This window comes from Ambystoma mexicanum, chromosome 4q (assembly GCF_040938575.1).
Source record: "Ambystoma mexicanum isolate Mex_15411 chromosome 4q, UKY_AmexF1_1, whole genome shotgun sequence".
NCBI lineage: Eukaryota > Metazoa > Chordata > Amphibia > Caudata > Ambystomatidae > Ambystoma > Ambystoma mexicanum.
In genome coordinates, this window is record NC_090928.1 from 313,424,709 (window position 1) to 314,415,271 (window position 990,563).

General features: G+C 44.7%; 2 protein-coding genes across 4 annotated transcripts; both read left to right on the top strand.

Moving 5' to 3' along the window:
• Nucleotides 1-102,063: 102,063 nt before the first annotated feature.
• Nucleotides 102,064-337,336, top strand: LOC138467243 (formin-2-like). The gene is made up of 5 exons (XM_069607270.1): nt 102,064-103,267; nt 154,163-154,332; nt 197,588-197,738; nt 336,705-336,766; nt 337,325-337,336. Exons 1-5 carry the CDS (start codon nt 102,064-102,066, stop codon nt 337,334-337,336), a joined length of 1,599 nt encoding a protein of 532 aa, XP_069463371.1.
• A 13,314-nt stretch (nt 337,337-350,650) lies between these two features.
• On the top strand, nt 350,651-959,798 carry LOC138468510 (formin-2-like). 3 transcript variants are annotated; one of them, XM_069609013.1, is made up of 14 exons: nt 350,660-351,236; nt 423,991-424,132; nt 430,877-430,964; nt 516,360-516,421; nt 617,883-617,974; nt 721,572-721,701; nt 776,778-776,924; nt 787,847-787,906; nt 799,798-799,945; nt 842,829-842,921; nt 857,726-857,777; nt 891,853-892,002; nt 933,612-933,687; nt 959,498-959,798. In XM_069609013.1, the coding sequence occupies exons 1-14, from the start codon at nt 351,019-351,021 to the stop codon at nt 959,534-959,536; spliced, it is 1,497 nt and encodes a 498-aa protein (XP_069465114.1). In that variant the 5' UTR covers nt 350,660-351,018; the 3' UTR covers nt 959,537-959,798. The 3 variants fall into 3 exon arrangements, with proteins under 3 accessions (XP_069465116.1, XP_069465114.1, XP_069465115.1); XM_069609014.1 differs by having other exon boundaries at nt 423,991-424,087; XM_069609015.1 differs by lacking the exon at nt 891,853-892,002 and having other exon boundaries at nt 350,651-351,236.
• Nucleotides 959,799-990,563: the final 30,765 nt, after the last annotated feature.

A 990,563-nucleotide genomic window follows, 5' to 3' on the forward strand; every position in this document is an offset into this window, starting at 1 on the left:
CGTGACCATATCGATCACTCAAAAGCATTGCAAAAATTCGAAACCATACGTTGAAAGGTAGGGCCATTGTATGGGACATTTGAAATGGTGATTGTATACTGTAAAATAATTTCCCATGTCTATAAGTTCTTTTGAAATGTTGCGTAAGCAGACAAACTGCAAATTAGGCCACACGCTCAGTGTGGGTGCGGTCACATGATGATGTTGTGAACACATCCGCGAAGGAAATGGGTGCCCACTGGACACCAAATGTAGAGTAACGGACGTGCGCATGCGCGCGGGTGTTCTACGGACAGTGTTCGGGTCCTGAAACTAATTAAAAGCGCGACACAAGTGAGACGGACAGGCGCGATGTTCGCAGTACTTATGGGTGTGGTGCGCATGTGCGTAGGTGTTCTGCTGACTGTACGGCCAGGTACAGTGTCCTTAGGACACCTCCATTTTGATTGACTACGGACATGGCAGCCACTGCGCCTGTTCTACGGATAGTTCCATCTTGGTTGCGAATGGTACGGGTAGGTGTAATTGCCCTTAGAACATCCATATTATATTGATATATTTTAACGCAGACATTTGAACTCTTCATAAAAAAATGTTTTTAACCAAACCATTCCACTACAACTAACAGAAAAAAAATGTAAGTCACACACATACATCAATCAAGAGAAATACAGGGGGATGCAGATACTGAAACGAATATAGGGGAATTAGGATTTAACACGGGCTGGTTGTGAGGGGATGAAGGGATGGATGTTTTGTCGAAACGTTTATGTTCTTCTTGAGGGTTTGGGGATGGTTCACTAGGAAATGGAGAAGGAGGACAGGTACAGGTTGGACAGTGATATCTTATTTTTCCTCTCACGTATTCCTCCACAAATTGCCTTAACCTGTTAAAATTCTCATTTAGTATGTCCATTTTCTCTTCTATCCATTTCAGGCTGTCTTGCCCTTTGGTGGACTTTCTTCTTTTTTTACCTGGTCTGTTAAAAATAATATATATGTTAAATGCCCATTAAATACTGACTATTCATTTGCTTATGCAGAGAAGTGTGTACCATTATTATCGCTATCTTCCGACATTTCCCGATGCGGAAAATTCTCCTCCAGCCACTCCAAAGTACTGCACATTTCTGTATCAAAACAACAGAAATACATTATTTCTTCTGCACCTCATAGAAAAAAGTACAAACCCATATAAGAAAAATAAAGTTCACTTACTTTTTTCTTGTAATTTGTCTTCGTTATGCTGTGTGCATCTACTGTCGCTCCTGGCTGCGCAGTTTCTGTGAGGTAATTACGGTGGAGGCATATATTTTTTTGTTATGGTATAATCCATTTCATTCTACATGGTAATTAAATGCATGGGTAATGTTTGAGACGTGTAGGTTCAATTGGTTACTTATTAGTACTTATAATGTGTTTGCGTTCTTTTTTAAACTTGTGCATTTTTCATATGGCACACTCGTACAATTTCAGATACCCCCTGACTGTTTGGGTACTGTTGATCTCGTCCGCGCCCGTCCGCAGGCAGGCGCTCCGTCCATGCCTTTCAAATATCATTAGCGAGGGGGTTCCGTATGTTCTATGGTACATGTATATAAAGTAAGGGAATTATAGTACATATCTCCCAAATTCACATGATGAAAGTGTATATTCAGTAAAAAAACTTCGTTAATGGGATGTTATGATTAAGTTGCCCTACTAAAAAACTATGAAATTCAGTATAAAAAACTTTGTTAAAGGGACATCATGGTTAAGTTGTCCTAGTAAAAAAACCCGTAAAATTCACAAAAAAAACTTTAAGGGGACGTTCTGGTTAAGTTGTGCTACTAAAAACCTGTCAAAATGACCCAAAAAAATGTATAAACGTGACATTATGGTTCGAAGTAAAACCGAAAAACACCTGAAATTTGCCAGTTATGGTAGGCTAAGCAACCATAACTGCCCGCACCACTGTGCACTGCTAACACTAACACCCAGGACATCAAAGATGACATCACACATTTTTTTTATTTTTTTTTGCACGCGCGGGAGTAGGGGAATAAATATCAACCAAGGTTGGGGATGTCGTAGGGGTGGCTTTTAAAAAAGCCTTTTTTTTCAAAACAACTTCCACAGTAACAACTCCTTTTTCGGGCTTTTATAATGGTTTTTATTTGTTGCTCTGTGCCTCACATTCTTACAATAGCGTCTTCACTGCAGCCTGTAGATTCGAAAACCAAATGTCATTGCCACTGTGCGACAATGAAATGCCATTTCCATTGAGAAGGTGCAGATATCGATGACCAATGTTCTTTCTTACAGGAATGCATCCCAGCAGCATGCAAAAAGTTGCACATACTTCTGTTGATAAGACGCCTTCCCACCTCTGGCTGCCGACAACATTCATTAGAATAGGTATATACTGGACTTAGTGGTATACATGAGAAAATCGCCTTCGCAGTGGCAAAAATGCGCCACACTTCTTTCATCATCTTTTTCAGTTGACGGTACACACTTGCACAAGCTATTGAACCCAAAAGCATGTACCTAAAGTGGCCACTCGTCGACGTTCTTCAACCAAATGGTGGAAACTACAGACAGGGACACCGCACCACAAAGTCTCCACTTCGTCCAAATTCAAATTGCTATTAACGCCCCTTTCAACGGCATACTGGAGCAGATCGAGCACAAATCGATCACCCACTATGAAAACTTTGCGTTTCGCAATCTATGCCCGCCTCAATACACACAGGAATTAAACAAAATATGTCCGCCTTCTCCTGTATCACAATCTAAGCACCTCATTGGACAATTTCAACAATCGCATTTCCATTGGCTAGCATGTTCAAAGGCACAGAATATAGCACGTGCTCCTTGTAAAGTACCATTAGAGCCGCACCCCAACAATTCATTAAAAGTCCTTCCCTTTCCACTATCCTCTTACCACCACGCCCTGATTAGGTATTTGTAAGTACTGACACAAACATCCACCAATGGCCTCCAAGACATCAGCATCCTACAATGTCACTTCTCCACAACAGTTCATATCTACCATTACATTAGGCTGCACGTGCGCCGTTATTGGGAAGCACTTCCAGTTAAAACTTCCGTGAAACATTGCAGTAATTATACATGCACATTCATGCACATACGCACCCATCACCACAAAAGAAACTGATGGACATTTTTTTAGCAGTGTGTGGACAACACTGTTAGAAGTACCTGTGTGCACGATATCTGCTTATAAGTGTCCACTACAACTTTAAAAAACATACTAATGTTCCTCCCATCTGCCACCATGAAGTGGCAATGTGTTGGTATATGCTTCCAATGTTTTTATTTACCCATATCATACACTATATTAGCTAATCAGTAACTCTGTTCTTGCCTTCCCACATTGATACCAAATGTGTTCCCCAGTAACCCACCTACTACATAACTCATAAAAATAAGGCACTAAATGCACCACTGAATGTATTTTAGCAACCTACAGGCACTTTCCAAAAGGTCAGTGTCTGCACAGGTGTGGTGCGTTGTACACTGCACTGTTGCCACAGGCTCTTTTTAAATTTGCCCACCTTCACTTTCTGTCCTCACCAACTCATGCATTAAAGACTGCGCAACTTGTCCTTCGCGTGCATGGCAGGTATCCTATCTCTGCTTTAGTCAAATGTGTGCACTACCTCCCACTAACTAAGAAAAATAAAATAAAAGCCCTGTGCATTATGCAGAATGACATCTGGTCCCTGGGACCTCAATACCTTCCACTCTCACTTCCTACATATGTGCCTGCTCCACCTTTCCCCCCCCATCAGCCTCCTACGCTGTCCGGGTCAGTTGCTTGTACACGCAATCAAATGATGATACGTGTCTTTCTTCTGCTGCAGCCTCCCTGTGCAACACGCTCTGTCTCCATGCTCCTTGAGGAGAATAATAGTAGGCTCTCAAAGCACCTGCCAACCTTTCCATGTACTTCTTCTTTTTCCCCCCTCCTGTCCCCTGATGACTTCCTGGCTAAAAAGTATTGTGCACTGGTTTCTTACCCATCCTATCAGTGTCCCATTCCACCTCCCTCCCTACACTTCCACCCCTGCACTATCTTTCAGCCAACCCCCGCACTTGCGGACTGCTTTCTATAACCCTAACAGTGGACACATGACTTTATGTCAACACTTATCCTTCCACTTGCCAGCACCGGCCGTTGCATGTATTTGTTTCTTGTTGTTCCCATATACTGCACTTTGCCCTCCCCCCTCCCATTCAATTCTGCACGGTCAATGTCAGCTGGCCTAGAGGAATCAATATCTCTGTATGGCCTCCGTCCTGCGTCTCTTTCCTCGGCGCTCCTTCACACACTTGTATGTATGCGCAATACAAACGGCAGAAAGTACCATAGCACATCATGATATAATGCACACACTGTATGCATAACAACATCATGGCTGATGCATACTTTATACACTTCACAATATGGTCTTCCATTGTAATTCATGTACTACAAATGTTGGAAAAGTGATCCCACAAAAGCTGCAGGGAAGGCATAGTAGCAACGTTATGCAAGTGCGTTCCGTCCATGCATACAAACATGATGCATGCCCCTTACCTTGCACACTTTCACCATAGCCTCCTACATTTATGTGTACAAACAAACCTTCTCTGTCTTTGTGTACACACCACAACCAGTAAGCAAATTGCCCAATTGCTTTGCCTCCTCAGTGGCAATGCTATAGCTGCCATCCTAAAAACAACCGCATGTGCCACGTGGAATCCTCACAGTACCGCGGATTCTGCGGCATTACTGTGCTATACACTAAAGGGTGGGGGGGGCTGAGAGGGTGTTAGGGATGGTGGGGTGGAGGGGAATGAAATAAAGGGGTGGGGATTGTGTCTTTAGGATGGTGTGTAAAACCACTGTGGTGGCCTAGAAGGATGACAGGACGCTGTATGGTTTCAGTGGGTGTTTATTTAGACATCAGCACAATAATAATGTGGGGCGTTGGGTATGGTCCAGAGCAGGGCTGGGGTCTGTACTCACTGTTGTGCTGTCTAATGATGCAGGTAACTTCACTGCATCCAAGGTGTCATGGAATGACACACTTAGCCCGCAAGAGGACGCAGGAAGCTGTCCTCAGTCTTGGTATTACGTTCTGCTGGCTGGACCTCTGTCAGGAGGAGGGTCCGGGGCTGACTGCCTTGGTCATCTTCCCGCCGAGCTCTGGTGCTCTGTTCTCTTCGCGCTCGTTAATTGTCACTAAATCACGCAAGAAGTCGTCCCCAAAACACTTTTTTTCATGTTTTTAATGTACACGTGCATTCATACATTTTTTTTCTTCTTCTGTTTTTTGCTCACTGTCTGTTTCCTTCTCCTCCTGAAATTTGTCTCCACCGAAGATTAACGGTTACCTTACATTTCTACAGGATTGTCTGCAAAGCTTTGTGCACAGTGGCAAACACAACAGCATTGCCAATGGAAAAAAAAGGCCATTTCCCTGGAATTACTGGAACTCTCGCTGGTTATTAATGCTGTCATAGTCCATGCACAACATCCCAACACTGGACGTAAAGTCGCACATGCTTCTGTTTATCCAACGTCTGTCAACCTCTAGCTGTAGACAACTAACACCGTAATGCGCCCATTTTCCTCTTGGTGTCATCGATGAGAAAATCACCTTTGCAGTAGGAAATATCTGCATCACAGCTCTCATCAACCTCTTTAAATAAACAAGCAAACTTAAACACAGACAACATGTGCCCAACATGCAGTTCTTCAAAATGCACAACCACCACATCCACAGTACCAGCAGAGGCCACAGGTTTGCAAAGGAGATCCATGTAGCCAAAACCCCACTCATAAACTGTGGCCCAAAAAGCCTGCACTCCTTCCAACTGAAAATCAGTATCGAAGCCTCTTTCCATGGCATACCTGTGCAGATTGTGCACAAAGGTATCACCGACTATAAGCACTCACCGTCTCTCGATGTCCGCCAACCTCAATACATCTACCTTTCGGTAAATATGTCACCACCCCTTCAGTTAAACCACACCCTCGCAGTAAACGCCAACAGTGCAAGCACTCCTCCGTCTTCTTCCACCTACACCCATTTCACATAACCCACTTTTCACTCACTCACCCACCTGTTCCTTGCAGTCCATTTTCCACACCCTTCCGCCGCCACACTGTCCTCCGACTTAACCATAACTACAGAGCTGCTACTGCGCGATTACATGACCTGCGGTAGCGGCCATGTAGTTATGGTTAAGTTGCTAAACCCATAGGAAGAGCACTTTTTGGGCTGCTTATAACTTCGCTCTCCCTGGATGAATCCTCACCAAACTTTGCAAAAGAAGTATATGGGCCACTCTGAATTTGTTTGCAAAGCTTGGCGAGGTTTGGTCCGGGGGTGGGGACAAAGTTATAGGGGGGTCCCACATTTTTTTTTCTTTCCCATAAATATAATGGATACAAATTTCCGGCACGCCTACAGCCCAAACCGCTGGACGGATTTTCACCAAATTTGCAGCAGGAGCGTCGGCTTGGTCCCGAAAGCGTGCTTTTTAAATTTGGTGTACATCTGTCTAGTAGGTTTTTTTTAAACGACCAAAAGGTAAGGCAAACAAATTAGTGATATCTATGTCCCCTCCGCGGACTCACTTCCCTGTTCGGTCCGCGGACTGGCCTCTGATTGGCCCATAAAATTAGCAGACTATTGCGTGGTCCGCGGACATCGGGACGCAGCCGCTGATTGGGTGGTGAGAAAACGTGAAATGTGTCGGTTTCAGCAAGACGCCCGCCATGTTGGATTCGCGAACAGTGTGGCAAAAAAAAAAAAAAAGCTACATTACACTTGTCAAACTCAACAAACGATCTCTAGAGAGGTGGTGGGGATGAGGATGGGATGGGATATGGCCATAACAGGCCAAAAAACGGGTTGTTTCACCCCCGACAGTTCACGAACACTTCAGATGTCCCTGGGCAGTCCTGTGATGTCCACAGACACTTCAGATGTCCTAGGACATCTTTACCTATTTCTGCATTACAGGGTTGGGGAAAGGTTTTTAGATGGCTAATAACTTTAGAGCCATTCAATGAAACTGCATGTAATTTTGCAATTTTATTCTAGACCAAATCCTGAATGGTTTTGCAAAGTTTTGTGGGATTCTGTCAAGAGGGGGAAAAATTAGAGGGGGGGTCCCCAAAATATTGTAAAGGCATATAAAATGTAGTGTCATTTGACGAATCTGAACAACATTTGGCAAAATGATTTTGGATCTAGATATAAATGGTTTTCTAAAGTTTGGTGGGATTTTCTCAAGAGGGGGCGAAATTAGAGGGGGGGTCTCAACATTTTTAGATAGCTTATAACTTTGTTGCTATTTGACGAATGTGGACAAAACGTTTGAGGAAGATTATAGACCCAACCTTCAATGTTTGTGTAAAGACTTGATGGATTTTGTCAAGTGGGGGCTAAGTTATATGACTATTGTATGTACATACATTATGACACTTGTCAAAAAATAAAACCCGGGCAAATTTGCAAAACCATGCTTTAATGTCCTTGCCAATGCTCCTCACGAGTTTGCTCGAAATCCACCCACGTTTTATTTTTTCAAAAGTGTCATAATATAGGTACATAAAATAGTCATATACTTGGTGACTGAGGTATAGCCTGTGGCCGTGGGCAGTAGCCAGATTGTCTGGGTCATGACATAAGGTCATGATGCAGACAATCTGGCTACTGGCCATGACCGCGAGGGACGTAAAATGGTGTTAAAGTGGCCATGTGTGGTAAAGTTATTCGAAAGTAGGATAGGTTTGAAAGGGGAAATAATGTGCTTGTGGTAATATGGTCATAGGGTTCTGCAGGCTGCCATAGAAAGGGAAGAGGGGCTCTGTACGGAGCCCCGCCTTCTCTTTTCATGGTGGCCATCTTGGAAAAGGATTGTCCTTCCTACTGTAGGAAGAGAAATCTATTTTTGCTAATGGCCTTTATCCTCCATTGCAGGGGCTGCAATGGAAGATAATAGTCCGGAGTCCTTGTTATTTATTTATTTATAACACGCTAAAGCCCGCAGACGACAGGGCGCGCGCACACACACACACACACACACACACACACACACACACACACACACACACACTTCGCTTGGGCTAATAACTTGGGCTGCTGGGCTTTTAACCCCCTTTGCGGACGAAAAATGGTGTTAAAGTGCCCATGTCCACCTGGGACCGGCTATGTGATAAAGTTTCTCGAAAGTAGGATAGGTTTGAAAGGGGGGAAAAAAATGTGCTCGTGGTAATATGGTCATAGGGTTCTGCAGGGTGCCATAGAAAGGGGAGAGGTGCTTTTTACGGAGCACCCCCTTCTCTTTCCATGGTGGCAATCTTGGAAAAGGATTCTTTCCTATAGCGGGATGCTGCAGGCGTCCCGCTGTAGGAAGTAATTTTTTAGCGCTCGAGTTCCCGCTTTGTGCATTTCACTTTGGTATCTTAAGCCTTTGGTACACTCCCAACAGTGGCAAAGAACTGCCACACCCATGATTGTCCCTGGGTGCTAGAGGTAGGCACGACCTCTCCCTCATCTTCTTGGTCCTTTTCATTGTCTTTGGAAGTACTGTGCTTTTTCTGTTGTGTAGGACCTCCAGCTGGTGCTTGGTGGCTCTTGGGGAGGAGGGAGGGCAATATCTGATGCCATTTTTAAGGGAAATGGCAGTTTTACTAATATTCTTCTAAGCATGTGCTAAGTGTAGGTGTAGGCGCTGTGCAAGGGTACATTTTGAGCTTAAATGTTCCTAGATCAGTCGAAAAATGCAGTTCCAAACCGTCTTCCAAGCATGGTCCCGATTCCAAAGTTCGGACGCCTTCGCAGACACGTCATCATGCTGCGTGCAAGCGTGTGGTCACGTGGCACTGTCTGGAAAGCCTGTGCAGCTGGAGAGGCAGGTGAGTGCGCCCCCACCCCCAGGATCCTCGTGGGCCCTGGTCCAGAGCATTTTTGTAAAATCTTGGGAGCCCCTGGCCCCGCTCGCAGCCCTCTCCCTCTCTGACCCTTCCATCTTCCTCATCCCACCTCCCTTCCCGCCCCCCTCCCCTGATTGGTTGGAGTTCCCTGTTGTGTGTGGCCTACGGGCCCGCTTCGCACCACGTGCTCCCAGTGCTGCTAGAGAGGCAGGTGAGTGCGCCCCCACCCCCAGGACCCTCGTGGGCCCTGATCCAGAGCCTTTTTGAAAAATCTTCTGAGCCCCTGACCCGCTCGCAGCCCTCTCCCTCCCTGACCCTTCCAGCTTCCTCCTCCTGCCTCCCTTTCTGCCCACCCCGGCCCTGATTGGTCCCTCATCGACTCTTAATTCGCCTTCCCAGGGCATCCCTCTGCCAGGCAGCCCTGTCGGCTAAGGGCCGAGGCAAAGGGCGGCTCCTACATTGGCGGCTCCAGAAAGTGTCTTCAGGGGAAGCCAATGAAGCCAGCAGCTAACACACCAACAAAAACTGTGTGTGGCATGGGTGGGGTGTAGAGCAATTACTCTACACCAGAAAGCCCTCGCCACCTTACCTTCCCATAACATAGACCTAGCCCACGCATACTTAGAAAGTTGTGTGACCACCAGCCGGATATCAACCATGACAGTGTTTGAAATGTTGCCTTGCACTGCATCCTAACATACTAGTCAATGTTAGCAAGTGTCACACCTGGAGGGAATTGTGGACGCTAGCCTGCGTCGCATCTAGATAGGTTTGTGAATGTCGGCATCTGCCTACTTGGATGGAATTAGGAAGGCTTAGCATACACCACACTTGATAGAACTCCAATTGAAATGTTAGAAATGTGAATGTTGGCATGCGCTGCACTTAGTTAAAATTCCTATCGCTGCCTCACATCTAGATGGGATTATGAGTATTAGCAAGCAGCATACTTAGATGAAAGTGTAAATGTTAGCATAAGCCACACCTAGATGGAACTTGAATGTTAGCATGTGCCACACTTGGAATTGAGAAACATCAGCCTGCACCGTATCTAGACAGGATTGTGAATGTTAGCATGTGCCACACTTAAACGTAATTCCTAACTTTGGCCTACGTCGCATCTAGACAGAATTGTGAATGTTAGCATATGCCACACCTAGATGGAACTTGAATGTTAGCTGTGCCACACTTAGACGGATTTCCTAACTTCGCCCTGCGTCGCATCTAGATCATATTGTGAAGGTTAGCGAGTGACACACCTAGACGGAATTATGAAGGTTACCAAGCACAACACTTAAAAGGAATTGAGAATGTTAGCATGTCCCAGACTTAGATAGAATTGTGAACACTAGCCTGTGCGGTATCTAGATAATACTGTGAAGATTAGTGTGTGCCACACTCAGACTGAATTATGTAGGTCAGCAAGTGCTACACTTAGACACAACTGTGAATGCTTGCATGTTAAATGTCACATAACCCATTAACCAATATAAACTCAAACACTCTGCATACTTAAACTCACACAACAATCTCTCGCACAAAAAGCTGCACGCACTTCACCACACTGCAACAACACATAAGCCGCACCAAGAGCACACGTGGACTGACACCGATCCAATACTCGCACCAAAGCTCAGCACCCGGTGTCTACCGAGTTGAAGCTTCCAACAGTACACCACTCCTCTCACTATCCTACGCCCTCTTCACCTTACTAACCCATCCCACCTTCTCATTTACAGATCCTCCAGAGCGCCTGGGGACCAATTCCATTGGTGATGGTGCGCTATTTAAGTACCGTTAACATAACATGATATCAGACGTTTGCATATGTCGACGGATGCAAAAACAGTGGAGAAAGTTGCAAAAAGTGTATAGAAGAGATACAAATGATGCTAGAAGGTGGGAAATGGCAGAGTTTTAAGGTGACCTGGTCTAGCAGTTCCGGGTGGGCTGCTACCATTGGTGGCAGTACCAGACTGATTTGCATATGGCTGGACCCCTTTTGCAATGGCGCAGACGGGCTAAAAAACGGTGGTGTGGAAGGTTGCCCAGAGCAATGCCAGTGGTACAGATTCATTCAAAACCTTCCACCCATCACTTTTGTGGTCACAGTTTCTCTCACTTTGTGAGAGAGGGTATACCCAGACGTGGGTCCCTTGCTCGCTGCGCCATAGGGAACCAAGCTGCACCTCACTGAGGAGGACCAACAATGCCGAAACATGTCTGGGGTTGCTTGTGTTTCCGTGCAGAGGGGACCTGGCCTAGCAGTTCGGGCTGGGCTGCTACCATTGGTGGCAGTACCAGACTGATTTGCATATGGGTTGACCCCTTTTGCAATGGCACAGATGGGCTAAAAAACGGTGGTGTGGAAGGTTTCCCAGAGCAATGCAGTGGTACAGATTCATTCAAAACCTTACACCTATCACTTTTGTGGTCACAGAGTTTTAAGGTGAAACATTGTAAATTGGACAGAAGTGTTGCTATATTGGGGTAAGTATGATATTAGTAAATTGTAGGAAAATAGCATGCACTGGTGAAAACCCATGAAATTTAGTGTAAAAACTTTGTTAAAGGAACGTTATGGTTAGGTTGCACTAATTAAAACCTATGAAATTCAATGAAAAAACTTTGTAAAGGGACGTTATGGTTAAGTTGTGCTACTAAAAACCTATGAAATTCAGTAAAAAAACGTTGTTAAAAGGACGTTCTGGTTACAAGTAAAATAAAAAAGAAACTGAAATTCGCCAGTTATTGTAAGCTAAGCAACCATAACTCGCGCCACAACCGTGCACTGCTAAGAATATCACCCAGGACATCAAAGATGACATCACAAATATCATTGACATCACATGTGCATTTACTTTTCATATAAGGGGTTGTGAATGTAATGTTGGCAATAAAGTATCAGGGATGATTGGGAGATGTGTAATAAACGACATACTTAATTACGCAATGTAGTGTTCTAAAGAAATTCCATTGCAGTGTTCTTTCTAGTACAGGAACCTACTCGTACGGAAATGTAGGTATTGGCTGCAGCATACACCATAGAGGTGCAATATTTGTAATTTTTCAAAGTTATATAATAAAACGGTGAATGCTTCTGTATCAGACTTTTCCGTACTGTGAAACATGTAATAAGTAGCTAATAATGCATCACTTGCTACATATTTCTACTAATCCACACAAAACATAAATAGATTACAATGCATACACATATGGGGTTTATATATGGAGAGTAAAGTAAGCAAACAAGAGGCAGTATCAATAGCAACTGTGTATAATCTTCATGATTGTATTCACGCACAAAAATGATTGCTCTGTTTCAGGCCTGCTTCTTCCCCTATATATGTACATCATAAGATGTGATTAATTCTAAGGAAAGTAGTGTAAGAACATGTGAGAATAGCAACATCTATAAATGTAATACCTTTTGAATGTTAAGTTTCTGAATGTCAGTATATAAACCCACCTGTCCTAGATATGGCAGTGAACAAAAAAGGAGCTAGACATGTGATGTCATCAGTGATGTCATCATTTATATTTGTGATGTCATCTTTGATGTCCTGGGTGTTAGTCTTAGCAGTGCACAGTGGTGGCGCGAGTTATGGTTGTTTAGCTTACCATAACTGGCGAATTTCAGGGTTTTTCCAATTTTACTTGTAACCATAATGTCCTTTTATATACCAAAACACAAAGCATCTCTTTGGGAAGCTGGGGAATGCAAAAGGAATGTAGAAAAAGGTAACAATTTAACCTGATTGCGTGCTTGTGTGCTTTCACGTCTCAAAATTAAGAGGAAAAATATGAAGAAAGATTAATTCTGGTGTTTTTTTATTTTATCCATTCTTTCATTCTCCACTTGGTGTTTGTGTATAAAGCTGAAGTCCAAGCAGTTTCATGCAGAACTTCCAGAAGAGGTCTGGGTTTCTTGCCAGCTTATGCAGGAGATTCAGTAACACCCAGGCCCTCTTACTTTGGTTAACCTGATGAACTTGCCTCTGGCAGAGATTGCATATTACTGTGGCTCCATGACAGTCAGACTCTGTGGCAAGCCAAATTATTCTCACACCCATGACCAGATGGGCAGTGATATCATGGGTGAAAATGGCTTCTGACTGGGTTTCACCGTTTATAGAAAAGTGCAGCTCTCCTTACCCCCCTCCTCGCAAGCAGGCAATGCTGCAGTGGCCCCAGTCTCCTCCATCAGAGTAATCCACTAAGCTACCATCTCTGGCTTCTCCCGCCTGTTGCTGTTCGGTCTCCTTTGTTACCACCATCTCGTCTCCCCTCTGCACCTTTGTGGCTCCCTCTCTTCTGCTCCTGGTGTACCTCTTCATCCCTGCTCAAAAGTCCAAATTTAAGGTTCTCGCACACCTGCTGCAGGTATTCTGAGTGTTGCTGCATCAACTTCTTCCCAGGCTGGTACCCACATTGTACTCCTTCTTGCTACATTTCCTCTCCTCATGCTCCTCAACACTAGTCTTCCCCCTGCTCAACCACCGCTGGCTAACTCTCTCAACCTCTGACCACGAGGAGTACAGCTTCTCATCTTACTCCCCTCACTCCCATGACATATTGCCAAAGGTCCCTATGCACAAATATGTTCATGTGCAAAACACAAAAAAAGTGACAAAGGCGAACAAAAGTATTCTCAAGACTCTCACAATGAGAACGGGTTTTCCGAACACATAAACAGTAGGGAAATGGACTGAGCATGGCAATGGCAAGACTTCTCGGGTTCACATACAAAGGTTTTGTTACAAACGCACGAAAGGAAGGAAGTCTGGAAACTTTCTTTTTAACGTTTTTTAAGTGGGGCAACGGGTACAAGGGAAGTTCTGGAGGGTTGTATTTGTTTGAAACATTTTAAAGGGTAAAAAGGGAGCATTGGAGAAGGCACTTAAAGAATATAGATAAACGGGGATACAATGGGGTTTCAAGAAACACCATGAATACCACATTCCTACAAATCACTCCTAAACTCAAGGGCATTTCAAATCTTCCTTTCAAAACCGCCAATGTGCGAGTCTGCCTGCAACTTGATAGCCAAACAAGGAAGCAGTGAGCGAACGGGTCTTTTTAAAGGACCAAAAACACAATTTAGAATGGCTCCGATGCTATGAATTGGCTAGTCAAACCTCTGTCTTGAGTCTCGGGCCTTGGAATTGGATGTGACCTCAAACCCGACTGTGAGACTCGTAGCAAAGTTCAACCTTTGTTAAATCCTCCGCAAGAATACCATGGGGCTGGTTGAACCACCCAACCCAGAATAGTTTTAGGAGGAGCAAATTAGTGTCTCCTCACTGCCATCAGGACACCACTGGGGTTTATTCATCAAATCATTGTTTTCTGGTATGTTAATCAGAGGAAATCAAAAAAGAGGGCCTCTTCCAGAAAGCATTGATATTCTAAATGAAAGCTTTGGCCTGGAAAACAGTCACCTGCCAAACCCTATGCTGTTTACTGGAAGTCTAGCAACAAAATATTTGAGTATATAGGGGAAAAAGGCATATAGTTACACGTTTGTTGCTGCTCTCTGCGTTTTCGGCAAAAGGCCAGGAGTTGGATAAATGGCAGGGTAATGGTTTAAATCAGAGGATGGTTTCGAGAAAAGAGGGGATTTCACGTAAGTGGATAATGCTGTTTGGATTTGTTTGTGTGTTTTGTATGTGTGTGTGCATTTTATCTTTAAAAACATGTATGTGAACAGTAGGAAAACAAACCTTGACAAAACCACCAGTTTTGCCTTGTGTATAGTGAAAATGCTTTCTTTCTAATGTTGCTATTGAAATTATGTGCCCATGTACACACACAATTAACCTAATGTTATAATCACGTTTCCAAGTTACCATCATTTGGCTTTGTAACTTTCTTGGGTGCAGTTAGTTCGACAAATCTTTGGCTACACAGCAGGTGAATACAGACAAGAAGAGCATACATGTCCCCAGTTAATACGAGGCTGTGTTTTCCCTCTGACCTAAAGCAACCCACCTTTATACACCTTTTCTTCAACTGGTCTTAATCTAGTAAACACAATAATACCATGATCTCATCATGGAGGGTTTTGGGCTTTCCCAATTAACCTAGTACTAGGCTCTGTGGAGCTGGGCCATTGCAGACATTCAAGGTCAACACAGAGCCTGCATGAGATCACTTTCACAGCTGCATGCAATGCACATAGTTCAGCATCAAGCTTCTCCTAATAGTAGCCCTCTAAACACAACAGTATCAGTGCACATTAGTATATTCTGTGCATTGAAAGCAAACGTGAGTAAAAATATTATGAATTTCAAAGTTGTTTGTTCAATTTCTTTATGCCTTTTTAACTGACACCAGATGCTGCCATGATATGTTCAGCTACATCCTATCACGGGTATTGCCATCAAATAGTAGTAATAGACGGGTACGCGCACACATTGCTATCCACAACAGCCACTCCCACTATCTAATAGGTATTTGAATAATTTGTCCCTATGGTTGCCTAATATAATAACAATTCTGTGATTAATAGATCGCTTCATGTACGCAGACTCCTTCTGTGCACTGTAATAATCGGTGTTATTACCCACTTTTGGTACTGAATACCTACTGCTTTTATGCACTTTCCTAAACAAGCACATGAGCTATCGACAGTTTGCCAGATGTTGGCATTATGTGTCTTAGTACTCCTGTCATGTTCTAGCTATTGGCATCCTACTCTAAATGTCCATTCACTCACACCATCTTACAGATATTATGTTAATTTACCTAAATACTTGCATTACATGGCAACATGTGGTCAGTGTCAGTATTACCGAGGTGAACAAGCCCCAGGAAGGGAGCACGTCTTTCCTCTTGAGTGCACAGCTGTGGGGAAATCTAAAGCTCGCAAGTGTCTGATCAGGTGAAAAGCCCGGGAGGAATCCCTGTGGACTCTCCTTGGCTGAAAGAAAATGTATTCGCAGGGTAGTTGTACAGGGTAAAAAAAAAGTCTGCAGTATCCCAGAGCACTTCCCACAATCCCTTGCCCCACAAAACGAATAGCAGGAGAGAATGCGATATCGCTGTGAACCTAGGCGCACATTTCTCATGCCAGAGTTAATAGACCAGGAATGCCCACCCAACGAGGTTGCCTGTGAATGAAGATGTCATGAAACAGCTTGATATGGGACTTAAACTGGGCAACACTTGGACAAAGAAACGATGCGTCATGTTGACGTTCTAGTTGCGGGAGCTTGGGAGGAGGGACGGGAAGTGACGCTGAGGAGGCGGGGCTAGTTAGTTCGAGATTTAAGAAATAAAAGAAGACATTGTTTGAAGCAGCTCCATCTCTGTGTCTATATACCGCGCAGCGAGGGAGCCAGGGCTCAACACTGGCGATGAGGATGGGATACAAGCAAAATATGGGTCTCCAGGGGCAGTGGCTTAAGGGCCAGGAGCTCCACTGGAGCAGCCCGTCCACTGGAGCAGCCCCAATACAGGCTCCCGGAGTCTTTGACAGCCCAAATGCCAAGTATGTAGCAGACACCAGTAACATGGGGCCAAGATGGTCACATTGGATGAGGGACTTTGAACTGTATGTGGGGGCCCATTGAGGAGAACCGACAGAGATGCCTGCTGAAATTGGCGGTTGGTCCGGCAACGCGCAACATCATTGATGAGATGCAGGCAAAATCTATAGGCTCCCTACAAGAACTAACGGATGCACTATCAGCATACTTTAACCCACACACCAACGTGGACTATGAGCGACACTGGTTTCAGAGCACCAAACAAGCCAAAGGTGAGACAATGGACGCTTATGTCATGAGATTCAGAATCAAAATGAAACCCTGCGACTTCACAAACTACTCTAACACCGAGGCCCTGCGATCACAAATCATCGCCGGTTGTGTATCCCAGACATTCCGAAGAAAATTATTGAAAAAACCCCACACTTTGGATGAGATTCTGATGCTGGCCTGGGCGGAAAGGGCGGTTGACTGGCAGGTGGAAAGCTTTAACACCCCAGCCAAGGTGACACAGTACATCGATTGCAACAGGAAAGGAGGCCGGATGAACCATACTGCTTCAAATGTGGGTTTGAGTATCCACACTAAGGGCCCTGCCCAGCAAGTGGACAGCGTTGTGCAACATGTGGCGAGGAAGGACACTTCAAAGCAGTCTGCCGCCTCAATAGAGGCAAAAGCAGGGAAAGACGGCGAGAGGCTCCTCCCAGATACAAGCCCAAACCCAGCCCACAACCCCCCAACCATTGGGCACGACTCGCGTACCAGCAAGATCGATAGACCGGGAATCCAAGGACTGAGAGTCTGGGGAAGAGAGCAACCAAAGAGAGAGAAGAGAAAGGAGAAGATATATGAACCGGATACATCCGGAGCGACGTTCACGTCGCCTCGTGCAATATGTAGTCGTGCAGTCCCCGTCGGAGACTGAAAGAAGCTCCTGAGGGAGTGAACACCGGAGGAAGGCATATGTGTATGTCCTAGGAAATGCTGTGGTCTCGGAGCACAGCCCCACCCTCATCCTAAAACTCCATGAAAAAGACACAGAATTTCTCATTGATACGAGGGCGACTGTAAACGTCAATAGTGAGGAAGTATTTCAGAAACTACCGTAATGCCCGAAGCTGAGCCCAGCCGCGGTACAATCTATGCATACAGAGCCACCACGCCCCTCAAATCCGTAGGCCAATTTGAAGGCTCATGTGGGTACAAGGGCCAAGGAAAAGTCCTAATCCACGTGCTAAAGGCTGGAAAAGAAAGCTGCTGCGCGTTAAGCTTCAAGACAGCCATTGAATTGGGTGTCATTCACGTGCTGTACAAGATCATGGTCCAGAAGTACATAGACCCGGTGCACATGATAAAGAATCTATATCCCAGGTTATTCAAAGGCATCGGAATACTCTAACGGATACATTAAGCTACATGTCGACGAATCAGTACACCCCATATCACAACACCCTAGGGGCATACCCGTGAACATCCAGAAAAAGGTCAAAGACGAACTGTATAAGCTCCTCCAGCAGTACATCATAGAGCCGGCAACAGGTCCCACCACGTGGGTCTCGCCCATTTTTCCAGTGCCAAAAAAAGTTCAGACGCGATAAGACTCTGCGTAGACATGAGGAGGCCAAACCAGGTGATTCAAAGAGAAAGACACATGGCTCCACGTATCACTGATATGATACATCTCCTCAAGGGAGCCCGGGTCTTCTCAAAGCTGGACCTGAAGAAAGGATACCACCAGTTGGTTCTTAGCCCCGAAGGTCAGAATATCGATACTTTCGTCACCCATCTAGGGCTATTCCCATACAAAAGATTGAGCTTCGGGGTCTCCTCAGCGGCTGAGATTTCAGGCAGAGGTCCACATCATAAAACACATACTGAACTATAGTGACGACATCCTAGTCTTCGGAACTGATGTGAGCAAGCACGATAAGACCCTGGCAAAGGTCTACATGGCCCTCGAGGCTGCCAATCTCACACTGAACCAAGAAAAGTGTGAGTTCCAAAAAAATACACTACGCTTCTTCGGACACTTGTTCTCCGAAAATGGCATGACACCCGATCCAGATAAAGTGGCCGCACTAAATGAGACTCCACCTCCGACCAACGTCTCAGAACTCTGGTCTTTTTAAAGCCTAGAGAGCTACTGCACGAGGTACATGAAAGACTTTGCCACGGTCAGTGAGCCCCTACCAGCATTGACGAAACAGAATGCAGTATTTGACTGGACATAAGGGTTCCAACAGGCCTTTAAAGTAATCCGAGAAAGGGTGGGCAAGGCGGAAAACATGCCGTACTATGACTCTGAGCGTAAGACCAAGCTCACCGTTGATGCAAGTCCTGTGGGACTAGGTGCCATCCTGGCCCAGGTTGATGAGAAAGACCCGACCCAGTCACACATAGTGGCGTACACCAGCAGAAGCCTCTCGGCCGCAGAGCAAGCCTACTCGCAGGCAGAGAAGGAAAGCCTTGCTGTGGTGTGGGTGTGTGAACATTTTCGCCTGTTCCTCTATGGCAAGCCATTCCGGGTGGTAATGGATCATCAAGCTCTCTTATTTCTGTATGGCAGCCCCCAAGCCAAGATGCCACCCTGCATTGCACGGTGGGGATTACGGCTGCAGTATTATGCATTTGAGATCCACAGGCCAGAGAAAGAGGAAAATCCGGCTGACTTCTATCCCGTCACCCCCGTGAGAAGTGCACATCAGAACCATCAGTGGCAGACCACTGCCTGCGATACCTAATACAACAAGCAGTGCCCGAAGGCATCAAAATCTCACATCTGGTGCAGGAAGTGGACGCAGATCAAGCATGTCAAATTGTATGTGAAGGACTCTGCTCCGGCCAATGGAGAAGGGCCAAGGAACGAGGCCGTCTCACCTCAGACCATGTACGCCAGAAAGTAGACTGCTTTCTGCAAGTGAAAGAGGAACTAGCGATTTCTGAGGGCAATCTCTTGCTCAAAGCCCACAAGGTGGTGATCTGGGGATCATTGAAGAGGAAGGTGATAGAGCTGGCTCACAAAGGACATAGGGTTGTGGTCTCCACAAAGCGGATGCTGCGCCAAGAGGTGTGGTTCCCATAGCTGGACTCCATGGTGGAGGAGCTCCTGAAGCAATGTCCCACTTGCTGTCTCCTGACTCCAAACAATCACCCAGAACCACCAAGGATGACTGAACTGCCCGGAGGGTTATGGGAAGCAGTGGCAGCAGACTTCTTTGGGCCTATTGAAGTGGGGGGGTATTTCCTGGTCATCATGGATGAGTACTCAAGGTATCCTGAAGTGGAAATTATATCTTCAACCGTTGGCCATCATGTGATACTAGTGCTAGACTGCATCTTCACGGTTTATAGCGTCCCGCACTAAGTAAAGATGGACAACGGACCTCCTGTCAATGGACATAATTTCAGCAACTTTCATCAGTACATGGGGTTCCACCACCACAAGGTCACTCCACTGTGGCCTCAGCCAATGGCTTAATTGAAAGCTTCATGGCCAATATGAAGAGGGCACTACAAGTGGCAAAGCTCACTGGACAACCCTTCGAACAAGTGCTACACCAGCTGTTGCAAGACTATCGCAGCACCCCTCACAGCACCACGGGGAAGACCCCAGCAGAGATCATGTTTGGAAGGGACATAAGGACTCGGTTGTCTCAGGCCTGCCAACCAGAGGACCGGCTGCCGGCGGACACTGGGGTGAGAGAAAGAGATCGGGCAGCCAAGGAGCACATGAAAGAATATAGAGACAATCGCCGGAAGGCTCGAGGCTCCCACCTGTCCGTTGGAGATGTGGTGGCTGTAAAACAACCTCAGACCCACAAACCCACTGCGTTATTCCAAGAGGAGCCCCTCATCACTGAGAAAAAGAGCTCCATGATCAATGCCCAAGGAGATGGGGGGCTCGACCACGTGCAACTCGTCACACTTCGAGAAGTTTCTGCTGGCAGGGTCACGGCGCTGCAGTGGCAGAGTGGAAATACCCCTTGACTATGAGTCCGATGATCCATATCAAGGAGATCATAAGGACCTAGAGGTGTCTGACCCGGAGAGCCTGTACCGAAGATCCGGACCAAGCTGACCTGTTGAACACTCTAGTTCTCTACCTCAGAGAGCCAGAAATAGGGCTCGCCGCCTCATAGAGGAAATGGCTTAAGGGACCATGTTCCTGTGCATTTGACTCATGTTGGATAACTGTTTAAATTGGGGGGGATGTCATGTTGAAGTTCTAGTTGCAGGAGCTTGGGAGGCGGGACGGGAAGTGACGCTGAGGAGGCGGGGTAGTTACTTCGAGAGGAGTTAAGAAATAAAAAAAGACGTTGTTTGACAGTCAAAGGTGAATGATCAGCAAAACAGTCCCAGTTTCACGAGACAATAAGTACTACACAGCAAAGGAATGTAGAGGAGAGCAGATAAAGGCAACAATCCATTAGGAGCATGGGGTGGTTACCCTCCCAGTGTTAAAAAGTTGCTTTATGAACAAGGCTCCAGCAGCCATGTAGATAAAACAAGAGCCAACCAGAAAACAATCCATGAAATGAGTCTGCGTTTGAGTACCTGATCAGAGCGCGTAGCCAAGTAGAAATCCAGAGTGAGGTGAAGACTGATAGCGAGGATCGAAAGCTTGCAAATTGCAATACAGATTACAGAAGCGAATAAAGCTCCACAACACGCAAGGAGAAGCCTACACGTAATGCTCCTGACTGTTTTTACTTCGTCTTTCGGGTGGATGTGCGTTTGGGGAGTGATTAGTGCAATGTGGTGACATCAAGGAGTGTTGGGAGATGTTGGGATTGGAGTTTATTTATTTTTATGTTTGCATTAATAGCAGCGCACCAAACCCTCGGGCATCGGGGCACTACTTAAAGTAAGTGTGAGGTGACAATCTTCAAAGTGTAAGGCCACGTCTATAGGTAACAATATTCAGGTGGTTCTTGAAAAGCATGATCTGTCAGAGCATGCCTCATGAGGCGGGGGCTAGTGCAGGTGCAAAGGTAGCCAAGAAGTACAGAGTTAGAGTAGGTGCACAGTCTGGTAAAGCAATGCCTCTTGGTACAGGGACCTACATCCGATATCCAGATACACAAAAGGCAGGTTAGCACTAGGCTAGGGTGCCGCCTCAGGTAGTTGCAGGCGAAATACATGTTAGCACTAGGCTAGAGATCACAATAGGTAGTTGCAAAGTACATAGTTGATACTGGGTTGAGAGGCAGCTCAGGTAGTTGCAAGAATGTGACGTTACTAGCGTAAACTGACCAATTGGATTACGTGGTAAGTGTTGTTAGTGTAGCGGGAAACCCGGCCAGTACAGTAATTTCCTTGTGTGCGGTGCACTTTTAAGCGCCACTCGACGAGGCACTTCGAAAATTCCAAGTAACATACAGCAAGAATGGTGCTTCATAGGCGAAATAGCATGGCACATGACTGCTTTGCTTCACACCCTAGCTACTTCTCCTGTCTTCCTCATGAGTGTTTTGAAGCAGTAGCTTCAGTGCATTCTTTGGAGCCAAACATGTAACATAATCTGACTCAAAATAGCTTGGAACTGCCCTCTTTATCCCCATTGCCTATTTCCTTGCGTTTCTTCATAATCCCTCTTTTATCCTTTCCTGAAGCATTTGGCACTGCTACTGAGCAATGGGGTCAGTGTCACTAACTGTTGTCTCGTGCAACACGTTCAATAAAAACGTATCGTGTATAGGTGCATTATAAATATCCAATCCATAAATAGAGCATAATTGTTGGAAAAATAAATTAATGCAGCAGCAATAGGTGCTTTTTGAAGCAGCAACATCTAAGTGATTGACAATTGCATAAATATGGGGTAACGAAAATGAATTCTTGATTGTGATCTACTTAGTACTCTTACGTGAAAGACATTGAAATGTTATAATAAATTGCACTGATTTAATAATGCTGTGTAGCGAGTGCTGTGTAGGGTTTGCAGTATGGGAGGCAGGTGGGGGAAGATTATTCCAGTGTTTGTCTGGGGTGTAATATTGTTTAGTAATTAACCCTGCCAGTTCTTCCCCAAAAACACTTGAGGTCCTGAAAACCACTCCTCTCCCCCACCTTGTGAACGCCCAGCAGACTTGACCTTGCAAGCCCCACTATGGACTTGCAAATACTGATATTCTGAAAACTCAAATTTGTTATGGCAGAACATTTAAATGAATCTCTTTATTAGTAATGATTAATTCGAGTAACCACTGTTTTATTAATATACCTTAATAATTGTTCATATTTTGATGCCAAATACTTAGTTTCTTGTGTGCTTTTTTGATGCCAAAATAAGTTTTACCCAATAATTTCATTTAATGGCCATTTCTTTTTTTGGCGCACACTGAATTGCCTTCTGGCATTTGTAGTCGTTAATTCAAGATGAGGAAAATAACAGTACAATCACACTATTTTTGCTTAACATATTTTTATAAGGATGTCCAAGTGCTTTATTATGATTTGTGCACTTTCTAGTCATCACTATAAAACACATTTTTTAGCTAAATGCTGGGAAGATGTATGATCAGCTGCCTAAATTGCATACAGGCTTCAAGCTCTGGTTTTAAATGCCCCAATATTAATATTGGGGCATTCATCGAGCGCAGACCTAGCTCCGCGAAGCTTTGGCGGACCTAGCTCCGGGAAGCTTTGGCGGACCTAGCTCCGGGAAGCTTTGGCGGACCTAGCTCCGGGAAGCTTTGGAGCGATTTACATTCATAGGGGGAAGCATAAGGTTATGGAGTGTTGGTGGGGGGGGTGGGAGGCGGAAGTCCTAGGCCCCCCACGTTTAGCGTTTTAGGACCAGGTGATTGTAGAATTAAATGTAGTGACTCATGGTATTAATATCACATGTGTAATGAGTCTCCATTTTAGAAGTTAGACACCATCTTGTGGCCTATTGCCATAGCTATGCCAGTAGCCCTAATCCCGTCCCGAGGGTTGGAAGGGTGTGTTTGCATCTTCTGCTCGCAGATCTGCAGAATGTTAATTCACTTAACCCAGAAGGAATGTGCCCTGCAAGGCCAAGAGAGGGCAGTAATTGATCTTTGGAGAGGTATCCCACGGGAAGGGAGGTGAGAGCTTTAGGCCTTTGCCGGTCCAGATCTTTAAGTTGTAGCCACCAGGGACCCCAGAGCCGAGGCCCTACGTATTTGAGTGCACTGACCAGCCCAAGACCCATGCCCATAAACCTGCAAATTGCCCAATCGATCAGGAAGATCAGAGAGCGGTGACGGGTTGCCCTCACCATTGGTTCATGTGATTTTGTGCTGCGCGGTACCAGGGGAGAAGGTAACACATTTAAGCTGCCGGTGGGAATGTTGTGGAGCCGCTGGCGTGTTTCTGGGATGGAGTGGGGGCTCACGTAGTTCTGAGAAGTTATCATGTCTTCCAAAGTGTCCGCCTCACTTATTTCCTTGGTACCAGGTGCGCCGTAGAGCTATGAAATAATAAACTGTGTGACTAAATTGCCAATTAGTTACCCAATGATGGAAGAAGATCCCCACGCGGAAGGAGATGGACAGAAAATGCTGGCACCAATAACCTGGCATCGCGTATGGAGCAAGCTGTATGTGTATAGGGTTGCACCAACCAGTTACACAGATGTGTGACCTATGTAATGTATGTCACTTGTGTGTGTTGTGTATCTTTAAAACCCATTGCTTATGTTTTTGTCCGAGAGCTCCGTGGGAGTAGAGTTCTTTGCTGGCATGTTTTGACAGAATTCCTGTGTGCTCTTTGGATGGTACATACCGTTAATGGGACCACGTGAGGGAGGAGATCGGGTGAACATGCAGATATAAGTACACCTCTTGTGGGTGAGAACAGGGAGGACGCTGAGAGGGAATTTGGGGGAATCTGCAAAAAAGGCATGTGCTAAACAGTAGTGGCTGAGAGTGCGTGGTGGAATGATGTTTGATTGAGTTGAGTATTGTGTAATAACCAAGTGGCAGTTATATATACATTTTTATTATTGGTATAGTAAGTGTATGAGAAGAGAAATGGAGAAGTGGGATCCTTTCCGAGGTAGGGAAGAAGATGGCGCCATATTTTCAAAAAAGATAAGAGAATAGAAGTAGGAGCTCCATATAATTAGAGGGCTGGAATTCCATTGCCCACTGTATTTTGGGTGGGGGAATAAGGTGAAATAGTGGTTGTTAAGTTAGTTGTTTTGTTTAGCTTGTTTTAGTGTTTTTAACTTGTATTGTGCAGTGGGAGGTTGACAAGGGAGGTCCTGTGGAAAAAGTGGTGTGGGTGTGTGGGCGTGGAGTGAACAAGAAAAATGGGGGTGTGCGTAGGGGGTGACTGGGAGAGAGAGCGCGCAAATGACTGGTAGCAACGCTTAAGACAATATATTTGGTATATGGTGTGACATTTTCGTATATAAGGTTTTTTAACATGGAGGTTGTTACGCTGTTAGAGTACATGTGTTGCACATTGACATTGTATACAGATAACATTGAGAAGTCTCTTAAGCAATCGGTGGCAGAGACACAAGGGGGGATGTTCCCGCCAATGGCCAGAGCAGGGTACGAACAAAAGAGGGATACTGGAACACATGTACACGTTTTTGGCCGCTAAACATAAAGGTAAAAAACTCCAAAGGAGGAAAAAGATTTTAGATCTATGGAAAATGTTTGAGGACAAGGATGAGTGTAAATCCCAGTGTGACAACAACCCAACCCCGAGTGTAGTTAAAGTAGCAATATCTGGGTGAAAAACAGTTTCCTCCGCCCCCCGTACCCTCCTCTAGGATGCTATCCAACCCTTCCTGCCACCGGATAAACCAATCAAGAGTATGTGCACACGTCGGCCACAGCGCCACCCCCCCATACCAAACGATACTAACACTGCTGCACCGTCAATTATCGAGAGAAAGACGGTTAGGAAACCACAGAAGGAGTTGGAAGAGGCATTAAAGGCAGCACATATGGAGTTAGCACAGTTGAGGACCCTCAGGGAGGTCTGAAGCAAATCGGGGTGTGGACTAGATGAATGGGGGCAGGTGACAATTTGTTTAGATTGGATAGCACCCCGATCGAGGATGCTCACATTGTGAAGGGGAGGTGTGATGAATGAGGGCGGGAAATGTAGATTACAGGACAGTGAGTTCAGATGGAGATAAAACTAGGGAGTTGTGGGAGGGAGAGCGGGACACGGTGGATGAATTGGAGGACAAAGAAGAGATGCCGGTAATCACCCCAAGGGTAGAGAGCTTGTGGAGTCTGCAGTTGAGGAACAGATTTGGGCGAGTTGCAGTGGCAAGGGAAAAGGCGAGTGACCGCAAGAAGGGGAGTGGGCGCAAAGTTGCCATTTTGCATAAAGGCCCTGTTAGGGTGCAGTATATACCTTGGGCTCAGTTAGGCAAAAATAACATGATAAAAGCGCTCCTGCCCCTTACTGTGGGGGCTTGGAAATGGATATATGCTTTTGAAAAACAAACGGCCGGTGTTCCTTTAGCAGTGGGAGACAAAGTTTGCTTGTAACAATTGTGGGGGGGGGGGTGTAAATCAGGCAGGGGATATTTGGGTTAAGAATGAATACCCAGAAGTAAAGATAGATGATGATGCACATGACGGGGAACACTTTAACAACATCGGAGCGCAGGTGTGGGTTGCTCTTCGGTGGGCATACCCAGATACACCAGATTTGCAGTATCTTACTTTAACAGTACAAATTGGGGGAAGACCCTGCTCAATATATATTGAAAGTACAGAAGATGTGGAGGGCAGAGATGGGGAAAAGTGGGACCGCTCAATTCTGCTTTTTTTACTTTGTTATTAAAAGGGGGTTGCCCAAGGAAGTATAGAGAGATTACTGTGAGATAGTGGGTATAGAGGCGAAAGGGTGGGCCCAAATGCAGACCATAATTATACATCACTGTAAGCGGATTGAAGAAAATGACACAGAGGAAGTGAAATTACTACAGAAGAAGGTAGCAAAAATGGCAGTTGAAGGGGTGGTTGTGGCAGTGACTAGAACGGACTCAGCAGAGCAGGGAGTGGTGCAAGTGGACGCAAGAACAGCAGCATTCTGGCCAGGCGGAGGGCAATGGAACAGTGGGTCTCAGTACCCTGAGTGATATCAAGAGGGTCAGCAGCGAAGAAGAGGAGGAGGAGCAGGTGGAGGAGAAGGAGAAGAAGAATGGGGGCCGAGAGGGGGAAGCAGGACCAATTCAATGTTGGGAATGCAGAAAGATTGGTCATTTTGTGAAGGAATGCAGGAGCCGGATAGGGCTGGGATACAATTTGTTCATTCCCACAGTCCCAACACCACAGCGCAACACTTCCCAGCGCCCTGATGCCTCATCATCTGAGATATAACAAGCATATACACAGTTGCTCCCATGAACCCGAGGCCCCGCCCGGCATCTCAACCCAAGCTGCGCCATCAGGCCAATCGTACAGTGCCCAAATGCCAGGTAGCAATGTTTTTTTTTTTTTATTTGCTTGTATAGCGCGCCAAACCCAGAGGCATCTGGCAGTTTACTTACATTACATAGTTACAAGTTTATATACAGTACAATACAAATACAAAATTGTATACAATATACTGGACAAAAATACAGTGAGTTATATTTTCTTTTAAAGTTATTTACATGTTCATGGAATATTATCATGAGGTACAGAAGGGCATGTTCAGGTTAGAGCTTAGGTAGGAGTATGCTAAGCTTTAAAGGACTGATAGTACGTCCCCCCGTAGCACTTGGCGGGTCAGGGAGTCACGAAAGAGCGAAAGGTGGTTATTTATTGGATTGCAAGAATAACCAGTCTTTTGTTTTGTTCCAAAATGAGAGGAATGCAGGGTCAGATCTTAAGGCCAGTGGTATCTTCCATGTCTTGGCTGCAAATACAGGGAAGCTAGAGCCTCCTGCTTTGTTTAATTTAAATATCGGAATATTGAGACAGTAGGCGTAGGTAGATCTAACAGGTCTCGAAGATTCTTTCCTAGAAAATGGGTTCGTCAAGTACTTGGGGGCAGAGTTGTAAAGGCACTTGTGTGTAATCATAAGTGTTCTGAATGTTATCTTGTCTTGGATCGGGAGCCAGTTGACGTTTTGTCTGATATGTGAGATGTGGTTAGGAGATGTTGAGGGCAACCCTGAGGGCATTATTTTGCAATACTTGTAGCTTGTGCAAGTTCCTTTGACTGGTGCCTGGGTATAGAGTATTACAAAAATCCAATTTGGACATTGAGTGCTCTGCCAAGGGTGAGACAACTGTTGGTGTTCAGGAATGGTCGACAGGCATTAATCAGTTTAGAGGTATATGCCGTTTAGGAGGCCATGGCGTTATTCTGTCATTGAAGGTTTATCTCGGAATCAAGGTAGAAACCTAAAGTTTTAGCTACCTTATCTACTTTGATGGTGTTGTCATCAATGTTGAATGATGAATAGTTCGGGCCTAGTTTGCTGAGTCTTAGCTTGGAGCCGATAAGGAGGATCTCGGTTTTATCGTCATTGAGACAAAGACCGTGGTTGGCTATCCATCCCTGTATTTTGCTGTAGATTTCATTGAGGAGTTTGGTGTCAGATTGGTAGTTCCCAAAAAGAGTGAGTATTTGCATATCAGCGTAGTTTGTGTATGATATGCCCAAGTCATCTAGATGGTCAAATAGAAGCTTGGTGTAAATATTGTAGAGGGTAGGTAATACGCAGGATCCTTGAGGGACTCTGCAAGTTATAGGTGATGGCAAGGCTGAGGCGATGGTGAGAAAACTCTTATAGGTCTGTCTGCCAGGAAGGAGTTGACCCAGGCAGCAGCTTCTAATGGCACATGGACACATTAATGGCACAGGGACGCATTACAGAGGAGCAAGCGTCATGGGAGGAAACACTTTCACATTCCCAGATACAAATACATATCCTGATTAGTACAGCCCACAAAAACCTCTTCCATGCCCAGTCCTGACCACCCAGATGAGGAACCCTTGGTGGGCGCTGAGATGGGGAATAAACAATTCATCTTTGTGGTTGACAAGGGTGCCACTAAATCCTTCATTAGTGAAGGAAACTTCCCATTATCATTTGAATATCTCAGTACGCACAAGGCTTCTCTAGGGCTTTGGCAGCGGTTCTTTTTACAGAAGAAGTACCCACCAAAATAGGATGCAAAGTGGTGCGTGCACCTTTATTATATATTCGGAAGCCACCCCAGTAAATTTGTTAGGGTGTGACATCTTGAGCAAACTTAATATGACCATCTCCTTTACAGATTGAGGAATAGTATGTGCTACCCCGGGAATTTGTGCTCTGAGAGCCATTATGTTAATACATGTCATAGGAGGAGAGATGTGGTTTGCAGCATTCCTGTTCACCCCAAAATATTTGTGTATGGGATTAGTCTCATTTAATGTAGTGCCACAGATCGTAAAAGTATTTTGGTGGATACCATCTGATTTTATTTTTAGACCCATTGTGTCCCCAGAGCTTGTGGCACGGACAGTCATTTTACTGGACTTGGAAGGATTGGTGGTGTCTGAGAAGAGGATTGTGGTAATTGGGACTGATTCAGACTGGTGAGTGGAGCACCATATTGTGGATTGAGCCAACCGTACACTTTAAAGAAGTAACTGATGCATAATTGTTTGCGGACAGAGTTGATGATGGAGAAATTGCGTTGTCTATTTGCGTACCATGTGAGATAATGGTGCAATTCCATAGTGTACTGTGATGGCCCTTGTAAAAAGCGCCCCCTTTCACTGAAAATGACCTAGCACAGGTTCCTGAGAGGTTATGGACAACCAGTGCTCATGATGTATGCCTTTTACAGGCAGTGGCACCCATTTTAATCACACTTTAACAAGGTGCAGTGTTGCCGTGGGTGAGACAATATCCCCTCTCCAAAGAAGCAGAAGCGGGCATAAGAGACCCCATTTCTGCACTCCAAAGTCAAGGGATTATTGTGCCCTCCAGTACTCCATTCGACACGTCTATATACCGATAAAAAAGGCAAAGGGCACAAGTTGGAGAATTATACAAGAATTCTGCCCCTTGAATGATATTGTACAGGCGTAATTTCCAGTAGTTCCTAACCCTGCGACCATTCTGTGCAGTATTCCAAAACAAGCAACACATTTCACTGTTGTAGATCTGAAGAATGCCTTCTTTTCCATACCCCTACACCCAGACTCTCAATATCTCATCACGTTTATCCAGGGGGTGGGGGGAAGCGGTACAATTACACAAGATTACTACAGGGGTATTGTGAATACCCTAGTATCTTTAACAGAATACTACATGCAGATTTGATTTGGGAAACATACAGGTACCCAGCACTATCATTCACTATGTGGATGAATTTTTAGTATGCAGCGATAATGAACAACAGTGCCGAAGGGACTCTGTCACGCTCTTACAGAGGTTAGCACATAAGGGGTACAACGTGGATAGGGCTAAATTACAGTACTGCCTCAAGGAGGTTCTTTACTTAGACCAATTGATATCCGTCCATGGGAAGAAAATAACACCAGAAAGTGCTGCATTAGTGTGCAATGCTCCCCAGCTAAAAACTGTCAAAGAAATGCAGATGTTCCTTGGGCTGTGTAATTGCTGCAGAGTGTGGATCTTAGATTACACTGCATATTTTGGGCCCTTGTTGCAAGATCTTAAAGAAGCACAAGAGACAGACAATTGGATAACATGGACAGAGGACATGCTCACAAGCTTTAACAAACGAAAGGAGGTTATTTCTACCCTCCCCATGTTGGCAACCCCTGACTAGGCTTGTTCGCCCATCCTGATGGTCAGATGATGACGGCAGTACTTACTCAAAAGAGCAACATGGCCACATGCCATTGGCCTATTACAACGGAGTGTTAGACTCACTAATGCCAGCACAGTTCCCTTGCAAGCAAGCGCTTGCCGCTGCTGCTGCATTCGCAAAAGAAAAAAAGCTCCACAATCAACCTGGGGTGTTCTGTAACATTGCATTTGCAGCATGCAGTAGTTTCCATATTATGATCTAAATCCACGTTTAGCACAAAGTGGGCATATCAGGCTATTTTATCCAGCCCAAATATCCACATAATGCGTTACAAGACAGTAAACCCTACCACTTTCCTGACAGAACTGTGTGCCAAGGAAGATAGCGCTAGGCATGACTAACAATTGAGGGGGAATTGGAGGAGGATCAAAAGCAAAAGATAGCCCCCTTGAAGGGGGGGTAATACTTTTTGTTGACGGTTCAACCATTGACCTGGGGACAGGCCTGAGACATACAGGATCAGCAGTTGTCCGCTTTGTGGATGGTGAGTACAAAGTACTGGTACAAAAAAGGCTGCCCATGCATTATTCTTCCCAGGCAGTGGAGCTCATAGCGCTTATTGAAACACTTTTAGCCTCCCACGGGGGCCGGGGTAACCATTTATTCAGATTTGGCCTACGTAAAGACAATGGTGCATTCTGGGCTTGCATGGTGGAAAGGTTAAGGGTTAAGGAAGGCCAACTGGTCCCCAGTTCAACATTTGAAGCACTTTCCCAGCCCTTCATGATGGCTGTGATTAAATGCACCACCCATACAAATGATACAGATGAGGTTTCACTCTGCAACACCGCAGCAGACACGGCGGCCAAACAGGCCTCTTATCTCCCAATGCCTAACATCTTTGAGGTTCCAGTTATAGCACCGGGGTGAAAGCAGTTGCCAGCACCATACACTTCACTTCCGATAGCACAAATTGAGTTACAAGGTCGTGCCCCACAGGAGGAGAAGGAGTTATGGCAGAAAAGAGGGTGTACACAATCCCCGACAGACTTATTATGGCGCCAAGGATGTACGGATAAAGTTGTCATGCTGCCCTAACTGTTGCTGGTTGCCTTCGACCAGTTGCATCATCCGTCTCATTTGTCAAAACAACATATTGCTGAGAACTGGTTTGTCCCCAATCTGCAGGAAGTTCTTACCAAAATGGTGATAAATTGCTTCACATGCCAGACCTAGAGTACTGACCGCGCCCCAAGAACCATACAAGGTGCATTACCTTACCCTACTGGGCCATTTTGGAAGCTCCTATGAGGCCCACTGTCTCTGTGGGGACTTTAGTGTTGTCATAATCACACACCATCTCTGTGGGGATCATATTTTGTATTTTGTTCGTATTTTGTTTAGATTTATATAGCGGCTAATGCCCAAGCGCTTAAAAGCATCATAATTGCACACTGTCTCTGTGCGGACTTGTGTATAGTCCTAATCATACACCAACTCTATGGGGACCTTATATTGTGATCACATACCAACTCGGTGGGGACCTCAACATGATTGCAAGGGACCATTTCATGATTATCGCATACGATCTCTGTGGAAAATGTAACTTTTCCATAATCAAACATGACCCCTATCGGAAAGTTAACTCCACTATTGGTATACACATTCCAAAACAAGAGAGCAACATAATTTCTGTTACACCATGACTTAGCAGCGAAGATGATGCCTGTGAAAGAATGAAATCTGAATTTTAGTTCTTTATTCCTTTTTGGAAACCGTGTGTCAGCCTGGGTCAATCAAGTAATCTCATGTTTCGCTATCTTTTCTTGAACATTTTGAGTGTTTATTATAATGTTTAATGCCAGAAACAAAGTGCCTTTTTAAGTTTCACATGCAAATTAAACATCTTGTGGGAAATGCCAAACCATCAAAATCCATCTGTTGTGACAGCTATAATGCAGGCAGGTACTCGCATGTAGAAATGCAATTGTATAATGTATATTGAGTACTATAAAGTGAGCATTTTTCCATTTGCTTATGGTGCAATTCATCCCAAATAAGAATAATAAAGTAAGTCCCCACAAGGATGGTAACATATGTTCAAGTCCCCAAAAAGATGGTACCGGACACACAAGTAAAAATGAGCATTTTTGCAAATATGGAGTTGGATCCTGTTATTTTTTTTTTTTTTAGCAAAGTTCTGCTATTTGCCCATTTCTAAAACATTGGGAGGGTTATTCCCCACAAGACAGGGCGGGTGTGTGTGTGTGTGTGTGTGTTTTCTTGCTGGACTGCTAAGGCTGTGCTCATTAGGTCATGTTGTGAAGTGGGTTTTATTTTATTTATTGTATTTTAAGTTTTGCTCAGGGTCTAGTTTCAAGAATCAACGGGGTTCCACAGAATAAAGGAAAATAGTTTTCTTTTACCCCTCCGATGGGTGTTTGGTCATAGAGGGGGCAGGCAGGACGAATTGTAGTTCGAATGGAGCACAGTGAAAAATTCTAGAATGCATCCCTTTCCGCAACTTCCTCAAACCATTGAAATATAAACAAAAGCTGGCCCTATTAACTAGTAACAAAAATACTAAGTAGACGACAATATTGCAAAACAATTTAAAAAAACTTTCATTCTCATGTATGTATGCATTTCCTAAATGTCACCTAGTCTTTGCTGACCCCAACAGTGTTTATTGATGCTGCATAATCCTATATTTTTTATAACTTTCAATTCAGAGCAGGGTTGATAAGAGCCAATTGTTAAGCCGATAAAGACTAATGGCCAACCCCCTCACTAGTGTGAGAGGGGGTTTATATTTGATTAAGAGACACAGAGGTATTATGCATTAAATCATCATCTTTCCTCAAAACTAGCAGAAAGATTAAAAACATTCAGAACAAAAACAAATAAGAGCACTCGAGGATGGCGACCAAGGGAGTAATCCATAGCCAATCTGCTTCTGTGCTATAGTATAAACTCCTCTCCAGCTAGTCCCTCATCTTCTGGAGCTGCGTGAAAATCTCAGAGATCCAAAACATGCTCCAGGCAAGCAATGCTATTTACACAGAAAGTAAACTCCAAGAAAAACCTTGACCCTTCTTTGTCAGGTCGAATGGGATCCACAGCTTCTTTTCCTCAGACGAAGACTGAAACTAAGAGAGAAAATAAATGAGGGAGGGAGGGAGGGAGGGAGGGCGGGAGGGCTAATACTCACCTCTGTGTCTCTTAATAGAATCTAAACTCCAACTCGGGCTAGTGAGAGGGGTTGGCCATTCTATGTCGCAACCAGAGGCGGCTTATTATGCAACTTTAAAGCTCTTGCAACTCTAGTGATCCTTCAGATGGCGTCACTTCTTCCATGGGGAGAACCCCTCTCCATGAGGCTAGGGAGTTTAGGCCGATAACCAATAGTCCCCATAGGGGTGGTAATATGCAGGGTCATCTCATGGAGAGCAACTTCTTTCCTGGGGATAAGGGCACATTCTGGAGGCACAGCCCTGTTAAACCTCAACCCGGTAGGCTGACGGTAGGACCTGAACCTTATGGGTTTAAACTCATGTCTAAAACCATGTGTTACTGTAAGACATCACAATACTCTGTTGGTTTAGGTACTGGGACAAAGAAGCTCAGGAGAAAAAGGGAGCGGGATAAACGCCAGAACAGCTGTAGTTAATGGAATGGACGGTACCTCAGGGCGGACCCCACTACATTGGGGCATCAGAAACAAAGTAAGACGGAAGGGTAGAGGGAAGGATACTGGAGAGAGTACTAGAGAGAGAACCAGAGAGAACAGTCGAGGTGGAGAGGGTAATCGAGAATCTGAGAGAAACTAATGCTGAGAGAACACAGCTTGAGCAAGAGGCGTGGAAGGTGTGGTGCAAGGTAACACTCAACAACATTTTGCGGGCCGACGGGGTGTTGGCCATGGGGAAAGCAGAAATGAAGAAGAAATAGGTATCCTGCATGGAGGCAGAACACAACGTGCTATACAACTTAAAGCTGGTGGCCGGCTGAAACCACTCACCGTATACGTTCGCACAACTACCTACACAAACCTGAATAGTATCCAGAGAGATGATGGCTGGATGTTTTCAACATGGAAGGACGGTTGAGACCCTGGCCCACTTCCTGACAGCCAGCTGTATGGGGCCCAAGAAGCAAACCCCAGACGAGAGTGGGAGAATGCAATTGACAGTAATCCCAAATCCTGCCGACCCAGTGAAGCATCCCGACCCCAATACAGGTAAAAGGAGTTAACGAATGTCCAGGAGGGAGTGAAGGAGCTGTTTAAGAAACTCTTTAGACATTCCATGAAACTTAAGGCAACAAGGGAGAACAGTGAATAGTGTGTGGTGAGAACACCTACCTCAGTAATTGAGAAGATAATTTGTCCGGGAACCCCAGATCCTAACTCCCTGAAACACTACAGAAGGGGATTATCTTATCGACCCTGGAAAGTACAACAGTGGGGCCTAAAAGGGTTGGTGGCCCAGGGATAATGTATGCTCTCCTTCTCTGTCCGAACATTGAATAGCTTGGGAAACCCCTGCCAAAGGAATAAAATCACTGTACACATCCCAGAATCATCTAGGGTGGTCCATCATGCTAAACCCCAATCCTCTTTTGTCAACACCACTGTTATCCACTGCTGAGTCGCCAACACCAGATCCTGCCAAAAGTTCTGTCTTTTCAACTCATGCCCTTAACCTTGCCTTCCTCAAAGATGAGAAGAAAACCGTTACAATTGTCATTTTCTTAGTGCTTACAAAGCTAGGAAAATACAAAACCCTTTGACTGTAAACTATAAAGAAACGTGGAAAACCGTGAAACAATTTGTGATACAGTTCTCAGTCTAGTTCTACAGGAGTGTGGTGCAGGAGAGTCGGGGAACCCCAGGGAACAGCTTCATCGTCCCCATGGAAACCAGAAGAAACGTGCACATTGAAGACCTCGGTATGCCCCACACGACTCAGCCCAGTGCATAGTACACATACCACCTTTAAAACCGACAAGTTTACTAGCCACACACCGCCTTTATTTTTGTCCTTGCCCATGTGACCAACCACTGCATATGCCTCAAATGCCTAACTTGGCTGGACTGCACAAACTCCTGGCAATCGTAGTCATGTGCATAACAGTGGTGGTAATCATTTATGCTGTAAACTATTGGTATCATAACTATTCCTCACAACTGCACCTTATGCCCTCCCACCCACCTCGACGGACAGCCTCCAAGCATGCAGCCTGCTACCCCACGAACTTGTGCCTTTGGAACTTTGCTTCTCCCACCAAGAATACCTGTTAGTCATGCCCTGAACATTGCTATGCCTTTTTACTAACTCGCACAGCTGTTGAACCAAGGTGTGCCTATGCCATTCTACCTTCCCATTCCTTACTTTATCTCTCACCTTAATGCATTTCTGTGCTTTTTTGGTAATTCAAATCCTGGTGTGTTTGTAATAACTCTGCACCCCATTTTGCATTGTATTGCTGTGCTTTTTTGGTAATTCGATTCCTGTTGTGTTAGTTACAACTCTGCACCCCCATTCTGGCCCTCATTTGTTACTATTGCATCTGTTCCCTTGCTTTCTTAGCTACTAGGCCGCATGGTGAGTTTGTGTTCGTGCTTTGCAGTCTATCATCTATCTTCCACCCTTATCTCTTTGCCACCACTATGGCACTCACCATCACCCCTATCTATTCTAACTGCTATACTATCACCTATCCTCCCTCTCTCGCAAACTCTGGAAGGAAAACATTTAAAAAAGGCATTCTGACAACTAACTGACCTTCCCACTGCAGACACCTATGTCAGCGCAACTTCCAGACACATTGTCACGGATATCCTCTTCTCTGTCCCCTCTCCAGATCTTTGGACTCCTCCTATTATCTCCACTCCACATTAATGGTGGTACTAGATGGGAAGTACTCTGGGCTGGCTTCTCATCATCCAAGTGTATCATTAATGTCTACCGCTATGGCACTATCCTGGTTCAGCTTTCCGTCCCTTAACTTCCTTCCCACACCTGCTACCCCTTCTTCCTCTCTTTCTGTCGCCCCTCCTCCGACTGGTAGACGACCACACCCCTGTACACCTCCCAAAAAAACTTCAACCGCAGTGACCTGTTGCACCTAGCCTCACTCAATGGTCACTCAGCCACTACTCTGCTGACCTCTTCCTCCTCCCTGAAGACATTGACCTTAATATTCTCACTCTTACCGAAACGTGGTTCAATGCCAGCTCAGTCAGTGCTTTTTATTCCCTTCTCTCCGATGGCTATAAGATCATCTTAAAGCCTCGCCCTAACCGTGCTGGTGGTGGGATTGCCCTGATCTTCCACAAGTGGGTCCTTTCTTCAGTCATAACCACCCACCCAGCCATATTCCTCCTTCGAGAGCCAGGTCTGCAAGCTGGTCATATCTCCCACTTCCTCCCTGACCATTGCCACAATCTACAGGCCACCTTGCTCCATCACCTTGTTCCTCTCTGAATGGGCAGATTCTGACTCCTCTCTCCTCTAAATCCTTCTCATGGGTGACTTCAACATCCACCTTAACTCCTCAATCACGCCATCTGCTTTTCTGTGACCTCTGCACCTCTCTCCCTCTCTATTCTACCCTCTTGTCCTACCCAGTCGGCTGGACACTCTTGATGCCTTGATCAACACTTATCTTCTGCTCTCCGCCCCACTCACCACCCCACTCTCCTCATCTGACCACACCCTCCTTGGTCCTCTCTGCCATCTGACCGCACCTCCCCCAGCTCTGCCAACTTCATTTATGGGCATCTGACCGATGAAATGAGCGTCGGCTGTGGTCTTTGCATCCACCTTCATCCCTCCCTCTCCCCCCACTGCAAACTCTGTCTGACTCTGTTCTCAGTAACCTCTATCTTGCCATCACTAACACTCTCAACATTCTTGCCCCAGTCATAAGGATCTGCCTAAAACATGCCTTCAAGCGTACTACTTGGTACGACTCTGAACTTGCAGCTCCCAGCCCTGTAAGATGAGTAGCAATACCCTGGGGATGAATGGGGATGCAGATTTTACTCCTACATCAATAATCGAGACAGCACAAATAGGTTTGACAAAAGATTGTCTGTTTTAATGCAAGTCTTTAAAACAGGGAGTACAACGAACATCAGCAATGCTCGATACTCGGACTCTAACTACTTCATAAAAAAGTTGGGTCCTTATACCCATAATTGGTCATAGCTGACGTGTTGAACTGCGTCATTACCAACGTCATCCTATGTGGCAAACTGCAGAAACTTATTGGGAAGCGGAATTGGTTCGAGGTGAATAACTAAGCATAGGTTCTATATCTGTATGGAGTAACGGAGAGAGGTAATCGGATAGTCAACATCGGGTGGGGCAACTAAGCCCTCCCTTTAAAATGGCCACTATGAACGTCACTAAATGTACGACGTCCCATTGGCTACACAAACTATAGGACCCTCAACTATGTGGTCCCATACGATTGGTTGGCCACTAACTCCCGTCAGTGATTTCCACCTATGTGAGCAGCACGCAGACTGAACAACCAGATGCGGGTGAGCTTGTCTTGATACCAGCTTTACACCAATTTAAAATGTGATCCATCATCACCTCGATAGTCCAGTGTCAATTAGTCCTTTGAAGTTGGCCTTGAGTCTGTATTGTTCTCTGATAATTTTTAAGGAGTACGGGTACTATCCGGCTTCCGTGCGTAGGTGTGATCTTCTCGTTTATCCAACATGTGACTGGACACCATGAATTGAGCCTTTTTGTGTATTTGATTTTATTCTGCATTAGTCCTCTGACGTCTTTTGTTTTTGCTTGACCTTCCTAAACAGGAGGTTCTGTTCTTTCATGTTAATTGTATCTAATGTCAACCAACTGGCCTTGGCTTTCTTGGCTCAGTGAACTCCTTAGCTGAAATTGATTCTGTTTAATTCAATTGCTTTTTGTAACTGCGACACTAAACTGAGGCCTTCTTGCATTGTTCAGTACTGCTTTATACGTAGTGGAAACATTCATTCTTCACTTAATCCATATGTATCTGAGGTATATAGGTATATGTTGGCGCTTCCCGCGCTCTAATCTATTTAAGCATGTGGCTAGCATCATGATTGCTTTGCTGCTTGTATTTCATTGCATCTCTACACGTTTAAACTAAATATCTTCATATTGATCCCAAGATGTCACTTATCACTTATCCTTGGTACTTCTTTGTTCTTTATAAATCGTCTGCCTCTCTAGTCAGGTTATCTTTCTATCTGGGTGTCGATTAAACTTTGTATGACGTCACCATTCATCCTGGTCATTCAGTTTCTTTTTTAAATCAGGAATCTCATTCAAACGGCCATCATATTGTCTTGGATGCAAGTATTGTTTCCTCAATGGGCACTTTACCTCCCATATTCTCTTAGGTATAGGTATTCTAATGTGTACTGCACAGAGCCCGCGCTCTTCTCTTTTCTGGTTTAACTGTTCAGTATACGTCACATACTTTGGTTCATGTGTTTCAGGTAATCTAGGTGGGGCAGTTGGAGTGGGGGTACTTGACCTCTCCTCTACACAAGTGCAGAGCTGCCAAATGGAGGTGGCAGACCTCGGGCTCACCCTCTGACAGACTGGCCTGTCGCCTTCTCCAAAGGCAACACTGACTCTCTATTCGCTCCAAGAAAAGGGCCCACATCCAGGCTTGTGTCTCTGGGGCATCCAACAACACGGCTGAACTCTTCATAATCTGTAAGGAAAAAGCCAAACCTTCCGCTATCTCCAACACACCTCTTCCCTCTCAGGCCCTCTGCAATGCATTGTCCACACACGTAACTGCACGAACTCAGGACATCCTGAGCACTCTCTCTTCACTTTCCCCCTCTCGTCCCCACATCCTCCCACCACCCATCCCCCCCCTGCCTTTCTCTCCACCTTCTCTCTTATTACATCCGATGAAGTCACTAGAGTTGTTCCCTGTATGAAGGTCTCCTACAAACCAGTCTCCCCCTGTTCCTCCAGAACCATTAAGGACAATATCGGCTCCCTTGCCCCTGCACTTGCCGATTTCTGCAATCACTCATTTGCTTCTAGGTCTTTGCCTTCTTCCCTCAAGCACTCTCATGAGTGCCCTCTCCTGAAAAAAAACCTCTGCTGACCCCACTTGTCCGGCTAATTACTGCCCTATCTCTATCACTCCCTTCCTTGGGAAACTCCTGGAGAAGCTGTTCTTCCCTCAAATGACCCAGCACACTGAGCTTGTCGGTTGCCTACACAACCATCAATCTGGATACTGAGCATCTAGAAGGATGGAAACTGCTCTCCTGAACACCCGTGAAGAACTGCTTGCATTTCTTGATTCTAACTCTCCAGCTGTTTATTTTCTACTTGATCTTGCCTCTGCATTTGATACGGTCAACCACTCCATCCTCCATAAAACAGCCCCACGATACCCTTGGTATCTCAGGTGGGCACTGGTCTGGTTGACCTCCTTCCTCAACGACCGTACCCCCAGGTTATTCTGGAATCTTTCTCCTCTCCTACCTCTATCGCCACCTCTGGCTTTCTCCAGGGCTCCATCATTTCTCCTTGGCTCTTTAACGTCTATCTTGCTACGCTTGCACATCTATTTTCCACTTTCTCCCCTCATTGCCAGTGTTATGCAGACGACAAGCAACTCTTCTTCAAACTGCCCTCTGAGCCTCTCCTTACTTCCTCCATCATTCCTGGCTGCCTATCTGCCATCCAGTCTTGGTGTGCCTCCAATGATCTCTGCCTCAACAGCAAGACAGAGATCCTACCCACTGGGACTACTGCTCCCTCTTACGTCCCCTCACTCTGGCCACCCTCTAGCCCCCCCCACCCGTTTCCTTCTTCTGATGCCAGAAACCTTGTAGTCATCTTCCACTCCTCACTTTCCTTCCTCCTTCACATCCAGGTCCTTGCCAAGAAAGCCCAGTTTCAACTCCACCTCCTAAAAGGAATCCTTCCTTTCCTCACTTTCCCCCAGAAGCTCAATGTCTCCAGAGCTCTGGTACTCTCCAGGCTGGACTACTGAAACAACCTCCTCAATCTTCCTGTTTGCGACCCCTTTGGCTTACCCATAATAGGGCTGCAAGATTTATCTGTGGCCTCAAGCCCAGCGACCGCATCTCTCCAGCCCTAAAATCTCTCCACTTGCTCCCGGTTGCTCCAAGGGTCAAATGTGATCCTTCTGCAACATCCACAAGGCTGTCTGGGGCCACGGACCAAGCTATTTACATCTGGCTCTAACCACATACTCAACCCTCTAGGTCTCTATGCTCCTCCGGCACCAACTCTCTGTGTGTCAAGTGCTTCTTTAAACAGCAAGCTGATGTCCAATCTCTTTCCTTAGCTGGCTCCCTCCTATGGAACAACCTCCCCCTTCCTCTCTGCCTTGAGCCAGATCTCCTCAAATTCCGGAAGCTCTTCAAGACTTCCCTTTTGATCTCCTCCTTGCCCCTCTCTCCTTCCTTTCTAACACCAAAGTCACTGATATTGGTGACCAGGCTCCTTATGTATCCTTCTGGGCCCTGGACTCTCCTTCCCACCACCCAATATCCTTCGGCTTAAGCCTACTCACAGCACTTGCTGTTGGGTCCCCACTGGCCTGTGCTATCTCACAGGTATACACTTATTGCTTTTGTCAGTTGACCACACTTACCAAGTGATCTCTGCCGGGCACTTAACAGTTGCTTACAAGGTATTCCCTAGCACTTCACTTTGTAGCACTCCTAAGCACTTAACCCCCTTCTCCCACCTCCCCTCTATCTCTCTCTGCACTTGCACGTTCTGAATGCTCACAAGGCCTAGTAGGACCGCCTCTTTCTTTCTTCATTGTTATCATAATTGCTTTTCATTCCCATGTTCCCTCCCCATTGCCCTGTGGGCGCTTTGAAACACAATTTATTTGATGTAAAAGCGCCTTAAAATTGCACAATGAATAAAAGAAATATCATAGAACATCATTAAGAGATGAACTTGGTGTATGTAGCAATAGGCTCTAACTGGTGTGTGTATATGTATATGTATATTCAGTAAAAAAAAGTTGTTAAATGGACGTTATGGTTCCAAGTAAAATCGAAAACCCCCTGAAATTCGCCAGTTATGGTAAGCTAAGCAACCATAACTCGCGCCACCACCGTGCATTGCTAAGACTAACACCCAGGACATCAAAGATGAGTGAGGATTCGTCCAGGGGGAGCGAAGTTATAAGCCGCCCAAAAAGTGCTCTTCCTGTGGAAACAGCAACTTAACCATAACTACATGGTCAATGAAAAAACTTTGTTTAAGGGACGTTATGGTTAAGTTGCGCTACTAAAAACCTATCAAATTCAGTGAAAAAACTTTGTTAAAGGGACGTTATGGTTACAAGTAAAACCCCCGAAAAATCGCCGGTTATGGTAAGGTAAGCAACCATAACTCGCGCCACCACGTGCACTGCCAAGAATAATACCCATGGCATCAAAGATGTAGGAAGGAAAATCCTTTTCCAAGATGGCCACCATGGAAAGGGAAGGCGGGGTTCCATACATGGCCCATCTTCGCTTTCCATGGCAGCCTGCAGAAGTCAAAAAGAGAACTCTATGACAATATTACCACAAGCACATTTTTCTTCCTTTTCAAATCTATCCCAATTTTGAATACCTTTACCACAAAGCCAGTCCCAGGTGGACATGGCCATTTTAACCCCAAGTTTTGTCCCTCGTGGTCATGGCCAGTAGCCAGATTGTCCAGTACATGACCTTATTCCATGGCCCGGACAATCTGGCCACTTCACATGGCCACAGGCTACACCTCAGTCACCAAAGGTATATCACTATTTTTTGTACCTACATTATTACACTTGTCATAAAATAAAACACGGGCACAGTTGCAAAACCATGCTTGCAGGTCCTTGCTAATGCTCCTTACACGAGTTTGCTTGAAATCCACCCATGTTTTATTTTTTCAAAAGTGTCCAATGATGCCCATACAATCGTCATATAACCTGGGCCCACTTGACAAAATCCATTCAGACTTTACAAAAACTTTTATATCTAGATCTATAATCTTTTATGTTGTGTTGATTTGTCAAATGGCACCACATTTATAAGCCTTTACAATATTTTTGGACACCCCCCCTCTAATTCTGCCCCCTCTTGACAAAATCCCACCAAACTATGCAAACTCATTCAGAATCAGGTCAGGAATATAACTAGTGTTTCTATGTCCTCGTATGATTTGAGAACTCTTTTTCTAGATTTAGTAGGACCAAGACTTAGCCATACTATATTTTCAGATTTTCCATGCAAAGCAGTACCGGTTAAACGGTCTGCAGTTTCATAGCAGCCACATTCCCTATGTGAGAGCATTTTTACTGCATTTTAACTGTGCTATATAGGCTACTTATACAGGATATTAATTACAATCAACGCTGTACTAACAACCCAAAACCAATATCATACTAAAGTAAAATAGCCAGAAGTGCATTGTTCATGTCCGCGGACAGCCACGGTGACTGCGGACATGACAAACACATCAAGGGGACCTGCTACCTAAACAAATACCGCATTTGACCCATCTCTCACTCCCTCACCCTCCCCAAGCGCTCTTGGACACCAACGCACTCCCCAAAGTGGTATTTTCCCCGTTCGTAGCCGCGCTGTCTGTGGATGTCCACGGATCCAAGATGGCGGACATATCAAAACAATTCGCACCTCATGCTTCAACCCAGCCAATCAGCAACACGTCATATGTCCACGGACATGACGCAAGGCGATTAGCCAATCAGTGTCCTGTCCGCGGAGCGAAAAGGGAAATGGACCTGCGGAGCAGACATAGATATCACACATTTTTTGAGACCTACTTTTTGGTAGTTTTAAAAAAAAGCCGTTGCTCCTGCCGCTAATTTAGTGCAAATCTGTCCAGCGGTTTCAGCTGCAGGCGTAAGCTAATTTTTTTCCCCATTCAATCTATGGGGAAAAAAAATCATTTTGGGACTACCCCTATAACTTTGCCCCCCCCCTGGTCCAAACCTCACCAAACTTTGGCCATATACTTTTTTTTACAAAGTTTGGTGAGGATTCGTCCAGGGGGAGCGAAGTTATAAGCCGCCCAAAAAGTCTTCTTCCTATGGGATTAGCAACTTAACCATAACTCGTGTAATATATATTACCACTAAATTTGCGGCAGGAGCGGCGGCATGGTCCCGAAAGCTTGCTTTTGTTAATTTGGTGTAAATCCGTCCAGTAGTTTTTTTTTTTTTTTAAGATGACCAAAACGTAAGGCAAAAGAATTAGTGATATCTATGTCCGCTCCGCTGACATTTCCCTGTTCGCTCCGCTGACGAGACACCGATTGGTTAATTGGCTTGCGTCATGTCCGCGGACGCGCAACCTGTTCGCTGATTGGATGGCGTGAAGCATGAGGTGCCTCAGTATTTTGGAAACGCCTGCCATCTTGGATTCACGGACATCAGCCGGTGTCCGCGGACATTGCGGTCAAAACATTAAAAAAACACAACATTGCACTTATCAAACTTATAAAATAACATCTGGGGAGGTGAGGGGTGATGAGGATGGGATGAAATATGGCTGCAAGAAGCAAAAAAAAAAAGGGTGTTTTTCCCCGTGAAAGTCCGCGAACAGTTTGGATATTCGCGAACAGTCCTGTGAAAGTTCGCGGACACCTCTGCATTACTGGTTTCGTGAAAAGCAGTCGTTGGATGGCTTATAACTTTGGCGCCACTTAATGGAACTGCATGTAATTTTGCAATTATATTCCTTTGCATTTTGTACAAGTTGCTGAAATGGAATGGATTCACAGTTAGGTACTGATACATACACAAAGTGTTCATTAGGGACTTCTTCCTGTGCCACATGGTTGCAGAGAGTGCATGTATGTACATTAGAAATTCTTGTGGATCTTCTTGTGAGTTTATAGTGAATTTTACCATTCCAGCACAGTAGTCCAATTCTTGTCTTATTCCATGAACACTGTAGGTGTTGTCAGGATTGTTGGTTGCATTTCTATGAAGGACTCACATTTGCAAACACAACTGGTCTGTATTGTGTAGGTAAATGTTAATAATTGGTGGCAATTGTAATAGAATATGTATTGCTACATTTGCGTAGCAATTTACATCAGTTATATTTGAAAATTTGAATGGACCTTATAGTTCTGTGTCCAAGTCATTTTTTCAGAGTGTGTGTTGCTTCTTTGAAGAAGTACTTGAGTTACTTTGAGCAGTAGATTCTTCTTTGGTTGTTGTAATTGATGAAGTATTAGTTCCTTTTACTTGCTTTGGAGGATTTGCTGTGAGATCCTGTTCTGTTTCTGTTTGAAGTAGTTTTCTTTTACCATGTTTTGCTTTTTGTGGAACAGGATAGGTTTTTAGATGGGGGGTGTACAGTGAACATAGTCTATTGTATTCTAGAATACAAGGTATATCAGCATTTACTTTACTTGCATCAAAGTTGATTAGAAATAGACTGTCAAGTGTACGTAAGCTTGATAGTGCTTCATAGCTCATGCCTTCTTTAAAGACTGTGTTCCCAGTATCTATCAATGCTTTACCTAGGGTAAGACCTTGTGATTTGTGAATGGTGACTGCGTATGCTAGAGAAAATTGTTCTCTGCGTACATACATGCCTTCGAACAGAGGGTTTTTGAGCGTCCTATCCTTAACTTTTGATAGTTTGTCAAAGAGAATATTGACAAACTGAATGTTGTTGTCACGTGGGTATGTTTGAAAGCCAACAACTGTACCAAGTGCTCCATTAACTAGTCCTTGCTCCACGTCAAGGTTACGTTTACGCATTACTCTACAGTTTGAAGATAATTTTAATATTTTTCCAAACCAGCTGTGTTGGAGATAGTTTTCTAAGGTAATTAGTGTTGTTTTGGCTTGTTGACACATGATTAGTGTCATACCATGTACGTCCAGTTTGTCTGTGGAGCAAATTTCAATTTTTGGTTGCATTTCTTTTTGCAACATTGTTTCATTGAATTTTGAACAGCTTGCAAGAGTTGGCATCAAGGACATACAATTGACATTTTTGTGTGCTAATTGTTTCATGACATCAGTAGCACATGAGTTATGGCCATAGAGTGCATGTATGTGCCAGGTTTTTAATATTGATTGTGCTTCTTGACATGGTACACCAACTCTAATAATTTCTAAAATGTTGGCATATGTGATGTCTGCAGACTGGCACATGTTTTCTGTTAATTCTCTGTATTGAAATGTTGCCAAAGGTTGTCATTTCCTATGCTGCCAACAGTTTTACGGCAGAGTTTGTGTCCTAAGGTTTTAAAAATAGGTTCACCTTTTCACTGGTGTCCATTGAAGATCTCCAAAGACCATAATGTGTTTTCCTTCAAAGAGGTCTTCTTAGTCTGTTTGAATATCTCTTGTAATCTGAGGTGAATCAAAGCCAACATTAGGTTGGAGACCATGCTCACTTCATCTATTAGTAGCATTTTCATTTGTTTCAAAACTCTGCATAATTCCATTGCAGTAATCGGTTTAAAGTGACACCACCTATGGACACCACCTATGTTGTAGGCAGCTAAACCTGTGGGGGCAGTTACAACAGCTGACAGTTTGTTGTTTGTCAATTGTTGAAGGAACTTGCTGATTTTGATTAAGAATGTTTTTCCTGAACCAGCTTGACCACTGACGTATAGCAGTATAGGTTTGTAGTTTTGGCAGGTACAGTTTTTATTTTCATGTTGTACACCATGTTCAATTTGTTTTGTTACTTCTTGGAAAATGCTACGCTGCTCATCGTTGAGTTTTGATTTCAGTACAGTAAAGTCTTCTGTATCTTCTTCATACTGACACATGGTGTTTTCTACTTCTGTCATAGCTAATTGTGCCTCATTTGCTATTAGTGGCTGTCCTAGTGGTCCTTGGCTTCCTGTTATAGAAGATTGACTACTTGGCGGGAGAGTCCTCATCTATTTGGGCCTGGAGTTCTTCTTCATGTTGCTGTTCATTGTGCAACATTGTTTTGTACTGTGTAAGGTTTACATCTGTTATAGTGCTTTCATTTGCTTTGAAAGTGTCTTCATAGGAGTCATAGATATCTAGTAACTCTTCTTCTTTTCTCCATGGTTTAAAAAGTTGTAGCAGAGACATGTAATATAGTTCTTTATGTTGAGGAGTTTTTCATGACAATTTGATATAATTAATTAAGCTTTGTTTAGTAAGTTTCACTAAGCTGCCTTCACAATTTGTTACTATGTATCTACCTTTGTTTTCATCTGGTTTTATATTATTTTTGTATGTGAAGGTTTGGGCTATGTAGTATAGACACATGGTTTCCAAAGTGGTATTCCTGTTTGGGTAGTATGTGTCTAGTAAATTGTTTTTCAAAATGTCTTGGCTGTTGGGATCATTTTTGGCTAGTGTTTCTATGTCCTCGTATGATTTGAGAACTCTTTTTCTAGATTTAGCAGGACCAAGACTTAGCCATACTATATTTTCAGATTTTCCATGCAAAGCAGTACCGGTTAAACGGTCTGCAGTTTCATAGCAGCCACATTCCCTATGTGAGAGCATTTTTATGCCTAAACTGTACAATTTCTGTGACTGTGTTTGTCAGATTATAGGTCATCCCAGAGGTCTTGGAGCTCTGTTTTTTCTGCTTTGGTTAAGTAGGCTGTAACATATCATACAACTGCAGTGGAATTGTCTGCAATGTACTGCACATCTATGTTTGCATTCCATAAGAGGACAACGATTGCATTGTAATCATTGATATATTTTGATTCTTCTGTTCTTATTATGTAATATAACATGTGTTCTTGGATCATTTACCTTTGACATTATGTCTGACTGAAGACATGAAGTTGTTTACTTGACCTGTTGCTGTAACTGGTCTAGGGAAACCAAAGCAGCATTTGTTGTAGCATTTCCCTTTGTTTTATATTTGCGATGACAATATTTCCCACATTTGTATCTTTGACATTGTAAAATTTGTGCATGAAGGTCACTATTGTTTGTGAAGGAATTTCACAAGTGACATATTTTTCGTTAAACTGTAAAACAATGGCATCACTGTCTTGACCAAATTTAGGAGCATCTTTAATCCATAAAAGCATGTGGATATGTGGTGCTCCTCTGGCTTGGTATTCTTTTCTCCAAAAGAAGTGTTGCACTTCTCCGAGGGGAGGAACAGTTTTATTACAAATAGTGCTGCATAGCAATGAAGCGATGATGGAAATATCTTGAAATATTAACCAGATCTAGAGAGCAGAGTTATCTAGGTGTTAGTATATCTATGCTTGTTTTGTTTTTGTTTGCTATGAGTACGAAATCATGTAAATCTTCCCATGCATATTCTGCACACCATTATGTAACAAACCAAGTGGGTGGGCCAAGGTTTCTTATCCTACAACGTACATCACTGTGATGTCGGAACCAGTATTCTTTTGTACCACGCATGTTTGCTAACAGATTTGTAATGCTTGATTGTAGAACCTCCTCTTTTTCTTGCACTTTTTGTAGTAATTGCGTAGCTGACCTGTTTTGAAAATCCGTACCTGATTTCAATGTGTGTGCAACTCCGTCGCATAGAGTTGCTAGTTCACTTTCAAAGAGTCGTTGGAATATCTATTCCCAAATGTGTATCTTCAGAATACATTTGTAAAGAGCAGTATTCTGATGCTGCTATCTGAGTGGGTCTATCATCGTACCTTCCTCCTTTCCCAGTAGGAAAGAGTAGAGGAAAGGCACGTACTTCTATGCTTTTTCCCCATATGCTGATTGGTGATCTTTTGGTTTGTCGCATTTGGTACGTTTCCAGTGCATCATCTATGGTGTCATTGGAGTGTAATGGATGAATTGTATAATGGTCTAAAATATTGGATACTGTAGCAGGATCTAGAAGTTGAAATTGACCAGTTTCTGGTGACTCTTGAATTATTTCAGTGGTTTCCCTCAGATTTTATTCAATATTAATTTCTTTGTAGTATTCATTGTCTTTCAGATATTGCAAGGCTTGTCTAACATTATGTAAATCCACGAGTTGTTGCCAAATTATTTTGTCTTTTGTAGGTACACTATTAACTAAGACAATTAAAGATTGATCTATTTGACATTGCACTCCCAGAGTGTGCACATTTTCTTTCAGATCTAATGGTAAATACACTACTTTGCCACAAATGCCTTTCAATAATTCAGAGGGAGGTAATTTTGCTGTTTTTGGCTGAAAGCGTATTATTGCTTGAAATTGGTGCACTGTATGAATTATCATGCTTACATATAAATTGAGTTGTTGTAGGGGTTTTGGTAGTGGGAATAATTCCAAGTTATTTGTGGTAGCACGTGAAGGAGTTTGGTTGTTGTGAAGTTTTGCAGTGCAGTAACTGCAAAGTATTAAGGGGTCAGTTATTTCGTATTTGTTTTCTGCTATAAGGTAGAGAGCTAATTCAAACCATTTGGAATCTTTATTGTCTTCTATTTTGTATGTTACATACAGTTTTTGTGTTACTTTTATAAAAGGTTCTGCCACAACACACACACACACATGGATGTACTTTTAAATTTTAGTATTTTTTTTTTGTATGTGTGTAGACGAAGGTTGCCATCTGTACAATTGTTGCTAGTCTGTTGTAAAGCTATTGCATTTTGGAAGTGGCTTTCACTTCCAAAATATTTTCCCTGGATATGCTCTATTTTGTTATTTAAATTGGCCAGTGCTAAAGCGGGACTTTTAGCATAGTACAGTTAATGGACTAGCTGTCTTAAAGTTGAATGATGTGTTGATATCCTTTTGATATGATGGAAGGTGCTTTTGCAAATAGGTCCTGAAACGCAGGCGAATGAATGTCCTTGTAGTACTGTGTATATTGCGCACTGGACAGGTATCCATATTTTCTAGTAGTTTCATTTCAATTTTGTCTTTGCCTTTCACATACTGATTGAGGAACTGGCGTAATAATTTGAAAGATTTTTTGGCAATGTTACACATTGACGTGCATGGCCATTTGTACACTGGACGTTCTGGTTCAGTCGAATGGAGAGGTGATACTGAGTTTTCTGGGGATATTTTTGTAAGCTGTATTTCTTGTTCCATTATGGTGGTATTAGGTTTTTCGTACCCTCGTCCACTGCTATGTATCGCTATTGTTTGGTTTTGTTTGTATGCTTCTTCATTAAAATATGGTTCTGTGCTCCTGGTGTGACTCCATTCACCTCCAGATATTTAAGAAGTTATTTTTGTTGAAATTCTGTTTATTTAGAAGTCTTTTTTTGTAGTTAGTTCTGTTAGTGGTTTCATTCTGTTTAACACTAAAATAAAGAACTTCCTTTTTAGAAGGATTGCACTGTCTGAGAGCTTCTAAGATTAATTTTCTTCGGTAGGTTTTAAGGGTTGTGCATGATTTCTCTCCAGTTTTTATAAGATTCTGAAGGACTCTGTGGCGGAATTTTTTTTGTAAAATACTTTTTTTGGTATGGTTACTTGCCGCTACATCAAGATTTATAGGAGCTGTGTTTGCAGTAGTGGTAGCTGAATTCTTGTTAATCTCTTTCTGTTTCGTTTTACATTTTGAAAGAGGAGGCAAAGTTTTTGTACTGGAAGCTTGTTTTGTTCCACTTAATGACTCTATTAGATCTTTTGTTTGCACTTTTTGTACAAATTCTGCTAGGGATGGATGCTTATTTTGGACAGTTTTATTTTGATTTGCTCTACTTCTGCCTTGCTTTCTACGGACTTGCTTTTTTTAGGCATTCTTTGGGGTCTGTTGGGAAAAAAAGAAGGTATGGGTTGGGCTGTTCTGCAATGTATGTGTGCTGTGTGCATGAGTGTCTGAGTATGATGGTAAGGATGCACGTGGAGGTGTGCGATTGTTTAATGGGCTACAACTAGTTGGGAAGGCTGTGTGTTACTATACTGGGGTTCAGATGACAATACAAAGTAAGCTAGTGGTGAGGAGAAGCACTAATACTAAATCTAATGGTATAGAATTAAAACAGTTCTTTGTTCTGCAGTACTAACATTCTAGGGGCTGATGCATGGAATTTGTGTGCCGGAAAAATGGGATTTGTGTGCCATTCTGCCTGCAAATCCCTGTTTAACAAATGGGGATTTGTGGGCAGAATGGTGCACAGATCCTCATTTTTCGGTGCACAAATTCCATGAATCAACCCCACAGTGTGTTTGAGTAACAGTTAGAACATTATGGTAGTATTGTACTTACTTTGTTAGTTTGGAATGAGCAGGTTTCTTCTGAGTTGTTTGTACTTCAGATGCTGCTGCTTTTCAGGAGAGTGGTCTTCACTGCAATGTGTTTATAGCTCTGTTGTTAAGTTAGACGTTGATTTTTATGTTTTTGTAGTAGTATTGTTTTTTGATAACTGAACATAGTGTGTGTATGCAGTTACCTTTGACTATGTGCCCCTTTATATTTTACTTACAATCTATTAGTTCAACATGCTTTGCAAATGAGTATAATACTAAGCGTATGAAACTCACTTGGTTTCTTAAGGCTGTGTTATTGGATATTAGGAGATAGAAGAAATAATCATACTTATTTTGCTATTATTATAGGGTAAGTGGCAGAAACTGTATAGAAAAGAATAGAATGTATGCATATGTGAAGGTGTGGGTAATAAAGCAGAAGGATGTGATTTAGAGGCAGTGGTGTTATTTCAGCTGGGAGCTTTTTAATGATCGTGTCTAGCTATGTGAGAGTACAACGATGCATGAACTTATCCTGGCTGTGTGTAATTTTATAATGCCCTACTAAGTGTTTTTCTACAATTATACTGTTATTTCCCCCATCTTTTAATATTAATTTACACTTTTTTAATGTAGATGGCAGAAAGGTTTGGAAGTGACAGTTGATTATAGCAGATGGGGGAAAAATTACAGTAAATTCATTTCATAGGTTATACAGATTAAGTGACAGTTACTCTGTTTATATGCATTTATATGAAATGTACATGTACTGTGCAGAAAATATGCATACCTGTAGTTTGTATTCATGCATGTGGATATGCATGCAGTTGCAAGTAGAAATCTTGCAGACTTGTACAGTAGTTCTTGTAGTAGGTGCTTTCCAATGATATGAGACTTGTACTCGGTGATCAACAGTACATTTGAAGTGCTGAACTATGATGATGGAGTTGGATGTAGAGGTCTTGGATGTGATTGGTGGATGGTAGTCTGAATGTATCCAATGAGGGAATGGCACAGGTAAAAAGGGTAGAAGGGCTGTCTAAGAGCTACGTGGACACCGCGGCTGTCCGCGTCGGGTTGTGCCACATCCAGGGTTTTCCAGCAAATCCAGCATGGAAATGGGACTGCAGGGATTAGCGAATCAGGTGATGATGTGGATTTGTGTTGAAAGAGGCTGTGTAGTGAAGATGGCAGAGGTGGAGAAAGTCAGCGTGTTGGTGGTTGGAGATATGTTGGTGCATGGTTTAGAGCAGTATGCTAAATGCAGGAATGTGGCAAACCATTCTGAGGTTAATGGAGTGGAGGTGGTGTAGAGCACTGTGCCTGATTGTGATGTACAGGGAATTGTACAAGTTTGTTAAGATATGGGTAGGATGAACAGTCCCCATGTGGTAGTTTTGCACTGTGGTGCTTTGCATTTGGGCTATGTCAGTGCCCCTACTTTGTTGGCAGATTTGGAACACTTGCTTCAAGAAGTAATGAGCGTCCTTCCAAATGCCAAAGTAATTTTTCCTGGTTTAGTACCTAGGGCAATATGGGACAATAGTTCTGTTTTCTTTGTCCTCCGCAAAACATTGCTAGGTGTGCAATCAACCGAGGCATGTTTGTTTTCATGCTTGGAGCTGGTATGTTCTTTTGTAATAATTAGAACATTGGTTCTAGAAATGCTGTTTATTTTAAAGAAGATGGCATTTCTATCTTTTATGGGAAATGCCATGCTGTTTTGGAACATAAGGGTTGCTTTGGAGAAGCTTATGTGAAAATTTTAGGAGTAAAGGAAGAAAACAAAAAAAAAATAACCAGTGTTTCTCAAGCATCTGCAAAAAAATAAATAAAATAAACAGCTCTTTTCAGAGCCAACTTCAAAGGGGATATGTGGTACATTATTTAAATTTAAATTCATCACGCTCAGATTTTCGATATGTCCGCGAACATGGCGTTTGTCTGCAGACACCGCATATTACATACAGGTATTTTGGGGTGGAGAGGCATGCAAATGAGAATGAGTAGAGCAAGGGATTGGTCAATAAAGTTTACTGGGTGTGTTGTGTAAGGAGAGAGTTTGTCAGAAAGTCTTTTTCCTGAGAGAAGAACAGATCGCTATGGCTATGTGTTTCAGAAAACAGATTATCTGGATTTTGGGAGACTCATGGATACATTGGTTGGAGGTGCATGCAGAATGCTGTGGAGTAGCTGCACATCTTGGATTCCCTCATGTGGAAGTGCACTGGCATGGAGTGCGTGGAATGAAGTGGCTGGACTTGGTACCTCTCTGTGCTAGTTTGGAGACACAGCATCATCCAGACATAATTATAATTCATTGTGGAGGGAACAGTTTAGGACATGTGTCTGGAATTTCTTTGCAATGAAAGAAGGCTTTAGGAAGGTCATGGACATGTTTCCAAATTCCCAAGTAATTTTTTCTCATATTGCGCAAAGAAAAATGTGGCTGCGTTCGTCTTCATTTGGTCCACAAATGGAGAAAGCGAGGCACAATGTCAATAAGGCTGTTTGTGCCTCTTTAAGAGATGTTGGTATGTCTTCTTTTCACAAGGAAAATATTATGTTTCGTAGCACATACATTTTTCGCAGAGATGGAGTCCATTTTACTTATGCTGGCAATCAGATTTTTCTGTGACATGTACAAAATGCATTGCAACCTTTTTTGTAGTTACATTAATACATTTTGCAGTCGATGCTAATCATTTGAAGTTTTTGAAACACAAAGAAAACCACCAAAAGGCTCTTTTCAGAGCCACCACTTCCTCCCAGAGAAAAGTGCAATGGATTTGATACGGCAGCACCCCAAAATTTGAATGTCCGCGAACTGTCCACGGACTTCTAAAAAATGTACAGGGCCCTGCTCCATTTATTTGCCATTTTTTAAACTGTGAAAGGCGGCTCTGAAAAGAGCCTTTTTTTTTGGTTTTTGTTTTATATTTTGTTTTTGTTTTTTAACACAACACACAAGGAAAGGAGGGGTAAGGAAGGGACACCAACCACGGGGATAAGAAAGGGCAGGTGGAGAGAGGAAGATGTAGGGTGGGGCCTTATTTAGGTAGGTAGCAGACCTTCTCATGCTCTGTGACTGCAGTCTCGAAAGCACTCCGAACATTCTCGCCCCTGCAGAGTACTGCGTCGCAGTACATACACAATATTGTGACCCTCGAAAGGTAAGGGTCAACAGCATCATGAATGGCCTGTGAGGCAGCTGGAGGGATGTGCTCTCCCACAGGAGTGTCTCTTGTGGTGACAGGAGCGGAAACAGAGGATGTTGTAGAGAAACTCAACCTACTACGTTTATCAACCTTGCGAATAGCCCCACCGTGGAACGACCTCGGGTGTCGCTTCATTGATGTCGTAACAAGGCTGTATGAACCAGGCCTTCCACGACTCAGCACAATGTGGCACTGATTGGCACTCCACAAAGAGTGGTAAACAACTGCCACACCGAAGAATCCCGTCGAGTGCCGGTAGTAGGGACACCACTACCTCATCCACTTATCCTCTTCATCTGTCTCTTCTGCATCCTCACGCTTGTTCTCCTCTGCAGGTGGTGGTGGTGGTGGACGGGGTGCTGATTCCGAGGCTGAAGCAATTTGAGATGCCATCAGGAACCAGGAAGCAAAAGTGGCAAAAACAGGTGAATCTGCCGGGTTAATCTGCTTTTCTGGAAAGGCAATGCTCTGTCTGGTAGCCAGAAGCACAATGAGGATCAGCTCTTGGATGTGGCCCTTTTATAGGGGTGCTAGTGTGCGCTTTGCGGACAGCCAGGATGTCCACGGACTCATCGAACACCAATAAAAGGCTCAAAAAGTTCCAAAAGGATGTAGATCTCCAGGGACATTGTCTGGGACATGCACAATGGTGAACCTTTACTGTAAAATACTTTGCATTGTCCAAAAAAGAACTTATAAAATGTTCGGGGACCCGGCCAGTGTCCGCAAATCAGGGCACAGGCTCAGCGTGGGTGCGGTCTCATGATGACGTTGCGGACACGTTCGCGAATGGGACGGCTGTCCGCAGGACACCCAATGTGTAGGGACGGTTGTGCGCATGTGCGCGGGTGTTCTATGGACAGTGTTCGGGTCTTCAAACTAATTAAAAGTGTGACACACGTGCGACGGACAGTTACGGACAGGCGCAATGTTCGTAGGACCTATGGGTGTGATGCGCATGTGCATAGATGTTCTACGGACAGTGCGGACACTCCCATTTGAAGTACGAACAGGTATTGTGTCCTATACGACACCCCCATTTTGGTTAATTGTGGACATTCAGGACACCGAGTGTGTTCTAAGAATAGTTCCCTCTTGATTGCGGACAGTACGGACAGGTATAGTATCCTTAGGACACCTCCATTTTGGTTAATTGCGGACATTCTGGATACCGAGTGTGTTCTAAGAACAGGTCTGTCTCGATTGCGGACAGTACGGACAGGTATAGTGTCCTTGGGACACCACCATTTTGATTAATTGCGGACATCCCGGACAGTCGCGCTGTCCGCGGACACCTTAACAGCCTTTTTAAAAAAAAAGAAAGACACAGAGGACTGAATTAAAGCACACATAATATTTTTTATATTATATACAATTTATGAATGAGAGGGGGAAGCGTAAACTGACACAAATACAGGGCAATTAGGGGTTTGGAGAGGCTGAATGGGAGGGGATGAAGGGATGGAAGTCTCATAACGTTTTTCTTGGTGGTGAGGGTTTGGGGATAGTTGATTGGGAAATGGAGAGGGGGAACAGGTACATGTGGGACAATATTTAATTTTTTAAAAATATTTTAAAAGATTGACATTTTTCATTAGCATATCCATTTTTGTTCCATGCGCTGCAGAGCGTTTTCTAATGTCTCTTTTGCTATATTATTTTCACTCTTTGTATGGTCTGTTAAAAACAAAAGTGTTAGTACACATAAAGTAATGATTATTAATTGGCTTATATAGAGAAGTGTCTACCAATAGTATCACTGTCTTCACTCATTTTATCACGTGGGAAATTTTCTTCAAGCCATTCCAAAATACTGGACACTTGTGTCTAAAAAGATTTTACTTTCAGTGTACCCAATACAGAAAGTTTGGAAATATATAAGAAAAATGAAGTTTACTTACTAGTTTCTAGTAAGTTTTGTTCTTACTGTTGTGTAGGTCTGCTGTTGCGTCTAGCTGTGCAGTTTCTGTGAGGGAATTCTGTTGGAGGCATATATTTTTTGTTTTGTACATATGCTATTTAAATGGATGGTTACATATATCGGTTCCACTTCTTATTTATTATTACATATAAACATGTGCTGCTTTTTGAACTTTTTCAGTGTTCATATGGCATGATAGAACAATTTAAGATACCCCCTAAGTTTTTAGGTAGTGTTGATATTGCCAGCGTCCGTCCACAGACATACGCACAGTCCGCGGACATCAAAATCACTAGCAGGGGGTTCAGCATATACTATGTTACATGTATATAAAGTAAGGCAATCCTCAAATTCAAAAAACTTTGATAAAGGGAGGTTATGGTTAAGTTGCGCTATTAAAAGCCTATGAAATTCAGTAAAAAAAAGGTTGTTAAAGGGACGTTATGACTCCAAGTAAAACTGAAAAATCTGTGAAATTCCCCAATTAATAGTAAGCTAAGCAACCATAACTCGTGCCACCACCGTGCATTGCTAAGACTAACACCCAAGACATCAAAGATGACATCACAAATGTCATTGATGGCATCACATGTGCATATACTTTTCATGAAATGTCTGTATAAGGGATTCTTATTATAATGTTGACAAAAAAGTGTCCAGGTTCATTGCAATAGATATCATGTGCTATGTAGTGAATTAGGCAATGCATTGATATAAATAGCATTCGATTATGAAGTACTTTACAGTATAGTAAGCTACTCCTGTATAAACATAAGCATTGTGTGCAGCATACATGATGGAGGTGCAATATTCATAATCTTCCCATGTTGAATAGTGAAATGATAAAGTAGCTAATAAAACCCACTCACTACATAATGTCATTATTACATAAAAGACACAACAACACATACAAATATGAGTATATATATATAGGGAAAGCGAAGTACGTAAAAAAGCAGCAGTAGAAGCAGAAAGTGTTCATAACCTAACTGATAATCTTTATGCACAGAAATGATTACTCTGCTTCAAACTTACTACTTCCCTATGTATAACTATCAGATGATGTGACTGCATCCTAAAGAAAGTAATGTGAATACAAATATGAGCACGTCCAGAGAAAGTACAGTAATGAAAAAAACGCAGAACAATAAGAAAATGTTGATAACCTTGCTGATTGTCTGAATACACTAAAGCATTGCTATTTTTAAGTGTGTATTTTCCCTATGCATATGTTTCATATGCTGTGAGTGGACCCTAAGTGAATTATTGTAAGAACATATTTGAAGTAGAAGTGTATAAATATAGTACTTTTAGATTTTTTTTGTTGCTAACTATTGCAGGCTAAGATATATCACTAAAGGGAAAAAAGAGCGCGTCAGACATGTGATGTCATCAATGACATTTGTGATGTCATCTTTGATGTCCTGGGTGTTAGTCTTAGCAATGCACGGTGGTGGCGCGAGGTATGGTTGCTTAGCTTACCATAACTGGCGAATTTCAGGGGTTTATCGGTTTTACTTGGAACCATAACGTCCCTTTAACAAAGTTGTTTTACTGATCTATTAATTTCAGCTAAAGCCACCTTAATTACGCACCCCTTGTTTCGCTGACTATGACCACAATGATGACCTCACATCATATCACTGATGACCTGTTGTATGGGAACACTGATGTCCTTACAAATCACTGGTGACACTACTAATTGCATTGTATATAACTGATTAAATCAATAATGGAATTAGACATAACTTCATTTAGAAGTTTGCTCATGGAAACATTGATTACCTTAATCACAATTTAGGCCGTGGACTTGGCCAGCACCAAAGGCCATAGTAGTAGGTTATTGTTCAAAAATACTAATTTGCATGGTTAAACGCCATGCCTAGTAGCCTGTCACTGTTTTAAAATATACTGTGGGCAACGTTGAAAGCTGTAGTCAGTGGACATGGCTAAAGGCTATAGCTAGTTGCCATTAATATGTCAGAATATACAGTCGGCTCAGCCAAAGGCCGTGGCTACTGGTTAGTATTGTGTTGAAGACCATGGCTAGTGGCTGGTTAGTGTTTGGTAGTACACAGTGGGCATGGCCAAAGGCCTTCGCTTATTGCCTTTTTATTATTTTAAAATGTACAGTGGACATGGCCAAAATATGTAGAAACTGATCAAGGTCAAAGGCCATGGCTAGTGGCCCATTTATATTTTTGAATATATAGTGCACACAGTATCGTTCAGTGTAATATTATACAGTGGACACTGTTGAAAGCTGGTAAAGGCCAAAATCTATGGTTAGTAGCTTGTTAGTGTTTTGAAATATTCAGTGCACATGGATGAAAGTTGTAACCACTGTCCATAACTGAAGGCCATGACTAGTACCCATTCATGTGTTAAAATATATTTGGCCATGCACACTGACCATGGCTGAAGGCCATGCTTAATGCTTCATGCCAGTTACTGTTGTAATGTAATTAGTGATGTTGTCAGTGATGTGATCTGTGATGCCATCATTGTGGTCATAGTCTGCGCAACAGGGGGCGCGAAGTTAAGGTGAGTTAGCTGAATTTCCAGGGTTTTGTTTCATTAAGTTCTCACCTTAATATCCCGGCAACTAAAGATTTTTTCTTGAATTTCAAGGGTTTTGTTATTCCATAGATTTTAGAATGTTTCCAGACCACCAGCATGGTCTTCGGCGATGGTCCATGGGCATGGCCTTTGGCCGTGCCCACTGTCCATTTTAAAACATTACCAGACCACTAGCCATGGCCTTCTGATTGCAGGCTTTTGGAACCCACAATGTGTTTAGGCAATGCGCAGTGAGATAACATTATTTGCCATGGAGCACACACTTTGGGTAAGCAGCGTTCTCAAATCGGTACACTCCTTTTCGGCACCATCATTTTGGCATGGGCGATTAGGCAAGCCCATTCCACTGTGAAAGCGATTCCTGTGCTGTTATTTTGGCACGAGGGATGGTTGGATGTGGCTGCCATTGCAACCACGTCTAAATTCCCTCATGCTAAATAAGATCACAGGACTGCTCTGCAACAAATCTTGCCAACTCCCACTTGTGTTGCTTTTCTTTTAATGAAAGTGAATAAATAAATAAATAAAAGAACATGCAGCCTTGAACCCTGGTCTGCCAGAGTTTGAGGCCCAGCATCTAATCACTGGGCCACAATGGCTTGGTGCTTCATGGGGCATACATTTCATAATCTACATAAATGTTATTTGTTTTTTGTCCGTCTTATAATGTTTTTCCAGAGACTGTACAGTCCTCTTTTTGAATATATGCGCATGTCATCTGGGAGGGTGTCCATGCAATGTGAGCGCGTGTGTGTGTGTGTGTGTGTGTGTGTGTGTGTGTGTGTGTGTGTGAAGATGTTTTTGAGGGATGGTTGCATGCAGTTTATAATGTTGCAGTAAATGTTTCAATTCTGCAATTTCGGTGTAATACATGTCCCATCCTGTTTTATAATGTTACAGTAAATGCACCTTTTTCACTTTTAATCCATCTTACGAAATGCAAAGTGCCTGCAGGTACATGCCAATTGCGTCCTCTCGCGTCAAAACATCCTTGTGCGGAGAAGTACAAAATGCAAAGTGCCTACAGGTTCATGCCGTGCCAATTGCAACCTCTCTCGCCAAAACATCCTTGTGTCGAGAGGTCCCTGCCCCAACTGGCTGTGTCTAACTGGGCGCACCCATACATAACCTGCGGCGAAAAGGTCACGCCATAACGGTGTGCACCTAACTGGCAATGCCGAAATGTCCTGTCCCGTGCTCCAAGGCCCTTTTTTTTGGCCAGTCTCTTGGCGTCTGTTGTGATACATCGCACAACCCCAACTAACCACATTTAAGCAGCACGGAAACAGGGAAAAAATGACCGGCTGCAAAAATGACCGGCTGCAAGAATAACATATGCCCAGGTACTTTCTGCACCCATAGCGAAAATCAAAAGCTGGCACCCATGAATATGCACACAGTACTGCTTAGCTTCAAAGTGAGGAAGGGGCCTGTCCCCTCAGGCCTTGTTGCACTAAGTGGTCTTTGCCTCATTTATTAGGCACCATGGCCTTAGGGGACTGGCCTTTTCCTCAGTTTGAAGCTAAGCAGGGTCAGTCCTGGTTACTGCATGGATGGCAGACCTGGGTCACCAATGATTTTTCACACTCGATGTCACTGCAGCTGTAGAAATATCTATTTCTTTTAATTATGTATAAAGCGTTGCACGCTTTGAGAACTCCCAATGTTTTTAGTTGATGCCATGTACAATAAACATTTTTTGCTGAGGATCACACACTTTGGTTAAGCAGCATGCTACAAGCCCCTTGTTTTATGGCCGGTCTCTTGGTGACTGTTGTGATGCATTGCATGACCCCAACTACCCGCATTTAAGCAGCACAGAAAAGGGTAAAATATGATCCGCTGCTAGAATAACGTATGCCCAGGTTCTTTTGCCCCCATAGCGAAAATCAAAAGCTGCCACCCATTAATATATGAGCAGTAAGTGGCCACATATTTTAAAGTGAAATATACAAATGTAGTTCAATTTACCTTCTCCTTAGAAGAAAGTGCACAAGACAAAATAGCATTGGACATTTAAAAAAAGTAATGAAGAACAGAAAAATAACCTGCGAGAGACAATCTTTCAATAAATATGCTGGCAAATTAATAAAAGGTGCTCACCTTTTAAACGCAACAATCTGTAGTGAAATATACCATGGAAAACAAAATGCCCATAATGAAACAAGTGCTTGTGGTTAAGTTTCTACACTGGGAACATGACAACCTGAGTAAAATCCTGGTACCCAAATACTTGAGCAAGCTTGCCAACCTAAAAAAATAACAAGGGGTTGCATCCGCCCTCTGAAAAAAAAAATTAACGCTGTCCACCCACATGTCCTTTACAGGTGCCTTGAAAAGCAACCAAAAACAGGGTAAAATGACTGCAGACAGTGCCCAGGATTGCAAACTCTCTTGCCACATCATGGGCAAATACTCATGATTTATTTGCCCTCTCATCATTTCACCTCCTCATCCCATGTCTGTGTTTCCTCAATACTCTGCTTTATAAAGCTAACTTCAAAAGTACACATACCATAGTGTCAATCAAATATATAAATTCTTATAGAACTATGTTAGGCAAAAGTGTACAATTGTCATTATTCCCCCATCTTGACTGAGACTACAAATACCAGAATTCAATTCAGCAAAAGGAAACAAAGAATTCTGAGGGCAAAACTTTCATGGACTGACAGTAGCATGGTTTTAAACAAATAATGCGGATGCAGGATGTTATGAGATATTTAAAACTTTGAGAACTCCTAATGCTTAAGGCAATGCAAAGTGAGATTACATTATTTGACATGGAGCACACACTTTGGTTAAGCATCATTCTCCAAGACATACACCCCTTTTCGGTGCACCCATTTGGCATGGGCCGATTTGGCACGTGCATTCAGCTGCATCGCCCAATTTGGCACACCCTTTGGCATGAAAGGGTAGGGATGTTTGGACGTGGCTGACATTGCAGGCTGCATCGCCCAAAGGCCCTCCTGCTAAATAAGATCACAGGACTGCACTGCAACAAACCTTGCCACCTCCCACTTGCGTTGCTTTTCTTTTAATTACATTAAATTGGTTTAATAAAAAAATAAAATAATAGACTTGAACCCTGACCTGCCAGAGCTCAAGTCCCAGCGTTTAACCACTAGGCCACAATGGCTTGCTGCTTTATGAGGCATACATTTCATACTTGGCCTATAACTTAATGTGTTCAATGATAAAGGCTAGGTGTGATACTTGTGAAAATCGTGTAAGTTTGGCTTGTTTATCAGGCAATATGGCCTCAGAAGGCTGGCCCCTTCCTTACTTTGAAGCTAAACAGAGTCTGTCCAGGTTACTGCATGAATTGGTGACCTGGATGGCAATTGAGTCACTAGCTATGGCATAGCCAATGATTTTTCACCCCAGATGTCACTATAGTTATAAAAATATCTTTCCAAAAAAATGTTTTAAAAAATGTAACTGCGGGTACCGAACTAGACATACCTGTGGTTATCTGTAGTCCTTTGTAACCTTGGATATAGCCGTGAATATCAGCATAAATGCTGAAATAAAATGCTTCCCTGACCCCCCCCAGGCCATCGGCAAGTGCCCCCCCCATCTGTGCCAGCTCCCCCTCACCCCCCAGATGGCTTCTTCACCTCCCCTGCCCTCTCCTTTTCACCCGAGAGCATATGCTGCTTCTGTGACAGTTTACTTTCAAATGTCGGCTATTCGCGAGTATAGCCTGGGCTACAGAAAGCTTTGTGTTGCAAACTCAGTCCCTGGATGTCCTCCAACTCCTACATTTCACTGAGTGCTTTCTAGCCAACCCCAGCATCGCATCTACCCTGATGGCATTAGTATCTTTTTGACCTGCAAATGGCTTTTTGTTGCATTTAATTTTCCCATAACCTCGGCTATAACCGTGAATATCTCACATCGAGAGATAAACAAGATGGCGGTCGTTTCATTTCTGAAAACCATAATCCTGCAATACACAATGGGAAATATAACTATAATTTATAGGGAAGGGGGCACCCCCTTCTCCATCAAACTTTAAAATAACTGTGGCATGGAATAACCCCAAACCATGCATGGGTAGTCAACGCTTCGTGGCCAAGCTTCGGACCTGGTCCAAAATTATCCATTGGTTTAGGCTGTGTGCTTTGGCAAAAATTGACTTTTTGTCGATGGGAAAATGAATGGGAAGTAGGCTGCAGTTTTGAAGAAAAAAAATGTTTGACGCTTAATAACTTTTTTATTTTTTAACGAATATTTACACAACATTGCAGTCTGGGGGGAAAGGAGGCAGCAGACTTTCAATCCCTTTTGGAATTTCGTCCAGATCCGTTACTCGAATTAACAGTTATTAACTATAGAACTTTGAGAGGTTCCTATGTGTCTCAGACTCAACTTAAATATATAATAAATGGCTCTGATGCACTTGCATTACCATAGCAATGTATGGTATAGCGACAGCACGCTGCCATGTTGACCAAAACAGTGATGTCAGAAGTTGCATGAAATGACATGACCAGGATTATATTTAATGATAATCATATCAAGATGGCACCTCTAGACCCCGAAAGGAGAAGAGCCACGCCGACCTAGACCAGGGAAGATGCCTGGTATGTACACATTTTCTTTAGAATGGACTTGATTTGAAGCTGAATCCTTTTTGTTTCTGTGGTAGAAGCAGCTGACATTGCTGGGAACAAAGTCCAGCAACTTGATGCATCATGTAGGCACTGAGATGAGACCTCAGCAACCCTTCCTCTTGAGCCAATAGGAGCATATCTTTCAAGTACACCTTTATCCAAACACTCCTGGCCCGGAGGAATGCCATTACTGGGCGCATACATTTTGTGAAACACCAGGTGGGACTGACAGGGTGAACAGAAGAGAGGCAAACTGCCAGTGGAGACCCTGCTACTGAAACTGAAGAAACACTTTGATGAGGGTGAGCAGGGACCACTAAGTGTGCATCTTTTAAGTCCATCTCGAACAACCAATCTTCTTGAGGAGTCACTTAACAAATGAATGCCTTTCATCTTGAAGTGGTGATAAACCACAAATGAATTGAGAGCCTTCGGGGTGATAATCTATCGAAACTCTGCATCCGGTTTTGACACCAGAAAAAAGGACCAGCCATGTGAGAGGGGCGGGGACCACCACCCCACCATTTGAATGAGGCCTTGCACCTCAGTGGCCACTAAATACTGTTTCTCCCGAGGTAGAATCACCTGACTAGGAGGACCATAAAACTACAGTTTGTGGAGCCCACACATCTGTAGACAGGTTTTGAACAAAACAAGCCAAACATCCCAACCCAGTTCTCACAGAGAAGAAAGATTTACCTGCACAATGCTCACCTGGTGTGAACCAAGAATGTCCTGCTCCTCTGCTGGAGGTACCTCTCCACTGAGTCCGCCGCTGTAGAAAGTATGTGTCTTGTGTCCCTCTGGAGTTAGCTCACCCTCTTCAAGCGCTGAAAAAAACGCTCTCGGGTCAACGCCTTCCTTATGTTTGTTGGGGCCTTATCCAGTGCCGTGAAGGTATGCACAAAGGAAGGACATTTCTTAACAAATCCATACCCAAACAAAAACCTTTGTGCCAGCTTCAGATGGAGCCATATCCACTAACTTGGGGTCTAAGTGCATTAACAATGCTTTCATCCTCTCTGTGGACAGGGTCATATTGGCATTGCCGAGCAGGCAGACCCCTTTTGGATCCAGCCTTGAAGGACCATGACCTCAAGGGGAGTGTCATAGACTACACTCTCCTCCAGCATTGAAACACCTGAGAGTGGGGCCCCAACACATCCAACAGTTTGGCCTGACAAGACTGCAAAGCCTGGTCTATCCCCTTCCTGGGATCTATACCCTTTTTGTAAGAATAACCACCATAGACTGGTCAATTTTGGGTGTTTGGGGAACTTTGTCCGCAAGATTAGGCCTTCACATTCTGACCATAGCTTATTACGGTCATCCTTTTCCATAGCTGTTTGACCCAGTGCTTCTTAAAGGAACCCATCTTCTCTGATTGGTGGCATTCTGGTGAGCGTGGATGCTGGATAGTGGTAGGATCAATGAAAGGTCTTTGCTTATCAGTAGACCCTTCCTTACTTTCCTACGCGTAGGCAGGGAATCCAAATCCTCAGACAAGGAAGAGGAGGACTCTGAGGGAGAATTATCCCGACCCTAGCTCCCTTTTGAGCATACGTTGCCTCAGATGTATACTAATTGACTGTTTCACAATTGGCCTCGGGAGAATTGACCTAATTTAAAAGGTCAATTAAGACATATATTCAGGGGGAAAACCCAGCGCAATCCCCCACCCAATCCAAAAACCCTTGCAACCCTCCACCCAATCCCCTTATATTTATAATCCAAAACCAACCCAATACATATATAAAATAACTAATATAAAGGTCAATTGTGCAGAAGGTCAATTAGGAACACTATAATTGGATCAATTGGGACAAAAGGTCAATTGTGAAAGGTCAATTTGGGAAATACCGTTACCTCTACTTCTCTTACAGGACTGGAGACTAGGAACCTTGTTGGGGAACCCTCTTTCCCCTGAATTTCCTCAGTATGTTTGGTCTTGGCGGCACAATTGCTATGGTTGGCTCCTTTTGGTACAGAAACCACCGCTGGTACCGCAGCACACCCCACCTGAAAATCGGAGATGCCCATTATAAGGCAAAGGCCAAAGTATTGTTAAGGCCCTTGAACCACCCTATTTGTTGCCCTAGGATTAACCTCTGTCCTGCTAACTGATGGGTTCTGTTAAACAGGCACACACCCTCCTCAGAGGAACTAGACCAGTGAAGAACAATTCCCCCTGACCCTCCCCCCGCCACCATCCTTACTTAAAGCTTTCTGCACACCACTTTCATGTCCCGTAGGGACTGACCTGACCCTCACCTTTGATTCAAAGCTACCTCAAATGGGAAAGACTAACAATTTCCAAATAAATTAAAAAAGGTGGGTGTGTCACGCCATGTGAGTCCAACTTGCCTTTAGCTGAGGCCTTCCCTCCACCAAAGCTAGCCACCGCTATGCTTTATGGGTGAGCGTAACAGGCAGAGCAGGCTGTGACTGGGAGAGAGAGGAGGTGCGTCCACATGCCCTGAAGCCGAGCAAGCCTTTTCGGGAGTCACACCGAACAACCTGTGCATCACAGGCACAATCACTGAGCCCGTTAAACTGAGAATGTAAGCGGGTACAGCTTGTGTCGCGCTCGATATAGTTTAACTGACAAAATGATGCTGAACGCTGAGGCGATTACTCTGGCGCAGGCCGCTCATGTTCATGAGTGCTTGCGCCGAATTCTGGCACCACCGCGGTACCCTGCTGACATGTGTGAACCAAGCTTCAGAAGTGAGAACAGGCAGCCCAGCTGCCAACACCTGCTCGGCAAAAAAAATAGTATGAGTGCAAACGCTCACAATAGCATGAAAACATCAGTCATTTGTTACTGTGCAATCACATAATGCACATATTTAAACAATGTATATAATAGCTCGACCTGGAGAAATATTACTTATCTGCTGTTCGTACAGCAAAGAGGATGTTGGATTAGCTTGAGAGGAGTTTATACTACGGCACGGAAGCTGATTCGCAAGGGGAGCCTCCTTTGGTCGCCATTTTAGATTGGGTGCTCTTGTTTATGCAGTCAAGAGTTTGTGCTGTTCTGAATATTAAAACATTTGTAATCTTTGCTGCTGTTTTTGAGTAAAGAAGATGTAATACATAATGGGAAACATCCAGTCTCAACATATAAACAACTTTATATTACTGATCAGCTACATCAGCAACTGGAACCAAGGCCATTACAGTGTTCAGCACATTTGTAAACGCATGTTTCTTTGTATGAAGGACTATGTTGCAATTGAAAAAGATATTTTACTATCCACATGCCCTATTTGTTTATGTACATTGTACACTATTGTCTGATTAATAATAAGGTGAGCAGAACTCTAATTTCCAAGGGTCATCCAGTATTATTTTTTTCACTTTGGTTTATGGGACTTGTAGCATTTTATTTTTCCCTGTTTGAAATTTAGTAAAGCTACAAGTTAGGAAATGAAAAACGGTACTGGATGGCCTTTTCGTGCATGGCCGTGGCAACCTTTATAGCTCTGAGTGATGCTTTTTTCATGATGTATATATTGTGAATAGACTTGCTTCTAAAGAGTGACGATTTTAGTAGACAAAAGCACAAGGAGTTTCATTGATATATTATTCACACCATATATGCTGCAATGCCCTATTACATTTGTAGATGCTAGTCCAGTTTCTAATGATTTTTCTTTGCGTTCTGGGATTCTTAATTCCAGGATTTTTAAATCCTGGAATTGAAGGAAAAAAATCAGAATTGGGAGTAAAAAGGGGCATGTAGGCACTTTGGCTAGTGGTGAATTGGGGGATTCGTGAGTGCCCAGTCTGCCATTTAGGCACTTGACCATATATTACCTAGCTCTAGTTGGTACACATGTTTGTTAATAAGACCATCCTCAACAATTCCTCCGGTTAGAAAGGAGTCTGCCAGCCATATGATCACGCATTTAGCATGTGAAAGTGCATTTCATGCATTCTAGTAACATGTTCAGCAAAAAAGAGCGTGACTGTAGCTTTATATTGCACAACCTGAATAAATGGAGCATGTATTAAAATACACACGTTACAAATGTCACTGCCACATTCCTTTTGTTGACCACTGCCAGGACCAGAGCCGGCCTTAGGGGAGGTGAGCCGGGCCACCGCCTAGGGTGCCATTAGCTGCTGCCACACAAGTTCGGGGGAGTCTTTCAAGGGCTCCCCCAAGCTGGCGTAGTGGGAGAAGGCGCGGCAGGCAGGCTTTTGCATTCAAATGCGCCTGCGACGACGGGCGCATCCAATAACAATTGGTGCTGTTGTCAGCACCCTATTGTTACCAAATGCGCCCCTCGTCGCGGGTGCTTACAATGGCAAAAGGTGCCATTAGCCCACCACCATGCCAGCTCAGGGGAGTCTTTCAAGGGCTCCCACAAGCTGGTGTAGTGGCAGAAGGCGTGGCAGGCGCCTCATTGTCATTAAATGCACCATCGGCGACACGCTCATTTAATGACAATAGGGTGCTAGCACGCCCCATTCGTATCATTACCTACTCGCCGGAGCGATGCGGTTAAAAAAAAAAAAGGCACATTCTGGTCTCGCCTCCCTCTACACCCCATCCCTTGTTGACCAGGGGCGGGAGGGGGGGGGGGTTGTGCCAATTCGCCCAGGGCGTTGCTGCCCCTAAGGCAGGCCAGGAGCAGGACCTTTTAATATGGCTGATTGGAATGCTGTAAACGTTTTTGTGTGCGTAGTTTGGACTGAAACTTGTAGATGCCAGCATTTATCTATGCCTTGATCATGAGTTTACAAACCCACTTTAAATATCCATTGAGGTGCCCCGACACCATTTTCATCAGGTTTCAGTCCAGTGTTTTGGGTGTAGTCTGGACCCCAAGAAAGACCCTAACTCCTAAAGAATTCTGCAACTGAATGTTTAGGATCATTGCCAGTGCTCCAGATAAGATTTGAAAGTAGCAGCATGTTACTCCCTCTTTTTTAATTTTGGGAGTAAAATGATTTTTTTAGGGAGTAAAGACGCAAGTCCAATTCCCAATTGGAGTTTTTTATAAGCGGGTAAAAATAGGTTTTAACTGAAAAAAAGAAATGTTTTTGTAATATGTATTTCTTTGCACCTAGTTATTCATGCACATTAAAAGAGAAGTTTACTACTTTCAATCAGGCAGCTAAAATAGTAGTGTCTTTCTGTGGTATTACATGCACTACTGGTCCAAACAGCCATGGAGCTGTGAGGGTGAAAGCAGGGGTGCAAGATTCTACATCTCTTGTTTGGGAGTAAAAGTGGCCGATACACAACTTATCTGTAGGGCCAATCAGAGCCTTGTATTCTACTTGGTGTCCTGGTGGTAATACCCTTACACACAGATCAGGCACAGCTCTCCTCTTGTCATCCCTTCCACCAAATCAACCAGAATAGGGGATCCTCCTTATCAGTCTAAGCACCCACAATATGGAACTCTAACCCTTTTTAGCATGCGCCGCACAGAGGATCACCACGCCTTCTGCAAGGCACTCGAGACCTGGTTCTTCCCATCTGCGTCTTGACTGTCCTAACCTGCCACTCGGATTAACTTTCACCCCCAGACAGGTAGACGGGGGCATCGATAAGTCACATGAGGAGACGCCCAGAAAGTACAGAGCACACACAGAAAGGATTCCCGTAGACCCGCATGACAGCACCTGCACTCTGTCATCGAAAGAAGTAACCAGCCATAATCGCGGGTCTGTATGGCGCTCTGTTCTCAAAGAAATATAGCCATATCCCTCCCAAGGCATAGCCGCCCACCCCCATACATCTGCAATCATCCACTACTTTAGTTCATCTTGCACATGGCACTAAAATGCAGCTAATTCCCCGATAAAAATTCGGTCTAGCTGGACACAGTCTCCTTGACTTGCATACTCTCCGGCCACAAGCCAGTTCTCCATTCGTTGCTAGCGGGGACTTGGCCACCTCTACCTAACTTCGCACTGGCTGAAAAGCAAAAGCGCATTCCAAAATCCTCTTACCAATCTCTCATACCCCCGACTTTGGTCATCCAAGGTCATTCACCAACCGGGCTTGGGGGCCATACCAATGGCAGTAGGCGCTATACAAATGACATTTAGCATTCCATTACATGTATCAACTCCACGCAGACCATGAATGCCCCCAAAAATTACTATGGGACCTTTGCCATTCTTAGAGATGCACTTCTCCCCAGAGATGAACTTGTACATGCTTTGGCTGTAGCTTAAGTCTGGTGCCTTCTCTTCTGAAACTATCCATTTGAACCTCTCAAGTCTTGTCCAAGAACAGCATGTCATTGAAGTGATCTCCTGTCTTGATCTGCTATTTTGCTTGCCATGCCAATTTCTTTTTAACGTCAAAGGATCATGGGTAACCTTGAACATAATAGAAATGCACCATTACTGAACCACACACACACAACACACATGTAAATACTTGTAAGGCTGTTTTTTTTTACAAATCCAGTACACTTAAATTAAATTCAGGATGTACTGACCCTTACCAACTCCTAGGTATAGCTTGCTGAGCATGTTGGCCTTAGTCTAATTTTGATCATGCTATGAGAGAACAGCAGACATTACCGCTGGGTCACGGTTCCCTTTATCCTTCCTCTGAGTGTCAATATTACATAGGCACTTAACTACAAGAACAAATTAATGTACACAAATATTGGTGTTGAAAATCGGGCATATGTTTTGCGATTTCGAGGAGGAAACTGGGAGAATCGAATGTGTCCATTAACAGTATTGGCGTAGGTGTCATATTCTTGAGGGAGCAAGCACAAATCGAGTGTCTACTCTCCTACTGTAAGCAGGAATGGTTGTCCTGTATGGGTACCCTCTGCTGCTATGGTATACAGGTCAACACCTAACTCAACCTGATGCTTAATTATCTTTTTCTGTGGGTATGCACACGGTTGATGGTAGACCGAGTGAGGGAAATCCAGAGAGGGATAAACTGTTGCTGGGTTTTGGTAATGGAATACCCTTTGTGCTTATTCCTGGGCCAATCATTTTTTGGGGGTTGCAGGTGCAGGACAGCAGGTGAAGTGCAGCAATCAAGGCTTGGAACATATGAGACCTAATTAACATTTTGCATCCAGTATACACAAAAATCAGCAATGTGATCATGTCCAAACACCTGCAAGAGACTATGGGGGACTCTGCAGATGGATAACCTCAACCTATCGGCAACAGCAATCCAACTAAAATGAAATATTTTTTATAAAACATATATGGATCAGAAAATGTATTTCTATGAAGACATATCAGAATATTCAGAAGTGGAATGTGCTAATTTCTTATCTTATAAAAGGGAACTGAACTGCACTCCAGTGGTGGGACAATTTGAATCTCTCCAGCATTGTTGTAAAAGTGGAAAGGCTAATTGCCTCTCCAAGAGTCAGCCCATGAGTGTCTATTTTTGTACAATGGTCTTGTAAGCAGGTAGACCAATGGCAATTCAAAGAGTAATGGGAGGAGGTTTGTTTCAAACCCGATCTCATGACTTCCATATTTGGATGGGAAGAGAATAAGCCTGTTAATTATCGGTTCACTACCAACACTGTATGCATGGAGCCCATAAAAGCATAGATAAGTGTCAACACAAGCTCAACTATCAACATGCGCTATGCTTGGACACAACCTTGTGTACAGGGAATTGTGGTTCCTGTCAAGTGTCACAGAATGTAGAGGGAAGAGAAGTGCAGTTTGTTTCTCCCGAACTTTCCAATATTGGGGCAGAGCGGGAAGGGAAAGAATCAACCAGGGGTCACTCGCTGAGTCAATGGCTGCCTTTTCTAGGTAAAGGGTGCATTGTGTGTTGGACAATGTTTCAAAAGTACTGGATGGCCCTTTTGGTTAAGGTTTTTTCCATCAGTGGTTTCCTGTCACGTGGTTACTCTGCCCACTCAAGATGGGGCTCCAATCTAACCAAAGATTCCATCTATTAAGTCATTGAGGGGCTACAGGAGGAACATCAAGACACTTCCTTTGTGGTACAAGCTCCAATATGTCCTGCACTCAAGTTGCACATGCAGTCCAACAACTAGAGATTTTTCTAGTCTTCATTCCTTTATTTGTAGAACAATCCACGTTTAATGAATGAAAACATTTTTTCTTTGTTGTCAATTTAAAAACCACATTGATGCACAAAGTTTTGAGCTTTAGACCTTCGTCAGTACTCGTCGAATGTAAACATAAAAAATATGTATTTTTTTAGATTTCAAGATATCTAGCTGAACACATTTTAACAATACCCATTAATTACCTCCTCCTTTGTTATTTAACAGATACTCTACTTGTTGTCCAGATGTCAGGATATGTCTGCAGTGCATCTTTTAGTTCCCCAGAGAAAAAGGTAGCCTTGGAAATGGGCAGTTCCTTGAAACTCATGGCAGGGATGTACGTGTCATAGCTCAGAAGAAAATACGGATACTTGGCCAATGCAATTAACTCGACTTCTAGTTGGCCATATTGAGTGCTGGGGTATGGGTTTTAGTCAAACTCGTTGCATATTCAGAGAATCTTCCAAACGTAAGGTGTGGATCATCATAAATGCTGCAGTGGAATACCGAGAGGACGAGGCGCTATTTGGCAAAAGCTTCGACCTGTATTTGAAAGTCTGAAACTTCAAAGTAAATCGCACTGGAGTCTGCTTCAACAGCCTGACTTGATGATAAAGGGCAATACATCCAGAGTCATGGGGTATCCCAGTCGAGTCCCTATTTGTGTTTGAAATGTGTAGATAAGGTATTATTTGAATCAGTTGGTGTTTGAGAGAGTACTTGAACAGCCTCCATATTTTGGCTGTCATCTTCAGTTTGATGGGCAACGATGATTACGTGTCACCAACTCTGTGTGGCTTGTTCCATTGCCCTGAAGGAAAGCCGTGTTTGGGGGAACTAAGGCATTAGGCTGACTGCTTTATTTGCCGCGGATATTGGTGAAATGAACAATAGTGTTTGTGTGTGTGTTCTCCTAAATTGGACAGATACCCTGTTGAGGAATAGTATAGCTAGTACACTCCTTCTTTATGACCTTTAATGATACGTCTTGCAAAGTTCCTCCAGAATGTCTACATCGCCAAGTGCCTAAAATCTAGATATTGGAGCAATGACTGCATGTAATTCCTGCATTGATTTGTGAGGCAGTAATAATCGGCCTTTGAAAGTTTAGGAAATGAGACAGTCTCTGTAAATGCCATTATTAAGTATGGTAGTCCCCACTATGTTGAGACTTGTAATTGTCTTTGCATTGCTCTTAGTTGAAGGTCTGTGACCTTGTTTCAAGATTTATTTTCAACCCTTTTCTCCTGGCTTCCATCACTCGTCCCCTGTGGCTTGAATACCCAACCTACCCCCCAACACACTCTCCTCCTAATCCACCCACCTGTAAATGGAGTGCTCTGGAAGCCAATCCTCTGGATTACACCAGCAAACACTGATGCTCTGGACACCATGAGGGTGAGGTGTGAATACTGTGAGGGATACCAGCTTCAGTAGAATAATTGGCATTTTGTAATCAAGACATTACCCCTACAGTTTGACACTCCCCACAGTCTTCACTTTTGTGGAATCACAAAAGCAAATGCGCAACAGACTTGCTGTGTAGTAATACATGCAATCCGAGATTGCACATCGTGTTTAATACAAAAGAGACCTGAACAGAAATGTGTTGATTAGCAGATGCTTCCAATATAGTGCACCCCACCAATGTACCCCTGTTCATTGATACCCCTGTCAAGTAAATGTTGAATGGGAAGTCCAAGTGGCTGCCTGACGGTTGTTTATTTTTGGCACCCCAAACCTCGACGCATGAAGTTCTTCTGAGCAATCTAGTTGATCTGGTTTTTAATTATATGGGGGAAGTGTAAGTGCCACCAAATCATAGCATTTCACGATCGCTAGTCTGAACGACTTACTTATGGTTACCCAAATGTGTCAAATAGGTTGTTGCATTTTCTAATTGCTCAAGTACTATCCAGGTAGGTCACACATGCTCATGTAACATCTAGAGATTTGATCACGTAAGTAGATCACCAGGTCCTCACTTCAGCGCCTGAAGAACCAAATAAAAGGACCAGCATGTTTTTGGGTGGAAACCTGAGCCTGTCTGGAGTACTACCACATATGGCAGAATTCAAATAGCTGACGCCCTATACATTAATGCCCCCAAATCTCTCAACCATCCGAGTGAAGTAATGACCATAAGTAGAACCCTTTGTGAGACACACAATATATGAATCATAGTAGTGTTTAAATGGTGGTCCAGGAAGGACCCTTTACACTACTGGAATGGCCCAGGGAAGCAGACAGGATTTCCTAAATCGAAACACCAGGGGCTCCATGCTAGACAGATTTTCCCATGGTTGCCTGAACTCCTGTCATCACTCATTGAGCTTTAATCATGGAAACCACCAGACCTTCCAAAGCCAAATGGAAGATCTTATTGAATAAGACACAGCCTGAATGGCCTTTCCCATACATCACATTTGGTAAAAGTACATCGATGTGCATATGATGACCATCTACTGTATTGGACTTCATCTGGTAACCTTCCCGGTAGACTCAATGAGGAGCGGTTTCTCTGCTCACTATCCAAATCATCAGTTACTCCCAGGTCGGCATTTCAGGAGATTGACACGCTGAGAGGTGACAGATCATTGGGAAGGATTATCCCCTCTTTTACCTATTTTCAATAATGGTAGGGAACAATGTGAGGCGTGGGGCTAAAATTGCTGACTTTGCCCATGTTGCTTTGATCGTCACCAGAAGGCTGATAATTCTAAGAAAAAAGTTTGTCACAGGCCCTCCAGACTGAAAGCTTTGGGAAGGATTCATTAAAAAAATGAAAACGTCATTAAGAAAGCAAAAAAACACTGTTTTCGGCCTACTCCCATCCACTTCCCTATAGAGAAAAGTCCAAATATCTACACAGCAAAAACCGCTGAACAGAATTGGACCAGGTACGAAACAACTTGGGCACGACGCGTTGACTCGATTTCTGGGAGGTGCCTCTGGTTATTCAGTTCAGTAGTTGGTGAAATATTTGATGGGGAATGGGCTGTAGCTAAATCACTCATGGTGCTTTGCAGCAGAGATTTTTCAGAAATGAAAAATCTGTCTTTTTATAAAAAAAATAAAAAATATTGCGTGACATAACTGGGGTTCTTTCTGAAGTAATTGGGGTTCGCTGAAAAAGAAAAGTGGCAAAAATTCCATTTGGAGAATTGAAAAGGATGAAATGGCATCAGGTTAGAGGTGGGCAGGGGGAAAGAGGACACTATGTGAAATTGGGTGGTTGGAGGGTGATAATAGAAAATGGGATCGGGAATGAAAGTGCATCACCTGAATAACCAGGGTTAGTGTATAAATATCAGGGTTTTTTAATGAATTACTGGGGTTATCTTTAGTACATTACTATTATCAGGGTTATACTAACGGTGATTATGGGGAAGGTTTTTTTTTTTTAAATTAAAAACCCTTGACGTGAGAACCTTAGTTAAGGTGCAGTTAAGTTGTGCATATTTAACACAAGAAAACCCTTGAAATTCAGCAGATGTGGGAAGTCATAACCAGCTTAACTCGTCACCTTCCTGTTGCAAAGCCCATGAGCACATACATATCATAAGAGAAGGGATTCACAGTGACCTATAAAATGGCATTATGGGGGACATCAATGGGTGCATGCCGAGTTAAGCTGGTCATAACTTCCAACATCCGCTGAATTGCAAGGGCTTTGTTGCATTAAATCTGCGACAAGGTAGCAAGTTTAAAAGGGGCTGAGACTGGAGGATGATGAGGGTGTTCATCTCCGTCCGACAGCATTGGTTGGCCATCAAAGGACTCAGAGGATTGCTGCAGCAAGCCAGGGATTGGTTAGCATTGTAAGATCTAGCTAATCACTGCTCAACATTGCAGCTCTTCGGGATATGCCCGCAGGTCACAGGAGGCCTACCTGTTTGTGTTCCTTCACACAGCACCTCCCAGAAGACGTCTAAGAAGACTGCGTTGAAAGCGTAGGGCAGCAATGTCACACCACTTGGCTGCAGGAAGCAGAACCGAGCCATAATCCCCCTGGGGCACATAATTGGAAAGCAGCCCCTGGTGACTCTGTCCCTGTCGGTGAGGCTTCCCATTCAGCATTGCGTCATGGTGGCATGAAGGAAATCCCAGCACACAGAACAGTGTACTTCAGTGATGGCATCTGCTTGACGGTTGGGGTGGCCGTTCACATTTTATTAATGGGAGCAGTGGTGATCAGGTGCTGCGGTTGGTAAGCTTTGCTTATGCCTAATGCTTTGGTTTTTGGGTGACCCTACCAATAAGACAGGGATTTGGCTGCAGATGGTGCTCCTAGCAATCACAGGCACTATGGAAAAACAAGCTCGGTGAGTGGCCAGTAGTGGACATCAAATCATGTTGAGCAGTTGGGGGTGTGGTGGGGAGAGGCAGAAGCACTGAGTGAAGTTCTAGAGAGGCTGGCAAAAAGCAAGTAGATTTGTGGGGCCCCCACTGGGATTAATGCCTAGGGAAGGCGTGCCAGGCATACAGGAAGCAGCAGCGAGATGGATTTGGAGCATCTGATCAGGATGGCCTGGGTAGCAGTGGTTAAGCATGACACTAACCAATACAAAAAATTAAATAAAAAAAAAAGTAGCCACTAAACCACGTAGGGAAGGCGCAGGCTTATCCCAGCAGCTGAATAACATGCCTCTACTGTGTCCTTCAACCATCAGAGGGCAATGGCTGGGCTAAATGTGCTTGGAGTATGGCACTCTGAAGAGCAAGCTCCCAAGAGGAAGAAGGCTGCTGCCTTAACCCAAGCAGAGGTGATGAAAGGAAGGGGCAACAAAGAAAGCAACAACCAATAATTTGAGTGATTCCCGTTCATGATGGCCACTCAGGGATTGGGATTCCAGATGATGTCATCAGACTGGGATAGTATCCCTGAGAGAACTCCAGCACTTGAAGCTACGATGGCACCTCTAGGGGGGGACAGACATTTGAGCGGTATCTTCATGAAGTGTTGCTAACCTTTTGAGGCCGTTTTCCTTGTGTTGTCAAGGGTGTCTGTTTCTGTGTTTGTTTCATTAAACTATTCAGCTCTTGAGATTTTAGTCTATTTCGCTATTTACCACTTAATACTGCAGTTGCATTTCTGTGCTTTTTGCTCTAATTTAGGGACTTCTCTTGTCTTCTAGTTGGGTCAATTAGTGCCCAGGGAGCTCACCCGTTCAGGAGCTTAGACTTCCCTTGTTTTTTATCTTCATGAAGTGTCTGCAGACATGGGGCGGTGGAGGCACTAAAGGGCAACAGTATTTGTGTGGTAATGTCAATGTATGTAATGGCCTTACTATGGATGGGTGATTTGTAATGTTGATGGGAGCTCCATGGCAGACCTATTCCTACGCCCCTCCGCAAATCCCATCACTCGCCTTCCTTCAACACCCCACCACCCCTCCTGGCACATCAGCCCCAGCGAGCCACCGAGAGTGTGGTTCAAAGTAAAGGCAATAATTTTTCATGTAATACATGTGGCAGGTCTGCATCTGACTTTACACCAATTCTGACTATGGTTACGGTGTTGTGGCATATTCTGCTGGACATAAAACCGTATTTGGAACCAAGGTTACCCACACTCCTAGAAGGGCCTTTCCTAGTACAGCTGTCTAACAAAAGAAGCGGCAAAGGGAGCTAAACATTTAGCAATAGGATGAACTTGCACAACTGGCTCTATATGTTGGCTTCCAATATTGTTTAAAGTATGTGGGTGATGCAGGGGCTGGCCGTGGATGCTAATGAGCAACACATCCATGATGGCTACCTCAGAAACCGAGGCCAAGCATAGTTGCAAAATGATGGCCATTCTCGCACTTTTAGCCTAAAGTCTAAGTTAATCATGGGATTTAATTTTTGCATTTTCATAAAATGGTTGCAGCTAAAGAACTGAGGCACAAATCTGTATCGGTTGGGCAGTCGCTTTGTCCCAGGGAGAAAAACATGGCAGTTTGATTGAGAAAGAGGTTAATTTACAGGCAACCCCATCTAGGGGATCTGTTTTTTAATACATCTCGGAGAGCACACATGCAATGTTGGAGATTCAAGCAGGGATCATGCCTTTTTGGGAAAAGTTGCAGAGACAAACATTCCTGCACAAAATCCAGAGGGTGTTGCTCACCAAGCAGCTCTGATACTAAAGGGGGTTGGGCAGTAAAATAGCAATGTGTTGCTAGCACATCAATGTTGCCACATGGTAGAGATCATTCTCTCTTCTTGATGCCTACCATAATGATAGCACCAACTGAAGAGTGATGGCAGGGTAGACAATATTAAGAATATGCTAGCATGATGCTGGCCAGAATAAACCAAAAGAACTGAAGCTAGGAAGGTAGCCGTCCTTTCAAAGAGCCTCCTTTCTCCCATTTAACCACCTCCCCTCTGGGAGTGGTACCCATGAAAGGCAATTCCAGCATTTGTCATTCCCTAAGGTTAATTCATTTAATGATTGGCTCATTGTGCTGTTTATTAATCATTATTCGAGGCAGCGGTGGATATGGTGAGATTTTCAGGCAAAGGGGTGATGATGGCTAAAGCGGACCAAGTCAACCTTTTAATTTGCTCATGGCTCAACCAGACCGCTTACATCTATGAGGTGTCACATTTCAAAGATATTGTTAGTATGACTAATGCTTTCCAATGGGCTGCACAATATCGTACGCCTATTTTCAGATGTATGGCAAGTTTGTTGACTGGCCTTTTGTAACGCAGTCCTGGGAGACGAGGCCATGTATTATTTGTAGGACTTATTTGTTTGGAGTGGGGGCACAGGCGAAGCCTCTGCAAGAATTTTGGTAGGTTTTAAAGAACCGTCAAGCAAGTTAGAGATCTCTCCAGCTGAGGAAAAACTGGTTGGACCCCAAATAGGTGCCGTTTTTGGGCTTAGAGCGTGACTCAGTGGCAGGAGTGACGAGGCTTCACACAATCAAAGTTGATGCCATGAGCCATTTTTGGAATGAAGAAAAGCCACTTTTGAGGAGCTGCAATCCTTGCTGGACACATTTAAACTTTGAGCAGACTTATTCCACCAGGTAAAGCATTTGCCAGTCACTTAGCATTGAAGACTCTGACACCAACACACAACTTCCAGCATATTTGGTTGGGAGCAGCGCTAAAGACAGATTTTGAAAATGGGGGGCCAATATGTGGGCATTTTTAGTGGGGTCCAGTTGCTGAATGAACTTTGAGTTAGCAGCATCAACCTTGAACTATTTAGCTACATCAGCAAGAGAAGACTTTGGTATTGTCCCAGTCAGCAAAGACCGTGCACTGCTTTGGCCAGAGTGGGGCTTAGAGGTGGTGCTCACAAAATAGCATAACCCTGCTGGAAATGTTCCCCAATACAGGAGCTAGAAAAAGAATGGAACCCAATGGTTAGATTACTTTGTGGCAATACAGGGAACTGACAGGTTTGGCAGTATGTCCCAAAGTACTTGCCTTCATTCAGCAATTGACAGCAACCCTTTAAGAATTAATAGATGTGTGAGCTAGGCATATACCAAAGGTTAGCATGTGCTGCTGATGCGTTCTTATTTTTGATGGGCAAGGTTTACAGACTGGTCCCTCAAGCCAAAAAGCAGTTGACACCATTTCTATACAGCTCTGGGGAAGGATTGGGAAAATCTGAGCGGACTCATTAGTGGCGCATTAGCACTTGAGGCTTGGAGAAATGTTACGTCCTGCTGGAATGCATTCAAGAAGGTTTCCCAGGAGTTGGCAGGCCAACAGACCATCCCTGAGCTGGTGAGAGCATTCGATTCCAACTTTGCCAATAAGAAAAAATTGACTCCTACACGTTTTATGACAACACATTTTGCAAGCTGGACTAGCAAAGAAGACCTCACCAAAGGCCACTACATAAGGCTGGCTATGAGAGAAAGAGCCAGACTGGGACCCCAAGGGAAGACTGTAGCATCTTGTTTGTGTGGGTTGTACTAAGTAAGGCGTAGAATGTGGAATGCAAAACGAGAAGGTAAACCGTATCAGAGATTTCTTATCAGTTGGAAGGAGGTTGATGGCAGGACCGGTGGGGTGACCTATCCAGAAGATTTACAATAAAGAACCTTTTACAACACATACCTGTGTGGAGGAATCTTTCAATGGTGATGAGGATCAATGAATACTAATGACACCACAGAAACCCCTCCGAGTAGCCGTGGTGCCAGAGCCCCAGGGCTCCGACATGGTTTAATAAGGCCATACATGAAGGAAGCAATACCACACAGCTTTAAGAGGGCTAGCGGACTCATCTGAATTTGGAAATACACTAAACGAAGGCTTAAGGGACCAATTCATTCTTGAATGCAGTAATGAACAAGTGAGAGAAGCCTTATGGGCTAAAAGTAATCCCACGATTGATGAAGTAATAAGAGTTGCAAAAGAAGTTGAACATGCACACAAGTGTGTTAAAGAATTGGAAAAAGACTGAACTAAATAAAAGGAAGATGGATGAAACGCCGATAATGGAAGTATCAGCGACACAAACAAAGAAATTTGAAAGGAAACAAAACTTCAAGAGGGACAGGCAAAAATAAATGTGTAAAGTACAAAGACAAAAAGGAGGAAAGCAAGGAAAAAAAAGATGCTTTTGCTGTGCTAGTTTCATACATTTTGCAAGCAGCGATAGATGCCCAGCTATCAAGGTATTATGCAATAGAAGGGGACATTTCACCTCATGTTGTAAGACAAAAATTGAAAACATTGCAGGTTTTGATGAACTATGTGAAGAACTGGAAGATTGCACATGTCCCATTGAGATCAATTCAGGTGACACTTTTGTTGTTCAAGATGAAGATGCAGATACAGAAAAACCAACATCTGTTATTGAAATTGAAGGGATAGAATTTGACATGGTCAAGATTCAGGAGCTAAGTATACTTTACTACCCAAACATATTTTTGAGAACAAAATGCAAAAGATTGTTGTTTTTCTTAATCCAGTTGACATAAGGCCCGTGGCATATGAGGGTAGGAAAATTGACATCAAAGGTTGGTTCTGGGCCAATCTGAAATGTAAAGATAGATTGCCTAAAGGGAAGGTCTATGTTTCAAAGAAGGGTAGTAATCCACAACCACAATACTTGCAAAGATAGTAGTAACGTCACACAGAACAATAATCCTAAATACTCCCATTTTAAGCCAAATGATCACTGCAGGCCCACGATCACTGGGGACAGTCGCTTTACCAACCTATCCAATGACATTACGTACTGCATACTTAATGCCCAGCTCCCTCTACCCACACAAAACATGACCCACATCAAGACTTACCTCTATCACAATCCAACACACACACCTATTCCCAGAAACGATTGTCTACTTACAGACATTCCTTTTTACAGATGCCAATTCTGGTACTAAAGAACTGTTTACCATCTTCGAGAATTAGAATCTCCTGTGCCATCACATGAATCCTGCACTAAAGACTCTACCTGGTGCACAAATATTCAAAAAGCCTTGTTGGACAAAATTCCACTTCTACAAAAGAAAATCGAAGCTAAAAAACTTAGCCTACCAATTGATACCCAATTCTTAGAGCCAATGGATCCTCCCAACTAAATCGTTCACTCCATTTGAATTTGCCCTGGTCTCAGTAACTGAAGAAAAGAAAATCATTTCTAGCCTCAAACCATCCAGATCTCAAGGCGACATCTGCCCAGCTATAGTCATCAAAGATGCAGTGCAGGAGCTAGCTCCATTCATCACTTCCATAATAAATGTCTCCTTCGAAACAAGTACTGTCCTGACCAACCTTAAGGATGCCTGGGTTCTCCCGATGCTCAAAAAACCTACCCTAGACCCCAACATTCCAACTAACTATCAGCCTATAACAACTGTACCTTTCCTGCTCAAAATTCTGGATAGGCTGCATACCTACAAATTTAAAACCACTTAGAATCCAATAATCTCCTGGGCCTTCCTCAATCAGGCTTTAGACCAGGTCACAGCACTGAATCAGCTCTTATAGACTTTAAATTCCAAATGGATGAACTAAAAGACAAAGGTAATCTGGCGCTCCTCCTCCAACTAGACCTATCAGTGGCCTTCGACTTGGTCAACCATAAAGTCCTCTGTAAACATCTGACCTCGGTGGCCCAATTCTCCACAAAAGCCTTGCTATGGATACAGTCCCTCCTCTCTGACTGAACAATGAGGGTATTTGCCCCGACAGCATCTGTGGAGCCTGCCCCGGTCTCTTGTGCAGTACCGCAGGGATCTTGTATTTCCCCTACATTGCATAACATTTTTACTAAGCCACTTTCTGGCCACTTGGATGAATTGGGTTTCACCTACACAAACTATGCAGATGACACCCAAATCCTCATTCCTATCACGGGCTCTTACGACACCGACTCCAAACTACTTAACGAAATATACCTAACCATACAGGCATGGATCACTACCCACAGCCTTTGTTTTAACGACGATAAAACATAGTTACTCCTTATTGAATCCCAGAACCGACTAAACAAACTATAGGATCATTTCAAAGCCTTTAATATTGACAGCATCACTATTAAAGTTTCCAAAGAAGTGAAAACCTTAGGCATACATTGACTCAGCCCTCACGCTAACAAGACAAGTTAATGCCTCAGCAGTGGCCTATACATCAAAACGTATTAATGCCTGTAGACCATTCCTGTCATTGGACTGCTGCATTACCTTGGCAAGAGCCCTCATATTCTCTGGACTGGACTATTGTAATGCCTTGTATGCAGGTACGAGGAGCCGTAATGTAAACAAACTACAAGTTTTAAAAAATAATGTGCTAAGAGCGGCACTCAATATCCCGAGAGCTAACCACATTACCCCAGCAAGACGAAATGTCCACTGGCTCCCAGTACAGGATAGAATTGCCTTTCAAACAATACCACTAGCACATACGTGACTTTCAAACCCAGCCCCAAAATATTTAGCGAACAAATTCTCAAGAAATCAATCTAATAGACCTACCCTGTCCACAAATGCACACTGTTTAAAGATTCTCATATTTGAACTACATAAAGCAGGGGGTAACAGCTTCCCAGTACTAGCCGCTAAACTCTGGAACTCCATGCCCCTAGATCTAAGAGCAGAACCGTCCTTCTGGACTTTTAGAAAAAAAATGAAAACTTGGCTCTTTGCACATGAGCAGTAAAATCGCTACTTATTCAGAATATCTGTACTGTCATGAAATTTCACGCTCCATCTGTACCATATGTATTGAAATGTCTTCCCTACTGTAATAATACTGTAATTTTCAAATAATGCGCCCAGATACCTTTGGGTTAGGTGCATGCTACAAATGAACAAATAAATAAATCCCCTTTTAAGTTGGTCATACCAGAAAGGGCTTCCGATACAACTTGATCCGAATTCTGAAGAGTGTCTATGCCATAGGAAACATCAATGATTAATGTATTTATTTTTTACATTTGTATAGCGCACAAACAGCCCTTGGGCATATGAGGCGCTGTTACTTGTGAGGAACTTAGTTACATGGGAAGAGTGCAGGTTATACATATACATTTAAACATTATACATTTATACAGTAAAAAAGACGGGGAATATAACTTCCCAGCATAGGTTACAGAGTTTCAAAGGAGGCGATTAGGTGAATGGAAGCGTTTTCACAACTTTGTGGAATGCCATGTGGTAATTTTCAGCTCGTACCTGTGGTTGCAAGGCATTCCATTGAAGGACTGCTAGGTAGGGGAAGCTGGCTCCTCCTGCTCTCACTCTCTTGATTTTGGGCACTGTGAGCATGTTTGTGTGGGGCGTTCTGGTCAGTCTTGTGGATGTAGAAAGGTGTATCCTTTGGGAGAGGTAAGATGGTGCAGTTTGGTGGATACATTTGTGGGTCAGTGCCAGGGCTTTAAAGAGTATTCGCTCTTTGATAGGGAGCCAGTGCGCCTGTTTTCTGGCGTCAGTGATGTGTTCCCTTTTGGGAATGCCCATAGCTGCACAGACATATTTTATTGTATATTTTAGCTCGTTTTTTTATTTTTTTTTGTGTGCACCGTATACGAACAGTAGAGGGAAGATTTTAAAACAGATATTGAGAGAGGCAGGTTTTGCCCGTTGTTGCGCACTAGTGGTGGACATATTATGAACAGATTCCCCTAAGATGGGCTGGTCCTTATCTGTAACGAGCTTTGTACAAAAGAAAACGACTATTGGCACTTTAGGGAAGTATCAATATTTGTGTTTTTTTAATTGTATTAATTGGAAGTGCTTTTAAAGTTTATCTTAATATTTATGCTGTTATACTGTATTTATGCTGTCTTGATAATTAAATTGTGTTGCAATGATGTTGTTTTTTTTGTTCTTAAACGAAGTGGAATTGTGTTGATTTTGCGATTATATGTTTGTGAAATATGTGAGTGAAGGACATTACAATTGTGACACTTGACTCCTATGATTAGTCTTTCTCCTTTATGTGTATGCTTGCATTTTTTGTAAACATGCATGTTGGCAGAAATGTGGAAATGATGATAAATGGGCGTATTGATGTGTTGTGAACCTGCACCCATAACATCATTCCCTCCCAGGGTAGAAGTAACATCTTGTAGTGAAATGTGATGCCGTATTTTTTGCATGAGGCAATTGAGTCTGCCATGACTAAATTAGGAAGTGGAAAATTCCTGGCTGGAGTGGTATCCATCTTGAGCTTTTAAAATGGGCTTCTTCCTGGTGGCGCCCCTTATACGCTATTTATCAGTTTCTTAGAAACCTGTTTTTTCCTTGATTCATGGCACACGAGTATTAATTTTTCCCTGTTTTAAAAAAAAGGCCCAACAATGTTATCTTATGCAGACCCACTGGTCTCATTCGTATTTATTGCTAAATGTACAGTCAACTGATACTGAAGGCCAATGATTGCCTGGAAGATCATCTAATTCTGCATCCAATTCAAGGAGGTTGTAGAGCTGGTTTGTCTACAGTCGGCCAGGTCTTTAATTTGCTTCATATTGTTCATACATTTTCCACCATGAAGAAAATGTCACTGTTTATGGAATTTTTAGATTTTTCTTCAGCTCTTTACCTGGGCACCCATGTCCGACTTTGGCCTAAGCTAGCCCAGATAGGTATGGAAGTACCATAGTTCAACTTTGCCACAGGCCTGTATGAAAACTGCTTATCAAAGGTTTGTTTTGGCTGCTCAGGGAAGGTCTCAAGGACTTTTAGAAGGCCCAGGAGAATCTCAGTGCTGTCTTCGAGGGGATTGGGTCCTCCGACGTATTCCATATCTATGACATGTAATCACCACAGCTGTGCTGCTTCGGAAACTTTTTTCTGCGTCCTGCGTCGATGAGGTCGATGTGCCATTGTCGAGGACCTCCTCTGACGTCATCCGATGTGATAAGTAGGACGCACGACGCCCGTAGCCTCAGTTCCGTTTTTTCCGCGAACGTGTTGCTTCATGTATCTCGGTTAACGCCTCGACTCTTTGGAGTTCTGTTCTTCTCGGTTCTTCGAACCTGTTAGTTTTGGTGAAATCTCCTTCGTGTGAAGATGTCTTCTACTTCGTCTTCGACCCCGGGTCCGGGCTTCAGGAAGTGCAGGGAGTGTGGGTCCAAGATGTCGGTGACGGACTCGTACGACGCCTGCCTCTGGTGCCTTAGGCAGGCCCACGACACGGATGACTGTATCGACTGCCAGTCGCTCATGTCCAAAGCCTTACGAGAACGTAGGAAGAAGTTGTCGGTAGGTCGGGTGTCCAAGCCCCGGAAGTCGAAGTCTGTGGGGCTTTCGACGGATAATTCGAGAGGAGACTATCCGCGTCATCGTCGGAAGTCTCATGGGTCTCCTTCCAGGAGTCAGTCTCGCCACTCCTCGGCCTCTTCGAGGCATTCTCGGAAGCGCCGACAGCGGTCGTCTTACAGGTCCTCTTCTGAGGACTCTGCCCGGCACGTCGCTTACTCCACCAGCCGTGCGACGCCGGAGGAATGGGCTTCCTTCGGGAAGAAAATGCTGGCGATTCTCGAGTCGCAGGGTACTAAGCGGTCCGCGCCCCCGAGTGGGGTCGGCCGTGAGAGGTCGAGAGAAACTGCTCGCAAGAGTGGTCAGCACGAGTCATGGGAGTGGTCCCGTTCGGACAAGGGGACTCGTTCTCGATGTACCCGTTCCAGGTCCCGGTCCTCGACGCGTTCAAGACCGTATGCACATGTGATGTCTTCGAGGAAGACATCGACGTCTGAGGCGTCAACAGGCTTTCTCGAGGCTCCGGCTCCGAGGAAGCCGTCGACGCTCAGGTCGTCTAAGGACACGCTCCGAGATCCGGCTTTGAGGACTGTGTCGACGCCGTCGATGCTGGCGGCGCTGAATCTGACGTCGACGCCGATTTACTCGATGTTGACGCCAATCCTCTCGGCGCCGATGCCTGTTCTCTCGACGCCGGCGCCGATTCACTCGACGCCTTTCGAGGCCGGGGTGTCGGAGGTACCCCGTGGCACGGGGAAACCCCCTAGGAAGGCTCTGGTTAAGAGCAAGCATTCTCGGGTGCCTTCTTTTCGCCACCTGGAATACATTTCAGGTTCCAGATGAAATTGTCTCGGCCCATAGTCAGTTTGACGATTTGAGGCAGTCACTGCATGATGCCAGTGGAGTGGACACCTCTCCGGAGGTGGAGTTTTGTAGGCCTGAGCCTGGCTCTCATGCCGATTCCTCGTACTGGTGCCTTATGGCTAGGATTTCCGAGTACTTGGGATGGTCTGCTCCCCCAGGGGAGTTTGTGCAGGATGATCTCACGGACATCCTTGATGTTGGTCCCCCAACTGACCCGGTACTGCCGTTTCATATGGCTCTACAGAGAAGGGTGGCGGCGGCTTGGACTGCTCCGGAGAGTCTCCCGGCGGTGGGCAGGTCCTTGTCGCGAAAATACCGTCCAGCCAGTAGTGACCCCTGCTACTTGACCAGGCACCCCACTCCGGAGAGTTTGGTGGTGCAGGTGGCCACGGCCCCGGCAAAGCAGGCGTCGTACCCTACCATCCCTCCTGATGGGGACGACAAAAGTTTTGATGGCTGGACGAAGAAAGTGTTTTCTTCTGGTGTTATGGCGCTTCAGGCGGCCAACTCCATTTGTGCCTTGTCTCGTTTCACACACACTCTGTGGAACTGTGTTGCGTTAGCGGCTGAACATATTCCCGAAGGGGACGAAAAGGATGGTTTCATTGCTATGGTCCAGGATGGTAAGGATGCCATGTGTGAGTCCGTTCAGTTGGGTTTGGACATGGCTGAATGTGTCAGCAAGTCCATGGTGGCGAGCACCGTGATACGCAGGTTTGCGTGGTTGCGTAAGTCGGGGTTTTCTCCTGCTGTGCAGTCCAGGCTCCTCAACATGCCCTTTGACGGTGAACACCTTTTTGGCAGCAAGGCTGACGAGAGCCTTGAGGTTGCAGACCTCCAAAGCTGCAGCAAAGTCGTTGGGCGCTGCAGTTCGCCAACCTCCGCCTTTTCGTCCTAGGGGACAGCAATGGAGGGGTGGTTCCTTTTCGCTATTACTCGTCCTTCAGTAAAGCGAGAGGAGCTGGCAGTCAAAGAGGCCAGTGCAGGGGTACCAGAGGTGGACGACGGGGTACCCGTGGTGCCAAGGCCGCTCGGGCAGTTGCCTCTTTGCCCTCAGGTAACGCCGCAGCCGCTACTACTCAGTCATGAGGCCATGTCCCTTGGTTCGCCGGTTGGGAGAAGGCTGGCGCCTCATCTTGTAGAGTAGCGTGCCATTACTTCAGATGTGTGGGTACTGGAGATCATAACCCACGGCTACTGTCTTCCCTTTCGGCAAAGGCCTCACAACAATCCACTGGGGAACGTCTTTGCAGAGTCCGGATCCGCTCCTTGCGCAGGAAATTCAAGCCCTGCTGGAGAAAGGTGCCATAGAACTGGTGCCTGTAGCGGAGAGGAACAAGGGATGGTATTCCCCTTATTTTTTGATTTCCAAGAAAGACGGGGGATTGAGACCCATCATGGACTTGCGCGGTTTGAACAAACTCCTCAGGAAGGACAAGTTCAAGATGGATACTCTCTCTCAAGTCCTCCAGGCCCTTCAGCTTCAGGACTGGTTGGTGTCTCTCGACCTCAAGGATGCTTACTTCCATGTGCCGATCCATCCCAAGCACAAGAAGTACCTGAGGTTCGCGGTTGGCGACTCGCACTTTCAGTTTCGGGTACTGCTGTTCGGGTTGACCTCCGCCCGAGGGTTTTCACCAAGCTCATGGTGGTGGTGGCAGCGCATCTCAGGCAAGGGGGGGATTCACGTCTACCCCTACCTGGACGATTGGTTAATCAGGGGGAGCTCTCCCGAGCAAGTCCTGGATCATCTGTCCGTCAACTGCCACTCCCTTCACAGGCTGGGCTTCTCCCTCAATTTAAAGAAGTCCCATTTGACGCCAACACAGCGGCTCCAGTACATCGGAGCAGTGCTCGACACTTCCCTGAGGGAGTGTTTTCCTCCCCAGGTGAGGGCTCTTCACATTCAGCAGATGGTGCACAAGTTTCAGCATGCTCAGACCCTCCCAGCGTTCGAGTTCTTGAGGTTGCTCGGCCTCATGGCATCCTGCATTCTTCTGGTGCCAGAGGCTCACCTGCGGATGAGATCTTTGCAGTGGGCACTCAAGATGCAATGGTCGCAGTCCTCTGGCAGGATGTCGGACCCGGTTCAGGTGCCGCCCTCGGTCGCCCGGGACCTTCTGTGGTGGGCCGTCGAAGGCAACTTGATGAAGGGGCTCCATTTTGGCTTCCCTGGCCGGAGGTGACGATCGTGACGGATGCATCCCTCACGGGATGGGGAGCTCATGCCAACGGGCTGACAGCCAGTGGTCGTTGGTCTCTGTCGGAGTCCAGACTCCATATCAATCTGTTGGAGCTGAGGGCCGTCAAGCTAGCCCTGAAGGCTTTTCTGCCGGCTGTGCGAGGAAAGAATGTCCTGATCCTGACAGACAACACAGTGGCCATGCACTACCTCAACAAAAGGGGGGGGGGGGTGGGGCAGGGTCACTTCCTCTGTGCAGGGAGGCGATGCAGCTCGAGTTCTGGGCCATCCAGCAGGAAGTTTCGATCTCGGCAGTTCATCTGGCCGGAGACGAAAACGTGACGGCGGACGCTCTGAGCAGGCAGAGCACGATCTCTCACGAGTGGGAGTTGGATCAGGAGATTCTCCTGGAGATCTTCTCCCTTTGGGGGACCCCTCAAGTGGATCTCTTCGCCTCCAGTGTCAACGGGAAGTGCTAGAGGTTCTGCTCGCGGGAATTTCCTCCAAAAGGAGCCTTAGGAGACGCGCTTGTGGTGGAGTGGTCATTCCCGCTGCTGTACGCGTTTCCTCCAGTCCCCGTCATCCCGCAAGTGCTGCGGAGGTTACGGAAGTTCGGTTCCCGGATGATCCTCATTGCTCCGGCGTGGGCTTGGAGGACGTGGTACCCGGACCTTCTCGACTTGTCCATCTGCCCTCCACGTCGTCTTCCCTACCGAGATGATCTGCTCTCATGGGAGGGGGGTCAGGGTCTCCATCCAGAGGTAAGATCCCTCAACCTTCAAGCTTGGCTTCTGAAAGGTTGAGGTATAAGGATTGGGACCTCCCTGAAGACGTGATGGAGGTGTTGCTCTCGGCCCGAAGGCCAGCAACAAAGTCTCTGTACCGTTGCCATTGGCGTAAGTTCTGCGACTGGTGCAGAGTTCAGAATGTGGATCCTTTTGCATGTGACATCCCCAAGGTTATGTCCATTTTATTTTCTTTGGCCCACCGGGGCTTGCAAGTGGGTACCATTAAAGGTTACCTGCTGCGCTGTCCATCTTTAAGCGCTCGTCTGAAGAGTGTTCCTACTTTAAAATCCCTTTAACTTCACAGTTTCTGAAAGGGCTCACTAATGTGTTCTCTCCGTCACCTTTCCTGGTGCCCGGTTGGGATTTAAACCTTGTTCTTAAGTTTATTATGGGTGCTCCATTTGAGCCTTTACATTCTTGCCCTTTGAGGCTGTTAACTCTGAAAACTGTGTTTTTGGTTGCGGTTACTTCCGCTCGCAGAGTGAGTGAGTTACAAGCACTTTCAGTTAAGCCACCCTTCACTGTATTTCACAAGGACAGGGTTGTCCTTAGAGTTAGTCCTTCTTTTCTTCCGAAGGTAGTGACGGAATTTGATTTGGCCCAGAAGGTTGTTCTTCCGGCATTCTATCCTCCTCCGCATCCTGGTAAGGAAGAGGAGAGCCTCCATAGGCTTGATCCTAGGAGAGCTTTAAGCTTTTATGTTTCACGCATGTCCCGGGTCAGAGTGGATGATCAACTCTTTATTGGTTACGCTGGAAAGCGTTTGGGACAAGCTGTGACGAAACAGTCTTTGTCTCGCTGGATTATTTTGGCCATCTCGGAGTGTTACCGCTTGGCGGGTAAGGACCCACCGGCTGGCTTGCGGGCCCATTCTACCAGGGGTATGGCTGCATCTACTGCCCTGCAGAGGGGTGTTTCTATTCGCAACATCTGTGATGCAGCCACCTGGGCTTCAGTACATACATTTGTACGTCACTATTCCCTCGATTCCATCCGAGGACAAGATCTGGCCTTTGGCAAGGCGGTCCTTTGCTCTGCTATTTGATTGGCAATTCTAAATTTTGATTCTAAATTCTTTCCCTCCTCCTTGCTCTGGTACTGCTTTGGGAGTCTGTCATAGATATGGAATACGTCGGAGGACCCAATCCCCTTGAAGAACAAGTTACTTTCTTACCTGGTAACGTTCTTTCAATGGGATGGTCCGACGACGTATTCCATATTGCTCCCTCCCTGCCTTTCCCGCTGCAGAATTTCTAATGCGATTGCAGCTTACGTTCCGCAAGGCTTTGTGTCTGACTGGCAGTTGACTAATGTCACACGTTCTGGGGGGAAAAAACTACAACTGAGGCTACTGGCGTCGTGCGTCCTACTTATCACATAGGATGACGTCGGAGGAGGTCCTCGACGACGGCGCATCGACGTCATCGACGCAGACGCCGAAAAAAGTTTCCGAAGCAGCACAGCTGTGGTGATTACATGTCATAGATATGGAATACGTCGTCGGACCATCCCATCGAAAGAACGTTACCAGGTAAGAAATTAACTTATTCTTCTCACACCTATCTTTTTCTTCCTTTAGTTGACGACTTGGCGGGTAGCATTTCGGTGGGCTTCCAAGGATGTGCCTGGAGGGAGAAAAGGTTCCGATACTGCGATATGCACATGGCTCGATTCTCCTAGATACAACCTTAGTTGCATTACATGCCCAAATGACAGCAGTCAGTAGGTACTGTTGCCAAAATAATCTTAAAATAAGCACAAGTAAATCCAAAATCATGATATTCGGAAAACATAGGCTAAACAAAACTATAAAGTCAGACTTTCTCGAAGAGGTCCCTTCTGATATGTTTATGATTACCCTAATACCACCACCTGGAAACCACCTAGAAACCACATGTAATGGGTGCATTTAATTAACTCTGAACCCTCTACAAGAGCCCTTACAAAAATCGTGAGGAGACAGGCCAATTTTATTTCCCCACAAGTGAACAGGATTGTCCAGACAAAATAGCGAGTCTTGTGATGTATACCGCAGAATTATGGGATTGGATAAGAATGCAAACATCATAGGAGCAAATGACAGATCCTTACCAAAGAGACTTTCACATATACTGAAGAGCTTTCCAAATGCAGCTCTAACGTGTGATTTAGCCTTTAACTGAATTTCAGCAAGACCCCAAAATTCTCTGTCTAGATATTGTGTGCTGAAAGTCTGTTTAGTTGACCTGGCTAGGAAAGAGCACCTGTCGCTCTCTGACACCTCATTCTTTAGAACACTACATTCTTTAGATTAATTGTACCTGCTAAGATCAGATGTTAACCACAACTGTTCCAAGTCTATTATTTTAGTGGTTTTAATAGAAAATAACTAGAATGAGTGAACTGCATGCCCGTGGATGCCTTCTGTAAACTGGAGATTCTTCCATGGGCAGACTTTTATTTCTGCTCTGATATGCAACCTTATATCCAGCCACTAAGCCAGGCCACAGGAGAGCTGTTTGTTTTCTCTGGACCGCTGCAGCAAGAACTCTGTCACATAGGAAAAGCCTGGAAGAGGAGTCCTACTAGCTATTGCAGATGCACATTGGGGATGATTGAGAACACACTGCACTTCGTAGTTATTTGCCCTTTGTACAAAAATGTGAAGTTCGAGAAGTTGTACCCTTTTCTTAGGGTCGATAGGGACTACCAGTGAGGCTTTGAGCTACCTTTTGGGTGAATGTGATTTCAAAGTAACCAGGAATGTGAGCTCTGCCGTAAGTCAGACCCGGGAGGCAGACAAGAGGTCATGGTTCTCCGGTTTGTTTATTACAAGAGAAAGAAAGGCCCATCTTTTCCCCTTTGTCTAAGGAGCTCCTTTCCCTATTCTACATAAGAAAATAACAGGAGCCGTTAGGATGTCTTGCAAATAAGTCGGTCCTCCATCATAAGTCTAGTCTAACTGAAGTCTGTCCCTACCACTAAAAGGAGTAAAATAAATTCTACCAGATCAAGTCCATGTAGAGATTTCTTCTCCTTTGTATAGAATCTTGGCTGGTTTCTGATCCCCACCCAATTTTCTCTTTAAAATGAAAATACCCCGGATAATTGGAGGGACTTTCCTCCTTTTGACTTTGCACCATTCATATTTTCCATCCAGGGTCATGCAACAAGAGGTTGCATCCATTATTATTTATCTTAAGCCCATGTCCTACAAAGAGGATTCTTGCCCAGCATCTATTGTAAAATAGTGTGCCTTTACTCTGGTTGCTGATATTACCAAGTTTATTAACATTTCCTTTAACTTGGCCATGATTACCTCATCTATCAAACAAGCTTGGATTACTCCATTATTGCAACGAAAATCCCTGGACGCCAATGTGGCTGCTAATTACAGGCCTGTGACTAATGTGCCTTTCCTGTTAAAGATCATGGATAGGCTTGCTTATTTACTGGTTCTGTTTTATCTTGAGGGGCACAGCTTACTTGGTTGTAGGCATTTTAATATTCAGGGCCGCACATGGCACGGAGACCGCTCAGTTGGACTTTAAGGCTAGCATGTTACAGATCCTGAACAAGCGTTGGTTGGCCTTGCTCATGCTTCTGGATCTTTCTCTGGCATTTGACCTGGTTGACTACAATATACTGATTTATCGGTTGTGTTCCTCAGCTAATTTTTCATCTGTAGCACAGGCTGGGTTAATTCCCTTCTGTCCGAACGCATGGCTAGTCTTTAGTGAATCCGCTGCAGCAGCTCCAGTAAATCTGTAATGCAGCATACCACAGGGTTCCTGTCTGTCTCCCACCCTTTACAACGCATTTACTAAACCCCTTTTTGACATCTTGGATGATCTCCGAGTTCTTAATATTACGCCAATGATGAATATTGCTTTAGCTTTCAGAGGAATACAAGCAGGATGCTGCAAATGTCAACAAGATTTATGACATCATCCAAAGTTGGATGACTTTTAATGCACTGGTGCTCAATAATGCGACAGCAGAGCTTCTTATTGCTGGCACACAATACAGATTAGGTAGGCTTCCCCCAGAATTCAATGAGTTTACCTTTGCCAAATGCGCCATGCCGGTGGCAGCTAAGGTCAAGATCCTAGGGGTCTACCTTGACGCTACCCTAAACATGAAAGTCCAAACCAACTACTTGTTTTCACAATGTTGTATTATCAGAAGCTGCTCTGCAGTATTCGCCCCTTCCCCTCTAAAGAGTACTGTGCCCCCTGAAGCGAGCCATTTTGGGGGGTTATAATTGGTTACTGTAGTAGCCTCCTACATGGCACCTCTCAGGGCAATTTATCTAAACTGCAGACCCTACAGAATAATGCGGTTCGGTTCATTAATCAACTCAAGCGTAGTGGCCATGTTAGTGAGGCTCAAGCGTAGTGGCCATGTTAGTGAGGCTCAAGCGTAGTGGCCATGTTAGTGAGGCTCAAGCGTAGTGGCCATGTTAGTGAGGCTCAAGCGTAGTGGCCATGTTAGTGAGGCTCGTCATACTCTTCGCTGGCTTCCAGCGAGGGAGTGGTTTGCTTTCCAGGTCACTGTTAATGCTCAGAAGTGTCTGTATGGAAGTGCCCCCTCTTATTTGAAAGCCAGACTGACCTTTAAATCTAGCCCTTTAAATCCTCAAATTGCTGTCTATTCCACATGTTAAACTTGACCGGGCTGGGAGATTGGCCTTCGACTTCACAGCTCCTTGTTTCTGGAATCTTCCACCAGATTTAAGAGATACTTTTTTACTTAATCTGCCTCCTGACTTGCTAGAAATGTTCATGTTACCTGAAAATGTTTACTTTTCTGAGCAGTATTTGAGGTATGTTCTTATTTTATTACTGACTTTCCTCACTTGTCCTATCTGCTGTTTCATCTTTGTCTCTTGTGGGCCTCTTTGCCGATGTGCCGTAGGACCGTTATAAATAATACATGAAATAACATTTAAATAAAATACACAGTTCAAAAGTTCCTTCCAAAAAAAGTATGTTTTACTCTTTGTTCCAAGCCACGTTTTTGGCTTTACAGTTTCAAGTTTCCGCTTTGTGCTTTTCTCCCCATCTAGGGCTTTGCTTTCTGTGCCCCACTATGGGCTGTTGTCATTCTCAGTCTCACATTCTCAGTCTCACATGGTGTATAGTATATCTTCTCCCTTCTTGGGATGTAGTATTTCTCAGCCCATTTGGGCTTCTACTACTTTTGGTCTCACCCCAGCTTGGACATTTTTCTCTCACCCTGACTTGGGGTACCTGCTCTCTTTCCCAACTTGGGGCTTGGCGAATCCTCTGCGCCCTCCGACGAGCTCCATCGAAGAATTGTTTACCTTGTTTGCTGTGGTGGTGTTCCTCTGGGGAGGCGGTCTCTTCGGGCACAGAACTGTGGCGATTCCTTCTGGGCCTTCTGAATCTCTTTGTTTGGTCGGCTCGCCCCATCGATGCTCGGCAGAATTCGGAGTCGTTGGTTGCATGTGCCATTTGACCAGCATGGTCTGTTCCCCCTCTTCAGCCGTGGTCGACTTCCCCTGACTAGGGGTTGTTTAGTGGAGAGTGTTACACGGGTCTCATAGCTTCTCAACTCTGCACGATATCTGCGTGCAGCGGTTTCTGCCACTCCACCCTCCAGTGAAATGTTTCCTCTTGCACACTCCACAGGGCTTCTTCTGCTCTCAGTTCCTCTCACCAGTCCTTGAAAATTCTCGCTGTAGTCAGATTAGACAACCTCCTGTTCCTGTGAGTCAGACATCGCCGTTCTCATAAAGGCGTCAGAAATTATAGTTGCTGTGTTTAAAAGAAATTGCATACCCTGTTCTCAGCCTTACAGATGAGTGTTGTATCGGCCACTTTTACTCCCTAAAATAGGCAAATAATACCAAAAAATGTACCTTGGGGATAAAAATACTCCCAACAAAAATGGGAAATTGACAAATCGAAGCATGTTCCTCTGCTTTCATTCACACAGCTACATGAATATGTTAAGACCAGTAGTAAACCCAGTTCCACACGAAGAAGCTCTACTATTATTACTACCTGATCTTAAGAGGTAAATGTGTACCCTTTTAAAGTGCATTAATAAATTGGTGGAAAGAAATATTTCTGTTTTACAGGTAAAACATATTTGCACTCGCCTATTATACTACCACTGCAAATGGGACTTACTTTTGTACTTCCTAAATAATCATTTGAGTACCAACTTTGAAAAATAAGGAGTAAAATACTCCCACTTCAAAATCTTATCTGGAGCACTGCCTGGTCTCTTAAATTCCCATATGAGCAACACATAAATGGGACCTTCCAGATAAGGCAGAATTAATAGAAACCCTATTGGGGAAGCCTGGTCTTCCAAGGTGAGAACTCCCAGTGAGATCTGTCTTGCTCTGTTCCCTAAGGGTTAAGCGTTGCAGGCTAACCTCCTCCTAGTTCCAAAGGAGGGAGCTCCTCGTTGGGGATAAGGGATACGTTCACGGGTTCACCACATCTCCTTTCTAGCGGCAGCCTGAAAAGTGAGAGAGCAATTGGGTCCTCCGGCCTCACCATAGTAAATGTGATCCGCCATCCCCATGACATCCACGAGAACAGAAGCACAAAGTATTGATATGATTTTAGTTTTTTCCATGGATCGGGTTATTTATTGTAGTTTAAAAATTGTATTTGATGTCTTTTGTGATTTGACTCTGTCAGGGCGGGGTGTTTTAACATTTATAGAATGGTTTTCTTTTTATTGAACGATTCGATGTGTCCTTTTAATGTTTATACATGCTTTTATGTCCTATTTTTACTTTTCCCTTCTGTTTGTTTTATGGCTTGCTTCATATGAAAGGCCATTGGGGCTAAAAGTATTAATATATGAATCGTGACATTGTACAGTGTTTAACGTCTCAACATTGCGTTTCTTGTAAACCTGCAGATGGTGTGTTAGCAGAAATGTGTAAGTGATGAACTGTATTAATGTTTTGTGAACTTGCACCCATGCATATTTTTTGCTTTTTCAGTTTGTCTAGTTTGTGTTTTATTCATTGTTGTCTACACAAAAATGCTCAATATGGCCACACACTTCAGAAGGCAGGGAAATATTCCGAAGTGTTAGTATTGAGATCTTGCGCACACATGGTTTGTTTTTTTACAAAATGTTGTACAAAGCAACACAAGCAGCGCAATGCATCACCTATCACCCTGTGTCCGAACAGAGCCTACTTTGTGGTGGGGGTCTTCCTCTAGGCGGTGCTGCCATGGTTCCCCTTCCATCTCTAGCAAATCACTGTGATTTTGGGCTGGGCTGCACCCCTTCATGAACACTGAACACTTATGGGCAATACCAAAAGCCCTCTATCATGCAGATGGTTTCCAACTCCGCCACTTCCTCCTGCGGCTAGTGCCCAACAGACTGACAACCCCTTTCATTCACGTGACTGATCCTAGCAAGGGAGCCTGGAACAATGGAGGGGGTTGTGTCTCGATATTAATGTAAAATGATGGGAAGCAATCCTACGCTTTATGGTACTTTTCCATTTTTCAATTTTTTTAAAAAAGCTTGTTAAGAAGCCACACAATTTACAATCTTTTTTGTGGAGTAAGGGGCGAGTTGGGTAACAAATTAAAAAAAAAAAAAATAGTCCAACATATGGATGCCAGGTCATCAACAACAACACAATTGTGGTGTTGTACAACATTTTCATGATTCAGGTGCCCAGAATATATGCCATGATGCCTCTGCCCACAGTATATACCAATATGGCTCTGCAGATACATGCCAGCATGGCACTAAAAATAATTCTTAATGCCGCCAGAGCTGGCCCGCTCCCCTCCCCAACTAACATGTATGCCTTGCACTATTGCATGGACACACACGTTCACTCACGTACATACATACACGTTCACTCACACACGTTCACTCACATACATACATACACGTACGTACGTTCACATACATACACACATTCACACTTTTATAAAGTTTACCTTAAATCCACAAATTATCTCTTGCTTTCTCTCCACGTTTGAGCAGCGGGTCCAGGTGAAATTTCAGTGTGTGCGCCTGATCCACCCTGAAGTCTAGGGATGCAGGGACAGTAGCCAAAAAAATATTATTCAGTTTCAAGTCCAGCAATTCCCTCTCGCCCTCCCTGCAACCCCCACACTGCCTCCTCCCTTCTAACCCAAACACCTTTTCTCCTTTCTCCAGGGCTCACTTCAATCGGAGGGGCCTTGTCAGAACATGTTAATCTCTGTTGCTTATCCCCTTAGCATCTAACCCTGGATTCGACCCAGCACTATTGGACACAGTAATGAGAGTAGTGTTCAATGTGATGGACTAACATCGGGTTACTGTGTCTAATAGTATTATTTATTTATTTTACAATTTGTTTATTGGCATTTATAGTTATGAACATTTTACAATATTACTGGTCAGGTACTTTACTTATAGTATCCGACAAATTTACTGCAATTATGCCTTGTTTTCAAAGTAAAATAACAACGTTCATGCAACAACTTAACTTAACAAATTAACATTAACTGTCTCCTTACAAGTGGCGGGTGATGGTTGACAGGTTTCCGGGGAGGGCGGGTGTTCTGTCTTCGGGGTAGTCGGAGGAATCGTTCCTGTTATAGTCCGGGGTTGTGGGAGTCTAGTATCGAGTGATCAGTTTGCTTATGTGGATCGAAAGGACAATCGGGTGTGTTGTTCAAGGGGGTTTATCATCAAAGGATCGGAATAGTTTAGCCATGGCGTCTTTCCATGCCTCTAGGGCCATGCTCGAGTCTTCAGTGGATCTAGTTACGCTGTCCTCCCAGGCTCTGGTTTCGGCGTTTGCCCATCTTTCCAGGTCCTAACGCCATACTTTATAATTATGCTATATTTGCAAACCATAGCTTGGGCGCCTTTTTTTTTTTTTATAACTTTCAAAGTAATTACCACGTATGTAGGATCAATTTTAAATAATTATGCCCACTTGACCATGTGTTTATGATGGTAATTTAACCATCTAAAAATATGCTATAAGTTATTGTAATTCCTTTTCTATACCCTATACACCTGGTATTTCATTCTAAAGTTAGGGTAATGAGTACAAGGTAGTGTTTGCAAACACTTCCACCCTTCATGGTGGATCCAATGGCAGTTTGTTTGAAATGTCTAAGTAGTGTGCTATGCATGCAAACACCAAATGGAGACTGCATTGAGGACCAGAAAGCAAAACCAGTGTTTTGAAGCACAATTACAAGGCATAAAATAAGCAGTGTTGCTTAGCAATTTGCTATGCGATTATGTAGGTTTGCTTATTAAATTGGTACTTTTTTTTTTTAGCAAAGCCAGCTATTTAATCTCACCCTGTTTTCCTCTCTTGCCTTCAGGGATCTCTCCACCCTGTTTTTTCTGTTCTCTGCAAGTTCAAAGCGATTGATGGAGAGGGAGTGTAGCAGTAATCCTTTCCTACTCTCATGTGCCAAAGGCCTGTGTGGGAGTGCTAGGCAAGAATTTTGTTTTCTTCTTTAAATGAGTGCAAACCAGAAGTAATCAGGCTAATACTTTTATTAAGCAAACTGTATACTGTCTGCCAAAGACCAGTTTGTGTTATTTTTTGTAATAGTCATTCAATTCAATTTCTAAATATGTAATTTGTTGCATAGTGCATAATTAATGTTGGTACTGTAAAACACTGCATTGACTCCATGATTTTACAGTTAAGTGTAGGTTAGAGTATCACAATCGCATAGTGTCACCTGTATTTCATTTTGTTGGGGAAGATGCATCATATGGACGAGTGGACATTTATTTGAAAATGTTCATAGCCACACAGCCTAATGCTTTTTATGGCACATTTAGTTCTGTAACCTGCAGGTTACATGTATCTTGCAACTGGTGCTCAACCCATGAGCTGATACCATACTCCTTGATGTTATATCTTATCACCATGTTGCTTTATACCAGCTACACTGAAAGTGATAGGGCCACAACCTACAATATTCCACCAAGTTTGCCCAGTTATCTGCCTGCTGTACCAACAATCTCTTGCTTTGTTTCCCCTTACATAATGAACAGACAAAGCATACTAGATGTTTACACAAAGTAGTGATCAATAGTTCCATCCAGTCTGCACATTGATGGATCTACTGCACTACCGTACACTGTAGTTAGCCTCCAGAGTTCGCTTTGCTCTTTGATTGTGATTGCATTATTGTGAGTCATATTATCCCAGGGATGAACAAACAGACTAAGGGGAATGCTGTCAGAAACGACGAACTGGTCGACGTAATGGGAGAGAGCAAGTGGTGGAGCTGCGGCGCTCCTGGAATAGAAAACCTGTCCTCGTTCCCAGAAAGGTTGTGTGTGGTGGAGGGTGAGAACCCTGGGCCCCTCGACACGTGTTGGAAAGACCAGTGTAGGACCTAAAACGCAAACCCCAGTGAATCATGGACCTCAAACGCTTCGGCAGACAGAGAGCAGCGCACAGTTCCTCATGGTTCCGCGAGGTGTCACTGCAGAAAGAAAGCGGCAACATCACTTTCAAAGGCCCCATGCTGTCACTAAAACACAAGGATGACCGCATCGCAGCAGCTAGGAGGGTTTTTTATGCAGGGGAGGAGGGTGCAGAATGCAGCACTGGTTCACGGAACCAAGTCCATATAAGAGATACAAACACTACAGTAGATTATAATACGGAAAACAGACTTATTACCAGACGTTTCCCCAAACTACAAGTCCGGGCGGCAGCATCTCCAAGAGGCATTATGGCTGTCTTCATGTTGGAAGGAAGGGTGCAGGTCTTATGAAGGCTTTCCAGTATACAGACTCCCGATTGGCCAGTGGCTCACCAGCCCCTATTTAAAGCAGCCAGGGACGAAGGACTGACAGAATTTTCTCTGTTCTATTTCAAAACCGACAGGAAGGCGAGGAGAGAGCTGCTGAGCACTGCTGGGCCTACACGGACTAGGTCCAGACTGCATCCTTACTCTTCGAAGGGCTGTAGAGCCAGACTGCCCTAGACTGCTGAAAAGTCTCTTTGGACACTTGAACAGGAAATCTTTCGTGATATCTGCTCATTATTTATTTATAATTAGTCAATAAAGACTATCTTTTGTTAACACAACCATCCCTCCAGCGTGTTCTTACAATTATATATTAGCACCTGTGTGAGAAAGATGGCCAAATTGTTTTCAGAGTCTTTTTATCATATCTATGTGTGTCCATTCATGCAGCTAACTTTACATTTTACAATCACTCATCCAGGGCTTGCAAAGTATTTTTGCCTACTTGCATAGTTGAAAAGATTTTAAGAATGGCCGGTACCATTTGTAGGATACGTTTGAAACTTTTATGTAACATTTACTATGTTTGCAGTTAATGTCAAATACAAGTGTTGCTGTGCATGGCTTGCCTCTGGGTGGTAGCAAACTAAAGTGTGTTTGTGGTGACATGCACCATTTTACAGAAAGTGCATTTAAATTTGCCGTTATCTGTTGCCATGGGTCTAGTGCATTTCTCTTGAGTCAAATGGGTAAAAAAAGTTACTCGACCAGGTCTAGTATTAGGCCCGACTCATCTCATTAATGTCTTACTTCAGTGGTACACAAAACGGCTGTATTGTTGCTAATTTTATATCTAGGGTACAAGTGACTTCTTGTGGCATTACGAAAATTAATGAAATGGGTTTGTTTGCTAGTCGAGAAGATTTTAATTAGCAAGCTCTGTTAATCAATTTTGGAAAACTAATGTATGACTTGCAGTCGGCAAGATATCTCTCCAAATTAAAAACCTGCCTCACCTGACAAAATGGTGACCACCTGCAACCATGTTTTCTCTAGGATATACTTGTTATACATGAGAGCAGCTTGTTAAACATGAGAGCAGCTGACTTGCACAAGGGCCAGGATTGTACTGGTCATAAGGGCAATGCCTGAAGTGCACACCCTACTTGATAGTTTGGTCCTGTTTTTTGGTCAAAGTGGGCCAGCTTGAGTTGGTTCGCTGAGCAGCTAGTATTTTGATAAATCTTACTGAACAAATGCTTTTTAAAATGCACAGTTTATTACACCTTTTTACCAAAATGTTCCCCCTTGGGTACTACTCACAAAAACATAAAACATAAATGCCATTTAGATCTGTGGGCCACATAGTCATTGGCCCCAGAGCCAATTCTATATACCAGTACGTCCCCCCCCAACCATCTGTCAAATATCTATCTTTCTGAGTTCTGTCAGGGAGCAAATCTTGCTCCATCCAGATCTACAAACAATGGCGTGGAGGGTTGTCCAGAGCAATGCCAGTACTTCTCTTTGAATCAAGACCTTTCATACGCCCATCTTTAGTTTTGTTTAATGCACACTTACTGAAGAACATTTATTTGTCAATATTTAATCCTGTAGCATAGCTTGGAAAGTGGCAAAAAGTATGTTGGAACAATTGAAGATTTTCTTTGGGGTGCGGTCATTTGTCTCTCAGGTAGAATACCCACCTAGCCTGTTTCTTGGGTGGCATGGGTGCAAGTCGGTATCTGGATAAGTGGCGTCGCGTGAACTGTTTCTCTGGGGTGGCCATCTCTATCGTCGTGGTTTCTGGGGCAAATGACCATTTGTTGTTTGGTATGTCTCTGTGAACGGTCAAGGGGGTGGGCATGCAAGGTTCTGGAGAGTTCTCTCTTTGGGTAAGAGGCAGACGCTTTAGTTTATCAGTGGAAAGTGGGTGGGCATGTGTCTCTGGGCTTTTTAGCTGGGAGACTCTGTGGGTAAACTGGGATAAGGGGACTCTGTGAATAAGTATACACCGTTCCATTTCTGGCAGGACTGGGTGTGCACCACTGTTTAGGAGTTGGAAGTGGTCGGCGGGTAGATGCCTGTCTCAGTGGGATTGGGGTTGCACAGCTGTCTCGGAGTACTGGAGGAAGGGTGAATGCCACTCTGTATTGAGTAGAGTTGGTATCTACATCTTTTTTGTTGTTGCTGGTGTTCTGTTAAAGGGTTTTAAGTTTGGGATCTGAACAATGCCTAGTCTGGTATAATGAACATAACTGATTGGATGTTACACTTAGACACCCAGAAAAGCTTGTATTAGTGGCACAATTTTCTGGTGCAGAGGGATCTTTGTGGTACCATTAGCACACCATCTGTGTCTGGGATGGAGAGAAAGCGGTGCATCTGGTTTGATGAGGGAAGCTCTTTCTAAGGGGCTATGTGTGCAGCTCTGTCTTTGGAGCAGTCTCTTTTCTGGATGAGGGGTTTGTGCAGATGCTTCTCAAGAGGCAGATAACCATGCTCGGTTTCAGGTGTAACAATCTCTCTTGGTCACAATGTTAGCTCAGTCTCTGTAAATCCTGGGAAGCCCTAGGGATTGACAGTCTACAAGCTTTCAGAGTGACCCTGGTACAGCCCTGGCGTCAGGGGTGTGGATGGGTTTGGAAAACCTTGCGGGCTATGCTAATGTCTGGACCTTTGTGCTAGCCTAGCTTTTGGTTGTAGACCCTGAGCTTCTATCTAGGGCTACAACCAGAAGACCTGGAGCTACAGCCCCCTCAGCCCTCTCCTAGCAATGCCTCTGCCTGGCGTGCATGGTTGGACTTCAATTTTAGGTGTGCTAGATCATTTGGGTGACCCTGGATGCTGCAGGTAGGTTGTTGAGGTCGGAGAGGGGGAGAGAGGCTGGTCTTCTGGGAAATAACTCCATTAGTGGTGAAATACTGCTCTGTAGGTTTAGCAGCCCTGATGGGAAAGTGTTGGGCTTGCATCCTGACACAACTAGCCCATTTTAACTTGTTTTTCGATTTTTGTTTTCTGCAAACGTACATGCAGCTGTTATTCTACTAATGCGTTACTGTTCTTGGATCTTTGCAGATTGAATTCTCCGGTCGCTGGATTGGCAGCCTTCGCTGAGATCAGCTAAGATTGAGGAAACTGAGCCATGCAGTCTGTGCAAAGTGTGGAAAAGCTGCACATTCACATCAAAATAGAAACATGTGCGGGCAACCCCTTCATGCAGCGCCTGCTTTTCCCACAGACTCCAATGAAGCAGCAACCAAATACAGGCAAGACCCCCCAGGGGAACCAACCTGTGAGCATTGTGAAATGCAACATTGAGCGTGTGCCTGGCCGTGCCACAGAGCAGGGCAATGTATCATTATATGCAGCATCAACCCCAGGAGATCATAAAGAAAGGGGAGCACAAGCATCTCTCCCTTTAATGGCACCATTGGATGTTCCAAATGATCTCGATGTTGCTGCCTCCACCCCGGGCAGTGCAAAGGCCGGGCACCGAAAGAGAGGCTGGATGAGCTTCAGTGATGAGGACAACAGCAGCCCTAGCACTGACTCTGAGGCTTGTGCCCAGGACCAAGGCAGAGCTGTTGAGGACTCCATGGAGAACCTGCCCCAGCAGCCTCCTGTTAACCGTCGGTCGACGTTCTCCATGTATAGACTGTCTGAGGACCCCCTAGAAGACAGCTATACATGTAAACAAAGCCAGTGTACCCAACCTGATGGTATGAACGACACCAATACAACCTCACTGCCGGGCTTCACAGGACAGGTGCAGTGCATAGGGTTTGATGGAGCCTCTACCCCTCCCCCTTCAATTGTCCCTCAAGGACATGATTCCCCTAATAGCCAAACGGAGGGCACGGCCCTGCTGGATGAGAGCAAGAGGCCTGCATCACTGACCCCCAGTAGGAATGAAGTACCTGCTACCTCCCAGGTCTTCAAGTACCCCTCTCCCAGCTCTGTGAAGCCGTACCCACCTATAAACCCTTGCTACATTAAGACCACCACCCGTCAGCTCAGCTCTCCCATCTTTTCACCTTGCTCCTCCCCTGTGCAGACCACGCCCTTCCAGCGTACACATCAAGAGGGGTCCAGTTTGTGGCAGGACTTGACCAAACTCGACAAGTGCAGAGCAGACAAGAGGAAGGGGGACAGCTCTGCTAGCAACCACACTACATTGCCTGTAAACTGTGCAGTGGACTTGACTGAGGCACTGACGGTGGGCCACAAGAGGCTAAAGGGAGTATCTGGGGGCCCTATTGAGTGCATTGGCATGGGGACAAAGAGCCTGACCCAGATGAGCAAGAAGCATGGGACACTGAACACGCTCTTTCCGAAAGTGTTCACCGGTGAGTGAGTTTAACACAGTCTTAACTCTGGTCATATATAATAATTTGATGGTGAGATATTATTATTTTTACTGTTATACTTGGTGGCCTGGAAGAGAAGATTGAGAAATGCACCCCCAAAAAGCTCTACCTCTGAGATGAACCACACCAAAAATATGTTTTTGTACACCAGGAAAATATGTAATTGTGGAGGTTTTTAATGATGGCTTAATTCTTCTTAATTGCCATGAATATTTTTGGCTATTTTATAGGCAGACCCCCTCCCCCAGTCTCCTAGTTCTTTTTAACATTTTAAGTTCATTTGTAGGATTTGTAGAAAATTAACCTGTTACTAGAAGCCTCTAGCTTTTCTTTACAGAACAAATGAAATCGCCTCTTACCATTTGCACCAGATAACCCAAAGGACAAAGACCTCTGCAGACTGCATGCATCCTTGTGCCTGCCTCACTCTTCCTCATCCCAGTATCCCAATACGTATCCACTGCATTACCGCCACCTCACTCTTCCTCACACCAGTACCCCATTACCCTGCCTCTCTTACTTGCCGCAGGATCCCATTACCCACATCACTCTTCCTCGTCCCAGTACTCCATTGCCACCACCTCCCTCTTCCTTGTCCCTGTACCCCATTACAGCTGCTGCCTTCTTCATTCCACTACCCAATTATCCAGCCTCGATCTTCCTTATTCCAGTACCCTATTAGTAATATTTTGCATTTCCGCAACCTTCCTTGTCCAGTAGCATTACCCAGCCTCACTTCCTTGTCCCAGTACTCCAGTCCCCCAACTACCTCTTCCCAGTAGCCCATTAGTAATCTGTTGCATTACCCCACCTCACTCTTGCTCGTCCCAGGACCCCAATAGCAATCTTGCATGGCCTCCACACTGTCTGTGTCCTCATCTGCGCGGTCCTTCATGCGTGCCCCCCTCGTATATATAGTCCCATCTCCTTTGCCACATCAGGTGGCAAAGAGGAGAATGGGGCATCGTCAAATGCTGTGCTCTGGGTAAAGAAGCTACCGGTCATAGCCATGGGACATATCCCATAGTGCATAGAACTCCCTATGGGGAAAACTCCCTAATGTTTAACACACTGAGGTTTGCTCATGACGTAAATTATGATAAAATACAACACTTTAGTATTGCAGATGGTGTGAAATATTGCATAATACATCCCTTGAAATTCCATTTTTTTTTGTAGTTGTAGTGACGACAAAGTACCAGTATAACTGAACAAAAACCCTGAACATCTTAACTTCGAGCCACTGCCCATTAGCACATTGATAACATCATTGAAAAGAAAATGTCAGTATGAAAAATGAATGTTCTTTATTTCAAGGCATTAGAGAAGATTTTTACAGTTGGACATGTAGTGTTTGGTACGAAAGAAAAAGTATGTCAAGCCTTTCAAAATGTCCAAGGTCTGGAAATGCTCCAGTTTCCTATACAAGTAGGAAACTTGCATGTTTTCAGACACAAATACATCATGTCCCTCTGTCCTAATTACTTATTGTACCCACAGACATGTACTTATAATTCTAATTCCTCAAAATGGAAATGTACCTGTTGTCTTACCGAAGCATTGCCATTTTACATGGTACATGGCTAGCTCCCCTTTTAAGTTACTACTTCTGTGTAATGCTGCAAAGTTATTGTTACTCTATGTACATCTTTTCATTTAATCACAAAGCTTTGCAAAAGAGTGTGGTGAACTTTTTAACATGTCACTGTTTCTATATAGACTACGTTTTAATATATTCCGAAGGCTAAAGTTTTCTTTTCTGCAAATTGTTTGAGCTTGCAACTTAGTAGACCTGGTTTCAGTAAAAATGTAGTTCTTTAATTACAGGGAGATTCAAATCAATAACTGCACTGGATTTGTCTTGATTAAGATATACTTATCTATTACTATCTGACTCGGGACTGCCCCCAATGGTTCTGACCCGTGACTGTTATACTGTGAAGGCCAAAACGATACTTTAATTTGAAGTATGACGAGGTAAATGTGAAATTAAGACAAAGCACACTTGCGTTACTTCACTTTGTTTGTAGAAGTATTTTCTTTATTCAAACATTGCATCTCTCACTTTTACTTGTAACTTGCGCAACTAATGATATCATCAATGATATCTAAAGTGATGACAGATGTCATCACTAAGCACTCCAACCTATCCACTATCCTAATTTTCCTTTACCTGTCTACTGCCTCAGACACTGGGTAATCACTGATCTCCATAATACGCTTTCTTCTTGGGATTTGCGATCAAGTCCTTGCCTGGATTGAATCCTACCTGGCACCTCGCCAATTCTCGGTCTTCTGGAGCAAGAACACCGCTCAACTGGCTCCTCCGACTGCTGGTGTTCCACAAGGCTTTCTCTTGGGTCTGCTCCTCTTTACACTCTACACCTTGGCTCTTGGGGCACTAATCTCCTTTGGGTTCTCATACCAGATTTTTGTGGATGACAACCAACTCATCTCCTGATCTCTCCACTCAATCAAAATTTACAACTGTCTTACTGACATTAAATATTGGATGGATTTGCACTCTCTGATAAGAGATGCGCTTCTTTCCTGCCAAATACTCTCTTGTCTCTTTGTCCAACAATCTCCTAGGGTAGCTAGAAACCTTAGCATCATCTATGATCCTTCTCACCCCTTCTCTACTTTAATCTCCAAAACTGGAACAGCAGTTCGCCTCAACCTCCTATATATTAAGAGAATCATATACCTCCCTTTCAGCCAAAGTATCTCTTAACCATCCTTGTTTTGTCTAAACTGGACCATTTTGTCAGCATCCTCTTTGGATTCTCCAACTATGCCTTTTGTCCTCTCGACAAGATTATTAACTTCGCTAATAGGACTCTTTGTACTCCCTCACTTCACATCTACTTGCTTGTGCCGTCAACAGGCTGCATGGCTGACCATGCATAGCAGGGCCAGATTTAAATGTCTTCTCCTGGTTCACAAATATATCTATGGTAAGATACCACTGTATCTGTTGTTAAAGGGGTAAAAATCCCAGGGTTAGTAGGAGGGACAGTCCAGGCAATCCCATGCCCAAAATACGGAAGAGTCCAAAGAATTTGACAAAAAACTGTTTTATTAACAACGCATAAAACCGGGACATCATCGAATATTAAGAAAATCTCGGAGGCTTTCTCTCATTCCAGGCTTGACAACAGGTTAAGAACAAAAAATAGGTCACAGCCGTGTGTCATCACAATCATGATTACAAAAACCTAAGCCTAAAATGTGGAGGGATTGGTTAGGGGAATCACCCAAGTATATTTTCCATAGGGGTTAGTATTTTCATTGGCTTCACTCCATCTGATGGCTCCGCCTGAGATCACCTACTAAATTGATACAGGTGAATACATGTCATCTCTACAATATTCTATTGGCCAATGCAACAGTTGTGGGGTAATGTGGATTGAAGATGGGGGATTGGTCAGTATTGGCCTTCTCAGCCTTGTCAATTTTGTAAAGTTATCAGCACATGAGCAACAATAGAGATTGTTGAGAACAGCACCAAGGTGCTACTTTTCCCATGTTGGATACCATAGGCCTCATTAGGACTCCGGCACTAAACCATGGTGCTATTAGCACCATGGTCCATGCCGGAGTCCGACATGGCGGAATGGGGAATTACCACCCCATTCCGAGGTTGGTGGGGCAGTAATTCCCCATGCCGCCATGGCCCTTCCCCATTCCCATTTTTGCCCCATATGGCTCAATGGGAATGGGAATGGGGAAGGCGCTACTTACGGTACCGCAAATTGTGGTACCGTAATTAGCACCAAGATCCCTTTGCGGGTCCCTACTTTAACGGCTGGTAAAACTAGCCGTTAAGTTCGGGTCCCGCAAAGGGACCTCGTAATTAGGCGCTAGGTGTTTAACGGCGCCGCAGCCTTTTACGGCGCCGTTAAACACTTAGCGCCTGGATCATAATGAGGCCCCATCTTTTGTCCTGAAACCTTGATGGGAATGAATGCCTTAGTCTGTCTGTCCCTGAAACTCGAAAATTAGGTGTTCAGTCATAATATCGAGAAAAAAAATGTCAAAAGACAATAATTTCGAAAAATTACTGTCTAAAAAAAAAAAAAGTAAAAAATCGAATTCTTTGTTTTTTTTTATTTATATATTTTTTTGGGGTTTTGTGCGTAAAAAAAAAAGGTACAAAAAAATAATAAAAAAGGGGGAAGAAATTCAATTTTTTTTCGACATAATTTTTTCAAAATTATGACTTTCGACATTTTTGTATTCGATATTATCACTATAAACCAGAAAACTAGCTATTCTTCACTTTCAGGTCAGGCGTGTGGCAACCACGTTTTGGATTATTTTGCTGAGCATTTGCTAGGATTTTAGCCCTTATTAATGCATGTGTCTTTACCCTTCCTGACCGCTACAGACTTCTTTGAGCTACTTTCCCCTCAATATTATGCTTTGGTTAATGAGAATCTGACCATCCAGTCTTATTTGTTCCTTTGCTTAATGTAAGAGAAATGTGTCTCACGTCTGGGTGCTGCTATTGTCTGTTCCCTTGGGTGCCGATCTGTACCTTCCTTGTCCATGGTAAACTTGGCAAATGCTCTGCGACTATTGTTTGGGCTGCTCAGGTGTGAATGTCCTAACTCAGCAAGCCTGGTTCACCAGCAGCTTTAATGTTCCTTGATGTCTCCCATTCACTCAAGCGTGGCTGCTCTATCCATCTTGTTTAAAATGGCCACTTATTCGTGTTGCGTTTCTGTGCTAAGCAAGCTTTGTGTGTTATTGTGCATCTTGTGTGTGTATATATATATATATATATATATATATATATATCATTTTCTAGCCTATTGGATGCAAGCCTATTCATGTCTAAGTGTAGTTTGACCTATTGTTCGTGTATCTTCATGGTGGATGTGTATTTGCTTTGTGTCAAATGCACCTACGTGTGTCAGTTTTCAGCAGTGATTTCATTTGCTTACATCATCTTGGTCACAGCATTTTCATATCATCCATAGCTTGCAGATTCAGCTCTTCTGCGATGCCTCCGGGGTAGGGTTGCATTAGTAACGTCTCTCGCATCTACGGTATGGTGGTGGGGAGAAGTTGGATGCCCTAAGCAATGCAAACCTTCCATTTCTGTAACATTGAGACATGGGAGGGGCGACGCAATGAATGAAACATTAATTTGCCTGTCACCATTCCCCCCCCCTCTGGCTGAGTCCTCCGCCACACTTCTCTGAGCACTCTCACTACTGTGGGGTACTTTGGGGATCCATATCTTCATCACCCCGCTGAGGTCAGCTGTGTTCTTTATATGTTTGTCCATGCTCAAGGTCATATAGCAGCACTCCCCGTCTGGTTTGCAGAACACCAGACATCCTGCGTGATTACGAGCGTCTCGGGGATAGAAGAATTCTGTACCTGGAGGAACAATAGGGCTTTGTTTCAGGTGTAACAGAAGTAGATTATACAGAAAAAGAAGGTCAGGCGCGCACTCTGGTTCCAAGTCATTTAATCCTGATGTAAGTAATAACAGGGTTGAATCCCAACACAGTTCAAAAAATAATAACAGGGCTGAATCCCAGATGCAAATAGTCCCAACAATGTTAAAAAATTACCAGGGTTAAATCCCAACTGCTACAGTTCCAAAGCACAATAGTTGGTTCTACTCCTCCAAGTACTTTCAAGTCTCAAACGCTCATCAGGGAGGCTGTGTTAGCTGTGTTCCTTTTCAGGTGTTGCTAATTACTTTTTTTCAATTTCAGTCTCAAAGGATTCTGGTTATTGTAGTGATGGCACAAGTGTTTCATTCAGGAGACCAGGAACCAACTCCCCTCCAAACACAAATCTTACCCACAATTGGGGGAAGTGGAAAACCATGAATATGGCTCTCCAAAGTGGGGGCATAATAGCCCCGGTGCTGCTGCCTCTGGAGCCCGGGTCTCCTGTAACATTAAGTAGAAAAAGGTCAGGCGCAAAGGTGCACGTTCATTGCATTGTCTGTGAGCCAAAAGCCTATACTTAGCAAAATTTAAAAAGAGTAATCACATTTTTTCGTGATACTTTCCCATCAATCCCCAAACACGGAATTCCAACAAGAAAAACTGTATTACTATTGCTAAAAAAATCCTCTAAAAAACAAATTGGTTTTCGGGTTTACTAATAAAGCAAAAATCGGTACTTTACTTTTCTTAAGCATACTGTAACTACAAAGAAGAGAATACCATAGATAAATATTGGAGAAGTAACATTTAGTAGTAATTTTTTTGTCAAAAGTGTGTTTACTTCTTATTCTGCAAGTAAAAGGTTCTTGGGGGTAAACGTTTGCATGTGCAGACCGTTTGCTTATGTAAAAAAGGGCAATGTGCATTTACTAATTCTCAGAGTTGCTGTCGGCTCCTTGGCCTAGATTGTCTGCACTCCTCTTTCTTCTTCAGCTGAAAATTCTGGGACATGGGGCTGGGGGGCTCTCGCCTTTGTAGGGTTTGACTTTGCCAATCTGAAGCCACATGTGTCTGCCTAATGACATCAGTTGGAGTAATGTCCTCAACGATGAAGGGGCCTTCAAACCTAGGCTTGTGCCAGGATCTAGTAAAGTTCCTCAAGAGGAACTTATCACCAGGGTATAAGGGAGAGGGTTTGAGAAGGTTCTGCAGAGTTACTTGAGCGTCGTCTTCATACTTCTTCCACCTCCCCTTCCATTCTCGAAACTGTTGGAATATAAAAGAAACAATAGCCATCATCGACGCCAGATACTCATTTCAGATCCCCCGGCACTATGGGCATCATTTAGCGCTCTAGTAGGAGGAGCAAGAGGTATACACATACAGCGTCCCATCACCAGCTCAGGAGGAGTCAGGTGATGGTTGAGCTGGGCTGGTTCCATAGTGCACAGACGGCTAAGGGTAGGCAGTAGAGCCACCCTTTTTTTTTTTTTTTTTTGGGTCGCCTTTAATTTGGCTATTCTCTCTTTGAGCAAGCCATTGAGGCACTCCCAAATCCCATTCACTAAGGAGTATTAAATGGAGGAAAACATATGCTTAATGCTCAGTAGGATTGCACTGTGCTCGTGAATTAATTGTTTAAAGTTTGGGCATATTGTCAGACCGAAGAACTTCGCACTCTTGCTATCGTGGGAATACCTCTCGTACGAGAAATCTTGTGGCACATGTTGAATCGGGGTGTGTACAAGGACCGGCTTTGAGCCACCGTGATATAGGGCAAACAACTACCAGCATATATCTGTAGGCTTTAGAATTTTAGATCATGTCTACATAATCAATGTGCAACTGCTGGAAGAGTCCGGTGGGGCGGGCTATTGCTCTCCTCACTACTTGCAGCATGTGCCCTGCCGTGTACTTCTGGAATACAACGCAATTCACAACAAATATTGGGGGTGAATCAATCTTCCGCTATCTGGGCTGCAATACTATCTTGTGTGGTGTGAGCAGGATAATGAAGCTGTTCTAATGCTATTTTGAGTAATGCAAGGGGCATTATGAGTTTACCAGTGCTGTCCTGTTGTCAAATTTGCATTGGTGGGGGATACGGAGTACCCCCTCCTTTTCCATAGCTTCTGGTGACGCGCGTCCCTGCAGTTCAATTCTCTGCGTGTGGGCAATTAATTGAAACCTTTCATTATATTCTGTGCTTGTGTGTACTTATTAGGTGGTGTGTCAAATTCAAATATTTCAGGGAAATATGTTGCTTTTTTGGCCCAAGTGTCGGCAGCGTCATTGCCACGGGAGATTACCTCCTATCCTCTAGTGTAGGCTGTGCACTTCACCACGGAAATGGCCGATGGGAGTTGTAGTGCATCTATGAGCCTGTCCAATTGGGGCACATGTTACACTGATGTGCGGTCAGCACGTAGGAAGCCCCACCTCTTCCAACCTAACAGTCCTGCGTGTACTGTTGACATAACATTGGTGGAGTCAGAATACACTGTGATTTGTTCATCCTTATGTGCTTCTACACCTACAATAAGCGCTACTAATTCTGCGGTCTGCTCTGAAAAATGTGAGTGCAATCTCCCACTTGACACTACTTCAAAGTTGCCATTCTGTTTCAGTTTTATTACTGCGACCCCAGTGTGCCTTTGCCCTGAAATCTGGTCAATTGATGAAGAACAGTCAATGAAGAACACTCCCCCCCCCCCCCCCTAGATCCTTCCTCTGAGAGCATTATCTCTGACATGAGGTATATAATCATAATGATCAGAGTATTTGGTGCAGTCATGCACTTCATCTCCTTCCTCGACTGGCTCTGCTATGTATGTTGCTGTGTTCACTATTCTGCATCTCACTATTTTAATTGCTGGATTCGAAATGATCACTTTGTGCCTGATGCTCTGTGTTGTCAGTGTGCTTTTGGGTTACTCAAGAATGGTGAACAGGGCATGCTCCACATAGTGTATCTGCTGACCATCATGATACGGTCTGACTTTTCAATTGCAAAGACTGCTGCAGCAAACAATTGTTTGCAGTGATAATGGCCTCTCATCAATGGATTTAAGAGCCCACTGTAATATGCTACTGATTTGTGCCCCAAGATTGTCTTCTGTGTAAGAATTGCTGCCATTACCACTCCATTTGAGTGTAAGAATAAATAGAATTCCTTGCTGTTGTCTGGAACACCTAAAACAGGTTCTGCGCAAATTGCTTTCTTCAAGTCATTGAATGCGTCTATCATTTTGCCTGTCCAGGCTATATTACAGTGCTCCCTCTGAGCCTCTTTAAGTCCCTTTTTTAAAAGGGGCCGGACATATGTGCTGTAATGAAAGACTGATGCCCTACAGTATTTGCAAAGACCCAAGAATTGTTGCATTTCTCTTACTGTCTTTGGCTAAGGGGTTTTCATGATCGCTTCTGCTCTTTCAGGGGTCACTTTCCTGCCCTCTGGGGATATCCACTGTCTATATAGATATAGGACCACCTCCTGACAATATTGTACTTTTGCCTCGTCTTCCTTGTATCCTTTGTCTGTCAGAAATGTCTTCAACTGTATTGATCTTTCCTGCACTGCTCTTCTGTCTCACTACAGACCATGAAGTCATCTGCATACTGAATTACCGTGCTTTCAAGGTGCACATTTCCTAAGTCCATCAGAAGGACCTTGTTGAATATTGAAGTGGACGCTCGGTACCCCTTAGGTAACCTTGTATATTTCTATATGAAAATGAGGTCAAATCTTGTGACTCTTCATGAAGAGGGATTTGAAAAGTATACATTCATTAAATCGATCACCGTGAAATGTTTAGCCTTGGGTGGGATGTTGCATAATATTGTGGCTGAGTTTGGAACAAATGGAAATTCTGCCTCCCCTATATTATTTAGGGGGCATAAATACTAACTAAATCTTCACAACCCCACCCAGTCACTTTTTTTCCCTGGGTGCACAACCGTGTTACACTGGGACTTTGTCCTCTGTTGTACTAATATGCAAATTTACACTGAAATCCCCTTGTCTGCTTCTTCAGAAATTAAATATTGCTTCACATTTGGCAAGATTGCGAATGGCTTCAGTTTGATCGCAACTGCTCCTACTCCCTTCAATAGGCCAATGTCCTAGAGACTGCTGGACCATAGTGCACTTGGCACCTGTGCGAATTATCTTGGAGAAATTATGTTTTTTTTTTATCAATGCCATTCTCTGTGGGGCTTCCCTATTCTCGATTTTCACCCAGTAGGTGATACTTATAGAAACACTACCTCATCATCTGATTCAACATCTCAAAAAAACTTTTCGCCTATCAAGTCTGTCAGTCTGTGTCCCTTGTCTAAGGCGATCACTGCCGAACATGCTTTCCCTTCGTCATCCGTCCCGTGAATAATCACTCGCTCTTCCCTCACAATAACTGTTTACAATGCTAGTGGGAACACATGTGCTTCCTCCTCATCTATGGGAACCGCTGGCCTAAGTAAGAAATCTGAGTGTAATCACAATATCTTGCCCTGTATTTTTTATATATATATATATCAAATATGGCTTCCTGTATCCCAGGAAGCCATGCTAGTAGCCGATTCGCCCCATATTGAAATACTTCAGGTTCCATGGGCACGCCCCTTTGTGCTGTCTGTCCGCAAAATGCCAATACGAACTCTCATGCATTCATGTAATGAATACCTAGAGTGGAGCACACTATCCCCTGGTCAGTAAATGAGATGGTTATGTTGAGTTTACTCTTGTCCCTTCCCATTATGTTAACTTGTATCTGGCGGGAATATAAGAGTGGCATGGTGAGGTCATGTTCTCTGATAGTAATGAGCAGATCATCGATAAATGGAACAAAGGTTGTAGCCCAGAAAAGCCTTGTGCGTTCATGGTAAGGCCCCCATCCATAGTGACATTGTATAGCATGCCACCACAACATGACACACAAACTGGATATATAAAAGCCCAGCTGTTGATATAGATATGGGAAATGGGGCTAGAGCATCCAGGTGGACCTCCTTGATAATGTATATCAGTCTGCATACACTTGTGTATGCAGTCTGTCTAAAGAGTGCACGTATGGGTGGGCAGTCCACCTCGGGGGTTTGGGTATGCACATCTGTTGCAGTATTCATTGACCGATTCTCCCCATGTGTGCCAATACCAAAAGTACAGTAGGCCATGTCTATACATCCCAGCTACCAGGTTGTCATGAATGCTGGATTGATAGCATGTTGAAATGTGCTTCATCTATCGGTGAACATTAATAGAATGCCACATATTTTGTTTTTCTGTTCCTATGCTCTGAACCTGCCCATGCCATGATTTATTGCATGAGATGGTCAATTACCTTGGCAATGGAAGGAGGGTGGCAGCAATGGTCAAAGGAGCAAAATGGTGTCATCACTTGTTTGTAACATTCAGATGAGTGCCACTTTTGTCCATGATGGTAGCTGCTTCCCTAGCGCACAGTAGCCCCATGTTCAAGGCACTCCTCTGCAGACACTTGTCACTGCTATAGGCCCATACTCCCCACTGATTAATTTGTACTGCCTTTATGCAACCTGTAAAATACCTTTTGAGCTTATGGCCCTTTGGAACGTGCATGTACAATGGATGGGATTACAACAGAATAATTCTGAGTCCAAATAACCGCACAAACTCAAGAAGATGGCAAGTTACTGTTTTATTAACTATCATCTAAAACAGGGAGGTTACAACGAAACATCAACGGACGCACGCTCAGTCTCTCCATGATCTCGACAAAAAGTAAAATTCTTATACTTAATATGCGTCAGAGTGTCATCATACTACAATAGTAAAAAACCTGGTTAAGGATTGGTTAAGGGAAACCTCTAGATATACACTTATATAGGAGCTAGGATTGTTATTGGCTGTCCTTTATCAGGCGGATAACGTATGCCTACCTCTTAAAACATGTCACTTTAGAATGATTAGGTACACAGTTTCTCATTGTTTTACAGGCTAGAAGGTCCTTAGTTATACGTACTAATACAATTGGTTGGCACGCTTGTGCCATGTCTGGAACATTCAGTTAATTTAGCAGCACGTAAGCCCAGACCCAGGTGCAGGGAGATGGGACATAACGGGTTACCTCACCACCGAATAAGCCCAGCATCTCATCACCCATGCCTTTCTGCCATCAAATTGTCTTTGTACTTGGCCTTGTAGAGTATTCTCATCTTTGAAAATGCTCAGGCGTGAGGGCACTTGCTATCATGTCTGGAACACCAAGTTCAAGCTCTATTTCCATCCTCGGCTCACATGACAGCAGACCACGATCTCGTCCGTTTTGCAGCTTTGAAATGCTTTAAATGAATTAAAACTTGGCATCCTTTGTGTTCTTTCTTGAATCTTAACATGAGAAGATTCATCCTCGCACACTCATTCTTCTTCAGAGTAAATATCTGACCTCGATTTCTACGATCTTGACTTCAGGCCAGGCAGCCTCGCCATGCAGCTCCTTGAGCCTGCTACTCAGCTGCGCCCCACTTTTTCCATTCCCCCTTCATGGTTTCTGGCTTATTTAATAAATGATACCAATTTCCAGTTTCTGTGCAATGGCAGCTTTGCCTGCGTTCTATTTACTACTCGTAGCTAGCATCTATGATGACTTGATCTACCTTGCGTTTCTGCGTCTATACATTTATTGACCTTTTTGTTTTCTTCAGCACTTTAATGTGTAATCTTTTTTTTTCTTTTCCACGTTGATTAGGTTACTCAATTCTTTACTTCATTTGTCTTCTAGGATCCATACATTGTTTAGCCAGTATCTCGTGAGATCGTGCACACTTTCTTATAACGTCACCAGTTAATTTGCTTAGTTCCTTCTCGTATGCCTTGAGGGAGTTCTTCCTGCAGGTTGTCGCCACTTCGGGGGTATATTCGATAGGGTGGTCTCAATGGGTATCTCCTTCCAAAGACACGCTGCGGTATTAGTACGATAGCTGCTTTCGGGCAAGGCACAGTCTCATGTCTCCAATACAGGGGAGGTAAGGGGGTGGGGAATCTCCTGCAGAGGTATACAGCTATTCCTCTGCATTCCCCCTCTGGTTGAGTCCTCCACCACCTCCTCAATTCTTTCTGCTTCCTTGCATCTTCTCTTGAAAAAGTGTTTCTTAGGCACCCATATCTCAGGGTGCCCGCTGTTTTAATGTGTTCATCCACACTCCAAGTCATGTAATTGCATGGTCCATTTGGGGTACAGTAGACCCAACGTCCGACAAAATTCTTATGATCCTTTAGATACCAGAATTTAGTTTGTTCAGGTGCCACAATACTAGCATTTATGTAGTCTCTGATGGCATCAGTCAGCAGCTTGTCTTCTGGTCCGTCTTTTGCATCTATCATGATCTTCATTCCCACTGCTTTCTTTGCCGTCTACGTACATTGTCCAATTATTATTCCGATCCTACAGAATCCAAATATGATTATCACCAATATTGCTCCAGGGAACTTAAATAGTTTGGCCATCCAATAAGGAATCCATAAGAACAGGAGTGCAAGCCAACTGTCATCTCCAATGGCCTCTGTCTCATCCACCATTTTTATGTGTGGATCTGCCAACATTGATATGGCCTCAGGCAAGGTCCCATTCTCGTCGTCATGAGATTGAGTGAATGTTCAACATGAAGGCCCGATCTTGGCGCAAACACCTCCTTCCCTTGCGGTAATCATGTTGAAGACATATCTATTCTGGAGGGTAATCAGTCTTATGGCCCTCAGCTCTTCTCTTATAACGTTCAATCCTTTTATAGTGGCATTGATTGTTTGCAGCAGCCCCCATTTGGTGATCTATAGCCATTTGGCATTCACTGCTGTTTGGATTCCAGGCATGAACATGGATGTAAACATCACTGCAGTTCTGCTGAACAGTTTGTGTTAGTCAGGAATGTCTTCATACGCCATTAGTGATTTTTGTGAGAAATAAATCGATCTCTTCATCCGCCGAAGTTCTACTGACCTTTTCTTTCTCAGGTGATTGAAGAATTTCCAAAAGGTGGACAATCTTCAGGTCACTCCATAGAATCGTCAATACTGGAACATGGATATATACCAAGTAGAACACTCCTCCCCAAGTCCTGGGTAGCTTCATATATGCTCTCGATCCGCAAGCCCAATATCGATCCATTAGGACAGACGCCCCTCTCCTCATTCCTGGAACATCAATGGTGTTTTTGCACTCCTTATGTCCAACATAATGTATTCCTTTGCTTTGAAAGCACATTGTCGCATTAACCAATGGGACTACAGACACCCCGGGCCTGCTTCATCTTCGACCCATGTCAGCAGTTTGGTGTACTTGGCCCAAGACTTCAGACACTCGTCATTTACTTTCTGTAGTCCTTACACTGCTTCCTTCCTCAGCGGTTGAGCTGCACAGGACATCATTCCATCTTCCCATCCTTTGTTGGTACTCACTCGTCCATAGATTAGATCAGTTGTGAATGTTCTCAGCATCCAGGCATTCCAGTCTTTTCTGTCATGTCAGAACAGTTCATTCTTTAATTTCTTCAACAATCACCTCGTCATGTCCTGCAGCAGGATACACGAGCATCCTGTCTGTCCATCCAGGCTCTTTCTCCATTTGTCTTGTCTTGATATAATAATCCTCGTACGGAAACTGTCTTGATCTCCATCGCAAGGTTTCCCAGCTCCCTTGAAACTGTCTTCTAGTTGTGCATGCTGCTAGATGACTGAGGCACTTTGCATCATGTGCTGACATTTCTTTTGAAATTAAGGTTTTTACTGTATTCATGGCATGGGGGATGAGAGAGCAGACATAGCAATTCTCATCAGATACTCTCTCGCACACTATTCATGTGCTCATACCACATATTATTCCCCAGGTGAACTGCATTATCAAGATAGGTATCTATACTCTGGTTATCTTCTTCTGCATCCCTCTTGTGACCTCGAAATGTAAGATACGGAAAGGTAAAGAGAATACACGTGTGTGCGTGTATATGTATATATATATATATATATATATATATATATATATATATATATATATATATAATTAGACCTAGAAGTCTGGAGAAACATTTGGTGTGATACCAGTACTTGTTGAACTTTCTATAATCACATTATCCTCTTCATGAATCATTTTTAATACAAGACTTCAATTTTGCATTCGTAGTTGCACAATCTGCTCAATAATCTCGATTGAGTCTTCGTATCACAGGACCATTTTTAGGGTCATGTAGAAAGGTGTTAATATTAACATCTCTTCTAACAAGAGAAGGGTAGGACTGAAGTACAAACACAAAAATAGCAACTACAAGCCAATGTGTGTCACTGTCAATGGGTATCCTATATTTATCATTGAAACAGATATTCTCCTAAAAATGAATCTGGGTATTCGTCTCTTTCATTTTCTAATCGGGAACTGATGTTTAGGCATAGTATTAATGCACTTTTTACTTCTTCAAATAATTTCTAAAAAGTATGTTTTCAACCTCTGGAGTTCTCTGCAAGGCTGTGTACTTCCTGCTACAAGTTTGAGTGTCCAATGAATTCCAGTCCAAAAGAAATGTGTGCTAACCACGCGCTATTTTATTGTCCTTCTTCTTGGTCATTGATTGAGTCTGCACATGTGGAAATTCTTCTTGTCTTGCTTCTTGGGCAATGGGCCCTGGAGGGAGGGACTTTCACATCTCCTAAATGCGACCAGGCTCTTCTTCCCGATAGCTTAACTGCAGAAGGGGAGACTTCCACAACACAAAAGGGAACATTAACCATTAATCACATTGCGCGTGTGTCCTAAAACCTTTTTTTAATGCAACTAAGCAAAATCAATTATTGCATCAGCCAACACGTTTTTCGAGCTCAGCTCTTCTTCTAGGGCTTGTGATCCCTTGTATACTGGATCCCCAGCTAAAATTCCAAATCTGGTGCATTCACCCATCACATATATATATCTCCTCACAATTGCAGCACAAAGAATCACTGAACAAAGCCTTTCGGCAACTGAATCTAAACATGTAAGTTCTTATCTGCTCCATGGATAACCCTACTAATCCAGGTAGCCATGTCAATAAAATGCTCACCCCATGATCTGCAAGGAGCGGACCAACCCTACTGCAGTCTTTACCGATCCTGTTGCCTCCCAGGCTCTTTGCAATGCACTTGCCTCTCACTTTATCTCAAAAACCCAGGACATCCTGTCCAGCCTCTCCACCCCCACCCCTCATCTCCCCTCTCCATCTGTGCTTGCCGACCCTCCTTTAGCCACCCCCCGCCATCCTTCTCGTCCTTTCCTCTTTTCTCCCCTGACGAGGTCGCTAGACAAGTCAGATCTATGAAAGCCTCGTCAAAACAGGTTCATCCCTGTTCCTCTAAAACTATCAAGGACCACATTGACGCCCTCGCTCCGGCGCTTGGTGATTTTTACAACCACTCCTTTGCCTCAGGGTCCTTCCCCCTCCACTCCCCTCTGAAGCACTCCCTTGTGCATACTCTTCTCAAGAAACTGAAGAGGGAAAATGGGACGATCCCTTTCCTTGATTCCCGTCCAGACCATGGCCAATGACGTCACGACCTAAGCACCCACCACGGGATGAGGTCGACCCTCTCACTGCTGCCCCGGACATCAAGATCCACGGTGGCCACGCCCAGCTCCCACACAAAGCACGTGGTGGGACATCAGGTGGAGCTGAGGCCGACCATATGGATCAACTCGACTAGACGTCACCAACCAATATCGCCATCGTTCGAAATGACATGACGATATAGCCACCACGGACAAGAACACACGTGCTGCCAAGTACCTGGATCAGACACACACCAACCCACACAGAGAACATACTCAGTGCTATGACATAGAGGACCGCACACACTCAGACATAAATCGTTGTTATTTTTCACATAGGCCAACTACCGCACCGCAGAAACGCAAAACGCCAGAAGAGCTTGTGTATATGCTTGCAGATGCTTCATGCTACTAAAACCCTGAAGATGACACTTTATAGATGGACTAATGTATAAGGACCCGAGTCGCACCTTGTGACCCTTGCGTTATGGACTGTATGCAGCTACCCATAGACTAGGCCAAGGTAGGCCACAAACCAGAGTCCCCAGGCCCGGAGCAGCTCAGACGGAGCTGCAAGGTGCTGATCATGCAGAACAACCCTGACGGGTGACCCACAAGCAAGGCCGCGAAGTTGCAATCTACACACGGTGCTCTCAGTGCCAAGGTTACACCTGCCACTGCTAAGCACTCTGCGGGGCAGAAATACAAATCAAATCCCTGTAATTCTGCCTCAGCCACAGTCTCTCCACATGACCAAGCCGACCTGATACGATGCCAAGCTCCAAGGACTAGAGAAGCACTGGGGTCTCACGTCCGAGACCCAGACTGCAACAATGACGTTACAAATTGTACACTGACCGCGATGGGAAAGAAGCACCCAACAGCCAGTAGTAAGACCAGTCCATTGTCCGCCACTGACACATAGTCACACATTGTTGCCAGCAGCAGGTACATTGCGAGCTGGGAACGACAATGATCCCAGGCTTGGGGGCTCGCAGATGAACCAATCACAACACAAGGAGCTAATCACTGATGACACCATAATTCAACCAATCACTAACTTTCTTCATGTAACACTTTTCATGTAACCATTCTTAGGGACAACCCAAGCGTACCACCTGACCTCTTCTCTACCACTAATATTTCCTTCTATACTGATCCATACTGACCCTACCACTCGGGGAGCCAAACCGGGGTAGCGTTCGGTTTGGGGGCAAGTTTTCCCAGGTGACGCACATCGTAGCGTCATCCTGTTAGAAAAAGGGCCTGCAAGCCCATCTCGACTGAGACGTTCCTTGGGTACCTACGCTCCGAGAACCTGTCCCTGTCTGTTTTTATGCAATAAACAGCAGTAACTCTTAGCTCTTGTGTGTGCCTCATACTCCTTTGGGACACGGGAGGAGTTGGGGCCTCCCCACCCCAGAGGTCCGCGGACGGCCCTGCCGACCCTCGGGAAGTTACCCCGACAAAACGTACAGCTGATCCTTCTTGTCCCGCTAACTATCGTCCAATTTCCATTACTCCCTTTCTGGGCAAACTCTTAGAAAATGTGGCTATCTCTCAGCTTAACCTTCATTCCAATTCTGGTGGCTGTTTCCATGACCACCAGCCTGGCTTCAGAGCTGCCAGAAGCACGGAAACTGCTCTCCTGAACATCCGTGAAGATCTACTCTCCAACCTGGACTCTAACATTCCCTCTGCCCTCATCCTCTTCGATCTGTCTTCTGCCTTCGACACGGTCAACCATCCTCCTCAACCGTCTCTGTGATAACCTGGTTATCACTGATCAGGCTCTGGCCTGGCTGACCTCTTTCCTATCTGATCAACCCTCCTAGGTCCAACTTGGGTCCTTCCTATCATCTATCTTCTCTACCTGTGGTGTTCCCCAGGGGTCTAACCTCTCGCCCTGGCTTTTCAACCAATACCTGGCAACTCACCCACTACATTGCCATTTTCTGCTCAAATTTCCAGTGCTACGATGACACTCGACTCATTTTCAGGCTGCCCTCGGCCACCTCCTCTCTCATCCCTGATTGCCTAACTGCCATTCAAGATTAGTGTGCCGCCAATGATCTTTGTCTGAATGCCAGCAAGACAGAGATCCTCCTCATCGGCACACCTTCACCATCCTTTCCCCGCACTCTCCGGCTGGCCTCCCTTGGCCCTCCTCCTACCACCCCCACCTGTGAGGCTAAGAACCTTGGGGTCATCTTTGACTCCACACTTTCCTTCTCCGCCCATATCTCTGATGTCTCTAAAAAAGTCAAACTTCCTACTGCACCTCCTCAGAGGTACTCTGCCTTTCCTCTCCTTCCTCCAGAAGCTCATGGTCTCCCAAGATCTGGTTCTCTCTAGGTTGGACTATTGTAACAGCCTCTTTCTAAATCTACCTGCCTCTACTCTCCGCCCTCTGCAACTAATCCAGAACAGGACTGCGAGACTTGTCCTTGGCCTCAAGCCCTGGGATCGTATCTCTCCAGCTCTGAAATCTCTCCATTGGTTCCCAGTAGATGCAAGGATTAAATTCAAAACCCTCTGCATTGCCCACAAGGCTTTCTGGGGCCTGCGTCCAAAATACCTTCAGCTATCCCTCCGCAAATACCTCCCCTCTCGAGCTCTTTGCTCCTCTACTTCCAACTCCCTCAGGGTCAGTCGTTTTTCAAAGAAACGAGCTAGGGGTAGATCTGTCTTCGGCTGGGGCCTCCCTCTAGAACAGCCTCCCTTCCCTGCCACTCTAAAACCTGAGGAGAACGATCTCCGGTTCCGGAAGCACCTCAAGACCTTCCTCTTTTCTTCTGCCTTTGCTCCCCCTCTCCCCTGCTGATCTGTGCTCTCTTGGCACCGTGCACCTGGCCACCCTCTGTCCTCCGGGCCCAGGTACCTGCTCACCCTGCCACCCTCCTGCACTGCCTTCGGGCCACCGCTTGTACTGGGGTCTGTATCTGTACCCATACAGCCCCCCTTTTTCTTCCTGCACTCATCAGACCTACCCTGTCTGCTGCCTTCAACCTAGAACTTGCCAATTGCTGGCTGCACTACCACTGTTTGTTGCCTTTATTATTTATGTATTTATTATCTGTTTATCCTTTGCTTCGCACTTTCCACTTCTCCCCCATTCCATGCACTTTTCCCCCTCCCCCTCTCCCATGCACTTGCACGTTCTCAATGTCACTGGGCCTAGTAAGATAATTGTTTTGTTCTCCCCTGTTCCCCTCCCTTGCCTTGTCGTGCTCCGAAAAACACTTGTGTACCAGCACAATAGAAATAAAATATCAATATCAATATACTTAGACTTCTGGATGTACCAGGAATCCTTGTAGATCCACTTGTCCTGTAAAAGCCAGTATAAACTCCCACATTTAAATACTGTACCCCTGGAGTGGAGCACACTATTCCTTGATCAGTGAATGATATTGTTGTGGTAAGTTTCATCATCAAATCTCTTCCCAGGATGTTAACTGGCATCTGTCGTTAATATAGCAAGGGGACAGACCTGTCATATTACCCTATAGAAACAGGTAATTTATCAGTAAAGGGAACTCAATTTGAGAATCCTTGAGCATTCATGGCAATACCTAACATCGGATACTTTCCCTCATATACAAGAGCGAGTCACCTCAGTGTCCACAAGAAAGGAAATGGATTTGCCTCCTATTGTCACATCGACCCTTGGTTCCTCTTGGGGGGGGGGGGGGTGGGGAGGGGTCTGGTGTCACGGATAGTACTGAACACATCAAGTCACCCTCTGAGCTGACCTATTGAGTGTATAAATTCATCCCTGTCCCCGTAAAAGGGTTACCTCCCACCACAGTGACACCCCCTATCCTAGGTGTCAGTATTTGCTCTGTGTTTACATTCTGTTGGGTTTGCACAGGTGCTTAAGACTGCCCTTGTGGTGGTGCATGTGCATTGGCCCCTGCTGTTGTGCCTGCTGTACTTGCAGTGCCTGTGCCTGATCGGATGTGTGATCCTGGGCAAAGCCCTCTTGTGTTTGTGTAGTATGGCGGCGGGTAAGCTTTCCCCCTCTTTAGAGGTGTCAGTTTTGTTGCGCATTCCATAGGTTCCTACATACGTGCACATGTCATGTCGTCCCACAATTCCAACATACTGGGGGTGGCCATCTGGTAAATCCTCCTTGAGTATTCTGACTTCCATTCTGAGCATTTTGAAATCCACCCTGGGTTTTCTGAAATCCACCTTGGGCATTATGAAATCCATCGCCTCTTCATCTGAAACCTACACCTCTACCTCGTGGCCAAAACTCATACACACTTTGATTCATTGGGTGTGCATTATTCACCTGTGACGTACCCATTATTTCTTGTGTTCCCACTCCTTCTATGCTTGTCAATACTGCTCCTTCCGTTGCAAACTTTGACAATTTCTTCTGAACTAACTTGGCTTCCTCAATCTTTCCGTTCTCCTCTTTCTTTGTGTTCTTCTCTCGCAATAACTGATAATGATGCACAATGGTTAACAATAGTTAACTGTATCTTCGCTTCCATTACTACTTGTTTTTTCATGTGTGTCTGTACCGGTTCTGGCAATCCCTGACATAGAATATGATAAAGTAGTGCCACAGTTATTTTCCCACGGTTCACATATTTCAAGCTGCCATTTATCCTGAATGTTAGCAATAGGGTCTTCATCTTCTTTCATTTTACGTGTCATAATTGCACCCATATCTGATGTATCAGGATACTGTACCGAGAGAGCCCTTTAAACATCTGCCCTGCAATCATTAAATGTCGCTCCATCATGCGCTGTTTTGTTCTGTCACACCTGCATATCCAACTCGCTTGCATATGTCAGCGCTCTCCCCAAGAATAGCTGCCAATAGACCTTTTATGTCTTCTAAGGCCAGCCTGTTTCCTCCTGCCATTTTTTCCAATTCATATATCCATTTCCCAGCCCCCCGAAGTCTAACTAGGGAGTTTGCATTTCAAGTTATCCTTATCCATCTGAGACCATGGAATATATTGCGGTCTTGCTCCCACTTCTCTAACAAGGGGAACTGCAAGAACCCTTTTCCATAATCAGATCCCACTATTTGTTTACCCAGTGCAGGGGTAATCGTCTCTATTCACCTTCGCTCTGGTAACATCTTCAGCCTGCTCACATAAGGTAGGGATTCTCCCCTCTCACTACATAATCTTCTTCGGGGAAGCCCAGGCTATGGTATAGGATCTGGTGTTCTTTCAAGATCTTAACTCTTTATCCATCTGTTAACTTCCCAGTGGGGCACATGCACCCTCTCCCTCTGTCTCACGACTGGACTCTTTCTTCGTCTGACATTGCTAGACCCCAACTAGTATGGCTATCAACTTCTTCTCTTTCTATATTTAGTCTGCTCTAAGACAGTGCTCAGCGTTCATCACTAAACATGTTCTCTTCCTCTTCCTGTGGTTGAAGTACCGGGGATTGGCTACCGCTACCTCAAGTGCAAAAACTCGCTGTCCTACCTTATTTGTTGATATATCTCATAAATCCTTTCTCCAATATTTTCTGCATCATATCTTTCCTCTTCTAGTGCTACTCTAGGTGTTTCTAGCTCTACTTCCTTTATCGGAAGAATCTCTTTTGTTCTCTCCTATCGTATTTCCTCACTCTGCCTCATTCGTTCTGTAAGAATGAGACTTGTATCAAGACCTTGCTGCCTTCTATTCTGTTTTATCTTTTCATCCACTTCTCTTTGCTTTCTTGCATCCCTTCTTGCTCTTTCTTCCTCTCGCCTTCATTCTTCCCTTCACACTTCCTGTCTTCATTCTTCTTCTCTCCTTCTCTGTAATGTTTTTCCCTTTACTTTTCATGCTTCTTCTTAATCTTTCTCTCCTATCTTTCTTCTATCTTTCTTTCGTGTCATACTTCCTTTGTGCCTCAGCCTGCTTTTCATCTTTCTCTTGTTCTTCTCTACATATCTGTTCCCTTTGATCCCTACTTTTTCTTCCTTGCTCATCCTCCCTCAATCTCTTTTTTCGTTCCCTGTCCTTCTTTTGTTGCTAGTCCTTGTCTTCTTTGCCTTACCTCCTCATTGCTTTTTCCATCTAAAACATGAGCAGTATCTTTCCTCCCATCCATTCGTTCTGTACAAGCGTAACCTCGTCAGCCCTATCCTTTTCTCGTTTCCATCTTTTAAAATTCTCTGCCTGTTTGTCGATTTATATTCAATCACTCGCCCTTTTCTTCCGGTTTATAGTCATTGCATCGAATTCAATAGCATTGAATGCCATACCAGAGGAAAAAAGCATCAAATGCATTTCTTTTTCATGTTTTTTTTAATGGGGTTGTCCCCCCCCCCCCTAAAACTCCCCTTTTTCAACCTTTAAAACAGATGTTAATGAAACTAAACCCTTTACCATATAAAAAAGATTTCAATGCTTTTTTTCCTGATGCTTTTTTTTCTCTGGTATGGCATTCAATGCTATTTTATTCGATGCAATGACCTTTCTTCCTTATCTCGTATGAATTTACAGGCATCTTTCTTCTTTTTGCTCTCTTCTGGGCCATCGTCACTACTGTACGTTGGGTTACTATAGCCCGCCGCTGCTTTTAATTCCTTTAAAGGATGAACTCCTCTCTTATCTGTATCCAGGCTCTTAATTTTGGGCAAAGTAAGAGGAGCTGAGGGCTCAATGCCTTCCCTTTATGCTGATTAAGCATCCAATCCTCTGGTGGCAGGTCTTCATTCTCCTCTTGGTACATTTTCCAAAGTTCTAAAACTGCTAGTCTTTTCTCTAATTTCTTCCCTGTGTATGCAGCGTTCACATATGTAGCCATGTGTTGTAATACTGATTTTGACAATGATCACCCTTGTGGCCATGGCTTGGACATATTATCAGCTGTATCCTTTACCCATTCTGCACTGTACTGTTTGAGCTTGGTAGTGTTTTGCAACGTTGCATGAGAGGTGTGTCCTCCATAATGACAAGTTGCAATTGACTGTTAATGCTTACCCAATCATTAATAAAAGGCACCACTTTTATTCTCAAAATATATATAAGCAAGTGCCAACAATCGCCACTCAATCCTCCTTCGTTTCAACAACCCATCTGTCTTTTAATTGGCGCTAATCGTTTGCTACACCTGAATTCAAAACTATGTCACTTCCACTCTTTACAGTTTCTTTCTTCTAAAAACTTCACGCAACAAATAATACTTCAAACAATAACCCTATACACATTAATACCCCATCTGATCACCTTCCCTTTTTCTATAGTAAGAGGTATATTTTCCCACCTCTAATTGTATTACGGTATACAGGGTTTAAGACATTGCCTTTCACAGTCCTGACTGTGTGTATTCTCTCTTAATTGGAGTTTAAAATGTCTTTTTCTACTTCCCTTGAAACAGGATTACTTGGGTGTTCTCTTACCTGCACAAATTTTACCGTTAATTAAAAACATCACCATCGCACCCCTTTTATATTGATCAACTCGAGGCATTCGGTATCAACTCCTCCTTCAATCCGACTACTTCGCCTTCCGTACGCAGAGCACCCATGGAAACCAAGCAGGTATTTCTTCAAAGAGGGACCTACCCACCATCTCGAATCTTCTTGCAAATCTATTTCTATTGGCCACTCTCCACAGGAATGTTCACGATCTTCCAGCTAATGGCGAAGGATGCCCAATTGTCCAAAACTCTGGATGGATCTGAAATCATTGGCACTACTACCACATGAGTTTATGGCCCTTTGGAGCATGCATATACAATGGATGGGATAATAAAGGAATAATTCTGAGTCCGAATAACTGGACAAACTCAAGAAGATGGCAACTTTCTGTTTTATTACTAATTATTTAAAACGGGGAGCTTACAATGAACCAACAGATGTGCACTCAGTCTCTCAATGATCGCCATAAAAAATAAAATGTGTATACTATGCGTCAGAGTGACGTCGTAATAAGTGGCAGTAGTGAAAAACCTATCAAGGGTCAGGATTGGTTAAGGGAAACATCTAGATATATACTTATATAGGAGCTAGGATTGTTATTGGCGGTCCTTTATCAGGTGGACAATTTATACCTCTTAAAACATGTCACTTTAGAAATATTCCGTACAGTTTCTCATTGGTCTTACAAGCTAGAAGGTCCTTCGTTATACAGACTAACACAATTGGTTGGCACTCTTGTGCCATGTCTGGAACATTCGGTTAATTTAGTAGCACGTAAGCACAGACCCAGGTGTAGGGACATGGGACATGAAGCTGCCTCACCACCCAATTAGCCCAGCATCTTTCATCGCCCATGCCTTTTGCCACAAAATTATATTTGTACTTGGCCTTGTAGAGTATGCTCGTCTTTGAGAATACATGGCAGTGAGGGCACTATATCGTGTCTGGAATGCCAAGTTCAAGCTCTATTTCCATCCTTGGCTCACATGACAGGGGACCATGATCTTTGCAGCTTTTAAATGATCTAAATGAATTCAAACTTGGCATCCTTTGTGTGGTTTCTCGCACCTTAACGTGAGAATATTCATCCTGTGCACACTCGTTCTTCAGAGTAGATGGCTGACCTCGATTTCTACGATTTTGACTTGAGGCTAGGCAGTCTTGTCACGCAGCTCCATGAGCCTGGGATTCTGCTGCGATACAGCTTTCCATTTTCCCCTCATGGTTTCTGGCTTAATTAATTCATGATACCAATGTCCACTTTCTGTACAATGGCGGCTTCACCTGCCTTCTATTTACTACTCCTAGCTAGCCTCTATGATGACTTGATGAACCTTGCTTATCACTGTCTGTACATTTATTGAACATTTGTTTTCTCCAGCACTTTAAAATGCAATCTTTTTCTTTTCCACGTTGATTAGGTTACTCAATACTTTACTTCATCATTCGTCCTCTAGGATCCATACGTTGGGCCTCATTACAGGTCGGGCGGTCGGGAATGAACAGTGGCAGTAAACCCGCCGCCACTGTTAATTCCGGACCGCCCGATCCCGAGTCCTGCAGGCGGGAGGTGACCTTCCCTCCAGGTCTGACCTTGCGGGTTGAACACCTCCCGCCTGCAGGCGGACGTGGAAACACCAGCACCATCACGAGATGGTGCCAGTGTTTCCACTTCCCCCATTCCCATTGAGTCCACCTCCGGAATTCCCAGGACACCAGGGTCGTAATGCCCTGGTATTTCCGGGAGTCACGGAGGCGGAATGGTAATACGTGTCCGGTGGTAACCAGGCAGTTTTACCGCCGCGGTCACCGCCGGACTCGTAATGAGGCCCATTGTCTTTAGTCAGTATCTCAGGACATCGTGCACACTTTCTTATGATGTCATCAGTTCATTTGCTTAGTTCCTTCTCGTATTCCTTCAGGGAGTTTTTACTGCAGGTTGTCATCACTTCCGGGGTACATTCGATAGAGTTGTCTCAATGAGTATCTCCTTCCAAAGACTCATTGCGGTATTGGTACGATATCTGCTGTCAGGCAAGGCACGGTCTCATGTATCCAATAAAGGGGAAGTGGAGGAGTGGGCGGGCATCTCATGCAGACTTATATAGCTGCTCCTCTACACTTTACATAAACACAAATTGATCAATGAGCAGATGTTTTATTTGAAATTTGTAAAAGAAATACACTGTAGTCTGTTTTCATTTCAAATAGCAGTGGCATGATTGGTTAAGACACTACTTTTTCACTGATAATGTGATGAGCAAAAATAAGCAATTGTTAAAGTGAGGCAATTTTAATTTAGAATCACAAATGCTGTACAAGCATCCTTGAAAATCTGGGACTTTTTTCCTGTAAGGGAACTAGACGCAATACTGCACATGTTTGAGTGCACCTTGAAAGTCTACCTTCTCTTTGTGGAGTTTTGACAATCTAACCACATCCTGCACAGTGGTGGACTTGCCATGTTGGCACAGGGATTTTGGTCTGGGCATGGCGACTGGATTGGGGTTCTCTGCAGTGCACAGGGCTAAGGAATGCTCACTCGCAAATAGAGCAAATTCTTCAAATTCGAGCATGATATTTATTATTACACTACAATACACAGTACTAAAGTGTCTATGGGGGCGGGCGGTGAGGACAATGAACTTCAAGAAGATAACACTTCTCCCTCAAATGGCTTGACCAAGTGTACTTGGATCTCCACATAATAAAGTACCTTTACAAAGTATTTTGACACCACCAAAATTACAAAAGTGCAGAAACTGTATTGCACTAGATAAATTTGTACAGACATTTGTCTCTCGTAGCACATTACCTGTGGTTTTAGGAAGATCTAGGTTATTTATAGAGACACACATGAGAGGAATGAGCAGAAGTTCCAGCTTGATTTACTTCACTATCTCAGAATTAGCTACTTTTTCAAACTTAGTGGATAAGCCAAGGATTGTTCAGACCCCTTTGGGAGATGCACGCAGATAATGCTACATGCAGGCTTAGCTGTATCTGGATCCCATTGAAGGATTTGTTTGTGCGGACAGGCCTTTATAGAAGGTGATGTGTTGGATATAGTTATTTTGCCAAAGCGCTTTACAGAAAAACTATCTTTACATACAATATCAAATTTTGATTTAGAATCCCATTATGTTGCGCTTTCACCCAACACTGTTGGACTGTTTTGTATTGAATTATGCAAAAAAAAGAGAGAGACAGTACGCTTGGTTTACTTCATTCCTCTGTATTTCATTGATATGATGATAGTTGGAATCACTTCATTAAGTTCATAAGATGTTCAATTAACAGTTGAATTTTCTTCATTCCATTGAAATGGTTTAGGTACTTGAACACCTGTCCTTCTGGTCTAGTTTCAAGAACACGAGCTGGTGTGCCTCCCTAACCAGCCTTGAGAATGGTATCCAGGTGTGTTAGGAGTTGATTGGTCCCACCAACTCAAAGGAAGAAGTCGTCCTGAAGGAGCTTCTCTGTCGAATGGAGTTTGGCAATTCGGACCTGCAGCAGGGCTTCACCGGGCAAACCAGCGGTCCAGGAGTTGAAGCAGCCGTCCTCTTCCAGCTAGTCTGTTTTTTTTCGTTTAAGTGGTTGACTCTGCTTTCCAGTCCTAGAGACTCACCTTTTATACAGTTTTCTCCCATTCATTCCAGCCTAGCTGCCACTCACCCAGCAGGGTGGCTCTCCTTGCTGGACAGTCAGACAGCCAATCACGCCAGAGTGCATTTGTTTCTCCCGCACAGGGAGTTTCGGGCACCTCCCTCACTTCCTGCCCACCCCAGACACTCAGACGCCAGAGGCGGTCTTGAGTCTTGAAGCCCGCCAAAGGCACACAAACAAAGGAACCAAACCTGGTTTGGCGCGCAGAGACAAACACAAGAAGGACCTTTCCAAAAAGAAACAGCAAAAAAAGAAACCGGGACCCGTTTAAACAAAGGGGCTTAAGGTGCCATCTTGGAAAACATGGCTCGTGTGATTTCTAGCTACCTGTGTTCGCTGTCGGGAAAAATCATGGTAGTTTGTTGTAAAACCACTGCCACCAGCCTTTTCAATAGGAAAGGGTAGCATTTGACTGCTACATGAGTATTTTAGACACAGGGGGATACTAGGTAATCCCTCCGGCACTCCATTGTAAGATGGTGTGTGCTGGGTCTGAGAATTTGTAGACTAGTAAAGTCAATTTCACTTTACATACTCTGGGAAACAGATGTTTATCCCAGAGAAGGTATTTAAACCTTTGGGAAGTCTTAAAAGACATCTCTGTCACTGCACTGAGGGTGCTGGGCAACAAACATGAAAAGATGCCTATGGAGTTATCTTAAAACTCCAAAGTCAAAGAACACAAATGTAAAACACATCAAAATACAAGAAAGATGGGGGAAAACAGGCTCACTCTTTCCAGGTAAAAAAATCAAGTCCTCAAAATCCAGCAAAGTTGCTGGGGTTCTCTAAGGTGAAGGAAATTAGCACATTTATGAGAATTCTCTCTAACATCCAGTGATAATAGAGAATACAATTACAGAGAATGCTATAACAGAGAAACCAAAACAGAGAAAAAAACCATCGAACATTTTTAAAAAAAAATCTGGGGGTGGGGTAAGGGGGTAAAATGGGTGGGAATGAGGGTTGGACTTGATTTAGGCACATGGAGAAACGGGGCGTTTGGGGGGAGAATTTCAATATTTTTTTCTGTTCTTTTCGCTGAAAAAGCATTCTCTTATGCATTCTCTCTAATCACATAGAACCATCATAAATACACACATAAATCAGAAAGCAATTAAACATATTGTGGTCTGATTTTAATGTGAACATCCATTCTAGAGGAACCAGAAACAGTCCATATTTTACGCCAATGGATTCCGGACATTATCGGTCATCTGGGCAAAACCATAGTAACCAACCAAAGTCACCAAAATGGCACAAAAAACAAACGGAGAAAGAGAAGAGTTAATACAACTCCAAAATGCACATATACTTTTTCTCGCCAACAACATACACATGCTCATCTTTCATTACCCGTGTTCCAATGTGGTATGAAGGTATCTACAAAGAAAGTCAGACAGATTTCTATGTGCACGTTTGATCATATACTAGGATAATACTAAAACCATTTGGAACAATGAGTGGCACAAAACCTTTTCTATTTACGATACCAATTCACTATTGTGAGTACCTAGCTGAACAATGAGGTAGTAGGATCAAGTGCCTGAAAGCAAAACATTTTATAAATAAAACTTGCATTCCCATTAATTCCGACAAATCTTCAATACATCACCAACATCTATAGCTTACCCTGTTGAACTGGGTGACATTGACGACGAATGAATAATAAGCGTTACCAAACCGCGTGTTTTGGCGCAATGACTTTACATGTGTAAAGATGTCACTTATCCATAAGTGTACCTTTTTGTTTAGAAACCTCTACAAGCTATAATGTACTGGCTGAGGGGCAATGGGAGGAAATCTTTTATTAGCAGTCTTATATCACGAAAACCCGGGTAATTGTGCTTTTAGCCTTTTCGTCAAATGGTAATTGCAATCTTGCATTACCCAAAACCAGATAAGTGTGCATGATTCAGTAACTCCATACAAATGCAAAGTCCAATAAAGGTAATGCATCCCACTCGATTATCTAGTCTGACCAGTTGATGCAATGGGGTCTAACACAAAATGTTGTTCTGAAAAACATTCAAAATCAAACCTGTGTGTGTTGATAGGGGGGTATAGTGTGTGTGTGTGTGTGTGTGTGTGTGTGTGTGTGAGACACCCTGATTCAAGAATTGTGAATAAAATGCACCATATGTAAATTCCATATTCCTATGCAATTCACATACAATTAATTAGCATATATTAAAATTTAATGTTGATTAATTAAAAAGTCCTCTTGGGACACATTCTTGGGATGACTCCATGCCCCTCAAAAATCCCAGGCAGTTAGTTTTAAATTCATGCCACCTGGGGCAACTGTATCCAGTTTGTCAATCCAAAATATGTCTGTCCACCTAGTTATCGTGTGGTCCATTTTTCATTACCACTTCCGAAACTGGAAAGCAAATGTGTTAAATGTTGTGCTTCTGTTCTATCCAATGTCTGGATACTGATGAGTTTGTCTTCCGTGTCCTTATGTTTGACCTGTGTCCGTTCTTCACAACTTACATGACTCAGTTGATATACCCATGCAATAAGTACCACGTGGACACCGAATTGCATAAATGACATTGTGTCACATATTGTATAGTTAAGTTAAAGTATTTCTCCCCAGATCTAGAATGGTGTACATTTCCCATAATAACAGCACTACAATACTTGCAGGGAAAGGTACCAGTCTTAATGTTAGGTTTGGTTATTGTCCTTGCAGTATCTGCATTAACCAAATGGTCTCAGAAATTGGAACTCTATGTGTAAGCAAAAACAGGCCCCTCCCGAAACAGTTACTCTACTCTGGAATCACAAGTTAAAATGTTCTATTGTTTGTGAATACAGGATTTAATTCATTTACTCTGAATTGAGTATTTAGATGTGTAAACTAAAGGTGGTTTTGTTTTTCCTTTAAGTGATTTCTATGATATATCGTCACGTTTCACAGTCTGTACTTTAACCCTGGATGCATTGACCTCTTCTGTAGAATACCCTTAGTCTGTACATTTGTTCACTGTTGGGTGCTTTCATCATTGTTACTTACTATTCTTTTTATTCTCAACTGTTAACTGGAAAGAAGGTTTGCAATTCACTTTCCACATAAGTTACCTTGCAACCCACAAGAGATTGCAATGTGTGACCTGCCATGGCAGTTGCAGATGACAGTATGCATTTTGTCTCTTGCAACCTACCACTTTGCATTTGTGAAGTCTGACACTTTCAGTAGCACTGGTTTTGTTATGCAACATCCTTCCACGCATATGGTCCCTGATTTTTTGTTAATCTTTATCTTCTGGCTTGTCTGCATTAAATAAGTATTTTATGTTGCTTAAAATAAACAATTAAATAAATCACAAGCACACATTTAAAATGGTGCTTTCATTTCTTTAATAAAGCGTTTTTCAAGTTTAGAACATGATTTAATAAAACGTACAACTAGTCATAATCAATTTCGTACGAATACTTGACAAACTATTTAGCTGAATAGTAAATATGCTATCCAGTACACTCCTCATGGGTAATTCTGGACACAAAAAGCAGTAGTTGAAAGGCCTGCAGTGTTGCTCTTTTGTACAGATTTTACTTAGCTGTTCAATATTCAAGGGATTTGGTTTGTCCAGTCAGATCGACGATTTGCTGTCGAAAAGAAAGACAGCAAATGTATACATTGAACAATTATTTTTTTAAAGTGGTCACCAGTGTCCTGTGTAACAGTCAAAGCACTTCATGCACATATCTATTATTGAAATATTGGTTCTCCTGCTTCGGGAATGTCTGAGGAAATGTACACATCTATTTATATTGAAACTATATTTTGACTATATGTAAAGGTTTTGTGCAGACCTATAACCGCCTTCAGGACATATCGCGCGGGAGGCGGGATGAGTTGCAACTTGATTTTATTTTTACAGTGGCAGTAACTGCCAGAAACCCCTCGACCCCCTCCCTAACCCCAACGTCACTTCCCTCCTCGGGAGAAGGACTGCAACGGTGGTCCACCCACATAACGATGTGGGCTGGTGATGCCAGTGCGGCAACAACCTGACATCTCCCCCTTTTTAAAGTACCAGGTCCTCCCATCTTCTCACTCCATCTCTTCGATAAGTCTGTGAGGTTTCATATGACTCCTCTGTGGTCGCCTTGAGCTACAAGGCATCACCCAGGTCTCGGGATGGTTCGCCTGACTGTCCTCACCCTCGGAGGCCTCGCTGTCCCCCAGATGGGGTTTGTCTTGTTGTCTTTCCTCAGCGCTACAAGTGTCTCTGTCCCAGGCGTCTTCAGGGTTGGTCGTCATGCGCTTTAAGTGTGAGACGTTGCAGGTTACCGAGGAGTGATCCTCTCTCTGTGCAGTTATCATTGTTCCTTTCTTTTGGGTCACTATCAACGTGGCATCCTCTTTTCGTTGTTTCGGTTAACGCATCCACACCTGGTCTCCTAGTTCCACGGTCGATTCCTGAGCTCGCCTCTTGTGATCTGCAGTGTCCTTCATCTTGGCCTTCGCTGCGTCGTCTCTTTCTTTGGCTTCCTGTTCTAGCAGTGTTGCGGCTACCGGGCTAGGGTCTTCTGGTAGCCGAGTTTTGACTGGTCTTCTAAACATCAGGTCAGCTGGGCATATCCCTGTCGTGCTGTGAGGGGTGTGCTTGTCCCTCAGAAATTCGTAGAGGGCCTGTTTGAACGGCTTGTTGAGAACTGTGGCTATTTGTAGTGTTCTTTTGATGTTGGCCATGAATCTCTCAACGATGCCATTTGCCTGCGGCCATCGGGGCGTTGTTTTCCTATGTTCAAACCCCATGTATTTGGAGAAGTCCTGACATATGAATGACGGCCAGTTGTCTGACTTTATCAGTCTTGGAATTCCATACTGGACAGCATACGATCCAGGGCAGGAATGACGCTTGAGGCGGCTGTGCTCTCCACAATTTGCGCTTCAGGGTATCGGGAGTGTTCATCTATTAACACTAGCACGTAGGTGCCGTCTCGCAGCGGTCCGAAGAAGTCCACAGCTAATTCCTCCCATACTTGTTCTGGTAGGGGTGACATCTGAAGCGGGTTCGGGTGTGGTGGTGGTGCTATTTGCTCACACGTCGGGCATTTCCCCACTATTTCTTCCACCATGGTGTCGAGCCTCGGGAACCACACTTTTTGTCTTAGTAGCCGCTTGGTGGCGACCACCCCTCTGTGGCTTTCATGCGCCATGTGTATTGTTTTTGCTCGCAAAGCCTCCGGGGTGAGTACCTTGCATCCTTTTAACACATGTTCATCCACTATGGAGAGTCCTCTCAGGCGTGGTCTATCCATTTGATGTCCTCTTGAACCACCTCCGGTTCCTTTTTTTTAGCCTGGTGTCTCATCTGCGCTCTCCTTTCCGCCTGTATGCAGTGTCGGACGATCCGGAGGGCCGGGTCTTGTTCCGATTGTGTGATGTCTGCCCACCCCACTGGTAGGGGCTGTAGGTGGTGTACTATGTAATTGATGTATGCATCCGCTATGGATGGTTGGGGGCTTGCCGGTCCTGTTGGGTGACGAGACAAGTAGTTTGCTGGGTTGTCCTCTTTTCCTGGGCGGTGTTTGACAAATTTGCAGGCGTAATCCCCACCTGGCTATCCGCGGGGGCATTCTCGCCTTAGGGTCTCCGTATATTGTGAGCAGGGCTTGATGGTCCGTCGCGATTGTGAACTCCTTCCCATACAGAAACAAATGAAAGTACTCACATGCCCATACCACTGCCAAGCTTTCCTTTTCTGCTTGAGAGTAGGCATGTTCTGTAGGGGTCAAGCTTCTACTGGCGTATGCCACTATATAGATCTTTGCAGGTGCCTCAGGGTTCCTTTGTGTGAGGATGGCTCCCAGCCTGACCGGGCTGGCGTTGACTATTACCCGTGTCCCTTTTTGCCTCAAAGTAGGCCATGTCTTCTGCTTTCGCGATGGCGTTGCGTATTGCTTAAAATGCTTTCTGGCAGTCTTCGGACCAGATGTACGGTTGATCTTTTCGCGTTAACAAGCGCAGTGGGTTGCTGACCATGGCATAATCCTTTAAATATCTCGAACAGTAGCTGGCTAAGCCAAGAAACGACCGCAGTTCTGTTGCAGTTTTGGGGGACGAAGCCGAATTGAGGGCGGCCACCTTGTCTGGGTCCGGCCACATGCCTTTGTTGGAAAAAAATGTGTCTGAAGAAACGTAGGGAGCCTTTGCCGAATTCACATATGGCTTTGTTGAGTGTAAGTCCTGCTGTTTCTAGAGCTGCACACACCCTGTGTAGTGCCGTGTCGTGTTCCTCCTTGGTTTTGCCAAAGACTAAGACGTCATCTGAGTAATTTAAGCACTTGGGTACGTGCCTGATGACTCGATGGATTTCTTCTTGGAAAATCTCAGCGGCGGATGAAATGCTGAAACTGAGAGGGTAATTCATAGAAATTCGCACAAAAATGGTGCACGCGGCTGGCGCACAGTGTCCCCGTGCGATACACTGCCCCAGCCGCGTGCGAAAAAATCCTTTTCATCGCACAGCGCATTCATGGATTTTAGCCTCCGAAACCAGCCGTGGCGCAGAGTGGCGCAGCGACCCTGCAGCAGCGCCAGTTACGCCCCCAAGAACGCCCTCGTGCAAGGAAAAGCCTTCAAAATACCCAAATCATCGCAAAGGGCTGCGCTAACCCTGAACCAGTTCACAGGGCTGGCAAACAGCAAACGCCAAGCGGGGAACGTGTATTTCAGTGGTTCGCGGGAAGACCCACACGCGATTGTCCTGGGTACGTGTACATCAGGGGAGCGTGGGAAGTAACGCACGCTATTCCATCAGGGCACGTGTATTCCAGGGATGCGCGGGAAGTATCACACGCAAAAGCAGCAGGGTACGTGTATTTCAGGGGGGCACGGGAAGTATCACACGCGATTCCATCAGGGTACGTGTATTCCAGGGGTGCACGGGGAGCACCACACGTGAATTGCACGTGTGGGTCCTCCCAGGTGTTCCCTCTACACCCTCCAAGGCCCATGCAGGTGGCCCACACCACAGGGGCCTACCCTGCACATGTCCCGCAGGCACCCCATCCACCATGGCCATGCCCCCCAGCCAACCCACATGTCACCTTGCACTACTGCCCACCAACGCATGTCCCCCTGCACCCCCAGCCACCAGGGGCAGCCTCCACCAGGCCTCCACTCATGTCTCCCTGCACCCCCACCCCCCAGCAGTGCAGGGGCAGCCTCCACCAGGCCCCCACTAAAGTCCCCTATCACCCCCACCCCCCAGCAGTGCAGGGGCAGCCGCCACCAGGCCTCCACTCATGTCTCCCACCACCCCCACCCCCCAGCCACCAGGGGCATCCTCCACCAGGCCCCCACTCATGTCCCCTATAACCCCCACCCCCCAGCAGTGCAGGGGCAGCCTCCACCAGGCCCCCACTCATGTCTCCCTGCACCCCCACCCCCCAGCAGTGCAGGGGCAGCCTCCACCAGGCCCCCACTCATGTCTCCCACCACCCCCACCCCCAGCAGTGGAGGGGCAGCCTCCACCAGGCCCACACTCATGTCTCCCTGCACCCCCAACCCCCAGCAGTGTAGGGGCAGCCTCCACCAGGCCCCCACTCATGTCTCCCACCACCCCCACCCCCAGCAGTGGAGGGGCAGCCTCCACCAGGCCCACACTCATGTCTCCCTGCACCCCCAACCCCCAGCAGTGTAGGGGCAGCCTCCACCAGGCACCACTCATGTCTCCCACCACCCCCACCCCCCAGCAGTGTAGGGGCAGCCTCCACCAGGCCCCCACTCATGTCTCCCTGCACCCCCACCCCCCAGCCACCAGGGGCAGCCTCCACCAGGCCCCTACTAATGTCTCCCACCACCCCCACCCCCCAGCAGTGTAGGGGCAGCCTCCACCAGGCCCCCACTCATGTCCCCTATCACCCCCACCCCCCAGCAGTGCAGGGGCAGCCTCCACCAGGCCCCCACTCATGTCTCCCACCACCCCCACCAGGGGCAGCCTCCACCAGGCCCCCCCACTCATGTCTCCCAGCACCCCCACCCCCCAGCAGTGTAGGGGCAGCCTCCACCAGGCCCCCACTCATGTCTCCCACCACCCCCACCCCCCAGCAGTGTAGGGGCAGCCTCCACCAGGCCCCCATTCATGTCTCCCACCACCCCCACCCCCCAGGGGCAGCCTCCACCAGGCCCCCACTCAAGTCCCCTATCACCCCCACCCCCCCAGCAGTGCAGGGGCAGCCTCCACCAGGCCCCCACTCATGTCTCCCTGCACCCCCACCCCCCAGCAGTGCAGGGGCAGCCTCCACCAGGCCCCCACTCATGTCCCCTATCACCCCCACCCCCCAGCAGTGTAGGGGCAGCCTCCACCAGGCCCCCACTCATGTCTCCCACCTCTCCCACCCCCCAGCAGTGTAGGGGCAGCCTCCACCAGGCCCCCACTCATGTCTCCCACCAGCCCCACACCCCAGCCACCATGGGCAGCCTCCACCAGGGCCCGACTCATGTCTCCCTGCACCCCCACCCCCAGCAGTGCAGGGGCAGCCTCCACCAGGCCCCCACTCATGTCCCCTATCACCCCCACCCCCCAGCAGTGTAGGGGCAGCCTCCACCAGGCCCCCACTCATGTCTCCCACCTCTCCCACCCCCCAGCAGTGTAGGGGCAGCCTCCACCAGGCCCCCACTCATGTGTCCCACCACCCCCAACCCCCAGCCACCAGGGGCATCCTCCACCAGGCCCCCACTCATGTGTCCCACCACCCCCAACCCCCAGCCACCAGGGGCATGCTCCACCAGGCCCACACTCATGTCTCACTGCACCCCCACCCCCCAGCAGTGTAGGGCAGCCTCCACCAGGCCCCCACTCATGTCTCCCACCACCCCCACCCCCCAGCGGTGCAGGGGCAGCCTCCACCAGGCCCCCACTCATGTCCCCTATCACCCCACCCCCCAGCAGTGCAGGGGCCCCTGCCAGCATTCCCCCAGTCATGTCCCCCAGCCAACATGTCATCACAATCTAGATCCCTGGCCCCTATGGTCAGCCTCCAAATGCCAAACACCCCCCCCGAGTATTGCATCCACCAACTTCGAAATGGCAATAACATGATAGAACCCCAATTGCCAGTTTGGAAATGAACACATGTCCCTCACATACACCCAATGGGTGTCAGTGAATATCAAAACCCATATCATGATATGCATGAAACCAATGATATGATACTACACATTGAAGTTTGAACCAAAAATATGTATTAAAAGAAACATAAATTGAATCAAAAATAAACAAACCGAAATGGGAATTAAAAAAAATAAAAAGCAGCATGTCCGTGAAATTATGCAAAAACACAAATCATAATCCAAAGGAAAGGTGTCCAAAATCACAGTCCACAAAAGTAAATCCAATGGAAAATCATAAATGAAAGCCATTGCTCCATGGGTAAATAGTAAAAAAAAATGAAAATCCAACAGTCAACTATATACAGATAAACAAGCCAGGGTCCATGATCCCAACAGAAGAAATAAAACCTATCTAATAACACTACCTAATAAAAAAAACTATATACAAAAATGTGGCCCATTGTCCAAAAGGTCCAAAAAAAAAAACAAAACCAAAGGAAACCTAACACTAACTACAGAACTATTTACAAGGGCAGCGGGCTAGTCCGACGGCTCACTTTTGGATGTCCCGGGCCAGGGCATCATCTAACTCCTGCTCAATGTCCCGGAGGCGGTCCTCCTCCATGGCCCTGAGGGTCCGCAGGGCCGTCGACGTGTCCACCTCCAACCCCCTGCGGATTGCCTCGACTCGAGGCACTCGGCCCGCCTCAGGGCCCTCCGCATGGAGTTATCCGCCCTGACCATCGTGAGCCGTGCCTCTTCCGCCTGCTGCCGCTCCGCTTCTATGGCATGGCCCAACCGCTGCCACACGGAAGACACTTCCCGTCCTGGGTCCTCCTGCCCTCCGGCCGATGCCTGCCCCTCCGATGTCGAAGGCCCCGAGCCATCATGGCTCCCACCACGTTGCTGCTGCTGCTGTGCCTCTGCCCATGCACTGCCTCCTGCTGCCTGCACGTCCTCCGCTGGCTGGGGTGCAGTTGTTGATGTGGCCACCCCTGCTGGACGTCCGACTCCCGACTGTGGCAGGGATGCCTCCTCCACCAGCCTGGCCGCACCGTCGGAGGCAGCTCCACAGGGCACCCAGGTGACTGATGGTGGGGAGATGGCACGGAGGACGACTGGCGCATAGGGGGTTCAGTTAAGGAGGGGGTCTGGGCAAGCCCCATCAAACGGAGGAATCCGGCCTGGGTGACCTGTCCCAGTAGGCCGACGCGGTCAACGAGCCATTCGAGATGACGTGCAATCTCCTCATGAAAAGACTGCAGGTCACCTCGCATCGCCCGTTGACGCAACGCCACACCAGTCAGGACAGGCTCAACCCGGATAGCCACGTCCGCAGGCAGAGGAAGGCCAGTTGTCGTGAGCTCTTCCCCTGCCTGAAAACGGGTCTGGACGTAGGCATCCCTGCTGGTGCAAGATGATGCAGGGACAGGATCAGGGACAGGATTGCACACAGGCACCTCCGCGGCGGCCTGTGCTGCCTCCTGTCCCTGGTCCTGCACTGCACCACTAGCACCAGTGGAATCCCCACCTCCAGACCCCGTCTCTGTTGCTTGCACGGCCTCCTCCTCCACCAAACCCCCCACCAACCTGGATGACTTCGTGCCATCTTACCCCGTTGGGCCCTGTGGGATCCCAGCTGCCCCTTCTGCTGCCGAGGAGTCCAACTCCGACCTCCGCCTCTTGGACCTCCCCCTGGCAGCTGCAGCCTGGGACGCGGCACCGGACTCCTCACACCCCGACGAGATGACAACCTGGGAGGGGAGCCGGGCCTTGCGTCTCCGGCTGGCGGTGGGATCCCCGCCGCTATGCTCCACAGCACCTTCTCCGCCCTCTTCATCAGTTGACGCTGCAGACAGGGAGAAATAAAAGACAGGCATCAGGGCACTGTACAATGGACACATACACACATGACAGTTGTACATGAGTGGCATTGGCAAACCTCAGACATGCCATCACAATCCCCAACACACATGTCATTTCAACTTGCACACATGAGCCATACCACAGCCACATCGCAACTGCCAGCACCATCCATACACATACAACAGCATGAGCAGGCAATGGTGAGCCAGACATCACATGCAACACAGGGAGTGCACTACACATGCACACACACCACCACACTTGCATGCATGTGTACACCTCTGCCAAGTGTCGCAGTGTTCAGATGGGCATCCATGTCACATCTGCCAATCAGGCTTCCACATCCCGCTGTCACATGCATCCATGTTGCATCACTGTTGCACCCTTGTCAAATACACACACATGCACATGTACACAGTGCTGATACATGCAGCTGAAAACAACATACATGCGTGACATCACGAACATGCCTACTTACATACACATTCATCCAAACATGTGTGCCCACACAACTGCATTTGGCATGCAAGCCTACACACACAAGCACCATCCATGTCTCACACATGACAGCCCTCACATGTGTTAGCCTCACGGCCCTGTACACCCCCACCCATACTCGACCCCATACAAACAGATGTGCAACCTGCACACTACTGAAACATCAGCACACGCACAGCTTACAATCAGGATGCATGTACACTTACTGCTCGACTCCAGACGGGTCTGCCTCTCAAGGACCTGGACGTGGAGCGCTGGGGATATGCATTCCAGGACCCTCATCTGATCTTCCGACAAGTGGCCCCGGCGCCCCTTAGCATCCGCTGCCTTCAAGAGGCGCTGGGCCTTGTTCAGGGTCCTGGACCTGAAGTCCTCCCAACGCTTCTTGACATGTTGGAAGTCGCGGACTGCCACCCCCTCCGCATTGATGGCAGTCACGATGTCCGTCCAGATCCGAGTCCGTCCTTCCTTGTCGGCGCGGGAACTTCCGAAGAGGGCATCATACTGCCCCAGGACTTGCTCCACCAGGACACCAACTTCCCTGGCACTGAAGCTGGTGCCCCTCTGGCTGGGGGTTGTCAGTGGTGCCAGATGTTGCAGTGCCCGACATGACAACACCAGAGGCAGGAGTGGGTGGGCAACTGGGTCCTGGGGCTGGGCTGTGGAGCGATGGAATCCCAGTCGGGAGTCTTTGGTTCCAGCAGGGGTGGCCACAGCAACAGCACCCCTGGCTGATGTGCAGGCAGCAAATGCCAGGAAACGTGGGCAGCAGGCAGTCCGGCAGCAGCAGATGGCAGGTGGGAGCGAGCTCGGGGCTCTGGGGGGCAGTAAATCGGCTTTCTGGGCAGGAGCGTGGTCTTCCGTGTGCTTACGCGTGGCCAGCTTGATACGGAGTGATTTGGCACGTGAAAATCCTGCACGTCTGCGTGTAATTCGAAGAAAGGCCCTTAGCGCGTAAGCGTGTCTGCACGCATACGCGATTTCATTGGCCCAAAGGGCCCCATGTGCACAGCTGTGACGTCAAGCGCATGGCCGTTGAGAAATGGCCTCAGCGCGTATGCGCGTCTGTGACGTGGGTATAAAAGGTACGTGTAGAACGCCATTTCCTTGTACGTGCTTTTCGTGGAGAGCGAGTGGGTGAAATCTGTACTTCTTGTCGGTTCATACACGATTTACTTCACGGCGTTTCCAGTTCGTACTCCCTGTTACCTCTGACAGCTTTTTCTCTTTTCCTCTTTTTCCTGGGCCTGTTTCCTGAAACAGCGTTCCCTTCTACTGTTGTCCTGTCTCCTCAGACAGCGTACAATTCTTCTTTTGGCGGGGGTGTTGCCAACGCGCACACGCGCATATTTTTCACGCTTTTGTTCCTGGCAGACGGTGAGTCGCGCACGTATTTAACATCTGTGCTTGCCCCGTGTGTCGTGTACCCCTTCAGAGGTCATTCTAGACTGCGTGTGACACGCATACGTTCATTCTTGTGTTTCTGGGTGCCACAGCGTAGTGCAGGTTTATTTTTCCACGCACGTGGTCTAGGAGGGGTTGCGTGCACCTTACTTCCCTTTTTTGGGGTGCCTGTGCGTTGCGTGACCCGTCATCTTTCCCCAGGGGTGACATACAGCCTTGCTAGAGCACTAGGGTACGATAACCATCTGGTACCCAACCCCTTTGACCCCCAATTGCCCAGGACAATAGTTCACATCGACTCCCATACGCACAATAACATCAGTGCCATGGCTGGGAGGCGAACAAGCCGTAAGGGTGGCAAAGGTGGCCTAGCCCCAAGTGGTGGCCGTGGTGGATCCGGTAGGGGACGTGGCCGTGACTTGCAGGGTGCCCCTAGCCCCCCATGTGTGAAGGAGCAGTCGGGGACACCCATGCCCCCGACCCACCTGGTTGAGGTTAACGTGGCTGACACCATCCATGCTCAGCCCTTGTTGGACCAGCCCACTGTGGAACCAGACCTGGCACAGGGTGACTCCATGGCTGACTTCCAGGTCAGCAGGTCTAGGCCATGTGCGCCGGTGAACGTTGGTGTCATCAGGCCACGTGGATCAGGGGCAGCTAGGTCATCTGGTGCCCCGCGTAGGCAGGCTGGGGAGGCTGCAGGGGCAGCTGCGGCTCCACCCACCCCACCTCTCACACACCCAGCCAGGACAGTGTCGGTCCAAGTCCATCATGCTGACATCCCCCCTGACACCATCACACTTGAGCTAATGCCTGCACCAACTCCCATGCTGAGTGTGCAATCCCACACTCCTAGTACAGAGTCCACCGGGGCTCCTGCCCCTAGTGTCCAGAGCGGCGTAGGACACTCGGGATCCCCACCACCTTCCAAGCGGAAGAGGAAGAGTGCTCGTCCAGTAGAGGCTGATGCCCCAGACACGGCTACACAGTCCGGCCCGTCAAGGAAGCCCAGCTTCAATGAGGCCAAACTGAATGCACTTGTAGAGTATGTGTCCGCACATGACCGCGAAATGGTGATTGTTGCAGGATCCAAGACCACACCTGCACAACGTCAGGCACACTGGCAGACCATTGCGGACATCATAAGTGCCCTTGGAATCGTGAGGCGCACAGCTACTGAATGCTACAAGCGTTGGAATGACCTGAAGCGCAGGGCAAAGAATAAGCTGGCCTCAAGTCATGCCACAACTCTAGTGACTGGAGGTGGGTCTGCAGCAGACGACATAGAACTCACTCCACATGAGCAGGTTGCTGGGACCTACGTCACGGAGGAACAGATCCAAGGCGTGGGAGAACTGGCAGATTACGAGGCATTGTCCGGTGAGTGCACATGCATGTGTGTCATCCATGTGCATGGTGTGTGTGGGAGGGCTTCTGTTTGGGTGCCAGGTGAGGGTGTGTGTGCCTGAGTGGTTTGGGTCACCCATGTGCCTCTTCCTATACATTCTGCGCACCAGCATTTGGGTATAGCAGCATCCCTTCTGCCAACATTAGACATCCAGCCCAACACCACGCCAGTTGCCCTTGGAGTGTCATCTTGCCACAACATTGTTGCTTATTTACCTCTGTTTATTCAGGCAGATTGTTTGCATACCACCACTTTTACTCGGGATTTCTCAGTCCTATTGTCACATGTCTGACATGGCTATGGTACAGTGGACATGATTTGTTTAGACATGTCCCTGTGCTATAGGACCATTTTGGACTGGCAGCTGCAGGTTAAACATTTGAACCATTTCAATGAAAAAATCAATTACATCAGCAAACTGGACTGAATGAACAATTGGTGACCTCCTCTCCCTCTTCACTTCATGGCTAGGGTACATGCCATCTGTGTGATGGCATGTGCATTTGACCTGCCAATCACTGGCCAATGTGTGATGCCACTGCTAGGCAGCATGCAGCAAATGTGTTCATCTTCCATCTTGGTGTCATCAGTGTGTGCCATCTGCCTACCCTTCACACGCAGTGACGGTGCATGCATGGGAGGGTTTTAGTCATGTGGGACATGTGTCAATCAAGTACTGTTTCTGTAGCCTCTCAGCCCTAATAGTGTGCCATAGTGCTAATGCCTGTTTCCATTTGTTTTCTTTTATGTCTTTGCAGGGGATGACGCACTTGATACTGCTGGGGTTGTGGACATGGTGCAGACCCAGGAGGGGTCTGAGGGCCGACCGACCACCAGTGAGGGACGTGGTGTGGTGGTGGGTGAGAACCCACAACTGCTGCAGGTCGTGCTCTCAAGTGGTGTCTCTGGCTGCACCTCCCCCGAGCTCTATTCAGGTGTCGATTCGGATGATGAGACCTATGTGCCGTCGCAGATGAGTGTTCCTGGGAGGGATTCTGTTCTGTCCGACCCACCTGCACCAGGGTTGGAACCCTCAATTGGGATGTCAGTGTTGGCAGGTACGCCTTTGGTGGTTACGGATGCAGGGTCACACTCTGTGACATCTGAGCCTGTTCCTGGGCCAGCAGATCAGAGGGGGAATGCAGTCCTGCATCCTCAGGCAGTGCCGGCACAACAAGGCGCAGTTCGCCTTGCCCCAGACAGGTGTGGTGCCCGCCGACGTGGTGGCAGTCAGCCACCTGGCAATACCGCATGGGAGCAATCCATATACGGTATGGCAACCCAACAGGCAGCATCATCAGAGATGATGGCTCAGGCCATGGATAGGGTGGCCACTTCCATTGTCCCCCCCGAAAGGCTGATGGAGCGACTACAGCAGGCAACCGACTCCATTTGCCAGTCACACAGGGAGGACATGTTGGCGTCCGACAGGGACAGGCGGGCGGCACTGGCAACTCTGCAGGAAGCCATTTCCATAGAGTCCCAGGCCCACAGGGAAGCCCTGAGGTTGGAACTCCTTCACCTCAGGACGACTCTTGTTGTGTGTTGTAGGTCCTGCATTACTGTGAGCATTTCATGTGTGGCCATGTTTCCATTAGGGACACTGTAGCTGGTGACACTTGGGGCATGTTGTGGGGATTAATTTGTTTCCTCTCACATTGCATGACATGCCATGGTGTGTTGTGTGGCCGTGCCGTGCCGGGGAGGGGTTGGGTGACATGGCACTGTTTTCATGTAGTATTTTGCGAGTGGGTATTAATTTCTGCAGCATGGAAGTGTGTCTTTTGATGACACTGCATTGATGGTGTTTGTGTAGGTAGGGATGCACACATTGTGACACTTCCACATGAACAATCTCAGGCTGCTATGGTTCTGACAGTTGACTGTCCCTTTGTTCGTCTTAATTGTCAGGTCGAGTCATCATTGCTTATCAGATGGTATGTGCCAGCGCTGTGTGCACTCCACTGGGGTGTGATTTCTATGTGAAGTAATTAGCCACCAGCTGCATACGGGCTGCCTCACCCCGTGCCCTCTCCCCTCCCATGCGCAGCGGGCGTGCATGTGGTTGGGGATGTGAGGGCACCACCATGTCCACAGCCAGGCCCCGGTGTGTTGCAACATTGTGCAGGACACATGCTGCCACTATGATCCTGCACACTACTGGGGGCGCCTATAACAGCTGCCCACCAGAACGGGAGCGAAAGCGTGACTTGAGCACTCCGAATGTGCACTCCACTATGCCCCGGGTTGCAATATGGGCTGTGTTGTATCTTACCTCTGGAGGCGTGATGGGGTTCCGAATTGGCGTCATCATGTGGGTGCTCAGAGGGTAGGCACTGTCCCCTGGTGAGGAGGTGATGGGTATCATTAGTGGGGTAGTGACATAACTCTGCATCTGACATGCATGCATGTGCAGTGGCATTCATACTCACCAAGCAGCCATGTATCGCCATGCCTCCCAGCTTCTAGGTCCCGGTTTAGGGTAGACATTCGGTAAATGAAGCTGTCGTGGGTGGACCCTGGATAGTTGGCATATACTGAGGTGATGATTCCCGTGGCATTACGTACTGCCTGCACGTTGATGCAATGCCAGTGCTTGCGGTTCCTATAGATGTGCTCAGATGCCCTGGGGGGACATAGTGCCACATGGGTGCAGTCAATGGCACCTTGCACTTTTGGGAATTGTGCCACACCGTAGAAATCGAGGGCGGCAGCCTGCCTTTCTGCAGGTGTCCTGGGCAGGTATATGTGCCTACGGACTGATGGGCGTGCAGTGATGATGTTCAAGACCTGGTGTAGGCAGCATGACTGCGTGGCCTGTGACACCCCACCCACTATGGCACTTGTCCGCTGAAATGATCCTGTGGCCAAGAAGTGCAGTACATTGAGGACCTTCTCCAGGGGGCTGAGTGCTTGGGAGCACAGGGTGGGTGATGTGAGGTCATCCTCCCACTCACTGACCAGGTCCAGTATTATGTGTGGTGGAAACCTGTACCTCCCATACACCTGGTCATCGGGCATCCCAAAAAGGCTGGTTCTGGGAGTGAAAATTCGGGCCCTCACTATCCACCTCCTCCTCCTTTGGTAATCCACAGCCACTGCTGCTAGGAACGGTATATTCATCCTGGCGTCTGAGCTTGTTTGTTGTTTGCGTGCACTTTTATGCTGCGCGGGTCGACGTACGCCTGCTTCATGCTGGCGTACGTGTTTCAGGATTGGACCATTTATTTTTCAGCGCGTAGTAGGCGAATGTGTGATTCTTCCCACCCACCCCTGGAATACACGTACCCCACTCTCACAGGCCCAGTCGCGTGTGTAAGTTCACGCGCACCCCGAAATACACGTACCCAGGCTAATCACGTGTGGAACTTCCCGCGCACCCCGTAGTACGCGTACCCAGGCTAATCGCGTGTGGAACTTCCCGCGCACCCCGTAGTAAACATACCCAGGCAAATCGCACGGCTGGGGGGTGGGGGTGCAGGGGGACATGTGTGGGGGCCTGGTGGAGGCTGCCCCTGGTGGCTGGGGGGGGTGGGGGTGCAGGGAGATATGAGTGGGGGCCTGGTGGAGGCTGCCCCTGCACTGCTGGGGGGTGGGGGTGCAGGGGGACATGAGTGGGGGCCTGGTGGAGGCTGCCCCTGGTGGCTGGGGGTGGTGGTGGACATGAGTGGGGGCCTGGTGGAGGGTGCCCCTGCACTGCTGGGGAGTGGGGGTGGTGGTAGACATGGGTGGGGGCCTGGTGGAGGGTGCCCCTGCACTGCTGGGGGGTGGGGGTGGTGGGAGACATGAATGGGGGCCTGATGGAGGCTGCCCCTGGTGGCTGGGGGGTGGGGTTGGTGGGAGACATGAGTGGGGGCCTGGTGGAGGCTGCCCCTGGTGGCTGGGGGGTGGGGGTGGTGGGAGACATGAGTGGGGGCCTGGTGGAGGGTGCCCCTGGTGCCTGGGGGGTGGGGGTGGTGGGAGACATGAGTGGGGGCCTGGTGGAGGCTGCCCCTGGTGGCTGGTGGCTGGGGGGTGGGGGTGGTAGGAGACATGAGTGGGGGCCTGGTGGAGGCTGCCCCTGGTGGCTGGGGCTGGGGGTGGGGGTGGTGGTGGACATGAGTGGGGGCCTGGTGGAGGGTGCCCCTGCACTGCTGGGGGGTGGGGGTGGTGGTAGATATGGGTGGGGGCCTGGTGGAGGCTGCCCCTGGTGGCTGGGGGGTGGGGCTGGTGGTTTACATGAGTGGGGGCTTGGTGGAGGCTGCCCCTGGTGGCTGGGGGTTGGGGGTGCAGGGAGACATGAGTGGGGGCCTGGTGGAGCCTGCCCCTACACTGCTGGGGGGTGGGGGTGCAGGGGGACATGTATGGGGGTCTGGTGGGGGCTGCCCCTGGTGGCTGTGGGCTGGGGTGGGGGTGGTGGTAGGCATGGGTGGGGGCCTGGTGGAGGCTGCCCCTGGTGGCTGGGGAGTGGGGGTGGTGGTAGACATGAGTGGGGGCCTGGTCGAGGGTGCCCCTGCACTGCTGGGGGGTGGGTTGCTGGGAGACATGTGTTGGTGATCAGTAGTGCAAGGTGACATGTGGGTTGGCTGGTGGCCATGGCCACGTTGGACGGGTTGCCTGTGGGACATGAGCAGGGGTGCAGGGTAGTCCCCTGTGGTGTGGGCTGCCTGCAGGGGCCGTGGAGGGTGTAGAGGGAACACCTGGAGGACCCACATGGCCAAATCACGTGTAGCATTCCCCGGCAACACCGAAATACACGTACCCTGCTTAAATCGCGTGTGATTTTTCCCGCGCACCTCGGAATACATGTACCCAGGACAATCGCGTGTGGAACTTCCCGCGCACCCCGGAGTACACGTACCCAGGCCAATCGCGTGTGGAACTTCCCGCGCATCCCGTAGTACACGTAGCCAGGTCAATCGCGTGTGGAACTTCCCGCGCACCCAGGAACACACGCTATTTTTCACACAGCGGGTGTCCGTGTTTGTCGGTACCCCTTTGCACCTCATTTGTCCTAGAGGGCCACTGTATGGCCCATTCATCATGGCTGTATATGGGTGCTTTTTGTTAGCGCACATTTTGGCGCTCATTTTTTTCAGTTGCAGGGGCGCTACCGCCTGCTTTCTTGTGGCGTACTTGTTTGGCCCTGTGCGCGTCTTTGACCGTGCATTGGTTTGCCCTATTCGATTCCATGAATACGGGTTGTAGGCGAGTGTGTGGGCGTTCCGCGCACTTGCCTCCTGTACTTCCCCCGTGACGCCCATATTTTCACGCGTTGTTCCCCATTCCGAGTGTTACGCCCCGTGTTCTGCCTACTTTTGTGATGTGCGCCACGCTATGTGCGATTTCGCAGTGGCCGTGGCGCACGCTGTTGGATGACCTGTGTGCCGGCGTGCGCGGCGCACATTTTTAGCGCACATCCAATGTTTTTCTCGCGCACAGACTCCCATGAATCGATTTGCGCTGTTTTGCCTGCGATTTTCGCACTTGCACTGCGATTTTTGCACTTTTACTGCGATTCGCACGTTTTGGCACCTCTGCGCGGGAATTTTCGGCGCACATTATTTCCATGAATCGACCCCTGAGTCTTGTATTAAAACAGCCCCAGGTGTGTCACGAAGGTTGTTATGTATCTTGCTTCAGGGTCTATCTCTATTAGATTGCACCCTTTTGTTAAGTCCAGCTTGGAGAAGACTTGTGCTCTGTGGAGAAGGTGGATCATGTCTGTGATCCTGGGTACTTGATGTCTCTCCCTCTCAATCGCTAAGTTTGCCCTTCTCATGTCTACGCACAGGCGTATTGATCCATCCGGGGATTTCTTGGGGACCGGGACTATGGGTGATACCCATGGCGTTGGTCCGGAGACGGGCTCAATGACATTGAGTTTTATGAGCTTGTCTAATGCTTATTCTACTTGTTGATGGATGTTCACGGGTATACCGCGATAGTGTTGGGCGACCAGCGGGACTTCTAGTTTGATGTGGAGCTGTACTTTCCTGTGTTTCAGCTTCCCTAGGCCTTTGGAGAGGTTTGGAAAAGCCTGTTCTACGGCATCAGGCCTGGCAAAGTATTTGTGGGCAATTAGTTGGTATAGTATGTGGACCAGGCCCATTTCTACCTCTGTTTTAAAGCTTAGTATACATCCACTATTGGCTTCTGTCTTCAATATGTGTAGGGGGATCTTCGCGGCGTGAGATTTGTGTACACACCATGCTGAGATTGTGCCTTTGCATGGTAGCGGGGTCGTCGCTCCGTATGGATAAATGTCTACGGTAGCCTTTCGGATTTTTGGTGGACTGGTGAGGGAGTTGTACGCTTGTTCACTCATGATGTTGACTGTCGACCCCGTGTCAATGAGGAATTCTAGGGGGGTATTGTTGACTTGACTTGTAGTGTGAGGGTGGGGCTGTGCTGGGTGGCCGTGGCGTTGAGAGCCCACACGTATCCTTTCTTCCTCTGGTCCTCTTCTGATGACTGGGTTTCGCTGCTGAATGGGGATCGCATCTCGATACATCTGACGAATCTCCTCCTCTGGGACCTTCTGGAGCCGTCTGATGGCCTCTTGTCTTCGCGTGCATATGAACTCCTTTGGGCTCTGTCCTCCCGTCTTGGTGCCACCTGTTCTCCTTATCCTCTGCTGGCCGTTGGGCTGAGGCATGAGATTCTTCGTCTCTCCTGATGCTTCTGTCTGCTGGGTGCAGGTCATGACACGTTCTTGCAGACCGCTCTATAGTGATCCATTCCGCCGCATGCACCGCATTGTTGTCCTACCGTGGGGCATTCTCCCATGTGTGGATAGTCGTATCCGCATCGATAGCAGGTGGCGTCCACGCGTTTTCCGCCTTGTGTGGGTGCGCTGTATAGCTTATTGATCATGTTCGTGTTTGATTTCGGCTGTTGACTTTTCCCAAACTGTCCAGTTGCGATTCTACTGCTGCCTCCATCCTGGCTCATGCAAGTACTTCCTCCAGCGACCTTTGCTTTTGAAGCAGTTGTTTTCTGAAAGGTTGTGATATGCAGCCAGCGATCACTTGGGACCTTAACGCCTCTTCATTTGAATATTTGTGGAATTCGCAATATTTTAGCTTCATGCGAAGGCTCATCACAAAGTTGTCCATCGATTCCCCTTTTTCTTGTCTCGTGGTGTGGAATACGTGATGCTCGTAGTCAATGTTTTGTGTGGGGGGCAAAGTATTCCGACAGTTTGCCATGAAGTTCCTCGTATGTCACCGTGTCCACGTTTAATAGTTCACCTGCGATGTCTCTGACAGCCGGGCCTATGGCCATGAACGGCGTGTTTTTAAGTCTTGCGTCGTCTGTGAGGCCTATTGCTCCTGCGTAAAATTTAAAGTCACATAGCCATATGACCCACCTGGGTCCTAGGTTGGAAGTGTCCCTAAGGTCAAAAGGGCATGGCATGGGCATGTTCTGCGATGAGTTTCCTGCCCCTTGAGCCTGTGGTGTGTCATCTGCCGCTGTTCCTGCACCGCCAGATGAGGACGCCGCAGGACTTGTTGGGTTGGACATGGTGCCGTGAGTGGGGGCCTGAGACTCGCGCCTCTGGTAATTGTGGTCTGGTCCTGCCTGCCTCTCGGGGCGTTGCTCCTGGGTCTAGTGTTTCCTCTGCCTTTCCTTGGAGCTTGTGTACCACTCTTTGGTTGTGTGTACCTCCTGGCTGCGGGGTGTCTCCTCCCTGTGTGCCAGCTGCACGTGTCCCCTCCCCCTGGGGTGTGCTACACTTGGCCCACGTGTGCAGTGCCGTGTTGCTTCTCTGGCCTTCCCTGCACATGGTGCGAGGGATGGTGGCAGCCTCTGCAGGCTTGCATGGTGCATGTGCACGAGCCGGTTCTCTTTAATGAAGCCTGGGGCCCGTTGCCTTACGGGCTGCTGCATGGATCAGGGCCACTCACTTGTCCCTGAACGCGCCTCCGTGCGAGCGCTCCGGGGCCTGGCTGCTGCCACTCGCCTTGTGTTCCTGTTGTCGAGGTGTGCCGACGCGCCAAGCCGCTGGACTGCGGTCCTCGCGACGGCACGAGCGGGTGTCGGACACCCCTGGTCGCCAATTGTAAAGGTTTCGCGCAGACCTATAACCGTCTTCAGGACATATCAAGCGGGAGCCGGGATGAGTTGCAACTTGATTTTATTTTTACAGTGGCAGTAACTGCCGGAAACTCCTCACCCCCCCTCCCCAACCCCAACGTCACTTCCCCCCTCGGGAGAAGGACCGCAAACGGCGGTCCACCCACATAACGAGGTGGGCTGGTGATGCCAGTGCCGGAACAACCTGACTCTGGAAAGTGTATGTTGATATACATTCCTGTAAAGCAGTACCCAAATTGGTTTTATATTGTGCGTCATGCTGGACTTCAGCCTGCAAGCATAGGATCGTATTGAACCTGTGTTGCTCAGTGTAGTCTTGTTTCTAAGACAAGCCCATTACCCCTGAACTATAATCCCAGCTATAAGATCTTTGATCCTTGATGCTTAAAGTATTTTGTTGATTCATGTTTAAATAGGTTTCCAAATCAGATCTGGGGCACAAGTGTTGATTTCAGGGTAGAGAAATTAAGATGCAGTGATTACTCTTGATTTAGTTATGCAGCTCCTAAATATATCACTGTACCTAATGTAAGCCTCCGTTTGCTAAAGGGGTTTTGAAAATACAATTACAATGTAACCCAAGTATTTTTTGTAAGTGTTATAGGGTAACTATACATATTTACTTCAGTTTATATTTCTGAAGAGTAACTTTGCAAAATAGTATTTTATGTTGCTCTGTGCATGTTGTATTTTGGCGATTTCGACTTGTTAGATCAGTTATGTATCCTGTAGGTTTGTCAGTCTGATGTTGAGGTAGGCAAAAATTAATTGCACTTTATTTGGTAATGGGTGGTGCTACTTGGTAAGCAATCTGTGGTGTCTACAAAGATGGAGTTTGTTGGGATACGCATGGGTGCAGAGGCACATCTGGCACGTTCCAATGGTCCCATTTGACAGCCCAAGGTTAGAATGGCTCCATGAGGCCGATTACCTTGTTGACGTGTAATTCGGGGGCAGGCCTTTGTCCAAAGTCTTGTCTGGGAACCAAAGGTGGTTTTCAACAGTTTCCCAAATGTTTGGTAAGTTAATTGTTCCATGGATGGTTGTTTGGAATTGTTCCACAGACGTGTGCCCTGGGCTTTTATAGTCCTTGCTACCTGTTTATTTGATTTGCTTTTTCTGTTAAGGCAGTTTGCCTTTATCTTGACCAAGGAGTGGTAGCATATCAGTAGCTAAAAGATCAAAGCACATATTTTGTCTTCCTTTAATTTCAAGAAGTTCTAGAACTAGAAATTGTAAAGCAGGATTAACTGTAATGTTTTGGTGACTTTTGAGTGTATGCTTATGCTGAGGAATGGGTTGTAATTTTTAACTATACTAATGGATCACCATCTTTCTTGAGTTGATTAGTTGAGATGCTTCCCCCAATCTGGGTATCAGTGACCTGAAGGATGTTATTCTAATAATGAGCTTATTAGTATGTTGGCCTTTTGAATTGTTTATTTTCGTCAATGTGTCGATGAATAAAGAAAGCTAGCATAAACTGCTTGCCATTTTGTTCATTTTACGGGCTTTGCTTTCCACAGGTGCTGCTTTGTTGGAGAAGCTGTCCACCCAAGAGACGTTTGCACATCCTGAGGAAGCTGAGATGTTTTGTTCTAAAATCCTTGCAGTGGACCTTTTGCTTCCTGTAGGCGACTGTTTTGTAGAACCAAGCAACTGCAACAAAACAAATGTTTCAACTACACTATTTTGTGTAAGTTGATCGTTATTTCCCACAACGAAGCAGTGCATGGCTGTTGATGTCTGATCCATACTGCTTTTTAATCTCCTGCTTTATGGTGTATGGAATATTGTAACCATGTTAACTCATTTGCATATTTTTTATTTATAGGCCACTTCTGATATCAGATGTAGACTGTAATTTCCACTTGTTATACCTTTTTACATTACGAGGCAAATGCCTAGCAGTAACACAAAGCAGACTTTCAGTATCCCTAGAATATTGCTGTATACTGTAACTGATATAAAAATTGTTCTACATTTTGAGCTTTCATGCAATCTCACCAATGTCTCGGTGTTACCCATCTGAAGCTTTGCCCTTATGTCAACCTCACATTGATAAAAAGCCAAATTGGCTGCATGCAGAGTCCCAAGCAAACCTAGCCACCCAAGATTTGCACATCTTACTGAATTAAGTAGCCCATCTACAGGGATCTTTCCTTCATCGTCTGTGTGCGCGTTCTCTTTTGTTTCCAGTACCTAATTTTGCCAAGATACATCAGCGCATAGCTGAGTTTAGCCTCCCAACAACAATATTTATTTTAAAAAAAAACAAAGGACTTGGACATCTACCAGATTATGTTTGCTAAATTGTCTTGGAAAGCCTCAGACCTTTTAAACAAATGTAAATGTCTAGTTAATTAAGCCTTAAAGATTCAGCATGAGGGTCCTGGTCTTGCAATGACCGGTTACTTTATTGGCTGAGTCAAAGCAGAGGACAATGACCTGTGGAACGGTCATTATCCAAAATCTTCAAAATCTCTCCTGAGGTCTTTAAGGTTATTAGAACAAGGGTGCAACTAAACAGGAAAGTGTGAGTTCAGACTTCTACTGCTTAACTCTGAATATGTGGAACGAGGTCCATACCAGCAATTCACTGCATTCTAATCGACTGAGATGATATCCATATTGGAATGAGATCCATATTGGAATCAATGAGCAAATCTAGATTGGTACAGGGATCTATTCAGTTTCACTAGTGGGTTCTCTTTTCTTTAGCAGACAAGGAAACTGTACCACTGGGATAGAATGTTCCCAAAATAATAGTCTGATTTAAAGCATAGACTCTCTAGCCACTGTCACCCATTGATTTGGAAAATCAATGCAGGAAAGGGCAATATAGAATTACCTTCCAGTTTATCTTTCAGAGTTCCTGCTTTGATAATGTAGTGGAATGTGAGGTTCGGATGGGGCTAGCACCAGCACATTTTAGTCTACAACTACCAGATAAAAATCTGACATCTTTGGTAATGTATATTAAGATTTGCATTAAGAATAACCATGTAAAGGAGGATTTATTGCCCATTCCATCAGGTTTAGATTAAGGAGAACATCTTTATCAATCTTGGTCCAGCACTTCTATGAAGTAAACAAATCTCTTCAGATGTTGCCCCAGCCCAATTGTTTGAAGTGGTGGTGTGCGATTGGGTTTGACTCTTTCACCAAGAAATGTACTAGCGCTGGATTCAGTGGGAAGAGGCCTATTGAAATGTTTGGATTGTGGTGTTGATCACTGCTTGAATTTTGTGTGCCGTGATAAATATTTGCAAGTTCACTTTCCTTACTTGGTAGGCTGTTATTTCTGTTTCAATTTATGGGCTTAAACAAGGTCAGGCAATTGGGAATACCTTGTTTCACAGGCAGCCCATTATTTATGAAAGAGAGTAACATGTGGAAGTCAGGGATGCAGGAGCAGAATAGAGGCAAGTTTATACTGCGCTGAGGGGCTGAAAGCCGAGACGCTAGGGCACCCGCTGAAGATCCCGGGAGTCCTGCCGAGCAGGACCGGGAACTCTTGTCGAGGAAGACGGAAAGCAGAAGCCGTTGAGTGGAGCTGGAGCCCAGCACTAAGGGTAGTGTACTTGGAAGGAGCAGGCAGAAAAGTTGGTGTTACTGGCAAGTTGCTTCTCCCATGTGGGGGAAAGCTGCCGAGTGGAGCAGCAGTAACCCGTTAAGGCTCTCAAAGGGACTGGGAACTCCAGGGCATTCCGAGGGGCTGCTGAGCCCATATAATTGAACCTTGCTTATATTGAATACATAACTTGATGAAAGGGGATGCTGGGCCCGCATAAGTAAATCATGAAAATATTAAATGCTGAACTTGATGAAAGGGGCTGTTGAGCCCGTGCGAGCAAAAGCAAGGCATAATGAATACCGAACTTGGTGACAGGTGCTACTGGGCACGTAAAAGTAAAACTTGCATACATTGAATACTGAACTGTTCGAAAGACATTATTTGAGGTCACACAAAGTAAAGCTATACCTCTTCAATAGTGAATACCAAGACAGCATGGTTTGAGTGAAACAAAGTGAGTGCTGCAGTGCTGGATATATTCAATGAGAAGTTGTTACTTGAACAGAACTACAAAGTGTTAACAACTATAAGAACAGTCTGGGGAAATCAAGTACCCCATGGGGTTAGAGAATAATTTGGAAGGCATGTCAAAATCCTGTAAGGAAATGAAGAAAGTATGGTCTTGTGAACTATTAAGCATCAGCTTTGGGAAACGTATGGTTGTGTGACCTGAGATAGGTGGATCGTGCGGTCTGACCACTGCGCCTAGACAAAGTTTCCTAGTACAAATATTTCCTACACCAAGACTCGAAGCACATGTGGTTGCTGGTTGCGTGACCTGTGATCTGTGGACCATGTGGTCCGACAACTGCGCCAAGATCACAACCCACAAAAGTTTGAAAAGCAGCAAAGAGGTAAACAAGTAAGCGGTTGAAAGTAAATGTTGGGGAAGGGTACGCTGAGAATAAAGCTTGTACAATATTCATCTTGGGGAAGGGACTACCAGGACTACCAAGTCCACAGTGTTGTGTGAACTCTGTTACCTTTGGAACTTGGGGGAGGTGGGGGGGGAAGAAACCAGAGACTGGCAAGTGATGTGAAATGTGACATTTGTGAATCTGCAGAAGGTAACCTCAGAATTTGATCATTCCTTATTGTCAGAAGGCTACATTGGAACTATATTGATTTTGAGACCGAGAACTTCAGAAGAACTTAAATGGTCAATTATTGACCATTTAATTTGGAACACTTTTATTTGGTTGAGCGCAATTCCCCACTAGTTTTGATGTAGTTGTATATAGAGTATAGAGTTTTGACACAGACTGGATTTTTGTTTTGACTTATTAACACACTTTCCTTAGAATTCTTTAGGCAGGGAAATCCCCCCATAGCATAGGGTAAGTTAGGTGTTACACCATCCTGATTATTAATAAAGCTTTTTTTAAATATATTGGTCTGCGTCATCGCCCTTGATACCATGCCTGTCTCACTCAACCGATACAAGTGAAATGGTAAGCAGTTCTTTTTTTTTTTAGCAATTTATCAGTAAGGGGTAGGCTCCAATATCCCAGGGAAGCTTTTCAACCAAAACAGTTGGTATAGAGGCTTGATTGGCTTTACTTGCCAAGGCACAAAGAGTTTTGACTAAATCTGTCAGGAAGTCTGTAACAAGAAGAATTTTCAAGATGTTAGTCCTAACCTGGGCTTGAATTTGATGACCCATTGGAAGTCATCACAACGAGAGGTGAGTTAGATTAAATGCATAGATTTCTTCATTTTCTTCATTGGGAAAGCAATACGGCTGGCCCTATTTTGAACCACTTGAAACTTGTTGAGATATTTCCTTGCTGCCACTTAAACAGGGCACCAATATTGAAACTTGGATATGGCCACTGCTTGTATTATCAATTTACTTGTATTTTCTTAGAGAAACACACTATAATTGCTATGTAAATTAGCAGGCAGACTTAACCACTGCATTGTCCGGCGTGGGAGAAAGGTAGACTGCTATGTAATCTTTCCTATATAATGATGAATAACCCCACAGGGGCAGGGCACTTACCTTTCTGTCAGATTCTTTGCTTTTTGTGACCTCAGCCTTTTATTGCACATTGTAAAACAGCTCCACCGTTTTCAGTTCAGTACTGACAAGCATATACATTATGACCTTCTCAGTGAAACTCGAAGAACAAAAAGTGCTATGTGTGCATGCATGCCAATTAATTGTAGCATACACATTTTCTTAAGTTCACTGTGTGACAAATCCTATTAGTTCAGTTTGTCCCTTCTCCGCAAGGGGAAGCCATCCTCTTTGGAACTAGGGAGGTAAGACGTCTACGTAAAAGACTCCCTACTTGACAAGGCAAACAGGATCACACTGGGGGTAACCCTTTACCACCTTGGGGGACAAGGATGTTCAGTTAACAATTTAACATCCGTCTAAACTAAGTCACAATTGTTTGAGATATATGGGGGGCTAAAATCACAATACAAATATACAGCACTCTTTAAATGTGCTTGGTTTTGTTGCTGACCCTTTCATCCTGACAGAAATGCAGAACCAGTAGTGTTGTTTCTTGTGGCAGGGAAGACGTGAAAGGTGTTGAGAGACAGATGAATATGTCATCAATAGCTTCCGCCCCTCCCCCAGCTCAATATTACACAGGTGGGAAACGCTTCTCACCAAGACAAAGGTACCACCCTTATCCCAGACAGGCACTGCAGGAGATGGACACAATCTAAGCTGAAGCTGGCAGGAGTAACTAAACTAACGTTCTGACAATACATGTGCATGCATTAGACACAAAGCAAATGTGCACTGAACATGAAGACACACACTAAGTAATATATGCATTTTAAACATGAAGAATATTAACATAGCATCCATAAGACATGAAGAATACTAACCTTAAAGCATTGTATAAGTTGAATACAACAGGAACGACACACGAATACACTTCACTAACATAGAAACGCAACAGTAATGGCCAGCCATCTTTGGAAGCCACAATATGCTTCTAATTAAATGAAAGGCCTCAAGGCTTTGAGAAAACGCAAAATGCTGAAACCAAAGAAATACAGATTTGTGCAGGGCTCAGGCAGCAGCTGGCAACAGCCAAGGTTACCGCAAATGAAGGGAGGGTTCGAACATTTCATTGAAAGTATGAGATAGGCATTGCCAGGACACAAAAGGATACTCCCAGATTAATAAAAGTTTTATAAGAGTACAATACAGCCTTTGTAAACCAGGTGCAGGACATCTACATACCAAAAAACTCCAGAGTGTCCCATGTGGCAAGAGAAAACCTAACACTCGCATCAATATTCGCTAAATTCCCAATAAATGAACAGTGAAATAATTCCAAACATGGTCCAATCACACGTGACCCGTAATTGAAGAAAACGATCTATTAGCAACAAACGTAGATAAGACACCTGCTTTACTCATTAAACATATCCCCAGACGCCACACAACGCCAAATACAAAGAGATCTTTCTGGGTCATGACCTAGAAATGAGCGATGGTATCTTCAATTGAAAGGAAAGCAGTCCGTGGACCTGTCTTCCCCCTACTCCTCTCCGGCTCATGTCTTGATGACCTGTCAGTTGTCCAAGGTTGGTCAGTAAGAAGCCAACCAATACAAATCCCCAATGTTACTGCGTCCATGAAGTTAGGACCCAGTCAATTGCATCTTGCCGAAATTATCACTTTAGAAGCGGCCGCAGTAGGGGCCATCAGACAAGTGTTACCAAATTAGAAACGTAACCCTTTATTTATAAAGCGCACATACAACCCTGAGGCATTGAGCCGCTGTTACAGACAAGTTACTGGCAAACAATCATAAGGGAGAAAGAACAGTCTAATACGGAATACATACTGATGAGCAGGCAGGCAGCATTTTAGGTAAACAACCATGTTTTAAGGGCTTTTCCGACTACCCAATATGAAGGTTTGGCTCTTTGCAGGAAGCAAGGAGTTCCACTGCTTGGCTGCAATATAGGGAGAACTAGAGCATCGGCTTTGCCTCGACTGACTTTAGGTTGGAGATGGCGATAAGCATACAGGGTTCTACTTGGCCTGGATGACTGTGCTCTGGAAATATTCTGGGAGAGGTGTGCGGGGGCAGAGTTATAGAGGCATTTGTGGGTAGTGTACATTGTTTTGAAAAGTGTAGTCATCACTATTAATCAATCCCCGTACTCCATAGGTTTTGGTGATTAAGATTACGGTGTGATGTCCGTTATTACAAATGTTGATTATATAACCCACTGTTTTTGATAAGCATGTCGATAGCGCCAAGAATTCTGAGCTTTTATGCTGTCCATATTTTATTTTGATGATGATAAAGCTGTGTTTTGCCTTGCGCTTTGTGTATTAACGTTATTGAGTCTGATTTTAACTGGCTCCCGAACCTCTGTATAATTTGGGACTCCCCAGGATGTTTTAACAAACTGATGTGACGCTTTCTTGAAGAGGAGGGCCGTCTGTGCAGCAAAACAGCTATAGCGCAGGAGCAAGAGCTACCCACAATGTGTCAGCGGAAGTCTGTTTTGCAGCGTGGATCCTGGACATCGTGGAGGCAAGGCCACGTCTCAGACGTAGTGGCCGATGAGCCTCAGAACCTGCCAAGCCAAGGAGGGCCGAGAGCCCAAGACAGAGGTCCCCAAAGCTGAGAGACCGAACCAACACTGATGTAACATACCAGCGTGACTGGACAACTGAGCAGAAAGAAGTAACCGACAACCCGAGAAGTGCGGTTCATATTCTAGAGAAGTAGACACTTCCCACCCCCCCCTCGCAGAAGAGCACCGCAGACACCCAGGTACGTGGGACACGCAGAGAAGAGGAGGGCGGCTGAGCTCTGAAATGCTCCAAACCGGAGTAAGAAAAACGAGAAAGTGGATAAAGTATCTGAGGGCCCTTATAGGGTGATGCAACACTGCATACTAAGAGAAACACTGCACGGGTAAACCGGAACCCAACAAGCCACAAGGGATTACTAGATGCCAGAGAGAGATATACCCTGAGGGGGTGAGTCCGAACCCAATAACCTACGGGGCGGGGGGAGGTTAGCCAATATCAGAGAACAAGAGAAACGCCCCAAGGATATGACCCTGAACACAACAACCCACAAGGGATTACCAGAGACCGGAATGCAAGAGAAACATCTATACGGGATGAACCTGAACCAAATAACCCGCTAGGGATTATCAGAAATCAGAAAGTAAGAGAGACACACCAAGGGGGTAAACCTGAACTGACTAACAAGCAAGAGGTTACCAGAGAGCAGAAAGCAGGAGAAACACCCAAAGGGGTGACCAGAAACCAATAACACAACAGGGGTTACCAGAGAGCGAGAGAAACACTCAGAAGAGGTGACCTCGGAAATAATAACCTGAAAAGGTTACCAGAATGTAAGCAAAAGCCCCAGAGAGGATGAAACTGAATTAAAGGATCTGGAGAGAAAAATTGGACACTTGAGGAACAAACCTTTTATGTTGAGCAAGGATTGCTGGGAGGGGGTTGGAGTCGCCTTCTTTTTTGTAGAAAATCAACAAACCTTATTTTGAACTGCACAACTAGGCCTGAAAAGAAGCCAAGAGATTGGATTTTTTTATTTGTAAACTTTATTAGCAGGCTAAGGCCTGAGAATCTAAGAGAATGGAATTCGAGAGACACGTTTAGAGAGGGGATCGCACACCAACCATCAAAGGCCAGGAAAAGGAGAGCAAGAACACTTCTCTAGGCAAACTAATATTGTTTCCATTTTTAGTGGTAGGTTTTCCTGTAGGGGAGGTTGATTAATGCAAAACGTCTATATCAGGCAGCCTCCTCTTTAGGAGGGCTAGGTGAGGCCTTTTTCTTGGCTTAAATAAAAGCAAGAGCTTTTGAAAAATGTCCAGTTGTCAAGTCTCCTGTGTGTACTCTACCACAATGGCTATTGTTGGAAATCCACCGCTTATATCAAATGAGAGCGAAGGGGTGCCTTATTCTTACCTACCTGGGCTTCAAAACCACCTCAGCAATCACTGTCTGTGCACAAATGAAATGTCCTTCAGGTAACTCTGGTTCTTCTGTTAATGTGGCAAGCCTAGGACACTCCCCAACCAAGGCACAACAAATGTTTCAAACCTAATAACCAATTCAAATTCAACTCTATCTCAACCACTGAGGCTGAAAAGCTCATTTCATCCCTCAAACCCTCCAAATGTCTAGGGGACACCTGCCCAGCACCCATTATTAAAGAAGCGGCAAAAAACCTTGCTCCTTTCATCTTCACATTCATCAACTCCTCCTTCAAATCATGTTCAGTACCCACCAACCTCAAAGATGCATGGGTACTTCGCCTACTCAAAAATCCTAACGTAGACCCCAACATTTCCACCAACTACAGGTCAATCACAAACGTACCTTTCCTTCTCAAAGTCCTTGATAAAGTTGCTTATCTTGAGATCAATAACCTCCTAGGCACTCTCCAATCAGGCTTCAGGCCCAGATATGGGACAGAGATGGCCCTCATTGACCTAAAGAAACAACGAGATGACCGGAAAGACAGAGGAGAAGCATCTATCCTTCTCCTGTTAGACTTATCCGCCGCGTTCGACCTGGTCGACCATAATGTCCTGTGCAATCACCTTAAAATGGCCGCCCACTTCTCCAAGGAAGCCACCACATTGATTAGATCCTTCCTGGACAACAGATCCATGAGTCTTCTTACCCTCTTCTGCAGCAGACCAAGGGCCCATCACATGCGGTGTGCCACAAAGCTCTTGTGTCTCCCCTTCCTTGTATAATAAAGCCCCTCTTCGACATACTTGACAATCTGGGTGTCTCATACACCAAATATGCTCACAACACCCAGATTCTCATCCCTATCCTGGGTGACTATGACAAAGACGTAACCATGATTAACAAAATCTATTTAATTATGCAAACATGGATGGCCACACATGGGCTATGCCTCAACGACGGGAAACGGAGCTCCTAATCGTGGGGTCCACCGACAGGCTGTCTAAACTCTCCACCCAATACAACTCTGTAGTCATGGATGGAAATAAGATGAAAGTTTCTAAGGAAGTTAAGACTCTAGGCTTCTTCGCTTAACCTAAATAAACAGATAAACACCACAGCATCTGTCACTAACTATACGTGCAAACTGATTTTTGCATGTAAACAATTTTTGTCCACAGAAAGCTGTATCGCAATTGCAAGGGCCTTAATCCTCTCCAAAGTGTCCCATTGCAATGCGCTATATCTAGGCACCAGCAAACGGAACACCAACAAGCTCCAGACAATCCAAAACCATGCCCTAAGAGCAGCTCTAGGCATCCCCAAAACACAGCATATATCTCACATGAGATGTGCCAACTGGCTCTCCATAAACAACAGAATCAAGTTCAAATCACTCAACCTCACTCACAACTGTCTATCCAACAAAGCCCCACTATACCTCATTAACGGATTCACCAAACATACCTGGGCACGACTTATCAGAAAAGCACAATCCAATAGCCTCAGAATACTCAACTTTAAACTAAAAAAACAGGAGGCGCTAGCTTTCCAGTTCTGGCGGCACAACTATGGAACTCTGTCCCTGATTCATTAAGAGCCATCTCTTCCTTTCACTGCTTTAAGACTAACGTCAAGAGGTGGCTGTACTCCTGTGATTTGTGACCTCTCACGCTTGTACCCTTGTACCTGTCCTGCAGACCACTCCTTTAGTAAGAATCTGTGACTAAAGAATTCTATCTAATTGTAAATATGTAAATTGATGCCACAGAATGTATATGTATAAACCTTCTCTGTTATTTTTTTTGTATGTCCATGCCATATGTAACCTTGTAACCTGCAATGCGCCCAGATGCCTACAGGCCCGGTACGCACTATAAATGAATAAACAATCCAAACAATACAATACAATGCATAAGTGCAATGTAAAACGGGGAAAAAAGTGAGGTCTAGAAGAAGGGTAATCTAGGAGGGAAACTGTATTAATGTCACCAAAGGGTGTGTGTAGGGTGTAATTTGAAGCCATATGTGATTTAAACAAATATATAATAAATGTATGAAGCAATTGCATTTACATTGATTTATTGGCTCTCTATTCGTCAATGAGAGAATGGGTAATGTTCAGTACAACTTCTTGGTGTCTGTGGATCTTTTCAGCAGGGCAATGAGAGGGTAGGTGCTTGTGACCTAATTATTGGAGCTCGGTTCACGGGCATGGTCAAAGACAGTATCTGAAATGGATTCCATGCTCTATCCAGTCAGCGGGTGAAGTTTGTAAACAAAGCTATAGTTTGCCAAAATGGTCCATGCCATAGTATATAAAACAAATGGCTGAAGTAGAAACCATGCCATCCTGGGAGATTTTGAAATTGAAGGCTGCCTGGAGAAAAGTTGTTGCTGTTGGTAGCAATTGCATTCAGTGTTCCATAACGTAAGTCCTATTGTAGACTACAAAATGGTGTTGTAAAGTGAAGTGAAATAAGAGTTGGAGCAGGATCAGTGCTCCATTTGTGCTGCTGTTTGCCTTTGGTCATGCTCGCGCCCGGGCGGCGGCTGCGCCTCGTTCTTGCCATTTTTATTTTTCTGGAGTAGGGATCCGACTGCTCCTAGTGTGCTCTGTTGAGGAGACAGTCAGAACATAATCATCATCTTCTTTAAAAAAAAAAAAATATATATATATATATATGTCAACCATGATGAGGCCTTGTGGCCACAACGCACACCAAGGCATCTACAGCAGCTGGTCTACTGTTAAGCAGTCCACACAGTGTTTAACAGCAGGCTAGCTGGTAGCTGTAGAGGCCTTGGTGTGTGGAGCACCGCCGGGCATGCCCCCTCATTGCTGGCATTTAAAAAAAAAAAAGAAATGTTGGAAGGACCTCACCAGTGGGCATCCTCACCCATAAGTGCTGCTGCGGTGCTGTGTACGGCACTGCGCGCACTGGCACGATGGGCCCGGTAGGCTAGCAAGGAAAGGCTCATTGCTGTCCGGCCGGGACCAGCAATATGCCAGCATAACCTTCCTGTGCCATTGGGGCCCCCAGGCCTATGGATTCTGCGGTGGGTCAGGACCTCCAGGCCAGTTGACTAACTTGTGATAAGTCACTCGATCTGTACTTTGTCATTCAAAGGTCTGGTCTATGTATTGCTTTGTATTGTATTGTAAGGATATTTATAGAGTGCAGCAAAGACCAAAAAAGGCATCAAGGTGCTAGGTTGGGTGACCGAGGGTGCCATCAAAAGCAAAGCTAGAACAAATACATTTTTAAAGCCTTTCGAAAGAGAAGATATTCAGAAATAGTACGAAGATCGGAAGGCAAAATGTTCCAGAGTGTGGGAGCCAGAACGGTAAAGGATCTTCCTCCTGCTATGGCACAACAGAACCTAGGAATGCACAGCAAAGATTCATTGGCTGATCAGAGAGGTCTGCTAGGAATGTAGGGCACAAGGTTGGATCGTAAAAATGTTGCCCCACCCTCATGAATGGCCCAATGAACAAGACAGGATTTTAAACTTGACCCGGCACCTGATGGGGAGCTAGTGAAGTTGACGAAGTAGGCCCCAAAAATGAGTTAGTCTGGGCCCTCTCAGAGCAAGGCGGCCACTACATTTTGGAGAGCTTGCAGGCATTTTAGTAGAGCCTCACGTTGACCGAAATAAATGCCATTGCAATAGTCCAGGGAACTCGTAATAGATGGAGTCACAATATTAGACCTATATTCAAGCAGTGGGAATGGTACTGTTAGTCCTAAAACAATTCCTACCATGGTCTAGCCCCCCTTGGGCAACCATGCACCGGTCTTAGACAATCTTAAACAATCTCCTAGGGGGGTGTGGATCACAATACTCCCCCCCGCTCTTATAGCGCAGGGCCTATGTGCACTGTGTTACTCCTAGATTACTTCTACCAACATACTCATATGGACACAATAACATAAGACACAAAAAAACACATGAATCGATTCAATTATAACAATAGAATACATTTATTTATGCACAGCAAAGCATGATGCAAACAATACTAAAACTATTGCAAATATCTAATTTGCACCTTTTATGCTTCTGGTGCAAATCTACCATGCAGTGGATTACTATAATCCTTACAGGCTTCTAATGCAAGCTATCAGTGTTTAATGCAATATACAAATGGCAAGTGTCACATCAGGATTCCTCTCCATTCCACACCATACGTCACACTCACTCTCTAAGACAATCCCTGTCTGATCTCCCCTTTCCTCAACCCAATACTCTTTGTGTGAATGTCTGTTCTAATCAATCAGTTTAGGCCATAAACCATACTTCCCATTTGCATGTGCATCTCTCCCCTCTCCAGCTCTCTTTGTCAAGTCTCTCCTCTATGCACAACTCTGCAACCAGCCAGTCAGTGTCTGCCTCTCAGATCTGGTCACTCAAACTGCCTCTGCCTCTGCCAAGCTCGTCGATCTCTCCCAAGCTGGTCTGCCAAGGCTGCATCACTGTCACACCAAAAACGCCTCTCTCTCTCATTGAACTCCATCATCCTCTCCAAACACCACCAACTAACACCAGCAACTCCCCTCTCCCCTGCTTTTACTATGTAATAACGTAGTCAAATCCCTATGGTTACTTTAAGCATTCCTTCGTTTCTCTGTGTCAGCATTCTATATTCAGCAGTGCCTCAACATCTGTGTAGCATGTACTTTCCCTTCGTGCTCTTGTCGTGTGTTGTGTCAATGTGACATTGGACATCATATCTCTGTCATGGCTTTCTATCTGCGGTGCCTGCAATGCAAAACACCATCTATTCCTCCATTCATACCCATTCACTCTACTGTTGGCATCACAAAATCCTCTTTCCTCCAGAGAACAGGCCATCTCTCCTCTCATGCAAAAGCACACTCTCCCATTCTCCATGTGGCGCTGCCTCCCACCTTTTCTGTCTCTGCGAACGCCAAGCCCAAGGCATGCTGATAAGCCAGGCCCTCTATCTACTAAGGCAACTGCGACCTCTTATCAACCAAACTGTTTACGAATTCCTTTCCTTCACACTAATTCATAACAACTTCGCAGTGCCGCGGCGCAAACAACTTCTGTGTGTCTCCATTCAGTGGAATGGCTTAGGATCCATAGGCCTCATGCTTTCAATAGTGCTTACTCTTCTCTCACAATGGCAAGCGCTATCTATATGCAGACTCATTCTAAGTGCACACTCAATGCATTGTGTCTCTACAATGCATAAATGATGCATAACAACATATCTCTAAATGTGTAACTACAAATATACTGTGTCTCTAAATGGCTCTACATGGCATTTCAAATATGACAGTGTCATTCTATAAGCATATTGCAAATGCATACAAAGTGGCAATCTAATAATGTAATGTGGATAGTATAATGATGCTATTTCTTCATGTACTAATCAGAATATATGATGGATAACTAAACCGGATGGAATGTTTCCATAGCAAAGAATAATGATTGGGTAAGGATAACAATCCAGGCCTCTCATTGTATCAGATTCTGCAGCACAACTTTTTTTCAATATTTTCAATTTGGCATAGCCTAATTGGAAAACTACAGAAATCTGGGCTTCTCTAAAGCCCATGGCCATTAGTTTGATCCCTATGCTCTTCACTATCGGAGTAGGTTCAGGACATGGGCCCAAGGAGGTTGGCCAGTAATCAAAGGTCTAGGGCTGTCCTGTGGTATTTAAGCCAACTAGGAGGACCTCTGTTCAGTTTGAGCCAATTATTGGCCATCCATTCTGCGACTGCAGACAGTCCTTCAATTTTTGAGGGGGGGTCAGATGATGGTACGTTAAGGTGAAAGAGCAACCATCACAGATTCCGTACTCATACCGGAACGAAAGCCTGGCTGGAAAGGATGAAGCAAGTGATTACATTCTAGGAAGGGGAAAACTGAGGGGTCACAATAGATGCCATCAATTTCATGAGGAGTGGAAGCAGTGAGATCGGCCAGTAGTTCTCCACTATTGCAGGATCACAATGTGCCTTTTTTTAGTAGAGGATGAGAAATCATAGCATGTTTGAGGGGCCCAGGAATCTGCCCTGTCGAGAGAGTATTGAAGTGCTGCAGTAAACACAGAGATAGACGTGCTACAAGCAGCTTGAAGAGTGTGAAGGGGAATTGGATCAGTAGGGGAGGCAGACCGCACTGCTGAAGCTTAGGAAGAGACCATACTCTCTGTCACTATACTGAACTGAAAGGCACTAGGTGATTTTTCTTCATTATTGAAAATTAAAGCAGGAGGGTCTGCATGAACTGGCCTTACTCCATGAGCGACAGACTGTTGACATCAGTTTGACTGAGAAGTTTGAACATGCAAGTCTCGACTGGGCACATTCATACAAAGCTTTATACAACAATATAGTTTGGAATTTTTGCCTATGCTTGTTTCAGCAATGATTTCAGGGCAAGGATTTTGTGGTCCCGGGCTGTCGTTTTGAACCAACCTAACAGAAGTATATATTTACGTTGCCCTTGGCCTAATTAATTTAAACGGCTGCTCCGCCCCGTAAGCAGTCATGCTCCAACCGGCTCACCAGCTTATTTACTTACTTATTTTTCCTTGCCACACGCTCAGGTCACCCGGTTTTGGAATGTGTGCTTGACTATCTGTGTGTGCCAGCTAGGCAGGGGTGCGCAGACTCAGTGAGTCTCAGACACACCCTGGCTGGTGGGCACGGGCAGGCAGTGGCACACAAGCAACGTGGACCTTTGTTTTTGGTCCTTCAAGCATTCGGGACAGGTATTGCTCCCCTCCCCTGTCCAGCTCCCACTCCCAGCACACTCTCCCAGCTCAAGAAGGTGAATAAATGTATCTGATCCAAGACAACTCGGACTTGTTAATTCTTAAAATTTTCGCTGGTTCAGCACATTGCATTTCCCGGGTGGGACAGAAATGGGTGACTACTCAAAATGTCTGGGTCCATCGCGGTCTTTAAATAATCTGCCCCAAATTCTGAAGTTGCATCTTAGAATATAGATAATACTTGCATGACCCGTTTTCAGTGTCAAGACTTTAAAATACTTTGAAATAAATATCATATGGTATGGCGCTTTGCGTTCAGCTAATGATCACTGGGGGAAAGCTTTTGTCTGCACTTTCCCAGCAAGCATTTGACACGCAGTATTGGACTCTGCCATTCAACATGGAGGCCCAAGTAGGCACTGGAATTCCCAGGCGACCTGTGACTTGACTATTTACTCCATGGACCGCTGCTGCAACGTGACCATTTCACAGCGCAGTGTGGGGAAAATATGCTGCGATAAACTGTATCAAACTTGTTTTTGAAAAACAAAAATCTGCTGTAAACTGGATGTGCTATTTTTTGTTTGGGTCTGTCTCTGTCCATGACCACCTTCATTTTGAAGGGACGGATTGCGCATTCTTTGTGGGAGGTTTTATCAAAACTGCTTGGCGTGATGGCTAGTTGCTTCTTTCTGATTTTCCACACTTAGAGAAGTAATGTTCATTTGGCACGAGTGCACAGCTACATATATATATATATATATATATATATATATATATATATATTTCTGAGGCTTGTGGAATCTGCTTAGATCACATGCTGTGCATAGGCCGACATCTAGTGGAAGCTGCGGAGTATTACAGTTTGTTTTTCGAAAGTCGAAAATGGGCGTCGACACAGGCGTGCCAGTAATACTATCCCTAGTGTGACGTCCACTGTACCCAAGATCCCTCACGCGTGTAGTATCCTCAGATTGTTTTTTTCCGCCATACTGGTCGGAAGCATCTTGCGGAGTTCCCTGGCCTTAGCCATACTTTTGCTGTTATTATATTATAATTCTTATTCATTCCCTTCCCCACCCCAACTTCGACCCTCAACCTCGACGACGGCTGGAGAAGTCATCAACCGTCGACTACTCGACGGATCTGGACCTCGGAAGGCCGCTGGCCTCGGCCCGGGCCTAGTAGGCCGCTGGCCTCGGCCCTTACAAGTAGGGAGAGTGGGGGGTGGTACATACTCTTCACGTTACATTTTATATATTCCTACACTTAGCAGCCCGCTGCCTTAAGGTGCGTATGGAGGGTACCCCTTTTCAATTCTGCCCCAAGTGCAATCGCAAATACCCTTGGGTCGACAGGCACGCCACGTGCAATCTCTGCTTGCCGAGGGATCACCCCGAAGCGAACTGCAGAGCGTGTAGTAGGTTTAAACCTAAGACACTTAAGGACCGTTCGACAAAGCGTTGGGCCCACCACGCCAGGCAGGCGGCCATGGCAGCGGAGGGCGCCTTCAGCGATGGCAGCGACGCCGTACTTTCGGACGGCGAGGGCATTATGGCGTCGAGAGACAGCCGGCGAGCGCAGGTCCCCGACCTCGGAAGGTCGTCCGGCAGGGCGGCTATGGGGAAGACCCCCGGCAACGCAAGCACTACACACCTAACACACACTAAACACACTAAGACCAACCGGACCTCGACGACGTCGACTTCCCGGAAAGAGGCACAAAAAGAACGGTCCGACTCGGTGTCCTCTGGGCGCTCTCGATCGAGATCACCTCACGACGCAAGGCAATCATCCACTCTTGCCAAGAGTGCCTCGCTACACACATTAACGGAAGTTCGATCGTCGGGAGACGAAGACGACTTCCACCCCCAGGCCGCGCTCCAAGATACCGAGACCGCGGTTAACACCAGTGAGGCCCCACGCCCGAAGCACACAGATACCTCTCCAGACCCTCGGCGCCCGGCGTCGAAAATCTCTGGGGCCTCCAAGGGACAGGGAAAACATTTTTCCACGCACGGGGAGGGGGGGAAACAGCGGAAAGCACAGCCTTCCACCCCTGTAAAGCCACCCTCTCACCCTAGGCAGACAAGTAAACACAAGTCTACCCTTGAAAAGTCCCATAAATCATCTCCTGCTAAAGTCATACTCTGTTCCAGGGAATGGTCCAGTGAAGACATAGACAGGGTTATGTCTAGAATGTCTTCCTTGGCTGATTTTTATGATAAGAACCCAGAACACTTTCTTTCATATAACCCTCAAGGGGCCACACCCTCAGGCTCCTCCGATCCTATCCTGCTAAGTAAAAAACCCCGGGTCGAAAGACCTGAACCCTTCGAGGTTCAGCCTTACTCCACTCCATATTCTACTCCACTCCCCAGTTACCAGGGACAAGTTTTCCCTGAAGAGGACCAGGAGTTTGAAATTATGGAAGAACAAACCGGGACAGATTACTATGCAGAGGATGAGGACCTGGAGGAGGGAGAAGATGAACAGGAAATTTACAGAGTAGATTCCCCAGTACAAAGCGAAGCCCCAGTTACTAACTCTCCAGTTGATAACCAGCCCCTCCTCAACGAGGTTCTCGCTCGAGCAGCGGAACACTTCCACATCGACACCCACGGTGTACAGGAGGAAAGGGACTTCGCGGAGGAGTTTGTAGGAGAGAGAAGACCGGTCGCTCAGACCATCCCTATCCTCAAATCCATCCAACGAAGAATAGATCCTTCCCTGGTGAATCCTAACCTCACCAGATCTGTCAACCCCAGAATTGAAAAGATTTTCCGGGCAGCCCAGTCTGACCCTCTGTATATAAGGGGACATCTTAAACCAGATTCCCTAGTGGTGACCAACACTAGAAAAAGGGCTGGCACGCCCTTATCTTCATCAGAAGCTCCTCCCGACAAGGAGAGCAAAAAACTTTACGGGTTTGGCAAAAAGGTAGCCTCAACGTCCGCCTACCAAGCAAGGATTGCGAATTCCACCACCCTGTTGGCTAGTTACAATTGCCATCAATGGGAAGAAGTCGCGGCGCTCATTGCCTCTGCTCCAGAACCGTTAAAGGGCCAGAAGGTACTGTTATCAAGAGACATGCGTGGTTACGGCAGTCGGGATTCAAGACAGAAACCCAGGCTTCTTTAATAGACAAGCCAGTGGAACCCGACCTATTGTTTGGGAAAGCGGTCGAAGACGCACTTAAAAATGCCAAAGATGAATATGAGACTCTCAAATCCCTTGGCCAGCTTACCAACAAACCCCCTAACCAGAGGGGGAACAATAATTTTCGTCGCCCACGCGGCCAAAATTCACAAAGAGGCAACTATGCCCAGGGACAAGGTACACAATGGAATAACAACCAGCAGTCTACCCAGAGTTACGGCAGGGGTAACAAGAGAGGTCGTGGAAGAGGCAGAGGCAGCCCCAACAAGGGAGGTGGCACGCCTCCACCAAAACAGTGACGCTCAGTTCAGGGTCCCTTGCCACGCAACCCCAGTAGGGGGACGCATTTCCACCTTCACCCAGGCTTGGGAAGGGATCACCTCAGACAGATGGGTGCTGTCAACAGTATCCGCAGGATATTGTATAGAACTACTGCAGCGTCCCCGGAATCATCCTCCACGACAAAGAGTGCACTCCCTAGAGCATCAAAGGATCCTTCTCGAGGAGATCGCCACTCTGCTAGAAAAGGACGCGATAGAACTCGTCCCAGGACACCAGGTAAACAAGGGTATCTATTCAACTTACTTCCTTGTGCCAAAGAAAGATTTGACAATGCGCCCAGTATTGGACTTACGGCCTGCCAACAAGTATGTCAAGCCCCAAAGGTTCCGTATGACCACGCTACAAGAGGTAATCCCCCTCCTAAAAAAGGGGGATTACATGGCAACCTTGGATATGAAAGATGCTTATTTTCATATTGCCATGCTCCCAGCGCACAGAAAGTACTTACGCTTCAAGGTGGACAGTCGCCACTACCAATTCAAGGTACTGCCCTTCGGGATAGCTTCAGCACCAAGGGTATTCACCAAGGTACTGGCGGTGGCGGCTGCACACCTACGCAGGGAAGCAATCCCGGTGTACCCTTATCTGGACGACTGGCTCATAACGGGGGAAACCCCAGGAATTTGCAGGTCAAACATTCAGAGGACTATCGACCTCCTCCACGAATTAGGCTTCTCCATCAACGAGAAAAAGTCAAGTCTGGTGCCAAGCACCTCAAAACAGTTTCTAGGAGCTATCCTAGATACTCAGAAAGGATTGACCTTCCCTTCGGAAGAGAGAATTCGGAATATACTTCTGCAAATTCCGCATTATCAGTCAGGTCAACAGATGACAGTACGCAAAGCTATGCGGTTACTGGGCATGATGGCGTCATGCATTTACCTGGTCCCCCACGCGCGTCTGCGCATGCGTCCCATGCAGGAATGGTTGGCGAAACAGTGGTCTCAGGCAAGTGGTCATTGGGACGATCTAGTGGTCGTTTCGCCAACACTCGTACAGAGCCTACACTGGTGGACAAGAGAGAATCTCGCAAAGGGGAAACCCTTTTACGATCCCGAAGTACAAGCAGTGGTGACTACAGATGCATGCCTGACTGGGTGGGGAGCTCACCTTCTCCACCACACAGCTCGGGGTCTCTGGTCTCACTCAGTAGCCAAGAACCACATCAATCTGCTAGAGCTTCTGGCAGTATTCCGAGCGCTAAGGGCGTTCGAGCCCCATCTACTGAACTTGTCGGTGCAGATCAGGACGGACAGCACGACAGCCATGTTCTATCTGAACAAGCAAGGGGGGACTCGTTCGCCAAATCTGTCCAAGCTTGCCCAGAAAATATGGATATGGGCACTCAGACGGAACATCTTCCTGTCATCGCAACATGTTCCAGGGGAGCTCAATTCCCTAGCGGATGCTCTAAGCAGAGACTCCCTCCCAGAAGAACACGAATGGGTCCTTCACAGAGACGTAGTAGAAGATCTCTTCTCTCAGTGGGGTTTCCCCACTATAGACCTATTCGCCACAAGCGAAAACAAACAATGCCCAGGATTTGCATCCAGGTTCCCCCAGCCGGACTCCCAAGGGAATGCCCTGTGGATGAACTGGTCAGGGATGTTTGCGTACGCTTTTCCACCAACTCCTCTCATCAGGAAGGTGGTGTACAAGATGAACAAGGAATCGATGACGCTCATCCTAGTTGCTCCCATGTGGGCGAGACAACCATGGTTTCCACACCTACGCAGGATGGCGGTGTGCGAACCCATCAGACTCCCAGCCTGGTACAACCTACTGTCCCAGCAACAGGGTCAAACAGTGCATCAGGAACCCAACTCTATAAACCTAGCAGCATGGCTCCTGAAATCATAGAGTTTGGACATCTCAAATTACCACAGAGGTGTATGGACATTCTAAAGGAGTCCAGGAAACCAAATACAAGGCACTGTTACTTTGATAAGTGGAAAAGATTCGTTATCTGGTGCCAGAATAAACAAATCAACCCGGTTGATTGCACTCCTTCCAACGTTGTGACATACATGCTCCACCTGCTGGATGCAGGGTTGGTTTTTAACTCGCTGAAAGTACACCTGGCAGCCCTCTCGGCTTACACCACATCCCATAACAAGGTCTCGTGGTGGAAAGTACCAGTGGTTAAAGCCTTCATGGAAGGAGTAAAGAGACTTCACCCTCCTATTTCGAACCCACCGCCAGGATGGGACCTCAACGTGGTGCTAGCTAAGCTCATGGGACCCCCATTCGAACCCATGCATAAAAGTAGTCTCAAACACCTGACTTATAAAACGGCCTTCTTAGTAGCCATTACCTCCATAAGAAGGGTCAGTGAAATTCAGGCTCTGTCAGTGCAGGATCCTTTCTTTACTATCCACAAGGACAAACTGGTTTTACGCACACACCCTAGGTTCTCACCTAAATTCATATCCAAGTTCCATGTAAACCAGTCCATCGAGCTTCCGGCTTTCTTCCAGAACCCGCAAAGCTCGGCTGAGGTGAAACTACACACCCTAGATGTGCGTAGGGCGGTCCTATACTATGTAAATAAAACCAGACCGCTAAGAAAAACAGATCAACTGTTTGTCTCCGTAGCTACAGGCAGAGAGGGGGATCGCGTCTCTAAGGGCGCTATCTCGAAGTGGATTATCAACTGTATACAGCTGTGTTACTCTCTTTCTGAAAAGACTCTGCCTTTTACGCCAAGGGCCCACTCTACTAGAGGCATTGGTGCCACTCTGGCTTTCATTGCAAATGTTCCCCTCGACACCATTTGCAAAGCGGCTACTTGGAGCTCTATTCACACTTTTACTCAGCATTACTGCATTGACACTCATTCCAAGTCAGATACACAAGTGGGACAAGCGGTTCTAAGACACCTGTTTGCTCATGACCCTTCTCACATCCCACCTCCTTCTTCTGGTACTGCTCGCTAATCTATGCACAGCATGTGATCTAAGCAGATTCCACAAGCCTCAGAAGGGATACATTACTCACCGTAATCGTATTTCTGATGCTTGTATCTGCTTAGATTCACATGCGACCCACCCTTCCTCCCCTCCGAGAGAAGGCGCATGATTGCTTGTAGTCTTACCTTTCTGTCTATCTGCTTGGATTATCTGTACTCACGCTACTCCTCATGCTTCCTCATGTCAGAAAAAATACAATCTGAGGATCCTACACGCGTGAGGGATCTTGGGTACAGTGGACGTCACACTAGGGATAGTATTACTGGCACGCCTGTGTCGACGCCCATTTTCGACTTTCGAAAAACAAACTGTAATACTCCGCAGCTTCCACTAGATGTCGGCCTATGCACAGCATGTGAATCTAAGCAGATACAAGCATCAGAAATACGATTACGGTGAGTAATGTATCCCATATAAAAGATGGAGGCGGACCTACTAGGCCTTGTGAGCATTCAAAATGTGCAAGTGCAGAGGGAGGGAGAGAGAGCGAGAGAAGGGATGAGGGGTTAGGGGATAAGTGCAAGGTGTACCAGAAGGAAAGTGCTAGGGAGTGAGCAGCTGTAAGTGCCTAGGTGAGATAAGTGCAAGCCTATGGTGGCATAGGCCAGTGGGCGTCAAGCTAAGTACTTGGAGTGGGCAGAGCCTGAAGGCGATTGGGTGTGGGAGGCCAGGGCCCAAGCGGACACAAGTGCCCTGGTCACCAATCTCAGCAACTGTGGGGCTTAGCAGAGGAGGGATGAAGGGAAAGAAGAGGTGAAAAGGAAAGTCTTGAGGAGCTTCTGGAATTTGAGATCTGGCTCAAGACAAAGAGAAAGGGGGAGGCTGTTCCACAAGGAGGGAGCCTGCCAAGGAAAGAGATCAGCCACCCGCTCACTGTTTAGCTAATCGCTTGACACACAGAGTTGGTGCCGGAGAGACTCAGATTTGGAGGGAGAGTATTTAGTGAGAGCAAGTTGTAAATAGTATGGTCCAGTCCCCAGACAGCCTTATGGATGATGCAGAGGGATTTGAATTTGATCCTTGGAGCAACCAGGAGCCAGTGGAGAGTTAGGACTGGAGAGATGCAGTCCCTGGGCTTGAGGCCAAGGATAAGTCTTGCTGCCCTATTCTGGATTAGCTGGAGGGGTCGCAGAGACGAAGTGAGTAGATCAACGAAAAGGCTGTTGCAGCAGTGAACCCTAGAGAGAACCAGAGCCGTAGAGACATTTTTCGTTTCAAGGGGAAAGTGAGGAAAGCAAGACTTGCCTTGAGGAGGAAGAATTGAAAGTGGGCCTTCTTGGCAAGGTCCAGAATGTGAGGGAGGAAGGAAGGAAAGAGAGAAGTCAAAGATGACTTCCAGGTTTCTGGCTCCAGAAGAAGGGGGGAGAGCCCATGGCAGATGGCCAGAGTGAGGGGAAGAAAGAGGGAGCAGGATTCCCAATAGGTAGGATCTCAGTCTTGCTGGTGTTGAGGCAGAGATCATTGGAAGTGCACCAGGACTGGATGGCAGATAGGCAGTCAGAAATGATGGAGGAAGTGAGGAAAGGGTCAGAGGGAAGTTTGAAAAAGAGTTGTGTGTCTGCGTAACACTGGAAGTTTAAGTTATTGCAATGGTAGCTGTGCTTGTTGTGAAAGACTTTCCCAGACAGATTGTCACATTCTTCATTGCTGAATGGATTCCTTGGAGATTAACACAACCCACCAATGCTCTTTTGGCCTTTTAGGCACTGGCCCTCCAGCAGCATGCCATTTTACACTTCCAAAGTCAGCAGAAATTGTTCAACTGTCCCTGGTTGCAGAACCCGAGACTGGTCAGTTCTGCTGTGGAGAGCGTCATCTAACAAGGACTCTGGAAAATATGCAGGCTGGCCAGAAGGTCTGGAGGCTCGCAGAGGATTGTTGCTATTGGTCTGCAACCTGGTTGTTATGATGTGGAATTCTTTGTTGTACATAGTTCCATTGTTGTCCCTAGTTTCACTTTCGTCTATGGTTCTGGAATCTCGATTCCAGAAACATACATGAAGATGTCTGTCTGTTGAAGGTTGTCCTCTTGGGGACTTCCTTCCAGTAAACTTACTAAGTTATATCTATATGCTGTAAATTACTACTTTACATTTGGCGACAAGGATTTATGCTGAAGGAAGTGGATTGTTCCAAGAAGTCAGTACTTTTAGAAGATGGCAAGAAGTGGTCTTGCAATGATATCATTTTTGCAAAGGAAGAAGAAATATGCAGGAATGAAACAAATTAGAGTCCAAACAGAGGGTTGTTTAAAGACAATTATACATCTTCAGGAGTTGCCAGAGGACACAATACACCTACAAGTAGTAGAGGTTCACCAGAGAAGAAGTCCAGAATTACCTGGAGAGATGTGTGGGGACTATATATCCTCAAGATCCAGGAAAAGTGTGCGGAACTACAAGCAAGACTATATATATTATTAAACATTAATACATAAGCATGGAATAAGTGTAAAACAGAAGTGATCCCATCAATTACTTTTCTAAAAGTGCAGAACAGCTGTTTGTATCCTTTCTCAAAGTTGGGTGACTAGAAGTCTATTAATGGTTGTGTTACAACCATATAATCTGTTGTCTTTTTAATGCATGGTGCAATTTCATAACAACTTCATACATGATTGCAGCTTTTAATTGTTGTTTAAATGAATATAGGGGAGGAGATGTTATGATGTGGAATTCTTTTTTTTATATAGTTCCATTGTTGTCCCTAGTTTCACTTTCGTGTATGGTTCCGGAATCTGGATTTCCCTAACCATACATGAAGATGTCTGTCTGTTGAAGGTTGGCCTCTTGGGGACTGCCTTCCAATGAACCTACTAAGTTATATATCTATATGCTGTAAGTTACTTCTTTACACTGGTCTTATTTGAGAAAATCTCTACTTGTAATTGGAGGCATTTCAACACTACAAGCACACCTAGAAAGGAGCCCTGAAAAAGTCACCCAGCCTCTTTAGTATTCTGCCACTTGATCCAAAATCTTAGTATGTTTGCTGTACTATAATCCATATTCTATGACAAGACTGGAGGCAAGCATTATGCTTCATCTTCATTTATTCTACTCTTCAGCAGTTCAACAAAACACATCTAAAACCATGAAAAGTGTTGTAACCAAAATGTTCTCTTTTCCAAAAACTACAACATCCATGAGTCTCTGTAGTCCATGCCCTTTCCACTAGTCACAACCCACTTCCTGTGCTTGGACTCCTTTCTTTTACTGCTCTTCAAGCAGATAAGTACAATTTCTTCCCTCTCTGTATGTCAGTGGCAAATGACTGAGTCGGAGTAGAAAGTTTTGTTATAAAGAGACTAATAATCCTTAAGAGGCACATAGGTGTGAATGTGAGCGAATCTGCTTAAGCATTTGTAGTTGTATGAATTAGTTATGGTTGCAGATGCGCGTTTGTGCACAGGATTAGGTGTTTTCGTCTTACCCCGCCGCGAGGGAGAGGAGCGTAATCCCTTAGAGAGTTTCCTTTTGGACAGAATCTCTGCCGTGAGGATGATGGCCCCGTGTCGTATAACCAGCACTCTAGGGGTTCCAGTCAGCCTCGCAGGCGATTCAGCAATGGTCGCGGCTGCACTCGCGAGGCCTGGCCCCCTCCTTTGGGAAGGAGGAGCCGGCGCCCGCGAGGTATGCAGCGCGCTGGCCTATCGGCGCACAGCTTGGGCCTGCAGCCCCCACCCGCGGGTGGGCGGAGCTAGCGCGAGTGAAGCGCGGAGCTCAACGCTCCAAGAACCTAGCCCCCACCCTCGGGCGGGAGGAGCTTAGGCACAAAGAGTCGCGCGACATACGACGTCAGAGTGCCAAGCAGTACATTCTCACAGCTACCGATCGCTCGTATGAGCATTTCATTAACAATACTTGGTAGAAGTGAACTTTTGAAAGGATTTAAGCGGTCGAATCAATCGCGCGCGCCGTGCTCAGTAAAAGCACACACATAAAGCTCAGCAGCCCTCGTGCTCAGGAGCTTGGGGGAGCAAGGGACTGTGGATCCCCTACACTGCGGAGGAGCAGTAGATTGGCGCAGTGAGAGCGAGGACGCTCGGAGCCAGAAGGCAGAATAAATACAAAGGTGCAGCCACTGAAAAAGACATAAAAATAAAAGAACAGTAGCATCGGAAGAGAGCAGTGGGCGTGCTAAAACACCTGATCCAGGTATTTTGGGCACACAGCAGAGCAGAAGATGTCAGAATTTGAGTGGAGCGAGGAGGAGCAGTGCCAGGACCTCGCTGCCAGCTTTAAGCAAGTGCTGGGCAGCTCTCTTATTGATGCAGTGGCAGAGGGGGTGAGACCCCTCCAGGAGAGGCTGGAAACATTGGAAGCTATGCTTTTGCAGCCGAATAATAGCACCAAAGACTGTAAGCGCACGCCATTGAAAGAGGGACATAAGGGGAGTAAACTAGCCCTCAGGAGGAAAGCCTCTGACGACCCCCAGGGCTCACTGGAAGAGGCAGTAGAAAAGGCCTCGGAGGTGCCTGACGCGTTTGCAAAGCTTATCTAAAAAAAGGCAGGCTGTGCCAAACCTCATGACCCCCACTCCAGGAGATGACAACATCGGAGAGGACCCAGGCTCGGAAGAGGAGCTGTTAGATGACCAGGCCTCGCAAGAGGAAGAGGAGGCAGAGGATGAGGACTGGGCGAGACCCAGTGGGGGTAAGAGAGCACGCAAGGAAAAGCACCTCCTGGAAGCGCAGGATGATATATTCGACCCGGACAGCATCCGCAATCCGAGATCCACCGAGAGGCAACCATCCCCCCCAGGTAGCACAGTATATGGCAGCAAGACTACGCAAACCTCTAGACAAAGAGGTGAGGCAGCGTCTACGGGCGGAATGCCCGCGACCAGACCTGGCAGGTAAAGTGGCGGAAGCCCCCGAGCTCGACCCAATAATTCTGACCTTCGTGTTTAAAATGAGTAAGGACCCCCGCAAGGGTATTGATAGATCCTGGAAAAGCAGCCAGGAAAAGGTATTAGATTTGGCAGGATCTCTCGCCAAGATTATGGACCTCGCAGAGAGAGCAAAGGACACAGGAGAAGAGGTTGACCCTGAAGCACTCGCAGGGTGGGCTCAGAGAGCTGTCTGTCTTCTCGGGAACGCGAATTGTGCCATCGCGTCAGAAAGAAGAAAGGGTCCATTACTCAAGATAGAGTCAAACCTTAGCGATTTGTCATCGTATGAAGCGGGAGAAGGAGCCCAAGGCCTCCTGTTCGGAGAGACCTTTGGGAAGGAGATGGGCCGGTTTGTCAGAACATACGCTTCACTAGAAAAGGCACAAGCATCAATCCGCAAAATATTCCCCAGTAGAGTTTTTGGAGGGACCGGCCGCTTCAGGGGTCGTGTGGCCGGTCGCATCCAAGGAGGCAGAAGACCCCAGAACCCCAGAGCGCAATACTGGGAGAACAAGTGAAGACACATTCTTCCCGTCCAGAGGGAGGTTCCCGAGGGGCTGTAGGTCCAGAGGATCAGGACGAGGTCAAGGATTTACACCAGGTGAGAGCGATTCAGTATCCTCCAGTAGGGGGGAGGATGCGCATATTTTTAGAGAATTGGTGCGAGCTTTCAAGCGATTCCTGGATATTGCAGACCGTCAGAGGTCTTCAGCTAGATTTCATTGAGGCCCCGATTCAGCGGTGCAGACCGCAGGGATAGAAATTAGCGGAACAAGCATGCTTAGACAGCGAGATAGCGCAGCTTGTCAGCAAGCAGGCGATAGAGAAATGCGAGACATCCCCGAAGTTTGTGAGCAATATGTTTCTGGTGCACAGTAAAGAGAAGGTACACCCGGTTATCAACCTCAAAGAGCTGAACAGCTGGATTATATATTGGCACTTCAAGATGGAGGGCTTCCATCAGCTCAGAGACTCCCTAAGAGAAGGAGATTGGCTGACGCGTCTAGATCTGAAAGACGCTTACCTTACATTACCTGTTCTCGAGGAGTACAGACCATTCCTAGCTTTTCGCTGGCAAAGTCAATTCTGGCAATTCAAGACAATGCCATTCAGACTTGCTTCTGCACCCTGGGCATTCACGAAGTTGATGAAGCCAGTAGCAGCAGCGATCAGGGAGAAGGGCGTTGGGCTGATCATTTACCTGGACGATCTCTTACTTCTGGCAGAAGACCGGGAGGTATTAGTGTACCAAACGAGATGGGTGCAGGACCTTCTGACCTCACTAGGATTCCTAGTGAACACAGAAAAGTCAGATACCACTCCAGCGCAAAGGTTAGACTTCCTAGGGTTTGTCCTAGACACCAGGAAAGCGACATTGGAACTTCCAGCTCGGAAGATGAGGCATCAAGAGAGAGATCAGAATATGTTTAGAAAAACAGCAAGTATCTCTCAGAACATTAGCGAGGATAGTTTGGCTACTAGCAGCTTGTATCCAGGCCATTTTTCCCCTGGCCCGCTGCACTACCGAGCGCTGCAGACATTGAAGATAAAGCATCTGCAGCAAGGACTGAAGTACCATCAACAAGTACCGCTAGATCAGGATTCCATTACAGAGCTAGAATGGTGGTTAAAGAATATGGAGGCTTGGAATGGGCAAGCCATATTCGGGGAAAAGCCAGATCTGATAATAGAATCAGACGCCAGCCGGAAAGGCTGGGGAGCCAGATGTGGGCCTCTACAGACCGGAGGCAAGTGGAGCGAAGGGGAGCTTCATCTGCACATAAACTGTCTGGAGCTTTTCGCAGGATCGTTCGCAGCAGTGCGATACATCAACCATTTAGGCGGTACGAGATCCAAGATGCTTGCAGAGCTAACGAAAGGCCTGTGGCAGATGATCAGGGACATCAGTGACAGCAGAGTACCTGCCGGGAACACTGAACGTAGTAGCGGATTGGAGCTCTCGTTACCTGACGGACTTGAGCGATTGGAGACTGGATCCAGCAGTGTTTCAGAGGCTGAACACGAGATGGGGACCATTGCAGATGGACCTCTACTACAGCTGGAGGCTGGATACGGGAGCGCAAGGAACCGGTGCTTTTCTACAAGAGTGGACAGGAGGTCCGCACTACGCTTTTCCCCCCTTCGTGATGCTGAGCAGAGTGCTAGCGAAATGTCGGAGGGAGAAAGCGGAGTTGATATTAGTAGCGCCGTTATGGAAGTCAAGTGTGATTTCCCACTTTAATGGAGCTGGTATCGGACATACCCAGAGTTCTCCCCAAAGGGGAGCGACTACTCGCGGACCCAGCTGGGTCATGTCATCCTCTGAGAGTGAGAGGGACACTCCCGCTAGTCGCATGCAGGATATCGGGAAACGCTGGGCGCTGCCAGGAATTTCGGCGCAGGCTGCACAGCTCCTCGCTGAATCCTGTGCTCCATCCACTGGGAGGAGCTATGATGTAGCTTGGGCAAAATGGACAAGCTGGTGTAAGAACAGAAGTGTTCATCCCTTTTCAGCACCTGTAGTGGAAATTCTGAACTTCCTAGCGAACCTATTGCAGAACAGGAGAGCTTTCCGTACGATAGGAGTGTACAGATCAGCAATTTCAGCTGGTCACATGTCAATAGAAGGCGTCCCAGCAGGAGAACATCCTGCAGTAGTGAGGCTCATCAGAGGGGCACGATTTAAGGTTCCCCCAGAGCCCAGGTGTAGACGTGGGACGTGGCTGCTGTACTGCACTTATTATCAAGTTGGCCGACGGATAAGTACCTTTTGCTTAAGCAATTATCAGGCAAGCTAGCCATGCTATTATGCTTGATCTCCTGCAAGAGGGTATCAGAAGTAGAGCGCTAGAGATTACCAGACGGTCCTTCGGACCGGAGGGAGTCACATTCTCCATAGTCAGAAGGACCAAGACAGGGACCTCTACGGTGCATTATCCGTATTTCCCGAACAATTCAAAATGGTGCGTTGCACGATGCATTAAAGAGTACGAGAATAGAACCGCTGAAAATAGAGCAGCAAATACTAAGTTATTAGTAGCGCGCAGAAAGCCCTATCACGCAGTGGCATCAGCTACCATCGCAAGATGGGTCAAAGAGGTCATGCACGCAGCAGGTGTGAGTGTGAACATTTATGGAGCCCATTCTGCGAGAGGGGCAATGGCCTTGTCAGCCGTGAGAGCGGGAGTGCCCTTGAGTGAAATAATGCTAGCGGCAGACTGGTCAAGCGATCAAACTTTTAAAAGAATTTTACTTTAAGCCAGCAAAGAGTTTGGCTAGTATGGTGTTGGGGAAGCTTTGAACAAGCATAATGCTCGCCTCCAGTCTTGTCATAGAATGAAGATTACCCCTGCTATCTGCGCAGGGAGTATTAATTCTATTAAAGACTAGGAGGCAAGCATTAAATTCCCACCCGAGTATTGTACTACGTACACACCACCCTAAAATCTCCTATTGTTGTTTCTCACAGGGGGAGATCAGAAGAATAGCTGAAGGCAGCACCGTAGCTGAGTGTGCCAGGAGACCGGGAGTGCACCGGCAGTTGAGTTTAAAGGACAGGAGAGCCTTCGCACCGTTGGCGAGGATCAGTTAAAGACCATGAGAGACTGTCGGAGCGAGTCCAAGCACAGGAAGTGGGTTGTGACTAGTGGAAAGGGCATGGACTACAGAGACTCATGGATGTTGTAGTTTTTAGAAAAGAGAAAAGTTTGGTTATACTTTTCATAGTTTTATATGTGTTTTGTTGAACTGCTGAAGAGTAGAATAAAAGAAGATGAAGCATAATGCTCGCCTCCTAGTCTTTAATAGAATTAATACTCCCTGCGCAGATAGCAGGGGTAATCTTCATTATAGATGCATTTTCATTTTAAAGAGGCAAATCTATGTGCCATGTATGTTTTTCTGCATCCAGTTGCTTTGTTTGCTGTTGCTGAACAGCAACTGTGGTCATCTCACAGCACATGTTCAGTCTTTATCTGAGAGAGCTTTGAGGTAGTGTACGGAAAATCTTACATGTTGAGGTCAACCAAATGTACCTACTCCTTTGATTTGATTGGACAAAAGTTACACTGCATGGGAATGACCCATTATTGCAGATGGGAAACGTCCAAGTAAAGAAAACCTAAAGCCTCTTAACTGGAATAACTGTTTTTAAAATGGTTACACTTTTAAAGTAATTTTTGATTTAGGGAGAGCAGATGTCATAATTGAAAGACTCTCTTAACAAAGTTTTACCTTCTACAAATGCTTTGCTAGTGCCACACGATCAAATGTGGGCAAGACTGGTGAGAGAAATGCAGTTTGAAATGCAGACAAATGTGTACCCTGTTTTCATGTGCTGGCTGCAACACATGCAATCCATTCCACTTTTATTTCTATGCCTTAACGTGCAAGACTTGCAATTATTTTTTCTCCAAATGCGTGATTTGGCCTTTTTTCGGCCGTTTGAAAATTCCAAATGGCCGAAAATTTCAACCAGATCCCACATTCAGCACTGGGGGCTGCAGCGGTGTCCCTTGCCTCATCCTTGCTCAATATATTGTGAGAGGGGGTGTCCCCTGCAGCCATTGCAAAAAAAAGGGCTGCAGGGGTGTCCCCCATGACCCATGCTCACTATACTGTGAGCGGGGTTGCGGGGGTGCCCCCCGCAGCTGTCCCGTAGTCCCCAAAATAAAAAAAATAAAAAAATAAGGCTGCATCCCCCGCAACGGCCCGCTCACTATACTACACTATACAGTGTAGTAGCGGGGTTTACGAGGGACACCCCCCCCGCAGCTGACCCAAAGAAAAAAAAAAAGTAAAGGACCATGCAGCGCCAGTTGCTGATCACGTAAGTGAAAGGGAACAGGCGTTTCAGAGACACGTTGAGACGGAATGCAAGGTAAGTAATGGAGTGAGGGGGAGGCTGGGGTGTGGATGGGAGTGTGGGTTGGGGTTTGGGCACATCGGGAATGTTCAGGGGAGAAAAGATTGAAGATTATTTCAAACAAATAATCTTCGGTCGTTTCTCCCTCGAACATTCCACCTCGGTAAAAGAACACCAAATCTTATTGTGTGTTTGTATTGCTCCTTATATACCATTGGTATGATCTCAAAACGCTGTGGGTTGAATACCATTGGGAACCATAGTCCAGTCCACTGGAGGGAGTTGGGTAGTATATAGTGCTTGGGTGCACTCCGTATGTGTGCAGCCAGTGCGGTTTGCGCAGTGACTAGCTGTATTCCAATGCTAGGCATGATGCAGTGGTTGTGAGAGATCAGTGGAGTGTACAGCAAGGTAGTTGGCCTCTGAGTGTGCATTCTGGCGGTGGTGGAGCCTGTGTATGAGATTGGGTGCAGCTAGGCCGATTTTGTTTTGTGGGGTATAACTGCATTCTAAAGACGGTTGAGGTGGTCATGGAGTAGTGTAGGTATGTGTGCAGCTAGGCCAAATTGACAGAGGGGTATAGCTGTGTTCTATTGTTTGTTGTTGTAAAGGAGAGAATGAGCATATTGGTATGAGTGAGTGTCTGTGCTTTATGGTGTGAGACCCCAAACCTGGTTACTTTCCAGAGCCTGCTGACCTGACCGTGTCTGTTCTGGGTAACGGATCTCCTACAGAAATTACCTGACTAGTGCAGAGTATGTTGTGATTACCTGGTGAGAGGGTCCTTGTTTCTGTAACTCAATTGTAAGTGCCAGAGGGCTCCTTTTTCGGGTCCCTGGTCATTGTTTATAGCGGGTGGATGGGTATTCCTGACAAGTTTATGGCTTAGTTTTGGAATTATATTGCATCAACATTTTCCCTTCTGAGAGCGTAATGTTTGAAACATAAGTGCTATTAGGCTCTGTGGTAGTGGCTCTGCATGTTAATTCGCAGATAGGCAAAGCTTGACACAGGTTAACAAGAACAGGCTCAATCGTATTTGACTGACAGAGGAGCTATTACGCTCTGGAATTGTAGTTATGCGCAGTAGTTCACGGATAAGTAGGCATGACAGCGGTTGGCATCTCCTGGAGTGATAGCGCTGTGCTTACTTAGGGGAAGATAATGTTTAAGCTCGAATGAGGCAGAGAATATAGGTGATGTTGGGCTCTAGTTTGGAGTCTGGGTATTTGTTTCCAGGGTGTTAGATACAGACAGACATCTCCTGATCTTGGAGCATGGTGCATGCCTGGTAAGTGGACAGTGAGCGGGCCTGGTCATAGCATAGGATTGTAGGATTAAGTCTCCGGAGTCATGGGCATTTAAGAATAGAGCGCAGGGGGTGCATGGATGGCTTGTTGGCACAAGGGGGGCTGCAGGGCCATTGTAGTTGAACCAGCAGCTACCTAGCCCAGAGCATACTGATCCCTTGAATCCGCTTCCGTGACCCGACTCTTCCTACATTTCCGAGATAATGCCTTTCTAGACAAATTCTGTCCATTGGTGGAGGGTTTAGCGGCGCTAGGCGGTCCCTTACAGGGTTAAGGAAAGAATCAGGTTTTCCATGTTTTATGGAAAGCCTTGTAGTCTTGGTTGTGTCAAATGTGGGGAGGCTGTGAGTTCCAGTGTTGGCGCCAAGGTTGAGTAGGCAGACCCTACAATCGTGGCTGAATTGGAGGCTGGAACCACTAGCAGGAGGGCCGTGCTTGACCTTGGGGTCCGTGCTGGGAGGTAAGGCATAATCTTTTTTTGTAGGTATATGCGGCCGGCCTTGTGCACTGCTCGGTGGGTAATGCTTAGGATTTTAAAAGTGGCCCTTCATCCAATTGGGAGCCAGTGAAGGGTGCGGAGAGCAGGTTAGTTGTGATCCCTTCGTCTCAGTGCAAGGAGGAGATGCGTTTTGGACTCCATGGCGTTGAAGTTGGTAGGCCGGTGCACCCAAGTAGATGGAGTTCGCATAGTCCAGTCTGGACATGACAATGTGCGTAATTACGGCCGGTCTGTTTGGGTAGGTGAGGTAAGGGAAGATGTGTCTCGGAAGCCTAAGGGGGGTAATGACAGGATTTGGATACATTATTGATCTAGTGCAACAGGGTTAGGCTGAGTCCATTGTGCAGCCAAGGTTTTGTACTGTGGTGGAGATAGGTGGGGGAGAATGCCGAGGGAGGGGGGACATGGGAATGGTTGTGGGAGTAGAGCTGTATTGCCGCATTGAGTAGGAAGTCCTTATTTGGTAATGTTCCAAGTTGTATTTGTGAATTGAGTCCCTATTTGATAATCCTCCAAAGTATTATTTTGAGAAGAAAAGTTATTCCTAATTTGAATTCCTCTGATTCAAATTCCTGTGAGTAAAGCATCTTTTACTGATACCTCGTGAACAAATTCCTCTACACGTGTTTCACCATGTAGTGCATGGCTCATCAGGAGGCATTACACATTTGTTTATAGATGAAGGTTTGCCTTGCTGAGTATAGCTTGCTGCATTTTATGTGATTAAAGTGGTGAAAATAGAAAATAATCTGTACATTTCTAAGTGTTTATTAACCTATAGTGTCTAATAACATTCTGAATATTATAAGTCAACTCACCCATTCAGGTTGTGTACCAAGTGTCTCTAGATATTTAATTATGAGGGTTCTCCTTGTCGGGCAGAAATCCCTATTAGATAAAGAGACAAAAAGTTGGTTGGGTAGTTGTTACTAAGTATCTTGTTTGAAGGCTAACTTGATTCTGTAGTGAACAATATACTAGTACATACACTATAAAGTAAAACACATATAATGCCCCTGCAGATAGGGATGGGAAAGAACATTCTTGCTCCACTCGCCTAAAACGAAGCTGGATTCTTGCTCTAGTGTCTAGTTTCATGAACGCCGGTCCTGTAGGATGCAGCGTTCCAAAATGGCCGCTGTTGTAGATGCTGGAGCGTGTGACGTCATTGCACATGCGTATCCTGCGTGATGACGTCAGCACAAACAATGCTAGTTTAGAGGAGTACCCACTTAATGGAAACTGAAAGTGGACGTTAAAGGCCTCGCGCTAGGGGTTAGTGGCGTAAATTGCCCATTCCTCAATAATTAATGAGAAAGTTTTGAAATAGGCGCATATCAATTAATATATCTTCTTAACTAGTAATATATTGTAATGTAAATATTAAATGGAACAAATGTGTATGCAGTAAATTTAAATGACTGATCTGTTATCTGTCCAACCAACTTAATCGAAGTGATATTGATTTCAAAGCTGAGTGTTAAAGTAACTTGTCGGGTAGTTAATAGGACATATTAAAAACTGGATACTGATGTTTTGGAAGCTGAATAAGCTAAAGAGTAGTGGTAATGTGGTCTATTTAAGATAGAATGTTTTACAGTTCATTGTCTTTATTGAGGCCAGAGAAGCAAGTGTCCATATTGCTGATCCATTTTGCCTCTCTTTGTCAGAGGAGTTGTTCCCTGTTGCCTCCTCTTGGGTGCTTGTCCACCTTCTCCAGACCAGTGCATTAGAGATCTGGCAAATTGCAATTTGAATGTTCTTCAATGAAGTGAGCTGCCAATGGGTATCTAATGTCTCTGACTCGAATGCCCCTTAGGTGTTCCATTATCCCGATCTTAAGTTTCCGGATAGTACTGCCTATATACAATTTTCCACATTGGATACCATTTATTACATATGTGGTATTGCAGTTGATGAATTCCTGAATTCTTTCTGTTTCCATTTGGTAATTTGATGGTAGTTCAACCATTCAGCATGCTGGGGCAAACCTTGCAATGCCCACACTTATGATTGCCTGTAATTGCTGGCAGGTTCTATGCTGATTCCGTCAGATGTTTTGTATGCAATGGCATGCAGCTGGAGCTGATTTGGTTTTTAATGGTTCTGGCCTTACGAAACGTTATGGATGGTCTTTTGTCTATATGGTTGCAAAGTTCACTATCCAATTGTATGTTCCAGTGTCTTTGCAATATTTTCTTAATGGTAATTACATTGGAGCTGTAATTCATGATGAATCTGGCCTTCCTCTTGGTTGTTATTGATTTGAGGGTCTTTACTCTTAAAGAGTGCTGTTCTTGGTTTTTAATGTGCTCTCATTTCTGCTTTGTTGAGAATCTTTTTTTGGTAACCTCTCTTTAAACAGTGCGATTTTGTTTTTATGTTTTTCAAATTCTACTTCTTCACTGCAGTTTCTCTTGATTCTGAGAATTTCACCATAGGGATATTACGTATAAATATGCTTTGGGTGGTTGCTCTGAGTATGCAGTGTGCTGTTCCTGGCTACAGGTTTTTGAAAAAAGGTTGTCTGTATGGTGGTGTTGTTAACATAGCTATCCAAGTCTAGGAAACAGATTCTCTGTTCTTTCTTGCATAGTTAGTGTGATGATATAGTCGTTTGTGTTTAGGTAGCTAATATATTGTTGGAGGGATTGTTCGTCTCCATCCCAGATAAGGAGGATATCCTCAGTGAAATGGCCCCAGAAGACAATGTTATTTGCATCAGTAAATAAATGCAGGGTGTATACAAGCATGCTCCAGTTCATAATGTCCTCAAAGAGGTTTTCATACGAGGGGGCATATTTGGTTGCCATTGCTGTGCCCTGAAGTTGTTGGTAGAGCTCTTTGAAGCAAAACCTGATGTTAGTGAGTGAAAATTCCAACATGGAGATAATCATTTGGTTTTGCTCATAACAGGAAATTGATCTTGATTTAAGAAAATGGTTGGCTGCTTTTATGATTTTCTGATGTTTGATGCTGGTATAAAGTGATATTACGCAGAGTTACTAGCCTATAGTCTATGGGCCTCATTACAAATATCCCGGTATGGAAACAACGGTGGTGCTAAACCCGCCGCCACCGTTGTTTCCATGCCAGGCGATCACAACTCCTGCAGGCGGGAGGTGATGTTCCCGCCAGGTCTGACCTGGTGTCATGATCTCTGCTTCCAAAAGATCAGGACTTGCCCGACTCCCTTGGAAGCAGACCCATAACCCCGGTTCCAAGTGCCAGCCAGTCCCAATTGGGACTTTTTGGACCCTGTCCTGGCGCCAGTGGCACCAGGCTCATAAAGATGCCCAGTCCCAGCGCTGGAAGCGCCGGGCTCATAATGCTTGGGTGGACTTACCTGCAGCAGACCATGCTGCTTACTTACCTGCCAGTTGAACCCCTGATCCTCTTCTGTTTGGGACTACTTTTCCTGTTGGGTGGGGCAGGAGCCACTCCCTAGGTTCAGAACACTGGAACTCTTCTGGAAAGCAGGAACTCTTTTCTTACCTAGGCGTGGCTGTGGAAGGAGACACCTAAGCACTACAGGAGGCTATTTAAACCACACCCGATGGATGAATCTTGCTTTGCGTTATTCTGCATTCTCTGCAGCAGAACGCTCATCGTGTCTTCTGCTTCTGATCCTGGGCCTAAGGGAACAAAGGCTTACCATCCTGGAATCCAGTCTTCAGCAGCACCTGTAAAGACAAAGAAAGAACAGGTTAGCACTACGGTCTTCAGTGGCAGCGCATCTCTTACCTGGTCCATCGGCTATCACCAACGCCTCGCGCTGCATTCCGGCATCTGAAAGACAAAGGCTTACCTACTCTTCGCATGCTCCGGAGGTCTTCGCACTGCATTCCGGCATCTGAAAGACAAAAGAAGGTGCGTTTAAAGACATTGGGCAACTTTATTACTCACGTGCCATTACTCCTTCCCACGCCGAATCCAGTGGGTATTCCAGCACCCTTCAGCTTCTCTAAAGCTCCGAACTTGTACCTGCAAGATAAAAGGGACAGTTAGTGCGCATCGTGAAGCAGGCTACAAGCGCTTACTTACGTGCTTCCAGGCGCTTCTATTCCTCACGCGGGTTCGATCCTCAACTCTCATCAGCCCGCCATCCGCCATCGCCGGAACCCTGCAAAACAAGAGATATCATTACAAAAGACTTTTAAGACATTTGAAGTGCCCAGAACTTACCGTTCGTGCAGTTAACGACGGACAGCAGTCCTCTGAGGTCAAGAGGCCTGCACCCTTATCCAGTGAAGAAACTGGTTACGGGACCCTGCCCCGAGGCAGATGGAGAGCTCGGCGTTCACTTACCTAAGGTGAGGGTGTTAACCTTTGGGGTTCTACAGGAGAAGAGAAAGGGAAGAGGAGAGAGGCACCCAATAACCCCAGTTCATTAATCCCATATTTTCTATCTGCAGACATCTTACTCTTCGAGTCATACATACAGTGCACAGAGGTCCAGCCCAAAGAGCCAACCGTGTGTTACACATCACCTTTGAAGATACGGCATTCACCCAGTCAAGACCGGCGCCTCTGCGGGAATCAGGTGAGCGTTACACCTGGCGGGTTTAACACCGCCCGCCTGCAGGCTGACGAGGAAACACCGGCAGCATTACAAGATGCTGCCGGTGTTTCCATGATCCCCATTCCCATCGAGTCCCATAGGCCTCAATGGGAATGGGGATTCCGCCTGCGTGATTCCCGGAAAACCGGGGTTGTAATGCCCCGGGAATCACGGAGGCGGAATGGTAATACGAGTCTGGTGGTAACCAGGCGGTTTTACCGCCGCGGTTACCGCCGGACTCGTAATGAGGCCCTATATGTTTTTGACCAGGTGATGGAATCTAGTTGTTGAATCACATGCATGTGTCTTTAATATATGAAGCCAGATTACCGGCAAATGGTTGTAAATGAACATCTATGTAAGCTGAAATCCTTTCTGTCAGGGATCCAATTCAACTGACAATTGGCCTACATGATGGCAATGTCTAGTAGGATTTGTGGATTTTGGGTATAAAGTAAATGTTTGCCAGACGTGAATGCTCATATGGCTAAATTCATCTTAATTTTGCAGGCCCTTGTCGCACCATTCTTTACTAGTGGATGTCCATTGTTGCTTGATGTGAGGAAGCAGGTTATTTTTGAGTTTTTTGTAACAATTTATATCGTTCAGTTGTGTTAAGGCTTCTTTAATGTAGTCCATTCTATAAATTATGACTATCTTGCCACCTTCATCTGCTGCTCTGACTATATAGTCTGAGTTTTTTGCTAGGTTTCTTAGTTCCATTTTTTCTCTGGTGGTAAGGTTGTGTTGAATTCTTGGTTTCTGGTTTGACAAATACATTTGACTGAGGTCCTCAGTAACTGCTTTGTTAAAAAGGTCTATTGCATTGTCTTTTGCTAGTATGGGTACAAAGTTGGAGCGTGATTTAAGTGAAGTCTCTTCTGAGAGATTCAAAGCTATGTTCTGTTCACTTGTGAAGGTTTGCAATGTGTATTCTTCTTCAGTACATTCTAGGTTGAATAAGTTGACCGTTTTGTTCGGAAATTTCCACTGTGAGTTCCGATAGAGGAAGAACACCAATCTTTCCCATCAGTCTTTTTGATGCCATCCCAAAGTATTTTTTAAGTTTCAATATTCTACAACATTTGTAGATGTACAAGGTAATTTGAAAATAGTCGTGCTTGTCACTAGGGCTAAAGGATAATACTTTATTTAGAGCTGATTCGAGGTCTACATTTAAAGTTAATTTGGACAGGTTAACTACTAAGTTTGCTGATTTTGTCCCCTGTTTTTCCGTTGAGATCTTGTTAGCATCCCTGCTATTCCTGTATTTAGATTTTGATTTCTTGATGCCTCCTCTCTTGTGGATCCTGTGTTGTTCTAAACATTTGGGTTTTTTAGTGATATTTCTTCCCCCATTGCGATTGTCTGTTTGTTGGTAATTGATTATGGTGCTCTTTTTGTATCTTCTGAGTTCCTTTAAAAAAGGACAGTACTTGGTTTGTTTTAAGAGTAATATCCTGGTCTGTGTCACTGCTGCTTGCTTAGTCTATCTCAGATGAGGAGGTGAGATGGTGTGGCGGCTGTTTTGATGGGCAGAGTTTTACCATATGTTTTAGGTCATGGTTTTTATGAAATGTATAGATCCTTTTTGTTTTTATAGTCCTTTTCATCTCTAATGAATTTGTTCTGGTTTTTGTATTTATTTGGCTAAATAGTCGTCCAGTATTTGATCATTTTTGAAGGTTAATTCTGGGAGGTTCATAATCTCGATCTGTTCTTTCAGTTTGGTGATTTCTTGCAATGTGCAGTCATGTAGTTTAATGGATTGGTCAATTACTCTGGTCATCATCTCTTTGGAAGTGTTGGTTCACATTAATTCCCAGTTATTTAATGCTGCTATGTCTTCCTCCTCAAATGTTGGAAATATGCAAATTCTAAAACCTCTGGGTATTCACCCTACTTCCAAATACATAAGTTTTGATGTGCCACCATTTGGCAAGTTCCTTTTTGGACATGGTTTCCAAGTTTTCGAGTTTTCTTAATGAGGTAGGGGAGTGGGTCAAAGATGGTGTTCTGGTATGAGTAGTGTTTCAAAAAAAGGTCCTCTGCTTCAGCATCTCTCAATGGGAAGCTGGTTGCCATATTTGCAGTACATTTTGGATTGCTGCAATTGATGGGGTTCTGTTGTTGCTGTAGGTGATTGGAGAGTAGTTCAGCCTTGGTCTCTGTGGCTAAGAAATGCGTATCGCAAGAGTTGCAGACATAAGTCAGACCTATGGTGATAAATCTCCTTAGTAAAAAGCTTTTAATGATCTGGCTGTCGCCAGGGTTTCCCTTTTTTTATAGTGAATGTACTAGTATATTGTTCACTACTGAATCGAGTTAGCCTTCAAACAAGATACATAGCAACAACTACCCACCAAGTAACAACTACCCACCCAAACTTTTTGTCACTTTATCTGACGGGGATTTCTATCCGACAAGGAGAATCATCGTAATTAAATATCGAGAGACATTTGGTACACAACCTGAATGGGTGAGTTGATTTTATAATTTTCAGAATTTTATTAGACACTGTAAGTTAATAAATACTTAGCAATTTACACGTTGTTTTCTATTTTCACCACTTTAATCACAGATAAAATGCAGCAAGCTATACTGAATCAGGGAAACCTTCATCTGCAACCAAATGTGTAAGCAGAGCAGGGGTTGCGGGGTGTCCCCCGCTCACCTTGGATGCAGTAACGGGAGTCGGGGGAGGGGGGGTTGTGTTAGTGTCCCATGCTTAAAACTGTGGTACTTGCAGGAATTTGAATCAGAGGAATTTGAATCGGGAATAACTTTTCTTCTCAAAATAATACTTTGGAGGATTATCAAATAAGGACTCGATTCACAATTGCAACTTGGAGCATTACCAAATAAGCACTTACTATTCAAGAATTTAAGTTGAACATGGGAGCACATTTATGAATTATTTTGAATCGCCAATAAATCTTTTGTAATTTTTATTAAGTGCACACAGGAGGCATTCAGCGTCCTTTCGCACATAACACACAATTATATAACTACAATTTACAAAAATACATGAGCAATTCTAAAACTGTATTGCTAAAAAAACAAATATATCATTTCACATGTATCTAAAAGGAAAAAAGCACCACTTCATTGATATCCATTGCAGCGAATTTGACAAGTGAATCACAGCATAAAATAGTCATTTAAAAAATGTATACATAGAATTTATCTTTAGCCAGACGTGAAAGACAGATGCCGTAATACCATGGGACTCTGTACAATATAGAGTGCTGCACAACTGGTCAGAGCCATGGCTGATGAATTTCACGCATCCTTTTTCATAAAGGGCACGAAGAGCCTCACAATTGGTCAGTACATGGCGGAATGTTTCAACTTGTGAAGCACATAGGCGACAGCTGCAATCCTCCCTGTTTATTCCACTCCGAGCTCCCGTATTTGCTAACAAGGGAAGCTAGTCACCCCGTAGGTACAAAGAAAGCGTATTAGGGCTGCTAGGCTATTTCCTCAGGGAGTCGCCGAATGAACTCTGAGGTGTATTTATAAATCTCTTATCACTATACCAGGCCATGGATAAAGGTATGTATTGTTTTATTGATGCTACTGGATGTATCTACAACTTTTGATCTAGTTGATCATACTATGCTGGTCGACAGATAGCCATACTGTGCTAATTTCTTACCCTGGGTGGCTATATGGGAAAAATATTTCCTGTCTGATCGATCGGCTAGAGTGTTTAGTAGGGCGGATGCCATCAACATGTCTTTTGGGGTGCCACACTGGTCGCGTTTATTACAACCCTCTACATCTTTGCCAAGCCACTGTTTGAATTATTGGATGCCAACCGTGTCCCCTATACTATGTGGATGACACTCGGAGCCTTATCCCCATTTCAGGGGATTATAAAAAGGACTCTGAAGTCATCCATGAGGTATACTCCTTATCCAAGCTGGATTGCTCTCAATGGGCTGACCTTAAATGACTCTAAGACTGAGTTAATGCTAGCTGCCATTGCCTTCAGACCCGGGGGAAATTAGGCTCCGAGTATAAACACTTCGACATTGCAGGTTGTACCATCGCCACCGCAGATGAATTAAAAACCATAGGTGTTTAGTTAGACTCAGAAATGTCTATGAAGGCTCACGTTGACAACATTGTTTCGACATCAGCATATCGTCATAAATTGCTGAGTCAAATCAGATCCTTTCTAGCTAAGGAAAACATTGCTATTATCGCAAGGGCAATCATGTGAGCTAAAACCGCTAACTGTGGTAGCCTATTTCATGGAATAAGCAAGAACAGTATTGCTAAACTACAAGTGATATAGAATAGTGCTGTGTGAGTGGTCGAAGGACCAGGAAGACAAGATTGCATCTCTCAGGCCAGGTAGGCACTTCGTTGTTTACTCGTGGAAGTTCGGATTACCTTCCAACTTCTCACCCTCACGCACTAATGCTTATTTGGTTATAGCCCTAGCTCCTTATCGGAAAGGATTTATTGGCTACTTACACAGGGAACATTAAGGTCCAACTTTACTAATCTACTGAGCATGCAGAGAAGAAATTTGGTTTCAGGTGGACAGTGTGCCTTTGACTATGCGACTCTTAAGTTCTGGAACGCCTTGCCACCTAAACTGCGGGGTTGCTGCTCTGTGGGACCTTTCAAGCGAGCTTTGAACACCTACCCTTTGACCTAACTGGCTACTCTGATCTAAATTAGATATGTACCTTGTCCCACTTGTATATATGTATTCATGTTTGTTAGGGCCCTGATGACTCCGGCTTATTTTGTGCAAAATAAATAAGTGCCCTGACTCGCTTCTCCTTTTGAGGAATCCTACAGATGCTACTTTTTACTAGTCTCCTGTGACAGTGTCCACATTGCTTGCCTTTTCTGGATTAAACTACTTTTTCAAGTTTCTCAATCATCAAATTTGTTGCACTTTTCATTCTAAATTGCTTCCTCTTTCCCACACTTCAAAATGTCTCTGCACATTCATTCTTATGCTGCTGAGCCGGAAACGTCTGAAAACAGAAACGTTGACCTTCTCTGCTGTTTGTTCCCACAGTGTTCATGGCAATAACTGAATTGTGAAACCGTTTTTAACACAAAGATTTAACATACCCGAACGACTAAGCTTAGAAAAACAGTTGCACTTTTTTCCATTTATTTTAAATTGAAAGGCTACGCCCTTTATCTCCAAGGGCAAGATGTCATTGGTCTATAAGAGTACCCCTGTGCCATGCCTTTGAACCAGTCTGGTGTGCTTTGTGTGCTTTTGAAATTCGCAACATGCCCTATTCCTTAGTTCCAGCATGCACGAGTTTTTCTCAGAAATGCATTCATTGCGTCACTTAGGTAATCCCAATCTTACTCTGCGCTTCAGTATTGTTTTTATCTGCCTCTTCCAATGAAGCACTGCTTCTTATCCTTATATTTTTCTTCTGCCTCTTCTAAAGTGCTCAGGGGGATTCTCAATGTGTGGATAAAAATTAGCAGTGCTCCTAAAACGATAGGTTTCCTTTACTGTACTAGCATGTTGGAGTCTCACCGGCTGTCTCTTGATTTTTCTCTCCTGTTTCTTTTGCTAATGCAAACGTCTGCCACATGTCCGAGAGATCCCCAACACTTCTTCACACCATCTGACTTCTTGATGTATTGCCAATTGATTGAAAATCAAAGAATGTGCGTGTGCTTTTTTCACTTCTGGAGAGATCTGCTTGCAACAGTGAGATGTAGCTTGCACGTTTTCAAAATGCATCCATGTGAAATTAAAACTTCAGACCAAAGAGGTCCGATAGGTGCCATTGGCAGTGACATGATTATACGGCACTTATGCCTACGCATGCTTTTGCATCATGTAAAGCCATATTGGTTGTCATCAAAGTCCTATCCTCTGAGGAAGACCATAGTAGCAGCAAATGAAGGTCCCCCTTTTTGAATTTGTAAGCCATTTGTCATCATTGCATGAGTAGCAGGGCAATGATACTGTGCCATACAGCTGCGTATCCTCAACTCTGCATTGGGGCAAATATTGTGCTTGAAGTAAAGCTGGTTCCACCATTACTTGTAAATCGGTCCTTGCTCTCTCTACCAACAGCATGAACAGCTGTACACATGGGCCTCTATTGGTCAACCTACAAACTCGATGGATTGTTTAGAGGGACGATTATCTGGAAGAAATCACACAGTATGGCCACCAGTGCACGCCACACAGCAAGAGCAACCGCGGCTGAAGTATACAGAAGCAGGTACGCATTAACGCTTTGCTGGGCGCTTGTGAAACGACTGTGTGGTCTCTTATGTGCAGTGCTTAATTTGTAAAGAAGTGCCAGGGCCCAACTATTTGCAAGGCTCTGCATTGCCACCCAATTTAGAGGCACAGCAAAATCAGCGTCATACTAACACTTGCACAAATGCTTGCATGTGCGTGCACGCCTGCCTGCTAAGATAGCGAGCTGCAACTTGTACCATGTCTGCTACCGCCCTACACACCCGAGCCATCCACCATGCTGCAGCTGTGCTGCCAGTGAGCTAGACTGTCTAGAGCAGTTTCCAGGTATGAACAGTTATTCATCAAACTGGTTATCTATCACATCAGCACTGGTATGGCTCACACAGTTGCTGCTTGATGCGTGACTAAAACTGACAGTTAAAAAATAAAGTAAAGTTGCCGAAACACAACATCATAGTTAAAATGGGTTTGAGACAATAAGTTCCGGTGCCCAGGAATACCTTTGCTCAGGCCTGGCAAACACCCTCACAAATTAAGCACTGCTCATGTGAGGAAAATATATTCCTATAGAAAATAATGGTACATACGATGGTCTAGTTTACTTGATGAACCAGAATGAAGACTTCAGCATTTTGGGATCTTGGTTAAAAACTGGCATGAGAAAGACATGGGGGCTAAGGAATATGTTCCATAAAGATACCACACTGCTATTTAGAAAATAAATGGGGTGTATAGTTTGATTTTGTAGAAATTCAAAAGGTTTCATACATTTGTGATTAGAAACGATGCCTACAACCATTCAACTTAACCATCATGTTCTTTGGAGAGGTGGGGGAGGTGATTCTAAATATTGAAAAGTAGTTCAACCCATTGGTCTCTAGGTTCTACATTGTCTGTCGCCAGGAATGTAATAATAAACTTTCTTGGCTTTTAGGCTCTCGTATTATGTATACATTTTGGGACATGTAGTTCTGAATGTTAATTTTACAGAGATGCAACATGGCATGTCCTAACGGTGTCTGGAGCTAAAGAACATGGGTTGAGAGCTCTGTTTCAGCATATTTTTTAGATAGAAAATGTTTTAATGAAGTAGATTTGTTAGAAAAATGGGCAGTGGTTTCTCTGCATAACAACTTTAGGTTGTTCACCGTACACAGGTAGATTGCATGCAAATTACTGTAGGGTATTGGATGAGAAAATATCAACTGGTGTGATGTTAATAGGAGTCTGTAGATGGGTACACTATAAAGCATAACTACATTACCGTTTATAATATCACGAACAGACTGCTGACTGTTATGGAGACCTGAGGGAAATTCTCTTTGACTCGAGCGTAATTAATGTTACTGCTTAGCAGCACCACGTCATTTACAGATAAATCCACATTTCATTCAAGCACACACTAGAGTTCCTTGGGGACCTTATACCCTGTTTACCTATGACGTAGGCACACCTCCACCTACGGCACACCATCTAGTCATAACGTTGTAGTTCCATAACTTAAACGAATTCAAATGGCACTTTAGTCTCCAGAACAAGTTACGGTTCAAATACCATTATGTGACGTTTTAACCCAACAGCGAGTTACTAATCATTACGTATCCTCGTTTAGACTCAGGCACCAGCGTGGCCACCTCATTGACCGACACACTTGGCATCTGCACGCTGGTTGTAGCACGCTACAAGTCGTACATAAGATGGCTCCAAATCCATCTTCACCCCTCTTGAGTCTCTAAACCAATGCGAGCACACGGGAATACTATACAACGGTTAAGTGACTCTGCTACTGCTCTAGTTTAATATATTTAACAGGTTTGTCCATTAGCGATCGAGATCGTAATGAGGAACTACCATCATATTTCCACAGATTAGTCGATTGCAATTCCTGTTCCGCGTATCTTACACACCAAACCCACTTCGTCTTATACTTCATAAGCATGCGCTGAGACTTCTTGACCACAACTGTTAGCAGCAGCTAGAATTAGATACAATTGTACCCTTGTTTATACTCTCCACAGTGATGGGACTGTCCATTTCACATTGGGAACCATCTACAGACATCAAAAACCTAATGAGACCTGACAATAGAGGTATGCCCTGAGGGCGCACTATGGAGTTGTCCCATTACGTAGATACCATCCCTTTTTTTTGTAGATAATCCATCATTACCATTCAACATTCGCCACAGAATTGAAGAACATGCACAGACCAATGTCTGCGTTTTCTGACAAAACACTTATGAATCAAACTGGGACGCTCTGAGGACCTTCCTATAATTCTTAACGAGGTGACATTTACTTATTTGTACATTATTAGTTACTGACGAGATTAATTAACTTTAGAATTTTCACATTTATGAGGTCCTTCTTTTCTGCTTTGCATACTTAATTTGAAGCTAGAAGATTGACATACTTCATGATTCTAATGAAAATGTCGCTCCTGATGAAGGAATTTTCTTCCCGAAACGCGTTAAGCTCTTTTTAATTTCCAATTGTTGAAATGTACTTATGTTATATGACATTCTCATTTGTAGAATGTTTATTAAAGAGTTTTAATAACTTGCACCAACTGTGACCACCAGTTTGGTACCGCTACACTACCTTGACTTAACTAATTGTAATCAATCCCATTAAGATTTGACAAACGATTGTGTCAGTAACTGTGATGTGCAGAAGACGCGAGTGTCCATTAGTTTCAGACACCTTCTCTTCTGTATATAATGGTGACTTTTTGTGCCAGAGTTGCATTTTTCTCGCCTACACCTGTGAAGCTCCTCAGAATGTGGAATACCCAGAACTAATTGGATTGACTATAAGACATGTGCGTTCCTTTTATTTGCTTAAGCCTCCAGATTGGCCAGCGATGCCTGCTGACTGGACGATGAGCAACTCTGAGATCCTGAGTGTTCTTCTGCTAACGTGAAAACTGGATGCATGTAGCGCCTGCTTTGAGTGTCCCTGCCAGGAAAGCGACACCAGAGACCACTGCTGCAGAAGCAAGCCAATAAGATTGTGGAGGGGCATTGGGAGACGTGCAAGTCTCACCGGAGTTTGTTTGTGCAGGTAGCTGCCAGTAACAACTTTTGGTTGACCCGGAAATACTTTCCAGGAGCTGAGCCCACACTGGGTAGTGGAGGAGAGTTCAAGTCTCCTGTGTCTTCAGGTGAAAACACAACAAGAGTTCAACATCATGTCTTTGTCGGGTTCTCAGAGTCACCTGAGAGGTGTGGGGACACACCTTGCTCACCGGGTGGCGAGGGGAAGATGAACATTTAAGCTTTATTCTGTTTCAATCAGGGACGTGGCTAATCAGTGATACACAAAATCAAGCATAACTTGCAAACATGTCCCGGGGGCGTCCCAGCCCTACCTGCAATACTCGCCAGTCACATCTTGTATCTCTGTTTTGTGGTATTTGCACTTTAGAACAGGTGAAAAGCCGCCCTAGCCGGCAGACTCGCTTGCTGAGAAAAGGGGAGCGGCCCAGCAAGGTAAAAAGTGCCCTAAACCAACAGAAATGCCTGCTTACCATTTCTCAAGAAGGTTGAATGTTTAAATGACAGTTCCCAAGCAGGAAGAAGTCACTTCTAAAAGCAGTTAATTTAGTCTGGAAGCATTGATTTTTACCATTGAAACACAATTTATCAAATTGGGCCCATAATGTTTACTAACCGAAAGCATTGCCACACAATTTTGTTTTTGTGTGTCTTTCACTTGACTGAAAAGCTGCATAACTCATAGAAGATTTGTTTAGACTGACCTTTTGCATGCATATACTTGTATTCTTCCATTCCAAATAGGGAAAACAAAGTTACTGTCCTACTATTTTTGGTTCACATACGTATTTGTATGTCATTTCAGTTTACAATGTGATTTGTGTACAAACTCCTGTGAACATACAGCAGTCAGTGCTCAAAATCTGTGTTTGTTCGTGGGCTTTGCTTGCACTTCAGATTTCTAGTTCCCCGCTGCGGTTATGCTGCATGTTGCAGGCAACGGGAAGCTACAAATCTCAGATTGAGCAAAATCCTGTGAACACATAGAGGACATGGCTGACATCAGAGAGGACATGGCTGACATCAGAGAGGATCTCTGGGATAAAAGACCCAGAGATCCTTTCTGACATGAGCACTATGGGGTTATTTGTTTTACTGCAAGTTTCTTATTTGAACACTTTACAATTGGTTTAAAAGTGGCAGGGAAGGAAAACAACGGAAAGGGAATGCATCAAAGGACAAAAAAGAGGTGTGGTGAGCCAGACAATTTATGTGTGAAGCTAAGCACAACCAGTCAGATTGCGGGTCATCTGCGTGACCCTTCTCAGCTAACGGAGGCATTCATTGAGTCAGTAAGGGTTCGAGCACTACATGACATGTATCACAACATTGCTGACTTTGATAAATATTAAAACTGATTTAAAAAGAATGAGCAATAGCCCTGGCTATACTGAAATGTATCATTTTATTGGAAGATGCATTGTATCCTTCCCATTCAAAGATGGCTGCTAGGTTTGGCTTGTTTCCAGAGAGCTTTCTTAGAGACAGTTGTCCTCTAAGCCCTTGCAGGACAAGACCACGGTGTTGAGCGACGCAGGTGAGCAGGAGACTCTGCCTGACGACACGTAGCATGTTTGCTACATCCACGCTTCCGAGCCTATAAAATCTGAGGTTCGGACCATCCGCTGCAAAGCACTCACAGGACAAGGGCGCGTTGTTGAGCGACACGGGTGTTTGGCGGCGATGGGGTAGCGGGATGGACGGCGAGTGCAGATGACCTCATCCCCTGCCTACCACTGTCAGGTAAGTTGCAAGGAGAACTAGCTTGCTTACACTACACATAGCCCTCTGACCTGGTGCCCCCTTTCCCGTCTGACCTGCTTTCCACCCCCTCCTCCTGGTCCCTCTGCCCTCGCCCCCTGCTCACTCAAGCTTCTGCTCAGCCTTGGCAGTGTGCATTCCTGCGCTCACTTGCCTCCTAAGCCGCATGCTTTCCCTGGCATCCTTCGATTGCGCGGTTCCCGCCTTATCCTTGAATTTGCATGGCTCACTTGCCCCCCCAGGTTGCATTCCCACCCGCTCATTCCTTGATCACGTGGCTCCCTCGCTTCCCTGATCGCATGCGCCTCCTCCCTCCCTAGGCTGCGTGTGCTCTTGCACATCCCTCGATCACGCGGTTCCCTCGCTTTCCTTGATCGCGTGCGTTCACTATCCTCCTTGGCTGCGTGCCTCCTGCACACCTTGTGATCATGCGGTTCCTTTGTTTTCCTTGAATTTGCTTGGTTCGCTTGCCCCTGGGTTGCATGCACGCCCACGCATTCCTTGATCACATGGCTGCCTCGTTCTCCTTGATCACGTGCACTCGCTCGCCACCTAGGCTGTGTGCACTCCTGCGCATCATGGATCACGTGGTTCTCTCGCTTCCTTGATTGTGTGCGCTCACTCGCCCCGAAGGCTGCGTGCTTTCCAGCACATCACTTGATTGTGTGCGCTCCCTTGAAATACTAGACCATACCCACGTACTTGCTCCGCTGTGTGCCCTCGACGCTGCCCTTTTTCCCTCTTCCCAGCCCCTTCCCTGTCCTTCTTGTGTATTGCTCTGTGTTCTGCTGTGCTCTTCCTTCTTCTAGGTCTCTTTGTCGACTGCTCTGTTTATGATGCCCTCTTATCTTGATTTATTTACACATCGTATTGCCTGCATTCCTGCAGTTTTCACACTTTTCTTCTAGGTTCCCTCGTTTGGTTGCTCTGAACTTGGAGGTCTACTTCATGGTTGTCTCCTCACAATGTACTGCCTGCATCCCTGTTGCGCACTTCTTTCTTCTAGGTTCCTAGGTCGTCTGCTCTGTTAATTTGGTTTTGTTATTTATTGGCCATCTGCTGTGTCCACTCCTCCATTTAGGTCCCACGTGAACTTGTGCATTATTTCTTCTTAGGTGTCATTGTCTGTCCACTTGCTCCCCTCTGCTTGCTTCCCGCCCCTAGTGCCCTCCACACTCTCCACACCACCTTTCCCCCGCCCTTGCTCTTGCATCCTTTATGGTGCTCTCTGTCTCGCCTATCGTCTGAAACTGCTTTTAAATTGACTATCCTGTCCTTCTCACTAAGTCTGGGAGAAATATGTTCAAAAGGGATGTCTGTGAGGACAGACCCTCACTGACATCCTATTTGTCATTCCCTCTCCAGGCCTATAGACACTCCATATGGTCTCTGTGATCTCTCCTTTTCCCTCTTCACCCATTAATGGTGACACCTGGTGGGAGGCCCTCCTGGCCTCCTTCCACTCCTCCAAGACCATCATTAATGTTTATCCAAATGCCACTATCTTGGTCCAGGGCCCTCAGGCCAACCTCCTCCTTTTTGATAGATGCTTCTCGTGCCTAATCAACTTCCTTTCTTCTTCTGCTGTCCCTTCTTTCCCTTCTCTGGCTCCTCTGCCTCCTCCATCTGCTGCCACCTCTTCGGCACCGTCTACTGCTTCTCTGGATGCCCTGTTTCTTCACTCTTCCACCACCTCTCTGGCATCCTCCTCCTCCTTGACTACCTTGCTCTCTCCTCCTTCCTCCTCTGCCCATCCTCAGGCTCTTTCTACACTTCCTCAGGGCATACCTCAGACCTGTACCCCCCCACGGAAGACTACTTTGAAAGATGGCAACCTGCTCCACATTGCGCAGCTGTCAAACACTCCTCTGACATCTGCAGTCTCAGTGAAGATCTTGACCTGGATGTTCTAGGTCTGATCAAAAAGTGGTTCACAGGCAGATCTGTCACGAGTTTTGACACTCTCCTCCCTGATGGCTACAAGATCCTCTCTGCACCCAGAACCAACCTTCCTGGTGGGATGTAAACTTGATCTTCCCGAGTGGATCCCTGCCTCTATCATTCCTATGCAGGACTACTCCTCCTTTGAATGCCTGGTCTGCAGGCTCTCTCTCTCCTGGCCTCTTTGTGGCCACTTTCTACTGGCCGCTTGGCCAGGTAACCTCCTTCCTCTGAGTGTGTGGACCTCATCTCCTCCCTCCTTGACTCTACCTTTCAACTTCTCCTCCTCGGAGACCTCAACATCCACCTAGATGCTTCTTGTCCTTCTTCTGGACTCTTTTACAACCTCTGCGATTCTCTCCCTCTCTATATTCACCCCTCTGGCCCGACTCACGCAGGGCACATTTTGGATGTTCTGATCTCCTCAGACCTCCCCCTCTCTAACCCTCTCACCACTCCTCTCTTCTGGAGTGATCACTTTCTACTTTCCTCTCATCTCTCTCTACCCCTCAGGCCAAGCCAATTCCAGCTTTGCCACCCACCTTTTCGGTCATCCGACCAATGAAGCGTGTCAGTTGCGGCTTTCCGCACCACTTTCTCTCCTCGTTCTGTCTACGATTTCAAAAGGACCCCGCCACCTAGGAAGAAATTTGCGCTGTTTGGCCTGGTTCCTGTTGGAAATTGTACAAGTAGACCCGGTCTCCTACTTGGTATTCTTTTCTAGTAGTCTTAAGGTCATAGTGGGTTTTCATACTGTCTGCAGATCTTTCTCGATTCCGTTGAGCATAGGCAAAAGCATGTTGAAGGTGTTTTCTCAGATTCTCAACATACTCATGAGTTGTGGAGGCATTTATCAATGTCTGCTCTTGGGTTCGGTAGAGCAGATGCTGGGGAAGCACCATCCTTCATCCAGTCATCAGCTCAAACTGTGACATTTTTGTTGCAGAAGGGGTAGATCTGATGGCCATCAGGACAAGAGGTAGTCGAATGTCCCAACTTGGCCCAGAATCTGCTTACCTGCTCCGGAGGAACCTCTGTTCTTTCTCCACGCCCCAGCAATCTCCAGTCAAGAGGGGACTTCTACACCGGCACCTGTAAGAAGAAAGAAGAACTGGGTTAACACGCGCATATCAGGAACGCTGCGCATACTCTCGTCCCGTGACGCTGGAATCCAGGTCAGTTGTACGAGCACACAAACCCCTGCAAAAGAAAGAAAGCAAGGACATTATTCATTGCGCTCGCCCCAATAACGTGGACACTTATTTCGCTGCTCTCTCAACACGGTGCATGCTTACCAAAGCCTCCGTGCATACTTACCAAACCACCAAGTCTCCAGTAGCGCTGAATCCGGACTCAAGGCGCTACTACCTCATAATTTGTCCTGCAAGGGAAAGGGAGAGACATAACCAGGCGCACTCGAATTGACGGTGCTGCGCATACCTACCAGCAGCTGGCTTCTAAATGCAGCGCTACTCACCCACAAAAACACCGGCAAACAAAGACATTACGGACAATTTTGGACACTCAACATTCTCCGCGCAACGTTCACTTGTGGGAAAGACTTTCTGGCCAGTGAAAAAACTGGTGCCTTGAACACTCGGCCTTGCTGTGAAGGCATAAAACAGCGTGTGGCATCTGAACTCAGCCTACAGACATTGGCATCAATGACATGAGTGACTCGCGCCCCTGCGAATGCAGGATGGAGTGCACACCCTACTAAAGATCGAGGTAAACCCTTAGGGGACATCACAGTTAAGGGAAGGGCCCAGGGGAATCAGGTGAATTCAGGTCTAAGTGTACACCTTGTATTTAACAGGTATCCCTCCGGGTGAAACAGGGGAAGTGCGAACTCTGGGTCAAGGGAGGCTCATCCATCGCTCCTGCAGAGAGACAGGTGAGTGTGACAGCAGTGTCATCCGTCTCTTTTGGAGGGGAGCACGGTGTGTGTGTGTGTGTGTGTGTGTGTGTGTGTGTGTGTGTGTGATGTTGACTGAAATTGTGCACACACAAGACACCCCTTCAAGTATTGGTCGAGGTCCTGCCCCATGTGTGGCCAGTTTTCGACCTCTCAACATTTCTAGTGTCGTATGAAACCCCCAATGACCAGCTGTGGTCGCATCATGGGCGTGACTTAGCATCAGTCTTCGGAATGAGGTAGGGACCACCCACTGGTCATGGCCAGCTAGGGATCGCCTCACCAACAAACCGTCTTGGATTCGGAACATTTCTGGACATTTCATCAACACTACGAGGTCCTCTTTCCCTATGTAATCGGTATCCATCAGGGGAAAGTTCTCAGGGTCCTCAATTAGTTGATAAAATGTAAGAATTATTGGATCCCCTTTTTGAGCCGTAATCAAATCGGCATCTGGTGTCTCCTTACTCCATTGTGCAGTTGAGAGTTCATTGTGAGCCTTTGTCTGGGACCTAGTGATAGCAGTGACCTGGATTTCCCCCAACAGGGGCTCCATCTAAAGTAGATCCCCCTTGGATGGCTCCGGTTTTGGCCAGTTGATCAGCTAGGTCATTTCCAGTTTTGTCTGGTCCCTCTACTTTAGAATGACCCTTGATCTTTTTCCAGTAGATGGTCATCCCGATCGAGGTGAACAGATCATCAATATTTTGGATTTATTTTCCATGTTTCAATGGTTTGTTATTAGCACATAACATGCCTCTGGTTTTCCAGTTAACCAGGTGCTCCACGAACCCGTTCCGTACATAATCCAAATCTGTGATCATGACCAGTTTGTGGAGTGGATGTTGGACAGCAGTGAGGATGGCTTGATGCACAGCCATCAACTTTGCCACTTGACTACTTCAGGGACCGATTTTGTACCCTGCAGAGGGTTCTGGAGCATCATTCACCCATGCATTCCCTACGCCGGCCACAAGTTCTTTTTCCCCCTTGTTGTCAACATGGTAGGAGCATCCATCCACATGGCCAATGGGCATTCCCTCACACTTGTCGTCTTCAAAGACTTTGTGTGGGGCATTAAGGTATGCCTCCATGTTGTCCTTGATTTTAAGACTTTCGTCCTCGAGACAGTTTTCTCTGGCACAATCATGCAAGTCAGCCAGACCTTGCGCGAGGGGACTCTTCTTGTTTTGGCCATATCTGACCTCCACAGGAAAGCCTTGCATTGACAGAATCCAGGAAGTAATTCGAGAATTACTCGCATTTCCGGGCCAGATTCTGTCACTTTGGAGATATTGCAGAGGCTGGTGTGGAGTCTCCACTATAATGTGTTCCCCCTGGATAAACGGGTGGTAATTCTTCAATGCCCACACCGTTGCCAGGAGTGCCTTCTCACAATCGTTGAATTTTTCCTCCACAGAGGATAAAGTTTTACTCGCGTAGGAGATTACTTTATTGACCTTGTCATGATTTTGATATAATACTGCTGTCAAGTGTGTATTTGAGAACCCTGTCTCCAAAAAGAACTCCTTGTTTTTGACAGGGTAAGCTAGGCAAGGCGCTTGTGAGAGGCTTCTTTTGAGTTGTCTTACTGCCTCGGCTTGTTCTGGACCCCACTCCCACTTGACCCCCCCTCTTCAAAAGATGGATCAGGGGTCTTGTGATCTCTGCGTATTCCTCAATGAACTTTCTACTGTAATTAGTTAGTCCAAGGAGAGGCTCCTTAGTTCCCGCAGAGTTGTGGGATCCTTTAATTTTTGGAGTGCTTCCACTTTCTTTTCCTTGGTCACAGAGACCCTGAGGAGTAATCTCATGCCCCAAGAAATTGACACGGGTTCTGTACCACTGTGCCTTTTGAAAGGAGAGATTTGCTCCGGCAGCCCTCAACTGTGTCAGGAAATAACGGATCTCCGCTATGTGTTCCTCCATAGTTGAACGTTTGACTAGAACATCATCTACATAGGCCAGGTTACCCCTTTCACCCAGGTCGGGCATGGCCTTGTGTAGAAAAATGTTAAATTCATTGCTGGAGTTGATGTATCCGAAGGGAGTCCGGGTCCAAGTGTACTGCTGCCCCCTGAAGGTGAAAGACAGCTTGTATTGGTCCTCCTTACTGACAGGTACAGTCCAATATCCATTGGTCAGGTCTATTGCAGTGAATACCTGTGACCCCTGGATCTGGGCCTGCTTTTGGTCAATGTAGGGAAGAGGCCATTGGGAAGTATGCACCTGTTTGTTGGACTCCCTAAGGTCAGCACAGTCTCTCCACTGGCCGTTTGGTTTCAAAATCCCCAGCACCGGATTATTGAAGGTGCTGTGGGCTGGATGAATTATCCCACTGGACTCAAGATTCTGAATTATTTCAGTAAGGGACTCCATTGATGCGAGAGGCAAGCGATATTCCTTCACAAACACTGGAGTAATGCCAGGGTCTGTGGGAATTGTTGTTGTATAGATGTTGGTGCAACCAGTGTTATGTGTCCACCGCATAGAGATCTTGAAAATCTAAGAAAACTTGTTTCAATTTTTGCTTGCATCGGCTAAATTGACTCTCTCTTCAACCATCTGCCTGAAGCCTGGAAAGACTTTTGCTATCTCAACGGCCTCCTCCAGCTGGGTGGAGAAGTCCCTGGTCAAAGTGCTGATTTAGACTGGTGGGTTCACGTGGGGAAGGCAGTCCTCGTGGACTTGGAATATCACCTCATCCCTCCTGAAGTCCCAAGTCATATCTTCCTTACCATAAGGGGAGGAAGAGTACACTAGGAAATTCCCCCCATGCCGGGTGAAGATGCTTTCTGGTGTTGCATCATCATCGCTATCACTTTCAAAACAGTCCTTGGGATTGGTCCTAACAGTTCATTACCAAATCTATGGAAAAATGTTGGTCATCAACCGCCATTCCGATAATGGTGCCTGCGGCCAGAATGATACTCTTTAGGTTGCTGTTATCCACCTCTATTGGAATAGTGTTATGTTCTATGTTGACTAATGGTGTTGGGTTTACCCCCAACCCTTGCTGTTGGAAGTGAGCATTAAGATGAATATAGGCAACAGGGTTTTCAGTTTCTTTCCTCTTTTAATTTTTACTTCCAGTGAGAATTGTTGGGTCCATTCTGGGATGGTGACTTCCTCTCCAATCTGAATTTCAACTGCATAAGGCAGCAGTTGAGCTGACCTAAATGCTTTCTCTGGGTCATCAAAGTCCATTGGATTACCTGCTAATCGGGACCAGGCTTTGAAGTTTATTAGGTCCAAACTAATGGCAAAGTGATTGAGAATGTCACTGCCTAAATAAAATGCAGCAGGGACATCTCGCACGACCCAACAATTATGGACTATGCTCTTGTTGCCTATGGAAATTTTGAGCATACACCTGCTAGACAGGAGATGTTTGGAATTGGGTGTTTCCAGGTCCATTTCCCATTTGTCTATCAGTTTAAATGTGGGAATGGCTGATTCTTTTGGGAGTTTGCGGAACATGGCTTCGCTGATGAAGCTCTTACCGTTGTTCACACACACTCGGGCGAGAACAGAGTCCTTCCCTTCATTTAACTGAATAGGGATGAACAACTGCTCTCCAATTTTCTGAATATCAGCTAAGCTTTGAGCTGATTTCTCATCTTTCTGGACTATAGGAGTGGGATTTTCTAATTGTGAATTTGTAAAGAATTTCAGAGTGTTTTCAGAAATAGAGAGGACTCCCCATCACCAGTTTGTTGTCCTACTGCAATACGTCTGGGATTTGATTATTCTGGAAGTGAAATTCTATTTGGTCAGGTTTTTGTTCATTCACTTTTGATTTGCGTTTCTTGGGTTGGACAACTGGTTAAAAGGTCTGTTTCTTTCGTGTATGAACTCCGTTCGTCAGTAGGTTTTTTTTTTTTGGAGAAAGAGAAAGAAAAAGGTGATCCCTTCTTAATGTTGGGATCTACAAGCACTCTGATGTAGGGATCTTATCTGATCCAAATGCATCTACTCAGGTCGCAAAAGGAGCCGACCGATTTCAGTGGTATAAGAACAGATGTCACCACTTTCTTCAGGGCTATGGACACGCACTGGTTAGTATTGTGCGGTCTGATCAATTCTTGCTGGGAGAACTGAGTCTCTAAAATCCAGGAGATGAAGGTCCCCCCTATAGAGTCATAGAAAAACTCCCATCTATCAGGTCCTGAATTCGGATAACATGCGTTTTGGATAACTGGCTATGGAGAACGCCGTAGTCGTGCCGTAGCTCGTTAATGAACAACGACTACGGCGTTCTCCATAGCCAGTGGAAGGTGGGCAAGTGAACCCTTTGGATTTGAGAAACAGAAAACACATGTTATCCAAATTCAGGACCTGATAGATGGGAGTTTTTCTATAACTCGTTAGGGGGGACCTTCCACTCCTGGATTTTAGAGACGGAGTTCTCCCAGCAAGAATTGAGTAGATGCATTTGGATCAGATAAGATCCCTACATCAGATTGCTTGTAGATCCCAACATTAAGAAGGGATCACCTTTTTCTTTCTCTTTCTCTAAAAAAAACCTACTGACGAACGGAGTTCATACACGAAAGAAACAGACCTCCGAATCCATCCAATAACAGGAGTCAGTATTAATGACCACCATCTTTTTGGTTTAGGTCCGACATTTTAGTCTCTTCTTCTTTTTAATTCTTCTTTTTCTTTTTAAGACAATATTTTTTAACCAGTTGTCAAACCCAAGAAACGCAAATAAAAAGTGAATGTTTATTTGGAAAAGAACAGAGTAAATAACATTAAAAAAAATAAAAAATGTGTGGAACCTTGAAGGCACAACTCAAAAAATCGACTACCTTGGATTAATTCTAAGAATAAAGTAATAATTGAATAAATATGACTCGGATTTAAGTGTGATACAATATTAGGGAAGATTCGGTGGTCCCGACTCCCAACCTGGGTTCTAGTTATGTGGATACCAGGTTTTTGTTCAACCATGCGGCATGTGCCGTTTAAACTAACATGGTTGACACTCTGTTTCAATTTTATTGGTTGGTTAGTCTGGGTCCAGAGGACCTTGTTTACACAATCCTTGAGGGGTGACAATCTATGCAGGATGTCATTCCCTAGTAAACAAGGTATGCCCTCTGGAGTCACAACTATGACCGGGTGCTTCACCTTGTGTCACCCAATTTTAATGTCCAAATCCACAGTCCCCTCGAAGGGAATTTCCTTCCCGTCGAAGTTCTGAAGTTGTCCAGGAAGAGGTGTGAGAGGAATTCGGGATTTCGCCCCCCTTCCCGTATTCAGTTGATCAAAGGCCCTTTTTGACAGAAGGCTAGCTTGGGATCCAGTGTCCACCAATGCCCAAATTGTACACTGCCCCTGTATTTGGACCGGGGCATAGAATCGTCCCTCCTTTTCCTCAAGTGGGCAAAGATAATGTAAATTTTTGGACAACTGGTGGGTTAGTTTCTTGGTTTTGGATACTGACAGAAAGGTGATTTGGGCAGGATTCTGTTTGGGGTCTTGGGAATCTGGAATAAAAAGGTGTTGGCTAGATATGGGGGAAGTTTTGGGTTCCCCTGGTTCTGATTCTTGGCCGCTCCACCCCCCCCCTTTTTGGAGGCAGTGACCAGGATGGGTTTGAACCAGGGGATTTTCGTGCTGGTATTCTGGGGTTTGATGATGGGCGGTGCTAACTCGGTCCCCACATCTACCCAGTCTGGATGATTGCGATCCTTTGGGACCTATTTTTCTTTGGGAGGAGTTCCCCCCCGTCCCTGAAGGATAAGATTCTTTTCCCAGGATCCTCTTAGGATCCCTCTCCTTCAAACTGGAAGATTTGTACCTCCTCCTCAAAATGGGTCTTTTAGGGCTCTTTATTTCTCCTATCCCCCGTCCCCCTCTCTGTTCCTTGGCTTGCAGATTGTCGGGGGCAGGAGATTTTGGTTCCAGTACCTGGGTTTCCAGGGGCTTTTTACAAGTGGGAAAGGAAGCTTCCTCCAAGGCTTTACACCCCCCTTCTCCTTGTGCCTCCTCTCTGGGAACCGGTGAGTTGTCGGGGTTCTTCCCCATCATTGCTCTGGAGCACCAGATCGTGGATTTGAGGCATTCTGAGCCGCCATGCTCATCTGAGGGTTCTGTTGAGCCCTCAGCATGTGACCCAGATCCTATGCCATGTTCTGGACCTGGCGCTCTAGTTGGGACACCCGCTCGGGCTGGTACGGGGTCCTCATGTCTCCCCTGGGTTGATCCTGGGAAGGGTAGCTATCCCTTCTCCCAAAATACCCCTGGTTAGGAAAGTTTGGGTACCCCTCCACCCTTGGCCTCCCCTCTCCCGGATTGGGATGTCTGGGCTCAGGAAAGTGGGGAAAGAAGGATGGATTGTTTTGATGGGTTGAAATTTGGCGGGTACCTAGGAAAGAAATTTGGTCCGGTATTTGGATAATTACTGCCCTCCTAGGGAAAGTGAGGGAAGTTCCCTAGGTTTCCTGCTGTTTGGTTGGGCCCCCCCCCCCTGGGCTGGAGGAGTCCACACATAACCCAGCATGGGTCTATTCCCCTTGTAGCGTGGGCTGATGTAGTCTGGGGAGTTAGGGGTCCCATTGGTGGGGTTGCCTCCCTGGCTCCTGGTTTGTGATTGGCCCGAGGGACTTCTGGGTTTGGGGTTGTTTGGAGTCTGTGTGGGAAGGATTTTAGTCCCCCCATCTCCAGATCTAAAATGGGGGCAACCCTCACCTCCGCCACTTCAGCAGGGCTGTTGGTTGATTTAGGGTTTTTGGGACTATTTTTGTTTTCCAACAGCTTCTGCTCCTCAGATGCACGTTGCTTGTTCGATGACCCAGTCTAGTGATCTTTTCTCGTGAAAGTCACTCACTAGCTGGGTCATAATATACTTAGGGAGAGCATGAAAGAAAGTGTTTACACATTTTTTGCTGTGAGTGAGCACCCTTCTAGTGGTCTGCGCAAAGGCGCGTTTCAACTCCTGAACGAATTCTTGTGGAGCCTGGTCTTCCCTACATTGTAATTTACAGGCTGCCTTGCGAGCCTCTTGAGGATTCCTGTGAACTGAAAAATGTTTCAGGATGGCCGCCCTATAGGTGGACCATCTGGAATGATTCTGATCCTCCAGCCACGCAAAGAAGCTGGAGTACTCGGGAGAAAATGTCCACTTCACATACTGAATAAAGCTTGGGGTCCTTCAGATGGAAAGTGTCCATCATCTGTTCAAATAGCTGAAGGTGCTCCCAAACCGAATATTTTACATTCTTGTGATAGGGCGTGATGACGCTCCTAATGGCTTTTACTTGTTTTAGGGGATCCTTGAGCAAGGCCCTTTTGACTTTATTGGCTTTCTTAATTCGGGTCACCCTGGTCCACACATCCTCTGACTCAGAGGCACTGCTACCAGAGGTGCCTGTCTGGTCTTCTAGGCTCTCCTGGATTCTGCGAGCTTGGGAATGGCTGGCAGAATGTGGGGGCCTAGTTCTTGGGTCCTGTGGCACTCGGAAGAGTCTTCTGACTCTTCCTTGCTCCCAGGATTGGCCGAGTACCTCCCCCCCACTGTCCTAGCTGGGAAGAGGTTTTTAATATACTCTTAGTGGGCCTACCCTCATGGAATTCCCCACTAAATGTTACCATCTGATCTATGGACAAGTGGTATTTCTGAGAATCCATTTCTCTGATTCGCCTCTCATTAGAGTCTCCCTGATCAGAGAATATGTCCCTAGCACTTGGGAACCCATAAACAGATGCCCGTCCATCCATTTTTTGGAGGCGCTGACCTATTGGTCCCAGTTTCCTCATTGGTTTGAAGTCTGCCATCCCTGTGGCCCTGGGCTCATGTGTGCCAGTGGACACGGGGAAGGCAGAGTCCATGGAGTTGAAGGGATGAAAGTATCTGGTGCCAGGGTTCCTGAGGTTATGCTCAGGTGTTTCCCTCTCCCAGCGGACCTCCTCTCTCTCAGCCCCTACTCCTTGTTGCCATGCAAGAACCTGACCCTTTTGTTCTTCTATCAAGGCCTTACTAGTCTCTATTAGTTGTTCCTGCATAGCTACCTGTCTTTGGAGCCTGTCATTTTTCTCACAGAGAGCCTCATTGTCTCTCTGTACTTCCTGTGTAATTTTGCAGTATTGGGCCAATTTTTGCTGCAAGAGGGTCACCTCCTGAATCCTGTCCTTACTGGCCTGGTCATTCTTTGCTAGAGCATCTTCCACCCTCCTGATGTGCTCTAACAGTTTTTCGTAGTCTTTTTGGAGCTCACCCAGTCCCTGAAGGGCCAGGTGATTTTCTTCCATCTTGGTTTTTAAATAACTGACCTCCTGGCCTAAGGTGTCCCTTTCCTGAATTAGAGTACCCCTCTGGGCAGCCAGGTCGTCCCTTTTGTTTTTTGAGTGCACCATCTTTCTGGCGCTGTTAATCAAATTCTGTCTGGGAGTCAAGGTCTTTGATAATTAATTTATTTTCCTCTTTTATCCCATCAATCTGATTTTCCAGGGCGATTATCTGCCCTGCTCAGGCTCTATTATAGTTAAATTGCTGTTCCAGCTTTTGTTGGCTCCGTAGTAGAGTCCAAACTTTCTTGGCACTCTTTTTGCAGCGCCAGTACTTTGGTATCTTGCTCTACCTTCTCTTGCTGCAGGATATCCAGATCTCCTTTTACTTTTATCAGGTACTGTCTCATTCTCTGATTCTTGGCTTTTTTGTAGCCTTTGCTCTGCACAGTCCAAATCAGTCTGGGTTTTTTCTAATGATTGTACTGTTTGCCAGATCTACGTTTTTTCGGCATATTTTTCCTGTATTGCTCCAATGTGGAGGTACAGATATGCCGCTATTTTGGCAATTGTACTTTGCTCTTCTTTTACCTTAGGGGCCATGTACTATTCACTAAGTGCCATGTGTAATGGACACTGATCCTGCCATATATCTAACCCTGTGGCAGTGGCTTGTTCTTTGATTTCCTGCAACCAAACATTCTGATCCTGCTCTGTCCATTCACCCCTGAGAAATAATTTGTGCAGTAGGTGTTCTTTTGCCATATTAATTTCTACTGGGTTCGCCATTCAGGAAATATTAATTTCCTTTCTGATTTACAGGAGTTATTTTATTTTTGCAAAACAGGCCAACTCCTTGGAGTGTTTCTATTGAAGGGTGTTTTTACAGTGTAACACAGTGTGGTAGTCCAACAGGGTTTATGTACCCCGCCAGTTAGCACGCTGTATTAGACTGTCACAAGTGGTATGTCTAAGTCAGAAATCTCGTGACGAGCTCCAAATCTGTAAGTGATTTCAATCCGGCACTTCACCTAAGTCAATGCCTAGCGTGTAATGCGCAACTGAAATCCTTATTTGTGTCTAAGTTATTTTATTCTGAACGATGTACCACTTATATCACGCCCCTCTCTTGGAACCCCCCCCCCCCGGTCACACTGAACCAGGAATCAGGCTGGTTTGCAAAGTTAAAATATTTATTTATGTATTCACAATATAATCACACTATGTTTAATGGGTATACAGTAATCACCAATGGGGTGATGTCACACTAAGCAATCTCTTTAATCACAAGGAGTAATGAGCAGAAACAATGCAGCACAGAAATAATACTTTTGCGAGTGTGTTCAAATCAAATAGCAATGTGTTTACTATTTCCCCCTGCACACCCCTCAACCCCCCAAGATGCAATATAAAGAGCTAGGAGAGAGAGCAGGTATTCAGGAATGCAGAATTCAAACAAAATGTCAATCCCAAGTTCCCCCCAGCAACACAAGAGAGAAACGGAATTGATTGGCAAACTGTCAAAAATGGTTTCTAATGGGAGCCACTTTAGATGGTTGCAGACAAACACTAGCAATGATTTGACACTAATAAGCAATGTGAAAACTTAAAACTGAGTTTGGGTGCAATTGAAAGCTGTTTTACACGTGACAGAATTTCACCTAAAACAAATTTGCGGAAAACTTTTCCGTGCGCGGTAATCGCAATTGCGAGAAAACTATATGGATTTGGAATGTGGTTCTATGGAAAGCTGTGGATATTAGCAGAAGTTGACATTTTGTTTCAAGCATAAAAATTGAGAAAGTTATGGATGTTTTAGTGGAGGTCATTTTTCTGAGACACAAGAATGGGAAAACGGGTATGCGCTTTCAAAAGACAAGCAGGATTTCTTTACACTAGGGGATGACTATGAAGAAGCAAATACCACACTGGACCAGGGCGCCACTGGATCAGGGAGACTGCCTGCCAAGGTGCTTGCCTTCTTCAGATGAAATATGAGTGCAAAGATATTTAACAATGCTAGTACCAAAGAAGATAGTAGGGATAATATAGAGAGTTCAGGCAATTCAAAAATATTTCTAACAATGCAGTTCTGAATATAAGAGAGGATGGGTTTAAAACAGGGATTACTATGGACAGTACCTATGCTGGTGACACAGTTCTATGTATGGATACTCACTCAAATAAAATCTAGGGGAACCCCCACTGTTGAAGCTAGCTACCTGCACACGGTATCTCTAGCCCACCATGAGTAAAAACATAAATACCCAGACCCTACTATTTACGATTGGTCTCCTCAAAAGCATGGCCTCTGCTACCTCTAGCACAAACCCACCCACACACAGAAACATGAGTCTTAGGGCAAGACTACCCTGCATTTACGAACCCAAAGGAAATAGCACAAACAACACTACTGGACTCCTCTCCACCCATGTCTACCCGGCTAAGCAAACGCAGGCAACTATAACAGAAACCCTAAACTATGTGCCTGCCCACTCTAGCAAAAAGAAGTCCCCGAGCCAAATAGACACACAATTAAAATACCACTTAATCCTAATCTGAAATGTACCATGACGCTAACTGGGTCACTTATCAACGCCAAATCCATGGTAGCCCATGCCACCGAAATTACAGACATTTTAAGTAACGGTAGTCTGGACCTACTTGCCATAACAGAGACCTGGCTTCACGAGGCAGCAGGACCAACCTTGATGTTAGCTGTACCTGACAGCCACCAGATCCTCAGAGTAGATAGACCCAATGCCAAAGGCGGCGGCCTAGCCATCATCTCCAAAACTACCCTGCACATTAGGCTTGCCACCTCACCTCCCTGTGCATCCTGTGAAATACTCACAGCTAAATTACTGTTATCTAACAACCGCACACTGACCATCCACTTGATTTATCGGCCCCCAGGACCATTAGGAACCTTCGAAGATGACTTTACTAGTCTCATAGCGAGTAATACTCAAAGCCACTCCCAAACTTTGCTAATGGGTGATTTCAACATCTGCCTTAATGACCCAGACAACAAACATGCCCACTCAATAACAGCCCTACTTAACGACCAAGGGCTCACCCAAAAAGTCTTCTCCCCAACCCACATTAAAGGCAGAACCCTCAACTGGGTAGCCGATCTTAACTGCAACATTGCCATCACCGACATCATCCCACAACCTTGGACAGACCACTATTGAATAAACTTCACCACCACACTTGATCTCCTCAGCCCTCAATCCATCAGTACGATACCCCCCTCCCTACTAGAAGCAAAAAATATATCCCTGCCGAAAAACTCATCCCTCTCCTCCTCCCCGCCATCAATGGCTTGGAGAATAACACCAACCCAGACACTCTAGTGGACACCAGCTATGACCACTGCATTAGATACTATTGCACCAACCAAACTGCGCAAAGGTAAGCAGGAAGTACACTTGAATGCCTTGTTTACACCCCAATTTAAGGACCTAAGAAAACAGAAAAGAAAGCTTCAAGCTGTGGCGCAACTTGCCTACTGACAACAATAAATCTAAGCTAGCGCAACTATCCAAACTAAATTATCAACACAAAAAAAAATCTATTTGATGACTGAATCACAAAAGCCGAATCAAACACTAAGGAACTCTTTTCCATCCTCTGGGAATTGGAATCCCCCTTACAACCTGTAGACACCATCCCCAAGGAAAAGATATGGTGTACTAACATACAAAATGCCCTATCAAATAAAATCTCTACCCTCCAACTTAAAATAACCAAAAAAAAGAACTTTGCCCCTCTCTGATCAACAAACACTATTGCCCACCGAACCTAATACCATTCCACCCTTCAGCTTCAAAACTATCTCAATCATAGATACAGAAAAGGTCGTTTTCTCTCCCTGAAACCGTCCAATTGCAAGGGCGACAGTTGCCCTGCGCAAATAATAAAAGATGCAGCTAGGGATTTAGCCCCTTTTATCTCGAAGCTCATAAACTCCTCCTTCAAATCTAACACAGTACCTATTAATATGAAAGAATCCTGGGTCCTCCCCTTATTCAAAAAACAAACCCTTGATCCATCCATCCCAACTAACTGCAGAGCCATCACCACTGTGCCTTTCCTACTCAAAATTATTGACAGAGTAGCCTACTTACAAATTCAAGACTACCTAGAAGCCAAGCATCTTCTAGGCTCTCGGCAATTGGGCCTCCGCCCTCTCCATGGCACCGAAACAGCCTTGCTAGACCTCAAGACCAAAATCGAGGAGCCAAAGGATAGTGGGAAAACAGCTTTGCTACTTCTTCTGGACTTGTCGGCAGCCTTTGACTTGGTAGATCATGCAGTCTTATGCAGCAACCTTAGGCTTGCTGCCAACTTCACAGGGGAAGCCATAGCCTGGGTCCAATCCTTTCTAGCCAACCGGACTATGAGAGTTTTCTCTACCTCCACCTGCGCTGACCCTATCCAAATAACATGCAGAGTCCCACAGGGATCCTGCGTCTCACCCACCATGTATAACATCTACACCAAGCCACTGTTTGACAAGTTGGACCGACTGGGCGTCCCCTACACTAACTATGCAGATGACACCCAAATCCTCATACCCGTATCGGGCAATTATGAAGTAGACCTGGCCTGGGTGAATAAGATATACATCCTCCTTCAGGCATGGATGGAGACCCATGGCCTCTGCCTCAATGACGATAAAACTGAGATCCTGCTCCTCGGATCTGACTCTAACCTAAAAAAACGAACCCCAAATTACGCATCCTTTAACATTGACAACAATATGATTAAGGTTATGCCTGAGGTAAAAACCTTAGGATTCTACTTGGACTCTTCTCTCACCCTGAAGAAGCAAGTCAACTCGCTCTCCTCCACAACAGCCTACACTTTCAAATTTATCCGAGCCGCCAGACCATTCCTTTCCAGTGCCAGCTGTGTCACCCTGGCTAATGCTCTCATCATGTCTAGCCTAGACTATTGCAACGCCCTATACTCTGGAGCCAACAAGTATGTCACTGATTAACTTCAAAGATTGCAAAATAACGCCTTAAGAGCAGCACTGAATATCCCATATAGAGAGCATATCTCTAAATTCTGCAAAGAGGCCCACTGGCTAATAATAAAGGGTGGAATCCTCCTCAAAACCATCTCTATCACCTCTAAATGCCTAAACAACCTAGCACCTCCTTACCTATCGGATAAAATCTCCAGAAGATCACCTACCCGACCCATGAGATCTGCTAATACGTTTATGCTTGAAATCCCTAAATTTAAACTGACCACGGCTGGAGATACTAGCTTCCCAGTCAAAGCTGCTCAATCATGGAACACTCTCCCAATTGACCTCAGACACCCCCTACAATATGCCAGATTTAGAAGCAATTCTCTCAAATGGCTTCGCACTAATGACTTATAACCACCTCTCCCCTTACTGACACACTACCCTTTGACACTATCCCGACAATCACTGCACTTAACATCACTATTGCAACTTACACACCGGACCTGTTTGTGCATAGCTGTAGGCGTTCGTTATTTGTTTGCGTTCACTAAATATACGCAATGTTCAGCCCTACCCTTGTCATGTATCAGACCAGTTATGCCCTCCATGTGCCCCGACTGGCAATGTCTGTACTGTATCCTACACTGTATTGTATCTGGTATTCACATGTATGTACTGGCCTGTGACGGGTACTGTAACTAAGCTTCGAAACATCTTGTACTGCTGCTCCCAGCTGCCCAAGGGCTTGGTGCGCATTATCAAATTAATAAACAAACTATCTGGGTTTCACACGGAAAGTCAGGGATTCTGGTCAGGGATAGACTGCTGGGCACACCGGACTGGACTGGGTCTGCAATCAGCAAGGCGCTCTGGTCACCGCACAACAGGACTGGACTGGATTAGCACAGGACGGCACAGAATTGGGTTTAATCTGCCCTTCTTGGTTCTGGAGATATTTATTTAGCATGCAAGCAGTTACAGCACAGCCCGGCTGTTTCTTTTGTTTCCCCTTTAAGTTTTTTGGGATTCTTTCTGGAAAATCATGGCCTAGTTGAAAATGGTTCCACTAATAGAGTGGGCCTTTCTGCTTGCCAAGTTTCTGGAGTCTGGAGCAAGGAAGATGGAGGTCCTCTTTCAGGGTGCTTCGCCAGGATCAGGATAATGGGTGAATCTGTGTGTCCTTCTAAGTCCTCAGCTTTCTCTATTTCTGCATGTGATAAAGGGGTGTGTGTGTTGAATTATCCTAAGTGCGCCCCCTAGGCAGGCTATAGGTTAGAATCTCTTCTCCCCCTTGATTGGAGAAGAAACCAGGGTGTCACCATGATGGTGTGGGTTTATGAGTCAGAGAATCCTCCCCTTGTCCCTTTGAACATAAAATCTACTTTTGGTACAATACATATTTACATGTGTACAATCCTTATAACAATCATATATACAGTTTGCATATTTTGTGGACAAATACTCTTCCAAGCCCCGTCGCTGTAGGATTTGGGTCCAGATTTGACAGAAATCCACACTTTTTGCCTGGAACACATGGTCCAATTTCGGAGCAAATTTCCACAAATGTGCGCGTTGTATAGGGGCATATGCGAGTGAAGTTTCATGCTTTTGACATAAATACATTTGCTGCAAAATCAGAATTTACCATGTTACTTCCCAGAACATTGCACAGAGTTCTGGCATCTCTTAAACCTTGCATCCAGAAATCACATTATCAAAGCTGTTATTTCTATAATTTTTACAATTTTACACAGTCATTTATCAGTCTTTTAAAAGATGTTCTTTTTGTCCTTGTGAATCCACAAATGGTTGTCTGTCCCCACCTCCTCTTGTCTGTTTGCAGTCCAGAAGCAGCCTTCTACCATTTCCTCCTGGCAGAGGACATTTACGATCCTTCCTAATTAGCATCTCCTTGAGTTGGAGGAGGTCTATTGTCCTCTTCCCACAGCAGCCCAAGTTCTCCTCCCCTGATCTAATCCTCACAGAAGTATGATTTCCTGGCCTTGTTGGGGGGAAGCTGTGGAACTGGTTTGGATTGTTTTTAGGCAGGCTCAATTTAAATGTCATTCTGTTAGATTTTTTTCTTTGTTTAAAATAAACTTGCAATTTTCAAACAAGCAGCTAGAACACTGATTCCAGTTTCTAAACAATGGGATTTAAATAGTTACAACCTAGGTTACTCTTAATAACATGTCACTTAGTTTTAAGACATTTGATTTCAGTTGCACAAGTTTAAATTCTTATGATGCAAGCTAATGACGGCTGTTATACAGGTGGCCGCTGGTACAGCGCCCAGATTTGGACAGATTTCACAGGCAGGCACATTTATGCTGTGAATATTTTGATGACAGATTCCGCTTTTCATGACATTGTATGTTCATAATGATTTCTTGAATGAAGTGACTAGTACCACCGAGCAAGAATATTGGATGTTTTATAGTGTTTTGGACCGGCATTCTGCAGTTTCAGCAACCAAGAAAAAGATTTGAAAACAAGATTCTGGATTCCTTTCAGCAAAACACTGCTTTTCATGCAGTCTCCATTTTTACTGGTTGTGAAGCTCAGTGACATGTTTCAGGAGTGAGGTCTCCATTCCACCACTGACAACATGCATGTTAGATTTGTCAGCCATTTTTTTGTGTTGCAAAGCCCGATTTCCATAGGTTTTGGCACGCCCAGGGGTTTTGCGGCCATTTTGATAATGCTGGCCCCATCAGCACACAGGGATGCTGCAGGGCAGAGCATAAGTGGGTTAATACATCCCACAGGGCCATGTGGCACCGTACCACTCTGCATCTGGTCCTTCATGGGGTTTTACAAGTTCAATCACACACAAGTTCTTTGTTCATATAATGTTGCCGTTGGCAAACTTGGGCTCTACACAGTCCGGTTTACTATCAGCTCTCTCCGACTCACCAGCTGTGCTGAACTTGTTGGCGTTTCTTGCCTCTGGAATCAATGACTGTACCACGGCGGCAATCGGTTCTCCCTGGCTTGGCTATCAGTGCGGAAGGGCCCCGTCTACTGTTAACATCTGTCACACTATAAACCAGCTGTATCTCCCGTTCTACAATTCCCTTTTCAGTGTCTTCGTGGGTCTGAGTTGATTTGGGGCAATGACAATTCCCTCCTTGTTGTCATTTCAGGTCGCGCTGCCTTACTCCTCCTTTTGAACTGCTGTCTTGGAGTAGCTGCTTCCTTGTACGTTTGGCCTTGCTCTAAGTGCTCTCGTGCTCCACCTTTTATCCCTGTGGGGAAGGGAAAGGACAGTCAGGTGTGTAGTTCTCGTCAATTGACTGACTTTGCCTGTCCCATGTGTTGGGACAAGTCAGGTAAACGGCTCTGGTGTTAGCCTGTTGTCTATCATGGTGTGAGAAAGTGTTTGTGTCAGAAAAGGGTGGGTGGGGGTTTATAGTTTCTTTCTAAGTATCCTACTGGGTAATATGGGGAAAAGGTGTCATCAGGAATGATATTCTTTGTCTTGGTGGCATGGGGGCGGGGGTTGGTGAACTCGGAAAGGTGAGATTTGTAAGGTTTGTGAAATGAATAGGTGGGATGGTGTTTGGTTAAAGAAGACTGGGAATTTGGGGGGAAATAATCAGATGGACGGGGAGAATGATGATTGGGAAAGCTCTAGCAAGGGAGTTTGTGTTCCTAATGGGTTAACCATAGGCGGAGGGGTGGTTGGATTCTGTTAAGGGAGATTCATCGGTTGGAAGGGAGGTTGATCTGAAACACCCTACAAAAGCCTCTAGGTCTTCTTTGTCCTCTCCTTCTTCCCCGGTATAATACTGCGTCTCACCTGGGGAATTCCCCCGAGCATAACCCTGGGCTCTCCAACCCAGGTGATCCTCCCTCGCTCGTCCACCCCCCAGGGTTGGGATCTGAGAGCGCCAGCCCTTTCTTGGACACCTGAATGAGGGATTCTCAGGATCTACTTCAGAGAATACCCTCTGGTTTCTCACACTGGCTGGACTCTTACTTTTTCAGAGATAAAAGTTATAGCCTTTTGGAACTGCCCCTGTCCTTATGAACATTAAAACTGATTCTGTTCTATTCATGTTTGCAGCAAATGAACCCAGTTGGAACTAAAAGCAATCTTTTCAGCCCTTAAAGTGTTTCTCCTACCTTGAAATAATGATTAGCATTGCAAAATTAGGAAGCAACCGAGACCTGCACCAAAGGCACTTCATTGTGGGCTGTTAAATTCCACCACCCATTTGGTATTCAGAACATACTGTCTGGCAGGAACATCTGGTTAATCTCTACTTCTCTCATTTGGATGCTACATTGGATGCAAGTTTAGCTTCTGTTTCTATGTTTGGGGTAGCACAAACTCCTGTCAGAGGACTCTTCAGAACAACCAATGAGAAATACAATCCATCCACATTGTTGATGTAGCAGTATCCTAAATTCCTAAGAGGATGTGTTCATATTGAGACATTTCTATTAGTCTTGTTCTTCACCCCATCAAAATCTTATGCATCGACTACTTTGGATTATCTCTTGAAAATGTATTCATGGAACAGTCGGGCAATATGCTACAAACGGAGCTGCTCTGAAAAAGCTGGAAGGAAACAACAATTCAATGTCCTCCGGAGGGAATTCATACATTGTGGGAACAACCACAAGGTTGTGCGTGACCAGATCAATAGAGCAGCAGTAATAACACATAATGAACTGCTGGAATGCACATTTTTGTAAGAAAGGATTATCAAAAGCAGACTAGCAAACCAATTGGCACAGATGACCCCTTTGCCAAAAAAGTGAAAAACCTGTGCGCACATTTTCCGCTATGTGTGCCAGCAGCTTTAAACCAGTAAGATCACAATATGCATTAGTTGTCTGGGAATTTCTGCTCAGATAAGTGAATTCCATCAATTTCTTAATGAGCCTTGCACTGTAACAGGGTAGTCGGGTGGTAGGCACACAGAGGCAGACACAAGGGTAGGTTTCAGGAACGGTAGGAAGTGTTTACGTTGATCACCGCAACACCAAAAGAACAGTGCCACCTCTTGCAGCAGTACAACAAAGGGGTCTGTACACACCAGATTGAGGTTGTTTGATAATCCTAGTCTTTGTTGGGCTCCCAACCCCTTGTCTATGTAATCTAGGCCTTCTATGACCAGTCTGCTCTAGGCTTCACTATTTTGGCAGGTCTCATTCAGGAGGGCAGGACCCTGGGTGAGTCTTTCTGGGCTGTTACTCTTGGAGTGGGGACTGAAGCATTCTTAGTCAGTTGACTTCTTCCCTGCTGGAGGTTCCAGGACCTGAGACGCATCTTTACTGACTTCACCCCATACTAGTGTAAGCCACTTTGCCCCCCCGTGAGATTGTGCCTTCTACTACGTGCTCCAGATTCCTCTACTTTCTGCCATCGGCCGACCTGGTCTTCTGGAACGTCCCTGCTCTCTAGAAGTGGTACCTTTCCTCCTACATCACCTGCAGTGTAGTAGTGGTATCTCTGCTGCTTTATTGGTAGGGGTAGTGATAGGTGAGCCTTCCTGTGACTGACCCCTGCCTTGGGGATGGACAACCAGTGAAGGTTTGCTGGGGAACTCACCTATACCTCCTCTGGGCCAAGTATCCAGTAGCGCTGGTTGGCACTTGGCCCCATTGATCACCACACGGTGGGTTCCCAAGGTCAGACAGGCGACTGTGTGAGAAACCTTATTCTACACAAACACTGGGCCGCGGAAGAGGGCGACTGAGGGTAGAAAGGCTAACACTTAGATATCTTATTGGACATGTCCTGCTACTCAGGTCAGGGAAAGTCGGCACTTGACTTTAATCACATACATCTGATTCCCATTAGCTCTCACCACAGGGATAAAAGGTTGAACATAGAGATGCACTCTGAGTAAGGTGGATCACGAGAAGGAGCAGATCTTCCGGGGCAAAGGTGAACACACAGGAGCAGGATGACCGATCAAGGGACTACAGCAAAGGGTAAAGAAACCCTGAAGTTCCCTGCCAGAGGTTGTTGCCTTTGGGAAGCCATGAAGGAGACGCAGAGATAGCCAAATCTCAGACAAGAAGAAACCTGCATTGTGTTTCAGGACACCCTCACGGGTGAATGACAGAGTTGGGGAGGCAAGGCCAAGCCTGTGGTATCAACCTAGACTTGTGGATCAAAGCCGCAGACACAAGAAAGGGACTTGGACAACCGGTGAGTTAGTGAAAGACATGAAAGGCCTGTTTGTGTCAAGGAAAGATTGAAGCTGCATAGGTGTATCTCACAATTGAAGGTTGCGCACATGCTGATGAGACATGAAAGAAAGCTAACCAGTTATTAACTTTTAAGTTGCAGATAACTGTGAAGCCCATGATAGAGTAGCGGAGTGATCCGGCGACAGGAAGTAGCCCACTCGAAAGTCTCCGTGAAATCTTTGATGTCTTGTTATAAAGTGGCAAAGTGAACGAACTCTGAAATAGACGAAAGGGAAAGTGAAAAGGGAACTGCTTTAAGAGAAAAAGACTTCTTTGAGTTTTTGTGCTTGTGGTATGGAGCTGCCAAGAGACAATGGGGCAAATAACATAAAGGGAGAGCTGGAGTAAAAGTTAAAGTGGCCCTGCGGAGGTATATAGTAAAAGTATCCCACAATCGAAAGTCTTGATCAGTGAAAGGTCTGAGCCCGACTGAGCGGAGACATGGAATATGAAATAAGTTAGGGGAATGGACCCCTAACAAATGTGAATAAAGCTTGAAGAAGGGAACCCCTGCAAGTATTTTGATTGCGAGGTCCGAGCCCGACTGAGGGAGACCTACGTGAACTTCTGTTGAACTGTGGAATAAGTGACGTTAACGCGGAAGCCTAAGCAGGCCTTGACGCACATTTTGAACAGCCTTTTTTGATTCCTGAGCCTGTCTGTCATTCTGTTTACAGAGAGTCGCCTTACTCCGTGCTGTCCAACGTGGGGAGGAGAGCTTGATCCTTTATGTTGGAACACTGACTTTCCTTTGCATACACATTCCCCTATTCATACTTTTTGTATGAGATAGGGCAGGCATTAGGTTTTGTTAGTATAGGCCATTTTGATTTGACAAAGACTGACTGTGCTTTCTTTATTATTTGATGTTCGAGACTACTCCCATCATAGCTCTAGGGTAGAGTAGAGGTTTTTCCAAACCCCAAGAATTTAATAAAGGTTTTGAAACTTGTAACCCATGTGTCAGTGTCATACTTGTGATACCATGATATCCTTACAACTGTCACAGCTATTATGCAGTAACCAAGTTGCAATTACAGCAGATGTACTGTCACTTGCAATAAATAGTACAGTCAACATAGGTTGAATATGGCGTCAGTGTTACTATACACACACTGTAAAATTATAAATACGTGGAAATAGTCTTGCACACTGCAAATGCAACTTTAACTGCCTTTACACAACTACTTCTAAACCCTTTAAACATGGTACAGTCATTCTGGTAACCCACCTTATATTTAAAGCAAGGGTTGTGAAATGGCGATGCAGTACGAGATTCATTTTAAGTTTGATGCAAGACCCTGCTGCAGGAGGGAGCTGGGGGGTCAGTTTCTGAAACCCTCTTGTGCCAGACTGGTTATTTATTGTGCCACCCTCTGTCGCAAAATATCTCTCAGCACTTTTTCTGGCCAGTTTATTATTTTTTTTCCCATTCCTAAAGCGGGATTTGCCCGCTTGGCTGGCGCTTGTGTTTGGAGAAACTTGGTCAGCCGTGTGATGAAGCCGCACTGTCTTCTAAGTAGTCAGACAGGTGACCGCCAAAGGCAGGGACCAGTAAAAGGGGACAACCCCTGAAAGTGAAAACGACATCAGCAAAGTGGATCTGGAGTACAAGGTGAAGCATGACGTCCAGAATCTAACAAAAGGGAAAACTAGAAGGAGAATGCACAAATCCAAGGATCAGGAAAGAAATAACCAGGAGGCACAATGAGAAAGTAGGGGCCAAGGAAGGGGTCGGTGGGGGGCTCAGGCAGCAAACATAAACCAGGACAAGGCCACTAAGAAAGGGAAAAGAGAATATAGGACATGTACAACAAAGTATGAGGCTTGTGTATGCGGGGCAGTGCTGTCATCGCCAGACACTGGTTTGTAGCAGTTAGCTGGTGCGAAAACGGAAGTCTGCAGTTGGAAACACTGTTCCGATAGCCCGGGTCCCATTTTGGAAGGGGATCCAGCTTCTGTGATGAATGTAGCGATGTTGTCACTCCCTCTCTGGAAAGACTCTTCCCATATGGCCCAGGAAACACAGCTGCTACCTGATCCTGACCCTGGGAGTGGCTGACTGAGGGAGGACCATATGGGGGGTGGGAGGGAGACAACCCTCATAGGAGGGAGCTAGACTCACTGACCGGAACAGTGTATCCCCCTTTCCACTCAGGGTATGTCCTCCCAATTTAGAAAATGATAATACCAATCTATTACCTTCCCATCTCTGTATGGCGTACTGTGATGTAGAACTACCCATTGAAAGTTATAGACCCACATACACATATTCACATAGGCATACTGGGACAAGGAAGAGGGCTCGAGCAATGAAGATTACATTCACAGAGAAGCTCACCATGTGTTCTAATAATTGGGAACATGTGAACAATGCTGGGATATTCCAAAGGCCTGACAGACAGGAAAGAGAGGGATACATCACTCCCAAAGCCGGTCGTGACACAGAGAAGAAGCAGTTTGAGAGCGGAGCGGGAGATCTGTTGGCAGCGCCAGACAGGCTCTGAGAGGGAAGGCCCACTGCACAGATGCCGTAGGCAGAGGAAGCTGCCAAGGAACGTGGAAGGCACAGTGGGGACAGAAGAGCAAAGAGAATGTCTTCTAGGGCAGAACGTTGACAGCCTGGAGAACTGCGGGCTGCGAGGGACGCTGGAGCGGTCGACGAAGACCAGTGAGCCCAATAGGGGCATTTGGGATGCTGGGAGCTCCAAAGCATTTGCTACACACTATTAATAAGCTGAGCGAATGTCAGCAAGGGAGCTGAACCACCAGAGCAGCTAAAAGGAATAACACATATGAATGAGAGCAGGTCGTGGAACGAACAGATAAATAAGGAGAAGAGAAAGGTTGTGAAATGTTTGAGATTAAAGGAAACCGTACACTTGAATGTTGATGAAAACGCAGTGAGTCTGGAACTAAGTATAAAAAAACAAGTATGAGAAATTAGAAAAGAAGGGAACACCCATACCCCTTGAAAGTGGAAACTGTTAGAAGTGTAATTCAGGGGAAGGGAAGCCCCCTGAAGTTGGTGAAACCTTTAAGTTGAAATGTTAAAAAGTCCTGGCCGGATAGTATAACAGACAATGTGATAGCAAGTCTGGGATTCACACCCAATTCCAAATAAACTGTAAAGAGTCAAGAAGAGGAATGATAACCTCTTGCGTGTGTGAAATACAGGTGAAGGGAACCACACCCCCTGGATTGGAAAGTTGCATATTGTGGAAAAGCAGAGTGAAGAAAGTAAGAAAGTCAGGCAAGGGAGTACACCAGTAGAATTGATTGTGTGTTCTGGGACCCGCACCCTAATATATAAAATACTGTGAAAGTAAATAACTTTGAATGTAGGAAATCCAGGGGAAAAGGGAATCATACCCACTGGGCCGGGAAATGGGAAACTGTGGAAAAGAAGCCAATGGAGGAACCATGTCCCTTGAACTATTTTGTTTGAAAACTATAAAGTGTCAGAAGAACTCGGTGGAAGAGAAACACCCTGTGAGAACTGTAAGTACGAACTGAAAAATATATGAGAAACTTAGGGGAAGGGGACTTCCTCCTGAGGATTCTGAAACTTTGATTATTTGTTCATTTTTGCACCTTTCGGAACATGCTTTGGAACTTTAGAAAAAGCTTCAAATGGCCAGTTGAAAGACTGTATCCCTTTGCACTTTATTTTGAGTTTAGGAAGTAAAGGTCAGGTTAGGATTTTGGACACAGGACACTTTACCTTTGCACATTCTGACACCGACACCGACACTGACACCGACATCCTTTAGTTTCGTAGAGGCAGGGAAATCCCTTGTGGTGTTAGGGCAAGATAGGTCTTTCTCCAACCCTCTTTTTTTCTTTAATAAAAGTCTATAGCAACCATCACAATGCTCCTGTGACCGAGTCCTATTCCTGATCCCTTGCACTTCCCAACATCTGCGCCATCTTGGTGGTTACTGTGGTTCCGTAAGAAGGCACTATAGGCATGGTAAGAGCCACAATGCCAGCAGCCATACATGCTGTGGCGATTCAGAACTGTTTTCCCCTCTTCCTCCCAGGCCTACGAGCACCAGGCTTGCAAAGTTTGCAAAGGAAGAATCTTTTCACAAGAAGAGATGCAAAGACATGAAAAGCATGGTCCCAATTCCTGTCACATGGCCCGTATACTTCCCAGTTTACCAGAAATTGCAATCACCCTCTCCGATAACGAGTGTCGCAAATGTTCCAGACTTGGAATTCCAGATGTCATTCTAGCAAGGAAGGAGATGGACAACCGGATCCATAGCACCTTATCTATGAATGTAGGGTTTCGGCAGTGAGGCATAAAAAATTGATTAACCCATCTACTGACCGGAGGCACACTAAGGCAGAAGGTGACTGCATTGAGAACCTTCCCATCAACAAAGGGACCAAAATATTTAGAAGTCCATTTAGAATCTACCAAATGTTGCAGTAAACATTTGGCGGCTTACCAGACCTCGTCTCCTAGGTTGAACACTGGTGCCTCTGATTGTTTCCTGTCAGCCACAGTCTTGGGCTTGCAAAAGGTTCTGGGTGGCCATTGGCTGGGTTCTTCAAAGGAGCCGAAGGGATTAATCGAGTGCTGGCACAGGAAGATTAGATGGCATTGTTTGTGGGAAGGCCTTTGGGTTTCGCCCAAAGGTACAAACAAAAGGACTCCTAGCAATACTGGAATGAAGACTGTTTTAGCAGAATTCTTATATGGGTAACATCTTGTTACAATTATCATGTGCTGCAAAGGCAAAACACCCAAGATATTGTTCCAAACTTCCGTTAAGTCGCTCCAGTTGCCCGCTCGTATGGGGGTGGTAGCATGTTCAATCTGTAAGATTCCACAATATATCATGGAGATGTTTTTTATCCTACATAGGGCAGTTTAGGGAGAGTGGCAAAATGAGCCATCTTGGAGAAATAGTCAACGTTCACCATAATGATGGTGTGTCCCTTGGATGGAGTCAGGTCTACAATTAAATTTGAGGAGATGATTTCCCAAGATGTTTGTGGTAAGGTCATGAGTTCAATTTTTTCATAGGGACCATGGCGAGGGACTTTGGCTCTGGTGCATACTGCTCTAGAAGAGACATATTCCTTATCAAAGGTCAAGGTGAGCCACCAAAAGTGTTGCATCAGTGCCTTGGTCGTAGAGATCCCTCTGTGACCAGCAATTGGATAATCGTGGCACAATTTAATGACAACTAGCTGAAGGTCTGTGTTTGGTAGAAAGAAGATCTTATACTGTACAGAGATTATACTTCTTCAGATCTTGGTTGTATGGAGACATTTCCATACTCAGTCGTACCTTGTCTGCAAATGAAGAAACGTGGGCTATAGTGCGAGAAGGGGGTATTGCATATTCTGGGTTTTCTACGGGTTTGGGCTCAGAATATCGACGACATAGGCCACTACCTTACTAGTTCCTGGAATATAGGTGATCCGAAAATACTATTGGGTGAAGAAATATGTCAAACTGGCAGGCCCACTCTTGCGGCATTCAATGTTCTGAAACACCTTAAGGTTGTGATGGTCAGTTCACACTTCCACTTCAAACAGTGTTCCCTGCAACTGGTATATTCATTCCAGAAATGTCTGCTTCAAAGCTAAGAGTTCCTACTCCAGAAATGAGTAATTAATTCGTACGAGGTTAATTGGTGGGATAGGTAAGCCACTGGATGTTCATCTTTTTCAGTTTGCTGAAGGAGGACTGCCCCTTCTGCGACATCAGAACCATTAGTCTCAACAATAAAGGGTCAGGAGGTGTTAGTATGCCAAAGAATGGGGGCAGAAACAAAACTTTGCTTCAAGGTGTTGAAAGCCATTTCTATTTGTATTTGTATTTGTATTTATTTTTGCTTATATAGCACTTTACCCCAAAGCGCTGCACATTTTAACAGGATACATATGACAATATCTTTATAACAGTAACGATAGAAGCAATTTACAATAGAGTATCAGATCAACAAAACAATAAGTAGAGCAATTAACTGGATAGGAGAAGAAGAGTAGTGTAGTAGAAGGGAGAGGGGGGAGGGGAAAAGGTAGAGGGGTGAGAGGGAGATGATAAAGGAGATAAGGCAAGGTGGGAGGGGAGCAGGAAGGGGGAAGGGAATTCATGGTGGGGAATGTAGAAGGAGAGATTTGAGGGAAGTTCAGAATGTGGAAAAGGTAGATATAGAGCAGAGTGAGAGAGGTAAGGAGTTCCAGTGTAGAGGGGCTAGGAGATGGAAGGAGCGGAAATGGGATGTGGCACAAGGGGAAGGAGGAACAGTGAGAAGGAAGTGGTCAGCAGAGCAAAGGGGGCGGGAGGGAGTTTAGAACGAGAGGAGGGAGGAGAGATCGCTAAGACTAGGCAGAGAAATTGAAATTTAAGTTGGGAGTGAAAGGGAAGCCAGCCAAGGGAGGAAAGGGAAGCAGAGATGGAGTCACGGGGGAGACAGAGGGTGCGGACGGCAGAGTGGTAGGTAGATTTAAGGGGGGCGAGATGTGAAGTAGGTAGTCCAAAGAGTAAGGAGGAGCAGTAGAAGAGGCGAGAGAAGATAAGGGAGGAGATTAAGAGTTTGGTAGCATGGAAAGTGAGGGAGGGGCAGACTTTGCGAATATTAAAGAGCTGGAAGCGACAGACACGAGATGTGGGAGAGATGTGATGGGATAAGGTGAGAGAGGAGTCAGTGAAAACCAAGATTGTGAGCGTGGTCAGAGATGGGGAGATTAGAAGGGGGAAAATGAATGAAAGGAGGAGGAGAGGGAGGGGGAAGAGAGTTGGAGGGGAAGAAAACTACTTCAGTTTTATCAGTGTTAAGGGAAAGGAAGCGAGAAGACATCCAATTTTTTATTGCAGTATGGCAGGAGGAGAGTTTAAGGTGGAGGTCAGTAGAGAAGGAGAGGAAAAGTTGAGTATCATTGGCATAGAAATGATGAGAAATGCCAAATGAGGATATAACTGGGGCAAGGAGGGAGGTATAGAGTAAGAAAAGGGAGAGGGCCAAGTACTGAACTTTGGGGTACTCCGTATTCCAGAGGTTGGGTAGGAGAGGAGCGGCCTCCCCAGGAAACAGTAAAAGAGTGGGAGGAGAGGTAAGAGGAAAGCCAGCTAAGAACAGAGCCTTTGAATCCAAAGGAAGAAAGAGTGTTGAGAAGGGGGTGATCAACAGTGTTGAATGCAGCAGAGAGGTCTAGAAGAATAAGGACAGAGGATTGCTTCGAGTGTTGTGCTGAGAGGAGGGAGTAAAGGATGTAAGTGAGGACAGTTTCAGGAGAGTGTTTAGGACGGAAGCCGGATTGAGAGGGAGGAAGGAGAGCGAGAGAGATTAGTGACAAAGGTTGAGAGTTGCGAGTAGGCCAGGCACTCAAGTAGTTTAGAGAGGAATGGGAGAAGTGAGATGGGACGGAAGTCGGAGATGAGCAGGGGTCAGCAGAAGATTTCTTCAGAATAGAAATGATAGTGGCATGTTTGAAAGCCGAGGGGACGATAGCAGAGGAAAGGCAGGTGTTGAAGAAAGAAGTTAAGTAAGGAATAAGAAGAGGGTAGGTCTTGGGTATAAGGAGGGAAGGGAAAGGGTCGGTAGGAGCGGACGAGGGGTGGGCTTTGGAGAGGAGGATGGAAATGTCAGAAGGGGAGACAGGGGAGTAGTCAGTCATGCAGGTAGAGGGGGAGAAGGGAGAAGTGGGAGGGGGAAATAAGAGGAGGAATAGATTTTTTTTGCCAAAGGGCAAGGATCTTGGAAGAGCAGAAGTTTGCAAAGTCAGAGGGAGAAAGGGTGGAATAGGTTGAGGGATCAGGGGTGGGAGGAAAGAGAAGACGAGAGAGAGTTTGGAAGATTCGGCGAGGGTGGGAGGCTTGGGATCGGAGAAGGTTGGAGTAGTAGGAGCATTTAGCTGAGGAGAGGCAAGAGTCATAAAGAGAGTGGTAAGAGAAATATGAGATTTGGTTGGAAAGCGAAGGAGATTTGAGCCAGAGTCTCAAGACGTCGGAGACGCCGCATGGAGAGAAGTTGAGGAGACAGCCAAAGTTGAGAGGGTTTTCGGGTTGGACGGAAGAAGGAAAGGGGGTGAAGTAGAACAAGAGAGGAGGAGATAGAGGAGGAGAGAGTAGAAAGGGCTTCGTTGGCCGATAATGAAGAGAAATTTTGGAGAGAGGAAGAGCAAGTGTCGAGAAAAAGGGAGGGATCGAAATTACGATGGTCGCATTGTGAAAAGATGGAGGAGGAAGGCTTAGGAGAAGAAGGGTTGGGGAGGGGAGTAAATGAGAAGGAAAGTAAAGCATGATTGGAGAGATAGATTGGAAGTGTGGAGAGGGGTAGGAAGAGTTGAAGATAAGGTTGAAGATAAGGTCAAGAGTAGAGCCAGAGGATTGAGTGGGAGAGGAAGGAAGAGGGGAAAGGCGGTAGGAGTCAAGGATGGATGAAAGGGGAGAGGATTGAGGGGGAGAACGGAGGTGAAGATTAAAGTTGCCAAGTACAGTAAGAGGAGAGGAAGAGGGAGAGGGAGAGGGAGAGATGAGAGAAAGGCGATGATCGAGGTCATCATAGAAGGAAGAAAGAGGGCCAGGGGGATGGTAAATGATTAGAAAGGAGATGGGGTGAGGAGAGGAAAAGGATTTGTAAAGGAATTCAAAGGAAGGGAAAGACGGAAGAGATGGGGGGGAGGAAGAGGGAAGGTATTTAGGATGAAGAGGAGGCCTATACCTCAGCCATGGCCAGAAGGGTGCGAGATATGAGAAGAGGAGGAGGAAGTGGTGGAGAGGGAAGCAGGGACAGTGGTGTTGTGAGGAGGGATCCAGTTTTCAGTTAGACATAGGAAATGAAGGTTGAGATGAAAGAACATGTCTGACTGCTGCGGTTTTATTGCAGAGGGATCTGGCGTTCCAGAGAGCAATGTTCATGAGGCTGGAGGGTTGAACAGAGGGGGGGGGGGTATAGAAGATTAGGGCGGAGAGAGGGGGTATGTGGAGAATGGGTAGGGTGGAGGCCGGGATTAGGGAAGGGAATGGACATGAGGAGGAAGGAGAAGGTGAGTAGGAGAGGCAGGGAAGGCGGGTGAGGGAAGGTGGTGAGGGAAGGGTATATGGCAGGGTGCATTACAGAGGGAAAAAAGAGAGGAGAGGTGATGGGGCAAGGAGGTAGGGGAGGCTGAGCACGTGACCTGTAAGGAGGAACTGGTCGATGGTCTCTGGCCTGCGGGGGGGGGGGGAGTGTAGAAGACCGGTGGGCCAGTAGAGGAGGCCTGGTAGTAACGGGGATCAGGGATCCGGAAGGGGACAGGTCAATGGAGGTCCCGGCCTAAGGAGAAGGGGGGAGGGCAGAGACGCAGCGGACCAGAGATCCTGAAGATGAGGAGGACTGGAGGAACAGAAGATCAGTGGAGGAGGGGGGGACAGTGATATTGTGGGCAGATGGAGGGCAGTGGAGAAGACCTGGAGGTTGCAGGGACCAGGGAGCCTGGAGGCGGGTTTGCCGATGGATGCCCTCGACTGAGGAGTGCAAGTGGACACTGAGGAACAGAGAGCAGAAGCAGCTCAGGGGGCAGGGCTGGGTAAAGTCTACGGGGGACCAGAGATCCTGATGTTGAGGGGGACAGGAGGAACAGAGGGGAATAGAGGATCAGTGGAGGAGGTGGGGGGACAGTGAACTTGTGGACTATAGGCAGGTTGTAGAGGAGGCCTGAAGGTATCAGGGACATGGGATTCTGGAGACAGAAATGCTGATAGATGCCCCCGTGTGAGGAGTGTTAGTGGGCACAGGATAGTAGAGTGCAGTGGCAGCTCAGGGGGCAGGGGTGGGTACAACCAACAGGGGCCCAAATGGTAAAGGTGTTCTGACAGGTGGACACAGAAGGCCAGAGTGCTGAGGCAGCACAGGAGGGCAGGACTGGGTACGGCAGACAGGGGGCCCAAAGTGGAATGGGTGACCTGGCCTGTGAAGTTAAGGAGGGCAGGTGAAGTGCAGGAGGGACTGGTGAAGGAGTCTGGGGGGGGGGTCTTGCTGGGCTCAGATGAAGTGGAGCCCTTCAGGGCTACAGGTTGTCGGCGGAGCAGCTGCAAAGGCCGGGCAGGATGAGGGAGGAAGAGGTGATCACCCCCACTGCAAAAAGTCAGTCTTGGTCCGTGGTGGTGCAGTAAGTACAAGGGCCTTGAGTAGGTGGCAGCTCAGCTGCGGGGACCCGAACAGGAAGGAAGGAGGAAGCGACCCTTCTCAACACAGAGTGCCTGCACACTAAATCTGCAGCGGAGGGCAGGCAGAACCCCAGGTTGACACAGGGGACTGGGATCAACGCTGTGGCAGGCAAAGAGACCAGTCGGGTCAGGGAGCAAGATGGAATTGCACCCTCCGTCACTCACAGGCAGCCCCGGCCGAGGAGAAGGGGGCTGAGGAACAGTGGGCACCCACCTTAGAACTCTGGAAGCCTGGGCCAGATGAAGAGGGCAGGCTGGCTGGTACAGTCGATCTGAGTCCAATAACACAGCGGAGCGGGAAGACTCCACGAGCGGAGACCACTCTCACAGTAGGACGCAGGGTGCCCAGGCCCGATGAAGAGAGCGGGCTGGTGGCGTGGATGAACGGGGTCTACACGTACGGCACAGCAGGAGGATACTGCAGGCAGAGACACACATGCCTGCTCAGGAGGGCCGATCGGAGCCGCAGAGGTGGGGCCCAAAGGATGCAGGAAGCCGGGGTACAATGAGGAGAGGGTGCTGGCAGAAAGACCGAAGGCTCCGCAGGCAGCAGAGCGGTATTACACCCACCTCAGAACTCTGGAAGCCTGGGCCAGATGAAGAAGGCAGGCTGGCTGGCAGTCGATCGGAGTCCAAATACACAGCGGAGCCGGAAGACACACCGAACGGAGACCACTCCCTCAGTAGAATGCTGGGTGCCCAGGCCCGACGAAAAGGGCAGGCAGGTTGGCAGGCTGGCCGGCGCAGAGGTGGGGCCCAGAGGATACAGGAACCACAGGCACAACGAGGAGGGCGGGCTGGCAGAAAGACCGAAGGCCCCGCAGGCAGCAGAGCTTGAAGACACCGGAGAGAGAAAGCAACAACATTTGCGTCTGCTTAGTCCAAACAAAGGATTCTTACCCTGCAGGGTATCTGTAATCAGTCCCGCAATGGATGAAAACTGTGGAATGAATTTGTGATGATAGTTACAGTCACAAAAAGCTCTCTGCTTCCTTTTAAGCATCGAGGTGTGGGCCATATAGAAATCGGATATCCTCCTTGGGTCCATCGAAACTCCTTCCTGGGATAGGACATATACTAGGTAGGAGATATAATCCTGGTCAAAGAGACATTTCTCTGGTTTGGCTAGCAGTTGTTCTCACAGCCTGCAAAGGACATCTTGTACATGTTCATTATGTTCTGTTAAGTTGAACAAATACACCAATATGTCATCAACATAGACATAATGGTAAAGTGGTGACCAAAAACGTGGTACGTGTATCTCTTGAATACAGTTGGGGCGTTAGTCAGGCCAAAGGACATTGCCTGGTACTCAAAATGACCATAAGTAGTGCAAAAAGTGGTCTTCCGTTCGTCCCTGTTGCGTATGTACATTAAGTGATGGGCTCCCCTCAAGTCCAGTTTGGTAAAGACTTTGGCTCCCCGCAAGGCCTCCAAGATGTCAGGTATAAGAGGACAGGGGTACTTTGCCTTGATGTTTAGGCCTCTGTAGTCTAGGCAGGGACAGAGCTCAATGGTATCCTTGTTGGGGACAAAAAAAGATGCACCCGTAATGGACTTCGACTCCGTGATGAGCCCATTGTTTATTTTTTTTGCTCAGGTATTCCTTTAGTGCCTTCTTTTCTGTCTCTGAAAGGAGAAACGGTGCCTGAAGGGGATTATAGCTTGAGGTTGTAGCTAGATAGCACAGTTGTATGGACGGTGAGGAGGGAGACCCTTCTCCATTTAATTGCTAAACACATAAGTCTTGATACTTCTCAGGTATGTACTTCAACTGCGAGTCCAGAGCTACAGTCCAGGATTCTTGAGGCAGGTTCCAGAAATTAAGAGCTGGTCTCACTCCTGATAGTCGGTGACCCAATACTCTGATCCCAGGAATAATGTTTTGGCTGCCCAGTTGAGATAGGGGTTATGAGTTCATGAAATGCGTAGGTCGAAAAAATGACTGGGAAATGAGCTGTACGGATAAGATCAAAGGTAATGATTTTGATGTTTTTAGCAATCCTCTGCTGCAATAGGCAAGTAGTCTGTGAATGGTCCAGAAAGTAAGGGGATACCATCCAGGCCTTCTGTCAGTAGTTGATCTGCCTTATGTGTCCTAGGAATTGCATGCATTTGGGCACAGGTGTCTCTTGAAATTCCTAGCTGCTCCAAATTCAATTAAGGCAGGAACTAAAGCAATTTCTGTAGAAGCGCACTAGAGGGTGATGTGAATGATCGCTAATGTACACTGGAAAGAGGCTTCACTTTGAAAGCTTCTGGGATCATGAAGTATTTGGGAATGGTCTTGAAACTCCACAGGCGTAGTTCACGAGGTGGCATTTCCTGATCTTCTTTTAGGTACTAGAGAGCATTTATTTATTATATCCGATGGCTTCACAGTACACACAGACCTAATGATCGGTGCTGTGTCCTCTCTTCTACTGATAAGGTACCTCTAGCGGTTCCCAGTTGCATTGGTTCTGGGGAGTCCTCTTTGCTGCTGGTCGATGTTTGGCATAAGATGAAAACGGAGGATGTTAGTTTAGAATGCCTTTTTTCCGCTTGTCGTTCAGAAAGGAGATAATCTAGTTGCATAACCATATTTAGTAGGCTTTGGAGGGAAGCTGGGTGTGGGAGTCTCGCCAAGTTGAGTTCCTCTCTCTTTCCGATGGAAAAGCGTGAATTGGGCCTCTTCTGGCCAATTCGTTTCCTCGGCTAGTTGCTGGCAGCAGAGGGTGATGAATTCTAAGAGGGATGAAGTACCTTGTTGACAATCGAGACATCGTTCCTGGGCAGAGTGTCATTTCAGGTCTTCCAAACTTTCCCTTCATAGCAGTTAAAATGGTATTGTATTGGTCTAGCAGACACTAGAGGTTGATGCCCAAGTCAAGGTGCTTCCGGATAGGTGGCTAATCAGAAAGTCCACTTTAGAACTATCTGTGGTGAATCACAAGGGTTTAAATGTGAACTGTCAAAAAGGCATTATCTTTTAATTTTATTTTTGCATTTGGTTAAGCACAATAAGCCCAAGGTTCTCCAGGTGCAGGTTACATACAAGACAAAACAGAAGTGCAAGAGTCACTATCTTGTGTGGAGCAAAGAAAAGTAGTCTTGAGTTGTCTTTGGAAGACGCAGTAGGAGGGTTCCAATCTCAGTGAGAGCAGTAAGTCATTCCAGATTTTTGCCACAACAACCAGGAAGCTAGACACCTGATCTTTTGCCTGAAGCATGGTATAGTGAGTAGATGGATCCAGGAGGCCCAGGTGGGTGTTGACATTTGAGTTTGGGTGAATTTACGCGATGAGTATTTCAGAGCAGAGAGGCACTTTTACACAATAGCTAAGGCTCTGATGGGTAGTGTAAGGAACTCATGGTGGCAACAGTAAAGACAGACACAAGTGATCACAGTTCAAGGGTTTTTATTGAACTTTATAATGGGCGGCAGAAACACCTCATCTAAACCAAAATCTAAGATGGGATCAAGCTACGACCATCAAATAATAATAAGGCAGTCCTTGTGGCGTCTTGTCAAATGAAAAGGCCTATAATAAAAAACCTATTGCCAATCCTTACTACTAAATTACAAAGAGTGTGGGATAATGTTCACCAGAAAATAAAGTGTTCACAAAATGATAAATCGGGATGGTATGGCTGGGTCTCCCTTGCCCATGTTTGAAGCACGAGACAAGACGGGACTCTCAGGCGCAGCACACTCCTTGGCCTCGTCAGCATGAGAATTACAGTTCCAGTTCAACGATATCAAAACCTTCAGAGGCTAATTCTCTTGCCTTAGAAGATTTGCTTGTTCAAAGTAACAATGACAAACAAAAGTTCTCTTGGGGATCTTGCACCTTGGCCGATTGCTCTTTGCCCCTAGGATCTCCCTCTGTCAGGCTCTGATCCTCCTTGCAAAAATGGGCATCCCTCTGTCGGGTTCACTATGACTTTCCTCAACACAGTTCATGTATTCCTTACACAGTTCACATATTGCTAATTTTCATTAGAAAGCAGGGGTTTCCTTCTCCTAGCTTTCTTGCAGCATCCCTCTGTCGGATTCACACTTGCCGTATTTCACAATCTTATTGGAAAGTGGGGTTCCCCATCCCCTAGATTTCCCACTGACAAAGGGTCAGAGATTTTCGATTGTACAAATAATTTGATGTAACCCTTATAGGAACACTGACGCCTCACGTCACCCTTTCCTAGGGCCTTCGGTTCTTGTAGTTTCAAAACGGGTCCCGGTCAGTCTTTTGAATGAGCACCCATGTGGTGCGGACCCCTCTGCACCTGGACCTCAATTGGGCTTTCTTTAAAGTTCAAACATAAACACGTTCTGTCTCTTGCAAATTCCTTGCGTTCAAAATGTCGCCACTCGCAACCTTGGGCTCAACACCGCTTGGTTTGCTATCAGGTTCCTCCGACTCACCGGCTGTGCTGAACCTGTTGGCTTCTCTGATCTCTGGAGTCAAGGATGGTACCACGGTAGCCAGCTTGCCTCGCCGTCTGTGTTATCACTGTGGGAGGCCCCCATATACCATTGAAGTCTGCTGCTTCGCACGCCAGCTGTAACTCTGGGTTTTATGATTTCCCTTTCGGAGGCTTTACGGATCTGAGTTGAAAAGGGCAAGGGCATCTACCGCCTTTCTTCTGAGTTTGAACTGCCGGTTTAGTGTTGCTGTCTCCTCGTTCATTTGACCTTGTTCGAAGTGTGCTTTTGTATTTCGCCTTTTATCCCTGTGGGGCTGTCAGGTGTGCGTTGTTGTCATTTACCCGACTGCCTGACCCGTGTGTTGGGACATGTCAATTAAATGCTCTTGTGTTAGTCCATTGTCTGTTACAGTGTAAGAAAGTGTTTGTGTGGGAAAAGGGTGGGGGGGGGTAGAGCTTCTAAATATCCTACAGGGTTGTATGGGTAAAAGGTGTTACAGGGAAGGGGATACCGCATCTCAACCCTTGGTGTCCCACTTCCACTCCTCCAAGACCCCTTGCCCAGGTGATTTCCCCCCCCACTGGTCCACCCCCCAGGAACTGGATCCAATATCGATGGCCGTGTCCTGGCCACCTGGTCTGGCCTCACTATCGGGTGAGACACCTAAAGGTTTCTCACAGTAGCCAGTGTGCTCTTTTCCTTGCTTCTGAGATATGATCACGTTTCGGGATGTTGAGGGCCACCCTGAGGACATTGTTTTGGATAATTTGCATTTTCTTGATGTAATGTGAAGAGGTACCAGCAATGAGGGCATTTCAATAGTCCAACCTTGTGCCAATCAATGCTCTGGTGATGGAGATTCATCTGTAAGTGGTTAGGAAGGGTTGGCAGGCCTTAATGAGTTTAGATGTATGAGCAGCTGATGGGGCAATCGCATTAACCTGTCTCAAGAGCAATAGGCTGGAGTCAAGGTAAACCCCCAGAGTTCTGCTGTCATTTGAGGCCATGATAATGTTGCCCTCGATATTGAAAAATGCGTAGGATGGGTCCAACTTGCTGAGTGCTGTTTGGGAACCCACCATAAGAATCTCAGTCTTCTCATCATTGAGGCAGAGGAGGTGCGAGGCCATCCAAGCCTGGATGGTTTGGTAGACTGAATGCAGGTTCTTGGTATCAGTTCCGTAGTGTCCGGTAAGTTGGAGAAGAATCTGCGTGCCGTCGGCATAGTTGTGCAAGGTATTCCTTTGTCATTGAGCAGGACAAAATTGTGTCTTGTAAAGATATTATAGAGGGTTTGGATGCACAAGAGCCTTGAGAGACTCCACAAGAGATTGGTGCAGGATGGGCAGCAGCAGTTGGTGAGATGTCTCTCATAGATCTCTCAAAAAGGAAGGAGGAAATCCATAAAATAGCATCTGACGCCGTCAGGCTTTAGTTTGCACTTTACACATTTTATAATAATAATAATAATAATAATGCTGAGAAATGTGCTGCGGACTCAAGGTGACAGCAGAGGACTTTGTGGTCCCCCAAGTGAAAAGCCGCTGATGGAGCCAGCAAGAGGAGCAAGGCTAAATTGACTGCGTCTATAATCTCATCCAATTGGTTCGTAAAATCTAGGAGAGCAGACTCGGTGCCATGGCCAGAGCGAAACCCAGATTGCCCCATGCTTTGTAGATTGGACTCAAGATTTTGAGAAGGAAGGGGACTGTGGTGATGGGGCAGTAGTTGGTAAGGATGGCGGGGTTGAGGGAAGGTTTCTTGAGGAGAACCCAGGCGTCCTTGAGGCTGTCGGGTACTGAACAAGAGGAGAAGGAGGCACTGATAAGGGTGGCAATGAAAGGTGCCAATGAGGCAGCACAGTCCTTCATAACTGCCGCTGGGCAGATGTCCCTTTGGCAGCAGAAAGGTGTAACACCTTTGATTAAGAGGACTTCATTTACAGAGACCGGTCTGAACTCCTAGAGTAGAAGATTTTGTCGGCTGGAAGAGGGGGCCAGTGATTGTGTGGTAGCTGCAACAATGCTCAAGAAGTCTCTTTTCATGATATTTTTTTAGAGTGTTTCAATCTTGCGTAAAAGGGCATTTTGCATAGACCAACACCATGCGCTGTCCCGAATGCAATTTGTAGGTGGGGGCGATGGTGGTTAAAGCTCACGCAGTATAGTGAAAAGCGCTGGAGTTTGCCTTTGTAATTCTTGAGTTCTATGTGGTGCATTTTGGGAGGGTAATAGCCTTCTTAAATTTATTAGCAGCTAGTGTAAAGCAGATTTTCTTTGATTCCGTTGGGTTATGTGGAGTTCCATTTTGGAACGCGTTCAATTTCTTTGGTTATCCACTGAGAGCTCCCGCAGAGGGATCTCCAGAGCAAGGGTCTGAGCAAGGGTCTCTCGTGTGGTAATCATTTGCTACAGTATTATGTTTTCCCATCTAAGCACTTGAACCTCCGCTGTGAGGTTCTGAACGGTGCCCATGAGCTAGTCCTGATCAATACTCATGGCGTGGACCAGAAGTTGATTACGTTGGTGCTTTATTCTGTCAATAGCAGGACTTGGCTGGTGATTGATTCTGAAGAAACTTGGTTGGTCGTCTGAGGAAGCCACGCTGTCTTCTAAGTAGTCAGACAGGTGTCCCTCAAAAACAGAAGAGTAAAGGGGAAACACCCCCTAAAGGTGAAGCACGATGTCCAGCAGACCTTCAGGAAATTAAGGAGAATCCAACAAAACAGAAAAGGAGAATGCATAAATCCAAGGATTAGGAAAGAAATAACCACAAGCCACTATGTGAAAGGAGGGTCTGAGGGTGGAGGCAGGGGGATAAGGAGGCAAGCAGTAACCAGGACAAGGAAGCTAAGACATGCCAGAACAAGGGAAAAGGGAATCCATGAATAAAGCAAAACTGCAACGAAATACACGGCTTACGCAATAAGGCACAGTGCTGTCCTCTCCAGAAGCTGTTTTGCAGCTGTTGGCTGGTGCGGACATGGAAGGCCGGAACCGGAAACACTGTTCCGATAGCCCAGGAGCTATCTTGGAAGGGGCGCCACTTTCCCAACATCTAAACCATCTTGGTGCTTCTCGCAGCTTTGTAACAAATTGGAATATGCACAGTAAGGGCCACAATGCCAGAGGCCTTGCACTTCGCAGCGATTTATAATTCCAGAACCGCATCTCCCACAATGCACCTGGGAGCAGCCACAAAAACCCAGACTGGAACCAAAAAAAGCCAAATGCAGCACTAAATATGGATTGTAAATTGGCAGCACAACTCAAGTTTCCAGAACCTCATAAAAGTGAAGAACGTTCAACAATAACAGAAAAACATATCTCCAGACCCACAGCTTGCAAAGGAAACAGGGAAAACAGCAGATAATGTTTCCAAAACGGTATGGAAAAAGGAGAGGGGATTAGAGTTGTTTTTATTTTTTTTAAGCCTCTAACCAGTGTTATCAGATCCATGGAAATGAAAAGCACCAATTGGTGCACAGTTGGTTGACCGCTGTAGCCAACGTAAGGGGAAGGAGACCGAACCAGCATTAACGCAGTATGAAGGAGACCAATACAAAGGAATAGTGTTATACAGGTGAGGTTCAGAGGAGGCAAAGGAAGACCGAGTCCAGGTTTGGGAAGGACAGTGCAGAGGGGCATGGAGACAGATTACTCATCCATTGTGCAAGGTGAGGTATTTGTGAGGGAGAGTGGTATGAGTTTGAGAGTGAACCAGTCAATGAGAGTGTGAGGGTAGTAGTGCGGGAAGAGTGAGCGATAGTAGTGAGCAATAGTCGTGGAGTGTGTGTAGTAGGTAGAGGTCGGAGAGTGAGGATCGTGGCTTCTGAGAAGGGTACAGGAAATGTATGGGGTGTGAGAAGAGTGAGTGCATTGGGAGAGTGAGTAGAACACTTTATCCCTGGAAGTGTGAACATGGCACCATATCCCTGAGTAGCAGATGACGGGAAGGTAGAAATGGGTGAGGAGAGCAGTAGTAGTGCAGAGAGGGGAGGTTTAGTACTGGGGAGAGCAGTAGTAGTGCAGAGAGGGGAGGTTTAGTACTGGGGAGAGGAGTAGTAGTGCAGAGTGGGTAGATTAGTAGTAGTGTGAAGTGGGGAGAGAAGTAGTGTAGAGAGGAGGAGGAGTAGAGCAGAAAGAGTAGTAGGGAGATGGCAGGAGTAGTTGGGCAGAGAGTGTAGAGTAGTAGAAGTGCAGATGTTAATAGTGTGGAGAGTAGTAGTAGTAGTGGTGGTGCAAGTGGGAGAGTGCTATTGCTGTGGAGAGAGCAGGGTAGTAGGGTGTGTGGAGTGGTGAGAGTAGTGGGAGTAAGATTGAAAGGTGGAGGTAAGTAGTAAGTTAGGGGGGTAACATCTGAGGAATAGAAAAGGAAGGGTCATGGAGTGTGAGGAGATATGTTGGGTGGAGTAGGAGGGAGAAGAGTAGGAGGAGATAGACACAGGAAGAGGAACATCTGGGCATGGAAGGAAGACCGAGTGGGGCTTTAGAGTTGTTTTTAAGCACAAAGCTATATCCATTTAGAATGAACATCATTGATGGTGTACGGCTGGATTAGGGAGTCCCTGAGGGCGCTTGGGCAGATAAGGCATTTGCCTTTAGGCCTTCATCATAGTTAGCAACCCAAGGAAGAAACAATCTGTATCTGCTAAGCTTGGGATAGGGATGCCTTGGCTAGGAAGGAGGTGCTTTCTAGACAAGAGCGAAGCATCCGGACCTTGGTGAGCTCCCTCGAACACCCCTTTTTCAGCCAATGCATTCTATTGAGCCATCTGCCTGTCTTTATACTGTATAATCTACCCACTAAAAAGAAAATTGTGAACTTTATCTTTTGCAGCATTTTTTTATAAAACCCTTGAAACCTCCGGGAGCCCCAGGAGTTAAGGCCACTTACACTCCTAAGGAGATGATTTCAAATTGGAAAAAGAACATAAAGATGTAGGAATATATTATCTGTGATGGAAATGTGAAACGAATAATGTTACGCTAATTCATATGTGAATTTAAACCTTTTAAGTATTTCACACAAAAAATGCTTTGAGATTTTATATAGAAAGACTTCACCATTTAAATATCTCTATCCTTTCTCTATCCTACTTGAAAGTAACCAATCATCCTATTTCTGTAGAAGTCAATTCCTGCTGCATTGGTACAAAATAATGCTAGTGCTCCCAAAGTACAAACCATCTACCCACTTCCAAACAGAACAGCCTTGGCATAAAATAACAAGTGCTTCATGACTTAAAATGGCAAGCAATGCTAGCTCTATACATACATTAACACAATGTCCAACCTTTTCCACGTGGTATCGTATAAAGAGCATATCCATGGATCATTACAAAAGTACTCCACACATGGCAACAATAAAATATATGTGGAAATTGTATACTTGGATCTTCAAACAAATGAGAAAATGAGCATATACGTAATCAAAACGTTGGTAATCCAAGCAAATGTCACCTTAATCTACACCCAATATATACAACACTCTTAAGTCGTATATAACTAAAATGGGAAACACCGAATATCTTTAGTGGCCACAACATTAACCAATACTATATCAATAAATTACCAAAAGATCAATCCCTTTTATAGTATTTTTCTTAATACTCCGCGAATAAGCTGGTCATTTTCACAATATTGCACGTGCACCCACACAAATTGAAAAGAAAATGCTGAAAGTTGACACTCTGATCGTCTAACAAAACACACACATCAAAACAAATTGAAAATTGAGGGAAATGATATACCCAATATTCTAAGATTCAGACATCAATCAAATGTACCCATCTGATGTGCCCCGAATTTATTAAAGACTACGTTAAACAATAAATTCAGTGGGCGAAAACAAGACATTTAAAAAGTCTTGTATTACTAGCCATAAAAAAGTTTGTCAATGTTGGCAATGGCAGTATTCGAGTTTATATGTATGGTTTAAAATAAATGAACACCCTCAATAATAACAAATCTCAGAGGTATACCTTCATAACACACATATAGGCCCTCATTACGGGTCCAGCTGTAACTGTGCCGGTAAAACCGGCAGGTAGCCGCCATACCCGTAATGATTTACCACCGCCTGACTTGTTGGAAACACTGGGGCATTACAGCCCGGCGTTCTGGTAAATCAGGCGACGGTCATAGTTAATCCCCTTTCCCATTTGAGTCGCATAGGACTCAATGGGAATGGCGATCACAGAAGCACCGGCACCGTTATTAACGGTGCCGGTGCTTCTGTGAAAGTCTGCAGCCGGGTGCCGTGTTGCCTGCCAGGGCAGACCTGGGGGTGGAACGGCACCAGGCCGCAGACTTGTACTCTGCTGGTCCGGAAACAACGGTGTCGGTAAGCTTACCGCCACCATTGTTTCCGGACCAGCAAAGTTGTAATGAGGGCCATAGTCTTACTTTACATAAATCTACAAGAACACCGTACATTAAATGACCTCAAAATACAATTTTAAGAAAATCACCAGCTCACAACATATACTTTTACCACACTTCACACCAAACGACCACAAACAAACGTGCCAAGTACAAACAAATGCACATTGTTGTGAACCAGAAGGAGTCAGACTAAAATGTGACGTGTTCAAGGATGTTTATTTAAATAATATGAAAAACGCCTATCTAGCTCTACCGCTATAGGGGAACTTCCCTACCGAACAAACTAAAACGAATGGTGCTTGTCAAATGTACAAAAGAAATGGTGCTTAGTCCACACCCTATGTACTATCTGACCCTGCCACTGAGAAAAACAAAACAAAAATATGGACTGGAGCCGTAGCCGTTATCCTTGGGTTTTTCTCGGTCCAACTACTGGAATCTCTTTCCAAGAGATGGTTTTAAAAAAGTTCTTCAATTTCGCACAATGCAGTCTTCCAGCCTCTCTGCAGGCTTCGAATGGCCAGTCTTAAATATTTATATATTTCCGCCACATTTATTTCTTCATTTATTTATATCATTTTTTAAACACCCAGACCCAGAGGTATCACAGCATTTGTACAGAGTAAGTGGACACAGGTACATTTAATACATTTAGCAAACATGGGTAAGAGTCTGAAATTGCGCGCTGACGAGGTGTCTTGATGCTTAAACTTAGTCATATTTGTCGAAAAGCCACGTTTTTCTGTAGTCTCTTGAATGTGGTATGGCTTAGTTCATTCATTATAGCTGGTGGCATGGTATTTCAAAGGGCGGGTGCAGTGACCCTAAACCTCATGCTGCCCACTTTGAAATGTGCTTCTTTATGTGGAAAATGGGTCTCTTGAACGTGTTCTTTTCTTTCATTTGAGCATGTGAACCCTCTTGGTCCTCTCTGTTCCCAGTCTTGTTTTATAAGCTTTATATTTCAAGGGCTCCCCCAAAGCCTTTTGGTCCTCAAATAGGCCTGCTTTAGTGGGGCCTCTGGTGGGCGTCTACCCATTTGGGTTTTCCTGGTTCTCGTATCCTGTTTGGCTGTTCACTGATCTTAGTGGTGTTACCTCTTCGGGAGTGTTTGCTTCCCTTGTTCTGCTTTTGCTTTGCAGCTGATGCACTTCTCAAGTGGAGATCAGGGATCCGATCTCTCCGCTGCAGTCTGGTCTCAGCATCTAACGGGCCCCAGGCCCACCACGGCTTCTGTTTGTTCGCACCACCAGGCGAGACGGTTGCTTTCCCGTCTCCGTCTCTCTCTCTCGACTTTGGCTTTGTTGCCATCCATGACCCCATCCTGCTGGCATTTTGTTAGAGGTCAATTTACTTCACACACTTCAGCCACCTCTGCGGTCTGGCCTGGCTATGCCTCTAAAGGACGTCCTCCTGTCAGAGGCTCGCCTCTGTGTAGGATTCTCTCTTCCATTCCCAGTTCCTCATTGGTTTATGTACATCATCACAAATAAGCGATGTGTTGCTCCTCTTTAACTGGAGTTCAGGTGAGATCCAGAATTACCGGAAGCCAAAGAGATTGAAGAAATGTCACTATTTGGTGAGTCCAAAACAGAAGTATGTTTTCTGATTCCCATGTAGGCAGAAAATGTTTTCTGGACAGGGATTTCCTAACCTGAATGGGAGGACCTTTCCGCAAGAGGGCAGTCCCTCACAGTGAGGACCCACTTTCCCAGAGCCCTGATGTTCCTGTATGAAGGAATAGTCCATATTCGTTACATACTCTTTGTCCCGGGAGGATAGCTCAGCGGCAATGTGCTTGCCTTGGAAGCAAGATGGCACAGAGCAACACTGGTTCGATCCCCGGGGTCGCGCTTGGCAACCTCTGGGTATTAAGCATGTCATAAAAAACCTATCATATCATACCCCTCCAGTTAATCGAGTAGCTCCTCCTTGTTTGGGAATCAGGAAACAGATCAAAAAGTCCACATTGCCTTGTTCTTTCCTTTTATTTGATGTTCCACCAAGAAACAAGGTTGAAGATCTAAAAACCATCTCATACCTCAGGCTTTGGAATCTTTCCTTAGACTCATCCAGGTCAGAGGTGAGTGGTCTGTCGTGACTTGTAATCTTCTTCCTGTTACATAGTATCACAGGTTTGAGATTGCCGTTGGATGGCCAGGACTTTCCACCTCAACGGTTGCAAATGATTGCTCTTTAGGGAACAACTTCCGACTCTAATACAAGACTGGGTGTTCCATGCTGTCATGCCCTTGTGATGATACAGCTCCCAACCCGACTTTGGAGGCATCAGTCTGAAGGATACATTCACGATTGAAGTCAGGCATTTTCAAGAGGGGTTCAAATTTCTGTTGATATTCTTTTCCCCAGACAAGCTTTTGTGGGTAAGCGTTCTTTAACTTGTCTGTAAGATTTGCAGAAAATGTGGAATAATTAGGTATACAATGTCAGTAATAGCCTGTCAATCCTAGAAAAGCTTGAAGGTCTTGCTTGGTTTTAGGTACAGGTGTTTGTTGTACTGCTTTGACTTTTTCAGCCTGAGGTTTAATTGGTCCATTTCCCACGAAGTGGCCATATACATTACAGCTGCCTAGGCCAGATCACATTTTTTCATAGTTGCCATGAAAACCAGCTCTACTGAGGGCTTGCGTGATCACAGAGAGGTGTGTGTGTGTGCGTGTGTTTGTTTGTTCGTTCAGGCCAGGTCTTATTGTGCATGACAATGTCATCCAGTTAAGCACCAGAAAAGCTAGAGTTTGGTCTTAAAATCTTATCCATTAACCTATGCCATGTAGCAGGAGCACAGTGCATACCAAAGGGGAGTTCTTTTAAATTGAAAACGCCAGTGCAATGTGGACAAGATGAACTATTCCCTATCGGTGGGGTTCAGGGATGCCTGTCAGTATCTGTTGTTTAAATCAAGAGTTGATATGTATATATATATATATATATATATATAGATGCCCCCTAACTTCTCAAGGAGCTCATCAATTTGTGGCATGGGGTAATTAGCAAACGTAGAAATAGAGTTCAGTTTCATGAAATCTATACAGAACCTCCATGTCTTGTCAGTTTTGGCCACTAAAATGATGGAGGAAGTCCTAGGGCTCTCTGAGGGTTCAATGATGTTGGCCATGACCATTTTGTGGAGCTCAGTTTCGATAATTTACCTCCTTGCCTTGGGATCCGGTAAGGTTTTAAATGTACTGTTTGCCCGGCTGGTGTACGCATATAACGAAAATAATTCAGCACTCTTCCTGCTTGTTCAGAGAAGACCTTTGGAAACTGGTTTAATAAATCATTAAGCTCTTTTTATTGGGATAGCGGTAGATGGTTAGGGACGAACTGGTGTTCTTTGTACATTTTAAAGGAGTCATTGTGTATGTAAGGACAAAGTGGAGGACTATTTACTAAACATTAAAATGTTTAAGAGAAAACAGATACTTATTATTGGAACATTTCTAAAAGGGTGGTTATGTGCTAAATGACAAAGGTGGTTACTGGGTTTCACTAGAGAATTGACAAAAACAAAGGATTTCTCTGGCAGACATTTTTCAGGAAGGTCATAGATGTCAGAAAATGGTTTGCGTTGCTTAATAATTTTTTATATTGGCATGTTTATACTTTTATGTCAGACCTGCAGAGAAGCAACACGTGGGGAGACGTGCAGAGGACGAAAAAATGTGTATTGGCCCATTAGCAGCAAGAAAACAAAGATATTACTGGATCTGGCAGTAAACCATTTTTACATTTCCAAGGGTACAATGGCTGAAGACTAGAGATATGGTGTCATACCACCATTGACATTGATTGAAAACACTTTAGTTGAAGTGGTGTTAAGATGCTAGTTTAAAACCTGCAACTCTCTTGAAAAGCTGCAGATGTTAAAGCTACAAGAGGTTAACTCTCAGCCCCCTCTTGCACAAACCAAAGCACAATCACAGATTACTTTTATTGCATCACGTATGGCATCAATGGAAACTAGTGGACTGGCTAGAAACATCTAAGTTGGGAAATAATTCCTACTCATGATTGTTGACTGTGCTACTCTGTATCCTGAGGCATTTCCCCTCAGGAATAATACAAGTCAACAAATCCTGAAACATCTACTTCCTTTCCTTTCACGAGTCGGATTACCAATGGAAATTCTCATGGATCAAGGTACCCCTTTAATCTCTAAATTATGCAGGATGTAAAATAAATATTCCACAATCAAACCCTACATACCACCATGTATCAACCACAGACAGATGGCCTTTTGGAAGGAATATACTGGTGAGGGTTCCATGTCATTTCATCGCAGGCTATTTTACTGCAGATTTTTTTTACGAAAAAACTCATTGATGTACTGGATATGCTAAGTGAGACTTGTGAAGAGAAGGAAGAGGCCATCCTAACCCTTTCCCAGACAGCTTAGAAGCTAAAATCTCATGGCTGCTCTTAGAGAAATTGTAAAGCATCAGTTAGGTAGAGCCCAAGCACCACAACAGGCCCTATATGATTAATAAGCTGTAGCCTGCTCTTTCTCTGTTGGGTAATCTGTCTTAGTTCTCCTTACCCCTGAGAGAATACAATGATATCTAAATGGTATGGTCCCTATGACAATTTTATAGAAAAAAAAATGCCCCTTGAATTATGTCATGGCCCAACCAGATAGATGTCAGAAGACCCAAATATATCATTTAAACTTGTTAAATGAGTGGAAAGTCGACCCAGCAGAGGAAACTACTCTGACCATGGCCACTCTTACTAACCAATTCCTGGAACTCTCAAATGCAGGTTGCCAGAGTGGCCAGATACATTTTCCAGATAGCTGGATCCAAAACAGCCCATACAGACATGAGCTTGTGGTGGGCAGCTGGTATATATTTGGTGAGCACTGACAAGGTGCAAAGTGATTACTTGTAGCCACAATAAGTCATTCCAAAGATGCCCTTTCAAAAGCACACACTTTGTGCACATTTGGACAAAATCAATCAATTTACACTTCATGCACAACCGCTGGTTCCTGCCATATCCTAACACATTTCATCCCTCAGGCAGCTCGAAATGAAACTGGCCAAGCAGCCATACCATAGGGGGGAGAGGAGAGAGTGAGAGAGAGTGAGAGAGAGAGTGTGAGAGAGAGTGAGAGAGAGTGAGAAAAAAAAACCTTGAATAGAAGGACATTATGGTTAAATTGCCCTAATGACAAACTAAAATATAGTGAAAAAGTATTCTTAAAGGGACGATCTAGTTGCAGTGCAAGGAAACCATGTGATCAATCAGACTCGAGAGGCGGACAAGAGGTCAAGTCAACACTTGTGTTTTATTAATACAAAGATAAAGAAGGTGCATTCTTTCCCCATGTCAGATGTTGATCTTGGTCCTGTCTGAAAGAAAAATATTAGGTGCTGCACGTCCACAAGTCTTACAAACCTAACAGTCCTCTGTCCCAAAAGCTTAATCTAACCTAAGTGCGGACCCTCCCACTACTAAAAAGGATAAACCTATAAATGACCAGAGCAGGTCTCAACAAGGATTCCCTCCTTAATGTCTACAATGGAGGCTGATTTCTACCCCTCCCACTCCAAATATCTCTTTGGATGATTCCAGGCCTTGCACCTGGCTGCAGAGTTAAACATTCCACTAATGAAATTCCATGTAGTGTATCTAATGGGTCAATGTATTTTAGCCATGGAATCTTCGAAAATCCAACACACTATTATTTTTAAGTACATGTATCTAAAGTTCAGTTGTACCATGCCGTACAAAACCTTTTTTCCTAATGATTTTTTTAAAACCATCTTGTAGCCCTAGGCTAGCAGGCATCCCAATTCTAACTTAGATGCTCAGCTTTATTTTCTGTATCCACCAGTTCCATATGATATATCATTTATGACGCGCCTGTACACAAGTGTTTATAAGCGCGACAAGACAAGGAGGGGGAAACAAAGGGAGGACAAAATAACGATCTTGCTAGGACTTGTCTTTCAAATCGCATAAGTGCTGTAAAGTGGGAAGGGGAGAAGTGCCAGGGAAGAGAGCAAGGTGGAAGTGCTATTAACTCATAAGTGCAGCCAACGAGTGGTTCATAACTGTAGAGAGAAGGGTTGCAAGTACAAACTCTTAAGTGCTGGGGAGCCCGGAGACAGTGCGAGGGCAACTGTACATGCAGGAGCCTGGCCCTGAGTTTAGAAGGTGACCACGTGACCAGTGTGGATAAGCTCCTTCCTCCTCGTTTTAATGCTCCTGCTGTGTGGGCAAATGTAGTTTGATGGCTTTCAGGGCCATGGATGAGTAACACACCCGCATGATCACCACTGCATGCATTCTGTACAATTACAATGCGAGTAGTGGCTCCTGATCAGAATTTCAATTTGGCTGAGCATTTCGATAGAGCATTGTTCAATCTGAATGCATTGTCTTAGCAGTGCACGGTGGTGGCGCGAGTTATGGTTGCTTAGCTTACCATAACTGGTGAATTTCAAGGGTTTTTTGATTTTACTTGGAACCATAACGTCCCTTTAACAAAGTTTTTTTCACTGAATTTCATAGGTTTTTAGTAGCGCAACTTGACAATAAAACTTTGACTTTATGTACATGTAATATGGAACATACTGAACCTCTTCTACTGAACTTGATGTCCGCGAACTCTTTTAATGTCCACGGACATGTTCGGAGAACAGTACCACTACCTAAAAACTCTGGGGGGGGGTATGTTTGATTGTTATATCATAACATAGGAACATTTAACAAATTAAAAAAGCAACACACATGCACATTATATGTAGTAATATATAAGAAATGTAACCCATATATGTAACACACTAACCATTAATTTAAATACAATATGTTCTAAAATGGAATATACCAGAAGAAGATAAATTGTCTTCCAACAAAATTACCTCACAGACACTACAGAACTAAGAACACCACCAGACCTACACAGTACTTTGAACATATTTTACCTGAAATAGTAAGTGTACTTCATTTTACTCATATATTTATAAACTTTCTGTATTAGATAAAAAAAAATATAATATCTTTATTTTTCTCACAGAAATGTCTAGTACTCTGGAATGGCTAGAGGAGCATTACCCACATGAGGGTATGTCACAAGATAGTGAAACTAATGGTAAACACTTTACAATATAAACCATTTAATTATTATTATTTTATATACATTTAACATATATATTTTTTTTGTACAGAGTATACCAAAATAGAAAATACCTCTGAAGAAGCTGTTATGGAAAACACGCTTGACAGCATAAAAGAAAAAATGGATTTATTGTTGAACAATTTTAATAATTTTAAAACTTTTGTTGATCATTTTAAAACAAAAAAATCATACCATTGCCCCACATGTACTTGTCCTCCCTCACCATATTCCAGTCAATTATCCCCAAACCCCCTCCATAACCCAAAACGTTTTGATGAGACTTCATCCCTTCTTCACCTGATACCAATCACGTTGAAACCCCTAATTCTCCTGTTTTTGTTTCCGTTTCTGCCTCACCTTCTCTGTCATAAATTATTAATATATGTTAAAGAAAGTTACATTTTTATATTGAGTTGTAATTAGTTTCTGTTTTTTTAAAAAAACAATGTAGGTGTCCGCAAATGGCGCAGGTTTTCTGAAATGTTCGTAAATAAATGAAAATGGAGCTGCCCTGAAGAACACTATACCTGTCCGTACTGTTCGCTAGCAAGTTGAAACTGTTCTGAGAACACACGTGGTGTCCTGAAATGTTCGTAAACAAAAATGGAGGTGTCCTAAAGAACACTATACCTGTCCATACTGTTCGTTAGCAAGTTGAAACTGTTCTAAGAACACAATTGGTGTTCTGAAATGTTTGTAAATAAACGAAAATGGAGGTGTTCTGAGGACGCATTTCTGTCCGTATTGTTCGCAAGCAAGTTGACACTGTTCTAAGAACAAACGCCTGTCCGTAACTGTTAGTTTGACATCTGACGCACTTTTAATTACTTCAGGACCTGAACAGTGTCCGTAGAACATCAACGTGCATGCGCAAACCAATGCCCGTGCATTTGGTGTCCTGTGGACAGCTGCTTCCTTCGCGAACATGTTCACGAAGCGACCATGTGACCGCGCCCACGCTGATCGTGTGTTCTGAATGCGGACACTGTTCGTGTCCCTGAACAATTTAAAAGTACATTTTCAAGTAATCCACAATATTTTCCAATAGAAACTCACCATAGCACAAGTCCCACATACTAATTATAAGTTTATACATACTTTTTGAAACCTTTTGAAACTTTTTTTGTGTTCGATCTGTCCGCGGACAGCGCGCATGTCCATGGACCATGCACAAGCACCCCCATAAAAGAACACGCCCTAGAGCTTACTCTCATTGTGTTTCTGGCTATTCTACAGAGCACAGAGATTTTTGCTGCAACCTGCAGATTTCCATCTTCAACCTGATGGCTTCTGTGGCTCCACTGCTGCCACCTGGTGCTGTGTCTGCCTCAGCACCACCCCCACCCCCTCCACCACCACCACCATCTCCCCAAGGGCCTGAAGAGGACAACAGGAGTGAGGATGCAGAGGAGGAAGAAGAGGATGAGGAGACTGAAGTAGAGGAAATCCCTACTACCCGCATTAGGCGTGAGTCTTGGGTGTGGCGGTTGTTTACCATTCATGGGAATGGTCCTAAGGCTCGTGCGAACCGTGTCACCTGCAATGAGTCCAAAATGATACTCAGTCGTGGGAGGCATGGTTCGTACAGCTTTGGGACCACTACCATGAAGCGACACCTGAGGTCATTTCACTCTGGGGCTATTCGCAAGGTTGTACCTTGCGAAGAACGTAGTAGGTTGATTTTCCCTACTTCATCCTCTGTTTCTGATCTTGTCATCACAAGGACCACCTCTGTGGGACAGCGTCTTCCTAAAGCTGCCTCACAGGCCATACAGAATTCTGATTACCCTTACCTTTCGAGGGTCACAGTTGTATGTATGTACTGTGACACAATACTCTGGAGGGGGGAGCGACTTTGCACTGCTTTTGAGACTATCGTCTCAGAGCATGAGAAGACCTGCTCACTACCCAAATAAAACCCACTCTACATCTTCCTCTCTCAGCTCGCACTTTCTTATCCCTGTGGTTGGTGTCCCCCCCTTTACCCTCCTTTCCCCTCCTCTCCTAGTGTGTTCTGTATAAAAAACCAAAAAAATACAAAATTACAAAAATAAAAAAAAATAAGGCTCTTTTCAGAGCCGCCTTTCACAGTTTCAATAGAAGTGAAAATAAATGAAGCAGGGCCCTTTGTATTTTTTAGAAGTCCACGGACATCTAAAAAATTGGGTTGCTACCCTATCATAACCCTTGCAATTTTCTCTGGTAGGAAGTGGTGGCTCTGAAAAGAGCCTTTGGGAGGTGTTTGTATGTCAACAATTATAAATACTTAACACCTACTTCAAAATGGATGCTGTAATTCTAAAAAAGGTTGTAATGCATTTTGTATATTTCTCAAAAAAATCTCATTGCCAGCATAAGTAAGAAAAATGTATGTACCACGAAACATAATATTTTCATTGTGAAAAGAGGACATGCCAAAATCTTTTAGAAAGGCACAAACAGCCTTATTAACATTGCGCCTTGCTTTTTCCATTTATGGACCAAATGAAGAAGAACAAAGCCATATTTGTCTCTGTGCAATCCGTGAAAATATTACTTGAAAATTAGGAAACATGTCCATGACCTTCCCAAGTCCTTCTTTCATTGAAAATTGCAAAGAAATTCCAGACACATGTCCTAAACTGTTCCCTCCACAATGAATTACAATTATGTCTGGATGTTGCTCTGTATCCAAACTAGCACAAAGAGGTAGCAAGTCCAACCGCTTCATTCCACATACTCCATGCCAGTGTACTTCCACATGTGGAAATCCAAGATCTACAACTACTCCACAGCTTTCTGCATGCACCTTCAACCAATGTATCCATGAATCTCCCAAAATCCAAACAATCTGTTTTCTGAAACACACAGCCATAGCTATCTGTTGTTCTCTCAGCAAAAAGAGTATCTGAGAAACTCTCTCCTGGCACAACACACCCACGAATCTTTCCTGACCAATCCCTTTCAGTGCTCATTCTCATGTGCATGACTTCTGAACCCAAAAATCCCCGGATGTAACACCCGATGTCCGCGAACTACCGCCATGTCCGCGGACATATCGTAACATGAACAGCCCTTCTACCATTTCCACTTCACTTTCTGTGCCATTCTCTCATTGGATGTAGCTAAGAAGTCACATGACCATCCACCAATCACATTCAAGACCTCTACATCTAACTGCATCATCATAGATCAGCACTGCAAATGTACTGTGAATCTCTCTGAGTACAAGTGTCATATCATTGGCAAGCACCATCTACAAGAAATACCGCACAAGTCTCCCAAGATTTCTACTTGCAGCTCCATGCATATCCAAATGCATAAACACAAATTACAGGTATGCATATTTTCTGTACAATACATGAACACATTTTCAAACTGACTAAATATTTTTGTTTTATTTCTTTATTTATTCAATTACTTTAATTTAAGCATGACATTGAGACACTATTACCTGGAAGAGCTTAGTTACAGAAATAGTGGTATTCAGTGGTACATAATGAATTTTACAAACATAGTAAAGATATTTTGTTTGCTAAAGTTAGTCATTACAATACAATTTGTTCATTAAGAACATATCGTGTATTGAACTTGTGCGATGTATCTTATGTAAATAAGATAGTTTTAATGGTTTTGAGGAAGGCGCTGAGGATTTCAATTAATAAAATCAATATCTAAATTAAAAACAGTGCTATATACAAACAAAATTACTAATTTGTTTCTTTTACAATTGCAGTGAAGACCATTCTCCTGAAAAGAAGCAACCAAATTTGAAGAACAAAGAAGAACTAAGAATTAACCTGTTAATTTAAAAAAAAAGTAGAATATCACAATAATATTTGTATTATTACTGAAACACACTGTAAAGTTAATTCATGCTATTTCTGTGCCTAAAAATAGAGATTGTGCACCATTCTGTCCAAAAATCCCCATGTCTTAAACAGCGATTTACAGACAGAATGGCCCACAAATTCCTATTTTTGTACACACAAATTATCCAACTCAACCGCTACAATTTGGATATTATAGAACAAACAACTGTTTTAATTGTATACATTAGATTTACTATTTGTACTTCTCCACACCACTAGCTTACTTTTTTCTGTCATCTGAACCCCAGTTTAGTAGCATATAAATTCAAGAATACCCATCCCTACTAGTTGTAGTTCCCAATGCACAATCACACACCATTACATACATCTTTATCCTCTTACTCAAACACTCATGCACAAAGTACACATACATTGCAGAACACCCCAACCCATACCTTCTTTATTTTTTTCAAAAGACCCTAAAGAATGCCTACCAAAAGTCAAGTCTGTAGAAAGCAACGCAGAAGTAGAGCAAATGAAAATAAGTGTCCAACATAAGCATCCATATCTAGCGGAATTTGTAAATGAAGTTGAAACAAAACTGCTAATACAGTCATTTAGTGAAACAAAAGTTTCAAGTGGAAAAACTTTGCCTCCTCTATCAAAATGTAAAACAAACCAGAAAACAATCAACAAAAAAATCAGCTATCACTACAGATAAAACTGCTTCTATAAATCTTGATAAAGTTCAAAGTAAGCATACCAAGAAAAGTATTCCATCACAGAGTCCTTCAAAATCTTATAAAAACAGGAGAGAAACCAGGTTCAACCCTTAAAACCTATCGTAGGAAATTAATCTTAGAAGCGTTGATACAGTGCAATTCTTCTCAAAAGAAAGTTATTTATTTTAGTGTTAAACAAAATGAAACCACTAACAAAACTAATAACTAAATTACAAAAAAGACTTCTCAATAAACGAAAAGTCAACAGAAAGAACTTCTTAAGTATATGCGGAGGTGAATGGAATCACACTGCGAGCACAGAATCATACTTTAATGAAGAAGCGTACAAACAAAAGCAAACAAATACAATTGCCATACATAGCAGTGGTCGAGGATATGAAAAAGTGAATAATACCATAATGGAACAAGAAGTACTCCTTACAAAAATATGCCCTGAAAACTTAGAATTACCCATCCATTCAACTGAATCAGAACATCTAGTGTACAAATGGCCATGCACATCAATGTGTAACATTCCCAAACAATTTTTCAAGTCTTTACGCCAATTCCTCAATCAATATGTAAAAAGCAAAGACAAAATCAAAATTAAAATTAAACTACTGCAAAATATGGATACCTGTCCAGTGCACAAGTACACAGGACTACAAGGAAATTCATTGGCCTGCATTACAGGACCTACTTGTAAAACCACCTTCCATGATATCAAAAGGATATCAACACATCATTCAACTATAAGAAATCTAGTCTATAAACTGTACTATGCTAAAAGTCCTGCTTTAGCACTAGCACATTTAAATAACATTCTTCTACATGGTACAGCAAAAGACCTACTTGAAGAAATTGACTATATCCAGAAAAAATATTTTGGAAGTGAAAGCCACTTACAGAATGAAATAGCTTTAAACCAAATTAGCAACAATTCTACACATGGCAACCTTTTACTAAACACATACAAAAAAGAAATAATAACATTTAAAAGTACATCAGCTGAAGTACCAAACCATGTGTGTGTATGTTGCCGCAGAACTTTTTATACAAGTAACACAAAAACTGTAGACCTATCATACAAAATAGAAGACAATGAAGATTTTAAATGGTTTGAATTAGCTCTCTACCTTGTTGCAGAAAAGAAATACAAAATAACTGACCCCTTAATACTTTGCAGTTACTGCACTATAAAACTTGACAGCAACCAAACTCCTTCACGTGCTATCACAAATAATTTGGAATTATACCCACTACCAAAACCCCTACAACAACTTAATTTATATGAGAGCATCATAATTCAAACAGTGCACCCATTTCAAGCAATAATACGCCTTCAACCAAAAACAGCAAATTTACCTCCCTCTGAATTGGTAAAAGGCATTCGTGGAAAAGTAGTTTACCATTAGATCTAAAAGAAAATGTGCATACTCTGGGAGTGCAATGTCCAATGCAGCAATCTTTAATTATCTTAGTAAATGGAGTACCTACAAAAGACAAAAAAATATGGCAACAGCTGGTAGATTTACATAAAGTTAGACAAGCCTTGCAATATCTTAAAGAGAATAATGAATATTACAAAGAAATTAATATTGAAGAAAACTTGAAGGATACAACTGAAATAATTTAAGAAACACAGGAAACTGGTCAATTTGAGCTCCTAGATCCTGCTACAATATCAAATACTTTAGACCATTATACAAGTCATCCTTTGCACTCTAATGACACCATAGACGATGCACTGGAAACGTACCAAATGTGTCAAACAAAAGGATCACCAATCAGCATATGGGAAAAAAGTATAGAAGCACATGCTTTTCCTCTACTCTTTCCTACTTGCAAAGGAGGAAGGTTTGATGATAGACCTATTCAAATATCAGCATCAGAATACCGCTCTTTACGGATGTATTCTGAAGATCCCAGATTTAGACAAAATGTGGAATACATATTTCACCTACTCTTTGAAAGTGAACTAGCAACTTTGTTACAGAGTTGCACACATATTAAAATCAGGGTCACACTTTCAAAATATGACAGCTAAGCAATTATTATAAAAAGTGCAACAAAAGGATGAGGTTTTACAATCAAATATTACAAATCTATTAGCAAATGTGTGTGGTACTAAAGAGTACTGGTTTGGACGTCATGGAGATGTACGTTGTATGATCAGAAACCTTGGCCCACCCACTTGGTTTGTTACATTAAGTTCTGCAGAATATGCATGGGAAGATTTACATGATTTCCTACGCATATCAAACAAAAACAAAACAAACATAGATATACTAACACCTGAAGAACTTTGTTCTCTGGATCCTGTTAATGTTTCAAGATATTTTCACCATCGCTTCATTGCTATGCTACATTTTATTTTTAATAAAACTGTTCCTCCCCTTGGAGAAGTGCAACACTTCTTTTGGAGAAAAGAATACCAAGCCAGAGGAGCACCACATATCCACATGCTTTTATGGATTAAAGATGCTCCTAAATTTGGTCAAGACAGTGATGCCACTGTTTTACAGTTTATTGAAAAATATGTCACTTGTGAAATTCCATCAGAAGCCACAAATAGTGATTTTCATGCACAAATTTTACAATTTCAAAGACACAAATGTGGAAAACATTGTCGCGCAAATACAAAAATGAAGGGAAATACTACACCAAATACCGATTTGGTCTCCCTAGACCAGTTACAAATACAGATCAAGTGAACAACCTCATGTCTTCAGTTAGACATAGTGTTAAAGGTAAGTCACCTAAAAATACATATTACATAAAAAGAAAAGAAGAAGAAGAAAAATATATCAATGATTATAATGCAATCATTGCCCACTTATGGAATGCAAACATAGATGTGCAGTACATTGCAGACAATTCTACTGCAGTTGCACGATATGTCACAGCATACTTAACCAAAGCAGAAAAGACAGAGCTCCAAACCTCTGGAATGACCTGTCATCAGATAAAACAGTGTCTCAGAAATTATACAGCTTGGGCATAAAAATGCTCTCCCATAGAGAATGTGGATCATATGAAGCAGCTGATCGTTTAACTGGTACTGCATTGTATGGTAAATCTGAAAATATAGTATGGCTAAGTCTTGGTCCAGCTAAATCTAGAAAAAGAGTTCAAAAATCATACGGAGATATAGAAACAATAGCCAAACGTGATCCCAACAGCCAAGACATTTCAAAAAAAATTTATTGGACACATACTACCCAAACAGAAGTAATACTTTGGAAACCATGTGTCTATACCACATAGCCCAAAACTGCACATAAAAAAATAATATAAAACCTGATGAAAAAAAGGTAAATACAGAGTGACAAACTGTGAAGGCAGCTTAGTTAAACTCACTAAACCAAATTTAATTAATCATATCAAATTGTCATTAAAGACTCCTCAACATATTGAAGTATATTACATGTCCCTGCTACAACTCTTTAAACCATGGAGAAAAGAAGAAGAAATACTAGATAACTATGAATCAAATGAAGATGCAAAGCAAATGAAAGCACTATAACTGATGTAAACTTTACACAGTACAAAACAATGTTGCACAATGAACAGCAATACGAAGAAGAACTCCAAGCCCAACTAGATAAAGAAACTCCTGACAGTAGTCAACCTTCTGTAACAGGAAGCCAAGAACCACTGGGAGAACCACTAATAATAAATGAGGCAGAATTAGCTATGATAGAAGTAGAAAACACCATGTGTCAGTATGAAGATAAAGAAGACTTAACTATACTACAATCAAAACTAAAAAATGAGCAAAGTAGCATCTTTCAAGAAGTAACAAAACAAATTGCACATGGTGTACAACATGAAAATGAAGAATGTTCCTGCCATAATTATAAACCTATACTACTGTACGTCAGTGGTGAAGCTGGTTCTGGCAAAACATTCCTAATCAAAATCATCAGTAAGTTCCTTCAACAATTGACAAATAACAAACTGTCAGCTGTTGTCACTGCCCCCACAGGTTTAGCTGCCTACAACATAGGTGGTGTCACGTTACACCGATTACTACTATTGCCAGTCGAACACCAGATCAAATTTGACTATTACAAACTTTCTGCTGAAGCTGCAATTGAACTACGCAGAGTATTGAAACAAATGAAAATGCTACTAATAGATGAAGTGAGCATGGTCTCAAACCTAATGTTGGCTTTGATTCACCTCAGATTACAAGAAGTACTCAAAACAAACTATGAAGAGCTCTTTGCAGGAAAACACATTGTTTTTCGGAGATCTTATTCAATTGAGACCAGCAAAAGGTGAGCCTATTTTTAAAACATTAGGACACAAACTCTGCCGTAAAACTGTTGGCAGCATTGGAAATGTCAACCTTTGGCAACATTTCCAATACAGAGAATTAACAGAAAACATACAGCATTCTGCAGATCTCACTTATGCCAACATCTTAAAAAGTATCAGAGTTGGTATACTTTCTAAAGAAGCAGAAACAATATTGAAAACCCGGCACATTAATGCACTTTATGGCGATAATGCATGTGCTACAGATGTTATGGAACAATTAGCCCACAAAAATGTCAATTGTATGGCCTTAATGCCAACTCTTGCAAGCTGTTTCAAATTCAATGAAATAATGTTAAGTGAAGAAATGCAACCAATAATGGAAATTAGCGCCACAGATGTACATGGTATGACACTACCTATGTGTGACCAAGCCACAACAAGACTAAATAGTTTAGAAAAATCAATCTCAAACACAGCAGGCTTAGAAAAGATATTAAAATTATCCGTAAATTGCAGAGTAATGCTTAAATGTAACCTTGACGTGGACCAAGGACTAGTTAATGGAGCACTGGGTACAGTTGTTGGCTTTCAAACATACCCACGTGACAACAAAATTCAGTTTGTCAATATACTCTTTGACATACTTTCAGAAGTAAAAGGGTAGGACGCTCAACAGCTCGATTCCTTCTCTTCCTGAATGTACGCAGAGAACAATTTTCTCTAACTCTTGCATACACAGTCACAATTTATAAATCCCAAGGTCTTACCCTAGACAACGCAATGATAGATATTGGTAACATTCTTTAAAGAAGGCATGAGCTACGTAGCACTATCACGCTTACGTATCCTTGACGGTCCTTTTCTAATCAACTTTGATGCAAGTAAAGTAAACGCTGATATTCCTTGCATTTTAGAATACAATAGACTTCGCTCACTATACACCCCCCATCTAAACACATATTCTGTTCCACAAAAAGTAAAACGTTATAAAAGAAAAATAAATCAAACAGAAATGCAACCGGATGTCACTGCAAATCCTCCAAAGAGTAAAAGAAAGGAATACTTCATCAAGTACCACAAGCAAAAAAAATCAATTAGGGAAAGTAAATCGGGTACTTCTTCAAAGAAGGAAGACAAACTCCAAAAAAGCAGTCAGATACAGAACTACCTGGACCATTTAAACTCTCAAATATAGTTGGTGTAAGTTGCTACGCAAATGTAGCAAGGAATATTCTATTTCAATTACCACCAATTGTTGACAACATTTACTTACACAGTACAGACCCATTGTGTATGCAAATGTTAGTACTTCACAGAAATGCAGCAAACAATCCTGACAACACGTATAGTGTTTATGGAATAAGTCAACAATTGGACTACTGTGCTGGAATGGTGAAATTCACTATAAACTCACAGGAAGATCCACAAGAATTTCTAATGTACTTACTACAAGTACTGTGAAACAAAAACATACCTATAAATGAAATCTTCCAGATTTCATACATGTGGAAACATACATGCACTCTCTGCACCAATGTGACGGAAGAACAAATCCCCAATGAACGCTTCGTATATATATCAATACCTAATTGTGAATCCATTCCATTTCAGCAACTTGTACAAAATGCAAACCATGGTAGATTATGTACTACCTGCAATTCAGATAATCGCTCCATGTTAGTAATACAAACACGTAGTAAACACATAATACTAATGCTTCTACGTTACAAAGCAGATGGTACCAAAAACTACAAGCTGACTGGATTCACACATGGTCAAATATCATTTGGTAAGAAAACCTTCACAACAATAGGTATGATCTACCACGCAGGAGCCACAACCATTTCAGGGAACTACACTGCATACATAAAAAAGAAATGTGGATGGTTTCAATGTAATGATAGTACTATTACTCTAAAGCAGATATTACCAGCAAATCTTACAAACGCTTATTTAATGTTCTTAAAACCAAAATTTGATAACTAAACTGTACTTAAACCCCAAGTAAACTTGTAGTAAAAAAATATAAACTGTTAGAATATTCCAAAAGCTATCTAACTGCCCAAAGATTCTACAACAACTAATCAAAAAATAGCCAGTTAGAATCCACCTACTGGTATCTAACTGCTCCAAAATGTTATAATATCAAAACAAATAATATGTTACTGCTCCCTCGCAGCATATCACACCCATAATGTCTTGTAACTTTGTTCCTTATAAATTTGTTTTTGATACAAAGTTATAAGCAACTATAAGTGTGATATGCTGCGGTTGTTGTGGCCAGGGCATAGAGTGTTGGGTGTGTGACCAATGACCCAACACTCTATGCCCTGGCCACAACCACCGCAGCATATCACACCCATAGAGTCAAACATTTCAACTATAGCCTATGGAAACTTTTAATGTCCGCGGACATTACCAGTGTTAGAACACTTTCAACTTGCCAGCGAACAATACGGACAGCATCCTCAGAACACCCCCATTTGGTTTATTTGCGAACATTTCAGGACACCACGTGTGTTCTTAGAACACATTCAGCTTGTCACAGAACAGTAGGGACAGCGTCCCCAGAACACCCCCATTTTGTTTGTTTGCGAACATTTCAGGACACTGCAAGTGTTCTTAGAACAGTTTCAGCTTGCATGCAAACAAAACGGACACATATTGAGTCCTCAGAACACACCCATTCAGTTTATTTAGAACTTTTCAGAACACCCGTGATGTCCGCAGACAAATCGAACACAAAAAGAACGTCTACCACATAAAAAAGCACAACATTTAACCTATCTCATACCCGCCCATCCTCCCCAAACACTCCTACACATCAACACACTACTAAATACACATTTTGAACAAACTTTCACCGCGCTGTCCGCGGACGTCCACAAATCCAAGATGGCGGGCGCTACCGAAAATCTGACGCGCTTCACTTCACACCGTCCAATCAGCGAACACGCCGCATGTCCGCGGACATGACATAATCCGCCCGGCTTATCAGGACACTGTCCGTGGAGCGAACAGGGAAGTGTGTCCACGGACCGAACACGGATATCACTAATTTTTTTTTATCTACTTTTTGGTCATTTTAAAAAAAACTACTGGATGGATTTTCACCAAATTTACAAAAGCACGCTTTTGGGACCAAGCAACTGCTCCTGGTCCAAATTTGGTGAAAATCTGTTCAGCGGTTTGGGCTGTAGGCGCGAGCACAGATTTGTTCCCATTCAGTCTATGGGGAAAAAAAAAGTTTAGGGACCCCTTCTATAACTTTGCCCCCCCCCCCCCGGACGAATCCTCACCAAACATTGCAAAAGAATTCAGAGTGGGCCATATACTTTTTTTGCAAAGTTTGGTGAGGATTCGTCCAGGGGGAGTGAAGTTATAAGACGCCCAAAAAATGCTCTTCCTACGGAAACTGCAACTTAACCATAACTACATGGCCACTAACGTGGCCATGTAATATATCTATCTCCGGCCCGCGGTAGCGGCCGTGCAGTTATGGTTAAGTTTCTAAACCCATACGAAGACCACCTTTTGGACGGCTTATAACTTTGCTCTCCATGTACGAATTTGGCTAAAACTTTGCCAAAAAAGTATATTGGTCCCGCTGAATTAGGTTGGAAAGTTAGGTGAGGTTTCGTGGAGGGGGGCAAAGTTATACGGGGTCCCAAATTATTATATATTTTTTTTCCATAGACTGGCCAAAAACTGGATGGATTTTATCCAAATTTGCAGCAGGAGCAGGGTCTTAGTTTCAAAAACATGCTTTTGTGTGTTTGGTGGAAATCCGAAGAGTACTTTTGTTGCAAAGAACTGAAATGTACGTCTACAAAAAATGAGTGATATCTGGCTCCGCTCCTCAGACCCATTTCCCTTTACGCTCCGCGGTCAAAAGTCTCATTGGCTTGCATTATGCCGCGATGTCGGCAAACATTGGACGCGGCCGGTGGTCGGCTGGAGGGAAGCGCGCTGTGCGTCAAAATGTTTGAGAAACACCGCCGTGGGGCATCGGTGGACAGTGCTGTGCCGAAAGGACCTGTCAAACATACTTTACGCCATGTGGTGGTGGGAAGAAGGGATGGAAAGGGTGGGGGAGTGAGAAATAGTACATCAGAGATATGTTATTAGGTGGAAGAAGACATTGGTGTGCCTGCAGTATCCGTGCATACTACTGCAATTTGCGGGTCCCTCCACAGGCGACTACCATGTGTGGATAATGCATGCAGCCTTTGTTGCGGCATAGTAGCTCGTGCCGTGACCTCTTACCGTGGTGACTGGTGACAGCTCAATTGCAGAAGTGGAGTGCATTTCACATGTCTTCGCAACTAGATATTTTAAAACATCCGCCGGCGGCCAGCTACCAAGGCCATACAAAGGCCCTGTTAGCGCCTGTTGGCGCATGGAAGACGCGGCGTGGCCCAGTCCCTTGGTCATGCTTTCTAAAGGTATGACCTTGCCGTATCCTAATCAGCTAATTGCTAGTATTGACCATTGTTCCAAGTAGTGACTATTATATTGATTTTATCAGTTGTGATACTCTGCTGATCTCTTCGCACATCCGGCATCTTTGGGACACTAACGTATACACAAATTCAATACATTGCTACCATAACTGCATAAACCAGAGCTAAGACTCGTGAGCCACGGACTTTCTCGGATCCTGAATACACTGAACATTATTCTTGTAACTGCTAGTCTATAACCTTGCACAGGTATGTTTGTCTACTTGTTGTTTACTATGTGGGAGTATAATTGCCACTTTCTATCCATACTATGGTGCCTATACGCCTCAGCCATGTTTATGATTATAACCTTTTCATATGCCAGTATCACACATTGTACTGACTAACCTGTATGCTCCTTAGACTCCCCTAGTCTTGCTTAGCTATGTTTACTACGTATTGGTCGACATTATCTATCATATGCTGATACCCTAGGCTCAACATTATATTGAACGAATATTGTTTGATTGCCTACTTTAAACATTGCTTGGTCGTGGTGTTAGACTACCTACATAGACAGCTGCCTATAATTGTATGTCTAGCCTGCACGGCTCCTCCTCTGGTAGCCAATTCCTTTATCAGAGTACGGCGCACTAGCCCATCCATTAGTGTCCGGCCCTTACCACTAACTACTCTATACTGGGTTTCTGACATGAACTGTGAGTAAATGTAATCTCAGTGACTCCTTGCGCATGGTCTGATCACCACAAAATCATATTCTCCATTAACTCGAGCCCATCTACTGACAAACCTAATTTGGCCATGCCAACCTACACACGAAGCAAGAAGGATATTACGACTGAGAAACAACTACCCCTCATCCTCCCACTACTGAACTCAGCCTCCTCCAACTGCTCAGAACTTCTGGTTCACATCCCAACTACGTGATCTCCGTTTAGCAAAAAGAAAAGCTGAGTCACTTTGGAAAAGCTCACCTACTAGAAATAACCTTACAAATGCCTCACTCACCTATAAAGATGCGATCCTAGCGCCAAAAAAGACGTATACAACATTAGGATCACCCAAGCTCAATCCAACACCAGGGAACTTTTCAAGATCCTAAGGAACTAAAGTCCCCTGTCGCTCCTTTGGATGCTTGTACCCCAGACGCTGATTGGTGCTCCAACATTCAAAAAGCATTACTAAACAAAATTGCCTTGCTCCAGTCTAAAATCAATAGCAAAAAAAACCTCCTCCTAGATCCTTCAACCAACTACCAATTCTACAATATACACGCACCAAAGCATTTATTCAAACCGTTCAGCTTCGCACCCCTCACCATCAAGGAAGTTGAAAACATAATCACTAAGCTTAAGCCCTCTAACTGCCAAGGTGACGCCTGCCCTGCGCCGATTGTAAAGGAGGCAGCCTACAACCTAGCACCATTCATTACCTCTTTTATCAATGCATCATTCAAATCCAGCACAGTACCCGACAATCTTAAGGATGCCTGGGTCATCCCCCTAATCAAAAAACCCAATCTTGACCCCAGCAACCCCACCAACTACAGGCCCATCACCACGGTGCCCTATCTACTCAAAATCCTGGACCGTGCAGCCTATCTCCAAATCCAGAACTTCCTGGATTCCAACAACCTACTAGGGCTTAGACAATCTGGCTTCCGCCCAAGACACGGTATGGAGACAGCCTTGATTGACTTGAAAAACCAAATAGAGGACTTGAAAGACAAAGGTAAATGAGCGCTCCTGCTCCTCCTAGACCTATCTGCGGCATTCGATTTGGTTGACCGCCAAATCCTCTGCCGACACCAAGTTAGCCGCACACTTTTCTGACGCAGCCACTTCGTGGATTAGCTCCTTCCTCGCAAATAGATCCATGAGTTTTCTCCCCTTTAGCCGCGGCTGACCCAGCACATATCCCTTATGGAGTCCCACAAGGCTCTTGTGTTTTGCCCACGTTATATAACGTGTTTACTAAACCACTCTTTGATATTCTTGATCATCTGGGTGTCTCATACACAAATTATGCGGACGACACCCAGATACTCATCCCTATCAATGGTGATTATGTAACCAATGTCAACGCACTCAACTCAGTCTACTCTGTCATCCAGGCCTGGATGGCACACCACGGGCTCTGCCTTAACGATGAAAAAACGGAGTTACTCATCCTAGGATCTCCATCTAAACTTATGAAACTTGATCCCAAATACACCTCTTTCGTTATCGATGAAAATGTTATTCAAGTTTCTAACGTCACGAAAACGCTAGGAATCTACCTTGACTCCACCCTCTCTCTCAATAGACAAACTAACTCAGTAGTCTCAGCATCATTATACACCTGTAAACTTATTACAGCTTGTCGCCCATTCCTGACAACGGATAACTGTCTGATATTAGCCAGAACCCTTATCATGTCCAAACTCGATTATTGTAACGCCCTGTACCTAGGGACTAGTCAAAGAAACCTCGACAAACTTCAGGTCTGCCAAAATAATGCCATCAGGGCCGCTCTGAACATTCCTAGGCGCACCCACATCTCTTCTACTAGGCGCAATATACACTGGCTACCCATTACACTGCGCATCTCTCTCAAAACTCTTGCTCTTACCTACAAGGCACAGAACAATGCTGCACCTCCTTACTTATCCACACGCTTCACTCAACACACAGCGTCTAGACCTCTGAGATCGGCACAGGCACACACACTGATAATCCCTTGTTTGTTTCAAGCTTCAGACAGCCGGGGGCTCTAGCTTCCCAGTCCTGGCCGCCAAGCTGTGGAACTCCCTACCTAACGATCTCAGGGACATGCCTGACTTCCAATCGTTCAAGAATAAAACCAAACGATGGCTTCACGAACAGGATGCCCCCACCTTGTAAATACTGTCACGGTCACCGCTACGGACCTGGCACTGTATATACTGTATATTTGACTGCTACCAGCCTAATCTATGTTCTCTTTCAATGTAAATATGTCTTCAATGTGTAACATGTAACTATCTTTGCAATGCGTTTCTGTAACCACCTTTCCAAACATGCGCCCTGATGCCCTTGGGCAGGGTGCGCAATACAAATAATAAAAATACAAATACAAATATACTGTGATTGTGCACCAACTTTTACTATGCCAAACTATGCATGTATACAAAAATGTAACTAGCTGCCACTTGACTGGACTATTAACCCATCCTATCATACAACTGCAATTGAATCATTTGTAACTGTTATTTAGCTGTACTTGCCTACCCTGAAATTGCTGACTGAATCATATGCAGCAGTTATTCTGTTGAAACCACTTATTCCTCAATGGTGACCAATTTGAATGTAGCTCATCATTAGATGATAGCAATCTTGTAATAGCAATTAATCCTAAGGCAGCCAACCTTATTCACATTATGCAGGTATTGCTAAATATAATTATGTTCCCTTTCTGCAGAATACCCCATGACACCCCATGCACAAAAGGACACTTCATCAAGATTGATGAAGGATTAGGCAGATTGTAATGTCAGCGCCACTATCCTATCCCCTGCCCTACCCCATTCCTCCCCTCACTACCCCCATTCCCCGTACAAATTGCACCCACATTATATCCAGTCTCCACATTTAGCACTAAACAGGATACACCTACATTGGATGGCACATCCTTATCTCCCACGGCCATCAAAACAACCCCCCTGCCATCATCTACACCCACCACCTTCTCTGACATAACCAAGCGTAATGATAGACTAGATAGCAGACTACCATCCATCAGTCACTGACTAGCTAAATACAGCCAGACCACATGCACAGCCTGCACTGAATTCTCTAATAAACCCAGGCGGGAAAAACAAAACTCACACCATCATAACTCAAAATCCAGTTGATACTAGCCTTAGCCCATCCCTGAAGGGTACAGAGACGCAGCCCACTAAAGGAGCATTATTGAATGTCAGGTCCCTTGTTGCTCACCAGCAGAGATTGCAGACATCATTTTGAATAACAACCTCGATTTCCTTGCGGTGACAGAAACCTGGCTGCACAACGCAGCAGGCCCTTCTATTGCCTTAGCTGTCCCTGGCAACTACTCCATCTTCAGAGCGGACAGGCCCAATGCTCGCGGAGGAGGAATAGCCATCATATTCAATTCTACCCTCAATATAAGACTAGACACCCCCTCCTCACTGGCATCGTGTGAATTTCTCTCAATACTATCTCAATCCACATTATCTATAGGCCTCCAGGACCTTCTGGGTCATTAGAAGAAGACATTACATCCCTTGCAGCTAACACTACTAAACCGTTGGCGCAAAACATAATTCTAGGTGATTTCAACCTTGGTTACAATGACACCAGCGACCTACACGACATCTCTCTAGCTACCGCATTAAGAGAACAAGGCTATACCCAAATTAGCCCCGAACCCACCCATGAAAAATACAGGATACTTGATTGGGTAGCGGATCTCAATTGCAACATCGCTCTAATAGACTGTACATCACTAGTGTGGTCATACCACAACCTCATCGCTCTAGAAATGAACGTTAATAACTTGGAAAAGAAAAAGCCTACTATTGCACCTCCTTGTCTCACGAGGAACAAACAAAATATCACAGCGGAGACCCTAGTACCTTTGCTACTCCCTATACTCAATGCCCTACCGGATACCAATGATCCTAACTCGCTGATCGCCATTTACGAGACCATGACCAAAGCCATCAACGCTATTGCCTCATTAAAACTGCACAAAAGCAAACCTAAAGCCCATCTGAACTCGTGGTTTACTGCAGAACTAAAAATATTCCGTACAGAAAAGAGAAAATTGGAAACACTCTGGAAATCTACCCCCACCCCCGGAAATAAAACTAACCTTGCCACTATCACTGCCACCTACAAAAATAAAATAATCCATATTAAAAGAGAAACCTCCAATGACCGAATAAGCCAAGCAGGCTCCAGTACTAAAGAATTATTTAACATCCTAAGAGAACTAGAGAACCCCAACTGCCTGGCAGTTACGTGCACTAAGGATAAACCCTGGTGCGCCACCATACAAAACGCCCTATCCAACAAAATTAATGGGATCCAGACCAAAATAGCTGACAAAAGGATACAACTTACAACTAATATTCCAACACTACCTTCTACCTTACACATCAACTCAGGTTTCAAATTTAATAAGGTCTCCATAATTGTAAAGGTGACAGCTGCCCAGCTCAGATTATAAAAGACGCAGCTAGAGATCTAGCCCCATTCATCACAAAACTCATAAACTCTTCCTTCTCCAGTAATTCCGTCCCAAGTAATCTGAAACAGTCGTGGGTTCTCCCACTACTGAAGCAACAGACTTTAGACCCGCCTATATCCACCAATTATAGACCTACCACGACAGTCCCCTTCTTATTGAAAATCTTGTATAGAATTGCTTACCTGCAAATTCAAGACCATCTAGACTCCAACAAAGTACTCAGAAACCGCCAATCTGGCTTCAGCCATCAGCACGGTACAGAAACTTCCCTTGTTGATCTCAAAATCCAGATCGACGAATTGAAAGACAAAGGCAAAGTGGCCATCTTACTCCTCCTGGACCTCCCAGCTGCTTTTGATCTGGTAGACCATGAAATACTTTGATCACCTATCATCAGCAGCTAATTTCTCCCGCTCTGCAGTCACTTGGATCCAATTTTTCCTTGCGAGTAGAACCATGCGCGTGTTCTCACCCTCTGTGGCTGCTGATCCTACCCCCTTCACCTGCGGAGTCCCACAACGATCCTGCGTTTCGCCCACTTTGTACAATATTTTTACAAAGCCACTTTTCGACAAATTGGATCGTCTGGGTGTCACCTACACTAATTATGCAGATAACACTCAAATACTCCTACCCCTATCAGGAACCTACGATACAGACGTCACTCGGATTAATGAAGCATACACCATCATTCAGGGATGGATGGCCAAAAATGGTCTATGCCTGAATGATGATAAAACTGAGTTACTTCTAGTCGGTTCACCTAACAACCTTCTTAAACTGAGTCCTAAATACACAAGTATCCTCATTGATGGGAATAATATACCCGTAGCCAAAAATGTAAAAACATTAGGTTTTTACCTTGATGCCCAGTCTAATGTAATGACAGGTAAACATGACCTCCTCTTCCACTGCCTATACCGCCAGGTTGATCAGGGCCTGTAGACCCTTATCTCCCACCAGCTGCCTCACACTGGCTTGAGCGCTCATACAATCCAAATTGGATTATTGCAACAGCCTTTACTTAGGTGCCGATAAATCCATTACAAATAAAATTGCAGATTATGCAAAATAAGGCGCTTAGAGCGGCATTAAACATCTCCAGAAGAGAGCACATATCAGTAACTAGAAAGCAACACAATTGGCTCTCTATACAAGAAAAAACTGACCTAAAAACTATCTGCCTCACTCAGAATGCACTCAACCGTCCCGCCCCTCCTTATCTCACAGACAAATTCACTTGGAAAGTGCCCAATAGAATCACTAGATCTTCCAACACACCATGTCTGGTGGTGCCGAGATATAATTTAGGAAGAGCTGGCGGTGCCAGCTTCCCGGTATTAGCCGCTCAGCTATGGAACACTCTCCCACAGAACATTCAAATTCTTCCAGCACTTGACAAATTCAGAAACCACGTTATCAAGTGGATACTCAACAAAACTTAAATGTTACAGTCCACTGTTACTACTGTTATGATCTAATGCTATGACATATCTTCCATGTATACTGACCAATCTAAATACTCATACATGTAATTGTATCCAGACCATATAAAATGCATCTCTCCAGTATAAAATGTATATACCGTGCCTTGTAATTATATACTGACTGTATAAATCGCATCTCTCGTATAAAAATGTATATACTGAGCCATGTAACCATTGCCTTTCACACAAGCGCCCAGTTACCCTTCGGCATTATAGATAAAACAAACAAACATTGTAACGGTGCGTGCTATGCTATGCTGTGTTGCGTGTGGTAAGCCCGTAGCCCCTTCAATGCATGGCTGGAGGCCTTGCACCAACCACTATGGGCCCTGGGTGCAAGTAGGTTTGCCATTGTTGCCTTGTGTGTGGGGTTTGTCAGCATTGCATACATTGTTGGTTCGATGGGAGCACCAGAAGTGAGCTGACATGTGTATATTGTCGGTTCCATGGGTGTGGTCATTGTTAGAACATCCTACAGTTTTCGGTGTATGGCAATGGTTACATGGTGCAGTGCCAAGTCCTGTAGTGTGCACACTGGGTGCTGTGTTGAAATACTGTCAGGACAGAAGAGGGTAGGGTTCAAGTGCGTCTTCTATGTGCTTGGAAACTGCAGTGTGCCAACTGGGTGCAATGTTCTAATAGTGTGTGCATAGAAGTGGATAGGGTTGAACTGCATATTTTATGGGCTTGGGTAGTGTCCAATGCATGGAATGCTGACTACTGCACTGTGAATTATTGGTTTTGTGGACTGAATAGACTGTTGGGAGCAGGGCCACTGTCGTGAACAATGTTTTGGGTCGGTTGTCAGTAATAACATAGTATGTGAATAAACGTGGGTAGGGGTGCCGTAGGCTGTGTTCTGTTTGTAGATTCTGCCAACTGTTGCATGTTTCCATGTATAGCTGTATCACTGTGCAGAGATTGGGTAGGAGTGCCGGTGGCTGTGGTACATTTGTGGATTCTGGTACTTGGTCACATGTTGGCATGCATGGTTGTATTACACTGCTGTGGGTGTGTCCGAGGCCTAGTCTCTAGGGTGCATTCACCAAAGAGCCAAGGCCTTGACCACACCCATCACAGAAATGTCGTTTGTACTCTGCATCAGTCAGAGGGTGGTGACCTGTAAAGAATGGTTGTGGAGCACATTTTAGTCTTGATAGAGCACCAGATGTGAGCTGACCTGCGTACATTGTTGGTTCCATGGGTGTGGTCATTGTTGGAACATCCTACCATTTTCAGTGTATGGCTGGATATGGTGCAGTGACAAGTCCTACAGTGTGGCCACCGGGTACAATGTTGGAAAACTGTCAGTGTAGGTGAGGGTAGGGTTGAAGTGAATCTTCTCTGTGCTTGGATTCTCTGCTTTGTGCAGATTGGTGGGAGTAGGGCCAATGTTGTGAAGATTTTGTGGTTTGATTGACAGTGACACTGTCATGAGCACTGCTCCCGAGAAGCCAAGTCAAGCCCAGCATCCCCGGAAGCAGGCTCACGACCCTCGTCCCCGGCTCCAGGAAACCCCTATTGGGGCCCTTTGGACCATGTCCTGGCGCCTCTGGCGCCAGGCTCATAAGGAACCTCAGTCCCGGCGCCAGGGGCGCCGGGCTCATAATTCTTGCAAAGGTGCTTGGGTGGACCTACCTGTAGCAGACCATGCTGCATACTCACCTTTGCAAATGCTGGCAGGATAAAGTCCCCAGCCTTCTGCTGGGAGGAACTATTCCCTGAACTGGGACTACTTTCTTACCTGGGTGGGGCTGGTGCCACTCCTTAGCTCTGGAACACAGGAACTCTTTTACCTGGGCGAGGCTGAGGAAGAAGACACCCAATCACTCCAACACTATTTAAACCACACCGGATTGGGAAAACGTGCTTCGCGTTATTCTGCATCTGCAGCAGGACGCTCACCGAGTCAGCTCCAGCATTCCAGTGACATCTCCAGCTTCAGCTCAGCAATCTGTGGAAGAAAGACACGAGAACTATACTTACCATCCAGGAATTCAGACACCGGCAGAACCTGCAAGCAAAAGAAACATAAGGTTAGCAAGTTGCAACACGTTCGCAGCCGCGCTCGCTCACCTGATCCATCTGTGCTTTCACGGATTCTTCGCGGCCTTCTCTTCAGCAGCCTAACGGCACCTGTAAAGACAAAGAACATTAAGTGGGAATCGGGTGAAGGCGGCCGCATTTACTTTTCTTACCTGCTTTTGTGCGCGTATTACGATCTCTTCAACCGCAGCAGCCCGGCACCTGAAAACAAGAAAAGACATTATTTAAGTGCCATTAAAGACTACAAGAAAGCCTAACACTTACGTGTTTCCCCACGTGCATCCGCGACTGGGAAAACGCCCGCAAGGTCCCAACACCGGCAAATAAGAAAAGAACATTGTTAGAGGTGCTATAATAAGGTCACAAATCATTATACTCACGTACTTCGCACGTGCTACGGCAACGGACGAACAACGCCCGCAACATCTCAAGACCTGAAAACAGAAAACAAGGGACATTATTGAGGTGTCATTGAAATTCCCATACCTACGTACAACCGCATGTGTCGCGCTCTCAGTGACCATGCCCTCAGCATCCAGGCACCTGAAAAAGACAATGTAAAGACTTCATTAAAGGTACCCATCTCTTCAAGACTATAAACTCTTTATACCTACTGGCATCCGCCCGTGCAGTAACGGCGGCATCACCTTTTGGCATCTCAGCACCTGTGCCACTTCTAAGGCCACAAAAGACTTTGAGGACCTCCAGTGACGTAACTGGAACCCACGCACCCCTGCATAGTCGCAGGATGGAGAGCCCAGCATTTATACGCCTAAGGTGAGAGCTCACCAGGACATTGGACTTTCGGAGAGTTGGCGATTAGTGAGGAGGAAGTCCAGCCAAACGGTCATTAACCTTTTTTTCTTCCGCCTGCAGAAACCTTACCCTGCAAGCCAGACGGTCAATAAGAGGAAGCCCAGTCCAGAGAGTCATCCGAGCTCTACGCTTCTCAATTGAAGAGACTATAACAGTTCAGCCAGGACCAGCGCCTCCGTGGGAATCAGGTGAGCGTTACAGACACAATACCTAGTGAATGGAAGTGGGTGGGGTGCTAGAGGCTGTGGTATGTTTGTGGGTTCTGCTAACTGTTAAATGTTTCTATGCATTGCTGTTATGGTGCGGTTATGGATAGAAGTGCTGCTGGCTATGTTACGTGTGTGGATTGTGGTATCTGGCCACATGTTCGCATGCATGACTCCATTATGTTGTGCTGGGTGTGGGCAAGGCCTAGACTATTGTGTGCATGCCCAAAGTCGTAATGGGTGCCGCTCTGGATGATTTTGGATGCTGAAATTTTGGATTCTTTTGCAGAACTTTCTTCTGGAGGTGCTTTGGAAGCACACGCGACGGGGGCACTCGAAGTGTGTAAGGGTAAATATGGAGTGCTGGACAGAAATGATAGTGTTGGGTGCAGAGGTCTTGGCTGTCATTGGTGTGTGCGTGTGTGAATATTTCACAGTACCCAATGAGGGAGTGCTGGAAAAATAAGCGTGGAAAGGGAAGAAGTACTGTCCCTGCTTTACTGGGGCACGGCCCTCGCTGTAGCTGGGAAAGCGCATGCGCCACATTCTGCCATTTTGAGCATGATCGGCATGGAAATGGAACTGTGGGGATTATCCAATAAGGTGTTCAGGGTGTGGTTGACAGGAAGGGGTGGTTCTATTTTTTCCCAATACTCTGTGTAGTGAGGTTGGTAGAGATGGAGAGATTCACAATGCTGATCATGGGTGATACCTTTGTGCAACATCTGTACAGGTGTGCCGTGCAAAGAGGCGTTGCTGCTAATTTCGGGTTGGAAGCAGTGGACGCTTTGTGGGGCAGTCTCTTAGTAAAGTTTCCGTGGGATGGTTTGCCTTTGCAGATATGTGGCCTCTGTGGCTACCGTTAATGTTGTTGTGGTGCATTATGGAAGTCTATATTTGGGTTACATGCCATGTGGACATTTGATCCGTCACCTGAAGAAGTTGCTGAATGCAGTGATTTGGATTTTTCCCACTGCCAAGGTCGTTTTCTCATGCATAACACCAAGAGGAGTATGGGACCATGCTGTGTAATTTGTCCCCAGCCAGAGCTCAGAAAGGTGTCTTACAAACAGAAGCATTTGTGAATTTATGCACACTGCTAGGATCTTCTCCACCCATGAGGTCACAAAATATGCAGTGGTTCCATAGAAATGGCATTTGACTGCCATTGGCAATGCCATTTTCGTGTACATTGTGCAAGAAGCGTTGATCAGAATTCCATAAGAATGTAAGGAGGAGCAGCATTCAGAAACCTATGTAAAGAGAAAAAAAATGGTATGCAAGCACATAAAAAACCACGAAACAAAAAAAAAAACATCCTGATTGTATGCATGAACTGTATGTACTTGTATGTTGCTAAGAAACATTGAATGCTGCTTTTGTGCAATATTTTTATACATTTTGTAGGAGATGGGTAAGTGCGGAACACAATTTGTAGCATTGTCGGAAGGAAAGAACACAGTAACTGTATGGATATTTGAATGGCTAATATGGGTAAATGAAAACATTAAGAGCATATTCCATTGCATTGGCACTAGATGGTAGGTGATTGAAGAAAGAACAGTACGTCTTGTAAGAACATTGTGGACATTCATTGACCGCGTGTTCAGAGGCACTTCTAACAGAGTTGTGAAAATAGTATAGAGAAAATATTTCTACCTGTACTGTACGGTGATGGGTGGCCATGTGGATGAATGTGGATGCAGAAATCTCGGATAGTTTTACAGAACTTTCTACTGGAGGTGCTTTCGAATCACACAGCACTTGCACGCTGAATGTGTATTGGTACATATGAAGTGTTGTACAGAACTGACAGTATTACATGCTGATGTCTATGATGTGATTGGTGGATGCATGTGTGACTAATTAACAGTACCCATGAGGTAGTGCTGGACAATGAATAGTGGAAAGGGAAGGACTGGTCCTGCTTTACTGGGGTGCGACCCTCTCGGTACTTGGGGAAGCGCACGCGCCACAGTCTGCACTTCTCACCATGCGGGCCAATGGAAATGGGACTGTGGGGATTATCCAATCAGGTACTGAGGGTGTGGTTCACAGGAAGGGGCATTAATACTATTTTTCATTACTCTGCGTAGTGAGGAGGGCTGACCTGGAGAAACGCATTGTATTGATTTTGGGTGATGCCTTTGTGGTAGATCTGCACAAGTATGCCCAGGAAAGACACATTGATGGCAATTTTGGTTTTGGAAGGAACGAATGCATTGGGATGCGCCGTCCATGTCCGCAGTTTCGGTGTTATGCTTGACCTTTGCAGACAAATGGGCAGTTTTGCTACAGCACACGTTGTCGTCATGCATTATGGCGGCATGCATTTGGGTTACATGACTTGTTCACGTGTATTCGATCAACTGAAGAGGTTGTTGAAGGCAGTGAAGAGGTTTTTTTCCCACTCCCCAGGTAGTTTTCTCTGACATTGCACCACGAAGAGTATGGGAAGGGGTCTCATCAATAGAAGCATGTGTGATATATATTTATTTATTATTTTTTTTGTCCGCTCGTGGGATGTTCGGCTGCAGCCATGATGGCATTCATTCTCAAAATGCAGTGTTTCCATGTAAATGGCATTTCTTTGTCCAACATTGGTGATGCTCTTTTATTTGCCCATATACAGGAGGCATTGAAAAGTTTATTGTAAGAATGTGAGAAGAAACGGGAAACCCTATAAAAACCACAAATAAAGGTGTTTCTCTAGAAGCATCTAAAAAAAAAAAAGCTCTCTTCAGAGCCACCACTGAAGACGAAATCCCCTACTCTGGTTGCAATTTATTCCCCCACGCTCGCACACAGCATGAAAGCCACATACGGGGCTATTGAGTATGGCAGGCATGGAAATTAAACTGTGCAGGCTCAGGGATTGTGCAATAACATTTCTGGGGGTGGTGTCTACGCAGAGGAATGTTGTTCAGAACTGATTGTGTTACATGGAGCGCTCTTTACGGTGGTTGTGTGTGTGTGACTATCAGTACCGAATGAGGGGGTGCTAGAAACGGAAGAAGGGCTGTTACTGCTTTACTAAGGCGCGGTACTTCGGTAAGCGCGCGTGCCATATACTTCTGTTGTGAGCATGCTGCCCATGGGAATGTGATAGTAGGGATTATTAGCGGTACTGGTGGTGTGCTTCACATGAAGGGACGTTAATACTGCTCTCCATTACTGTGCATAGTGAGCCAGGCTGACATGGTTGCCATTACTTGCAAAGGTAATGTAACATAGCAGAAATTGTTCCAAATTCAGTTACAGCTCACAGCTATGTAGGCTGCTACTCTGTTCTGAAAAAGCTACAAACAGAATGCAGAGCAGGTCTGAAGTGTGACCTTTTTTTGGACTGCTGCAGAGATCTTGCAAAAGGCAAGGAGGCCTACATTGTTGAACCAAATACATACATGTGCAATGGCACATTGTGGGGAGTTTGTAAGCGTGTCATTTCCCAATAACACTTCGTAGATCAGAGGACATTGCACTTTTCCACTGTTTGAGGGTCCGGATCGTGTCTGCACCATAAGGGCCCATGCTTAGCATGGGTGAGGTCCCGTGGTGAGGTTGTGAATGTTTTCCATTGGGACGTCTGTTGGCAGGACGCGTTGTGGGCAGAATGTTTTGTGCGCATTTGCATAGGTGTCCTATGCACACCATTGGGATCTCTGCCCTAATTAAGAGTGCGACACATTTTGGGACCATTTTGGGACACGTTGGGTGTTTGTAGGGTATAATAGGTGGGATGTTTGTGTACAGCTACCTGTTGGACGTGGGTGGGCGACTCAAACTACTTAGTTTGTCACAAGTTTCTTCGCATATGCTGGACAGGGGCCGTGTTACCAGGAGATGGAGGAAGAGATGCGCATGCTTGTGCAACGCGCAAACGTCCACTCCCACAACTAGTTATGTGGTTCACAAGGTGCGGACATGCAATCTCATTTCGAGCAAGTCCACTGTAATTATGCACCCCCTGTTGTGCAGCATATGACCACAATGCTGACATCACTGAGGACTTCACTAATTACATCATACATGACATAAATCTATAAATATATGGGGGATTATGGCTGTTTATAGGTTCTTACAGGTACCATGCGCAGGACTCTGCATGTATCTGAGGGGACCATTGATGTATTTTAGGGGACCATTAATATACCTATTTAACATAAGGGGGATTATAGGTGTTTAAAGGCCTCTCACATATACCTGGCCCAGTACTTTGCATGTATCTCGTGAGAACATTGATGTACCTCTTTAATTTAAGTGGGATTGTGGGTGTTTATACATTCTTACAGGTACCTGGCACCAAATCCTGCATGTATCTGGTGGGGACATAGATATTTCTATTTTATCTATGGGGGAGTATGGAATCACCCGGTTGCAATAAGGATATAGTGAGTCTATAACCATAGCGTGTCTGATGTTGAAGTAGAAGAATGGAAGGTTATATTTTCTGGAAGGTGGTATTCCGCACTGATGCAGACAAGGCTTTATGCTATCCAACTAATTTACTAAATTGAAGACCTTTGAGTTATAGTTGATAGTGTGATCTTAAAGGATTCTGCTCTCCTTTTATCTATGCGATAAAATATAGATCTACAGGTGGAGTGGGTGTTAAGCATGAACCGTACAGCTCCCAAAGGACTGTTGTCCACTCTAAGGGTGTCATTAGTAACATCTGCATCACATATTCAGGGACATTGCCTTGATGTCCTCCTGGCCAGAGGAAATAGAATTGTTACGAGGGATACACTACCAATCTCATGGACGGATCATTTTTAAGGCTGTTTTTAGTGTCAAATGATTAGTCCAGAGAACAGTTACTTAGCTCCAAGTTACTGCTACCTAGCCGTAAGCCAAAAAACTGGAGAAAATCCCTGGCACCGAATTACAGAAAGGCCTAGACTCAATTGATTCATCACTTAACTGTGATGCTCTTTTTAAACCGGGAACTGTAACCATGAACAATAGCTGTTCTAGTTATGCTCCTGTATCAGGGGTCCTCCAAAAGCTTGGAATAAATAGTCCAAAAGGAGCACACACCGGGCAATAAGTAACGCTGTTTATTACAGCTGGGCGAGCACAAATCAAACAGAACAGTGGAACGGAACTGGCAAACAGTTGCGCTTCAAACAACATGTCTTCACAGTTCCCAAGTAGCTCATCTACTCCCCATGTGGCAGTTATTTTGAACATAGCTGCTACTCATTTTGGCACCCAAGCAAATAACAAATCAAGCTAATTGTCCGGTTTGGTGTCATGTGTGACAATTTTTTCATGTAAGGTACATATCTCCTGAACTGTTTCTGTAAGTGTTCCATTGAAAGCATTGTTGGCGGGTATTGCGGTGCAACAGCTGCTTCCTTTCTTGTGGCAAATGACACCCTCCATCACAGTCATTAGGTAGACTAAGAATCTGTTCTGCAGGGCCATCAGGTTCAGGGCACAGAGTTCTTCTTGCACCCAATTCAGCTCTTTTTCTGCTGCATTTGCCAACTGAAGCACCTCGTACCGGGTTATCGCAGCCATTTAGCTTTGGCGGCTGCCTGTACCCCAGGAAGCAGGAGAGATTTAATAACACAGATGCTTTACTGAAAAGTTTTACATGCTGCTGGATTGAGTGCAAGCTGTGTGCATTTTCAGCAGATATGTAGTTACTGTTTCTTTTCTTCCCTGTTATTCATTTTGGCTTGTCTCTCACCTCCTCCAGCTCCTTTTCTTTACTATTCTCTCTTAGGGTAGACATTCATTGAATGGTAACCTATCCAGCTGGGGCATGACCAATGCAGGGCTATGGAAGGTCACAAGTGCACATATCCCTCCCCAGTCTGGAGGGAGCTGGCCATAAGCTCTGCACCCGCAGGCCCACAAAAAACCCAATGAGTGCGGCTGTCCCTTTCTGCAATGCCGGGATGCTCATCGTCTTCTTGCAGCCAGTGTTCACGCCTAGCACGATCATTCAATTTTCTCTGGAACACAAAGAATGCTGTGGTTTTATGTATACTGGGCAGTGTTTTTCATTGATCCATGTCAAAGCATGTACCATGACATTCCATATTCCTTTGCATTCACTATTTACTTTCTTCACTACATTTTCTTCATAGCCCACCAGCCCTTCTGCACAGCACGGCACCATCCCCCTTTCCCATTTCCCATTGTGAAAGACTGGACCCCTATATGCATCAGGGGCCTGGTGTGGCATCACAGTATATTATGTTCTGTCAAGTTCTTGCAATATATACTCCTGTGGGTAGTAGCCTGCTGTTTCCGCCATTGTTCTCCCTCGATGTTATATTCTAGTATGATATGCTTTGTAGCTTCCCCCCCGGCCATGCTTTTGAGCTGGACATATTTATCTGCATACACCTCCTCCCCTTCATCTATCCATTGCACTTCTACCGTGTGCCCTGGAACAGCCCCATGGTTCTACAGAGATAAATGCATCTAGCATTTCGCCCCCCCCATCTCAGCTGCGCTTTCTTGTGGCATGCATTGTTTTGGTGTCCCTGTGATGTATGGGATTAGTGAGAACACATAGCAAGTGCTGTTGGTGCTCCATCACCCCTCCTTCATCTCATTGTACCACATGTTCACAGATACCTTGTCTCCCCCTGCCCAATGGAATCATAGAACGTTTCAACATTAGATCTACTTCTTTTGGTGCTCGTCTCCCTTGCACTATCAGCTGGTGTTCCTTCATTACCTTTATGCAGAAGAAACCAGAAAAAAGAGAGACGACCGAAGACACAAACAAAATAATCCTATCGCTATTATTTTCGTATCAACCTTATTCTTCTTCCCATTCACCCATGTGTTGCTTGCCCATTATCATCTTCATTTGCAGGCTTTCTATACAATTTTATAGCTTAAAAAGAAAGTCAATGATAACTTCATTGTATTGCACATCAAGTAGCTTTTCTTACTCCTCTTTCTGCTGTTGACCTTGCAGACATCGGTTGAACTGGTCCATACCCTTCTTTTTCATTTTCACTGCTGTGGGTGTTCCGTAGACGACCTCGAAGGGAACAATAAACCAGGGATCCCGCCACTTCTGTATGATGTTGCACATGAGTATTATATCCCCTGGATAGAGGAGCTGTGCTTGTGGAAAATATTCCCCACCTGAGGGCACTTGTCTGTTCTCCGACATGTTGAATGCTGGACCTGGTGGGAAAGGTATTTGCACACATTGGACATTTAAGTCCAGTTCTTTTTCAGTTCTTCTCCTCGGATCTCTGCTTTAGTGTTAGCATCTGAAATTGAACGGGCAGGTGGGACAGGTGCATGCATCCTGCTACCAGTTACAATTTTGTGCGGCGTCAAGTGCTGATCCGCACTGAGTGAGTGTCTAAGAGCAAAAAGCGCCAATGGGAGGCAATGAAGCCAATTGTGGCACAATGAAGATGTTCGCTTTGCCAAGTATTCTTTAAGCAGACTCCCAACAATCCTGTTCACTTGTGGCCGGTACACTGTATACAGCTTGCTCTTTCTTCCCATGAGGCGTGTTGCTTCCTTAAAATGGTAGTTAGCAAAGTATTGGCCATTATCTGACTAACGCTCACCTGACTCCCACGGAGGCGCTGGCCTGGTTCGCGCTGCTGTGACCTCTAAGGTGATGCCCAGGGTTCGGAAGACGGACTGGACCGGGCCCCCAAATCTGGCTTGTCTGGCTCGCAGAAGTATCCTTCTGTAGGCGAAAATAGGGGATTAACTGTCTGCGGGGTAATGCAATCAGCCTCCCACTTTCCCCTCTCACCCTCCTCGAAACCCTTCTGTGATTCCTCGTAGCATCTCACCTTAGGGTATGGAAGGACGAGCTCTCCATCCTGCTTCTGATGCAGGGGCGCGTTGGTATCCAGTTACTTCACTGGATTTTCGGATTTGTGAGAACCAAACTTGCTTGGCTTCCAGGTAAGTTTTTTGATAAGAGGTTCCCCTTGTGTCCATGCATTGTACTAATGCTAGTGTCTTTTTCCCCATAGGGGCCGGGGTACGGAATGCCGGGGAACAGGCACCGACCCGAGATGAGAGGTGAAATCCTCGTAGAAATCAGGTAATTCTTTAATGAGCGTTTTTTGGTAATGTCTTTTCATTCGCTCATGAACGCTGATGTCTCTTTTTCCCCTTAGGGGCCGGGGTCCGGAAATGCCAGGATGCGGCGCGGACCCGAAATGAAGAGGGAATGAATCAACAGGTAAGTCTTAACATGGAGATTTAGCTTTCCTTATTCCCTTCTCTCTCTCACCTTTTGTTCTGGTCTTTTTCTCCCTAGGCGCTGGGGTGTGACTGCGAATCCAGATGATCGCTGCTGAACATGGAGGTGCCCTGTAAAGGTGAGTGGAATGCGGCGCTGCAGCGATCGACGCGATGAGCTTTTAAATAAGTCTTCCTTTTCAGGATTGTCGGCGAGATGTCTCCGGGATGCGGATTTAGCAGATAAGGACTTTTCCTTCTTCTGTTCTCTTCTTCTCTTCCTTTGCAGGTGATCCAGGATGCTGGCAGGCGTGGCAGAAGTCAGGATGCAGGAGCAGACACGGTGAGCGACCAGCTGCTAGATGCAGAACAACGCGAAGCACGTGTGGCTGTTCGGGTGGGGTTTAAATAGCCTTGGAAGAAGTTCCAGGTATGTATCCTTCACCGACCACGCCCAGATGGTAAATTTGTCCCACAGGTAAAGTAGTTCCTTTCAGGCCTCAAGGAGGCCGGGATCCTGCAGCATGGTCTGCATCAGGTAAGTGCACCCAAGCACTTCCATAATAAGCCTGGCGCCATAGGCGCCAGGACACTTTCCAAAGGGCCCCTATATGGGGTTGCTGGGTCCTTCCTTGGGGACTGGATGTCCGCTTTCGGGGACGCAGGGCTTGAACCGGCTCCCCGGGAGCGGGCATCATGACACTGACCTCATCTCATCACAAATCCCCCATCTTGGGAACACCTCCCTTACTAGGAACCTTGCAGCTGATTTTGCATCATATTTAGCACAGGGCCTCACCTCAAGGCAACGTGAAAACGGACAGACAACCACAAGCATGTACCTGTAAAACGCACATCTATCTTGCATATCAACATAGTCCATATCCAAGTGCCGGTAGGGCCCTTCCGGTCGCAGTAATGTTCCCTTCACCATTATCAAATTATTACCAGAAAAAAACACATTGACAAATCGCACCGTTTGCACACAAATTCTGCCACACGCTCATGTAAATTTGGTATATACCACCCTTCATTTACTTCTGCCGCTATATTCTCTTTGGATACTTGGGCAGGAAAATGTAGCTGTTCTAATGCCACACCTAGCAATTATACGGGCATCACAGGCTTCCCCGTGCTATTCTGCCTCAAGATCTAAACAGTTGGTGAGAGGGAACTATAGAGTATACTTTCAGACACAGTTTGGCATCACGCTATGAGCATGTGGAGATGGTGAAGGAAATGTTGCAAGCTATATTGCACCACTACAAATGTATCGGGTAATATCCCCACCAATAATATCACCATATATGTGGTCATGGGGTAAGGTCATAGGCAATATTAGTGGGGATAATTTATGGGGTTATTGGGACCAGCGGTTGCAGGGATACTCCCCGCAGGTTCCATAGCCTAATATCGGCACCAAAATATGGGGATATTTTTGTATGGCGATATTCTTGCAGGGATATTAACACATGGAACCATTTATCTTTAATTAAACGTATCAGCAGACTAAAGGTGTCACAAGAGGTGTGTGTGCACCAGCGCTGGCCAATCAATTAATGTGTTTGTTCCAGCATACCCATGTGTTTACAGATCAAGTTTTTTCTGAACATGTACTTTTATGGCCTAGGTGTATAGATGACATTTTCCTAATATGGAAAGGTAACCTTCATTGTTTGGAGGCATTTGTAGAAAGATAAAATCTTAACGACTTTGGAGTCACATTTGCAATAGCAATCGTAATTAAATCAACTTTTTGGATCCGACAATCTATGTATCAGGTGCAAATCTTTTAACACGTACATACAGAAAGGCAAGAGAAGCCAATTTGACTCTATGCCATGAGCTGCCACCACCAGACGGTAATCAATAAAATACCAATTGTAGAATTTATAAGAGCTCTATGCAACTGTGAAGACTCATCAGTCTTTGAAAAGGAATGTGATCTATTAACCAACAAGTTCCAGGAAAGAGGATATCCGCTACAATACATAAATACATCCCAGATGAAGGTACAGAGTATGCAAAGGAGTAGTACACTGTCGCATAAGACCAGGGACGATACCACAGAATCACACAAAACCAAATTGGTCATGAAATACTGCAAGGACAATCATATGATCACCAACATTTAAAAAAAGCATGGGTATCTTTTGCATCTGGACAAAGACCTCACAAGACAGTTGGATGCTACACCAAAGATAATTTACACAAGGGCATCGATGCTTAACGGCAAATTGAATTCTTATTTCTTACCAAGCACCAACATGGGTCCAGGGTTCACTTGGCTGCAATCTGCAAGAAAGGGTGTCTTCAAGTATGGTACATGCACGATGTGCAAGTATGCACATACCAATACACAGGAATTTACTGACTCTAGATGAATTAAAGTGAGGATCAATGAAAGTATTAACTGCAGATTTGTCTAAATTTGTCATATATGCGATTCTATGTGTTTGGCATAAAATATATATCAGTAGTACAATACGGGAATTGAGATTTGGTAGTCGCGAGCATATTGCAACTATTGGCAGTCAGGATCCCATATTCCCTTTGGCCTTACATTGGCAGGTGACACATCAATTGGAAAACAAAAAAGACTTGCAGTTTATTGGCCTGAAAAAATCTCTCTGGGGGGAAAAAAAGGGGGTGATAAAGAACTGAAACAATGGAATCCAGGATAATGGGTAAAATGCGAACAGAGCATGGATTGAACACTGACCAGGAAATGGTGTATTTCCTATGAGAACCAACAGGCATTGTTGTAATTGTATAGTGTAAGTTTGTCAATATAATCCCACCCACAACTTACAATGAAAAGAATGCATTATTTATGCCCCTGTTGTCATGAGCACCAGGCATATAGTCAGGGCAAGCTGGGTGGAGGCTTGGCAGGCCTGGCATAGACACACAAATACCCATAGCTGATAGCTTCCCCTAATTAGCTTGGTATGGTCCCTTCCTGGTATTTTGAGTTACTTCCTGTTCCTTGTTACCACTTCCTGTTGCCAAACAGGAAGTGTATGGAAATTCATGTGCTCTCTAGTGTTTGGGCGTGGCTGGCTATATAAGCCTCGCCCCGGATTCCTACAGTGCTTCGTGTTGCTTTCTGTAAACTGCATCAGCAACACACTCACCGTGCTCCTGCGTCTGCTTACCTGCTCCGGATCTTTCTCTGTGCTTCCTCCAAGCAGCAATCTTCGTCCGGACACGAGATTACACCTGCATCGACATTTGCAAAAGAAAGAAGAACATTACTCGATGTGCTTGAGCCAGTAATGCTGCGCATACTCACCAGACCTGCAAATCAGTAACGCTGCGCATACTCACCGAACCTGCAAATCAGCAATGCTGCGCATACTCACCGGACCTCCGAGATTCTTCCCACTGCGCTGAATCCAGGTTCGTAGCTCGAGCACTCCTCAATCCACTCCTGCAAAAGAAAGGAGAGATATTACTTAGTGTGCTCGAGCCAGTAACGCGACGCATACTCACTGAACCTGCAAATTAGCAATGCTGCGCATACTTACCGACCCTTCTGAGTTCAACACACTGCGCATACTTACCCAAGGTACCTTTGTTATCAGAAACACAATCCGAACAGTACCAAAACCTGAATTTTCTGAAATCCCAGCGCAACATTCACTGTGTGGAAAAGCTCCTTGCTAGTGAAGTAACTAGCACATGGAACACTACTGCACTTGCAGTGAACTCTGAACAGTGTGTGGCATCAGAACTTGGCAAACAGACATTGGCCATCATACCTACGTGTGTAGGGCTACGTATCCTCCCAATAGGATCGGGCCCCTGCGAAGACAGGATGGAGTGCGCACCCCACTAAAAACCAAGTGGGGAACATCACAGCACATTTCTAGGGAGTAGGGAGGGAGCTCCAGGGAATCAGGTTAACCCAGTTCTTGGTGTGGATCTTTTATTTGACAGGTATTCCTCTGGGTTGGAACAAGGGAAGTGTGTACTCGGGGTCAAAGGAGGTGGTCCATCACTCCTGCAGAGACACAGGTGAGTGTAACACCTGTATCTAATTCAAAATGGGATTTTGTTTTGTATACAACATTTTCATCTGGACTAGCTGTATTCTATCAGTGAAATGTAACCATTTGGATTATAGAGGATCACCATGGGAATAGATTTTACTAAAACATAGCCTAAGAAGGTCATTACAGCATTAGGCTGGGTACCATAGAGATACTTATACATAAGGACTCTGAGACGCATGATTGGAAACTTGTTGCTGGAAAACTGGCCTGCTCTTTGCTTATTGCCAAACTTAATGTAGCGACAAAGGCGATTTGAGACAAATTGTTAGGCTATTCCGCACATGACTGCAGTATAACCTCCACGTTTTGAGGAGTTTTAAAGTCTGACATGCTTATTAAGAAAATATGGGTAAACTGTTGTCATTTAGGAGAATGTGAAACTATTCACCATTAGATGATAAATATATAAACGGCAAGTCATTCAAGGATGCGAGTATGTACATTCTTACACATGGGCGCCTGACAGCCTCCAAAATGGCAGCAAGAAAGTCTGACGTCACGCGTATAACGTGACGAGTCACTTTATGTTTACATAATAAATACATACTCTATGATGCCGCCCGCAGGTAACAATTGCATGCAGAGCACCAAAGAAAACACGATCCTTCGATACAAAGAAGATAAGTCCGGGTTGATTACCATTGATTCCAAAACTTGAAGAGTGTTGAGAGACGTTTGTTGTAATTATGTGGTGGTGGACTTGTACAGTAGAACAAGTTGAACTTGAGGAGTGGTTCTTACAATGCTTAGAATGCACAGTTGTACATAGTTATATAAATGGAAATGGGATACATGGATTTTAGAGTATTAAGACATTCTAATATGCTAATTGAGATGCAGACTGATCATAGTAGCCTCTGTATGTATATATATATATAGATATATATATATATATCTATATATATATATATATTTACAGGACCATGGGAACATTCTGACTTATTGCCATTTTCACCTCTGATTGATCTATGAACTAATAGGATGTATAAGGTGAGTATGCATGGGATACTACACGGCAATCGTAGCAATTATTGATAAGGATAGTTGAAGCAAGGTCCAAACTAGCCCTAATGGGGGCTGTGGGCACAACTAAGCACATTGACCGGCACTAATTATCACCAGTAGATAACTATGGAAGGTAAACAATGATTAACCCATCACACTGTATGGCTCCGATTTGAATACCTAAGCGGTTTAGAGCATGTAATAGGTTTACAAGGGATATTGCACCAATACAGATTGACACCAGAGGCAATGCCAAATTCGTAAATGATAACTAATTGTGTGTAACAACTCTTAGTGACTATGCTCTGCTATTATCTCTCTCTCCCTACCAATCGTCCCTTTTGCCAACCCAATAATATGTCTGTTTTCATTTGTATTTATGTTATATATGGGATTGTGAACAAATGTATATTTTTTTTAATCTCTCTTGGTTGATATCCTTCATCCTGTATATTGCCATTAGTGATTGCCAGGTTGATGTGGTAATTTAAACTTCAGCAGATTTTGTTGTTGACTATAGCCCAGTTTTGAAAAAGGCCTTCGTGCGGACGAAACACGTGTCAACCTATATGGGCATTTCGGATAAAATACGAATGTCCATCTGAATCTTAAATCTTATTGACTATCACATTTGTTGGAGTATCTAGCGTACCATTGGGGTACATCAAAACAATTTACATTATTTTTAAGGGTTGGGCATACCTTAAGATACTCAGGAGTGACGGACAACTTGAGACAATTAAGAAATTTGTGGCGCAGAGAGACAGGAGATAACCAGGTTTTTTTCTGAAAATTGCTTTTTTTATGGTCCAGCAAAAAAGAGCACGAATGGAAGGAACAGCTGGGTTTTAGCAATGTATATAACTGGGAGGGTGTCTTGCAGGGGAACACTTGCGTCCTTCTCAAACAATCTTTACTGTGTCCATTAATACAGCCCAAAACTGTAGTATATTTTCATTTTTATAACAAGCCTATAATATTGATAATTCTGCGCGGCAGGATTGATGTATGAGTAAATCTGGCAAATTATGATGGTATATTTTGTGCTTATGCACCGTCAATGGGAGGTTTCACGCCAAAATCCCAAGGCTGTTCTCCTGGACTAGCTTCCTCCTTGATTCATCTGCAAAAAGGTATGCCAGATGTATTTACATGTGAGTGCTGGATTGGGTCAAAACAGTCCTCTTAAACCAACAATTCAGATTCTGGGTGTGAGTGGGCCCCTTTAGGCAAATATTAACCCTCTGCCATGGATTTACTCTTAGACATAGTGCATCTATTTTGGGTTCATTGACCTGAACTCGGCATTTGATTGCGTTACCCGCCGCAAGTTATGGGAGATAGTACATGCTATGAGGATGCCTAGAGCTCTCCTTGCTATCAACATGAGAGCAGGGAGTGAATGCGAAGGTGACTGGGGGACTGTGGTTGGAGGGGGGAGAGTAGCAGTGGTGTTGAGAGGGCAGGGTATCTATGCCATGGAGATGGAAGAGAGTGGTAGGGTGTAGGTTAGGAGGTCAAAACGCCAATGGTCTTCAAAAGTTTGCGTTCTTGAGGCCATCTGTGGCATTAATGAATGCGTTGTTCCAGCCTAATCGAGGTACCCAAGGTCAAATACATCATTCGTGGGTAGTGTGACAAATCTGAACACTTCGTCCCTTTGTCCCTCCTTCCCTGGGGTGAGCCACCAACTTTGAGGCTTAGGGAGGTGAGCTCGCTAAGCAAGACACTCTCCAGGGGTCTGGGAAAGTGTAACCTAACTGGGAGTGACTCCCCTCTAGAGGGCAAGGACTCCCATTCCTATAAGGTACTCGCTAGAGTACTGTATTTGCTGGCATGGGAATGGAAGCTACTGATATTGTTGCTGTGGCTTGATCTACCTGGTACACTAACCTACACCCATATTGTTGGCTGCAGGCAATGCTGGGATACCCAGGAAGCCAATAGCTGATGGAGATTACCACACATCATGGAACTACAGCGGTGAGAAAAAGGACGAGGAGCTTGGAATTGGAGGAGTAGGAATAAAAAAGGAAATAGGTGACCCTCTCATGTTCGAATGTCCTGGAGATACAGAACCATGCTGAGCCATTCAGCCAGCGGTAGAGTGGAGCAAGAAGCAAAGGAGAGAGACGCCGACGGACCAACTTTTTGATGCCAAACATGCCAAACAGGAGAGAGGAGTGGGGGTAGTAGCGAGACAGTCTTGCTTGGTGGCATGACCACACAGCAACCGTGGTAGGTTCAGTACCGACGCCAGACCACGACAGGGACGTTAAGTACCAAATTCCCAGACAGCATCTGCCGAGCGGGGTGGAAACGAGAGTAAGTGCTCTTGAAGGTAACTCCACAGAGAGGGACAGATGCATACATCCCGATATTAAGCAGAAAGGAAAGGGGCTTAAGGAACAGAAGTGAGCTAAGATGCTGGAGAAAAGAAAAGGGTTACGGGAGCCCGAGATGCCCATTTGATGGACATGGGCAGACAAAAGAGAGAACCTGCTGAGTTGAGTGAATCAAAGTGCCAGAAGGCCTTTGAGAGCGCTAGAAAAATAAGTCCTGTTTTTCAAACCATGGAAAACAGGGAACCATTTAAGTTGGAGAAGCCAAAAGGGTTAAAGGAGCCTGAGATATCTGATTGATGGACACAGGCATACACCCAAGATGAGAGCATGATGAGTTGAGTGAATCGGAGTGCCAGAAAACTTGGGAGAGCCAGAGAAAATTAAGTAAACTTTGCAACCCAAGGAAAATTGGGAACTTGGGGGGTTCAACTTAGCTATATCCAAAGAAAATTAAAGGACTCAAACAAAGTTGGTAGATGCACACTAAGAGGATAATTTCTCCCTTTACAAACTGGAAACTTCGGTTTGGTACAAAGATTTAAAACCTATTATGAGAGATATGAAGAGAGGACTGAACTTCATGGTGATCAAATATTTAAATCCACATTAGACAGTTGCACACTGTTTAGGAATTAACCCTAGTCTTTCTGGCCAGAAGAAGCCTGAGGGGAGAGGCTACAATCCTGGCCTACGTTTAAGTTGCTTTTTCTAAAAGTGGTAGGGCCAGATGGTGATTAGGTTTTGGACTAAAGACTATTTTTGAATTTTGACAACTGATGAGCACCCTTAGTTTAGTTTATTAGGTAGGGAAAACCCCTCATTGAAATAAGGATAGGTATGAATTTCTTTTAGTTCAATGAACACCCGTGAAAATATTAAACCATAGCCTGACTCCTTCTGGCCCGCCGCAGTAGACGCAACTTGAAATTGGGTAAGGGTGTTGGAAACCTGAAGGTGCTCTCAGATCTACTTCCAGGGATCTTCTTTTCAGGTGACAAGGGAAAGGCCATCACTTTTGGATCCTGACCCTGGGGATACGCAAGCATGCAAAGGATCACTTGAGTGGAGGGTCCTTGGAAATTGGAGAGAGGGTACCTAAATGCGAGACACGGTATCCCCCTTTTCTAATACTGACCTACCCTTATCTCCTTTAGCCTTTATGAGCTATTGTTGTATCATCCCCACTAGTTTTCCTTTATGTACTCCTAAGAAGAGGCAACAAGGAGCAGTGCAGATTTCCTATTGCCCACACCACTCTGTTCTGTGACGAAGAAGAAGTTGGGCATGTCACATTAATGGGCTTAAACAAGGTCAGGCATTCACCTGCAACCCATTATTAATGAAAGATAGTATAAAATGTGGAAGACAGGGATGCATAAAGAGAGGTGTAAGAAGCATGAGAGATGCAGGTGGTGCAGAAGCAGAAAAGCCGAGACGCTAATGTGTCCGCTGAAGATCCCGGGAGTCCTCCCGAGCAGACCCAAGAACTCTTTTGGTGGAGGGCAGAGAGCAGAAGCCATTAAGGAGCAAAGGCAGAGACCAGCACGAAGGCCAGCGTATTTGGAAGGATTCATCCAGCGAGGTCGCTGTTATCGGCGGTCGCTGCTTCTGTGTAGGGGGGGGAGCTGCCGAGAAGAGCAGCAGTAACCCAGTAACACTCCCAAAGAGACTGGGAATTCCAGGGTGCTGCTAGGGGCTGTTAAAACCATATAATGGAACCTTGCTAATATTGAAAACTGAACTTGATGAGAGGGGCTGCTGTGCCCGCATAAGTAAATCATGTGAATATTCAATGCCACACCTGATGAGTTTGTTGAGCTTGTGCGAGCAAAAACAACACCTAATCAATGCTGAACTTGATCAAAGGGGCTGTTGAGCCTACAAAACTAAACCTAGGAACTTTGAGGCCGAAATTGATGAAAGGAACTGCTGAGCACATGCAAGTCAAACTTGTATCCTTTGAATACTGAATTGTTTGAAAGGCATCATTCAAGGTCACACACGGTAAAGCTATACCTCTTAAATGGTGAATACCAACAAAGCATTGTTAGAGTGAAACCAAGTGAATGTTGCAATGCTGGATATACTACGTGACCAGAAAGTTGCTACTTGAACAGAACTACAAAGTCTTAACAACGATACAAACAGTCTGAGGAAATCTAGTGTCCTATGGTCGGAGAACACGTTGGAAGGCATGTGAAAATCTTGCAAGGAAAGGAGTGTGTCTTGTGAACTAATAAGCATCAGCTTTAGAAAACGTATGGTTGCGTGATATGTGATGGGTGGACCGCGTGGTCTGACAACTGCGCCTAGACCACAAATATTTCCGACAACAAGGCTCAAAGCAAATGTGGATGCTTGTTGTGTGACCTGTTCTGAGTGGATCATTTGGTATGACAACTGTGCCTAGACCAAAAATCACAAACTGTTAAAAAGCAGCAAAGAGATGAATCATTGGTGAAGTTAACCAAAGAAAGGGTCAAGTAGGCCCCGTGATCTTTTGTGAACTGGTAAGCTGAAGACATTAGTAAACTGTTGAAAGTTAACTTGGGGAAAGGAATCACACAACCACAGTGTTGTGTAAACTTGGGGGAAGAGAAACCCGAGACCAGCAAGTGATGTGAACTGTGAAATTTATGAATCTGCAGAAGGTAAACTCAGATATTGATCAGTCCTTATTGCCACAAGACTACATTGGAAGTATATTGATTTCGTGAAAGAGAGCTTTAGAAGAAATTAAAATTGCCAATGATTGAATATTTACTTTGAAACACTGATATTTGGTTGAGAGCAATTTCCCAACTAGTTTTGTTGTAGTTGTGAGAACAAGCATAGGTTTTTGACAGACTTGTGGTTTTTGACTTAGACGCACACTTTCCTTAGATTTCTTTAGGCCGGGAAATCCCACCATAGCATAGGGTTAGTTGGGCATTACACCATTCTGATAAAAATAAAAGGTTTGTTTGAATATATTTCCGCTGTCTGTTTCTCTCTTGATAAGTCCTGTCTCACAAGGGCGATAACATAGTTTGTTTTGAAGCTTCTCCTTGCAAACTGACAGATGTATATTCTCAAAGGTCATGGAATGGAAGCATTCAAGTTTTATATTTTGCCACTTTCATAATTATAGTTGGTTATTCATAACCTTCTTAATACCCACAGGTTTCTAAGCGCAGACCCGGTGATCGACCCTGTGTTGCTTTGCTCCTCGTCGCCTTGCTTGCAAGGCGAGCGCATTGCCCTTGAGCTATCCTCCCGAGATATTAGACGCAATTAGAAAATATTCAGCAAATGTTTTTGTCACTTTAACATTGGGCAGTTCAAAAATGGTTTTGACTCAATCCAGTTTTACACTTTACGACAAGCCCCCATGTGTCACTTTGCATTATTCGTAATGTTCTGTTTTTACCTCTCAGTATAGATAGGTCGTGGGGAGTGCCCATCACTGTCACACATTCATAAAGTCTGGGGTGAACATCAAGATATCCATTATCTGAATGAATGATTTGGCTGAATTTTTTATCTGAGCAGTGAAGACAGAAGTTGTGAACATCCATAAGAAGGATACTATGACCCCGATTCATGGAATAAAATTGTGCGGAAAAACAGGCACTTCTGTGCAAAACGGACGCAAGCGCCGTTTGCCGATTCATGGAACACATTGCGCGTGGCTTACCCGAGAAATGCTCTAAATCCGCGCGGGACAAGCACATCACAGCGATAGCTCGAACGCCTTGCACGAGACACCCAGCAAAGGCGCATACCGTCTTGCGCAGTCACCCAAAAAGGGGGCGGAACATGTGGAATGGGGAACAAAAAGCAAAAATCTGGGCATTAGGTGGGAAGTACCGCAGTAAAGTGCTCGCAATGCCCACATGCCCGCTAACACGTATTCATGGAATCTAACAGGGCTCACCGGCGTGTGGAAACACGTCTTCCATGCGAAGGCAGGCGTAAGCGTCACTGCGCACCAAAAACAATGCATAAAAAGACAGCGCGAAAACAAACGCGTGTATACATCTACGATGAATGTGCCATTTTTCGCAGCAGTGATTGTGGGACACCGCAGGAGGAGGAGGAGGATAGCCAGGGCATACATTTTTTTTTTTTTACCCAGGACCAGCCTTTTTGGGATGCCTGATGACCAGGTCTATGTTTCCACCTCATATCATATTAGACCTGGTCACCCACCCTGTGCTCCCAAGCATTGAGCCCCTTGGAAAAGGTGCTCAATGTCCTGCATTTTCTGGCCACTGGGTAATTTCAATGGACAACTGCCATTGTCGCGGGCATCTCACATGCCACACAGGCCACACAGTCACGCTGCCTACACCAGGTGTTGGCAATCATGACTGCTCGCCCCTCAGTCCGCAGGCACATATACATGCCCAGACCACTTGCAGAAAGGCACGCCATGGTTCAGGATTTTGATGGGGTGATGCAATTCCCAAAGTGCTTGGTGCCATCGATTGCACACGTGACCCTAGGTTCACTTGGGGCCACAGAGCACATCTATCGCAATCGCAAGCACTGACATTCAATCAACGTGCAGGTCATTTGTGATGCCAAGGGAATCATAACCTCTGTGTATGCCAACTATCTCGGGTCCACCCATGATAGTTTCATATTCAGAATGTCGCCCCTACACCGGGCCCTGGAAGCTGGGAGGCATGGCAACACATGGCTCATTGGTGAGTACAAATGGCCCTGCAAATGCATGCATGTCTCGCACAGACCGAAACACACCACTGACAAACCTTGTCACCTCCACAGGGGACAGTGCCTACCCTCTGAGCACCTAAATGATTCCAATACGGAACCCCACCACACCACCCCAGGTAAGATATAACGCAGCCCACATTGCAACTCGGGCCATAGTGGAGTGCTCAAGTCACGCTTCCGCTCCCTCGAACACTCTGGTGGCGAGCTACTATTTGCACCACCAGTAGTGTGCAGGATCATTGTGGCAGCATGTGTCCTGCACAGCGTTGCAACACAGTGTGGCATACCGGTGAACATGGTGGTGGCCTCCGCTTTTGGCACAATTTGTCATCTGAAATCCAACCCCTGCAGAGTGCACACAGGCCTGGCACATTCCAGGCCACAATCGATGATGCCAAACCTTAACACCCTGAGAATGTGTCTTTGGAAGTGCTACATTGTGTACATCCCTACAACTCAAACCTACCCAAACTGGCATGCACAAAAGGCACACACTGAAGTTGCTGTATGCCACTAACCCTATGCAAAAGTACACATCCATATGGTGGTATGTCACATAAACCCTCAAAATTGACATGTCACCTACTTGCCTGCACCATGCCATGCAATGTGAAAGTGGAAAAAATAAATGACCACCACATAACACTACTGTCTCAAAGTGGAGAACGACAAACAAATCTACTCCTGAAACAACTCCCTCTCACAAATCAAAAGAACAATGTACTCTGGAACATCAATTGCCCCGTAGAAACACAAACACAGGAGCGAACAGTGATATCCTGTCTGATAGCGAGCAATCAGAATACGACAGTTGCCTCAACATGTCCCATGGTACACTGCTATTGTCAGTGTGGCTCTGCCAACTAAAGTGGTCATGGAAGTGCAAATAGCATGAAGGCCACCAACAATAGAGACAGGCAAGCAAATTACTGAGGAATCACAATAAAAACATAATGGTCCACAATGTTAAAAAAGGGATGTCAACGATGCACTGGCCATACAATCATGAATGTACACACAGCTTGGACTTCAGACTGTCCACACATATCATGGAAGCCCATTGCCCCTGTGCAAGTTCATTTTACATGCTGCACTCCTTACAAGCCCATGGGAAGGGGAAACGGGAGTCTCATAGGTGTCCGGACCCCAAGCCACAAACCCGAGACAAGCCTGTATGGGCCCAGCTGGAACCTACAGTGGATGCCCTCAGATGCCACACATAGCAACACATTGCTACATAAATACACAATAGACAAAAAATAATACAAAATTCAAAGATGCCCATGGTGGGCCAGGGGTGGGGTGTGATGCCACCCAGGAGGGTGGATGGGCAAGGTGCACCTCAGCTGCCGCATGTGTGGATGTTGAGAAGGAAAATAAAAAAACCTTCCATGGGCTCATGGTCCGCGCGGCTTGCATGGATGGGGAGAGCCATTGCTGCTGTCACCACCCTGTGGTGTAGCATTTCAAGGTGCAAGTAGTAAGGGAGGTTCACCACACAAGGCCCTGGCCTGGTCCTCCATGGCAGCAGCCATGCGGGACTGAGATGTTCGCATCACCAACATGATGGCTCTGAGGTCTGCATGCAACACCTCACAGGATGCACGCAGTTCTGCTTGCAACACTGCATGGCTTGCACGCAGTTCCTCTGAAATGGTGTGTCAACTGTTGCATGTGCTGTTCTGACAGTCTACTGTGGGCTTCCTCGAGTGCAGCCAGTGTAGTTCGGGTGGGACCTATTCTCCTCCCTCAGGACAGCTCTGTGGGCCCGACCTGCAGCCATGGATGCATGCAGAGCACTCAGTTTTTCCAGTCGGCACCTGTTGCTGCCCACCATGTGGAGTCTCTGTGAGCGGCATTTGGACCACAATGCCTGCTGCTGGAGCTCCACCTGTCTGTCTGAGGGGATAATGGAATTGGCCACCCTTTCCATGCCCTGAGCGAACACCTCATAGGAAGCCCCCTGTTGTTGTGCAACAGAATACATGGCCTGCTCCCATAAAGAATTGCATGCTGCCTCATGGCCACTGTGTTGTCGGACCCCACATCTTCTTGGATCAATGAAACGTGGCCCTTGATGTGCTGCCACTGTCTGTGGCTGCAGGACTGCATCCCTCCCTTGACCACCTGCCCCAGGACCAGGAGTCAATGTAGTGGAGTGTGACCCTGCACCCGTAACCACTACAGTCGAACGTTGCAACACCGACTGGCCCTGTGGGGGGTCTCCCCCCCCCTACAGAAGTTTGGGAATGAACAGAACCCACAGTTTATTCACTCACCTGTGACAGCAATGTAGAATCCACGTCCATTTCACCACCCGAACCAAAGGCTTCCTCAGAGTCAGACTGACTCATGGACAGGATGGCCTGTAGCACCACAGGATTGTCGTGGACTACCACCCCACGTCCTCCACTGGTGTCAGATTGTGTTTCAGTCTCCTGTACCTCCTCTACATCGAGTGCCTCATCACCTGCACATGGACAGAAAAATACATGAAGACGCCTGTAAATACCATAGGCCACGCACATAGGCATCAAAATGTTATCACACAGCACATCAACCTACACACAGTCAATGCACATGCTCACGCACGTACACAGTCTCAATGGAAGGGGATTGTATCATGAAAGCAGCCACGGAAGTGTTAAAGGCCACGCAAACACATGTACTGCATGGTGCCTAGCACCTGCATCATACCCAATCACCTGACCTCTACAATAGTCATCTACATCCCCCATGCAAATACACAGATGCCACGTAGCACGGCCATGCCTGAAACGACAAACACCACGAGATGCAACTTGATGAGTACTGTCCAAGACCCATGTCTAAAGGCTGTGACCTGACAGGACATGGAAATCATTAGTCAGAAACACAAATGTGTCACAATGAGCTATGGTGGCTGAATAGAGTGAAGCCAGGCACACTGATACCATGATTCCAGGTCACATTGACAGCACGCAAGTGAAGTGCCATGTACAAGTGACATTTTGGGTTGGATTTGGGAGGGGACAGTGCATCAAGTGTGGACATGTGAAAATAAGGACATAACCACGTAATCTGGACTGTAATTTTTGCGGGATGATGCCAGTGGAAGGGTATGTGCACACATACGGTGTCAAGTTTTTTTCGAGTGGGTCAGAGGTATACAGGAAAGACCCTCAAGTGCGGGAGATGTCCAGGAGGCACTGCATGTGTACAAATATTTGCTCAGAGGACAGTGTTGCAGATCAGAGTGTTGGCAGGTGACACGTTAATCCCCGCCGTCATCCCAGACCCCAGCAAGGGAGACGAGGAGAGAAAGCACAAAACATGAGGAAGCAACAGAAGTGCCTACAGCCCCAGAGAAGGCACACCACTAGTTCCATCGAGGTTGGGAGGCTGTACCAGGGGGAGGAACCCGATAAAGATAGGCATGAACCACAAAACAATTGCCAATGAGTAGGTACTGAGGCAGAGGGAGTAGGAAAGGGGTGATTAAATAACATGAGAAGAATCAAACGTCAATGATGGAGATCAATGAACAGCGCCACCAGGAACAATATGGCCACGTGGACAAAGCACATGGATTTGAAATCCACCTACGTAGGCACAGTAATGCAGTGACAACACATTCCTAGTGAGATACCTGGCCCCAGGAGAACAGGACTACCCCCACAGTTCAGTTGGAGGTGACTTGCAGAGGGAAGAGAGTTGAAAAACATAAACCTGCTAGAAGACTTTGTAGTAGTCCACCATAGGAATTTACTGCACTCTGCAGACAGTGATCTACAGGTTGAAGGAGAGGAAAGAAAGTGAACCTCGGAGGAAGTGCAGCCGGCAGCGTGACCTCCCTGAGACGTCACAGTAGTAATGAGAGAAGGCAATTGTGGAGTGCACGCTCATCACAGGCCATCTGCCATCACAGGTTGGAGCAGGAAGAGGCCCAAGAGAGGCTTGACAGGGAGTGACATGGAATCAGTGACCCGGTGTGGTGATGAGGATTGTCACGTTGTGCAGCACAGCGTTCGTATGCAGTCAGCACAACAAGAAGCACAGATCACTCCACATTCACATGGCTCACCCCTGCCACTCATGTACATATAGGCACATCTGGCAGACAATCACACTACATCCAAGCTACATGCACATGTCCCTGACGCACATGTATAAACACTCACCGGACATGTCCTCATAATGTCGCAGGTCTCCCACGCCTTGGACCTGCTCCACATCGATCATATCACTGACGATCACTTCATGTGGAGTGAGTTGATCATCCTCTTGCGCTGGCCCACCTCCATTCGCCAGAATATTGGCATAGGCGGAACCCAGCTTGTCTTTGGCTCTGTGTCAGAGGTTGTTCCAATGTTTCATCACCTCAGGCGGTGGGCACCTCCCATAGCCCAAGGCGTTTATACGATCCGTGACACGCTGCCAGTGGGCCATATGCTGAGCAGGCATATGTGTGCTCCCTGCCTGAACAAGCATGTCATGTTTGTTTCCCAACATGTACTCTGAGGATGTCCAGTTCCTCCTCACAGAAGCTCCTCTTCCTCGGCGTGTTGGTCTGCTGTGCCATGCTTGGGGTTTGAGCCCTGTCTCTCCTGCATGCTTTTGCTTCTTCCAAGGTTGTGCAGACCCTGAGTGACTGGGGCTACTTGGGTCAGTAGGGGCTGGAGTACTGGTGGACTGTGCCATGGCATCAGCCACTGATGGCATGACAGTAGCTGCCCTGGCAAGTATCTGTACCTCGGTGCTGGTGCCAGTAATCTGACGAGGACATTTGCGTATGGGTCTCTGTGGACCTGTGCCTGGACCACCACTGTCCTGGCTGGCTGACCCTGAGCCTGGGTGATGGTAGCTGCAGCTGCCACCGCACTCTCATGGCCGTGGCTGGTCTGGACAGCAGGTGATGATGCTACACTGTGACCCCTGGTGCTGGTGTTGGCAACTTTCACAACATGTCCCTCCCCCTTGGAGATGAGGACGACAGCACCTTGGTCTCTGTGGACCTGTGCTAGGACCTCTATAGGCCTGGCAGTTGGCCCCAAGCCTGGGTGCAGGGTACTGCAGCTGCCCCTGCAGCTCCCTCACCGTGGCTGGTGGGTACAGCAGATGACAATGCTGCCCTGGGATCCTGAGTGCTGGGGCATCAGCTCCATGTCCCTGACCCTTTTGGGGGGCGAAGGTGGGGGTACAACTCTCCCTGCATAGCCCTGGCCACCTCGGTTAACTCTGCTCCCCTTTCCACTTCTGAGTCTCCCACTCATGGCACTGATGAAATAAAGCAATGGGTGGCACAAATACGAATCGTAATTGTCCTGGGCAATTTAAGTGAGTGGGGCAGTGTACTTGATGAAATACGTACTACTGTGCTCCAGCTAGGCTCAATGTAACCCCTGGGGTTAAAAATAATGGGTTGCGTAAAGCACAGGCACCCCAAAAGCAAAAAAGAAACTGGTATGCAACCCCTCGGTAGCTCAAGTGTAAAGTTAAAGCATTACGCAGTATGCTGTGGCACCCATCAACACAAAAAATGCATACGCTAGGTATACGTAGGGTACTATGACCTCAAAAATGGGGGTACACGCGACACACAGGGGCAAGCACAGTATGAAAATTGCATACACAACTCACTGTTTGCCTCGTAGAGAAAAAAAACAGGCGCGGGTGCGCTGAGGCAGCTCCCCCACCAAAACCAGAAGTAAGCACTGTCACAGTATTGGACCCCAGAATACTGAAAAGTCCACGCCTCCATCCGCAACAAAATGCACGTACAGTGCAATTTTGTCCAACGCACACCTTTAATCCGGACGCCCAACGTGCAGTGTGTGTCACGTAAGTTATGCACATAGGCCCTTTCCTCTAAATCCACGCTAACACGCTGGTTTTGCACGTGTGGAGTCACTCTGTTTCCGGCTGGCAACGCGAGTAACACAGAAGACCCACGCTCTTGCCTACCAGCCAATTTACCTGCCTCCAAGTGCCCCGAGCTGCCTCCTACGAGCCATCTGCTGCTGCCTGCCCACTCTGTGTGCCTGCTGCCCACGTGCCCTGCAATTCAGTGCCTGCTGTACAGCCATTGCCAGTGCTCCCGTCACTGTGACCACATCTGCTGATCCCAAAGACTCCCTACGACGTGCCATACCACCGCGCCACAGCCCAGGACCACCTTGCCCACCGACACTTGCCTCGGGTGTTACCATGTGTGACCCAACATCACCTGAGGCAAGTGGCAACCTCCCAGAAGCGAGGCAGAGGGCTGTTAGCTTCTCAGCCAGGGAAGTTGGCATCCTGGTGGAGCAAGTCCTGGGGCATTATGATGCCCTTTTCCATGGACCATCGCAAGTCGGCAAGTAAAGGAGAGGGGAGGATCTGGGTGGACATCGTGGGTGCCATCAACGTGGAGGGGGTGGCACCCCACGACTACACACATGTCCGCGAGCGCTGGGAGGACTTCAAGGTCAGGACCCACAAGGCCCAGCGCTTCCTCTAGGCTGGTGAGGACCAAGTGAGGTGCCGGGGCCGGTTGACCAACGACAACCATTGGGTCCTGGAGAGGTTCTATCCAGCGGTGTACGCTAAGGTCTGGGGTTTGGAGCTCTGTCTGGAGTCGACTGGTAAGTCTCCATGTGTTCTCGTACACCATGGTGCATGTGCATGTTGATGTGTGGTTGGAGTGTGCACCTTTGCCTCGTGTCTGGCATGCCTCTTGTACAGATGTCTTTGTACATGTTCCAGACAGTGCTGCATGTGAGTACGTTCAAACATGTGTGACAGGAATGGTGTTTGGGTTGCAATGCGTGATGCGCGCAAGCATGTAGCGACATGCACATGTTTTCATGCATGTGTCTGTACTAGGGCATGTGAGTGGTGTTACACGTGTGCTTTCATTAACATCACGGGCATGCATGGTGTACATGTGCATGTGTCAGGGAAATTAGTGTGTGACTGGCCAACACTCATGGATGTATGACACATGGGAATTTGAATGTGTTATTGACTCATGCTGCCAAATTGGCCTCATGTGCACTCTGACGTGATAGCTGCATGGGCTGTTACTTGACTGTCAGGTGATGAGTGTGAATGATATGTGTAAGTCCCATGATGCATGTGAGGTGGGTGTATGATTTTGAAGTGCTCACAGTGCCTTGTACATGGATGTGAATGTCTGTTGCGAATGATTTACATGATTGTGCATGTGTGAATGCCACTTCCCGGTGTGTAGTGGACGGTGATGATGGTTGTGATCTTTGACAGTGCCACTGATGCACATTTGCATTGTGTCAAACACACACATGTTCATTCCCCTGATGTTTGTGTTTTCTGTTTCACATCCACATCGACGATGGGAGAAGAGGGCGGAGAAGGCGCTGTGGATCAAGGCAGCAGGGATGCCTCCACCAGGCACCGACACAAGGCCCAGTCATCCTCCCAGGTACTGTCATCTTCCGGGAGCGAGGAGGCTGGTGCCGCATTGGAGTCACTGGCCTCAGCTGCTGAGGGTAGGTCCAAGAGGGCGAAGGCGGTGAAGGACTTCTCAGCAGTGGGAGGGACAGATGAGCCCACACAGGGCCAAGCACTGTGGAAGATGGTGGGGAGGCATGCAGGTTGGCGGGGGATGTGGAGGAGTAGGAGGCTGAGGCCACATCAGCCCAGTCCATGGGGCCCGGCAGGCATGATGATGTAGGTGTGACTGCTGCAGTCCACACTCAGGGGCTGGAGGCAATACAGGTCACCGTGGAGCTGCTGTGCTAATTCCTTCCCCTGTGACTGCATCTGTATGTACCTGCGGGCATGCCTCAGGCCGGACCCATCTGCAGGTGGTGGATGTATCCACGCAAACAGGTACACCAATACCTGCGGATGAAGCCATTTGGTACCAGGTGGAACTGTTGCTAGGCGGTATCATGAGGCGTACTGGCAACATCCGTAATGAGGTGCAGGCTTCCAATCGGGGGCTTGCACGTCATCACAATGAGGTCTGTTGTCTCTTGAACTGGCTAGCACAGTTCCTGGTCTTGCAATGGGTTCGTGGGCCGGCTACTTAAATGACCCCCTCCTCGTCTTCCTCCTCTGTCCACCAGTCGTCCTCCCTGCTGTCTTCCAGCCCAGATACCACCAGGGCCCCCTGCATATCTGTCACAACCCCGGCGGCCAGTCTGGTGGAGATCACAACCCTGCCAGAGTCGGGAGTCGAGGTGGAATCAGCAGATGTGGTCACCACGCAACAGGAGCGATGGCAATGGAGGAAGAGCTGGAACCAAGGAGAAGGGCACGTGCATGACAGCCCAAGGGGGTTCATCATCCTGGAGGCTGTCCTTGATGTGCAGGCACCAGGCATATTGGTAGCAGCAGGCTCAGAGTAGGAGAAGACAGGACTCTGGGCTTTCAACAGCAGAGGGGCAGGTATAGGCCATCAGGCAGGTGCCAAACGTGGATCTTACAACAAGGATGTCTTCCATGTTGGAGCATTTGGGCCAGGAGATCGGGGCAGAGTGGCAACGGGTGCAGGAGGCACAACTCGCCATGGCCAGGGTGGAGAACTCACTGCGTTGGGCAGAGAGGCGGACGGAGGTCCTCGAGTAGACTTGCAGGGAGTTCGAGAGGAGCATGGTGGAGTCCCTATAAGCCCTCCAGGGGAAAGCGGAGGCCCGCCTAGTGGAAGTGGACGCAGTGTTCGATGATGCCCTGGCGGAGATTATGAAGGAGAATGGTGAGGAGGAGGAGGACTAGTCCGCTGCCATTGTATATAGTTCTTCAGGTGTAGGTTTCATTTATTTTTCCCTTTTTTTTGGCCTTCTTGGACTTTGCTCCACATTTTGTACATATTTCTTTTTTAATGGTATTTTTTATGACTTCAAGACATGTTTTGGGACAATGGACCCTAATTGTTTGTAAATAGTTGTATTTTTACAAGATCAATTTTAGTTCACCATGGAGGAATGGTTTCCTTTTCATTTGTTTTCATTTGGAATTACATTAATGGACATGAACAACATGTTTCAGTTTTTCATTTTTAACATCCAATTTATTTCCATGTTCAGGTTCTTTTTGTTTTTTTTATTTTATTCATGCTGGTTCTATATGTTGTTTTCACTGAGTATGACTTAAATACTGATTTTGGTAATATATTTTTACCCGTTGAAATCAAAGTGGTGTCTGGTCTCGATGGTTTAGTGCAAGTTTCACTCTTCCTTGACTCAGTTCTGTGTACCTGATGTTGACCAATGTTGTTCATGTGTATGCACACATGCATGCATGTGTGATTTTAGTATTCTGATGCCATTGGGTATGAAGTGCACCGGGAATGTGCAGCGTGTGGTGGCATTTGATTTCACATGTGCTGCTTTCATGTATATTGGTCCAAGGTGTTTTTGGGGTGGGGGGTGTCCATGAGATGGGACCTGCCTGCAGGTTGCCATCGCAGGTGTTGGTGGGGGGGGGGACATGAGGCGCTGCCTGCCTGCAGGATGTGGTCACGGGCGGTGGGGGAAGTACATGAGGCGGGGCTTGCCTGCTGGTTGCCATCACAGATGTTGGTGGGGTGGGGACATGAGGCTGGGCCTGCCTGCAGGATGTGGTCACAGGTGATTGGGGGGGGGCTACATGAGGTGGGGCCTGCCTGCAGGTTGCCATCAAAGGGGACCGGGGAGGGGCAGGGGGGACATGAGGCAGGGTCTGCCTGTGTGGTGTGGTCACAGGTGGTGGGGGGGGTACATGAGGCGGGCCTGCCTGCAGGTTGCCATCACAGGTGTTGGTGGGGGAACTTGAGGTTGGGCCTGCCTGCAGCGTGGGGTCACGGGTGATGGGGGGGGTCCCCATGTGGTGTGGGCTGCCTGCAGGGGTGGTCATGGGTAATGGGGGGGGGTCCCATGTGGTGTGGGCTGCCTGCAGGGGTGGTCACGGGTGATGGGGGGGGTCCCATGTGGTTCTGGTTGCCTGCAGGGGTGGTCACACATGATGGGGGCTGTGATGTGGCTGTCCCGTGAGGAGGGGTCATCTTCCAGGGGATTTGTGCGTGTTTTGCGGGGTACGCGCTGAGTTTCCATGTGATTTGGCTGGGGTGCGGGTGGAGTGATCGTATGGGAACTCATTGCGTACCTCGGATGCACCCCAGCCAAATCATGTGGAAACTCATTGTGTACCCCGGACACACCCCAGCCAATTCGCATGGAAACTAGGTGCATGCCCCGTCTGCAATAGAGTTTCACGCGATTGGCATGGGGGGGGGGGTGTATGCTGGACCAGGGATGACAGAGGGGCTTGCGCCGTGTTGGGCATTTCGCTGGCTGTTTGCTGTGCGTGGGGGCGCTACTGTCGCAGCTTGATGTTCCTTGCGCCACAGCTAGTGATGCCTCGGTTTATCCATGAATATGCGTGCCATGCAATTGTTTATTTGTGCCACGGTTTGTGTGCGCATGGCGCATGCTCCTTCTCTGTGCACAGCACTTGTGCCTACCCTGCGCTTAATTCTATGAATCGGGCCCTATGTGTCTGCTCATATTTCATTCACATTTCAGCCCACTTATTAAAAAAATGTGTTTGCTCTCTGCTGGTGGTTGGCAGACTATTCTACTGATGAAGGTGTTATTGACTTTGACATAAAGAGCTATTGAATACAGCAATAAGTTTACGATTCTTACGTAGTTTCCTTTCCTTCAGTCAAGCCACACTATTTAAAAGTTTGTGCAGTAGCATCTTGGAGCCATTCTTATGCGCAGATTGGCATTTCCAAAATAAAATATCTCAGACCCAAATAACCGGACACACTCTAGAGTGTGGCAAAGTACTACTTTGTCAGCTCAAATAAAGTAGTGAAATGGTGTCCATACGAGATGCAGCTCATACACACACACACACTCATCTAAGCTTTCATTATATAAAGGCTTTATACTTCGATGTACGTCAGCTATGACATCGTATGTGGCAAACAATAAAACATATTGAGTGGAGGGATTGGTTAGAGATACATATACCTATATTATGTATTGGTAATTATTGGCGGTCCCTTGTATGGTAGGCACTCCTCGATCTACGTCCAAATACGTATAATACTGATTATGAAGAAATAACAGCGGATGGTTTCTGCAACATTGTATAGCATGCAGCTACATAGCCACTCATGATTGGTTGGCATACGTTCTCAACCTTGGACTTTCGACTCGCTAGTAGCACTTGAACAGAACAAAACCCAGATGCGGGGAACACCAGACCACTTCCCACATTAGTTAATTAGCCTACGACGTCTCTTCGTTTGGACCATTAGCCAAGGCCTCTCCTTTGTAGTTGGCCCTGCTGGCTGTTTTCTTCTCTCAGATTTTTAATGGAGTCAGGCCACACCCCTATCTTCATCTGAGGCTTAATGAATAGACCTTGTTTTCCAGTATTGCACCATGTGGCAGTAGACCACGAATGTGTCCATTTCCACCTGTTATTTACTTTTATTTGATTTAATTATGCTGGGTGCTATTACTCCGCTTGGCCTCTGAAGACTTGGTTGCTCTGTCTTACATGTGCTTTCTTTACCCTTGATTGTCTAATACTTGGCACTTGCACATTGTTAGGCAGAAACCTGTGCCGTTCCCTTAGGGACCACTGCAAAAGGCTTAAGACTACAGGTGTTGGCAGTACACCAAATTGGTAGCAGTCTGTACCACCCAGATTTACCTGGTAGCTGTGGCTGAGCAGCCAGACTTCTCTCAAGAAGAGTTAGACAGTATATAGAGTATACAAGATGGGTACCAAAATACAGTAGCACAAGCAAACACTGACCAGAGCTTTGGTATCAAGTATACAATTATTTATTTAAAGACACTTAGAAACACTCTAGCACTATTAATATAAGCAAGTTCAAAAACATATTAATATATATACATCCCTTATTCCTTATTAGACAAGTCTTAGTTAACACCACTTATTTTCAGACAGAGGCGAGCGCTTAACTAAAGATGGCACTCCAATAAGTTTAAGAAAAAGGCAGGGAAAAAGGCAGACATTAGGAACAGCACACAACACAATACTTTAGAAGCACTCAGCAAGGCAGGAAAGTCAAAGTCTACTTGTGAGCAAAACGTTCAGAGGCCAGGCTCCCTCTTGGAGAGAGTAGAACACCAATGCGCCCAAGATCACACAGTTTAAAAGGCTTGGAAAGTCTTGCAGAGAGTTTAAAAAGGAATCCGTTCAGCTCAGAAAAGTTCAGTTAGCCAGCCTAGGGCCAACTCAAGTGGTAAATTGAGGATTTACGAGACACCCCACACAGACTGTTGCGAGGGAGGCCAGGCGGACACAGTACCTTGAAAGTGGAGAGAATCCTCCAGCGGGGGCAGTTGTTCCTGGCAGTGGATGCAAGTCGCTGCGTCGTCCAGAGGAAGGAAGAGATGGTCTCGACGTGGAGGAAAGCTGAAGCTTGTTGCACTGCCAAGGAAGAAACCAGCCGCGGAGTTCTCGGGTAAAAAGGTACTACCCTTTTATTTGCGGTAGTGGAAAAAACGTGGTATCCCGGTTGCCGGGGTGCTTGGCACAGGCAAGGCGGCCACAAGATGATCCGGGAAGGCGAAAAGGCGGGCAAACTGGTTATCCCCACCAGTCAAAGGAAGAAGATTATTCGGGATGAAGATCTCCTCTGTCGTTGGAAGAAGTGGTGAGTCGGTTCAGCAGGGCTCCACCGGTGGTGTCGTCGTTGCAGGTCGGCTCAGCTTCTCCCTCTTCGGATTCTTTGGTCCTGTGGCGACGTCTGAAGTCCCAGTCCCCAAAGCCCTGCTTTTATGCAGAAAACCCCCATTCATCAGTCCTAGCTGTCACCCAAACATGCTAAGTGGTGAGCCGGGCGGCTCACCACTGGGCCAATCACACAAGAGTGCGACTTGAGTTGCCGAGGCAACTCAGTCCAGGGTGCCTAAACCCCCTCCCACACCCCCTGTGGTGCCCAGACAGAGTGGCACCACTTTTGGAGGCTTCTGTGGAGAAGCCCGCCAAAAAGTGGAACAAAGGGCTCGACTTGGGTTGGAGTCACAGAAGCGAACACAAACGCCATTTTGGAACTGAGTTCTGGCAAAAAATACCAACCGGTGAATTAATATTAAATAAACCGGCGGTATGTTTTGAGGCTATGTTAAAAAGTATTAGCCTCGAACAATGGGAAAATCCCATAGGAATATATTTGCGGTTGAATATAAAAAGTAGTATCCACTGCCACCAGCCAAAACTTGCTCAGGGGGGACTGGACAGTGCCCCATCGAACAGACCCAGGGGCAATCGAATTGCCCCTACCAGTACGCCCACAATATGATGGTTTGTACTGGTTCTGTTCACAATTTAGGACTAGTAAAGCCAATGGTGACTTTACATGCCCTGGGAGACAATAGTCAGTCCCAGGGTACGGAGTCTATGTTTGGGGGTCACTATGACACCCCTGTGTTATGGCACGGAGGATGCTGTGTAATACGCTTACCAAAACACATGAAGCCCTATGGAGTAAAAGACACCCATAGCCCATAAAACACATTCCAAAGTCAAAGGATATCTCAAATCATGTTTAAGAGTGGGAGAAAAGAGTCTCACTCTTAGCAGGAGAAAAAAAATAAACCCCAAAAATCCAGCAAAGCTGCTGGGGGACTCACTAGGTTTGGAAAATTAGCCTTAACAGAGAATTCTCCCTAACACACATGTTTTCGCTTCTGCTTAATCAAAGAGAAATGTGCCCTTCGTTCATAGCTTATCCTGGTTAACTCCCTTTGTACTTTCCAAATATGTCTTGCTTTGTCATCCTTAGTCTCAGGAAAACAGATATTCTTTTTTCCTTGCATGAAGCTCTTCTATGCAGCGTTTCTGGTTCAGATCTACGACCCTGGTTGGTCTTTGAGGTAGTTTTGACACGATCCGACATCCATCTTCTCATCGTGGCTGCTTTAAACATAAAGTTTCTACTGCAGTAAGCCTCTATGTAACTCATCTACCTTGCGTTTCTGCATATATACATTTGTTGGTCTTCATCTCACTCGTTTTCTCAGCATAGATGATTTCTTCATCTCTGTATACTTTGTTTCTTGGATTACACCTTCATTCTTTAAGTATTCTTATATTGTTTCTGTGCGTCATCATGTCTTCCCTTAATGATGTCACTTTACTCTTGTCGGTTCGCATTTACAGCTCTTCCATGTCCAATGGTATAGGCCGACATCCTTCAACGACGTCAGGGCGAGGGTACATTTCGATATGGTTCCCATCCATCTCAGCTACTGTTACCTTGTCTTAAAAGGCCTATGGGTTCACTGTGATAGGCTGCTGAGGAAGCAATGGTGCTGACTTGTCGTGACATGGAAAGGGTGGAAGATAGACTCCAAGGGTCTTGACGGAGGGGGAGACGGGGATGTGGATTCTTGTAGATTGTGAAGAAAGTATATTGGTTATTTAGGGTTTCCTGGGGAACAACCTAGAGGATTTCTGTTTTGTCCCCATTGAGGCAGAGCCAATTGACTGCCGTCCAGGCCTGAATGGTGGGGTAAACGGAGTTGAGGGCATTGGCATCTGTTTCATAATTGCCAGAGAGTGGGATGAGGACTTGGTTGTCATCAACATAGTTGGTGTAGGCTATGCCGATGGAGTCCAAGATGTCAAATAGTGGCTTGGTAAAGATATTGTAGAGCCTAGGAGAGTGGCTGTTTGGGGCCGTGAAGGACTGATCTGAGAACACTCTCAAGGCTCTACCCTCCAGGAATTACATAATCCCGGCTTTGGGGGAGAAATGGGTTGAGGAGGTGAGGTGATGGCACAGAATGTTGTGGTCCACTAAATCAAAGGCAGCAGATAAGTCTAGGAGGAGGAGTAGGGCTGACTTGCCTGCGTCCTTGATATCATCCAGCTGATGTTTTAAATTGAGCAAAGCCAACTCTGTACCATGACCTGGGCGAAAGCCAGATTGTCGAAGACCAAGGATGCCGTTGGATTCAAGGACTTTGTTGTAGGCTGCTTTGTCTAAGATATTTAAAAGGAAGGGGACTGTTGTTGTGGGTCTGTAATTGTTGGGGAAGGATGGGTCAAGTGAGTTTTTTTTTTTTTTAGGAGTAGCCGTACCCGTGCCTCCTTGAGGCAAGGGGGGACCAGTCCTGAGGTAAAGGAGGCATTAATACATGTTGTGATGAGCGGTGCCATGGCGGCAACACAGTCCTTGGTGACCATGGCTGGGCAGTGATCACCTTTGAGGTTAGATGGTTTGAAGTGTTTCAGGAGGGTAGGGACCTCTGGTTCCGATACATCTTTGGAGGTGAAGAGGGGCAAGTCCTGGGAGGTGGTGTTGGTGGAGATGTGGTGAGGACATTCTGGTTAGTCAGGATTCTGGTGTCCAGGAGGTCTAGTTTGTTAAGCATGCTGGTTTGGATATTTGAGCCCCATGCCTTTTGAGATAACCTGTGTGGTGGGCGCAGGTGATTCTAGCTCCCTGATAATGGCCAAGATATCTTTAGATCTAGATTTTGCATTAGCGATCCTGGCATTGTAAGAGGTGGTTTTGGCTAGGATGATTGCCTTTTTGTATTGGGCAGCTATATTAGTAAATTCTAGTTTGGTGGATTCAATGGGATTGTCTTTGTAAGTGGAGAGGGTGGTGAGTTTCATGGTTCGGAGTTCAAGTAGCCCTGGGGTAAAGAATGAGTTGGCATGTCTGATGGATTTAGCGTTCTTTGCTGACAATGGGGCTATGGCATCAAATGCTTTTTTTAGTTACGAGTTGTATATCTCAGCTTAGGGTGTGGGGTAGTTGGAGAAGGGAGGTCTAAAGGCAGGATCTTACAAGTATGGCAGTATTTTATCTTTGGTTAGTTTACATGAGCTTCAGAACAAGGGTGGGTGGTAAGGGAGTGGTTAGGGTTTTTAGTTTAGTTGGCATGAGGATGAAGAAGAGGATGATGTGGGGGTCGGTCCAGGGGCCCAGGAAGTTGGAGCTGATGGACGGGGAGCGGTTGTGGTCATCTAGCCTATTCAGTATGTGGCTTTTTATATGCATGGGGTTTGTGATAGATTGTTTGAAGCCTAGTGTGTCTAGTGCTTTGTCAGGGGTTTTGGCATGAGGATCCTCTGGATCATTGAAGCCAAGGTCCAGGTCTCCTAGTAGGTTGGACTTGGACGAGGTTTTTAGATTGTCGGAAAGGAGATGGAGGAGGTTCATTTTCTCAGCATAGATGATTTCTTCATCTCTTTATATTTGATTACTTTGTTACTTGGATTACATTTTAATTCTTTAAGATTTCTTATATCGCTCTGTGCGTCATCATGTCTTCCCTTTAAGACGCTACTTTATTCTCATCCGTTTGCACTTGCAGCTCTTCCATGTCCAATGGTATATGCTGAGATCCTTAAACGACGTCAGTGCGAAAGGTACATTCGATACATTTGTCTGAGTGCATAAAGTCTCTTGTCTTTAGTGCAGTATTGGGATGATACCTGGTGCCATGCACAGAGTCTTCCTGCATTGCTTCCAGTATAACAGAGGTGAGGGGGTGGGCACTAGAGATGATGTCATCTGCTCGTCTACATTCCCCCTTCTGGTCGAGTCCTCAACCACCTCCTCAATCTTCTCCACCTTCTCTTCACACTGTGGCTTCTTTGGGATCCATATCTTTATCACGGCCTCAGGTGACCTGCATTCTTTGTTTTCATCCACACTCCATAGCAGCACTCCCTGGATGGTGGACAGAATACTGAACATCAAATATATTTCTTGTGATCATTGGGGTAATAGAACTTCATTCCTGTGGGTGCGAGGGGACTTCCTTTTATATGTTTATGGGTAGTACTCTTGTATTGCATGCGTTTACGAGTTTCAGCATTTATATCGATCATTATCTTCATCCCAATAGCTTTCTTTACTCTCTTTCGACATTGTCAAATGTTGATTCTCACGATGCATAAACCTAGCATCACCAACACCAGTATTGCTCCTGGTAGCTTGGAAGCATTTGCCATCCAGGTCGGAATCCACGAAAACAAGGACACAAGATCCAGTCATCTCCTTCAGTCTCGTCTAGTTCTTCCATTTTCGTATGTAGTTTTGACAATGCTGCTATTGCCTCTGTCAGGGTTCAATTTCCTCTATCATGGGCAGGTGTGTATGTACAGCAAGAAGGCCGATCTTGGCTGAAACGCCTCCTTTCATTGCTGTAATCTAGTACAAAACATACCTGTTCAGGAGGGTCATTAATCGAATGGCCCTTAATTCTTCTCAAATCACAGTGAATCCTTTTATTGTTGTGTTAATTTTTTGTAGCAGCTCCCATCTTGTAATCTGTAATCTCTTGGCATTCACTGCAGTCCTGGCATTAATATAAATGTAAGTATCATTGCTGCCTTGCTAAATAGTTTATGCGCCTCTTGAATGTTGTAAGCTTTTATCGATTTTTCTGAGAAATAGTTCACTTTTCAGCTGAAAAAGGATAAGTGACCTATTCTTCCTTTGGTGTGCATGCATTTTTGGAAAGCTTTCAATCTTTAGATCACTTAGATGATAACATCTAAGTGACACCCAAGACAAACTTCCTAGTCCTGAAGAAGATGACCCCAATCTGAGTGGTCATCGAAACGGGTCAACCAATGGGTTGTGAGCCATCTCATGACCCTGATGATGTTTCAGGCAGTTTAATTGAACACGTTACAATTATTACCTTCCTTAGTATAGCTTATTGTGACTAGGGATCCCATAATATTTGGGTATTTGTTTGCTTTTATTAATCCAGTACGCAAGGTATGTTATGAGTGAGGCTTCTCTTAAATTGGTGAATAAATAGCAGAGTGAAATGCCTACATGAAATAACGTCCCATACAACTAACGAAAAACAAAAAGAGATCTGATCTAATGCAAACAGTTTCTACCATTACTTGCACTGGAGTTTTAATTTTAACTTTTGGTGATCAATGTTGATGTGATCTCTAGATGAGGGAAATCTCGCTATCCCTATTAGGCACACCAGCAGCTTTCTAGGGAGAGCTTGCCCAGACAGTCAGGGTGTGCTTCTAACAGGGACAGTCTGTGTGCTTTTTGATAATAACCTTTGAGTGAGTCTTATTACAGATGCATACTCCAGTGTCTGTTTTTTTGTGATATAATATGTTGACCCTAACGGATGGAAAGTAACGGAAGTGTTTTACGCTTTTACTTTTTGCCCTTGGTGTTATTGATCACTTCGATAAATCACCAATTCGGGAACATATAAGATCACTATGGAACATATTCCTCCCCAATTCATAGGCGGCTACATATAAGCTTTGGATCCACAAGACCAATAGTGGTCCATAAGCATGGAAGTGCCTCCATTCATTCCTGGGACATCAATGATCTGCTGGCATTCTTTGTTTCCTCCAACTTTAGTCAGTCTATTTCAAAAGCACATTTCGGTCTTCTTTATTGATAATATGGAGACAGGTCCTGCTTCATCCTTGTCCCAGGTCAATAGTTTTGAGTACTTGACCCATGATTTCAGAGATTCGTTCTTCACTATTTGTACTATCTGCACTGCTGCTGTCATCAATAAATGTGCACTGCAAGGTAACATTCCATCTTCCCACGCTGTACTTGTTGCCACTCTCTATGTACCAACATCTGAGGTATTTCCCAACATCCCAGAAATCCTAGCATTTCCCAATTTTCTGCACAATTCAATTGTTTCTGCTCGACTATCCTTATATGGTCTCCAGACATGCCACCATGTGCCTACAGCAGCATTCAGCTTATCCAAGCTGAATCCCTCTCCCTTCTTCTGTGCCTTCACATATTCATCTTCATATGAGAATGTCTTTCTTGACCTTCATCTTAGGTTTGCCCATTTTCCCTCGAATTGTCCTCTTGTGCAATCTGTTAGATGGCTGAGACACTTCGCATCATGTAAAGGTATTTCTCTTGCAAACAATGTTCTGGCTATGCTCATGGCATATGGGATAAGAGAACACACCTAGCAGCTTTCGTCTGATGCTCTCCTCCCCACCTCCTTCATTTGTTTATGCCATATATTATTCTTTAAATGGGTAAAAATTATCAAGCTATGCGTTTGTCATCATTTTCTTCAGCAACTCTTTTTGCCTAGACAATTTGTTCAGTAACATTAGGGAAAACATTGCTTGTACCTTCACTAGGGATAATCATAGGAACATCATCACGCAATGTTCCTTCTGCATCATTAAGAATCAATTGTCGAAAAGATGTAATGATGAGGAAGAAAACACAAATCATTGTACATAATGACAATATAAGCATCAATCCAAATGAATGTATTGGTCTTCTCACTGGCATAGTACCTCTTGTACTCTGAAACATTCTCATTCTCTTTTTTTCTTTCAATGTGTATTTAGATTACTTTGATCAAATGCTTCCCTTTTTTTTTTTTACAACAAATATTGCAGGATAATCGCAATGATAACTCTGAAAATGATAGGGCCATTTTTAGGATCCCAACAAAAATGTAACCGCACCGATTTCTTGTCTTACTAAAGCTGTCTAAGACTGGAGAATATAGGTGAAAAGAGCTTACATAAATGTGCACAATGTTACAGTTATGGTCAACGTGAAGTAAATATATATATTTCTGAGGCTTGTGGAATCTGCTTGGATCACATGCTGTGCATAGGCCGACATCTAGTGGAAGCTGCAGAGTATTCGTTTTTCGAAGCTCGAAAATGGGCGTCGACACAGGGCGTGCCAGTAATACTATCCCTAGCGTGATGCCCACTGTACCCATGATCCCTCATGCGTCTAGGACCCTCAGATTGTTTTTTTCCGCCATACTGGTCGGAAGCATTCCACGGAGTTCCCTGGGTTTTAGCCATAATTTTGTCGAGTCACCGAATATCAAAGCTCGACGCCGGCCCGGAGAAGATAACCGTCGAGAGCAGCACGACGGACTTTGGGCCTCGGAAGGCCTCTGGCCTCGGCCCTACAAGTAGGGAGAGTGGGGGGTGGTACATAACTCACCTATATTATTTCTATATATATATATATATATATATATATATATATATATATATATATATATATATATATATATATATATTCCTACACACACTAGCCCGCTGCCACAGGGTGCATATGGAGGGTATCCCTTTCCAATTTTGCCCCAAGGGCAACCGCAAGTACCCTTGGGTTGATGGACACGCCACCTGTAACCTCTGCTTGCCGAGGGACCATCTCGAGGCGAACTGCAGAGCGTGTAGCCGGTTCAAGGCTAAGACTCTAAAGGACCGTTCGACAAAACGTTGGGCCCACCACGCCAGGCAACGAGAGGCCATGGAAGCGGAGGGCACCTTCAGTGATGGCAGCGACACCATACGATCGGACGGCGAGGGCAACGTGGTGTCAAAATACAGCCAAGCGCAAGTCCCCGACCTCAGAAGGTTGTCCGGCAGGGCAGCTATGAGGAGCACACCCGGCGACGAGAGCGCTACCCACACCACTTCAACTAAACACTCGAAGTCCAACTGAGACTCGACGCGCGTGTCGAGTTCTCGGAAAGAGGCCTGCAAAGAACGGTCCACCGAATCTGTGTCCTCTGGGCGTTCTTGGTCAAGATTGCCGCTTGACACAAGGCAACCATCCACTGTTGCCAAGAGTGCCTCACTCACTAAAGTAATGGAGGTACGATCGTCGGAAGACGAAGCCGACCTCCATCCCCAGGCCGCACTTCAGGATTCGGCGTCAGCAGACCGCTCGACGGCGGTTCCCGTTTCCCGACGTCCTCACTCTAAGCTCAGGGTCTCTGGTCTCACACAGTGGCCAAGAATCATAGCAACCTGCTAGAGCTTCTGGCAGTATTCAGAGCGCTTCGAGCGTTCGAGCCCCACCTGTTAAACCTGTCAGTGCAGATCTTAACAGACAGCACAACAGCGATGTTCTACATAAACAAGCAGGGAGGGACTTGTTCGCCAAATCTGTCCAAGCTTGCCCAACAAATTTGGATATGGGCACTCAGACGGAACATTTACTTGTCATCCCGACGTCCTCACTCTAAGGAAAGGGACACTACCCCCGAATCTTGACGCCAGATGTCGAAAACCTCTGAGAAGGTGGAAACAACAAGGAAGCACACTTCCACTCAAGGGGAGGGGGAAAACAGCAGATGAAACCCTCTCATCCTCCTTCTACTCCTCTGGCACATAAAGACAGTGCTAGGTCTTCTGATAAACAGCTAACCAAGTCCCCTACACAAGCTTATAGGTCCAGTCAGGTTATAGCAGGGAAACACTCCCAGGAAAGGGTAATCCCCAGCCCCAAAGAATGGTCCAGTGAGGATATAGACAGGGTTATGTCTAGAATGTCAACCCTAGCAGACTTCTATGCCAAGAACCCAGATCACTACTCCCTCAGGGTCTAGGGACCCGTTACCCCCTGGTAAGAAACGTAGAGTTGAGGCACCAATGCAAGGTCGATCTTCTGACCCTTTCTACGTACAGCCATACACTCAGTATAGTCCGGATCCACTACAAGAAGAGGATCCAGATTTGGTAACGTTGGACGACCAAACTGGAGTGGACTATTATGGGGATGACGAGGACCAAGAGGAAGAGGAAGATGACCCAGCAGTCTACAGAGTAGACTCCCCGGTAGGCAAAGAACCTCAGGTTACTGACTCTCCCGTCAACAACCAACCTCTCCTAAATGAGGTTTTGTCTAGAGCGGCTGAACACTTCTGCATAGACACCCAGGGAGCACAGGAGGAGAGGGACTTTGCTGAGGAACTAGTAGGGGAAAAGAGAGCCATTGCTCAGGCCATCCCTATTCTCAAGTCTATACAGAGGAGAATTGATCCTTCCCTTATCTATCCTAACCTCACCAGGGCGGTAAACCCCATAATCGAACAATTGTTCAGGGCAGCCCAATGAGACCCGCTTTACATAAAGGGCAACTGAAACCAGACTCCCTGGTAGTAACTAATACCCAGAAGAGGGCGGGAATGCCCCTATCTTCGCCTGAGGCTCCCCCTGACAAAGAGAGCAAGAAGATCTATGGGTTGGGAAGGAAAGTAGCTTCCACTTCCACCTACCAGGCAAGGATTGCCAACTCCACCACTCTGCTGGCTAGTTACAAATGCCACCAGTGGGAGCAAGTTGCTGCACTTATAGACTCCGCACCGGAATCTTTAAAGGGCCAGTTGGCACAGGTTGCGTGGGAGGGGAGAGCCGTGTCCGGTTGCATCCTTAAGGCAACCTTTGATGCCGCGGATAACGCCGGCAGGCTAATAGCAGAGAGCACTGTCATTAAGAGGCATGCTTGGTTAAGACAGTCAGGGTTTAAACCCGAGACACAAGCATCCTTAATTGACATGCCGGTGGAGCCTAATCTACTTTTTGGCAAGGCGGAAGAGGACGCATTGAAAAATGCCAAAGACGAGTATGAGACCATGAAATCCCTGGGACAGTTGACCAACAAGCCCCCTAATCAAAGAGCCTCCCGCAAAACAGTGACGCCGAGATCAGGGTCCCTTACCATGCATCTCCAGTAGGAGGACACATTATCAACTTCACCCAAGCTTGGGAAGGGATCACATCAGACAGATGGGTGCTGTCCACAGTGTCCGCAAGATACTGCATAGAACTGCTCGAGCGTCCCCAAAACCACCCCCAACGACAAAAAGTACATTCCTTGGACCACCAGAAGATCCTCCTCGAGGAGATCATTAATCTTCTAGAAAAGGATGCGATAGAACTCGTCCCGGCCAAACAGGTAAACAAGGGTATTTATTCAACTTACTTCCTTGTGCCAAAAAAAAATCTAACAATGCGCCCCGTCTTAGACTTACGCCCTGCAAACAAGCATGTCAAGCCCCAAAAGTTTCGCATGACTACTCTCCAAGAGGTAATCCCCTTCCTAAAAAAGGGGGATTACATGGCAACATTGGACGTGAAAGATGCACATTTCATATTTCCATGTGCCCATAGCACAGAAGATTCTTGCATTTCAAGGTGGATGGTCAGCACTACCAGTTCAAGGTGCTGCCCTTCGGTATAGCCTCGGCTCCAAGGGTATTCACCAAGGTTCTGGCGGTGGTGGCGGCACACCTACGCAGGGAGGCAATCCCAGTGTACCCTTAACTGGACGACTGGCTCATCATGGGGGAGACCCCAGCAATTTGCAGTTTAAACATTCAAAGAACGATCGACCTCCTCTTCGAATTGGGTTTCTCCATAAACGAGAAGAAATCGAGCCTGGTGCCAAGCACCTCCAAACAGTTCCTAGGAGCTGTACTAAACACTCAAGAGGGGTTGGCCTTTCCATCAGAGGAAAGAATTCAGAATATACTACTGCAGATTCCTCAATATCAGTCAGGTTGCCAGATAACGGTGCGCAAAGCGATGCGTTTGCTAGGCATGATGGCGTCATGTATTTAACTGGTCCCCCACACGCGCCTGCGTCCCATGCAAGAATGGTTGGCGAAACAGTGGTCTCAGGCAAGTGGTCAGTGGGACGATCTAGTAGTCGTTTCGCCAACACTGGTACTAAGTCTTCACTGGTGGACAAAAGAGAACCTGTCAAAGGGGAAACCCTTTTACGATCCAGAAGTACAGGCTGTAGTCACTACAGATGCATCCCTGTCAGGGTGGGGAGCACACCTCCTTCACCACACAGCTCAGGGTCTCTGGTCTCGCACAGTGGCCAAGAATCATATCAACCTGCTAGAGCTTCTGACAGTATTCAGAGTGCTTTGAGCGTTCGAGCCCCACCTGTTAAACCTGTCAGTGCAGATCTTAACAGACAGCACAACAGCGATGTTCTACATAAACAAGCAGGGAGGGACTCGTTCGCCAAATCTGTCCAAGCTTGCCCAACAAATTTGGATATGGGCACTCAGACGGAACATTTACCTGCCATCTCAACATGTTCCAGGGGATCTCGATTCTCTAGCAGACGCCTTGAGCAGAGATCCTCTCCCAAGAGAACACAACTGGTCTCTACACAGAGAAGTCATAGTAGACATCTTCTCACAGTGGTTTTCACACTATAGACCTATTCGCCACAAGCGAAAACAGACAATGCCCAGACTTTGCATCCAGGTTTCCCCAGCCAGGCCCCAAGGGAAACGCCCTGTGGACAAACTGGTCAGGGATGTTTGCTTACGCTTTTCCACCAACTCCTCTGATGAGGAAGGTGGTCAAGAAGATGCACAGGGAATCGATGACGCTCATCCTAGTTGCTCTCATGTGGGCGAGACAACCGTGGTTCCCACACCTGCACAGGCTAGCAACGAGTGAACCAATCGGAGACTCCCGTACTGGTACAACCTGCTATCCTAGCACCAGGGTCAAACAGTGCATCCTCAACCCAGCTCAATGAACTTGGCAGCATGGCTCCTGAAGTCATAGAGTTTGGACACCTCAACTTACCACAGAGGTGCATGGACATCCTAAAGGAATCTAGGAAGCCAACATGAGGAACTGTTATTTTGACAAATGGAAAAGATTTGTTATCTGGTGCCAGAATAAGCAAATCAACCCGGTTGATTGCACTCCTTCCACTATTGTCACCTACATGCTCCACCTGCTGGATGCAGGGTTGGTATTTAATTCACTAAAGGTACAACTGGCAGCTCTGTCAGCATACACCACCTCCCATAACGAGGTATCATGGTGGAAATTACCAGGGGTTAAAGCCTTTATGGAAGGGGTAAAGAGACTCCACGCTCCAATTTCTAACCCACCACCAGGATGGGACCTTAATGTGATATTGGCTAAACCCATTGGCCCCCCATTCGAGCCCATGCATAAAAGCAGTCTCAAACACCTGACATATTAAACTGCCTTCTTAGTAGCCATTACATCAATAAGAAGGGTCAGTGAAATTCAAGCTCTGTCAGTACAGCATCCTTTCTTTACTGTTCATAAAGATAAACTGGTTTTACGAACACACCCTAGCTTTTTACCTAGGTTTATTTCTAAATTCCATGTAAACCAGTCCATTGAGCTTCCGGCTTTCTTCCAAGAATCCCAAAGCTCAGCTGAGGTGAAACTACACACCCTAGATGTATGTAGGGCGGTCCTATACTATGTAGACAAGACCAAGCCGCAAAGAAAAACAGACCAACTGTTTGTCTCCATAGCTACAGGCAAAGAGGGAGATCGCGTCTCTAAAGGTGCCATCTCTAAGTGGATTATAAATTGTATCCAGCTGTGTTGCTCCCTTTCTGAAAAAACGTTGCCTTTCACGCCAAGAGCCCACTCTACAAGAGGAATTGGGGCCACTCTGGCTTTCATTGCAAATGTACCCCTTGACACCATTTGCAAAGCAGCTACTTGGAGCTCTATTCACACTTGTACTCAGCACTACTGCATTGACACTCATTCCAAGACAGAAATTCAAGTGGGACAAGCGGTTCTCAGACATTTATTTGCTCATGACACTTCTCTCATCCCACCTCCTTCTTCTAACACTGCTCGCTAATCTATGCACAGCATGTGATCTAAGCAGATTCCACAAGCCTCATAAGGGATACATTACTCACCGTAATTGCATTTCTGATGCTTGTATCTGCTTAGATTCACATGCAACCCACCCTTCCTCCCCTATCAGAGAAGGCGCATGGATGCTTGTAGTCTTATCTTTCTATCTATCTGCTTGGATAATCTGTACTCGCGCTACTCCTCATGCTACCTCATGTCAGAAAAAATACAATCTGAGGGTCCAAGACGCATGAGGGATAATGGTGACAGTGGACGTCACACTAGGGATAGTATTACTGGCACGCCCTGTGTCGACTCCCATTTTTGAGTTTCGAAAAACAAACTGTAATACTCCGCAGCTTCCACTAGATGTCGGCCTATGCACAGCATGTGAATCTAAGCAGATGCAAGCATCAGAAATACGATTACGGTGAGTAATGTATCCCATATATATGTTTGCTATTGTTTTGTTCCTGGCACATTGTTCCTTTTTCCTAACTACAATAGTGCTATAATCACTGCAATGTTCACTTCCTGTTACACTCACCTGATATCCCCGGGGGCGCCTGGAAGGCTCTGAGATCGGGAACCCTGGATGCGTAGTTGCCCAGTGCTGAATAATGAATCTGCAATTACAGAAGGGCGGATTTGTGATAACTGTCTCTAATGGGTGAATCTCCCACCTTCCTCTGACCGATTCCCTTCCCCCTGGGTTCTTTCCTCACCTTAGTTATTTGTAGAGTGAGCTATCCGTCCTGCGTTTCTTGTGCAGGGGCGCTTAACGTTTGTTGGCGAGCTTCCTGAGTTGCTTCACTGGTGCAGTACGCCTGCCTTGGGCCCAGGCCTGCTGTGACCCCAAATTGGCTGGTAGGCAGGTAGGTTTGTTAATTGTAAGTCTTTGATTTGTATATGGTGGGAATTCGGTAATGTCTTTATCTCCTTCTTTTCAGGTGCGAAGGTCTTGATGCTGGCATGCCGGATGGAGAGGCACGCTTTCTAGGTAAATGAAAGCGTGCAGCTCCTTTGTATTTTAAAGCTAACCTGTGTTTTCTTCTTCTTCTCCTCACAGGCCACTGTGGTGTTGCGAGTGGATGAGAGCGCGATGAAAAGCAGGCCCCCGAAATCCGTTAAGGTAAGTACAGCGCTGTGCGGTTGTTTAATATTGAAAGCGAACCTGAATATGTCTCTTTTCCTTTGCAGATGTTGCTGTGGTGCCCCAGGTGAAAGCGTGGCGTAGCGCTATGGAATTCAGGTAAGACTGATGGAATTCGATGTTTTTGGAAGCGTGCATTCTAATATTGTTTTTCGCTTTCTCGTTATTGCAGGTCACAATGTTCGAACAGCAGCTGTGGTAGCGGTTCGCCAGAAGTCCTTAAACTAGTACTCACAGGTGAGTGATGTTTCTTCTTCTCTCGTTTTCCACAGATTGCAGCCCAGTTGAGATGCTGAGTGCTGGATGATGTTTTCTCAGGTAAGACAGAATAATCTTGTTCTTGTTCTTGCAGGATTACAGGAAGATGCTGAAGACCAGGAGCTGGACACGGTGAGCGTCCCGCTGCGGGTTGCAGAATAACTCGAAGCATGTTCTGCAGTCAGGGTGTGGTTTATATAGCCCAGGTAAAGTAGTACCAGGGAAAGTAGTTCCAGGCCTGCCACACCCAAAACACTAGACCGCATGGCTTGGTTCTTATAACTAGACTGTGCGGGTGCTTCCATGTTGGATTTAAAGGCCCATGTACATAAACGGGACCTAGTTTGAACAGCCCTTCCTTCCTACATATGAGCATGGTGCCAAAGGCGCCAGGACTGGGTCCAGGAGCCCTTTTGCAGTGGTTTTAAGGCCCTCAGGGTTCTGGTGGGAGCCTGCTTGTGGCACAACTTGTGCCCCCTCACAGTGGTCATGACACTTCCCTTCAATACTGGGAATAACTGAACATTCAGAAATGTTCTTTATTTTGATACGTCTTTGTTTTTGCCCTTGGCAGCCTAGCTTAGTGTCATCCGTGGAACTTCTTTTCTTGCTTTCCTGTCATTGGTTGGCAGAGGGGTAGGAGTGTCTCCTTTGTGGAGCTTTACGTCATTCAGATGCAGCCAGGCTCTTCTGTTTTTATTGCTGTGGGTGTGACCTGTTCTACTAGGTACAGCTCTTCAAAGCGGGTCTTATTCCAAGAATGCACAAATCTTCGCACTAGCACCTGGTCCCCTGGGTATAAACTTGGCAATTTGCTGGCATCACTGGTTTGACTGTCTTCCTCCCTCTTCTTTGAGCTTTCCATCTGCTGCTTGATCTGTTGAGAAATAAAAGAAACACTAGCTGTCATATTTGTTATATAATCATGCATCTCGCCACCTAAAGCCTTTGCTAGACTGTGGGCATCAGTTTCTTTTTGAGTGGGAGGAGCAAAGGGTATTCTCATGCGGACTGAAGTCACCAACTCATGAGGAGTCAGGTGTTGATCTGAATCGGGCTTGTTTTTTAGCGCAAACAAAGCAAGGGCAGACAGTGTAGCCACCCCTTTTTTAGAGACCTCTTAAATTTCGCTATCCTTTCCTTAAAGTCTGTTTACTCTGATATATCATTGGCCTGTGGGTGATAAGCAGACAAAAACTTGTGTTTTATACCTAATAGAAGCACTACCTGTTCAAATAACTAATTTACAAAATACGGACCATTATCAGTCCAATGGACTTCACACACATACACACTCTAGGAAACACTTCATGCATGAGGAACCTGGCAGCCCATGTAGCATCGGGGTGCGTGCATGGACCAGCCTCAATCCATCTGGAAAAGGGAAAAGGGAAAAAACACTAAAATGTACCTGTGTCCGTTGCATAATTGCAATATATCCACATGCATGATCTTTATGTAGGTGCTGAAAAAAACCATAAGGCCTGGGGATTGCTCCTCTCACTGTTCTGAAAGTATGTACTGCTGTGAACTTCTGGCATACAACACAGTTCATAATAAACTGTGCTACATGTTCTAATACATTTGGTGAGAACCAGTCTTTTGCACTCGTGGCAGCAAGACGCTCTTATTGTGTACGCTGGGTAGTGAAGCTGCCTCAGCGCTTCCTTAAGCAATGCTAAAGGCATAACTGGCTTTCCTGTGCTATCCTGTCTCATATAGCCTAAGTGAGGGATCAAGAACATCCCTGTATTTTCCATAAATCCTGTTCTTCGTGTGGAGCTCGACCTTGTAGCTCAATTAACTGTGCAATGGATAACATATTAAATCATTCCGTCGCCATTGAGCAATTATCAGGACGTTGCATAACACTTTCTACTTCAAAAGCCGAAAGGTTTGGGAAATATGCTGCGGCTTAAACATCTGTGGCTTTGTTACCATGAGAAATCAAATCTGCCCTTTCAGTATGGGCTGCACACTTCACAATTGCCATGGTCAATGGATTCCTTGATAATTTAAAAAAGCTTATCCAATAGCGGTGCATGTTACACTGGTGAGCCGTCTGCGCAGAGGGAACCCCTCCTTTTTCAGTTTGATAATCCTGCATGTACGGTTGACGTCACATAGGCAGAGCCAGAGTACGCTGTCACTTCCTCATCTTCGTATCTCTGGAGTGCAGTGATAAGTGCCACTAATTCTGCAGCCTGTGCAGAACAATGCAAAGGCAGTCTCGCACTTGTCACTATCTCAAATTCACCATTCTCTTTAGACGTCACTACTGCTGTCCCAGTATGCCTTTCGCTAGTTGTTTGGTCAATTGTTGAAGAACCATCAATAAAGAGAACTCCTCCCCTCCTCCCAGGGCATTTTCTCTAACATGGGGAATATCATCATCATACAACTCAGTGTACATGGTGCAGTCATGTAGATTGTCCTCTTTCCCTACTAATTCTGCAAGAAATGTCGCTGGATTAACTGTTCTACATCTAACAACTCTAATCGCTGGATTGGAAATAATGACCACATATCCTGATGCTCTTTGTGTAGTCCAAGTACTTCTGGGTTTCTCTAGAATAGCAAATGAGGAGTGCTCGACAATTAACATCATTGAGCACACCATTGTAACACTTGCAGCCTTTTCAATTGCAAAAGTGGCAGCAGCTAAAGCGTGTTCCCAAGGATAATGCTCTTTCATTACTGGGTCTAAAATCACACTATAATTAGCTAATGGTTTGTGCCTACGTCCTAAAGTCATTTTCTGTGTGAGAACTGATGTCATAACCACTCCATTTGAGTGTGAAAACAAATACAATTATTCATTGTAATTTGGAATGCCTAACCCAGGGGTTGTACAAATTGCTCTTTTTAATTCTTCAAATCCTCAGTAATTTTCTCTGTTCAGGTTATTTTATTCTTGCTTACCTGTGCTTTTTGGAGTCCTTTTAAAAATGGTTGAATGTATGTGCTGTAATCAAATAATTACAATAATTACACAGGCCTAAGCATTGGTGCATCTCCCTTACGGTCTCTGGTTTAGTATTTTGAATTGTGTCTCTCAGGTGTCACTTTCCTTCTATCTTGAGAGATCAGCTGTCCAATGTACAGGACCTTCCTTCCTCCTGCACACTAATATATCTACGTACTGAATTATGGTACTCTCAAGCTGTACATTACCGAGTTCGATCTGGAGGGCCCTATTCAAAATTGAGTGGGACACACAGAACCCTTGACGCAAACAATTATGTTTTAGGTGCATATTTTTATATGAAAATGAAGTCAAATCTTGAGTCCCCATGAAGGAGAATTGAAGAGAATGTGTTTTTTTTTTTTTTAAATCTATCACTGTGAAATATTTGGCCATGGATGACATATTGCACAATATGCAAACTCTGCTTTGACAATATTTTTAAAAGGGGAAGTTCCTGAATAAATCTCCATTACCCCCACCTTTCGATTTCTTCACGGAGCACACAGCTGTGTTGCACAGGCAATCTGAAGGTGCTAATATCCCTTGCTCCATTAAAGCAGAAATTGTTTCAAATAATCCCTCATCTGCTTCTCTGGACATGGGGTCCTCCTTTGCTTGTGGCAGGATAGCTTCAGGATTCAGCATGATTTTAACAGCTCCAACTCCTCCTAGTAGACCTACATCATAAGGACTACCAGTCCACAAGATGCTTGGCACCTTGTATAAATCATCCTGTAAAAAATATGATTTCTTTCTCACTAATACCATTTCCTGAGGTATATCTCTGTTCTCTATTTTGATTCAATAAATAAGGCTTATAATTCATCATCTGAACAATCATCTCTAAACAACTCCTCATCTGTCAAGTCTGTCAGTTTATATCCTCCACCAAGGGCTATTGCTGCTCTCTATCCTCTTTCCTCATCATCTATCCCATGAAGAACCACACTTTGTTCTCTCACTGCTGCTGATTCTAACTCTTTTGGGAATTATCTGTTTGTCTTCACCATCTATAGGTATTTCTGGTCTAAACAAAAATTCATCGGGTATTCACTATTTTGCCTACTAATATGGGAAGCCATGTGAACAATAATAATAATAGTTACTCCATACAAAAATACCTCTGGGTCTAGAGGAACCCTTCCTAATATCTTCTGGCCTGAAAATGCCAATATTAATTCTTATATTCAGAAGATGTATTCCTGGAGTGGAACACACAATCCCTTTGTCAGTAAAAGATATTGTCATGTTTATTTTTGTCATCAGATCTCGTCCAAGTATGTTAATTGGTGTTTGTTGAGAGAAACTGGTGTTTGTCGAGAGAACAAAAGTGGCATAGTCACATCATGTTCTCCTATTGAAATTGGTAATTTATCAGTAAAAGGAACTAAACTCGTCACCCCAGAGAATCTCTGAGCATTCATGGCAATACCAAACATTGGGTATTTTCCCCTCTCGAACACAGGAATGAGTCGCTCCAGTGTCTACAAGAAACAAAAATGTCTTGCCTCCCGTAGTTACCCTGACCCTTGGTTCCTCTTGGGGGGGGTCTGGTGTCCCTGATCGTACTGAACACATCAGGTACTCTGTGGTCTGTCCTATTGTCGATATACATTCATCCCAGTACCTGTTAAAGAATAGCACTGTCACACTCCTATACTAGGTGTGGATGCCCCTGTATTCGTGTGGCACTGTGATGCTGCTGCTTGCTATGTCCGTACTTGCTGTGCTTGTATAGGCACTTGCTGTAGATACCCGGGGGGCATCTGCACTTGTGCTGGGCTCTGTTGCGCTGCTGTATTTGCTGCACACGTGTCTGATCCTGTGGTTCTGTATTGTACTGCGGGTTATAGCCCACCCCCTCTTGCAGCCTGCCAGTTCTGTGCATGCCCCCTCGTCTTCGTTACATTCGGGCACTGTGTCCTATTCTCCCACAATTGCAACATTGCTGCGGCTGTCCTCCATTAAAGCCTCCTTCTCCTGCTTGGGGTTGTGAAATCCCCCTCAACGTCCTCTAGGCGCATTCGGTTTGCCTTGTGGCCAAAAATGTTATGCACTTTGATCTGCAGGATCTGACTGCACTGGCTGTACTCCTTGTGTTACCAAACCTTCACCACTTGTCAGTATTGCTCCTTCTATAGCAAACTTCAACCATTTTCTCTGATTTTCCTGCCCTCTGCTTTTTTCTTGTTCTTCTCTTGCAATAATCGACAATGATGTACAATGGTCAACTGTGTTTCTGGCCAGGGCTTTGCCTCCTTTCCCACCTGTTTCTTCATCTGCCATTGCACTGGCTTGGGCAGTCCCTGACATAAAATGCGGTAAAATAATGCCACAGTTTTATCCCATGTTTCTTTCGTCTTGAGCCTCCAGCGCTCTTGAATAAAGGCAACAGGATCTTCATCCTCCCCCATTTTCCTTGTCATAATCACATCCATGTCTGATGTGTCTGTGTACTGCACTCTTAAGTGCTCTCCATACATCTGCTCTGCAATTATTAAATGGTGCCTCATCATGTGTCTTGTTTTGTGCTGTTAGACTCGCATATCCTGCTTGTCTCCAAATGTCATTGGCTCTCTCCCCTAGAATGGCTAATAGGCCCTTTGCATCACCCACTGCACACGTCATCCCCGCCGTCATCCTTTCTAACTCATAGATCCATTTTCGGGAACACGCAGTTAAACTGGCCAGTTTACATTTTAAGTTATCTTTATCCATTTTGATCTATTGAAAAAGCATATGCACCCTCTCTTTGTACCTTCCAGTTTTGTTCCCTGTCCTCCTCATTTATGGACATTGCTCTATGTTCGTCTTCCATTATGTCACCCAATATAATTCCTATTCCTTCTAGTAAAGATCCCTCATTGTTTCCCTTTAGTTTTATAGCCACCCTTGTCCCTTATTTGCCTATATAGATCCCCAATCCTTTTCCCCTATACCTTCTGCCTCTTGTCAGCCCATGTCTGTATTCTCCGTATTCCCTGCAGCTCTCTATGGGGCTGTTGTGATCCTCTCTCTTCTTCCCACATTTCTTGTGCTTCAACTGGCACTATGCATCTGTTAACAAGATAATCTGTTTTGTCATCTTTTTGTTCCCTGGCCAGTCTGATTTCTTCTCCCCTTCTCATCTCCCTGTTCCCTTCTTCCTCTCACCTTCTTTGCAACCTGTCCAGTTTTTCTTTTGTTCCTCATACCTAATTTGTTCTTCATTTTTTTCCTCTTTCTCCTTTTCTTTGTGTATTTTTCCTGTTCATTTTCTTTCTCGTCCCGGTCTTCTCTTTCCTCCCTTTCTCTAACACCATTGATGCCGTAATCTATCTAACTTGGTTAGTATCTGTCCTCCCATCCATTTGTTTGCACTATGATCCCTTTCTTGGCTTTATCCTTCTCCTCTTTTTGTCTCAACTTCCTCCTCTATTTCTATCTGTCTACTTCTTCATTTATCACACAGTTTATATTCATCACGTGTCGCTATGTTTTCGTTCCTTGATCGTACTTTCTTCCATGCTATCTTCACTATTATACGTGGGAGGTGTGAATGTTGGATTAACATACCCTGCTGCTACCTTTAATTCCTTTAAAGGATACATTCCCTGTTTATCTTCACTTGTGCGATCATTTTTGGGAGAAGTAAGAGGAGCTGAGGGCGTTGCGTTGTCCTCTTTATGCTGATTGAGCATCCACTCCTTCGGGTATTTGTTCTCATTTTGATACATCTCCCATAGTTCCCTGTGTATGTAGCATACACATATGTTGTCATATGTCGCAATACTGTTTTTTGACAATGAGCCCTCTTGAGGCCACAGCATAAGTGTTTTATTAGTTGTTCCCTTCACCCGCTCTGCATGATCCTGCCTAATGTTAGCTGTGTATCCTGGTAGTGTCCTACATAGATGTAAAAGACGAGTGTCCTCCATCATGGGCAAACAATTTCGACTGACAATACTTACCAGGTTCTTAAATCACCCACAATAAATAAATCGATATGGGCAATGTAAGGAAGGCCTGGTATCAAACAGACACAAGTGATCACAGTTCAACAGTGTTTATTGAACTTCAATTGGGTTTGAAAGACACCCATCTTAACCTAAATTTAAAGATGGGAGCAAGCTATAACCATCAACGCAGTCCTAGGGGTTGAGTTCCTAAATATCCTCTCTGGTAGGATGGGGTAAAGGTATTACAAGGAAGGGGATACCACGTCTCCCCATCCAGTGTCCCGGTCCCATGCCTGAAGACCCCTCACCCAGATGATCCTCCCACACTGTTCCACCCCCAGGAACTGGATCCAAAAGTGATGGCTGTGACCTAGCCACCTGCTAACAGATCCCCTGGGACTAGTGTGTGAGACACCTTCTGGTTACTCACCGGAAGCACCAGCAATCACCACCTTTTACCACAAAAGACCAACCCTTTTAACACATTTTACAGTTTCTTCAATATAGTTTCTCTTTATTTCTTCGTTTATAGTTCTGTCTACTCTTACTGGCCTGTTCTATTATTGCCACCGCAAGAGCCTTTATTGATTATTTTTTTTGTTTTTTATTTTTTTTTCCCCTCAGCTTTTATCATTCTCTGATTGATGTCAATCGCTTGATTTTAAGGCCTGATAACTAGCTATTTTTATCATTTTATATTTCTTAGTTTATACATAATAAAGGTTTTACACTGACATTTTTATAACCCCAAATAAACATGCACTTTTCTTTTTCGGTGATCACCTTCTTTTACTTTCCCTTAGTAAATGTATCTCATCTCAGTATTTACTCAATTTTGGAGTGTAACACGCATTCTTCTTTATTGGCACTTACCTCAGGAATCCCTATCATATATGAGTTTAATACGTATTCTTTGGTCCTCTTTGAACCTGAAAACGAGGTATCTATTTCTTTAAACACAAATCCCGTTGCCATATATTTACACTTAGACTATAGCCCATCCCTTTTATTTGCCACTTTCAATACTCTACTTACATCTGTGGCTCAGCTCGAATCCCTCAGCGTCGACTCTTCCCCAATCACCCAGTTTTCCTTCTGTTTGCCTTCATTCCATGGGGGTACCTGCAGGTACCGGACAGGAATTTCTTCAAAGGGGCACCTGATGACTGATTCTTTCCACACATGTGTATTTCACACCACTCTCCACAGGAAGCTCCACGATCTTCTGGCTAATGGCGTAAATCGCTGATAGTCCAAGAGTCTAGATCTGGTCCTAGGTAGCTGATCTTGAACCATCTGCACCACTACCAAAATGTGCCGGAAAACCTTGAAGCGTATCTCGTATGCAGAATGGAATTGCCATAATAAAAGATTTCAGACCCAAATAACCGGACAGTCAAAGAATTTGGCAAAGCACTACTTTGTTAGCTCAATGAAGCAGGGAAATCTGGTAACCATACAAGATGATACTCTTACACTTGCACTCTTACACACACACACACACTTTTACACACACACTCTTGCACACACTCTGTTACGGGATTACACCTTAAGTATTTTTATATTGTTCCTGTGTCATTGTGTCTTCCCTTTATGATGTCACTTTACTCTCGGTGGTTCACACTTACAGCTCTTCCATGTCCAATGGAATATGCAGACATCCTTCAACCACGCCAGTGTGAGGGTACATTTTATACAGTTGTCTGAGTGCATAACCTCTCACATATCTTCAGTGCGGTATTGGGATGATACCTGGTGCCATGCACAGAGTCTTCTTGCTTTGCTTCCAGTATATAACACAGCTGAGGGGGTGGGGTACTAGAGGTGATGTCATCTGCTCCTCTACAAGGTCTAAACCGATTAAAAAAAAAAAAAGAAAACTATATGGCAAATGGGCCTTCATGCACACATGCTTCCCTTCTTTTAAAATCCTTAAAGCTGTGCAACATACTCATTTCCTTAACCACAAGTAAGGAAGTCCCATGAGTCTCCTTACTCTTGTTAGTAATATATTTTTTTCATAGAGTTGCAAACCATTGGACCATCTACAGCAAACAAGTTGTTAACAAGAAAGGCGCTGAAAGTTTGCTGAGGTGCATGTGTAACCATGTTACCAAATCGCCTGATTTCAGAAAGGTCCAGAGAAGGGCAAGTACCTTAAAAGATCATGCACCAAAGACCTCAAATAATCAATGTTACTGCAAACAAATTGAAATGCTTTTTGTAGACACGGTTGAAATGTTTGACATGGAACCTTTGTGACATGTTCTGGAATCTGACCCTGTCAAGGCGGGATAAGGACCCCTCTCACCCAGGGCAGGAAGCCTACGATGGGGTTTCCCAGGGCCAGTCTTGACCCATAGGCGGGTGTGAGAGGTGGGCCTGGAAGAAATGATCGAATACCATGGACTCTTGCTCCATGCTTGTGAGCATAATGCTTGCCAGCGTTCTTTCTTTTCTTCCGCCGGACTATGTGTGCCAGCAGCCCTAGCGGTGGAGACCTGAACAGAAAGATAGGTGACTGGCAGCTGAAAGGCTCAGGAATGCTGTGCATGTTCCACCTGCAATACAGAAGCTCAGGCTGAAAAAAACACTAAACTCCAGAAATGACTTTAATTTACGGTGGATGCCACTTCTATATTCTAGCAGACCTGAGGGTGAAAAGGAGGGTGAGCTAAAGGCCAGTCATGTGTAACACTGACTGCAATGCAGCGACCAGAGGTTGGCCCGGGAAGCCAATGGCAAAGGGAAGGGGGAATAAGAAAGGGACAGGGAGAACAAGTTTGGGTTGTTCGGGTGAGTTCATTGGAGGAGGATGAAGAAACCAGGCGGAGGAAGGCCGGCGCAGGTGCACATTTAGATTTGTCAAGTTTGTGTGCACCATGAGGTATTGGTTGCTGAGAAAAAGTGGTACATGGGGGTGTGTCTGTGCCAAGAGTGAGGGAGATTTAGGGATAGTATTGGGGTGTGATGGAGAGTGGTTGAGAAGGGTGAATGTGTAGACATTGTGGGTGCAGTGGGAGGAGTGTGGTGGAGTGTAGGAGTAGAGTAGAAGGAATGGGGAGGAGAGGAGAGTGGAGTGGAAAATAGCGGAGTGAGCAAAGTGAAGAGAAAGGTAGAGTGTAAAATCAGGGGAGTTAGGCAGTAGAGTAAGAGGAACATTGGAGGGAAAGACGTAGGGGTGTACCGAACTTCGGCTTCGAGTAAGTATTCATCAGAATTCTTGCTGAAAAAAAGCTATTCGGCTCCGGCCGAATCGTTTTTTGCTATTCGGCTGTTGCCGAATACTTTGACATTCTCACTTGAATACAATGCATCATGAACTCAGAAAGGCAAATGTAGAATTAGGAGAGACAAATTGCTATCACACAGCTGAAAAATATCTTCTATTGTAATCTGCTCTTTGGGGCATGTTTTGTTACAGATTCTTAGACAAAAAAGGTGCTTATCTTTTATTCTTGGCCTGCAACAATACAGGAACATTTTTTTCTTTTGGCGAATGTTTATATGCAATGTGCACTTTTTTCAGTTGGAAAAAGCAAACTGAAAGAAATGTTCCTGTCAAGTCACTTCCCATTGCGTACGTTATAGTCCCCACTTTATAGTACGTTATATGTACGTTATAGTCCTGAGTTTAACATTATCTGATATTTTATCTGGAATTATAAGTTGCATATGTTTGTGTGTTGGCGAGAAAGAGTGGATAGGATAAGTGAGAAGTGAGCAGCATTTGTTTGGGTGGAGTGAATAGTTGTCAGATGGAGTTCATGCATTTCAGATTGCCTCTTGACTTGTGTCCTGCTTGAGCCGACATGAATCATTTTATACATTTCTATGTGAGCTGCAAAGAAGTTTCGAAACTCGACCGAATCGACTTTGCAACTGGATAGAGAATGCAATGCATTTGATTCACAAAGGCAGTCCTTTTGCATTTGTGAAGCCTCCTACTTTAACTGGCAATGAATGTGCAACAATCTTCTGTACATGTGGTCCCTTCATTTTGGTTATATCTGCTTTATTTCTGTCTTTTATACTTTAAATAAGGATGCTACATGAATTATACGCAATTATAGTGCGTAGAGCGGGCGGAACGGGTGAATTATGTGGATGGATTGGATGACTGTAGAGCGGACGAGTGCTTACAGCAGATGAGTGCATAGAGTGGATGAGTGCGTAGAGCGGATGAGTGCGTAGAGCCATATAGTGCGACGGAACGGGTGACGTATGTGGACGGAACGGGTGACGTATGTGGATGCAACGGGTGACGTATGTGGATGGTACTGGTGTAATATGTGAAAGATGCCAGGAAGTATATGGATGGTACGGGTGAAATACGTGGATGGAGTGCTTAAAACAACTTAGAATACACGGAACGGATTTGAATACATGGAACATATTTGAATACATGGAACTGATTCGAGGGCGTGGAGCGGACTGGAGGGCGTGGAGCGGACCGAAATGCATGGAACGGATTTGAACGCATAGAATTTGCGCGACTTACATGGAATAGTTTGGAGTGCACTGAACGTTTGAAAGAACATGTAACCCATCATATTACATCACCACGCTTACTCTCTTCTTCACACCACCACTCAACTAGAACACAGAGATACTATGACACCATTCGGTATAGCTGTTATCATACCAACATCTGCTTCATATTCCCCATCACTCTAACTAAACACTGCTGGTTACACACCCCCCAGCCAGGCGTTCTCCTCAGGCTTAACGCAGCCACAATCGGTCTGGATAAATCCTTCCAGAACGAACACATACTCTTTATCTCTCAACCACCACACCTACCGCTAAGAAGCAGCTATTACATGAATGCCACACCAGCTGCACACATATCCGGTGCACACACACACCTTTGACTCTCTCTACTGACTTCAACTTCGGTACCCAAGGGCGTTCAGACCATACCAATGGTATATAAGGCGCTATATAAATGCAAAGTAACATAACATAACAATGAAGAGAAATAAAAGTATAGAATGCATTTAAAATGGTACTTTATTTGTTTTTTTAAATAAGTGTTTTTTTAAAGTTTGGAACATGATTTATTAAATAAAGCAACTATTTGGCTTCATATTCGGCTTTGGCCGAATAGTTGACAAACTATTCGGTATTCGGCCGAATACTAGAAGCGGGAGTGTGAGGGAGGTGAGAGTGGGAGAAATGGGAGAGTGGGCAGGAGGGGGAACGGAGAAAGAGAGCAGCTAAGGTGCTAGGTTGACAAGTAAAATGGTGTGGAAGAAAAGGGCGAGTGGATCCTGGTGATTTGGAATGCACTTAACCCAAGATTACTGGCTACAGTTGTGACCCTTGGGTAGGAAACACCTAGGGATTCCCAGATGGAGTTGGAGAAGGTGATTGCCTTTATACCATCACAACCAGCAAGTCAGAATTCTATATAAGGGTTACCAATCCCTAGCACCAATCTTGGGGTCTATGGAATGAAAGGTCCACAGGAGACTAGAGATGGCGGCCCGTAGTGAGCCGCTCTACAGAAATTTCAATAACAACCATTGAATAGAAGCATCTCTTTGAGTTGGTGTTTTCTTAATGCCAATTGTGACCGTCTTTTAAACTAATCACTTGCTGGAAAAGCATTAATATGTGTACATCACTTTTGCGCAAGAATCCAGTTTGCAATCTGATCTGGAATAGCAGTTTCTACTTTCTTTTTTGTTGTAACATAGATCATCAAGCTGCTGTTCGTGAAGTTGAGAGGGAACATAAAGAAGAAATAAAGAAAACGCAGGTAAGTTTATTTGATGCTAAGTGTTACGCTGTCTTTTAACTTGCACTTCAGTATGCACTAGCAAGCATTGCTCTTCTCCCAGATTGCAGGACAAGTACAGTGTAGTATGAAGTTGTTATTTTATTAAGTGCCAGTGGGACCATTTTAGAAGCCTCTTGGCACAGGAGGGGAGCAGCAGGTGCTAATACTACCGGTGAGTTCTTCCTTTAGAACAGTGGATCTTGCAGTTGGGTTGCTTGTGGCGGAATGACTGAAGTGATGTAGAGTTTTGCAGAGCAGGCTCCTCAAAGCTTGAGTTAATGTGAGCTTATGAGGGGCACATGCAGGTGTTCAGCTGCAGTGTGTGCAGTGTAAGGAGGCGGAAACATGCTTGGCAAATTAGTGGGCAAGGATACTACAAGGATTCTGGATGCCTGATGTTTATCAGTCATGGGAATTCAAGGTATTCTTTATTTACTCCTTTGCTGATGATTTGGCGGTCATGGTTTCAAGTGGTCCAACCATCCTTGGCGCAGCCTAAACCTGAGCAAAGGTTATGGTGTACTTTCTGTTGTGCAGGTTGTGTGTTGAGAGGACCCACATGAGCATAACCTACAAATCCTTTGACATGTAATCATCGCATCCAGGCACAACGCCAAAATAATTACTTCAGTAAGGCTCTGAAATGGTTAAAATTGCCAAAGGCCTGCACTTTGTGTTTGACAATTGGGCCATACGGTTTAGCTACTCCCTAATGAATGTGGCATGATATTCTTGGGTCCATATGCCACCACTTATAAAATAATGGACTAGATGGCATGTATAATCTATGCCAGTCTACTAGTGTGTGACGGTGAAAAAGTGTAAATCTGATTCATTCTTATATAAACCCTCCAAAAAGTGTCTCCCTCACTTGCTCAAGAAAATTAGTAAACTATCGAACTCTTACTCCTGAGACAATGTGGACTCCATCAAGTATAACATCTCCTGCTTACAAGAATAGGCCGAGGTCATGCTTTAAAGCTAATTACCCACCACTGAAACACTGAGGTCTCTCCTAAAACATGGATTTTCTCAAGAACTGATGACAAACGTGAAAACATCCAAAGCTTCCCATATTCGGCTAATCAAATCAAGAAACCCGTACATTTAACCCAGCCTCACAAAATTATTCAATTGTGAAGGCATGAACTCTTCCTACCGGCCTATAGTCTGCCATTATCACAAGTCTCATAAAAATAAGTGCCACATTATGAGGATGAAGATCCTCAAGTGTCCCTGCAGTGCAAGATATCCATACTAGACATGCCCCCCCACACCCCTACAAGTGCCTTCTGTACTTTTGCCTGATTAAGCATCTGGGGCTGAATCTGTGGTGCAACTCTATTTAGCACCAAACTCGCTTGTTTGTGACATTTTACGCAAAGCTGTATGGACTCCACTGTTGGGTGGCAGTGTATAGCCAATGTGTATAACTTTAGTGGGGACTAGTATGATGTATTCTGTAGATGTCTGTATCTGAAATCTCGCTCAATAAATGCAAAAGCGAGTCCAGCACCTATCCTATGTTCCTAAGACCTGGAACATGACATAGATGCTGCTATATATGGGCATGACTTTTGCTCTTACCTGAAGAGTGAGAGAGGAAGACCCAGGAGCAGATCTAGCAAGTCACTTGAATGTCTTCTGGGCTTTTGGCTTGAATCCATATATGAGCGAAAGGCTAGGACGATGACCGGAGAAGTGTGAATGTGGTGATCCCCTAGTGATTGGGTGGCTGCCAAAAGTTTAAATGGATGAACCACTCCTAGTTGAGGGCAATCAACTCTTTAATTCCTTATTGAACTGGAACCAAAACAGAAGTAGAGCTTGGGGACGAGTGCCTGGAGAAGATGAGGCTGAACCCACAAAGGTTGGGCATAGTGTCTTCTAGATTGTATCTTGTCAACATGGATCTTACGAAAAAAAACACTGCCAGTGCCTGCTCTTCCTGGACTTTTCAATCAACCCGATTACCAATCAACGGGTGCTCCCTCCCATTTACTTTGCTGGGTACAGATTGGTCCTAAAGCTCAATACTTTCGCCTCACAAGAAAAGTATTGCTGAGTATCTGGGCGAATCTAACATGAGTTTGTGGGAGCAACTGTTAACCAGCACTGTACTGATCAGAGCCAGAGACCGGTCTGTGAAATGCAGAGAACAAACACTAACTGTGAAACGCTTCCTGCACTTTGTCACCAGAAATGAAACTCCAGCCTCCAGAAGGTTGCTTCATGGTCTGATTGCATAGCATAGGTAGCTGACAATTTATTATCAATGACCTATCTTTAAAATATGGCTTATAGCCAACATTGTGGATTCTATAGACCTCTCTTTAAAATATGGCTTATAGCCAACATTGTGGGTGTTTATTAAACTGTAAAATGGGTGAGATAAACACCTAATCTAAATCTAAGATGGGAGCAAGCTACGGCCATCAAATACAGTCCTATTGGAGTCTAGTCAAATAAAAAGGGTCTATACTAAAGAAACCCTATTGCCAATCCTTACCGCTATGCTACAAAAGAGTGTGAGATAATGTTCACAAGAAAAGAAAAAAGTGTTGACAAAATAATAAGTCAGGATGTTATGGCCGGGGTCGCCCTTCCCCACGTTTTTAGCATGGGACAAGGCAGGACAGCACAGTACACTCCTGGGCTTCTTACAGTTCCTTTTCTCAGTATCTGGGCGTTCTGCACCCAAGTCACTTCCAAGTTCCTTCTGTTAACCTTTACGTTGGGTGATTGCCCTTCACCCTTGGATACCCCTCAGCCGGGCTCCGATCCTTCTCTGTCATCAGCCTCCCTCAATCAGGCTCAGTCCAACCAGAGCACTTGCCAATTTAAACAGAGACTTCTGAACGGCTGATCTCATCTAGCTGGGTCACTCTGTTAGCCTACGGCAAGCGCGGGTCTCACAAAATCGCAGTTCGCATGGCGTTCCCCTCAGCCGGGTGCAAACGCCTGTTTCACAATATCAAAACTTCTGCCTGTGTCAAGGACTTTTAATTGTACGATTGTACAAGGGATTTGACTTGATCCTTGTATGACCACCTTAACATCCTATGCTGGCCTTCTCTATGACCTCTTGGTGCTTGTAGTTTCTTTACTCATAATGTTCAATGTAGCCTCTTTGTTCAAGTGAGGGGTACCATCCAGAGACCTTCAACTGAGCGCCCATGTGGCGCAGTACTGCTCTATCTCTATTACCAAGTTTGTTCACAAAGCCCTCTTTTCTATTTATCATCTTGAGCCTAACAGTCTGGTCGACTATCGGGTTCTTCTGACTCACCGGCTTTGCTAAGCTCGTTGGTGGTTCCTTTACCACTGGAGTCAAGGATGGTACCACGATGGCAACCATGTCTCCCGCCCTCCCTGACTATCAGTGCGGGGGGGGGTGCCATGAACCACTGACATCCGCTACTCCATTCGCCAGCTGCGATTCCCGGTCTTATGTTTCTTTCATCTGAGACTTTGCGGGTCTGGGTTGAAAAGGGCAAGGACAACTGCCTCCTTGATGTCCTTTCAGGTCTCGCCACCTTTCTCCTCCATTTGAACTGCCGTCCTGCAATGGCTGCTTTCTCGTGCGTTCGGTCTTGCTCAGAGTGTGCTCTTGTGATCTGCCTTTTATGCCTCCGGGGAAGGGAAAGTGTAGTCAGGTGTGTGTAGTTGCCAGCAATTGCCTGGCTCTGCCTGACCCTTGTTTGTTGAGATGTCAGGTAAACAGCTCGGGTAATAGTCAATTGTCGTTCACACTGTGAGAAAGTGTTTGTGTTGGAAAAGGGGCGGGGGGTAGAGTTTCTAAGTATCCTTCTGGGCTGGATGGGGAAAAGTGTTGTAAGGAAAGGGATGTCGCCCCTCACCTTTTGTTGTCCCACTTCCACTGCCTGAAGACCCACCATTCAGGTGATCCTCCTGCACTGGTTCACCCCCAGGAACTGGATCCAATAGCAATGGCTGTGTCCTGGCCACCCAGATGACAGATTCCCTGGAGTCTCACGTGCCACTTGAATGCTTCTTTTTACTGTTTCATGCACTCTTGCATCTTCATTTCCCATTCCCGTGCTTCTTGCATGCTCTGTTTTGGTTTCGGGTCGCTTGCATCTTTTTGCCCATTTTCGGGTCGTTTGCACCTGCTCTTTGCTTTCAGTTCACTTGTATCCATCTCTTTGATTTCTGCGCTGCTAGCGCACTTTCTCTCTTCTGCATTGCTCTTGATTGCCTCTTCCCAGTACTTATCGGAAATGGGGAAGAGGAGATGGGGTAAGATGGGAAATACCACATAATAGCTGAGGGAGAGTGGGTTGGTAGACAATTGGGAAAGGGGGAATACCATGTCTTGCCCTTGGACATTCTTCTCCCGTTCCCCTATGACCCCCCACTCAGGTGATCCTCCCTCGCTTGTCCACCTCCAGGGTCGGGATCCAAAAGCGATGACCCTTCCCTGGCCACCTTAATGGAAGATCCGGCAGGAATAGGTGGGAGAATACAGTCCGGTTTCTCACACTATAGAAAAGGAAAACGGGAGACTCGATAGGGGGGGCGAATATCATTACTGGATCAATCATAATCCTCCCAGGGAAATAGAATACAGAGGAGTGATAGAGAATCATTGTGGCACCAATCCTACTCGTCCCAGTGCAGTAATATACAGATGTGTGAATGAGAAACATTGTGGGACTAGTCCTACTCGTCCCAGGGAAGTCGAATACAGAAGAGTGAATAGGAATCGTTGTGGGACCAATCCTACTTTTCCCAGTGAAGTCCAAGTGACTATAATATTAATGCCCAGAAGAGGGAAATGGAATCATTGTGGAATCAATCATACTTGTATCAGTAAAACCCAAGAGACTGTAACAGAAGAACTGAGAGATGTTAACAAGGACGTTTGTTATTGGATTAATCATCTTTGTCCCAGTAGAGAGAAAGAAATCGGAACACTGAAACCCAAAGAAATAACCAAGAACATTTACCAAAGAAAGTAGAAGGAAAACTATATTAAAACTTTGAAAGAGTTACATGAACTGATCAAGAAAGTTAGCAGAAACTATCTGACGATCAACTATTGAATACACTTTGTGGAAAGCAACCCCCCAGGAGAAAGTAAGTAATTCTCCTGTCTTTAGTATTTATCTTAGTGGTAGTTGCGGTTAGTTCGGACAGTTTCCGTTAAGGACATTCACTGACAACTGGTATTGGAGACATTGGTATTCCTTCCTTTTTGTATGTGTCCTTCTGACACATCACAGTGCACACTCAATTAGTTAATATGATAGTGTTATACTGTATCCCTGATCTTCTCCCCAATGGCAACCTTGACTGCTCTGCCATTGCTACCACTGTGTGTGTGTGTAAGAGAAACCTTGAAGGAAATCCTTTTATGGACTTTCCTCTGGAAAACTGGGCCGAGAGAAATTATCCAAACTGGTATGGACGTGGCCAACTACAGAACTGTTGCCAACCTACCAGTATAAGCGGAAATCAAAAAAATAATCATTCAACAGCACCACCGCTTGCTGAAGAGAATCGCTCCTTTAATGATGGTTGGTGCCCTCTCAGGCCAACTAGAGGAACATGATTGGTCACTTCTTGTCTGCAGCCTGAGCTTTGTTAGGTCATAGATTAGAACACTGCCATAGAGTCACTAGTGATGTTGAATTGATAATCTGCCTATTTTTATTTTTGTTTCACCAGGATTATTTTGTTTTGAATGCACAAACACGAAAGAAATATGAAAAATGAAAAAAGCAGCATATCTTTGTATTTATGTAAACCGTAATAAAACTGCTCCAACTAAATTAGAAGGTTGGTTACATTAAGTTGGTTGTAGGGAATATTATTACCTTTACAAACGTGAACCTAGAAACAGGGCTCTGAAGGATTTGTAAGGCGGATTCATTCCAGCCATTGCCTTTCGGAACCATTTTCATACACAAATGATTGTATGTTGAATTGTTAAGTGGCAGGACACCCTGCGTTTCATAACTTTTAGCCCTTTGTCCAGCCACATGGGGGCCCTATTTAGTTACCTGTTCGACTTGCTGGACAATAGGAAGACATTCTAGATTACTTTGAACCTACAAAACCTTTCAGTAGCCTTTTGAAACTGTAGACCATCCTACTCTCCAAATCTGTTTCCAACTACACACCAGCATTTAGGGAATTGCACTTGCATGGTTAACTCCCTGCACCATGACCATTCTAAAACATTTAACAGAGGCAATTTCTTAACCAACCGCATCCATTCCATTTACCTTGTGGCCACCGCCAAGTCTCCTCTATTGGTTTAATTAGATCAGCATGCACTTTCGTTTATGTTCAGATGGCTCCGTAAGGATGTGTTGGGATAGAATTGCATACATCAGGAATTCAGGATTTAGTCGGGATACTTGGTGATGGATGGAGTTTGCAGAGAAATGCAATATTTGAAATTAAAGTGCGTAGGATACAAAAATAGGATGAGCAAATGACAACAAGTAAAAACGGATAAAGTGTCAGTAAAAGGACTCGAGTGTAGTCCTTCTGGTTCCGAGGCCACCAACTGGTTCCGCACACATGGCATAATCGGGCATCATCAGAGTCCAAGGTCCACCCACAAGCCCTGCAGAAAGAAGAATAATACATGGACAGAGACGCAACTCTGGAATTCTACACAAAGTCAAAGATGATCTATGGCTTATTAGAATCCCATAAAGGGATTTTGGGAAACAATCTATAATATAAAATTGTCAAAATTAATGCTGTCGCCAGCAATGCCCAATATGCAGAGTAAATGGAAAAGAGGTCTTTGTATATGAAACAACAAGACAAACCACACAAAGCCTCACAACAGCACATGACAACTACGGACCGGAAAATCACACCTGCGTTCAGCGAACGGTGTAAACCGAACGGAAGCTGCCAACAGCACATTTCCCCGCTCAGTCCTACTAAATGACCCTTCCCTCTTGCTTTTCAGATCTGCCAGTGCACCAGGGGACCACTCCGGTGATGATAGTGCATGGTATAAATATCCTTTAACATAACATCTCGCAAGAAAGAGCAGGAATTCTCTTTGAGTGATTGCTAGATTTATTCTGACATGGACTTTTTCGTAATCTCTGGCTCAAATGGAGTAGAAGTATGCACCGGATTGAGGAATGCAGAATGGACAAACCATGTGGTTTGCTTATTGGGTGAATTGAAGATGTATGGACCTATGACAGAAACTGCATTGAATGATGAGACTGCAAGCTATTCCCAGGGAAGGCATCAGCGTAAACCCAGAACATGTTACACTGAAGCTGCTTGGAGTTTGTTATAAACCATTCAACGGTTTTCTTCCTGAAAACATCAGTTGATACCTCTTTGCCCTGCTATTAGGTGCTACGATGTAGCCAACTCTGTTTTTTTATCTACGGGGGCTATTGAGGTATTGTGGAGTGAGAACGTACCCCAGAAAAGTTCTCCACAAGCATGCTGCAAGATTCAGTGCCTTCAGGTACTCCAGCATAAGAACCAGACCCTGAAGTTTGGAACTTCCCCAACCCCTAACCTATGCCACATTTTCCCTAGAGACCGTTTGTGTGCTTGCCTGATGGAGAGGACACATGAAAATCTCTATTGAATGAGAGAATGATGCGCTAGATGGTCTAATGTTCCACAATCTCGATGACAAAAATCTCATCGACCCAAAGGCAGGACTAGCAAAAGGCAATAAACTTGCACGACTCCAAAATGACTGGTTGGCCTTTTGAAGTTTCATGCCGAAAACAGTGTGGACACCTGTAGGTAATTGAAAGGAGACTGAATGTATATTGAGCATGGAATTAAAGACTAATGGAGGAAGTGAATGAGCTGAGCAGCGAAATAAGCAGGGCGGAGAGAGGGTTAGGAAGCATGACAACGCTGGAGAGATGCTGAACGATACCCTCCACTGCAAAATGAGCTGTAAGCGAAAGTTCCAGATGCACAGCAAGTTGGGCTATATCCATGAAAAGCACAATAGTGGAAGTTGGTTGGTGTGCTTGGCACTATATACCTGGAACATAGTATATCCCTAGATGCTGGAGACCTAGGGATTGGATCTATATTCCTGGATGTCGAGTCGAGAAGTGTACTATGCGCAACATCCCATGGACAAAGAATTCTTCTGACTTCTAAAAAAAAAAAAAAACTGACTGATAAAGTTATGTTCTGTGTTCTATAACCCTGCGATGAGCCTAGAGCTATTTGGTGCAGGATCCCTCAGATAAGGGGTATTTCCCAGTACTAGTAGTTTCCCCAGAACCCTGTACTCGAAATCTCAGGACCGTACAGGGAAATTATTGGATCCTTGGGTGCAGGGTTTTCTCCGCACTCTATTAGGTTTTCTACTTCCCTATGTGGGGGGCACCTCCAGATGCCATTCCTATATTAAAAGCTATTCTGATAATACTTTAAATGAGTATCAAACTAGAACGTTTGGTGGTCATGTGTGTTTTGTTTGGCACCATGTGGTGTTCTGGAAAATGTGCAAGCATAATATTTTAAAGTTGGGCCAAGGGATACCTCGGCCACCTCCATGAAACTGGACTTAGTTGGACGTAAATGTATTGCCAATGGATGAAAAATGATTTAGTGTACAACAGGAATGACTGGCTGTTTAAAGATCAACGTTGATGGGGTTCTGTTGAAAAGTTACCCCCATAATATGATGCTGGGGAGAATGTTTAAGGCAGTGGAAGGGTGATCTGCAGAGTACCTTTGGGTTATGTCCATTTTCCCATGAGGTAGTTTTGCTTAACTCAGAGGAATTTCAACAGAATATGCCTAAGAGAGGGACTTGAGCTAGTTTTCCACATTTTAAGCACTGCTATGAAATCTGTCACTGAAACTGACAGAATGACTGAGCTATGTAAAGAAAGTGGACTCTCCTGTGGCAGTGAGGTTAAGAAAGCCAAATTTCTTTGTTGCCTCCAAGCTTTTGAGTAAGCCGGTGGAGGGCTGGGGGAGACTCACGGGCCAGTAGTAATCTGAATCCCCTTGGCCAGAGACCCATTCCCCTTGGGAAGAGGTTTTGGGGGGTTTAGACATGGAGAGGGATAGCAGTTGTGACAGCTGTTGCCGCCATTCTTCCCTGAAGGCAGGTAGTGTGGCTTCCTGGAGATCTGAAGTCTGTTAGTTCCAATGCTTCAGTTCTGTCCAAATTCTCAGTAAGGTGCCAGTGTAGTTACACCAGGACCGAACCTTTAGCCATAAAGATCCTTCTAGAGGAAAGGAGGGTGGCCCTAATGGGACAAAAGTAGTGCAAGGAGAGGGGCATAAGCAAAGGGCATCAACAGCTTCTAAAGAGCATAACAATAAAATAATACTGGAGCTGCACAAGCTAGAGCATGAGGACAAAAGTGATTCCCACAAACAATCTTCTGTTGCTGAGGGGTAGTGCCTCCAGTGGTTATACCCAAGGACATCCTAGGTGTCAAATCCCCACATGCTTAGCCTTACCATAAGGCGTAGGACATCGACTGGTTCGAGGCACTGAGCTGGCCTTCCAGCTCCAGGAGGTGGCAGAGGACTTGTAGGAAGCAGCCTATAGAAACCACCAACTGACTGCAGTTGGCTCCTTAGAGAGGCTATTTTATGCCAAAATGAAGGTTGTCATCCTCCAGAAGTTCTGCAAAACCCCAAAGAGAACTTTAAGCTTTTTTTCTGGTTGAATTAGGGAGCATGTTTTAATCTGTCAAATGTGTTGCAGAGTATTATAAAAGCACAACATAGAACAATAAAATCCATATGAAAATAATTACACACCATAAAACCTAAAAATGTTTCTACAAAAAATAAATCAAAATGTAATGCAATCCAGATCTCAAATATTTTAAAAAACGTTCCTACAAATGTGACACTACTGCCCGACCCTTCGCCCCCATGCCCAACTTACAGGCCCAGGCCAAATAGTGAGACTGCTAAAGTGACCACAGGGCCCACTGTGGACATTGACAATATTCATTCCCTCATGCACTGTCCTAATCATCTTCCCTTGGTGGCAAAGCCTAAGCCGCGTGCATCTGTTTCTGGAGGTAGACCAAATTGATGAAATGGAGATATCTGAAGTGCCTCTCACAATGGCAGTCGGCAACATCCCGATTTTCTCAGCTGCTCATGGTCGATGTCAACTGATGGTAACCCACTCTTAGCCTATTTTAGCATCTCGTTCGAGGGACAGAACAGTCAGGTGATCCTAACATTACAGCATGTGCTTCTGCTCAAAATAAATCCTGGTCCGGGAACTCTGAGCCAACAATGCAAGTGAGTGCTCTTCCTACAGATGGCAGAACTGGGAGCTTGGCTCCTTCTGGTCGGACCATGTATTCCTGATAATAGAACGGTCACTCACACTCAGTTTAGACAACACTTAGAAACTGCAACATGTCAGAAAATTAGGTACATAGCTTCCCGAACTGGGCGCATTTTGATACATGGTGTTGCAAACACCGCAAGATTGAGACATATCTTGAATTAGCTCAAAAACCTAAGTAATGCAATAGAATATGAGTATGGGTGTTGGGAGCCAACCCATCATGAAATTTATACATTTATACAATAATAAACCTTTCTAGAAATGTACTCGACTCCTTTCAAAGCTCATTTTAAGCCATGCTCCTGTGCCAACAGATGTTTCAAGCATTGCACTCTTCATCAGGGCTTCAAGTCAATCGTGTATCCGCAACACCTCTTCTCATTTCACTAAAGTTAGTATTAAACTCCTCCTTAACATGTATAAAGTTCCAATCTGCATTTATATTGTAATTAAACATCTAGTTGAATATTTTGCTGCAGTTTGGTACGTTCTCCACTGTGGTTTGTTGTCCGTATTTTTCTATAACATTGTTTCCCCTTTAAATTATAAGGGTGATGGTCCCATTGTTCAAATTGTCCAGAAAACGTAGTCCAACATAATACAGATTCAACATTTTATATGTTGAGGAGCAAATGGGTAATGAAATGGAGAACACTCCTCTTCTTTTCCACAATGACACAACTCTCTTCCCTGAGGTGGGTTCACGATGGAGATGGCAGAAAACCGAATACCCACCCATGAAGTCGCAATGAGTGAAGGTTAAATGGTGGTTCTGGGCAATGCTGCAGGGCCGCCCAAAGCGAGGCAGGGTAACTACTCTTACCACCAGCAGGCCTGGAGAGGGGCAGCCCAACCTCTCCCCGTCTCTGCTCCTCTACTTCCCCCAAGCCAGAGAGAGACGCAGTCTGTGCAACACAAAGCTGAGGAAGGGTGAGGTGTGAACAATCACCTCACCCTTCCTCCATACAGCAAGGTGCTAAGGGGCCAGAAAGACGGCTATCCGGCCGGGGGCTGGAACACAATAGCCCCCACTACTATACATATCAAAGACCCAGGGCTCCCCTGGGTCTTATAAATACAGAGCGACATGCTCTGAGAAAACAGTTTGTGGACCCTGAACGGGGACCCAAACACACAGGAGGTGCACTGTTTACTCGGTGCCTTCCAAACCTTTGCTTCTTTACCACAAAAGCCTCCCATCCTACAAATAAGAGAGAAGAACAAAGGAAAAGAAGTACGAGGCACTGTACGGTGCCCACAACAAGTAGTGGGACATGAGAAGGCGGGCACGGGCCAGAGGGGGTAACCCCAAGACCCGGTGCCCAAAAGTATGTTACTAAGATGATATGTGATTATTGTTATCTCCATAACCATATTTGGACAATAAAAACCTACGGCCTTTTATTGCCAACACTTGACAACAATTTGTGAGCCAAATTATTCCGGGTGAGGGTATGGGGGTGGGCAAATAATTATGCATGCATATGGGTTCAGCAGTTATGTGATGAACTATGCACACGCATATCAGACCAACTCGTAAATGTCCAGAGTGTGCACTCCCTAAAAGAAACTGAGGGTTACTTTGTTTTTCTTGATGCTCAATGTTTTTTAAACCATAAAATGTTTGAGTAATCAATGCTTGAAGAATTCTGTTTTGTTATAAGGGTTCAAAATATTTCTTTTTTACTTTGAACGTAATTTGATCAGTAATTAATTGAAAAATTAAGCAAAGATTTTGGGGACAATATCCATTGCAAGCAGCCATGCAAAAACGGGAATTCTCCCACACCCCCTAGCTTTCCGTAGCCCCAGCATCCTAACGATAAGCCATTCATATAGCAGCGATTCTTCACCAAGTGAATCTGCTTTTTTGTTTTTTGTTTCTTTTAACTCCTTAACTGCTGTGCAATTATGCATTCCTATGCAAAAAATTACGAATGTAAGGGAGAGTTCCTCAGGTACTGTTGCAGTGTGGCTTGTCAGTCTAACAGGCTGCACCAAGAAGTGTGTGGTACACGTGACTGTCTACAAGAGGGAAGAAGTCACACATGAGGCGGGTTATATGACTGCATGGGTTTCTTTATTTCATTGTTGCATTTGTAGTTCTTGGAGCTTTGCAGTCTCTCCTGAAATGGCATCTGGTAGGTTGACCATGCTAAAACATGCTTGCAACTGAATAAAAAGGTTCCGAAAGGTAGCCTGCTCCTATGCACCAGTAGAGGCATCCATCAAGTGATATTAAGGGGTAAAAAAGCTTTTTTGATTGGCAGATCGCCCATATATGATGGAGATCTCTCATGCAGCATTGCCATTTTGGGAGAACTACACAATGGCTTAATTGACAGTTCCCATTGGCAATTCTCATAATTGTCCATTTTCTTTTATTTTTTTCAAGGAAATCTATGAGTTGAAATGTGGACTGTTGAAAGAGCAACAAGCAGGCGCAACTCGGCAACTGGAGCAAACTATTGGCAAGCTGAGAGAGCAGATTGCAGATCTGGAGAAGCGCTCTGTTCCTATGGAGAGCGTGCAGACCACCATCAACCTGGGCATTGAGTGCGAGCCTGGCTCCACTCCAGACCAGTGGCAAGCCGAAGTTCATACTGTCAACTGGGGTGCATCCCCGAATGATGCTTTGCAATTACATCCGGGACTGGTTGAGCCAAGAGAAGAATGTGGTTATGATGGCGACTGGCCCCAAACACCGCTCGGGCTTAAAGGGGACATTGGGGCCAAATCCCATTTGGAATTGCGAGTTGTTCGACCTAAAGCTCTATTCACTAATTGTTCGGAAATAACAATTGTGTTGTCACCCAAACAAACTAGTTTGCCGCAAGATGTGTGTAGCCTTCGAGAAACCATTCCAGAGTGTCCTGTGCATAAACAACCGGAGTCAGAAAAGGAAATCTTTTCGTTTCCAAAACCATCATTTTTGCTGCCATCTCCTTCAGCTTCTAGTACGCCTGTGGCAGGCTACGGGGTTCCTCCTGCACTGCCTCCCCCTCCTCCTTGTCAATTTCTTCAAGTGTCTGGGGTGCGTCTTCCACCTACTCCTTCTCCTTGTTCGCCTACACATGGCATTGGGGCTCTTCTGAATCCAGCTCCTTGTCCACGTATACCTGCCTCTGGGCTTCCTATTCCCCCCCTGACTCCTTGTTCACCAATAACTGGCTCTGGGCTTCCTGTTCTGCCGCCTCCATGTCCACCTGTACCTGGCTCTGTGGTTCCTATTCCACCTGTCCCTGGCTCCGAGGTGCCTATTCCACCCCCTTGTCCACCTGTACCTGGCTCCGAGGTTCCTATTCCACCCCCTTGTCCACCTGTACCTGGCTCCGAGGTTCCTATTCCACCCCCTTGTCCACCTGTACCTGGCTCCGAGGTTCCTATTCCACCCCCTTGTCCACCTCTACCTGGCTCCGAGGTTCCTATTCCACCCCCTTGTCCACCTGTACCTGGGGTTCCTATTCCACCCCCTTGTCCACCAATACCTGGCTCTGTGGTTCCTATTCCACCCCCTTGTCCACCTGTACCTGGCTCTGGGGTTCCTATTCCACCCCCTTGTCCACCTGTACCTGGCTCTGGGGTTCCTATTCCCCCCCCTTGTCCACCTGTACCTGGCTCTGGGGTTCCTATTCCACCCCCTTGTCCACCTTTACCTGGCTCAGGGGTTCCTATTCCGCCCCTTTGTCCACTTTTACCTGGCTCTTGGGTTCCTCAACCGCCGCCTCCTTGCCCACCTTTCCCAGGCCATGGGGTTAGTTTATCGCTTCCTACTCTCTCTGGATTTCCGCCACCACCCCCATGCCCGCCTTTACCAAGCTCCGGTGTTCCTCTGCCCCCACCTTTGCCATGCTTTGGAGTCCCGCCTCCTCCACCTCTGCCAGGACAGAACTCTGTGCCACCTCCCCCTCCTATGCTTCCTGGAACTGGCCCTTGCCCACCACCTCTCCCAGCACCTGGATTAAACTCTGCATCTTGCATAGGAGGCGGTGGCTCTCCTGCACCTCCAATGTTAGGGTTCATGTCCGCATTCGGGATGCAGCAGACGAGTGGATGCAGGAGAAAGCCAATAGAACCACGTCGACCAATGAAGCCGCTGTACTGGACCAGAATTTTACTTAATAACAAAAGGTGAGCTTTGATGCTTTAAATGTGACAGAAAGCTTATTATTATTCTACTTTGTGTTCAATCTTAGTTTAAGACTTCCTTTATAAAAGTGATTTCTGCGAGAATGTGAATACTTCGAACACGGCTTGGTGGGGGCGAAAGAAATGCACATATATCGCCCTGCAGAGGCGAAAGACTGTTCCTTGAAATGCGTGACGCTTGTTACCACAGTTTTTTCGGGTTTTGGCAGCACTGGCGAATAACTAATGTGACTCTTAAATTTGATTGGTTAGTTCTCTGATTCGACCTCTAACCTGCATGCTCAACTCACTGAGCTATCTGACCAGCTGTGAAAAGGATCTTTGTAAGAAGCCACGTAGTTCATGCACCTTATTTATAATGCCAGTGCAAAGGGTTTGTCATAATCTTCTTATGGAGAAGTAGCTCTAGTTTATATCAGGGTTCCACGCTGTACCGCTTTTATTTCCGGTTCATTTGGATTGCTATCTTGATAATTGGACTGTGCAGAATTTATATAATGTTAATTTGACTAAAGGGAAGTTAGCTGCTGGCACTTTATAATGATCGCATTCACTGGGTAAACCTTTCTGAATGCAATCATGGAGAAAGCCTAACAATGCCAGAGGGGACAGTGGGTGGAGGGGGACGCACAGTGGCAGCACTGCTTCGAATAGGGGAAATCTGAACCTTTGAGTTAATGGCAGCCAGGTAGGAAAAGCAGAGCGTGACACAGCCGCTGAGTGACAGAGGAGTGAGATGGGAGAGGGGCACACCCGTCAGGCTCAATGAGAACACGCATTGGCACAACCAACAGATTTGGCTTCTGCATAGGTCTAGTATATTGCGACTACCTGGCTTTGCATTGGCAACTTTTTTTTATGGTGTAATTACCTGGCTAGATTATAGCAGTGTCTGACAAATGCCTGTCAAATACCTATCGAAAAGCCACAACTGTTGGCTTTGGCAATGCTTGTTTTTTATTAGTACTCTGTGCAAGGAGCAAGCATAACGTGGATGATGTGTGCGCGCAAGGTGCTGGGGGACAGTAACTCACAGTAACATACTGCTGTGTTGGTAACCATTTCTCCTGTCCCCAAAACCAACAGAAATGATCCACAGGCACTCGGCATAAAGTAGCCCGCTCAAGCTGGCGGGCAGTGAATAACTTTGACGGCCCAGCTACTCCCCTGAACAACTTGTGTAAAGTGAAATTAGTAAGAGAAAAACAAGTACACTCCAGTGGACAGCATTGAAAATCATGTGTGACATTTTCGGTAGTGTGTGCATAAGAAAGCGTTCATGTGTAAGCAGGGTTTAACCATGCGATATGCAAGCTTCTCACTACAGTGTATAACGATTCTCAAAATATCATCTGCATGTTTCAACATGTATACATTTCAGTGAATAGCAAACACATGTTCATAATCAATATATATATATATGTTTTAAAATGGAGTGTGCAAGAAGTTTCAGGTTTTACACTACGTCTTTATTAGGTTGTAGATGCATTACAATATACATGCATGTTTCTTAGCATTTGGCATGTTGGGTATATTGGTTATTAAAACGTATCCTGCACATTTCACTCTATCATATATATGGACCCCAGCATGTTTCAGACATTAATTGGTGATCAAAGGGGGTCATATGATTAGAAAGGTTGACATACGCACATCTCATTTAGTCTATCAATCCTTTTTTAAATTTAGTAGCACACATTACTCAACATTGTTTCACAATCAGACATGCACAATCTTAAAACAAGCTTTCAGATAATCCACAAGAAAAAAAGTGGAACAGTGTAGCGCTCAAGGGAGCTCATATTTTGAAAATTTGGGAGCTGTTCAGTTTGCACTGCAACGTAAACTGATCCCCACCATAACATTTTAATCATTTGCACGGTGGAGTGCAAAAGTGCAGGGGAAAAGGCAGCGTCCACATGTGTATGCTACTTTTTCCCCCTGCACTTTTTCACTATACCCTGCAAAACGAGTAAATGCATGCCAAGCAGCATTTATTTTTAATTATGGACGCTGCTTGCCATGCAATTGTAATGGGCAGCCATATTTTCCAGACTGGAAGCCACAGAGCACTTTCACGTTAATGAAAGGCCTCAAGACTTCATGAGAATTTAAGATGCTTAAATCACAGAAAAATAGATTCATGCAGAGCTTGTAATCGAAGCCAAGGTTACTGACAAATTAGGGTGGATCCAAACGCTGCAGAAAAGGCACGAGATACTAGTTCCCAGGACTTAAGAATACTCCCTGTCTAATTAAAGTTTGTAAGAGCACAATCGACCATTGTGAGCCGGGTGTGAGCAAATCATAAACCTAAGAAAACTCTGAGGAATCTGATGATTCCATTGCTCCTTTCCCTGGGATAGCCTGTCCTCATGTGGCCAGGGGATGGCAGACGCTACTTGATCCTGACCCTGGGATTGGCTTTATGAGGGAGGACTACCTGGGGGGGAAGGCAACCCTCAGAGGGATGACACATCATTCATCTTTGAAGAACAAATGAGCAAATCCCCTGGTGTTCCATGATCTAATTAGGGTGGTTGTCTCTTGTCATAATTCCTAGCATTAGCTCTTGTTTCCGGTAGCGAGTGCCTCAGGTAACTCCAAGTTTCATGTTTTGGGTTTTTCCTTCCGTACTTAGCTCTTCATTGATCATCTTTGTTGAGTTGTTTTGACAATTGATCGTGATCTTCAATGGGCTGATATGCTCAACACTTTTCTTGATGTTCGTTGGAGATTTAGTAGCTCTATTCCATTGTAGGAAGTCGGTCACTTCTGTCTTTTTAGTATTCGGTCAGGTGCATATAAAAGTTCAGTGATGTCAAATCCTAGTTGCAGTAAACACTGTGAAGCAACAAGCAATAGATTGCAGATCATCCTCGATTGTATGTGTAGGCGAACAAGATCATGTTGTTGATCTTCGGTAAATTCCACCACCGCAATGTCGTCCGACTTTATTGCACATAAGGACGGGACATAATGAAGTAAGCCTAGAACATTTTGGCGATTCAAGATCAATCCATTGTTCATGGAAAATATCCGTTCCTGTATTAGATGATTGATTGTGGTTGGTTTTTTTCCTGGTCTTTTTTTGTTGCGATCATTGCTGCTTTTGTCATGATCCCAACAATCCTCGAATTCATTTGAGCTGTAGTGATTGTCTCATCTCTCGTGGTGATCTGTAATTCTTGATGACCATGTCGTCCAGATGTGTGTCTTCACAAGGCTTTGCATCAGATTTGTGACCTTTCTCTTGATGCTGTTCTTGGCAAAACTTTACCTCAATTTTACATCTTTTTTCAAATAGGGTGAGGAAGCAGTTCTTAGGAAAAAGCTTACAATTTTCTTCCATCACAACCCTGCGATTTAGCCAGTCATTGTCTTCGACTTTGATTGGCTGTTTTGATGTCGCTGCTGTAGAGTCTACTTGGTCTTCTTTGTTATCCTCTGAATCCATGCTGTGTGTGGTCAAATTCAGCAAAATTATCATGTCTTCATTCGAAAGTGTTCAGGCAGACTGATGAATGTCTGCTCCCTTTTGTGTGCTGGTTTCCTGATTGTTGTTTCTTAAGTTTGCTGATTCTGCCTTTTTCACAGTAGATTTGTCTTCTGCTTCTGTTGAATACGACTTTGGATTTAGTAGGAATTTTCACGAGCTGTTGGATTTTGGATGTTTTACCTTTGCAATGTTTTTTGGTTTCTTTGCTTGGCTAGGTTTGCCTTCACTTGTGTTCAGTTGTGAAATGTTACATCTTTGGAAAATTAGTTATCTGTGGCCAACTGGATTTGTTGCTGGTTTTACTGGTGAACTTGGTCTATTGGATTTCCCACTGTGCCTTCTGCATCTGTAGAGGTGGACGGTCTGTTACTTGGTCCCTGTTCTCCCGTTATGAAAGTTTTCTTGTGAACTTCGGTCACTTTGATGGTGTGTGGATGTTTTGAGGTTGCTATTTCCTTGATATTAGAACTGACTGGAGTTTGCTCGGTTGGCATAACTCTTCTTTGTATGTCCAGTGCATCCTTTATTGTGCTCAGTATTTTAGTTTGGCTGCTTGTTTCTTTGCTTTCTTGGAATGAACATTTGACGTTTTGGTGTACTTTTTTGCAACTGTCTGAAGATTCAGGTTTGTCATTGTTAATAGTTTTGTTCATTTTCAATAAAATGAGTGCTTCTCGGGCCACTTCTGGCCAAAGCTTCTTATCTTCTCCGTTTGTTTTAAGTTGCTCTACCAACAACTTTTGTGCCTGGTCTGCTTTCTCTGTGTCTTGGTTTGTTTTTGTTTGGAGAATAATCATAAATGTGTTGATATTTAAGTTTTGAGTGCATCATGGCCGTTAAGATGGTTTGGTCTTTGTAATTATCATTTATATGCTCATACATCTTTAGAAAAGAAAAGGATCTATAAATATTGTTAAGGCTGACATAATGCTTGAATTCATTTCTTGTGACTTGCTGTGTGACCTTGTTCGTATTTGATCCCAAGGGCTTGTCATATGGTTTCTGGTTATGTAGCGTCCTTCTCACCTTTGGAAAGTCTCTTGATGAATGAAGAGTCAGAAGCAGACTCTTCCTAAACCGTTATTGTCTCTTCACTTGCTTGCTCAGGTCTGTGTGTATCCGTCACCTTAATACTCTGTGCGGTATCTCCTCATGTTGGGCCAAGCTGGTCTGTGCAAGATAGAATATTTACGTTGTCAAGGTCATCTGATGGCTGAGAATCTCTGTTCTCCTTGTTCCAATCCTGATTGTCTGCAATTCCATCTGCATCCATGGCGTCATCAGGCACAATCTCAAATGGGCTTTCCACCTGTACCTTGTTGTCAGCTTCTCTCGCTGCCCTTCCACTATGCTCCATATTTCCGAAGGTTTGCCAATTATTCTTCAGTAGTTGCGACAGGTGATCTGTCATCTTAGTCGTTTCTGTGGGAGTGAGTTGGAAATTTGAGGTCGCAATTGTCGGCTGAGACAAAATGGTCACACCTGATGTTTGGTTAGACCAGTCTAATAATAAAATTGAGATGCACACTAAAGTGTGCTCTGCCTTGCTTTTGGAAAGCAAGCATGTGTCCACTTGGTATGCAGGAGCAGGATGTCAAAAAAAGGCATTCTCTGCTTCACCTTCACATTCCCGTCCTCCCGCGACTATTCTGCATGTGTTTTGTGGATCGCCCCCTTCCCTCCCACCCCCCCCCACTCTTCACTTATGTTGTCATCATACAGGGGGTCAGAGTCAGGAGAGGGAGGTGCTCTTACCTCTTTCTCCACCTCAAAATTCCATCCATCCAAGGGTCTCTGGATGCCGCACAAATCTGTGGTAAAGCTCGATTGTGTTGAAAGGCCGAGCCCCGCCTGGCGTCTCATTTGGAGTAGTGCTCTCTTTACACGATCTGATTCATTTCCCTTGTCAAGACATTACGGGAGTGCTTATTTTCGGTCCAAGGTCCCGTTGTCACAGGTCACACAGGGAACACTCCTGACACTCTGCGACGCTCTGCATTGTGGTGGGAGTTTTTAAGGGTTTGCTCCTCCTCCTATGTGTGCAATGGGCAGCAAAATCGGACTTCAAGGAGATTAAAGTGAACAAGCAGGTAAACACTGATTACCCCAACACAGGAAATACTCCTGACACTCATTTGGTTATTATTTTGTTGATTGTGTTCCAAAAGCCACAATGGGGACAAAGCTTAAACTGCCAATGAGTCTTGTGTAGCACCAGGCGATGTAATTGACACCTACTGTGGCAACTGCTGGAAGACCAATTTATATTCTAGTGTCTTGCTTGATTTTACTCCTAAGGTATCGCTTGGTTGTTTAAGTGTTGTGGTGCTGTGAGTCAAGGGTTCCCCACTGATGTAGAGATGTTAACCTGCTGCAGCATGCCCAATGCCACCTTCGGCCTCTTGCAATGTATTAGCATTGTTTCAAATGGTCTAATCCTTTCTGCCTAGGATGAAAAATGAACAGGCCCTGGTTAAGACACCAAGTCTTGATGACCATACGTAAGACCGTATTTACTGAAACAATTAACCTGAAGACTTTCGTGACCCTTATGTCATCCTCCTATCATTCTACTTCACCCCCTATTCCCGCTGTCCCTTTAATGCTTAATTGCATCAGCCCACAAAAGAGCCCCAATTAGTTGCTCTGTATTCAGAGATCCATCAATGGCTTGTCACTCACAGGATTTTGCTTGTGCATTCTTCCATCTACTACCACACCAGTATATCGCACCCACTGAGGATAACTAAGTATCAGGAAAGGTAATTATAGTGTAGTACCGTATGCTGTATCAGATGGAAGGATACTTTGAGTGTTGTACTCAAAGCCTTTTGAAACTGTTGACACTTTATGGACTTAAAAATGCCAAAAAGGGGCTTAACTGAAACACTGGATAGAAGTACGTAGGATGTGGGGGCGCCTAGATGCCAGCAATTCCTTATTTAGCAAGGTAGACTCCCCAGTTTTGTAGACCAAAATCTTGCTAATTTCATATATCTTTCATAGATGTTACCAGAGTGAAATGTCCTTTTGCTTTGCAGGGTGCATTTAAAGGCCCCAAACAGAAGTCCCTTTCACATGGATAGCAAGATTTTAAACACAAACAAAAAATGGCCTGGCCTTTGTTTTTGTTTTTAAAGTAAAATTAAAGAGCTATGTGGAAAGGGGCCTACCAGTGATTACCAAGGATAATCAGCATTTTAATTTACAAAAGGAGGAATCAAAGATCCCTGTCACAGGGAAAACAGGATTTTTAAACACTGAAAACAAAAATGGCCTGCACAGGTGTGTGCAAATAAAAGTTTTGAAAAGTAAAAAAATATAACTGCTCACAGAAAAATGTCAGGAAAACAAAACATGAAGTGCAGGTTGACCAAAAGCAATGTATATGATGTTTCACCTACAACACTACAGTGACATTTGAAGAGCCACTTTGTCTTCATGGAAAATGCCAGCCCAAGGCAGACCCTTTTACTGGCTGTGGGCAAAACTTGAGGGAATTTCCCACTCCCAGCGTGGGGGTCACATCTCCCATCTAATGTCAAACCGCAATAACATGTCCTGATAAAGGTGTCAAAATTCATTGTTTTCCAGACTTGCTGGTTCTGAATGCATTGACTTCAAGTAAAGTTTCCCTTGGCTGGAGCGTGACTAATATGTGGTAAAATGGGGGCACACACTTCAAAGAGCAGGCCTCCACCACAAATTAGACTGATAAAAAAAAATCTGTGGGCACAGGCTGACCCAGTGAAAACAAATGGCCAGAAGGCATGAGCAGGGCCATTTGTCCCACTTGAAGATTCACAATTAATGTAAAAGGACTTTTATCATTTATGCCTTTTTCTCAGCAACCAAAAGGTGGATTGATTTAATTTTTGGACCACTTTTTATGTAATTTCAGGCAATTTCGGGGATATACAATTCATCTACCTGTGACTCTGGGAACTGTAATGGGAAGTTAAACTAGGTTTCTGGATGATCTGAACATGTTCTAAATGTAAGAGTTGGTTGAAAATGAAATTGGGGATATGCTTAATAACGTATGTATTCATAACTCTTGTGCTTTTTATGGAAACTGCAGAAAGGTGCCACATGGCTGTGCTACATGGGAGGGATTTGGTGGTCGGCTTATCGAATTATCCATGTGTAACGCTCACCTGATTCCCGCAGAGGCGCCGGTCTTGACTGGGTGAATGCCGTATCTTCAAAGATGATGTGTAACACACGGTTTGCTCTTTGGGCTGGACCTCTGTGCACTGTATGTCTGACTCGAAGAGTAAGATGTCTGCAGATAGAAAATATGGGATTAATGAACTGGGGTTATTGGGTGCCTCTCTCCTCTTCCCTTTCTCTTCTCCTGTAGAACCCCAAAGGTTAACACCCTCACCTTAGGTAAGTGAACGCCGAGCTCTCCATCTGCCTCGGGGCAGGGTGCCGTAACCAGTTTCTTCACTGGATAAGGGTGCAGGCCTCTTGACCTCAGAGGACTGCTGTCCGTCGTTAACTGCACGAACGGTAAGTTCTGGGCACTTCAAATGTCTTAAAAGTCTTTTGTAATGATATCTCTTGTTTTGCAGGGTTCCGGCGATGGCGGATGGCGGGCTGATGAGAGTTGAGGATCGAACCCGCGTGAGGAATAGAAGTGCCTGGAAGCACGTAGGTAAGCGCTTGTAGCCTGCTTCACGATGCGCACTAACTGTCCCTTTTATCTTGCAGGTACAAGTTCGGAGCTTTAGAGAAGCTGAAGGGTGCTGGAATACCCACTGGATTCGGCGTGGGAAGGAGTAATGGCACGTGAGTAATAAAGTTGCCCAATGTCTTTAAACGCACCTTCTTTTGTCTTTCAGATGCGGGATGCAGCGCCGAAGGCCTCCGGAGAGTGCGAAGAGCTGGTAAGCTTTTGTCTTTCAGATGCCGGAATGCAGTGCGAAGACCTCCGGAGCATGCGAAGAGTAGGTAAGCCTTTGTCTTTCAGATGCCGGAATGCTGCGCGAGGCGTTGGTGACAGCCGATGGACCAGGTAAGAGATGTGCTGCCACTGAAGACCGTAGTGCTAACCTGTTCTTTCTTTGTCTTTACAGGTGCTGCTGAAGACTGGATTCCAGGATGGTAAGCCTTTGTTCCCTTAGGCCCAGGATCAGAAGCAGAAGACACGATGAGCGTTCTGCTGCAGAGAATGCAGAATAACGCAAAGCAAGATTCATCCATCGGGTGTGGTTTAAATAGCCTCCTGTAGTGCTTAGGTGTCTCCTTCCACAGCCACGCCTAGGTAAGAAAAGAGTTCCTGCTTTCCAGAAGAGTTCCAGTGTTCTGAACCTAGGGAGTGGCTCCTGCCCCACCCAACAGGAAAAGTAGTCCCAAACAGAAGAGGATCAGGGGTTCAACTGGCAGGTAAGTAAGCAGCATGGTCTGCTGCAGGTAAGTCCACCCAATCATTATGAGCCCGGCGCTTCCAGCGCTGGGATTGGGCATCTTTATGAGCCTGGTGCCACTGGCGCCAGGACAGGGTCCAAAAGGTCCCAATTGGGATTGGCTGGCACTCGGAACCGGGGTTATGGGTCTGCTTCCAAGGGAGTCGGGCAAGTCCTGATCTTTTGGAAGCAGAGATCATGACACCATGATTAGTTGAATCAGAAAATGTTTATTATGGCATTTGCTAGAAAAAGTATGAAGTTGTGATCCATAACTAGTTTTTGCTAAACAGTTGAAAGGAGAACAAAGAGGGATTACAAATTGGAATTTGCCATATGTTGCCCCAGACCCCAGAATCAATCCTGACTTGGAGCCTGGGTTTGGGAGGAGAGAGAAAGGTAACATTCTACTCCTAGTGGTAGGAATTATTGCAGGGTACTTCCCCAAGATTGTAGAATTGGTAGTGTCATTGCTGATGTATAAGGGGGACTGCATTTGGATAGATGGACAGAGAGGGAGGGATAGACAGGCAGGAGACAGACAATCAGGAAGGCTGCTGAAACTTACAATCTGACAGCTGGAAGGAAACACCAGAGGAGATTGCTGAGCGTACATCTGGGTGGAGCTGTCTATTTCTAGCAAGGCCTCATAGCTGACTGAGTCCTGAGATGCAGCTGGCTTTCTAGAACCTTAAACAGAGGCTGGCCATGTAAGTAGAACTGAGGCCTCGGTAACCAAAAGGAGTATGCCTGCCTTGAATCATTTCCCTTTATAGTGGGTGGAGGGGCAAAACTGCATAGATCCTTAGCCTATTTTACCAACAATATGAATTTAACTATTTCCCCATTTGGCAGAACACTGCAGTGTGAATTTTGTTAAAATTCTAAATTAACAAAGCTCACTTCCCAGTGTGTGCTGAAATCTATAGTTTATAATTTAATTGGGTAATCCTAGTTCTCCAGCTGACCCCAATTTCTTTTTAATGAACTCAGTCCAACCTTTGTATCCAGTTTCCCCAACACGGGCCTTTCAGAAAGAGGGATCTGAAATCCCAAATTCCCCAAAACATTCCAATTTTCTCTATCTGACTTTCCAACACATAGACCAATGCAAAGGGGAGTTGGGGTCTGAAAAACAGACCTATAAATCACCCTGTGTGTATTAAGCCTGCAGGAAAATCAGAATCGCACAACATTACAAGATAAGTGCCTTTGTTATTTATCAGTGTAATTATTTTCTCAAGTGAAATTTGCAGAAAGTGAAGAATTGTGATTGTGTTCTTTTTTTAATTCACTTTTGTGTTGTATTTATACTGTGAGAAGTTGATTGTGTTGTCACAGATATAGTGGTGTTTGACATTTCAGTGCTAATTTCGATTACTTTTAACTTGAATAAAAATACCAATATATTTCCCGTCACCGGCCTGATTCTTGGCTCATTGTTAGCTTGGGGGAGAGGGATCCAAGGGGCATGCTATGTGTCTGAGATGGTACTAAAGAAAATAATCTGTTAGTTTGTTGTATAACCACTTGAGTGGGGAGGGAAGGAACTCCGTGTTTCGGTGGCTTCTCAATAAACTGTTATAGCGTGTGCTTCACATATGACATGTGTACAAGTTAACAGATGAGCTGCTGCATCAACAAGAGCATGTATGCCTGCTAAAGCAATTTTGTTACAAGATCACAGAATGAAGGTCACCATAGGTGTAATTTATCTGGCTGGTTGTGGATAACTTCAGGATCAGTTATATTTGGGTGGCTATGCAGCCACTGTTCATTTCTTACATTCCAGCCATGCCTTATGATGGCTCTTTGGAATTCTTATTCCACCTTCTGTGCATTGAGTTTGGACGTTTTGGCACATGTGTCTGGATGGATAACTGGGGAGAATGTGTGGATGTTCTGTCCATGGGTGAAACTGTCACCGTAGAATAATTAAACGGGATGGCCTTCAGGAGGACTTGACCACTTTTGAGCAGGCTCACCCGAAACATCCAGTCAAAACGCATGCCTGGAGTAACATTTCCAAGAAGGACCAAGTACCACTGGTTTATTTTGAAAACCTAATGGGCCAACCCTTCATTAATGTGCTCTTATCTACGCAAAGACTGTTGCTGTATGGAACATCATGAAAAGATGGGGAAGGTAGTAATTTCTCCTAGAGTGAATTGTGACAACACAAGGATGGGGTACCCTTTTGAGCTACTACGAAGTTGTTTCTTTAAACATTTATTTTTCTCTGAAGAACACCTTGGGGAGGGGAGCCATTTCCTGGAACTGTGAACACTATCTACTTTGACTGGATTTATACCTTTTTGTTGAACTTGAACATTTGTGCACTTTCAAGGCCAAAATCATATCCTTCACTACCTTGGAGTTCGTTTCTAGAATAGGATAGGATTTCGGACACAGGACACTTTTCCTGGACATAGGCACACCTAGTGTTGGGAAATACATCCTAGAATAGGGATACTGAGGCCTTTTCCAACACATTTATTATTTAAATAAAGGCTTGTTGCAACCACTATGAGCCCTCTGTGTCTATTTCTCATTCCTGGTTCCTCACAGTTGTCTACACTACAGTTGAACGGAAGGAAGGGGATGGAATAATCAAAGCTGGACCAGTTCTGGATTAAGGGAGTTCACGGTGGGGTTGGGGGGCAGGGTTTCTGCCTTGGCATTTGCAAGACTGTTAATGTATTCTCACAAAGATCGGTTAATGGTGTCTCTTCTTCAAATTATGCCATCTGATTGCATCACTCTATTACAACGGTTGTCTTGTCTGTGAACAGCATATTCTTAAAGCCCTTGCCCATCTCCACTGTTTTCTGTGACGCACCTGCTTCTCCTTATTAATATCATGAATCATATCTGACAGCCTAGAGCATGATAAACAGCCCAATGCATGTTAACATTATTTCCACCACCCAGGTTTCAATTCTGCCCATCATAAAATCTGTACTCAGCCCTATTATACAAATGAAAAGTGAGCATATGGGCCTTTAGGAACGTGCATATGTAGAGTTCAAATAACTGAACCAACTCAGGAAGATGGCAAAGTAGTTTTTATTGGCAATTATCTAAAACAGGGAGGTTATAAAGAGCGTCAACGGATGTACGCTCTGCCTCTCAATGATCTCTACACAAAATGTTTTTTATATGAAAAATATGTGAGTGACCTTGTACTACATGGCAATAATGAAAAAAACCTACCACGGGTTGGGTTTGGTTAAGGGAGACATCCAAGTATACTTTTCTATAGGAGCTAGGATTGTTATTGGTTGCCCATTATAAGGTGGACAACTTATGCCTACCTTTTAAAAAAACATGTCATTTCAGAAACATTAGATATGGTTTCTCATTGGTCTTTAAACTATAAGGTCCTTCGTTATATGGACTAACATAATTGGTTGGCGCGCTTGTGCCATGTCTGGAACATTCGGTTAATTTAGCCGCACGTAAGCCAAGACCCAGGTGCAGGGTGATAGGACATGAAGCTACCTCAACACCCAATTAGCCCAACATCTCTCATCGCTAATGCCTTCTACCATGAAATTGTCTTTATACTTAGCCTTACAGAATATCCTTGTCTTTGAGAATGCACGGGAGTGAGGGCACTTGCTATCTTGTATAGGAGTTCAAGCTCTATTTCCATCCTTGGCTCACGTGACGGCAGACCACGATTTGGTCCATTTTGCAGCTTTTACATGCTCTAAATGAATTAAAGTTTGGCATCCTTTGTGTTCTGCACCTTAACGCAGAATGGTTCATTCTCTGCATACTTGTTCTTCTTCAGAACAGATGGCTGAACTTGCTTTTTGAATCTTGATTCCAGGCCAGGCATCCTTGCCCTTCAGCTTCACAAGCCTATTATTATTGCTGCAACACAGTTTTCTATTCCCGCTTCATGTGTTCTGGCCTACTAAATTCATGATGTCAATATCCAGTTTCTATACAATGGCGGCTTCGCCTGCATTCTATTCACTATTCTATGACTTGATTTATCTTGCGTTTTAGCAACTGTACATTTATTTAATGTTTGTTTTGCTGTAGCACTTTGTGCATATGTAATCTTCCTTTTCCATATTGGGAAATGCACTCTATTCTTTACTTTGCCATTAGTTTCTTCGGGATCTATACATCATCTTTAGCCAGTATCTTGAGACATTGTAAACACTTCTTATGACATCATTGATTCATTGGTTAGCTTCTGTTCACACTCCTTTTGCTTTTTCCTTCTGCAGGTTATCACGTCGAGGATACATTTGGTAGGGTTGTCTCAAGTGGTATCTTCTTTCAAACACTTGCTGCGGTATTGGTATTATGGCTAGTGTTAGGCACAGCACAATTTCATGTCTCCAATATACGGGAGGTAGGGGGCGGGATCTCCTGCAGATGCACACAGCTGCTCCTCATCAAAAGTATGGCTGGATTAGTGCCTAGATATTGGAACAGGGCTTGTGACAAATTATTGGATGTCCCTTCTCCCCTTGCGGGGGGAGCCCCTTCCCATGGGAGTTGAGGCCACTACCCAATAGTCCCCCTGGGGGTGGTACATGGTGGGTGTATCTCATGGGGAGGGACCCCCCTCTGGGAATAGGAATGACTATCCAGGGAGAACGCGGCATGTCCAGACTATATCACAACCTCCCTCAACCTACTACCCTATACAGGGTACCAAAGTTCCCTACACTTCCATGTACTTGTGTAAAGTAGATAACTCAACCTTCGTAAGAAGTACTGAGACCGTGAAGAGTAGGCACTACCTATGTGAGTCATGTGAAGACTGGGACAAAGAAGAATCCAAGAAACTCATTTGCGAATGATAACACTATTACCAAAATGAAGAAGAGGCGTGGAGTAATGAGCACTCTGTGGAACCAAAACCAACATTCTAGTCAATATGGACAATGTGTGAGCAAGTGGAACATAAAAAGGGAAGAAGGGCTGAAAATGGCATTCAGCCCTCTCTCTTGAGGAGCAGCAAGCATGTTGGCGATGCAGCGAAGAGAAGCCAGAGAAAACGAGATGCGAGGCAAGAAGGTGAAGCCTCCGAAAAGGGTCAGAAGAGAAAGGACCCTTGTCCTGACTGGAAGCAGTCTGCTGATACTGACAGAAGAGAAGGGACCACATGGTCCAAGTTGGCAGCTATGGAAATGCTGTAACTTGAGTGGACCATTTGCAGAGCATAGAATGGAAGAGATCGAGTCCAATGACTGGCAGAGAACAGAACGGAAGCTCCCTGGAGGTAGGGGCTTGCCGCTGGGGACAGAAAACTGTCCTGGGGCCCTATAAAGCAGTAGAAGTAACCTAGAGAACAGGGCTGGGAGCAAAGCCTGGGAAAGAGACTTTGAACAAATAATTGCACCAGAACTAAGGGTCTGGGACCCCCAATTACAGAAAAGCATGTCTGTTATATAGACAATAGCAGTACTTAGCAGGGTAGTGAACCAGGTCTGCTATATAACCAGCAGAGAAGCCTGAGAAGAACCAAGGGAAGGCAGTCATTCCCCCAGACATGGTGAACATTGTGAGAAGTTTGAGAAAGGCCAAAGGGAAGGAGTCATTACCCAGGCATTGTGATAAGCCTGAGAAAGGCCAGGGAAGGGAGTCATTCCCCCTGGCATTTCAGGAAGCTGAGTAAAGAAAGCAGCTTGAGTAATGTCAGGGGAATGGAGGAATGTCCTCAGACGTTGTGAACTGTACTTAAGAAGACCAGGAGAAGGGAGGCATTCCTCCTGGTAATAGAAACAAGGCACCTGGATAAGTGAGACACTCACCTGGGCACCAATGGGCAGAAAGGAATGCTGATGTTTTGGAATTGGAACACTGTTTTATAAGTGAACTGAGACTTTCAATCTGAAACTGTGTTGTGCCTTTGAAGGGGGTTGCGACCTGGGGAAGGAAGTAATTCCCTCAGGAAATAGTCCCTCCAGACCACTGGCACTGCAGTCTGCTCTCAGAAGAATGGAGCCATTTTTCTGCACCAAGAAGACTCACTAATCCTTTAGCTTAGTTTAAGTGTAAGAGAAGGAAATTGGTTTCTGACACAGGGGCGGTGTACTTTTTATTTGCCTGGACATCCTGACAGACTCCTTGGTGTTTTTGGTTAAGGCCGAGAAACCCCTACTAGGAGATGGGGATCGTTAGGATTTTTCTCCTTATTTTTAGAACCAATAAAAGTGTACAGCCAAAAGACTGCCACTTGTCTCTTCCTTTCACACCTTTACAGCATGTTGGATTGGATCATATTGGAAGGTATTTTGTAGAATCAAAAGTGTGAAAATACCTTGCATTATAAATGAAAAACAAACTGTCTATCGCCACCTCACCATCTGGGGGTTCTCACCACAGTCTGCCATTTCAACCTGAGAGGCTGTAAAACCATGGTAGATGAATCTAACATTTAACTTTCATACTGTGATGAAAAAACAGCTCTATCAGCTGGATGGAAGTTTGCTCATCTTAATCAGATTTCACACAGGCATTTACAAATGAATAAAACAGTAATGTAGAGGAATTGTACTGTTCAGAAGCATGCAAACAGTTTTAAGATTTTGTGACGGCACCTAAGCGAAGGGAATGTGACCGGGGTGAGCGAGGGGAAAAATCATAAATTGTTGTGCTACATTATAGAAAATAGAAACCCACAGAATCCTTGCTTGAACGTACAGTGCACAAATGGGTATCACAAGAAAATATTGTTAAAGAAAAAAAAAACGAATGGTTGAAATGATCGAATTTCGGCTGTACCAAAATTACATACAGCCAAAAACTCAGAACATTTCAACCATTCTGTTTTTATTCTAGCAAACAAGGGATGTTCGCTATAATGGAATCGGTTGTGGTGGGGGTATCCCCGGCATCCAAAACAACTTAGTTTAAAAAAAAAAAAAAGACAAGATCCCTGCAGCGCCTGTTCCCATCCACCAGAGTGAAGGGAACTGTCGGTGCAGGGACTCTGCGGCACACAGCGAAGTATGCCACCAAAAGGTAAGTAAGGGGCAGGGGGAGCGCGGTCTCCAAAGGCCATTTCGCTGTGGGGTGCTTATTCTGAACACAAACATTTAGAATTCGACATTTTCAACTTTGAAATGTTCGTATTCAAACTAATCACATACATCCTACAAATCCTGCCAATCCAGAAGCATCATTGGCTTCTGTGGGTCTGTTTTCCCACAGCTTTGTAGTAGATGTAAGTCTAGATGTTTTTTCCCATTGCTGGATTTCTGCTATCTCCTTTTCTTTCTCTTTGATCCTCTTACAGTGGTGCACTATTATGCTTTGAATTTCAGGCCATCCCTTGGCTTCTATCCCAGCTATTTTATCAAGGGTCTTCTGTACTTCCTTTGGTAGCCCTCTTTTTATAATAAAGTGGAACAGGGAAGTTGATTGATCCCAGGCCGTACCCGTTTCCGCTCTCCACATGTCCTGCATCCGAAGAATGAAAGACATTGCATCTTCCTCATCTCCCATTGTACACTGCATTACTTACTGTAAATCTGGAGTGTCTGGAAACGTTTCTCTCAAGGCATCCCACACGCGTGCTTGTACTGTGTTAAATGAGGCCCCATCATGGCGGTCACAGTCTAATGTTGTTCCGGGGAACCCCGCCTTCGCCCAGACCCTGTTTGCTTGATCTCCCACTGCAGAGACCAGCAAGCTTTTAACATCCCCCACTGCCAAGGGCACTCCCGCTTTGTGTTTCTAAAATGCATATATCCACTTACTGGCGCCTCTGAACAGTGGGGGTAACTGAGCAAGTTTGCCTTGTCCATTTTGGCCCATTGTATGTAGTTGGGCCTTCCTGCCTCCCTATTATTAGTGGCAGCTGTAGATTTTTCCCCCCTTTGTTTGTATTCACCTTCTTCCTTTTCTTCCCTACTACCGCTATGCGCCCTGTTCTGTTCCTTAACCTCCCTCTCCATTCTAACGTGGGAACAATCCCTCCCCAAATGCAAACCCACCTGTGGCAGTTACCAACCTCCTTTCTTCTTCATCCTGCTCCTCTGTCGCACCAATATTCTTCCTCTGTCTGATCCCACCACTCCCTCTTCTAACTCGCATTCACTATCAGCTGTTTATTTCTATGATTCGTGTGGGGGTACCATTTATTCAGAATAGTTTTTCTCCCTTTTTCCATCCATCTTCCGCTGCCCCTTCACTCGGCCGTGACGTCTCGTTCTATTCGTGGGGTAAGTGACCCTCGCTGTTCCCCCATGGCCCTGAGGCAGGACAGCTCAGTTCGAGCCATTGTTAATCGTGAATTTAGATCTTGTGTAATCTTCGCAATATCGATTGTAGGGGTACTCGCCTGTCCTGCTGGTCCCTGGCTCTCATATGGGGGTGGTGCTGTGGCAGACGGCTTAAGTATGCAGAGCGCTGTGGGTTGTGCTACATATACAGGGTCGCTATATCCTTCTGCGGGCACAGGTTTTGTCAATAAAGGGTATACTCATGTGATCTCTATCTTATTCTCATTTTGTGTAGTTGGCCCTCCACTGCGAGTTGTTGTCAGGGGAGATGTATTACACTCGCCGCTTTTCTGTAGGGGCACTTCCTCGAACAGCCGCCACAGGTCCAATATTTCTCTCCTGTTTTCCAACTCTTTCCCTTTGTATTTAATGAACAGACAGGTGGCAACCATATCTAGTACCACTTTATTGAAAGACCCTCCTTGTGGCCAAACCTGGGGCAACCCTTCTCCCTTAAGTTCCGTGACCCACTGGTCATGGTACTTACTGATTTTCTATGCGTATCCTGGCAGAGTTTAACAAATATGGGCTAGGGGCGTTTCTGCACCCCTTGTACCTGATTGCACGTGTTCCTCAACTGCCACTTCTTGTCTAGACTCTTACATTTCATGTATGGCCAACTCAATATGTTATGCAACCTTTTTCAAAAAGATGGGACTTTTTATTAGTTTCAAATCAATTCTGAAATGCATCCATTTAAACACCATCTCTTTCTATAAAATGTCAGGTCAATTTCATTAATGTTCATCAACAACAGACAATGCTTACACAAAGAGACCAACACTTAACGAATTTCACATACAACGGACAACATAGACAACATAAATTGTACTTCGCCTTCCCTAGTGCCCCTTCTACCCCTGCTCTATTGCACTTTGCTGGAACAGTTCTCTCCCCCTTCTTCGCCTCAGTCCACCCAAGAGGGAGGGAGGGAGGGAGGGAGGGATGGATGGAGGGAGGGAGGGAGGGAGGGAGAGAGAGAGAGAGAGGAAGAAGTAGATAAAATAAAGTGGGAAAAAGCATTTCTAAATACTACTCCGGGTCTTCCTTTGAGACCCCTATGTTTTCTTTTTTTACCTCAGTGTTCCCATATCCACTTATCCTGTACTAGTCGAGATAGCACTATGCGGCGCCGCCTTCCACCCTCCAACGGAGATAGGATCCCTTTAACCTCTTTTCACCTTGTTCTCTGTTACCGTCCTAATGGCCATATGCGATAGATAAAAGTAGAACGGAAAATAGAAAAGATCCAGACCCCCCCCCCCCCAAGTTCCCCTCTATGCTACAAGTCTCTGCACCTGTTCACCCCAAATTATGCCATTTGTCCCAAGCCCTTCTAATCTGACTCCCACCCTCCTTTTAATATCACCCGCACTTGATACTCACGTGTCCGTCTTCATCCGAGACCCACTGGACCCGACCGGTCAGTGCGCCACTCCTCGCTCAAAGACCACGCCCGGCTCCGGTGAGTAAAGGGGATCCCATACCCTTTCGCCCTATTGCATGCGCACGTCTAGGTGTACCGGTTGCCATTGGCGGGTAGCTTGAGGGAGCGCGCTCCGGGTCATAAACGGGGGGACTTCTCATGCCAGAGTGACGGAAAGAACTCTATTGCGTCATCAACTCACTCAATAGTCATTCAAGACACAACCCTGGAGGGAATGAGACCAAGACCAAGTGCTGATGTTAAGAAAAGGCTTTTATCTAAATAGAGCAAGCAGAATCTACTCTGCTCACGCCGAGAGCACACTGGAGAAAACATGTTACAAATTGCTTTTATACAACAATATTGTCATCGAACAGGGGGAAGGCCTAAGGGGCACATGATCAATTGGGATTGGTCACCACGGGCGAACACCTATAGGTGCCATAGGGTTGGAGATGCTTGGTTGGCTTGAGGACACATGGTGTGGCGATGACGCGTATTTGGTCAATTGGTCAGCTGGGCTCATCGAACTGGCATGGGGGAACAGCAACTTGTGATGTTGTTTCTTTAAGTAACCATTTGACATTTGCCCTTGTGGCCACACATTCCTATTCATTCACTACCATAATCTGCTTGTCCAGCAAGCTCAGACGTGTGGCTTAAACACCTATGAAAACGTTGGTTCAAACACAAGTTTATATATCATTGGGCAGAGGTTAAGATTCATCCATTAAATGCACCGCTTCATCTGTTCAGACAGTTCAGAATGTAATGGCTAAAGAGGTATAGCTCTTAAGGTCACTGTGTGATCTGGGATGTCCATCTGATAAACAACAAAAGAGGGCTCTAAATCTATGACTAATAAAATAGGTCACAAGAGGCACATACCATTATGGGCATAAATCTCATTGTGGGGGGTTAGTGGTCGGTTGTTCAAACACATTTAAATCTCTGCTAATCCTCTTTGACGCCATGAAGGGTGGAGGGGAATCGAAACATCTGTGGAATAATTCTGCATTGCATAAAGAAACAGGGCCTTCAGATACATGTTTTACATATGGGCTCTATAAACGTGGCCTTTTACTTTACAGTTTGATTATTTGTTTAATGCATACTATATTTCTATTGAGCTAAATATCTTCATTGTTACGAATCTCATTATGAGCGTAGCCGTATGCCAGGGTTAATTTCCATTCTACATTAAACAGATCATGGTTCAGGTTCTACACATGTGGCCTTAACACATATTGTCATAATACGAACATTCTAGTCAGAACAATTGGTTGCGGTATTAATTTCACACTATCATTCATATAGTCACAGTTAAACTAAAAGGTGAGGTAGCTTTATGCTGGCGTGTACAGTGTTGTTTGCTATGCATGTCGTTACAGCAATCCATTTCCATTAGCAGCATCATACTATACGTTAATATAAATCACACTTTTGTAATTGAATTCTAACGTTAGGGCTTTCTACTACACACACATTATGCAGTGCGTTACCACATCTATTATTCTACTACAATCCTTACATTATTTACATGAGATTAAAACCGGCCCATGAGCAACATTTCCTGATTGCATGGAAAAGGCACTTTATCTCTCGCTTTACTAAGGCGCGAACAATCAGACTTGGGGGTTGCTTCAACTTTTTGATCCTGTTTTAAGGACTGTGGGGACGGTATTCTTTATGGCTAGGGTCTGCCGGGTGGGGGGCATGTTTATAGAGATGAATGACTTTTGTGCTGGCCCTTGTGCTTGGCCGTGTCAGGGTCGATGAAGTAAGACAGAAGGCAGAAGATACAGTGAAAAGTTTGTTGCATTCTCGCAGCTAGTCTCTCATGGGAACCGAACAACTGCAGAGACGGCAGAGAGGAGGAGGTGAGGGGAGTAGCTTGCTCGCTGTGTGCATCTGACTGGGAGAACTGCTGGCCTACGTTTTAATTTCACAACTGTCTTGCCATTGCAAAATGGAGTCGGTGACTTACAAAATGGAGTCTCATTCAACTCTGGTTTCATGCTGTCTTGAGGGGGTCAGTTCCTAGGGGTGTTCCCGCACGGGTGCACTGGGGCTGGGGCCCTGTGCCCACAGAAGCCGCCGCTGGGCCTACCCAGGAAGTGTGTAGAATGGAGGGGGGGGTTCCAAGACCCTCTCCTCCCACACACTTGCAATAGGTCAGAAGCATCATTGGACAACAATGAGATTAACCGCTCCATGTGGGGGTCAGGGTTGGGGCGGAACAGTAGCACACATTTCACTAAAGCTTCAGTTTGAATTCTGTACTAATGAATAAGTGTTGACTGTCTGTGGAGAGGGAACTCAACAACGCTGAATATCAAGGGGTTTCAAACAAGTGCACCTTCATTCCTGCGTAGATTATATGAAACACTCTTGGGCAATTTGATAGGTGTTAGGGCTACTGCCAGTTACCAAGCGCGTGCACAGAACCCCTCGGATACCAAGTCGCAAGGTTAATTGCTTCCCCAATCCTACTTAAACGTCATCTACATATACTGTATTATGTATGATACCATTAAGAAGTATAATGTTATGAACTGCCATAACCCAAAATTCAGTGCGCATTTCAATAAAGCATTTTTTATTATTTCTCTCGTTTAATAATGAAAAAAGTGTCAATGGAGAGGGAACTAAAAAGGTAGCACTGGATGTCAGTGTTCTGAAGCTTCGCACTTTAATGCGACACTTTTTTTTAACCCCTCAAATGCCATTGCACAGGCTGTCGCACATCTTCTCACCCACCAAGCCATGAGGCTAGATGCTGCTCCAAGCAGACCTAATGACAGATCCCATAATGTATGTTTTTGTACTGTAAAATGTGCTAATGGGAAGACAAAAACAAGAACATAACACCAAAAAAAGTCAATCTATAAAATCCCGTTGGTGGATGTGGGCTTTAACCCCAGCTCTCCTCAGTGCCTTATTGGGAGGCAATGGTCTATTACCAATATCGTAAGTATGAAGTCCATAGTGTTAAGGCATCCACATGGATCACACTGCACTCTGTTCCTACTACAACGTGCACATTGGCAGTGCTGCTTCCATTTTGCTTTACACTATAGAGCGTGGGAAGGGTGTTTCCATTTTGACCAGCCAGAGAATTAGGAGGGAGGAAGAATTAACCAAGCAGAGGTCGCTCAATAAAACACAGCGTCTCATTTTGGACAACTGGTGCATGCTGCGTTAGATGGCATTTCAATTTGTATATTAAAAATCCTCCCAAATTCTCTAATGGAGCCAGCTTTCACTGTGGGTGCATTAGCTGTGTTACAGGTGTTTTTTTAGCTCAGATAATTAATTATTTAGGAGGCAGGGGTAGGCTGGAACCGAAAAGTGTCCATATCATCTCATTGCCAAGTCATTCTTACCATAGATTTCTGAGCAGAAGGCTGCACATGCCCTTGTTTGCTAGCGCAGTTTCATGAAGCTTTGTTAACAGAATAGCCAGACTAATCTCATAGCTGACAAAACGCCTGTTTATCTAGCAAAGCAAGTCCTTTTGGTGAATGTATATGTTATGTGTTCTATGTAAGCTTGTGCGCTTGGTTTGGTGGTTTCGTTGGGATTGTCTACTAAATAAGTTAGTATACGTTTTTGTAGCTGTTTACAGTATTTTAAGTTTATTCAACTTCTCAATAAGTATTCATATAAATGTTCCAGATATCAATGTTTATACAGTAGTGCCAGTGCCAACAAACTCCATTAGGAGGCACGTGCATACGTTTCGCCCTTGCTCAGGCTTTTTCAAGGCACAAGTATAATAAATCATTCAATAATTTGATGTTCTTTTCCAACATTAGTCTTTTAAAATATTGTCTGTTTTGTCTAAACAGCATACATATTAGATAAACGTTGTTCTTCTTGTTATTTTAGTCTGTTGCTGATTGGACAAGTGTCTTTTGATTCTGGAGAGGGTAAAAGGGAAAATTGGAAGTTAAGGGATTAGAGTTCATAATTAGGATCAAATAGAATGTAATGGTTGTTAATCAAGTTTGACGTTGCTTACCTTAGGGTTAAGGTAATATTTTACCCGTTGCAAGTCATTAGTTTGGCATGTTCTTATTGCTTTCTGGGTTTCTCGGGGTTTGGGGTCCTTCGAGGTTGCTCATGTTGTAGACCTTAGTTCTGTATCTTTCGTTTCACTCGGGCCTATGACTATTGGCCCCGGGGCATTACCAGAGTTGGTAATGCCCCCGCCGTGAGGGGCATATAGCTATTAGTACCCCGGCCCTCAAGAACTGCGTGACCAGGGCACTAAAAGCATTTATTTTGTCTCGAAAGCCGCTGGGAAAGAGAAAACGGACTCAGTTTTCCCTTTCCATTGGTCATCAGGAGCGGACGCGCTGGCAACAGAAGCGTTCCCAGCGCGTCCGCTCCCCCAAAAAAAAAGAAGGTAAGTGGAGTTGGGAGGGCGGAAGGAAGGAAGGAAGGAAGGGAGGGAGGGGAAAAAAAATACTTACCCGAGTCCCCGCCGGGGGACGATGGAAGCTTGCAGCCGTGTGGAGACTCGGAGTGGGGATGGCCCCTTTCTGAGACTCCACACGGCTGTAGTCCGTCATCGTCCCCCACCAGGGACAAAGCAGGGTGAAGGTAAGTGGGGTGGGGAGGGCTGGGAGGTGGGAGGGAAGGGAAAGGAATACTAAAAAATAACCTTAGTCCCCGGCAGGGGGCAAAGGCAGCTTCTTAGCCGTGGGGAGGCTGGGAGCGGGAGTGGCCGAGCTTGGAGCCTCCTCATTGGCTGAGGGGCTGCCACGCCCCCCGCCTTGGAAAATGCTCGTTTCATTCTGATTGCGCCCTCGCCCGGTACTAATGTTCGAAAAGAACATCAAATTATTGAATGATTTATTCTACTTGTACCTTGAAAAAGCCAGTGCAAGGGCGAAATGTATGCATGTGCCTCCTAACGGAGTTTGTCGGCACTATTGTATCAACATTGATGTCTAGAACATTTATATGAATACTTATTGAGAGGTTGAATAAACTTAAAATACTGTTAACAGATAAAAAAGTATATTCATTTATTTAGCAGACAATCCTAAAGAAAACCCCAAACCAAGCGCACAGGCTAATACAGACCACACAACATATACCTACACATTTATTGACTGGTTGGTGGATATCAGTCTCTATGCAGCCGTGTAACGACTGGCCCTCACAGACTTAACCAATTAGTAATTAAAACATTTTGAATAGCAATTGGAAGAGTGCACTGACGAATCTACTCACCCTCATATACATTTGGTGAATTTAGCATACTGAAATGTAACTTACCAGAGATGGTCTGGCAGAATGCCAGTCCCAACCTAAATTTATATGCAGATCTAATTCCAGTCTTTTTAAAAATGTGATGTTCTAGCTGGGTAAGCCTGAACGTCTCTGCCAAAGTCCTCCTTCACGTTTAGGCAACCAATTTAATTTAAATTCTTTTCATCTTTATTTGATTAAAAATCAATACTGGTGCAAAGATTCCTAAGAAAGCTAACCTGCCAGCTTATTTTATGCGGTTATTTCCTAAAGTGCCAAATATTGTCTAGCTCGTTGCTTTCCGTCAAAGTGCCTAAAGTAGCATAATCCGATTCACTGATGCTGTTTTCAGCAACCCACTTATTCTTTCCCATGCCGTCTAAAGAAATACTGTAATTGTGACTTCTAAATTAAGATTCGACATGCTTCATTGTAAAGCAATGTTCATGTCACACATTTCAAAATTATGTATAGAGGTTAAAGCAAACGCTCATATGTCTGAATACGATAGGCAGATAAATAAAACAGTGGGCCTCATTACGAGTATGGAGGTAGCCATGGTGCTATTAGCGCCATGGCTGCCTCCATACCAGGCTCCAATACCGGGTTCTGTGAATGAGGAATTACTGGGTCATTCCGACCTTGGAGGATCCGTTAATTCCTCATGCACAGAACCATTCCCCATTCCCATTTGAACCCCCATAGGGCTCAATGGGAATGGGGGAAGGAGCAAATAACGGGCCTTCAAATAGCGGGCCCGTTATTAGCTCCTTGGTCCCCTGAAGGGACCCGTAAAGGACGTCTGGTTTTACCAGATGTCTGTTCCGGGTCCTGCTAGGGGACCTCGCAATCGGGCATCCCGTAATGAACGGTGCCGGTCCCGTACTGGCACCGTTCATTACGGGGCCGCCAGCCTTGTAATGAGGCCTAGTGTTTTGAATCATGCCCTGCTTTTCCTGCACATAGGTAATATTTTGGGTCTATCAGGATTCCTGTTTTTCAAAACTGTATCAATTGGCAATTATCAAAGCTGAGTTTAGTGCAAAACATTCTCACTGGATGATTTAGGATTCTATCAAAATTAACGGATTTCGTTTTTTATTGACAGGAAATCTCCAGTCTATATTCTGGATACTACGGAGTACTCTAAAAATTGAGGCGAACCATCTCCGGTTCAGGAAGCACACCAAGACCTTCCTCTTTGCTTCTGCCTTTGCCCCCCTTCTCCCCTGCTGATCTTTTTTCTCTCTCGGCCGTGTGCACCTAGCCACCATCTGTCTCCCGGGCCCAGGTCACCCTGCCACCCTCCTGCATGGCCTCCCGGCTACTCCTTGCACTGGGGTCTGTATCTGTAACCATACAGTCCCCCACCCTGCTTTTCTTCTGCACTTATCAGATTTACCCTGTTGGCTAAACCTAACACTTGCCACTTGCTGGCTGCACTACCACCGCGCATCGCCTTTATTTATTTAATTTATTATTATTATTTAACCGTTTCTCCTCTGTTCCGCACTTTCCACTTCTCCCCCCCTTCCATACACTTTTCCCCTTTTTCCCTTCCCCATGCACTTGCGCGTTCTCAATGTCACTGGACCTAGTAAGATTGCTGTTTTGTTCTCCCCGTTCCCCTACCTTGCCTTGTCGCGCTCTGAAACACTTGTGTACGAGCGCGATATAAATACATTATCATATCAGATCATACCTAGTTTTTGAGGCTAGAAAGCACATTTCTATTTGACTAATAGAAGCTAATCATCCTTGTTTGAGGTTTAGTTAGTCCCCGTATTGCGACGGGTCTAATTGTAGCAAGGCATTCCTACCATGATTAAACCACTGACTGTTTCTGGTCACATACTGCTGTGCCTAGAGGTGGATTTGCAAATGGTTTCTTGTCTTGGCTTTCAGGCTGGTTCCTGTGTAGCCCAACTGCTCCATGAGCTCCACACTTGATGGCGCTCTTCTGCCAATTTTGTTAAGTTTCTTTTGTGCAACTGTACTCCCTCCCAGGGTAGACTGGAAACCAAGTAGAGGCCCTAGAAATGATTTTCAAAGTGGACCATATTACACATTTTCAGCAAGTCCAACCCTTTTCCTCTGGGAACATTTGGAATTACCACACGAAAGGGGCCAGGGTGCAGAGGCCTACTGGGAAATCTCTACAGTTCCCTATAGGCCAGTCCACCCCTGACTCTCTCCGTTTCTCTCCACACCAAAATACTGGTTACTGGTTACTGGAAGCCACTTACTTGGTTAATTTGGTGAAAATTCCAGTGAGATGCAGCCTTCACAATTCTGAATTTTGTGCTAAATTAATGGAGAGATCTTTGGAAGATGCTTTCTTGTTTCATCTTGGGCCAATTAAAGAATTTCATATCTAGCAACTCTAAAAATTACTATAATTAGCGCAGTTAAATTTAGGCAAGAGAACTGATTTACACATTCTTTTTCCATGTAAATGGATTTAACCCCAGTTCATTCAGTCGAGTACCAATAGGTCACCAAGATGCACGCCAGATCCTGAGATCGAACTGAAGGACTTTCGCATCTGGAGTTGCATTATTGGAAATTGGTCTATTTTTAAAGATATATATATTGTATTGGTTTTGGTATGTAATTAACACATCTGTTTAACCGCAGTACAGTGAAGCAGTTGATGCCAGAAACCACAGCACCCTCTATACAGTTAATCCATTATCCATTACTCAGGGTTAGTGGACAGAGACAGACAGACCATAACTCAATGGACGAGGGGGCTGAGGGAAAGGAGATAGTACATCAATAATAAAGTGGAGGGAAACTGTCACCTACACATTCTTTAACTATGCACTCACTGTGATGCTGGAAATGTTTTGGAGGGATGGGCCGTCTTCTCATTGTCCCACTATTTCCCCATATGTTTTTCTGTGACAAAACCTACCAGAAGTCCAGTCTGGACTTCAGGCAGTGCAGTTCTTAATCTTTATTTGTTGGTGAACAATACCCATGGGCTACTCCTATAGCACCCATGGCTACCCCTAGTGTGTGTTCTTGGGCATCCGTGTGTGTTAAGTATGTGTAGCTACCACCAGCCCAGGTTATGGGCTGTTGGCAGCTGCATGTTGACTTAGCAGTAGCTCTGGGTCTCCCACATTTTGGGACACTTGGGCCCTGCCATAGAAATCAATGGATTCCTGAACAAAGGCAAGATGGCCACAGAAAGCCCCATGCCTTCCTGCCTTTCTCTACTGTTTCTAAAAGTACTGAGAAGCTCTGGCTCTGTGCCCTTGCCCCTGATTGCCCCTGGATGTTGGTTTGAATGGCCATATATGACTTTGGGGCTGCCCATGCTAGACTGGTAGAAGTCACAGAGAATGCTTGTATTGGGTACACCCTAGAGTGGCACTTGACTGAATGGAGATATGAGTCAAACTAAATTCTATGTTCTGAGTGTCTGGTTTGGGTTGTGTGTCACCATGCCTGTGGTCTACCTGGCCAGCCCTGTCTGAGACTAGAGTGAATTCAGTGTGTGCTCTGAAAGGCTGGGAGTGGTCCCTAATACACAGCCACTGTTTTTGGTGTCTGGTTTTCGGTGAATGGCCTGCATGCCTATGAACCTGATTGGGTGCAGCAGGATGAATGCACTAGTATCCGATTTGGTGACTGAGCCTAGCTCCGTCTGAGTGAGTGGCAGGATTTGTGTATATCAGAAGGCCCCCTCACTTACCTCTTTGTCAGAAGCTTGTTTTCTTGGAAGCATATCCTGAATCTAGCTGGAGGAAGAAGTCTGCTCCTGCAACTCTTAATCGAATCCCAAAGCTGCAGTGCTGATTCAAGCGATGGTCTGGACAGGCAACCTCCTCATGTAGCTACAAGGGGACATCGTGCGACTGCTGTTCTTCACCCAAAGTGTCCTGGAAGCCAGGCTTGAGTGCCTGCCATCTGGCAAAGGTATCTTCGTGGGTCCAAAAGAGTGTCCAGACATCTTGTGCCCAAGAAGTCCATCTGCATTGTCCAGGGTCTGAAGACTGTTCATGACCATTGGATGCCAGACTTCAGTGTATCACCCAGAAGAGGGGGTGCACTTGCATATTTCTGTTCAACACACAGGCTTGCAAAGTTCCAACCAAAGAAGTCTTCAGGTGTGTGAGGAGTTGGGAATGATACTCAGACACAATTTAGACATGATTTTGGCTAGAGACTTTTATTCCAACATAGAAGGGTTTGGGAAACCGCCTCGCTGTTCGTACACTAGTGGAATTTCCCTACCTCAACTCAAAACAAAGTGTCTGTCGGTGTCCAAATGTCCAAAACAAAACTGTCCTGTGTCCAAAGTACTATTCTCACCCTCACATTCTAAAAAAATGAATTCTAAGGTGAAAAGGATAATGTCTTTGGCTGTGGATGTTTCATAAATGTTCAAAAGAAAGGAAATATGTATAACTTCCACAAAAACAAGTCCTTCAAGGGTGGGTATCTCTGATCCAGAGGGTTCTTCCCTTCCCCTGGATTCATTGTTGCGTTCTTGTGTTACAAATAACAGTTCTTGATGTTCCCTTAGGTCAACAAAAAAAATTATCTTCAAACTGATCTTTCTTTTTATGTTTGGTTAGGATACCTGGTGTACTTTTCTGCCAGGAGTTATGTTCCCAAGTCTCTAAAGCAACACAGCCTGTTGGCTATTTCTGGTATATTCCCCTACCTGGTCGTCCCTTACATATCTGCAACTGCCCACTATACCCTCCTGTCAGGCTTTCTAGATTCACACCTTTACAATTGCCTGGTGTACTCTCCTGCCAGGGCATTCTGTAATATTGTACTTGTAACTGTCTGGTATACTCTCCTGCCAGGGCTTCTCTCAAATGCTCAAATGTATAGCTGCCTGGCATACTCTCCCGTCAGGTCTTCATGTGTGGGCTCCTGCTTACTTTCCCATCTTTGATGGTTCTGCCTTTTGGCCTTCTTGGCTGATATACTTGTTTTTTATATATGGTTTATTTAGTGTATTTCAAAAACCAGATAACCAGGTGTAACCACCCAGTAGTGCCTGATGCTCTGAAACCTTACATTTACAGGGCATTGTTACTCATGAGCTAGTAGTTTGTGTAATTTCGTTTCATCTATCCTTTTTCTTATTTCGTTAATATGGTACATTCATGCTCCTCTGTATTTTCTTATGTTCTGAGAAGTTATAGCTTCAATTAACAACCAAATTCTTAAAAACGAATTCTTTATTCCAAGCTTTAAGCAATTGTGGCTGTTACATTAACAGAACAAACTCCTAGGTCAGAATGTAGCTACAAGCCAATGCATTGCAGAGCCTTTACTCCATCGTCGGGGCTATGTTCTTACAATAACCACGTTAATTACAAAGCGCGATATTACATTCAATATTGTATACATACCATTGTTTGCCATATATGTTGGTATTGTGCAATGAAAAGGCAAATTAATTATCACAGTAAACATGGTTGCCCTAATTTCATCATTCAGCTCTTGAACTGTATAATGTATATGTAAATCTAAAAAATGTGGATTATGTAAATCATACCTTCATATCTGTGTTTTTCCACTGAAAGTCAAAAATAATATACAAGTACAATTTTCGTTATTGTATTTTAGTCACCTAAATCCCCACTTGCACTTTAATGTACACAAATTACCTTGAGTTATCCGACTTGCCTCGTCGGTCGGAATCACTCCAAATGTTGCAGGGTTACCTGTAACATGTATCTCTGTTAGATCGCTAACCTTTCTTGTATCTAAATATACATATACCATAGATTTGTAACTCACTTAAGGCAGCTGAAAGGAAATCCATGCCTGCCGTAGCTAACCGCGAGAGCACGTGTCTCTCGATAGCATTTTAAATATAACCATGGAGACCTGGTAAGGCTTTGCAACACAGCAACGATGTGCTGGCGTGCTGGCGCCTCACGTCCCACCCACCCAAGGCAACGAGAGGGCAGATATGGTCTCAACATTTTTGTCAACGTTCCCATGGGAACCTTGTCGGTACTGAACGGAAACTTAACGCCGGTTATTGAAAGCACCACGCAACTACGGTGGCATCTCTAGATGGCGAATACAATTCTTTTAAACTTCCAGCTACATATCCAGATTGTAAGGAGCGCATCAAAGCCCCATAATGACTAGTTACAAAAATTAACAGAACGTAAAATTACACCAAGGTACTCACGCACTGAATTGGCAAAACGTTTCAAATCCTTGCTAAAAGACCTATGCTCGTAAAAATAGCTGTATGTAGCGATGTCCTGCTTACATTGTGGGCAAAGTACCTAAAGGTATGCATCAATTGCCAGTGTAATTCACAAAACCAGCTAAGGTAAGGAACCCACACCAACCTGTCTGCATTTTAACATATGCCACTCGTTATACATGTATAATATAACTTGGGGGGGGGGGGGGGGAGGGTTGCAGTAGCAAATGGTTTATGACCATGGTGGAACCAGTCTTAAAATCTGTAGGAAACACAGGGTATATGCTGACATTACACAAAATGATCCTGATCATAAGAAGGAGCAACAGTGCAGATGTTTGTACCCTTACCACCAATAAAAACTGTCCACCATCATGATTGGATTGTTACAAAAAATGAGCAAAGTTCAGTTCTTCACTCAGCCCCTTGGTTGTCAATGTTCCAAGCCGGTCAATCCAAAAGGATTCTCTCTGGTCTAATCTTTTTTGTATATTCTCATGAGGATCCCATCTGGAGACCACTTCCAGGATTTGGAAGCGTATTTGTGCCAGGTTGTGTTTCTTCTCTTGCCAATGTCTGCCCACAGCTGAAATCATATTTTGTTTCCTAATACAGGACCTATGCTTGTTCCATCTTATTTTTGCTATCCTTCTTGATTGTCCAATATAGGGAAGGCAACATGGGCACTTAATTGAATAGATTATACTCTGCATGTCACATGTTGCATAATTCAGTAATTTTATTTTTTCTCTGGTGTTCGGATGGTTGATAGTCTCTCCTTTTTGTACGTACCCACAATTACTGCAATGTAAACACGGGAACGTCCTTTTGCGTTCCGTTCCTCCCACTCGTTTTGCTAGTTTTGTCTTTTTGTCTTTACCAATCTATCTCTGAAATTCTTGCTCCTCTGGTAGGCAAATGTAGGGAGTTCTTTGAATAAATGCTCAACTCGTTGGTCACATACAAGTGTTCTCCAATTCTCATGCATAATCTTCGGGGACACTGGCAATATGTTTAACACGCAACATCTGGTTGTATGGCACATTTTTGATCAGACTGGGCTGATGAAAACTGAGTCTGTGAAGGAGGTTGTTCCTATCAGTCTCCTTGCAGTAAATATTGGTTTTATATCAGATGTCTGTCGATGTGATGTTGACATCCAAAAAATGTATAGTTTTATTAGAGTATTCATAAGTAAATTGTATTCTTTGATCCACTGTGTTGAGGTACAAGAAAATTATTTCAACCCGTTCTCTGTGTCTGTCCATAAACCAAAGATATCTATGTATCTAATCCCCGTTCCCATGTGCTGTTGCCATATTGAGTGCGTAAGGACATGATCCATCTCAAACATATGAATGAAAGTATTTGCATAAACCGATGCCATGGTGGCCCCCATGGAGGTTCCTGTTACCTATAGATAAAACTGGTATTTATATCTGAAGTATGAATTTTCTGCTATGAACTGCAACAGTGCCAAAATGACTTATTTTTGTGCCAGAATGTCTCCTCCTTAGAATAGTAACCATTCTTCTGCTTCTATGACCAGATCATGAGGTATTGAAGTGTAAAGGCTTCTGACGTCAACTGTAAATAAAATGTGACTTGGATTGCATTGAACTCCATTAAGGTGCTGCAGGAAATGAGTTGTGCCCTTAATGTAGGTACTGTTTTTTTTTAACTAACGGCTTTAGAAAGTAATCCATGTACTTCCCCAGAGGTGGCAGTAGACTGTTGACACTGGCCACAATGGGTCTCCAGGGGGATTATGGGGGTCCTTGTGTACATTTGGCAGGGTATAGAAATTTGGTATCCGTGGATGATCATTGGTGAGGAATCTGTGAGTGTGATAGTTAATCCAACCAAGCTCTTCCGTTTTTTCTAGTAATTCTTCCAAGCTCTTCTTGATGAGGACAGTGGGGTCCATATCTAGTGTCGCATATGTATTAATGTTTCTCAATTGTATGTTGCATTCATCATAGTCTGTTGTGTTTAATAGTACCAGTGACCCACCTGTGGTTAATGTGCGAACATAGCCCTGATGGTGGAGTAATCTCTGAAATGCATTGGCTTGTAGATACATTCTGACCTATGAGTTTGTTCTGCTAAAGAAACAGCCAACATTGGCTTAAAGCTTGGAATTAAGAATTTATTTTTAAGAATTTGGTTGTTAATTGAAGATATAACTTCTAAGAACATAAGAAAATATAGAGGAGCATGAATGTACCATATTAAAGAAATTAGAAAAATGCTAGATGAAACGAAATTACACAAACTACTAGAAAATGAGTATAGCATTGTGAGAGCACCAGGCACTAAAGGGTGGTTTCACCTGGTTATCTGGTTTTTTAGGTTTTTACAGATCCTTGTGCCATGGGATCGTCTATAGCCTGATAGTTCCTATTAAAGCCAGCCAAATTAAACACTTTTGGATTTAATTAAGAAGGAACAATACCTAAAGGACAGTGGTGCCCACTTTTGCCATTTCTTTCTTTAGTATATTTCTCATATACTTGCATCAAACATGACAAACTCAAAAAGTCTCTTCCCTTAGAAAACTGCTATTTTGGTCTCTCTCGCTGTGGTTCCATAAATTGCTCATTTTCTCGATTGGTTTCATTATTTGCAATGATTTCAGTTTGGCTTAGACACCAATGCACCCTGGTGTTCCATCTGTCCCTTTTGTGGACTCACCAGTTCTAGATGACATTTCTCATTGCCTCTGTGGTCTGCCGGTGATGGTATCCTGCTGATTTCTGCTTTGCAACCGCTTCTCCATCAAGTTCCTGCTTCCTGAGGCTTTTGCTGCGCTCATCTACTTTGCAAAGCTCTGTTCTCCGACATTGTTTATTGCCAAGGAGCCCTCCTCTGGCTTCTGGTGTTCTCGCTGTGTGTCATCCGATTCCAGCAGCCTTCTCTTTTCAAGTTCCCGAGCCTGTTGGATCCACAGACACCCTTTTGCATGGAGAGGAGCAACCTGCTCCTGTCAGCATCTTTCTTGTGTTTCTTGCTTCAGTGGTTTAAATGTCCACTAGAGGGCTGCCTGTGCTCATGGATTCATGAGCTCTACATTACTTGGTTCCTCTTCTTCCTCCCAGTATTGTGGGAATCGTCCCTTTTGGAATGCATGCAACGGATTGTAAAGGCAAACGGTTTGGAAGAAGAGTGTCTGGGATTGGGAGAAGTGTCTTTCATAATTGTACAAGGCCAGTTAGATTGGCCTTTAGAATATAACAACGTATTTTTACTACTCTCCATAGGTGGAAGAGGGGAGGCATTACAACAGGCTATTAGGGCATGGGGAGTCGGAGATGTGTCTTCTAAAAGAAAAGGGGATACCATGTCTCACCTGATGAGATCACCCTCTCCTAGAGGTTTTCTCCCCCCCATGTGATCCTCCCTCATATAAATGCCCCCATGGTCAGGACCAGGTAGTGGCTGCTGCCCCCTGGCCACATGGGAGGAGGTCACTGGTGGGAAAGGAGTGATGATACCATCAAATTTATCACAGATGACACTGCAGGAAGACATTTGTCCACTTTTCCACTGCTCAGAAAGTCCAGTGTCACCGCCTGCAGAGAAATGCCTGCCGGTGTGTTTCCCGCAATTCCAAACTGAATAACTAGTCCTGAGGGTCCAAACTTGATGGTGGCCTTCAGAGAAGTCCAGTGCTTGAGTCCAAGTTGCCATAAGCCATCTTGTCATCCCTGCTGTGGTTGCAGTACAGAAGAACCGAACGACAGCCAACTATGAATTACCAAAACCTGACAACTAATTCTTTCACTGCCCCCATCGCCACTGAAGGTTATCGATGAAATCCAAAGCACTCATTCTCACCATCTAAGCCTTGTCTAGGTCCCCAGTGTGTTTCAACTTTGTGGGAAATCCACGGCCGGTGTAGCAACCCGACCAAGTGTCGTGTATCAAACACTGTATCTATTACTGATTTGCAAAGGATACAGGTAAAGACCAGTAAAAGGATACAGGTGATGAAAGTAACTTCTGGATCCCTTGTAATCTGGACAATAACTTGAAGGTAGAGAAGTCAATATAGACCTTCCAAGTGATGACACTCTATGACCGAACTTACAGCCAGAGAGAGGAATCACTGGAAAGGGCGTGGAGCAACAGTGAACACCAACCTGTGAGAGAAACAATGGATCATGAATATATGTGTCAGAGTAACTACTCTTTCTCTAACTAAGTATAAAAGGTCACCATTAACCTGTGGATGTTGAAGTGGTTTGAACTGTTCCAACAAAAAACCAGGAAATAATCCAATTTTGAATCAACGAAAGGGAAAGAAGGTTAGTAAGGGAAACTTATCCCGAACGGCACAAGGGTCAAGCTAGATACCGGGTTGGTGCACCACAGGGTAGCGTCCAAAGTCTGTGCACTAATCCTTCTTTTGAAATCAAAGTTAAATATCAACACTTGTTGAAAGAACCATCCTTGACCTTACAGGTTGGTATATCAATAAGGAAAAATAAGTAAAATAAAATATAGCTTACTTGGGTTTCAGATAGTCTTTGATTGCAGCAGTATTCAGAACCCATAAGGAACTGTTGCAAGATGGAAACTGAATCCAGTAAGTTGCTCCAATGGGTTCTTGCTCGTCACACAAGAGGTGGAAAACACGTTAAAGAGGAGCTGAAGCATGATGAATGGACTACTAACACACACAGCTGAAAACGTGCTTCAGTATTGTTTAACAAGAAACACCTGCGGTCACAGACCTCCCTGTTTTTACTGCCGAGGAACTGATGGCTGGATAAGTAAGTTGCAGCAAGTAGAATGACTAATCCCCCACACTAACGTGAGATGGGGGTTTAGATTCTATTAAAGACAAGGAGGCGATTATTATGCATTACAATCTTTACTCTGAAACCACAGCAGCAAAGAAAAAAACTTTTACAAACAAAAAAGTTGTAAAGAACAGAACTAAATAAGAGTTCAATGGCAATGTATGGGAGCTCCCCAATCCATCATGAAGGACAGGTCATGCCCTGCAGTCGACCAATGAGCAGGGACCCTTCCTCATATAAGTCCATTACTCCAATCCCAACCCCTCTTTCTGTAGCTGTCTTGAACCAGACGTCCACTGCACAGATCAGATTATAAACGATGAAGGCCAATCCAGTGAAGGTCTCGTACCACGCACTCCATAACTTGTAACTGCGAGCCACACTCCTGATCAGGACCTTAAACCATAGCTGTAAAAAACAACAAGCAAGAAGGGTGGGTGGTTGGGCAGAACAACAAACCAAAGAATGTTTTCACTTGAACCACCTATGTACATGCATATCACAATTGACATCATATCATATCCACGGTGGGAGGGTGGGATAATAATCGCCTCCTTGTCTTTAATAGAATCTAAACCCCCATCTCACGTTAGTGTGGGGGATTAGTCATTCTATGACAAGACAGGAGGCTCATATTATGCAAGTTCAAAGCCCTTGCATCTCATTAGTACAACATGATCCATAATAGAGCCAATATAATGAATAATAAAATAATAGGAAAGGAAACCTTAAATGTTTTCATTAAATAATCAGCTGACCGCAAGAGAATTGCCCAAGACTAGGATGCCCAAAAAACTGTCTTATAAGGCATAGACAAATCCACTGCAAGAAAGCAGGAAAATGTGTCAATTCCTGTGTTCCTTACCAGCCACCAAAACCAACTGGTTAAAAGAGGGGAAAACATTGAACAAAGTTCTCGTATACTAATAGGTTAGGACAAAACTCATCTGAAATAAACCCCTCTGTTGTCCAATCAAACATTTAAAACACTTAAATTCATACCCTTTTTGGGAACCTAGAAGGCAAACCAAAGAAAATAAGCACCTAGCTCTCCTGGAGATAAAGAAAAGTACCCCATAGGGGTGAAAGTCTTGTAGGTTCCATCCCATGCATTAAAGGAAGATATCGCATTAGACATAGGGCATGTCGCAGAACTACACTGGGAACCAAGAGGGAAAGACACATCTTCAAAAGGTAAAATGGGAGTACATTTTGTAATAGGACAACCCATCCTGAGCAGACCGGAAAAGCAATAGAATTAACCCACAATTGTCTTCAGACATATATGTATACTAAGGAGGGATGTCTTCTGGAGGCAGAAACAGAATGGAAGAGAGGAGCCCCACCTGAGAAGCTAAACCCATCAAACCACCAACACAGAGACCTTCAGACCTCCCTAACTCTTGCAGAAGGACTCTGCTACATGACAAAAGGCAGATATTAACAAACCTGATCCTTAAGAGGGCAAACTTGGCAAGGAGAAAAAATGTATCTGACATCCAATCGCCACCATTATAGTGATATGTAAACCCCCTTGTAGATATGCCCGGTGTTTGAACCTTGATCCCTCCTCCCTGGAGATAAACCCCCTAGAGGATCAAAACTAACCGAAGGAGGACACCAAAATTCCAGTCTTAGCAAGACTCTAAACTGCAAAGAACTAATCACTAAACAGTTAAACTGAAGTTGCACACCAGAATAGGTCCAGCAAATATTTCAGCCAACTTGCAGATCCTTGAAGTTACAGCACCGTGAGCTGGCACCTTACTGTAAAAACGAACTCTTGTGAAAGAACCCAAAGGACCACCTGCCATGCAGGCGACTATGAGAACCACGTCGGTAACTAAATATAAATATCCGAGCCCTCTGGGAATCGTAGCGGCAGACACCTTCTGATAGTGAATGTATAGACGCTAGAACACATCAATAGAGGGTCATGAGAACGGGGATGGGGAATTAGTATCACTCCCAGACCCCTCTATCCCACCAAAGGATATTAAGTCCTCCCAAAAGAGGAGAAACCTCCCCCACTTATCCAAGGGAAACCTTGCAACCCAGAAGAAAGCTACCCTGAGGACCCCATTAAAGCACCGCTTTACACCCTTAAGAGAAATAAATACACTAGCACCTCTAACCAACCCCTGACCGTGGACAGGATCAGCTTAACTTCTTGAAATACCAGATATTAGCAGAAAGGAAAGTAACTGACGGGAGGGAAATGCTCAGTGCGAGTCTGCACTGGTCACGCGTCAGAACTCCTGTAAAAAAGGAAAACGGAAAACCATCGGGTGTTACCCCCAGAGGTGCAATAATATGATGCAATCTCCCCCAAGGATGGTGGGAACGGAATGAGGGGGAAAGGACTCTGGATAATTTACAATGCCCTGTAAATGTAAGGTTGATAAAGAAACTGGGACCACTGTCCCCTCAAACCCTGAGGACTGAATCACTGTATTCATGTGATGCTGACTGGCCACTAAAGGAATCGGGTAATGAAAAACTAAGCACATTGTCAATAGCAAACCAGTACTTATACAGTACGACGAACCCTCAGGTATACGAGAGGTGCTTACTTATCGATCTCTATTTGGTGCACTATAGAAAAATATATATGTATAAAGAGGTTAAGCAACGCTCATGAGGGTACAGAAGCCGACTTGTACTCCTCGAGCAGAGGAGAAGTTGCAATATACTATTAGACAGCAAGCTAACCCATAGGCCAAGCTTTGGGAGGAAAACCATGGGGCAGGCGCCATAAAGTTATTACTTGGCAACTCATCTATTAGATACCATCAAGTGTTTCCATCAAGTGTTTCCAAACATTCCATCCAAGTAAAACATGGTTGCTCAATTTGTCATGCAACAAAAAACTGAACAGTTACCCTCGAGCTGACCCTGTCTCCACCAAAATCCAATAGAATAATGAATGTCCAATGGAACAAAAGTAGGGGAGAAAAACATGTCCCCACTAAAGAGCCTTAAACCCTGCAGACCTCACTAGAGACACTCTTTTCTCCTCATGTTGAGAGAAAATACTGTAGCTTAATCAGCACGAGTATTGGGTGGAGCAATTGAGGTTGGGGAAGCAAACCTAAGGAAAGGACAGAGTTGTCCTGAACTAACTAAGGTAAAGAGCGACAGAATTTTTAACTAAAAGACAAAGGATAATACCAGAGAGATGGTTAGAGAGGAAGGTACAACCGCTCCATATGGGTCTGTTTACAACCACTTACACACTCTCTTTTCTTCAAAGTACTTAATAAATAAATAATATATAATATATAAAATATATAATATATCCAACAAAGAGGGGTTACGCCCTCACAGGGGTCCGAACCCCAGGCCCTTATATAAGCTGATACTCACTGAGCTATCCGGGCCACTGACAATTCTGAAAAACGCAAATGTGCTCCAGTCAACACTTTAAACATATTGTTTATCAAAAGCGTACACTGAGCAAGTGCACCTCAACTGCTCACCCCAGCAGGGTGTGGCAACTAATAGTACACGAGGGAGCACCTCGCAGTATAAACCAGGCAAAGCCTGAAACCGACGGTTACTGCACGCCTACCAGAACAAACAATGGCGTCAGCCATATGCAGCACTTAAACAAAGCTGCCGACCTTAAGGGAGTAATACACTGAGCAAGTGCATCTCCAACTGCTCGCCCGAGCAGGGCGTGATAATCGGCAGTATACGAGGGGGTAACCTCGCATTAGAACTCAGGCAGAGCCTGAAACCGAGCATGTTATGGTGCATGCCAGTTAAGGTAATTACCCAAGTTGCCGACTTTAAGGGAGGAAACACTGAGCAAGTGTACCTCAAACTGCTCACCCTAGCAGGGCGTGGACCCAGCAGTATACAAGGGGACCCCTCGCAGAAAACACAGGCAACCTTGCCACCGAGCAGGTGACTGCACCTTTCCAGGGAAGATAATGACATCTGCCACCAGCAGCCCCCAAACAAAAGAAAACTGTCAAGTTTAAGGTAGGAAACACTGAGCAAGTGCACCTCCAACTGCTCGCCCGAGCAGTGCGTGATAATCAGCAGTACACGAGGGGGTAACCTCGCAATAGAATTCAGACTGAACCTGAAACCGAACAGATGGCACCTCAGTGAAGGCAAATCACCTAACTTAAGAAATAAGTAAATAAATAAACAATAAAATAAAAACTGCAGAATTGGCAGTGTATGAGGCTCTGCAGTAGGCGAACCAGTGTTAATATAAGTTGAAATATCAATATAAACACAAAATAAAATATCAATTTTTAAATATATATATACATAAACATTCATATTCAAAAGTAATTAAAATTACATATAATCTTGTTAAAGTGGAAAAATGCGGATTGGGCTGTCTCAAGTGGTCTCGCATAACTAGGGTGAACAGGCAACCCGGATTCCATTTGAGAAACCCCTCTGGGATTTGCATGGTTGGGCGGTATGGAAAATAAAATTGTAATTATTTACCCCAACACGTTCCGAATTTAAAAGTTGGAGGATTGGTTCGAACCTGGAACCTTCCAGGTACCACTGACAACCGCTACTGCCTGTGCTACAGAGACTGGCTTCAAAATAATAGAAAAGAAGGAAACATAGGAAATATATAGGACCAAGCATGCCCGCAGCACCTGGCAACCCTGGCACCCAGCCTCCCAACACCAAGCACTTAGCTGTTGAGCCACTGGAGGCTGTGTTATCCAAAGGAACACTGCAACCCACCAAAGGGCTTCGTACACAGCTCGCCAGCAGTGCAGGTCCTGAAGCTAATGTAACAAACACGGAGGGCTTAAACAAACAAAAGAGAGGCTTGCGTGCGCTGGCCTTGAAGCTTATCAGCTTCAGTCCGGCCGTAAACCATAAATAAACACAAGAATGCTCGCGCGCGTGCACACCTGCACAAAGCATTAGCTTCTGTTAGCGAATAAATCTTTACATAAAGAAAGCTTCCATTCAGACCAGTGCGCACGGGATAAAGAAAACAGTACACACTTAAACATAATGCCCAGAGGCAAACCAGCGCTGCGAGCGTTGTAAAGTTAAACAAACAGTACTTTAAAATATAAAGCACTAATATATATCTAAGATGTATCACAAAGAAATGCTACAAGTATACAATATTTTTCCCATAATATAACCAATTAAGGTTTAACTTCTACTGACATGTAAGACACAAACTGAAAGGAGTGTACTTAACTGTGGTGTCAGCAGCAAAGAAAGAGGGGTTGGGATTGGAGTAATGGACTTATATGAGGAAGGGTCCCTGCTCATTGGTCGACTGCAGGGCATGACCTGTCCTCCATGATGGATTGGGGAGCTCCCATACATTGCCATTGAACTCTTATTTAGTTCTGTTCTTTACAACTTTTTTGTTTGTAAAAGTGTTTTTCTTTGCTGCTGTGGTTTCAGAGTAAAGATTGTAATGCATAATATGAGCCTCCTGTCTTGTCATAGAATTTCAGAATGCTGCCACGTGGACGGAGTAACAAACAATGTTAAAGCTCCCACTGCCTGATGTATGAATGAAGGCTGCGAGAACGGAGCTCAAAGGAGTAGTGCTCCCACGGCTTGTTGTCCTGAATGAAGGCGGCGAGGATTGAGCACAAAGGAGTAGCAAACCGTGAGTAGCAAATGGTGACAGAGATGTTCACACGGCGCTCCCCGCAACCCGAGGATGCAGGAAGGCTGGAAACAAAGGGTGCGAGGAAAGCAGGTCAGCTTCTGACATAGATCCCCGTAGAAATCGTGATCAGAAGCAGCAAGCAAATTCACAACGTGGCTAATAAGCGCAGCGTTTGAACTCAAGTGAGAATGCTCATCACGTGACCTTACCGGCATACACAATGCAAACATATATACAACATAACACAGAGTTGTATTTTTACCATAAAAAGTGTTCTGCCAGTGTTCTGAAGTAATTGCCTACGTGTCTACAACTGTGGTTTTAAGTTAAACATTGTTTAGTAATTTAAGTGTATTTTATTACAATTACCAGTTGGTGCGTTTTTGCTTAACATAAGCATAACTGTGGTACCACATAGAACTGTGTATATTGTGTTAACTGTTGGAGTAGAGTTTTCTAAGTACAAAGTGAGTGTTATTTATTTGTATTGTGGTAGGCTAGAAGAGAGTCACTGGTGGCATTTTAGCAATCAGTTGTTTTGAAATAATAAAGGAAAAGGCCCGTCTATCCCCAATAGTATGGTATTTTCAAAACCTAATGCAAATGTAACTGGGGTGCTCATTGTAAGTAAGTCAAAATTATTAAATTGTTCTCCTCCCCATACTACCCTATTCTGTCCCTACCACTAGTCAAAAAGACTCAGAGAAAAGAGGGATCCAGGAACATGACTCCCTTCTCCCAGACAGGATTTTTTTTTTTAACTTTATTTTTGGTTTTTGTCATAACAATTAAACGGGTAAAACCTGTGTGTTAACAAAGAAAGAAGTTGCATCGTAAAAAGCAACCCAGACCCCAAAAACCCTTCCTGCTCCCCCCACCCCCCGTCGCTGCAATACGTGCATAGTTTGCAACACTGAATGCCAGAATCCCAAGTTATGTTGAGGTAGTATGTGTGGAGACTGTGAGGAACCATTGTTCGCCTACTGCTGTTAAACTCAGTCCAGGTCTCAATGTTCAGATCAAATGGGTCAGCAAGTAGTTTATTTATGGGCCCCAAATGTCTGGGGGACGAGTATGCAGTGGTAGCGTTTTTAGGAAGTTTGTTTCAATGCCGTGGCAGTATGTCACATCTTGTAGCCATTGACTAAGTGATGGCCTTGGCCCTCTGCCCCAGGACATCGCGATACCGCGTCTTGTCAGCACCAGCAGTAGGTTGGTGTGCTTCCTCGTCGATGATGGTAGGCTGCGTGTGCATCCCAGCATGGTCACTGTGGGGCACTTTTGGATTTGATCGCCTATGATCGTTGAAGTCGTGTTCACAATGTCCTCTCAGTATCGGCTGATAGGTGGGCGTTCCCAGGCCAGATGGAGGAAGGTTGCTGGGGTGGTGCCGCATCTCTCGCAAGCTGGAGACAGAGTCATGATGCCGGTGGAGCTTGTTCAGTGTGAGATGGGTCTGGTCGGGGACGTGGAAGTGGATCAGTTTGAATCTCGAATTAAGAGCAACTTTTTGTGTTTGATTTACAATTTAGCGCCAATCCGCATCACTGATGGTGTCTGCCAGGGTTTTTTCCTACTTTGATTTGGGGGTCGGCAGGGTTTGTGACGGTGTGAGCAGCTCTTTGTAGATGATTGAAACCAGTTTACCTTCTCCTCGCGCCATTATTGCGTAGTGTAATAGCTTCCACGTGGGAGGAGGTGCTGGAAATGTGGAGAACTGTGAGCTGAACGTGTGTCTGAGTCGGAAATACATAAAAACTGCCAGGGAGGTGACTGCACTGCATTCTCTGACTTGTTGTAGAGATATAAAGTCATCCTCGATAAACCAGTCGCCGATCATGGTGATTTGCAGTTTATCAATGAGTTGGAGGTACACCTTTTCTGTGGTGATCGGTATTCCTGGTATAAATTTCGCAGGGAGAAGGGGGAGAACCTGTCTGCAACCATGTGCTTGCGTCCTATTCTTTTCCAAATGTCATACTTTGTCAGCACTACATTTAGGTTGTTTGCTGAAACTGAGTGTTCTCGGAGGACTGCAGATTTTAGTAGGTTGGGGGTGACGAGCCCTTTCAGTCTGGACGTGCGGGCGGGTAAACTGGGTTGTGTACCAGTGGCTCAAGAACTGGGCCTGTGCTGCCCAGTAGTATCGTTCCATATCGGGAAGGACAAGGCTGCCTTTCGTTGTGGGTTGGACTTGGATGGAGTGTGCCACACTGGCGGGTTTACCTGCCCAGATGAGATTGAGGATGAGGCTCTGTAGTTGACGGAAAAAGCCCTGCGCAAGTAGCAGAGGTATATTCGTGAATAGGTTCAGCATTTTTGGGAGTATGATCATTTTGACTATCGAAGCTCGACCCCATAGCGTCAGTGGTAGGTGTTTCCACTGTGTTATCTTCTCGGTGAGTAGTGCCATGGATCCGCCATAGTTGTCGCGGAAGATGTCGTCGCGATTCCTGGACAGCATTATTCCCAGATACCGGACTCCAGTCCATTCCCATCGAAATTGGAAGTCGTCGGCAAATTCAACTGTGTCCATTGTCAGCGGGAAGATTGTCGATTTGCTGTTGTTAATTCTCAGCCCCGAAAAGGTGCCAAACTTGAGGACCTCTCATCACCGGATTTAAATTGTCTTGCGGATCACTTAGCAGGAGGGGCCACGTCACCAGCGTAGAGGGACAGGATCAATTTGTGTGGACCAATGGATAGGCCTTTATCCATGAACTTGGAACGCAGATTAGCGGCCAATGGTTCCATGGCCAAGGCGAATAGTAATGCCTTTCTTTAGTTCAATGGGGTCAGATTTTGTGGATCCCAGTGTGATGGATGTCTGAGGATTTTTGTATAGCAGTGATACCAGTTTGAGAAAATAGGCACGGAGTCCCTTTTGCAGAGTACCGCAAATAGGTAGGGCCATTCGACCGAGTTGAATGCCTTTTCGGCGTCGGAGGCCGGCTAATGCTTGCGTTGATGGATCCAGTGCTTCCATGATTCCGAACAGCCGGCGGATGCCAAAGGTCGTATTCCTTCCTCGTACAAAAACCAGCTTGGTCGGCCAACACCAATCCAGGCATCAGTGGAAGGAGACTGTTGGCTAGGATTTTGTTGTCTAAGTTGATTAGCAAGATCGGCCTGTACAAGGCACACTCGACTGGCAGTTTTCCAGCTTTGTGCTTTAGCATAAGGTTGGCTTCCCGTAATGTAGGGGGTAGATGACCTGATTTTACAGCTTCGTCCAATACTGCTAGTAAGTTTGGGGCTAGCATGGGTCCCATTGCTTTGTAGAATTTGCCAGTTAGGCCATCAGGGCCCGGTGCTTTAGAGCTTGACATTTCTTTTTATGACCCCAGGGATCTCATCTAGCGTGATTTGTTTAAGGTGTTCCCTCATTTCGTTGGATAGCCAGTATAGTTCGGTGACGTCTAGGTAGTGCTGTAGGGCTTCGGAAGAGTTTGTAGATTTGGAACTGTAAAGTTCTTGGTAAAAGTCACGAAAGGTTGTCACAATCTCCTTTTCGGAGTGCATGGGTTGTCCTTGCTGGTCTCGGACACACTATATCATTGGAGGTTTCCTGTCAGCTGCTAGCATCTTAGCTAGGAGAGCCCCGGGTTTTTGCCCTGTGCCATATTGGCGTACTTGATTCCTTGTGAGCTAGCACCACTCCCGGTCTGCGTTGTTCCTAAAGTCATTTCGTTCAGACTTGATGAGGCCGAGTATAGTCCAGTCTCTGGTGAGTTCGTAGGAGCTTTCGAGGTCTTTCAAGCGACTTTTGTTTTTGCAAAGGTCATTTTGGATAGTCTTCAGAACTCCATGTACTTTTGCAATGCAGATCCCTCTTGTGCAGCATTTCAAGGTTTTCCTGAGGATTCCGTGTGATGGGGCAGATTGCAGGTTCACCTCAAGAAAGGCTTTGATCTCATTGTTGATTTCTTGTGCAAACACTGTGTCCTGGAAGGCTCTGAACCTCCAGGAATACCAATTGGGAGGATGGATCGTTGGATTTGCGACAAGGCAAACAGGTGAGTGGTCAGAGATGGTTTGTGGTAAGATCTGGCATTCGTCCCATTGTAGATCGCCAGCTCTAGACACCAAGTAGTCTAGGCGCGAGCTGGTTCCATGCACCCACGAGTGGAAGTTGAATTCATGGAAAGATTGGTGAGTTTGCGCCATATATCAGTCAGGTTATAAGTGTTACATATTTCGTGGACCTGGGAGCTCGCTTTCGCATTAGATCTGGAGTTTGTGTTTGATCTGTCGCACTCATGATCCATTGCAGTGTTGAGTCGCTGCCCCAAATGATCGGGGCGATGGTGGTGTCAGCAAGGTGCTGCATTACCCAATTGAAGGAGTTGGAGCTATCTGCATTTGGGTCATAAGAGTTCACTAGGACCAAGTGGACGCCCTCCAGGATGCCATTTACCAGAAGAGTTCTGACTTATGTGTGCCCTGAGGCCTCCATCAGCTTGAAATTAATGTTTTTGCTGATCAAGATTGTGACTCCTCTCGCATACGATGAGTATGATGCATAGTATCGGTGGCACCCCCGATGGGGGCCCAGTGGTTTTCTGTGGATTGAGTCAGGTGGGTTTACTGGATAAGGGTGATGTCCCCCTTGTGCCGCCGTAGGAAGAGGGCTATCTTTCTGGTCTTAGCCAGACTGTTGGGTCCGCTGACGTTCCATGTGATCAGTTTGAATAGGTAGCTCTGGTAATGCTGTGGAGCAGGGTCTTGTGGGGTTGATGAGTAGGTTGCTGTGTGTTGATGTGCGCATTTGTAAGGCTGTCCTGAGCTCTGGTGAGGGGTGGGCGATGGCGACCGGGTCCGCAACGACTGCAATTTCTAGAACTGAATTCCCACCCCCTCCCCACCCCGCCTGACTGGCAACCCCCAACTTGCCTGTGGAAATCTTCCCTCCCCAGTTTAACCAATAACTAAACGGTGCTGAGCTTGGGGTGCTAGTGCCTCCCAAGAGCAGTGTCCATTTTCAAAACATAGATGGTGTGAGTTCAAGTGGCTTTCTGAATCTCATGACTAGGTGTGCAACGGTGTGCCGGTGTCGTTTCACGGGTGGTCGCCGCTGCCCCTCTCCCTCTGCCGTTGATTAGGTCTATTTTGTAGGGGTTGACATCCTATGCTGTCTAGGAAGGCGTTGGCTTTTTCTGGGGAGGTAAAGAACTAGGTTTTTTCAGCATGAAGGATTCTCAGTTTCGCCGGAAACAACATTGAGTATTGGATGTGTTCCACTTGTAGGCATCGTTTAACCTCTGCGAAGGCTCTCCTCGACGCTTGGACCGCTTGTGAGAAATCGGGAAAGATCAGAACTTTGTCCCCATCGTATTGTAGATTGCCTTTTTTACGGGCTAGCTTGAGGATGGTGTCTCGGTCTCTGTAGTTGAGGAGTTTTGCTATAATGGGGCGTGGTGCGGCCCCAGGTATCGGGCAGTTGGCCGGGACTCTGTGTGCTCTCTCAACAACGGAGAGCTGGGAGAACACCTGTGCCCCGAATAGATTTTTGCATGGCTTTTCCACAAAGTCCTCCATCTTGGTTGGAGCTTGCTGTTATCGTATACCGGCCAGCCTAATGTTGCTGCGGCGGGCTCGCCCCTCGAGGTCTCCGTTTTTGGCTGCTACTTCCTTCATTTGATGCACCAGTTATGCAACCCTGGTGGTCAGTGAGGGTGTATTTTCGTCCAGGTCAGAGACTTTTTGTTCTACTGAGTCAAGCCGATCGCCATGCTCATCCAACCAGTGCTGAAGTAGGTCCACCTTAGACGAGAGAGTGTCCAGCTTTGCGTCAATATTGCTGATTCCTGTTTTAAGGTCGAGGCGGATTTCCCAGATATCGAGTGGCAGAGGTGACATGGAGTCTCCATCAGGATCTGTTGTTGATGATTGAGCTGTTGTTGGGTGCGCCTGTTTCAGGGTTTTCACTATGGTTACCGCTTCAAAAGTCAGCTTCCTCTGCACCTTGTCTTTTTTGCCCATATTTCGACTTTGGGGTGGTAGTGTGTCCTTGGATGGTAGACATGATAACTGAAGCTCTCGGAGATTCAGTGGGGTTTAGTCAATAGGCCTTGGACCCAACAGGAGGGGACAGGATAGTCAGTGGGTTGTACCGGTATAATGCTAAATGACTTTGCTGATTTTCTCTGTAGGGTCCTTCGTGGCTGGGACCCAGATGAGTGAGGAGGTAGCAGGTCTGTCCGTGATGATGGTCCGTCAATGGGGTCATCCCACCCCGTGGAGACCTTAGGGCGGTTGTGAGTCTGGCATTGCTCTTAGCGATTGTGACCGCTTACTCGGTATGGATATAGGGTGTGTCTGGGGTGAGTCAAGCTGGGTGGACCTGAGTATAGGCAGGGGGAGAACCAAAGGAGGTGCCTCCCGGGGTGTTAGTACACTGGGGTGATTCCGCAGCCCTCTAGGTGTGGTCCAGAGGGTCGACTTCTGTTGTGTAGTCTCTAGTCGGCGGCCTACGACTACTGGCGGTGCTGTGCACAGCCCGAGGAGGCACTGGATTGGGTGGGTACCGCGGTTGGTCTGGAGTGGTTCCAGTTGTCAGCAGTGTCTTGGCCACAGTGTGAGTACCCTCTGGTCTCGCCTGGCACCGGGGACGTGGCCCCCTCTCGAGGTCTGCTTCTGGGCTACTATTCGAGTGTTGTCTGTTGGCTTCAGCCGTTGCGCAGCCTAGCGCGGCAGCGGGAATACCAGGGAGGCGCTGGGTGACAGCACTACAGTTGGGATCCTGTTAGGACTTTGTCCATGTTTTGGGTTTAGCGGGACATTTGAAGGCAATACGGGTAGTTGACTGTCCCCAGATCAGGTTGGTACAGCTGCAGGGACCGCCGGGGTGCTCCAGGCTGCCAATCGTGGACTGTGGGGGGGGGGGACGTTCAGTCTTCTACCATTGAGGGAGCTTCTGGGCGCGCCCTGTTCTGGTTTGGTGTAGGTGCGCACTGGTGTTGGGCAAGTGTGTGTTCTGGAGTCTGCTGGTGTCCAGAGTGGTGCCGGCTGCTAAGAGTCTTGTTACCGGGATGGGCCCCCCCCCATGCGGGTCAAAAGGAGCCGTCGGCAAAATTACTGCTGCCAGGTAGGGGGAGATGAGGAGGGGTCCAGCCCCGTGTGTTTGGGGGGGGTGGGGTATCCCACTTACTGTGGGTGCTCCGATCAATTTTGCTGCAAAGTCTGGGGGCTTAACCCAGGCCGAGAAGTGGGGTTAACCAGCTGCAGTGATGCCACCCCTACCTGGTGTGTGGCTGCTCTGCCCTGCGTGTTGTCGGCGGTGTCACGCCGTATATCCCCTACTACGCTGCGGGTTGCAGCCAGGACCCGTCACAGGTTGAGAGGTGGGTTCGAGCTGGAGGATCAGGACACAACGCCCCTCTGTGGGCTGGGACAGGGCACGTCACCGGTGCTCTCCCAGCGCAGTCCCCGTCAAGCTCTCCAGGGTGGGCAATGTCTACTTTCTGTAGTTGGACAGGCTTCTCACTTCCTCCATCCCGACCGCCTCCACAGATTGGCTGTCACTCGCCACTGCAGCCCGCCGAGTCTGGCTGCCGGCGGTCTGCTCTTCCCACGCAGGAGGCCGCCCGGGATGCGGCACCATCTCGTTCTTCTCCGTTGTTGTGGGCTGTCACTGCGATGCCGTCATGGTGCCTAATCCAGGGCGGCCGTGTTCTCTTTGCCTCGCTGTGCCGACGTTATCTTCATCAGGGTCTCCAGGAAGGCCTCTGCGACACCCGCAGCGCCACGCCAGATCACGGCGGAGAAAGTGGAGCCTGCATGTGCTCGGGCCACAGGTGGTCATCCTCAGGGTTTCATGAGGGGTTCGGGTTCTGAGATTCTCTGATTTTTAGGGCGAAGAAGCACTCGGAGCACCGTTTTTTCAGGGTGTTTAAGGGACACTGCACGGAGCTCTCTCAGTGAGCTGCCATCTCGGATGGCTCTTTAGTACCCTCTCCGGACAGGATTTTTTAGCCTCAGCTAGTCTTTCTTGGGATAGCTTTTGGTGATTCTGTGCACAAGTTCCTTTAATTCTCTGGTTTGTTTGGGTCTTCCTCTTTCCTACTACTGGTCCCGTTCCTTTTTCAAGTCCAAGCTTTCATAGCCACTGATCCAGGTCTTGGCTATCCTCCAAACCAGTACATGTCATGTCTCTTTGTTCCTTGTCAACTTATGAAATACTTGGGACCTTCCCCTGTCATGAGGGTTTAGTTTCACATACAGTCCATCCAGTATTTGCAGACAGTTGTTCCCCGGCCACTTCTCTCTCTCTGTGTTTCTTGTCTATTATACCTTGCAACACTATACTAATGATAGTGTCCTTTCTCTTCCCAACCTTGACTGGCACTCGGATGAGTTTGGTTACTCCTTTGGTAACTTTTATCTTTACACCATTCACTGTACTGGGACGAGTATTATTGGTTTCCTGGTAACCTTTGTTTGCGTTACCCCTTTCTCGGGTACTGGGACGAGTATGGTTGGTCCCTTGATAATCTTGATTAACTTCACCCCATTCATACTGGGACGAGTATGATTGTTTCCCTGGTAATCTTTATTAACTTCACTCCCTTCTCAGGAACTGGTTTGAGTATGATTGGTCCCTTGGTAATACTTCTTGATCTTCCATCATTCACTGATACTGTGATGCGTAGGATTAGGCCCTTGGTAATCTTCAATATGTGCCGCTTCTCCCACCCAGCTCTCCTGCCGTTCCTGTTATCTCTGTCATACAGGATGGGCATCACTGGTTATTCCTGCAGGTTCAGGTTTGCCTGTCTGACATAACCTGTGTAGACTTCTTTCTCGTTTCATGGCTTCTGTTAGGCAGAATTACATGCAGTGCCCTTTGGGAACACTACACACAATTAAAAGCAATACAAGGCGTTACACAAATGACTTGCAATCACAATGGTTCAAACAAACACTTACTCAAGGTTTCTTGGTAAAACAATATTAATTTATTTACAGTCATTTAGAAAACATTCCACTAGTACTAAGCAGCTCAATATCACACTGTAATACACTCCAGTAGCATTCACCGTGCAAACCAACGGTCCAGGAGTTGCAGCAGTCGTCTTCCTTCAGCTCGTCTTCAGTTCTTTCGTCCCAGTGGTCGACTCTGCCTTCCAAGTCCCAGCGACCTGCTTTTAAACAGTTTGCTCCCATTCATTCCAGCCTGGCTGCCACTCACCCAGCAGGGTGGCTGTCCTTGCCGGACAGTCAGCCAGCCAATCACGCCAGTGCATTGAGGTCTCCGAGGAGACTAAGCACAGGGAGTTTCGGTCACCTCCCTCACATCCTGGCCACCCCAGACACTCGGGTGCCACAGGGGGGCTTCAGTAGTGAAGCCCGCCAAAGGCAAATGAACAAAGGGACCAAACCTGGTTTGGCGCGCAGAAACAAACACTAGAAGGACCTTTGCAAAAAGAAATGGCGAAAAAAGTCGACCGGAACCTGTTTTTACAGAGTGGGCTCAGACGCCATCTTGAAAAACATGGCTCCAGTGGATTTTAGCTACCGGAGCATTTAAATGGGTCAGGATCGGGAAAATCATGGTAATACCACTGCCACCAGTCATTCTGAGAGGAAAGGGTAGCTTTTGAGAGCTACATGAGTTTTCTAGGCATCCAGCACTCTGCTGTAAGGCAGTGTGTGCTGGGTCTAGCATTTAAAAAGACTAGCAAAGTCAATTTAACTTTACATTCACTGGGAGACAGTAGTCAGTACCAGAGAAGGTATTTAAACCATAGGAAGTTGTCTAAAACTCCATATCCAAAGAACACAAAAGTAAAACACACATCAAAATACATGAGAGGGGAAAAAGGCTCACAATCCTTCCAGGTAAAAATTAAAGTCCTAGAAATCCTGCAAAGTTGCTCGGGGTCTCAGAAGGTAAGGGAAATTAGCATATTTATGAGAATTCTCCCTAACAGCCTCTCAGAGCTCTTCCTGCTACGTTCTCAGCTTTTTTCACGGAGTGCTCGGTTCACCCTGTCTGGGTCATGCCACAGTCTCCAGGCCTTCCTCAGATGTTCTGTTTGGCTTCCTGCTTCCCGACTGACTCTTATGTCTGCACTGCCTGCTCCACTACAGGCAGCCTTGCATTAGCCGACTGCTTCTTCAGCTCGGATTCAAATCTCCCAGGCTCCAGGAACAAGAACCCTATCCGTTGGTCTTTCCTTGGTTGTTATGAGGAAGTGCTGAGCCCTCCCCAGCACAGGCTCACAGTCCTTTCTCTTTCCATGGTGCATTTGTCATGCTTTCACTTATCTTCGTCTCAGTGTGGTTGGCTGCCAACCACTGATTATTCTTCATGGTTCTTCCATTCTTCTTCTTCACAGTATGAATGGTTGGTGGAGATTGATTACTGATAACATTAGAGTAGCAAATGGTGACTGGTTTGGAAGGAAGTTGTTGATTCTTGGATGTTATGGCTACCTGTCAAGGAGTTCTAGGGTGTTCCCGGTCGGAACAGGATTCCCTGTCCCCAAAAAGGGAGGCTCTCCCTTTGAGGTCCTGCTGACCACCACCCATAGGGGATTGTTGCATAGCGAGCTCTCCTCCCTAGCACGACGGAGAAGGGCTCCTCTCTGGGGAGAAGTGACAAAATCCTGTGAATCATCACAGTATATATTAATTTAAATCATATGTTATTTGTCTTGGGTCGTAGATGTAGACATTCCTTTGTGGGGGCCTCTGTACCTAAGAACCAGACTGCATCACCTCCCTTGAGTCTCAGCCTTGGTTTCTTATCGCTACTACCATTTGAGAGCCTTTGCTGGGGGGCCTCTGTGCATCTACCCCAACCATATAGTGGGTAGTATCACAGACAACCCCCTCCAGTCTTTACACTGGTTTTAGGAATCCGTGCTTAACCTTGCTAACTACAAAATATCTACACTAGAAAAAGGTTTAGTTGGATACATATGAAAAGACATCACTACAGACAATGGAACCTATTGCTAATGGTGAACTAACCAGGATGAACTTTAAATCTCTACAAGATGCTTGTGAAATGAGATATTCAGACTTTGAGGAGAAGTCTAGGGCAGAGCTGACCGCTGCCCTTGTGGATTATCAGGTAGATTCTGATACTGCTAATGAAAGTGGGAGGGGTCTAGTGGGGACCTTGCACCTGCGGATATTACAAATTCTACCAGTTGGATGTACACCTCTCCTGCCACTTCTATTCCAAAACCCAGCACTGCTCTTCAGGGAGATTCCCTGTGACTTGAACTACTGAAGTTGGAACTACAAAGGGAACATTTAGCCATTGAGTATAAGAAGCTGGAAATAGAAGCTGAGTTAAAAAAAAATGAATTGGCAGAGCAAGTGATGCTTAAAGACAAAGACACAGAGAGTTAACATATCCAGCTGGAGTAAGCTAAGGTAGAAACTACAGCTAAGCCAGTGTGTGCATGGAGTGTTCTGATTTTCTCCAATGGATTGAGGCATTTGAGATGTTCTGTGAGATCCATGATTTTGAACAAAAGAATTGGGCAAAGTGTTTGAGGAGTGTGGTACCTCAGACCGAGTATGGCTATATTCTGAAAGTTACCGTGGAGGAAAGAGGCCAGTATGAGTGTATGAATGATGCTTTGATTGCCAAGACACCTACCCAGTACCTTAAGAGGTCCAGGGAACTTAAGAAGAAAGAAAGTATGGATTGGGTTCATTGGGCGAATGCTGCACATATGAACATTATGGGGTAGATTGATGGCTACAAGATGAAAACATTTCTTGATTTCTAACCTCTTGTTTTTAAAAATAATTCTGAGGGTTGTTCACCAGAAAACATGTACAGTGTCAGTACATTGCTGACTAGAACATTTTAGAATCTTTTAAGGTAGCCAAGCTGGCTCGCAGGTGGGCCTCCTACAGGGCATCCCCTAAGGATCCCTGTGGAAAGATAAAGGAAAATTGACTTATCAGAAACCTTATGAGTCCAAAAGGCATCCACATTAGAATAAACTTAAGCACCCCTCTAAGATCCATATATCTAGTGGGGATGAGTCCCAATGGGGGTGGGAGTAAGAGTAGTGGTTCTCCTCCTATAAAGCAGACTCCCAGTGGTCCTAGTCCAGTTCCTCACATCCCTGGTACTTGATGGACGTGTGGGACCCAGGACCACAGGTAGGGTGACCCCAAGTTTAAACGTATGGCAATTGGTGTCCAGCTTGTCAGCCTGAGCTACACTTGCTCTATACCAAAGGCGGAGGCCTCTCTCCTCGCCTCCTCTCCAGGAATCACTTTTGGTGCTTCTACAGAGGTATCCTTCATTTCCCTTGGGGCCGGGACCAGCACTCAGAAGTACTTGACAATGTCTCACTGAACACCCAAAAGGAATTGTGTTCTCTTTAATGGCCAGTCTTCCCCTGGATTGAGAGACACTGGGGCTTGCATGACAGTGATGGATAGGACACCGTTCAACCAGTGAACAATACAGGTGCACCTTTGAGAACCACTAGGTTAGCTGGTGGCTCCTCAAACTTCCCCTGTAGCTCTAGTCACAATCCCGGTGGATGTGACAAGACAACACAAATTCCAGTGATCGTACAAGATCATGTGCCTGCCCAGGTGATGCTGGGTAGTGACCGATTAATGTTGGGGCTGGTTTCTGATGGGCTACCTCTGGCTGCTGCTGCAGTCACTAGGTCAAAGGTCAAGAATGGTCTGACTGATAGTTATCCAAGCCAAAGGGGAATCCAGAGGCAAATAGGAAGTGCAAGAAGGCCATGTATGTGACGGGGGCTGCTTTTCTACCGACTGCATCAGCAGCACCCACTGTGGACCAAGCTCCTGAGGGACTGGGAACAGTGGTGACCCTAGACTCAACTCCTGTAGAGAACAGCCAAAGGACCCTCTTCAGGGAGAGGTACTCACCCCAGAGGATCATCATGATCTCCAGTGCCTGTTGGCTGATGGTGGGCCCTCTAGGGTGGATTTTTGTAAGGGTCAGAGAGAGTGCCACATTCTTGATGGTCTGAGGAGATGTGCCCAAGCACAAGGTGAAGTGCCTAGGACCCTTAAGATTTATTGGGAGGGTGAGCTCCTTTATAGTGAGCCCAGTGAGTCAGGACCCAGTGAAGTTAAAAGTTTGGTAGTACCCAAGGACTACATGCTCTTCCTTCTGCAGTTGACAACTAGCTGGTCATCTTGTTACTAAGAAAACCAAACATAGGCTCTTCGGAGGATGGGAGTAGAAGTGGGAGCCTTCGGCAAGACCTGCCTCACTTGCCAGCTGTCTGGTAAGAATGGAGGCTGTGCCATTGCTCCACTGCAGCCCTTGCCAGTGATTGGCATACCGTTTGCAAGAGTTGGCATCAACATTGTCAGTCCACTAGGCCCTCCCACATCAGGTGGACACAGGTTCATCCTGGATCTGGTTCATCATGCCACCAGGTACCCCGAGGCTATACCCCTTCAGAGGTTCACTGACTGGGCTTCATGCCAAAGTGGCTTTCCCTAAAGAGAGAGTCTCTGACAGGGGAACCAATTTCATGTGTAGCTATAGGTAGGCAATGTGGATGGAATTGGGGTGACCTACAAGTCCTCTACATCCTACCACCCCCAGGCCAATGGTCTGGTTGAGAGATTTAATACAACTCTCAAAGGCATGCTGGGTTCTTTGGAAGAGCCCCTGAGGAACAAAAATGGGACATTCTACTACCATGCCTGCTGTTTGCCTATAGAGAGGTACCTCAAGGGGGTTGGGACTCGGCCCCTTCAAGGTCCTCTTTGGACATCCTGTTAGGTGGCCTCTTGCCTTAGTTGGAACAGGCTTGGAAGCCAGCTGTCCAGGTACTACCAAGCATGTTGTGGTGGACTATGTGTTATGCCTTAGGAGGAGGATGGAACAGATTATGGGCCAGGCATCAGCAAATATCAAGTCCAGCCAGGAGCTCAATAAGTACTGGCATGACCTCAAGATTTCACAGGTGGACTGGACTCCTGGTCAGGAGATCCTTGTTATGGAGCCAACCAAGCCCAGAGCTTTGACCAACAAGTGGCCTGGACCGTTTAGGATAATATCCAAGATGGTAGAGGTCAACTACCAGGTTGACATAAGTGAAGTGAGAGTATAGATCTTATTTTTACTGGCACTGGCACAAAATTCGTACTCAGAAAAATAATTTTTCTTTTGATTTATAATAAAGTTCACTTGAAAAAGAGAAATGTTGTGGTTTTCCTTAGCCAGTTTTTTATTTTCAATTGTTTAAGATGTTATCTTCATTGAAGGGAGGTCATTCAATCATTTCATCTGTCATTCACAATTGATAAAACTTGGTTTTACTTTGCGACAATAGTGAAACTGGTGTGTTTTTTAGGTCCACAAAAACATTTGTTGCATCGCATCTGTACTTCACAATTGATAAATCTCAAAATCGCTTTGCCATGTTAATTTACCTGGTGTAGTTAGATCCGTAAATCAGTATGGCTAGATTACTGAGTCCTTTTACTGCCTAACCTTCTCCTGACACATGTTTCCCTGTCTTATGTCTGACGGTTCCTCAGGGGTATGGTGGCTTGCTAGTAATCTTGGAGAAGCATCCCAGTTATATTATTACGTAGTGAAAAGGAGAGATGAATAAAACATGCATGCATTAGATTCTCAAATGTATCACAGATTGGTCCCTTTAATTTCGGAAACCAAAAGGTAACATACATTCATATCGTGCTTGTGGTTTGAAACGGGCGTTTTGTATATTCTGTCTGAGCAGAGTATATTGTGAATCTCTGTCGGTTACAAAAACTCCTTGTGTCTGTAATAGATATACAAGAGGGCCGTGTGAGTGTGCGGTTTGCCCGAAAACAATTTGTTGCGATTAAGAATAACACTTCTGATTCTTTCCCCTATAGAACGAGACACTCTAGTTGATGAAACATTGATTGATTACCTTGTTTCAAGTTAGTTCAGCTCACGTTTCCAATATCTCATCGTTTTACGATTGCCGAAGGTGTTGTATACAGCAATGTTTCAGGGTGTATACTATTTCAATAAAATTGGTTGAAACGTACCTAGCGTGATGACATCAGATGTAACGTCCGACGGTAGCCATCTTGGGTCGGGAAGACCCGCTGTTTGTAATTATGAGTCGGAAATTATATATTATTATTTTATATGAAATAAAGTTCGAACGCTTTCAAATATAGATGTGATCTAGCCCTGACGTGTAATGTGGTCTAAAGTGTGAATTATATGTGCCGAACAGAAATACCAAACAACATTTGACATAAACAATAGTATTTGTCCACATAATCAGAGGAAATCCGATTGGGACCACGGCAGATCTAACTGCTCTGTGTTCCCAATCTGCACAAGACCCTTTAGTATTAAAAGAAAAAAGTGACCAGGAGAGAAATTCTTCACTTGCCCTTATGTTCACTGGAGAAATCCGAAATGCATTTTTTACTCATACTCCTAGGCTAAGATACAACCCAAATAAGTATAAAAAATACATCAGTAAAGGAGGCTAATCCTTTGAATCTCAAAATTCACCCAAAACGATAGCTCATCGTCAAATGTATGTTCAAATGGAAGTGCATTAACATATTAAAACTTAAAGGGTATCTTCTATATGTCATTTATGCAGTTATTATATAGAAAAGATCCTCATCAACAAAAAAGGGAATATAGAAAGGGAACTATTGTGTGTCAGTTTAGAAATGAGCATCAAAGAAAATGGTGCAGTTCCTGATCAAAGTTTAGACCAGTATAAGTAGCGTCCATATTGCAAATCCAAAATGATTCTTTTTTCCGCAGTATTGTTTCTGGGTTACCCCCTCTTCTGGGGAGGGAAAGTTTCTCTATTCCGTAGCATTTGATTTTAGGGACATTCGAATTTGGGTGTTGATCCTCGAAGTGAGGTTTCATGTCTTTGTTTTTAATTGCTCTTAGATGTTTACTTGTCCTAGTTTTAAGTTTTCTTATCGTGTTGCCAATGTACAGATTGTTGCATACGCATATTATGGCATATGACATATTTACTATTACAGTTAATGTATTGATTAATCTTGGTGCTTGTTCCATAAGGTTTGAGAAAATCCTTTTTGGCATTGCACATATGTGGACATATTCTGCAGTTATTACATTTGAAATGTCCTTGTGTAGGTGGTTTCAACCATAATTCGGTTTTGCTAGATTGTATTTGTTTAAATTTCTCATATTTTAGATTGTCAAAATAGGATGGACTTATCATTTTCTTTAGACTCTTGCAATTGCGGAAACCCATGTTGGACGTGTTAGCCAAAACAACATTCATATCTGGATCAGTTGTTAAGATGTTCCAATTCCTCTGTAGAATTTTTTTAAATAATTGTGCTGTATGTTGTGATGCCCCTCAATTTGTCTGATTGGGATGATTTCATAGGCTTCTCTTGTAAGAATTCTGTTCTTGATCTTTCTTTTGTTTTTTGTACCATTTTCTTAAGATGTCTTCGACTATAGCCTCGATATGTAAATTTCTTAATAGTGTTGTCTTGGTGCTTAGTAAATTCAGTCTCTGTTGTGCAGTTTCTTTTTATCCGAAGTAGTTCTCCATATGGTATATTTTGAATTATGTGACGAGGATTATTACTTGTAGCGTGTAATACGCTGTTGACTGCTGTACTTTTGGTGTACAAGGTAGTATGGATTGTATGGTCTTGTATGTAAAGATGAAGATCCAGAACGTCTATGGCTTGTTGACTGAATGTGATGGTAAACTTCAAATTGTAATCATTGTTATTCAGAAATAAATAGTAATCTTGTAGTTGCTGTTCTGTACCATTCCATATCATAATGATATTGTCAATATATCTTCCCCAGAAATCTATTCTGCTGTTGGTTTTAAAGTCCGGATGACATGGGTAACCCTGAGGTAGCACCTCTGGTCTTCCATATCAACAGGCTCAATCCTTGCCACCGAAGAGGACATTTTATGTCTCCTTCTAGCTTCAGAGAAAGAGTAGAATGAGAGTGAGCCCTTTCCAGACTTGCTAAATAGCAACCACCAGGATGGCTCAGTGGAAGGAGTGAATCTCTGTCCAGGTCTGACACAAGAGCAGCAGAGGGACTCACACCAGGCCTCACGCCATAGCATGGTGCAGGTGTGATATAGACACTGTTGACAATGTTCTTGTTCAGCGCAGCTGCTACAGGATGTCAGACACAGTAAAGAACCACATCCAGGCAGAGGTCGCCAAGATGTTGGACTTGGGTGTCATTGAACCTCAACCAGTCCATGGTCCAGCCCAGTGGTCCTTTTTCCCAAGGTCAATTCCCAGGCAGGTACCAAAGAATGTATCATGTGGTGCCATTGGTCATTCTACAGATCGCGGCTTGGAGTAGTCATCTACAGCAGTGCCCTTTTTGCAGTGGTAGAAACCACAGACTGTGTTCAGAGCCACCTCCACGAAAACTATTGAAAATCTAGTCCGTCGAGGATTTCCCCCTCAGGATAATGAGTAAATCCGACAGATGACTACTCCATGCCGCAATCTGTAGAATGACAAGTGGCACCACGTGATACATTCTGAATGTGATACTGTGATTCAAGCATTAAGGAGATTTGCCACACCCGTGGCGCTTTGCAAGTAATTGATGTTGCAAAAAACAAGGCTCCTAGAAAGTATATTCCAGGAGCATGAAGGATTGAATCCATTGTTGTCACTACCCTCATAAAGCATTATTGGCCATTTGTGCTTGGAAGAGATCTTCCACCGGATGACACCTCTGGGTTAGGCAATACTCGAGACCTACCCCCATCCTGAAGAAGGTTGATAAAGATCAGGTTAAATAAATGAGCCATTGCTAGATGACCGAAACATATGTAGATGCTGTTAAATAATCTTAGTGTTATTTGACTCAAACACATACTTAGAGTGGATATAGGTGTTAGGCAACTATTTATTGATAGGCTTTTAAGGGTTTTTAAATAACCCATGGTGTGTATATAAATGTGCTTTGGATGTGTATGTTTGAAATTTGAATGGTTGGTGGAATGAACAAGCTGTTGTGCAATATACATGAATGAATTTGTGCTCTATGAGCAAACATTGTTAAGAATTGCCGAATCTGTTTAAATAAAATACTCTTTTGAAATTAATCATGTGCAACTTGTTATGTAGGTTGTTTCTCCAATCTCATCTACCAAGGTTCATTGTTCTATTCTCTGGCCTACCTAAGCTACATTGCAGTCTACAGTTCCAGCCTTTGAAAAGGGTCAACCTCCCTATCAAGGCCACCAAGTGCCAGATAGCCCAGGGGATGGTCGCTTAGCTTGGTCATGAGGTAGGAGGGTGCTGAATCCAACCTCTCCCTAGCAGGGTACAAGCTGTACGTGACTGGGAGACCCCCACTACTCAAACCCAGGTGAGAGCTTTATTGGGCCTCACTGAGTACTACATAAACCTCATGACAGACTATGGCACCATATCTGTGCATCTGACAACTGTGACATCACCCAAGCAGCATAGGAAGATTTGTTGGACTGAAGACTCAGAGGGCTTTTGATGGCCTGAAGGAAAGTCTGTTTAGGGCACCTCTGTTATGTGCCCCTGACTTCAGTATACACTTTATTGTACAAATTGATGACAGCAACACAGGAATTGGAGATTTTTTGTGCCAGTCGGGCGACAAAGGGCAAGAGCATCCCATAATCTTCATCAGTAGACAATCTTACTGGGTCAGCCTGTAAGATCCAAACTGACCATAAAACCTTAAGGTGGATTATACAGATGAAGGGTGAACACCCAAACTGCTATGGTGGTCCATTAGCCTTAAAGGGCTAGACTTCACTATTGAGCATAGACCAGGGAAGAGTCATGATAATACAGATGGCCTTACCAGAAGGTATGTTGCCCATCTGGATGAGGTTGACTATCTCGTAGTCCACCCCAACCTCAGTCTGGGGGAGCAAATCAGATGCTGGAAATGCTCACTACTTGTGTATTTTGATATGTTTTCTGCCACAGGCGTCCAGTCTGGACTTCTGGCAGTGTAGCTCTTCATCTTTATTTTCTTGGTGAGAATCATCCATTGGGTAACTTCTGGCACCCCTGGGTAAGGGTACACCTTGGTCCCCCTAGTGTGCATTCCCACCGAAGGGGCTATGGACTGGTGGCAGATGCATGCTAATTTAGCCAGAGCTCTGGGTCTCCCGCATTTTGGGACACCCAGACCCTGCCATAGGAATCGATGGATTCCTGAACAAAGGCAATATGGGCACTGAAAACCTCATGGCTTCCTGCCTTTACATCCTGTTTCTGAAATTCCTGAGAAGCCCTGGATCTGTCCCCTTGCCACTGACTGAATGTGGGGAGGAAGGATCATATATAGTTCTGGGGCTGCCCCTGCTATACAGGTAGGAACCTTCCCAGACACTGCTTCTTTTGGGTAAACCCGAGGCGTGGGACCTGACTGAATGGAGAGAGGAATGAAACCATATTCTGTGTTGTGGGTGTCTGGTTTTGTTTGGGTGTCACAAAGCCTGTGGTCTTCCTTAGGAAGCCCTGTCTGAAACTGGAGTGAATGCAGTGTGTGCTCTGAAAGGCTGGGAGTTGTCCCTAATACACAGCCACTGTTTTGGGTGTCTGGTTTCGGGTGAATGGCCTGAATGCCTTTCAGCCTGATGGGGTGCTGCATGGTGAATGAACTAGTGTGTGATTGGTTCAGTGTGAGTGAATTGGGGGGTTTGTGTGCATCAGAACACCCCCTCTTACCTCTGCGTCAGAAGCTTGGTGTATCCTGAATCCATCTTGAGGAAGAAGTCTGCTGCTGCAACTCTTCATCGAATCCAAAGGCTGCTGTGCTGATTCAAGAGCTGATCAAGAGAGGACCTGTACAGGCAGCCTTTTCCCGTAGCTACAAGGGGACATTGTGCAACTGCTGTTCTTCATCTGAAGTATCCTGGTAGCCAGTCCTGAGTGCCTGCTGTCTGGTAGCAGGATCTCTGTGGGCCCAGAAGAAGAGTGTTCAGATATCTTGTGTCCGAAAAGTCCACCAGCATTATTTCAGGTCTGGAGGCTGTTTGGGACCATTCTAAAGCCAGACTGCAGCATGTAGAGAAGCAGATGTACACATCACTCATGGAGCCCACTCTGTCATATTGGAAGAGCAGCAAGAAAACTCTGTGCATGATAACTGGTATCATCCCAATACTGCATCGAAGATATGAAAGATGTTATGCGCTCAGACAAACGTACCGAATGTACCCTCAAACTGATGTGGAAGAAGGAAGTATGCCGACACCATGGGTCATAGAAGAACTATAAGTAAAGTCTGACAAGTATAAAGTGACGTCATGAAGAGAAAGGACAAAGACGCACTGAAACGATATACAAATACTTAAATGAAAATGACTGAAGTAACAAAGCAAATGAACATGTGGATATGAAGAAATCATATTTATCTGAGAAGATAAGTAAGAAGAATTGCTGTAGATGCATATATGCAGAAACGCAAGGTAGATTATAAATATTGAAGTTTGATAAAAGTAGAAAATATAACATGGGTAAAGCAGCCATTATGACAAAATGGACGTCGACTCTGTATAGTATTAAGCGAAATGCCTGAAGGAGAGAAACCAAGGTTGCAGAGCTGACGAGTACTAAAATACAAACTCATGCAAGAACAAAGAATATTTGTTTGGCTCAGGATCAAGGATGCCACAGCAAGAAGCAACTACAAGGCACGAAAGGAGTCGAAGAGGATAAGCCATGTACATGGGACATATTTCTCTTAGATTAAGCAAAGGAGTAAGCAAGTGAGAGTGGCAAGTATTCAATAATCAAAGATGCAGTCAGCATATGAAAGATTGAGCAACCACGTCTCCAGAGGCAAGGAGAGTGATAGCACCCAGTATAATTGAATCAAATAGCACGAAATAAGAGGACAGAATGGAAAAATCATATCCACACACGTGGTGCAAGACCAGAAATAAGGCCTATTCATAACGCTTCAGACCAAGATAGCAATGTACCTTCACTCCCTTTGAGGAAGAGAACCGTCAACAAGGTCAAGTACAAAGAGGAGGCCTTGGCTTCGAGCCTAACTGATCAGAGATGGTAGGCTACTTGGCCAAGCGGGCAGCTGTCTAATGTTTTTCCCTGCACCTGGGTTTCATTTTGCTTACGTGCTGCTAACAAGCCGAATGTCCAAGGTTGAAAGAGGGTGCCAATCAATCAGGATGGCCTATGTGGTGATGGACTATACATTGTTGCAGAAGTCAATCCACTACTATTATTCTGCTATTATCTGCATCATACATGGTTGGGGGGTGTTCCAGGCATGCCTACTTGATAAGGGGCAGCCAATGATGTTACTAAAACCTAAATAAGCTATAGATATATACCTAAATAAGCTATAGGTATATATGTTCCCTTGACCTATCCCTCCAGCTGATAAGGTTTTACTATTTGCCACATAGGATGACATCGTTGCTGACGAATATTGAGGTATAAAGCCTTTGTGTAATTGAAATGTATTCAACAGTGTGTGAGCTGTGATTTGTTATGCTTGCCAGATTTCCCTACTTTATTGAACTGATAATGAAGTAGTATTATGTCATATTCTTGGAGTCTGTCCAGTTATTTGGGCCTGAAATCAGTTATTGTTCTAATCCCGCCCAGTACTTGGTACGCTCTAGGTGCTACTGCACAAGTGTATCACGCAGATGAGGGTGTATCCTGGCATAGTGCTGCTCGACACCCGGAGCTTGCAAAGTTCCAACCAACCAAAATAAATCTTCAAGTGGCACTGCAGACACGGCATCTGTCCACTTTTCCATTGGGGATGTCCTGTGTCTCCACCTGCCGAGAAGTTCCCGCCGGTGGGTTTCCTGCCATTCCAAACCAAAGAATGAGTCCTGAGGGTCCAAGCTTGGTGGTGGCCTGCAGAGAAGTCCAGTACTCGAGTCCAATTTGCCAGAAGCCAACCTGTCATCTGTTATGCTGCTGCAGCAGTGAAGAACTGAACGGCGGCCAACCATACATTACAAAAACCCAACAGCTACTTTTGTTACTGCACCCATTGTCACTGAAGGTCACAGACGAAAACCAAAGAACTCATCCTCCGCTTCCAAGCCTCGTTGAGTTCCACAGTGAATTCCAGCTTTGTGAGACAATCACAGCAAGCGTAGCAAAGTGACCAAGAGACCACCACGACAGATCTTCACTGTTGCCTTTCTGAAACTGCTTGGTTCACTTCTCCTGCTTGACAGCAACAACCTGGCGACTTCTTTTAGGGGGGAGTCATCCTCATAGGGCATTGTTGAGTAAAGCTGATGGACTCCACCACTTCGAGTTCCAAGACACCCAAGAAAATGTGACAAGGGAGAGGGGCTTCCTCCCTCAGGGTCCATCTAAGGGTCTCAGAGTAATTTTGACCGTGGCTCCCCTGTTGTTTCCCATGTACTTTGGTATAGTGGCACTGGTAAAGAGAAAAACTAACAATGAGTGAACATAAGAATTTGGCATTAATGTAAAAAGCAAAGTATAACTTGCCTTTTATTGCAGGTTGCCCAGTGGCGGGGATATAAACAGAGTTGCTTGTTTACCCTGAGACGTGTTCTGAAGTAATTGCCTACCTTTCTAAAACTGTGTTTTTTAAGTTAAACATTGTTTAGTAATTTAAGTGCATTTTATTACAATTACCAGTTGTTGCATTGCTGCTTAAAGTAGGAATAACTGGGGTACCTGTGACAAATACTTGGATGTTGTCCCTTCTCCGATAAGGGGGGGGGACCCTTCCCATAGGGCCAGGGTGTTGCGGCCAGTCTAATAATCCCCCTGGGGGTGTTGCCCCGTGAAAGGTTCAAATGAGGAGGGGAAACCCTTATGGGACGAGGGATAACGATCAATGGAGAATGCAGTATCCAACTAACCCCCTTTTCATAACTCTCACACCATGAGAACGTTAACGTAGTTCCCCAAAGCTCTACATATATCTGTAAGGTAGGATATTATAACACTCTACCTAATACCAAGATGAAGAAGAGGGGACTACCCATTTGAATCCCGTTGTAAAACTGAGAGGAAGAAGAGTAATAACAATCTAGAAGGAAGTAACATCAGTTCTACTGTGACGATGAAGAGTACAGTGCAGAAGTTGCAAAAATGGTCTAGTCAATATGAACTTTATGTATGTATAAAAACTGAGGAAGAACTCACAGTAACCGAGCCCCCCCTGTAAGAACCAAGAGTTCGGATAATGAGTAAGTGGAGAGAAGGCAGGCCGGGACACCACAACAGGAGCACACCATTACCAGGAGGGTCCGGTCTGGAGGGACTGTTCCAGGAAGAAGGGGGGGAAGAAGCTTCCGATGCCCTCTGGAGATGGCAAACGTGCGGAACAGGAAGCAGGAGACGTTGATTAGCGAACAAGCACCAAGGTGGCCCAGAAGCATCAGAGAAGCCATAAGACCACTGTAGACACCAGAGACGGGTATGCGGATGCGAGGGGAGGCAAAACGGGCACAAGGCAATGGTGTTGAAGCTGGGAACCTGGAAAGAAGCAAGATTCACGGGTCTGGGACACTGACAGTGAATATATAATTGGCGGGGAAGGTATCCAGAACACTCTTCCTAGTCACAGTACCAAGCAGACTAGTATACCAGGCAGACTAAATATAGAAGGAAGAAAGTGAGAGTCTGGGACCCACGCCCACAAAAGCAATCAAGGCCTCCAGAGCAATCGTCATAGTGACAGTACCTGGCAGGCTAATATACCAGGGGGACTGAAATAGAAGGAAGAAACTACAAGTCTAGGGCCCATAAAGGCAATCAAGGCCTCCGGAGCAATCCGCATAGTCACAGTACCTGGCAGGGTAGTATAACAGGTGGACTAAACGGAGAAAGAAGAAAGTGAGAGTCTGGGATCCACACCCATAAAAACAACCAAAGTAAGTTTGCCACACTGCAGAGTTACTGCATCTAAGAGGAGAATACAAAAAGAGGCTGATGCTAAGAAAGTGATGAACCAGCATGAGGAAGTCCGAGAAGCACCATTCCTCTACTTCACAGGACTTTGGGCAGAAGAAGGGAAGGGTCAGCAAGCGAAGGACTAGAACCTTCAATTAAATATTAAGATGAGGAGAAAACCTGGGGGATGCAATCCCAACATTTCCTAAAACTGTGGAACATTAAAAGAAGGAAAACAGTGGAATCCTCGTACAACATTGGAGCACTAAGAGAAATCCAGGGGAAGGGAAACATGCCTCCTGGTATGTTGTTTTTCCAAGAAACTCAAATGCTTAAATCCAGAGGAAGGAAGACCCGTTTCAGAAGACACTTTATCCTTAGTTGTAGATTATTGCAAGGGATAGGAATAGGTTTTGACACAAAGATGGACCTTTATTTGTTTGGATATTCCGACGGTATCCTTAGCTTATTGTATGAGGCAGGGAAATCCTTCTTAGTGTTAGGGATAGGAAGGTTTTCCATTTTTCTTTATTTTGAAGTAAGTCTATAGCAACAAACAGGCCACTCTTGCATTGATCTCCTAATTCTGTACCCTTACATATCACACATAACTGGATATATTGTATTAACTGTTGGAGTACAGTTTTCGAAGTACAAAGTGAGTCTTATTTATTTGTTTTAAAAAAAAGAAAAGTTGAATTGTTCCTCGCGCTCCTATCGCGGTGTTTGGCCTGCTCCTGCTCCCCCTCCCACTTCCTGGTCTTCCTCTCCCTCCCCGCCTCCCTGCCCGCCCCCCCCCCCTCTGATTGGCTGTGTGCCTGCCTCCCCTCTGGCCTACTCGATGGCCGTTCCCCACGCTCGCTTCTTTTCTCCAGCTGAGCGTGGAGAGCGGTCGCCGGTGGCCTGAGGGGAACAGCAGGCCTGAGAAGCCCTGCCTGGGCCTCCGTGAGTGTTTGGTTTTTAAAAAAAGAAAAGTTGAATTGTTCCTTGCGCTCCTAGCGCGGTGTTTGGCCTGCTCCTGCTCCCCCCTCCCACTTCCTGGTCTTCCTCTCCCTCCCCGCCTCCCTGCCCGCCCCCCCCCCCCTCTGATTGGCTGTGTGCCTGCCTCCCCTCTGGCCTACTCGACGGCCGTTCCCCACGCTCTGCCTGGGCCTCCGTGAGTGTTTTGTTTTGTTTTAAAAAAAAGAAAAGTTGAATTGTTCCTCGCGCTCCTAGCGCGGTGTTTGGCCTGCTCCTGCTCCCCCTCCCACTTCCTGGTCTTCCTCTCCCTCCCCGCCTCCCTGCCCCCCCCCCCTCTGATTGGCTGTGTGCCTGCCTCCCCTCTGGCCTACTCGACGGCCGTTCCCCACGCTCGCTTCTTTTCTCCAGCTGAGCGTGGAGAGCGGTCGCCGGTGGCCTGAGGGGAACAGCAGGCCTGAGAAGCCCTGCCTGGGCCTCCGTGAGTGTTTTGTTTTGTTTTTAAAAAAAGAAAAGTTGAATTGTTCCTCGCGCTCCTAGCGCGGTGTTTGGCCTGCTCCTGCTCCCCCCTCCCACTTCCTGGTCTTCCTCTCCCTCCCCGCCAATCCCTGCCCGCCCACCCCCCCCCTCCTCTCCCTCTGCCTATAACCTCCCCCCTCCTGGGCAGCCCTCTGCCCGGCAGCCCCCGCCGCTAAGGGCCCCAGGCCAAGGGCGACTCCTACAGTGCGGCTCCCTGTGTGTCTGCAGGTGTCCGCAGGGGACGCCAGGCGCCAGTTCCACCTGTTCTCCGTTCCCCGGCCCACCCCTCCTTCTCCTGGTTACATCCGCATGTGGCCTGCCGCACTGTATTCACAGTTGAGGTATACTAGGGTGCTTTTTCTCCCCTCGCAGGATTCTCAAACTTAGGTGGCCCGGTACCTAATACGCATTACTGCATGTTTGCTCTAATTGTGGTAACTTGTGCTTGCCGCTCACTTCCTGTCTGCGTGCTCTCGTTTCGTCTGTCTCCCCCCCCTCCCTCCCTCCTACTCCATGGTGCTCTCCGTCTCGCCTATCTTCTCTAACTGCTTCTCCATTGACTATCCTGCTCTCCTCACTAAATCTGGTAGGAAAAAGTTTAAAAAGGACATCCTGGTCTCCAACCCAGGCCTCCCTATCGCTGACACCTACACTAATGCCTGCTCTAAGGAAACTCTCACTGACATCCTCTTTTTCGTGCCTTCGCCTGACCTATGGACCCTTCATATGGTCTCTGTGCTCTCTCCTTTCTCCTCCTCTCCCATTAATGGTGGCACCCGTTGGGATGTCCTCTTGGCCCCCTTCCGCTCCTCTAAGGCCATCATTAATGTCTACGCTAATGGGACCGTCTTGGCCCAAGGCCCTCAGGCCAACCTTCACCTCTTCGATAGACGCTTCCTACACCTCATCAACTTCCTCTCCTCTCCTGCTGTCCCCCCTCCTCTATCCTTGGCTACCTTGCCTCTACCCTCCCTCCCTGCCCCCTCTCGTGCTCCTTCTTCACCTCCTTATTTAATACCTCCGCAGGGCATACCTCTGATCTGTACCCCTCCCCGGAAGTTCTTCAAGGATGGCAGCCTTCTCCACATTGCCACACTAAACACTCGCTCTGCCATCAAGCACTCCTCCAATATCTGTCACCTTCTTGAGGAACTGGACCTCGACGTCCTTTGTCTCACTGAGACATGGTTCAAAGCCAGCTCTGCCACCTGCTTTGACACACTCCTACCTGACGGTTACAAGATCCTCTCCATGCCCAGGCCCAACCGTGCAGGGGGGGGTGTTGCCCTTATCTTCCCTGAGTGGATTCCTGCCACTGTCACTCCTACGCAGACCTACTCCTCTTTTGAATGTCTTGTCTGCCGACTCTCTCTCTCTCCTAGCCATTCCCTTACCGTGGCTACTATCTATCGGCCACCTGGTCAAATTTCCTCCTTCCTCTCTGAGTGGGCTGACCTCTCCTCCGCACTCCTGTCCTCAACCACTCAACTCCTCTTTCTTGGCGACTTTAACATCCACCTTGATGCCTCCAGTCCCCCCACTGGTCTCTTTCGTGACCTCTGCGACTCTCTCTCACTCTCTATTCTCCCATCTGGGCCTACTCACTCTGCTGGGCACACTCGTGATGCTCTGATCTCTTCTGACCTTCCCCTCTCCGTCCCTCTCTCCACTCCTCTCTCCTGGAGTGATCACTTTCTCCTATCCTCCCACCTCACCCTGCCTACCCCACAGGCAAAGCCACCCTCTTCACTGCCACCCACCTTCTCGGTCATCCGACCCATGAAGCGTGTGTCAGTTGAGGCTTTCGCTGCTACCTTCTCGCCCCCCCCTGCCCCTTCGGCTGACTCCCACCCTGACACAGCCCTCTCCATGCTCCACTCTGCTATATCTGTTACTCTTGATATCCTTGCCCCCGTCATGAGAATCCGCCTGAAGCCCAAAGCCAAATGTAACTCCTGGTATGACTCGGATCTCGCCACCCTAAAACGCAAGTGCAGGGTTGCAGAGAGGAAATGGCGTGCTTCATGTTCATCCTCTGACAAACTGGCCTGCCGCCTGCTCCAAAGGCAGTACCGGCTCTCCGTTCTCACCAAGAAGAGAGCCCTTATCCAAGCCCGCATCTCTGCGGCATCAAACAACTCCGCCGAACTCTTTAAAATCTGCAAGGAGCTGGCCAACCCTAATGCAGTCTCTACCTCTCCTGTCCCCTCCCAGGCCCTCTGCACTGCACTGGCCTCTCACTTCATCTCTAAAACTCAGGACATCCTGTCCTCGCTCTCCTCCTTTCACCTCCCTCCCTCCCTACCCGGCCCTTCCTCTGGCCCTTCTGCGGTCACCCCTCCTCCCTCTTTCTCTGCCTTTCCACCTTTCTCTGCTGACGAGGTTTCCAGACAAGTCCGATCAATGAAAGTCTCGTCTAAACAGGTTCACCCCTGTTCCTCCAAAACTATCAAGGACCACATCGACTCCCTGGCTCCTGCCCTGGCTGACTTCTGCAACCACTCCTTCGCCTCTGGAGTCTTCCCTTCCCCCCTCAAGCACTCCCTTGTGCACCCTCTTCTCAAGAAACCCTCCTCCGACCCCTCCTGCCCGGCTAACTATCGCCCTATCTCCATCACTCCCTTCCTGGGCAAGCTCCTGGAGAAACTGGCCATCTCCCAGCTTAACCTCCATTCTGAATCTGTTGGTAGTCTTCATGACCATCAATCTGGCTTCAGAGCTGCCAGAAGCACGGAAACTGCTCTCCTGAACATCTTGAACCTCGATTCCAACACTCCGTGTGTTCTCATTCTGCTCGATCTCTCCTCTGCCTTTGACACTGTCAACCATGCCATCCTGCTCAACCGTCTCCGGGAAAACCTGGGTATCACTGGTCAGGCTCTGGCGTGGCTGACCTCTTTCCTTACAAATCGACCCTCCCAGGTCCAACTGGGGTCCTTCCTCTCCGACATCTTTTTCTCCACCTGTGGTGTCCCCCAGGGATCTAATCTCTCTCCCTGGCTGTTCAACCAGTATCTGGCACTCCTTGCCCACCGCATCGCCGCTCTCTGCCCTAATTTCCAGTGCTATGCGGACGATACCCAGCTCATTTTCAGGCTACCCTCAGCCTCCCCCTCTCCTTCCCTCATCTCTGACTGTCTGCTATCCAAGAATGGTGTGCCGCCAATGACCTCTGCCTTAATGCCAGTAAGACTGAGATTCTACTCATCGGTACTCCCACTCCCTCCTTCCCTGCAGCTCTCTGGCCTGCCTCCCTTGGCCCCCTCCCTGCTCCTACCGGCAAGGCAAAAAACCTTGGGGTCATCTTCGACTCCACACTCTCCTTCTCTCCTCATATTTCTGACGTCGCCAAGAGGTCACACTACCAGCTGCACCTCCTCAGAGGTATTCTTCCCTTCCTCTCCTTCCCCCAGAAGCTCACTGTCTCCCGAGCCCTGGTTCTCTCGAAGCTGGACTACTGTAACAGCCTCTATCTTAACCTGCCTGCCTCCACTCTCCGCCCTCTGCAACTCATCCAGAACAGAACTGCGAGACTTGTCCTTGGCCTCAAGCCCAGGGACCATATCTCTCCAGGACTGAAATCTCTACACTGGCTCCCAGTGGCTGCGAGGATAAAGTTCAAAACCCTCTGCATTGTCCACAAGGCCTTCTGGGGCCTGGGTCCTAAATACCTTCAACTCTCTCTTCCCAAATATCTTCCTTCCCGAGCCCTTCGCTCATCCGCCTCCAATTCCCTCAGGGTTAGCCGCTTCTCGAAGCATCGACCTGGGGGTAGACCTCTCTCCGCGGCAGGGGCCTCCCTCTGGAACAGCCTTCCTGCCTCCCTGAAACTTGAGGAGAACCATCTCTGGTTCCGGAAGCACCTCAAAACCTTCCTCTTTGCTTCTGCTTTCTCTCTCCCTCTCCCCTGCTGAACAGCTAATTAATTGTTCACTGAAACTGCACTGATCCTGCAACTGGACCACTCTTAACGGCCTCGGTCCTGGGCCCAGCCACTCTCCACTTGCACTGATGCCCTGGAACCCCTTTGCACTGCGGGACTGTCTCTGTATCCCTACAGCCCCCCCTTCCCCAGCACTTGCTCTGCACTTACCTCGCACTTGCCACCAGCTGGCCCTATTTATTTATTACTTTACGCCACTTACCTTGTACTGCACTTCCCCCCTCCCCTTGCACTTTTCCCCCTCCCCCACCCCTGCACTTGCGCGATCTGAATGACACCTGGCCTAGTAGGATCGTTGTCTGTCTCCCCTTGTCCCTCCCCTCCCTGCCTCGTCGCGCCTTGAAACACCTGTGTATAGGCGCGTTACAAATACCATATCATATATCATATCATTGTGTAAACCTTCTATTATTTAATAAAATATCTTGTGCAGACATTCATTTGTGGTGGCTTGGGGATTCACTTTACCTAAGAACCAGCCTGAAATCCCCACCCCTTGAGTCTCCGCCCTCATTGCTCATCCATTACTGCCATTTGAGAGCCCTGGCTGGGGTGCCTCTGTGCCTCTACCCCAACCATATAGTGGATACTATTACAGAAACACCCCCTCCAGTCTTTACACTCACCTGTGTGTGTGCAGCATATTGGTCTCCATTGAGCTTTTGGAACTTCCTCAAAGTCTTGTAGCATTCCACTGTGCTGAGTGATGTTCCAGAGCAGCCATTCTCTGAAGATCATTCGGTCTGCTAAATGCTAAGCTAGTCTTATCCTTCCTTTTCCGTTGTCTCCAAACTATCAATTTGGCACAAGTTACTGCTTCCATTACCAGTTCAGTTTTTTGATGACCTTGCATGTATTGGGAGGATGTAGATGAAAGAATCTATTTAACAATAAATCTGAGTTTGTAGCTAGCGACCATATTGATTCTCAGTGAACCCTCTTGCCAACACCTTATTGCGTTCCATTATGATGTCAGAGTTTCCTCGTAAGGCGGGGGGAATCCGGGGCAGGGGATGCTTACTACCAGCAGTTGTTTCTGGAAATGTCTACTTTATACATCTTAACCAGGGTTCAATATATCTTGTAGTTTGACTTTTGCTGCAGAAGTCTCAGTTTAGGATACCATTACCCACTTTTCACGTTTCCGGAGGGTATCTTAGATTTTCTTTGCGAAATAGGGTCGCTAAATTTACCCTGCATGTTTATACCTCAGTTATCAGGTGTTCTTCCTCCTGTTCACATAGCTGTCTGAACACACATGCCAAACGTTTATATTCTACAACAAAGCAAGGTCCTGGTGCATCAAAAGGTTGGCCCATATAAGGTATAAGTGAATTAGAATTATTTTTCTGGTCCAAACCCTAAATAGCTAGTGTCATTTGTACATATTATATGCGGTTAGAAGTCAAAGTCATTCCTTCACAAATGAGACATAAACATTCTTGAAAGTGCAAAGTAAAGATTTTTTATGTCAAGAAAAACAAATAAAAATAACATACATGGTGAGGTCTAACATGTAAAGACATATAAAATCAGTAATATAAATGGTACATACAGATTTTTTGGTATAGATTCATTAACAGAATGAGAACACTTAATGGGAAACATTAACATAAATTTGTTCTTCATCACTTTTAGATAACAAATGAAATCTGAACAAATGAAAGTATAGAATTGAAAAGACAGTTATGTTAATGATAAACTGTATTTTTGCTGGTTGGTCATAAGGAAAACAAATCCCCCTTATTGTTGTACAGTTGTAATGAAACAAATAAATTAGTTATTTTTATATCCCCAATAGAATTTTTGTTTTTATATATTGGGATTGGGTCTGCCTACGCATCAGGGGGAAAGAAAGTAACAAAAACAAATTGACAAGAAAGGAGCTTTATAGAAAAGGTATCCTTGTCCTTCGATTGGTGGTTACAAACAAGAAAGGGTCCTAGATGTCACAGTATAGTGTGATGGACCTTGTATCCCCTCTGGTTAGCAATGCGTTTCGGCGGTACAGACTTCAAAGGAATAATGATCTGTATATCTGGAGAGAATACTCCGCCTTCATCAGGGCAATAAATAGCAGGACCCTTTCAACTCCTAAACGGAAGAACCTGTTTATATTCACCATCCACAACAATCTCAAACATTTTCCTAGCAATGTCTGTGCATAACACCTTTCCTGTTCCACTCTTATTGCTTCCTTCTGCTCTAATCAAAGTTGTCTTTCCTATGAATCAATCCTAATGTGACCGGGTCTAAACCATCCAGTAGTTCACGGACCCAGAACGGACCATTCTCCTTATCTTACTGCTATATCTGCATCCTACTTAGTTTGGTTTTCCCAGGAGTGGCGCATCCTTATGGCCAAAGCGGTCTTCTCTAGACATGTTTTGCAACAGTTTTCTGTTCAGCAAGCGCAAAGGACACAACTACTATGCCTGCTTTTTGTCATCGTTTCCTCACCATGAACAGTGCGTGGGAGATCACAGGGGCACAGCTATGCTATGTCAGCTTCCAGCTGAACCCATGACAAGGCCTCCACTTCCACGTCCCTCTCCCAATCGCATGCCTTCTGTAAGCCTGCTTCTCTGTGGAACGATCTTATGCTGGAGCTGGAGTTCTTGTAGCGGTTGGTATTGGGATTAATCTGCAGCTTTTTATATAAAGATGTCATTTATTAGTGGGAGTTCGGTGGGAGGCAAGAAGAAAGGGTGCCAAATGTTTCTGCCACTTCATCGTTTACTAAATAGGGTAATGACTTGTAGGTTAAATTCGTTTGATTCAAAATGTCGTTATTGAAATGACTGCTTGATAGTAATCAAACATATTTACTCTAGTTGCGCTTGGACTAAAAGGTTTTAGTTTTGTGCAGTACAAGTACTTCCCTGGTTACATTTGTAGGCCATGCTAAAATTCACTATATATTTTCTTTTTCTTTTTTCCAGAGATTCCAATGCTCCCCTTGTGTGGGAAGCAATAGACAATCTGAATCTTGAATATGAGGAATTTGAAGACTTGTTTTCAAAAGCGGCCGTTAAGAAGGTGAAGAAACCAATTTCTGATACCATCGCTACTTCAAAGGCTAAAGTACATACTCCTTTTTTTATCACATTTTTTTTTGCTATATTGTGTGAACACATCTGAAACGGCTGTAGTAAAGAGATGCAATGCACAAACTGAATGTGTGCTTTGTAAATAAGCATGGGTGGTAAGTGTGAAGGCATCATGAAGCAAGCCACAGACAACCGATTCAAACAAAATGGTATTAATTAACGCAAATGTCAGGATGGTGTAAGGCCAAACCTGCCCTATACTAAGGTGGGATTTCCCTACCTAAATTGGATAGCCTGAGGCAGTAATTTCAACATAAAAGTCTGTCTGTGTCCAAAACCTATACTTGCCCTCACAACTAAAGCTGAACAATGTGTAGGGATGTCAGCAACCAAAGTAACAGTGTTCAAACTAAGGTTCTGAGCTTCTTCCAGCTGCAGACTTGTTCTTGGCTCTCTTCCCCAAATTCAAAACAGTCCTACAATTGGGCCTCGGTGTTCACTTCCCCAAGTTCAACACAATTCTTAAGGCTTCAACGTTAAACCTACTTGTATAATTTACCTTTTCTTTCCATCACTTGAACAACATTTAGGCCAACCAGCTTTAGCCTCTTGGCTTCTCTTGGGTTATTCCAAGGAAGGGTTTCTCGGTCTAGATGCAGTTGTTGGACCACACGGTCCACCCATCACATGTCACGCAACCTTTACAGCAGTTCATACTTTCTCATAGGACTTCCTTGAAAACCTGAGGTTTCCTTTATGCATCTGTGTTACAGGTTCACTTATTCTTCTGATGCACTTTAATGGCCTTTTGCCTTTATCAACGTGTGATTCTCATATACTTTTGTTTGTGGTACTTCTTCGGATTACCACCTTGCTTTCATACTCTTCAATATGCTTTTGCTTTCTGCACTTTTCACTTTGTTTTCCAGTGCGGTTTCTTTAACTTCAGACAGTACATCGAATTCTGTTTCATTCATGCAATATTCTCATGTCTTTCCTTCAGTTCAGCATTCAAACTTATGAAATGCTTCTCAGCTCGTTCGGTATTCAACAGTTCATCTTTGGTCTTCTGACCCATTCCTTATTATTCAAAACGTATTCCATGCTTGACATTGTTCGGTATTCAATAGTTTTATTTTCTGGTCTCCAACCCCTTTATCATGAATTCCTTCTTGTTCGGCTTTAACCGTCACCCACATCATGCCCCTGGAGCGCCCCGGGCTGAGTGAACCTTCCCTGTCACTCACCGGTATGCGGCCGCTCCTCTGGGCGCACTGGTTTCCTTCGTGAGTTCTTGTTCGCTCCTGGGTATACTTGTCTTTGAGTTTACTTTATTTGGATTCCAGATCCAAGGAGCCCAGCTCTACATTTGGAGGAAAATGTGGCCAGCCCAATCTCCCTCGACAGCACCTGGGGGCTTCCCTGTGTACACATGCCTGATTTATTAAAAGGTTCCACATTAACAACTAGTACCTACCCACTAAAACAGAATCCATCTCTTTCACATTATAGGTCAGCGTTACTCAATATATACACTTCATGAAAACTTCTCCCTTAGCATGTCATCATGAGTTTGAAGTGTTGTGCTGTCATGCGTGTCGGTGTGTGCATCTTTTCAAATAGCCCTGCTGTGCACTTTAGGGCAATGCGTCTGTCTACATGCCAACATTTTCTCTTCTGTTATTTTAGGATACTTACACTCATTATTTATACTTATTTTTAAACTCGCCAAAAACACTAATTAAACCAAAAACTCTATCCCCTTTTTACTGTTATTCTACCTCAAAATAAATAGTGCTCCAACAATGTGGAGAGCTCATCCATAGGCATGTCTCCTCACTGAGTTATATTTACTGCTGTATGCTCGCTCACCCGCTCCCTTTTCCTTCAGGAATGCCCCCCCTCTATATTTTATTGTTGTCTTTTAACAAATTAGCTAGCAGCTGGAGTAGGTATATTTGTTTATAAAATGTACCATAGATGAGAGGACTATTGAGGAAGTTGATTTAAGAGAGCAGACCTCTTTTTTTTTAAATGGTAGTATCTTAGCAAACTGTGTGTATGAGAAATTAATTGTTAGAAGTTGAAATAAAGAGTTAGTTTATTAATGTTTTTGCCTGACCTCATGGCTTCTCCATGACCCAGAGTGTGATGCAGGCATTTGACGGGGGAAGAGTCGGCATCAAATATAGGACTCCCATACAGCCACTGTCTGTGGCTCTGGATCTCTAACTACTAGGACACTTGGCATCATGTCACGGATACCTACTTAACCTGCTCACTGAAGCAACCTTCCAAACCCTTATTGCCTTGTAATGACCAAGGAGAGTCGAAACACTTGTCCGCTATTCCAACAAACATAGGTTGCAAAAATGCAAGCATGACTTGTTTTATTTCTATATGTACACAGAGACCGTTTAGATCAGCGTACAGCACCAGGACATCAAGCGAATCCTGGAGGCCCATTGGTGTATGATCAAATATAACAGTATCATCTACATAAGTAATACAAGGTATTCTTTCTCTTTCTCCGTAGCTCTATGGATAAATATGTACAGCTTCTAAAGCATAGGTAAGATCTGCCACATATAGGTTGTATAGCAAAGGCGCAATGACACAACCATGCTTAAGACCAACATTTGTATGCAGAGGTCTCGTGAGTGCGCCATCCTGTGACAGCTTCAGCCTTATCACAGTGTCTCCATGCAGTAGCCTGATAAAATAGAGCAGCGAGGAATCCACACCCCAGCCACGTAGCTTGTCTCAGAATCTTTCCCTATCCACAGTATCAAACGCGGACCTAAAGTCCACAAAACACATATATAGGTTAGAGTCTGGGTCGCATAGGGTAGCCGACATAAGCATAGTTAGCACCCAAATGGCATGGCTTGTACTGTGGTCCTTCCTAAAGCCAATGTTTGCTATACAGTGCAGACTTTGAGCTTGTCCATGCGGACAGAAGCTCTAGCAGTGATCGAGAAAAAATCTTTGAGCTGCTATCCATCCTGGCCAATAGCCGGTAATTAATAGGATCATGTCATAGCCCTTTTTTGTATGTAATGATTAGCAAATGTGGGGGCTAAATGCAACACAGACAGCGGGAGGGACATTCACCATTATGAGGTTGAAGTGGATATGAAGTGGGAGATATGGGCTTGACAGGGATAAACCTGAAGGGCAGATAGAGCATTTTAGGAGTGAATGGGGCTTAGAAGCACACATGAGGCTATTTTAATAGTAGTGGAATATTGTGTTAAGAAGGGTTTTGTTACATGTGATGTTAAATTAACAAAGAAACAACATTATTTGTTTTACGCGCTGCAATAATAAAGGTGTGCGTTATATTGTGGTTTGAAATAAGAGGTTTGTTGTGGAAAGGCATGAGCTGCACGTTGGAAGGCAGCCAGATTGCTTAACTGCAGTCCGAGGAGAGAGGGTGGGCATTCCTGAAGCAAAAGTCAGCGGGTGATGGAGCATCAATCAGTAAATATAACTCCATGAGGAGAAGTGCCTACGGATTAGCTCTCCACATTCCTGGAGCACTATTTATTTTGAGGTAGAAAAACAGTACAAAGGGGATGGGGTTTATGGTTTAATGAGTATTTTTGGCAGGTTTGAAAGTAAGTATAAATAATCAGTGTAACTATCCTAATATAACACAGGAGAAAAGGTTGGCATGTAGACAGGCCCATTGCTCTAAAGGGCGCAGCAGGGGTATTTGAGAAGATGCACACACCGAGACACATGACGGCACAACACATCAAACTCATGTTGACATGCTAAGGTAGACGTTTTTATGTAGTGTATATATTGAGTAACGCTGACATATAATGTGAAAGAGATGGATTCTGTTTTAGTGGGTAGGTACTAGTTGTTAATGTGGATCCAGTAGATGAGAAAGGTGGGCATAGTTGATTAGAAGACGACTGATCTCTTTTTTTTTCTTATTCGTGTGATCCTGTGCTCAAGATGTTTTCAGGTGAGATGTTGATTTTGGGAGGCACACGAAAGAGGTTGCATAATGGGGGGGGATTGGTTGTAGGTTGTAAAAGTGGGGCCACCGGTTTGGAGGACGAGTTTGGAAGTGGCGGGGATGCAGATGTGCAGTTTTGAAAAGGTTTGTATTTTATAGTTGGCTTTTAACAAATTAGCTAGCAGCTGGAGTAGGTGTATTTGTTTATAAAATGTATACCATGGAGGTAGAACGGAAGAGGACTATGGGGGAAGTTGATTTAAGAGAGCACATCGCTTTTACAAATGGTAATATCATGGGTGCAAATTGTGTCTATGAGAAAAATGAATTGTTAGAAAAAATAAAGAGTTTATGAATGCTATATATTTATTTTATTTATTGAGCATTTGTTGTGCACTTATACCACAGAATTGTTTCCAAGCTCCACAAGTAAAATGGGCAGGGAACTAGGGGCGTAAATACAATGCAAAAGAACAGAAAGTATACAAACATGGTCCCACTAGGCCTTGTGGCATTCAGAGGCGCAAGTGCAGTGAGAAGTGCAGGAGGTAATGGAGGGAGGGTGGAGGAGGGAATGGGGATAGACAAGTGCTGGTGAGTCGGGGAGGGAAGTGCGCAGGGGTGCCAGGGAAGGAGTCCACTGGCTAAGTGCTCGGCAGAGGGATCCCAAGTGGTGAGATGCACAGCCGATGGGAAGGGGATCTGCAAGGCAGTGCTGAGGTGGGAGGGGAGGGTACTGGAGTTGACTGGGCAGAGGGCCTGGTAACCTATAAGATTTATGAAGGTCGAGGAGCACAGAAGCCCACAGTATCTAATTCATTGTTGCCAAAGGAAATGTTGGTCATGGGTAGAGGGTTCTAGCCAGACACCAGCTGCATTCCCACATAAGTTTCAAGGGTACTTGGTACCTAGGTACTGCAGGCCTTTGCAGCAAAATAATAGCAAAATAGAATTTTAATCTAAGAAATATGAATTCACCAACGGTGTCCTGGAATGTTTATTTTTATCTAAAGATGGTACAGTGCAAAGGAAGAGACGTGTAGGACTGGCAGGTGCACAGGGCGAAGGAGGCATACTGGGTGGGATGTTGTGGCTTGTGCTGTATCCAACCACAGGGTCGAATTAGCTTGCAGCCATTTTCTATTTGTGTGTTGAAATGAGCCAGCCAATTATAGCTAAGATTTTCTGCTAGTCAGCTTAAGTGATGTAATTGAGAACTGTTGAAGGAGGGCAGAATCATGTCATGAAACAGATGTTTGAGGGTTTTGTTCCAGGAAAAGTTTTATCCAATAGAATTACCCCAATGTATGAGGCACTATAGGAGCCTGACAATGTTTCACCAATCGGCTTGTTTGACCTGCCCCAAAATGTAATTAACATGTTTTGTTGTATAAATAGTGTCAGCAGTGGATAAAGCTGAGAATTCCTTTCACCGGTTCAGTTCCAAAGAACTGTCTGAATTTTATCTCCCAACTGGATCTAAAATATACATCTATTTGGGGGTGTTAAAAAAGTAAATATTTGTAATGGTATGCATTTGAAGAACTGGGATGCCATTATTGATCAGAAATGACTTATGAATGAGTTTAGACTATTTATTTATTTTTTTAACTTTAAAACATCTGTGAAACGTTGCTATCAGTTTTGGGATGTGGCCAGACCAGTTGCATTGATGTTGATGTTAAGTAGTTATATAGTGTAGAAAAATGCTAAATATTTTGTTGAGATGCATAATGTAAACCGTGTATTTAAAAAAGATACCCGAAATGTAGGCTCATTAAAAAGGCAAGTAAATCATTGTGTAAATAGATTAAATATACTGTAACATATTTTAGGTACATTTTAATAGTTTAAGCAGTAAACTATTTATGAAAAAGACAAATATTGACCATATAGCGTTTTTTTTTTACGATTGACTTTATATATTTTTCAAGTTTGTGAGGCATGTAAAAAAAGATCTACACTTTGCTTTTTTCGAATTTTAATGATTTCAATCGTTTTTTATAATGTATATATTTTTAAATGTGTCTACACAAGCACACCCGTTAGGTTTAATGTCTACACATAATTTTCCAATTGTAATCATCATGTGCTTGAAATATGTCTGTTTTATTATAAATGGTTTACTTCCATGTTTTTAAATAGTTGTGAAGTATCTAGAAATTAGAAAATATATATTCAAGATGCTCCCTTGTTCTACCTATTCCAATGCTTTATTTTTTCATATCTATTGTTATTAACTTCCCTTTTTAGCACCTTAAAGCATGCCTCTTCCCTCTCAATGCTCCCTCTGCCTCACATACAGTGATGTCACTTTCAGTATACAGTGCATTTTGATGAATAATTACCTGATGTACTCGTAGTGTGCCTTTTCTTAGGAAGCTTGTCAGAGAGAGAGAGAGAGACAGACAAGGGGGTGAATACATGTGCAACACATGTCAGTAACCTTAAGTTGAGGCATGCATTTTTGAATGAGGGCCAGCGCTTCTGGTACCATAACTGCCATCTACTTTCTTAAATGCATCACTGTACTTAAACAATTTAATGAGCTTACGTTGGCGTATTTTCGATATGCAGTAATGTTATTCAAATTAACCAACATGCACATGTCGTATTTGTTGAAATGAGCGCAGAAAATGTAAAATTAGAATAAACCGCTTTAAGAAACAACATGAATATGTAGGCACAATCGGGAATGCTACTGTAATGGATCCTAGTTCAGCTTTGTTGTAATATAAATAGGTAACTCCTCAGATATTGAGAAACAGAAAATATATCATGGTTAAATGTTTTTCATTTGGACAGGTTGCCAAGCTTCTAAACACTAAAAGGTCCCAAGCAGTTGGCATATTGATGTCCAGCCTTCATTTAGACATGAAAGATATACGTCACGGTAAGTGCATTTTACTTGCTTGTCTTAAATCTTGAAAGACAATATTTTATAGCTTTCAAGTTACAAGGATTGTAAAGAATTGCATCTGGAAATTGACAATTAAGCCTCATACTGCCTTCCCCTCCCCTCTTTGTCTTTCCCTAATCATTTGCACCTTGAAAACCTTAAAAGATTTTAATCTTACAAAGATTTTAATTTATGATTCCGTTTTTGTTTTATAGACAAGCAGTTGAATACCATCAGTATTTGAATGCTCCTACAAAAGTCTTTCTACTATCCCAAATCTAGGGCAGATGATTGTCATTCAGGGGATTATATTGGGGGCAATGTAATTTTGTAGCATCTTGTATTGGGGAATTGGGCTTCTCCAAGGTTCTGATGTGGTCTCAGCCAAGTCAAACCGCAGTGACTGTCGAATTGGTGGTTGGCAAATGCATTCTGGAAGACCGTGCATACATTTTTTTGGTTTGTATGTCCTTTTCCAGTGAATTAGATCATGTAAAGAGGAACTCTTTTTGAGGACTTTCAGCGAGATGCTTGTCAAAAGCTATTTTGAATATCCGGTTTTCAATAGCTAAAGTAGGGAGTAACTGTCAAGAGTAAGATACAAACTGCATGGGAGCTGACTTAATTCAAACCCCCTTCCCTCATCTCGTAGACTAAGAAAGGGATGTTTTCTCTGACCCCTATTATTCAGTGTTAATATTAACTCCATTAATGAACTTCGGTAAACAATAATCTTTCCCTAATGCCTTGTTGCTTTCCCTTATGCAGCTTACACCAGTGCACCAATCACCACACTGCTCTGATTTACAAGGCTTACTGAGTAAATCGAGGGAAAGAACCTAAAGGTCCACAAAATTGAGATATCTTGGCCTAAAATAACATCCGATCAAGCCTGTGCGGGTGAAAGGATTTGACTATTTGGCCATTCGTATTTCTAGCTTTGTGAGCGCAGGACCATCATGTTAAATTGTGTGAGGACGTCTCAAACAAAGGCTGTGATTATCAGATCTGCTTGCAAGGTGGGTGAGTACTGGACAAATCTGGGTCATACCTCACTGGGAGTGACTCCCCCTTAAGGGACAAGAACTGTCCATTACCAAGGGAAACTTCCTTTGGAAGACAGGTTTTGTGACCATCGGACTGCTTTATATCAAAATCAATATGTCCTACTGCTATTTTGATGAAGATAATGCTGGCTCAAGCAAGCCATGGGATGAAGGGGGACATACCCTTTTAAGAACAAAGCACTATGAAAATCGGGTGAGGGAGCCCGAAGGGAGAAGAGAGAACAGTACGCAGGGGAAACCGTCTTGCGTCAGAACACCTTAGAGAGGTGGAGTCCAGAAAGGCTGCAGAATCTGCAGCACTCTGAGAAGTGGAGCAGCCCGATCGTAGACGCCGATTGGCTGGAGAGGCGGACAGCAGGGAAGCTGTTGTCCGAGCGGACTAACCAGCAGCGTCCAAAGTGGGAGCATGACCATAGAGATCCATGGTGGGCCAGGCGCCCATACAAATATACCGAGACCAGCGGCCCCAGTTCCCAGCGACTGCCATACAGTGAAGGCGGCAGCCAATAAGCATGACAGACCAGGGGTGAGCAAGAAACCAGTCTGGGGAGAGGACAACCAAGAGACTAGAGCAAATGCCGAGCCCCGTAAGCATAATACCAAGGAAAATAGGCACTGGGGTAAACCTCAACCTCAACGTTTATCAATAGCTTGAACCATATACAATAAGAGGAATACGGTGGAGAGCATGTGAATTGGAGCCTAGGATATAGCGACTGTTGGAAAAAGTTACAGGAACTCATAGATCAGACCCGCCAAACTTATTTATAGAGATCACCCTAAAGAGAACCATTGAGAAGGTGAGACATTCGTGTTTGCCACACAACAAAGAGGCAAAGGGGAGGCCAAATAACCAGAGACATTCAGTATGCCAAGTTTAGTTATTGGTGGTAGGGATCGATAGAAATAGATTTGGACAAAGGACATTTCTTTTATTCACTTATTGGTGACAGATCAGCACCTTTTCGTTTAGTTGGTGGGACAGGGAACTACCCCATAGTGATAGGGAGAGTTAGGTCAGTTTTTCTTTATCATTTAAATATAATAAGTGAGACTGTCCCTTGTGTCCATATCCTCCTCCTAACTCACCACACTACCTACTGAACCCCAGGCTCTGTGTACAAAGGTAAATCGGTTAACACCAAATGTCTCAATATAAGGTCGTTTTATTTGTATACCACTTATTGATTGTGAGAACATCTTCTTACAGACTTTGCTTTGTCACTCAGTTTACTACAATCAATTTCTCTTGTATTATGTGCAGTGGAGGGCTTTTACTTTGGGTCTACTTGGTCAGATTTGTGTGCAAGCGTCGTCACCTTTCTGATTAAGAGGATTCTGCAAAGCTATATTGGCATTGGGTTGGTGGTTAAAAGACATTATCACTTGGAGGTCCCCAATGACCTCCTCCTCAGGAATGTTTGGAATGAAGTCACCTAGCGATATTGACTCATTCCAGACCCCCGCTAAACTACAAATGCATTGAGGGAAACTGAATGCATTTATGTGCATTCAATAAACAGCAGTACAATTCCCGGCAAGATTTCTTGCAACAATAAACTCCAAACTAATTTAATACAACACAGTGATAGCTAAAACATGGAAGAAGAATTTCAATTTGTGTAGCAAAAACATCCCCATTGCATTCCTCCTAAAGCGAGGCCATGCTAAAACTGTTCCAATTCAACCAAGTTTACAATTAAAATGCTTAGTTTATAAAGACAACCTAGTTAATTGAATATGCATCAATTAGATGCGGTTTCATTTTGTAACACATTTTATGTACTTTACTCATTATTAAACTAACATGTTTTACTTCACCACTACAACCTCAAAAACAATACTACTACCAGCACTATGTGCTAATAGCTTTATAGACCTCAAGAGTGGAGGGGTGGGGAGGGTCTTGATCTCTTGGGGATAAATACCCTTTTGCAATGTATTTCTCACTGCTAAGCCGCAAGACAAAACGTGGGATTGGATCAATGTCCTTCAGTAATGACACCTCCCTCGGTCTATAAGACTGTGTTAAAAACGTATCCAAGTCCTCTATTTGTGCCTTCTTGTGAAATTCTCGATCAACCGAGAGAGCTTCCTACCTGGGGTGTGTGAATTGTAAATGGGCTAGATCTCCAGAATTTTGGAATGTGGCTTAACTATTAAAAATTTCCCCTATGGTAAACAAATGTTGGGAGGATCAAAATGGAAGCCAGCTCCACTGTATGCAGTAAATCAACCATGGAAACCTTACACCATTTCACATTTAGCCAATCAAACTCCACCATGTGTGCAAACTATTGAATCCCTATTTTAAACCCCAGAAACTTTCAAACAGTGGGGGTCAGTCCTACTATTTCTAATCCCGCTGGGTAAACCTGCCACATATTTTGCGGTTTAGCTTTTGCTGCCTCTGTCTATGCATACTAGGCAGGCGGTTTACAGGGAGGCAAATACTGCCCAATGTCTTAAAGGTTGTGGCCTGTTATGATAATTGGGGGCTATCTTCCACGTCACCCAAATTAAGATTTATATTTGATGGGGGCAACTGTCATACAATACATATTTCTACTAGTGTGTTTGCTTTCGATATATTGCATAGCACTTCATTGTGCATACACAAATATTGTTGCACGATTAGTGATTGTTAAAATGTTGCCGAATACATAGCTTGCCGATTATGCTACATTATCTATGATTAGTGAATATTATTATTTTGTCAAAACAATGAGTAGACCAGCTTTTTAACCATATTTCTTAAATCTGGTCCAACCTGGTACACGTGTAACTGTAGAATAATTTTTTAGAAACGTGTAATAACATCTTGTATACGAGATGCTGTTTGATATGAAAATGATTGCCACTTCACTCTTGTGTGACTGCCTCAGTTATCTTTATTACATGAATCACATGAATTACTTCAAAGGACTTTTGGTTGACAGGCTAATATTCTCCTGCTAGTACATGCCTATGTCTGGTCCCCCAGACAGTCCTCAGATGCATTCTAATGAACTCCATTCCGCAGTTAGCATCTCCAGAACAGATTGTTTGTGACTGTAGCTATTACATTATGTAATATTTTCTGACCCTATTTCAACAGTTTCAGAAGACCTTTCTCTAGATTTTCCATTATGAACATGTGCATATTTTAGACTTGTATTCATTTGAATGTTATTATTCTGAGTTGGGCTTCTGCTATATGGTACATTTTTATGGAAAATAATAATCTTAAACAAATCCTGGAGGTACTGTTAATGTAGCTCACCACATGTTACGAAGGACAGCTGTAAGGCACTTTGGACACCACCACAACACGAAAACCTTTTATTTTGTTCAAGGGGACCGGTAGGCACCCCTACAACCCCTGTCCCATTGATCCCATATATATGGTCCATATATAAAGCGCCACAGCCTTTTCCGGGCGACCATATGTATGGTGACCATATATATGGGGATAAAATTACCGGATACTAGTTCATTTTGAACTTCACTCATACCCATAATACAGATCACATTTTACTAATAGTGATTTAAGTAGGTTCTGTTGCCAAGAGTCAATTTGATGGACTGGCCTACAGGGAAATCTGGACTTTTTTTTCAGTGGGCCCCTGGACACAGGGCCTATTTTGAGTGGGATGAAGTAAAAAATGTATTGCAATGTTTCCAGTAAGTGTTAATTTGGGGCCACTTTGAAAAACATTTCCAGCGCCTCTTTGGTTCACAGTCCAGGGCTGATTTTGCCTAACTGTTTAGGTATGCTTGAGGTTTCCTAATGATCAATTAAATATTGCCAACCTGCAGTGACAAACTGAACAGATTTGAACAGTGCACGAGTTATGTGGGTAGTGGCTGCGGTGGAAGACAACTTCAGCACAGTTAAACTAGAGCAGCTAGACAAGAGACCTTTTTATAGTTACCTGTTCTTCCAACCTCTGTTTTCTGTAGGCCTCTAGCCTGGTCCAAGCAACCATCATACCTTGAGGCAAATCCAAATTGTCGACTGTGAGTTAGTTCTCTGTGTGATCACTCCTTGAAGGAGTGGACTTGGTTGCACTTGGCATATTTTATCTTTATCCATTGGTAAAGCACTTTTAGTCCTCTAGGGACACTTGTGACCCATGGTGTACTTGCCTTTACCTTTTACTAGAATAGGCACATTCATACCTTAAATGCATCAGTGAACCCATCATCGACCACATTCACGTCAACCGTGTTTTAGTGAACTGTTGTAGTTTGTAAGTTTTTTGTGTGTGGTTCCCCGCGCACACCTCATGTCACGGTTTTATTACAGGGCACACTCCAGCCAGGGACTACTTCCCCGACCATGAATGTGGCATAAAATAAAGTGCTTTTTATTTTCAATAAACCACAGGTTCTTTTATTTGAGTAGGCCTCCAACCCGTATCGCACCCAACCTCCACGTGTCACAATGGACCAGAAATCGGGCCTGTGTGTATCAATAACATATTTATTAATTTATTATTTAATGGAAAAGGAAAATCAAACAATTTTACAGCCACTACTGTTGTGGTACACAATTGCACTAATTTCGGCAACACAATTCAGTGAAGATGTACTGTTACAATTCGCACGATCTTTAATCGCAACACAGAAAAATAGCAATTTTTAGAAAGATAACCCCAATGGTTTGGCACTCCACCCCTCTCCCCCAACACTCACCCCTAAACATTAGCTAACTTGATTTCTTTGAATGGAACGCAGTGGCAATGAGTAGGGATAGAGAGAGAAAATAAGATTTTGAGTAAAGGCCACCACCCCAGGATGAGAGGCCAGCAAAGAAAGTGAAAACCCATTTTTGGAACAAAACGGCAGAATCAGATTTTGATTACTCACACGGCTACAGGGCAGAATAAAAAGAAATTTGTGTTGCTACACTTGAGGAGATAGGGAATCTTAGAGACTACTAATCAGCACACCATGGCAATGTGGAAATAAATTAGGAAAATCGATTTTGGGGAGAAAGCATATGCAAAAGGAAAAATACAAACGGCAAATGGAAATTCGTTTTACACTGGATTTACAATGACTGGCAGCTCAGCGAAGGGATACAGCTCAGAATAGGCAAACCGGGTTTCATTGACATGGACAGAGACACATGACAGACTTGTAGGCAAAAGGGATTGCTCTCAATGGGACTACGGTTTGGGGTTTTTATAGGACAGATGCAAATAGGAATGTATGGGGTAGTGCACACAATACACGGGCACATTCGGTTTTCAGTTACAAGGAGACTAATTCTTTTAAGGCAATACTTTAATGACTATGATTATTAAAGAAAGACACTAGGGACAAGGTTAATTTCAAATTTTAACCAACGTGTACTGTGAATTTCATTGGGGAATTAATTGATTTACTTAAGAATATGCTAAGGATTTACAGATGCTAAGAGGTTTACCAGCAGGAATATGCTGTCATACGGAGGCTAAAGACAGATTCTTCTATGGGAAGGTGACTGAATTACACTAGCAATGTGAGGTTTTCAATGGGTTTTCAATGTGTCTTCAATGGGGTTTTCTATGGGGTTTCAATTCAACAAAAAGGAAGGGTTTATGCAATTTAGGGCTGGGGTTATTTGCTACTTACAAAGTAAGCCTTGATTTGGGATTCTGGAACGTCGGCTGGATCTCGGGACACTGTGGACAGATAGGCAAGGGTCCGGTCACTGCACTCTACTTAGTATGGTTCAGCTGCCTCCTCTCCTTCCTCCTTCTCTTGTCATCCCCGAATTTGTGTGTGTCCCAGACTTAGTACAGTCCCTCTTATATATCACAATTGCGAGTCTCTTCCAAGGTGATTGAAGTCTTGTGGGTGGGAACATAATCTACATTGCTTTTTCAACACTTCCCCACAGCATTTTTCACTGACATTTCTGTGCGAGCAAAGCTGTCCTTTCACTGTGGCTTTTTAAAGTAATTTCTTTATTATTTTTTCCATGTGTGCAAGCTGTTTCTGCATCTGGTGTTTGAACTCCTATCTTGTACGTCACAGGATTCTTTAATTTGTCCTTTTTGAGTGAGTTGGTATTTGCTGTTGGTCCATTGACAATGAGGGGTAGGCCCCTTCCACAGGGTTTTTTGATTTGACCCTGAATAAACAAAAAAGCCAAGCCATTTTTCATTTGCAGTGTTTTAAAGGGCAGATGTTAAAGTGAGATGAAAAGTGAAAACCAGGTTTGGTTGTAGGATTACAATTCTTGCCCGTCATGTGAATGAAAAGTACAATAAGGTGGTTTTTGATGCAGTGCATAACTTAATGTCATTTAAGTGAAACAAAAGCAATTCAGGACCGTTTTTGGATTGCAGGGTTCAACTGCTTGCCCCTCATGTGACAGGGAGAGCAAAGCACAGCCGTTTTTGGTGCAGAGTTCCAATGCGGTTTTTCAGGTTGAAGGGATTTCTGTTTAGTGCCTTAAATGCACCCCACATATTGCCCCAAAACCTTGCACCCTGCCTGTACAAGAGTTGAACAAAACATGTTCCAACTATCTGTGGGCGATGGAACCACATTAGACTTATGGATATATTCTGCCTAAGCATGTGTGAAATAATTATTTGCAGATGGATTGTACTTTTTATTTTGTATATACAAAGGTTTCTCATCCACACCTCTTCGTGTACATTTTTGGGGGCATATTGAATCTGCTTTTTGGGTCTTTCCTTTGATTCTTTCTTGAACTTCCCCTCCCTCCTCCTTGTCTAGAATGATAGCCCATGAGTTCATCCTGCAGTCATGCTGTGATCACAAGACTACCTTAGAGGTCATTCTTATATCCAACGTTACGCTCTTAACTCATCCGCTAAGTTTTCAGAATTGTTCCGAATGAATTGGGGATCATTTTGGGGTGATTTGCTGATTAGTCTGAGTATCATACAGGGCTCACAAAATGCCGCTAGCATTGACGAGTTGTTTTTATGAAGGGTGTGTAACATTTGCATGATACTTGACCTTGCTGGCGAGTGTGTGGATGTTAGAAACTATTTTTCATTTCTGCAAAAATACTTTGTTTGCCGTAAATGGCAAATATAAGCTTCATTGTGCATACTCGACCGCATTGCATGAAATATAAAGTTTGCTTATGGCGACGTATCATTTTGCAAAAAGCATTGGTAAATATTTTGTCACCAGTTAACTTGGGGAAAGTGCATTTCTCTTAGGTCTAGTATTTCAACTAAGGACGCACCCTGTACGTCTACTGGGAGTTGTAACAATTTGCAAGGTCTGATCGTAACTTTGGTCACTGTTGGGTCCTGATGACTTTAGGGCAGTGGTATTCAAACTGTGGGTCGCGACCCCCTAGGGGTCCGCGGGTGCATCCCAGGGGGGCCCTGAGAGCTCAGCATGAAAAAAGAATTTTTTTTTTTTTTTTAGATTGGAAGAAATGGGCAGGGGTGGCCCACATGGGCGGGCTGAAGCATGAAACTGTCTCAGGCAACAATGAAAAAGTGGCCCACAGTTGTAAATGGATATTCATTCCTTTAGTCACAGACTGGGCCTCATTACTACTATGGCGGACCAGTAACAACGGTGCTGGTAAGCTACCGGCACCGTTGCTACCGTTCCGCCATAGTAAGAGTTGTGCTCGTGGGTGCTTGACAGCCCCCGCCAGGTCTGACCTCAGCTCGTCGGATGCACCGGCACCGTTATTAACGGTGCCGGTGCATCCGAGCTCCCCCTTCCCATTTGAGCCATATGGGGCTCAAATGGGAATGGGGATCTACCGGCACCTTCGAAAGGGCAATTATCATGTCCGCCTAACTCGGCATGACCTAGTAATTGCCCATTCGCGGGTGCCAGACCCGGATGCAACTCCAGTGGCAGCCGTGCCGGTTTTACCGGCACAGCTACCGCCAGAGTAGTTATGAAGCCCACTGTTTCAATAGTACCCAAAGGGGTGCTTTGTGTTAAAATGTAAGTAAATTGTGATATATTCAGCAACAATGGTCAACATTACTAACTGCATAGTGGCCCCTCACCCATTATGGAGGAGCTAAGGAGCCAGCCCAGTGAAACAGTGAGCACTCCCTCAGCTGCTTTATCCAGCTAATGGAGTGCTCCTGGGCTGGCTGAACTGTCAAAGGGAAACACTGTTTCCCTTTGACAGTTCAGTTTAGTTCCCCAGCCGCACATGCTCACTGAGCCATGCAAGTGCTGGGGCGTTTTGCTTCGCCAGCATTGCATAGCTCATTGGAAATGCTGGCTGGGGCTCTGCATGTCTGTATGTCCGAGGGGGAGCTCCTGCGCCTCCTCGCACATACGGACAGAGCAGCTGGAGCAGCACCCACACACAGGCCAATGCAGAAGGTACGTTTATGTTCATTGTTTTTATTTAAACATGTGTATGGATGCGTTATGAGTGAGTGTATGGTGATGGATGCTCATGTGAATGATAGAGTGATTGCTGTATGAATGTGCAGCGCCTTGCATATACACATAATCATGTTCATTGTGTTAGGACCAGTGGGGCCCAGGGGACAGGGATGGTATCTTTTTACCGGACATCTATCATTCAAAACCCTCTGCCTTGTCCACAAGGCTTTCTGGGGCCTCGGTCCAAAATACCTTCAGCTATTCCTCCGCAAATACCTCCCCTCTCGAGCTCTTCACTCCTCTACCTCCAACTCCCTCAGGGTCAGTCGTTTATCAAAGAAACGAGCTGGGGGTAGATCTCCGTCTTCGGCTGGGGCCTCCCTCTGGAACAGCGCCCTGCCACTCTAAAACTTGAGGAGAACCATCTTTCTTCCTGCACTTATCAGACCTACCCTGTCTACTGCCTTAAACGTAGCACTTGCAAATTGCTGGCTGCACTACCACTGTTTGTTGCCTTTATTATTTATTTATTGTTATTTATCTGTTTCTCCTCTGCTTCGCACTTTCCACTTCTCCCCCCTTCCATGCACTTTTCCCCTCACACTTGCGCGTTCTCAATGTCACTGGGCCTAGTAAGATCGCTGTTTTATTCTCCTCTGTTCCCCTCCCTTGCCTTGTCACGCTCTGAAACACTTGTGTACGAGCGCGATAGAAATAAAATATCAATGCCTGCCCCCTGGACTCCCAGCAACAATTGCAAACTGTTTGGCTATTTACCCATTTTTTGTTAAAAGTATGCTCTACAATGCAACATTTTAACCTATTATTTAAAAAAAAATTCACAGGGGGAACCCCCCCGAACCCCCCGTTAATGCCCCTCCACTTAAAAAAGATTCGCCAGCCGCCACTGGCCCTCAGACTGTGTTGGGAACGGGATAGGGGAACCGAGGGACTATGGTGGGAGCACAATGGGCGGGAACAATGGGATAGTGATGGGAGCAGAGTGGGGAGAGCCCTGGGTGTGTGATGGGGTGGGGAGAGACCAGCGACTGGGTAGGAGTGGGGATGAGGGAGCCCAGCGACTTTGATGGGAGCAGGTGACGGCGCGCAATATATACTGTCCATTTGGCATTTCTGGGGGGTCCCGACCTGCCCAAATTTTGCTCAGGGGGGCCCTGGCCAAAAAAGTTTGAAGACCATTGCTTTAGGGTGATACTGATTACCCCACAAGCACGTGCCAATTTTTCTTTAGATTTTGTAAGGTTGTAATTGCTCGTGATTATTTTAAAATAGTTTGTTGGGCACCTTTTTGTATAAATTTTCCTTTTATTGAGTGCAAACAAATATCAATTGTATATCATTTTAAAATTGAGTTAAAACATGTAAATCCATCAAAAGTTTCAATAGGAATTTCACTAAAATATATATATTTCACAAAAAATGCTTTATTTTCTTGGTGACTAACAGATAAGCAGGGGAATGTGATGGCCAATGATGGTCGTAAGTCAAATGCATCCTTTAATTTAGTTCCTGCACCCTCCAAAAACACAACCCTTTACTTCAAAGCATATATTAGTCTTGCCTGTAGTACCTGAAGGCTTGCCCGCTCCTTGTTTCTCTGTGCTGCCACACACTCATGCTTCAGGCATTCAAGATGCATTTGGAGGCAGCTCCAACCTCAGTTTAAAAGTAAAAGACAAAATACTATTAACACATTAAGACCCATCCAAACCAAAAGGTTTCTTTAAGGTTTCAGCAGTTTTTTGTAAAAAATGTTCGTTATGATTAGTGTTTTAGAAAACTGTAAACCTTGTAATTGGCATTGTGAACGTTTGTCAATTTTAGATTAGTGTAAAAAATGTGTATGCAAAAAAGCAACTGAGAATTAAAAACCTTTCTATATGATTTTCATTATGGCACATGGGACCCTAAAACAAAAAAGCATTAATGTGTGAAATTAATTTCGTTCACCAATGGGATATCACTGGGATGACAGTGGTTGCTTTATGTGGAGACTGCAATGCAACCCACGGTATAAAGAAAATACAGAAGAATTACTCTGTTGCAGTTGGTGCATATTTCCAATAGCACTGGCAAGAAAAAATGCGTACCAAATTACAGAAATTGCAGTACTAAATTGTGGGATCTGAAGCACATAGTTCCATTACCTGTGGGGAAACGTTGTTTGGAGATTAAATTGAGATGAGAATCGTAGTACTATGGCATCTCTCTGGACAGCCATTCAGATCAACATGTAAAATCAACCTTGTCCCAATACCAATTGCAGCAATCTGGCTTGAACTGCTGAAAACAAGAAAATAAATAGGTCTGGGGTTCCTTGTGTTCCAATGCAGATTCAAAGTAGGCTAGCGATTTGGATTAGACTTCTCCGACTTGTGGGCAGATCAACACTGATTTCTACATGGCTCATCTAATTCTGTAATAGCATAGATGGGCTAAAGAACCAATGGCGTGGAATGCTGCCCTGAGCAATGAAAATACTCTGCCAGCGATGGCAAACCAAGCCCCTCCCGGAACTAGCCTCCGGTGCAAATAATTTTCTTGCCAACATCAAAAGAAAGAATTGAGGGTATGTTAATGCCTCTTCAATTACAGAATCTATTAATGCAATATTAGCTCCAAGGACGGATAAGTCTGGCTATGTTAACATAGATTGCAGTCGCCATCAGTCGCAAGAGGAACCGCACAACCAAAAGGATAGGGTAAGGAGCAATCAAGTGGTGGCCCCGACCCCCGGAGTTATCTGAATGTGTTTATATTAAGTGGTATTGTGTGTCATTATTGTAAAGAAGAGAAGCATTGGAAATACGAGCGCCTGAGCCAGCCTTTGTTGGCGGGGTGGTTGTGCCCAACATCCCTCCCTTTCCAAAAGTGAATGCGAAAAACTTTCAACCGCAAGACAACCACCAGCACAGCTAAGGCAGCCAATAGGAACATCTTGGCATCCTGCAGATTATGTTGATTAGGACGGTCCCTTATAGAAAGTGAAATTAATAGATACTTTGTGCCTTGCCTGGTAGAAACAGGAACCAATCTCTCTTCAATTAAATGCAGGGATTTTCCAAATGTTTGTCCCTCATCTGACGCATTTCGGAAAATGTATATTTCCAATAGTCCAGTAGTACATTCTATGACAAAGCCCTTAACAATGTCCATTGACCTGATTTCAGATAATTTCCATTGGCCTGATTTCAGATACGGATGTGAAACCCCTTGTAAATCGAAAGTCACTAAGTGGCCTATTCCTATGGCTTATGTAAGGGTGCAAAAGAAAGGTCCTGACATAATGGTGGCATATTTTTGAGCAGAAACGTTTATTGATCAAGAAAGGGCTGGGAAAATGCCTTTCTGCCCCTAAAGCTAAGAGGGGTTTCCCTATCTCAAAGAGATCTAGCGAATTGTCAGTTCGTCCAAAAGTAAAGTCAGTCACTGTCATGTCTCAAAAGCCTACCTCTGTCCCTAACACTAAGAACATAAATCGGAGTTGGCTGCTGAGTTGCTGCAGTCTGTGGCAGTCTAGTCTCTTCTACTCCACTGAGACCTGAGTCTCTCTACAGTTCCTGCTTTTGTGGGTGGACCCATAAAAACCCTCACTAGCCGCGGAGCTGCCACAGAGTTGGCTGCTGAGTTGCTGGAGTCTGTTGGAGCCTGTGAGCAGGCGGGGAAGGCCCCCACCACCAACATGGAGGAAAAACGGGTGACATGCCCTCCACACCGCCATCGGGAGGCAAAGACGAGGAGGTGCGATGGATGAGAAGCTCAAGGCTTGCCCACCAGATTCGATCTCCCCCGCCCCCTGTCGGTTCGCCCCTCATCAGAACCCAGGTTTCCATAAAAAACGGGGTCTGGTTATGCCAGTCCCTCCCAACAATCCCAACATGCGGCCCCTTTCGAATACTCGCCCCAGGTCGATGATGAACTTTTAACGACCTGCTCAGGAAAGGACGTGGCCAGCGACAAAGACTTGCCAACTCGTTTCACCCCTGCCAAGAACCCATCTGTACTGGACCAGGAGGTCCGCGAGCTGAAATCGGCACGGGAGCCGGGGAAACCCCCTGCGGATAAGTTCCTGGTGCAACCGACCGAAAGGTGGGCTGCAAGGGAACTGCATGGGGCTCCCCAGCCCGGGGCGCATGCAACGCACTAAGAGGGCACACAAAGAACTAACCTGACTTGCTTCCATCACTTACCGGGAACGCGGAATTCAGCACGGCAGCGATTACATGGGACCATGTGACTAGTCCCAGTCAGGCAGGACACAAAGTCGCCTTCGCTCGGCTCCCCTGCTTCAAGCTCGCAGGGGAGCACGCCGGAAGCCCCACTGGCTCCGAGTGTGTCATCAGAGATGAGGGAGGTGCACACCCTAGTACACGCTGCCGAGTGCGAGGCTCCACTTCCTCAAGGGGGTGGAGCCAAGGATCAGTACAGTGAAGGGTCCAGGTCAAATGACAATGAACAACCTATTACACAGCAAACTCGGCTGAATGAAGAAAGCAAAGTACTTTTAATTGACTCTCTGCCTACATTTACCTTTCCCAAAAAAAAAATCTTCAGAAAACAAAAAAAAAACTAAAAATTCACAGGAAAAAGAAAGGCACAGTCTGCCAGTCATTACATAATAAACAAAAGAAATCTTCGGAAAAGCTCCTGGCCAACTCAGCGATTTGCAACTCTCTAAAAGCATATTTTGCCAGCCAAGGAAAACGGAAATATGACGTCCTCCTTGAACTGACAGACGCAGAACTGCTGGATGCGACGTCTGACCTTTCTGGAGGTCCAAAAGCCTGCAAGTTCCCTTACACACCAAAAGAGGGAACCCCACTTAAGCCAGGACCTTCCCACCCCGGCGATCTTGAAAACACCCTTCCAGATTCTTCTCCATCCCAAAGTTCGAAAGTTGGCTCACCTGTACCACCTGAAGGCTCGCAAACCGCTCTCCTCAATCTTTCCTCAATGGGGCTTTCTCCCACCTCTTCTAAAACACCTAGGCCGTTTAGTCCCATGGGGTCTCTGCGCCCCCCCCCTTGCACCACAAACTACTGATGATCACCCAAACAACATCACAACAAAGGAGGGAGCTGAAGACCCTCATGCTCAGAGGCCGGACACCCTTCTGCCTGGGTCCCCAGTTAAAATTCAGCTATCTCCCCCGACCCTTCTGCCTCCTTGCTGGGTAAAGAGCACCGCTCTCCTAAGACCCAACCACAGCTATCTACCCCGTCCATCTGTCCACATATTTCACCTCGAAGGAAGAGCGGAGGGGCGGGCCAAACAGAAGAAGCTGAAAAGGATACACCGCCCAAAAAATTAGACCCAACAACATTGAGGTCAGCATTTACGATTGCGCTTGCTCCATTTGGAAAATTGTATGAAGCCATAAATGACAGGCTGAAGGACCAAACTACTTTGATCGCAATTACCCATACTAAGATGACATAATTTGAGGGGTAGATAACTGCTAAAGAAAAAGTAGACAGCGTGATATACAACAAAATTATAGGAGACCCAGCACGAGCCAGTCTTGCCACCTCCACTCCTCTGCCCAAGCCAATTAAATTAAAGACTCAAGAGATAGTGCGTCTCAAACAGATTCTATTACCCCAAAAGGAACAGACCTGCGGGACCAGACACAGTCAGCAGACAAGCTGCCTTCCAACAAAATTTGTTTTGATTTCGGAAAAAGCGAACAAAAAATCAAAAACTGAAGGAAAATACTGACCCTACCCCCCCACCCCCCCTGCCATTTCTTATTTGAAGGGGCCAAAAAGGGAGCAGCTAAATCAGGCTTGAAAGAATCCGGCCCAAAACAAACACATCTGCCTTTTTTGGTGAATCCAGTCAAAGGCTTGACAAAAGGAACACCAGCCCAACTAGCTAAGCCAAACGGGGGTAAAAAAAAAAAACAATCTTCAAGAACCGGCACCAGTTCCTTCAGGCCCGGCACTGGGAAATGACCAAGACCCCCATCTGAGGAACAGAGAGTCGGCTCCTAAACCAAGTGAATCCCGCAGATCCTCAAATTCCCCCATCCAGGTTTGTCATTTCGTTAGAAGTCCCTCACAGACTTCACCAGTACATTCGCCAATCACTGCGGAAGACTTAGAGGGACGAATCTTCCATGAACATTACCCTCCACTCATCTCCGGGGAGCTATACCCAAAGCCAAAATGACGAAAATTAGAGCAAAAGCTTGTCCTCGAACACCAACCGTGCAACATCCCCAATATCAAAAAAACGAAGGAAGAACAGTGAAAACAAGAAGATGGACTCGCGAAGACCTAACTTGAGATATCCCAGAGGGCCGGAACTCTCCAGAGGGAAACCTGTGACATTAAAAAGAAACTACACAGAAATAAAATCACCTAACAAAACTGACAATGATCGAAGAGACAGTCCTAACTCGCACAAAAGATCAAACCAATCCATTGAACAGAAAGAAAACAACCACTTCAGAGACAGAACTCTGACCCAAAAAATAGCAAAACAACAAAGACTAGCTTCAGCTACAGTTTTCAAGCTGGAACAGATCCCAGAAAACTCGGAGAAGACAACCTTAAACAGGGGAACGGTTTTAAAAATCGTGAAACGCATCAGAGACCTTGAAGATCTGATGACAGAGGATCTGATATTAGTAGAACCCTAACACAAAGATCAAAAAGCAAAGGCCTACCTACATGTGAGAGCAAAAGCTAAAGGCAGATGGTCCAAAGAAGTCAAAGCAGACCTTCATCACAGAGGTAAAAAGAGTATCGAACGACCAGCTATCTCAACACAGGGGGAACATTTACCCAACTGGGAAAACCCACTATAGATCAAAAACAGAAATCAATACTCAAAATCTGACCCAAACACCCAGGCAGGACTTTGTTCGAATACCGGCCAATACTGGCAAGCGTGAGAGTCGGCACTCTCCGTCAAGGAGACCTACTGAAAGAAACTTGTACAGATCAAGAGAAATTCAAGAAGAAAGATCTCTCACCAAGAGACGGATCCCATCTCACTCAGAAACTAAGATCGAACAAAATCCGTCTGACAGAAACCCCAACACCTTGAGACACCTGGAGTCTTCTACTACCCGGAACAACTTGTCAACATTTGCACCAATCTAGCAACCTTTGGCATGGCTTCTGAAAACCTCATCAAGCCACATGAAGAAATAGCAACAAATACCATCTAGCGAAATGCCGAAAACATTTAAAGATGTAACAAGCTCAAAAGATCTCAGTTCAGAACCAGACCATCAAACCCGGACGCTTAAAATGATGTCATGGAACACCAGGGGTTACACCCACCTCACAAAAGCAGGAGTAAACCTAGGGGAATTTGACATCATAACCCTTCAAGAAACGTGGCTTCTTGTCCCCCCTACAATAGACAGCTTTTCGGTTGTGGTTTCACCAACAAACAAAGGCCGCTTGGGCCATCCTTCAGCAGGTCTCCTTGTGGCAGTCCGATCCGGGTCAGGCCTCTCAATCCAGAAGAAGCTCGCTGCTACTCAAGCGCACCTAGCAGTACTAGTAAATTGGGAATGACTGGACGCCGAGACTCACTCTGACGTCCTCTCTGATCACCATAATTACAACCTATTGGAACCCTCAAATAATCTCAGACAGTCTCTTTCTAGTGACCATCCAATCCGAGATCGACGGAAACATGACTGCACAAAACAACCCTCTTATAATTTTAAGTGGGGACCTGAACGCCAAATGCCCGAACGGACTCCCAAGAAGCATTCCATCAAGTCCGACAAGTCAGTGGAATCACGTGGCAAATGATGGCAATCCCTCATGAATTCGAGAAATCTCTACAATATCGACCACTCCCTACCTCTGGCCTCTTAGATTCCGACATGGGAAAGAGGGTCACAAGAAGGGACGAACGATTACATATTTGTATCGGAACCAATGCTGAGTCAGATCACATCCTTTGAGGTCATAAGGGCCGAGGCAAGCAACCACAACATCTTGAAAATCGTCTGGCTGACTGAAGGAGGAGGCAGACTTCGAATGCCTGAAAAAACTGAATCCAACACCCAAGGAAATCGGCTAAGACTCACGGAGGAGCGAATTAAAGAACTCTCAAAAAACTACGCAACACACTGCTCACGGAAAGAAAGAGGGGCAATAAATTCAACTGACTACCAACCCTTACTGCTTCCGTATCAGATGCCCAGGAAGTCAAACCCAAAGGCTAACCAGCAACAATACACACTTATGACAAGGAATTGGTAATGACAATCTTATCTTGAGAAAGCTGAAGAAACGGGCAGCAACCTTGGAATCAGATGGCCCAATGAAAGCTTACCTAAACGAACAAAAACTGTAAAAATCCTGGCTAAGATTCCGCAGAGCTCTCCTTTATCAACGTGATGCAGAAGAAATGATGAGAAAATTGGCAGATAAGAACTCGGGGGCATTTTGGCAGCTGATTAGGAACTCAGAAGACGGCTCAACTGCAACAGGGTCAAACAACGTCTCAGAAGAAGTCTGGAAATTGCATTTTTCCAATATATTCCAGCTCCCCAATCAAACTAGACCCTCCACTGGGTCAGAGCTAAAACCAACAACCTGGGAAGACATCTCAAACAAAGAGGACATTGTGTTGGCCATCAGGCATCTTAAATCCTCCAGAGCTCCTGGCCCCGACGGAATCACCAACATGGGCCTAAAAAACCATCCGGAGGAATGGGCGAGTTTCATTGGCCAGGTGTTCAAAAAATGCTGCCTCACTAAAGCGATCCCGAAGTCCTGGTGTTCTGCAGTGATTGCCCCTATCTACAAAAAAGGCGACAGAACTGATCCGGGGAATTATCGCCCTATTGCGCTTCTGGACACAATCAGCAAGTTATATGGATCATTTCTCTTAAAGAGCTTCTAAGCCTGGGCTAAATCAGCCCCGTGCCAGGACCCTTTTCAAATGGGGTTTATGAAAAATTCAGGAACCACAGTTAACATCATGATGCTAAGTGCCATAAAGAACAAGCTTACGCCAAGGTCTGGGAAAGTATACCTGGCGTTCATAGATCTCAGTCAAGCTTTTGAGCAAATAGACAGAGCTCTGCTGTGGTCCAAACTTGAACAATGGAAATGTCCAAGCAAACTTCTTGACCCAATAAAGGCTTTTCACAACATGACGTCAATCAAGGTCAAGTTAAACCAAACAGGCACACTGTCCGAAGAAATCCCAATGCTCAGAGGGGTAAAACAGGGCTGCCCACTGGCCCCGGCTCTGTTCATCTCTTTTCTTGGAGACCTGAAAGAAAATTCCAGCAACACAAGATCTTTTCCTCCGAAAGTTGGCAAGACTTCTCTGGTCAGTTTACTATACGCAGATGACATCATCCTTCTTGACCAGACCGAAATTGTCTTTCAAAGACAGCTTGATAATCTGGCCAAATACATCTCTAAAAACAACCTAGAGATAAATAAAGGGAAAACAAAAATCCTGATTTTTTTGGACAACCTCCAAAAAATAACTCAAACTTCAGATGGCACATCAAAAACTCGACCATAGAAGTGGTGAAGTCCTTTAAATATCTGGGTGTGATGATGGACAACTCAAAGTCTAAGACATCGATGCAAAACCATCTGTGGGACAAAGTCCGAAAACCCACCACCCAGGCAAAAATAATTGACAGGAAATATGGCTGTTTTTCGCTCTTAGCAGCCATAAAATTCTACAAAGGCAAAGTAGTTCCGAGCTTGGCATATGGATGTGAGGCAATGCCATCGATTCCCACGAGAATATGGCCAAAATTGGAGGCCTACTTTTGGCGGAAAGTCCTTCAGCTTCCCAATTCCACATCGGTCTCGGTTATTAGAAGAGAACTGGGAACTCTCTCCTTGAAAGCTGCCATCGAAGCAGGTGAAATGGCTCTGTTCAGGAAAGTAATAATGCAGGACTCACCTCCCCTGTACAACATAATCAAAATTGAAATGTCAGCAGGAAGGGGCAAGGCTCTCACAACTTGGACGGCCAACCAGAGAGCGCACTTGGACAACATTGGATGTTCTGAAGACGAACTGATCCGAAACCTCACAAAAATAAAACGGAAAATGGACCAACTGGACTGGGTAGAGACTTTAACATCAGCGGAAAAAAACAAACTTCTCACTCATCTAAATTTCCAGCCCAAAAAATTGCATTCAACCACTGAAGTCCTAAAAAGGTTTCCAGACAAGGCCCTAAGATCCATCTTTCTGAGATCTCGTCTCAACCTACTTCCGACCAACGAAATAAGGGCCATTAGGGGCCAGTCGCAAACAAACCATTGTCGCTTATGCGAAACTCAACATGAGCCCGAATCGGTAAAGCACCTCCTGATGCACTGCTCTCAAACGAAAAAATGGAGAAGAGCGTACCTGGGCCCGCTGATTCAACCTAGTCTCTTGTATGAAGAAGTCTGGTGGAACCGCCTCCTGAGTGGATCGAGGACAGCATGGTCAATAGCGACTGCCAAAGTTTTAAAGGCAGCCCTAGAGAAATGTGCTTCAAATCCAATGGAGACGAGCGACCAGGTTTGACCACCTAAAGGTTTTGACCTTATCTTGAATACCAGAGCATGGTTGGACAGAAAACTTCAAAACTTCAAGAAACTTCAAGATTTTCTCTCTTTTTGCGAAATCATTCATTTGATAAAAGCAAATAAATAAATAAAAAATAAAATTTAAAAAAAATAACAAATCAACTATGCAAGGGTGATCTCTTCCCAAAGTAAAGTGTTCATTGTAGTTACAACAGAAAAGTTCCCAGTCTCTAGGTTAATCAAAACTGATGAAATAAACAAATGTAAGAGTTCAAGTCTAGGGTTGTGCACCTTTCCCCTAGGATGCTTCTTATTCTACTTTCCTTCCTTTTGGGCTGCTGAGCCCTGTACTTTCTTAGGCAAATGTCACTGGGTAATTCACAAGAATATGCTTCTCAGATTTCAGTTCTTTATCCCAACAACTTGGCACACTTTCTACCAAGCGTAGGATTCCTTTTAAATAGTCTTTCGGTTCCAGGATTCTTCACCCACTTATTAAACACTCATTTGGGTGTGGGTCCCAGACTCGCAATATTCTGAATAACTTGGTGTACTCTCCTGCCAAGCAATTGTCCTCTCATGGACGGTCTTTCTCTCACGGGGTCCCAGCACCTCTTATTCTTCATTACTTTAAGTTCTTCTCTCTCATATGGGTGCTGGTCCCAGACTCGGTATGTAGCATTGTCTGCTTGATTTACTCCCCTGCCAAGCATACAAATCTTCCTTGTTTGTTCCTTTGATTGTCGGGGTCCCAGACCATCCTATACTCTGCTTCTCATATGGGTGCGGGTCCCAGACGTGTACTTATCGTATCTCCTTGGGTCACTCTCCTGCAAAACATAAGATTCCTCTACCTCTATCTTGGTTAGTCTCGGTGTCCCAGGCCCTTTTATAGTTTGACTTCCAAATGGGTGCGGGTCCCAGACTCGCAATGAATATCCTCTCAGGGTCCCACATCCTCATATTACAGCTTTTGCTTTCACCCTGTTGTTTCTCCAGTCCTCTAGCACCTCTTGGGTAACCTACATACCTGTGTTTGTCTTCCGTGCAGCTACCAAAGTTTCCAGAGTAGCTGCATCGATTCTCGAGGCTCCGGTAGTGTTCGGGTAACCAGCGGGGTCTTCAGTTGTCTCTGCAGATGTCTGATTCTACCCAGCTGTGCGTCATCTCTCGAGTGCTTTTCCTGGGTCTGGGGTGCCTACATTTTTATCATTCCTAGAGTAATCATTCCACCGTGGACCATTTTCAAGATCTCCTTCTCCTCCATTCCTTGCGACTCTTGTCTGCTCGGCTGTTGCACAACTCCTGCAGTTAATCCTTGGAGGACAGCTCTCTTCCAGCATTTCAGCTGAGCTGCCTTTGAACTCCTGCACTGGATTGTTAAATTGCTTTGGCCCAATCACATACCGCTAGACCGCTCACTCTGGTTCTCTAGAGTGATCTTCGGACTCCAGGTCATAATCATGTTTTCAGTACTTAAAATCGAGCCATATGTAGCATACTTAGTATTCTTTCATGTTTCAGTCCGGGCAAGTATGTTAGGTTGACTTACTTGACAATAGAACACATCAGCTCTATCTAAAGAGGTGGAAGGAGGGTTTGGACACTGGAGAAGGGGTTGGGTGTATTGAAGCAGGGGTATACCGCATTCTCTGAGAATGACGTCCCCAATCCCATAAGGGGCTTCCTTCCACATGTGATCCTCCCTTGGTGCTCCACCCACAAAGAGACTGTTGTATTGTGGATGCACCACCCTGGCCCCATGGGAAAGATCTCCCCCTAGGGGAGAATGGGCGACATCTTCGGGTCCATCACACTTAACAGGAATTGTATTATTGCAAAGAGTGAATATACATGTTGCCATGATATGTATAGCAAAACGCTTTATTGCACGTTTAAAAAAGAAATAATTATGAAGTGATTTATTCATGAATATGTGCAGCACAGGCAGTGCAGTGTTGCTAACTGCAACACATTACCTGTTCGCTGGTAATACTTGCATGCATAAATCACTGTTACTGAAGGACAGATTAAAATGTTGGAGAAATAACCGTTCTGGTGGGCAAAGTAGAGTAACGTTTTTAAAAAAGATGGATAGAAGACTTTGAATTAATCATAAACAGGATCATTGCTTTTGGCAGCCTTCCATACTATGTTTAGCCCATCTCTGTCCGTACAGAACGGGGATGCCATAGGCAAACCGTCATTGTCCTGCATCTCTGAGAAGTCCAATATGAAATGCTATGCCATGACCCCCCTGCATGAGACCACACAACCAGCCATGTTTTTGGGCTTGGGGTTTAGCAATTCCGGCCAGACATTTGGTGTCAGGCCTGTTACTGATTTGCATATGTTGGTTTCTGAAAGTGCTAGTAGATGATTCATTGAAAGCCTTTAATGCATCTTTAGCCTTTATTTTTCCCACCTAAATGAGTGTGTCCTCCAATGGGAGTCCCTATTTCTTCTGCGTCTAGGGAATAAGCAACACCTCACTCATTAGGTCAATCAAGGGCAAAATATTTTTGGGGCTGCATGTGTCCTTGCAGAGTAGACATGTCCTAGCAGTTCAGGCTAGGCTGCTTCCATTGGTGGCAGGATCAAGACTTGTTTGCAAATGGCTCAGCCATTTTGTAATGGCACATGCTATTACACGGTCAGTGTTCTCCTGCAACCCATGACTGGTTGTTTATTAAAGTTCTGAGCTTCTTCCAGCTCCAGGCTTACTCTTCGCTCCCGTCCCCAAGTTCAAGACAGTTCCAACAAAAGGGCCTTGGGGTTCCCTTGCCCAAGTTTAATAAAGTTCCACAAAATAGTCTTGGGGTCCCTTCCCCAAGTGCACAGTTTTCCAGGCTTCACATTTACAGTCAAATCAACTTGTTTAGTTTGCCTTTTCTATTATTTGAACAACTTTAGGCAGACCAGCTTCCGCCTCTTGACTTCCCTTGGTTTACTCCAAGGAATGGTTCCTCGGTCTAGGCACAGTTGTCATACCACACTTTCCACCCATCACAAGCCATGCAACTGCTAAACCTTGGCACTTTACAACAGTTCTTTCTTTCTCACAGGACTTCCTTGACAACACGGGTTTCCATTCTGCATCTGTGTTATAAGTCCACTTCTCCTTCTGGTTCACTTTAATGGCTTCTTGCCCTTTGTCAGCATGTGACTCTCACACATTTGCCTTTGCGGTATTTCTCCTGGTTACAACCTTGCTTTTCATACTATCCAATAGTGTTTTGCTTTTTACTCTTTTCATTTTGATTGCAAATGCGGTCTCTTTAAATTCATCTCGTTTGCAAATGCACATCACTTTGTTCGATTTGTGCGATATTCTCATTTATTCCGTTCATTCAGAACTTTTAACTTCCTGGTCTCCAGACACCTTTATTCTGCATTCTTGCTTGATCAGCATTCACTGTTACCCACACCATGCCCCTGGAGCATCCTGGCCTGTTTGAACGTTCCATGTCACTCACTGGTGTGCAGCTGCTCCTCCGGGTGCTCTGGTTTCGCTCTGAGTTTCTCGCTCGCTCCTCTCTCGCTCCCTCTGGAATTAATCTGTTCACCCAGAAAGCAATCGAAGAGTATTTTGTTTGTGATAGCAGTGGTTAAATCAGTCTGCAAACCATAGGACATTTGTAACCAGCTATACCAGGGCAGTGAATGAACCTTGTATCATACCTTACGAAGACACAGCAGTAATGGATAGATGCGTTTACCACGACTTAACAGAATGCTGGAAAGAGACTGAGTTTGTCGCTTAGTTGAACCTGCTTGACTTACATCCATCTGATCAGGCAGGAAAGGATGTCTAGGCGATCCCACAGGTATATTCTGATAGACAATAAAGCTGATGCATTATTTCCATACAATTCCGAAGCGACTTCGGGGAATACTATTTGGAACACTTGATGAAACCGTCTTGTTTGTGATCCTTACAAAGACTAGCCAACATGCAGAAAATGTGCACGCAGCTCGAGAGTCTTAATTTGGCCGATGTGATGAAGGATCATCTGATTTAGCTAGACGCTAGATGCCCCAAATATTGCTGAAGAGGTTGCAGCAGCCATCAAAGCATTTCCCATACACAAATCTCAAGAAAGCCTTATTCTATAAAACCCTTAACTGTTCCATTGCAAATCTCTTCACATGTCTCTTTAATTGATTCTTTTGCCATAAAAGGGTCACAACATCAATGTAAGGAGCAAAGATTAACACCCCTTTGGAAACCTTAATTTGCCTCTGAAAAATGTTATCACATCAGGGGGGCTCAAAAAATGTTATCACATCAGGGGGGCCTCTGAAAAATGTTATCACATCAGGGGGGCTCAAAACGTTGTGGCACTAGCTCAGAGGAACACAGATTGCTTCACAATGTCTCAAGTGCTGGATGGATGCTGAGAAGGCATTCAACCAACTCAACTAGTAGTATTTGAGGTTTTTCAAAATTCTAAAAATTAAAATGATCAAATGTCCACTATATTACAACCTACGTAGGAGCATATTTCTGGTAGGGTTGCTGTGTAAAGGGTGAAAAAGCAAGGGTGTCCCCTGTTAATCTTAATATGTGCTTTAGCAATTAAAGCCTTTGCCCAGGCCATTAGACTATCATGTAGGTGACCCCACCCCTAACCAAGATCACATGATTGCTCTCTTTGCAGATGACTTGATCTTCATGAGGAGGGATTCCAAGAACACTGTGCAATCGGAGCAGCTGAACTAGAATCTATCCAGTTCATTTATGAATGTAAAGTTAACTATTCCAAATCCAAGGCACGGAACATCATCGTATCAAATGACACCACACCCTCTTTGGGGGGGGGAAAAACATTCACTTGGGAGACAAAATATTCTGTATCTGGGGATTAATATTGCTCCCAAATTAAATTAATTTCACAAACCTAACCTTCCACAATTGTCAGCCTCCCTCGACTATGACCTTGCACAATGGTTCCATTATGAAAGATCCCAGATGTGTACAATCTTAAAACTAAAAGTGACCTTTATGCCCCATCAGTTGCATGTTTTACAGGCACTTCTGGATTAGCACTCATGACACACTTCTAGGGAAACACGAGCCACCCCGAATCCCATGTAATATCCTTCAAAACAAAAGAGATCTGGGAAAGTATTTCCACCCACGGATGTACATAGATATGCTTTTGCAGCCCAAATGGAACATTCTTTGAAAGGTGTCTAGCATCCGGATAAACTGTTGCTTCACATGGAAAATGAATAATCGCTTTATGTGGGTCACGATCCACTTTTGGTTGCAGTCCAATCATAACCATTGTCACCAGAGATTCTTCCCTCAACGATATCCCTATTATACCGCAGGAAAGCTATCGTTCATTAGAAAATTGACACTCACTTTGCCTCTTTACTCCATTAAGAGCAAGCCTTTGAATGCTTGCAAGCAGGCGGTTTTCCAATCTGGGGAAACTATGTAGGGATGGCACACCACTTGACTTTGTTGCATGTTGGAGTTGTTAATCCTTTCTTCTGACGGTCCCTCATGCTCAATTGCCTCATTCGTCATCATGGGGTGAAATTAAGTACAGCGGTTTCAGACTGCCAATGCAGTTTGAAAAATGTATGTGATTAATACCACTCACATATGATCTCAGGGGGACACAAATTACTCAACTATACTAATCGTAATGCCAAAATACCCCGTGTGACTAAATTGGAACTCGAAAAAGATCATGTAATTTTAGAGACTGCATGGTCTCAGATCGGAGTGCTGCCAAATTGCACTGCATACAACTGTGTTGAAGTCATGAACTATTTCTGCAATGGTATGTGAAACCCCCCTGACCTCCACATCTCAACTTCATATGATTTACCAATTGTATCTCACATATGTTTGCATAATTGTGACTTCCTTGCTTCATTGCATCCCATTATGGTTCTGTCCTACAATGTAAGGTTTCTGGAAGGAGATCATGTTCCTAAGTGAGAAGGTCACGAAAATCTAATTTCCACTAGAGCCTCTAGTTGTGCAATTGGGTGCAGTAGATCACAATTATTTCCACCTGCTATGCCTTCCCATACCAAGATCATGAGCCACATTTTATTGGCAGCTCAGGTCTGTACAGCACACTACTGGAAAAATACATCATACTTTGCTGCTCCAATGAACTTAGTATGGTGCAAGATTTGTTATCAATTAACTATGGACATGCTGACTTTCTCAATACTGAATACATTTAACAAATGCAGAGAGATCTGGTCTCCTTATTGCATTCAAGTCAATTAGGATGATGTTCATTGGGTTAGAATCTCTTGCAACCTTTCTGCTCTATTTATGTACAGAAGCATATCAAACATTCAAAGGCATCAGAGAGCTTCACAGTCCCAAGTGGCTGGCTTGATGGAGCAATGACCAGATAACTGTAGACTATGTTGGTTTATTTGGGAACTATGTCAAAATATTAAACGAAAATGGAAGGGTCTGCAACAGAAAACATGTCAGGATAGTAATTTCTAACAAATTTAAGGAAAACTCCATGTTCCAATTGCCTGTCTGAGGAAATTCTGTGGTTTCAACAAGTGCACAAACAAGTATCCTTCATGCAAATAACTTGCTAGTTCTCCCTATATCTAGGACTTTCCTTGCACTGCGTTCCTCACATCGGTGTATTTCTCCCCCACCCTGAAATACTCTCTTGATCACCATTTTGACTGTGCCGGCTCAGTCCATCTCCCACTTAGACCCTTGACCACCACTCCCTCTTTCCCCTCTGAGCACAACTATTCCCCTCCTCCACATCTTTGCCCCAATCATCCTCCTCATCCCTTTGGGCAAATCCTTTCCCACTTTCCAGATTACCACCTTCAGCATTTCACACGCAACTTTCCCCACTGTCTATAGTTCTCCAAATCCATCAGCTGCTTCACCACTTTTTGTAGGTCTGTCAAAACTTCCCTGTCCTCTTCCTTTAGCCTTCTCTACCATTTTGGGCACAATGCCATTCCAGGTCGCTTTAGTATCTCTGGCCACCACTCTCTTACTAGCAGCTCTAGTTCTCTTGGCTTCTCAATTTGGTCACCTGGATCTCTCCTCTAGCTTGAAGGCTTCAGTGAGGCCAAGACTTCAATGTCCCTCTTCCAGCCTCCTGGGGTATTCTTTCAGTCCTGCTACTTCTGCTCTCTCCTGCAACCTTCTCCAAAACAGTTCTGTATTAAACTTCTATTCCAACCACTTCTAATCTCAGACTGAGACCTTGGGTTTTTATAGGGTCTTAGCAACACCACCCAGTCTCTCTCCAGTAGAAGGAGATGCATGTGTCAGCTGGGATGGGGATTTGCTGTCGAGGACCACCCCATCGTGGCTTACAATCTCTTTTGGGTCATTGGAGATTGGCTTGTCCGACCACCCCTACACTTGGACAGCCCGTTTTCCGTGCCTGCCACATTCTGACTGCCTTCCAATCTCTTTCAGAGGAAAGGGAAATTTGGTGTGTTTTTTGGGCAGCTGGTGTGGGGATTGGCTGGTGCCCCCCATGGCCTCAAGTTCTGATGAGGATTTGGGACTGGCTAGGTCCTACTCTTTGGTGGACATCTCTAGTTGTCCCGAGCAAACACTGCCTCCCTGAGTGTACACCCTGAGCTTATCTGTTCTGAACTGTATTACAGTGGAGACATTGTGTAATTGAATGGCTGGTTGACTGTTGAGTTTCCCTTCCTAATTCAGGTACCACTATGCAAATGGCATTCCCGCATCCATATGAGGAGAGCCAGGCCTGCCAGCTCTGCACGACCACAGTTCTACAATTCCCTTAAAAGGCCAGTATATAAAAGGTCCCCAGCTTCAGTAGAAGTGGAAAGACTGCTTTGGGATTTTATGTGGTACTTGCCAGGGTAAGGGGCTGTGTGTAAGATGGACACAACTGATCGCAGTTCAAGGATGTTTATTAAATTGCAAACGTAGGTGAGATAAACGCCTAATCTAAATCTAAATCTAAGATGGAAGCAAGCATCGTCCATCAAATGAAAATAAGGCAGTCCTAGTGGCGTTGTATCAAATAAAAGGGGCCAATACTAAGACAAACCTATTGTCAATCCTTACGCTAATTACAAAAAGAGTGTGGGGTAGGATTCACAAGAAAGATGTTTTCACAAATAATTTAACAGTATGCAGTAGTCTGGGTCTCCCTTCCCCATGTTTAGATCATTGAACAAGGTGGATCTCCTGAGCAGAGCACACACTCGAGCTTTGCCAGCACATGCTGACGGTTCCATATCAGCCATCAGGTTCTTCCATGGTTAGGTCACTTTCCAACAAAAGTCTCTTGCCTTCGAGGGCCTGATATTCAACAAAACAAAGTTTTGTTTCACGCATACTTTTTTTTGGCGATCGCTTCACCCCCGTCTCCCCCTCTTCTGGGCACTGACCCCCTCACAAACCAAATAAACAGTTCCTTTCTCAATGAATTCTGGGTGATTACTTTCCAACATTGGATCTCCCTCATTCGGGCTCGGACTCCTTTCAGATTGTCAGCCTCCCAGCGCCGGTTCACTTTTCTAACTTTCATGAATCTTAATGTCTTTTCATTCAATTCACCTTTGCCGGGTTCACTGTTGTCGGTCAAAGACTTTCGACTGCACAGAGGATTTTGCAAGACCCCCTGTATGACCACTTTGACTGTACCTTTGCAACCTTCCCAATGCCTTCTGTTATTTGTAGTTTCAACAAACACCGGTTTGACCTGTGTCTCCCAAATAAGCACCCACATGGTGCTGGATCCCTCTGCAGCTGGTCTCCCCTTTATTCTTAACAATTCTTTGAACTTTCCTTAAATTGCTACTTTGCAGCTTTTGTTCAACACCGTTTTTTATCGGTTCTCCTCTCGACTCACTGGCTCTGATGAACCGCTTGTCTTTTCAGCATATCTGGAACCACGGTAGCACGCACCTCCCTCAGTCCTGCTTATCAGCATTGGAATGCTCCATGTACCTTTGACATCTTCTGCAACACACTTGAGCTATTGTCTGCGGTCTTACCATTCCTTCTCCAGAGGTTTTGTGGGTCTAGGTCAAAAAGAGCAAGGTTGTGTCTTCTTGTCAGCCTCTCGATATTCATCACCGTTTTCCTCCTCTTGAACTGGCGTGCTTGGATAGCTCTCATTGTGCCGTCTGCCCTGCTCATAGTGTGCTTTTGTGCTCCATCTTTTGCCCCTGTGGGGAAGGGAAAGAGCCATCAGGAGTGCGTGATTCTGGTCAATTGCCTGACCATGCCTGACCCTTGTATTGGAACAGGTTAGGTAAATGGCTCGGGTTTTAGTCCGTTTTATTGTGGTGTACGAAAGTGTCCGTACAGAAAAGGGGGGGGGGTGGAAGTGTTTCGGAATATCCTACAGGCTAGGAGGGGGAAAAGGTGTTGAAAGAAGGGGATACCAATTCTCACCCGTCTGTGTCCCACTTCCACTTCCCCAAGGACCCCCCATCCAGGTGATCCTCCCTCACTGGTGCACCCCCAGGAACTGGATCCAATAGCAATGGCTGTGTCCTGGCCACCTGGATGAAAGATCCCCGGGGACTAGCTAGGGAGACACCTTCTGGTTTTTCACTGTACCCCTTAAGAGACTTTGTCACTAGTTGGTGCCATGTGACTGATTACTGCCCAGATACTGGGACTAAGCCAGGGTGAACAGGGGATCCTCCTCATACTGGCACCAGGACCCCAATCTGGTAGTTTGGGGGCTTTGACCTCATTGTTGTCTGCAGTTGAGTCTGCCTGTGTTGGTCCTGCCATGCTCCATTTCCAGCATCAGCTGCTGGTGCCTGCCTGCTACTGTCATCGTGGTTGTGAGGGTGGGTGAAGCTTTGCGTCTGCTGCACCCCTCAGGGTGTAGCCCACTCACGTGCCTGCTGGTCCTGGACATTGTTGCCATCACCTGGAGCTATGGATTGTGGCCACACTCCCTTCTGGCCCGCCCATGGGCCCAGACTCTTTTTACATCATTTCCTGGTCAAAGCCCAGGTGAGGTCCAGCCAAGTCTGCTTGCTGCTGTCTGCAGCTGTCCGCAGTTGGACTCCAACTTCCTAGTTCCGATCTTTTTCTTTTATGTTTCTATTCACATCTTTAGCCCCAATGTGATCCTCAACAGCCACTTCTACTTTCTTAGCCGCAGCAGGCCCATCCTACTCACTTGCTGCTTTACGCTCCTTGGCCATCATAGTGTTTGCTTCATGTCTCTCCTTCAATTTGATTGTTTCTGCCTTTTTGGTATTGTTGACATGTCCGTTTTTAAATTCTACTCTTTGTATTCCTCGTGGCTCTGTTTCCAGTCCTTCTTTTCATAACTATTCAAATCGTATCTATCCTCTTTGTTCCAGTCACCCGCCACCAATTAATCTTGTGCTGTGGAATTCTCAATCACTTTGTAATAAATCGCACTCTTAGTCAAATTTCTTTGTCGGAACCTACATTTTGTGTATTTCTGAGATATGGCTTTCGTGTTATACTACTGCTATTCGTGCTTCTCTTTCCACCTCTGACAAAGCTTTTCTACACACGCTGAGGCCTTTGGCACATGGGGTGGAACTAGTATTATCTCGCACTCATCTTTTATTTCTGCTCCTTCTCTGTTTTCCCTTCCTATATTTTCTTCATTTGAATACTCAATCACAACTTTTTCTTATTTTCATCCCTTGGCCTTTTTACTTGTCTATCATCGTCCTGGCCCTATCAGAACCTTCTGTGATGATATTGATCTCTTGCTCTGTTATTTTGCTTTGCTCTACCCCATTTATACTCCTGGATGATTTCAATCTTCATCTCTTTTCTGTTCATTCATCTCTTCTGTTTCTTCCTATTCCTGATTCTGCTCTTTCTAGTCATCCTTTGCATGTTTCTGGTTCTTGTCTTGATCTTATTTTCACTTCACCTTTATCCAGAACTTCAGTTTCTGTACAACCTGTTTATTTTTCTCTTCATCTTTTATTCTTCTTGATTCTCCCTTTTATCCTGCCAACCAGTCCACCTGGTTCTGAAGTCCCAACCTATTTCCATAGATCTTTGTGCTTTAATTCTGTTTGTTTCCTATTGTATTTCTACTCTTTCTTTGTAGCCTTCATATTATGCTCTTTCTGCCGATAATGCAGCTACTACACTGTCTTCATCTTTATTCTTCTCTTGATTCTCTTTACCCTACTACCCATTTCAGTCCCTCTCACAAATCACCTCAACCAAGGCTTATCCCCATCTTTGCTCCATGCAGCAAGTTCTTTGCTGTCTGGAGTGGCGCTGGTGCTGTCATTTTCTGACGTAGATTTTCTTTTTCCTCTCATCCCACACTATTTGATGAAATTCTTCTTTCATCTAAACCTTCTTCTGATCTTCTACAAACCCAATCTACTCATCCTAGGTGACTATTTCCATCATTATCTTGTCCCATTTCTCCCCTTTATCTTGACTATTCACTGAACTCTACTTTAACTGCTTCTGACCTTCCTACGTACTTTTCTTTGAAGGTTATCACTTTTTGAGTGGCTATTGTTCCATCTTCTATGGGTCTCTTGTCCTCTCCCACTTCAGCTATTTCATCGTTTTCCCATATTTCCAATTCTGAGACTTCTTCTGTACTTGCTTGAGCCCACCCTACCACTTCTCCTTCCGATCCTATTCCCTCCTCACTCATCTCCAAGGGTTATCCCTCTCTGGTTGCTTATCTTACCTCTCCTCAATATTTTTCTGCTCACCTCGACCTTTCCTTCTTTATTTAAGCATTCTTCGATTCTTCCCATCTTAAAGAAATTCTCCCTAGACCCCTCACTACCTTCTAATTTCTGACGTATTTCTCTTCTTCCTATCTTTCCAAGCTTCTTGAATGTCTTGTTTATTACCAGGTCTCTACTTTTGTTACTGATAACTCTAATCTTCCTAGTCTTCAGTCTGGTTTTGTTCCACTTCATTTTACTGAAACTGCTCTTCTTTCTGTCTGTGATTCTTTGCGCTCTTCCCACTTCTCTAAACACTCTACTGTTATGGTTCTATTGAATTTATCGACTGCTTTTGACACTGTAGATCATACCCTTCTATCTTCTCTTTCTTCTTTAAGGTTTTTTGGTTCTGTTTTTATCTTGATTTCAATCATATCTATCCAACCAAACAGATTTCATATCCTGGGCTGGTTCTTTACCTCTTCGCTCTGTTCCCCAAGGTTCTGGTTTAGGGCCTTTTCTTTTCTCTCTATATATTTCTTACTGCTATCGTTTCTTGTTTTGTGACATCACATCACTTCTATGCCAATGACACCCAACATTTTCTGTCTTTTTTTTTTCTTTTTCCTTTTCTATTTATGACAACCTTGCTTCTTGTCCCCTGGCGATCAAATCCTGGATGTCTGAGCGTTTTCTTGTCTTAAATGCCACTAAAACGGAGGTTCTTTTCTTTGCCGTGAATACTATCCCCTCTCCTGCTTCCTTTATTTAATTTCCCCCTTCACAACTACCTATTTCATCCTCTTTTCATAATCTTTGTCTTTATCTTGACACTGACTTGTCTTTCTCTCATATTTATATTACTTTGCATGATCTTTTCAACTTTCTTAAATCCCAATCTTTTCTTATGTTTGATGCTACTAAGCTTTTGATTTCTTCACACATTTTTTCTCGTCTATTCTATTGTTCTGTACACTTTTTGGTCTTCCTCTCTCTTGCTTGACTCCTAAAGTTTGTTTTTAATGCTTCTGTTTGTCTCTTCAGTCTTCTCTCTTCTCATGATTCGATTTCTTGCTCTCTATCCACTCTTGGATTTCTTTTCACTCTTGCCTCAAATTAAATTTTTGTCTGTTTTCAAGTCAATTTATGGCCTTGCACCTACATATCTGTCTCCTCTCATCTCATTTTATTCTCCTACTCGTGCTTTCCTCTCAGTCTCAATTACTTTGATCAGCTCCTTGCTCCTCTTGTGCTGCGTCACGGCTTTCTTTCACTCTGCTAGCTCCACCTCACTGGAACGCTCTTCCTCTATGCCTCTGCTCTATTTCTTCCTATTCCTTATTTCGCACTACTATTAAAAATCCTCTTCTTCATCTAGAACAACAACTTTGAATGAATACTTCTTCTCCATTTTTAATGTTGCATTTTATTTTACTGAAAAGTATGTCCCTTTTGTTCAGTGCTTTGGCGTAAAGCATGAGCACTATATAAGTAAAAAATAAAATACACAGACACTTGGAAGTCACCAGAGCGATGCATGGGGTCAAAACACATTTTTCTACGGATTCTCTTTTTTTTCTTCTTTTCAAAGGTTGTCTCCCCATCTGTTTGGGAGATTATTTTGCAGATTCATGTTTTACAATTGCTTATTACAACAGCCGTATACTGATCAGATCACCCGTGTATTGTATATTTCTATTGTACAGTACACATACACGATAACTACAAATACATTACCTCTTATTGCAGACAAATGCAAATGGAGTTAAAAAAAAAAAGAAACCGATGTTCTTAAGTTTATAACATGCAGTGTGTGTGTCAGACTCCGGCAACAGTTGTTTGTAAACAATACAACATTTCTGGTAAATCAGTTTAGCTTTTTAGATGATTTGACCTGTTAGAAGTTTGATAAAACAAATGGTGACATTTTCCAATAAAGGTCTAAAGTCTGTGGCAGTCAAAGGGTTTGAAGGGCACATTTACCATGAAATTGACGTTTTGAAGTAGATTAAATATCCTTGGCTTTTTTCATTGGCTGAATGTGTGGTGAAGTAATATCAGATCCCCCCAACTGCACCTTATTTCACCTAATTATTCATACAATGTGTTGATAAGGGTACACTTTTACACACATTTAAGTTGAAACCTAAAGCCAAATTTATTTTATGTACATTCTTTATAGCAAGGTTATTCAATATTCTTTCAAATCTAACATTTTAAATGAGCCCGGCCAAATACTGTTCCCAGTGAATAGAACGCTACTACTACTTTGACAACCAGAAGGAAAAACATGCAAATCCAGGATACAACGGTTAACCGACCTTCTCGGTTTACTGCCACCAGCAAGTCTGACACCTACGCACAGTGCCTCAGCCGCCAATGAACTTAAGAGGATTGGAGGCAGGCATGCTGTCTTCCTGCACCCCCCCTGTTGTGCTGTTACCTAGCCATGTAGTGGAACACCTCAGACTTACCTGTCCCTGGCCCTTCCTGCACAATGAACTATTGGACTCAGACATGCAAAAATAAGACACATAACAGCCAATAACTGATTATAAAATGCTTGTTATAGGTTGTTTATTTACTAAACACAGGCATAGATATATAGAGATATATAGAGATATATAGAGATCTATATAGAGATATATAGATTACATGGCCACAGTAGTGGCCATGTAGTTATGGTTAAGTTGCTGTTTCCATAGGAAGAGCACTTTTTGGGCGGCTTATAACTTCGCTCTCCCTGGACGAATCCTCACCAAACTTTGCAAAAAAAGTATTTGGGTCACCCTGAATTTTATTGCAAAGTTTGGTGAGGATTCATCCAGGGGGGGCAAAGTTATAGGGGGGTCCCAAAACTTTTTTTTCCCCATAGACTGAATGGGAACATTTTTTTGCTTGCGTCTACAGCCCAACCCACTGGACGGATTTTCACCAAATTTGGACCAGGAGCAGCGGCTTGGTCCCGAAAGCGTGCTTTTGCAAATTTGGTGAAAATCCGTCCAGTAGTTTTTTTTAAAATGACCAAAAAGTAGGTAAAAAAAATTTGTGATATCTGTGTTCGGTCCGCGGACAGGACGGTGATTGGGCCAGCAGCTTGCGTGATGTCCGCGGACATCTGACGTGCTCTCTCATTGGATGCGGTGAAAGCATGGAGTGCGTCTGGCTTCAGAGACGCCCGCCATCTTTCTTTCCCGCATGAGAGGCTTCGTCAGGTCAGCAGGAGCGTGTCTGTCTCTTGTTCCTCCCACCCCCGCTCATGCCAGTATCTGCCCCACCCCCCGCTCATGCGCCGTGTGTCCTTTCTGTCCCCCCCACCCCTGCTCATGCCCTGTGTGTCCTTCCTGTCCCCCCCACCCCTGCTCATGCTCCGTGTGTCCCCTGTTCCTCCAGCCCCCCGCTCACACCATCGCACATGGTGGCCAGCCGAGGGCCGAGGAGCGGGATCTGCCGCACAAACTCATGTCCGTGCGGCATGTCCATGTTTTTGTTTGTCCCCCCACCCCCCGCTCATGCCCCGTGTGTCTCTAACCCTCCCGGCCACCCCCCCGCTCATTCCCCGTGTGTCTCTCTCCCACCCACCCACCCCCCGCTCATTCCCCGTGTGTCTCTCTCTCACCCACCCACCCCCGCTCATTCCCCGTGTGTCTCTCTAACCCCCGCTCATTCCCCGTGTGTCTCTCTCTCTCTCTCCCACCCACCCACCCACCCACCCACCCCCCGCTCATTCCCCGTGTCTCTCAGGCATCCAACCACCCCCCGCTCATTCCCCGTGTGTCTCTCTCCCACCCACCCACCCCCCGCTCATTCCCTGTGTGTCTCTAGCCCTCCCACCCGCCCCCCGCTCATGCCCCGTGTGTCTCTAAATCTCCCACCCACCGCCCGCGTGTCTCCAACCCTCCCACCCACCCCCCGCGTGTCTCTAAAACTCCCCACCCACCCCCCGCGTGTCTTTAGCCCTCCCACCCACCCCCTGCTCATGGCCCGTGTGTCTCTCCCCTCCCGCCCACCCCCCCCGCTCATGCCCTGTGTGTGTCTATCCCCTCCCGCCCACCCCCCGCGCTCATGCCCTGTGTGTGTCTCTCCCCTCCCGCCCACCCCCCCGCTCATGCCCTGTGTGTGTCTATCCCCTCCCGCCCACCCCCCGCTCATGCCGTTAAGTTCTCTTTATACACCCCGCCTTCCCTTTCCATGGTGGCCATCTTTGTAAAAGATTTTCCCTCCTGCACGGGGACGCCGCAGGCATCCCGGTTTGGGAAGAAAAATCTTTTTTTTACCACCTGGGGTTCCCACTTTGAGGACCTAAGATGCTAGTGGTCTTCATCTATTGAAAAGGATGTTATGGTGACGTTGCACTAATAAAAACCTATGAAATGCAGTAAAAAAAAAATGGTGTTACAGGGAAGTTATGGTTCAGTTGCACTAATAAAAACCTCTGAAATTCAATGAAAAAACTTTGTTAAATGGACGTTATGGTTAAGTTGTGCTACTAAAAACCTATGAAATTCAGTGAAAAAACTTTGTCAAAGGGACGTTATGGTTCCAAGTAAAACCGAAAAACCCTTGAAATTCGCCAGTTATGATAAGCTAAGCAACCATAACTCACGCCACCACCGTGCACTGCTAAGACTAACACCCGGGACATCAAAGATGACATCACAAATGTCATTGATGACATCACTGATGACATCACATGTCTGGCTCGCTCTTTTTTCTTTTGCTGACATGTCTAGGCCACATGGTTTTCTTCAGTAACAGTCAGAAACTAAAAATGTTGTTTTATTTGTAGACGTATCCTTCAAGTAGGTTCTTACAGTAATTCCCTTAGAGTCCAGTCACATCATATGAAACATATACATACGGGAAGACACAAGCTTGAAAGACAGCAATCCTTTTTCTGCATAAAGATAATAGACTTATGAGCACTTCCTGATAGTTCTGTTTTTTTTATGGCTGTACTTTCCTTGTGGGTCCAATCACATCAAGTGATACATATACATAGGGTAAATAGCAGCTTTGAAACAGAGCAATCATTTATTTGAATGAAAATAATCCGTTAAGTTATGAATTGTTTCTGCTACTACTTGTGCTTTTTTGCTAACTTCACTTTCCCTGTATATACCCATATTGGTATGTGTTCTTGTGTCTTGTTTTGTCTATAGTAATGCAATTATGTAATACATGTGTTTTATTAGCTACGTATTACATATTTCACAGTACACAAAAATCCATTAAGAAAACAATTATCATTTCATTATTCAACATATTAACATTACGAATATTATACCTTCATCTTGTACGCTGCACACAATGTTATGTTTCTGTATGAGTAGCTTAGTATACTAGATGGAACCCCATAATAGAATGCTATTTATATCAATGCATCGTTCAATGCACTAATTAGGGTATGATATTTATTGCAATGATCCTTGACACATTTTTCGCAACATTATAATAAGAATCCCTTGTACACATATTTCATGAAAACTACATACACATGTGATGTCATCAATGACATTTGTGATGTCATCTTTGATGTCCTGGGTGTTAGTCTTAGCAGTGCACTGTGGTGGCGCGAGTTATGGTTGCTTAGCTTACCATAACTGGCGAATTTCAAGGGTTTTTCGGTTTTACTTGGAACCATAACCTCCCTTTGACAAAGTTTTTTCACTGAATTTCATAGGTTTTTAGTAGCGCAACTTAACCATAATGTCCCTTTAACAAAGTTTTTTCACTGAATATATATATTATATATATATATATAAATATATATATATATGAATATAAAACACCAAATAAACCTATAGTTAGTTATACAAGAATATGGAAAGGAAACATCATCACGTCAATGCTGCTGCAGAAGACATCTTCATCTTAGCCGCTATGACACTGCTTCGTCCCAGAGCATGTAGGCAGAGAGATCACGCGCAATAACGGAGTCTGGAGCAGAGCATCCTCCCAACCAGCGAAACTGCATCACCTGGGGATCCAAGTTCTGACTGACTTTTTGGCTTACAAGCCTCTTCTCTTTATGGGGGTCTATCCCCACTTCTTTCAGTTATGGCTGCCCTCGGCTGAAGAGCAGATCACAAGTAAAAGTGACAAAGAGTGGAAAAAAACAGCCAGAATTGGAAAATCCCAGCTTCCCTCTCCTTGCATTAATTTACAGGACCCCTTATCACTGCACCTGCATTGCGCTCCAACTCCCTTTTCAGTTTGTCCTACAGCAGACAATACCATAACTATTCTCCACAGTAAATCCATTCGGCAACAGTATTTACGTGACCTTGCTTTGCCTTCGCTACCGAGATGCATGTCTACTCTGCTGAGCGTGCTGAGCTTACGAAAAACATAGGCTTTATTACGGTGATGGGAGATGAATGTCCAAGATGGCTGCGCACCGGCGCCACGTTATTTTAGCTCCGATCTTAGCACAAGCATTACACTCCACCTCTTGACAATCAACTACCATAACTCGACAGAGAAGGAATAGGAGGTACCCACAACCGCTGAACCATAATCCATAAAATGCCGAAAATAAGAAGCGCAACAGCAAAGACCTACTACCAATGTAGAAGCACCAAAAATCCAAGCAAGTGCTGCTTGCAGGGCCTCAGGAACCCACACAAACCATTCCTCCAACCAACTTCCAACCCTGCTTTGAGTATCTCTGGTTGCCAATTCTTGTAGTGTTTTAATATGCTTTTCAATATGCCCTACACCCTTCCTGCCCACTGTGCCACCATTCCCACCAGTCACCTACAATCCGCACAACGTCAGTCCTTCTGACTGCACCCATGAGCATAAAACATGTACCATGCCACATATAACAAAGCCTGGCCAGATCCACTCTAAACCCAGAAACAACCGCTCTTATCCTATACTAGGTAAGACCAGATGTTACCGCTAAGGTCTCGCACTATATGTCAGGCCAACGCAACTCCACCCAACCATAAAAATGACGCGCCCATACTAGCACCTACTGCATTTAAGCTACACGCAGGTATTCTTCCAATAAACTCTAACATAACGGAACTAAATTTCAGAATAGGTACTAGACTTCTAGGAACAACATCCCACGTACCATACCTAATGCTAAGACTACCAGCAGACCACACATAGTCCCCAACAGTTTTAAACATATACACAATAACTCCTAAACCAATATGACAAACCAGCCTACTGTCAATAACCCCAGCCACCCTAAGAAGACTAATTTAAACCACCCTATAAAAGGAGCACTACTAAATGTAAGGTCCCTTGTTGCCCATGCAACTGAAATCGCAGACGACATATTGACCAATAACCTAGACTTCCTTGCCATGACAGAAACATGGTTACATGATGCAGCTGGACCTTCTCTAACCCTAGCTGTCCCTGGCAATTCCTCCATCCTCAGAGCTGATGGACCCAGCACCCGTGGGGGAGGATTAGCCATCATCTTTAAATCTACCGTTGACATGAGATAAGCCACCTCTTCTATTCTGACATCTTGTGAACTCCTTTCAGTTAAGTACCAAACATCCCCAAAAAAAACCTTTACCATCTTCCTCATATACAGGCGTCCAGGTCCTCCTGAATTCTTTGAAGAAGACCTTGCGTCATTAGTAGCGGAGAACACTAAACCTAAGACGCAAAGTATTATCCTGGGTGACTTTAACCTAGGCTACAATGACCCCAACGACCAACCAGCTATGTCCTTAGCCAATGCATTATTAGAACAAGGATTCATAGAATTCAGCACCCTACTTACTCATGAAAAAGGTAGAACTCTTGATTGGGTAGCGGACCTCAATTGCAATATTACCCTAAAGGACCCCTCACCTCTCGTATGGACTGACCACCATCTCTTGTCTCTAGAAATGAATGTCAATAACTCAGACCAAAAAATCCCCCACTGCGCCACCTTGTCCAACTAGAAACAATTGAAACATCACAGCAAAGGCAATAATACCTTTGGTAGTTCCAATACTTAATGCTATTCCTGCCACACATGACCTGAACTTATTGGTCGACACCTACAATGATTCCATGACTAAAGCCATAGACACCATTGCCCTGCTTAAACTGCGTAAAGGCAAACTCGGAGCACATTTGAACTCATGGTTCACTCCTGAACTCAAAACATTATGCTCAGATAAAAGAAAACTTGAGACACTCTGGAAATCGACCCCTTCTATAGAAAATAAAATTAACCTAACTAACATCACAGCCACCTATAAAAGCAAAATAATCTGCACCAGAAAAGAAACGTTCAACCTCAGAATAAACCAGGCAAATTCCAGCACCAAAGAATTATTCAATATCCTAAAGGAATTAGAAAACCCTAATCCACCTCAGATACCTGCACCAAGGACAAACCTTGGTGCACTAGTATTCAAAATACTCTCACCAACAAAATCACAGGACTCCAGACTAAAATAGCTGACCAACAAACCCAACTCACATCCTGCAACCCCTCCAGCCCCACCCTGCCATCGACCTCCAGCCCCACCCTGCCATTGACCGCACACTCCAACTCAGGCTTCAAATTCAACCATGTTACCATACCTGAGGTACAAAAAATTATAGCATCACTCAAACCATCTAACTGCAAAGGTGACAGCTGCCCTGCTCAAATCATAAAAGATGCAGCTAGAGATGTATCCCCATTTATTACCAAACTAATAAACTTGTCATTCACCAGAAAGTCAGTCACAAGTAATCTGAAACAATCTTGGGTTCTCTCATTACTCAAGAAACAAACACTAGATCTGTCTATTCCCACTAACTATAGACCAATTTCTACAGTCCCTTTTTTACTGAAAATCTTGGATAAAGTTGCATACCTGCAGATCCAAGACTACTTGGAGAAAAACCGACTACTAGGAACCCGCCAATCTGGCTTTAGGCCCCAACATGGAACGGAAACTGCCCTTGCTGATCGCAAAAGCCAAATTGACGAAATAAAAGACAAAGGTAGAACTGCCATCCTACTTCTTAGACTTATCAGCAGCCTTCGATCGGGTTGACCATAATATCTTATGCGACCACCTCTCATCGGAAGCACATTTTTCCAACTCTGCTGTCGCTTGGTTTCAATCATTCCTCACAAATAGAACCACGCGTGTCTTCTCACCCACAGATGCATCCGATCCCCATAACCTGCGGTGTCCCACAAGGCTCTTGTGTATCACCCCCTTTGTACAATATCTTTACAAAGCCCCTATTTGATAAACTGGACCTTCTGGGTGTCACCTATACAAATTATGCAGATGACACCCATAGACTCCTAACATTATCAGGTTCTTTTGACCAAGACGTCTGTCGGATTAACGAAGTTTACACTATCATTCAGGCATGGATGGCCAGACATGGCCTTTGCTTGAATGATAAGACTGAGCTACTCCTTGTGGGCTCACCCAATAACTTGGCGAAATTGAGTCCCAAATACAGCAGCATCATTATCGATGGTAATAACATTCATGCAGCCAAAAATGTAAACACTCTTGGATTCTATCTTGATGCCAACACCAATCACACCAAACAAATCAACATGACTGCTTCTGCCACAACCTACAAGGGTAAGCTGATCAGGGCCTGCAGATCCCTACTGTCTTCCAATAGCTGTCTCATACTGGCCAGAGCACTTATTTATTCCAAATTGGACTACTGCAATGGCCTATACTTAGGAGCCAACAAATCATTAATCCACAAACTACAGGTAATGCAAAATAATGCGCTCAGAGCAGCATTAAATATACTGAGAAGACAGCACATATCAGCAACTAGAAAGTCCTGCAAATGGCTCTCCATTCAACAACAATTTGACCTAAAAACCATCTACCTCACTTACAAATCTCTTAACCACCAAGCCCCACCATATCTCACAGATAAATTTACCTTGAAGCAGTCAACTAGAACCACAAGTTCCACTAATACTTCCTGCCTAGTGGTGCCTAGGTTCAATCTAAAAAGAGATGGCGGAACCAGTCTCCCAGTTCTAGCCGCCCCACTATGGAATACACTTCCACAGGACATCAAAATTAGCCCAACATTCGAAAAATTCAGAAGTCACGTCATCATATGGTTACTGAATAAAGAGTAACTATACCCACCTCACACCGGATACCCGGACACCCAATACCTTACACCTCGTAGTACCACCACCCCCATTGTGATGCTTAATCTATTTCCTGCATTATGTATGTGTAAAATGTATATTACTTGTATTTACTACTCTGTAATCTGTATATATAACTGTATCTTGTAACCGTTATCTTCACCTTAAGCGCCCAGATACCTCTGGGTCAGGCGCGCTATATAAATAAACAATGGATCAAGAATGGTCCCCCAAATCAAAACACATGTCTTCCATTGTTTCACAACCCATTGTTTCTCAGGTTTTAAGAACAAATAATCTATTGCTGCTCTGTTTTGCAAAATAGATTTCTGAAAGTTTCTATTATCTAATAACAGCTCAGTTAAAGCCTGTGAAGTCTCATTAAGGCCTATAACTACAAGGCATGCTAGCTTAATCATAGTTTTATAAATCCCAGCAGCTAATCCCCAATTATAGAAATTGCCAATGCCAACATTTCAGCCTCAGAAAGCAAATGTACTTCCGAATTAGTCAGGCGAAAGAGCAGTATAGGAGGCAGCACCTATAGATCTAACCATAGGTTGCAAAGGGGACATCATTAAACCGGGAAGGGTCAAAGCACAGATTCCAGAAGGGAGTGAAAGTAAAGTATTCTGTCACTGCCCCAATAGTTTCCTTATGCGCCACAATAAGCAGCAATGGATGCATCCTCTGGTACAAAACTAGTAGCCGGTTTATCAGTCTTCATCCATATTCCTGTATACAGCTGGAGTACAGCTGGAGCATAGAGACATCTGCCACATTCTCTGACAAGTCCCGGACCCTCCCGAAAATACTCCATCATGCCTTACACAGGCACACAGCATACTCAGGATCTAGAACAACAGAATTCAAAAGACAGAGTATCAGTGGGGTACATCATTCACACAGATAACATTTGTCAGCGGGCCTATGAGACCATTTTCTTTGCCCTGGTTCCATTACCAGCACCAACTGATCCTCTCCGGCAGCAATTACATCTGCTGGAGCAGGCGGGCCATTAGGCTTTTTAAGCCATACTTTAGCACCTGGGATCATTGCATCTCATGAGCCAAAACCCTCCTCTCCTTTCTGTACCGTAGGCAATTTGACAAGTAGCAATATTTATTGGGCCATTCGATCCCCTGTATGTATAGGCAGCATCTTTTCATGACTGTTAATGAGATAACCTTAATCGCGCCCTGATAGTCTGCATCCATAATCCCTCCTAATACTTGAATGCCTTTTAAGGCCATTCCCGATCTAGGGGCAATTAATCCAATATGTTCAGATGGAATTTGTACCCCAAATCCCGTATCAATCACAGCAAATCCTCCTGGTTCAAGATACCTTTCTTCCCTTGTATGCAAAACCACCCCAGCAGACTCAGGAGTGGCACAGTAAGGAGCTAATGCATTTTCCAGAACAGTTTCCATTGCTCTATTCGGTCTTATTTGTAGGGCTGGCGTTGACATGCGCATCATCCGAGTTTCACAGTTCGCAATGGGACGGTTATTCAAAATTTGCACCGCTTCTTGCACACGTTCACACCATCCCCTTAAAGAACCATCACCTGTTTTGCGTAACTGTTCTTTCAACAATCCATTCATTCTCTTAATCAACCCTGAATCCTCAGGGTTGTAGGGCACGTGAATAATCCATTCAATTCCCTTTTCCTGACAATAGTCTAGCACCACCTTCCCCTTAAAGTGGGATCCATTGTCACTTAGAATTTGTAGAGGAATACCATAATATATGGCCACTTGATCCAGTAATGTAATCATATTCAATTGTATAGCTCTTTTACATGGCAATACCATCAAGTAGCTAGAATAAGTATCTACAATGGTGCACGCATATTGACATCCCCTGCGAATGGGCATGAGACCAATATAATCAATTTTGCCAAATCTGTCCAGGTAATTTCCCTCTCTTTAACGGATCCGTTAATTATGTGTGGAACAGCTTTGTTTTTGATGACACATAGGACATTGTAGGATAATGGTTTTCACCATTTCTAATGGAATACTTATTCCCCTGTCTGGTGCCCACCTGATAGTAGCCTTCTCTCCGAGATGTCCACTTTTCTGGCAGGCCCATTTTGCAATCCCTTCCAATTCATCATCCTCAGCCCTCATGTCCAGACTTGCAATTTTTGCATGTTCGCCTGCAACAGAATTGAACCATTGTTCTAATGAATCTGTTGCACAATGTGTATCCACGTGATATACAGTTACTGTTGTATGCATTAGCATTCCTGCAATATCGTGCCACAATTTCTTTCCCCACACTTCTTTTGCATGAATTTTCCACACATTTGTTTCCCAAGTCGGCAACCAATCCACCAACCCATTTGCAATGCACCATGAATCTCTGTAAATGTAACATTTACCAGGCTCCTCTTGCTTTAAAGCCTGATAAACAGCATAGAGCTGCAAACTGGCTACTCTTACCTTTGCCAGAAGTTGTCAATACCTTTTTCAATTTGGGATTGTGCGCGACTGCTTTCCAATGTCGTACGGCACCCACGTATTTAGCCGAACCATCAGTAAACTATACATGTTCGACTTGTTAATTGGTTAATTCTCCATATGGGATCCCCCATTAAACCGGAGACTCTTCAATAGTTAACTCTCCCTCTGGCTCCAGGTCTACTAGCGGCACTCCTGCCACCTGCTCATGTAATTTTGCCATGCCACTCTTCTCAGTCTTGGCACGATCTTGTATGTACCATTTCCATTTAATGATGCTGGCCTCTTGGGCATGACCTATTCGATGTGTTTTAGGGGAACTTAGTACCCACTGCATAATTGATATTTTAGGTCCGGTCAATACATCATGACCCACTGTCATCTGTTAAGTGTCTATGAGTGCGCAATAGCATGCTAATAATTAATTCTCAAATGGATTAGTTCTGTCACTGGCATCAGGCAACTTCCTACTCCAAAATCCTAAAGGCACACATTTTCTATCCTGTTTCTGCCATAAACTCCAGTTGGCATAAGCATCTTGTACAGATACATTCAACCCCACCTCTCCATCTCTTAATGGCCATAAATAAGTTCTTTTTGGATGGTATCTTTGGCCAGTTGGAACGGCCTTTCTTGCTCTTCACCGCATTCAAAATTTAATTTTCTGCATGTAACTTTGTAAAGGGGCGCCAAGATCTGTCCCAAATGTGGGATATGCTGTCTCCAAAATCCAAACAGTCCAATAAACTTTTGTGCCTGTTTTTTTTAGTTCTCAGAGCTGTAAACTCGAGAATACTTTGCTTGGCTTTTGGCACCATTTCACGATGCCCATTACGCCACTGTATTCCCAGAAACAATCAGTCTCTGCCGGATCTTGTGTTTTGGCATCATTCATTTCCCACCCATGCTTGCGTAAAACATCTCAGATAAGTTCCAATTGTACTCGCACACTGTTCTCATCTTTACCTTGTATCAAAATTTCGTCAATAAAATGCACGATCTGTACATCTGGTTTGCATGGAATTTTATCTAAATGCTCTGCCACGAGCCAGTGACAGATCATTGGACTATGCATGTAGCCCATTGGTAAATGTTTAAAAGTATACTGTCTCCAATTCCAGGAAAATGCTAACTTTTCTTGGCATTCATCCGCATTTGGTACAGTGAAGAAAGCATTAGCTAAATCTAACACTGCATACCAAGTGCTTTCAAATTTCAGTGACCTTTCTACCAGAATCACTGCATCCGGTACTGCCGGTACAAGCAGAGGGGTTTGTTTATTAAATTTGTGATAATCCACTGTCATTCTGTAACAACTATCTGTTTTTTTTGACAGGCCAAACCAGATTGTACCAAGCCGTGATTACAGGACGTAACCCACCGGCCTCCACTTATCCTTTAATGGTTTCGGAGATTTCTTTCTGGCCTCCAGGAATTCGGTACTGTTTCATGGACCCTCTTTTGCTGGTTATCGGGACCTGCACCAGGGGCATATTTAGCTGTCGGACTATCACGGGTGTACAGGTGAAAGCACTTACCCCAAATTGGTATAGCGCACCTCCTAATTCTAGGGTCAACCTTTCCAAAATATCGAATTCAATAATGTATTCAGGAAGGGGAACAATAAATACTTGATAAGTGTCCTTTTTCAAATGACCTATTTGCATATCTACCTTGGTTTGAACTGCAGGGGTCTGCTTGCCCCCCAATCCTGTAATCATAAAATGTCTTCCTTTGAATCTGGAGGGATTCACATGTATCAAGTAGGCCTCCACCCCATTATCAATTAAGGCTCAAACCTCTTTTTTTTCCCAATTGCCAAAATAATTTCCCTTTTACATGAGGTTCTCTGTCCACCTTAATATGGGCTGTTTTTCCGGAGTTTGACCCCCATCATATTCATACTTGGAGAGCAGGTATGTGGATTCTATTTCCACCATTGCATTCGCCATCTTTCATCGATCTGCATATGTTTCTTGAGAGGTGGAGGATTCCGTAGTACTCTCCTTGTTTCCCCTCTCTCGGAGGTGGTCCAAACAGATACTCCTCCCTCCCCTGTCGTTTCACTTGTTTATATCGTCCTTTACCTTTTATTAATACAATTGATACATTTCCCGTGTTTCAATCCTTCGATATCCCCCCACGGTACTCCATCTTTCAAGAGGGCTAGAAACATATCTTTTCTGGATACGCGTGAGCCTTGGCTGTCAAACCGCTTGCCAGGAGTGCGCCTTTCACTACGCAATCCGTCTCTCGCTCCCTTGGTCGCAAGTCCGGTTTTTCCCATTCGCCTACGTCTGCCAATTGCCTAATAGCATCTACCACCTCATCCGTTACTTTGCCCTTCATTCCTACTAACAGAGTCATCATTATATTTTTGTATGCCACGGGGGAGGGGCAGTTTCGTTAAGGGTATTTCTAGCGGAAACTGATAGGTTTATTAACCCCATATGTTCTGGTGTCTCCACATGAATTGCTTCTTTCATAGCATGTTCCCTTACCTTCTGAATGGCCTCTTTTTAACGTATACCACTTTCTCTACTCAATTGGCCAATCTGATGTAATGTGATACTTGTGATTACAACCCTGGACTTGCGTGGTCTGAATGATACCTGGCCTAGTAGGATTGTTGTCTGTCTTCCCCTTGTTCCCCCCTCCCTGCCTCGTCACGCCTTGAAACACCTGTGTATAGGCGCGTTACAAATGCCATATCATATCATATATCATAACATATCATATCACAACCCTGGGCCGCTAATTGTAGGAGAGACATTTGTCCCTCATCTCCATTGCCCTCACAGGGAGGGCCTACCTATAACATTTCCTATATCTGGACCTCTTGTGTTAATGGTAGAAACCTAGGAGAATCGGTCACGTCTACTAGAATACCCAATACCACTCCATCAAACAATCGGACCATCCATGCTAACAGAGATTCACAAGGTTTTTGTTTTAATCAATCCTCCTGTTGAGAATAATCTTCAAGCATGGCCAGAACTACCACATCACCTCCCGGAACCATTGCATGATGACCCATCCTTCTAGGCACTACTGGTTTAACCGTTACCTCCTTTCGACCAGGATCTGGCTTGGAACCACTATGGGCACTAGTGCTATCAAATACATCTCCATCCCATCTATCTGGGTCCCAATCTATTCCTGCAGAGGCAATCACCATTGCCACATTCTGCTAGTTCACCCTTCCTCGTCTTTTACGATATTTATAGCGGGCAACTCTCACCGCCCACCCAGCAATTGCATAATCCATACAGAAAATAAGAATAATACTCAAACAGTACATCATGTACTAATAGAACAACACACAGACACTGTGGAAAATCTTCTACAGCATTTAGAACAATTAATGACCAATTTCATTATTTATAAGGGCTTTTTAGAAAATCATATCATGGAAAAGATTAAATTTCACTGTACTACGTGCACCTGTACCCCTTCTCCATGCCCCAGTCAACCATCCCCAAAAATTCCCCATACCAAAACCGTTATGGTGAAAACTCAATGCCTTCCTTCCCTACAACCCTACATGTAGATAACCCTAATTCCACTGTGTGTCTCCATTTCTGCTACCCCCTCTCTTTCATAATTTCTTTATTTTTGTATATTAATAAAGTATTATTTATACTGTTCCTGTATGTGTCTGTTTTAAAAAAAAAGGCTGTTTGGGAGTCCGCGGACCGCGCGGCTGTCTAGGATGGCCGCAATTAACCAAAATGGGGGTTTCCTAAGGACACTATGCCTGTTCGTGCTGTCCGCAATCAAAATAGGGGTGTCCGTCGGACAAATAACCTGTCCGTAATTAACCACAATTGGGGTGTCCTAAGCACACTATGCCTGTTCGTATTGTCCGCAATCAAAATAGAGGTGACCGTAGAAGGCATAACCCATCCGCATGTCTGAAAAGTTGTGACACACCTTTAATTAGTTTGGGGACCCGAACCCTGTCCGGCGGACACTTGTGCGCATGCGCATCCCACCCTCGGGGTCCTATGAACATTGCGCCTGTCCGTAACTGTCTGCCGCACGTGTGTCACACTGTTAAATAGTTCAGGGACCCATAACCTGTCCGTAGAACACACGTGCGCATGCGTACAACCGATCCCACAGAATAGGTGTCCTACGGACAGCCTTCCCATTCGCGAACGTATCTGGGACGTCATCATGTGACCGCACCCACGCTGAGCGTAGGCCCTTTTGTGAGCACAGTCCGGCCACCAGACACTGAAAAAATGCTTTTTTGAGCAATCCAAGGTGTTTTACTGTGAAACGTCATCCTTGTGCATGTCCCAGACCATGTCCCTAGTGACCTAGATACTTTTTGGAACTTTTTGAGCCCTCTTTGGTGTTTGAAGTGTTCGTGGACAGCCACGCTGCCTGTGAAGCGGGCTACAGCACCCCTATATAGGCCACACCCTAGAGCTGCTCCTCATTCAGTTTTCGGCTGCCAGAGAGAGCATTGCTCAGTATTGGTGTGCTATATTGCATTGGCTGCTGACCTCTGCCTGCTGTGCTTTGTCTGCTGTGTCTGCTGTGCGATTCCTCTGCCTGCTGTGCTACATCCCAGATGGCAACCAGGACTTCCACCTCTGCAGCTGCCTTGGCTTCAGCACCACCCCCACCTTCCCAAGGGCCTGGAGAGGGGAACAGGCGTGGAGATATAGAGAGGGTTGAAGAGGAAGATGAGGATGAGGTAGTGGAAGTCCCCTCTACTGCCGGCCAGCATGAGTCTTTGGTGTGGAGGCTGCCACCATTGGAAGTGCACTCAAGGCACATGCAGACAAGGTGCGCTGCACTGAGTGTGAGTTAGTGCTCAGTCGTGGCAAACCGGGTCTGTATAGCTACGGGACCACTTCCATGCGGCGACACCTAAGGTCTTTTCTCAAGGCAGCATTTTGAAGGGTTTCCCCTTCGATTAAAGTAGTAGGTTGAGTTCCTCTACAACATGCTCTGTATCTGCTCCTGCTACCACAAGAGACACTCCTGTGGGGCAGCGCATCCCTGAACCAGCCTCCCAGGCCATACGCAATGCATTAGACCCTCACCTTTCGAAGGTCACAGTATTGTGGATGTACTGCAACAAGGTACTCTGGAGGGGGGAGACACTTCAAAGTGCTTTCAAGGCTACGGTCTGGGATCATGAGAACCTGTGCCACCTACCTGATTAAGGCCCACCAACATCTTCCTCTCTCCACCTGACATTTCTTACCCTGGTGGTTGGTGCCCCTTCCTTACCCTTCCTTTCCTTGTTCGTCTAGTTAAAAAATAAATGATAATAATATATATATCTTTTCAGAGCCACCTTTCACAGTTTAAAAATAGAAGTGCTAATAAAATGCTGCAGGGCCCTGTGCATTTTTATAAGTCTGCGGACACTCCGCAGACCTTGACATTTTTGGGGTCTGGCGCTACCAAAACCATTGCACTCTTCTGCAGGAGTAAGTGGTGGCTCTGAAAAGAGCCATTTTGTGGTGTTTCTTTGTTTCAAAAAGTTCAAGTCATCAACACCTACTGGAAAAAGGATTGCTATACTTCCAAAAAGGGTCGCAATTCATTTTGTATATTTCACAGAAAAATCTGATTCACAGCATGAGTAAGATGTGCTCCATCTCTGCGAAACAATTGTGCGCTACGAAACATAATGTTTTCATTGTGAAAAGAGGACATACCAACATCTCTCAAAAAAGCGCAAACAGCTTTGTTGACATTGCGCCTTGCTTTCTCCATTTGTGGACCAAATGAAGAAGAACGCAACCACATTTGTCTCTGCGCAATACGTGGAAGAATTACTTGTGAGTTTGGAAACATGTCCATGACTTTCCCAAGTCATTTTTTCATTGCAAATTGCAAGGAAATTCCAGAGACATGTCCTAAACTGTTCCCTCCACAATGAATAATGATGTCTGGATGACAATCTGAATGACAGTGTCATCAAAGTGGTACAAAGAGGAACCAAATTTAATCACTTCATTCTGCGCACTCCATGCCAGTGCACAATCACATGAGGGAATCCAAGATGTGCAGCCACTCCACAGTGATCTGAATGCACCTCCAACCAATTTCCAAAGTCACACAGACATCCAGCAATCACATCCAAGAGCTCTACATCTAACTCTGTCATCACAATTAAGATAACTGTTCATCACTCTGAGTACAAGTGTCCTGTGATTGCAAAGCACCTACAGCTAAAACTACTGTAAAACTCTTCAATATTTCTCCTTCCAGATTAAACTACATCTACATACCTCAATACAAACTACAGGTATGAATATTTTGTTTACAGTACATTTGTAACTCTTTTAGCATATGAAAAGGGTACCTGCCATTCAACCTGCATAATCTGCAAAAAAAGCGTACTGTAATTTCTCCTATAATCAAGTTCACTTACAAATATGTCTGCTTTCCCAATTTTAATTTACCCATATTACTCATTGCAATGTCCAACCAATAATTCTCTTTTCCTTCTGTCATTTTAACAACCACTTACCTCTTAACACACTTTTATAAATTCCTAGAATGAACACAAAACAGGAGACCAGCTTGTATTTTACAAAAGCATTGCAAGTACATAACTAGATTTATTTGAACAGAATCCCGGACGCTTGTCATACTTGCAAAACCAAACAAATACAAGTGTACATTCAGAACAGTGCTAATAGGAATGTGGATAACAAAGTCAAAGAACAGAAAAGTTTCCAGCACTCGTGTAGGAAACATCTATGCACAAAAAAATTAATGGCATTACACACACAAAAACATTCTCCTTTTCAATCTGTACATTTTTCCAAGCTTTTTTTCTCACCCTACTACAACTTTCACTAATCTATTACTACACTAAACAGAGCAACAGCAACACATGCTTTCCAAAGTACACCTCATAGGACACACCTATAAATACTCCACTAACCCCCTTATCAATGAATCTGATGCTCCAAAATCCCCATTCATATACAAAGCTATGCAATTTAACAATTACCTAGAAAGAATTTCTTTTACAAATGTAACTAATCGATTCTTCAAGTGAGATTACTGTGACATTAACACACACATGTACTTATTTCATTCTTTCACAATTGCAGTGAAGACCACACTCCTGAAAACCAGTAGGGTCTAAAGTACAAGACAGAACCCAGAAGAAGCCTACTCTTTGCATCCAACAAAGTGCAATACTGTCATAATGTTCCAACTGTTTCTCAAACACTGTAGTATTCTAGTATTGTAGAACAAACAATTGTATCAACCCTACAGCATTAGATTCAGTATTACTGATTGCACCTCAGCAGGTGCGCACTTTGTATTGTCATCTGAACACCAGTATAGTAAGACACAAATATGAAAATGCCTTCCCAACTTGAAGTAACAGTAACAGCCCATTCCACAATCACACACCTCTACATACATGCCTACCATCATACTCAGACAGTCATGCACAATGCACACATACATTGCATACCGTCCGAACCCACAATTTTCTCCAACAGACACCAAAGAATGCCTACCAAAAAGCAACTCCATAGAAAGCAACACTGAAATAATAGCAAATCAAAATAAAAGTGTACAAAATAGGCATCTGCCTAAAGCAGAATAAAAACATAAATCAAACAAACAGCTAATACAGTCACTAAGCGAAATTAAAGCAGCTTGCAGTAAAGAAACTTTGACTCCTCTTTCAAAATGTAAAACTAAACAGTTAATAAAAAGACTGCAGCTACCACTCTTGCTAACACTGCACCTATACATTTTGATGTAGCCACAAGTAAGCATACCACAAAATGATTTTCCAAAACATTTTCCGCCACAGAATTCTTCTAAAAACAGGAGAGAAATCATGCTACACCCTTAAAGAAATCATGCTCCACCCTTAAAACCTACCGCAGAAAACTATACCTGGAAGCTCTCATAGACGGTGCAATCCTTCTCAAAAGGAAATGATTTATATTAGTTTTAAACAGAATGAAGCCACTAACAAAACTAACTACTAAACTACAACAAGGACTTCTCAACAAATGGAATATCAACAAAGAGAGCTTCACAAACATATGTGCAGGTGAGTGGAGTCACACCACCAGCACAGAACCATATTTCAATGAAGAAGCATACAAAGCATACAAAAAAAGCAAACAAACCCTATTGCCATACATAGCAGTGGACAAGGGTATGAAAAGGTTAATAATACCATCATGGAACAAGAAATGCTGCTCACACAAATATATCAAGCTAACAGCACCAACTATCCATTCCACTGAACCAATACATCCAGTCTACAAATGGCCGTGCACATCAATCTGTAATCTAGGCAAACAATCTTTCGCATCTTTACGCCAGTTCCTAAATCAGTATGTGAAAGGCAAAGACAAATTGAAAATAAAACTATTACAAACTATGGACTCCTGTCCAGTGCAGAAATACCCAGGACTACAAGGATATTCATTCGCCTGCTTTTCTGGACCTATTTGCAAAAGCACCTTCCACCATATCAAAATGATAGGAACACACCGTTCAACTGTAAAAAATCTCGTTCATAAACTGTACTATGCCAAAAGTCCTGCTTTAGCACTGGCAAATTTAAATAACATCCTTCTACATGGTACAGCCAAATAACTACTCAAAGAAATCAAGCACATCTAGAGAAAACATTTTGAAAGTGAAAGCCACTTAGAACAGAGTAGCAACAACTTTACAGATGGCACCCTTCTACTACACACATACAAAAAAGAACTACTAAAGTTTAAAAGAACATCTGCTGAAGTACCAAACCGTGTGTGTGTATGATGCTGCCAGACTTTTTATAAAAATAGCACAAAAACTGTAGACCTAATGCACAAAATAGAAGACAACAAACATTCCAAGTGCTTCCAATTAGCTCTCTATTTTATAGCAGAAAACAAATATGAAATTACTAACCCCTCAATACTTTGCAGATACTGCACTGCAGAACTTGACAACAACCAAATACCTAACGTGCTATTGCTAATAACTTGGAATTATTCCCGCTACCAAAACCACTGCAACAACTTAACTTGTAGGAGAGCATTATAATTCAAACGGTGCACTCATTTCAAGCAATAATATGCCTTCAACCAAAAAACAGAAAAACTACCTCCCTCTGAATTACTATAAGGCATTTGTGGCAAAATAGTTTATTTGCCATTAGAATTCAAAGAAAATGTACACACTCGAAGTGCAATGACTAATTGATCAATCTTTGATTATCATAGTAAATGGCTTATCTACAAAAGACAAAAATATTTGGCAGCAACTATTGGACCTACATAAAGTTAGAGAAGCCCTGCAATATCTAAAAGACAACAATGAATACTACATAAAAATAGACATTGAAGAAAACCTGAGGGAAACCACCGAAATAATTCAAGACTCGTCGGGAACTGGCCAATTTCAACTTCTAGATCCTACGACAGAATCCAGTATTTTAGACCATTATATAATTCACCCAAAGACATCACAGATGATGCACTGGAAACTTACCAAATGCGTCAAGCCAAAGGATCTCCAATCTGCTTATGGGAAAAAAGTGTAGAAGCACGAGCCTTTCCTCTACTCTTTCCTACTGGAAAAGGAGGAAGGTACGATGAAAGATGCACACAAATAACAGCATCAGAATACCGCTCTTTACGAATGCATTCAGAAGACCCCAGATTCTGCCAAAACGTGGAATACATATTCCACCTTCTCTTTGAAAGTGAACTAGCAACTCTATGCTACGGAGTTGCACATACATTGAAATCGGGTACCAATTTTCAAAATATGTCTGCTACGCAATTACTACAAAAAGTGCAAGAAAAAGATCAGATTTTACAGTCAAACATTACAAATCTTTTATCAAACATGTGTGGTACAAATGAATACTGGTTCCGACGACACGGAGAAGTACGCTGTATGAGAAGAAACCTTGGTCAACCCACATGGTTTGTGACATTAAGTTGTGCAGAATATGCATGGGAAGATTTGCACAATTTCCTACACATAGCAAACAAAAACAAAAGAAATATAGATATAAAAACACCAGGAGAACTCTGCTCTCTAGATCCTGTAAATGCGTCAAGATGTTTCCATCATCGCTTTATTGGCATGCTACACTTCATTTGTAATAAAACAGTACCTCCCCTCGGAGAAGGGCAACACTTCTTTTGGAGAAAAGAATACCAAGCCAGAGGAGCATCACACATCCACATGCTTTTGTGGATTAAAGATGCTCCTAAATTTTGTCCGGACAGTGATGCCACTGTTTTGCAGTTCATTCAGAAATATGTCACTTGTGAAATCCCTTCACAATTTACACATAGTGACCTACATGCACTAATTTTACATTTTCAAAGACACAAGTGTGGGAAGTCTTGTTGGTGCAAATATAAAAACAAAGGGAAATACTACACCAAATGCCGCTTTGGTTTCCCTAGACCAGTTTCAACAGGTCAAGTGAACAACTTCATGCCTTCAGTTAGACATAGTGTCAAAGGTAAATCACCCAAGAACACATACTGCATAAAAAGAACAGAAGGATCAAAGTACATCAATGATTACAATGCAATTATTGCCCTCCTATAGAATACAAATATAGATGTGCAATACATTGCAGACAATTCCACTGCAGTTGCACGATATGTCACAGACTACTTAAACAAAGCAGAAAAAACTGAGCTGAAAGACCTCTGGGACAACAAATCATCTGACAAAACACTGTCACAGAAATTGTACAGTTTAGGCATAAGAATACTCTCCCACAGAGAATATGGCTGCTACAAAGCTGCAGAGCGTGTAACCGGTACTGCCTTGTATAGAAAATCTGAAAACTAGTATGGCTAAACCTTGGTCCTGCTAAATCCAGAAAGAGTTCTCAAATCATATGAAGGCATAGAAACAATAGCCAAAAATGATCCCAACAGCCAAGACATTTCGAAAAACAATTTACTAGACACATACTACCCAAACAGGAGTACCACATTGGAAACCATGTGTCTATACCACGTAGCCAAAAACTTCACATACAAAAATAATATTACCTTTCTTCTCACCACGTAGCCAAAAACTTCACATACAAAAATATTACCTTTCTTCTCATCTAGTTTAATATTATTTTTGTATAATATTACAGTATACAATAGACACAGGGTCGAAAATTGTGAAGGCAGCCTAGTGAAACTTACCAAACGCATCTTAATTAATCATAAGAAATTGTTATTAAAAACTCCTCAACATAAAGACCTGTATTACATGTCCCTACTTCAACTTTTTAAACCATGGAGAAAAGAAGATTTATTAGATACCCATGACTCCTATGAAGATGCTTTCAAAGCAAATGAAAGCACTATAACAGACAATGAACAGCAACAAGAAGAAGAACTCCAGGCACAACTAAATATAGACACTCCTGACAGCAGTCGACCTTCTCTAACAGGAAGCCAAGAACTTGTTGGACAGCCATTCATAGCAAATGAGACTGAATTAGCCATGCACGTAGAAAACACCATGTACCAGTATGAAGGGTCTACAGAAGACTTTGCTATACTGAAATCACAATTAAACAATGAACAGTGTAGCATTTTCCTAGAAATAACAAAAACAAATTCAACATGGTATGCAGCACGAAACTAAAACTTGTACCTGTCAAGACACAAACCTATGTGAGTGGTCAGGCTGGTTCAGGGAACACATTCTTAATAGGAATCATCAGCAAGTTCCTCCAACAATTGACAAACAACTGTCGGCTGCTGTAACTGCCCCCACAGGTTTAGCTGCCTACACAATAGGCGGTGTCACTTAACACCGATTAACTACACCTTCCAGTAGAACACCAAAACAAATTAGACTACAAACTTTCTCCAGAAGCTGCAATGGAACAACACAGAGTTTTGAAACAAATGAAAATGCTCCTAATAGATGAGGTGAGCTTTGTCTTCAACCTAATGTTGGCTTTGATTCACCTCAGATTACAAGAGGTCCTCAAGATAGACTACAAAGAACTCTTCGGAGGAAAACGCATTATTGTTTTAGGAGATCTTCTTAACCAGTTTAAAACCTTAGGGCACAATCTATGCCATAAAACTCTTGGCAGCATAAGAAATGTCAATCTTTGACAACGTTTCCAATACAAAGAATTAACTGAAAACATGTCAGTCTGTAGACCTCACCTACACCTACATTTAAAACAAATATTCGAGTTGGTGTACTAAGGAAGCATAATCAATATTAAAAATAACACATGTGCTACTGATGTCATGGAACAATTAGCACACAAAAATGTAAACTGTATGTCCTTGATGCCAACTCTTGCAAGCTGTGCACAATTCAATGAAACCATGTTCAAAAAAGAAATGCAACCAATAGTTCAAATTTGCTCCACAGACAAACTGGACATGCACGGTATGACACTACCCATGTGTGAACAAGCCACAGCACAACTAAATACCTTAGAAAGCTCTATCTTTAACAGAGCTGGTTTAGAGAAAATATTAAAATTATCTTTAATGCTTAAATGTAACCTTGACGTGGAGCAAGGACTAGTTAATGGAGCACTTGGTACAGTTGTCAGCTTTCAAACATACCCACGTGACAACAACATTCAGTTTGTCAATATTCACTTTGACAAACTGTCAGAAGTTAAAAGGATAGGACGCTCAACAGCCCGATTCCTTGTTTTCGAAGATATGTATGTACACAGAGAACAGTTTTCTCTATCTCTCGCATACGCAGTCACATTTCATAAATCCCACGGTCTTACCTTAGATCAAGCATTGATAGATATTGGCAGCACAGTGTTTAAAGAAGGCATGAGCTATATAGCACTATCAGGCCTATTTACACTTGAAGGACTATTTCTATTCAACTTTGATGCAAGTAAAGTAAACACTGATATTCCTTCTATTGTAGAATACAATAGACTACGGGCACTCTACGCACCCCATCTCAAAAACTATCATGTTCCTCAAAAAGCAAACGTTAGTAAAAGAAAACTAGTTCAGACTCAAATTATACAGGATCTCACAACAATACCTCAAAAGAAATGAAAAGAAGCTAATATTTCATCAATGACCACAACCAAAGAAGAATCTACTGGACAAACAAAACTAACTACCTCTTCAAAGAAACAACGCACACTTCCAAAAAATGACTTCGACACAGAACTGTCTGGTCCATTCAAATTTTCAAATACAACTGGTGTAAACTGCTACGCAAATGTAGCAATAAATATTGTTTTCCAATTGTTGAACACATTTACTTAAACGGGACAGACCAATTATGTTTGCAAATGTTAGTCCTTCACAGAAATGCAACCAACAATCCTGACAACACTTAGTGTTTCTGGAATAAGGCAGGAATTGGACAACTGTGCTGGAATGGTCAGATTCACTATAAACACACAATAAGATCCACAAGAATTTCTCATGTACTTACTACAAGTACTAGAAAACAAAAACATACCTATAAATGAAATGTTCCAGATTTCATACATGTGGAAACATACATGCACTCTCTGCAGCCATGTGGCACAGGAACAAGTCCCTAATGAGCACATCATATATGTATCCATACCTAACTGTGAATCTATTCCATTTCAGCAACTTGTACAAAATGCAAACCATGGCAGATTATGTACTACTTGCAATTCTGATAATCGTTCCACCTTACAAATAGTCACATAGTGAATACATAATAGTAATGCTTTTGCGTTACAATGCAGATGGTACCAAAAACAACTGCAAGATGACTGGATTCACACATGGAAAAGTATCACTTGGTTAGAAAACCTTCACAACAGTAGACATCTACCACGCAGGAGCCACAACCAAAGCAGGTCACTACGCTGCATACATAAAAAAGAAATGTGGATGGATCGAATGTAATGATTCTTCCATTACTCTAAAACAGAGATTGCCAGCAAATCTTGCAAATGCTTACTTAGTATTCTTAAGACCAACATGTATTCACTAATTGGAGTATAAACATCTACAAAATGTCCTCAATAACCTTTAAATCCATAAACTAATAGAATAAGACAAAAGCTGTCTAACAGTGAAAAACTAGAAACAGAATACGCCAACTGCTATCTAACTACAACGAGAACACTGCAATATACATTTTTCTAAGGAAACCCTGCAACACTTATTACGTATAAAAATACCTTCAACAACTTCAAAACTATCAACAGTTAGAATACGCCAACAGGTATGTAACTGCCCCAAAATTCTGCAACAACCAAACAGATAAATGAATACTGCTAAAATGCAACAAGAAATAAACAATTAGAATACACCAACCGGTTACTAATTGCAACAATAGTACCACCTCTTCCAAACCACACACCTATTCAATTCCTCCTCCTGAAATCAACCACCGAAAAATATTGTACCAGAACGTAGAAAGGCTTTTTTAAAATCCCGCATGGATTTTTTTTCTCACAGACCTAATGATTTTATGAACAAACACAGGAACTGAGCAAATTGCACAGTAGACTGGTTTGAAGCATAGTGCTTGTAAAGTACTAACTATGAGAGTCGACAAAGTGCACAAATGTCTACTATGGAATGCAATAACTAATTACAAACTACCTACACTAACATGTGATCTTTTCTTTTATCACAGAGAATGAAAAAACAATGTCTGCTCCAATTTCACATACCATGATAAAACTGCATACAACCTCAAGAAAGCAAACACTAAGTATACAATGATTGGAGTCACAACCACCGCAACATAACACACCCATGCAAGCAAACACTGACCACTAACTAACAATCCAAAATGGCGAGTCTTGGGTACCAACATACTGAATGCAATCCAATTACCACACACCATGTCCACTGTCCTATAAATACTATTACACAATCGACATCCAGTACACACACCTTTGAAAACGTACCCCCTATGCAGCCCACATACCACAGTCAAAATGTTTGCTTGCATGGGTGTGTTATGCTGCGGTGGTTGTGGCCAGCACCTAGAGTCTTGGGTGCATGCACCCAAGACTCTAGGCCATGGCCACAACCACTGCAGCATAACACACCCATGCAAGCAAACACCTGCCAACTGACCACAACCCAAAAACATAACACAACCATCTCAAGCCCTATCCCCTTCACTTGACATTCTAAGACAGTAATTGCAGCCAATGCACAAGCTCTTCAATGCATGCCCTCTCCACCCAATACTCGACTAACTACCAAAAACCAATACATCCGAGCATAATAAAATACCCAGTAGTGCGGTCAGTGGCTGGTATGTCCGCAGACAACCGCAATGACCACGTACACCGCAATCACATCACAGCCTTCTTCCACCTAACCAAATACAGTATTTGACCCATCTCTCACTCCCCCACCATCTCCACCTGCTCTTCCACACCAACACACTCCCCAAAATTAGATTTCCGCTCTGTTCCACGCTGCACTGTCCGTGGATATCCATTAATCCAACATGGCGGGCGAATCGGGAAAGTGGCGCACCTCACACTTCACTCCAACCAATCAGCAGATACGTTGCTTGTCCACAGACATGACATAAGCCCATTGACCAATCTATGTCCTGTCCCCGGAGCGAACAGGGAAGTGTGTCCGTGGAGCGGACCCAGATATCCCGACTTTTTTTTTACCTACTTTTTGGTTGTTTTAATAAAAACGACCAGACTGATTTCCACCAAATTTACAAAAGCACGCTTTCGAGACCAAATCGCCGCTGCTGCCGCAAATTTGGTGAAAATCCATCCAGCGGTTTTGGCTGTAGGCGTGAGCAAAGTTTTTTTTCTGTTCAGTCTATGGGAAAAAGAGATTTTGGGACCCCTCTATCATTCAGAGCAGGCCATATACTTTATTTGAAAAGTTTGGTGAGGATTCTTCCAGGGGAAGCTAAGTTATAAGCCGCCAAAAAAGTGCTCTTCCTATGGGTTTAGCAACTTATACGGCCGCTACCGCGGGCCGTATAATAATAAAAGACTAAACATATATATGTTATTCAAGAATATGGAAAGGAAACATCACCCTCCATGCTGCTGCAGAAGATGGCTTCATCTTAGCCACTATGACACTGCTTAGTCCCATAGCAGATAGGCAAAGAGATTGCGCGCAATAACTGGATCTGGAGCGTCATCCCAACCAGTGAGTGTACATCACCCGGGGACCCAAGTTCTGACTGACTTTTTGGCTTACAAACCTCTTCTCTTAATGGGGGTCTATCCCCGCCTCTTTCAGTTATGGCTTCCCTCGGCCGAAGAGCAGGTCACAAGTAAAAGTGGAAAAAACAGCCAGAAGTGGAAAAACCCAGCATCCCTCTCCTTGCATTCATTCCCAGGACACCTTATCACTGCACCTAAATTGCGCTCTGATTCCCTTTTCTGTTCGTCCTTCACCAGACAATACCATAACTGTTCTCCACAGTAAGTCCATTCAGCAACAATATTTACGCAACGTTGCTTTGCCTTCGCTACCGAGATGCATGTCTACTCTGTGCGCGCTGAGTTTACAAAAAACATAGGCTTTCTTACGGTGATGGGAGGCGAATGTCGAAGCTGGCTTTGCATGGGGCGCCATGTTATTTTAGCTCAGATCTTAGCACAAGCATTACACCCCCATTAAACAGAACTCGAATGGTAAGAACTCTTCATCATAATGAAGAGAAGTGTAATATGCATATGCTCTCTTTCCTCCACCACAAAGCTTCATGAGAGAGTCAGCTTGTGGAAGCATGAGCTGTGGAACACTCTCTTATGGAGGGTGCGAGGGGTTAATCTTGGCAAAGAACACTGGGATTCAAACCATTGCTGAATCATTGGAGCCACGGTCGGTGGGGCCTATTAATCCCTCATACTTGTTAATGCATATATACCTTGTAATGAGAAACTAATAAAGGTATACATATACGTATATAAATCCTTCTTTTTCCTTACCTTGACCACTTCAAGCGGCACCGAGGATCAATTCCAGGCCCCACCGCCTCATCGTGATCGGTTGGTTTGAGCGCTGCAGCGGGCCCTGCAGTTACGTGTAACCACCACTGCCGTTCTGCTCAATCGGAGATCCCGGTTTCCCTGTGCATCATCCCGCTCCTAATTGCGACTCCGTTTCATAATGTTGCAGCGGCTACCAAGTAAGTGCCCTGGTTGTTGCTGCTCTGCACCTACGTCCCTGCCCTATGTTATCACGCTGTTGTGTTTCCGGTTGAGAAGTGCGTCCGGATACTAATCTTTGAATGTGCACTGTCAATGAGTTATGCTTACCGTAATACACGGTATATAAGGGAAATTTTACATGACACTGTTAATAAGACATAAAGAGAATGCAGATTTCATGAACTGGCAAATGTCAACATTGCTTTCACGCTGAATTGAAATAGTGTTTACCGTATTACACGGTATATAAGGATAGCTTTGAATGAACACTTTGTATGACAAGTGGAGAGGAAGCACATTAACAGGCTGCATATATATAGGTGAACTAAATATTCAGCAAACAATTGACCTATGCAAATATTTCCAAATCGCCTGTCTCAGCCAAAACTATAATTTTACAAGAATACATATGAGATGTTCAAAAGCATGAAAAGCAATTTTCCCAATATTCAACTTTAAACGTATCAGCAGTTCCACATAAACAAGACTGTCTGACAAAATCCTGCAGGGATCCACCATGTCTTTCAACAGTGTGCCGCCACCCATGTTTTTTCTGTAAGAGGTTGGCGAGCCAGCAATTCCGTGGAAGAGATGGATCAAACCATTTGAGCACTATGCTGGCGTTGTATGTGGTCAGAACTGCAGCGTAGAAAAGAGGAAGTCTCTTTTGTTACACTGTCTGGGCCCAGCAGGACAAGAGAAATGTGAAGACTTGCCAGAACTACCCCCTGATGAGGATGTTGACCTGAATGAATATGAACATTCAGTGAAGAAAATGAGCAAGCATCATGAGAAGTTGAGTATGATTTTGGAGTGTTATAAATTTGGGAAGAGGACTCAGGAAGAAGGTGAAAGCGTGGAACAATACATTACTAATTTGAAAAAATTGGCTAAAACATGCAATTTTAATGCCCAGTTGGATGAACGATTGAGGGATCAATTTGTGTTAGAGTGTAGGAGCAGCAAAGTAAGAGAAAGGTTATGGGCTGAAGATAATCCCACTCTGGACACCGTTTTACGTGTAGCCAAAGAGGTCATGCATACTGAGAAATGTGTCAAGGAATTGGAGAGCAGACTACAGACAACTGAAATCAAGCATGAGATCACAAAGGACAAAACTACAATGCTAAATACTAATAAGAACAGTGAATCTTTAGCCCAAATAGCAGAGGGTACAAGTAGAAGACACAAGCCAGAAAAGTGGCAGATCATCCTGGAATGAGGATAGAAGGAAGAAAATAAATCCTAGAGCAACAAATACTGATGTGAGAAAGAAGAGTCCACACAGGCGAAGAGATGACTCTAGAAGGAGGAACACAGGGAGGTGTAATTGTACAGATCATTGGGCAGATAACCCAGAGTGCCCTGCTCTAAAAAATTATTTGTGGGAAATGCAAAGGCAAGAGACATTATGCCCGATGTTGCAGAGTATAGAGTACTTCTACGAATTGGATAGGGAGTGATAACTACAGTGATGAAGATGGAGAGGAATGTGTGTTCGTCATAACGGATGAAGAAAATGAAGAGGAAATGGAAAGTCCTAAGGCTACAGTGTGTGTTGACAGGGTCAACATGCACATGATTGATTCAGGGGCTAAATATACTCTTGTACCGCAAAATATGTGGAGCAGGTAGAAACATGAATATCTACATGAGCCAGACATAAGTCCCAGAGCCTAAGGAGGAGTTAAGATGGATGTCATTGGATGGTTCTGGGGCAGGCTCACGTTCAAAGAGAGGAAAGCGAATGGAAAAATATACATTACCGAAGCTGGAAGAACACCTTTGTTGAGTTGGACCCATCAGAGCAAACTCAAGGTGAAGCTAGATGCTGCATCCAGTGAATCAGTATATTCAATTGAGAATGGTACAATAGAATCCCAAAGGATCAAGAAGTTCACAAATAATTATTACATAATAAAAGGTGTTTTCAGAAATGAAATTGGATGTCTTCGTGGATTTGTCCATGAAATCAAGATGAAACCCAATCATACTCCTGTGGCACAAAGGTTGCGCGACATACCACTTTCTATGAGAGAAGAGGTAAGGAAGGAGATTAAAATGCTAGAAGATCAGAGCATCATTGAAAGGATAGATGCCAGTGAATGGTTTTCGCCATTGTTCTCAGAAAAAAATCTGGAAAGCTGAGAATGTGTGGACATGAGAGAATTAAATAAGTGTCTCTGACAGGCATCCACTCCCAAATATACAGGAAATTATTTCCACCATTGGACAGTCGAGTTATTTTTCTACTCTTGATTTAAGTTCAGCATACCACCAAGTGAAACTACATAAGGAATCTAAAAAAATGACAGCGTTTATTATACCAGATGGATTATACCAATAGAGGAGACTACCTTTTGGGTTGATATCAGCTGCCTCAGTATTTCAAAGGATCATGCACAAACTTTTTTGAAGGTGATCAAGGAATTATCGGTTTTCAAGATGATATATTGGTGCATGCCGTCGATCAGAAAGTGCATGATGAGAGGTTACAACATGTTTATAAGAAATTATATGAGGCAGGTATGACTCTTAGTAGAGACAAATGTAACATCAACTGCAGTAAGATTGAATATCTCGGGCTTACTATATCCGCTGAAGGTATCCGACCAAAGAAGCAGTTGGCTAATGCTATAAAAAACATTTCAAGACCCAAGTCGAAGGAAGAGGTACACACTTTCATTGGGATGGCAGAATATTATTCTAAGTTCATAAGAGATTTTGTTCTGCACACTGTTCCACTCTGTGAACTTTGGAAGAAGAAAACTTTTGAGGGGAACGTACAATGCGAAGAAGAATTTGAAATGATCAAGCTGGAGTTGAGTAGAGCGCCATCAATAAAGAATTTTAGGAGTGGAAAGAAAATCATAATTACAACAGATGCTAGCAATTTCGGCCTTGGAGCTGTTGTCACCCAAGAAGTTGATGGAAAGAAGCTTTTAATTGCTTTTGCATCAAGATTGCTAAAAGGTGCGGAGAAATCGTATGCTGCAATAGAGAAAGAGATACTGACCATCAAGTGGGCGACAGAAAAATTTAGAAATTTCATTTGGGGAGTGGAGGTGGAAATCCGCACTGACCACAAACCATTGATACATGTCATCATGAATAAAGGTTTGGACAATGTCTCCAACCGAATAAAAAGATTGGTTATACTTTTACAGGAGTACAATTGCACGGAACGTTATGTACCAGGAGTGAGAAATCGTGCTGCTGATTGTCTGTCACGTCTCACCAATAACTCTGAGATGGACGAAGGAAATGAAGCGAATTCAGAAGTTGTCCTGAACATAGAGACACTGTCCATATCTAAGACAGAATGGGAAGAGGCAGAAAGACAAGATGGTCTCATAATGCTTTTGAAACAAATTGTCCAAAGTAAAGAATCTTTGAAGAAAACAAAATTTGAAGAACTTAATCTCATGGATTATTGGAGAGTCGCAGATGAACTCAACGTGGTAAATGACAGTCATGAGAGGTGACAGAATAATTCCACCTGTGAGTTTACGACAAAGGATTGTTGAACTGGGTCACGAGGGTCATCAAGGGATAGTGAAGACGAAACAGAGAATACGGAATGACTTCTGGTGGCCGGGATGTGATCTTCAGATCGAGAGAGTCGTCGGAGAATGTATCTTTTGCAACGAAAGTGACAGGGCATGAGTGAATGTAAAGTATCCTATGGTGGTGACAAATATTCCAGGAAAGGTTTGAGATGAAGTAGGCATATATATATATATATACTAGGACCTGTTCATTGTGATGGGAAACAGCAGTTTTGTTTAGTAGTCATTGACCTTTTGACCAGGTGGGTGGAAGTGCTGATCAAACCTAGTATGCATGCTAAGACGGTTATTGATTTCATGTCAGAAATATGTGCTAGGGAAGGTTTCCCAAGGATTATATTAACAGACAATGGGGTCCAGTTTCTGTCAAAGGAAATGGAAAGATTTTGTGCTGATAATTCTATTGTGCACATTAGGAGTGCCATATATCACCCACAGACGAATGGGGTAGTTGAGAGATTCAACAAGATACTCAAAGATGCCATTCGGTGGGCTTGGGCTAATGGACTTAACTGGGAAGAAGCGGTGAAGAAGAAAATAATTGCTCATCGTTTCACACTGCATTGTACAACAGGCTTGTCACCATTTGAGTTGAGTAAGGGACGTAGAGCAAACACTAAGTTGACCCCATCTCGGATGGAGAGAGAGACTGTTGTAAGGAAAGATTTTGGAGAAGCAGTAGAAAACATTAGAAACACACAGTTAAGGAACAAACTAGCTCACGACAGTCATGTAGAAAAAAGAAAAGTGAGAGAAGCTCCAAGAGTGGGGGGTTTAGTAAGAATTAAACTTCTCCCTGTACTACGAGATGGACCTTGCAAATGGTCCAAGCCGGTGGGTGTAGGTGAAGTCTTTAAACATGCAGTAAGAGTAGAGGATGGAAGGGTTTGAATATGGAGAGGGTGTGTGATGAAGCCATATAGAAATGTAATACCTAATGAGTCTGTGTACAAAGAACAAAGAGGTGTGAGTAGTGGTGAGAACATGGAGGAGAATGGAGGCATGTGAAAGGAATGTCGAATAGAACTTTACTATCAAAAGTTTCCTTGCCGAAACCTAAATCAGATCTTTCACGCGTGTCAAGGACAGAAAGGATCATCCGCAGACCAGATCATATGAAAGACTTTGTGTGAGATTACAGAAGATGTAGAAAAATATTGTATTAGACTTTTGGTGAACAGTAGGAGGCTAAGGAAGGGAGATGTGTAATATGGATATGCTCTTTCCTCCACCACAAGGCTTCACGAGAGAGTCAGCTCGTGGAAGCATGAGCTGTGGAACACTTTGTTATGTAGAGCGCGAGGGGTTAATCTTGACAGAGAACACTGGGATTCAAACCATTGCTGAATCGTTGGAGCCGCGGTCGGTGGGGCCTATTAATCCCTCATACTTGTTAATGCATATATACCTTGTAATGATAAACTAATAAAGGTATACTTATACGTATATAATCCTTCTTTTGCCTTACCTCGACCACTTCAAGAAGCCCGACAGAATTGCAAGCCTGATCACAAGATTGAAATTGAAATGCTTCATTTTAGCATACAAATGCCTATGATGGGAGTCCTGGCTTACCCCAATCCAGTCTCATACCCCCCTCTAACTGATTCACACTTCAATCTCTTACACCACTCATACAGTCTGAATATGTCTACTAAATACATTCCATGAGTAATGGCACTGGTCACATTGCTAGTTATATCACGCACCCCAAGGCCAGTCGCTAACGCAGTAACACTGTGCTGACTTCCCATTGATTGATTTTGGCTGGTCCCATGAGTCAACATCTCAGGGTTTGCATATGCCACCCCCCTGTCCCATTAACACCCCAATCCTCCTCTTTCCTTGCCCAACTAGGCACAGGTCTGCTGGACAAGACCACTTTACCTTTGTTTCTCTCCATGAATGGATATGAAGATGCTAAGCATGGAAGAGGATACACTGGTACTGCTTCTCGTGCACACTCATAAGATTTTTCTCTTATTTCACTTTTGGAAACAATAGAATGTCCACCTCATTGACTGTAATAGGTGGATATTATGAAAACTAACCACCTATAATAGCACCTATAATAGCATACATTCTGGAATGTATCTGGTTGTACATTACCTCACTGATGATACCCCTAAATTGGAAGAAAATGACATTTTGACGTCCCTTAAATCATTTGTCCTGCTTTTATCATTAATGGAGGCCAAATACCCAATCCAACCTATTTGAAATGTCGACTAGGACATTTTAAAATTACATTAAAGTTTATGGAAAGCTTCTGCACCTATAAGGTAATCAAGAAATGAGGTGAAAACCCTTCAAAAACGTGAACTCATCGTATTACCTTTTGGGATACGATGAAACATTGAAGCTTTATAACTGGAATATCGAAAACGGCAGTAGCAAATTTAGGCAATGTATACATTGAATACAATCTGAATTTAAATGTTAATAAAAAACGGTTAGTATTTGTATTCTTGCAAATACTTCATCTAAGTGCCAAAGAACAAACAATTTGATTCACAATTAAATGCAAAAATATAAACTAATTGAAAAAAAGAATATTAAATCAAAATTGATTTCACTACAAAGTAATCTGAATTACAAAAAAATCTCATTGAAATAGTGAAAACATATTGTGCTAAAATATATATTTTAATTGCAGTAAACTCTTTTCGAGGGGAATGGGTCCTCCAACGTATTCCATATCTATGACAGGTAATGTCCACAGCTGTGCTGCTTTGGAAAATCTTTGGCTCCTGCGTCGATGACGTTGATGCGCCGTCCCCGAGGACCTCGGCCGATGTCACCCGATGTGATAAGTAGGACGCACGACGCCCATAGCCACAGTTCCGTTTTTTCCGCGAACGTGTTCGCTTCGTGAATCTCGGTACGCCTCGACTCGTTGGAGTTTGCTGTTTTCCATTCTCGGTTCGTTGAACCTGTTTGTTTTTTGTTGTGAAGACCTGTTCGTGGCGATGTCTTATTCGTCTTCAACCCCGCGTCCGGGCTTCAAGAAATGCGGGGACTGTGGGTCCAAGATGTCGGTCTCGGACTCGCACGACGCCTGCCTCTGGTGCCTCGGGGAGGCCCACGATATGGACGACTCTGTCGACTGCCAGTCGCTCACGGCGAAGGCCTTGCAGGAACGCAAGAAGAAGCTGTCTAAGCCCCGGAAGTCGAGGTCCTTGGGGCTTTCGACAGATGACTCGAGGGGCGACTCTCCGCGTCATCATCGGAAGTCCAGTGGGTCTCCTTCCAGGAGTCGGTCTCGCCACTCCTCTGCCTCTTCGAGGCATTCCCAAAAGCGCCGGCATAGGTCGACTTCCGAGGACTCCGCCCATCGGCGGGTCACTTATCCCTCCATGAAAGCAACACCGGAGGAATGGGCTTCCTTCGGGAAGCAGATGCTAGCAATTCTAGAATCGCAGGGCACAGGTCCGTCCGTGCCTCCGAGTGGGGTCGGTCGGCACCGGTCGAGAGACACCGCTCGTACGCCTTCGGGCTCGGACGGTCAGCATGGCTCGCGGGAGAGGGCCCGCTCGGACAAGGGAAGCAGATGCTAGCAATTCTAGAATCGCAGGGCACAGGTCCATCCGTGCCTCCGAGTGGGGTCGGTCGGCACCGGTCGAGAGACACCGCTCGTACGCCTTCGGGCTCGGACGGTCGGCATGGCTCGCGGGAGAGGGCCCGCTCGGACAAGGGTAGCCGTTCTCGCCATGCCCATTCCAGGTCCCGGTCCTCGACGCGGGAGAGACCGCGTGATCCTGTGCCGTCTTCGAAGACGTCGACGCCTGTGGCGCCAAGGTCGTTGACTATTTCTCTTGAGGTTCCGCCTCCGAGGGGGTCGTCGACGCCATCGGCACCTAGGTCGTCGAGAGACACGCTTGGAGCTCCGGCTTCGAGGCCTGTGTCGACGCCACCGATGCTGGCGGCGCTGCAGCTGACGCTGATTCGCTCGACGTCGACGCCTTTTCTGCCGACGCCGGTGCCGACTCGTTCGGTGGTGTCGGAGGGGCCCTGTGGCACGGGGTTTGCCCCTAGAAAGGCTCTGGCTAAGGCCAGGCACTGCATTGGTCCCCAGAGGTCTTCCTCTCCCCGCCTGGAGTACATTTCAGAGGGTGATGAAGGCTCTGATGGGGGCCTGGTTCCGGTTACGGTTCCAGATGAATTTATTTCGGCCCATAGCCAGTTTGATGACCTGCGGCAGTCGCTGCATGATGCCAGTGGACTGGACACCTCTCCGGAGGTGGTGTTTTGTCGGCCGGAGCCTAGGACTCATGTCGATTCTTCATATCGGCGCCTTATGTCTCGGGTCACCGAGTACTTGGGTTGGTCAGCTCCACCAGGTGAGTTCGTTCAGGATGATCTCACGGACATCCTTGATCTCTGTCCCCCCACTGACCCAGTTTTGCCTTTTCATATGGCTCTGCAAAGAAGGGTGGCAGCGGCTTGGACTGCTCCGGAGAGTCTCCCGGCAGTGGACAAGTCTTTGTCGCGAAAATACCATCCAGCCAGTAGCGACCCCTGCTACTTGTCTAGGCGCCCCACTCCGGAAAGTTTGGTGGTGCAGGCGGCTACGGCCCCGGCAAAACAGGCGTCGTATCCTACCATCCCTCCAGATAAGGACGACAAACGTTTTGACGGCTGGGCGAAGAAAGTGTTTTCTTCGGGGGGTATGGCGCTTCAGGCGGCCAACTCCATATGTGCCTGGTCTCGTTTCACACACACTCTGTGGAACTGTGTTGCATTAGCGGCTGAACATATTCCCGAAGGGGATGAACGGGATGGTTTCCTTGCTATGGTTCAGGATGGCAAGGATGCCATGTGTGAGGCCGTTCAGTCGGGTTTGGACTTGGCGGATTGTGTCAGCCGATCCATGGCGGCGAGCACTGTAATGCGCAGGTTTGCCTGGTTACGGAAGTCTGGGTTCGCTCCTGATGTGCAGCTCCGGCTCCTCAACATGCCCTTTGACGGTGAACACCTTTTTGGCAACAAGGCTGATGAGAGCCTTGAGAGGTTGCAGACCTCCAAAGCTGCAGCGAAGTCGTTGGGCGCTGCAGTTGCCAACCTCCGCCTTTTTGTCCCAAGGGACAGCAATGGAGGGGAGGTTCCTTTCGCTATTACTCGTCCTTCAGTAAAGCGAGAGGAGCTAGCAGTCAAAGAGGCCATCGTAAGAGTGCCAGAGGTGGAAACAAAGGTACTCGAGGTGCCAAGGCTGCTCGGGCTGTTGCCTCTTTGCCCTCAGGCAACGCCGCAGCCGCTACCACTCAGTCATGAGGCCAGGTCCCATGGTTCGCCCGTTGGGAGAAGGCTGGCGCAGAATCTTGTAGAGTGGCAAGCAATTACTTCAGATGTGTGGGTTCTGGAGATCATAACCCACGGCTACTGTCTTCCTTTTCAGCAGAGGCCTCACAACAATCCACCAGGGAACCTCTCTTTGAAGTGTCCGGATCTGCTTCTTGCGCAGGAAATTCAAGCCCTGCTGGAAAAAGGCGCCATAGAACTGGTGCCTGTAGCGGAGAGGAACAAGGGATGGTATTCCCCTTATTTTTTTATTTCAAAGAAAGACGGGGGATTGAGACCCATCATGGACTTGCGTGGTTTGAACAAACTGCTCAGGAAGGACAAGTTCAAGATGGTGACTCTTTCTCAAGTCCTCCAGGCCCTTCAACTTCAGGACTGGTTGGTGTCTCTCGACCTCAAGGATGCTTACTTCCATGTGCCGATCCATCCCAAGCACAAGAAGTATCTGAGGTTCGCGGTTGGCGACTCGCACTTTCAGTTTCGGGTTCTGCCGTTCGGATTCACCTCCGCCCCGAGGGTTTTCACCAAGCTCATGGTGGTGGTGGCAGCACATCTCAGGAAAGGGGGGTTTCACGTCTACCCCTACCTTGACGATTGGTTGATCAGGGGGAGCTCTCCCAAGCAAGTCCTGGATAATATCTCCGTCACCTGCCACTCCCTTAACAGGCTGGGCTTCTCCCTCAATTTAAAGAAGTCCCGTTTGACACCAACGCAGCGGCTCCAGTACATCGGAGCAGTGCTCGACACGTCCCTGGGGCAGTGTTTTCCTCCTCAGGTGAGGGCTCTTCACATTCAGCAGATGGTGCACAAGTTTCAGTTTGCCCAGAATCTCCCAGCGTCTGAGTTCTTGAGACTGCTCGGCCTCATGGCATCCTGCATTCTTCTGGTGCCAGAGGCTCGTCTGCGGATGAGATCTTTGCAGTGGGCACTCAAGCTCCAGTGGTCTCAGTCCTCTGGCAGGCTGTCGGACCCTGTTCAGGTGCCGCCCTCGGTGGCCCGGGACCTTCTGTGGTGGGCCGTCGAGGGCAATCTGATGAAGGGGGCCCCATTTTGGCTGCCCTGGCCGGAGGTGACGATCGTGACGGACGCATCCCTCACGGGATGGGCAGCTCATGCCAACGAGTTGACAGTGGTCGTTGGTCTCGGTCGGAGTCCAGACTCCATATCAATCTGTTGGAGGTGAGGGCCGTCAGGCTAGCCCTGAAGGCTTTTCTGCCGACTGTGCGCGGAAAGAGTGTCCTGATTCTAACGGACAACACAGTGGCCATGCACTACCTCAACAAAAAGGGGGGGGCAGGGTCACTTCCGCTGTGCAGGGAGGCGATGCAGCTCGAATTCTGGGCCATCCAGCAGGAAGTGTCGATCTCGGCTGTTCATCTGGCCGGAGACGACAACAATACGGCGGATGCTCTGAGCAGGCAGAGCTCGATCGCTCACGAGTGGGAGCTGGCTCAGGAGATTCTCCTGGAGATCTTCACCCTTTGGGGGACCTCTCAAGTGGATCTCTTCGCCTCCAGTGTCAACCGGAAATGCAAAAGGTTTTGCTCACGGGAATATCCTCCAAAAGGAGCCTTAGGAGACGCGTTCGTGGTGGAGTGGTCATTCCCACTGTTGTACGCGTTTCCTCCAGTCCCCGTCATCCCGCAAGTGCTGCGGAGACTACGGAGGTTCGGTTCCCGGATTATCCTCATTGCTCTGGCGTGGGCCTGGAGGACGTGGTACCCGGACCTTCTATACTTGTCCATCTGCCCTCCACGTCGTCTTCCCTACCAAGACGATCTGCTCTCACAGGAGGGGGGTCAGGTTCTCCATCCAGAGGTCAGATCCCTCAATCTTCACGCTTGGCTTCTGAAAGGTTGAGGTATAAGGATTGGGACCTCCCTGAAGACGTGATGGAGGGGTTGCTCTCGGTCAGGTGGCCGGCAACTAAGTCTCTGTACCGTTGCCGTTGGAGAAAGTTCTGCGACTGGTGCAGAGTTCGGAATGTGGATCCTTTTGAATGTGACATCCTCATGGTTCTGTCTTTTTTGCTTTCTTTGGCCCACAGGGGCTTGCAAGTGGGGACCGTTAAAGGTTACCTGGCGGCGCTGTCCATATTTAAGCGCTCGTCTAAAGAGTGTTCCTATTTTAAAATTACTTTAATTTCGCAGTTTTTGAAAGGGCTCACTAATGTGTTCCCTCCGTCACCTTTTCTGGTGCCAGGTTGGGATTTGAACCTTGTTCTTAGGTTTCTTATGGGTGCTCCATTTGAGCCTTTACATTCTTGCCCTTTGAGGCTGTTGACTCTGAAAACTGTGTTTTTGGTTGCGGTTACTTCCGCTCGCAGAGTGAGTGAGTTACAGGCACTTTCAGTTAAGCCACGCTTCACTGTGTTTCATAAGGACAGGGTTGTCCTTAGAGTTCGTCCTTCTTTTCTTCCGAAGGTGGTTTCGGAATTTCATTTGAGCCAGAAGGTTGTGCTTCCGGGATTCTATCCTCCTCCACATCCTGGTAAGGAAGAGGAGAGGCTCCATAAGCTTGATCCTAGGAGAGCGTTGAGCTTTTATATTTCGCGCATGTCCCGGGTCAGAGTGGACAATCAACTTTTCATTAGTTACGCTGGAAAGCGTTTGGGACAAGCTGTGATGAAACAGACTTTGTCTCATTGGATTATTTTAGCTATCTCATAGTGTTACCGTTTGGCGGGTAAGGACACTCTGGCTGGCTTGCGGGCCCATTCTACCAGGGGAGTGGCTGCGTCTACTGCTCTGCAGAGGGGAGTTCCCATTCGTCACATCTGTGATGCAGCCACCTGGGCTTCAGTACATACTTTTGTACGTCACTATTCCCTCGATTCCATCAGAGGGCAAGATCTGGCCTTTGGCAAAGCAGTTCTCTATTCCGCAATTTGATTGGGCATGCTAAATTTGTATTCTAAATTCTTTCCCACCTCCTTGCTTGGTACTGCTTTGGGAGACTGTCATAGATATGGAATAACTGAGGCTATGGGCGTCGTGTGTTCTACTTATCACATCGGGTGACGTCAGCCATCGGAGGAGGTCCTCGGGGACGGCGCATCGACGTCATCGACGCAGGATGCAGACGCCAAAGATTTTCCGAAGCAGCACAGCTGTGGACATTACCTGTCATAGATATGGAATACGTCGTCGGACCATCCCATCGAAAGAACGTTACCAGGTAAGAAAGTAACTTGTTCTTTTGGAATGTTGGCTGTATAAACATGGAAAAAATTACTAGCCACACCAATATGTGTTTAGAGTTCTAAAAGTGTATCTTGAAAAAAGTTAGTATTGATTAGTAAAGAAATCTAGAAGCATTTTAAAAGATTTTGTCAGCAAATATCAACTTTTTTCTTAAACTTTTGTATCTTTTACAGCTTGATAAACATCTTCAATAGGCAGGTCAAAGATATGACTATATTTTCAGATGTTAATTTAATAATTGTATCCATTAAAGGGAAAAACTGCTTCTCTTGGTTATTGAACGACAAGAAAATTTAACAGGTCCACTCCTTCAAGTACTTGGGTGTTTGGTTGAGTGATCAAAAAACAGAAGCCCCATGTCAACGCATCTACAAGTAAGGATGAAGGCTCTTACTAGCCATGCTTGTCCCTTGAATCGGATGTTAGACATTTTTCTATCATGCTAGCCCTCGGGTAATACAGATCGAACGTTGTACTGGTGGTCACTTATGGGGCTGAAGCCATGTTCAACATCCCGGAGCCTCTCTGGTAACGCCTTGAATGTCACTAATGGAAAAAGGTCTTGGGCCTCCCTCTGTCAACCCCCATTGCCATTATCCGGAGAGAACTGGGCCTTAACTCTCTGAAATGCACAGTTGACTGTAATAGGCTTGTCCTCTTCAATCCCATCTTGAGCGGGTGGCGATTAAAAACCATGAATTGCCTATAAGAAATTGGGAATTCTCTGGAACAACTGGTGTCTAACCCTGTACGGGTAAATCAAAAAGAACATGACTGGATTCTAACCCTGGAAACGGCAGGCAACTATCGATCTGTTGCCCATCTACCTGCAGAAGGTAGAAAATTAAACATGGCTTGTGACTACTTGAAGCAGTTCCCTGACAAAAAAATGAGACCAATTTCTGCGAGTCGGCACAAACCTTTTCCCCACTAACGAGATCAGATTAATCTGGGGTCTATCACAGGGAAATCAATGCCGTCACTGCCACGACGAATCCAAGATCGAGCCTTGATCCATTTAACTACAGTATGCCCAGCACTAAAGGACGCCCTCACAAAGTACTTTAGACCACTCCTGTCTGATTTTTTTTTTTTTTTTTTTTAGCTCAGGCTCTGAAGCCTTGAAGCCTGGTGGAGATAGCTTGTGGGTGGACGAAAAACTAAGCATGTAATTGCTATGGCCAAATTCTTGGCTGAAGTACTGCCGGATGGCCGTGATATCCGATGGTTCCCTTGCCTTCTGTTTTTCATTTTAAGTTAGTTTATTTGTTAAGAAGCAGGTTGGCAATTTTAATGCATATAAATAAATACATACATTATACTTTTTGTTTTATGTATAAATTACAGTTAAAAACAATTTGGCTTGGTGTCAGGATCAAGTTGCCTGCCTGCCACTGGAGCATTCTTGAGGAGTGGAAACAGGTGTGTTTTTCTTATGCCTTCAGTTCACCTCTTCGTCCGCCACCAAGCCATGGAAGGTGACCCGTAGGTGAGACTCAAACTGGGGGTAACAAACAGTTGGAGCCCTAATGCCTCGCACCGGGGACATGACCAGTTTCACTTTCACCAAATTAACCTTTCCATGAACACACTGTAGACCATTATTCTGGCATCGGATTATGCATTGTGTAACTTGATGCACATCAATGTATTAAATTGTAGTTTACATTTTATAAATAAGTGGTGCTTATTTGAGGAAAAGACACCAGATATTAAACTGAAATGTATACAGCAATGAGTCAGATGCTCTAACCTTCTCCTCTTGCACTCTGAGTGCCAAAAATGCCTCAAACTCTTTCAGGAATTACATCCTTAGAAATCTAAAGTTGGGTCTCTGTAAAATACTAAACTGGTATTTCGATGAAAATGTACATTTTGTGTCTGGTCTGTGTTTACAGGAACTGAACATAGTACTAAAGGCAGAATTACTTCAGATATTGTTTTGGGCATTTAACATTAAGCATAATCTACAATACTAGATAACAAAACATATATATTCAGGGAAACCAATGCAGTTGAAGGTGAGAACTTAATGCAACAAAACCCCTGAAATTGACCTAAAGCCTCCTTAACTTTGTGCCCCAAGTTGTGCAGCCTATGACCACAAGGATGACTTCCCTGGTGACATCGCTAATAACATCATATATGACATCAATTATTATTTGACTAATGGCATCAGACATAAGATCTGATGCCATTAGTCAACATGGCCTTCGTCAGTGGCCACTATATATTTTTACAACACTACAAGACCTTTTGTTACACCATAGTTTTTTTTCCTCACCACTGGCCATGACTTCCAGCCATGACGAGTGGTCACGGCTTTCGGCTGTGACTATATTTCAGAACACTACCAGACCAAAACACATGGCATTCAGCCATGCCCAATGTATTTTCTAAAACACTATTATGCCACTAGCCATGGCCGCTGTATATTTTAGAACACTACCAGACCACAAACCATGGCCTTTGGACATGCCCACTGTGTTTTTTTAAAACATTAGGAAGCCGCTAGCATGGCATAATGGCCACTGGCCATGGACTTAGGCTGTGTCCACTGTATATTTTAGAACACTACTAGGCCACTGGCCATCGCCTTTGACCATGGCCACTGGCCACAGCCTTTGGCTACGGCCTTTGGCTGTGCCCACTATAAATATAGAACACTAGCAGACCCCTAGCCATGGCCTTTGTGTATTTTTTTTAGAACACTAGCAGGCCTTCAGCCGTGCTCACTGTATATTTTAAAAACACTTGCAACCCACTGGCAAGTGCCCACAGCATTTGGCTGCGCCCACTGTATGCCGCCCACTGGCCATGGGCTTCGGCGATGGCCAGTGGCCACGGCCTTTGACAGTGCCCACTGTATATGACTTCCTCCCCCTTTGCACAATGGACAGTTTATCTGGATAAAGGAAAAAACCTCAAAACAAAGTTCAGATAAATCAGGGAGGATGACTCTCTCCTCCCAGAGGACTCCTTGTAGAGACAAATGGTGTATCTTGTTACAAAACTAACTCAAAAGTCTGTGGTCCCACCTGGGACAATAAGGATTTTAGTAGTAGTGGATCTTCCTCCAGTCACTGAAGTATTACCTCCTTGTGGTATTGCCCATATATTTGAGACCAAAGGTGATCTATACTACAGGGTATTTGATGATTAGGTTCCCAACCCCACCTGGACTTTAGCATCCCCAAAGTATCATGATTCAGGGAGTTCTTCACTGGTTTTGCCTCAAGTGCCGGGAACACTAGACTGTACAAGATATTGTTTTTCTGCGTCTTCAACTACTCGACTCTGGAATTCTGGAGGCTGAGGCTGTGCGAGATGAATATTGCTAGAATATCTTTGAGTTGTGATTTGTGTGATATTTACTCGAGATACTGAGTGGAGGTTTTACAGCTTCTTAGTTGGTTTGTTGTAATCAGGCCTGTTTGGAGGCATGTGCCTTCTAATGATGCAAAGAGGATGTTAGTACACTGTGCTCTCAGATTGTTTATCATTTTGGGAGTGGGCTATCCCGTCTAGGGATGTGGCCATGCTTCCAACTTTCACGGTCCCTTCATATGGATTTCTGTATCAGAGGGGGGAACCTGGTGGTTCTCGGGTAACGATTCTTGACCCTGTTGAGGTACCCCTTTCCATTCCAGGCATCTCGGAGGAAAAAGGAAGAAAATAACCCCTTTACGGTGTTGTGGAGAGGGGCGACCGCACATCGTTGCTGTAACTTTTGGATTGCATGATCAGCAATTATTTGGTGGCTCTGCAGTGGTTCTTTTCTTTTAGGTCACCTTTTACTTTAGTTGTGGTAGGCCTCTCTTCTGAGGTCCCAATTTAACCAAAGTGCTCTCCTGTCACAACTGTTTTTCCACAGGGTCAGTCACTGTACCTTGCGTCTCTTAGCTGTCGCCTCCTGCCCGGAGCGCCTGCCTTGGATTGGGTGGTATTGTGGTTCAGTGCGATACCGATTCTGTGGTATCCTGCTTTAACACCAAAACCGGTCTGCAGCTTCAGGCTAGAGAAAGGGAGTGCAGACACTCTCTCCCTGCTCCCCAGAGTCTCCTTTCCTAACCATCGATCCGCTACCTGGACCCTCGTCTCCCTCTTGGATTGTTCTAAATCTTTCACTGGCCTGTGTTGGATTACCAGGCTGGGATCTACTTGTTGTATTTCCTCATTGCCTGTCTTGGTGTGGGCCATTTGTGAGTATTGGCTCACCAGCCATATTGCGGTATTAGACCTTTCGATATTCCGTATGCATCACTCCTGCTACTACGGTTTACACTCGTCTTCTCATTCTCTGCCGTCTTCTCTTTCTGTTTGGCTTATATAGAGAGCTCCGCCCTGGCGTATCATTAGATTATTGGTCATTAGTTTATAAAAGTTCTCTTGTTAATCCTTTACTTTTCCTCCATGAGTAGTCGCTTATATGAAGGCAAAGGATATGATCACCCAGCATGCATCATTACATGTCTGGTTATCAGCATAGCTATCATACTGGAGGTATTTACAACGGGGACCAATCAAGTGACCTGGGTTCTTAAAGGGCCCATAACCTGGTTTAGCATCACTCCTATTTTTGAGGGTGTCTCCCTCCCATGAGATCCTCCCACTTTGCACCACCGCAGGGGGATACTTGGTTAGTGACAGCACTGCCCCAGCCCCAGAGGAAGGTCTAATCCTCCTCCGACACCCCCCTTGCAAGAAGCAACGCTATCTGTAATTTTGTCACACAACATAAAAAAAGCTGCTAGTTGCCTGGATTTCATGGCATTCTACTCAAATGGCTTTCTTGTTCTTTAAAGCACAATTCCAGAAGTGAATTATCGTGCACTCAGTGACCATTTTATGAAAATTCTGTATTTGTATCAGGGCTCCACAGAGCTAAAGGTAAGATTTGAGAACTATGTTTGCAATAAAATAAATTGGAAAACATATTAAAAAGTGGATCTAGCTTGTAACCTCTGCATGATCTGAATGATTCAGGCTCAATCCCGTATTCAGATCCTGCTAACTTGCAAAATCTAGCTGGATCTTCAGCCAAAAATCATGTGTAAGATGGGGTTTGATAGATTGGTCCAGTTTTGGTGGACCAATATGACCCACTAGTCCTGTCAATGTCAGCTAGCCATGTACATCCTTGGAATTCCTTGGGAGGTTTGAGGGCCATATAAAAGGCTAAGCTCAATTTCTGATTATGTGGTTTGAGCTTGGCTTTTGGAGGAAAGAGCAGGTCTGCTCAGCACTAATAAAGAGCATATGTTTCTCTCACATTTCATTCCCTATTTGTGATATTTTATTATGCCTTGTGCTGGTTTTGTGAAGTTCCTAAAAGTCTTACTAACCTTTTGTAACGATTTGTTTTTTGAATCCTTTTTTCATTTTTCCCTCTTCCATTCGTTGGAAAGACATTTTTTGTGAAAATCTTTTTGACACTTTTTTTAAAGAATAAAAATACCCTTCTTAGAAACAAGCCTTCTCCTTTTACCCTTTATTCATTGTGATGAATCTGGGCAATATGTTCTTTCTCCCTGGGTTGGGGGGGTGGGAGGTGTACCCTTTTTGACAATAGGGAGGCTAGCTAACTCATCAAGATCCTCCCTAGGGTTCTGGGAGAGCCGCACCTCACTGGGAGTGACTCCCCTATAGGGGTGGGGGCAAGGACTCCCGTTCTGGTAGGGAACCCCCTGTCCAGAACACATTATCCATCTACATGAGAATTAGAAAGACTGTTACTTCTGTTTGGGACTCAACAACCAGGGACATTTCTTCTATCTCTTTGCCATCAGGTAGTGCTGGATCTTGCCTGAACTTCAAAGTGAAAGACACCGCTTTTATTTGTGATGACATACATTAAACAAGTAACCTAGAATGGAGGAGAGGGAATCCTCCGCAGAGGCAAGCCAATGATGGGAAGATGTTTTAGAGGGGCAGAGCTATGCTATACCACAGAGCAAGCTTTAGCTTGCGGAGTGAACAGATTGCTTATACTCCAGATGGCTGGCGTCCTGACCGGCAAAGAAGCCCAAGGTCAAGCCCAAGGTCAAGAAGGAGACGGACGATAAATCAGCAGTCTCGACTCGTGGCATGACCACACAGAAGCTGGGTGGACCTGGGGTCCTTTACCCAATGCAGAGACCAGACTGTAGTGGAGGGATCTATTTGATCACTGAGCCCCCCCGTAACTGCGATGCCCGAAAATGCCGACACCAGTTACGGCGCAGCACAGTGATCATATGGCTCACTGTGCCTGCTTCCCCTGGCCTGCAATACCCCTCCCAACCCCCACTCCACTTACCTTTAAGGCGGCACACGCAGAAGTGTGCTGCCCGCACTCTACGATCCCTGCAGTGTCAGCTCCTCCCACTAACATGGTTTGGAGCTGACGCCGCAGGGTGCTTTTCTTTATTTTCTTGCGTGTCTCTGGCTTTCCGAAATGGTAAGCGGGGGTCACCTCTGCAACCCCCAAACCCCATTACTGTGCCCAGGTAGACCGGGGGACACCCCCGCAACCCCCGCTCTGCTTAGGCACAGTAAATGTCACTCTCATTTTGTGCACCTCCGAAGTCGCAATGTCTACGGGGGCACACAAATGAGGGTGACATTTTGGTACAATACCTAGTGGAGAGCCTAGATCCCCAAGCTCTGCCAGAGTAGTGCATTAGCAGAAGAAAAGCAAACACTCCCGAAGAGGTGACACTGTTGAGAGGCACAAACAGTAATATTTGAAGCTGGGAAAGCGACAATGGTTATGAAAGGCAGATAAACCCGAACAGGGAGATGCCCGCCCAAAACCGAGATGAAGCAAGCCTATCAGAATGCCCAGAGGGCTTTGGAGAGTTTTGAGAAACCGAGAGACATTCTCAAGGCTGGGGAAGTCACAAGGTCTGCAGGAGCCAGATAAACCCAAGGGGGCATACACCCTACTTAAGTAGAGATGAAGAAAGCCTCTCAGAGGGCCAATAGGCTTTGGAGAAGAAACTGAAATACATTCATATTAGAGGCTGGGAAAGCCTCAAAGGTTACGGGTGCCAAGAAAACCATGAATCTACTGTGGGACCCATGGTAGGGGACTGGTGAAGGCTTTGGGGGACTTGTGTATCTCACCATGTTTTTGCCTCATATGACAGCAGCTGTGTTTGGATAAGCCCAGATAATACACAGGTCTCTCTGCCTGGCCATGTCGGTCAGTCGACAGCCGCAGATCTCTTCCTCTGCAAAGGGCAGGAGTATCTGCCTCAATAGAATCTTGCACATCAGGAACAAATCTAATTATTCATGCATCAGAAGGTAGAGGATAGATTTCAGGAGAAGGAAGAGGAAGTTGACTCACCAACAACTGAGATACAAGAGTGATAATATGTGACATAATCTCAGCAACAAAGTGTGCAATCCACTGATAAGGAAAAGTTCACCGACTCTGATTCATTTGGAAACGGATGATATGAAGACACTGATCAAGATTATGCTCCGTCACCTTATTCAAAACTACAACTCAGAAAACTGTACTTTGATACCGCAGTGAGTTGGGAGACCAACAAGAAGAATAAGAAGTTGCAAGCATTGAAGAAGCCATGACACTGTCACTTGCAAGTACTGTACGCAGGAAGAGAGCTACAGACACCCTACATGCACCAGTGAAAAATTGTTTTTTTAAAAAAATGATCTGAAAAAGCTCATGCCAGCCGGAGAACGATTGCAAAGTCCTGTACTGAACCAAACATATTTGGGAACGCCCCTGTGTAAGTACAATAAAAGCAGCATACAACCAGATCCAATCCCATCTCAAATCTAATCACATCCTAGGTATGTGGCATTCAGGCTTCCGTCCTGCCCATGGCACCGGAACAGCACTATTAGACCTTAACATCCATCTTGATTCCTTCAGAGACAAGGGCAAACCAGCCATCTTTCTCCTGCTAGACCTATCAGATGCCTTCAACCTGGTAGACCACCCCACTCTGTCACCACCTCATCTCAGCCAATTTCTCCCCTGATGCCACATCTTGGATAGCTTCCTTCTTGGAAGACAGAACCACGAGTCTTCTCAGACACTGCCGGTGCCCCCCATGCCTATCCTCTGCGGCGTCCCCCAAGGTTCCAGCATCTCCCCTTCCCTCTACAACATATTCACAAAACCTGTTTTTGACATCCTGGTTGAAACCGGCATATCCTACAACAACAATGCGATGACTCCCAAATTGTCCTCCCTTGTCAGGCTGCTATGGAGAACACACATTCTTGCTTAACAAAATCTATTCCATGATACAATCATGGATGGCAGCTAACTACCTATGTCTAAACGATGACAAGGCCAAGATCCTTCTGGCAGATCCACCTGCAATGCTGCAGAAACTCTGCCCCCAATACACCACCTTGACCATAGAGAGACTCCAGATCCCAGTATTAGCCGCAGTAAAAACACTGGGGGTCTACATAGACTCTGCGCTCTCCCTCACCAAACAAGTTAATGTGATCGCCTCCTCCGCAACTTACACAGCCGAACTTATCACCCCAAGACACTTCTTAACCCTACAGAGCTGCTTAACCATCGCCAGGAGCAAAACTGGACAATTGTAATGCTTTATTTGCAGGAAGTTCGAAAAAGAACATGAATAAACTCCAACTAATCCAAAACGATGCCCTTCGACCTTCCCTAAACATCCCAAGGAGAGACCACACATCAGCCGTCAGAAGAAAAGTGCACTGGCTCCCCATTAAAGAAAGGATCATTTTCAAAACGCCATTGGTGGCTAACAAATGGTTGAGCAACTCAGCACTGCAATACCTAGCTCAGAAAATTGAGCCATCCAAATCGAATAGACTGATATGGTCCACCTAAACCCATCGCCTCACCCTACCTAAAACAAAAGGAGTGAAAGGAGGATGGGCGAGCTTTCCAGCGATAGCAGTCAACCACTGGAGTTTCCTCCCTACTGAACTAAGAGCTGAGAGCTTCTACTGGACATTCCACAAAGCTCTAAAAACATGGCTTTTCACCCAACTGAAAAGCACCAACTCTGGCCTTTTGGCATCTGAACACTGTTTGCTGTCCTTAATCTGCTATTCATGCTGTGCTGTACATTTATGTGAAATGTACTATTTAGTTAGCTAAGATTGTATCATCTAACTGGTCTTGCAACATCGCCCTGGTGCCTCAGGGTTTGGACGCTTTACAAATGTAAAAAATGAATAAATAATGATACGAAGCTCAGGAATTCTGCATATCCAACCAATAAGTGGCATTCAGTCCTATCCAAAGTCATGGGTCCTCGAAAAACATACTGGTTATTCTGCCAAGCAAATCTTAAATTCGATAGACCTTCAAACGTTTTTAGAAAGTATTTAGAAAAAACGTATCTCGGATTTGGAGGATAACATTTTTGACATGTGTATTCGACTATCCCAAAATCACTTTTTTTTTTAAAACTTTATTTAATGATTGTGGTACATGACATTGCAACAACAACTGATATTACACATAGATGAAAACATCAACAGACTATTGGGTTACCGTACAACATGAGCAGCATATTACTAATTGTGTGAAGCGCTCGGCCCTGCCAGGCTGTCACTGTCCGAGTTGACCTCACTCAGATATATTCTGAACAGGGCCCATATGTCCTTTGGTTTGCTTGGATTCGGGGTGGTTAATATGTAATATTCTTCGCATTCATTCACATACATCAGTTCCCTGAGGAAGTGGCCCACAACCGGTGCCTGTTTACTCTTCCATTTTTGCAATATACACTTCTTGGCCACTGCACATGTTATATTGAAGAGTCTCCTTGTCACCTCCGTTTGTTTGCCAATGTCCCCAAATAAATATTTCCGCGGAGTGAGGTCTGCCGGTATCTGAGTCACCTCCTCAAGGATATGCGCAACCTCTCCCCAAAAAGCAAGTACATAGGGACAGTTCCAGTACATATGTATTGAATCGGCTTGGTCATCCCAAAATCACTTTGAATACATGCCTGGCACATTGACTAATAAGTGTCAGCTTGCCTACACGTGTTACCCCCTGGGCTTTTTCAGCTCTAAAAGCCACATTTACATCTGAACAAATGGATGTTGTGTAACTTCGACACCATAATAAAACCTGTTTGTACAATCTCGCATTATTTACTCAACGTTCAGCTTATAACAATTACAAAAAGATTACTTTGGACGACCTGCAAAAAGAACTGCGTATGATGGATTAGACAAGACGTTTGGAGTTATTCAACCGTGGTTCCTTCTAGTGCACAAGGCGAATGTTGGATGAGTTTCCTCGCTATACATTGTTAGTTAAAGGCCAATTCTAATGATCTTTTGGTGTTTTTCCCTGAGCCGAATTTGGTGTGCAATGGAAGACATACCTCTGTTCCCTCACAAGATATTGTTCCTGCATACATGGCATGTGGAAAGATGCGCTTGTTGCTTTTATGAGGTAAAATAAGTCCACACTAATGTATTGCGAGGGTTGGGACAGGCACTTCTCCACTTCTTAGGGTCTGCTTGGTGCACTTTGCAGTGGATGCGTTGCTTCCTCTCTTGACTGACGAGATGGGGCTCTTTGTGAACAACAGCAAAGTTGTTATATCGCTACAAAAATATACTGCTTATGCTGCTGCACAAATTCAACTCCCCAATCTCCTCTGATTTAGTCGACCCTCTTTCTCTGTCTTGGTCTCCTCCCATGCTCAGTTCTCCCCCCATTCCTCTGGCTCAATTCTCTCCCCATTCCTCTGGCTCAGTTCTCCCCCATTCCTCGTACCTGAGGACCAGTCTCCCCCTGGATTGCCCCCTTCCTTGGGCTCTGTCTCCCCGCCCCCTCTTCCTTTCCTCTGGCTGCGTCTCCCACACCCCCTCAGGCTCCACCTCCTCCCTGCCTCTTCTTTGGGTTCTGTCTTCCTCCACCCCTCCGCCCTCACTTAACCCGCTCAATTTCCTCCCTCTAGCTCAACCCCCCTTTCTCAGGTTTGCTCCCCCCTCTTTTTTGGGGTCTCCCACCCCCCCTTCTCTGGATTGGTTTCCCCCTCTATTGTCCCCCCCCCCCCAAGGAACGTAACTAACTCCTCCAAAGACTGCTAAACTCACCAAAAGCACTCCGAAACCAACAATGTGTAAGCCTGTCTTGGCTTCTACTTCTAATTTGACAGCCAATCAAAATCCTCAAAGAAAGAAGGAAACTAGCTGGGCTTTTTAAAGGTCCTCAAACTTCTTTATATTTTATTATGGCTCTGTGCCTCTGATTGGCTGGTGGAACTCCTCTCTCTGGTCTCAGCCCATGCAGTTGGCCTGTGGGCCCTGAACCCTGCTATGAGAACTGTAGTATTATCGGAGCCAGGACTAACTCGCCCAGAAAAGCTTGACTTTGCCTTTGGGGAATTATTGGAAAGTTTTAGAACCCCAGTGAATGCCTCATTAAGCAACATAAATGTGGAGGAAAACTTTGTTTAATTTGAGATTTTGAGAGCAATTCCGTGAGTTGCTGGACAATTTTGTCCCCTAATTACATCCACCATTAAGACATTTTGATGCTGAATTATGTCTTCAGTTTAATGCCCCTGAAAAATCAATTAACTTCTGATGGACTTAATTCCTCAGAATTAGAAAATTGGCAGATTTCTTCGAACAGATAGAAAAACATATAATGCTAACTGATTTAGGTGACTGTGCTCTTTGCTCTGTGCTATGAACCATATTAGATGAAGCCAACAATCTGTTGGAGGGAGAAACTAATAATTTAGACCAGGGATGTAACTTTGGGGAGTGTGCACTATTGGTTAGTTATTGATTGGGATATTTGGGGCACTTGCCTGAGAATCGGCTGTTCGTGCTTCGGTCAAATACTAGGGAAAATATGACTTGATAACAGAGCAGCCCTATGTCTGTAGATAAACTGCATTCTTACCAATATGATTGTCTCTTCAGTAATTGGCATTCAAACAAATGTGCAAATGACCTCTCATTGTGTAAAACCTTCTTTCAAGTTTAAAAAATGTAATGCTCCTGTGTATTGTTACAGCCATTTTGAACTTCGACACCTCCGTAGTTGATCTGGAGACCATCCGAGCACTCTTTGAAATTGTAAGTATTCTATTGTAAGGTATTTTATCTGAGATTGCGCATATTTCTCTCTAGTAAACGTGTGGCATTAAATGTGTTGAAAGTTAGAGATAATTATGTAGCACCACTGATTCTGACGAACTTAAATACATATGGACTGATTACTTCAAAAGAAAAACTCTATTTGCCTTGAAGATCCTTGTACCAAAATGCATTGTTGTATGGCCAATTTCAAACCATCTGTTTTCGTTGCTAGCCTCTATTAAACTGAGTAGAGAAACAAGTGAGATAGCTTGTATTTCTTTATCTTCTATGATTAGCCTCATTGAATGACAATTTATTGAAATGTGATACGCACTGCACATCTTTCAAAATTGACATTGATATCGCCACATATCAACCACACTGATAATGTCTTGTCTTGACAATTTCTTTTGATCATTTCCGTCCTCATTGCAAATCTGGGAGAGATGGTTTTTGTACGGATCCACGTTTTACTTGTGACCTAACCTTTTTCTACTTGAAATCTGCTTGACAAAGTTCTGTTGCCAGGAAGGTCATCACACGGTAGTTCTGTGTTACACCTAAATACATTTTTGCCGATTTCCTGAGTGTTCCAGTTGATGTGAGAGAATAATCTTATATTTTAACAGCTGGTGTAGTGTGCCTGACAATCGAGGGTCCTATAACACTAGACTAAATTCCCCACTATAAACCCACTTTACTGGACAGCTGAAAGCTGCTCTTCCATACTGGGCTCACTGCTCCTGTCTCTGCTCAGATGTTCCACACTTCCTGGCCACACCTTCTGGCTACTCAATCTACCTGACCAATGGGCCACACTCCTTTCACTGTCTCAACCCCCAAGATGATGCATAGTAAGTGAGGAGGGACTCTCCTGATCACCTCTCACATCACCATGATAACCCATCTTCCCCATAGTGCTGTGACGGATGGGTGCACCACCATCTTCCAACAAAGGGTCTTTACTCATTTTCCTATGTGACGTTTGATGTAGCACCCATTTGCAACTCCGTATGTGTGTGTATAATGTATCAGGTCAACATTTTCATAAACGCCTTTTACTCAGTGTTTATCAATCCAAACCAGCATTGTTGATTATGGATGGATGGATGATGGGAGTGTACTCTTGCCATATTCCACTCACATGTGATAAGTGCATCAGTTGTCCAGGTGTGTCCACATTCATTCATGCATGTTGGTTGTGCTTGTTGACCGTAACTATTGCACTGAACTGCATTTGGAGCTTGCTCGTTTCGCATTGGTCACCTGGGTTTTGTGTCCTCTGTGGTCAATTTTCTTCCTATATTATGCGTAGGTTCCTTGCTTGTAAGTGCTCACTTGTATTGCATGCATGTGTGTTATGTGGGTGCATTGCCCATTCCGGTTTGAGTTCATTGAGGCCTATGGTATTCCGCCTTTGCAAATGGTCCTTATACGTGATCTGTTGACCGTGTATCTTCCAATTTTATTCCACAAGCATGTTCTCTGTGCGGATTTGTCCTTGTTCTCTGGCCTCTTTTTGGTCGACTCTCTTCTGTCACTATGCATATAATCAGTAGGTTGTGTAAGGACCTGTGGTGTGGCTAATGTGCTGAATTGCATTACAAATGTTTGCTATTGACTGTTGTAACTGGTCATGTTGTGCCGTTTTATGGACATGCATCGCACACTGGTCTTGAACCTGCACTCTTGCTATGCATTTACCACTATATAGACCCATTTTTGTGTTCTAAAAGGCGAACATCTGGAGTTTGGCGTATTCACTTTTTGAGGTTTTTGTGGTGTGCACCATTTCCTGGGAAGATCTATGGGGGTACCAAAAACCCAAAAGTAGACAACTTCGAAATAATTGTCCCAAAACATGCTTTTTGTGCTCTATAATAAATTCAATCCGAAAAACACCTATTTAATCTGTTTCATGAAAACTCACCACATTTAAGAGGGAATGGTTTCCTACATGAAGTGTTGTGTAAACTTAACTCTATAGTGCAGGGATGCCAACGCTAGAGCTCGGAGTAGACATGGAGCCACTTGGGGTGAAGTACACTTGCTACATGTAGCTCTTGTCTGGAGGCAGGATCTCCCGTTATTATTTCCGGGTGACTGCAGCCAACAGACGTCTGCTTGATGCAGTCACTCAAATATGATTTGTGTATAGATCTATTGAGAACTTTTTGTGTTATTTAGCTCCCTCCCTTTGCACTGCACCACCCTTCCTTTCCCCATCCGTACATGTGCAGAAATCATCGGGTGAGCTCCACGCCTTGCATCCCTCTTTTGAACCCCTTTCCTCTCTACTTCTTGTGGATAGTGGACATCTGCCATGGATGCTGTGGGGATGTTACACTCCTTCTTTCTGAATACCCACATTGAAAACGATAATGGAGAGATCATGAAATCTACGTAATTTAGTTGGCAGGGACAGCGGGCAAGGCTTTTTTTCTTTCTCTACTTGAAAGGGTTAAAATATATGGGTTCATGAAAAAATCAGGTTGCAGGGAAGAATACTGCAACGAAGAAATTAAACCGCCAACTAAAGAGAACAGGCCACCCATGTGACACTTACTGATGGTTGCCTACATGGATATGTTCATTGTTAGAGGGCTTTTGTCTCTTTAAGACGTGACAGCAGGGAGGAGCAAGGGGGGGTACTTAGTTCATGTTAAGATTTCATTAAAGAGGGATGTTCCACTTCGCTCCTTGGTGTGCGTGCTTTATTCCTGTAGGGCCGTATAGCCCTAATAACTGGCGATGAGGCTGTTCCCTCGCACGCCAAGGTCATTGTCCTCCTGAATGCGAGTGATCCCTCTGCTGCTGGCCAGGCCGTGTCTTCTGCCGCTCTCCCAGTGCCGGCCGTCACGCGAGAGACCCGATCCCAGGCCTCGCCTCCCTTATCCTGCTGCTGCATCCAGGCCATAGAATGGACGGTGCAAATGAGGAAATCGCCGTACCATCACTGTGCGGCAGTCCGCCAGTGGTCAATGTTCCTACACGCACGGATTGCGTATCTGTACAGGTGGGTGGTGACCTTCCCTCACCGACCCTGCCCCAGCAAATCGAATGCTTAATTAACACGTGGGCCTCATGAGCCTCTGCAAGCCACGTGTCCCTGCAGCCAACAGATGCTCCACTAAAACGTGGGTCTCACGAGTGGGTTCCACACATGAGAAGGGACAAGCCAACTCCCTACCTCTCCTAGAGCAGTTATCAAGGAGCCTGCTCCTCACTGTGTCACACCAGGGCCTCTGGTGCCAAGCACATGAGAACAAGTTTGTACAGGTACCTGCCAGCGACCACCTGAAGGCAGAGTGACCCCCATTTACTGCATACCTATAAGCAGCAAAAAGGGTGCCTGGCATGTGCCACGTCTAGATCCACCTACTAAGCGACTCAACCACTCACTGCATACCACAGGCACCATGAGCTCGCCCCCTGGACAAGCTGGACAACCCCAGGCACTTCAGGCTACCATCACAAAATCTACTGCCATGGCATGCCACATGTCTCCCCCATTTTCGATCACCCCGCAAGCTGATCAGGGCCCACGGTGGGTAGAGTGGCTGGAGCACTTTAACAACTTCATCTCAGCAGCGGGAGAAGATAACTCCCCTAAATTGCACAGCATGTTCCTTAATATAACTGGCAACGAGGTTAAAACACTAATAAAGACCATTCCAGCGGCTGAACACCCTGATTTTGCATCACTATTCATGGCCCTCAACAAGAGGCTTGTCATTGAGCCAAATGTAGTCTACGAATGATATATGTTTAATCAATGCACCCAAAGAATAGATGAAACAGTGGATGAATTAATCACCCGACTGCAAATCAAGGGAGCGCACTACCAGTTCCAGGCATTCTCACTAAGCAAAGGCATTCGCCTACAAGTTATACAGGCCACTCAGATGTCAGACAACGCCACGCCCTAGCAGGAGAGAGGAGAGCAAATAGTGGGTGATTCAAACAAACAACATGAGTGGGGGACAGGAACACCGGGAACGCCAACTTGATGACCCTGAGGATGCAACAGCAGTGCTACTGCTGTGGGATGGCCTTTCCCCACTCAGGGTCATGCCCCGCACTCACCCAAATATGTGGAAATTGTGTAAGAGAAGGCCATTTCCAGTCAGTCTGCAGATGGGGCAAGCCTTTTCCCCACGCTGTGAATTCTGAAAGCACCACAGTACACGTCATACAACCGGTCACCACAGAGCCAGACATACCAGATGCGCCCATATCAACAGGGACCGAGAAGGTATATGAGGGTCGTGGAAGAACTCTACCCTGACGACGATCCCCAAGAACTTGAGGCACAGGACCAGAACCCACCAATTTGTGATGAATATGATGGGCCACCACCGTCACGCCAAGTATACTACACAACAGCACCTCAGGGCCAGGAACATGAGTGACCAGTATGACCAATACACACAAGATGAACATGTAAACCTCATCATGGATGAAAGAGAAACCAAAGAAGCACCCTGAATACCAGTGGAAATATGTGGCAGACAGTTCTGCTTTCTAGTCTATTCCGGAGCCACTGTGAACATCATGGGAGAAAAAGAATTTCAACAGATCGCTGATAAACCGACGCTAGTACAGACAACATCCAAGATCTTTCAATAGGGAGCTGATGTCCCGTTATACTCCATCTGATCCTTCAGGCATAGACTCATCCACGACGAGCAGTCCACAACAACAGTCATCCATGTGATTCGAAGCCCAACCAAAGGAAGATGCCTCCTAAGCTACCGTACGGCTTCCTGTCTGGGCCTAATAGACATTCATGTTCAGGAAGGTGACACCATTCAAAAGACTGCTCCCACAAGTGAGGCAAAAGACCAGATATGCAACATGGCGAACAGTAACTCTGCTGGGCATACCATCATGAAAGACACGATTCTAAAAAAATTCCCGCTCCTGTGTAAAGGACTAGGCAAGATGAAAGGTCCCCCAATCAAATACATATGGACCCATCAGTCCGCCCTGTCCCACAGCATCCGAGGAGAGTCAGGTTTCACCTGCAGGCTGCCGTGTCCAAAAAACTCAATCAGTTCCTGAAGGACGGCATCATCGAGCCTGCCACAGGCCTGACCCCATGGGTCTCGCCACTTGTGATCGTACCAAAAGAAGGGGGGCGTCTGAGACTGTGTGGACATGAGGATGGCCAATACCGCCATCCAGAGAGAGCGGCACCTGGACCAAAAATAGAGGACATGATTGTCCATCTCAACAAAGCTGTCTTCTTCTCCAAACTTGACCTCAACCAAGGATATCATCAGATGGAACTACACCCTGAATCTAGAGACATTACCATCTTTGCTACCCATGATGGACTCTACCGTTACAAGCGCCTACATTTTGGCATCTCGTCAGGGGCTAAAATCTTTCACAAGGCCATTAGGCAGGTCATCAGACCAATACTCAACTACAGTGATGATATTCTCGTGTTTGGGAAGTCACGCGAGGAACACTACTCAGCCCTGTGAGTGACCAGCGCTGCCATTCAAGGACCAGGACTGACTCTCTATATAGAGAAGTGCTGTTTCAGCAAAACCAAACTGAAGTTCTTTGGACACATTTTTTCAGCTGAAAGCATGACACAGACCCCGACAAAGTCTCCACCATATTCAACCTTAAAGAACCAGGTCAGGCAGCAGATGTGAAATAGTTCTTGGGGATGGCGGCTACAGTGCCAGGTATATTCCACACTACGCCACCATCACAGAGCCGCTTCGGCGACTGCTACAGGACGACGCCCTGTCGTATGGTCGGATGAGTGTCAAACGGCATATGAAACCATCAAACAGGCCCTACTTTGACCTGGACTGGCACACAGAGATCGTAGTGGATGCGATCCCAGGGGGGCTGGGAGCCATATTGGCACAAAGCAACGGGATAGACACCCATCTGAGACACATCATGGCGTATGCCAGTGAGTCACTGGCCCCACCCGAATATGTATGCTCGTAGTCCGAAAAAGAGAGCTTGGTGGCCGTATGATAGGAAAGAAGTTCACTTTCATTGCAGACCACCAAGCTCTGTTGTCACTCTTCGGGAACCAAAGGTTAAGATGCCCCCCAGGACTGAGAGATGGGGCATTAGACTTCAAGAAGTATGACTTTGAAATTATTAATCTACCTGGAGGTGAGAATAACCCGGCTGATTATCATTTAAGGTATCCCGCTGGCAAACCCGTGCCCAGACCCAGGGACACTGAATACATCAGCTACGTGACAACCAATGCACCCGCTCCAGCCATCTCGCTCGAGACGGTGGCGTCAGCCTCAGCTGCAGACCCTTCTATGGCCTTACCGATCAGCCTCACAGAGAACAATAGATGGAAGGACTACCGCCGGGCTGTCCTGAGGCATCCAGGAGCTTGCAAGGATGAACTGGAGACAATCATCCTGGCAACCCTCCACTCTGAGGTCAAGACGGCCGATGAGGGACACTGTGGGGCAAACAACACAGAGAAACAGCTGAGATGTCACGTGTGGTTCCCGTTCTTAGATGCAATGGTAGACCGGTGGGGGAGGTAGACCGGTGGGGGAAGAACTGCATAGCCTGCCAATGCACGGCCAGAGCTGAGCCTCCAATTCCACTCTGACCGACACAGATCCCAGAAACCCTTGGGAGAAGGTCGCCGTAGACTTCCATGGGCCCCTTGAATCCGGAGAGTCTGTACTACTCTTCATTGACGAACATTCGAGATTTCAGATTGTGAAGAAGGCAACATCTACCGCATTTGCCCAGGTGGCATCTATCTTCAATGAGGTCATGAGCGAATGGGGATACCATAAAATCAGACTATGGTCCACCCTTCAGTGGCCATGAGTTTGCAATCTTTGCCAAACACATGGGGTTCAGCCATCAGAAAATCACACCACGCTGGCCCCAGGCCAATGGGATGGCGTAAAGATTTATGGCCTTGATCAAGAAAACACTGCAGAGGGTCCGCACTGAAGGTACTGATCCCAACCAAGCGCTCTGCCGACTGCTAAGGGACTACCGCAACACGCCCCATGAAGCCAGAAATAAGACTCCTGCGGAACTGATGATGAAGTATCAGGTTCGCACCCGAATCGTCAGACACCCAGCAAGCCAGCCACAAGCAGACTAGGAAGCGGAAGAAGAGACACAGATCGGAAGGAAAGGACTCGAATGGAGACAGATGAAAGGAGAGGAGTCTGGCCGAAAGAATTCCATGTAGGGGATGAGGTCTGGGTCCAACAAGCCATCAGCAGAAAAACCGACTCGCAATTTGCTCCGAAACCGCTAAAGGTCACAGCTGTCAAAGGAACAATGGTAACCGCTGTGAATGCTGAGAAAAAGATAACACAAAACAGCTCATTGTTTAAGCATGCTGTTGGAGGAGGGAAGAGGCCTCCTGACCCAGACCCAGAGCCCTATTACTCCAGAGGTAGTCTGTGGGCTCCTCCTGAGTCCCCAGCTAGAGATCTGGCAGAACTGGCTGATAGCCCCAAGACAGGCCCCAGTTGTGGGTTCAATGGTCGTCCCCAACAGACCATCAAGAGGACACCACGGCTGTCGAAGAATGCTGATTGCAAGCAAGAACATTTTTTTTTTTTAAAACATATTTTTATTGTTTTATAAGTGATACAACAGGTAAACAATCCCTCAACTCCCCGTCCCGCCTCCCCCTCCCACCCTCTTCCGGAAGTATAGTCATTATTCCAAGGTACTCGTGGCCGTTTAAGAGGCGAAAAAGTCTGTTATTTTTATGGAGTGCGGGCACCACTGTGCCATGTAGTCTGACTGGAGATATTCTAGCACTCCTCCCCATTCTTTTATGAAGGAGCCAAGTGTTCCGTGGAGATTGTGTGTGATTTTTTTCATGGTCATTTGGGACCAGACCTTGTGTAGCCATGTGAACAGCATCGGTGGGTCTCTCTTTTTCCATCCCTGTGCGATTGTTGCCCAGGCCGCTATGAGTAGGCTCATGAAGCTTTTTCGCTGCGCCTTGGTGAGTGTGTTGTCATAGTGCTCTGTGAAACCATAGAGCCAGGTTTTCTCCGTGTAGCGATCCACGTCTGGGAATATCTTCTTCAGTTCGGCTATTACTTCTGTCCAGAAGAGTTTGACCTTAGGGCAGTCCCACCAGATGTGTCTCCACGTGCCTGCATCTGTACAGCCTCTCCAGCAGCGATTAGGTGTATGTGGGTACATGCTATTTAGCCTCTCCGGGGTGTAGTGCCATTGCGTGACGATCTTAATCCACATTTCTTTGGTTTGAACTGCTCTGGTCAGTTTGTGGATATCGGCCCATAGCGACTGCCACTGCTGTGAGGTGATGCCTATCCCCAGCGTTTTTTCCCATCTTTTCATGTATGCCCACTTGATGTCTTCTCCCTGGGTATTCATGTACCTATAGAGATTGGAGACTAGTTTTCTGTCTCCTGAGTTGGTGAGGAGAAACTTTTCAAAGGCGGTAAGCTCTCTTGTCGCAGCTCGGGTGATTTCAGGCGTGGCCAGCCAGTGTCTGAGCTGCTCATATTTGTACCTGTCCGCATTTGTGAGGTTCCAAAGTGATTTGCAGTCGGCAAAAGATCTCATCTCCCCGTCTACGAACATCTCCCCTATTTTCCTGCAGCCAGCTTCCTCCCAGTTCCCATAAGCCCCTTGCTCTGTCCCCGGAGGGAACTGCCGGTTTCTACAGATTGGGGTGAACGGGGCGGTAGCCGTGGTGATGTTCTCTCTCCGTGTCTGCTCGTCCCATGCGTTCAGCGTGGTCCTCATGATCTCGCTGATGCGCAGATTCGGATGCCTGTACTGCTTTGGTGTCCATAATAGGTCTTCCAGTGGCGTTCTGGCGACTGCCCTGTCCTGTGTCACCCATATCGTTCGTTGATTATCCCCTAGCCATACTCTCAGGATCCTGAGCTGGGCCGCTTGGTAATAGTTCTTAAACTGTGGGAGTGCCAGGCCTCCTTCCCTGATGTTGGAGGTGAGGATAGTTCTGGATACTCTGGGGGGTTTCCTGTTCCATATGAAGGATGAGACCGACTTGGCTAGGGCTCTGAAAAAGGAGTCAGGGACCCCAACCGGCAGGGATTGGAAGTAATACAGCGCTTTAGGGAGAATGTTCATTTTTATCGATTGAATTCTCCCCCACCAAGAAATATTTAGGGGATTCCACCTCTCTAGATCTTTTTGAATCTTGGCAAGGAGTGGGGGATAATTCTTTTTATACAATGTCTCTACCTTGTGAGTAAGTGTTATACCCAAGTATTTTATGCCCTCCTCCGCGACCTTTATGTCCAGGTGGTCTGCCTCCCTACCCAGTGTTACAGTGCTCCCGGCTAATATAAGCATTTCTGATTTTTTTTTATTTATTCTTAAGCCAGAAATGTTCCCAAATTGCTCTAGTAGGTGGAACGCCGCTGGGGCAGAGTGGGTTGGGTCCTCCAGTGCCAATAGCATGTCATCCGCATAGGCTATAATCTTATGTTGTCTCCCCGCCATCTCAATCCCCCTGATTTGGTCTGTTTCCCTAATTTTAATAAGTAGGGGTTCTAGGAATAGCGCATACAAGAGTGGTGAAAGCGGGCAGCCCTGTTTCGTTCCCCTGGAGATTTCAACCCTCTCCGTTATCTCTCCATTTACCGCTATCCTGGCGGAGGGGGAGGAGTAATTGGCTTTGATCATGTTAATGTATTGGTTCCCAAATCCCATGTGCGCCAGGGTTTTAAAGAGCATTGACCATTCTACACGGTCGAACGCCTTTTCGGCATCTAAAGAAAGTAGTACTGCTGGGGTGCGGGAGAATTTAATTTTCTCTATAAGGTGGGCTAGCCTTCTGGTGTTGTCATGTGTCTGTCTTCCCGGAATGAAACCTGATTGATCTGGGTTGATTAGGGAGGGGAGCAGTGGGGAGAGCCTGGCCGCCAGGATTTTGGTGTAGATTTTTGAGTCTAGGTTAATTAGGGCGATAGGTCTGTATGAGCCCGGGAGGGAGGGATCCTTCCCTTGTTTATGAAAAACCAAAATTGTTGCCTCGTTCATAGACGGGGTGACATTCTCACTATCTTTGAAGGTGTTTAGTAGTCTAGTGAGGAATGGGGCGAGGATGTCTACATATCTTTTGTAGAATGGGGCTGTGAAGCCGTCCGGGCCGGGTGCTTTGTTGAGTGGGAGGCTCATTATCGCCTTCTTCACTTCACTTTCGGTTATCTGGGCCTCCAGGTCTGTTCTGGCTTCTTCTGATATTTTCTGAAAGGGGATCGATGCCAGGAATCTGTTTTGGTCAGCTTCATTTGGGTTCTCTGTGGAGTACAGGTTCTGATAGAATTCCCTGAATGTGTTCCCTATATCCTCGGAGTTCGTTAGCGAATCCCCGTGTGCATTCTTGATTTTCCTGATGGTCGCTACGTTCCGCTTCGACGAGAGCAGTCGGGCGAGAAGCCGGTCTGCCTTGTTGGCTTTTATGTAGTATTTCTGTTTGAGGTATAGGAGAGATCTCTGGGCTTGTCTGCTACGGAGATGTTCGAGTTGACCCTCTGTGTGTTTGAGTGTCTTTTTTAAGTCTCTTGTGGGGTTTGCCAATAATTCTTCCCTGATATCTGACCGCTTCTTTTCCAGTTCTGATTCCCACTGCCGTGTTTGTTTATCCCTTGCCGCTTTGAGGGCTATTAGGTGGCCCCTAATTACAGCTTTGCACGTCTCCCATACGGTGCTCAAGGAGACCTCCCCCGTGTCGTTATGATCAAAGAATTCTTCTATTTTTTCCCTTATGGATTCTCCCATTACTGGGTCAGATAGTATTTCTTGTGGGAGTGTCCACCTCCAAATACTCTTTTCGTTCCTCGGAGTCGACAGATCCATCCAGAAAGGTGCATGGTCCGACAGAGAAATGGGGCCCAGTTCCAGATCCTGTATTTTACCCAGGATCCCCACTGACACCCAAAAGTAGTCTATTCTAGACATTGTGTTGTGAACGTGCGAAAAGTAGGTGTATCCCTTGGATTGGCCTTTATGTTCCCTCCATGCATCCCACAGGGCCATGCCTTCCATCTGTTTTCTCAGACGCTGAGAGGGGGCGCTCTGGTGGAGGGGTCCGCTCGCGCTACGGTCTAAGTGGGGGTGCCAGGCCATATTAAGGTCTCCTCCTATAATCATTTCCCCCTTCGCGTACCCCTCCAGCCTCCCCATCGTGTCCCTCAGAAAGCCATCTTGGCCGAGTTTGGGGCATAAATGGATGCTAGTGTCAGAAGGGTGTTGTGTAGTTTGATATTGGCAAAGACATACCTCCCATCCTTGTCTGAGGTTTTGTCGATCACCTTTACTTCTATATTCCCTTTCACAGCAATCAACACTCCCGCCTTTTTTTCCGCTGCATTGGATTGTGCAATTATCTCGTAGCCTCTCAGGCGAATTTTCCCCCTATCTAGAGCTTTAATGTGGGTCTCCTGGAACAATAGCACATCCGCCTTTTCTCTTCTTAACATGATCTCCACTTTTTTCCGCTTCACCGGGGAGTTCAGACCCCTTACATTTAATGTTACGAATCGTATCTTCCCCATTTCAGAAAGTCTGGTTGTGCAAGTATTAAGCCCGAGTTATGTTTCCCCTTCTCTCTTCCGGAAGATCTTCCCTCCCCTCCCAAACTGTAAATCAGTCCCTCAACCATAAACTTTGTTCCAACTTTACACCCGAGGAGGGCCCGGGTACCTAAGGTAGCTCTGGCGTTTCGCCTGTCGCTCCCAGCCCTCTGTAGGCTCGAGGTTAACTTGGTGGGGAGTCCTAAACCCCGCATCATTCCTTGGCCTTAATGTGGGTTGTTCCGGGTCCATGCCGGGCCAACTAAGTCTGTCGTTTGCGAATTCCATCATTGGGTGCCGTTCCTTATGCTGCCTTCAGTTATTGAGCCCCAGGTCTTATGTTCTTTTATATTTGCCTCCACTAATTTATTACGCTTGACCCATCCCTTCCCCCTCCGCGCCATTTTCTTTTCTGTCGGACCAATTCCCATCCCCCCGGTCTGTTTTGTAGTTCCCCCTTCTTTCTGACTTTTCTGGTCAAGGACTCCCCTGACTGGATGTCCAATATGGTTAGCCCCTCTTCCATGGAGGTCACCCTTCTTTGTTTCCCTTCCCAGTCGAACAGCAGCCCGAAAGGGAATGTCCATTTGTATTTTATCTCTCTTGTGACCAGTTCCCTCGTGAGTGGGGCCATCTGTCTTCTCTTTAGGAGTATAACGGCTGATAAGTCCTGAAACAGCTGAATGTCTGCCCCGTTCATCCTGATTTGATCCATCTGCCTTGCTCTTCGTAGAATAAGCTCTTTTTGTGGATAGGAGGACAAAGCCGCCAGGACATCTCTGGGTCTCTCTCCCGGTGCCCCCGTGCGTCTCGGGCCTGCTCTATGTATGCGATCGATCCCCACTGCCTCCGGGTCCTGAGCATCGATGATATCCCCAAAGACCTCCTGTACCGCCTTCTTTAGATCCCTGTCCAGGACCGTTTCTGGCATATTTTTGATGCGAATATTCGATCTGCGGGATCTGTTCTCTAGGTCTTCGCACTGTATTTCCAGATTATGGGTCAGGCGCACCAGGTGTTCTTGTGTTTCGGCGTTCTGAAGGGCCTCTTCTTCTGCGTTTTGTACTATCTTTTCTAGGGTGTTCGTCCTTTCCTCTAGGTTGGCAATGTCCTGTTGAACTCCTTGAATTGCCTGTTGCATATCCTGCTTGATTGCTGCGAACTGGTCCTGGACAGTTGACATTAGTTTGTCTTGTAGTTCTTTAAACCAGGAGTGCATGTCGTCTTTTGTCGGGGGTTGGGAGCCAGAGGCCATGTCCCTCGCCTCGGACGAGTTCGCGGTCTGCAGTGAAGAGTCCTCCTGAATTCTGCTCCTAGTTGTCACTGGGGTTTCCACTGCCCACATTTGTATCAGGCTGGAGTCTTGTTTGGGGGGCTGCTGTATCTGTAGGGATCCCCCCCCCTTCGCTTTAGACATGTCTTCCTCTAAGAGTTCTTGCCTTGGTATCCCCTCGGACGAGCCTGTCCCCTCTCCTGCTTCTATGGCCGGGGAGGTGCCTCTTGAAAGGGTAGGCCTGGGCGCGTCCTGCTGCTGGTTTCGTGTCCCTTCTTGAGTTGCTGGTGGTTGTAGGGGGTGGCTTCGGGGGGCTACTGGGAAGGAAGGAGGGAGTATAACCCTCTTAGCTGTGTCGCCTGCTGGATAGTCCCCACGTGCGCTGCAGTGTTGGGGCTCCGGATAGTGCTGCCCTCGGTGATTGCGCCGTCCACCTACTCTTTGTGTCTCAGGGAGGGCCTGGCTGCGGTGCTCCGGTTTTAGGCCGCCTCTACGTACCCCTCAGATGTGGGGGGGGGTGGTCCCTCTCCGCCTTGGCTGGGTTGGGCCTTCGTGCGATTCTTGCCGCCAGAGTGGGGGGGGGGTAGGCCCTCCAATTTCGCGGGGCTCCAGGGGGGGGGCGGGGTGCACCAGGGAGGGTGCCTCACCTTATAGTCCACCGGACTGGGGACCGCTGTTGGAGTCCGACGCCTCGGGGCGGCTGTTTGAGTACTGTTTGAGTACTGCGTCCGGCTCCCTCCCGCTCCTCCTGCGGGATCCGCTGCTGCCGGGGGGCGCCGATCACATCCCTCGACGCCGCCCGATGACAGCTCGACCCCCGGCCGCCGCTATGCTGGGGCTCCGGTCAGGGGCGCCTCCCCGATCCACGCCTCCCGCGCCGACGGCCTCCACTTCGCGTCTCTGGGGGAGCCTGTGTCGCACTTTCGTGGTGCGAGGGCCGCGCCTCGTCTCGATGGGGGAGGGGGAACACCGCTCCTTGGCGCGGTAGGGGGCCGATGCATCTTCCTCCTGCGGCCAGTGTCGTGAGCCGAGCTCGGAGCTATGTGTGCGGAACGGCCGCCCTCCGGTTCGCAGCTTCTATGGTGCTAATGAGTGGCCCGGCGGGAGCGGGACTCACGCGCGTCTCCTCGCTCCGGCGGCCATCTTGGAATCCGCAAGAACATTTTTTAAGATAGAGACAGGCCCACGTGACAGCCTTCACGTGGGCCATGATGTGGGAGGAGGGAGGAGCAAGGGGTCAAGTTAGTTTATGTTAAGATTTCATTAAAGAATGACGTTCCACTTCGCTCCTTGGTATGCATGCTTTATTCCTGTAGGGCCGTATAGCCCTAAAATTCATTTATGTATACTTTTACCACAACAGTAATACTGGGTCCCACGACACCAGACACAACACCTGACATTTTGAGTCAGCATGAAAGCATGAAAATACTTCTTGGGCTCCAAGAGACCATGAGGTAACATTCTTAATGCTCAAGTACATTAGTACACAGCCCTCTCTGCCTTTCTACTTTAAACACCAGTTAGAATCCTGGGTGAGTTTTGCAAGTAGGTTCTAAATATCGCTTGGGAAATGTTATTTATTATTATGGTTTGAGGAGTGCATGAACATGAAGGCGTGGGTTTGTGTGGCCAGAGCTTTGTTAACCCAATGCTTAAGTGTGTTGAGACAGTCACAAGCCGGAACATAAGTGGTAGGGGTCCAAAGGTCTGGGAGGAGACACTCAAACCACTGTCATAGATAGAGCTAGAATGTTTACTCTGCTTTGGTGAGAAGGACCTTTATCCAGGTGAGCTCAACACTTGAAATGTGACTCATGGGAGGGAGGAGGAGCAGCCTCCATGAAAAGCAAGGGGGTAGGGACCCCCTTTCTCCCCTTTCTCCATTGTCATAGACAAGAGCGTTTCCTCTGCAATGTTGGCTCGTATGTTTCTGGGATGGAAGGGGCAGAGGTAAAGTTTGGGGGTGCCCAGGTTAGTGGAATTCTGTTCCCGCAAAAAATCTGTTGACTTTTCTAGCAGCACTATCTGTCCTCAATACGGCCTCCATAATCTAGGATCTTGGGGCATCATGGCTCTGTGTGGTGTAAGCCCTCCCACATAGGTTAGAGGCAGAGCAGGCAGATTGTGGCCAATCCTGGAACCAAGCCGCTATGTGCTTTAGGTGCACTGCATTAATGTGGGTGCCCACTGAACCAAGGGTTGTGAAGGGAATTAAAGGAATGGAGATCGAGGGAAAGGGTTGTTGCTGTTTTGTAGGCAAGACAGCGTGCAAAGTAAGCTGTGGTGGGATGAGAGAAGGCCTTCAGGGAAAGCGAAAGGGAAACAAGAGGACAGGAGGATGGGATCGGAGAGGGGAAAGGGGCTGCTAAGGAGAAACAAAGGGTGGTAAAGCATTAAAAAATGGCTATGATGGAGAGAGTGCATTAAGAGGCCAAGTGAAAATCGATGAGAAAAGGTCAGAGAAGTGGTAAAGGAGGAGTGGAAGGAAGACAGAGGTAAGGAGTGATGGAGCCACCAGAGAGGTGAAGACGAATGAGCAGAAAATGACAAAGCCGCAAAGTGTCCAGGGCAGATCAAAAAAGGAGCCAAATATTGAGGTAGAAAGAAACAGGCTAGGAGACCAAGCTTTGGAATATGCTGTTGCTGTATACCATGAGAAGGACAAGAAAGAAGAGGTAATCTGGGATAAGGAAGGGAGGTTACAAAAAGAGAGCTGCTGAGAGCATGAACTGAGTGAATGAACATAAAGGAAATGGGGATGAAATGGAAAAGGGACTAAACAAATGGAAAATTAGACCGCATGACTGAAGGGCGGTCTGCAACAAACATAAATTGGAGTGATTGACACGCATGGAAAAGTACAGCAGCCATGACTCTGAGGTGGAAGAAGCAAAAGAAGAGTCTCCTAGGGTAGCGCCTCCGAGAAAAGTAAACCTGCTGCAGGAAAAGAGAGCAGAGGTCAAGAGAAGAATTGGAGCCTCAATGTTATGCAAAAGTCTAGAGCAACTAGATAGGAAGAGTACCATTCAAGTAGTGAAGGGGTCCAAATCTTTAAGTAAGTTAGAGGCGCTAGTCAGAATAATACAAAGACACCTACCTGACCTGAACAGAGACCCACCCTATTACAAGAGACGTGCAAGGGAGAAGTCAGACTTTACACACAAGCCCTTGCGTGGTAAAGGGAAGTTGAGCCAAGCTTAGGATGGCAAACATGCACACCAATTTGGGAATACTAGAATAACACCCTAGGGGAATTTCACAGAGAATTTATCTGTAAGGCACCAGAAAGTTATACTCTCCACGCCCAGCAAGTATACATTTAACAGGCGGACTGAGTAAAGTGGTATTTGTGCAAACTCCATCACAGCGCTAATGTGAATCTAAGAGAGCAGCAACACGTAACAGTAAAAAGAACTATGAAAATCCCCAAAGAATGTCAGTGCCTATTTGCCGCCAAGGTGGTAGATTTTATTCGCTTTGAGAGCAAAAGGTTTGTAAGAACCACTGCAGGCATTCAAATCTAAAATCAGATGTTAACTTCATGTAAAGCATGACCTGACCCGTTAGTCCTATTTCGTCTGTTAACTGTCCAGCCATGACAATGACCACATGACTTAAAAGAGTTACTCTCTCAGGAATTGTATTAGCCCAATGAATAGGGCATGTATTTTTGATCATAAATCTATCATTTTTTCTCTTATACATTTTACCTTCGATTTTCTAACATTTAGACATGCAAACCGCATGGCTCGGAAAACGCCATCTTGTGATATTTTTATACGCTGATCAATTGCCCTAGGTTCAAGGTCCCTGGTGGCAGGAAATCATAACGCACGCCCCTCAAGCTGACTGCAGCAGACCCCAACTTTAAGCTTACACCCCTTGTCACCACGCCAGTGCACGTCTCATTCGAATGTCCTCTGTGCGCAATCTATTGGCGTGACTCCATGGAAATACTAAGATCCATCTTTGGTGTATAGATATCAGCAAACCCTTTCTGATCAGACAACATTGGAGTCTGTCCTGCCTTAGTGTCTATTTCATTCTGAGCCTCCACAACTACTTTTTGCTATGTTCAACTACTTAACAACTATGACGTATACAACCGAAAAAAGTACTAACACAAACTCTAATGACTTTACTCTACAAGTGCTTTGACTTTCAATAATTATGACATAATTGACAAATGTCTTTGCTAAACCAGATATAAATTGTATTTTTAAATCAGTTGTTTTTGTGCCAATGAAGACTTTCCAACTTGGTTATTTTTCCTCTTGTCTTTGCACTATGGGTTTTTATAACATGTCTGTTTTCTGTGGTAGGGCAGAAGAAGGAGACCACCAATGGTTGCCTGATTCAGCAAGGTGTATTAGAAAATTATAAAGAAAATGCCTAACGTTCCCTATCCTCAGGGTTTCCCTGCCTAATAGAACTAAACTAGGGTGCTTGTTGTAATCAATAGTTTTCCTCCATCCCAAATCTAACCTAGATTGATCCACTATTAGTAAACATCTAAGTCCAGGAGAATGACTCCCTTCTTCTGGAATGTATTTCTGAACCAGGCGATTTGAGCCCTTTTTGGACTCTTACTGTTCTAATGATTTTGCAATTCATTGGAGCAAAGATGATTATTCCCTGTTTAAGTCTCACTCCTCTTTTGTCTGCCCTTCACTGGGATGAGTATTATTTATCTTGCCATTTCTGGTGTGTGCTAGGCCTGGGGGCATCAAGGCGCAGAGGTACAGAAGGAAGGTCAGGCTTGATCTGTACAAGAAACCAAGAAATCAATGAAGCCTTAAGTTACTTGTATTGTGGCATCACAGTGTTGGATAGAGCAACGAGATGAAGGTCAACACTGTGTGTTTTTAAAGAAAAGCATGGTTTTAAGGTGCTTATGGAATGACCAGTAGGAATGTTCAAGTCTTAGTGCTGACAGAAGATTTTTTCAGTTCTTGGTGGTGATGACCAGGAAGCTCGTTCCTCCAGCACTTTGGTGGTGGAATTGCAGGGTGTTGAGACGATTTGTGTGGGTAGAATGAGTAATACTGGTGGTTGAGGCTTTTGAGACTTTAGAGGTGAGGTATCTCGGAGCAAGAGTTAGACCAACATTTGTGGGTTATGGCTAGAGTTTTGTAGCGGATGTGCTCTTTGATGGGGAGTCAGTGAGCATTTCTTCTGGCCAGCGAGATTTATTTGTTTGCAATATTCAGGGCAGATCTTAAGGCATGGTTTTGGATGATCTGTAGTTTATTTAGGTTTCCAGATCAGGTGCCTGCAAAGAGGGCATTGTAGTAGTCCAGTCTCGAACCAATCGGCGCCTTTGCCCTGTACATTAGTCCCTGTATGATTCTTGCTCTTCTTATGACTTTTCCATTCACTGGGACGAGTATGCAGGCACCCCAAGTGATCTTCTCGCTGCTTGTTTATGCTAATTATTGGAACGAGTAGGATTACTACAATAGTAACCTTTGTTTTTCATTATGACTTGAATATAATCCTTCCACTCATTAAAAGTGCCATGCTCCCCGGGTCTTTCGCTCTCCCCATTACCTGTGGTATACTGGGGCCACATCACCGGTTCGGCATTCAGATTTTCCACTTCTCCATAGTTTGTCAGAATGGCTTGTGCCCTCTCGTCGTCTTCTATAGACACTCTTTGGTGTTGCTCTCTCTGTATGACTGACACTTCTTTGTTGCGGTTCCCTCTTGTAAGCTTTATCGGATAGATATGTTCTCCCTGATGGTAGCTGTAGCTCAAGCACTCTCCCTCCAGAGCTTTCCTCCAATTGTCCTTGTGTTTCCCCTCTGAGACACCTCTCAGGTTGGCAGACTCTCTTGGTTCTGCCCCTCGAATAGTGCAACTCGGGCACTTCTTGGATCCAACTGCCTATCACCACGGAAAGAAGCATTCACTCCAGTGTACCAACTTCCTTGCTTCAGTTGATTGGAAATTCCTGGGTCTCTCTCATCATACCTTTGTCTCCTCTGCGTTTTATGATGCTGCTCTGGGCCTTTCCCAACATCATTTGGAAGTCCTTTTTCTCAGTAGTACTCATCATTGCTCCTCTTCAAAGCACTTGATGGTGGAGTAATTGATATGCATCAGTCACTCTTCTTCCCACTACTTGTTTGGTAGTTCTTTATTGTTCTGGGATATTCCTTGTCTCAGTATCAGACGGATGTTTATTTTTAGAAGGAATATCATAGTATCATATGTAAGCAGAGACTGGTCGTCTGTCAGATGTTATGTTTATGTTTTTAGGGTATTCATTGGTGAGGTAAAGAGGGAGTTCCCTTGGGGACAAGGACTCATGTTCCAATGAGGGAGTCTGTCCTGTGTGGTCCCACTGGCTGCCACGCCTAGGGGGAATATCATGTTGCGGACTCACCTCCGTAGCCTCACAAGGAAAGACTTGATCCCCCCCGCCCCCCAGGTCAAAGTGTCTGAATTTCCGTATATATGACATTTTAAAATAAAACATCAATGCTCTATTTTATCTAAATAACTAAAAAAATCTTTCACCCTCAGTTGATTTTCTCCTTCAATCCTCAGTGATGTCCTCAATTCAACCATACCTTTACGATCCTCCGTATACTGAAGAGGGATGCGTGAGAGAAAATGTAGCTGAAAAAGATGGTGAATCGAGTGAAAGTGGTGATGATCGGTCACAGGATCCTGATCCTCATTACATGGAAGACATTTACACTTTTTTTGTCATGCCAATGATGTGATGTAATGCCAAATTTGGTGGAGAACAGTTGCTGCCGAGAAAACTCTGGCTGCTTCGGCTGCACACCTGCAGAAGAACCTTCACCACTATGCATGACCCAGCAGCAAGACGTCGGGGCAGTCTGCCTTACGAGAGCCATTTTGAGAAAGCTGATGGTGCAGATGCATGAACTTATTGCAACTGTTCGTCATTATGCTCCTAGTAATGAGTAAGTATTGTCTATCTGTTTTATCTATGCCAACCTTACACTGTAGCCTTGTATGTTGTTCTAAAAGCCCATTGTGATATCCTGGAACTGACCTATTTAAAAATGTATTGTTCTTTGTTCATACTAAACAATTCCATCTTCTATTTTGAATAAACAATATTACATTTTGTCAATCACAAGCTATGACCCATTGATTACCCTATCTTGGGTTTTTTACTAAAATGCGTATCCATTTATATAGTATCCTTATTTTAAAAATACTTTACTGTGACTCCCTTACTCACAAAGTATGTTTTTGAATTCCTATCTATGCCTTATATTTTCGAAGATAGGCCAAAAAAGATAAAAGCAATTATTCAATGAATTCACAACAAAACTATTTCTCTATCCTTTACAAGGTTGGTACAGGCTTATGGCCTATCAAGCGTTTACCTAGTGGATTCATGGAAGACTGGGATACCGCGTTCAACATGTCATACCTGCCTGTGTCTTTTGAGCCATCCGTGAACAATTTCCCAGTGCCTCCAGACAATACACTGGATTTTTACAGGCCGTACCACTACCAGACTAGTACCATTTGTAGCTTGTATATACCTTCAAAAATGCAGTTTTTATTAAAATCTTGAGAGGCCCCCGCAGGCCTGCTGGTGAACTACCAACAGAGTCAATAAAGGTACATCCCAGGAGGGAATAAGACCAAAACCAAGTGAGAGTGCGGTTAAAGGCTTTTAACCTAAAGTTAGGGCAAATCTACTCACGACAAGAGCGCTCTGCAGGAAACATGTTACAATTCATTTATATACAGAAAAAACGTCATCAGCTGTGGGAAGGCCTAGGGGGCACATGGAAGGTTGGGATTGGTCGCCAAGAGGAGACACCTATGGGTACTATCTGGTCGGTGGTAGCTGATTGGTCCATGGGTGAGTGGTGAGTTGACATCACGATGTAGTACGTGGGGTCAGCAGTTCAGTGGGGCTCATCTGTCCGACATCCGATGAGTTGATACATTACTATCCGGGTACTGTCACGTTTTGCCCTTGTGGCCACACATTCACATCCATTCATACATTTGATGGTTTCTTTTGGCAGCCAGGCCAGTAGGTCACACATGTAAAAACAAGGCATGATTCTCCATTATTGAACATCAATTATATGACTTTAGCAAGGATATCGGTTTCATGTCCAACCACATTCGGATACAGAGTTGGGGGTATTTGTTCAATATTGATAGGGGGAGGCGAGGGTATATGGTTGTTGCGACTGGATTTCAAGAAATACATTTCTTCTTAGGCATGTCCTTCCTTGGAGGGGTCTCACTGATTAGGTGTCCAAACAACATAACTCAACATTAGGCCAGGGTGTTCAGGAATGGTCTTAGCTCCTCCTTCTGAGGTTTTTAGTTTCACATCACAAAAATGGCTGGGGTCTTTTTTATTTACATATAACAAGTTAGTGCTTCTTATACACCTAGCTGATTCTTCATTTGAGAGAAATACACTTATGGCATCATTCAAACTTCATATAATTTGAGCTATGTCATAACATAAGAACAGGGGGTGGTGAGAAAAGGGATGGCGGACACATAATCAATATGACACAAATAACTAAGTACGATAAGCAGTTCATATGAATCTGTTTAATGGTATCCTTATACGTACATTCTACATTATCAACAGTGAGGTAGCATTGTGTGAGTTTGCATAGGTCTATGGTTTGTTTACTCGTTACGAGAATACAATTTAGTCGTGCAGGTATTTAAATGTTATAAGTCAACACACACTCTACTTTCAATATAACATGTTAGCATATGAACTTCTAATAACACACGTTTATGTATTTACACTGTTATGTTCATTAGCTCGCTTAAGGTATCAGCGGGTTTACATGAATTCAACACACAAAATGAGGGGGCATTATTTTACACATAAGTCAAAAAGGGAAGATACATTTGCCAATTTAAAGGTCTCTCGTGGTGTTGACTCTGCTCTGGGGTACACAGAGATTAGGTTTCTATGGCCCAGGTCTAAGGGGTGCACAGCAGTTCTACGGAGACAGATAGCCCTGGCCTTCGCCTTCTTCCCCTGAGCTGCCTCTGAATCAATAGAGGGAGTTTGGACGGCAAGTGATAGTGTGGATTTTGTTGCTTTTCTGCTGCCAGCCTTCTCATGGGAACCAGGCAGTTATGCGGACGGCAGAGAGAGGAGGTGGCGGGGGGAGAGTTACGCTGGCTGTGCGCTTACAGAGGTGGTTTCATGCTGGGGTGAAATCTGAATGTCCTCTCGTCTATTTGCAAGATGGAGTCTATATGGCACAAAATGTAGTCTTGATTTAACCCTAAATGGCATGCATGAGAATATGGCAGTGGTCATAAATGTAGTTGCACGAAAGGGGTGATGGTTTCCTGAGGTGTTCTCACATGAGTGCCTCAAGTCCGGAGCCCTGGACCCAAAGCAGTCATGACTGGGCCCACCTGGGAAGCATAGGAATAAGGGGGGGGGTAGCAATTACCCCTCCTTCCACTCACTTTGAATAAATAAATCTCTAATGACTTGGAATTTTTTACTTTCTGATTATTTCAAGTTAATAGATTTAATTTCAGGTTTTTAGTTTTCCTAATGACTTTCATTTTCTTCTCATATGTTCCCAAACAACATACAACAAGGCACAAACCCTAAAGTAACAATATCAAATGCTTAGTACTTGCATTATAAGGGTGCGTTGCCTTTCGTATCCTTATTATTTCTTCACATTTTACTTCTTTGTTTCAAGTACTCTAAATGTCATTCAATTCTATTCAGAAATACTCGAGTCTTTTACTAAATGTTAACAATTCTTACAGTTCCACAGTCATCGGAGATAACAGTAATGATGCAATATGATAAGTGAATGAAAGTGTTATCCACGTCACCAACACCACCAAATCTACTAATAAAAATGGTCTTCTATACCAGAAAGATATTTCAATGTTATTGGGACTGCCCTGAATACATTACCAGTATTAATCACACGATTTATTTTATTTATTTTTACATTTGCTAAGCGTGCAAAACCCGAAGGCATCTAGGCGCTGTTAGAACAAGTTAATTTCACTTAAGGGAGAGAAACGAGGGGTGAGGGGGAACAGGGAAGGAAGAAACCAGTTTTTAGTAGCTGAGTTTCATAGGTGTTCTGAAGGAGCAGTATGCTTTTTCACCTCTCTGATGTGGTGGGAGTGAGTTCCATTGGCTGGCAGCTACGGCAGGGAAGCTGGCTCTTCCACTTTTGGCGCACTTGGAATTGGGCACGACTAGCCTGGGTCTGGATAATTGCACTTTTGTGAAACTTTGAGAAAGGTATAGGGGTGCCAAGTTAGATGGGCATCGGTGAGTGATCGAGAGGGTTTAGAATATGATCCTTTCAATGATAGGCAGTCAATGGCCAGTTTGTCTTACCTCTGAGATGTGCTCTTGTTTCGGTATATTGAGGGCTGCTCTAATGGCATTGTTTTGGATTACTTGTAGCTTATGGATGTTGTGTGCGGAAGTGCCAGTGAAGAGGGCATTGCAGTTATTCAATCGGGCTCCTATGATAGCCTTGCGATGTTGACGCAGTTGTCCTGGGCAAGGAATGGTCTGGCTACATTGATGAGCTTCGTTGTGTAGGCTGCTGAAGTCGGGATGCCGTTGGCTTGACGCTTGAGGGAGAGGGTCGAGTCGAGGTAGACACCTAGAGTTTTTACTGAAGTGGACAGTGATATCAAGAGGTTCTCAATCTTGAAGCTGGCATATTGGGTGTCAAGACTTTTTAGAATAGATGGGGGCATGACCATCAGGAGTCTGTATTTTCCTCATTTTAAGAAGAGACTGTTGCCCGCCATCCACGCCTGAATGACTGAGTAGATTGAATTTAGAGACTGAGTGTTCTCTAGGTGGGTGACGTTGAGGGGGGAGCAGGATTTGCGTATCCTTGGCATAATTGGTGTAGGTGATGCTGATGGAGTCCAGAAGGTCAAAGAGGGTATACATTGTTTATATTGATTCCTTTATATAAAATGCCCATAATATTGAATATTTTATAACGAAAACCTTTATAGTGAATGCATTTAGGGGTGGGGTAAAGGGTTGAATACTTTTTGGTAACAGTCCGGTGGGTTTTTAGGGGTGGAAAACAGGGTTTTGGGCGGGGAACTGCTCCACCCCCCAAAAAAAGTGCATTCACTATAAAATGTTGTGTTAGAAAATATTAGATATATGGTCTTTCAATATAAAAGTTTTCAGTAAAAAGACATGTAACCATCAAAGAGGGGCTTTGTAAATGTGGTACAGTGTTGGTGAGACACAAGAGCCTTGGGGAACACATGAGATCGGGGAAGGTGGGGGGCACATGCTACTTCAGAGACCACTTTCCCACACACATTAAAGGACGTTCTCTAGATTGGATAGCCAACCTGAATTGTACTACCACTATTGCTAACATCATACCTCAAACGTGTACAGACCACCAACTTATCTGCTTTACACCTATCATAGAACCCTTTCAAACAGATACTCGTGAAATTGCACCACCTCTGCCTACCAGAAGCAAAAAAGACATCACTGTCGAAAAACTACCCCCTCTCCTCATACCAGCCCTTACTGCTAGCGCCATTAACCCTGACTCTAACTCATTAGTTGATATATTTAACATCTCTATGGCCAACGCTTTGGACACCATTGCCCCTATCAAACTACGTAAAAGTAAACAAGAATCACACCTCAACTCCTGGTTCACCCCCCATCTCAAAGAACTACGAATCCAAAAACGTAAACTCCAAGCTATCTGGAGACACTCAGCCTCAGCTGAGAATAAAACCCTACTTGCCAACTTCGCGAACAAATACAAGAAAGAAATAATCCAAACCAAAAAAAATACATTCAACGAAAGAATCAGCAAAGCCAACTCCAATTCTAAAGAACTCTTCTCAATCCTCAGGGAAATGGAAAATCCTATTGCTCCCACGGATAATGTCCCCAAGGACAAACAGTGGCGCACGAGCATCCAAAATGCATTAGCAAATAAGATAACAACGCTACAGTCCAAAATTGCAAAGAAGAAAGCCTCCTTGAGTTCCACAGGAACGCATACTACCCCTCTGACAGATACACCAATTACAGATAGACGAGGTAGTTGTAAACCATTCCGGTTCACCAACATCTCCATACTGGAAACTGAAAAGGTCATCTCATCCCTGAAACCATCGAATTGCCAGGGTGACAGTTGCCCTGCACAAGTAATTAAGGATGCTGCGAGAGACTTAGCACCCTTTATCTGTAAGTTAATCAATGCCTCCTTTAGATCTAGTACTGTGCCCACTAACCTTAAAGAATCATGGGTATTGCCTCTCCTCAAAAAGCAGACCCTTGACCCAGCTATCCCTACTAACTATAAGCCCATCACCACGGTCCCGTTCCTCCTCAAAATCATTGACAGAGTAGCCTACCTCCAGATCCAAAAATACCTGGAGACGAACCAACTACTAGGATCATGCCAATCTGGATTCAGACCACAACACGGTACTGAAACAGCATAATTGACCTTAAGACACAAATTGACGAGTTGAAGGACAAAGGCTAAACAGATATGCTCCTCCTCCTCCTTGACTTATCGGCGGCCTTCGACCTGGTTGACCATGCAGTATTATGCAAGCATCTAGCGTCTGCCGCCCATTTCTTAAGTGAAGCTATAGCCTGGGTACAATCCTTCCTAGCCAACTGTATGATGAGAGTCTTCTCCCCCTTAGCCTCAGCGGACCCAATACAAATCACCTGTGGTGTCCCACAAGGTTCATGTGTCTCTCCTACAATGTACAATATCTTCACTAAGCCACTCTTTTCGACAAACTTGACAGACTGGGGGTAACCTATACTAATTACGCGGACGACACGCAAATCCTCATACCGCTTTCTGGCAACTTTGTCACAGATACAGCCCTAGTAAACAAGATTTACCTCATCATTCAGGCATGGATGGCCTCCCATGGCCTCTGCCTGAATGATGACAAAACAGATACTGATCCTGGGTTCCGACTCTAACCTCAAAAAACTTAGCCCCAGCTATACGGCCTTTAATATAGATGGTAACATAATCAAGGTGGTAACCGAGGTAAAAACACTAGGCTTCTCCCTTGATTCCACACTATCTCTCAAAAAAACAAGTCAACTCCCCGGCCTCATCTACAGCCTATACCTGCTAATTAATCAGGGCCTGTAGACCCTACCTTTCTAAAACTAATTGCATCACACTAGCCAACGCCTTAATAATGTCTAAACTGGATTACTGTAACGCCCTATACGCAGGTGCCAATAAAACTATCATAAATAAAATGCAAATTCTGCAGAACAATGCTTTTAGAGTAGCCTTGGACATACCCCGCAGAGAGCATGTTACCAGCATCAGGAAAGACCACCACTGGTTAAAAATCAGTGACAGAATTCTCCTCAAGACGCTATCTATCACTTACAAAGGTCTCAACAATACAGCACCACCATATATAGCAGCTAGACTGACCAGAAAAACCTCCAGCCACCACACCAGAGCCTCCAGCCACCTCCTCCTAGAAACCCCTAGATTCAGGCTCACAAAATCGGGCGGTGCGAGTTTCCCCGTTAGAGCTGCCCAGGCCTGGAACGCTCTTCCGTCTGCACTAAGAGATGATCAACCTTACTCTAGATTCAGATGTAAAGTGCAAAGTTGGCTCCAGACTAATGACACCCACTAAACTGGTCCCCGGCCTTGACCCTGGATTTATGAATGTAAATATTCTGAAACTTGTACTCTACTGAAAATTGTAACATAGATTACCCCTTCCCCCCGTGTGATCTGATGTATATCTGCACTGTAAATACTGTTATAACATGTATGCATTTACTGTATGGAACCAGGCTTAAGCATTCTTTTACTGCTGCGCCCGGCTACCCCTGGGTTTTGGTGCGCATTATCAAATAATAAACTAAACTAAACTCTTATTGTCATGTCGGCAAGGAAGGAGGCTATCCAAGACGTGGCTTCCTTGGAAAAATTGGCCGCTGAGGTGTGGTGCTGGCAGAGAATGCTATGGTTCACTAGCTCAAACGCGGCGGATAGATCTAGCAGAAATAGGAGGACTGGTTTGCCTTTGTCTCTGTGGGTGTCATGTTGATTTTTAAGGTCGAGCATATTCCATTCCATGACCCGGTCTAAAACATGATTGATGAGGCCTAGAATTTTGTTAGATTCAAGGGGGCGTTGGATTTTCAAGTATGCAGCTATGTCTAAGATTGAGGAAGAAAGGAACTGTTTTGGGCCTGTAGTTATTTGGGGAGGTTGGGTCCAAGGAAGCTTTTTATTTGGAGAGGGAGCACCCACGCTTCCTTTAGTGAGGTGTGGACTGTGCCGGAGGAGGCAGTAATGAAGCTCTTGATGAATGGGCTAAGGTCTTCAGCACATTCTTTAAGACACAGGGCTGGGGCAAGTGTCCACTTTACATCTGGACAGTTGAGATTTTTGAGGATTGTGTCAACTTCTGTTTTTGATACTTTGCTGAAATGGAAGGGGGTTTGGTCCTGGTGGGGGAGTTTTGGCTGAGCAGGTGTAGGGGTTTTGATGTTAGTTTGTTCAGAAAGGATTTTTTCCTGGAGGGAGGCAACTTTATTTAAAAGGGCCTTCTGAATATTGGTGCACCAGGTCTCGTCTTTGGTGATGCCCAATGTCGCTGGTGCTGGGGCTTCCAGTTCCTTGAGAATAGTGAATAGCTCCTTCATGCTGAAGTTGACCTTAGCAAATCCTGGCTTTGTAGGAGGTGGATTTGGCCTTGATAATGGATAGTTTATAGGTTCTGGCTGATCATAATCTATCCCCACACTTCTCGTTTATCTATGCACTGTTATCACTCTGTCCATGCTTTTCATTTGGGTTGTGTTTTGGTACAACTGGTACACCAGATCCTGAGTGAATGTACAATTCAATGAGTTCTCACTTCTATCAATACCTGTCCACTTGGGATCCAGTGTCTCCATTGTCGCCTTTGAAGACCATGTCAATCAAGATATCTGTGTCCCCCTTCACAAGGTGCTGGGCCTATTGTGCTTGCTTCCTACTTATCCAACCCCCTCCCTTATCAAAGACATTTCTCACTTTGGCCATGCACACCATGGGGTGGGCTGGCACGCAAATGGTGCCAAACGCCATTTACAACTCAAAGTGGTCCTCCCTATTTTTTAGATCCAACCTTCTCCAATCCCAATCCTCCCATCCTTGTTGTATCTTTCAGACCCCATCTCGTCTTCTCTCCCTGCCTACTCCTGACCACTCTAGTACCTCTCCCCTCTCTCCTTCCGATTTTGCTGACATTTTCTCATCCAAGATACTCACTCTGCGCCAAAACATTTTTCGCCCCTTCTTACTCCCCTCCACCACCCTCTCTCACCACCCCTTCCTCTTACATGTCTAACTTCTCCCCTGTTACTCCTTCCGATGTTTCCCTCCTACTGTCTAAAATTCACCCCACTGCTGCCCCCTATGATCCCCTCCCCAACCCCTAATTCCTAAAATCTACCCTCATCTCATTCCTTACCTCACCTCCTTCAACATCTGTCTCTCCTCTGCCACCTTCCTTTATGTCTTCCAACACGCTACTATCATCCCTATACTGAAAAAACCCTCTGCTAAACCCCTTCCTTGCTTCGAACTTCCGTCCAATCTCTCTTCTACCATTCCTTTCTAAGCTTCTTGAACGCTTAGTCTGCTCTCAACTCTCAGCTTTTGCATCCAATCTCTCTTCTCCCCCCTTATCAATCCGGATTCCGCCCTAAACACTCCACTGAAACTACCCTCACCTCCGTTCTCAACTCCCTCCTTACCGCTCGCTACTCTAAGCAATCCTCTGTCCTCATCCTCCTTGATCTCTCCGCTGCCTTTTGATACTGTTGATCACCCCTTACTCCTCAACACTCTTTCTTCCTTTGGTCTCAAAGTCTCTGTTCTTAACTTGTTCTCCTCCTACCTCTCCAACCGTTCTTTTTCTGTCTCTTGGGGCGGTTGTACCTCCCCTACTCTCCCCCTGGACTTTGGTGTTCCCCAAGGCTCTGTACTTGACCCTTTCCTTTTCTCACTTAACTCTTCCCTTCTTGCCCCATCATATCTTCCTTCGGTATCTATCCCCATATTTATTCTGCTGACACCCTTTCTTTCTCTTCTGTCACTCCTGACATCCACCTTAATCTTTCTTCCTGTCTCACTGCTATCAAAAATTGGATGTCATCCCACTTTCTCTCCCTCAACACTGATAAGACTAAAGTCTTATTCTTTCCCTCTAAGATGCTTCCCCCTCTGTCTCTCCCTCCTTTTATTCTCTTTCTCTCTTCTAATCTTCCCATCTCTGCCTCTGCCTGCAATTTAGGCCTCCAATTCGACTCCACCCCCTCCTTTACTCACCACATTTCTCTCACCACCCGCGCCTGTCGCTACCACCTCTTTGATGTTCATAAAATTCCTTCCTTACCTTCATGCCACTAAACTCTTAATCTCTTCCCTCATCTTCTCTCGTCTTTTCTATTGCTCCACTCTCCTCTGTGGCCTCCCTGTCTCTCATCTTACTCCCCTCAAATCCATCAATCACTCTGCTATCCGTACCCTTTGTCTTCTCTCTCCTCACAATTCCATTTCCTCTTCACTTTCTTATCTTGGCTTGCTTCCCATTCACTCTCAACTTAAATTTAACTTCCTCTGTCTCGTCTTTAAATCTCTTCATGATCTCACCCCCCCTACATTTCCTCTCTCCTCTCGTTCTAAGCCCCCTCACACCCCCCTCCGATCTGCTGACGTCTTCCTACTCACTGTTCCTCCATCTCGTTTCCGATCCTTTCAGCTCCTTGCCCCCCTACATTGGAACTCTCTACCTTTCTTTATCCGCACCATTTCTTCTTACTCCTCCTTCCGCCCCTCCTTGAAATCTCATCTTCTTCATCTCCCATCCTGTTAACGCTCATAACTTCTCTCTACTCGTCCTCTGTTCTGTTCCTCTTTTTTAGTCCTAGATAAATTGTTCTATGTTCTACATATTGTTTTCAATGGTTTGTCTCATGTTTTGCATTTATGCTTCTAATTTATTCTAATGTATTCTTGTTGTTATAATGTAAAGAGCTGTGGCGTAAAGCACTATATAACATTTAATAAATACAAATAGACCTGGTGTCTACAAACTCCCCTTTGAAGACCAGTCCCTGCAATCAACATATCTGTGTGTTCGTTGAGAAGGTGCTGGGCCTGTTTGGCTCGATGTGTCGAGATCGATCCCACTCCCTTATCAAAGGCAGTACTCACTTTGGCCATATGCTTGCAATGGTGGTGTGTGCATGGGCACACACAAGCTGCCACACGCCACTCAAAGGGGTCCTCCCTCTACGCAACATTAGACACATGGCCACTATAGACCCGGTGTATACATACTCCCCTTTGAAGATGTCCCTGCAATCAAGCTGTCTATGTGACCATTCACGAGGTCCTGGACGTTTTCTGCTTACTTCATCCTTATCCACTCCATTCCTTATCAACGGCTGTTTCACTTGGGCCATGCACTTGCAATAGTGGTGGGCAAGTGGACATGTCCTTTTACAACATTTAACATCATAAATCTTTCACTTTTCAAGATCTTTACACATACCCAAATATGGCTATGTCCGATAGTATATCATGCACATAAAAACGACCAATGAATTTTAGGGCACTCCTTCCACATGACAAATTAAAATGCACACCCAATATTTAAAGTGATTTATAATGGTCTTCAAATCCTTAGCAAGAAAATTCTGCTGTCTACTACGGGTATCATTGCATGGCTTTTTCGAGAGGTCACCGTTCTGCGTTGAGGCCTGGGCCTTGGGGATCCTCAGCTTGTACTACAAGACTTACCTTTGTGACATTTTGTGGTCATAGCATCGAGGGGAACCTGGGATGGAAGGGAGAGTCTCACTGGAGCAAGTGAATCCCTTTGTATCAGCGGCCACAGACTGAAACTGCCTACCTGTGTCCATTCCTGTCCTGAGAGGGGCCCTGCATCGAGTTTTGCTGCATTCTTCCACTGAGAGTTTTTGCACCTACATCAGACACCGACCGGAGAACTGCTCGAACCTGCAAGCCCTGGTGAAGCAAGGGCTGAGGCTGTCGGCGGGAAAAGCAATCTCTGACCTTTAACCAACATACCAAGTCTCATGAAGAATCTGAGTACAGGGAGCTAGTTATAGCGATACGTACCTGTCCCCTAAACTTCCATTTAAAAGTTTAACTTTTACAAAACATTTTTAACATTTTGGCTTTGTCATGGCTTGTTCACACAAGCACTCCGAAAGTTGGGAACATGTTTATTAGATTACCTTGTCCTCGGACATTTGGAACTGCTCACTGGACCCCAAAGACCCTGCCTTCATTTTTTCCGAGCTTCACAGAACTGTATGAACGTTTTCTGAACTTTTGGGCATAAGGTCTCAGACAATTTAGAGTTGGACATCTGAGGATAACGATTATCTTTGTGGACACTTAGTGCAAATGCTAATCTGTACCTTTCTTTTCAGGAGTTTGATCTGTATCTTGCCCTAAACCAGTGACTGTATGTGTGCATCTAATTTTAGCATTGTGTGATAGTATTACACAATGTTAGTCATTTTTTACTGTGTGTTTTGGCCATAAGTAAAGAGGTATTTTTATACCTGATGGTGTAAGTGTAATCTGTGACTGCTACTTTGTGTGTACTCATTGTGGACCACTTACAAGCTCACCACCTCTTGAGATTTTGCATAGACATCTCATCACTGCTACCTTGAACTGGTTTGGCTACACCCCACAGAGTTGTCCCAGACACAATATAGGTTAGCCTTCTATACATCTGTCCCCCAAGCCAGAGTATAGAAAATAAGTCCCAACACACATGTGCATATATATATATATATATATATATATATATATATATATATATATATATATATATATATATATATATATATATATATATATATATATATATATATGCAATGAACAATCTTTGTTAAAGAGATGTTATGTACAAGTGAAACCAAAAACCCTTAGAAAGTCGCCATTTATTGTAAGCTAAGCATCCATAACTCACGCCACCACCATGCACTGCTATGAGTATAACACCCAGCATTACAAGATGACATCACAAATGTAATTAATGACATCACATGTGAAATGATTAATGTCTAGATATATAACACATTTTCAATTTTTATTTTCTGACTGTCAGTGAACAAAACCACCTGACGTAGATATGTCTGTGAACAAAAACAAGTGGCCCAGATATTGTTGTGACTTGACTGTTGTGTAGTCAGGAGAGACCTCTGTCCACAAGTGCCGCACAGGGAGGAGCAAAAGGACTCCCTGTGCAACCCTTGAGGCCACAGGTGGGATATGATCTTCCTCCGGAACCGCAGACCCTCAGAAACCCCGGACCACTGCAAAGAAAGCACCGGTTAAGTTATGCGCCCAACAACCACCACTAGTCAATACAATAACAAGTTGGAACAGTCTTACCCAGTGGAGCGGTGAGGTACTCCGGTATACCTATGGGGTTTCTCCGGGATTCTCCAGAACCCTCCCTGTCAGGGAAGTATTGCCAGAAGGTCAAACGTACTTGAGATGGAACGGGCCCACCCGTTGTCAAAGTCCAGAACAAGAACCAGTGATCGTAGTGCCAGGGATAAAGAAGACGAAGTCCAAAAGCAGTCCGTGGTTCGTGACCGGTAGTTCCAAAAGACAAAGCCAAGGAGATTCAAAAGAAATTCCGTGAAGCAGTCCAAAGTCGGTATCCGGGTATTTAAGAAATCAGGTACGTAGCGCCGAACAGTGTCCAAGGATTTAAACAGCTGTGAAGCGCCGGTTGCACCGACGCGGCCGTTTAAATACTGGCGCTTTGCTCCCCATCTGGACACGTGACCCGCAGCCTCCGGTCACGTGATCTGCTGCCGCACGCAAGCGTACCTTCCGGGTCATGTGACCAGCAACCCCTATCCGAGACGATGACTGACGGAAGCCCAAAGAGACAAAAGACGTGAACAAAGAAGAGCTTGGCCATGGCAGGGGCAGTGGGTATTCCTTTACAGGGAACAAAACGGGCCATCTTGGAAAGCTAATCAATAACCACCCATAGAGTGTCAAAGCCCTGGACCCGAGGTAGATCCGTGATGAAGTCCATGGTCACGGTGTGCCAGGGTCTGGGGGGGGAACGGGCAACGGGAGAAGGAGACCCACAGCGCGACCCCTACGATGTTTGCACCGTGCACAAATGGCGCATGTGTTAACGTAGCGCTCTACATCTTTCCTCATGGAAGGCCTCCAGCACCATCGTTTGAGTAATGCCAAGGTACGGGATTGACCGGGGTGTCCGTGCACAGGGGCATCGTGGGACCATTCGAGCGCCATGTTGCGAGTATCCGTAGTGGGCAGGAATACGGGATCCCATTCGGATAGCTGATCGGGGTGTAAGATAACCCACTTTCGTATAGCATCGAGCAAGGGCAAGGATGGGGTGTATAGACACACTACCTTGCCGCAGTCCAGGAGAGTGTCGGGGTAAACAGGTAAGGCCACGCCCCCAGGGGAACGAGACAGGGCATCAGCCTTTCCGTGATGTGAGCCAGAACGGTGCTTGATAACGAAATCGAAGGCAACAAAGAACAAGTGCCACCGGACCTGCCTGCTGTTGACACATTTCAGGGAGGCCACATCTTGCAAGTTTTGATGGTCGGAGTACACAGTGACCTGGTGCTTAGCACCCATTAGATGATGCCTCCACACACGAAAAGCGTCCATGACTGCTAAGAGCTCCTTTATAGTCACCATATAGTGGGATTCGGCGTCAGTGAACTTGCGGGAGTGAAAGGCCACAGGGTGAAGTCGGCCAGAGGAGGGGCATATCTGTCACAAAACCGCGCCTAGAGCAAAGGAGGAAGCGCCAGCCTCCACGATGAAAGGCAACTCCGGGTCTAGATGTTGCAGAACGGGTGCGGTGGTAAATGCTGTTTTCAAGGCCTCGAAGGCTTGTTGATGTGTGTCCGCCCTGAGAAAGTAGTGCGAGGGCTGGTCAAAGAGGTGAGAGGAGCCACCAGAGAAGAAAACCCCGAAATAAAGCACCTGTAAAAGTTTAGCGAAGCCAAGAAAAGATTGCAGTGCTTTCAGGTTTTTTGGAACAGGCCAATCCAACACGGCCCGTACCTTGGAAACGTTCATGGCCAAGGTTCAGAAACCAAGGAACTCCACAGACTCAGTATGGAACAGACACTTTTCTGGCTAGGCGAAGAGAGAGTGTGCCTGCAAACGAGAGGGGACTTCGCGTACGTGCTGTACATGTTCACTCAGGTTTCGAGAAAAGATCAGTATGTCGTCTAGATACACCACAACGAACACGTCCAGGATATCGGAGAATATGTCGTTCATGAACCTCTGGAACGTGGCCAGAGCGTTGCATAAACCGAAGGGCATTACTGTGTATTCATACATCCCGTAGCGAGTGCAAAAGGCGGTCTTCCACTCATCGCCCGGGCGTACACGAACCAGGTTGTAAGCCCCACGCAGGTCAAATTTGGTGAAGATGGAGGCTTGGGAGAGACAGTCGAGCAGGGGCGTGATCAAGGGTATGGGATACCTATTTTTACTGTGATGGCATTAATCTGTCTGTAGTCTGCGCGTGGACGTAGATCGCCCTCTTTTTTGGGGACAAATAAAATGGGACTAGAAGCTGCAGAAGTGGAGGGGTGGATATGACCTAAGCGGAGGGCCTTTTGGAGATATTCTTTCAAAACCACATCTTCAGCGGGGGAAAGGGAGTAGATCCGACCCGTGGGAATGACGCTGTCGGGTAGCAGATCTATCGGGCAATCATATGGGCGGTGAGGCGGGAGTGCTTCTGATGAACCCTGATCGAATACTCCCGCGTAGTCTTGGTACTGGGCCGGTACAGATGTGGAAACCAGGCCGACTGTGTGGTGCTCTACCGGGGAACCCGAGGCTGTGGCGTCCCTGATGGTCAAGTGAGCAATGGAACCCAGAGCTTGAGTGGGTGTAGCATCCCCGATGTTGTCGGGAAGGCAGAAATGCTGTCATAGTTCGGACTGGAAGTGTACTAATCCAGCCTTCCAGTCTATCAACGGGTTGTGCTCTTGGAGCCAGGGTATCCCCAATATAAGACCGAACTGGGGCATCACGATGAGATCGAAGCTCAAGGTTTCGGTGTGGATTGACTGGATTGTCAAGAGCATCGGGCCGTTTGTTGTTTGATAGGTCTGGATATCAAGGCGGTGCCGTCAACCGCATGTACCGGTTCGGTGAAGGGTTTGGCCAGGAGCGGTATGTTCAGGTACTCGCGCTAGGGTGATGTTGATGTAGTTACCCGTGGCCCCAGAGTCTATGATGATGGTAACAGGGTGTGAGATACCGGGCGTGGGCTGGATAACTGCTACCAACTGATTGAATCTAGTAATATACTCGATCAAGGAGCCCTTCCCTTGCCCCAGGTCTAGGAGTTCTAAATCACGGGACTGTACTTTATAACGAGTGTCGAACACCCTTTACATTTCCGTAATCAATAGGTCGAAGTCATAAAGGGCAGGGTTGTCCTCCTCCAGGAGGGGATTGGCCCAAGCGGCAGCTGTAACAGCTAAGTGGGAGAGTGTGAAGTCAGCATTAGTGGTGGAGTCTGGAAAAGCCCGGGGTCTGCACAGGAAGTGTAGTTTACACTGGTTCAAGAAGGTCCTGAACTTTCTGGGGTCCCCATGAAACCTTTCGGGAGCCGCCAAGGGGAAGGGGACGGTAGTAACACTGGTATGGGACCCTTGGATGGCGGGACAGGAGGAGGCGTGGGCTGTGAAGTCGATGGGATGTCCCCAAATTCAGTATCGGGAGGCCAGGGGTATCTGGTGCTTTGGATATGGTCCAGGCGCTGGTGTATGGCAGTGGTGGCTGCGGCCATATCAGTACGTAACACGGTTATGGCTTGTACCATAGCAGCCAGGGATTCATCTGCGGCCCCCTGCATGACTACACGACAGGTTGGCTTCACAGTCTGTTGTGACTTGACTGTCGTGTAGTCGGGAGAGACCTCTGTCCACAAGTGCCACACAGGGAGGAGCAAAAGGACTCCCTGTGCAACCCTTGAGGCCACAGGTGGGAGATCTTCTTCCTCCGGAACCACAGACCCTCAGAAACCCCTGACCACTGCAAAGAAAGCACCGGTTAAGTTATGCGCCCAACAACCACCACTAGTCAATACAATAACAAGTTGGAACAGTCTTACCCAGTGGAGCGGTGAGGTACTCCGGTATACCTATGGGGTTTTTCCGGGATTCTCCAGAACCCTCCCTGTCAGGGAAGTATTGCCAGAAGGTCAAACGTACTTGAGATGGAACGGGCCCACCCGTTGTCAAAGTCCAGAACAAGGACCAGTGATCGTAGTGCCAGGGAAAAAGAAGACTAAGTCCAAAAGCAGTCAGTGGTTCGTGACCGGTAGTTCCAAAAGACAAAGCCAAGGAGATCCAAAAGAAATTCCGTGAAGCAGTCCAAGGTCGGTATCCGGGTATTCAAGAAATCAGGTACGTAGCGCCGAACAGTGTCCAAGGATTTAAACAGCTGTGAAGCGTCGGTTGAACCGACGTGGCCGTTTAAATACTGGTGCTTCGCTCCCCATCTGGACACGTGACCCGCAGCCTCTGGTCACGTGATCTGCTGCCGCACGCGTGCGTACCTTCCGGGTCACGTGACCAGCAGCCATGTCTTGGGAACGTGAAGCATTCCTGGAATGCGGAAGTGCGGCTGCACAGAGTCGATCCCTCAATCTCCATGGGAGACGCCACTGAAGCGGGCGCCGTAGTGGGCGGGTTGCAAAACGCTGGGGACCATGTTGTGGCAACCTAAATGAGGAGAATACCGGTAAATCCCGGAGATGGGCATGCGATCGGGAGGGGTTAGGCACCATAGAGGGGGGACTTGCAAACCTGTTGTGATCCCTGCGAGTCGTGACAGATATGTGATGTTATCAGTGATGTCATCTTTGATGTCCTGGGTGTTAGTCTTAACAGTGCACGGTGGTGGTACAAGTTACGGTTGCTTAGTTTACCATAGCTGTGAATTTCTGGGGTTTTTCAGTTTTACTTGTAACCGTAACGTCCCTTTTAACAACGTTTTTTAGTGTATTTCATAGGTTTTTACTAGTGCCCTTTTAATCTGCTAAAAGTTCCTTATTATATGCCGGCCCCCCCTCCCCGTTGTCAGATATGGAGGCTGCAGACAGCACGGTAGTCCAGACGTTGGCCGGCATTTACAAGGCCCAGGATCATAGAGGAGACCCTTAAAGGATTTACCCAACAATGAACAAACAGATGTACATAAAATCACAACTAATGTTTACAACATGCAAATATACCTTTTGTACAAGTAACTACATTAAAAAATGCAAATTATTTTTTTGTTTAGCACACATTACAATGGAATGCACCAGTCACAAACCATAACTGCAAACTTCATATAATCTCCTCACTACAACTCTGCATACAGATTGAAAAACACCAGGTGCTTATTGGACAACAAATTCTCACTACATAGTAAGTGTATTTTATTTATTTCTCTATTGTTAGCTTTCCTTATATAAACATGTGTTATAAGACGAAGACCTTTTTTTTTTCTCACAGAAATGGCAAGCATACTTGAATGGTTAGAGGAGAAATTTCCAAAAGAAGAAATGAGCGACAATAACATCGCCAGTGGTATACAATATATATTTTAATGTAAACAAATAATGTATTTTATAGACTCATTACTAAAATAATTTCTATTTTCATTACAGTACAAAGTTTTCATGAAGAAACCATGCCCCAGTTTTATTATACCCAATCCCCAGAATCACAAACAGAAGCCCTGTCCCCAACTGTAAATAATTAAATCATGAACCTGTCCAACAAGTTAGATTAACTAAGTAATGATTTCAAAGAACTTTTACAGTATGCAAAACATCATGTGATTAAAAATGTTCCCTATCACTGTCCTTCTTGCACCTTTCCCCCTTTTCCCCAGCAATCCTCTCCAGCAAATTCTGAACATTTTAATGAAAGAAGCTTTGATGAAACCTCACTGCCTTCCTCCACTCGTTATTATTGTACAAATGATTCTCCCATGTATGTTTCCCATTCCGATTCCCCATTCCTTTCTTGAATACATACACTTTTTGTACTATAAATGTTTTGTTTATTGTTGTGATTTCTTTTTTTTTTTAAACTCCCATTATGAGTCAGCAGACTTTGTCCGTACATGTCGGTTTTCTTGTGATGCACTTTTTAGTCCGCGGACACGCCTTTTCTACATGCACCCACGAGCATGCGCCCTGCGATTGGGTGTCCGCAGATGGCTGTCAGGATCACGGGCGTCATCATGTGACCACATCCGTGTGGTGTGACTGGGGTGTCCGCGAATGGTGTCAGTTGCCGCAGACAATTTAAAAGTGATTTTCCAGCCGATATAGGGTATTTCAAGTAGAAATGTTACCCTTGCAATGCTCCCAGAGTCATTCTAGTTTGATCTGGCAACTTTTTACGGCCTATTTTCGACTTGCTAGTCCGCGGACAGCACAACTGTCTGCCGACAGCTCCTCAGAAGGGACCCTGCCATAACGTTTCCTCATTCTCAATCTGGCTATCCAGGAGAGAGCCCCTGTTTCACTGCTGGGCACATTTCTTTTGCAGAACGTGTTCTTGAAGGCCATGGCATCTCTTATGGGCATTGCTTCTTCCCAGCCACCCCCCCCACCACCACCACCACCACCACCATCATCATCATCATCTGGAGGGCCTAGAGAGGGCAACAGGCACGTTGATGCAGAAGAGGAGGATCCAGAGGAGGAAGAGGATAAAGTGGAGGAACTCCCTGCCACCAGTACTCGGAGTGAGTCCTGGGTGTGGCACTTTTTTTCACGACCGTTGGAAATGTACCAAAGGCTTGTGCAAGCTGGTTCGATGCATGGAGTACTCAGTCATCGGAAACCTGACTTGTATTCCTACGTGACTACTTGAGGTGAGGTGCCACACCAAATCGACCCACGCGACTCCTCTGAGAAAGGTGATACCTTTCTCAGGTAAGAGCAGGTTGATTTCCTCCACCCCATCATCTTCATTTGATTCTGTCACCACAAAGGATACTCCTTTGGAGCAGAGGATCCCAGCGGCGGGTTCACAGGCCATACAGAACGCTTTTGACCCTTACCTTTCGAGGGTCACAGTGTACTGTGAAGCACTAATCTGTAGGGGGATCCGTTAACGGAATGTTTTCTAGGCTGCGTTCAAGGAGCATGAGAAACACTGCTACCTACCTGATAAAGGACCACCCAACATCTTCCTCTCTCCACCTGCCCCCTTTTCCATGTGTTTGGTGCCCCTTCCCTTCTTTCCCTCCCCTACCTTGCCATCCTGAAAAAAATTCCCCAAAAAATACAAAATTGAAAAAATACACAAAAAGGTTACATTAGGAGCCACCTTTCACAGTTAAATAATAGAGGTGAGACAAAAAGTCACAGGCCCATGTGCAGCCTGCGTAGTCCACTGATAGCACAGTAGTTCATGGACATCTAAAACATTCCGGGCGCGGGCTGGGAGAATTGAAATTATTTTTATTGTTTTGCATTCAAAAAGTTTGGCTCTTAAAACAACCTTTTTTTGTGTTTTTGGTTTTTATATATTTTTTTAACTTTTGATTTTACAAACTGAACTAAGAAAAGATTTGACTGAATTTAATTATTTCATCTCGGATGTTTCAATTTGACCATATTTGCACAAAATGGGAGCAAGTCCACCCACTTCATGCCACAGACTCCATACCAGAACACTTCTCGTTTGGGGAATCCAAGATTTTTGGCTAGTCCACAATGCTCCGCATACACTTTTTAACCAATGAACCCAAGAGTCTTCCAAACACTCTGCCTGCTGAAACACATTGCCATAGCAATTTTCAATCCTATCACAACTCCTACTAACAAAACTCCTGTTACCCTCTTCCTGTACACCACACCCAGGAAACTCGATTGGCTGATCCTCTGACGTTTGCGGACACCCATGACTGTCCACAGTCTCTGCAGCCCTCTTTCCATGCCAGGCATTCTCAAAAGACCTGAATGTGGCACGAGCCATAGAACTGTACACTTCACATCTTCATTTACAATTTTCTCTTACATTAACTTTTTCAGTGAATTCCTAACATTGTAAAGGAAAATTGCATTTCCGACATCTGTGAAGTGAACTCCATCTTCACAAAAATTATTCACACCATCAAAATGTATATTGTTATTCTCAAAAGATGACATTCCTGCAGCATATAAAAAAGCAAATACAGCTTTATTTACCAGCTGCCTTGATTCTTCAATTTGTGGACTGAAAACGTTTGTTGGATATCTCCAGGTTCGGCTCTGATTTATTTCAGAAAAGATCATTTTAGCAGCAGGAAACAGTTGCATTGGGCTTTTAAAGAAATACTTCAGGGCAATCTGCTAAAGACAATGGAGTCACAAACCCCAAACCGTCCCTTCCACAATCCACAATCACAATGTTTGGACATTTAAAGTGAGCCATACTCTTAAAGAATGCTAACAAGCTTGCCCAGTTTAACCACAAACTTCATGCCTCAAAAACTCCACTTATGCCAGTCAAATATTTCTAAGGATGCCATGATTTTCAGCATACACCTCCAATGACTGATTTGAAGAGTTCCCCCAGAATCCACTCAGTCTGCCTTCTCAAACACATAGCCATAGCCATTGGCGGAGCTCTCAACTCCTGCAAACAAACTGCTGCAACCTTATCTTCCTGTACACTACACCCAGCAAACCTGATTGGAAAATCCCCATCCACCATCCCCTTTCCATGCCAGGCATCTACAAAAGACCTGGTTGTGGAAAGTGCAGTCTGTGGACTACTGCGGTGTCCACAGTCCCCGAAGCACAGGGGCAGCCCTTCTACCCTTTGCACTTCCATGTTCCTCCACACCCCCTCATTGGCTGTTTTCAAAGAGGCACACATCCATCCACCAATCACATCCAAAACCTCTACACCTAACACTGTCATCTCACCTCAACACTTCAGACGTACAGTTGAACTCTGAGTACATATCTCCTGCTAATGAAAGGCATCTGCATCGAAAACTACTGTGCAACTGTCCAAAATGTCTATTTGCAGTTTCAACATGATCTGCACCGAACAAAACATAGTACAAGAATTTGTCTTTTCTTATTTTATATAGTGTTATTTTGTTGAAAATCCTACTTTAACATGTGAACAGTACAAGGTAATACACTGAATCATTAAAACCATATCCATCATTCATAATTTCCATAATACAGTTTCTCAATTCATACATTTCTTAAAATACTATTGAAATCACCATACAACTTACCCTATAAGACATTAAAATACAATATACATTTCATGATTTAGTCTTATACCCAGGAAAAATGGCTATTACAAGTGAGTTAAGTTGCAGACATACAATTCTTACTTTGATTGTTCCTTTCCTTAAGCACAAACAAAAGAGAAAAAAGGAAAACCGCACACGAGAAAGGGTGACCATTAGAATTGCGTTATTGTCAAAATGTATTCAGTATCCAGTCTCCAAATTTCTGAGAATTGATGAAATTGGCGGTAGCTAGAACTGATGAGGTTGTATGACGAGACAAATTGACCACCTACTTTAATGATCACACATTATCCTTAAATCTGTGTATATGTTCATGAGATTCCACCTACACACTTGAATAGCTGGACAATAGACAAATAAATGTTTCACAGACTCACATTCTGAGGGAATCCTGCAGAAACGACACTCCACCTCGCCTTCTTTGAGAAACCCATGTCTTGCGAGAATTTGTCTAGTTTTACACAGATTTAAGCGAAATCTCAGAAAACTGTCCCTAACTGACTTAGCTGGATATACCGAAGGAAAAGGAATTCCCAACTTCTTATGGTCACCTTGAAGATGGTTAAGTGATGGATACGAGTGACATTTTTCAATGATTAAAATCCATTCATACTCAAATAATTTCTTCATGTGCATTGGATTATCTCTGAATTCACAAATGGGAGTACTCAATTTGGCCAAAAGCTGGATACCAAAAGAACAAACCTATGTAGCCATAAACTCGACTGGGACTTCAACATGGTATTTGGGCCTTGGAATAGGGAGGCCATAAGTGGAAACAGAGATTTTCTTGTGTGAGAGAATTTTACAAATTGAACGTGCCCAAAATGAAACAATACCCAGTTTGCGCCTGATGGCATCAATGGGTACAGAATTAGGAAGCCGTAGAGCTGTCTGCCAAATCAAGGCCGCTAGAGTGGGAAGATAATCAAGTAATACCAATGGGTAGATAGCAGAGCCATATAATAGCTTTGGAATAATTTTGCATTTGTAGAATCTTAAGGATGGTTTAAGAGTGAATATCCCATATTTTTGGTCAACCTTCCCCAGTTCGGATTATGAGCACGATTTTTCAACCACTCAAACAAACAGGTATGGCCTTGTTTGGAAGAGAGAGAAAATACCAAATGGATAAGGGAATCAGACTTCATGATTACTTCTTTATTGATTTACTATTGATCAGGTCTGGCGGTGCCAGTTTCCCCTTCATCTCCTCTAGACAATGGAACGCCCTGCCACCCGCATTTAGGAATGAACCCTCTCATGCTGCCTGCGCAAAGCCTTAAAAACCAGGCTACTCACCTAAACCACACATGCACACCAGCACCACTTGCTAGCTCTTACCTGAGGGTGCAATATGATATGTTAGTAGGTGGTTCACCTGTAACCCCTGAACCACCTACAATGCCATTGTAACTTACAAACCTTGTACTGGCTATCTTGATCATTCCTCTGTAACTAAGTAAGCCTCCTTGTAACAGCATTGCAATGCCAAAGGGCTGTTTTGCGTGCTTTATAAATGTAAAAAATAAATAAAAATAAATTACGGCCTTTGATACATTGTAGGATTTTTGATTTGATTAATTTTCAAGACATGCCTATTCATATATTTTGTAAATGCATTCAACATTCTTTGTAGACCAACTGCAGTACACTCTAATAATAAAAAGTAATCTGCATATGACAGCCACAAATGTTTGAATTGCTGAATTTTTTGGAGAAATGAAAGTGACTGGTTCTAGATGTTCACCCATGTCTGATAGATCTAGAATGAACAGGCATGCAGCTAGTACACATCCCGGGCGAACGCCATCAAAGGTCAACATTTGTCAAGACAAGGCTCCCTGATGATTCAGTCGGACTTGAATTTTGGAGTTGGAATAGAGGCCAATTATTAGACGTTGTAATCCGTCTGGCACATCCCACAGCTTCAATTTGGACCACAGTAATGTGCAATCAACTGTGTCAAACGCAGATGATGGGTCAATTGAGGCAATATATACTGTTTTATACTCCCTCCCCCCCACCAAGCTGTTGCACAATGTTAATTATTGTACCATTGAGAGAGGTGCTTGGACTACGTCAGAAGCCCGTCTGCCATTTTTGGAGTCTTGCAGTCCTACCGGCCCATGATTCAAGATGAGACAGCAGGATTCTAGAGAACACTGTGCTGTCAGCATTCAGGATTACAATGGGCAATGGGCCTGTAATAAAGTGATTACACACGGTCTCCTCTCTTGTAGATGGGAAATATGTGTGCCAACGACCAAGATGTAGGGGAAGGTCCAGACACCATTATGTCTATAAGGAGAGTTGACAAGGCAATAACCCAGGATTCAGGGTTTCCTTTGAACAAAATATTGGAGAGTTTATTCATCTCAGCGCTCTAGAGGGACTGATTTTCTTGATAATATAGAGGAAAAGATTGCAGCCAGACGGGGGGGGGGGGAGTCCATTATCACGGGAATGGTTAGTTTGAATGGAATTAACTCTTGGTCCTCGTGTAAGCTACTATATATTGTTTCAAAGTGAACAACCCAAACATTTTCGGCAACAGCATTCATTTGGTTACTAACTTGAGGGAAATAGATATCGATTAGTCTCCAAAATGCGTGGGCCAATTTTTTTGATAAAGTTACCAACATGGCTTCTGCATCCTCTTGGGAATGTTTAATTTGACTCGGCCACAACCAGTTCCTATGATATTTTGAGTGGGAATGTATCTGAGTTTTTTTGTTGTGGGTGAAATAAGTAGGGCCAGTTACGCATGATGTTAATGGCTTTTCTTAGCTCATGCTTGTGAGTTGCTACTTCTACATTATATATGTTTGTGCTTTTGTTGGTTGGAGGCCCACTGCGTCTCACATGTGGCTGAAGAGCATTGATTGTTGATGTAGAAAGTTATCAAAATTTTGGGTTGTAAACATACGATACCTCCATACTCCTGTTGCAGAAGTTAAAATCTTCTCTAGTGCATTATTAACCTTAACCACTAGTGAAGGGTTCCAAGTAAGGTGATTACTTGCTATATTAGTATTGTGGTCAATTGGACCTAAAGTATCTTGATCATTAGTAGTCTCAATTAGATCGAATCTCGCTACCAGCATGGAATTGTCACTTAGTGGGATTGAGGTAAATCCTGCGCAAATTGAACAACATTCCTTTACAAAAAAGTAGTCTATAATGGAGTGAACTATTCCATTGGACCACATAGTTTGGGGAGGGATGTCTCCGTTTATTGTCCCATTGAGTAGTGTAAGACCCAACCCTCTAAAGCAACTCAGCCACTGTTTCCCGTTATTTTGTTTGAGAGGTGGCAATCTCGTTGATCAAGGAATTCACAGTTGGTCCCCCATCACAGGAATTTTGCCACCAGCATACTCATCCCTCCAACTATCAACCAATTAATCCAGCAATTCTCTAAACCCTGAAATGTTATTGTGCCAGTAAATATTAATAATAAGAATATTCACCTTCTCACTATATGCTAGACATACATGTGTCAGTAAAACTCCAAAATACAAGTTATCAGATGATATCAAACTAGTCCCTTTCTGTGATTTTACTAAGGTTAGCAGCCCTCCAGACGGGTGGCCTTGGCCAGCTCGTCGCACAGGCTGAAACATCAGTTGCCCAGTTTAAGCCACAAACTGCATGTCACAAAAATTCCACTTATGCCAATCCAAAGTTTCTAAGGATGCCATGATTTCCAGCATACACCTTCAATGACTGAATTGAAGAGTCCCCCAGAATCCACACAGTCTACCTTCTCCAACACATAGCCATAGCCATTGTCGATGCTCTCACAACTCCTGTAACCCTCTCCACAACAAGCAAACCTAATTGGCTAATCCCCACTGTCCCCTTTCCATGGCAGGCATCCATGAAAGATAGAGTTGTGGCGCATGCTGTCCGCGGACTACCAGGGAATCCGCAGACCCCATAGTACAGGGGCAGCCCTTCAGTCCTTTCCACTTCAATGTTTAAAACCTCTAAACCTAACCCTGTCATCTCACTTCAACACTCCAGATGTGCACTTCTGAGTACATACAGGAATGTCATTTCACCAAAATACCAGGGGTAGCGGACGTGACTTCACACAACCTTTGACCTCCGATGACATCACAGGAAGTGATGTCATTTAACCACCACTTCGAAGTGACATCACAGGTAGCGAAGGAACACAACCTTTCACCCCTTGAGAAAGCAGGAAGTAGCATCGCATAGCATTGTTCCTAAGTACACTATGAGATATATGGTTACAATATCACTATAATGTGATATACATTTCATTCAAGAATGGATCAGCGTATGTTTCGTTAATATCAATGTGTATAGGACCATATTACCAATTTACTGTGAATGCAAGCAGACTTCCAAGGCCAAATGAGAACGATGTGTTATTATAAAGCACTTGCGCATAAGCGATTTATATAGAACAAATATACATACAATATCACCAAACTTGTGTGCGTACTCGTTTATCAACCTCCGAAGGATGAAAGGCTGAGTTTAGGTTTTTAACAGACTAAATCAGTGACTCACCCCATGTAATGTGCCTGGAAAAAAAAAACTTTAATGAGTCTGGCAATTATTGTACAGAATTTCAGAAAGACAAATTTGTTATTTAGGATCATTGCTCAAAGAGCTACACTTCTGGAACCCCCTGCTTTTTTAAGAGGCCTGAACAAGAAAGCGAGCCACTCGGAAAATAGAGCGACATGGCGCTGGCCACAGCCCAGAAGCTTACATTTATTTTAAAAAAAAAAGAAAAAAAAACTGGTAGCAAGGCAGACCTGCGGGGTAGCAATGGAGACCTCAGGGGTCACAACTGTGACCCCCAACTGACATCCCAGAGTACATATGTCCTGCTAATGATAAGATCTGAATCTAACAAAACATAGTACAGGTATGTTTATATTCAACTCTTTCACAAATATATGTATATAAAGGGTTCCTGCTACTTACCATGTAATAAGATTCCCAATGAGCAAATTCTCTTTTTTAACCACTCTAGCAATGCCATGCATTGCAGCATCCCATCCACTGCTCACATAAAGCAGCACACAATTACAATACTCTGCACTTCAAAATGTTTCCATTTACAATCATTGTGATGAAATATTTTTGCATCTGTGCATGTATAGCGGCACTGCGACTGTTTCATAAATTAAAGAAAAAGCATATAAAATAGTTATTTAGGCAATATTTAAGTGGCACTTAGTGTCTACCAGTTTAATATGTTGGCTCCACATGCATACATCCCAACATCACCCAATCCAATCTATACGTGCATATTAAGTCTTTTTTTTTCCTTTGCATTCTGTCACTTCCAATTAATTTCGCCCATTATAAAACTCAAAGTACAAGTCCCAGAATGCAAAGAAAAAACAAACAGAACTTATATCAAATAAACATATGAAATGTTGTGTTTTTCAAATAATACATTTTGAAGCATTTTGAAGAAAATTCAAAAATGTAGATCTGTATTTACAGCAGCACTGTTACTTTTTCATAAAAGCAGACAGAATAGATTTGTACACAATTTGTAATTGGCAGTGTGTCAGTTTAATATATTGACAGTGAATGCATACTTCTTAACATAGCCCATTCCAATCTTCAGCTGCTTATGCAGTTATACTTTTTTGTCTACATTCTGTGACTTGTACTTCAACTTTCACAATGGGAAAAGTGGAACTACAAGTCCAAGAACGCAAACAAAAAATCTATGACTACATAAACACCTACAGATTAGAATGCATCATGTTGGCAAGTATGTATTTACTCCTAACATATTAAACTTCCACACACCAACTGCTTTTTAACAGTGTACTACAAATCTTTTCCAACAACTTCTTCTCTTTTACAAAAAGTTTGAACTTCTTTATATGCACATATACATTTCTTAACTTTCATGGAAATGATCCTAAAAGCAACCATTTCTAACCATCCACCAATTTTATTATCTTTTTCACCACCACTCCTTCTTCCTTTATAAATATGAACCTTGCATACTAAAAGTACTTTGCCATTACCACATAACCCCAATAACTTTCTTTAACAATTGCAGGAATGAAGCACATCACTGAAATCAACAACCGAAAAATGAATACCCTTTTCATTCAACAAAGTAAGTACATTAGTGTATGTATGTAATTACAGTAGCACACTTCCACTATATATTACCCAGACTACTCTTTTCAAACAAACATTTCTTTCACTCTAGCTCATTATATTCCACAATTCACACTTGTACTATTCCCATCTACATACCACCATTGCAACACCCACTCTGTTGCTCAAAACAGCACAATCAACCTGCAGGCTCCATCAAACCACTACTCCCTTACTCACTAAGCTAACACCATCACACTTCTGCAGACTCTTATCTCACAACCTTCCCAATCACACCTAATATACCACCTCACAATCAAATAGCACTATATTTATCTCTACAATCACACCCACAAACCCATGCACCATACATGCGTATGCATTACACAAATTTCCAATGCAAACTCTCTTTTCCCAACAGACACAAAAAAGTCTACAACAAAGCAACTCCATAGAAAAGAAAGAAAAAATAGAACAGCTAAGAATAAAATTACACCATATAGTCATCCACCTCTAAAACAATTTATGGAAAACATTAAAAAAAGAGCTAGTAATCTCACTCAACAAAACAAAACCAGCCACGACTAAAAGAAGGTTAGGCCCTTCTTGCAAAAACGAAAAGTAAAACATTATAAACAAAGAAAAGCATGCCTACTAATGAACCTAACACTGTTTTTAAACATGTTCGTTAACCCAACTGCTTAAAAAAATAAAAGACTAAGTTTAAGTTTTGAAGTCAAGTATCACATATTTGGGGGGGGCGTGGCCAGCAGCGCAATGGAGCAGACGTGAGCTTGATCAGCTCCATGGCCGCTGCAAATATCCTGCCTTTTATAGCCTGATTCTTGAAAGTTCTACACACTTCTGATACCTGCATCGATAGCCGACGCACTGGGGCACCATCGGATGCAAAATCCAAGAAAAACCAAAGCCCCAAGAGTGAACCCGAGGCGAGTAAAGAGCGAAGCAGAGAGGGCTCCCGTGCTCCCAAGATGGCCGCGGCCGGCACGTAGTGCAGTTCGGGGCCTGTCAGGCTGCGGGGAGTGACAGCACTGTAAGCAGACTTGACGGAAAACACCAGACCATCTCTGCCCCTGTAGTAGCAGCGGGGACGGGGTAGAGAGCTGGCCCACGAGGAGCCAACCCCATGCGGGTTTGTAGCCCCGCCACTCGGAAGCCCTGCGGTTTGACTGCCGGGCCGGGAAAAAACCCCTTAATGTGACATCCACAGAGCCTGGTGAGTGCCCCCGAGCACCAGCCCGAACCCACACACCAGTAAACCGGAAGTGGAAGCCCCTCTCCGAGCCACACCTGCAGGAGACTTCGGGTGAAGAACTCCTCTGACCAGGACTGCCGCGGCACATGCTGAACTATCCGATCCACAGCGTGCCTCGGGTCCACCCGGGTGCACACACCCCTGCGAAAACACGCGGCCACTGGGACTAAATACCACCACAAAACCGGTGAACCTACCTCTCTCCAAGGATGGGCAAAGACAAATTGAAAAAGGCCTCTACGCAAAGCAAGATGGACCAATTTGCGGTGGCACAGGCCCATGCCTTGCAGACCTACGCACCACAGACGCCCCCCCCTGAGGACGAGACCGCCCTCTCCCTGAGAGACGTGATGGCCGCTATTGCCAACTCCCGCTCCTCGATGGAGATGAAAATTGACAGTATAGCGGCAGATGTCTCCTTTCGGCGCCATGACTTGCAGAAACTCTCTGCTCGTACGGGGGAGGCGGAACAACGCATCTCGTGGACTGAAGACAACATTAGAGGCATCAATCAACAACTCTCACAGACACTAAATCATCTGAAAATGTTAGAGGCCCATGTGGATGAGGGGGAAGGAAGATCGCGCCGCAACAATGTACGCATCCTCGGCGTCCCGGAGGGGGAGGAAGGGCCCAGCATGGAGCTCTTCTTGAAACAATGGTTGGTGGACATCTATGCGCCTCACCCCTTCTTTAAGTTCTTCTCGGTGGAGAGAGCTCACAGAATGCTATCGGGCAGGCCTATACCAGGCGCACCGCCCAGAACGATCATAGCCAGATTCCTTAATTATCGGGACAGAGATGCACTCCTTCAAATGGCTCGCTCCAAGGGTACAATCACCCATAATGGCTCCCGAATCGCCCTTTTCCCTGATTACACCCGGGAGGTGCAGAGGGCGAGGCAGTCGTTTGAACTGCTGAAGCGGCAACTATTCCCCGTGAAAGTAAGATACGGACTGCTGTTTCCGGCCCAACTCAAGATCCACCACAAGGGAACCACAGTTCATTTCACAGATCCGAAGGAGGCTTGGAGATGGGCGGAGGCGCACATTGAAGGGGACTGGACATCAAGACCGACGGAACGGGGAAGGAGACCCCGGCCTGGGACGGGTTGTCCCCCTCCCGGGGGGCACCCGGATGCCTAGGAACTAGAGATCCTGGAACAGGCAGCAAACCCCGCCAACTAAGGCACGGGAAACCAACTAGCACTAAGATGCGATGGAACACCGAACCGAGGAGAGGACAACCTCGCACGTGAACCCTAAGAACCACAGAATGTTCAAAGGCGGTAGAAGCTGCGGACCCAAGGGGACCCTTTTGCTCGCCTGCCAGCCAGGACCCCAAGTTTAAGCTGACACTCTAATTTCGAGTGTCAACGATGTTCGGGCGACAGGTACTTCGTGTTGGGGTGGAGTATAGGGAGGGGGGATGGGAGTGTTTTTGTTTTTGTTTCAGTATTAATAGACGTTTATTACGCATTCACGAGATTAACGAATCACACCACCCAACACACCCAACACATACCAAGTCCATGAAACAACCCATAATGTCTGCAAACCTAGTACTGTACACTGTAAATGGCGACCACACTGACCCATGCACCAACCCCTGAGCGCCCCAGATCTCTGAAAATAATTACATGGAACGTGAACAGGTTGGGGTCCGGAATTAAGCGACGCCTTGTTCTGCAATTCTTGAACAGACACTCCCCCGTCATCGCCCTGATAAACGAGACACACTTAGCAGGGACCAGCTGCACTTTCTTTCGCAGAACCAACTACCGATTGGCCGTACGTGCGGGATACACAATGGGTTCCAGAGGGACTCTTATCCTGATACACAAACGCGTCCCATTCATATCGCTAACAGTTGAACAAGACGCCCGGGGTCGCTATGTGGTGGTCATAGGAACACTGGGACAAGAAACACTGGCCATCGCGTCAGTGTGCTCCCCGCCAGGACTGGGAGAGGAACTCCTGGATGAGTTGGTCATCCTTATGGCAAAACACCAACCTGATATGTGGATTTTGGGGAGGGGATTTTAACGATGTCATGTGCAATATTAAGGATTGCACTCACATCAGGGACCGCAACCCGAACACTCCCACCAAATTAGCTAAATTTGCGTCGGCCTTGGGCCTTCGGGATGTGTGGCGGCATCTCCACCCTGTAGACGAGGCCTACTCGTTCCACTCGGGAGCACACGGGTCCATGTCCAGACTGGACTACCCCTTCCTCCAAGGCACTGATATACATAGGGCGACCGCTGCAGACCTACTCTCCCGAGGCATCTCAGACCACTCACCCCTCATGGCGGTACTGCGCATACAAAGCGAATCCCCACCCAGATCATGGAGGCTGAATAGCTACTATCTGGGCTCCCCTGATCTGGTCGACCACCTCACGGAAGTAACTAATGAATATTTTGAAATTAATACCTCTACGGTCGATGACCCAGTCACGATATGGGAAGCATACAAAATGGTACTGAGGGGGGAAGCGATCTCCTGGGTAGCAAATAAGAAGAGGGAGCGACTTCGGAAGTTGCTGGAGGCAGAAACTGATGTGGGCGATTGGGAAGCCAAATTTGTTTGCGACCCAAGCCCTGAGACTCTTAGATCCCTTAAGGGTACTGGAGAACATCTTCGACATATCGAACTAGACAACGCCAGACAAGCCCACCAAGACTCCAGGGCAAGGGTCTATGAACACGGGGACAAAGCTGGGAAAATGTTGGCCTTGCTCGAGAGAAGAGACAAGGGTCAACGCCACGTTAAAGAGATTATAACCCCGCAGAATGGGAAATGCCACTCACAGGGATATAGCACAGGCTTTCGCTGACTTTTATGCTACTCTGTACGGCGCCCAAGTGTCCAGCATGGATCCCTTCCTACTAGACAACATCACCCTACCATTCCTATCAGAACAGCAGAGGGCACAACTGGACTCGGCTCTCACCGAAGTGGAGATTGCTGAGGCTGTAGCCCAATTGCAGTCAGGGAAAACGCCAGGCCCCAACGGGTTCCCGGTCGAGACCTGGAAGAAACTGGGTGGGGAGAAACTGGCACCATACCTTCACAAAATGTTCCTCGGGCCTGCGACCAGGGCGCTCTCCTGTGAAATCAGAAAATACAATATTAAGGCTTTTACACCATGCACAGAGAAATACACCGACACAAGCTTGTAAAGATTCCCAGAATCTTTATTGCAATTCTGTACAGTACACAAAACAAACTACACAAATAGCTATTTGGCCGTCAGTACATCAGAGACCACCAGCAGGGTTCAGTGTGAGCAGTGAACAGGATTTGCTAGCTGGACATCAGCGTATTTATACAGTTTGTTATAACGATGTCCAACCTCTTACAAGTTAATCATGTACTGGGTTAGGGTCGCGCCAGGTTCGTTTCCTAATTTACATATCTCTTGCACGCGGTTTACTTTTCAATACATTTGCTAACAAACACTATTATTCTCTAGGTTTAACCTTACACTCTTTACACATTGCTTTTAAAACAGATCATACAGATGTTTCACATATCGTGTTTAGATAGCATTAGTGCTCTTGTATACTTGTAGGTTAACATCGCCGATTCAAGTAATCCCCTGTTCCCGAGGTCAACAAAGGACAAGGTCTACATGACCCTAACATGTAGCCTGAAGGCAGGTTGGACATTAACTCTCCTACAGAGGTTGAAGAGGTTAAAGCAACAACAAGAGAACACAAGACGGCCATTTTAGGCCACAGGGTGACTTTGTACAATAAACTAAAATGGCGGCTTTAACCTAAAATGGAGGCTTGATTCACTTAAGGTCACGACCTTGCAATACGGATTTCCTAGCAAAATGACTGGGCATAGGCCAACATATAGAATGAGGACAAAACAATATTATATCAGTTCTAATACTCCCGCCGGATCTGCGCAAAGCCACGATCGTCGTTATTCCCAAACCAGGTAAACCACCCGAGCAATGTGCCTCCTATAGGCCTATCTCATTACTCAATAGCGAAACTAAAATCCTCGCCAAAATCCTAGCCAACCTGTTGCAAGCGGTAATTACCTCCCTGGTCCACCCGGACCAATGCGGGTTTATGCCACATAAATCAACACGTATGAACTTGCGGCGCCACCACCTACTGCTGGAAAGGGCCCCTCTCATAGACAAACCACTTGCACTCCTCCTCTTTTGAATGCCTTGTCTGCCGACTCTCTCTCTCTCCTAGCCATTCCCTTACCGTGGCTACTATCTATCGACCACCTGGTCAAATTTCCTCCTTCCTCTCTGAATGGGCTGACCTCTCCTCCTCACTCCTGTCCTCAACCACCCAACTCCTCTTTCTCGGTGACTTCAACATCCACCTCGATGCCTCCTGTCCCCCTACTGGTCTCTTTCGCGAACTCTGCAACTCTCTCTCACTCTCTATTCTCCCGTCTGGGCCTACTCACTCTGCAGGGCACACTCTTGATGCTCTGATCTCTTCTGACCTTCCCCTCTCCCTCCCTCTCTCCACTCCTCTCTCCTGGAGCGATCACTTTCTCCTATCCTCCCACCTCTCCCTCCCTAGCCCACAGGCAAAGCCACCCTCTTCACTGCCACCCACCTTCTCGGTCATCCGACCCATGAAGCGCGTGTCAGTTGAGGCTTTCGCTGCTACCTTCTCGCCCCCTCCTCCCCCCTCGGCTGACTCCCACCCTGACACAGCCCTCTCCATGCTCTATTCCTCTATATCTGATACTCTCGATATCCTTGCCCCCGTCATGAGAATCCGCCTGAAGCCCAAAGCCAAATGTAACTCCTGGTATGACTCGGATCTCGTCACCCTAAAACGCAAGTGCAGGGTGGCAGAGGAAATGGCGTGCTTCATGTTCATCCTCTGACAAACTGGCCTGTCGCCTGCTCCAAAGGCAATACCTGCTCTCCGTTCTCACCAAGAAGAGAGCCCTTATCCAAGCCCGCATCTCTGAGGCATCTAACAACTCGGCCGAACTCTTTAAAATCTGCAAGGAGCTGGCCAACCCTGCTGCAGTCTCTACCTCTCCTGTCCCCTCCCAGGCCCTCTGCACTGCACTGGCCTCGCACTTCATCTCAAAAACTCAGGACATCCTGTCCTCGCTCTCCTCCTCTCTCCCCCCTCCCTCTCTTCCCGGCTCTTCCTCTTGCTCTCTTGCAGCCGCCCCTCCACCCTCCTTCTCTGCTTTTCCACCTTTTTCTGCTGATGAGGTTTCCAGACAAGTCCGATCTATGAAAGCCTCGTCTAAACAGGTTCACCCCTGTTCCTCCAAAACCATCAAGGACCACATCGACTCCCTGGCTCCTGCCCTGGCTGACTTTTGCAACCACTCATTCGCCTCTGGAGTCTTCCCATCCCCCCTCAAGCACTCCCTTGTGCACCCCCTCCTCAAGAAACCCTCTTCCGACCCCTCCTGCCCGGCCAATTATCGCCCAATCTCCATTACTCCCTTCCTGGGTAAGCTCCTGGAGAAACTGGCCATCTCCCAGCTTAACCTCCATGCTGAATCTGTTGGTAATCTTCATGACCATCAATCCGGCTTCAGAGCGGCCAGAAGCACGGAAACTGCTCTCCTGAACATCCGTGAGGACCTGCTCCTGAACCTCGATTCCAACACTCCCTGTGTTCTCATTCTGCTCGATCTCTCCTCTGCCTTTGACACTGCCAACCATGCCATCCTGCTCAACTGTCTCCGTGATAACCTGGGTATCACTGGTCAGGCTCTGGCATGGCTGACTTCTTTCCTTTCTGGTCGACCCTCCCAGGTCCAAATGGGCTCCTTCCTCTCTGACATCTTTTTCTCCACCTGTGGTGTCCCCCAGGGTTCCAACCTCTCTCCCTGGCTTTTCATCCAGTATCTGGCACTCCTTGCCCACCGCATCGCCGCTCTCTGCCCCTACTTCCAGTGCTATGCAGATGATACCCAGCTCATTTTCAGGCTACCCTCGGCCTCCTCCTCTCCTTCCCTCATCTCCGACTGTCTGTCTGCTATCCAGGAATGGTGTGCCGCCAATGACCTCTGCCTCAACGCCAGTAAGACTGAGATTCTACTCATCGGCACACCCACTCCCTCCTTCCCTGCAGCTCTCTGGCCGGCCTCCCTTGGCCCCCTTCCTGCCCCTACCTGCAAGGCTAAAAACCTCGGGGTCATCTTCGACTCTCCTCATATATCTGACGTCTCTAAGAAGTCAGACTACCAGCTGCACCTCCTCAGAGGTATTCTTCCCTTCCTCTCCTTCCCCCAGAAGCTCACTGTCTCCGGAGCCCTGGTTCTCTCAAGGCTGGACTACTGTAACAGCCTCTATCTTAATCTGCCTGCCTCCACTCTCCGCCCTCTGCAACTTATCCAGAACAGAACTGCGAGACTTGTCCTTGGCCTCAAGCCCAGGGACCGTATCTCTCCAGGACTGAAATCTCTTCACTGGCTCCCAGTGGCTGCGAGGATTAAGTTCAAAACCCTCTGCATTGTCCACAAGGCCTTCTGGGGCCTGGGACCTAAATACCTTCAACTCTCTCTTCCTAAATATCTTCCTTCACGAGCCCTTCGCTCATCCGTCTCCAACTCCCTCATGGTCAGCCGCTTCTCGAAGCAACGAGCTGGGGGTAGATCTCTCTCCGCAGCAGGGGCCTCCCTCTGGAACAGCCTTCCTGCCTCCCTGAAACTTGAGGAGAACCATCTCCGGTTCCGGAAGCACCTCAAAACCTTCCTCTTCGCTTCTGCCTTCTCTCTCCCTCTCCCCTGCTAAACCTGCTTAACTCCCCACTGAATTCAGCACTAAACCTGCATCTGGGCCACTCTCAGAAACCTCGGTCCAGGGCCCAGCCACTCTCCACTTGCACTGCCTCCCTGGCTCCCCCTGCACTGTGGGACTGTCACTGTATCCCTACAGCCCCCTTCCCAGCACTTGCTCTGCACTTACCTCGCACTTGCCACCAGCTGGCCCTTTTTATTTATTATTTATTATTTATTATTTTTTTACGCTACTTACCTTGTACTGCACTTTCCCCCCGCCTCCTCCCCCTGCACTTCCTACTTTTCCCCTTACCTCTGCACTTGCGCGATCTGAATGACACCTGGCCTAGTAGGATCGTTTGTCTGTCTTCCCCTTGTTTCCCTCCCTCCCTGCCTCGTCGCGCCTTGAAACACTTGTGTATAGGCGCGTTACAAATACCATATCATATCATATCACTACTTGCCATAGATTTTGAGAAGGCGTTCGACTCGGTTCGTTGCGACAGCCTCTGGGAAACTATGCAAAGAATGGGATTCGGGGACAACTTCCTGGGATGGGTACAACTCCTTTACACAGATCCACAAGCAGAGGTGAAGGTAAATGGGTGGCCCTCTGAGCTCTTCCCCCTGGGCAAGGGCATACGGCAGGGATGCCCCTTGTCCCCCCTTCTCTACGCCCTTGCGATAGACACTCGCCCTGTGGCTACGCCAGAGCAAGGATTGGTTGGGATTCAGGTGGCCGGAGGGGCACGAAGACAAGGCGTCTTTGTACGCGGATGATCCCTTGGTGTACTTGGGTGACCTGATACAAACCTGCCCCATAGTAACGCAAATGCTCATTCGATATGCTGAATTTAGTGGGCTGAGAATTAACTGGGACAAATCTATCCTTTTCCCAGTAAAGGGCGGTACACAGCCATCCCGCAGGAATGCCCATACAAGGTGGAACCAAGTGGCTTCCGGTATCTTGGGATTTGGATATCGGAGGACCTGGCACGCTACAAAGCCCATAACCTCCAGCCGATCATGGACCGTTTTAAAGACAATGTCTGCCACTGGAGGCTTCTCCCCCTGACACTAATGGGTAGAGCCGCCCTCTTTAAGATGATTACCCTGCCCAGATTTCTCTATGTACTACAAAACGCACCACTGGAGATTCAAGACACCGAATTTGATCACCTTTACTCCCTCCTTAGAGAACTCATATGGGGAGCGGTACAGCCTCGTATTGCACTGGCTACACTCCAGAGATCGGTTTTGGAGGTGGGGTATCAGCGTGCCCTGTCTCCGAGCTTACTACTGGGCCTCCCAGCTAGCGGTGGTTAACGACCTACTACACGGGGTCAGGGAACTCCCACACATAAGGGCAGAAATTGCAGCCATCCACGACACTGACCCATTGCACCTGCTCTACCAGCCCCTCCGCAGACCCTCACCCCAAACAATGGCAGCACATGTCTCAAGGGTCTGGAGACGGGCCCACGCCTTTGTGGGATGGAAAGACAAGATCACCACTGCACAACCCCTTTGGCACAATAGTAACCTGGCCAAATTGGGGAAACTCAGTCCATGGCCCAAATGTGAGGAGGCTGGAATCACAAAGATCGGGGATGTCCTGATAGATGGGGAAATCGCCTCCTTTGTAGCACTGCAGCAGAAATTCCAGCTCCCAACAACCGAAAGCTATCGCCATACTCAACTGACTCACGCCCTACGGACATACATCCAGTTGGACCCCGCTGTTCCCGAGTACACACCCATAGAGCGCAATATAATTCCAACACATATCCCTACTAAAGTCACTTCTATATTATACAATGCCATGTCCTCCTTTGCTACTCCGGAACTTCCTTGTCTTAAATCCAAATGGGACAACGATGTGGGAACCATAGACCCGGAAGACTGGATCCAGATCCTAATGCATCCTAGGGAGATTGCTATCTCCTCCAGACTCCGCCTGGTCCAACTAAAAATCCATCCTCCACAGAATATACTATCAAAGAACTATGATGCATGGCTGGTAACAAGCCCCAAACCCGAAATGCCTCCAATGGGGGGGAGAGGTTGGAACATTCATACACATCCTATGGGAATGTCCACGAATCCAGACTTTCCGGGGGAAATGCTGCAATGAACTATCCAGGGTGCGAGGCCGCAATATAACACTGGACCCGAAGGTGGTGGTGTTGGGTACCCCTGACGAGAACACTACTAATAAATGGGAAGGACTGCTCCTATCCACGGCCGCAGGACTGATGAAGCAGAACATTGCACAAAAATGGGGTGCCTCAGAGTCCCCCACACTGGATCAATGGATAGACAATATGGACACACTGGCAATGTTAGAGCACAGAGTTTATAAAGCAAGAGGCTGCCCTACCAAAGCTTCTAAGATATGGGGCAAATGGGAGGAGAGGGAATCCCAGTAATTTCATGATGCCCTAAGACAGAAGACTAAATTGTAGATGGAATGGGCTTCACTTACTGATTCTTTCCTTGAATGCATATGTTTTGACCTTGTTTTTCTTTTCTTTTTCGTTGATTGTATTATTGTTTAAATCCAATAAAATAGAATATAAAAAAAAGTATCACAAATCTGTTGGAAAACGTGTGATACAAAAGAATACTGGTTCTGACGTCACGCTGATATGTTTTATGCTAAGGAGCCTAGGCCCGCTCACATGGTTTGTTACTTTAAGTTGTGCACAGTATGCACGGGATGACTTGCACAACTTCTTACTCACTGCAAACCAAAATAAAGATGGAATAGATATAAAAACACGAGGAGAACTGTTTTCTCTTGACCCTGTCAACGTATCAAGGTACTTTCACCATTGATTCATTTCCATGCTGCATTTTACTGCAATAAAACTACCCCTCCACTCTGATAAGTGGAACACTTCTTTTTGAGAAAAGGATATCAATCCAGAGCAGCACCACACATCCACATGCTTCTGTGGATAAAAGATGCTCCTAAATCTGGCCATGATAGTGACACCACTGTGTTGCAGTTTATTCAAAAATACATTACTTGCAATATCCCTTCAGAAACCACAGTTAGTGACCTACATACACAAGTCGTATGCTTCCAAAAACATAAGTCTGGCAAATACTGTCGACGTAGATATTTGTTATAGTATTCGCCTTTTTTTTATGCCACTTTGGCTTCAATAGATCAGTTTGCAAAAAAGGGTAAGTAAACAGCTTGATGTCTTCTGTTAGACACAATGTTAAAAGGCAAATCCCATAAACATACCTACAACATTAAAAGGGACAAAGCATCCAAGTACATCAATTATTACAATGCAATCATTGTCCTCTTGTGGAATGCAAACATAGACTTACAATACATTGCAGACAATTCTACTGAAGTTGCAAGATATGTCACAGCCTATCTCACCAAAGCTGAGTAAACGGAGCTAGCAGACCTCTGGGATGACATATCATCTGACAAAATACTTTCACAAAAATTGTACAGCTTCGGTATGAAAATACTCACCCATAGATAATGCGGGTGCTACGAAGCTGCAGACTGTTTAACAGGTACGGCCTTATATGGCAATTCTGAACACATTGTCTGGCTGAACCTTGGACCAGCTTCATCCTAAACAAGAGTACTAAAATCATACCAAAAGATAGAAAACATAGACACAAATGATCCCAACATCCAGGACACTTTAAAAAAGCAATGTAATTGACACATACTACCCAAACAGAAGTACTGCTTTGGAAAACATGTGTGTGTATGACATTACCCAAAACTACACCTAAAAAAACAATGTCACACCAAATGACACAACTGTTTAACTATTCAGTCTCAACTTGTGAAGGAAGCCTAGTGAAACTCATCCAACCCAGTCTAATCATATAAAATTATAATTTAAATGCCCACAACATAGATAACTGTTCTACATGGCCCTACTCCAACCATTTCAACCTTGGAGAAAAGAAAAAATATTAGGTAACTATGACTCATTTGAAGCTGCAGTCAAAGCAAATGAAAGCAATATAACAAATGACAATTTCAAACAATGCAAACAAATGTTGGACAATAAACACCAACCAGAGGAAGAAATTAAAGCTCAACTAGACAAAGACAGGACGCCTTACAGGAAGCCAGGAACCACTTGGAGAACCACTCATTCTCAATGAAGTAGAAATAGCAATGACTGAGGTACAAAATACTATGTATCAATATAAACAATCTCAGGAAGACTTGTCAGTGCTGGAACCGCAGCTAAATGAACAACTCACCATTTATCTAGAAGTCACTCAAGAAATTGAACATGGTTTTAAACGTGAAATTGAAATCTGTAGCTGTAAAAATTATAAACTTCTGCTCCTGTATGTAACTGGTGAAGCTGGTTCTGGTAAACATTCTTATTTAAAACAATCAGCACATTTCTACAAAACCTATCAAACAGCAACCTTTCTGCTGTAACAACCCCCACAGGTTTAGCTGCCTACAACATAGGAGGTATAGCTTTACACAGACTACTGCTCACCCCTGTAGAACACCAAAATAAACTGGAATACTACACATTACCAGCAGAAGTATACAGCATTCTAAAACGAATGAAAGTGCTCCTGATAGATTAAATAAGCATGGTTTCCAACCCCATGTTGGCTTTAATTCATCTCACAATGTAATAAATCCTAAAAACCAACTACAAAGAACTATTTGGAAGAAAACATGTTATTATTTTCAGAGACCTCCAACAGTTAACACCACTGAAAGGTCAACCTATTTTCAAAACATCAGAAACAAACAATGCCACAATACCTTCAGCAGCATTGGACATGTAAATCTCTGGACACATTTTCACTGCAGAGTAGTAACTCAAAGCATGTGCCAGTCTGCATACCTCACCTTTGCTAACATTTAAAAAAGCATTAGAACTGGTCTACTTACTAAAGATGCAAAATCTATGTTAGATAGGTGACTAATCTATGAGCTATATGGATGAAACACATCTTCTCCTGATGTCATGGAACTATTAACTCAACAAAATCTAAAATGTATGTCCTTAATGCCAACCCTTGCAAGCTGTAGTCCATTCAACGAGACAATGTTGAAAAAAGAAATGCAACCCATACTACATATCAGCTCCATTGACAAACTAGAAGTACATGGCATGACACTTCCTATGTGTCCATAAGTAACAGCATGAATGAATAGCTTAGAAAAATGTATCGCCAAAACAGCTGGATTGGAGAAAATATTGGCTTTGTGTCTAAACTGCAGAGTAATTCTAAAACTTAACCTTGACTTAGAACAATGGAGCAATTGGTACAGTTGTTGGCTTCCAAACATATCCACAAGACAACAACATTCAGTTTGCCAACATCCACTTTGGCAAACTTGCAGGAGTAAAAAATAAAATTGGCCTGACAATAGCATGTTTTCTTCTTTTCAAAGACATGTACGTACGAATAGAGCAATTTTCTCTTTCTCCTGCATATGCTGTCACTATTCACAAATCACAAGGTCTAACCCTAGATAAATCATGGATTGACGTTGGCAGCACAGTCTTTAAAGAAGGTATGAGTTACATAGTACTTTCACATCTGCATACACTCTATGGTTTATTCCTAGTTACCATTGATGCAAACAAAGTCAACACTGACATTCCTTGCATCATGGAATATAACTGGCTATGGGCACTATACACCCCTTATCTAGATATATACCCTTTACCTCAAAAAATAAACCTTTAAAAGATAAATAATGCAAATAGAAGCTATAGCAGATCTCCCAACAATGCAACTAAAAAACAACTAACTCCTTCTGCAGCAAACAATACAATCACAAAATTGACTCGTACAAAGTCCACAGCACGGCCATCAGAAAAGAAAGACACAAATGTCTATTATCCAGAAAGATCTGCAGGCCCATCAAATGATCCACAAACCTAACTCTCTGGTCCATTTAAATTCAGCAACACAACTGCAGTAATTTGTTATGCTAATGTGACAATGAATCTTCTCTTTCAATTGCCATCAATTGTTCACAACAATTACTTAAACAGCTCGGACCAGTTGTGTTTGCAAATGCTTGTCCTTCACAGAAATGCCACAAAATAATGCCACAAATAATCCTGATAACACTTGCAGTGTCTCAGGTATAAAGCAAGAATTGTACTACTGTGCAGGAATGGTAACATTTACCATAAACACACAGGAAGATCCACAATAATTCCTAAAGGATTTAAAAACATTTAAAAACATTCCTATAAACAGCACTATGAATTACATCTTCCAGATTTCATACATGTGGAAACATACATACACTCTCTGCAACCATGTTTCACAAGACCACATTCCTAATGAACAATTTATATATGTATCTATACCAAATTCAGAATCCATTCCATTCCACCAGCTTCTGCAGAATGCAAATCATGGCCTATTATGCCCTTTTTACAGGCTTCACACACGGCCAAGTATCCTTTGGAAAGAAAACCTTCACGACAGTAGGTATAGAATACCACACTGGTGCCACAACCAATTCAGGGCACTACACTGCATATGTCAAAAAAAGAAGTGGTTGATTTGAATGCACCAATACCTCTGTTACTCCAAAACATAGGTTACCAGCAAATTTAACAAATGCCTACTTAATATTCCTTCAACCCAAATTAATCACTAAACTATAGCACAATTAACAGTTAGAATATGCCAGCAGGTATCTAACTAAATCCATAATACTACAATAGTACTTTTGAAAGTCAATCTAGTTAGATTACACCAACAGGTATCTAACTACTTGAAAAATACCCTTAATTCCAAAAAACTTCAAATATGCCATCTCAATTCTTTTATGACAAAACATCTTCTAGCCTCTAATGTCATTAGAATACGCCAACAGGTATCTAACAACTTCAAGCATTCCCTTAATCACAATATACTTCAAACAAACATACTATTACCCTTACACCAGGGGTGCACAACTGATTTTGACAGAGGGCCGAAAGTACCTTATATGAGGGCTATAGTGGGCCGAAAAGTAAATGTGGGTGGGGCGGTAGGCGGGGCGTGGCAGGAGGCTTTTTCAACCCCCAATTTGTATTAAACACATGGAAAAAGAATGTTTTTGTGGGCTAACAATTTTTATTTGCATTTCAAACTTACATTTTGTACTACACATTTTCCATTGTTAAAATTTATTTCTATTTAGTTATTGTATCTCGTCTGTTTAATTAAATGATATACAGTTTATTGACCCTAGATTAGACATTCCGTTATTTTGGACTGATATATTTTGCTGTTTGGGTTGCCCAAGAGGAGTATGGCCTTCATTGAGTCAGGTTTCCTCAAAAAGCAAAGGATGTACATCTCCTAACTGTGCCTGTTTTAGCTTTATTATTGAGTTCACTCTTGGAGTGCAACACTATGCCCCATGGCTCCCACCCCCAACCAAACACTATGCCCCATGGCACCCAACCCCAACCAAGCACTATGCCCCATGTCCCTCACCCACAACTCAGCACACACTCAAGCGTGCGCCCATACAGACCCGAACCACCCACCCCCAACTCAGCACACTCTCAAACAAGCACCCATACAGACCCGAACCCCCCAAATCAGCACACTCTCAAACAAGCACCCATACAGACCCGAACCCCCCACCTCCCAACTCAGCACACACACAAACATCCACCCATACAGACCCAAACCCCCACCCCCCAACTCCGAGCCCCCACCCCCAAATCAGCACACTCTCAAACAAGCACCCATACAGACCCGAACCCCTCCACCCAACTCGACACACACACATTCACCCGTACATACCCAAACCCCCCACCCCTCAACTCCGAACCCCCCAGCCCCCAAATCAGCACACTCTCAAACAAGCACCCATACGTACCCGAACCCCCACCCCCCAACTCAGCACACACACAAACATGCACCTATACATACCCAAACCCCCCACCCCCAACTCCGAACCCCCAGCCCCCAAATCAGCGCACTCTCAAACAAGCACCCATATAGACCCAACCCCCCACCCCCAACTCAGCACACACACTCAAGCATGCACCCATACAGACCCGAACCCCCCACCCCCAACTGGGCACACTCTCAAACAAGCACCCTTACAGACCCGAACCCCGGATCCCCAACTCAGCACACACACAAACATGCACCCATACAGACCCAAACCCCCACCCCCCAACTCCGAACCCCCCACCCCCAAATCAGCACTCTAAAACAAGCACCCATACAGACCCGAACCCCCACCCTCCAACTCAGCACACACTCAAGCATGCACCCATACAGACCCAAACCCCCACCCCCCAACAACACACACACAAACATGCACCCATACAGACCCAAACCCCCCCAACTCCGAACCCCCCACCCCCCAAATCAGCACTCTCAAGCACCCATACAAACCCGAACCCCCCAACTCAACACACACTCAAGCATGCACCCATACACACCGGAACCCCCCCACCTCTGAACCCCCCACCCTCCAAATCAGCACACTCTAAAACATGCAAACATACAGACCCAAAAACATTCAAAACCAAACATTCATACACATCCGACACCCCCCACCCCCGCATCTCAACATACACAACACAAACATTCAAAACCAAACATTCATACACAACCGACACCCCATACCCCCGCAGCTCAACGTACACAAAAAACATTCAAAACCAAACATTCATACACATCCGACACCCCCCCCACCCCAACATACACAACACAAACATACAGAGAAACAGCCGACACACAAACACAAACAGACCACTTACCGGAGACGTGCTGGAAGGCTGGAAGGCAGGTAAACTGGAACGCTGGAACGTTGGCGAGGTAACTGGAATCTTGCTATGGCTAGCGTGGTCCAAGGCTGAAATGCCTTACGGCATCAAGCCTTATGGACCACACCAGCCGTAGTGCTGGCCCTCCATTGTTGCAGCACACACGCATTACATGGCTCGTAGGAGCGACGTGGTGCGTGTGTGCTGAGCCAATGAGGGCCAGTGTTTTGTCCGGCCCGGAAGACAACAAAGACTTTCCTAATGGAGGGCAGCCGATGCTGCTTGCGGGCCGCCCTCCATTAGGAAAGTCTTTGTGCCTCGCGGGCCGGACAAAAGAGCATGGCGGGCCGCAGCTGGCCCCCGGGCCGTATGTTGTGCACCCATGCCTTACACTTACGTAACTGTAATCAGGTTTTTTTTAATCCAGTATGGATCTCTCTTCCCAATGATTATTTAATGTCAAAATAACAGCAGTGTGTCATACACTAATGTTGTACCAAACATAGTACTGTTTATGAGGGTCTAAAAAAAGTATATGTAAAATTGTATACAACTACAGCTTTTAAACTATCCTTAACAAATTGTACTGTTTTTTTCCACAGAAAATAAACCAGAGATTCCAGCTTCATAACGCTATAAAACTAAGCAACCATAGTCATTATAATCAAATACATATTCTATGAGCACTATTCTCCATTGTACCACAGTCCTACGTATCGTATACAGTTCAATTACATCATTCCTCCATATTAAAAACACTATGTACTCCCACTAAATTACCTATACTTACTATACACATTACTACTATGGTGTATCCGGCCATGCTCCTCCTACATTACCTATAATTACTATACACCTATTACTACTGTGGTGATTTTGGCTAGTGGACATATTCTTGGGGGCATGGTCTGCGTCAATGCCCCCCAGAATCTGGCCACTAGCCTCAACACCACAATACAATTAACTATGTAAGAAGTATATACCATACACCATCAAGTAATAAAACTCCCTCGAACCCCCTGCAATCGAAATGATGTCCGCAGACACCGAAATTGACTGCAGACTCACCAGCATTTCCAAATCCTGTTTTCACCTACAAAAACAGCTCCACATTACCTTTATTCCACTTCCCTACCATTTATACACCCTCTTTCTACCATCAAACAACCCCAAAGGTCAAGGCGCCCATTCACAGAGCTGTCAGCGAACTGCTGCGGTGTCCCCGGACAGATACAACACCTGACCAACCTTTTTCCACTGTAAGAAACTTGAAGGTGTCTCCCCGTCTAGTCCCCGGGGATCTGTCATCCAGTTGGCCAGGACGCAGCCATCGCATTGGGATCCAGTTCCTTGGGGTGGACCAGTGCGGGAGGATCACATGGATGGGGTGCACTGGCAGTACCCTACGCACAAGACAGACCGCACGCACGTGAGAGCTAACTCAGCACAGCTCTTCAAAAGAAGGAGAAAGACGGAGCAAGTCGAGAGGATACCAAGGGGAGAAGTGACCTTGCCCTTATCGACAGACCTGTGAAGCCTCAAGAGAAGTAATTGTACTAGCAAGCGTGTGTTGCAGCAGATGTCAACGGTGCCCGGGTGCCTCTTCTGCTGACAGCCAAGCCGGGGAGAGACACATGGCCCAATGGTACCAGCCTTGCCGATAAAGACAAGAAAGCAAAGCAGTTTATCACAGCGAGTGAGTCGAGGGGAGTGCCGATAAAGACACCGGAACTGTGTTGAATGAAAGTAGCAAATGGCTAATTGAACTTTGAATGAATAAAGAACTGTTAATATGAACAAAGGGCAAAGCCAGCATAACAGAATCAAACACCACGTGGGTGTAAACTTGAGAAACTCTAGGAGATTACCCTGCGGTTGAACTACATAATCAAGAAGGACTTCGAAAAAAAAAAGGCTGAAGGGGGTCAAAGTGGTCATACAGGGGTCTTGTCAAATCCCCCGTACAGTCTAAAGTCTTTGACCAGCAGATGATTGGGAAACAGGGGAATGAATCACGTGTGGTAAAAAGAACTGTTAAAGGTTGGCAAGAGTGAACCCAGAGATGGGGTGCTAACAGGGGACGAAAGCTGAAGTTCCATGAACATTGTATTGATGTGAGTGAACCCGAAGGAAGGAAGCTGGCAAACAAAAAGGGGTCTGAACCCGAAGGGGAGAGGTCCGGGGGTAGAAAGTCACCACTCTAACTACTGTATGAAAGAACTGCATAATTAAATTGTCAATTATGACTGCGAGGGGTCTGCGCTCGGAAGAGGGGGACCCAGGGGTGAAGCCATCACCCAAAGCCCTATGAGGAATTGAACTTTGGTGTTTGTTGGTAAAAACTATCAGGCCCTCGAAGTTAAGAGACTTTTTATTGAAAAGAGACTTTAACCATTGAAGAACCTGATAGCTGGAGCGGAACTGTCTGCTCGCGCTGGCAAAGCTTGAGTGTGTGCTGTGCTCAGGAGACCCACCTTGTCCCTTGCTGAAAATGTGGGGAACGGAGACCCCTGACCATCACATCCCGACTTATTATCTGTGAACACATTTCTTTATTGAAAACCGTATCCCACACTCTTTCTATACTTCGTTTTAAGAATTTGACAATAGTTAATTTTTTTAGAATAGGCCTTTTTACTTTGACAAGACGCCACAAGGACAGCTTTATTTTTCATTTGATGGTCGATGGTTGCTCACATCTTAGGTTAGGCGTTTTTCCAACCTGCATTTACAGTTTAATAAACACCCTTGAACTGTGATCACTTGTCTGTCTTTACTGTTGCCACCATGAGTTCCTTACACCAACTACAAAAATAGCCCCAAATCTTTTTCCAGTCCACCACTCTTCCCAGCTACTCTTTCTACCACCAAATAACCCCAAATGTGTTTTTCATACTTTTCCCCCACCGCGCTGTCCTCCAAAACAGCCGCCGGTGTCTGCGGATCCCAAATCCACACGTTTCCAAAAATGACTTCACGCTTTTCACCATCCAATCAGCGGGTGCGTCCTATGTCTGTTGAACTCACGTCATTCTCTGGATCAATCGGAACGTTTTCTGCGGACCGAACAGGGAAGCGAGTATGCAGACCGAATCCAGATATGACCAATTCTTTTTGACCTATAGTTTGACCATTAAAAATAATAATGGACGATTTACACCAAATTTACAAATGCATGCTTTTGCGACCAAGCCACCTCTCCAACCGCAAACTTGGTGAAAATCCATCCAGCGGTTTGGGCTGTAGGTGCGAGAATTTTTTTCTTCCATTGCATCTCTGGGGAAAAAACACACATTTGGGGAGCCCTCTATAACTTTGCCCTCCCTTGACACAACCTCACCGAACTTTGCAGAATCGCTCGTTGACATTGATATTTTATTTACATTGTGCTCGTACAAAAGTGTTTCAGAGCGTGGCACGGCAAGGGAGGTGAAACAGGGGAGAAAAAAACAAACTTACTAGGCCCAGTGGCATTGAGAACGTGCAAGTGCATGGGAGAGCGAGAGGGGAAAAGTGCATGGGAGAGCAAGAGGGTAAAAGTGAAGGGAAGGGGGCGAGAAGTGGAAAGTTTGGAGCAAAGGAGAAAATGGATACATAAGAATAAATACATTCTAAAGGCAACAAACATTGGTGGTGCAGCCAGCAAGTGGCAAGTGCTGGGTTTAAGGCAGCAGACAGGGTATGTCTTATAAGTGCAGGAAGAAAAAAAGGGAGGACTGTATGGGTACAGATACAGATCCCAGTGCCAGGGTTGGCCAAGAGGCAGTGCAGGAGGGTGGTAGGGTGAGCAGGTACCTGGGCCCGGAAGACAGAGGGTAGGCCAGGTGCACAACGCCGAGAGAGAACAGATCGGCAGGGAAGAGGGGGGGCGAAGACAGAAGCAAAGAGGAACGTCTTGAGGTGCTTCCGGAACCAGCAAAGGTTCTCTTCTCCTCAAGTTTCAGAGTGGCAGGGAGGCTGTTGCAGAGGGAGGCCCCAGCCGAAGACAGAGATCTACCCCCAGCTTGTTTCTGTGAAAAACGACTGACACTGTGGGAGTTAGAGGTAGATGAGCCAAGAGCTCGAGAGTGGAGGTATTTGCGGAGGGATAGCTGAAGGTATTTTGGACCCAGGCCCCAGGAAGCCTTGTGGACAATGCAGAGGGTTTTGAATTTAATCCTTGCAGCTGCTGGGGACCCAATGGAGAGATTTCAGAGCTGGAGAGATACGATCCCAGGGCGTGAGGCCAAGGACAAGTCTTGCAGTCCTGTTCTGGATTAGTTGCAGAGGGAGGAGAGTAGAGGCAGGAAGATTTAGAAAGAGGGTGTTAAGTAGTCCAACCTAGAGAGAACCAGAGCTTGGGAGATTGTGAGCTTCTGGGGGAAGAAGAGGAAAGGCAGAGTACCTCTGAGGAAGTGCAGTAGGAAGTTTCACTTTTTAGAGACATCAGAGATGTGGGCAGAGAAGGAAAGTGTGGAGTGAGTCAAAGATGACCCGGAGTTTCCTAGCTTTGCAGGAGGAGGGGAAAGGAGGGTGAAGGTGTGCCAATGAGGAGGATCTCCATCTTGCTGGAATTCCGGCGAAGATTGTTTGCGGCACACCAATTTTGAATGGCAATTAGGCAATCAGAAATGAGAAGAGGAGAGGAGGTGGCTGAGGGCAGCGTGAAAATGAGTTGTGTTGTAAGCCTAGCACTGGAAATTGGAGCAGGCAAATGGCAATGCAGTGGGCAAGAGTTGCCAGGTATTATTTGAAAAGCCAGGGTGAAAATTCAGACCCTCTGGGGAACACCATAGGTAGAGAGGAAGATGGATGATGGGAAGGACCCAATTTGTAATTGGGAGGGTCGATCAGAGAGGAAAGAGGTCAGCCATATCAGAGCCTGATCGGTGATAACCAGGTTATCACAGAGACGGTTCAGCAGGATGGTATGGTTGACGGTATCAAAGGCAGAAGAGAGATTGAGTAGGATGAGGACAGAGGGAATGTTAGTCAAGTTTGGAGAGCAGATCTTCACGGATGTTCAGGAGATCAGTTTCCGTTCTTCTGGCAACTCTGAAGCCAAACTGGTGGTTGTGGAGACAGGCCATATACTTATTTTGGGGCCATATACTTACTTTGAAAAGTTCAGGAGGATTCATCCAGGGGGTACTAAGTTATAAACTTCCCAAAAAGTGCTTTTACTATGGGTTGAGCAACTTAACCATAAATATAGCACTGCCATCACATTCCAAGGCCTGCCGTAACAACTCTGTAGTTATGGTTAAGTTGCTCAACACCTAGAAATAGCACTTTCCACCTCAGTAAGATTATTTGGTGCGGTTTCGTCCAGGAGGGCAAAGTTATAGGGGGGTCTCAACATTTCAGAAATTCTCATTGACACAATGGAAACACATTTTTGCTTGCGCTTGCAGCCCAAACTGCTGGAAGGATTTTTACCAAACCGGCGCCTGGAGTGGCGGCTTGGTCCCAAAAGTGTGCTTTTGTAAATTTGGTGTAAATCCGACCTGTAGTTTTCAAAGAATGCCAAAAAAGTAGATAAAAAAAATTGGGATGTCTCAGTCCAGTCCGTGGACTCATTTCCTGATTCAGTCACCTTTGGACCAGTCCGGGGGCGGCTCGATGTCCGCAGACATTAAGAACTCACACTGATTGGATGGTGAAAAAAAGATGTGCGTCATCATTTTTTAGACGGTCGCCATGTTGGATCCGTAGACAGCGCTGCTGACACCACATTGAGCAGAAAGTCTGAAAAACACATTTGGGATTTTTTGATGGCCGAAAGAGGGCATGTAAAGGGTGTGGGAGTGCAATAAAGTTGATATGGAGCTGTTTTTATAGGTGAAAGAAGAGCGTGCAGGTGCTGCTGAGTCCGCAGTCAATTTTGCTGTCTGCAGGCATCATTTGGATTGCTGGGGGTTCTGGGTGGGTCTTGCCATTTGAAGGTGTATTGTACATACTTGTTATATGGTTTAATTATGATGTTGTGGCCAGTTGTCAGATTCTTTGGAGCATGACCGCAGTCCATACCGCCAAGGATCTGATCACTGGTCACAAATACTATAGTAATATGTGTATTGAAATTATATGTACTGTAGGGGAGTATACAGTATTTGTAATATGGCAGAATTATATAATTGAAGTGTACATGGTATTTATGATTATAGTGCAATTGAGGATGGTGCTTATGGAATATGTATGTGTTTCTCTGTGAAGATCACAAATGGTATAATACTGTGTGTGTTTACTTAGTTGCATACTCTAATAAAGCTGGAATCTTTGGTTCTTTTTCTGTGAAGAAAACCCCCGGATAATTTGTTAAGAAGGATAGTTTAAAAGCCTTAATTGCATACAATTTTACATACAGATTTACTTTTTTGACCCTAATAAATAGTACATTCTATGCACTATGTTTGGTACAACATTGGTTTGTGCTACACTGTTGTTGTACTGACATGAAAGGAGCATTGGGTCATTGGAAACAAAAGCCCATAGAGGATTTTTAAAAACCTACTGTACTTATGTGAGCGTAAGTGTGGTAGTTTATTTGTTTGAAGTGTGTTGTAATTAAGGGAATGTTTAAAGTAGTTAGATACCTGTTGACATATTCTAACTATATTGGACTTTACAAGATGTTTTGCAGCAAGAATAACTGTGATGGCATTGTGAGAAACCTCAAGGTGTTCTCACACCTACTCCCCGGAATCTTCCATTCAGGTGGCCAGGGAAGGGCCATCGCTTGTGGATCCCAACCCTGGGAGTGGACAAGAGAGGGGCGATAACCTGAGTGGAGGGTCACAGGGAATTGAGGGATCCTACCCAATGGTGATGCATGGCATTCCCCCATTTCCAAATTATACACCAATCCACTCTCCCTCAGGCCTAATAGGGTATTTCCAGGCAAACCCCATTTCCAGTAAATACTGAGATGAAGAAGAGGCAACTGGGAGTAATGAGGATTACCCATAGAAACACAAAGTGAGGCCTGCCATGTAACACCTTTGAATTGCTCCACTAATAAGTTGGCCACTTTACTCCCACTGTGCACACCTGACTCCAATTGACTCTCACCTGCATTATAAAAAAGGGTAGTTCTACCAGCAGCAAAGAGTGAGCTGGGGATGCTGACTGGACCAGAGGAGCCAAGGAGCAGAAAGCTGCAGGAAAAGAGGCCGGGTGGATCCAGAGGAGAACAGTGTGCCAAGATGCTGCCCCCGTGTTTGTGAGGGGCTGCTGCGTGGCTAGGGAGCCATATTTCCAGGGAGTTGGAGCGAGGCAGCCTGTATCCTGCTGATGGTGTTTAAGGGAATGCTTGTTCGCTTGGGATGTGTGCCAGTTCCAAAAGTACCTGAGGGACAGGTGTTAAGACCCTGACCGCGACCCAATGCATCCAGGAGAGACCGCTTGCCAGCGCAACGCTACCCGGTGAGTTTCCAACAAGTGAGATAGAGCAACTCCAGACTGTGCGACTGGCTGGAGCACAACAGGCAAAAGACAAGATTTTGTAAAGTGGCACATAGCACAAAGCAAGAGTGAAAGCATAAAAGGACAGAAAGTAAGAAAGAAGGAACAAAGAAAGCAGAAAGGAGAAAGCACGCTATCGGCGCCGGAATAAAGCAAAGCCCAGAGTAAAGACATTTAAACTCAGAAGCGGCGCAGAAATTAAGCGAAGTCCATAGTAGGGACATTTAAAGGGAAACAGAAGTAAGAAAAGGGTGTGATCGACCCGAAAGAAGGTGCAAGTGTTCACATGCAAAGCGGAAAGAGTGAAAGAAGATGCAAGTGTGCACAAGCGACTTTGAAATACCGAGAAGGTGCAAGGATGCACAAGGAAAAGTAAAAAAAGTGGAAAGAAAGAAGAGCAGAGCGGAAACCGAATCGGATGAGAAAGGTGGCAGAGGTGTGATTCAAAGTACAATGAGAGGGGCCAGAAGTCGGTGGTTGCGCACGGGAGGAGCAAAAAGGCCAGCATTTTCGAAAGTCTCTGGCACTGCCCCATGGAAGAAAGAAAAGACGAGAATGGTACATTCTGACAAAGTGAACTTTTGTTTGAAACCAGAGGGTCCTAGGCTTGGGCAAGGGGACCCTAAGAGACCCACAAAGACATTTTTTGAACTCTGAAGAAAAAGCCTAGACTTGGGGAAAGGAACCCTGAGAGGCCTAAAAGGAACTGGAAAGACTCAAGATTGGGGAAAGAAACCCAAGCAGACCCAGACACATTTGGAACGTTGGTGACTTGCTGCAAGAGCTTTATGTGGAAGTTTCCGAAGTCAACCCTTTTAGGTTTGAACACATTTTTGAACTGGCAGAACTACATTTAGGGGTAAAATTACCTGAAACCAGCTGTTTTTCCAATAATAAGACTCCTATCACATTTGATTTAAGAGTGAAGGCAAGGGTAGGTTTGGACACAGACAAACTTTGGACTTACCGACACTGACAGCCCTTAGTAGCAGGAGTTGAGGGAACAATGGCTATAGAGTTGGGACCAGTTAGGTATTACACCAACCCCAGAACTTCATTTAATAAAGGTTTTGAAACTGTTACTTTTGAGTCTGTCTCTCTTGATACAATGTATGTCCCACAGTATATCTGAAGTTATTACAATGAATGGTGTTTTTAAGGTAGTTATATACCCGTTGGTATATTCTGTTTGTTGTACTATAGTCTAGTGAGTAAATTTGGGGGGTGTGAATATTCAGTGGCATTTGTTAGATTTGGTGGTAACGTTGGTATAATGTAATTTATATTGGATTTTACAAGAAGTATTTCAGTAGCAAGAACTGTGATGGCATATTTGAAGTTTATTGCAATGAAGGGTATTTTTGAGGTAGTTAGATACCCATCAGCATATTCTAACTGTTTATTCCGTTATACTTTAGTCACTAAATTTGGGTTGTAGGAACATAAAGTAAGCATTTGTTAGATTTTTCTGGTAACCTATGTTTTTTGAGTAACTGAGGTGTTATGTTCAAATCACCCACTCCTTTTTTTGACATATGCAGTACAGTGGCCTGAAGTGGTTGTAGCACCAGCGTGGTAGATTATGCACCCTGTTGTGAAGGTTTTCTTGCAAATAAATACTTGGCCGTGTGTGAAGCTAGGAAGCTTTTAGTTATTTTTGGTGCCATCTGCATTGTACCCTAGAAGCATTACTATCACATATTGGCCATGTGAGTTTATTTGTATGTTGGAACGATTGTCTGAATTAGAAAAAGGGCATAATATGCTATAGTTTGCATTCTGCAGAAGCTGGGGAAATGGAATGGATTCACAATTTGGTATGAATACATACACAAATCGTTCATTAGGATTGTGCTCTTGTGAAACATGGTTGCAGAGAGTTCATATGTTTCCACATGTATGAAATCTGCAAGATTTCATTTATATGGATGTTTGGTTTTCAGTACTTGTAGTAAGTACTTTAGTAATTCTTGTGGATCTTCCTGTGTGTTTATGGTGAATTTTACCATTCCTGTACAGTAGTCCAATTCTTGCCTTATACCCGAGACACAAAGTGTTGTCAGGATTATTTGTAGCATTTCTGTGAAGGACAATCATTTTGAAACACAACTGGTCCAAGCCTTTTAAGTAAATGTTGTGAACAAATGGTTCTAATTGGAAGAGCCAATTTTCTCCTCTTATGTTGCTGAATTTAAATGGCCCAGAGAGTTGTGCCTCTGTATCCTGTGATGGGCCTGCAGTTTTTGTGAGAAGAGACATTTGTCTATTTGTCTTCTAATGGATGTGCAGTTGATTTTGGACTAGACAGTTTTGTGATTGTATTATTTGATGGAGCAGCAGCTGTTCTTTGTTTCTTTAGTGGTTTGTTTGTTTATTTTTGTATATCATGTACTAGACCCAATGGTATCGGGGCACGGAAACAAGGATACTTTAAGCTTACATAGTTACAATGTTGCACATTCACAATGTTACATAGTTATGAGGTTACAAAATGGGAGGAAAAAGCAAAGTGTGATACATGCTATCTTACAGTAATAGTTACACAGAGGTTGCAAGGGCAATAAATATACAAGGTGTGATACATACTAACTTATTGTGATAGTTGCATAAAAGCACAGCAGGATTCAGAATAGGTTATAGCGGTCAAGTACAGAGGACTGGCAGATAGTGCTACGGCTAAAGATCATTTTCTTCAAGCCAGTTGATATTTAATCTAAAATGTACGTATGTTTGGTCAATCCTTTATTCCAGATTTGGGCAGCTTTGACAGTCAAACTGTTCCCACCAATTGTAGTCATTTTAAAAGGGGAAACTGATGAGCAGTTTGTGTAAGTCGTTCTAGTAGGTCTGGACGTGATTCTTCTTTTGAACCTTTCTGTCAGGTAGCTAGGTGCTGCCTTGTTGAGGCATTTGAAGGTTAAGGATGCAGTTTTTAGTTTGATTTTTGTCAATAATTGAGAGCCAGTTAGCTTTTCTTCTGGTCGTTGAGATGTGTTCTCTTTTGGTCATTCCTAGAGCTGCTCTCAAGGCGTTATCTTGAAGTATTTGAATTTTATTGGTTATGTGTTTTTAGCTCCAAAATAAAGGGCGTTGCAGTAATCCAGTTTGGACAGCAGAAGTGCTCTTGCCAAAGTGGTGCAACTACTTGTGGAGAGATACGGTTTCGCTGATCTAATCAACTTACATGTGTAGGCCTTATAGGATGCCATGGCATTTACTTGTTTAGGCAGAGTAAGGCTAGAGTCGAGGTAAAAACCTAATGTTTTTACCTCCTTAGCAACCTTGATTGTGTTACCATCTATGTCAAAGGATGTGTAGTCAAGGCTGAGTTTCTTCATGTTGGATGCGGTCCCCAGGATGAGTTCCATGTTGGCATTATTCAAGCATAGACCATGATGAGCCATCCATGCCTGGGTGATGAGGTATATCCTATTCACCAAGGGAATAGGATATACCTATTTTGGGAGATCTGCTTTAGGTTCTTTTTGTATTAGTTTGCTTATTAAAGGTTTTACTTTTTGAGGTACAGGGTACATATCCAGATGGGGGTGTAAAAGTGCACGTAACCTGTTGTATTTTAGGATGCAAGGAATGTCAGCGTTGACTTTGCATTAAAGTTAATTAGAAATATACCATTGCGCGTAAGCAGACACAAATGTGCTACGTAACTCGTACCTTCTTTAACCCTTTATGTGCCATGGGTATTTCCCCCATCAAGGCCTTTTTTTGGTGATTTTGGTATGTGGCTATTCAATGCCTTTTAACTTTTTTGTTACATGAGATATCTCGGGCAAATTTGTCCCCGTTTTTTCCCCACATTTAGCCGGTCGTAACGTCACCCAGGAATCCGAGGTTGCTGTAGGGGTGGTGAGAGAAAATAGCCAAAAAGGCCGAAAATTTTGAGTTTTAAAAAAAAAATGTGAATAAAATGATGTACAAAGAAGCCTGTGGTGTTTTCCTTGTAAGAGCTAGGAACAAATGGTTTGCTGTGCTGAATTCCCCAATTTTCTGGATTTTAAGAACAGATTGAGTGGAAACGAAAAAACATTATTTTGATGTGTTTATCAACCGTTTTGTGAGAGGTAGGCGATTTTGGCCATTTTTGTCAATTGGACATGCATGGACGAAATGGAAGAAAAGGGTAGGAAAGCCGGATTGGAGGACAGAAAGGCATACATTTCTGAAAAGTAGACAAAATTCCAAGTTTAGGAAGGGATGATTTGCACAAGTCGGGCAACAACTAGGTAGGGGAAAATGCCATAGATTGGGGAAAAAGCAGGAAAATGACCGAAAAAAAAGGTATGTGGTGGACATGATTGGCTTGGTACGGCAATGGCTTCTATGAATTTTGAGAAAAACAATGCCCCACTGCATTCCCTCGACTCTTGCAGTTAGGAAAGCACACATTTTTTGTAGTGTTTCACAAAACAAGCATTGCCACAAGCCAAACACTGAGCCATGGTACACAGGAGTTTTATGCTTACGGCCTGAACATACGTACTTAGCATGTGTGAGGAAAACCAATGTGGTGAGGAACGGCAAGCATACATTTTTTTCGAAAGCGCACAGGCCGACCTTTTCAAGGGTAGGTGACTTGTGCAGGTTACAAAAGTGTATGGTGCCTAAAGTAGCAACTAAATATATGGCACATTTGGGAAATGAAAGGGTCGTGGGACAAAGGACACCAGCAAATGGGTCAAAACGTTATGAAAACCAAACACAACAAATGTCATACCTTCTCGCGTTCCCAAACGTGTTCTGATGAAAACGGTGCCTCACATGTGTGGGTGCACCTACCTGGGCGCCAAGGAGAATGCCTAAAACACAGGTAGCTACAAGTCTTTCGGCACAGCATAATTTCAGGAATTCTGCTAATGCCTACACACTACAGATTTCGGCCCAGAATGTATAACCCAGAAACCCAGGCAAAGTCCCAAAAGTGGCAAAAAAAAACAATTTCCCGCACATTTCACTTGGCTCACCCACCGAAACACGCCGCCAACAACACATGGCCTTCCGTTCCGTGTTCCCACAGGTGTCCCGATAAAAACGGTATCTCACATGTGTGGGTGCACCTACCTGGGTGCCAAGGGGAAAGCCTAAAACACGGGTAACCCCAAGTCTTTCGGCACAGCATCATTTCAGGAATTCTGCTCATGCACACACCCTACAGATTTGGGCCTAGGGTGTCCAAGCCACCAAGGAAAATGCGGAAACCCATGCATTTCCGAAAAGAGGACACCCGTGGCAATCCGCAGAAGTCCGACTTGCACAAATCGGCCCAGAATTTATTACCCACAATCCCTGACAAAGTGTGATAGTTGGTTGGGAAAAAACACAATTTTCACTTTGTCCGGGATTCTGCGTAATACATTCTGGCCCGCTTTGCGCAAGTCAGACCTCTGTGTATTCCCGCAGGTGTCCTTTTCAAAAATGCATGGGGTTCCCTGTTTTCCTTGGTGGCTTGGAAACCCTAGGCCCATATCTGTCCGGTGTGCCCGTCTGAAAAAATCGTGAAATTCAGCTGTCGGAAAAGACTTGGGGTTAGGGGTCTTTTAGGCTGTCCCCTTGGTGCCCAGGTAGGTGCACCCACACATGTGAGGTACCGTTTTCAATGGGACCAGTGTGGGAATGCTGGACCGTAGGCCATGTGTTGTTGGCGGCGTGTTTCGGTGGGTGAGCCGAGTGAAATGTTCGGAAATGGGGGGTTTTTTGCCACATTTTGGGGTTTGGCAGGGTTTCTGGGTAATAAATTCGGGGCGACTTGCGCAAGTCAGACCTCTGCGGATTCTCACGGGTGTCCTCTTTTCAGAAATGCATTGGGTTCCCCATTTTCCTTGGTGGCTTGGACACCCTATGCCCAAACCTGTAGGTTGTCTCCCCAAACCCTTTGGGGGTTACAAGTGGTGTAGCCTTTTTCCTTTTGTGCTCCGGTAGGTGCAACCACACATGTGAGGTACCGTTTTCATCCAAACACCTGTGGGAATGCAGGAAGGTATGAAATATGTTGGTGGCGGCGTGTTTCTGTGGGTGAGCAGAGTGAAACATCTGAAAATAATGTTTTTTACCTCCAAATTTGGACTTTGCCGGGGGTTCTGGGTAGTAGATTCTGGGCCGATTTGCGCAAGTCAGACCTCTGTGGACTCCCACAGGTGTCCTCTTTTCAGAAATGCATGAGGTTCCCTGTTTTCCTTGCTTGCTTCGATACCCTAGGCCCAAATCTGCAGGTTGCCCACATGAACAAAATGTGCGATGCCGAAAGGCTTGGGGTTACCAGTGGGTTATCCTCTTCTTTTTGCACCCCAAAAAGAAAAGGATAAAAAAAAGGATAGATACACCCATAGGTACACCCACACATGTGAAGTACCGTTTTTGTCGAGACACCTGTGGGAACGCGAGAAGGTATGACATCTGTTGTTGGCAACGTGTTTCGGTGTGTGAACACAGGGAAATGTCTCTGAAATTGGCTGAAAATGAAGACCATTCTCAGACTTTTTGCTCTGGCCACCCACCGAAACACACCGCCAACAACACATGGTCTACCTTCCCACTTCCACACATGTGTCCCGATGAAAACTGTACCTCACATGTGTGGGTGCACCTACCGGGGGTGAAAAAGGAAAAGGGTAACCCACTGGTAACCCCAAGCCTTTCGGCACAGCACATTTTGAAGTAATTCCAAGGATGAGACAGCTCAGCCTTCGCACTGAAGGGGTTAAAGACTCTGCTGTCACCAATTTCAATCAATGCATGATCTAGGTTTAGACCTTACGATTTGTTAATAGTGAGCGCATATGCAAGAGATGGAGAGAATTGTTCTCTATGTATGCACATGTCTATGAATAGAAGGAAACTTACTATTTTACAGCCTATTTCTTTTACTTCTGCAAGTTTGTCAAAGTGGATGTTGACAAACAATGTTGCCATATGGATATGTTTGGCAGCCAACAACTGTACCAATTGCTCCATTGACTAAACCTTGTTCTACGTCAAGGTTACGTTTTTGAATTACTGTGCAGTTTAGACAGAGTTAATACTTTTTCTAATCCAGCTGTGTTGGAGAAGTATTTTTCTAAGCTAGTTAGTCATGCTGTTGCTTGTTGAAACACAGGGAGTTTCATGCTGTGCACCTCTGGTTTGTCTGTAGAGCTGATATGCAATATGGGTTTAATTTCTTTTTTCAACATGGTATTGTTGAATGGACTACAGCTTGCAAGGGTTGGCATTAAGGACATGCATTTTATATTTTGTTGAGTTCATTGTTCTATCACATCAGGAGCAGATGTGTTTTGCCCACATAGCTCATGGATTAGTCTAGTATTTATCAGGGATTTTGCATCTTCGGCAAGCAGACAAGTTGTGATGCTTTTTGAAATGTTGGCATGGGTAGATCTGCAGACTGATGCATGTTTTGAGTTCATTTTCTGCAGAGAAAATGTTGCCAGAGAGTTCTATTTCCAATGCTGCTGAGTATGTTGGGGCATTGTTTGTGTCCTAATGTTTTGAAGATAGGTTGACCTTTTACTGGTGTTAACGTTAGGTCTCTGAAAACAATTACGTGTTTTCCTCCAAGCAGTTCTTCGTAGTCTGTTTTTAGGACTTCTTGTATTCTGAGATGAATGAAAGTCAACATGAGGTTGGAAACTGTGCTTACTTCATCTATCAGGAGCACTTTCATTTGTTTCCGAATTCTGCGTACTTCAGTAGCAGCTTATGCTGATAATTTGGAGTATTCTAATTTGTTTTGGTGTTCTACCCGGAGGAACAGTAGTCAGTGTAAAGTTACACCTCCTATGTTGTAGGCAGCTAAACCCTCTTACAACAGGCTTTCTAGAAATTTGCTGAATATTAGAATTAAGAACGTTTGACCAGAACCAGATTCACCACTAACATACAGGAGCAGAGGTTTATAGTTTTTACAGCTACACCCTTTAGTTTCATGTTTTAAACGATGTTCAATTTCTTCAGTGACTTCTAGATAAATGGTGAGTTGTTCATCATTTAGCTGTGATTTGAGCACTGACAAGTCTTCTTCAGTTTGTTTACATTGATACATGGAGTTTTATACCTCAGTCAGGACTATTTCTGCTTCATTTAGAATTATTGGTTCTCCAAGGTGTTCTCGGCTTCCTGTAAGGGAAGGTTAACTTCCCTCAGGAGTGTCTTTATCTAGTAGAGCTTCAATTTCTTCCTCTTGTTGTCGATTAATTGTCACACATTTATTAGTATTATTTAAAATTGATATGTGTTAAACTGCTTTAATTTGCTTTGAATGCAGCTTCAAATGCGTCATGGTCACCTAATAATTATTTTCTGTTCTCCAAGGTGTAAGAAGTTGCAGTAGTGCCATGTAATAAAGTTCTGTATGTTGCAGAGATTTCAATGTTAACTTCACATGATTAATTATGCTGGGTTTCGTAAGTATTACTAGGATTCCTTCACAAGTTGCGACTGAATATTTGCCAGTTGTCTCATTTAGTGTCACATTTCTTTTGTACGAGTTGTTTTTGGGCTATGTCATACAGGCACATGTTTCCCAAACGAGTACTTCTGTTTGGGTAGTATGTATCAATTAAATTGTTTTTAAAATGTCCTGGCTTTTGTGCTCATTCGTGGCTATTGTTTCTATCTCTTGGTAGGATTTTAGTACTATTTCTTTGGGATGTAGCTGGACCAAGCTTTAGCCAGACAATGTGTTCAGATTTACCATATAAGGCTGTATGTGTTAAAAGGTTGAAAAAACAAGGGGGTCCTGGGAGTCCCTCTGCCAGACATTAGTCCCGGTTATGAGAGACTTACCCCAGAGTCTTTAGCTCACTATCTTTCACAGAGGAGAAATATCTAAAACAGATCAGTCTTTGTCCTGCCCTAGGGCAGTCCAGCACCAAAATTCTAAGCAATTCTGCTCTGACAAGTGTACCAACAGCAACTCCAGACATACGTTTCAGTCTGGTTGTACCTCATCAGTAGGGTGGAGCTGTGCCTCTCTAAGAATGTTGACCAAGGGGTCCATGTCTGGATTCCTCTAGTAATTTAGGGTGAAGCCCAAAGTTACTTAAATATGCAAAAAACAAGGGGGTGCTGGGGGCCCGTCTGCCAGACATTAGTCCTGGTTACGAGAGACTTACCCAGAGACTTTAGTTCACTATCTTTCACAGAGGAGAAATATCTTGAAAAAGTACCAGCTGGAAATGTGTAATTGGTTCTGTGAGACAAGCATGGTATCAAGAGATTGACACAGACGGAATCGTTTTAAAAACCTTTATTTAAATTGTCAGGGTGGTGTAACTTATATATTGTCCTAACTCTAAGGAGGGAATGTTCCCTACCTAAATAATACTAAGGGAAGGCTTGATCTTCTTAGTACAAAAAAATGCTTGCCCTCACTTTTAACTGATAAATTTAGTGTAGGGGATGATACAACTAAAAGTCTCATTCAATCTCTAGTTCCCTTTGCAAGTTCAGGATTGCAACCGTTCCTTCTTGAAATAATAATTCACCAAAACAATATTCCACAGAAGCTAAGAGGATTCCTTCCCCGAAGCTGCGACTGCTGATGCACAAAAACAATATTCCAAAGGGCTCAAGGGTTACCTTCTACAAGCTTCAAGCCCTGTGGCAGATCACAATGTTCAGTCTTTATCTTGGTTTCACCATTCTCTTCACCTGGTTGGGGCTTCCTGGTCTAGGTGAAGTTAACAGGCCACCCATTCCACCCACTACAGGTCCTGCAACCAGTTGCCCACTTCCGACCTCTTGCCATCTTGACACTTTCACAACACAGCTGTTCACAAATAGGGTTGCTTTTCTACCCCTTCCTTGACTACTTCTTCCTTCTTACTCCCTGTTGGCTTTCAATTTGCAAACTTTCATTTCTTCTTGTCAATATTGCCTGTAAAACATAACCTGTAAAAAGAGTGTTCAAATAGTGAATACATCGCTAAAAAAGTGCAACTGATCTCTTCAAAGTGTTACAACTTGCATGTCGTCTTATTGAACATTTTGGTTTTGGCTTCGAATTGAATGATGGAACTTTTAGTTTTGTTTGCACATTATAATTGCACCCTGAAGCTCAGGACATGCTCGAATACACCCCCATGTAACAGGGAAAGTTGTGAGGTATAGAGTAAACTTCAAAAATATTAAAATAATGATTTGCCACACTTTGATATAATCCTTCTATATTTGCTGAAAAGAAAAAAAACAATATCTAATGCATTTATGATTCCTTTGTATATAGGGAATAGATGTAAAGTTATGTTTTATTTAAATGCAGGTAACAATGTTCCTTCTTTTTGACAATGGGTTCTAATATATATATTTTTTTTTAACTTGACTGTACCTGTTTTGTGGCGTCATATCGATGATAATCCTATGCGGACTCCATAATAGAAGGGTTTTACCTATACTCTATTGTCGATACATCTTTACCTCTATAAAATCCTTGGTGCAGACATATAGATTTATATGAAAGAGACACATTCTTTACCTTTTATACGACCAACATGGTTCTCTATTTAGCATTATGAATTTGGATGTTTTATGCACTATGCACTTTATGATCCAGCAATTGTTTGCACGCACTTTGCACTTTATAAAAAGGAACCTTTTGCGGAATGATGAACAGAGCAGATGTCCATGCACATACCTCAGAATGTGAAAAAATCTAAATTTATAGAGATTCGCTTTATTTGACATATATTGGATAATGTATCCATTTAGTAAAGCATAAAGCTGAGAGGCTTATATAAATAAGAGAGGTATGTGCATGGACGGAGAGCACTATGCACTTTATTTTATTGCTGCTATGCATGTAATTTCGCTGCTGGAATGCTATTTTTGCACAGACATCCAAATGTTTTATACTTGGCAATTTTGCACATATCATTACCGTCTATATGCACCTAGTCCGAGGTCTATTTGAGTACGCTAGACTCTAGTTTGCATAGGTTACCATTGCTAATTTACGATCATGTAGCTAGGAGTCACATCTGACCAATTCCGCCTTTTTGATGCATTGACAAACGCATTCTTAGACATATAAATTATGTCTAAAAACTATGGCATATTGCTGAAATTGAAAAATGAATGATTGATTTGTGAAAATAATGCAATATTTTTATATCACATACTGTGTGTCTACTATGCGCTTACAAATGATGAAAGTAATTCATGTGGCACATATTGGAGGACAAAGTTAGAACTCCTTCATGAGTAATCACATACTGTTGAATCGTTCCAATATGGCTGCCTTACAAAACATGATGAACAAACAGTCCATAGCAGGAGGACACTCTCTATGTGAAATCAGAGAGTCAGCCGGGGGATAAATTGCAGTCCATTCTCTGTGTTGTTGGTAAACCCACGTGATCAAGCGGTCTGTGTACCGCGAAACGCGTCGTTCTTTGTTTTCCTTCCTGATGTACTCACACCAATAAAGAAAATGTGTTGCCAGGAGTGCTGAGGAGTTTCTTTCCACTTTCTTTTGCTGCAAGGATACTGGTTCTTGATTGCAGCTGCTCTCTGGAGTGCATTCCACCTGCTGTCTTTTTCAAAAGGCATTCTTTTCATATATATATATATATATATATATATATATATATAGCAGAAGGAAGCCTTTCCAGAGAAAGGCTGCTAGTGGAGTAAAATATCCGTGCAAAAAATAAGAGGAAAAAAAAACCACAAGGATTCCTGGCAACAAAAGTTTCTTCTTTAATAGTATTTAGGTGCAGGAAAGGGAAACATCCTGATAAGAAAGGAACGACGTGTTTCGCGGTATGCAAACCGCTTGATCACGTAGGTAACAATCAAAACAGATGATGGACTGCAATTTTAAGCTTTGACCACTCTATGATCGTCGGTATAGAGTGTCTATCTGTTGTTTGCCGCTTTGTCACGTTTAAGCAAGCGGACATCTTTAAACATACAAAAGGTACACAGTCAAAGAGGGTGAGTACACATAGACTACATCTTTACATATAAAGAAAGACATAAAATGATAATTAACGGATGCAATTGCTGTTTTTATATATATATAAAAAACTGACACAGAAAAAATGTTGTATATAACATTTGTGAATGAGCGAACATTCATTGAAAGCATTTGATTTTAACATGCTGTGTCGTGGTCTGGCTAATGTTTAGCAGCATTACTTCAAAATACTAATACTATGTGCCGCTTTGTAAAAATACAGCAAAGCAACTTAAGTAAGGTACTCCTTAGCACTTATATCTGCCATCTGTTTAAGCAGCAAAGTGCAGCATTCTGTATATGGCTATTAGAAGTAAAAATGCTGTAATTATATATATATATATATATAGTCCAGCGGAAATGGGCAGTGGTATAATGGGAAAAAATGCCTAATGGTAGTATTGCCTATTTAATTAGGCTGTGCAAATATGCAAAGAAGCGGAATACATAAAAAAATGTTTATTATTATAGGTGCCAAGAATAAGATAGCACCTAAAAAATGTTTGCGTATTATAAAGCAGCAAAGAATAGATATATATATATATTTACATCTAAATAGTTACATCTACCATTTTTTGTATGTCATGGGAACCATTTGCCCGTGGATGGATTCTTCAACGAGAACTGGAGCATCACCATCACAAACGGATACCATCTGTATCTTCTGGGACGAATGTGCTGATCCTATTTGTCCATTTGCGGTGCCTGTCATCAGGACAAACATGCCTTCATTTCATGCGCAGAGCAAAGATTTATTTTGGATGTGTAATGATAGTTTTTTCTCCCAAACGAAGTGTCATGTGCTTTGAAACAAAATGGATGATGCAACTGCATTGAATTCTATTTTAATCCATGGAACTTTCCCTTGATTAATTCAAGTACTCGGATTAAAACATTGACAAATGAAATCCGAAAGATTGCACAGATGATGACTGTCAACCTAAACATGATTACTATGTCTGGGAGTAAACCATCTGTTCGTCTATCGAATATGTGCAAAAAAAGTTGTAATGGTTCTGTTGGATGTATTTAAATGTTTCTGTTGCAATAAGAAATATAATGACTAAGTAAATTCTCGGCTGTGTAATTATTGAAACGTGTAACTTGTTATCTTTTTGTGAAAAGCGAGAAAACATTAACTGTGTTATGTATCCTTTGTGTTGTGTTAGGTAATGTGATGGAGTAGTTCTTTATAGTGGACTTCTGACTATGCTCTGCACCAGTGTCATGACAAGGGGCGTACCATATCGGTTTGACATGTTGTCAACTTGAGGGGCATGTGTTCTGATTTACTGCCACCGGGGCACTTGAATTTAGGGCTACTGATGAACGGATCAGATTATCACAAGATGGAGATTTCCAAGTCATGTGGTACGCATGTTTATATATCAGAATATCGAAGGTAAGATGTTTTGGAGAAAGAAAAGTGATCACTTGATTTATGCTAGAAAGTACATACCCTAATCATTGGGCCAGTACAATTTCCGAGAGAACTGATCCAATATTTAAAGGAGAAGAACATTCTCTTTAGCACTGAAGAATCTGATTTCTGATGGACTGAAGCACTCACCCTTCTGAACCACCACCTCCACCTCTGGTTTCTTGGATCTCATTCGTTAATACCCTGCTTTAACCTGGGGCCACAGTTTGGCTTTTCCCCGCCTACAGAGACTTGCTCCTGGGTAAGGCACATGTCCTATCCTAGATCTCTTAAACAATCCCCAAACTGAACAAGAACCTCACGATATTTAAGACGGCTGCTCTGGCTTAAGCATATTCATGTGATAAATGCCATAAACTGTCAGTTCACTTCCTCTGATATGTTTAGTGCAGTTATTACCCCATACGCGCATTTGATAACTTAATTAGAAAACATTGAAAATGTCCTATAACATACAAATGAACGCATCACCTTCTGCCAATGGTCTGTGCACAACACACAGGGAATAGAGAGCAAGATTACATAGGAGTTAGGAATATGTATTTGGCTATCCCCCAGCCATGACTAGCAGACTAGCAACATTGATGCAACATTCGTAAGGTTGGAACAGGCACCAACTTGTGCAAGGGACATGTGCTGTCCTTGGCTCTACTTCCCCACACTGCTCAAGAAAGTTTTTTTTCTGTAACTGAAAATGAGTTGGGAAGTGTCCTTTCAGGTGATTGTACAAACCAAAGGATTTCGCTATAAAACGGTGTTCACTCATGGTATTGTATTCCAGGCAATTCCAAGTATAACTCTGATGAGAAACCATTGGACTGTGTTAAGTGACTCCAATCAAGCACTCCCACTAAGTCAGTGCCTTGTCTGGGATTGCTCAAGGGAAGCCCTTATTTATATATTTTTATGACAAGTTATGCTCTGGATGATAAACCCTTATATAACGCCCCTCTTTGAATCCCCCTGACCTCACTGAGCCAAGAAGTAGGTTTGTTTTGCAATTTAAAAGTTTTATTGGAAAAATTAAACAATATATATATAACACTTTTATAATAAATTAATATTTGATATCACACTTAGGCATACAAATATAATGTTGATCGACAATATATAATCTCACACTAGCACACTTCTTTACAATCAATGAGGAGTTAGTATAGGAAGGATAAGGTAGCAGAAAATACTTTTATGGTTTCAAGGAAAAGCAATGAGGGAAAAATTGCAGCACAGAATAAACTTGATATGATTTCAAGAAAAGATAATATGATCACTTTTTCTTTGACAATTCCCTCCCCCCTATGAAAGATAAGGAGATGGAAGGAGAGCACACAATTCTCAGGAATACAAATGCGATACAAATTTCCAGTTCCCCCCAGCGAGCTTAGAGGAAAACAGGTATGATTTTAAAGCAGGCAAAATCCTTTTGAATGTGGTGGCAATGAAGTGAAAAATACGCTGAAAATGCTTTTAATTCCCTCTAGATGTTCAGGGTGAGTGAGAGATAGTTTAAATCAGTTCAGGTCAGCCCTACCAATGATTCAGGTATGGTTATCAGGTTGAAAACGGGATTCAGTAATGGAAGCAAACGACAGATATTTTTACACGTGGTTGAAATGAAGCAAACTGTCAATTCACAGCACTTTTTTCTGAGTGCGACGATCGCGATTACGGAGGAACTATAAGGAGTAGCAAGTCGGTTGTAGGCTTGTTGGAAAGCTTAGAGTCTTAGCTTTAAGATGAAAGTTAAACCATGAAGGTAGTTTTTCAGAAATGAAATAATGATTCAAAATGGCAGAATGACACTTTTACAGGTTTAAAATCAGAGAAGGGACACACAATTCTATGATGCAGTTCTGGACAGGTTAAAATGGTTTGGATCAGATTATTTTAGACTAAGAGATTGGTTCTGGCACAGTTCTAGCTGAGTACTCGCACTCTAAAGTTGAAATAGGCCGTCAAGGTCTGATCAGGTTTAGACTGGACTCGTGGCGGGTGGTTCTGTAGTCACAGCTCTCTGGGTCAGCTCTGCTCTGCACTTCACAGCGGTCTGGTCTGGGTCTCTCTGGTTCTGGTCTCTCTGGATACAGCACTGCTTTCTGGGTCTGCTACCGGTTCTGGCAAAAGTTCTTGGCAAAGAATCCAACAGCTCACCCGGCTGTAGAATAGTTTGGTTGGATGGCTGGATTCTGAAGGCCTGCTGAGAAGAGTTCTCAGCTTGTGGGTTAGGCCTTTGCTTTAAGTTCTGTAGTCTATTTGGAGTCTAAGTTCTGGATGTTCCTTCTAGATGTTGTGTGGTCCGGCAAAATGCTCCGCAAGAAAATCGAAAAATGAATCTCTTGCCTGTCCAAGCAGTCTCTTTTTATGTGTTTTGAAAGTGGGTGGGTTGGCTCATTCTGCATGCCCAACCCTCTCATGATTTGATAGGTCAAGGATTCTCTGTTACCTGATTTGAGAAGGGATAGTGTGTCAGAGTGAGTCAGAGTCTTACAGTCTATTGAAGAAACGCCCCTTTGCTTTTACTTAGAAAATGAATTTTTCATAACTAACATGTTTCCCAGATACACACGTCGTTGAAATTACGTACACATTTCACAGATTAATTTAAGATACACTCTCGCCCAACTCTGATCCCCCTCAGAGACTGGGTTCAAAAATGGCAACATTTTGTGCTTTTTAGTGACTTTCACCATATTCGTTTTTCCTCAATTTACACAGACCTGCACCCCTTCCCTGACCATATTACTGGACATTAGTATGTCTCTATCCTAAACACAGTGTCTGCAATATTAATAAATAGCGGGGTTCGGTCCCAGAACACTGTACAAAGTGGAATTTGGGCTCAAATCATGAGGGCTTTTTTCATTTTCAGGATCCCCAAATTGTACATTTCTGTGAGCTTAATACAAGATTTTAGAAGCATTTAACTTAAACATATATTTGCTGCAATACGAATTCACAGTCCTGTCTGGCCGCCCCTAGGAACTGGGGGAGTCAGGGATCACATGTCTCTCCTTCTAGGCAGAGCTCTGTTTACAGTCCACATCCAAAATCAGCATACCCCATTCAATTGAAAGGGTCTAATGTGTTGGGTCCAGCAGGCTGCAGGGAAGTCCCCTCCGTCTCAATCAACAGGGCCATGTGATACCCTACCTCCTGGTGTGGGTCTCTGGGGTGTTAAGAGTTCTCAGCAAGGGCAAGTCTTTTGAACTTTTAATTACATAAGACCCCCTTCTGTCACTGCACAGTTCTGCAAGACTGCTCTTCTGTCAGGATTTATAGAGCGCCAGCGCCGGTCAGTGTCCAATGCCGGTACTGCACCTATTTTTGACAGCTGTCTTGAGTTAATAAATTTCAAAAAGAAAGGATTTTACTTGATAGTATATGATCCTTGCTTGACATGGCATTGATGTGGATCTGTAGTAGAGTAAAGTAAAACACTCAACCATAGTTGGATTTTTGTTTGGTGGTTTCGGGCCCATGATCTTAGCAATTTTTGACATTAATAAAAACGGATTTTGCACAGAACCATCCTTCTTTGCACTGGTGGGTGGCAGGTCAGGGGACCATTTTGGTGTGCGCAAAACTGCACGGTTCTCCTGGATTCTGGCGCAAATGTGGGCTTTTCCGCCATCTTGGATTTCCTAAGCCCACAGCACCAAATGTTGCATCATAATAGTCCAAACGTGGGTCAGGACACCCAACAAACCCCCCCCGCCCGACTGCGCTTTGATTTCGAGTTGAGGGGGAGTCGGGTGCAAAGGATGTTTTGATCCACGCGCTGGGATGTGCGCATCATCTTCTTCCGATTCCGCAGATGACAAAGTTCAGCATCTTTTCCTCCATCAGGGTGGATCGATCAGTTCTCCTCGCCGGTCCTGATGGGAGTTTTGGGCGGGACCCCGGGCCCCTCGGATCTTTGCTCCCGGTCCCCAGGTCATCTTCCGTGGTCAGTCTCCAGGTTTTCTTTCTCCTAGGATGACAAAGCAAAGCGGCAATACCTATTTGTAGACATTTCTACCCCACTATTGATATAGTGGGGCAGCATTTACATTTTATAAATCAAGACATTTACATCCTTATTTAAAAAAAAACAAGATATAATTAGAAGACATTTTCATTCAAGAATCATAATATTTTAGAGACTATATGTGTGATATTTTAGGGTTGGAACTGAATTACTCTGGAGCGGTCCCCTCTGGTATTGCAGAGGACTCCTCCAGTTGCTGCAGTGTGTGCCTGGGATGGCAACACTTTAACTGATTTATATGGACCCACTTGTCTTCCCCTTCCGCCAAACTACCTTTGGGGAGGCGGATCTTGTAGGCAACTGGGGAGATCTTATCTACAATTTCAAATGGTCCCTTCCATGTAGGCAAACATTTTCGCTGTTTCGCCTGGTTTCTTTGGAAATTGTATAGATAGACCCGGTCTCCCACATTGTATTCTTTCCGAGTGGTCTTCAAATCGTAATGGGTCTTCATGCTATCAGCTGATCTTTCTAGATTCCGCTGAGCATAGGCAAAAGCATGTTGAAGGTGTTTCCTTAAATTCTCCACATACTCATGAGTTGTGGAGGCATTTATCAATGTCTGCTCTTGGGTCCTGTAGAGCAAATGCTGGGCAAGCACCATTGTGCGTCCAGTCATCAGCTCAAATGGTGACATTTTAGTTGCAGATGAAGGGGTAGATCCGATGGCCATTAGGACCAGAGGTAATCTGATATCCCAACTTGGCCCAGAATCTGCCACAAACTTCTTTAAGATGCTCACAATGGTTTTGTTGTAACGTTCAACTGCGCCAGAAGAGGCTGGCCGGTAAGCAATGTGTAGCTTCCTTTTGACCCCCAGTATCTCCCACATCTTAGTCATTACTTTGCTGGTAAAATGGCTACCTCTGTCTGACTCAATCCTTTGGTGTAGACCAAAACGTGAAAAGATGTGGTTGATCATCAGGGCAGCTGCTGTTTCTGCCTTGCAGTTTGGGGCTGGGAGACATTCCACCCACTTGGTAAACAAGCACATGACCGTCAACATGTACTTGTTTCCCCTAGAGGAGCGAATCACGGGGCCTATGAAGTCGATTTGCAAATCTGACCATGGTAGTGTCATCCCCCTCTTTTGGAGAGGCGCACGGTGTGTGAGGGATGTTGGCTGAAATTGTGCACACATCTGATACCCCTTCAAGTATTGGTTGAGGTCCTGCCCCATGTGTGGCCAGTAAGCAACCTCTCTTAAGATCTCAAGTGTTGTATGAAACCCCCTATGACCGGTGGTGGCCGCATCATGGGCATGACTTAACATCAGGCTTCGGAATGAGGTAGGGACCACCCACTGATCATGACCAGCTTGGGATTTCCTTACCAACAAACCGTCTTGTATTCGGAACATTTTCGAACATTTCATCAACACTCTAAGGTCCTCTTTCCCAATGTAATCGGTATCCGTCAGAGGAAAGTTCTCAGGTTCCTCAATGTGTTGGTAAAACTTACCAATTATTGGATCCCCCTTCTGAGCTGTAATCAAATCAGCATCTGGGGTCTCCTTTCTCCATTGTGCAGTTGAAATATCATTGTGAACATTTTTCTGGGACCTAGTGATAGCAGTGACCTGGATTTCCCCCAACAGGGACTCAATCTCTATTAGATCCCCTTGGATGGCCCCGGTTTTGGCCAGCTGATCTGCTAAGTCATTTCCAGTTTTGTCTGGTCCCTCTACTTTGGAATGACCCTTGATGTTCTTCCAGTAGATGGTCATCCCATTTGAGGTGACCAGATCATCAATATTTTGGATTAACTTCCCATGTTTCAAGGGTTTGTTATTAGCACATAACATGCCTCTGGTTTTCCAGTTAACCAGGTGCTCCACAAACCCGTTCCGTACATAATCTGAATCTCTGATTATGACCAGTTCGTGGAGTTGATGTTGGACAGCAGTGAGGATGGCCTGATGCACAGCCATCAATTCTGCCACCTGACTACTTCGGGGACCAATTTTGTACCCAGCGGTGGGTTCTGGGGACTCATTCACACATGCATTCCCTACGCCGGCCACCAGTTCTCTCCCCATTGTCAACATGGTAAGAGCATCCATCCACATAGACAGTGTGCATTCCCTCACACTTGTCTTCTTCAAAGACTTTGTGTGGGGAATTAAGGTATGCCTCCATGTTGTCCTTGATTTTTAGACTTTTGTCCTCGAGACAGTTTTCTCTGGCACAATCATGCAAGTCAGCCAGACCTTGCGTGAGGGGACTCTTCTTGTTTTGGCCATATCTGACCTCCACAGGAAAGCCTTGCATTGACAGAATCCAGGAAGTAATTCGGGAATTACTCACATTTCTGGCCCGGATTTTGTCACTTTGGAGGTATTGCAGAGGCTGGTGTGGAGTCTCCACTATGATGTGTTCCCCCTGGATGAACGGGCGGTAATTCTTCAATGCCCACACCGTTGCCAGGAGTGCCTTCTCACAATCGTTGAATTTTTCCTCCACAGAGGATAAAGTTTTGCTCGCATAGGAGATTACTTTATTGACCTTGTCATGCTTTTGGTATAATACTGCCGTCAAGCACGTATTAGAGAACCCTATCTCCAGGAAAAACTCCTTGTTTCTGACAGGGTAAGCTAGGCAGGGCGCTTGTGAGAGGCTTCTTTTGAGCTGTCTTACTGCCTTGGATTGTTCTGGACCCCATTCCCACTTGACCTCCCCCTTCAAAAAATGAATCGGGGGTCTAGTGATCTCTGCGTAGCCCTCAATGAACTTTCTGCTGTAATTAGTCAGTCCAAAGAGGCTCCTTAGTTCCCGCAGAGTTGTGGTATCCTTCAGTTCTGAAGTGCTTCCTCTTTCTTCTCCTGGGGACAGAGACCCTGAGGAGTAATCTCATGCCCAATAGAAATTAACACGGGTTCTACACCACTGTGCTTTCTGAAAGCAAAGTTTTGCTCCGGCGGCCCTCAACTGTGTCAGAACATAACAGATCTCCTCTGTGTTCTTCCACAGATGAACTTTTGATGAGGACATCATCTACATAAGCCAGATTACCCCTCACACCCAGGTCGGGCATGGACTTATGTAGGAAAATGTTGAATTAATTGCCGGAGTTGAGGTATCCGAAGGGAGTTCGGGTCCATGTGTACTGCTGGCCCCCAAAGGTAAAAGCCAGTTTGTATTGGTCCTCCCTACTGACAGGCATGGTCCAGTGTCCATTGGTCAGGTCTATTGCAGTGAATACCTGTGACCCCTGAATCTGGGCCAGCCCTTGGTCAATGTAGGGCAGAGGCCATCGGGAAGTATGGACCTGTTTGTTGAGCTCCCTAAGGTCGGCGCAGAGTCTCCACTGGCTGTTTGGCTTCAATATTCCCAGCACAGGATTATTGAAGGTGCTGTGTACTGGACGGATTATTCCCCGGGACTCAAGTTTCTTAATTATTTCAGTAAGGGGCTCCATGGATGCGAGAGGCAAACGATATTGCTTCAAAAACACTGGAGTCATGCCAGAGTCCGTGGGAATAATTGTTGTGTGGATGTCGGTGCGACCACAGTCATATGAGTCTACCGCAAAGAGATCTTGGAAATCCAAGAAAATTTGTTTCAACTTTTGCTTCTGTTCCAGAGTCACGCAGGCATCAGCTAGGTTGACTCTCTTCCACCATCTGCCTGAAGCCTGGAAAGAGTTCTGGTTTCGCTATCTCAGCGGCCTCCTCCAGCTGGGTGGAAAAGTCCCTGGTCAGAATGCTGATTTGGACTGGTGGCTTCAGGTGGGAAAGGCAGCCCTCATGGACCTGGAAAATCACCTCATCCCTTCTGAAGTCACAAGTCACATCTTCCTTGCCATAAGGGCATGAAGTGTACACCAGGAAGTTCCCCCCATGCCGGGTAAAGATCCTGTCTGGTGTTGTATTGTCCTCACTGTCACTGTCAAAACAGTCCTTGGGGATTGGTCCTAACAGTTCCTTCCCTAAATCAATGGAGAAATGTCGGTCATCAACGGCCATTCCAGTAATGTTGCCCGCGGCTAGAGTAATACTCTTTAAGTCGCTATTATCCACTTCTATTGGAATGGTGTCATGTTCTATGTTGACTAATGGTGTTGGGTTTACCCCCAACCCTTGCTGTTGGAGAGAAGCATTTAGATGAAATAAGTATCAGGGTTTTTCAATTTTTGTCCTCTTAACTTTCACTTCCAGGGAGAATTGTCGGGTCCTTTCTGGGATGGTGACTTCCTCTTTAACCTGAATTTCAACTGCATAAGGTAGCAATTGAGCTGACCTAAATGCTTTTTCTGGATCATCAAAGCCCATGGGATTATCCGCTAATCGGGACCAAGCTTTGAAGTTTATTATGTCCAAACTAATGGCAAAGCGATTGAGAATATCACTGCCTAAGTAAAAGGCGGAGGTGACGTCTCGCACGACCCAACAATTATGGACTATGCTCTTGTTGCCAATGGAGATTTTGAGCATGCACCTGCTTGGCAGGAGATGTTTGTAATTGGGTGTTTCCAGATCCATTTTCCATTTGTCAATCAGTTTGAATGTGGGAGTGGCTGGATCTTTTGGAAGTTGGCGGAACATGCCTTCGCTGATGAAGCTCTTACCGTTGTTCACACACACTCGGGCGAGAACAGAGTCCTTCCCATCATTTAACTGAACAGGGATGAACAACTGCTCTCCAATTTGCTGAATATCAGCCAGGCTCTGAGCTGATTTCACATCTTTCTGGACTATCAGAGTGGGAATGCCTGATTGTGGATTAGTAAAGAATTTCAGAGTGTTTCCTTCCAGTGTGGAATGCCACCTTAAACTGGAAGGAAGGTTGATTTTCAGAAATAGAGAGGACCCCCCATCACCAGTCTGTTGCCCTACTGCTATTGCTGTCACATCTGGAATTTGGTTGTTCTGGAAGTGAAATTCTACTTGGTCAGATTTTTGTTCAACCATGGGGCACGTGCCGTTTAAACTAACATGGTTGACACTCTGCTTTAATTTTATTGGTCGGCTAGTCTGGGTCCAGAGGACCTTGTTTACACAATCTATTAGGGGTGACAACCTTCTCAGGAGGTCATTCCCTAGTAAACAAGGGGTGCCCTCTGGAGTCACTACTCTGACCGGGAGATTCACCTTGTGTCGCCGAATTTTGATGTCCAAATCTGCAGTCCCCTCGACAGGAATTTCCTTTCCGTCAAAGTTTGCAGTTGTCCAGGAAGAGAGGTGAGAGGATTACGGTAATTCTCCCCCCTTCCTGCATTTAGTTCATCAAAGGCCCTTTTGGACAGAAGGGTTGCTTGGGATCCAGTGTCCACAAGTGCCAAATTGTACCCTGCCCCTGTACTTGTACCGGGGCATTGTATCTTCCCTCCTTCTCCTCCAGGGGCACAGATAATGCACATTTTTGGACAACTGGTGGGCTAATTTTCTGGTGTTGGACGTTGGGAGAGAAGAGATTTGGGCAGAATTCTGTGGAGAGTCATGGGAATCTGCAAGAAAAAGTTGGCAACTTCAAAGAGGATATTCGAGTTCCCCTGGTTCCGGTCCTGTGCCGCCCCCCCCTTTTTGGAGGCAGTCACCAGAATGGGTTTGAACCCGGGGTTTTGATGCTGTTGGTTCTGGGATAGGATGATGGGCGGCGACAGCTCAATCCCCACATCTACCCAGTCTATTGATGCGGTTTTGGGTTCCCCTGCTTCCGGTTCTGGGCCGCCCCCCCCTTTTTGGAGGCAGTCACCAGGATGGGTTTGAACCAGGGGTTTTCAGTATTGTTGGTTCTGGGATAGAATGATGGGCGGCGACAGCTCAATCCCCCCCATCTACCCAGTCTGGATTGGAATCCCTTTTGGACCCATTTTTCCTTGGGAGGAGTTCCCCCATCTCTGAAGGAGAAGATCCTTTCCCCAGGATCCTCTTGGGATCCCTCTCCCTCAAATTGGAAGATCTGTACCTCCTTCACAAAGTGGGTCTGTTTGGGTACTTTGTTTCTCCTACCCCCCCCCTCTGCTCCTTGGGAGGCAGACTTTCAGGGGCAGGAGATTTTGTTTCCGGTTCCTGGGTTTCCAGGGGTTGTTCACAAGTGGGGAAGGAAGCTTCCTCCAAGGCTTTATACCCCCCTTCCCCTTGTGCCTCCTCCCTGGGAACCGGTGGGTTATCGGGGTGCTGCCCCCGTCATTGTTCTGGAGCAACAGGCCCAGAGTTTGGGGCATTCTGCGGTGGCATGCTCATCTGAGGGTTCTGTTGAGCCCTCAGTACGTGACCCAGATCCCGTGCCATATTTTGGACCTGGCGCTCTAACTGTGAAACCCGCTCAGGCTGATACGGGGTTCTATTTTCTTCCCTGGGCTGATCCCAGGAAGGGTAGCTATCCCTTCTCTGGTAGTACCCCGGGTTGGGAAGATTTGGGTACCCCTCCACCCTTGGCCTCCCCTCTCCCGGATTCGGTTGTCTGGGCTCAGGGAGTTGGGGAAAGAAGGATGGATGATTTGGGGGCTGGAAGTTGGGTGGATACCCGGGGAACAAGTTTTGCCCAGGATTTGGTGAATTTCTGCCCTCCTGGGGGAAGTGCAGAGGGAAGTTCCCTGGGTTGGGTGCTTGGTTGGATCCCCCCCCCCTTGGGCCGGAGGAGTCCACACATAACCCAGGATTGGACTGTTTCCCTTATAGCGGGGATTTATAGGGGAGCGAGGGACCCCATTTGTGGGACTACCTCCTTGACTCCCTGTCTGTGACTGGCCCGAGGGCCTTCTGGGCTTAGTATTATTCGGTGCAGGCAGGTTTTTAGGCCCCTCCATCTCCAAATCTAAAACGGGGGCAACCTTTACCTCTGCCACCTTGGCAGCAGCAGGGGTGCTGTTGGTTTTGGGGTTTTTGGGCTGATTCTTATTTTCCACCGGTTTCTGCACCTCATAGATGCGGGTGGCTTGCTCAATGACCCAGTCTAAAGATCTTTTCTCGTGAAAGTCTCTCACAAGCTGGGTCATTATCTATTTGGGTAAGGCATGGAAAAGACGTATTAACAAATCCTTTACTGTCCGTGCATACCCTTTTTGTAGTCTGCGCAAAAGCATGCTTTAACTCCTGCACAAATTATTGTGGGTCCTGGTCCTCCCCACATTGCAAATTGTAGGCTGCCTTGCGAGCCTCTTGGGGATTTCAGTGAACAGAAAAATGTTTCAAGATGGCCGCCCTGTAGGTGGACCATCTTGAATGATTTTGGTCCTCCAGCCCCGCAAAGAAACTGGAGTATTCTGGGGAGAATGTCCATTTTACATACTGAATGCAGCTACTGCTGTCTTTCAAATGGAAAGTCTCCATCATTTGCTCATAAAGCTCCAAGTGTTCCCAAACAGAATACTTGGCGTTCTTGTGATAAGGGGTGATGACACTCCTTATTGCCTTGATCTGCTTTAAGAGGTCCTTAAGCAAGGTCCTTTTTGCCTTATTGGCTTTTTTGGTTCGGGTAACCCTGGTCCACTCATCCTCTGACTCAGAGGCACTGCTCCCAGAGGTGCCCCCCGTCTGATCTTCCAGGTTTTCCCGGATTCTGCAAGCCTGGGAATGGCTGGCAGAATGTGGGGACCTAGTCTCCTGTGTCCTGGGCTGCTCAGAGGAGTCTACAGATCCCTCCTTGCTGCCAGGATTTGATGGGTACCCCCCCACTGACCTAACTGGGCAGAGGTTTTTAGGATGCCCTTAGTGGGCCTACTTTCCTGGGGTTCCCCACTAAATTGCACTGTGCTTGGGTGCCCATACCCGGATGCCAGCTCATCCATTCCTGGGAGGTACTGGCCTATGAACCTCATACTTTTGGCTGGATAGTAATCTGTCCTCCCTGTGGCCCTGTGCTCATGTGCGCCAGGGGACATTGGGTGGCAGAGTCCAAGGACTGGGAGAGATGAAGGCCTCTGGTACTAGGGCTCCTGAGGTTATGTTCAGGTGTTTCCCTTTCCCAGCGAACTTCATCTCTGTCAGCCCCTGCTCCCTGTTGCAATGCAAGAGCCTGCGCTTTCAGTTCCTCATTTAAGGCCTTACTAGACTCTATCAGTCTCTCCTGCATGGCTACCTGTTGCTGGAGCCTATCATTGTGCTGACAGAGAGCCTAATTTTCTCTCTGCGCCTCCTGATTGGTCCTGGAATACTGGGCCAGTCTTTGCTGCAGGAGGGTTACCTCCTGAGTCCCATCCCTACTGGCCTGTTCCTTTCTTGCCAGAGCATCTTCCACCTCCTGGTGTGCTTTAACAAGTTCTGGTGCTCTTTTTGGAGGTCACCCAGCCTCTGGAGGGCCAGGTGATTTTCGTCAATGTTTTCTTTTAATTGGCAGACTTCCTGGCCCATACGGTGGTGTTCCTTTCCTGACTAAGCTTGCATCTGTGCCGCCAGGTCGTCCCTTCTGCCTTTGAAAGGCACCAGCTTTCTGGGGTTCTTGATCAAACTCTGCCTGGGTATCCAGGTCTTTCAAAATCAGTTTATTGCTCTCTGTCTTCTCCCTATCTAGGTGGCTTTGCAGGGTGACTACCTGCTCTGCGCATACCCTATTGAAGTCCAGTTGTTGCTCCAGCTTTTTCTGGCTCTGCAGTAGGGTGTCCAAACCTTCTTGGTACTCCTTCTGCAAGGCCAGAAATCTGTTATCCTGGTCAGACTTTTTCTGTTGCAGGATATCCATATCCTCCTTTATTTTAATAATATACTGCATACTATCATTTTCTGACTCCTGGCTCTTCTGCAGCCTCTGCTCAGAAGAGACCAGGTCAGATTGGGCCTTCTCTAATGCCATCAGTTGCCTTTTTGCCAGATCTTGGCCTTCAGCACATTTGTCCTGTATGGCTCCCATATATAAATATAAATATGCTGCTACCCTGGCAATCTTGTTGTGCTCATCCTTGGCCTTAGGGGCTATATATAGTTAACTCAGGGCCACATGTAAGGGGCCCTGATCTCTCCATTTTTTCTGACCCTGTTTCAGTGATCTGGGGTGCGATTGCCTGCAACCAGACCACCTGGTCCTGATGAGCCCACTCACCTCTCACAAATAGCTTATGTAAGAGGTGTTCTCTGGCTATTTTGATATCTACCAAGGTCGTCATTCTGGAATTTGATTTCCTTCCTGACTTACAGAAGTTTGTATTTTATTTTGCAAAATAGACCGTTTCCTTAGAGGGTTTCTTTGAGGGGTGTTTTTACAGTGTAACATGGCGTGGTGATCCAACAGAATTTATATATCCTGTCAGTTAGCACACTGTATTAATCTGCACAAGTGATAGATCTAATCCAGAATCCCTGGCACAAGCCCCCAATCTGTTAAGTGACTCCAATCAAGCACTCCCACTAAGTCAGTGCCTTGTCTGGGATTGCTCAAGGAAAGCCCTTATTTATATATTTTTATGACAAGTTATACTCTGGATGATAAACCCTTATATAACGCCCCTCTCTTTGAATCCCCCTGACCTCACTGAGCCAAGAAGTAGGTTTGTTTTTGCAATTGAAAATATTTTTTGGAAAAATTAAACAATATATATATCACACTTTTATAATAAATTAATATTTGATATCACACTTAGGCATATGAATATAATGTTGATCGACAATAGATAATCTGACAATATCACACTTCTTTACAATCAATGAGGAGTTAGTATAGGAAGGATAAGGTAGCAGAAAATACTTTTATGGTTTCAAGGGACAGCAATGAGGGAAAAATTGCAGCACAGAATAAACTTGATATGATTTCAAGAAAAGATAATATGATCACTTTTTCTTTGACAATTCCCTCCCCCCCTATGCAAGATAAGGAGATGGAAGGTGAGCACACAATTCTCAGGAATACAAATGCATTACAAATTTCCAGTTCCCCCCAGCGATCTTAGAGGAAAACGGGTATGATTTTAAAGCAGGCAAGATCCTTTTAAATGTGGTGGCAATGAAGTGAAAAATATGCTGAAAATGCTTTTAATTCCCTCTAGAGGTTCAGGGTGAGTGAGAGATACTTTAAATCAGTTCAGGTCAGCCCTACCAATGATTCAGGGATGGTTATCAGGTTGAAAACAGAATTCAGTAATGGAAATAAAAGACAGATATTTTTACATGTGGTTGAAATGAAGCAAACTGTCAATTCACAGCACTTTTTTCCGAGTGCGTCGATCGCGATTACGGAGGAACTATAAGGAGTATAAGTCGGTTGTAGGCATGATGGAAAGCTTAGAATCTTAGCTTTACTATGTAAGTTAAACCACGTTCGTAGCACCTACGATTCCAAAGATACGGACGTTTTTATGAAGGTAGTTTTTCAGAAATGAAATGATGATTCAAAATTGCAAAATGATACAGGTTTAAAATCGGAGAAGGGACACAAGATTCTATGATGCAGTTCTGGACAGGTAAAATGGTTTGGATCAGATTATTTTAGACTAAGAGATTGGTTCTGGCACAGTTCTAGCTGAGTACTCACACTCTAAAGTTGAAATAGGCCGTCAAGGTCTGATCAGGTTTAGACTGGACTCGTGGCGGGTGGTTCTGAAGTCACAGCTCTCTGGGTCAGCTCTGCTCTGAACTTCACAGCTGTCTGGTCTGGGTCTCTCTGGTTCGGGTCTCTCTGAATACAGCACTGCTTTCTGGGTCTGCTACTGGTTCTGGCAAAGGTTCTTGGCAAAGAATCCAACAGCTCGCCCGGCTATAGAATAGTTTGGTTGGATGGCTAGATTCTGAAGGCCTGCTGAGAAGAGTTCTCAGCTCGTGGGTTAGGCCTTTGCTTTAAGTTCTGTAGTCTATTTGGAGTCTAAGTTCTGGATGCTCCTTCTAGATGTTGTGTGGTCCGGCAAAATGCTCCGCAAGAAAATGGAAAAAGGAATCTCTTGCTTGTCCAAGCAGTCTCTTTTTATGTGTTTTGAAAGTGGGTGGGTCGGCTCATTTTGCATGCCCAACCATCTCATGATTTGATAGGTCAAGGATTCTCTGTGACCTGATTTGAGAAGGGATAGTGTGTCAGAGTGAGTCAGAGTCTGTCTATTGAAGAAACGCCCCTTTGCTTTTACTTGGAAAATTAATTTTTCATAACTAACAGGTTTCCCAGGTACACACGTTGTTGAAATTACATACACATTTCACAGATTAATTTAAGATACACTCTCGCCCAACTCTGATGGCCCTCTGAGCCTGGGTTAAAAAATGGCAACATTTTGTGCTTTTTAGTGACTTTCGCCATATTGGTTTTTCCTCAAAATTTACACAGACCTGCACCCCTTCCCTGAGCATATTACTGGAAATAACTATGCCTCTATCCTAAACACAGTGTCTGCAATATTAATAAATAGCGGGGTTTGGTCCCAGAACACTGTACAAAGTGGAATTTGGGCTCAAATCGTGAGGGGAATTTTTCATTTTCAGGATCTCCAAATTGTACATTTCTGTGAGCTTAATACAAGATTTTAGAAGCATTTAACTTAAACATATATTTGCTGCAATATGAATACACAGTCCTGTCTGGCCCGCCCCTAGGAACTGGGGGAGTCAGGGGTCACATGTCTCTCCTTCCTGGCAGAGCTCTGTTTACAGTCCACACCCAAAATCAGCATACCCCATTCAATTGAAAGGGTCTAATGTGTTGGGTCCAGCAGGCTGCAGGGAAGTCCCCGCCCTCTCAATCAACAGGGCCATGTGATATCCTGCCTCCTGGTGTGGGTCTCTGGGGTGTTAAGAGTTCTCAGGAAGGGCAAGTCTTTTGAACTTTTAATTACATAAGACACCCTTCTGTTCACTGCACAGTTCTGCAAGACGGCTCTCCTGTCAGGATTTATAGAGCGCCAGCGCCGGTCAGTGTCCAATGCTGGTACTGCACCTATTTTTGACAGCTGTCTTGAATTAACATTTCAAAAAGAAAGGATTTTACTTGATAGTATATGATCCTTGCTTGACATGGCATTGATGTGGATCTGTAGTAGAGTAAAGTAAAACACTCAACCATAGTTGGATTTTTGTTTGGTGGTTTCGGGCCCATGATCTTAGCAATTTTTGACATTAATAAAAACGGATTTTGCACAGAACCATCTTTCTTTGCACTGGTGGGTGGCAGGTCAGGGGACCATTTTGGTGTGCGCAAAACTGCACGGTTCTCCTGGATTCTGGCGCAAATGTGGGCTTTTCCGCCATCTTTGATTTCCTAAGCCCACAGCACCAAATGTAGCAGCACAATAGTCCAAACGTGGGTCAGGACACCCAACAACTGTTGTCGCTCAAAATGAGTCCAAGGCAACAATCACAATAACTTTCATTTTTATTTTCCCACTGATTGGGACCACTGTGTAATTGTTGCATTTCTGTAAAAGATGGTGCCTGCTTCGTCGATTGTCTTTGCTGCATATTGCACCTCCTGCAACACAAGCCAACGGAAATACAAAGAAAATGATTTTGAAATTAATATTGCTTCATTGTGCTTTTTTCAATCTGATTTTTTTATTTTATTTGTAAACCATCTTTTGTTTTTGTATTTTAGAGGGCTCAGGCTGATGAAATGGAAATGCTAACAAATCATGTCAAGTCGTCTGAAGAGAGCCCAGATGTACCGTCACTGGATAAACCTGAGCGGTAAGACTATCTCCTCAAAAGGAACATTGGTTTACCTTTATAATATCACTTTTACTACAGTGGCTAAGGATATGGGGACATATAGAGGTGAGTTTAACTTTGCATATTACAGAACATTTAATGACTGCAGAAAAACATTGACGTATGCCATGACTGAGATACATAGTATATGTATTAACCTAATACAGTACTTTAGCAATCTGGAGCTGTGTGTTAAGACTATGCTTGGAAGGGTATGATTATCAGTGCCTATCTCATCCCACTGATTGGCATAACACACTTTTTTGAAGAAAACCCCCAAATTACAGGCAAGATCGCTTTAAATGCATGCAACTTCGTAGCTAACATTAACAATATGCCAATGAAGAAAGTAGCTATACTGCACAACTTGAGAGATACATAAGACTCCAGAATTATTCGAATTCTGGAGCAAACCTAAATGAAGACTAGAAAAGCCTTCCACAGACTACCGAATGTCAGTGCACAAGGAACACTATCAACCAATAAGGCGGAATATGCATTCTTGAAAACCAAGTGAAATGAGTTGAATTTTGGAACGGAGCTCGGAAAGTTTTAGCATGCAAATTAATCTTAACAGTTCTGGACCGATTACGTGTGCAGTTGGGTTGCTAACGCAGACCGGAGCAGATACATTGGTGGAAATTTACTTCACTCTGCGGAAGGCGGTAAAACGCACAGGATTTATATATTTTTTAATAATTCCTATATTTATAGACACTGTAAGGTAATGACCTTCACAAAATATTACAAAAGCACAAATATGGCTATTTACTCACTGAAAACGAATAAAGACCCAGGGTTAGACAGCTCAGCCTTTTCCTGTTAATAATTTTCCAAACATTTACAATACTTATTTGATAGTGTGAAGGGGGAATCTCTCCATAACCTAGAGGCGAGGCTATCACAGTCATGGAAAATCCCTAAAAGGTAGTTATTCCTATATCCCATACCATTTCCTAGTATCAACACAGTGTGTGTGCTAAAATCCCAGCTAGCAGATATGATTAAATGCACCCAACAATAATTGCAATTGAACAGGCTGGCCTTGTGGGAGATAGGCAGATCTCTGTCAATGCGTGGAAAGTTATTGATTTAGAAATTCTGCATTCTGCAAGTGCTTTTTAAGTGCTATAGTCTGCAGTGCTGACCCTGCTGGTGCCGTTAGATCTCCAATGCATTGTGTTTGGGTGGTGTGATGCTCCACACTCTGACCTTACACTGGTGGACTTAAAAATCGAAACGCAGAGCATTAGCGTGTATGTTCTGCAAGTGCTTCTTCTTGGCAGTCTGTGGTTGCAATGAGGAGGCTGAGTCGGTGTGGTTCAGTTGCTGCCAGTGAAGACAAGTTAAGGCAGGGTGAGCCTACTTGCTTGCGCCCTTAACAGTGTATATGTGGCGGACGATCTCTCTGCGGAAGACTGTAAAATGATGAATAAAAACAAAGCAAAAATGGACGGTATAGCGAAATAAAAGATCAACTACTATAATGACTACCGTAGATATTTCAGACAGCCCCCAAAAACAGAACTGACCCCTGTGGGTATGGAGCAGGACTTGCCTCCTCTTGAAAGTATGGTGAAGACTACACAGTGAATGGACAGGAAAATGACAACTTATTTCCAACCAGAGGCTCTGGTGAAAGAAAATATTTAGAACGCAGATAGCTACTGTTATAAGTACACAGAATGTTTCTAATTCTTCAATGATTGATTTAAACTCCTTGCTCAACCTGTGCTTTTCCTTGCAAACAGGAATAGCTGCTCAGGAAGAGCAAGAAAGGCAAGTCATTCCAGATATTCCAGCTGCTTCATTAGGAGAAGGAATGTCCCGTGACAGGCAAGCCTCAGGCAACAAACTGGACACTACACCTGTGCTCTTCATGGAAAGTGATGAAACGGAGGCTTCCTCGGCAGAAAGTGAATGTTCATTGGAATTACAACCTGTTATATCTACGCTGCATGCAATGAAAATTCTATTAGAACTATGTGGGAAGATGCATGAATAGATACAATCACATGGGGAAAACTTACAGCTCATGACATGTGGACCAGGATTGGTCCTCCCCCCAGTAATCTGCCAATCATTATATTGAGTAAAGACAATGTTCCTGCAGACCCTAACGCTGAACCAATCGTGGAACAGTCACTAAAATCAGATGCTAAGGAGGAAAGTGATTAACGTGTGAGGGGGGGAAGTCTCTTAGGAGATTTACCTAACATGGAAGCAGAGGCATAAAAACAAGTACCAAAATATTGCCAAATCCAAAAATGGCTATATGGGCATGAGCTTGAAACCGACTGACAGTGAGAAGGACGAGGGTGCACCTGGGACCACTGCCTCTAAAAGGACAGGGAAATAAAACAGAGGAAAGAAGAGCGAGGCAAAAGAGTGGGTACCTTAAAGAGTTGGGTATGAAAGGATCAAGGGGCAAACAGTAAAACCTTGAGGGTGGATGTTTCAGAGATGGAAGATTCTGGGACCGATTCAAATACTAGTTGTGGGATTATTGCTGACAGATGCTCGACACCCCACTGGTCCATTGCTGTTCCGGTAGTGGGGACTAAAGCTACCCCACATGACAACAGGCCTGGTGACTCTGTTCGATCCTAAAACTTTTGTGACCAGTTTATTTTCCGACAATCTGACTTAATTAACTACTGTGTTTTTTTTTTCGTTTTTTACTTGCTGCAGTTAATTTCCCCTTTAAGGGTCCTGGGATCTAGTGATTTTGAGTATATCAAGTTCATAGAAGACTCAGTGATCAATGCCTCATGTATTCATTGCTTCTCTGTGGAAATAGTTGGGATTATTAAAATGTATGAGGTTAACGTTTTCAAATTGTGCTTCGATCTGGTGAATGGAAATTTGAACAGAGTAAAACTAAATCCATGCAGCGGCCTTGGTACGATTGAGGATCTGAGAACTGTAATGAATAACGGAGACCGACAAGTTAAGAAGCCATCAACAATAATGACATACATGATTGGAATTGGCTTTCAGAATTCCTTCCAACTCATCCCTCTGAGATCATGAACTGGTATATTATCTTAGAACACACGTTGTCATTGCCACTTTACAGACTCGGCTGGCTCCCTCAGTAATAACATATATTCATGTTGCATGAATGCTGGCTGGTTTCTGACTTTGTTATTGATGGCTACAGGGCCAAGTGGGGCACCCTTATGGTGGTCTTGTTATTGGTATCCGAAATAATATGAAAGCGCAAAGTGTGCTTGTCCCAACACATGAGAAAAAGTTACTAGCGGTGGAAATACATTTAGAGCACACTGATAATCAATGAAGGATATTACTGTTAAATGTGTATGATCCTCCCAGGGTGGGGAGCTATACTGAAGGGATCTTTGAAAGTATTGCAGGCATTTTGACATACCAGTTTAAAAATGAAGAGGAAGATATGATCTTGTTGGCACGCTACTAGAATCCATATTGTGATGACTTGAATGTAATACAGTGTAACGGCTGTGTATTTGCCAAAAATGGGCCAAAACATTTAAGACCAAATAAACAGGGTAGGTTGTGGCCAAACTATATGGATAAATTGAATATGGTCATGTTGAATGTATGTACTGACTGGGATCACCCAGACGGGTGGACCTGGCATTGTGGGGGGAAAAAAGGCAAAGCAAGTTTTCTTTTCTTTGTAGTGGTAGCCTACTTGACCTTGTCAGAAAATGATTTATTCCACAAAGGATTTAGCAACCACGTTGCACTGAAGCTGCAGGTGTGCCTGGATATAAAAACGAGTGTGCGATTTCCCATGCTGACAGGACATCTAACCCTGGTGGTAACAGCATTAGTTGGTCTGCAAAAAATGTAGATGGAATCAGTAAATTCTTTATCGATCAACTCTACTACCATCTACTAGAGCTAGAAAGTATGACCTCCAACGAAATTGAGGGCTGGATTTCCCAGCTCTCAGAAAATGTTGCGGCAGTGAATAGCAGAGTATCAAAGAGGGTCACAAAGAAACAAACATTTTTGATGACGTTCAAAAAGCTAAATGTGAGGCTAGAAGGAGATCAAAATGACAAAGAAGACTCCGATATAGCGTAGTGATTTGCTATGCTGTTAGGAAAATAAAAAATAGGTACTCCAACTGGCTAAAGTGATGTAACCAATTAATTAAGCAATATGCCCGAGCAGCGGGGGCATTACCGACTTAGGTAATGCCCTGGGGCCCATAGTTATAGGCCCCGAGCGAAGCGAGGGCCTTAACGAAGGCCCCGGGGCATTACCAGAGTAGGTAATGCCCCCGCCGCGAGGGGCATATAGCTATTAGTACCGCTAAAATCTGCGTGACCAGGGAACTAAAAGCATTATTTTTTTCCCGAAAAGCTACAGCGTTTCGGGCAAAAAAAATGTCAAAGAAAATGGCCACCATGTAAAGGGAAAACGGAGACCATTTTCCCTTTCCATGGCGGCCATCGGGTGTGGAGGCGCTGGAAACAGAAGCGTTTCCAGCACGTCCGCTCCTAAAAAAAATGAAGGTAAGTGGGATTGGGAGGGCGGAAGGGAGGGGAAAGGGAAAAAAAAACGTACGTGGGCTGGGTCCCCGGTGGGGGAAGATAGAAGTCTCCAGCCGCATGGAGGCTCGGAGCGGGGATGGCCCCGCTCCGAGTCTTCACACGGCTGGAGGCTTTCATCGTCCCCCGCCGGAGACCAAGGCATAGAAGGTAAGTGGGGTAGGGAGGGCAGGGATGTGGGAGGAGGGAGGGAAGTAAAAAAAAAAAAGAAAAGCCTTACCTCTGTCCCCGGCGGGGGGGCGAAGGTAGCCTCTCCGCCTTGGGGAGGCTCGGAGCGGGGATGGCCCTGCTTCGAGCCTCCTCATTGGCTGAGGGGCTGCCACGCCCCCTGCCGGGGACAAAGGCTGTGGAATCCCGACGGAGGGATTCCCAGCCTGGTAACGACTCAGCGAGGGCCAATCAGAATGGCTCTTTCATTCTGATTGCACCCTCGCCGGGTACTAATAATGCTTAATGGTGAAAGTATTCTTGTAACCTTTTTCTGTACCCTGCGCCCTGATACCCTCAGGTCTGGTGCGCATTACAAATAAATAAACAAACAAAAGATGTGAATTTTGGCAGATGGTGAAACCAAACGTGTATGTGAGATTATTGGTACTCAGGAGGGTAACCTTTCCAAACGAACTGCAAATCCAAAAGCACCTGGAGAAAATACATAATTGGCACTTCTAAGGATAGGGAGCAATCATCCTCTAGCGATGGCAAACAAACAGGCCTCTTCAAACTAATCGTCGATAGAGAAGATATTGAGTTAATCATCAGAATGCTTAAATGTTCTAGAACCCCGGACCTAATGGCCTGGCAAATATTGTGCTAATACAACAACCAGAAAATAGAGCCTTCATTATGATAGTTTTATTTGCTAAAGTATGCTTAGAAGGCGTTATTGCAGCATTGTGGAGGTGCTCAATGTTAATACCAGTTTACAAAAAAGGCATTAAGACGTCTCCAATGAACTATCGAATACTTTCCATATTTACGACCCTGGTGTTGGTGAGCTTTTAGAAATATGTTGACTCTGTGGCTCTACTGGGAGACTTTCAAACAGGCTTTAGAAGTGACTCTGCGACGGCACATAACTTCGTTCTTCTGGACACCCTAATTGGAGAGGCCTGGATGAAACGTAAAACCTCCCCTGTATGTTCCTTATGTAGACTTGAAAACAGCCTTCAATTCTTGTCAGTTGATCGAGATTATGGCTGTAGTTGAGCAATTATGGTATACCTGGTTGGCTCTTAGATGTACTGATACAGCTGCATGATTGCACTCAGGTACAGTTAAGGCTGGACAGTGGGGCTTCTGGCAAGGGTCTCAACTAAACAAATAGAGGTGTAAAACAGGGATGAGTTATAGCCCCTCTCCTGTTCACCTTTATATTGCTGACTTGCCTAACAGATTGAGAAAGGTTCGCAACACTTCTCCCAAAATTGGAGAGACACACGTGGGATGGCTATCCCATGCAGACAACATAGTTATATTTAACCATACTTATGTCTGACTGCTAAGGACTTGTATTGAATGTAAATGTGCCACAGAGAAAAATGTGGTCTTAAATGTTGAAAAGACCAAATACATGTGCGATTCGAGTAAAAACTGTAGAACAACACTGATCTTCTTACCCGAGGGAAAAGTTGAGTAAGCTTGTGAGTATTGGCACTTTGGGATAGTTGGATTAAATGGAAAATAGAAAGTTAATGGCTGCGAAACATTGTAAATCCACCATGCTAACTGCCCTTATCAGAAAATGTGTATATGGAACAGCTGGTTATAGCTTTCAAGGGATCCTCTTACTGTAGAAGCACAGCTTCTGCCCTGCTGTTGTGTATGGTCTCGAGGCTTTGGGCATGGATGATTATCATTGGCTAAAAGACTTGAAGGGAAATGGTGGCGTAAAATCTAGAATCTTTCCCAAGCAGTCCTGATGGAGCTACTTCGGTTACAATTGGGACTGAAATCCATTGCTGGTTTGGTTAAAAGAAAGAAGGGGGTCCTTTATAATAATGCTGTTAAAGATCCTAAATGCCCTCTTCTAAATCGTTTGGGTAAGGTAATATTCAACAAAGCATCTTATTGCCATAATGCTGTGCTTAGTTTGTTTAAAATGATTGATTGGAGACCAGATTGGGAACACGATTTCTTGAAGTTAAAAAGCTGAATTTGAGTGTAAATTTGATTTGTGGGTTGGGGGTTGAACTCTGAACACATTTCAAACCTTAAGAGATATTAATTTAACGGAAAAGTGTGCTATACCTATCCTAGACCACAACGATATCTAAATATGTCCCTCAAGTGCGGTCAGAAGATTTGTATGATTGATGAGGATACATCAACTCCCTACCTTAACTACAAAGGGCCCTTACCTGAAAATCCTACATGAGCAAAGATTCTGTTGAATATGGAAACTGCCTAATATACAGGAATCGATACAGCACGTGTTGACCTCATGTAAGGGAATGAGTGTTTTATACATCAATAAGCTATCAACATGTGTGTATAATTATGAATCTATCTGTAGCAACAGGTTTTGGCAATATTGCCTGAACTCCAGAAACACTACACTGCAGATAGCTTAATTTCAAATCTGGCAGATAACTGAATGTAAAACTGATCAGCGTAACTGGTAGATAACTATAATAGCTGCTACCTTCTCAGGGACCCTTTACAAACAAGTACTTTTTTTCTGTATGTTTTATAAATTACCTGATTGGATGATTATTACACAGTGCAAGATCTGAATGTCTGATTATTATTGGTATGATCTATTGTTAGTATTTTTCTTATTTTAAAGAATATTTGTTTTATATATTTTTTCCTTTGTTATATCTATATATGTGAAAGGTTCTTCGCAACTGAAACACATTTAAATTAAATGTTAAAAGTAATTGATTAGATAAATATTGCTCACAAGACTGGTCTATTCGGATTGCTCTTTTCGTCCTTGACGGAGAAACGGCGTTTGTGTGCCCACTTCTGAGAGCAGTTAAGGAAAAATGTGCACTGTGTGAACAATTCAGGGAGTCTTTGCATTGTCATTTATCTCCCCAAACTAGGCTGTCAGTGAATTTTCTGGGAAACCAACTTTGTCATCAGGGATGCCCACATCATCGTTATTTGCTTTGGCGGTGGAACGCCTTGCTGCTAAGATTACATTCAAGGAGTTCACTACGTGTTGAGATGAATTTAGACAAATAGGAAGCCCGTAATCTAAACCTACCTGATAGTTTGCAATCACACTTGAAGTCCTTAACCCCTTTTTAATGGTCCAAAGATAAAATCCAACATCTGGGCATTTTATTGTGTGCCAAAATCTATCTATTACCTAGGGCCAAATATCCAGATCTATTTAAATGCATTAAAGTGGATCTGCAATCTTGGAAGGATCATGGTTTTGTAGAAGAGCTTCTATTAAGATGTTATACTTTTTTTCAGAACTTGCCTGCTGCTGTACTACTCTTGGGTAAGTGCAACATGATCATATGTCCTTTGTTTGGAAAGGCTTGTTATATAGAATGATATACTTATATAGAATTAGAGTTAAAGGTGATCTTGTGGCTCCTAACATCCTAAAAGACTATCAAGTTGAGGGACTTTAACGATTGGGATAACTCTGACTTTTAAAAATTCTATTGATTAATAGACGAAAATATGGATGGTAGGGGGAGAACCTTAAGAGACATACAATGCCAATCAAGGAAAGAAGGATGTCGGGAAGCCAAATAGTGACTGATGTGACCACAGGTTGTGTTTTCAATTCAAGGATTTTATTATGATGGGTTTCAGGGTATTAGTTGGGATAAATAACAGTTGGAACTCTGGGAGGGGCTGTACACTGAAAAGGTGAAATTTAGATCTCAATAATTTCAAGTACAGTCTATCGCAACAGCAGGGAGAGCTTGTCTTGCTGTTGCGAGAAACTAACAATCACATTCTTCTGCCTGCTCTGTACTGCAGGCTTTACTCCACATACTTCTGGCTCCTACTCAGATTTTCCACCCCCTTAAATCTAGTTTCCCAAGTTGCCTACTATGTGACAGCGGGGCTGATCTGTAGGGCTTTTAGCAGTTTTGTTTTTTGTGTAGGAGTTTTACAGGATTTTCACATAGCTTTAATTGAACCTCTTTATGGCTGCTAATTAGCAAGTGACTCTGACCTGCTTGATATGTGGCTTCGTATGTGGTAGCACCATTGCCATTATCTTGGAATTCTTCCTGAGCATGTTCAACTGCTGGCGGCAGCATCCCGTGGCTGTGGGATAGCTTTTCATTAAGTTTCTGATAATGAACAAAACAAGAAACAATGCAAACAGAACCAATATCCAAGTACACAAAGAAACCCAACACTCTGGCAATTAACATGGCAACACAGGCGTTAGAAGAAGGAAAAAAAGAAAAAAAGGGAAAATCCCTTTTCTTCGTATTTTTTTGGTATTTGTTTATTATTCTAAGGTAGCACGGCGCTGGAAAACGTAGCATGTTACAGGCAGAAAACATTGGTACATACATATTTACATACAGGATAAGCACAGTGATGGTGGAATGGTCGACCTGGGTTACAATTAACATATTGGTCGGAACTTCAAGATAGGTACAGCTATACACAGTAATGGTGATTAGGTCGACTTAGGTTACAGAATAGTCTGACCATTTAGACAGGTAAAAGGTGAGATGAGGAGCAACGGAATATCAGACAAACAATGGGCTGTGATGCAAGATCATTGTGATGCAGGATCATCAGGGCTCAATTATTGGAAGGCTTATCAGTAAGCCAGAGTTTGACGCTAGTTTTGAAGGCATTGAAGGATGGATCCAGTCTGATGGAGGGGGGTAGCGAGTTCCAGAGGTTGGCAGCTTGAACAGAGAAGCTTGCTCCTCCTGCAGTTTTGAGGTTGAATCTGGGGACTGTGAGGCGGTGGGTGTGGGATGATCTGGTAGGACGGGTGGCGTTATGTAGGGAGAACTTGTCTGAGAGGTATTTATCATAGTGGCGATAAAAGGAGATAGTTTCTTGGCACAGTCCTTAATAACGGGGGCTGGACATGTCGGCTTGGCATCTTGAAGGCTTAAGGCCTTTGATGATGTTTTCCACTTCTCTGGGTGTGGCCATAGTGAATGAGAATGTTTGGCATTGAGGGAGTTGAGGTTTAGGTGGGGCACTGTCTGTTGGGCTATTAGCAAGGCTGTTCTTGTTTGCTTGTATTTTAGTTTGGAGGGAGGCTATCTTGTCCCCTACTGCTTGTTTAATTTTGGAACACCATGCAGCATCTTTTGTGCGTTCTGAGGAGGGCGGTGCTGGGGATTCTAGTTCCCTTAGTATATGGAAAAGCTCCTTAGTTTTGGATTTGACGTTGAGTATTCTGGTGTTAGAGATTTCATTTTTGGTAGAGAGAATGGCAGTTTTGTAGGTGGTAGCTGCCTTGGAAAACGGAGCCTTATTGTGAGTGGAGGGATCTTTGCGCCAGATGGATTCTGTTGTTCTTTTTAGGTTTCTCAGGGACTTAAGTTCTGGACTTAACCAGTTGTTGAGGTGGGCGGCAGGTTTGGCTTTTTTTAGTTAACAGGGGCGATAATGTCCAAAGCGGATTTCCGTGTTGTATTGTAGAGATCGACCAATTCAGTGGGATCAACATTTTTGTAGTTCGTATCGTCCGGTGTGTTGTTAATTAGTGGAGATAGATTGGGTAGTGTTATAGCACAGGTGTTCCTGGAAAGTGAGGGGGGGAATGATAGCAGGGTTGGGTGGTGCGGAACCCTGAATAGTAAAGGATATGTAGTGGTCGTCTGTCCAGGCAATAGGTTTGTTCTGAAGAATGTTTATGGAGCAGTTCAAGTCGGAGAGCTAGTCTAGGGTACGACCCTTGGCATGGGTGGGCTCAAAAATTCAATGCTTGAAGTCAAGTTGGGATAGGGATTTTTCAAGAGAGCGAGCATTGGCATCATTTGGATCCTGAAACCCAAGATTGAGGTCTCCAAGGAATATGATGCGGGAACCTGGTTTAGTGTTAGTGGAAAGGAGGCTTGCGATGTCTTCCTCGAAGGAGGAGATGGGGTTTGGGAGTCGGTAGACTAGATGTAGGAGGATTGTTTGAGTAGCTGTTAGTGGGATTTCAGATTTATTTTGGTACAAGGCATTAAAACAAATGACATAGTGAGCACGGAGATCCAGTTTGCACACTGCGGGAAACTGTGCAGCACATACCACACACTATATTTAGCTAATCATCAGCGCAACAAATCTTATATCATAGATAAGTGTACACATAACATTATCCACTCAAGGGGGCTTATCATCCGAGCGGGGCAACATCGCTTGTACGAGGCCTGTCCAAGCTTCTAAGTTCACAGTGGGTTTACTCATACCCCTCCTCAAGGCCATGCACCATTCCACCGTCTCTGCTGTGGACCATTTCAACCAATCTCTGTGTCACACCGCATAGCAGGGACCCACACACACCCTCCAGGACATAGCAATTCTACGCTTGGCGAGATTGCAGGCCAGATCCATCATCTTGACCAGATGCTTAATTTATCTGGGCAGGGGTATATACTCAGCAGGCATTCGATATGGGTCCATTTGTATCTACACACCCCTGCCGCCTCTAAGGCATGCTGGATTTGGAGCCAAAAGGAGCGCACATTTGGGTATAGCCAGAACATATAGAGGAAGTTTGCTGGCTCCCTGCCACACCATGGGGGGTGCCTGTTATTAACGTGTATAATCTTATTTGGGGGTCATGTATGTCTTATACAGAATATTCATCTGTAGCAGCCCAAATCTTGCGTTTCTAGAAACCTTCTTTACGAATATCAATGCTGCATCCCACTGCTTATCCTCCAGCGTACACTCTAAATCGATCTCCCACGCATCTCTGATTCACGCAACTCTTGTGCTAGCACCCTCAAGCAGGTCTGTTATAGATGTGATACAGGTTTCCACCCATCCTATAAGCCGTACAACGTAGACAATCCCGCAGCACATTGAGTTCCTCTGGCCACACTGGCCATTGCATCCTAGTGAAGTTAGTAAGCCTCATGTATCCCAAAAAATGCCCTTGTGTATCCAGTATTCATCCACTACCTCCAGAAAATCCCTGAACACCCCGTCTTTAAAAGTGTCTGCTCCAAGTGGCCAGGCCCAGTCTTTCCCATCCACAAAACAGGGCCAAGTCCTATATATCTCGACCTAGACTCGCAGACAAAGTGATATTGGGAGAATAGGCCAAGGACCCTTTCTATTGTATGCCATATCTTCCTACCAGTAAGTATGGGCTGTGTGAAAAACAATCTTTCACTAATCCACAGGGCCTCCTTAGGAAATGACAGTCTAACAGGACCAAAAAAACAATGAGGCATCCGGTGTGACATCATCCGCCACCCACATAGCCAAATACTGTGCTTGCACCGCCAGGTACTAAAATTCAAACCATGGCATCTGAACTCTACCATCTTCATACCACAGCCTCAGCATAGATAATGCAAGCCAAACAAAGGGGGGTCTGGGAAACTCTCTACCAGCACGAACACAGCCCATTGACTTGTACTTGGGTGGGTGGCCCCTGGGAGAGTCTCAACCAAGTCTTTAGCTCACTGTTCTTTTCACAGAAAAGAAATGTCCCCGCATATCGGTTTTTGTCCTGCCCAGGGGCAGTCCAGTACCGAAATACTAGGCAATTCTCCTCTGAACAAGAGTGCCACAGCAACCCCATACATGTGTTTCAGCCTAGTTGGGTATCATCAGTGAGGTGAAGCTGTGCCTCTCTAAGAGCAGTGAGCAAGGGGTCCACGTCCGGATTCCCCTGGTAACTTAGGGTGATACCCAAAGTTACTTGGTATGCAAAACAGAGGGGGGTCTGGGAAACTCTCTACCAACTCCCTGCTCACTGTGCTCAGAGAGGCATAGCTTCACTTCACTGATGAGGCCCAACAAGGCTGAAACACGTGTATGGGGTTGCTGTTGGTACTCTTGTTCAGAGAGGAATTGCCATAGCATTTCGGTGCTGGACTGCCCATGTGGGCGGGACAAAGACTGATATATAGATATTTCCCATCTGTGAAAGGTACAGTGAGCAAAAAGCGTGTGCTGCAAACTCATCTCAGAACAGGTTATCATGCCATGTTCTTTCTGGAGAGGAGTGCCTGCTACCTTTTAGATAATGCAAGCCTATGCCTCTTCCTGCCCCAAAGAAATCCACTCACTAGAGAATCTAAAGATTTAAAAAAGGAGCATGCAAAAAGGAACACGACATTCAAAAGGAAATACAGGGTGGGGAAGAGTATCACCATTTTCACTAATGCCACTCCCTGTCAGCGAGAGTGGGAGCAGTTTCCAAAAATTCACTGATACCAAGATCCCCCGTACAGCTCTCACTGTGTTGTCCTTGTGCATGTGCCCGGCCTGGTGTCAAATGTTAACCCCCAAATACCGAAATGATTGGGTTTCTCAATGGATCCCCAATCTAGGCTACAGGTGCGGAGACCAGCAAGCGGGAAAATGCAGGACTTTTGTCTACTGAAGGAGATGTCTGTGAGCTTCGCAAAGTTGTCTAGCACCTCTAATATGATAGGGAGGTTATGTGCAGGGTCATGTATGTATAAAAGGCAATTGTCAGCATAAAGCAAAATCAAATGGCGCGTCCCATCAATCCGAATTCCTACATCTATGAACTCAAGAGTGCAGAAAAAACTGCAAGCGGTTCCAGCGCTAATATATACATTGGGGAAAGGGACCAACCCTGCTGAGTCCCTTTATGGATATTCCAAGCTGTGGATATATGCTTACCTGTGCATACTCTATAGTCACCAGTGCAGAGTATAGCAATTTAACCCAGCGGGCAAACCCAGCGCCAATCTCAAATCCATCTAAGGCAGCATGCATCCAACGCCAATACACAGAATCAAATGCCTTGATGGCATCGAAGGAGACCACTGCATATGGAGCGTTGTGAGTCTAGGATCTGTCAATAACATACTGAAGCCTGCGCAAGTTCAATGTCATGCTCCTGTTTGGTACAAAACCAGTCTAGTCGCAGTGTATTAGAGACTCAATGACACACTTTAATCTACCAGCCAATAACACAGTTAAGATCTTAACATCTTGATTTGTCATTGACAATGGTCTATATGAGTTGCATATACTGTGTGGTTTCCCAGACTTAAGGGCAGGTATAATTGTGAATTTCCACATGCTATTGGGCAATTTTCCAGTCGTGTAAGCTTCCTCAAACACTTGAAGTAGCACTGGCCCTATTGCGTCAATATAAGTCTTATTAAATTCGGATGGCAGCCCATCCACCCTGGGAGTCCTACCTGAGTGGAATTGCAAAATACTGCTACGTATCTCATCCTCAGTTACATGCGCATCTAAGGGTGTGGCTTGTTCCGCCATGAGTTTGGCCAGGTTGATATTTGTCAGCATATCGTAGGCCTCATTTATACCCACCCCCTCTTTCACACCACAAAGCCCTTGATAGTATCTGCTAAACACATCAGTAATGGCTGACAGATGTCAACGTTTCACCTCATTTGCCAAGTATTTCAGTGATCAAATGCCTAGGCTTCTCATTCTTATACAACCACGCTAGCAGTCGACCCATCTTGTCCCCCTTACCATGCATTCTAGAGGTGTATGTGCCATAATCAAATTTTCATAGCCTTTCCCAGGCTTTAGTGCACATTATACTTGGAGACCGCAGGGACTCCTCATTTGGACCTCCTGGCAATCCCTCTCCTCAATTTGCTGTATACTTTCTTCCAACTTGCCCAACTCTGAGGTAAGGGTTCTCCTAATGCCCCCAGCTTTAGCAATCGCTTCACCCTGTACCACAACCTTAAGAGCCTCCCAAATCGAACACCAATTTTACACGCTTCCCTTGTTAATATCCAGGTATTGCTGTAGCACCTCAGCTATGTGACCGTACAATACTTCATTGGAAAGGGCATTCGTAGGCATATAAACCAGGTTGGGACCAGGCGACAGAATCTGGAAGGGTCTAGGTAACAATAGAGAATGATCGGAAATGGTCCGGCCCATATACTTCACATCCACATATTCAATCAGACAATCCTTCCCAGTGTATTCTATTCTATACCATACCTTATGTGGTGCGGAGTAATAAGAGTATCCTTGACTATTCCCGTTACGAGCCCGCCAGATATCCACTAGAGAGATCATGTAACATAGCAGTCAAGGCTTTGGCCACCGGTGAAGGTCAAGTGCATCTACAATGAAATCTACATAAAGGAGGGCATAGTGTACAATTAAATTGCCTCCCCATATCCAGAAGAGATCCCTAAAGTGTGTCAGCCTCCTGTATAGAGCATGATGGAAGCATGATGATATGGGGCATATGAATTCACAATGCAGACCTCTCTGTGTTCAATGAAACCTTGTAAAATTATCAGCCTCTAGCGTACTTGGAGCATGACGACCCATACCGAACACCCCACCATTTGGCAAAGATTTTAGGAAGTTCCTCATCTAATAGGTGCGTCTCCTGTAGTGGGTCAATGGAGACCCGCCTTCTCTTTAGGTAGGTAGCGATCCAGAGTCGTCTTGTGTATGAGGACATTCCCCGGACGTTCTATGATTGATCTTAAGTGTAGTCATCTTCCAGGCAGTACATAGCCCCCTTCCATCTCCCATCTCTCACCTGCTAACAACACATGGGTAGATGGGATATAGCGCCCACTCCATTGTACCCTCATACCTCCCCCCATTCTACCTCTCTTCCCACCCCTTCCTTCCCTGTCACCAATAGCCATGTCAAGTGCCTCCATAGAGCCACCCTCACAATAATATTGCCCAGAACCAACAATGGTGAACTTAAACAAGAACAAACCATAATAGTAAATAGAAACAAGTAGCTCAACAGTGTATCACTGTTCGAGCTCCCCCGCCTCCCAAGAGCAGACATGCTCCATAGGTCCGCGGGTGACGGCAATGTTCAAATTCTATCTAGGTGTGGGCATGTTGACATTTACAGCCTTATCTGGATGCTGTGCAGGTTGGTGTTAACAGTTCTGAGTGTGGCACATGCTAACATTCAAGTTTCATCTAGGCGCGGGCATGCTATCCTTCAGTCAAAATCCAATCTAGGCGCGACGCAGGCTAATGTTCACAATTCTATTCAAGTGTGGACATGATAGTATTCTCAATTCTATCCAGACGTGACGCAGGCTAATGTTCACAATTCTAAGTGTGGGCATGCTAATGTTCACAGTTCTATCTAAGTGTGGGCATGCTGATATTCACAGTTCTATCTAGGTGTGGACATGCTAACATTCACAATTCCATCTAGATGCGACGCAGGCTAATATTCACAATTCTATCTAGATGCGACATAGGCTAATATTCACAATTCTATCCAAGTGTGGACATGTTAATATTATGGCACTCTGTTATTTCGAGGTAAGATAGAGTGGCAGGAGTTTTCTGGAGTAGAGTGATTGCTCTAATCCCCACCCATGCCACACTCACAGTTTTTATTGGTGTCTCTTAGCTGCTGGCTTCCTTGGCGTCCCCTGCGGACACCTGCAGACACATCTTGGCGCCGCCAAAGTCGGAGCCGACCTTGGCCTTGGGGCCCTTAGCCTTGGGGCTGCCGGGCAGAGGGCTGCCCTGCGGATTCCAGATTTGTCTGTCAGGTGGCCAATCACAGGGGGGGGGGCGGGAAACAACACGGGAAGCCGGTCGGGAGGGGGAGAGGGAACAACACTGCTCGTGGGCAGCAGGGGATGAATAATTATGAAAAAAGGGCCCAAAGCTGGTCCCAAGAGCTGCAACTCACCTGGCCTTCAGTAATTACAAATGGCGAGGCAACGAGGCGGCCGGTGGCTGGGTTGCACTCGCTCCAGATGCAGTATCCAATCAGGGTGGGGGGGCGGGTTGGGAGGCAGGAAACACGGAAGCTGGTTGGGAGGGGGAGAGGGAACAACGCTGCTCGCGGGCAGCAGGGGCCGAATAATTATGAAAAAAGGGCCCAAAGCTGGTCCCAAGAGCTGCAACTCACCTGGCCTTCAGTAATTACAAATGGCGAGGCAGCCGGTGGCTGGGCTGCACTCGCTCCAGAAGAAGACGTAGTTCAACTTCTATCTACAAATACTAAGCCATCTTCACAAATAATCTTGCTAGGCAACCTTAACCTGGGCCTCAATGACCCAAATGACAACCATGCCATTGCCATTGCCAGCACCATCGAAGCACTTGGCTTCATCCACTTTATCACTAGTCCTACCTACATCAAAGGTACAAGGCTTGATTGGCTAGTTGATCACAACTGCCAGACCAAGCTTGTCTCTAATATCCCCTGCCCATGATCAGATCACCACATCATCTCCTTTACCATTCGTAAAAACACGAACCAGGATACTCTGCCACACCAAGCACCAGCAGCTCCATCGAGAAACTTTGCAATATAATGCCAGAGAAACTTCTGCCAATCTGATCTCAAATAACAAACCACAGAATCAAACCAGCAACAACCCATCTGCTATGGTAGAGCTTTACAAACAAACCCTCCTTGCTGCCATGGATGAGGTAGCACCCCTTAGCATGCGCAAAGCCAAACCACAAGTGCACCTCAACACCTGGTTCGCTCCGGAACTTAAAATCTTTGTCCAGCGCTAAAAGAACTACAGAGTGTAACTGGTTAAAATCACCTACCGTTCTCAATAGATATCTTCACTAGCATTGCAAAAACAATTCTAAGAAAACACCCTCCTAACTAAAAGCTCAACTTACAACAATAGAATTACCAATACCAACTCGGCCACCAAAGAACTATTTACGATACTACGAGAGCTTGAGCCACCAGTACCTCCATAAGAAGTATGCCATAAAGACACGGCCTGGTGCACAGACATACAAAATGCCCTTCTCAGCAAAGTTGCCACACTCCAAACTAAAACTGAACTAAAGAAAATGAATCTAGCACCCAACCAACCAGCCCAGATCCCTATATACTCAGCACAGAACTCAAACTTTCACTTCAACTTTGCTCCAGTCATCAGAATCCTTAAGCCCTCTAGTTGTCAAGGTGACATATGCCCAGCTCCTTTTGTTAAAGAATGTTAATCTGAATTAACACCCTTCATTACATCATTAATGAATGGCTCCTTCGACATCAACATTGTTCCCTCTAACCTCAACGACACATGGGTCCTTCTGCTATTAAAGAAATCCACCCTTGACGCTAGCATCTGGACAAATTACCGACCCATAACAACGGTCCAATTCCTCCTCAAAATACTGGACCGAGAGGCAGACCTGCAGATCCAAAAACATCTTGTATCCGATAACCTTCTTGGTCTCCGTCAATCAGGCTTCCGCCCAGGACACGGTACCGAAACAGCCCTGCTAGATCTAAACATTTAAATGGATTAATTCAAAGATAACGGCAAATTAGCACTCCTTCCTACTTGATTTATCTGTGGCCTTTGCCTTAGTGGACCACAGTATACGCTGTAACAATCTAGCCACAGCAGCCCACTTCTCCACCAATGCCATACTCTGGACACAGTCCTTCCCCTCTAATAGAACCATGAGATTATTCTCCCCGTCTGCAAAAGCACTCCCAACAGCAGTCCCATGCGGAGTGCCACAAGGTTCTTTGCCCACAACATATTCACTAAACCTCTCTATGTTCACCTTGATGACTTGAATATCACCCTCACTAACTATGCGGATGACACCCAAATACTCATACCCCTGACAGGCTCCTACGATAATGATACAAAATTGTTAAATCAAATTTACCAAACTATCTAGGCATGGATGGCCCAGCATGGCCTCTGCCTTAACAATGAAAAGACTGTGCTCCTCATCGGCTCTCAACTCCGACTAAAAAAGAAAACTTCATATAACTCATTCATGATAGACTGCATTAACATCAAAGTTTCAGGAAATAAAAACACTAGGTATCTATCTTGACTCTACGCTCACTCTGACGAGACAAGTCAACGCCACAGCCAAGGCCTAAAAAGCCCAGCTCATCAATACATGTAGATCCTTCCTCTCCCCAGCTAACTGTGCCACCCTAGGCAGAGCCCTCATTCTATCCAGATTGGATTACTGCAATGCCCTCTGCATCGGGACTAACAAAAGCAATCTAAAAAAATTACAGCTAATTCAAAATAATGCACTAAGAGCTGCTCTGAATAGCCCTAAGAGTAATCACATCAGAGAAACTAGGAGCTCTGTCATTGGTTGCCAGTACAAGACCACCTCCTCTTCAAAACAATCTCCTTAACACATAAATGCATTTCGCAATCTGCTCCTAAATACCTCGCAAATACATTTTCACTGAACAAACCAAACAGACCTACTTGCAGCGCTTACACACCCACAATTCCCAAATACAAACTCCAGAAAGCAGGTGGCAACAGCTTCCCAGTGCTAGCTTCCAAACACTGGAATGCTCTCCCATCGGTTCTAAGATCAAAAGCATCACTCTGAAACTTCTGAAAAAATCTAAAAACCTGACTATTTACATTAGCACATGACATCTAACCTATCTGACTCAACTACCCTTCTTGACCCCCTCCACTCTCACTTTGCGCACAGCTTCTCACCTCTCTCCTCTACACCTAGTCTATTATAAATAACTGTTCATAATTACCTGTATGTAATATAATGATACCACTCAGAATGCACAATCATGTATTCTACTTCCCAAATTTAACAAAAGATGTATGATATATAATGATAGCACAATGTATGTATGTAACTGTCAAGATTTGCAGCGCCCAGATGCCCTAGGGTTAGGCGTGCTTTGCAAATGCCTAAATAAATAAATAAATTAAATCAAAGCATCAGCATTCCAGAAATCCACCCCACCAGATCTAGTGGTGAAAGGAACCCTCCAGCAAGCTGACCAGTGTATCCACCACAGTCCAAACAGTTCAGTTGGGCACAGTAAATCCTGCAGTCAGTGGCGCGTAGGCAGGCGCTCAGCACACAAAGCACACCTATTGCATGCTCTGGTTCTGAGTTAAGAAGTGGTAAATCTCGTGGTGCCCAGATGGTCATAGGTGCAGATTCAGGGGTCCCTCTAATCGCTTCGAGGCAGCACTCAGCCCCAGCAGCAACAGTCCAGAATGCAAAGGGCAGGCCCACCACACCAGAGGGTCACATCCAACAAGCTTTAAGCCTCCCTGTGTCCATGCGGCAGCTGGAGCAGAGTGTAGGATCACAGGCAGCGTTTTCCCCCAGCAGCAGACCCAGTGTCGTCATTTCACCAAAATGCCTGGGGTAGCGGAAATGACATCACACGATCCCTTGTGACATTACAGGAAGTGATGTCATTTGAGCCCACCCCGAAGTGATATCGCGGGATGCGATGGAACGCGACCTTTCACCCGTTGACAAAACAGGAAGTTCTATCACATAGCATTGTACACTACAAAAAATATGGTTACGATATCACTATAATGCGATGTACATTTCATACAAGAATGGATCTCCGTTAAGATCAGTGTGAATACGTCCATAAACAAATGATAATGTGTTATTATAACACTTACACTTAAGCGCTTTATATAGAAAAAATATACACCCAATATCACCCAACCTGTGTTGGTACTCATTTATTGACCTCAGAAGGATGAAAGGCTGAGTTGAGGTGTTTAAGAACAGACTAAATCAGTGACTTACCCCCTGAAGTGTGCCTGAAATAAACCTTTAATGAGTTTAGCAATTATTGTATAGAATTCCAGAAAGACACATTATTTGGTATTCCTAATCTTTCTTATTTAGGGTCAGTGCTGAAAGTGTTAGACTTGTGGCACTCCTTTTCTTCTTTTTTTTAAGGGGCTTTGACAAGAAAGCCAGCCACTCCAGAAGTAAAGAGCCACATGGTGCTGGCCACAGCCCATGATCTTGCATTAAAAAAAAAAAAACTTTTTTTTTCTAGAGGTCGCAAGGGAGACCTCAGAGGTCGCAGCTGCGATCTCTGGCGACCCCTAAAGGAAGTTCCTGAGACTAGGGGCGCCGAGTATGGGGGGCTCCGGGGCCCGAGGCCCCCCCCGGCAAAATCAAGTCGGGGCTGAGCCCCCCCCACCCCCCGCCGGAGAGAAGTGCTGCAGCATGGATGGCCCTTTCCATCGATACTGCATCACTTCTCTCCGGCCGGGTATAATTGCGAAAATGTGCGATTAAGCCCTCCACTCTAGGACTCATTGGTGTATGGTCCTGGAGGGGAGGGCTTAGGCGCAGCGGTATTCAAACTGTGGGGCGCGCCCCTATGGTTGGCCGCAGCCTCATGCCCAGGGGGGGGCACGCATCCACAGTTTGAAAAGAAAAAAAAAAAGAAGAGGATAAATGACCAAAGGGTCGGGCTGTTGCTTCTTTAACAAGCAGCAGCCCGATCCACGGCCCCTGCCACACATGCTTAGTGCGACAGGGGCCGGGCCTTTGTGAGGTCTCAGGCTCCATTAGGAGCCTATTTATGAAGACAAAAGAAAAAGCACACGCCTTCTTTTTTTTTTTGTCTTCATGAATAGGCTCCTAATGGAGCCTGAGGCCCCACAAAGGCTTGGCCTCTGTCGCACTATGGGTGGTGGCAGCAGGGTCGGATTGGCCCCTGGCCTGGCCGAAATCGTCCCTGGGGAGTAAGGGCCGGTTTCAGGCCATGCTTGGCCCGGTTTGAAAAAAACAATTCGGAAAAATTCATTTTTTTCAAATGTATTTTTTCATTTTTTATTCTTCAAAAAACGTTCATCCTTCTTGGATCGATATAAGTACCAACACAGGTTGGGTGACATTGTATGCATATTTGTTCTATAAAAAAGAGCTTAAGGGTAAGTGCTATATAATACCATATTATCATGTGGCCTTGGACGTCTGCTTGGAGTCACAGTAATTTGACAATATGGATCTATACACACAGATATTAATGATACGTATGGTGATCCATTCTTATATGAAATGTTTATCACCTTAGTGAAATCATAACCATATTTTTCGTAGTGTAGTTTACTTAGGAACAATGCTATTTGATGCCACTTCCTATTTTGTCAAGGGGTGAAAGGTTGTGTTTCATCGCTTCCCGAGATGTCACTTTGGTGTGGGGTCAAATTACATCACTTCCGGTGATATCATCGGAGGTCAAGTGTCGTGAGGCGAGGGGTGGGTTACTTTTTTGAGGCGAGGGGTGGGCCCCTTTTTTTGGGTGACCGGGCCTATTTCTTGTCCCAGTCCGACCCTGGGTGGCAGCAGTGGTGTGGAACTGCCCAAGTGTCACAGAAGTGCTAGAACATATTTGGGCGCAGGCACCTACTGTTTTACAAATTAAGCACTTGGTATACACATGCAGTTGCAATTAAATGTTAATTAAAAAAGTATGCCCTCAAGAGTATGCTATCACAGAGAAATGGGGACCCCAAAGCCAGTTCAACTACCCACTCACAGTTGTGCTACTGAACAGGTAGATGTAAGTCGAGGGCCAACCAACCTCTTTCTCCTATCTGTGCTACTGTACCATACAAATTAGGGGGAATCGCTCTCCTGCAGCCTCTCTCCCAGTCATCGATTCGTGATGATTTACTGGTACAGTCACAAAAAAGACATTTTTTTGGCGGTTAATTTTGTTTACAAAAGTAGAGCATTGCTAAAACCCCCTGGCTGCTAGTTCATTGTCCTTGGAGCGTCCCAGGCTCCCTACCCCCTGAGAGCCACCAACCTTGGGTGCTGTTGTATAACAAATGAAAGACGCAGACAGAACAATAACTGTGTGAGTCAACTGAGAGATGAATGCACTCATGCTCCATTCAGAGAGAGGCTTTGAAAATGTAGCTCGGACAAATCGGAGAATCAGGGGGGCAAATAAGCACTGCACATCTCCGCTCCTTCTTCATGGGTTTACGGTTGCCACCTGAAAGGTGGCCAGCAGCTAACCTGCCATCCTGTCCCAACTCCATGCCTCGTGCGCTATTCCCTGGTCAACCAAACCCTGTGAACTCATAGGCCGCATAAGACCCAGAGAAGTCTTTTTACCGCCCATCCGTTTCTTGCACTAGTGCTATTAACGCATGCAGCTCCAAGGTATAATAACAACCAGTGTTTGTGGGTAAAGGGCCGGCATAAAGTCTCTATTTCAGAGCCAGAGTCAAATGATAAGGTGCTTGTGGCAGTATGGAGTCCCAGGCCTCTGCTTGGACGCCGGGTTCTGCAACCTTTAGCTCTGCAGATGTGTTGGACTACAATGCTTATCAGCCCCAGCCAGCATAGTCAATGATGATGGATCATAGGAGTTGTAGTCCAAAACATCTGGAGAGCCACATGCTTAAGACCCCTGGCTTTAAGGAACAGGAAGTAAAATAATCCATGAAAGTAACAGGAGTATGACGTCCCTGGATCTACATGGGTAGAATAAAAATAGACTAGAAGAACAGCCTGGGGGCATCAAGTTTATGTAGGATGGAATGGTGGGGGTCTGAGTCACCTGAGGAGACAGGGGTATTTTACAGGTCTGAAACCTGCTAATCTACTTTACAATAAAAGACAACATGGAGAGAGGTGATGTCTCTGTGTGGCCTGTAAATCTGCCGAGATACCACCAAACTGTACTACCATTACTGCCACTTGGTTTGGCGGTATTACTGCCGGATTGCAAGTGGTGGTAGGCAGTGTTAGTCCCCATTAATTGGAGTCCATAGGACTCCATGGTGGATGTCCCTGAAGTAAATGCTGGCATTAATGACTGGGTGATGCAGACTTTTCTGGCAGAGGAGGTGATGCATCATCCATTTGATGGCCAGGAAGAGCTGATTGAGGTTCAGTCGGACACTACTCTGCAATCAGAATTTAGGAACATTGCAGTGGGTGAATTTTTACTGAAGGTAATCCTGGAGTATCCTACATTGGCATGGTCTGCTATACAGTCTCTCTTACCCTTTGGGTCTTACTACTTGTGCGAAATAGGCTTTTCAGCATTGGCTTTTTTTTACTGACTCCTTCATTTTTTGAATAAGGGGTGTTTCAAATGAATGTTGAAAACCCGGAAAGTGGGAGTTTTTAAAACATGGAGACAACCATGGCTACAACATTTAGATGCGAGTGCTTCCATCAGTCCCAAACATCACCTGGGTGCAGGGTGAGCCTGGGTAACTGCTTTTTGACATTGTACACTACTTTACCAGAATTTCTGGTAAACAACAATGTTAAAAGCAGTTAACACTCTTCCCCCAAGTCTGAAACCACACTTGATTGCATTATACTTCAGCCAGGATTGCATTATACTTCAGCATCACATCTGATGTGTCCACTGAAAGGTTTAAGATTTAGCTACATCCCTAACTCTATCTGGTTACCCAGAGGTAACATCTTAGCAAATTTCACTTGTGGCTGGCCAATCTACAGCAGCACTATTGTAAGTTTGAATTGTTGATGTTTTACTGAGCTATGGCACCACACACGTCTTGCTTGGTAGTTTTTAATCGGGGAAACGTCTTTACTTCTCGTTTCCCTTGAATTGCGAACTTTTTTTTTTTGGTGGTGGTGGTGGTACTCCACCTTGCAGATGTACCTTCTGTTTAGCAAGCATTTCATTCTCCCATCCTAGTTGTGTTGCTGCACGATTATAGAGCGGTGGAGTAGGGGCAGTGATGTCTTACTGGAATGCAACTCGAAGGCTTAAATCTCCTTCTTTCTTGACTTTAGTATATGCAGTGCATGCTAGCCAATGTTTCCGCTGTTCTGCGCTGCGCGCGGCAACACCGCCCCCCCCCCGGTGCGCCGTTGCACCAAGTTGGCGACTACATGCAAATTTGCGGTCATATAACTGCCAGTGATGCCACTTCCTGTATTTGGGCCCCCCCCCGGGAAATTCATAAATCGGCTCCCCTGCCTGAGACCCTCACCACCGTTCAGCGTTCTGGCTTGCAATATCAGCAGGCCCACTAATTGGATTGAAGTAGAGAGCCCAAGCACCCCATCAAGTGACCCTCATTCCATGTGCCACCTTCGCTCTCCAATAATGCTCACCCCGGCAGTCACAGAAGCCAGCTCTCTGCGTGCCAGGTGCTATGTCCTCCCCGCCTCAGCACAGGCTCTCGCAGCAGGATCGGCTGCGCTATCATATCCAGGCTGGCTGAGAGTCGGCAGCTGCCTCCATATTAGTAACGACTGCAGCGTCAAGCTCTTTCTCAATATCTGCCCTCAAAGTGGGTCAATCTGCTTGAAAGTTGACTGGGTTGGATAGCGGACCCTCCAGCACCACATAACAATCAGCTGCCAGATTCAAGTATAAAGGATCACTGTAGGATCGATCCCGGGAGCGCCGGCAGATTGCACCTCGCTGTCGTGGCAAGCCACGCCCCTTGATGGCTGCGGGATAATTATCTAAAGATTTTTGCATTGTCCCTGCTTACGTGGGTCACAGCAGGTTGATTCCTTCACTTTGAAGTTAGTCCGGAGACTTTTCTCTTGTCCATTCGCAAACTCTGTGTTGGTAACGTTACACATTGCGCATTTATAAATGACGTTCACCGATTTGAGCATGATTGGGATTTTTTCTGCATTTCTTATTTCAGAGGTTCTATTTCCCATGTCATTAGCGGTTTAGGGTGTGTTGATGACTTTTCTGAAAGGCTTGTGGTTTGCGTAGTAGTTGATAATGGGATCTCATAGCATTATGGAGGAATACCATGCTTTGGAGACAATAGCAAGTTAGGGGATCCCACATCCGTCCCATTACTAGCAGCTCAGTCCCTCTTGTGTGATAATATGGGGAGTTCATATAACTCTCACAGATGGAGATTTATAGTGAATCTGCTTCGTAATGGGAACATGTGCCTATGTAACTTGCAAATCAAAGTTTGGTGTGAGTGAGGAAGAGGACATCTACTTTACTATCAATTAAGGCACTGGACCCTACACAAAATATTCAGGCAAGGGTGTACACAGACATTGACAAACTTTTAAAAGATTGTTTTTGAAGTTCCCATTAAGAAGGTTATGAACACAAAGCTACATAGATGCTTATAGATCCGATCTGATGAAGGCATACCATCTTATCGTGATATGTGGAATACAGATCTTCCTACAAACTTACCGGGTAAGAAATGAGCGTCTATCTAACGGGTAACTAAACCGATTAGAGCGCTCAATATGAAGAATGATCCTCTAAAGTACAATTTAGGTGGTACCAAAGTCTGACTTGAACTAAATATGTTATGACTAAATAAAAAGGGATATGCCATCACGGCAGCACAGAAGAGGGTCCATTCCTTCATATTTCAACATGGACAAAATTGAATACCTATCTGGAAGACCTGCTATAGGTAATCCAAATGATCATTGGGGTTCAAGTGCCAATCATTCTGGAGATCTTGCTACTTGGAGCTGTAAAGACACATGCTTCTTTAAGGACATCAGCATAATGGTTTTATTGTTAAGTACTTGTTGGTAGCAATGACCACCCCGGACAACCATTCAATATCTTATTATACTCTCATGATAGACTGGCTTGGGAAAATGTGTCTCCTTTTGATAAATTAGAAAATGACATTCATTTTACATGATGATGCAGATTAATGTTTTTCTATGCGACTGATTTTTGGCGCTTGCTAAATCCTAAAAATATGATAGTGCCCTATACTCTTATAGCTCTTGGTTTATTCAATTGTGGCTAGAGTGTTTAAACATTTGAAGATGAGCAATGTAACAAATACTAAAGGTACCATTAATTTGACATGATTTTTTGGATTGGGCTATCCTAAGAGTAGCTATTCTTGTTAGGTCTACCACTTCGTTTTTTTCCCATTAGTGGTCTGGGGAAGAGGTTGCAAGTGTCGGTATAAGGGTGCAGGTAAGATCGGTGACACGCAAGGCCACGACAGAGAACATATAGAATAAGGAAACTAGGATAAAGTGTTATTTCTGTTTGCCACCGCCATGTAAAATGTAAAAACTGCCTGATGGGATGAGCACTGAAACCGGTAGGAGAACACCAGTGACTAAGTAGGTGAATTATGCAGGGAACCTGAGAATGCACCTTCATTCCTGTACTGTTAAAATATATATGCATTTTTTTCCCTTTACAAGGCCCTGCACAGCACATTGTCAAGAAAGCACTGCATTGCAATTTACATAGCTTATTATGAATTTATGTTGGTTCACAATGATGTTCAGACAAATAGAAGTGCCAAGGTTGAGTGAAAGGAGAGGATAGGTCTTTCTCATGGGTTCAGTTTAGATAAGCAACAATAAAGTTAGTTGTGCTGCTAGCAGACAGAAATACACAAGTCTCCATCACCAGGTTCACACAGTAACATTGCCAATAACACATTAGCAAGATACATCCACAGCGCCTGCAATGATGAAAGCAGCTCAACGCACGCACAAAGAACACATTGACAGGATGAATACATTGAATCTAAAAGTCCTGGTACACTGGCCTCCCACTGCAATGAATAAGGTATGCAAGTCTTGACCCAATTAGATCAAACACCTGCAGGCAGCAAAATGTATCGCAGGGAGTATGGGACGAGCTATCCAAGGGCGGCCAGACTGTCTGGGAAGTTGGTGCCCGGCATGGAATAATGAGACGCAAGTGAGTTTGATGCATTCTTTGGCCAAGGCGACGTTTCGATCTCTCCTTTCCCACAAGAAGATAATTGGCATGCTGTAGATAAGCGTAACAACCATTTTAACGATTGTTAGAAAGTTATGATACCAAGCAATCAGAGCACAGTACGATGATGTCTGGGACATGACGTCTCACATAGTGGGAGGGACTCTGGGCGGACTCAAAGATAATGATAGACCAATTCAAAGGAGAAATGTACATAACATATATGCAACTTTATTTTAGCAACCAATGGCAACTTGTAAATTTTGCTTTTTATTACTATGCCTGTCCAATGTGTTTAGTTCGTAACCCCTGGGCTACCAGGAAGTAATTGAGAACATCTGTGGACCTTCTACCTGAGAAATGCATCATTATTGGGAGCATGTTTACACACGTGGAGGGCCCGGCGAGATTTCTACAGTCCTCCAAAGGGGCTCCTAGCTGCACCCATTGGGCTGATGGTGTTGGCCCGACGTGACCGCTATCTGTAAGCACAAACAAGGTGGTGACAGGCGCAGAGTTGTGCGAGAGTCCTGCCTGATATCGTGGGCGAACATGCTGGACCCAGCGGAGTGCAGGCAGTTGAAGGCGGTTTGGCATCAGAGGACATTGGAAATCCCAGGGCGTCAGTATACCCGTGCATGAAGAATGATAGCAGTGTGCATATGTATAAGTTGTTGTTTGTGTTGAAGCCTAGAAGAATCAAAAAAAGAGATATTTCTAGTGAGTTAGGGAGTAATATCCTATTGATGTGACCTGGAAAGACCACATTGTAGAAGTAGAAATGAAAGAGATATTCAAGAAGAGGATGCCCCTATTGTATTAAGGGAAGACTGCATTCCATAGGGTTAGTATTATGAAGAAAAGAGGATATTCCCTTGGAGGGGGAAGGGCATTCTGTGTAGCATATGATGATTGTGTATATGAGGAGAGGGCCTGGTTATAAAGCATTGGTGTTTTTGTATAGTTATTGATGCTTGTATATTTTGGTAGAGTAGTATTTTGTGTTGAGGAAAGGTTGTGATGAGATATTGATGTGTAAGAAAGGGTGCAAGTTGGATAGGAATTTTGGTTAAATCGCTTTTGGGGTATATAACAAAAGGTTAGATGGTGATTTGATTAAGGGGAAAAAGGGAATGAGGTGATGAAAGATGCTGGAACAGTGTATATTTATAAAATTGGTAAGTAGAGTATATTATATATGATGGATTCCCCACTGGCACACATGTACAATTCACTCCCCCAATATTGGGAGAAAATTGTTAAGTACCACATAGCAAGGATACTGGTAACTGTGAGTAAAATGTTTAGGCCGTGGCACAGGGTGTGGACACATACGAAGCAGGTATTGCAGCACATCTACACACAGACTGCCACACATAAGCGGAAGAAGTTAAAAATCAGACTAAGCATTCTCAAACTGTGGAAGATGTTAAAGGAAGAGGAGGAAAGCAAGTCTGATTGTAGTAACGTGAAGCACGATGAAATATGCATGCTGCCAACTGCAATGTTTTCCACAGTCGACCATGCCCATACAATTCCCATTGCAACCAGTCATGGGACATACAATTCCTGGTTTATACCCCCGATGAAGACAATGACAAAATGACAGGACAGATACAAGAAGATGCACACAACTCTCTTGCAATGCAGGTAGATAATGATGCACATCAGCATTTGGAAGAGCAGATGTGAGGGGCACAGGAGGAGTTGGAGATACAGAGGCAAGCAAAAAGAAAGGGACAATAAATAGCAACAACTCGAGATAAATGGAGAGAAGGAGAAATGAGGTTCAAGATTGACAGCAGAGCTATCGAGGATGCTCAAGTGAGGCTGCCAGCAGAGGTTACTGTGCAGAAACAGAGGGTGGACTGGTCAAGCTCACCGGATAGTGAGTGACCGAATAAGTACCAGAGAGATTGCTCAGAGTGTGGGACAACTTCACAGTATTGATTATGATTCAGTGCATGGGGAAGAGGAATCAGAGGGTAATGAAGAGGAGTATTATGATGTTCAGGGTGAAGACCAGCAAGCAGAAGAGAAAGGTATAACTGGGCCCACATTTCCTGTGCCCAAGGTAAATGAGGGAGTTGAATCATTATATAGAGCTAGGCTTCAATGCATGCCAGGCCTATATATGGCTGTGGTGACAGGGAAAAAGATCAAAATAGTTCCCATGCATATGAAGCAGAATATCCAGCTTGCATTGCAATGGAAGGGGGCAGGCTTGGCTCAGTAAATCCCATAGCCCCAGACAGATGAGGATAATTTAATAGCTAAATTGCCATCTCTTACAACAAGGACGGGCAAGTGGTTCGTGAACTGGAGAAGAGAACGCCAGGAATAATGTTACTTGTGGTGGATTTAAAGAGTTTATTTGCTTCAATAATGGAAGACCAGGCAGATGACCTGTGGAAGAGGGCAGGTTATGCAGTAGTAACAGCAAAAAGTAATCAGCATGACAGATTGTCATTTAATAATGGTGGGTGAATATGTGGAAGGCATTAAGAGCAATGTGCCCAGACACATCAGATATGACTGGCATAATGGTGCTGTAAATGAAACCAGTTGAGGACCAGTAAGGAGATGAATAATATGGTGCTTAGAAATGATAGCGGGATGGGACCAAAATATTCTCATATTTTATCAGTTGTATGCCACGGTCTTCTGACAGCATCCAAACTCATTTGTGAAAGGTAGTATGGCTAGAGATAGAAAAACATGGCCTATGATACAATTGCTTATTGTTCATTTTTGTACATTGAAGCAGGTAGAAGACTGAGTGAGGAAGCAAATTTAGTAATAAAAAAAAGTTGGCGAGAATAGCAGCAGAAGGAGCAGTGTTTACAAATACAGGAGAAGAACAATATCAGCAGAGTTACCAGCAGGCAGAACCAATGGGATTTAATGGAGGATGAGGAGAACGGATGTCTTATCCCAGAGGGAGAAGGGACTAGCAGAGGGGAAGGGGATGTGGATTTGGACAAGCATATGGAGGAGGATTTGATGGAGGTAGATATAGATTTGGTGGCAATGGGAATTTCGGAGGACAATGTTGGACATGTGGAATGACAAATTATGCGAGAGGATGCAAAAGCAGAGAGATGTGTGAGGGGTCAGAGGTGTGAGGCAGACAACTTTGTCAAGGTTTTTCAAAAGATGCCATATTATTAACTCAAAAGGTTGGATAAATGCCTCACTATCCCTACCCTGACAAGGATTTCCCTGCCTAAAATAATCTAATGGAAATCGTAACACAGGATCCCTGTCCCTCACACTTATATATACAGTAACTCAATAAGGTAATACATCACAATTCAAAGGCAGCAACAATATAATGGTTACATTCACCGTATGCTACCAGTCTCTCCTTATAATCTGGGTGAATTTGCCTTCCCCAGATTCAAGCTGGATTCTGTTTCACAGTTCCAAAAGAAATCAGGAATTCCTGTTTTGTAACAAGTTCCAACACAGTTCTTTGTGACTCCAACTTGACAACAGAAAGTTCCAAAACTCCAATGATTCAACAAAGGTTATTTCGCTTCTTCTTGTAATAATAAGACTCAAAGTAATCTTCACATAAACAAATATATCCTTAATTTCTCAGTATCAACAGCAATTGTCTTTGCCAGGATGCTTCGTGCCACAACCTATTATTTCTGAAGATATAGAACACTTCTGCAGCAGTTTTCTACAGTTCTTGCTTCAGCAATTAAATCTTGTCAGGATAATTTGTCAACACCACTTTGCAGTACTTAATCAACTTTTAACTAGTTTACTTCCACGCCAGGCCTATTACTTCAATCACACCTGGTTTATTCCCATACCAAACCTACTACTTCAAACTACACCATTTGTGTATATTCCCATGCCAGAACTGTAATTTACAACCAACAAGTGCCTCTGTGGTTAAGACCAACAGCTTTGCAGTGTTCATTACATTACAACATCAGGCTTAAAGCGTTTCTTCAGGGAAGGCAAGATGCACATTGGTGCTCTTTAGTAGTCTTTCGTACTTTCCAAAACCTCTGCACGTTATGCTCCTCTACTTTTGAACAACTTTTCCAGAAGGGCAGCCTTCTTGCCACTCTTGTTTCCCCACTGCTTTATTAACTAAACACTGACAAGGATATTGTTTCACTCTGCTTCTTCCTTGGCTTTGGCAATGTGGGTTTGTACCAACTTTTGTTGTGTATTTCTTCAAATATTGGCAATAAGCTTTTCAACCTTCACAACTTTCATTTGTCACCTGACTTTGGCAATATCTGTTGGATTTAAATTGCCTGGTTTCTACTTTCTTTTGGCTAGGAGGCCGGCTGTCTGCATGAGGTTCCAGGAGTATTGCCCAACCTTGTTGCTGGGTTTTAAATAAACTCGCCTGCTCACAGAAACAGTCATTTGGTCTTGCACAGTAGTGTTTTCTCTGTTTTCTGATTGTTGGGTGTACACAATTGCCTTCTGTATTAACTTTACACATAAATGATTGTTTTCTAATCTGAAAATGGCTGTGTTGAGCACACAAGCGGTCAAGCAGTGCCCGGAGTCACTTTCAGTTGGTGGACTCACCGAGTATGGAGTGCGCATCCAATTCCATCATTGCTCAACTGTACTTTGGCCACGGTCCGACAATCTGCTGGTTACAGGCTGCTGCTGCTCGCACCACTTGCACACAGAGCTTCCCTTGTTCTAAAGGGTCTCCAGTGCTTGCCTCCCACTGGAGACAGCCTGTTGGGGAAGAAAGCTTTCCACACTTTCACTTCCTGCTGCACATCCTCTGCAAGAAAGGTCTCCAGAGAGCAATTTTCCCTCTTTTACACTTCCCGCTGCACGACCATTGCAACTAAGTCTTCTGGAGGCAAAGACCCTCTCGGGATCGGCTACTTTTTTTTCTGCTCGACAGTGGTCCTGGCGTCTTCTCCCTCCTCCAGTCTCTGCCTCTGCTGCTCACATTGCTTACACTGCTCACTGTGCTTCCACTGCTCTCTCTCTCCTCCCACTGATCACTAATGGCCTGCACCTGAGGGGGCCTTTTAAGCATCTAAGTCCCCCTCTGGTGTGGGTCATTCCCATTAACAAGCTGAACATTTCAGTTTTGTTCCTCTTTAGCACTCTTCTTCATCCCAATACTTCGGGATCATGAGACTTGAAGTTTCTAATGCAAAAATGAGTTTCTCTAACTTGATTTGTGGTCTCATACTCATTTCTATTCCCAGGAATATTCTTCAAAGGAATATCAAGGATCAATCACAAGACAGGATTGCATAGAAGAAGAATATTACCCTGAGTGATGCACATCCCATGTAAACTGAGGCAGATGAAGGAATATATGAGACAATAACTGTGCTGCTACAGCAAGGCATAATAGTAGCACCTGAATTCCCATCTATCACGGCTTACCCAGTGAAAAAAGCAAAGGGAGGGAAATGGATGTTCATATAAGATTATTGCCCCTTGAACACCATTGTGGAGGCAGAGTTCCAATTGTTTCCAATCTAGCCACAATTTTGTGTAACATACCCATTGTTGCCAAAGTTGTTAGTTATTGGTTTAGAAAATATCTTCTCTGTTCCATTGCATCCAGCTCATAGTACCTCACTTAGTTTACCTATAGAGGGAAAAAAATTCGAAAACACAAAATGACCACAGAGTATTTTGAATCCCCTACTCTGTTTTAACAGAGTGTTACGGATGGATTTGGTAAACATAAAGACACAAAGCACAGTGATAGAATATGCTGATGATTTGTTGTTGTGTAGCACCACAGAAGAGCAATGTAGGGACATTTCAGTGAAGCTCCTAACTGTGTTGGCAGAATAGAGATACAAGGTACATAAAGAGAAACTACAGTATTCTCAGGAAGAAGTAATCTATTTGGGACAGATAATATCAGCAGAAGGAAAGAAGGTGACACCCGAAAGACCTGAAGCCATCCATAATATGTCCCACCCAACCATAGTGAGGGAAATGCAACAGTTTTTAGGATTGTGCAACTACTGTCGATCCTGGGTTTTTGATTATACTATGTATATCAGACCCTTGATGCAAGCGTTAAAAGAAGCACAGAAAGAGCGAGAACCACTTTAATGAACAGTGGACATGATTGAAGCATTGAATGAATTGAAAAATGCAATTACAACTGCCCCAGTTTTAGCAATACCAGGTTATGCAGCAGAATTATTCTTGTTTTTCCATTGAAGCAGGTATGTGACGATGGCAGTCCTCGCAGAGAAATCTTCGATGTGCTACACACCCATAGCAGATTACAGTGGATTATTATAATCAGGGACATTTCCCATGTGAGCCTGCACTGCCTGCATCAGCATTTGCTATATAGAAATCAGCGACAACAACAATGGGCTGTGCAGTGACACTGTATACAGAGGACACCCTGTTAACCCTTTTGCAGAAACCAAAAAACACGCTCAATACACAGCGAGCGTAGACTAGGAAGTGATTATATTCAATCCTGCAGTGAAGATTGTAAGGTACTGCACTGTGAATCCGGCAACCTTTATCGCTGAGCCAGTAGAGAAAGGCAATTATGTACACGACTGCTCAACATAAACTGACATATTTGAAGACGTATCCCAGGTGAAGGAGGATACACTAGTGGGGAGAGGTTACGTTCATTGATGGTTCATCAACGATCGATCCGAGCACGGGATTGAGACACACCAGCACATCAGTTGTACACAGTGAGGATGGAGACCTTGAGGTAGTAGTGAGAAGGTGATTGCCTATACACTACTCTGTGCAAGCAGCAGAACTAGTGGCATTAATATCAGTGCTACAATTGTACACTAAAGGGGGTGTATCTACTCTGATTCAGCGTATGTAACACCCCCTGCACATTCCGAATTGTCCTGCTGGAAAAGAAGGGGGATCCAGCGATCAGATGGCACACCAGTGCAGCATGCATGCTATGCTGTTTTTTGAATTGATCGATGTTCTCGAACTGCCTACATCAGTGGCGGTCGTAAGGTGTTCTGCCTACTTTAATGGTACTGATTTTATAGCACATGGTAATGATGCAGCAGATACAATGTAATAAGCCGCATATTTAGCACACATGTTAGAAATGGCAATATCGACAAGTGATGAGAAGATGCACCAGAAGGGAGTGAAGAGACATACAATGCAGTGCCCCTGACACAAATTATAGAAATACAAGAACGTGCATTACAGGAAGAACAGGACTTCTGGACCAAGAAGGGCTGTTCATTGTCCCCTACAGATTTGATGTGGTGGCAGAATATCACGGGAAAGCTTATAATGCTGATGGAATTATTGACAGTAGCATTAGAACGGCTACACTACCCTGTGCATGCGTCCAGAGAGTATATAGCAGCAGAGCTGTATGACCAGTGTGTAATTCCCAATTTGCATGAGCATTTTCAAAATGTTATTAACTGTGAAGTTTGTCAGCAATTTACTGTGGGGCATAAATTGAGGGTGGTGAAGGCAACATTACCTCGCCCTTCGGGGCCATTTTGGCATCTTCACATTATGCTGATATGACATAACAATGTAACAGTTATCGGTATACGATTGTCGTGGTTTGTCCCATTTCATGCTGGCTAGAGTCCAGACTCTGCTTGCGCCACCACATCACCATCCACTGTGGAGTCCCACAAGGCTCCTACACTGCCCCCACACTCTACAATATGTTCACCCTCCCACTCTTCAATGACCTGGATCGTCAAGACATAGCCTACACCAACTATGCCGACAATACAGAAATTCTACTCCCCCCCCCCTCAACAGGCATCTATGAACAAGATGCTGCGGCACTAACTAAGATCTACACAGCCATCCAAACCTGGATGGCAGCCAATGGCCTATGCCTAAACGGAGACAAAACAGAGATCTTTATAGTTGACACCAAAGAAACTTTAAACAAACTCTCACCACAATACAAAACCTTTAACATCGATAACTCCACCATCACAGTCTCCTCGGCTGTAAAAACCCTAGGCGTATACCTTGTCTCAACACTGTCCATGTCACAGCAGGTAAATGCCATAGCGTCTTCTGCTGCACTTACCACTAAGGTAATTAATGCTGTGAAACGTTTCCTCTCAACAAAGAACTGCCTGTCAATAGCCAGAGCCACAGTAGGCACCGAGTTGGAATACTGCAATGCCCTCTTCCTGGGCACCTCGACAAAAAACATTAAAAAATATGCAAGTCACCCAGAACAACGCCTTAAGAGCAGCCCTGAGTATTCTGAAAAGGAAACACATCTCCCATGCCAGAAAAGAGGCCCACTGGTTACCTATAAAAGAACGTATCCTCTTCAAATCCTTGGCTATTACTCACAGATGCCTCTCCGCTGACGCCCCACCCTATCTATCCAAAAGGATCACCCACATCGCGTCCTCCAGACCCACCAGATCGCACCTGTCTAACCAGACCTATGTACCCACTTTCAAAAGAAGTAAAGCTGGGGGGTCCAGCTTCCAGCACCTAGTACCAAAAAGCTGGAACGCCCTTCCTACGGCACTAAGTAACAAAAAATCACACCAAGCTTTCTAGAAACTGCTAAAAACTACCCTCTTCAACTAACTCTGATCCTTACTCTCCATAATGATTGTATGTGACGTGTTTATAACAACCGTACATATTGGTTATATGTAACAGTATATATCAATTACATTCAATGACCACTTGTAACTATTGTATGTAACCCACACAAACCACCTACCTGTTGTAAAGTATGCATTCTTGAATGACATGTATTAAGTGAGCCTACCTGACCAGTGCCACGATGCCCCTGGGCAGTTGTGCGCTATACAAATCCAAATTAAAAAAATAAAATAAATAGAGACTGGTCCATGCACCCATCCAGGTGCCAAATCAGCAGCCAAATTCCTTGCACGTAGGATGTCCCCCCTGCCCCCTGTCTCCCCATTGCAGAGAAAGTGAAGTGTTACAATCCGATAATGGACTGGACTGTGAAAAATCGGAACAAAAAAAAAAGAAAAAAGTGTTTTTGTTCATTTTACTAATTTCAAAGGGGAAAAAAGAAGAGAGTTAATTTTACCGCACTGGTGGGGGGGGTTGCCTTAAGCTTCCCATAGTGGGTTTCTGCTTCCATCCTACCTACCCAGAACTATTCCTCTTTTGAAAGCCTGGTTTGCAAGTTGGTCACCTCTCCCACCTCCATCCTGACTATTTCTACTATCTACCGGCCTCCAGGCACCCACCTCCCTTTTCCTCTCTGGATGGGCTGACTTCTGCTCTTCTTTACTTTCTTCCACCTCTAACCTTCTCCTCCTGGGTGACTTCAACATTCAACTGGACTCCCCTGGCTCTGCATCCACTCTATTCACTGACCTCTGCTCCTTGCTTTCCCTCTCCATTCTTCCTTCGGGGCCAACTCACACAGCTGGACATACTCTGGATGCCCTCATACACTCTAACCTCTTTCTACCCCCCCACTAGTCACCCCTCTCTCCTGGTCAGACAAGTGCTCTCCTCCCATCTGGGTCCCATTGTCCCCCTGAACGCCCCCCCACCCCACCCCCAAAGGTTGCACCAATTTCGTTCACTAACACCCGCCCGATGAAACGAGTGACTGTGGCTACCTTTGCCACCACCTTCACCCCCCCACTTCTGACTCTACCTCTACCTCTACCTCTGACTCTGCACTCAGCAACCTCCATCTTTCTATCACCAACACTCTTGAGATTCTTACCCCAGTCATGAAGATCCATCTGAAATCAGCCTTAAAGCGTAACACTTGGTACAACACTGAACTTGCAGCCCTGAAACGGAAGTGCAGGGCAGCAGAACGGAAGTGGCAAACCTTAGGCTCATCCTCTGATAAACTGGCCTGCCGCCTGATCCAAAGGCAATAAAGACTCCCCATCCGTGCAAAGAAAAGAGCCCACATTCAGGCACAGGTCTCCGGCGCATTCAATCACACGGCAGAACTTTTCAAAATCTGCAGGCAACTAGCCAATCCCTCCAGTCTCCTCCTCCCCTTCTCCATCCCAGGCCCTCTGCAATCCACTGGCCTCACACTTTGCCACTAAAACTCAGAACATTCTGACCACCCTTTCTACACTCCCTCGCACCCTTCCCACTACCCCCAAACACACTACCCCCTCCCTCCTCTTCCTCTCCTGTCGCACCTGAAGAAGTTAACAGAGTTGGTCGCTCCATGAAGGTCTCTTCTAAACAGGTTTCCCCTTGCTCATCCAGGACCATCAAAGATAATATTGGCTCTCTTGCCCCTGCTGATTTCTGCAATCACTCCTTTATCACTGGATCTTTCCTTCCTCCCTTAAGCACTCCCTTGTGCGCCCACCTCTGAAAAAAACATCCTCTGACCCTAATTGCCTTGCCAGCTACCGTCCTATCTCCAACACACCCTTCCTGGAGAAGCTAATCAAGAAGCTGACTTAGCCTGAACTTAACTCTCACACTGAACTTGTTGGAGGCCTCCACAACCATCAATCTGGATTCCGAGCATCCAGAGGCATGGAAACTGCTCTTCTGAACACCCGTGAAGAACTGCTTGCATCTCTGGACTCCAACTCCCAAGCTGTCCTTACCCTTCTTGATCTCTCCTCGGCATTTGACACAGTTAACCATTGCATCCTCCTACAAAGGCTCCATGATACACTTGGTATCTCTGAACAGGAACTGGACTGACTGTCCTTTTTCCTCACAAACCGTTCTTCCCACATTTACCTTGCTCTCCTTGCCTCCCTCCTCTCCTCCAACTTCCAGTGTTATGCAGATGACACACAGCTCTTCTTCGGACTCCCTGCTGACTCTCTTGCACCTTCCATCATCCCTGACTGCCTATCTGCCATTCAGTCCTAGTGCGTCTCCAATGATCTCTGCCTCTACGCCTGCAAAACTGGGATCCTTTCCATTGGGACCACTGCTCCTTCCTTCCCTTCACTATGGCCTTCCTCCTTAGGCTCTCCCCATGTCAACTGAAGCCAGACACCTTGGAGTACTCTTTGACTCCTCTCTTCCCTTCTTCCCTCACACTCAGGACATTGCCAAGAAGTCCAACTATCAGCCCTTCCTTATCAAAGTAATCCTACCTTCTCTCACTTTCCCTCAGAGGCTCAATTTGTCTCTCTAGACTTGACTACTGTAACAGCCTCATCTTGATCCATCCTTGTTCCACTCTGCGACCCCCTCCAGCTTATCCAGAATAGGGCAGCGAGATGTACCCTTGGTCTTAAGACCTTGGACTGCATCTCTCCTGCACCAAAGTCTTCATTGGCTCCCGGTTGCTGCACAGTTTAAATTCAAATCCCTCTGCATCATCCACAAGGCTGTTTGGGCCTGCACTATCTTCAACTTTGTCACTAAATACTCTCCCTCTAGACCACTTTACTCCTGGCACCAACTCGGTGTGTAAAGCGTTTTGCTAAGCAGAGGGCAGGGGGTCGCTCACTTTCCTCTGGGGGCTCCCTCCTTTGGAATAGCCTCCCCCTCCCCCTGCACCTTGACCAGGATCTTCTCAAATTCTGGAAACTCCTTAAGACTTTCCTCTTTTTCTCCTCCTTCCCTCCTTCCCTCCTCTGCAAATCTCACAGCTGCTGAATCGGTGTCCTTGACACTTCTGCATCTTCTGGGCCTTAACCTCCCACACCAATTCTTCCCAGCTCCTGTCTTTCCACAGCACTTTGCATCTGCACACCCTCCACACTGGAGACTCGCACTTACACCTCCTATGGCCCAGGCTGTGTAGCACCCATCTTTCTAGCACTTCGTCCATTGTTCACCCACAGGCTCGGACTCCCCAGCACTTACCCCCTCTTCCCGCTTCCTTTCTGCACTTACATGGTTTGAATACTCACAAGGCATAGTAGGTTTGTCCCCCCTCCCTCTTCCCCCTCTGCTCTTAAATATTGTGTTCCGATGTATTTCCCTCACTTCCTCCCTCCCTGCCCTGTGGGCTCTTTGAAACAGTATGTTCTTATTATAGAAGCACTTAACAAGCAAACAAATAAATGGAGCCTATGCCTGGATGAAAGATGGGACATTAGGTCAATAAATTGGCCAGAGTGGAGAATCTGATTGTGCAGGTAAGGCCATACCCCGCCTGTTCTCAAATGACAGTGAACAAATAGAATAAGGAAACTAGAATAAGGTGTTATTTGTGTATGTCACCACCATGTAGAATGTAACACAAGTAGCATTAGAGTTAGTTTTGCCACACTGTAGGGAGCCTGTTGCCACATTATATGTAGGGCTAGGTTCCTGAATACACAGACAGGGAACTTAGTGAATGGTGGTATGCAGTTAGGTAGGGTGTATATACATCTCAACATAAAAGACAAGAGAAACACAATGTTTTCCCTTTGCAGGACCCTGCACAGCACATGGTCAAGGAATCATAGTATTGCCATTTAAATAGCTTAATAGGGATTTTTGTTGGTTTGCGATGGTGTTCAGACGACTAGAAGTGCCAAGGCTGATAGAAAAGGAGGATATCTGAAACTGCACGTATAGATCTTTCTTATGGGTTCAGTATGGATAAGCAACAATTAAGTTAGTTTTGTTGCTAGCAGATAGAAATACACAAGTTTCCATTGCCAGGTGCATGCAGTAACGTTGACAATAACACACTAGCAAGAAACATCCACAGTGCCTCCAAGGTTGAATACATTGAAGCTAAAAGGTCTCGTAAACTGGCTTCCCACTACAATGAATAAGCTACCTGTAGGCAGCACAATGTATCAGAGGGAGTACGGGACGAGCTGTCCAAGGGCGAGCAAACTATCTGGGCAGTTGGAGCCTGGCATAGGAATTATGAGATGGGAGTGAGTTTGATAACATCTTTGGCCAATGGGATGTTTCGAGCTCTCCTTTCTCACCAGAAGCTAATTGCACTGTTGTGGAAAAGTGTAACAACCAAGGGCGCATCAGTAACAGGCACCAATATTTTAACAATTGTCTGCAAGTCATGGTGCCAACCAATCGGAGCATGGTACAATGATGTCCGGGACATCACGTCTCATATAGTGAGATCATATAGTGAGAGAGATTCTGGGCATACTCAAGATGATTGTCCAACTGAAAGGAGAAATGTACATAACATATATGTGTAATGGGGCAGATGAATATGCAGGCATCCCTAACTGCCCCCACTCAGATAAATATGCAAGTAAAAATGTGTGCCCCTAATACCGAACAGGTGAGAAACGATACCAGCTGAGGCAGCCCTATCGGCCTATGAACCTAGGGGTGAGAGACGAGCCAAACTAAGGCAGGAGTCCAGAAACAAAACCTTAAATGGTGTATATGCATGCCTCTGATATAAAGAATGTTAGATTCTGCGACACTAGTAGGGATTAGATAGTAGAAAGCACAAGCAGGGACGTCATTTCACCAAAATGCCAGGGGAAGAGGAAGTGATATCACATGGCCCATGATCTCTGATGACATCACAGGAAGTGATGTCCTTTGACCCCCACCCCAAAGTGACATCACAGGAAGCGATTGAACACAACCTTTCATCCCTTGACAAAACAGGAAGTGGCATTGCATAGCATTGTTCCTAAGTACACTACGATAAATATGGTTACGATATCACAGTAATGTGATATACATTTCATACAAGAATGAATCACCATGTGTATCATTAATATCACTGTGTATAGGCCCATATTACCAAATTACTGTGAATTCAATCAGACGTCAAGGGCCAAATGATAATGTGTTATTATATAGCACTTATGCTTAAGCATTTTATATAGAACAAATATACATACAATATCACCCGACCTGTGTTGGTACTCATTTATAGACCCCAGAAGGATGAAAGGCTGAGATGGCCCTGCCGCGATTTCAACCTCCAGATCACACACACATCGCAGCAGCGAGCGCTTAACCCACTGAGCTATTGTACCAGCTGTAGCTATGTTACTGTCTATAGTAAAACAAGCAATTACATGTCTGAATGTTCTCAGTCAGAAAACAAATTGCACTCTGTAGTGGATACCAATTAACTGGTAACTGAGATTTAACAGCAGGCCAGTTCATCTGCAGGTCTGGTGCAAAGTCGGCCACATGTCAAGCTTGCGTGGAACTATTTTTCAGGTTTCAGAGGTTGGGAAAATACATACCATTGGGAGGGTTCATAACTGTGTATTAAAGAATTTAGAGTAGCGCAGGGAAAGCAGTGCACTCACATGTTCTCCTGTACTCTGGGCACTCGTTACCTCAAACATGCAAACAGACATCCTGAACAGCATGCCAGGGAGATAGGAAAGATAGACACATTACAACAAAGCATTAATTGTGCCACAATGAAATCAAGAGCCACTTGATGTGCTATGGTAAAATATTTCTACACTGTACACAAGCTTTTAGGCACAATGATTTTGTCAAGTGACCGAGGACACCGTGATGGAATTTCTTGCGATGAACATAACCGAGACAATGGCAGAAAAATACATGCTATAACTGCAACTTGCGAAAAGCAAAATACATATTGTTTTTGTCTGTATTGTTAATTTGAGGTGTTTAGTCACAGACTAAATCAGTGACTCGCCCCCTGAAGTGTGCCTAAAATAAACCTTTAATGAGTCTAGCAATTATTGTATAGAATTTCAGAAAAGACTGTTTGTTGTTCCTATTCTTATTTAGGTTCACTGCTCAGTGTTACACTTGTGGAACACCCTGTTTTTTAAGAGGCCTGAACAAGAAAGCCAGCCACTCCGGAAACATGCAGCAACATGGTGCTGGCCAAAGCACAGGAGCTACCATTCAAAAATTGAAAGTGTCTTTTTTTTGCTTGTTTTAGGGGTAACGAGGGAGACCACAGGGGTAACGAGGGAGACCTCAGGGGTCGCAATTACGACCCCTGGGGATCCCCAAATGACATCCCTGAGCACAAGTAGTGTGCTGATTATAGCATAGAATGGAGGAAGATTCCGGAATACCATGAGGGACTCACTACTCCGATAGGGCAGATGAAATTATAGGCAGGATAGATGCAGTAAACACGGGCAGGAATGCCAACGTATGGCAGATGCACAAAGTGAATGTAACATGAATAGACACAAATATAGGTCTCTAATATGGAGACGAGAAGTGCAGAAATACAGCCATTTTCCCAGCACAAAAGGCCTAGGAGTTAGCACGGCCTCAGACAAGATGCTGAATTCATAAAAAGACATTTATTTTAGAAGCTTTGAAGCTTCCCAGACAGTAGTTTGTAGCAAGCGGCAAGGTCAGATGCACGGAATGGAGTAATGGATATGCAGAATGCAGGGATCAGATAACCATTCCCAGGAAAAGAGGCAGTATACTCCCAAGCTAATTGAAGTTCAATAAGAGCACCATCAGCCGTTCTTGTCCAGGCTCATGAGATCAGTATGCCAAAAGACTCTATTGCAGATGGACAAAGAGTGTCTCAAGTGGTCACAAAGATTACAGCATGCGTGTTAGAATTACCTAAAAGCTCAGTAAATAGGAATACATTCATTCTCCAGCACAGTCCCCAAACATGAGATCAAGGAATTAGGAACACTGACTATTCATCATAAGCCAAGTACAGATAATTCACTTGCTGAACTCCCTAGCACACACACATACAGACACGAGATGATACACAAGGCCAAATACAAAGGCCACATGGCCTGTGAATAATGGGGAGTACTTTTAATTAGAATTAACACAGACCATGGACTTCTCTCTCCCCTTACCCTATGTGTCCCACATATCGTGATGTCTTGCCAAAGTGTCCAAGGTTGGTGAGTAAAGTGCCAACCAAATGAAATCCCACATGCCAGACCACCCATGATGAATGACGCCAGCCAATTAGTGGCCAATGTAATGATGTAGTGAAAATATTATCTATGATGGGTTGGGCTCAGCAGGAGCCATCAGATGTGTAAGCCAATGAGGAAATTAACACTTATGTATTTTGAATATATCTTAAGATAATAACCAGTCATAACCACATATATGTTTTATAACTGATATTGTATCTTGACATCATTGCTTATGTAGTTTTAGTACAAAGTCCACTCACGCTCGGAATAATGAGAGCTGCTTGTATGCTCTCCTGGACGAGATTCTGTATTTTAAATTAAGCTGGGTTTTACCATACACTTTGGGTGCTAGACTGAGTATTATTTTATTAGTGCAACAAATTGGGCCCATCTCTACATATGACTTTATTTTAATAGCCAATGGCAACTTGTACATTTTTCTTTTTTATGAATATGACAATGTACTTTTAGTTTATAACCACAGGGCTACCAGGGAGTAACTGAGAACATCTGTGGACCTTCTACCGGCTGAATGTATCAATAAAGAAGGTTTCTTTCTCCCTTATTTTAGTTGGTCTGGGTTATTGGGAGCATGCCTACATAGGGAAGGGATGAATTGGGGGATCTCAGGTCTATGTGCCAGTTTATGCCATTTGTTTCTGGTTTGTTTCACTTTATAGGTATTTGTTTGATGAAAATGTTAATAAAACAGTCTGATTTCACAAAAAGTTCTGCCTTGATTGCTCTGTATTCCGTATCATCATATTTATGTAGATGACAGCCAGATTGTGTTCTACCAAGTTTATTGCTTTCAAGATAAAATGTCCATATCAGCCTGTTTGTCCAGCATATTGACTACCTATCAGAAATGGAGATCATCTTCCATCGATCGCCCTTTCCTGCTGAACTACATAACTCCCTTTGCTCCTGCACCACATTTCTCCTGTTCTGCCAATATAGGTACTTAACCTACCTCTGCCCATTTACAAATAAACCTAAGCATCACCTTTGATGGCATGCTCTTCTTATGCTCTAAAGTCATGCTGTCACCAGGAATGCACATTATCATAATATCATCCCCAAATGTGGAAACCAATCCTACCTTTTCTCAGCATGTCTCACAACATGCTTTATTCCGCTCCTGCATTGATATTTTGACAGCTTGTACATAGGCCACTCTAAGGGCTCGACATGCCCGTTGTAAGTGATTCAGAATAAGGCTGCTAGGCTTGAAGTACAGCGGACATAAATACAACAGCTCTCAAATTGTTGATCAATGCATATCTTTTGAAACTGCGCTTTAGTCCGTGTGGTAACCGAGGAGCTGGTCTTCTGAAGAATCCAGCAAAACAAGAGGTGATGGCTAGAAGGATTGGAATTAATCGTAACCTCTGGCATTGCACTGGACAACCCTCCACACTATCGTTCTTTGCCTGCCATGCCATTTCAAAAGGGGAAAGACTATATGCCAATCAGGCTTGGTCCCACCCCAAAAGGAACAGTCCAGCCCAAACTGCTTGGTCACATTTCTTCTGCACAAGACCACAAACATCCTGTGAGAAACCTGATAGTGTTCCCACTCCTGAACCCCTTGGATCCTCTGTTCAGGTGGTCAGGTAATGGCCATCACTCTTGGATCCTGACCATGGGGTTGGAGAAGCGAGGGAGGATCACGTGGGTGGAGGGTCCTTGGGGACTTGAAGTGGGGAGCCCTCGGCGAGACATGGCATCCCCTTTTCCCTTGTAATGACCAACCCAACCCTTCCCCCATCTTCATGGGCTGTTAAAAGCCAGTTCCCCTCTTTTCTCCACATTTACCACTTGACAGTACTGGGACGAAGAAGAGGCAATTCCGAGCAATGAAGACCACATTTTTTTACCACTCAGGTCATGCAATGCCGAAGATGCCTGTCGGGAGATGTAAAGGTCAGGAAGGTCCCATTAAATGTGGTCAAGCTTGGATTTATTCATAGTGATCATATAATCTCCTTTTTTATGTGTTTTCTCTAAGGTTCGCCCTGATGAAGGACTCTCTAAGATGTACAAAAGATTAAGGATTAGTGGGTTCGATTAAATTACTGTGCACTAGTGACCATTCTGTAATATAAGAAAATTTGAAGTTGTGATCAGCAGCGAGGATCCCAACACAAGAAACCAACCCACTAGGGTTTGAAATATAAAGAACGAAATGAATTGTGTTTTAAGATAACAGCTCGTGTGCTGGATACAAATGTTACAACTAGTCTAAGTCTTTTAAATTGTGGGAACCCAGACCCTAGACTTCCATTGGCCATGCACTGGCAACAAGAACATCCTCTGGCCAATAAAGATGATTTACGTTTCATTGGACTTGCCAAAAGGGGAAAAAGAGGTGGGAATATCCAGTTGAAATTACATCAAATGGAATCCAACTCGAGCACAAAACACATTTGAGGAATACCAGGCAAAAAAGAGCACTTGGGTAAAATTAATCAACTATGTAGCGCCAAAGTTCGATTTGGATTCCAAAAAAGAGACAGTATGCCCACGATGATGCGTTACTAGCCTGATGGGTTATACTAGTTGTTATATAAACCATAACATGCAGAGTCCATATGATTGGTAGCGAAGAGTCAAGATTGTAAGGAAAGTTTTAATATGTTTGTCAAATCTGTCAACGCGTGTTTCGACCCTTCCCGGGTCTTTCTCAAGGCAAAACTGTGTGACAAAAATTCATGAGACAAAATAACTTAAAAAAGAAGAAAACGATATAAATATGGAAATGCATTAAGCAAATTTGAACATACATATGATTGAATGGACAAGAAACAAGTAACAGTCTAATGCATAAGAAACCAAGTCACAATCAAAAAACAGAGGCTCAAGGGTGAGATATAAGCCCCCATGTTTAACAATGTTAAATTCATTATGCATAGATTACCGCATCGGGTGGATGTAATTCAATGGCATGAATCAGGAAGACACAATTGTTTGGAGGCAAAAACAATTCATTTCAAATTAGAACCTTGAAAATATCAGCTAGTTCAACACAAATGAGATACCACATAGTGGTGCGTGTGATTTAGTGGTCACACAACTCATGATTGGTGCAAATTGGTATAAGTAAAATAATTGATGTTTTCAAAGAGTTTTCACACCCATGTGGTATAGTCAGAGTAGTTTGCAGCTAGGACCAGACCCAAAGTGACCAAAGATTCCTGCCAAAGAAGATGAGTGATAAAATGAACTAAACAATTTGAATATGTGAAGAACAGCACCACCTGAATTCCAAAACTGACAGGTATGAGAAAAGAAATAACAAAGATGATTGGGACAAACCGTCCAAAGCAAATACCGGGTGTATATGCAGGACTGGCAAAAATATGAGGCATCAATTGGCTGGATAACTGCAGTCCACATGTGTTACTTGCCCATTGGCACCTCCAAAGGTGTTTTAAGAGTAAACGGGAACAAAGACACCCCACATGAGGATAGGTACATTCCCAGGCGACCCCTAAACCAGATTTGTGTACCTAAAAAATTGTGCATCCACTCAGTTGAAAGTTACCTGATATGTTGTATTGAAAAGTAATCTTGTGCAGAGTTCACAACAGACCCTCTACCGGATGATTCGCGTATAATATGCTTGGTTGAGTAATACCCACAGTGGGCGTATCCTGAAATACAAAATGCAATGGCCTCTATGTATACCTGCGCCGAGTATGAATGAGAAACGCAAGTACAGCGTTTGATCGGTAGCGTTCTCTTACCTAATACATCTCTTGTCCGTTAGACTTCTGAATGGCGTTTCCGCAACCGCAAATATATTTGTCGCGCAGTCAAATATAAACAAATCTGGTTTCTCATATTGCGTCCATGTTTGAGTCATTTGATACATTGCAATCACGTGATCAAACACTGTGTGCAAATCAGGTCTTGTAGTCAAACACAAATAAAACCCTCAAAACATCTTGCGACGATTAGAAAGTTGTTTGAACAGTTTAAAGTAATATTAGTAAGCAATAAAGTTACATAGATGCCCGATCAGAAGCCGCACCTTCTCGCGAATGCGTGCTCCCCGACATTGTACGATCATGTGATTCCTAAAAGTCATGTGACAGAATGTACATGCAGAACCTCCAAAATATATTAAAGGCACTCAGCTGCGTGAATTTGACTCTATATATAAATAAGGGGGACAACAGGGAAATGTGACCACCTGGAAAAGGGGAAACATAAGAAAATGGATAAAGAATATGGAGAAAGAAGTTGAATAATATTTACGATGTCCGTATGTAAAGGCAAGGTAAACGGAAAGTGTTAATGTTCCAGCGTGAGCATGTCACATGTATGGTTGCACTAGTCTGACTAAGGATTCATGATGACCAATACACAGTAAGTTGTCAGTACTCTGGGAATGAAAATGAAAATATATATACTGTGCAAGGTGAAAGATAATTGCCTAGGTGTAGGTACAGGAGCCCGAGAGAATACATCGGCTGACCCAGTGTAAAAGGCAAGAACATAGGAAACACTGAGGGTCTGGTGTAGTTGTCAAAGCAAACTTATCAAGGGAGTGTTCTCCAAACTCTGGTGTGCCAGACAAGAGTCAGTCTGATTGGGATATAGTAGAGCGTATGCTTAGGTCTGGAATCCCATTAAGGGTGAACCGACCGTACCATGCCACCCATGACATTAGTGACGTCAGAGAAAAACGTTCAGTTTGTGATCTTTGTTTAATCGAAGAGTGGTACATCTAAGTTTGCAGATGGTTCGTGCCTCAAGTTGGCAAAGTAGTAATTGTCGATCCCCTCCTCTTGGGTGTGCGTGTGCTTGGAGCAGCTAGGAGCCCTGCATCATCGTGCAGCACCGCGCTGCATCATGAAGTCTATCCGCTGCAGGGGCAGCTAGACTTCAGCCCTGCACCACAGCCATCTCGCTCCTGAAGGCGGAGCTCGATGTCCACGGCCTGCAGTTCTGCTAATCTGCCCATCGGTGCTCCCTGTGAAGGCCCATCGGGTTGCCAGCAAGGTACGCAGTGCCTCCAGCCTTCTTGTCACCTCGTGGAGCTGTTGCTCCGAATCCTTGCTCACTAAGATGGCCGCCGCCCTGCTCCCACGTTATTTGTTCATCACGGTTGCCTAGAAATGACCTTTGTGACGAGCCAAAGCCCACAAGGTGAGCCGGAGGCGGAAGCCGGCCCACCCCGCCAAAGGCCCACAACGAGCAAGGCCCCTTCCTGTCTGCACCTGTCCGCAGCGGCAGTACAGCGCATGACACTACCTTCAACCCCATCCGCCTTGTAAAGCTGATAGGACCGACTCGTGCTGAAACTACATACTTTCACCAGAGGGTGAGAAAATCTATCGTACCGAAGCACTGCCTGAACTGAACTTATCCTCACCACCTTCCGCCATCTCCAGGTACAATCTTTATGAGCTCACTGCTCCGCGAGTATTTGCCACGTTCAACCTTCACCCGCTACTCGCTACATATTGTACCAGGCACATGATTGCCTATCGGCAGAGCAACTAACTGATCGCTCTGCTTATGACACCTAACCACATTTATGTCACCATTACTAAACTGCATGCCCATATCCTACTCCTTGCAGCAACTAATGTCACAGTGCCTTGTATTATCTGTTTGTTCCTAACCTGGTCGAGTTGGCTCATTGCAGCTCAGTATATGTACTTCCTGCCAATTGTGTACCGCAGTGACCATTCAACTAATTTGTCTACCGGAACTACATGTATACTCTGTCACCTCTGAATTCGATGCACGCCTAATGTATGTTGACTCCTCACCCACTGATCTACAAGTGCCAGTCCTGACCAACTGCCCTTTCATGACCACCGGACATCCCTCTCTCTCCATTAGGGAACACCACGCACACTGGGCATGAACCGTAGATTCACAGCTCAACCTTCTGTGCATACATTCCCCTAGCAGCACCAGTGTTACCATCCAGTTGTTGTATCAGCCCCACTAACTACTTATGACCTCTCGCTCTATCTGCCCGGTCAGGCTCATACCTGGTCTAATGATCTACTCACTCATACCCTTCCTATACGTATGTAAGTGTTCTCCAGATGCCATTAACACCTACCTAGGAAACCAGACTACAGCCGCTCCGCAAACATGGCAACCCCAATGGCCCCACTCAACGAACATCAAACCAACTACCTTCTTACCAAACACCATTCTAGCTAGCTCTAAACCCACAGCCAATAGCATCTGGAATGGAGCATGCCTCACTCCGGAACAATGGATAAACACATTTGCACAAAAACCCACCCCGAACGTACCGTGCCCAACTACCATTAGACATACCAGATTAGGCTACAGATCTACCCTAAGCTCTCGCCTAGCATCCCACTAACTCTCACTAACAAATCAGACCCAAATAAAGCTAACACCTTAGGACATCTAGGACACCTACATATCAGTCACAACACTGTTACGCTCACCTGGTTCCCACAGGGTTGTCGGGCGGAACTGGACAGCCACGGTCTCCACCAATGTGATGCATAGTGTAGCGATGACTGACTGGACTGGCCCACCTAGCTTTGTCTGCTTGACCCGTAAAAGTAGTCTCCTAAAAGCGAAGAAAGGGAATTAGCCACCCGTGGATTTGAGTAATAGCCCCTCACTGCGTCCCCATTTATCACCTTTGATATTCCCGTTCACAAAGCTCACCTTATAGTTTTGAATGATGAGCTCTCCATCCAGCGAGGAACGCAGGGGCGCGTTGATGGCCACTTACTTCACTGGCTTGAGGATATTGGAAGAGTTCTAGACAAATCTTGGCTCCAAAACTCCTAGCGAAGGACCGTAAGCATATAGTTCTTAAGAGTTCAAAATGTCTGAATAATCACTCTTGTCCAATTCCTTTGTTTATCTTGCAGCTTAGACCCAAAAGAAGATAGTTCTGTGGCAGCTGAAAGCATTCAGGTTAGAGTCTGTGCTATCCCACACTGTCCGTTAAATGATGCCAAAGTTTAACTCGCTGCTTTCTCTTTTCTTACAGGTGCGGGGTAAGAAGATTTGGCGTGCTGGTGAATACTACCTCCGGCAGTAAAATCAGGTAAGTATATGGTGGCAAGAGATTGTCCTTGTTTGTTTCCCCTCGGCTCACCTTGTTGTTTTCTTGTCTCCCTTAGGTGCTGGAATGCAGCAACACAATGATGGAGACAGCGCCGGATCGTAGAGATGCTGCGAGGAACGGTGAGAATGGCACGGCGCTGCTGCTGGTGATGCAACGCGTTTAAAATAAAGTATTTTTCTTGTTCAAAGGTGTAATGAATCCAGAATCAGGTCAGAAACCCAATAATGTTCTTTTTCTAACCTTTCTTCTTCTTTCCCCTTCTTTCTAGACGCTCTGGACTCGAGGCGGGCGTGGCACGAGGCTGAATGCTGACTGCAGGCACGGTGAGCGATACGCTGCAGGATGCAGAATAACGCAAAGCGTGTGCTCCCCTTCGGGCGTGGTTTAAATAGCCTCCAAAGTAGTCCCAGGTAAGTATTCCTCCACAACCCTAGGTAAAGTAGTCCCTTCCAAGCCTTACATGGGCTTGGATCTCTTGCAGCATGGTCTGCATCAGGTAAGTTTTAACATATGAGCCTGCCATCTATTATGCCAGGACTGTTCCCCCATATGAGCCTGGCGCCATAGACCCCAGGACTGTACCCATATAGCCCCTAACAAGGGTTGCTGGGCTTTCTCTGGGTAACATGATGCCTGTTTCCAGGGTTGCTGGACTTGGTCTGGATGCCTGGGGGTAGGCATCATGACAAACACCCTATACAATAATATCAACCACCATATCAGACTAAAAACACTCCCACATTGAAAGGCGGACTCATCAATGCAAGGTCACGAACAGCCCACCCTTTGGATATTAATGACCTCATAACATCCAACGACCTAGACCTCCTTGCCATCACAGAGACCTGGACCCACTCTGCACCAGGTCCCCTCCTATCTCTGGCCATCCCAGACCAATACACAATCATCAGACAAGATAGTACATCTTCCAAGGGTGGTGGTGTCGCTATCAGACAGTCATCAGACAGGCCTATAGCCAAACCTTCCCTTCTGCCGAACACCTAGCCTTCAAGCTACCCCTATCACCTATGCAGACCATCTCAGCCCACTTGATCTACAGACCCCTGGCCCACTCTCCTCTCTCGAAGAAGACCTATCCTTGCTGCTTACAAACAAAGCTAAACTCTCCTCCTTGGAGACTTTAACTTAGGGCTGCATGACACTAATGACAAAAATGCCTCAAACATCAGCAAGAGCCTAACTGATCTAGGCCTTACACAAAGGCCTCCACAATCCACACACGCCAAAGGGCGACAACTAGACTGGATTGCCGACTGCAATTACAACATCTCTATCATCTCTAACCATCGTCTCGCATGGACAGACCATAACGCCATCCCTTTCTCCATTCCCAGAGACACTCTTAACCTTGAGAAATCCATAGCCTGCTCGAGACTAGCAAGAAATACACGTAATATAACAGTGGACAACTTACTGCCACTTCTACAACCGCTCCTGCAGGCAAACCTAGGCTCTGAGCAGAGCGAAGACCCCTCGCTCCTGGTAAACCTCTACAACACAACCATACTAAACGCCATCAACAAAATAGCACCTCAAAGCTTTGCTAAGCTGCACGCCCACCTCAATACCTGGTTCACCCCACAATTGTGAATTCTGGGGAAAAACAAATGAGCAGCTGAATCTAGCTTGAGAAATACCCCATCACCTTGTAATAAAGAACATTTTAGATTAGCCTCTACTATCTATAAATCTACCATCTTGTTAGCCAAATCAGACTCCTATAACGAATGTATTCAAAATGCTAAATCTAATACTAGAGAATTTTTTTAACATTCGCAAAGAATTGGAATCACCCACACCCCCTACAACCTGCCTGAAGGACACCACCTGGTGTCAGAACATCCAAAAGGCTCTATCAGACAAAATTGAGCTCCTACAAAAAAGGATTGAAAACAAAAAAACACTTTAACAAATAACTTGCCTGCTCCTACCACAACTACACCACACTCTGACCAACCTAACTTATTCAAATTTACCCCGCTCAGTATCAAAGAAGTAGAAGAAATAATTTTATGCCTCAAACCATCCAGATGCATGGGTGACATCTGCCCAGCACCCATCATAAAAGAAACAGCAAGGGAAATTGCCCCGTTTATCACCTCACTAATCAATGCTTCCTTCAAATCCAATACTGTCCCCACAAACCTCAAGGACGCGTGGGTCATGCCCCTCCTTAAGAAACCATCTCTGGACCCTAACAATCCTTCCAACAACAGATCTATCACCACCGTACCTTACCTTTTAAAAATCATAGATAGAGCAGCCTATTTGCAAATCCAACACTACCTGGAAAGCAATAATCTGCTAGGGCTACGCCAATCTGGATTCCGGCCCAGACATGGAACCAAAACAGCTCTAATAGACTTAGTGACCCAAATCGAAAACATCAAAGGCTCAGGCAATCTGGCCATCCTTCTCTTACTAGACCTATCAGCGGCTTTTGATTTGATCGACCATAAAACCCTCTGCAATCATCTCTCCTCAGCAGCTCACTTTTCCATTGAAGCAATCACCTGGATCCAGTCATTTCTAAACAACAGAACAACCAGAGTGTTCGCACCCTCTGCCTCTGCACCCCCCCTTGTCGGTCACTTGCGGAGTTCCACAAGGCTTCTGTGTCTCCCCTACTCTCTACAACATTTTCACAAAACCTCTCTTTGACAAACTTGACCAACTGGGCATATCTTACACTAACTACACTGACGACACGCAAATCCTCATACACTTAACAGGCAACCACGACACAGACACACAACTACTCAACTACATCTATCTTATCATCCAAGCTTGGATGGCACAACACGGGCTCTGCCTCAACGATGACAAGACTGAGCTTCTCCTGTGGGTACCCAATCTAGAGTCAACAAACTCAACAACAAATTGAACACCTTCATTATTGACGGCAACATCCTCAAAGTATCTAAAGATGTCAAAACTCTAGGCATGTACCTACTCTTCCATCTCCCTCGGTAAACAAATTAACGCTACCGCCTCTACGACTGCTTACACTTGTAAGCTCATCAACTCATGCAGACCTTTCCTGACGACCGCAAACTGCATCACCCTGGCTAGGGCGCTAGTACTAACCAAACTAGACTAGTGCCTAGGTACAGCGCATTGCAGTAGTCAGCAGAACCTAAATAAACTACAAATCTATCAAAACAACACCCTAAGAGCAGCCACCAACTTCCCCAGAAAAATACATATCTCAGAACTGAGACGTAGTATTCACTGGCTCTCTATCAACCGAAGAATCAAACTCTCTCCCTCCTGCACAAATGTATACATAATCAAGCACCTAAATACCTTTTGCAACAAATTCAAACTCCAACCATCATTAAGACAAAAGAGATCTTCCAACTCTAACATTCTCATTATACCAAAATTCAAACTTCAAAAGGCAGGGGGCAAAAGCTTCCCAGTCCTAGCAGCCAAAACCTGGAATGCACTAACTCCCAACATCAGGTTAGAACATTCCTTCCATAAATTCCAACATTTGGCCAAATCCTGCCTCTGTCTGAACAAAAACTAATCCTCTTCATCGCCAACCTACAAACATTGCAAGCTATAAAGAGGCTAGTCCCCAGCTTTCTACCTATACTGTATATACCTTCTGCTGTGTAATATCTATGCCTGTACATGCCTTTCTAGGCCTATAAATGATGTGTTCTACTTTGATTGTAAGTGATGTGATCTACTATGCATGTATTTGTAAATGTAATTGTCCTTTGTACCTAAGAAAAGTGCCCAGCTGCCTCAGGGCTTGGTGCGCTATATAAATAAAATACATTAGTATCCGGCACACGCGGCGCAAAGGGAATACTGTGTGGTGATTGGCTCATTTGCGAGCCATACCACACGGTATTCCCAGTTACGCCGTGCGTGGCAGCTACTCTGTTCCCGGCGAGGGGCGTGGCAGCCCCTCAGCCAATGAGGAGGCTCGAAACGGGGCCATCCCCGCTCTGCGCCTCCACATGGCTGGGGGCTTCCCTCGTCCCCTGCCGGGGATGCAGGTATGTTTTTTTTTTTTTTTCCCCTCTCTCTCCCTCCCAACCCCACTTACCTTTTTTTTGTAATCCTTTTTCGGGGGAACACTTGTGTTCTCAGCGTGTCCGCTCCCGATGGCCGCCATGGAAAGGGAAAATGGACTCTGTTTTCCCTTTCCATGGTGGCAGCCATTTTCTTGGTCGTTTTTTTTTTTTCTGTTCAGAAAAAAAAAGCAATTAGTACCCCGGTCTAACGGGCTGGGGTACTAATGGTAATAAGACCCTCGGCGGCGGGCCAATACCGCCCACAGTAATGCCCGGGGCTTTGTTAAAGCCCTCGCTGCACTCGGGCCTATAACTACGGCCCCAGGCGGTATTGGCCCACCGCCTCGGGTCTTATTGCCACAATACAATGAAACGGATATCCTTTACAGAATCCGATTGATGGTGAGTTTGCCAGTGGATCACCAGAGGCAGCTTGGGGTCTTTGCTGTTTAGATGAGAGAGATGTTCCCGAATGCGAACTCGAAGTTCTCTAATTGTAGAACCAACATAACCCTTCTGGCAAACACATAAGATAGCATATACTATAAACTTGGATTTGCAATTTATGAAGTCGCCCATCTGAATATTTAAGCCATGATGACATGTAAAATGATTTGTGGGTAAAGCAAGTTTACAGAAATTAACACACCAAACCCTGTGGGTCTGGGCTTAAGCCAAGTAATGTGTTTGGACTGCACAGGCTTTGGTTCAAGGAATGAGGGGCAAAGTTGATTTTTAAGAGCTAACAAGTTGTGACTTCTCAAGACTGCGCCAAATGAGAATTTGCACGAAGACTTAATTAGTTAACAAAGTTGCATTTTTATTTGGTTTTATGTTTTATGATGCCCTTAAACTGACGAGTGTTTCGGCTGCGTCCAGCCTTTTTCAAAACCGGGCATAATCAAGATTTTGCAGTATCATATGTCATGGTTAGCTAGAGCTGATGCACTCCCAAGTTTGCATTAGAAGCGAGAACATGAGGGATCTAACCCATGACACACGATACCGCAAAATCCTGATTATGCCCAGTTTTGAAAAGGTAAACGCGTGTCTGCTTAAGGGCATCATAAAACCAAATAAAAATGAAACTTTAACTAAGTCTTCATGCAAATTCTCATTTGGCGCAGTCTTGAGAAGTCACAACTTGATAGCAACTACTAGCGGTTTCTGGCTATATCTGCTTTTCTAACAAGACGCGACAAACCATCAACTATAACTACAAGATAGTGCTTAATTAGCGACAGTCAAACTATTGAAACAGGCATATGGAGGAGTCACTGCTCGACCAGCTTTTCTTAAAGCCAGCCTTTTGTGCCTTTTCACATTTGATTTTTAAGAGTCTTGTTTTTGGTCAAAATCAATTTGGGACGTCTAGAAACATAGGTTTGTAAATCCGGATCCAAGTGTAACAGAAACCAATGTCTGTTAAGAAGTTTGTATAGACGATCACTGTCCTATACATATTTTGTAATGAACTGCACCCCTTCTAAGGTTGGAGTGCACTTTGCCTTGGTATGGGTTAGGATAAAATCCCTTGGAACCAAATTGGTTTGATGTACACCTTTGTTAATGCAAACAGAGGTGTAAACTCATTCAGAGAACCTCTGTTTGATCAGAGAACATTCCTGCTCATATGCAACCTGTGAGCTACAGTCTCTACGAGCATGATAGAATTCACCAAACAGAATATTGTTGATAACACTGCATCTGTGGCAGCTACTGGCATGCAAGATGGCATTCACAGCAGTAGTTTTCCTGAAAGTTTTCTTATGGATAAGCTGATCAACAATATAAATCCTAAGATCTAAGAATTCCAACATGTTAGGGCTCGTATGTCCAGAGAATTCAATGCCAAAAGTATTATTATTCAAGTAATGTGTAAATGTTTGAAACTGTTCTGATGTGCCACTCCAAATTATCAAAACAACGTCGATGTACCTCTTCCAGATCACAATTTCTGATTCAAATTTATATTGCCCAAAAATGTATTTATGCTCTAAAACCCATAGAGAGGTTGGCCGATGACGGCGTGTATTACGCTCCCATGGCCACCCCATTTGTCTGCACATAATATTGGTCATTGAAGAGGAATTGGTCGTGTTCCAATGTGAATGCCAGAAAATCCTTGATCATTTGAATGTGTTGTGCTTATGAGGCTGAGTGGTTGCGAAACGTAAAATCGATGGTGGCAAGTGCGAGATTGTGCTGAATAGATGTATAAAGTGCTTTCATGTCTAAACTTGCCAAATGATAATGGGGACGCCACTCAACAGATTGCAATATGAGAAGTGTTTGGGTTGAGTCTCTAAGTTAGCTGGTAGTGTTGGTACAAGATCCCTAATGGCAGTATCAATATACCGTGAGAGACCCTCAGTGGCCACTCATAATTGGTCTTACTTGGGGCAGTGTGGTGAAGTCTTTATGGATTTTCGGCAGAAAGTACATAGTTGGAATGACCGGATGTTGTCGAAACAGAAAGTCTCTTTCGTCATCTGATAGCATCCCACGTGAATGCAATTCTTGAATAAGGGTTTTAAGACTGAAAACTGTTTGTATAGTGGGGTTTCCCAGAAGTAATTGGTAACAGTCTGGGGTTGCAAGGTGTTAATTAGCCATACTGATATAGCCCTGAGTGTTCAAGATAACTGTTACCACCTTGATCTGCCTCTTTGATAACAATTTCTATATCTTTGGCTAAGTTGGTGAGTGCAGTTCTCTCAGCAGGTGTTAGATTGGGTTTGAGGCTACCAAATCCAGTGTTTTGATGATCCATATACCGATGTATGTCCTGGGATACAGCATGATAGAAAGTATCAATCACGTTCTCATTTGGTGAAGGTTGAACACATTTTGACCTGTGTTTGTGTTCTAAAGGTTCGAGATTACATGGAAAGTATACACTCGATCATTATTATAAGCCCTCTCGTCCCAAAAGAATTTACGGAATTTGCGTATTTTTATTTCATCTTGTGTGTTTGCCAGAAGGTTTATGTTGGGTCTACAATTGGGGAACTTCAAGTTCGCATCAGGGAACAACTCTCTCATCTAAACAGCAAAGTCCCCAAGCTGCCTCTGGCGATCCACTGGCAAACTCACCATCAATCGGATTCTGTGAAGGATATACGTTTCATTGGACTGCTCCAAGCACATGCACCCCAACAGGAGGGGGTCGACAATTACTACTTCGCCAACTTGAGGCACGAACCATCTGCAAAATTAGATGTACCACTCTTGGATTAAACAAAGATCACAAACTGAATGTTTTTCTTTGCTTGCTGTACGAACCATCTGCAAAATTAGATGTACCACTCTGGGATTAAACAAAGATCACAAACTAAACGTTTTTATTTTTTATGTCAATAATTTCATGGGTGGCATGGTACTGTCGGTTCACCCTTAATGGGATTCCAGACCTAACCATAGGTTCTACTATATCCCAATCAGGCTGACTCTTATGTCTGGCACACCAGAGTTTGGAGAACACACCCTTGATATGTTTGCTTTGACATCTACACCAGACCCTCAGAGTTTCCTAAGTCCCTGCCTCTTATACTGGTACAGCTGATGTATTCTCTCGGGCTCCTGTACCTATACCTAGGCAATTATCTTTCACCTTGCACAGTATATATATTTTCTCTTTCACTCCCGGAGTTGTGACAACATACTGTGTATTGGTCATCATGAATCCTTACTCAGACTAGTGCAACCATACATGTGACATGCTCACGCTGGAACATTAACACTTTCTGTTTACCTTGCCTTTATACAGACATCGTATATATTATTCAACTTCTTTCTCCTTATTCTTTATCAATTTTCCTATGTTTCCCCTTTTCCAGGTTGTCACATTTCCCTTTTGTCCCCCTTGTTTATATATAGAGTCAAATTCGCGCAGCTGAATGCCTTTAATATATTTTTCTTCATAGTTTGGAGGTTCCGCATGTACACTCTGTCATGTGACTTTTAGGAATCACATGATTGTACAATGTCGGGAGCATGCATTCACGAGAAGGTGCGGCTTCTAATCGGGCATCTATGTAACTTTGATGCTTACTAATGTTACTTTAACCTGTTCAAACAATTTTCTAATCGTCGTAAGATGCTTTGAGGGTTTTACTTGTGTTTGAATACAAGACCTGATTTGCTTACAGTGTTTGATCACGTGATTGCAATGTATCACATGACTCAAACTCGGACGCAATATGAGGAAGTAGTTTTGACCGCATGCAAAATAGATTTGCGGCTGCGGACACGCCATTCACTAGTCGAATGGATGAGAGGGTTATTAGATAAGAGACCGCTAGCGATCAAACGCTGCACCTACGTTTCTCATTCATACTCGGCGCACGTATAAATAGAGGCCATTACATTTTGTATTTCAGGATACTCCCATTGTGTGTATTGCTCGACCAAGCATATTATACGAGAATCATCCAGTAGAGGGTCTGTTGTGAACTCTCCACAAGATTACTTTTCAATACAACATATCGGGTAACTTTCAACTGAGTGGATTCGCAATTTTTTAGGTACACAAATCCGGTGTAGGGGTCGCCTGGGAATGTACTTATCCTCATGTGGGGTGTCTTTGTTCCTGTTTACTCTTAGAACACTTTTGGAGGTGCCAATGAGCAAGTAACACATGTGGACTGCAGTTATCCAGCTAATTGATGCCTCATCTTTTTGCCAGTCCTGCATATACACACAGTATTTGCTTCGGACAGTTTGTCTCTATCATCTTTATTTATTTTCTCATACCCGTCAGTGTTGGAATTCAGGTGGTGCTGTTCTTGACATATCCGCACTGTTTAGTTCATTTCATCACTCATCTTCTTTGGCAGGAATCTTTGGTCACTTTTGGGTCTGGTCCTATCTGTAAACTACTCTGACTATACCACATGGGTGTGAAAACTCTTTGAAAACATCAATTATTTTACTTATACCATGTGTTGAATTACGTCCACCCGATGCGGTAATCTATGCATAATGAATTTATCATTGTTAAATATGGGGGTTTCTCCTGTTCGATATCTCACCCTTGATCCTCTGTTTTTTGATTGTGACTTGGTTTCTTATGCATTGGACTGTTACTTGTTTCTTGTCCATTCACTCATATGTATGTTCAAATTTGTTTAATGCATTTCCATATTTATATTGTTTTCTTTTTTTTTAATGTTATTTTGTTTCATGGATTTTTGTCATATAGTTTTGCCTTGAGAAAGACCCAGGAAGGGTCGAAACACGTGTTGGCAGATTTGACAAAACTTATTAAAACTTTCCTTACAATCTTGACTCTTCGCAACCAATCATATGGACCCTGCATGTTATGGTTTATCTAACAACTAGTAGAACCCATCAGGCTAGCAGCGCATCATCATGGACATAACGCCCCTTTTTTGGAATACAAACTCATTTGTTGTTTAAGATCTACTGAATGGGGTTTAAATACAGATCATGAGATGTATGTGTTTCTGTAATTTCTGTTTTGATGTGGGTCCTTACTGCTTCGAAGTTGGATACTATGGGATAATTACATTATATCATTGACAAGTACTCATAAGATATTGAATGTGCAGTATTCACTGACTTGCTCATCATTTCACATTTTTCATGGAACATTATCCAATCAGTGCGCTCATTCCCAAAGGGGTTCATTTGCATCTTGAGCAGCTATTTGCTTATTCATGTCCTTATAGGGACAGAACATGACCAATCACTACTTGACTAGCTATTATCTCAATAATGGACATAATATGAGATTTCCATATTCAATCCAATGTTTATATCACTCATATTTAGATTTATTGTGGCATCTTGAGTGTTTAGATGAGAGAGATGTTCCCGAATGCGAAGCCGAAGTTCTCTAATTGTAGAACCAACATAAACCTTCTGTTATTGTCTTTATTGTGGCATCTTGATCTTAGGTGTTTCCTAGCGTATAAATAGATACTTAATAGCATGTAGCGAGCAAGTCATTTCATGCATCAATACATAGGGAAATCCAGAATACATAACTTGTCCACAAGTCATGCACTGGATGGGACGTGCATTGTTTACTTGTGATGTCATCACGTTCGGCCCGCATGACAGGATTTCTAGTTAAGGAAGCTGCACATCACGGGCCTTCCTTTAGACTTTTCACAAACGCCATTTGGTTTTCTTGGGATTTATCCAGTTATTGGAAGCGCATCTATAGACTACAAATTGGACTATTTTCTGCAACAACCAGGTTCCAGTTCTTTGTTACGTGATGGACATGATTAACATATTTACAGATACAATTATCAAGTGCAGCTATTTTTTTGCTTTATTTAGAGGAATCATAATTATGGCACAATGGAGTGCCTTACGGTATTATTTTGGTATTATTTTGATAATGGCAACGCGCATGTTTTGGATATTTTCATATTTTACTATAGTGAATGATCTAGTTAATGACATTTACACATGTGATTTGTTTGCAGATGTTATGGAATATTAGAGAATGATGAACGGCTGTTTTTGGATTTAAGAACGATTTTGCTCTATTAGTATATTGGACATAGATGATCTCAGGTATGTGTTCGTCATTAACTCAGCATGCGACACCAGATATTAGATCTTTGATTCAATTGATGGCAAGTTGACCAATTCATATTGGTTGAATTACAGATTAAGTGGAACAATGCAAATTGGAAATTTGCTGCCACAGATGCAACTGAATAATTTTACATATTGAGTGTTTGTTTGTTTGTTTGTTTTATTTAGTATAGCGCTCCAGACCCAGGGGTAAATGGGCGCTTAAGGATAGGTTACATAATTACAGTAAATAATCAGTTATACAATTGTGGCGTTAAGATGCCAAATATAGAGTATACAGGCAGGCAGTAGGAGCATTTCAAGGTATGTACAATATATACAGTTGGTGCAGGTCTAAGACAATCATCTATTCAAGGTATGTACAGTAAACGCAAGTGGGACTGAGCTTAATTTATCTGGGGATTTCCTTCTCTAGAAGCCAGCTAATGACTGATCTTCTGAACAGTTGGAAGGATTTGGTCAATTTAATACTCAGTGGCAAGGTGTTCCAGAGTTGAGGGGCAAGGACACTAAAGCTTGAGCCCCCCGCTCTTTTAGCGGAGAATCTGGGCACGGTGAGGCAGAGAGTATTGGATGATCTGGTGAGTCTTGTGTTAGGCTTGAGGTAGAATTTGTTGGTGAGGTACTGGGGGGCAAGGTGATTTAGGGCTTTATAGGTGAGGCAGAGGGTTTTCAAGTCGATTTTTTGTTGGATAGATAACCATTTACAAGCTAGTCTTATGTGTGAGATGTGCTCTCTCCTGGGAATGTTTAGAGCTGCTCTCAGCGCATTATTCTGGAGGATCTGAAGTTTCTTGATTATAGCTTGGTTGGCACCAAGGTAGAGGCTGTTGCAATAATCGAGCTTAGATTGTATGAGGGCCCTCGCCAGAATGAGGCAGCTGTTTGTAGATAGAAAGGGTTTACAAGCCCTAATTAATTTCCCCGTGTAGGCGGTAGCTGAGGCGGTCATATTAACTTGTTTGGAGAGGTTGGTATTGGCGTCTAGGTAGAAGCCTAGGGTTTTCACATGGTTTACAACTGGAATGATGTTGCCATCTATGATGAATTTGGAGTAGTCAGGGCTGAGTTTCTGTAGGTTATTGGGGGAGCCGACCAAGAGGAGCTCGGTCTTCTCATCATTCAGGCAGAGGCCGTGTATGGCCATCCATGCCTGAATGATGGCGAAGATTTCGTTGATCCTGGTGGCGTCAGTGTTGTAGTTGCCAGTGATGGTGAGGAGTATCTGGGTGTCATCCGCGTAGTTAGTGTAGGTGACACCCAGATGGTCCAATTTGTCAAAGAGGGGTTTGGTAAAGATATTGTAGAGGGTAGGGGAGACGCAGGACCCTTGTGGGACACCGCATGTGATGGGGATGGGGTCTGCTGCAGCCAAAGATGAAAAAACCCTCATGGTTCTGTTGGCTAGGAAAGATTGTATCCAAGTGACAGCAGAGTGTGAGAAGTGGGCAGCAGATGAAAGGTGGTTACAGAGTATTTTGTGGTCAACCAGGTCAAAGGCTGCTGAGAGGTCTAGGAGGAGTAGGATGGCTGCTTTGTTGTTGTCCTTGATGCCATCAATCTGGCTTTTGAGGTCAACGAGGGCTGTTTCTGTTCCGTGTTGAGGACGAAAGCCAGATTGACGCAGGCCTAACAGTTGATTGGTCTCCAGGTAATCTTGGATTTGTAGGTAGGCGACTCTGTCGAGGATTTTTAGCAGGAAAGGGACCGTAGTGATGGGTCTGTAATTGGTGGGTATGGCCGGGTCGAGAGATTGTTTTTTTAAGAGGGGCAGAACCCAGGACTGTTTCAGGTTGTTAGGTACAGAATTGGTTGAGAATGAAAGGTTTACTAGTTTGGAGATGAAGGGGGCTAGGTCTCGTGCAGCATCTTTGATGATCTGGGCGGGGCAGCTGTCCCCTTTACAATTAGAAGGTTTGAGGGATGCTATGATTTTTTGGATTTCAGGAATAGTAACCGGTTTGAAAGTGAAGCCAGAGGTGTTATGGGTCGGGGTGGGTGCGCTAGGAATGAGGGCATTGCTGTTGGCGAGTTGTTGTCTTTTGGTTTCAATTTTGTTTTGGAGACCAGTAATTTTATTGGCGAGGGCATTTTGGATACTGGTGCACCAAGGCTTGTCCTTCACGCAGGTATCGGTAGGAGGGTTAGGGTTTTCTAGTTCCTTCAGGATGGTGAAGAGTTCTTTAACCGACGATTGGGCATTATTTATTCTAGTATTGTAGGTTTCCTTTTTAGTGCGGATTATCTCTTTCTTATAGAAGGAAGAGATGGTTTTGAGATTAGATTTGTTTTCTGCAGTGGGGTTGGATTTCCATAAGGCTTCCATCTTGGCTTTCTTTTTTCTTATGGATTTGAGTTCTGGTGTGAACCAAGGGTTCAAGTGGGCTATGGGTTTACCTTTGCGTTCCTTTAGGGGAGCGACAGTATCAATGGCGCTGGTGAGGGCATCATTGTAGGTGTTGACTAGAAGGTTCAGGTCGGCAGTGGCAGGCAGTGTGTTTAGCGAAGGGAGGATCAGAGGTGTGAGGGTCTCTGCTGAGATATTGCGCTTGTTTCTAGACAGGCAGGCTGGTGCACAGGGGCTCTGTTTGGGGTTGGGATTATTTAGGTTGATTTCAAATGATATGAGGGAGTGGTCAGTCCATGCGAGTGGTTGTGGGGCTTTGCAGGTGATATTACAGTTGTGGGCTGCAATCCAATCTATGGTTCTACCTTTCTGGTGGGTGGGTAGTGTAACGACTTGAGTGAAGTCGTGCTCGGATAAGGCGTTGGCCAGGGAGGCAGCTGGAGAGTCGTTAGGGTCATTAAATCCTAAGTTGAAGTCTCCTAAAATGATATTTTGGGAGTGGGGTTTGGTGTTCTCTGCTATGAGAGTGGTAATGTCTTCCTCAAAGGATCCTGTGGGGCCTGGGGGTCTATATATTAGTTGCACAGTAATGGTGCTCTTGGGGGTAGTTTGTACTTTGTAGGTGAGGTGCTCGCAGGACTTTAGCGGGGGGGAGGTGATGTGTCTGAAGTCGAGTGAGGATTTGAAAATGATAGCTACACCTCCTCCGCGAGCATTAGGTCTGTCTGCTCTGAGGATGGAGTAGTTGTCGGGGAGGGCCAGAGTGAGGTAGGGTCCTGCTGCTTCATGTAACCAAGTTTCTGTAGTGGCAAGGAAGTCGAGGTCTCCTGAGAGGATAATGTCAGCAATTTCGGTGGGGTGGGCTACTAGAGATCTAACATTGAGTAGTGCACCTTTTAGAGCAGTTGCGTTAGTGGTCATGGCACTATCCTTAGTGGTTGAAGTTTTAGTCATAGGTTTGGTAGGCAGTTTGCTAGAAGTGGTGGGGAGTCTAACGCCAAGTCTATTATTGCGGTCTTGGAAGGTGGGGTAAGTTGTGGGACAGTGATCTAATAGGTTGGGAAGGAGAAGGTTGGAGGCAGTATGGTTGGCATTTGTTGAGTTGGTACTGTTAGGTAGGATGTTGGCTGGTGTGGCCTTACTTTTAGCGAAGAGTTGTTGGTGGGGGGTGTGTGAGAAAGGTGGAAGGGAGGGGAGGAAGGGTGTGGGGCAGGGGATGGGGTGGTGCCTAGGGCAGCCTAGTTTGGTTAGTCCATTGTTGTATGGTATGTAGCTGTTGTTGCTACATGGAGTGTTATTGTTTAAGATACAGAAAGGGAACATGGTGAGTATGAGCCAATGGATCATAATTGGAATTGAGGAGAGCGTGGGTAGTTTGGTTGTTGGCGCAGTAGGATAGGCAGGGGCAAGATTTGAACTAGCTGGTGTGGTGCGGAGACGGGCAATTTTAATTAAAGCACAGCCGAGGTTATAGATTGAAGTTGCTGGTATAGTGCAGAAAGGGCAGTTTCAGTAATACCGCTACAGATGGCACAGGCTAAAATCGAAATTGTAGCTAGGTGCAAAAGGGCAGTTCAAATGAAGCAAACACAGGTAGGCACAGGCTAAAATCGAAATTGTTGCTAGGTGCAAAAGGGCAGTTCAAATGAAGCAAACACAGGTAGGCACAGGCTAAATGCGAAGTTGTAGTTAGGGCAGTTCAAATGAAGCAAACACAGGTAGGCACAGGCTAAAATCGAAATTATTGCTAGGTGCAAAAGGGCAGTTCAAATGAAGCAAACACAGTAGGCAAAGGCTAAATGCGAGGTTGTAGCTAGGGTGCAAAAGGGGAGAGGGAGCAGCCAAAGCTCCTGCTCTAAGAAGAGGGTCTGACAATGCCGTGACGTTGGCCTGAGCCGGATATATTGATGGGACAGGTTACCGTATTTACTTTGATGCTGAAAAGATCATAACATATCGTGGTAGAGTCATATTTCACAGCGTGCAGAGGTAGTGCAAACAACAAATGAACTATATGAACTAGCATATAACTGGCTAGGCGCGGCAAGAGGCACCGGCCTGATCACCGGTGAGTAGCTATTTGGCGCGACACAATTCAGATGTGGTCTGAAAGCGACCATAAGGCTCAGCATCAATATGGACAAGTGTGAGTGACAGAAATTACGGGTGAATTGACCAGGCAAGTCTCCTGGCTCCGAGATCAGTAATGCTGTTCATGTCCACAGAGTGACGGTAGTCAGGATGGCGTGTAAACCGAAGGATAGTACCTGAGGTGTGCCGCAGGGACGTGCAGGCTGGATAGGGCAAGGCAGGGCCAGTTGTGTCCGTGTTGGTGCGTGAGGGCGCAGGAGTCGAGTATGATGGCGACGCCTGACCGCTGCGACCCGGGGCGAACAGGGGAGGAACAGGGCCTTTTCCCTCGGGCCTTCTCCCGAGGTGTCGGCTCCCGCCTATCGGTGCCGGGGATTGGGCAAAGAAAGACCAGGTTGCCTAGCAGCAGTATGCAGCCTCGTTTTCGGGCCGCGCTGCGCCCGCCATTTTAGGGTCAGGCCGCTTGCTTAGGACAAGATGGTGGATCTCCACCATGGATGAACGCAGGTGCCCCGGTGGGGCTCTGGTGGCCAGCAAGGCTCGGATGGTGTCCCAAGTGGTGGTAAGAGTGGGCTGTTTATGCAGGCAGGCAGCTCACCAGTGATGTGGATTCCGTGGTTGCTGCATCAGGGGGTCAGGCAGCCCGAGTGTAGTCCGAGGCTTCGTGGAATCAGTACAATTTCTCTTGGGACTTACCTGTCCTTCAGGTATGTTGAGGCTTGGTATATTGCTCACAAATGACTGATGTTTGCAAGTAGCCATGGTCAAACATTTTCAACTCATAGGTGGTTTTCAATTATATGATTTTAGATAACGGAAGTGTACGAGTCAGAAATAGGGTAAGCTCCTTTCACTTTATTTAGTGGCAATTCCCTGTCACTTTCTATATACAGTACAATTACTCACATGATTTACAGTTTCAATTTCTCGGGCAACACACCTTAGGATGGATTGTTGGCAAGGACATTTTCTAAAAGGATATTGAATCACTGACAGGGCTCACACCACATTAACTCACGGTGGCAAGTCAGTGTTCTTCACATTAATGTCTCTTCTTTTTGACTTTCTTTATTTTACCAAGAATTTCATTAAAACATTTCTAATTGACAATTGTAAATCACATTTTATTGTGAATATATGTTACAATATGTTCATACATTTCTTTCCAATTTATTTTATTCCCTTAATTCCTAACCATGACGTTGCAAATCTCCGCTTGAAACCTCTAATGTGGTATGTTTGGTTTGCTTCACCCTTTATATATGATGATTTGTGTATTTTGTGTGTGTGTGTATATATATATATATATACACAATGTTGTGTGTGCTTTGCCTTGTTTTGCCTTTTTACCAACATTAAAACTCGTGTTTTCTTTTGGATTCGAGTTTGTCAAATTTGTCAATTTTTTTTTGGGACCTGCAGTACCTCTTGGTGGACTGCGGTTTTTTTCCTCTGCTTTGTTTTGTGCTATATTCACATGGAGCGTTCCATGTTATAAATCAGCACCGGCAGTACAAACATCTCTTCAGTGAATTCTGCGCGATTTTCTCACGATCGCTCATGTGGGCTCTAACGCTGAAGCTGGTGGCAAACTGTTTGTTCATTGGAGTTTGAGTGCGGCACCCTCTAGGGAGTTGGAACCAGCTGCCCTTTGATGTCAGCTTTTGTAACGTGTGCCAGAGGACGCACGGACAATGGCTCACAGGTAGGTGACAGTTTTGTTCCTCTTGATCTCCCTAAGGCTTACGCTGTGGTATAGTGCCTTTCACTCACTCTGCACCCGCTTCTGCTGCTCTTGCATATCGATCCACGCTATCTATTGTGGACGACTTTGCCCCATTGAGGTCATTCCCTATTTCCATCTATTTTATGTTTATTTTTGGCTTTTCGGCTTGCTGGCAGGCACGCGCACAAACATGCAGGACGCCACGGTGGCAGCCCAGCTACTCCAGGCCAGGGATTCATTTAATGAGAAGCAGGATGCACTAACAGTGTTACCAAGTAGCGGGACTAAGAAGACTGTCACCACTATCTCCCCTGAACTTACTTTACTTCGAGAAATCGAAAAAGTGCACAAGAAGGAGATTTCCAAGTGGTGGGAGGAGCACTCTCTGCAAAATTACCTTGACTTGGGCCCCGTAGTCTCCGTATCATGACTACACCATCCTTTGAGGATCAGGATCCACGTATGTTGGAAGAGTGGGGAGGTGCTAGTAGTAACTGCTCTGCACATTTTCTGAAGATCCTGGTGAAATATGCCAATTTAGACCGCACTTGCACATCTGGAAAAACTTGAATCTGAATTGCTTGATGTTCCCAGTACTGAAGAGGGAAAGAAGCTGCGTACTAAAATAGAAGAAGACCTGGTTGCTTATGAAGAAGAAATCAAGCAGCGTGAACACAGGAAGTTTATTAGGGATAAAACGGACTATGAATCTGGACGCATTTTCACCTTTGCTAAACGATTTGACTTATTGCGCAAAAACTCAACCATACAACCGTTGCCAAAACAACCTGGCGATGCTGAGGCCATGTCATTGGAGTCTGATGTCTCTATCTCAGAAAATGATGAAATATCAGTCAAATTAAATTTTTTAGAGGAGATGAGACTTTTATGCAAAGATGGAAAAAACCAAAAGAGTGGCAGAGGCTGTGGCAAGAGCAGAGGAAGAGGGAGAGGAAACGATCAGAAACTGCCAAAAAGTGAAAAAAAAACATCAAGGCCGTCGTGGGAAACGGCTCCGATGTTCATCAACAGGGCAGGTTAACTCGCTCTGGGGTAAAACAGTAACTATGGAAGCTATGAAAATTCATCAAATTGTCAACATGTCTTCCCACACACTCACGGGCCCACAATCTTCATTACTCTCACTAGGCTTAAACTTTTGTCCTACCACAACATTTGATTATGTTGAGTCACGCCTTGATTTTGGTATGCAAGGTTAGACTCAAAAAGTTCTTTTCCATTAATCCTTCTCATGTCAAGTCATCTGTATCTCGTACTGGTCGTGCTGACCTACGTATTTCTGATATCCCTACACTGACTGACCTGGCATGTTTGGATAATGATTAATTTGATCCCTCCACCTTTGATCCTGTTGACTCTGACATTGATCCCGACTGGGATATACGTACCAAACTGAAAAATAAGTCCAAGTTTAATCCATAATTTTCTGTGGGTGGTTGTATCGAGGCTTTCCAAGATCTCTGCATCAGTGATCTCCGCAAATTAAGGAAGAAACCTTTTAACCATAAACAGAATTTGACTACTCCACAACGTCTGGCCCTCAATGAACTACAGAATCTGTCCAATATGGTGATAAAACCGGCCGACAAAGGCTCCAATATTGTTATTCAGGATAGGGAATGCTATGTGGCCGAAGCTAATCGCCAACTACGGGATCAGTGCTGTTATTCCAGGTTGCAAAAAAATCCTTTTGGCACAATACAGTCGGAGCTGAGCTCTTTATGTAGCAAATGGGCGGATAAAGGTCTTATTGAGGATGACCTAGCCAAATTTCTTGTTCCCGACCGCCATACCATCCCGACCATATACTTTCTGCCCAAAACACATAAGTCTTTGACTCATCCACCAGGCAGGCCAATTGTTAATTTATGTGGTTCTCTTCTTGAACATATGGCTCAGTTCATTGATGAGACTCTGTTCCCGTTTGTGTCAGTGCTACCTTCTTATCTACGGGACACAAAGGACTTTTTGAGCCACATTGCTGATATACCTTGGGCGGAGGGCATAATATTGGCCACCCTTGATGTTCTCTTTGTATACCTCCATTGACCACACCACTGGGATGGCAGCTTGCAAATATTTTTTGGACACAAGATCTCTGAATTATTTAGGGCACAGTTGTATGATTTTGGAAATGCTTTTGTTCTGCTTAACTAACAATGTTTTTTTCTGTTTGAGGGTTCTTTTTATCATCAGGTTAGAGGTACTGCCATGGGCAGTACCTTTGCCCATCATACACCAATTTGACCATGGGGTGGTGGGAGGCCACTTTTTTGTCAGATTTACTTTCATTGAGTTTTCCTACACAAATCATTGGTTGGTGGCGTTACATTGATGATGTCTTTTTAATTTGGAAAGGTAATGAAAGTGAATGGGCATTTTTTGTGGATTGCATTAACAACAATACTATGAACCTGAAATTTACACAATGTCATAGCTCCACCGAGATTGTTTACTTGGATGTTAATGTCAAACTTGACAGCTGTGGCATTCATACATCCCTTTACAAAAAACCTACTAACACAGGCCTCCCTCTGCATGCCACAAGTTGTCATCCGCCCTCCTGTAAGAACAGCATTCCTTATGGCGAATTCATTCGTTTTCGACGCAACTGTACAGACATCCTTGAATTTGATCGTTGTTGCATTCTAGCTGGCATTGGCTTTTTACAACAGGGTTATCGTAAAAAGATCATAGACATGGCCTTTGTTAAAGCACGTGCACTTTCGAGGGAAAAATTGCTGCATGGTCCTACTAACAAAATCAACAAGGACTATGAAGATCCTCGCCTCATTGTTACATTTAATAATGCTTCCCATGATGTCCGGAAGATCATTATGAGACATTGGCGCATTCTCATGCTGGACAAAGATCTTGGTCCAATACTGCCTAAGTGCCCTATATTGACGTACAAACAAGCACCTTCGTTGAAGGACGGACTGGTTTCCAGTTATTTACCACCTGTCCAAAAAAATTCTATTCTGACCAACTGGCTCCCTAGTTCTCCAAAAGGGTTCACTAATTGCCAAAAATGTAAGGCCTGTTCACATGCCACTGCCTGCAAATTCATGATACATCCTGTCACAGGCACTAATTTTAAGATAAAACATTCTATCAATTGTGATACCCCTTTTGTAGTCTATGTTCTTGTGTGTCCCTGCCGTAAATGGTACGTAGGGTCTACTACATGCATTTTGAAGCTCAGAATTCTGCAGCATTTAAGAGCTATTAAGAGCTTTGACCCGTCTTATCCCATGGCTAAGCACTTTAGGCAGGAACACTGTAGTGATGTACACCTTCTTACGTTCTTTGCTGTTGCTCATGTCCCGATTAATTTAAGAGGTGGTGACCATACCCAGAAACTCAGGCAATTGGAAACCAGGTTGATCTTAGACTTTGATACTAAATACCCCAACGGTCACAACGTGGATGAGGAGTTGTATACCTTTATGGGCATCTGATATTATGTTCCTTTTGCATCAGCTTTCCTTTTTCTTGTTCGTGTCCATTTGATTTTGGTTACCCAACACTGCTTCTCTTAGGTACTATTTTGACATATTGTTCTGGCCTGGAAATGCTTTGTTTTAATTTTATTGTCTGTGTTATTTGACCAGACTCATTTTCTCCTTTTGGTTTTATGGCTGTCTTTCCTTTCTGATATCATAAGGGACCATCACTATTATAATTAGTTGATACAGGTTTATTCTGAATTTACTTTTTCAATAGATATTGCTTTCCTTCTTTCCATTTTTTGCCTCTTTTCCTTACTTGTTATCCTATCAGGCTGTGCATTATGCAGATTTCTTATTCTCATATCTTTGTTTTTCATCATGTGGACTTGTGATCAACATACAACCAATTACTCTTTTAAGACTCTAGGGCATGTAGTGTTTTTATTCCCACCCTAGCTTGCAGCAATATGTATTTCAATATGGAACTTTATTGTAATTTCTGTGCATTTGCACCTTAGGAGTACCAGAATAAGTTGGGTCTCTTTTCTTTTGCTGCTAAGTCTGTTTGTTTACATGGAAATGCACTTGCACTTTATGTTGTAACTGTGGGTTGTCCTCCTCACCAGATCTTCTGCTATTGCACTTGCACTTAAACTTGTTTTAATTCCATGGTTGCATTTTCAAGATACTGATGCATTGATTTTTTTGCAACTGTTATGTCAATATGTTTACATATTATTGCACTTGCACTTTGTTATAACCCCTTGACTACATGTTGTGGAATGCCATGTTTTCATTTCCCAAACAGAGCAAAACTACTGTGGTGTATGCATATGTTTCAATTGTTCTTTAACCATTTCTATTATGGGGATTATATTTTAGCATTAAGCTTCTCTCTTCCTTCTTTGATATTTTAAAACATGTTTCTTAAATTTGCTTTATGGTGCATTGTATTATACTGCTATATTTAAATGCTGATGTTATTGTTCTGTGTTGGACTATACTCCAGTCTAACATGGCTGCCCTGGTTTTCACAACATAGTGGTTGATGTGTGGAAACAAGCATAATGCAAGAGGGACTATTGCGCAATATGTATTGTGTTTTTCACCATGGTTCCCTTAACGTGATCAAGCGCTCAGGGAAGCGCGAAAAGCGTCGTTCAGGACCCATCCTTGGCGTCCTGCTTTGTTTGTTGTGTGTGCTTTGCCTTGTTTTGCCTTTTTACCAACATTAAAACTCGTGTTTTCTTTTGGATTCGAGTTTGTCAAATTATTTTTGGGACCTGCAGTACCTCTTGGTGGAGTGCGTTTTTTTTCCTCTGCTTTGTTTTGTGATATATATATATATATATATATATATATATATATATATATATATATATATATATATATATATAGCCACGGTAGTGGCCATGTAGTTATGGTTAAGTTGCTGTTTCCATAGGAAGAGCACTTTTTGGGTGGCTTATAACTTCGCTCTCCCTGGACGAATCCTCACCAAACTTCGCAAAAAAAAGTATTTGGGTCACTCAATTTTTTTGCAAATTTTGGTGAGGATTCGTCCAGGGGGGGGGCAAAGTTATAGGGGGGTCCCAAAACTTTTTTCTCCCATAGACTGAATGGGAACATTTTTTTGCTCGCGTCTACAGCCCAAACCGCTGGACGGATTTTCACCAAATTTGGACCAGGAGCAGTGGCTTGGTCCCGAAAGCGTGCTTTTGCAAATTTGGTGAAAATCCGTCCAGTAGTTTTTTTAAAATGACCAAAAAGTAGGTCAAAAGAAATTAGTGATATCTGTGTTCGGTCCGCGGACAGACTTTCCTGTTCGCTCCGCGGACAGGATTGTGAATGGGCCAGCAGCTTACGTGATGTCCGCGGACATCTGACGTGCTCTCTCATTGGATGCGGTGAAAGCGTGCAGTGCGTCTGGCTTCAGAGACGCCCGCCATCTTTATTTACCGCATGAGAGGCTTTGTCAGGTCAGCACGAGCGTGTCTGTCTCTTGTTCCTCCCACCCCCGCTCATGCAGTGTCTGCCCCACCCCCTGCTCACGCCCCGTGTGTCCTTTCTGTCCCCCCCACCCCTGCTCATGCCCCATGTGTCCTTCCTGTCCCCCCCACCCCCGCTCATGCTCCGTGTGTCCCCTGTTCCTCCAGCACCCCGCTCACGCCATCGCACACAGTGGCCAGCGGAGGGCCGAGGAGCGGGATCTGCCGCACAAACTCATGTCCGTGCGGCATGTCTGTGTTTTTGTTTGTCCCACCCACCCCCCGCTCATGCCCCTTGTGTTTCTATCTCTCCCACCCGCGCCCTGCTCATGCCCCGTGTGTCTCTGACTTCCGCCCACCCCCTGCTCATGCCCCGTGTGTGTCTCTCCCTCCCGCCCACCCCCTGCTCATGCCCCGTGTGTGTCTCTCCCTCCCGCCCACCCCCCGCTCATGCCCCGTGTGTGTCCCTCCAGCCCACCCCCCGCTCATGCCCCGTGTCTCTCCCTCCCGCCCACCCCCCGCTCATGCCCCGTGTGTCTCTCCCTCCCGCCCACCCCCCGCTCATGCCTCGTGTGTCTCTCCCTCCCGCCCACCCCCCGCTCATGCCCCGTGTGTCTCTCCCTCCCGCCCACCCCCCGCTCATGCCCCGTGTGTCTCTCCCTCCCGCCCACCCCCCGCTCATGCCCCGTGTGTCTCTCCCTCCCGCCCACCCCCCGCTCATGCCCCGTGTCTCTCCCTCCCGCCCACCCCCGCTCATGCCCCGTGTCTCTCCCTCCCGCCCACCCCCGCTCATGCCCCGTGTCTCTCCCTCCCGCCCACCCCCCGCTCATGCCCCGTGTGTCTCTCCCTCCCACCCCCCCCGCTTATGCCCCGTGTGTCTCTCCCTCCCGCCCACCCCCCGCTCATGCCCCGTGTCTCTCCCTCCCGCCCACCCCCCGCTCATGCCCCGTGTGTCTCTCCCTCAGGCCCACCCCCTGCTCATGCCCTGTGTGTCTCTCCCTCCCGCCCACCCCCTGCTCATGCCCTGTGTGTCTCTCCCTCCCGCCCACCCCCTGCTCATGCCCCGTGTGTCTCTCCCTCCCGCCCACCCCTGCTCATGCCCCGTGTGTCTCCCCCTCCCACCCCCTGTTCATGCCCCGTGTGTCTCCCTCCCGCCCACCCCCTGTTCATGCCCCGTGTGTCTCTCCCTCCCGCCCACCCCCTGTTCATGCCCCGTGTGTCTCTCCCTCCCGCCCACCCCCTGTTCATGCCCCGTGTGTCTCTCCCTCCCGCCCACCCCCTGTTCATGCCCCGTGTGTCTCTCCCTCCCGCCCACCCCCTGTTCATGCCCCGTGTGTCTCTCCCTCCCGCCCACCCCCTGTTCATGCCCCGTGTGTGTGTCCCTCCCGCCCACCCCCTGCTCATGCCCCGTGTGTGTGTCCCTCCCGCCCACCCCCTGCTCATGCCCCGTGTGTCTCTCCCCTCCCGCCCACCCCCTGCTCATGCCCCGTGTGTCTCTCCCCTCCCACCCACCCCCTGCTCATGCCCCATGTGTCTCTCCCCTCCCACCCACCCCATGCTCATGCCCTGTGTGTCTCTATCCCTCCCACCCACCCCCCGCTCATGCCCCTTGTGTCTCTATCCCTCCCACCCACCCCCGGCTCATGCCCCGTGTGTCTCTATCCCTCCCACCCACCCCCCGCTCACGCCCCGTGTGTCTCTAACCCTCCCACCCACCCCCCGCTCACGCCCCGTGTGTCTCTAACCCTCCCACCCACCCCCCGCTAACGCCCCGTGTCTCTCTATCCCTCCCACTCACGCCCCGTGTGTCTCTATCCCTCCCACCCACCCCCCGCTCATGCCCCGTGTGTCTCTATCCCTCCCACCCCCCGCTCATGCCCCGTGTGTCTCTATCCCTCCCACCCCCCGCTCATGCCCCGTGTGTCTCTCCCCTCCCACCCAACCCCCGCTCATGCCCAGTGTCTCTCCCCTCCCCCCGCTCCCTGCTCATGCCCCGTGTGTCTCTATCCCTCACATCCACCCACTGCTAAGGCCCCGTGTGTGTCTCCCCTCATCCCCACCCCCCGCTCATGCCCCGTGTGTCTCTCCCCTCCCCCCACCCCCGCTCATGCCCCGTGCGTCTCTCCCCTCCCCCATCCCCCGCGCGTCTCTCCCCTCCCCCACCCCCCGCTCATGCCCCGTGTGTCTCTATCCCTCCCCCTGCTCATGCCCCGTGTGTCTCTCCCCTCCCACCCACCCCCTGCTCATGCCCCGTGTGTCTCTCCCCTCCAACCCACCCCCTGCTCATGCCCGTGTGTCTCTCAATTCCCACCAACCCCCTGCGTCTCTCCCCTCCCACCCAACCCCTGCGTCTCTCCCCTCCCACCCACCCCCTGCTCATGCCCCGTGTGTCTCTCCCCTCCCACCCACCCCCTGCTCATGCCCCGTGTGTCTCTCCCCTCCCACCCACCCCCTGCTCATGCCCCGTGTGTCTCTCCCCTCCCACCCACCCCCTGCTCATGCCCCGTGTGTCTCTCCCCTCCCACCCACCCCCTGCTCATGCCCCGTGTGTCTCTCCCCTCCCACCCCCTGCTCATGCCCCGTGTGTCTCTCCCCTCCCACCCACCCCCTGCTCATGCCCCGTGTGTCTCTCCCCTCCCAGCCACCCCCTGCTCATTCCCCGTGTCTCTCCCCTCCCACCCACCCCCTGCTCATGCCCCGTGTGTCTCTCCCCTCCCACCCACGCCCTGCTCATGCCCCGTGTGTCTCTCCCCTCCCACCCACTGCTCATGCCCCGTGTGTCTCTCCCCTCCCACCCACCCCCTGCTCATGCCCCGTGTGTCTCTCCCCTCCCACCCACCCCCTGCTCATGCCCCGTGTGTCTCTCCCCTCCCACCCACCCCCTGCTCATGCCCCGTGTGTCTCTCCCCTCCCACCCACCCCCTGCTCATGCCCCGTGTGTCTCTCCCCTCCCACCCACCCCCTGCTCATGCCCCCTCCCACCCACCCCCTCCCCCGTGTGTCTCCCCTCCCACCCACCCCCTCCCCCGTGTGTCTCCCCTCCCACCCACCCCCTCCCCTGTGTGTCTCCCCTCCCACCCACCCCCTCCCCTGTGTGTCTCCCCTCCCACCCACCCCCTCCCCTGTGTGTCTCCCCTCCCACCCACCCCCTCCCCTGTGTGTCTCCCCTCCCACCCACCCCCTCCCCTGTGTGTCTCCCCTCCCACCCACCCCCTCCCCCGTGTCTATCCTCCCACCTACCTCCTCCCCCGTGTGTCTCCCCTCCCACCAACCCCGTCCCCCGTGTGTCTCCCCTCCCACCCACCCCCTCCCCCGTGTGTCTCCCCTCCCACCCACCCCCTCCCCCGTGTGTCTCCCCTCCCACCCACCCCCTCCCCCGTGTGTCTCCCCTCCCACCCACCCCCTCCCCCGTGTGTCTCCCCTCCCACCCACCCCCTCCCCCGTGTGTCTCCCCCCTCCCACCCACCCCCTCCCCCGTGTGTCTCCCCCCTCCCACCCACCCCCTCCCCCGTGTCTCTCCCCCCTCCCACCCACCCCCTCCCCCGTGTCTCTCCCCCCTCCCACCCACCCCCTCCCCCGTGTCTCTCCCCTCCCACCCACCCCCTCCCCCGTGTCTCTCCCCTCCCACCCACCCCCTCCCCCGTGTCTCTCCCCCCTCCCACCCACCCCCTCCCCCGTCTCTCCCCCTCCCACCCACCCCCTCCCCCGTGTCTCTCCCCCCTCCCACCCACCCCCTCCCCCGTGTCTCTCCCCCCTCCCACCCACCCCCTCCCCCGTGTCTCTCCCCCTCCCACCCACCCCCTCCCCCGTGTCTCTCCCCCCTCCCACCCACCCCCTCCCCCGTGTCTCTCCCCCCTCCCACCCACCCCCTCCCCCGTGTCTCTCCCCCCTCCCACCCACCCCCTCCCCCGTGTCTCTCCCCCCTCCCACCCACCCCCTCCCCCGTGTCTCTCCCCTTCCCACCCACCCCCTCCCCCGTGTCTCTCCCCTCCCACCCACCCCCTCCCCCGTGTCTCTCCCCTCCCACCCACCCCCTCCCCGTGTCTCTCCCCTCCCACCCACCCCCTCCCCCGTGTCTCTCCCCTCCCACCCACCCCCTCCCCCATGTCTCTCCCCTCCCACCCACCCCCTCCCCCATGTCTCTCCCCTCCCACCCACCCCCTCCCCCGTGGCTCTCCCCTCCCACCCACCCCCTCCCCCGTGGCTCTCCCCTCCCACCCCCTCCCCCGTGGCTCTCCCCTCCCACCCACCCCCTCCCCCGTGGCTCTCCCCTCCCACCCACCCCCTCCCCCGTGGCTCTCCCCTCCCACCCACCCCCTCCCCCGTGGCTCTCCCCTCCCACCCACCCCCTCCCCCGTGGCTCTCCCCTCCCACCCACCCCCTCCCCCGTGGCTCTCCCCTCCCACCCACCCCCTCCCCCGTGGCTCTCCCCTCCCACCCACCCCCTCCCCCGTGGCTCTCCCCTCCCACCCACCCCCTCCCCCGTGGCTCTCCCCTCCCACCCCCTCCCCCGTGTCTCTCCCCTCCCACCCCCCCCCTCCCCCGTGTCTCTCCCCTCCCACCCCCCCCTCCCCCGTGTCTCTCCCCTCCCACCCCCCCCTCCCCCGTGTCTCTCCCCTCCCACCCACCCCCTCCCCCGTGTCTCTCCCCTCCCACCCACCCCCTCCCCCGTGTCTCTCCCCTCCCACCCACCCCCTCCCCCGTGTCTCTCCCCTCCCACCCACCCCCTCCCCCGTGTCTCTCCCCTCCCTCCCACCCACCCCCTCCCCCGTGTCTCTCCCCTCCCACCCACCCCCTCCCCCGTGTCTCTCCCCTCCCACCCACCCCCTCCCCCGTGTCTCTCCCCTCCCACCCACCCCCTCCCCCGTGTCTCTCCCCTCCCACCCACCCCCTCCCCCGTGTCTCTCCCCTCCCACCCACCCCCTCCCCCGTGTCTCTCCCCTCCCACCCACCCCCTCCCCCGTGTCTCTTCCCTCCCAACCGCCCCCTCCCCCGTGTCTCTTCCCCTCCCACCCGCCCCCTGCCCCGTGTCTCTTCCCCTCCCACCCGCCCCCTGCCCCGTGTCTCTTCCCCTCCCACCCGCCCCCTGCCCCGTGTCTCTTCCCCTCCCACCCGCCCCCTGCCCCGTGTCTCTTCCCCTCCCACCCGCCCCCTGCCCCGTGTCTCTTCCCCTCCCACCCGCCCCCTGCCCCGTGTGTCTCTCCCCTCCCACCCGCCCCCTGCCCCGTGTGTCTCTCCCCTCCCGCCCGCCCCCTGCCCCGTGTGTCTCTCCCCTCCCGCCCGCCCCCTGCCCCGTGTGTCTCTCCCCTCCCGCCCGCCCCCTGCCCCGTGTGTCTCTCCCCTCCCGCCCGCCCCCTGCCCCGTGTGTCTCTCCCCTCCCGCCCGCCCCCTGCCCCGTGTGTCTCTCCCCTCCCGCCCGCCCCCTGCCCCGTGTGTCTCTCCCCTCCCGCCCGCCCCCTGCCCCGTGTGTCTCTCCCCTCCCGCCCGCCCCCTGCCCCGTGTGTCTCTCCCCTCCCGCCCGCCCCCTGCCCCGTGTCTCTCCCCTCCCGCCCGCCCCCTGCCCCGTGTCTCTCCCCTCCCGCCCACCCCCTGCCCCGTGTCTCTCCCCTCCCGCCCACCCCCTGCCCCGTGTCTCTCCCCTCCCGCCCACCCCCTGCCCCGTGTCTCTCCCCTCCCGCCCACCCCCTGCCCCGTGTCTCTCCCCTCCCGCCCACCCCCTGCCCCGTGTCTCTCCCCTCCCGCCCACCCCCTGCCCCGTGTCTCTCCCCTCCCGCCCACCCCCTGCCCCGTGTCTCTCCCCTCCCGCCCACCCCCTGCCCCGTGTCTCTCCCCTCCCGCCCACCCCCTGCCCCGTGTCTCTCCCCTCCCGCCCACCCCCTGCCCCGTGTGTCTCTCCCCTCCCGCCCACCCCCTGCCCCGTGTCTCGTCCCCCTCCCGCCCACCCCCTGCCCCGTGTCTCGTCCCCCTCCCGCCCACCCCCTGCCCCGTGTCTCGTCCCCCTCCCGCCCACCCCCTGCCCCGTGTCTCTCCCCTCCCGCCCACCCCCTGCCCCGTGTGTCTCTCCCCTCCTGCCCACCCCCCGCTCATGCCCCGTGTGTCTGTCCCCTCCTGCCCACCCCCCGCTCATGCCCCGTGTGTCTGTCCCCTCCCGCCCACCCCCGCTCATGTCCCGTGTGTCTCTCTGCTGTTGCCCCCACCACCTCTCATGCCCCGTGTCACTTTCCTGTTGCCCCCACCCCCTCTCATGCCCCGTGTCTCCCTGCTGTTTCCCGCACCCCCTCTCATGCCCCGTGTCTCTCTCCTGTTACCCCCACCCCCCTCTCATGCCCCGTGTCTCCCTGCTGTTGCCCCACCCCCTGCTCATGCCCCATGTCTCTCTCCCCTCCCCCACACCCCCGCTCATGCCCTGTGTCTCTCTCTTGTTCCCCCCACCCCCCACTCATGCCCTGTTGTGTTCTCTTTATACACCCCGCCTTCCCTTTCCATGGTGGCCATCTTGGTAAAAGATTTTCCTTCCTGCACCGGGACGCCGCAGGCATCCCGGTTTGGGAAGAAAAATCTTTTTTTTTTACCACCTGGGGTTCCCACTTTGAGGACCTAAGATGCTAGTGGTCTTCATCTATTGAAAAGGATGTTAGGGTGACGTTGCACTAATAAAAACCTATGAAATGCAGTAAAAAAAAAATTGTGTTACAGGGACGTTATGGTTAAGTTGCGCTACTAAAAACCTATGAAATTCAGTGAAAAAACTTTGTCAAAGGGACGTTATGGTTCCAAGTAAAACCAAAAAACCCATGAAATTAGCCAGTTATGGTAAGCTAAGCAACCATAACTCGCACCACCACCGTGCACTGCTAAGACTAACACCCAGGACATCAAAGATGACATCACAAATGTCATTGATGACATCATTGATTACATCACATGTCTGGCTCGCTCTTTTTTCTTTTGCTGACATGTCTAGGCCACATGGTTTTCTTCAGTAACAGTCAGAAACGAAAAATGTTATTTTATTTGTAGACGTATCCTTCAAGTAGGTTCTTACAGTAATTCCCTTAGAGTCCAGTCACATCATATGAAACATATACATACGGGAAGACACAAGCTTGAAAGACAGCAATCCTTTTTGTGCATAAAGATAATCAATAGACTTGCGAGCACTTCCTGATAGTTCTGTTTTTTTTTATGGCTGTACTTTCCCTGTGGGTCCAATCACATCAAGTGATACATATACCTAGGGTAAATAGCAGCTTTGAAACAGAGCAATAATTTATTTGCATGAAAATAATCAGTTAAGTTATGAATTGTTTCTGCTACTACTTGTGCTTTTTTGCTAACTTCACTTTCCCTGTATATACCCATATTGGTATGTGTTCTTGTGTCTTTGTGTTTTGTCTATAGTAATGCAATTATGTAATACATGTGTTTTATTAGCTACATATTACATATTTCACAGTACACAAAAATCTATTAAGAAAACAATTATCGTTTCATTATTCAACATATTAACATTACGAATATTAACCTTCATCTTGTATGCTGCACACAATGTTATGTTTCTGTATGAGTAGCTTAGTATACCAGATAGAACCCCATAATAGAATGCTATTTATATCAATGCATCCTTCAATGCACTAATTAGGGTATGATATTTATTGCAATGATCCTTGACACTTGTTTCGCAACATTATAATAAGAATCCCTTGTACACATATTTCATGAAAAGTACATACACATGTGATGTCATCAGTGATGTCATCAATGACATTTGTGATGTCATCTTTGATGTCTTGGGTGTTAGTCTTAGCAGTGCACGGTGGTGGCGCGAGTTATGGTTGCTTAGCTTACCATAACTGGCGAATTTCAATGGTTTTTCGGTTTTACTTGGAACCATAACGTCCCTTTGACAAAGTTTTTTCACTGAATTTCATAGGTTTTTAGTAGCGCAACTTAACTATAAAGTCCCTTTAACAACGTTTTTTCACTGATATATATATATAATATTTTTGTATTGTGACACGTATTTGTTGTTTTGGAACAATGAGATCTCACAGCCTTGAGAAAGACCAGGTGGTTGAAACACGTGTCGTCTGTATTTTGACAAGAAATAAATTCCGCTAATTAAGCCAAAAAGACAATATTTGTGTTCTCTGGACAATATATATACATTTAACTGTGTTTTGTGGACATCGATTTAAAAGACTTAGGCCCTCATTCCGAAGTTGATGCAAAGGGAAAAACGATGCCGGTAAAGAAATACCGGCATCGATTACCGCTACGGCATATTCCGACCTACCAGACCGCTATTAACGGCATCGTAAAGTACGATGTAGTTAATAGCGGTCTGGTCACGCGCACGCGACCCACCATGCCGGCATTAGCGGCATGCCATAAACCGGAGTAGATCACAAGTGAGGAGGACATGCAAATAACGGCCTCATGAAGCCGAAAAAAGTGCCTACCTGCACAGCGCAAGTACCGGCATCGCCGACATGCCGTAAAAAGCCCTAAGCAGTGTCCCAAACTGCCACAGGTGCACACAATCAGCACAGGTGGAGGCAATGGAATCGGGCCCAGTACAAAAGGAGCACACCCACACAGCACACCCCCTCCCACACCAAGATGATCCCCGTAGTAGAAGCATTACTGGAGTTGGGGGACTTGCTTGCATTGCCACAAAATCAACAACAGCCGCCACCACAGAGGAGACGCAGGAGGAGGAGGAGGATGAGACGGGCCCAGCATGCCCCACCAGTGCAGCCACCATTACCACCCCCGCAGCCCCCAATCCCTCGCATCGGAGCCCGTCCATTCAATCTAACCCCTGAGCAGATCCACACCCTGTACCGGCTTGACCGGGACACCATCACCACCATAGTGGACCTGATACACAACGACATAGTGAGCGTCATAGAAATACACACCGCCTGTCATGACCGCAGCCTCCAAGGAGTCCGGTTTAGCCCAACTGCCTCGGAAGCTGGGTCACAACTTCATTTCCAGGCACCCATCGGCTCCCATAGGGGCCTTATGGACCTTGTCCTGGCGCCAGTGGCGCCAGGGTCATAAGGGGACCCAGTCCCGGCACAGCACGTGCCGGGCTCATGATGTAAGGAATGGTGCTTGGGTGGACCTACCGGCTGCAGACCATGCTGCTCACTCAACCTACCGGCTGCAGACCATGCTGCTCACTCACCTGCAGGATGAAATCCTCATCCATCCATGGCTGGAACTACTTTACCTTCTGGGTGTGGCCAGCACCACTCCCTGGGACTGGATACTGGAACTATTCTGGAAGCTGGGACTTCTTACCTGGGCGAGGCTGCTGTGGAAGGAGACACCTAAGCACTCCAGTAGGACTATTTAAACCACGCCCGATCAGAGCAACGTGCTTCGCGTTATTCTGCAATAGCAGCAGGACGCTCACCGTGTCAGCTCCAGAGAATCTTCAACTTCTGCATCTAGGGAAGAGAAATCCGTAATCTTACCTTCTGAAATACCATCTTCGTCTTCTGCAGCATCTGAGAAGGGAAAAGAACACCAGGTTAGCACGAGATAAAAACCAGCGCAGCACTTACCCAGTCCATCGGTGCATCTCAAGCCACGGGCTGCAGCTTTCCATTTTTCGGCACCCTGTGGAAGCAAGGACATTGGTTAGTAACCACCGTGAAACTTTCCTTACCTGCGCTGCATTCTTCTCGCCTCCGCCGACGCTGCTACTCGCATCTGCAAAACAAAAGGACCTCATTAAGAAATACAAAACACCATCTATACGCACGTGTTTTGGGCAGCTCTCATCTTTCTCACTCCTCGGCGCATTCCTCGACATCTATTTTTCTACCCAGCTGCTTCTGCAACCTGAAAAAGGAAAAGAGACATTAAGAAGTGCTTTTAACTTCGAATTGACATTTTCTACTTACTTGCCTGCAATACCTTCGCCATTCCATCGCTCTCCGGACCTCCATATTCAAGCAACCGCCGTTCGTGCTGCTAACGACGGCCTAGCTCCAAATCTTCATCCTCTGCAACCAAGAGGCTGGACAATTAACCAGTGAAGTAACTGGCTTCGGCGCCCCTGCACAGACGCAGGATGGTGAGCACATTTAGCCTACGAACTACTTGGGGAGTACCAGGAAGGGGAGTCAGCTTGCCCAGTCAGGCTTATATATCCTTATTAACCCCTTGCTCTCCTAATTGCAGACACCTCACCCTTCAGATCAAGATCTCAGTGAGGAAAGGGCCTTTCCAGGGTGGCATTCGAGGCCTGCGCATGACCCTAGAAGACTCCGAGAACCCCCAGCCCAGACCTGCGCCTCCGAGGGATTCAGGTGAGCATTACAGAACGCGAAGCCTACCGCAATATTCCCACCCAGGCGCAATGGAAACCTCGGACACAGATCAACTGGCTCAATTGCTGGGGGAACTAAGGGCAGAAGTACACGCATCTCGCCAAGAAACAAACGCTTTACGAAGGGAGTTGATCATTGCCAAGGAACGGACGGATGATCTGGCCAGACAGTTGCTACAGGCTCAAGCGGGACAGACGCCACTGCCTCCCTATGGAGGGGGCGGCACTCCTACAACCTCAAGTAATCCGGTGCAAATTAATCTGCCAGGGAATGTGCCTTTGGCCCCGCCCGAACGTTTTTCCGGTGATCCAAAGCGGTATGCAGTATTCATCAATCAATGCCGCTTGCACTTTCTGTGTAGACCCGCCGCATTCCCAACGGACCAAGCCAAGGTAGCGTTTGTACTTTCCTATCATAGCGGTAGTGCTGCAGATTGGTCCATTCCTCTCGTGACACAGGATGACCCGCTCCTCTATAACTTTCAAGACTTTCAGACCAGTTTGGAAAAGTTGTTTGCAAGACATTCACAGGGGCAGGCCTTGGACAATGAACTCCTGTCGCTCAGACAAGGTAATCAGGATCTCCTGGCTTACATAGCGTCCTTTAATAGACTGGTGGTTGAGACCAGGTGGCCTGAAGATAAGAGAATCACGCTCTTCTACAGAGGTCTACGTGGGGAACTTAAAGACGTTTTAGCTCAGGTGGTGAATCCGCCGCAAGACTGTTCAGATTATATCGACCTAGTGGTCCAATTAGATCATCGGCTACAGAACAGGAAGACCGATCGATCCAGATTTGAAACCCGGGTACTTTCAAGACCTCAGAGCTCCGCTAAAGGGAATGACTCCGTGGAACCAATGCAAATAGGAGTAGTAAAAGGACCATTAACTCAGAAAGAACGGGAAAGAAGAAGGCAGTTACAGCTGTGCCTATACTGTGGGACTTCTGGACATTTCCTTCGTGATTGCTCAGTGAAACCGGTCAAGAAGACCGTAGGAGCTTCTGATAAAAATGCTGAGAAACTGGAATCGGGAAACAACCTCGCCCGACAAGCATAGAGGTCCGCTTGCCGAGCGTTAGAACCAGTTCCTTGACCTCGCATTTGGTAATGCCTATGGTCCTCATAAGTCCCAATAGACCAGATCGCATGCATGCTATCAAAGTATACATTGATAGCGGAGCAATCAGTAATTATGTGGACCACGACTTGGCTACCAGGATGGATCTTCCCCTACGTCCCAAGATGGTAAAGGACGTAATCACTACAGTGGATGGTACTGAAATAGCTTCCGGACCAGTTTCTCATACCACCATGGAGGTAACGTTGTTATGTCAAGGCGGACATCGGGAGAAGATCGTGTTTGATGTAATCAAGGCCCCGCAGTTTCAGGTGATTCTGGGAATGCCTTGGTTGGAAAAGCACAATCCTCAGATAAACTGGCGAGCCAAGGTGATTCGGTTTCCAGAATGCGCTTCAACCTGTTATCCTCAGCCCGAAATCAAGCTAGCAGCCATCACTTCCGAGGACCCCCGATTACCTCTGGAATACCAAGAGTTCAGCGACGTCTTTCAGAAAGATCAAGCCAACACCCTGCCTCCGCATCGGTCATACGACTGCCAGATAGACCTGATACCTGGGTCCACCCCTCCGTGCAGTAGAATATATGCCCTCACTGAACCAGAAAACCTCCATCTCAGGCAATACTTGGACCAGTACTTGGCTAACGGATTCATCCGCCCCTCGAAATCCCCGGCTTCCTCAGCTTTGTTCTTCGTCCCGAAAAAGGAAGGTGACCTAAGAACGTGTATCGATTATCGCGCCCTGAACCAGATTACAGTCAAAAACCGATACCCGTTGCCCTTGATTCCTGAATTATTGGACCAGGTAAAAGGCGCCTGCATATACACAAAGTTAGACCTCAAAGGAGCTTACCATTTGGTACGCATTAAGGAGGGCGACAAATGGAAGACAGCCTTTCGCACTAAATACGGATTATTTGAGTATCAAGTAATGCCCTTCGAACTATGTAACGCACCGTCCGCTTTCCAGTTTTTCATGAATGATGTCCTCAGAGAACTTATTGATGTGTGCGTAGTCGTTTATATTGACGACATCCTAGTATACTCAGCCTCAGAAACTGATCATCGTAGACACGTCACAGCGGTTTTACAGAGACTTCGCCAACACCGCTTGTTTGCTAAACTGGAGAAGTGCACCTTTCACGCAAAGGAAGTGGAATTTTTAGGGTTCATCTTATCACCCAACGGAGTTCACATGGACTCAAGAAAAGTGGATGCTATCACCAAATGGCCTTCCCCAACTACCGTGAAAGGTGTGCAGAGCATGCTGGGCTTCGCTAATTTTTACCGAAGGTTCATTCCTGAATTCTCTCGGGTAGTCCAACCTATCACGGCTCTTCTGAAAAAGAATAAAAGATTCGAGTGGACTCCAGAAGCCGAACAAGCCTTCCAAGAATTAAAAGCCAAATTTATCTCTGCTCCAGTCTTAAGGCATCCCCGTCCAGAACTTCCCTACATCGTCGAGACAGACGCTTCCAGTCTTGCAATGGGGGCGGTGCTGTCACAAAGAGACCCCGAAACGCACCAGTTACACCCTGTAGCCTTTTGGTCTCGCAAATTTTCGGCTCCTGAGATCAACTACACAATTACGGACAAAGAACTCTTGGCAATTAAGTCCGCCTTTAAGGCCTGGCGGCATTATCTTTTGGGAGCCCGGCACACAGTAACTGTAATCACGGATCACCGTAACCTCCAGTACCTAAAGTCAGCTAAAGCTCAATCTTCGAGGCAACTACGCTGGGCTTTATTCTTCGCAGAATTCGATTTTGTAATCACATTTCGACCAGGCGTTAGGAACGGAAAAGCAGACGCCCTTTCCCGGATAGGGGTAGACAAACTTACAGCTAATCCGGAGCCTGTGCCAATAATTCCTGAACAAAAGATACTAGGATTAATCAACACATTATCCCTCGAAGAGATTAAAGCAAGGGTCAATCAACTCATAACTCCCGAAGATTCATCGAATTGGCAATTGAAAGGAAAGTATTTTACAATAGATCAGAACCTATTGTATTTCCAAGGAAGACTATTCTTACCCTGCGCTGACTTACAAAAACAGGTCATCACCTGCTACCATGATTCTCTAATGGAAGGACATCCTGGAGTTGCCAAAACCTCAGAGAAAATTAAAAGGCATTTTTGGTGGCCATCTTGGAGGAAAGATGTTAAGGAGTTTGTGGCTTCTTGTGGTATCTGCGCACAAAACAAGAGTCGGAAGGAAAAACCAGCAGGATTATTACGTCCAATAGACATTCCACCAGGCCCTTGGCACACGCTCTCGATGGATTTTATCACGGATTTACCCCCTTGCTCCGGATACAACACAATTCTAGTGATCGTGGACCTTTTTTCAAAAATGGCTCATTTTATCCCACTGAAGGGTTTACCTACAGCTTCCATTCTAGCCCGAGAATTTCTTGAAAACATTGTCCGGTTGCACGGTTTCCCTTCAGTACTAATCTCTGACCGAGGGAGCCAATTCATTTCCCATTTTTGGCGGAGTTGTTGTCGTTTAGCACAAATTGATGTACGACTTTCCACCAGCCATCATCCTCAAACCGATGGGCAGACTGAGAGAACTAACCAAACTCTAGAACAATATCTGCGCTGCATGTTGCATCAATCCGAGGGTACTTGGAAGGATGTCCTTTGGATTGCTGAATACGCTTACAATAATTCAATCCACTCTGGGACGGGAAAAACCCCTTTTTTCCTGCTGTATGGAAGTCATCCTCGAACCTCAAATCTGGACCCACCTCAAGCTCTCGGAACACCTGCTGTTGACCATCTGCATTCGATGATAACTCAAGCATTTAAAGAAGCCACAGCTCATCTTCAACGGGCTAAAGAATCATACAAAAAGGAGCAGACCAACATCGAAAAGAGGCTCCTCAATATCAAAAAGGAGATCAAGTCTGGCTGTCCACTAAACATTTATCTTTAAAAGGGCCACGCACCTTCAACCCAAGATATTTAGGACCCTACTCGATCACGGCCGTGATTAACCCAGTGGCTGTCAAACTAGAATTACCTACTCGAATGAAGATACATCCTGTCTTCCATGTTTCTCTCCTGAAACCTGTGACACCCGGAACCCGTTTGACTAAACCTCCTGAGCCAATCCAAGTTGACGGAGAATCCGAATTTGAAATTCGAGACATCTTGGACTCCAAAATTTCCAAATCAAACTATACTACCTGATTGATTGGAAGGGATATGGACCCCAGGAGAGAGATTGGGAACCCTCAGAATATGTACATGCACCTCGTTTAGTCCGAAAATTTCATCGGGCTTTTCCCAACAAGCCAAAACCTCCGGAAAAGACAAGCTTGGGAGGGGCCTTGAGGGGGGGTGCTGTCATGACCGCAGCCTCCAAGGAGTCAGGTTTAGCCCAACTGCCTCGGAAGCTGGGTCACAACTTCATTTCCAGGCACCCATCGGCTCCCATAGGGGCCTTATGGACCTTGTCCTGGCGCCAGTGGCGCCAGGCTCATAAGGGGACCCAGTCCCGGCACAGGACGTGCCGGGCTCATGATGTAAGGAATGGTGCTTGGGTGGACCTACCGGCTGCAGACCATGCTGCTCACTCACCTGCAGGATGAAATCCTCATCCATCCATGGCTGGAACTAGTTTACCTTCTGGGTGTGGCCAGCACCACTCCCTGGGACTGGATACTGGAACTATTCTGGAAGCTGGGACTTCTTACCTGGGCGAGGCTGCTGTGGAAGGAGACACCTAAGCACTCCAGTAGGACTATTTAAACCACGCCCGATCAGAGCAACGTGCTTCGCGTTATTCTGCAATAGCAGCAGGACGCTCACCGTGTCAGCTCCAGAGAATCTTCAACTTCTGCATCTAGGGAAGAGAAATCCGTAATCTTACCTTCTGAAATACCATCTTCGTCTTCTGCAGCATCTGAGAAGGGAAAAGAATACCAGGTTAGCACGAGATAAAAACCAGGGCAGCACTTACCCAGTCCATCGGTGCATCTCAAGCCACGGGCTGCAGCTTTCCATTTTTCGGCACCCTGTGGAAGCAAGGACATTGGTTAGTAACCACCGTGAAACTTTCCTTACCTGCGCTGCATTCTTCTCGCCTCCGCCGACGCTGCTACTCGCATCTGCAAAACAAAATGACCTCATTAAGAAATACAAAACACCATCTATACGCACGTGTTTTGGGCAGCTCTCATCTTTCTCACTCCTCGGCGCATTCCTCGACATCTATTTTTCTACCCAGCTGCTTCTGCAACCTGAAAAAGGAAAAGAGACATTAAGAAGTGCTTTTAACTTCGAATTGACATTTTCTACTTACTTGCCTGCAATACCTTCGCCATTACATCGCTCTCCGGACCTCCATATTCAAGCAACCGCCGTTTGTGCTGCTAACGACGGCCTAGCTCCAAATCTTCATCCTCTGCAACCAAGAGGCTGGACAATTAACCAGTGAAGTAACTGGCTTCTGCGCCCCTGCACAGACGCAGGATGGAGAGCTCCGCTTTCACCTATATAAGGTGAGCACATTTAGCCTACGAACTACTTGGTTGAGTACCAGGAAGGGGAGTCAGCTTACCCAGTCAGGCTTATATATCCTTATTAACCCCTTGCTCTCCTAATTGCAGACACCTCACCCTTCAGATCAAGATCTCAGTGAGGAAAGGGCCTTTCCAGGGTGGCATTCGAGGCCTGCGCGTGACCCTAGAAGACTCCGAGAACCCCCAGCCCAGACCTGCGCCTCCGAGGGATTCAGGTGAGCGTTACACTGCCATTCCCCCTCTACTGAAGGTAGTGTCTGTGCTCAACTTCCTTGCCACAGGCACCTACCAGCACACAGTGGGGCACATGCATGGCATATCACAACCCTTATTTTTCCGGATTCTGAACCAAGTACTGGATTCCCTCCTCAAGCACACAAGGGACTACATATCCCTACCACGGACTCCCCAGGAGATATTCAATACAATAGTTGCCTTCCATGCACTGGCAGGCATGCCAAATTGTGTAGGTGCCCTCGACTGAACCCACGTGGAGTTGGTGGTCCCGCATGACATGGAGGTGGTGTATCGCAACCGCAAGCAATACCACTCCATCAATGTGCAGATGGTATGTGACGCCAGCAAGATCATCACACATTGCTGTGCCCGATATTCCGGATCTACTCATGACTCAATGGTCCTGCGGTACTCCACGTTACCATGCTTCATGGAGCGACATCCTGGACGATGTGCCTCGCTGCCTGGTGAGTTGACTGACTGGCCGATGGCAGTGCATCGGGGTTGTGAGGTGGGTGGATGCATACTCCACCTGGGTGGGAATGGGGGGGTGAGATGCATACTCCACCTGGGTGGGAATGGGGGGTGGGATGCATACTCCACCTGGGTGGGATGCATACTCCACCTGGGTGGGAATGTTGATGTGACTGGACAATGTGCACATCACCGAATACCTTGCCCCAAAGCATCAGAAACGGTACATGACACCCAATTCCCATAGTGATGAAGTAAGGTCGACACCTATCACTACATGACTAACAGGTAACCAGCCCACATTCCACAACACATGCACCACTTATCAGTGGCCCTCACCCACCGTAAGGCCATCCTGCACCATGCAGTGCATATGCACTATGTTGCTGTCTCCAGCATATCAACACACAGGACAATCATCCCTGGGAGTGCATTGAACTGAACCAACTAGGGATTCCACAGTGTGTCACTGGGTCGGCACACCCATAGGAGTGCTGCTTGTCACCATGGGAATGATCAGCGCAGAATGCCCAATATTGTACAGACTACTGCCAACACTCCCTACTTGTATATCTCACAGAACACAACACATCACTAATTTGACTCCAACACTGCTGTATGCATATACTATGCACGTGCAACAAGATGTCAGTGCACACCATGTATCATCTTGAAGATGCAACCCACACCATTAGTCCATGGCACAGGACACAGAGGGACCTGAAATGGGGTCAATGCATCCAGGGACATGTGCATGTGGGCACAGATTACCTGCAGGCATGTGAGACTAGTACCGTTGTCCAACATGAATTGGAAAACATTTACCTTCATTCCCCTCTCATGCAGGTGATGGTGGCTATCCCGTGAAGCCGGGGCTCCTGCTCCCTTTCCTAAACCCACAGAACAGGCACGAGGAGGACTACAATCGTTCCCATACCCGTACACGTGTGGTCATCGAGCAGACCTTTGGCCTGTTGAAGGCACGATTTCGCTGCCTCAGCCGGTCGGGAGGGGCACTCCTCTACAGACATGAGAAGGTGGCCAAGATCACCATTGCATGTGTAATGCTGCACAATATGTGCATCCGCCGGAACATGCCTCTGCCCCCTAACATGGAACTGCTACCACCTGATGATGAAGGGGATGATGAAGATGTGGCAGGACATCATGGTGGCGATGCACAGGAGGGACGTGCTGTTCGCCAGTCAGTGATCGCACAATATTTCTGACATACAACCAGTGTATTGAAAGTAACAATATTAACGTGAATGACAAAACCCTCCCCCCACAACTCCCCCACACAACCTCACCCCCCGCCCTCTCCAACCACAACTCCCCCCCCTCTACCACCACAACTCCCCTACACACCCACACCCCGCCACGGCCTCCTCCCACAACTCCCACACACAAGTCCCATAGAGTCCACGAAGCCTACATGAGGCTGCCAGACAAGTCACTGAGCACTCCCAGAGCCAGGGGGTGGCATGTCCCGTCGGCGCAGCGCACGGGCCGACCGGTGGAGCGGGCTGGTTTGTGTCGAACTGCTGGTGGATGATGTGGCCTCATGCTGAGGCTGTAGTGGGGGAAGACCTGCCTCCAAAGCATCAGCAATGCGCCTTAGCACCTCGCAGAGGCAGTTGGTGTTATCTGTGATGGACCGGCCCAGTGCTGTCAACTCTGTGCGCCACTCCTCCCTGGCCTGACGGTTGTCCTGCACAAATTCGCGGATCAGATCTGTGAGCAGGTAAGCACGCTGTGCTCCTGCTCCTGTGGCCGTGCTGGGCATCTGGCTGGCATGCCCAGCCTGCTCATCCTCCCCGGGACTGAATACCGGACTGATATGTCCCTGGGTGTGGTCTTGCCCAGACTGCACCGGGGTGTTGGTATCAACGGTATCACATGGATACCTGGGGGGATGCTAATTGTGTTGGGGTGTGGACAACATCCACTGAATCATCCTCAATGCTGCCCCAGATGTCATCTGGGCTGTCTTCAACTGCGAGGGTTGCCGTGGCTGCCACCTCCCCAGCCACACTGGACTCCTCCGAACGGGGTGTAGGACAGGTGTCTGCAGGCACAACAGTGGGGGATGGGGATGGGGGTGGTGTGCCCTCCACGGGCCTTGGTGTTGCAGGTGGTATGTGTCCCTGTGGTGGCTTGCTTGCTGGGACACAGCGCCCCCTGCCTTGTCCCCTGGATGTAGACGGGCGGTTGCTGGGTCTGCCCTGTGCAGGGGTGCTCTCCTGCTCTTCACTGTCATGATCACTGCCTGTGGGGGTGAAAGAGAGGGACGGCATGAGTGATGTTTGGATAGGCATCATACATGCATAGGGACGATTGCACATCCACACAATTGTGGGTAATAGGCATTTGTGTTGGGAAGGGCACGTCATTTCATACATGAGTGGTAAATGCAGACATATGTCGGTGTCACTGATGTTGGCTAGGTACTGTGCTGTCTGACATGCTCACAATTTAGGTCATGCACGCTGTGTGCCTCATGGAATATCCACCTTTGTGCGGTATGTGTAATGTACGTTATAGCCTAGCACCAGGCATCGGCATGTGTCTCACTTGCTTCGGCATACTTTACAGCGAGTGTGTATGTGTGGCCGACCATGGCGTCACTCTTTGGACAGACATTGGCATTGACTTTCATCAGATTTGGCTAAGCAGTTTTTACTTCGGACACTCGCCTCCATCAGCAGATGTCATGGCGCCACACTCCATCTCTCCTACGCCTTTTATTGATTCTGGGCCAATCAGGCTCGCACATGTTTCCTCCCACGGGCTTAGCTTAATGGGAGAACTTGGTCCTCCTCCGGTTTCCAAGGCCTGGGAATGATTTACCGATAGAATGTTCCGCACCCTCAGCCGCAGATCATCCCACCGTTTGCGGCAATCCTTCACGGTGCGGAGTGTGTTGCCCACTGCACTGACCTTCTGGCCAACTAGTGCCCAAATCTCATTTTTGCGCAACACTGCCTCCCTCCTCAGGTTGCTGCTGAACACTATCCCTGCATGCTCATTCAAGGTGTCGACGAGCATCTGCATTTCATCCTCGCTGGATCTCTCCTTTTGGAGGCGGGCAGATCCCTTCTTGAGTGCTTTAGGCATTCTTGGGTGGTAGGATGTGCTTTTCGGTCGATCACCAATGTCCCAGGGGTCCTGTGTGCTGAGGACGGCAATCGATTGTGTTTTTAAAGATGGCCGCCGTGTCCTTCCCATTCCTGTGCGATGACGCTAATACCAGTTCCGCTATTTAACGGTGACTGTAAATAGCAGTGTTCGCTAATTACGGTTACCGCTAATGTCGCATTGGACTATGTCGGAGGTGTAATCTGCGCCTAGCTTCATGCCGGTAAGGGCTTTTTGGGGGCCTTTTGCGGCATGGCGCTACGCCCCTTACCGGCATGGCGCAAAGCTCGTTCCTACGAAGTTGTAATTTTCCTTTATTAGCGGGCTGGTGCCAGCACGGACATGCTATTTGTGCCGTGCCGGTAAGGGACGGTACTTACCTCTAAACTCGGAATGAGGGCCTTAGACTAGTTGTAACATTTGTATCCACAGCGTGAGCTGTTATCTCAAAAAACAATTCTTTTTGCTCTCTAAGATGCATCTTATAAAGAAGGCCCATTAAATCATTGTTTTAGATTAAATACTTCATTGTAATTTTTATTGGCACCCTGGATGGGGCACCAGCCAATCGGGGAGCTTGGAATGTGGGCTGAATCCTTTGGTATAAGCCCAGGTTCTGAGCTCCCCCATGGCTGTGTGTCCATCGCCTACCTTGTAACTACAGGCGGGATGCTAAAGGCAAAGATAACATTTTGAAAAAGGACGAACGTAACTTTATTCCGTCCTGCGACGTGCATCTGGAACAGGAGCCTATCTTCAGTGTTGATTCTGAATCTACACTGATGATCGACTCCTGTTCCCGATGTGACATCGCAGGATGAAATTAGTTTTCCTTTTTTTTAAAAAATTGTAATATTGCCTTTAACCCCTGTGTGTAGACTCATGGTTGCAAACAGCTATATGCTCCTCTGGGCCGGCTGACCTTGTCGGTAATGGCAACACACCCCACATCAAGGGACCCTTGCTTCGCTCAGGCCCTTAACATGGGTGGTGGGCAATTGCTGACACCATCGGCCCACCACCTCATGGAATATCGCCTTAATATAAACGTGGTAACTTTCAGCAATTTTGTGAGATCGGGTCTGGAGAAGGGTTCCTCAGCTTTTGCTCCTGTCTTACATTCCCACAGAGTGAATTGTGCTAACTGATCAGCCCCAATGCATTACGTATCATTTCTTTATCTTGTTTATGAACTAAAGGCGGTGAGCACCTCCATTCCATGTCTGTATAATGCCAGTCATGATTTATTGGGCCACAACAGCAATGGAAATCCAGCTGTTGCACTTCTCAACGTGCAGTATCGACAGCTGATTTAAGTGAGGCTGGTGTGCTGCATTTTCTAGAGCCATTTATCCTGCCAATATTATTCTTTGATCTCTCTAGTTTGCTAATACTTGAAGTCTTTGATGTATGGTCAGAACACTACTTTGATATTTTACACTTAACTGCCTATGTTCTCTCATGGCTATGTTCTCTTGTGCCTTCCCATTTTACAATGCCATGTTGGACAATTACCCCTAGTCTAACTCACACCTAATGTTCCGGAATATTACAAGGCTTTTAAGGTTGACATTCTCCCCCCACACCCCTCTTTGCCAACCCATACCATTTCCCTTTTTCCACATGGAGAACTATCAAGCAACTCTGTTGTGGCAATTATAAATTGCATTAATGAAAAATTAGAGGGCCTTCTGTCGTTTTTAGATGCCTCTTTGTGTATGGTTCTGGAAGAAGGGGGGAAGAGAGGAAACGGCAGCTGCAAATCTGAAGTGTTAAGTGGATATCACATTAGCTAGTTGTGTGCTTGTATGTTTTAAAGTGGTTGCTCGTTTGGGCTCGTTGGTATGTTTATCCAGAAAGGAGCTGGTGGTGGTAGTTTTTTTCATAACTTGCTATAAGTGAGATCAACCAGTAGAGGGGGAGGGCCTGGGTTTATGGAGAGTTTTTGTGTAAGGTCAATTTATATATATATTTATTGTGTTACAGTTCTAATTATTAAACTTTACACAAATACAAATAAAAATGTCAATATTTAGAGAATAAACAAAAAGAGGGAGAAAAAAAAAATAAAATAAAAAACATTCTTATAGAAATATACACAATCAACCTATCACTCAACATTAATAGTCTCTTAAAATCAAATTTCTAATAAAGTATGAGGAGTTGTAATCAGAGAGGATTTTGTATAATCTTAAATCTCGTTGCTTCAAATCACAATAGTCTCCACTTAGCTATAGCAACTCTTATTAGCTATGCTACAACTTTATACCCAATCTTGCTTCCACACTCAGCCAGATTGTATACAATGCTGTCAGTAATCGCATGCTGTTAGAATTTACACAATGATGCCAGAATAGATCTTCTTTGATGTAGTTAATATCATGGGCAAACGGTCCTAGCAAAATGGAGATTGTTATATTCATTTCAGGGCAGTCAGTTAGGAGATGTTTTGCCGTTTCCTGCTGGTCTTTATTTTTACATAATCGACATGTGCGCAGTTCAGCGGCTATCTTATCTTTGCGCCCAGTATTCGTGAACGTTGGTAATTGCTCTAATCTAAGTAATAAAATAAATCGTCTAACCCTGACAGATGGACAAATGTTCAGATAGCTCTGAGGTTTCTTAAATTCATAGAGTCTATATTGGACGAATTTATAGGTTTTTAGGTTCCTTAGATGTTCAAAATTCTCCAACCAGTCCCAGAGTTCGATACGCTTCTTAAGGGCCCTAAAAGCTTCCTCTGTATAGGGTCCTTCTCGAGTTTGCCAACCTATTTCCGCATAAAGTCTGGACATCTGATGTATTGTAGCACAAGATGATTTATCCCTGGCCATTTCTTGGTGGACAGCTGTTAGGAGCCCATTCCCTGCATCACGGGTCATCCTTAAATAAATCATGGCCCGCTTCTTCAGAACAGTTGCTTTTAGTGAGATCAGACCAAATTCCAGTCTGATAATGGCCATCGGTATACATGGGGGGAGGCCTAAAACCGCACGCCAGAATTTACCTTCAATTACCTGAAGCCAATTTAATTCTATGTCAAGAAGTGCTTCCAGCCCATAGATTATGGCAGGAGCAAAGGCTTGTAGGTATAGTTGGCGTGTTCCCCAAAGGGTGAAACCACCCTGCTGGGCCGTGAACTTATGGAATAGGGCAGTCAATTGTGCCGCTCTGATGTTGCGCGATTGTTTGCATAACGCATAGTCTCCAAAAGTTTCAAAATCAATCCCCAGATATCGATAGTGGGGGACATATGAAATATTTTCCAGGCCTACTGTTAATTGTACCCGTGATATCTTCTTTTTGGTAAAGCGCATAAGCTTAGTTTTTCCTAGGTTAATGCTAAGGCCATTGGCTTCTGCATAGGCCCACAATGCAACCGCTGATCTGCGGATCCCACCGATGGTATAATCAAGGATAACCAAATCGTCTGCATATGCTAATACGGGACAGGTAGATTTACCTATTTTTGGTGGGCAATTGTTTGCTGCAGCTATTGCCATCGGTATATCATAGACGTATAAATTATAGATTAGGGGAGCAGTGACACAGCCTTGTTTTACTCCCCTATTTTGGGATACATTCTTAGTCGTGCGACCATCTTGATCAAGTCTCAATCTAGCGAAATTATTTTGATGGAGGAGTCTAAGATAGTATACTAGTCCTTCCGGGCATCCCATTTCCTGCAATTTATTCCATAGCCGGCTTCTAGGAATCGAATCAAAAGCTGCTGTAAAGTCTATGTATAGAGCATATAATGGTGTTGCCCCCGGTTTGAGAGCTCTCGATCTAAGAATGTCCATGACCATGATATTATAGGAAGTAGAGTAGCCCTGTCTAAACCCACTCTGGAATTTTGATAGGACACCAGAGTTCTCAGCCCATATTTGCAGCTCTTGAAGGAGTAAGGAAGCAAATATCTTCCCAGATGCATCAAGCATAGAAAGTAACCTATAGTTACTGGGGTCAAGTCTGCTTCCCTTCTTATATACAGGGATTAATATCGCCTGTTGCCAGGAGAGGGGGATTTTACCAGTGTTTAAGACTTTCTTAAATAATATAGCTAATAATCTTGCCCAGAACTCTGGGTGAGCTTTTATAACAATATTAGCTAAGCCATTGGGACCTGGCGCTCGAGAAGATTTTATCTCTCCAATTTTATTCAGAATAGTTTCAAATGAAACTATAATCGGGGCAATTGTCGGGGGGCTACCTAACAGGCTACTGTTATCATCTTTCAAGTTTCGGTTTTCTAGGAATTTTTCCCAAACCCCAGCCTCAATAGGATTAGTTAAAGCTCCCTTTTGAGTTCCGCTTGCCTCACTTAAAAGAGACCATATTTTACGTGTCTTACCTTCACAAATGGTCTTTACTAATCTTTGCCAGGAGAGTAGCTTATCCGCCCTTCTCTTTGCCTTAATAGCTGACCTGTATCTATTTTTGATTTCCCTTATCTTTACAAAGCTGTTCTCACCAGGTAAATAAGCTCGTTTAACCCAGCGGAGTTCTGCTCGAAGGGTCCGTTTCATGTCTCTGATGATTTTATCATAAGGTACTTTTTTACCCGACTGACTTATCATTGCTCCTATTGGCACCGATGCATGCGTACCCACAAAAGCATGAATCCAATTCTCAATGGCCTCAATACTCATTGCACTGAAATTGGGGCCTTTGTGAAATTCAAGTGCCCCCAAAGCCTCGGCTGCAAGTGCTATATTATTATCTGACCAGGAGATCCTGTTGCCTGACGTGCTAATTTTCACCACCCCTAGGTTACCACGTAGTTGTTGTTCTCTACTACTACTGATTACACAATTCAGGACAGCATGATCACTCCACTCATTAGAATTGACAATCATATCTTCCACTAAATGAAGAATCTTGGGGCAGACAAATATGTAGTCCAACGTGCTGTGGGCTTTGCCATTTGTCCATGTTTGATGGCCCGGGTGGTCACTCATCGTTCTACCATTCAACATTGTCAGATCCCAGGACTCAAACAAATATTCCCAAGCTTCCCCTTCCACCCCTTTTTTATTATGGACCATCTCACTCCGATCTTTCAATTTCACATTTCCCGTTTTACTCTCCCGTCCCTTCATGTGGCAGTTAAAATCCCCAGCAATAATAATCCCTGCGCCAGCAGATGTCAGCCATGTGGCCAATATGTCATGAAGGGAATCTTGTAATTGTACACTTAAGGTTGCCCCAGGGGGGTTATAAAGATTTATCAACAGAATTTTGTCCAAGGGGTCCTTGCTGTTCAAAGTTATTTCTACTGCCATCAAGTTACTTTCAAGATTAGAGTCGATCTTTCTTGAAACCAGAGCATTAGTCACCCCTATCACCATACCACCATACGGTCTGCCTTTTTCACCCCTTCTGGCGGGTGAGTGGTGGAGTACAAAGCCGTCTAAAAGTAAGGGATCGGTGGCCCACGTCTCCTGTAGGCAGAAGCAACTTTGCTTCTCCAATAGGTTTGTTGACCCTTCAGGTGACAAAAGATGCGCGAAGCCCCGACAATTCCATGATAGAATCAATAGGTCTCATGGTCTGGATAAAATCTCGGGAAGTGCGTCTGCTGGCCATTTAAGCACTTGTTTAACATCAGATGCTTCCACCCTTTTGTCCATCGGTAGATTTAGAGGAGCCATTATTGCTGAAGAAATCACTGCCTCTTCCTCGATACTATTCAGGTCTATTTCGTTTATATCAGCGTCCACTTCAACATCCACTGTTTTTAGTTCCACTTTAAAGCTTCTGAGCAGCTCAGCCGTTGCTATGAACTTACAGTGTAATGCTGAAACGTAGTTATTAGGACCTTTCAGAGGTTCCACAAATTGGAAGTCTTCTGATTTAAGTACCCGTAGTTGTGGAACAGAGTAGAGTCTTGTCAGAAGCTCAGAGCGCGATAGCCACTTCGTATTTTTGCTTTGGTATAAATTCTTAATCAAGCATATTCGGCTTCCTTTCTTCGTAGTTTTATTATCCATAGTGACTTCATCCTCTTTATCTTCTAATACTTTGTGCACTGTTGGTTCACTTAGCACCGTTTCTACAGTTATATGGGCTATCTCAACCTCCCCTGGGTCTTCCTCCTCCTCGGCTTCCAGTTCCTCCGTTTGTTCAGGTAGAAGCCAGCTGGTCAGGCAACCCTCACCGGCTGCTTTCCTTTTTTTTGCTCTGGCTAATTTTTTCCTGCTTTTCTTGGATGGCAGAGTTAATGATTTCTGCACTGCCTTTGAAGTAGACTTCGAACCAGACTTTTTCGGCTTTCCCGCTTTCCTGGCCAGCCTCTTCTGTTTTTAGAGAAGAATGGGTTAGGGCTATTTGCCTCTTCGTCAATTTCCAGGCTCTGCTGCCCTCCAATTACATCAGCAATATGAATAGCGTCAGACAGATTTATTTCTGCTTCGTCAGAATTCCTTCCTCTCTCTTTTTCCATCATTGTTAGGGACTCAGTATTGGCTAGGATACGCCCCGACATCTTCAGCAAGATTTTTAATGCAAATTGCAGCGATACCACAGATGACTGAATCTCCGCGATTTCCACTGCTCCTGGGTAAGACTTATCCGTTTGGTCAATTTCAACATCCGGGTCATCCTCAATAGAGACCATCGCAAGGTTCGGTGAAATGGACAATCTCTCCTGTCCCCCAACCACTGGCCGTTCCTCAGAGATCATTGATCTCGATCTATTTACCTGCACCTTGACGGTATTGGTCGGCCTTAGAACAGGTAATGGTGTCATAGATCTTTGAATATTGAGACATAAGTCCAATAATGAATTATTGTCAATGTCATCAAAATTAGACACACTCAATAGGTCGTTGTCATGCTGGTCCTGCGGATCTTCCTCAATCACAGTGGAATTAATTTCACATGGATGATTGACAGGAAAAAATTTAGTAATAGCATCTTGGTTAGCTGGTTGAGCCTTTCTTGGCTTACGCTTACCCATAGGGACCTCTTCGTTCAGAATATTCACCGGTGTTATTACAGCCTTAGACTTCCTAAGGTTGTATGTGGTGTGATTCCGCTCACTTCCTGGTTGCATTTAAGCCAAGACTGGAATAGATAGCTCGCACTCAGAAAATAGATTTAATCTCTCGGCTTATTGGCTCCTGCTGGCACTGATGCACCACGGACTAAGGTCCAACTAGTGTCTCTTTTTTTTATCAGTATCCTTTACCCCCCAACCCCTTGTCAAGCTCAACGGTTCAGAGGGCACAATCTTCCCGAGTTGTTACACTCCCTTCTTAGTCCGATGACCAACTGGGAGCCATCTGAAGGGCCAAAAATGGAAGACGGGGTAGAGGGGGGGGGGGGGGGGGAGGGCAGCGAAGGACAGGGCAAAAAAAGCGTAATGCACACTCCACCACTGCCTCAGTGGAATAAATTCACAATAAATTCACCGCCACAGCCACGGTACACAGCTATAGTTACCTTCACTGTTAGTCCTCCGGCAACCCACCGCCCCGCAAGGCACAATGCTCACGGGCTTAGTGGGCCGGCAGGAACATACGTTGGCGTGGGTGTAATGTCACAGGCGGCAGCAATCGATCCTGTCTTGGGCTGCCTTAACCTGGTACGCTATGGACAGGAACTACAGAATCCGCGGAGGGCCCCAGTCAGAGCAGTCTCACTCCCCTCTGCTGCCTACTAGGATCCTCCACGCGTTTTCTTCGCGTTTTCCACTCCAGTCTTCCTCCTCCTCGGGCTTCCACGGTCTTCCGCGGGTTAGAGGAAAGGAACTAGCAGCGTGCGCAACGTGAAGTCAAGCCGCACTGTGTCACGAACCGGCGTCTTCGCAAAGAGTCTCACACGCCACACAGCCGCTTCCGACTTCCTCCCTTTCTCCAGTGTACAATTATAAGGTCAATTTATAGAGCACTAGTGCTCCCGAGGGGGATCTTGATTAGAAGTTTAAAAAAAGGTGTGGGTAAAAGGGTTTGAGGAATGCAGAAGGTTAGAGGTGAGGTTTGAGATGGCAATGGAATATAAAATCATTAGAGTGGGAGTTTACGTTGGTGCAGAGCTAAACCTAAAAAGGACTTGCCACTTGCACAGAAACAGCAAAAACCAGTCATGCAAATGAGTATCCGTTAGGAAGGTCAAATACGATGGTGAGATGGAGAGTGTAGGGAAAAGTGGCTGCAAAAAAGGCTGTGGCCTAGATTATAGCAGCAGGAAGCAAGAAAGAGATTCAAAAGACTTCTAAACTGAATGGATAGCCATTGCAAGGAAAGGGTAATGTGTGAGTTTTCAGCGGGTTCAATTAGGTTGAGCTTGTGCCTTTTGTATAAATTGAACGCATTGGAGACTCTAAGAAGGTAGGCCAGGAGAGTGTGTTGCCATAGTGCAGGTATGATTGAATCGGGGCATTAACAGCGGAGATGTGGGCAGAGGGTGGTGTCGAAGGTAGGCCAGGAGCGTGTGTTGCTATAGTGCAGGTATGATTGAATCGGGGCAGTAACAGCGGAGATGTGGGCAGAGGGGGTTGTCGGAGAGGATATGGTAAAGGTGGACCAAGCAAGCTAGTGACCTGAGATCATATGATTTTGTTGGTCTCTGAGTAATCCTAAAGTTGTTGGTAAATGATTTTCTCTAGGAGCTTAGCTATATAGTGAGCTTTAGATATACACCCTCACTTAGTATTCATTAACTTCATTTCCCATGTTTCCCTTAAGCATTCTATACAATGGCAATGGATGGCATGCTTCTCAGATGCCAGATTTCTACTTTCATTTCTGGCATGTCATATCCTTCTCTGTGGTTTTGAAATGTCTTTGGGTTCCCAAAGTGTCATTGCCTGTGGTCCCGAAGCTCTGGCTGCTTTGAATTTGAAATGATAATGGGACAAGCTGCCTTGTAACCAGAGTTAAGTAAAATTACTAGACAGTAACAGTCAATCTGATTGGCCCTCGCTGGGTCGTTAACAGCCCAACAAAGACTCACCTGCTCCGGTTCTGCATGCCACATCCCTTGTAGTTCCTTTGAATGCGGCGACAGGCTTGTAGTCCCTTTGGCCCGATCCATGGCAGCCATTTTCTTTGTTTAACGTATAATAAATATGTTTTAAAGGGAGGCCATGGAAAGGGAAAAGGGACTATGTGTAGTCCCTTCTCCCCGTTCCAGGGCAGCCTATTCAGGGTGCAAACCTTAAAAGTGCCTCTAAATGCTTTGCAGTTGGAGATGTGAAAAACCAGAGGGTGTTTCATAGCATAGTCCCCGGGGATCCCATACTCGGGTGGCCAGAGAAAGGCCACCACTTTTGGATCCCGACCCTGGGGGTGGACAAGCGAGGGAGGATCACCTTAACCCATATCCCTGCTTATTTTATAAGAAACTACAACTCCCATAATTCCACCCCACTTCACATTGACCAGTCTACTGAGCCAAGGAAGATGAGGAATGAGGCAAGGAGGATTACATTTACAGACTTGCAATGACTCTGTCCCTCTAATGAGATTAGTTAGAGTCCGGCATGTAATATGAATTACATACACCTGCCACAAGTTAACACTCCCTGTCAGGACAAAAGGTGGTGTGCACAGGCACACTCTGAGCGAGGTTGGGTGCAAGAAGAAACAGCTCTTTTGGGGCTGATGCGAGCCAGGCTATCGAAGTTGAAAGGCCAAGGGGCTGACCGGCTGCTGCAGAGAATGAGAGCGAGCCAGGCAAGAATTCCATCCTTTCGGGAAGCTGTAACCATTCCATGACTGAAAACGAGTGAGCGGAAAAGCGAAACCTTCAAAGTACTTCCAGGTGACCCGCTACCCTCACGAGTGAACGACCGAGTTGGGGAGGATCTCAGGAGGCATTGGTAACAGCCTTGACTGCTACGGGAAAAACATTGAAGATAAGAAGCCCACATATTAACTCAACCAGTGAGTTATTGAAGGCAAACAAAAGCCCAGTTTGGTTAAAAGCAAAAGAGGCATGTAACAAGAGTTGAAAGTTGCACGTGTGCTGATAAAATGTGTAATGAAGAGAACAATGATTGAATGCTGAGAAAAGTATACAATGTAACAGAGTGGTCCTGCGAAGCGGAGTCGTACATTCGAAAGTCTCTGTGAAATATTCGAAGTAATGGAAAGCGGGAAATGAAGGCAAGGAAGTAACCGCGATCCCAAGCGAGAGTTGATTGAGTGAAAAGCAAACTTTATGAACTTTACCTAGAGGACATTAACTTTGTAAGATGCCAAATAAAAAGGAGCATTGGTGTTGTGAAGATTGTTGATTAAGTTCATTAAAAAGGAGGTGGAGTGGTCATGCAGAGGTCCACCTAAAACCCTCGCAGTTTTGAAAATCTTCAAGAGTAAAAGATAATGAGAGAACGTGGGGAAGGGAACCCCCACAAAGAGAAAGACAGGCTTGAGCCCGGCGGAGGGAAGCCTGTGTTGAATAGTGGCAAAGTGAAAGCCAGGACCAGAACTGCCTATTTGTGGTAAGGCAGACAACGCCAAATAATTGATTAGACTGTCAAAACCTTGAAGCCCTAGCCTGAACTGTTGAATTGTACCGGCAAGCCAGAATGTTCAAGACTGACGGAACTGTGCCATCCACCTATCCTTCTTAAGAAACTCTCGAGAGCCTGTGCTTCTGACCATGGGGAAGGGAGTTGTTACCCAAGTTATTCTGACATTTCTTTTAAGACACTATTTTTCATTTTTTGTATTCGCTTCACACATTTGTGGTTTGAGAAGGAGGGCAAGTTTAGGTTTTCTTGGTATAGGCGTTTTAATGTGACTAGACTGACTTGCACTTGTTTATTTAATGGTAGAGACCATTCCCATTTTAGAGTTAGGGCCTGTTAGGAATTCCACCAACCCCAGTAAACTGCAAAATAAAGGTTTTCTAAACGTGCATCTGTTGTGTCTACTGTTGATACCATGCCTTCCTTACAGAGAGCAAACCTGAAATTCATCTTGCAGAGGGCAAATTCGGGCTGCACCTTAGTTGTAATATAATGTATGTCCTAGGTTGTAGGTAGTACCAGCAACGTTGTTGCCCTTTACCTGCATGAGGTCCTCACTCCTTTCTAGACCATTTCCTTGATTTCCCCCAGATAAGTGCCAGTTTTTACACTGCTCGCCAGCACAGACTCTTATGTACTGATGCATGATGTTAATATGATAAACTGAACACCATTGACTTTGTTCATTGAGATGGTTTTAAGTACATGTTTAGTTATCATTTTATTATGGAAACCTGCAAATGCAGTTTAAGGTGGCTTCAGGAAAAAGATGGACTCCTATATAACAATAAAACTGTTATTCTTTATATGAACCACGACCTACACTGATCAATGTTTCTCTGCATTACGCCTAGAACCAGAGGCCGGCTAATCCTGTAGCAATGTTCCTATTGCTACAGGATTAGCATATTAATTTGAAGTTTCATCGAATAGATTATATTTTTCATGATGTTTGGTTCTGATTTGTTGATTGCTGTGTCTAAAATGACCAGAAAAAAACGCAAATATAATTGTACACATGGTTGTTAAAGTAAGTGTACCCGTGGAATATTGAAACGTAGAATTACATGTTTTTGTCTCCTCCAGGTTCCTGTATGAACTTTCACTCATCCCAAACTTTTATGAACGTGCATTCTGTATACTTTTCCGAGATGCGTTTTTAGAAAATATACCATCCATCCATCGTAAAATTGAATTGTTAAGGAATGTATGTGAGGTAAGTCGGTTTACCTCTCGAGTCAATGGATAAATGTTGTCTTTGTTAGCTGTTTGAGTGTGCAGTTATTAACATGATCATAAGTCGATTTTAAACCCAAATGCATTATTACGACATGATCAGAAGGAGGTTTTTGATTTCACTCTGCATTTCTTGTTTTAATTTTAAACTAATTAGATTTACACATTGTCCATAATCATTTTATGCTTCCATATATCATTTGTGTATTGAATGTTCATACCGTTGGATTCAGCAGGAATAAGCCAATGCCGTACCATCTCGCATCACTTGCACGTTTTCAGTACACCTAACATGCAAGTCTGAGATGTGTAAAGGGTGATGAGATATGACATGCTCAAAGGTGTGCCAGTTTAGTTAGGATGACTACCCGATTGCTTGATTTGATCACTCGTTATACCCCCGGGTAAATGCCAAGCTGTGTTCTAATCTTTTCCCACAGTGAAATATATGTATACAGACTTTAACTAATACACCTTTATTTTAACCGAACTAGCCTTTAAAGAGAAACACATTTTTTTCAGGGTTTTGAAAAAAATGCTGTATGCCTACCCGGACTATGGAGCGCAGCAGATTCTAACTTCGAATTTATAAGAAATTGACCAGTGTTCCTGAGCAGTATATGGCCCATTTGGCGACCCTAACAATGCTTGTATTATATGATATTTTATTTATAGCGCGCCTATACACGAGGGTTTCAAGGCGCAATGACGCAGGGGAGGGGAACAAGGAGGGACAAGACAATGATCTTACTAGCCCTAGTGACATCGAGATCACGCAAGTGCATGGGAGACGGAAGGGGAGAAGTGCCAGGGGAATGGGAGGAGGAGCAAGTACAAGACATAGGATCAAACATTGAAAACAAGAAGTGCGGCCAGCAGGTTGCAGTGCAGGGTAAAGTTCAGAAAACAGGTGTTGGATAAGTGCAGGTAGGGGCGTTCGAGGGTTGCAGATACAGCCCCAAGTTCAGGGTTGCCAGGAGACAGTGCAGGTGTGCAACAGGTAGGGCAGGGACCTGGGCCAGTGCTTCAGAGGGTAGCAGGTAACCAGTGCAGTATCAGACAGGAGATCAGCAAGGTGGAGGAAGAGAGAAGGCAGAAGCAAAGAGGGAAGTCTTGAGGTGCTTCCGGAACCGGAAATGGTTATGCTCAAGATTCAGAGAGGCAGGGAGGCTGTTCCAGAGGGAGGTGCCAGCCGAAGAGAGAGATCTCGCCCCAACTTGTTGCTTGTACAAAATGCTGCAACATGTTACGTTAAACCTTATTTCCCATCAGACGCATTTAAGTTCAGCAAGGCAGTACTGGTACACTCTGAAATATGAAGAAGTCATCGCTAAGCTTTCATGTCGACACTATTCAAGATCTTATTGGGCGTCCCAACACATTTGTGAAATATAGCTCAGTAAGGAGAAAACATTGCGTTTACACATTAAGACAATTAGTCGTACAGCTAACTCAATGTACATAATGCTACATTTGCATAAGTATTGTCCAAACTAAAGACCTTCCCATTGAATCTTCAGATGAGTTTGCAAGGAGCAATTATGTGAATATGCACAAAGATTTACGTTTTTTTTTATTTGGTTTTATGGAGTTTTGTTCACTGTAAGTCACATAACATAAAAAATATTACGAACTCAGGATTACAGAGTGTTAGGCAGAATCCTGTGCAGTGCCCTTAGGGACCACTACACACAATTAAGACTACAGGTGGCAATACAAGTTTTACCTTTGGTACAAGCCTGTACTACTATGTTAAAGTGGTAGCAGTAGCGGAGCAGCCAGGCTTATCTCAAGAGTATATGAGCAGTAGCAGAGAGTACACAAAGGGACCACAATTACTGTGACTCAAGCAAAGACTGACTCAAGGTTTCAGGTAAAAAAATATAAGTACATTTATTTTTAAACCGTTTGTTATAAACACAACACTTCTATTAATTCAAAACCACACGTAAAATACACAACTAACCAATTCACTTTGTACGGTATAACTCAAGGTAAGTACCCTATGTTTTAACGGACCGGTGTTGTGAAACAAGAAACGTTACCGGGAATACATATACAATCACTTTTTGACAGTAATGACAGTTAGGTCTTACTAAATAAACGTGTATCCGCGGCAAGAAATGTTACCGGGGCAAAAACACACTTAGCACCTGAGATACCCAGAGAGAGTTGAGGGCAAAAATCATAGGCAATATTTTTGTCAAGGCAGACAGAATCAGAGAACACTCATGGACAGAAATTCAAGAGTCAATAGGCCGGAGCCAGTGTCAAGTAGAACCGAGTTCCTGTTGTCGAGGATCACACAGTCGGACAGTTCACGATTCAACATAGCCAGGAGTACTTAGTTATTGTCAATGGAGGAAGAAAAAGTTATAAGAAGGAGGGAAGATGATGACAAGCCTTGTAGGAGTAGGAAAAGGAATTCACCCAGATTCCTCAAGCAGAACACAGTACCTTATTCAATGAAGACGCTGGCGCCACAGCAGTTGTTCCTGGTAGTTTCCTGCAGACGCACGGTTCCTGGAGCTTCAGAAAGAAGGAAGACGTCTGGAGGGGTCTGCACCACACAGGGCTGAAGCCGGCAGCAGCAACGGTGAATAAAAGGTGCGCTCCTTAAAAACAGGAGAGGCTCTTCAGATGGCTATCCGGTAGATAGCTCAGAACTGCATTAGGGCTTCACCGGGACCGGATAGTTGCAGCATCCGACTTCTTCTCCGCTTCTCTTCGGTTCCTTGTAGTTCCAGTGGAGACTCTGACTTCTAGCCCAAGAGTCTTGCCTTTTTTGCGAAAATCCCCCATTCACACATCCTGGCTGTCAATCACGCAGGAGGGGGGTTGTCCTGCCCGGACGACCACCTCCGCCAATCATGGCAAAGTGTGACTTGGGTTTCCTAGGATACTCTGTGCAGGGAGTGACTACACCCTTACCTCACATTCAGCACCACCTAGATACCCAGGCGCCTAGAGGAGGGCTTCTTCGCAGAAGCCCACCAAAAGACAGTGAAAAAAGAAGGCAAACCTGGTTTGCCGCGCAAAGTAAAACACAAGAAGGACTTTAACAAAAAGAAATGGCGAATAAACTGGACCAGAGTCAAAAGAAAAAGTATTTGGTCAAGCGGGTTTAAGTTTGAGGCTAATATAATAGCCTACAACAATACCACGTTTATATAGTATAATCGCGGTACAAAAGTTAGGGTAGATACCACTGCCACCAGCCAAGTCTAAATGTTAAAAAAATGAAACGATGCTCTAGGAGGTACAGATAAAAAGTGCTAAGGATTAACCCTTTCCAGTACTCCATGTAAGATGGGGTGTACTGGATCTGTGGTTAAATGACTAAGTAAAGTTAATGGCAACTTTACCCTTTTCTGGGGGACAGTAGTCAGCCTCAGAAATTGAGTCGGTGGGAAGTCTGAAAGACAACCCTGTGTCACTGCACTGAAGGTGCTGTGCAACACACAAAAGAAGGGGGCTACTGAAGTGGTGTACTCCAGAGCCCACAATCACAAAAACAGATGAAATACACATGGCAAAACATGGGTAAGAGTGGGGGAAAAAGCTCACACTCTTACCAAGTGAAAGAAATAACTCCAGAAATCTAGCAAAGTTGCTGAAGGACTCACTAGGTAAGGGAAATTAGCCATTGAATGAGAATTCTCCCTAACACAGAGCAAGGTCAGAGGTTTCAGTACTATCATATGCATACATCTCTAACATATTCGTGCCCTCTAGCTACTGTAATACAACATGACTTTCCCTTTTCCCTCATCCCGCCCCCCGTCGCCTCTGTGGGTCGAGCAAGCATCAACGGAGTCCAGTTGTGTACCAATAGGAGGTCACTGATTCATAGATGTAGGGATTTCCAGTAGGGCAAGTGTCCGTAAACTTGGTGCATAGCCCATTAGGTCACCTTGTTTGCTTTGCATTCTTGGGTATTAGTCAGTTTGGGGCTTTGGCTTGCTAGAAAGGTGCTTATTTGTGAAGTCCATCCCTAGGGCCTCGCATTGTGCTGATCTTCCATGCAGCGTTGCAGTTATCTGTTCCATTACACATATGTTAGAGGCAACGTTGATGCATTCATTTTTACTGGGCGCTGATTTGGATTTCCATTTTGTTACAAGTATGGTTCGATCAGCTAATAGTAACCGAGATACCAGACCTCTAACGCTGTTCCATTTGTCCTCTTCCTTCTCAAGACCAAACAGTATAAGGTAAGGATCTGCCACTCTGGAAATGCCATCTATGTCCTTTATCCAGCCCAGGACCTCATCCCAAAATACCTTTATTCGGGTACAGCCCCACCACATGTGCCAATAATCAGCATTTCCCCAAATTCCCACCAACATCTTGGGTTTGGCGTTTTGGAACATTTTAGAGAGCCTGAGAGGGTCATATTGCCACCTATGCAACAGTTTGATAGCGTGTAACCTGTATTGATTTGAAAAGGATATTTGTGTCTCAGCTTTGCATATTGTTCCCCACCGGTCCGGACTAATATGTTCACCCAGACCTCCCTCCCATCTTCCTCTCAACGGCTCTGTGGTCCCTTCCCCCGCTTCTAGCAGTTCTTAATAGATTGTTGATATTAGACCCTTCATTTCAATCTAATATATTTTCAAAAGGGGTGAGGTCTCTCTTCAACTTGGTCTTCCACACTGGTTTCGTTAAGATGCCTTTTATCTGAATATATTGGAAGGTGGACAGTGGGCCTATTCCCAAGGCCTCTGTCAGTTCTGGTAGAGGGACAAAGGAGTCCTTTTTCTGTAGTTGCCCCACCCTTTCTAGGCCGGCGTCATACCATGTTTGAAATCGTTCTACGTTAGGAATGTGATCATTGATTCCAGGAGACCATAAGTGGCTCAGAGGGGATGGCCATGTGGTGATTTTGTGCATATCTTTACCCTTTCTCCAGATGTCCCATATGGTGCTCAATATTGGGTGGCCTTTGAGTCTTTTCTGGAGCTTTTTCTTGGGGCCCAGAGCCATTCCGAGACCGTAGCTGGTGATAGGTAGTGGTTGTCCATGCGGACCCATTGGGTGTCTTTGTGGTTACGTAGGTGGGGGACCAGGATGCGCAGCTGGGCCGCTTCACGGTATTTTTTTTAGGTCAGGGAGCCCTACCCCACCCTTGTCTTTGGGAAGTGTCACAGTGTTATATGAAATTCTTGCCTTCTTCCCCTGCCAACGGATTTTCACAATGGTATTCTTGGCATCGGAGAAGAAACATTTTGGCATCTTGACGGGCAGCATTTGAAAGAGATACAAAAACCGGGGGAGGCATACCATTTTACAGCATTGAGTCGTCCCAGCCAAGATATCGTCGGCTTGTTCCATCTAGCTAGGTCAGCACGGAACCGCTGGATGAGGGAGGGGGAAATTGGCTTCATATTGATCCACCAAGTCTTTGGTGATCTGTATACCAACGTATTTTAGTTTAGAGTGTTCATTCTTAAGGCCCAATGGTGAGAACTTGGTTTCATTTTCTTCTTTCTGTCCCTGCAGGGGAAAGAGTGTGGATTTTGTTTTATTTACTTTGAACCCTGAGAGGTGACCATATTTTTGTAACAGGAGGAGAGCTCGGGGAAAAGATGCCATGGGATTAGTAATGTGTAAAAGTATGTCGTCAGCATAAAGAGCTACCTTGTATTCCGTCGTTCCCAGGTGGATACCTTCTACCATGGGGTCAGCCCTCATTGTCAGTGCCAGGGGTTCTAGGGAGAGTGCGAAAAGAATTGCAGAAAGGGGGCACCCTTGTCAGGTTCCACGTTCATGTTTGAACCGTCTGGAGTACTCTCCATTCACAAATATGGATGCCTCGGGGGTTGTATATACCACATGTATTCCCCTTCCAAACCTTGGGGCTATGCCAATCTTACGTAGAACTGCTCTCAGAAATCTCCACTCTACTCTATCAAAGGCTTTCTCTGCGTCGATTGAAAGGAGGGCTGGCTCATTGAGAAAGGTCCGGGATGTATGAATGAGGAAGTGTTTTGCGCGTTGTCTGCTCTCTGTCTCCCCAGTATGAATCCAACCTGATCAGGGTCTATGAGTTTTGGCATTAGTGTCTCTAACCTAGTGGCCAGGATTCTCGTGAAGATTTTTGCATCAAGATTAAGTAGGGAGATAGGACGATATGATCCACACTTTTTGGGGTCCCTCCCTTCTTTGGGAATCACTGTGATCAATGCATGGGTGAACGAATCTGGGGCTTTCCCTGTCTCTAATATTTAATTAAAGAGTTCTGTCATGAATGGCGTTTGTTGCGTACTAAAGGATTTGTAGAATCCGGCTGTGTAGCCGTCTTCACCTGGGGACTTGCCTACAGTTAAGCTCTTTATTGCGTCTTAGACTTCTTGTTCGGATATAGGGGATTCTAATAACTGAGTCTTGGCCCGGCATCTTGGGCATATTAATCGAGGACAAGTAGGTCTCTGTTTCCGATTGGTCAGGGTTTGTTTCTGAGGTGTATAGGGTCTTGTAGAATTTAGCAAAGCATTCTGGGATGGTGGGGGGAGTGTTTGTCGTGGCAGGGTTGTCCTCAATTATTAGTTTTACTTTTTGCTCAGCTCTCTGTTCTCGGAGTCTGGCGGCCAGTTGTGCATCAGCCATGTCTCCTTTTTCATAAAATGTTTGTTTCAGGAGTCTAAGTTTGCGCACTATCTGCTCGTGTTCCAACAATTTCAATTCCTCCCTTTTCCTTTTCACTTTGTTGATTTTATCATGGTCGTTCCCTGTATACGTCCTAATGTCGTCCTCCAGCTGACAAATTTCGGTTCTTAGTCTGTTCGATAATTTTTCGCTCACTTTTCTTAGACGACCCTTCCCTTATCAAAATCCCTCTCCAAGTAGCTTTCCCCACCTCCCAGACTATCTGCTTGGATACCTCACCAGTGTTGTTTATTTTGAGGAATTTGTTAATTTGTCTCCATTTCTGTCTTGAAGACTGCATACTGAATATCTGCCAACACCATATCATGGTCTGACCATGTGATCGGGGCTATCTCTGAGTGTGTTGTGGCATCGGCTAGATCTTTGGATAAGTATATATAATCGATTCGAGTATGTTATGAGGGGTGGAGAAGAAAGTATAGCCTTGATCATTTGAGTGCATGTCCCTCCACACATCTATCATTTCATATGTTTCCATCATTTCTGTGTGGTCGCCCCTAATCTGGTCTCTCGTGTTGGGGTTGCCAGGTTTTCTAACTTTAACTGGGTCTGCCCACTGGTTGAAGTCACCTCCTAGGATGACATGGCCTGAGGCTTCTAACAGTATTTTGGGAATTGTTTTGGTAAGGAACCTAGTTTGTCCTGTGTTGGGCGAGTAAAGTGTTGCAGTCACATTCACTATGCCTATGTTTCCGGTTACGAACAGGGCTCGCCCTTCTACATCGGACCATGTCTTGGTCTCCACAAAATCTATACCCTTTCTGACAAGGATTCCCACACCTCCCTTTCTGAGTGGTCCAGATCCCCAGAACTCCATCCCCGCACGTTTCCCAAGGATTTAACTTTCCTCTCCCTTTGCGTATTTTGTCTCCTGTAATAGGAGAATATCTATGTCGGCCCTCTGGAATTCTCTGACCACGAGTGATCTCTTAGTTGGTGAGCTGAGTCCTTTCACATTAAGTGTCCCTACCCTCAGGGAATCCCTCCCCCTTGTTCAGCATTCAATGCCATTGATTGTTTCTATGAGGAGATAGTTTTTGTTGCATGATCGATGTTGCATTTTCACCTTGAATTTCACACTGTATTGAGTGCTTTGAACTGCTAAAGGTGCTGCTTCGACCCCGTCCCCTATTCTACCCTCCCTCCCTCCCTCCTTCCCTTCCCAGTTGATGGTGTTCGATCGAGCCCAGTTGGTAGCACCAGACCTCCTTCGAACCACCTGTGGGGGCCGTTACTTCACGCCCCTTGACCTAATGTGATATCTCAATCTCCATTGAGCCCTCCCAGTGGTCCCCCCTGATACGCTTGTCGTAACCATAGTGATGTCCTCGGCTTGACACCTTACTTCAGTCACATTCTCAACAGTGGGTTAAGATCTATCTTACCAAGTTCCTGAGTGTTCAGTTGTCCCCCTCCGGAGAGAGGTTACCTCTCCAGTATTTTCTTGAACCTTTCACACATTTTCTCCTCGGGCCTTGAATGCGCCATTCTCTTTCTTCCCACCTCGGTTCCTCTTGATTGCTTTCTTCTTCCTCCCGGGGGCTGATTAGTTCGGAGATGCAAGCCTTTATTTCTTTTCCGGATCTGTCTAATCTTGGGTCCCTCGTATTCAAAGGCGAGGGAGAAGGGTTAGCCCCACCTGTACCGGATGTTCTTTTCCTTCAATCGTTTCGTGAGGGGTCCGCACATCCACCTGAGGGCCAGCGCGAAGAGGATAGGTCTTGGTATATTGAGATTTGTGCACCTCCTAAAGTGATATACTCACTCCTTCTGGCCTTCTCAAGTACCCTGGCCTTGTCTTGGAAGCGATGAGATCGGGCGAGAACCGATCTTGGTCCGCCCAGGGGGCCACCGGCCCTGTGGATTTGTTCTGTTATGGGCTCATCTATAGCATCGTCCGCGACCAGGAGTTTGATAATGTCATGAAGTGTTTTCCTCAGGTCAACTTCAGTTTCTCCTTCTTGTTCCGGAATCCCAAATATGTGTATGTTCCGTCTTTCTCGCTTTTCCAAGTCGTTCAACTTGAGCTTGAAGTTTTCTTCTCGTTGTTCTAGTTCAGGCATCCTCTAGTCGACATGTGCTTCTGGGGTGTCTATGGATGCCTGGTTGTTCTCCACTCATTCAAGTCTTTCTTCCATGTTGACCAACCTTTGCGTGATTTTGTCTATCTTGCCTCCTATGTTAACTAGTGAGAGAGAAATGCAACCTATTGGCAATCTCAAAGCGAGCTCAAAGGTGTAAGCTTATATAGTTTTCTGGTGGGCGGCTCTGTGGCTGCACGGTAGTACTGCATTGAGGTTGCCCAATGCTGAAAGGAATAAAAAATAGAGTTGGTTGTATTACCTTATAATTGTGCCTTCAGTTGTCTATAAATTGATTAAGCTTTACGTAATGAGGCGGAGACACAATAAAACTGAGATTCTTTGTTTATTCAGTATATTGTTGGCTTCACAATGAATGTCCACTTTTCTTGTATATAAGATTGTTTCTTGTACAGTGTATTGTTGACTTCACAATAGGTATCTATTTGTGGTGCTCTTGTTAATGAGAATCCTTTAATGTCCTTGTTAGGGTTTTGATTCTTAGCAGTACTTTCGACAGTCTTTCATGAGTTTCCACTTGTCTTGTATATTTAGATATATTGTTGATTTCACAATAGGTATCTATTTGTGGTGCTCTTGTTAGTAAGAGTCCTTTGATGTCCTTGTTAAGGTTTTGATTCTTGGCAATACTTTAGACAGTCTTTCAGTGAGTTTATAGATCCTTGATGGCTTTTGAGAGTTAATTTCCTGATCATGTATCAATTATCACAAACCTTTTCTTAAACAGATTAATTGTTGGCTTCACAGTAGATATCTATAGTTCATGGGGTTCATAGATGTAAGTATTGGTGTTGCTTGATTTTGTTGTTTCTTCCTTTGAACTTTGTTGCTTCCTTGGGCAGATAGTAACATTGGATGTGGCAATTATTGATGGCTTCATTTTGTTTGTGCCCTCATTTGGATTGTTGCTTCATGTTGTTTATTCCCTCACATGAATCATATTGTATGTTCCCTCGACACGTGTTTCCCCAGTATTTATATGCTGGTTCTTCAGGAGGGTTAAGAAGAGAGGCCACTAGGTGGTTTTTGATACTAGTTAGGCACCCTATAGGGGAGAAGTTAGCAAAAGAAAAGATAAAGCGGATCAGTATGGAGAACTGGAAAAGATGAGCAAATGTATTGTGCTCCGCTATCAAATTTGGCAGTAGGGGTTGTAAAATGTAAAGACATGTGGCTGAACAGTTGCGATGACAGGGCAATCTTTTCAGGATGATGCTCAATCTAAGCGTAAAGTTTGCCAAATGGGCTAATTGCATATATTCCAAAAGAAATGTATGATCAAGTTAGACATTGTTAATGCTAGGGCATGGCCTACGTTAAGATTGCTTGGCATAAATACCTATTAAAGAGCACTAGTTGGGAGCGAAAAAACATGGTTGGGCTCGGTTGCGTATCTGAAGTACTAATTAAGCTTACCTCACCGGGTATTGAGGCTGCTTAATTTGATGTGCATCTTCCCGTGTTTGGCACTGATTACTGTGTAAGTGTCTATAGCTGTTCTAATGTCCACTGGTGATGGGTGCCTGAAATAAAGCATATCATCAACAGTAAAAAAAGTGGAACCCGCTTGGGAGCAGCGTTTAAAATGACAAAAAGTTTTAAGATACATGAAGGGGAGGCAGTAATAGCCTCGAGCTTACCTTAATGGTGTAGTTCAATAGGATTGTAGAAGTGGCGTTCGGTGTGATCACAACTTTCAGGACAACTGGTAGAAAACACTATCGACCTCATGAATCTAGAAGAATTTGAAGACCAACACACTATACCATCTTTTGCACAAGATATGGATATTCCTCTTGACCTTTCAGCACCAACTAATCTCAAACCTAAATCAAAATTCAATCAGTTTTTTGGAGAAGATAATGAAATTGATTTTTTCCACCAACTAGTCAACAATGATTTACGCAAACTGTACTTTGAAGGATCTAAATCATCAAAATATGTTCCAAATGTATCCCACAAAGAAACCTTAGCAATTAAAGACCTGAAAAAGAATGATGAAATAATCCTCTAACAAGCTGACAAGGGGGGCAAAATTGTCCTTATTAACACCAAGGACTATCTTAAAATGGCCTCTATTCACTTATCTGACTCTAAATGCTATACACCCCTTAACCACAATCCAAATACCAGATCTAATGAAAGAATGGCAAACTCTCAACAAACAATGGATGGAAGCAGATCTCCTGACTGAAGATGAACATGCCTTTATGAATACACCGTCTCCGATTATGGCTACCATTTACTTCATACCTAAAATACATAAGCCTTTCAAACCTTTGCCACTTACAAGACCTATCATTAATGGCATAGGCTCCCTCATGGAACCAATTTCGGAATATATTGATACCCACCTTCAACCTTTAGCCAAAAGTATGGCATCATTTATTCAAGACACAAAACATGTGATACAACAGCTGTCATCAATCAGTTGGGAACCAAACTTTCACCTAGTTACCTTTGATTTGATGTGATGTCACTTTACACCAGCATATTACACAATAAAGGAATGGAAACAACCCATCACTTCCTCAAAACAAGATCCATCTTTCTTTCAACACAATCTCATGCTACGGGAGATGCTCAACTTTACTCTTAATAACATATTTACATTCAATAACCAAATCTTCAGACAAACCCAGGGTACAGCAATGGGAGCTAAACTTGCCCCATCATATGCGAACATCTATATGGGCCATTATGAATTATATCATGCATGGAAACATCCCCTTTTCTCTGAGCAAAATTGTGTAGTTTACTGGGGAAGATACATTGACAATATTTTGGTCATTTGGAATGGGACAAAAGCCCAACTGGAAGAATTCCATCAACATCTGAACAACAATACTTATAACCTCAAACTTACTATGCAAGAAAGCACAACCAGAATACAATTTTTGGACCTTGAACTCTATGTGGAAAACAATATCATTCAAACAACACTATACGTCTAACCCACGGCAGGCAATAGCATGCTGCATGCAAACAGCAACCACCCCCAGCACATCACAAACAATATTCCCCTAGGAGAATACCTCAGAATCAAACGCAACTGTACTACCGAATTGGAATTGACCAAACATGTGTCTATCTCTGAATCCAAATTCAAACTAAGAGGTTACAAAAAACGCCTTCTCAACAAGGCTCATGTAAAAAGTGAATTGAGACCTAGAATAGAACTCCTTCAAAACAAAATTACAACTCAGGAACCTAAAACCAATCGCGCAAGGTTTATAACCACCTACAATAGTGAATCTCAAAAACACTATCCAAACATTGGAATATCCTCAAAGCAGATGAAGATCTCATAGATCACCTGACAGATCAACCAAACCTTACCTTCAGGAGAGCACCGACCCTAAAAAACATACTTTGCCCCTCCCATTTCCAATACTGCAACATACAACTTGGCCTCCAACAACTTTGGAATTCAACCAAACTACAAGGAAATTTCAAATGTGGCTCCTGCAAAATTTGCCAATACTCAGAGGACGCAAAAAAAAATCTTTCAAACTACCAAATGGCAAAGATGCCTACATTCAAGATTTCATTAACTGCAATAGCAAATATGTTGTTTATGGGATCATCTGTCCATGTCATAAAATGTACATAGGCAGTACAATCCACAAACTTAAAACTCGGATATCAGAACAAATATGAAACATCAAGAATAAGGACATGTCTCCACTGGCCTTCCATTTCTTTTCGACACATCAACTTGAACATATTGAGTTAACATTTTTTGCATTCAAAAAATTAACCCATTACCAAGAGAGGGCAACAGAGAACGAGTACTCCGCCAACAGGAAGCAAAATGGATCTGGCTAATGGACTGTTGCCATACTGGCCTCAATTCGGACCATTTTCTCTAATTCACATTACTAAATCCAATACTTTTCACTCTACAGGACGCATGACTTGACAATATTACCAGCAACACAACTACTATGTTTTTCTAAAAACTAACATCTACTTAGTTTCATACCCCCATTGCCTCTCGAAGTAAAGGCATACTTCATTTCATCCCAAAGAAATAAAATTGCAGGCACCGAGACCACGCCTACCGGCGTAAATAACTTTAATTCTTCTCATGTCCTTTATTCAATACTCTGCCATGACTCCAATCTAAAATTGGTGGTATGCACGCTCTCTGACATGGCCTACGCACCATGGAGCAATCCACTTTCTAACCGTGGCGATAATAGCACGCTTTGGTTTTTTGTAACTCACACTTTCATTTCTAAACACATACTTTAATGAATATGCATCATCTAAACACGTCAAACGCCACAACTAAAATTAAAAGTAATACCAGAAGACCGTAGTCTGTGCACGCAATATCCCTATTCAAGATGGCACCCCGCACGCTGCTATCTGACAACCAATCATAGCGCCACAAAATAACACGCTTGCGCGGCTCGATGTCATCACGTACTATTTAGTTTATAACGCAGAAGCACTATCACAGCACCGCGTTCCTTTGGAAATCCGGCTATCCCACCGAACGCCACTTCTACAATCCTATTGAACTACACCATTAAGGTAAGCTCGAGGCCGTTACTGCCTCCCTTCATGTATCTTAAAAATGTTTGTCATTTTAAACGCCGCTCCCAAGCAGGGGTATCTATTAAAAAGGTCCACTTTTTTACTGTTGATGATATGCTTTATTTCAGGCACCCATCACCAGTGGACATTAGAACAGCTATAGACACTTACACAGTAATCAGTGCCAAACACGGGAAGATGCACATTAAATTAAGCAGCCTCAATACTCGGTGAGGTAAGCTTAATTAGTACTTCAGATACGCAACCGAGCCCAACCATGTTTTTTTGCTCCTAACTAGTGCTCTTTAATAGGTATGTATGCCAAGCAATCTTAACGTAGGCCATGCCCTAGCATTAACAATGTCTAACTTGATCATAAATTTCTTTTGGAATATATGCAATTAGCCCATTTGGCAAACTATACGCTTAGATTGAGCATCATCCTGAAAAGATTGCCCTGTCATCGCAACTGTTCAGCCACATGTCTTTACATTTTACAAACCCTACTGCCAAATTTGATAGCGGAGCACAATACATTTGCTCATCTTTTCCAGTTCTCCATACTGATCCGCTTTATCTTTTCTTTTGCTAACTTTTCCCCTATAGGGTGCCTAACTAGTATCAAAAACCACCTAGTGGCCTATCTTCTTAACCCTCCTGAAGAACCAGCATATAAATACTGGGGAAACACGTGTCGAGGGAACATACAATATTATTCATGTGAGGGAATAAACAACATGAAGCAACAATCCAAATGAGGGCACAAACAAAATTAAGCCATCAATAATTGCCACATCCAATGTTACTATCTGCCCAAGGAAGCAACAAAGTTCAAAGGAAGAAACAACAAAATCAAGCAACACCAATACTTACATCTATGAACCCCATGAACTATAGATATCTACTGTGAAGCCAACAATTCATCTTTTTAAGAAAAGGTTTGTGATAATTGATACATGATTAGGAAATTAACTCTCAAAAGCAATCAAGGATCTATAAGCTCACTGAAAGACTGTCTAAAGTATTGCCAAGAATCAAAACCTTAACAACGACATCAAAGGACTCTCATTAACAAGAGCACAACAAATAAATACCTATTGTGAAGTCAACAATGTATCTTATATACAAGAAAAGTGGAAATTCATTGTGAAGTCAACAATATACTGAATAAACAAAGAATCTCAGTTTTATTGTGTCTCCGCCTCATTACGTAAAGCTTAATCAATTTATAGACAACTGAAGGCGCAATTATAAGGTAATACAACCAACTCTGTTATCCCCCATATTTTTTATTTCTCCCAACAGGGCTGCAATGTCTTTTGTGGCCGCCAGTTAGTTTCCTGTAGTGTCACTGGTCGCCATGTTGGGGGCGTATGTTACGATAGGTATGGAGGTGTATGCGAACGGAGCCAGTTTTTGTTTCACACTCATATACCCTCTGGGGGATGGCCTTGGTAGAGCGTTATGGTCCTTGTGAGGACAAGCAGGATTGTATGTATGCTGGAGTTTTGGGTGCGATGATGTTGCGTTTCCTGCGAGTTCTGCAGGAGTAGGCCCTAAATGCAATCCTTTTCTGGGGCACTACAATGTAGTTCTTGCTGAGTGTACCGTCATTTTCCCCACTGTATATTGGTTTAGTCGGTTCGTTAATGTCTCTCTCCAGGGTGTTGCTCTAATGTTCAGCATTTTTCTTAGCCTTTTACCTGTTATGTAGTGGGTCGGATCTCCCCCTTTGCTACTTACTGTACTAGGAAGCAGTCCATGGTGTCACGTTGTACATATTTATTAGGGGATGTCTTCAAAATAATTCCAGGATCTGGTTGCGATGATGAGGCTTTTCTGGGTCCACTCCGGCTGTATTCGTAGCCGAGTTTGGGTGACTTTGGACTGTTGTTCACTCTGGGGAGATCCGAGGGCGACTCTGCTCTAGACGGGCCTTCTTTTGATCATGTCTGGTTGGTCACACTGGGAAAGGGTTGTTGTGGGATCTGTGTGCATCCACCAGGGTAAGGGGGTTTACAGCATGGTAGTTGCCTAGTGTTAGGCTTGCCTTGGGTCTACTTGAGCGCCAGAATTCAGCACTATTAAAGTGCACAGGTTCTCCTTTTATTCATGAAGTTAGGTAGTGGATAGTGGTAAGAGAGTGGCGTTTGTGTCGTTTCTGGATTTTCCCTCTGAGTTCTGGACAGTCTGTGGCTACACGAGGCCACTATCCCTTTGCTCGCTTCTCACTTCGGTCTTTGTCCACATTTTAGGCATTTTGCTGGTGGAGTGCTAATGTGCTGTAGTTTTAATATAAAATATCCCCTCCATGCGTGCTTCGCATCGGGCGTTGGTATTGAGGTGTGTTGGGCAATAATCTTTCACATTCTGAGATGCACCAGAGCTTCGCAGTGGCAGGGACTCTGTTCGTTTGCTGCAACCTCAAGTCCTTTATCTGCCGGGTCGCTGCGTATGTTACACGGATGCGCTCTGCAAAAAACACAGACCACGGCGAATGTGATTGGGGGTATCGGGTGCAGGTCCTGATCTTATTTGGATGGGGGAGGGGTCTTCAGGCACTTCTCACTCACCATCTTACGTTGTGGCGCGTAGGATGGGCCTCAGCCCCAACAGGGTTGTGCACAACAGGTGTCAGACTCACAGTGGCCGACTTCAGCGCTCAGAGCGGGTCCCAGTTGTTTGGAAATCGGGTGCCTCGCAGCAAGGGGCACCTTACTTCTCAGTCGGCTCAATTAGCAAGGATTCCCCTGGTTCCAGTTCCTTGGAGATCGCTTCAGATCCTTAGGTCCTGGGGCGACAGCCAATCTCCATCACGGCACGTGTGGATTGTGCGGTTTCAGTTTCACTTCTCTGGTCCGGCGGGCAGTATATTTGTACAGTGTTTTCTGATCGATTCCTGGTCCGATTTTCCTCGGGATTTCCCTCATAGAGTGGGGGGATCTTGCCACGTTAGCCACTTGATTTCCTTCTGTGGGGGGGTCACAAGTGGGGGCTCAATCCACTTGTCGGGGTCGCGGCAGCGGAGCTCACGCAGGGACCATGTTTGTCTCTGCGCCCTTGGTGGCCAGTCTACAATGTTTTTTTAATTGTACATATTAAATGTGTGTGTCTTCTAGCAAGCAAATATGATGCTTTAATAGTGAGAGCAACATTTGAAAACTTTTTCTTGCTCGAAAGCACCATTTGATTGAGACATTGGCCCTATTTTTTCTCACAATCCCCCTAGCCCCCATGAAATGCAGTGGATAAAGCCCACTTGGTGCTGTCTGTCGTTTTGTCAGCAAGTATCCCACTAAGTATCCCTCGTCATTCAAAGTGGCCCCCATACTTGAACATGCATGCCCGGTCCCATGGGCACATGTCGTAGCCAGAACAGTGGTGGACATGATGTTGCACCACTCAGCAAGGATCCAAGTGGTCACGTGTACTGGGTTATAGCCTCTTTACAGACGCAATACTTGATACAAAATAGAGCCTCCATCACAACAAACCGATTCTGCGGACTATAAATGCTTACTAAATTATACAGCGAGTACTTCGTCTGACCTGCAGATTGTTGAGAGTAAAGGGTAACCGGTAGTTCAACCCCTCATTGGCACCCAGTGCTCTATGGGAGATTTACAATGTATGTGGGCTTGTTGAGCACGAGGAATGTTATTGTTGGCTGAAACCCATGAATATACCCGGTTCAATCTCCTCCACACAGACCATGCCCTTTTCATCTATTTCTATTTTGTACACATAATGGGCAGTACAGTAGATGCCATTTGCTCCAAATTTCAGATGCACCAAGGCCCTGTGCTCTGTGCTTACCTTTTTGTCCTTTGCCCCTTCATTAATGATTTTAAAAAGGGGATTTCTGGCATTTGTTGTAAGACGTTCTTGCTCAAGTCAAAATTCACCATCATTGATGCTCTCCTTTAATGTCTGTATTCTTGACAATTAACTAGTTCACCCTCCATTAGGTGATAATCAGTACACTTGCTTGCGCTCATTTACCGGATGTTAATTTTGGGTAGTGGTCAGCCGTAAACTGAGTTTCACAGTTGAGTCTGTACACAGACTTTATTTTTTCCACATAGACTTTGCTTCAAGTTCATTTACTTTATTGCACTCATTTTGTGGCAGGTAAAATCTATATTCAGGTCGGCACCACTGTTGACTTTATTTCATGCTTACCTCCATTCGAGTGTAGCCAAATGGACTGTGGGACAATTGGTTATTTGGTGAGTGGTTTGCTATTTTTGAAGAGCCTGTCCAACTGAAATATAAAGCCCATATCAGCTACAATATGAAAGTATCATTCAATAAATAACTTCTGCTTTGCCTTCGGTAGTCGCAGCCATAGAGTTTGTGTGGTTTGCCCTGTAGTCATCTGCCTTTGTTTGAAGAGGTAGCCAGCATTGAACACCAACCTCATAAAAATCTGCTGCTTTTTTGAAATTCCCGACACACACGCATGTCAAAGGCCCTGCCCGGCTTTGTGCGGAGTCATTGAATGCACTTGTAGATGGGTCCCCTGCTACTGCAACCCCATGTCAAATGTTCCCTACATTTGTCTGTGTTGTTAACATGAACCTCTATGTCTGTTATGTATAAACGTACATTTTTGCTTTAGATGCACAAGGGTATAATGTGTAGGTGTTGTAAGGGTGCAGAAGAAGCACTCTGGCACAAAGGTGGCATGTTTGGGGCTAAAGACTTTTATTACATAATAAAGCAAGAGAAAAACTAATTTTCCCTATTCCAAAGAGGGGTTTCCCATGGTGATGGTCGGGATGTCTGTTAAAGTAAGTGTCCACTGTCCTGTGTCAAGAAAACCTTACTTGTGTCCCTTACAATTATAAACTAAAGAATAAAGCAATACTGTTCTGGTCCCAGAAGAATGCCTTCCTTCTACTGGGTTATGTTCAAGGTTCCACACAGTGTGTCCTTGGTGGGCCAGAAGAATGCCTCTCTTCTCCTGGCATTCGGTCTCGGATAGCCTAGGGGAATGACTCCCTTCCCCAGGTCACAAAGTTCCAAACAATATTTACCTCATGCGACAGGAGACTGCCTCCCTTCTCTTGGCGTTAGGTCATAGTCTCCCTTCTCTGGGTAATAAAAAAACAGTCTCTTACAACCAGGGGGAATGGCTCCCTTCCCCTGGTCTTCTCTTAACTAGGTTTCCCACCTATAACACCCAAATCTGAGTTTTCGGAGGGTCAACAACCCTCGCTTCTCTTCTTTGATTGGGTCCACTTGGTTCACTTCCCTGCCAAGTACTGCCACGAGGAAGATGACTTGGCCCTCTCTCTTTAGAGTATCTGGGGTCCTCGACCCTTCCCTGGTAATCAACAAGCTTTTTTTCACTCTTGAAATTAGGAGAAGTTTTGAAGGCCTCCTGTCCCTACCGTGCCACCCAAGTATTACGGTTGTAAAGGGGCCTAGGGACAACTGCAAGCGTCCTCTGGAAAAACTACCCGCTTCCTCACAAGTTCTCCTGTGCCTCCCTTTACCTTGTTGAGGGCCTTGAGACATCACAGAGCCTTCCAGGGATGCCAGGGGTTATTTCTGGCTTCTCTGGCATCTTGCATTCCCTCCGGTTGTACGGAGGTGTTCTCGTTTGCCTAATGCTTTCCATCCTCCTTTTCTCAATGCTGCTGTGCACGGGTCTGCTCCTGCAAACCTCCCCATCATCAGTTGCAGCAGATTGCCAGTGTCCTTGGAGTTCTTGCTCTCCGGTTCAGTGACGCAGGCTCGTACCTCCCGCATTTGGTAAACACCTGACCTGCCGTACTCCACAGCTGCCTGAGACACAGTGCTTAGTCCACTGTCCGATTTATACAATGTGGCTACTTGTGTCTTCTTCATTACCTCTCTGGCCATCTCATCCCAGTACATGGATTACCTATGTTCCTAATGTTGTTCTTCGTCTCAGTACTTTCCAGAGCCTTGAAGTAGTCTGCTTTACAACAGTACATAGGTCTACTGTCTACAAAGAGGTTAGTGGAAGGGAGACTAAAGTGTGTGTGTGGGTCTGATGTTCTCATAAGGGCTGTACCCTAGATGGCCTTCCTTCTCTTGGGAGTGGTACGTCCCTCCGCATCAGATCCTCCCCCATTATACCACTTCCATGGGGACTATCAGGTACGTAGCGACCTCACCTCACTGGCCTCATGGGAAAGGACTCCCCCTATAGGAGAAGTGACGACATACAGTGATTCGTCAAAGTGTGTATCTATTTATACATGTATATCCACACGTTCCTCCAACCTCAAAGATATTGGAGGCAGTGTCCTATTCTGGCAATACGATACTTTTTGCTTAGACTACGGACTAATCAGTTACCACTTCGAGTCTACCGGGGTGCAAGGGAAATGATTCTGGTAGCAGGGAGGCTTTGTCGATTATGCAAAATCCCAGGATTATTAGAAACTGCTAAACACCTCCTTACAGAGTGTAAACTGCTGGGTCCTGCATATATGACCATATTGGCCCCTTTGTACATTAATATGAGTCCATAATGCAGGGGGCCTTCTGGAATTATTGTATTAATACTGAGTCTGAAAGAGTGCATATAGCCCTATACCAACTTTGGTGTGTTGCTGTAAAAACAATGCTCATGGTAAGCAGGGAACAGGTTGATTAACATATTTTTATGATTCACTCTGTATGCTTTTAGGGTATTGAATTTTATTTCTAGCTACTCTATTCTATGCCAGTACTATTAATTAATTGCTCGGTTGAATCCCGTGTCACATTCTAAGAATGTTATGAATTATATTTTGGGATTTTATCAAATTTTAATGACGTCCTGGGTGAAATTAAATTACCTTACCTTATTGGTGAATTGTTATGATGTAATTTTAGAACAGGATTTAACTACTTACATGCAACTGGGTATGAAATATGATAGATGGTTTGGCATGTAAAGCTGAATTATGTGTCTTAATGTAAATACTTGGTAAAAGTTCTTTGAACTAAATGCAAATAAAGAATAATAATTTTCAGTGAAACAACTTTGTTATAGGGAAATGTTTGTGGAAAAGGGCTTTTTAATAAGTCCATATCAGTGTAGTAACACTGAGACCTCTTACGTTACAAAACCATTGGAATTTCAGTGAAACATCTTTAGTTGAAACAACATGGTTGTAGCACGAAATCTAAAGAGCATAGAACTACCCAACCATAACTTGCACATCTACCATGCACTTCTCGTACCCACACATGGTATCAACAACTACACAATACTTGCATAATGACATATCAGGAATTTTATGCAATGAGGCGGCACTAAATATTTGTCCCACATAATAGCTTTTTTCTATGAAGTTCTTGTTTAGTGACGGTAAGCAGACCTTGACCTGTATAGGCGGTGCATCCAGAGTATGATGGAAGTGCTCTAGGTTAAGGCTTTAACGATAAGAGGTGGACTTGGATTAGTTCCCTTAGGTTTGGCCTTTGCTTATGGTGCGCATACACCAAACATGTAAGAAGGGCACAGACCAATTGTAACAATCAAACTATTTCATAAATGCACAGGCACAAAGCTCACCAATCCCTGTCATTGCAGGGTAAGCCACGAGGCACAGTTATGAGTTACTTGAAGCTCCATTGTGAGAGCTGACGTTTTAAGATTACAGTTGAATATCCTACCCACAAGAGATTCTGTACATTAGGCGTAAGGACCTCTTCCCCCAACAACCTTTTTAAAAGCTGTGATGACCAATGTGTTGAAAGTCTGAGACATATTTTGATTGCGTGATTGGGAACAAGGGAACTAAGAGCTCAAAAGTTAATGAAATTAGTAAACTGGGATTAGTGGTTGGACTCATTTTGGGAACGCATCAATGTGGGTCACATAAGAGCCCTCTTACGTGGTAAGTAAGCAGTATGGAAAGAACTTCATTTGCTGTGGAAACCGGTCTAAGTAGTATCATTAACTGCCTGTCTTAACCTGGTTTCAACTGGTCCTGGTAAAATATCTATTGTGCCTGATATGTAGGAAACGCTTGTTTTCATTTTTCTTTTACTTAATGCTTGGTTTTAAATTGCTTCTTTTGCATGTATGTGAAAAGTAATTTTTGTTGGCTTTAACACATTAAATAAAAAAATTAAAAAAGTATACCTAATTTGTGTGTTGACTGGCACTAAGATTGGCATCATGCTTTGGTCACGTTTGCTCCCCTCTTAGGGAATGTTGCCCGATTGTGCATCAGATTCGTATGCCTTATGCTCTAAGCACATCCTCTGCGTACCCCTTGTCTCCACATGTAAGCTTAATCCTTTCCGATAGACATGGACATATCATTTTACTGGCTCAGTACACCATATACAAGGCATGCTACAATTCAATGCTCTAGCTATTCCGTGTATTAATGTATTTTAAAGTTGCTGTATTTTCAACTCCAGTAGAACGTCTCTTAGTATAAGCACTTTTTGTGAAACATGGACTAGATCATGAGGCTGACCGGTCACCCTGCATATGTTGGCTGCAATACCCTAAAAACAAATCTTAGTAAGTACCTTCTAGCAGGATTCCTACAGAATGGTGATGTCATGTGTGCTGGTATGAGCAGTGCAAAGTGTTAGACACATGCTATGGTTTGTACCTTATCATAATTGACAAATGTTTGTTTTTTTAGATTTTGCATTGCAACCATATTGTCCTTTACACTGAACTTGAATTATTTTCAAAGAACATGCTTAACCATAATGTCTCTTCTATAACTGAAAGTATCTCATAAAATTACTGCATGGAAAGTCGCTTAAAAAGAAACTTTATACAAACATTACTGAAGCATAACTTCCATTTTAACAAAGGGTCTTCACTGAATTTGCATGGATTTTGCATAGGCTTAACCATAATGTCACTTTCACAAAGATGTTCCCTCGAAATTGAGGTTTAGGGTGATTACCCGAATTAATTTGGTTGTAGGAGAATTGGTTGAATTGTTTTTTTTTTTTTTTTAATGTGTTGACTTTGCCACATATATTTGCGGGTAGACCACCCATAACCTCCCGCACAAACCACCTACAATAATGATTTCCCTAGACCCACCCCACACATATATATGCAGCAAAATGTGGGACTGGAATGAGGCTGAGTGTGATAACAAGGATGTGTTTTTTTTTTCTTTTTTTATATAGTACAGTTTAATTGCGCAGGTTGCCGTTACTCGATGTGTTGCTCTTCCCATTTAATTAGTTTTAAAAATACTTATGTTTTTAAGAAAGATATTGTACTTTTATCTAAGCATCAGAAATAACACTGCCAAGTTCGGAGGACCTTGCCTGCTTCCGCTTGCGTTCGCATTATACGACCTAAGCTGTAAGGAAATAATTGTTACCAGCTAACTACAAATCCCAGAATTTCTGTAGTCCCATAGGACTATTTGTTTACATTTCAGGCGCGAGAGCACTGCCACGAGAGGGACTAGCTGGTTAGTGTCGGTTTGTGTCTGGTTTGAGTCACGAATACTCGGGAGGATAGCTTACTGGCAACGTGCTCGCCTTGGAAGCAAGATGACACGAAGCAACACAGGTTCGATCCCTAGGTCCGCGCTTAGAAACCTCTGGGTATTTGCGTTATAAATATGCAACTAAGACAACAAAACATTCTGTAACAGCGCCTCGATGCCCCGGGCTGTGTGAGTGCTTTAAATATGTAAATAAAAAAATAAATACTGGAGTAAGGGCTGTGCCCGACAGCATCATAAGGGTAAAGTTATCTGTATAAGCCCAACTGAGGAATTCCCCAAGACACCGAATGCAGCAGACCCTGCTAATATTGTTCTTTCACAATCACACTTAAAAAAAAAAATGCTCATTGCAACGAAAATAAACAAACGTCCCTGCATTTTTCTCTGCTCAACACTCACGCTATGGTAAAGCATGGGGTGGAAGTCTTTGCTTACTTGTCTGACACCTCCTGTGATCTTCTAGCTATTACTGAATCATGGCTATTTGATTCCATTCCAGATGCCGCTACGTTGGCTGTTCCGCCTGATTACACTATATTAAGGGCAGATCATACTGGCCACAAAGGTGGTGGGGTGGCTATTATTGTCAGAAAATGTATTGACATACATATAATAGCCCATCTATCTCCTGAAGGATGTGATGGTTTAGTGGCAATTATTAAGCGGAATGCAAATTATTCTTTGACTGTTGTCATATATGGTCCACCTTCTTTCTACCTCTTCTGTTTTTGAAGAGCAATTGCTCAGCCTTATCAACACGGTGAGTGAGGCCAACACCCCCTGTGATTGTCATGGGTGATATCACCCTTTGGCAGATGACCATAGGGTTACACATGCAGCTTCTCTTCTGGGCTACTACCAATATATACAGGTACCCACGCACAAGGACGGACACACCCACAATACTGTCCTAAACCATCAGATAGCAGCTTTGGACACTGAAGTCCATGGTCAGACCATTCTCCGATTAAATGTACTCTTGCAATACCCCTTTCTACCTCGTTTAGAAAAAGTAGAAAGGATAAAGTTTGTGATGGCACGCCACTTCAAAAAAGGTGACACCTGCCAGGATGCGTGCTCAGTTACAAAGCAAACTGCATCCGGAAGATACCTTTTAATAAGTCGGATGAGCTAGCTGAACACATTATGGATACTCTTAGTATCATTATGGACACAATTGCCCCAAAAAAGTGCAAGCTAGTGGAAAATAAATCTACTGAGTGCTTGGTTTGAAAATACTATTGTTCTTTCTCGGCGTCTTAAACGGAAAGCAAAGAGTAATTGGCGAAAGTCCTCTTCACCTGCAACATTGGCTGCTTATAAACGAGCAGTAGCTGATTTAAAACAAACTATCATTGATGCCAAAGCCGAAAGCTTTAACGACAGAATCATATCGACTGATTCCAGCTCTCGTAAACTCTTTCGGATTCTGAAAGAATTTGGAGGCAACTCGCAGCCAAACCTTTCACACAATAAAAACACTGAATGGTGTCAAATGATTAATTATGAATTCAATCACAAAGTAACTGACATCAATATGCTATTGCTACCAAACAAAATAGTAAGATCAATTTGCATGCTATTGCAGACCAACGAGACTCAGAAGTGAGCGAGCAGCCAGCCGGCCCGGTCTTTTAATTTAGTCCCTGTTAAGAGGCTCAAATTACAAAGATTGTGTCTGGTATGAAGCCCACCACTTGCTTGGGGGATAGCTGCCCCGCTAGCCTTTTCACGGCATGCATGGTTACAGTCGCCCCATGGGTTGCCAAACTAATTAATTTGTCCTTTCCAGAGGCCATTGTTCCTAGTAGGCTTAAGGAAGCCTGAATCGCTCCTCTCCTTAAGAAAAATAATCTTGATCCTAATTATGCAAAACATTATCGACCCATTACAAACGTATGATTCCTGCTAACAATCTTGGATTATGTTGCACATGTTCAACTAAGGGACTTCATAGAGAACAATAGCTCCTTAATACCAGACATCAGGTTTCAGAGCAGGATACAGGACCGATACTGCATTGTAGGATCTTAAGTCTAACATTGCGGGAATTGTAGATCAAGGAAAGCCAGCATTACTGATGCTGTTGGATTTGTCTGCCACGTTCGACCTGGTAGATCATTCGTTGTTGATCTCCAGGTTGAGCACCCAGACCCATTGTTCCAGCAGTATCACCCAGTGGATTGCTTCTTTTTTAGGTCCACGTAATGTAAGAGTGGCTGTGGAAAACAGCAGCTCTTCAGTTACATCCACTACCTGTGGCGGCCCTAAGGGATCCTTTATTTCGCTGCTGCTTTTAAACATTTACACAATGTATTTCCTTAAACTTCTAGATGACCTGCGTTTCCAATATACAAACTATGCTGACGACACCCAGGTCGTCTTTGAATTATCATGCTGCTATACAAAAGATGCTTCAGCTATTAATATGGTATATGAAACAATTCAAGAGTGGATGTACATGAATTCCTTAGTGCTAAATGCAGACAAAACAGAGTTGCTGATTATAGCCACTGATAAAAAAACCTAGTAAATTGCCATCAGAATATGAAAGCTTCCTCATAGCTGGGAATAAAATCAACATATCTGAGAAGGTAAAAATCTTGGGCATTATCTGAGATGCAGAATCGTCAATGAAATCGCACGTAACCCAGGTTCGTGCATCATGTGGATATGTCACAAAACTTCTCCACCATAATTTCCCCTATAACTTTGAAATTATTATTTTTTAAAAGCGCCTTACTTGTCTCCGCCTTGATTAACTCATGGCTATACTATTGTAATAGCCTATTATTGGGTACAGCAAACATCAATATCCAGAGCCTGCAAGTTACTCAAAATGGGGTGTTGAGAGCGGTCTGTGGCCTCTCTAAAAAAAAAAAATCATGTCACAGAGGCCAGAAGAGGTCTGCACTGGCTCGCCGTCAAACATCAGATCACGGATAAAGTACTATTACTTTCAAATGTCACAACGGAGCGGCACCAAAGTATCTATCCTTCATTCCTTCAAAGCTATCTCAGCCAGGATTTAAACTAAAAACCTTTGGAGGTACCATGTTTGACTGTCGGGCACCGACCTTATGGAATAAATTCTCACCGGAGCGCTGGCAAACAACTTTCCTCACAGACTTTGAGGGGCATTAAGACCTTATTGTTCAACATAACCCCTGACTAGTCATCCTAGAATAGCTCGACATTCTCCACGCTGTTTTTTTGTGCAGATTCCATTTCCTTTTCCAGTGTTACTTTAATAATGGTAAAAAAGGTCTGGAATAAGGATGCTGAGAGATTAGAATGAGTATTTGCTTGGTAATGAACTGTGATGAGGATGCACATAGTAAAGAGGGACCTGTATATGGATAAGGACATTAATGGAAATGGGGAGCCCATCATAAGGGGGATAATGAAGAGCATGGGCACAGTAATAGGGGACTAGGGTGAAGATGTGTGTAGGATGGCGATGAGGATGCCCACAGTACTGCTGATGAGAGACCAGGATGAAGATACATGCAGTAATAGTAATGAGCGTCCAGGATGAGGATTCATACGGTAGTGGTAATGAAGAATCAAGATGAGGATGCATGTGTTAATGAGGGACAGGGAAAAAAATCATCTGATAACAGTAAAGAGGGCAGAGGATCGGGATGCACATAGTAATGAGGATACACACTGTAATTGTAAGGAGGAACCGGGACAAAAATGGACCTTGCAAAGCGGGCTGGGACAAGGAGGAGATTTGCTGTAGTAAAGAGAGAAACGAAGGTGATAAGGGACTTCGACGAGCAGGTGTGATGATGGGTTAAGGATAATTAGGGATTGTGATGAGCTGGAGGTATGCCAAATTAAGGGTAATTGGGGACTGTAATATTGCTGAGGGAAACAGGGCTAAGGGTAATGAGGGGCTGCGACAAGGAGGGGGAATGTGAGATGCGGGGGTGATCAGGGACTGAAGAAGTATGTAGTATTAATCCAGGACTGTGATGAGGATGAATGAAAGAAGGGGCAACTAGGTGTAGGGAAGCAGGTGTACACCTCACTCATGGAGCCCTTCCCCGCACATCCGTCCTATTGGAAGAGGAGCAAGAAAGCACTGTGCATGTCAACTGGTATTGTCCTAATACTGCATCAAAGGTATGAAAGATGTTATGCGCTCAGAAAACCGTTCTGAATGTACCCTCGAACTTAAGTGGTAGAAGGAAGTCTGCAGACACCACTGGACATAGAACTATAAGTAAAGTCTGACAGGTGTAAAGTGATGTCATAAAGAGAAGAGGAGGGCGCACTGAAACGATATGGTGTGAGAAACCAAAGGGTGTCTCACCGACTAGTCTCTTGGGATCTGTCATCCAGGTGGCGGTGGCATGGCCATTGCTATTGGATCGAGACCCCAGGGTGGATCAGTGCGGGAGGATCACCTGGATGAGGGGTTAGTGGGGAGTGGGTGTGGGGCACACGGAGGAAAGACGCAGTATCCCTGGACCCATTTCCCTGTATAACACCCTCATTCCATTTACTATCTAGGAAGTGTATCTCCCCGCGCCCCTTTTCTTACACACACTCTGCTGCATGGACAAAGCGCTTCTGGGAAAGACAAACATACACACAGCCAGTCCGTTTGACATGTCTCAATATCGGGGTCAGGCAGAGTCAGGCACTTAATGACTCGCACCTGAATCCGGTTACTTTTCCCCACTGGGATAAAAGGCAGAGCATGAGAGCACCCGGAGAGGAAGGCGAGAAGGGCAACCGAAGTGGACAAGACCAGCAGAACGGAAGGGTAGGAAATCCTGGGAATGTGACGCGAATATGGAAGCAGAGCAGATGGGACCAAGAGGCGAATGAAAGGCTGTGGTCCTACCAGCTGCGTGGTTGTTAGGGAGAATTCTCCTAAATGTGCTAATGGTGAGAGCTTAGGAAAAGTCTTGCGCTGCCAGGAAAACCACATTAATTCGAGGTATCCTGCCTTTTCAGAAGGAACGGCTTCCTGATGCCTATAGATCCGAGGGGTGCTCTGAGTCATGCCACTGTTCAACCATGTCCCGTGATGCAACGTGGGGAAGGGAGTGTATCAATTAAGCAGTCCTCAACTACCGAAACCCTTTTGGACATTTTAGTTTGCATTACACTCTTTTTGTTATACATATCATTGTCCCACACCCTTTTGTTACATAGAGTAAGGATTTGGTAATGGGTCTTTTTGTACGGGCCATTTTGTTTAGACATGACACCACTAGTACAGCGTATTCTTTACTTTGATGGTCATAGCTTGCTCCCATCTCAGATTAAGGTTTAGATGAGGTGTTTTTCTCACCCATATACTGTTCAATAAACAACCTTGAATTGTACTCCTTGTGTCTGTCATGCTTCTGATAACCATGCCATTCTTACAATGAATACTCAAAGAATGAAGATATGAAGATGTGACTGAAGTGACAAAGTAAATGAACATGGGGATATGAAGAAATCATAAATACTGAGAAGATAAGAGATGTATATACGCAGAAACGAAAGGTAGATAAGAAATGGGCGATTGCTACAGTAGAAGATATAACACAGGTAAAGCAGCAATGTTGAGAAGATGGACGTCAATTTCGTATAATGGTAAACTGAAAGCCGCAGGGAATGACACCAAGGCTGTAGAGCTGATGTGCACTGAAATTTCAAATAGGTGCAAAAGCAAAGAGTATTTGCTTGGCTAAGGAGTAAGGATGCCACAGTGAAATGCAATTGCAAAGCCCAAAAGGAGTCCAAGAGGATAAGCCATGTACGTAAAACATATTTCTCTTAGATTATGTAAAGGAGTGAACATTTGGCAGTGCCAAATATTGGACAGTTAAAAATACATAAAGCATATGCAAGAAGAGTAATAGCACCAAATAGCAAGACGGAGCAACCAAGAAGAGTAATGGCACCTAAGATAATTGAATCAAATTGCACTAAAGAAGAGGACAGAATGGACAAATCTTGGTGGTCTCACATGTGGTGCAAGACCAGACAACAAGGCCTATTCATAATGCTCCAGACGAAGATAGCAATGGACCTTCACTCCCTTTTAATGTTCTGGAGAAGAGAACAGTCGTCAAGGTCAGCTACAAAGAAAGAGGCCTTGGCTTAGGGCCTAACTGATGAGAGATGGTAGGCTAATTGCCCAAGTGGGTAGTTGTCTGACGTTACCCGCGCCTGGTTTCATATTGCTTATATGCTGCTAATGAACCGAATGTCCAAGGTTGGAAGAGGGTGTCAACCAACCAGTATGGCCTATGTGATGATTGACTATACATTGTTGCAGAAGCCAATCTGCTGCTGGCTTCAGTATGGACTACAGAATTTGCTTCAGGTTTTCAACCAGAGCCTATTATCCCTGTTTTAATTCACTTTTTACCATATACATTTAGTGTTTACCATTTCTATTTTCATTTTCATTTGCCAATTGTTTATACATTTTGATTTATTCCTCAGGGGTCACTTTTCCTATACATATGACTCTGGTCCTGAGGAAGGTGTTACACACATCAATCAACGCCGAAACGTAGGATACACCTGCTTTGGTAACGCTCAACTAAGCAGGTGGGAGTTGGCGGGGTTTTTTTTTATCTTTGCAGCCCCTCAGTGGATTTATTTGATTATCAAGTATAATCTTGGACATTTCTTTTTTCAAATCTGAATTAATTATATCATCTGGCAAAGAATGTAACTATGTGGCTGCATTGCTTGTATATTTAGGTGCAGACCTGTTATGAATGTCCTAATAACAGGATTACTGTATGAAATTAATTTATGCATGTCAAATTATTTCATGCCAATATTCTGAATTGTTTTTGTTTTGATTTATGCTTCAATACGTCGAATTTATGTTAAATACTCAGTTTGAGAATACTATTTCTTTATCAAAATTATTTTCTATTTGCGTTTTTGTTGAATTGTTTACAATAAATTGTGATATCGAATTTTTCTAGATCATTAAGCTGTACGTGTTTATCAATATAACACCCTGTATAAATTAATGTACCATCCTCCTTGAATCACAGAATGTGTGATTAACACGTGAGATGTGAGTTGGGAGGCATATACGGTTGTCAAAAGTGTATATTTTAGCAATTAAGATTAGATTCCATACTACACATCTACTTAGAAGAGTGTTTGGAGGGATTTGCCTATATAGAGAAACAGGATGCAGTTAATTGGTTTGACTAGCATAACTTAAATCCTTTTTCCTGTTGGGCGCACACCTTTATTAACCAACCAGGATGGCCTATGTGATGATTGACTATACATTGTTGCAGAAGCCAATCTGCTGCTGTTATTTTTTGATCATCTGTATTATACGAAGTGAGAGCTTGTTCCAGGCGTGCCTACTTGATAAGGGGCAGCCAGTGATGTTACTAACACCTAAATAAGCTATAGGCATATATGTTCCCATAACCTATTCCTCTGCCCGATAGGTTTATACTATTTGCCACGAAGGATGACGCCATAGCCGACGTATACTGAGGTATAAAGCCTTTGTCTAACTGAAATGTATTCAAGAGTGTGTGAGCTGAGTTTTATTTTTATGCTTGCCAGATTTCCCTACTTTATTATACTGATAATCAAGGGATATACGTGATCACTGCGCTGCCTGTAATTCCGCAGACAAAAATGTTGACGACCATTAGGGCGCAGCGCGGTGCTCAGATGGACCACTGTCGGCCGCATCCTCCTACCCCACACACCCCTGGCCCCTTACCTGATGGCAGCACACAAGGAAGTGTGCCATAGACTTTCCTTGATCCCTGCAGCGTCAGTTGACTCCCAGTTACGTGGTTCGGCCCTTACGCCGCATGGTCCTTTTTTCTTTTCTTTTTTTTCTTTACCCTTTTGTGTCCCCCGCTACAATATAATGGATGTGTGGGACACCGCTGCATCCTCCACCCCCCATTACCCTGACAGGAGCAGGGGACACCACCACAACCCCTGCTTCCATTAGTCGGAGTAGTGGGGCTCGGGATATTAGGACGGTGCAAAGGCACGGTACTTGGTATAAGCGACATTTTGGAGTCGCAGTATTTGTATGATTCCTAATAAAGTAGTACTTTGTCATAGTCTTTGAGTCTGTTTGGTTATTTGGGCCTGAAATCAGTTATGTGGTAATCTTGTCCAGCATTTGATACACTCCAGATGCTACTGCACATTTTGATAGCGGTGCGGATGGTTGAAGATCCAGACGTTCAGATTCTTGACATCTTCCACAATCAGCCGGAAGACCGCAGAGTTTCCTGTAGAGAGCAAAGAAAAACACGTGTAAGACGAGACGGTCGGCAAGTGCCCCTTTGAAGAAATTCTTGTTCGGTCCCCATGGGCAGGCTGTGGACTGAAGGCAAAGTGGTTGATTGGAGAAGAGTCGATACCGAAGGGCTCGAGCTGAACGAACGGACGTAAGTAGAAGCATCGAAAGTGGAAAATAAAAGGGAGGGGCCGTATTGCATGTGTATATATAGTGGGGAATGAAACAAGATTTGATTAAAGGAGAGATACCTTGATTTCTAATATCAATGAGAATAGAAGGGACCATATCAAACTCCATAACATAGAGTACTTTTTAAGGGATTACTGCTCCTTAGTAAAGGAGTAGGCGTGACAAATTGAGTAAAATAGTGATTCAATCCTTTTGCTAGAGACAGTAAGGAGGACTATTGTATAAATGGTACACATTTTTGTTTGGGGTTGTGAAAACAGTATAAAAGTTGATGTATTAGGTATTAGTTGTGATAATATAGGTTGTAAACTGAAACTATAGAATGATGGTAATACATTCCATTGGTTATCTGATCCTAAAAACAAGCCAATCAATCATAGGAGGGCAGTAGTTGAAAAAATAGAATAAAATAAGATTCTTGGATTGTCAATAATAAAAACAGGATAGAAAGAGTCAAGAGAACTATGAAAAAAGAAGTAGAAAGAATATTATTGTGTAGGTTTGAAAATTGTTTGGAGCATAGAGTTTTGGGAAATGGGAGTCTATTGATGGTGCTTGGTGCTTGCTCAAATTAAGGTTTGTATTGTAATTAAAGTAATAATAGAATACAAAAGAGCCCGTACATATGACTTTGGGGGGGACTCCCCTTTTACATGTGTGCAAAACATTACCGAGATACACACCTAGGATTAGGAAATACCAAGCCGAGTGGGTTAAAGGCAACACTGACAAAATATTCATGCTTTGCCCTCAAGAAGGTGCACTATCGGGAACAGTATTGCAACACATGACAACATACTTGCATCCTGCGTACTCGGGGAAGAAGTTAGATAAAAGGTTAGTTTTAGAGCTACGGAAAATGTATTGGAGTGAGAGAGAAGACCCGCCTGTGAAGGGGTGGATGCTTGATCAGCATAAAGAGGACAACATAATGCCCTTGGCTCCTCTTTCTCCTCCTAAAAATGATATTACAACTTAAGACAAACAGGGAATGTATCCTCTAAAGGAGTTAAAAGCAGCAGCAGGGTGTGTTCATCCAACATACGTGCCCCCTGCTTCTAGTAGTGAGGATAAAATGGAAGAGAGCAAAATTAAAGAGCGTGAATATATGTCCACACGCGTTGAACATGAAGAGAGACGGAACAGACAGAGAAAGAAAAAGAAGCTAAGACAAAAAGGAGAGAGAGAGACCAAGTTAGCAGAGTGACCATAGTAAGAAAACAAGTGGATGGGAGACGGATACTACTCAAATTAGATGGAAAGGGTATTGACGATGTCAAAGAAACAGGAGTGGGAAAAGGAACAAGAGTATATAAAGATGAGAAGAAAAAAGATGGAGCAAAAGGAAGAACAAAGAAGGTATGAAGAAAAAGAGAATAGAGAAGAAGAAATGTGAGGAAATAGAAGCACAGACATTGAAACAACATAGGTGGCAAAGAAGGTGAAAGGAAGAAGAGAAAAGTGAGAGAAGAAGGAAAGAAGAAATGAGAAGGCGTATGGGACAAAGGTATGATGACATAGATCACCTTGTCAATGGATGCATAATACCAATTGAAGCACGAGAATGATGGGAAGGAGAGATAGGGTCACAACAGCCCCATAGGGAGCTGCAGGGGATACCAAGAATACAGACATGGGCTATTTTGCATGAAGCAGAAGGCATGGGGAAAAGGATTTGGGGTATATATAAGCAAATGAGGGAGCAAGATGGTTACAAGACCAGAGGGATTATCGAAAGATCTCCTCTGAAAGAAACATGGGGCAGATTGGATGTTGTAATGATGGACAAGCATAGAACGTTGTCCTTAAGCAGACTAGATCTTGATGATGAGGAAAGGGACAACAGTCATACCAGTTGGGGTATAATGTTGTCCTGTGAAGAAAGGGAAAAAAACCAGAGAGTACATGTGGCTTTGCAGTAGATCTGAACATAGAGGGGCAAAGTGATCGGACTTTGAGAACCCAAAAGAAAAAACACCAGAGCCTACACCATATTATGAACGACCACAAACATGGTCACGCAGTGTAGGGGATGTCTCTCTGCCTTATGTAAGTAGATTAAGGTCACTGCCAGGACGAAGACGAACGGGTGAAACTAGCCCCACCTGGAAGACAAGGAGCGTAGGTGGATATGATTGTGGACAAAAATGTACACAGTTTCCATTATTAGATAAAGGGGGAAGACAGCCACAATATATACCATGTCCACAAATGGATAAAGAACATTTGAAATGTAAATTAGTTTGACTGCAGGTACAGGGAAATGGAATTATGAGTGAGAAAGAATGACAGCGGGAATGCAATAGCATTGGGTGACTTAAAAGGACTACTAGCAGCTATTCTATGGGAGAGAGCTGATGACGTTTGAAGATGAGCGGGATATGTAAGTATGACAGCATAACACACGACATGTTGGTGCACCATTTATTAACTGTAGAGCAGATATATGGAGGGTGCTCAGACTACAATATCCTCACACATTCAACATGGGTGTATTATGACAAGGAAAATGGATGAGGACGAAAATCGTGTTGCATTTTTTCAGGAGATTAAAGAACGTTGGCATCTTGAGACCGGAGAACCATGTGATAAATCAGTAGCATTATTTTATCATATTATATGTCAGAGACTGCCCGAGTTAGTGCAACAGCAGTTGGAAAAAAAAGGTAGTGATACAAATGAAGTCAGGGCAGAAATACAATAGACTATGGTGCAGCATTGTTGATTATTACAACAGAAAAAACTAATGATAGAAAGGAGGAAGCAAAGTTGGTTCAGAAAAAGTTGTCAAAGTTTGCCATAGAAGGAGCATTATTGACAAGTGGTGAAGGCGTGGCCACACACGAGTTACAGCCAGTGCAGCCAAGTAATTCAGGGTACCCTATAAGTGAAGGTGGGTAAAGCTTTTGGCCACAAGGTAGAGGTAATGTACTTGGAGGATGAGGCGGATTTCAAAAACCGTCAAGGAGAAGGATTAATGGAGGACAACCGCAGCAATGCTGGAAAAATGGGAGAACAGGAGACATAGCACACACATGTAGAAACAGAAGGGGCATGCAACAGAACTGGCAAGCTCCAAGAGGGGGAGGGGCTGTTCGCCACAGTATAATATCGAACCGCAGGAGTCTTATGCCCAAGATTACATGGAGTATCAGACGGATGCGCCACAAATACAGCAAAAACAGCAGATCCCGCTGCAAACTCAATCACCCCAAGGGCAACCACAGCATGCACCTATGCAAACACAAGTACAGGCACAACAACCACAGTACACTCCAATGCAACAAGCAATGGTGCCACAATAGGAGGCGAATACAGAAACCCACAAGTACCCACACCCTGCATAGGGTGTGTGACCGTAGTGGGAGGAAATCATTTTACAGGTACAGGGATGAATATATACCCACAATAAGTGAGCCCACTGAGCGACTTGATGTGTTCAGTATTATCTGATATACCAGCCCCTCAAAAGGAAGCCAGGGTCAGGGTAACAAAAGAGGCAAGACATTTTCATTCCTTGTAGATATGGGAGCAACTTGTTCCTGTGTTCAAGAGGAAAGGTACTAAATCTCTGGGATTGCCATGAATGCCAGGGATTCTCTGGGGCTACAGGTTTATTACCACTTTTCATAGGACAACATGTGTCTTTGCCACTATTGTGTTTTCGGCAGACACCAGTTAACTTGTTAGGACGTGACTTGATGACAAACCTAAATATGATATCTTTCAATGTCGAAGGGTTGGTGTGTTCCACTCCAGGAATAAACTACATAAATGTAAGAGAATTCATATTAGCATTTACAGGCCATTACGAGGGGTTTGTTTAGATCCGGAAGTATTTCTGTGTGGAGTAAATATTCTGTTGGCATGGCTTCCTAGACTGGTAGGTAAATTGTTGAGAATGCCTGATAAATTTTTATTTAGTCCAAAAATGCCTATGGATGACGAGGAAGGACTGGTTATCCCCACAGAACTAGAAGCAACAGTGGTAAGGGAGGAAAGGGTGGTTTTTTGTGGGAAAGATGAGGGGAGAGGATGGAGAGCAGTAATAGCTTGTGGTGAAGGATATAGACTAACAGACTTGACAGATGAAGAATTGTCACAGATGATTATTCACATGATGAATTAGTATTTTTCATAATCATAACTTTCACTTATCGGATTAAAGTTGAGAATAGGGAGATACTACAGAGATTGGCATTGGTAAAAAAGAAAGTCATTTTCCCTGGAGGATTTAAAAAAAGGTGCTGAGAATCCTATGGACTAGTAGTCCATATGACGTGGCTCTATTAGGTGGAGCAGGAGCAGTTTAAATAAAACTTAAATCAGGAGCAATTTTGCCATGAGCACAAGAGTATCCCATATCCAGAGAAGCAGGTGAATGCATATTTGAAACCATTTCTGCTTTAATACAGCAGGGAAAAATGCTATCTTTTTAATTCCCCTTCATGAAGATTCACAGGATTTGACTTCGTTTTTGTATAGAAATCAGCATTGGAGACAAACAAGATTACGTCACAGGTACTGTGAGTCCCCATAAATCTTTAACAGGGTTCGATCAGATTGGTCTAGCTAACGTACAACTTGAGAGCACAATAATTCAGTATATAGATGACATAGTAGTGTGCAGTTAAATGATGTAGGGAAGTTGCAGAGAAGATTCAGTTCAACTAATCACAGTACTAGCAGAGAAAGGATACAAGGTAGACAAAGAAACTTTAATATTGCCAGGAAGTGGTCCTGTACATGGGGACAATTCATCTCTTGAGGGGAGAAAGGTGACACCTGAGAGAGCAGAAGCAATGATGAAAACCCCAACACCTGAGACAGTAGGAAATGCAACCATTTGCAAGTCAATTCTAGCACGGTTAATACCTAGAGGTTACTATGCGCGGACCCGGGGATCAAAGCTGTGTTGCACCAGGGCGAGCATGTTGCCCCTGAGCTATCCTCCTGAGACAGATTGTTGCAGGGCCTGGGTTTTTGATTACAGTACATATATTCAATCACTTCTAAAAGGACTCAAGGAAGCACAGATAGGTAAAAGTAAAATAACATGGACAGATGACATGACTGACTGAAGAATTCGAAGAATCAAAAAGGGCGATTTGTACAGCACCTTTGTTAGGCATTCCAGACTACAGCGAGGAGTTTTATTTATTTTCACATTCAAATGCAGAAGCTATGACAGCAGTTTTAACATAGAAAATGACATTAGGACATGGAAATAAACCGTTGGCTTACTATCGTGGGATTTTAGACCCAGTAATGAAAGGGCATTATCCTTGTAAACAACCGTTAGCTGTTGATGCTTTCACAATTGAAAAGCTGCAAGTATTACAATGGGGTGTTCAATACAGTTATTCATTGAGCATTCCTTAGTTGCCATTTTGGAGAAACCCAAAAGCACATTGACTACACAGAGCGTCAGCGTACAAAGTATTTATTTCAAACACAACAATCAAAATTGTTAGATGTAGAGTAGTGAATCCAGCGACATTTGTAGCAGAACCAGTAGGGAAGGAAGAATATGTACATGATTGCACAACTTATACTGAGTTTTACGATGATATTACCCATTTTAGAGAGAATGCTCTCGGAGGGTAGGGGGGGGCTGAGAAACCAGAGGGTGTCTCACCCGCTAATCCTCAGGATCTATCTTCAAGTGTCTTCGGGGAGTGGAAGTGGGATGCCTGGTGGTGAGACGTGGTAGCTCTCTTCCCTGTAACATCTTTACCCCATCCTACTAGCTAGGATATGTGGATACTCTACCCGACCTTTTCCTGCACAAAAATTTTCACATGGACAGCCTGCTCTGGGGGAAAACAGACTCCTGTTGGAGCCGTGTACTTGACATGTCCCACTACTATGGTCAGGCAAGGTTAGGCAATTAATAACAATCACTCACACCTGACTACCATTAAAAATCCCCACATGGATAAAAGGCAGAGCTTGAGAAAAACACTCTTAGCGAGGCAAAGCACACGAAGGTACAGCAGTTTTGAGTTGCAGCTGAATGAGGGGAGAAAGACGGCAAACCAAGGAGAGTCTGTAAGAAGGGAAGCACCCTTCACCTTTTGGCAAGACGCTGTTACTTTAAAGAATCCTTCAAAGCACAAAGCGTAAGGCTGGGAAACCAAACTGAAGCATCCTTCTTGTGTGTTGGAGATACTGAGGGCCCTCCTGAGTAACTGACCAAGGCGGGGAGGAGCAGCAGATGCTGTGGTATCATCCTTGGCCCCACGTACAAAGAAGCGACCAAGAGATCAACACAGCCAGTGAGTTGGGTAGACCAATGCAAGGCTGTGTTGAAGTCAAGTTCGCAAGTGGCAACATTGTATAACGAGCGCTGATGAAAGACTCTAGTAAAGCTAAACTGCTGATGTTTGAACTTGAGAAGGAAAGATATGATACCTTTGACAGAGGGGTCTAGCGCCATGAATGTGCTCAATAAAAAGTCTATATAAGGTATTCCGCCAAGAGAAACGAAAGTAGAAGATTGAGAAAAATTGTGTGAAGTGAATCAAAGTGGTCCTGTGACGGTTTAAGCAAAACCCATTGCACATTCAATTCTGATATCAATAGGATCTGAGCCCGCATGAGGGGGATCCGTAGTCTGAGCCCAAACGAGGGAGATCAGTTGTGAACATTGTGTTTTGTTTGTTACAATAAGAGACTGTCATTGGGAGAGAGACTGGCAGAAGGCCCTGCTGCCTTTATTTTGAACTGTTACCTCCATGGCCAAGAAGCCAGTGTGTGTGTCAAGCTTGCACGTGCCACCTTGCCCCGTGCTGAAAATGTGGGAAAGGGAAGCCAACTTCTCAACCATCCTGACATATTATTTCTTGAACACTTTCCTTGTTCATACATTGTTATCCCACAACATTTGTATTTAGAAGTCAGGATTGCTGATAAGTTTATTAGTATAGGCCCTTTTATTTTGACAGAGACTCCGCTAGGACTGTATTATTTATTATTTGATGGTCGTAGCTTGCTCCCATCCTTATATTTAGGTTTAGATAGGCATTCAACCAACCTATTTGAAGTTCAATAAACACCCTTGGAATGTGATCGCTTTTGTTGTTTTCACTGTTTGATATCATGCCTTCCTTACAGGGGGAATTCTATTAATTGACATTTCTTTGAAAATTGATCAAATGACAGGAGAAAGTTATATGGGATCAGCAGTAGTAAAGTTAAAACATGATGGTGAATTTGAAGTATTGAAAAGTGCAAGATTGCCTTAACATAGCTCAGCATAGGCTGCTGAATTAGTAGTGCTTATCGCCGCACTCCAGTGATATGAGGAAGTGACTATGTATTCTGAATCCACCTATGTGACGTCAAATATTCAGGAAGGTTGTCATGTTAAAAAAAGAAGGGGATACCTGCACACAGACGGCACACCAGTGCAACATGCATCTCTATTGGATAAGCTTTTTAAAGTACAAAAGCTGCCATTGGCTATCGCTGTGGTGAAATGCCCACCTCATACTGAAAGGGCAGACATGATTTCTCGCGGTAATGAGGCCACAGATGTTGAAGCCAAAAGAGCAGAATATTTTCCAAATATTTCTAATTTTCAAGTAGATGATGTTAAGCAAATGTCAGAACTTTGCATGCTGATAAAAGAAGGTAATATGTTATCCATTGAACAGTTAATTGGGCTGCAAGGTCGAGCATCACAGGAAGAACAGGATTTATGGAAGAGATGTGGGTGTTCTTTATCTCTGACTAAGGATCTAGGGAGACAGGATAGCACTGAAAGCCAGTTATGCCGCTTGCATTATTGAAAGTTGCGCTGGATTAGCCTCACTATCCTGTGCATACAACCAGAGAAAATCTTAATGCTATGATTTCAGCAGACTGTTTTTCAACTAATTTGTTAGACCATGTTGCACAGTGTATTGTGAACTGCATTGTTTGCCAGACGTTCACATCGGGGCATACCTTGCAAACAGTGAGAGGAGCAATACCCAGACCCAATAGTCCTTTTGCAATGGCTACAGATACAGGTTAGTGGTAGTATGACCCTTTTCCAGGTCCATGCATGCCACATGTGCTACCAAGTTTCTCGTACATGAGGTGTTTCCTAGATGGGGTGTGTGCGAAGTCCTGCGGTCTGATAAAGGCCCGCATTTTGTAAATGATTTGTTCAAACAGATAGCTCTTCTATTAGGCATAAAACACACGTTTTTATCTTCTGATCAACCACAGGCGAATGGTATTTGTGAGAGGATAAACAGACTGTCATGATCCCTAACCTGACCCCCACTGTCAAGTCAGCCTGCCAGGTACGGCCAGGTTTCGGGGTTCCATTATGGCCTTAAAGGCCTTAAAATCTCACCCGAGACTCTCTTGGAGTTAGTCCTGGTGCCTTTGGCCCCAGGCTCATAATCACTATGGAGAACACCTTTAGGATGGGCCTATTGTACTTGCAACTACTTTCTTGGGGGCTTCAGTCAACATGGAGGCACTCACATAGCTCAGTTCCCAAGAACTGAGCTATGCGGTATAATGTTTAGGGTGTGGCTGGCCTGGGACTACTTTTCTTGGACTACTTTACCTGAAGACTATTTAAACCACACCCAAACAACAGAACACGCTTCGTGTTATGCTGCTGTTTGCAGCCTAATGCTCACCATTTCCAGTTGGATCTCCAGTATTCTTTGATGCCAGCTATCCTTGGAACCGTGTGCCTGCAGAAAGAAAAAGATTGTTATTGGAATCCTACCTGTGAGTAGCGTCCTGTCTTCAGCCCATCATCGGCTCCTAATTCTGCTTACCTGGAGAAATTTGATCCAGCGAACTCCATCATCTGGGCACTGCATGCTTCCCGGAACGCAGCAACCTGAGAAGAGGAGAGAGAAGAACAGCATTAGTGAGCGCATACTCACGGTTCCACTCGAACAACGAAAATCACAAGATTCTTACCGGATCAGTCGCCTCTTGTTCTGCATCACACCGGAACATCACTGCAACCGCCAAAGAGCACCATGGCCTACGAAGGAAGGGGAAAGGCACGGGTTAGCATATACAAGGCAAATCAGCACCGCACATCACGTATTACTTACCGGACAGCATTGCGCACATCGCACCTTTATTTACCGGCACATGCTTAGCTCCAACCCGCATGAAAAATGACAAAATCTTTTTGCATGCCTAAAGAGAGGAAATAAGACATTAATAACAATATGAGGAAGGATGGAAAGAACAGAATAGAATACAAAGACTTTAAAGCAGCAAGACCTACCTAAAAGACACTCAAAAGGGCTCGCACCAGTGAAGCAGCTTGGTCGCTCACGCCCACACAAGACTACGCACCCCTGCCACGAAGAGCAGGATGGAGAGCACGCCTTCTAAGGAATTAAGTTGAGGAGAGGGCCAAGGGAAGGTTTTAAATCAAAGGGATGTGGGAAGACACACTACCAGAGACAGTTAAGTCTTGAATCCAGCTCTCCTGTATTTCAGGCTCAACTTCCATCGGAGTCATTACCCAGGGATCAGGGAAAGGGTTCGGGTGCATATCATCGAACCAGGGCTGAGTGGCGTCCCCGTGGATACCAGGTGAGTGTAACACAGACTCCTTAAAGAAAGGAAAGTTAAAATCAAAATGACTTTGTAGAAGGGATGGCTACATTGCCTACCCCTTGCTTTGTTTGCCCAGGGAAATAACCCTGGCTCAGATCACCACCTAAATCCTCATGAGTTAGTGACTGGACGCTGCATGAGAGTACCACTTGTTCCTCTCACTCAAATAAAAACTGATGCCCATAGTGTAGCAAAACCATTAGGGGATGAGATGAATGAATATTTGACAAATATAAAAGCTAATGTTTCTTTTCAATTTTCAACAGGTCAGAAAGGGAAGAGTCAAAGAAGATTGATAAAGGTAGCCAAACAGTTGATCCTATTGACTTGCTAAAAGCACCTAATTTGTATCCATCAAACCAAGTGCTTGTAAAAAGTTGTGTCCACACTTGGAATAAGCCCCGCTTTGAGGGACCATACCTCAGGGGGGTGTCACTCCTACTGCTATAAACCTCTAAGGAAGAAGAGCTTGGCTGCACTTGAATGATGTAAGGCTTTACAAAGGAGAGACGCACACCCCTCCTGCACCCACTGACAGTGAAGCAAGAGAAGAAGTTCCGAACACGCAGACGAGATCGGGTACCAAGAGTCGAGACAAATAACAGAAGTAGTAAAAATTATTTGAAGTGCTGACTATTCCCAAGTTTGAAGATAAATAAGCAAATGCACTTTTACAGTATTTGTAGAACTATTACAGTCAGGTTCAAGAGACAACAAAGAACTCAAAGATTGCACATCACACCTTATGTTGACTGATACGTTATTTGTATCAGTCAACATGAAGTGTGATGTGCTGATTTTGTGTACACACTTGATCTTATTCAACTTTAGTGAGACGACACGTTGCTATTGTCACATTTTTTTTTAGAAAATCCTAAAACCGTCCTATTATGTGCAGAATCGTCATTGGAATCATATTACAATTTCTGTTATAATATTGCAGTTTATAAAAGTGACAGAAACTGAACAATTGAATTAAAGAGAATGGGAATTTTCCAATTCATAAGAAACAATCCTAGAAAGAAGACTGCATACTATACAGGATATAATTCGACACATGGATATTCTTGCAATACTTATTGTAGGTATACTTTGCACAACGTGCTCTCTTTACTTTCTCATGCTTATAACATTTTCGCCAAATGTTGTTTTATAATACAGATGGAGTGTTAGCAATGAGACATCTATTTATATTCTTAACAAACGCATGAGGGATATTTTCCCTGATATTTCCAAACAAACTATCTGAATTGAGAGATGCTGATGAACATCATGAGGATACAAATTCATATCTTGATAATTTGGCCCATTTAAAGAATACCATGTGGTACCAGCACATGAAGGAAGTCGGGAGGAGCGCATCGCACGAGAACTGCTGTGTGTTCTCTAATTCCTTATGCCATGAGTGCAGCCAGAATATTCATTGCAAGAGAAATACCTATACATGATGCAAAGTGTCTCAGCCATCTAGTGGCATGCACAACAAGAGGACAATTTGAAGGAAGATGGGCAGCCCGATGATGGATGTCGAAAATATTGTTTCCATATGAAGATGCTAACATAAACATGCAGAAAATGGAAAAAAAACACCTAGATTGGAAAAGTAGAATGTTCCTATATTCATTCAGTGGTATGATTGGAGAAAAGATGGGGACTGTTGAACAAAAAATACTGGTTTGTGCAGACACAGGGGAAACACCAGGATTGCCTAGATGCTAGGAGAAGCCTCAGGTATTAGTATATGGAAGAGTTGCCACTAGTACCGGATGGGAAGAAGGAATGTTAGCTTGGAGTGCACACTTATTGATGATGGCACCAGTAAAAATAGTGCAATAATGAATGATGAATGCCTAAAGGAATAGGCCAAGTATTCAAAATGATTAACATGGTTTGAAAATGCAGCATGACCTGCGTCCATACCTCCAATGAAGAATGAAACACTGTGTTTCAGAAACAGAGGATTGGCCACATTTGGAGAAAATAAAGGAAGTTGGTAAGTAATTGACGTGCCAGGAATTAATGGAGGAACTGCTGTGCTAATGGACCACTATTGGGCCTGTGGGTTCAAAGATTGTATGCAGCTACCTCACAATTGGGGAGGAATATTTTCTATAGTGATCACATGTGTTCCTGCATTGGTGATTTCCCAAAGTGATCTCCATATAGACAGTTTTCTGAAAATGGATGCACACCAGAGGGAGAAGAGGTTGCTCAACCTCAACCAACAGGAGATAACTATTTGTTGGAAGCTTACCATGGCATTCCAGATGACCACACATTGTTCATTAGAACGGCAGTGGTATTTGGAGCCATATTAATGTCAGTTCTTCAAACTGCAGTGAATTCTAAGTGGTTACAAATCACTAGATGGGATCTGCTACAAACAATCAACACAACAATAAAAGGATTTAATGTGATGAGAGAAGAATTGAGGGTCATCAGACTCATGACCCTCCAGAACAGGTATGCCCTGGACTTGATTACAGCAATGGAAGGAGGCGTGTGTTCCAAGATCAGACCTTCTTACTGTACTTACACATTTGCTCACGATGGAACAAATGGAACCCTAGAAGAAGCAATAACTATGCTGTTGACTCTGCAAATGAAAATGATGGAAGAAGTAGATGAGATTGAAAGATGAAGATTGTTTTTCGTCTCTGTTCTCATGCGTTCCAACTTGGATGGCTAACGCCTTCAAATTACTGTGAACAATCCTAGTTTTGGCATTGCTGGGATTCTGTCTTATAAGAATAATCATTGGACAGTGCAAGAAGACAGCGAAAAAACTATTGGGTTGAAGATAATGATCAATGTGAATGGTGTAACTGATGAGCACACACAGACTGAAGACAACAAAACCAAATAATACTAGAAATGCTTCATTTCTGTCTTCACAATAACATTTTTACCTTCAATAATATCCTATACAAACAACGTCAAGGTACAGCGATGGGATCGAAATTTGCACCCTCATATGCAAATCTTTTCATGGGTTTTTTTGAAATCCGGCATGCATAGAAACATCCACTCTTCAACAACAATGTGGCATTCTGGGGACGTTTTATAGATGATATCCTGCTCATTTGGGAAGGCAATACTGCACAGCTGGATACCTATAACTCATCTCAATGACAACAACTATAATATTTCCTTCACAAAATAAGTTAGTTCAACAAAGATAGAATTCTTAGACCTAGAACTCTTTGTAGAAAACTCACAGATTCAAACTAAACTGTTCACAAAACCGTCAGCAGGAAATAGTCTCCTTTTTGCAACATCACATCATCCGAGACATATAGTTCAAAATATACCACATGGAGAGATTCTTAGAATAAAACGAAACTGCAGTACTACTTCTACCTTTCAAGAAAATTTGAGGATAACCTTTTCAAAATTCAGACAAAGAGGCTATGGCATTAACAACAATAAAACCACCATAAAAAGGCAGACAACATCTCTAGAGAATCTCTACTCATTGACAAATCAAAAATTGCAAACACCAGACGTAAGACCCAATGTATTACAATTTACAGCACAGAATCAAAGAAAATTTAAAAAATACTATGAGAAAACTGGAACATTCTCCTTACGGATCCGAGTTTAAGAACACATTTGGATGAAACAGCAATTATATGCTTTTGGAAAGCCCCAACCATAAGAAATCTCATCAGTCCTAGGTTCCTCAAACCGTTACCAGATACAAGAAATATATTTTTTCAATCAGTCACAACAAAGGGCACTCACAAATGTGGACATTGTAAACTATGCCCATTGTTAACTACAGGAAAAAAGGAGATCTTATTACCAAATGGAAAAACTAAACAAATCAACCAACTTATTAATTGCAACTCAACATTTGTAATCTATGGGTTAGAATGTGTTTGCAAAAAACTTTACATTGGCAGCACAATACGAAAACTAAAGGTAAGAATTTTTGAACACCTGAGAGCTATTCAAAATAAAGACCTAAGATCTCCCATATCAGTTCACATAATGGAAAATCATCCAATGTTGGAGATAACAAATGTTAAGATATTTGGCTTGGAAAAAATCTCCTTACCACCCAGAGGAGGTAACAAGGAAGAAATCTTGAGAAAGCAGGAAAGTAAATGGATATGTATTATGGACACATGCACAACTGGCTTGAATTGCGACACAGAGATGTACAATTGGTTATGATTTAGCATTTCGTTATGTTAACTATGAATTTGTCTGACCAGAACAAGTTGTATATATGATTTGGTCATGCTCAAGTAATGATGTCCTAGTCTAACTGACCACCAATGCAATATAAAGAATTAATTTTGGTTAAGATTTTCTGAACATGTAATTTAGCAATCAGAAATAACTATATAAACATTTGTATTTTTAGAGAACAAATTGTCTCTAGTAAAATACATCAATAGAACCATAAAAAAATAACTGTCAAGCCCAAACATTAAATAAGGGATACCTGTCATTTAATCATGAATAATACAAGTGTTAACTTATAAACACTTTAGGATTACCACAAAAAGATCGTTTCGAACTATAATTAAAAACGAAATGGCCACCGAAACGTGAGGTGACACAATGACATCATCGCGTAACAACGTGGCACGCAGCGTGATGACGTCATCGCGCCATGTGCGGTGTATAAATACAGCGTCTGAAAACAGAGGTGCCGCAAAAGCATCCTGCAGCACTCTGTTAATACCAGGACCAGGAAGGACGTTTTTGAAGATGAAAATAAACAGAAAACAAAGGTGAGATTAGTTAGCCTTTTTTACCAAGAGGCACTTTTGTGTTGGAAATCTATACACATTTCCAAGCCATCTTGAAATGTAATACTAGCTAGAAATACCTTATACTCTTTAAGTAAGCCTTCTCTGTCCTCAACAGAACTTATTAAGAACTACCAACAGAGAGCTGACATTACAAATTACCATTAGAAAACGCACAGCTATTGGACTTATATTGATTGAAAGTTAAACCAACTTGGAAAAGTGAACACACTATTAAAATTGTCTAAGAAGGAGCTAAAAAGGGTGAGTTAAGAAACAATACATTATTTCACATCATCAAAAAGTTTATTTTGTTAATTACAATTGTGACAATGGTTCTTGTTTTTTCTTATTCCTTTCTTTTCCTACAATTATGTTAAATTGATTAGGATTTGCTCTCCTGATGAACCATTGCAATGAGCAATGGGGAAACACGCGTCGAGAGTGAGTGGGAATTAAAATAATCAAGTGAGAAAACAGATATTATTATTTGAGAACTTTTTTGCTTATTGAATTGTTAAGTGTGGACTAAACACTTGGACTAAATGGAATTATGCATGTGATGGTAACATGTGGAAATCAAAATAAAAAGCACTACAGAATAGAAACAATGCATTGAAGACTTTTTTCTCTTTCTTTTTCAAAAATCTGTTAACTGGATCTATAATTTGAATACTCACCGCAACAAATTTAACTTTAAAGGTTGGCGCATTTGAGTAAAACGTTATATCTCCCATCAATTCAATTTTTAATAGTTTGTGTAGCAGCCACACACGGATTTGAGAATTACTCATGCAGACAACATCCAAAGATACAAGAAAAACTTAACTTTATAGAAAGCTGTCGCCAGGGATAAGCTTTTTTTTTTGGCTGCAAACTTTTTCTCAACAAGACTGAAAGCACCACCTGTGAGCACCTGAAAGGAAGTTCCCTGGCGCCCCCAGGAATGATGTTTTATTATCCCAAGGATCATAAGAATTATGTGGAATGTTGGGTATTCCGTAAACCAACTGGGTAATGTTGCCATATGACTGTGAGTGTGGATGAACGCATAAAGAACACAGTTTACCACAGGGGGGTGACAAAGATATAGATTCTGAAGAAAGCACAGTCTGAAGAAACGGTGAAGAAGATGGAGGAGGTGGTCAAGAACTCGACAAGGTGGGGAATGTAGAGAAGCAGATGTACACGTCACTCATGAAGTACAACCCCTTACCTCTGTCATATTGGAGGAGCGTCAAGAAAGCACTCTGTACAACATCTGGTATCGTCCCAATACTGCATCAAAGATCTGAAAGACGTTATGCACTCAGACAACCACACCAAAGGTACCCTTGAGCTGAAGTGGTAGAAGGAAGTCTGCAGACACCACTGGATATAGAAATATAAAAGTCTGAGAGGTGCAAAGTGACATCATGAAGAGAAGAGACGAAGGTGCACTGAAAAGATGTATGAATACTCAAAGAATCAAGATGTGAATGAAGTAACAAGGTAAATGAATATGTGGATAGATAGAAGTCATATATACTGAGAAGATAAGTGATAAAAGATGCAGTAGATGTATGTACGCAGAAACATAAAGTAGATAAGAAATATAGAACCTTGCTCCTGTAGAAAATATAGCACAGGTAAAGTAGGCGTGTTGAGAAGATTGATGTCGGTTTCGAATCCTAAAAGTTTCGTAAGCTAAAAGTCCTAAGGAGAAAGACCAAGGCTGCGGAGATGACAGGCACTGAAATACAAATTCATGCAAGAACAAAGAATATTTGTTTGGATAAAGATCAAGGATGCCACAGTGAGAAGCAACTGCAAGGCACAAAAGGAGTCAAAGAGGATAAGTCATGTATGCAAGACATATTTCTCTTAGATTAAGTAAAGGAGTGAAGATTTGCGAGTGCCAAGCATTGGACAGTTAAAAAATACAGAAAGCATATGCAAGACAGAGCAACCAAGTCTCAAGAGGCCAAGAAGAGTAATAGCACCTAGTATAATTGAATCAAATAATACTAAATAAGAGGACAGATGGACAAATCATGGTCTCCTCACATGTGGTGCAAGACCAGAAAAAAAGGCCTGTTCATAAAGCTCCAGATTAAGTTAGAAATGTACTTTCACTCCCTTTAAAGTGCTGGAGAAGAGAACAGTCAACAAGGTAAACTACAAAGAAGAGACTTTGGCTTAGTGCCTAACTGAGGAGAGATGCTATGCTAATTGGCCAAGTGGGCAATTGTCTGATGTTGTTCCCCGCACCTGGGTTTCATTTTGCTTATGTGCTGCTAACAAGCCAATTGTCCCATGTTGGAAGAGGGTGTCAACCAACCAGGAAGGCCTATGTTATAATGGACTAGACATTGTTGCAGAAGCCAATCCACTGCTGTTTTTCTATTATATGTATTAAACATAGTTGGAGGTTACCAGGCGTGCCTACTTGATGAGGGGTAGCCAGTGATGTTACTAACACCTAAATAAGCTATAGGCATATATGTTCTCTTAACCTATGCCTGCGCCGAATTCGTTTTTACTATTTCCCCCATAGGGTTATAGCTGAAACATATTGAGGTATAAAGCCTTTGTGTAACTGAAATGTGTTTGAGAGTGTGCAAGCTGTGATTTGCTGTGCTTGCCAGATGGCTCTACTTTATTGAGCTGATAATAAAGTAGTACTTTGCCATAGTCTCGGAGTCTGTTCAGTTATTGTGGTAATCCCGGCCAGCAATTGATACACTCCAGGTGCTAGTGCACAAAGAGACTCTGATGAAAGTATAAGGGAGATGAAAGTAAGGGATCCTGTGGTAGGGGTAATAAAGGGATGTTATGAGGGTCTTATGAGGGTGAGGGCTTCCATATGTAATGAGGGATTGTGACCAGGATGCATGCAGACTAAGGGTTCATAAAACTTTCAAACATTTTCAGAGGTGCATGTATTTTTTGGCAAGTTATGTGCAGATCTATCAAAGGGCACCAAAGTTATAAGCATCTCAAAATGTTCTTCAGATAGTAACATCAACTTGACTAAAAACTACACAATTGTGACTAACTAATATATTTGTATTAGTGTTTATATGCCTTTTGTCACTCTTGGTATCTGACCTACTGCCCATCAGGATTGACTAGCCTGTCCTAAATCCAAACTGGAAGCCATCCTGCGTGAGGGGGCCCATCAGTTCACCCTTATACCAGCTTCCTGAAGACAGTTGAATTCCCTTACCCCAGAGAGAATCTGAAAGGCAAGGCCATGTTTTGGCAGGAATATAGGACAAGCCAGTCCTCGGTTTCCTATCAGGGCTGTAGGCCATTACCAGTGTACCATGGGTGGAGGTGAACAGCCAATCCCAGATTCCACACCCAATTTCCCTTTCACCAGAAAAAGGCTAGAAGGTGTTGCCAAAGTCCTGCAACAACTGAGAAGCTTCGTCTCTCAGTTTAGGTATTCAGTGTAGGTGCGCAGAGACTGTTCATTTTGGAGTAGTTTAGAGGAACAAGCAAGGGCTTGATCAAGACTTTGGAGGAGAGGTGCGGGAGTCTCTGCAATACTGGAGACTGGAAGCCAGAAAATGTACCCACGAGTTGAGACACAGAGCAAGAGACCAGGAGTGGGAGTGAGGTGCCCAAGGAAGTTGAAATTATTCAGAAAGAAGGTGATACCTTGAGGGCTGGAGAATGTGGTAGCAATATAAAGACCATTAAGCTAGAAAGTAGTGGGAAATAGGGTGAGGCTAGAGGGGTGTGGTAAGATGGGTGAAGAAGCTGGGAGATGCCTAGAAATCCATGAACATGAAAGAGTGCCAGATGCTGGTGCCTAAGGTTTTAATAAAGGGTGATTGGGAGAAATAAGGAGATGGGTGTTGCCCAAAGGTAAAGAAATAGAGGGTGAAAGTAGTTGAGGGTGGTGCGCAGAGGATTGGCGAAGAAGGAGGACCAAAGTGGTGATTAGGGTAAAAGAGGCATACTTTAAGGCTGGCACTTCAAACTGAAACAGTGATACTCAGAGGATCAAAGAAAGTGCTCCAAGGTATTAAGATGGAGAGAGATGCAGAATTTGGTGAGCAGTGACTGTAGTACCCTAAGGGTGTGAACATGAGGGGAAGAGGCAAGATATGGGAAAGATTGAGAATAGTACTAAAAGGGATGAAGGAGGGACAGAATGTAGAGACTTTAAAATTGAAGACTGGGGAACGAAGGCTGTCCAAAAAGTTTGAATAAAGTAACAGAATGAGGAATGGAAAGATGAGTATGTCAATCAGATTGTTGTGAGAAGAAAGAAAATGGAAGATTCCAAGAGCTTCTAGAAAAATGAATCGAGAAAATTGGCACTTTGAACAGAGAAGTATAAGCCAGTGAAGTTGAGATGATGGACAATGAAAGAGGTGGACAAAGAAGCAGGCACTTGAAAGAAAGGAGGGCAGATGGAGTAACCTGCTAGATCTAAAGCTGTGATCTCATGCAGAGAAGTTGGCCATCCTCTCACAGAGCTTCCATGATCCTCATCCTGGGAAGGTGCCGTGCCACCACTGTCACAGATGTCACAGAAATTACTTTGAGTTGTAGACTGTGCTATTATTTTTAATATGTGGGGCATACGGCCATCCCTCTCCATCTCATATGTTTCACCCTTCTCCCTAGCCCAGGCTTCCTTAACCCTAGTTTAGTGCCACTGATTGTTTCCGACTTAGTATTCTAAAATTCTAGATGCACTGTGATGGTTCTGTAAATTAACTAGTCCTTGGCTCTCAAAGTCCCCCAGGGACTTCCCAACTGTCTCTACACTATCCAAGGGTAAGTATTCTAATGGGGATAGATAGGGTTGGTGCCTTGTAATTACCCTATTGGATTCTGGATGGCCAATCAAACCCACACTCACCTCTTGCTACTGTCACTACTGCACCCCTCCCTCAGATGTTTCACTCCTAGTTCTTGCCTTCACCCTTCGAATGTACTACTTGTTAAAAATAATTTTCTTTTTTATGCTTTCATTCCATAGACTTCTATAGGACACCCTTTCTTTTTGCTTTTTTTGACTCTTGACTTGACTTTCTGGTGGCAGGTAAATCCTTATGCTTTACTTTCCTCATCTTTTAGGATCATTCTTGTGGGGAAAAGATCAGTTCATAAGACTTTTGGTACCGAGAGACTGTCTCTTAGTGAATTTCTTGTATTGTTAGAATTTTACACACCCTAAAGTGAAGTGAGGTTAGGATACTTTGTTTGCAAATAAGTTATTCTGTATTGGCTTCTTTTAGTTTCATCTACATGTGCCTAGGGTGGACTGATGGCAGCAGATATTTTTCCATCGTGTTTTATACTTTTTAAATATGCACTTTTGGATTTACTGCAAATAGCTACTAAAGGGGCTAGCACCCTAAGATGGCCATGCATCAAGGTTTTTGCCTGTCCTTTGGCCATATTGTTTGTTGGCCTTCTTCGTGCCCTATTGGGTCTGGAATTGTCCTGTATGGGAATTCCTTTCTCAGAGAAATATGCTGCTTTCAACAGAAAAGAGGGGGTTTGGTGTGGGAGCCCAGATGTGGGGACTGGGACCTTCTAGTCCCAGTACACATCCTGTTGCTGAATGTATGTTGCCGAGCAGCTAATTTGGCAAGTGGCTATCCATGATTGGAAAGCCACTGCCAGTTTGATTGGTGCAGATCCTTACCATTAGTGGACCTGGGTGAGTTCCAGTCCAGATTTTGGATAAAAGGATTCTCCTGCAGCCATTCTGCAGATCGTCATTGGAGCCCAGACCCTACGAAGAAGAGCAAGCCACTGATGACCCGAGGACAAATCTTGTAGTTGACCAGCACCAACTCCAATAAAGTCTCAGTGAAGCCCTGCTCTTCTGCTTGATCTCAAGAAGACCAGTGTCAGTACTTTGACCCGCGGAATGGTGGGAACAACCAATCGTAGCCCCTCTCTACCCAATCTTGGTCCCTCAAGGGTCTGTGCCTTTTTAGAGTTTGCACGTGTCCCTGGACCAACCAGTGACTGACAAGCTACTACGCGGCAGCTGTCGCCGTTCTGAGTGGATCCTTGGAACTTGGACTGTAAGATGCCTGCATTATCAGCCTTCTTGCATAAACTGAAGCTATTCAGGACCTGCTCATTTGTTCATCCTTGGAACGATTGCCTGTCTCCGTCTGATAGTGGTGATCTCATTGCAATAGCCTTTATTTGCATCCTAGGAGCATCCTGAGGTTGCCTGCTCTGCATGAGTCTTCACTTTTTCTCTATTTGGGTGTTCAGCTGGAATTGAGAACCAAGCACCGGAGCGAACGCGAAATGCTGCATTCCAAATGTAACCTCTGCACTCGCAACCCTTGATCCTTCCTTGACCCGACCAAGCACAAAACACTGTCTCTAAATATTCCAGCAGCTCAGTAGTGGTCTCTGGAGCAATTGATGTGTGGGTGGTTGGGAGGAGGGGGGCAGTTAACATACCTGTTCCCCATAGGTGTAAATTCCTGTCCATAATTCACTCTTTGCGGACTTTGGTCGGTTGAAGCCTGGTCAAGGATTTGTTTCTAGGCCTATCTTAATGCCTGGGATTGAGTCAGTTTACTTACCTGAACTTAACTTATATTTTTGAACTTTGTATCATAACCACTGGCATCATCCAACCTACCTGAAAAGTATAACATTGGAACTGATGACTTTAGGCCGCAAGGCCCCAAACCATATTGGGGCTGGATTCACTAACTGTTAGGGAAACTGTTCGGTGGTTATTCTAAAGTGTCTACTGAATGTCATGCATCTGACTACTTACCTGTGGTATACTGTTTATTGAATCATATGCTTTCTTTCTTCTCCTAAATTTGACTGTATAGATATGTTTTACAGTAAGTGTATGGCAACATTAGCCTAGAGGTTTCACTTGCTTAGTGTGTATTTTAAAGGCAAAATAAATCATAGGATATTTTTGTACTTGCCTGTCTAATTGAATTATTTGTGTGATCCAGTATGTACTCGTAGCTCTAGACAAATCTTGCAGCCCATCTGAGTCTAAGCCTTGTCGCTCTGCTACTTTACCTTGATTGGGCTTGGATAGATATGGGTCTCCTTGTTCATCATAATAGGTTGGCCTCATAAAATTCACCCTCAAGGTTGATTTTGGAAATCCATCTTACCACTACTTCTCCCTCTGCCCTCCTCCGCACCAGTGCTCCCCTCCTCCCCACTACTACTCTCCTCATACCACTACTACTCTCCTCCTCCCAGTCCTACCCTGCTCCTCCCAGTCCAATTCTGCTCCACCCGCTACTGCTCCCGCTCCCTGCCTGCCAACTACACAAAAACACAGTATTAGGTGAAAATATAGTTTTATAAAAGCCGAAACAAAAAAAAGAATGATTCCGAAAGATCGAATTATTGATTTTAAATCTATAATTCGTCTTTCTAAATCGATCGCTAAAACCCCATTACCCACCGTCCTAGCCCATAAGCGAACCCCCTCCTCAACCACCACCCGCACTTGCCTTGCTCTATCCAACGCTGTCTTCCTCTTAGTGCGCAGCCATCTAGGGAATGCCAGCTGCTCCCTGAGACTCTCACGAGTGCCCGCATGGGCTGACAGGCGCGTTTGGGCGAGGAACGTTTTGGAAATAAGGTTAGTTAATGTTTTGGTGAGTGCATATGTGTGTACATGTATGTGAGGAGAGGTGTGCGAATGTAGTGGAAATGGTAGGGGGAGGAAGGGTGTGCTAGTTAAAATGTATTGGATGGTGCAACTGTATGACGGAGTGTGTGTGCAGGGCTGGAGAGGGGAAGGGGCATAAAAGCGGGGGTGCAAGGCCGACACCACTGTTGGTGGTGTTCCGCTACCGCCGCCCGTGAGCCCCCCACCCCCGTGTGCACAGAGACACGGAGACAAGATGTTACTTGTGTGGGCTCCCCGGTGGCTCTGACGCCGCCGGGAATGCCCCGTTTATTTATAGAAGGCAGGCGACGGAGTGAACGTCACCCCGTTGCGTGCGCGTCCTTAAAGGGCCAACGCCACAACCTCCCTGATTAACTAAAAAAAGCACCCACGAGAGGACAGAGTGAGGATCAGGGCAATACACGTGATATTTTGTCATTTGTCAAATGAATTGGTATTTTTGGTGTTTGAAACTCAAAATGCGCGAATATCACCTAGAACCAAAACCACTCCTTTCACCCTGTTCCATGCAAGAAACGTTTGACTGCATGTGCCATTGCGACACCCAAACCACCTTCCACTCACATCGAATGTCTCAGTATATATAAAGTTCACCCATCTAGCATTTCCATGGCATCCATTGTTTTGGGGAGTGAAAACAATTGGATGCAGGCTACAGATTTACCTGGTTTTCCACCTTCACAATAGTGGCCTCCAGCACCCAGGGTATGTACCCTGGCAAGCTAATGGTGGTGGAGACTTCCAGAGTGGGTTGTACCAGCTGGTAATTGTCCTTGCTTTATCAGTTACCTCGGGAAGGCGGGCCGCTACTTCCTGGTAAAGCCCCGACCAAGGAGTTTATCACTTAAATAAAACACAGCAAACTTGAAATTGACTGAAGCACTTGAATTAAATAAAGCGGTTGCAGAAGAAATAACCTAAATCAGTGACTCCAGTGACTTATCTTTAAGTTCTCAATTAGTCTTCAATCACAACCACATCAACAAGCACACTCCAACTCCTCTCCTTGCTTGTACTAACTTGCAGCTACTGTGCTGAAAGCTTGTCTTTTTACAGCCTGCAAGCACACGTTTGTAACCCATACTTAACTTTCATAGATTTTCATGCATGGGCTTAATAGGTTTAACATCAAAAATCGCCCCACACTTTGTGCCATGCATAGCCCATAGTATCAATCGTCAAGTGCTTATCTTTGCCTCTTTAACAACCCTGAATAATATTAGAATGCATAAATGTTTTGCCTTTCTTGTGCTATTGGGTTTATTGTCTTTGTGTTAATCGCAATGCATTAGCGCCGTGACACTTCCGGGTTTGGGTGCTATCGACAAATGAAATAAACTTGTCAGGTGATTTTGTGGTGTTCTCCTGCCGCAAAGTTTGTCTGGTGGCTGAAGTGTGTGTAAATAAGACTTGGAACACTCATCATTGATGCAGGAGGACCAAGAGCATCACCTTGTGACCCTGATGAACTGCTGCATCTTCTGGCTTGGAATAGCAGGGGCATGATCTGTGACAGGATGCAATATCTAGGGCTGAGCTGGTAAAGGGTGCGAGTAGACACGAGTACTACTTCACCCAGTATCTTGGTCTTAATAGCACTATTGAGAAACCATACAGAAAGGTGAGATAACGAGATGACATAACCAAGCCATTGTAAAACACACCAATCAAACCGGGAGGACAGCTCGCTTGGAAGCAAGACAATGCAGAGCGCCACTGGTTGGAATTACAGTTCTGTATTTAGAGGCTGGACACCGGCATGAACACAATGTAAATGCTTTATTTTATATTTTTTTCTGATTTTTTTCAGACTTTGAGAAAAGGGCCCGCAGTGAAGCAAGTTCTCGCAGTGATCTTGGCATTTGGCAACTATATGAACGGGGGAAATCAATCAAGGGGACAGGCTGACGGGTTTAACCTGGATATCCTTCCCAAATTGAAAGATGTGAAAAGTGGGGTAAGTAATGGCTGATTATGGTTTAAATTTGATGCACGGTTATTAACCGTTGTGGTTACAATCCATGTTAGAACAGGGATGGAGTGAAGGGGGCTGAGGTTATTTCCCAAAAAAGCTGAGTTAGCAAACAGACTTGGTAAAGCCAACAGTTTGGGCTTTTGTGTATACATGGGGTAGACATTTAACAGGCACTACCATCATGGTGCTACCTGACCATAAAATGGCAACAGGTGAAAAATGGTGAGATTATCAGAAGCAGTCCCTGGAAAATGCCTATCCAATGACTTCACTAAAGCCAAAACTGTTGACTTTGTCATTGTTTATCAGGACTTTCAGTGCAAGGAAAATCTGTAGATCGAGTGGCTCAAGGCACACTTGGTTAATACATTTCATTACATCAATAGAGCATGTGAAACTGCAAATACCATATTAACTTTCAACACACTGCTTAGAAATAACACTGGAAGGCTAATGTTTGATGTTACATTTTGATAGAGCTAACTCAGACACCTGGAGGATGTGTTTTGGGTGGGTAGGGGAAAGTAATGTCTGGGAATAACCATAGGGATTATCATGTGGATGGGCAGTCAATGGGTGGGTGAAGAGCCAAACGCCTACCAACTGGTTTTGACTCCTTTGAGGTCATCCCTCTTGTAGCTGTACTGCAATGCAAAAGATTTGGTTGTGTGGCGAGTCAGAAAAAGGATGCGAACACTTAAGGACATGGTTCACAAGTGTTTATCAAAGAAAGAATATAAGACCTAGCCTGCCCTATCACTATGGGTGATCCGGTTTGTGTCACACATCACTGCTTAGCGGAGTACGTGGGGCCCATTGAACCCTCCCCTCGCAATGACGGAGGACTCAGCCATAGGGCAAATTAGAAATGTCTTTTATTTAACAAACAGAGATCATACAGGAAATACAAAAATCTCTGGCAATCACAGCTCCTGAGCCCATGTCACAAGCTTTTATCCAGTAATGACGTCGCAATTTCTAACTGTTCTCCAAAACCTAAGACCTAGCTCTAATGGGTAGTGTGGGTAGTAGCACCTATAGGTATCCCCAATATGATGTCAACTACTAACTGGAATTCTTCAGACCCACTACCCTCCTCCGACTCCTCACCTGTTGAGCTGGAATCCGTGTTGAAGAGAACCGTCTCTCGGTACTGATGTAGAGATGGAGTTGAGTACCTATTGCGATCGGAAGCCACAGTGGCCACCAGTGAGCTGTAGCCCCTGTGGCCCCTCCACCACGACGGGCGAAAATTATGGGGAAAAGGCCATAGGCTAAAAATAAACCACTGCCAGTTGAGTCCTCCTTGGTAGCTGGAAGTAGCACGAAGAACAGGTGATGAAAGATCCAGAGACAAATCCAGAGATGGTAAGTATGATGGAATTGTAGTTTCTGGAGCGAACAACTCCAAGCAGGAAGGAGCCTGGTCAGGAGAGATGGAAGTGAAACCCTAAACCGGGAATATCGTCCCGCGAAGGTAGGTGCAGGCAGGACGTTAGCAATACTGGAAGGTCAAACAGTGAGAAATGATAGAGGAAGGAAAAAGGACCCAAGCGGAAAGAAAGGGAGAAGGTAAATAGTAAGTCAGGGTGCGCCAAAACGCTAGAGGAGAGAGGAAGGCAGAGAAGAGGCAAGCGGGCAAGGCGAAAGAGTATGCGAGAGGAAGTGAGAGAGGAGGGGCTAAGGTCCGGAGACCGTAGCGAAGAAAATACACCGGAGAGAAAGCGAGCGCTGGAACAAAACACAGCAGCGTGCAGAAGCAAAAACTGACGTTGCAATGCACGGCTCGCTGGGAGAACTGAAAATAAATACCTCCCAGCCAGCCGCGCATTAGCAACAGAAAGGAAAAAGACTAGCCCGTCACCTCACCCGAGTGAATCACGTGATGGGACATTCAATGGCCGCTCCACCTAAAACAGTGCTAATGTTTCCAGGAGCCGGCACGCATGAAATATGAGCTGTCTAACTGGTCCTTCCATGTCAGGTGGTTTCGCCTGAGACTTCCCCCAAAAACAATCTATTACATTGTTGGATGGGCGCAGGATGACCATTAGCCCTTGCCCCATTACACACCACCCCATGGTTTGTGTTCCCTGATTGGCTAGAGCGGGTCTCCTTCGGCCTGGGACCCTGTTCTGTTCACAGTGCTCTGTGTACCTTTTCAAGGTAATAAAGACTGTGTGTCCCCATTGTTGCCACTGGTATAGCCACCCAGCCTGGGAGAGTGCCTGCAGGTTGCAATGTCTGTTTGACAACACATGTAACAATTCTGTCTGTCTTCGCTGGGAACCGCTAGTTTTCCCACCGGTCAATGGCCATTGTTTGGCTTGGCTGAGTCACTTGGGTGAAGACCGCAAAACACAGCTTTTCAGTCTGCAATTAGTGTGCATTTATTCTGTTAGTTTGCAGGTGGCTCCATGACCCGGGAGCCATGAATGTTCCTCTTGCCCTTGGCTGTGAGCACTGGCTCTGTGCCTCATGCTGTATATTTCTGCATCTCTTCTTTCCTTATTCTGAGGCCTGTGGCTTCATATGAATTACATAGTCATTTTAAGGTTTCCATATATATATATATATATATATATATATATATATATATATATATATATATATATATTGACTCTTCCAGGTTCCTTATATGTCCCTCTAGCTCCATATGGTCCGTTGCAGCGAAGCGGTTGCAAGCTTGCTCTGTGTGACCTTTGCTTTCTTGCGTTTCTGCGTTTGGGAAGTGAAAAGGAAAGGGTTCTGACAATATGTGCATGTATCTGTCCTCTATCTACAGAACTGTTTATGCATGTTCTTGTGTGTGCACGTGTGTTTGCGTAACTTCATGCAGGGATGCAAGTTTACTTTGTGACTAACGTTACTATGTCTTGGTTTCACAAAGGATGTCAGCATGGCTGGATATTTATTATTAGTCAACCTGGCCCATTGATGGGGGTACCTGTATCCGCGAAGACATCAGCTGATTAGGGTTTGAACGGTTGCCTCAGAGAATATCTGCTCACATACGTGGAATGCACCAGTCCGCCTGGGGGTTGGCCAAACAGCGACTGGCATCTCTTGTTTTTCATCCTTCAGGCTGGCATATGCATAGGAGGCATGAGGGCCATACCTGGGACCCGCTGCTCAAGTCTATGATTCTGTTTCTATAAATAGTCTCTCATGACTTCTTGAACCAGTCCCTGTAGTTCCCTTAATGTGCTTTTGAATTCTCCTTTCTACTTGGAAATCCCTTTTGTGAATCACGTTTCTATAACTTTGGTTACTGTTTGCAACAGATTCCTGGAAGGAAAAATGATGTAGATATTCTTTCCCTCTGGTCCAATTATAGCTCTGCTTACTTTGACTTATTTGCTTTTGCAAATTTTAATTGTCCAATTCCTCTGAACTCTGACTCAAAATACTCTCCCTCGTTGATATTGTGTCTTTTTTGTGCAAAATATCGAATTACTTTCCCTTCTTTTCAGGATATTGTTCTCCATTGATCGTTTCTCTCATCATTTAGATTCTCAATACTTCTCCGTCTAGTATGCCAACAATTCAAGTTCATTTGCTTCAAGTGTAACTTTATCTCATGACTTACACTGAGATGAGTTGACTGTACGGTATAATGATCCCTTCTCGACCTCCCTTTATTCCTGTTCTCCCTGTTATCGTGTAGAAAAATGTCCTCAAGAGTCTAGTTACCCTTAGACCCTCTCTTTGGTCTCAGACGCCTCTTTCTTTCTTTCTTTCTTTTCTTTCTTTCTTTTTTTCTTTCTTTCTTTCTTTCTTTCTTTCTTTCTTTCTTTCTTTCTTTCTTTCTTTCTTTCTTTCTTTCTTTCTTTCTTTCTTTCCCCAAACAGGTTACTGTGGTATTAATCTGGTTACAAAGGGCAAAAATATGTAAGAAAACAAATAGTTCATCTGTTTACAAGATACTTGAATACAGTAGACATATGTGACATATAGTTTACTTACAGCCTTAAGTAATGCTGTGCACTGGTAATTCGTGGTAAGACTCTTTGAATTTAGAACTTGCTAAATAACCACGTTTTTAACAGTTTCTTGAAGTGGGGGTGGGAGAGTCCATTGCGTATGTTCGGTGGGAGAGAGTTACAGAGTCTAGGTGCTGCTACCGTGAAGCTAGCTCCCCCCTGCCCTGGAGTTCTTGAAACGGGCGGTGAATAACTGTGTCTTGGTTGGCGTCTTCCTCCTTGCGGACTTGCTCATTTCCTTGGTGTCCTGGTTTTCTGCCAAGGAGCCGGACACCCTGCGTATTGCTGTGCACGGTGTTATCAGCAATCGTTGTGGGACTGGCTATCCACCACGAGGCTTCCGTGGTCTCGCCACCACCTTCCTTTTGGCTCCTTCCCAGCTCGTTTCTCATGCTGGGGTTGCACCATAGCTTGTGTCCCAGTTTCTTTCTCTGAGCTCTGGCCCTGCTGGCTTCTCATGCCGGGGTTGCGCAGTGGCTTTAGTGTCCCAGTCTCTTGTATCCAGCGAGTTTCAAATTCGCAGGCTTCCTGGCTTCTGCTAACTCTTGTCTCCTCAACGTTTGGCGGAGCTCAGGGCCTTCCCATGCCTGCATATGCGATTATCGTTGTTCACTCTCTCCTCTGTCCAGAGTACGTTATTTAACATACTCCCAGTAAATTGGCTGCTTAGATTTAAAGGGACCTCTTTTTCTCTTTCTTTAAGATAATGGCAATGATCAGGAGTTTCATCGTCCCAGTCATGGTGTTCAAAAGGTTCTGGGATTTGAGTGCACCCCATGTAGGCCACAGTGTGATCAGCTTTAGGAAGTCCCTCACAGGAACGGGAGTCCTTGTCCCATAAGGAGAGTGTCTCCTGTGTGGTCCCTTTTGCCTTGGCACCTAGGGAGGGTGTTGCGGAGAGGGTTTACTTCCTCAGTCTCACGGCAGGGGGGGGCTCCCATTTGAAGAGAAGTGACGAATTCGCTCGATGTGTAACAACAAAAATTAAGAATGTCTCTTGACGTTACAAAGCACAAGAAATGTCAACCATATCATTTCCTGAACTGGATATGTGGGGAATAATTAGTTAAAAGAGAGTTAACTTTTTTAGCACATGGAGATTGCAAACGACCTACTTGCAGGCATTATCGCTGGGCGTAGTGGCCCTGTCCCATTTTATGGCCCAATAACGACCCCTCCCTTGGTCTAAAAGGCTATGAAAACATTTTAAAAAATGATCTTTGCTTTCAAACTATGAAGGTGACTAGAACTTGCTGTCTTGTCAGATTCAGCGCCCTCTTGGCAAGGAGGGGAGATAGAGCTCTCAGGCTGAGGTGGGGAAACTGCAAGTATTTGGGACGCAGGGAACAGTAGTGGGAAGAAGGGAGTGCAGGGGCGGCGTTAGATACATTTGCAGAGAAGCCAAGAGTGGCAGCGAGTGAGAAAGGAGCACCCGCAAATTGCGGAAAGACCAGGAGAGGCAGAAAAGTGCAAAGACATTGACTGGGGGTCCTGGAAGCGGTAGTAAACGGGTAACAAAAATGATGATGCAATGAAGAGACCTGTAACTCGCTGAAAGACTTGGGCACAGGGACTTGAGATGGCACAGAGTGCAGGCAGAGTGGGAGGTTTGCAAAGAACGATAGGGTTCCAGTGAAGTGCTTAATTCACAACATTATTTTAGCAGCTGTTGTATAATTAATGGAATGATACACAGGAGGCTGCGTAGCTCCAGACGATGTTTCTTTATTTAATGTGGAATATCAACTTGATATCTGCATCTTAACTCAAGTAACAGATGGGCAACAGGCCCTTGAATTGTGGTCCAGCTGGTATGAGTCTTTAGTCTCTGATCAGGCTCTTTGGCCAGTCCAAAGGAGGAGCACACAGGAGCCGATGTTGCTCCATTCCTCCGCTCCCGGCGTCTGCCGCGCGCGAAGCACGGGAGCAGCATTTCTGCTTTCCGGATCGAGATCTTGCAAGACCTCCCCGTCTCGCGATATCTCTACACACCTCCCTCTGATAATGCAAAACAAGTTATTGCAGGACATAGTCACTGTATCTCACCGGTCTTCTGTGTTCCCTTCTCGGCCGGTCACCTCTCTCGCTATGGGCCTCCTGCTTGTGGTCATCTTCTTGCTCTACTGTGGGTGTATCCGCTTCAATTTCATTTTCTTCGACTTCTCTTCTGTCTGTCTCCGGCTCTCGTTCTCTCTCTCTCTCTCTCTTATTGTCCATTACCTCCTCGGTTTCAGGTCTTTCATGGGTCTTTTCTCTCTCTTGCCTCTTTTCAAACATGGCTACTCTCTCCATGTTCCATGTGCGCCCGTCTTCGGTGCAGACGTGGTTGGTTCCTCTGTGAATCACTTTTACGGGCCTGCTGAACCTTGAGCCCGGCATTTGATCCTTGGTCGGCAAACGTATTTTGATCCAATCTCCTTCTTTTACGTCTGACCTTTGTTTTGTCCTTCTGTCGCTCCACCTTTTCATGCATGCTTTGCTGTTCTCTATTCTCCACACCACTTCCGACATGTCTACTTCCTCATCTTCTCTTACTCTGGCCAACCATGGTGGCACTAGTGTGGAAGCTGCTCTCCTCCCTCTCAACATGCGAAAAGGGGAGATTTGGGTGATCCCATTCGGAGTCAGTCTGTGAGCTGCAATGGCTTCTTGGGTCGTTTTGAGGGGATCCATTCCTGAGGCGGTCGCTAATTGGATGGCTCCTTTAATAAACCTGTTGGCCCTCTCCACAAGCCCATTGGCTTGGGGATGATACAGCGCTGCTTTCTTCTGGTGAATGTTGTGCTTCTTCAGGAACAGTTCCATGTCTCTGGATATTAGCTGTACCCCATTGTCTGTCACTAACTCATTGGGGAGCCCTTTCCTCTGGAAGATGGCAGTGAGGACTTCTATTATGGTGGCAGTCGTAATGTTGGGGACAAACTCGGCCTCGACCCACTTCGATAAGTAATCGACTGGCACGATGACATAGCGATGTTTGGTAGCCATTTCTTCCAATGGTCCTATAAAGTCCAGGCCTACTTTTGACCACACAGCTTCAGGGGTTTCAGTGGGAATTATGGGCGCTTGTCTGATCTTTATGGTCTTGTCACTGTTGACACTCATGGCATCTATCATAGTATGGATCCCCTGATCCATGGACGGCCACCAGTAGGCTTCCCTCACTCTACGACATGTCATGGTGTTCCCCAAATGGCCTGCATGAGCTCTGCACAGGATGGTTTTCCTCATGCCTGTGGGCGGAATCATCTGGTCAGTCTTCATAATTATGCTGAAGGTCCTTGAGATTTCATCTGCCACTTTCCAATATAGTCTCATTCCTTCTGGCACTTCCCTTTCATCTGGCCATCCATTCATGACCCATTCTCTAATTCCCACCATGGTTGGGTCTTTCCCATCTTCTTCCTTCCAATGTCTCTCACTTGGCTCGAGGTAATCTGGGGCCTTGAGATCTGTGATGGATACTACAATGCATTCTTCTTGCAAGAAGGTGGTGGAATTGTCCTTGCCTTCTGGCAATCTTGACATGCAGTCTGCCTGCGAATTCTTCCACCCCGAGATGTGTTGTACCTCGAACGTGTATTCTTGCAGTTTGGCTGCTATACGTGCTAATCTGGGTGTCGACACTTTGGTGCTGCCTGGGCTGAGCATATTGATGAGGGGTTTGTGGTCGGCGATTAACTTGAACTTTGTGCCCCACACACATGTCCTGAAATGTTTCACAGTCCATGCACACGCCAACATTTCTTTCTCGATGGGGGAGTAGATTTGTTCGGCTGACGATAGGGATTTAGAAGCAAATGCTACCACATGTTCTGTGTTGCCCTTTTTCTGGGTGAGAACAGCTCCTAATCCGTATGCACTGGCGTCCGTAGTGATAACTGTACTCCAGTCCGGGTTGAATGGTTGCAGGCACGGCGCTTCCACTATGTGTCGTTTGATGCTTTCAACCGATCTCGTCTGGGCTTCTTGCCACGTGTACTCTTACCCTTTTTTTAGAAGCTCGCGGAGCGGCGCTGAGGTTTCAGAGAATTTGGGGAAGAATTTGGCATAATATTCCGCCAGCCCGAGGAATGACCTCACTTCGTCTTTGTTGGTGGGTTCAGGAGCTTTAATTATAGCCTGTAGTAGGTTTTGCTCGGATTTATACCATGCTCTGATATTTTGTACCCCAAATACTCAACTTCTTGTGCCTTGAATATGCATTTTTCATACCTTAATCTTACTCCCGCTTCTTGAAGCTTGGTGAGGACTGTTTTTAATGTGGCAACATGTGTCTGTTCGTCTGCTGCATATACCAGGATGTCATCCTGGAAATAGGACACGTTCCTGACATTTCGTAGTAGGGCGTCCATCATGAATTGAAATGCAGAGGCTGTGGATAATAGGCCAAACGGCATCTTTGTGAATTGATAAGTGCCAAACGGAGTGTTGAAAGCAGTCAGTGGCTTGGATTCCTTATTTAGTTGTATTTGATGGTACGCATTCCTCATGTCCAACTTTGAGAACATTCTGGCCTCCTTCATCATGAGGATTAACTTGTTGATGCTCGGCAGGGGGTAGCTGTCCGCGTTTACTTCCAGGCTGAGACTGCGGAGATTAATGCATACCCTTAGCTCTTGTGAATTCTGTTTTTTTATGAGAACCACTGGGCTCAGCCACTGTGATGCTTCAATTTCTTCGATGGTGCCGTCTTTCTTCATTCTGCACAGTTGGCTTCTGAGTGTGTCTCTTGCAGTTGCCGGTGCTGGCCTTACCTTGTGTTTGACCGGGACTGCGTTGGTCTTAAGTAGAATTTTGTGGACGAAGCCCTTGATGTGTCCTGGCTCTTCCGAAAATAGTTTTGGATAATCTTCTTTCGCTACCGGTGCTTCCCTCGAACTGACTGACAATACCTGGTCCTTTGTGCTGGTGTCCAGCTTAATTTTCAGTTTTGCCTGGTAATCCCACCCTAGCACTGCTGGGCCTTCTTGATTAAAGTAGACTTTTGTGGTGGTCTCTCTCCCTTTGAACTCCACTTTACCTTTGATGTAGCCAAGCATGTCTACTGACGCGCCACCGAAGACTGTAGGCCTGTGCCGCGTGCTGAGCACTTGGACAGTCTCTGTTCCCATCATCTCCTTGTACGTGCGCAGCGGTATTATGGTTAGGTCAGAGCCAGAGTCGGCCATGACTCTTGTTTCCAATCCATTGATTTTGATGGCGCAGTGGGGCTTTTCTCTTCTGGCCCGTGGGCTGTTCACCATTATGACAGTAGGTCTCCCTTCATCATCAGAGGATGATTCCTTCTCCGTATTGTGTTCAGCGTTGACGCTGGTGACTTTTTTGTTTCGCCATCGGCACACAATTGAAAAATGTCCAATCTTTTTGCACACTGAGCATTCCTTGTCCCTTGCCGGGCACTCTTTGTCATAAGCTAAGTGTTTCGTGCTGATGCACCTGTGGCATTTCAACGGTTCTTTACTCACCCATTTCCCTTCTCTCGCGTCGAGGACCGGCCTCTCCTTCTTTGGGCGGAAGGCTAGCGCTTGCACTTCGGCTGGACAGTGCTCGTTTGCATATTTTTTCCTTCTACCTGCTGTCTCTTCCACAGCTCTCGCTATTTCAATTGCTTTCTCCAGCTGTAGTTCTTTCTCTAGAATGAACTTGTCTTCTACCTTTCTGCTGTTGGTATGAACCACCAGCATGTCACAGATCAGACCTTCTGCATTGTTTCCAAAGTTGCATAGTGCCGCCAATTTGTGCAGTTTGGTAACAGTCATCCACTGGTTCTGACGCCTCCTGTTTGCGGCTGTAAAACCGTATCCTGTGTAGAACAGTATTCTCCTTGCTGGCGAACCTTTTGACAATTCTTCCCACAGCTTCCTTAAATACATGATCATTGTCGCCGGCTACTGGCTCCGGGGTGAGACTTTCAAACACCCTTTGTCCTTTGACGCCCAGAGCATTTAGTAGCATCGCTCTGCGTCTCGCTGCCGAGTAGCCTGCTTCGCCCAAGGCTTCAACATACGTGGTGAATAAGGGTTGCCATTGTTGCCACGGAATGGCAGGCCTACGTGGAGTTTGCAGGAAAGGCGGTGATGGTGGTGTTGCCCCTTGCATGGCACCGCGTGGGTTTCAGTGGTGATCCTCGTCGCCAATTATGTTGCATAATTAAAGGAATGATGCACAGGAGGCGGCATAGCTGCAGACGATGTTTCTTTATTCAATGTGGAACATCAGCTTGATATCTGCATCTTAACTCACGTATCAACAGATGGGCAACAGGCCCTTGAATTGTGGTCCAGATGGTATGAGTCTTTAGTCTCTGTTCAGGCTCTTTGGCCAGTCCAAAGGAGCCGCATTTCTGCTTTCCGGATCGAGATCTCGCGAGACCGGCAGGTCTCGTGATATCTCTAGACCAGCTTAGGTGACTCTCCCTCTTAGCTCGTGTTTCTTCATGTTTAACTCGCTGCCACCTGCTCCAATGCAATGTTTCCAGATAATCGTGTTAAACTACCGTATTCATTTGCGCACTTTTTTGTCTACTGGTATCCTCTAAAATAGTGAAATGTTTGTTTTGCCTGACAGAGCACAGTTTTTGTATTGTTTGAGAGATTTGCCCTGTACATCAACCCGCCCATCCCCATTTGTTAGAAGCGTGCACTGTAGCCACTATAAGAGATTGACCTGGATTTCTCAGCTTTGCATTTTCATCCTAGTGGAGATGCTCGCACGACTTGTGAAGCACCTGATAATGCAGCACCATTTCTATTTTGGGATGTAACCAATGTCTTTGAAGAAGGGATGCTTGTCTATTGTCTAGTAAACTAAGGCATTAAAGCTACGTCAAATGGGTAAAACAAATTGCAAAGACGGATGCCAAGGATTTGGCCTTTTGTTTGCCCACCTGAATCTTACTCTCTTATTTTTTTTTTATAGGATAAGAGCCACACTCTGCTGACATACATTGCTTCATACTATTTAAGGCATATATATGAGGTAAGCTCTCTTCACAAATTCAAAATGTTTTTTGCTCTGGCGCAACATAGCAGACTTGTTAATTTCCTGTGGGTCAGTGATGCAAAACAAGGGGCAGTCTCTAATGTCGGTGTGTCCCTCTGGTAAGATTTTCAGCTTTGAGAATTTATGGCATTTCATCCACTCCACACATGATTTTACTCAGAATCTTTTTTTATAAATTAAGGGAGGAACCTGGGACTATGACCAATGGAGTGGTGGTAGACACCATTTTTGGTTTGGATAATGTTCTGGATCTTGTTGGAATATGGTATGACCGAGCCAGTAGCCAGTGTCTCTCACTCCACGTTGTCACTTTTATAGGGCAAGCTGGACCGTCCTAGAAGGACGTGTGCTTTTCCTAGTTTCCGGGGATTTGGAATGGATGGCAGATGCATTCAGACAATATAATAAGGCAGAAAATCGGATATATGCTACTGGCATGCTGGCATTTCAGCGGTTCTTTTACCTATGCTTTCCAGCAGACACATTGTTTAGCATGATTTCCCCCATGGATCCTGATGCAATTGCTTAAAGTTAGGAGGGGAAGTGGAGGATTGTTTTCACGGATCGCTAGACTACCTTCATTTTCTTGGCCAAAGAATAAGACGGACGTCTTTTTGGTAACTGTAATTTAATCTTTTGAAAAAGCAGCACTGGTATAATCACAAGAGGAGTGCCAGCTTTTTCAAACTGTGAATCATCCCTCAAAAATAGACACGCCACTGCAGGATTTGCTAACCGGTGGGCTCTTCTTTACTGTAGCCCACCTCCCTATTAGCAGCTCTAGGGGAACTCTATTTATGGTACAATCAGTGGTAGAAGTGCACCAAAAATCAAGTTGAACTGTGACCTTCGGCGGTGGACGGGGTGGGTGGAATGGAGCAGACAGGTTGACAACCAAGTGGATGGAATGGCCAAAAGTAGGTGGTTCCCATTGTATTTTATTTTTGTTTTTTATTGTTTCTGTTTCTGTTTGAACACTTACTTCTGGCCTCTACTTGTCGGTCTCAACTGTGCCGGAATGTATCACTAACTCCTGCTTGTACTGAACCTGCTTCAAATGGGGCCAATATCTAACAAAGGTTGAGCTGACATTAATAAAATTTGGTATTTTATACCAAAGCCCGAGTCCCCATGTTAACAGTATTCTCTCCTCTGGTTTTAGAGTCCTAGGGAGGGCTCGTCTGTGATCCTCGTTGGACCAAGGATTCCATTCTGAAATAAATTGTGTGATGCAATCCTTAATCTAGGCACATGCAGCCCCATAAATATGCACCCGTAGATAATGCAGAGAACTATAATCTGAATTCTCAACTTGAAATGTGCGCCTTGAAACGCCATTTGTTGTATAGGCGCCTATTCAATAAACACATAAATACAGAAAGACACCACAGGTTCCTGCAAGGCGCCTGGACATGATCAGTATTCCTACATCCAGAAACAATCCCATTTTGAGCCACCTAGAGTCTGCTGATAGGTTTTAATGAAGTAGCCCCCAGGAATGCATTGCAGTAGTCCAACCACTAAAGCTCCTGCTACAAATGCGCTCTTATCCAGTGGCATGAAGTAGACAAATCACATATAGCCGGCTGATATTACGATAGCACCCTTGCCAATGACCTGGACCTTCATCAACTATAAAGTCTAGGCATTTAACTACTTGGCAAGTTTTCAAAAATGCAGGGGGGAGACTGGGTGTCAGGAGAGATTTCTTCTTAGTGTTAACATGACCGTCTTCATCTTCCCCCGGCTAAGATGAAGCCAGCTGGAGTCAATTCAAGCTGATGTGTCATCCAGATTTCGCATATGTACAGTGAAGCAGATCTCAGACTAACAGCAAAGGCTGTAGATAGTAACATGAAGAGGTATGCTTTAACTTCATGAATTAGTTACAGTAGTGAAATCCGCTCCCAATAGTTCCCACTCACTTCAACCTCTGCAATTAGGTATTCTGCCAATTGCCTGCCTGCCTGCCTCTAGGGTTATTGCCAAATTGCAATATATGTGTCAGACATTAACTGAGTTTTGAACATTGCTTTGTTATGTAATTAACATTTTGTAATATTTGCTGCTGATTGTTTTGAGAGATAGTTTTACAATTGTGTGATTTTTTTTAAAAAGCGTATTGATTTTATGTTCATAGCAATCGATGGAATCTTATAATATCTTTTAGCTTCATTGTACAGTGTTCTTAGCTGAGGCCTCGTTAGGTAGATCCACGTGACTAAGGTTTGTCTTGGTTCATTGCAACTTGAGAGGTTTTACTTACTTGTACGTGCCTAATTAGCATAGTGAACTACATCCCCCAGGATTTTTGTAGTTCTACGCAGGCCTTAAGGACAATTGTGGTGCGTCAGCGCGGCTTAGCCGGTTTGTGATGGTTTATGGTAGGGGAGTGTTACTGTTAGTGCTCAGTCCTTGTTTTTTTTTTTTACTCCTGCACTTCTTTAGTATTTTGCCACCACATAGCAACTAGGTCTTATTGCTGCCATTCAAAGAACTCGTAGGGTTCACCTTAGTGCCATGGTTGTGGATAATGTTGGGGAAGACGGTATATCACAAATGGCTGGGAATGAAGGCAAGGAGCACATTTTGTCCAAATACTGGTTGTAGCCTAGCTTGCCCAAGTCTGCCAAACGTCACCATTTAGGATACTTTGACTCCAGAATACAAGCATAATGATCCCATTAGGTAAATGAGTTCTAACCCAACCACTGAGCTTCCATTTAATATTTTGAAATGATGCCTTCTTAATACTCGCTCGTTAGTGCAACATGCCACTGAAATATCAGTCTTTATATCGGAACAGAATTTTAATGTCTTAATCCTTACTGAGACGTGGATGCATGAGACAGCATACCATTCAGTGACCATGGCTACCCCCAGTCGGTTATTCCTGCCTCTACACTGACTGTGAGGAGGGCAGGGGAGGGAGAGTCGCAGTATTCTTTAAGCAAGAATTTAACTTTTATATATTTACTGCTCCTGAACTTGATCAATGAGAAACGATGTTCATCAAATTAAATATTTAATTCTGTCAACTCATGAGCATTTTTTTACTGTATCGTCAACATCGCTCTTTGAAAAGCAACTCCTTGCATTTATTGGCGGTGCTTCTAAGGACACTATTGCTTTTATTAGTCTAGAGGACTTTAATATATGTGCAAATAAACCCTTTGGATAAGGAGGGCTTGTCAATGCGGAAAACTTTGGAAACTGTTGGTTTCCATCAACACGTCTCTTCCCCAACACACACTGGGGGAAATACCCTGGATTGGATCTAATCTAAAAACCAGAAGACATTAGTAACATCTGTGGAAGAATGTTTATGATCAGACCACTACCATGTGTTTTTTGAGGTTTCTTCGCCTCAGTGTTTTGGTAAATCTTCAAAAGTGGCTAGACCCTCTATTTTAACCAGGAACTGTAAACTTACTACCTACCTTGGAATACCTCCTCCCCCTTGATATTTTCCTTGCCTCTTTTAGAACAGCAGATAAAGAAAATAGGGCAGGGGCCCTCTTTTTTTTTGTTTACGGGCGGCCTGACTCTAAGAGGGAAATTGTAAATTGAAACAGAGTACAGGCTACCCCTCCCTTCAATGCCTAGGAGGTGCTGAAAAACTACAGGAGGCTAGGAACAATTTCCGCTATTCATATAGGATCACACTAACAAAGTAATAGAAAACAGATCAAACAAAATGTATTAAAAAATGAAAGGCATAGTAAAAGCACAAAAGGCTACAAGTACACTTATGTCTTAAAATATCCAGACGAGTGGACTCGAAAACATGGTGAGCAACAAATACAGTGTTAATAAATGTACTGTAACAGTCAAAGGACATTTATACTAACGGCAACAAATCAAGCTCTTGACTCTCTGCCCCCACTAAAACTAGTAAAACTGAATAAAGTTAGTTTTAATCAGTGGTTCACTGCAGGTGTTCTACATGCCAGAGCTGTATACCATAAGGCTGAATGTAGTTGTAGGAAACATCCGACTAATGAGTCTATAAGCCTATAAGCAGGTAGCGAGAGCTTTCAAAGAAGTGTTCAAAGCCAAAGAAAATAATTTTAATATGCAGAAGGAACAGTCAAAATCGAAACCCAGAGAATTGTTTATTGTGCTGCAGGAATTAAAAGGATTAATGGCCAAGACTACCACTCTTGAAGATAACGACTGGTGCCAGTCCATCCATGATGGTTTTGTTAATAAAACCGTGCAACATCAACAGGCTATCCGGGGCCAGGTTAACCTGTTACACTCTGTCGACACGTCTTTGATTCCATCTAATACTATAACTAATGTAAACCATGTGCCTTTCTTGTTTAAAGCTTTAACTGAAAAGGATGTAATGGAGATTATACATAGTATGAAACCTACTTCTTGTAAGGGGGACATTTTACCAGCTACACTATTTAAGGATTCTGCAAAAACACTTGCTGCATGGGTTACTCACTTTGTGAACCACTCCTTTCAAGAGGCTTATGTTCCAGAAAACATTAAGGAGGCATGGATAACGCCACTGATTAAGAAGGATAATCTTGATGTAGCAGTCCGAGGGAACTATAGGCCCATTACAAATGTCCTGTTCATACTAAAGATAATTGATAAAATTGCCTACACACAATATCAGAAATTTGTGCAACAAAATTATATTTTGGCCATTGAACAAACATGTTTTCGTATGAATCATGGGACTGAGACTGACCACTTAGATTTAAAGTCAAACATTGCAGGTGTTATTGAGGAAGGTAGTGCAGCCTTGCTCTTATTGTTGGACCTCTCCTTAGCGTTCGACTTGATCATGCACTGTTGGTGAATAGATTGAGTTCAGGAAGTATAGTCCCCAGCTGCTAACTGGTTCAAGAATTTTTTGGGGCCAAGGATGGCCACAGTCGTCAAGGGAAATGCCCACTCATTAAGAACACTACTGACCTGTGGTGTCCCTCAGGAATCATGCTTGTCTCCACTGCTTCTCAACGTGTTCTCAAAACCCCTTTGTGATTTGCTTGTTTCTGTGGATGTCCGGTTTGCAAATTATGCTGATGACACCCATATAGTTTTCGAACTAACAGGGGTATATAGTGAAGACGTGAATAGAGTAAACACATTTTTTGAAGCCATATGGATATGGATGGTGGTAAACTCACTGGCTCTAAACGAGACCAAGACAGAGCTGCTTGTTATAAGCACCCAACAAAAACTAAAAAAAGCTAGATTTCCAGTACAAAGGCTTTACCGTGAATGGTAATGCCATTACAGTTTCAGAATTTGTCAAAACACTAGGAGTCTTCTTCGATTCACATCTGTCTTTTAAGAAACCGGTTTCTTACCTCATATCATCTTGCTCCTACTGTACGGACCTACTCTGGCAGATTCATCCACATCTATCAGAGGCCAATAGAGCCCTGATTGCTGAAGCAATTGTAAATACGAAGTTAGACTACCGTAATAGTTTCTTGATGGGCACTTCTAAGGCCAACATAAAAAGGCTCCAAGTGGCACAGAATGGAGCTGTCCTTGCAGTATGCGGACTGGGTCGTTACTCCAAGATGTCTACCTTTCGTAGGATGCCGCATTGGCTCCCAGTTGAGCAACAAATCCAATTCTGTCTTAGTATAGAAGTGCCTCTCGGGTAAAGTTGCCCCTCCTCAAGGATAAAAAAAATGTTCCTTTTAGGCAGACCCTATGCTCAAACAGTAACATGTTAAATCAGCCTTGTGTTGTCAGTAAGAGGATTAGTGGTGCCAGCTTCAATGCCTAGGCACCAGTCATTTGGTGCTCCCTTCCTCTAGATCTCAGGAGTTGGGCCTCCATAACTCTTATCAGGAAACATCTGGAAACAACACTGTTTGATAGAGGGACGATTTAGTAAACATTAGATCCATGCTACTACAGAGACCCCATCCAATTGCAGTGCATTATGTTTTTTTGTTGTCTGTCTTGGAGCGCCCTGAGGCCTGTGGGTGAGTGGCGCAATTTGAAGTATATATATATGTATACATATATATATATATATATATAGATAGATGGATATGTTTAAACTTAAGAAAACTCTGGTGTTTTGGAGAAAAGTAAATGCTGCCTGACTGTGAAGATGAGCTATACACACTAGTTGATTATGGTGCCATTCTCTTTTGAACTCTGATGGGGAGGGTGTGGGGGGGGTTGTACTCAGCAAGGGCACAGAGGTTGGAAGTGGGGATTGGGATAATCTTGTTACAAGTGGGGGGAACTCTATTAAAAAGAAAACACTGGAATGCCACCAATAGACTTTTTGCCCATCTTGGACCATTTCCTTGCTTCAGCCTACCTGAACAGAGCATCCTGAATGGCAAAGTCCTGGCATTCAAACCCCATTGGTAACAACAAAAGGGCCATTTGTTTTAGCACCTTTTGAATGTAAATGAGGGATGAACCTGTCCATTATGTTCTTTAGGAAATTCCACTATTCTGAAGTCTTCTGCGTGGACAAAACGCAGAAGGGGGGGGGGGGGAACGATGTGGAGTAATCTCAAAATATTCGCTCGGTTGAAAATAAGGTCATCAATTAATGGCCACAAATGTTCAAAGTCACCATACATATACCTGTACAGACATTTTCACGTCATTTGTTTAGAGTTTTGCAAATACAGTTCCTTTTTGGCCCTTTGCACATCCTATCCAATTCAGTCTTCTGCTGATGGGTGGACACTTGCTGCTCCTGGCCATCTTGTTGAGCTGTGGGGCGGTATTTTGCCAACCTGGTGTTGCATCTTTCTGCTAATGTTAGAAAAGGGCCGGTGACTGTTATTTTCTAAGAGGTAGTTTGATTCCTAACAGTGTTGGACAGAGGCCTAGATGAAAGCACCTCTAACCTCTGAAGTACGTCTTGGGTTGCGTTGAGATGTTGGTTGGGAAGCTGCTTGGATGGGGCACAGCGTGCGGGAGGAGATGTTTCCTCGTTCAGCACCTCTTCTTCCTCAATGTCCTGACAGAGACTCCAAAAACCTAAATCAGATCTACCTGGTCATCCATGCTTGGATGGCGCTTAACGAATTGTGTCTTAACGACAATAAGACTGAGTTAATCCTCATTGGAAACAAAACTACATTCAGTAACCTTCCCCAAGATTACAAATCATTTAACATCGACGGTAATGCTATCACAGTCACCAATGAAATAAAAACATTGGGGGTACACATCGGCTACTCACTTAAATTAAATAGACAGATTTACTCTATCGTCTCCTCGGCAGCCTACACAACCAAATTGATAAGAGCCAGCAGACCGTTCCTTTGTACTGACAGCTCTATCACTCTGGCCAGAGCTTTGATACTATCCAGGATTGACTACTGTAACTCTCTGGTTGCAGGAACCAGCTTAAGAAATAACTACAGGTCGTTCAGAATAACGCTATCCGAGTTGCCCTAAACATTCCCAGCCATGAACACATCTCTCTCATCAGGAGGAAGTACCATTGGCTCCCTGTCCAGGACAGAATCAAATTCAAAATTCTCACACTTACTCACAAGTGCATGGCAAACAAAGCACCACTATACCTCAGTAACCTTATCTGCAATGCCCAATCCAACAGACCACTTTGCTCCCCGTACACCAATCTGCTCATCACCCCCAAGTACAGAAGACAGAAAACAGGAGGCTCAAGCTTCCCTACCATAGCGCCTAAACAATGGAATGCCCTCCCCAATCATCTCAGAAACGACACTTCCTACTGGTCATTCCGAAAAAATCTAAAAACCTTACTCTTCAGGACAGACCTAGTTCAGTAGCGTCACAGACCTGATTCAATAGAGGCACCACTCGTGTATACAAATGTATATTGTGTATGTGTAAATGTATAATGTAATGTGTAAATATGTAACTATGTAACAAGGATGCTAAGTTCTTTAAATCTGTAACCATCCTCCTAGATTTGTACCAGCGCCTAGTTGCCTTTGGACTTTGAGCGCTTTATAAATAAATACATAAATAAATAAGTCGTATATGTAGAACAGTTCAGGCAATCTTCATCTATGTCCTCAAAAGTATGTGTCCGCCCTTGTCTTCCACCGTCATTGTTCTTTAGTGAAGGCCAGCATAGATAAGGCTGGACTTTAGTTGGAACGAGTTGGGTATTTTTCTCAGTGTTTAAAGAAAACATGATCTTGGAGTGGGAAGGTTTCTAATGTAGGTTTGTGCAACATTAGAATTCTTGTTCTTAGGTCCTGGTAGAATGTTTTTTTTTTTTTCTCAATGGCACTTCACCACAGGTCAATCTGTTAATTTTCCTTTTTTTCATTTTTTTTTTTAAATCAGAAAAGGTTGTAAATCCCGCCCTGTGGGACATTCAGCTTCGGTTTCCGTTGGTTAAGATCTCCTGGTTCACCTTAATATTAGAGTCCTTTCCCATAGGATCTACTATGCTCAGGGATGATGGGTACATATCTTGCTCACTATCTTTCTAATTGAGTATGAGGGACCTTCTTGCTGCTTCTGACCATTCTCTTGTGATGTGAGTCCTTGGCTTTGTTACAAATTGCAGATTCTGTTAAGTTACAATTAGAATTGTTTGCGTTTGTTGAGTTAGGGGAGCCCGGATTGTGCGTGGATGACAACCCTCCTTTTCTATTTTAAACTAATGACTTTAACTGTAGCAATTCCAGGACTGAGTTTCATAAATATTTTGTGTCGGCTCTTCCCAGTTCCAGCCCGTCTTATAGTTTTCTTTGTTTTGTGTTTGCATATTCCACTTCGTGGTCCACTCTGGTTTGAAGGGTTGTTATAAAGGATTCAATATAAATATTTTGAGAATGAATCCTTGCAAGCAAAGTTCCTTGATCTTTGGCGTTCTCATTCATGGTCTCATACAATTTTAAAAAGGGTGCCAAGGAGATGGTTAATGCAGCCATCATAGTGGATTGCGAATGTAGGGTTTAGGCCCTGGCTACTGTCTTCAATAGATTTGGGAGAAAAGACTGGGTCTGAGTCATCCAAAGAGATTATATTGGGTACTCTCTGTGGGTTTTTGCAAGGTGTATGTAATGTCCCCATGTTGTTTGAAAAGAAAATCAGCCACTATTGGTGTTTCCCTGTAAGGGACTTGTCCTTTCTATGGGCTTTTTGTACATTCTTTGCTGGTGACCGGCTGATGGTAGTCCGTGGATCACAATGTTTTTTGGAAGTGTTAGCTGAGCCCCTGAGTTGCCCAATCGGCGCAGAGTTGGGGATTTCTGAGCCTTGTCTAGAAGAGGTAAGGCCCCTTTAGATGTATCTTGGTTGCTCTTCAGTGTCAGACTGGTGCTGATTTTTAAGGAAGTAGAGGAAGAAAAGATTTGTCTCTGCAGGAATCTCAAGTAGTGCTTCTTTCCGCGTCACACGGACGCACCATCCCAGGCTCCCCTACTTGCATCTTGAGTGGGGCACATTATAGTTTTGATCACAGTTGGAATCGACTCTTCTGTCTCACATGGGTCCATATTACTAGACCTATTTGCCACCGGCTCTCTATCTAGACACGTCCGCAATCTTGCCTCATTGTTAGCCACTAGGTTGACAGAGGTGTTGCTTTCAGTCTCTAAAGTTATTGAATTCCTTAGGGTCGTTGTTTGGTCAGAAGCGTTGGTGACTCACTTTGTAAAATATCTGCATCTGTAAGGTCCATTACCAGGTTTTTGTTGAAAGGCGGTGGGCCCACCTCAAACGTGGGCACAGGGTCCATTGTAAAACAGACTTTCTCACCCAAGATAGGGAAGGACTGAAGAGATTTTACAGTGCCCTTGGAAGAGGCTTTCCCCTTCAAGGCATTGGTTAAGCCAGAGCATTCCACCCTAACCGTGGAGCCTATAGCCAGGTTTTGGCATCTTTCATTAAGCATGTAAACTCCTTCTTAACGCCCCCTCAGATAGTTTTAAGAGGGAGGGAGAATGTTTATTTGTCTTGGTGGTTTTTGAAAATGGACCGCTCACATCGAGTTTTGACTGCTGTCTTGAGCGTGTCATCGGAAAAAACTGCAGCGTGCCAAGCAGGATCAGTGGGCGTGTGTTGGGGCATCGTTTACCTCACGGGCCTCCCAGGCAACACGGACAGCACTGTACTTCACTCCGTGACCGGAGTAGGTATTTAAATTAAAGCACCCGCATCGGTATGGAAAGGAACAGACTTCCTCCAAAACAGCTCCACCACGGACAACTCTGCTTCACTCTGCTAGTAATCTTCATCCAATGGAAGCTGGGTTTCCTCCTTTATTTGCACGCACATCACATACTTTGTAAACATTTGAGCATGAATGACTGATTCTTGATAAATGTAAATTGAAATGCGACTGACTTGCATTTTATTATTGACTCCTGAGCCACTTTGGAACATACCCAAAGAATAAAAAAAAATTTGAAGGGGTGAGGAGCTTGCTGCATTATTCTTCTGATGGTACTGAGTATCGATTGAATGATTTGATTCCATTCAATTAATTCTTTACTCCTACAGACCAGCCACTTATCCCAGTGATCTTTGACCTGCTTTGTTTGCTACACAAGGACTATTTAAATCATGAAAGCAAAAGATTGTTCTGAATCATTTGACTAGGAACCCATGCAAGAAATAAATGTTACAATAAGTGAATTCAAATGAGTGGCCAGGGAAGAGGAGCAGGCGTATCAGGATAATACAGAGTACGGGCATAATCCATGGGGTCTATGTTCCACACCAGCCAGCTGAGCTTCTCCCTCAGACACCATGTTACTTGCTGGTGCCATATCTCCTCTTCACTCTGCTCTCCCATGCACCCCCGGTTGCCTATGCCCTCCATCCACAATACCCCAGCCTCCTCCCCCTGACCACAACCCACTTACCTGTATGCCACATCCCAGTCAGCCACACCATCTCCCGGTCCTGGAAATGATAAAGGGGCAATGTCTTTTTACCATTTTCTGGCATTGCCACCTTGGCGTGTATCTCATTTTGATGGGAAGGTGACTCACAGAGAAGCGTGAATCCCACTTCTTGTCCCAAAAAACAAACCTTTTCACAACCCGCCCAACAAATGCATGGAATGCTAATACACGTAATACACATGTTCATGGTGTGGACTTCGTTCGTGGTGTGAACTATGTTCTTTGTGTGGACTTTCCAGTTAATGGCCCTCATATGATCTCTAGCTGATGGGTTGTTAATGGCCAACCCCACCCGCGAACGAACAGTGGATCAATGTGTTTATTTTACAAGGCCATTATGTCCTCAATGTATTTTTCAATGAAACAATGGGCTTCATTACGAGTCCGGCGGTAACCGTGCCGGAAAGCGTGCCGCAAATTCTGTCAGGTTACCGCCAGACTCGTATTACCATTCTGCCTCCGTGATTGCCGGAATCACCGGGGCATTACAGCCCTGGTGACGCGGTAATTCCAGAGGCGGAATTCTGTTAATCCCCGTTCCATGGAGTCCTGTAGGACTCCATGGGAATGCGGAAGTGGAAACACCGGCACCATGCTGTAATGGTGCCGGTGTTTCCACGTCTACCTGCAGGCGGGTGGTGTTAAACCCTCCAAGTCAGACCTGGCGGGAGTGACACCTCCCGCCCGCAGAACTCGAGATCAGCCAGTCTGGAAACAACGGCGGCGGCAGGTTTACCGCCACCGTTATTTCTGGACCGGCTGACTCGTAATGAGGCCCAATATTTATTATCTACTCCTACTGACAGACTATAGGATAATTGATCAAACTGAAGTTTCCCTATATATTTTTTTTTAAACATTATAAAATGTTGTAATGCAATATCTAGGTATGCTTTAAAAGGCTTTGTCGCAAGCAATGAATCATTACACGTTTAATTGACAATACCAGAATGCATTGAATATAACATGTGTAATTTACTTTTCTATTCATGACAGTGTGGTCAGGAAGAAAAAAGCTTCCTTTTTCAACCAGAGCCTCAAGATGTTTTCCCATTGCCAAAACCGGAGGATCTGTCCCAGGTCTCGCATATGAAGTTTGAAGATTTTCAAAAGGATCTTCAAAAATTAAAACAAGATTTGAAAGGTAAACACAATTCCACTTCGGATGCATCATCATTTCTATAGCGCTTTTCACCATGGGTGGTATGGGCCCAACGTGCTGTAAATTGAAAGCCCTTGGAGGAACTGAAGTATGGGAAAGTAAGGAGATGCTAGTTTGCATGTGTGCATAATGGCCATAGTTGAGGACTTGGCGAAGTCCTTGCTGGCCACTCGGGTCTAATTGGCATGTGTATGGGTGGAGAGAAGTACACTAGGGAGATACGCTGGAGGGTGTGTGTGTGTAAGAGAATAGTTGGTTACATGTGCAGCAGCTACAGTTTGAATTTTTGTTGTGCAAGGTAGCTAAATTCTAATGGCAGAAGTTTTGTGCAAAGTGTCATTCTATTTATATGTGAAAGTAGATGCATGCAGAAGTGATGCGTGTAGAAGTATGGCCAGACCTTTAGCTTGTACCGAAAGCCATGTATTGGTTATAATCAAATGAAAGCCTACAATTGGTTCCTTCAGCAAAATTCTAAAACATATGGGTTAATAGATTAAGGTGGATATATTCTGTGTGCTTCCAGCTATCATTAAGCGTCTACATTCAAGACCCCATTTAACAGTAAAGGCAGCATTCTGCCAACACCTGCATTCCCTGTTGTGAAGCACATTCTACAATCACCTAGAATACATAACATGCTCCCCCCCCATGGACTTGGCTAAGTGCAACACCCTGGTCAACTCCACAATCCTTCCCTCTGCTATACAATGGTTATCACAAGAGATTGTCTGCTACAAAGACTACAATCTCTACAATACAATGGGTACCCTCTCAAAATCCCCCAAAGGCAGCACCCTGGTTGCCCTCTGTGAGAGCTTGTGGGCTGGTTAAGTGTTACAGTTGTCAGAAGGTGGCGGAATAGACAGTTCCCATGATTCCTGGCAGCAACGTGCATTCAACACGTGCCGCTGGGTTCTTGAAAGGATCCAGACCTGCCCATGCTCCGTGCTGATTGTTTTGATATTCAGAAGCGCGGGCAGGGTGTGCTAGAGGACAGCAGGAGACTGAGAAGCATTTTGGCAGGCTGAACAACTAGGCTGGGCGGTCCCAGCTGTGGTGATGAACTTGAGTGTGATGTGCAGGGAGAGAGGCTTCCCCAATGCTTTGGCAGTGGTTGCTGTATGAAGCAGGCCTAAGAACCGCATCTTTCCAATGCCTGCAGCAACTTGATCATGGATGCCTCATAGGCTCCCCGAACCAAAGATAACTACCACACCTTAACATTCTAAGTGGAACCATGTTTGTTTGAATCATGTTTGTGGAATGAGAATCTACACACCTTGTTCATGCCTTAGTCCTGTGATGTAACGGGACAGCATTTATAAACACCTACCAGTATTTATTTTCTCCAACACATGTATTAGCCCTGTGAGGTAACAGGGCATTTTATGGGGACATGCATTGGACCTGTGAGGTAATGGGCAGCATTTGGGACTACAATAAAGAACAGTTCTTGTGAGCTACACATGCATTAGCCCTATGCATGCAATAGGGCAGGTTCGGTAGGGCAACAGTGAATTTCAGTCCTTATGAGTTTTCATGGTATGTAGACATTGGGCCTCATTACGAGGTTGGAGGTAGCCTTGCCGGTACAACCGGCAAGGCTACCTCCAAACTCGCAACCGTGTCTGGCACCCGCAAATGGGCAATTACCGGGGTATTCCAGCCCCGCCGGACCTGGTAATTGCCCTTTTACGGGTGCCGGAACGCTACATCCCCATTCCCATTGAGCCCATAAGGCTCAATGGGAATGGGGACGTCAGATGCACCGGCACTGTTTACAGCGGTGCCGGTGCATCCGACTTGCTGTGCTCGCGGTTGCCGCTCTGCCCACCAGGGCAGACATGGCGGACCCATGAACACAGCTCGTAGTATGGCGGTACGGTAGCAACGGTGCCGGTAGCGCTACCGGCACTGTTGTTACCTTACTGCCATACTTATAATGAGGCCAATTGTCTGTTTGTGTTCAATGTGTCCAACGTGAATTGCTGTGTTCTTCATCTTTCATGACTTGTTGTAGGATGTACTGCTTATCATGCATTTGTGTTGCTATATCACATTCATCCATGTCTCTATATGTCTGAGGGTATAGGAAAGAGCCAGGTGACATGGAACAGGGCAGGTTAGTGAGAATTAGGTCAACAGGTTACTGGTAGTAGGTGAGATAACCACAGGCCAAACACAATTAGGAGAGTATTGGGCTATCAAGTACGTGCATGCAGGTTGAATGGTTGTTCCTAACTCCCCCACACCCATCCATTTATGCATCCAGAGCCCTCTTTCTGGTAACCCTAAAATCCCACTACCTATCCACAACCTCTCCCTAACCCTCGTCCCCCATTGGCTGTCCTGTGGTGACCTGTTCACTAAGCATCAGGGACCCATGCACAACCAAGGTGGGAGGGGTCTTAACTCTCTTCAGCTTCCGTGCTTAGGGAGGGTTAGTGGGGTTCCCCTTCAGGTGTTACACCATCTTGAATTATTCCAAATGCAGCACAAAGCCAGCCGCACAAGTCTTCTAAGTGTAGCATGTTGGCTACCCTAATGGATATTCAGAGAGGGAAAACCTTGGCTACAATTCTAAATCATCTAAGAGCAGATGTAATGACCACCTATCTAATGATGTGATTCACCACGCTGCCCACCTGCACATATAACTCCAGTGTGATACATTGCCAACACTGCACAATCCATCGAAGTGCAATACATTGCCCACCCACAAAATCCATCCAAGTGCAATAAATTGCCCACCCCCAAAATCCATCTAGGTGCAATACATTTGCTTCCCCAAAATACATTTAGGTGCCACCGATTCCTGCCCGCTTTGAAGGCAGCATGAATTAAGATACATACCACAGATTCACTTTTCTCAAAAATTGTGTATTCTTAAATGTCAGGCTGGAGTAATGCCTTTCTTGCCCTATGCTAAGGTGGGAGTTCCCTACCTAAAGAAATTAAGGATCGTCTGTGTTATCTAGTTCAACTCAAGTCTGTCTGTGTCACAAACCTATACTTGCCCTCACAATTAAAGTTCTAGAATGTGTAGAGATGTCAGAACCAGAAGAAACAGTGTTCCAAAATAATTTTCTGAGCTTCTTCCAGCTCCTGGCTTTTTAACTTCCCGTTCCCCCAAGTTCAAAATAGTTCCAAAAAGGCCTCAGGGTTCCCTTCCCCAAGTCTAACGCAGTTAAAAAAAAGTCTTTGAGTTCCTTTCCCAAGAAGGTGGTTCTTCCAGCTTTAAAACCACAGTCAGTTCAAATCTTTTAACTTTCAATAATAATTCCTTTTCAACTTTGTAACCATTCAGGCTTTTCAATAGTTCACACAGATTGTTCCTTTCTTCAATGACTTAGGCACTTATTATACAAAACAGCTTCTGTATTTGAACTTTCCTTGGTTCTTTCCAAGTAAGGGTTACTTGGTCAAGACGCAGTTGTCAGACCAAACAGTCCACCCATTGCAGGTTACACAGCCAATAACCCCTGGCACTTGGTATGCTCTTGGCTTTCCTTGGTTCTTTTTTAAAAAAAGGGGGGGGTTTCACTCGGTCTAGGCACAGTTGTTGGACCACACAACGTCCACTCACTACAAGTCGTTCAACTGACAACCCTGGGCATCTTGTTACCCACTTATATTTTGTATGAGCCTGTATCATTAGTCGGCCTTCAATTCTGCATCTCTTAAATAGTCTTGTGGCTTTAACATAGCATGCTTTCCATACTTTAGGTATCTCTGGGCTCACACCTATTTCACATTTTTGTATCTCATTCAATCCTTCAGGCCTTCTTGCCAACAGGTTTTCTCTCTTAAATCGTTGTTCTTAATCCACATTCAATTTGGTGTTCCTTGGCAGTCTGACTATGCCACAACATGAATTTCACACAACTCACTGGCTTTCCACTTGGTTCATAAGTGTCTATTACTGGCTTTCAATTTTGTTCATACTCTCACATTGTCCATCAATACTTATTACTTGTTTTCACTGCGTTCATAAATGCACATCACTTTCTTTTCACTTGTGGTGTATTTTCATATACGTTGCATATCTTTTCTTTAGTTCGGTATTCAATAATACGTGTTTCATTAGAAAAGTACTTTGCAGATTGTTTGGTATTCAAAAATTCTTCAGTTCGGTCTTCAAACGCAATTATTGTACGTTTCCGTAGATCAGCATTTCCTTCTGCCAAATTCCATCCCCTGGAGCGCCCCGGTATGAGTGTTCGCTCTCTTTCACTCACTGGTTAAAGGCTGCTCCTTCTGGTGTCTTCTTTCTCAACTCTGGCTTTTTCTTGCTCCCCTTGTGCTTATCAAGAGCTCTGGCGAGCAGCGCTCACCCGCTTCAAACCTTGCTTCAGTGGTCTGTGGCAAGCTGGAGTCTTCTGTGTTCCACAGCTCTGCCTGTGGACACACGGCACAGGGGACTGCAGGTGTCTCAGCCCTCTCGTGGCCTGCTCGGGCCAAGTGTGTCTCTCCCTCCTCTGCAACACAGAGCGTCCTTTTTTGCCTGCCCCTCTGCAGCCTGCTCCACGTAGGGTTGCTGCATCCTTCTTACCAGGTGGGTTCCTCTGCGGGTTTCTCTCGCTCTTGCCTGTCTCCAATTTTATGCACCTCTAAACTCTTAATTGGTTGCAGGTGCAAGTCCTTTGTCTGACCATAGCTGCCTCCATTACTGGGACGTGTCTGGCCAGTATTCTGGTATTCCTCCATAGTCCTCTTCCTCGTCTCATTACCAAAGTGGTGTGAATGAATGGAAGTGTGAAGAACTCCCAGTTGTCTCCTCCTCGTCCCTGTCTTAAAGGAGTATGAATGTGGGGGCAGTTTGAGTGAGAAAAAGGAACAGACTGAATAGAAGGGTGAATAATTCCAAGTTGTTTCTTGCTTGTCTTGTTATGTCTGTAATACGTCTCTGTATTAACAAGAGTCGGTTGATGTGAGTTTAACCGGCCCATATAAGGAGGTGTCCTCCTAGTTGTTTTCTTCCTTGTCCCTCTATAATGATGGTATTTCCGAGGGACATTCTGGAAGGAAGGAAAGGGGAGGAGTTGACAGTACCCTATATAGGCTTCTGAGACTGAAGGTTCATTGTTAAAAGGGAATTGGGGATACCGTGTGTCGCCTAAGGACATACTCTCTCCATTCCCCAAATCTCCTCCACCAAGGCGATCCTCCCTCGCATATCCACCCCCAGGGTCGGGATCCAAAAGCAATGGCCTTTCCTTGGACACCTGTGCAGAGGATGTGGGGAGGAAAAGGAATTGAGGATGCCCTCCGGTTTCGTAACCCAAATAAATGTAAGTGCAGCATATTTACTGCCCCCCAAATGCCTCAAGTGCAACACAGTCTCTGCCCTCCAGAATACATCTACTAAGCTATCTAAGGTGTGCAGCAGGTGATCTAAAAAAAAATCCTAATTTGACAGTAGTAATAAATGTGTTGGGGTTCTATTCGAGCACAGTGATGGTCATGCTCACTACCTGTACCCCCTTACCTTTGTTGGTGTAGGGTGCTCTGTCAGGCATCTGTAGGTGAACAGGGGTAAGCAGAGAGTGAAGGTGCTCAGGAAGGAGCTGCCCTTTCCTGTAGCCCTTATTGGGCTACCCAGGCAAGGCTGCCCAATGGAAGAGTCTAAAGTAGGCTGTTCGGCCACTTGTGTCTCTGCTGGCCCTACCGGCACAGGTTTAGGTTGGGGGGTGGGGAGAGGGAGGTGGGACAGGGGAGGCAAGGGGATGGACAAGACAATATTGATAAACGAGGCTGGAAGGAGTGGTCGGGGGAATAAATACAACAGCAGGGCTGAAGGGAGCAGGCATGGTGGAAATAAATATAACGAGACTGGTGGGAGGGAGCAGGCAGGGAGAACATGGTGAAACTAAGAGGAGACAGGAATAGGGAGGCACCCACCTGCTGGTGTTACAATGTACTCTGTGATGGGAATCGGGTTCTATGTGTTCAGCATGGAGAGTGGTCTCCATGCTGGATGGCTATCCCGGTCATGTTGCAGAGGCCAGATATCTTCCTTCTGCAGTGGCCCTGGGTATGAGAGTTAAGCATCCTCCTATTTTGTTGCAGTAGCTGTTAGATTGTGTTCTGGTTCACCCAGTAACTCTGACATTCTGTGCCTGTGACTTCTGAAGAAAAGAATATGCCAACTGTGCAATTCATGGCAGTCCTGAAATTGTTGTTCTTCGGCTGTCGGTGGGAAGGTCCCGGAATAATTCTTGGTGAAAGGTTTCACTTGCAGAGAAATTTGTGTCAGGTTAAGATCAATTTTGGGTAATTACTTCAGATACAATATTTTAATCAATGCATATCCCTCACTAAACCCCTGCCTAAAGTCTACTCCCAGGTGTCCAGGGGAAGGCAGACACTTCCTGATCCTGGCCTTGGGGCTGGTGTACTGTGGGAGGATCACCTGGGAGGAAACCAGGCCCATGGTGGCGAGGAGATCCCATGGGATGAGACGCAGTATTTGTCTTTTAAAGGGAAGAACCTTTTAAAGTTGCCAGGACAGGTGATGGTCAATTGCCATTATGATGTATTTAAACCACATATAAGATCTGTGACTCTGAATGCAAATGCCTTTAAACCTGAACAGACCTTAATAACAGAACATGCAAGGTATTTCAGGATAAAAATCCTCCCTACTGCCAAAGGTATAATGAAAAGGAAATCAGAAATATTCCCTTAAACAGACTGTCTTCCTCTGTAACAACAAATTTGAAAGGTTCATCCTTAAATGACTGGAAGGGAAATAAATCTACCATTGAAACCCAGAAGTTATTTTCAAGAGCTAAATTTGTTGTTGGGGACTACAAGTTCCATAATCCTATAACTACTGGGATGAAGAACATGCCTGAAGGGGTATGCTGTGGTATTAGTCAAGCAATTAAGCTCAATAGCCCACACCTGAAGGAACCTGAGATGCATAAAAGACCCGCTCAGGTGCAGGAAATCAGAAGGAGCTGGAACTGTGGCTGGAGTTTGTGCAGTCATGGCAGAGGCAGAAGAAAGAAGGCACATTGTTGGAAATCCAGGCAGAAGTGGGAAAACCAAAGGAACACCGGGATTCTGATGAAGCAGATTTCACCCACGTATCCTGTGAGGCTCCTGTTCCCCCAAACTCTGAAGTGCAGAGCTGTGCAGCGGAGGGCGTGCATGATGGCTGCCTTTCCCCATGTGAGCATAATTGCAGAGATTACACAGCGAGAAGTGTGTCGGAGACCGTGGGGAGCAGCTGTTGTGAAGCCTGGGGTCTCAGGAGCAAGAGGGGCTCCTTAATTAAGTGGCCGGACTGGAGACCCCTTCAGCGAGGGAGGGTGTGGACCGCAAGTGCAGCCAGAATCAGCTGAAGTGGCGAAACACATGCAGAAAGGAAAACAGAAGCCGGTGAGTTAAACCTGGTGTTCTGATTGCTTGCGTGAGCACTGCTGGCAACAGTATCCAGCTTAAAGCTCACTCTTGTAAGAGTAGAAGTGAGGCAAAGTTGTTAGTTCATTCCATAACCATGGAACACTTGAAATGTAGCACCTGCTTGTGATTGAAGCATTTCCATTTCACTTGTGTGAAGAGCAAACATTATGGAAAGGCAGTAGAACTTTACAGCTTGTAAAATCTATGAAGAACTGGTCACGTGTGCCTAATTAAGTTTCTCAAAGGAAGAGTGAACGTGGAATCATTATTCAAGTAGACAACAAATGTATGTGAAGAGATGCCAAGTGTTAAAACCATTATATTTTGAAGTTGGAGAGAGCAAGCATTGCCTAACCCATTAGCGTTCCCTATTGAGACTGCAAGCAGCCTTTGCCAAAGCCGTAGAGCAGTTTACGCATTGTTTTAAGCCAAATAACTTTTGCACTATCCAAGATAAGTGTGCAAACATTACCTGAAGCCAAGAGAGTTGTACCAAAGCTTCTGGGTAATAGTTGGCAATGGGATGAAGGCAAGGTTAGGGACGAGAAACTTCCTACTTATTCTTTGAAGTTGATGCAACCTATATTGCTAAAGACTGTAGAAGGAATAGGGCAGTGTATTCTAAAGGCAATTAGAGGTTGTTGGTTGCAGATAGACAAGAGAGGCAATGAGGCTGCCCCTTTTTGAAGAGTGGATATTCAGAGGAAGTGTGACATGCCTATTTGAAGGTGCTGACGTACCTGAAAGTGAATATTGTCATCACCTGTTTGAAGTCACAAAGTACTGATGCTGGGGTGATGTTTTTGGTTGTGAGTAGATGCAGGATTTCAGTAGCACAAACGAAGTTGAACACTGAGGCAAAGGCGCATGCCCTCATGGGAAACTATTATAGAAGTTGAAGTTGTTGAAGTACAAGTGCAGTGAGCTCATCTTGGCAGATACCTACTGTAAAGAGAGACACCATTACTGTTAACCAAGAACTGTGTTGCACTAATCTTTGCAGAAGCCTCCTTTCCTTTGAATTGTGATAATTCTTGCAGGACAACTGGAAGTTGTGGAAAAGGATTGTGGCTAGGAATAACATTGATGCTATTGTGGTGAAGTGGAAAGTCGTATCACCAAGAGGAGAAGCTTTGCTGTTGTTGGAACTTTGGTTAAGAAAACTTTGACTTTGAACCATCAGGAAATGAATTGCGAGTGTGCTATCTACATGGATGTCTTTGTTTCTTTTTGTTGAACATTGGAGCTGAATTTACCTTGAATCGAGGTTTCTAAAAGGTTATTAAGGAACTGTAAATATAATTGTTGATATCATTTGAATTCCCATATATTTTCTCAGTACATTTTAGGGCTAGACATCCTACGTTGGTGTCTCTCCTTAGTTTTGTAAGGCTGGGGAAATCCTCGTCAGAGTAGGGATAGTATGGCATTTAATAACTTTTATAATGTAGTAAAATTGCCAACTTTGAACAATCATGCAAAGGTTGTCCACCACGCATTGCTGACCCCTCACAGTGCTCCAGCCAGACCTGTTGTCAGTCAGTGTTTTTGACTGCCCTCTTTTTTAGGGATGGAAAGCAATTGGGTTGTTGCCTAGGCCCACTGTTGTGGCTCCACTGTGACCCCAGGGCATGCAAGTGCAGCACAGCACTGTACTGTTGAAGTAGCTTCTAATTTGTGCTTGACTGTAACTCTTCTAAGGTCTTTGAGAAGACAACCAATGCCCCTCTGTACCCCACTGTCAAACACCCTACAACCCCCCGAATTTACAATGAGATCGCCAGTGGACCACAAATGTTGATCAGAAACAGGTCATTAACCGAGTTGGAGAGAGGAACCCCTTCCAACTAAACATTCTTTGGATCTCTTCAATAAAGCATTGATCAGACGAACCCAGACACTGGCTCTTGGTGTGTTTCAGGAAAGCCATATTTAAGCATTATCTGGGGAGTTAAAAAACCAAATGCTATCTTGCCCTCTTCCACCTGACCATAGATGGGATTTCAGACCACATTATTTCAGTCCTCCCCATCAAAGTGGCTAATGCCATTGTCCCTTTTATTTTCTGGAGAAATAGGCTTCTATCCAGCTCTCTACAGTTGTTGCCACCCTAGCAACAAATATATTACAATTAATTGAGGGGTGGCAGCCCATGCCAGTCTTCTTTCCACTGCACCCAGCCATGAGTCCCATGTCATGCTAGAGTTCCAAAGCATTACATCTGTTTCTTTGAAACTGCAACATTGCCTCCAGGAGCTCCTCCAAGCCTGCTATGCTGCTGTAACAATGTAGGAGTAGCCAATCACCTCCAAAGCATCCTTTCTGATAATGAAATAAAGGAACATAATTCAGTTTCAGCCCAAATCCGTTAAATCACAGCACTGCTACAACGTTCCTACAAAGATCACCCTAAAACAAATTGGGCTTAAAAAATATGCCCTTGTAACGCACTACACTGTTTCTAACTGCTGCCCGCTACAATCATTCTCGATAGCTGGTTTATTCCTGCTTACTGCAATGTGGGTTAACCGGTCCAATCTGGCCAGATATGCATGTTGTAGTTGTCAGCCTTCCATCACCAATCATTTCACACAGGCTGTCATTGCAGTGCCTATTGTAAGGGGCGTGGTGAAAATGTTGTCTTAGCCATTAATGATGAAGTTAGTACTTTACGGAACTGAAAATTGGTGTGAGGGTGCCCATCCGAAAGAATGAAGTAACCTTCATCCTCCAATCTAATTTGTTCAAACTGGGCCAGCTTCGGTCATGCCGGTTATTAACCAAGGTGGCTAGTTGTAGTGTCTATCAATTTTGGAATGCCCAACTGTGATGTTGATCTGTGAACTTATCCCCATCACCCCACCTGAGTGCCCTAAAGCTGTCATCCAACTTAGCCTTTGCACAAATCTGGCTGATCCTCAGCACTTTAAAAAAGGCAGTGGAGAATGCTTCAGAAAACAACACAACCTCAAACGGGAAACTGCAAACTGAATGTAGGCTTTCGAATAGCACCTTTAGTGTGTGAATCCGTGCCCTGTGATCTGCAGCTCTTGGTTCCACCCTGGCTCAGCCTTTGATACTGCTGCAATCGGCAGAACTTCATAGGGTCCCCACAGCCACATGACTGGACACCTATGATTTAGACTTGCCTGTGCCATTGCCCATAGGATGGATTCTTGCACCACCCTTGCCTGACCTTTGCTAGGTATAGCTATGTGAGCTAGAGGGGACCACTTTTTTGATATGGGCTTGTGGGATGTGGCCAAAATGAGATGAACAAAGGAGGAGTCCCAAAACAAACTACCTACTGGTGTCACACTACTGAACTGGTATATGTGAACTAGGTGGAGGAAAAAGGTCAATCACATTCTTGTATCAAAACAAATATCACAAGAAGTGCACATAAGCTAGTTAATCAGAGAAAACAATTTTTTATATTTAATGTTTCTAATACATGTTAAAAGAATGGAACATGATCAGTTCAATTGTTAAAAAAACATACGACAAAACAGAAAGAAATCAGTCCTGTAAAGCAAGGAATCATGTGTAAACAATCACGCGAGTCTATTTGCTTGATTCAAGTTATACATCAACCCTATTATATTTTCAAAGGTGGTGTTAGTAATGACAAGAGTGACTTCATATCATAGACAAAGGATGGTAGTACTTCTACAAAGGCCCCAGTCGGGACAATGTGTGAACATGAACCCGTGTGGGGAGTGTGTCGACAGGATGATTCTGTTTCCAGCCTTAAAAGACAGTCTTCGAGAGTTTAAGGGTGACTGTTGTCCATTAGATGAATGTAGAACCAGATAAGGCTTTCGTCAGGACATGGAAGAACGACAGCTTTGACCCAGGTGTCGTATTCTTCATAGTAAGTATAGGATGTCTAAGGATGTAACTCTACGGACAAACAAACATGTATGTTAAAAACTAGCTATATTGTAAATGGCACAAGTGACAAATGCCACAACAGTTCAAAATGAAAACCAGCCCTTGCATATCGTGACTAGTGTGCAGCCTGGATATATTCAAAATTCAATCATGTATATATCTCTTTAAATTGTTTAACATATATGGCATTAGGCTATTTAGTGTGTATTCTTTTTACATATTTGTATGATTTCACATTTAATACGATACCATAGGACAGCAGATGTTAGTTATACTTATACACTTGCCCCATTTTGAGAAAAATATTAATAATTAGCATGGTGACTCACGGTAGAACTTCAAGAAGGTGTTCTATGTGGGTCGGGCGCTGTGGATTAGCACTCCATGTAAGTCTGGAAGGGCAAAAAAATGCCAATAATGGCCGTAGTTGGCTGTGTGAGAGACACAAAAGAAAACGGAGAGACGCAAGAAAATGCGTCATCAGGTACCTGGGTGCTATCCCATGTGGTATTATACAGAAGTACATGAATATGTCCTCCTACCTTCTATAGATAGTCACATTGGAGAAGGCAGAGGTAGTTTATTCGGAATGGGCGTAACCACACTGTGAAGTTCGTCCCGACTCTGGCAAAAATATTAGCGGCGTTCTAAAGGACACGGGAAAGTGAACAAAGCACTGTTCAGTGAAGCGTCCTTGTTACGCTTCCTGTATTGGGTAAGGATCGGCTTACTTGCAAATTTAGAGCTCTCTGTCCTTCTGTTGTAGCGGCGTCGCCAGGTTCGAGTGGATCCAGTGGATCATGTGATGTCTATCACGTCCTTACATACTCGTGCGATACCATGAATGAGCTGCAGAAAAGGTCGGCCATCTTAGAATGTATACATCAGGCCATATTTCTATTGGTGCGGTAATGTTAAACGGATTCGAACACAACAAAGTAAACGAAATGCAATTTCATATTTGTGCCTGAGTGGTCAATGTTACTGAGTGGATAGTCTAGTCGCACCAAGGAGGGGCAAACACGTGTGTCAAAGCCTTAGAGACTGGCCGTGCTTCGTGTTGCGTATCAGTGGCTACTAACCCTTTGGCATCGGGAACGGATCAGTGAGGACCCATATTGGACAGTATGTAACTCCATCAGCTGATAAACGGAGTCAGCCATCTTGGAGTGTCCAAAAAAGGGAAGCCAACCATATATAAGCGCGGTGGTCCTAGCAAGACTCGGTGCAAAAAAGTGCACCACTCAGAAAGTGACATGTCTCTGACATTTTTATTTGCGGCAAACTTCACTGGATGAAAAATACAGTCATAAAATGACCTATAGAAGCCGTCACACGCTTTCATGTGTCAAAAAGCCCAGTGTAGTAGTTGGCATGTCTGAATAGATATGAATGGCTAGTGCCCATATGGCAATGGGAATGAATAAGAGAGGGCAGGTAATATACAGTGTAGACCTGCGTGAGCTGAAAGATGGAAGTGGCCCCATATATGGGAGCTGACTGATTATGGGAAGCCCAATGGGAGAAAGTGCTATAGCCCATGTGTGTCACTCCGGAGCCTATTTATGTACAAACAAGTTCCATTCAATATACAGATTTAGTCCACACTTCACAGAATCTTGTTTGTAAATCCATTTTTGCTCTAATTTCCGCAGGTTAAGTTCCCTATCTCCCCCTCGGGGATTTAGACTTGCCCGTGCCATTGCCCATAGGATGGATTCTTGCACCACCCTTGCCTGACCTTTGCTAGGCCGTTGCTTTATGGACCTTACAAATACCTGAAATCTACTGTAGCTCTTTTGATAATAGTCCCTGTGTCCTGGGTGAACGAAAGCTTTGCAAATGCCTGGATACTCAGTTCTATCACATCAAGCCCCATTGCATACTTTGGAAAGCGGTCATCACAGGGTTCGCCTGAGTCCATGCTGCTCAGAATCTCGTTACCTGAAAACGAGCTGCTACATTTCTGCCACCTGCAAAATACCTTACCTGCATCAAAATTTCACTAAGTGCCTCAATAAGCCTAGGGCTGTGGCGCAACTGGCAGATTGTGAATTAGAGTCCTGCGCAACTGAGACTTTGTCAGACCAGAACACCACTTTGGTGAAAGCCTCGGGCCATAGGTGTAAACCAGCAATTATTGGAAATAGCTCCAGGACCAACATTTTCCATAGTCAACCCTACTTGTGCCAGGTGTAGGGCCCAGGGAGCAGCACACCAGGCAGAGGCCAGAATGACTCTGGACCCAGTGCTCCCTGCTACTTCTGTGAACTAATTGACCTTCTCTGTTGGTGACCAAGGGGCCCACCAAAGTACTGCCCCTTTAAACTGATTGAGGAAGTTTAAGCAAACACAAAAGGGTGAAATGGTGTTTTTCAGTATTCTCATATTGCGTGTGCCAATCATCTGGAAAAACCTCGCCTGCAGGGATGATATGGGCTGCAAAGTTGAGTTATTCTAGGAGTCCTTGGAGGATCTCCAGTTTTACTCAGAACTGAACTATTATCTTTGGAAAACACCTACACTTTATCCCCTGGGATCTGCATAGGCCTGACAGGGTTTTAATTGCAATACCCAAGAAGGCCAAGACTTCATAGGGACCCCAAGAACAACTGCTGTTGACACAAATGCGTCAAGGGCTGAATGGCAACCCTTGTTGTCCTTTTGTACCCACAAAGAGAATATCAGCCAAATAATGTATTTTCCCATCCTGCTCCCTAAACATGGCTTTACGATTCGAAATATGCACAGCAACCAATCGCCATGCAGCTGTTGAAGTAGATGTTGCCCTTAAATTGGAATCGCAACCATTGGGAGCTGTCAGGAAGAAATGGCGGCAGTTGGATGCACTCAGCAGACCACTCCTCTCTACCCTCATTATCAATTTGACTGCTTTGTCGAATGAGGAAGATGCTTACAATGACAACACTCCTAGGATTTGCAGCTAAATTGATGGGGTGAAGTGTGATTTCACAGCACCCGACAGGGCTTTACAGTCCCCCATCATGTTTTGTTGATGACGCTATACAATTATCAGCACATAGTAAATCCTCACTCATCCAAGGGAGAATGAATGCGCTCTCCCCAGGATACTTTTTTTTTTTTGTCTTTTGTCTTCTAATCCTAATCCGGTGCTCGGTCCTCTTGCGCACGCTACTCCGTGGCGCATGTCAACGTCCTTGGGCTTCAGCAGGTGTACAGAATTTTGGCTATGGGATCTATGCCACGTTTAGAAGGATATCACTGTTTTTTATGTGGGTTGTAATATACAAGATGGGGGTTAAATAATCATGATGCTGTCATTGTGGTTTCCCAGTGCTCCTTGATTTAATGATTGGCTCGGGATACCATGTCATTTGTGCACATTTAGGATTCCACATCTGAAGTGGTAATCAGTTTACTGATGGGACATGCCCACGTTGTATTATTCTAGGTGTTTGATGTAAAATACTAATCTGGAGAGAATAAGGTGGAGTTGCACCTGTATTTATTTTTTGCTCAGTAAGTGTATTCTTCTGAACACTGCCCGATTTCATAATTATTTGTTAACTCTTCAATAGGAAACTGAAATGTCTCTTTTATGGTATATATTCTAATGCAGTGGGATTTAGTGTGACCTTATTTTAAAAAGTGCACATGAGTACCGGACTAAAATACTTTCTCCTTCAAGGAAGTGGACCAAGTAGAACTGAAGTGATTTTGTATCTTTTTAATGAGTTTGAAATGGTTTATGGATATTTCTATTTTCAAGTGATCTAATCTGATCATGAAGAATTCCACAATCCTCTATAGAAAGTCTATGCCCCTTGGGTACCAAATGAAGCATGACATGTTCTTAGTACACAATGTTGAATGAATCAAAGCAATAGTCCATTTATCAATATAGATACACCTACAGATGTCTGAACCCTTTAATGACTTGTTTCCCAAGGGTTTACATTTGAAACGTGGTTGCACAAATTTGCCTTGAATCTATGAAGTTGTCTCAAATGGATTAGCATATGACCTTTTCTGTTTCTAATTGTGTTTCACCAGTTATGCGGGCTGTGGGTTACGACAGTAATCTCCTGCATGCTGTAACATGTCATGAACAATGAAACATGACGAGCCTCTGCAGGGTTCCTTGTATTGTATAGAAAGTAGGTGTGTTTTGTGCACTTGTGTGCAGATTATTCTTTTATCTATTTACCTGCTTGGCGCCTAGTCTGTTTACTGCTGTAATATCCATAGTCTGGTTACTAAGTTCATTCTGCTAACACTGAATTGGCTATATAGTCAAAGCCTCATGATGGCGACTATTGTTCCCTCGACATGTAGGAATTGGAATTGTATCTGATGCTTCTTGCATGATAACGTTTACCTTAAAATAAATCATTGTGATCGATGCCTAGAAAGAACTGCAGGATTTTCTATCTCAATTTTGGTGGCTCGCGAGTCCCTAGAGCCTATAGTGCTTGGACGTAGGATCTGTAAAATGAAGGTAGGGGCAGATAAAAGAAAACTTGCCATGTTCTCATACTATTCCCAATATGATCCGTTCCTTGGAATCCTGTGTCTCCCCTGCTTAAGTCTGCTCCCTGGTGTACTTCATTGATATGCCCAGTTAAATCTCCTGTCAAATATCCTTCTGTTATGAATGCATAAGCGTACCTGCTCATATGTCATTTCTACAGCTGAATCTCTTCCCTACCTCCCTGCAGTCCTGACAGAGACATCCCATTACAACTATTGAGTGGTTTGCATGTTGCTGGTACGGTTTTACCTCAGTATTTGTGTTTCCCAATTGTTTGGTATACAGTGACTCTGGTTTGCTTGGGTCGAAATGGAAAGTACATGTGCATGTTTAGTAACTAGCCTGCCATGATCTTTCCTCTCGTTTCAGCAAACGTGTTAGGTTCTTAAATGGGTCACTCAATGCTTTGCATCCTCTGTTCTGCCCCTCAACAACATTTTCATTGGCTGTTTTCGCAAAGTGGTCTTGGACCTAGAGGGAAGACTCGGGGGGCTGGGAGGGCCCAACTCAACTTCTTTCAATGTTTGAATCAATGCAGCTGGATCATGGCATCAATTTTGCCACTATTAAGTCTGTCATCCTGTTGAGCTCCACTGCACTGTTACTGTGAAACCAAATGGTACAGCTTCATGTCTTGTGGGCCAAGTCACATTGTGGTAGGTTCATTGGCATAGTCCCACCCCGATCCTGCGTTTACACTTTGTTCGTCTACTCATGAAGCTTTTCAATTTCTTAAAGCCAGCTTTCATATTCCTAGGGATTCTTTGTTGTTGGTATTAGGATCTAGGCAGCAATTTCTATTGTCCCAGCCCAACCAGTTTGGGCACTTTTGCCTTTGATATTAAGTGTTCTTGATACCAGCTGCCCCCATTGTGCATTATATTTTTAAAGCTTTTTCTGTAATAAGTCCTTCTGTACACCCAGGTGCTTAAATGTAAATCTCGATCAGTTTAGGGGAGTCTTGGCAGACCCACCAACTGTCTAGAATCCCCAATGTGATTAAGCAACACATTTTAAGACAGGCTATTAGTTTGAATTTTATCTCCCTTAGTATTTGAGGTTTGGTTTTATCTGGGTCTTCTGCATATAATAGATAATCTGCATAAAGCAGGACACCACGCCTCTTTCTCACAGTGCCACTCCCTCTGTACTGCGGGGAATTGGGGCAACCTATAAGGTCCGACCAATCCAAGTGCATGAGACTGGCAACCTTGGGTAAGAACCAATCCCAATGGAGGGTACCAGAGCCCTACGGCCCTGTGATTCTAAGTGTCTGGGAACATTCAGTACATGTCATCGACCATGGGGATGTAGTCCTGCTGTTCAAAACTCCCTTGAGGGAAGAGGAGACCACTAACTAGAGAAAGGCTGTGCAAGTCTGCATATCCTGTAGACCCTGGAAGGGTCAGGTCCCCTTAGGTTAGGGGGCGGACTTCTCTTCTATGGAAGCGCACCAGACCATTTCATAAGTAAATGGCAGACTGGATAGCCTGAATCCTGGAGTTTTCCACCAGAAAACGAAAAGAGCGGGGAGGAGAACACACCTGAACCCTTTAGCAGGACGGTGAAATTGTCTGCCTGAAAAGGACCATCAGGAGAGGGGGTGAAAATACCAATCGTTTACCCATAACAGGGGAGAAGCAAATACCGCGAGCTATAGTGTGAAGGTCCCTGTACCACTTTTGAACTGAGTACATAGAGAGAGCTGGTGAGGCGGGCATTGGATAACAGAAGCAAGGAGCAACCTGGGTGCTGGGTGTACTTGCCTGAGCATTTGTAACAGTAAAACAAAATCGTGCCTTTATGGACTTGTAAGAGAGGGTTTCGGACAGCAGGTCAGACTGTGATTCAATATATGTGTTAAGACTTCAAAGTCACCACCTATACGTCACCCTACTTTTATGGTCTCCTTTCCTTTTACACCTTTTACGAAGTTGTCCCTCTTTATTTTTTAGAGAGCACCCCTAGAACCCTTAGGTGTTTGCCCATCCTCACCCTGTTCCACCAAACATTTGAAACAAACTCAACCCACAATAGCTATCTGACTCCTTAGCATCGCTTCTCTGCATAATACAGTACCCACTAATCCATCAATTTTAATAATAATGCCAGCAAGACTATGGTTAATGTGAGGAGGACTAGGTACTGAGGCCAGCCCTGATTTCTTGAACCATACGCTCTTCAGAATTAGCTCTTCCCATTTAAATTCTGCCAGTCTATATCAGACACAGCAAGTTGCACAAGCCTATCTATGGTCTAATTTAATACTCTTCCGGACCCACAATTTTTCCCGTCATATGAATTTGAATATCTCCTGGACACCCACAGAATCGGTTTGTCTGGTTTATTACAAAGAAGAGCAATGTTGCACTGTTATGTGTTTTGTGAGATGGAGATAAATCCTGCTGGTTATCGACCAGTTTTGAGACTGCACCTTGTACTTGTATCCTACAAGGAAGCATTTTCAGTATTTAAACATTTAGATTGTGCATTTTACAGACCATGGCTGATGCTCAGAGAGTGGCGTTTGTTTGGTAGCCACTTCAATAATCACTTTTCTGCCTTCTACGATACCCATGTTTTTAAGTAGACAGGGTGCCAACATTATTTCTATTTGGTTACGTAGAAGGCAGTCTCCATTCTATACATTGACTTTCTTTTTCACTCTGCATTATTTGTTTCCTAATTCTATTCGTTTTGTCCCAGGATTGTAAGAAATTGTCCATTTTGGGAATGTGTGACGGCATCAAGAAGCAAGACACAGATAAGACTTAAGTTCAAACAAAAGATATTTATTAACTTAAATGTCAGGATGGTTGAAGGCCTAACTTACATTGTGCTATGGTGGGATTTCCCTACTTGAACGAAACTAAGGAAAGTCTGAGTCAAATAGTCTGCCTGTGTCCAAAACCTATTCTTGCCCTGACAACTAGAACAAACCAATGTGTAGGGATGGTTAAGTCAAAATAAACAGTATTTAACTTTAAAGTTCTGAGCTTCTTCCAGCTCACAGCTTCTTCTCAGCGCTCCTTCTCCAAGCATAAGCAAGTTCCATGAACAAAAGTCTTGAAGTTTACCTTCCTCTAGTTCAGAAACCAATATAATTCTAGGTCACTCCTGGGGTTCCCATCCCAAGTTTCAAACCTAACAATCCGAACAAAAGAGGCAGTATTGAGATTCCAATCCAAAGACACTTGCCAAGCCTCAGGGTTCTTTTCCCCAAGACGTAAAGATCTCACACAGGCTCCTTGGAACTTACACTTGTGCATAAAGTTATTTTCAATTGCTTCCATTTATTCTTTTCTGGATTCAGGGTGTGCTCTTTGTACTCCTAGTTTCTCCTTGGCTCCGCGTGGCTCTGCCACCATGAGTCACACACCACTTTCCAAGTGGCAGCCTTGTCATCCTTCATTCACTTCTTGTGATTCACTGTTTAGACATTATGGTGCAACAACCGTTTAATTGTAGTTCATACTCAATTGAAGTCAGCTTCAAAGTTTGTTTGTTGTGCTACATACAGTTATCATTCAGCGTTTTAATGGTTTGGTTTAAAGTAAAACTTCCCTTTTTGTTCGGTATTCAATGTGCACTAATTCAATTTTCAATCTACGTTGTTTTCAGTACTTTCATTCTGTTGTTGAAGACTTTCGAATAGGTTCATTTCGGGGACATGACCACTTCAGCAATCTTAATTAGTTCACAAAGGAAGGATTCATAATGTTGGGAGGCTTTCGATAACGTGCTCATTTCTTTAACGAGGCACAGGACCACTCTGCTACATTATATCAGTCTTGGGCCTCATTAACAATAGCGGATCTCTTCCCGATGCTTGCTGTTATAGTAACACTGGGTTTCTTACTCTGAAAAACTCACCGGCTCACTTAGAAGTCTTCTTCTGCACCGCACAGGTCACACACCTGACGAATTCCCTCGACAGGGATTCAATCTGCCCCTCAGATGCTCTTGCAGCACCCCGGTAGAAAAAGCAGCTCCTTAATTGGAAGAAGGATGACCGCGCATTTGGTCTCCTTCCCGTTCCTCGCCTCTGCACCACAGAGCTCCTGCTCCAACTTAACACTCGCCCGGGTCCTCAGCTGCTCCGGTCCTTGTTCTTCTATGGCTGCAACACGGCTCCCATCTGCTCCCATTGGGGTCTCCCTTTTCTCACCTGCACGTACCCCTTTTATACACCTGATCTGTGTAAAGGGTTTGCAGGTGTGTATCCTTACCGTTAACTGCCTGACTGTAGTTAGGCTTGTTAGTGGGACATGTTCGATCTTTACAATGGTATACCTCTGAGGCCCGCTTCCTCATCTCAGTACCAAAGTGGTTCATGTTGGTGTGCAGTACCCCTAGTCTCCTATTGCTCGTCCCATTACTGTCAAAAGTCATATGTCGAAAAATGAGGGGGCTGACTTGGAATAACCCATGATGGTCGGGGAAAGGTTGGTTTTGTCATCAATGGGGAAAATGGAGATACCATGTCTCACCCACGGGTTTCCCACTCCTCAAGGACCCTCCACCCAGGTGGTCCTCCCATGCTTCTCCACCCCCAGGTTCAGGATCCAAGAGCAGTGGCCTTTCCCTGTCCACCTGCGCAGAGGATCCAAAGGTAGTAGGAGTGATAATGGGTTTCTCACAAATGACAGTCTATTTTGCTTTGATAGAATCTGATAATGTTCCTTAAATGCATCATATAACTGTGCTTGTATGAGTGTAAAGTCTTTTCTTTTTGTTGTCTGTGTGGTAGCTGTTTTCCCTCTGAATCGCCATGTCATGACCTTTGCCTCCTTTATGGTGTTTTGCTCCATATTTACTGTACTCAAGCTGGCTCAACATCACACTTGCTCTCCCGTAGGTTCTGAAGGTTGTGTATTCACAGGCGAGTCCATGGTAGGTACAATCACTCGTTTTTTAAGTCCTGCTCCACACTTCAGATGTCCCCTTGAGAACTTCCTTAACTCTGTGCTGCATATAGGTGTGCCCATATTCTGTACTTTGAACCCCTCCATTGCATTCCTCTGTAGCTCATACTGCTTGTATTTTATATGAAATATGTGGTGTATCGGAAGGAGGCGTCAGACACATAGTGGACATTTTGATGTTGTTTTATTTCAAATATACGGAAAAAGGCCTATCTCATCCTACTGTTGTAGGGGCTTCCCTGCCTAACGAAATTAAACTAAAGGTTCTTGTCTGTCGTCATGCAGTCCAAACTCAAAATCTCGTCATTCCAAACTTAAATCTACCTGACCCTACCACTAAAAGTAACAAATAAGTGTCCAAAAGCAGGTTCATCTTCTGGGGCTCTCCCCTTGGCCGTAATATTGCTGTGAGCTAACAGTAGCATGGAACAGCAGAAGTAATATATATATTATGAAAATAAAATTTAAAAAAAAAGTACATACACCATAAACATATTTTGGTTTTTTGGTTTCTTGGTTCCAATACCATAGTGATTGGTCTGTAACTGTGAATGCTAGATCCAATCACAGTTTCTGCCTCACATATTACCTGATCACCTCTCTTCCCACATTTATCCATTATGTATTATTTGGGGGTGAGGGGGGACTTCCTCAGACACAACTGGTGCATATAGCTTTGACGTCAACACTCTTTTAATAATGTATTGTTTATTAATTACATTTTTTAATAATTTCCTTTTTTAACAGTAATACAATTGTTTTAATAGTTTTATTTCATACAGTGCTCCAAGCCTCCAGTATCGTATCACTGAACAACCAATTATATTATTACCCCCTCATGTAGAACTCAATTTAATCACCTCAGAAGAAGAATTATTTAGAGATGACCCTGCCTGGATTCAAACCTACGACTATAGGTTTCACACAGATCTCAACAGCGAGTCTTTAATTTTCTGAACGATTTTACCAGTGATTCCCCCACCCCCTAATTAATAATTGTACATCTTATATGGCATGCCAGATTCCTCCTGCTTCTAAGCACTGTAATAACAGTATTCATTTACTGCATAAGGAGGAAAAGTGAAGTTGGCCCTGCCAAGAGATTTGAAGATGGGAAGGAAGGCTGTTTTCATGCGCGACATGTGCATTTTACTTGGAAGCAAACTATCTGGATAAACTTTGACTGACCTAAAAGTAATTTAGTAATTTGTCTTATAAACCATGCAATTTACTGTTGAGATGGGACTCCTTTGATGTAGCTATCATCACATTATTTTGACAAATATCTTTCATGGTTTTTCTTTTATTTTCCTGGTATTTAGCTTAATGTGTCATTGATACCTCCCAAAGTCCCAGGTATGTTCTTATACAGTCTTCTGTTCTGTAAACTAAGCTCCTAATAATACATCTGGGACATGGTAAAGTATATGTTTCATCCTGCTTTATTGCTTCATTTGAATGCCTGTGCTTTTCCCTTTAAGGGGGAGTTCCACCGACACTGGAGTAACCAGCCTCCCCACAGCACTTGGGACTCCACGCCTCTGACCCCTCCTCCCAATTGGCAGTAAATGCATTGCACCCTGAGCCAGCACCATGGCCCTCTTGGGGTAACTACAGGGTGCTTTGAGTAAGATCCAGCCCCCAGATGTGGAATTGCTCTGTCTCCATCTGGCACTCCCACAGTTGGGGTGTGCTGTTTATTAGACTACGTCTGCCCCATACACCTCACCAGTCTGCTTGCAAGCATCTCCCTTTTCATAATGTTTAGCATGATCGTTCTCTTCCCATATTACCTTAGTAGTCTTTTAGTGACCAATTTCCTTAACCTATTGCTTGGAATTATTTTATTGCCTCCATCCACTTCTCTCTTTTTTTGTACTGTCAAATGAAATGATTAATCACCGGGGCACTTCCTGGGTGACTGACATTTTCCATCCACATTGTAACCATATTGCAGTGCCCCGGTGACTGCCTCACAGCTTTAAGGTCACAGATCACTTCGGTTCACTGCATTATGTTGTCCAATTGTCTGCCTTTCTTCAGATTTTTACCCCCACCCTAGATTAGTAAACAATCGAGCAGAGTCTCTAATTATAACCTTGTTTTTGTTGAGAAGATCGGCATGTATTTTGGATACTTGTTGCACACATTTAGTTTGATGTCCCTGCAAGGATTGTCTATTTTGTATGATATGATATGATTTGATATGGCATTTGTAACGTGCCTATACACAAGTGTTTCAAGGCACAACGAGGCGGGGGGGGGGGACAAGGGGAGACCGACAACGATCCGACTCTTCGCAAGGGTAGAAGGGAAGGGAAAGTGCAAGGGGGAAGGGAGAGGGGAAAGTGCGGTACCGGGTTAATAGCATACAGGATAAATAACAAGGGCCAGCTAGTGGCAAGTGCGAGGTAAGTGCAGTCAAGTGCTGGGAAGGGGGGCTTTAGGGATACAGACACAGTCCCGCAGTGCAGGGGTTGCCAGGGAGGCAGTGCAGGGGAGAGTGGCTGGGCCAAGGACCGGGAATGGTGAGTGGCCCAGTTGCAGATTCAGTGCAGTTCCAGTAACTTTAGCAGGGGAGAGGGGGAGAGAAGGCGGAGGCAAAGAGGAAGGTTTTGAGGTGCTTCCGGAACCGGAGTTGGTTCTCCTCAAGTTTCAGGGGGGCAGGAAGGCTGTTCCAGAGGGAGGACCCTGCAGCGGAGAGAGATCTGCCCCCAAATCGTTGTTTGGAGAAGCGGCTGACCCTGAGGGAGTTGGAGGTGGATGAGCGAAGAGCTCGAGAAGGAATATATTTAGGAAGAGAGAGTTGAAGGTATTTTGGCCCAAGGCCCCAGAAGGCCTTGTGGACAATGCAGAGGGTTTTGAACTTGATCCTCGCAGTCACTGGGAGCCAGTGTAGTGATTTCAGTCCTGGAGAGATACGGTCCCTGGGCTTGAGGCCAAGGACAAGTCTTGCAGTCTTGTTCTGGATGAGTTGCAAAGGGCGGAGAGTAGAGGCAGGCAGATTTAGATAGAGGCTGTTACAGTAGTCTAGCTTCGAGAGAACCAGGGCTCTAGAGACAGTGAGCTTCTGCGGGAAGGAGAGGAAAGGAAGGATATCTCTGAGGAGGTGTAACTGGTAGTGTGACTTCTTAAAGACGTCAGCTATGTGAGGAGAGAAGGAGTGTGTGGAGTCGAAGATGACCCCGAGCAGGAAGAGGGCCAAGTGAGGCCGGCCAGAGAGCTACAGGGAAGGAGGGAGTGGGTGTGCCGATGAGTAGAATCTCAGTCTTACTGGCATTAAGGCAGAGGTCATTGGCGGCACACCAGTCCTGGATAGCAGAAAGACAGTCAGAGATGAGGGAAGGAGAAGAGGTGGCTGAGGGTAGCCTGAAAATGATCTGGGTATCATTCGCATAGCACTGAAAGTTGGGGCAGAGAGCGGCGATGCGGTGGGCGAGAAGTGCCAGATACTGTTTGAAAAGCCAGGGAGAGAGGTCAGATCCCTGGGGGACACCACAGGTAGAGAAAAAAATGTCAGAGAGGAAGGACCCCAGTTGGACCTGGGAGGGTCGATTGGAGAGGAAAGAGGTCAGCCACGCCAGAGCCTGACCAGTGATACCCAGGTTTTCACGGAGATGGTTGAGCAGGATGGTATGGTTGACAGTATCGAAGGCAGAAGAGAGATCAAGCAAAATGAGAGCACATGGAGTGTTAGAGTCAAGGTTCGAGAGCAGGTCCTCACGGATGTTCAGGAGAGCAGTTTCTGTGCTTCTGGCAGCTCTGAAGCCAGACTGATGGTCGTGAAGTCTACCAAGAGATTCAGCATGGAGATTAAGCTGGGAGATGGCCAGTTTCTCCAGGAGCTTGCCCAGGAAGGGAGTGATAGAGATTGGGCGATAGTTAGCTGGGCAGGTGGGGTTGAAAGAGGGTTTCTTAAGAAGGGGGTGCACAACGGAGTGCTTGAGAGGGGATGGGAAGACTCCAGAGGCAAAGGAGTGATTGCAGAAGTCAGCAAGGGCAGGAGCCAAGGAGTCGATGTGGTCCTTGATAGTTTTGGAGGAACAGGGGTGGACCTGTTTTGACGAGACTTTCATAGATCCGACTTGTCTCGAAACCTCGTCAGCAGAAAAAAGGGGAAAGGCAGAGAAGGGGGGAGTAGGGGTGGCTGCAGAAGGGCCAGAGGAAGAGCAGGGAATAGAGGGGGGGAGGTGATAGGAGGAGAGTGAGAACAGGATGTCCTGGGTTTTAGAAATGAAGTGAGAGGCCAGTGCTCTGCAGAGGGCCTGGGAGGGGACAGGAGAGGTAGAGACTGCAGCAGGGTTGGCCAGCTCCTTGCAGATTTTAAAGAGTTCGGCCGAATTGTTAGATGCCGCAGAGATGCGGGCTTGGATGAGGGCTCTCTTCTTGGAGAGAACGGAGAGCCGGTATTGCCTTTGGAGCAGGCGACAGGCCAGTTTGTCGGAGGATGAACATGAAGCACGCGATTTCCTCTCCGCCACCCTGCACTTGCATTTAAGGGTGACGATCCCCATTTTCAGATGCTTTGTGTATAGTGTGGTCAAATATTTATTCTGGTGCTGCCTTGTTTGCAAGGTCAACAGTACCTAATTGCTTGTATCAAAGTGTCAATTATTGCTAAAGCATATTTTTTGCTGTGGTTGTTCCTGATAGAGCACACACTGAATCAGAGTCCTATGCCCCCATTCCACTAAGTGGAAAGCGTATGAAGCGGAGGCTTTTCAATTTTTTTATGAATGGCTCAATGTTGAGTCTGCCTTTTTTTTTAGGTATTTCAATTGGAGGTAGACTATCCTGCATGATCTTTACTCCACCTTCCAATTTGGTGGAGCAAATGTGGAAGAGGGTTCCTGCATTTTATATGGAAGTTGTTACCATTCCCAATAATTTCACTACATCTCACTCCACTATTGGCACTTATTCCATCACCTTTGAACAGGGGGTCCTCTTCCCATCCCGTCAAGCTTCTGGCATCTTAACACTTCTTAGATGCAAAGACAGAAGCAAAAAGAAAATCGGACACCTTGGAATATTTCTCATCATTATTTATTAAGTGTGGTTACACAACACACTTTGGAAAAGCATGTGGCAACATTTTACCTTCAAGCTGCTTATATAGGCTATTTGGATGATGCAACATCCTGATGCAAATCACTACTTTGTTAGAGCATGTACCTGATAGGTCCTTTTAGCCAGAGGAAAAATCCTCCCTTACCTATGATTGGATGACTTATCTGATGCACACCAAGCCCACATTAGTATAGTTGACATCCACACTTTTCTCTGACACATGAAACTGATGAGCTTATTTTAGACCTGGCTGGACACATTATGGCAGTTCTAAACTCCTGTATAGAAAAATGGGTAGACCTTGTTTTTTTATGGGGGAGAACCTTTAAGGGTCAAAGACTTATATTAAACAAGAACATACAAGGTAAATACCCTGTTTCTCGAGCTCAGATTCTTAAGGGTAGTGTCCCAACACAGGCTTGTAAAACACAACCCAATCTAAATAAAAGGGGGGAGAGTTTTTTTAAATAACTTGCCCAACATACTATTCAATTTATTATAAACTTAATAGAAGCACAATCTAAAAAGAACCGCTATGGTTACTCAACTAGACAAAACAACTTACAATTCATACAAAACATATTGCATACAATTCATAAACAAATGTGGGGTTAGTATGTGTTTAAGTGCAATATTTGTTGCACAATGACATTCAGGGCAGTCGCAGAAATATATGTTAAAACACTACTCTGTCAAAAGGGCTTATAGATGTGTGAAGCCAGTGTAATAGTCGACATGTGTTTCAGCATGTAGCAATAGATCCAACACTATCACTGTCCGTCTTTGCAGATATGGCCATCTTCACGACAAAAAACGATGTAGCAATGATGTTGTAGAAGGACACTATAGTGTACATATGGAAAATGAAGAAGGTGGCAGTTCCTCAAAGACCGTGTCCACCATCTTCATTTTCACATTAAGTCTTTTTGAAAAATAATCTAAAAAACAACTGAAAGAAAACGGATATGTATGCAGTCTCCTTCTTTATGATAAAAATAATAAAAGACAAAACAAACAACATAACACATTTAAAGCATTTTTTTTAAAAAAAGGGTGTATCTTCAGCAGTCTCTCCCCCTTCTTCTTGGGTGTATCTGTAGGTGAGGTTGTTGCCTCTATTTTGGTTTCTACAGGGAGCAAGCAAAGTCATGATAAAGCTAGCAAAGTGATCAGTTACTTCCTTCGAGTAGGCCTTTGTTTTTTCTTTCAACATGATGTTGCTGAGGTCATCCCTTGGCATTCTCAGCCCAATAAAATATAGGTTTTCTTTTTCTGAAAGGTACACTTTTTTAGTTAAATCTTCATAACTGTAGCAACATGCTTCTTTTAATCTCTTCTGCTATGCTGAACATTTTCTCTGTACTTTTGAAGAAGTCCTCCTGATGGCATGGGACTGCGGTCTCTTCCTTCTTTGCTGTATTTATTCTGTTGAGACACAATTAAAAAAATGTGTTTCCTTTCCTACAATCATTTTACCTACACGTGGTATTTGGAAACAAGCACTGATTCTATTAAGTGCATGCAAGTGTGGCATATAGGCATATACTGGTTTGCCTATCCTTAAATTTTGCTTTTGCCAAATGTACATATTTGGCATTTCCCCATCACCAGGATTACAAAAAGGTTACTCCACCTTCTATCCAAAAGTTTTCTTCCTTCCCTTTGTTAGATATGACCATACTCGCGAATCTGTAATATCCTGCACTCACACCTTCTTACACCTTTCTTGGTAAAAATACGATCTATTTAAAAGGACTGTATCCCTTTCCACCTTTTTTTCTTTTTTCACCTGGGTCGTCTTACTCCCAATAATGATCAATAAGGTTGTTGACACACTTACTGTGTCAACTGGTACCTAGCTTTTCATTCTCTACTTGTCCACTAGTACTTACTTTTGTCATAATATTTCTTCTCATATATCAGTATACTCCACTAAGGACATATAGACATTTTTCCTATGCTCCAAAAATGACTGTGGTTTTCTCTGTAATACATAAATCAACATCTTCATATAAACACAATGTTCTTGTTTATTACTCTCATATGTTCTTTTGTGCAGTTCTACTAAAAGCTCTCTCATACTGTTAGATCAATCTTGGCCATCCACACCTTCTTGGCTTTTCATTAACCGCATTTTATTTTCATCAAATATACTAAACTGATCAATTGAAACAAGAATCATCTATTGTGCTCATTATTTGAAATCTGAATATTTTATCCACACCCTTGTCTCACAATTGCATTTTTTGTTCCTTCGTTTACACCTTTTATCAACTTGTGTTTTTATTGCTCTAGTATTCATTCATTCATTCATTCATTCATTCATTCATTCATTCATTCATTCATTCATTCATTTATTCATTCATTCATCATTTTGTATTTACTTGTTTGTTTATTTCACCCGTGGATTGACCTCAATCTTTTGTTTCTGAACTTCTTACTTCAGAAATTTTAGTTTTAACTGTCCATTGTTATCCTATATTTGGTTTAAACACAACACAATCTTTTATACTTTGCATATTATTCCTTACATGTGTGTACTTTTATTTTGCTCCCCTATTTCTTTCAATAGATGCACGTCATAAGGGCCTGTGATTCACAGGACACTTGACACCTTCTCCAAGTGTTCATGAAATTATGCTGGGTGCTACTGCATTATTGCCATAGGCTGCAAGATTTCCCTCTTCTCTATTTTTATCCAGTATGTGATGGTCATGAAAAACTCAACTTCATCATCTGTTTGGTCTTCTGTAAACATATTGACATCAGTGATGTCAGTCAATCTATACCCTTCTACACAAGCTATTACTGTTCTCGATGGTCAAACCTCATCATCTGTTCCTTCAAGCATAGCCATTTCTCTTTGTACTATAGCTGCTTCTAATTCTAGAGGGATAGTCTGTCCCTCTCTTCATCCATAGCTATCTGTGGTCTGAACAAGAATTTTTCAGGTATCCTCAGTCTTTCCCTCTAAGCCAGGTACCCATGTAAGTAGAATGCTCGCTCCATATAAAAAAAACCTCTGGCTCTACTGGCATGCCCAGCAGAAATACTTGCCCTGTGAACACCAGTATACATTTGCCCATAGTTTAAATAGTGTATTTCTGGAGTGGAACACACTCTTCCTTGGTTGGTGAATGAAATCGCCATGTTAAGTTTTTTCATCAAATCTCTTCCCAAAATATTAACTGCTGTCTGCCACAAATATGACAAAGGAACAGTCATGTCACACTCTCCTATGGAGACTGGTAATTCATCAGTAAAATGAACTCGACTTGTAGCTCCAGAGAACTCTTGAGTACTCATGGTAATTCCTGACATTGGATATTTTCCCTCTCGTATACATGAACGAGTAGCCCCAGTGTTTACTAGAAAAGAAAGCCTCCTATCGTCACATCGAACCTTTGTTCCTTTTGGGGGTCTGGTGTCACAGATAATACTGAACACATCAAGTCACCCTGTGAGCTGGCCTATTGTAGGTATGGGCATATTCCCGTTCCTGTGAAAGGATTTCCTCCTACCACAGTGGTGCCTCCTATTCTGGGTGTCAATACCTGTCCTGTGTCTGCATGGGGGCTTTGTTGCGATTGCCCTTGTGATGAATTCATTTGCACTCGCTCTGACTGTTATATCTGTTTGCAGTCTCGGCAATTGTGTCTGATACAATGTCTGATCTTGGGCAAACCCTTCTCTTGTCTTTTCTTGAGCCTGTGAATTCAATGTATCCCTATCTCTCTTCTATTTATAATCTCCAAAAAATTCAGCTACTCTTATTTCACTTCAACAAGACACATTGTTCTTAACCGGTATTCCTAATGTATAACAAAAGCATCCTGTGTGTGTGTGTGTGTGTGTGTGTGTGTGTGTGTGTGTGCGCGTGCGCGTGTGTGTGTGTGTGAGTGAGTGAGTGCGCGGGCGTGTGTGCATGCACGTTTTTGTGTTCTCATTTCAGTATTGAATTCCTTCTCTGACTACCTAAATGTATTTTTATGTGAATTTAGCCTGTGATCCATTGATTGCCTGGATTTCCACGTGAACGTGTGTGTGTGTATGTATGTGCGTGTGCGCATGTATGTGTGTGCATGCGTGTATCATTCCCCATCTCCTTATAAGCATATCATGACAGGCACTCTGACCTAATTATCTCTATTTTTTCCTGATCTCATGAAAAATGTCTTCTATTTGCAGATCTCCAAATTCTACTTCTCCCAATAAATCAATTCACCATACATAGTAGTAATCCATATTGTGCTCAATAATTGTGCCAAGCCTTCCTTGTTTTTCCTTGTCAGTGCCCAGCCTGCTTATATTTATTCATGAATGTTTCATTTAAACAACCCCTACATGTACCCTAAATAATGCACTCCTTATTCTTGAAATTCTGAGCAATCAGGGTGTGCGCTCTATGAAAAATTCTCATTTCACCTATTGACACACTCCTTTACATGTCCAGACCTTAAAACATACTTAGTGTGATTTCTTGTGTCTTCATAACTAATCCCTAAACTAGTGCATGTTATTTCCTTAGTTATGTACTGATATCTCTCCTCAATACAACTGTTAAACATACCATGTTTTTCATCTATATTGTGTGTAACCTTAGTCTTGGTGTGTGTAATGGGGAGACCCCCGGCCGTCCGATAGAGCCGAGGTTTGCTCCGAAAGTACTTTAAGACGAGATAGCTGCACCTTTGAGATGGATGGGGGTGCAGATTTATTACTCCAACACCAATCAATAATCACAACTCAATGGTTTGGCAAAGGTTGTCTGTTTAATGACAAGTACAAAAAACGGGGAGACATGGAAATCAGCAATGATGCAATAGTCCGTCTCGCTTCAACTCCAACAAACTTCATATAAACAGTGACATTTATGCTCAAAACTCTTCATAATTGACGTGTAACACTCAAAAGTTAACATGCAATTGTATTGGCTAGGAAAAGGGAACTTTAATATAGGTACTATATCTGTATATGGTAACGGAGTGAGGGGATTGGGTAAACACTGTCAGGTGGGCGTCTAAGCCCTCCCTTCAAACAAGACTACTGTAGACGTCACTAAAAGTACGACGTCCCATTGGTTCTACTAATTATAGGACCCTACATTACATGGTCCACTATGATTGGGTTGGCATCAATCCCATGCATACATTTCCACTTTGCTTAGCAGTATGCAGAGTGGTCAGCCAGGTGTAGGGTGCCCCCAGCTACCCGCCCTCCCTCCAATTAAGGTTACAATCGATCATCGCTTCAGAAACTGTGTCAATTATTTTACTGTGGTTGGCCTCGAAACTGCATCTTCTGTCTGGAAGAGTTCTGATATCTCTGTCTGGGCGGATGCCAAGCGTAGGTGCGAACCCGTGCTCCTTCTCGCTCGGCTGGTCACATGCTACCCACACCGTGAATTTTCCGAGTTTCTCTCTATTTGTGCATTTAATTCTTATTCGGCTTGCCACCTGCCTACGCCTCCTTATCACAACCTTTCAAAGACAGGATATTCTGTTCTTAAGTTTCAATTATATGTAGCTACTGTTCGTTCCTTCTATTGGTCTGACCTTGGCTCTCCTTGCACAAGTTGCATCTGCTGAGTTTCGATTCAGCCGTCTCTTCTCGTTTGCTGGAATATGAATCTTGTCTTGTTTGGCCTCTAGTAACCTGAGTTGATTCTGCTTTTAGTGCAAAGTGGAATCACACTTATAATACTGTGCTTTGTTTTGAGGTAGATTATGTATATTGGCGCTTGCCGCTCTATTCTTTTACTTAGCATAGCAAGCTGCACTGTTTTCTTAGCTTTCTTTTGGTTTCAAGCATATGTACAGGCGTTAGCTGGTTGAATATCTTCATCCTGCTTACAACTTAAGCTTCTTTGTATTTCAACATCGTTCTCTTCTTCTAGGTTCACGGTATCCTTATTCATGGCGTTTCGTCTCTGTGTGTCATTTTTTGGTTGTCATTTCTTCCATCTCTGAGTCTGTCCGGGTCTTCGTGACGTCACCATTTGTCTTCCATTAAGGCCTTTTTGGTTTCTTCCGGGACGGTACTTAGGAAATCTTCATTTCGTCTCATTTGTTGGTAGGGTTTTCTCAATGGATACCTTACTGTCCATGGTTGTCTGGTTATTGGTACTTCCATAGGTGTTGCTCTTCTGATGGGTACTGGGCAGAGCCCTACTGCGGCTCTCTGCTGGTTTATTTGCTCATCATACGTCACATATTTTGGTGTGAACGTTCCTGGTACGTCAAAATGGGCGATGGGAGTGCAGGCTTTATTTGGGACCTCATCTACATGTGTTTGAGAGCACTTCCTCTCATTACTTACTACTTCTCCATTCTAAATACACATTTTAGCATCAATACATGCACTTTTAACATTGTTGGCGAAAAAGGTGTTTTATCTTATTCATTCTTGTTATTCCCCATAAATATTCAATGTACTTAATTTAATATCATTCAGTATGGCATTAATCTACTTTTTAATTTAATTTGCATTTTTATTCACAGCAACATGTTTGCACAAATTGTGTGATCTTAAGCACATTCATTATTTTATTTTTTTCTCAAATGCCTCTATGGTGTGCAGTGGGAAAATGCTGTCCCCCCTCTTGAAGTTTGTCTTATTTGCTGTGGCTTTGGTGCATATGCTTGAGTCTGCATGTGCAATATCCTTATCACTCTGTATTGTATTATGGTGCATATCCCATTCCTCCTCTCTCTGTCCTTTATTACCAATATTTTCACTGTTCTGGTTATTTCTTTTCTCTCATCTGTGTAATTTGCCTATGCATGCTTTATGATATATGCTTTTTCAAAATGCCTCATTTATCATCAATAAGAAACAGCTATTTTGCTTAACATAAAATTTAACAAATCAGGGGCGGTCTAGTGTGTGCTTTAACAGAGAAAGTATCCAGCATTAACTCCAAAAATAACTAACAACCCCCTTTAAATGGGAATTTACTTGTGTGACTTTTAAACAGTGACCTAATGGGGCCACCCTGGTTCACATATGTGCAATAACAGGGGGCAATTTGTAGTGTAAAACAGTACATTCACAATAGTGGTTCAATCACGTATAGTTCCTTTGGCAAAATCAACAATTATTCAAAAAATATATCTTTGCTTAAGTTAAACAACCAGGGGCTTAACTATCCCATAATGTCACATACAATCCTGTGCTTATCTAGCAACTGTCTTCAATAGAAATGCACAAATGCAATGAAAAAATACTGTTCTCAAAACATGCTCAATTGATTCATAGCCACTTTGACTCACAAGGCTTTCGAAGGCAGGCAGCCTTGCCTTTCTACAACTATTAATTACTTCCTGGCTCTGTGTCAGCTCTTACCTTAGTTTTGAAAAAGAGCTTGGGCTAACTTTAGCAGCGCGGGTTTGAAACATAAATCTCACTCTCCATGATGCATAGCATCTATCCAACTATGCACTTTTTTTAAATGAATTTATTTCTGCCTTTTGTTTACTTTAGGGCATGCCATCTACACATCGTCATTTGTTCAAACAGAACTTAAAATTACTGTCGGATTTAGCTTACAACGCCAGCTTAAGGAATGATTTCAACAACACACTTTTTTTTGTCAGAAGGAAGGCTGCAAATCTCCCACGTCTTATCTGTTCCTTCTTCCTTTTAATGTTTTGCTTGTCGGTTTTCTATTGTTCAAGGCATTTCAATCTGTGAAAAACCTTCTTATTGTGCGTATATAATTTTTATTGGTCTTAAATCCTATAGTTGATGTCACTCACTTGTTTAAAAGTTTAGAGTCACAATTAACGGCATATTTTTACCACATCTTTTACACAAAGCCTACAAACATCTCAAAGCAACAAATATGATGTGCCTCATCAATTGCTTGCTCAAGCCTCTAATTTCAATAGCCTAGCTATTCTTTTGATCAGTACAAATCACTTCCCTGGATGGTCCCTTTAGCTCCTTAACCTCTTTCAATTCCTTTACAACGTATATCATTTTTGAACACCTTAACTCAACACAAATACAGACAGGCTAGTTGAAATTTCACATTTACTTTAAAAATACTATGGTCACCTTTTTTCTCCTCACCCTTAATCAATACTCTGTCATCAGGATTTAAATTGTGCCTTTATGTTAACCTGTTTACACGTAGCCTATGGACTCTGATTGGAGTGTGGGACGATTTCTTCTAGACCCCCTTGGGTCAAGCTCCTGGGCTCTTCTCATCTTTATATTCACACAATATTTCCCATTAATTTTAAATTACAATCCCCTTAATATGTACATAAACATGTTTTTTGTTTTCTTGTTGCCTCTGTCCCTCATAATACCATAATTCACAGATGCCAAGTGTGCCATGCCGACATTCATAGGGAGAATCCCCTAATGGAAATTAGATCATACTGCAGTTTTGTCACTCACCTTGTCCTCTCTTTCAGGCATCTCCCTCTGTCTGTCAGCACACCAACATGAAGTCTGAGTCCTTGTCCCTGAATCTTATGAAAGCCTTTAGGGTCCCTTCATGGTTGCCAAGTGAACAGGGGGGTCCTCTTCCCATCCCACTGAGATTCTGGGTTCTATGAACACTTTTCAGAGACAAAGGCAGAAGCAAAAAAAAATATCGGGTGGCTGGGAGTTTTTTTCAGCATGCTTTATTAAGTGCGATTACACGACACACTCTGGAAAAGCACTCCGCAAAGTGTTACCTTCAACCTGCTTATAATAGGCTCTTTGGATGATGCAACATCCTCGTGCAAATCACTACTTTGTTAGAGCATGTACCCGATAGGTCCCTTTAGCCAGAGAAAAAAAACGCCCTTTACTATGTTTGGATGACTTATCTGATGCACATCAAGCCCACATTAGCATAGTTGGCATCCACAGTTTTCTCTGACAAATGAAACTGATGAGCTTATTTTAGACCTGGCTGGACACATTATGACAGTTCTCAACTCCTGTTAAAAACCAAGTTTAGTTAGTGCCTTATACCGTGGAGAAATAAATAACCTCTATTATATGATGCCAAATAATGCAGCTGGCCTCTCAAATCGGTCTACATAAAGTACAGTATGCCCTTCTTATTAATAACATAGATAATTGTATCCAAGTTTCCCTTGCCTTGTCCAACTTCATAATCAATCGTGTCTGCATTTCCTGCCAAGCTCCAAGTTTAACCTCTCAGACTCAATTATCTCACTGCAAGATGCTGCCTAAGACCATTTCATGTGTTGCCTCCGTTGCTTATCAGCATGAGTCAGGGTTTTCACACCTGGCCTTAACACTAAACACCATTTTGTGCTTGAGGTATCCATTTTGAAATATCTGTTTGCCACTGTATTCATCCTTCTGGGAACCATTGTTTATTTAAGCATTTCTCACTTTGTATCCCTTATTCATAATATACTTTTATATACTCATGATATGTGTGTGATATTTAAGGCACCGTTCACTTCCTGGGTCATTTTAACCCAAATATGCGCAGTGTCATATGCACTTTTTACCGTAAAGGCACTATAATCCTGATTTCTGCAATAATGGAACCATTTCAGTTGAGGGGGGAGGGATTGGCACCCCTATACACCTTTGCCAGGTTACATCTTTCTTTTCAGGGTCATCTTTTTTCTGCAGCTTAATTTTGTTTACCAGAAAAATGTGTACATCTTTAATGTCCTGTTGCTCTTATTATATAATATAAAGAGGTCTTACATAGCACACCTTTGTCAATTTGGTGGCATTGATTTGATTGACTCACTAAGAAAAGAGTGGTTGGAAATGTTGGCGGGATAGATGGGAGGCTTGTGAAGAAACCAAAATTCTGATAAGTTCAGGATAAAAGGAACATAATACATCATTTGGCAATTAACCCAGGACATCCAGAAGGGATTCCTAACGCTGCAAGTCTGTGGTTGTCACTGGTTTGGAAAGTGTTAAATAAAGCTGAAGATCTGACTTCTGGCAAAGTTCTGCGTTAATGGGGCATTAGTAGACATGAGGACTACTGTTGTGCAGTCTTAGCACTATACTAGACCATCAGAAGTCCAGTCTATTAATCTGTGAATAGGAATGTGTCCTGTTCTCTGTCAATGGGCAGTTTTTTTGTTTCAGGTTCTGTTACGGCAAAAGCAGGTTGGACAGACTGGACTGAATCTGGTCTCTGAAATCGCTTAATTGAAGTCGTCCATGCTGGTGTAAGACATGTCAGTGAGACTAACGCAAATGTTGCATTGTGCTCTGCCAGGATTGCTTCTACTGCTTATTGCAGAGGGAATTTTGGATCCATGTTTTTTGGTGCTAATCTTTTTTGCAGGATGGCCAAAAGGGCTACACTCACTTTCCTCTCTTTGAGATGCTCATGTTTGTTCTTGTATGGCTGCCTCTCAGCTTCTCCATTGACCATAAGCATTTTCCACAATTTGGGAGAGTTGTGGGGCCTTCAACCAAATTCCCACCTCAGTCAGATGTGCACATGCTGCTGGTCTGCTTAGCTGTGTGAGGATCCTTTTTCTGGTCTTTGTAGGCCCTTCCAACCTGTCACTCCCCTCACTCCCCTCGGTGTTCTTCAAATTTCCAGGTGTGATATTCAGTGCCAGGACCTCTGGGCATATTGAATGATTCAGCATCATATGTTTTCTCTTGGGTAACTCTAAACTTTCAATCAGGGATCACTTCAGTATTTTGTAGGACTCATTTAATTGATTTTGAAAAATATGTATTTTTGTATCACCTTTGCAGCCTTCATTTGCAAGACGACTCCATTAGTAGGCCACATTGTTTGGGTGAAATTGGTGGCAGTCACTTGGTTACGATGAAGCTACCTTAACTACTAATGCCACTTTTTCCTTTTCAGGATTGATACATTATTCACCTGATAAATTAAATGTTAGGAGAGATTGTTTAAATAAAAAATCAAATTTATGTTTTGCATAGATCTTATGTCCTGCGGAAGACCTTGCTAGATCAAATTCTGTTATGTTGAAACTGGTTATAACTTTTGCAACTTGCCAGTTTGGATATCGGGCACTCGACATTTGAGATGCTGCACAAAATGATTGGTGGTGTGACCTTGATACAAGCCTGGATGTATTTGACAATATGTCAGGAAATTGAAAAGTCTGTAAGAATTGATTAGAAGTAACATCTACACCATGGATAATGGCCATTTAATTGGGACCTTAATATAAAATCATTGTTTAGGATCAACCTAATGTTTGTATAAATTAGACACTGATGTAGATTATTTTGTAAATATGTATGCATGTGTTTGTGTTTATATGTATTAGTGACCTTTCTAATAAATGTATGTATTTAAATGTGTGTTACAGGTGGTAATCTGTATGGATGTGAATACTGTTTATGTATATTAGGAGAAGGCATCTGCTGCATATTGAATTTTTATGATATATTAAAATATTTAATGAGTTTGATTAATCCTATGTTAGCTGTTATGTACAATGTGTCTTTCGTGGCTACACGTGGGATTAATATAATTTGCCTATTCCAGTGATTTGTGATGTTCAGTGAACATATACCTAAAGGCATTGTAAGCATCAGTTTCTCTTGTGCTTTCTTCTGGTATTCTTTGGAGCAGCTATTTGAGCGTTCTGCATAGTAGGATTAATGATGCGTTTTGTGGCATTTAGGGGGAGCTTTGAAGTTTTAACTTCTGTACTCATCCACCAGGCAATCATCAAGATAGAATTTCAAAGGAGATTACAATACAATTTATTTTGAGTTGTGTAAGGGAGGCATGGTATCACAAGTATGACACTGACACAAGAGTTACAAGTTTCAAAACCTTTATTCAATCCTGGGGATTTGGAAAAACTCCTTCTTTGTCCTATAACTATGATGGGAGAAGACCCTACCATCAAATAATTAAGAGGACGCAGCCCTAGTCAGTCTTTTTCAAATCAAAATGACCTATACTAACACAACCTAATGCCTGCCCTATCTCTTATACAATAAGTGTGTAAAGGGGAATGTGTATGCAAAGGAAAGTCAGCGTTATAACAAAAGATCAAAGTGTCTGAGTTGGCTCCCCTCCCCACGTTAGACAGCAAAGAGTAAGGCAGCTCTGTAAACATCAGCTTATAAAAAAAGAAGGCAGTTCAAAACATGCGTAGAGACCTGCTTGGCCTTCCACGTTAGTCACTTATTACAGTCTTCCAAGTTCTTTCACAGTTCAACAAAAGTTCAAGTAGGTCTCCCTCTGTCAGGCTCGGACTTTTCAACACAAAGTGCCTGATTCATCATCACGTAGGACTTCCTCAGTCAGGCTCAGACCTAGCAATCACAGCCTCTGCAGGGGTTCCCTTCCCCAAGCTTCACATTTGTTAGGGGTTCCCTTCCCCTATCTTATTTCATATTGCAGGTCGCCCTCGGTTGGACTCAGATCTTCCACTGATGTTGAAGACTTTCAAATGTGATGGGATTTTTCCATAAACGTCCGCAGGAACACTTCGACTATCACTTTCTCTCCCTTATGATATTTGCCCCAGTGTCTCTTGGCCTTGGTAGTTCCATAACACAATCAACAAAGTTAAAAGAAATCTTTCTCTTAAAGCAATCACCTTTCAACTTCCCCTTTCATTGGGTTTAATCTTGACCACTGCACATTTGAGTTTGTTCACTTGCAGATTTATAACTAGGCATCAAACATTTTGCAGATACTTTTCAGTGGGCTACCTCCTTTCGCCGGACCGCTCCAGTACTCTGTATCACTGGCTTCACAGTTATCTGTAACTGTAGCATTTCTTTTGCGTCTCATTGACTCGTGCGCAACCTTCAATTGTGAGATACTGTTGCAGCTTCAATCTTTCCTTGACACTAACAGGAATTTCATGTCTTTCGCTAACTCACCAGGTGTTTTCATTATTTTTCTTGTCTCTTCCACTTTGATTCACAAGTCAAGGTTGATACCACAGGCTTGGCCTTGCCTCCCCAACTGTGTCGTTCACCCGGGAGGGTTGCAGGCATCCTTGACACACAATGCAGGCTTCTTGTCTTTGATTCGTCTTTCTCCATGTATCCGTCACGGTTTCCCAGAGGCGGCAACCTCCTTCAGGGACCTTCAAGGTTTCCCCACCCTTCGCTCTGGGCCTTCGATTGATCGTCCTGCTCCAGTGGGCTTGCCTTCACCCCAGAAGATCTGCTCCTTCTCGTGTCTCACCTTGCTCAGAGTGTCTCTCTATGATCTGCCTTTTATCCATGTGGGAGGAGCTAATGGGTATCAGATGTATGCGATTAAGGTCAAATGCCTGACTTTGTCTGACCTAATTAGCGGCACATGTCCAATGAGATATGTAAAGGTTAGCCTCTTTACTCTGTCACATTCTTCCTTAGCCCAGTGTTTGTGCGTAAAGGGGGGAGTTGGGATGTTGGAGAATCCTATAAAATAGCATGGGGTATGGGCCCAGGAAAGGGGGGATAACGCGTCTCATCGGTTCTCACCCCCACTCCCCAAAGATCCCTCACCCAGATGGTGATCCCGCACTGGTCCACCCCGACGGCCTGGATTCATAGGTGATGGCCGTGCCGTGGCTACCTGAGTTATCGATCCCCATGGACTAGCAAGTGAGTCAACCTTTGGTTTCTCAGTTGACAAGAATTCAAGAATTCGTAAGGTATGTAACCAGAGACGTTTCGATGGGTAGGCAAACTGGGCATGTGCCCTGGGACCCCACACTTAGGGGGTGGGGGGGCCTTCTGCCCAACTTGCAGGAGTGTGGCGTGGCACTGCTTGCGGTACAGGGGGCGCAATTCATGGTGTGGGGCCAGTCATGAGGCCAGAAAACAGTTTGCGGTATTTACTTCTCTCATGTATATCATCATTTAGATACTGAAAAGAACATATGCTTTGTGTGTACATGCCTGCATGCTGTGATGAATCCTACAGAGTCCTCACAGAGACCCTGCCTAAAGTGTCCTCCCAGGTGGCCAAGAAAGGCAGATGCTGTCTGATCCTGACCTTGGGGGTGGTGTTCTTTGGAAGGATCACCTGGGAGGAGAAAGGGCCCAGAGGAATAAGCAGACTCTGTTGGGTGAGACAACGTATTTCTTTCTCCAGGGAAGGAATGTCAATGATACCAAAGTCTGTAATGGCTTGCTGTCAGAAAGAGAGCTTTTTACTTCCCAAGTTGAACATCTTAATGTGGGTGAACACATTTATAGATCCTTGGGCAATGGAAGGAATGAAAATCCTTTTTTAAACAGGAAGACTCATAAAATTAGATGCCCCCCTACACCCCAAAGGAATAGTAGAGGAAAGTCTGAAACCAATACCAATCTAGACTGTATATATCTTTATTTATCTGTAAAGCCAGGTCTGTCAAAGTATCCTTGTGATATTCTTTTAAGAAGAAACGAGCATGAAAAAAACATTCCCACTAGAAAAACTGATGTTTGTGTTATGGACTCCAAGTCCCATAATCCTCAAGGTACTGGGATGAGGAAGAGGGCTGCAGAGAGACAAAACTGCAAAGTGCAGCTAGTTAATGGGAATGACCCACACCTGAGGGAGACTGTGAGGCTTAAAAGGTACCCTCGGGTACAGGCCATGAGAAAGCAGTAGGCGAGGAGCAGCAGTCATTGTGAACTCTCCATGTTGCAGCAGAAATAGAATCTGAAGGAGCGAGAAGATGATGGGACTACTGTTGAGCAGTAACCGGTCCTAAGAGGGTCTTCACCTCCAGAAGCTGTGATTGCAGAGGTCACAGAGTGGGAAGCATCTGAGAAGGAAGCTTACCCTTTGGAGACTGAGTTTGCAGAGGTTGTGCAGTGGAAAGCTAAAGTGTAAGAGGTTTCCCCCTTGAGAACGCTTTCTCCGGTGGCAGACGAGCACCAGAGAGCCTTTGGGGCATTGGAAGCTCCATGTGCGAATGGTGCAGGCAGTGGCAGACTTGAAGCAGAAGATTGCCCAACAGAGAAGAGCAGCAGAGATTGAAGACCTGGGAGCAGCGAGGAAAACAGATTTGCACATCATACCCGATGGATGAGTTCACCAAGCATTTGTGACACCTGAGCGATCCGTGACTGCGTGCCTGCTCAGTGCAGGTACTTTAATGTAAGAAAACAATCGCTTAGAGAGGCAGTTTTGAATACCAAACCGGCAGAAAGTGGAGAAAGCATTATTTTGTAATATCAATTGACTGCAACTTTAAGCATGCAAGTTTATTTAACACTCTGCAACAAGATGTGGCAATAATTTCAGAACCCATGCAAACTATAATTACCCAAGCCAAAAGAAAGTGAAAGTAAGGCTATTTAAATCCAAGAAACATTGCCAAAGACATAAGTGGGTAAATGAAGGTCCCACGGTTTGCAAAGCTCATTGACCATGTTTTAAAAAGTGCATAGCAAGGTTGGTATAAACCCACATTGCCAAAGCCAAGGAAGAAGCAGAAGTCCATATCATTGTCAGTGTTTGGTTGATGAAGTGGGGAAACCAAAGCGGTAAAGGTTATTCAGAAGGAGAGGAACATAACTTGCAGAGGTGTTGTAAGTTAAAAAAGTGTAATAAAGAACACCAATGTGAATCTCGTCTTGCCTGAAGAATTGCTTAAAGCCTGTTGTTGTGAAAGCAAGAGATATTGCAAAGTTGTTGTAAACTGGTCTGAGCCACATAGGCATTTGTTTATAATTCACTGACCTTACAGGAGAGTATTCCAGGTCAGAGGTTGTGATAACAGTTCTATGCTGCTTGGGCAGTGGAGTACGCCCGAACATTGATCATTGAAGTTGTGGGCCTGCCCTGTGAGTAAGCCAGGTGTCATCGAAGAAGTAGGCCTGGCATGGGAATAAACTGCTATGATTGAAGTAGTAGGCCTGGCATGGAAGTAAACCAGTTGGAAGTTGAGGAAGTGCTCTGAAGCGGTGTTAAAGAATCATCCTGACAAACTTTCATTGTTGAAGAAAGTGCTATATAAACTGCTGCAGAAGTATATGCGTGGTAGAAACTGCATATGTTAGGCTCCACCTTATTTCCTGGCTGTACAATGCATTTGGTCAGAATAGATAGCTCAACAAGGGTAAGTGACTTGTGAACAGCTTTCACACGTTCAAAACTCATCAGAGCAGTCTAGGCACTTCATCCTTCCGAGATTGATGAATTCAGAACCATTCACTTGGGTAATAAAAGCAGATCGATTAGCGAACTTTCCAGTAGGAGTAATCAGTATGAAGAAAATCTGAAACTGGTCATTGACTGCATGGCATTGTTGAGACAATTGTGGTGGTTGTACTTGGCCGGCCATTGTAACAACTAGACATGTGAGAAACCTGACCTTGCATACTGTGATTATACCAGACATGTGCCCGTAGTAAGTGATGTTTGAGGCATTTGTGACTGCTTGGGATATGATGGCATCACCTGCGAGTCTGTACCTTACATATGTTACGTTTACCAGGCATATCAATTATTTGCTGGCATTTTAGGCTGCACTTGGCATATGATGGTATCACTCGTACATGAGTCAGCACTTTACATACGGTGACCATTCAAGGTATATGAGGCATTAAATGGCATTTCTGAGGAATTGGAGACTGCATTTGGCATATGATTGCAGCACCAGGACATGACAGACTATACTTTACATATGACATACCTGGTATGTGAGTCTGACATGCTTTCGATTGCAGTGACTGGTGATAGGTGGCTATATGGTCATATGCAGGTAGTGTTTGCAGTTTATGTGGATTCTGTTTGGTGTCCTGTAGTCATCTCATCCACCCAGCCATGACGGCATATCAATGAAGGATCAGAAATATGACTGGTAATTAAAATAGTCTTGTTTTCTGCAGTAACAATTTGTTTTATGTGTAAGCTTATTTAAGTTCTTTTTACATCTGCAACATCACTTCTGAGTGCCACCAAGTTTCGCGTGTTTACTTCTTGCAATGCCCTGGGGGGTCAGAGGCCATGTTACATCACTTACTTCGACGTAATCAGGAATATAATGTCACGTCAACTACCCCTGGCATTTTGGATACGTTTCCATTCTTTTTACCGCAACTCTGCCTTTTCTTTTTGTACACTCAAATATGTGACATTTCTTTGTTTGATTTGTAGCATGCGAGATGCAAGTAAAGCAAGTTAACAGGGTGTCCTCTGAAGAGAACCTGCATCCTTTTAAGGAATACATGGAAGAATTCATTAAGCAAGGTAAAGCACAGCATTAACCCATTGTTATTGGCATCTTCAATGCTTATATTCTAATTGGGAATGGATGAGCTTCCACCAATAAAGCGAGGTCATGACCTGTTGGATAACCAATGTTTTCGAAACGGGCCATGATAATGTTCATAGCTATCCTGATGTATTATTTTATGAATGATTTTATATTTAATAATTTAATGTAGTCACTAACATAGAGGACAACGTTGTCCCGTTCAGTTCTGCTTTTTGAAACCTTGATTTGAATGGAAGATCAATTCTTAATTAACTCTATACTGTAAAATCAGGGATGTGATGAGCAAACTTTTAAATGTATTAAACTTTTACCTCAAGGAGCTCATTTATTTATTTAGATGGACTGGCGAGTTCAGTCATACCACTTTGATGGAATTGAACTCTACAATGCAGGCACAACTACATTGTAAATGTTCTAATTAGCATCTTGATAAGCCATCCAAAATGCCCAGCTCCCCACCCCTTCCTGTGCCACCAGCAGGCCTGAAAGAATGGGGATAGAATTCAGTGGTCCATCTTATGAGTCTAATTGGCTACAGGGTTTAGTTTCCATTTTCCATTTGCTAGTCTGTGCCTTGCCTCATAAATTATTTGGGACAGAAGGGCAGAGAGGAGTCAAATCATCCCACCGTCTGACTGACTTGAGATTGAAGGCTTGCTTAAACAGTGATGTATTGAACAGCTGCAAGAATGTAAAGTGATTAAGTGTGAAGAATTTGGTCAAGCTTTTCATTCTGAGACACTGCGCTCAAATTGTTTTGCTCCCTTGTTTGAACATATAGAACTTGGTTTGACAAATGGAGCTGTATTTTATTCACCTGACTTGGGTTTGCAAAAGGACCGGACTTTGCAGGTAGCATGGGTTTTGCCTCCAGAAGGCATTGTATAGGATGCAGAGATTGTCAGTAGAGTGTTTGATGTTGCTGTGGGAAGTGTTGGCAGAGAATTCCTCTCTCAATACGAGCATGCACTTCTTCAAGGAAACAGTTACTGGCCCTTTAACTCTGCGGTTGCTGCATTGCCCAGGAGGCAGCACGAAGCGCGTTGCGCAGAGTGTCAGTAGTGTGCTTATTGTTTGGTACTTCTGATGTTGGTGTTACGGTTCTCCCTGCCTCGCTTGAGAACGAAGCGGTGCTTGTTGTGGCCTGCTCCCAGACCACCGGAGTGGGCCACAGATGTTGTCGGGGGTCACCCGACATTGGTCAGTGGGGCTGCGATCACGCAGCAAAAAATGAGCAGGGAGCACCCTGCTTGCCCCGGATCACCAGAGCGGGTGACGTGGGCTGAGGGCACCCAGCTCACTGCAGCCCCGGCTCTGGGGGCACCCAGGCCGGGTTGCACCCTCAGCCATGGTCACATGGCCAGAACAGTCAAGGAGGCCGGCGTTACCCAGCAGGAGCGCCGACCTCAGGCATGGCCCCGTCCTTGGGCCTCCTGCACGCGGTGGACCACCAGCATGGTGCTTGGTAAGAACGACACCGGAGTCAGTGCAGGATCGACTGACGAGCCGGAAACGAATCATCCTTTTTATTTCCTTGGTCACATGGTTACCCCCATGTGACCATGACACCAACCCTGGGAGCCAACATGTCCCCCAGAAGGGGTGACATGCAACAGTGCTCAAATGGACGAGAAATACGGTAACCTAAACTAAACACCTTACCCGCAGACGCTCTTACTCTTCTTTTGAGTTTAGCACATTTTTACTGTCTAATTGTGCAACGGTAAACTTGGGTAGAGTGGCCATTGGCCTCTGCCCAACAGTTTGTGCAACTCGGAAACTGAAACCTACTTTTTTCACACGTAGACTTTTCAAAAATTCATTGTACTATTGCTGTTTTAAACAAAGTGGTGTGAAACATGCCTGGTAAGGCCGCAACTAAATCTAGAAACTTAAACTCGAGAATTGGCAAACCCTAAGGAAAAGCTGTCACTTGCACAGACTCACGCCTGAGAAATTCACCCGATACAGGGGGTGCACCACCAGAATGAAATGAAGGGTTGTCTCGCTATTCACACACATCCTCCTGTTTTAGGGAAAATTACCGAGTATTATCACTCCAATAAAGGGGTCAAGCCAAAAACATCTGAAAATTGAAAAAAAGCGGTCCTTGAAATAATAAATGGCACAAATTCATACTATGGCAATATTGCCAATAACTCACTGCTGGGGCTTTGTTACCCTTTGCAAGGCGTAATGGGGACCAGTTGGGTGAACGTCGATCCATCGGCGGAAAACGGGTGCCGGGCCTTAAATTGGAAAGCACAACTCGCTCGCTTTTACCCTTCTCCATCTCTCCATGAAACAGACCCGCACCTTTCAACCTCCCCAAATCTGTTTCCTAATGCAACAAGCAAAGATGAAAGTCAGAATAAAACCGATGGATGTAAACGCCTCTACCAGCGTTGTGCACTTTACAGTAAAAATCCTATTAAAACGATGTGGGGTTATTCTGGATGAAAAAAAAGCAAGGTAGATCCATGGAGACACTTGACTGCAAGCCAATGGGGTGCCCTAAGCTACCTACTAGTAATCCTATAATGGAACAGAACCATATAGAAAACTCAGATCATCTCGGCCAAAACATTCTTCACCACCTTCACAACTGGTCATAAATCTCATGTAAGAAAACCAAAAGGATATCTCAATTTATATGTCTAGAAAAGAAAGACGATTGGCTAAGCGAGCCAAGGCACGCCATCCGGTTATATCTACAGTGGAGCCACCAATATTTCATAAAACTCAATCAGCAGAACAATTACAATCTACATCTATTTTGCTGGAGCAGCGTCAAAACAAGAAAGACAAAAAGAAAGCGTCACGGAAGAGAAAGAGACAAAAATCTGCTGACACTCATCAGTTGGCTAATTGGGGATGTGGCCTGGCCGGCCAATAAAAAAGTAGGGATCAATACCAACGGTCTTGGGGGTTTGCACGACATGTAGGGAAACCATACAAGCTGGCCTTTTGTTACACCAGACCAAACCTGGCCTAAGCAAGGTACTCCACCCTCTTCTATTCCACCAGCAAGGGCGACAGCCCAGAAGGTATGCATGATAATCCCGACCACAAAAACGTTTACGTTTGGCCAAGGGCTGCAGACTTTTTCAGACAAATGTGCCAACAGATCAGACATGTTGAGCATATGGAAGAGTTTGCTGGCATTACGTGTCCTATCCTCCTCTGACTTCAGCTTTGTGGAACCTGTTAAAGGCAATGAGGGGAACTTTGTCCAAGTACACTGTGTAACCCCAGAGGTCTCTGCCTTTGTTAGAGCACACCGGGTTTACATAGAGAATTTTGGGTACGTGGTTCATTGTCCTTTGCACGTGTGCGCAAAGAAACACAATGATGTTCCGGCAGCCACACAGGCTGCAAAATGGGTAGGAACGGCTACAATATCTGGTGTACCAAGAATAGGGTCACAACCTGCACCACTGCCAGAAGACATAATGGGTTGGGAATGGTTTACAAAATGACAATTGGAGGGGTCAAATTAATTATTGAAGGTGGTATCTTGCAATACCCGAGGCTATAGCCATTTTCTGGGCCCTAAGGGCTTCCTTGCCCTCCTGCATGAATGTGATATAATACTGTTGCAGGAGACGTCCCTTACAAAAGAGATACAAAAGGAGGGTTATATTGTCTTCCAGGAGATGGCCACGAAGGAGATAACTGGGCGCCCTTCTGGGGGCCTCATCATTGGATTAAAGCAGAATCTCCAGGTACAAAGCACAAAATTGATCACGAGTACACCAAAACGTAATGGCCATTCAGGTGGCTATGTTCGGGGCGTGGGGGGGGGGGGGATTTGCGATAATGCTTTTGATTAACATATATGTGTCTCCGACCATTTTAAACCTGGATGACATTTATGAATGTATTGATGCTATAAGTGCAGGTTGGTTGACCCCAGTAGGTCACAACTTCATCTTTCTAGGTCGGGACTTAAATGCCAGCTGTAGAGATACTGACATGGGTGTGCCTATAGATTTGTTAACCTAGTTATTACAATGAGTAAGAAACGAGGACGCCGTAAAGGGGCCAAGTGGATGGCATTCCTAAAGGAGTGGGGAGTGACCATGTTAAACAGATGAACCTTTGGAGTTAGACTCGTCCAGTGTACCTGGCATATGGATAAAAACTCCTCCACCTTGGACTATTTTCTTGCCAGCAACACCTTTGTGGAAAAAAGTTGAGTCCTTTGCTGTCCAGGGTACAGATTACAGTGATCACTCCCTATAAGTTTCGTCATTATGCCTCACTAACCTGGGAAGGAGACCAGTGGCGGAGGAGGGGTTGAAATAATCCATGCGGTAAACCGGCTAGGTTGGACCCTAAAGAATATTGACAGGGTCACCAGGGCGGTGCACTGGCTTCTTAAACATGAAAGTCCTTCATTTGAGTTACACAGTGCATACGGAATGGGCGAATGACTGCAGTCACTTGTGTTTGAAATTGGGTCTCTGTGTCGAAGGCATACGATCATACATAATTCTCAACATAAGCATGTCTTTGACATTGAAATTTGAGAGGCCAAGTGCCAAAAGCGAAGTCACTTCGGAGGGAGGGCACACAGTGGGAGGTGGCCGCCAGGATAATGAGGCTGAAAGGCAATTATAGATTATAGAAGCTGTCTTAAAAGAAGGAGTTATTCACAGAAGAATATTCAGTGGCAACAAATGTGGCCACACTGTGTAGTAAAGACTCCCATTCGATTTGGTAACTTCTATCCAAGGCCAAAGGGGACAGCAAACGACAGTCGATTCAATTCCTGCAGAAAAATTGACTGATTATATTAAATCTAAATGTGTACAAACATCAATGGTGATGCAGGTGCGTGGGGGTGGAGTCCGCTGGCCACTGAACATTAGTACTGAAGAAATGTGCACAACTTTTATTCATTTAAAGGGATCGGGAACAACGGGCCAAATGCCTGTCAAATTCAGTACTAAAGGGAAATCCAGGAGTATGGTCTAAGATCTTTAACATCTTATTCGACAGTGTGCCGAGACGGGGTGATTCCCGAGACATGGCAGCAGGCAATGCTACTCCCCAACTACAAAAAAGGGGATAGAGAGCTACTAGAAAATAAGAGGTTACTCTCTCTCTTCTAGATGTGACGGGGAAGCTGTTTTCCATATTTGTCTTGACTGCCATGCAGAGTTGGGTTACTAGATGTAACATACTGCACCTGACACAGAGCAAATTTAGGCCAGGGTCAAGTACTACCCATAATAATATGTTATTAGACAAATTGATACAGGAGGCTTCCTGAAGGGGCAGCCCCATGCTGTACCTAATTTTTGTAGACTTCAGTGCAGCCTTCAATTCATAAACCACTCCATACTGTGACAAAGGTTGGGACTCATGGGATGCCTTGAATGGCTTTTGACTATTACTGCTTTACACACAAACAAAGGTGTCCAAGTACGGCTAGATGATGCCGGTTCATTATCAACTATGATGGACATAAATAGGGGAGTCAAACAGGGTTGTGGGTTGGCACCCCTATTGTTTAATGTATACCTCTCAGACCTCCCACATTCAGTATTGTCTGAAAAGGGTTGTCCAGTGAAAATGGGAGACACTCTTATATCAGCATATTATATGCTGATGATCTGGTTTTAATGGACCATACAATAAGTGGTGCGAAAAGTAAATTTAAAGCCCCGATTAAATGTGTCTGTAAAAACAACCTTGCCATTAATATGAAGAAGACACAAATTAAGGTAATATTGGTGGCGGGGGGGATTGCAACAGTGAGTCTTGAGTCAGAACTGGGAAAAATTGAATACGTGGGAAGTTATACCTATTTGGGAATGGAGTTATCCTGTGGGGGTAACTACCACACCATCATCAAGAGTAAAAACCCTAAGGCCTAGCAATTAACCCATGTTATAAATCAATTTTCTAAACAGACAGCAGGTTTCTCGGTTCCCTCATGATTTCAAGTCTCATTTTTCCATGGAGTCGAGTCCTCTCTCAAAGGTTTTTAGATTAAAAATCCATAGCTGCTCTTTATAGGATAGTTTATTGGCTTCCTGGGTGCTATTGGAATCAGTAATTTTGTCTATAGAAAACCAAGTAAGATCTACAAGGGAGTGTCCCATTACCAAATAATGTAGAGCCAAAGGCGCATTCAATGTGCGATTACGGATTTTGGACTGATGATCAATTATGTTCAGGTGCACCTCCCTCAAGGTCTTCCCGATGTACAGTTTTTTGCAGGGACAATGTATAGCATAAATGACATTCTTGCTTTTGCAAGTGGTAAATGTGCACAAATTCCAGGACCTGCCTTCATGATTAAAACGTAATGTTTTTCTGGAATATTTAGTTGCTGAGCATGAGATACAGGGATAGTGGCCCACTATCGAAGTCAAGTGGGCACTCTGGATGGTAATTCGTTTGGTTAGTATACGACTAGTTCCAGTCAGTCTTTGTTTTAAATTGTTACTTCTTTTAAATGCAAACAATGGTTTTTCCAATTTCACATCTAATGTGTTTAGGATTCTCCAATTCTTTAGAATGGAGCCTTTGATGTCTTACTGTGTAGGCAAAAAGTAGATGCACAGTCAAAGCCATCGCCTAAATCAGGTTTAGTTTTTGGAATCAACATGCTCTATCGATTGGTATGCCTCACTCTCTTCCTGAAACTAGAGTTTTTTGGGCTACCCCCGTTCTAGCTGTCTAGTTTGTAAAATATATCCATGTGTGTTGAATCTCATAATATCAGTGCAATTACGACGTAATCGTAAAAACATCCCATAGGGTATATTTTTGAGGAGACTTTGGGGATGTTGACTTTTCAAATATAAAGTTGTTCCTTTCAGTTGTTTAGAAAAACAACTCTTCCTTAAGATTGCCTCTGTCTTCAGAAATTGATAAATCCAAAAATGAAATTCTTGTGTCAGTGTTCATAAGGAAAGCACAAATCGGGGTCCACCAAATTGAGCCAACCCACAAAAGAATTCAAATATTCTACACCAAAGACCCTGACCAACCCACAAAAGAATTCAAATATTCAACACCAAAGGCCCTGTCTACTACATGTCCACTTCCAGGACACGCCAGGGGAAGTACCCTGCTGTATTATTGCTTTCACCTTTGAATTGACGCTTGCATCTGTGTGTGCAGCCATCCTGTAACATGAGGTCAGGCCCAATGATTGTGATAACCATGTATTCTTCCTTGCACTAGGCGAACAATGTATTACCTTTTGAACGCTCCATGATGTAATCCACCTCCTACGCTTTCTTTTTCTGTAACCTGAAGCACTTACCGTAAACATATTCTTAAGTTAAAAGCGCCTACATACCTCAGGGTTTGGTGCGCTTTATAAGTGTTTAAATTTCCTTCCCAAATCAGAAGGATATTGTCTATATATCGACGATAAAATATAATGGACTGAAAAAATGGATTACCACTACTCGGCACATGTTGTTCTTCAAAGCCATATAAATAATGACCAGATTTGGGGCAAAAGAACACCCCATGGCTGTTCCCTTGCTCTGGAGAAAGTATGAGTCCTTAATCTTGAAAGAACTGTTTGTTCGAATCAATTAGGAAAAGACAGTCAAGAATGTAGCTGGATCTTTGTGGTATAGGGCGCCTATTGAGCATGATCTTGAGACTTTGAATTGCTTTGTCTTGTGGAATGTTGGTATATAAAGCCTTGATATCGAACGTGACCAGGATTTGGGTACTTGAGTCAAAAGCATTGCCTTCGATTCTGGTAATAACATCTCTTGAATCCAATAAAAAGGTATGGATTGTGATTGCTAAAGGTTTAGTAAAGAAATCTCTATATTGTGACAAAGGCTCAAGGATTGACCCGCAGCCGGATACAATGGGGCATCCAGGCTGCTGGTGGATATCCTTGTGGATTTTAAGAATTGTATAGGAGAGAGGAGTGCGTTCTTCTGACAAAATAATAAAGTCGCATTCTTTTTGTGACAAATAGCCTTCCTCCGTAGCTTTCTCACTTAGAATAGAAATCTTTCTTTTGATATCCGCAGATTCACTGGCTATCTTCTGGTGACAGCCTGGTATGTCCAACAATCTGTAAATCTCTTGGTCATATGAGTTGGCATCCATGACTATAATCCCTCCTCCTTTGTCAGCATCCTTAATCACGATTGACTGATCTTGTGCAAAAGTGTTTATGGCCTCAAAAACAACCAAGGCAAGGTTGGGATGGAACAAATGGTGGTGGCCATTAGTGATTTTAGCAAGATCTGTAAGTGTAATGTTTTCAAAAGTCAACACTTGCGCTGGAACTTCTGAATTATTTGGAGTGAATGAAGAGCGGGCATGTAAGCCTGTGACATTCTCTTCTAAATGTGTCTCTTTGTTGGATAAAAAGAGCTTGAGTCTTATATTACATAAGTGTTTTATCTCACAAGTTAAGAGATGGGCACCAGGTGTTTGTGTAGGGACAAAAGACAATCCACGTTGTAAAATAGACATTTCAGCTGAATTCTGTACACAAGCTGATAGATTGAAGATCAGCAGTGATGTATTTACCACTGATATGCTCGGTTGCGTGTCTGAAAATCCCAGAGGTCGGGACAGTTGCCACTTTATCCTCATGAAAGATCTGTGGAGTACTGGTCACACCTTTTGGTACATGACCTTTGGTCATAGTCCTACCCCAGCTAGGACATTCAAAGGATCCAGTGGCCGCTTTACCCCATTGCCTGTCCACAGGTATAATACATATGTAAGCATGCACTGCACATACAATTATACAATATCTGGGTCACATGGATTCGTGTTTTTTATTTGTTTTTTTTTACTCTGACAGCTACTTTCCTGGAAAATGCTTTCTATTGTTAGTGTCATTTGTGATGCCATCTGAGGCCATGATCTGCACAATATGGGCTCAGAGTTAAGGTTACCTAGTTCCCAACTCTTTCCAAATGTCAGTGCTTTTCATGTGGTAACCAATCGCCTTAATGTCACTTCAAACAAACGTTTTTACTGAATTTCAGGGGTTTTGTTGTTCCATTTCACACAAACTGTATTTCCCCCTATTTAAGCCCACTTTGTGATGGTGAGGAAACAGGATGAGAATGCATGCTAAAGTTGATGAGATTCTAGCAAGAATTTCTCATGAACACATTCTATTTTTCCGCTATCATGAAAAATCCCTTTGAATCCACATTGCAGCACTCGTGCACAAGATTGCAAATTCATCATTGATAATCCTGAGGAGAAAATAATGCGTTAAAAAATTATTTTCACCACAAACTCTAAATATGATCAAATACTATTGTCTTGCCCACCCTATATCTAGCATGAAGACAAACTGCCCAAATAACCACATCCTATTGTAATTTCAACCACAGTATTATTCACATGGCACGCTCCAATAAAGCAAACCTTATTCTTGTAAAACCTTTTTTTAACAAAGACAAAAATGAATAAAATATACTATCTCTAGCCCTCCGCAAATCTCACAATTCCCAATTGCAATTGTTTGTCTCCTCACATCCACTTTGAAGGCAAACATCCCCTTGGTCCTCTTCCAATAGCAATTTAAGCATTCAATTTCCCATTCTCGCAAGAATACTCACAAGGATGCCTCACATCAGTGTGGGGAAAAAGCTGCGTTTCATTTCTGAAAAACCTCAGCTTCGACAATGCACCTTCTGAGATATATTACACATTTTGGTGTGGTGGGCACCCCTACCTTTACTGAATTAAAAAACAGCTAGACAAAGTTCCACCAAACCAACAAAAAGCCCGTCTAAACTGCTTGTGCTCTTTTGAAACAAATTGCAGCAACTCTGTACAGCAGTTTAGGCTGGGTGCATGTCCAAAGAATGCTAATTGCCCCTATGCATAAACAAAGCAAAAAGTAAACCTTTTTCACACTTTTTAGTTTTTAATCCATTTTCCAGGTTTTCCTGGTCCGGACCTAAAAACATCTTGTGAAAATTGCATACATATTAGTCAAACGAGTCTAAAGTGATTAGTAATAGAAAGTTGGCAAAGTTAATGGATCTTAGGTCTCACCTATAACACATATGACATTTTAATTGAATTTTGTATTTGACTGCTGTCTCTGTTTTGTCGGCGTCCTATTAGAGGCATGTAGGCCAAGTGGGTTAATCCATGAACAATCATAGTTTGAGCACATGCATTTAAATACATTAAATGTTGTTGAATGTTTAAGATGGCGGTATTGAATGGATAGTTAAACTCGAGGAAGACATTCTAAATGGTATGGTTCATATGCTGGTTAACATATTTAGAAAAAATACTTATATGAAGTTATGTAAGCATTTTGGGAACAAGCATGTCAATTTAAGCATTGATAAAAAGTGTGATACTGTAGCAATTTATTGGTCGGACTGTCATTCAACGAAATGCAGTATTATGGGTAATTATTAATCCCACTTCCATTTCAACATGGTAGCCTTGAGAAAGCCTAATTGATGAGAGTAGCCTCTAACGTGCTCACTGGAACCTTTTAGGAAATAGCTGTTCCCAAACTGAATTATGGAGTTATCACAATACATAATGTGATGAGAAATACATAAGGTTTAGAGCATACATAACCACCCCTCCACTTTGTTCAATTGCTACATACTTTCATACAGCGATTCTTTAATGCAGGATCAAAGGCAATCAAATTATCTGAATTGACCCCAGAACCAGTTAAACATCCCCCCAATCAAAACAATTCACAAAAGATCCCATGAGCCTAAGCAACCATATATACATTTTGGATCTATTGATATTGCAGTTTTCAAAGTTACATCATTAAGTCAAGAGCGCTTATCCTTTGCTGGGACAGTATATCTATGGTGGCCACAGATGTAGACCTTCATGATCAGCTTCATTTCATTTTTTAAAAGAAAAGTTGATGTAAAGATAAGAGGTACTGGGACAGTTTCTTCACGGCCATGGTATCCCATAGTTACTGCAACGTGTGGCCTACTGTTAGCTGGACTTTTTTCCAGATAGCATCAGCTGTACATTATCTATAGCAGTTGATAACGCTTTAACATCCAGTATAGGAAAAGGAATTACATCTTTGATTGTTGCTCAGATTTCGTCCCAAAATTGTTTAATTGAGAACATGATCCCCAGATGTGAAAATCATCCTCCTCTCTTCCTTATCCCCATCAGCACAACCAAGAGTGCTTGCTGTACCATCCATGCAACATATTTGAAATATAATACCATTCAAACATAATTTTGTTGAATATGGGTTCCATTGAAACAATTCATCAACTGCACACTATTCCAAAATGCCTTACTTCTCACTCGGATGCCACTGCAGGAAAATGTGAAAGTCCTATTTCACTGCAGTGATATCAAACACTCACCCACACCCCTACCTTCTACGCTGCGTGCAACCAGGAAGTCTTCGAGGAACGAACACTACCTTTCCTCCCGAACAGCTGACTCACACGATAGACACCCATATACAAGGTAAAGTGGCAAATGGCTGACTATCAACATAAGAGAAATATTCCCCCTCAGTGGAAAGAGTCCCATCGTAGACAGGTCAAGCCCTAGTCTGTTTTTTTTTAAACATGGTCAAAGTTTGTTGAAAAAATATTTTTTGCACTTGGAGAAATGTTGTAGTGCCGATTGCACTTGCGCTGGTGTAGTTTCTGTAATACTGCCCCATATCTTGCGTGCAGTAGTTTTGGGATGCAAAACATCCCCACAACATACTTAAAGCATACTCTTGATGTCAGAACCACATCTGCTTCTGTGACTCTGCTGGAGTCTCCAAAGTCTCCACATAGAACGGATGTAGACATAGTGATCGGGAAGACCACAGGTTTCTGTGCGCAAATCTGCTTCATGCAGATAATACAAATTCATCTTTGACGTACATGCACGGCAGACATCCGTAATACCAGCTGCCATGAAAAAATAATGTGGCAACCAGTACAACGGACCCAGCGTGCTATTCAGAAAGACTAAAAAGCTTTATTAAGCTCTCTACTAAATAGGTGCTCCCCTGCTCTTCTAGAATGATTAAGGACAACATCTCCTCTCTTGCCTCAGCTCTTGCCGATTTCTGTAATCACTCCTTCGCCACTTGCTCTTTCCAGCTATCCCTTAAGCACTCCGTTGTGCACCCTCTCCTAAATAAACCATCTTCTGACCCTTCCTACCCAGCCTATCTCCACCACCCCCTTCCTGGGTAAACTCTAGGAGAAGTTGGTCCTCCCCCAACTGATCCTTCCTACTAAACTCACTGGTTCCTTTCATGACTATCGATCTGGATTCTGGGCATCTGGATGCATGGAAACTGCTCTCCTGAACACCTGTGAAGACATGCTCGCAAATCTTGAATCGAACTCTCCTGCTGCTCTCATTCTCCTTAATCTGTCCTCTGCCTTTGTCACGGTCCACCACTCAATCCTCATAAAACGTCTGTTATACCCTCTGCATCAAGGACTGGGCACTGGATTGCCTAACCTCTTGCCTCACTAACCACCCCTCCCAACTGCAGCTGGGCCCTTTATCCTCCATCACTTCACTCTCTGTGGCGTCCCCCAGGACTCTATCCTATCGCTATGGCTATTCAATAGCTATCTCACCCCTATTTCCCACCTGATCTCCTCCTCGTCTCCTCTTTTCCAGTGTAATGCTGATGGCATTCAGCTTTCCTTCAGACTTCCCTCTACCACCACCTCTTCCTCCTCTCTCATCCCCTATTGTCTTTCTTCTCTTCAGGCATGGTGTGCAGATAATGAACTCTAGCTTAATGCCAGTAAAATAGAGATCCTTCTAATTTGGACACCTGTGTCCTGTTTTCCTCTTACCCTCTTACCCTCTGTCTGTCTACCTTGGGCCCTCTACCCTCACCATCCCGTGAGGCCAAAAACCTCAGGGTCATCTTCAACTCCTCTCTGCTTCACCCCTCATATCTTGGACCTTGCCAAGAAAGCCCATTTCCAGCTTTACCTCCTTAGAGGCATTCTCCCGTTCCTCAACTTTCCCCAAAAGCGCAATGTTTCCAGAGTTCTGGTTGTCTCTAGGCTGAATTACTGCAACAGCCTCCTCAATCTCCCCCTTTCCTCTCTACCCCTCCTTCAGCTATTCCAGAATAGGGCTGGAAGACTTATCCTTGGCCTCAAGCCCAGGAACCGTACTACGATCTCCCGCAAGGATCAAATTCAAGACCCACTGCATGGGTTACATGTGATATTTACTGAATGGAAAAATAATGAAAACTTGTTTAACTAAACATTTTGAACATTTTTAATTTGTGGTGCCCCCGTTTCCCTTCATATATAATCCCACCGCAACCCCCTTGCCATCCGTTTTAACCCCTTACCCCGCCCCATATATATTTGATAAAGTTAGTTTTTTTTCATTGAAAATGTTTAGGTGAAAATGTTGGTATATATTTTCCATTCAGTAAAATCACTGCATAACCTCTGCATCATCCACAAGGCTTTCTGGGACCTGGGACCATGCTATCTCCAACTTGCTCTGCCTAAATACCTCCCTGCTAGAGCCCTCCGCTCCTCTAGCTCCAACTCTGCTTGTCAAACGCTTCTTCAAGCAGAGAGTGGGTGGCGGCGTCTCTCTTCGGCTGGTGCCTCTCTTTGGATCCGCCTCCCTTCCCTTCTCCGTTTCGAACCAGACCTTCTTAAATTCCGGAAACTTCTAAAAACTCTACTTTTGTCTACCTTTTTCTCTTCCCCTTGCCCCTTAATCACCCCACTGCCGCTGAAACTGTCGGCCTGGACCTTCATTAATCTCACAGGTGTCAGGCCCCTGCCCAGTCGACACCAACATCCTCTCCCCCAGCACTGTGCATCCCAGCCTTGGGATTCCTCCTCCATTGCACTTAGCCAGCAGTCTCCTCCTCTTGCTCCCTTCAGCACTTCCCCCCCCTTCTCTCACCAGCACTTGCCCATACCTTGCTCTCTCCCCCTGTTGCTCTCCTATCTCTTGCACTTTTTTGCAGCACTTGCACGTCCGAATGTCACAAGGTAAAGTAGGACCTTGAATGTTTATTTACTGTTTTCTTTTGACATTATTATTTATTCCCCTGTTCCCTCCCCACTTTGCCTTGTGTATAGCCGCCTAACAAATAAATCAAATCAGATCCTTTACATAGGGATCCCTGGCTCTCCACCCGCATCAGAATACAGTGTCAATGGAGATGCATGTGAATTCACTGTATAGGTGGGTAAAACATATATTTGATTGTCCACCCTGCTTCATGCAGGGAATTTCTTACAAAATGGTGTGGTCACACAAAAATCCACTGAAACAAGGTTTCTGCTAGTTTTCCTACATCCACACAATTGAACGCTATTATCTAAAGAAGGTTGTTGGAGAACGTACCTATTTTGTATTTGAAAACTGTTGATGGCATTTGGTTCCCATCCAATCCAGGTTTTTGAGATTTTAAGAAAAACTGTAACTGCAATGCATTCATTTTTGCAACAGAACATATTTTGCACCTGTGCTAGGATTTGGGCAAACATTGACATAGTGCAATGATGGATTACAAGAATGTTTTTGAGACTAGAGACGTGTTTGCCTTGCGACTGCGCCTGCACTGGTGCAATGCTTCTGTAATACCGCCCTACATGAATGGGCCCTGAGGCATGAGTGATCTCAATTCGTCCAGAATCGGGGAACCTCATTGAGGATTGGCTGCAAGGTGCATGCAGTATAATACAATGGGACCTGGTATGCAAGCACTGTCTCGCTTTTATTTAATTGCAAACATTTTGAAATCGTGTGCATTAATATTGAAAGTAATTTTTGTTTTGAGCAGCAAAAAAGAAACAAGAAGCAGAAGAAAATCTTTTGGCAGAAGTACATAAAAGGTAGGATAAATGTTTGAAAACAGATTTAAGTACTCAGTGGTCCGAGGCTTTGCTCGGCTTGTTTTACCATTTTAGATGTAGTACAAAGTTTATTTTATCCCAGTCACCTAAAAATTGTAATACCTGTTATTTTATAGTGCTTGTTGCCACAGTTTTTTCGTTTCCTGGTGTTGTAAATACCCATTGCTTATATTACTAATCTTTATGGTACTCGGTGTACTTAATGTGGAAGGATGAAAGGCCTGCATCAGCAGAGCTCGCCGAAGTACTAGACAGTGGCGTGTCCAGGTAGTGCACGTGCTAAACCTGGAATCTGATTGGCCACCCCATTATCCTAAACTATTGTGTCTGTGTGCTGGTACTTCATGCCACCCCAGCATAAGACAGTGCCCCACTTGGGCCCCCCTAAGTAAGGCCTACTCCTACTTTCCTCTGACTAACCGACTCTCCTGAAAGATCGCCTACCACCTTATACTGCACACACAAACCCTCCACAGAAGGCTCGCTTTATAAAGAGTCCTAAAACCTTAAGTATAGACCATGATTCCATAGTATATATTTGTTGCTTCTACAATAGTGGTAGGTTGCATTGAACGTTCTAGGACTCTTGTTCAAGAGGGTTCACCAAATTTGGCATGCAACTGATATGGAGAAATCCGAACACTCATGCCGAACTGGGTGAAGCTTCATCAACCTTTTAAATGCACTATTTTGCCCACCACATCTCAAATATTTGGCTTTCATTTTCGAGATATTTGGCACAAATCTTGGCAATAGCATACAAAAAGTAGTACTTGCTGCATACATGTCAAAAATCGCATACGCTAAACCCTGGATACTCACGGTGTAAGGTAAAAAATACTACTTGGAGCCAGGAGAGGGCAAAGAAAATTAAGTTTATGCTTCCAACCACAGACCTATTGGCAAATCTCCCAACATGAAATGCATGTTGTAGCAAGGTTGGAGGGAACAATTACAATTCATACTGGCCACCGGACACTTCAACCAGGAGCTGCAAGTTTGGAGGAGCTAAATAAATTCCAAATGTTACTTCTCAACAACATTTACAAATATTCACAGTACATAAACAGATGTGCACACACCATGCACAAGTAGTCACCCACCATACACCTCTACAAATACACAGACTTCTTATTTGATTATGGATCAAACTTTTATGTGCATGACAACATGCTACTAAGGCATAAAACAAAATGCTAAATGCTTCATCCATGTAACAACATGATTGACCATCACACATCCAGGCTGCTGCAAACAACTGCCCTGTGGAAAAAAACAAATTGTTGATCTTGTTAATTGCTCCATAAAGTGACTGGCCATTTTAAGGCTGCAGAAGTAAGGCTCGGACACAATGGTGACATATTTGTGGTTACAGACTTTTAATAATCAAAAAAGGGTTAGGAAAAAAGGCCTCTGTATCCCTAAAGCTAAGCGAGGTTTACTCCCTCAAAGAAAACTAATTTTATCGTCGGGGTATCCAAAAGCAAAAAGTCTCACTGTTGAGTCTCAAAAGCCTACTTCTGTCCCTCCAGCTCAGACTAGGTTTGCATTCTCCTCTTTCTCTGTTCACAGCTTCCCATTCGTCTCCAGTTTGCTCGCCCAATGTATGACTCCCACAGTTCCTCCTCTGAGGAGTGTTCTCCCTTCTCATCCCTGCTGATCTCATTTTGAACTCCCACGCTAGTTTGTTGCTTTTTCTTGGCACAATGACATTGCGTGAGAAGCTTGAGCGCTCATGCTAATCCTTCAAAGTGATCGACTCTCGATCATCTTTTTCTCAGTACTTCTTTTCCAATTGGATGTATAACACTTGGTTCGTATTTCAGTCTTGACAAGCATGTTATTTTAACTAATTTGACGATAAAATACATTGGCTGTGGCTAGCGGGGGAGAAGGCAGACTTGGTAATGTAGAAGGGGTTGGTGGCACTGAAGCGGGTGCATACCGCGTCTCCTGTGAATAGTCATTCCCAATACCATAGGGGGCTTCCTTCCCCATGTGATCATACCTTGGTGCACCCCCCCACCCCCAGGGGGATTATTGTACTTTAGACGCACAACCTTGATACCATGGGAAAGGTCTCCCCCTTGGGGAGAAGGGACGACATCCTCCGATTCGTCACTCCATCCACAGTGATGCTAACGGAGGCATCAAAACAAGGTATGTTTTCCTTTGGAGCAACCCAACACTTAAATATAAATATATGCACACACCCACCAAATCGTTTGTATGCCACTCAAAAATTAAAATGTACTGTTTTCTCTGTTTATTTGACAGGATACCTACAGAGCCCAAGCAATGAGAATGTTGAGTCAAAAAAAAAGTCCTTGGCCAGGCCTAAAACCTCATTGTCCTCGACAACTACCACACTTCTGCATCCACACCATTAACAAATAAGGCCAACATTCAGCAATCGTGCACCACCTCTCAAATACAGCAACATAAAATACTTTATTTTACAGTACTCAAAAAACAGTTTAATGTTACTTAATTACAGGCAATTCTAAGCCACCACAGCACCAACACAAACTCAACCCACACCCAACCTCGCAAAGCTATGTATTTACTAATGTGCAAATTTGAAAGACCTTTGTCACTTTTGCACAGCATATAAAACACATCAAAACATTTTAGGCACAAGGTACAGTCCCATAGTGTATTAAAAATCAAAACTAAATTGTCCATCATGTTTTATCCATTAGATCAGGGGTCTCCAACCTTTTGTGTGCAATGAACAAAAGCAGCCATTCTTTGGTGAAACATATTGGCGCTGAGTTGGCGGAAAAATAATTGCAACACAAATTGGAAATGTAATACACTTTAAGATTGCTAATAGAACATTTGCAGTACTGAACAGTTATCTAGACAATGTTCAATTCTAGTAAAGAAAGCTTGTAAGGCCTTTAACTTCATTTACAGGAAATGTTGAGGAAATCGAGTGGTCACTAGACACTTTTAGACGGATGGGACCAATCAAGCTTTTCAAAAATATAGTAGGACTAAATAAACATTACCAGAGGCTTCAGATTCTCGGGCAAAATATTTTTTACCAATGGCCAGGCAAGGCACCACAAAGATGTCTGACAGCCAGAGGGGCTGTTGGAGATGCAGGAGTTTGACAAGCAGGCATTGTAACAAATAACTAATTCACAGGAAATTAAGATATTCTCTTAGAACTGTTGAACCGTTCAGAGGTCACTAAAGAAAGAGTACATTTGTTTGAGTCTTTGTTTGAGACTATCCAGAACAGAGTTATTGGCAAATGGCGTCCCCTAGTTCAAAAGGTCCAGGTTATTAAAAGGGATGCCTGCCTCATGGTTTCGATGCAGAACATCAAATCTCACAAAGAAAATTGAACCAAGATTGAGTGGTGTGTACTCGGCTGGGCAGATTTATCGTTTCAAAAGGGCATATGAAAATTGCTAAAAGATGAAAAAAAAGGGGCTCTTTCAGGGTTCGCATATAATCTACAAGTAGAGTCCTGAGTGTCCAACTGTCTTTGGTGACTTAATACTTTCCTCATAGGGAGACGATTTAATCGGTATAGTGTTCTTTCATTCAATGTTTTTTTATGAGTATTTTTTACTGAAAAGTGTATATAAGGGCCACCCGGGGATAGAGGAAAAACAATAGGGGTGGGAGGCTTCGGGGGGTGGACACCCCCCCCCAAAATAAATCTATTTTGATTTTCTTTTGGTAGAAAATACTCGTAAAAAACCCATCGAAATTACAACAGTCGATGAAATGACATAGCACCATTTATTGTTAAGCGCATAAACATGTCCCTATACTTGGTGCATGCACATTTCCCCAGATAGCGTGGCAATTGATTTAGCCCCTGCCTCTCATGATTGATAGTCTATACAAGCTCCTCTTTTCTTGCGGCTAAATCCAATCATCCATCAATGTTTTCTTTTTCACTTTTTCAGGACGTCAATCAGCAGATAGAAAATGTTTGCCAACTATTGCATTTGGCTTTCCACACATCTAACAAGCCACTCTGTCTCCCCGTCTGTTTCGCTTTTTAAATATTGACGAGTGGTAGAGTGTCCTCAATTATAGAATAGCAAATTCCAGGGAACTTTGGACTGGAGTGATTGGAGTGACAATTCATATCTTATCTTATAGTCACTGAACAAGTGAGGGGCAGGTGCAATAATAGAGGTCCCAAAGTTCCCATGGCAAATTAAGGGCAGTTTCACTCCATAAATTAGAATGGGAGCCACCATTTGATTGTAGAAAGTAACCACAGGGTGCAATGAGAATGTACCATATTTCTGATGTACTGTTGACACATGTCTGGCCATACTTCCACCCTAGATCTCAGAGCCATCTCCCCTTCCTCTTTTTCTAATACTGGCCTTAACTAGGACTCTTTTATTGAGTATACGTGGTCTAATATCTTAGTTCCCAAGCATAATTTGAATTTGCCCTTATGTTTCTCCTTATGTTTTCCCCTGAGGGGCACAAAATGTAATTTATTATTATTTTACATTCATTTATAGGTCATTTTCCTTAATGTATGCTTCTAGAGCTATTGGCCTCCTCTGAAGACCCACCAGGGTCTTATCCATGAGAACTAAGTCATCAGCATACATGACCCAGAATAATTTTAAAGTAGGTCGACTGGGACTGCAGGTCAACTGTTGAAATATCTGAACCTATTGTAGATTTGTGATTATACCATCAGAGTTAAAGGTAGAAAAAAGAGACATAGGAAAATGTGAAAGCCTGTGCCCCAAACTCTACAGGGTGCCAAGTTAGGCTAACTGAGTTTTGCAAAATTTTGAAAACAAACATGCCATATTTGGTGAACATCAAAGGACGCTTGCATGCTGAAAATTGCAGGAAATTGCATTCCGGTTTCTTCGGACCAAAAAAAACCCGGTACTTTTGGGACTGATGTACTATCTCCAAATTTTCCACTTTTGAGATTTGTGCCATAAACGCAACTCGTAGGCAGAAGTGGTGAACATCAAAACAAATTCTGATTGTATCGCGCAAGATCAATTACATTTTTGAGATTCAAAACAATATTTGATTTTCTGTGTGTAGTAGAGATGAAGGCACACATACATTTATTCATTCACCAACTGGACCACTTTGAGAATGTCCCCCAATTTGGGAAAACACAACTTATGCCAAAATACCACTTACCCCAAATTCCTGTGTACCTCTATGGTCTCTGCTCTATTAGATGGCCATCTCTGACCGATGTGAATTTTGTAAATATTGATGAGCTTTGTATCGATTATATTGAACATTTGTAATGTCTGTATCTTGGTTTATGGATTTACTTCTGAATACACTTTCGATGATGAAACAGGTTTTCTTCATAGACCCAACAACACCTCTTGGAAGTGTTCACCTTAAAAGGCTGTTCATTTAATACGTCACAACTAAAACATAAAGAAGGCTTTGAAGACTTTGGTCTCTTGCCTTCCTATATTTGCACTGTTCTCCTTTCCAGAAACCAGGGTTCTGAATTGACTCCACGACCTCTCCAAGACATTGGTGCCATAATTCGCAATAACTTTCTTTGCTACCTGTTTGGCACATGCTATTTCCTCCTCAGAGATTTTGGTTAAATAACCAGTTACTCAACATTTGAAAAGGACAAAGGATGGAGAGCAGGATGCAAGAGTAAGTACTTAATCCAACCTGTTAAAATATATGCGGTTGCCCATGCATCGCGCCCCCTTTTGAAAGCTTTTTTTCTTCACTGCAAGCAGCCCCAGGAAAAACCAATCTAGTGTGATGGCTAGAAAGCAATGAACAAGAGTGCCAGGAAGATCATGAAGAAAATTGGTTTGGCTTAATTTGCTCCACCTGCCAGACCCTGGTGTGGCGTGCTTGCAGGCCTACCATAGCCTTGTTTCTGTCATTGGGAACCCTTCAGAATCCAGGAATACATCGCTACTGCCTGCTTTATCAGATCATAAGTGCTACAGGAGGAAAAAACCACCTCAGCCCACAGAATTATTTGGACTTTGTTTAAATCCCACTAGATCGGTCCTTATTTTTCTTCATGTCACTAAGCTCATCTTTGATATTTGTCATTATGATATAGAATAGATGTGCTTATTTTGTAGTAATGCTGTTGCCACATTGCACGATGTAGCATTTCACAACCCTGACATTTTAAGGTGCTTTTTGGGGCCATTCCAAATGGATTTTGGAGGAGTGTGTTGTGATAGCAACCCTTCAAGATGCTAGACTGCAATTTCATAAACACATTTTCTTTGCTGGATTATTAGTGTGTGCAGATCCAGAGGTTCTGCAATGACTTTAGGGTTATGCAAATCAGTTGTGCTTTTAGGGAAGCTGTCCTCTGTATTTTTCTATTGTCCCCTATATCAGGACACCCTTGTTGGTAGCAGTCATCAGTGTCTAGGATTTTGAGTGTTCCACGCTTCTTTCTTAGGCGTTGCTGTTTCTTTCTTGGTCATGATTAAAGTCATCTAGGTGATGCACTAGTCCATTTGACAATTCTGCTAGGTTACCACCACCTGGTACCCTTATGTCTTATGAAAAGGCATCATGTAGATATGTAGATGGCTAAACACCAGTGGTGTCTAGGTGTCCCACAACTGGCACAAAATGAGTAACTTGCCCCGCTATTCCCCAAGATCAGTGGTTTTCAAAGGTGACTCCACCTCTGTAGAATCTCTTAGGGCTCATGTTCTGAAGTACGTGTCTCGCTCCACTTCAATGCCTACTTCCATCCTTCTGTGTTCTTTTGTCTGATTTCTTCTCCTCTTGCTCTTTATGCTTTCTCACTCTCTTCTGCTCCATTCTCTTCTCTTTCTCCTCTCCTGTTATTTCTCCTCACTTCTGTTCTCTTCTTTCCATTTCTATCTGTTCTCTACATCGTTCTTCCTCTCCCCAACCCTCTTACCTTTGTTTCGTCTCTGCTTCATCAGCACCCTGCCATGCTCTTTTGTTTCTATCTCGTCCACTCCGCTTTTGCCAATCCCTACTACGTATCGCTGTTTTTGTTCCACTTCTGCACCTATTTACTGAACCACCATACTCCAACCAGCACCTCTGCACTGTGACTACTAACTCCCTCTGAAACTCTCTTTTGTGTTCTATTTAGAAAGAGCTGCAGGGCTGAAGTTGGGCCATGTGCGATTGGGATAATCTGTCCGATTCCCCAGTGTGTTTTGGTTGACTGCCCCACGGCTAAGGGAACCGAACCTACACAATACATGTCCACATTCTCTCCCAGCAGTAATTATTACAGCAATGCTTGCTGAAGGCGGCCAGACCCTAAATTCGTAATCTCTCCCCTGCATCATTTTCGCGCTCTGAAACACTTGTGTACGAGCGCGATAGAAATAAAATATCAATCAATCAAAAAACTTCACTCTGGCATTGTTTGGCCCCCACTGACTGGTAGACGTGGGGTCCAAGACTCTGCCTGCATGTGGAGCCTGAAAATTCCTGACTCTTTGACAACCAGGATTATTCAGGAGCACCATCCAGCTGGTGGATGACACCAATGGCGATGTGTCTCCAGCAGCAAATTTCTTCAAATTGTCTGTATGTTTAGATGTTTTTATTGGCTTTCTTAATCTGAACTAACCAGTCAACCATTCCCCCATCCTTCCCTCTTTTCCCCCTCCCCTAGGCCCCCCAACACCATTTGTATTTTTATGCTGCAGCATCATCAGCCTTAGCCCTTACTATTTTGATGTTAATCAGTTCCCAGAATACGTAGTCTCTGTGGGCAATACTGTCTTTGACATCATCTTGTAAAAAGGTCAAGACCACTTCCCATTCAGTTCAGAATTTAGAGAAGTCCCTATAGAGCAAATACGTGACCCATTCCAGTGCTACAAAGTTCCAGATCTTTGCAATCCATTCCTGTTCGCACTGGGGATCTTTATGTCGCACTTCTGTGCTATTACCAGCAATGCCGCCAAGTTCAGAATTGTGTGTGCTTTGAACTTTGGTTTTGTCCATGTGCTGAATTCTGTGTCATGAAGCCTTAATAATCGATCCTTTATATCCCTTTTAGTCTGAGTACTAAAAGTCTTCCTCATATCGTCGTTTACTGTTCCCCAGAACCCTACGATGGCTAAGGCAGCTCCACCAGCCATGATCCCAATCACCTGTACACCCGCATTCTCTCCAACAATTGGGGTGCCTTCGAGCTGTATACTCCCATTGGGTCCTGACCTTATAGCATATTTATCTAGTTTGTAAAGCCCTTGTGAGTTTGGGAATATTTTTCCAGAGCTTCTCCCAGTCTTCCTGTGAAATGCACTCCCCCCGGGGCCCCCAATTGTGGTCTCCCATCTTTTCATGTATGTCCCTTTTGTTAGAGGGGCGCTGTCCGAAACACATTTGTAAATTGCTGGGATGAGTTTCCTCTCCCCTAAATTAGTAACAGGGTACTTCTCAAAGGGTGTTGGGGATCTTGTGGCCGCCTGTTTGTTTTGTGGGTTCTGCTAATCAATTTCTCAATGGAAGATATTGTAGCTTATCCCCTTTGCCAATTCTCAGTTACTTTTTACATTCAAACGATTTTATCTCTTGACCTGTGAACATATCCCTACATTTCCTGTTGCTTACCCTGTTGCTTTCCATCTGGTAAAAACCCCTTGTTTTATACCTGGAGCGTATTGAGCATTGTGGAACAGGGGGGTAAAAGGGGCGGGTAAGGAAGAGATCCCATGTGTTTTTACCAAATCATCATAAGTATTCTCCACTAGTTCTGTTATTGTGCTTTTGTGTATATTTTGTGGTCTATCTGCCTTATCCAGCTAGAGGACATCCTCAAACAGTATTCCTGTCCCTGCTCTGTCCATTCTTGCCCATATTTTCACCCAGGACCCAGGCAGCCATTCCCTGATTATCCTCAGTTGGGCCGCCCTATAGTAGTAGTGAAGGTTTCGGAGGCCCAGCCCCCCCTTTGTGCGCTCGAACCATTAGCATTTTCAAAGCTACCCTCTGGGTTTTGTTCCATATAAATGTTGACAGCATGCTGCATAGTTTTTTTAAGAATTTCAGAGTAACCGTCACAGGGAGCTCCGGGAAAAAATATAGCACTCTGGGCAGGACAAAGATTTTAATGGTGTTGATTCTCCGTAACCGTGAGATAGACAGCAGTCCTGATTTGCGTAGCTCTATTTGGATGGATTCTAACAGTGGGTGATAATTGCCCCATAAAGCCCTTGCAGTGTTTTTGTGATCATTGCCCCTAAAAATGGTATGCCCCCATGTGCCCATCGGAAGGAGGTGCATTGCCTTGCACTTGTCAAAAGTTCCCCTTCCACTGACAAATTAAGGATTTCTAATTTGGATATATTGACGTTTAGCCCCTCAACTGATCCAAACTCCCCAATTTCTCGAACAACTGCTGGTAGTGAATGTAATGGGTCTGTGAGTGACAGGAGCATATAGTCGGCGAATGCCATTACTTTGTGTTCTTCCCCCCAAAATGGGATTACCCTAATTGGCCCCTGTGACCGAATACGGCTAAGAAACAGCTCTAGATATAATGCGTACAAGAGTGGGGATAAAGAGCACCCTTTGTTTAGTCCCTATGCAAAGTGGTATTATTTGGGTGAGTTTTCCATTGATCAATAATATGTCAGGTTGTTACAATTAGCCTGGACTTTCTGTAAGAAGGTTGTACTGAATCCCGTTAACTCCATCGTCCAGATTAAAAAAGACCATTCAATCCGGTCAAATGCGTTCTTTGCATCCAACAAAAGGACTTTGCCTGGGGAGGACTTCTTAGAGATTTTTTTTTCAACCAGGTGACAAACCCTGTGAAGGTTATTGAACGTTTGCCTCTGTTTTATGAACCCTGATTGGTCTGGGTTCATCACCTTTGGAAGGATGTCTTCTATTCTATTTGCAAACATTTCTGTGTAGGTTTTTGCATCTGTTTAGGAGGGCAATAGTTCTTTATGACCCGCAGAGGGACGGATCCTTAGCCGGTTTCCGGAAGAGAACCATTTTAGCTTCTTCCATCGTGGGAGTTATTCGGTCTTTTTCACTGAATAAGATGTAGAGTGTAGCTAGTTTGGGGTCAGCATCGCTCGGAAGGTTTTGTAGAATATTGCAAGACCGCCATCCAGACCCAGGGATTTATTTAACGGGAGGCCCTTTATCAAACCTAATATTTATTCCTTTGTTATATCGGCCTTGAGATGTTGCCATGATCTTGGGGAGCAAGGCAACTGTAAATATATTTCCTGTAGGGCATGATCGGGGCAGTCTGATTTATATAATGTGGAGTAGAAAATTGTTCTGATATATACAGAGTTGTAGTCACCATTTTCCAATATAAAGATTTTATCCCCAATATAGTTTGTGCAGGAGCCTTTTGTTTTAGCTGTCTAGTCAACAGCCTGTCGGCCTTGTTCGTGTGTGTGTGTGTATATATATATATATATATATATATATATATATATATATATATATATATACGTTTCCAACTTTGAGCTATTCATGAGTGCCCCGATACAACATATCCATTGTCCGGGCTGTAGCACCCTGACAACATGCTTTCAATCGGGAGGTTGTAACATAAAAGCATCAGCTAAGGAAGGTGGTTGGGTCCTTAAACACTTTTACACCCTATATGCGCATCCTGAAGGTAATATAGTGTACACTCCTCCAGATTGGTGGTTAGCGGATAAGATGGATCTGGCGTTTTTTTTTTAAACCAACTTTATTTAACTTGCTTGTACGTACAATAGGAGGTAACAAGCAGTATATAAAACATCGCCATTAGCCACAGAAGTGCATAATCCCACAAGGGGACCGCACAGGGTCGTTGTAGAAAGTTATAAACTGTACAATATGTAGGTAGGTATCCGGTCCGGTAAAGTACATAGAGATGTTAGCCAGTGGACAATGGGTCGTCACTGTCTCCCCCGATCCTCAGCCGTTAAGGAGTGTGTATATATATGAGTGAAAGGGGGTCCAGATGTTCCTAGGTCTACTCGTTACTGGTTGCATGTCAGACCAGTGTTCCTCTACATGCGAGGCCCAGGTGACAGCATTGCGCCATTGGTCAGGGGTAGGGGCACCAGGGCACAATCGGAGTCGTACCACGCAGCAGACAGCGAGTAGCATACAGAGACCGGCCAGCCTCTTGAGGTCACGGCCGGCGCAGGAGGAACTCGTGGAATAGACAGGTCATTGGGGATGGTGTAATAGTGCAATTTATTAACTGAGACAGAGCCTCACAGACTCCCTCCCAAAAAGAGGTACGTTTCGGACAGGACCAGAGCATGTGTATCTAATCTACGTGGTCTGATCTGCATTGAGGGCACTCTCAGGGCTGATCTCTGGACATACAATGCAGCCTAGCCGGGGTATAGTGATATCTGTGGAGTATTTTAAGCTGGATCAATTTAAATCTAGAATTGAGGAAACCTCCTCAGTGCAAGTACACATAAACTCCCATGTTTCGTCAGTTATCTCAACGCCCAGGTCACAGATCCAAGCCCCCCGAAGCCTGTCCCATGGGTGCCCTGACGCTTCCCTTGACAAGGCCATATAGCCTGGCGACCCTCCCCCGGGTTGCACTGCCCAACATAATCTCAGAGAGGATCGAGGGGAAATCATGCCACTTGAGCGCTCGTCGCTGACCGGCATATTGTAACCATCTGGAGGGACGCCCCCTCAGGGGTTCCGTGAGGTCTTGCCATTCAGTGAAGGAACCCATGGTGAAAACATCCTTTATTGTGTCAAAGCCTTCTCCGACTAATAACCGATAGTAGCTCCATCAACATGAGGGGCTTCAGGGATGAAAATCACCATGAAATGGATGCGGGGTGTCTACCCGTTTCCAGAGTCTGCGCCACGGCATCATTGTAACTCTGGTAGGGTCAGTGGGGTCTAGTTTCAGATTCGTAGAAGGGAGAACCAGGGAGTAAACATCTAGATCGCTGGTCGCTAGGCGCTCAAGTTTAACATGGGGAGGGGATCCACCTGATTCAAACCAAAAGGCAGTGAAATGGGCCCGCACAGCAATCCAATATCGCTCAAAGTTAGGGGTAGCAAACGGGCCCAGCGCAAATGGGGCAGCCAAGGTATAGAACTTCAGGCAGACAACGCCAGAATGCCACAGGAAGATGTTGACCGACCGGATCAGTGATTTGAAGAATTCGCTTCCAGGCCATAGCGGGATGTTCTGAAACCTGTATAGGAGTTGTGGGAGTATGACCATTTTAAGGAGAGCTATTCTCCCAGTTAGTGTGATTGGTAATCTAGCCCAGTTTTCTGTCTTTCAGACGAGGGATGTTAGGTAGTTGCTGTAGTTGTGCTCGTACAGTGGGGCCCGGTGACACGCAACCATTACCCCAAGGTATTTCATCTCTGACTGAGCCCATGTGACCCCATGGAGATTTTGAGGGACTGTAGTGGTATCTGTCAACGCGAATAGTGTGCATTTAATGCAGTTTACCTTCAGCCCAGATACTTCCCCAAAGAGAATGACGTCTTCTAATATAGGTGCTAGATTCACCTCAGGGGAGCGGATCAAAAAAGCAGTGCGCCACCCCATAAAGAGATGATTTCAGTATCTCTGGAAAGTCTTAAACCCCTATGGGCATGATGCTGGTGGATCCTGTCCGCCAAGGGCTCAATGGATATTGCAAATATTAAGGGCGAGAAGGGGCAACCCTGCCTGGTGCCTCTGACCAGGGCTGTCACAAGATGTAGTGAGGCCTGGGGCAAAACATTTGGCGAGACCCGCTTAGGATTTTCTGTGCTGGGCCAGTGGCGGCACCTCCGCAAACAGGACTCAAATCTCCCCTTGAGTTTGTGTGGAGGAACCCAAATATAGTATATTACTAAAACTGCCAATCAACTACAGCAAAGTTAGTTTTCTCTACTGAAGAAAGGTTTATGCCAGACTAACTTTTGTATCATATGCATTAATATACATAGGATGGCTTGACAGCATGTTGGGCGTGATGCCAGCATTAAGGAGCACGCTGCCCCTTTGTGTGCATTAAAACACACATCATACACAGTGACAAATAGATGACGTACAGTGGAGGCTAGTACATTTCTGAAGTGAAGAGGCTTAAATGTTTGTGCCAATTATTCAGGATCAACAGAGCACAATGGGGGAGCCCAAGCTAAACAAGGGTTGCTTGAGGGGGTTTCTCAATCCCAAGAATATTTCTGAAACATTGGGTTAAAATTATGCATTTTACAGCCCTTTTTTGTAAAATTGGGTAGAAATCCATACAGTTTGCAATTGGGTTTGTATGGAAGCACATGGAAAACCCAATAGTTGCAAGTCGTCAACCATGCACAGGAACATTTTCCAATACATGTCGTGCCGCCTTTGGACACAACATATGCTAGCATAAAAATATATTCATGGTGGTTGTTCCCATGTATGTCCATGCAGGCTGCACCAATATATGCCATTATTACCATGGACGGACTCCCAGCCAGTAAAAATGCCATGCCACAGAAAGTATGTCCAAGTTGACTGAGCACCATAAGTGTAATTACTGGCTAGATTGGCCTAAATTCAATATGGGCCAATTTAGACAAGTAGTATGTTGGCTTTAACCTTGATGCATAGTCCTCTGCATCAAGGGTAAAGCAAAACAAGCATTGGCAATGCTAACAGTTTGGACTTTAATGTAGGCATGGGAAAGGCAGTGCTGTATTAGTATTACCTGGCCGTTGATGGTAGCAGATGCAAACTGGTTTGAGTACATGAGCCTCTAATAGAAGTGCCTGGCAAATGCCTACGACTTATGGAAGCCAAAACTGTTGGATTTGCCAATGTTTGTTTTTAACAGGACTTCAGTGAAAGACACACAGGGTGCTACACCATTGAGCAGATCAGGCTCTAGCCCCCTCACAAAATGCTTGGCTTTGTTGACTCGACCTGGCTGCATGGGCAGCATCAGCCCCTGACTAGGGAGGGCTACAGCCCTCCCACTTTGCGGCAGAAGGCCTCTTTCGGTGTGTTACCAGCTCATAGCACTCGTTTAGGAGTGGCAGCAGCATAAAACATGCAGAGCACAAAAGCCTATCCATGCGATATTAACAGACTAACTTTGATTAAGTCTTAACTTCTGGTCTCAGCTTTTAGATGGCCCACCTCTCCAGAGATTAGCATAGCATCATGAATGTAAACAGCCTCTGAATTAGGGTGAAAGGTACAACTACTGGCCAAAGGGAAGGTGAAATAGCTATTCAACTTCCCAGCTGGGTTTAGGGAATTGGGAGGGAAGTGGGAGCAGGGCTTGATAAAGATGTGTCAGGGCTGGTGGGGGCCCATTTCATTGTGATGTTTGGGGGGCTCCCCTGGCCGTACAGATTGGAAAAATAGGCCAAGGCACCTGTGGAGTGATTAAATCATTAATGAAGTCAAACTAATGCAGTGAGGTGGTTAAAAGCTTCAGACTTTCAGTAGGTGTGGGTGTCATAAGACTGACAGCATGGGGGCAGCTGCTTAGGGGCCCATTTCAACTGCAAACGGTGAAAGACCTAGACTCCATCCCTTAGTCGGGAGACTGACAGCGCAGTGGGTTTATTGGCCCCACATTGGCCCCACTCACTATATGATTTCAAAACAGTCATCCTGCCGTGCGAATAATGGACACGGGTGGACTGTGCTGCTTTGCACTCAGCAGAGGGTGCCGCGAGGCCCCCCACAAGTGCAAGGCCTGGGTCAGTTTGCCCATCCTGCCCCCCCACTCGTGATGGCCCTTCCTCTGGCTATCGTAAACTGAGTGGAGCAACGATCTTCAGTGCGAAATCTGGTGACAGGGGATTCGTATAGGAGTTTCACCCAAGATAGGAAGCGGGGGCCAAAGTTGCTTCCCTCTAGCAACATCCACAGAAAATGCTAAGAAACCAAATCGAAGGCCTTCTGCATATCCAACGTGGCTGCCATAGCCTGTGCCTCTGGGTCTATACGGGTCAGGATACCAAAATATCGACGCATGTTAAGGGCGGTAGAGCGACCTGGAATAAATCCCACCTGGGTTAGTAATGTAAAACATATATGGAACCAATCGGAGGGCCAGCACTTTGGGGGAAATTTTTACATCACAATTGATGAGAGAGGGGCCGGTAGGAGCCGTACTGCGAGGGCGGCTTGTCAGGTTTCAATAATACCGAAATAACCGCCTCACGGAGTGAGGGAGGATGTATGCCGGCTGTACATGCCTCATCCCACAGGGCCATCAACCGGGGAACCAGCCGCCCTCTATAACATTTATAGAGTTTGATAGTAAGCCCATCGGTCCCAGGTGCCTTTCCCGACAATAGTGATTCTATTGCTCTGGATAGTTCTTCCAGTGAAACTGGGCAGTCCAATGCCTCCCTGGTCTTTGTGGACAATACCAAGCCTGGAAGGCTGTCAAGAAAGGAGTCAATCTCTATCAGTTAGGCAGTATCGGCATTAGTGTAGAGTGCTTCATAAAAGGAGTGAAATTCGTCCTTTTCCTGGGATGAGAGGGCCAGGGAACCATCCGCCCTTACGATACCTTGGATATGAGGGGGCCCCCTCTCTTGGCGGATCAATCTGGCTAAAAGGCGGCTAGGGCGTTCCCCCTCTCTGTACTTCCTGGCGGCCTGAGGGTCATTCAAAAATTTGCGCTTGCGGTCCACCTGAAATCGGAAGTTATCTAGTGCCGTTCCCATCTCACCCAATGTGGTGGCAATCTGGGATGAGTGGTATTGTGCCTCCAGTCCGGCCATTAAGTGCTCACTCTCCCCGATTGATTTGGGAATCGTTGTGAGGATCCCAGCCTCTTTTGCTAGGGTGTCCCCCCCCCCCCGCGAATGTAGACTTTGAAGGTTCCCCAGAGGGTGGCTTGGTTCTGCACTGACCACACATCGAACTCGAAGAAGCCGTCTATGCTAGTCCCTAATTCATGTTTGTATACCGGGTCAAGCAAGGCGTTTGGCTTCATCCTCCATGAGCGTGCCATCAGCCTTTTTTCCCCCCGAGCCTAGTGTGATAATAACCGGAGAGTGGTCAGAGAAAGTCCTTTGCAGGATGTTAATTTGCTCTATATTTCTGATGAGTATGTCGGAGACTACCCACCTATCAATATGGTAATGTGAGTCGTGTACCGATGAATAGAAGGAGAAAACACGGGCCTTCGAGTAAAACAGGCTCCATGCATCTAGAACTCCAAGTGAGATATGAACTTCTATAATGGTCCTAGCAGCCCTGGTGAGCTGGCAAGCTTTCGTGCCGGACCTGTCCGTATCAATGTCAACTATAGTGTTAAAGTCTCAGCCCCAAAGTATAGGAATGAGGGGAAACCTAGTCAGTAGGGAGGAGAGATGAGAGCAGAAGTCGGGATAGTCTGTGTTGGGGCCATATAAATTAAGCAACACCACCTCCCGTCCAAGAAGTGAGCCAAATATCAAGACATGGAGTCCTAGGGGGGTCTATATGTGAAACCTTATGGATGAATTTGTGGGACTTATGCATCAGGATCATGACTCCACGGCTTTGGGTGGAATAGGTGGTATAGTAGCGCTGGGGGCCCCGATGACTTAGCAAACCCCTCGCTCCCTCTGGCCAATGCATGGGTTTCCTGTAAGAAAAGTACCTTGACCTTGTGTCGTTCGACATACAATTGCAGTTTACGCATTTTGACATGGTTACAGAGTCCTCTTATATTCCAGCTCATACACTCTACGCGCTCAGCCGCCATCAAGATGGAGGACATGTGTCAGTAGGAGCATGACCCAGTGTATATGCAGGATCCGGCTAGAGCTGGAGAGGGTTGAATACTAAAGTAATCCATACAGGTGTACATTGTAACTCATCTCTTCCATCGCACATCAAGCATTTTTTTTAACATTAACCCCTCTCCACCACCCCTCATCCCCACCGCCCTCCCAATCAGAAGGGTGACATCCCAATAAAACAACAAACCAAAACGGCAACAGTCGCAGCACTGCATTAGGGCTGTGCGCTGACCAAGAACGGCACCCACTTTGACTCTGGGCATGAGAGAATATGATGTGGGGCACAATTTGGTTAATGTTTACAGGAATCCTAGAGGACCCTGGTGAAGCCGGCTCGGTTCCCCAGGCAACCCAAAAGAGCGCATCATATTGAGTAAAGAACAGAGATTGTACTGGCAGGTCCCGCACCGATCACCAGGGTCTGTCCAGGAGGGGCATATCTCGGAGAATATCAGAGTACAAAGGAGTAGAGGGATACCGCTGCTAGCCAGGAAAATGGCCGTCGATGAACTTGGAGGCCTCTTCCAGGATGGTAATGAAAAGGACCTTGTCTGCATGTTCGATCCTAAGCAACATGGAGTACTGAGCACTGAGTTTTCGAAGACGTTTTTTTTTGGTGGCTCTTGTATAGTCACAGAGAAGTCCGGATATAGATGGATCCTGGCGGAGCAAAGCAGTAGTTCGCCTTTGATTCTGGCTGCACGAAGTAAGGCGTCCCTGTCTCAGTAGTTTAGCACTCTGGTGATGATGGGGCGGAGAGGAGCGCCCAGTTTGGGCTTAGCGGAATCTGTAGGCTCGCTCAATCGCGAATTGAGGTGGGAGTTTCGGAGCGTCCAGCAGGGAGAGAAAGATCCATTCCACATATTCCTCCCTGGGACCATCAAGTTTGTCCTCGGGAACACCAATAATGCAAAGGTTATTGAACCTGGACCTAGACTCCAGGTCCTCGTTCTTTTTTGCTGAAAGCTTGGACTTGTCTGGATAATGAGGCCACTTCTGATCTAAGGGTGACAATGTCATCCTCTGTCAAGCCGACTCTAGATTTGACCGGTCACCTGGCTTTCTCCATCCGGGCTTTAATAGAGCTGATGGTACCACTCATATCCTCCAACTTCGTGTGGAGTGAATCATTCCCGCATGTACTACATCATTTTCTGAGGTTCAGTGGGCTCTGTACCCATCTCAGTAGATGTCTTGACAGCAGACCGAGCCTCAATAGGCTTTGGTGTTGATTTTGTAAACATATTAATGGAACATTGTTTCCTGTTGGCTTCTTTAGACATGACAGCACTAAGATGCACAGCAGACAGCAGCGAAGCACACTGATCAGAGGCAGTGTCAGTAGGATGGGGGCCAAAGGAGTGCAAGTCTTCGCTATAGTGCTGTGGAGCAGGGGGGAGGGGCTCGGTCAATACAGCAGGGCCAGTTAACAATCCGGAAGTCCTGTACCCCAGGAGTGTTACAAAGGGATAGGGCCCAGCTCAGAGATGTGGAGCCCACCCGATGGCGGGGGGTCCCGCATGTGTGGACCCCGGGGTCTGGAGCAACAGGAGGAAGGGTGGTTGCACCACAGTTCACAATCCAAATCAAAGATCAGGATGAGTTTCGTGGGTTGGGTTGCAGCAAAACTGTGTAGTACCAAGGGAATAGATGAATGATGGACTACTGGCCATTATCCGAGACGAGTGTACTGTGCTCATTGGCTATCCGGCCTTTCTTATGAAGAGGTTGGAGCTGTCAACTGGATGCAAATGTGCCCAATTGATATTGCAACGTTGCCGATTCTCTGGGCTATACCCAGTGGTCATCCAGCTTTCACTCGATAGTATCCAGGTTTGCTCTTCCAGTGTGGAGCAGATTGGGTTGTGTCATGCCACGTATTAGAGCACGTTCACACTGTGTTCAAACCTCTGTAAGATTTTCTCTGCCACACTTTTCGGGCAGGGTATAGTGTGCGTTGTCAGCAGGTTATCCGGCACCAGGTGCACCTCCAGTGGCATTCCACCCAGTGGCTAAGTGCATGCAGAGGAGTCCATCAGGGAGAAGGCTATACCGTGAAATAGGACAGGGGGAGGTCAGTTGGATCAAGGGACCATTTATATGCTGCCACGGATTGCATGCATCCCTCCGTTCCTCCTTGCTTTATAACAGTGGATTGTGGCCTTTCTCAGGTATCGGCCTTCTCTCAGTGGCCCAATCCATACTTATGTACTCACTGTGTACAACAAATGTATGGCTGAGGGCCTCACGGGTCTGTCGCGTTTGTTAATTCAGCAGGTTCCAGAATAGCGCGGTAGATGCAGTAGATCAACATCTGTGGTCTAAGCTCCACTGGTGGGGAGTACCATTGGATCTTCTAAGACTGATAGTTGGCCTTTACACACATTCTGAAATTCAGGTGCGCTTGAACAACTATGGAGCACCCCTTCATCAACTCCCTATGTCTCAGGGTCTAAGAAAGGGTTGCGTTTTGGCACCCTGCCTGTCCAACCATTTTCAGACATAGGTAATCACTTAAAATCGGCTGCATTCATTACACCAACAGTATATAAATTAAGGCCTTATTGTTTTTCCTACGTGGATGACTTTCTTATTTTCGTTTTTGTACGCCAATAGGAATACAAAGGCTAATGGATGTCTTTTTAGTTAATATGAATAATTACCCACTTTATATTAATCCCACAAAGACCAAAATCCTACAATGCTCAAAGGGTCGATATAAAATGTCATGTAGGATGAGAACCAGTGGTAAAGGTGGACTCACTTAAATATCGTTTTTTTTTTATACAGGCAGACCCTGGCCTGGCTAGGCTGAAAGGGTGGCATAAGGATCATACCCAGACATTAGTCAGTCAATTGATGAGGGTCGTGTCCCATTATGGCACATATACTTTGAAGTCGTATTTAAAATATTAGGAAGGTAAAATAGTTCCCAAAATTGTGGATGGAATGGAAGTATACCCTCCATCGTTACTAGAATGCTGCCACTGTCACACTCGTACTCTTGGCTCACCTCTTTACTTTTCTTCCTTCTGGTGTTCAAAGGACTCTCCTTCTTGATTGTTTGAGACTTGTACAGAACGGGACGTGTCTCTTCCATTGCCAGTATGCAGGTGGGTCGATGCAGTTCGGGCTCCGGCCGCAGAAGGAGATGGCTTGAGAGCGTTCAGTGTTCCAGGACGATACCCCAGAAGAATCAGGTAAGTCCAGGAAGGGAAGCAGACTAATCCAGGAATGATCAAGGAACTCGCATGGAACCGTGAGGTGGAGAATGCGAGGAGTGGATCAGAACAGAATACCAGGATGGAAAGAATGGCTAACTGCAGGAAAGCCGAAGGGATTGGAAAGGTTGATGAGGACAAAATTCAGAGCTGTAACTTGCCGGTACAATCAGGCATGGAACGGCTAGCATTGAGAAGCGCCGAGCCGCAGGCATGTCTGTTTTCAAGGAAGCAGCAGGCAAATCTTGGAGAGTAGACCGTGAGTTTCCTAGCTGCGTCAGCCATGTTGGAAGTACACTGGATGCAATACTACGGTTATTGAGAGAGTATGTTGTCCAGAAGGGGCGAAATTGGTGATTCATGACAGCCACTTCTTGAAGCCTTAGTCTGTCGAACGGTTTTGCATGTGCCCATCTCAGTTCCTACACATGCAATTAGTTATGAGTTGGGTATTGTTTAATTGCGAGCGCAATGGAAGATATTGTCACTGGTGAGACAGATCATATGCCCCATGGTGGGTTCCCTGTTTGAGGATCTGAAAACTATTCTCGAGTCATGGAGTAGTAAATGGTTGAATGAGATGTATGATTATTGTTCTATACTCTTAATGGAAGTGAGTATTTCAGCTGCATATTTGAGAGAGAATCCCTGTAGAGTTAAGAAACTCTCATTTGAATATGACTGGACCGGCACTATTGAGAAAATGCATGCATATTCATCAATGTGTCATCTAAAGTGGGAGCACAAGAAACCAGGAACGTTGGCCCATTTTCTAGCAATTTATCCAACTAAGTTCATAAGGAATGCCTTTTTACGATTTCGCTGGAATTTATATCCGCTGATCAGATGGGATGTCATTTTTGTAAGGATAGGGCTGAGAGTGAAACCATTAAGCATTTACCGATGGTCTGTCCAGCAGTGCAGGGGTTGAGATGGGATCATCTAAATAACATGCGATTGCCTTTGGAACTGGGGGAGGGCGAGCAAGTTTGGTCTACCTGTTTGGTCTACCTGTCTGTCCGGTCACATAACCTCCACAGTAATAGCATTCATTACTTTCTTAAAATCTCCTAAATTGTACAGGAGTCGAATTTGTAAAATGGAATTGTAGTGGGGGATTTTTGTCTCTTGTTTTTTGTGAATAGTGCAAAAAGTATGTTTTCTAAATGTGGGTAACAAATGTGTAACTTTTAAATCTCATGAAATTGCTTTATTTTTTCTTTTTGATTATGTTTGACTCAGATCTTTTTTGAAGGAAATGATTTGTAATGATAGTTGGATTAATTTGTTATAATTGTGCTTGATTGTTATGCTTTAAAAAAAATATATTTCTGTTGCATATAAAAGTCTTTTCTGTTTTTTTAGTTTGGAGCAACTCTAATTTACCCCTAATGTTCATATATGCTTTACAAATTTTCGCTCTTGCGTAGTTTAACATCTTTTTGCATTACGTCCTTGAGTTCTTGTTCTAGGTAAACCTCTACTTGTTTCTTTTGCTCATCTCTAGTTGTTTTTGAAAGATATGGGAGTATTGCCTTCATGTATATCCTTGTTTGTCTTGTTTTTGAATGTGTTTCTTGTAGGGCTATCATATCTGTTTTTGTTCTGTTCAGGAATTGTTCAGTTGTCTTCCTTTTGACAGGTGACTATAGCCCCCTGACGTTAGGAGTTTCAACTTGAATGCTTTATATCCGTTTCAGTGTTTACTGATGAGAGCCTTACATATGCTGCAGCACCCCCAAGAAACCCCCGCTCGTACCCCTCATCCACCCACCTGTCAGACCCCCTTTTCCCCAACCCCAATTATGATTCTCCCCCACACCCACAACAACCCAACACCCTGGAGTGAGTCAAAGTTCCTAAGAAGCACTTGGGAAACATGCCCTCGGAATACCTGCCTGCAAATCCAGAGATAACAGGTGGGGTATCCTAAAACACAACTTGTGATTCCAAATAGTGTCTGGAGAGATTGTCCATCTGTATTTAGCCACCCTCCTCCTTGTGGCGCCTATGGTGTAGCACTGCTCGTTTAAGTCTTAGTCCATCCATCGCTTAGATATAGTTGTTGACCCTCAAATTTAATCTTTATCACGAGGGCCATTTCTCGGGTATTGTCTTCTCTTTTTAGCTTTTGGCACTTGCAACTGTTCCCATGGTTTCCTTCTAGTGGGGGGGTAGTGGGGTTTGTTCCTTCTCACTGTACTAGCCTGTGCTTCTTCGTCACTGTAATTATAAAGTCTGGGCCCCTTCTTCGCAGGTTGTAATTCTCTGTTGCTGCCCGTCCCATGAGAACAGCAGCCAAACAGGAAAGTCCATTGAAATCTATCTGACCTGTTTGGCTACTAAGGCCCTTACCACTGGCCCCATTTCTCCGCGTTTCTGTAGAATTAACAGTGCAAGATCCTGGTACAATTGTTCCTTTTGAATGTATGATGTTATCGCTGCCACTATTTCTCTGGGTCGTGATCCCAGTTCAGTTAGTTTAGGGCCAATCCTGTGTATCCTGTCAAAATGTATTTCCTCCACTTTCCCGTCCCATAGGAGGTCTGCAAACACATGTTGGGCTATTTATTTAAGGTCTTTGCCTGCCACTTCCTCCTGCGTGTTCCTTAGGCGAATGTTGGATCTCCGAGACCGATTTTCCTAATCTTTGCATTCTATGTCTAGGTTATAGGTAATCCTGGAGAGATTTTCAATCGTTTTCTTGCTCTTTCTGTGGAGTCCGTTCTTTCTTCTAGAGTAGCCACATCCCTTTTCAGATCTTGTATTGCTTGTTTCAATTCTGTAGTCCGCAAGGAGAATGGAGTTTGAAATGAGGTAGTCAGTTTATCTTGAAATTAATTGAAGCAGGATTCCAGATCTTCCTTACTCATGGTCATATTTGAGGCTCGAATGCTGACCTGACCTTTGTTCCCGTTCTAGTCAGGGATGCTGGACAATTGGATTTATATTCCTTAGACCTGCACTGTTGTAAGGCACTGTCTTGCGGCTTGCTTAGCGGGATTAGTTTGGAAGAGATACTCCTGTTCCTACGCCCTGGCATTGTCCAGCTCTATGAAAGTGCCTGTGGCTAGTTGGTAAAGACTGTTTATGGGGTGGGAGGGACTGAATCAGGGGAGCCCATTCACCTCTCCCCTCCGCCGGGTCCCGCTACTCCCACCGGGGAACGGGGAGTGTCTTGCTGACCAGTCCACACATTGCTTGCATCTCTTTCCCCGCTGCCTCACCTCCCTGTGGGTCTGCTGAAGGGTGCCTCCACCGAGGGAGTATTCTCCCCTACTCCGGTCCTTGTTGGCACCAGAATTAGCATCTGTCAGCCCCTTTTCTGCACTGCTATAATGGCCTGCTCCACGTTAGTCATTCCGGATTGACTCTGCACCGTCTGTCACCTGCGTCGAGTGTGTGAAGCGACACTTATCAACCAGCCCTGCCCGGCTGAGATATTTTATCGGGAACCAGATGTCTATTTTTGTAGCTTGTATGGCAGTGCTAAGTAAATAACTTAATTGTGGAGGGCGTCATGTTGACTGTGCTCTTGCCTGCTCCGGCTGCCATCTTGGAATCAAATTATCTGTATTTTCATCCTTGGATTTATGCTTCCGAGTCAGCAAAAGAGTTCATACTGGTAAGACTTGTCCTACCCTAGGGAGAGGGGTAAAGGTAGATGTCATCGCAGACCATTACTGCGAATGCGATTCCATTGCAATTTTTACAGTGAATTTTCACATTTTACCAAAATTATAGATGGGGTGAGGGTTGAGAGGTTTTGGGGTAATCATTAAAGTGGAGGGTTATTTTCGGGGAGCTGTGGAGGGGTCTCCCTCTGCAAATATTTTTGGTAAAATTTGTATTTGTCTAAAAAAAATGCGATGGAATTGCATTTGCAGTAACAGATGCAATGGAATCAGATGGATCCGGGAGAGCATGGGGAAATCTGTGGTTTCCTCCTATACCTTCTCAGAGGACTGTATCCTGGAGTTGGCCATGGTCCCTGACTCCCAGGGTCCCCGCAATCTCATTACTTCATGCATGTGACATAATCGCAAGCCCTTATGTGAATCTACGACTTGGGCTGGTTTCTTAGGAGGCACTCTTAAGTGCCTCTTTTCAGTCTGGCTATAGTACTGAATAAGACATTTTGTTTGATGACTTCTATGAACATCTGCAGCCATTCCCATGTATCCCTTTCTGACAAGTCCACTTGCCCCGAGGGCTGCGTTGTACAAGCCGTAACTTGTAGCAACCAGCATGGTGGTTTGCTCTTTGCTCTGAGCTTGGTCTAGGAAGGTTCATCTCTAGGATTGCTCTCTTTGTAGGCTTTGCAGAAAGGCTGCTTCTACCGGGATCCTTTCTCCTACCTGGAAAGGAATGTGTGACTTTGGTTCGATTTCCTGGTCCTGTGGACATACTTACCGAATAAACTTGGACCAGGGGTTGTTGAGGGAATTGCATGTCTTTTTACATTCTGGTTTGGCAGTTGCCAGTAGCCACAAGGGGCAACACAACTAGGCCATCCCATTCTAATGAAGTGTGGTAATCCTTTACCACTTGCTCATATCCAGTCGTTCACCTGGGATCCTCTGGTGATACCAGACAATACTCCTCTTTATCAGAAGGGAGCTGATTGGGGGTATCAGTGGCTTGTGTCTATGGGTTCCTTTTGTGATTGTTCTTGGCATGCACAAATGATGTGGCCAACATTTCCACACACATCAATTTACAAATGGTTTCTCCATTCTGGTTGAGGTAGTTGACCACGCTCTTCAAAATTCGCACTTAGATTGGGATGGATTTAGCTGGTGCTTTCAGCTGCCCCTGTCTACTTTCAAGCTTTGTATGAGCTTTAGGCCTGTACAAGGGTTGCCTGCTCTCTTTCCCGGGCACGATACTAGGCACTTTTCTGAAATGGCTTTCAGGATGGTTAGGGCATGTTTGGCACCCATATTGAGGTGCAGTAGCAATTGGAGCAGTCTGTTAAAGTATGTTAGCGGATTTATTTACTGCACTGTGGTGGAGTTAAAGTGGTAAGGGATTGCAAAACAGTTCCAGGCTAAGTGTGTTTTCTAGCTCCTCCAATATTGTCCCTTGATCCTATTCATCAAAGCACATATTATTCTAAAAAAGAAAAGGTCAGGCGCGTACTCTATTTCCCAGTCATTTAATCCTTAAACTAGTAATAACAGGGTTTGATCCCAGCAATGTTAAAGAATAACAGGGTTAAATCCCACAAAATGTTCAAAAAATATACAAGGATTAAATCCCAACTGCCAGTTCAAATGCACAGTCATTCTGCTCCTCCAAGTACTATCGAGTGTCCAACTCTCTTCATGGAGGCTGTGTTTCTTTTCAGTTGTTGCCAATTACTTTTTTAATGACAGTCTCAAGGAATTCTGGTAATTGTAGTGATGGCACAATGATTTGTTCAGGAGACAAGGAACTAACTCCCCTCCAAACACACACATCTTACCCAGAATTGAGGAAGGGGGGAAAACACCATAATTATGGCTCTCCAAAGTGAGGGCATGACAACCCCCGGTGCTGCTGACTCCAAGACCTGGGGTTCCTGCAACATTAAGTAAAAAAGAAAAGGTCAGTTGAGCACTCTAGATCCCAGTCATTTAATCCTTAAACTAGTAATAACAGGGTTTGATCCCAGCAATGTTCAAAAATAACAGGGTTAAATACCAAATGTGAAATGTGAGTGGTAACAGGGTTAAATCCCACAAAATGTTAAAAAAATATACCAGGGTTAAATCCCAACTGCTGCTGAAGTCTTTAATATTGTCAAACAATGAGGTTCTGAACAGAAGTTATTTCAAGAACTTGATATTAGCAAATTGAAAGATAGAACCAGAGAGAACTTTATTAAGATACAGGATTTCCTTAACCTTTTTGGAACTTTGAACAAACTCCGTGAATCTGGGGAAGGGGAATTTACCCAGATTAAAAGGAGAAACATTATTATGATGTGAATTTGACTGTTATCTTTGTTGTTGTTGAATTGCCATATGTATGCCTTGTTACATTGTGTATGATAAAGTGTGAGGTATAGAATCCTTTTGTTTATTTTAGGCAGGGAAACCATCGTCAGGGTAGGGATAGTGAGGCGTTTATCCAACCTTTTGAGTTAATGAAATGGCATGTTTTGAAAAACCTTCACAAAGTTGTCTGCCTCACATTTCTGACCCTTAACAGACCTTAGAGAGAAATTTCAGACTAGTGGGTGGATTTGGACTCAACTTCTTCCTGAGGTATATGTGCGTGAACAAGAGTTTGATGTTCTGAGGCTTCAGTTATTTGCATGGTTCTAGAGTAGGGTCCTGCAAGCATGGGAAGGAGGCGGACTATTCCTCTTGCTGGTATTTAGGTCTTGATTCCAGCCTAGTATGCTAACTAGGATGGGTCTTTCTTCGACCTGGGTGGTTCAACCTTACTGGGAAAAGTTCCTCTAAGCCTAGTCCTGTGTTGAAGGCTTGGGTAAAGCATTCTGCACCCTTCCTTCTGGCAAAGAGGAACTCAGTGTCTCTGTGATGTATAGCATCACACATTTCTTTCTTGCCCATCTCTTTATAGGTCTTGCTTGTTGCTGAAATCGTCTGGGGTATGGTGATTCAGTTGGACCCTCCAACCAGTTTCCCTCACCTAGTACTCTTTTGTTTTCCAATGGAAGTTTGGCATTGGACAGATGTGCAGATAGCTAAAGGCCAGGGTTTCCTAGTCTTTCCCTTCTGGTGGCAACAGGTAACGTGGCAATGTGGGCCCCCACAGTCTGTGATTGTAATCTTGCGTCTCTCCACCATTGTATAAACATTTAGAAACTGCCCCACCGCACGCCGTTCCTGAACCTCACCCAGCCCCCACTATCTCTCTGCTGCTGTTTAAATTGGGCTGCTCCTAGGATGCCTGCATTACTGGTGGTTGCCTCCTGTCACCATCGCCCAGGTTCACCTCAGTCTCAGCCCCTGGCCTTAATCATGTGATTTCATCACAATAGCAAGTAAGACTTGTGTTTAATATCTGTTTAGGGAGCAATAATAATCAGTGGCATAAAAGTTAGCAGGGATATAATTACGTTCCACACATCAAGTAGAAACCTCCACAATCCCAACAGACATCAACTGTCATTAAAATGTATTAAGCCTTAAAACTCATTTTTATTTGTTTTCAAGAATATTTTGATGATGGGTATTGGACGTTTTCCATACCAACATTTGCCAATTGTTTTCTCAAATGTTGTTGACACACACCTATAGATTATTCAAGCTGCATAGTCTCCCCTTCATTAAAGCCAGCAAATGGATTACATTAGCTATGAAGAAGACACAAAATGTTTTTACTATTAATTACAATACATTGTGAAAGCACATGATAAGAGCCAGATTTGATAATGTCGTATAATCCAGGACAAAAACATGATTTTGCATATAGGCAAGAATGTTAGTGTCCTGGCATTTTTCTAAATTAGTGAGGGGGGAAACAATCACTCGTTTGCATGTTTGTAAATGGTATATTGTTTTGTTTTGTCCCTAATTAAATTGTGCCCAGATAATTGCCTGTTGTGCTTTTGGGCAAACAAAACCCATCAAGCATCCATGTTCTGCAGGTTTCTTTCTTTACCTAGTGCTGCTCTAAATCTAGGAAACTGTGACCCACTAATAGTCCCCGGTTGTTCATATAAATATCCAATGACCTTCAATTTCTCAGTCACTTGTGTGTTTCCAAATACCACAATTAATTCTTGGTGTGATCCAGCAAACATTGAGTATAGAGGGGATCTGACTAATTTGAAGCTGTAACTTTGTATGGAAAGTCTTATAGGTTAGGGTTGAGCATGTAAAGAAAGGCATCCCCGGCAGGGCACTAATCTCCCTTGTAACCATGAAAACTTTTTCTTATGGCATGCTGTAGATATTTGTATTTCCATTTATAGTTTGAGGCAGGCTTTGCACTAGAAATGGGAGAAATATGATTTTGTCCATTACCTTGTTGAGGCTCACAATGAACAAACATTTATTTACATTTCTTGAGTGAGGACTGACGGAGAAAGAAATATAAAATATTTCTATTTCTAGTTTGAACGATTGAGGCCTGCTCATGAAAGAGAATTTCTGCCAATATGGAGGAGCTGGAGGTGTGGATGTATCTGACACACCATGAGGCATGTTCTATGGCTTCATGGGGTTTGCAAGCGCCCCCTCAGGTACTTGTGCTCATACTATTTTCAGTCGAATTACTCAGAATGTTCATTAGAAGATCTTGGAATCACCCAAAACCAAACCTCCCAAACAACGTCTTCCCAACTGCAGGATCATGGCTGAGGAGCTAAATCATGACATTTTATCAAGTATACTAAGGTGTGGCATTTGGTAAAGGGAATCCGAGAAATATGGAAAAGGGTTAAGAATATCTTGTATGATTTCCTGAGTAAAATCCACCTGACCTTTTTTTATTTTTCTCTGGATGGGTAATGGAGGAACACATTTGGGGCCAGAATGGCCCACAGTGCAAGAAACACAAACTGGAAAAATCTACTACAGAATGCAAAGCTAGTTATACTTTTCTCAAGAGGTGCTATTTCTCTTATACCCTAGAGTCTTTTTTGACCCAGATTAGAATTTCTCTTAGATGTCTCCGGTGAGCATTATGAAGTATAGGCAGAGATTGTTTGGGCACTTCATTACCCGGCACCATGACAACCATCTGCACCCCCTAAAGAAAATCTCCATACATATATGAAGAGATTGAAACATGTAGGGCTATTAAAGAGGGTCCTTAATTGTCCCATATTAAATACACAAGTATCCAAAGAATCAAAGGAATTTTATCCAGTTCTAACATTATACAAAGCTTTTATTGCAATGAATGGTGCTTAATGTGATTACTGCACAAGTATTGTAGTTGTTGAAATTTGCACAGGCTTTTTGCACTTTATTGTAGAAAGGTCCCTTGTATGCTTTAGTGTAATATATTTGACAATCGCACCATTTTTGTGTATGTTGAAATAGGTTTTATAACTTTATAATAAAATATATACTTATTGATAGGAGAGGTTTCCTTACAAATGTTAGGTTTCCATCATAGGGTATATTTGTTTTCCCCAGACAGTTTGGAAAAGAGAAGTTCACTGTGTCTGATAATGAGTTGTTGATTGTTGAAAAAACACTTATTCTCATCCCTATATCCATTATTTCAAAGAATGTGCATAATATTGCAGCACCAATTTTTATGAGAATTGAAAATCGCGAGTGAGGGCCTGTGCTGGTGCGCTTTGCCCACTCAAATATCTATAAAATGTTGAGCTACAGTGCACAGAGAAGGCACACCCGCTAACATCTAATAAAGAGAACCACTGTATTGCGTTGTGACATGCACCACGCTCTTCCCTTTGATTACTGTTAACAAGTATGAGTACTATCAGATTATTTTTCCAATCGGGTCTGGGTTTTTTTATTTGTTGAATTGCGCCAACCGACTTGTTAACAGTAATCGAAGGGAAGAGCGCGGTACATGTCACAACCCAATACACCAATTTTTATGAGGTGCACGTTGGAGAAGCTGAAAGAAGATTGGATTTGGCTTAAATTGTTTAGCTTTAATCCATCAGGGAGCCACTGGGTGATCAAAGAGTTTAATCAAAAGGGATGCTATTCTCTGGATCTTCACTTTTAAGGGACAGTGCAGTGGTTGAATGAATTGTTGTAAACTTAAACATTCCCATGAGTTTTTTCCACAACATGAAATATTTTGAACAATGTAAATCTAAGCTGTAAAATAATTTTGGAGGTGATTCACAAATATTCCCACTTTTAGCTAAATTGACACCTGACTGCAGCTCTACTACCCCTGGGAATAATTTAAACCTGAAAACTGCTATAGCTTATTACTTTTGGGAAAATGTGTAAATTAGTTTCTCAAACTTTAAAAATGTAATGAACACACTCAACGATACAAGTTTTTATGTGTGTTTCTCTTATCCATTCAGACACTCCCTTTATATGTTCACAAAATGCACCACGCAATGGCCACTGTTACTGTTCTTGAAGTAAGTTACACATGTTTATCTTTTGCCATGCCTTGTAATTTACGCCACAATTTGCACAAATACACTGGTATGAATCATTTTTTTAATACAACCTAAGTACTTTTGTGAATATGTAGTTATTTACTTATTTTTTCATGGAGTAAGAAAGCTTCTCTGGGGTGGGAAGGAAACCGGTTTGGTATCAGTCACTTTGGGTTTGGTATCAATCTGTTCTACCAAACGGTCCAAACAGTTATTGCCATGAGTGCTTATCACAAAGAGGATATTTACCTTGGTGTTTATGAATTGAGCAGTATGCAAACATGGAGCACACGACTCTCAAATTGCAATCCATCAAATCAATGCAAGCAGCGTAAGCTTTGCAAATCCCTTAGAGTTGTGTGATGGTCATGAGTTAGAGTCGGACACAGAGGCATATTTTGATTGTTATAAACTTTTATTCAAGATACAGGTTTTAGGGGAAAACAAATCTACCTTTCCCTATACCTATGAGGGGTTTCCCTGCCTTAACCAAAATAACTAGTGTCCAAGTCAGGATGCCCAATAGTAAAGGTCACATGTCCTGTGTCCAAAACCTAGCAGCTGACCTTCACATTCTAAACCATGTATAAAGTAAAAGGGTACATGTTATTTTGGCTGCGTCCTGCAGCTATACTTTACAAGTCCAACTTAAAGTTCCAAAATGGTGCAAAAAGGAAACAAACAATATGTTCCACAAGGATATGAAAGGGGCTCCTTTCCCTTAGATTTCCACAGTTCCTTTATAACACAGTCTCAAGATGTCAACATATATTCACTTGCTTCTTCTGGTTTTCCAATGTTGCCACAAAATAAAGACATTTTTTTTTCACAAGGCTTGCCTGGCCAAGGTATAGCTTCTCCTCTCTTGACAATCACAAGTTTTAATAGATCAGCTTATATGGCTCACAACACCAAGAGATTGTTCCTTCTCTCTCAAAGAACAGAACTTCCTCTCTCTTGTTTGTAGATTTCACAGAGTCAAGAGATTGCTTGCTTCTCCTCTTTTCACTGAACAACTCAAATATGTACAGTTTAATGTCTTTCAAAACAGTCTACTTGGTGTACTCTCTTGCCAGGCTTTAATTAAGCATCTCCGTTCACAATTCTCCAAAACACAGCTGGCATGGTCTCCTGCCAGGTTTTATTCAAGCTTCTTAGTACATAGTTTTCCAAACAATGCACCTGGTCTCCTGCTAGGTAATTTTCAAATACCTCAGTTCATAATGCTTCAAAACAATACACCTGGTATACTCTCCTGCCAGGTTATATTCACATTCCCTTTGCTTATATCTTATAAACTTGTATTCTTCTTCAAGCACCTGGTAAACTCTCCTGCCAGGACTTCACATTTGTAGCTTTCTGTGTTAGGGTGCAAGTCCCTGGCTCGCCTTCACAGTGCCTGGTATACTCTCCTGCTAGGACTTTGCCAAACTTCAAACAATGTTCCCTTCCGCCAACATTGGGTTCTTGCCCTATACATGTTGGCTGTGGCCAATGCTTGTTTGGGTTCACTGTTTTCCCTGTTCATGATTTCCTTCTTTCCCCAGTCTCTCACTTTCAATATTCTCAATGCTGGCTTAAACGCTCCAGCTCCCTTGCCCCCATTCTCCACACAGAGTTCTCTCACTTGATTCCCCTTCCTGCGCACACAGCAAAGCGCCCCAGTGTCCCCTGCCACCTGCTTGGTGAAATGGTAGTTTCTGGCTGCTTTGACGTCTTCTGTCGGTTGCGTCCAGTGCAGAGGTCGTCCTTCTCTTAAGCAATGCGTCTCCTGTGCTCTCTGGTTTTCTTACTGCTCTGGCCTTCACAGCGGAGCCAATTCTGCTCTGTATCATGTGACCACGGCCCTACTAGTCTCAAGCGTCTCTTGCTAGTGTCCTCTCAACCCCTCTCCTGCTCGGTTGCACACCACGTCCCTTTGGTTTCCCAAATCGCATGGCGAAAGGAGATTTTCCATTTTCCTTGTTGCACCTGTTTTTTTTTTTTTTTTTTTTTTTTTTTTTAAGGTGCCATGTAGGTTTGAGATTAATATAATACATTATTCTTAGCCCTTTCAAAGGGGAGTTGTTTGGGTGTTTTCCAAGGTGAACCACCTCTACTCTCCTGAGGTTGGTGTCCCCTCTCACCCCAACTTGTTGTCCTCCCACAGATAGCCACCCCCAGGGTTGGAGTCAGATCGCCTCTGCCTTTCCCTGGCCATGTGGGGAAGACTTTTCCCACGGAGGCAGCGACGGTGTCATCGGATTCATCACAGTTGGTAAATTTAGAGGACACTAAGTAATAACTCAACAGTTTTTTCGTTTTTTTGGATTGAATTTGGCACCAGTGGGTTTGCTATTCATACTGTTAAAAATTCATGTAGCTGAAATATGTGCATAGCGAGCTGAGTGCTCGTTCTGACATCTGTGCGCAGCCTACTGATGAAGGTTTGAATCCCAGCAGAGCCAACTCAGCCTTTCATCCTTCAAAGGTTAATACATTGAGTACCACACAGTGGGACAATAACTGTTATTTCAGGACTTCGATACCTCAGGTTTGTAGCGCTATATAAAACTAGATCTTCTATATCTAACAATATAATAAAAGGCCAGATCTATGTCCGTCCGATGCAGTAGCTTGTCCTGTTGTCACCCCTAGAGGGAGCTATTGCCTTAGGATAGCATATACAGTGGTCCAACTAGATCACCCTATGCCAAAATGCTCTGTGTGCCCTTGGTAAGAAGAACTAGAGCAGGTGGCGCTAGCTTCCCTTACCTTGCACCCTCACACCCTCACACTGGAATGCCCTACCTCCTACCCTGCTAGGCGAGGTGTCCCTCGTGGCATTCCGCAAGGCCATGAAAACTGTGCTCTTTGCCTAATGTGCGTCACAATCATAAGCCTAGCCGGGCAAACCTCAAATGTATTTTGTAATTTGTACTCTTATCAACTATGCACCCTAATGTATCATTGTACACACGTTTAAATGCATTTCCAGCTGTACCCACCCTGTAACTAAGCTCCCTGCAAGCAACAGCGCCTCGATTGCCCACAGGCTGTTTGTGCGCTATACAAATGTAATAAATAAATACATCATTTGCATAGTTTTGTCTGTTGTCACGCTAGAAGGAGCTGTTGCCTTACGCATACAATAATAAGACTTCAGGTTCATCTTCCATGTGAACACAGCGTGCTTCGTATGTTAACACTCTGAACATTTCTACCTTCAGGGACTTTAGCCCGTGTACACTGGCTTTCACACTAGGTATATATATTATTTTACTCCCAGATGTTAAATGTTTTAGGAATCTTGATGAGCATCACAGGCGATCACAGTATATACCAATCATATAAGCACCTCGGATTTGTTTTTAGTTGGTATCCTTTCAAAAGGTTGCCGTCTTACCTTTTGTTATTTTTAATGTTTTGGAAAAGATTCAGGGGCCACTTTCTATAGGCCAGTGCATGCAATGGAGCCATAGCCGCATATGGCGTATTCAGGGAAATTAAGTGGAATTTGCATCTCGGTTTTGCTTTCCAGCAGCAGGTTTTACGTCTGAAAGACACTTTCATGCAGGTGTAACCCCAATGGATTTCTATGGCATCCACCTTGCATTTGCAGCTGCTAAATAGCAGACCGATCCCATGAGTAAATGCTGTCTGCAAAGCGCAATTTCCAGGCACTTACTTTGCTTAAAAAAACGGAGCATAAACATGAATAGTAAAGGTAACTTTTCCTAGTCTTACTCCTGGACAATTTCTCGCTTTTTTGAAATGACTAGTGCTAGCAGGGGATCCAACATCATGAAAGTGCCAACGTTGGCGGTCCCCTGCATGCAATTTGCATTTAATTTAAAATTACCACCACAGCTTCGTGGTGAGGCGAACTGCCAAGGAAACTATGCGATTTATTCTTGCTCTGTCCAGTAAATTATCTTGCCTTTGAGTGATGAGCTTGACCAAAAATGATATGCAAAGTAGGGTTTTCGGAATGTTCAATATTTATTAAAACAACTTTTCCAATTTTGATGGTTAAAAGTGTGATTGCTGTTAATTTGTGTTTTTAATAATCTAACAGTTTTCTGGAAACTACAACTTATTATTTCATGAGGCCCAAACAAGGAGAAAAAGAAGTATCAATGCAGGATTTCTTCAGCATTTGGCTTGAATTCAGCAAAGACTTCGAGGACTTCTGGAAGAAAGAATACAAAATAATCATACAGGAAAGGTAGGTGCATCTTCCGTAACATAGACAAGAATTCTGAAATACCCAGAACCCAACTCCAACCTTCAGAGCATTATTTTTGAGATTCTGCTTTATTTTTAAGACCGTCCTGCAAACTAAATTGCCTCTTGGCACTGGTACTCATGGCTCAAAGATACACGCTTCTAGCAGGGAAGGAGGGGAGGTTTGAGGGAGAGGCAGTGAAGGAGACAGTTGGAAATTTGAGCGAGAACTGTGCAAGGAGGTACCAAGCATAAGACGATGAGCAGGCTACCTAGAATCTGCGCCTAAAGAGCATCCGCTGGAAAAAATGGTGGTTTCTCTGAAGCAGTGTCATTGTTGTATTTAGCACTGCTAAGGCATGGAGCCCTCACTTAACCATCTATGTTGCTGATGCTAATTATTCCTTATATATAAAACACACTAGGTTAAGGGCAGAAGAGTGCAGTTCCAAGCAACCATGACCTGGCTACTAAGGCGAATACCGCCCCATTTATTCAATACTTCACTAAGCGCACTAACATCTGCCTATACACTTTTCTATTTTCCAGAATAAAACACTAAGGGAGTATGTAAGAATTTCAAATAGTGACATTTTGGAAACCACTAAGCAGCTTTTAGCTGAGTGTGAAAGATTTGCAGTCATCCACAGACGGGACATGTTGGCTTGTGGCACCCTGCATGTTAAGTCGTCTAAGTATGATGACATCTGGAACAGTTCTATGATGGACATTGATGTTAACTTAATCTATCATATCACTAAGCTATGTGCTTCATAAAAAGTTTACTTGATGATTTACACATATCATCGTTTGCACTTGAACGTTTTTAATCTCTTTGATTTTCAATTTCATATAGATGCTTTGTCAAATGTATAAAAAGTAATTATTGGCTGTTATACTTAATTAAAAAAAAATGTAAGGATTTGATTGTGGTCAGGGCTTGCAGACTAACATCAGACTTTTTTTAATCGGTAAAGGGTAGCGTGATTTTTTTTTTTAAAGGAATTTTCCAGTTCATTTAATTGTATCAAACTCATGTTATGAATTTTGGTTGTGTTTAATGCTTTGTGAACAGATTTCAATTTTGGAAGCCTATCATGAAATTGATTTGTAGAAAATGGACTGAATTGATACAATTGTATGTTTTGTACCGAGTACAAGGTTTCCTTGGTGTAAGCAAATCAAATAAATACAAATTAAAAAATAATCGGCAAAAATGATTGCCTCACCACCAAATTCTGCCAATATTCTGGCCCCAATTGATCATTGGTGGATCCCCATTTACAGCCTTGGGAGAAGTGGTCTATCATCCTATCACTAGGTGTCTCCTGGTTCTTCAACAGGGGTGGAAATGCTTACATCTCTATGCCCTCTCCATAGCACACATGGGTGAGACATAAGTCCTTTCAAGCACATAGGCATTCAGGTACCCTCATTCCAATCACTCTGGTAGGAATGAAGATAGAACGCATGCCTGAGGAGCCATCAAACAACCCGAGTCAGTCATGTGCTGTTGCTTAATTTCCGCCTCGCTCCGCCAGTATTACTAGGTCACAAATACTTTCTGTTTTTTCATACAGATATGAACACAAGATTCCCTTCCAGTTAATGGCTATAGAGAGTAGCCTGAGTCTCCAAGTCTGTCAGGGCACTGGCAGTAGAGGGCGGAACTGGCTGAGGAAATGCCAGGAAATATAATGAACTTAGTATGACTATAATTCGGCAAAGTTGCTCTTTTTAAGTTTTACAAGTAGAATTACCTCCTAGAGGAGGAAACCTTGTACATTTGTTTAGAAGAAGAGAAGCATATTGGATTTGTATAATGGACACTTGCCATTCGGGTTTCAACACAGAAATGCATAATGTCCTCTGATTCACTATGTCAAAACCCTTTTTAAGATTCTAGAACTGGCAGCTGCAGCAATGGCAGCTTGAGAGCTTTGCTCCTGCCTAGGCAGCCTTACTAATATATAAATATGGCAGATCCAGTTGAAATGGTGGATGCACCTACCTCCAGGAGACCAAGAGTTGGGAGTGGAGATGAGGAGGGACCTGCTGACGCTCTGAATGGTGACTCCCAGCCTTCAAAAAGGGTCAGAGATGAGAATGAAAAGAGCCTGGTGGCAACTTGGCCTGAAGGTCAGTCAGCTGAATATTACCTGACTGAGATCATGGATGGAGTTGTACTGTCTATTGAAAAGATTAAACAGACTGTATTGGGAATGAAAAGGGATCAATCCATGGTTAAAAAACGCACTGAAGAACTGGAAACCAGGGTCTATGGATCTTAAGATAAACTTTTGGCCCACGAGACGAGAGTCCATGTCAGTACTTTTGGAGGCAGCAAACAAGAGGATCTCTGAGCAAGAAAATTATAGTAGAAGGTCTAATCTGTGAATTACTGGTTTCCATGAAGGTGTGGAGAATGTTTGCCCTATAGACTTTCTACACAAATTACTGCCAAAATGATTGGATTTACCACCAGGGAAGGTTTTGGAAATTGAACATGCACACCACACTCTTGCACCCAAGCTGGGAATTGGACAACCCCCACGTGCCTTTCTTGTGAGGTTTTTGAAGTATCCGGTGAAAGAAATGCTGTTGAGAAGATCTAGGGAACTAAGCGTGCTTAAATGGGGTGAAAAATGCATTATTATGCTATTTAACGACTTCAGTAATGAGATAGTGGCACATTAGAAGACTGTTTGCTGAAGCCAAGAATCTTGCAAGGGATAAAAAGGTGTTTTACTATATGGTCTATCCAGCTATTTTAAGGGTCACTACAGATGGAGTGATGCATTCTTTTACAGACCATCAAAAAGCGCTTTCTTTTCTAAAAGGTTTGCAACCCAGCCAAGGTGAGACTTCAGGCTCTTACACTCAAAGTATTAGGCTCTATGTTTGTGGAGCACGTAATGTTTTTTTTAATATTTAACGAAAAGAAAACAGAAAATGTGGAAAAAAACAGAGTTGTTTACCTGTATTCTTTGAAACGTAGTTGCCGTTGAATAATGGTACTTTTTAATGCCCCCGTGGTTTGCGTGATGTTATTAGGTTCTTTCCTTTAATTCTCTCGTAAGATGATCGCATATGGCAGCTACGGAAGTGGGCTTGAAGTTTATCTTTATTCCGATGATTTGCACAGATGGCGCTGCGGTCCTTGGCCTCCAGAGGTAAACCCTATGGGGAATGCGTTTGTTCATACTGTAGCGCACGCTGAGGATAATCTTGGGACGTTTGTTGGTGAGTGATTCGAAACGAGACTGATTTACGTGTTGGGATGCTCATGTGTCCTTCATCTGAACTCCGGCCTGTCACTATCTCACAATGGCTCCATTTCAATAGCTCTGATATCTGTTATGGGTTTGATGGGACGTGATTGATTTGCAGCAGTTGCAGGTTCGCCTCTCTCTGTCTCAACCCTATCGTCTCATGGACCCGGGGATTGCCGTGTACTAGCTGTAATGGTTGTGGGCAATGTGGGCGTTTTCTGTGCCTGAATCTTGTTCATACTCCCACTGCTGGTGCGTGTTGGCAACCTATCTGCCTGTGCCTGTGCGCAAATATAAACATTTGAAATACAATTGGAATACCATCCTATTTGTTAAGAGTGCACCATAGCATTTCACTTTGAATACCTCCTCACTCGCAAAAACATGGAAACACTTAACCACCATTCATCTCTGACCATCGGAGTCAGAACACCTCTTATGAATAAACAGCGCAACAGCAAAGAACCTGGAATAATACTCTTACCCTGATCTGGCTCCCCTAAATAAATGAACTTGGTACTGCGCTGTGGCTGCTGGCATTCTTGAGTTGTGTCTTCAAATAATAAAACATATGGAGTTCTACTTGAGTCAGCTTTAGCTAATTCTCAAAATATGTAACCATGCATCTTCGTCATTGAAACCCCTCTTCACAATCTTTGTAATCTAGGCAATCTATATGCGAACAGGATTGTACATTGAAGTGAGGTGTGACTTGACTTGATGGTGAAGAGAGTGGCAAGTTTATCATTTTACTCCTGCTTTCTTGTATGTCATAATAAGTTACTGAAGATTTCAAAAGGGGTAATTCTGGGTTTTAACAGCCCAATGTATTTGTTGGTTTAATTCTGGCCACAGAGTTTGTCAAGTGGTGAATTTATGCTACCAACGAGGAGTCTTATGGTCTGCGCAATACTGTGTGTTCCGAAACACGTAATTAGATGTGTTTTCATATTCAAGTTCAGAGGTGTTTTCTCCCATTTACTTCAAACACAATTTGTGACAAGTTTAAATGACATAGAGTAATGTGTAGTGACTATAATATCTTGAGGTAATTTGATTATGTTATCGTAATGGGGAAGTGGGGGGGGTTCCAACAGGGAATTGACGTTTCATAAAGTGTTGCTGAAATACTTTCTTGTACACTAATAATGTGTTCCCATCGGAGAGCGTGGCTGTGGTATGTTACGCGATTGTGGGTGTATGTCTGGCAAAGGACTAAAACCTGGAAGTATCCCTGGACATGGCATGGTTGTGTACTAAGGAGTTGTAGGATGTGGAGGGAGGAGGTGCAATAGGTCTCTAGAGGTGCTAGTGTCGTAAGCCTAATTTGGCAGACCTTATGTGGTGGGAGTTATTCCAGTATGAGTGTAGGATTTAATTCGTTTTCTTTATTCCTTGTCCGAGAAGCAACTCACGCTGTTAAACTACGAGATGAGGGGGCGCATGAGATTATGTAACACTTCTGGGTGTGGGACATGACAATATATGCGTGTCTCTGGATATTCTTTTTTGGAGTGCATAGGTATTTAATAGAAGTCACAATTGCCATGTGTAGGCGAAACTGAGTAAGGATTAAACAATTTGTGAATACATTTGTGATTATTTCGCTAATACCCTGTATACTTAAAGGCTATTGGAGAACTAGTGGGGTCTTCGGTTCAGTGTGTTTCAATTATGCTCCTCCTGGAGTGAGTGTATTGTGTAACTAGTGGTCTAATCTAAATATATGAACATTTTAGTACAGTTCTTGTTTATTAAATAAGAAATATATTCGCTTAATTGTGCCTAATGTCTTGTTATGTTTATTAAGGGATGGGTGTTAAAATGTAGGTAAGGATTTCGATATAATAATGTGTATGTTATATGTGTGTGCATTAAATCGAATCTGGTGATGTGTGGTTTGGTGCGACTTATGTTTTGCTACTAAATGGATAAAATAATATTGATTTAGTCATTTTCTTGATCTGTTAATCTTGCCCGAGTTTGCCACTGATACTTGGCTATTGGGCTATTGTGGCTGTTTTCGTGGCGTTTGCATAATGTTGGTTCTAGTTGTAATATGTATAGAGCAAATTCACAAGTTTGTCTTTGATTACAATGCTTTTTTATATCCTGTTGTATATGCTCACTCGCATACTCGTCTTGTCTTTACGCTCTTTTGTTTCTCTCTTTTAATCTTCATTTTATTTCTTCTTCATTTTATAATATTTATGATTGCCTTTTTCATGAATGTGTTGATCAGGGAAAGGAGAGGAATGATGTGGTAACAGTGGGAAAGAGTGGAGAAGGAGAGAAGCGCACATGCTTACTGCTAAAGAACCATGTTAATTGGTGCAGGATCTTTAGCACTTATGTGGTTTTTTGTTTTGAAAAATGCCAACAGGCCTAACATCTATAAACTGGATTGTTTGGGGTGGTGAATAATCCTATTAAGAGGAGGGAAATACTATCACTGCTGAGTAGACGAAAACCAGAGATAGTTTTCCTTCAAGAAACTCGCCTGAAAGCAGTTCAAGTAGCGTATATTTTAAATGGTTTGTATGTTAAAGAATTTTCGAGTTATTATGCAAGCAATTCTCGTGGGGTATCCATTCTTTTTAAGAAAGGCTTGAGATCTAGAACTTAAGGTATATGCGTGGATCAAGAGGGGAGGTATGTTGCTTTAAAATTACAGGTTGAAAATAGGAGCATGACAATTTTGAATATTTATGGGCCTAATGTGAACCAAGCGCATTTCTTTGAAACTTTAGATAGTCTTGCAGCAACTGAATTGTACAGAAATTATTGTGGAGGGTCTTTAATACTACAATCTATATAAAATGGACAAGACTACTCAGGCCAATTCTTATATTGACGCTAAAGCAAGAAAAAGTCTCTTAAGATTTATGGATAAATGGGATTTACATGATATCTGGCGGGTCCATAATGAGAAGAGCAGAAAATATACTTTTCTTTCATTGGCACATAATTCATCATCACATATTGACTTCTTCCTTGTCAGTATGGGTTTATTTTGTGATATTTGTAGTAGTGAGATTGGTGATGTGATAATATCAGATCATGCACCTATTATGTTAGTGCTAGAAGAGTCACCAAGTGGTTCCGGATTTAGAAAACTATAACATTTGAATGTACAGCTGCTTTCTGATCCAGAATTTGTCAGTCAAACCTATAGAAACAGAGATGGCATTGTTTATGAAGGACAACTTGAATTCAGTTAGTTCTGCGTGTGTAATTTGGGATGTGTTGAAGGCAATGTTGTGTGGTAGAATTAGTAGTTTTGCCTCATATAAAAAGTGTCAACGGGAGAAGGTCATGGTTAAGATAGAGCATGAATATAGGGCAAGTGAGGCACACTACCATGTTAGCCCCAATAGAGAGAATTTGTTGACTTTGTCCCTGGCGAAACAATCATTGGATTGTGTACTTCGCCATAGGGCAGAGATTCATCATTTCTATTACCATCAAGCTTTTTGGGAATGTGGTGAGAAGTCGGGTGCTTTGTGGGGGAGCCATATACAGCAGAGAGAATAATAGACAAGTGCTTTTTGTTGTGGATAAGAGAGGAATCATAAAGAGAAAGAATGAGGAAATTTGTGAAGAATTTCCACAATATTATGCCACTCTATACAAGGAGGATGTAACTGCTTCTGAATTGGAAATGACCAATTATCTTTGTTCTTTTGATATGCCTAGTTTGAATGAAAGCGAAAGTTTAGATCTTGATGCACCAATATCTGTGCAGGAAATTGATTTTTCAATTAAAACATCGTCAAATGGTAAATGCCCTGGTCTTGATGGATTTACTTCAGATTTTTATAAAACCTTTAGCCAAATTCTGTCTGTTTATCTAGTGCAATTATACACAGAGATTTTGCATAATGAAAATGTTGCTGAATCAATGCAAACTGCATTAAGAACTGTAATCTCAAAACCAGGTAAAAACCCATCACTATGTGAAAATTATTGACCAATCTCGCTCTTAAATGTAGATGTGAAGCTTTTAGCAAAAATATTTGCCAGAAGATTAAATGGCTTGCTTCCAAAACGAGTTCATAAAAATCAGACAGGCTTTGTAAGTAGAAGAAATAGTAATGATAACTTGCGGGAGTTGCTGGATGTTATCTACCTGAAGAGGGATTCTGTAGAATCATACACAGCATTCAGTCTAGGTGCAGAAAAGGCCTTTGATAGAGTAAACTGTTTTTTTTTTACATCAGGTTTTGCTTAAAATAAACTGTGGGCCACAATTCCCTAGACTCATTAATGCTCTATATAGTAGAGTGAAAGTGGCTGTGGCTGTACAGGGTTGTCGTTCGGAATGCTTCTGTATTCTGAAAGGGACCAGACAAGGCTGTCCCCATTGTTTGATTTATTTATTGAACCCCTTGCAATTTTGCTTAGAAACCATCCAGATATAATGGGTATTCGGGGGTTATGTCTCAAAAGTCCTTTTGTATGCGGATGACCTTTTAGTCTTAGTCTCAAATTCAGAGCATTCTTACCGAGAACTTTTATTGACTTTACAGGAATTTGGTTGCTTCTCTAATGTGGCAATAAGCCACGAGACGGTGAGCCAATACTGCCCCAGGAAATGCCCCCAGGGCCATAGTTACAGGGCTGAGGGCAGCGGAACAGAAAAAAAAGTCAAATAAAATGGCCGCCGGGAAAGGGAAAACGTAGTCCGTTTTCCCTTTCCATGGTGGCCATCGGAGCGGGCGTGCTGGGAACAGAAGTGTACCCAGCGCGTACGCTCCCGACAAAAGAAGAAAAAAGTGGGGTTGGGAGGGGATAGTTTTAAGGGGAGTAGGGTGGAGGAAAAAAAACGTGCCCGAGTCCCCCACGGGGGACAAAGGCAGCCTCCAACCATGGGGAGGCTCGGAGCGGGGATTGTCCCGTTTCGAGGCTCTTCATCGGCTAAGGCTGCCATGGCCCCCCGCCAGGAACAAACGCAGGCACGTAGGTGCGTCCACGGGATTACACCATGTTATGGCCAATCATGTTACCGGTATCCCGTGGACACACCCACGTCAGGTACTCATTATAAGATAAATGTTGCAAAGACTCTTATTATCCCCATTTCCCTTGCATCTCATAGAGGTTTGTTTCATGTGGGCCGAGAGGTGTGGGCAGATTCAGGATTTAAATATCTGGGCATCCATGTCAATAGAGATATTGAATCCTTACTGGTAAATAATATCCACCTAAAAAATCGAGGAAATAAATAGAATGTCCTGTGGGGTAAAGTTAATGTGGTGAAAATGTCCCTTCTCCCAAAGTTACTGTATGTATTTAGTATGCTCCCATTGTCACTCTTAAACACACTATTAACAAGTATTAACAAGTCCTTGAATAGATTTTTTTGGGGGGGAAAAAGTTTGTGCTAGAATACCGAAGGAGGTTCTCTTGAGATCCGTGCACTTAGGTGGTTTGGGTTATCCAAATATAAAATGATATCCTCCAGCATTTACATTGTGGATGCTGCATCACTGGTTGTTGGCTGATGAAAATAGTTGTGCAGGCTGGGTTAAAATTGAGAAGGAATCTGTTTCGCCCATGCCGCTAAATGTTATTCTATTTGCAGACAAGAGGTTGCCGGTTGGTAAGACCCCACCCTTTATAAAACATGTTGGCGCAAGAGTAATGAAATTCGAGGTGAGAAATACCTTCTATGTGCAGACTCCAGTCTGTGGAAAAACCTGGCAGTGAAACAGGGTAATTTATGTGCTTTCGTGGATATCATGGTAAAAAGCAAACATTTGGAGAATTGGTGAAGTGCATGACAGTAAAAATATGCTGGACTTTGAGTTTTTGCGGTTTAAATACAAGCTGAAAATGAATGAAATTGTCCATTATAATGTCCTAAAAGAAATCTTTGCTGTACTTATTTCACCAATGAATGCTTCACTGCATGACACCACCTGCATCGTTGCGCCTTTCAAAGGATATACCTTTGTCTTCATCTACTTTATACAAGTTACTTACCCCTTCTACTCCTTCTACATCCCAATTAACTACACAATGTGGTAGAAGAAAATGGGAATCTGATTTGGGTCATATATTGCTATTTGTATTGGTCTCCCTGGAAGATGCAGTCATGTTAATTGAGTAGTGAAGATGCTTGTTGGAACTGTAAGAGAGAGGTTGGCACCACGTTCCATATGTTGTGGTTGTGCAGAATGATTCAACCATACTGGGATGCTGTTTTTCAGAGAATAGATTTGGTTTTGGGCAAATCTCTCCCAAGAGAACCTCTTAATAATTTTGAAAAAAAAACCCTTTATTTATTTATTAATGTGATTATATGTACAACACTTTGCATGTTTTTGTGCATAAATGTAAGCTCATGCATGATAAGTATTGATTATTATGTTCACACAAATAAGATAGATATTCAGCCTCTTAATCATCAAGCTAGGCTAGAATTCCATGCATAATATTCAATATGAAAGACAAGTATCCATAATTGTACTGATCAAAACAAGCTAGGTATTCAGCCGTTTCACCATACCGTTAGTCCAGTATGATACAACTTCTACAATTTATACAATAATAGGGTCATTTTTTCTTCATTTTAAGGCTGCCCTATAATAACAAATATTCAGTACAATTGTTTTCGACACCTACCAATCCCAGATATATAGACAAACCAAAAAGAAAAAGTGCCAAATGAAATGACGAAAACAAAGAAAGTACAACCTAATTTCTTAAATAAATACATGGTAATAAAAACAGTATTATAACCTTATCCCAAAGTTTGATGGTGTTCGCACTATTTATTGAATAAACAGGAACCAAATAACAAATATTGACATTAAATACGGGAAACCGCATCCACTTAAATTACATATGCTCCACAAAGTAAGATGGCAGTGACGTGATGACGCGATCACGCTTAACGTGCCTGACCGTGTCATCACGCCAGTATAAAACGCAGCCATTTTTGATTTTCCACAGCAATTGTACCACAATGAAATTTGGATATACTAGCAGGGAAAACAAAGCGGGTAAATACCGGCAGAATGGCAGAAAACCAATAGGCCCAATATATAAATTGCCCTCTACACCACTGTGAACCCCTCTCTGCCAGAAGCACTGCCTAAAATGGCTCTGCAGTGATTGAATGATGCCATGTACGAAACATCACTTAACCAGCAAGAGACAAAGCCCGGGACACGCGATTCTTCAGGCCCTATTTATCAGCCAATGTGCCTACTCCACCCCTTTCAACTGATCCTCAATATACCCTACATTCATCTGCATGCCTTATAGCCCCCAACTCAAAGGTAGCCCATAAAGTAAAAGTATCCCAACCATGGCAATTCCACAAATGCCTGATCACCCCGCAACCCCCACCACAGCTGGATTTCCTGCAGCACAAATGTGTGAAAGAGTCCAGGCTGGCAATCTTGAATACTTTGGGCCTCATCACGGTATGGTGGTATCCCTGCGGTAATAATGCCAGCGCAAATAGCGAAAGTTATTTCCCATTCCCCATTGGGTCCATTTGACCCAATGGGGGTTTCATGGTGCTATTAAGCGCCAACGGTAATAGAGGTAAAACTGCAAACTTTCCACCCAACTCATAATAGGGCCACCCCTTTAATGCAGTGGGAATAGTTACCGCCACATTTAAGAATGCCCAACTTAGTATAAATGTGTATTTTATGTTAAAATATGGGGCTGGACAGGGAAGGGGAAAGAGGGTCCGAGTTAGTGTTTTTTTTTTTTTTTTTTTTTTTAAATGTCTTGATTGGCATTTCTTGTGATCACATTTACAGCATGTCATCATCAACATATGTCAAAATGCATGCTTATCAAAACAAAAGCATAACAATCATTTTAACGAAATAAACGTTAACTGTCTCCGTATATAGGGTGGTTTCAGTTCTTGCGTGGGAGGAGTGAGGGTGTGGTGGTCGGGGGGGAGGGTGGTGTCACCTCACGAGCGGGGAGGCCTTTGCATGCCAGGTAGTTCTCAGTGTTGGATTTCCGTTTGGCAATTAGGCTTTCTGTTCAGGGGGGCTTATCATCTGAGTGGTGGAATACGGCCCAGGTCAGGGCTTTCCATGCATCGAATGACACACTTGCTCCATTTGTGGATTTGGATTTACCATCTTCTCATGCTGTAGTTTCAGCTTCTACCCATCTTTCCAACTCCCTATACCATGCAGCGTACTGTGGGCCATTAGCCTTTTTCCATGCCATAGCTATGGTCCTTTTAGGTAGATGCGTTTACCTTGGCCAGTCTGGGGTAAGTCCCTAATAGGCATTCCTTAGGGGACCATTCATATCACATTATCTCAGCCCTCTTGCACGTGTGTTCCACCTTGGACCATAGACGGCATACCCTGGGGCACTCCCAGAACATATGTATCAGTCCAGCCTGCTCGGCGTTGCACCATGTACATGTGGGGTGACCCTGGTTGTTGAATTTGGCCATCCTGTTAGGAGTCATGTATGTACGATATAGCACATTTAACTGTATCCATCGAAATCTGGTGTTTGTAGACACTTCTTTGGGGAATGCCAGAGCCCTTTCCCATTCCCTGTCTGTGATTTCTTGTCCCAGATCTGTTTGCCATCTGGACTTCAATGCGATGCTTTGGGGGTTAGGTTTATCTATCAGCTGGCTATATATTCTGGACACTATTCTCCATTCATCACCCAGATTGTACAGCAGTTACAAGGGGGTTTTCTGTTGGTTCCTCTGGCCACATGTCCCATTTCGCTCTCGCGACCCTCTTGATCCGCTGATACCACAGGAATTGGCCTGCTGGCATGCCCTCCTTGGTGTGAGGTGAAGTCTCTAAAAGTGCCACTCTCGTACAAATCTCCATTTGTAGACCCCCTTTCTTTCCCAGAGTCTAATATTCGCAAGGTCCAACGGGGTCTTGCACAGGTCTGATATCATCGGGATCTCGGGTGAGTATGCATGTTCCAGGTGTAGGAGAGTCTTGTTTCTGTGCCATATCTGCCTCCCTAGGGTTACTATCATAGGGGCATTGCTTAGGTAATTTTGGGGGGCCCAGATGAGTTCTTTTAGGTGTAGTGGGGCCACTAGGTGTTGGAATAGTGTTGTTTCTGAGGTGACCGTGTCTGACAGCCAGCGGGCCGCGAAACTGAGTTGTGCCGCTAGGTAATACTTTTTCAGATCGGGAAGTTGGATGCCTCCTTCTCTGTGGGGTAGGGTCAGCGTGGTTAGTGCTAAATTAGGTCTACCTGCTCCCCATAGGAACCCTCGGATCAGTGTTTAGAGCAGACGAAAGAAGGGGGCCTTGATGTAGTAGCACACATTTTGAAAGGGAATTTGGACCAGAAGCTAGTGGATTTGCGTAGTGTCTTGATTGCAGCTTCGGTATTGTGTTCGTGCATCAGCTGTGTGTGCAGTATGTTGACTCCCAGATACCTAAATGTGTCCGGTTGCCATTGGATTCCCACCGCAGGTCGGTCCTCCACCTTCCTAGCTCTTAAGTCCACTAGAGGGAACAGGCAGTGCTTCTGCCTGCTGAACTGTATGCCTGAGACCTTGGAGTAGTTGTCTAGAATTCTTAGCATGTTGGGCACGTTCAGGTGTGGATCTCTTACGTACAAGAGGACGTCATCAGCGTACAATGAGATTATGTGGTACTTTCCACCCACCCGTATTCCAGCATCAAAGAATTGCTTTCTGAAGTATATGGCTATTGGCTCCAGGCCCAATATGTAGAGCATGGGGGACATCGGGCAACCCTGCCTAGTGCCTCTGCATATATCCCACGCTGGAGATACAAGCCTCCCCGACTTTACTCTCACCCTAGGTTTAGTGTATAGGATCTTCACCCAGTTGATAAATCCCTCCCCAAATCCAAACTCCCTCAGGGATGCCACAAGCCACTCCCAATATATGGAGTTGAATGCTTTTATTGCATCTAAAGATAATAGTGCGTAGGAGCCTTTCTCTTGGTTCATTTGGGACATGATGTGTTGGAGTCTGCAGAGATTTGCTGTTGTATTGCATCCCGGAACAAAACCTTTCTGGTCCGCATGCACCAGCGTTCCTATTTGCCTAGAGAGCGGCTTAGCTAAAATCCTGGTCAGTATCTTGATATCATAATTAAGCATTGCAAGCGGGCGGTAGGAATCTCCCTCTTCTGCTGGTTTCCTGGGCTTGAGCATCGGGATCACAAGTGTCTCCCTCATGCTTTCTGGGAGCATCTCCAGGTCATATGCCTCTTGAAATGCCTTGTGTAATATTGACGTGAGAGTTGGTTCATATGTTTTATAAAACTCCGGGGGCAGCCCGTCACTACCTGGGGTTTTACCGTTGGCCAGTGACTTTATTGCCTCTGTAATATCCTCAGTGGTGATATCGGAGTCCAAGCTTTCTCTGTGTGTAGGGGTCAGTTTTGGGAGCCTCATTTCCTCGAGTGTACTTTGGATTTCGTCATGGGGGACTAGTGTGTCATGCGAGTATAGTGAGTGTAAAATGATTTGAAGGTGTCATTGATGCCCTGCTGTGTCTGTTGGAGCGTTCCGCTTGCATCCTTCAATGCAGTTGTTAGGTGTTTGGGGTGTTCACTCTTGCAGAGCCATGCGAGCAAGCGGCCAGGTCTGTCCGCCTCCGTGTGCGCTCGGATTGTTCTGGTGGCATAATCAAATTTGGCTACTCTGTCCCATGTCTCTTTGCATTCAACTATGATTTGGCTCAGGGTTTCTTCCTCTTGTTATGTCGCTAGGGCCGCTGATTCTATCTTTTTGATTTCCTCCTCCCACCGTTCCAGTTCTGTTCGCAGTAGTTTTCTGATGTCATCCGTCTTTGCTATAATCTCCCCACGTATCGCCACTTTGAGGGCCTCCCATACTGTGCTCACCCTGGTTATGCTACCCGTATTCTCCACGTATTTCTCCAGGGAGTCTCGAAGGTCCTACCTGAAAGCTAGATCTTAGTGCCTCGGTGGGCACCGTCCATAATGGGATTGTGGGTCTCGGCCCAACCATTCTCCATTCAACCAGTATATATTGTGCTAATTTTATTTGGTGGAGGTGTTCTCGCGCTACAAAGACGTTGTGTATCCTAGTGTAGAGGCCGTGTGGGGATTAGTAGCATGAATAGCCTTGCTCACTTGGGTGCAACTCTCACCAGGCATCTGCTAGGTCTAGTTTTACTATTACTGAGTCGAATGCAGTGGAGATCATTGTTTTCCGGTGTAGTGGAGGGGTGGACCTGTCTAGCTCTAGGTCTCATACACAATTGAAATACCCTCCCCAGATGAAGAAAGAATTCCTTTATTGGGTCAGCTTATTACGCATGTTATCCATCTGATCCGGAATATTGCAGTTGGGGAAATAAGAATTCACTATGCATGTTTCAATATGTTCTATGTAACCCCAGATTGTCATGTACATGCCCTCCGGATCCGTCTCTGCCTTAACCAATTTGAAAGGTGTCTGGGGGCTTATCCACATGTATACCCCTCTCGCAAACTTGGAATACTCTGCGCCGTATCCTTGCCCCCCCAGGATCTTGCAGTTTGACTATTGATTCCTTTAAGTGGGTTTCCTGCAGTAGGGCTATCCCAACCTTTTTCCTGTTCAAGAAGGATTTAATTTGGTTCCTCCGTAGATAGGTGCCCAATCCTCTTACGTTCGAAGTTAATATCCTGGTTTATGCTGCCATGTTTGTGCAAAGACCAGAGTCGTTGCCGCCCGCTTGGTTCGGTATTCAATATGTTGACAGCCTTGTCGTCTAGACCTCCTGCATTTCGGTTGTCAGAGCAAGTTCCATTCAGACCCTCCTCCCTCCAACCCCCCAGGCATTCCCTTTCCCTTTCCGGAGACTTCACGAACAGTGGAACATTAACTATTGTGAACAAAACAAAGAAAACCATGAACATATAACTGCACCCAGCGGCTGCCTGTGTCCAGTAGCGCTCAGGTGCCCCCGAGCCATCTGCGCCCTTCCGGGGCATTTGGTGCGAGTGGTGTGGTAGCAACAGGCCTGCACTGGTCTCTTATGGGGTGGGTTGAGTGCGTGTGTCCCTGCTGGCTCTCTGTCCGAACCAGCGAATGAACAACATGTAGCGATGATGTGGGATGCAACAGTTCTCTTGTCGATGCTTTATGCGCAGGTTTTACAATTCAGGATGCCCCCCCTCCCCCAACTTCACTGGTTCAAAGTTGGTCATGTAATGGGCTCCCTGTCGCTGGCCAGGTTTTTGTGCTCTAGCCACATGTTAGCTGCAGCTGGTGTTTCCAGAAATATCACTCTTCCTTTGTAGAGCAGCTTGAGGCGAGATGGATATATAGCATGTATTTCAGGTTCAACTTCCGGAGCCTTGCCTTTATCGGCACAAAGGAATTTCTTGCGCTTTGTACCGTGGGTGTGTAATCCGGGTAGATGAAGATCTTGGAGTTGTCTCTCTTGATTTCCCCTCCCTCGCTCGAGTATTTGAGTATTATTTCTCTGTCCCAGAAGTTTAAGATTTTTGCAATCTCGGATGTGGGTGCCAAGCCGATGGTGGATTCTTTGAGGAATCTATGGGCCCTCTCTCCTGCAAAGCCCTGGGATAGCTGGCTAGCGCCAATTTCCTGTTGTAGTATGTTCTCAATAAATTGTCGGGTGCATTCCCTCCATGCCCTCCAGAACGCCCAGTTTGTGAATGTTTTTGCGGCGGGCACGCCCCTCCGCATCTTTTCAGACCTCGCCACCAGTCTTGCCACCTTCTTTTCCAGTTCTTGTACCCTGGCTTTCAGGTCGGCCATGGTCTCAACATTTTCCTGTAATCCTGCTTCTGCCGTGGTTACTCGTTCCGTTAAATTGCAGGCATCTTGGCGCATTAACTGCATGTGTGATTTGGCCTAGTCTATTTTTACATCTATGAATGTTCTGAGAGCCGCAATAGCCTGTAGCACCTGGTCATCTTTGGCGCTGTCTTCTGAGGGCTGCGGTTCTTGGTGTGTGTTTGCTTCTGGCTGTGACTGCTGTCTTGACTTGGCCGCTGAGAAGGAGTCCATTATTGCGGACTTGGTTTTGCCCCTAGTGTGGGACATCTCCTGTTGAAGGTCGTGGGATCTGACGGCGGTGTCCCCTCGACTTACTGTGGTGTGGCACTTGTGTTGGCTTTGCCAGGACAGTATGGCGCAGTGTTAAGACGGATTCCTGAACTCTGTCCTGGAGGCGCAGAGGTTCAGAAGGCCAGCCTAGTTTCTTGGAACAGGGTAACCTCTGGACAAGCCAGACCAATCAGGGTAGCGATCGCGGCGGTCAAGACTAGGTCTCAAGAGGGGTGAGGGTGACTGAAAGCCCGCAATGAGCACACAAAGCAAGGACACTTACAAATTACTCCAAACAGGTGTTATATTAAAAATATATACACATTTATTACAAGGCCTTTGTAACATTGACCGTAGCGAGAAATCACAATAAAACTCCAGTAAACCAACACATACCAAACCAATACAGTATATATACAAATACAAACGAGTCTAACGAGTTAGACGCACCAAATGTGTAGACCACCTAGATGGGGAGGAAAACGGGCAGTGCGAATAATAATTAGACCCAGTCCGCCTTCAGAGGCACCTAACTAAAAGGAAGTCCAAGCCCTACGAAGAGTGGAGCCTTGTGCTCAAAAGTACCTGCACATGCTGGTGCCAACGGGCAAAAAGGGGAGTCTCTTCAAGGGAATCTGTAACGCTCACCTGACTCCCACGGAGGCGCTGGCCTGGTTCGCGCTGCTGTGACCTCTTCTAAGGTGATGCGCAGGGTTCGGAAGACTGACTGGACCGTGCCCCCAAATCTGGCTTGTCTGGCTCGCAGAAGTATCCTTCTGTAGGCGAAAATAGGGGATTAACTGCCTGCAGGGTAATGCAATCGGCCTCCCACTTTCCCCTCTCTCTCCTCGAAACCCTTCTGTGATTCCCCGTAGCGTCTCACTTTAGGGTCTGGAAGGACAAGCTCTCCATCCTGCTTCTGATGCAGGGGCACGTTGGTATCCAGTTACTTAACTGGATTTTCGGATTGGTGAGAACCAAACTTGCTTGGCTTCCAGGTAAGATTTTTGATAAGAGGTTCCCCTTGTGTCCATGCATTAATGTACTAATGCTAGTGCCTTTTTTCCCCATAGGGGCCGGGGTATGGAATGCCGGGGAACAGGCACCGACCCGAGATGAGAGGTGAAATCCTTGTAGAAATCAGGTAAGTGTTTAATGAGCGTTTTTTGGTAATGTCTTTTCATTCGCTCATTAACGCTGATGTCCTTTTTTCCCCTTAGGGGCCGGGGTCCGGAAATGCCAGGATGCGGCGCGGACCCGAAATGAAGAGGGAATGAATTAACAGGTAAGTCTTAACATGGAGATTTAGCTTTCATTATTCCCTTCTCTCTCTCACCTTTTGTTCTTGCCTTTTTCTCCCTAGGCGCTGGGGCGTGAGGGCGAATCCGGATGATCGCTGCTGAACACGAAGGCGCCCTGTAAAGGTGAGTGGAACGCGGCGCTGCAGCGATCGATGCGATGAGCTTTTAAATAAGTCTTCCTTTTCAGGATTGTCGGCGAGATGTCTCCAGGATGCGGATTTAGCAGGTAAGGACTTTTCCTTCTTCTGTTCTCTTCTTCTCTTCCTTTGCAGGTGATCCAGGATGCTGGCAGGCGTGGCAGAAGTCAGGATGCAGGAGCAGACACGGTGAGCGTCCAGCTGCTAGATGCAGAACAACGCGAAGCACGTGTGGCTGTTCGGGTGGGGTTTAAATAGCCTTGGAAGAAGTTCCAGGTATGTATCCTTCCCCGACCACGCCCGGATGGTAAATTAGTCCCACAGGTAAAGTAGTTCCTTTCAGGCCTCAAGGAGGCCGGGATCCTGCAGCATGGTCTGCATCAGGTAAGTGCGCCCAAGCACTCCCATAATGAGCCTGGCGCCATAGGCGCCAGGACACTGTCCAAAGGGCTCCTATATGGGTTTGCTGGGTCTTTCCTTGGGGACTGGATGTCCGCTTTCGGGGACGCAGGGCTTGCACCGGCTCCCCGGGAGCGGGCATCATGACAGAATCAGGCAGTTTAGTTCGGTGAACAAATGAAGATGAACAGAGCTCCGCGACTCAAGTGCAGCCTCCACTGTGGGCAGAAGCAGAGCGCGAGTACGGAAAGGCATGCTGTTAGACACAGCGGTGAAAAGCTAAGGGCTCCTGCAGGAGGGCGACCAGTTCCTAGCGATGCTACACAACGGTCCCCGATGCAAGCAGACCCAGGCTTCTCCGTGTCAGTTTCAGTGCTGGCAGGTTTAGATAGGAGCAGGGACATCTCGTCGTCGTGTAGATTCCGCAGCAGCAGAAGTTGAGTTGAGGACGTCCCAAACGCAGTGAACCCGCACAGTTTGTTACCACGGCAGGGCAACGGAGCGGCTGTGTGTATTCCAGCCAAATGTACACTCCTCACGTCAGACCTGGGAATGCCAAGTGTACGAATCGTGTGAGAGTGACAAGGACTCGTAATACAACACAACCTGACGGCGGTTACAGAGCAAGTCTCCTGGGTAGGCTGGTCAGTCTGATGGATGGCCCAGAGACACTTCCGAAGGCTTACGTGCAGGAGATGGTGAAGCTGCCGAGAATAGTTGTTCCCACTATTCCAAGGGTCGAAGTACCAGTACAGGCTTTCTCGTTCGATCCGAGGTAGAAAGGGTTTCACAAAGCGACAGCAATGCAGAGGAGCAGTCCTTCAGCGGGTCACCAGCGATTCCTCGGTTCAGCCTCGTGGTTGCAGGATACTTGGCTCCTGTATTCCTTTGTTCGTGAGAACTCAGGAGATCGAAATGGTAGTGGCGTTTCCAGCCCCCTCTTATCCACGGTTCCCTTCGCGCCAAAACGGAGGGGACCCAATGGGAGATCCGCTCATAAAACACTCGCACCATCTGTGGACCTCATCACGGACCACAGGGGTCCCAGGCATTCACACCACCCTAGACTCTCTGGCGCCCAGGATGTGTATTGGGACCAAACATCCCAGCCCCCATCCTGGAGGTACACACAGGCCTGTAGAAGCCCGTGAAAGCATCTGTGTTTCGCGGGAAAGTACATGCCCAAATAAGGAAGGCCCCGGGTCGGCTCGACTTGGGGGAGGTGAAGGGGGTAAGACGGTCAGCGTGGTCTGGCCATTTTGGGAGCCAGGCCACCATTTTGGGCTAAGTGCGAGAAACGGGCTTAAAATGCCAAAAGGAGCTAAAAAACACAAGAAACGAACGCTGCCACCAATCCCGTCCGTGATTCACTTGCACCGTTCATTTACAATCCAAAGAGAGTATCTAGGGCCTGTAGAAGACTAGAGACCCAAGAGAGCAGTAACTTAGCTTACAGTACCCTCTTGTGCCATGTTGCACGAAAGCTGCAACATGATAAAGAAACTACGGAAAACAGCATTTCCCGGTACTGTCTGTCTTAAGGGCATGTCAGTTTCCCTGTAAGAATGGAGCGAAAGCCCAGAGGAGTGCGGCAGAAGGCGGCACTTCTCTGGCAAAGTATAGATCATGGTGAAAACAACAGCAAAAAGTTTAGGGGTTGCCACATGGAAGGAAAATTACCCACAATTAAGAAATCTTTCCTAACACTTACTGTGGTGTGGCACTTGTGTTGGCTTTGCCAGGACAGTATGGCGCAGCTCCAGTTAAATTGGGGGAAGCGACCCGGGAGATGTGGGAGAATGCTGATGTGAAGTCAGCAGTTAAGTGATCTGTGGGGTATGAATGTGTTTATTTGTGGTCTTGCCTAGCGAAGGGACCAGATGTGGTCTTGCGGTAGCCCCCTCAGTGTCGGAGCCCACTGTGTTGTGGGTCCAACCACTAATGCCTCTAGGGTTTCCATACTTTCGGTTCCCTCCGGGTGCATCCAGTTTCCAGGAGCTGTGGGATGTATTGCCCCACTTTTGCTCTGCTATGCTGCATCACTCTGTTATGGTGGTGCCAGAAATAGCAAAATGGCTGCAAACCCTTGTGTTCGCCAAAATCCCTGAAAATCGCACTTTCCAACGCCAAATCTGCCACGCCTGTTGTCAGTGGTGTAACAGAGCTCTCACTACTGAAATGTGTCACTGGGCTCCACAACCATTGAAAGTGGAGTGCAGAAGGAAAAAGCAGTGCTTTGTTAAATGAAACTCCAATATTGCTTTAAATCACCTTTTCTTTGCCGCTGAAACTTCAGAATGCCGGTACAGAACACCTTTCAAATATTCAAAATTCTCGCTGGGTGCTACAATTCACTTAGTTTAAAGAATCACTGTGAACTTACAAGGTCTTGAAAGGCTAAGAACATAAAGAGATCTCCACAGCAAAAGTGGCCTGTCGGTGGATCTGTAAAAAAATCTCTGCAGCAGAGGGCTACTGTGATGACAGCTGTCAGGGGCTTTCTTGATTAAACTTTAACATGTTATAAACTAAAAGTCAAATGTTTGCAATATAAGAGGCCTGTTACTGATGGTAACTCATACTATAGTTTTTGATCCCACAGGTTCAAAATCTTGAATGAGAATTCTCTTTATTTGATACAACAAGTTTGTTTTGTGCTAAGGAAAAAGCCAAAAGAATTTAACAATTAAATTAAACCTGGCTGAAGCTGCAAAACTGGAATAGCAGGTTTTTCTCACAGAAGGAAGGCCTTCCCTCAGCAGACACTCACATGGAAGTGTTAATTGCTAAGTTGGGATAGAATTTGGTCTACAGAGGTAAAAGGAACAATGACCAGCTGCAGCAGGAAACTCAAAGTGTGAATAGGGTCGTAAATGGCCTCTGCCAGGAACAAACAAGGAGGAGACTGCTCCTGGACTGCAGGGAGACAAAAAGAGGCAGACCCAAGCAACCATCTGTGGCTGAACATTAACAAAGAACACTTTTTAAAAGACTTATAACTTACTAGTCAATATTTTGAGAAATATAAAAATGACAGAATTGTTAATTTAATTTCTGGCTGCACGTTTTAAGAGGTGGCAAAACCGTGTGACATGTTCTGGAAAGGAATGGCAAGAAATGTGATTTTACACAAAATGCATGACTGTTAGAATTGTGAACATGTACACACATGTCCCCATATTAAACACGCATATTTGTGGAAACTTGCATAAAAATTGAAAAGTGTGTTCATAGCGAAAAGGGAAAAATTATGTGTAAAAGGGAGACAAGATCCCACAGTTATGGGGTTTTGAGGAATAGCTGCTATATAAAATATGGCATCTGTATGTGTAATTTGTATAAAAGTGACTAATGTAGAAATGTGTATTTAAGATAAAATCCGATTTTGAGACCAGTGGCTTAAAGGAGGCCTCTAAGGATTGTAAAACAAATCATAAAACCTGACATCACCCAGCCTTGAGCCAATCACTCAAATTGCAAAGCGGAGATGAAGTATTGACCCTATCCCAGCACAAAGGGGCAAGCTTAGAGAAGCCGGCCCACACACCCCGTCTTATGTCATTTCATTAGCATAAAAAGAGACAGCTCACCAGACATAGGGACAGACAGAACCACTCCTGATGCTGGCGGAGCACCCTGCTGCTGAAATCTACATCTTCCTTGTATCAGACGCCAGAAACTTGGCAAAAGCAGAGGCCAATTGCATAGCTGAACTATTCTCAGCTAGGCCTTAAATTCTAGAACAGAACCCCAAAAGACTAGGGGAAGCATCATAATACAGCCGGGCTGTGCTGTCACTGCTTCCCTGCTGAATTGAAAGATTCTCCGAACCGAGAAGGGCAGATCCTGTCCAGCCCTGTGCCGTGCTTTGACCAGAGCGCCTTTCTGACCCTGTACAGTCCGATGTGCCTAGCTGTCAGTCCCTGATAGGTCCAGAATCCTGACTGTCCCATTTAAAAATGTATCCAGTGAGTATAAATAGGAAGAACCGTGTTATATAGCATATGTACTTTGCATAGTCTTGTCCCTAGCTTATACCCATCCTATCTTTCATTTAGAAACAGTATTGTTAGAACTATCTTTGCACGGACTCTTCTCTCACGTGTTCCTAACCCTAACTTCCTATTGATTGATTAAGAAAGTAATTCCCAAACCAAACAGAAAGCAGAGTATCACACCCGAATTGTTATGATCGGCCGTAAATGACCTTCCTGTGTGGCATTCTACTTTTTGGTAGTCTTTAATATAGTGTAAGCAAACCCATTTGTCATTTTTAAAAGTGCATTCCTGTTTTCAATTCTCACGCCTATTTTACAAAAACGACCTTCACTAAAACCTCTGTAACTCGCTCAGTTTTTGTGATAGAAACTAAATGTCAACTCCTACTTGTAGCTAACATCTGTACCTAGCCATAGAACCCAACTCAGTGCGATTCTCCCGTTATCGCGAATATTGCGGACTGAAAAGTTTGCCGTGCATTTTCATTTTGAGAAATGTTTACTTGTGTAAAATAGCTCTAAACTGCTTCCAACTTGGATTTTAAGATTTCAAATGTCTTTGCGTTAAATCATTGCTTGTGTTTGCGTGCAACTATTCAAAGCTGCTCCCATAAGAATTTAGAGTAATTTGGTATTTTAGACCATATTTGGTGTTTTTGCCCAGTTTATTCTAAAGATTTTGAAAGTCATTCTGACAGTTGAAAATCCCACTTCGTTTTTCTCTTTCTGTGTGTGAAGGGGGAAGTGAGACACTGTTGGACCTGTACATTCCTGAATACCTGCTCTCTCCTCCTATCTCTTTGCATTACCTATTGGGGGGTTGAGAAGTGTCACAGGGGGGAATTTCTAACCATTGTGCTATCTGATCTGAAACCAACACAAAAGTATTATTTTCTGTGCTACATTTGCTTGCTCATAACTTCGTCCCAGTGTATTAAAGACATAATTCTGTGTTCTGTCACCCCATTAGTGATTGTTGTTTACCTATTAATATATATATTCTGTTTTTGATCTTAACTAAGTAAATAAATATTCCCTTTTACAAAACAGCCTGATTTCTGGTCCAGTGTGACCCTGGGTATTCTTAAATAAGGGGTGAGATACGAGTGGTACATCTTTCAAATAATTGAATCCATATATCAAATATGTTTTTCCATTGCGCTGTACACTAAGCCGGGAGCAGAGTGTATCGCCTGATTGAAATCCTTAACAGAACTGTCCCCTATAGTTATCATGGTAAATTGAGGGTGTGAGCTTGGTGTTTAACAGCAGGCAGGGATTGAGCAGTTTTGTAGAATTGGGTGTTTCGTGGTGGTGGTCCAGGCTCTCAGGTGGGGTCGCGGTAACACCTACGGGTCTTTCCCTGCCCAGTGGGAGTGCTCCGATGTGTCAATTTGCGCTGGGCAATTTGGATTGGATCTGGCATCGTTCGTGCACCAACAGGGCTTTGTGCACCCCTTACGGTTTAGGGGTATGTTGGTAAAGGAGCTCCTTGCACAAATGAGTGCGTATTTTGGCAATCTTAATTGGCTGGTGCCAGGAATCACAGGTCCGGGCCGGTGGTATTTGATGGTGGTCTCGGTGCGTAGTGTTGGAGGGGGGTATCCTCCCCGATCGAGGCCAGTCAGCAGTCTACTGATGCTTATGGAGGCATCCAGTGAATTGGGCCCTGCCGTATGGTGCGGGGCTAGTGTGTCAGTGCTGACAGCCCTCAGTGTCCCCTTCACAGTGGGATTGTGTGTTGTGGGCCGGGCGGTGTGAGCAGGATTCGGGCTATTTTGCCGGGTGCTTGTGAGTCTCTGCTGACCTCTGCGATCATGCAGTTCAATTGTTCCCCTGACACCGAGGTGCCGGCAGTATGGGGGGTGTTTGGTACGTGCTGTTTTTCTGCTCCAGTCCCCCGCTGCCTCGCCTCAGATGTTCCCGCTCGAGTGCTGTCCTCTGGGCGGTCCGCTGGGCTTGAAGTCAGAGACCTGCGTGTTGCAGGTTCGGTGGTTCGCCTCCATGGTTCCTGGGCCCCAGTCCGGTGCGCGCTTTTGTGGCATAGGCCGTGGGTGCTCCCGCCTCTCGTTCTCGGCGATCCAGGAGCGGCACGTTGCAGGTGGTGCGCTGCGCTGCTTAATGTTGTCCTCCACTGCTGGGCCGATGTGGGATTACTTCAGGGTTATTCGCTGTGACGTACTGGTGGGTGAAGAAGTGGCGGCTCTGCCGTTCGATTCCTGTGCGGGGCAATGTTCTGCGCGATCCCTCGCTTCAGGGAAGGCGTTTCAAGTTGACGGCGCCATTTTATGGGACGCAGGGGCTCCGCTTGAAGCGGGCGCAGCAGTTGTTCCCCGTCCCCGATTTTCGTTGGGAGGCATACCGGGCGACAGGGGAAGGGTTCTTCTTTCTGTTACTGCCTTCAGGCATGGAAATCTAAGTTTTTATCCGCTGCAATAGGATCTAAAGTAGGATCTCGGCCACCAACCCCAGAGGTAACGTTATGAATGCAGTGATGGTTGTATTCCTCCTACCAGGGACTGCTTGACACAGTCATGTATGGATTAGACAAATACCTGATGGGATGAATTTTCTACAGGAAGGAAACTGAACAAAGTACTCTTTATCCTTATTTGAAAGCCACCCCTACACAATGGAGTAGTAATCACTTTGCCAAATTGGCTTTGCCAACTTTCAGTCTGAACTGAAAAGGGTCAGGGTTGGCTGGTTTGTTCAGGCAAATGTTGGCGAGCTTGTGAAATCCCACTTTCGCTTCATACAACGCACCATTTTATTATTTCTATTCATGCACAAAAACATTATTCCAACTGCAGTTTTGTTTTCTATGGAAAACTCCTTAAAATAGAATTTTACTTTTTAGCACCCCATCAATGCAGAACTCTTTTGAAAAATTGAATGGCCCCATTACCCCTCCTTACCCCTCCTAAGTTTAAAAATGATTCGCACACCTGGAATTTGCATCACCTGGATGATGTAGTGCTTTATAAAAATGCATTTTTATTTGATCGCGTGAAGTTTATTAAAATAACTACTTCACCTTAATTATTTGAAACACTGTGTGAACATTGACTCTCGGGTGGTAATGCCCCGACTCTGAACCAAGCACACATTAAATTGCCTCACGGATTTCACTTTCAAATATAAAATGATGCATTGGAAATGCATTTTTTAAAATAATATTCTTGACATCTTAATTGAAAAGTAAGACTTTTTCTGACTCACTGAGACCCCTCGATGCATAATAAAATACACATGTTCTCCCCTTTTAACGATACCCATTTTATCAACCTCTGTAGGCAGCGTGTCTGAGATGGCCATTCTATGGATTTGAACTTGATGCACAGAGCTCTGTAGCGTAGTCATTAGCCCATTGAGCTACCTTACATCATTGCTATGTTTAATGTGATTTTTTTGTTATCTATTGTATGCGTCTAGTAGTTTCTGGCAAAAAAAAGAAGCGTGCTTGCTTATTCTGGTTTATAAATGTTAAAGGTGTTTATACCGCACACCGTCACCAATGGAATTGGTCCCCAGGTGCTCGGGCGGATCTGTAAAACAAGAGGCGGGCGGGTAGCGTTAGTCTGGTGAAGGGGGAGTTGGGAGTGGGAGAAGTGGTGTGCTGTTGGCGGATTCAATTCGGTTTTCACCGTGTGCTGAGCTTTGGTGTGAGTATCGGACCAATACGAGACCTCGTGTGCTGTTGGTGTGGTTTACGTGTTGTTTGCTTGCTGTCGTTGCGGTGTGGTAAAGTGCGTGAATTTTTCTGGTCGAGAAATGGTTGTGTGGATTTTCGGGTGCATTAGGTAAGCAGAGATTTGAGCTTGGGTTAGTTGGTCATATATCCTAGGCCATTGCAGGTCTTGTTCTATGTAACTGGCTTTCCTGTAGGTAAATTTAGTTGCCACTTTCCTTTCTTGTCCATCTATCTGTTGTGAGTGTTGGAATGGCGCATTCCTGGCTGTGTTTTGTTTGGATTTAGTGTAATGGGACGGGGTGTGTCTAGTCCCCCTGTCTTGTATTGGTGCTGTAGTTTAACAGTTCCCTACTCCCTTGCTATCTATTTCTGTCGGTGGCCGTTTGGTGCTTGTGTGCAATTCAGGCCAGGGTGCTATTGATGATCGTCCTTGTCCTTATACTGGGATGCATGTTGGGCAAAGTCTGACATGTGCTTATGTCCTCTTGAAGGAATTGTTCCTGTAAGAAAAGCTCGATGTAGGGTGGTTGGTATGATCGAGGGAAGAGTAAGGTTGCATGTGATGTACGTCAGATCAGGGGACCTGTGCTCCCTGCTGGATGTGAATATCTACATCGCAAAAGGCCTGTGATACCTTATGGTTTGCAGGGGGGGTCACAACTGGGTCGTTGAGTTGTTTAATTCAATATGCATCCGGACAATACATCCCAGTCCCTGTGGCCCTAAGCATGTGTGGACCTTGGCGTGCTGGCTGGTGTGAAGAGTAGGGTGAGGATGATCAGGTGGTATGGCATGATTAGGAGGGACCTGCTATTATTAAAGGGTTGAGTGTCGAGGTTCCTTGGAGTCGGCTAGGGTACGAGCTTGAGGTTAAATCTGTTTGAGGATATAAAGGCAGAGGGCTAGTGTTTGTGTCCTGGACCCAGGGTACAGGGTCCAGGCACACCTTTGCTGGGGGTCACACAGCTGACCCACTGGGTGCAGGGATCACCCTGTTTGACCATGAGCACACGGTTGGATGGTGGTCTGGGGGCACCCAGGCCATTGCACACACAACCAGAGTTGCCCAGCAGGGGCTCTGGGACACGAACGCAGAGTTACTTAGCAGGGGCTCTGCTAATCTGCTAAAACGGTGGGGGACATCGGGGACAGCATTGCCCAACAGGGGCACTGTCTGGCTAGAGGGCCCTGCAGGTTAAGCCCTCTGCCTGCTACCCAGCCCCAGCATTGGGCTGCTCGAAGAACGACACAGCAGGCAGGAGTCCGTTGGTATCGACCGACGAGCTGGAAACGGCTCATCCCTTTTATTCATGTGGTCACTTGGTCACAGCACTTGACATTAGCACGAGCCCTGGGAGGGACCATTATCCCAAAAAGGGTGGCACATCACACACAACAACGGACACCACAATAAACCAAAAGTCATGAACAGTAATGCTGGCTCCATTTTTGGGAGTCATTGGTTGGAACAAGGAATCAGGCACTTTGCTCAGTGTATGTTTCCTGGTTGTAACTGCCTGAGTCTTTCTGTATGTGTTGAGGGTGACAGTAAGAGTTGGTGGACTGCTGGTGGCACGTTGGTAGTTCTTCCAACTTTTAAGGGACCCTTTATTAATATGGGGTGAGTGGAACCTCAGCCACTGAATAACACCATTGTCAGCTACTGGCACCATATAGTACAGGACGACAAAATGCAGGAGCACAGCTTTTAACAGTTCCCCTTTGAGCATATACATGACAAGCAGGTGCATTGCATCAAAATGCACATCACTGAGTCTACTTTAAGCATGATCGGAGCTGCAGGAGACCAGTTCATAGTTGCACAAGTATCCGTTCTGGACAGTCAAACTCACAGTTCAAGGGCCGGCAAAGCCATGCCTGGGGGCACCAGGGGCCACATCAGCCTAGTCCATGGAGAGTGGGGAATGCAGCATCGTAGCACTGGTGGTAGGGTGTCTGGCCACTCATTTCACTTCCCCTTCCAGGCAGGGGCACTGTTGGCATAGGAGGGCGCACAAGCACTCTCTAGAGCTGCAATCCTCATGTGCTTCTGCATTGGGGCACGTGGCCAAAGTCCAGTTCTTCACTTTGTTGCCAAAACTCTTGAAGCCAGGCACACACCCTTTCTTGACCAGCTTTCTGGCACACAGCCCGGCTCGTTGCAGCACATTGGAAGTGCCTGGGGCCCATAAAACTGTGAAGGCCAAAGGGGCAGACGGAGCCGTGCTGCAGAAGGCAGTTGATTGACTGCAGTTCAAGTGTGAGCTACAGAACACCTTTGGCTGTGGAGAAATTCTGCATGACTTTTAAGAAGGCTTACCTACTTTCTGGTACAGCTGGTGGAGGAGAGGCTACAGTGACTTCTGAGCTGTTTGAGCTGCTCTTGAAAAGCGGAGCGCGGCCCATGTTAAAGGAGGAAGTTCTTTTGCCATGAAGTAGCTGTGTTGCTGTGCTAGTGGGTGCTGCGTGGGTTGGAAACTGCCAAGAGAGGAGCAGAGAACAGTCAGCTGGTGGAGGTATCGAGCAAGGGGTTTGAGGCAGATTGCTTCCTGTTGTGTCAGAGCAAAGACCCTGTTGAAATTATCTGTTGTGCTGTTGTGACTGTTGGAGCTGGGAGCTCTGTCCCGTGCCGCAGTGGACCTGAGCTGATGACGTAATGGAGGGTTCCTGTGGTAATGGTGATCATAGATAAGGGGATGGAGTCACTGTTATGAGCGTTTGCTCAAACAGAAGTGAATAAACAAGAGAGTCTAGAACCCAGCAATGTCACAACGTTTCTGAACGTGTGTCGTTTATCCTAAGGTTCTTTCTTCAGAGAAGCAGCAACGTTTGCAGTAAGGATGGCGCTGCAAGAGAAGTGCCAAAGCACCGAGTACTTCACGCAAATGGCTTCAAGTGAAGTGGCGTCGACTAGTGCCGGTGCAAGCGTGATGAATAGTAATGAAAAGGAGGTTTGGTGAGCAGAGGTTGGGTGCGCAGAGGGTGACCTGGCCAAAGAAGGATAATGCGACCCATGAAGAGGGGGGTGCGGCGTGGCTCAGAGAATAATTATCGTACAAGTAAGTCCTTGACGAAGAGGGCTAAGAGTACTGAGGAGGAAGTGAATCCCTATAAAAGCAAGAGGGACAATGAGGCAGGTCAATAACTGCCTGTAAGGTACCGTGCAAGGGTATGTAAAAACTGTTGTCATTTCCGAAGGAAGCGGAGAAGAAGGAAGTTTATTCAAATCCAAGTTTTTCTCAATATGTGATTGTGTTTTAGAATTGCCAGGAAATTGTTACCTTTCTGTATTGCAGGAATTGGATCTGGATTTTTTGAGATTTTTTATAGATTTCAGTTGAGCAAAGAGAGGCAAAAGTGTCTTGCATGCACTACTCCTGTTAGTTTTATTTCCTAAGTAGCTGTGTTGTTCATAGAGTATAGGATAAGTTTAGTTTTGATGCAAGGCCTGTGGAACATTTAACAGTTGGTTGAAATGAGTCACTGTGATGTGTCTGTGCACTGGATGGTTAAGGGTTTTATGTCTGGTGTGCACTGAATGGTTAATGGTTTTATGTGGTGGCCTCTGTTTAGGAGATTTAGAGCTGCGAGTGTAGTGAGTTAGATACCATGTTTAGTTTTGCTGTTAACCGTTTCTTTCCACGGCTGGACTTTGAGAATAAATATAGTTAGTATGGACTGGCTAGGTTGTGTAGGGCATTGAGAAATTGAGTTTTGTGAAACTTGCCACATTAACTTTTGTTTTCACAAGTTGGACTTTATTATTTATGCATGGTGTGATATAATGTGAGAAATGTTTAGTGAGGATGTGTGCTTATGTCTGAAATGTAAATGTGTATGGTTGTGGTTGGTTTGTTTTGGCTCCCCTATATGGAGATGAGTAGTGTGGAGTGTGGTCTGTTGGCACAGGCGCCTTGTGGGGTGGCGACACCGGGACACTTTCCGTGTTTTCTGTTGGGTATTTGCTACCCGGGGGTTTGGAGTACCCTGCCGTGTGAAATAGGGCATATGTTGAGATGGCCATGAGCTGTGTCTGAATGGTAAATGTTTTTAGGGGGCCTGGAGTATGGTGACTGCATGGTAGGCATATGTACTGTGGGGCTGGTTGCCTGATGTCTGGGAGAATTGGAGTGGTATCCTATTGTTAGTTGTTGATGTTGCTGCCTCACCCAGTAGAAAAAGGTAGAAGCATTCTATGGTGCAGACATTTGTCCCACTTTGTGAGGACGGTTGTGGGGTCTGTGTGGGTGTGTTGTTGTGAGTTCTAGTCAAAAGTTGAGGGATGTGCGTGTGTTGGGACTGTGCGTTTGTAGGGTGTATGTCTCTTGATTTGTGGGCGTTGTTTTGTTGTTGTTGAGGGGGAAGATATGTTGTGATTTAGTCTTCCTTGCACCCTGCCTTGAATGCATGGACTATTGTGAGTGATTGATGTAGAATACAGAGTTAGAGAATGTTGTGTTACGAGTGGGTTTCATAGATGTCAGTTGAGAGGATGTGACTACTGAGAGATGATGCTGGTGAATGTTTTCTGCCCCTTATACTTACCTGACTCACTGTACTTGGTCTAATGTACCTAGAACTAAGTAAAGAAGTTGTCTGTTTTTTCCAAGATGTCAGAGTCATTATTGGCCAGGGACTCGCCACAACACCTCTCTCCTCATGCTTAGTAGCTCTGCTGACAGGAGCACAGCACATCCACCACCGGTTGGCCCGGGATCACATTTTGGGGCCTGCCAGCACAGCACGACACAGGCAGGGAGCAACACCTCACCTTTCCACACAATTATCTTGAGCTCCGACACAGAGCGCTTCACATTTCACCGCTGCTGTCCCAGGACACCAGGGGCATCAACTATTAGCCGCAGGCTTACACTGCCACTGGCAGGGGGGGCAGGCTGTGCACTTCTCATCTTTTCTCCTCCAGACTTATCTATCACGGCAGTGCTGCCAGCATCACCCTCAATGACGCGGCTGAGGGCGCGTCGCCTCTTTCAATCATCTCCTTTTGCCAAGCAGGGCACATGCAGCACGTGCCACAGCAGCATCAACCCCATGCGGGAGGCTGCATACGCGGCACTGCATGGTGCGGGCATGGACCACTCGTCGCCATTGTTGTGTCCTGGACCCAGGCACAGGGTCCAGGCACACCTTTGCTGGGGGTGACCCAGCTGAAACGCTTGGGTGCAGGGATCACCCCGTGGGACTGTGAGCACACAGTTAGATTGTGGCCTGGGGGGAACCAGGCCATTGCACCCACAACCAGAGTTGCCCAGCAGGGGCTCTGGGGATGAACACAGACTTACCCGGCAGGGGCTCTGCTAAGACAGTGGGCAACATCAGGGACAGCGTTGCCCAGCAGGGGCACTGTCTGGGTAGAGGGCCCTGCAGGATAAGCCCTCTGCCTGTTATGCAGCGCTGTTAGGCAGAAACCTGTGCAGTTCCCTCTGGGACCACTGCAAAAGATTTAAGACTACAGGTGTTTGGCAGTAAACCCACTTGGTAGCAGTCTGTACCACCCAGATTTACCTGGTAGCTGTGGCTGAGCAGTCAGACTTCCCTCAAGAAGAGTTAGGCAGTATATAGAGCATACATAATAGGTACAGAGGCACAGTAGTACAAGCAAACACTGACCAGAGCTAGGTATAAAAGTATATAATTATTTATTTAAAAGACACACTCATAAATTACACTAGCACAGAAAATGTAAGTAAGTCAAAACACAGTAACTATTACTTATATGTACATCCCTAGTTATTTGTTGGACAAGTCTAAGTTAACACCACTTATTTCCAAACAGAGGTGAGCGCTTAACGTTAGATGGCACTCCAACAAGTTAGTTAAAAAGGGGGGGAAAAGGCAGAAGTAATGAAAACATCAAGGTAAAACACTTTTCAGAGATTCACAGTGAGTTTAGAAAGGCAGTCTATTGAGGAGCAAGGAAGTTCGGTTGCCAGGCCAACTCTAGGGCAAGCCAGGCGAGAAGATGTCCAAGATCACACAATGTCACAAGTCTTTACAGGTGAGTAGAAAAGGTTTTACTAAGTTTAGAAAAGTTTAGTTAGGGTGTCCCAGGCTTACCCAGGGTCGAGAGCCGAGGGCTAAATCTACCCCGTACAATCGGTGGCAAGGGGAGCCGGGCGGAACACGGTACCTATAAAATGGAAAGGATCCTCCAGCGGTGGCAGTTGTTCCTGGTAGTGGGTGCAAGTCGTGGCGTCGTCCAGAGGAAGAGAAGATCTCGACGTGGAGGAAAGCTGAAGCTCGTTGCACTACCAGGGAAGAAACCAGCTGTGGAGTTTTCTGGTTAAAAAGGATGTTACCCCTCTTTCGCGGTTGAGGTAAAAAGTGGTATCCCGGTTGCCGGGGTGCTTGGCACAGGCAAGGCGGCCATGAGATGCTTCAGGGAGGCGGAAAGAAGACAGAAGCTGATTGTCCCCACCAGTCAAGGGAAGGAGACTCTCCCGGCTGGAGATCTCCTCTGTCGTTGGGAAAAGTGGTGAGACGGTTCCGCAGGGCTCCACCGGTGGTGTCGTCTTGGCAGGTCGGCTCGGATTCTCCCTCTTCGGCTTCTTAGGTCCTGTGGCGACTTCTGAAGAACCAGTCCCAAAAACCCTGCTTTTATGCAGCAAACCCCCATTCATACAGCCTAGCTGTCACTCAAACATGCTAAGTGGTGAGCAGGGCGGCTCACCACTTGGGCCAATCACACCAGAGTGCGACATGAGTTGGCAAGGCAACTCAGTCCAGGGTGCCTAAACCCCCCCCACCCCGTGTGGTACCCAGACACAATGGCACCACTTTGGAGGGCTTCTGTGCAGAAGCCCGCCAAAAGTGGAACAAAGGCTCGACTCGGGTTCAGGGTTACTGAAGTGAACCTAGATGCCATTTTGGCGGCGAGTTCTGGCAAAAAATCCCAACCGGTGAATTTATATTGAATAAATAAACCGGCGGTATCTTTAACATTGCACCAAAAAGTGGTGGATTAAAGTCAATGGGAAATCCCATTGGGAAATATTCCGGTGGAATATTTCCGTGGTATCCACTGCCACCAGCCAGAAACTCGGCGAGGGGGGACGGGCCAGTACCCCCTCGACAACAGACCCAGGGGCAATCTAATTGCTCCTACCAGTACTTCCACAGTATGATGGTTTGTACTGGTTAAGTTCCTAAGTTAAGACTAGTAAAGTCAATGGTGACTTTACAGACCCAGGGAGACAGTAGTCAGTCCCAGGGTGTGGAGTCTATGTTTGGGGGTCTCTATGACACCCCCGTGTTACTGCACTGAGGGTGCTGTGTAACACACATTCAAAAACCAATGATAGCCTATGGGGAAAAAATACCCCATAGCCCATAAGACATAGCAAGTCACAGAAACACTCAAGTCATGCCCAAGAGTGAGGGTAAAAGAGTCTCACTCTTGGAAGGAGAAAAAAATAAACCCCAAAAATCCAGCAAAGCTGCTTGGGGACTCACTAGGTTAGGAAATTCAGCCTAAACAGAGAATTCTCCCTAACACTCGCCCCCCCAGACTAAGGGACAGGAGGATTTAATCCACTCCTGGATGAACCTCATACCTCTAGTCGATGACATACATCCTAGAGAGTCCATCAGCATTTTGATGGTGACACCCTGACCTGTGCTCAATGGTGAAATCAAACCCTTGGAGGCAGATTGACCATCTCAATAGTTTTGGATTTTCCCCTTTCATTTGCATTAACCATCTCAAGGGTTGGTGGTCAGTCTGAATGACAAAAGTAGAACCATACAAGTATGGCCTAAACATTTTCAGTGCTCACACAATAGCAAAGCATTCTCTTTCTATTGTTGCCCACCTTGTTTCAGGATCCTTCAGTTTTCTACTGATGAAGCAAATGGGGTGATCCCTACTCTTCTCATCCAGTTGGCACCTAAGAACTGCACCTATACCTACATTGGAAGCATCAGTTTGTACAATGAAAGTTTGGTGGTAGTCAGGAGCTCGGTGTACTGGAGCTTGGCAAAGAGCTTTCTTCAGGTTTTCAAAGGCCTGATTGCATTCCTCATTCCATTTGACATTCTTAGGGAATTTTGGAGAGGAGATCACATTCAGAGAAGAAGCTATGGTCCCATAGTTCTCAATGAAATTCCTGTAATACCCAGTGAGGCCTAAGAAGGCTCTCACCTGGGTCTGATAAGTAGGTGTTGTCCAATTTTGCACAGCTTCAATCTTGCTGAGCAAAGGCCTTATCTCTCCACCTCCTACCTCATGTCCAAGGTAGACCACTTTACTCTGTCAAATTTGGCATTTGCTTGCCTTTATGGTCAGATTGGCCTGCTCAAGAGCCTGCAAAACATGTCCTAAGTGGGTCACATGTTCCTCCCAGGAGTGGCTGAAAACTGCAATGTCATCCAAGTATGCCATGCAGAAGTCCTCCATCCCAGCTAGAACTTAGTTCACCATCCATGGAATGTTGCAGGTGCATGTTTTAGTCCAAAAGGCATAACCTTGAATTGGTTTAGGCCAACTGGGGTAGAAAATGCAGTTTTCTCCTTGGCATGGTCTGTCAGGGCTATTTGCCAATAGCCTGATGTAAGGTCCAGTGTGCTGAGGTACTTGGCTGCACCAAGTTTATCCACCAACTCATCTGTCCTTGGCAAAGGGTGGGCATCAGTCTTGGTGACTGCATTAAGAGCTCTATAGTCCACACAGAATCTCAACTCTTTGGATCCTGCCTTTGGTACTAACACCACTGGGCTAGACCATGGACTAGTAGAGGGCTCTATTACCCCGAGATCAAGCATCTTCTTGACCTCACCTTTGATGTGGGTTCTGACATGTTCTGACATTCTGTATCCTCTGCTTTTGACTGGCAGACAGTCACCAGTGAGTATATCATGCTGTCCCCAAGGGGTCAAGCCTGGTGAAAGTGAGAACAGAGGGGCAAACTGATTTAACATAGCTTTGCACTCCTCCTGTTGCTCAGGGGTCAGATCTGAAGAGAGATTAACTCCTTCAACCTTTTCGTCCAAAGGTAAGCCTCTTAGGAGGTCAGGGAGAGCTTCACTCTCCTCCTCCTCTTCTAATGAACCTAGAAGCAAGGCTCCTACTTCTGGTCTAGAGACATGGGCTTTGAGGCGGTTGGTGTGTAAGACTCTGGGAGCTTCCCTGGGTTTGCCCAGATCCACCAGATAGTTGACCTCTCCAAGTTTTCCCACAACCTTGAAGGGTCCCATCCATTTGTCTTGCAAGGCCCTCTGCCTTGTTGGAAGCATAACTAGAACTAGCTGGTCTTGAGTAAACTCAACCATGTTAGCCTTCTGATCATGCCAATGTTTGATCAGAGCTTGTCCAGCTTTCAAGTTGTCACTTGCTTCTGCCATCATGTGTGACATTCTCCTTCGGAGACCTATCACATAGTCAGTCACTCTGACTGGCTTGGGGGAAGGAGCACTCTCCAACCCCTCCTTAATCAGGGCCAAGGGGCCTCTGACTGGATGGCCATAGAGAAGTTCAAAGGGAGAGTAACCTACTCCCTCCTGAGGGACTTCTCTATAAGCAAAGAGAAGGCATGGCAGTAAAAGGTCCCACTTCTTTTTAAGGGGTTCTTCTAAAGCACCTATCATGCTCTTCATGGTTCTGTTAAACCTTTCTACCAACCCGTTTGTCTGAGGGTTGTATGCGGTTGAGAACTTGTAGGTAACTCTGCAGGTTTTCCACATGGCTTTCATGTAGTGGGACATAAAATTTGACCCCCTGTCAGAGATCACCTCCTTAGGAAACCCAACCCTGGTAAAAATACCAAGGAGGGCCTTAGCTACAGCCGGAGCTGTAACAGTCCTCATAGGAATTGCCTCAGGTACCTAGTAGCATGGTCTACTACAACAAGGATAAACCTGTTGCCTGAGGAGGTTGGAGAATCAAGGGGACCAACAATGTCAATCCCTACCCTCTCAAATGGGACTCCCACAACTGGGAGAGGCACTAATGGTGCCACATTCTTGGAACCAATCTTACCAGAAGTCTGGCAGGTATGGCAGCTCCTGCAATATCTATCTACTTCAGCCCCCATCTCTGGCCAATAAAAGTAGAGAGAGAGCCTTTCCTTGGTCTTCTTGAAACTCAAGTGACCAGCCAAAGGAATCTAGTGGGCTAGTTGCAAGAACTGTTGTCTGTTCTCTTGGGGCACTACCAGGCGTTGGTAGGCTCCAGGTTCAGACCCAGTTGGTTCACTGTAGAAGAGGCCATCTTCCCAGTGTAAACTATACTTTCCAGGCTCTTGCCCATCAGCCTGAGAAGCTGCCTGTTGGCGAAGGCCCTCCAGAGTTGGACATTCTCTTTGTCCCTTACGAAAAGCTGACCTGCTGGGTCCACCTTCTGCCAGTAAAGACTGCAGCTCAGGATGGTCAGCCGGGTCCAGGTCTCCAATAAGTTCTGGGCCTCCTACTAGCTCTTCTTCAGAGTCTAGTTCAACCAGACAGGGTTGTACCTCCCTCTCAGCCTCAGCTGGTGGTGGAGTTACAGGTGTAACTTTGGACAACCTCTGGGAAGTCCTTGTTGGAAGCACGGGAGTGCTTGCTGTAGGTTTTTTTCTAGGAGTCTTGGGTTGCCCCTTTGCTCCTGATCTGGTAGTTACTGCAGTAAGTTGCTCCAGTGGAGAGGAGTGATTTAGTTGCTCCAGTGGGAGAGGAGTGATTTCTGTCATCTCCTGAGATAAACCTCGCAGGGCCTTCTCTCTTGCAGGTTTGGTGAGCTCCTGTAACCTTTTACTAGGAGGTCTGGGGGTATGTGACACAACTCCAAGAGCTTTCAGGTCATTACCCAACAGAACCCTTCCTGGTACTTCACATTGTATACTGACAGGTATCTTCACAGCCATATCATTACACTGGATGAGAACTGGTAACTGGGGACACATCTGCACAGGCCCTCCAGCTAACTTGGTGAGGCATTTGGGTGCCTTAGCAACATCCTCTGCCTTGAAAAATGATTCATCCACCACAGTTATGCTGGCCCCAGTGTCCCTGATGGCAGGAGTCTCCTGACCATTCACGTGGACACTGTCCTTATAATGCTCTTTAGTATTATCTGGGATAGAATTATTGACATCTAAATTCTGTTGTTCCCACAACCCCAGAGAGACTAAAGAAACACTGGCTGAGACTCCAGTGGGTTCATCAGCCAGTAGTAGAATGTTTCCACTTGCCATAGGGACTTCCTCCTCTGTAGCGAAGGCTAAGGAGACCAGCTGGATCCCTGAAGGTTTACCATTACATCTGGGATCTCCTTTCACATGGTCAGTAGCCTTACAAACATAACAGGATCCAAAGGTCCTTTGGAATGGAGGCTTGTTCTGACCTCCTTCTGGTTTGGCACCAGAAGGTATACTACTCTGCTGTGGTTTCCCAGGTGGCTTACCCTTATGGTGTGGTTTGGGGCCCTCTTTGGAATTGGAATTATTAGAATTCTCTTTGGAGTCTTTCTTAGGCTGTCTCCCCTCATCCTTCTTCTGAGTTACCCCAGAATCCTTGTGAGTAGCCCTGTTGGCAACCCACAAGTCAGCAGCCTTAGCTAGCTTTCTATGATCTAATTCCTGTGAATCAGCCAAGTGCTGTCTGAGCTCAGGAGAGCAGGCATCATAAATTGACTCCATCATTACAAGATTTCTCATTCCTTCATAAGTTTTCTTTGTAACCCTTAATCCATCCCTCTAAGTTTTTTAACCCTTCACACACACAGGTAGCCCAAGGGGTACCATCATGCTTTTTGAGACTTCTAAACCTCCTAAGATACTGGCAAGGGGTCTTCCCAAACCTAGCTATCAAAGCTAGTTTCACACATTCATACTCTTTCCTATCCTCCTCCCCCAACTCCATTACTGTATCAGTTGCAACAGGGGGGAGCCTAGAGAACAACCAGGTGAGTAACTCATTACCTGTGATGTTCTGGAGCCCATGATTATACTCAAACATAGACAACCAATCCAACACATCCAACCTAGGCTCATACATACCAATCAGTTCTTTAGGCATCCGGGGTCTTTTAGGACTGGAACTTCTAGAGGAGCCAGAGAGAGAAGCATTCTCAACAGACAATTTCTTCATTTCTAGCTCATACTTGAGCTCCATTTCTCGTAGCCATAGTTCTTTGTCAGTTTGAGTATTAAGTTTCTTGTACTCTAATTCCAGTTTCAGTTTCTCTAGTTCATAGTATTGAGGACTAAATGTGGGACCTGGCAAAGGTCCAGTAGGTACAGCTGGTAAGGCAGAGAGAGGCCTAGAGGGAACATCTATAGCAGTTTCATCTTCCTCTTCTGGTTCTGACCCAAGATCATCAATACTTTGTTAAATATCAATATCATTGCTGTTCTCTACATTTGCTGGAGTGGTAGGTTCCTCTGAACGATCATCCAGACTTTGGTTTTCTAACAACCTTTCTATTAGCTCCATTTTCTTTCCTTTAGTCATGAGATTCTTATGCTTACAGAGAACTCTTAAACAATCAGCAGTTTTTGTAGCAAGGGACTCTTGACTAAAACTTTCCATAGCAGACATGTTAGAAAATGACTTTCTTTTTGTGCTTAAGCTTTGTGGTTAGTTGCACTAAGGTATCTCAAAAGTACACTAAAGTGTATACTCAATACAAATCCCACCGCTGTACACCAGTGTTAGGCAGAAACCTGTGCAGTTCCCTCTGGGACCACTGCAAAAGATTTAAGACTACAGGTGTTTGGCAGTAAACCCACTTGGTAGCAGTCTGTACCACCCAGATTTACCTGGTAGCTGTGGCTGAGCAGTCAGACTTCCCTCAAGAAGAGTTAGGCAGTATATAGAGCATACATAATAGGTACAGAGGCACAGTAGTACAAGCTTACACTGACCAGAGCTAGGTGTAAAAGTATATAATTATTTATTTAAAATGCACACTCATAAATTACACTAGCACAGAAAAGGTAAGTAAGTCAAAACACAGTCACTATTACTTATATGTACATCCCTAGTTATTTGTTGGACAAGTCTAAGTTAACACCACTTATTTCCAAACAGAGGTGAGCGCTTAACGTTAGATGGCACTCTAACAAGTTAGTTAAAAAGGGAGGGAAAAGGCAGAAGTAATGAAAACAGCAAGGTAAAACACTTTTCAGAGATTCACAGTGAGTTTAGAAAGGCAGTCTATTGAGGAGCAAGGACGTTCGGTTGCCAGGCCCACTCTAGGGCAAGCCGGGCGAGAAGATGTCCAAGATCACACAATGTCACAAGTCTTTACAGGTGAGTAGAAAAGGTTTTACTAAGTTTAGAAAAGTTTAGTTAGGGTGTCCCAGGCTTACCCAGGGTTGAGAGCTGAGGGCTAAATCTACCCCGTACAATCGGTGGCAAGGGAAGCTGGGCGGCACACGGTACCTTTAAAATGGAAAGGATCCTCCAGCGGTGGCAGTTGTTCCTGGTAGTGGGTGCAAGTCGCGGCGTCGTCCAGAGGAAGAGAAGATCTCGACGTGGAGGAAAGCTGAAGCTCGTTGCACTACCAGGGAAGAAACCAGCCGTGGAGTTTTCCGGTTAAAAAGGATGTTACCCCTCTTTCGCGGTTGAGGTAAAAAGTGGTATCCCGGTTGCTGGGGTGCTTGGCACAGGCAAGGCGGCCACGAGATGCTTCAGGGAGGCGGAAAGAAGACAGAAACTGGTTGTCCCCACCAGTCAAGGGAAGGAGACTCTCCCGGCTGGAGATCTCCTCTGTCGTTGGGAAAAGTGGTGAGACGGTTCCGCAGGGCTCCACCGGTGGTGTCGTCTTGGCAGGTCGGCTCGGCTTCTCCCTCTTCGGCTTCTTAGGTCCTGTGGCGACTTCTGAAGAACCAGTCCCAAAAACCCTGCTTTTATGCAGCAAACCCCCATTCATACAGCCTAGCTGTCACTCAAACATGCTAAGTGGTGAGCGGGGCGGCTCACCACCTGGGCCAATCACACCAGAGTGCGACATGAGTTGGCAAGGCAACTCAGTCCAGGGTGCCTAAACCCCCTCCAACACCCCCTGTGGTACCCAGACAGAATGGCACCACTTTGGAGGGCTTCTGTGCAGAAGCCCGCCAAAAGTGGAACAAAGGCTCGACTCGGATTCAGGGTTACTGAAGTGAACCTAGACGCCATTTTAGCGGCGATTTCTGGCAAAAAATCCCAACCGGTGAATTTATATTAAATAAATAAACCAGCGGTATCTTTAACATTGCACCAAAAAGTGGTGCATTAAAATCAATGGGAAATCCCATTGGGAAATATTCCGGTGGAATATTTCCGTGGTATCCACTGCCACCAGCCAGAAACTCGGTGAGAGGGGGACGGGACAGTACCCCCTCGACAACAGACCCAGGGGCAATCTAATTCCCCCTACCAGTACTTCCACAGTATGATGGTTTGTACTGGTTAAGTTCCTAAATTAAGACTAGTAAAGTCAATGGTGACTTTACAGACCCAGGTAGACAGTAGTCCGTTCCAGGGTGTGGAGTCTATGTTTGGGGGTCTCTATGACACCCCTGTGTTACTGCACTGAGGGTGCTGTGTAACACACATTCAAAAAGCAATGATAGCTTATGGGGAAAAAATACCCCATAGCCCATAAGCACATAGCAAGTCACAGAAACACTCTCAAGTCATGCCCAAGAGTGAGGGTAAAAGAGTCTCACTCTTGGCAGGAGAAAAAAATAAACCCCAAAAATCCAGCAAAGCTGCTGGGGGACTCACTAGGTTAGGAAGTTCAGCCTAAACAGAGAATTCTCCCTAACCAAGCGCCAGCATCGCGCTGCAGGAAGTACGACACAGCAGGCAGGAGTCAGTTGGTATCGACTAAGGAGCCGGAAACGGCTTGTCCCTTTTATTCATGTGGTCACATGGTCACAGCACGTGACAATAGCACGAGCCCTGGGAGGGCCCATTATCCCAAAAGGGGTGGCACATCACACTAGTCAAGGTATATTTTTTATCTTATGAATAAACTTATTTTCACACAGTATATAATCAAAAAGCAGTTTTCTCAAATGATGGAAAATGATTCCTCGTATTTGTATCCCCTACCCACCTCTCAGCTTTTCAGAAAACCTACCCTTCTGCTCCTGAAACCCCCTCTTGACACGGGCTCCCCGCTTTGGCTGTGGTTTGACTCCTCCGTCATTGCTGGGTCCACATCCCTTAGAGTATTTTAACACTAAACCTCAATTATGAGAGGGGTAACTTTGCCACTCGTATTAGAGAGGCTTCACAGAGCACGGATGTGATGGGATGACTCACTTGTTGTGTAGGGCACTGGCGGTGTGTCGGATGCTGAAGAGGGCGCTGGGTTTTTGGGGTGCTGTAAAGGTGCCAGGGTTCTGTTGGTATGTTTGGTGGTGTAAGTAACTGAGACATTGAATCTATGATTTGCAATGGGATGAGAGGTGATCAGGGGAGTTGAGCAATTTACTGACGGAGAAGAAGAGAGGGTGAGACACAGTTTCCTTAGGGGGATCAATGTTGAGGGGCATAAGCAAGATGGGACATAGAGGGAGGAGTGGAGAGGCTGATGTGGGGAAGAGGAGGAATTGGAGAGTGGGTTGGGGAGGAGTGGATGGAAAGGATTGAACAGAGGGCAGGGGTTGTGTAACTAGGCTGCGCTTGGCTACTGTCGACGCTGACCAGGTCAAAGGAGTCTCTGGTGAGCAAAGTGTTTTTCTAGGCAATGTGGCGTCTCCTTTACATGTAATTCCCACTGTTTCCAGTACTGAAATTTGATTACCCAAATACCAACAATGTTTTTCATTATGTTCTACTTTTCAGACTGGATGAGATTTCTCAAAAACAGACAATTGAAAGTGCTCCTATTGTTTCAAAGCCAAAAAAGCCCGAAGGACTGGTAAGTCTTTTTTAACTGCAAAAACATGATGTAAAACAGAATCCATTTTGCAATGAATTCTCTACCCTCCCCATTTCTCTTTTCAGCACACGAGCAATCGTGTTTTACTGATTCATTGTCAATGTGCTTAAATCATGTCAGATGCACCATAATTTGACCTTCAAACATGATCCTCAGACATGACCGAGGTCTTTCTGTGATCCTCGTGTATCTAAACCAATAAAGTAACAGCATCTCAGTACATTTCAGCTGAAGTACCAGCTTTTCATTTGTCGAATACCTGCTCGGTACTGAGGACACAATTCATTTTGCAGCCATTACATTTTTCTATGAATGCTTCAGATTGTATTTGCAATGGTCAATGACAATGTTTTTTTATTTTTGTATTTAAGTGCATATGGTTGTATTAAACAACCTTTCACACTAAGCTAAATTAAAACAATGACACTGTTGGGGGATGTTGTGAAATGGATACATGCTTCACAGCAAGAGTCCAGACTTTAGGATAACAACTTCTCTTTCAGCCAGTGAGAGATACTCAAGGAAGAAATCCTCAGTCAACACGCCTATCGTTTCTGCACCAACTAGATTTTGACTAGTGGAAACTGTAGACCTCTTTGTTTTTGCAGAAAGTGTGTGTGTGTGAGGAAGTGTGTGGTGGCACAGCAAGGCCCATGCACTTGAGGCAGTGGCAGCGCCTGGTAGGTAGGCAGAGCAGCCACCCCTCCTTGCTCCCCCGTGGTACCCAGTGTGCCCCCAAAGCTTCCTGCATGGCTACTGCTCTGAATGAGCACCAGCCCTGGTTAAAAAAAAATAACCTCCCTCCGATTGGCACGCTGTGCCTAACGGGAGGGTGGGCCATTCACAGTTTTTAAAATAAAATTGATATCCGCACTGGCTGGCTAGTGAGCACCAGCCAGTGCTGAGATATTTTTTGTAAAAAGAGTGGCACACAGCCCTCTGTGGCACAGTGCACCATTCACAGGGTTGCCACAGCAGTGTTGTGGCCTGGCCGACCCCAGGTAAGTCCTTCCGGGTTGCACCTTCACCACACATGCCTACATTGAGCATGCTGCCTCATCGTGTTCCTGCCTGCCCTGGCCAGAAGAAGACCGAAGGCAAGTGTATGCATGTTGTGAGGGGTCAGAAATGTGACACGGAAAAGTAAAGATTTCTCAATGTTTGCCATTTATTAAATGAAAGAGGGGGGAGATAAACGCCCATCTTTCCCTACCCTAACGACAATGTCCCTACCTAGCAAACTAAACTAAAGAAAGGTGTCCGGAAATCTTTGACACTCACACTAATACATACAATAAAATAACACAAGGAACATTTGCCCATTTTCAATTCAATGCAATAATATAAAAGTTCAAACATAAATCTTTGAAAGTACTCCTTGTGATCAGGTTGGATAGCCTTCCCCTGGATCAATGTAGGAATACATTTTGGAGAAGTTCTGATTCAACAAAGTTCAGTGCAGTTAAACACAAAAGATCTTTTCCTTCAAATGCGACCTTCTGCTTGTTGAAGTTAATGTCTCTTCCGTCAACACTTGTTTCCACAAATCAAAGCAATTGGTGTCTTTCTCAATATCGTTCTTGGCAAAGCAAATGTCTCTCTCACAAAAAGTTCATAAATCAAAGCAATGGTTTAGCATATGACATTTCTTATTCAAATTGAATACTTTTGTCAGAATAGCACAGCATCTACTTGATGCCAAACTTCTTGCCACAATCATATTGCTTCAAACATCTTCTTTCCTGGTTTACTCGCCTGCCAGGATGTAAAACTCCTACAACTATACTTGAGCTTCGTGGCAATATTTGTTCCAAAATTCTCCACACCAGTATCCTATGTGAAGAGGGTTGAACATTACAGTCTCTTGACTCTTGGCAATGTGGGTTATAGCCCCCCCCCAGTTAGTGTCCCATATAAGGAGAGTTGTGCACCTGTTGCCTCTGTACTACTTCTTTGCAGCCCCTGGGCTGTTGGCAATGTGGGTTACAGGTTTCCGCCAGTTGGTGTCTCTGACAAGACAAATTGTGCCCGTGTTACCTTTGTATTACTCCTTCGCAGCCTCTGGGCTGTTGGCAATGCTTGTTACAAGATGCCCCCAATTTGTGTCCCATATACGGGGAGTTGCACCCTTTTCGCCTTTGTAACGCTTTATTCGTTCAGTATTCAAGTATAGTGCTTTCTGTTAAATGTCCTGCTCGGAGCGCCCCAGGGGTCACCTTTAGCATAAAGTAAACTCACTGGTGGTCTTTGGCGTCTCCGTTCCCCTGGCAGATGCTGCAGCGGACCTTCTGTTTTATGTCGGTGCCGGTTCCTGCGTATCTCTAGCAGTCTGCACACTGCCTCCCGGAGATCTGACAGCTCTGCCGGTCCTCTTTGTCATCCTGCATACCAGAGCACTGCCCATCAGGTTGAGAGCACATCTCCCTCTCAACTGGCCGCCTCTTCCCAACACGCTTGCTGCGTGTCGGGAAGAGAAGTGTAAAATATATAATAAAGGGCGCCTGGCTATGTCCTGATATGCCCAGGGGGGTAACTTGTAATAATGAAAAAAATCAGGATGATCGATCAAGACAGCAAGTTCTGGATTGATATATTTAATCTCAAAATAATAACATACTGATAAAAAAAAGTAAAAATGTATCAGTATGTTATTATTTTGAGATTAAATATATCAATCCAGAACCTGCTGTCTTGATCTCCCATCCTGATTTTTTTTTCATTATTACAAGGGAAGAGAAGTGTGTCAGCATCCTCATCCATTTGATTTAAGGAGGTCATTACTGGCATAGACTGATATTGCAACAGCTACATGCAGTTGATTTAAAATTACCATTATTGGCATAGATAGATTGTGCCTATCAATGCCAGTATCGGTCACTTTAAATCTTATGCATGTGATTTAAATGGGGGCGGCTCATCCACAGTGGGCCATCCCTCAGCTGTCTGTTGCAGCCAAAAGGGGCTCCTGGGCTGGCTTGAATTGTCAAGGGGAAACACGGTTTCCCTTTGACAATCCGTACAACAGTCATACATGTCCAATGGGCCATGCAAGGCTAGAGGCATTTTACTTCCCTCTGCCTTGCGTGGGCCATTGGGGATGCCTGCTGTGTTATGTAAGAAACTCATGGTGGCAGCACTAAAGACAGACAAGTGATCGCCGTTTAAGGGTGTTTATTAAACTTTATAATGGGCTAGATAAATGCCTAATCTAACCCTAAATCTATGATGGGAGCAAGTTACGACCCTCAAATAATAATGCAGTCCTAGTAGAGTCTAGTCAAATAAAATGGCTTATACTAACAAACTGATTGCCAATCCTTACCGCTAAGTGAGAAAATAGTGTTGGATAATGTTCACAAGAAAAGAAAGAAGTGTTCTCAAAATAAGTCGGGATGGTATAGCTGGGGTCTCCCTTCCCCACGTTTTCAGCATGGGACAAGGAGGGACTCTTGAGCACAGCCCACACCTTGCCTTCTCCAGCTCAAGCTTACAGTTTGTTTCCAAAATATCAGGACCCTCTGTGGCCAAATCTCTTTCACACAGTCTCTTGCATCAGAGGGCCTGATGTGCCATAAACGACAAAACAAAGTTTTTTTCAGTTAATCTTCACTTTGGCCGATTACTCTACATGCCTGAATCCCCCTCAGCTGGGCTCTGACCCTTTCTCACCAACGTTAGCCTCCCTCAGTCGGGTTCACTACGGCCTTTCATTCAAAATATCATCTGTAATGTTCGAGAGTCCCAATGTCTTTTTAAACAACCATTCACTGTGGACATTCCTCAGCCGGGTTCACACTTGTCGCCACAATGTTCACGGGTGTATCGTGTTTCACCCTGATTCGCAGGCATCCCTCAGCCTTCGCCAAATACACAGTCTACTTTACTTTATCACAATGCAGGATGTACTTTCCTTAGCTTTCCTCTTGACAACATGTCGAAGACTTTCAGTTGTACGAAGGGTTTGACTTGACCCTTCTATGACCACTTTGACACCTCACGACAGCCCCTCCTAGGGCCTGTTGGTATTTGTAGTTTCAACAATGCGAACAGCCAGCGTCTTTCAAATGAGTGCCTAGGTGGTGCCGGACCACTCTGCAGCTGGTCCTTCACTGGGTTTTCTTAAATGTTCAATACATACAAGTTCTTTGTTCAATTAATGTTGCTGTTTGTAACATTGAGCCCACCACAGTCTGGTTTACTATCAGCTCTCGCCTACTCACCGGCTGTGCTGAACTCATTGGCGTTTCTTGCCTCTGGAGTCAAGGACAGTAGCACAGGAGCAAGCGCTTCTCCCCACCTTGGCTGTCAGTGCGGTAGGGCCCCGTGCACCATTGACATCTGTCACACCACACGCCAGCTGTAGCTCCCGGTCTTATTGTTTCTTTCACTGAGGCTTTGCAGGTCTGGTTTGAAAAGGGCAAGGGCACGTCCCTCATTGTCGTCCTTTCAGGTCTCGCCACCTTTCTCCTCCGTTTGAACTGCCGTCCTGGAATAGCTGCTTTCTCGTGTGTTTGGCCTTGCTCAAAGTGTGCTCTCGTGCCGTTTTTTCTCTGTGGGGAAAGAAAAGGACAGTCAGGTGTCTTTAGTTATCGCCAATTGCCTGACTCGGCCTGCACCTTGATTTGGGACATGTCAGGTAAACGACTCTGATGTTAGTCTGTTGTCTTTCACGGTGTGAGAAAGTGTTTGTGTCAGAAAAGGGGGCGGGTGAGCTTCTAAATATCCTACAGTTTAGGAAGGGGAAAAGGTGTTATAAGGAAGGGGGTACCGCATCTCACCCTTCGGTGTCCCACTTCCCAATGACCCCCCATCCAGGTAATCTTTCCCCTCTGGTCCACCCCCAGGAACTGTATTCACTACCGATGGCCATGTCCAGGCCACCTGGATGACAGATCTCCGGGGACTAGCGCGTGAGACACCCTCAGGTTTCTCAAAAGTACTATGCATTTGTATGTGAAAGGAAGTGATAATGCGTCACTGAGCACATACAAAAGCATCGTGGATCTGCACCAGTAGCGATTCGGCACCTGCGTGCATGTCCAGCAACCATGAAGCGCTTTGCTTCCTTGTTCCTGTTCGTGCTGTGCTGGAGCTGGGGGGCTTTCTGGAGGTTATGGTGGAGCTGCGTGAGGATTGGGCCAGGCTGCGTGCGGGTAAGATTTTCTGTTTTTTAATGTAATATTATATGTGTGCGATCAGTGAGTGTATGATGTATGGTTTTCATTTTATTTATGCATTTGTAATGCACCGAAAGCCTGCAGGCATCAGGGCGTTGAAACATAAAAACAGGGTACAGTAGACGAACAACTGAGTTACTAGGGGAGCTTCTGTCTATAAGGAGATTTACTTCAAAAGGTAAGTCTTAAGGTGCTTCTTGAAGATTCTTTAATTCGGTTCTAGACGCATAGCCAGAAGAAGTTTGTTCCACTGCTGGGCCGCCTGAACCGGAAAGATATTTCTGGAACCCGTTGCTAGATTTGCTGGTGGCACTTGCAGTGTACCATGTGCTTCCGATCTCATGGTCCTGTTAGGAGTATATCTAATGAACTTAGACCTGAGGTACGTCGGAGCCACCCCATACAAACATCTGTGCATTAGCGTCATGGCTTTAAAAAGGATTCTGTCCTCAATCCTAAGCCAGTGAAGTGCTCTCCTTCCTTCTGTCACATGATCTCTTCTGTTGATCCCTTTTACCACATGTACCGCGTTGTTTTCCATTATCTGGCATTTCTCAATGCATTTTTTAGTAGCCTCCACCAACAATGAATTGCCATAATCCAGGCGTGATAAAATAATGGCCCTAGCAATCGTGGCCAAGTTCTTTTCACTAAGAAGGGGCGGATGGCTCTCAGAAGCCGAATGTAATAAGCATTGTTTTTGTGCAGATAGTTTGAATGAGTGTGAAAGGAATGAGCAAGTGAATATGTTCTATGAATGTGTGCATGCATGTGAGTTTGTGCAGGGCCGGGGAGCCGGTGGTGGCACAGCAGCAGATTTATTTTACTGTACATCTATCATGGATAACCATTAAAAAAAATCACGATCCTTCCATTTATCAACTGCCGATTTGATAAAAGAAAGAATGCATTATTATGTGGCTGGACTGGCATTTTGGGGCATTAGCCCTTTGGCACGACATTTTTTACTGGATAACTTTGATAAAGTAATCATGATACGTGTTTTTATTTGTCTAGACTGGACAACATTGTGCAGCATGTCTGGACATGTTGTTTTATTGTGGAATGACATTTATGAAGGCAAAGTTAACAGGAGTATGTTCTTATGTGAGGATACTGTCATGTATTGGCACAGCCAGTGTAGACATGTTTTCACATAACATGATTACTGGCATTGTGTGAACAGCAAACAGGAGTATGCTCTTATATTGGAATTTCGCCATATATTGGTATAGCCAACATGTAAATGTATGGGCACAACCAGTGTGAACATGTTGAACATGTTTTTATGCTGGTATGTATTCTGGGCAAATGTATCATGAAAATACATTGGGAAATTCTTGTGTACTATTAGTGACAAGCAAATAGTCTGGATTTTTAACCAGTTTTACACACACTGTGCTGTATAATGCACCATTTTAACCCATTATTAAAATTAAAAAAAAACTCTCCAGGGGGAGGGAAACAACTCCCAAGCCCCTAGGTTGTTTCAGACTCCCTCTCTACACTCTGTCGCTCTGACATATTTGGGGGAAATATTTACACCCATCCAATTAAGATTCTCCAGCTGCCACTGGATGATTTAAAGTGGCCATTACTGGAATAGATAGGTTATCCTAGCCATGCTACCAATGGACACTTTAAATCACATGCCTGAAGCTGCTACTGCAACCTATCCATGTCAGTAATGGTCCCTATAAATCATATGGATTAAGACTGAAGCGTTTCATGCATGGAATGTAAAGCAAACATTACTGGCATGGATATATTGTGGCAGCAACCTCACGCAAGCGATTAACACTGACAATTACTGGCATAGATAAGTTGTGGCTGTGACCTTTTGAAAATGGTATAACATGCTCTGATGTAGTGTACTCTTGGTGACATGGCCTTTCATTGATTTGTTCATGTTTTACCCTAGAGACCCAACTGTAAATTGTGGTAATATCGTTTTTAACACCTTCTTTCCCCTTTCCCGTAATTGTGCTTCACACATACAGTCCTTAACTTTTGGAGGCTCCCTCGCTGTGCTTGGTCGCTTGTTCTAATTTGTCTTACACTCTAGAAACCTCCAGTGAAAACATTCAGCACCCCACAAGGGCTTGCTTACCCATGAATAGTTTAGAAATCTTGGTGCTCCTTCAATTGTTATTCAACACCCTGGCACCAAAGGCTGCCTCTGATTTGAGGGGCTCTGGGACTGGGCTAGTGGGGCATCACATGGCACAACCTCATTTTAAATAAATACTTTATTGTGATACAATCCAGAAATTGGATTTTACACAACTCATACAAAGCTCATATACATAATAGACCAGAACAAACTATATATGAAATAAATAAATTAGGTTAGATAATACAGGATACAATTTACAACATGGGTGACAAACTGCAATATAAAACAGCTAACATATGATCTTTTGTTAATCAGAGTTCTCTAATTGTTATAAACTCTAAAATAGATAAATGTCAAGTTTATTTATGCAGTGGTTAAGGAATTAAAGGAAAGAAGAAGTTTATTGAGCTCAGGATACCTAGGCTGTGACAATCGATTTTAAAGGTCTAAGAGGCGATCAAATCATTGGATAGAATAGGGATATGTCATGGTCAGCAATTTACAGACATTTCCCAGACCATAGATTCACACAATCACCAAGTCAGAGTTATATACCGACTTTCAGATATAAGTTTATATCTGGAGTAAAGGCTTGATATGGGTCCATACCCTGAAGAGTGCTAGCTGAAGGCTTAAGGAGACTGTATTCAGACAACCATACCAGAAGTCGTCTTCTTTTATCGCCTCATAATTGTGGACCCATTTTTCATATGCACCCATATATGTAGGGCCCAGTTTTGGGCAGAGTGTTAGAACATGTCGGGTGGATTCAAGTACTCCTGCCCCCTGACAGATTTGACAGGTCCTGGCCTCTCGAAGAATGTTCAACCGAGGCCCAGTAATAGTAAGAACCGGTAGCTGATTTGTTCTTTATTGCAGCAGGAACCGTCTAACTTCAGGGGCCAGAGATAGCATTAAGTAAGCCTGAGTTTTTAGGTATCTGTGGGTGACGTGAGAGACTGCCTCATACCCACTGAGCATGGATAAGTGGTCTATATTCATACACCAATCCCACTTATTCAGTTTATCGCCAAATGCTTTTTTTGGTGGATATATGGTAGATGTTTCAGTTTTTCATAAGGCCAGTCAATCTCTGCAAATAATGATTCATTCAACTCTTTGTATGATCCACCCCAGGGATGTTTTTCTGAATCATAGCTATGCCCTGCCAACCTGAGTAATTTGCAGCAGGGGTTTGCTCGAGCTTTCAAATAGAAGGAACCTCGCGCACGCAGTGCCATCCCTCTCAGGGAAATGAGCCCCAGTTCTAATCTTAGGTATTGTACTGAGCAGGATGGTCCCAGGCCAAAAACAGTGCGCCAATAGTGATCTTCTTAAATGTTGAGCCAAGATAGATCTTGCATGGATAATGCCTCCAGGGCATATAGAATTGTGGGTACAAAGCATTGCTGGTAAAATTTCAGAGATACCCGCCATGCTGAAACCTGCAGTGCCCTTTGGAAATCTACAGGTCTGGAGGGTGAGCAATTTTGCTCTCCATTTTTTATTTATTATTGCTTCGTAGTCGGACAGTGCTTTGAAGTCTAAACCCAAGTATGGATATTGCTCCACCACCGCTATTGTTCACACAGTGAAATCAATACCAGTTTGTTTAGGGCCTTTTCTTGCAATAGTCATTATTTTTGTTTTTCCCCGGTTTATGACCAGTCCCAACTGTTATGCGCCCAGTTATGTGGATCCTTTTTTAGTACAGCATTGGCTAAGCCCTTTGGTCCTGGGGCATTTGAGGTTTTTAGATTCAAGATGGTCTGTTTTATAATCTTGTAACTAAGGGGGAGAGGCCAATTCGTTACCCCCACCATACTGTATGTGTTGGTCACATTATCTCTGTAGAATTTATTAGAGATATATTCTACCCATTATTCACCCGAAATGGGATTTAAAACCTTCAGCTTCTGTTCTCCCCCCCGCCTGGGCCAGTATTTGCCAAATCCTACGGCTGTTTTTACTGCAAAGGGCTTCTGCAAACTTCTGCCATTGAGATCTTTTTTGTGTCTGGCGATACCTTCTTAGCCCAATGCAATATTTTCGTTTTATCTCTAAGGTCTCAAGGTTGAGTAGGCCCTCCTCAGTTTTTGCTGTTTTTTGCACTCTTCGGGCTCTTAGGGCTCGCCGCATAGCACGTTTCTGATCTCTTATATTTACATCAAATGTTAGAGTGCTCCCCCTCTTCCAATTTATCCCCGAGGTAGGGTTACTTTTGAAAGTGAATGTGTTAGGTGTGTAATCCAACATTTAATTTCCTCAGGACGCTTTCCCCACATTAGCTGTTTAATATTCGTGTGGTTGGGGAAGGAGATGGTATTCATTTTATCAATATTGCTCTGGGTCCATCTGATCTTATTACCAGCTTGATTAGGTGCCATCCTCAACCATATCCCCACCACCATCCACACACAGCGTGAGGGTTCCGTGATCACTATAATCATTCAACTTAATACTTAGTTGCAGGACATGAGGCAGGATGCAAATTGATAGACATATAGTCAAGCACAGAGCACTTTTTTCCAACAGCCCAAGATTCTTTCCCTGGTATGTCCCCCCCCCTTGTTCGACCATTTAGTAGGGTCAAGTTCCATTCCTTTAGGATATCCAGCCATAATCTCCCTTTGTTGTTGTTCTTAGTCAGGGGCAAGTTACTCATGTTCTGAACATAGCGGTAGTTCCCACATCCTTCCAAGTCAAGGCACTTAGCGTTCAGATCACCACAGAGTATAACAGCTGACGTTTTTTCCCCAATGCACCAGGTAGTTAACAATGTGTCAAGTTTGTCCCCTAATATTTCCGTATTCAGATCACCAGGGGGGGTCATATATGTTGATGATCAAAATTTCAATAATCCCTGCCCAACCACCCGGTGGGCTTATTTGGATCGCCAAAACATTTCCCCCTGGGCTATCCTGATGAATCAATTTAGGGTTGTATGAGGATTTGACGCATGTAAGAAGGCCCCCTTTCGGTCTACCACTTTCTCCCCTTATTGCTATAGATTGGTAAGTTATATAGCCATCAAATTCCAGTTCAAAGGTTACCCAAGATTCCTGTAATAGAAATAGGTCAGCAGATAATAGGAGGTCGCGGGAGGCTCCCTCATTCAGCCAATGGCTGAATCCCCTCGTGTTCCAGCTAATGATGTTCGAAGTTCATCCTCTTTTTTTTCTGGGCGAACATTCCTTGCAGCCACTCCCACCCTTGCTCGTCACAGAGTCTTTGTACAGATTTTGTTGTGGCTGTTGCAGCGGGACCAGAGGTACAAGCAAAGGAACATTTTTGACACTTTTCCACCCTCGGGTCAGTCGGTAAGGGCGCGTCTAATACGTAGCCCAAATGTTCCAGCGAAGCCCGATTTGCCCTTATCATGGAGGCTGTTTCGGGCAGACAGCAGTGTATGGTTGTAAGTTTCACTCCCTTTATTCGTGAGGGTTCCACAAAGTCAACATCACTGGAGTTTAATATTCGTAGAGATGGAATTTTTTGAAAAGAGAGTAAAAAGGGTAGGTCGATTTAATTGCCAGTTTTTCCAAACTCCACCGGGGATATCGCCACATTTTTGGTATCTATTTTACCTGGCACCAGAGGCCCACCACCGCCCATAAAGGGGGTTTGGGAAGGAGTGCGATGGAGGACCTCGGGCTCCTGCCTAGGTATTGATACCGAATTTTGCGTGGCACAGCCTGTTTCAGTACAGGCAGTCATCTGGGCTTCCGATTGCTGGCTAATATGGCCCGACTGATCGTCCATTAGCCAGCTCGTTAATTTGCCCACTGTTTGGCCCGATCTTCTTTTCCTTCTGGCTGCCCGTTTGCGTTGTTTCTTGGATATATTTTTAGCTGGGGACCGGGGTGTAGAGTTTCGGGGAGGTGGATTATTGGCTTTTTCCACATATTTCTTAGCTTGTCTTCTCTGCTTCCTGGAAGGTTGGGCCCCATTTTCCAGCACCCCCGCACCCGCTGGTGGGGGCCTGTTTTCTTCCTCTGTCGTGGTTTCCTTGTCCATAGTCGGTGCTGGGGTTTCACTATCCTGCCATTTTGTGGAATGGCAATGGCCGGAATTCCCCTCAAGTCGATGCAGGGGATATTGGAGGTTTTATTGGGTGCACTCAAGAGTTTATGAAGGGCAAGGATCACTCTCCCCTGTGCTTTTTGGTCCTCATGGATCGTGCCACATAGTTTTAGCAATATTTTAATAGCAAAATTGAGAGTTGCATTTCCAGATTGTGAGGTTTCATGGGTACTGTAGTCCGATGGTTCAGGTTCATGTGTCGAATTTCCTGATTCAAAAGCCATGTTGGGACAGGCAGATAATCGAGGTGCCTTTGGGGAAGCAGCGGGACTGATGTGGGGAGGCTCTGTTTGTGAGGCCGATGACACAAAGATGGGGTGCTCTTTGTCCCCAGGAATTGGGGCTACCACTGGATCCTCCAACAAGGGTGCCATGGCCCCTTCCCCCTCCAGTGTATCTGATACAGAGGGCTAACAAAAGGAGTTTTTCTGATTTATTACTCCGCAAAGGACCACAGATGTCGGCAAAAGGGCCCGACTTCAACTCACACCAAAACCTAGGGCTATGGCAGTATTATTGCCATACTCACGAAGGTTAAAAGAAGACTCAAAGTGCCCTCAAAATCGGGGCCACCAATACCATGGAGTAACAAACTCCACCTGCACCAACCGCTCTGCGCTTACCTCTCCTGATTTTCTGTGCGGCAGAGCCACGAATGTTGCACAGAACCTTATGTTTTCGGGGAAGCGCTCTGCTCACTCTTCTGCCAGCTCACCACCTGGGGGCTGAAAGGGCCGACAGAAAACACAGGGTCAGCCCAAACACCCCACTGCAGCTTACTGTAGCTCATGTTCGTCCTCCCAAGTCTCTCAGGAGGTTCCCAGGACTCTCAGCTGCAGCTCGATGAGATTAGAGGAGGGCACGTAGAGGAGGGCAGGTTCACGCATATGCCGTACTACTGAATGCACCAAAGGACAGAAATCAAGCCGCACTGAGCACTAATCACACTGCACACACCTCATTTTCTAGATAGGGTGACTGATGAGAATGTCAGCATGTGACATGGAGAGAATTGGGTTCAAATTGTGCAAGGTATTGGCAATCCAAGGAGAAGGGTGGGTGAGAGGGAGAAGATGTTTATGGGGGAAGAAGCCCCTATTCGATGACAGTTAAGTGCGAGGGCTAGGGTTATGTGGAGGAAGGGGTTATTTGAAGATAGCCCATTAATGGGGGAAGGGAATGGTTTGAAGAGTTGCCAGTGGTGGGTGAAATAGGTGTAGAAGAGGAGTCAAATGCCTCTACCGGAAGTCCCGCCCCTATCATGCCTATATGTTGTGAACCAGAAAAGGTGACCAGCATGATACCTGTGATGATGCCGATAACAGGAGCAGCCTTTGAAGCAAGGTATCCATTGAGAGAACAATTCTTCATGTATCCACGAAGAGTTGACCGTCTCTTGAAAGATATCACTGAAGAATGTGTAAAGATGAATGAAAGAGGAGACTGGTGATGTCACATGAAGCAAGGTGACGCACCAAGAAGAGATGACAAGAGAGAAGGTGAACAGGTCATAAAGAATATGATGACGAAGTAAAGAATTGAGTGACCCTTTATGTGAGGAATGAAGATTTCACATTTACAGAGCATGGAAGAGAATGCAAACTGTTTTATAATTTTACAGATGCAGTAACGCAAGTAGACTAAGTATTCAAGAAGGCTGGCTGCAGGCGGTGCCATATATATATATATATATATATATATATATATATATATATATATATATATATATATTATTAATCTGGATGTTCCACATCGTGTTTAAAGCAAACTGGGATCCTATGAGCAGAAGGGCTGAAAATGTGGCGTAGTAGAATGAGAACAGCTGGAGATGGAAGAAGACTCGAGAAAGCTTGTCTGGCCCAGTGTCAAGGGTTGAGGCAGCCAAGAATCTGGTTATCTATCATGGAAAGATGCAATGGACGTAAGAGGTGAGGCAACCTCCTGTTAAGGAGTGATGGAAGACAATGAGAGCCAAGTTTTAATAGTATGAAATGCAAAGAAGGAGCTCAAAATGTGGTCTCCAGTCACATGGCCCAGATGGAAATAGACTTGAGCGCATACTACGCCAAGACTTGAATATAAGGGCATGCTCACACTTCCTTTCATTCCCAGGAGCAGTGATACTTGAAAGGCCGAGTTCAAAAACTATTCTCATGACAGACAGCTTGAGTGATGATGGGCTAATTGGATGGGGAGAAATGGTCAAGTCCACCCCTCCAGCACCTGGGGTATCAGCTTGTGGGCTGATAGTGGAATATTCCAGAAGGGTACAAGCGTGCCAACCAATCATAGAGGGCCACGTATCAAAGAGCCCTATAGTTTGAGACCCAATGAAACTTTGTGTAATTTATGACACTGACAATTACTTGCACTAGGGTTGGGCATAGTTGTCCACCTGACTGTAGAGACCCAATCACAATCCCATATCGAGTATACCTATATGTTCCCTGTTGCCCTATCACAATCCCGTTTAGATTTTCTTATTTTTCCATGTAGTATGACGTCAGTGATAAGTTTTCAGTATAAAAGTATGTTTTTTTAATGTAAATCTTTGAGATGTATGCTGTGAGATGTCGGTCTTATTATTGATGTTTGAGGAACATATGCATCCCCATCTATCCCATAGCCTCAGGAAGATAGCTCAGGGGCAACGTGTTTGCCTTGGAAAAAAGATGACACGGAGCAACACAGGTTTGATCCCCGGGTCCACGCTTAAAAACCTCTAAGTATTAAGCGCGTTATAAATAATCATATCATAGTGTGCTACCTCATCTTAAGCGGCCTACACGTTCACGTGGTATCAGAGAGAAGATGGTTAGATAAGAGCCATCGATTAGTAGACTCATGATTTCCGGATAATCGGACACCCACCGCGATCTAGCCGAAAGATTGCAAAGTTTCCTGTGGAGAGCGGCCAACACAGAATTCTTGCAAAAAAAATCATGATGGTGCGACGGGTCCCTCTTTGACGATATCCCTCCTGGTTTCCACAGGCGCTGAGTGGACTGAAGGTGATGTGGTCGATTGAAGGAGGGGAGATAATAATGAAGGCCTAGAGCTGAAAAGCGAATGGTGAGTAGACTAAGGGGAATAGCAAACTGTGGGGGCGGGATTGTGGGGAACATAGAGAAGGAACGGGAGTTGTTTAGTATATGACGAGGAGCGTTAGAAGATATGTAACGAGGAGTGTTAGAAAAGCCAGTTTCTTAGCTCAAGGAGCTTTAGAAGGAGTAATTTCAAAACCCAAGTGGGTAAATTAGGTGCACACAGACAGGTCTATGATAGGGAATGACTCAAACTCCAATCGGGGAATTTTAGGGGCTGAGAGAAAAGGAGTACCATGGTGAATATGTGAAAAGTCCACTAGTCTGTCTGTGTATTTTGTGTATTTCAAAAAAGGGAAGTGTCGAAGAACGACAAAGATAGGTTGTGTTAAGTAGAGACAAAAAGTTATCTGTCTTGGGTCATTCTTGGCGCCGACCGCATGGTAGACTGATATAATTGAGAAATAGAAGCTTTGAGCGGCGAAGGTTGGAGTGCGCTCATATTTGTTGTTTTTCTGAAATGTATTCTGTGTAACCACTGGTAAGCATTGACAGTCAATTGAGATTTGTCACAATGGGAAAAGTTACTCCACTGATGCACATGTACAAGACACTGACAAAACATATGCCCGAGATCAAATCGTACAGCGCAGAATTGGTAAAGAGCACAGCAGATAAAATATTCATGTCGTGGCCACCAGGGGGATCGCTGTCAAAAGCAGTATTGCAACACATGACCACATACTTGCACGCAGAGTACACAGGAAATAAATTAGAGAAAAGATTAGTTATTTTAGAGCTCTGAAAAATGTACCAGGAGGAGCAAGAGGAGTCGCCTCCTGAAGAGTGGATGCTTAGCCAGTGCAGGGAGGAAGGTGTCGAGCCTTCGTCTCCCCTTACCTCACTGGAAGTAAATGGCGATAGTACGGAAGATGTAGGACTGTATCCGTTAAAGGAACTGAAAGCTGCGACAGGGTATAGTAACCCGATATAGGAACCGCCTGCTTATAGCAGTGACGAAAGTCAAGAAGAGACTAGAAGGAAGGAAGAGATCTTTAAGGTCTTGAGAACAAGGAAAAGAAACGTGAACGATCGAATGTAACCACGGACATAGAACAAGAGATTAAGAGATAGAAAAGGGAAAAGGACAAAGCTGACGAGGTAACGCTCGCACAGAACGAATGGATGGGTCGACAGATATTGCTCAAGCTTGATGGGAAAAGTATTGATGAAGTCAGGCAAAGGGAAGATCGGGATGAACAGGATAGAAAAGACAGGGAACGAGAAAAGAGATTGAAGGAAGATGAAAGCAAAAGAAAGAGTAGACGGTGACGAGAACAGATGTATCAGGAGGAACAGCAGACAAAGTAAGAAAGGGCAGAGAAGCAAAGATAATATGACAACAGGCAGAGAGCAATCTTAGAATGGAATAGGCAAGAAAGGAAGAGAGAAGAGGAAGAAGTACAGAAATTAAGAGATAAAAGGATGCAGAAATGGCGGGAAGTCAAAGAGTGAAAGGCGAACGGAAGGAGAGAAGAGAACAGACCAGAAGAGGAAAGAGTTAGATGGGACACAAAAAAGCAAAGGGAATTAGATGAAGATAAAGAACGAAAAAGGAGGTGGAGAGAGCGATATTGAGCGCATTCAAAAGGAGTTAATGGAACCAAATCCAGTATTACAATGGGGCAATATGGTTTGTGCCCTAATAATGCCAAGGATAGATTATTGTAAATCCCTGATGCCGGGGGCTAGTGACAACAGTCTCAGATGGTCCAGGTTTTGCAAAACGATGCAGCGCGGATCGTCAAGACTATACTTCGACACAAACCAATCTCCTCCAACAGGAGGAGTCTGCACTGGCTCCCTGTGGAAGCTCGTACCCATTTCAAAGCCTTCACAATGATGCGCAAATGCCTTTATGGTCAGGCTCCAGGCTATCTTAAAGAATGTATTAAGATCCACAAATCAGCCAGATTCACCAGATTGAGTGACAGGGTCTGTCTTTCTGTCCTGAGGAGTAAGCGGGTCAGAAGGATGGGCAGATCCTTTGTCTCTCAGGCTGCCATTCTATGGAACAAACTTCCTAAACAATTGCGTGCCGAAAAAATCTTTTGAAGTTCAGGACACAGGTGAGAACTATCGTCTTTGGATAAACCCTGCTCCTGTTCGGTTTCCTATGACTCCTTCCATGCCTCTTCCGTCTTACCTTCTTTGCCCTGATGCCTGTGGGCTCCGGCGCATTATAAATGGACAAATACAAATTCCGCACTGCACCTTGTGCTTTCATGCGAGGGTGCACTTGTGTGTTTGTCAATCCTCCAACTCGCTCAACCTCTCCCAAATGCCTGCTCCACCTGGACCAGGCGGCCAAGCCGAAGTAATCAGGCAGACCTGCATGAAATACACCTCCTTTATTCATTTCCCATTCCAACCATCTGCACCTGCTCCGTATGTACATCTCTATCTTGTTACATGTTGACAGTCATGGTACACTGCATCATAGTACCAGTCCTGCAATTAATGGCCTTCTAGAAAAAAGCGACCGTTCCATTACCGAAAACCACTCCTGGGCCATAGTTCTTGCTAGTTTCTCCATGTTATTCAACACATTTCACATTGGGCCTGACTGAGAACCCTCACTGCGGCCTTCAAAAATATTATGTATTCTTTCCCAATCTGATGAGGTAGCACTTGCTGTCTGGGACCAGGTAATCGTACCTTGAGAAATTATTCCCTTGCAATTAAGAATGGGAATCTATCTTACATCCCCTCCCCACCTGTTTGCAGGGCAAGATGAAATTCAATCAAGTGTTCTCAGCTAATAACCCTGACCTAATACACCTTAATGGCAGCATAAGCCTCAGCCTCAGACCTATTAAAAAAATGTCAGAGCTCTTCCCCATAGCACCTAACATCTGTGGAGGCGCAAGATACAATAATGCAGTCATGTGCTTCACACAGTGTTCTAATATTACCAAAACCAAAAGCAAAAGTGCACATGCCCCTTATGTAAGAAAATATAATGTGGTGAGCTGTGTAAGTATGTTTGTATGTATGCATGCGTGTGGGTGTACAATGACAGATGAGTGTTCTTGTGTGCTGAGCATCTTCTGATCAGCGGTCATGTAACTCAAAATATGTGGTGCCTTGAACTGGGCTTTGGGCAGGTGTGTTACGCAATGTGCTGTTTTCTATGGCAGGTGCACCAGGTGTTTCTGCAAGCATGCCATGCAGACACGGGGTGAAAAAGATAATGTCATGATGTGTGCTGTGGGTCGTGCTCAGACACGGGGCAGTGTGCTGCCTGAAAAAATTATGTGCCGCGCCCTCTCTATGAAGCACAGTGCATGCAAGCAATGCAATGCTATGTGCCACAATGCTGGCAGAAGTAAAATTCTAATGCAGCCCCTTCCTGTGTTATGTGAAAATCACACCTCTTCTACTGTGTGCTATATTGTCGCCTCTCAATTGTTAACCTAAGCTTACTGTTCTTGTGGCAAGTGACCATTACATCACTGCCCTGTTAGATGATCTTCCTAAGGATGTACTTGTGCTCACGTGGAGGGCGGTGCAGCTACATCTGAACACACACAGGAAACCAGAAAGACAGCAGAGAGGCTAGAACCTGACAAGAAATAGAGCAGGAACTTATACAAAAGGAAGATTGTTTGCTCAAAAGGGGAGCGGACAAGTATCTGTACCCCATAAGAATTACGGAACATAATCCATAGGATAACAAGAGACTATTTGCACATGGTCTATTAAGTGGAATGAAAGCGCATAGAACACAGTGTAAAAAAAAAAAAGCCACCGGGAGAAGACGGTCATACTCCTGGCCTTAGTTACTTTAGTGGTAGGGTCAGTTAGGTTAGATTTTGACAGAGGACGACTTGTTTTTGGACATTCATCCTGGCTGACGACCACCTTAGTTAGTAAGATAGGTATGGAATACCCCATAGATGTTACGAAAGTTAGGCCTCATTTTATTTTAGAATAAATCTCATGGTTAAAATGTCTACACAGTCTCTGTGTTCTTCTACTGATGCTCCACGGTATTCACATGTATGTTTAGTTTCGTAGGTTTTTTCATGTTTTCTGTGCATGTAAGATTTGTGAGATGTCCATCCTGGCGTGGTGTGTTCTGTGTATTTTTTCAGCTTCTATGCCAGCACAACGTCATTTGCCTGTGTGTTGTGTGCATTCTTGCGAGGCCTCTAATTGGATTGTGTGTGTGTGTGTGCGCGCTCATACCCAAATAAAGCTGGTTGCTGGCGGTATGTTGGCAAGTTCTGTTCTGGATATTTTGAAACATGACTAACTCCGAATTTTGGTTGTTGGGTGCACCAGTGGCTCAAACGGTCTAGAAGCATGCTAGAAATCCAGTGTATTTGAATTTGTAATAAATGCATGGGTATTTTCTGTGTATGAAAAAATCTCACTGAAAACACTTTTTAAATTAATGTTTTCATTAAGTTGCAGCAAATTTAGGATTTATTTACATTTGGCCATAATTGTTTCTTTCCAAATTCAGTGAACTTCATGGGCGAGTTCTTAGGTTAAACAAAGCATTTTTTTCAAATTATTCTCAAATTAATTTATGTAAAATGTTACATATCCTTATCTTTGGTATTGCTTTTGTGATACCACAGGGGCTTGAGCCACTTGGACACTCTGCACTAGCATTAACTACTGCAGGGGGCTTACATTCACAGTTATATCCCCCTTCCCAAACGTTATATTGTGAGGACCATTATCAAGGATATAGAGCCATTATGGGCCATACAAACCCCAAAGCAGTGCCCATTAACTCGGTTATCACCCTGGCAAAATGCACAGGATGATAATAGTGTGTACTCTTTTGTCTGTTCATAAATGGAGTAATTACTGATTTCCTGAAAGCTTCTACGGATGCCCCATCGTTGGCATCAGACAGAATCCCGATATTGATGTTCGTGGACGTTGCAGTCCTACTGTCACTGATTCATGTGGGACTGCGCCGCCAGCTGGGCATCTTTGCAAGCTTCTGCCGGGAGAAAGGTCTGACAATTAACATCCAGAAGACCAAGGCTATGGTTCTTAGGGTCAACAGGGCAAACAAACAGCCTAGAGCTAACACGGCCCTGGGGGATGCACCGATTGAACAGGTTCACACATACAATTGCCTGGGCCTTAGAATAAAACAGGATTGCACCTAGAGGGAACAGTCAGAGAAGGCTGAACTGACCCTAGCTAGGTATAGCGGTGCCATAGCTGAATTTGCCTGACAACGTAGGGGTGGGGCTTTGTACATACAAGGCCCAGGCATGACAGGCAGCCCTTTATGGTGCCGAGCTGTGGGGTTTGACTAAGTGCTCCCATTTGCGAGTCACAGAAAATAATTTCTTGAATAACCACTTGGGTTTACCTACCCCTGCGCCGAACTATTAGATTGGTCTCAAATTAGATCTTGTGCCCATTGAAAAAGTGTGTAGGTCAAAACCTGTGTAGTACTGGATAAGGTTATGGACCGATGGGAATCTACTTAACTAGTGAGGGGCAGTTGGGAATGTTTTTCCCCAGGGTGGAGCCATGACTTTGCCATGGCTCTCATTTTTAAAGAACAAATTCCAAGCACTTGGGCTTCTTGGCTGCTGGTCGAACCACAGGCTATTGGTGGGGATTCCAATGTTAATGTCTGGCACACCCTTATGACAACATATGAAACTGAAATTGGAAGGAAATTGTCGATTCCGACTCAGTTCCATAAATATTGGTCCCTGAAGCAGAATGTGAGCAATGGAAGCTATCTGGACCAAATGCACCGGAAACAAATGAGATCCCTCTTTACTAAAGCTTGTTTGGGTATGCTCCCCCCTTGCTAGCTTGAGGTCAAGGTGGAATCCTAATGTTAGCCAGATCTGTCCTTTTTGCCCGAATACTGCTGAACATATGGTCCACGTTCTACTGCTTTGCCTTAAATGGGGTAACTCGAGAAAAGGATCTCTGAAACAAACCCCTTTTCATTGACAATCAGTTAATAACACCACAGAGGCAATAACAGTGTCAATAGCAGCTAAGGATCAACGTGCAACTTTTGCTACAGAGTAGTATCTACTTAGGGCATGGCGATGAAGATTCACGTGAAACTCCTCCCAGGCACTAGGGCGGGCCATAGGACATTTAGTGAATCTATATGAACAATTTCTCCGTTCCAAGGTGAGGGGGAGGTGTGTTTTAGTTAAGGGTGTCATCCTCTTTTTGGTATGAATGTACTTGCTTAATAGACCTTGTGCCCATTACCTGCATCCTAGCTATTACTGCATTTAGCCTATGTGCCTATTACCTGCATCCTAGCTAGAACTGCATTTAGCGTAAGTGCCCATCACCTGCATCCTAGCTACAACTGTATTTAGCCTATGTGCCTATTTCCTGCATCCTAGCTAGAACTGCATTTAGCATATGTGCCTATCACCTGCATTCTAGCTACAACTGTAATTAGCCTATGTTCCTTAATACCAAACTTAACGGACGATGAGTGACGCCCTACGGATGGTTCTACGTGGTAGGCTAAACCATGTATGTCCTCACCACGATTACTGTAGGCCTCTTCATACTACTTTCTAATTGCAGCACACTGCCCAAGCCTTAGCTATCTCTTAGATATCACATACTTTAAGAAGGAACTCTACACCTGCATTTCCTGGGACTTAACTATGACCACCTTCACTCTTACCATGAACTCGCCCATTCCTCAATCAAAGGCAATCAAACCAAGTAAATTCTTGCCACTTCTAAATCCAAATACAGACAAATTCATATGTCTGTCGCAATCAGAAATCATTAGACCAACCAAATTCCTACCACCACTAAATTTTGAAGCTAAGATTCTGAATACTGCTGATATCCCTTCCACTGGGACTGTCTGTACTTTGACTCCCCACCAATGGATTCAACGATTTGCCACAATACCCACGCCCAACCAACCCTGCCTTGCCATTGGAAGAAATAAAAGGCTTGGTTCGAGAATGAACACTATGTGCTCACCTCCTCATAACCCCAACCACACACTTAATCAAAATATAAAGTTTTAAACCTAAGACTTCGCAAGTGATCAATAACCATCAGATCAGAATATCTCAACTCATGACCTGAACCACTCAAACAACAAATCCTTACATATCAAAGGTGCTCTTATCAATGCAAGATCCTTGGTAGCCCATGCACTAGACCTAGCTGACCTGATCAACTCTAAACAACTGCACTGTTTAGCAATAACAGAGACATGGTTCCATGCAGCCGCAGGACCTTCCCTGCTACTTGCTGTCCCAGATAACTATACTATCCTGAGGTCTGACAGAGAAAGTTCTAGAGGCGTAGGCATTGCATTCATTGCCAAGTCCAATTTGGGTCTAAGAGTATCCACTCAGTCCCCTTTAACTTCAGGCGAACATTTGACAGTTAAATTACCTCTCACTAACTCACAAACCATTACGATGCGTCTGCTTTACAGACTACCAGGCCTTATTGGCACCTTTGAGGAAGAGATGACTGCATTATTCTCAACTAACACTAAACCTACCTCTCAGATAATAGTCCTCAAAGACTTTAATCTGGGTCTTAATAACCCTAATGACCAGTATGCCTTGGCACTTGCTAATTCTATAGCAGAACTAGGTTTCACTCAAAGGATCAATATGCCTACACATTCTAAAGGCAGAACCTTGTATTGGGTGGCAGACCTCAACTGTGTGACTGAAATTACTTCCATTGAATCTTACGCTTGGACAGACCATCAATTACTAGCGTTCACTATCCTAGGCAGCCCTCGACCTGTCAAGACTAACCTTCTGGCACCCCCAATTCTCACCGGAAATAAACAAAATATAACTGTGGATAATCTGCTGCCTCTCCTTCTCCCTATCACAAATACTCTCCTTGCCAGTTCAGACCCGGCAGCGCTAGTATACTTGTATAACTCCACAATTACCCATGCTATAGAAGTATTGCTCCACTTAAACTGTGCAAAGGCAAACCTAGAGCTCACCTCAACTCATGGTTCACTCCAAATCTCAAAGCCTTACGCGTGGACAAAAGGAAATCTGAATCCCTCTGGAAAAATCACCCAACAGTCTCCAATAAATATAATCTCCTGAAACTCACAGCTAAATATAATCAGAAATCCGACAAACTAATCACGACACATATAACGATAGGATAAATAAAGCTAGTTCTAGCAGAAGATAACTTTTTGTCATCATGAGAGTATTGGAATCACCTATTGACATGTTCATCAAGGATAAAACCTGGTGCACCAATGTACAAAATGCACTATCCAACTAAATGTCTCTCCTACAAGATAAAATGGAAGCAAAAAAACATAATTTACCTCATGCGTGCACACAACAGAGCCCCCTAGCAGATTCTAATCCCCCACCATGCTTTAGATTCGCTGAAGTCTCCACCCAGGAAGTGGAAGATAGCATAGCCTCGCTGAAACCTTCCAGATGCCAGGGCAATATCTGCCTGGCATCTATAGTAAAAGAAGCAGCCAGAGACTTAGCATAATTTATCACTGCATTAATTAACTCCTCATTCAAAACATGCACTGTCCTGACTAACCTCAAGGACGCCTGGGTCCTCCCGCTCTTAAACCCACACTTGACCCTAGTACCCCAACTAATTACAGACCTATTGCAACAGTCCCCTTCCTGTTAAAAATTATTCACAAGCCTACCTCCAGATACAGACCTACTTAGAGAACCATAATCTATTGGGGCTTCGATAGTCTGGCTTCAGACCTAAGCATGGTACGGAAACTGCTCTGATTGACCTGAAAAATCAAATAGTTGAACTCAAGCAGAAAGGAAAACTGGCTTTACTACTATTACTAGACCTCTCAGCTGCCTTCAACCTGGTGGATCACAGTGCTCTGTAATCATTTGTCCTCAGCTGCCCACTTCTCACAAGAAGCTATAACTTGGATTCAATCCTTTCTAGATAATCGGTCAATGACTCTTCTCTCCGCTGCAGCAGCGGAGCCTGCTCCTATAACTTGTGGAGTTCCGCAAGGCTCTTGTGTGTCACCCTCTATGTACATTATTTTCACTAAGCCATTGTTCGACCTTGACAATCTGGGTGTCACCTATACTAATTATGCAGATGACACCAAGATTCTCATACCCCTATCTGGAGACTACGACACTGACTTGGCCTTGGTGAACAAAATCTATCATCATTCTGACAATGATGGCTGCTCATGGCCTTTGTCTGGATGATGAGAAGACTGAACTCGCTTTGGGAGCACCAGCGAGACTCAACAAACTTGGCATTCAATTCCAGTCATTTAACATCGACAGCATTGCTATTAAAGTGTCTAAGGAAGTAAAAATGCTGGGTTTTTACCTGAACTCAACCTACATAGGCAAATTAACACTTCAACAACTGCTTAATACATGCAAGCTTATTCACACCTGAAAGCCTTTCTTATCCACTTCCAATTGCATTACACTAATGAGAGCGTTAATTCTCGCGAAACTGGACTATTGTGATGCACTTTATTTCAGCTCTAGTTATTTGGTAATAAACAAAATACCAATAAATTGCAAATCTTACAGAATAACGTACTAAGAACTGCCCTAAATATTCCCACAAGACAACACATATCTGAGGCTAGACGTAACTCAACTGGCTAGCCGTCAAGGACAGGATATAATTCAAAGTGGTCTCCCTTACGCACAAATGTCTGAATAATGCCCCCCCCAAATTTCTCATGGATCTTTTTGAAAAAAATCTCTACTCGCCCTGCAAGGACCGCACAGTCCTTTCATCTAAAGGTCCCCAGATACAAGCTTAAGAAAGCAGGTGGAAGCAGTTTCCCTGTTATGGCAGCTCAGCTATGGAATTCTATGCCCACCACCCTAAGGGCTGACCAGCACTTGCACAGCTTTAGAAAGAAAGCAAAAAACTGGATTATTACTCGGGACATATGATTGCCTCTTGGCGACTGCCTCCGATTACTAACCAGAATATTATGACCCTTATATACCTATGTAAATTGCTGTATTGCTTTGTAAATTACTCTATAATCTTTCCGATGTATAATGTTGTCAAAGCATTGGGGTAATTATTGTATATATGTATTGTCCACCTATATTCCCCTCTATTTGTTGTGAAACCTGTAATTGTTAAGTAACGTACAATGCGCCCAGATACCGCCGGGTGTGGAGCGCTATACACATAAACAAAACAAACAAACTTTGATAGATTGCACCTTCAAGCACACTAGCACTTTATGTAAATTGCATTGATGATTATTGGCTGTTATAAACAGATTGATTCAATTAACTAGGCGACTCTCATATGAAGCTTGTCCAAGCACAGCTGCACATCTTTGTGATCTTTTGATTTTATAATGTTCTTAATGTTGTGTCCTTGATGTATTTTCATCTAGGCTTTTATGGTAAAATTACCGAAATAAAGCATGAGTGAAATGAAATGGTGTGTGGACCAGAAAATGAATGGTTCCCTTTGAACAAAGGGCATGTGCCATTGTGTGCCGCTTAATCAATAAAGATGATGCCCACCTAAAGACATGGGAGGGGTGCTTAAGAGCAAGCCACTTCTCGCTTTACATTGTGGTTTTGGTGAGTTGAGGCAGCACGGCAGAGTTTGGGATGTTGCTGATGCTGACCAGTCAGTTTGCCAGCACGGGTTAGGCCAGAGAGAGCGTGGAGAGAGCTGCGAAAAGCGAGGAGGAAGCGGTCTGATGAGGGATAGCTTAGAACTCCTTCGGGACATGGGCTTTCATTGGTGGATTTGGCCCTAATTTTGAGTGAGCTGATTGGCTGGTTTAGATTCAATGGGTGATATTATTTCAGAGTCCAGTCTGCACCTGGGGCAATTTTAAAAGCGAGGAATCTGTGAGAGGGAAGGCTTATACATCAACGAGAGTATAACTACAGTTAAGTAATGTGTTATTCTGCAGCAAGTCCGTTTTTTCATTGGTGCCAGAGAAAGCACAAACGCTCCATTTCTCTGAGGTTGTCTTTGTAGGCTGAATGGCATTGATTAGCTGCAGTTCAGAGACAGCATTGTTCTACATTGTCCCACCGTTGCCCCCTAAATGGTTGTTCGCAAGATTGGAGTGATCATTCTATTTCGCAGTCAAATGAACATTATGTTGCCTCATTCTTACATGCTCGTATTGATTTGAAGGTATATGTTGGTATCCATTGTTATGTGGTACTTTGTGGGAGAGTCGCACAGGTTAGAAATGTTCCCTGAAATCTGGTCACTGCATGTCATGAACCATTGAACCATCTTTCCTGTATGTTTCACGTTGTTTGAAATCAGACTGGCTAATCTATTCTCTTGTTTTCTTGTCTTTATAGAAAGCAAAACTTGGGTTATGCAAGACAAAAAGCGCGTGACCGAAAACGGGAGCATGGACATGGACTAAAAAGTCTGAAGACTAAAAACAAAGCATCCTGTTTTTAACAGTCTTGTTGCCCATATTGAGTTTGTATGCATGCACTTTTCACAATTGTTGGTCTATGCACTTCCACACATGCACTTAAGATCTTTTTAAATTGAAGCTCACGCTTTATAGTTTAATGCCTGATGTATAGCCTACCTGTAACCAGGTTATTTTTTATTGATTTATAGAAAATAAACCATTCATGGAATCATTTACATCATTGTATCAAGAGTAATCTGTTCATCTCTACCAATCATCTGTTGGTTAATTCTTTCTTCTTCTTCTTGAAGAGGTGTACCAAGAGAACATTAAGACACCTATGGTCCAGGTCCATTAATGTTGTTACTTTGTCAATGCCAATGTTCATGTGGGACATACAATATGTGTGTCATATTTTGCTATTGCCATGTATCATTTGACAGGCTGTAATCATAGATGTTAAGGGCTGCTGGGCCCTTTCTGCTTAGATGGCAGGTTTGAGGCAGCTCAGGACCCTGAATAAGGAAGTCCCACCTGAAAACATGTGGATACTGCTGGGGCCTCTTTTGCACATTAGACTTTAGCTAAACTGAGCTGAAATGCACTTCATACTGAACATGTTTTCAGTGTAAATTAAATGAAAGGGTTAACAAAGGTAAATGAGGCATTTGAACGGTTGCTTTGCCCTGGATGTGTTGCCACTAATGCAGGCATTAGCCTATCATTAGGACAAACTGCATACATGTCTACTGATAAAAGAAAGAACAAAACCAGGGATGCACTAGTGGAATACAGCCAAGGAGAACATGCACAGTACATGGCAGCAGGCATTGAGGAGAAATGTCAGTGAGTCTGGCATTGTAGTGTCTCCGATGGGTGTATTGGTGCAGAGTGGATGTGAACACGTGTGTACAGGTGCGTTATAAATGCCCTATCATTACATTGCTTTTTGCATATGTTTGACAGGGAATGTACTGAGGGTTGGAATGTGACATGCAGATGTCCTTGACTGTGTAGAAATGGCACCATATTCTCAGGTAACCCCATTTTTAGTTTTGGCTGTTAGGTGGCACTGAAAGCACCACCTTTATGCCGAAACTATCATTTAAATAAGAGCTTTAACATAAGACCTTAGAATAGGGGCTTTGAATGAAGGTCTGTAATGCTTTTCAATGAAGATTATATATGAGGATGGATACATAGGCTTCCGTGTTGTTTGGCTATGTGTCCACCCACTTAATGCCTATCTCTAAGTCAAAACTATATGATTTTCCATCCATTATAAACAACACCCCACCCAGAACGATGCCACTTTTGCACTCTCAACACATGACAAGCGAAAGAACAGAATCATCACCTCCATCTTGACACATGGATGTTCGTCTTCCTTGCACTCCTCTGGGTTACAGGAGCTTTGTGATAGCAAGGTAAAACGCCCAATGGAAAGATAGGCTTGTCAGTATTTTTGAATCATTTATTTAGCTTGATTTGTAGGTAGTCGGTATCATATAATTTATATATTTGGTACAAGTACTGATATTTTTCATGTTTTAGAATGTGGTCTGCTAGTATATTTCTAATTTTACTTTCAGTGTTTTTTTCTGTTGTAAATTGTTAGTACAGCATTCCGGAATGACCATTTGTTATGCAGCCGGAGAGCACTCCTATGCCAGTTCCTTTACGTACTTGTCTTTCTTTCATTGCTACAGTGTCTGTCACAATTTGGTGGAAATGGCCAGCCTGTAGCCAAGGTGAACTCGGTTTTCACTATTAAGAGGGGAAGAGAGAGGTCTGCGTTGTTCAGGAAGCTAGCCTGTCTGGGTCCCTTTGCCTTCCAACATGACCTGATATCCACACTGAGTGAGTGAGATCCTATGCATGTGTGGTCCCGGCTGGGATGATACTTTGTGTAGTGGGGCAATTGTTGACTAGAGAGCATGTGCCCCCTTGCCTTCCTCAGAAGAAACTGAATAATAAAATCAGAAGGGACACATTTGAAACTGTACTTTAAATTCTCCTGGAAATGCAGCTGGCACAAAGTATAGTTTTGCCACACAAGTAGGGGACAGATAATGCATTAGCTTGGACAATGATTGAGTTAATAAATAGAACAGACTAGGTGACAGGGAGGTGTGTACCCAAGATAGGGGATCATTACACAAGTAGGGCAGAATGACTGTAGGCAGGATCAGGTTGCAGCTACCCATAGGTAGAGGTATCATCTGCCAGGCATGCACCAGGACTCGGTAGATAGCAAAATAAATGCAGGGCAAGTGTGTTCTACAGAGGAAAATAACATCACAAGCAGCTGCCATTTTAAATTGCACCAGCACATAAGAGAATTGAGCTCTGCAGCTTTAAGAAAAAGTCCCAGTTATGCATGCTTCAACAAATACATTTAATTCAGGGAAACAAGGATTCCATACAATGGACAAGTGAAATGAGCAGCGCATTTGATAAGGCCACAAGTACAGCGCCTGTGTTAGAAATCCCAAATTACATAGCAGAATTTGTTATGTTCTCCCATTGCAATGGAGAAGTGATGACGGCTGTCCTCACACAGAAGACATAAAAAGGCACATAACATTTTGTCATATTACAGCAGGTTGTTAGACCTAGTAATGAAAGGTCATTACCCATGTGAACAAGCTTTGGCTGCATCAGCATTCGCAGTTGAGAAATCGTCCACTGTGATGATGGTGTCATGACCCCATTAGGAACGCTGCAGGGTACACCTTCGCATAGCGGTGTGGGAAAAGTCTGGACACTGAGGGTAACTGGCTGGTGCAGGTGTTGATTAGAGGGAATAGGCTGTAATGACCCACACCAACATGGCCACCAAGTCAGGACCTGTGGCAGAACTCAAGATGCCCCCCAGTTATCCTGTGTTTCTGGGATCCCTGGTGGTCTAGTGTTACAGGGTGCAGCCTGAGGCTATAAAACCACGCCCATGTCCACACCCAGTGCTTAGTGTTTTTTCTGCTACCTGTGTAAGCAGTGTAATGCTTACCGTGTGCAAAGATTTCCAACCTTACCAATGAACTCCTGAAGCTTCTCTATGCTCTGTAGCAGATCCAGCTCCTGTACCTACTTGAAGACTTCACCGATTGGGCTCCGTAGCAGCTCCAGCTCCTGAAATGAGAAAGACATGCATTAAGAGCCCCGTAGTCAAGACAACGCCCACCTAAATTCCCCGCTGTGAACTCACCTGCGCATGTTGTCGGCCAGACGGAATCCTGTTCAGCTGTAGACTCGACCATCTGTCATGCAGCTGCCCCAATCTGACTCTGTATTTCGCATATTCCACACCTGCAGGGGAAAAAAGACATTATTTGCATTATATGCGCTCAGCGCCATCTACAAACCAAGTCGTGCTCTGTGCTACAAGCTGCCAGAACTCTTGAGGGACACCTGCAGTGCAGCGCTACTTGAACACTTACCTCCACCCTTCCAGTGCATCTCGTGTCCCGCATCAGGCCTGGGCCGTTATTCGCAGTGAAGTAACTAGGGCCGGATGCTTACCTGGTACCCTAATCTCCATATCAAAACAATGGACAAATCCACCTGCGCGCCAGCCAGCAAATCTAGGGCAAACATCGGAGGGAGGTGGGTGAAAACAAGGGAACAGATACTGAATACTTTCACTTGTTCATCCATAGGTCCTCATCAAGCCCCCTCACGCACCTTACCAGCGTCTTCAAATCCTACCAGGCCACTCCCAACTACACTGGTCACTGGGCTATAGCACTTCAGTGGTGCAGTTGGGAAGGAGTGGTTTGGGAACTTGTCATATCCAGTCCATTCCTTGAGGGCACCACCCTGAACAGTCCGGACCAGGCACTCCTGCAGGGCACCAGAGGTAAGCGTTACACATGGGCTGCTCAGTAACATTATACATGGAACATGCGCTTTTTGCAATACTTGAGAAGCTTAAAAGCACATTGACTACACAGAGGGCCTCAGGATATAAGGTCATTCTAACAAATCCATCTATTAAAATTGTTAGATGCCATGTGGTAAATCCAGCAAAATGCATAGAAGAGCCAGTGCAGGAAGATGTGTCCATGACTGCACAACACACACGGATTATTATGAGATACCCCATGCCAAGGAGGAGGACTTAGAGACATGAGTAAAAGTGTTTATTGATGGCAGTTCAATGATAGACACACATTCAGGGACAAGAATGACGGGAGCTGCAGTAGTAAGAGCAAAAGAAAATGGAGAGTTTCAGACTGTTGAAAGCATAATACTACCTGCCTATTTTTTAGCACAAGCAGCAGAATGAGTGGCAATAATTATGGCACTAGAGAGACATGAAGATGAGGAAGTTAATGTGTACTTTGATGCCGCCTATGTGACATCCACAGTGCATTCTGGACTGTCACGGTGCACAAGAATGGGTTTCCTCTGTGCTTACGGTATACCCATGCAGCATGCCGCACTGTTAGAAAATACGATTTCTGCATTATCCAAACCATCAGAGGTCGCCATGGTAAAATGCTTAGCACATACCAGAGGCTAAGATTTAATTGACCACGGAAACTCAGAAGCAGATACCGAGGACAAACGAGCAGCATATTTTCCAGACACAGTGGAGGTACCACAGTCCATGCAATCACATGCAAAAATGATGGCAGTGACTGAAAGTTACAATATACTGCCAATAGCACAGTTAATAGAGATACAAGGGTGGGCATTACCAGAAAAGCAGAAGTTGTGGGAAATAATAGGCTGTTCATTGTACCCCACTGATTTTCTGTGGTGACAGGGACACACAGGAAAGCCTGTAAGGCCCTAGAATTACTCACAATAGCATTATAACAGTTACACTACCCAGCACGTATTTCCAAAGAGTGAATTGCAGTGCAGCTTTCCAGTGAGTGGTTCATGCCCAACCTGCACGAACATGTGACAAATTTCATCATCAATTGTGCAACTTGTCAGAAATACACAGCAGGCCATACACTCAGGATCCTTAGAGGAACAATACCACACCCAAGTAGCCCATTCAGACACATGCATGTGGATTATATTGATATAGCCCAAATGTGCAGAGGAAAAAATATGAAATTGTGGTGGTGTTCCCATTTTCCAGATGGATAGAAGCAGGACCATGCACCCACCCATATGCCAGCAGCAACATTCTTTGCACTCAGTGTTTCCCTGATGTGTGAGGTGCTGAGATCCAATAATGGACCTTATTTAAATAACATCCCTATTAGGCATAAACTCTGTTTGGCCTACCACCCTTAAACGAATGGCGTTGTGGCGTGCCGCAATGGCTTCCTGAAAGTCTGCATAGCAAGATTGTGAGAGACCCTGTATTCGGACTGGATGTATTGCCTTCCGCTGGCTCTTTGCCCTATGCAATCAGCCAGGCTCCGACAATCACCTGACTCCTTATGAGTTGGTGACATGTTGCAGGATGCATGTGCCCATTATTCATGCGTGCACAGACCATTCCCAAAACACTGCCACTTTATTTGGAAATGAGTTACATGACTATTTGATGTCCATGACTAAATCTTTCATTTCTCAACAGGTAAAGGAAAGGCCTGAGGTATCGCAAAAGGCACAGAAGAAGACGAGACAGAATCGGACAATGCCACAGTTATTCCACCTCTCCAACTGTTTCCTGGGGACCTCGTGCTGTGCTGCAACTATGTGTGAAAGTGGCACCACCCAAGGTTCATGCGTCCCCATGTTGTGACTTATTGTACCCCTAAATCAGTAAAATTGCCAGACAAGTAGGTGTGGGTGTCGGGTCCAGTCTTGAATCTTCCTGCAGGAGTGATGCTGGCCCACCAGACCCCGTAAATCTGCCTGTCCAACAGTCTCTCAGCAGTTCAAACTACCAAGCTGGCAAACCCAAGGGGAATGGAGAAAAAAAAAGCCAGATGTTCACTGGCTCTCACGGACGCCCTCTGGTACTGGATTGGATGCCTCAGTGTCTGTGATTATCTAGAACACAACAATATGTATATTACTATCTGTTCAGCCTTACTCTAGTTAATACTTAATAATTTGCCACCCTCCTCCTTAATACCTGCTGCCTATGCTCAGTTGCTGATAGGCTTCCTTTATTTGTTGCAGTTGAATTTCGGTAACTCCTTTGTGCTTCAGTCTCTATTCTCTCAGAATCTTAACTGAAAATTCTCTTCATGAACTCCTTGTTTAAACTTGTTTCTAATATTTCTCACTCTCTTACTTGACAGTTGAGAAATTCAGCATTCCCTTCTATAGTCTGTACTTACTGAAACTTTTACTAGACTTCTTTGTATTGTCTTTTGTCTTCTGCTCTTTAACTACTCTTTGCAATTTTACTACCAGTTTTCATTGTTTCTGATTTTATTGTGGAGAAAACTGATATAAATATAGTCTGAAGTACGATTTGCCATTAAAACTTCCTTTTTTCTTGTTGACTCACTCTGGACTATTATTCTGCAGACTGGTTCTTCTGTGCTTCTTGAATTAAAATTCAACGTTATGACAGCAGCCGGCACTAAAACGCAGTTCAGTTAATTTCCGATTCAAATTCCTTTCTTGGAAATTATACGACGCTCGCGCTGCACGTAGACTACGTGCGAAGGTCCTTTCCTTGAACGTTGCTTGAACAAGGAATACGTGAGACGAAAGAAAAAAGCATACGCTAGCGACAAACAGTTTAATAAAACTAGTGGTTAGTGTTAAATAAAAGTGAATTTAACAAGATCGAGCGCTGCCATGTGACTGTTTAAACATTACTCACACGCCTGCTAATATTTTTACTCGCGCATCTGTTAAATCTTTAACAGGCACGCTCAGCACTACAAGTTCAGTTCCATATAAGCATGTGCACGCTTGTTGATTTAAAAATTGCTCACACAGATCTACTCAATTACTGAATCTTGAACAAAAATTATTTTCCTTAAATATCTCTCTAAAAAGTTCAGAACTATATTACAATTTAAAACCAGTACTTTTAAAGTTCAGTTGAAAGAAACTTAGCTTGCTTCTTCTGTAATTTTTCTTCAACTTCTCAATATGACCCAAGTGTCACAGGAATCTTCAGGAGATTGACTTTTCATTTGCATTTTCTCTGGTTTTAAGATTACTGGGTTACTTTATGAACAAACTTACAAAGCTACTGAACTGCGACCTGCCTCTAGGGAGACTTGAATGAAAGGCAGTTTAGAACTGTTGTTAGAATTCCAAACTACCTCACAAAGTATCTCCTCCAATCACTGTTGCCGAATGGAAACTCCATCTTGCTTGGGGAAATAAATGCCTCCTGCAAGTTTCATTAAGGAAAATTTACATAGTTTCAATTCAAACCAAAACATTACTCAAACATCACCCTGCTAAAATCTACATTTAAAATGTTTAATTGGTAAGCTTAAAAATGAATGTCTACCTGAATCTTTTAAGTGAGTGCCTTTTGTAAGTATGTGCTTTTGGAACTTGATACCATTGGCTGCTTTTGTTAAGTATGTGCATGTGCTTTTGTAACTTTTAAACTATACCATGGAATCCTGACAGTACCCCCTCTGTAATGCCGATGAAACCTTCTAACCAATCTAGGAGCAGGTACATTTCCCACTTTCTCCCATGATCTCTCCTCTGATCCATAACCTTTCAAATCCACCAAATATTGAAGTTGACCCCGAAGTACTCTAGAATCTAATATGGCTTGAACCTCATATTCATTCTCATCCTCTGAAAACACAAGACCAGGAGCCTTACTTATTGTGGTATCATTTCTAAAAATATTCAATAGATTTACATGAAAAGTTGGATGTATCTTTAACCTCGGTGGCAATTTCAATTTCACAGAGACTGGAGAATAAACTTGTTCCACCTCAAAAGGTCCAATATAATGTGCACTAAATGTATTCCTCCCTTTCAATTTCAAGTTTTTAGTGGACAACCACACCCGGTCTCCAACTTGATAATCAGGCCGCTTCCGGTGTTTCCTGTCAGCAAATTTCTTATAAATCAACATACTCTTTTTCAAAGCCTGAACTGCTCATCTTAAATTCTGTCCCATAGCCTCTAATCTACTCTCAACATCTGTAACCTGGAACCTCCACTTCGTCCAACACAACCCCTCTTAAGAAACGTGGATGGAACCCTTGATTCATAATAAATTAAGACATAGATGTGGAGTCTTTTGTTGAATTATTATAGCAGAACTCAGCCAACCAAAGTAAGTCCAACCAACCCTGACCAGAACCAAGATAACATTGTATATACTTCTCTAATTCTTGATTGACCCTCTGTTTGACCGTTACCCTCAATTGGTGGTTAAATTAATGTCTTTAACTCTTTGCAAAATGCCCGCCAAAACTTTGAAACAAATTGAGTCCCTCGATCTGATATAACCTGGTTAGGTAAACCATGTAACTTCACTACATTTTGCAAAAATGCCTGAGACAATGAAGTAGCTGTAGCTGCTCCTTTGATGGGACTAAAATGTCCTGCTTTAGAAAAAACATCACCACCACAAGAATAATACTACAACCCTTGTCAGGCGGTAAATCCACTATGTAGTCCATAGACACTGTATGCCAAGGGCGAGGTGGAATCGGAAGTGGAACCAACAATCCTGCCGCCTTCTGATGGTCTGACTTGGAATGAATACAAACTTCACAAGTTCTCACATAGTTCTCTGAATCTTCTCGCATCTCCTTCCACCAAAACTGTCTTTGTAGTAAATCAAATGTTTTCTTAATACCGGGATGCCCAGCCAACAGTGAATCATGACAGTTTCTCAATGCTTCCATCTGCAACTACTCTGACGGTAAATATAACCGGGTTCCACAAAAGATGATCCCTCCTTAATTTGACGTTCTGGATCTTCAGCCACCCAACTCTGACTTTTCAGACCACAACTGTAAAATAGACTCATGAAAATCCTGAACCTTTTCAATTCCTCCAATGACAAAGTTCTCAGAAAGCAAAGGTATTGGCACACAAGGATCACTCTTCAAACTCCCAGGAATACATCGAGGCAGTGCATCTGCTTTCCCATTCTAACGCCCTGGCTTAAATAAGATGACAAAATTATATTCCGCAAAAAACAATGACCAACGTAATTGCCTCGGGGTCAAAGTTCTCACAGATCGAAGAAAGGTCAAATTCCTGTGATCAGTCAACACAGTGACTTGATGCCTGGCACCCAATAAAGGCTGCCTCAATCTGAAATTGTGTAATTCCTTTCAGCAGGAGAAAACCTTTTAAAAAGGAACGCTACAGGATGAAGCTGCCCTGTGACACGATGACGTTGTGACAGTACCACCCCCATCGCACAGTCTGAGGCATCTGCTTCCAAGAAAAAAGGTTGTTCCACAGCTGGGTGCAACAAAATTGGTCCTGTCACAAACTTCTCTTTCAGGAACTGAAACACCTTCTGAGCTTCCTCACTCCATTCAAACTTAATTTCCTTCTTCAATAACCTTGTAATAGGAGAAACAATTTGCAAAACATTCTGAGTGAATCTATGATAAAAATTTGCAAATCCAATGAAACGCCATAATTCCTTCACAGTAGTCGGCTGAGGCCAATCTTTTACAGCCTTCACTTTGGTTGAATCCATCTCCAAACCTTCTGGAGATAAAACAAATCCTTAAAAATGCCACTCTTTCAGTGTGAAACTGACTTTTTTCTAGCTTTTCAAACAATTGATTTTCTCCTAACTTGATCAACACCTTCCGAACATGTTCTCTGTGTTCACTTAATTCCTTAGAAAATAAATCAGGATATCACCTATGTATACCACTACAAATGCATCCAAATAGTCTCAAAGCAAAGAACTTGGTTGCTAAACAATTGAAATGCGGCAGGAGCATTACAGCGACCGAATGGCTTGACCTGATATTCAAAAAGCCCATATCGGGTTCAAAATGCTGTCTTCCATTTGTCCCCTTCTCTTACCCTTACTAAATGGTAAGCCCCTCTTAGTAAAGATTTTTGCTCCCTGAATTCTATCTAGCATGACTGAGATCCATGGTAAAGGGTATCTATTCTTGATTGTGATCTTATTTAGGGCCCTATAATCAATACATGTTCTCAACATTTTATCTGTTTTTGGCACAAAAGAATGATGCTGAGGCTGTGGGGGACTGTGAATGCCTAATAAATCACTTGGCTAGATTTTCATCAAGATACTCCTTTAGATGCTTGTTTTCGTTTTCAGTCAGCGCATAAAATCTTCCACAAGGAATTGGCACTCCATCTTCTCGATCTATCTTAAATCAAAGGGTCGATGCAGAGGTAACTCATTTGCCACTTGCTTATCAAACACATCATTAAATTCACAATAACATTCTGTAAGACCCCGAACACAGCTCTTATCAAGTGTTACTTAACTACTCCTGCAGCTAAACACACTCCCTGAATCTCTGATGTTTCCTCCTGATCCCTTTCCTGAAACATCAAGGAACATTGCTCTTTACAGAATTCAGACTTAAATTCAACTGTTCACCTTCCCCAATCAATAGAGGGATTATGTAGTGTTAACCAGGGCATATCCAGAATTATCTGTAGTTGTGGTGCATCAATTAACTCAAACACAATGTCCTCACTATGTTGCTCCCCAATCCTCATCCTTAAGACACATGTCATTTGTGTGATTAATCCTGATGTCAATTGAGTACCATCCACCGCTCTCACTTGTTCTGGAACCACCTTTACTACAACAGGCACGCCCAATCTATTTGCTAAAGCCAAATCCATGAAGTTTCCGGTGGCTTCGGAGTCAATAGCACACGGACCCCCACACCTTAGCTTACCTTCCCAAAATAAGGATACATTGAGAGTGTTATGTGGAATTGCTGTCTGAATGGTATTTGCCACAACTTGTCCTTTTCCAGCGAAAGATGGAAATCATTTAGGAGCACGTGGACATCTTCCCACAAAATGTGTTCCATCTCTGCAGTTCAGGCACAATTTCTCCCTACGTCTCCTGTCCTCTTTAGTTAATGAGCCTCTGATCTGACTTTCGGCCACCTGTCCCTTTACTTCTTTCCCAGTTGATTGCTCCAACTTGGTACGCTCACTTCTACTCCAAACTCTGCTCTCAGAAAAATGTCTCCTCTTTTCTGACCTTCTCTCCAACAACCATGAATCCAATTGAATTATTAAAGAAATTAAATCTTCACAAAGTGTAGTTCTCTCTACAATGGTAGCCAACGCATGTTTAAGTTCCTCCCTTAATCTTCTGTAAAAAATTTGAAGCAGTCTTCTCCTCTGGCCACCCACTCTCTTGTACAAGCGACCTAAATTGAGTTATGTAGGTCACCAACTCTCTATTACCCTGACGCAACTCATCAACACATATAGATGACGATCTCCTATCGAACATCTTACTGAATTCATCTTTAAACATTTTCAAGTCATTCAATTCCCTTACACCTCTTTCTACTAAGGGTACCGACAAGGCAGAAGCCTCCCCATGTGAGATAAGAGATTAAAAATGCCATCCTAGCTGTTCCTGTCTGAAAGGCTTCTGGCCTACACAAAACAAGTAATTCACGCTGCATTAAGAAAGTCTTTAACTTCCTAAAACCTCTCTGGAGGTGCCAACGGAGTTGAAACCAAAGATATTCCTGGAGTTAAATGTACATTATTTCTCTCTTCAAACTCAGAAGTCTGCCACTTAACTCGTAACTCGGGATACTAAACTGGTGGTTCTTGATCTATAACTTTGATAACCTTGGATGGCCCAGGAATCTCTAATCTATATACAAAACTACTCAATTCCTCCATTTTAACTTCCAGAGTAATTGTCTCACTCTTGGCTAACCTTAAATCCTCCTTAATTTCCATCAACATTTTTCCAACACCCCTAAACTTAACTCTGACTCTGGGTCCATCTTGACTCGGGCAGCATTTAAATATGTTGGTTTTTCATTCTGTCAGGTCCAGTCTTAATCTTCCTGCAGGAGTGATGCTGGCCCACCAGATCCCATAAGTCTGCCTGCCCAACAGTCTCTCAGCAGTTCTAACTACCAAGCTGGCAAACCCAAGGGGAAAGGGGAATGGAGAAAATAAAAAGAAAATGCAGATCTTCACTGGCTCTCACCGACGCCCTCAGAAGAAGATAAAAGAAATAAGGAACTTGAGAATAAAAATATATAAATCACATTGCACCACTTGAGAAACACTGATGCTGAACTATCACTGGAACAGTAAGAAAGGAATTGATGATGAGGACATTTTGAATACATCACCAGCACAGTATCTCTGTTGATGCTGAGGACTATTTTTCGCAAGAACATTTTTGTTTTGTTTTTATGAGCACTATTTTTATACTTTTATATTTTAAAATGAAACACATAATAGTGGAAGTGGTTTAAAAATCATCAATCAAATCTTTTATTATTGTCATATGTGGTTGTAAAATGTTTTGAAAAAGGTATATGCAGCTCGCCTCAGCATTGAAAAATAACCTACTATTGCACAGTACTAAGTAAACTGTACAAATGTTTTCATATCCTTATGCTCTTGATATCTTTAGAATACCCCGATCAATATGCCACAGGAAGGACATATCTACATATTAAAGGCATTATGGCTATTGCGGTCCTTCTGTTTTCCTTTCTCTTGTGTTGTTTTTATTTCTTATTTTATCTTACACTGCAGTTAACTGATGATAAGATACATGTGTTCCTATAACATAATGTTAGTGAAGAAGTTAAAAAACAAGTAGATTTTCAGTTGGAGCAGGAAATGGTATTCCGCCCAGTTGTGGAGACAGTGAGCGATAGGAGAAGTATTGCAGACGATGAAAATTACATGAAAAGGTATTTTGATAATTCCATAAATATTGAACAAAACTCATGGTATAGGTGAATGGAGAAGGTGGGAAGAGAGAGATCAAGGGAAAACATATACCCTATGCCATGACAGCCTCTTGAGTATTTATACCTCAAGAAGTACCCGAGTACAGAGCACACTGCTTGGTACATCTCGCAGAGGACAATTTCAGGGACAATCGGCCATCATGAAGTATCTCACAGGATCAGAATTCCCATACGTAGACAACTATCTAAAATAGGCACACGTGATGGAGAGTATCAGAATGAAAAGTAAGGTGCTAATATACATATTATCAGGTCCAAAAAGAGGATATGTGGAGGTAGTGAATCACCAAATATTAAGGTGTACAGATGCCCAGTTTAATTTGATACCTCATTGTGCCAACAGACCACAATTGCAAATAAAAGGAAAGTATATTCCTCAGTAGGATGGGGGGGATGCAAAGCAGACGCAGTATGGACTGCACCAATAGAAGTGATCAAAAAATGCAGACAGAGTGTGCTGTGCGGCATGGAAAGAAAATACACAATTTTTAACAGGGTTGGAAGATGAAGCAGGACCACTACCCATGACCAAACTGCAAGCACCAACATTATGCTTTAGAAATAATGGTTCAGTGAAACTTGGTCACAATGAAGGGTGCAAACGCATTATGGATTTACCAGGTGAAAGATGGCACAGCTGTACTAATGGACCATTACCGGGCTTGCGGTACAAGAGCTCATATTCAGCTTCCATCCAACTGGGGAGGCATATGTAAAATAGTGCTACTAAATTAGTAATACCACAAAGTGAGGTTGACTTTGGGGCTTTCCTTCAATGGCAGAGAACAAGAAGAAAAGATCCCTGGACCTAATACGCACAAAAAGAACTAACTATTTTTCCAAAGAAGCCAATGCTGCATTCAATGAAATCCCAGAGCGTCATAAGTTGTTTGATAAAATGTTTTTCACATCCTTTCTAATGAGTGACCTGCAAGCAGCAGCAAATGCACTTTGGATACAGATAACTAGGTCAGAACTGTTACAAGCTATTAATGTTACAATAGAAAAGCTTTAATGCCATCAAGGAGGAGTTGAGAGCGGTCAGATTGATGATCCTACAGAACAGGTATGTGCTGGGCCTCCTCACAGCCATTGAGGGAGGAGTGTGTGCAAAAATGGGGCCAAGTTGCTGTACATATGACCCCGCACATGAGGAGGAGAATGGGATCTTGACAGAGGCCATATATTCCCTTAAAGAGCTGCATGATAGAATGGAGGAGGAAGTGGATGACATTGAGGACGATAGCTGTTTATCTATTCTCCTGTATGCCTATCTGGCTGACCGATGCATTCATATTTCTGTTGGCAATTTTGGGACTGGTCCTAATGTATTTTTCCATCTTGAGAATATCAGTAAGCCCATGTAAAAAGACTGGCAAGAAGGCACTCTAAATGACAGTAATGATTAATGTGGCTGACACCGTACACCAGTACGTTATCATATTGTAGCAATACCGAGAACAAATGGCACCTGCTACCATCATCTGAGCAGCATGGCAGCATAGGGTGAAACATGTTAGGCTCAGTGCTCAATTATTGTCTCCTTTCTCAGCCTAATAAATACACCACTGAACTACAAGTGAGATTCGTTGTCGGATGTGGCCAGTTTTGAGGTAGGAGAGCTGGTGCAGCGTGACGACATTCAGTGGTGTCTGTAGGTCATTTCCTGTGCTTGACTGTCTTCTGCGTCGGCGAAGGTGTGTGTTGGTGTGGTGCCTCGTAGGTGAAGGTGTTGGTGTTGAGGAGAGATGAAGTGTGTTGCTTAAAGCTGCAAGCTACTCGCAGGAGATCAGCTGGGGCATGGGTTGCCTGCAGTGTCCATTTAACCATAATCGCCACATCCACATCTAGATTGGGAAATCCAGTGTGCTGTGGACCCAGAGTGACGTAGCTGCCGAGGGCCGGTGCTGCAGCAGTAAACTTGTAAGTTTGTACTGCAATACATCAAGTAGAAGGCGGCAGCCCCAGTGCCTCCTTGTCTGGTAAGCGGTGAGTTGTCGGGGAGCCAGGGCCCCTGTTGGGTATATTGGGCAATCAACAACCCACTCTTAGCACCCTGTGACCTTTCATTGGTATTTCGGTAACTTTTAGTTACCTTACTAAATTGATTCTCATTTTATTTCCAGGTGGCACCTTTTCTTAATGTTGCCAGTGCTCTGTGTCGACATCTGGCCATTTGTCTATTTGCTATTTCACGTATTTGCTTTGTTCGACTGTGCCTTTGGAATATATTTCTCCTTCTCTCTCGCCACGTTAATAACATCAAGCAGCGATTTTGAAGGTGTTCTGGGGCAACGTTGCCGCCGTTCTGACTTTTCTATTAGACAATTGCATAGATTATTAGTTGATTTCTGGGAAAACTCTAAGTAAGGGTAAAACTGTAAAAGTGTCAGCATACACCATATATTAAAATGCCAACAACTAGGTTGCCTGCTACAGCAACTGATCCTATTACAGTAATTGACTTGGAAGGGCGAAAGGAGCATATTTCTGAGAAGGTGACTGGCACTGGCACCCGAGGAACCATTACTGTCTTTTCCATGGAGGGTCCGGAACAGTGTCAATGCAGGAGGATCAAATATTGAAAACAAACCTCGACCATACTCGTACAGACTTTTGAAGCATAGACAATAGCTCTGTTAGATCTGTGAAACTTTACAATCTAGGTTTCTTCAGTCAAAAGTATCAACGGATACTGGTTTACCAAAATCACAACAACCTACTTCAGTGACGCAACTTGGCTCCACTGTATCTCATGCATGCCATCTGCCTATGGTCCCTATACACTAACCTAGAATGTCCACGACTCTGGTGCTGTATCCTCCTTCTGGCAGCCCAGAGAGTATGGAAGGATCAAGAACTACAAACCTCACTTCAATCGCATGCAGCTCTATCACTAATGCGAACAGTTACAGCCCACTACAGTTTGCCATTAAGATCCTATTGAATTTATGTGGCACAGTACTACACGAACTGAACTTAGAGAGCGCCTTAATTCAAATCATGGCAGACCAGCTTAAAAACAAGTCTACTGGTGAAATTGACTCTCAGAAGGCCACAGTCAGCTGCTGGAAAACTCAGCTCGGAACAAACAGGGCAAACAGTAGGCCTGGAAATTGTGGAGGATTCAACAATCTTCTAGACCCGCAAACAACAAAGGATGGCTAAATGTTGCTTTAACAGACCAAGGAAGCAGGAAAAAAGCAAGACATCTGTTGCTCTATCGTACCTACATAGCACCAGACTAAATGAGCCCCTGAATTCTACTACAAACTTAGAGACCCGTCCTGAGTCATAGAGAATGAGGAGGGAGTCAAGATGCAAGAAGAGGACACAAAGGGTCCCGTGTACTTTGACCAACTGGCTTTTGAAAGACAAGAGCACAGAATTTATTGAGGAAATAGAGTCTGATGAGTCTGGCACAATATCCGAACCAATGCTGAGCGATGGGAGTAAGCCTTCTGGTGCTGTAGTTGTAGAGGCAGTGGTCAGAGACACTGTATCTCAGACAAAATGATCCAACAGGCTCAAGGAAACACCGGGCATAGCTACAGAAGTTCACCCACCTTTAGATCCAAAAGTCTTCACGATAGATACAGAACTATATGATAAAACGAAAGAGGATTAGCCGCTGCGAGCTAATCCGTATCCTTCACAGAATTTCATTCTTGAGGGTGCTGAACACTTTGTGGAACCTTAATGAGTAAGAGAGGAAATAAGTCACATATACACTGTGCCTTACCCAAAATAGCAAAACTAATTAGCTCTTATAAGGTCACATTACTTAGTCTAGGTTACACGTTGGACAAAGAAATTGTTAAAGAAATGCATAAGAGGTGCTGTCAGAAATGTCTAGAGCATGCAACTAATGACAGGAATGAGAAACGCACACGTGTAGTAACTCCCTTGGCTCCTAGTAATGAAAAAAAAAAAGGATGGACATGTTTGACGGTTTTTTTAATGCACCAAGGGAGTTGAACGCAAGTGAAGTATTGAGATCTCATTTTGGCACTCTAGGGGCCAGATGCACCTGTGGGGAAAGTCTGGTTCTCTTGATTTCCTTCTAAAACATGACATTGTTATGCTCCAGGAGACCTGGTTGACCTCTGCGGTAGTGTTTGATGGATTCCAACTTTATGAAGTGTTAGCAAAGAAGTGTGCACATGGTAGGCCATACAGTGGGCTCATTATAGATGTTACAAATGGATTTAACTCGCACATTCTGCCTCTCTCTGGTATAAATGACAATGGTCCTCATCATAAGGTTGGCAGAATGAGTTTACCGGCACCAGTAAAGGTGCCGGTGCCGGTAAACCCATTCTGTCCTACCACGAGGTCTCCTCGCGGGACCCGCAATGGGCGACTGGAAAAACCAGGCGTCCATACCAGGTCCCGCGAGGACGCCAGGGAGCTAACAACGGGCCCGTCATTAACAGACCCGTTGTTAGCTCCATTCCCATTCCCATTGAGCCCTATGGGGGCTCGAATGGGAATGGGGATGGACCGGGTCCGGGTTCCTCGGACGGGGAATAACCGGGTCTGCCAAGGTTGCAATGGCCCGGTAAATCCTCATTCGAGGGGACCCAGGCCCGGGTTGTGGTAAGGAGGCAACCATGCCGCTAAAAGCGGCATGTTTACCTCCAACCTCCTGATGAGGGCCCATGTGATTGCTGTTTTGACCGAGTGTAAGGTACTTGGCTTGGTGTGCATGTGTTTATTAGGAGTGGGAGTGTATAATTACGATACAATCAAATCGGAGTCTTGTTGGATATACTGCCAAAACTCAGAATCAAATAGATTGCACATGGCACTTTACTGGGGTTGGAAATCCGTGGGAAAGTTATGGAAATGGCTTGATCCTATAAAAGTAGGAAACTGAAGAGCGAAAGGACTGAGGAAGTTGTTCATAGAATGTATAGAAATTGACTGTGAAACTCATGAATGGACACGTGCAGAGTTGTGTAATATATTTAGATATGAATTATTGAATTGGGAATCCTTTTAAGTGTTTTTAAATATGTTAAATACTTTAATATTTTATTTGGGTCTTTTTAGTAGTTAAATGGTTTACATGTTTCTTAGAATAATATTAACAGTCATTGTGAATTGTTTTTCTCTATTTAATATATAAGAATCTTAATTTTTTAAACGTTCCTTTGATTAAACAAATAAAGATACATTATAAATACAACATTCAGAGTCATCTCCACTCTTTTCTTTTAGATTTTGTGCCCTTGGAAATGCCCTCAATAATAGTCAAGGAAAGGCCATTCCTCTGATCTATGTCTTTGTGAGAAGCAAAACATGCTACTTCAAAGACCAGCCCTGCTCTTACCTTCTCCTCTTTGATGATTGTCCATCTCATGCTATACACCTTTAGAAGTTATTTACTACTTGATCCCACTACTCATGCCACTGAATTGACTCTGGTCATTGTGTGTGGTTTAAGCTCACCTTCATGAAGCGCTTGTGTAGGCATACGGGTTGGGGTCTCGTGGGTCTGCGCGCCGGTCTCTGGGCTCGCTGGGTCGTGTGAGTTTGGGGTGTTGTGACTGTTGGTGTGGATTGGTGGGGTGTGGTTGTTTGTGGAAGGGTGGCTGGTGGTATTGAATTGGGGGTAGTGGTTGTTTGTGGTTTGGTGGCTGGAGGTTCGTGTGGAAGTGTGGGTGTCGCTCGGGTTGGTCGAGGTGGGTGGGTGGCGGCGCACGGTGCCTCGTCTGAAGCGCATGTGTAGGCGTACGGGCCGGAGTCTCGCGGGTCTGCGCGCCGGTCTCCGGGGCTCGCTGGGTGGTGTTGTGAGTGGTGGGGGGGGTGTTTTTGCTGTGGGGTGGCTGGTGGTGTTGGATTGGGGGTGTGGTTGTTTGTGGTTGGGTAGCTGGTGGTTTGTGTGGAAGTGTGGCCTGTGTGTTGATTCGTGGGGTTGGTGCACATCATCCTTTAGGATGGGGAGGCGCCTGCGTGGGTCCGCCCACGCGTTCGATAATTAAGAAGAAGAAGAAGAAGCAGCTCACCTCCACATTACTGTATCTCCCTCCTTGCACATAGAAAACATTATTTGAGAGAAGTTGGATCTTCAACTCTTCCAGGCTCCCAATACCTTCATCCTTCAGAGGAGCCAGTGGGAATGTAACTGGCTTTATTTTGATTCCTGCCTTCATCGATGCAATTGAGGCATTTCACTATGGAGCATATGCATAGTATCCCTTAAAAATGAATCCGGTTTCTGTACTTCTGGTTGTATATTTTCATCTATAAATTTAGAAAAATTCTCCGTTGTCCAACAAATGCAGCTGACAATAGGTCTTACAAAAGGCAACTCAGTACTTGAATTAAAAATCAAATTGTAGCCATGATCGGTTGGTTAAGAATGCTTTCTCTTCCGTTAGCTTTCCCCTTCCGTACCATTTAAGTATAAAATCATTAGCTTCCATCATTATCCGTCTTGTGGATTACTCAATTTTAAATAGCACCCTGGTGTTTCCAAGTGATGTTTTGCTATTGTTAGACAGACTATTTTGCTTAGAATTACCTCATTTCCTCCCGTATCTGCTTCTTTTATGATAATTTCATCATCCTTTAGTGACTGTAATGCATGTCATTCGTGATACGATTGGTTATTGTAATGCTTACCTCTGGTGCCCTGCAGGAGTGCCTGGTCAGGTCTGTTCCGAAGCGTTGCCCCCACTGGATGGACTGGTTATGATGGACACCCAAACCACTCCTTCCTCACTGTCCCACTGAAGAGGTGTTGCCCAGTGACCAGTGTGGTTGGGATTGGCCATGTAGGATTCTGAGCCTCTGGTAAGGTCTGCCAGGGTGTCTGGATGGAGACCGAAGGACAAGTAAGTACAGGTTTTCAGTATGTAGCTCCCGACTCTTCCCTCACCTCCCCATTATGTATCCCTTTGTTATGCTGGCTGTCACACAGGCAGTTGTGCTCACTGTGTTTAAAAGAAAGGCTGAAGGTGCCAGGTAAGCATCCAACTCCAGTTGCTTCACTGGGAGTAGTGACCCAGGCCAGCTGCTCCACACAAGATGCTGAGGTAAGTCTTTGTATAGCGCTGCGTTAGAGTTCTGACAGCTTGCGGCGCGAAGCGTGGCTTGTTTTGTATGGTTCGTTCTTGTCTGGTGGCGTGGTGCGCTTTAACAAGTCTCTTTCTCCTTTCCTTTCTGCAAAAGTGCATCATGGGAAATGCTGTTCCGGATCGGGCCGCTGCACGAAGAATGATTGAAGCAGCAACCAAGCAGGATTCTAGCCGGCTGACTGCTTGTTCTAGTAAGTGCATTCTCAATAAAGCATTTGTCTTTAAACTTCAGACTCTTACTGTAGTTTCTTTGTTTCAGGAGCTGCAGTTGCCGCAGTAACCGATCGATGAAGATTTCAAGTAAGTATCTAGAACTGAGGCTGCTAAGGATCGCGGTCGATGAAGTCTTCAGGTATGGATTCAAAGACTGATTCCAAACGCAGATGAGTTTGGGTGTGCACCGGTTAGTAAAAGTCTCTGCGCATGTGGAAACAGGAGCGCTAAGCATTACACTGCTCTTGCTGGTAGCAGAAGAAACGCTAAGCACAGGGTGTGGCCCGGGATGTGGTTTTATAGCCTCAGGCTGCACCCTGTAACATTAGACCAGCAGGGATTTCAGGCCAGCTGGGGGCCATTTTGAGTTCCACAGCAGGTCCTAACTTGGCCGTCACGTTGGTGTGGGTCGTAGTAGCTTCCTAATAAATGCCTGTGCCAGCCAGCCATCCTGAACATCCAGTCCCTTCCTACATTAGCATACAAGGGTGTGCCTTGTGTTCTCACTGGGTTCATGACAGTTATATCTGTTTTTCTTTTTGTACCATTGATACTTTTCCATTGTAGCGAATAGTCCTTGTGTCATGAAACGTGTCTATATAGTTCCCCGTTGGTAGCACTGGTACACATTTCGAATTTGGAATTACACTTGAATGAGGTCAAAATGTTCCTCATTATCCTTAATTCTTGTAAAACCTGTAAATTAGGTGGTTCATATCCCTCTTCCAATGACATAAGTAACCTAGGGCCTCATTATGAGTGTGGCGGTTCGGAACCCAGGGTGCCGTGAAGCTCACTGGCACCCTTGTTTCAGGACCCCCATACTAAGAGTCTGCCTGACAAGGCTGCTGCGCCCGAAGGAAGTACCGGCACCATTACCAATGGTGCCGGCGCTTCCGTCTCCCCTCTCCCATAGAGTCCTCTAGGACTTTATGGGAATGGGGAGTTAGAAAATCCGGTGCCTGACTTCCCGCAACGCCAGGACTTGTAATGTCCCAGTGGCCCCGGGAAGTCAGGCGCTAGATCTGGTATTATGGGGTTGGTGGCAACTCACCAGTTGCACCCGTGGGTTACCGACATAGGGGCCGCATTACGAAGGTAGCGGTAACCCGCCGGTGTGGCCAGTGGGTTGCAGTCAACCCGGTAACACCGGATCCGGCACCTGACTTCACGTTGCCACTGGAACATTCCAAGTCCTGGCAGAGCGGGAAGTGAGGTGCTGGATTTTGTAACTATAGGACTCTGAAGGAGTGGGGGGACAGAAGCGCTGGCACCATTGCTAATGGTGCCGGTGCTTCTGTGAAGACTCTACCTACCGGGGGCCACTGCACCCGGCAGAGTCAGAACTGTTGAGCACTGCGGCCCCGGCAGGCAGACTCATAGTGTGGTGGTCCAGAAACAAGGGTGCCAGTGAGCTTACTGGCACCCTTGTTTCCAGACTGCCACACTTGTAATGAGGGCCATTTCTCTTCCAATGACTCATTTTCCTTTTTGCTCAGCAGGTCCACGGAACTCCCTACCCTCTGGTTATGGGATGATCACAGCGTATACGTGCCACTGTCATTGCCTGTTATCTGCCAGCAGTTGTAGTTACCACTGTCTGATATCCAAAGGAAATCCTTCTGCAGTAGTTCACCTCTAACACTCGGGAGCTGTTGCAGAATTATCAGATGAAGGTGCAAACATCCTGTGGGAAGTATCTTTGTTACCCTCCAGCATATATTAGGTATCATGGAGACTGTCCTCTTGCCCCTCTTTGCCTGCCCAGAACACAATGGGAAAGGGGGAAACGGAACATGTGGCACACAATTAAAAATGGCAAAGGTATAAGGGGGAACAATACACCCTGTGTGTCACAGAATTGGAGAGGCAAGTCAAAAAGAAGCAACAGACCCTCAGTGCCCCGGCAGGTGCTAGTCCCAATACCATATCAGGCACACTCTGGTATTCCCACTCCTGGAAGATGAACCAAGGTTTGAGTGGATAACACACCCATGTTAGTCATCTTGAAAGTCATCCTGTCACATTGAATAACCCTGGCAGCTCTGCATCTCCCAAGAGAAGGGATTTCTATCCCACTTATTCCCATTAAAGACTCCATTGCTTCACTGTAAGCCTAGGTCAATCTCCCCTAATGTATCCCACTACCTTCAGGAATGCCGGTGGATCAGTCCATGGCTTTGGGTGAATGTGAAGGAATATGCAGAGAATAGTGATGTCTGAATTTCTCTCGCAAGTTCAGACGAGATCAGGAAGCTCCGACACAGAATTGGGCACGGCACGAGGATTAGTCCATGTGCATCAGTGGCAGTGAATTTGATTATTCTCACATGGATTCAGGGAAATTGAGTTTGAAAGCCTATTGTGATGAATCTGATGTCAATGATCCTTTCCTGGCAGTAGCCTCTACACATGTGGCTATGGGATAGCAGTCGCTACTTGATCCTGACCATGGAGGCGGCTATATGAGGGAGGACCACCTGTGGGGAGGCAACCCGCAAGGGAGTGACTCAACATAGTTGGATGAGACATAGTATCCCCTTTTCCTTTTTAAGGATATGCTCTCCATTCCTCAAGCCTTGATGGTATATTGTGATGGCTGCATCTCGGAAACATGAGGAGAACCATCTCCAGTTCCGGAAGCATCTCAAGACCGTCGTCTTTGCTTCTGCTTTCTCTCCTCCTCTCCCCTGCTGATTCCCTGGCTGAAATTGCACTGGTTACCGGGCTACCCTCTGATCTCGGGCCCAGGTCCCCTCCTCGCCAGTTGCACTCCTGCACTGCCCCCCTGGCAACCCTTGCACTCGGGGACTGTTTCTGTATCCCTACACCCCTTACTAGCACTTGACCCCTGCTGTCCACACTTACCCTTGCACTTGCCACCAGCTGGCCACACTTTATATATTGTCTTTATTATTATTATTATTTACTGTCTTTATTACACTGCACCCTGCCCTTTCCCGCTGATCTTTTCCCTTTCCCCCCTCCCCTGCACTTGCACGATCTCAATGTCACCTGGCCTAGTAGGATCTTTGTCTGTCTTCCCTCTGTTTCCCCTCCCTTGCCTCGTCGCGCCTTGAAACACTTGTGTATAGGCATGTTATAAATGCCATATCATATCATATCATGTCTCCCTTCAACAATCCATGAGACCTGCTGTTGATACCCTCCAATATTCTGTACAGGAAATACCAAGAACTGTCTGCTATTCCAAGACATGTGAAAGTACTGGGACGAGGAGGCAGAATGGAACAATGTGGATCAGTCAGAACGAGAAAACCTGAACCCGCTCTATTTGTTGCGACCGCATGATAAGTGCCAGGACATTTAAAAACCTGAACAAGTATGAAGGAGACACGTGCTGCCTGTGGAGGTTTCACCCGCACGGTGCTGACTGAGGGACTGAAAAGCCGCAGGGAGTACCATAGAGCCAGCCGGCTAAGAGAGAAGGCCAAAGATAGAGGACTGCAGATGCTGGTCCACCCTGTAGAAACTGTCAGAGGAAGAGAAGGAGAGACTGCCTAACGGTCATGGGAACAGGAGAGCAGCATCTGCGCCACACAAACACAGAGAAGCATTTGGCATGTAAATGGGAACCGCAGAAGACGTGGGAGTTATTCAGTGAAGCCGGTGAGCCCATAAAGTGGAAACGGGACACCAAAGCACTGCTTCCAGTTTACCACGAGGGAGCTGAAAAACACCACAGAAAGCCGGTGAGTCCACAGGGGGATACTCTGAAACCGTGGCGGTTTATCAATGTTACCGACCACAGATAAAAGCAAGTGGAGTGTATGAAAGGGAATTTGAGCCCCAATATTTTCAGAGGAAGAACAATAGAGTGAACACAGCAAAGTCAAGTTTGCATGGGTGTAAAGTTAATCAGAGATTAAAGTATATCTAAGAGAAAACCAGGGGAAGGTAGTAATCCTCTTGACCTGGGAACTTTTTTCACTCACAACTTTTGGGCTGGATGTAAATCTTTCTTTTGAGACTGAACATTCAGGCAATTTCAAGCCCAAAGACATTACTCCACTACATTAACACTGTCAAGTTACTTTTAGAATGTGAGGGCTAAGATGATATTTTGGATAGCAGATGTTTTTGCTTTGGACATCTTAACATAGGACAGACCCTTAGTTTTGTTTGAGGTAGGGAAAAGCGGGTCAGAATAGGGACAGCAAGGCCTTTTCCAAACCCTGTTATTTTTAATAAATGTTTATCACCAAAACTTTGAGCTCAATGTGTCCACATCTCATTAATGGCTCCTTGCACTATATAGAGATCTAGCACCTACCGGTTTCCTTTGTGCGCTGAATCTGGCTGCAGGAAGGCAAGGAGGGGCTGATACACATCAGCAATTGGAGACAGAGACATTTTGAGGGGATAGGCAGGAGCTTCTCTTTGGGGGTGGGGCACTCTGTCATTTGGGATTTTAAGACTTTTTTGGGTAGAAAAGCTTCATTATTTTCTTAATTTGGAAGGTAGGCACTTTATTTTGGCAGACATTTTATTGGGTGACTCCTTTTCTTTTAGAGTTTTGATTTGAAACTGAGACATATTTTTATTGAGTTTGGGGAAGTTTTTTCTTAATTTTGATGCCAGTTAATTTGGGAAGCCCTTTTTTGTCGAGAAACCTTTGATATTTCGAAATCTTCCTTTTTTTCTTTTTCTGTAGTTAAAGAAAACTTATATTTTGATCAGGAGATCTGTTTTTATTGATTAAAAAGCAGAAGGAATGCATGGTGAGGAATCTGATGTGGTGAGGTCTTTGGGGGAGGATTATAGTGATGGATCCACAATTGGAGCTCTTATGCCTCTACCCGAAACCTAAAGAGGGGTAGGGAGAGTTCCTGAACCGTCTCAGACTGAGGCACGCAGCCTGCCTCTCCATCAGATGATGATGATGCATACATTGTTGATGGGAATGGTGGTGATACAGATGCAGTGGAGGCCCTGAGCCGATGGCACAAACAGTACTACAGCCATCACGTGGAGTGCCAGCGCCACTGGGATCAGGGGGGTGTGGCATGAAGCCCAGTGATTAATATGAACAGGATTCCCTCAAAGTACAGGGATGGCTCGAAGATGGCCCCTAGCCCCACCCACCACCCTTTTTCATCAACCTTTTGGGCCTCAGATTACTATAGGTAATTGATTTGGTATACACAGCAGAGGCTAATTCTGTGGAGTGCATCTTTTGCCCGAGGTCAAAGATAGTTAAGAGGGAAAGATCACTGCTACCCATCCACTGGGTACCATGACCCCCTGCCGAACCACCTGTTGTGGTGTCAGTGGGATGTGTACAGCAGGTTCCACCAACCCAAATCCATACCAGTAATTGAGACTGCAGAAGTGGTACCCATGGCATAAGGGAACCGCAATTAATTCTGAAGAGGCTTGTCATTCAGTGATAGGGTGGTACCTACACACAAAAGAGCCGGGCCAAACCCAAATGCCATTCTAGGGTGTGTGGGAGACTAGGCATATGACCAAGACAGCGGGCCATGGACAACATTACCCAGAGGATTCGGCCATTATGCCTAGTGTGCTGGCACATTTTCAGCCAGGGAGTATTACTGTATGAGACGATATTGGCTAGTTCAGGGCATAATTTTTTGAAGCACCACCCTGACTTTGGGGAAACTGTGTAAATAAGGTTTCCTTTATTTCTGCATGGGGCTGTTTCTTTTCATTTTATTCCAATTATTTTTTAAATTAACCAAAAAATGGAAGAAATTAAAAAAGATGCCCATAAAAATGCCACGCCTCCTAGAGGCAGTACTCAAAATGTTTTCATTAATAGATCAGGCACCCAAGAAACTTTGAGGCAAAAATATATCAGATTGGAAAGATTATCCAAAAAAGAAATGCCAAATGTTTGCAATCTAGAGGATCGGGATCTAGGAGAAAAATTGAAAGATAACCTAGATAAGAGTTCTAGTATCATGATGGAGCAATTACTCAAACAGGCAGATAGAGAACATAAACGAACCAAAGTAGAAATCACAAAAATTAGGCAAATAGCCACAAAAGCTAAAAATCATAAGACTTTAGGTAAAATATTGAAAATACATCAAGATGAGGTAAAACTAACAAAATCTCATACATTTTCCTGGGATCATGATTATAGAGATGGTCGCATGTATACATATCAAGATAAATATGATGACCCCAAAGAAATTGACCCCTAACTCCTCCGCAAATTCTTTGCCCATAAGTTCAGATGCAGACAGTGAAGGAGAAAATATCCCAGCAATTGAATCCTCAACAGACATCAGTAACACAGAAGCCACAAACAAGAAGAGGTAGTTTTTAGAGCCAATCCAATGATACAAGAGAGGCAACAGACAAGGTACAAATACCAGACCAACTACAAACAAAGAAGTGAGATTTAAAAAGCCATAAGCAAAAGACATATCAACTGACTCACACAGAAACAAACTTCTAGAGGAAAAAGATACAGAGGTAGAAGAATTAAAAGAAATCAGGAGAGTGAGAACACAATCAGGTCTTAGGACTCTCCGATCAGGAGGGGCATATGCAGAATGTAGTGATTAACTTATCTAACAGATCATTGAATCAGTTTGAATTAAGTGTTTTAAATAAAAGATTTACCATTTTCTGCTACTAGTGAAATCTATTTTACAAACCTACACATAGATAAATATAAATTCACGAGAGGGTTAAGATTAAAGCCATTCTTTCATAACCGAGATGTTGTCTCTGAGCAAAAGAGCAAATTGTACCGATAAGTAAAATAACCATGCCAGACATTGAGTCAGAAGAGAAAGCATTCTTAACCAACCTATCAATCCTAAAATGTACATTTTAATTAAAGTATTCAAAGAATTTAATGAGTTGCCCTTTGTGTAAGACATATTTTCAGCAGCATTGGTTGAACTGAGAATTTATCCAAATGTATTGATGAAAATATACAACCAGAAGTAAAGAAACCTGATTCATTTTTAAGGGATACTATGCATATTCTCCATAAACGTCATCAATAAACATGGCAAAGCGCATATGTTTTGGTCACATCGGATGTATCACTTTATAAATGTGTAGGACATGAACTTGCATTACATGTTTTGGATCTGTTTTCCAGAGATAAATCCACAACATATATGACACAATATATCATATTCAAAGATATTTTGACTTTTACTTTCAAAAATAATATATTTGATTTTGACAAAGAAGTTTATAGGCAAACTTCAGGGGTGGCTATGGCGGGCATGCTTTGCAACATCATTAGCTAATCTCTTGATGGGTTTTTACAAAAAACATGTTTCTTATCTTCAAACATAGACTCCAGGAACATTATACAAAGGAACATATATATATATGATATCCTAACGATATGGACTGGAACTCGTACTGAATTATTAGAGTTTACACAATATCTAAATGACAACACTTTTGGAATCAAGCTCAGAGAAAATCATATGTGTTCTTAGACATATACATCTATATCCTGGAGAATAAAATGAACACCAGAATCTTTCATAAAAGCATTTTACACACCTCCAGCTGTCACTGTATATCTAATGTTGAAAAAATACTGACAGGTGAATTTCTCAGAGCCCACTGGAATGGTAGCCAGGAAAAGGAAAGCGATAGTGAATTTCAACTCAGAGAACAGATTCAGAGCAAGGGGCTTTCAACACTGCTAAAAGTAAAGGTCTTAATCAAAATAGAATGACATTACTTACACCAAGACAAGAAACCAGCAATGGAGTACACCATTTTACATTCATACCACAGTAAAACAGTCACAACCCCTTTATGTATCAACATTGGTACCTGCTTCTACTAGATAACGACTTGGTTAATTATGTGGATAATAGGCTAAAAATGTGTTTATATGAAAGCACCAACATTCTGTAAATGCCTAAGTCCTAGTTTTATTAAAAAAAAATTGAAGGACAACCACACTACATGATTAACTAGAGATTGTAATGTAATGGTTTTCCATAATTGTTGTCATTGCAGCAGGTGCAAATATGCATTGAATAACATACATGAATTAACAACTGGGCAAGTACCTGTCATTACAATTAAACAATTTCTCAATTGCAGAAGCAAATATGTGATATATGTAATTATATGTATTTGTAACAAATATCACATAGGAAGTACAATAAGAAAAATGATGCACAAGAATCAGAGAACATGTGAATGTAATCAGAAGTCAGGATCCGAAGATGACCCTGGCCCAGCATTGGCAACAACATCACCTATCAGATGACAAATCTGGCATCCGATCTTTGGTGATAGAGCAAGCTAAGATGTCACCTAACGGTGAGCAAATAGAGCTACGTCTCGGACAACTTAAAACCAGATATATTTGTGAGCAACGCACAATATAAATGGGGCAAGAATGTTGAACACTGTCTTCTTATTTAATTGCTTTAGATTGAATACTAAATTACATTTTATTGCTCTAGTATAATGCAAAGACTCTTACAATAAATATTATGGGTGATCAACAAATTATGGTAATTGTCAATCTTTTGTCTTAAGAAAAATAGCAGATCTTTTCTCTACTATTGATCAGCACTTTTACTAATTAATCATATTGGTGATCAACCTGTACATAATCCCCCGGAAGGAAAATTTAGTAGGTAATCTATATACAAATAACATAACCCAAAACAAAGTTATCATTATATGGAATCCAGATGAAGGGATATCATCCAGATGACATTGTGTATTAAGTGGTGTGGTTCCTCTTATAGAGACAAAAACACCAATATATTGCTTCCTGCTAATTGCAACTTGATGAAATTGTTTTAAAAAAAATATTTTTCAAAGGTATCTTATTTAAATTAACTTGTGTGAGAAACCTAGGGTTATTCTCCCATTAAGGCCCTGAGAGTCCTCTATTCAGGTGGCCAGGGTAGGGGCATCGCTCTTGGATACCAACCCTCGTGGTGGACGAGCGATGGAGGATCCCCTAGGTAGGGTAATCCGGGATTTCCTTTGTGGAAATACCTCTGGTGAGGCACAGTATTTAGACAGGGCGACAAGAGGAGGAAGTCCTGGACGCCTTCATGGATACGCTAATTCCGATCACCCTAATTCAGGTTTCAGTTTCCCTAATTGAAATCCTGTCATCAATTACCCAAGGGGGAGGAAGGAAAGAGTCAGTTGCCCATGGTGGGAAGGAAGAAAAACGATGTAAAACAAACCCAGGAGTAGAAAGTTAATATCCATTCATCCTCTACCAATTTAAATCACAAGGAATACCATCAAAACTCAGGTTTGTATAATCGACCATCAGGAATATGGAAGGGGGCAACCACTCTTGCGGGGGGGGGGGGGGGGCAGGCTACAGGATTTCGCTATGTCCATTGTAGATTCCCTGATAGAAGAGCGGGAAATAGAGCTATCCTCCAAAACCCTTCCATCACCCCCTCCCCGTTTCCAACCAATTCTGAGACGAGGAAGAGGTAACTGGGAGCAGTAAAGATTGCCCATAGAAAAAACATGGGTTAAGTAAGGGAAACCTACTGTAGAAAGAACTCAAGTTGTCCCACTAAAAGTCAGGCATTTAATAATGATCACTCACACCTGTTATGTTATAGGAAGTTTTAAAGTGCACAGTCACCCAGAGGTGGTATGGCGCTAAAGATGAAGGTCACTAATCCACTAGCCCAACAGCATCAGTCATCTAGAACAGATATGTGTTTAAAGCCTTTCTAAAAGCCAAGTGATTGGAAAGATTTTTCACTCCCGAAGGAAGGCCATTCCATAGCCGGGCAAAAGCCACTGAGAAGCACAACCACCAATACCAAACGGCGAAAGGATGGCACGCATAGCAAGCCTGCAGACTCAGATCACAGAGAGCGATAAGGCAGATTGCGGGTATGTTTAGCCAGCAGATATTCAGCACCCTGATAGTGCAGTGCCCGATGGACAATGGACATGGCCTTAAACCCGATGCGTTGAGCCACTGGAAGCCAGTGCAGAGAACGTAGCACAGGCGAAATATGGGCCCCATAAGGAGTGCCTGTAGCCACCCGCGCGGCCAGATTTTGTAGGCGCTGGAGCCGCTGGACTATGCCCTTTGGCAAGGCCATATAAAGGGCATTGCAATAGTCCAGACGGCTCAGTACCATAGCCGCAACCATAGGAGGCCACAATGCGACTGAAATCAAGGGAAGCACCTTTTTCAATACTTTAAGATGGAAATGGCCAGTTTGGCACACCAGTGATACTTGGGCATCCATTGAAAGAGAAGCTGACATGACCACTCCCAAATTCTTCACTTTAGCCGCTGGGACAGGAAGAGGGCAGAGAGAGGATGGCCAGATAGAAGAGACCCAGAGAGAAGGATCGGGGCAGGGGGCGACCACTAACACCTCAGTCTTGTCTGCATTCAACTTCAGCCAATTGTGGCTCATTCAATCTCCCATGGACATCAGGCACTGATGAAGACACGACACCTCAGCCTGATCAAGATCTAAACGGATCAGGATCTGAGTGTTGTTGGCATACGGCACACCTGACTCCAATCGACTGTTTTTTCAACTATAAAAGGTGTGGTTTTTCACAAGGAAGAGTGCAAGCTTTGGAAGCTGTCCGGGCCCGAGAAGCCAAGGAGCAGAGAGCAGCAGGAGCAAAAGCCTTTAGGAGAATGGCATGCTGAGACACTGGCCCGGCGTTCATGATGGGCTGCAGCATGGCTAGGGAGCCGTGCTACCAAGGAGCTGGAATACAGCAGCCTGTATCCTGCTGGTGGCATTTGGGAACATGCTCATTCCCTTGGGACATGTGCTGGTCCCAAGGGGCGCTGAGGGGCAGGTGGTGAGACACTGACCTGAACCCTCTGCATCCAGGTGAAACGCTTATGGGG

Bases quoted from the DNA above. Each gene is read 5' to 3' on its own strand.
- LOC138468510 (XM_069609013.1), top strand. From the start codon at position 351,019: ATGCTTCCTGGAACTGGCCCTTGCCCACCACCTCTCCCAGCACCTGGA. The intron at 721,702-776,777 runs GTAAGTCGGTTT...GATTTTTTTCAG, and splicing joins TGTTAAGGAATGTATGTGAG to ACTTTGAGAAAAGGGCCCGC. The intron at 933,688-959,497 runs GTAAGTCTTTTT...TTGTCTTTATAG, and splicing joins CAAAAAAGCCCGAAGGACTG to AAAGCAAAACTTGGGTTATG.
- LOC138467243 (XM_069607270.1), top strand. From the start codon at position 102,064: ATGCAGTCTGTGCAAAGTGTGGAAAAGCTGCACATTCACATCAAAATA. The intron at 103,268-154,162 runs GTGAGTGAGTTT...TGCTTTCCACAG, and splicing joins CTTTCCGAAAGTGTTCACCG to GTGCTGCTTTGTTGGAGAAG. The intron at 154,333-197,587 runs GTAAGTTGATCG...CTCTACCAACAG, and splicing joins TTTCAACTACACTATTTTGT to CATGAACAGCTGTACACATG.